The 1,031,866-nt window shown below is 39.1% G+C and overlaps 3 protein-coding genes across 4 annotated transcripts; all 3 read right to left on the bottom strand.

The window, feature by feature from the left end:
* Positions 1-106,905: 106,905 nt before the first annotated feature.
* On the bottom strand, positions 106,906-108,214 carry tcima (transcriptional and immune response regulator a). Its single transcript, XM_028798923.2, has one exon. The coding sequence runs from the start codon at positions 108,177-108,179 to the stop codon at positions 107,838-107,840; it is 342 nt and encodes a 113-aa protein (XP_028654756.1). The 5' UTR covers positions 108,180-108,214; the 3' UTR covers positions 106,906-107,837.
* A 264,391-nt stretch (positions 108,215-372,605) lies between these two features.
* On the bottom strand, positions 372,606-378,810 carry LOC114661485 (uncharacterized). The gene is given in 2 exon segments (XM_051932803.1): positions 372,606-372,626; positions 376,384-378,810. Coding segments are annotated over 2 exon segments (2,448 nt in total).
* A 146,745-nt stretch (positions 378,811-525,555) lies between these two features.
* Positions 525,556-1,006,179, bottom strand: zmat4a (zinc finger, matrin-type 4a). 2 transcript variants are annotated; one of them, XM_051924276.1, is made up of 7 exons: positions 1,005,927-1,006,174; positions 871,648-871,749; positions 799,805-799,894; positions 700,957-701,113; positions 664,555-664,776; positions 638,691-638,787; positions 525,556-526,979 (listed from the first exon to the last, which is right to left on the bottom strand). In XM_051924276.1, exons 1-7 carry the CDS (start codon positions 1,006,011-1,006,013, stop codon positions 526,961-526,963), a joined length of 774 nt encoding a protein of 257 aa, XP_051780236.1. In that variant the 5' UTR covers positions 1,006,014-1,006,174; the 3' UTR covers positions 525,556-526,960. The 2 variants fall into 2 exon arrangements, with proteins under 2 accessions (XP_051780236.1, XP_051780240.1); XM_051924280.1 differs by lacking the exon at positions 871,648-871,749 and having other exon boundaries at positions 1,005,927-1,006,179.
* Positions 1,006,180-1,031,866: the final 25,687 nt, after the last annotated feature.

The raw sequence follows: 1,031,866 nt of genomic DNA, 5'->3' as shown, positions 1-1,031,866 counted from the left end.
GTGTAGTGGGCACAAATTCTCCAAAACTGGACAGATGAAGACTTGTAAAAGATAGCCTTGTCTGATGAACTTCAAGTTCTGCTGAGACACAAAGATGGTAGTGTCAGAAGATGGTAGTGTTGCTTGGTGCCAACAGCATGAATCCATGCAGCCAATATGCCTTGTGTTAACAGTCCAGACTGGTGGTGGTGTAATGCTGTGGAAAATGTTTTCTTGGTACACTTTGAGTCTTTTAATACCAATACATTATCGCCTGTGTGAGTATTGTTGCTGACCATGTGCATCCCTTCCTGGCCACAAGTCATCTTTTAATGGCTAATTCCAGCATGGTAATTCACTGTTTCAAAAGGCAAAAGCCGTCTCAAACTGGTTTCATGAACATGGCAATGAGTTCAGTGTTCTTCAGTGGCCTTTCCAGTCACCAGATCTGAATCCATCAGAACACCTTTGGAATGTGGTGGACTGGGAGGTTCATAGCCTGAATGTGCAGCTGACAAATTTGCAGATATTGAGAGATGCAAACCTCAAAGGAATGTTTCCAGCATTTTGTGGAATCCATGCCATGAAGAACTGAGGCTGTGTTGAGGGTAACATAACAACAAAGGCAACATAGGGTTAACATAATGTTCATTTTCACTCGTATGCAGATGACACCCAGTTATACCTTTCATTTAAATCAGATGAAGTTTCTCCGATGTTGTCTTTAATTAGTTGTGTTAGCGAATTAAAGGAGTGGATGAATGAGAACTACTTGTCTTTAAACACAGATAAAACAGAGATGTTAATTGTTGGAGGGAATGACGCTGATCATAACAATATTTTGTCATCATTTAACTCAGTTGGAATCCCAATTAATTTTACTGAATCAGCCCGCAATCTAGGAGTTATCTTTGACTCTAGCATGTCATTTAAAGCGCATATTACAAAGTTGTCCAAATCATGTTTCTTCCATCTTAAAAATGTTAGGAAATTAAGGCGCTTTCTAAATAAACAGGATTCTGAGAAATTAATTCATGCATTTATCTCTAGTAGGATTTACTATTGCAATCCAGTGTTCACTGGATGTTCAAACTGTTCTTTATACAGCCTCCAGTTAATACAAAATGCAGCTGCAAGAATTATTACAAGAACAAAAAAATACGAACACATAACTCCAGTTCTTAAATCCTTACACTGGCTCCCAGTCAAGTTTAGGGCAGATTTCAAAATCCTTCTTTTAACATATAAAGCATTAAATGGCCGAGGTCTAGCTTACTAGTCTGAACTTATCATGACTTACAAACCAGAGCGCACATTAAGATCTCAAGATGCTGGTCTGCTTATGATTCCAAGGATTAATAAAATAACAATGGGAGGTCGAGCTTTTAGTTACAGGGCCCCTAAACTGTGAAATGGTCTGTCTGCTACTATAAGAGATGCCCCTTCGGTCTCAGCTTTTAAATCCAAGCTGAAGACTCACTGCTTCAGTTTAGCATATCCTGACTAGAGCTGCTGATTAACCGTAGAGACTGCATCTCTGTTGTTAGTCATTAGCACTAAAACATAAGTAACATCCATCCAACCATTTTCCAACCCGCTGAATCCAAACACAGGGTCACGGGGGTTCGCTGGAGCCAATCCCAGCCAACACAGGGCACAAGGCAGGAAACAATCCTGGGCAGGGTGCCAACCCACCACAGGACACACACAAACACACCCACACACCAAGCACACACTAGGGCCAATTTAGAATTGCCAGTCCACCTAACCTGCATGTCTTTGGAATGTGGGAGGAAACCGGAGCGCCCGGAGGAAACCCACGCAGACACGGGGAGAACATGCAAACTCCACGCAGGGAGGACCCGGGAATCGAACCTGCGAGGCAGCAGCGCTACCCACTGCGCCACCGTGCCGCCCCATAAGTAACATGATAGAATTGGATACTAACCCTCACCTATTCTGTTTCTCTTCTCGGTACTCAAATGTGGCACTTGGTGCCACGGCCCACCTGCCAAGTTGTTTTGCATGCCTAGTGCCTTGAGCATGGGAAAGGCGCTATATAAATAAAATGTATTATTATTATTATTAAGGTAAAGTCATCCCTGATGGAGGATCACAGGAATCGTGAGAAAGAGGGGTCCTTTCATCGGATTGGCTGGCCCAACACTGTCTCAGCCGTGAAATGGCCAAATGAGGGAGGCAGCTTGATAACAGGAATTTTTCTGTTGGTTTTAGCATGTACTGTACAGGGCCTGAATGTATCATTGAAACTGTACTGGTAGATTTGGCTGGACACCTGTATCCCACAAAAAGTAAGACTAGCCTATAATTTTTGAAAAATATCAGCTTTGCTTTTAAGTGAACTTTGCTCAGTTTAAAATCCCTTTGCTATTAGACTATAATGAACAAACAATTGGAAGGTTGCTGGTTCAAATCGTATAAAACGGCAAAAGTGACTCTACTCCATTGGGCCTTTGAGCAAGGCCCTTAACTTGCAATTGCTCCATCTTGGGTATGACGTTAATATGTATCCAGCCCTGCATGTAAGCCCTCTAACCTGCAGGGAAAAACCTGGGGGTTGGTGGCAGAACTGGCACTCCAGCCACCATAATGAAACCTCACACTGTTCCACTCCATCTGAACTGGTGTGGTGCTGAGGTGTCACCCGTTGTATGGCTGCACTCGGATCCTATTCTGGGATCCTGAGTTGGTTTGTCATGTGGTGGGTGTGACAATGTGCTGTATCAGCGTGTGCTCCTAACCTCTCTCTAGCATTTAGAGGAGAACTTTTTTAACTTAAACTTTGGGTATGAAACTTCCAAGTTATCTGATGTATTCCTGTAAAGTTGGCCCGTCCTAATGTCCCTGACCCTGCCGCTATTCTCAAATTGAAACCATCATCAGCTACCCTTATGCCTCCTCACTACATTGCTGTCCTTCTGGTTCAAATATAAGTTGTCATGGCGGAACTGGTCCCATCTCTTCCAGAAGAAGCTCCAACGTACCATAAACCTTTTGCTCAACTGCTGTCTTGGCTTGACAAGTTTGGTGAGTTTTTAAGCTTTCCTTCTGTGCCCCTTAGACTGCAATGTAAAGTGCAAGGTATTTTTTTAATTTATAGAAAGCACTTAATTTTGGACTTCGGTGGGCTGGCACCCTGCCCGGGATTTGTTCCTGCCTTGCGCCCTGTGCTGGCTGGGATGGGCTCAAGCAGACCCCCGTGACCCTGTGTTAGGATATAGCGTGGTTGGACAATGACTGACTGACTGACTGACTGACTTAATTTTGGAACATAATTTCATGTGGGGAATGCATAAATTACATGTTTGTGAAGAGATAACTTTGACTTGAAAAATACCGAACTTCTCCTTTAATTAGCAATTGCTATTATCCTCATTTAGCAATACCATTTCTAACATGAAAATGTTTTTGATGGTGTTGTAACATATCATGCTCTTATCTTTAGCTTTCTCTTCCTGTTTTTCCTTTCTTTTTGTTCCACAAAAAATGCTCCAAATGGCCTTGACCCTTTCATAATGGGTTGATCTGATTCTGATGGTTACAATATTGTGTGTAAAATATGTCCCTGTTTATTTCATGAAAGGCAAGGGGGTGAGATCTTGCTTAGGATCCTTAAACACCACTACTTGCTCCTCATGTGACTGCCAAACAATTAATGTTCCCAGGTATTGATCATACCCAGGGCAAGCTTGGAGACTGCAGAACTTGAAAATTATTCTTAGCAGAGTGTGAGAGATCATGGGCAGAGCTTCTAAAAGATGTGACGAGTATGGAAGAAACCAACTAAAGGCACAACTTGACTGTCCACCTAATTCTCTAGTCCATGCAGTAGGATGCGGTGATGAATAATAATGACCAGAGTAATAATGCAATGGTGGAGATTAGAGCATCATTTACGACATGAGTTGAGGCTACTTTGGTGTGTTGACCAGGGTGAAAACTACTTCAACATTTTTAGGTAACATTCAAGCTGTGAGATTACAATTTTTACAATTTTTTTAGAAACGGTAAATTTTGAAATTGGTATGTAATGCTTAAGAATTTGCATCAACATTTGAATTCTTTCATAAAAGTCTAACAACTGCCCCTTTAAAAAGTGTCATTCAATAAAAAGTATGTTAACTACAGTATGTTCAGTAATAAATGTGCAATAACCTCAAGTGAGTTTTCAATAAACTAATCAGAGATGTTTCTAAAGGACAGGTCCACCAGGGTCAGTTTAACATAAAGCTGTTAGGAGATATTCCTTTACTACCATGTGTAGAGAGGTCTGCATTTAAAGAAAAAATGCTGAAATGTACTAAAATATCTCGAAGAGAAGCTTTACTCAGTGCTGTCTTAACAACATCCAGCACAGCTTTAGTATCTTTACTTAGAAGACTGAAGATTTTACCCGAGTAAACCACATATAGATTATCTTATGTACCCCTCACTTTGGCACGCACAGACAGCACTACTTTCCCTCCCATTGTATAGCTCCCTTTTAACCTCTCTTACCCTAATGCCCCTTGAATTGCTGGCTTTCATTTTATTTACATGTATTTCTTACATCATTGGCATTTCTACTTGAATTCCATATGATAATTCTTCTTCTTCATCTTTTTCTACTTCTGTTTGTTGCTGATGTGCTTGAGCAACCTTCTCCAACAAACTCAGTCCTGAACCTTCTCCTAATTCAAGCCTTTTTTTATTCAGATCTAATTTTATTTTATCCATCCACCTCTGCTTTGGCCTCCTTCACTTCTCTTCGCCTGTACTTCCATTCCCATCTTCACTCTTTTGCCCACATATTCATTGTCTCTCTTCACCACATGCCCATACTATTCAATCGACTTTCCTGTACTTTCTTAGATATCTCTCCTACTTTGTTGTACCTCTGATTGTCTCGTTTCTTCTTCTGTCCTTTTTTGTAACTCCACACACCCTCCTCATCTTTCTCATTTCTGACACATCTAACTTCTTCTCCTGCACTCCCTTTACTGCCCATGCCTCAGCTCCATACGTCATTGCTGGGCTTACCACTGTCTAAAAAAGCTTACCTGTAGCTTTCACCTTAAGGTTTAGAGTTAGGAGTAGGTAGAATTTAATATCCCAATTATCCGATCACACAATACTCCTAAAAGCTTCCTCTAATTGTTCCAACCAAACTGCACTCTGTGGCTTATCTCTGCATCTAGTTTTCCATCTTAGACTACCACTGATCCTAGATGTTTAAATTTATCCACTCTTTTCAGTAGCTCTCTCTGTAGGTTAACATCTGAATCCTGATCATCATTAAGCCTCACATATTCTGTCTTCTTCCTATTTATCTTCAACTCTCTATCTTTCAAAACCTTTCTCCATTCATTCAACTTCCTACACAACACAATGCCATGAGCAACAAGCTTGCACCAGGGGGAATGGTCTTTTATCCCAAGACTCAACACATCCATAATGTGACCAAAGAGGTAGGACTTAAACCCTAGTGCAGACCTACTCTAACTGGGATCTTGTCTGTTACCCCAACACTGCTTTTACCTCGAGTCCTGACCCCCTCTTATATATCCTGGACTATGTTCACATATTTGTCTTCTACTCCGTTCTCTCTCATGCACCATCAGACCTCACGACGTGGCACTCTGTCATAAGCCTTCTCCAATCAATCAACACCATAAGTAAACCATTCGTTTTTTCGTTGCTATCTATCAGCTGCCTCAATGCAGAGACTGTATCAGTTGTTCCTGTCCCTGGCATAAAACCAAACTGCTCCTCCCCTATGGTGGTCTCTTTCCTAAGCCTACTCTTTATAACCCTTTCCCAAATTTTTATTGTGTGTGACATCAGCTTTATCCCTCTATGCTTTCCACAATCTTGAATATCACCCTTCTCCTTATAAATGGGTACAATCACACCATTCCTCCAGTCCTCCTATATTCTCTCCTGTTCATAGATCTACTGCATTAGATCCCACAACACCTCTACTCCTCCTTCTTCTTCTAACCCTTCCACACGTTTGCTGGTATTTCATCTGGTCCTGTTGCCTTTCCATTTTTCATTCTATTCAGTGCCTCCTTTACTTCCTCCTTCCTTATTCTTGGAACCAGCCCTTCATTTGGGACTCCAACCTCAAATGCTGCCCTTGGAGTTTCTGCATTCCACAGCTTTTCAAGGTTCTTCTTCCATCTGTTCTTCATCCTATCAGAATTCCATGTCATAATTGTGGATGCGAATTTTGTGACATGATTAGTGTGATCGACACTGAACCATAACCAGTGGTGTAAAATAATGAAGTGTGTTTACTTTTGTTACTGTACATGAGTAGATTATGTAAGGAATTATACTTTCTAAAGTATTCTTAAATGAAATCATTGTTTCTCTGTAAAAAGTATATTTTTTATTAAGTGTTCTTTTTCATTTCTTTTTCAAGGTGGATCGTTACAAAGTACAATTGATTGGCTGTGTTAAAAGTGTAAAGTTCACAGTGTTCAATGAAAATAAGAGTGCACACAAATATGTTTGGGCTTGCAGATCATAATCTTGGAGCATAAACTGTGTCACACGAGGCTGGGGGTCAGACCTGGCCGGGACACCTGGAAGGACTGAGAGGTGGCACATTTGTCCTCTGGGCCACGAGGGGGCAACCGCCCTGGAGCAGAAGAGGCCCACAGAAGGGGAGCAGGGAGGCTCAAGCCCGTTGGGGCCCTTTTCCACCACCAGGGGGCGCCCCGAGCCTCATGGAGCCCGGGACATATTTACTTCCGCCACACTCCTGGAGGACGATCCTTCCAGGGACACCCGGAGTGCTTCTGGGTGCTCTCCTGATGCTTCCGCCACATCAGGAAGTGACGCCAGGCAGAGCACCTGGAGCTCATCCGGGTAAGGATAAATGGGGCCGCCTCCCTTCAATCAGTGAGTTGGAGTCGGGAGCAGGAGCAGGACGAAGCTCCTGGAGAGAAAGGACAGGTGGCCCACGGACAGTGAGAGAAAGGCCCGGTGAAAAGGTGATTTGGGTGAGGAGCACAGTGTATTGTGCGGGACTGTGTTGTGTTGGAGAGAGGGAAAAATAAAGGTGCTTTTTGTAAAGATGTGGTCTCTGTCTGATGGTGTCCGGGCAAGTCTTACAACTGTTTTAGTAAAAAACACAATGGCAGTGCAGTTCTACCCAGCTGTGTAAGTGGGTACATCTCGAGTTAGTGACGTTTAATGGCTACATGTATTGGGCAAGAACTTTTAAATGTGAACAGTAAAAGCTTGCATGTTAAATCTACTTGTCATGTCTCAGCCAGGGTTCTTCCCCTGCCTTGGCTTCAAATGCTTATTGTGTTTCCTTGTTGTACATTTTTGATGTATTTTTATGTTTTCCTGTTTCTTTTTCATGATTTGCAGTATTCTTTATGTCAGCGGTTCTCAAACTGTGGGGTGGGCCCCCCTAGGGGGGGCGTGAATGTTGCCATATGTGGTGTAATTTCGCTATTCATAGGAAAATTTTAAACTTGTAGCGGTGCATCGGCAGCAAAAAATATAGGAATACATTTTATTAGGGTTTCAAAAAAATGTTAGGGGGGGCGCGATTAAAACTGTTATGAAAACTTGGGTTGCAAATACTTAAAGGTTGAGAAATGCTGCTTTATGTTTTATGTATCTGTATCTAACCCTGTGTTGTGGTCTGTGTGTTTTGTAGGTAGTCCCCCGGGTGGGGGGTGAGGGGTTACCACCTGCCAATCACCAACAGGAAATGCCCTCCGCCCTATAAATCTGGAGAGTCTCCTGCAGTTCCTGGTTGTCCACTGTAAATGAGATAGCGAGTTGGTCAGTTTTCTTGTGTTCTGCTGTGCTTTGTGATTTTGTCTGGATTTCTGAACATTTTGCTCTGCTTTTTTGACTTTGCCTTGGATTGTGTATTGGGACTTGTTCATTTTGGATTGACCTTGCTAGCAACTCATTTTTGCATTGTGTAATTACCGAGCATTTTTGTGATAATAAATCTTTTACTTTATAAAGATTCTACTTGGCCCTTTTTTGTCAGAAATGTGGGTGTTTTTAGAAGTGTTTTTGGGCCTTAAGTGTTTTGGGACTCCCAGTCATAACACTAGTAAGTAGTGACTTTTTGTTTCTGAGATGTCTATGCAATGGAAGACGCAGTGAAAAGCTCTCAGTACATTCACAGAGGTGGTGGAACTCCTTATAAAGCAGGAACTGTACATCCCTGGCCAAACCAAGTAGAGCCAGCCAGTCTCAGTGACATAAAACAAAGCAGCTTTATTATGCTTATCATTACTCACACTTAAGAAAAAGTTTAAACTACCAGGGAGTTTAAAATAATAACAGCATAAATGGTAAAAATCATAGCTGATAGTACTGAAAGATGCAGCAGTAAAATTCTGATAGCCACATACTACTGCGACCAAAGTAGTAGCCAGTTGCCCAAGACGATAAACTGTGATAACAACCGGCATTATTTTAAAGGAAAATTTCCACTTCCGTGCATAATGCATAGGTGAGGTGCATTTAGAACATACACTATTTTTCTAAATGTTCGTACATTTTATTAATGTACTTTAAATTGGATAGCTTGGCATATTTAGCAGTAATTAACTATATAAGAATAAGGGCTCTTACAGTTTTTGGCCTTATTCGTGAAGATGAGTGCACAGCGTCTGGCTGCTGAGAACTGGTAACAGTTGTGTTCTCTTACAAGCAACTTTATTATATTGATGCCACATATAACATCAACTGGCACATCACTGTATTTATCTAATTTTGCCTTTGGGAAAGAACTGCAAAGTAAGAATGTCATTGCATTGTGTAATTAGTTTTTTTGTTCAAATAGTAATTGACAAAATATGTAGAGTAGCTGTACACTGAAATACTTCAAATTAAGAATGATCCTTTTCTAAAAAAACCCTGCTCTATCTGCACACTTTTTGGTTTCTTTTTCAACACCTTCATGTATTTGAGGGATTGCGGCCCAACTACAGGAGTTTTTAAAATTTGCATCTATATGCTAGTGTTGTGCATATTGTACTTGCCTAATGTCAACATGAAGCTTTTTGTCTTATGGATGTCAATACCATTTTCATTTCTTATGTCCGCTCCTGCAATTTATTTACAAGCTTTATGCTTTTCATTTCTCTCTGCTGAACAGTTTACTGTCTCAAAAATAGTTTATAATTGATAACTACATATTGCACTGTTTCTAATTACTTACTTAATATGTATTTGCTATTTGTAAGCATGTGTATGCATGCTGTATATATTTCATTAATATACCTTTTGAAAAATAAATCTACTGTATTGCTATATGTATTCTACTTAAGCTTTCCAAAGCACAGCATAAATATTAATATAATAGGTTATTTTTTTTTAAAGTACCGAAATTGTACATTTACTTTTTAAAGCTCCTACTTTATTATTTTTACCTGAGTAGTTTTCAAATAATAACCTTTTAGTAAATTAATCTTTTGACTAAGCAATGATTCTTTTACAATTACTTAATACAATTATTTAATACTCTTTTCACCTCTGAACACAACTAAACAGAACTTTACTACTGAATTCGATATACGGTCGGTTCAGGGTACTCGAGGTCTTTCTCAATAATATTTGTCTTTTCGAGGCAGCTGTTGGCTGGATAGAACATTCTGAACTGACTAGACCACCTCTGTGCTGTCCTCAGCTGATCAGGTAGCACATCAGGAAGCAATGCAGCCAGTGAGTTTGGACTCCACCGTGTATCTGTAGAAGATGGTGATTATAGATGGAGACAGTTGGGATTTCCACTGACATCTAAGGAAGGCACTGGTGAGCCTTGTTAACAAAAGACAAGACGTATTGTGCCTGCTTCAGGTTTTCAGTGATGGTCAGTACTGTACAAGGAAGTCACTGATTTTCGCAGGATCCCCTGCAATGAGGACAGGAGTATGGTCTGCTTTCTGAACTCCATCACCATCCCCTTGGTTTTGCTTAGTACTTTACATACGCTACAGCTTTTGCTGTACTCGACCTCCAACAATTTTTTTTTTTTTAATTTTATTGATTTTATTGTAATCACACAACATTCCAAACAAATAGATCAATTTTTACAAAATTAGGATTGAAAACAAATCAACCCCCCCCCCCCCCCCGACAAATTTAACTTCTTCCCTCAGCAGTGTTCCTATTTCACTAACATGAAATACATAGCTAATGATTTTGTTTAAGGAAATGTATGGATTATTTTTGTTGGCACACAGTTAGCTGTCTATGCTATTTGGTGATTTCTTATATATTATTATTAATCCTGATACTCTGTATATGCATTTAATTATCATCATTCCTGGTGACTCTGAAATCCGTACGAACCCCAACTTTCTCTGCTGTTCTCTTTCCGGTTTCCTGTGGTGGCGATCTGCGCCACCACCACCCCATCAAAGCACCGTGATGTCCCTACATTGATGGATCGAAGGCCAGAGGTCCATATGACTGTCATCATTTATTTCTTCCATGTGAACCCTGAAAACAAAGAGGACTGATTGTGAGGGCATTTATGTCAGGTAGAATGCCTAGAGGGGGCTGGGTGGTCTCGTGGCCTCGGAACCCCTGCAGATATTCTCCAGCCGTCTGGAGTTTTTTAATTTTTTGGCTTTTTCTGTCCTCCCTGGCCATTAAACCTTACTTTTATTCTATGTTAATTAGTATTGCCTAATTTTATTTTTTTAATATATTTTGTCTTTTTTCTCTCTCTTCATCCTGTAAAGTACTCTGAGCTACATCATTTGTATGAAAATATGCTATAGAAATAAATGTTGTTGTTGTTCTTTTTATTTAGAGTACAATAATTACGTACTCATCCAGCTCTGATGAGATTTCCTTAATTATGACCAACACATCTAGAGAAAGTGTACAGTTTTTCCTTTACCTCTTTACTCCGGCACTAAATCACACTTCGTGTTGGCCAACAAATTTCAGTTTCTGCTTGTAAGCTGGAATCAGGTGTACTGGCAGGTGGTCTCACTGTCTGGAGTGAGGCTGGGGTATCAGGCAGCATAAAAGTAATCCATGGATCATGGACATCTCTTTGTGAAGCTAGTCTTGCTCTGATGTCATCCAGTGACTGAATGTTGATTCAAAAAAATCATGACAAAAGAAGGTTACTTAGCAGTGTGTTTTGTCCTCATCTGCCTGCCTCATGTTCACCTCTGATTCCTTACTTTTTTATGTGGCTGCTCCTGTTTGAGATGATTAAGATATAACAGGAAAGATCTTGCAGAAAATGTTACAGAAGAGAGTCTGTTGACTCTGCACTCACAAATGGCTTCTTTTTTTTTTGTCAGTGATCAATTCATTTGTGCTTTGAGGTACCATAAGAGCGTAGATCAGCACTGAAATTCATTCTAGAGAACCTCACTGTTGAGTAGTTCAATCCAAGTTGGAGTGCCCACGTTTTTTTAGGTAGATATACCAATGAGTGATTTTGTTCCTCGTTTTCCCTCAGAACTGATTGAACTGGTCTACAATTGTGTCACCTAAGTCACGTTGACACAATTGTCTTTCATAGTAATTGGCAGTGGAGCGTTACAGTAAAAGCCTTGTTTCTTCCAGTCCCACAGAAGACTCATTAGATTGAGATTTCATAACTGCAGATGGTGTTAAGATGAAGTCACTGCCGTGTTTGTTCAAGTATTTCAGGATTTTACTAGTTGTATGTAATTGAGCATTATTCTGCTGAAAAAGGTGATTCACAGGTCAAAGAAACAACATATGTTTTGGTGTTTAAACGTTTCTCTGTTTGTATCAAGAAACTTGTGGTGTGCCATCAGTCCATGGATTCATGGAGTTTTCTGATCTTCCCATTGTCATAAATCAGTAAGACCAAGATTCATCAGACCATTTTCTGTCCCTTAACTCAATGCAACCAAACCTTCTTGTTTCAATTGACAGGAGGGGAAGTCAGCTTGGCCACAGGCTGCCATTCCTTATTAGGGGAAATATATGCAATCATTGTTGTAGTCAATGATCATTGGACTAACTGTATATCCTCTTTTACTCTGAGCAAGTTGTGTCACTGTCTTTCATCAACATGTTTACTTCTGACTTCAGCAATGGTGTTGGCAGGATGCATCTGTGTGTTGGCCTATTGCTCAATGCACTTGTGTTGCTTCCATGTTAAAAAAGTGCTGCTGCCAGACAGTCCAGAAACCAATGCCATGGTGGCGTCAAAGCCACTTAAATCTTTAGTGTTGTCCATTACCTTGGTAACCAGCATACTCACACATTAGTGTGATAACAATCGAGTCTTGTGTTGAGTTTGCTACCTGTGTTGGTTTCTCATTAGTATTTGGGTGAGCTGATTAAGCTGATGGTGGGGTTGTCACGAGTCAATTTTTGGAAAAGAGGATTTTATTTTGTCACTTTATTATTTATCATAAGACTGCCTTTTTTCATTTTATTTTTGAGACGTCTACTCAAAGATTAAAAAAGAAGGCAAAGTTAATCAAATGACTTTTTATAAACACAATCGTCTTTTATCGTTAGCAAATTTCCCATATGCCTAGCTCTTGCGGCCCACATCTGTAAACACAGGGCAATCATGACGTCTTCTTTGTGAAACTGTTAAAGGAACTAAAATAGATGGTGAAATGTAAAAAATAGCCAAGTGATCCTTTTTTCAAGCAGAATGGTGTAGAAATGTGGACATGCAGATATTCACATCCGCACTGATGGGTCAGCAAAGCCAGACTTGAATGATTAAAGAAATGCAAAGCAGATGTTTCACATGAACTGAGTCTGTTAAGTGCAAACTAAAGGGCAAGCAAAAAACCTAAAATTAGTAAAAGTGGTGTCAGCAGCAAAAATAGGACACTAGTGATTCATTCATTCATTTTCTCGCTTTTTCGTTACAGGATGCCAGTGTATTGCAAGCTTTTTTGAATTTTTCTTCACTTGTTTTTTTTTTACTTTTCATTTGAGAGACGTTGACATAAAGTACCAAGATCTTTTATTTTTTTATTACTGTGTCTGTCTCTGTTAAAATATCACTATTGCCACTCACATGTAAAGGCAAACCATGTGTTCAGTGTAGGCCGTGGTACGTTAAAATGTGTGCGTTATGCTGTGAAAGTGTCGTGTGTCATACGTCAAATGTATAAAGACATTATCAAACTAAACATCAGTCCGCATTTAATAATCTGATGAGAAAAGTGAAGCTATTAAAAGGAATGTTTCTGGCTTTAAGAAACAAAAACTACTTATTTTCGTGAAATAATTGGAACCAAAAATAAAGCCACTGAATGTAGTTATAAAAAAATTTGACAAAACATTCTTTTCACATGTAATCCTATGTATTTTAAAATATTGAATGACCAATAATATAAGATCCGGTTATAATGAGCTTCAAAAGTATATATAATAATATAAGAATACTGTATATACTAATATAATAATATATATATATTGTGGGGAACAGCCTGGACACAGACAGGTAGGCATAATGTTTAAACCACACACGTTTATTCACAACTACTATTTACACTTATTGTGAGCACAAACCCAGTGCCGCAGCACCAATCACCCCTCAAGTCCTTGGCCACATGCACAATGCCTTCTCTCAGTCTCTGGTCCGCCTCCACTCCTCTCCACCAAGCTTCGTCCACTTCCACCCGACTCTTGCCCCTCACTGGAGGGAGGTGGACCCTTTTATACACCCTGGATGGGCTCCAGGTGCATCCTAAGGGCTTCTGTAGCCACACCCCTGTGTGGCAGAAGCTCTGTCCGTGTATCCGGAAGTCCACCGGGTGTCCCCAATCCTCTTCCCCTCAGCACTGCCGGGTGTGGAGGAAGTACTGAAGTCCAGGGCTCCCAAGGCATCGGGGCGCCCCCTGGCGGTGACCACAGGCCCCTACAGGGTTGAGCTTCCAAGCTCTGTACCCGTGGTCCCCAAGGCAACCAGGGAGGACACCCCCTCGTGTCCTGGAGGAGGCACAAGCCCTCCTCCGCTCCTCCTGGGCATCCCGACCGGGCGACAAACCCCGCCAGGTGCCACAATATATATATATATATATATATATATATATATATATATATATATATATATATATATATATATATATAAAATATCATAATACAGTATATGTTTTTGAAGCCCATTATAACCAGACCTATTTTGTTACTATCCATCCATCCATCCATTTTCCAACCCGCAGAATCCGAACACAGGGTCACGGGGGTCTGCTGGAGCCAATCCCAGCCAACACAGGGCACAAGGCAGTGAACCAATCCTGGGCAGGGTGCCAACCCACCGCAGGACACACACAAACACACCCACACACCAAGCACACACTAGGGACAATTTAGGATCACCAATCCACCTAACCTGCATGTCTTTGGACTGTGGGAGGAAACCGGAGCGCCCGGAGGAAACCCACGCAGACACGGGGGGAACATGCAAACTCCACGCAGGGCGGACCCGGGAAGCGAACCCAGGTCCCCAGATCTCCCAACTGCGAGGCAGCAGCGCTACCCACTGCGCCACCGTGCCGCCCTATTTTGTTACTATAAATAACAAAATTGGTAGAATTATGTTGGCACTCAGAATGACATTGTTACATTGGTTTGGCATGACACCGCTGAAAGGTTGCCGACCCTGTGCTAGCAGATACTTTGTTCTGCTACAACCCACTATTAGAAAAAGTGGGCTTTGGAAATGAATGGATAAATTGAATTGAATTTAAAATTGTCAGTTATCTTAATACAATGATGAACTGACATCTGGTTGAGTCCCTGTAACCGAGTAAGGGCAGTTATGTTATTTGGTATTATGTTAACTATGCCAACATGTCTGTATATTTGTGTAAGGGAAACAAGGTACCCAAAGAAAGCATACACAGATTTGGGAAGGGTGTGTAAATTCCAAACAGACAATGACTGAACCCAGAACTGAACCCTGGTTCCTGTTACTGAGAATAGGCAGCATTACCATGATGACCACTATGCTAATTATCATCATCATTTTCACTCTGCTTTTCTTGAGGATTGCATGTTGACTGGACCAATGCTATCTTTAGAAATTTCCTCCAACCTCTAAGAATTCTGAAACATTTAGAGACCTTTTGAGAAGTAGTCTAATTCCTCCAGACTGTTCAGAGTTGGACCCTGAATTCTCTCTGTGGTGCTGTATGCTACATTCCTTTGTGGGGCACTACTAAGCATTTCACCTACCTCTGCAAACCATCACAACCTGTTGATGGGAAGTGATAGGAATCCCCAATATAATTCAGCATTGGTTTATACATAAATAGTAGATGGAAAGAGAGTCCTTCAGTTCTGAAACTAGAAGCTGTAGGCATCAGAGGTGGCCTCCAAAACTGTCTCTCTAGTTGGTTAACTGGCAGGAGACAAAGAGTTAAGAGAAGAGGAGAATACTGAACATGGAGCAAGATCATCAGTAGAGTCCCTCAAGGGTCTGTCCATGGACCATTATGTCTTCTGATTTATATTAGTGACATTTATTCTGGTATAGTTAGATCTTGTCAAATTCATAGTTGACACTAAAATTGGAGGGATGGCAGACACCGAGGATGCAGCAAAAGGATTCAAAAAGACCCGGACAACCTTCAGAACTGGGTAGACACCTGGAAAATGCAGTTTAATGTAGAAAAGTGCAAAGTGCTACACGAGGGGAAAAAAGAACATCAATTATAAATACAAGATGGGAGACACCGTCATACAGGAAGCAACCTCACAAAGAGATTTAGGGGATTATGTTGACACAACATTTTACTTGTCTAAGCAATGTGCATGGGGAATTAAAAAGGCAAATAAAATAATAGCTTATATCATAAAAACTGCTGAATTTAAGCCAAGGGACGTTTTGCTCGAAATATATAATGCAATAGAAAGACTGCATCTGGAGTATTGTGTGCAGCGCTGGTCATCACAAGTACAAAAAAGACACAGCAGCACTTGAAGCTGTGCAGAGGAGAGCAATCAAGTACCTGCCAGGACTTCAGGACATGTCCTACTCTGACAGCCTCAGAGAATTAAACCTGTTTAGTGTCGAGCAGAGGAGACTGCATGGGGACCTAATCCAGGAATTTAAAATCCTCAGAGGCACTGATGAAGTAGATTGAGAAACATTTTCTCACCTTCAGGATGAATAAACTATTAAACTATTAAATTCCAGACAGAAGAGCAGCTTCAGCGACAGACTGCTGTCACTGTCCTGCTCCACTAACAGATTGGGGAGATCGTTTCTCCCCCAAACTATGTGACTCTTTAATTCCACCCAGAGGGGTAAACATTAACATTAAACATTATACATAGTTATTGTCTGTTTTTCTGTTTTTCACCTGCATTGTTATCATTCTTTAATTTAATATTATTTATTGTATCAGTATGCTGCTGCTGAAGAATGTGAATTTCCCATTGGGATTAATAAAGTATCTATCTATCTATCTATCTATCTATCTATCTATCTATCTATCTATCTATCTATCTATCTATCTATCTATCTATCTATCTATCTATCTATCTATCTATCTATCTATCTATCTATCTATCTATCTATCTATCTATCTATCTATCTATCTATCTATCTATCTATCTATCTATCTATCTATCTAAAGGACATCAGTGGAAATTATGGGGATGTACATTTAAGACTGAAGCCGGGAAGCACTTCTTTACGTTAAGAGTTGTGGGAGTATTGAGACATGCAATTGAAGCAGAAACCTTGACATCCTTTAAGAAGAATTTGGGGGAGATATTGGGACAGTTTAGCTATTAGCTAAACAACCAGGCTTGATAGACTGAATGGTCTCCTCTCTTTTGTCTAATCTCTTATGTTTTTATATGTGTTACATAGTGTTTTACAGAACACCCATGGAGCATTCACTGAATTAGCAAGACAAAAGGAAAAGCTGACATTTTATTTAAGGATGCAGGAGACCACTTATGTTTACCCAAAAATCAAAGACATACAATATTTGCAGCAACTCATGAGCTGAAGGAAGTACGTATAACCTATTAAGAGAAAAGTCTAGCTTCTAGATGCAGTGATTCTATACAAAAACAAATTCTGTAATGCTGAATTTCTAAAACCTACACAGGAGCTTCATTTTTGCCACTTAAACTGGAGATTTCACATTTATGGTCACTACTCACAGCTTGTGATCATTCGTCAGAATGGCGGGTGTAAAGAGAGAGTTAAACTGAAAACTATGAATTTATTTCCTGCTTCCCCGTCACGGTCTGATACAATGACTGTAAAACTGCTGCTGCTACACAAATAATTTGGAGAAGTTGTTTTCTTGTCTTGCAGTCAGGTTGATGATAAATTATTAAACTGTTAACTGTTTCTCCCCTTATAATAGTGTGAAGACACGGTTCTTCTGTTATGGCATTAATCCTTCGACGATTAAAATGATGAATCTTCTAATTTGTATTAAATGTGCTCTGGTGGCTTTCACAGCAGGCTCTTTACAAGTCTTTTTAACACATTAAACTACCAAGTCTGTCAACAAGTCTATCTATCTATCTATCTATCTATCTATCTATCTATCTATCTATCTATCTATCTATCTATCTATCTATCTATCTATCTATCTATCTATCTATCTATCTATCTATCTATCTATCTATCTATCTATCTATCTATCTATCTATCTATCTATCTATCTATCTATCTATCTATCTATCTATCTATCTATCTAACAGTGCGTATGCAAGACTGGATATTCAGCACAGTAAAGACAAAGCACTTTACATTATAGGGATAACATACTGTAGAGATAAATAACATTATAAGTGCTATTCAGTAAAATGCAATCAAAAAGAGAAGGCTATTGTAATCCATCTATTTTTGCATCCTGATACTTTGGTTTCTTTAAAGAGGAGAGCTCATTCTGGATGGGACACTTGGCCATTTTAAGAGACATGCTGTATTTATAGTCTCCAGTGTAACTAACACATGTGTCTCCCTGAGCAAACCCACTGGGACACACGAAATGCATGAAAACTGCAACTGAGACTCAAACACAGATCCCTGGAGTTGAGCAGGAGCAACACTGATCCCTTCTGTGTTGTGTTACCTGTGTCTCTGTTTGACTATTCCCCTCAAACAAACTTTATGTTCTGAGAACGTGAGCAACACCAAGGTAGCTTAGAGAGATGGAAATGGAAGTTCTGAGAAGGTCATAAAGTTAGCATCAGAAGATCTCCATGTTTCAAAGCTTTGTCTTGGGGGAAGCAGTGCACGGGTGGCTCAGGTTTGGAAGTTTGATGGTGAACTGCAGGCTCTTGGGTTTATTTCAGACAAGATTATACATATGGTCACTTAAATGTAATGCAAGTTGCGATTTGAGAAGCAGCATTTTGAAACCAGATGGAGTCTGTTAATGTTTTACAAGAGAGGATGTTTTTATTTGTATACTTCCAGATGTTCAGATGTAAGGTGATTTTCACTTATTTCAGGTCTTTTAAGATGAAAGGTGAAACAGAAAGGTAAGTTTTGTAGAAAGAATTAGCTCAAGATATGAATAATCAGTAATACAAAAAAGACAATTCCTCTTTATCCGTGTCTTGAGCCATTTCATCTCCATTTCTGTTGTTCTATTGCCGTCTCCTCAGACTGTGCCACATGGGACTATTGTGAAGCTTATCGGCTCCTCTCATGCAGTATGAAGAAAAACAACAAAAAATGCAACACAGAGAACAACATTTAATTATACAGCACAGTGCTTTACAAAAAATACAGAAGCAAACTACAATTACAAATTGATAGAATGAAGCCTAATTTAAATCATTGCTAAATTTACAGTTTGTAAGTTATTATGGGCCTAGTCAGAGTTCAGTTTCATAAGATTTACTATGGGCAGATGAACAGGAAGGAGAAGGAAACAAAAACTTTAGTGAGTGGAATGCTGGAGAAAATTAACCTTGAGCAGTTTCAAAGCCTCTGGCATTTTAGAGGAAGTCCATGTAAAGTAATAAAGTTATTCATTATTGTTCTGATAACTCCGTGCTTGAAGATTTGATGTACTGGGACTCGTCAATAGTTGTGATTGTCCATATCCTTCCAAAAATTCAAGTCTCTTACAGAGTACTTTGACTGCATGACTGTGGTGCAGGACGGCAATACAAGAAGTCAGAAACTGAAAAGCAGGGGTCAGTGAGTAGTGCAGATATTTTAAGTACTGTATGTGAAATTGCAGTACCCGCTATAATCTGTTACAACTGGCATAAAAACATGAACTCTAAAAGGGCCAAATTAAAAAATAGATTTTAAAAGTAGTTTTTAAAAATGCTTTAGAGTATTACCCTGGTATATCTCTGTTTTTTGTGGTCTTTGTTATATTGTATATCCCTGACTGGAAACTGTCTTTTTCTGCATGACCTTTGGGGGTCAGACTGGGGTAGCCTTCCAGATTTGTCATGCATAAGAATAAAATACCATGATTATGATTATTGGGGGACAGGCATAATGAAATATAAGAAAGAATATGTTTGTTTAGAACTTTATATACAATGCTCAGATTTTCATTTTTTGGGTAAGATTTTTCCGGTTGCATTTTGAAATAGCTATAGCCATTTATGTCTTTCTTAGGGGGACTTAATAGAAGAGCATCACAGTAATCCAGTCATGTAAAAAAAATTAATGGGATTTCCTGTTATTCCAGAACATTCAGTTGCCATTCACAATTTTAAGCCTGTTAAGTTGATTGTATGACGGGCGTCTAAGTCACACTTACAGGTAATCTAACCTAAACACAGTTAAATTATCGGACTATGCCACCCAGTTTTATAAAGACTCTTGGAAATTTTAAAATTATTTTAAAAGGCTAAAAAGTTTAACAATAAAATTATTAAACTAGATCATAACATTAAGAACCTAATAGTACACATGTTTCTTTAAATTGGGCAGTGACTAAACACACAATGAAAGGAATGGCAGCAATTAAAAAAACACAATAGTAACTTATATTACACCAGACAATATAAAATCCACCAAGAAAATAAAAGTATATAAGAATCTAAAAATATTAGGAGCGATGACATTTTAAAAATGAACTCTGAAGTCCATTAAAATGTAACAGTAGAGGATATATCCTTTGGTGGTGCGAAGTCCAAGTTGCACGCTGTGTAACCACAATGATTAGTTTTCCAACTGTCCCTCTGAAATGCTCTGTTCATCAAATGTTTTTTCCCAACAGAAGTCTTGCTGACTTGTCGAATCCCTGTCAGCGTCCCTCCCTTGTAGAGTGAGCGTTCTCTTTTACTTCTGGGTACCTCATGTTGGTTACAGTGACCTACACACGCCCTGCTTCTCGTCCTCTTGTGAATCTTATGTCTCTTGCAGGACCCACAACCGGCATCTCTCTGGTGAAACTGTCTCTTCCTCCCTGGAGGTAGGTGTCACTGTCCGTGTGCCTCGCGTCTTGTCAGCTATGTACCCTCGTCTGCGCTCTGTGTGAGTGATCTTGATAGTGTTCTCAGTCGACTACCTCTCTCTACACTGTCCGGCCTCTCACACCATTCTCTGGCCTTGCTCCATCCTTTCTGCTCATGCTGTCTCCCTTCACACCCTCTGAACATCACCCATTTTCAAGAAGTATATAATTGCTGCAGCTTCTGCCTAGATCAACATGACAATTAATTAAACAGTGCTATATAAAAATGTCCTTTGCTTAACAATAGGGTAAACACATTTTCATTGGTTACACAATAGTATTGTTGCCAGCTATCAAGAAATACATACGTATACCAGTGTATGCTGATTAGAAACCACTGTCTCCAGAACATGTTAATTTTCAAACCAAGTAAATATAAACATTTTCAAAGGAAGCAGTCAGTTCTGTATCACAGTATTGTATGTTGATGAGATACTAAGCAAATCAGTCTGACCTTCAAAGCAGGCGACTATTTTGCAAAACAGGTAAATATCTCTTTGTTTTTACATTTAGTATTTAACTGTTACTAACCCCCCCAGTGTACAAAAATGTTCCCCTCTGACAACTGCTTTTCTTTTTACTAAATGTATGCAAAGGGTTGAACTAAAAATTTTTAGCTGATAGTTAAGGCAAATTACCGATTGGTTTCAAAGAATATTGTCTATAAAACGCAACCAGCAGCCTTTAGTGATATGCTTCACAGTTTGTTGCCTGTTACCCACTATTTAATTTAATTTATTGATGTATCAGTTGTCAGATTTTTGAACATACATTATAAACACAAGTGTAACATAGCACAGCATTCTCCAGGCCTGGTCCTTGTAGCAGGGCCGTTCTTAGGACGTTGGGGACCCTGAGCATAATTAGACTGTGGGGGCGCTAATGCGTGTAGTATTAGCTACAGATCAGCCAGATTTGACCTGTTTCCACTGGGCACCGCATGGAGGTATGTAGCTAAGCCCAGTGTGAGCATTTTATTTATTTTTTTGTCACTATTAAAATGTGTGTTTTTTATACCATTTACGATTTTTTTCTACCAAATTAAAACTTGGGCTAAAGAACATTCCAGAATAAAGCTCAAGAAACAAAATCAACTTTTTGCGCTTTAACATTTGCGAAATCTTTGATTAATGACGAGTAATCAAGCAAATGGACAACATCTCGCTCAATGAACATTAATGCTAAAGCATCCAATCGTTCTTGTAACATGGTTTTCCTGAGGTAATTCTTGATTATCTTTAGCTTAGAAAAGCTGCGTTCCCCAGCAGCGACAGTAACTGGTATGGTCAAGGCGATACATAGCGCTATTGCGACGTTTGGAACAGAATCTTGCAAGCTGTTCTGGTATATAAACTGCAATGTTTCAAGTGCAGAAGCATTAGGAGGCACCAGATTAGCCAAAATACGCATTTCAGAGAACAAACTAACCATGCACGATCTGCAACTTCCCTGTTCTTTAGTCTTCTTGAGTACAAACTGTTAGAAAAATGACGACTTTCTTCGTTTGCTGCATGTTTTGCAAGAACATTTATAAAAGGACCCTTTTTGACCAAGAAGGTTCGATCTGAATCAGTGAGGGATTAGGGCCACATGCTTGGATAGTTCCAGTCAACACAGCGAACATCATTTTCAATGACTGCATCATCATTTTCAATGATTGTCTCGTCATTTTCACTTTCAGCAACTGCTGGCTGAACATCATCATCTGGCTGCTCATTTTCTTGTGGAATGTGACGTGAATGTTGCTCGTTGCTTACTGCTGGTCGATTTTGAAAGGAATCAGTAGGAGAATGCATCTTTTCGGCCACGACAAATTTCAGCAAAGCTCCTTTTTGTGTCTCAATAAAGGCTACATCATCTGCCTTTTTCTTTCATTTAGCGGCACCAGATGGATGACTGCATTTCATATTAATATGGTACGTGCGAAACTTCTAATGTGAATAAGACGCAGTTACGAGCAGAGTACGATAAGGCCAATGCCAAGGCGAAAAAGGAAAGAAAGTGCTGTACGCGACAGAAAAACACGGGAAGAAGTCCGCACCCACGCTCACGATGCAACCATTGTCTGGAATGGAATGGTCTCCTCATACGAGAGCACTCTATTTATTGACTTTTGTGGGGGCGTGTCATAACAGGGCTCTGCCTGTGCCTGCACAGGGCCCTGGCCATAGTGAACACCCCAAGCCCCAGTTCCCTGTTGCAGCGTCCCTGCCCCGGGAAAGGTCAGTAAGCTTAGCATTAAACTTCGTAGTACAGAGACGTAGCTTGTGTTGATCTTAAAAAAAAAAAAAACAAACAACATTTGAGTGATGAGGCCCCTTTTGTCTCAGGGCCCCTGGTGACTGCCCTGCTCGCTCATGCCTAAGAATGGCCCTGCTTGTAGTGCACTATGGCTGTTGGTTGTCACTCAATGCCTACCTCTTCCTTTAATCAAAGCCTTATTATATTCTAATTTATCCATCCATCCATCCATTTTCCAACCCGCTGAATCCGAACACAGGGTCACGGGGGTCTGCTGGAGCCAATCCCAGCCAACACAGGGCACAAGGCAGGAAACAATCCTGGGCAGGGTGCCAACCCACCGCAGATATTCTAATTTATTTATTTACTAATCTCTCTATTATATAAAAAATCCTGCGACACGACAAGACTTTTTTGAAGATTTTTTTTCAAGTCTCATGAGTTGAGACTTTGGCCATGAGATTTTTTCAAGTCATGCCCTTCTCTCAACCATTTTCAACCACACACACGGCCCTCTCACCTCTCATTCGTGTGAATGTTTTTGACAGACACAGTTCCTGCTCCCTCAGCTCTTATAAATTTTAACGTTTTCCTCACTTTAAGTTCCCAATTAAAGAAGAAGTATTATGTCCAAATCTTATTGAAGAATTTCATCAGAAAGGGTTATCAACAGAAAAAATGAGTACACGGGCAATCCTAGCACCTAAAAATGAAGAAGTCAAATGAATGAATGGCAAAAATGATGATTTGTTACACGGCAAATTGGTTAAATGCGTATCAATAGACAATGCTGAGACAGTTGGTGGTGATGGTGCGTAAGATGAAAACATCAACTTACAATATCCCGAAGAATATCTACAACCGTTAACACCTTCTGGTTTTGCACTGCCCGAATTACTGTAGAAAAAAGAATGTATCCAAGAAAAGTAATGTAGTACATCTTCAGGGGATAACATTAGACAACAAAGGAGATCTTGATATGCCATTCGTATTAAAATGTTAACAGTTTCTTGTTAGAATAGCTTTTGCAAAGACAATTAAGAAATCTCAGAGCCAAACATTCGAAAAAGTCGTTTTATACAACAGAGAGAAAGAAACAAAATTCAATCACGGGCAGTTATACGTTGCATTGTTACGATGAAAGTCCAAAGACAGAATCAAAATGCAATGCGATATTGATGAAAATTTAATTCAAAAAATTGTTTTTAATGAAGTTTTACCATAAAAGTGTAAGTTTAAAAAGTATTTGTGTGTTAATTTCAAAGCCAAACAGAACAAAATCATATTACACAACGAATAACTCTTAACACAACACGAAACATAATTTACTTTCAAATTATTACATTTTATTATTTTCTAATATGGTTAATTACTCGCTGTAATGTAAAATAGTTCTATTATGTATATGTAACAATTCCCATGAAAATAAAAATCTGGGATAATATGGCATCCTCATACGTGAGCGACAGAACCGCAAAAAGGCTAGCACGTAGTGCAGGCAGGAGGGTGTTGGCGAGTGAAGTGAGCAGGGGCAAAGCCCCCTAGTTTATTTAAAAAATACCCAGCAGGATGTGTTTCACATTTTTAAAGAACTGAATAAATTTACACAAAAAAAGAAGAGAAGAAGAAGCTTTGGTATTATTGCTAATTCACTCTTTTTTGTGTCATTTTAGAAACAGCAACTTGATTATGAGTACAGTACATGTGTTTTGGGGCTAAAAAATAAAACTCTCTTTTGTGGAAATACTATTTACAGCAGTGTCTCACCTTATACATTTTCCAGCTTGTATTAACAATCCATAAACAACAGTTTTAAAAAGTCAATTAAATAAAGTGCTGCTGCCTTACAGATCCAATGTCCTGGGTTCAAATTATGTGTCCAGTCATTGCCCGTTTGGAGTCTACGCTTTCTCCTGGATGAAGTAAAAACCTACTGCCATGAGCCCCTCCAGGATTGAACTTGGAAACCACTGCTATGAAAGACATCAATGAATTATTCATCTTTGTTATGAAATTGATGTAATTAGAATTTTAAAACAGGGCTTAGCTGTCTGCCTGTGGTTTTCAGTTTCAACAGCAGTCTTAAAATATTTTAAGAGAAACTGCCAGCAGTGTGAGATGTTTGATTGATTAACACTGCCTGTACGACTGAGTTTATGGACATATTTTCCACAAACTCTCCTGCATCAGCTCTCTGTTTTCAAAGAGTAACTTTTTCTGTGAACATGGAGGCTTTATCATTAGCAGTGAATATCACTATTTAGTGCTACATTACATGTGTTCAGTTTGTGAAATATAACTGCAGATAAATATTTGCAGTTTGCATTGTTGGTTGACTCATTACTTTAGCTTTGCCATCAATACGAAAAATCCTGATTTCAGTGTGTGATTCAAACACTTCTTCTTGACTCATCCAGGCCATCAGAGCACAGTCACTGCCTGACTCATTACAAAGTGGCCGGTACGGCCTTCAGTTCGAGCCACCTGGGGATCATTTGATCGACAATTTGTGCCACTAAACTAAGAAGAGTTGTGCAGATGTGTTTTTCATGGCCAGATTTTCTCTGTGGAGCACACTGACTTTTAGACCAAAAAAAAGGGCAATCAGCTGAATTCTTATAGCAACACCAGAAACAGGACTCTGCATTGGCTTGGCATCACCAGCACTGGTATGGGTGCACTTCTTCCAGTTCAGTTTATGAGTATACAGTTCATGAGCAGTGTTTCACTAATTCTGGTTTTCAGATTGTCATAGATCAAAATGCACTAACTTCACACTCTTCACCATTACACAAGTACCACATGGCTAGACCACCGACATTAGCGCTTACATCAAACTTCAAGACAAAGTGTGGAGACAGATTGCGTCTATGAGTGAGTTTGATTCAAAATGTTGACTACACAAAGCAAACATCCTTTGTAAACAGCATCTTTTTGATGATTTTTTTGCATCCAAATATGGTCATATGGGTCAACAGCGCATTGCTTTATTAACTTATCATCAACTGGGTGGGCTTCTTGAGATCCAATGCTGTAGCTCACTTCTAATTTTTTTTATTTCCACCAACAAATTCAGATCTAATTTCTGAAGTCTTTTTATATACTGTGACTATCTACCATCAACTCTTTGAAGCTCAAAGTCTTTAATTGAATGACTTCTTTAATTAAAAGTTTCTAATCTAAGGGTTTCATGAAGCTCTGACTTTGAGTTTCTGATGACATATAAGAACACTGGAACTTGACTCACCTCCGCGTCACAATCGTAGAAATTATATTTCCTATTTTCTTAGTGGTAATATCACTATTTTTACGTGCAGGCTCTAGAGATGATTTTTTTCTCTATGGCCTTGTTGAGTGGTGCTGACCGCAGTCCTTACGTGGGGTGTCATTTTGAAGTGACTTGGCTTCAAGCGCCTCAATTAAATGGCTCAAACCAGTCAGTTCCTCTTTACTTTTAGTCTACTGCTGATGTATCCATGAGGGAAATGTCACATCACTGAATACAAAATCACAACAGAACACATTTCAGAAATCCCTGAACGTCTGCTACTCTTTTCCGTCCCTAGAAGTAGGAATGTCAAAAAAATAAATGTGCAACTGGTGCCCATGCATCTGAGAAATGTTCAAGTCAGAATGACTTCATATTTAGCAGACACGTCATGTACTAAAATACTCAGAGGTGTAATTTCAGCACTGGATTGCCTACATACACTCCCTCTCACCATTATCTGAAAGCATGTAGAAAACCATCAGAGTCTGAATTTCATTCATATTGTTAAGTTAATTAATAAAATGATAATATGCTCTGCAAATAGGGCTCTTTTGACATCTGCCATTAGTTGTGAAAATGGCAATACTGTACATAAATAATTGGACTACAAGGCAAGGTTTGTGCCTGCCAGATTTAGCACGAGGGCACTTTATTTTCACAGGGGGGCCGATGCATGGTTACAATATGTCTGAGAGAGCATAAGCAACAGACCACAGCAAACAGAACTTCATCCTCCAAAACACCAGACCGCAGGATTGCACTGTAACAAGTCAAAGGCAAGTTGAATCGATCAAACATGTAAGGTAGCATCTGTAGTTTTTGCTTTTTCTGTATTTTTTTTACAAGCTGTGCTGCCTGCCTAAGACAAGTTGAAATCCAATTAATCAATTTCAGCGTTAACATTTGCAGTGCACCATGCAATGCTTATGTCTCTGCTATATGCCATTTGGTTTGGGATTCATGAAAGCATTGTGATGCGCCATCAGTTGGAATGACAGAAACACAGCAACCAGATGCACACACAGACAGACACACAGATACTTTTCCATTTATTTAAGGTGGATGTTATGGTCTCTGTTGAATGAGCTCCTAACTGACATTACCAAGTATCAAATACTTTCCTCCTTTGAATTTTGAGATGCTTTCTCTGGCTGTATTTTTCATGTTGCTGATTGACACATGAAGAATGCTCCATATAGGATACAATTCTTCTGGTATGTGGCCACCGTAGGGTGCTCCAGCTTCCCGACCCCGACACAGATGGACGTAAACACAAGTCTTGCCACACAGCACACCTTTATTATAGTCAGGAAGCGCTTTTCTTTCACTCCCCACAGTAGCACAGTTCCCAAGCACCAAAGCACAATGCAACACAGTCCTTTCTTTTCTTCCTTTTCTCTTCCTCATTCTGCCTCCACTCCTCCTCTTACAAGCTTCGTCCTCTTCCCCCTGACTCTGGCTCCCTGGGTGAAGTAGTCAGCTCCTTTTATGCTGATCCTAGGAGTGCTCCAGGTGGCTCCTTAGCCGGATCTGGAATTATTCTTAGGTGTTTTGAAAGCCCAGTGTAGCAGGGCTCCGCCACCTTCACAGCTCCCCCCAGGGGCATCCATGGAACCCAGCAAAGCTGCAACAAACTCCCATGAAGCCCCTACGGGGAGGGCAGGTGCCATTGCAACCCAGCGGGGCTGCCATCTAGCGCTCCGGGGAGGCAGTGTCCTGTGTGTGTCTCCTTTCAATATATTGGCCTCCCAGCCGAGAGAGGGCTGCAGCCGTCCATCACGGGTACCGCCTTGCGCACCCCTAGGTGGGACTGGCTGAGACCCAGTGTTTGACATATTCTTAACAAAAGCAAAAGGCAATATTGTTTAAAATACTCACTTCTTAGCACTATCTCTTTTCTGCATATTGGCTAGAAAGGCAGATAAGTTTTTCAGATTGAGACACAAATCGGTTAAACTTGCATACATACTATCATGCGCAATGGGCACTGGAGACAGCTTAAAGGCTGGGTGATGGTAATTTCCTGCCAGAACACAGGTTGGCGCTGTTTACTAACACCTTATCTCCTCCTCGCTCTGCAGACTGGAAGATTGATGGCTTTACCACCCTTGATGTCACTTCCAGTGTCCTGGACCTGCCTTTTCCTACTGGAAGTCTTTAATACCAGAAGTTCCACCATCGTGAGTCAGTCAGACTTGAGATTCATATCTGTTAAGACATTTCTTTTTCTTTTTAATGTGTTTATTGAGTGCATTTTGCTTTCAGTTATATTGGGTTTGCCTCTGGGTGCTCAAGCTCTTTATGATTATTTGTGGTTTTCTTACAATACATATATACATACAGTACAATGCCAAACTTTCTTAATATAATTCAGGGTCATAGGGGGCTGAATCATAATCTGGCAGCGCTGGATGCAAGGCAGGAAACCTTCTTGGGCAGGACTCAAGTGAATCACAGGGCCCATGTAAGGACACAGGTACACTGGCACAAAGCCCTGGGCCATATTTGTTATGTACTTTTAAAATTTTCAGTGAGTTGTTAAACAGTCGTCATTTATGTATGTCATCCTGATAGGCATTATGGTCTACTGATGCTTGTCTTGAATACCAAGCGTGACTCTAAAATGACAGAGTAGGTGTGCATGGATTTGGAAGGGCTCAACAATAAAACATTGGCAATGATTTGGAAACTTTACTCAGAGAGGCAAACAGAAAGTTAGTACTGTTGAGAAGCACTAGGGTGTTTTGTACCATGTTAGCCATTATGGATGTAGTGAGAAGTTAAGCAGAATTAAACCTTTTATTGGCTGACTAGAAAGATTACAATATTACAGAAGGCCTGAGTTGCCTCGAAAGCTTGCATATTGTAATCTTTCTAGTTAGCCAATAAAAGGCGTCATTTTGCTTAACTTCTCACTAGTGTTGAGAAGATAATGCTTAAGTAATGTGTTCTTTTGTTTGTTTGTTTGTTTTTCCTTTAAAGTGGCACTAAGATGTCTGTCTGCTTTTATTTGTTCACATAGAAGCTGTTTTAAAAGTGCTGAAATGAAGTGCTATCTACTTGATAGGCTATGAATGTGATGTGCTCTGATATCTATGGTTAATCAAGCAGAGTCCCTTTCAGTTTTCTAAATATGACAGTATTTTTAAACTAAAGGCAATCAATTATTTGAAGTTCATTAAATATATTTATTCATGAAGTATTTGTTTTTCTGAGTGTTGCTAACACATTCTGTATTTATCCATCCATCCATTTTCCAACCCACTGAATCCGAACACAGGGTCATGGGGGTCTGCTGGAGCCAATCCCAGCCAACACAGGGCACAAGGCAGGAACCAATCCCAGGCAGGGTGCCAACCCACCGCAGGACACACACAAACACACCCACACACCAAGGCCAATTTAGAATCGCCAATCCACCTAACCTGCATGTCTTTGGACTGTGGGAGGAAACCGGAGCGCCCGGAGGAAACCCACGCAGACATGGGGAGAACATGCAAACTCCACGCAGGGAGGACCCGGAAAGCGAACCCAGGTCCCAAGGTCTCTGAACTGCGAGGCAGCAGCGCTACCCACTGCGCCACCGTGCCGCCCCCCATTCTGTCTTTATTCGTTTGAAATATCCTTGAATCTGCACTTTGAGGTATTTTTAGACTAGAGCATGCCAACCTGCCCTCCTGAGTGTGTGTGCCAATGACCAGTGTGATTTCCAGAACTAACAAATCTGGTTTATTGTTTAATCATTTATCATTAAATACTAGGAGGCTTTGCCCCCTGCACACTTCACTTGCCAACCCTGTGCCTGTGCTACGCGCTCGCCTCTTTGCGGTTCTGCTGCTCGCATATGGGGATGCGGATGTACAATTTACTAACTATTTTACATTACAGTGAGTAATTAACAATATTAAAAAATATTAAAATGTAATAATTTGAAAGTAAATTATGTTTCATGTTATGTTAGAGTTATTCATTGCGTAATACGATTTTGTTCTGTTTGGCTTTGAAATTAACACACAAAAACTTTTTAAACTTACACTTTTACTGTACTGCGGTGGGCTGGCACCCTGCCCAGGGTTTGTTTCCTGCCTTGTGCCCTGTGTTGGCTGGGATTGGCTCCAGCAGACCCCCGTGACCCTGTAGTTAGGTTATAGCGAATTGGACGACGATGACTGACTGACTGACTGACTTTTACTGTTAAACTTAAGTTTTCGTCAATATCACATTGAATTGTGATTCTATGTTTGGACTTTCATTGTGACAACGCCACGTATTACTGCACGTGATTGAATTTTGTATCTTTCGCTCTATTAAATATAATGACTTTTTCGAATGTTTGTCTCTGTGATTTGTTAATTGTCTTTGTCCAAGCTATTCTAACAGGAAACTGTTAACATTTTAATACGAATGGCATATCAAGATCTCCTTTGTTGTTTAATGTTATCCCCAGAAGATGTACTGCATTACCTTTCTTGGATACATCCTCCTTTCTACAGAAATTTGTGCTGTGGAAGACCGGACGTGTGTTAACGGTTGAAGATATTCTTCAGGATATTGTAAGTTGATGTTTTCATCTTCCGCACCATCACCACCAACTGTTTCAGCACAGTCTATTGATACGCATTTAACCAATTTGCAGTGTAACCGATCAACATTTTTGTGGTTAATTCATTTGACTTCATCATTTCTCAGTGTTAGGATTGCCCGTGTACTCATTTTTTCTGTTGATAACCCTTCATGATGAAATTCTTCAATAAGATTTGGACATAATGAGTCTTCTTTAATTGGGAACTTAAAGTGAGGAAAACGTTAAAATTTATAAGGGTTGAGGGAGCAAGAACTGTGTCTGATGCATTCACATGAATGAGAGGTGAGAGTATCGTGTGCGTGGTTTTCTATGGTTGAGAGGAGGGCGTGACTTGAAAACATCTCATCTTCACTAGTGGGACTTGAAAAAATCTTCCAAAAAGTCTTGTCTCATTGCAGGATTTTTTGATTATAATACAGAGATTAGACCAACAGCTGTGACAGCCATCTAGCTCTGAGGAGAGGACTGCTTACATTCTGTTTTCTGTCTTGTATTTTACCCTATTTTTTGACACATATTGCATACCCATCCCACCTAGAAGAGGGGGTCTCTCTTTGAATTACCCTTCCTAAGACTTTTTCCTTTTTCCCTTCAAGTTTTTTGGTAGTTTTTTCTTGTCTTCGTAGATAGTCAAGGCTGGGAGTCTGTCAATTAAACACAGCCTTTCAAATGCCGTTGAGACCTACTTTGGGTTATTTTGGGCAGAATAAAAATAATTCTGTTGTTGTTGTTGAACCTGCTTAATCTAAAAACATTCACACCCCCATCAAGCCAATGCCTGCATGACTTTAGGATATGGGAGGAAAACTGGAGTTATAGGGGAAGGCCTTCCCAGATACAATGAGAACACGCAGACTCCACACAAACTGCTGGTAGTTCAGGATTCAAACAGGACTGGAGATATACGGCAGCAGCACAGATCACTTCACTAAGCTCAAGAAACTAAACTATTTTAGTTTTCTCATGATACTGATTTCACTTTTCCTCAAAGATGGAATGTTGGTAAAATGTTACTGTCATTCAAACATTGCATTTCAGTGATAAATAAATAAATAAGTAAGTGGCGTATGGTGTTACAAAGCTGGCTGATTAAGTGGTGCTATGGCAATCCACCGTAGTTCCATGATGTTGGTGGTTGCAACCCCAATGACCAGCCCAGTATATCTTTGCTTACTGAAAAAGTCATACTAAATACCTGAATGTAACTACACGCAAAATTGGTACTTAAAAGAAGTAGGTGGCATCTGACTTGCAAGAAGAACTGGACATTTGAGGAGGGTGAAACAGAGAACGTCGGACACACCAGTGTGTCTCACTGTGAACCACAGGAACATCACTTAATAATTAACAGTAGTGCTGCCTTCTGAATGAGCTGTCATTGTTCCTTGAGTATTAGTAATGCTCACTGTTAGCAACGTGTCTTTGATTTCATCTTTCTTACTTTACTTCATAGCACCTCTGCCAGGATGCCAGCCTAAGTCACATTACAGGTACAGACATACAATACAATGGAGTCCATACTTTTACATTTGGAACACAGTCAAGTTAAGTGAGTCACTCGCACCGTGGCTTAACATCCAATGCCTTAGCCATCAAGTCATAATGCCATTTGTAGCCTGTGGTTTGGGATTTAGTCTTTCATGCGCACACAATGGTGACCCTGCTCTCATGTTTGCTTTTGGATCTGCCTAATGTGTTTACCTTTTATGAAATCTAGAAAATGAAAAGATGAAAGGTGGACGATGTGTTTGTGTTGAAAGAGCTGTTTGGCTGGCCTCCAAGAAGGCAGTGACAGGCAGCGTCCTCAGTTCTAATACCCACACACACACAGGATGTACACATATCTTGACAGACATTCTTGTGCCCCCATGTTATCATTAGTGAGCCACTTTATGATGAATGTGGAACACGACAGACACATCTCTTACACAAGGTCCACAAGTCACTCTGAAAACGCACACCATTACATAAAATCATATTTTGTAAAATCAAAAAGTAGATTATCATGGCATTGATGAGTAGCAGCATGTTTCATATATCAGACATGCAAGTAGGCATTTCACTGTACCCAGTACATTTGACAATGCTAAAGGCACTATATAAATAAAATGTATTATTATTATTTGTAGTAGTACTCTTCTTCTTCTTCTTATTATTATTATTACTACTACAGTGAATAGGTAGAGGCTACGGGAATAGCGAGGAGAGTAAAGCACCCCGCCAAAGGCAGCCTAAACTGGTCCTAAAAGTAGCCTGATTGTCAAGCGCCATTTATTACAATACTTAGTTCAGCTGGCCACACTTTGAGTTGCTGCCAGAAAATCAGTTAAATGAGTGACTTGGTAAACGAAGTCCTCATTGCTCCATTACCTGTGACAGCCATGGTAACCAAACATAAGTAAGCACAAGTGAATACTGTATAGTGTCAGCTTTTGTATGATCTCAACACATGGGTTGCTGCTTTATGAGGTGTTGGTCAGACCATCAGGATGTGCTTCCTCTGTGGTCCATGTGTGGATCCCAATACCACATTAGAGTGACGGGGACACTGTACTGTAAAACTTGGGTGTTGTCCTTCACATGAGATGTCAAACCGAGGTCCTGGCTCTCTGTGGTCATGAAAGATCCCTGGGCATCTTTTGAAAAGAGTAGGGTGTTTCCTGATATCCTGGCCAAATTGTCCATCACTGCCTGGTTATTCTGGTCACCTAATCATTCCCTATCCCTTAATGGTTTACTTTCTCTCGCACCTCTTCACCGTTTTATAGCTGATGTGTGCCACAAGAATTGCTACCATCGCATCACTCAGGTGGATGCCATACATTGCTGGTGTTTGAAGCATCTATGTAAAGTGCTTTGAGTAGCTTAGAATTAATTACTTATAATTATTGAATTATTATTATTATCTAACAATTCATTCTTTGACCTGCATAGTCCAATTCAGGGAGCTTAGCAGAATGCCATGCAGGGACCAAGTTTAAAACAGGTGCTAGTCCATGGCAGGCCACATTTATGTACACACCCTCACTGACTAGCTTATAATTACCCATTAACTTAACATGGGAGAGAAGCCCCCCCATGCTGATACAAATCGATACATAGTTAATGAGTTTTAGCTTCTTTGAGATTTGAACCCAATATTAACCCTTGCATGATTATTAACATTTGTGTGGTGTAGTGGTTAAGGCTCTGGACCTCAGACCCTGAGGTTGTGGGTTCAAATCCTGCTACTGACACTGTGTGACCATAAGCAAGTCACTTCACCTGCCTGTGCTCCAACTGGAAAACCAAAAAGAAATGTCAGCTATTGTATCTCAAATGTCACAGGTTGTCTGGGATAAAAGAAGCACCCAAATAAATATGGGTGCTTCAGTTTGGTAATGACCCTGAGGTGGAATTTATGTTTAACACACAAAACGAAGAGTGGTATGGTGGTCCAGTGGTTAACAGTACTGCCTCACAATTCCTGGCCCGGTCAATATCTATGTGGAGTTAACATGTTCTCCCTTGTTTGTTTGCTTTTCTGCAGGACACTCCCAACTTTCAAAAGAGTGCTTATCAGGTCCCCTCCCATTGTGGCCCAGGGTGAGTGAAATCCGTGAATGTGCCCTGTGATGGACTGGCACCCACTTTAGAGTTTGTTCCTTCCACTGTGCTAAACGTATGCATTGGTGCCCTGAGACTCAAAACAGAATGACCAGGTTATAAAGTAATGGGACATTCAAAACTGCAAATACAAATTTGATCAGCAGAAAATGAATATACAACTTGATCCAACACCCTTTATTTGTTATCATGACTTTTTATTGCAAGAACTACTTCAGGCCACTTTAAAATGCCACATACTTATACCACACTGGCTGAAATGTTAGACTCCAAAACAGAAGGTTACAAGTTTAAACCACAACTTTGATTCAAAGTGTTACACCAAACAATTCACTTAATCTACCATTTTTGAAGCTGTAAGCAAGGTAACTCGACATTGTTATGATGTATGCAGATTTCTAAGGAAACATGTTTGCCAGTTTTACAATTAGAACAGTATTATTGTCCTAATATGTTTTAAACAGTAGGTTTCTAGGAAGGTTAAGTGCATTTCTCAGGGTCAAACACAGAGCCAAAGGTGTGGCTTGAACAGACAGTATTGTGGCCCAGGGTTTTGTTCACCAGACTGCATAAGTTTAGCAGTTTAGTTAAAAGCTAAAGACACCGACTAGTTGTACATGTTACTTTGTCCGAGTGGGCCTGTGCACAGTGGCCTGCACAAGCTTCTCTTTTGCTTGGTAGTTGCTTCCACCTTGTGGTTAGTTTGTGAACTGCAATTAAATATTTCAAATACGGTTCAGAGTGAAATGCTTACTTGTACATCTGACCAACATGTAGCACGTTACCATGATCAGTTAGTGTTACTAGCCAAATGTAAACCTTACTCTGAACCCTCTGGACTGCTGTTTTTCCTAAAGGCACTTGATACATAGGACTGAATTCACTGTGGATGATGCAGTGAGTTTAGGTCTGAGCTTTATTTACCAACATCTTGATAAGCCAGGCACATATGTGAGGATCTTGTCAATGTCAATGTCAATTTATTTATATAGCACATTTAAAACAACATAGTAATGCTGTGACCAAAGTGCTTTACAATAATAGAATAAAAGAAAAACAAAACAATTAACATAAAAAAACATAAATAGTAATAAAATATATGAACATAAAATAAGATACATAATAAATAGAAGTAATGTTATATAATCACAAAGAGGAAACCATCAGTATTACTGAAGGTCACGGAATGCAAGTGAATAGAAATGAGTCTTTAATCTTGTTTTGAACAGTTCAATTTTATACGACTCCTTTATGTGATGAGGTAAAGAGTTCCACAGGCGAGGGGCAGCAGCTGCCAAAGCCCTGTCTGTCCCCCTTGGTTTTACACTTGGTACGTGGGACAACTGACCAGAAGATCTAAGCACTCTAGATGGCTGATGTAAAACACACAATTTGGATAAATAGGCAGGAGCAAGCCCATGTAAAGATTTAAAAACTAGCAGCAAGATTTTAAAATCAATTCGAAAACTGACAGGCAGCCAGTGTAAAGAAGCTAAAATAGGAGAAACAGAGTCATACTTTCTTGCCCCAACCAGAAAGCGAGCGGCAGCATTTTGGACCAACTGTAACCTGTGTATCACAGATTTGTTAATCCCAGAATACAGCGAGTTGCAGTAATCAAGGCGAGAAAAAATAAAAGCATGAGTAGCTTTCTCAAGATCCCTAGAAGATAAAAAAGGCTTTATCTTACCTAATAGACGAAGCTGGAAAAAGCAACTCTTGACTACAGAATTTACTTGTTTCTCAAAAGAGAGGTTACTGTCAAAGGTAACACCAAGATTGCGGACTTGAGGTTTGCAAAAGACAGAGAAAGAGCCGAGAAGTCCAAGACCAATTTGGGCTTTAGCCGATGGACCCACTATAAGCACCTCCGTTTTATTTTGATTTAGATCAAGAAAATTATTAGCCATCCAGGATCTTAGTTCAGACAGACAGTTGTGGAGTTGATTTGTTGCAGAGTTGCAGACAGGAATATAAACCTAAGTATCATCAGCATAGCAGTGAAAAGAAATGTTAAATTTCCTAAAAATCGCTCCAATAGGGTGAAGGTATATAGAGAATAAAATAGGACGCAAAATGGATCCCTGAGGAACACCATATTTAAGAGGAGCAGTAGATGAAGAAGAGGAATTAAAAGTCACTGAAAAGTGTCTACCAGTTAAATATGACCTGAACCAGTTAAGAGCAGCCCCTTTAAGCCCAACAAGATGTTGAAGCCGCATCAGCAATATTTCATGGTCAATGGTGTCAAAGGCAGCGGACAGGTCAAGGAGGAGAAGGACTGCCGCATCACCTGAGTCAGTAATAAGAGAGATGTCATTGAACGCTTTCAGGAGTGCCGTTTCAACACCATGATAACGTCTAAAGCCAGATTGGTAGATCTCAAATAAATTATTGGAGTTAAGGTGATCGACCAATTTATTATAAATAATTCTTTCTAGAATTTTAGCCAGAAATAGGATCTTGCTTGTGGACTTTAGCTCTGCTTTCAATACAATCATCCTAGAGCTCCTAGATAAGATACTCACCCAATTCAACCTGCTATTGGATCACAGACTTTCTTCCTGATAGGAAACAGTACTTGCAATTGCACACACACATGTACGACCCATTAACCCTTAGTACTGGTGCACTCCAGGGATGAGTCTCTGCTCTTCTCACTTTATACAAATGACTGCACCTCTGGCAATTCATCTGTCAAACGTCTTAAATTTGCAGATGACATAACACTAATAGGCCTTATTTCAAACGATAATGAGTCCATATATGGACAAGAGGTGGGAAATCTGACATTGTGGTGCAGTCATAATAATTTGGACGTTTAAAAAAAACTTAAAAAAAAAGATTAAAAAAACTCAGGAGATGATCATAGATTTTAGGAAACAGTCACCTGCTCAACTATCACTTGCTATAAATGGCTCAGCCATTAGGATGACTGAGTGATTCAAGTTTCTGAGGATTGTGTTGTAACAAAAGCTTAAATAGGACAATAACATCACCTTCATTATTAAGAAAACCCATCACAAAATGTTTGTTTTGCGACAGCTGAGGAAATTCAATCTCTCTCAAGCATTACTAATCCACTTTGTCATGCTTGGGTCATAGATTTGCACAGAAACAGAGGGAGTTGTAGAAAAACAGGAACTTTATTCAAACACTGCAAACAAACATTTGTCTCTTTTTCAAAAGTTTAAACGTGCTCCATGACAAGTCAGAGATGATCTTTCCGCCAGGAGCAGAGAATGTCAGCGAGAGAGAGGGAGAGAAAGAGAGAGAGAGAGAGAAAAGCAAACAATCAATTCCAAACTGACAGAAGCTTTTTAAGTAAGCGGAGTACTGCGCGAGAGACATATTATGCGACAGAGCCACCAGAAAGGTAAGGAGGAATGTGAAGGTAGTCTGTCAATGTTTTTCAGGGTTTTTCCCAGCAGTGTCTGTATTCTCTGGGGGTGCGATCAGCTCCACAGCTCACAACTTCTACACTAACATCATCGAGTCCATTCTGACCTCATCCATAACTGACTGGTTTGGTGCTGCCTGTTTTCAGGCTAAGGCCAATATGCAATGCTTCATCAACGCTTGTGAAGGAATCATAAGCTGTAACTTAATGCACATTGAAGTCCTATATGAGTCCAGGGTAAGGAAGAGGACTGCAAAGGTAATTGCTGATCCAACTCACCAAGGGCATCACCTGTTCCAAAGACTTCCCTCCATCAAACATCTTTGTGCAGTGAAAGCTGAAACAAGCCATCACCTAAACAGGATTTTTTCACATGCAATTTTTCTAACTAATCAGAACAGTATATACAGTACAGTATGTAAACCTGCACAATAGACTACCTGGACTTTTTAATCCTATTATTTCTTTATTTTTTGTATTGTCCTTATATGCTTTATCATATTTTACCTTCTTATATATATCTTTTGTGTTCTGTGCTGTTTGTGTATGTTGCATCAATACTATCAAGACAAATTCCTAGCACACATTAGTGTACCTGACCAATAAAGTGAATTCTGATTCTGGTAAGGCAGGACACAGACCAGATGCCAGTCCATTGCAGGGCACACTCATACAGTCTCACACTGGAGCAAAACTCACACTGCCTTGATGAGAACATCCAGACTTCACATTGGCAGTACCCAGATGTAAACCTGGGATTTTGGAGAAGTGAGGGAGCAATGATAGCCACAATGTACAGCCCAGAATCAAATTTTGAATCAAAAACTGTAAAACTGAGCACTTCACACACCTAAAAGTTGTTAGCAGCACCTTAAATTATAAAGTCATTAGCCATCATATGAAAGTAAGAGTACGTTAGTCTCCGAAACAAACGAGAAATGGGACAACGTGACAACAGAGAAAGGTAGCCGGCTTCCTGGATTAATGCAAAATGAGAAGTCACAATCTGAAGGAGGTAAGAGGAAGGATTCTTTGGCGGATAGCAAGGCAGTAAATTAGAATTTTACAAGAGAATGTTGAGGGCCCAGGAACCAGTGAAGAACAGAAAAGGATGACTTAAGGGCCAACGATGGGCAGGAATATTTATTTCATGTAACTGGTATGCTGAAATCTAGTACCTGTGACTTAGACATGAAAAGAAATAACTGAAAATCCACGAAATGTTTAGAAATTTCCTGCAGACCTTTCCCCATAGGAGATCCTGACCATAAATCCCAAAAGGTAATGTTCCAGTGAATAAGTTCTGTTCTACTCTGCTTTGAACTCCCCTTCCTGTGCTTCATCATATTTTTCCAGGCTATCCCTTGTTTCCAGAAAGTGACTCACTAATCATTTGTTCCCGATGCACACCTACAGTTTTCGTAGTAAAAAGAAAACTCTCTTTACCTTCGGAGAAGAGGTGCCGGGACACACAAGAAGGGTGAACTGATGAATTCTTGGGAACAGAGAAAGCTGATAAATGGATCTCCTATGGGACAGATGGCCTCCCTGAGACACAGACTCAAGGCAGTTGGAGGAGGGCTTCCTTCACATAAAGAACAGAGGGACGGATTTAAGAGTGTGTCATAGGAATTTAGACTTTAACTTGGGAAAGAACACATTGTCCCTTGAGGTTTAGTTTGCATTTCAAAGTATCCAGACTGGCTGAGGGAACGCTGCATGCAATTGTACTTGTTTCTTATGTGCTAGCTGTATTTGTGTTGATTAGTTGTGCAAGTGTTTTGAGTTGGAAACAGGCCACAGTTTCCTTAGCCAGGGAAAAGTCAAATACTGAGTGATATAATTTCGGTAGTCCTAGCAGCCAATAGGGGGCACCCTATACACAGAATATGTCGACCTAGCGTCAACACCTGGAGTTTTGATGCTGTCTATGAAATTAACAGACCAGCCAGGCAGAGAAGAACTCTGAGGCTCAGCAGTAAGTAACCCACTGTCTCTGACCATCAGGACCCTGTATGAATACAGTATGTTGCAGTTTCCCAAGTAGTAGAGTTCTCTGAAAAGTTACTTATATTTGCAAAGTGAAATAAAAGTCTGATACTGTAAGTGAGGAGTAGGGACCTAAAGCTACTTTCAAGGTGACAAGGTGTCCTCAGTATTAATGTACAGCTGAAGGAATAAACCTTGGTAGCAGCTTCCAGCTAGGAAAGACCATTCAATGTCACGTATGGAGCCCAGTATCACTTTTTGCAAGCAAAGGAGTGGGATTTTGTTCCACTTTCCTTGCAAAACTGAAGATGATAAGATGAGGTTCTAAAATCAATGGGGTCTCTGTGTCCATTTCCAAGAAGGGAGTGCTTGTTAAATGAAAAATGGCATCATGATCCATTCACTCAACCTGCAGTCTATTCTGGAATTACTGAGTGCCCATGAGTGCCAATCCATCACTGGACACCCAGTCAAACACACTCACCTGCACCAATCTACACTAACCTACAAATGAATGAGTTGGAATTATTATCAGGAAACTACTACGTTAACAAACAATTTCCAGCAAAATGTTAAAAACACAAGAAGCATAAGCTACAGTTAAGCTTTAAAATCTGATGGAAGATGGAAGAGTGTGTGGGGCTGACTTCATAAGTTTTTAGGGCTGGATCTCAATTGAGTGCTGCAGGCAGGAGCCACCAGTCAAGTAATGACATGTGGGATTAAACTAAACATTTAATTTTCTTCCTGTACAGATGCAGCAAAAATAGAATACAGGTCTTAATTTATATTTTTCATTACACCTTTGTGTGATGTTTCAAGCCAACAGCCACCTAAAGGCACAGTTGGTGCGATACTGAAAGGTACGTGTGAACTGCTGACATTAAACATGCTCTTTAATATGATCATTTATAGCCATTCTATAAGGAAAATCAAAAGTATGACTGTACTTTTCCGTTGTCATTAATGAAAAAGGAAATCAATTTTTATTGGCTGCGAAGGAGATTTTAACAGGAATAGAAGCAGAAAGATAATTTTATGGTGCTGGAGAAGTGTGTTAAAACTATTCTTCGTACACAGTTGATCAAAAAGCACAACAGCGGGACAGAAAGATCCGTCCTTAACTGCAATACAGCCTAAGCATTCAAAAGTACAGAAAGGATGATCACGGAAGTGATGTAAAAAAACATGTCGCCAAAAGATGTCATTTCTCCTAGCGTGTCTGGATTAACAAGATGCTGAAATTAGGTAAAATCTTAAGGTAAAATCTTTTAAAATTTAATGTCAGGCTTTGCCTTTAAATAAGACTTTTTCATATACAGTACATTTGAATTATTTTCAAATAGTGAGATTTGATCTAACAGCCCTATAATGGATGTTTCGTTAAAGACACCACAACACTGTCATTACTTACTATCATACTTCTGGACACATGAACTACAGTGCATGATCCCAAGCAGGCTGACATCCCAGCAGGTTTTCTTTAGTGATTTTTCTTTACACTTGATTTTTTGTCAGTCTGCATTATCCATCCAGGATCAACACCTTTCTGTCTCTGGAGCGAAGCTGATTCTGCAGTAATCTGAGGCCTGGCAGTTGTTTCATGTACCACATTCTCTGTTTTCTTTTTAACTAAAATGTTATTTTGCATTTTCTTTGTTGTCCACAGGCCAGTCTCTAATAGTCCAAATTGTTGTCTTCTCTGCCAAAGAGTGAGAAAGGGTTACCTCATATTGAAATTCTATATGAAGTAGTTTAACATTCCTTCTGCCAGCGTGCGTTTTGCCAGCTTCACACACCCCTCCTCCCATTTTTCCTTATTTAGATGGCAGCAGTGCATGGTATTATTCTTATTATGTCCCTGGAGAATTTCAACCATTTGTATCATAGTAGTAATAGGAATGTTATGTTTCATAAACCATCAACAGCTCCAGCAGCTTTTAGAAAATGTTATCTCATATCTTAGCTGGGAACTTCCTGGTCAGAAGCCAGTGAATAATTTAGCCACCCAGCCTCCTCTGAAGGAGACAGTGAAGTGACGTGATACCTCTAGTCGCATTGGAAATTAGACTGTGAAGTGGGATAGACTACACACCAGCTCTTCTAATGGTCACACGTAGCTGGTGGTGGACACACAGTAAATAAGTGACTGAACAGGGAATGATTGCCATTGGTCTGTAGAGGGTAAATACAATAAGATGGGGTGCCGGAGTTCACATGGATGGGCATAAGGCAAGACCCAGACTTAGACTGGATGCCATTCCAGTGCTGGGCACACGCATGCACACTCACATTGAAGAAAAATCCTCACTAACTTCCACAACACTCCTCTCAGACCGGATGCCCGTCCATTGCAAGGCTCATTCAAACACACTTACTGGACCAATCAACTTCTTGTTTCATACCATATAACCTTTTGGTCACATAGTCACCTCTGATGGACACAAGATGATGATGATAATGATGATTTGGTCTGGGGATATGCAAGGATTTAGTGAATAAGTTGGGAGAGGTGGCTTGCACAGCTTCTTATAAAGGATGTGATGAGGCGAGATGGTGACTTCAGGATTAAGCCCATGCCATTACACAGTCACTGTCTAGTTTAACGTTTTGACCCTAACAGGCAAAACAAGATGATTTTGAATTGGTTCTAGAACACAGAAGGTATTGGTTGCAAAGCTGGGGTCCAGTAACTGAACTGGACACTTTCTAATTTCATACTATTTAATGTTTTGGTCTCTGATGCATCCAAAATCATCACAAGCACCCAGAACACATGGGGAAACCGTGGCCGAGCTGATAATGTCACACGTCACACAGCTTCCTCTGAAGAATGCACACAGGATAACATCCGTTCACAGCAGGATTCAGTTTCATAAGTTAGGGTTTCCAGAGCTTTTCAGAGTGAGAGCCACTTTGTCAATGGCAGAGATATGATGGACTATCTAGAGTTAACAGTCAGCTCTTAGATCAAATTCAGCATTACATCTGTGATATTTTCTTGCAGTACATTTGTAAATTGTACATATATATTGTAAAAAAAAACATTTGAAGTGTTAGGATTGCAAAGGATGCCCTATGTAATGTCGAGAGGTTGAAAAGTACAATAAGAGAATGAGTTGGTCTTCTTCCATGACTCTGCAGTCATCATAAGAGCTTTGTGAGCACTAAAGATGTTTCTTGCAAGGGAGCTTCATAAGCAGGTTTCATAATGAACTCTGACTCCCAGATGTGTGGCAGTTTATATGCTGGAGGACCCAGAAGAGGCGGGGTTTGCAGAGTCAGGGTGGAAGTGACATCAGTGGTTTCCTGGGGGGTTCTCCTCCTCTCTAAGAATGGTGATTGTGCATCCTTGTTATCCTTCCCCCAGTGTTTCTCTTTTCCAACACCCGTACAACACTCCCCATGCCCATGTGTTTGACAGTATATACAGTGTTTGAAAAATCATAATCAAATCCAAAGTTGGTAGATTTGCATTTTAAAGCCACATATTGCAGGCAATGATCCTAAATAACCCCCTGGCACCATGCAACAGCGGATGCCTGAATTTACAGAGCTGCCTTTGGCTGGGATGAGCTCTTCAGTCTGACATAAAGACAGATTTAATCTGAGTCCCACCAAGACTAAGACTGATTAGACAGAAGAGGCATGTTAAGAAAGACTGGGAGTGGGGATCGCTACAAGTCAGCATGAGTGGAGTGAGAAGTGGTGGACTGGAAGGAAAAGCTGTAGTCTGTCCAGAAAAGCCTAATGGAGCAGTTTGGGATGTGCTCTTCACCATGGAAGCTCATTTAGAAACATATCAGAACAATCTTAATGTCACTTTGCTCCGATATTAGGACTATCACCTTGCAGACTGACTCACACTTTTACATCACAGGTTAACTTTTTGCACCCATCCCTCTGTAACAGGTAAAACAATATGGACTTGACAGTGAGACCCAAATGGAATCAGATGCCAAGCTAGGGTGCTCTCTAATGAACTGAAGCCTATACTTCACTCTTTGTCTTTTAAAATGATGAAGATGATGCACTGAAGTGGAGTTAACTTTGCCTCCTCACCACTCTGATATGTAGTAGGTGACGTCATTTCATTAGACTGAGCTCATTTGCTGCCTGGGACTTTCTTCTTCTGACAGTTTCATGCCTAAAATATAAAGTGTTACACATTCAAAGTGACACATAATTGTTAACACTTATTTATTTGCAGGCACTTCGTCTTTTCATGGGTGGCTGGCAGATTTAAAGAGTCATCACTGACGTATTCCTCATTCGTGTGGGGCAGTAGAGTCAATGGATCTGTCGTTGCTATTTCTTTAGAACAGAGAAGGAAGACAGCAGGGTGGGAGACAAGGAATTCCTAAATTATGAGTGGTTTTGGGGGGAGATTTGCGGCTGGGGGCGGGGGGTTGGGGTTACTTTTGCATTCCTCACCTTGTAGCTCAGCGTCTCGTCACTGAGTGAGCAGCATGCTGACAGCACATGTCTTCAGCCTCACTTGTAATTGAGAGGTGTGGTGGGAGTGCGGAACTTACAATTCAGAGATAAGTTTCTTCTTTGCCGTAGGCAGAAATCACACAGAGGCTCTGCATTAATTAAAGCAGATCTTACAGGTCTGACTTCAGCTGGTTCCAACTTCTGCGTCTCTGCACTGATGGAAAAGACCAGTCAATTTGGAGATCACAGAATTTGGACAACACAAAGTTCAACAATTGACTCAATTGAAGAACCCATTCCATAGTGTCCATGTGATTTTGTCATTCCTGTGATCAAGAAGATGGGGAAATTCTTGATCAATTAAAACCTGATTATGCAGCAAGTAATATCCTAAAATACTGAGCAATCATTCTATTCTGGTGAGCCTTAAGGATCCAACATCATAGCTAATTGTCTGTGTGGAGTTTGCAAGTTCTACCTTTGTGTGTGTGTGTGCGTGTGTGTGTTGAGAGAGTTTCTTTCTACATCCTCAGAATCTTTATTTTTCGCTGATTGGTGATTTTGAATGGACCCTTTGTTAATGAGGTTCCTGCAATGGACTGGTGACTTTGCAGAAGGAAGCCAGGAAGGACGTCTTTTCTCTAAGACTTGTGGGAATCTCAAACAAGTTACTGAGTCATGTAGTTGAAGCAGAAACCTTGACAACCTTTAAGAAATATCTGGATGAGCTTTTGGGACAGTTTAGCTATTAAACAAACAAACTTGATGGACTGAATGGTCTCCACTTGTTTGTCAAATTTCTTATGTTCTTAATGGATTATCGTCCGGTCTGGGCCTAGTTCCAAACCCTAAATTGAATTAAGCAGCTTTGAGACTAATATATAACTATTGTATGTATCTTTCATAGAGAGTGATATCATCATGGAGGTCAGAAGGGATTTCAATAGCTCTGGAATCCTAGGTTCAAATCTTGCACCAGCCACTAGTTGTGTGGTGTTCGTGTTTTCACTAGATATGAGTTTTCTAAGGGTTTGTTTCTTACTGCTCCTCACAGATGTACCTTACAGGTTATTTCGTGACTCTAAATAGGCCCAGTAAGTGTGGATGTCTGCAGGAGCGTGCCTGGTGATAGAGCGGCACCTCATTTTGGTTTGGTTTCTGCATTGCACCAAAGGCTTAGCTCAACCCTGAATCAGATTAAGCAGGTTTAGTAATGGATGGATGGACTTTCTATATTAAGACCATTTACAAAGTATTTGTAAAACCAGGTTTAGTAATCACCTCTAGGCCCATTTTTCAGTATATAGCTTCTTTCATAACCATCACAGGCACAATAAAGCTAGGAGATCAGAAGGGCTACTGAACGGTATTGGGTACATCGATATTGACTCGGTGTGGTGTGTATTGTAGATTTGTAGATTTTGAAGGAGCACTAAGGGTGAAAACAAGGAAAGATCCAAAAGCACTAAGTAAGGTAAAAGGGACCCAAACTGGTAACAGAGAGAGACTATAAGCTGGATTTCATGAGTATGCACTATATTTTAGAAGGTGCAATTTATTTATTGTTACATTTACAGAAACGTTCATTAAGAGGTGTACTTTGGCATCAGGAGAATGGCTGTACTTGCATAATTGTTACACTCTCTAATCATAGAGCTGGAGAATTGCAATATGTTGTATGTTGATTAACTCATGCAAGTAAGGGTTTCAATGTAGGACACAATTTAAACCAAATCAAATCAAAAATTGTAGACTATAATGACCCTGTAAGCCTACAGCCAAAAGCACCTATACCTAAAGAAGGCACACTAGAGAGGACAGGTCCTGTGGTGTGGATTAGGGCAGGAGCCATGGAGAACTGACGGCTACAGGCCTAAACATGGCACCTGACTCCAGAAGCCGTGTATAGGTGGTAAAGCTTAAAATGACCTCCTAATACCAATATGCTTTAAGTCTCATGTAGATCGGCAGACTTTGAAGACTGCTTGAGGGACATTGTGGTCAGTGAAACAGAGACAGAGAAAGCAAAACAGGAGTGGCCAGAGTTTTTTTTTAATCTATTTTAATATGGGAATTTGAACAAGCCATCCCAGTGGTCAGCTAGGGGTTGGCCTGTAGTCGTTTAAAAATCAGGGTCAAGTCTTTTGTGTCTTTCATTTTCTGTGGTATTGTTTTCTCTTGTGAATTTTACTTAAAGAAGCTGACTTTATTGCTTTATTTTGAATCTTGTCCAGGTCACTGTCTGTGCAGAGTTTTCTTATTCTTCCAAGGTTTCTTCACTGGGCATTTCTTCTGTTATTCTAGGAATATGTGTGTGTTACGCTAAATGACAATTTTAACAAGGCCTGGTGTGCATAAATGTGCTCAGCAATGGGAGCCAGGTCTGCCTTCCCCTAAGGGACATGAGGTGGGCTTTGGCCTCTCAGGACCCAATAATTAGATCATGCAGGCTTTGGCAGATGGGTGGATAGTTGAAGCATATTTAGTTTTTTTTTTTTGACTATGGGGGTGCTACACTGAAATCCCCCCCCCCACATTTCGACAGCAGGCATAGTAGGAGGCACTTCTAGGGTGTATATCATTTTATAGCATCTTTATCAGAAAATGCTATGGTAGAATATGTCAACAATAGACAAAATTACTAAATGCTTGACCTGTCAATCTTTGTTTTATATAGGAGTTTTCATAATGATAGTATTTGTTGGACTTTGTTATAAGACACGGGATTTGCACTGACCGTCCTGTGTGGGTGGACTTTTTATAAGTAGATTTAGTTGTGTGGACTCTGAGGCTTCCATGATGATTGCTGGCAGATTAAAAGAGTCTTTTCTGACTAGAAATTTGCATGTACTTCAGCTGTAGCAAAGTACAAACAAATGTTCATTAATGCAGAAAAAACTAAACAAGACAGCATTGTTGGACTGCTGCTCACTGGTAAACAGCCTGCTTTGTTTTTTCCGATTGTGACTCACCAGTAAACAGACAGTATGTCTGAGTGAGAGCAGAGGTAAAATCTGAGGGACACACCAATAAACAGGCAGGATGAATTTGTCCTAACTTTAGCTGAAAATTCTCATATCTCAATTGAAAAACAGCATGCATGCATATGCATATTTTATGTAATAGTCATTTTTACATTAATATTCCAATCTATGTAATTCCAATGCAGCATTCTGGGGTTTATCCTGGCAGTATCAGATGGAAAGAACAAACAATTAAATTTGTTTGCTCATTACAAAAACAATTAAACTGATTTTCACATAATTTTGCATGTGTGTTGACATTGGTCCAGCTGTACGAGGGAAGTGTCACCCTGGTGAGGTCTGCGGTAGCAATGACAGATGCATTCAAGATGGAGGTGGGATTACATCAGGGATCGGCTCTGAGCCCTTTCTTATTTGCAATGGTGATGGACAGGTTGACAGATGAGATTAGACAGGAGGCCCCATGGACTATGATGTTTGCTGATGACATTGTGATCTGTAGTGAAAGTAAGGAGCAGGTTGAGGAGACCTGAAGAGGTGGAGATATGCTCTAGAGAAGAGAGGAATGAAGATCAGTAGGAAAAAGACAGAATTCATGTGTGTAAATGAGAGGGAAGTCAGTGGAATGGTAAGGATGCAGGGAGTAGAGTTGGCGAAGGTGGATGAGTTTAAATACTTGGGATCAACATTACAGAGTAATGGGGATTGTGGAAGAGAGGTGATAAAGAAAGTGCAGGCGAAGTGGAATGGGTGGAAAAGAGTGTCAGGAGTAATTTGTGACAGACGGGTATCAGCAAGAGTGAAAGGGAAGGTCTACAGGACGGTAGTGAGACCAGCTTTGTTATTATGGGTTGGAGATGGTGGCACTGACCAGAAAGCAGGAGACAGAGCTGGAGGTAGCAGAGTTAAAGATGATTTGCACTGGGTGTGACGAGGATGGATGGGATTATAAATGAATACATTAGAGGGTCTGGAGACAAAGTTAGAGAGGCGAGATTGCGTTAGTTTGGATATGTGCAGAGGAGAGATGATGAGTATATTGGGAGAAAGATGCTAAGGAAAGAGTTGCCAGGCAAGAGGAAAAGAGGAAGGCATAAGAGAAGGTTTATAGATATGGTGAGAGAGGAAATGCAGGTGATGAATATAAGAGAGCAAAATGTATAAGACAGGAAGATATGGAAGAAGATAATCCGCTGTGGCAACTCCTAATGGGAGCATCTGAAAGAAAAAGAAGAAGAATAAGTTGATGCTGGTTCATCTTAAAATGGCTATATGGCATATTGGGTAGCGAGGCTGTAATGAAGGGAGAGAGTCCAAAAACTAATACGGGCACAGGGACTACAATTCCCATCAGGCATCAGGATTGCTGGGCAGGTAGGTGGACCCCATATCAGTTTTGTACCAACTAAAGCAGAATTATCATCTAAGACCACAGATACAGCTTTTTTTTCTTAACTAATGTGGATAACAATTTCATTGTCTTAGTGGATTATACCTTTTGTCTAAAAATAACATTTTTGGTTCTTTGTCAATTGTGTTTAGCCATGTTGAGTCACAAAAAGACAGTTGTTTTGTGTTTATTTGCATCCAGATTCTTTTCTGAGAAAAATATGAGTCTCAAAGATGTGTATGGTGCTACCAACCCCCTAAATAGCAATGTTCCTTTCTTTTAACATCCCGAAAAACTTTTAACATTATAAAACTCCATTTTAGCGAGTTTCATGGATGTGAAATTGCATGCAAAATGAAGTTTAGCGTCAATTTCAGAGAGGGTCAATCCATTAGGTGACTTAGGAGGTCATGTAGGGCGCCAGCACCCGAGTGGTACCGTTTATGAAAGTTAAAGGGAGTACACTCTGAACAGCAGGTGGCATCATTTATGTAACTCAAATGATGTGTGCTCCATACCTTTCTGTTATGTCTGTACTATGGCCAACAAGGGGCACCCTTTTTTGTAACACTCTAGACACTTGAAGCATGCAATGGACATCAAGCTAGTTGTTTTGGTAACTCAAGGGGTGAATGTTCCCTTGCTTAAGGCTCCATATCAGCTTCGACCGGCACTGATGCAAAAGGAAATTTCACTTACCAGTGCTACAAATTTTTTTGTGATCTTATATTATGAGTGGTTAGAAATTGGATAGAGAGATGAATGAATATTATACTGTATATACAGTATTATAACCATTAGAGTGCGATTCGGACCTCCAGATGAGGACAGTGACAGCCTGCTCTGCATTGGTCAAACAAGCAGATGAGAATTTCATTGCACTGTGTACACGTGACAATATCTGTGAAATGAGCTAACAAGAAACCTTACATTTTTTTGTGATAGAGGTAGGCCTATGTAACTGTTCAGAATATAATAGAAAGAGAGAACATTGTAGGATGGCATTAGTAACTTTTATTGTTTCTCGATGACTGACATTTATTCAAATCCATTTTACGATGAGACACATATAATGTAATGTCTGTGAACTCCAATCAATGGCCTTTCCACAATTCGTTGATTCAGTTATTCAGCAATCCCTCCAGTTTATGATTGTGGGATTAAACATCTATTTGTGAAAACACATTAAATCAGGATATACAAAGAAGCAGTTACAGCAATTATGGAATCCAATCAAACACAAAAAGAACAAATTTTCGACTCATGAGAGCAGACAAATTGATAGAGAGGTGGTGTAGATGACAGATAGGACACCAGCATCTTAGCCAGAAAGGACAAAAGCGTCAACATTTAAAAAAAACTAAAATATTCGCTTTTTTACTTTAACCAATAATCTTAATACATAATTCGCCTGCCTCCTCACTCACTCACGTCCGTCCGAAGCCGAATACGCAGTCGCCTTCTGTGCAGCTGCCCGAAAAACCTTACAAGACCGACATCCAACCGCAACATCATGGCAGGTGGCAGATTTACGGCCGCAAAAATTCAAAGAGAAAGGCGACTTCGATTAAAGCTCTAGAGGCCTGAAAGGCGATTTCGACTACAGCTCGAGGCCTAATTATACATTCTGATTCAATTATGCATTCATTCAATACACCTATATCAGGTTTGTGGTGCTTATACTTATTACTATTCCATATTGTACTGGAACATTCATCATTCAATATTATACTATAGGCCTGGAAAATTCATCAACTAACAGTACAAGCCTGTACAGTAATGAGTAAAGCGGAGTACAATCATTACAAAACAACTTCCTATTTCTCTTTTGGTAAGAAGTAAAACTAATGATATTCTCAGAGTGGCATGGTGGTGCAGTGACTTACACAGATGTTCCCAGTTCCAGGACAATGGGCTCAGATCCCGACTCCAGTCACAGTCTGTGTAATCCATTTTCCCTGTGTGGATTTTTATCTGAGTATGCTGGTCTTCTTTCCACATTCCAAACACATGCATGTCAGGTGAACTGGCATCTCCAGACTGGCTCATGTAAATGAACGTGAGCATATGTGATTGGGCTCTGAGGTGGAATGGTGTATCATCCAGGAGTGGGTATTGAATTGCACGTGAAATTACTGGGATAGCCTCCAGCCATGTTGTCTGCGAAAGAGATTTAGAGTGTACAAAAATGAATGTGTGAATGAAAGTTCTGTAAGGTAAAAATGAAGAAAACAGAATGCTGTCAAAATAGGCTATGTGCCCTGTGGTCCTGAATGGTTTAATCAGATTTAACAATTGAAAAGTATTGTTCTTTACCTGTCCTGTCCTGTTCTGTATTTATGTGAATGTTGCACCACAGTCCTGGGGAGTGTTATTACATGCCACTGTGTGCTGCAATGCTGTGTACAGGTGGTATGACAATAAACCCACTTACTGTATCTTGACTTGAATGACAGAGGGAACATTAAATTATTTTGAGAATGGATAGATAGATGTGTTCATTAAGCAAACAGAATATTTAATAAGGTTTGGGCAGAGGGTAATGGAGCACATTAGTTTTTCCAAATATAGCTCAGCAGTAAGCAGTCCAAGCAGATTTGTATGATCACTTGTTTCTTATGGTAAGTGAGGCTTGTGGTGGTGTCTAATTTTTGATGACTTTATGATTTTTGTAATATGGAAGGTTCAACTGTTAATGATGGAGAAAGTGACTAGCTGCAGGGGTCTTTTCTCATGAACAAATAAACCAGTAAATAAAACTTTTAGTGAGTGGATGACTAGGGAACTCAGATGAGTACCTTCATATTGCCGTCATGGTCTTCCTGTGACAATTCAGAGTTAGAAACATAACTAATGAAGAACTCAAAAACCTGCAAGGTATTGGACCATTTTATAAAGTAAAAATCATAGTACAGCCTTTATTGAAAACAGTTTATTACACCAAAGTCTTTTAAAGGCTTGTGCAACCTTCTTGGAAAGTGTAAATAAAGAAAAAAGCAGTGGCCTGCCAGTAAGTGTAAAACCCTCTGGCATGAATTGCCTTTCGTGATGCACTTGTGGGATGAAAGTACAGTTTAAATGCTAACTGGGCTGTGGTGGGGGGGACAAGGGAAACCTTCACGAGAGTGAATCAGCATACAGGAGATGTGTTTTGAAGACTAAATGGGAGGGCACAGACATACAATGGCAAGTGATTTCTGAGAAAAAGGGTAACAATTACATTATATTACTCTTATGGCACTGGTGCAAGCCAGCTCCTTCTTCAGCTTCTCTTTGATCCTCATCCAGAAGCTCCCCTCCACAGTAATGAACCTGTCAGGTTCACCCAGCACTTCTTCTGTTTGACTGAGCAAGCCGGCCTTAACCAGTTGTGGTCAGTCTAAAGCAGCAATGTGGGTGAGAGGGCACATGGTGAGTCACAGGCAAAGAACAGAGAGAGGTCCATCCACTGCATTGCTGGCACCATCTTATCTCCACTGCTCCTCCCATTTCTAACAGTGCAAACAAAAAGATTTACTGCTTTATTTAACAAGGGGGCTCTGTTCACAGTCAAAATGGTGGACCAGGGTGAAGCAGCCAGACCAAAATGAGCAAAGCCCTAGCTAAAGGTCTGGGTTTTTAAAGTCTAAGCAAAAACAGTAGTCTTTTAAATCTCGTCGTGAATGTCATGGCCAGTGTGATGCTGTAAAGATATTACAACAGATCTTGGAGAGTGGGCCTGTTCCAGGAGTTGTGATGCCATCATCGCTACTACGATGAAGAGCAATAGAAGCCAGATGCAATTAGCAAATGTGGAAACATTTTAATCAAAGCATTCAGACTTTGGCAGCCAGTGTAATATACAGTATCTGTGATTATATCATGGCAAACAGTTTAGTGATAAGCCAAACAAAGATTAGTAATTAGAATAATACCTTTTATCGCTAAGCATGTTGTAACATACCACTGTGAATTAAACCAAGAAGTGACGAGGATGAAGTTTCTAAAAATCTGTCATGGAAAACGCCTGGTAGGTAAACAATTTAAACTGTGGCAATGTGATCTTCTCATCATTACTTCATGGAGAATTCTCCACAACAAATATGGTAACTCTGATATTTCCGGTAGGCCTACTGAGATACGATGGAGACCACCCACTATGTAAAGATATTTAGACTTTCTCTGGAGCAAGCAATAATGGAAATTTTATATACAACATCTTTCACAACAACTTTAAGTTCAGATTTAAGGGATACATTTATTAAAGCAGCTTTAAAACAATAGATTACTAGTCAAAGTTTATGCTTTCTTCCAAGTTATCTAGACTGGGCTTTATGCAAGTGTGAAAAAAACAGTTTAGTTTTTAAGTTACACAGTTAGGCCTTAAAGCAGCCAATGCACTGGTTATTGGTATAGAGTTACTCTCAATGACCAGTGGTATACCTTATGCCCATCTTATGTAGCGTTTCTTCCTCTTTGAATCTGGGAAGTACAGTTAACTAAAACTCCCTTTATGAATATCTTCTTTTATCCCAGTCTCGAGTGACTGGAGATGTTGAGCTATCCCATGATTCTGACCGGATGGGGCTGTCGGCTATCTTTTGATTACCTGAAAAAGGAGAAACAGTAGCTTTGAGGCATCTACAGTCTTTCATGTCTATCACCTGCTTTTCCTTTCCTAGTCTTCACAGGGTGATGGAACAACCTGTGATGCATGTCATGCAGAGCTCCTCACACAATCAATACTTTTTTGCATACTTCAATAAGCAGGGGAATACAAGTGTGACTCATTTCTTTGGTGTTATGAAGTATATGTCTTCAAACCCGAGTCTCTCACAAGTAGGACACTCCATTTATACGAAAGGATTTCTTAGGTGAAGATTTTGTGCTGACTTGCTTTAGTTCAGATGTCTTCACTGAGTGCAGGCTCAGAGGGATGAAACAAGCTTGCAGATAAAATACATGTGACATTTTTTTCAAATTACATAATGTACACCTATAAAAAAGGTTAGTTTAAATACACAGTAAAACACAAAAATTCCTAACTCATTAACTTAAATGGATCCTGACCAAGTATGCCTTTTAATAGACATATTACCACTTGCTAAAAAAGAAAAAGAAAACAAAAATTCCAGTCAGCAACATCTTTGGAGAAAATAAACCTCTGGGGGGTTCTTGGTTGCTTATGACAGACAAAGTCAGGCAAAGTCAAAGATCCTGAGACCTCGGCCCACTGCCCGTCCACCCACTCCTTGGCTTTCATGGTGTTATATAAGTACATGCTGAGACACCTCATAAACAGACAGAATCTTTCATCCTGGGATTCATCTTTGGATTCCAAAGATTCCAAGTATTAGTAGTGTTTTTCCATAGGAAGTATAATTGTTTGGCCGTATATCATTAACATTAAGTGTGACAGGAAATTACATAGAAGAGAGATAGAATAAAGTGGGGGCAGTAACAGTTCATAATTATTGCAATTTTTTTTACAACAGACTAATAAACAAAATGCAGCTAATCAGCAGATCTAATCAGGGTACACTATATTAAAATAGTTTTATGCAAACAGAGAGATCATTCTACAAGATTGTGGTTCTGTAACTAAAAGCTTGACTTCCCACTATGACTTTATACATTTTTGGAATATTTAGTAGGCTGGCATCTTGAGATCTTAATGTGCACTCCGGTTTGTAAGTAATGATAAGTTTAGAAACATAAGCAGGGTCTTGGTCATTTAAAGTTTATTTATAGCAACAAGGAATTCAAAATTAGCCCTACACTGAACTAGAAGCCAGTGCAATGACACAAGGACAGGGGTTATGTGGTCATACTTTCTAGTTCTTGTAATGAGTCTTAAAGCAACATTTTGACTTAATTGAAAGATGCATATAGAAGGATTTGAACAACCTGTTTACACATTGCAGTAGACAATTCTACTAGAAATAAATGCAGAAATGTATTTCATAGCTTTCTCCGTATTTAGAAACCAGCTTAATTTTCTAATATTTCTAAGATGGAATAAACAGGTTTTAGATAGTGTGGTAATGAATGTTTTCAGATACCTAAGTTGTGTGCAAGTTCAGTAAAACTAACATTAAAAAAGGACAAAATATTATTGCTGTCTGCAAAATTCCCAAAAGTTAAAAGCATTTCTGATTTGTTGTGTAGTTATCATCCATGAAGTCTTTTAATTCATTGATACAATATATAATATAAGGACTTTGTTAAATGGTGTGACTCAAACCACCTACACTTGAACACCAGCAAAACCAAGGAGCTGGTGGTGGATTTTAGGAGGCCTAGACCCCTCCTAGACCCCGTGATCATCAGAGGTGACTGTGTGCAGATGGTACAGACCTATAAATACCTGGGAGTGCAGCTGGATGATAAATTGGACCGGACTGCCAATACTGATGCTCTGTGTAAGAGAGGACAGAGCCAGCTATACTTCCTTAGAAGACTGGCATCCTTCAACATCTATTATAAGATGCTGCAGATGTTCTATCAGACGGTTGTGGCGAGCGCCCTCTTCTACGCCATGGTGTGCTGGGGAGGCAGCATTAAGAAGAAGGACGCCTCATGCCTGGACAAACTGGTGAGGAAAGCAGGCTTTTGGCACGGAGCTGGACAGTTTGACATCCATGGCAGAGCGACGGGCGCTCAAAAGGCTCCTATCAATTATGGAGAATCCAATGCATCCACTAAACAGTGTCATCTCCAGACAGAAGGGCAGCTTCAGCGACAGACTGCTGTCACTGTCCTGTTCCACTGACAGACTGAGGAGATCGTTCCTCCCCCAAACTATGCGACTCTTCAATTCCACCCGGTTAAACGTTAACATTATTCAAAGTTATTGTCTGTTATACCTGCATTTTTATTACTCTTTAATTTAATATTGTTTTTGTATCAGTATGCTGCTGCTGGAGTATGTGAATTTCCCCTTGGGATTAATAAAGTATCTATCTATCTATCTATCTATCTATCTATCTATCTATCTATCTATCTATCTATCTATCTATCTATCTATCTATCTATCTATCTATCTATCTATCTATCTATCTATCTATCTATCTATCTATCTATCTATCTATCTATCTATCTATCTAATTAAGGACACAATCAGAGAAACATTGCTAGGTCTAAAAAATGTATGCTAATAAATATTGACTATGATAACCTTTTTTTGTTTTTATAAATACCATCCACTCATAATAAATCTTTTTTTATGTCAGCTATTTTTTATTTTTGCAAGACAATATTTTCTTGATTCTACATAACTTACAAAATCAGTAACTGATAGCATTTTGTATCTAAGATGATAAAAAAGTAGGATTGTGATAGCAAAAACATAATTTATTGGTCAAAGATGTATAATACAAATATATCTGTTTTCTTATCTCTGCCCCACAATCGGTCACAGGTATTTCCTTTTATTCATAACACAGACACTTCATTATCCTGCAAAGCACAGTGAAGCTAGCATAAGAGAAATATGGCAGGCGACATTGTCAGTCTCATCAAAACATGGCCGGGCCCATCAAGCACCAACACCCCCTAAACGCAAAATCTAAGTGAAAGTGATCTTCCATTTCCCGACTTAAATTTTTTACTATTCCACTATGCTATGTACAAGGTATAGATAAATAAACAATTTAATTTTTGAGTAGCCTTCAACAGATTGTTCCCGAAAACTTGACTGTTAAACAAATATTATATTTCATAATAATGGAGGAGCGCTGTAAACAGAGGCTGTCTTGTACTGAAAGTAGCATTCCATCATCCCAAATCCACAGATCACTACACTAAATGGCAAAACAAACTGCAGAAAGCACAGTCATTTTCATACAAATACCAAATTGTAGCCCTGTGGCTATATCTCTGTCACATTATGCATTTACTTGTCTTATACTAAGCAGAGTCCAGACATAGAAGAACCTCAAAGTGTCTGCATTTATGCAAAAAGCCATCTGTGATGTGACACTTGCAGTACTGGGATGCGTCCAGTATAATCAGCATTTATCAGTGGAGGTCTGGGGTGCTCCTGAGTGACACTCAACACTTCAAATTGCACAATTAAAAACAGATTAAAATAAAACATTAAGTAACAAAAAGCTTTCTTAAAATGTGTACAAATTAAATAAAAAAAATTGAAAGTACACTTTTGCGCACTTTTCCAAAAAATGGTAGTGCAAAATAAAATTTTGGATTAGCTTTAGTATTGCTCACACAGCTTTGTGTTAACTTAAAAGAAATTCTACACTTTGTTTTAGATATTAATACTTAATTCCTTTTATTTTTGTAAGAATTTGTGTTCTTTCTGTCAGGCAGCCTTAGCTTGAATTAAATTTGATATAGCAATGTGTGTTTGCTGTAGATGAAAAAAGAATTTGATACTTATGATTTTAGACAACTTCACTGGAGTTCTTTGCAACTGCAAGAAAACTGAGATTTGCTGATAGACAGAAACAAGCATTTGATGCTGATTGTGAGCTTTCTGTTTCACTGCCAACACTCCATCCATCCATCCATTTTCTATTGCATATCTGGTTCGGATTGTGGGGGCAGCAGTCTAAACAAAGATGCCAAGACGTTCCTTTTCCCCACCACCTCCCCCAGCTCCTCTGGGGAGATACTGAGGTGTACCCAGGCCAGCTATCATTTCTCCTGCGTGTCCAAGGTTTGCCCTGAGGAGTCATGCCAGGTTCACAGGCCCAAAACTGTTCATCAGGGAGGTGTCCAGGAAGACACCAGCCATCCAATTCAAATACCTGAATCATTAGGGTGGTCCACAAAGCAATGCAAAGAGTTGATGTTTGCAGAGTCATTTCTCCAAAAGGCATATTTTTGTCCATTAGCTTGCTTACCTGTGAAATTTCATCCTGATTGTGAAACATTTAGTGGTCGCTCCATCCTGAACATTTTATTTGTGTTTTTATTACATGCATACTCTCATCTAGGGTTCTTAACTGGCTAAGTGATTAGTACACAATAAAAAAATGAAACTGAAAACATTATAGTATGATATGGAGTTACCAAAGCATTGTAGTAGTAAGTGGAAGTCTCCAGCACATTCTAGTATTAAGTAGGAGTTTCAAAAACAATCTAGTAGTAAGTGGAAGTCTCTAGAACATTCCAGTATTAAGTAGGAGATTCAAGAACATTCTAGTAGTAAGTAGAAGTTTCTGTGGCAGAGTCTCAGATGAAACAAAAGAAAAGATGGTGAAAAGTCTGCAGCAGCCACATTTACCAGACATTCCTTGACATCTTAAGATAACAAATGAATCTGAACAGCTGAAGTTGGAGGATCTTATAACAGAAACATCCTTCTTCACTGACCTGATGAAGAAAATGAAGAAAGGTCTTAGTCATTTCTCAAAAAAACAGCAGAACAGTGGATAGATCCAGTCTTCAAAGAATTTTGTGAACTATCGGCATACATGACGGTAGTGAATTACACAACTGAAAGAGGACTAAGTCTCATCGAAAAGTACTGTGACATACAGACAAAGGACGAGGTACAGAATCCGTTTATTCTTCAACAGGTCGCACACCATTGCGATAATTTCAAACTTCATCATGTTGTGCACATACAAGTGGAGAACAGTTGTCTGCTCTTTAGTTCAGATGACATAAAGAGTGGCAAATGGAGTGACCTCTAAATGTTGTTCATTTTCATTACAGCTTTGTGTGTTTATTATAAATATGATAAAGAATAGAGCTTGAAAACTTGAATGTGTTAGCTTTTTTTTTTTTGGACCACTAAGTTGCACCTTTTGTGTGATCCTCCTGAATGTCTGCCCACGTTACCCCCTCTCTAAGGCTGAGCCTGGACACCCTACGGAGGAAGCTCATTTCTGCTGCTTGTATTCAATTTTAAGAATAATTTTAAGACACAAATTAACTGGTGAGTTTGAAGTTCATATTTTAATAAATCTGAGTGCATAGACAAAGAAAAAGAATTTTTAAAAATGACTGTAGCTTAGAAATGTCCATTAAAATCAGGCACCCCTGCCTGTAAGCGCCGTTGTACAGGGGCTTTGAGATGGTGCCTATCAAAGCAATGTCTAACATGAAGATTGATGGATTTAATAATTCTCCATAAAAAAGTAACAGGGCAACAGACTATGAGAAAAATCAAAATAATTTGCTTTAGGATTGCTTGATGAAAGAAAAAAATGTCCTTCTGAGAAATAACTGATATTTTACTAGATCATATGATGTAAAGTACCAAAAGGTTTTCTTGAAATGAATGTTGAGACAAGCCTTGGAATAAACACCATATGCCTGAAGGTTCTTTTTGATTTTACTTCTAGCCTAGAAATGCTTTTAGAAGAATAAGAAGTAAGATGAAACAATAGGTGATGAAAAAAAGATGCTACAAAATAGATCTATAAAGTTATATGCTGTTATAAATTAACCAATTTTTAAACTGTCCTTTTAGCTTTTAAGATATCTGATCTTGTCACACCATTCATATTTGTTATAAACACAGACCTTTGTGTTTAAATAAACTGAAGACACTCAAATGCACTGGCAGAATGCCCTCAGGGCTACTTCAACATGTGAGTACCATGGAAATAAAACGAGCACTACTTACCAGCTCTGTATCGGGGACCGCCATGTTACGAGAAGGGTGCAGAATCTGGGTGGCTAGTCCAATCCTTTTCACCTCCTCTTCTCTTTCTCACACACTCTACCTTCAGTTTACACCTTTAATGATCTAACTACTAGTAAGCCATTCTTCACTTCCCAGTAAAGTTTAACGCCCAGTGGTAAAAGATGTGTACTTCATGATTTGTTCACTTCCAGGACAAAGTGGGAATAGCATTTGAACTTAAGGTTCACCTCCAAACATCCCCACCACCAGACCACATTTCCTTTTGCTGGTCCCTGAATCCATTACCTCCAAGTGCAGTAGCACTTGTGTTTGAAAGGCAAGAGGAGTGGGATAGCTCTTGGACTCTCTACGCTTAGCAGTGTAGTGCAGGTTTCCCATGCCCCCCTTTCGGGTATCACATCTTGCCACCTTTAGCTTGGTCTAATTCTTGATACTGAATGTGCTCCTGTCTGACTGCAACAAGTGAAGATCTGTGCTCCTATACTAACAGGGCCTACTCCATCTGCAGTTCTTATGCCCCAGTCCTCCTTAAAATGCTACTCTGAGGATATGGCTACAGAATATAAGGAAAACACCCACCCAGTCTAAATATTTGGGACCACTTACATTTGCCCTGCCATTGTGACTGGGGCAAGTTTTGCAGGTTTCCTTTTACTTGGCCTCATATGTTTCTGTCCTCGCCTTTTCTTAAGCTGATGTTGCATTATGTGACTTTTAGTCGTTTGGTAAGTCAGAGTTGCTAACTGTGGTTGCTGATCTTGTCGTTGGACAATGTCAGTTTAAAAGGCTGAAAATATCTGCACACATCAAATTTAGCGACTTCTTGGATGCTATCCAGCACAGTTCTTATTATGACAGTCAATAATGTACTACTTGACAGAGCTGGTGCCGTACGAAAGGTTAACAGTTACAGTGAGCTCCGACACGATCTCTGCTGTTTTTTTTTTCTTTTTTCCATTTTGTCGTGGTCCCTAAAATATGAGACATCAAACAGATGTGCTTCTCTTCTGCTTGTGACGTCTAAACAAGTCCACCAGTGTTCCTTGTTCCTCATTGCTGCCTTCTATGCATTGTACCCTCAGATGAACATTTATTGGTTGTCAGCTCTCATGCGCACAGAGCCCACCCCTATGACTAAAGACAAAGTTAAACCTGTTTGATTTTATTGGAGTGAGCCAATGGGCATGCCACTCTAGGCAACTGGTAGTCTCAAAAGGGCACCACCAACTGCCTCCAAAGGCTACGACTGAAAATTGCTGGAAAAGTTGTCTGATGTGGCATGGCCTTTATAAAATGTTATTTTTGCTATTGGATCTGACTCAATGTACTGTTCTCAGGGCCTAATCCAGCTGTTCCTCTGCGCTGTTTTTAAAGTAAAAGTGAGACAAAAGACAAAAAAAATAATAATAATTTTGCTTTTATAAGTGAGTAGAGTGGTTCAAACATGAGGGAGACTATTATTAGGGCTGCCATCAGAAGAAATACTGAAGTCCTTTTACCACTGTGGAGGTGAGTGCTGTTGCTCACAGACCAGCAGCAATCACTATTTTTATTTTTTATTTATTTTTATGTAACAGTTTGGCAAAAAGCTGTCCAGCTCAGTGTCTGATGTCACTCCAGATGTTGTTGGACTGAGAGCAAAGGTTTCTGCTACATACAGTAATCGTGCAAGTTTAATGACAGTGAATCAGCACTTATTAAGGGCTAACAGAGGATGCTGAGAAACTTTTATTTTTCATTTTAGAAGTTGGCATGCTGGGTGCCTGCCAATACAAATGTACCTTTTGACATTGCTGCACTCACAGTGGGCCCTTGCACAGCTATTGCGTAAATAAACAAATCTCTGTTTGGTTACCTCACTGCCCTAGGGACTTGGGTCAGATTCCTGTCACTGTGTGTGTGGATGTGTTTATGTGTTCTTTTCATGTTCATGGTTGGCATTGTAGGTGAAGATGATGTTCCTGAAGCAAGCAGTATAGTGTACTGGCTGTAAGCCATAGGATTTCTGGTTCAGTTCCTGACTCTGACTCACTGTGTCTCCCCGAGTCTGTCACTAACCTATAGTGCTCCAGTTCTACAAACAGTTGTATTGTATTGTACTCTTGTAAATTGTTGTGATAATGACATAAGCCAAGCATCCAATACAGAGATCCATAATAATCCTTATTTTCAAACAGTCTTAATGAGGTGATGAGTTTCCTTCTTTCCTTAGGTCCTTATGGTACCCCTTCACAGTGCTGCCAGCTTCCTGCAACCCTGAAACAAAAAAGAAAAGGTTGAAAAGCAGTTACTGAAAATGTAAGGTGCCAACTTTGTACTTGAGCAACACATACTGTATATATAATATTTATATCAGTAAGCCTCTTAATATGCTTACATATACATTCTTATTTTTATATGCCTATGAAGACCTTATTGTAGAATTGGGCTTTAATCACAGAACTACTGCAGTTGCTGACTTCCTTGTGACCCCCCCCCCCCCTTTGTCCCTTAATGCCCAGACCAGCACAGCGCCACCGCTGAGTGGGAGCCAACTTGCTTCCTAACAACTGGGCGGACAGGAATTTCTGTCTCAGATCTCAGTAGGCTTTATATCTCGCTGTTGTCCCAACAGACTCTTGCCGGCGTCATTCCGGCGCTGCAGAACACTGCCCAGCTGAACTTTGCTCCCCAACTAGCCCTCACTGTTGAAACAAAGTCAGAAGGAAAAGGCGTCCTCCGGATGCAGCAAATGGCCCTGGCGTCAGCAAAATAGCTGATCCTCTGTTTCTCTGCCTGACAACCCACTTGAAACAAACACAAAAAAAAGAAAGCACAGCCAGCAAGCCATCATGGTGACCATCATGACAGCTTTACTCAGGAATTGTCCATATGCACTTCTCCACAGTGGATAACTCACCTTTGTAAAAAAATAATAATAAAAAAAAAACCACTAAAATGTTTATTTGATAATGTGTATAAGGTGGAAAAAGATTCACCACCAGTCCATCCTGACTTTACATAACATGCTTTGCAGCAAATTGTGCTTAAAGTCTCATTTATGATTTTATTTTACATTCAATTCAACATTCATGACAAGACAGCATATTCACATTTAACAAATCTCTTGAAATGAGACATTTTTTTCATTCATTTACTACTGGTAAGGAAGATCCTTTCTAGAATTGGATAACCTTTATTTAATATAGAGATCTTCATGGCTAGCATCATTTACATTTCCGAAGGCAATAATTAAAAGATTTAAAAACAAATACCTTCAAAGCAAACAGAAAGACCTCTCCCTGAAATTATGTAACACTTATGGTGTCCTCTCGCTATCCCTCATGGCGTGATAGGCACATCTGTCATGCTGCTGGTCCAAGGCTTTCTCTCAGCTGTGTGGCCTACAAGCTACTGCATTGTACCTTAAATCCCAGGACTGCCAGTCCAGTCCCTGCCATGGGTTCACTGAGTGATTCTGAACAACAACACAAGATAATCAGCGCAAACGATTGGTCTCTGATACTATACAGAACCTCTGTTTCCTACAGTAGGACACTATATCAAATAGGTTGATAGTAACATACATTTTATTTGATGTTTTATTCCATCTACCATTTCAACATACTTATTGCATTCAGGCTTGTGGTAAGCTTATGCCTATCCTAGCATAAGGATCACACTAAAGATGCGGTGCCAGTGCTGAAAAACACATCCATCCTCACTCATGTGGGCTAAGTTGGTCACTAGTTAATATAACTGGCATATCTTTGGGAAGAGTCAATGAGGGTAAAAAAAAAAATAAAAATGCTATAAGAAAAGATGCAAACCCTACACAGGCAACAACCATGCCCTGGAGGTGTCTTGTAGTGGCACAAATTCCTGCTGAAAGGTGCCATATAAAATAATTGAGGTGAATGGCTTAGCCGTCTTTCATTTTTAAACATACAGCATTTCTGAAAAGTATGACTCAGGCTGCTGATGGTGACACAACAATAGAAATCTCATGAATAGACATTAACTTCAGCAAATTTTCAAAACCGGTTAGTGCCACTTTTTGTTTAGTTTGTCACCCTTTGATTATGGCAGATCATAGCAGTGAGTTGTCAGCTAACAGCTCAGTACAGTAATAAGCATGAACAGTTTCTTTGTTTTTAGTACAGTTGGACCCATCCATCCATTTCATTCTGTAAAAATTTGTTCTTTCTTGCAAGTTTCTGCATTGCCAGAGACTATTATAGGAACGATCAAGGACGAAATGTATTATACAACTCATAATACACACACACACACCCATATATATGCACTTAGTCAGCCTTCGTCAAATTGAAGATGCCTTTTAAAAGGCCACATATTTCTTCAAGCCAAAATTTCTTTGCTTCTTTATAGTTTTAAACACACTTATGTGAAGGGAAACCACTCTTGTGGTTTTGTGGCTGTGGCTTTCTTTAATTATTCTTCCTGCAATCCATCCATTTGTTCATCATCGGCACCTGCTTCTTCCATTACAGCAGGGGTCCTCAATCACAGTCCTGGAGGGCCGCAGTGGCTGCAGGTTTTTGTTCTAACCCGGTTGTTTAATTAGAAAGCAATTCTTGCCAATAATTTAATTTTATGGCTCGTTAGTGCTTTAACTCTGCTATGTCAGGTAATTCTCATATCCTAGATTTTCTTCCCCTTTGTAAGGATATCATCCAAATTATTTGAAGGCTAAAATGGATGAGTGATTCTTAGTCCTTCACTTTTTTCTCTTCACTTTCCTTCCAAGTATTTAATTAAACCCAATAGTGAATGATAAATACACACAGGTGTAAATGGTAACAAGCTAAATGGAGAAATGCTGGTCTCTTTTCTCATTTGCATGTTATTGCTAATTAGGAACAATTAACAACCAAGAATACAGCTGTTTAAGGCTAAAATAAGCAATAAAGGTTCAAAATCTTAACGAGCGAGACAACTAAAGTGAAGCAGAAGTGTTATTTGAGCAATAAGTGCTTCTTATTAAGCAATTGGGTTGGAGCAAAAACCTGCAGCCATTGCGGTCCTCCAGGACCGTGATTGAAGACCCCTGCATTACAGGGTTGAGGGGAGTGGAATCCATTTACATCAGCATCTACAGCCAGGCAGGAACCAATCCTAAAAATAAAAATAAGTTCATTTGTAAAACTTGGCATAAGTCACAGAAGCTGGAGCTAGTCCTGGTGACATCTGAAACAATTCTGACAATGGAGTCACTTCATCTTAGGGCTAACACAACCTAACATACTCACCTTTGGTATGTGAGAGGAAAATTGGATCACCTGGGAGAATCCCACCACAGATATGGGAAGAACATTCAGACTCCACACAGAGAGCGACTGAGTTAGCATTTTAACCAATTGCCTGGATTGGAACGAAAGCAACACTGACCAATGAATTATCATGTCATTTCATAATTGAACAAGTGTTATAATTTAATAATTTATCAGAGTTTAAAAATTATTTAAGTTATTATCACTGCTAATGAATTAATAATAAATTAAGTTCGGATATTGTTAGTCCTTCTCAAGGGAAGGCCATTCTGCTCCTGGATGCTCTCTGTACCAACACTTTAAAACAGGGATTCTGAAACTATGGGCTGCTGCCAGTGGGTCGTTACTCACTGTTGTATTTAATGTGAATGGGTAGTGTATGATTTGCAAATTAGGTTGCAGTGGGTGACTGCAGGAATGATTAAGCAATTCACATAGCACTGATGATCTTCCTTGATCCAATGCTCTAACTATTGTCCAAGGGGGACTCCCACTCCCGCTCTAAGGAACAGCAGCAATTCTTGAAGGGGGAAGGCCATGACAACCATCCATGAATCTCAAAGGGAGATACCCCCTGTTCTGACAATTGCCAAAGAATGGGCCTTGAAGACACTAAAAAGGGCAAGACAAGATTGGGTTACGACAGAAAAAGTTTAAGAAACCCTCCTTTAAAAGAAGAATGACAAGAATCCAAATGAAACCTCCTGTTCTTGATCACTGCTTTTACAGCCAATGTTCAAAGTTCTTCAGTTATTTGAACACTTGTATGCTGAGGGCCACACTTTGAATCTAAGCTGACAATCGTTTATTTAAAAAAAAAAACATGGACATAAGACATTCATTCCCTTTAAGGAACACTAAGACATGATTCAACACATCTAAATTCTTTAAAATTACAGACGACACATCAGTAATCATATAATCACTGCTGCCATGATACTTAAACAGCCAGAAGCATTTTAGAACTGAAGTGGTATCCATCAGTAATATACGGTACCTCTCCTAGCTGTCTGTCTATTGTGCAGAATATAATCATCTATCTATCTATCTATCTATCTATCTATCTATCTATCTATCTATCTATCTATCTATCTATCTATCTATCTATCTATCTATCTATCTATCTATCTATCTATCTATCTATCTATCTATCTATCTATCTATCTATCTATCTATCTATCTATCTATCTATCCAAGACTGGTTCTTGCCTTGCACCTGAATCTGCTGGGATAGGCTTCAGCTATGAAGTAGAATTAGGAGGTCATAACCGACAGAGGTTCCCTGCTGCCACCTACCATACTGGGGGAACTCCAGCTCTGTTTACACTCATTTCCTGACATGGTTCCATCTCTGCTTACCCCAAAACGGACTTCTAGGGTTCTTTTGTCAAATGAGAATACACATCTGGGGACAACCTGTTAAAAAAACATGTAGTGAACAGCTGCAAAATCCTGTGGTCCAAAAGCCACACACCCACAGGACTTCTCACTATCACATGCATCCCCAATTTCTCCAGTCAGAGTGTATTTAACCACTGACAGGGAAGTATCAGGGAGAAAACAAAAGATACTAAACAAAAGACTTGATGCTGAGAGAAACTAAAAAGCTAAAACTGCTGTGAACTACCCAGGAGCTCAATAGCACAAAGTATCTGAAGCTTAATAATTTGCACGTTGTAGTGAGTGGTGCAACAGTGGAGACAGACAGACACACACCTAGACCAATGCAAATAATGGGCTCTATCTGCTACAATGTCTTTCTGTTATTTAACTATTGTAACATTATATGGCATAACAACAGTAATTTCCAGTGAGAAAGTAATGTTAACTTCCTTTAGTTATTTGTTTAGATGTGCAGTCAAAATGTAGATGTTGTGCAGCCGGGTCCGTGACACAATAACAAATAAGAGTTTAGATTGAGGTCTACAGATATACTATGGCCAACGTGATCTATGGATATATGACATGTTAAAACGCTGAGGCTATTTTGTCATGGCATGTGTGCATTTCCAATTAGACAGTCATGCTCAATGTCTTTAGTTATTCGTTTAGATGTGCAGTCAGAAAGTGGATGCTGTGCAGCCTTGTCTGTGCTTTTACCCATGTTGTTATGCAGATCTGTTGTTTCGGGTGTTTTGAGTACTGATATCTCCATCTCCTGTGGCTCTTTGTTATCAGCTCTCTTCAGGACAGTCCTTTTAATGGAGTGTAATGTACCTTTTACTTCAAATGCATACCTTGCCGTTCATATTTCCACAAGAACAGTTGCCAATTCTTACAAGCTTCATTCAGCAGTATTGTCGTAACAACAGAGAGGACACACTGCTCCAGTGACAACATATTGTTCATATTTACTATTCATCCATTGATGCCATCGAATGCCAGTGTATAATTTGATGCTACAGAAAGGTTTTTCCCATCCATCAGGTTATGTTTATTTGTTTAACTTGCAATGTGCTCTCTGCAAATGTGACATGCATTTACACACATGTTTAACAGGTTTTTGTAGGAGGACAGTTCATCGTAAACAGAAGCTTGCTTCCTGCTGGACCAGGTTAATGAGAGCAGAATCACCGCCCCTACTTTGAACGCTGCCTTCATGAGAATTTAGAGTGCTTTGGAAATGTATCACTCAGCGAGCTGTTTAATTCTTCCTACCCAGTTTTAAGACACTCATAGTTGTCTCCAGACGTACTGTATATATTATACATCTAGCCTCAGTGAGACTAGGGTCCTTACTTCCATTATCTGGTGGTAGACCCATAATGCTCCTGGCACAGTTACATTGACTACCATTGCTGTCTATTGATTTAGGGTTAGGAGTTTATATCACCATGTGCTTATGAAGTAACATCTCCTGTTGGCTAAATTAAAGAGTGGCACATAAAGAACCAAACTGTCTCCAACCAGTTGGCTCGAGATATTTTACAGGTGGGTGCCATCGTGGTCGCGGAGCTTCGTTGTCATGACGGGGACAGCAGCCCCAAGTGTGCATTAATAAGGAAGCTGTGAGCCAGTGCGTGAAAGAGATCTGGAAGATGTATTCTCTGCAACAGAGGATTGCAATAGTGGAGGCGTATGTGTCTACTGGTTCTTTTAAGGTAACGCGGGACATTTTCACACAGAAGTTTCCTGGCACAAACCTACCAGCAAACAGCAGTATTCATGAGTTGGTGAAGAAGTGGCGTAAGGCTGGGTCAGTTGCAAACTGCAAAAAGAATCGGGCCCCATTGCTTGTTTCATGTACAGGTAAAGAAACGCACGTCGACGTTGGAGTTGGAGATGGTTTGGTTTTTCATGCACCACCCTGTACTTGTCCTACTCCAGCAACCATATACAAATGTTATGAATCAAAGTAAAAAGGAGACTTTGAAACACCTTTGATGAGAACAGGCCATTCAGCCCAACATTAGTCATTATTTATTTCCTACTAAACCGATATCATCCAAATATTATGAAGTTGAGATTTGATGATCTCCAAGATAATGCTTTTCAAGTGCATTATTATGTATTGTAGTCTTATGTATCTGTGGCTGTCTGCGTTTAAAAAAAAAATCATTTTCTAATGTGAAAGTTACCCTTGATTAGCTTCTAATGGTGTCCTCATGAGTTTTGATGAATGGAAATCTGCATCCAACCTTAATATTTCCCTTAATATTCAGCTCTCTCTGGCTTTTCTTATAGTCGCACTCCACCATCCTGAAATACATCTTTGGGGGTATTTCCAATGTTATTATATGTGTCTTGTAATTTGGAAATCTAAACAGTATTCTAGCCGAGGCTTTACATCTAATTGCTTATCAAAGTGTTCCTTAACCAAAGAGCACTTTGCAATAGCTGTTTATAAAGAGGACCAAAAGTTTGTTTGTTATTATTAAGACTTGCAAAACAACAATGACAGCATTAGAATAAAGGCCACCTAGAGTTCATTTATTCATTACTTAATGCTATTTATCAGGACAGTAAGCAAGACTTTGTTTGTGTTACATAGCAATAAGCGACTAACAGATGCAGCATAACAAACTGTTCAAGTCCCTCATCTTTAGTGTTGTCCAAATATGTTACTGCAGTGTAAGTATAGTGACTTGTCAAGTATCATACCTAGAAATAAAACAGATTGAAATGGTAGATGTGGAATTCAACATTAAAATGATGAAAACTGGTAAGCAAGATTTTATGGGAATAAACAGTAAGGCATGTTTTTATAGTTTCAATTTTAAATTATGTAAACCTGTACCAGATGAAGGTCTGAGTAATTTAAGCTTCACTTTGCTTGACTATGTTGACAGTCAGTTTGCAGGCCACAATTTGAGTACCACTATATTACACAGCCAAAAAATAACCTCTCTTGAGCGTTATATAGTCAAATGTCATATTAAACTTTTTAGTTAAGGATCCTAAGGAGTCTATTATGACTCCTGAGGATTTTTCTCATATGGTGTCCTTCTGGCCCTAAGTGTCCCACTATGTAATTATTTTGAATACTTTTAGTAGGTGGGTATAACATCCATACATCCATCCATTTTCCAACCCGCTGAATCTGAACACAGGGTTACAGGGGTCTGCTGGAGCCAATCCCAGCCAACACAGGGCACAAGGCAGGAACCAATCCCGGGCAGGGTGCCAACCCACCGCAGGTGGGTATAACACTTTATTTCTATTTACCAGACACTTCATTTGCAACATACAATATCTGCTCCTATTTCAGTTTTGTCCTTGAATAGGGATGTGTAGACACTAGGATACGTATCTCTGATTATTGAGTCTTTTCTGCAAACGTAACCACTTTGTTAATTACATGATTGGCTAGGTATTGGAGTGGTAGCTCCAGAATCCTGGATTAGAAATCCATCCCTAGCAAAGCTGTTGCTTAGTCCCCACACATGCCACAAATATGGAGGTTGTGCTAATTGGCCACTCTAAATTGTTCTATATGAGTGAATGAACCCTGCAGTGGATGGACTGCCTGCCTACAATATTTTCCAGGGACTGGCTCAGCATAATCCTCATCTGGATAAGTGGGTTAGAAAATGAATGGCTGTTTATTTAGATTGATAGATAGATAGATAGATAGATAGATAGATAGATAGATAGATAGATAGATAGATAGATAGATAGATAGATAGATAGATAGATAGATAGATAGATAGATAGATAGATAGATAGATAGATAGATAGATAGATAGATAGATAGATAGATACTTTATTTATCTGTATCAATTACATAAATTAGAAAAGCTGCATCCTCAGAGCTCACCCCTGTGGAACTCAACTAATTCTCAAAATTTCCTTGTACCTTAACACTTAATTTTCTATACTTGAACTAATCCTGCATCCCTTCGCACCTTGCTCAATTAATCCCTTTTTTTTAGTTTGATGATTGTCATCTAAGGGTATACTTTATGAAAAGCTATTTAATTGTTAGTATACATAATCTCATATGGTTTACTATGATGAAATACTTTGATTGTTTCCTCATAACAACATGAAATATTACTGAAACACAAACTCCAACATGTCAGCCTCTGTTAACTGTCAGCTAACACACCCGGTCTTCCATCTTTTTTTCATTAATTACTGTTAATTTTAAGGGTTACAGTCATCACAAGATCAGGGTCCATTCAGTCAGAGAAAATACAGTCTAGAAAAATTTCAAATATTAGAAAGGGATTGAAGAATTTTGATGCCACCTGTCACTCTGAAAAAAGTTCTGCCAAAATAATGAGGTGTGCAACTGGTATAATAATAGTTTGCAGTAAACACTGTCTTACCCCCATCACTTGCTGAACCTAGTCTATCCAGTTATTCATTTGTGAACTAGCTCATTCCAGTTCAGGATCACAGTGAGCTGGAGCCAGTCTTGAAGCTCAGGAAGCCAGGCAAGCACCAGCCCTGGATAGTGTGCCAGTTCTTTGCAGGGTAAACTCACACTTACTCATACTATGCCAATCAAGATTTGTTAATTAACTGAACCATCGTTGTCTTTGGGACTGGAAGAGTAAACTGGAGTACCTGGAGAAAAACCTACAGAGACATGAAGAGCATACTTGACACACACAGAGTTTCAGTTTCTTAGAATTGCTTTTAAAATTTCTTGGTACTAGATAGTATTTAAGGAAGATTTAGCTCCTTATATTATACGCTTATTGACGTATGATGATCATCACACATAGTCTCTGCATGTACAGAATAATAACTGGGTTGAGGTAGAGGTCCACACTGAAGAAGTGTAATAGTAAGTAGCTTGTACCTGCATTATAATTATAGTTAATTAAGGTGTATATTTTGACATTTAGAAAATGGCTTTCTTTGCATAATTGTTATATTCAATAATCATGGCCCCATGCCATAACTTGTTACATGTTGATGAGCAAATTCAAGTAAGAATTTCACTGTACTACTGTACATGTGATAACAGTGACTCTATGAACCTCCACTCGATAAGAAAACTATTAGGACCACTTTACTAATATTAGGTAGGGACTCTGTTTCATCTCAAAACAGCCTTAATTCCTCATAGCATGGATTCCACAAAATAACGGAAAAATTCCTTTGATATCCTGTTCCATGTTGACATGATTGTGTCGTGCAATTTCTGTAAATTTGTCTGCTGCACATTCATGCTGTGAATCTTCCGTTCCACCACATTCCCAAGGTGTTCTCTTGGATTCAGATCTGGTGATTGGGAAGGTCACTGAAGGAAACTGTACTCACTGGCATGTTCACGAAACCAGTCTGAGGCTTCTTTTGCTTTGTGACATGGTATATAATCATGCTTGAAGTAGCCACTAGAGGATAGTTAAATTGTAGCCATGAACAGATGCACATGTTCAGCAACAATACTCAATTAGACTGTGTCATTCAAGTTATGAATGATTGGAATTAGTGGACCTAAAGTGTGCCAAGAAAATGTTCCCTGCACCATTATACCAACACCACCTACCTGGACTGTTGACGCAAGGCAGGTTGGGTGCATGGATTCATACTTTTGGAGCCAAATCCTGACCCTACTATCAGCATTGGTGAGCCTGTGCCTACTGCAACCTCAGCTATCATTTCTTGGCTGGCAAAAGTTAAACCTGACATGGTTTTTTGCTGTTGTTGTCAAGGATTGATGTGTTGTGCATTCTGAGATGCTTTTCTCCTCACCACCTGTGTACAGAGTGGTTACCTGAGTTACCATAGCCTTTCAATCAGTTTGAACTTAGTCTCAAATAACAATACATGCCTGAGGACAACCTGTTAAAAGGTTTTTGGTGAATAGTTGAGAAATCTGTTGCTGCAAAAGCTACATCCACATGACTTCTTCTTACAACATCTACATCCTTTCCTCAGGTCTATGCACTTTAAACCGCTGGGGTTTCAGAGAGAGAGAGACAAAGAAACTGAACAAGACTTTTGCTGAGAGAAAATAAAAGTTAAAATTGATGTTGTTGATTCAGGATTTTAGTAGCATGTGGTAATTGAAGCTTGATAATTAATTTGTAGAGTTTAATCAGAACTGCGACAGAGCAGACAGACACTCAGACACAAGTAGACTACAGCAGCTGCTTAGCTCCACGCATTTGTGAAGTGCTTTTGCTTGGAACACTGTCTCCCTGTCATTTTGACTTTTGCATCACTGTATGACATAACAACAATAATTACTAATTAGACAGTAATGTTAACTTCCTTTAGTCACTCCTTTTGATATGCAGTCAAAATGCAGATGTTGTGTAGCCTTGTCTGTATTTCTAGTGGTGTCATTAGGCAGTTTTGTTAATTCAGGTGTTTTGAGTACTGAAATCTGCAACTCCTTTGGCTCTTCATTCTCGTCTCTTAATGGAAGTCCTTTTGATAGGGTGTAGCACATATTTTGGAGTTCATATTTTCACCTTTCAGCCTTACATCGACTCCAACATTATCGTAACTGAGCAACAGAGGGCACATAGAGCGCCTGAAACAACATATCATTTACATTTACCACAAGACCACCGATGTCTTCCGATTCCAATGTATAACATGATGTTACAGTTCTATTAGTTTTTTCCACTTGACTCACATTTACATGTTTAACAGGTTTGTTTTTTTAGGAGACTTTTTGACTGTAGACAGTTCATTGTAAACAGAAACTTGTTCTCTGTTGGACCAGATTAATGAGGGTGCCTCTGATCTTTGCAGATCGAAATTCCTGCCCCTACTGTGAACACTGCCCTCATGGGAAGTTGGGTTGGCTTAAAAATATGACATTCAGGGAGCTGTCTCATGGTTCTCATCCCAATTTTAAGCACAATTCACTCATGGTTGTCTCCAGACATGCAGTATATATTTATGTATAGCTGCTTGAGACTGGTCATTCTCCCCTGACCTCTCTCATCAACAAGGTACTTCTGTCTATATACCTACCATGCACTTTGTTGTTCACACCATTCTGAGTAAACACTAGAGACTATTGTATCTGACAGTCCTAGGAAATCAGCAGTTACAGAAATACTCACACCAGCCTATCTGGCACCAACAGTCAGGCCACAGTTAGCATCACTGAGATCACATTTTTTTCCCCATTCTGGTGTTTGATATGAACATTACCTGAAGCTGCTGACCTTTTCCTGCAGGATTTTATGTAGTGCACTGCAGCCATGTGATTGGCTGATTAGATAATTGCATGGATAGGAAGGTGGACAGGAGTTCCTAATAATTTCAACAGTGAGTGTATAAATCTATAGCTCTGTTTTTGTGCTCTAATTGGGGAATGAGCAACCCTCAGCCCGAGGGCCTGAGTTCTTGAGAGGCTGTACTGATAGCAGGAATTTTTAAAATTGTTTCACATTCAAAAATATGCAGGTCTAAACCAGTAATAATTAAAATAGTAGTAGTTTGCAATTAATTAAACAATAGCAATGTATTCCTATGTCTGTTTTGCAAAAACAGTTCCATTTTTAGAAACTGTTTCAATTGAAAAGGAGCTTGTAAAAATCCGATCATCCGATTAGTATGAGAAAATGAAGTTTTTGAACAGAACATCTTGAGAATGTTGCGTATTGTATATATTCTTGGGAACAGAAAAGCAGGCCCATGGGAACCTTTTATAAATTCTTGTGCACAAAACTATTTAATGGGAAGTCAGGCATCCAATAAAAAGCAGAAATGTGTTTTTGATGAAGAGACTGAACGCAGCCTGTGACGCTCTAAAGGACTTGGATTGGACATCCCTGTGTACAAGTAGCACTCTAGAACGACAGCATGTACAGTTTATAGCTTTCATAACTTTACATGTATTTTCTTTACATCATACTGAATTATCCCTGCCTTTGAGAAAATGCCTTTATTTATTAGGGGCAGACTTTTGTCATGAATGACTTTAGTCATCACAGATTTATAGAAGATGTGAAGGAAAAAGGAGCCTGCTCTGCCTTTTATTATATAGTTCCTCTGAAGTTACAAAACCAGTCCAACCTATCATTAATGAGGTCCCCCAAATACCTGTAGAAGTGGACCACCTTGACATCCACTCCCTGAACAGTGACCTGACATAGAGACTCTACGATGTGGTGGAAGTTAATAACCAGTTCCTTGGTTTTGCTGATGTTAGTGTGCAGACAATTCTCTTTGCACCAAGAAACAAGCATCTCCACCTGACTCCTATACTCTGTTTAATCCCCCTTATCAATATAGAGGGAGAACTGAATGTATAAACAAAAAGAAAATAATAAAGTCTGTCCACCTGAATGGGCTCAGCTAAGCAGTGAATCAACATTCAAATTACAAAGGCTGGCAGGCCTCCTTGCACTTTAGCCATTTCCAGCTTGCCAAAGGCTCCGTCATAAAGAATGCAACTCTGCAATGCCATCTTTGTAACTTGTGCCCATTGTCTCACAGAGTGCCTTTCCGTTCACTAATGAGTGTTCTCCTCTTTTCATTTCCTGATGTGCCATGCCAAGACCCTCATTGCCTATTGCTTGCCATCTAGATAATCTCTTACAGTGCTTTATATACTAAAACTAACATTTATCTATAGTGAGTCAGCAGCAACAGTCAGTTGTTTTGTTTGTTCCGTTCCTACTATTTTACAGACAGTTTTTTGCACAATCTAGTTGAATTATTGAGATGTTTTTAGACATAAGCACAAAGGAGATCAAGCTAAACATTCAGCAGAAGGAAGAATCCCAATATGTTTGTTAGTTAACTGTTGACTGTTCCTAAAACTTTCACTAATCTTAGTTTTCAAGTTTCAGTAAATGACTTGCAGTATGAGAAAATAACTGTGGCGTGAAACATAGTAAATAAGTTTAACGGTTCCTTGTAATTGGTGAAGAGTCACTTCCTCATTTCACAGCTCATGCTATTTCCAATGACTTTTTGAAACAGCTTAAAAAAAATAAATTTCAAAGGTCACTTGTGAAAACGACAGAGTTTGGCCCAGGTATTTTATAATTAGCTTACCTCCATTCAGTTCACCTTAAATGTAGGTGTTATAATAATTTGTTGGCTTGATTTGCAGTTTTTACAGCTCTGTTTACATATAAGCAGATGCATTAAATTTCCAGGAATTAGGCTTTAAACTGTGAAAAGGCTGGGCCCAGTTTCCCTGGATAATTGACTTTTGCCTGGTTCCCACAAGTGTTCAACCTGGCAGTTAACTGATAAATTCCCGTTATGGTCTGCATTTATCACTTTTACTTTCATTTGCTGCACTTGTCACTTGTTTTGGCAGCCTCTTCATCTTCCATGTGTATATTTTTGCCAGGCATGATGGATGGCCTGATAGTGCACTAAATAAGTATTGCAGTCCAAGAGGTGCATCATAAGATGCCCTGGTGTTAAGTGCACTCTCAGTGGCAAGATTGCCAATGACACAATGTGACCAGTAAGGGACACTGTGCCCCGCTATAAGGTACAGATCGTCTCTAATTCTTTATGGGAGACTGCGGGCAATGAAGAAAATGGAGTAGGACTTCCTATTGCCAATAATTGGCTCCCTGATGCACTTCATAAGCAAATATAAAAGGGCTGGTCTGGTCCTTCCAGTTACCACACCAATGAGCTGTCAGGCATGGAGGTTTTACACAGAAAGAGGTTCAACTAGTGAGAGAAATTAGGGCTACAGGGTAGAGAAAAGGCAGAAGAGGCAAGTAGGAGGAGATGTAAGTCAATTGTTAATGTGGGAAAGTACAGTAGGCAACTGTAACTGGCAAGGGTGACGTTAGAGAGACTGAGAGAGAGCCTTCTGCCAGGCTGCTATGTAAGAGGTATCCGTGTGGTTAGAAGTCCAATCGGTCACTGTAGTTGAAAGAGTTGTGGCTGTGAAGAATGTTCTATAATCTGAAGACCCCACCTTCAAATCTGATGTTGTCAGAGGGAGAATGATCAGTGACCTGATCAAATTCCTGAGCAGAAACAAATGGTGTCACTGGACTCACTTTGGGAAGGGGAGAGTAGAATGAGGCAAGAGAGAAGGAGAGCCTGCTGCAGCTACATAAGAGGTAACCTCACCGACTGAAGCCCCCAATTAGCCACTCTAGTAAGAGGAGTTCTCCTTTAGCTACACAGCATGTGTTCCACTGCTGCCAAAGTGGATGAGCAGCAGAAAGGGGGGGTGCTGCTCCTCCGAGCGAATTCTTTAGCAGAGGTGGCACCCCAGTGTTAGACACAGCTGGCTGCAGGTGACTCACAGGTGGCACAGTGGTAGTGCTGCTGCTTTGCAGTAAGGAGACTGTGGAAGATTGTGGGTTCGCTTACTGGTTCTTCCTTGTGTGGATAGCGCTTTGAGTACTGAGAAAAGTGCTATATAAATGTAATGAATTATTATTTATTATAAAAAAAAGCTTTAAGAAACAAAAATGGAGCAAACAAAATGTGATGTTGAACAGTTCTGTCATGAACCGGGGCTTCTACTGTGCGTGTTTCCACATCTCATGCAATTTGTTTTTCTCTGCCTTTCCATTACAATATCTTTGCACAATCTCTCTTTTCAATCTTTTCAATGTTTTTGTGCTAGTAATTTCCTGCATTCTTTTAGATTTGTTCTTTTCTTCTGTTTTGGAATTTCCTCTTACATGGTCTTTTTTTCTGATCTGCTTGTTTTTCCTACTACAGATATTCATTGTTATTGACCATTTTTTGTGATTTTATTGCATTTGTTTGTGGAGTATATGTATTTGTTTTGTACATTACTCAGGATGTCCATACAATGACCTAAGGTATAGTTTACAGCAGGAGGGATGTTTTTTCTATCTCTGCATTCTCATATTTCTTCATCCAAGAAAGTCTGCTTTTCAACTATTAGATGAATTTGATTTGCTTTTAAGGAGTATCTTATATTTTACTGTAATAATGATCACCATAATGACCTTTCTGTGTTCATTGTAAGAACTACAAGATTCAAATTTATATCATCCTTTGATATGTGTGTCTCTGTGTAGGATGTCCCAAGTGGTGGTCATTAATGAGGTTTTTGACCAGATTTCTCAATACTATAGAAACCAAACGATTACCAAGCTGACTCTTTTCTTACAGCTGCTACCTGATTTCTTCATGAAATAGACGTTTAAAGACCAATATGTAGGAGTTATTGTACAGCGAGTGAAGAGCTCTAGGTCTTTGTGTAAGTTATTTGTTCTGTTGCTATCTTGACCTTATGTTATGATATTCAGTTGGATGTCATTTTCTGAGATATTTTAACCATGGGGAATAAGGTCCAATCCCTTGGCTGCTAGGCCACAGTACAAAATGTACACTTATTTGTGTTAAAAAATTAAACACTTTGTATTGGTAAACCCAACATTGACTTTGAATTAAAATGTGCAGGCTGCAAAATGAACACTGATATATGTGCAGGCTAGCATGATCACATAATACTGAAACAGCAGATTTATTCCATATATACATCTGTTGGCTAAGCTAACTGTATCTAGTAGCAAGTGTCAGAAAATAATTATAATTTCTGGAATAACAAAAATCGGTATAGTGAATGCTGAGTAGACAGCAAGAATAACTTATAAAGTTCTGCACAATCTTCATTTTTAAGCTTTGTAATTTCAAGAACTGTGCAAAAGTGTGGTCACCACAATACAAGAAGACATATCAGCACTAGACGCTGTAAATGGAAGACCAGCCAAGGGCACCTCTGTGCTACAGAGCATGTCCTACTCTATCAGGTGTCCAGAGCATTTTAATCCTGAACAGTAGCAGCTATTGCATTATTCAGGGTAAGAATAGAGAAAACTGGAATGAAGAAAGGGACCAGGAAATTAATTGTTAATGTCTCGTTCGAAAACTAAAGACTCAGTCAACTCACAAAACAAAACTCTTTGTCAAAAATAACACACAAAAGAGATTAGAAATCTGTGAATTCAAGAATAACCAAATCACAGATAAGAGGAGACGCTTCATGCCAATACTCACAGTAACACAAATGATGACAGACGTTGAGCCACACAAAACCACACCTCGTAAACCTAGAGATAGACTCACAAAATGGCAACATGACAGTATAAAACTAAAACCGTAACATTCTTAATAATAAGAAACGCCAATAGGACAGACCACAGGAAAGTCAAAAAAATAATTTTCTGAAACTGAGTGTGGAGCCAAACCACATATTCAGAATTGTCAAAGGTATTCTTGTCCTTTATCTCATGGAGTTCTTTCAGGTAAAGAGTAACCAATATGCTGGAGCATACCCATAGAGGTGGCTTGAGCCAAATAAAAACAGCTTTGTGAACTGAGTGGTCCTCTTGCATTTTTCAGATTTCTTGAGCTTTTCTAAAGTTTGCTAAAAAACTCAACTATGAAACAGTTTTCCATGCCTGCCCAATCCAGTTTTGTATTAGATAGATAGATAGATAGATAGATAGATAGATAGATAGATAGATAGATAGATAGATAGATAGATAGATAGATAGATAGATAGATAGATAGATAGATAGATAGATAGATAGATAGATAGATAGATACTTTATTAATCCCAAGGGGAAATTCACAATTAAACTGTGAAGAAAAATAACAAAAGCAGAAAAGAAAAACAGTATTAGTAAAATTAGGTACTTTTACTGTGAAGGATTTTTGATAATATGATGCTAATTCATTCATGAGATGTTTAAAATGCAAGTCTCTCATAACATATAGTATGTTACAATGAAGCACAACTCACAAACACAGATCATCACAGCTGACTGAGGTTTATAATCTACAGGCAGATCTTGGGGAAGTTCAGGAGGCGCCTGAGCTTATAACTTGCCAAGTCCAGCCTCTCTGCTAAGCCATGTTGTCTGATGCTTAGGCATACCATTGGCCAGTATCAGAAAAACCATCAACCTCTTTCCAGAAGACTAAGGAAGCTTTTTATTATTATTATTATTATGAATTGTTTCAGTGCCTGAACTAGATTAAGCGAGTGTGACAATGCTCCGGTGAACAGATCTTTTTTGGAAAATGTCAAACTTGGACAGGCTGGGCAGTGACTAATGGAACATATTTAGAAACATGACTTCTTGTGCTAGTAGGCGCATATTTTGGTTAAAGTACGGATGACAGAACTAAACTGGTGCTTTACAGTATCCTACCTCAGAGCTCCGCAATTACAGCCTGAATGTGCCTTGGGAAACCATTGTGTAACACATTTCCATTCATGACCTTTTTCTATGCCCGTCTACATGTTTTATTAATAAATATATGGAGTAATTGTAGGAATTCATTCTTCATTGAAGGTTTTGAGTAACATATTACTATTCACATACATCTACCCTTTACAATATTAGAATAACTTTCTAAAAGCACAGTGTGTGGCACAGATTATCAATACTAACTGCAGCATAAAAATAATGACAAGGAGTAAAAAAAAACCAGGATTACATTTAATCTAAAGTTTACGTTTAAACACAATTTAATAGGATAAATCAGTTCTTATAAAATAAATAAATAAAATCTTAAAGCGTTGCACTCCCTTAACTATTTGCTGGGAAAACTCTATTACATATTCTGAAAGGAGAAGACAGGAGAGTTTGAGAAATCCTGCTATAACTAAATACACACATTAGCCACATTATATCACCATGTGAAGATGATCCTGATCCTGACATCTTTTCCTTCAGAGCGGAAACACTACCACCCATAATGACAATTACATCACTAGGGTGACGGCACACTTGGCAAGAAAAGAACTGAGAACTGAACACCCCTTCCAGGTATGATTACAGTTTACTGTTTAGCTCAAATTACTGCATTTCTTATGACAATAATTACTTCTCGTTGCCTACTACATCAGCAAATTACACGCTGAGTCTTCTGCTGCTCCTTCCAAAAACTCTTCCCTTTAGGATGCATTTTCCATCCTCTATAGAACTGAAATATTCATTGTGTCGTGTGGACTTTGTTTTCTCAGTTTGTCTACTGCTTTGTCTTTACTTAAAGTTTCACTTTCCTGAATTGTTTGAAACTGAATCAAAGCACAAAACATTTAAACTCAGGGGAAAAATAGCATTTAACTTTACATCTAAAGGTGGTTTAACTTGTGTTAGCAGCCAAAGGGACAATCATCATCATCATTGTTGTCAGAAGAGTCATGGCAGGTCCAACAGGATCTTGGGCAGGTTTCTTGTCTCTTGGTGAAGTCTTGTCTTTCAGCTGTTTCCAAGTGACTTAGTTTGGAGAAAATGTCCAAAGGCTGGGTGGCTTCATCAGTTTCAACAAGACAGCAGTCAGACGTGAAGCCTAAATGACAGATAGAGAGCAACACTGTGGTTTGTGACCTGCTCTTATTATCAGCTTATTTAGATATAATTTACAAAAATAGTTCAATAAATTATTTAATACCCTATATACAGCATGGTTTGTTATGTAAGAGATCCTATTCTTGACCTGTCTCTTTAGTTTGTCTCTGGATGTTTACCCTTAAAAGGGAACTTTGTATTTAAATGTACTTGTCATAATAAAGCTAAAACAGTTTTTCTATTTGTGTGAAAATGCAAAATAAATCTACGTGCATAAGTATTTAAAGCATAAATCACAGTGACACACTGATTATTGATTGTATTTGCTGAAAACTACACAGATTTGGATGATAATGATCTTCTCTTGAGAGCAACTCATCTTTCAGTTTTTCTTTTATATTTTCATGGTGATCGATTTTCTTCTCTCCTGTGTTCATATAATGGCTGTACCACTCACAGCAGTTTAAAACAATCTAGATGAGGCTGCTGGGCAAGGATGAATAGCTTTTAATGTCAAGTATCCTTGAGTAAGAACATATCTGCAGAAAGAAAAGTCAAGTGCCTGTGAAATATGATCACTAAGATAAAGCAGCTGAAGAAATGAAAAGAAAATGTCAAGTGCAATAAGAGAACTCGTTTTATATTAGGTCTCAATATTATCATTATTATTGTTGTGTTATGAGGCATTAATACACACATCCAAAGAAGTGGCACAATGTCTAAATCTCTTTCTATTGCCAATAAACACACCCAGCTCCTCCACTATCTGATACCATAATTTCTGTACTCTTTCTTTTCAAATTGTTTTCCTCACAGGTGGGCACATCCGGCATGGTTTTTAATAGTACTCCCAGAATTTCAACTTGGTTTTTGTTCTTTTAACCTGCATTAGGTGTCACATGCTTTCCTTTGTTCTCACAGACTTAACCTTTACTTTGCATGTTTTAGACTTACGGGACACCAAAACCGCAGCCCTCATGACTGCAGGGTTTGCCTTTGATGGTATCTCAAATTATTTATGGAATTAGGATCACTTGAATCAACGGCACATTTTAATGACTTCCAGACTGTCGTTTTCAAAATGACTCTATGTAATTTGGCTTTGTATGGTGAATAGAAAAACAAGCCGTACAAAGAATAGCAGTTCAAATTCAAAATATTGAACTTTATATAAAATAAAATACTTTAGTAATTCCAAACTGAACTGTGCATCTCAGATGGAATGTCATAAAATGAACACAAAATTAAACAGCCAGCGCTCAAGGCACCTGGACTGAAAGCTTTTTAAACAAAGGCTACTTTAACTAAACTGCCATCAACTGAAACACTATATTGAGCTGCAGACCGCTCATATCAAAACTACCTAAATGCTCAAACAAGCCATAATTGTACTTGTTGAAATCAGACATCTTTTGCTTAATTTTAATGTAGGCAAAATTAACTTTATTTGTTAGCCTGGGGTAATTAGGAATAGAGGTGACATCAGCCTGGGAAAGAAAATATTGATGTAATAAGATTATTGATTATTTAGGTAATCATTGTTAATTCAGGTTAAGCTTGGGGTGCATGCTGCATATAAAAGGGAGCAACAATAAGAAAGAAAAACAGGAGAGTGAAGATCATAACCCAGACAAGATGTTGGAATTCCCAAAGACTTTGGCAAGACTGAACAAAAAATCTGCAGCTAGACTTGAAAAGACTCATCTTCTACCCCATGTATTTTTTCATAAGTATATTCTGGGTAAGACTGTTTTCAGGTACATTTCCTAATTTTTTTAGACTCTTTTCAAATATATTTCCTTCTTTTGCTATCATTGGTTTTGCTGTGTTTTATTCATTTTGTTTTATAGTAGGATTGATTTTATTTTATTTGATTGCTTCAGGATATATTGATAAGAACACCTAGTGTGGGTGACTGCCATATTCCCACAAGGGTTAGTGGCTGAAGAAAGATGTTTTCCAAAAGTTGCAGTGCGTTGAGTGGGTAACTGTACTGGAGATTGGCACGGGTGTAACTCAGATCTGAATAAAGCCATTTGGCCTACTGAGCATGTAAGTCTCATTGCTTAAAACAGCAGTCCAAGTGCAGATAAAGCTATAGGGACATTATGAAACAGCTATATTGATGACCAGATACATTTTCATGATGAGTAATTTGCGTAATATCATACATAGTTAACTTTAATTAAATTCTGGTGGGATAACCCTTATAGGTGGTATTTTGAATAATGGACTGCAAAATGTTACAACTCATTTAAATGTTTTAAACTTGTTGCTTATGTTAGGCATTGCAGTAAAAGAACCTTACTTTTAGAATATGGAGAATGTGATAGACATTGGCAAGAAGAGAATCCTCCACGTGTAGTGAAGTCATCAGTAGAGACCTTCAGGGGTCCCTTTTACTTTACTGATTTATATTAATTGCATTGTTGCTGGTATAGTTAGTAAACTTACAAAATTCACAGATGACATTAAAATTGGAGGCAATGCAGACGCTAAGAAGGCAGACAAAAAAAAATCAAGAACACCTGGAGAAGCTTCAAAACTGGGTGAACACTTAGAAAATGCAGTTTAATGTGCTACAGGCAAAAGAAACATCAATTATAAATCCAAGATGGGAAACACCGTCCTAAAGGAGGCAACCTCTGAAAGGGATTTAAGGGTTTATGTTGACACAGCACAGCAAATGTGTAGGGGGAATTCAAAACGCTAATAACATTTTAGGTTACGTCGTAAAAATTGTTGGATGTAAAGCAAGGGACACTATGCTCAGAGTGTATAATGTACTGGAGAGACTGCAACTGAGGTACTGTCTGCTGTTCTGTCACCACACTACACGAAAGACACAGCAGGACTTGAAGCTGTGCAGAGGGGAGCAACCAAGTGCTTCCAGGACTCCAGGGCATGTCCTAGTCTGATAGACTCAGAGAATTAAACCTGTTTAGTCACGAGTACAGGAGACTGCATGGGGACCTAATCCAGGTATTTAAAATCCTTGAAGGCATTGATAACGTACATCCAATAGATTTAGTTCTGTAAACTTAAGGGTGAATCAAATACTTAAGGACATCAGTAGAAACTAAGGAGAAATTAATTTACAAAGAGTTGTTGGGAATTTAGAAGAAGCTGCCAAGACATATATTTGAAGCAGAAACCTTGACAACTTTTAAGATGAATCTGGAGGAGATACTGAGACAATTTAGCAATTAACTTATCAAACAGGCTTGATGGACTGAATGATCTCCTCTCATTTGTCAAATGTCTTATGTTCTTTTAAATCATTTCAGAATTCTGAAGAATTTGTAACACTCCTACTGTGACAAAGTCATGGTGCATCATGTATTCATTTTGTCTTTTGTATTACAGTTTATGATTTCACTTCATTGTTGGTGAATGGACACCAAATATAGTAACACACTCTCTGTAACACACACTCTCATTTCCCTATACAGTAATGTAGCTGGCAGCATTCAAGTAAGGCGGTGTGCTTTTAGACAAAACAGGTGTTAACTCAAAAGTCTAAAAGGACCGGCAGCTTTGAAAAGACTCTGCATAAATAAGACTGCTGAGGATTATGGGGTCATTAAGGATTGATAGTGTCACTATTGAGGTGTGTGCAGTGAAATTCTGACTTGCACGTGCTAATCAACATGCTCCAAGTTACTCTACAGGGCTTGAAGATGAAATCATGGCTTAACTCAGATAAGCTTAGGTAAAAGTAAGAGTAATATTTATGATCTTTAAATTGACAAAAAGAATATTTATTTACTGCATACATAAAATTAGACAGGAGTCTAATTTTAATCTGAAAGTCTTAGTCTAATCTGAAATCTTCTCTGGACTCATTGTCTTGCAGCAGACAAATAAATACAATTTTGAAACTAACACACCTTGTCAGAACATTCTCCAGAGAGAATGAGGAGAACTTGCAAACAGTTTAGAGAAAAGCACTACTTATTGATGGGTAGCGGTGTAATCTTCCACTAGGAAAGAGAAGGTTCATTCAAGAGGAAATGAATGAACCAATATACAAGAAACTGGAACAACCAACAATATTCTTTCTTAGACTATATTCAACAATTGATGGAACTTGTGTATATGAAATCCTGAAAAAGAAACACAGTACTTGGATTGAAATTACAACTATGCTGTCTTGGAATAAAAGAAACTGACCAGGAAATAAGACACAGTCAAAAAACACACTAGGATTATAACCAGGAAATCAAGACGCACTTTCAGAGGAACCAAAATCACTGAGCAAAAGGGTACTAGTAAAAGTCATTAACAAAAAGGGCATCTGAAATTCAGTAAATACTAAATAGTTTTTTTGGGATTTATTTGTAAATTTGGATGGAAAATGGCCAAAAAATCAATCATTTGAACCCTTCTTTGTAATTGTCATCGAGGTTGTGGCCTGCATGACCACACCTATAACAACTAACTAGCATCATAACAACAAAGTGACAAAATGTCATCAAAATTAACGGTAGGTATGAACCTTGTAAAATAAATTTCAAACGTTAAACAGAAGCCCAAAAAGTAAAACTTTCCCGGGAGTCTAGAAACTCTTAAATGCATTTGAGAAAGGGAAAAATGTTCATTAATAAGACAAAGAAAAAGAGGAGAATGAAGCCAAATCACAACAACAACTTTCAGTGCTGAAATAACAATACATACATTAGGATAATAAGAACACAAAGCAGTACAACAACGATAACAGAATATCAACTGTGAACTTGAACTTTTAACAGTGGTCTTGCTGTCCTTCAGGAGCTTGTGTGACGTTCTCTTGCAATGATCCTCTGATTCTGCCATTGTGGAATGTTATCCCATTCCTGACAAAGTTGCTGGACACTGGCAAACAGAGGGTCATATTTCCAGTTGTGGTCTAGGGAATCTTAATGATACTCTAATGGGTTCAGGTCAAGGCAACCCCTGCCCATAATATGTGTGTGGTATACCATTGTCCTACTCTAGGGTGAGGTTGTGTTGCCTTACATAAGAAATGACGATTTTCTGCACAATCTCATGCCTATAGCTCACCCTGTTCAACTTGACCTTAATGATGTGTAGCTGTGTCTGCCTAGTGTAGAGAATGCCTCCCTACACCCTCACTCTGGTTTTAGCCCATGGGCCAGTTAGCCGGACACTGGTGTTAGCTTACCTTGTCCATCTCCTCCAACACACTCTGACTTTCCCAATCACATGGAGCAAACTGAACTGTGCCTCATCCGGGAAAAGGACCTGACGCCACTGCTGATGAGTCCATCATATAGCCTCTGTCTTGTCCATGCCAGTCCAATTTGATGTCTAGGAGGTGAGAACAGAGGGTCTCTTGACAGGTCACTTTGCTGTTTAGCAAGCAGCGTAGAGTCTGCCCCTGTCACTGACATGAGTATTGTCTCTACTGGCAGTTTCAACAGCTGTACAGGTGGAAAAACTGAACTTCTGAAATTAGAAATTTTGGTTCGGCTCTGGTGTGATCTCTTGACTAGACCTTGGACAGACATCTGAAGCCCTGCTTACAGTCAAGGACAGTGGAGTGGCTTAAACCATACTGTCTGGCAGCACTGACACGTGACATGGCTTCCTTTCCTGCAGCACACCAGTGACACTCTTGCTTACTTCTGATGGTCTCTAAGACATTATGTAATGTACAAAATACTAACCAAGTGTAGCCATTGTCTTGCTGTGACCTAAGCTTTGAATTAAGGCATTGTTCCACCTGGATTTCATTGAGTGAAAGTTTTTAGGTGTTGTAAGTTGCAATGCATCACTGCTCAAGTTTACCTGATTAATAATCAACATTAGCCACTGTGTACATAAGCCTGCCTACACCATTGGCCACATTTATAGTAAAACAGTCCGGTGACCTCTGAACAGTTTTAAAAACAAGTGCCTGCACTACATGTTGCTGCATTACATTTATAGGGGGTGCATGTTGGAACATTTTGCTAAATAAGGATTTTCTTCCACAAACATAAGAGCTGAGTTAAAGGGGATATCATATTTATACAGCTATGTATAAACTATATGTGTGTGTGGTGGTTGCTGGATGTTGCTGTCATATTTTTTCCACTGCCATAAAGTACCCTTTAACCCTGATGGTGAAAACTGATTTGGAAAATGTCAAAAGTACGTTTGCTTTGGTGATGCACTCAGGATTTCAAATACTGGTGTATCTTTACTCTAAAACATCTTTAATTTCTCTTCGCCTTCATTTAAGCCAGGTAAAACATACATCTGATGCACTTGAACACAGTGATGTTACTTCGGGTCATCAGGTGTTAAGATCTTTGAATATCAGAAATCCTCAGTCAGGTGACCTTGCCAGGACTAAGCAAACACAAGGTTGTACCCCAGTCGCACTCACACTTCAGCACTGTCTAATCCTGATGAACAGCCATTTAGAGGAATGATTTGCCTCCACTAACACACTCTTGATGGCCCTCCTCTTGCTCACCCCTGCCACTCTGCCCCTTTCTGTAAACTGTACACTCTATTGAGAGACTTGCCTGCAAAACCCCTGTAGCTCACCTCAGCTGGCTTACACCTAAGACAGGGTGATGGTGCGAGGAACCTCATCAGAATTGGCTGATGTTAAGAGTGGTGTTCCACAGGGGTCAGTGCTAGGGCCGCTGCTATGTTTAATATACTATATAAATAATTTAGATAGGAAAATAAGTAACAAGTGTTTAAGTTTGCAGGTGAAATCAAGATAGGTGGATTAGGAGATAATTTGGAATCCGTTATATCATTACAGAAGGACTTAGCATATAGGCTTGGGCAGATTTGTGTCGGATGAAATTTAATGTCAGTAAATGAAAAGTATTACACATAGGAAGTAAAAATGTTAGGTTTGAATACACAATGGGTGGTCAGAAAATCAAATTGAGAGTACACCTTATGAGAAGGATTTACGAGTCGTAGTGGACTCTAAGCTATCGACTTCCCCGACAGCGTTCAGAAGCCATTAAAAAGGCTAACAGAATGTCAGGTTATATAGCGCCCTGGTGTGTGGAGTACAAGTCTAAGGAGGTTATACTCAACCTTTATAATGCATTGGTGAGGCCTCATCTGGAGTACTGTGTGCAGTTTTGGTCTCCAGGCTACAAAAAGGACACAGCAGCACTAGAAAAGGTCCAGAAAAGAGTGACTAGGCTGATTCCAGGGCTACAGGGGATGAATTATGAGGAAAGATTAAAAGAGCTGAGCCTTTTCAATTTAAGCAAAAGAAGATTAAGAGGAGACATGACTGAAGTGTTTCAAATTCTGAAAGGAATTAGTACAGTGGATTAAGACTGTTATTTTAAAATGAGTTCATCAAGAACACGTGGTCACAGTTGGAAACTTGTTAAGGGTAAATTTCACACAAAACAATAGGAAGTTTTTCTTACACAAAGAACAATAGACACTTGGAATAAGCTACCAAGTAGTGTGGTAGACAGTAAGACTTTAGGGACTTTCAAAACTCGACTTGATGTTTATTTGGAAGAAATAAGTGGATAGGACTTGCGAGCTTTATTGGGCTGAATGGCCTGTTCTCGTCTAGATTGTTCTATTGTTCTAATGTTCTAAGCCTTCCGCCTCCGGCTATGATACAACTCCACAAGGTCTTCACACTTGGCCCTTTTCATCTTGCTAGTCTTGTCAATTCTGTTTTCCCAAAGAACAGTGAATACCAATATAACCACCTGCCTTATCAATTAAGACAGCAGGACAATGCTATGTCTCAAGGTGGTCAGGCAAGTGGACTATGGGAATCTCACATGCTCTAGGCCCCATCTGCTGCCAGTCCTGTGCAGATGCAAGAATCCCAGTGGGTGCCTTCTTTTGGGACTAGGGCAGCTCTCCTTCAGTAACAATCATAATTATATACTTTGTCAACCGGAGGCACCTTATATTACCAATAGAATTGCAGATGGTTCTGGCTAAATACTGGAGTACTGGGTCACGGTGCCAAATATAGCACCATTCTCATGTGCCCTTGGGGCAGAAGCTGAGGATATGCTCCAGTGTTCCTCCTCCTTGGTATGATGAGCAGGCTGCCGTTTCTGCACTGCTTCACAAATAGAGGTTGGATTTGCTATGTTGAACTTTATAGAGAGCTTGGATCAAGAAAGTGATAAATTGGTGCTCAGGCCATGTGAAGTTACACTCCATTGCTGCTTCTTCCAGAAGAAGGCACTAAATATAGATGAATGTCTCGCTTATTGCATTTATTTTCATAAATGTAAGGTTGAGTGTTCTTGTGCACTCTTATTCAGAGTGAAGGGTGAAGGAAATGGTCTTCTTGTAAGCTAAATGATTCAAATTGACCATATTAGATTTAATGTTATAAGAAAACCTTTGATTCTGTATACATGCTTTTTTAGCAGCATGTAGGAGGCAATATGATGGGTGTTTCGGAGTGGACTCCTCATTCAAACTCTGCGAGACAGATATGTGAAAAAAGCTATAAAGAAAACTTAATTGATAAGCTCATCATGATATGTGAACTCTTCACTGAGTATGACATTCTAAGGAGGTATGTGACCGGTCATTTAACTTTTGACTCACAGATAATTTGTTTGAAGAGACGAGGATAAAAACAGCACAAAAAGTTCATTTTCAGTTTATTATTGTCATTATGTGTCTGTTTAAAATTGAGCAGATCTCTGAGGGGCCTAGTCTATTTATAGAACAGGAAGCTTGGCTTGAGATGTCTCCTGTGGTTTACATTTTTGGGAAACAGTGGAACTGCAGACAAGCCCACCACCCTCCCCATTAACGATAACATCAGTAACCAGATGAGACCAATCAGCCTGTGCAGCTGCTTTGCTGGCTAGTTATTCTTATTTTTCACAAATGGAGTGATCACAAAATAATGGTGCTTTATATTGCACCTCTCAACCTGTGCACCATCCCTAATATGCACCTTATATGAGCAGGAATGCATAGCGTATTGAATTTAGAAATGCATAGGGAGTCAGCAGTGGGATTATTTGTAAACAGCTTTGTAAATGCAGCCCATTTCTTTAGCACTTCTTAAATACCTTGAGTGGGTTTGTTCCCAAACAAGCAAACAAACGACAATCTTAACTTCGTATTATTTTAGAGTGACACCTTTTCTAAGCTGTACAGGAAAAAAGTACAACTGTTTGTATTCATTTTTAAGCATTAGCAGTTTAAGTGACTTGCTCAGGTTCACACAGTGCACTAACAGTAAATGAAAGGCCACCATGGAATTAAAGTCCAGCTCTGTAGTCACACTGACTGTTTATGTTAACTTATTTTATGAGCTGTGCAGTAAAAATGTCACACCACTGCTGCCAGACTCTTGTAAAAAGAGTAATGTTGACATCTGGTATAAGTGTGATGAGAGGGTCTGTCACATTTTGTTTTTAGGAAAAAAAATTGTGGCATTGAAAATAGAGATTTGGCCCGAGTTTCCCACATTAACCCTAGAAATGAAGAACTTCCCTTCTAAAGGGAATTCTGCACCTACTCATATAGGCAATCATTTTTTTTTATATCAAGTTAACTTAATCTTTTCTAAAGTTTTAAAGATGATGCCACCAGATAGCACTTTAAAATAATCTTAACACAGCCATGAATGATCATGATTTCTGGCAGATGTGCAATATTACTTAAAAAGCTACAGATTTTTATTGTATTCATACAGAAAATGCATCATTGTACTTCAACGATAACAAATGCATTTTATGTGTGCTCCTTTTCATTTACATTTATCTGGGACAACCCATCTGTACATTTTCACACCACGTTTCCTCTAGTGTAATGTCACTGGTGGACAAGAACTCAAGTAAAGTGAGCCCATTGCAATATAAGAAGGAATTGTCTCATAAACAAAAGATGCTGTCCTTTAGCTCAACTAACTCTGGATGCATTTCACAGTTTACATGTACAATACTGTAGATTAAGTATCTGTATCATGGAGGAACCGTAGCTTTACAGAGCCAGGCACATAAAACATATATCTGGAGACAACCGAGTGAATTTTGCTTAAATGTGTGAGTAAGCAATTAGTCAGATCACTCAGCTTGAAATCTCTAAACCAAAGTAATGCCTGCTGAGGCGGAGCTCAGAGTAGGGGCGGGGAATAAACAGTAAAGAGTGACGGTGTGCTTATTAACCTGGTCCGACAGATAGCAAAACTGTGGTTATGATGCATAAACCTTCTATGGCTGAAAAGTCTCCTAAAAAGACCTCAATTAAACATATAAATGTGCGTTGTGTGCGGAGAACACTTTACATGTGTTAAAAATAAATGTGACTTAAGGAAAAACCAAATTACAGTATGCTCTGCGCTAGTGGTAAAAATGAACTGACACTGGCTGTATGTGGTGTCTGTCACTCTAAGTGACAACAAAACTGCTGCAGTCCATGTGAGGTTGAAAGAATTTGCAGCTATGTCTGCAAAACCATGAAGTGTAAAATGTGTATTCCAACTAAACATTTTTTAAATAAGAGCCAGAAAAGCTGCAATTTATAATTGTCAGTACAAAAATAATAAGAAATAAGAAGAAGAAAGAGCACCACAGATGCAATTTTTGCTTTGAGGGTGTTGATGGAGTATAGAAAAGGCCAGAAAGAGTTGCATTGCATCTTTGTGGACCTGGAGAAAGCAAATGACAGGGTGCCTCGAGAGGAGCTGTGGTATTGTATGAAGAAGTTGGGAGTGGCAGAGAAGTACGTAAGAGTAGTACAGGATATGTACAAGGGAAGTGTGACAGTGGTGAGGACTGCAGTAGGAGTGATGAATGTATTCAAGGTGGAGGTGGGATTACATCAAGGATCAGCTCTGAGCCCTTTCTTATTTGCAATGGTGATGGACAGGTTGACAGACGAGATTAGACAGGAGTCCCCGTGGACTATGATGTTTGCTGATGACGTTGTGATCTGTAGCGATAGTAGGGAGCAGTTTGAGGAGACCCTGGAGAGGTGGAGATATGCTCTAGAGAGGAGAGGAATGAAGGTCAGTAGGAACAAGACAGAATACATGTGTGTAAATGAGAGGGAGGTCAGTGAAATTGTGAGGATGTAGGGAGTAGAGCTGGCAAAGGTGGATGAGTTTAAATACTTGGGATCAACAGTACAGAGTAATGGGGATTGTGGAAGAGAGGTGAAAAAGAGAGTGCAGGCAGGGTGGAATGGGTGAAGAAGAGTGTCAGGAGGCGGCACGGTGGCACAGTGGGTAGCGCTGCTGCCTCGCAGTTGGGACACCTGGGGATCTGGGTTCGCTTCCCGGGTCCTCCCTGCGTGGAGTTTGCATGTTCTCCCCGTGTCTGCGTGGTTTCCTCCGGGTGCTCCGGTTTCCTCCCACAGTCCACAGACATGCAGGTTAGGTGGATTGGCGATTCTAAATTGGCCCTAGTGTGTGCTTGGTGTGTGGGTGTGTTTGTGTGTGTCCTGCGGTGGGTTGGCACCCTGCCCAGGATTGGTTCCTGCCTTGTGCCCTGTGTTGGCTGGGATTGGCTCCAGCAGACCCTCGTGACCCTGTGTTCGGATTCAGCGGGTTGGAAAATGGATGGATGGATGGAGTGTCAGGAGTAATTTGTGACAGACGGATATCAGCAAGAGTGAAAGGGAAGGTCTACAGGATGGTAGTGAGACCAGCTTTGTTATATAGGTTGGAGACGGTGGCACTGACCAGAAAGCAGGAGACAGAGCTGGAGGTGGCAGAGTTAAAGATGCTAAGATTTTCATTGGGTATGACAAGGATGGATAGGATTAGAAATGAGTACATTAGAGGGTCAGGTCAAGTTGGACGGTTGGGAGACAAAGTCAGAGAGGCGAGATTGTGTTTGTTTGGATATGTGCAGAGGAGAGATGCTGGGTATATTGGGAGAAGGATGTTAAAGATAGAGCTGTCAGGCAAGAAGAAAAGAGGAAGGCCTAAAAGAAAGTTTTGTAGATGTGGTGAAAGAGGACATGCAGGTGATGGGTGTAACAGAGCCAGATGCAGAAGGCAAGAAGATATGGAAAAAGATGATCCACTGTAGCAACCGCTAATGAGAGCAGCCAGAAGAAGAAGAAGAAGAAGAAGATATAGTCATCAGTACACCTGAAACAGTAAATGTGGCTTCACTCCAGCAGAACCACTGAAGAAACTGCACAGCGTCCTACTTCTCACTGTATGCCGGAATCTTTCCACAGTTTTATGCATTTGTCTAATAGTAAAATAATATTTGTCTACTGAGTAGACCCTTTTCAATGGAAGATTCCCACGCTATTCACTACACACATTTTTGCAAGTTGTGTCCAGGCATGTATTCTTATTCCAGAATCACTTCTGGTCCTGTAAATCCAGAGAAACAGTGATTTAAAAATTGAGCCCTGGAGTAAAGTGGATAAAACGTGAATCTGGCCTGAATAAGAACCCATCCATCTATCTTCCTAACCCACTTATTCAGAGCAGGGTCATGGGGGCCGCTAGGGCCTATCCCAGCAGGCATCAGGCAAGCCCTGGACAGGGTGCCAGTCCTTTGCAGGGAAAGAAGACACCAATGTGGATCAAAAATTTTTATTTCACATAATTCTCTGTGAAAACCCAGATGCAGTGCAGCTTTGCCTGATCAACACATGCACTGAACCTTTGAATGGCAGTAAGAGTTCAGGTAGCTTAATAGCCTAAATTGATGTAAATATGGAGAAATTAGGTTAGTAGAACTGGACCGAATGGCCTATCCTTATTTAAATTGTTCTAATATTCTAATGGAGGATTTCTGTTTCCCTAAACGCAACAAAAAACAGAGATCTTGTTGCAGAAAATCATAACACGCCTTTTGACAATACATTATTTTACTGTATCTCTTTATTCAATTCTAGATCATAAAGATGGAGCTTGTGACATGCAGGAGATGACTTGCAACCATAACAATTTCTGTGAAAGAAGAATGTCAGTAAAGCCTGATTAAAGATGTGACACCAATGGATTCTGAATAGGTAGGTTTATTGATTCCGACTTTGACTTTCAAGAATATTCAGCTCTAGGAAGGCCATTGCAATATCGCCAGCCCTGGTTTGTCCAGCACCAACAGAAAGAGAAAGAGTTCTTGTCCCAGGCCTGCTTTGAATTACACACTTGACACACAGCATTGGTCCATTAATGAGAATTTCAGATGTTACAATATAGAATTCCCCAGTTAAATCAGTTACAATTTCCGTTAATGGGTATTAGGGAGGCGGCACGGTGGCGCAGTGGGTAGCGCTGCTGCCTCGCAGTTGGGAGACCTGGGGACCTGGGTTCGCTTCCCGGGTCCTCCCTGCGTGGAGTTTGCATGTTCTCCCCGTGTCTGCGTGGGTTTCCTCCGGGCGCTCCGGTTTCCTCCCACAGTCCAAAGACATGCAGGTTAGGTGGATTGGCGATTCTAAATTGGCCCTAGTGTGTGCTTGGTGTTTGTATGTGTCCTGCGGTGGGTTGGCACCCTGCCCGGGATTGGTTCCCTGCCTTGTGCCCTGTGTTGGCTGGGATTGGCTCCAGCAGACCCCCGTGACCCTGTGTTCGGATTCAGTGGGTTGGAAAATGGATGGATGGATGGTATTATGGAGTTGTCTGCAATACAATTGATGGCTTATAAGGTTGCTACAAACCCACTTGCACAGTGAACTAGTCATTTTTCTAAATGACTTTTGGTTCAGTCTTGTGACCTGTTCAATTTATACAGACATACCCTGGCATGGGTCTGCTTAACGCAAGGGGTGAAATGTTCTTGTAGCTTATCAGTCCTTTCCATGAGGAGATGGATGGTACAGTTTTTGGTTGAACATTTTGAAAGCTAAATTTTCAAAACTATGTAGCCTTCCATTGTAACAACAAAACAAAGACAGTGAGAAGTCTTGGAGCATCAGTAAGCAAGTCTTTTTTTTAGACGGGAGTCTGGATACAACTGCCAAGAATGACGGTTCATCTGGTTAAGACCATTTCCAGCAGGAAGAGGAAAATCCAAGGGGATGGACACTGGGAGTAATGTCAGTGGTGGAAAAGCTGTCAATCTTCTGGTCTGAAGAGGGGGAGAAAGAGAAGGCATTATCATAGAGTGACAACCCCTAGAGCAGTGGAGAATTACTATCACCAGACTCCTTAAACTGTCCCCTATGTGCACACTCATGACACCATACACAAAATGCTGGAGCTGATTTGCTGTTTCTAACACTCACATTGCCTGTCTTGGGAGCACCAGGTGCAAGGTGTTTGGGTCGCCAGTCCACCACACAGCACATACACAGACTAACTCATATCAGGCTAGTGCAAATAAATAAACACACACTTTGAGTACCTGACAGAAAACTCAGGCAGACATGGAGAGAACTTTACTTGAAGCAGTTCTCCTGTAACTGTAGCATAATGCAAAGGAGAACTTTTGAAAGCCCTGTATGATACTTTTGTACCCACAACAGACTCATAAATACAGACTCTGGAGATGATTAATTTGTTTTTAATATAAATCTGTTAACCTGTGGTTCAGTTTCTCCTAAATGTTTATGCAATGACTGCCAACATGGAACAGACAATGCTGTAAGTTTTACAATAAACTTCTTTTAGTGCTCGCCTTACAACTGTGTCTGGGCTCACTGTGCACCTCTCAGTAAGAGCTCATGTTGCTTTGTTCCTCCTGCTCTTTGATTATAATTATGATTGTGATTATAAGATTCAAAATGTGTGTAAAATCCTCATTTTTCCCCTCCTTGGTTTAAATTTGACAAACATTTGATTTAATTCTTTATAACCAAGTTTTTTCAGCTGGTGTAGTGTTTATCAGCACTCATTCCTAATTAATGGCACCACTGTCATATGACATTTGAATTATCTTGAACATTACAGTTACCTGTTATCACAATTACTTTCCATGAAGCTACCTCTTGTGAAAGTGAACATATAAAACAGACATCCCATCAGTACAACACATCATGATTTCATATGAAATTCCCTGTAAATGGATTACTTTGGAAGGCACCTTATTCAGCAGTGGTTATAACAGATGAAAGGTCAGGCTGCATTGAGATAGCTAGGCCTTCAGTGATGACTGTTTTCATCAGATGGTGCTTCTGGGAGTAAGCGTCTTCAAAAATTTAGAGAACATAATGTAGAAATTCCAAAACTAAGATTGACCTTTAAAAGTGAAATTACAGTAGATTGTCACTCATTGTCATACTTGGACAACAAAGGTCCAAAGTGACAATTGTGTATGGCTGCGGGTGATGGCAAAGTTCCAGTGCTGAAGTAAGCCGGATGGTGTCCCATCACCAGTTTGCTGTATTCATGTCTGACAGAGTGACCTGGAGGTCTTTTCCAATCTGGAACTGAATGCTTTTTTTTAGCTTTCTGGGTGACAGTAACTGCAGTGGCACCGTGGGCTAGGTGTGCCACATGGCTGAAGAGTGAAAGCTGGTGATGGATGATGATATCCTTGATGGATTTCAGAGTTATGATTCTGGAGTTCCCAAGAAGTCAAGCCAATAAGTATCTGGAGTTGGCATCACAGGTGGAAAGACTTGAGCCTTTGAATGTTGGAGGTCCAGGTCTCCAAGCCATAGAGCAAGACTGGCACAATACAGGTTTGGTGTATTCTGGCCTTGATGTTGGTCTTAATGTTCTGCCAGAGCCAGGCTGTTTGCAACAATCTTGTGGCAGAAGTAGTGTGGTAAATAATGATACTGTAAAAAACTCCAAAACTCATCTCTGGTGTTATTTTGCAAGAGTGAGGTAAATTGTATCAATGCGCTTTATTATGTAAATGGTCCATTTTTCTTGTAATCATTTTAATGTTTTAGATACTGAGCCCATTTCATCCAATAAAGGTTCATTGAGGCCGAGCCAACCTTGTAAACTTCACATGGAAGCCAAGCATGAGCCAAGTCTAGGAACAGCTCACTCATGGTCACACCCGCGTTCACTCACAGTGGGCCAAATTGCAATCACCAGTTAGGACACACATATACTGGGAAATCCTGTGAGGCAGCAGCAGTTGGTTTGCTAAATATTCTGTCTTCACAAAAACTGTTTCATTTTCACAAATTTCAAAACACTGACAAAAATTCTTATGGGCACAATTTCATATCATGTATCTTATGTTTAAGGTGTTATGACTTGAGCATGTGGCAGCAAAACACACTGCCTTCTTTCTATTTCTCAAAATCAGTCTGCTGTCTGGTGCTCACTTTTGTTTGTTAAACATAACAACATTTGTTGCATAAGAGTATATACACTTTCCTGTCTACAATACCAAAGGCATCAGATTGTGCAATCAAGGTCTGAAGGCCATGAAAGGAAGAGTTATGATTACGCGCTGATGGCTTGACGCCTCCCAAAATAATGAGCAGTCAACCTATAAATCACAAGGGCTGGCCCATGACCCTCTGCTTCTAATATCTTTGAATGCATCTGTGACATGGTTGGCATAGATGACAAAGGATTGGCAAATCTCTTTTGTGATGGCCCCTGCTCAAAGGTGTCACCATCAGCTTCACAGTCCAAACTTAATTCAGACAGCTCAACATATCCTGTAGTATATAAAGCCATTGTTTTCTGCAAGGACAGTGACTGTTGTAAATAAAAAGAAAAGCCAAGACAAGGATTTCTAAGACAATAGCAATTGTTGTTACTTGACAATATGACAAGGAAGCGCTTCAAGTTCAAGTCAAAATGTACTTTGTGTGCAGACAGGCTGTCCTCCGTGTTGGCAAGTGGTGCTTTCTAAATTTACTTGCATTAAAGTCCAGTTCGAAAGTTAGAAAGAGCTGCCGAGGCTTATGGGGTGGGCTTTGACAGTTCCACCTCAATTGTTAATCCAGTGGAAAGTTCTCCTTTTTGTTTATGTAACAACTTAAGCAAACGGTTATATAAAGGCAAAAATACAATAGTGAAAGAGAAGTCATTTTGTTTATTATATTATGATTTTTTATTATATTCAACATTTGCTTGACAAGATAAGTTAATTCAGGGTAAGGTCTTGCCTACAGTGATGACCTGGCCAAGCAGCAAAACCAGTGACAAAAGCTAATTACGTCTAAACTATTGAGGCAAGCACCAGATGGAGATATACATCCAAAAAATCAGCTTAATTATCATCAGTCCTGGCACTCCAGGATTTATTCAGGCCTTGTGCCCAGTGCTACTGGCCCAGACACTGGTGCCCTGTAGTTCTGACCTTGATAAGCAGGTAATAAAATGGATAAGTGGATATTAATCAATAGTAGATATATTATAACTTCAACTCAAAGCTCTATAATTTTAATATAGCTGGTGTAGCACAGTCTGATTAATCCAATCCAGAGTCAGGGAGATGGAGCTCATTCTGGCAACACAAGTCAACATCAAATGCAGCAAAGTACAGTATTTTAAAAAAAGGAAAATAATTAGACATTTAATCTACAATTCTTCCAACATTTCCAACTTTACTAAACATCTGAGGCTAGATATTGCCAAGAAACTTATTTTTTAAAAAATACACATTTAGGAATTCACTTCCTTCTTCAGGGCCAAGCTGGCAATCACATACATCCATTAAAAACGATAAATGACTTTACCACCCTGTCGAAAGTTTTTTTCTTCAAATATGCACAACAAACTAAGTGCTCATCTAGGGTACTCACAATCTCGATTCACTATTTCACCATGTCTTTATTGATATTAATATTATTCAGCCCTTGTGGTTGTTTCCATTACCTGCTTTATTAATTTGAAGCTATTTGGTATTTTATACAGGGGATCCTTGGGTTACGACACAGTTCCATTCCTACAACAGTGATGTAACCCGAATTTTGGTGTAAGTCGAAACACACCCTAGCCTAAGTCACTTACCTATCCTAACACATTTGCAAAATCATAATCTAGAACACAAAAACATGACTAAGCCACAGAAAAAGGAAAAGGACATAAATATACTGTACTGTACACTGTACTGTAGTAACAGAAAAAAATTAAATGTAAAAAAAACCTTATCTTTATTCTTTTTTTTAAGTTTTTATGGGAGTGAGCGTTGTAAACTCGAAATGTCGTATGTCGAGACGTTGTAACCCGAGGACCCCTGTAATTGTATCAGGATATAATATAAGCTATAAAATAGAATATCTGTCTGTCTCTTCTTTATACAGTACAATCCTACACCCTTTGGCCAATCTGAACTAAAGTTTGCATAGATGCTCTCTAGGACCATACGGACAAGATAGACTACTTTGGAACCCAAAATGTTGATGCTGGGGGTCCCAGTAATTTCTTTTTTTGTGTGTGCTACTGTTTGATACCACTTAAAAAAACACAAACCTTTGTACATTTCAGCAAGTTGTACTGATTTTCTGTATTCTGTTTTTTGGCTCAAGGCATGATGTTAACTATTACCTTTAACATTTATAATTGTTATTAAGGAAGCAAATGTGAACAAGAATTCCACTGTAATAATATAATATAATATAATATAATATAATATAATATAATATAATATAATATAATATACATCCATCCATCCATTATCCAACCCGCTATATCCTAACTACAGGGTCACGGGGGTCTGCTGGAGCCAATCCCAGCCAACACAGGGCGCAAGGCAGGAAACAAACCCCGGGCAGGGCGCCAGCCCACCACAGGGCACACACACACACACACACACACACACACTAGGGACAATTTAGAATCACCAATGCACCTAACCTGCATGTCTTTGGACTGTGGGAGGAAACCAGAGTACCTGGAGGAAACCCACGCAGACACGGGGAGAACATGCAAACTCAATGCAGGGAGGACCCGGGAAGCAAACTCGGGTCTCCTAACTGCGAGGCAGCAGCGCTACCCACTGTGCCACCATGCTGCCCTATAATATAATATAATATAATATAATATAATATAATATAATATAATATAATATAATATAATATATCCACCTTAATAAAAGAAAAAGTGTCTGTGTATCAAACAGATGGCATACCACAAACATTTGTTGTAATAAAATGCCTTGCATTTGTCAATCTGACAGATGGCGCACCATAAACATTAGCACGTACCAGTCCCATACCAAATGTAATATAACAGAGACATGTCATGTCATGTTATTTTCTAACCAGCTTAATTCAGAGCAGAGTCATGGGGGCTGGAACCTAACCTTGCAAACACAGGACACAAGGCATGGATAACCTACTGACCTGAGCACCAGTCCATTACTGAGTATAATAGAGATCTGTGCATTGCCCTATTCATTGCAAGAGATGGTGCATCACATACTGTACATTTGCTGTAATGCATTTTATTATTATGTGCATTACAGAATAAATTCCAATAGATGGTGCACTGCAAATTTTAACACTGAGGTCTATGTTGATTACTCAGATTTCAACTCATCTTAGACAGGTAGCACTGCTAGTAATATAATCTTATGAGGTTGCTACAGGATATCTGTTATCATTGAAATGCTTTAAGGTTATTAATTAATTTAAAGTAAATACGATAGGATGATTTGAAAGCTTAATGAACCAGGGAATAAAAAGTAACCACAACACAATTTGTTTAGGCAGTCCAGGACTGAACATGCATTATGCATATTTAAGGTGAATTATTGCTTTGAGATGCTGAGTCCCCAAGATGATCATTCAGTATGATGTGTATATTTGTAGAAAAAAATTGGTCAATGGCTGTAAAGTTATTTATTATTTTTAATGGATGTTTGATTGTCTGGCCCTGAAGAAGGAAGTGAAATATGAAATGAAACGCATTGGCCAAGTAAAGTTTTGAATGCTTGGCATCTTTTGTTTTTAATTTAGTTCCTTGTTAAAATCAAGCTTCAAAAGTTTAACATCTATGGAAGACTAATTTGCATGTGTATAACTCCAAACATAATGAGATGCCTGAGGGCTCAATGTTAGGAGCTTTGTAGCTCAAAAGTATTGTGTTTTTGTTGGATACTCTCATTTTCTTTCTTTTCTTAATACTCTACTGTGTTTACTTTTAGTGTTGATAATACTGCAGCAGATTTCTTACTTAACATGGTATGTAACACAAAGACAGAACCAACCATGGATAGCATGTCAGTCCATCACAGCTCCCACTCACACAGGGCCAAGTTGGAATCGACAATTAAGCCAATCGACACATATTTAGGGGTGTAGAAGGCAAAACCCACACAAGCAAATGGAGAATGTACAAATTCTTAATGGAGAATGACTGAATGTGGGATTTGAACTCTGTATGCTGGATCCATGAGGCAATGGCACTACTGCTTTAGAAAAAAAAGTCTTCACTTGGGTACTTGACCATGCGCTCACATTAAAAATGCAAAGACCAACTGTTCCTAGACCTTCTGACGTGGCATGACAGTGTTTATGCCCATACAGCTCCCACACTCTTCAAATACAAATGTCAGTTCATTGCCCCACACTTCTGATCCCTTGAATAGGCTGCATTGTTAAGCATCTGTATCACTTAAAATTTCCCAACTTAATAAGTACTTTAGAATGCCAGTCTGTTGGCACTGTGAACATCTGGCAGCATCAGCATTCCCTTTATCTGTCAATGTCCTTTTTGTTCATTTCACAATGCTGCGTATACAGACCCTCATGACCATTTCACAGAATCAGTCCTGGCTATCAGGCCTCTTGACTTCTCCACATTGTCAATCTAGTGTGCCGTAAACAGCTCATTACTAACTCACCATCCTGTGTGAGCAATAGCTCATCCATGTTATGTGCTAGACTTTGATTTCACTAAGGTAGTTCACAATACAATTGCAAAGTCTCATAAAGATTGTCAAATGTAGATCTGGCATGTAACACAGTATGGAGTGGGCTAACTTGGCTCTGAATGTTCACAGTGGCTGAAGGGTTTCCTTCCAGTCAAAGGTCTGATTACTGTATGCTCGTATTTCCAGTGGTCCCATGGTGTATTCAGTGATGTCAGCTGCTCCAACACACCAAAGACCATTCTCTTCAAGTCTTTTCTGACGTCTTCTGAAAGTCATTTATGTTTAACTTTAGCTTCTCTTTGCTTTTTTCGAGCATCTCTCCTAATATGCCTGTCTGTGTCATGGCTTCTGATCCAACATTAATATCAGTATTGTAGGCCACCCTCATCATTCTCATATACTGTATATTGTATAAATTTCTTTGATCTGTGATACTTAATCTTTTGACATGTGGTTCCGCTAACTTTAGTACTCACTCTACAGTGGATTCAGAACGAATTCAGGCCCCTTGACTTTTTTCACATTTTGCTGTTGCAGTCTTTGCTAAAATCAATTAAATTTATTTTTTCCGTCATCAAGCAACACTCAAAATCCACGATTGAAAAAAAAAAGAATTTTAGAAATGTTTGCAGATTTATTAAAAAATAAACTTTGATATCACACTGACACAAGTATTCAGACACTTTGCTCGGTACTCTGACAACCTGCAGGTTTTCCTGGGTATAACGCCACAAACTTCACACACCTGATTTGGGAATTTTCTTCTATTCTTCCCTACAGATTTTATCAGGCTCTGTCAGGTTGGATGGAAACCATTGGTGGACAGCAATTTTCAGATCTCTCTAGAGATGTTCAGTTGGGTTAAAGTTCAGGTTCTAGCTGGACAACTCAAGGACATTGCTAGAGTCGTCCCTGTGCCACTCCTGTGTTACCTTAGCTTTGTGCTTTAGGTCATTGTCCTGTTACAAAGGTGAACTTTCAGCCTAGTCTGAAGTAGTGGAAGGTGAACCTTCAGCCTAGTCTGAGGTCCAGAACGCTCTAGAGCAGGTTTTTATTAAAGATGTCTCTGTGCTTGGCTATCTTCAGCTTTCCTTTAACTCTGTTTAGTCTCTCAGTCCCTGATGCTGAAAAACAACTCAATGGCACGATGCTGCCACCACCCTACTTCACTGCTAGAGTGGTGTGGCACAGGTAATGAACATAACGCTAATCTTGGTTTCATTAGACCAGAGATTTTTTTTCTGAAAGTATGAGAGTCCTCTGGGTGCTTTTATGCAAACTCCAAGCGGGCTTCTGTGTATTTTTTACTGAAGAGAGACTTCTGTCGGTCGTAAAGCCCAGATCAGTAGAGTGCTGATGGTTGTCCTTGAGGCAGTTTCTCCAATTCCCACACAGATTCTCTGGAGCTCAGTCATAGTGGCCACTGGGTTCTTGATCACCTCTCTTGCCATGGTCCATCTCCTACTCGGTTAATTTGTATGGTCCATTTATAGCATGAATATGTTGGGTACATGTTGGGTCTTTTTGTACTATAAACTGAATTATTGTATAAATAATTTTAAAAGCTGCTTACTAATAAAATTGCTCTATAAGTCATCAAACATCATGTGCACATCCATTTTGAAGTAAATACAGAAAACATTTTTGTATAATATCCCTGCCTTGTGCCCTGTGTTGGCTGGGATTGGCTCCAGCAGACCCCCGTGACCCTGTGTTCGGATTCAGCGGGTTGGAAAATGGATGGATGAATGGATCTATTTTAAACTTTTTAAAATAAAGGCATCTGTTTAATATTTTAAAATGTTTCTAGGAAAATGTTCTTAAACAAGTACTTATATGCTGGCTAGACTGGAATTTTTCTCAGGTTCTTTCCATAAGGTTTATGGGAATGGAGGCACAGACGCAGGGGTAAGGGACACATCAGGTAAGATGATTTGTATATTTAATTCATTTTTGTTTATCATGACAATGTGTTACTTGCTGGTTAAGCATACAAGTATGAATTCCTCTGTGCTCTGTACATGTGACAATACTACTACTCCTTAACTCACTTTCTAAGAATTGATTATGTCTTTTAATACTACATTATATCCTATTCATCCATTTTCAGCCCTCTTAATTGAGTTCAGGGCTGTGTGGGCCTGCAGCCTATTCCACCATCATCAGGAAAAAGGCATGAACCCTTCATGGACTGAGCTGAATGGATTAAACAGTGAATCTATTAGCAAAATTGTATTTCCCTCCTTTGAGAATATAATACTGTAAAGTCAATATGTCCTCTCAGTTCATTGGTTATATAAAAACTTCAGACTTCACAAAAACACTTCTTGTTTTTAGAATTTTTGTTGGGAAATCTGCTTCCATTTACAACTGTGGATATAAATCCCATGTTTTTTTTTATATAACTATTTAATGTGGTGTTACATATATGAGAACTACGTAAGGCAGAGATTTGAGTCTTTTAAGATTGCAATAATTTAGCATTAAACCTAAGCAGTTCAGTGGCTCATGTGGTGATAAAAAAGAAAAAAAAATTAATTGTAAACCATAAGGAGAGTTCTTGGAGTGTCCCCAAACTTTGAACAAAGTCAAGGAGGTCAAAATATGTGCATAAAAATTTATTATTTAAATGAACTCAAGGGACACTCTTAAAAATAAAGGTGCCAGAGTGGTTCTTCAGAGCAATACCATGGGGGACCCATTTTTGGTTCCACATAGACCTACCCACATGAAGATTCTAGAAAGAAGCTTTATTCAGAGCTGTAACAGGCTCCATATAGTAAATATCCATGAACAGATAGGACCAGATTTGTGAAATACTTCACAAGATTTGAAAGCTGAAAGTTTGCAGTTTTGTATAAAAGAGGGTCTCTGAGCTTTTTCGCACATCTTAGAGAAAAGCTTCTTTACTCCAAAGATAAAGAAAGAAATGGACTCACCTGCCCTGTAGTCATTCACTCATTCATTTTCTAAGCTAGTTATCCCAACACAGGGTACTATGGGGTCAAAGCTTGTAATGGGAACAATGGATGGAAAGTAAAAAACAAACCCTGAATTGGCTGAACAGCACAGCCACACACACAGCATTCATAGCCCACTCAGACAAACATACACACCAGGCTATTTTGTGGTTGGGCTGACCTGAAAAACAGGAAAACACATCGGATGAACGTGCAAAATCGGCAATGACACAGACCAGAATTTGACACCTGAGATGTGAGGAAAAAGTGGCAGAGAGTTTCTGAAGTCAGTCACCATAATGGGGGCTGGAGATGGTTCAGTCCTTTATATTAAGTATCTAAGATGCCAATCAGAACAGTAGGCTGGTTAAGGTGGACCATATCTACTGCAAAAAAAAAAAAAAGTCAGCAGTGAGGTTTTATTTATGAAGGTCCTTTAACTCGTTGAGGGCTGAATATTTTTTCCAAAAAACTCAGTTTTCTGAAAAGTACACAAGGCAATGGTTTCACACATAAGTCAACATAAAATGTCCGTTGCTACATGCTGTGGCTGCTGTTGGCACATGTTCGGAACTCTGGCGGCAGTGGCTGTGCAGTGGTACCTTGATTGCCAGCATGAATGCACCGTGGGCCAGTGCCTGGCTGTTTTCGCACAGCCGGTGGGCGGCGGTGGCAGTTGCAGTGTGACACAATATGGTTTGTACCTCTTGTCATCATAAGTGGTGGTCCTCCCAGGCGAATGCTGCTGTAGGTGAATCAGCTACACAAACATGTTCAATACCACGATCAAATGGGGACTAATCAGCTGATGCTGGTACCTCATTTTAGTTTTCGATGATCTCCTTATCATTTTTATCAATTTCCAAGTCGGACAAGTCAGAGTCTGATTCAGCGATAATGAATAAAATGTTCATGAAGTATTTAGTCTCTCTCCAGATGTCGATGCCATTTTAGAGGTTGTTTGCTCTTTGTTACACATGCAGGGAATCAAGGTTAAATCAACAAAGCTACTTAACTTTCTTTCTAGTAAAGAGAGTCAAACTTAAACATAAGGGAGAGTTTTGTCACAGTTTAAATCTGATTACTGTCCTCTACCCCTGAATTTTGACAAAAGTCAACATCAGTCCTGAAAGAGTTAATGTGGGTGCCAAGCTGTTTTGGATGTTCTGCCAGGCCATTGTGCTCACTGTACTGTTCTGCACTGTGATCTGCTGAGGGAGCAACACCAGCTCAAAGGATAACGAACCCCTAAATAAAATGATCAGAAATGGCAGCTGCAGTGCAGGGCTGACCCTGCACTCAGTGATGACGACAGAAAAAATGATGATGATGGCAACAGACATGTTGTCCAGTTGTAACTGTAGTCACCAGTTCATTCCACAACAGCATGTCAAGAGTTGTACTAGCAATGACAGAATGTAAAAAACCTCCTCCCATCAGGCTTATCTTCAGCTGTATCACTTATAACATACACATTAGCATAACAACTACATTTCCTTATAGTACTTTATTATTATTATTATTATTATTATTATTATTATTTTTATTATTATTATGTAGTTCTGGGTAATACTTTGAACTTTTTTTTACTGCTCTGCACTATGTTTTTATGTTCTTGATTGCAGGTGTCCCTTGTGGGATCAATATCTATCTATCTATCTATCTATCTATCTATCTATCTATCTATCTATCTATCTATCTATCTATCTATCGATCTGTGAACTTTCAAATTATACAAACCAAAATCCATACCCTGCGGTGGGCTGGCGCCCTGCCCGGGGTTTGTTTCCTGCTTTGCACCCTGTGTTGGCTGGGATTGGCTCCAGCAGACCCCCGTGACCCTGTAGTTAGGATATAGCAGGTTGGATAATGGATGGATGGAAAATCCATACCAAACTGATGCTTCATGCCAAAGAACATTTTTAAGAGGATACTAAAAATGCAAAAGAAACTTGTGCAGCGTGTTTCACATTTCTTAACAGAAGATCATTCCCTACATTACCACCAATGTTCCTATGTCTACAAAAATAATCTACACATCCATCTTCCAAACTTGCTTATCCTGAGCAGGGCTGCAGGGTTCCCAGCAAGCATTCAGCACATGGCAGGAATAATCCCTGGGAAGGGAGCCAGTCCATTATAGAGTGAAAACACTAACACTTGTCAGGGGCTGATTTAGCATCACCAGGCCACTAAACAGCATAACTTTGAATAGTGGGAGGAAGCCCACGTGGACATGGGGAGAACAGGTAAAATCCATGCAGGCAGCACCTTGGACTTGAATCCTGGTCTCCTTGTTGCACAGCAGCATCATTACCACTGTGTCACCTTAACTAATAATAATAATAATGTTATTAGTATAATAAAATATTAAAAATGCCTGCATACTTGTATCTCATGTAAGCACAATCTGATGAACTGTGCCTGTTGATGCCAAATTCTTAAAATAATTCAATAGTAAAATGGAAAAAAAAAATACTGTGTACTTTAAATACAAAAAGAAATAAGATGCATTGGTTTATGTGTGTAATAATTAGGATTATCCTCTTTATGGCTGTAATCACCGAGTGGTTATCTAGTAGACCCCCAGCATACAGAAGAAACACTTTGTGTCAAAACTTGAAAATGAATGAGCACAGTTCAGGTACCTTACATTAAATTAAATTACTGCAAAACAGCCCTTTGGATCAGTTTTAATAAATGCCGCTCACAGTGTGTATACAGCATTCATAACCTTGACAGGGTAAGCATAGACTTCTCATGCCAGCTGCTGTTTCTTTGGGATGCCATGCCACCATAGTGAGATTGTTCTGTTGCAGGCAGCAATATAAAGCTTGTTACAACTCAGCAGTGGACAAGCAAGGCCATCCAGGACCTGAAGACCACAGCCTTTGACCATTATTATAAAGCATGATCAAGAAAATTAAACCCCATACTTGACCATTTACAGGCCAAACATATTTTAATGCTGATAAACTGAACAGAGTGGGACACAAATGTAAGTCCAGCCTTAATGTTTTAATAAATAGAAAGCTATTGCAAAAATTGTTTTAATTGCACACACGTGTTTCATGCTGTTGCCTTTTCAGAATATATTGATTTATTCATCAGCATAATTTGTATGTTGCAATTAGAAAAAGTCATTGTAACCTCAAGTGCTGCTTAAATTAATGAATGATATATTTTAATATGCAAGGGGACACATATGAAAAATTAGTATGTTAATTAAAAAATAACATGGGATAATATTAGATGTCTTTTTTACATTATAAAGGAGAGTGTTCATTAAAATTTGTAAAAATGGAATAATAAAAACGGTACTATGAATAATTTTCTACTTTGGAATAGCAAGAGGACACATTTGATCTGGCTGCCTTACTTTAACTGAAATGAATAAAAATAGCACACCAAGTTCAAAACATAATATTCTGCTTTATTCAGAGGTACCATTGCCAAACAGAAATGGTCGCACTATGCGACAAATGCACTCTCGATCAAGCTGCTTAACAAATTTTGAACACCTTCGCGCTTCTGACGCTATTGTTCATTCAGACAGGTACGACAGAAAGCGCCATCTCAACAAGTTCGCATTTCACAGATCGGAATCTTTCCACTGTTAGGCAGTAGCAACAATATGAATCGCACACACCCGTGGGGTGTAGAGTTCAACACATTTCTTAAACAAATGCATACATAATAAATAAATTGTAAATTAACTCTAAGTACAGTCTGGATTTCAATTTGAGAGAAACAAATCTCATATGTGAAAGTTCGGCTTTTGTCTTTAACTCCAGAGCAGGTCCTTTCCTCGCTCCCTCTTCATCAGGTAGCATCGATGATAGTGTTAATCGGTGGCTAGTGTTCCGATTAGAAGTATTCAGTCATTCGCCGGCCGATGCTGTCAGCAGTAGAGCTTTGTTAGCGCCGGCGGCCCGTTGCCGTATTGTGCTGACTGCACTCACGAGTCTCTGCAGTTCTGTAGTGACATTCCACGTGTCGAATTTGGCTTACGTGGTCTTATAGTATCAAGTCCAGTTCACTCCATCTGACAGTTCCTTTTTTGACAGGTTTCAGATGACAGCGGCCACCTCTTCGCTTTTGCTGAAGATGCTCACAGCTTTGAGCTCGGACCGCAAACTTCAATTTACAGTTTCAGTTTTGTTTTCTCTCTTTTTTTGTTCGCACCACCTGCAAAGTCATTTTCAGCTTCAAGAGGCGATGGAGCCCACACAGCTTACTTCAGTTCCCATTATTTGCGAGTGATAACTTGCTGATTGCTGGTTCTCGCAGCCAGTTATGCTACAAATCTCTAGGCTTTGCCACGGTTGCCACGTTGCTGGCTTATTACAACTTTAGCAGAAACCTGGCGAGACCGAGAATCTGCAGAAACTTGTCTTTCTTTTTCTGTTTCAGAGCAATCAGCGCCTTGGCCATTTCCTCAGGGTCTTGGTCGATACGCATCACTATGTGTGCCCTCTCCGCCTCTCGATGGTCCCCGGCTCTCTGGAAGAGCCGCTGCACGGCGTCCTGGCTGACGTTCTCGAAGATGTGCGGCAAGGCTTTCTTGCGGTGCGCTGTGTCGAACCTATTGCCGTGGATGGAGGGGCTCACCCGTCGTAGAACTGGGCTTTCAGAAGACATACTGCCGATCTTGACTCTGTTCTGCAATTCGAACTTACAGATCATGAGCACAAGTCTGCTTTGGCAGTCTGTTTGAGGAGCGCCGGTATTTATCAGGCAGATGCCGGCTCAAGGGCGAGGCCACTCTGCTAAACTCCGCCCATTACAATATTAACCGAAAGGCAAGACGACCAAAAAAAGACTCAATAAATCACCGCCACTTTGGCTTAGTGCAGAGTTGTGCACCTCTAATCCTACGATCTCTAACTCGAATGTTTAGGGAAAACATCGAGTACTTTATTGCTCATAAACAGACCCACTTTATTTCATTGGTAAGTATCTAATACAATAAATGATTATATATGGATACATTTTTGTGCTTCACATGCTTGTAGTTTATGCATTCAAACACAGTTTTCTGGGAATACAAATTATATAAATAAGTAAAACATTTATTTTTCGAACACGGCTATTCCGTTAAGAGGTTGGCAAGTGTGCGCCCTTAAGACGTGGATTAAAAAAAGGCATTTGGATTCCGTTCAAAAGAACAGAGAGGATTGAATACTATCCCGTGTGCCGGCAAGCCGCCAGTGCAGAGCGATAGGAGAAGCCGAGGTCATTATTGCCATGCTTGATTTACAATAGAGTGAAATTCTTACTTGCACGCCAGACCAAAATAGACATCGTCAAAAATTCATAAAATATCAAGCGATATTAATGTATGAGTGCAACCTCAAGCAAGCAAAGTCGCATCCCGATTGGCATCCCGTCCAGGACTGTTCCTGTCTTGCTCCCAGGGCTGTCCGTCAAGTCTCGAGCACATGAGGTGGAATTAAAATGAAAGAGGATAAGTCAGGACTGGAATAGACTTCGGCTTTTTAAAACTTAGTTAAGTGGGTTCAAAACATATATATTAACTTACATTTTTAAGAAATGAATTATTCACCCATTGTATGTCATTAAGAGCAAGACGAGAAATTTGTTTGAATCACGTAGCACGTTGATGTGCTGTAGGTTTGCGTCAGGATCAGTTTATTTTTAAACGTTTATGCTAAATAAGTATTTATCACAGCTAGGTATAATATTAAAAGTCCCTTCAGAAATACTTCATAGCTAATGCGTACACAGAACAGTTTCTAAACCATTTTGAATTAAAAACTGTTCTTCTTTGAGCTAAACGCGATTTCGGTAACTTGTTGACTCAAGTATATTATGGCTGGTGACTTTATACACTTGATGAGAAGTCCTTCAAAATCGTCCACTTTCTCTAAACTGATGCGCAGGCTGCAGCTGTAGAAGAGCGCGCCGGACAGTCTCTTCAGTCCAGACAAGACGAGCGCCGATTAAGTGTTGGCAGTTTTCAGGGTATTCGTGCGAGGCCAGAAATAACGTTAAAGTAAATCTAACGAGTGAATTAGTTTACTATTATTTTAAATTCTACAAATGTGTAAGCGGAAGAAAAATGATTACATTTCCTGCTTTACAATAATTTTAAAGAGCAAGTACCTAAATATAATACTAGTTTGTATAATAATCATCACCAAAAATCAGAGATGAATTCACACGTATTAGGGACCACCAGCGACGATCTGACTTCGATAATGGATTGATAATGGATGTACGGCTGTAGTGCTCCTACATGCTCCGCAAGTGCCCTAAGAGCAGCTTCAGTTCCTAATAAGTCTGAAGATGTCCAGCACAAGCCATGGATTCCAACACTCACACTAGACCTCCACATCACAGGCAGATATGGGATCGGGACTGAGGGTTTACCTTGCTTCTCTACAGGCCCGGTCTTAGGTATTATGGGGCCCTAGGCGAAAGGGGGGTCCAGGGGCCCCCTGAGGGGGGCGGAGCCCCCCTGGAAGCTCTGTGAAATGCATGAAAATTAGACCAAGGAGTCGATCCGGGGCCCTAGGCGGTCGCCTACTTCGCCTATGCCTAAGGCCGGGCCTGATTGGGACAAATAATGCTGTAGTATATTTAAGTATATATGACAATTGCTCACTCGGACAATTTGTTTTGGGGGCCCCCAAGAAGAAGGGGGCCCTAAGCTATAGCTTGTGTAGCTTATACGTAAATCCTGCACTGCTTCTCTATCACCATACACAACAGTTGTACCCATTTTTAGAATCTTTGAGGAGCAGTGACTCAGAAAACTGATCGATGGGGCTGTGGCTGAGTTGGACCACTCCATTGCTTCCTTGAAGCAGATGCAAGTTATAAGATCCATATTTTTGCATGTCCTACATGGTTACCAATGGTTGTGGTGGCTAGAAGATTTTACTCTAACCAATTTCATCTAAGTTAAAACAACTTCTTGCAACCATGAACTGCATAAGCCAAATAAAAGATGGACATATAAATATTTCATTAAAAGGTCTACTGCTTCTCCCAATACAAAGTGACAGGTGTCCAGAGCCTATCCTGAAAGAATCAAACACAAAGTAGTGTCAATATTGTCAAAAACTGACCTGAGCAACTGGAAAAAATTCAGACTCCATGGGAGAGCCAAGAATGGGATTGAAACCCAAGGAGGGCCACAAGCTGTTCTCACTTAGTGTGCGACATGGTGACATATCTTAACAAGTAATGATAGAATAATGTTTTTAACAATGAATATAGGAGTAGTGTCCCATTAGTGGAAGTTATCACCAAGACTGCTCCATTGCTTGTGTGTTAAAACAGGCTTGTCAGCTTTAACACAATTTGGATTTTGGACTTAGTCTGTACTACTAGGTGTATCATAAGGTTACTAAAACACTTTTGGGTATACTGACCTTTTATATACAGTACTAATTGTACTGCCCATCCAAGATGGGTTGAAATCTAAATAATCAACATAGACCTCAGATTTAACATTTGCAGTATACCACTACTGCGGTGGGTTGGCACCCTGCCCGGGATTGGTTCCTGCCTTGTGCCCTGTGTTGGCTGGGATTGGCTCCAGCAGACCTCCGTGACCCTGTGTTCGGATTCAGCGGGTTGGAAAATGGATGGATGGATGGAGTACACCACTATATTTTTGGTATAATGTATGCCATTTGATATGGCTGTGTTAATGTTTGTGATGTGCCATCTATTGGAATGACAGGGACATAGCAACCGGATGGACTCCCACACATACATATAGAGCTCCATTTTTATTAATATAACAAATCTTTTGTCCAGTGATAAGTATAGCATAAAATAAATAAATTAATCACTGATTGGTACACAGTGTGCCCTCGTGGCTCAAAGCCATCTGCTGAAATACCACCTGTACCACCCTGTCCAGCCCACTGTGTCAACCTCAGGTTTATCTCAACATCATGTTATCTACAGTTTCAATGTAGGTGGAGTCCAGTCTGAAAAGCCTTAGATAAAGATTGATTGAACTTGCAACACAAAACCACTTTGTTATTATAAAGGACAGCTAACATTTATAATTTCAAAATAAATTTTATTACCTGTATTTTTTATTTAATGAAACAAAATAAAATTTCAGATGTGGAGTTAAGTTCAGTTTAAATGTTGGGTATGAACAGGGGTGGACTTGCCATTAGGGCATTTGGGCAATGCATGGTCCGGTCGTGGGCCGGTCGTTTCATGAAATAAAGTTTATGTACTGGTTACTTTTTGGCATTAAAATAAATGTTCTAAACTACTGAACTACTAAACATTATCTGTCCGGTACTGCGATTTATATAGTCCTATATAATATACTGTATTATGTCATCAAGTTGTTTTAGTTGTCATTACACAACGTTGCAGCAAAAAATTTGGTCAAAACTGCCTTTTGCCGATTTCTGTTTCGATATCACTACATTTCAGTTAGTATATACATTATTGCAATTTATTTATCTCATATCTAGTATTTAAATTCTTTGGTACTAATAATTAGTTTTGATTATGTATTATGTATTTTATTGTTCTCTTCACCTATAAGGTGCTACTCCGACTGAACCTCTTAACTGAAGCTTACAAGAGCACTGGGCTTGCCTACAAGCTACTACTAATGTTGCCTGTGTTGCAAGTGCAGTGTGAAAGATCATTCTCTGCATTGAAGAGAATCAAAAGCCACCTGAGAAGCACAATGACACTAAAACATCTTGAGGCGTTCATGTTGATGTCAGTGGAGATAAGTATCCTAACCACACTTGACACTAACAGTATTGTTGATGATGTGGCTGCTAAAAGCAGTGAACTGTGTAAGCTACTAGCCTACTAGGGTACTGGCACTTGGACGTCACATTGACATTTGACATGTACTCTTAATAACCCGTAAGCCGGGTTACTAAATTTTTATTTTTCATTAAATTTTATTTCTAAGCATGTCATCAAATTTTAAGTTGTGTCTAAACAACAGTGTACAGATTATGTTTAGATAGAGTTCATATCATAGGCTCATAGAAAGTAGCAAGCCGCGTACTCATCACAAATTTTAAGAAAATTACAATGAATAATGGGCCGGGTGGGTCAAGCTCGTCACCTCACTCATTGAAGGATGCCCAGTTTTGAGACCCAGTCTGCTCCTGGGTACAAAGGAGCTTTGCAGCCTGGAATCTAACAAAAAAAAAAGTACTAGAATGCTTAAAGAGTGCTGAGTAATGAGCAGTGAGTGCATCTTTGGATTAGTGAGGTTGCCATTTTCAGAGTATCACAATTGTTTCCTGTACAGCATGGGCACCACAGATGATAACCAAAGAGGTCAAATCGCACAGTGTTCTGTAATGAGATTTGTGCATTAAGGCACTTTTCCTGAAATGAATGCTGTTAGGGTTCATCGGTCAATCCATTTTTCTAACTTGCTTATCCAGAACACGGTTGTGGGGAAGCTGGAAGCCCATACCAGCAAGCATCAGGCACAAAGCAGAAACAATCCCTGGATGGGGCACCATGCCCATCGCAGGCTGAACACACACACATACACACACTGCGGTCAGTTCAGTATCACCAGCTCAACTAAACCACTTATCTTTAGGAGGAAACCCTTGCCAACATGGGAAGAACATGCCAACTCCATGCTGTGAAGACCTTGGACTTCATCCTTGCGAGGCAGAAGCACTACCACTACGCCACTCAGGTCATCAGCCCAAAACAAACAAAATAAGAGTGATGCTTCAGTAAATATAAGTCAGCACTGATTTTGGGAAAACGATAGAGTGATATATTACATCCATCCATCCATCCAATCTGAACACAGGGTCATGGGGGTCTACTGGAGCCAATCCCAGCCAACATAGGGAGCAAGGCAGGAACCAATTCCTTGCAGGGTGTGCAGTGGGTGTCAAAAAGAAGGGGGTCAATACAATACAATACACAGAACAGAACAAGTAATCCTCAAAACAGTATAACGGTAAAATAAAAATATTACAAGTACAGAGCAAAATTCAAGATGATATGATGATATCACATAATATGATTTGGATTTGTTTAGAGTCCTGGAGACCTCGGCCATCAATCTGCCTCCCCCTATTGGTCATTCCACAGCTGAGACAGCCAATCTGAAAGGACCCTTCTACCCGACGAGTCCTGTAACCCTCCATCAGAGATGATGATTCAGGTACTCTGAAGCCCCACCAGTTCCCGCTGGATTTTTAACTGTGGTCTCATGCCACAATGGCCCTAAACTACACCAAGTTAGCACTGTTTCTACAACAATATTTCTACGCCACCACCTGTGCTTCCAGCTTTAAACATGGTATCCAGGATGAATTAATGCGCTACATAGTGTCGCTTTGTCAATTTTCATGGCCTTTCTTATGTTGAATTAAGGTGCTGGATATGATTAGTTTGTCAATTTTCATGCACCTTTCTGTGGCTGTGTTTGAAGTGTACAGCTCCATTTCATAAGCGTTGTTAAAATCCATCAGTAAAACTGCAAGCTTCAACATGTATATTTCACTGGAGCATTTTTTAAAAAAATATTTATTCATAGCTCGAATTAGTTGGTATATTTGATACAGTATTGTAATCTTGTTTGCTCTATAAAGTGTTTTGTGATGCTGTTGTATAAAGATCAATTGATTTCCCGCTTTTGGAGGAGAGTCATTGTGCCTTTGCGATAGAGTCAGTTTAGTATTTTTGGAGATCCCAGGTTTCCCCCTAAGGGTCCATTATACATTTCTGGGACATTTTGTGTAACCCTTTGGATTAGGTTACTGGAGTCTCCCAGCATGCTGAAGGGTGTCAAAGTAGTTATGATTAAGAAGAACAGGAGCAATACAGAGACAGCCCTCATCACTCCACCCTGAAGAAGACCATGTAATAAAATGGTTTTCCTCATAGCTCCTCGGTTCGAATTCTGGCTCAGTCATTGTTGGGATGGGATTTTCACAGCATCCCTAACCGCTCTGACTTTTCTCTGTGTCTGTCTGATTTCTTGCCAAACACATGTTTGGTTACCCCTTTCTGTGTGGGCACTGTGTGGTTGTGCGCATGATTTGACTTTACAATGACTAGACAGACAAAAGCTAGTTTGTGCCTGATGCTGCCAGGACAGGCTCTGGCTCCCTTGATGGTAAATTGGATTAGATGGGTTTGAAAATATATGCTGTGGTGTTCTTCTTTATGGCACTGTTGCCTCACATGGTTCAAACTCTGGGTCAAGCACAGTGTCAGTAGAGTGTGCACCTTCTCCCTGTGTCTTGGCCATCTGATTTGCCCATTACAGTACCCAGCAGTTCCACTGTGTAGTGGGAGGAGGTGTGTATGTGTATTAGTGTGCCATGCAGTAGACTGCCATTGTGCCCAGTTATGCTCAGATTGGTTCCAGCTCCTGCAACACAGAATTATTGAAGCAGATATGGAAAATGAACAGATGGATATTCACCAGTCTGCCACAACATCAAAACCACTGACAGATGAAGTGAAGAACATTGATTATCTTGTTACAATGGCATCTGTCAATGGGGTGGGATATATCTAGCAGAAAATGAACAGTCAGTTCTTGAATACGATGTGCTGGGACCAGGAAAAATGAGCGAGCATTTGGATCTGAGAGACTTTGACAAGGGCCAAATTGTGATGGCTAGACAACTGGGTGAGAGCGTCTCCAAAACGGCAAGTCTTGTGGGGTGTTACCAGTTGCTGTGGTTAGTGCCAACCAAAAGTGGTTCAAGGAAGGATAACCAGTGAACTACTGGCAAGGCTCTTTGATGTACATGAGGAGTGAAGAAAATCCCGTCTGGTCGATCCAACAGAAGAGTTACTGTAGCACAAATCGTTGAAAAACCTAAAGCTGACCAGGAGAGAAAAGTGCCACGACACATAATGCATCACAACTTGCTGCGTATGGAGTTGCGTAGCTGCAGACCAGTCAAAATGTCAATTGTGACACCAGTCCACCACCGAAAGCATCACTGGGCACATGATGGTCAGAACTGGACCATGGATCAATGGAAGAAGGTGGCCTAGTCTGATAAATCTCTTTTTGTTAGATCATGTGGATGGCCAGGTGATTGGGAGTTGTTTACGTAGGGAAAAGATGGCTCTAGGATGCATTATGAGAAGAAGGCAAGCCAACAGAGGCAGTGGAATGCTCTGGGCAATGTTCTTCTGGGAAATGTTGTGTCTTGATATTCCTGTGTATGTTACTTTGACATGTACCACCTACCTAAAAGACTGTTTCAGATCATGTACACACCCCACCATAGCAACAATTTTTCCTGATTACAGTGGTCTCATTCAGCAGGATGATGCACCCTGCCACACTACAAAAATTGTTCAGGAATGGTTTGAGGAACATGATGATGAGTTGTTGACTTGGCCTTGAAATCTCTCAAATCTCAATCCAATTGAGTATCTGTGAAATGTGGTAGAAGGAAAAGTCTGATCCACAGACTTACAGTAACTTACAGTACTTAAAAGGTTATCTGCTGCTAAGATGTTAGTGCCATATACCACAGGACACCTTCAGAGGTTTTGAGAAGTCCATGTCTTAATGGGCCAGAGCTGTTTTGGTGGCACAAGAGGGACCTACACAATACAGGGCAGATGGTTTTAATGTTGTGGCTGATCTGTGTGTTTATACAATAGTAATTTAAACACCATCTCAATTTCTAGGAGGCTCAATTGGTGAATTATTCAGAGGTCAGTAATCAGTAGTATAATCCATCCATCTTCCTAATGTACTTATCAATGGCAGGGCTGTGTGGCAGTTGCTAGACTCAGCAAGCATTTAGCGAAAGGCAAAAATAACACCCAGATAGGGTCAACATACCAAATATTTATCTGGCAATAAATCAAAAGTATGCACGATCGTGATCTGCCATAATCTATATAAATTCTGCTGCATCGGCAAATGCACTTCATTATATGTGTAATTACGAGGGCAAAATGGCATCTTTGCTATTAACTTCAACTTTTTCTTGCATATTTTAGATTGCATTTAGTATTTATGGAAACAAAATGGAAAAGAAGACACAGTTCTCCAATCTGCTTAATCCGTTTTAGGGTAATGGCGCTTTACATCCGTCAGCTAAGCGAATGTGGGGGATTTAGGAGGACACCTGGAGAAACACGGGATTCGACCCCGGGACTCCAGACTCGCGAAGAGCTAACCACTGCATAACCTCTAATTTGGGGCGCACCTACGCGCTAACCCCGTCTGATTCTTCTAAGTTTCCATCGGTAGGCACTGGCTTGTCGAAATCATATGTGACCTAATTAAAATGACCTAAAGTCTGCATGTGTTTGAGCCCGTATTCCTAGATATGTATGACTACTCCGGCGCAAAGTGCGAATGAATCCCCGTTGATTATTTAACGCTGAACTCCGCCGGAATGCTGTTAGGGCGCGGCGCTGACGTCACAGCAAAGTGGCGTCATCAGCTCGGAGTCACCTTGGGGCGGAAAGCCAGATAATCGCGCCTGAAATTCCGCGAACACCTCCTGAGTGGAGTTACTCAGACGGACTTTGTGTTGTAGGGAGCTGCCGCTGGACCCCCCCCATTGAGCTAATAATTAACACATTCACATCCGGCTAAAAAAAACAACAATGATGGCTAATTTTTAATTTTTAACGTGTAGAAAACGATACGAGTGTGAGTGTGAGAACGAGACACCTGAACTTTTCAAATGCAACCCCCGACTTAGACAGAAAGCGTTATTTTATACAGCGCTTTCCAGATACAATAGACAACCTATGACGGACTGTCCCTGAGTAAGTTTGCGGAAAAGCAGACAATTACAAGATGTTGAACCGTCAGTGCTGAGTCGGTCTTATGTGGAGAACTGTTAGACAGCCGAGATTGTTTTGCCTTTTTTAAATAAACACACTTTGGCGAGAATGCAAAACCGGCGATTCTTTTGATATCCTCAAGTATATTCACAGACTTACTAATTTCAATACATTGCAGGGAAGTGGGTGTTTGTTATATATTCAGAATGCCGATTTGGATCGTGCAAGTGCAAAAGGCACTATATGAAGTTAAGTTTAGTTTGCTCTTAAGTTAAAATTAAGTTTAATTGTGTAAATTTAGATTTAAACTTAATTACATTCCAGTGAGATTATAAATACCAGGGTGTTTTTAGAGACACGAGTGGGTTAGAATGAATCCATCTATAACCCGTTTTTATCGAATTCAGAGTTGCGGGGACGAGTACGGCTCCTGCAAATTCTGGCGCAAGCAGGAATCAGCTTTGCACAATGGACCCGTTTATTTGTTAAGCATGATAAAAGTACAGACAGAATAATGTTCGATCTGTTCACTGCCAGGCTGGTGCTGATGTGTTCTCTTTTTGTGGGTTCCTGGCTATTTTTCTCTTGCTTTCTCGCTTCCTCCCACCTTCAAAAATCATTGTGTTGGGTAAATTAGGTGACTTGAACTTGTCCCCTTGTGACGGATTGGCACCATATTAAGGCTCGACAGTTGCCTTGAGTACGATGCAAGCAGGGTTGGCTCCATGCTGAGCAAGCGGGATTATTGAAGATGCTCCAAAGGAGTGCCGGATGTGTGTCGGGCTGGGCATCATTATAGCGCCACATCACTTTTACGTTTTTTAAACGTCAAATAACACACGGTGTCGTAGTGTTCATGACACTATTAATGTAAAATAATTCCGTTCCAATATATGCCTCGTGTGGGCCCGAAAGAGCCGCTTAACCGCTGCTTCAACGGTAAACAAAAACATTATAAGATGCAACATATTCGAATGCTAATTATTTAATGCGTTTTATATTTAAACGTAGGACGCTGTTTGCTAGTATAATTTTAGAATTAAGGTGCAAATACAGTTACGTGACTTGCAGCCCAGCTCAGTGATAATAACTGAACCCACAACACGGTGAACGTTTAGAAACTGTCTTGTTTTGCTCAAACCCACAAATCCTTCCTTTTTGACTGTAAATCTGACCATTTTATTAAGTTTTTGACTCGTCTATTCTTGGCAGCTCAGATCTGAAGCGTCAATAGTTAATTCCTGTCACATTGTGACAGACTGAACGTTTGAATTCCCCCACCTCTACCTGGTCAAACACGCGTGTATTTCAAGTAGTGCTTCGCCCCATTATTACAACGCCGTGCTGTTCTGATAAGACTCGCCCACTGGCAACACCTTTGGTTTGTTCACACCAAATGCAGGGCGGCGAGGTGCGGGCTCGTTTAATTCAGTTAATCATGCGATCCGCCTTTAAAGGGCGGCTTAGTTCTTCCCACGTGGACTAATGCAATACGTTGGATTGGGCAATCGGCCGGGCTTTTCTTTTGCACTGTTTAGCGGTAGCCATGGTGATTGCATAATGGCGGTTTCCTCTGCGGTCCTCTGTAATACGTCACAGAGCGGGTTCGTGCATTTGTGTCCACAGAACGGAACAAACAACTCTGGCAATTAATTTTACTCAAAACATTGATGTGAGTGTAAGCGGGAAAGAAAATTTATAATATAAATATTTATATTTTGTATATTTGTGTATCTATTACCACTAGATTAACACAGAGTAGCACCAGTAATAATAATTAATTACATTTATATAGCGCTTTTCTAACTTTCTCAAAGGGCTGCTGTGGAGAGACAGTCAGTAAGGGACCGAGGATGATTAGGGGGCCAGAATCACAAGTCCATGGTGATCAATTAAGCCTGGACATCAGGGTGCACCGTAGTCCTTTCAAAAGATGCCCAGGGATTGTTTATGATCAAAGAAGTGAAGACCTTGGTTTTTATGTCCATCTGAAGGACAGCACTATTTTTTTACAGCACAGTGTCCTCGTCACTGCACTGGAGCATTGGGATCCACACACAGACCATACGGTAAATGTCCCATGATGGCCTCACCAACATCTCCTCCAGCAGAAACCCAAGTTTTTCCTAGATGGTATTGGACGGGCCTGAACATGCTTAGCTTCAGGTGGATTACCTGTTCTGAAGGTCCCACAGGGAACCTCCAAGTGAAAAGTGGAGCAACATCTGTCCTGGAAAAAAGCTACTTTCATAGGCGTACAAAGGAGGTTCAGGGGGTAGTAAGTCCTTATGTGTGCTGGATGCCATGGAAAGGCATAAGGTAAGTGGCCCCACCGCAGGTGAGAGTAAGATAGAGTATTATGGTTAGGGTGGAACCATACAGAAGTGCTACAGAAATTCAGGATGCCAGAAGGCTGACAGCACAGCAGATGCCAAGGGTGGCAAACTCACTCCTTAGAGAAAGAGTAAAGCTATGGAAGGCTGGTAGGAAGTCTGAATAGCTTCTGGCCTAATTGGACACAGAGCATACCCCCAAATGGAAAGCAATGGAGCATGTAATGGTTTTAAAGGTGGGGACTACCGGGAGGGCAGTCTGTTAGATGTCTGCATGGCCCTAGGCTATAAGGCTGTGACTGGGTTACGATGGTCAAAAAATGAGAACGAGGTGTTACAAAATCGAGGGTTTATTGATATTTTTGAGGCAGACAGATGAATAATTACATGGGGTCGGAACTTGCGGAAACACAAAAAGAGACATTAAATGTGCATACTCAGTTTTCCACACAAACATCAGAATTGAAAAGTTGAAGGCTGAACTTACATATATTTATGGCAGCTCTGACCCCTGCATACGTAATATTTTGGAGAAATTTGGAAATGACAACACTCTTGCTGCAGTGGGCTGGCACCCTGCCCAGGGTTTGTTTCCTGCCTTGCGCCCTGTGTTGGCTGGGATTGGCTCCAGCAGACCCCCATGACCCTGTAGGTAGGATATAGTGGGTTGGATAATGGATGGATGGATGGATGGACAACACCCTTGATAAAGTAGAGATATGCAGCCAAACCAGCTAAATAACAACTTATGTATATAATAATTCCTATCACAGAGGTGTTATTAGAATGTGCATTGACATGACAAACAAATTACACCTCAGCTACGATGAATGTAATGTACTGACTCAATTTTAGTTCCCGTTTAAGAGGGCCAATGCTGTGTATTTGCACTGAAAATCTATTTTATTTATTTATTCTTTTATCAGTTTATATTGACTACTTGTTGTCACTTCTCAGTGAACTGGCCGTCAGGTCAGGAATATCTCGACCAAGCTTCTCTCCATCATGCCCCCTGGGCTGCACTCCATTAACCGATTGACAAGAACTCTTCATTCATTTTCCATATGGTGTGGGTCTACATACATAAAATGTAACATGTTTTGTCAACATAAAATATTGGCAACATGAAAAGTCAATTTGCAGCAGTGTCTAGTTCTCCTAAAGTAATCAGAGCAATTGACGGTACTCAAATTGCAATAAAGGAACCTAGTGAGAATGAAGCTGCTTTTGTTAACAGTAAGCAATAACACTCCAATAATGTACAAGACATCTGTGTTGCCAAGACGAGACTGATGGATCTTGGATCAATGGCCTGGGTTTAACCTGTAATTCATTTATTTTGAGGCAAAGTAGCATTGGCAGATAACTTGCTGTAGGTGCTATACATAATAGGTGTATTTTTGGTAAGGTAGCTGGTTGAACCCTCAGTTTTTTGTATGGCCTATACTACTTATTGTAACAGTAATCATGTCATTACATGCACCAGATGATAGTGACTACCCATTAAGACACTGGCGCCTTACACCTTCCCCAGCCTACAGGATTCAGAGGACAGGCGCTTTAATGCTGCCCATTTGAGCACACCATAGAACTCCTCAAATGCGGGTGGCAGGGTCTCAATGTATCAGGTGGGGGGCTGCTCTTCTGGCCAATGAAAGTTTGCAGCTTTGTGATTGCATATGTATGAGGCTGATTAGCATAGTCCATATATGGCAGGGTTTGAGATGTATTCACTTACACATATTTACAAGAAGATTTTGATTTATTAAGGGTAAACATTTGCTGCTACCAACAGCACACCCCATAATCTTTCGCTTACCTACCAATAAATGTTTTTTTTCCACAAGGTAAATCTGAGTCTCCTTTATCTGTTCTCTGATTCTACAGTTCCCATGATGAGGGTATGGATGAGTTGGATTAGCAATGCTGGACACTACCTTGTATAATAGTTGGGTGTTTTTCTTTGCATGAAGATATGTTAAGAAAAAAGTTTGTCATAGGCCTGCTTGGTGCCAATTTCCATGATGGTTAAGCACATTCTTAAAAAGTCATCCCACAATCACACATTTTCATCGGGCCAAATTGCTGTATTAATTTAACAAAACTCTTATCCCGTGTCGCTGTGGCTTCCATTTAATCCTTTCCTTGGCTGCATTCAGTGTGGAGTTAATCTTGTACTTGCGTCAGCTTTGCTCCATAAACTGCTACTTTCTTCTTTCCATTCAAAGATTATGACGTGTCATGTCTGTGGTTAGAATCATTTGGGTCTGGTCACCAAAGTCATGAGAATCACATGGCCCTACTTGGCTTCTCATTTAAATGTTAAATACTGTACCTAAATTGTTAGTTGAAATTTGCTACTAGCTGGCTATCACAAAATCCAATGTAAAATCAAGTCTCTTCTTAACAGTGATTGCTGTGCCTACTATGACTAACCCTAATATCAAATTGTCTAATTGAGTTAATCTCCATGAACTGACTCTTCTCTGCTATTTCTGTCATGTGCTTTATTTTAGCAGCCCCAAAAGACAAAACAAATGCACTATGAAAGGGTTGGGGGTTCAGCTGGAACACTCAGTTTGTTGCTGTTAGGCATGGTCAAAAAGGGTTCTTCGTGTTATAGTTTCCTGGTGACCTGATGTGTTCTTCAGCTACTCTGGGCAACAGATGATCCTACCTTGATAGTAGTAGTCATTTTTACGTTGATGAAACTAGAAGAGGCTGGCAGATACACAGGATCATTATTCTGTTTCTGAGTTAGGGTCTTCCTGGCTTAGAAGAAAAGTGCCAATCGAGTCTAGCTGCAGATCTCCAGAGCTCCACGTTTTTGAGGAACCAATCAATTTCACACATTATACATTATGTTATGTTGCATAATAGACCTGGTCATTTGCACCTTTTTCAAAGCACTCAGTTTGAAGGTGTACCTTGTGCTTTGTTCTGATAAAAATGTCATGTAGTAGGACTGTCTCTCAGGTAGCAACATTGGCATGTAGTGCTGCAGACTTCTCAGATTTTCAGGTGTGTAAACCATGTGACATAAATGTGCAATGTGATTGGCTGTTCAACAGCACTCCTGAATTGCCAAGCTCCAGATGAGTGCAGCTAAACCTTCTTGGAACATGACAAGCACATGAGTCACAGTGCAAGTGCTAAATCTTTCACCTTTGTGCCTTTAACATCAGTCTTCATAAAATCTGTGGTGAGCTAGAAATAAACAAGAGTGAGGCCTTACGAACAGGATGAACTGTTCATGTGCATTTAATTATTGGAAGGAAAACAACCCGGATGAAGAGAGAGAAAAATTAGTGATGGGATAAAGGAAGGAGTTAAAAGTATACCACCACCCAAAAATTAGAAATACCAACATAGTTATTCTACATTGTGTCTTTACTACATATGCTCCACGGTTAATAAAGATCTTATTTAAACACCATTTGGGCTTCTTTCATTAATTAACAGCAGCCATTTGATTCCCCATGACCCCTTATTATTCTAAAGACTTGCTCCTAAGTAAATGCACTACTCTAAACTGTCCCTGAATAGCCATGGGAATGTTCACCAAGGGTAAGGTCCCGCTTTGCACCTGTTGCTGACTGGATAGGCTTACAAAACACATTATGCACCCTCAAGCCAGACACTGACGTATTTTGTCAGTTAGAGTGCAGGACCTCCGGGATATGTGTTTCCCAAGATTTCAGCATCCTGGGAATCAGGCTCATGTACTAACAGTGAGCCCCGTCCACCCAGCAACACTGCGACTGTAAACATAACTGGAGCGGTAAGAAAAACAGAGTGTGGAATCCAACTCATGAGGATGACCGATTGCTAACAGGAAACATTCTGGGAAAACACAGAGGTATTGATCACACATTCCGCTGTCAGGCCTGCTTAAACAAAAGACAAAGCATTACAGGTTACAGGCGACACTGATGGCGCGCTCCGTGGGCCAAGTCAAAGCATAACCAACTTTTCATTATGAATTTTTCCAAAACAAAACATCCTTGGCTCTCGGCAGTCTGCTAAGCAAATCTTCCAGGCACGCGTCAATGTACGCAGAAAGAAAACACAATGGGTGAGCTTAGTGAAAATATTTAATACAGCCTGGTGATTTATAATGAGGCAAATACTTTTGAAAGTGTTAAGACGCTAATTCATATGATGCATCACCTTGCACAACACAATGTCAAATCCTGGCACTCTTTCTTTCTTCTTTTATTTTATACCTAGTGGCTGTGCATCATTTATAGCTCTCCTTTTGCTATTGTTGAAGAGCTGTTATGCATTATTTCAAGTTCCTCAACAGGACTGTCACTTTTTCCTTTTTCTCTTTTTTACTCTGAGTTTGTATATACTGAATGCCCTGTAAAGTACCTTGTGATGGAGTAACTGTTAAAGGTGCTATACAGAGTATTTGAGGGGTGGCATATTAATTAGACCTTGCAGACCCAGTGCCTTGTTGTCATCCCTGTGGTGTTTTCATGTTTTATCCACTTGTTGTTGTGGATCTTCCTCCCAAATACATCCATATTAAGTTAAGTAACAATTCCAAACTGACCCAGGTGATTGAACCCTGACATGGGATACCTTCCTGTCCAAGGCTGGTTCATGACTTTCACCTTGACTTGTTGCTGCTGGAATATGTGACATTGAATTGAGTGAAGCAGGTTTCAGCAGGTTATGTGATGATCTTACATTGGAGGTATAATATTATGGCTAGGGTGTTGGACTTTAAACCCCAATATTCCTGGTTAAATTCCCATCTCCATGACCCTCAATAAATTATTTGTGTTTGTGAAAAAAATCCCGAATTGCAAAGGTTGTGTTTATTTTTAACACATGTAAAGTGTTCTCCATGCATACATCACACATTTATACATTTAACATACAGGAGGAGATCGGGCATCTAAGCCAGTTGAGAAGCTGTTTCATTAACTGGATGGGACGCCAGCTTACCGTCACACTTTACTGTTTAAATCCCCACCCCTATTCTGAGCTCCGCCTTCAGGAGGTGTTAGATTGGTTTAGAAATTTCAAACTGAGTGATACATCCAATTGTTTCCACCCACCTTTAGGTGCAATCCGCTCCTGGGTGTCTCCAGATGTTTGTTTTATACATCTGGCTCTGTGAAACTAGTGTGCTAGATCAGTCCTTGTCCAGTAAACTCTCTTCCATAGACACTGTAGCCTTGTAGCTGAAATGAACACACTCACAGCAGCAATTTTAGACTCCATAACTCTAACAGTGGCCTTTTGTAAGGGCTTTAAATTGGTGATATTTACAAAATAAAATGTGTTGTGCAGCATTACAAGATGATATGCATCCTTGTGCCAGTGTGGAACAAGGGATAGGACAGAGCAGGAATAATAAATCACAAAGTACAAACTCTTCCCCTGATCTGAAGAGGCAGACTAAGATTAACTTTCAGATTAAAAACAGAAAGGCTGCCAGGGCCAGTACTCCCAATTCAACTATCCTGAGTAAGCCAGCTATCATTAACTCTCCATAGAAACCTAAGTGGATAAGGAGCTCTTAGCTCTGAAACCAATCTGTCCCAGACCTAGAAATAAATCACTCAATGGCAGTTTACTGCAAATAATACAACTTGTGAGCTTTATGTTCAAATGCAAGATTAGGTTGGTTGACATCCAGCAATGTACAGAGGTGCCAGAGAAAGTGTAATGTCCGAGTCTAAGAGGCAATGATGGGTGTTTAGTTTCTCTGAATCAGGTGTCAGGATGTCACTGGCAACATAATTTGTTTGCTAATGAAATGCACTACATGAACAAAAACTGTAAGAGACCCAAACTGTAAAGAATTGCTGGCATGGATGAGTGAAAGTGAGACGATGATTTATAATTCCAAAGGCCAGACCCCTGTTGTTTAGTTTTTGGAATTGTTAGAATAGTACTGCAAAGAAAACAGATTTAACTTACGCCACATGTTGGCACCTTGAATGCCTGTAGAAAACTTCATTACATACACTGAATGCTGAATTAATGCTCTAAAGTAAAACTCAGAAGTGCCTGAAATAGATGAAATAGTACGTCAGCATTTCCTTATAAAGTTCTCCTAAACACCCTAAAGTCCTGTCGCAGTGCTTATACAACGGTCTTTTGGAGGATTCTTTACTACACGATATATCACAAAATAGTTTTATGGTATTCAAAATGCTCACGTTTCATGATTTACAACCTTTAAAAAAAAATCTAGTGTTTTGTGCATCTGTGATCCACTTGGTGTTATTCATGTATGCTAGAACATAATAGAAAATAATTTAAAGATACTTTTTTATCTAGTAGTATTTTATTTGTACCCAGTTAAAGGAGGTGAAAAGAACCAACAAGCTTCCAACAAGCTTCTTCCGGCAGCACATCTGGGTGTGGCAGAAGTGCTGCTAAATAGGGCTCGGCAGAGGTCCTGGCACCCCCAGGCCTGAGTTGAGCTTAACCATGCTCCAATCCTGTGGCCCTGCCCTGCTACAAGCCAGGGGGGACTGCCCTCTAGTGTTCCGGGGGAGATAGTGTCCAGATTAAGCTCTCTCCCCCGGTCCTTCCATTTTATATCTCTCTCTATATATATATGTATATATATTGTGGAAGGAGGCCCAGAACACCGACAGACGGACTCAGAATGTCCACAACACACAGGTTTATTATGTTCTTTTTAGCACAACACAATACCCAAAACACCACAATAATGCTCGCAGTCCTTTCTTCTCTCTCTATTGCCGCCTCTACTCCACTCTTCGCAAGCTCCGTCTTCTTAAACCCAACTCCGGCTCCTTGAATGGAGTGAGGCAGCCCCTTTAATAGTGCACCCGGAAGTGCTCCAGGTGCTTCCTGATTAGCCTCTGAATCCATGAATCCAGCTCCTCTTCAGGCAGCACTTCCAGGTGTGGCAAAAGTGCTACAGATCTTGTTTCCGGAGCTGTCCAGGTGCCCCCTGGTGGTGGCCATGGGCCCCAACAGGTTTGAGCTTCTAAGACCCAAGCCTGTGGCCCTGATGCAACCCAGGGGTGCTTCACTCTCATGTTCTGGGGTACACAACAACATGAAAGAGTTGGGGGACCACTCTGCTGACCCCATATAATTAGATGCAAAAAGAAAAAAAGAAAACACCCCATAAATGAAAAGTAGTCTTTTCAGTCTGGAGTTGAGAATAGAACTAACTCCAAGATGGCCAAACTGCTGCTCATATGACTTCCAGGCAGGAAGAGGCAGGTCCAGGAGGGCGAACAATGGAAGTGATGTCAGAGGTCGAATGACTGTCAATCTTCTGTTCTGCAGAGAAGAGAGAAGGCATTAGCAAAGACCACAAACTGCTGGTTCGGTGGGTAATTGCCATCACTAGAGACCACCATGCTTTGTCCACAAAAAGAATAACTATAAAATATGCATTTCAACTAAATGGTGTGCCATCACACCAAGTTAATGGAGGCCGTTATGTGTGTTGTTAAACAAGAGCCAGAAAAACTGCAATTTATTGTCATCAATACATCTGAAACAGTAAATGTACCTAACGACACTGACACCACTTCAGCAGAATGACAGAAGAGACTGCTCATAAATGAAATACACAACTAAAGGAAGTTAAAATTACGGTCTAATTTGACATGTCAAACGTGTATGTTGTGTAAGCATTTTAACACATAAAATATATAGACCACAATGCTTCTCTAAACACTATTTGCTGCTGATATGCTATGTAATGGTACAATATTCAAAATTTCAGCAAGATATATAAATTAATCTTTAAGGTTTAGGTACTGAGCTCTTGAATTTATAACTGAAATTTTACTTATTTTCTCTCAGTGAGAATCTTTCATTCAGTTCCTTTTACTCTCTCCCTGTCCATCCATTGTTATTTTATGCAATAATCTGATACATGAGTAGAAAGGGGACACTGCAACCCTGAATATTTATAATGCAAGGATTGGAGGAAATTGGACACATGATTTTAAGAAGTGTATTTAGTCACAGATTTTGCTGCTATTTAGTACAAACGTTTTAGCAAACTTTCTCCATATATATGTTCTTCTTCAAGAATCCTGTCTGGCTGTCCAAGACTAACCTAAAAATCCCTGTCACTTTCCATTGATACTGGGATTTAAGGTACATGAATGCACCAGCAATGTTCAGGGGTGTTTGTACATATACATTGGTTCACTTTTATCATTTTTATTAGTTATTGTAGTTGTTCTTCTTCTTCTTCACTGAGCAGACACCTCTAACTAAGCCCACTTCTAAAACGCTTCTCCTTGACCGGGATTAGAACATTAGAACACTCTAGACAAGAACAGGCTATTCAGCCCAATGAAGCTCACCAAGTCGAGTTTTGAAAGTCCCTAAAGTCTTACTGTCTACCACACTGCTTGGTAGCTTATTCCAAGTGTCTATCATTCTTTGTTTAAAGAAAAACTTCCTAATGTTTGTGTGAAATTTACCCTTAACAAGTTTCCAACTGTGTCCCCGTGTTCTTGATGAACTCATTTTAAAGTGACAGCCTCAATTCACTGTTCTAATTTCCTTCATAATTTTAAACACTTCAATCATGTCACCTCCTAATCTTCTTTTGCTTAAACTGTATAGACTCAGCTCTTTTAATCTTTCCTCATAATTCAACTCCTGTAGCCCTGGAATCTGCTTAGTCGCTCTTCTCTGGACCTTTTCTAGTGCTGCTACGTCCTTTTTGTAGCCTGGAGACCAAAACTGCACACACCACTCCAGATGACGTCTCACCAGTGCATTATAAAGCTTGAGCAGAACATCCTTAGACTTGTACTCCACACACCGTGCTATATAACCTAATATTCTGTTTGCCTTTTAATGTCTTCTGAACACTGTCTGGAAGTTGATAGCTTAGAGTCCACTATGACTCCTAATTCCTTCTCATAAGGTGTACTCTCGAATTTCCGACCGCCCATTGTGTATTTAAACCTAACATTTTTACTTCCTATGTGTAATACTTAACATTTACTGACATTTAATTTCATCTGCCACAAATCTGCCCAAGCCTGTATGCTATCCAAGGTGTTCTGTAATGATATAACAGATTCCAAATTATCTGCTAATCCATCTTGGTATCATCTGCAAACTTAAACAGCTTGTTACTTATATTCCTATCTAAATTATTTATGTATATTAAAAATAGCAGCAGCCCTAGAACTGACCCCTGTGGAACACCACTCTTAACATCGGCCAATTCTGATGAGGTTCCTCGCACCATCACCCTCTGCTTCCTGTGTCCTGAGCCAATTCTGCACCCATCTGAAAACATCACCCTGAACTCCCACTTCTTTTAGTTTGATGCCCAACCTTATCAAATGCTTTCTGAAAGTCAAGATAAATAATATCATATGCTCCACTTTGATTGTATCCTTTTGTTGCCTCCTCATAGAATTCCAGCACGTTAGTAAAACACCCATGCTGACTGTTCAGAATAACTCCTGTCCTTGCCAGGTGTTGCTCAATCTTATCCTTAAAAATTCCTTCCAATAATTTTCCTGTGATGCATGTTAAGCTTACTGGCCTATAGTTGCTTGGATCTGCCCTGTCACTCTTTTTATATAATGGGATGATATTTTCCATTTTCCAGTCCTTCGGAATCTCTCCAGTACGCAGTGACTTCCTAAAAATATGTGTCAAGGGTTTATATATGGACTCACTAGCCTCTTTAAGAACTTGAGGGTAAATATGATCTGGTCCTGGTGAGTGCTGGAAGGCTGGACAGATTGCTTCTTTCTCTCTCCCTGTTTTATCTCTTGCCTGCCTGCCACTGTGTAAAGGAATCTTAACATAAACCAAACTGAAGTTCTACCTGCCTTCTGGCACATTTTGTTGATGTGTGGCACAGCTGCCAAGGGACCACCCTGCTACTCTGTGTTAACAAACTGTTTCAAATAGATGGGCTGGTGAAAGGATAAAATTTATTAAAAGAGCTAAAATATTACAGGTAACGGCATAAAAAGAATATGTAGCTTGGGAAAATAGGACTAATTTATTATTACAGTACACCTGACAAGACTACTAGGTACAAAAAAGGATCTTTAAATTATTTATTATTATATTTAAACACATGGCAAAGTCTTCATGTGTATCACAATTGCAAACAGCACTCCCTGTGACACTTTTGTGAAGGATTAGAAGTCATGAAACATGAACGTTTTCAATGTCATCAAATTATTTTCTGAATCCTCTAAACGACTGATCAACATTGTGTAAGCACGGCGTCAGGTCACTGGGGCTTTTAGGAGAGATTTGTAAGGAGGATGCACTGCCATAATATCTCACCTGTTTCTGGCACTTGTTAAAGGTCAACTTCAGAGTTTTGCTTTAGTGCATTAATTCAGCGTTTAGTGTATGTATTGAAGCTTTCAACGGGCATTCAAGCTGTTGTATTTATACAAAGGACGGATATCGACTTGAGCACCCATATCCAGTGTCAATTAAGTCTGTTTTCTTTGTGGTCCTATTTTGACAAGTCCTAAAGCTACAGGGGTCTTGATCTCCTGGGATTACAAATCCTGATTTCACTTTCACTCATCCATGCCAGCAGTTCTTCACATATTGGGTGTCTTTGGAAGAAGATCTGCTGTGCTTTCATCCATGTAGTGCCTTTCATTGGCAAGCAAATTATGCTGCCATTGACATCCTAACACCTGATGCAGTGAAACCAAAAGTCACTTCTGTTTCACATGTCCTCTTAGACAAACATTACACTTTCTCTTGCACCTCTGTACTTTACTGGATTTTAACTGATCTGATCCTGGATTTGAACCTAAAGCTCACAAATTCTATCATTTGTTTAAATTCATTAAGCTGCCATTCAGTGGATCTGGGACAGTCTGGTTTCATGGCTAAGAGCTCTTTATCCATGTAGCCTTCTATGGAGAGTTAACGACGGTTGGCCTGCTTAGGAGTGTAGAACTGGGAGTGCTGGCCCTGGCAGTAATCTGAGAGGTAATCTTAGTGTAACTCATTAGATCAGAAGAAGTGTTTGAGCCTCATGATTTATTTCTCCTGCTATTCCCTCCTACACAGTCCACACAGACAGAAGAGCTGAGTCTTGCCAAGCGTTGTTTGCGGTTAGTTCCAAGTGATTGTGTCTGTCACACAGTGATGAAATGTTGCACAATAGCTGTTAATTTATCTTCTTGTGCCCGCTGATGGCAGACAGATGACAAGAGGAACTGGCACCTTGCAAAACTGCACATCGTCTCTGTGGAAATTCTGCTTATTTATTTATTTATTTTTCCTTTTTTCTGTTTTTAGACAGTGTGGGGGTGTGTGTGATTCCTTTTGTGCTTAGCTCCTATTGTGCTAGCTGGCGTCCTTGCCTGAGATCTCTTCCTGAATGTTAGTCTGGCTCCTGCATCCTGGCGCGTTCAAGAGTCGTGCAGACAGATGTCTGTCTAACAGTGCAGTCTGCCCTTTACTTCTCCGGCACATCTGCAATTGTGGTAGAGTTGAAGTGTAGGACAGAGATGACACCTATACACAATCAGTGACATGTAGCCCCCTAAACAGCGATGTGTCATGTCAGCATTCGTGGGCATTTACATTGTGGCATGTCAGACTCAAGTCCTCCTCTTTAACAAGCTCTTTACTTACTCCCAGTCAATGTCAGACACCCCAAGGGCATTCATCTGTGTTGGTGTTATGAAGCTTTCTGCCACACGGCTGCTTCTTCCATGTCAGAAGATAAATTGTAAGCCCCAAACACAGAAGCTAAATGGAGGCCCAGCTTAACATCACTCAGCAGACCACAGACATTCCTTTACAGATATTTAATAACTAATTATGAAGAGATGTGATTCATTTTCATTTATCAATCAATCCCTATTTCATGTAATATCATTTATTGCAAGCACTAAAGTATTTGGAAATAGTAACAAAAGGAGTCAATTAAGGGAAGAACTTGTACCAAATAATAAGAGTGTCTTACATTAAATATAGAATTGTAATTTTTAGAAATCACTTGCAAATGGAAGGCACGGAATGACCCCAATTATTCATAGCTGCTAGCATTGCCTTACGCTGTGTTCCGCTGCAATCTGAGTCAGAAATTCCATATGAACGTCCTACAAACTCTGAGAATTCGGAGAAGGCAAAGATGCCTGAATTCTCTGAGTTGTGACATAACACTGACCTTTCATCTTAGTCAAATGTATAAAACAAAGAATATCACCACGTCAGCCAGAAATGCAATTTTTGCTAAAGAATTGAATATGGAAGGTAAAAAGTTGTGACTGCAGCTTTACACATGGTGTAGGTCAACAGGAAACTCCACTTGAATCCTTTAAGGTGGATTTTGGGGCAATGTGGAGCTACATCACATTTCAATTATGCTTGAGATTCTGTCTGGGGTTCATTAGATTATTTATATTATGATTCTGGTGGTCCATAAGTGATGGTACACCTGAGTCCATTAGATGGAATTCCTTATCCACAGCCCCAGGGCTTTTATAAGTCCTTGTAGTCCTTACTTATCATATTCAGGTCTTTGGCTGACCCCATAAATAGAATTATTTCAGGGCTCCAGCTTAAAAGCTCCATGCAGCCAGTATCTCAGTAAGCTTGGAGTAAGAAGACCTACTGGATGAGGACTCATCTCTGAAAGGACAGATCAGAGAATGGAAAAGGAAGTGAGAAAAAGAAAAGGGATACAACATGGCAACGAAGGTTATAATTATTTAGATTGACCCTTCTGGGGCCTAGAATGTTTGCTTTTTAACATTTTTCTGTTATATTTTGTGTTTTTCCTTGCATAATTAGACTTCCCTTAATAAATATATTAATAGGCTTGAGCACCACCCTCCATAGTCACCACAGTGAAGACATACATCTATGCAGCTGATACTACATAAAAAGGTGAAATGGAGCGTTTTGATTTATTATGCAACTGAGTGACTAAATGTCCTGTATTTCACAGGACATGGCCCATGCTTCATCCCCAACTAAAAAAATCATAATTTGCCCCCCCCACTTTTGATTTGATTAAGATCACATTTTAATACCTTTTTCAGATGTTACCATGGGTGGCGTAGTGGGTAGCGCTGCTGCCTCGCAGTTGGGAGACCTGGGGACCTGGGTTCGCTTCCCGGGTCCTCCCTGCGTGGAGTTTGCATGTTCTCCCCGTGTCTGTGTGGGTTTCCTCCGGGCGCTCCAGTTTCCTCCCACAGTCCAAAGACATGCTGGTTAGGTGGATTGGCGATTCTAAATTGGCCCTAGTGTATGCTTGGTGTGTGGGTGTGTTTGTGTGTGTCCTGCGGTGGGTTGGCACCCTGCCTGGGATTGGTTCCTGCCTTGTGCCCTGTGTTGGCTGGGATTGGCTCCAGCAGACCCCCGTGACCCTGTGTTCGGATTCAGCGGGTTGGAAAATGGATGGATGGATGGATGTTACCATTTACACACTGTCGAATATAGCCATTGTTAAAGTATGATTGAAAAATGAACACCAATCGTGTTTCAAAACAGAAACAATATCTGACCAATCAGGTGCCCTTATACAGGGTGGCACAGGGAAATGGGAAATTTTCAATTGACGTTCAATGCATGAAACAACACATAACAAAACTCATTTAATGATGAAATGTATTGTATAGGATATGCAATTAATGATGGTAATCAATCATTCAATATTCATTTTATGATTTGAAGAAAACATCATGTAGGTGTTGTCCATTTCTCCGTACACATTCTGACAGCCTGTTGTGGAAATTCTGCATTGCCCGACATATTGTTTACTTTAGCCAACAATTGTTCACAAAATTGTTGACGCAACACGTGGTCATTGGGTTTGAGTTCCTGCACAATCTGCAATTTGTAATTTGTAGGGGTGGAACTTCAACTCGTACAATATTCTTTGCACGCTTCGTAACCCCAACTGTAACGATGATGTGTGTTGTCAAATGGAGCGACGAGGGCTCCTCACGATGGCAGCTAGAACAGCCTCTACATTCTCTGGTGTGCAGGCTGTTCGAACACCATTTGGGGACTTCTTTTTTAAGGCAGAACCCGTTTCTTCAAAATTATGCACCCATGTTGTAATTGCATGAGCAGACAGGACATAATCATAACGTCCTAACTGGTAATGATGCCGGAATTCCCTTTGTGCAGCAGTCACATTGTCACCATTCTTATAAAAGGCTTTCACAGTGAACATTCATGGCATACCACTCCACTGCTCCATTATAACTAATGGCAAGGGGTTGTAAATGAGGTCGCATTGGTCCCAAAGAACTGCCGAGGCCCCAGGGTCACCAACGCCTAGTTCCAAAATTTCCCATTTCCCTGCGCCACCCTGTACCTCTATTTGCTATGATGGTGAATATACCATGTGAAGAAATTAAAAAATAAAGTCCTCAGGCAGGGAATGACTGTGCTATAGAAGTAAATGAGGCCTTCACAAAGAAAAGGACTGACCCAGCATATCAAGCAAAGAAAGAGCCATTTTTAAATCCTGGTTTTATAAATTGTAATTCACTTGTTAGTGACATTCTGACTGGTTTGTCGTTTGAGTTTGTAGCCAGGGGTTTATGTGAATAACACATTGTCTACACTAACAATAAAATGTATATGATCTGAGAAGCTGAGTTGGAGTTGTAATACATGTGAACAGTATTAGCATGGATGAAACATGTCTGTGTGCATTCTGATATCACCATTGCAGCAGGGTATTTGAAAAGCCGAGCAACTAATCACTACACTCACTCACTCATCACTCACTCACTCATCACTCTCCTATACCCAAATGAGCAACAACAGTCTCCAGCATCCCACCATCCCATATTGATTCTGAGAGAATCTGGTCAAATATAATGCTAATAAGATAATAAGTAGAAAGGAAGAGAAATCATTTCATATTATATTGCATTTAGTTTTTTTTAGCAAACTAGGAAACACACCGACCTCTGTTCTCAGAAGATCAAGGTTCCAGCCCTAGTAGCTTGTGAGTACCAGCAGGTACTCTGTATGTGCTTAATGCCCAGCAGATGCCTCAGCTGTCCTTCTTCATCTTCCTTTCATGTAATCAGGTTGCACAGTTTGCTTCACCCTTAGCAGATGTCACTGCTCCTCTTTTTCTTTCCGCCATACCACCTTCTCCATCAGTTTGCATATTAAAGTTTGCCATAAGAAAGGCATAAACCCTGATAACTTTGCGGAGATTGCTGCCAGCTGTGTGTATCATGCCATAAGGTCTAGGTTCTAGCCCCAGAGTTTCATATTTTATTTATTTATTTTATATTATATATTGTCACAAAAATCACGATGAGACATTAAGAATGTTTGGGGCACCCACCCATATAATATGTCCAGGCTGCAAAATGGATTTAAGAATTGCTATACAGATCTTTCCAGATCAGAGTCCACAACTGAACTGCCGGAACAGAGACAAGAATGCCACTTTAAAGGCCAATGTAGGAAATGAAGTCATCATAGGCTGGACAAGAAGTGATGTCCTCAGAAGCGGGCCTGGAAGTGACGCCATCAAAGGTGCTGGAACCAGAAGTGATGTCATATAATATAATATAATATAATATAATATAATATAATATAATATAATATAATATAATATAATATAATATCAATACAAATTACTGTAAAGATCCATCCATCCATCCATTTTCCAACCCGCTGAATCCGAACACAGGGTCACGGGGGTCTGCTGGAGTCAATCCCAGCCAACACAGGGCAGGAAACAATCCTGGGCAGGGTGCCAACCCACCGCAGGACACACACAAACACACTAGGGCCAATTTAGAATCGCCAATCCACCTAACCTGCATGTCTTTGGACTGTGGGAGGAAACCGGAGCGCCCGGAGGAAACCCACGCAGACACAGGGAGAACATGCAAACTCCACGCAGGGAGGACCCGGGAAGCGAACCTGGGTCCCCAGGTCTCCCAACTGCGAGGCAGCAGCGCTACCCACTGCGCCACCGTGCCGCCCTACTGTAAAGATACAAAAATTAATTAATAAAAAAAATGAAACACAAAATGTAGTCCTTGTTTATCACATTCAGGTCTTTGGCTGACACCAAGCATAAGCATTCAAAAATATCCAAAGGAGATGTGATCCTACACCATTAGGGGGATAATAAGCCATAGGGCCTGCTTCAGCCTTTGCAGGGCTCAACATGGATCATTTTAGTGGGGCCCCCTGGACTTCTGGTTAGTTCAGGTTAATTATCAGGAGCACTAAAAAACAGAGAGCTATCTATATTATTATATATTTATAATTTATATTTATTAGTTTATATTTCAACGTAAGGTGTGTGAAAAACAATTATACTAATAAAATAACATTTTTATCTTCTGCAAAATCTTTTTAAAATTTTATTGAGGTTAGTTTTCTGCATCATCACATTCCACAGGTTTTGTTACAAGGCCACCGACTCTGTTCTGAAGCATATTTGGCCTTAGATAAGACAAATGTTAATGTGGAAACGCTGATCCCCCCTGACGCCACTGTGACTAGTATTGTCCAAAACATGCTGAGAGCAATAAAAAAAGTATATTATATGTATATATAATCAAGTAGCTGTTTTATCCATAGCAAGGAATTCAGGGATTTTCAAAGACTTTTCAAAGTACAAAAGAGTATGAACTGTCTTCAGTGTATCCATTTCTTTGATTAGCAGATGACCAATAAACCTTTTAACTTTACAGATATGAAATGTTCATTTTCTGGAGTTGACATGGTCTTGGCAGCCCAGCTCTTTAATAAAGGGAAAAATGTTAAAAATGTGGGAATGAACACAAAAAGACGTAGGAAGTTTCGGGGATAGAGGCAGAAGGAAAAGAGAAATGTGTGTGCCTGTTAACCGTAACACAATAAATGTTTGAAGTTAACAGCTGCCGTGTGCAGCACTGATAGTGGATAGATGGGGCGGCACACAATCAAAGAGTTTTTATGACCTTAACCTGAAACATTCTTGCTGGCAGATGGTAGAGCAATGAGCTGCTGCTCGTGGTTCCATAATCATACTTTCTGTTCTCTGACCCTGCCCCACCACCATGTGTAAGAGGCAAATCTTATGAACCCACTGGTACAAAAAGATTCAAATGACTTAAGGCTGGCCCTGATACGCTGTATAAACAGTAAAGTGCTATAGATGTGAATAACTGTCATTGTTCTTTTTGCAAAGATGCCTTTTCTTAAGATGTCCAGAAGAACTGCTATTAAATAGGATAAATGTAGTAAATATTTAACAATAATAATAATAATGATGAAGTATATTTATATAGTGCTTTTCTAACCTACTCAAAGTGCTGTACATAGACAGTGGAGCCGCTTCAGCCATCACCAATGTCTAACATCCACCTGTATGATGCCATTTATGCACCAGTACACTCACCACATATTAGCTATTAATTAACCAATAAAAAACAGGAGATGACTAGGGGCCATAATAGAAAAGGTGGACAATTTATCCAGGACATCAAGAAACACCGAATTCTTTTTTGAAAGATGCCCAGAGACCTTTTCAGCTCACAGAGAGTCAGGACCTCAGTTTTACATCCCATTCAATGGAAGACGCCAATTTTTACAGCACAATGTCCCAGCATTGGGATATTGGCGTTCACACACAGACGGGTAAGCACTCCCCAGTAGCCTCACCAACACCTCTTCAAGCATCAACCCAACCTATTTCAAGATGATATTTCATCCAAGTACAGTGGAACCTCGGGTCACGACTGTAATTCGTTCCAAAACTCTGGTCGCAACCCGATTTGGTTGTGACCTAGAGTAATTTCCCCCATAGGATTGTATGTAAATACAATTAATCTATTCCGGAACGTACGAACTGTATGTAAATATATTTTTTTTAAAGATTTTTAAGTGCAAAAATAGTTAATTATACAATAGAATGCACAGTGGAATAGTAAACTAAATGTAAAAACATTGAATAACACAGAAAACCTTGAACAGAGAAAACTAACATTGCAAGAGTTCACGCTACAGCCTTACGAACTGCTCGCTGTAAACACTTTTTTTTTAATGAGTTTTAAGCACAGGGAAATAAATGAAAATTTGAAAAATCCTTAATTTATACAAAAACTAACCATAAACAACCAAGAAAACTAACCTTGCATGAGTCGAGTTCTGGCATGAAGGAAGTGAGCAGGAAGCTGGGTGGAGAGGAGGTTACGGTTTTGAGGTAAAGTCCCTCTGCGTGATGCACGTCTAACCGAGAACAATGTACTGTACAGGGAGAGACTGAACATGTGTGGAAATCATTGGTGCGTATGAACCGGAAGGGAAACTGGCTTGTTCTTCACCCGAGTGTGTGGTCATGAACAGATGCAAAAGTTTGGCGAACTTTTTGGTCGTAACCCGATTTGTACGTGTTCAGAGACGTTCGTGACCCGAGGTTCCACTGTACTGGCTGGACCCTAACATGCATAGCTTCAGGTCGATTACCTGATTTGGAGTGCAGGAAGCATGGCTGCTGGCTGAGAGTAAGGTCCGTGAGTGACATAGGCTAAAGTTGACCATGTTGAATTAACAAAATTTAACTGCTATCATTTACTTCTGAATGCATGCACAACACTTTTTGTCACACTGACTTGAGTATTGGAGATTGAACGACCAAATGTCCTGTATTGTCAAGTATATTGCCGCATACTCGACTCTCGAGTCTCAAGTTTGAATACTGATAATGCGGCTTTCAGTGCTGCACTCGCTTTATCCTCAGGTAATTGTATAGTGACTCCCACTGTTCAGAGATAAGTTGTCAGAGTTATGTTATCCTGTTTAATATCATTGGTGTGCCAGGGGATGAATGACACAGAAAGAAAGAAAGAAAGAAAGAAAGAAAGAAAGAAAGAAAGAAAGAAAGAAAGAAAGAAAGAAAGAAAGAAAGAAAGAAAGAAAGAAAGAAAGAAAGAAAGAAAGACCTCATCAAATGACACTTTATTAAAAAAAAAGAAAATCAAAGGAAGACAGGAGGTGGCTGTCCCTGGCAGCAGGCCCATTAGCACTATGAGCTGAGAGTTGTAGGCCAGTACAAGCGAGCCGTGGCTGTATGTATACACCTGCTGCATTTCTAAAAATGACACAGAGACCCCCTCCCTGAAGGAAAAGGCGTGCCGCACTTCTTGACCGAAGAGTCCTTTCCTGCAAGTGCTGCAGCGCTTTTGTTTAATCCACCAAGGCCTGAGGCCAGGTGAGAAATTTAACTGCTGTATCGCACAGAGGCACGCACGCCTTTCCAAAGAACACAGGCTCAGCAAGTCCCTTGAGGAGTCCTTGAATTGGGACACAATGGCCAAACTTGGACTGTTTGCCATGAAAGATCCCTATGGTGTTTTATGGTCTGCCTGAGACTTTTTGTAACCTGCCCCTTTGACTTAAATGAAGGTGGGATGGGACATATGCCAAAACCATCCATCTGATCTTTGGCTCCGGTCTGTCTGCATATATAACTCTGCTTTTCTCTTATCTGCCCATTTGTTGTGATGTTAGTCTTTATCCGTATTTTCCTTCCTTTCTTTACAGCTGTGCTTTTATCTTCCATTCTCTTTCTTCACTTGTGTGTCCCGTACTATCACTAATAATTTCAGAGAATTCTCTTTTATAGCAAGTTTTCAAAGAATATTATTACAATGTGCTTTACTGATAACAAAGCAATGCAAAGTACAAAAAGATAATAACATAGATTGCAGGATTAATTAAATAATCCAAAATAAACATTAAAATTTCCTTTCATCATGTAAGAATATAAAATAATTGAACAGAATATAATGAAGAGTCAAGGGCCATATAGGAACAATAGACTGCTATAAGGGGCAGAGCATATCCAAAATGTAAGGTAGTGTAGGTGGCTACATAGCCAGTGACGCACAGATCCACAGAGTAGCAGCAGAGAGCTGTCTCAATGGACTTTGGTTTTGTGTGATGGTATTTACATTTTTGTCAGTGTGGCTTGTAAAGCGTGTAGCAGAGCCCTAAATCCCACATCTGGACCAAAGACAGTCATGGGTTCAAAAGGTTTGTTTATTTAACAAAATACATTCTTACAGGTCTCACTTTCACACAAACTCACATTCACTTCTTTTTCTTTCTTTTCTCCTTCCCTCAAACCTTCTCTTCAACAACACCAGAACAAAAGTACTTCTGGGCCAGATGGAACTGTTTTAAAGTAAGAGAGCCCTCTCCTGGCAGAACCCAAGTAACCCAACAGGCCTACACACCAAAGCTACAGGTCCCACACAGCCCTGCAGGTGTCCAAAGAAGAGCCACACCAGAAGAGCATGGGGCAACAAATGTCCTTTTGTCCTTTCACACAAGCCTCCTGTCTGTGAGGAAGAACATTGAACCCCTGTCTTGGGAAACACTTCCATTCCTTATAATCATCCTTCTTCATGTCCTTTTAACCAGGTAAGGGAAGACCTGTCATCCAAGCCATGATACCACCCCATCCATAAAATCACTTACTTTGAAAGATGGAGCTGTCTCTGTATCTAGTAGACACCACTTTCCTGTGTTTTTCTCAGAGTTCCACCGTCAGTCTCTCACTCTTTGGTCATCTTCATCTGCCTTCCTCTCTTTTTCTCTCCCTCCTCATTAGCATCTATGTAGTGGATAATGCTTGCAGTATTGCCCCTTCGGGTGTCATTGTTACAAAATCTTCCTTTGTGAGGAGCAACACTACCAGAGCTATTCATAAAGGCCACCCAGAGAATTTATTGGGGTGGTCAGAACAAAAGCGGTGCTACATTTGTATTAAGAACAATGGTGTAGAAACCAAGGGCCATCTAAGGAATGCATCACAATGAACCTTTAACATTAGAGAAAAGAAGGTTGCGTCTGAACACTAGGGTGCACTCATGCTGCAGCCATTAAGCAAAAAATACAAAAAAAGATTGCACATAACATAACATTGCAAAAAAGTTCACATTGAACAATAAAATAACAAAAAGGAAAAACAAAAAACGTACAGCCATTCCAGGCCTACCATCATAGATCTCAACTGTTCTCTACTTGGCTGGATGGCTGTTCCAATTCCCCACCTCAATGCCTCAATCTTCCTACTTAATGAACAATGAAATTTGGCATCTTACAGTACAAAGATGGTATGCTGTCTTATAGATAGATAGATAGATAGATAGATAGATAGATAGATAGATAGATAGATAGATAGATAGATAGATAGATAGATAGATAGATAGATAGATAGATAGATAGATAGATAGATAGATAGATTCTTTATTAATCCCAATGGGAAATTCACATTCTCCAGCAGCAGCATACTGATACAATAAACAATATTAAATTAAAGATTGATAATAATGCAGGTAAAAAACAGACAATAACTTTGTATAATGTTAAATGTTAACGTTTACCCCCCCGGGTGGAATTGAAGAGTCGCATAGTTTGGGGGAGGAACGATCTCCTCAATCTGTCAGTGGAGCAGGACAGTGACAGCAGTCTGTCGCTGAAGCTGCTCCTCTGTCTGGAGATGATACTATTTAGTGGATGCAGTGGATTCTCCATAATTGATAGGAGCCTGCTGAGTGCCCTTCGCTCAGCCACAGATGTTAAACTGTCCAGCTCCATGCCAACAATACAGCCTGCCTTCCTCACCAGTTTGTCCAGGCGTGAGGCATCTTTCTTCTTAATGCTGCCTCCCCAGCACACCACCGCATAGAAGAGGGCGCTTGCCACAACTGTCTGATAGAACATCTGCAGCATCTTATGGCAGATGTTGAAGGACGCCAGCCTTCTAAGGAAGTATAGTCGGCTCTGTCCTTTCTTGCACAGAGCATCAGTATTGGTCACTCAACTAGGAGACACCCAGCGTGCTTGCCATAACACAATGGGAAGAGCGCACTCTATATTATTTAAGAGTGGAAACAATTCAAAACTTCTACAATTTAGGAGGCATTTGACAATGTCTTCTCCATTAATTAAGTATGCTGAACTGTTACTGAGTTTTGGACATTTCAGTTATCTTTGAGTGATTCTGTTGTGCCTCATTGCAATGAAAAGACAGAGAGATAAATCTTCTTCTTCTTTAGGCTGCTCCTGTTAGGAGTTGCCACAGTTGATCATCTTCTTCCATATCTTTCTGTCCTCTTCATCTTGTTCTGTTACACCCATCACTTGCATGTCCTCTCTCACCACATCCATAAACCTTCACTTAGGCCTTCCTCTTTTCCTCTTCCCTGGCAGCTCTATCCTTAGCATCATTCTCCCAGTATACTCAGCATCTCTCCTCTGCATATGTCCAAACCAACGCAATCTCACCTCGAGAGGTCAAAATAAAAAAAAAAGCAAGGACAGTACTGACCACTGAGCAACCAAAAACAACCTAGCGATAAAGCCCAAACATGAACTGAAATCGCAGCTAGAGTTTTTGTCACAATTTTTCTAATGTTCTCAAAGCTTACACAAATATCCTTAGACACCTTAATTCAAAACCCATTTATCTTCCTGCCCAAGTACCCCCAAGCTATGGAAACATAAGAGTGGGAATTGGAAAAAAGATCCAAGTTTTAATTAGCATTATAAGTCATTTAATGAGACAAAATGTTAATTCTATTCCACAGCGACAAAATTATAAATATACCAGAGTACCAGAGTCATTAGGTGTGCCCCTGAGGAGATGTCTGTTTAGGACATCAAATAATGCACACCCTCTTACTTTTCTTGCCTTTAGGCTACTGAAGCAGCAGAATGGGCCCACCCTAAGGAACCTCCTGAAGAAATAAAGGCGACCTTGTGTGCTGGCAGTCACCTCTGGTGCTTTAAGATTTAGCAGCCCTTATATCTAAAAAAAGAAGCAAAGAAATAAACAAACCAAATACCAAAGGCTAAAAATAGAATGAAAGCAGATATTTATAGCAAATTAAGTAAATGGCTGCAAATAGTCGCGGGAGACACTCGGAAGCCTGAAGTCTGGCAGCGCTGCTGCTCCCTGCTGCATGTCTTTTAAGCTTTGTTTGCGGGGGCGACTGGGTCAATAGAAAATGGAGCCTATTCCCAAACTACACTCTAAAGTATTCCCTAAGGATGCAGCTTTTAATCCAGCCATGGCCAAAACTGGCCTTAAAGTTGATGTCTGTCTTAGTTCCTTATTTCCATAAGAACAAAAAGGCTTGATTAACATGCATAGCATAACATTCCCAAATTAGCTTAATCTAGTTCATAGTCACTGCAGACCAGAGCAAATCCTGGCAGCACAGGGTGAAACACAGAAATCAGTCCATCTGAGTGTGGACTCACACATACACACACACGCACATACCCACCCACACACACACTCCCACACACACACACACACGCGCGCATACACACACACTCAACCACACGAGGCAATTTAGAGTCATTAGTTAACCTAACCTGCACATCACTGGGAATATGAGTGGAAAATCAGAGTACCTGGAGGAAAACACACACAGGGAGAAGGTGCAAACTCCACACAATAACTGGGCACAGGAGTCATGAGGTGCCCTGACCACTGGGATATCATGCCACTCAACCCAAGTTGGGGCACCAGGCTTTCATTAGACACACGTTCAGGTAACTGATTGTATTGAGCCAGTTCAGGATTGCCTATCAGCTTAACCTTCATGTATTTGGAATGTGGAAAGAAATTCAATTAAACTCACACAGACATAAGAGGAATTGTGTAAACTCCACAAGCCAGCATTTGGACCAAGGGATCTTGGTTCGTGATGTAATGCCACCTTAAAAATCATTACTTTCATAACGGAAAAAGAAATCGCAGCTACCTCACCTCTTGAGAGGAGCATTTTTGGTCTTGTCACTAATTTATTTGGAAATAAAAATGGAAGAAAAATCAGAACAAGGCAATTAAGCACTAAAACAAGTTCTCCATGAATGGAACAAGTAAATCGGACTTTTATGGCCCGAAATGTAATATGTTGGTATGCAACTTGATTTTATAATCACAAATGCAAAATCATAAGGTGCCATTTCATATGAAAGAGACAGGAAATGGCTGCATTAATGAAAACTTTAAAAAGAGGAGAGTGTCCATCCATCCATCATTAACTTATTGAATCGATTTAATCCAGCTGTTGTGATCCTTGAGCACAAGTGTCTATCCCAGCAACACTGGCTGCAAGGCAGGAACCAGCTGTGGATTGGGCAGAGCTTGAAATGCAGAGTAATCGAACAGATGCCATCTTGAAGATGTTGGAGGGAATAAAAGAAAATGGAGAAAACAACGCTTTTTGCTTGTTTTTTTGATAACAGAGTTCTAAGAAGCCAAACATCAACTGGGCCTGGAATAAGCAGCCAAATTGCTATAAAATAATTCTGATCTACAGGCCCGGTCTTAGGTATTATGGGGCCCTAGGCGAAAGGGGGATCCAGGGGCCCCCTGAGGGGGGCAGAGCCCCCCTGGAAGCTCTGTGAAATGCGTGAAAATTAGACCAAGGAGTCGATCCGGAGCCCCCCGGATGCCGGGGCCCTAGGCGGTCGCTTACTTCGCCTATGCCTAAGGCCGGGCCTGATTGGGACAAATAATGCTGTAGTATATTTAAGTATATATGACAATTGCTCACTCGGACAATTTGTTTTGGGGGCCCCCAAGAAGGCAGGGGCCCTAAGCTATAGCTTGTGTAGCTTATACATAAATCCTGCACTGCTGATCTATGCTATATGGATAGCAAAAAAAAAGCTAAAATGAAAGACGACATCCTGACACTCAGTCACTCACAATGAGCCAGCTTTAACTGCCAATTAACCTAATTTCATATTTTTGGAATGTGGGAGGAAGGGATAAAAACCAATCAATCAATCAATATCAATGAATATTTTATTTGAAAAGCACATTTAAACACAACAAAATTTTGACCAAAGTGTTGCACATAATGTCAGAATAAAGCAATTTCAGAATGAAATCAATAAATATACTGTATTAAACATATTTTCATATATACAAGGGACATTCAAAAAGTTTCCGCACTTTTATATTTCCGTTGGAAACGGTGAAGGCAGGAGGAGTAGTAATTGGGGATTAAAAACTTGGTACAACGCTGGGAAAATTGCATCGCAAAGGAAGGTGACTATGTAGGAAAGTGATGTAATTTGTTTTTGAAATTCTTAATAAATATAGTTAAATAAAAGTGCGGAATCTTTTTGAACTTCCCTCGTAATATGTTTAAGAGAAAATTAAAACAAAGCACATAACACATAAATCATACCAAAATCATTAAAAAAACAGAATAAAAAAACAGACCAATAAACAGTACTGCCTTTAAGCATCTCCATATGCCAACGTAAAAAGAAAAGATTTTAATTAAGATTTTAAAATGTCAATTGAAATGGAAGCCTTAATGTAGAAAAAGCACAATCACTCTTAAGCTTCAACCACAGCAGCAGGATAGACAGAAGAATAACATTTTAGTTTGGGTACTGCAGAAATGCATCTCTTACTCATTTACTGTTATGTAACAAGACCTTAACAAAGACTACCTTTGGTGTTAATGACGCTTACAAAAGCATCAGTAAAGCAGTTATTCATCTCTGTGCAGCATGTCATTTGGCTTTCTAGTAAAACTACTTCTGAATATGAAGGATTCACAGGCCATATATTGAAATATGCAATATCAACAGAAACATGTCTCACTTAAGATACTTCCAAAGTTGAGTTATTTTAGTAGGCCACAACACACAGAAGAAAAACCACTTTGCTAATACTTTGTAAGTGTCATTAAAAATAAAATACGGCAGAAACTGATGCAGTTTGCAATGCCTAGAGTGTTGCTGAAAGATGTTTTTGAGGTTGGAGTTGGGGTTGGAGTTAGGGTGAAGGAGGTCTGGGATATAATGTGGTGCCAGACCATGAACTGCTTTAAAGATCAATAATCAGACTTTAAACTGTACTCTGTATTTTACTGGTTCTCAATGAACAGAGGTGAGCAGTGAAGAAATATTTTCTGCCTTTTTTGTACCAGTCAGGAGCAGAGTGACCACATTATGGACCAGCTGCAAATGGGACAGCTAATGCCCAGACAGAGAAAATTACAATGGAAGGAGCAGTTGTGATTTTTTGACTGTTTTGTAAATATTCTTTTTGTACATACTGTATATTCATATATCTCCAAGTGACAATTTTGGTGGATGTATATGCAATTATTTGCTTTTGGGATAGTTTTGACTTTGGGATTAGTGCAATTGTTTGTTTTTTTCTTTTTGTGTATACACACACACTTGACTTTTTTTTCTTGTGCATTTGTTTCACTTTACTTTTCCTGTTGGAGGAGCTTCCTGAGCCCGAGATAAAGAAAGAAGACTACCTTCATTTTTGGAGTGTGTGTGTGTGTAGTTTTTGTAGGAGTGCACTGTTTTGTTGTAAATACACCATTTTTCCTTTTTTGGAGTGCCCTCTCAGGGTTGGCAGCGAGATCCTGCCCCAAGTGGAGGAGTTCAAGTATCTCGGGGTCTTGTTCACGAGTGAGGGAAGAATGGAGCGTGAGATCGACAGGCGGATCGGTGTGGCATCCGCAGTAATGCGGGCGTTGCATCGGTCTGTCGTGGTGAAAAAGGAGCTGAGCCGCAAGGCGAAGCTCTCAATTTACCAGTCGATCTATGTTCCTACCCTCACCTATGGTCATGAGCTATGGGTAGTGACCGAAAGAACGAGATCGCGAATACAAGCGGCTGAAATGAGTTTCCTCCGCAGGGTGTCTGGGCTTTCCCTTAAAGATAGGGTGAGAAGCTCAGTCATCCGGGAGGGGCTCAGAGTAGAGCCGCTGCTCCTCCGCATCGAGAGGAGTCAGATGAGGTGGCTCGGGCATCTGATCAGGATGCCTCCTGGACGCCTCCCTGGTGAGGTGTTCCAGGCACGTCCAACCGGGAGGAGGCCCCGGGGAAGACCCAGGACACGCTGGAGGGACTATGTCTCTCGACTGGCCTGGGAACGCCTTGGGATTCTCCCGGAAGAGCTAGAAGAAGTGGCCGGGGAAAGGGAAGTCTGGGCATCTCTGCTCAAGCTGCTGCCCCCGCGACCCGACCTCGGATAAGCGGGAGACAATGGATGGATGGATGGATACTTTTTGAAGGTGTGTCAGTGCTGAAGGACTGTGCCTCAAAGCCCTCCTGACACTACTGTGTTTATTTTGTTGTAAATAAAATGGCACCTTTCACCCTTCAATTTTTGTCTGCGTCTCTTCTCTCCGCTGATCATGTTCGGCTCATGAACTATCAGAAGTCCAGAGTGTAGGCTGAGGCCACTTTCCGATTACATGGGATATCAAGGCTGAATTGGATTAAGCAGGTTTGAGACTCATATGTTAGGTGGGCTCCATTGCACATTTAAAAGTACAATGAAACTCTGTGCAATAATGCTTTTTAAGTAAATTACCAAAAGCAGCAAACTTGCACTACTCATAAAGAAGTTCAGTTAGAAAAATGGATTAGTCTTTGATGAAAAGAAACCAATTAGCTGTATATTTTGTGTAGGATTTGACTTGGTTTGACTTTTCATTGACAATAGGAGCAATGGAATGAGTGAAGATCATCAAGATGAAAGTCAGGTCAGATGATCACTGTGGTGGCTACAGGTAAAGAATATACATATTATTCTACAGTTGCATTTTTATTTCATGAGAATGTGTTAAGTTCTCTTTCAAATGTATTGTCAAGTGTAGTCAGTATAATGGAATTGCTGCATAAATGTTTCCCACGGACAGTTGACAGTAACACAATACCAACAGAAAGACAAAAGAGACGAGGAATAAAAGTTAATACATTGAACACAGTATGTAAATAACAGTACATGTTTTGGTGTAAGTGGATGTCACTGTAAAAGAAAGTTATCACATATTAATATTGTGAACATAAGAAGTAGATACAGCACTCCACATAAATCTGACACCCAGCTACTGTATGTGTGAAGAAGGCCTGTTTGGGTTACTCTGTGCCATCTCCAAAAACCACAATGGTGTCTTAAAGATTACTGATATTGAGTAAGTATTGAGATTAAGAAGAATTTCTCATTATTATTCTCAAATGAATAAATCAGAAAATAAGAACAACTGTCCTTGACATCTACATGCGCTGTGACAGTTTCTATCTGATGTAGAGAAATCCAGCTATTCAGGGAAGAGGCCGCTGAACATGCAGGTCCTGCTTTCCATTGTGAGGAAATTCTGCCATCTGGTGGTGGTCCATTTGAACTCCTTTCAAAAGGATAGGATTTGATTAAATTTTGAAAAAAATAATTTATAAACACTCAAAAAAAAAAAACAAAAAAAAAAAAAAAAACAATAAAACATTACATAAATAACAATTAACAAGCAAGTTAAGGGAGCAGACAAACACCATACACCAATTTATTAAAATAAATAATTTAAAAAGAAGAAGATATACATGTCAGGGTCCAATTGACAGTATTTACAATTTACTGAAAAGTATAGCCTATTCATTACAGCCTTGCTTGTTATTTTAACTATCCAGCTGTCCTAATACTGTATTTGTCATTTAATTTTTTTTTAGTTTTATTATTTGTCTTATATAATTTTCATTCACAAACGATGCTAATAAACTGTATGTGTTTTAGGCTTCCTTCCATTGCATGTTGCAAGATGCATAATGAAGGCATACTGCTTTAATATTATTTTAATTTATTCCCAACTAGTCAATACCATGACATTTTCTTAACCAGGTCATTTTAATTATGGTGACAGAGCCTCAGCAGCTTCAGGAGAAAACCAGAAACCAGTCCTGAAAGAGAAATAGATTACAATCATTTGCATACACCCTGGTTAATCTGAGAGTCTCAAATTCAGAAAAGAAGTCTCACATACAGTAGGTGCTAAGTACTTTAGTTTGAAGCTGCAACTCTTGCTGTGTTATTTATGTTAAATATTTTCTTTTATACATATTATGTCAATGGTGCATAACAAGATGGATACTGTATTTGATTTTCAAAAATATAAATCATGCTCAAGGGCAATACAGTAAAGAATTTAAACATCATACAGATTTAAACTAACTTACTTACTTAAATTGACTTACATAGCAACAAGTCCCACATGATAATAAAGTAACTACAGGTGACCAGGAGGTGATTGGAAAAAAATGTTTTGACTTGTGAAATTGAATTAATTCTCTTAAAGTACTCTTCATAGTAAATAGGCTTAGACTCCTACATGGATTTTTAATTTCAAGAAGGTGATCAGCTATCCATTTTTTGCAAAACAAGCACGAATATAGGATTTATGTATTTATTTCTAGTACAAGTGACAAGTGTTGAGTGGTCATAAGAACTCTGTTCATTTATGCATATAAAACCAAATGAATTACTTTGGCAAACAAGTTAGGATGCAATGTTGTGAGATTTTCTTTGTGAGATTGTCATGTGACTGGAAAAAGAAGAAGAATTTACGTAAAGCTATTTTTTGGGAAGTTTTCCAAATTGTTTGAGCAGATTTGGGTTTTGAGGACACAAAATGCCTAATTCCGTTAATCTGAGTTTAATTGCATTGAGTGACCACCATTTCTGTAAAGATATTGCAGAGTTTTAGCAATGTTCTCCCTTTTAGGTAACATTAGATAAAGATAAAGACTGGACATAACCGTTTAGAGAAAGATAAAGACCAGAAGTAACAGAAATTCAAGTGCCAAAGATTTGTGTGGTTATGAAGGTGGCTTTCAGTGCATTTATTTTCGATTGTCTGGCTAATCTACTGCACACCCCAAACCACATGAGCAGGCTTTTCTCCTTGTGACCACAGGAGATAATTTAATATGTTAAATACCCAGGCGTGATTGGCTACTTGGCAATGTCAATTTAATAATGAAGTGGTTGCGGTCAGTGATTAGACAGCTTGCCAGTTTAACAAAAAACATGAAAATCCAATTTCTAAAAACAAAGATATTGAGTTAATTTGTGTGGGTTTATTTAATTAATTAGAAATTACAATGAAATGAACGAGTGAGCAATCAACATATTTCAAGTTTGTTAACATTCAGTAATTTAGCTTAACAAAACCATTGTACATTCACAGTTGTCAGTATAATTAAGTGTTAATCAAAAAAGTTACATTCACCTAATTCCTTTAACTATGGTTAATTAATTTAAACTGAGTTTAAAGTACCTGATACATTAAATTGAATTAGGTTCCTTCAATGAATTATTTTATTTGAGTGATAATGCCTGAAAAATGGCAGAGTATATGCTCAGTCTATTTGCCTAACATTTCAAGTCAATAATAATTAATTTCTGATGGACAAATAAATCTTGCAGTTGTCAATGAGTTGTGACAGAACCCATCAGGTTTCAGCACTAAGATCACTGGCACAGTCCTAGTCAGGTGAAGGGCTCAATGATGTAATGTAATGTTGGGAGCATGCACTGGTACAGTGCGTTGTCTCACCCACCACATGACAAACCACCTCCGGATCCCAAATTAAGACCGAGCACAGCCATGCAATGGGTGATACCTCAGAACCACGCTAGTTCGAATAGAGTGGAACAGTGTGAGGCTTTTTACAGTGGCTGGAGTGCCAATCCTGCCAACCAACCCCTGTGTTCTCCCTGCATTGTCATAAAGGAAAGTTTATGGTGCCAGCCAGGTACTCCTTTTTATTGTCCACAGACAAATGGAAAGTAAAGAAAAAGAAATAATGTTCTTTGATGTGCATCCTGTAGGCAGGAAATAATAAACAAGGATTCTGAAATGCAGTCGAGGTCCATCCAGTAGGTGCTCAGGCAAATAATTGACGGGAAATGCACTAGAGTAGGTACACTTGTAAAGGTGCCACTTCAACATGCCACTTTACTCTGCCGATTATCACCAGCTTACCTAAAAATGAAGATTACTAATTAAAACATTTCATCTGTGGTTGCTGCTCAGCTTTTTGTTTTCTGACCCATTTGAATGATTATTCAAATTAAGTCTAATGGCTGCCAAATGCTCACTGAGTGCATTTCAAATTAATTTGCTGCTTTTAAAGTTTAAATAATAGCAAGTAATTGAAAAAGGAGCCTCTCATCCTTTAATGGTAGGTTTGTTGTTTTTTTCTGACTTTTAGTCTGCCAGTTATGCAAATTAAATCCCAGATTGATTTTGAAACAAACAGCCAGGATGATATTTCAGTTGAGCATGATGATCAACTTATTATCAAATATCAGCTCGTTGTAAAAAACTAAACAATATAGTTTAGTGACATTTATAGTATCAGCGTATACTGGTAAGGTAAAGGAAGGGGTCATTGTTCACATCTCTGTGCAGTATGGGTACACACAATATTGGCTCATACCTTCTGACTTTTTTGGGGTTGAGGTGGTGGCTACTAGCATTTTCCTTTTGCTTTCTCTCCCTAAACATGGCGTAGTAGGCCGACATTTTCTCCACTAAGATTGCTTGCTGTTAACATCTTACAGTGCATCCGGAAAGTATTCACAGCACATCACTTTTTCCACATTTTGTTATGTTACAGCCTTATTCCAAAATGGATTAAATTCATTTTTTTCCTCAGAATTCTACACACAACACCCCATAATGACAACGTGAAAAAAGTTTTCTTGAGGTTTTTGCAAATTTATTAAAAATAAAAAAATTGAGAAAGCACATGTACATAAGTATTCACAGCCTTTGCCATGAAGCTCAAAATTGAGCTCAGGTGCATCCTGTTTCCCCTGATCATCCTTGAGATGTTTCTGCAGCTTAATTGGAGTCCACCTGTGGTAAATTCAGTTGGTTGGACATGATTTGGAAAGGCACACACCTGTCTATAGAAGGTCCCACAGTTGACAGTTCATGTCAGAGCTCAAACCAAGCATGAAGTCAAAGGAATTGTCTGCAGACCTCCGAGACAGGATTGTCTTGAGGCACAAATCTGAGGAAGGTTACAGAAAAATTTCTGCTGCTTTGAAGGTCCCAATGAGCACAATGGCCTCCATCATCCGTAAGTGGAAAAAGTTCGAAACCACCAGGACTCTTCCTAGAGCTGGCCGGCCATCTAAACCGAGCGATCGGGGGAGAAGGGCCTTAGTCAGGGAGGTGACCAAGAACCCAATGGTCACTCTGTCAGAGCTCCAGAGGTCCTCTGTGGAGAGAGGAGTACCTTCCAGAAGGACAACCATCTCTACAGCAATCTACCAATCAGGCCTGTATGGTAAAGTGGCCAGACGGAAGCCACTTCTTAGTAAAAGGCACATGGCAGCCTGCCTGGAATTTGCCAAAAGGCACCTGAAGGACTCTCAGACCATGAGAAAGAAAATTCTCTGGTCTGATGAGACAAAGATTGAACTCTTTGGTGTGAATGCCAGGAGTCACGTTTGGAGGAAACCTGTGAAGCATGGTAGTGGCAGCATCATGCTGTGGGGATGTTTTTCAGCGGCAGGAACTGGGAGACTAGTCAGGATAAAGGGAAGATGACTGCAGCAATGTACAGAGACATCCTGGAAATAAAACCTGCTCCAGAGCGCTCTTGACCTCAGACTGGGGCGACGGTTCATCTTTCAGCAGGACAACGACCCTAAGCACACAGCCAAGATATTAAAGGAGTGACTTCAGGACAACTCTGTGAATGTCCTTGAGTGGCCCAGCCAGAGCCCAGACTTGAATCCGATTGAACATCTCTGGAGAGATCTTAAAATGGCTGTGCACCGACGCTTCCCATCCAACCTGATGGAGCTTGAGAGGTGCTGCAAAGAGGAATGGGCGAAACTGGCCAAGGATAGGTGTGCCAAGCTTGTGGCATCATATTCAAAAAGACTTGAGGCTGTAATTGCTGCCAAAGGTGCATCAACAAAGTATTGAGCAAAGGCTGTGAATACTTATGTACATGTGATTTCTCCATTTTTTTTATTTTTAATAAATTTGCAAAAACTTTAAGTAAACTTTTTTCACATTGTCAGTAAGGGGTGTTGTGTGTAGAATTCTGAGGAAAAAAATTAATTTAATCCATTTTGGAATAAGGCTGTAACATAACAAAATGTGGAAAAAGTGATGCGCTGTGAATACTTTCCGGATGCACTGTTAGAGGAACATCCACACATTTAGTATAGTTCCTGAAATTGCAATTACTCTACAGCCTTTTCTGCCCTAATTGCTCATGTACACTGTAACAATATTGACTGTGAACTTACAGTAAATTACTGGCTACTAATTTCATTACTTTCATAGGATTGTACTGCATCATAGTACTGTATATTACAAAAAAACTACAGTACTATGCCGGGACTCCACAACAGTAATGTGATGTAGCACTACGTTGCTATAAAATAACCATAATTTCCTAAATTGTTATATGCTAACTGTAACAGTACTGCAATTCAGTAGCCAGTAACTAAATATTAATTTTTTAAAACAATTTTAATTAAAAGATGTTGTGAAAAAACTTATCTGGAACCTAGTAGTGAAAGGAGAATTTAGATACCAATTTGAACGAATATCAATCAGACACACAGAGCATCATTTTTATCCAAAGATACAATAACAACGTTACATACAATTATGTTATCTGGTGGAAAAGGAAAGGTTGCTTTTGTGATGTGCTACCCCATAAATCAGCTTCCATAACCATAGCAAAATGAGTCTGTTTGCCATCTTTAAGTTTTTCTTTCTCAAGAGGACCTCAATGGATCCATCTTGTGAGACTGCTCTAAATTGCATTGTTGGTGAGACATAAGGGAGGAGAACTTGAAGCAATGATGAATACAAAAGTTTGCCCGGTTAAAACAGCAGAGGTGAATGGAGAACGATAAATACAGTAGCTGTGTGAAGCAGGTCTCTTGGACACAAAGTGTTGGTGTTTTGTTGATGCTCCCTTTTATGTGTATTGTGTTTCTATGTTTACTGTTATTACAGGGTAGAAGGGGTTTCTTTGAAAAACCTATTACAGTATTTTGTTTTTTCAAATTCATAGGTTGTGTAGTTTTGTTGTGAATGGAATTTGAAAAGCTAACTGCGGAAAGGCCATGCCACCTTGGGGGTACCCACTTGTTTGTTTATGTGTGCCATGGTTGGCATCTGTGTAAAGGTGTCAAAGAATGAGTCTTCATGGAGTCCATATCCTCATTTTCTGTAATACTCAATGCATTCTTTTATTCCTCTATTTGTAATATGTGTTATAGCAGTACAGCCTTTCCATGGTGCCTTGTTTCATGCTGTCTCTGCATGGATCAGTGAAGGGTGCCCTTTTTTTGAAATGTGATATACTGTGCCAAGTAAAGAGTTCTTGTATGCATACTAACTGTTGTGCTGTCTTCATTTTGGGAATATAACAATAGTTTTTCAAAAACATATCCGTTCAAAAGCAGTAAACAGAGAAAGGAGTGCTTACTTTAAAAATATTGAATGCATTTAGTATGAATGAAATGTTGTGATTTGTTGCATTTTGAAAAGTGAAAAGAGTAACAGGAGGGTCGGGAATTATCACTAAGACCTGCATATGAAATGTGTTTGTGTGATCCACTACAGATGAAGCAATAAATCTAGGTCACAGTACAAAATGCAGTGGACATCTAGGCCTCCCATGGACAACTTTCCTGCTCAAGGTGACCCAACACTGGTGGGCTCACTCAGGACTAACCTGCCCATTTCATTGAGTGAAAACAGCATGGCTGTTATCTGATTGAGGAATTCTCCTTTAGTTCGACTGGTTAGATAAGATTTTGACTTAGGGTTGTGGGTTCACTACGACTAAACACATCCTCCACTCAATTACTGCATATGCCATCCTCAACCATCAAATTAAAAAGGTTTGCATGTTTATAATTTATCTGATGCTGTTATCCAAAATGACTTGCATGTCTCAACACTGTGGCATGATCATTTATGTATTGCTAACTTCTGAAGCATTGGGTGAAGTTGCCGTGACTTGTTGTGGCTCAATCAAGAGGTCAGTGGTAATGTAAGTTCTTACTTTACAGAGTAGATTGTGTGCCCCTTCTTATATAATCACCTGCCTCATATTGTGTTGGTTTCCCTCTTGTCACCAAAACAGCTCTGACCATTAAGACATGGACTCCACAAGACCTCTGAAGGTGTCCTTTGGTATTTGGCTCGAAGACATTAGCAGCAGATCCTTTAAGTCCTGTAAAAGTTGGAAGGAGGGGACTCCATGGATCAGACTTGTTTATTTTCAGCACATCCCACAGGTGCTCAATCAGATTGAGATCTGGAGAATTTGGAGGCTAAATCGATACCTTGAACTCTTTGTTATGTTCCTCAAATCATCCCTGAACAGTTTTTGAGGTCTGGCAGGGCACATCATCCTGCTGAAAGAGGCCACTGCCATCAGGGAATACTGTTCTCAAGAACGGGTGTATGTGGTCTGCAACAATCTTTAGGTAGGTGGTATATGTCAAAGTAACACCTACCTGAATGAGAGGACCCAAGGTTTCCCAGCAGAACATTAATTCTGCCTCCAACAGTTTTCTTTCTTTCCTATAGTGCATCCTGCTGCCATCTCTTCCCCAGGTAAATGATGCCCAAGTACCCAGCCGTTCAAATGATCTAAAAGAAATTGTGATTTATCAGATCAGACCACTTTCATCCATTGCTCCATGGTCCAGTTCTGATGTTCAAATGTCCATTGTAGGCACTTTCGGTTGTGGACAGGGGCAGTCTGAATGAATCTGTAGCTACTCAGAAAGATGTAATGCACTACACCTTTAGACACCTTTCTTTCATGGCCAGAAGTTTTTAGCAATTTGTGCTACAGTTGCTCTTCTGTGGGATCAGACCAGGCAGAAGAGCCTTCTCTCCCCATGCGCATCAATGAGGTTTGGGTGCCCATGACCCTGTCGCCGGCTCACCAGTTTTCCACTATTGGACCACTTTTGATAGGTACTAGGGCACTAGATACCTGGAACACCCCAGGAGGCCTTCTATTTTGTAGATGACCTGACCAGTCATCTAGCCATCCACTTGCTCAAATCCTGCTTCATTGGGGCCTTGAGCAAGGCCCTTAACCTGAAAATTGCTTCAGAAGTGGTGTATAATAGCTGACCCTGCCCTCTGACCCCAAAAGGTAATGTGAAAAGACAATTTCCCCTCAGGGATTAATGAAGTTCAGGTAAAATTCCATTACAACAAATATCTTAACAACGAAATTTTCATTACAACAAAGTATTTTTATGGTCCCTAGAGTTTCCCCATATGACACGAGTCTATAGAAATCTTGTTACTATGAAGTACATTCAGCAGATACTTTCATTACAACGAAGTGACCTTGAAGTGCCTGAATGAATCATTCCCAGAGCAGTTAGTTTTGTGGTCGCAGCTCAGTTGTGCACAACGATCCCCAAACAGAAACACTGTAAAAAAAATTCTCTCTTTTAACTTTCCTCGTACTGTTTTTTTTTTGCTGTTTTTGTTTTCTGTGGTTTTCAGTGATACCTTTTGCTTATTGCTCATCAACATTTGAAAAACATCCATTGGAATTTAACTCATTGTCACCCTCCTATAGAAACAGCAGACATGAAAAAACGATACAGTTCATATTAGAAAAAAAAAAAAACTTTACATTTTTGCAGCTCTCGATTGCAGCAAAAAGAAAAAAAAGATGTTGCCAGTGAATTCGGAATTTCGGCATCGACACTGTCAACTTTCTTGATAGACCGAGCAAAAAAGAAGAAATATTTCGGGTTGCAAATGTATGTGAACTGCTGCATTTGAAGACGTTGAAAAAGCAGTTTTATGTGGTTCAGCGATGCTCGTTCAAGAAACATTCCTATTAATGTGACACTCATTGAAGAAAATGGGAAGTTTCTAAACTCTCTTGGGACCTCCCCGAACTGGGCAACATGCTGAAGAGCAACCTGAAGTGCGATCACCGCCTCTGTGGAAGACTGTTTGTCTGTTGCCTCGGCAACAGCAGGCTCACAGCTCTGCGGCGTCTCTCCACCAAAGCAAACTCGATGGGTGATGCAGGGAACATTGTAAATGCAGGGCACAGTATAACTTGGCCACTAACCTGGCCACGACTCTGCCTAACTGCTGTGTCTGTTTATAGGAGAGTGGTAGATCACGCTACAATAAATAACCGTGCCGTTCCTGTTTCAAGCTGAATAAAGCTGGTTTTGCTAAATGAATGAGTCTAAGCGTCGTGTTTTGGGGTGCAAGACAATGACTTATAGCTCAACCCTGATCTTTTAGGATTTGCTTCTGTGGCGCTTCACTGCACCGCTGTAAGCCTGCTGTTGCCCTGCCCCTGCAACGGACAAACAATCTTACACGGACCTGGGAATCGCGCTTCGGGATGCACTTCAGAGTGACGTTCCCGTTGGGTGGGGGGATCCCAAAAGAGTTCAGAAACCTCACAATATGAAGAAGAAGAAAAAGGATGATTCAGCATCTGATTGATAACTGTGCTGCCCACAACATGCTTCCACATTTAGATAATGTTCGCGTTGAATTCCTCATACCCAATTGCACAGCAGTGCTTCAGCCACTGTTATTTGGGCATCATTCACACCCTGAAAGTGTATTATCGCAAGGAAATGCTGAGAAAAATTCTCGTCTGCATAACTTGTAGACAGGAGGAGATTAAAATTAACACGAAAGAAGCTATTGAAATGATTGCTGTCAAATGGACCCAAGTGAAAGAAAGCACTATAGTAACAAATACAGAATCTCATTACAAAGAAATTTTCATTACAACGAAATATTTTTAAGGTCCCTGGCAGTTCGTTGTAACGGAATTTTACCTGTATATCAAATCAAAATCCTTACATGTGTCCATTTTTCCTTCTTCCAACACTTTACCTTCAAGAATTGACTCTTCATGTAATATACGTATATTCCACCCCTTGTCAGATGCCATTGTAACAAGATAATCAATGTTATACATTTCAGCAATCAGTGGTTTTAATGTCACGGCTGATTGCTGTAAAATTCTCAAACCCCCTAATCCAGTTCAGGGTCATTTGGATCCAGATCTTATCCTTATGGGGCCTCTGTCTGTCACATGGCTCATTTTTGCATTGTCAGTTAACCAAACAGACACATATTTGAGATAAGAGAGGAACATTGTAGCAGCAGGAAACAAATCCACAAAGATACAATAAAAAATGTAAACGCTGCACAGGCAGTGAAGGGAACAGGATGTGTGAGACAGCAGCTTTAAACAATGTGCCACTGTGCTGCCCGGCTCTAAAAGTACATTTTTAAAATATATTAAATTCTTATTGTGGAGAAAAAAAAAACAAAGCTGTCAACTGAATGCCCAAATGATTTAGTCTTCATTTTAAAATAACATAAATAACATCATGAGATCATTCACTGACACCCTAAGGGTCCATGGGAGCATCAAACATTCTGTACATGCATTCTGTACAAGAATTGGTGTCATGCATGCCTGTCAGAAGATCACCTTTCAGCTCATCAGAGGTAAGTGATACCAAATCGCAGCAAGAGGGGACACTAATAGTATTGTCTCTTTCCTCATCTGCAGCACAGAGAAAACACCCATTGAGGCAACTGACCCTGTCCCTTCCGGTCGGATCCCTATAAAAACCCAGAAGCTCCAGAGAGAGACGTCTCAATCTGGACTTGATCTTCAAGTCAAGACCCGCTCTACCAAGCCATTAAGTTCTGGAGCCAAGAAGGTTTCTGCTGTTTTGCACCACAAGCATCTGTTTACTTTGATAGTAACCAAAACAGGATTAAAAAGGGCAATCCAGCTGGCACCACAGCATTTCCTTGGAGTTCCCTTGTTTCCTTCTACCTGTCCGCATAGGCTATTAAGCCTAAGCTACTTTGTCAATCACCTACTGTAAAATATGATCCAGTCCCCAAAGTCCCGTACCTACCACATCACATGGCAACATCTAAATATCTATGATTCTCTGTGTGAAGAAAAACGTTTCAATATAATGTATTAACAAAATGTATCCTTACCTGACTTCCATTACATGCCTGTGTTCTAGCTGAAGAATGCATTTTAAAGCAACAGTTGGCCTAGATTGAATTTATTCCATTCCTAATTTTAAACACTGCAATCATGTCACCTCTTAATCTGTTTGCTTAAAAAGAAAAGGTTCAGCTCCTTCAATGTCTCCTCATAAGTCATAGCTCTCAGTCCTGGACTAGTTGCTCTTCTCTGGACTTTCTGAATGCTGCTACACCTTTGGTTTGTACTTGACACATTGTGCAGCTGTGTCATGGGCAAGCATTTTCCCCTTTCCTGATTTTTCAACCCAAACCTAATAACAGATCAAGAATACCTGAGTGAATAAACAGTGCTTTTTTAAAGTTAGCATTTATGGAATAAAGTTATTCAAAACCAACTGGCACTGTGTGAAAAAGTAATTGCCCCTTAGTTAAGTCAGCCCAACTACAGGGATAATTACAGTTAGCTGATTAAACATTGTCAAGCACAAGTAAAACAAAAACATTTGTTCATTCTGGTGTCCTTTATCTAATATTTACCTGAAAATGTGATAGATGGCGCACATGATAGGCTGTCTCTCTCAGTCCGTGCATCACACTGGTCTCCTGGTATTGTTCTTCACCCTATCCTGGCCGGGAGGCCAGAGTGATGCATATACAGGTGGAGACAGCCTATAAGGACTACATGCTCCCCGATACGCTAGGTGGTAGCATCACTCGGTAATGCTACCTGAATGGATGCACACAAGGCATGCTGGGAATTTTAGTTCTATGTCTTGTTGGGTTCCATGGGTGCTGCCATGGAGTGCTGCAAGGATCCATGATCCCTACTTTGTGGAGCTTCTGTTTGACCAGGTAGTACTTTCAATAGGCTATGCCCTAGCGCCAGAAGTGTTCACAGTTCCAGAATAAAAGAAGCCGCTTAACCTCATCCAGACAAATCAGAGTCAGAAGAAAAAGGATGAAGGCCACTGGGAAGAGTGGAAGGACAAGAAAATGAGTGTTGTAGTGATTTACAAAGTTTTTGTAAGGTATTTTGTGACAATAAAATTTCATTTCATTTCATTGTACCAGTACTTATGTCATGGTGGTTGTGTCTGGGGTGCTGCGCCACCTCCTATTGGTCACAGTTTTAATGTCAAAAAATTTCAGCAATACAGGAAATCAGAAAGGCAAAGTACAATATGCAACCCAAAATCCCTTTAGCCTTCTCAGTTGCTTCATACACACTACCTTCTTATCTACGGTGATTAATAAGACCACTTCATAAGGTGTACTTACGTGTTTTAGAGCTCCAGATTTTACTTTTTTATTTCTCATGTGTACTACTTTACATTTATTAATTTTAAACGTCATGTACCACCTTAGTGGCCAAGACTGAATGTTGAAGTCTAGCTATGCTGCCAAGGTCATAAAGATCTTAATGGTATAAGGACTTAACAGGAGACAGGCCTGTCTGGGGTGTCAATCCTCTTAAGGACACACTCAAAATCATAGCCACTCTCGCTCAAATTAGCTTCCAGATAAGTCAACTGCACTGTACTATGGATGAAAATGGTAATTCACAAAGGAAAAGCATAAGAACATAGAAACTTCATAGAAAGGGCACATCACCCAGGCACTAACAATGACGTATTTTCTACTGAAATAAGTAAGAAAAATATGCTTGTTAAAAACTGAGATTTACTGTACACTTTCACATGTTGCTGAACCCATCAAGGAGCTATATAACACAATAAGTGATTGTTGGACCTAGTGAAATTTATTTTAAATTGGTAAGATTGGCAAAATTAAGAATTTATTTATTAAGTAGTTCATAAAAAAGCAAAAAGAAAACAAATTCTTACCAGCTAACAGATTGCCCCCTAATTCACCAAGGAGCCAGATAATCTGCTGTCAGTCGTTGAGGTCCACTCAGGCAGAGCCGCATTATAATGATGACTGTAATTAGATTTTCTTTAAGGACCTCGCATTTTTAATTCTCCACCAACACATTTTTGCAATTATGAAAGTGTAGCCTAAAGCACTTGAAATTGGTTTGGCTTTTAATTTGAATAATTTAGCATCAGTCAGCATTAATACACTCAAGTAATAGATTACAAAAATGTTATTTCTTGCTCATTCATATTAAGCAATTCCAGCCATGTTAATGGAACACTCAGTGGGCTTTAACTGGAACGAACATACCATTCAGCTCTCCCAGGAGTTGCAAGTGTAATGAAGTTTATTCAGGCTTATCATCAGATAAATGACCTATCATGCAGGGAACATGAGAAATTAATTGTTGTAATGAAGTAGCAGATGTTATTTTTTTATGGCAAGGATCAATTGATCAAGTGCTAAAGGAGCCTTTCTTGAGTCGATACAATCCTGGGCACAAATCTGCCTCACAGAGAATTTAGAAAACGATTTTCAGAGTAGAGCCCAGCCAAGCAATTAGTCACAACACAATTTATTAGCTAACTAAATGCATTTCTTTATTTATTTGATACAATAAACAGAAAATAGCACTCTAGCAGACACAAAGCTGCCTGTTACATCATTTTCTAAGTCAGTACCGTCAGTCAGTCCTTTAAGAGTCTCATTCCACCACCAAAATCAGATGATCGATCTACAGTGCATTCAGAAAGTACTCCGGCGCCTGTACTTTCAGTACACTTTATTATGTTGCAGATTTAATTTTAAAAGGATACATTGAATACATGTGAATTTCCCATTGGGATTAATAAAGTATCTATCTATCTATCTATCTATCTATCTATCTATCTATCTATCTATCTATCTATCTATCTATCTATCTATGTAATTTTTGTTCTTCAATCAACAACTCAGAATGACAAAGTGAAAACACGTTTTCAAAAAGATTTGCAGATTTATTAAAAATAAAAAATGGAAATCTCTCATTCATATACGTATGGCACTCCAAAGTGTGTTCAGGTGCATCCTGATGACCCCAACTCTCTTGATTCACTGACACAATGTCTTACTTGTGTTTCTGAATGGATGAGTAGTAATTTTCTCAAACTAAATAAGGTGAATAAGTGCTTTGAGCATGGGAAAGGCTCTAATATAAATAAAATGTATTATTATTATTAAGGAGAAAACAGAAATTTTAGTGATTAGCAAAAATTGATATAATGAAGGTATTAGAAATAAACTTGATCTATTAGGATTAAAAGTCAAGACGGAGGTAAAGAATTTCAAAGTCAAAAGTCAAAGCGAACTTTATTGTCATCTCAACCATATACAAGTATACAGATAGACGAAATTACAAAGCTCAGGGTCCACAGTGTAACAACATAAAGAGCAAATAAAAAAATTAAATTAAATTAAAAATAGAATTAAAATTAAAATTAAAACACAAACAAGACAAGACATTGTGCAAAGACAAGATTGATGCAATGTATGGTATTATGCAATCTAGATACATAAATATAGTCAATAAATATGTAATATAATAAATAAATAATAGATATAGATAATACAGAAATTATCAGTGTATGCTAATAGTTGTTTAAGACATGTAAACAATGACAGGTCAGAATGTTTCAAAGAATGTCAAAGTGCAGTGTGCAAAATACTTAAAGGTCAGTATGAGATTTTCAGTTCTTTTCTACCTGCACACTCATCTTTACAGGAAAGTGGCTCGCATGTATAAAAACTCTGTTTTTAGAGGTGGTTGAGGCAGTGTGGAAAATCCCAGGGGGCCACATGGTGTTAAGGAGTCTGACAGCTTGGGGGTAGAAACTATCCTGCAGCCTGGCAGATCTGGCTCTGATGCTGCAGTATCTTCTCTTGGATGGCAGAAGTGTGAAAAGTCCATGTGAGGGGTGTAAGGGGTCCTGCACAATGCTGCAGGCCTTGCGGACACTGCGTTTGTAAAATATGTTCTGTAGTGAAGGGAGATGCACCCCCAATAATGTTCTCTGCTGTCTTCACTATTCTTTGCAGGCGCTTTGAGGTCGGATATGCTGCAGTTGCCATACCAGACAGTGATGCAGCTGGTCAGAACACTCTCAATGGTGCCTCTGTAGAACATGGTGAGGATGGAAGGGGGAAGATTTGCTCGCTTCAGCCGCCTCAAGAAGTGTAGTCTATGCTGGGCTTTCGTGATTAGTGATGAGGTGTTACACATCCACATAAGTTCCTCAGTTATATGCACACCGAGGAACTTGGTACTCCTAACAGTGTCCACATCCAAACCATTGATGCTGAATGAGATGTGGGCAGGATGTGATTTTCTGAAGTCCACAATTATCTCTTTTGTCTTGTCGACATTGAGAGATAGATTGTTGTCTTCACACCATTCGGACACCTCATCTCTGTATGCTGTTTCATCATCCCTGCTTATCAGTTCCCGCAAATTTTGATGATGTGGTTGGTATTGTGCGTGGCTGTGAAGTCGTGAGTCAGCAGGCTGAAGAGCAGTGGACTAAGCACGCAGCCCTGCGGCGCTCCAGTGCTCAATGTGATGATGCTGGAAGTGTTGCAGCCCATCCGAACTGACTGGAGTCTCTCTGTCAAGAAATCCAGGATCCAATTGCAGAGGATGGTGGTCAGGCCCAACCTACTCAGTTTTACAATCAGCTTTTGAGGGATGATATTGTTGAAGGAGGAGCTAAAATCTATGAATAGCATCCTGACATATGTGTCTTTTTTATCCAGATGTGTCAGGGGGAGGTGAAGGGCAGAGCATATGGCATCCTCAGTTGACCTGTTCGAGCGGTATGCAAACTGAAGAGGATCAAGGGAGGCAGGGAGATTAGTCTTTATGTGTGACATGACTAACCTTTCGAAGCACTTCATGATAATTGGCGTGAGTGCAACTGGTTGGTAGTCATTCAAGCATGTCACTGATGACTTCTTCTGCACTGGTATGATGGTGGTCGACTTGAAGCATGCTGGGACTGATGGCTGGCTCAGAGATGTGTTGAAGATGTCTGTGAGGACACCAGCCAGTTGACTGGCACATTCTTTCAGCACACGGCCAGGTATGTTGTCAGGTCCTGCAGCCTTGCGTGAATTGACTCTGGATAGAGTCCTCCTCACATCAGTTGTGGAGAGACAGAGTACCTAGTCAGTGGAGGAAGGTGTTGCTTTTCTCACAGGCTGTTTGTTCTACGCCTCAAACCGTGCAAAGAAGTTGTTCAAATTAAGGGGTAAGTATTGACTCAGACCTAATATTTTAAATCACATATTCATCAGATTACTAGGACAGCATTTTTTCACTTAAGAAATATAGCAAAAGTTACATCTCTTATAACATTGCAAGATGCTGAGAAATTAATCCACGCTTTTGTTTTCAGTCGGCTAGATGACTGTAATGCACCCCTCTCAGGGCTACCCAAAAAAGACTTCAATCGATTGCAACTAGTGTAGAATGCAGCTGCTAGAATCTTAAAAAGGAAAAGAAAATCTGAGCACGTCTCTTCAGTTTTGACGTCACTACACTGGTTACTTGTGTCATTTAGAATTGACTTTAAAATACTGCTTATGGTTTACAAAGACTTAAATAATCTCGCTCCATCCTATATTTAGCAAGAGCTAAACTTAAAAGAAGTGGTGAGGCAGCCTTCTGCTGTTATGCACCTAAAATCTGGAATAATTTACCAATAGAAATTTGTCAGGCTAATACAGTGGAGCACTTTAAAAAACTGCCAAAAACACATTACTTTAACATGACTTTCTCATAGCTTTATTTTAGCTTAATTCTGATACTCTGTATATGCATTTAATTATCATTATCATTCATGGTGGCTCTGAATTTAAGAACCCCTGCTGAGACTGGAAGACTTGTGGAGGACCATCTCAGCAGCACTCCACCAATCAAGTTTTATAGTAGAGTGATTAAATAAATGATACTTTTGAGTAAAAGTAATATGACAGTTTAAAGGAGAGCAAAAGGAAAAAGATTGTTTGGGCAAATGAGACAAATTGTGTACTTTTTGGGATGAAATCCAAGCACCATCTGTCTAAAACAATCAATACAATGAAGCATGGTGGTAGCAGCAAAATGCTAGGGGGGTGCTTCTCTGTAGCAGGGACAGGTAGAGAGGTCAGAATTAAGGATGAATGTAGTCAAATACAGAAAGGTCCTTGAAGAAAACCTGTATGGGACTTCAGACTGGGTTAACTCTTCAGTATGACAATGAATTGAAGCATTCAACTAAGGCAACAGTGGCTTTGGGACATGTCTCTGACCGTCCTTGCGTCGCCAGCAATCTGTGAGAGCATCTGTGGACAGACCTTAAGTTGGCGATTTACAGATGCTTCCCATCCATTTTAACATAATTTGAAAAGATCTGCTATTAAGAATGAAATAAATTGCCCAAATTCAGTTGTGCAAAGCTTGTAGAGATTTAATCCAAGAAGGCTTAAAGGTGAAGTTCATTGAAAAAGGAGCTTCTACAAAGTACTGAATTAAAGGTCTGCATACTCACCGTATATGAATGAGAGGTTTCAGTGTTTGATTTTTAGTAAATACTAGGGGGGCTTTGCCCCCTGCTCTCTTTGTCTCCCAACCCACCAGCATGCGCTATGTGCCAGCCACTTCGCGCCTCTGCTGCTCGCGTATGTAGGTTTCACTTTCACCAAACAACAAATCTTTTAATTCTCCCAGATACGCCTCTACATTGGGAAGAAACACTACTTTTCCCTGATGGCAACACGAATTAGATGATCTACAAGTCTCTGATTTAAAGTTTAAATCTGAACAATATATTCAATCTCTTTTTGCTGTTTCATTATTTCACCCGAGTAATAATTTCCATTTGTTTGCGCTAATGCGATCTTTACTATCATTTTGTTGAGACTTTCGAATTTTAGTACTTTCATTATCTCTAACGTGCTCTGCATGTTTTTATGTGCCCACGTTTTTGAACCTCTTTAGGACATTCTACTTTGTCATCTACTCTTTGTCTTTTATTTCCAGCCCAGGTCGTGGTTAAATCTCTTGGCACAAAGTCTCGTCTCGTGGGACTTGAAAGTATCTCTCTGAAAAAGTCTCATCTCGTCCCAGGATTTTTTAATAGGCCTATAATTAGAGAGAAGAATCTACAACAAAATTAGGTATGCGGAAAGTGACACTGTGTGAATACTTTCTGAATCCACTGTATTTAATGTATATGTTACTGGCAATGTATTGAATACCTAGGCAATGTATACAATGCCCGAAGTAGGACGTCAAAGTATGAAATACATCGCATTTCATACATTTCCTAGGCATTCTATACCTAAATGGCAAACCGGCAGAGTGTAGAATAAGCTTATTCTCGCAAGAACAATTTGTCAGTGGCGCCTGGATCTTTGTTCGTCAGTGTGGAAGCACGTGTGCTTGCTGTGCCGCAGCAGAGACTGTTCCATATATTGTGGTTGGTGAAGTACCGCTACAGAAGCTGACCCATATTGTGCTGTGTGAAGATGGGAGAAGAGAATGTAGTGTACGGGAAAGAATCACGACATGCTGACATGCGACAACGGTTCTACAAAGAACTATCCCAAATGCGAGCCAACGCTGCTAAAAATTGTGTTTTTCTAACGGAAGCCACTTACGAGAAGTTAGTGAATGATGTAACAAAGGCTAAAACGACTACTAAGAAGGAACCACGGGACTATTGGCTGCTGAAAAGCTACGATGTGATGATGGTAGAGAACAAAAGCAAGTTGATTTATCCTGTTAAGGAAGGCATCAGTGCTATCCAGTTTTACGTCAGAGATTCTGAATTATTTGACGTACTTCACAACGCTCATTTGGCCATTGGCCATGGAGGACAAGACAGAATGTTGAAAGAGCTTGCACCCAAATACAAGAACATTACCCGTCATGACATTGAACTGTATATTCACCTTTGTGAGCCATGCCAGAAGAAACAAAAAGGTGTAAAAAAAGGATTTGTGAGGTGTATGTGCAAGACTAAGTGCCAAAACAACAAATGCCTTTGCGTAAAAAAGAAAATTAAGTGCAATTCAAAATGCCATTTTAGCCTTCCTTGCTGCAATAAATAGTAGGCTAAGTAATGACACTTTTGATTCTTTTGTTCTCCCAGTAAGCATATCCTGTAGTTCATTTTGTATTTCTTTCATTTTTAGACATTTTGTTATTAAAGACCTTTCCAATCTGGACATTTCACACTTGGTGTAAAATAATACTTGTCATTCTTTATAATGCCTAGGCATTTTATGCAATGCCTAGGAAAAGTATGTAACCATGCAGATATTTCATAGCTTGCCTAAAAACGGCAGGCATTGAATACATTGCCTAAGTATTCTATACAAAACCTGCTTTTCATACATTGCCGGTAACATATATGGAGGTTGAAAGAGACCGGAGGATTTTCTAAAAGCATCAAGAACAAGACAGGATCCAGTCCAGAAAGGGTACTAGTCAGTTGCAGTATCCACTTGTATTCACTCATAACAGCTAAGTTTTAAAGACTCCAGTTAACTGGATTGAGATGTGGAAGAAGAACCAGAGTACCAGTAAACAAACTGCACTGAGACAAGATCAGATTGGGATTTGAACCCACCCACTTGGATCTGTGAGGAAGCGATACAGACAACTGCCAATATTTCATCAGTTGATAAATATTTTATATTTGATTCCATAGGGAACAATTCAAACTACTTTATATGGTGTGGTGACTGAAGCACTGAATTTTAAACCACACAATTGCTATTTCAGTTCCTGCTTCTGCCTCAATTTGTGGCCCTGAGAGAGTCACTTAAACTGTCATTGTTGCAACTGTTAAGATATTTGTAAACAATTGTAATGTACACCGGTGTAATAAAAATGGAAGCCACCTTGGTTTAAGGCATTAGCCGAGTACACAATAATAATAAATAGCAATATTACAAAACAATACTGTTTACAGCATCCTGCAGTTTCAGAAACTGTTCAGTTTGGTGCCTGACATGCTCAGGAAGTCTTTAGTGCTAAATATGCTAAACTCGTTAAATTTCTCAATTTAAGTTTAGTTTGCTTCAGAAGATCACAATTTTAGAACATTTTAGCGATTAGTCTATAATCTAATCCTTCTAATCGCTCAGAGGTATTGTTTTGTCTGGAAGACAGGGCTGATGGTCATATAGGGCCTACAGACATGTTTATGTTAACATTTGCATTTATTTGCTTAGCAGATGCTTTTATCCAAAGAGACTTACAATAGATGTCAACATATTTGAGTAAACATCACACTGGGGGTCTGTTTGGGAACACAATTACAAATTGGCCATCACAAGTGAAGAGCTCAGAACAAAATGCAAGCTAGTTATAATTTCAAGATTATAAAAACCTAAAAGCTAAGATCAGGGAGACAGAAATTCACCAAACAAGAGATTTTTCAAATGCTTCTTAAACACATTGAGGAATCAGAATTTCTAATGGAGGTGGGCCACTCATCCCATCAGCTGGGAGCTACACAGGAAAACAGTCTGGACTGAGATTTAGTTTCATGCAGAGGTGGCATCACCACCCATTCATCAACAGTCCAGAGAGAGCGAGAAAGAGCCCAGGACCTCACAAATGTCTCCATATACATAGGTACTGACCAATGGAGTATTCTGTAGGCAAGCATCAAGGATTTGAACTTGTTACGTGTTTTTACAGAAGTGTGAGAAGGCATCCAATGTGAGAAAATATGATCTGCTGTGCTCGTGTGTTGTTAAAACAATTGGCAAAAGAGGGTCAGCAAACACTTGTCTACAAAGGCATAATTGGCAGTGATGAGCTGTTGAGGAAGTGTGATAAAGTCTTTCTCAGGCCACATTTTAGCAAAGTGACATGTGAATGACCGAGTTTTGTTGGCTATAATAGAAATGTGTAAAAGGACAGCATGGTGGCACAATGCTTTGGGAATCACATGCTTGGGTATTGTCTATATGGGGTTTACATGGTTATTCTTGTGATACTTTTTTCCTGCTACCCAGTAAAAATGTGTGGGTTTGGTTAGTTAGTGATACCAAAGTTGCCCTTTTGTAGTTTGTACATGAGTTGGCACTACTATGGACTGGCACCTCATCCAGGGCTGTTCTCTGCCTTGCACCCAGTGCTACTGGGATACAGTCTGGCTCACAAGACTCCTGAATTGTTTGAGTATAATGCACATTTTGTCATACATTCCTTGGAGTAAGTTACTTTAATAAATCTGGGGTTGTTCTGTTTGTAATTCAGGACTGGATATGCTGTGCCTCCCATGTACTGCACTTGACTCAAACATACCAGCACAGCTGTGTCAGTAATCGATGAATCCTTCAAGGCAGAATGTCCAGATTTCGAAAGCTCAGGATAAATGGATGAATAATGTATAAGACTAATCTAAATAGAGGTTGTTAATGTTTATTTATAAATGCATTCTGTTTACCTTTTAAACAGCTTTCAGATGCCACATAATTCAGTACTATTCACCTTCAGGCTCATGGATACATTTAACTATTTTCTTCACAAAGATTTTTTTTTTTGATAGTTCCAGTCACACATTCACAATGTCTTTCATTTTTTAATTTAGCCTAACTTGCCTAAAGAATTGAAGCACCTTAACCTACTGTATCAAACCCAATGAGTCAATTTCAGCTGACCGTCTCAAAGTCAAATTTTTCCACTGGGGGGCATAAGTGATGCAAATTTTGATGCTGTGTGACTGCAAGTACTCATTAGTATGGAGTTCAAATCAAGGCTTTCTGTATAGAGTTTGTACCTTCTCCCTGAGTCGGTGTGAGATTTTCTCCCATTTCTCTGGTGTCCTCCAACATACCAAAGACCATCTACTGTCAGCATGACTTAAGTGCACAATCTGTGGTTCTGCTTGCAAAGGGGCCTTCAGATGTGCGAGTGGCCCGACACTCCAGTTTCACAGACAGGAACTCATAGCAATTCACTATCCAGCACATACTGCTGTCCCTCTTTGATTCCAATGATTAAAAACCAAATCTTTTAGACCTAAAGACAGCTTTATAAAGAAAATTGATTGGTTGATATGGGTGGGGCACGATGGGTTGGACCAGTGCCAGTGGTAAGTTATTTAGGAACCTAGGCCAAGCTTATTATTGTTCCAACCGACTGTTTGGTAGCTAACCCATGCGGCTGGGTAGCACCACCCCACCCCCTATGATCTGCGCCCTAGATGAATGCCTAATTTGCTTTAAAGGTGGCACTGGCCGCAGGTGGGATGTGATCAGAGTGGGCGACTAATAGGTCACTTTCGAGAGATTTACATTTGATGTGTCACTGTGTTACAATCTTCTTCTTCTTTCGGCTGCTCCCGTTAGGGGTTGCCACAGCAGATCATCTTGTTCCATATCTTCCTGTCCTCATCATCTTGCTCTGTTACACCCATCACCTGCATGTTCTCTCTCACTACATCCATAAACCTCATCTTAGGCCTTCCTCTATATTTCTTGCCTGGCATCTCTATTCTTAGCATCCTTCTCCCAGTATACTCAGCATCTCTCCTCTGCACATGTCCAAACCAACGCAATCTCGCCTCTCTGACTTTGTTTCCCAACCATCCAACTTGAGCTGATCCTCTAATGTACTCATTTCTAATCCTATCCATCCTTGTCACACCCAGTGCAAATCTTAGCATTTTTAACTCTGCTACCTCCAACTCTGTCTCCTGCTTTCTGGTCAGTGCCACCGTCTCCAACCCATATAACATAGCTGGTCTCACTACCGTCCTGTAGACCTTCCCTTTCACTCTTGCTGATACCCGTCTGTCACAAATTACTCCTGACACTCTTCTCCACCCATTCCACCCTGCCTGCATTCTCTTTTTAGGGGTCTGGGACAGTTCCTAGTGGTCACACTATACCATCGTGTACATGTGATATTACAATCATCAGTTTGTTTGTTACATTCATTTTGATACACTAATGAACAAAAAAGAAAGGTGATGATAAATTTTTGGACTTTAATCAACTTCAAACCCTGTATCTGAGTTATTATTGACATATATGATGTTCATAATGTGAGAGCTTATGCGTGTTCCTAGTTGGGGTTCCTTTTGAGCCTCAACACCCTAGTGATACCCTGGGGTTTTTTGCCAAAGACTGTGAATTAAATTAATGGGCACCTTTACATGAATACATTATGATGAAGTGGCATTTGCCCAAAGTTGATTTTCTCATTGTACCTGACCTGAATAAGGTTTGCTTACAAGTTCTAACTGAACAAATTTGATGGAATAATAGATGAATGAATACAATATTATCACATATAACAAGACCGCTAATTTCCAATGCATTACTTTCCATGAGAAGTTACTATATACAAGGAGAATTAAGAAAACCGGTATTTGGAGGCACAATTTTTTAGATCAGCTGTTTGGCCTTTGCCAAATCAACAAGTTAGAAAATGGACACATGGCGAAACATTCAGTTGCAATCGAGGACTGTGCGGTAGCTTTTAATGGAATGAGTTCAGTATACCAAAAAGTTGGGACACTGTAAAATGTAAATAAAAACAGAATGTGATGATCTGTAAATCATCTAAACCCATATTTAATAGAAAATAGAAATCAGACAAAAAAATCAAATGTTGAAACTGAGAAATTTTGTATTAGGAAAAGTATATGGTCATTTTGAATTTGATGTTGGGAGGGGGGCAACAAAAGACTGGAAAAGTTGTGTTGTGCTTATGTAATAATAAGATGTTGTGGAACATCTCACAGCTAATTAGGTTAACTGCCATCCGGTCAGTCACATGATTGGGTATACAAAGAGCACCACAGAGAGGCGGAGCCTCTCAGAAGTAAAGCTGTGGAGGGGTTCACCACTCTGTCAAACAGTGCAACAATTTACGAATAGCGTTCCTTAATGTAACATTGTAAAGAATAATAATACATTTAATTTAAAAGTGCCTTTCAAGGTATCCAAGGCCACTGTACAACAATACACATAAAATCAAACAGTCCAATATACAAATAAAATTACTGAGAACAAAAGGCAATATTAAAAAGATAGGTTTGAAGTCTCGATTTAAAAGCACAAAATGAGGTACATGCACAGAGCTCCAAAGGCAGTGCAGTTCATAGCTGTGGTCCTGATACACTAAAAGCCTTGTCACCCATAGTGCGCAATCTGTATAATGGAATGGTAAATAGCAAAGAGTCAGAAGAACTAAGTGTAGGTGATGGATTATTATAAACAAATTAAAGAAGACAAGTGAGATGGGGCTAGACCATAAACTAAACTAAAAACTAAAAGGAGAAATTTCAATTGAATGCGGAAGGGAACAGATAGACAATGCAATTTTAGAAGTGTAGGAGTGATATGCTCCCAGGGTTTTAAGTGGGTAACCACTCTTGCTGCTGAGATTTTGTACATATTGTAATTTGTTTAGACCCTGAGCAGGGATACCAAACAGCACTGTATTGCAATAGTCAAGTTGTGAGGTGACAAAAGCATGAATAAGCATCTCAGTTGCAGTATCAGACAGCAATGGATGCAGCCTTGAAATTGCAGGTGCAAAAAGGTAACTTTGGTATTATTAATATGGCGGATCAAAGGAGAATGAAGGATCAAGAATAACACCAATATTTTTTAACCTGTTGCAAGCAAGGATGTAATAAAGCCAGGGATTTTTACTGAGGAATATTAAAATGCATGGAGATGCAATAATTAAAGCCTGTTTCATCACTATTTAGTCTAAGAAAGTTTTCAGACAACCAGTGTTCAATACCAGTCCAGAAGCTTCACCCAAACAGGCAACCAATCCAGGAGGAAGTAATGTTTGTGTAAGCCCTGTGTGTAAATAAATCTGTGTATCATCAGCATAACAATGATACCATAGACCATGCTGTCTAATAATGGCACGGAGAGGAAGCATATAAATTTGGGGATTTCATCATTTACGGTACATAATCATTGAAAGGTTCCAAAAATCTGAAGAAATCTCATGCAAGTGACAAGGCCAAAAACCAATATTAAGTGGCCATGACCTTCAGACTCTAAGATGACACTGCAATAAAAACCAGACATGATTCTGTAGTGGAAATCACTGCATGGGCTCCGGAACAGTTCCAAAATTTACTGTCTGCGAACACAGTTCATCGCTCCATCCACAAATGCAAGTTAAAATTCTACCATGCACAGAAGAAACCACATATAAACATGATCCAGAAACACCACACCTTCTCAGGCCCAAGGTCATTTAAGATGGACTAAAGTGAAGTGGAAAGTTGCCCCATAGTCTGACAAATCAAAATTTGAAATTCTGTTTAGAAATCATGGATGCCGCATCCTACAGGAAAAAGAGGAGAGGGAACAGTCATCTTATTATCAATACATAGTTCAAAAACCAGCATTCATGATGGTAAGGGGTGCATTACAGCACATGGTATGGGTAAATTGCACATCTGGGAAGGCACCATTAATGCTCAAAGATATACACTGGTTTTGGAGCAACCTATGCTGCCATCCAGACAATGTCTCTTTCAGAGAAGGCCTTGCTTATTTCAACAAGACAATGACATTCTGCACATATTACAACAGCATGACTGTGTAGCAAAAGAGTCTGCCTGCCTGCAGTCCGGACGTGTGTCACACATTGAAAACATTTGCTACATTATGAAACAAAAAAAAAAAATAAAGGAAACCACAAACTGTTGAACAGATAAAATTCTATAGCAAGTATAAACATAAGACAACACAATATCAAAGACTGGGGAACTACCTTGGTGACACCATATAATTGCAAAAGTTTTAAACTCAAAAAAATATGCAACAAGTTGCAGATGCATCTTTTCAGATAAGAGCTCAGAATCAAACTCTATCCAAAATGGCTGAACTTCCGGTTATATGGGTTCCAAGCAGGAAGAGGCGGGTCCAGGAGGGCGGATGTCAGTGGTGGAACGACTGTCAATCTTCCATTCTGTAGAGGGGGAATAAAGGAAAGAAGACATTAGAATACAGCGCTAACCTCTGGTAATTACCTTCACTGGAGCTCTTAAACTGCCTCCCATGTGACACAGGAAAGAATAGGACACTTCACTTTCAAAGCTACAGCAACTGGTCTCCTCAGTTTTTTGAAGCATGTTGCTTGCATCAATTTCAAAATGAGCATATACTTATTTTTCAAAAAATAATGCAATTTCTCAGTTTCAACATTTCTTATGTTGTCTTTGTACTATTTCCAATTAAATATAATTTACATGATGACATAATTTACATGATTTCCATATTATCGTATTCTGTTTTTATTTACATTTTACACAGAATTTTTGGAAATGAGGTTGTAGGTTCTAGAACCTTCTCAATCCATTCTAGGGTTTCGGTCAAAGATCAGGGGCCTCATGCATAATGCCGTGCGTAGAATTCTCACTAAAATATGGCGTACAGACAAAAGCGGAAATGTGCACAAAAAAATCCAGATGCATGAATCTGTGTGTTCACCAACTTCCACGTTCTTCCACTCCATAAATCCCGGTCAGCGTGAAAAGTAACACACATGCACTTGCCTGCTGCCACTCCCCAAACTCCTCCCAGAACTATACCTCTTTGAATATGCATGTCAATATAAATAGCCCTTAAGCTCAGTGTTCTGTGAAAAGGCAATGGCAAAAGCACAGGGGGAAATAGAAGAATTACAGCAAATACCAAGTGGAGGCAAGGAAAAACGTACTATTTGTTGGTTTAAACAGTGGTATAAACAACAAAAGGAAGTTGATCGAGTGACATAGAGTGTTAGAGAAACTCAAAAGCTCAAGTTCACAAAGTCACACAGTGCCCAAAACAAAAAAGAAGTTGTCAGATATCAAAGTCGCCAAGAAAAGGAGTGTCGTAGCCCACTGAATGTCATATGAAAGCTTATTAGGGTACAGAGAAAAGAAAAAAAAATTGGGACACAGTGGGAAAAAAGCTCGAAATGTCAACTTTAATCTTGAAATTTCCACTTTAATCACGCAGTGTATTTTGTCATTAAAGTAGAACATCATAAACTTCATCTTAAAATCGTTTAATTTACTAGTTTCTCAAATCCCATCGTAACTAAAGCAGCATGTTAAATGCTTTGTTTTGTATGTGTTCTTCTATGTGCTCTATGTTTGTGAGTCACTATGTGCTTCTTAAACGGGCTTTCTTTTCCTCCGACAGGACACATAATCCATTACATTCATGATATTACAGCTCTCTGAATAATTTAAATACTGAGATGTATACTTGATATCATTTTCATAATGGCAGGAATTAAAGCCTGTAGTACACATGGGAACACGGTGGCGCAGTGATAGTGACGAGCTGGTGCCTTGTCCAGAGATTGTTCATGCCTTACGCAAGATGCTTGCTGCGCCATGGGCGACCTACGATGAAATAATTTATTGCTGCAATACTGTCTCTTTCAAACGTACTAACCTCCAATTCCTGTCCTTCCTTTTCTTTTTCCTTGTAACCAATTGCCACACAATCAGCTCTGTAATAGATGTAAAGCCATCTGTAAGCTGAGAACGCAGATTCTTCAAAACGTTTATGGAAAATTGAAATATCTTCATAGTACATGTTTAATTATTCCATCCATCTATCCATCCAGGGTCGTGCCAATCCCAGCAAGCATACAGCGTGAAGCAGGAACAATCCCTGAACAGGGTGCCAGCTCATCGCTAATGCTGTCCACCGTGTCCTCACATGTTTAATTATTAACAATATACATTATTTAAATGAAGTTTAAATTTATCTGTATAATGTAATAAACAAACTTTACTGCATTTCATCTTAAAAATACCAAGAGCTCCAAGAAGATAGCGTTTGGAAATCTATATTGACTTAGAAGCCAGTTGTCATCATATGTAAATATGCGCCTTATAAAGTGACTCAGGTTAAGTACAAACAGTTCTACCAGGAGCACCTGATGGACTGATTGAGTGCATTTATAGTTCTTGGGATGAAACTGTTTCTGAACCGCAAGGTCTCTACAGGAAAGGCTCTGAAGTGTTTGCTGTATGAAAGAGGTTCAAATAGACTGTGCGCATGGCTGAGGCAGCGTGTGCTAAATGCTGTATCCTGATAATCCTCTTTCCGATCAGCTGCTGTGGAGCTGTGATTCCACACTCAGATACAGTGAGTTAAATACTCAGTGGTACACTGATAGTAACAACGCTAAAGCAGCTATAGTATTTGGAATAGTTTGGCCATTCTGTGCACGATTATATGGTTACAGATTGATTACAATCAGATGCCTTAAACTAATAAACGATATGTGGTTAATTTCAGTGTATTTGATAAAGCCGTGCCAGGGATGTGAATCTAAAAAAGAAAGGGAAACCACACATGAACAGTAGCACTGCTTTGATGCTGGATGCCGCCAGTTTGCAAAACCGAGCGGAGAACGTGCATACACAAGGGATTGAGCTGGCATGAAAATGTGCATGGCTTTATGACAAGTTTGTTTTTTATACATTGGGAAGTGAGTGTGGAAACGGGCATACGCAACATTTTTGTGCATACGCACCATTTATGCACGAGGCCCCTGGATAGGTCCATCCATCCATCCATTATCCAACCCGCTATATCCTAACTACAGGGTCACGGGGGTCTGCTGGAGCCAATCCCAGCCAACACAGGGCATAAGGCAGGAAACTAACCCCAGGCAGGGCACCAGCCCATCGCAGCTGCATAGGTCTTCCGCTACAATGATGATAACATCTACCACTGCAAAAACAATTACACAGTTTGTAGTCGATCATAACTTATCGGACAAATGGAGATTTCTAAATCCAAACCTAAGACCATATTCCTTCGAAGCTTGCAGCATCATAACTGTAAGAGCCATTTCCTAGTTACATAAGAAACATAAATGTTTTACTAAATGATAGTGCATAATCTATGGGAGGTTCCTATAACCCCCATAAGTAGAATGGAATTGGTATATTCTAGCTATTTCTAACAGCTCTGACTAAACATTATTCTCAGTTAGTGATCAGCCTTGCCATGTGTAAGGTGTAGAGGGCACATGGTTTTAAACAGTGCCTTCCATGCCTTTTCTGCCTTACGAGCCTTTAAAGAATTGCATACTTTGTGTGCGTGTTTTGTGTGTCAAGTAACATGTAAGACCAAGTGCAGCGCTGTACGCTTAAAGTGTACAGAAGAAGAAGTTAAGAATCTTTAAGTATTGAAGAAGAAGTAAAGAACTTTTAAGTACAGAAATAATTAAAGTTTCTCAAGAAAAGCTAAGTTTAGAAAAGATACATTTTTCCTCTTTTTTGCATTTTATTCTTTTTTCATTATTCTTGTGTGGATTATTTGCTTTTAATTTTCACTAAATATTTTAAAATGAACTTTTGGACTGAGAGATTTCTTTTGGCATGCATTTTACCCGTCCTTGAACTCACCTTACACTCCGGCAGCTACAATAACAATTTTAAAAAAGATACAAAAAGTAAAATGGACAAGTAGAAATGGATAAAAGATATACATGACATGATCAATAAAATGAATACAAGAAGAAGGACAGTCTGGATAAAGAAGTCGATGATGAAGCTGGTTTTGTTCAAGAGGTAATAATCACAATGACAGAACTTTCAGCTAAAACCTGCCATTCTGTTGCAAAATGTGCACGGAATTCAAAGAAATTTTGCAAGGAGGTTATGAGCTGCCTGCTGAGGAGCACTGTTGAACACTGCAGGAAAAACAAAGATCAAAATGTGTTTTAATGGTACCAAGGAAAGAAACAAAGAATGACTTGATCTGCCAATGGCTTGAGTTTTTTTTAACTGCAACCATAGAAGCCTTCTTCTAAATGGTGCCTTCACACAGAGGCTAGCAGAGAAGACAAACAGAATGTAATAAGTATTTCATATCTGATAGACAACAGGGTGGTACAGACGTTAGCACTGCAACCTCATTTCCTCTATGGTTGAATTGCAGCCCTGCAGGTGTCTAGTTTGCATGTACTCCTGTGTTTTATTTCCATTTTTCCACGGTCACAAATGACATGATAAGGTTGGCATCTCGGCTGCAATCAATGGTTCCTTATTTGTCCAGGAAGCCTTTATAATGGAGGAACGTGGATGGATGGGCATTCCAGCCAGCTTAGTTACTGGTACCTTCTTTCCCAACCAGGTTGGACAAAGGGAGACTGGCTCCTGGAGTTGAAACCCTTTGTTGCAACCTCTGCACTGGTGGAGCTCCCATTTGTACACCTGCAGGGCAACCTGGGTGCTGTAGTCCTGATGAGCAGCCCTGTTGGGGTACTTCAGTGTCGACAAGGCGAGCTACTGGAAAAGGACTTCTTTCATTTCAGAAGGTTCCACTGGACCTGTAAGTGCTTCCTGCACGTAATGATATGGCACAGAATGTACTGTTAGGTCCAACATAAAAGAAACATCTCTGCCTCACTCATGGGGGTTTGGAGTCGAGAAGCAACGAGAAGACACCCCTTGAGGAAAAGTCACGCCACTCTTTTCAGCCATAGGACTATAAAAGTCTGACACCTCCTGATACTGGGATCTCATTTGGACCCAAACTTGGAGAAAGGATGGAGCTCCCTTATAGTTGACCTTCAATGAAGGCTGTTTTTTTTATTTCAGTTTTGTATCCTTGAGCATCGATTTTAAGTTATTTTGTTTGAGAACTGAAAGGAGGGACCCTGTTGGCACCCAAACACTTTGAGGACTCACCATGCAATTACTCACCAGTCTGCAAAGTAGAAGACCTGCAGGTTTGGTAATTGTGTGTGTGAGTGTTTTGGGTGACAGACTGCCACACTGATTAGGGGTTCGTTCCTGCCTTGTGTCTGATGCTGCTAAGCAGGTTATGGCATGAATGAATAAATGAATGAATGAATAAATGAATGCTTGTCTGACATATACAGTACTATTATACCTATTTTTAATATTTTTACTTTGATGCCATCATGCTGTTGCTATCCTCTATTATGTGATTGTATTGTCACTGCACTTCTGCACCAGTGGGATTGGCAGCACTTTTCGCTATACTGTAAGGTATGTATAATAATCAAGAAGCTCAATTGAGTTGAATTATTTTTGATAACAGCATAACAGAATATTTTAACAGGAAAACACCCAGCACAGCAAGACAATGAGAACTCATATAATAATGTCCTCAGGGTGCTACTTTACACCTCACTGACAAGCAGTTCGTGACATGCACTAAGTGCCCTTTCAAATTTATTTTACATTTGGGTAAGATCTGTTCTTTTCAAACTGCTTCCACCTGTGTTCACAAGCACTTATTTGAATGTAACATTTGTCTGTGATTATGTATTCTATAACAAATATGTCAAGTTCAGATTTCAGTTCATCCATTTTGTTCACACTTCAGATGACTCCATGAGGAAATACTGATAGTGGAACCCAAACCACACAGAGTAGCCAGAGGCCTGTATGTGGGTGTTTTTTTATTATAAGCTATAAGGCCAAACAGACTGTTGCCATGACAAGGTCGCCACTAGTACAGTATAGCCTTTATAGAAGACAGAGAGAGATATAATGTATTGGGATTTATATAATGTAGTGTAATACATGCTGCTGTTAGAAGATACAACTACTGGAAGGTGGTACATCCTGTCAAGCATGATGCCCAAGAACAGGCATCTCTAGAGCTACCAGACTGAGTGAGTGTGTGTGGGCGATGTTGTCCTTTATGATCAATTATATCTTCGATAAGAAGATGAACAGAACCTAAGTGCAGCTCAGTGTGCGTTAACATTCAATAAGACAGAGAGAAAAATTATGGAGGATGTGTAGGGTTAGGGTTAGGGCTAGAGAACCTGCAATCTTCAAGATTGATACTCTTTGGTTACATACTGTCTTCTGTTTGAATACATTCTACATTTACATTTTGACTACAAAAAGACTAGCTTTGAGCTTGAGGTGATTTTAAAGTTCAAATTCTCAGCCACTAGGTCACATTAAATGGTTGATTAATAGTTTATGGATGCGAGTTGGCTTTTTTTCCCTTCACTGGGTTAAACGTTGAGCATCATTCAGTCTCCATTCAGGTGTATTTACTGCATTTACTCTGTTGAAAAAGTGATCTGGCACACTCTTACTTGAGACAAGAGCCTAGTAAATCCAGTGCCCCTTCCACCTCCCACTATCCAGTTTAAAATGTTATGCTTGTTTATTTTCATTTATTTATTTCTGTTTGAATTCACAGCGAAGCTGAAAGGAATGAAAATGAAAATAATTAAATGAATTAGAAGGTCACACAGGGAGAGGAAGGAGAATGAGAAGAGAAAGATAGGTGTTGTGCTGTGGAAAATTAGACTGAGGTGGTTTGGGCACGTGGAGCAAAAAGCAGGGGCTGACAGCGTTAAGAGGTGGAGAGGATCAGGCCAAGAAGGATGCCAAAGAAGTTGTTAGAGGTGGCGTCAGATGGCATGAAAGGTATCATGCCAACAAAAAAGGCCGCACCCCCAAGAAAGTGAAAGTTAAAGATTTGGGAGAGCAACTAGCTCGTCTGGATAAACCCAGAAAATGGCCAATAAAATGATGGAGATGATGACTTGTCGCATTATTATTCTTATTGTTTATGATACATATCATGTTGAAATTGTCTATGATAGGGGCTATATAAATCATGCCATTACTAATTTTATTATCTATCTGTCTCCATGAAGATTCTTCTTTTATTGGTGCAGAGTACAGCAAATAAAATTAATAATAAGTATCCATCCATCCATTGTCCAACCCGCTGAATCCAAACACAGGGTCACGGGGGTCTGCTGGAGCCAATCCCAGCCAACACAGGGCACAAGGCAGGAACTAATCCTGGGCAGGGTGCCAACCCACCGCAGGACACACACAAACACACCCACACACCAAGCACACACTAGGGACAATTTAGAATCGCCAATCCACCTAACCTGCATGTCTTTGGACTGTGGGAGGAAACCGGAGCGCCCAGAGGAAACCCACGCAGACACGGGGAGAACATGCAAACTCCACGCAGGGAGGACCCGGGAAGCGAACCCAGGTCCCAACTGCGAGGCAGCAGCGCTACCCACTGCGCCACCGTGCCGCCCTAATAATAAGTATTTTAACTGGATATGCAAATATATTTTTGTATTTATAATATATTTTCAATTCACGTTTAACTTGCATTTAACCACACATGAAAACATTTTCGATTACCAATATGAACTGTGAGACTTAACCAAATTTGAAATAAAAACATCCCGAAAAGTCTAAAAACATGAATATTCTAGTTACAGTGAGACAAAGAGAAAAGAACTACCTTTTGTAAGTAACATTTCATTTACTTCTGTTCACTTGCTTACTTTGCATTACTTTTGCCACAGTGGTTTAACATTTCAGTTCTCTTTTAGTGGCTATCTAGACCAAAGTAAGCTACCTGGACACAGCTGGAGAGTCAACAACCTGAGCCACAGAGAAGAAACTTCTCCGGGATCCTGTTACACCAGAGATTCTTGTTTTATGCCTTTGCTGCTGTCTGTTTCAAGAAGTCAAACCAGAAGTAGAAATCAAGCTAGGTGCTATTTTTACCTCTAATGTTCAAGTGTTTTTTCGTTGTCCATCTGTATTAAGGCACGTCTGGGTGTGTTTATGTCAGCATTAAGTGTGTGCCCCCTGCAAAATATGGCTGAAACAATGCAGATCATTTGTGGAAGATGTGTCACACCAGGCAGTTATTGTGACTGTCCCAGACCTTTGAGGAATGCTCACTGATGGCCACTGGATATCAGAGCAACGTTTATGCACCTCAGCCTTCTCAGACTTCTAGAGAATTTTCTTACAAAAATTATAAATCTTTGCAATTTTCTTTTGATTTTTTTAGCAGGCTCTGATTAATTTAAATTTTGCCCCATTCAGTCATTTATATAAAATCACCAGACACACAGATCTCCGTTATCACATAGTCCTGCAATCTGGTAAAAGAGTGCTTACTTAGGTGAAAGCTTAATTCTGTTCCACAACATGTTGGCATCAAAGATTTAATACTGCAGAGTGCATGTGACCTCAGACTGGGGTGATATTCCACATTTCAGCACAACAATGGCCTCAAGTATATAGCCAAGACAACACTGGAGAGGCTTCAGGGCAAGTCTCTGACTGTCCTTGAATGGGCCAGCCAAAGATCAGACTTAAATCCCATAAAACATCTGTGGAGAGATCTGAATAGATCTGGGAGTTTACAGACGCTTCCCATTCAATCTAATAGAGCTTGAGAGGATCTGCCAAGTAGAATGGGATAAACTGACCACGTCCACATGTGCAAAGTTTGTAGAGACTTATCCTAGAAGACTTAAAGTTGAAGTTAGAAAAGATGCTTCCACAAAGTGCTGAATTAAGGGTCGCATACTTAGATGAATGAAAGATTTCAGAGTTTGATTTGTAGTAAATTTGTAAACCATTTTGAAAACATGTTTTCATTTTGTCATTATGGGTATTGAATGTAGACTGATGGGTAAAAGTGTCAAATGTATCCATATAAAATTAAATCAACAACAAAATGAAGTATGCAGAAAGTGAAGGGGTGTGAATACTTTCTGAATCCACTGTATTTATATTGTATTTTATATGAATGAACATATTAATGCATATTTTATTTATATGAATGTGTAATTTAATTTATTGATTTTTTAAATAATTTTGCAACCTTGATGTAACCATTTTAAATAAAATCTACAACACAATAAAGCATTCTCAAACTGAAGGGTCTGAATACTTTCTGAATCCATCGTAGGAGGCAAAAACCCAATTAATAAAGTGGTCAGTTCTGTGAGGTCTAACAATTGTTTTTCTGTTACTCATTCTGTTGTGACAGGACTCTTCTTCATATTCAGAAGCAGTGGCTTATTTCAGTGATAGCTGCTGACATTTTGAACCTCCTTATTGATATATCATTACTTATATGGTGGACATGCACACACTGACGCTTATCCAGCTTACATCTCCATTCATTTGCATTCCATTGGCAGGTGTCTGCAGGCGATAGATCAATGAATTGAGTATGCCGACACTTTTATTCATGCTGGACTTGCCACTATTGACTAGCCAAGAATTGTTCTGCTTCTGAAAATTTGTTCTAATGCACTACAATATCAACAATTACTTGTCGGACATTAGTGCAATTCATGTGCCTACTTCAATATTTTACAGCCTGTCTGCAAGTGCATTGCAAGTAGGTTCATTTTCTTGTAGTTTCGCTGATTTGTTTTTCTATGATCTGATGTGAGGTAGAGCCTAAGCCAGCATGAACAGCTCAAATTTTGGCCAAGACATGTCAATGGGACTTATCAAAAACTGAATTTTTGTACTAAACACCTTAGGTTACCTGGAGAGGTTAGTCCAAATATCTATCTATCTATCTATCTATCTATCTATCTATCTATCTATCTATCTATCTATCTATCTATCTATCTATCTATCTATCTATCTATCTATCTATCTATCTATCTATCTATCTATCTATCTATCTATCTATCTATCTCAAAAGTCTTGCTTAACTAGGAGAGACGCCTTGCTCATTTTTATTTTTAAAGCTTTTTACCAAAGTTCCCCATCCACTTGTATTTTGGTAACACCTTATCCTTATCCTAAAAGATGTTACTGAGCAGGAGTGCAATTCCAAATGACTATATTGTTTTATATATTCGTGTTTTATGCATTGTATTTTTAAGTACTACTGTATATAATATGATAGTGTCATGTAGTGTATCTTATGTTGTTTAATTGTATTTACCTTGTTATGTGTATGGATGTAACACCAAAAGAAACTCCTAGCAACTATGTTGCATGGCAATCAAAGGTAGTTCAAAAGACAAAAGATCAAAACACAATGCTTAAAGTGTGTTGCAGCATTACCTGAAATCCACTAGGGGGCAGTGTTGAAGCTTGCATGGTCGAAGCAGTGCTGTCCCAAGCCTGAAATTGCAGGTAGGATGGCATTAAGAAGAGGAGTGTGTTAAAGCTTTTCTGCCTGCGTGTGGCTAATTAACTTCCTGATGTGCACATGGGAAGCGTTCCAAGGTTATAAATTGCTTTACGTTTACAAAACAACACTTTTCTGACTATGAAGAAAATCTCTTTGTTGAATGCTGAAGCCTGCATCCAGCTTCGAGAGGAGGTTTATTTCTCTATTACACTGGTCTGCATTGGTTTTACATAGGGAATAAGACCGTGTTCTGCTTACTTCTTATCCACCTTCTGCACTTTTCAGGTTCGTGGGGAAAGGTGCCTATCCTAGTGGCACTGCTTGCCACTATTGTCACTCAGTATTTGGATGCAATTAAGGAAGCCAACTCCTCAGTAAACAGCTGCAGAAAAGGGTATATCATGAAAGAAAGTTGACATTTAAAGCTTGGACAACAAAATAGAAACATTTACATTCACATAAAAATATCATGCTAGCATATTTTCCTAATACAAAATAAAACAAGAAAAAGCTAGCTAATTAAGAAATTAAATTAATTAGATATAGGATTACATTTTAAAACTGTTTGGAATGAAAAAACATGCAGCACTTGGTACCACAGGACTGAACCTGGGAATCCCTGTACTCCAGTGTATATACTTTTATATAAAGCGGATACAATATTCCACAAAGTTTTATATTACGTGTCCCTTATTACCATGTAGTTACACTACGATTATTCAGCAATTACCTGCCTAACTCTAATGTAACTACCGTACATACTCACGGATAAGTTCTCCCACAGATAAGTCAGGGCTTGATTTTACCATATAATTTCTTGTATTTTATAACGTCGGTCGTATAAGTCAAATGTGGAAAACTCATGCTATTGGTCCAAGAGATTATGATATGCTAATGCCCACCTGAGAGAGTATTTGAGAATTTTTTTGCGAGATTGGAGGAGGCAAGAAGATGTAAAAAAAAAATTAAAGTGTTGCACTTTTGAATGGGCGTACAAGTCGGGGTCTGATTTTATGATCGATTTTTCGGGTTTCAAGACTCGACGGGTAATTGTGATTATCGAGTATGTGCTGTGCAACTTCAATAATGGTTTCAACAAGTGCACTCGGTTCCATTCTTAGTCCATACCTTACTGTGTCGTTACCTGTTGTGCTACTTGAGCTGCACAGTTGGAAACTTCTTAACAGCAGATTTTGCACATATGTTGGAAAGTTTATCTGCACACAGAGAACCATAGACACATGAATTTAAAAACCAAGTAGTGTGGTGGAGAGCAGAACTTTAAGGACATTCAGATCTTGACTTGATGTTATTTTAATAAATGTTGTAGCGTGGATGCTCTTGTGGGGCTGAATAGTCTGTTCATGTCACAATTGTTCTAATGTTCTAACATAATCAGTTCTTAAACTGTAATTTGACAGGTAATGTGACCAAGGATGTACATTATTAATACACAGTATAAGTGCTATATAGGATTGTCTGGCATTCTGACCAGGTTGGGAATTGATCCCTTGCTAGGATGGGAGACCAGAATAATGGAAGGACCTGGGGTGTTAGCCTGTTTGGAGTATATACCCCTCTGACACCCCAGAGGAGAGCATCCAGGTGTCGCTGCTGTTTTCCTGACCACTGGGCAGGCTGGGAATCGTAGTCCTCTGTGTATTTAATGAATTAGATATGTGAGCAGTGTACAAATTGGCGAAAACCTGCTGCTCCTGCAGACCTACCTTGTGATTCTGAGGGCTTGCTGGATGGTCACTTTCACTTAAATTTGTTTAGTTAGCGAGCAGCACAGCGGTTTTGAACACTCTCACTTTATTGTTGGCACTCATGGTGCTGATTAACATTAAGTCCAGCCATGTAGTAGTACTCTTGTGCAGTCATTGCACAGGACAGTGCTGTGCCAATGTTGTTATTATGTAGGCACACCACATGGGTCCAGGATGCAGCTTTTTACCTCACTGTGGTAGTTTCATGTGCTGCATTTACGAGCCCTCCAATAGTGTCTCCAGCATGTTTTTCCTTTCTGTTCCACTCTATAAGAAGCTGCTTGATGATGTTATTTATTTGTTATGAAGTATCATAGAGAAGTTAGTCAGTCAGTGTTTTCCTGGTTTGTTGACCAAGTAAGACACCACAAATGCATCAGGGAGGAACCATCAGAAGCCAGAAAAGTTTAGACCTCCAGGTTTTGTTAGGCAGGAAGTGTGTTGTAGTGATTAAGGCTTTGGATTTCAAGCCATAAGGTTGTATGTTCAAATTCTGCTACTGACACTGTGTGACCATGAGCAAGTCACTAGACCTGCCTGTGTCCCATTTGGAAAACAAAAAGAAATGTAACCAATTGTATCATAAATGTTGGAAGTTGTCCTGGATAAAGGCATCAGCCAAATAAGTAAATGTATTTGACTACAGGTTGTTGTAGTATAGTGGGTCTGCGGCTTAGAAGAAAAGGCGAGTTTTTAAATAAATAATCGCCACACTCGCGGCTTATAGAGGGGGCGTGGTAGTATGGCTGGAGCGGTTCTCAGACGTGACATGCTGCAGGCGTATCCTCACTTAAGTGCACAGGTGAGGAATCGTCTGTATCTGTAAATGATGCTGGGAGCAGCTAATCACCACACCTGGGCCACGTCCCCATTATAAATAGGAGAAGTGTGAGTGCAGTGGAAAAGGAAAAAAAAGGAAAGAATGGAGGTTAAAAGAGGAAGAAAGGGTAGCTGGAAGTGAAGAAGCCGGTGCGTGCATGAGTGACTGGGCGAGCATGAGCTAGCTCACAATAAGGGACAGGCAGCTGGGAGAAGTGAGCCCTAGCAGGGTGTTTGGCCGGCACCTGGGGCAGTTTGATTGGGTCACTCCCGCTGAGCGCTTCAGAGGAGCAGGAGTGACCTGAAGGTGGTTGGCTCACCGCAAAATGCCACGGAAGGCAGAGGGAGTCAGAGATTTGGGATTGGAATGCCAGCATGAGCATCCTGGTCGTTGGTGGAACCCAACTCTTGGTCTGGGTAGTGGTGCTGTACGAAGCCAGAGGACGGAAGGCAACCGGACGTGGAGAAGGCCAGCTGCAGGTAGGGCAACTCCCCAGGTGCATAGCCCGGATGGGAGAAGCAGGGGAGCTGCCAGTTGAAGAAGGCACCGGGTTTTGTTTTTAAAGGACTGCTTCCAGCAGTTGTTTTAACCTCATTTTTATTGGAATTATTTTAATCTCCACATTTCACTTGCTTTTTATGGATTATTTATTTATTGACATTTTTGAGTCACTGCACTATTTATTTTTGCTTTTGACTGTTTTAAAATAAAAGCACTTTTGCACCTTTCCCCTTGCATTCGTTTGATGTCTTCATTGTCCAGCTTATCTGGTTACATTACCGACGGTGTCAGGTTCAAGAGGCCCCCTAAAGGGAAGTGGGAGCCATGGAGAAGAACCTGCATCGTCACAGTTGTACAGAACACCGCCATAGTGTCATCAACTTAACCTCTCTCTCTCTCTATATATATATACAGTATATAACTGCAGTAAAGACTGTCAGACTAAGGTGGTGTCCACATTTTCAAAAAGCAGACCAGATATGTAAAGTATTGCCCTGCTTAACTTCTTGGGGAGATTGTGCTGTGATTTTGGAATGAAAACCTCGGCTGATAATCAGATCTTGAACTCTACAGGAACAATAAGGCTTTTGTTCTGGTGCTGTAATTCTACTTGAATGTCTCCTGCCCAACACTAACAAAGACACACTCAAAAATAGGCATAGCATGCAACATTATATATACTGTATGTACTGTATATACACCTATCAGCCACAACAATAAAACCACTGAAAGGTGAAGTGAATAACATTGATTATCTCATTACAATGGCCCCTGTCAAGGGAAGGAATATATTAGCTTGTGGACAGTCAGTTCTTGAACGTGATGTGTTGGAAGCAGAAGAAACGGGCAAGCATTAGGATCAGAGCGACACTGACAAGGGCCAAATTGTAATGGTTAGACATCTGGGCAGGTCTTGTGGGGCATTCCCGGTATGTTATGGTTAGTGCCTGCCAAAATTGATCTAAGGAAAGATAACCGGTGGACTGGCAACAGGATCAAGGCTGCCCAAGGCAAGGGGAGCAAAGGCTAGTCTGTCTGGTCTGATCCCACAGAAGAGCTACTGTAGCACAGGTTTCTGAAAAACTTAATGCTGGTGACCACACAGTGCATCACAGCTTGCTGTGTTTGGGGCTGTGTAAGCAGAGACTGGTCAGAGAGCCCATGCTGACCCCTGTCCACTACCAAAAACACCTACAATGGGCAAGTGGAAGAAGGTGGTAAGGTCTGATGAAATAATTGTTTTCTTTTAGATCATGTGGATGGCTGTGTGGGTAGATTGCACTAGCCATGTGATACAACGCCGATCAAAACAAACCTTGAAGGGCCACCCAAAAATCAGAAAACACATGAGACTATGAAATATTAATGATAATAATGTGGCTGGTATTGTCAACTTCTATAAATTATTAACTTATTGTTTTTCTTTGGCCCTTGGTCCTAAGTGCACATCGCCTTAACTTGGTTGGCCATACATCAGCACATGACTGGAATATGAAAATCCTGTGTAAATACATCAGGACATGACTGGAATATGAAAATCCTGTGTAATGTAAAGGGCATCCTGCACTGCAAGTCCACTAATGTCTTTTATTGAACATAAATATTCTATCCTCCTTTAACAGGCTGTCTTACAACACCTACCTTTTCATTTTCTAACCTTCAACTGGCTTGGCACAGAAGCCTCCTTTGAAAGGTCACCTTAGGTTATTTCTGGCACAACCATGATGCATACTGAAAACACTTCTGGGTCAGGCCAAACGTCCAGGAAATAAGCCTGCCCCCCTTGAGCTTCCTCAGCTGCCCAGGAAGTCATCAACAGGACTGTCCACCTCAAGTACAGTTTGGAAAAAAGGGGCCACCATGATGTGGCCTTTCCTTCTCCTTCCATTATTTTAGCATTTTTGCCTGAGAAGGGCATCAGCAACCAACCGAGATGGGTCATCACTCAATGGATGGTTTCCTTTACAACCCATAAAGGAATACTTCACCCAAAATGATCTTTTTATATGTTACTTATCCTGTGTAATTTGTAGTGATGGTTGAGAATTTTTTTTTTTTTAACTACTAAAATATTATTAATACTTCTGGAAAACTCAGTGTAAAAGAATAACAGAAAAGGCTCATAATACTGTACATTTTCCAGATGAAAGTATTAATAGTATTTTAGCAGAAAATGCATGTACTGTACATTGCACATTCTTAGAATATGAATGGATAACAGACATGCAGATATTGTGACACGATTTACATTTTCCCATGAACATATTTCACATTGTTTGCTATTGTCCAGAGCTGGTCAAGGCACTTTTGGGTTCTGTTCAGTTTGAATCTTTATTATGTTTTTTTCTCCACGAAAACATAACATTAAAACTTTTCTCGCCTACCACTACAAACTACTAGGGGAAAGTAAAATAAAAAAGTATCATTTTTGGGTGGAGTATTCCTTTAGTACTCTTTTTTTTTTCTTAATCTTTCCATTCTGGGCATATTTCCAAAGGCTGCAAGCAAGCAAACATCAAGGCCAATTAGCTTGACGCGTATCATGGTTAAATTAATGGAAGCAATCATAAAAGGAAAAATCGAGCACCATACATCATGTACGGGTGTACTAGTGAGCAGTCAACATGGCTTAAGATCAGAACAGGCAATAAAATATTATTTATCTTGATTTTCAAAAAGCTTTTGATCAGGTATTATATTACAGAGTTGTGATCAAACAAAAAGAAGTGGTAACTCAATGGGCATACAGCATTCAAATGGGGGCAAAATAAATTAAAAACAGAGAGGAATGAGGGGACTGCGGTGCTTTTTAAATTACATCAGTGATCAAGATAAAAATGTAATTAACAAGCTAGTTTCCTGATGTCAGTAAAGAAGGAGATCAGCAGATAGCCAACTATCACCAAATTCATTACAGAAAAATATGTAGGATTGAAGTTTGAATAAATATAATTTTCAGCATATAGGAAGTAAATTGTTAAGATATAATTACATAATAGAGGTTTTGAAACTTGAAAGTAAAAAAGACCCTGGGAGTCATAGTTGTGAACCCTTTAGAATCTGCATAAAAAGCTGAGTTGCACGACTGCTTTGCAGAATATTGTTGTTTAGTGGGCAGTTAGCAGCACAAAACCAGGTTGGAAAGGCGCACAGGGTGTGCTGACATGAAAACAGATAGGGTGAAATATTAAGAGTATTTCATTTAGGTCAAAAAAAGACAGTGGCCAATACATAAGACGCAGGCACAAAATCAGGCACAGATATCCAAAGGATTAAACAAAAGCTGGGAGATGGTCATGAAAAGTGGAAAACAATGAACAAACAGATGGGAAGCAAATATCCAACAAGTGAAAATCACTAGAAAACGCAAAAATATAAACAAAGAAAACATAGAGCATGAAGATTTGAAGCATTTACAAAGACAAGTTGCACAAAGCTTGAGTGAAGCAAATCTCTCTCTTCCCTCTTTTACTTCTCTTGCCTCTTCCATCACATGATTGCCACATAATTAATGCTGCTTGGCAACACACAATGACAGCCAGGGCTGAGGACAATTGACAGGAAACCTGTTCAATAGGGTGGAGTGTCGAAATTATGGGAGAATAGTCATAGTCATTAGCAGGAGTTGGTACATGGATGTAATTTAGTCTTAGTTTGATTTTTTATATATATATATATATATATATATATATATATATATATATATACAATATATATATATATATATATATATATATATATATATATATATATACAGAATATATATATTAGCAGCTGGAGATCCACAAAGGGAGAAAAATTGAATCACGTATCATAAAGTAGTTTGTTATTCCTGAGCTTTCAGCCCCTACCAGGAGCCTTCATCAGAAGATAATGCTTAGACATACACAAATCAAAATCAATATATAGCAAAATTAGGGGCTGGGGGTATTGGTCGTAACATTTTATTTATTATGAATATGTTCTTCTTAAGTTTGCATATGCTGGGTTTATGTCCAAATGTCTGTTAATGGAGTTTTTGTCTGATAGCCAAGATTCAGCCAGTTCTCTGGCACTTTTAGTACTGGCCTTAAATCTTACTTGTACATTATCCCAGTTAAATGTATGTCCTGTTGATTTTGTATGCTTATAGATCTGTGATTGTGAGTCCTTCCTTCTAACAGCGTTGCAATGTTCCTGTATACATGTTGCAATTCTTTTTGATGTTTGTCCTATGTATACTGCTGAGCAAGAACTGCATGGAATGCTATAAACTGCGTTTCGTGTTTCTGCTGTCGATTTCTTGTTTTTAGCGTTGAAAACGACAGTGTGCAGGTTGTTTGCAGGCTTGTATGCTATTCTGATGCCTGATTTGGCCAGGATGCTTGCTGCACCTTCAGACACACTGTGTTGATAAGGAAGTGTGTACCAGATGGGATGGGGGTCTGGTTCGAGTCAATATTGAGTCAATAAACAGACCCCCCATCCCACCTGGCTGGGCCAGCATCTCTCCTCTGCACATGACCAAACCAACGCAATCTCGCCTCTCTGACTTTGTCTCCCAACCATCCAACCTGAGCTGACCCTCTAATGTCCTCATTTCTAATCCTGTCCATCCTCGTCACACCCACTGCGAATCTTAGTATCTTTAACTCTGCCACCTCCAGCTCTGTCTCCTGCTTTCTGGTCAGTGCCACCATCTCCAACCTATATAACATATATAATACATGTCAAAAGCATCACTTATATTCTCTGCAAACAGAGAGAAGCAGTTAGGGAACCAAAATGATACCAGTTTAATGTACAGTTGGAAAAAGACTTAAAAAAATAGCACTCTTAGATGATGTAAGGAAGACAGCTCTTCCCTGACTTCCATCCTCATTGATCTCCTGGTCACAACTAATAACCTTCTTCCAGGTTATGAGGAATTTCAAGAGGTGGAGACAGAAGATGCAGGATGGTGGGTGGAAATGACATCAGTGACCTTCAGACACTTCTAAATTCCAGGGTAAATGGAAATCAAGTTAGAGCAGGAATTACATTCAAATTCCACCTTGTATTTGTAACTAATCCCATACCTGTAAGGAATACCCTAAGCTTATGCATCAGAAGACATATATACAGGGTGGGCAAAAGTAGGTTTACAGTTGTGAGTATGTGAAACAGAGTTTATTCCTGTATTATTATTTACTTATTAATTATTGTATTATTAATTTGTTCTTCTTCTTATTATTATTGTTATTAGCAAGTAGACTACAAAAATTGTGTAAATAACGAAGGCTGGCAATTTGAGCTCTTATAAGATTGTACCTAAGTGCACTGTGCCATTGTGACATTCTTTTGAGGTGATAAAGTTAATTAAGCTATTGAGTTAATAAAGCTATTGTAATAATAATAACCTGCATGTCTTTTTCCATAAAAACAACTGTAAATATGTAAATGTATAAAGCTTTATTTTGTTGTTGGTGTTGTACTATTATTTGTTTGACCATGTGTGACACCAGATATTATGTTTATTGCTTCTATGCATGGTGCATTTTTTAAAAGATGGAATTAGTATGGTAGATACCAGTTGTTAGTTTAAAATGAGTTATTAACAAGGACCTGCTACCATTAAGTACCTTTTACTTAATAAGACACATGGAGGAAGAAAATCCATCCTAATTCTGCAATGACTGTAAACACCAGCAGGCTATCAGTGTCTCTATAGCCCCTAGTTATGGCACCCACATTAACCCTACAGTTAGTCGTATCCTGTTTGGGGTATGTGGTGAGAACTAAGAATAGAGCATATCTGTTCAAATATGTTAAATTATCCAATTAGGCAGGTTAGGTTGTAGACCTTTGACCTCCTAAATATCAATCAAGCAAAAGTAAAGATGACACCTCTAGTGTTAAATTATGGAAAAAGAGCCTTGCGATTAATTGGTTTCTTCTAAATTAATTTTCCGAGTTGCTAATTTCTGTTTCGTTTTTGCTTTTTAATTTAGAAGTGGCATTTTAAAATGTAGCTTTAAACAGGAAACAAACAAGCCATGAAAAGCAAAATAATACATTTGAACGTTCTAATCACGTTTCACTTTAATACAGTTTTAACAAGAATAATTTTAATCTTTTTTTCAAAACCAGATTAACAATTAAATTAACGACGGGCTTAATTGAACTGGAAAAGCCAATTTAACCATATTGTTAATCTGATTGCTTTGTCTGGGAAAATTAGCTGAAATGCTGAGCCTGTACAATCTTTTGATCTCTCATTTTTGTCTTCTCATCCTTCTAAAGATCAGGGTTAAGGTTTGTGAGCTGTGACTCAACAGATGGGGGGAAAAATAAAAATGTATAAAATTGACCCACTCTGATGTAACAGAAAATGACTTTTATTAGATATCTATGGGGGCATTCTGAATACATAAAAAACAGTTTGGGCTTTATACAATGAAAAATATGATGGCTTTTTTCGGCTTTAAGGCACCCTGTAGTTTATCTGTTAGCTGCCATCTGTTTGACAGCCTTTGCCTTCGTTACAGCAGGTGCTGCAAGTGCAGTTTAGAAATCTTAGCCTAATTCGCTGTTTTTAATTTTTTCTTGGTTATATTGCTCCTGATTTATTTGCAGTTTGTTTTTGTTAGTGTCACTTATGTATGTACAGAATTAGCTGAATAATCACTTTATTATGCTGTTGCATTTTATGACTTGAGTGACATTGCCTTGTCCCCTGCTTGCTGTTGCCTAGCAATGGGAATTACGTGGTGGTCACCTGATGCTTGTTTAGGTTCCGTTGTCCTCTCTTTTAGGAAAGTTTCCCACACTCCTTTAATGGTCACAATTACTATTCAAAATCTCTGGATCTTCTGATTTTTTTCTAGAGTGTTCAACTACTTTCACCTATTGTTTCTACTACTTATTTTCCATCCTTTCCAAAAACTGTATTATTTTCTTCTTTTTACGTAGTAAGTTCTGATATGATTCTCCATCTTGATTAAGACAAGTACAGTACTGTATGTATGCATTTGTGTAGCACATACAGATTGACTTTTAATCTTCAGTAAACCTCCAATAATTGGAAAAAGGTAACTGATCACAGCAAAAATACACAAAAAGTCACGCCAGAAGACCCCAAACTCAGAATCAGCAAAGTCCTCATCATCTAAAATGCAGGATTAGCCTGACTTAAATATTTTTTCCACTGAGGATGCAGTGCACGTTTTCCTGCTGGCTGAAGAAAAACACGATACCTGAGAACAACTGAATCTCATTTTTCATCAAAACTGAAGGAGGTTTTGCATGCAGACTTTCTAGCATTTACTTTCTGCCATTTTGGTAACTGAAATTGGTCTTCTACATAAGCCAATGAATAGAGGATTTTGTAATATACAGATTGTCAGACCTCTTTCAGTTACATATTTTTACAGAGTGGGCTTTGAAAGGGTATGGGGAAACATTCTCAACTACACCCCAGACCCTTTGCAGAAAGAATACTTGTACTCTGTGATGGGGGACGCCAACAGAGTGGAAGGACCAGGGAAGAGGGCAATGGTGAGGCAATACCTCCCCTGGGACACTAGAGGGCAGCCCTCCTGGGCGGCTGTGGCACCACGGATTACCGCGGGGCATACCAGGAGCTAGAGTTTGGTGAAGCCCTGTTGGGTTCCGTGGGGGCTGCCAGGGGGAGCTGCAGAGCCCTATAGAGGACCCTCAGTGCTCCAGGGAGTGATTCCAGGTAATACTGATGAGCCACCTGGAACACTCCCGGGACCTGAATAAGAGGAGCCGCCTCACTCCATTGAATAGTCAGAGTTGGGAGGAAGAGGACAAAGCCTGAGAAGAAGTGGAGGCAGAAGGACTGCAGCAAGGAAAGGACTGAACTGTCAATTGGGTATTTGGTGATTGGTGCACTGTAACTGTGGGGAACACAGTGAAACGCTCCCCAATTGTAAATAAACAGGTGTTGTGTGGCAAAATCTGTCTCTTGCCTGTCTGTGTCCAGATTAGGGTGGCTGTACACACCCTGGTGGCTTCACAACTCATTATGATGAGTGAGACATTGCTTCATTCATTCTGCCTGCTCTGAGTGATTGGTGAGATCATTTGTCAATTCTGAAGGACATTTGTAGTAGGTGATGGTGATATTGTACAGAAACTACAAACTTCAAGAATAATGGCAGGGAGCAGTTCTGAACTCAATCTTGGTTATGTTTATATCTGCATTTAAATTTTTTTTCTACTTATTTTTGGCAGTGGAGGGGAACAAAACATTAATTTCTTCATCTTCTGCACCCACTTAATTCAACCCACTGTTGCTGGAAGTCAGCATTGAGTGAAAAGCAAGAAAAAAAACAACTGGATATGACCGTCACATTTTAGGATTTTTGATGATTAATAATCAAGAAGATAATGTAAGATTTGAAAATGAAATTTTTGTCTTGATCAATTAATTATTAGTTTTGCCTTTGGCCATACCAGTAATTAATCCAATAATTCAGCAAGGCTCCTACTTTATTCACCTTACTTTTCTCTATTGTAGGCAGGGGTCTCCGGCCTTTAGACTTATATCAAGGTAACTGAGCACCCTCATTTTAAGAAACAGAATAATACAATTTATTGATAAACAAAAGGATTACGGAAGTATGATAAATGCATAAATATACTAACATTTAAGACTGGATTGAGAAAGACTAGACAGAGAAACATAGCATATAGGCTGGCGGTTTACTGGTATTTAGAGTTCTACTTAGTTTAATAAATAGTTTTAGGATACCAAATCTTTATGGATGATGTCCGATGTTGTATCGAGTTGTTGCTTTGTTGTTGCTTCGGGTTCAAGTGGAAGATTCTTCATACGATGGTGTGTACTCTTTCTCTTTCTGCTGCTTCCTCAGCTTAAGACTTTAGATGCTGAAGTTCCCTTCTTGAAGTATTGGCTTCTCAGCCTTGTCAGACTATTGCACAGAGCTTTAGCTTGTCAGACTGGTTCACAAAGAGAAGAGAATATCACCTTTTCAGCTCCTCATGGAGAGGACAGCTCATAACTTCTTAGGTTTCAGAAGGTCATTTTGCATATTTCCCCATCCCTGAGAGAATCCCCAGGGAGTTCAGTGTGTCTCCAGTGAATATCCCAGAGAGTTTCTTTAGGATGGTGTAGAGAGTTTTAAAGGAAGGCGGAACCTTTTCCTGATTGGATTAAAGCCGCTTCCAGTTACAAAATCAGTGTCTTCTAATAGGAGGGCTCTTCTGTCTGTCTTAGTTGTCATCCCTTGAATTATAGGTCTTTGTCCTTACTTGGGTCAGTTTCACAACTCAAGAGATCTGTAGAGGGCCCTCTGCAGAGGTGCCAGGTCAACTGTGGTATACCCCTTTTTTATCAGATGAAAGCCAGGCAGATCCTGGTACAAACTGGAGTTCAACTTAGTTTGGAATGCAAGTGGGGAAAGACACAGCTGGATGTCTGCATCTCTGTGAAGTCTGCCTTCTTAACAGGCCTGGTGTTCCACGAAAGCCTAGCAAAATGAGTAATGCAAACTTTGTGCTACAACAGATTTGCAAGTCCAGTAATCCCCACTAAACCAAACTAAACTCAGAGAAAAAGTGAAATATGCAGGAAGTATGCACATACTCCACATGGATAGTAATCCAGATGTGATTTGAAGCCTGAACTCCAATGCTGTGGACAACAGCGCTAACTGTTGATGCCAGAGAATGATATACTGTGCATTTCAGAAAGTTTGTGGATGTGTCTCCCCATAGACATTTTGTCAGATCGAATTAAGGTTGGTTGTTTGTTGCACTTGTTTCATCCTAAAATCCCAGAAGAAATGCAGTGAGGTCAAGAAAGAACATAAAAAATGGACCATGAGGTACATTGGAACCTTATATTTGTCTTGATCCTGGCATGTTATTATCAATGTTAGGATGGCTTCTCAACATGTATGAATAGTAGCATAACATGATATTGTCAGATTAGATAGATTCAATACAGGAGCACAGGAGACCAGAGCCTATCTTAGCATCACCGGGTGTAAAACTGGAAACCAACTAAGGAAAGAGCAGCAGTCCTTCACAGAGTCCACCGATCTCCACTTTGAGATCAAATTACACTTACGAATAATCTAACCTGCATATTATTGTGACTGTGTAAGGAAATTCCAAAGAGACATGGGGAGAACATACAAACTACAAACAACAGCCAGAGGTGGGATTCAAATCCAGGATGCTGAATCTGAGAGGTGGCTGTATAACCACTGTGCTACCATGTCACCACCAGCAGTTTTTGAAAGTTGAATCATATGATTAGAATTAAAAATGATAAAAGCTGTCACAACTATAATAATGAAGATGATCTGATGCCTTCAGATCAGCTACCCTGCACCCTGAATAAAAAGCCTGGGAATTTATATTAAATTGCAGAAAGTTTGTCTGAATTCAATTAAACACAGCTGTTCAAATAAAATGTATAAAATACATATCTTCCTGTTTCCCGAGGTTTAACCTTTAATCCACTTTAGATAGGATGTGTGCAAAGAGCTTTGTGCTATCTGAAAATCTTAAATTTGTGCCTGCTCAGCTCCCAGATCAGTATGGTTCAAGAGGTGGCATCTTATTTACACAGACAATTGGCTTTCTTGACTCATTTGTTACTAAAATAAATAGCGAGCTTCATTTCATGACTGTGTGACTTGCTTGTTTGGACACATCTCATTGTGTTGTGTCCTTCTTTTAGTGAATGACGTCAAGTTCGGTACTGAAAACAGAAACATATCTAACTGTATTTGTCTTCTTCAAATTCTGATCATTTGCTCGCTTTGATGTAAGTTTCAAAAAGTAGTGGTAACTTTTCTCAGGTTATAGTGTCACTCGTTTCTTCATTTGCTGCCTTTTTATTTTTAGGAAATATGTAATAAACTCTTGTATCCTAGCTTCGGGGTACAGTAAGATGGAAATGTACGTTCCAGACTTATTATTCTCCTTCATTAAAATGCATTAACAAGAGCAGAGGGGTCAGTGTGCAGCCTGCAGCCAATAAATATGGTTTTAATGGTGGGAAAATTACCACGGCAGCACAAAGAGATCTTTAGTGAAATTATACTGAGAACATTAAAGAAAAAAATGATGACTGTTATACAGTATATAATTACGGAAACTGATGTTTCACATTGAAGAGTGTGATAAGGTGGCAAATTGGTATTAACTATTCCTAAAAAAAAAACAAACAAAAAAACTTATTTATTCATTTCTGATTATGCACAAGGAGAAAATGGACTTCTAATTTTAACTAAATTAAAATAAACCCTTCACAGTCTACTAATGTAGTTTAATGTGCAATCCTTTAAGGAAATCATATGGAAATAAAAAAAACAATTACTTTCCAAACATATTCAATAAAAAGGTAAGTAACTCATATGATTTTCCAGGAGCAAAATATCATTTGACCACTGGGGTTGTGAGTGGAAAAATAATGCTGTTTTGCAGAATAAATAGGTTTCCCTCAATATTACTGAAAAGTTTACAGCAAATTCAATGCAATGTCTTACCTAGAAAAATATTGCTTTTGTGTAAGTGTGAAATTGTCCTTGTCCCAGGTACTTCTAGCCTGTTTCCAGCTGGTGGTCTAGTCCTATTGAACCTGCAGCGATCTGGGCATATCCTTGCAGGTGTCTGTGCAGCTGCAACCTGAACCTTTTAGTTTCATGGAGAACCCTGAAGGCTATGTCCCTTATCCACCTTTGTTTTCAGTACGGCTATACAGTACAAGCCATTAATGATCTACCACATGTACACTAACAGTCCCAATATTCAGAGGGAAAAAAGCAAATCTTATACAAGAAGTGTTTTGAGCACCAGACATTATGCTGAAAAGAATGTGACCACGAACATGTTTTAATGTACTGCTACTGGGAAGCAGCATCATTTCTGACGAGCAACCAAAGAATCTGTACATGTTGTCCTTCTACGTGGTGGAAAAGAAGCCAACAGAAAACAACCCCAACTCAGAAAAGTGCCTTGGGAATGATGACCCTGTTCTAAAGAACTGTGGAGTCCTTGTGTGAACAGAAATGAACAGATACGTAGTGAAATGTTGTTTCAGTTCTTCGTCAGCCTCACCTTGTTCAGCACACACCTGGTGGGTGTATTGTTATACTCTTCATGAACTGATCGGTGTGTTAACTGATATGTGCTGGCAGTGTGTTGTTTACTGCATGAATACTGATTTGTGGTACACAGAGTTTGGTTTCAGTCTTATGTATTTGGTTTTGAGATATATTTTAACACTGTGCATTGCTGGTTGTAGTGTTGGTAGGACAAGATCTGGTTACAGATCATCTTTGCTTTTGTGATTTCTGATGGCATAATTCAGCTAATGTTCAATCTTTACTGGTGCTTGTAGGTAATCAATTAGTGATGTTGAAATGCAGTGTTTCCTTTACATGATGTTTACTGGTTGTGTGAGTATGGCACATTTCAATTATTTTTCTGAATATTGGGTGATCTAACTTGAATTTTTATGCAGAACATCCTTGTGACAGGCTTCTTATAGAATCATGTATCAAGTAATGATCTGATGCAGCTACTCGCTTTAGTCTTTGGGTGCATGCCTTCTACAGCTGCCGGCTTTCAGCTCAACTCTTTTCAAATTCGATCAATTGTACTATTTGCTTCCTTAGATGATTATTTTCAGTGTCAATAACCTATGGGATACTGATTGAATGGTGCAGACCAGCCATGAACAGAGAGTGACTGCTCAACACAGTCCTCTAGAGGTTTAGAAGATCATCAGGTGAGCTGATTGGAAGGCAAAGGTCAATATGGATTACAGTTGTGCTTGGCTGCCTGCCCAAGTCAAACAAGTAGCATTTGGGTGGACATCAACATGAGAATGAGCCAAAATATAATATAGTTTAGAGGAAATGGTGAAATATAATATACGAGGGGGGACCCAAAAATAACCGGAATTTTGTTGTTGTTAGGTTGGTACTTGTAGTACGTGGTTGGGCCGCTAGGGCGATCTAGTTACACTCTTCACAAGTCAGTCTGCCAAGTGCCATCAGTCTGGAAGGTTGTGCTCGTGTTCAGTGAATTTTTTTGTAAAAGTAGTTTTGCGCAACAGTATGAGAAGGAAACGCCCTGATTTGTGGGAGTCGGGCGATTGGTTCTTTCATCATGACAACGCTCCATCTTACACTGCTCTCAGCATTCGCCAATTTTTGGCAAGAAACGGTATGACAACCCTGAACCACCCACCCTACTCACCGGATTTAGCTCTGTGTGATTTCTTTTTGTTCCCTCGGATGAAAAAAAGACTTGAAAGGAAGGCGTTTTGCTGACGAGGTAAAACAAGAAATGACCAGAGCATTAATGGGCATTACTTCAGACGAATTTAAAAAATGTTTCGAACAATGGAACAAACGGTTAGATAAGTGTATTTCTGCCAATGGAGAGTACTTTGAAGGAGACTAATTGTAGTTTGTACAGAAAATTAAATTAAACATGTTTTAAAAATATTTCCGGTTATTTTTGGGTCCCCACTCGTAGTTTAGAGGAAATGGTGAAAAGGTAAATGCAATTGTTGTATTAAAAATCGATACTGTATAAGAGAAATCCAAAAAAGAAAGAATGTCCAAACAAAGGCAAAAACAAAAACACTACAGAGAATTAGAGAATCCAAAAAAGAGACAGATACATTAAAACACACACATGCATGCACAATGTACTGCACAAAACACAATTTTAAATGGTTTGACTTACTGTAGGCTGTTGAGGCACAATGCTAGAGCATCATCTAAGGGCCTAAATTCTCTGTTCATGTGACTGCTTCAAAGTTATTGTTGATAACCAACAAGGCAAGCTGTAGGGAATTAAAGGCAAACAGTTCCTGAAGGGAAGAGTCCATGGGTGAAGCCTAGCTCAGCAAACACGAATGATCCTAAAAATCTTCACTTCACTATTTTGAAGGCAGTTAAATCTACAGTATATACTGTGTCACACACTTTAGATTAGGGAGTATATTTAAGGCTCCATAAAGGTAAGGAGACTAGAGGGGTTGCTGTTGCTAACCTCTTCTCCCCAATCCAGGCTCCACCCAGTGAAAGTACTCCTGAGCATGATGGTCGCTCCTGCTCCCAAAACACTCAACAGGAGCAACCCACAGCCCCCTCCTGAGCAATGGCCACTTGGTCCTCCTAGGGCTTCACTCCCATCCACCTACTTACACTCTGTTCACCAGCTTGTTTCCTTTCTCTCTTTCTCCTTTCTGCTTTTTCTCACGTCTTTCAACCTTCGTTCTCTTTTCTTGCCTTTTTTTACTTTTCTTTCTCAATCCTGATTCTCCTCCTTGCACTTGTGCTTCCCATTTCAAAACGTGGCACAGCTGTGAAAATTAGCAGCTCGCAGCGCCAATTAGGGTCACAGAAAATCCCACACCTGTGCACTTAGTGTAGGGCCGCCCTCTCATGCATCGTGTCTGGGAACCGCTTTTGCCATGCTACCACACCCCCTCCTACCAAGACGTGAGAGCTGCAATTATTTTTTTAAAATGCCAAACATCCACGGACCTCAATTTACCACATAGCTCCCCCATAAAAAGCCGCTAGTTGCATGGGAAGACTCCATGCCTCATCCCACCCCATGCAACTAGTGGCACAGGTCCGCAGCTTGGCCCTACACTGCACTAAAACCAAATCATCATATCAATAATAAAAGCACTAAAACAAACTCTTAAAACCAACCCAATCCCCCTTGTAAACACAGGACATTAAAAGAATAAGAACATTTAAAATGACAATTAAAACAATGATTCATTATATTTCCATTAAAACGTTCAGTCCTTAAAACATGCTCTTCTGACTTGAATTTGTGGGTTCTTTAAAACAGTCAGGCACCTATCCTGCTCTCTGTTCTATCGCCTTTTCTTTGGTCCCCATCGCCAACTCATCCCACTTCTGCCACCATTTTTGATGGTGTTGAGTTCAAGAGGCTCCCCAAATTAGAAGAGAGAGCATGGAGCCAGACCCGCACTGTCACAAGCCTTTCTTCCATCATCAACATGATTCAAAATGTCTACCATTGTCCCTGTACCTAAAGTCGCTACAGTAGCATGTTCAAATTCTCAAACCACCTTGTAAGTAAATGCTTTGAGATTATGGTCAGAGATTTTACCTGTTCCATACTGCCTGTCCCATTAGATCCATGACAATTTACCTTTCGTCAGAGCAGATCCAATGATAATGAAATAGCCCTGACATTACACACCATTCTCTCCCACCTGGATAAAAGAGACACATACAGCATTTAAAAATGCTGTTGGTAGATTACAGCTCAGCATTTAACACTATAATTCCCTCTAGACTTGACAGCAAGCTCAGAACTATGAGTCTGAAAGTGGCATCACTTTCTGTATAATCACTCTCCACAGGGACGTGTATCAAGTCCTTTCCTATATTTCCTCTACACCCATGATGGCATGGCTAAGAACAGGTATAACATCATTGTGAAATTTGCTGATGAAACAATGATGGTGAGACTGAATACAGACAGAAAATCAGAGCCCTGACACACTTGTGCTAGGAAAACTGCCTCTCCTGCAGTGTGGCCAAGACCAAAGAGGTAATAATGGACTTCTGGAAGCAAGTAGGCATACCCTCCCCTATTATCATCAATGGGACTATTGTGGAGAGGGTGAGCAGTTTTATTTAACATAGATTGTTCACTCTGGAAAAGTGGTGAAGGAGGTGCAACAATGTCTTTTTGATCTCAGGTGGCTGAAGAGGTTTGCCATGAGCCCTCACACTCTCAGAACATTTTACACCTGCACTATTGAAAGGATCTGAACCGGATGCATCATTGTCTCTATATGGGAACTGCATGGCCATCCATTGCAAAGTCTTAAAGAGATAAGTGTGTTCTGTCCAACAAATCATTGGAATTGAGATTCCTAACCTACAAGGCACATACTGTATGTTATATGGCGTCTAGCGAACGCCAGGAAAATTACCAATGACCAAAGTCAACTGTGTCATGAACTTCATTTTCATTACCTTCAAGGAGCTGATATCGTAGCATTGGGTCCCAGACCAGCAGACTCCAAATAGCTTCTTCCATCAAGCTGTTAGGATGCTGAATTCTGCATAATGATAGAGAGTGACCCTTATCACCACTTACAGTCATATGAAAAAGTTTGGGAACCCCTCTCAGCCTGCATAATAATTTACTCTACTTTCAACAAAAAAGATAACAGTGGTATGTCTTTCATTTCCTAGGAACATCTTAGTACTGGGGTGTCTTCCGAGCAAAGATTTTTAGTGAAGCAGTATTTAGTTGTATGAAATTAAATCAAAGTGAAAAACTGGCTGTGCAAAAATGTGGGTCCCCTTGTAATTTTGCTGATTTGAATGCATGTAACTGCTCAATATTGATTACTTGCAACACCAAATTGTTTGGATTAGCCTGATAAGCCTTGAACTTCAGGTGTGTCCAATCATGAGAAAAGGTATTTAAGGTGGTCAATTGCAAGTTGTGCTTCCCTTTGACTCTCCTCTGAAGAGTGACAGTATGGGATCCTCAAAGCAACTCTCAAAAGATCTGAAAACAAAGATTGTTCATTCAGTATCATAGTTTAGGGGAAGGCTACAAAAATCTATCTCAGAGGTTTAAACTGTCAGTTTCAACTGTAAGGAATATAATCAGGAAATGGAAGGTCACAGGCATAGTTGCTGTTAAACCCCGGTCTGGCAGGCCAAGAAAAATACAGGAGCAGCATATGCGCACGATTGTGAGAATGGTTATAGACAACCCACAGATTACCTCCAAAGACCTGCAAGAACATCTTGCTGCAGATGATGTATCTGTACATTGTTCTACAATTCAGCACAATTTGCACAAAGAACATCTGTATGGCAGGGTGATGAGAAAGAAGCCCTTTCTGCACTCACACCGCAAACAGAGTTGCTTGTTGTATGCAAATGCTCATTTAGACAAGCCAGATTCATTTTGGAACAAAGTGCTTTGGACTGATGAGACAAAAATTGAGTTATTTGGTCATAATAAAAAGCGCTTTGCATGGCGGAAGAAGAACACCGCATTCCAAGAAAAACACCTGCTACCTACTGTCAAATTTGGTGGAGGTTCCGTCATGCTGTGGGGCTGTGTGGCTAATTCAGGGATTGGGGCCCTTGTTAAAGTCGAGGGTCGGATGAATTCAACCCAATATCAACAAATTCTTCAGGATATTCCAACAAGACAATGACCCAAAACACACTTCGAAATCTACAAAGGCATTCATGCAGAGGGAGAAGTACAATGTTCTGGAATGGAATGGCCGTCACAGTCCCCTGACTTGAATATCATCGAAAATCTATGGGATGATTTGAAGCAGGCTGTCATGCTCGGCAGCCATCAAATTTAACTGAACTGGAGAGATATTGTATGGAAGAATAGTCAAAAATACCTCCATCCAGAATCCAGGCACTCATCAAGGGCTATAGGAGGCGTCTGGAGGCTGTTATATTTGTAAAAGGAGGCTCAACTAAGTATTGATGTAATATCTCTGTTGGGGTGCCCAAGTTTCTGCACCTGTCTAATTTTGTTATGATGCATATTGCATATTTTCTGTTAATCCAATAAACTTAATATCACTACTGAAATACTGTTTCCATAAGGCATATCATATATTAAAAGGAAGTTGTTACTTTGAAAGCTCAGCCAATGATAAACAAAAATCCAAAGAATTAAGAGGGGTTCCCAAACTTTTTCATATGACTGTACATTCATGCTGTTGGTCCTTTATCTCCACATTTTATTGTACCATATATATCTTGTGTTATTAGTGTGCATTGTACTAATTGTCAGTATGTCTATGACTCTACTTATGCAGTGTGTTTATTTTTGCACAGTGTGTGAATTGTGAATTGATATTTAAATGTATGCCTCTATTGTTGAGGCGGCTGACCGGAGCTGTGGCCGTAAGGTGGTCAGTGCCTGTCATGGCGGCAATCCCCGAACCCGTTGGTGGACACCGGTGGTGAGCGATGCCGTCAAGCTGAAGAAGGAGTCCTACAGGACCCTTTTGTCCTGTGGGACTCTGGAGGCAGCTAATAGGTACCAGCAGGCCAAGCGGAATGCGGCTTTGGTGGTTGCTGAGGCAAAAACTCAGGCGTGGGAGGAGTTTAGGGAGGCCATGGAGAAAGACTTTCGGATGGCTTCGAGGAGATTCTGGTCCACCGTCCAGCGTCTCAGAGGGGGAAACAGTGCAGTGTCAACACTGTTTATGGTGGGGATGGTGCACTGCTGACCTTGACTCGGGACGTTATGGGTCGGTGGGGGGAGTACTTCGAAGACCTCCTCAATCCCACTAACATGCCTTTCAATGAGGAAGCAGAGCCTGGGGACTCAGATGTGGGCTCCCCCATCTCTGGGACTGAGGTCACCGAAGTGGTCAAAAAACTCCTTGGTGGCAGGGCCCCGGGGATGGATGAGATACGCCCGGAGTTCCTTAAGGCTCTGGATGTTGTAGGACTGTCTTGGTTGACACGTCTCTGCAACATTGCATGGACATCAGGGACAGTGCCTCTGGATTGGCAGACTGGGGTGGTGGTCCCCCTCTTTAAAAAGGGGGACCGGAGGGTGTGTTCCACCTACAGAGGGATCACACTCCTCAGCCTCCCTGGAAAAGTCTATTCGGAGGTTCTGGAGAGGAGGGTCCGTCGGATAGTCGAGCCTCGGATTCAGGAGGAACAGTGTGGTTGTCGTCCTGGTCGCAGAACAGTGGACCGGCTCTACACCCTTAGCAGGGTCCTGGAGGGTGCATGGGAGTTTGCCCAACCAGTCTACATGTGTTTTGTGGACTTGAAAAAGGCATTCGACCGTGTCCCTCAGGGAATCCTGTGGGGGGTAATCTGGGAGTATGGGGTACTGGACCCCCTGATAAGGGCTGTTCGGTCCCTGTACAACCGGTGTCAGAGCTTGGTCTGCATTGCCGGCAGTAAGTCGAACCCGTTTTCAGTGAGAGTTGGACTCTGCCAGGGCTGCCCTTTGTCACCAATTCTGTTCATAATTTTTATGGACAGAATTTCTAGGCGCAGCCAGGGCGTTGAGGGGGTCCGGTTTGGTGGACTCTAGATTGGGTCGCTGCTTTTTGAAGATGATGTTGTCCTGTTTGCTTCATCAGGCCGTGATCTTCAGCTCTCTCTGGATCGGTTTGCAGCTGAGTGTGAAGTGGCTGGGATGGGAATCAGTACCTCCAAATCTGAGACCATGGTCCTCAGCCGGAAAAGGGTGGAGTGCCCTCTTAGGGTTGGTAGTGAAATCCTGCCCCAAGTGGAGAAGTTCAAGTATCTGGGGATCTTGTTTACGAGTGAGGGAAGAATGAAGCATGAGATTGACAGGCAGATAGGTGCGGCATCCGCAGTGATGCGGGCTCTGCATCGGTCTGTTGTGATGAAAAAGGAGCTGAGCCGCAAGGCGAAGCTCTCAATTTACCAGTCGATCTACGCTCCTACCCTCACCTATGGTCATGAGCTATGGGTAGTAACCGAAAGAACGTGATCGCGAATACAAGCAGCTGAAATGAGTTTCCTCCGTAGGGTGTCTAGGCTTTCCCTTAAAGACAGGGTGAGAAGCTCAGTCATCCGGGAGGGGCTCAGAGTCAAGCTGCTGCTCCTCCGCATCGAGAGGAGTCAGATGAGGTGGCTCGGGCATCTGATCAGGATGCCTCCTGGACGCCTCCCTGGTGAGGTGTTCTGGGCACGTCTAACCAGGAGGATGCCCAGGGGAAGACCCAGGACACGCTTGAGGGACTATGTCTCTCGGCTGGCCTGGGAACACCTTGGGATTCTCCCGGAAGAGCTAGAAGAAGTGGCCGGGGAGAGGGAAGTCTCAGCATCTCTGCTCAAGCTGCTGCCCTCGCGACCCAACCTCGGATAAGCGGAAGAGAATGGATGGATGGATGGATGCATTATGTGTATGTTCCATTACTGCTGGGGCCCTTGCACACAAAATTTTTAATATACTTGTACATTTGTGTTAAGTGATGTGGAAATAAAGTGACTTGAATTGTCCTGAGTACCACAGTCCTTCATGCAACTAACTCCAGGGCTCCCAATTTCCTGTTCTCTCAGATTTGTCTGATACATGTATGCCCTATATTATTAACCTGAATGCATATGTTTCACAATTTATAAAGCTATTTTTAAAGTGGTTTTGTAAAAATCTATTGAAATAATAAAGGCTATCATCGAAGCTATCTATGGTACATACTATACAGAAAAATGGACTTGCCAACCCATGCTCATTTCAGGCCATCATCTTCAAACAGATAACACCCCACATTATTGATGCTGTCCACTCATTGAGGATTGCCCAGCATCACCACCATGCATGTCTTGTGAACTTCGACCCTTTATTTTGAGGAGGATCGAAAAGCACACCTGGACTAGTTTTGCTACCTATACAGATAACAATCAGCTCACCTGATGAAGAGAGCTACAGAAACAACCAATACTGAGGAAATGCACAGACCTCCTTCCAGCCCCAGTGATGGCTGAAAAGGAGAACTGGCTGTGTCTAGACAGACTAGGAACACAGAGCCTGAAATGGAAAGGCCTTGTGTTTTAAGGGTAAATTAAATGACAGGCACAATCAAAAGTGTGTGGACGCGTGAAGGGCAAAGCACACCCAAAATCTAAGAATATGACTGGTTAAAAATAAAGTGTCAATAAACAAAGTACACTGCTTCTTACATTCAGTGATGTGCTTTAAATGTCAGCATATCTTAAGGAAGAAAATAGTTAACAGTAATAATTCCCTCAACTCCCTAGGGTCTTTCATGCTGCCACTCCTGCTTTGGATTGCTCTGTTGAAGTATGTGCTCCATTAGATTTTCTGTTGGTTGACAAACTGACCACAGCCTGACCCTTCCTCCTCCTTGTCCTCATTACCTCAACAAGCCTCTGACTTAGACTGCCACAACACCAATCAGCTAGGTACTGTACTGACTGTAGTTTTGTCCTTCACACTCCAGGGATTTTGTATTGCAATGTGTGCACTGAGATTGGTGGATAATACTGTGTTGTGGAAATGAGCTCAACAACATGATATATGAAACAGGCAGCTCTAGTTCACAGCAAATTAAGATACGTCTCAGACCTTTTTCGTACAACCTCCAGCCAAAGTGTGGGTTCTTAACAGTCAAAACAACCAAAGATAGTCCAGGAGCTGATTTACGCACAATGCCTTTTGACAGCATCCACCAATACTCTGTCTGTAAATGGCACCTTAAGCTCATTAAACATCATCACTCAGCACATTTTCCTCAAACACCAGTAAAACTCAGGCAACACAATTATTTCACTTAATGACGATGAAGAGAGGTCGAGGTAAGGACAACTGATAAACAGGGGGTGATTAAATGGATTTCAAGCCTCTCTTGTTTCAATTAATACGACTTCTCATTTAAAGGATGCTGAATGAGTTTGCAGAGCCATGGTGGGACATCCATTTCAGCAATAATTAGGCTTAGTAGGCAATATGTGTGAAACAGCACGGCTTTTAACAGGGATGCTTTGCTGCTTTTAAGACACAATAGAGTAAGATGTGGTATTTATTCTGTCTCTTGTATATCATGCTGGAATTTTAAAATGTGAATGAGAAAGCTAATACCTAGGTGAAGGTAAGTAGAACGGAGAGGCTGGAGGAAGCTTTGCTATGACATTGAAGACATAATAGTGGAATGGAGCATATGACATTGTTTATGTTGACTTTCAGAAAGTATTTCAGCTAATGGCACATTTTTCAATCAAAATGTTTTCTAGAAAACAAATGCACATTGGAAATATCTCAGAAAACCCTCCCAAAACAGATTTAATCACAAAAAAAACCCATTTCTTCCTAAAGTGCTCTTCTTCTTCTATATAGTACCGCTCAAATGAAAGGATGATGTTTTTATCATAATGCTCTTTATGTGTCCTCTGAATAATTTCAAAGTGGAACTCATCCCTCAAACTACATAGGTTGAAACATCCCTAAATCAAGATTGACTTATGATGGGAAATCCCATCATAAACTCATAGCTTTTGACTTGTTTAAGGTTTCTTTTTTTTCAGTTGTACAGTTTATACCTCATCTCGCTGATGTGTATGTTAAGTTAAATTGTGACTCTAAGCTGGCTTAGTAAAACAAAATGTCTGTGTGTATGGGAAAAAGGCAACCCTGCAATGAGATGGAATCGAATCCTAGACTGGCTTGTGTGTTGTGTCAAAAGTTGCTGCAATAGGCTATGACATCCAGTTACTCTGGGTTTAGAAAAATAAAGACTGTAAAGATAGACTGATACAAAATCAACCACCGTAGCCATTTTGAGGCAAAATGTTGCCAAATGGACATCCTCTTTGCTGGTGTGTCCCAGGCCTTAGAATGGTGGTTCCCTGTGCCTAGGCTGAGTGGGGTGTATCTGTTCTTGGTTCAGACTGAAACTATAATAAGAAATAAAGAAAATTACATAAATGAAAATAATATAATAAATAACAGCCAGCATGAGTTTATGAGAGGAAGGTCCTACAAAACCAATCTTTTTGATTTTTTGTGAATAACAGTTGACAAAAACAAAACATATGACAAAAAGCCTTTGATACTCTCACACCAAAGTTTAATTCTGAAATCAGAAGAAATAGGCATCAGAGGTAACCTACAAAACTGGATTTCTCGATGTTTAACCATCAGTAGGCAAAGGTTATAGACAGGAAGAGAATGAGGTCATCAGTGGAGTCCCTCAGGGGTCTGTCCTTGGACCACTACGTTTTCTGATTTGCATTAATGACATTGATTCTGGTATAATAAGTAAACTTTTGAACTTTGAAGCATGGAAAACACTAAGGAAGCAGCAAAAATAATTCAAAAAGGCCTGGACAACCTTCAGTACTGGGTGAACACCTGGAAAATTCAGTTTAATGTAGAAAAGTGCAAAGTGCTACATGTCGGCAAAAGGAACCTCAATTATAAATACAAGATGGGAGATATCGTCATATAGGAAGCCACCTCAGAAATAGATTTAGGGGTTTATGTTGACACCATTTTCATGAACTAAGTAATTAATATAAGGAACAAAATAGGCAAATAAAATATTATGTTATATCATAAAAACTATTGAATTTAAGTCAAGGGAGGTTATGCTCAAACTATATAATGCACTCTTAAGACCGCATCTGGAGTTTTGTGTTCACTTCTGGCCACCACAGTACAAGTAAGACGTGGCAGCACTTGAAGCTGTACAGAGGAGAGCAGCCAAGTACATCTCAAAACTTAAGGACTCAGAGAATTAAACCTGTTTTGAGCAGAGGAGATTACATGGGTGACCTAATCCAGATCTTTAAAATCCTCAAAGGCATTGATAAAGTAGATCCAGCAACATTTGTTCAGCTTCAAGGTGAATCAACTACTCAAGGACATAAGTGGAAATTAAGGGAGTATACATTTAGGACTGAAGCCAGGAAGCACTTCTTTACACAAAGAGTTGTGGGACTCTGGAACAAACTACTGAGACATGAAATTGAAGCAGAAACCTTGACAACCTTTAAGAAGAATCTGGATTAGATATTGGGACAGCTTAGCTATCAGCTAAACAAACAGGTTTGATGGACTGAATGGTGAAATGAATGGTGGAAAAGAAAAGCAGATATTTTATTTAGGGATGCAAAAGACTGGTTGTGTTTATCCACAAATCAAAGACATACAGTATTTACAGGGATTAATGAACTGAAGGAGGTACATATAACCCATCAAGAGAAAAGTCTAGCTTCCCTGCCTGCTTAATGGCAGAAGAGAACCCCTGAATCAGTATACGGATGTCCTACCATATATTGGTAGGGGATGAGGTCTTTGGCTGGCTGGTCCTTTCATTTCTTCACCTGTAGTATGTGAAACAGACCTTTGATGAATACACAAGGCCTGTAGACAGTGAACAGGGCTGTAAGGAGCTCATCAGAATTCATAAATCAAGTATGATAGCTATGAAACACAGTTGGAATACATTTTAAATTTAACCCTCATTGACTTATACCTTATATAGCAAGTATATATATATATATATATATATATATATATATATATATATATATATATATATATATATATATATATATCTCAGTGTGTGTATTTTTCTTTTTATTTGACTTGAATTGCTTGCATTCAGTGACAAATTCACCCAAAAGGCCAAGTCTTTTCAAAATGCTCTATTTTCTAGCTCCAGTCTCCCTTTATATATATTCTACTTACTATATGAGTTCATTGATTTTTCCACCTACATGTAAAAGCTTAAATTCATTTACATTAAACATTTGCCACATACCTGCACAAATCTGAACTCTGTATACTTGTATTTGTATTAGCTTTGCTTACATGTGGATATTTGTCCTAATTTGGAGAATTGTAAAGACTTTGATGCATTTTTTATCAAATAATTTGTGACAGAATGCACTTTCAGTCATCGTCCAACCCGCTATATCCTAACACAGGGACACAGAGGTCTGCTGGAGCTAATCCCAGCCAGCACAGGGCACAAGGCAGGAACAAACCCTGGGCAGGGTGCCAGCCCACCGCAGGGCGCACACACACCAAGCACACACTAAGGACAATTTAGGATCGCCAATGCACCTAACCTGCATGTCTTTGGACTGTGGGAGGAAACCCACACAGAAATGGGGAGAACATGCAAACTCCACACAGGGAGGACTTGGGAAGCGAACCCAGGTCTCCTTACTGCAAGGCAGCAGTGCTACCGCTGCACCACCGTGCCATCCGAATGCAATTTCAACACCTCTCAATTCTTTGTCAATAATCCAGGAAAACGTTTTGATGTGGGATGAAAACCACCACTGAACCATGGACAGGTCTGTCTTTAAATTAAACAGTCAATTAAACTATTGTTTTCTTGTTTGTAATTTATATTTATAGTTTAACAAACTCATGGGAAAAAGTCAACCAGGGATCAGAGCAATTGGGCTAGAAATCTTTTGTTGTGACTTCAAGGGAAAACCAAAACTCAAAGTCACTATTTATTCCAAGGATGGAAAACAGAAAATCTTAAAAGAAAGTTTTAGTTAATGCACAAAAGAATTTGTTCCTGTTTTATAATGATGTATTGAGCTCTGTATATGAAGTTTGTCCTTTAATAAATAGTCCATAGTGAAGCCACATGCCTGGGCATTCATTTACACCCAACAGCAACTGTGTCCCTTGCAACTGCTGAAACTGTAAGAATATCACTGTCATCATAAAACTATTTCATCTAAAAAGCAAATCATAAACAAAAGAAGATAAAAAAAACTGATATCCTAAAAGGTGGTCAGTTTTTCTGCCTCCTGGAGTCTCCTAAGAAAGAAGCGGCTGCTCTGCCCTTTCTTAGTATATAGTTCCTCTGTGTTACGAGACCAATTAAGCCTGTCATTGGTGTGAACCCCAAGTACTTATAGCGGTGCACCGTATCCGTCAATAACCAGTTCCGTGGTTTCACTAATGTTAAACTGCAGTCAATTCTTTCTGCACCAAGAAACAAAGTTTTCCATCTAACTCCTATATGCTATCTCATCCACCTTATCGATACTATTAGTGCTTAATCATAAAAACATTTATGCAAGTGACATGGCCTGGTGTGTACAGAATGAAAATAAAAGGAGGCAGGACTGCTCACATCCACATCTGAGACACAGTACTTGAGTCTCACAAGCTGCGTTCTTCCCGACAGATAGTTCATTATCCAGAACACCTTAGGCTCATGCACCTACATTGACCTTACCAAGGATGAGTGGATGGTACCGAAGACACTGGAGAAATTGAAAAACATAATCCTCACAATGCAGCCAGCTTTGTCTAGATGGGAAAACACCTTGTGGAGCAGATAGATAATTGCATCTTCCATTCCAATTTTTGTTCAATAAGCAAACTGTAGTAGGTCAGGGTGATCTATCACAAGAAGACTCATATAGTCCAGGTCCAGCATCTCAAAGGTCTTTGTGATGTGACACATAAGGGCCACTGGTACCAACTGTACCTTAGTACGTACTGTATATATGTTTACTCATTCTACAGGTGATGTATCATCTCTTTTTAGCCCACTTGGTGATATCACAAAATGGAATTCTCCTTCCCAACTCCTTTCCCTTCTTTCTTTGGTTCCTCTTTCTCCCTACAGGTGAACATTGAGTCCAATTCACTCACGGATTCCAGACTCAGTAACATTTTGAAAATGGATTTCCATTCAAACTCTAAACTCATATCTTGCGCCTGGAAAGTTCAAGAGCCACTTGGCCATAATATTTTCTGAAATCTTCAAATCCTTGAATGGCCCGTAAAGACTAAGGCCCAAAGATAGTTGAAGAAATACATTTTTTATTTACCTGATTCAGGCAGGGACTGATAGTGCCTCCTGCTGGTCTTTCAAATTACTGCCTCCAGCTTTATAAACACCTTTTTTTATGGAAAGATCATATACTGGAGGTCCCCAATCAAGACCATCTTGATGCTCTCACTTAGCCATCATGATCACCCAAGTCCTCCTCTTCACTATCAAGCCTTTGGTGTGTATATTTCTGCTGCATCTATTTTGTCACCCTATATGCCTACCTGTACTAGCATATACAGTAAAACTGCACTTGGATTGTCTGTGTTTCTATTTTTTCAAAATTTCCCCTAGATAGACTACCCCACCCTATGACATATTTGCTCAAGTCACCATTTTCCAACAAGGTAAACCTTCACAATAGCAACTTCAAAGCCAAAATGTGCTCCTGCAAATCTGAGTGTGCTAATACTGACGATGTAAGAGGTGTCAAATTGACCAAAGTTTTATGATCATTTACAGCTGATTTCACTTCGCATGTGGATATGAGTGCATAAGCAGGCAGAAAGGCACTGGGCTATTAGTATTCACAACACCTACTTCTGATACAAAGAAACTGTTAGCAACAATAAAAACACCACAAACTGGATGTCTTCTCACTCTTGACAGCATTTGCACAAGAAGTGTATTTCTCAACTAAACTGTTGTAAACTGTGCTTGTGATTTATGAATATATGTTCATCTTATTCAGCACAAATATCATATCATCAGACCGTCTTCATGTCAATAATAGTCCTCAGTGGAACTGAATAAATTTAAAATGTCACAATACAGGTGCTGTCATCTGAATGCTCACCACTGAGAATTTTAATTTCTCATCTATGGTTTATTTATTTGGAAATTTACAATCACCAGCATTTATGTGTTACTCTATGAATTCATCTCCATAAATTACCGTTTTAAAAAAAATGTTACAATACGTTTTGCATGTTAAATGATGAAATATGTGTATTACATTATAAAATCTGCTATGCTTTTAATTTTATAATCTCAATAAAACACTCAGTGGATTTGATAGCATCCGCTCATAAGCCAATACGACATGCGCAGTCTACATTTAAAATCTCACAAAAATGCTTTGAAGTCATAATTGCTAGAAAAATGATATTATTCTTAATATAATTTAAAAAGGAAATGCAATTATTCATGACACGGTTCTAGCTGTAACCTCGTTTCTCCTTAATTATCTGCTCCCAGATCATTTTGCTGAGCTGAAAGAAATGAAAATTATCAATAAATTAGAAAAGTTCATTATTGAAGGCAGTGTGATCTAAGCTTGAATCAATAAATGAAAAATAATGCACATTTATTTTTGTATTTGGCACTAATTTTATCGGAAAAGTTAATTGTTATATCATTTGGAAATTCAAAACACTCAGATAAATCACCATTTTTTCGTTAACGATGCAAAAGGAGTCAGCCGAAAAACAGAAGCTGTAATTAGCGCTGATGATATTTTCAAATAGACGACCTCTCTGCCTACAGCCATAGGACTATTTTTTACCAGCAAAGCTTTTTCTGTTAATTAGCTTGTATATTAGAATTTATTTATAATAAATCGTTTTGAGAGTGATATACAGAAGGCATCATGTGACCTGTAGGTGTTATTTTTGAAATTCTTTAGATCGGTCTGACTCCCTCATAAGTGTTAATGAATGCATGTGCCACTATCTAGAAAACATTGGAAGGATGCCAATTTATTTCTATTAAAAATTGTAAATGTTGACGTTCAAATCATATATTCATCCATCTATTTTCTGAATCTGTTTATTCCAGTTCAGATTTGTCAAGAGTACGCCCAGCCTACCTGGAAGGGAGTCTCTCTCTGAGTTGCCTTTCACAGGATTTCTTTCAATTTATTTCCCTACAAGAGAGATTTTTTGGGGAGGTTTTTCTTGTCTTCTTAGAGAGTCAAGGCTGGGGGATATCAAAAAACAGGGACTGTTATAGGTCATTAAGGCATTCTTTTTATAATTCTGGGCAACACAAGAAATAGTTGTTGCTGTTGAAGAGCCGGGAGCCGATACTGACTGCAATGAGATCAAAACAGAAACAATCCCTGAATGGGACACCCATATCCCAGCAATGGCCCCATATTATGAAGTCATGTTATGTGGCCATGACCTCAACAGCCTCTGCATACATGACCTTAATAGACACAGAAATTGAGATCCTGCCTACTGTTTAATAAACTTAGTGATAGGTCATTTGGGTCCACAATGAGGAAAATATGGAAACAGTCCCTGATGTGTACCTTAAAGGTTTAAGTGGTGCCCAACTATCTGTCTCATCTGCCCTGCCAGGACAACCAGAAGGTAGTGCTTAGTTGCCTTCCCTACTGGGACCACCAGGAGATGGACATTCCAAGACAAGCAGGAGGTGGTCTGCATTCTCAGTTACCCTGGGGGATCAGCAGGACGTGGTTTGCCCGTCATGCATGATTAGGTGAGATGACCTCTCCCTTTAAAGTCTGTCCCCTGGGGACTGCCAGAAGATGCTCTACCTGTTTCATTGCTGGTCCTTGTCAATGTCTCATTTTCCATGTTTTGGTCCAGTATTCTCTCCTTGCCTTTCCCACGGGGCAGTGATGCATGTCTTGGACTTTATGGACGGGGTCTGGGTGTCTGGAAGCCATTCCTTAAGCAGCAGACTCTGTTTTCTGTTAGCCAGGATTCCTCCCATGGCTGGGGTACAAATTTTTGTTCTATGTCTTTTTTGCTCAATATGCAGTCTTGTATTTATGTTAATGTCACTTTTATAAATTATAAGTACTATTCCTGTAATTTTGTGTATAATTTCAATTCTATGTTTGCAAGCCAATGTTCTATGCTGTATGTTTTCTGGGTGGTTCCCCAAGAGGCAGGGCCTTCACCCTATCACTGCCAGGGACTGTCCTCAGCCCTATAAAGACGAGGGATTTTCACACTTCCTTGCAGTTCATTTGAATGCACATGGAAGTCAATGAGTTTACTTGTGCTATAGCTGGAGTTTTTTGATTCATTTGAAATTTTTGACATTCTGCTCTGCTGTTTACATTGCCTTGGATTATTGTATTGGGACGTTGTTTGCCTTGGAATACCTTTGCTGGCAACTCCTTTATGTGTTTTGTGCTCTTCGGAACTTCATAGAGTAACAGAACACTTTTGTGAAAATAAACGTTTTGCTTTAAGATTCTGTGTTTACCCTCATTACTAGCTGGGGATTGATGGAAAATCACCTCCTACTGGGAACATGTGGAAGTACTTTTGGAACTCTTTAGTGTTTCGGGACTCAGTGTCACAACACTTTGGGCAAACCTGGATAAACATTTTGTCCAGAGATAAGGTAGGTACCATTCAAGGGCAACTGGAGTTAAGCCCAGTGTGAAAGAGGTCCTCTATGGAGCTTGGGCATTTCTGGGAGAGCTTATAAAGTTAACAGTGGTTTGTCTATGCAAGTAAATTAACATAAGGTTACCAATTTCAAAGAAGTCCTACTAACTATGAATTAAAGTTAACTTAGTTTCTTACTTTAACCTTGTCTACTTCTGTGCAATCACATGTGTGATAGTTGCATTAGTTGGTTTTCCTTTGTATACATCTGAGAAATGTGTCTTTGCAAGATTTCCCATAACTGAAGAGGTTCTAAATGTGCTAAATGAACATCGTCAAAGACTGATTGGGTAATGCCATGTGTGAAGCCCAGGGCACGTACAGCCACGCTATCCCTGACACAGACAGGCAGGGCACGACTTTGCCACACAGCACACTGTTTATTTATTCAGAACACAGTTCATCACCAGTTATTTTGCCACCAGTCCTTCCACCTCCACTCTTCCTCCAGAGCTTAGTCTTCCTCCTCCCGACTCAGGCTGTTGAGTGGTGGTGACTGGCTGCTTTTATAGGGCACCCGGAAGTAGTCCAGGTCCCCAACGAGCTTCTTCCAGCAGTACTTCCGGGTGTGGAGGAAGTGCTGCCATTAGGGCCCTGCAAGCGTCCAGGTGCCACCTGGTGATGACCACGGGCTCCAGCAGGTTTGAGCTTCCATGCTCATGACCCATGACCCCATTGGAAGCCAAGGGGACTGCCCTCTGCCAGTCCGGGTAAGGAAATGTCCTAGAAATGTTGTCTTTCCCCGGTCCTTCCATTGTTGGGACATCCCAACTGGGTAAGGGCCCCGGCCGTCAGCCACACAGGCTATGTCTTGGGTTAGAGTAGTTTTGATTTCCTTCTATCCAATAAATACTAGTTCCAATATATAAGTTTTACAATTATACGTATACCTGTTCCTGCACTTCTTCTACAATCAGACCATTCAATAGTACCATTTATAGTGACACTGACAGCTGTAGCATTTACTTTAAAAGTTACTAGTTTATGTTTCCAAAGACATTCTCCTCAGCCAATGTGTCTACAAGAATGACCACAGAGTCATCTTAAACAACAAACATGATTACATCTCCATGCTCGCTTCCACAAAATCTACCCTTTAAAACATGTGATCCAAACCTCCTGAATTTCTGAAGACTTTCTTAAACTGTATTTAGTACTAGACTGATCTCAAGACTCATAAGACTGCTGCTACTACACTATGGCTGTTTCCTCACCTTCAGTGGGAAATGAATGTAACAAAGATCTCTGTGTTAGTTTTGCCATTAAACCTTTGAGTCTCAGAGCCTCAAGATGTTGTAAAGTTTCACAAACATGAAGGGTAAAACTAATAAAAAAACACCTCACCTAATCATACTTCAATTATTAAATTACAGTCATTAATTAAAAATCAAATTTAAAAATCCAACACTCAAAATGAAGATTCTAGAAACCAAACTGGAAGAAATTATAGGAACTATAAACAAGAATAAGTAAGCAGAATTGAAGCAAAATAAACTAATATTGCAATAATCCAGAAGGTCATACGCTGAAGACAATGACCAAAGGACTGCAAACTTAAACGAGAGAGGCACAAAAATATGCTGAAGAGCACAGCTGCTGGAACTGATGTCAGAAACAAAACCTTTAGCAACAGCTGTGTGAAGTAGCCATTATTATTATTTGCACAGATTAATAAAGAGTGTAGAGCGTCTTTAACAAGTGTTCGCCCCTTTGGAAGGTTTCACATTTTATTCTCATGAAACATTAAATCACAGTAGAAATATTTTCTTTATTCTTTAATGTCAAAGTGAAAACAAATCTCTATAAAGTGGTCTAAAGTAATTACAGCTATAAATCACAATGGGTAAATGAGTGTCTAGTAGGTAATCTGGTCCACAACACAAAAGGTTAAATTCAAGTTTATTGTCATGTAGACAGCTAACTAGAACCGGAATTTAGATTTGATAATAGTTTTTTGATATCTTTCCAGTAATTAGTAATGATTGCTGCTCTCTATGATGACATGGATTGTTGTTTAGAATATTGATAAGTCCCACTGATTAATGTTATACACAGATGCTGGATGACTTATGTGAAGGAAACCAGGGCCTCAGTGAGCCCCCAAACCCCCAACATGAACATAGTCTTGGGTTCAAATAAAGGATGGTTTATTCTCCAAATCTTCCACAAATATCAAAAGCACAAGTGATCTCTCTCTCTCTCTCTCGTCCTCTTCAATCACAATTCCTCTCTCCACAATACTCTTACAACTGCCCTCCTCCTGTTGAGTGTTGCCTTCCTTCCTCCCAGCTCTGACTCACCTGGGTAAGGTCCCTTTTATTAAGGACCCGGGAGTACTTCGGTTCCAGGGCCACTGCCCAATGGAAGCACTTCCAGGTCATGTGAAAGTCCATTACAGCAGGGAGTTTGTCTCCCTGCAACACCTTCTTGCAGCACCCAGTCACCCCAGCAGGGCTGCTCTGCCAGACTACATCTCCCGGCATGCCCTGTTGGCTTCCCACTGAGCACTGATATCAAGGGCTGCTGCCATCTAGCGTGGTGGGGGAGTAAAAAGCCCCCAGTAACATCTTCCCTTTTCAGTGGGCTGTCCGTCCATCCCTTCTGGTCTTTCCTTCTGGTTCTGATCCCATTCTCCTCCCCGGCTGGGATGCCTATCTGCCTGTTAGGAACCTTCCATCTGGGTAAGGAACCATCCCCTCTTCTGGCCGGGATGCCCATCTAGCCCATGTGGCATCTACACTTATTTTACCTTTAGACTAAAGGATACCCCTGTGGCTTTAAGTAAACCTGTATGAAGTAACAAGTTGAAGGATGAAGCAAACTTGACAATGAGGCAACTTCACAAATGGAAAGCCCCTGGGACTAATGATTTAACTGCAGAATTACTGAAACTACTTATAAAGTAATGACTGCATTATACAATAAAATTTAAAGAACATGCACATGGCCTAGAGATCAATGTTCATATTGGAAAAAAAGCAATTCTCAGGACTGCTCAAACTACCAAACTAGAGCTCTCATACTACAAGTCTTGATAAAAATATAAAATCATTTTTTTGGAGCTGTCACAAGTGCACTCAAGACCATATTGCCAATCTCTACTGGATCATGGAAATGGCTTATGAATTTCAGAACGAAGTATACATGTGATGGATGGCCGGGGCCCATGTCTGGCCGGGATGCCCCTTCACCACATCTGCCAGGGCGACAAGGGTGGGAAGCCCAGTATCGCCCCCTGGACACTAGATGGCAGCCTCCCTGGGTTGCAGTGGTGCCTCGGACTCCCCCAGGGCTTCATGGGGGTTGGAGTTCTGTGCAGCTCTGTGGTGTTCCGCAGGCACCGCCAGGAGGTGCTGCAACAGGAGCTGCTGGCCCCTTTTGAGCACTGGCTTTTCCTTACCCGGAAGTGCAGCCAATCAAGCACCTGGAGCACTTCTGGGTACCCAATAAAAGGGAGCCAGCGACCACCACTCAGTGGCCAGAGTCAGGTGGAGGAGGACAAGGTTGCCTGGGAGGAGTTGTGGTGCCAGAGAGAGAGAGAAGAATAAGAAGAGTGCTTTGCTTCACTTGTGTGCTTAGTGCTTGGGACTGTGTTGAGGCTGGGGGGTTCACGGGGAAGACATGCCCTCCAACTGAAGAAAAATAAAAGTTCTTTGTATTTTATACATGCCTCCTGTGTCCAATCTGTGTCGGGTCAGGCGCTATATAACGTCTTCTTATAATGTCCTTCATTGATTACACAAATGATTTTGACCACGTGCCAGACTGGGGATAGATCTGCAGACACTGGGCATCGAAGATCACATCATTCAGCTGATTAAACCACTGTATGTTGACCAAAAAGCAACATTCTAAGAAGTATAGGGAGACACAGGATGGTTTGGCATTGGGAAGGGTGTGCATCAGGGCTGCATCCTCTCATCATTTCTGTTCAGCATGTATGCAGAAGTAATCATGAGAAAGACAAACCTAAAATAGTTTGGGGTCAGAGGCAGGAACTTCAACAACCTGAGGTATTCAGATTTTCCTACTTGCTGAGAACAAAGATGGCATAACACAACAGATGCACGCCATGAAAACTAAAAGCCAAAAGACTGGTTTACAGACAGTAAGAAGACAAAAATTATGATTAAGGCTGAGACTGGAGATGTTAAAGTAACAGTCAATAATGAAGAGTTGGAATCAGTCCAAGATTTAATCTTTCTCAGTTCAAAAATCCAATAAAATGGAGAGTCAGGGTTAGAGATTATCAGTAGACTCGCACATGGTCAATATGCAATAAAGAATTAAAATAAAATACAGAAGAACAAAGACATCAGCATTGCTACCAACAGTAAAATGGTCAAAAAATTGCGTTCTCCATAGTGACAAGAATATGAGATACAGTCATTGAAAACAGCAGACAGAAAAATAATTGACGCAGTTGAACTGTTGGAGGAGGCTGCTATGAATATCATGAATAAGGACGTCCTAGATAGAATAAGGTGCATCCCTGAAAGGAAAGATAGTGAGGCAAAGACTGTCACATTTCTGTCATGTTATGACAGCCAACTCACTTAAAAAATTGCTGATGCTGGGAAGGGTCAGTGGGACCAGTAGAAGAGGACAACAAAGAACACAATAACTTGACATTGTCAAACATGACACTGATATGTGCATGAAAAAGCTGAAGGAATCTGTCAATAACGAACATGCATGGAGTCAACTTGCCCATTTGCAATTCAATGTAGAAAAGTGCAAAGTGCTACACTGGGCAAAAAGAACATCAGTTATAAATACGAGATGAGAGACACTGCTCTACAAGAAGCCACCTCTTTCATCCTCTAATCAATGTGGAGAAGCAATTAAAAGTCAAGTCACATTGGTGCACATGCACTGGTACAGTGCGTTGCCGCACCCACTACAGAACGAAACAACTCGGGATCCCAGTTTGCAACCCCCCAGGCAGACACGCAGTCCAGTCCCATCCTCCGGAAATTACCCTCTATCTGCCACAGCCAGGTGTTACGTGGGCGACCCCTTGGCCTGGTCCAGCCACTCGGGTCCCCAACAATGAGGATCTTACGAGCTGGATCACCCTCTGGGAAACGCGCCACATGGCCGTAGTGCCGTAACTGATGCTCCCTCACAATGCAGGTAATGTGCCTCATTTGGGACTCCATGAGCAACTGCTCATTCGACACAAAGTCAAACCAACGGTACCCAGGGATTTTCCAGAGAGACACAGTACCAAAGGAGTCCAATCTTCGTCTCAGGTCACTAGATAGCGTCCATGTCTCGCAACCATATAGCAAGACAGGAAGCACCAGGACTCTAAAGACTTGGACCTTCGTCCTTTTGCATTGATATCGGGAGCGCCATACACCCCTTTCCAGCAATCTCATAAATCTCTCGACAAGGTTAACACTCTCTCTGCAAACAGACACACTGCTGATGGTTGTGCCCAGAAGGTCATTAATGGCCTGGATCTTGTTTTTTATCCAGGACACTCGCAAGCCCAGACACTCAGACTCCTCACTCAGTCTCTCGAGCACCCTGATCAGAGCCTCCATTGACTCCGCAAAGATCACATCATCGTCAGCAAAGTCAAGATCCGTGAATCTTTCTTCACCAACAGATGCCCCACAGCCACTGGACCCCATGACCTTGCCCAACACCCAGTCCATACAAGCATTGAACAGAGTAGGAGCAAAAACACACCCCTGACAAACCCCAGAATCAACTGGGAAAAGCGCAGAGATCCTGCCTCCACTCTGCACACCACTCACAGTACCAGTGTACAGGCCGGACATGATATCCAGCAACCTCGAGGGGATGCCGTGAACCCTCAGGATGTCCCACAGGGCAGCTCGATCAACTGTGTTGAACACTTTGCGAAAATTGACAAAGGCTGCAAAGAAACTCTGCCGACAGAGAACTCTGAGAACCTTCAGTGCCAGGATACAGTCGATGGTAGACTTCTTAGCCATAAAACCAGACTGTTCCAGGTGCTGGTAGGTGAGCAAGTAATCACAGGTCCCATTGAGGATGACCCTAGCAAGGACCTTAATCGGCACCGAGAGCAGTGTTATCCCCCTGTAGTTGCTGCAACCCAGGCAATCACCCTTCCCTTTCCAGATAGGGATGACAAGTCCCATTTTCCAGTCAGTTGGGATGATGCCAGTCTCCAAAATGGAAACAAAGATTGCTTGCAATGGCAGGAGGACAGCCTTACCACCAGTCTGGAGAAGTTCACACCGAATACCACAGATCCCTGCAGCCTTTCCCTCCCCAACTGGTTCACCACCTGTGCAATCTCAGTGAGACTGGGTGCTTCACAGCTAATTGGAGGATCAGCCTCAAGAACCGTGAACCCAGAGATATCCACTATCCTAGCTGGAGGATCAACTTTGAATTAAAAAGGCAAGTAGAATTTTAGGTTATAATGTAAAAACTGTTCAATATAAACTGAGATAACATCATGCATATATTATATAATGCACTTACTAATTAGGTCTGAGCTTCTACTCAATACCTATGCATAACTGCACACTAGACTGCCTTGACATTTTTATCCTTATTGGGAATTCTTGAAACAGTACAGAAAATAAAGTGAAACTGAACATGGCTGCAGCCTACCATGCATGTTTTTATTACTAACAGCAGGATAAACAAAGTCAAAAATTCAAGATGGACATTCCACATTCTTCCAGCAAACAGCACTAATACACTGCCACCTAGTGGTAAGATAAACAGTAACTGCTAAACTACAGTAGACCCCCGTGAAGTTGCGGTTCAGAGTTCACGGCCTCAGTTGTTCACGGATTTTTCCTTAGAACCTATCTAATAATTGTTAGCGGAAACCACAAATATCCACCACAATTTTTATGTCTTTTTTCGTGGAAATACTGTACTATAGAGAGAACAGGAAACAACTGTAGTGGAGAACGCAGCTTGGGATGGTGAAAGTAGCCAATAGAATTTGAAACTACAACTCCCAGCAGTCCCTGCAGTGGCTCCGATTGGTCTTCTGCTGAGGCTGCTGGGGCTGTTGGGGTCAAAGGATGTCAGCGCGGCTTTTAAAAAGGGGGCCAGTGACCAAAAGCAAAAAAAAAGTTTTTGTAATTTGTGTTTCAAGTTCCTGTCTGTCTGCCTGACTTCTGTTGGGTTACCTGTACTTATTCGTTTTGTCCTGGATCGTTTCATCATTGGCGTCTGAATTGTCTGCCTGTGTACATGAAGACTGTAAGTGGATTCATGGCCATCCTGCAAAGAAAGGAGCGCTCCTGAACCCGTCCACCCGTCTTCACCATTTCAGGAACTAGCGGTAGGACTATCTTTACATTCCCATTCAACATGTGGATCTCTGGGCAATCTATTTTCATCATTATATTTCATCCGTTGCTGTTTTTCATGAGCGTTTTTCATGATTTACTGTTTGCGTTTTATTTTTGCTTTGTTGTATTTAATGTGCAATCACCGTAAGGGGAACAGGGGTGGTATCGCTGTTTTCATTTGTTTTCATTACATTCTTTATTTGCTGTTTGATTACCAGTTTGCTTTATTTTTGTCTCCGTTTCTGAATGCGTATGGGTCAGGCCAAGGCTGGGTGCATCCCTGGAATCTCCACCATAAAAATAAATCACCATCCTCTCGACGGTGTAAATCTTAGCGGCACCGGACCGCTACAGCGTTATTCATTTCTCCTTGCTGCTGATTGACTGTGATGCATCTCCAGCTGAGTGTTCTTGTATTTTCCGTTTTGTTCCTCTGAACCATTAAACCGCCACAACCGGCTATAGTCATTTCCCAGTGCCATTTAAGAGCACACAGGGGCTGATCAGTTAGTGCCATACATTCATTGAGCAGCCAGCTCATGACCACATCCAGCCCTTTGTGAGCAGGGGGGCTGAACACACCCCTAGAAGACACGGACACTCCTCAAAAAAACCCTCTTAAAAAACACTGATAGACTACCTTCACATTGCTCCCTTACTTGCTGGGCTTACTTACGGCTGCTCTGTCGCGTGATATGCTTCTCGTGCGACGCTACACTTAATTAAAAGCCTGAATAGCACCTGTCCTTTTTGGCTGATTGCTTTGTTTCTCTCTCCTCCCTCAGACATCCTCTGCTCCTGTTGCGGGTCCCACTCGCTCCCCTATGATGTTTGCCTATTCTTTTAAATGAGAACTAACTGCATACTGAGCTTGTTTTACTTCTGAAAGAGACATGTTTGTTTGAAGTGTTTGAATAAAGTTCCTGTCTCTACAATAACCTGTGTTTCTGTGCAATTCTATGACCCAAGTGTGACATCCTGAAGCACTGAAACCTCACTGTCCCTAGGCTTGAGCCGCTGCACTATAGCCTGCCAGCATCAGCGCTTACCTTTGTGTGCTTGCGTGCAGCCAGTTCAGGTGCAGTTGACTCGGTGATTTCTTCCATGGCGTCAGTTACACCTTGTACATATTGTTCCAGTAGCTTTTTAAATAGTTTTTACAGTTCATTAGCAGTGTGTAAAATTATCAGTGTTGCAATAATTGTGATGCTCTTTGCATGAAAAAAAGTGTTTTCTTTGTACCAGCACTTTTTCTTTGTAAATTGTGACGTTTACTTAAAGTGCGGCAAAAAAGTATTTGGCGTCCAGGGGTGCATCAACCCCCAAGTGTGTGGCAGTTTAAGGCTTAATGCCCCAAGATGCCATTGAAATGCCCTGCACCTTCTAAGGCTTCTGGCAATGAAAACGTGCTTGCATGAATTACAGTACATATAGCGGTAATATCAGTATTTTACATTCTAGCACTGCGGGAGACATAGCATTGCAGTATTGTACAGTATACGGGTGTACCTTTACATTCTTTTTTTTAGGTAATGTAGTTTGAAATTAAATTAAAGTGTTTTGGGGGCATATTTAGGGTTTAAACTATAAAAAAAGGCGTTTTTTTTAACCACATCCAAAATTTGTGGTTTTTCACAATTCACGGGTGCTCTAGGAACATAAACCCCCGCGAAATTTGGGGGTGTACTGTATATATACAGTATTGTAGTTGTTGCATTAAACATGTATTACATTACTCCAATAACCCCACTCAACAATTACCTTTTATATCAGTCCCATTCTGGATCTTAGATCTACAAATTTGTTTCTTGCGAGTAGCTTTGTCATAGCATCTGCAATCATTTTATCAGTCTCACAATATGCAAATACAATCACTTTTTGTTCTATTAAATCATGAATGTAATGGTGTCTGACATCAATATGCTTTGTTCTTGCATTAATCTTTTCACTGGTTACAAGCTTAATGCATCCTTGATTGTCCTCATTTAAGACTGCAGGATGGGTCATCGGCTCTCCAAGATCTTCTAGTAACTGACGTAACCAAACAATTTCTTGACTGGCATAGGCAGCCGAAATGTATTCTGCCTCTGTAGAAGATAAAGCCACTGAAATTTGCTTCTTGCTGGACCAGGATATAGGACTCTCCCCTAACTTGAATAAGTAACCACTTGTAGATTTGCGAGTGTTGAGGTCACCTGCCCAATCAGAGTCCACATATCCTATGAGGTCGATATTAACAGTTGCAGACAATTTTATGTCCTTTGTTTGTTTGAGATATCTCATGACTCTCTTGACTGAGTTCCAGTCTCTTTGACGGGGTTTACTTACGCGTCTGCAGAGTAGCGACACTGCAGCTGCAATTTCTGGACGCGTGGTGGTTGCAATTTACAGAAGTGCCCCCACTGCTTGTCTATACTGTTCGTTAGTAGAGAGAAGATCTTCTTCTCCTTCCAACTTTGGATATGCTGTGTCCATGGGTGTGCTTGCTCCTTTGGCTTCATTCATGTTGAACTGCTAAAGAATTACATCAATTTTTGCACTCTGTTACAACAGAAAGCTGCCATCCTCTTCATGCTGTATGTTGATTCCTAGGTAATATGTCACTTCCCCAAGGCCTTTAATATCAAAGTGTTGGTTGAGTGCAGCAGTTAATTTTGCAACTTCCTCATCCTTTTTGTGAACAATTATCAAATCATCCACATAGACCAAAAGATACATCCATTCTTCATTTATACATTTACAGTATAAACATGAATCAGCTTTGCTTTGTGTGAATCCTTCATCTATCAGAACTTTGTTTAATTTTGAGTTCCACATTCAAGCTGAATGCTTAAGTCCATAGAGGGATTTTTGCAGTTTGCAAATAAGATGTTTTTCTCTATTTTTTATATATCCTTCTGGTTGTGTCATATATATCTCGTCTTCAATATCACCATTAAGAAAGGCTGTCTTGATATCAAGATGTTTCACAGTCATTTTCCTTTGAGCTGCCACTGTCATCAAGGTTCTGAAAGTACTTTGTTTGGCAACTGGAGCAAAAGTAGCATCATAATCCTCGCCAAGCTTTTATGAGTACCCTTTAGCCACTGATCTTGCTTTGTACCTACAGACATTGCCTTCAGAGTTATATTTGGCTTTGAAAACCCATTTAGATCCAATTGCATGCTTGCCTTGAGGTAGCTCTGACAGTTGCCATGTCTGAAGATCAATAAGAGATGCCATTTCTTCATCGGCAGCTCTAATTCACATGTTCTTCTCATGTGCTGGTAGCTTTAGCATTTCATCCCATGAACCTGGCTCAAACTGTAGTGTCGTGTGAGCTACATATCAAAGACGCTTAGCTGGAATACCTTTATTACTCTGTGAGGATGTTCTAAGTGGAGTCACTTGTGATTCAGCATCTTCTTTTTCCGTAATTGAATATTCTGCATTAATGTCTATTTCTGTGTCACTCTGTTCTGGTAGCACTGATGTGGTCTGAACTTCTTGCATTGGTTTATATGCATTTGAATACATAGAGGTTTCATCAATAATTACACTTCTGCTGACTGTTATCTTGTTTGTGTCCTGATGTAGTATTCTATACCCCATAAGTACACCTTCTTTTGCACAAGCATCCCATTTTGTACGTTTTTCCTTTGGAATATGCACATAGGCTTTACTTCCAAAAATTCTGATATGGCTCAAATCTGGTTTCATTCTATTCCATAGTTCATATGGGTTATTCTCAGTTGCTTTTCCTGGTAAGCGGTTTTGGAGGTAGCATGCTGTCATAATTGCCTTTCCCCAATATGTTGTTGGCATATCAGCATCAAAAACCATGCACTTTCCACTCTCACATAAAATACGGTTCATTCCTTCTGCAACTCCATTTTGTTCTGGATTATATGGTACAGTGGTCTGGAACATAATTCCATGCTTTCTGAGAATGGCTTGTGTAGTGCCACTTGTATATTCAGTTCCATTGTCTATACATAGCACTCTTGGCATTTTCCCAAACTTTTACTTACTTGAGCCAGATACTGTTCAAGTTTCTCTGGTACTTCATCTTTGTTGTGCAAGAGGTGCACTGTGGTGTATCTGGAATAATCATCAATGAATGTGAGAAAATACCTCTTCTTTCCTGGAGTCATGTTTTTCATTGGACCACAAAGATTTGAATGAATTAAATCCAAAGGTTTTTGAGCTCTGCTGTTACTCTGTTTTGGAAAAGGTTTTCTTGTCATTTTGCCCTTAATGCAGCTGATACATTTCTTTATTTGATCACACAGGTTAATTTTTATACCACTTGCATACTGATCCTCAGCTATTTTCTTTATTGTATCTGGGCTTCTATGCCCAAGACATCTGTGCCATATATGGATGCAGTTTAAATGCTTTTTCTTCTTTGGCAGTGTTAACTATTTCATTGCAGCTCAGCTAGTACAGCTCATCTGTAATTTTAGCCTTTGCAAGTAAGAATCCCCTTTTGTAATGACATAACTGTCACCTTGAAATGTCACTACATTGCCTTGCTTTGTGAGGTTCTTTACTGACAAAAGGTTACTTTCAAGAGCTGGCACATTCAGTACATCTTTCATGAGTATCTTTCTGGTGATATCTTGAGAGACAAGACAGTATAGAAAACCATCTTCCATTCCTTCTGATTTCATTAATTGTCCATTGGCTGTGATAATTTTCTCTGTCCTGCTTCGATCAAGCTCAATAAAGAAATTTTTGTCATTGGTCATGTGGCTTGTCACTCCTGAATCAACACACCATGCCTGCAATGATGAGACGCCACATTTGGGCTGAAAAGCATACTCAGTGTCTGAAGCGTCACCTATATCTTCTTTAACATTCCTTGCCCTTTTGTTTACTTAGTTTTCACATTCTAGCTTCCCAGACTCTGCAATCAAATTTTATATGGCCTGGCTTTTTGCATGCAAAGCATTCACAGGTTTCTGCCTGCACATCACTATTCTTATTACTGTTTTCGTCTTTAAAGCAGATTCTCCACTGTAAGCACTTCCACTATTCATACTTTCTGTTTTACGCTTATATTCATCCACAAGCTTGCCTTTAACATATTCAAGTGTTAGTTCATCACTAGGGGGCTCCGCCCCCTGCTTGCTTCGCTCGCCAACCCCTGGTGTTGGGTAACCCGAAATACATTGATGTATGTATGAGATATATTGGAGTGTAAAGGTGTAGATGACGAACAAAGGAAGTAAAGAACCCATAGCATGGCACATTAGAAAGATTTATTGGAATATTTCTTTATATACAACATTTGTAGTAAAGATGGTGTGTTGTCCTTGAATGAGTTTTCCTTGGTATGGAGTAGCTATAACTTTAACTTTAATGTCAGATGAACGCCGAACTCTTGAGAAGGCAACATAAAGTTGTCCATGTCCAAATACAGGCTCAGAGAGGTATATGCCAACTCTGTTCATGGTTTGTCCTTGGGATTTGTTGATTGTCATGGCAATGCAGGTTTAATGGGAAATTGGCATTGTTTAAGTGTAAAAGGTAATTCCAGGTCAGAACTTGTAAGGTCAACTCTAGGAATCAAAACAGTATTGTTAGAATGTGATCCTGTAAGTACTTTTGCTTCAATAACATTGTCTGTCATGGTGTTGATGACTGAACGTGTACCGTTGCATAAACCTTGTTTAGTATTAAGGATTCTTAATAGCATGACTATTGTCCCGATTTTAAGGTTAAGATTGTGTTGTGGTAACCCGGCTGGGTTAATAGTGTTTAAATATTCTAAGGGGAAATTAAGATGCTCATTCTCGTCCTCAGAATCAACATTGTCAGTACTTAGAAAGAGGCGGCTTTCTCCAGGAAGTAACGCAATGATCTGGTTATTTATGCGATCAACGTCAATATTCTTTGGACATAATATAGCCCGTTGTGTTAATAGTGGTATCTGGTCTAATGAGATTGCTGTTCCAAACAGCTCCATCACTAAGTCGTTGCAGATAAAGGCTTGAGGAATCTGAATAATATCTGGGTGAAGTCCATATGTATTGGTAATGTTTCCATCTCCTAGTTGCAATAACCAATTGGTATATTCTGGATCCGGACATCGCATGTTTTGTACCAAATGTATTGTCTCAAAGTAATGCCAGTTGTCTGCGTATTTCAAACTGGACTGAACAATAGCTGAACGCATGGCATGTGGAACAATAGCTAAGCATTGTCAAAAATCTCCTCCTAATAACAGTACTTTTCCTCCAAATGGCAGAATTGTTTAGCGGCTGTTTGTTGTTCCTTTCTTTGCCGTTTATCTATTGACTCCGCTGTTTGAGAAGCGCGTTGCAGGCGCCTGCGTTCATTAATTGTATTCAGGTGGGCTCGCTTCTGTATGTCCGTTAGTTGAGATGTTTCGTTTTGGAGCCGTGACTCCTTTGGTTGCGTTGTTTGAGAAGCGCGTTGTAGGCGCCTGTGTTCATTTTTTTTATCCAGGCGGGCTCGTTTTTGTAGCCCCGTCAGTCGAGCTCTTTCTTTTTGGAGCCATGCCTGCTTTGCTTGCGGCATTTCAGACGCGCGCTGTAGGCGCCTACGTTTATTGTTTTTATCCATGCGGGCTCGCTTTTGTAGCTCCGTTAGTTGAGCTGGATCGTTTTGGAGCCGTGACCGTGACTCCATTAGTTATCCGTTGTCTACCGTTAGTAATATGGATAATTGTACTTACTGTTAATACGGAGCGTTTTCTGTGGTTGTACTGTTAATAATGCATCACTGTAATGTGATTCACATATGCTATATGGTTTGGACGTGTGAGGATGCCGTACGTTTAATACGGAGAGTTCGTTTATTCTTATTACCCGGACCATGCTGTGTAGTGTGGACGTTTAGTTCAGAAGTGCGTTGTAGGCGCCTGCGCCTTTTGTACTTTCTCGCGCCTTCCATTCTATCTTTGTGGACCTTTGCGGACTCCGTTGTGTCTTCCGTTTGACTCTGGGGTGCAGTGCAGAATTAATTGAGCTATTTCGTTTTTGAGCCGTGACTCCTTCGTTAGTTGAGCTCTTTCGTTTTTGAGCTGTGACTCCTTCGTTCGCGGTGGATCAGACTTCGCTTGCGGTTTATGAGATGCGCGCTGTAGGCGCCTGCGCACTATGTCTCCTGCGTCCATCACCGTGTACCTGGGTCCGTGCCTTTCGGTTTACCATTCTCGGTTAGTAATATGGATCTGGGCATGCATCAAGTGCTGTAACAAGTGTTTCATAACTTTCAGGTAGACCACTAAGCAGTAGCGCTGCAATATGAAAGTCTTTTATTTACTCTCCCATGCCTCTAAACCGTTCAACCATTTCTAAAGTATGCGTTATATAATCCTGTATATCCTGGTCTTTCATCATCTTGGTCTGGTATAGCTTTCTAATTAAATAGAGTTTATTGCTGAGATTAGCTGTTTCGTGTACTTTTTGTAATTCCTCCCACATTTCTTTAGCAGTTTCACCATTATGATCTTTCTGATCATTTTCTATCCACTCATTTGTGGGTGCAGCTGGTTTGGCTTTATTTACACATTTCCACATACAGTGGAACCTCAGGTCACGAACATCTCGGACCACTTACAAAATTGGGTTACGACCAAAACGTTTGCCAAACTTTTGCATCTGTTCACGACCACACACTCAGGTGACGAACAAGCCAGTTTCCCTTCCGGTTCGTACGCGCAGATGATTTCTGCACGTGTTCAGTCTCTCCCTGTGCATTCCCTGTGCAGCGAGCGAGTGAGTGAGAGAGAGAGAGAGAGAAAGCGCGAGCGAGTGTACAGTATATATATATTTACATACAGCTTGTATGGTCCGGAACAGATTAATTGTATTTACATACAATCCTATGGGGGAAATTACTTTGGGTCATGACCAAATCGGGTTGCGACCAGAGTTTTGGAACGAATTACGGTCGTGACCCGAGGTTCCACTGTACCTTCTGTTATTAGCAGCATTTTCATTTTAAACTTCCAAGATTGATAGTTCTGGTTCGTCAGGTTTGCTATTGAAAGCTTCATTGAAGCAGCGTTAGTGGCCATTTTAATCGTCTTCTGCCGTAATCCTTATATGTCGCTATACTTTGCACTTATTTACTGTAGCTGGTTGTGACTGGGCCCATAACCTATTGGGAATTCTTGAAACAGTAAAGAAAATAAAGTGAAACAGTCTCAATGATTTTAACTGAACATGGCTGCAGCCTTCCATGCGTGTTATTATTACTAACAGCAGGATAAACAATGACAAAAAATCAGGATGAACATTCCACATTCTTCCAGCAAACAGCACTAATACACTGCCACCTAGTGGTAAGATAAACAGTAACTGCTAAACTATATACATTGTAGTTGTTGCATTAAACATGTATTACATTACTCCAATAATCCTACTATCTCTTTATTTGTTTGCATTGCCCTTGTATGTTGCATCATATTTTATCATTTTACATTTTATCTTCTTATATTTCTCTTTTGTATTGTGTGTTGTCCTTGTATATTGCACCAATACTATTAAAACAAATTCCTAGTACACATATTTGACCAATAAAGTGAATTCTGATTGTGACTGTGATTCTGATCTGGAGTATTGTATGCAGGTCTCGTAACCACGCTACAAGAAAGGAATTACAGCCCTTGAATTAATGTAGAGGAGAGTAACTCTAAGAATTAAACCTGTTTAGTCTCAAGCAGAGGAGACTGTGTGAGGACATAATCCATGTCTTCAAAATCCTCAGAGGCATTGATAAAGTAGATCCAGTAGCACTCATTCAACTTAATCATGACTCACATACTCAAGAACACCAGTGGAAATTAAGGGGAAATACATTTAGGACTGAAATCAGGAAGCTCTTCTTTACACAAAGATTTATGGGAATCTGGAACAAACTACTGAGACATGAAAATCCGATCAGTCAGCAAGTTCACATTGAAAAGCTCCTGTGGCTAAAAACCCGAAAGTGGACAGAACTTGTAAAGGAGCAGGTAGAACACAAGTTCTCAAAGTCTGACTTTGTAAAGCCTGGCACCAGTTGAGCACAGAGCTCCAAGATGATAGCTCTTGGAAATTGAAATCGACATAGAAGCCAGTCATCATCATCTATAAATACATGCTCTCTGCTAATTCATCCGTTTGCTATGTCTTCTAACAATGCTAAAGCAGCTATGGTAGTTGGAATAGTTTGCCCACTCCATGAACACATGAATTAAATTTGTAAATGATATGTAATTCATTTCTTTTATTTGATAAAGCCCATGTCATGGATGCAAATACGAAAAAGAAGTGAACACTACACAGAAACAGCACTACATTGACAGGTGCTGCCCGTTTGCAAAACCAGGCAGAAACGTGTGTATGCATGGTGTGAGGCTGCTGTGAAAATGTGCATGGCTTTACACCAAGTTTAATTTTTATAAATCTCGATTTTTGTACGTACGTACCATTTATACATGGTCACTGTCTGTGTGGCGTTTGAACATTTTACTCATAGTGAAGTGGATTTCTCTTAACTCCAAAAAGATACACATTGGGCTAAATGGTGAATCTGACTGGTGTGTACATAAGTCTGCCTTGGGATGGCATAATGGCACTAATCTGTGAACATCCTAAAATTGAACATGTTTTTTGGAAAATAGGATTCAGCTTCTCAAAAAGGAAGGCTGAGAAGTCAGATGGAGAGAGCTACTGAAAAGGGAAGGGTCATTGATTCAAGGACAACCGTTTATGTTTTGCTAAAAGAAACACTCGTACTCCTTTGGTGAGTAAAAGCATATTAACAAATACCTTCAGATGAAGTTTAAGGTGGAGGGAGTGGGGAGTGATGGGTAAAGGAGATATTTGTTTCCAAGATTTTTGTATTTTTTGCACTCTTAAAATCTTAAAGCATAGGCAATAAATATTGCATCTGTAAGAGCATATTTATAATTCTATAAATCTTATTGGGTTTTTGCTTTGCTATATCTGTGTCTGCCTTTTAAATTATGCAGCAGATACAGAATGTCACGGCTGAAATCAAAAGCCAAAACTGCATTTGAAGAGTGCTTTGATCACTGTTTGCTTCAGATCTATCCACCCTCCTCCCCCGTCTCTCTCTTTTCTTTTTCCAGCAACAAGCGACGCATAATCTCAGCTGATTAAAAATTAAAAAGAAGGGGGGGGGGGGGCAATGCCATCGATCATTTTCCTCGCCAATGCTTTGTAACAGATTGACTATCTCCCTCCAAGGCTTGCACGTAATCAATCTTGAGGAAATATTCCATTGATTGTGCTGGGCATACAACAGGTGGAATGTTCCCAAACATTAATCCCTTGAACCTCAAAAGTGCAGTGTCTTTATTTTCAAGGTTTCATTATCATTGTTTGGGTTTTCAATATAAGTTTTGTCACTGGAATGGTCTCTCTCTGATGTGAACTGTCACTTTTGACAAAAAGGATCCTGGAGAGTTGAGATGTCCATTTGAAGCAAGTCTGCAGATCCCTGAAGAAAGGCTGCTTTTGGTGGCAAGAATCAGGTAAGGAGAACAGGTTGGCATATCAGCACAGTGGTGTGTGACAACAGCAGTAGTCTGATCTCAGGCTGGAGTGCCACCTTCTAATGTTTGTGTTGGTTTTCTTCAGAGAATCTTTTGCTGTCTGTCATAATTTTGAAGGTGCCACATTTGAATTTTTGTTATTTCATTATTTTTTTTATTGCTTTCATCACATTTTTTGCAGTGCCTTTTTTCCAATTTTTTAGCAGGCATTCTCATTTCATGGTTCTTTTGAAATTAATGCATCCATGTTTCTTATTGTAACAATACCCACATCTTATCACATGGATGTGGCATATGACATCACGTGGGTGTGGTGTGTGACGTCACAGTGGACATCATGCTGCGAAATCAGTCAGATCAGATCTGCAGCTATTCACTGATGTCTTTTTATTGTAATAATGGGACACTATGTTTGTTACCCTGAACTCCTTTCCCCGACATTTATAGTATGCAGTTAAATGTGGTGATTAAATTGAAAGCAAACCAAGGCACAAAATACAAGTTTGACACATGTGTGCACAATTCACAAACACAAGACAAGCACAACATAATGTAAACAACAGAAACGATAGCTCCCAGTCCAAAAAATATAAACCCTGACATTATGAAAGTTCAGTTGAAGGTGATATGGAAGATGGAGAAGCTGCCTGGATAAAAACACAGTACGAGGGTTGTCTGGGTTCCGCGCGGAATTTTATCGTTTGTCGAGTGTCAGCCTGTCGAAACCTGTTCTGCTGTGTAGAGGGATTATTCAAGTGGTTGCATGTTTTTGTTCAGATGTTTTGCTCCCTCTCTTCCTTCAGAATGAACACGAGAAGCAAACGAACTGAGAGTGCGCAGCCGGCGCTAGCGGCGAAGCTCCCGGCTCCGTGCGTGCGTGACTTTCGAGTGATGATTTTTACGACTTTTCTGATGGTTTAATCCGCTCAGTGGAAAGCACCATGTTTGCCATCTTTTTCAACATCGATGGCATTGTCGCGTCAATTCCGCTGATGGAGAGGAAAACTGTGACCTCTGAGTGGTACACCACTCAGTGCCTGCCTGACGTTTTTTCTGCGATGGCTAGAGGCCAGTCCAAGAACTTGCGAAGGCACTTTTTGCATCATGACAATGCACCAGCCCACACGGCTAATGCGACAAAGCATTTCATTGAAGACAGTGGTGTCAACGTTTTGAACCCGCCACCCTACTCGCCTGATCTTGCACCATGTGACTTTTGGCTCTTCCCGAAGGTGACAGAACCCCTGCGAGGCCACAACTTTGAAACTCGAGAGGAACTGATTGCAGCTGTCAAAGTACAGCTGGACAACCTCCCAAAGACAGCCTTTCGCGAGTGTTTTGCGGCGTGGGTCAGAAGAGCCCAAAAGTGCATTGATGTTGGCAGTGAATACTTGGAAAAAGTTTAAAAAGGATCGAAGTACATGAGAAAAATAGAAAAAAAAATCCTTGGCTACTTATTTCGAGTGATTCCGCGCGGAACCCAGACAACCCTCGTATTTTAATACTGAATCTTCCACTGCTAGCAACCAGCCCCGCTCCTCTAGGATAACCCTACCAAGATTGACTCACCACAACAAGGAAACAATCTACCTTTGGATAAGGTGAAACGACAGACTAAAGATAACACTGCTGTGGCACTGATACAGCAGTGCCTGCCTATTTAAGATGGTGGTGCCTAACGCTAAAAAATGTATACCATAGTTAGAGCTTAAAATTCAAGTTATTGTGATAAACTCTGCTTTTTTTTCTTGAGACTTCAATTCCTACTTTGGCTGTTGGTCTGTCGTGAGCATTATTAGGATCTTTCTTGGAATTTTGTTTTTACACCAGTGCTTAGCCTTTCCTCTTTCTAATGCATCTTCTAGCTTTTTTTGACTGTAATTTGACTCCTGCATTTTAACACTGTCATTTTAAATATGCTTGTGTCACAAGGCACTGTATTAAATACTGTTTTATGCAATTTTTGCAGTGAAAATTCAAATGCTTGTAAAATATTATGAATATTATAAATGCTTATATGCTGTTGTAATGGATGGCACACATAGACTGGCATCCCAAACGGGGTTGAGCAAAGATCCTTACCTGGCTGTGGACACTGTGGTGCAGTTGGGGTTCATAGTCCCTACTTTCAGGGACTTCAGGTAGACCTGTAATTGCTTCCTATGGGCTACACCTTAGCACTGGAAGTACTTCTGAGTCATAGATAAAAGATACCACTTGATCACAGCCAGGTGAATTGGAGTTTGGAGAGGAGCAGGATAACACTCACCTGGTAGTAGTCAAAGAGCTAGGAGAAGATAACATTTTAATTTGCCATGATGTGCTGTATTGGGCTGTATAAAAGGAAGAAACCTGTTAAAGGTATTTATATTTTTGTAAATAAAAAATGTTTATTTGCACCTGGGACTATTTTTGTGTAGTTGTTTCTGAGGTTTGGGCCTTGGTGGCATGGACTAGAGGTCACACTGAATTCTTTTATTCAAACTGTTTAAGAAACTGTGGTAGAAATTAATATATTAATTAAAGAAAGAAAGTTTGATAAAATCTCTTTGAGTCAGAAACCAGGCAAGAGAAAACTTATCCATTGCATCTTTTATTATTTGTTCAGCAAATGCTTGAAGAGGGAGCATTCATCACCGTAGTCTGCTACAAAATGATCAGAATAATAAGGGCAGAGGTCCATTTTATAAAAATCTGAATTTAAACAATAGTGCTGATTAATGCATACATATCACCTGATTGGTGCAGTGACTTACACATCCAGATAACTTAGTTAATAAAAGTCTATTTTACCATACTCTTATTCTTCTTATATCTTTTAGATTTAGCTATTATCCTTGAAATTTCTGTGTATACTATGTGACAACTGTACAGTCTTGTTGTTTACAGGATATCTGCTGATCTCTTAATCATCTCCTGGTGCATTTTGTGTATTATTTCAACCTTCCTCCTAGTTCATTTATTTAAACATTTTAGTAGTTCTCTACATGACATTTAAAACAAATGCTTATATATTTGAATGTGCACTGCAAACCAAAATACTTAACTATCGTTACTGCCAAATTATTCTTCCACAATGTGCAAAAGGCAAATAATATACAGGTTGCTAGATTTTTCAGATTACAGTACAGTACAGTACAGTGTCATTATTAGGCTGGTAGCGTTATTCCTTCAAAGCTTTTTTTCTTTGAAGCATGCATGCCCAGTGTAGATGACTATCTGTGTCATATGAATGTTTGGTCATGCTAGTGTGGATGGAGATAACAAACACCATTTCTAAATGAAAACAAAGTAATGTGGATATTGCCTTAATCTCTGCATCTTTTGGACGAAGGAGAAAACTTGAAGAACATGCAGACTCACCACAATTAATGACTGAGCTGGTAGACTAACCCAGTGTTCTGGAGGACTAACAACTGTACTAATGTGCCACCTAGAATGTACTGTACGGTATTTAATAACTTACTCTTAAATTAAAATCAGTTCTTCTAAATGAAATCAAGGCAAAAAAGGTACTGTCAGACTTTGTAAATAAAAGGATGGTGTCATTAATGGTTCTGCATTGGGAAAGGAACTGTGGACATGAAGACTGTATGCTTTAAATCTGTAGAGATAATCAGTTGTTCTAGAAAGTAGCTTCTGCAGAAAGATTGATTACGTTCAAATTCATAGATAACACAGGGAAGGCGTTAAGATAAAAGAAGTGCTTTGGAGACTTTTTGGTTTGAGCGATACCACCATCAATAAAATGAAGATCTTCTTTGATAATTAACAAGCTTTTCATCAAGAGGGATTCGTTGTATTGTCTACTCAAAATACTGAAGTGACATTTCAAACAACAAGTGAGCTATTTTAATGACAAACACAAAAGCTCTTCGTAAAACACATAAAACATTGTGTGGCAATCAGAATCACAACAGTAACCAATTTTATGATAAATTAAAGGGTACTTTGCAAATTGAAAGGTTAGTTGCTTAGAATAAATCCCATAGGAATGGAAAATCTAAAAAGAGATCTCCTTAAAATCCTTTTGGATTCACCTATACAATATTGAGGTCAGAAAGAAATGCAATGGAGACGTGTTCTTTTGTCTTATGCTTGTCAGATTTTTCTTCTGGGAAAAAATACCCTAATATTGTCTCACATTTCTCCTCTTGAGTTTCAGCAGAGATCTCAGCAAAGTTACAGCTCAGATTTTCCAAGTTGTGTCTTTAAATTTTGCAAATTTAAAGTATTTGCATTGTTTGCTCAGTAAGATATGGCAAGATATCTTTATTATAATAAAACACGTTACTATGATTACAAAACTGTAGTCCTTGCTTCTGAATAATATTATTAGTTGTTCTAATTTATATTGTGGTGATTCAGTTAGATCATACACATTCTGCAGGTAGGCAGGCATAATGGTGAAGACTTTGGACTTTAAACTTTGAGGTTGTAGGTTCAGATCCCACTACTGACACCAGTATGTTAACGTGATCAAGTCACTTCACCTGCCAGTGCTCCAACTAAAACCTAAAGAAAAACTAAAGAAATACCAATAGTTGACCTTAGATACAGGCATCAGTCCAATAATAAGTAAAACATATGAGTTTAAAAATAGACCAGAAAGAGATCTCACAAAAGGTAACATGCTTTTAAAAAACAAATTCTCAAGTCTGACTCCTTTTTTCATGTCTCCCTTTTGTCTAAAGCAGGGATTCTCAAACTCGGTCCTGGGGACCCCCTGTGGCTGCAGGTTTTTCTTCCAACCAGCTTCTGTTTTTAATTGGACACCTGGGCTAATTAACTGAACTGTTATTTCCCAGATTCTGTGTTTTGATAACAAAATAGAAATTAGAAAACTAAGTTTGGTAAAAAAAAAAAAAAAAATACTAAAATGTACTAAGCAGTTATATGGGAAATATGTATTTTTCTTTCTTTTTAACATTTTCATCTTGATTTTCATTCTACTTTTCCAAGTGTTCTAATTGTTTAATTAATCTATTATTTTCTAATTAGTGGGTCTGATGCTAAAGTAGGTGCAACCTTTCATGATTCAGTGTTGTTTGCCTGGGTGTCTGCTCTGCTCGTTTTTAATTGTCATTAATAAGACACAATGAAGGGAGCAAACTGCACAGAGAAAGGGTGAAATATAATGAAATCAACAAAAGAGAGTTAAGCGTTTAAATCTATAGCAAAAGCAGAAATACTTCTAAATGTCATATAAATGTAAAAATTATGCTGTTGTGCTTTTCTGAATGTAGAATAAGAGGAAAACTACCAGCTAATTAAATGAGTTCAGTGTTATCAGGTGTTGTCATGTCACAGGTGTCTGGTCACACTTATAGGTTATCTAACATAGACACCATTAAAATATCCGACTACGCCACCCAGTTTTATTAAGATACTGGGAACTCCTGAAATTTACCAATAATAGCACACAGGTTTCTTTAAATTGGGCGGTGAGTAAACACACAATGAAAGACACAACAGTAATTTCTGGAAAAGGCAACAGTAATTCTATTGTACAAGACAATATAAGGTACATTAAAAAGATAAACGAACATAACAGAACCTAAACATATCAGGAATTAATTTCTTTTTTTGTAAAAGGAAAATACACAGTCCACACTCTAAAAGTCCGTAAAAACAAGAATTGGAGGATACAACCTTTAGTGGTGCAGAGTCCAGTTTGGGCACTGTGTTACCCCAACACTTAATTGTTCACAGAAGTTGTGTGAAATTGTTGACTCCCTGTCAGCGTCTCTTCGTTGTCCCTTTTTCTTCCACTCTGGGCTCCTTGTGTTGCTGGGACCTAGGCACGCCTCATTTCTCGTCTGTCAGCTTTACTGGGTCGCTTCATGCAGATTCCCTCTCTCGCTGAACCCACATCCGGCGTCTCTTTGTGGAGCTGTCTCTTCCTCCCTGGAAGTGTTGCCGTCCTTGTGACTCACGTTGTGCCAGCCAGGTACCCTTGTCTGCCTGCGAGCCCCTGTGCCCTGTCCGAGTGTCTTGGCAGCGTTTCCTGTGGACTCTCCCTCCCGACTTCTGCTGGCCAGCAGTTTATATTTACTTCACCCCTCTGTTGTCAGTCCTGGACAACAGTTAATCAATTGCACATCTAAATTGCCTGGGTTTAACAATTAATAAAAACACAAACAAAATGTATGGTTACCAAACATTAATAAGTACAGATATGCTGATTCGGAACCAATATTTCCAAGCCAGGTAAATACAGACATTCTACCAAGGCCAGACTTCAAAGCAGTGATTCTCTTGCAGGACAGCAAATACCACTAATAAGTACAGATAGCCTTTTAACTTCTCACCCCCCAGTCCCAACAGTGGGTGCCTAATGGAGCCACCCAGTGCACAAAAAAAATGTAAAAGTATCCCCCTCTGACATTGTCACTGATTATGAATCTGATGGAAACAAAAACCCGGTGGCACAGTGGGTACCGCTGCTGCCTTACAGTTAGGAGACCCGGGTTCGCTTCCCTGCATTGAGTTTGCATGTTCTCCCCATGTCTGCGTAGATTTCCTCTGGGTGCTCTGGTTTCCTCCCACAGTCCAAAGACATGCAGGTTAGGTGCATTGGCGATTCTAAATTGTCCCTAGTGTGTGCTTGGCGTGTGTGTGTGTGCGCGCCCTGCGGTGGGCTGGTGTTCTGCCCGGGGTTTGTTTCCTGCCTTGCGCCCTGTGTTGGCTGGGATTGGCTCCAGCAGACCCCCGTAACCCTCTAGTTAGGATATAGCGGGTTGGATAATGGATGGATGGATGAAAGAAAAATCTGCAGCCACAACTGGTCCCCAGGCCCGAGTTTGGGAATCCTTGGTCTAAAGCTATTTCTACTAAGAGATTTTAGGAAGAACATTTGTGACAATGTTGATTATTTAATGACGCATAAATTAGAATCTCTTTTAAGTCTCATGTGCCGTCAAAGATCAACCTTTGAACAATAAAATATTTCTTTGCATGATATATAAAAAAAAAAAAATTTAGGGATGACACAAACATCCAGAAGTGCTGCCCATTACCATAGCCAAAAAACTATGTCTGTCTGTGTACTGTTTCCTAGGTTGCAGGATTCAAACTGCAAGGTTTCTCAGAGTCTGACACATCCATATTCAGGAAGAGAAATGAAGCTCTTAACATAAGTAAATTCTGGAACTAAGCAAATTAAAATGTAATTCCTTGGCTATTAAACTGCAAAGCACAAAAGATGCCAACAACAAAGTATGGAGCACAGCATACCAGGCGTATTTCAGAAAGTCCCAGTCCTGGTGTGAGTGTCAAGTTACAGGTCCTCACAGGCAGCTTTTACAGCTGCCTTCACAGAGTTGTGTCATTTTTAGCTTTGCATACATTTCCATGTTGAACAGAATACAGAAACAGAATTTAATTTAAAAGAATAACATAAACACAATGGCTTTAATGTTTCACTGTCAAAAATGGCCTAACTGTTTTTACCTGTTGTAATTTTAGAATAAAAGGAGAAAAACAATATGATTTTGATCACTGTCCATATTGGCATCCAGATTTATTGTAAGTCAGGGAATGTGAAAGGCCATTATTGAACAGATTCCATAAAACTGTTTCAAATTAGACTCTCTGAGGCCTGATTTCAAAGAGTTTACTGAACAAGTCAGCAGAGGCTCAGCATGCCCTGTCTGTACAACTCCATCCAAAAGACACCGCCATAATCAATTCAACTCCACCGTAAAAAGATCAAAATGGTTAATATTTGTTTTATGAGTGAACCAGAGATATCATTCAAAGGGCAGAGACGGAGAGAGAGACAGTCATCCTGACAAAGAAGAGCTCGTCTGGCAAAGGCCGAGATTGGTGTCAACTCAAATGGTCAAGGATTAACAAAAAGTCAAAACCAGAAGTAAAAAGAAACTCACTGAGAAACTAGTTTTCTTATAGTAGTCCACATACTTTATAAGCACGTAGCTCACTCTTTCAAAGATGGCCAGTCTATGACCTGTAAAATAAAGAGGGAGACAACAATCATAAATCATAAAGAGTCCACCCCATATACTTGAACATAAAGCAATAATACATCTTTACAGACTTTAATCCAAAACAGCACTGAAAATTAACAAGAACGTGGCCGTTATATATCTGGCAGGCAGGAAGAGGAGGGCTCTACGGGACCAGAAGCAGAAGTGATGTCTATAGGAAGTTGGTTCTTCTAATGGCTTGTAGAAGTAAAGAGTAGAAAGTGTTAGAGAACAGCGCCAACCCCTGGTCCAGCGGAGAAGCACATTTATTCAAGCCAGTAAACTATCTCCCTTGTGCCCGTGTGTGGCAGACCCCTAGTGCTGCACAACTTCACAGCAACCTCTCTAAATATTTGTGCTTGATGAACTCAGCAATGGTAAGAAAAATAAAGTAAAAATAAAAAATACAAAGAACATAGCATTAAGATTTTAAAACATAATTTTGACAGGCACTCACTTCATCAGCAGAACTCCACGCGAATGCTTTAAGGCAGAGTGAACACCATTACAAGAGGGAGTAGTACCTGCAATTAATTAATGCCCAGAAAATTAATGAGTAAACACGAACATTCTCCTCTGCTGGCCATTAAACTCTTGTCTAATCGTGCAAGGTGATATTTTATAGTCCATTTAGACACCACACTAAACAGGAAGTTTTGTCTTTTGTTCTCTAAATGCTTACCTGATACATCTTTGCTGAAGATGCTCTAAAAGTCAGTCAGAATAATGAGTTCAATTTGCAGTTGCTAAAAAAATAAAATTGGTTTCAAGATTTGTGGATTTAGCTCCAAAGACATGCAGGTTAGGAGAACTGGTAATGCTAAATTTGCCTGTGTGTTCACCTTGCAATGGCACCCTGTCCAGGGAATGTTCCTGCCATGCGCCCAGTGGTTGCTGGGATAAGATCCAGTTGACCCACAACCCGCCATGGATAAGTGGATTAAGAAAATTGCTGGATGAAAGGATGGATAGATAGATGGTTATGAAAACAAATAGATTCACTGACTCTGGGAGAAGTTGATGCGTATTGGAGGAACATTCCCAACATCTGTGCAGACTGTAAACATGGACTAGTGAGCTAAACACCAATCATTTAGGAAATGAACATATAAAAATGCTCATCTATGTTATCAGCCTGATGGCAGTGAAAGTAGATTTTGTCAAAGTTTATAGGAAATATGCAAATGGCAAACTGAAGAGTTAGTAGATCTTAACAACTGTTGATTTTTCTTTTACTTTTTATAGTTGAACTAGGGGTTCATCCCCCTGCTCGCTTTGTTCGCCAATCCCCCCACCCCACCCCCCGCCTACGCTATGTGCCAGCCACAAAAAATCTCTGCCGTTCGCATTGTGAAGAGGGGGGCTAAATGCACCCTAAGGAGATGCGGTCGCTCCTCCAAAACCCCCTCTTAAACGGTGATACAATGGGAAACAAATGCATTTTTATTTTTTACCTCCTCTTTGCTCGACCAGCTGCTGGATTGCTGCTGCTGCCGCTGCCGCTGCTGCCGCTGCCGCCGCCGCCGCCATGCTGCGTGATCTGCATCTCACGCGGTGCTTCGAACATTTAAAAGCCTGTACAGCAGCTGTCCTACTCTAGCCTACACCAGGCGTGGTTAAATCTCTTGACACAAAGTATCATCTCGTGGGATGTGAATTCTTGATATCTTTTAGTTTATAATTTAAAAACAAAATAAGAATCTGAAAATCTAACAACACATTAAAGTTTGATAAATTCTGAAAAGAATGATACCAAACATATATATGTATGTTTTAAAATAAGCCTGATTTAAAGCGTGACAAAAAAGTGACATAAAAACATCACATAAAATCGTTGCACAAAATCTTTGCACTTTTAAGTTTTATATATAGAGAGTAGATGAAAATTCCTAATTTTCATTTCTGTTTATGTTGTTTCTGTCCAAATAGGCAACTGTCATTGACATTAATTAAATTCAATAATTCCAAGTTATTAATTACACAGATACTAATATATTCATGTGTGTAGTGTATAACAATACCACAGAACTTTTAAAATGAAATATTAAGTATTGAATGTCTTTTCTGTTTAGTTAAAATAAAAGAAACCCATATGTAACTTTTATTTTACACTCTCACATAAAGATATGTGTTTTAAGTTAGCTGGCATCTCTAAACTGACCATGAATGAGTATGGCTGTGTATTTGAGAGTGCCCTGCAATCCTCTGGTCAAGTCAAGTTTGGTGGCCTTTAATGTCGCACCATCTATAAACATACCTTAGTACTTTATTCAGTGATAGGGAATTACGCTTAAATATGACAATACAACAGAGGCGTGGATAATTCCACATAAGAGAACATAGAATGAGGAGCAACATCTGTACAAGTCAACATCATACTGACAAACAACAATCAGTGATGAGGGGAGATGTACAATGGACAAGGAATGCAAAGGAAAGTAGAACAGAACAGTAATCAGGTAAGAGGCTGTGATTAGGGGGCACATGCAGGGACGGGGTAACATTATATTCAGGAGTCTGTCTGTCTGTGGGAAGAAGCTGTTGTTCAGTCTGATAGTGTTGTTCCTCAGTCTCCAATACCTTCTGCCAGATGGATGCTGGGAAAAGAGATTGTGAGAAGGGTGGGTGGGATCCACCCCCACAATGCTCTAGGCCTTATGGATGCAGTTTTTTGTTAACATGTCCATGATGTGAGGGAGAAAAGTCCCAATGGTGGTCTCCACAGTGCACACTATTCACTGTATGGACTTATCATCAGACACATTACAGTTCCAATACCAGACATTGATGTGACTGGTCAGGGTGTTTTTAAATGGTGCCCCTATGGAATCTAGTCTGGTTATGGCATAAAAGACTTGCCCTCTTCTTCAGAAAGTGGAGTCACTGCTGTACTTTTTTAGTCAAGGAGAAACTATTGATAGACCATGTCAGGTCAATGTTACAAATCAAAAGAGGTTCTGCTCAGGCTTTATAGCAAACTGGAAAGGCCTCATCGGGAGTACTGTGTGCAGTGTTGGTTTCCAGGCTACAAAAAGGACATAGCAGCACTAGAAAAGGTCCAGAGAAGAGCAACTAGGCTGATTCCAGGGCTACAGGGGGTGAATTATAAGGAAAAATTAAAAGAGCTGAACCTTTTCTGTTAAAGCAAAAGGGAATTAAGAGGAGGCATGATTGAAGTGTTTAAAATTATGAAGGGGTTTAATACAGTGGATCTGCTGCTTTAAAATGAGTTAATCAAGAACACGAGGAAACAGTTGGAAATTTGTTAAGGGTAAATTTCACACGGAAAACCATAGACACATGGAATAAACTACCAAGTAGAGTGGTAGACAGTTGGGTTTTAGGGACTTACAAAACTCAGATGAATGTAATTTGGGAAGAATTACGTGGATAGGACTGGTGAGCTTTGTTGGGCTGAATGATCTGTTCTCGTCTTGATTGTTTCTTCCACAGAACTCCTGATGTAAAATGGGGTGTGTGAGCAGGGTGGATTTTCTTGAAGCCGGCAATCATCTGATTAGTTTTATCAACACTGAGAGATGGGTTGTTGCACTTGCACTAGTCTACCAGCTGCTCCACTTCTATTTGGTACTTTGTCTCGGTGGTGGAATTAGCAACACTGATAATGTTGTTGGAGCTGTACGCCGCAGTACGGTCCTGAGTTTGCAAGGTGAACAGAAGTGGGCTGAGCACACATCCCTGGGGAGCTCCAGTGCCCATTATTATGGAGCTGAAGAAGTTATTGCCAATGCAGAATGTCTGGTACAGTATTGGTACCCACCATGCAGCCAAAGGGATAGGCACTTACTCCTTTCAAGGCAAAACTGGATAATTTAGTTGAAAAATGGATGTATTGAAAATATTGATTTTGTATATTTTGTAAATGTACTTACATTCAGTACATTTCCCTGAACCCTCACAAATTTGAAGTGACTTTACAAAAATATTCCATTCCTTTCCCATTAAGTAAATGTGTCTGAAAACTGCTAGCTCTCAGTACAAGAATGCAGATACACCCCAAGTGGGAGTAAGCTAAAGTCTCAATTTAATGTTAGTACACACTAACATAGATGAATTTGGAAACTCTATTTACATTTAAAAAGCTTTCTGTCCACACTAGCATTTTCAGATCATGATCTAGAATTTTAGTCATCCATGCTGAAACTACAACAATGCCTAAGTCTTTCTAATTGGGTATGCATACCTTATCAGTCAAGGGTGCTGTTTGGTTATGGAGCAAACCCAAAATAAATAGAACTGTCAAAAGAATTAGGAAATAATAAATACTTTAAAAGGTTAAAATGAGCATAAGGTAGAGAAAGCAATTTGAAAATATAGAGAGTGGGCCCTGACAAAATTGATAGAAAGAAATATGTCAGAGTTTCAAGATGTAGTACCCATCTGTTGAGAACTTAGGAAAGGACAATCCCTGAAGTAAATATGACATCACAGGAGACAAAACTGAAGTCAGCACGTTTCTCAAAAAGTTCAGTTTATCCCATCTACCCTGCCACGCAAGACCCAGGTTCAGATTTATACATACGCAGAGCATATTCAAAACAATTCACTGTGGATGGAAGGCCAAAATGAATGAAAAATAGATGAGTTTTTACATTTATCAGTTGTTAGTGGACTTCACTCTGTAGAATCATAGGCTCCCAGCATGAACCTGTGGAAGAACAGGGACAAAACAGAACATAAATGAATTGAAACAATCCTCCTGTCCTGCTCATTCATTGGTCAAGAGTACTGTCTTTTGTTTAAAAATTCAATCCCATGTCACTTGCACTTCCTGTTTTTGATGTGCACTAATATTTCAGGAGGTATATACAGTATTTAGGATTAAATCAAAAAGCATGAGTTTTGTATGTTTTGAGCTTACAACTGGATAACTGACATGTGGATTATGCAATACGAGTAACGAGAGATTTTTTTTCTAATCTAATTTTATTTCATATCTTATAAAAACAATTATGAAAAATAAAATCATTATTTTTTCCTCTTCCCGCTCCCTTTCCTTGTTCTGAGTACAATTCCTCGGAGAAACAGCCAAGGCATGCTGATTACATAAAAAAATATTTAGTGTAAACTTAAAAACACAACTATATAAAGGTTTATCTTAACTTTCCTTTGTTTTTTGGGGTATCTTCAAAAAGGGGTGATCTTTTCCATAAAAGGAGAGGTTTTCCTTAATCATTCTAATCATCTTCTCTGGAGATAAAATGTTTTGCTTATTAGTTAGTTCACACTGGGACTTCCATAAAACCCTTTTTACTATGTTTATCTTGTCCCAATCTTTTCTCCCAACCTTTCTTTTCCCTGGTCTTCCAAATAATATTATATCTCCGTCTAGATTGGACTTTACCAGTGAGTCCTGTTTCACTGTTTCCACATTGTCACAGCTGTGGGACAGTCCCACATTACATGCCTTACTGATTCCCTTTGTGTGCATCCTTCCCTAGGACATTTGTGGTCTTGGAGGACTTTCCTTTTGCTCATCATCAGGTTGGTCTCTAAAAATCTCATGGGCAGAAAGCCAGGCTAAATCTGTCAACTTATTTGTGATTTTTTTTATGTGTTATTATTTCTTTCATTTATGAGTTTCAGTAATCTTTGCATTTTAAGTATCTGTATCTAAGCCTGTGTTATATTCCATGTTAATCACTGTCAGGAACTGCTCTCTACCCTATACATTTTGAGTGTCTCTCACAGTTCCTGGTGGATCACTTTTTACGTCCCTTGTGATTTTTCTGGATTTTTTTTTAAACTTCTGCTCTGTATTTTGACCTTGCTATAGATAGATAGATAGATAGATAGATAGATAGATAGATAGATAGATAGATAGATAGATAGATAGATAGATAGATAGATAGATAGATCTTTATTGTCATTGTCACTTTTACAAAGGAACACCAAAATTGAAGGTGCAGTCGACTCAGTGTGAGGCATAAGAGTTAAAAAGACAAGAAGAGAGAACATAATAACAAACTCGAATAGTAATAAAAGTACTTTACAAAATATATGACTTGCACTTGTTATATATACAAATCCGCTGTTATATATTCTCTCCGCTGTCCTGACGACCCTGTGGAGCGCTTTCCTTTCTGAGGAAGTGCAGCTGCTGTACCACACACACAGTCCGTACGTGAGCACACTCTCGATGGAACAGCGATGAAAGGCAAGGAGCAGATTTGAATCCATTGGAATCTGTATTGAGAATTGTTTGATGTGGATTGTCTTCTTGTTACAGACAATTCCATTTTGCCTTTGTGCTCCATGAAGTTTCATTGTGATTGGAGGAGTTTTTTGTAAAGAATAAATAAAGATTCAGTACTTGGCCGTACTACTTGCCGTTGTTGGATGGTAATATCCCCCTCTAGTGGGCATTATTGGAAGTGTTCTAGCCCATGTGCTTTGAAAGTCCTTTGTGCTTGGGACTCCTATTTCACGACAATTATAAACTTCTTTTTCCATTCTCATGAAAAAAATGCGACTAAAATTTTTACTTGGCCATTGCTACAAACTACACAGAGTAAGTAACACATAAAAATACAGTTTTTGGGTGGAGTATTCCTTGAATAGGCCTCTTGCTACATACAGTAGCACAGGTTAAGTTCAGGTTTTCTTGATCTGTTAGTAACCTTCAAGGGGGCCTACTATACATTAAACCTTTTCAACCCCCAAAGAGTCTTAGAATTAAATAGTTCTTTGTCAAATGATGGTTCTGCAAGGACCCACACAACTCAGTAAAATACTATTAGAGAGCTATCATTTTTAAGAATGTACCCATTGGCTGTCACTGCTAGCACTCATGTCAGCATCTAAACGTGAACATTCCATTTGTGCATGAATATCATCCAAAGTGATTTTCCTCCTTTACCTGAAATTGTAAAAGATGTTGAAATAGTATGTTCTTATCAGCCATTGAGCTATGAACGTGTAACGGGAGGAGAATTTAGTTATCTTTTAGTTGTGAGATTATAGATGGAACTACTGGTTACAATACTGTGCATATTGTTAGGCATTTCTTGGTAAATCCAAATATATCCTTTGGATTTTAGTGGAGCGATTTTTGCCAGTGAAGGACTTTGAGGGAATTGTTCAAGGTACAAATGGTCTTTTAGAGTACTGTATATCTTGTTTTTGCATTGTTTAACTGATAAAACAGAATTTACATTGTGGAGGATAAATAAGACCATTAAGGACTGGATTTATCATCTTTAGGATTAGATCTGTGTGCAGGTTTATCACAGATTTTTGATCATCCTCAATCGGTTTTCTTGCTGCTTTAATCTCACGTTGTGTTTTAACTTTAGCCTAAGCAGGTGTATTGCCAAGTACACAGGTGAGACCAAAATTTAGAATTCTAACCATTATACACAAAGCAAGTGTTGCTAAAATAACCCTTTTTTCAAAAAACATCCTTTTTTGAAAAGGGCTCATATCTCTTAAATATGAAGACAAGCTTGTCTTTAATCATTTCATCACACCTTTCTTTCATTGCTCTCACTGGTTTAATGTTTGATCTTCATTCTGAATTGTTTGCTTCCTTGTCAAGCTAATGTCAATAATTAATTCCTGAGCTCTCTCCCATTTTAGCCCACACTTTTTAGCTGCAATACTCTGAACTGTGTCAGCCTCTCACTGTGACGCTCTCAGTAGACAGATGTATGCTGCGTGTGGAGCATTTTGGAGACTTGTACAATGAGCCCTACTTGCCCATATAATCAATGTGCCTCATTATTATTATGAAGTAATGACACATCGGGGCTCTCGTTCGGGCCCATAAAGTTTTTAAATGTCTAAAATCAAGTGTTTTGCAAATTAGTTTATAGTTTGTTTTTATCATTTCTTACTTCCATTTTATGACAAATTGTTTTTCTTCAACCCTTTATACTGTATATATGAAGTCATGTATATTTTTGGTTGATCACCATTCATTCTATTCCACCATAATTTGCACTTGTTTATTCCACAGAGTAGTGCAACAGTAATAATTTGTCATAGCATTTAACATTTAAATTACTGGCAAATACAACAAAAGCATATTGTTAAAAAAAGGTATTTTAATGCATTTGCAGCATCTAAGTTTGATAATATTCTCAGTAACCATTCCGAATTTAGTGGTTATCCTAGCACAGCCAGTAATTTTACTAGTAAAGTGGAACATTTTTTACTTTCTTAAGTGAAAGCTGCAGCCGACACAGAGGCTCCTGAAAAAATTGTTAAGAAATACTCGAGGACTACAATACCTTGGAAAACTCGAGAGCGTCGGCTTGTAAGAGAAAATGCCATCGGGCAGAGTGTAAAATTAGGAAAACTAAATTAACATTCCACTGTGAAATATAAAAGGCACATATTGCAGAATTTAACAACGCAGTCTCTTGATAGGCAGTCCTGTTTTGCTAAAATTATAAATGATAATGCTGGAAATCCAAGATTTTTATTCTCAACAATTGATCTTTTTCTAAATCTAATTTATTCAATGGACTGCCTCCTGGAAACTTCAAGTGAAACTTGTGAGGCATTTGCTATGTTATTTTAAACACAAAATAAATTATATTACAGGCAATATAATACATTCCACCCAAATGAAACCTGATGTGCAAACTGATAGACTACTTGACACAGTGAACTCGTCATTAGATATGGGGAGTCTTCCCAGATTGTCTAAAGACTTCAGTAGTTAAAGTAGTTTAACTTAAGAAAAGTATTCTCAACTCCTCTATACTTTACAACTTTAGACCTATTTCTAACCTGCTGTTTTTAAGTAAAATTCTTGACAAAGTAATTTCCCAGCAGTTAAATGACTATTTAAACACTCTGTTTTTGATAAGTTTCAATCAGGTTATTAAACAAATCATAGTACAGAAGCTGCACTGGTTAAAGTAGTAAATGACTTACAAAGGCCACATATCCGTTCTTGTTCTACTGGACCAGGAGTGGCCAACTCCGATCCTGGAGAACCGCAGTGGCTGCAAGTTTTTGGTCCAACTCAGTTGCTTAATTTGAAGCCAATCCTCCCCAGATCTTATTTAACTTCATGGCTCTTCTTAGTGTTTTGCCTCTACCATGTCAGCTCATTCTTAAATCATAGATTTTTTTTTTCCTTTCTAATGATACATGTACCATTCAAGTGATTTGAAGCCTAAAGTGGATGAGGAATTTTCAGTTCTTCACTTCCTCGTCAGTTTCCTTCTCAGTACTTAATTTAACCAAATAGTGAATGATGAATACACACAGGTGGAAATGGAGACAAGCTAGATGTAGAACTGTTGATTCCTTTGTCATTTACATCTTATTGCTAATAAGGAGCAGTTAAAACAATGAATACATCTGTTTAAGACTAAAATAAGCATTTAAGGGTTCAAAACCTTAACAAGCAAGACAACTAAAATGAAGCAGAAAAATGTCACTTGAGGCAATAAGCGCTTCATCAGCAATGAATTATTTCTTGTGAAGCAACAGAGTTGGAACCAAAATCTGAAGCCACTGCGGCCCTCCAGGACTGATGTTGCTCAGCCCTGATTTAAAAGGTCTGAGTCTTAATAGCAAATAAATTAAATGAAGTGAATTAGTAGCAAAAACTAGTCACTAATTAAAAAAATAGAATTAAAACCTATAGCTGCTTTGGCTGGATCGGAGTTGGCCAGCCCGTACTAGACCGAAGCACAGCATTTGACACCATAGACAACAACATTCATATAAATTGCCTTAGTCAATGGCAGTGTCTTAAATTGGTTTCAATCTTATTTAACAGGTAGTACATTTTTTGTTAGTTGTGGTGATTGTAGTTCACAAATCCATGATATTGTATATGATGTACCACAAACATCTATTCTGGTCCTGCTGTTATTTTCAATCTAAATGCTCCTGTTAGGGTATTTTAAAACACAAGGTGAGGTACCACAACTATGCAGGTGACACCTGACGACCCTGCCACTCTGGGCTGTCTGACCCAATGTTTGACTTATATTTCTGAATGAATGAGTAGTAAGCTAAATAAAAAAAAATCATAGTCATCAGTGAAAATGGAAATAATAAGAGTATTAGAAATAAACTTGATCCCTTGAATTAAAGGTCAAGGAGGAAGGAAAGAATCAGGTGTAATCATGGACTCTGACCTAAACTATAAATCACACATTAACCAGATTACTGACTCTGCTTTTTTCCATTTAAGGAAAATTGCAGAGGTTAGACCTCTTATAACACTGTAAGATGCTGAATAATTAATTCACATTTTTGTTTTTAGTCAGTTAGATTGCTATAACTGTGGTGGGTTGGCACCCTGCCCGGGATTGGTTCCTGCCTTGTGCCCTGTGTTGGCTGGGATTGGCTCCAGCAGACCCCCGTGACCCTGTGTTCGGATTCAGCGGGTTGGAAAATGAATGGATGGATCAGTTGCGATTAGACCAGAATACAGCAGCAAGATCTTGTTGCTTGCCAGAAACAGAAAATCTGAGCGCATCTTGCCACTTCTATCATTGTTACATTGGTTACCATTCCTTTAGAATTGACTTTAAGATACTAATAATGGTGTATAAAGCTTTAAACAGTCTTGCTCCTTCCTATATTATGGAGTGTCTGTCCCTCTGCATTCCAAGTTATAATGTGTGAAATCTCAGCCTAGGGCCCGGACCTATAAAATAAAAAGAAAAACAAGAGACGTTGCCCTGATGCAGCGCCTCGGCGCGCTTCCTCCGTTACTTGGGCCAACGCTGTCCGCTCCGTCTGGCACCCCTTCTCCTTCTCCTTCTCAGCCTCCCTATCCGAGATTTCCGTGGTCCCCGCCATGGAACCGCCAACTGGAGCACACTCACGTTTCGCCTCCCAGCCTGCGGGTTTTCCCTCTGCCTCGGCAGAGGGCGGCCCTTCGTGGGACGTGTGCACCCAGCAACACGTCCTCCCATATCGGAGGAGTCAGCTTTCTTCTTCCGAGTCCTCCTGTTACTTTGGGACGCCGCGACGGTTCCGATCTGCCTATAAGAAAAGGACAGACCCTGCCCCACCGGCGTCCGCAGCTTTACTGGGGCGGTCCTACTCACCGTCCCTGCTGTGCTCCTCCGGTCAGAAGTTCTGGCGCGACGGCCATCCCCTCTGATCCCTGCGTCTCCGCCCAGAGGGCACATTGCTCGGGTGGTGGCAATCCGACAGAAGCAGAATGCATCTCTCCAACTGCTGCAGAATCGCTGCCAGGGAGAGAAAGTCAGTCAACGGTGTGCTTACCTGACAAGCAGCGCCACTCGCCGACTGCTTTCTATGGGCCCTTTCCTCTGGCCCATTCGGGTTTCTGTCTGGCACTGGATTGACATTCCCTGGTCCTGCCTCCATCCAGTCACTGGCCAGCACACAGGATACACTATCCAACCCCCGTGCCTGTCGCAAGGAGGGACTTCCGGTCGGCGGCCATCTCGTCCTCCTCCTCACGCGGAGACAAGACTCCGGGCAGCTCTGCGGCTGCTGCGGTTGTTGTACTTGCAGCCCTTCCTTCTCGGCAGCTCCTCTTGCTGCCGCCGCGTCCTTGAGCCACCCCTGAAACACATAGTCCAACGGCGGACCGCTAACGGTGCGCAATACACTCTGTACCTGCAGGGTTGGGTGCACGCCGCCCCTGCGGCACGTGGGTGAGCTCCCCTGTTGTGCCGGGCCTTTCACAGACATTTTTACTAATACAGGTCCCCACCTTGACCCAGGTGGAGCATCCTGCCGGCTACGCCACTGTGAAATAGTACGGCCCAGACACAGACAGGCAGACACATTTACAGCCATCACCACATGCTTATTTACACTATATTATTTACAGTCTCTAAGTGCACCGCCACCAAACCCCCACAGTCTCCCAAAGTCCAGGCTTCACTTAGCCACCTCTCTTTGTCCCGGCTTCTTCCCCAGCCGTCTCTCTCTCTCTCTTTTCTCACACACTTCAGGCCTCTCCTCGCCGCCTCCTCTCCGACCTCGTCCACCTCCTCACCCGACTCCAGCCTTGATTGAAGGGAGGTGGCCCCTTAAATAGGCAGTTGGCTGATGACCACACCCGGCCACCTGCCACAAATGTTAGATCTTATAATGAAGGCCTTTTTATTATTCTAGTCATGCAGAAAAGTGGTGAGGCGGCCTTTTGCTGTTATGAGCCAAAAATATGGAATACTTCTGCATTTAAGGATACCATTTCTCTTTATAATATATCTGTCTTATGTACTGTAAGTGTGCATTTTAATACTATTTATGCATTATTATTCTTATCTAATTTTAATTTGCTTTTCTTTCCATGTAACTACATTTTTGACTTCTTGTAAAGCACTTTGAGCTACATCATTTGTTATGAAAATGTGCTATGGAAATAAATGTTGCTGTTGTTGTAGCCTATATTTTATAATGAATGTGTGTCTTTTTGTTTACCTTCACAATATACACACCTTTTCATCCCCCATAAATTAGAGCAGGTTGTCATTAATGGAACACTTGTCATGTAAACGTCACATGATTGACGGGGTAGGAGAAGCAAAATGGACACTCTACTGAAGTTTTGTGCCTAGTTGTCATTGCTTAAGCCCATCTACAGCTCCCATTTTCTTAGCAAATTTGAGTGTCTTTTTGTGGAGTTGAATCACTTTATCATCATTTGACTTATGTTTTGATTTTTTTTGGATTGCCTGGTTGTGATCTTTTGCCTATTTTTAGACTTCGGTTTGTTTTGCCATTTTTGGATTTAGCTACTGTGTTTTTCTGCTGTTTTATATATTACCTGTTGTCTATGCTTTGGATTTGCCTTTGAATCACTCAACATAGCATTCAATTCTCAAATCTACTTAATGAAGTTCAGGGTCCCATGGGGCCACAGCCTATTCTGCTAGCACTGGCCACAAGACAGGAACTGCACTGCAGTGTTAAGGGACAAATATATTGTCTGAGGAATATTGTGTTCAGCAAAAAACTAGGAGATAGTAAAAGAAACAAGATGTAGAAGAGGGCAAAAACCAAATTCAAAATCAAGAAATCAAAAATGGACCACAAAATGCTAGCCGATGATCAAGTCCAAATAATAAAAACATCAAGGATGTAGGCAAGAGTCAGGAAATGAAAAAGTCAACCTAGCACTAAGGTCTACTCAGAAAAATTCTAACTACACTAAACTGACTGTGGCTTTATCTGCTGAGGGATAGTGAATACTGAAACCAATGTAACATCATTAATGTGATTGTGAAGGTCATGACAAAAAGAAATGCATAATGTGACCTGGGTGGCTGATCACACCCCTACAGGTTAAAAAAAGACGCTGAAAGACTACATTCACATTGCTCCCTTGCATGCTGGGCTTACTTGCGGCTGATCTATCATGTGATCCACGCGGTACTACGCAGACTTAAAAGTCTGTTGTTTGTTTGCTTTTCTCATATGCTTTTCTCGTATGTTTGCATTCTTTTAATTGTGAGACAGAATTGTCATCTCCGTCTTGTCAAGCAGCATGTTTAAGCTTTTGAAAAAGAGACATGCTTGTTTGCAGTATTTGAATAAAAGTTCCTGTCTCTACCATCTTCTGTGTTTCTGTGCAAATCTGTGACCCAAGCGTGACAACAAACAGCTCAACAAGTCAGCCCCTCCACTGTACTCTAGCTCTCTCTCCTGACAAATTGCTCCCCTCAAGTGTACTCCTCTACGAGGTCTACAAAGACAAACACTAGCATCTATCACTACGCCCGTGAGAATGTCAAAGCCAATATCACCTGAGCTGATTCTGTTCCCTCCAATAAGGGTGCAAGACATGACGTTGGTCCTGTGCCATTTTCTCTTCTCCCAGGACTCTGCATTTAATTACATTAATTGCATTCACAATGGTAGTACAAGTGCACATGCCCGCCCACAGATGGATGAGCTTCTCTCTCTCCTTTCAGTAAGTACACCTGTATACCTTTTACTGTCCTCGCCTGTCCCAAGGCATTTGTACCTGTGCAGCTGCACAGCCATTGGCTTACCAGAGCCCCATCAACTTGTCTGCCAAAGGTACAATATAATACAATACAATTTATTTTTGTATAGCCCAAAATCACACAAGAAGTGCCGCAATGGGCTTTAACAGGCTCTGCCTCTTGACAGCCCCCTGCCTTGACTCTCTAAGAAGACAAGGAAAAACTCCCAAAAAACCCTTGTAGGGAAAAAATGGAAGAAACCTTGGGAGAGGCATTTCAGAGAGAGACCCCTTTCCAGGTAGGTTGGGTATGCAGTGGGTGTCAAAAAGAAGGGGGTCAATGCAATGCAATACACAGAACAGAACACAAGTAATCCTCAATACAATATAATAGTAAAATAAAAATATTACAAGTATGGAGCATAATTTAGCAGTAGATGATATCACATAATATGATTTGCATTTGTTTAGAGTCCTGGAGACCTCAGCCATCAAGCTACCTCCCTCAATTGGCCATTCCACAGCTGAGACAGCCAATCTGAAAGGATCCTTCTACTCGACGATTCCTGTGATCCTCCATCAGGGATGACTTTACCTTAGGCAGGCAAAACAACTTGGCAGGTGGGCCGTGGCACCAAGTACCACATTTGAGTACCGAGAAGAGAAACAGAATACGTAAGTGTCATCTTATAACTATAGTATTTACAAATCAAGAAAAGCAATAAATAGTTACATTTAACCACTCAACTAATTAATTATGTGACATGACCCATCACAGGACACTGAAAATGAACCTGCTAGCTCAGATCTGTTATTTAAAAATTCACATTTTTGTGGAGTTTATGTTTTTTGTTGTTGTTCCAGATATTTTTAATGACTTTTTTTCTTATTTTTATGTTATTTCTGTTAATTTTGTTAATTATTGGTTAATTAAAGTTTGCATGTGTTCCTTGTGCTTTGTTGGTAGTTCCTCAAAAGGGTGTTTCTGTCAGTCTGTCCCAATGATAGTTTTAAATCAATGAAAGTCTTGTTTGTTTTTATCTATTGGGATTAAAAGTGGTGATCATTGTACTGAATAGAAACTGCTGTCTTAGGCATTTGTGGAGTGAAGAATGGCAAAGTGGGTAATAAGAATGGCAAAGAGTAGGTAATAAGTGGTGATTTAGGGAATAAAAAAATTTGGCACCTATTGATTTGACGGTTTTTAATTTTTCCATTTGGAGCTCATAGTATTAGTTTGAAGTTCTGGGGTGCTTCTTTGCTAAAAACACTGGGCACCAAAAAATCCCGATGACAGGTGCAGTAGTCAGTTAATGGTGGCAGTGAAATGCTCGCTATTTGACAATTCATGTCCACTTGCTAGCAGGTGCTACAACACACTTGCTCATTTGCAAGACAGATGGCTTAAGAATACAGGCTTCATTTTTTGCTGGATGTGTATGCTGTTTGCATATCTATGCAGTAGATGTTGTTTTGCAACTCCTCAGGCTCAAAGACGTTATTGATTTGCTAGTAACCACAACTGGAGACCATGAATCAGCAGTTGCAAAGGAAAGCAGCTTTTTTTTTTTGGCTAACATTGTAAAGTTTGTTTTCAGAAGCAAAAATAGAAGCCCAGTTTCTGTTGGCAAGATGGGAGCACAAAGCACAGTACAGAAATAACATCTTCCTGCAAGATACCCACTCCTAGGGGCAACTTTCTCTTGTGACCACTTGCCTCAAGCAGAAAATACCACACATACTTAAATATGAATTATGTAATATTTGCTAAGAGTCAAGATTTAAGATATTATTATCATTTCAATTTTTTTAAGGTTCTGAACTTTTTAAGACATTTCACATTGTAAAAGTTTCTGACTGACTGATTCAACTTGTGATAATCATTTTTTGTTTTGAAGTTGTTTTAAAGTAGTTGTAAAGTATTCACATCTTTCCTGACACCATTTTGTTTTTTCCCTGGCCGCCACCTTTTTGTATACTTTGGCTAGGGTGGGTGCCACCACAGGATCATCAGAGGTCACAACTTGTGATGTCATTGGCTCAACAGTATAAAGATCACTGGTCAAATCCATAATCTCGGACAAAGGGCTTCTGTTTCTACTCTGAAATTGATCAGTGAATCTTTGTGGCGTGAGTCAGGAAAGTGACCCTTGTTGAACAGGCAAGGTTCCTTAGGAAACCATTACCCACTTTCTCAGACAAAGACAAAAAGAGGAGTGTGTATATTAAATTTGAGATTGAATATTCCACTTCTGGAATATTAAAAACAAAAGAAATGATCTAAAGCAAAAACATTTCCCAAATATCAGAGGTTTTTGAAAAAGGTTTGATATACGACAGGCAGCCAGGATAGATGGACCATCTGTGGTGTAATGTGGTGTCACACACATGTGCTTGGGAGACAGATTATGGGCTTGAATACCTGTATGTTCCTGCCAGACCAGGCATTGGCACTGCCCTCTAACTATTTCTCCTCTTTCCCTGCAGACCAGCCGATAAACCCTCAACCTAAAGCCACTTCTGGTCCTCAGGATACAGCCAACATCATTTCCTTTTCTGGTCCTCCAGATCCCACCTCCATCTGATATAATTTCTGGTTCCCAGAATTCCACCATCCCATTATATCACTTCCTGTCTACTAGCTATATATAATAGCCATCTTTCTTTTTTTCCTTTGTTCTGTTTTGAGTTCGCATCTGTAAAAACCTACCTAACCAACCTTTTTTGAAGTATACGGGTGGATCCCCAAACCTTTCGTTTTGTTGTGTGCATTCGTTTACAGTGGTTACACCATTTTGTTCAGGACTCTTATAGCAGGCTTCTGAGCCTGTTGTGATCTGTAAGTAGTTCACACAGGAACATCATGAAAAAGAGAACTGCAGTAGTCCTACTGTGAAGTGATGAAAACCTGGAAAGACTCTTATATGTTTCAGATTGTTTTTTATTGTTTATTTTTAAACAATATTTCTGCTTAAGTCTATTGTATAATTAACTTTGTTATCTCTATTCTCCATAAAAACAACTCCATTTCTACAAACAACATGGGATAAGTAACAGGTAAAAATTATCATTTTTGTGTGAAGTATTCCTTTAAGACTTCCTAAAAGCTTAGCGTTCAACCCTTACTTGAACACACTGTATAAAGCTGCCAATGATTTTGTTCTCTTTCACCTTAGCAAATTTATTAATTTCTGTAACCCACTGTGAATATGCACTGTGATCAAAATTAAGTGAAAAACAAAATTACTTTAGTGACAGATAGGTACTTTATAGGAACAGATATAAGAAAATGGAGAAGGACAATGGAAGCTAATTTATCAGAAGTCTCTCAAATTGCTAGAGAGCATCACTAAGGCTTACCATATGATATGTGGACCCTACCATTTATTGTAGAACTCAGGTTGCCTGGTACATTAAATGAGAGATGGGGTGCATAAATACCTGCAACCAACAGAGGAAGCTGTAGGTGATGTGATTGATTACTTTGTTAAATTTTTATAGTGCAATCCTTGTAATGTTTAGGTCAATTTGCAAATTACTTTAAGGATTTTAATACCCAAGGAATTCATTTTGTGATCCAAATCTTCCTGAGAAAATTACTTAGTTTTATCATTTTGCTGTGATACCATTTTGGTTTTCTTGTAGGCATCACCATATTCTGGGAAAAGCATTGATGGTTGCCAGTGTGATTGCTCCCAGAATTCTTTGTGGTTGCAATATGTGTGACATCATCATCACAGCCATATAAACACAGACATGTCCTTTATGTTGTACCTAAGATTGGATAAACGTGTGAAAAATAGTTGTGATCGTTTCTTAGGACTTTTCTGGTTCAGACTTATTTTTCTGAATTCTCAACTAAAATGATTGTTTTGCCCCTTGTTCTGATGAAAGATCAGTTTGATTCCTGGTTTTTGATTGTTGCACATCTCTGGATTATGTCTTTCTTTCTTTCAATGGGATTATCCCAGACGATATTCTAGGCTGGAACTTTAAAGTTCCTTGAAGTCAATTACCCTGGACCTCTTCTTTTTTTTGGGAGCCCTAAGAACACAGCACACATCAGATACCCCAGCACTCAGCCCACCAGCAATTTATCCATTGAACATAAAGATGATTCTGTTAACATATGCATTTGAAGTAAGACAATAATTATATTCACACTCAGGTGATAATTTTGTTTCTGTTGGTGGTATAGCTTTCCTTATGCACATGTGGGTACACAGTGTGTGTGAGTGGACACTGTGGTAAAGTTTTGACTTTGATCAGTCTGTTTCTTTTGTTGTTTTCTAGGAATAAACAGGCATTGAAAGCCATAGAAGACTTTTTATACAATATGGAGACAGTTTTACCACAGCAGAGTTCACAAATGGTCAGACAAACTGAAGCACAAAGAAGCAGTGGACAAGTCAATTGAGTATTTCTGTACTATGATTCTAAAGAACAATGGGGATTTTGCATGTTGTATAATGGAAGCTGAAAGGGGTACACATAAATTCAAACAAGGTGACAGGTAACCTCATGTTAAATTGATAATAATAATAGTTTTAATATATAACAAATCACACAAAGCAACTCAACAGGTAAGTGAGACTCATCTCTAGCCTAGGATAAATGTTACCGGTATTAGGTTTGTTTTTTACTTTCGGAAATCTTACTTTTTTACTTCTTTTTTGATTAATCTATTTACCATTTGTCTTAATGCCTTAAACTGGACAGAAGTGCAGTTGAATGTTTTGGAAAAAAAAATCTCTGCGGAAAAGTTGGGAGTTTGGGCCAGTCAAAGTCACTGAGGACTCCTGAGATTCGGATATCTGAAAAAAACGCACAGGCAAACCCAACAAAATAGAAGGACATCCTTGGAGAAAATGAAACTTGGAGGTTTCCACTATCTAAAAGTAACAAGGAGTTGGGAGCTCATGAGTAGCTAGATGACTGGAAAGCTGTCGGGACTGTTCCTGTTCTCTCTGTTTATCTGAGCATGTGGTGTGTATGGATTGTTTAGCTCCTTTTTGGTGATTGGTGACTGATGATGATTCTGCACTGATATAAGTTTGAAATAAGAAACCTTTTTGTATATCTTGAAAGCAGCTAGAGGGAATAACGAAAATTAATAAGTAACAGCTTAATTAATTAAAGAAACCAATTATGCAGTTTCTATTGATAAACAATATCTGCAAAAGAGAGAAAGAGAATACACTTCAAAATAAAATCATAATATTCTGGAAACAAAGAGTGTCATTCTGAAATTAAACCCAATCCTACACCCTGTGACTCAAACATGGCCAACTCTGCTTTAGAAGACACTTACTCTGCTGTACTGGCAGCACAGAGTATATAAAAATGTTAAGGCTTACCATTAAATACAGTCTGGCATAATTAGTTTGAGACGATGAAGCTTGCTGTTGAAGATTAATCAAGTGTTATAATTCATGCTCACATTCATAATTCACTTTTTCTGGAGAGTCATTTAGAGTCTGCAATATTTCATCAGGTCCTGATGATTCACCTTACTTTAGCACTTTGGTTTTGGGTAAAAATGCTAAGACTTCATTCTTTCAATTAAAAATCTCTTGTTGAAACATTTGTCCATTATACTTTGCTTTTTCTATAGCATGATTCAAATTACTGTATCAATATTTATGTTACATCTAAGAGAACAAATGTTACACTGCATATAAACAATATGTGTGTGTGTGTGTGTGTGTTTTGGTCTGTGACAGCAAAACCATTTGGGTACCTTTAATAGCAAATTATCAAATGATTTGACTTTCAGCATTCCCACATTTATGACTGAAATATTCACTAACACAAGCAGGTGAAAACTAATCCTTCCTTTCACCTATTTCATTCTGTGTTGTTATATTTTATATAACTTATAGAATTGGCACCAAAAATTGGCAGCATGATACATGTTGATTAAGCATGCAACTAATTTTGTAATACTCTATTTTTAATTTGAAACTTTTAGAATCATTTTACATGTGACAATAAATCTGAACTGTACTGATTATATTCCATTATGTTTTTATCATAGCAAAGCCTTTCTGATTTTTCAAAGAGCCAATGCCATTGTCCCCCTGCATGTTCCTACTAAGTTCACAACACTTAGCATTAATCACTTCCATGGGCCTTAGTATACATACCTGATAAAAAAAAAAGCCAAGGAAATAAAAAAAGGCAAACTGTGCTTTGGGGCTAAACCACAGTGAAAAAGATTGAAGCATATGGTGGGTTGCTCTTGTTAAGTTCAAGAGGGAGTCAAGCTAAAGTTAGAAAATGGGATTTATTAGAAAATGGAACGAACCTTAACAAAACTGATCATGTCATTTCTCAATGTAGTCTCCACTCTTCTCAACGCACTTGCGCCACCTGCCTGGAAGTGCCAGGATTCCAGCAGAATAAAAGGTTTTGTCTTGTCCTCACAACCACTTGTGTATTGTTGAACACTACATGCCAAGGGGTACTACAATCACTAGGACAAGATACTGTGACTTGTTGCTGATGTGAACATTAACTGAAGCCTGCTATTCGACCCAAGTGGCATGGACTGCTGTCTCAAGTAGTCATTTTTCTACACAACAATGCCATCCCACACACTGCTAAGAACACCAAGGCTTGTCTGGAGAAATTGAAGTTTGAAGTATTGATACATCCTCCTTATTCACCAGATTTGGCAATTTGTGATTTCCACCTTTTTGGTCAGCTAAAAAAACATCTGGGTGGTCATTAATTCAAGACAGATGACGACGTAAAGAAAGCGGTGGAAGAGTGGTTGCGAGGACCAGACAAATCCTTTTATTTTGTCTGGAATCCTGGCACTTCCAGGCAGGTGGCGCAAGTGCATTGAGAAGGGTGGAGACTACATTGAGAAATGACATGATCAGCTTTGTTAAGGTTCATTCCATTTTCTGATAAATCCCATTTTCTAACTTTAGCTTGATTCCCTATTGTAATATGGTAGAGAGAAATAGAGAGAAAGAAAGAACAGTTTTTAAAGTAGAAAAAAAGTAGTTAATACATTTTACTGATTATTGCTGGTAGACATTTACTCAAGTCCATACTATGATGAGCAGTTCTGATTGTTTTTATTTGATGAACATACAGAGTCTTAAATGGTTGCAATTTTAAACTAACTTTGAATGATTTTTAATCAAATTTATAATCTTACTAAACAATGCTACAAGGGCTTTCTCTTGTAATATGGAGATCTGCGGCAATCAATTCCCCCTCTCCACAATCAACCCTGCTTTAGGTACTTCCTCTAGTCCATGGACCAGGTCTTATATTTTAGCCAAGGTTTCTCCCCTGTCCTTTGTGTTAATTTGTGTGTCATTTATTTATGTTCATGTTACTTTTATTATTTGCAGTGTTTGCTTTGTTTTCTATGCCTGTGTTCTGTGCCTTGTGTCTTGTGGTTCCTCAAGAGGTAGGACAACCTGTCTATCACCACCAGGGACTTCTCTCAGCCCTATAAAGACGAGGGTTTCCTACAGTTCCTGGCGGTCCATTTTGTTGTGCGCTTGAGAGTTCCCAAGCATGTAATTCCCAAACAGTTCAAAAAATACTCATTAGTTTGGGGAATCCTATCAAAAAACCCTGGCTCATAACAAAGAGAACCATGTAGAATCTTTTTGAAATAAAAGATTTATTTCATAAAAAGGGCCTGTTACATTTTGAAGCTTCAAAGAGCACAAAATGCATACAATGCCTGCAAGAGGAAATTCCAAAAGCAACAAAATACAGCAATTCAATGGTGAAACCGAAAAAACACAGCAGATCTAAAATCCAGAAAATCACAAAATACAAAGCATAGCAAAAGACACAAGAGCTCACCAACTCCAAAGCGCATTCACAATAAACTGCCAGAAACTGTCAGAAACCCTTGCCTTTATAAGACTTAGGGCAGTCCCTGGCAATGATGGGCAGGTGGTCCCACCTCTTGGGGAACCACCCACAAGACACAAGGCACATAACGCAGACATAGAAAACAAAGAAGATAAATAAAACAAGTAACACCATAAATAGATTAAACATAAATGAACAAATAGGACATAAAGCGAGGGAATGAACTCCAGCCAGGGGAGGATCCCTGCCTGAAATATTTCACCAGGCTTCCGATTGGGTGGACCAAAGTGCACCCGTAGCTTCACCACTGTTTGCTAGCAAGAAGAAATTGCATAAATGCTGAATCATCACCTTCTTTTTGTTCATATTGGGCCCCTCACTGACTGCAGGGCCCCAAAGTTTTGTGAGCTTGGTTATGTCTGGAAACTGTCCTGCCTGATGTTGTACTATGATGGGAAGTGGGTTTATTGTAGTCTTTTTATTTGTATTTATTCCTTTTTTGTATGGGTTTGTGATTTTTATTTATAATAAAATAATTGTCTTGTATTACTTTGGTTATATATTATAATCTTTTCCCACATTTGCCCTGAAAACAGCCCATATAGTCTTTAAAGTGCAACAGTTCTGCTGGCTCAAGTAGATGCCATCAGCTAATACTTCCTCTGCTCAGACCACCTTGCTCCATCTTATTCCACAGGCACATTATTGAATTGAGATCAGGTTCTTAAACTGGCCTGGTGTGAATGAATGAGTGATGGTGTTTCTGCCTTTCATCCATGATACTGTTGTGTATCCGCCCAATTTTTTATGAAAGGGATCAGGAGATTAAAAATTGTTGACAGTTGGTTGAGGGGTCTATTGGATTCATATTGTGACTGGGAAGGTCATAGTCATGTTCATAAACCAGTTGGAGACTACTTTTGCTTTGTGACATGGTGCATTATCATGCTGGAAGTAGTCATTAGATGATGGGTAAATAGTGGCCTTCAAGGGATTCACATGGTCAGTAACAATTTCCCAGTTTTCAACAGTTCAGTTTTGTTGAACCTGTGCATTCTGTAGCCTCGGTTATCTGTTTTTGGCTGACAGGAGTGGAACCCAATGTGGTCTTCTGCTGTTGTAGCCCATGTGCCTCAAGGTTTGAAGTGTTTATGCATTCTGATATGCTTTTCTACACCCCACAGTTACACAAAGTGTACAAAGTGGTTACCTCAGTTACTGTAACCTTTCTTTCACGTAAAACCAGGCTGGCCATTTTCACTAGCCACTCACTAGATTTTTTTTGCTTTTTGAACAATTCTAAATAAACTCTAGAGAGTTTTGTGTGTGAAAATCCCAGGAGATCAGCTATTACAGAAATATTGAAACCAGTCCATGTGGCACATAAAGTCAAAGCATGGTTGAAATTACTGAGATGACATTTTTCCCCATTCTAATGTTTGATGTGAACATTAACTGAAGGTCCCCCTTTGGGAATAAATGTCCTGTAGTTTCAGTTCATTCCTTTATGTGTGGATATGTTCTCATGGTATGACTGATGTCAAATGATGGATAGCAAGTCTCGAGGCCTCCAGGTCACATAATAATTGCCCCTGACATTTCGAGTGAAAAGAGCCTAATTATTAATTGATTGACAAGAGAAATGGGTAACATATTTGAGACCCTGGGGAACGGTAACAAAGGAAGGCAGGTTTTTGTATGAGGAGGATATAGTGTACAGTGAAGGGGTTGGCTGTGAGTCAGTGGCAGGGCTGGACATACACTGTAATTGGAGAGGCAGATGAAACAAAGGAAAGACATCAAGGAGAATCAAGTGACACAGACACAGGGGAAAGTAAGGGAAATGACCCCTCTATAGGGACTAAGGTTCTTTGTAGCCTACATGCCTTATTAAAAAGAAGAAGTGATTAAACCACAACACCAACATCCTTCTTAATCCAGCCAAGAAACAACAAAAGATCCTTGCTAGAGCCTAGTAAAGAAAATTTCAAAATAACATATACCCAAATGTATCTGCAGTCACACTCCATGACTGCTTCCATCTGAAGTGTCTGGCTTCATTCCAGCTCATTTTTATCAGTGATGGAAATGTAATTATCAGTATACCTGTAAAAATCAAAGGAATTACACTGCCTGTCATTATAAGGTCCTAATAATTGTTTTACATCCATATTCATTGTTATTCATTACAACCAAGTACAGGCTGTCAAGTAGCTCCTGGCACATCAACAGCATTTCCTTAGCTCCAGTTTGTGCGTTCAGTGATGGTGGTGAATACGATTTGTCTTTGTGCTACATGCAAAGCACACAATCTGAAAAGTGTTTAGCAGCTAAATCCATTCACTGCAAAGTATTGTCCACTTTCTTTGTAGTATTCTTGCTCACTCAATAGGCCTGTGTTGGTGTTCATTTTAGGACCACAAAATATGGAAACATATTAACATTCTGTTTTCTATTTCCATTTCCTTTTATTTGCTTAGCAGAAATAAAATGACCTACAAAAGAGATCAACATAATTAAAAAACACTCTGGGGGACTGTCTGGGAACAAGTGTTACAGGACAAGGTGATAAAACAGATCATCATAAGCAAAGAACTCAGAACAACATACAAGTGAGTTAACCTTGTGTGGTTATGAAAACCAAACAAAGCCATTATCAGTTAGACAGAAATTCACCGAACAAGAGAGCCTTCATGCACTTCTTAAACACATTGAAGGAGTCAGCAGTTAGAATGGAGGTGGTCAGCTTGTTCCACCAGCTAGGAGCTATAATTGAAAAGAGTCTGGATTGAGATTTGATGTCACACGGTGGTAGCTTCACCAGACGCTGTTTATCAGCAGACGTGAGTTGTTGAGAAGGAGCATAAGACCTCACAAGTGTATCCATATATATAAGTGCTCACCCATTGACTACTCTGTAGTGATATATCAGGGTTTCAAACTTAATACATATTGCTAGAGGGGGTCATTGTAATGATTTAAAAAGAAGAGTGGCAGGAGCTTGTCTTGGCTGGTTGAACACTAGTGGTGCTACTATATTTTCAATCATCTGCAGCGGCTTGGTGGCACGTGCTGGTAATCCTTCCAGGAGAGAGTTGCAGTAGTCCAGACATGACAAGAGCAAAGCCTGGAACAAGACGAGCTGCCTGCTCCATCAGATATGGTCTGTTCTTGCAGATGGTTTATGAATATACAAGACCGAGAGACAATTACAACATAGTCCTTACAACAGTTGTGAATAACAACTGGTTATCAATCTACAGTTAAGTGTTTTATAATGACTTCACAGGTGCTAGTGATAGTGAGCAGAGCATTCCAATCACATCAAAACAAAATATCATTGTCTCCACTTCCATTCTTATCCAAGTGTGATTGCTTAAATTATTTTAATATTATTTTTTAATTAGATGAGAATGAACAGGTAAGAATGCTGAGTTAAATATTGGGTGGCCAGACATCTCATATTTCCATGGACATTCCTGTATATCAGTGACAGTGTTGGTATCCTGAATTACCACATATACACGTGTTTAAGTTCTCCCGTGGATAAGTTGGGTTTGATTTTATCGTATAATTTCTGGTATTTTATAATGTCGATCGTATAAGTCGAATGCAGAAAACTGACACTATTGGTCCAAGAGATTATGATATGCTCACGCTCGCCTGAGAGAGTAACCACGGACCACACTGCCTTATTTTTTATATACAGTATACTGTGCCTACGTGACCACACGGTAATACCTGAACTATTCCAAAGCGACGTTTGCACTGTTTTGTGTTTTTTGTATCTCACACCCTCATACACCTTTATTGTAAGAGTATCCCTTATCTACGATGGGGCATTCGATCAGAAGAAAATATGAAGCTGGTTTTAAATTAAAAGTCATTGAAGTGGCGAAAGAAAGTGGTAATTGCACTGATACAACAAAATTCAATGCGTCTGAGAAACTGATGTGAGATTGGAGGAGGCAAGAAGATGTAAAAAAAAATAAAATAAAATTAGGTGTCGTATTTTTGAATGGGCGCATAAGTCAGGGTCTGATTTTATGATTGATTTTTTTGGGTTTCAAGACCCGACTTATACGCGAGTATATACAGTATTCATAAAAAATCTTAATTTGTCCCATATTTTAGATTAATTTGGTAATATAGTAACATATTTAGACTTTGTGCCATGTACGCTATTACACAAAGTGCCTTGAAATGGAGCATTAGTTCATTATATTAAATCACCAATCATACCAGTTCAATTCAAAACAGACTAAAGGTCTGGCCAATCATGTAGCCAGTAATTGTAAAGGTTGCAGGTTGGGAATAGAACTAGTTCTGTATCAGTCCGTCCAGGAATTGTTTCTGACTTGCGCCCAATGCTTGCTGGGATAGGCTGCAGCTTCCCCATGAGTCTGCTCTAGATAAGTGGGTTTGGAAGATGGATGGATTATTCTTGCTGTCTAGAGAGCTTGTTGCTTTAGCCATTTATGCACCTTGAGAAAGATTTTTCCAAGTTATAAATGTAGCTCATCGAGTGAGAATGAATGGCCTGTCATCTCAGGCTAGGAAATAGCATTTTACAGTATTCTGTTTTGGTACATTATAGCGCAGGTGTCAGTAACATCAGTAGTATTGTGTAGTGCCCTTCATGAAAAAAATAGTGCCGAAAGACAAAGTTTAAGAACAGGAACAGAGATGAAAATCTGTTTTAGGAACAAGCATAAATGTCAAGAAACATGCAATGGTCAAAACACTCAATAGAATGTGAAAGACAGAGATCGTCAAAAGCAAAAAATGTTAAGACAAAGTCAAAAACACACAGCAAGGAGATCTATATTTGATTAATTGTTTAAATTAATTATGTGCAAAAGTTCGCTGACGACACTGCTATCGTGGGCTGCATCAGGAATGGGCAGGATGAGGAGTATAGGAACTTAATCAAGGACTTTGTTAAATGGTGCAACTCAAACCACCTACAACTGAACACCAGCAAAACCAAGGAGCTGGTGGTGGATTTTAGGAGGACCAGGCCCCTCATGGACCCCGTGATCATCAGAGGTGACTGTGTGCAGATGGTGCAGACCTATAAATACCTGGAAGTGCAGCTGGATGATAAATTGGACTGGACTGCCAATACTGATGCGCTGTGCCAGAAAGGACAGAGCCGACTATACTTCCTTAGAAGGCTGGCATCCTTCAACATCTGCAATTAGATGCTGCAGATGTTCTATCAGACGGTTGTGGCGAGCGCCCTCTTCTACGCAGCGGTGTGCTGGGGAAGCAACATAAAGAAGAGGGACACCTCACGCCTGGACAAACTGGTGAGGAAGGCAGGCTCTATTGTAGGCACGGAGCTGGACAGTTTGACATCCGTGGCAGAGTGACAGGCGATGAGTAGGCTCCTGTCAATAATGGAGAATCCACTGAATCCACTAAATAGTGTCATCTCCAGACAGAGGAGCAGCTTCAGTGACAGACTGCTGTCACTGTCCTGCTCCACTGACAGACTGAGGAGATCATTCCTCCCCTACGCTATGCGACTCTTCAATGCCACCCAGGGGGGGTAAACGTTAACATTATTCAAAGTTATTGTCTGTCTGTATACCTGCATTGTTATCGGCATTGTTATCACTCTTTAATATTGTTCTTGATCAGTATGCTGCTGCTGGAGTATGTGAATTTCCCCTTGGGATTAATAAAGTATCTATCTATCTATCTATCTATCTATCTATCTATCTATCTATCTATCTATCTATCTATCTATCTATCTATCTATCTATCTATCTATCTATCTATCTATCTAATTGCATTTCCCTTTCGAAATCACTCTCCAAAAAATAATAATAATAATTACATTTATATAGTGCTTTTCCTGTGGTGGGTTGGCACCCTGCCCGGGACTGATTCCTGCCTTGTGCCCTGTGTTGGCTGGGATTGGCTCCAGCAGACCCCCGTGACCCTGTGTTTGGATTAAGCGGGTTGGGAAATGGATGGATGGATAGTGCTTTTCTTGCTGCTCAATGTGCTTTACATAGACAGAGGGGTACCACTTCAACCTCCACCAATGTATAGCACCCACCTGGATGATGCGATGGCAGCCATTATTGTGCCAGTACACTAACCACACATTAGCTATTAGGTGGTGAAGGGGTGAGACAGCCAATTAGAGACAGGGGGCCATAATGGACAAGGCCATAATGGGCAATTTAGCCAGGACATTAGGATACACCCTTCTTTTTTAAAGATATCCAGGAGTCTTTTATGACCGCAAAGAGTCAGGACTTGGGTTTTATGTCTCATCCGAAGGACGGTGCCATATTTACAGCACAGTGTCCCCATCACTGTACTGGGGCATTGGGATCCACACAAAGACCACATCTTTTAGAGTTTTATTCAAAGCCTGTATTCACTGATTACAGTGCCACCATCTTAAATAATGTCATTGTGGTGACTGTCATGATTAGGATTTGGTTTCTTATCATTTTAATAATTTTCCCTTGGCCATCAAATATCAACACTTCTTTTTTTATGGGGATTTTGAAGGTCAAGAAACCTAGAGGTCACATTTCTTTTTATGTCTGATGTGTTTTTCACAATGTTGAAAATTATTAACATCTCCCCCACGATACCATCTTGAGCATTTTTGTTGATTAGTTGCTCTGCTGTATCTATGCAAGTCATGTGGAAGTGCATAACATGTGACATCATTGGGCCATAGCTATAAAGGCCAGCGTCATACACTTTCCATCTGTCCACAATTGGATTCTTTTGCTTGAATTTATTTTTGTTTTTCAATTCCTAATTCTCTGCTTTTTGATTGATTAAAGTATAATGATTTGGCTCTTATTACGAGTTTCCTTTTTCAGTTTTTTGATTTTCAATTTCCCACATTGTTTCCTGTCTACAAGTATTATTTCACATTTTCAGCTGCTTTGCCTGGTCATTCGTCATTCTGGTTTTGACCCTTTGCTTGCTTTTTTTTTTGTCTTATCCTGATTCCATCTCCACTTAAAAGCTACTGTCACCACAATGATGCACTCACAGCATGAATTGTGAGGATAGATTAATGAGCTATGAAGAAAGAAACAAATTGAGCCTTTTCAGTTTAAGCAAACAGAGATAAAAAGGTGACATTTTAAGTTTTTAAAATTAGGAAAGGAATTAGTACAGTGGATTGTGTACTTTAAAATGAGTTCAATAAGGACACGGAGGCACAGTCATAAAATTGTTAATGGTAGATTTCGCACAAACATTAGAAAGTTTTTCATCACAAAAAAGAGAGCAGTGTTGTTAGAAAGAAGGAGTTTTTGGACCTTTAACCTGTTATAGTTACCCTACAAAAATGAGCCAAAAATGTTGAATGAAAAAATGTAAGTACCTGTAACTAAAACATGTAAATACCAAAACGTCAACATAAATGCAGTAGAAAAGCTGTATCTAGTTTCCAGTGGTGCAGATTTAGTACATGTCCTTTCTGTCATATGTTTTGATACAATGCACAGACTGATGTTGCAATCGGGACAGTGGAAGCTTATTTTTTTGTACATTTTTCTTATATCATTTTTTCTTTTGCATGCACACGAGACAGTATAATATCACTGCCTGATCCACACAAGCGAAGGGCCCATTTTGTTATTGAAGGCTACCACATTTCCCCTGACACAGACATTAACAGTTGCCACATTGTGCGTGTTTAGGGGACTAATGTCTTGCTTGTCCTTGCATTTGATTGCAATTATTTTCCCTTTTTGTCATGCAGGTACTGTTGCACCACAATAAAGCTGAACGTGACTGAATTCACCTGGCATATCACAGCATCAGTTTCACTTTCCGCGTCAACGTTTGATGACTAATTCACATCACTATCGCTCGATTCAAACAATGGTTCAGTTTCAATTCTTTCCAGAACTACCTTTATGGATTTTCATTTACCAATAAGATTTTCATTGGAGACTCCCTCTCACTCATTAATATTGAGGAGTTACCTTAGAGTTTCCATAAAGTGTGAGAAAGCATAGAAATATTCATAATTTTTCTTCAGCATGATGTTATTTCAGCCACTAAATGGCACCTGAATACTGTCTCGATAGTTAGTCAGGCTTAACACTCTAAATCGTATCATGTCACCACGAGCCTGGCTCAGGTTTAACCGTAATTGCTTAGAATTCCGAGCCCAAGTCACGCTCAGGGTGACACCAAGAAGTTTAAAGCTACACTTGCTTTTATTTTGGACAAATTAGGTGGACAGAATGGTGTGACGGATGACTGGGGTTCTGGCCCAGTCGGGATGCCAGAAGGAGGGAAGATCTGGGTGAGAGACGATACCTTCTCCGGAACATGAGAGGGCAGCCTCCTTGGTTTAGGAATTGCTGCTGGAAGAGAATATGGGCACACCTGGAGTGCTTCCGGGTACCCATGCAGCACTTCTGCCACACCAGAAAATCATCAGGGTACACCTGGAGCACATCCGGGTGCATTATAAAAGGGGCCGCCTCAATCTATTCAAGGAGCTGGAGTTGGGAGGCAGAGCATGGATCTTGCTAGGAGAGGAGTGGAGGTGGCAGAAGAATAGAGAAAAAGAAGAGAGAAAGAAAAGGAAAGGACTGTGAGCAGTTGTAGTGATTTGTGTGGTGCTGTAAAGCCTTAAAAAGAAGAACAAATTAAAAGTGTGTGCTTTCAGGACTTGTTAGTCGGTATCGGTCTTTGCCACGGCTGATTCTCCACAATGGTCTTTTCCTTTCAAAATTTTTCTAATGTGCAAATGTTAGTCCCATGTGAAAGGCAGCAGGAGTGAGAATCATTGTTAATTTTTTTACTTAACATATTCATTTTGCTATTTGCCTTAATAATTTTTATTTGAGGTCTGGAACTTCAAGGAACTGAAATATTCAATTGTTTCCTTTATGAATATTATTTCTCACTTTTTATATTTATTTAACATTATGTTTTGAAATTTTCCTTCAATGCCATTTTGTTGTTGAATGGATGTTGCCATGTTACAGTACCATTGCTACAGGGTGTGGCCTGGAAGACATGTTGTGTGATGTTATTGGCATGAGGATTTTGCAGTATTAGGTGTTGCTTTATAGTTTTAAGGCTAAGAACTAGGCTGTTCTTCTTGACTCTGAGATTGAGCCTGTCAGAAAGAACAACAAATTGTTGCCATTATGAGGTTATAAATATAACAATATTTTTGTTTTATAAAGGTAAGAATTATGTGAAAAAAATTAACAGAATTCCTTCTAACTGACTCTGTATCCTTCCAATCTAGAATTTACAACATGATTGCCTTTGAAAAATAGTTTAGAATTCGTGGTTTGTTGTTTATTGCCACTGCTGGTGTGTGTACAAAGTGTGCAAAATTGGAGTGGGTGTGTAGGGCCTCTTTCTGTGGCTTTGTCATATAGTGAAAGATATGAGTATGTATTATAGCATGGAATTCAAAAATATGGAAAAAATAATTAAACTTATGAACTATTATCAACCAACCAAAGTAATACCAGCCTCCCCCTTCATCTTAAATGTGTTCTAGGAGAATATGATTACCATAGTAAGTCAGGACATAGCATTAACTCCACATTCATAACTCCCACTCCTATTGTGACTTCTGAACTCCAACCTGAACTATCCTAGAAATCACATTCTGTAATTTGTGGAAAAATCTGATAAATAATAGGGATGCTAATTATCATTAGTAAATCAATAACAAAATACATAATTGATATGTAAAGCTAACATGAATAGTAACTGAAACATTTAAGACTTTAACTGTTATGGGCAGTGACATGGAGAAGGACAGATATTTCTGTTTTAGCTCGCCTTACCCTGTTGAAAAAGGCACACGTTAAGATTTTACACAGACACAATGTAAATTCCTGTTGTTATAAATTGTAAAGAGGAGACAAGTTAATGTTAAAGAATCAGGGCCCCTCCCAGAGGCCTAGTAAAATTACAAAAGTTATAAGCAAACAAACAAGCAAAAAAAAACATGGAACAAGTTGTGGATGTGTCTTTTCAGACGAAAGGTCAGAATCAAACTCCCTTCAAAATGGCCAAACTTCTGGTTACATTGGTTCCATGCAGGAAAAGGTGGGTCCAGAAGGGCAGACAACGGAAGTGACATCAGTGGTGGAACAATTGTCAATTATCCATTTTGCAAATGGGGAAAGAGCACATTAGAATGCAGCTCCAACCCCTGGTTTGGTGGGTAATTGCCATCATTATAGTCGTTAAGCTGCCTCACATGCACGCGCATGCACATGAAGACATTCATAATTGTATGTATTTATTATCTACTTTTGTTTTTGGTTTTATTTATTTTATTTTGTCACTTTTATGAGGTCACCCACTGCTGAATTTTTTCACATTTGAGGCTTTGCGTTACCCTTTTTAACATGAAGTTTGATTTTAGTTAGTGCCTCACTTAGTTATAATAATGCATTATTTGCATACTGCCACTTTCACTGTGCACATTGACTTCTCAAATGATGAATTCTCAACTAAAAAGTAAATTTGTCATATGCCCCCAGTCTTTTTTCCTTGTTTTTGCTGTTTGCAAAAATCTAAATTATTCTTAAAATTAAACATTTTTAATAAATTCCTACCATTGATCATATGAAAGTGAAATTCACCAGATTGACAGTAGAAGATTTCTAGGATAGCATCAAAATAGAAAGAAAAATATCTTTGAGGGCAATGACTTTGAAGGAGACAGCATTTTAAACAGTCCATACGTCAGTCTTATAATAAAAGGTGACACTATTTGATCACACCTCATACATTTATAAATCAATTCTAAAATGATTTTTTAAATCAGATTTACTGAATAGTTCTGCATGGCTAATTGGTGAGAACTAGAAAGTGAATGTGTTTTTGAAAAAAGATGAAATGACAATGGATTCCTTTTTCTCATTCATTTATTCAGGTCTTTACCATCTGATTTTAATGCAGCTGTCTCTCTCTCTCTCTCTGTCTCTGTCTGTCTAGGGGGTCATTCAAAATGAAAATGATGCCTTCAAACACGTGTGTGATCTTAAGAACTCTCAAGCATTTTCAGGTGACACAGTAAGCTCTTGCTTCTTTGCAGCAGAGCAGTGACATTTCAGGACAGTCATTAATGATTTATGGAAAGATATTAACAACTTCCAGAGTGTTTGTGGAGAAATTGGTTATCTTGTAAGCGATATCATGGTAGAAAGCTTTACTGCCTTCTGGAACTTCCTGACTGGACTCCTACGCCCTATTAAATCAACCAGTGTCCTAAGACATTTCTAAAATAAGATAACTGGAATTGTCCTTTGCAAATGGATGAGAACAAATCCCTTCTTTATCCAGGCTGGGGTTAAATGGCTGTGCTATCATAACTACCCTGTTTGCCATTTATTTTAATTTTAGTTTGGTTCTGATCTCCACCTGTTGTCCACAGGGCATAGAGATTTAGTACTAGTTTGATAGGAAATACTTCAACCTACACTGCTGAAAGACTAAGGCTAAGGAGAGTAATTTCAGACTGCGCTGAATCTGTTAGCCAAAGCATTACATAAATATATAGCCTAGGGTCCTATCCGCAATACATTTTTGTGTAAAAATGCAGACATTAGTCTCGGTTTTTGCCCTTCATCCACACTATCCCAGCCTTTTTAACCTCAGTAGATGGAGACTTTTAAAAATGCTCTCCAGAGTCGTATACTTCTGAAAATGCTGGCTCTGCATTGCAATGTGAGCGCCATTGGGTGCCTGAACAGAGCCACAGAGAGACAGAGCGAATGGATGGCACTCCATGAGGCGGAATGTTACCCACCGATTTAAATGAAAGTGCAGGTACAATGATGGTGGACTCCTCCTTAGGGAACTGAGGAATGCTAAAAGTGCAAGAAGGAAGATGGGATGATAGCTGATTCCAAGCAGTCTGGCAGACGCTGATGGAGGCAGCCAAGAGCGGGGGACAGCAAGGAGGAATGCAGCTGGTGGTGTCTCCACTGGCCAAGCAAGCTATGGGTGAGCTGGGGAGACAGAGAGAAATTTGCACTGGGCTCAGTCAAAGAAAGGGAGAAAAATCAAGGACCACATTTACCTTTGGATTTTTTTTTTTGTATGTTCAAGAGGCTCCAGGTAGCAACCAAGAATTGTGGAGCCGACCTGGGCCATCACAACTTTCTACAAAGGTAATATCACATTTGAAGATGAAGAAGTCAAATGTCTAGCTTTTGAACCACAATTTGAACCACATGCAGTACTGCAGGTGAACATATTGAACTAAAAAAAAAGCTTTTAGTGCATTGAGCAATTTACCTTTATATATCTGAATAATCTTGTAAACCCAGCCACAGGGGATGCACAAACCAGTGTGTTTCTTCATGCCAGTCCCAAGCCCGGATAAATGGGGAGGGTTACATCAGGAAGGGCATCCGGTGTAAAATTTTGCTAAATCAATATGCGGACAACAATACAAATTTCCATACCAGATCGGTTGAGCCCTGGATTAACAACGACCGCCACCAGTGCTGTTAGCTGGTGCCAGTGCTGTTAACAGGGTGCTGGAGGAAATTGGGCTACTGTTGGCCAAAGAGGAAGAATAAAAAGGAGAAGAAGAGGGGAAAGACATGTCCAGAGGCAGGAGGAGAGGAGGAAGGTAAAGAGAGTGGCACTGAGGGTAGGAACTTTGAATGTTGGCAGTATGACTGGTAAGGGGAGAGAGTTAGCAGATATGATGGAGAGAAGGAAGGTTGATATATTGTGCATACAAGTGACTAAATGGAAGGGGAGTAAGGCAGGTGGATCGGAGGTGGATTCAAATTGTTCTATCATGGTGTGGATGGGAACAGAAAATGAGTAGGAATTATTCTGAAGGAACAGTATGTCAAGAGTGTTTTGGAGGTGAAAAGAGTGTCAGACAGGGTAATGATTGTGAAGCTGGAAATTGGAGGTGTGATGATGAATATTGTTAGTGCATATGCACCGCAAGTTGGGCGTGCAATGGGTGAGAAAGAAGGTTTTTGGAGTGAGTTGGATGAAGTGATGAACTGTGTAGCCAAGGGACAGAAAGTGGTGATCTCAGCGTATTTCAATGGACATGTTGGTGAAGGGAACAGAGGAAACAAGGAGGTGATGGGTAGGTATGGTGTCAAGGAGAGGATTGAAGAAGGTCAGAGGATAGTGGATTTTGCCAAAAGGATGGACATGGCTGTGGTGAATATGTATTTTAAGGAGAGGGAGGAACATAGGGTTACATTCAAGAGTGGAGGAAGATGCACACAGGTAGATCCTATGCGGAATAGTAAATCTGAAGGAGATTGAAGATTGCAAAGTGGTGGCAGGGGAAAGTGTAGTTAAACAGCATAGGATGGTGGTCTGTAGGATGAAGTTGGAAATCAACGAGAGGAAGAGAGTGAGGGCAGAGACAAAAAGGAAGAGTGCAAGGTTGAGTTTAGGAAGAAGATGAGACAGGTACTGGGTGGTAGTGAAGAATTACCAGACAGTTGGGAAACTATAGCAGATATAGTAAGGGTGACAACAAGAAGGATGCTTGGTGTGACATCTGGACAGAGGAAGGAGGAAAAGGAAACCTGGTGGTGGAATGGGGAAGTACAGGAGAGTATACAGAGTGTGGCACATGGCTGGGGGTGGTACCCAGCCGGGACACCCAGGAGGACCGGAGGAGAGCTTGTGCCTCCTCCAGACTACGAGGGGGCGACCGCCCTGGTTGTGTTGGGGACCACGGGTGCAGGGCTTGGAAGCCCAACCCTGTAGGTGCCCGTGGTCACCGCCAAGGGGCACCCCCATGCCTTGGGAGCCCTGGACCTCAGCACTTCCGCCACACCCGGAAGTGCTGGGGGAAGAGGATCGGGGACACCCAGAGTCCTTCCTGGTGCGCAGCTGGCACTTCCGCCACACAGGGGAGTGTCGGCGGAGGAGTGTCGGGAAGCACCTGGAGCCCATCCGGGTGTGCATAAAAGGGGCCGCCTCCCTCCATTCAACGGCTGGAGTCGGGTTAAAGAGGACAGAGCTTGGAGGAGAGGAGTGGAGGCGGACCAGAGACAGTGAAAGGCATTGTGAAAAGCCAGGACTTAAGGAGTGATTGGTGCTGCGGCACTGGGTATTGTGCACTTACTTATTGTAAATAACTGTAAATAAATGTGTGTGTGGTGAAAACATCATGTCTACCTATTTGTGTCCGGGCTGTACCCCACAAGAGGAAGAGGATGGCAAAGAAAAAGTGGGATAGTTAGAGAGATGCAGAAAGTAGACAAGAGTACAAGGAGATAAGGCACAAGGTGAAGAGAGAGGTGGCAAAGGCTAAAGAAAAGGTATATGATGAGTTGTATGAGAGGTTGGACACTAAGGAGGGAGAAAAGGACTTGTACCGAATGGCTAGACAGAAGGACCATGCTGGGAAAGATGTGCAAGCGAGGAGAGTGTGTTGAGCAGATAGAAAGAGTACTTTGAGAGGCTGATGAATGAAAAGAACGAGAGAGAGAATAGGTTGGATGATGTGGAGATAGTGAATCAGGAAGGAGGAAGTAAGGACAGCTATGAAGAGGATGAAGAATGGAAAAGCCGTTGGTCCAGCATGAAGCTATGGGAAAGAGTAGTGGAAGCTAGGTTAAGAAGGGAGGTGATGATTAGTGAACAGCAGTATGGTTTCATGCCAAGAAAGAGCACCACAGATGCAATGTTTGCTCTGAGGGTGTTGATGGAGAAGTATAGAGAAGGCAAGAAGGAGTTGCATTGCGTCTTTGTGGACCTGGAGAAAGCATATGACAGGGTGCCTCAAGAGGAGTTGTGGTATTGTATGAGTATGTTGGGAGTGGCAGAGAAGTATGTAAGAGTTATACAGGATATGTACGAGGGAAGTGTGACAGTGGTGAGGTTTGTGGTAGGAGTGACGGATGCATTCAAGGTGGAGGTGGGACTATATCAGGAATCAGCTCTGAGCCCTTTCTTATTTGCAATGGTGATGGACAGGTTGACAGACGAGATTAGTCAGGAGTCCCTGCGGATTATGATGTTTGCTGATGACATTGTGATTTGTAGCAATAGTAGGGAGCAGGCCGAAGAGACCCTGGAGAGGTGCAGATATGCCCTAGAGAGGAGAGGAATGAAGGTCAGTAGGAACAAGAATATTTGTGTGTAAATGAGAGGGAGGTCAGAGGAATGGTGAGGATGCAGGGAGTAGAGTTGGCGAAGGTGGATGAGTTTAAATACTTGGGATCAACAGTACAGAGTAATGGGGATTTTGGAAGAGAGGTGAAAAAGAGAGTGCAGGCAGGGTGGAATGGGTGGAAAAGAGTGTCTGGAGTAATTTGTGACAGATGGATATCAGCAAGAGTCAAAGGGAAGGTGTACAGGACGGTAGTGAGACCAGCTATGTTATATAGGTTGGAGACGGTGGCACTGACCAGAAAGCAGGAGACAGAGCTGGAGGTAGTAGAGTTAAAGATGATAAGATTTGCATTGGGTGTGACAAAGATGGATAGGATTAGAAATGAGTACATTAGAGGGTCAGCTCATGTTGGATGACTGGGAGACAAAGTCAGAGAGGTGAGATTGCTCTGGTTTGGACATGTGCAGAGGAGAGATGCTGAGTATATTGGGAGAAGGATGCTAAGGATAAAGCTTCCAGGCAAGAGAAAAAGAGGAAGGCCTAAGAGGTTTATGGATGTGGTGAGAGAGGACATGCAGGTGATGGGTGTAACAGAGCAAGATTCAGAGGACAGAAAGATATAGAAGAAGATGATCCACTGTGGCGACCCCTAACAGGAGCAGCCAAAAGAAGAAGATCTGAATAATCTTGTAAATGTGTCCCTGATGAAGCTTAGACACTCAAATGACGATCCGGGGTTTGGGGTGTCCTGTGAAGCATCAAGCACCAGAGGCAGCCTTAGGGGTGTGCAGGGCCTAGGGCTGACCAATCCCATGTGGGACCGGTTACGTCAAATGCTGTTACCAGTATGTGTGGACTGTATAAACTTGCACACGAATTTAATAAAAATAATGTTAACATACACAAGATTTTCTCATTACAGTATTCAGCTAACGTTTTGCAAGATAACACGCAGACTTTATCAAAATATAACTGGAGAATATAACTTGACAAATCCGCTCGAACGAGACACAGACCTCAAAAGCAGGGCCCCCTTAGGTGCGGGGCCTGGGGCAGTTGCTCCACTTGCTACCCCCAAACGCCGCTCTTGTCAAGAACCACAGGTAAATAGCACATGATCAACAATCAGGTTTGGGAGATTGGAGATCCTTGTGAAGCAATGAGTGCCGGTACACTAGTAAGCAATATAAACACATTCAGGGAGCTTTGTCCCCCCAAAACACCTGCACCGCAGTTCAAAACACATGTGCCGTACACTTAAAAATGCTGTGCTACTTCCAGGACCACCAGTAGCAGAGATGAGCTGGGTGTAAGCAACAGGTGTTGCATCCAATTCAGTCTCCTTTGTCCACCCCCAGCAATAATATAAATCAGACCTTGAAATCAATGACATTTCACGATCAGGGCTTTCACAGAGATCAATTTCTTTATTATTGCCTGGTCCAAATTCTATTCTCTTAAAAAAAAGTTATTTTCCTTTATGAATGTTCTACCCACAGCAAGGAACCCATTAAAACACACATTTATGTGACTCATTCACAGGTGACAATTACACATACTGTACAGTGCTTTTCATATTAAATAACGGCAGACTGCAAGACACTGATTGCACCATTGATAAAGTTGGACAACGCACCTCACACGATTTTGTCAAATCGCAACTCAACCTTACAAAATGCCATCTTGCTGCACCCCAGGCAGGGAACCTCTGGGTTAGAAAGATGGATAAAAAGAGAAAAAAAAGAGAGATGGGCAATGGAGAGCAGAGACAATAATAGGAGAGGAAACTGGGGGGCATCCCCCCCTGGCAGATGGGGTTAGTAGGGAAGAAGGGAAATATGAATTAGAAAAGCAAGACTCATTTTAATATGAAAAGATTTTAAAGAAAACATTATGTTATGTAATGAAGTAATTGAACCTGCTCTGCTTCACAAGGTACATTTAAGAAAAGGTATGATAAAGTATGCAGTTTGGATCAGCTTACAACTGAAAAGAAAAAGTAAACATTTCTGTGTCCCTTTGGTCATCATCATGTCCCTGTTTATGTTCATGCAGTTTGATTTCTTCCCTCCACACCCAGCACTGCTGAGGCAGCTGCTTACATGGGCTGGCTCTTCATGCAAAATGCAAAATCAATATTGAAACAGGCACATTCCAATTAATCCTTGGAACACAATAAAGCAAAGCAGAGCCCCATTTCGCTCATGAGGCCATGGCAGATGACTCAATTTGCCGCTGTGCTCATAATTTAGAGGTTAAGCGAGGACGTCAGCGGAATCTGCGTGAAGCTGTAGTGATTTACGTGTGTCTGGCATATGTCAACAGTTCTGAAAAATCAGCTTCTCATCCTCCCCCTCCTCTGTCAGGAGTGATTTTGAATGGAAGCTTTATGCTAAACACAGCTCTTGTCTCTGATCTCCATCCTGAAGGAGATGTCAAACCTCTGGGCTCTTCATTTTGGAGGAGACAGACTATGACAAGAGCTCAGTTCTTGACATGAGGTAAACAACAAACAAACACAGGTTCATCCAGTAGGTTTCAAAATATTGTCTTCTCTGTATGCTAGCACCGTATCAAGCTGATTTTTGACCCTTTTGCCACCCTTAAAATAGTGGAAGTAATAAACTGAGGGATATGAGCATACACTCTATAAACCATCAGCACATACGACAGGAATGAGATAAACATTGGTGTTTTCTCTCTCAGCTCCTTACACTCATGACTAACTCACTCTTTGGTCACTCCCCAACTGTTTGTCACCACCTAGATCATTCTTGTATTTTCTAATCCGAAGTGCTGACTCACACTTGCATTTGCACATTGTGAGAGTGAGCATCTAAACAACTAAGCTTTGATTTACAAAGTGCCTTTTGTAGTAAAAACTTCACAAGGGATTGCTTATCCTGTCCTCTAACATCCATTGTTTCTGTTCCTTAACCCAAATCACATACTGTACACTTTACAGTTTCTTGCTTACAGGTTTGTGATTTGTTTGGATTCTTAACTGCCATACCTGATTCAAGACTGAACATGAAAAGTTGTCATGCCATACTAATATCATTCAGTTACGTGTAATAGATTAATCATCCATTTATTATCAGTCCTGCCTAATCCCATTCATGGTTGTCAGGATTGGTAGCACAGGGCACAAGGCAAGAAGGATGTCTCAGAAGGACCACGGATACTGGGAAGCAAACCCAAGGCCCTGGAGTTGAGAGGTAACACTAACCACTAGGCCACCATGCTTCACTTTGATCATGCTATTATTATTTTCTTTAAATAGCATCCTGCACAGAGCTTTTTAATCTATCATAAAATGATGGGTTAACCAGACAAGTGTAAAGTTTTAAATAAAAAACAACATAAAACTCCATTCATTCACCCATATATTTGTCACACACGTGCGACTAGGAGCGAGCTGAATGGACCAAGTGGAGGTGATTACCTGCCGGGCCAGGGGGTGGCGGGGTACTCTAAACCTGTTTCTGTTATTTCTGCAGATCAAATACGAGAAAACCTGCCTAATCTGACGTCACTTCCTGTTCTGGCACCCAGACTGGCGACTGTTACATCTGCCAAAATGGCATTATAAAGAAAATAACGGTGGCGGTGCACGACAATCCTCCCTTAAATTTGCGAAAAATGCAGTGGTCTTAGTAGATGGCCAGCACACCACACATCCCATGCCACAAGGTCCCCACTTTGTATTAAATAATGACCTTTTATATCGGGTGGGAGATCATGAAGGAGGGGTGAGGCCACTGCTCTTAGTTCCACGGACTTACCGGCGACAAGTCTGTGAACTAGCTCATACCCACCTCCTGGGAGCCCATCTGGGTCCCGAGAAAACTTCACAGTGAATCAAGCTCCGATTTTTTTGGCCTGGGATTAATGAGGAGGTCCGCCGCTTTTGCATGTCATGTCCGGAATGTCAATTACGGCAGATTCCTAGAAGGAACCGTGCTCCTCTAATCCCTTTACCCTTAATTGATGTCCCTTTTGAACATATCGGGGTTGACCTGCTGGGACCTCTAGAGCCTTCAGCCAGAGGACATAAATATATAATGGTCCTGGTGGATTATGCCACCCGATCTCCTGAATTTGTTCCATTACACTCAGCCACTTCCAAAAATATCGCACGGGAGTTGTTGGTAGGAGTATTTGCGTGAGTCGGAATCCCTAAAGAAATCCTGATGGATCAAGGGACTCCATTTACCTCGGAGACGTTCAGGGAAACTGCTAAGTTACTGAAATAAAACATTTAAAGACCTCTGTATATCATCCTCAAACAGATGGTCTAGTCGAGAGGTTTAACCAAACTCTCAAACAGATGTTACGCAAGGTAGTCAATGAGGACGGAAGGAACTGGGATCAGCTCCTCCCCCTCATCCTTTTTGCATACCGGGAAGTCCCACAAGCCTCCACAGGGTCCTCACCCTTTGAATTATTGTATAAACGACAACCCCGGGGTTTATTGGATATATTAAAAGAAGGCTGGGAAGAGAGGTCCTTCCCTCTGTAAATATACTGTACTTGAATATATCGCACAATTATGCGATAGATTTGCAAAAAATAGACCTATCATACATTCTCACATGGAGAAGGCGCAAACAGCCCAGGCTCGGTGTCATAACCGTGGCACATCTCTTTGGGAGTTCCGCCTGGGGGATCGAGTCATAGTATTGGTTCCTACCTCACATTCCAAATTATTGGCTCATTGGCAAGGCCCATATGAAGTTAAGGGGAGGAAGGGTTTGGTCGATTATTTAATTATCCAACCTAATCTTCGACCTAAAGAATGGATTTATCATGTCAATTTGCTGAAACCGTGAGAGGAAAGGGATCCCGATCCCTCCTCTGGACAGCCCTGTTCTCTCTTCGCTCATAAATTACACCTTAACTTCGGTGATGATTTGACTCACCAACAACGACAGGAGCTCGAAGCAGTTATCCTGTCTGTCCCAGAGGTAGTGAGCGAAAATCCTGGACGAACCTCCCTGGTTTCGCATGACATAGTGACAAAACCAGGGGTTATAGTCAGAGAACGCCCATATCGGATTCCCGTAGCAAAAAAGGCAGAAGTGGAGTTGGAGATCAAATGAATGCTGGATCTAGGTGTGATAGAGGAAAGTTTTAGTCCCTGGTCCAGTCCCATCGTATTGATCAAAAAGCCGGACAGAAGTTGGAGGTTTTGCAATGACTTCCGTCAGCTTAACCAAGTCTCCCAATTCGATGCCTATCCGATGCCGTGAGTGGATGACCTTCTCGAGTGGCTAGGACATGCCAAATTTTTGACTACTCTTGATATGACGAAGAAGTACTGGCAGGTTCCCTTAGCGGATTCCGCAAAGGAAAAGACTGCGTTTAGCACTCCTAGCGGACATTGGCAGTATTGTGTACTTCCATTCGGATTACATGGGGCACCCGCTACCTTCCAACATCTGGTGGACAAAGTGCTCTGACCCCATAATTTGTACAGTGCTGCCTACTTGGATGACATTGTCATCTATTCCAGCACCTGGAAAGAACACCTACTGCAGGTTGATGCTGTATTACGGACACTAGCGAATGCCGGCCTTCGTATTAATCCAAAGAAATGCTATTTTGGGTTGGTCGAAGCCAAATATTTAGGTTACCTAGTGGACCAGGGTATGGTCAAACCACATTGCTCCAAAATAGATGCCATAGTGAATTGGCCCCGTCCGATAACCAAGTGGCAGGTACAAGCATTTCTCTGCTTAACAGGTTGCTATCGCCGGTTTGTATCCCGATTTTCTGAGAGAGCAACGCCCTTGACAAACCTGATAAGGAAAGGGAAACCTAATCATGTGGTTTGGGATGATGATACTGACGCTGCATTTAGTGACCTTAAGCAGGCCCTTACGTCAGCTCCTATTTTGAAAGCACCTGATTTTAGTTTGCCTTTCATTCTCCAGACGGAAGCTTCAGACACAGGTCTTGGTGCCGTGCTGAGCCAAAGCATCAATGGAGTGGAACACCCCGTTATGTATCTGAGTCGGAAACTGTTGGACCAAGAGACCAGGTATACGGCAGTGGAGCGGGAGGCTTTGGCGATTAAATGGGCGATTACGTAGCTGAGGTACTACCTCCTGGGTCGGGAATTCACCATGGTGACTGACCATGCACCGTTGCAGTGGATGGCATTACACAGGGATTCAAATCCACGAGTCACGAGGTGGTTTTTGGACCTGCAGCCTTATAAGTTTTCGATCATTAATCGTCAAGGTCTGTTGCAGGCTAATGCTGATGCCCTTTCCCGGTGCCACAACACTCACGAACAGGTACGCCCGACCCAATGGGTCTGAGCTGAGGGGGGGGGGGGGGTGTGTCACACACGTGCGACTAGCAGCGAGCTCAATGGACCAAGTGGAGGTGATTACCCGCTGGGCCAGGGGGTGGCAGGGTGCTCTAAACCTGTTTCTGTTATTTCTGCAGATCAAATACGGGAAAACCTGCCTGATCTGATGTCACTTCCTGTTCCGGCACCCAGACTGATGTCACTTCAGGTTCCGGCATCCAGACTGAAGTCACTTCCAGGTTACAGACTATAAATCCTCCATCTTGCCAAACTAAGTCAGTTCATTCTGGGAACTCAAATGAGCAACATCAGTTGTACAATTTAAATCTTTTGCAGCCAGGAACAATACACGGGTGGCTGCCCCAAACCTTTTTCAGTGTGTTGAGACTCGTTCTTTCACATATTGTATAGTTTCATTCAGGGCTTTGAGAGACTGTGGTATGTTCTTGTAGTACTGGGAAAATCATAGGAACCAGATGGATCTGAATTAGATGTCATTCCATCTCTGTGCACAAAGACCCACAAGATCATTCAACGTAACACCAATTCAATTCAGTGTCACAAACAGCTGTGCCTGTAATGGCAGTTACCAGACACAAAGGAGGAAACAGCCAGAGATGGGTAGCCAGTACACATACCAACAAACCTACTTAAGTAAGTTTTGTTCATGCCAACTACACTAAACTCCTATGGATGTGGAAAACCAGAGGACACGGAGAAAAACCACAGAGACACATGAAGAACATGCAAACTCCCCACGAGCAGTGACAAGTTGGGTAGTCACACTGGGTGATGGATCCAAGAAGCAGCAGGTTTACCACTGCAAAACCATGCCGCCATAAGAGTGCAAAGTGATACATGTGGGAAAAAGGAACATCAGTTATTAATACAAGATGGGAGACACTGTCATACAGGAAGCAACCTCTGATAAGGATTTAGGGGTACAGTATATGTTGATGCAACATTTTCATAGTCTAAGCAATGCACAGAAGCAATTAGAAAGGCAAATGAAATGCTATGTTACATCAAAAAACTGTTGTATATAAGTCAAAAGATGTTATTCTTAAATTATAAAATTCACTAGTAAGGCCACATCTGGAGTATTGTGTGCAGTTCTACAAGAAAGGCACAGCAGCAGTTGAAGTTGTGCAGAGGAGAGCAACCAAGTGCATCTCAGGACTTAGGCACATGTCCTACTCTGACAGACTCAGAAAATTAAACCCGTTTAGTCCTAAGCAGAGGAGACCGTGTGGGGACCTAATCCAGGTATTTAAAATCCTGAGAGGCAATGATAAAGTACATCCACTCTTAGGATAAATGTCTCTACATTGTGTTTAACCAACTCCATTCAATGTGGATGGAAGTTGAATTTGGCCAATGGTACATCTTATCTTCTTTTCGGAGAATCCTTGGGTACCACTGGTTTGACTTTGTGTCGAATGAGCAGTTGCTCATGGAGTCCCGAATGCGGCACATTACCTGTATTGAGAGGGAGCGTCAGTTATGGTACTACGGCCATGTGGTGCGTTTCCCAGAGGGTGATCCAGCCTCATTGTTTTTGGACCTGAGCACCTGGACCTGGCCAAGGGGATGCTCACATAACACCTGGCTACGGCAAATAGAAGGTCATTTCCGGAGGGTGGGACTGGACTGTGTGTTTGCCTGGGGGGTTGCCAACAAGGATCCTGAGCTGTGTCTTCATGTGGTGGGTGCAGCAACGTGCTGTACCAGTGTATGTTCCCTGACCTGACAAAACTAGCATATTCTTTTTATGTTAGGGTTTGAGCAGCTGCACTAGATGGAGCAGTTCAAGGAATCCAAGGGTTTTATTCCATGATAGTGAAGAGACAGCTATAGCCTTGGATGAGACTTTTGATTTACTGGTGACCCTGTGTTCGGATTCAGGTTGGAAAATGGATGGATGGATGGATGGTCTGCCTATGTTCTAATCCTCACTTTTCTCACTTATGGTAATGAATTTTGTCTAGTCACAGGAGGCCAACATGAGACTACAGTGCAGGTTTATTTTGACAAGGAGAGGAGTTCAACAATATGTGAAAACCTTGAATTAGAATTGCTACTTCTCTGGATTGAGAGGTTCAAGTTTGGGTGGTTTGGGCCCCAACTATCTCTCCAGGCCTAGAGGCATCTGGAGGAAGTTCAAATGGTCTGATCTGATCACTAGAAAAAGAGCAGTGAAAATAAATGGATTACTGAATAATATGTATGCTGTTGTCCAGCATCATTATGACATTGTTTCTCTCATCTGGTGATGTATCTTTATATACTAATAACTTGGGTGTGATTAAAAAAATAAATATCCAGTAAATATAAATGTAAATATGTTTATTGATCAAATATGGCATCAAAGGGTGTTCAATTGCCCTACAGAACTAATGAAGGTTATTGTTTTTTTCAAAAGAGTAGAAGATCTGTGACTTGTGTATCTCAGCCCTGATGTCAGTGTGGCAACATAGAGATCTCAAGTGCAATGGAAAAACCTAGTAACTGCCATTTGTTTTCAAAATTGACTTTTTTTAGTTTTTGGAGTTACTAGGTCTTTCCTGATGTTTTTCCTAGTCTTCATTCTGGTCATAGCACGATGGAAGAAGCAACTATGTACACAGTATTTTTTATACAAGACAAAAACCTGGCAACTCCACTGACCAATGAGGAAAGACCTCTCTCCCACTAATGAAAACATTGGATTATGATCACGTGATTTAAATTCTGCGACTGCGTGATTCAAATGGCAGGTGTTGTTAATTCGTGAAAAAAAATAATCTTGTGTACGTGACGCTCAGGAAAAATGAAATCTAGAGATCGTTAATGATAGAGGCAACATCAATTTCTCAATTTGCCAAAAACTTTGAAGATGTGACATACAAGTTTTTCCATAGTTGATGAGAGATGGTCCAGTGGTTGACTTTTGATCCCAGCTAAAAGCAAACCACCTCCCTACTTAGGAAACAAATTGTCTTTCACACCCCAAGCATGGCGGGTCGTTCCCAGTCATCTTTTCTTGAACTGGTCCAGCTGTCCTTACTTTTCATGCTTAGCTACTCCTCCCTTTGTGGACCATGTGCTCAAAACATGCACAACATTTACCTTATCATGCAGCAGACTAGCTGTTGGTTGCACCAGTATGCTTCTCAAACTGTTGTCTAATTTTGTTTGTTCTGGCTTCCATTTCAAGTCTTACACCCCTAATTTATAGAGTATACCATGTTTATCAGGATACATGATACTTCTAGTGTGTTTGCTTTCAAAACAATACAGATTGATGTGAACTGACAAGCTGTCAGTTCTTTGGCGGCTAGAAGTTTAGCACGACTATTGGACCGCATCTTACTTTAATTCATGGTCCAAAAGCCAAATCATTATGCAATCCTAGGAGCAAAATATGACTCTCCATTCAATGTCATTCAAGATGCAGGTGCCTCTGCAGCAGATTCACTTCAAGGGGATGTTAAAAGCGACATGTTAAACCAGCGGCACTACAGAGGTAGAGGCAATTATATTTCACTGGTATTAATACTCCAGGGACTTGTTTGCATAATGAGAAATACTATCAGTGACAACTAGAGAGACAGCCTAATTAGCTGAAGTCACTTTTAAAGCATGAAACTAATGATAATGACAGCAAGCCTCTTATGGCTCCTCTGTGCTTTTTAATGGGGTGGTAATGAAGTAATAAAAAGCAAAATAGTAGTCAAACCAGCTGGTTTAAAAAATTATTTGAGGACCACTTTTAGCATGGTAAAGAAAAATTAAAATCAAATGAGTCAGACATTAGATTCTGTTTACGGAAATTCTGCAGTAATTGACTGGAGATGGCATTCAGTGACATTTAGCTCTTATTAACATGATGCTTTAATTTCAGAGAACACACTTCACATTTGAACAAAATGAAGCCGATAATTTTATAGACAAATGGGAAATGGGTGCCAGAAGTACATGTTTTTACATCCTCCACTGACTTTCTAGCAATATTCATGTTGTCACACTTTATGTAAAGATACCTATGCTTCTCATTTGGTTTGCTTATCAGTCTCTGCCAGATGTGTTATATTGTTCTGTCCTCATCATTACACTCATTAAAGTAGCAGGAGTCACCACCTGTCCTCCCTGTCATCCCACTGACTGACACGCGGGTACGCGGGTAGATGCCTGCTGGCTGCACTGTTAAATGAAACAACTGTTGCCACCAAAAACCCAGCCTCTCTTGAAATATTATGCATTGTTCAATGAACGTTAAAAGATAAAAAGCTGAATTGATAAAGATGTCGCATCTCAATGTGGTTCACTCACAGTTAGCTCCCCATAAAACTTGAATGCACGTGGCTGGTTCGCAACACACAAAAGGGTGAAAATTCACACATATATTTTGCTTGTGCTGTACACAGCCAAGCTAACATGAACTGTACCTTTCTAAAACTGTATGTACACTGTGTGGTGCCCGGCGGGCATCCATGCCCGGCCGGGACGCCTAGGAGGAGTGGAGGAGGGCTTGTGCCTCCTCCAGGACACGAGGGGGCGTCCTCCCTGGTGGCTTTGGGGACCTCGGGTACGGAGCTTGGAAGCTCAGCCCTGTAGGGGCCCGTGGTCACCGCCAGGGGGTGCCCCAATGCCTTGGGAGTGTTTGCCCTCAGTGCTTTCGCCACACCGGGAAGTACTGGGGGGAAGAAACTTGAGGGCACCCGGTGGACTTCCGGCTTCACCTTGGGAGCTTCCGCCACACAGGGGTGTGGCTACGGAGGCCCTAACGATGCACCTGGAGCCCATCCGGGGCACATAAAAGGGGCCGCCTCCCTCCAGTCAGGGCGAGAGTCGGGAGGAAGAAGACGAAGCGGGTTGGAGAGGAGTGGAGGCGGACCAGAGAGAAAGAGAAAGGCATTGTGTTGTGGCCAGGACTTGGAAGGGTGAATGGTGCTTTGGCACTGGTTTGTGCACTATTGACTTGTAAATATAATGTATAATAAACGTGTGTTGGGTGACATGAACGTGTCTGCCTGTCTGTGTCTGAGCCAATCTCCACAACTGTTAAGAGCATCGGGTAACTAGCACTGGTTTGGGTCTGAATAGACTGGGAAGGATTTGGATGTGACACTGCCATTAACCCCCTACACAAATGAACTGTATTGCAATAAACCCAAAAAACCTGTGAATCTATCTTTCTGTATAATGTAAAATATATGTAGTTCAAATATATGCTTTTAAGATCATATCAGAAATATAATAAAATATATTTCATTATAATAAACATATTTTCAAATACAGTGTGTATAAGACACGTAATATACAGTGTGCCCAGACTCGTGTGTCAGACCGATCATTATTTTATTTGGCTTATTTTTTTATGAAACCCAGTCACCCCAATTAACTCCTTGTAACTTACTAAAACAGTTCAAGCAAGTAGCTGCATCGACATATGTGGGCAACAATTTATTCTTCTCTGAAAGTAGAGAAAAGCCAAGCAAAATGACACCTTTTATTGGCTAACTAAAATGATTACAATATGCAAGCTTTCGAGGCAACTCAGGCCCCTTCTTCAGGCAAGATGTAATACAGAGACTGGAGTTCCCTGTGTTTATATACAAACTCTAGGACAAGAAACAACATTGGTAAATCTTTAAATGAGAAATCTTAAATGTAAAAAATTAATAGATTCATTCAGGCTAGGGTTAATTTAACAAGAGAGAGAAGAACAATGTATGGTCAAGATCTTTGGATAAGATAACTGTCCAACAAAGTCTTTTGAAGTTTGTAATGAGTTTTTCAAAACAATGCAGACCTGTAGACAGGCTGTCTGTCATTCTGAGAGATGTAAACAATCCTCATATCTGGCCATAAAATTCTTGTCTTTATTCAAGCCATGTTGTAATGTATTAAATTTTAGCATAAGTTTAACTTCCCATTCTTTTCTCTCTTGCTGTGTTTTGAAGTTGCCCATAAGCACTGTGACTTTAAAGTCCCTCTCACAGTGTCCATGGCTGTTGAAGTGGGCCGCTACAGGAACATCTGTGTTGCCATGTTTAATGTGGAACCTGTTTAAATTCATTCTCTGGTGGAGTGTTTGTCCAGTTTCTCCCACATAGAGTGCAGTGTCAGGACATTTCATGCAGAGAATTAGGTAGACTGCATTAACACCCTGGTACTTCTTCTCTGAAACTAATTGTATTTGTTTTCTTTGATCTTCAGGGAACACTTTACTTGTTCCTCAATATATGTACTCAAATCAGATAGGAAATGTGAACAACTAACACGGTAAAAGTATTGTGGGGTGAGCTGCAATTGATTTTACTATATTGATACAAGGAATAAACAAATTTGTTTAACTAGTTATTAGCAAAAATGTGTCACTGTTATTGGCCAAGCCTGATTTTAGGACAAACTTGTTTAGACTGGCCCAAGCCAGTTTGTATGAAATGCGAAAGGCTAAATCAGTTTGTCCTAGTCTAAACAAGATTACCCAGAAATCAATGTTGACCTCCCAGGACAAACTGATTTGTACTTGTCTAAATTATTTTGGCCTGCAATCACACTTTTCTCTGTGGTGTAAACCAGTTTGGCCTAGTCAAAACTGATTTATGTGACTTTTATCATTAAATATGTCTGAACCTGGAAATTTGGGGAATTCCCGCCAGGGCCACCCCCATCCCACCATCTTCCGCAATGACCGCCACCATTGCACAGTGAGCCATAAATCTGCAGATTGTTTGAGTGTTTTATTTGTTTTGTTCTTTTTTGTTTTTTGTGTTTCTCACTCACGTTATTGATGAGGCTTCAACTAGTGGACAAAGACATCAAAGGGATTGGAGAGAGAGATTCTTAACAGAGATTTTGAGAACCGAAATGAAAATTTTAATGTGCTTACAAAAGGCAATGTAGAACTTATATAAGAAGTGGAGGACCGTGCAAAAAGAAAATGCCTCTACAACAAAGAGTGTTAAAATGATTTAATGTATAGGAAATAGGAGGCATAAAAGAACTTATTGCGCAAAATGAAGGTAATGAAAATATAAATACTATGTCTCAGCTGATGAACTACATGATATCATCTATGCAGCCCATGTGGCGGTGGGTCATGGTGATCGTGATGGAATGTTGGCTTAAACTTCTAAAAATTTTTCATATGTCACAGGATATGCCTGTTTTTGTCTATGTTTGAAGTATGTCAGTAAAAGAAAACAAAGAACAAAAGGAGGTTGGTTTCCAAGCCAATTCAATGAAAAATAGGTGCCAAGTCTATCTTATTGACTTCCATACACAACTGGATCACTTACATACCTTTATTATGTGTACTTTAAAGTTTTGTGCATGTAAATAATTTATATCCTCTTTTAATTTTATGTGATTGATATTCTGATAAATATGACAAGATAAAAGAGACATCTCTTGGATGCGCTGGAACACATCATCAATGATGTAACCTGGGGTCATGGGTGTTTCAGGTCTTTCAACATCAGACAATCATTCCCGGGCACCCCAGCCGAGGTTCATCAGACCCCAGCTTTTGCTACAGCAGCATTCCCCCACGGATCTGCTCTCTTGATCCAAAGCCACCCAGAGGCTTTCTCTGCAGCTTCATTTGCAACTGTAATGGCTCTTTTCATCTCCTTCCCATAATGCCATGAGTTGTAAATGCTTTACCGAGTGAAACGCCCTGCAAAACCCCGGCAGCCAACCTCCACAGGTTCACACCAAGTATGCCAGCCACACCCTTGGCACACATCTACAAGCTCTTGATAGTTGGGATGCTTTCTCTCATTGGCCTCATCCACAGCACTATCAACTCTAGCATAATCAGTTACTTGTTGGTTTCTGAAATGACAAGCATGTCTAGCCATAGCTGTGATGATGTTATTGAGGCTGGGAACTTTAGCATCCTGCCCAAGCCCACTTCCATATGCCAATCATTGGCAGTATTCAGGAGTCCAGCTTTCCATCCAGTTTGTCAGTTGAAGTTCCCTCCGGCTCTCAGAAAGGTGATTTTCTTTGGCTGATGGTGGCCTTTGCAGTTTTTTATGGCTGTTGCTATGCTGCCAGTAATTGCCTTTAGAATCTTATCATGGTGACAGCAACAGTGATCATCTCCAAGGGCCTTTGGGCAGCTGAGCACTGAGGGTAGAAAGGTGATTCATTCTTACTCCAGACATGGAGATTTGATGGACTGCGTAGGGTGTCATAGACAGTTTGGACCAGGAACCTTATCTGATGGTAGGCTGCTTGCCAGAAATTAGTCCAAGTGATCTTTTGCTGCAGTGCTCCTTCCCATCTCATCCATGCTGCTTACTATCTCATCTCCACCATCCTGCTAGCTCAAACTTTCTCCATGCCTGCTCGCACTTCCACCAGAATGAGGGGTAGCCACTCCTTGCCCTGGGGTCTGTCAGCCCTGGTGGTTGGGAAGTAGCCGATGCCCGTTTGCTCACTTACTTGCACTCCACTTCCTGCCTGTTCGAACCTGGTTGCCTGCAGTTGTCAGTCTCTTCATTCTCTGTACTACAGAGCTTCCCGTGTTTGTGACACTATGAACTCTTCCATAAGACCACCGATTGGGAGCTGTAAAATGTTGCTGGAGCCATACAAAGCAGTAGTGCTCAGGCTATGTGGTAATTCTAGCCACCTTCTCAAGTAGCTGCTGATCTTTTGTTCCAGAGACTCAACTGTGGAGATCTGTATCGCATACACCAGCGAAGGCCACAGGATTCAGTGTAGTATTGAGTGTTGGCAAATCCAGGCCTTAAAACCTCCCTGTCAGGCCTGACTTGTCCACCTTTGTGATCAAGGGCCCAGGCTTTTCACTGGTTTTCTTGATAGAAACAGTGTCTTTGAGGTTGCAGTCAAAGATTTTCCCGAGGCTCTGACTGGCTACTCTGTGATGGATAGGATGGTAACTCAGACACTAGAGACCTTGATTTTGTTGGTTTAAACCTCATCTTTTCCCATGTAATGAGCTTCTCTAGGCCTTCTCTATGTCACATGGGGCCGATGTTGTCATAACGGTTAAGTAATCAATGAAGGCTCTTAATTTTTATTGGTTGCCAGTCTCCAGACTTGGTCAAGGAGCCTCCACATTCAAATTCTACTGACTTGACAACCGAGTTTATGGCAAGGGCGAAAAGGATGACTGAGATGGTGCACCCTGCTATGATGCCTTTTTGAAGCTAGTGCCAGTCAAATGTGCCAGACCCAGAAATGACATTTAACCTGAAATTGATGTAATATTCCAGGGTACGGTCCTTGATTTTGCTGGGAACATGGTATTGATACAGGGCTAGGTCAATGAGTTGGTGCGGTAATGATCCATACACGCTTGCCAGTTCCAGCCACACTACAGTTAGGTCCCCTTTTCCTTCTTGTGCCTCTCTTATGAGTTGAGTGGTTACTTACTGATAAAATGTAATAATAATACAGTGGTTAACTTTTACAAATATTTTTATAACGATTATTGTGTTTATCCTATTTCACTGTCATTATTATTTATGTGCCAGCTTGCATTGCGAGACACTATTATGTTTGAGTAATTCTTTTCCTTTTGTGTTAATGTAGTGTATTATAGACTGATGGCCGGAAACATCATCATGTGTCTTCAATATTACTTTCTAGAGACTAACAAATCTACTGTCAGCTTAACAATTTTAAATAAAAATAGGTCTGAAATATGAAAGCATGCTTCTTAAACAAAAGTTCAATTAGTGAGCTTGTTTAACAAATGTTTTATTAGTGAGTTGTAGGGTCTCATGTAGCATTTCAAAATAGAAAAGCAAAAACCTTCAATTTAAATGAAATCCCACCATATCAAAAGTAAGAATTCAAAAGTTCTTTAGATACAATTTATTAACATTTACAAAACATGAAAATAAATAAACACACACACACACACACTGGTCTGAACATCCATCCATCCATTATCCAACCCTCTATATCCTAACTACAGGGTCACGGGTGTCTGCTGAAGCCAATCCCAGCCAACACAGGGTGCAAGGCAGGAAACAAACCCCAGACAGGGCGCCAGCCCACCGCAGGGCACGCACACACACACACACACACACACACGCACACACACACACCAAGCACACACTAGGGACAATTTAGAATCGCCAATGCACCTAACCTGCATGTCTTTGGTTTGTGGGAGGAAACCAGAGCACCTGGAGGAAACCCACGCAGACATGGGGAGAACATGCAAACTCCACGCAGGGAGGACTCAGGAAGCGAACCCAGGTTTCCTAACTGCGAGGCAGCAGCGCTACCCGCTGTGCCACCTGGTCTGAACATACACCAGAAAAACTAAGAAGAAAGAAAACTTCTGACCTGGCAGTCCCAGTCCCAGTGAGGCGTTATGCAGACATATTGCTGTTGGTATAATGATGCCCCAGCAGCGTCACTCTCTTGACACAATTCTACTGAATAAATCACTGGCTGAAAGTCTTCAGTGGTAGTGTGGCACAGAGAGAATGTGTAGCATTGTTCATAATGGCACTCAGTTTTGTTTTCATTCTCTCCTTCTATGCTACCTCCAGGGGGTCCAGAGTGTGTCCTATACCTGAGTTTGCTTTCTTAATTAGTTTTTTGATTCAGTGGACCTCACTTGAAGTGATGTTACCAGCTGAGCACACCACAGCATGGAAAATCACACTGGCCATCACAGAGTTGTAGAAGATGTGAAGAATATCATTACCCACATTAAAGTCTCTTAAGAAAAATGAGCATGTTATGTCCTTTTTTATATAGTTTCTATGCATTCTGAGATCAGTCACTGATGTAGACCCCCAAGTACTTGTAGGAGTGAACCACCTCCACATCCACTCCCTGAATAGTGACCTGACAGAGGCTCTTTGGAGCAATGAAAGTCAATAATCAGTTCCTTAGTTTTGCTATTGTTTAGTTACAGACAATTCTTTCTGCACCAAGAAACAACATTCTCCACCTGACTCCATTACTCTGTCTGCTAGTGATGTGACCTGGTGTTATATTTATGGTATGAGGTATACAGAGTGAAGAGAAAGGTAGACAGGACTGTTCCTTGTGGTGCTCCACTGTTGCTCAGATCCATATTAGAGATACAGTCCTTGAGTCTCACAAACTGTGGTCTGCCCAACGGACAGTCCACTACCCAGGACACCATGGGCTCATCCACCGCCATATCCCTGAGTTTACCCCTCAACAGTAATGGCTGGATAATATTGAAGGCACTGGAGAAATTAAAAAAAAACAAAAAAAAAAACACACAAAATCCTCACTTTGTTGCCAGCTTTGTCTAGGTCAGAATAAGCCTTGTGGAGCAGACAGATAATTGCATTTTCCACTCCAGTCTTTATTTGGTAGGCAAGCTGCAGTGGGTCCAGGTGGTCTACCAGTTCAGCTCTCATTATACATGGTACTACAGGGCCTTCTGCAAAGTCCCATGTCATGTAGTCCAAAGACCTGGATGAGGCATTCATGAACACCAAACGCACTTTAGCTGAAGCAGCCATGCTTGCGCACCCAGTGTCCGATGCTCCACTTGCTCTTACAACTGATGCTTCGGACCAAGCAGTGGGGGCGGTGTTTGATATGGGGGCTGATAATGCTTGGCAGCCATTGGCGTTTTTCAGTAGATGTTTATGACGCAACGAATGCAAATGCAGCACCTTTGACCAGGAATTACTAAGTTTGTATCTAGCCATTAAACCTTTTAGCTTCTTGCACTAAGGCTGGCCATTTACTGTGTTTGGTGACCACAAACCACTAGTCCTTGTAATGTCCAAAGCCATTGAGCCTTCGTCTGCCCAGCAGCATCAGCACCTGGCCATATATCAGAGTTTACAATCCAATATGTCGAGGATAAAAACAATGTGGTGGCTGACTGTCTCTCCTGGCCTGCACTTGCCACCATACACATTGGAATTGACTAGTCCCAGTTGGCAGTTGACCAAACTAAGGGCCCCGTGATCCAGACTCTTCACTCGGCAGAGGTGCAGTTGGAAGGCAGTGCTGCCAAGCTCATGTGTCACACCAGCACAGGTTACCCTCACCCAATGGTCCTCAGCAACTGGAGATTCTGCTCTCTCAACCCAGGGTGACAGGCATCCAAACATTTAGTGACAAACAAATTTGTTTGGTGGAACCTCAAAAGAGATGTTTGGGCTGGGCAGCAACTTGTGTAGCATGCCAGAAGGCTAAAATACATTGCCATGTTAAAGTCCCACTGACCCTTTCCTGGTGCCTACTTGCCATTTAGACCATGTTCACATGGACCTGGTAGACCCTCTTCCTCCTTCTCAGAGTTTCTTCACACCTGTTCACTGTTGTTGAAAGGACTATGAGGTGTCCTGAAGCTGTTCCTTTGATGTCCACGGCTACAGCCAATGTAGCAAGGGTTTTTATCAGCAATTGGGTTGCATGGTTTGGCACGCCCTCCCACATCACTTCCAACCGATGTGCACAGTTCTCTTCACAGATATGGTCTGCAATGGCACAGGACCTTGGGACAACACTTCACTAAACAACTGCCTACCACCCCCAAGCTAGTGACCTTTGTGAGTGATTTTGCTGGTCCCTAAAGTCAGCCTTAAGGCCTTTCTTACTATTGACAGCTGGGTCGACCATCTGCCGTGGGTGCTGTTGGGGCTATGTACAGCTCCAAAAGAGCATCTGCAAGTTTTGTCCACCAAACTAGTGTTTGGTCAGCCTCTCTGAGTACCTGGAGATGTTATCCCTCAGAGTTCTTTCCCTGCAACTGCTCCTGACATTGCTCTCCGCTCCCTGACGACATCAGTCAACTTCAAGTCGGTGCCTCCTCAAGCCTGTGCACACACCGATTTGTCTCAGGTTTTTGACTCTTTTCTGGTCCAAGTTGATGACCAGGCTTCTATTTCCACTGACACCCATGCACCTGCTGAGCATGTGGATGTTACTTTTCCAGGCCCGGTCACAACCCTGCCTACTCACACTCAGACTGGGCACGTAGTGTGTGCACCAACCAAGTTAATGATACCTGTGCATGTGAATTCTACCGGGGTCTTTGAAGCGGCTGTAAGGACATAATTTACATGCACTGCAGTGTGGGAGGAGGTGGGCTGATGAGTTGAGAGGTAACTGTTGTATATATAGCTTGGAGTCACATTCAATAAAGTTTAGTAGTCTTTTGCCTGCATCAAGAAAACATTGTCCGACGTGTTTTCTTCCCTCACAGGGCGCTACATAGTAAACTCAATCCGGTCGCCTATATAGACGACTATATCACTAATCACTACTGCTGCCTGTTTAATTTTTTCAAAATTTACTCCAGGGGTGGGATTAAGCAGACCAGTGACTGGTCTTCACCAGACATAGTGCTTGGAGTTCTGGACAAAGAGTTCAGGTTTTCTCTCATCAGACCAGAGAAATCTATCTATCTATCTAGAATGTTCTTTCTTCATGGTCTCAGATTCCTTTAAACTGTTATATGCCTTATACTCAAGAAAAGCCTCCTTCTAGCCATTCTACCATAAATGCCTGATTGATGGAGTGCTGACAGGTTCTGTCATTCTTTTGGAATAAGCAGTGCCTGACATAACAAAACAGATGAATGAAACTTGGGACAATCTTCAATTTGGGGGCGATGCAGAGTAACCATACTTGGCAATGGCTTCATTCCATGTAGATTAACAAATTTATAATTTAGCAGTTCTGCTACTCTGCTCTAATTCCCAGAATTACTGTATAATTAAAGAGTGTGTACTGTGTCATTAAACCAAGGTGAAGTCTTTCTTTAAAACACCTAGCTATATATAAATCCTATTTAAAATACCAGCATTTATTTAATTATAAAGTAATCTACACTGATATGTTCAATTAGTCAACTGTGATGTAGTGTTATAATATAAATGTTATGATGTCATCTACACATTTGTTGTTTAGGTCAACAGGATTTCAAATCTAAATAAATAGTCATGCAAAATCGCTTAATTAAGAAGAAATAATTATGTTTTGAATATTAACACCACAAGCACTTTACATGTCTGAAGGACAGCCACAATCAAACGTGACCATGCAATATAAAATAACATTTATCTTACATACAAATAAAAGAGAGGGTGACCTAGAGGAATAAAGCTGCACAAAGTCATTTTTACATAATGTTTTTCATATTGCTCACTAGAACAAAGTGCAGAAAAATTTATTTAATGTTACAATCAAGGTCTTCTTAAGCCAAGTACGGGTCTATCTTGGGTCAAGGTGTAAGTGCTTCTGATCAGTCTTTAGTTATTTTTATGGTAAGCTCTTTTAAAAAACAAGTAACATTATAGTAAAACATTATTTTATGTAGTAATTACTATTTCACAGTTTTCCAAATGAAATCAAGAACATTGCAATAAAAGTTACTGCCTAATACAGACAGTGTGGTCAAAACAAACTGCTGAAATAGATCAAAATTTAAATTACATTAAAAATTAAAGCTTCTCTCCCTAATCCTAAAGATGGTGGACTGTCCAATATGGCCATGTATGAGTGAGTATGGGTGTGTGCATAAGTGTGCCCAGCGATGGACTGATGCAGGTTGGTTGGTTGCTATCTTAGATAGATAGATAGATAGATAGATAGATAGATAGATAGATAGATAGATAGATAGATAGATAGATAGATAGATAGATAGATAGATAGATAGATAGATAGATAGATAGATAGATAGATAGATAGATAGATAGATAGATACTTTATTAATCCCAAGGGGAAATTCACATACTCCAGCAGCAAAAAATATTAAATTAAAGAGTAATAAAAAATGCAGGTAAAAAACAGACAATAACTTGAATAATGTTCAACGTTTACCCCCTCTGGTGGAATTGAAGAGACGCATAGTTTGGGGGAGGAATGATCTTCTCAGTCTGTCAGTGGAGCAGGACAGTGACAGCAGTCTGTCGCTGAAACTGCTCTTCTGTCTGGAGATGACACTGTTTAATGGATGTAGTGGATTCTCCATAATTGATAGGAGCCTGCTGAGTGCCCGTTGCTCTGCTACGGATGTCAAACCGTCCAGCTCTATGCCAACAATAGAGCCTGCCTTCCTCACCAGTTTGTCCAGGCGTGAGGCATCCTTCTTCTTAATGCTACCTCCCCAGCACACCACTGCATAGAAGAGGGCACTCGCCACAACCATCTGATAGAACATCTGCAACATCTTACTGCAGATGTTGAAGGATGCCAGTCTTCTAAGGAAGTACAGGCGGCTCTGTCCTTTCTTGCACAGAGAATCAGTATTGGCAGTCCAGTCCAATTTATCGTCCAGCTGCACTCCCAGGTATTTATAGGTCTGCACCCTCTGCACACAGTCACCTCTGATGATCACGGGGTCCATGAGGGGCCTGGGTCTCCTAAAATCCACCACCAGTTCCTTGGTTTTGCTGGTGTTCAGTTGTAGGTGGTTTAAGTCGCACCATTTAACAAAGTCCTTGATGAGGTTTCTATACTCCTCCTCCTGCCCACTCCTGATGCAGCCCACGATAGCAGTGTCGTCAGCAAACTTTTGCACGTGGCAGGACTCCGAGTTATATTGGAAGTCCGATGTATATAGGCTGAACAGGACCGGAGAAAGTACAGTCCCCTGCGGCGCTCCTGTGTTGCTGACCACAATGTCAGATCTGCAATTCCCGAGACGCACATACTGAGGTCTGTTTGTAAGATAGTCCACGATCCATGCCACCAGGACTGTCTTACACCTAGTGCTGCTGTGATGGGTGCCCACGCCCTACAACTCTAAACTGGATCAACTGTTCAAAAAATGAATGAATCAACCGATGCATTCAACTTTATTATTTTCTTCCTTAGCAAAAAGTATCACAAAACTCTTACCAAATTAGGCAGTATTACTCTATTAATAATTCTAAACAGAAGAAAATATATTAGGGAAAAATAATGACTAGTATACAGTAAAGAAGAACATTTAGAAGTAGAGGTTTTGATGGACTGCCTCTTTTTATCAGAACAATACTGGCTATGTGTGGGTGGTAGAGGGGATTGGGACTACTCCTTTTTTATTTAATCCTGGCATGCAGGCATCTTTCTATTTTTGAATTTACTGTTTAAACAGGCCAGACATACTGTAGTAGGTTTATTTTGTTCAGCTTGACTCTGAAGACATGTCAAAGGTAGCCCATGCTTCAGCCGTCACTCCTCCAGTAGCCTGCTGCTTTCAGTTTGAAAAACTATGCATCTAACTATGCTAAGTTATCGTGTGTGGCTTTGATAGAGCAGATACCAGACACTGAAGTGTAACAAAATGTGTACCTCTATGTACTGTATGTGTGATTGAGTAGGGAGCTGTACAGCACCATATAGTGGAGTGCTTTGTTACTGTTATGTATTAATGTGCATTTATGAATGTTGTTGTTTTTGTACTATTTGTATTATATATGAACTATAAATTGTTTGTGATAATAGGCTATGCATTTTCAGAGCCATAAAACTTAAAAGCGCATAAGTTCCATAAAAACGTCCAAAAATTGCCCTCTGGGTAGGGGGGATTACTGTCAAAACCCTGACTAGAAACAAAAGGAGCCTTCATAAATCTTTATAAAATACAATATTTATTTTTTAACAAAAATGCTCTGTAGCACAAGAGGCTACTTAGACTAAAAGGGAATTGTCTGGGAAGGCAAGGCAATCCACAGCAAACACAGCCCCATCGAGAATCTCAAGGCAAAGTCATAATGGAGCACAGGTTCTGAAATCCAGGAAAACATAAAAAGGATGAAGCAAAGCAAGACACAAGTAAACACTCCACTCCCTATTGCCGGGGTGGGCAATGTCAGTCCTAGAGAGCTGCAGTGGCTACAGGTTTTCATTCCAACCCAACTGCTTAATTTGAAACCAATCCTCGCCAATCTGAGATGTTATTTAATTTTATGGCATGTTAGTCTGCAATGTAAAGTTCGTATATCGTGGATTTTTTCCTTTCCATGGATGTCATCCAAATGAGTTGAAGCCTAAAATGTATCATTTTCAGTCTGTCACATTTTTTATTAAGTTTTTTATTACAGTAAATCAAACAGTGCATGATGAACACACACAGGTATAAATGGAAACAAACTGGATGGAGAACTGCTGGCTGTTTTGTCATTTACATTTTATTACTAAATAAGGAGCCATAAAAACCACTGAATGCAACTGTTTAAGATTGAAATGAGCAATTAAGGGCAGGTAACCTTAACAAGCGAAACCACTAAAATGAAGCATCAAAATGTCACTTAAGTAATAATTGACTTCTCATGAAGAAACTTGGTTAAAACAAAAACCTGCAGCCACTGCTGCTGTCCAGGACTGACATTGCCCACCCCTTCCCTATTGCATTTGAAATGAACCGCCAGGAACTATGGAGAGCCCTCCAATTTACAGGGTGGCAGGAAGTTCCTCGCATGACTGCCAGGTGGCCCCACCACTTAGGGAACCACCCCTAAAATACACGGGACATAACACAAGATACACAGTAACATAGACAAAACGAAAAATAAAGAATGAACATAAAGTACATAAATTAAGGAATGGAAAATGAACAAAAGAGACATTCAACATGAACTTGAATCCCAGCCAAAGGAAGAACCCTGGCTGAGATATAACAAAGTAAAGCCAAAAATGGACAAATAAAATGTGACCAATTTTATCTCAAATGTTATAGGCTGACTTGGATAAAGGTATCAGTAAAATAATCAATAGAATTTGTATAATTTTCTAATTCCTTTAATAATCTGATGAATGTAAAGGGAATCTTAAAAGGTGTTGATAGGGTTAATACAAATAGGGTAATAAGGAAATAAAAGAATACATATAAATAAACCTGCTGTCATACATGTGAGCCTGGTTATTATTTTTTGCCTTTAGTGCTTTTTTCTTTTCTTTCACATCTTATTTTCTATTTTACAGTACACCATTTTGTTTTTCTTATGCACCACCATTTTGTAGAAATTTGTTTTTGGTCTCTAGCTGGATTGGACGCCACTAAGTGGGTGGCGGCATAAAGGTCAGCACCCTGCACTTCCTGGATGTCCCAGGTGATGGATACATTACAATTAATCAGTTTAAGCACTTTTATAATAGGCCTTTGGTTTATGGATCTTTTGATTTATCTTTATGATGATTTTTGATACTTTTTTAAATATCCCAGTTATATCTTTTTTCCTGTTTATTCAACATTATCATCTCCTGATCCATTTTCTATTACCTTTATTGCCCCTTTCATCATTTGTCAGAACTCTTTACTCCAGTTTCTGCTTTCGTTTGCAGGATTGAGCACGTCCCATCTGTCAACTATTGACGACTCTTAAAGCCTTCTGGTGGCTTCAACACAGGGCACTTCCCTATATTCATATCAGACACTGCTCGTGGGGCCTACAATCAAAGGACTGATGTTGGGGATCATCTAATGGTATTATTGCTGTTTCTTGAATCATCAATTTGACATCACTGACAGTCACCTGTTGCGATAATTTTCCATCAACAAGCAGAGTGATAGCTTCAAGTCAACATCAGCTGAAAAACATGAAGAAGCAGTTTGTATTGCATTGGATGGTAACTTCCTGTAAGATAGGTAACATTACGTCAAGTGCCACTACGCTAAAGCTAGCAGTTTACTGGAGTAACAATGGAGTCACAATAGCATCATGTGAAGCAGTTTTGATATCAAGTTTTTAGCAGATATTATCTGATGTTACAGTGCCTAGCTGACATATAGTTGAGGATTATTTATTACCGCCATATACTGTAGACCTCAGGACCTGCACATGTAGTTAAAGGCTACTGACGTTAGTCAACATATGAAATGCTCTGAGTGTTGTTGCACTGGGGACACATTTGTAAATTTCACAGACACACGGACTCTCTTGCTTACAAGTTAGTGATTGGTGGAAGTGTGGAAAAGCACCATGCAAGCAACTTTGATAGGAAAAAAGAACAATTAGCTTAGATAAGTGTCACTTGTTGGTTAATTTCATTGGTCACTAAAATTATAGATTCAGTTAATGCCTTATTGCTACCTGTTGTCAATGGAAAAACAAAATGAAGTTTAGATAAATTAATAAGTGTAGGTGATACATTCACATGTTCTCTTTTAAATATCTTAATATTCAGCATTTTGACCCGGTATTTACAGCATTAAGTACGTTTATTAAGCACATTCAGCAGAAGTATTAGAATTTTTATTTTATTATTATGATTAGTAGTAATAGTAGTATTAGTAGTAATAGCACCAGTAGTATTTATAATTATTATTATTACAATTATTACTATTTAGGCCTTCATTTGCAAAAGAAACTAATCAAACGTTATAGTTAAGTTTGTTATGTGTGCTTCTTTGTTTCTTTAGTATTTATTTATGTATTTATTGTTCAAATTAAATCTGTTATAAGAAATGCTGATGTAGTGAAATCAGGGAGGAGCAGTTGGGGGGTGTTGAGGGCCCACAAAGAAGGTTTTGCAGTAAGGAATTGCCTGAGAAGGCAATTGTGGCCCAGTCACTTGTGGAACCACCCCTAAAACACATGGGATATAACATGAAAATGAAAAATGAACAAAAGAGACATTCAACATGAACTTGAATCCCAGCCAGAGGAAGATCCCTGGCTGAGATATGACAAAGTAAACAACAACAACATTTATTTATATAGCACATTTTCATACAAAAAGTAGCTCAAAGTGCTTTACATAATGAAGAAAAGAAAAATAAAAGACAAAATAAGAAATTAAAATAAGGCAACATTAGTTAACATAGAAAAGGAGTAAGGTCCGATGGCCAGGGTGGACAGAAAAAACAAAAAAAAAAACTCCAGAAAGCTGGAGAAAAAAATAAAATCTGTAGGGGTTCCAGGCCACGAGACCGCCCAGTCCCCTCTGGGCATTCTACCTAACATAAATGAAATAGTCCTCTTTGTAGTTAGGGTTCTCACGGAGTCACTTGATGCTGATGGTCATACAGACTTCTGGCTTTTAATCCATCCATCATTGTTGGAACATCATGGTACTTAGAGTAGATGGTGGTGGTGCAAGCCACCACCAAAAGGACACCGGAAAAGGAAACAGAAGAGAGAGTAGGGGTTAGTACAGATTTTAGAGCCACCATGAATGGTTATTATAATGAATTGGATATACAGAGTATCAGGATTAAATTACAGTGAAGTTATGAGAAGGCCATGTTAAAATAATGTGTTTTCAGCAGTTTTATAAAGTGCTCCACTGTATCAGCCTGGCGAATTCCTACTGGCAGGCTATTCCAGATTTTAGGTGCATAACAGCAGAAGGCCGCCTCACCACTTCTTTTAAGTTTTGCTCTTGGAATTCTAAGGAGACACTCAGTTGAGGATCTGAGGTTGCGATTTGGAATATAAGGTGTCAGACATTCCGATATATAGGATGGGGCGAGATTATTTAAGGCTTTTTAAACCATAAGCAAAATTTTAAAGTCAATCCTGAATGACACAGGTAACCAGTGTAGTGACATCAAAACTGGAGAGATGTCCTTAATAGAGTGGTGACATGGTTAAGGATTTGGATCTTCCACTTCAAACCCTGAGGTTGTGGGTTCAAATCCTGTTACTGACACTGTCTGACCATGAACAGGTCACTTCACCCACTTCCGCTCCAATTGGAAAGACAAATAAAATGTGACCAATTGTATCTCAAATGTTATGTTGTTCAAATTAAAGCTGTTATAAGAAATGCTGATGTAGTGGAATCAGGGAGGGGCAGTTGGGGGCCCACAAAGAAGGTCCTGCTTACGGCACCAATTTAGTCATGGGCAGCATTATTCCAACATAAAATAAGACCAGCAAAGGAAACTGTGTTCATTCTGACCATGACTCTCTTCTGAGCTTAGCAGCTGGATATCCAGCCATGAACACTTGCAGAGAACTTTCTTCTGTTATAAAATGGAGATCTTCCCTTGGTCCCCAACTCTTTTCCAGTCTCTTGCTTCTTTCTTGTTTTTTTTATTGCACTACTGAATACAGCTAGAAAACAAACAGAATTCATACACTTTACAGATGGCCACCTTCTATTTATTTTGTCAATGTTTCTGCATCTGTTAGAGATGCTTAAGATTTCTGTTTAAAAAAAAAAAAACAAGACCCTGAGCATGAAAGCCAAACAGGTGGTAGTCCCCCAAGGAATACCACTGAAGGACTTTGATTTTTTTTTTTGCTTGTAATGTTTCTTGCAGAAATGTGTAGGCTTGAAAATATAATTGAGCTTTGGACTTCCTTGACAAAAAGTGTCTTAGTGGCAAGAGAGGCCATAAAAAGCCTTGCTATGGTGGCACCTCAGCCAGGGATCTGTTCTTATAAATATTTGCAAAGGGTTTCTTTAAATCTTCAGAAGGAAGCACTGCTTTATGCAGGTTTTCTTACAGAAGACAAGCTGAGGGCCTTTGGGATTTTTTTCAAAAATCATTTAGACTTGCACATATGGCAGTGGGTGTTTCAATGCTGGAAAGAGCATTTTTACAAGGTGGCTATTTGTACTGGCTATGTATGAGCGCACTAAGTGGGGACCCTCCTGTGGAGCTGCTAGAATTGGACAGATTGGCACCATAGAGAAAAAAAAAAAGAAAAAGATAAGGAATGCAACTTTCAGAAAATTTCTTTCACTCAGGCAGATGAAACTGCTGATGGGTAGAAAGTAGACAGCCTTAGGATAGCAGAGTTTTAAAGGGACTGCAGCAGCAGGGTACACATGTGGGGTTAGGCTTAGGGTGATTTGTGTAGCTAGCACTTTGAAATAAATAATTTCAATTATTAGCTTCCTTAGCAGTGGTTTTCCCTATCTTAGACTGCTTCTGCTTTTTGATTAAAAGTCAGTTTTGAGTCAATATTTACATATTTTATAACTTTTATAATCTCCATTGACTGGTCTTTGATGATTCTTTCTTGTTGGTGCATTGCCTTTGAATTATTATTTCTTTAGTCTTTGTAAGTTGGAGAAAACACTCATCACACTACTTTACAAAATCAACTACCACTGAACCAGAACTGATTTCTTTCTCACTGAGAAGGTTTACAATCAGAGAGTCAGCGGAAAATTTTAAGAAGAATCTATTTTCAAATTTACGGCCCCAGCCCTTAGTGTAGAGCAATGCTTCCAAACCGTGGTCTGTGAAAATAAGGCAGGTCATATATTTTTGCCCAGTTTTTTCCAACTGCCTCTCCACAATGCTCTCTGCTGATCAATGTATTGTTAGTCAATGAGGACCCTCAGTTTTTAAAAAGGGATAACACTACCACCCCCACTCTCCAATCTAATGCTTGAAACTCCAAAGGGGAACCACCCATTGTTAGTAAATCAGTATGTATGAAATTCCAAGAGGGCCCACCACTCTACTCTCTGGTCTAATGCTATTAAATCTGTGGGGAAGTTCAGCCACTCTCTGATTTCCACTTACAAGGTGCACAAAATGTTTCTCATATTTTAGACTGTCCACAGGAAATTAAAATGTTTATTAATCCTTTCTGCAAGGAATTGGGATTGGATGGTATTAAAAGCTCATAAAAAGTCTACAGACAGGAGCCTTGGATAAGTCTTGATGCTCTCCAAGTGGTTATTCGCCAGATGAAGCAAAGTGTTTGTGGGATTGTCCTATACAGCAAACTCTTACAGTAGAACATAAAAGTGTGGACCTGGAAAGTGTGGACCCATATATATGTTTGAAATGTTAATTTACCACTAGCAGTTTTGTTGTGTACGGTGGTGTGAAAAACTATTTGCCCCCTTCCTGATTTCTTATTCTTTTGCATGTTTGTCACACAAAATGTTTCTGATCATCAAACACATTTAACCATTAGTCAAATATAACACAAGTAAACACAAAATGCAGTTTGTAAATGGTGGTTTTTATTATTTAGGGAGAAAAAAAATCCAAACCTACATGGCCCTGTGTGAAAAAGTAATTGCCCCCTGAACCTAATAACTGGTTGGGCCACCCTTAGCAGCAATAACTGCAATCAAGTGTTTGCGATAACTTGCAATGAGTCTTTTACAGCACTCTAGAGGAATTTTGGCCCACTCATCTTTGCAAAATTGTTGTAATTCAGCTTTATTTGAGGGTTTTCTAGCATGAACCGCCTTTTTAAGGTCATGCCATAGCATCTCAATTGGATTCAGGTCAGGACTTTGACTAGGCCACTCCAAAGTCTTCATTTTGTTTTTCTTCAGCCATTCAGAGGTGGATTTGCTGGTGTGTTTTGAGTCATTGTCCTGTTGCAGCACCCAAGATCGCTTCAGCTTGAGTTGACGAACAGATGGCCGGACATTCTCCTTCAGGATTTTTTGGTAGACAGTAGAATTCATGGTTCCATCTAACACAGCAAGCCTTCCAGGTCCTGAAGCAGCAAAAAAACCCCAGACCATCACACTACCACCACCATATTTTACTGTTGGTATGATGTTCTTTTTCTGAAATGCTGTGTTCCTTTTATGCCAGATGTAACGGGACATTTGCCTTCCAAAAAGTTCAACTTTTGTCTCATCAGTCCACAAGGTATTTTCCCAAAAGTCTTGGCAATCATTGAGATGTTTCTTAGCAAAATTGAGACGAGCCCTAATGTTCTTTTTGCTTAACAGTGGTTTGCATCTTGGAAATCTGCCATGCAGGCCGTTTTTGCCCAGTCTCTTTCTTATGGTGGAGTCGTGAACACTGACCTTAATTGAGGCAAGTGAGGCCTGCAGTTCTTTAGACGTTGTCCTGGGGTCTTTTGTGACCTCTCGGATGAGTCGTCTCTGCGCTCTTGGGGTAATTTTGGTCGGCCGGCCACTCCTGGGAAGGTTCACCACTGTTCCATGTTTTTGCCATTTGTGGATAATGGCTCTCACTGTGGTTCGCTGGAGTCCCAAAGCTTTAGAAATGGCTTTATAACCTTTACCAGACTGATAGATCTCAATTACCTCTGTTCTCATTTGTTCCTGAATTTCTTTGGATCTTGGCATGATGTCTAGCTTTTGAGGTGCTTTTGGTCTACTTCTCTGTGTCAGGCAGCTCCTATTTAAGTGATTTCTTGATTGAAACAGGTGTGGCAGTAATCAGGCCTGGGGGTGGCTACGGAAATTGAACTCAGGTGTGATACACCACAGTTAGGTTATTTTTTAACACGGGGGCAATTACTTTTTCACACAGGGCCATGTAGGTTTGGATTTTTTTTCTCCCTAAATAATAAACACCATCATTTAAAAACTGCATTTTGTGTTTACTTGTGTTATATTTGACTAATGGTTAAATGTGTTTGATGATCAGAAACATTTTGTGTGACAAACATGCAAAAGAATAAGAAATCAGGAAGGGGGCAAATAGTTTTTCACACCACTGTATATACTTGGGAGGCTTACCTGGGTGATTATATGGTGGTGGTAGAAAAGTTCATGAGCACCTACGGCCACTACATAGAGTTTTAGGAGACTCCAATGGGACCCTGAAAGAAACTCCTAGGGAACATTAGTAAAACATTCTGAGCCAAAGGGTTCAATTCCCTTTTTGGCCAAATGGCTGTTGAACGTTTGAGTTTGGAGTATTTGGCATGGGGTCATGTGGAAGGAGAAAGTAAGGCCATGGTGTGGAGGATGAATATTGTTCCAATGTTGTGGGCAAGTGGATCAGGTACTGCAGGTAGTTAGGGACTCTCTAAATAGCTGGACTTGTAGGACATTTTTTTTCTCTTTTGTTGTACTTTGTGTTCTTCTGATTTTAGGCTTTTGGCTTCTTGAGAGTACTTTTGGCATACGAATGGCTTAAGAAAACCTCTTACAGTCTACACTGGTTTATAAGTTTGCCTGTTTTCATTTGACAAGGCTTATAATATTTACATGATTACAGGGTGTGATGGTTCTAAAAGAGAATATTTATTCTATTTTCTCCATCCATACACCAACAACTACTCTTGCTTAAACCAGTCAAATACAGCAGCATAGTTAACCTTGTATGGGATGCCAATCTATAGCAATAAACATGCACATCATGCCAATTTATGGCTGGAAACTGACCTGAAAAATTGCAAAACAAACCAGACTAGCCTTGCAGACATAAAGCCATGTAAATTCAATGCAGTCAATGGCCAGAAAGGGAGTTGAACCCCCTTCTACTTGAGCTATGAGGTGGCACTGCTAACCACTGCATCCCTTCCTTATTCCATGGGCTCCAAATTCCACTCATTTGTGTATTGGACATGGAGGCAGGGAGCGCATAATTAAGGAACTCAGCTGAAAAATTCAGAAAAGATTACACAGTTCATTATCGAAATGTTTCTTAATGTTTGTGAACCCTGTCAGCAAAAAAGAAAGAGTGTCAAGAAAGGAATTGTTGTTTAGTCAATGTTTTTTTTTTCCCTTTTTGATTTCCAAGTGTCAGGTTGATTTAAGTACTTTGTTTAATAAAGAACTAGTTTCATCGATTTCTAAGTCATACTTTAACTGAGTCAAATAAAAGACATGACTGACAGAAGTTACACTTTAAGTGACTTGGAAGAGGTAGCTTATGGAATAACAAAATGCATTTCCCATTTTCTTCATAATCTAACTGCAATGTCCTTTAAACGTATAGAATACCTTGATATTAAATAAAACAGCAATGCTATGAACTTCAAAAGGAACATGAGAACAGGATAAATATATGGACTTTGAAGTGCCTGTCACTTAGCTGTTGAATCAATACATGTCTGTTTTATATAATATATTATAGCTGATAGAGGGGTGTTCAGTCTCCGGCTCACCCTGACAAGTTACAGGCTGTCAGCTTTTCTTGCTAACTCATTCACTACTGTGTTAATTAATGTATTGGCTTTAACGTGCTCAATTAAACACGCTTGGATTAAATCATCACCGTATTATCTGCTACTTCCTTGATGGAAGATGTCATATTGTGTTTATTGCTTAAAAACTGGTTGGCCGCCATTTGTACACTCATTGCTTGGCTCAAATATCTGTTAAAGTGTTTTTTCTTTTGGTACAGACTGACCAAAAACACTTTGCAAGAAACTTTGGTTATGCAAGTTTAGGCTTCATATGCTCAGTCCTCATGTGGCTATATTTGAGCCAATCGATGAGTGTACACATGGTGCCCAGCCTACTTCTGAGTGATAAGTGCCTTTGGTGCAATTTGGTAAAGGAAAGTAGTAAGTAATAAAGAGTTTCAAGAAAAAGTTAGTGAGATTCCCTGGTTTTCTGCATTGATTACTAATAAATTGTGGTCTGACCTTCATCTTAGTCACAATTGTATCATTTATTCTCACTCCTCAAAAAATACAAAATGAACATGAATTAGTTCAAAATTGAAATGGTGAACTATGAATGTGAATTAATTCATTTTAATCTGTGTGAACTGAACTTTGAGCTAGTTCTTGTGAGGTGTGAACTTGCACAACACTTACCAACACAGACTGAGACAAAATCATTGACCATTAAAAATATAATGTACACATTTAGAGACTAATATAAGGCCTTATATTTTACTCAGACTAAAGAAGACAAGATACAACCAAAAGCATTTTTGGATGCATTACAGATACCAAAACTAGATACTCTCAGTGCCGAAGAATTGGACAAACCTCTGGCACTATCAGAATTACTAGATGCTATGAACTCACTTCAGAGTGGGAAAGCAGCAGGCCCTCATTGTTACCCTGCTGAATTTTATAAAAAAAACTCAATTAAGTTAACTCCCCTTTTATTAGCAACATTTACAGAAGCAAGAGACAATAGAATTCTATTTCAAACTTTTCGCCAAGCATTAGTTACCGTCTTTCCTAAGCAAAATAAGGACTTATTACAGTGTGCTTCATACAGACCAATCTCACTCCAAAGTCCTTGCCAGTAGGATTGAGAAAGTTCCTCCTTCGATAATATCACAAGACCAACTGGATTTATTAAAGGCACTTAGCTTCCAATCTTCGTCGCCTGTTCAATGTAATATATTCACCCACAAAGTCTAACACCCCTGAGATATTATTATTGTTGGATGCAGAAAAAACATTTAATATGATTGAATGGAAGTACCGTTTCACCACATTGGGAAAATTTGTGTTTGGCCCGAACATATGTGCATAAATTAAACTGCTGTATACCAGTCCAGAACCTTCAGTTTGTATTAACAATATTATTTCAAACTACAACGTGGTACTAGTCAAGGATGTTCCTTGTCACCACTGCTTTTTGCAATCATCATTTAGCCACTGGCAGTTCACTGTTGAAATGTTTATGAGATAAAGGGGATTATCAGAGAAGGACTTGAACAGAACATTTCATTATATGCAGATGATATGATACTGTATATATCAGATCCACAAAATACTGTGTCTGCAGTCCTAACAGCACTTACAGAATTTCAAAAGATTTCCAGTCTCAGAATTAATTTGAATAAAAGTGTGCTCTTTCCAGTGCTCCAGCACACAAAATTAGATTGGACATTTTCCCTTTTATCATCACAGATCAGTTTAAATACCATGGGGTAAACATCACAAGTAAACATAAAGCTCTTTATCAACAAAATTTTTCTGCCTGCTTGGAAAAACTTAAGCAAGACTTGCATAGATGGTACACCCTTAATCTTACTTTAGCTGGAAGAATTAACATTGTCAAGAAGAATATCTTTCCTAAGTTTCTTTTTCTATTTCAAAGCATTCCAATATACATGAACAAATCATTTTGTAAGAAGTTAGATTCAACCATAACCTCATTTATTTGGAATTCAAAACATCCATGTATCCAAAGGGTGACCCTACAAAGGCCTAAGGCAGAAGGTGGCATGGCTCTACCTAATTTTCAGTGTTATTACTTGGTGGCAAATATACACGTTATAAAAACCTGGACATTGACACAAATGGATGAACATACATAAGCCTGGTCTGCCATAGAAATTAAAATCCTGTAGCACTTCTTTATATTCCTCACTTTGCATCCCAGTAAATACAGGAAGTACTTTAAGACAGAGAAGCTTTTATCTGTGGCACCTTTGAACGATAACCACCTTTTTCCTTCCTCTCAAACGTATGCAGCTTTTAATGTCTGGAAAAAATTCGGGATTAAATCACTTAGAGATCTGTGCATAGACAATGTCTTTGCATCCTACGAACAATTACACTCCAAATTTAGCTTCCAGTAACACATTTCTTTCAGTACCTCCAAATTAGAAACTTTGTTAAACAAAACCTGCCCTACTTTCCTCAACTACCTCCTACTTCTACTCCGGAAAAAATATTGATTAATCTTGAGGACTCAGACAGGACTTCTCTAATATATAAAAACATTTTAAAGTACATCCCTTTCAAAGATCCTAGAGTACATTGGGAAAAGGATCTCTCACTCAACATTTCGGAAAAGGAATGGAAGGCAGCAATGCACAGAATTGACTCTAGCTCCATATGTGCAAAGCATATAATTATTCAACTTAAAATCATTTATCAAACACATCTGTCTCGTTTAAAATTGTCCAAAATAATTCCAGGGCAAGATCCAACCTGTGAACGTTGCAATCAAGTTCCAGCCTCATTGGGTCATACAGTATGTTTTGGTGTATACAAAATTAATATCATTGTGGACCAAAATCTTTAAATGTCTTTCAGACGGCCTGGGCATCACCATTTCTCCTAACCCACTAACAGCTGTGTTTGGTGTTCTTCCAGATGAGCTTAAAGTGGAGAAGGACAAACAAACTGTAATTGCCTTTACTTCACTATTGGCACATAGACTTATCTTGCTGAACTGGAAGAATCCTAACTCACCTCTTTTCAGTCATTGGGTAACCAATGTTATATACTACTTGAAACTGGAAAAAATTAAATACTCACTTAGAGAATCTGTGCAAAACTTTTTTAAAACCTGGCAGGATCTATTTAATAATATTTTAGAATAAGCATTTAAATTGAGGAAGCAGATTCTCTTCCCTTTTTTATTCTATTTATTTACTTACTTATCTTTTCTACTATTAAAGTTTCACTATGTTGGCCTAGGTCTCTTTCTCATGGGTATGAGTTAACTTGGTTTGAACTTAGTTTTGTAAAATTTGACTTGGTTGTATTGAATGTTGTTTGATTTTAATAAATTCAATAAAATGTTTTTTTAAAAAAGAGTAGACAACAAAAGTTATCTAGCAGGTGAGCCTCCATATAAAATGGTGACTGGGACCTCAAAAGACCTCTTAGCAGGGCTGTGGCTCTTTGAATCTTACCATGAATTGGTGATGAAATCATCAGTGTATAAAGCTTGGGATACAAAAATATAAACAAGACAATAAAATTTAAAAAAATATGTTTTTGTAACAAAAAATATGAACAGTCTGTCTAGCTGTCAGGCAGCACACAGCTTATCACCAGAAAGTCAAATTCTCCAGATAACGCAACTTTGGTAAAAGCAGTTAATGTTTCCTGATAAAGTTATCCTGCATAAATAGCCACTTTGCTTTCTGTCTCAGCACTACAGTCCTTGTAACAATGCCAAAACAGATGCCCAAGAAAGTTTTTTTGTGATAAATAAAACCTTGAAGAGATACACAATTTGCCCAGTGACTGACCCCTCTTTGCATTGCTCATGACATGAACTCTTTTGCCAAGTTTCTTTCTTGTAAGACACTGTAGGCAATGCTGGTAACTAACTGCAAAATTCCTGAGGCTGCATCTGAGAATGAGGACGTCACTGAATTTTACAAAGCTGAAAAAGTCGGCAGTGAATTAGATTAGAGATTAGCAGTTGTGGGATATGGCAAGCTGTTCATCCGGGCCAATACCCCCAGGCCGCCAGATGGAACCCTCCCTGGAACATGGAGGTGCCCCGAATTTCAGCAGGGCCTCATGGACATTGGAGTTTTAATGCACAGCCCTGCTGGATACCAAGGGGGCTGCCAGGAGTTGCTGCAGGGTGTCCCAGGGATTTATATTTTCCGTATAGCTCGGAAGTATTTCCAAGTCACGTGAACGGAAGAAATGATATACTTCTGGGCTGAGGAAAAGGAGAAGTTTTCACCTGATCTGGGTCAAGGACTATAAAAGGATTGTGGGAAATCCCAGACGGCGAGCTGAGCTGGGTGGAAGGGTGGCAATGCATCTGGGAGTGGAGGATTGGTTATTGATTAGTGATTTGTTTATTGTTGGAGTATTTTGGAGAGTAGGGTGCTTTGTGCACTTATTTATAATAATAAATATTCATTTTTGACTTTTATCTGGTGTCTGACGTGTGGTCTTAGGGTTCAAGGGGTCACGGGGACCCTTAAATTGTCACACAATCTTTATTGTCACGTATACTACAAGAGCATAGCGAAATTCTTGTGCAGCAGTTGAGGCAATGTATATATATGTACAGTAAACAAATAAAAGTAGCAGAATATAAACAAATAAGTAGATAAACAGCATAAATGAATAAAGTAAATAAGATAGGAAAAATACAGTTTCACATAAAACAGCAGGTGGGTACACAACACAGTGCAGGGCAGGTTATCTCAGGTTACTGTGAGTTCAGTGACCTTATGGCCTGGAGAGGAAGCTGTCCCTGAAGTGTTTGGATCAAGTAGTGTGGCTCCGTTAACTCTTTTCAGAAAAAGGTCAGCCCCATTTATTCAGATGCTGTGCAGACAGTTGTATACTACGAACTAAAGTTACAAGATACACGTGAGATGAGAAACATAAAAGGGGTCTCATCCAAACTCACCACACAACCCTCTATGGAGCCACTATATTAACATGTAAAAATTATGAAAAAATAACAAAACATCATTACTGTATATGATTTTGACAATCTTCTTATATAATATGCTACCATGGCTGTCCGTTTGTCTGTTGAGGATTTTAAATCACCTGTAGCTTGTAACTTGTTTGACCCATTGACCTGAAATTTGGTACACATATACTACGTGACCTCTACTATCCGCTTTCGGGGTGATAATTGACCTCCAAGGTGAAAGGTCAACCTAGGAAGGTCACGGTAAAAAATCAAATAACCTGTAGCCTGAAATTTGGTACACATATACTATGCTGAAACTCCGCACCATAGCTTTATATTAAAAGCGAAGAGTTTTGGAATTATTACTCTTTTTATTATTATTTTATATTCTTGTAGAATCAACTCCCAGCAGCAGGCAGCAGAGCAGCCATGCGTCGCATGTTTACGGGTACCGTTCTCAACCCTACCACCTTTGCCATCACTTCCCCTACCTCTTCATATCTTAAATTATTCTTGAGGCAGATTGAAGACTTAAGTCCCAGCTTAAGTGAAAAATTAAGGAAAATCTTTGAAAAGATGTCGATGAAAAAAGAGAAGAAGTGGGCTGCTATGGTGGAAAAAAGAAGAGCTGCTCAGGAAGCATTAAGCACATCAACCTCTGAGCAAACAAATGCTAAATGTACAGCGAAAGAAAGTCAAGTGTATTCACTGCACGTTATCGTACTGGTAATGGTATAATGCTACAATATGTGTCATTATCTTGGAGTTGTTCCTTTTATTTTCTTTGCAGTGTTTATAAACAATTAATTGTCATCATTGTTTTCTTAATACTTTATTGTTTTGGCTTCAGTGGTCCTTATAGGGGTGGTTGCCATTGTTTGTTGCATGTGCAGGTGACAATATGATGGCCACATTATTTAAAGATGAGCTCTGTATTTACATCTTGTCTGAAATGTCCTTCTTGCATGAGGCACTCATTTCCTGATTAAGCAAGCTTTTTTAGAATTTCTGATTTTCAGCTTTCAATTAGTTATTGGCTTACAGATTTGTTTTATGCTTTAGTTTAAGACGATCATTTCCTGCTTCTTTGTTAAGAGCCCCTGCCTGTTGATTTGATGTCTTTCATTATATCTAGCAAACTTAAATAATATCAGCCACTCTACAACTAAACAGCAACAGGGTTGGTTTCGGCACTGCATCTAAATCAGTAAAAACAAAAGGTATGAAAATAGACATCAGAGGAAATGCTGACAGCCTAAATTGAAATTAGAAAATGTCTGGTTACACCCAGACCAAAAACAAACATACACTGCTCAAAGAAATTAAGGGAACACTTAAATCACACATTGGATCTCAATGAACAAAATATTCAAGTGGAACATCTTTACTGAGTAATATTGTGTAATTTGTTGAGAACAAAATGATGAATCAATGGTCAATGAAAATGAAAATCACCATCCCATTGAGAGCTGGATTCAACATCACACCGAAAATCAAAGTCAGAGATTGAAATCACAGGCTGATCCAACTTGAGTGAATTTCATCACAACGATTCATAATGTGACTCAGTAGTGTGCATGACCCCCATGTGCCTCTATGCACTCCCAATAACGTCTGGGTATGCTCCTGAAGAGACAGTGGATGGTGTCCTGTGGGATCTTCTCCCCTGGATCAGGGCATCATTGAGCTCCTTGATAGTCTGTGATGATGATTGGTGGCATTGGATGCACCAATGCATAACGTACCAGAGGTTCTCAATTGAATTCAGGTCTGAGTAATGTACAGACCAGTCAATAGCACCAAAGCCTATGTCATCCAGGAACTGCCTATAGACTCTTGCCACAAGAGGCCGGGTATTGTCCTGCACCAGGAGGAACCCAGGGCCCACTGCACCAGCATAAAGTCCAACGATGGCTCTGAGGATTTCATCCTGGTACCTGCCAGCAGTCAGGGTACCATTGCGTAGCATGTGGAGGTCTGTGTCCAAGGATATGCCTCCACTGACCATCACTGACCCACTGCCAAACCAGTCATGCTGGATGATGTTGCAGGCTACATAATGTTCACCAAGGTGTCACCAGACTCTTTCACGTCTGTCACATGTGCTCAGTGAGAATCTGCCCTCATCTGTGAAGAGAACAGGGCGCCAATGGCAATGCCGCAAAATGTGTATTCTCTGGTGAATGCCAATTGAGCTGCAGAGTGATGGAATGTGCTGTGAGCACAGGTCCCACTAGAAGATATCGGGCCCTCATGCCACACTCACGTGGTTTGTTTCTGACACTTTGGTCAAAAACATGTATACCAGTAGCCAGATGGAGGTCATTTTGTAGGGCTCTAGCAGTGCTCCAATTGTTTCTCCTCACACAAAAGAACAGATACTGGTCCTTCTGCTGGGCTGATGTCCTTCTACAGCCCTCCTTGTATAATGGCCTGTCTCCTGGTATCTCCTCCATGCTCCTGAGACTGTGCTGGGAGACACAGCAAACCTTCTTGCGACTCCACTTGTGGATGTGCCATCCTTGAGAAGCTGGACTACCTGTGTAACCTGATTGGCTGCAGGTACCACTAGTGACAAGGACACTAGCAAAACACAAAACTAGAGAAGAATCAGTCAGGGTAGATAAAGGAGAGAGCAAGTGTTTGTGGCCACCACCTGCAAAACAAATTACTGATTTTGGGTGTTGTCTTGCCGTTGCCCTCCACTGCACCATTTGTCACTTTCATTTGTGCCAAACCAGGTGAAGTTGATTCACAATCGCGTATGTTTCCTAATTGGACAGATTGATAACACTGAAGCTTAATGGACTTGGTGTCGACTGTCATGATTAAGTGTTCGTATAATTTTTTTTTGAGCAGGGTAATTAAAATAAGAATCATTTAAAAAATGTACATAAAAGAAATCTCTGTAATTGTTTCATCACCAGTGTCACAGGTGGCTGGGTGTGGTCGGCAATCAGCTGCCTATTTAAAGGTCCGCCTCCCGACAATCAAGGCTGGAGTCGGGTGAGGAGCTGGACGAGGTCGGTGAGAGAAGGGGGCGAAGAGAGGCCCTGTGTGTGAGAAGAGTTTGGGAAAAAGAGAGATGGCTAATGAGAGCCAGGACTGTGGGACTGTGGGGAGTAGTGTTGGTGCACTTATTGACTTTGTAAATAGTAGTATGTATAATAAACATGTGGTGATGGACTTAGACGTGTCTGCCTGCCTGTGTCCGGGTCGCCCTATTCCACACCAGGTAAACTGAGTGGTAACATCAAGAATAATGTTCCATGAAAGCTGATGGTACTCAGTTGAACTGGTGTCTTGACAATGTTTCAATGGGATAAGCGCATAAAAGTGTACCTTATATGTCATTAATGGAAACAAATCACAATGTTCAAAAATGTAAGCAGAAGGAAGCTGATACTGATAATGTCTGTGATATGAGATAGATAGATAGATCCAAAAGGCTTTTTATTAGCACAAGTAGAAAAAGAGATGGAAAATGCAAAAGGGACTGGCAAATCATTGTCAAAATATGCTGGAGACTGAGAACCAAAAAAGCCAACCAATCCAAAAGCACTTAATAAAAATCGACACCAGAAATAATGCTGCCAAATACCCTAACACTAAGTTGTTTTCTTTGCCTCTAACTAGTATAATTCTTCAAAAATGTTGCTGTGTTTTCTTTTTCAGAAATTGATCCAGCAGTAGAATAACAAGCTGCTGCTTGTTACAAGACATGTGAAATATTTGAGGATTATTGAAAGTGAAGAAAAGACTGGACAATGATTAATAAAGGAAGATGCAAGATCAGAGAAAGCAAGAGGGCAAAACAGTAAGATTAAAATAACCCAGTGTGACAGATGTCGGCCAGTGCCATTACCTGGCCAGGACACCTCTATAATGGAATAACAATGGGAGATGACTTACGAAGCATGCTACCTCCCCCTAACTGCTACTTGGCAGCCGCCCCAGGGTTACAACAGTTCCTCAGAATCCCACATGGCTGTATGGGAATTACTATTTGTGGGCACAGCCCTATTGAGTTCCAAGGATGCCACTAGGGGGAACTGTGGAACTGCAGAATCCTATCTTGGGCTTCTGACACAGCTTTAAAGTAGCCAGCTATCTTGCAGGTACGAGCCAAAGTTGGGAGGAAGAGGAACAATACTAGGATAAGTGGAGGAAGAAGTGATCTGAAAGAGAGAGACAAGAAGAAGAAAGGAACTGTGTTTATTTGAATATTTGGTGCTTGTTGATACTGTGCAGCTGTGGGGAGAGAGGGAAAAGTGCTTCCCCACTATAAATAAACATGTGTTGTGTGGCAAGACGTGTCAGTGCCTGTCTATGCAAGGTTTGGGAGGCTGGAGCACACCTGGTTTCCACGCCATACCTGTAGTCATAGTCAAAACAAGAGGCAAAAACCTAATGTTAAAACCTTACTGAAAGAGAAGCTAACTACACTAATTGACTCTTTTGCACATATTTTTATTATGGAAGGATTTTTGGTTGACCCCCTTCCAAGTTTTTTATGTGGACCTATGGATATGTCCACCATCCAAACTCCTGTCCTCTTATCTTTGCAGAGAGTTTGCCAGAAGTCACATGAAAGACTCTGAGGTCAGTTGGAGGAAGGTGCTATGGTCTAATGAGACCAAAATTGAGCTTGTTGACCATCAGACTAATCACAATGTTTGAACACTACACCTTCTCAAAAACATTCCATCCACACTGTGAAGCAAGATGGTGGCAGCACCAGGCTCTAAAGATGCTTATCTGCAGCAGGCTCTAGAAGGCTTGTGAACATAGAGAAGAAAATGCAGGAAAATGAAGATAAATCCTGGAGGGAACCTGATGTAGTTGGCAAGAAACCTATGGCTTGAGAGAGGACCTGTTTTCCAGCAACACAAGGACCCCAAACACAAAAACAAAGCTACACAGGAAGGGCTTAAACACAACAATGTTAATGTCCTGGATTGGCCAAATCAGTTCATAGCTCAATCCAATTGAGAATTTGTGGCTGGAAAAAGGCTATTCACTCATGATCCCCATGACACATGACGGACCTTGATTAGTTTTGCAGAGAAAAATGGGGAAACATTGCAGTGTCCAGATGTGCAAAGCTGATAGAGAGAGAGGGAGAGAAAGAGAGCTGTGAGCACAGACGTAAGGCTGTCATGGCTGCCAAGGTGTATCAAATAAATACTGACTTGAATGTGATCTTTTTTGTTTTGTATTTTCAATTAATTTAGACCACTTTGCAGAGATCTATTTTCATTTTGACATTAAAGAGTTTTTTTTCTGTGGATCAGCTTCAGAAAAACCCAAATTAAATACAATGTGACTCAATGTTTATAGCAAAAAATGTGAAAACTTCCAAGAGAGTGAATTCTTTTAATCAGTACTTTATACTGTACACAACCCATACCTTATGTTTGTTGTTATTGGAGGCCTTCTTTAGAATAGTCACCTGGAATCAGACCATCAGCTGTGTTGTGGTTCCTGGTGATAGGAGAAAAGCATCATTACTGGTTGACATGTTGCACTGCTCAGTTTTTCTATTCGATTTCACTACTGCATCATTTAATGTCCTAATGCTCCAGTTAGTGAGCAGCATAACAAATGCTAGCCTACTGTCCCCGTAAAATTTTTGGTGTGCCATTCATTAGAAGATATCATGTCAGAAGATATTTTTGACGTCTCATAGCAGGAGTCAGCTGCACCCTGGGAGCAGTTGGATGCCTTGTACAGCGGAGGTTTCCCTTTCCTGTCCCCAGTGTCTCAGGATACAAGGTCACTCGCTGCAGATAAGGGGTAAACAAAAAGGCAGGCTTTGCTGAGCCTCCTGTGAGCCCTGCGGGTCTCACTTGCCTTCCTGCTTCTTATAATCTTAGGTTATTTAAATCTTACCAGCTCCACCGAGAATGAAAAGCAGCTATGATTTTTTTCTCTGTTAAATAAAACTGCACTTATTTAATTAAAGTGTCATCTGGATTTAAAAGGTTAGTGAGTTTAATTGACCTCACGTCCTCAAAGCTCAGTCAGAGCCATCCTCTTTTATCTTCCAGGAGGCTTTTCAAGCTTGTCGAAAAATGGCCACTCTCCCTATCTTTAGAGGTGACCTTGTACTTGGGCACACTTTTTTCTTTTTAGGTAAAGCCTTGACATTGATTCTAGAGAAAACCAACTTTCTAGCTCATGTTTCAATGTTTAAAACCTCTACACTTCATCTTCTTAACATCTTCAGATTTCAGATTAATTTAACCTAGAAAGACATTACTGGTAGTCAAACGTTTTTGCTTTACTGAGACAATTCAAACAGAAGTTCATTCCTAAGAATCATCATTACCAAATGGAGCCAAGAGGTGGCGCTAGACTTTAACTGCGCAACAGACTTACAAATTCCAGCTCACCATTGCTGCTTTCCTTGATTAAGCCTGATTAGCACGAAAGAAGAAATGTTACAAAATCTTAGTTATTGGCAAAAATGGACATAATGAGGGTATTAGAAATAAACTTGATCCATTAAGCTTAAAAGTCAAGACAGAGGTAAAGAATTTTTGGGGTAATTATTGACTGACCCAAATTTTAAATCACATATTAACCAGATTACTAGGAAATAATTTTTTCACTTAAGAAATATAGCAAAAATTAGATCCCTTATAATTTCGCAAGATGCTGAAAAGTTAGTTCACACTTTTATTTTTAGTCGTCTAAAAGGCTAATATGGTGGAGCACTTTAAAAAAACTGCTAAAATCCCATTATTTTAACATGGCTTTCTTATAGTTACATTTTAGTGTAACCCTGATCTTCTGTATATGCATTGAATTATCATTTTTATCATGGTTCCACAATTCATACTAACTCCTACTTTCTCTGCTGTTCTTTTTCCGGTTTTCTGTGGTGGAGATCTGCGCCACCACTACCTGATTGGCACACCATGCAGTCCCTAAATTAATGGATTGAAGGCCAGATGTCCACATGACCATCACTGTCTAATTATTCCATATGAAGCATGAAAACCATGAGGACTGATTGAGATCATTTATGTTAGGCAGAATGCCCAGAGACTAGACAGAGGGACCAAGCTGGGAAAGATGTGCAGCAGGTTAAGGTGATAAAGTATAAAGATGGAAACGTACTCACAAGTGAGGAGAGTGTGTTGAGCAGATGGAAAGCGTATTTTGAGAGGCTGATGAATGAGAGAGGGAGAAGGTTGGATGATGTGGAGATAGTGAATCAGGAAGTTCAATGGATTAGCAAGAAGGAAGTAAGGACAGCTATGAAGAGGCAGTGGAAGCCTGGAGGTGTTTAGGAGAGATGGCAGTGGAGTTTTTAACCAGATTGTTTAATGCAATCTTGGAAAGTGACAGGATGCCTGAAGAGTGGAGAAGAAGTGCACTGGTACCGATTTTTAAGAATAAGGGGGATGTACAGAGCATGAAGTTATAGGAAAGAGCAATGGAAGCTAGGTTAAGAAGGGATGTGATGATTAGTGAGTAGCAGTATGGTTTCTTGCCAGGAAAGAGCACCGCAGCGACGATGTTTGCTCTGAGGATGTTGATGGAGAAGTATAGAGAAGGCCAGAAGGAGTTGCATTGTGTCTTTGTGGACCTAGAGAAAGCATATGAAAGGGTGCCTTGAGAGGAGCAGTGGTATTGTATGAAGAAGTCGGGAGTGGCAAAGAAGTACGTAAGCGTTGTACAGGATATGTACAAGGGAAGTGTGACAGTGGTGAGGTCTGCTGTAGGAGTGACAGATGCATTCAAGTTGGAGGTGGGATTACATCAGGGATCTGCTCTGAGCCCTTTCTTATTTACAAAAATGATGGACAAGTTGACAGATAAGATTAGACAGGAGTCCCCATGGACCATGACAGGGGTCGCCAATTCTAGTCTTGGTGGACCACCAGAGCCTAATTAAGCAATTGGTTGGAGTGAAATTAGTTGGAGTTTGAGGGCCTGACTTAGTTGGTCTTCTTTTGGCTCCCTCACTACACATTTCATTTCTGTTTGGGTACCATTTAAGGAAAGAAATGAAGAAATTCAGAGGAATAATGAAGACATTCAGGAGAACAAATCTTTAAAAAAAATCCAGTTTAAATGAGTCCACAAGAAGTTAATTAACAGCACAAACAGGGCACTCAATTAAAAAGGCTTAGAATGAAAACCTGCAGCCACAGTGGTCCTCCAGGACAGGACTTGGTGACCCCTGGACTATGATGTTTGCTGATGACATTATGATCTGTAGCAATAGTAGGGAGCAGGTTGAGGAGACCCTGGAGAGGTGGAGATATGCTCTAGAGAGGAGAGGAATGAAGGTCAGTAGAAACAAGACAGAATATATGTGTGTAAATGAGAGGGAGGTCAGTGGAATGGTGAGGATGCAGGGAGTAGAGTTGGCGAAGGTGGATGAGTTTAAAAACTTGGGATCAACATTACAGAGTAATGGGGATTGTGGAACAGAGATGAAAGAGAGTGCAGGCAGGGTGGAATGGGTGGAGAAGAGTGTCAGGAGTGATTTGTGACAGACGGATATCAGCAAGAGTGAAAGGGAAGGTTTACAGGACGGTAGTGAGATCAGCTTTGTTATTATGGGTTGGAGACGGTGGCACTGACCACAAAGCAGGAGACAGAGCTGGAGGTGGCAGAGTTAAAGATGTTAAGATTTGCATTGGGTGTGACGAGGATGGATAAGATTAGAAATGAATACATTAGAGGTCAGCTGAAGTTGGACAGTTGGGAGACAAACTCAGAGAGACGAGGTTGCATTGGTTTGGACTGTGCAGAGGAGAGATAATAATAATACATTTTATTTATTTGTAGGTGCCTTTCTAAACATTCAAGGACAGATTATAAACAAAACTAAAATACAAAAATTAAAATCAGACAGAGCAATTGTAATCAAAGAGAAAAAGCAGTCTTAAACAAATGAGTTTTAAGTTTAGATTTGAAAAGTGAGAATGATTCGATATTTCTAAGCTCAGATGGTAGTGAGTTCCAGAGCTGGGGAGCAGAGCAACTGAATGCTCTGCTCCCCATAGTGGTAAGACGGATGAAGGGGACAGTCATGTGGATAGACGAAGAGGACCTAAGGGTACGGGAGGGAATGGCAACATGGAGGAGGTCAGACAGATATGGAGGGGCAAGGTTGTGGATAGCCTTAAAAGTTAACAGAATAATTTTGAATTGAATGTGGAACTTAACTGGAAGCCAATGAAGCTGCTGTAAAACAGGAGTGATATGGTGAATAGAGGGGGTTCTAGTAATGATGCAGGCAGCTGAATTCTGGACCAGTTGAAGTTTATAAAGAGATTTGCGAGAAAGACCAAAGAAAAGGGAATTGCAATAATCCAGACGAGAAGTGACAAGGCTATGAACAAGGATAACAGTGGTGTGGGGAGTGAGGGAGGGACGAATACGATTAATGTTACACAAGTGGAAATATTTAGACCGGGAGATGTTATTGATGTGGGACTGAAAGAATAAAGTACTGTCAAGAATGACACACAGACTCTTAACCTGTGGGGAAGGGGAGACAGAGGAATTATCAATAACAAATGAAAAATGATCAGTTTTGGATAATGTTGATTTTGTACCAATGAGGAGAACCTCAGTTTTGTCACTATTTAATTTAAGAAAATTTGAAGAAAACCAGGATTTGATTTCTGCTATGCAATCAATAAGTGAGGAGGGTGGGAAGGAAGCAGTAGGTTTGCTAGTGAGATAGAGCTGGGTGTCATCAGCATAATAGTGGGAGCTAATGTTATATTTACAAAAGATATTTCCCAGGTGAAGGAGGTAAATAATGAAAAGGTGGGGCCCCAGGACAGAGCCCACCTGAAGTAACAGCGGTGGGATGGGATGTGAAAGTTTTAAGCTGAACAAACTGAGTGCGGCCTGAGAGGTAGGATCTGAACCAATCTAGTGGAGTGTGGGTAATGCCAATCGAAGATAATCTATTGAGAAGAGTAGTGTGACAAATAGTGTCAAAGGCTGCGCTCAGATCAAGGAGGATGACAATAGTAATTAAACCAGAATCAGCTGCCATAAGGAGGTCATTAGTAATTTTTATAAGTGCCGTTTCTGTACTGTGGAGGGGACGAAAACCAGACTGGAACTGTTCATACAGATTATAATGAGATAAATGAATGAAGTTGAATAGCTACTATTTTTTTCAAGAATTTTGGAAATGAAGGGTAGATTAGAAATAGGACGAAAATTACTGAAATTATTCGGATCGGCACCAGGTTTTTTCAGTATTGGGGTTATTGCAGCACTTTTTAAAAGATGAAGGAACAGTACCAGTAGTGAGAGAAGAGTGGATTATAGCAGAGATAAGAGGGACCAGAGAGGGGAGGCAGGCTTTGACCAGAACTGTAGGGAGGGGGTCCAGTTGACAGGTGGATGGCTTAGACTTACAGACAAGATCTGAGATTTCTGAGAAAGTAGGAAGCTTAAAAGAGGAAAATGGGTGAGTTGGTGGGTGAAATTCTAATGAAGCACTGGAGGAATCCGTACAGAGAGACTGGTGAATCTTCTGGATTTTTCATTAAAGAAGGACATAAGGGAAATGCAAAAATCAGTTGAGTAAAGGTGAGAAGATAAAGAATCCAGGGGTTGTGTGATATTATTAAGCAGTGAAAACAATGACTTGGTGTTACCTTCACTGGAAAAAATAATGTGAGTATAATAGTTAGATTTGGTTTGGGCAATACAGTCCTTGTAATAAAGTATATGGTTTTTGTACATCTCTTTGTGAACAAAGAGTCCAGTTTTTTTATACAACCATTCAAGTTGCCGGCCTTTGGCTTTCAAATGCCGAAGTTCAGGCGTGAACCAGGGAGCAGAAAAGGAGAAAGAAACAGATCTAGTTTTTAATGGAGTGACAGAGTTAAGAATACCATTAAGCCCAGTGTTATAGTGAGAGACCAGTTCTCCAGGAGTGGATAAATTATGAATGTCCATAAGGAAATGCTGGATATATTGGGAAAAGGATGCTAAGGATAGAGCTGCCAGGCAAGAGAAAAAGAGGAAGGCCTAAGAGGAGATTTAGAGATGTGGTGAGACAGGACAGGCAGATGGTGGGTGTAACAGAGTGAGATGCAGAGGACAGGAGGATATGGAAAAAGATGATGCATTGTGGTGACCCCTAACAGAGGCAGCCGAAAGAAGAAGAAGAAGACTCATGAGCAGGAAATGTTAACCTGTTATAATTATTCCTTCAAAGCCTTTAGCTGTTTCTCTAGGGTTCTTTTTACTTTATTAAGCTCTCTGTTTCTTGCCTTTTGACCCATTTTGGCTGGCCAAATCTAGAGAGAACAGACACAGTACTAAATGTTTTCTGTTTATACACAGACTGTTTAACTGTGGACCAATGAACATCTAAACTCTGAAATCACTTTGTAGCCCCTTCCAACTTTATGCAAATCAACATCAATTAATGAACTATTTGTCAGGCAAACTGCAGTTTGTGAGATTCAAGAACTATGTTTCTAATACAAATGTCAGCAACCCTGGAGCACCACAAGGAATAGTCCTGTCTCCTTTTCTCTTCACTCTGTACACCTCAAACTATAAATATAACACAAGGTCATATCATGTCAAGGTCAGGATTTCTCAGATAATTCTCTGCTTATGAGGTGCATTGATAAATGGGATGAGACAGATTTGTAATCAGGTGGAGAAGTTTGTTTCTTCATGCAAAGAGAATTGTCTGCATCTTAACATCAACAAAACCAACAAACTGGTTCCTGACTTTTGCCATACCAAAGAACCTCATTGCCCGGTCACTATTCAAGGAGTGGATATAGAGGTGGTCAACAGCAATAACCACAACATTTATATGTATAGCACATTTTGATACAAATGATTAGCTCAAAATATTTTACAAGACAAAGAAAAAAGTTTATAAAAAATAAAAATATAAAAATTAAATTAGGCAATACTAAATAATAAAGAATAAAGTAGGGTCCGATGGCCACGGGGACAGAAAAAAACACACAAAAAAAACTCCAGAGGGTTGGATTAAAAAAACAAAATCTGCAGGAGTTCTGAGGCTATGAGACCACCCAACTCACACTAGGTATCATGCCTAACATAAATGATCTCAATCAGTCCTCATGGTTTTCAGGCATCACATGGAAGAGTTAGATGATGACGGTCATGTGGACCTCTAGCCTTCAATTCATCAATGTAGGGACTGCACGGTGCATTGACCAGGTGGTGGTGGCACAGATTGCCACCACAGAAAACCGGAAAAAGAACAGCAGAGAAAGCAGGGGTTAGTACGGATTGCGGAACCATGATAAAAACAATAATTCAATGCATATACAGATTATCAGGTGTGAAGGATGGCCGGCAATATATTCCGGCCCACACCTCCAAACCGCCAGGTAAAGCCCTCCCAGCAGTATGGTGCTCCCCGAATTCCAGCAGGGCCTCATGGACCATGTAGTTTTTATAAACAGCCCTGCTGGATACCATGGGGACCACCAGGAGCCGCTGTAGGGAGGCTTAAGGAATGCTACATGCCCTATAACCCAGAGGTATGTCCTGAAACCCATGACCAGAAGGAACGACGTGCTTCCGTGTTGAAGAAAAGGAGCTTTTATCTTACCCGGAAGTGTTCACGGTCACATGGACAGAGAGAGGCGAAACACTTCCGGGTCAAGGACTATAAAAGGACTGTGGGAAATCCCAGACGTTGAGCTGAGCTGGGTGGAAGGGTGGCAACGTGTCTGGGAGAGGAGGATTGATTGATTATTGATTTATTATTGTGTAATTATATGAGTACTGTGGTGGGTTGACACCCTGCCCAGGATTGGTTCCTGCCTTGTGCCCTGTGTTGGCTGGGATTGGCTCCAGCAGACCCCCGTGACCCTGTGTTCAGATTCAGCGGGTTGGAAAATGGATGGATGGATGGAATTATATGAGTATAGTGGAGTGTAGAGTGCTTGTGTGGTGTTATGGGTCCACAGCTCTTCCAGCAAAGGCCAGTTTGTTTAAAATAAATAATCACCGCGCTCGTGGCTTAGGAGGGGGCATGATGGCTGTAGCGAGCCGCAGGGCGATCTGCGGTGTGGGCGTTTCTCACCTAAGTGCACAGGTGAGAGACTGCCCACATCCGTGATTGTTCCTGCGGCTAATGTGCTGCAGCTACTATGTCCATCGGTATAAAGGGAAGCGCGAGCCGGTTAGAGGAAAAAAAAGTAAAAGAAAGAACGGAAGAAAGAAAGACGGAGGTTACGGAAGGAAGGAAGCATGCAAGGAAGAAAGAGAGAGCGAGTGTGCCGGTGTGAGTGAGTGAGCAAGCATGAACACGCTCGCAGCAGCTGAGTAGGCAACCTGGGTGTTAGGCCGACACCCAGGGCGTGGTAGATGTTGTCGCTCCCGCAGTTTGTTTCAGGAAGGACGGGAGTGACCAGAGGTGGATGATTCTCCGCATGAGGCCACGGATGGCAGCGGGAGTCAGGACTTGGGAATGTGGTGTCCTCCACGTGAGAGCCTTGGCTGTGCTGTCAGGGGGAGCTGACTGGAGCCAAGGATCGGAAAGGCAACTGACAGTAGTAGCAGAAGTAGGTAGAAGGTCAGCTGCAATGAGAGCGTCTCTCCTGTTGAGCAGCCCAGATGGGAGTAGCAGGGGAGCCACCAGGGTAACAGAAGAAGCATCAGGCTTGTCATTTGTTTTTAAAGTAACTGCTTCCTGAAAGTATGTTTTAACCTCGTTTTAAAGGATTGTTTTGTTTTTGTGTATTTTAACCTCCACACGTTTCTTTTATTGGATTATTTATTTGAACTGTTGAATGAACTGCACAACACTTTTATTTGAACACTGACTGTTTTTGATTGTCTTTTAATAAAAGCACTTTGCACTTTGTTACACCATCCCCTTGCTCATTGTTATTGCCTCACTGTCTAGCTCATCGGTGACATTACCAACGGTGTTGGGTTCAAAGGCTCCCTAACAGCTGATGGGAGCACGGAGCTGAACCCGCATCATCACAGCTTGGTGCACATTATTATTATAAAATAAAGTCATATTGGACTTTTATCTGGTGTCTGACGTCTGATCTGAGGGTTCAAGGGGTCGACAGTGCCTCTATCTTTCACACAGGGTTACACTAAAATGAAGCTATAAGAAAGTCATGTTAAAATAATGGATTTTTAACAGTTTTTTAAAGTGCTTCACTGTATTATCCTGGCGAATTTCTATCGGTAAGAAGAAACATAACAGCAGAAGGCTGCCTCACCACTTCTTTTAAGTTTAGCTCTTGGAATAATAAGCAGACACTCATTTGAAGATCTAAGGTCACGATTTGGAGTGTAAGGTGAGAGGCATTCCAAAATTTAGGATGGAGCAAGACTATTTAAGGCTTTGTAAGCCATAAGCAGTATTTTAAAGTCAAATCTAAATGGCACAGGTAACCAATGTAGTGACATCAAAACTGGAGAGATGTGGTCAGCTCCTGCAGGTACTTGGATGTCCATATTAATGACAGGCTGGACTGGTCTCATAAAACAGTGGAACTACATCAGAAAGGGCAACGCACAGGGCTTCTTAAGATGTTGCATTCCTTTAATGTGGAAAGTGACATCCTTCACATCTTCTACAATTTTGTGATGGACTGTGTGATTTTCTGCGCTGCGGTGTGGTAGGCTGGTGACATCAGTTCAAAAGAAGCCCACTGAATCAACCATCTAATGAAAAGGGCAGGGTCAATTATAGGACACACTCTGGACCCTCTCGAGGTAGTAGTGAAGGAGAGACTTAAAGAAAAACTGAATGCCATTATGAACAATGCTGCACATCCTCTCTGTGACACACTAACACTGAGTAATTTCAACTAATGACTGGAGTGTATCAAGAGACACCACTGGGGCTTCTTTAAACTGACAGCAATACTCATGCATAATACCTGAAGTCAGAAATTTTCATTTTCATTTTTTCTTTTTGTTCCCTTTTAGTCATTCTAGTGGGTGTTCAGACCATAGTCTGTATGTATGCAGTATATATTTATTTATCTATATATTTATGTATTTATTTATTGAAAGAGCTTCCCCCTTGTGATAAATGAAGTCTTACCTATCTAAATCTAATTCTTGATCGTGGATCTCTTGAGATCTGTTTTTTTTCCAAGGCATGCTTCACATCAGCAGATGCTTCTTACGACTGGCAAACTCAAAATGCTTGAGACTTTTTTTTTTTTACTTGTCAAAGTATCTCTAAACCACATCTCCAATCTCGTTTCATTGGTTGGACTCCAGGTTTGCCAAGACCTGACTCCAGCTAGCGTTTTGTTGAAGTCATCAGCCTAGGGGTTCACATACTTTTTCCAGCCTATCTATACCTGTGAATGTTTGACTGATGTATTCATTAAGTACAGAAAAATGCAACAATTTGTATGTTATTTGTTTAATTAGACAGTCTTTGTTCATTATTGTAACTCAGACCATATTTTAAGACATACTTATACATGAATGCAGTTATTTTATATAGGGTTCACATACTTTTCTTGCCACTGTATGCATGCTATTCCATATGGCTGCGTTGGTGTCCTCCGATTACTCTGGACTAACACATGAGGATTAAGGATTTACACGTTTAGATTTATCTGCGAGCCCTGTGTCAGTGACAGCTTGTGTGTGTGTGTGTGTGTGTGTGAAAGAGTATTATACAATACTTAGGCAAACATGGAAGACCTGTCCTGGGGTGTGAACACAGCTGAGCTGGCGAAGAAGGCTCAGCAGAGACTTTATTTTCTGAGAGTGCTCAAGAAAAATAACATCCCCCAAAAACTGCCGGTGTCCTCCTATCACTGCTCTATTGAGAGTATCTTGTGCTACTGCCTCTGCGTGTGGTTTTCCAGCTGCACAACAGCACAGAGGAAAACACTTCCGCGGATTGTAAAGACTGCCCAGCAGATCATCGGCTGTTCTTTACCTTCTCTGGATGAACTGCACAGCTCTTGCTGCCTCAGGAAAGCAGAAAATATCTTAAAAGACTCCTCACACCCTGCTCATGACATGTTCCAAGTGTTGCCATCAGGCAAAAGATATAGGAGCATCAAAACAAAGACTAATAGACTGAATAACAGTTTCTACCCTGTTGCTATTAGGGCACTGAATGCCACCTAATCACCTCCAGTGCAGCAGTGCAATAGTGTTCATGTGCAATTAAGATCTTATGTTGAATGTTTGTGTTCTACCTTATTTCATCTTATCCTTTTTTAATTATATTTATTTATATTTTCACACTGCAGGGACTGCACCTAATTTTGTTGTATTTGTTACAATGACAATAAAGATATTTTGATTCAAACCCAGTGATCTGTTAATAGAGTAATTGGATTTTGCCTTCTGTCTGTGAATTCATTCTCACTCATCTGTGGACCTGTGCCCATTTTCAACATGTTTGCTCAGAGCTGTGTATCTGCTGCTGTAGGATCCATAGAGTACCATGTCAGGGTCAGTTGCTATTGTCCACCCTTGCAGATAACTCCTGACACCCACTCATGTGCTTGAGGCAAAGCTGGCAAGATACTGTGGGCGTTTTTGATGAAGATATTGTGTATCAGGTAGTGGGCAGTAGGTCAGTCAGACTGTAAATTACAAGATATAAGTAGGGGGAAGGCAGAGAACATAAGGGAATTTTAGGTTTAAATGGTTACAGCGCCAAAAAATTAGATACTGGCACCAAGAAGTATACGTGACATGGTTTGCTTTTTGTCACTTTATATATCTGTCACCTTTCTGCAGTCTGAAGCACCCAAACTGACAATAAGAGATGACAGAGACAATCTTTTTTCAGAATGACTCACACTTGTTGCTACACTTATAAATGATTTACTTGTAAAACTAAAATGGATACTTTAACCACTTAGGCCCAGCAGTCTGACTGAGTTAAAATCTGAGCTCTGTAATGTAGACAAGAAATGTGTTGAGTATGATGAAAATAAATTATGACTCATCTCTCACAGTGCTTTGACTTCTGCACAGGCCTTAGAATTAAAGAAGCATGCAGTTAACACCAGAGGGCGCTACTGGAGTGTGTTTTCTAACGCAGTCTAACGAAGGTTTGTGAGTTTGGTGGTGTTAGGGAAAGGTAGGATAGATAGCACAGTGGTAAGCAGTACACCCTCACAGCTCCGGAGATTTGGGTCCCAGCCATCTGTATGAATTCTACGCATTGCCCTTCTAAATGAGTTGCCTTTTATCTTGATACCCCTGTGGTTTGTTAGATGGCTACTCTGAATTGCCCTTGTATGTTCTTCATCCCTTAAAAGATACAATCCTGTGTTGATTCCTGCCTTGACTCCAAAGCTGCTTCCTTTACTTTTGAAACGGATTATGTCAGTTCAAAAAGGGATAGATGGGCCATTTGAAGAAACTCTTATTGTGTACTACAAAAACATAACTTCAAACAAGGCAGATATGCAGACCTCACCCTCTCGTCTAGACTGCTTTTTATTGGAGGACCACTGTCCACAGAGCCAAGCTTGTTTCGATTTGACCACAAGATGTCTCCGGCCATTGCACGATTAACACATCCACCTGCAGGGCTGTGACCTATATAGCATGAAGCACCCAAGAGAGGCGACTCCACTGGCAGGCGATCGTCACCATGGAAGCAGAAGGTCAGACTGAAATTAAAAGTCTTTCTTTCTTTGCGCAGGAATGCATCAGGATAGTAGAAGAGTCAAGTTCAAATTGCTATTGATTAGATGTCAGTTAACATTAACAAGGATGGTGTGTGAGCGCATTCAGTGGCTGTAGGAGCTGCCTGCCCATATGATAACACCATAAATACAGCAGCTTATAATAAATAAGCTGGGCGCTGGATACACAATTACTTATCACCTGACTGTCAGCGCTTCTCTGCTCGGTTTATTTGATTTCTGCTTGGATTGCCTTCATCATTGATGGAATAGTTGAGTTGATGGCCATCATTTTCTGGATGGAAAATGGAACATATGGTGCATGTATAAATCCTGTGGGCTATCAAGCAATCTTCCATATGAGTTCATTCCTTGAATCCCCATACTGTTCTCAGCAGGTTTATGTGTTATGCAAGGTGCAAGGTGATTGAGCTGACACTCCCTTCTGGCTATACTACCCTGAAGCAAAACAACAAATGAAAAAATGTTGGCCACTAGTGTGGGTTTTTTAGTTAAATGCTAAAATGAATATTTATCAGCATCTCATCCTTTCCACTGTTCCGCTTCTAATGCTGTTCACATCTCAGTCAGCAAAAGTCCCACAAGGGTTTAATGAGCTGCTGCACATTCTTCAGGACCAGTATAAGACAGAACCTGCTCATAAATATTGTTTTTTATTTACAAATGCCATATCCTGTAGGAAGTGAGAGGTGGCCTTTTCTTAACATTTTAAAGAAATGAAAGAGAGAGATGTAACAGTAAAAGTAAATATAGGTTTATAGGGCCATTTCTGTCATGTGTACAGTGAAATTCTTAATTGTATGTGCTAATCAATATATAACAAACTGTATAATACACCTTTGAAACTTTTGTCATTATCTGAAAAATCTCAGAATATATGTCTCATTAACAGACAAACACATAACAGATTCCAAGAACAGACTAAATATATAGTATATACCTTGCAAACATGCCCCCGTGGGCCCACTCAGTGCTTTCTATGGGCAGAGTAGGCTAGAGCTGCGTGCGATGAGAGAGGTTTGAGGGGGTGTGAGTTTTGTTTAAATCACTGCGGTCAGACTCGGAGGGGTGTAGGTGCATGTAGTTTTATACATGTGGAGCAGCCCCAGGGCTGCTGATGGGGAACTGGCATGTCGGCATTCATGCTCAGATGCTCACAGTCCAGCCAGTTTCCTCATTAGCACTCTGGGGTGCATAATTAAAGTACCTGACTCCCTATCAGTTTAAAAGAGAGCCTGAGCAGACAGCCAGGTAGGACTGAAATCAAATTGGAAAAGAAGCAAAGGCAGAATGGAATGTGTGAGCCAGCATGGTGATGAGGAGGCAGAGCTGTTATTGGCCCTGCGAAGATGCGAGACAAACAGCACTCCAAGGGATCCTGCTCCATGGGCTGACCATCATGGAAAAGTGAGGAGCGATCAAGTACTCCTAGGGATCAAGCAAACGCCGAGGCAGACAGAGGGAAGAGGGAGTCTGGCTTTAAGTGTTCTCGGCAGATACCAGAGAAGGCAGTCGGGGGTGACAGCCAGGATTGCAGGACCGCAGCTATCAGCTTTTCCACCCGGCTTCAAGTCCTGAAGGTCAAGTTAGGGGAGACAGATGGGAAAAGACCCACTGGGCTGACAGGAGGCAAAGGAAGCCCGATGCCTGTGAAGTTTTACTATTGGAGTTTATTTATTGTTGATTTTTTCCTCACAGACGCACTGCTTTTTTATGGCATATTTATTGACATAAATTATTGAGTAGGACTGCATTACTTGGACTTTGGGTTTTTTTAAAACTCTTGACTTTTTAATAAAAGCATTTTTACACCATCTTTTGCTTGCAATGTGTCCTCATTGCCTGGCTCATCCTCAGTTGGTCAAGAGGGGTAAACCAGCTGCAGCCAACCCAGATCATTGCACTGCCTACAAATAAATCTGTGTGTGCCCCTTTTGGGGTTTCTGTGGGTAAAGTGAGCTAGGGCCTCCCATAAAGGAACCTGCACATGTCCACTTTAGGATCTCTACATTGGGCCCACTTTAAGATGTACATATTTCATACAGGCCCCATATAGGGAATAATGTGGGATAAAAGCCATACGTTTATCTCACACTATGCTCACAGAGGACCATGACGCTCATTCCAAACTAAGCCCATTCTGGTTTTAAATGTCAAAAAAAAATGCACACATTGCTCATGCTCAAATCTATTACAGAATTACTATATACTGTATACATATTTATGTTAGACAAAGTGATACAGTAAGTAACCAAGAAAATACCTAAAAAGGGGATAAAGAGTAGCCATAAAAGTTAAATGGGTTTTAGTCACAGAAAAAACAACAAGAACAATTTTGATTTTTTTTCCATTACATTTTTTTACATTTGTGCAATAAGAAACAACTTGTCAATCAATCAACAGCAGAATGAACATTTCCTTTCAGCCACACTGTTATATAACTGAACTACAAAAACTGAACTATCTAGAATAACAAAGTGTATTCTTTGAAAACTTGACTTTAGTTGGCAACTTTGAATGTATGGTCTTTGTAAATATACTTTCGACTCTTTCAACCCTAGAAGTAAAACGTATTTATTTTATATTTACACTTATAGTATAAATGCACGTATTCCAAGCGTATCTGCAGCTAGAATATCACTGATTGCCCATATTTTGATTCCATATTTTCCTGGTTTGCTGGCATGTGTGTTGGTACTTGATTAGTTTTTATTGTTGTGTTGTGTGGTTCCAGTAGTGAAGTTTTTGTGAGTCTTACTTAAAAAAGACACAACATATCAGGCTAGATGTCTGCCACTATGGGAACCAAATCAATTCTTGTGACTGTTTCAAGGAACCAATTTGCATTTCCCAATTCAGGCAACGAGTAGGAATTCTCCTGAAATTTGCAAGTTACCTGTACTTTCAAAGCACTCCTTGACTCTTTCACATTCAGAGAATAAATGGGACACTAGTGTCATAATGTTTTCCAATGACTTGATATTTTACTTTAAAATGGAAAAAAAAACAAAACTGGAAAAGATACATGGCACATTGGCAACTGGAGCAAATTTTAATCTGCATATCTACACACTTCAAAGGATGACACTGGAGTTCATAAACAGGCTCTGTAGGAAAAGTACTTCCTCACAACTCCTGTTGAGCAACCTGGAAGCAGAAGCAACCATTACGCTGTGGAGGTACATTCGCCGAGTGGAGCCATTGGCAGGGGTGGAAGTACAGAGTGCCCGTGCCAAGTGGAGCCAGGATTGGCAACGGTTCAGGGAGAGCAGGTCTTAGGGTTGCCCACAGATGCCGTGGGATTGGTGATGGGAACACAGGCCAGGTGAAATGTCTGCACGTGTTAGCTGAAGTCTCTCCGGGCTGTGAGGTCAGAATAGGATAAGCTGGAGAGGCGTCAGCCTTAAAGGAGGGTACCAGGGCTTGTGGGATTTTAAATGAGTTTCCTGCACTGCATTGTTTTAACTTTATTTTTTTAATTTATATATTGGATTTTAAGCGCCACTGGATACCTTCATTTTATGGATTATTTATTTATTGACATTTAGAGCACTGCACTTTCTGAACACTAAAAACACTGTTCACCTTTTCACCATCCCCTTGCTTCATATGTTTTGTCCTCATCTGCCCCTCTCATTCGGTTACATTATTGACGGTGCCGGGCTCAAGAGGCTCCCAAAAATGAAGAGGAAGCATGGAGCCAACCCACATTGTCACAGGGCTGTTTCAATAAGCCAAACTTTTAATTTATCCTATCCCTTGTAGGTCATTTTTTGAATATTTTGGGACTATCATTTTGAAGTTTTAAAGCCAGCTTCCCATTTTAGGCCATCTTTAGGCTGAACCTTGCAGGTCGTTGTTGGGGAGTGACTGCCTGAGTTGTAACCTTACCTGGACAGGCTGGTAAAGTTCCTGGTTTGCATTTTGGGAATAGTTTGAGCACTTCACATTCCTCTCAACCATGTTTGTTAACTGCACTGGCCAATCACAACTTTTCATCAATGATGATAACTAGTGTTGATTGGCAAATTTTGCCAAGGTGTTTTTTGCGTTCGCCAGTCACCTTTTTCACTGAACTTTTCCAAGAAACTCTGCTATGTGGCCATTTTAGGTGAACTTTTTTTCCTGTGTCCCATGATGCTTTGCAAGGCCAAAGTGACATCAAAGATCTATACTAGCCAATTGTTGGATGGGGGTGTCACTGACCAATCTGCACCACCTGCCAATTTTATTTATCTGTTTTAAATGACTAAAGAGAAAAAATTGTTAGTTTTATAGTCATAATGTTAACAGTATTTTAACTCACTGCACTAATATTTATTCCAGTAAAGATTTTTATCAACTCATTATGATGTAGTGAAGAAATAGCAGGGAAATTTTAAAGCATAGCAAACTGCATTTCTTTCTTTCCTCTCTTAGACCTCAGTTCTGCTCCTGAGTGCTGCATTTTCTTTATGAAGATTGCATCTTTGTCCCATTTTTATCTCCTCTGCAGTCAAAAGGTTACCTGGCCTGGACTGATGTGGCCAGGGAGGGCTTGTATCATGTTCTTAATCTCATTCTTTTCTATAGCCTGTTGCAGAAGGCATTTAAAAGTATTTAAACATCTGATGTGGACAGGCAGAGTTGAATTAGGTTTAGGAAGATGCTCCATTAGCGATAGCATGAAGGTTTAATTGTTTTTCTAGATGTGATCATCAAAGCTCACACCACAGCTAATAATGAGGTCAGTAATAGAAAAGTTTGAAAAAATTAAATAATAATCTAGAGTTGCATCAGCAACATATTCTGTAATAGAAGTGGTCAGTGGTCAGTTGAAGGAGTCACCTGATTCCCTTCCTTATCTGAATGACCATTCTTTTAATTCTTTTCTTCTTTTTCTGTTCTATCATTTGTGTTTCTGTGTTATGTTTAATTGCAACAGTTTGGGCTTTTGTGCTGCCTTTTTATATGTTCTATATAAACATATAAAAGTTCTATCCTTTTTTTGTACTTGCTATGTCCATTTCAGCGTCACAGGAGTAAGAGCCTATCCTGGCAGTATAGGGCAATCCCTGAATGAGTTTCCCGCACAGTGCATGGCACTCGCACACACACACACACCTTTAAAGATCTCCATTATCCAAAGCTGTATATATTTGGGATATGCAGTAGAGGGAAAACTGAAGCACTTGTAGAGAAAATTACAAAAGTTAAAGGAATGACTAGATAAGCTCAGCAATGAGATTAACCAGGCCAGACCCTTAGAGCTTTGGGGCAGCACCATTAACCAACTGAACTACAAAAACTGAACTATCTAGAATAACAAAGTGTATTCTTTGAAAACTTGACTTTAGTTGGCAACTTTGAATGTATGGTCTTTGCAAATATACTTTCGACTCTTTCAACCCTAGAAGTAAAACATATTTATTTTATATTTACACTTATAGTATAAATGCACATATTCCAAGCGTATCTGCAGCTAGAATATCACTGATTGCCCATATTTTGATTCCATATTTTCCTGGTTTGCTGGCACGTGTGTTGGTACTTGATTAGTTTTTATTGGTGTGTTGTGTGGTTCCAGTAGTGAAGTTTTTGTGAGTCTTACTTAAAAAAGACACAACATATCACGCTAGATGTCTGCCACTATGGGAACCAAATCAATTCTTGTGACTGTTTCAAGGAACCAATTTGCATTTCCCAATTCAGGCAACGAGTAGGAATTCTCCTGAAATTTGCAAGTTACCTGTACTTTCAAGGCACTCCTTGACTCTTCCACATTCAGAGAATAAATGGGACACTAGTGTCATAATGTTTTCCAATGACTTGATATTTTACTTTAAAATGGAAAAAAAAAAACAAAACTGGAAAAGATGCATGGCACATTGGCAACTGGAGCAAATTTTAATCTGCATATCTACACACTTCAAAGGATGACACTGGAGTTCATAAACAGGCTCTGTAGGAAAAGTACTTCCTCACAACTCCTGTTGAGCAACCTGGAAGCAGAAGCAACCATCACGCTCTGGGGGTACATTCGCCGAGTGGAGCCATTGGCAGGGGTGGAAGTACAGAGCGCCCGTGCCAAGTGGAGCCAGGATTGGCAACGGTTCAGGCAGAGCAGGTCTTAGGGTTGCCCACAGATGCCGTGGGATTTGCGATGGGAACACAGGCCAGATGAAATGTCTGCACCTGTTAGTTGAAGTCTCTCCGGGCTGCGAGGTCAGAATAGGATAAGCTGGAGAGGTGTCAGCCTTAAAGGAGGGTACCAGGGCTTGTGGGATTTTAAATGAGTTTCCTGCACTGCATTGTTTTAACTTTATTTTTTAAATTTATTTATTGGATTTTAAGCGCCACTGGATACCTTCATTTTATGGATTATTTATTTATTGACATTTAGAGCACTGCACTTTCTGAACACTAAAAACACTGTTCACCTTTTCACCATCCCCTTGCTTCATATGTTTTGTCCTCATCCGCCCCTCTCATTCAGTTACATTATTGATGGTGCCAGGCTCAAGAGGCTCCCAAAAATGAAGAGGAAGCATGGAGCCAACCCACATTGTCACAGGGCTGTTTCAATAAGCCAAACTTTTAATTTATCCTATCCCTTGTAGGTCATTTTTTGTATATTTTGGGACTATCATTTTGAAGTTTTAAAGCCAGCTTCCCATTTTAGGCCATCTTTAGGCTGAACCTTGCAGGTCGTTGTTGGGGAGTGACTGCCTGAGTTGTAACCTTACCTGGACAGGCTGGTAAAGTCCCTGGTTTGCATTTTGCGAATAGTTTGAGCACTTCACATTCCTCTCAACCATGTTTGTTAACTGCACTGGCCAATCACAACTTTTCATCAATGATGATAACTAGTGTTGATTGGCAAATTTTGCCAAGGTGTTTTTTGCGTTCGCCAGTCACCTTTTTCACTGAACTTTTCCAAGAAACTCTGCTATGTGGCCATTTTAGGTGAACTTTTTTTCCTGTGTCCCATGATGCTTTGCAAGGCCAAAGTGACATCAAAGATCTATACTAGCCAATTGTTGGATGGGGGTGTCACTGACCAATCTGCACCACCTGCCAATTTTATTTATCTGTTTTAAATGACTAAAGAGAAAAAATTGTTAGTTTTATAGTCATAATGTTAACAGTATTTTAACTCACTGCACTAATATTTATTCCAGTAAAGATTTTTATCAACTCATTATGATGTAGTGAAGAAATAGCAGGGAAATTTTAAAGCATAGCAAACTGCATTTCTTTCTTTCCTCTCTTAGACCTCAGTTCTGCTCCTGAGTGCTGCATTTTCTTTATGAAGATTGCATCTTTGTCCCATTTTTATCTCCTCTGCAGTCAAAAGGTTACCTGGCCTGGACTGATGTGGCCAGGGAGGGCTTGTATCATGTTCTTAATCTCATTCTTTTCTATAGCCTGTTGCAGAAGGCATTTAAAAGTATTTAAACATCTGATGTGGACAGGCAGAGTTGAATTAGGTTTAGGAAGATGCTCCATTAGCGATAGCATGAAGGTTTAATTGTTTTTCTAGATGTGATCATCAAAGCTCACACCACAGCTAATAATGAGGTCAGTAATAGAAAAGTTTGAAAAAATTAAATAATAATCTAGAGTTGCATCAGCAACATATTCTGTAATAGAAGTGGTCAGTGGTCAGTTGAAGGAGTCACCTGATTCCCTTCCTTATCTGAATGACCATTCTTTTAATTCTTTTCTTCTTTTTCTGTTCTATCATTTGTGTTTCTGTGTTATGTTTAATTGCAACAGTTTGGGCTTTTGTGCTGCCTTTTTATATGTTCTATATAAACATATAAAAGTTCTATCCTTTTTTTGTACTTGCTATGTCCATTTCAGCGTCACAGGAGTAAGAGCCTATCCTGGCAGTATAGGGCAATCCCTGAATGAGTTTCCCGCACAGTGCATGGCACTCGCACACACACACACACCTTTAAAGATCTCCATTATCCAAAGCTGTATATATTTGGGATATGCAGTAGAGGGAAAACTGAAGCACTTGTAGAGAAAATTACAAAAGTTAAAGGAATGACTAGATAAGCTCAGCAATGAGATTAACCAGGCCAGACCCTTAGAGCTTTGGGGCAGCACCATTAACCAACTGAACTACAAAAACTGAACTATCTAGAATAACAAAGTGTATTCTTTGAAAACTTGACTTTAGTTGGCAACTTTGAATGTATGGTCTTTGCAAATATACTTTCGACTCTTTCAACCCTAGAAGTAAAACATATTTATTTTATATTTACACTTATAGTATAAATGCACATATTCCAAGCGTATCTGCAGCTAGAATATCACTGATTGCCCATATTTTGATTCCATATTTTCCTGGTTTGCTGGCACGTGTGTTGGTACTTGATTAGTTTTTATTGGTGTGTTGTGTGGTTCCAGTAGTGAAGTTTTTGTGAGTCTTACTTAAAAAAGACACAACATATCACGCTAGATGTCTGCCACTATGGGAACCAAATCAATTCTTGTGACTGTTTCAAGGAACCAATTTGCATTTCCCAATTCAGGCAACGAGTAGGAATTCTCCTGAAATTTGCAAGTTACCTGTACTTTCAAGGCACTCCTTGACTCTTCCACATTCAGAGAATAAATGGGACACTAGTGTCATAATGTTTTCCAATGACTTGATATTTTACTTTAAAATGGAAAAAAAAAAAACAAAACTGGAAAAGATGCATGGCACATTGGCAACTGGAGCAAATTTTAATCTGCATATCTACACACTTCAAAGGATGACACTGGAGTTCATAAACAGGCTCTGTAGGAAAAGTACTTCCTCACAACTCCTGTTGAGCAACCTGGAAGCAGAAGCAACCATCACGCTCTGGGGGTACATTCGCCGAGTGGAGCCATTGGCAGGGGTGGAAGTACAGAGCGCCCGTGCCAAGTGGAGCCAGGATTGGCAACGGTTCAGGCAGAGCAGGTCTTAGGGTTGCCCACAGATGCCGTGGGATTTGCGATGGGAACACAGGCCAGATGAAATGTCTGCACCTGTTAGTTGAAGTCTCTCCGGGCTGCGAGGTCAGAATAGGATAAGCTGGAGAGGTGTCAGCCTTAAAGGAGGGTACCAGGGCTTGTGGGATTTTAAATGAGTTTCCTGCACTGCATTGTTTTAACTTTATTTTTTAAATTTATTTATTGGATTTTAAGCGCCACTGGATACCTTCATTTTATGGATTATTTATTTATTGACATTTAGAGCACTGCACTTTCTGAACACTAAAAACACTGTTCACCTTTTCACCATCCCCTTGCTTCATATGTTTTGTCCTCATCCGCCCCTCTCATTCAGTTACATTATTGATGGTGCCAGGCTCAAGAGGCTCCCAAAAATGAAGAGGAAGCATGGAGCCAACCCACATTGTCACAGGGCTGTTTCAATAAGCCAAACTTTTAATTTATCCTATCCCTTGTAGGTCATTTTTTGTATATTTTGGGACTATCATTTTGAAGTTTTAAAGCCAGCTTCCCATTTTAGGCCATCTTTAGGCTGAACCTTGCAGGTCGTTGTTGGGGAGTGACTGCCTGAGTTGTAACCTTACCTGGACAGGCTGGTAAAGTCCCTGGTTTGCATTTTGCGAATAGTTTGAGCACTTCACATTCCTCTCAACCATGTTTGTTAACTGCACTGGCCAATCACAACTTTTCATCGATGATCATAACTAGTGTTGATTGGCAAATTTTGCCAAGGCGTTTTTTGCGGCAAACTTGCTGAGTTCGCCAGTCACCTTTTTCACTGAACTTTTCCAAGAAACTCTGCTATGTGGCCATTTTAGGTTAACTTTTTTTCCTGTGTCCCATGATGCTTTGCGAGGCCAAAGTGACATCAAAGATCTATACTAGCCAATTGTTGGATGGGGGTGTCACTGACCAATCTGCACCACCTGCCAATTTTATTTATCTGTTTCAAATGACTAAAGAGAAAAATTGTTAGTTTTATAGTCATAATGTTAACAGTATTTTAACTCACTGCACTAATATTTATTCCAGTAAAGATTTTTATCAACCCATTATGATGTAGTGAAGAAATAGCAGGGAAATTTTAAAGCATAGCAGACTGCATTTCTTTCTTTCCTCTCTTAGACCTCAGTTCTGCTCCTGAGTGCTGCATTTTCTTTATGAAGATTGCATCTTTGTCCCATTTTTATCTCCTCTGCAGTCAAAAGGTTACCTGGCCTGGACTGATGTGGCCAGGGAGGGCTTGTATCATGTTCTTAATCTCATTCTTTTCTATAGCCTGTTGCAGAAGGCATTTAAAAGTATTTGAACATCTGATGTGGACAGGCAGAGTTGAATTAGGTTTAGGAAGATGCTCCATTAGCGACAGCATGAAGGTTTAATTGTTTTTCTAGATGTGATCATCAAAGCTCACACCACAGCTAATAATGAGGTCAGTAATAGAAAAGTTTGAAAAAATTAAATAATAATCTAGAGTTACATCAGTAATACAACATATTCTGTAACAGAAGTGGTCAGTTGAAGGAGTCACCTGATTCCCTTCCTTATCTGAATGACCATTCTTTTAATTCTTTTCTTCTTTTTCTGTTCTATCATTTGTGTTTCTGTGTTATGTTTAATTGCAACAGTTTGGGCTTTTGTGCTGCCTTTTTATATGTTCTATATAAACATATAAAAGTTCTATCCTTTTTTTGTACTTGCTATGTCCATTTCAGCGTCACAGGAGTAAGAGCCTATCCTGGCAGTATAGGGCAATCCCTGAATGAGTTTTCTGCACAGTGCATGGCACTCGCACACACACACACACACCTTTAAAGATCTCCATTATCCAAAGCTGTATATATTTGGGATATGCAGTAGAGGGAAAACTGAAGCACTTGTAGAGAAAATTACAAAAGTTAAAGGAATGACTAGATAAGCTCAGCAATGAGATTAACCAGGCCAGACCCTTAGAGCTTTGGGGCAGCACCATTAACCAATGCAAACTGTGGGAAGATGTTTGAGGTGGGAGAAGGTGTTGTAAAATTTCATTGTAATAATCTATAACATCCGCTAGGTTAGAGGATGGGGGTGAAACAGCATTAGCATCTCCCCAGTATTCTGTCCTATACGCACCATACAGGACATCCATCCATCTATCCATTATCCAACCCGCTATTTCCAAACTACAGGGTCACGGGGGTCTGCTGGAGCCAATCCCAGCCAATACACGGCGCAAGGCAGGAAAAAAAGACCTGGCAGGGCGCCAGCCCACCGCAGGGCACAAACACACACACACACCCATACACCAAGCACACACTAGGGACAATTTAGAATTGCCAATGCACCTAACCTGCATGTCTATGGACTGTGGGAGGAAACCAGAGTACCCAGAGGAAACCCACACAGGCACAGGGATAACATGTAAACTGTGCGCAGGGAGGACCCAGGACGCAAACTCGGGTCTCTTAACTGCAAGGCAGCAGTGTTACCCACTGTGCCACCGTGCCGCCCCATACAGGACAATGTACAAATAATAGGAAGGCAAAAGTTTATAAAACATTGAAGTTTTGTTTTTTACCTTCAGTAAACAAGACTTATCTTTGGAAATTCCCACATGCCACTTTCTCAAATGTAAAATTTTCAAACTTGAATTGGGTAGGCAATCCCTTGTAATCCTGTTTTTTCAAAGGTGCATTTATTGCTGTATAGATCCTTTTTGAAGTATATACATATATATATATATATATATATATATATATATATATATATATATATATATATATATATATATAAAGACATGCAGGTTAGGTGGATTGGCGATTCTAAATTGGCCCTAGTGTGTGCTTGGTGTGTGGGTGTGTTTGTGTGTGTCCTGCGGTGGGTTGGCACCCTGCCCAGGATTGTTTCCTGCCTTGTGCCCTGTGTTGGCTGGGATTGGCTCCAGCAGACCCCCGTGACCCTGTATTCGGATTCAGCGGGTTGGAAAATGGATGGATGGATATATATATATATATATATATATATATAAAACAGTATATAGTAAGTACCACGGAGGACAGATAAACAGATAAGCGTGGATGGACCAGAAGAAAGAGCAGCAGCAGTTCCATCCCCGCTGGACAGGTGGCAGTGGTTTGGACAGTTTGAACACCCACAGGGATACATGGGAAATGGAAATTTGGAAGTGCAGCCCTGTCAGGGTCCCTGGGCTCTGTTAGAGGGTGCTGTCGGTGGAGGACCTCCCTGGTTTCCATTTGACCTGGAAATGCATCCAAGATGATGCACTGTGGCAGTTGAAGCATTCCCGGGTTCAGCTTAAAAGGAGCCTGCTGCCTCACCTAGAGAAGTCAGATTAGAAACGCAGTGGACAATACTCAACAAGAGCAAGGGAAGGAGAGAAAGAGACACTTTGATTATAATTGTGGTTGGTTATTTCTGCACATTTGGTGATTAATTTGTAATAAATTACTTTATTTGTACCTGGGATTGTGTTGGCTATAACTGTGTTTGAGGTTTGGGGCTCAATAGAACCCTCTTGTGGCCACAATATACAGTCATATGAAAAAGGTTTTGGAACTCCTCTCAGCCTGCATAATAATTTACTCTACTTTCAACAAAAAAGATAACAGTGGTATGCCTTTCATTTCCTAGGAACATCTAAGTACTGGGGTGTTTGCCTAAAAAAGATTTTTAGTGAAGCAGTATTTAGTTGTATGAAATTAAATCAAATGTGAAAAACTGGCTGTGCAAAAATTTGGGTCCCCTTGTGATTTTGCTGATTTGAATGCATGTAACTGCTCAATATTGATTACTTGCAACACCAAATTGGTTGGATTAGCTCATTAAGCCTTGAAATTCATAGACGGGTGTGTCCAATCATGAGAAAAGGTATTTAAGGTGGTCAATTGCAAGTTGTGCTTCCCTTTGACTCTCCTCTGAAGAGTGACAGCATGGGATCCTCAAAGCAACTCTCAAAAGATCTGAAAACAAAGTTTGTTCAGTTTCATGGTTTAGGGGAAGGCTACAAAAAGCAATGTCAGAGGTTTAAACTGTCAGTTTCAACTGTAAGGAATGAAATCAGGAAATGGAAGGCCATAGGCACAGCTGCTGTTAAACCCAGGTCTGGAAGGCCAAGAAAAATACAGGAGCAGCATATGTGCAGGATTGTGAGAATGGTTACAGACAACCCATAGATCACCTCCAAAGACCTGCAAGAACATCTTGCTGCAGATGGTGTATCTGTACATCGTTCTACAATTCAGCGTAATTTGCACAAAGAACATCTATATGGCAGGGTGATGAGAAAGAAGCCCTTTCTGCACTCACGCCACAAACAGAGTTGCTTATTGTATGCAAATGCTCATTTAGACAAGCCAGATTTAATTTGGAACAAAGGGCTTTGGACTGATGAGACAAAAATTGAGTTATTTGGTCATAACAAAAAGCGCTTTGCATGGCGGAAGAAAAACACCGCATTCCAAGATAAACACCTGCTACCTACTGTCAAATTTGGTTAAGGTTCCATCATGCTGTGGGGCTGTGTGGCTAGTTCAGGGACTGGGGCCCTTGTTAAAGTCAAGGGTTGGATGAATTCAACCCAATATCAACAAATTCTTCAGGATAATGTTTAAGCATCAGTCACAAAGTTGAAGTTATGCAGGGGTTGGATATTCCAGCAAGACAATGACCCAAAGCACAGTTCGAAATCTACAAAGGCATTCATACAGAGGGTACAATGTTCTGGAATGGCCATCACAGTCCCCTGACTTGAATATCATAGAAAATCTATTGGATGATTTGAAGCAGGCTGTCCTTGCTCGGCAGCCATCAAATTTAACTGAACTGGTGAGATTTTGTATGGAAGAAAGATCAAAAATACCTCCATCCAGAATCCAGACACTCATCAAAGGCTATAGGAGGTGTCGAGAGGATGTTATATTTGCAAAAGGAAGCTCAACTAAGTACGGATGTAATATCTCTGCTGGGGTGCCCAAATTTATGCACCTTTTGTTATGATGCATATGGCATATTTACTGTTAATCCAATAAACTTAATGTCACTGCTGAAATACTACTATTTCCATAATGCATGTGATATATTAAAAGGAAGTTGCTACTTTGAAAGCTCAGCCAATGATAAACAAAAATCCAAAGAATTAAGAGGGGTTCCCAAACTTTTTCATATGACTGTATATAACTAAAAAAGACACACAGTGTGTTCTCACAAGCTACTGAAAACACATACAAATTTAATAAGTAATGTCCATCATAACATGTGCAAACTACTTAGAGCAAATAAATTAATAAATTGATTTGGTATGAATGCATTTAAGTGTGCCCTGCAGTGGTGTTTTTGCATAAGGTCCAGTGGGATACATCACAACCAGATGATGTACTAAATAAGTAATAAACCTCTTGCTGTAATTTAACCTATTATTAAAATGCTTACAACAACTTTCAGCTCCATCTTCTTAAGCAATTTTTTTCAAATTTTCTACCAAATGTTTAATGTAAAAAAGGCATCTTATAGTGAAATTGTCTTTGTGATGGGTACTGTAGGCCTTTTTTCAGTTGATAGGTTGAACCAATTGGCCCTGCAGTATTCTCTATACCCTTGGATGTGTATTCATGTGCAAATTGAACTTTCACATTTATTGTTGCAGCTTCAAGATCATCAAAACAAGGACTGTCACTTTTCTTGTTATTACATTTTTAATTCGCAGATTTCCATTTCAGCTTTTCCTAAGTGAGACCATGCAGCACACACCAGTGATGAGGGACCCAAAGTCCGGTACCATCTGCAGCCTTAAAGATAGCCAAAGTAATGCGAAAAAAGAGTTCAATTTCAGGAATGGATCATTCTCAAGACATTATGCTGCTCCTTGATTTTTCACCCACCACCTAGGAGGACCACATTAAATTTGAAAAAGTCTATGCATGGTTCTTTCACTTTGTAGAAAAGAGGCCAGCTGTTTGACAAAAAATTGCTTTTTTTCAATTGTATGTCAGCCTTGCCCTGACCAAGAAACACCTGTCCACATGGTGTTTAGTGCTGCTACCGGATATGCCGTGTGGATATGCCATGGTCTCCATATTTTTTGAGTTATGTGGCTTGTCCCTTTGTGTTATGTGGATACCAGCACCCAGCAGACCTGACTGAGCACAAACTGTCTTAAAAATGTATGGTGTCATATACAGAAGACAGACACAAGTCTTATGGGGACTGATTGAAGGGGAATATCATAGAATAATTTGGAGAGTCACCTCAGCTCACAAGTTAGTTTCTGTCAAGAGGACAAATGTTGTGGAAATATATAAACCCACGTCTGACCTTTCACCATCTCCAGCTGTTCTAGTCTCCAGGGGCCTCATGTATAAATGGTGCGTATGCACAAAAATGTTCCGTTTCCACACTCACATCGCGATGTATAAAAACTAAACTTGGCATAAAGCCACACACATTTTCACGGCAGCTTAATCCCATGTGCACGCAAGTTCTCTGCTTGGTTTTGTGAACTGGTGGCACCCAGCGTTAAAGCAGTGCTACTGTTCATGGGTTGTTTCCCTTTATTTTTTAGATTCACATCCCTGTCATGGCTTTATCAAATACACTGAAATTAACCGCATATCGTTTATTAGCTTAAGGCATCTGATTGTAATCAACCCATAACCATATAATGGTGCACAGAATGGCCAAAGTATTTCAAATACTATAGCTGATTTAGTGTTGCTATTATCAGTGCACCACTGAGTATTTAACCCACTGTATTTGAGTGTGGAAACAAAACTGTACAGCAGCTGATTGGAAAGAGGATTATCAGGATACAACATTTAGCACACGCTGCCTCAGCCATGCGCACAGTCTATTTGAACTTCTTCATACAGTACAGCAAATGCTTCAGAGCCTTTCCTGTAGGGACCTCGTGCTTCAGAAACAGTTTCATCCCAAGAGCTCTAAACGCACTCAATCCATCCATCAAGTGCTCCCGGTAGAACTTTTTGTACTTATACAGGTAATCCCTAGGTTACGGACATCTGACCTACGACTTACGAATGAGGACACAGGGGATGCTGCAAGCAGTGGCTGGAGGGGGGCGATTTCACTGCTCGCGCAGTGTAGTGTCCCTCGGGCAGCTCCCAGCGGCATGCGGTGACCCGTGGTCCATAGTCACCAGGGCCACAGCTATCGCTCGTGTGCAGGACGATGGTTCGCTGCCCGCCCACTATGCCGCCGCAGCTACTGCTTCTGACTGGACGCAGGCTGGATGGAGCGGAGGGGGGCGTTTCACTGCCCGCCCAGCACACACGGCTGGTAATGCTGTAAGCGGTGACCCGGTTGTGGCTGAACGGGGCAGCGGGGGTAAGCATTGTAGTATGCCTCGGATGGCTGCCTGTTGAATTGGGGTTGGGTGATTCACTACCCGCCTTTGGCTGCACCGTGTTCATTCTCGGTGGGTGGACACTGTAGGTAGCATACTGTAGTGGAGCTGACTGTGAAGTGGGCTGGTGATGAAACCCCCCCCCACCACCCCCAGTCATTCTCAATAGCAAGCCTGCTTGTACTATTACGCACATAGCAGGAAGTTGTCTCTTGTCAGTACATCAGACGTGTTGACGGGTGCATTAATGCTGTGATAGCGTGTACTGTATAGCGCTGTGCAGAAGAGCTCATCTTAACCTTTTGCCTTCACCCTTCAAGAATGTCTCTGAAACACAAATCTGATGCAACTGCTGGTGATACAGTAAAGAACAGAAAAACCATCACCATTGAAAATAAAGTAGAAATAATAAAAAGGTCAGAGAGAGGTAAAACTCCATCATTCATTGGCAGAGCACTTGGTTACAGTCGGTCAACAATAGCATTTATTAAAATAATGTACCTGTTCCGACTTGCATACAAATTCAACTTAAGTACAAACCTACAGTCCCTATCTCGTACGTAACCCGGGGAATGCCTGTAATTACAATTACCTCTCTGTAAACTTGCGATACAGTTATAATATTTCAGATCATGAGTCACTTTATAAAGAGCGTATTTACATATGATGACGATTGGCTTCTAAGTCAATTTAGATTTCAAAGAGCTATCTTCTTGGAGCTCTTGGCATCATTTTTAAGATGAAATGCAATAAAGTATGTTTATTACATTATAAGGATACATTTTAAACTTCATTAAAATAATGTATATTGTTAATAATTAAACATGTGAGGACACGGAGGACGGCGGTAGCGATGACCTGTCGCCCCATTCAGGGATTGCTCCTGCCTCGCACTGTATGCTTTGTGGGACTGGTGCGATCCTGGAAGGATAGATAGATGGAATAATTAAACATGTACTATGAAGATAATTCAATGTTCCATAAACGTTCTGAAAAATCTGCATTCTAAGCTTATAGATGGCTTGGCATCTATTACAGAGCTGATCATGTGGTGAATGATTACTTGGAGAAAGAAAAGGAAGGACAGGAATTGGAGGTTAGTACGTTTGAGAGAGACAGTATTGCTGCAATAAATTATTTCATCGAAGGTCGCCCACGGTGCAACAAGCATCTTCCGGGAGGCAGGAACAATCTCTGGACAAGGCACCAGCTCATTGCTAATACTGCGCCACTGTGTCCCCATGTTTAATACATGCTTTAATTCCCATCATTATGAAAACGGTATCAAGTATATATCTTAATATTTAAATTGTTCAGAGAGCTGTAATATCATGAATTTAATGTATTCTGTGTCCTGTCGGCGGAAGAGAAAGCCCATTTAAGAAGCACGTAGTGATTCACACACAGAGTACATAGAAGAACACATAGAATATGAAGCATTTAACATGCTGCTTTAGTTACAATGGGATCTGAGAAACCAGTATATTAAAAGATATTAAGATGAAGTTTATGACATTCTATTTTAATGACAAAATAAACTATGTGATTAAAGTGGAAATTTCGAGATTAAAGTTGACAGTTGGACATTATTTCAACTGTGTCCCTATTTTGTTTTTCTTTTCTCTATACCCTAATACACTTCCATAAGACACTCAGACGGTGGGCTGCACAGAAACTTTGATATCTGACCACTTCTTATATTTTGTGCACATTGCGACTTTCTGAACTTGAACTTTTGAGTTTCTCTACCACTCTGCTACTTGATCAACTTCCTTTTGTTGTTCATATCACTGCTTAAAAGAACAAATTGTGCGTTTTTCCTTGCCTCTACTTGGTATTCACTGAAATTCGTCTTTTTCCCCCGTGCTTTTGCCATTGACTTTTCACAGAATGCAAAACATAAGGGGCTATTTATATTGATTTGCATATTCAAAGAGGCGTAATTCTGGAAAGAGTCTGGGTGGGCCGGCAGGCGCGTGCACGTGTGTTACTTTTCATGCTGACCAGGATTTATGTAGCGGAAGAACGTGGAAGTTGGTGTACGCATAGATGTATGCATCATTTATGCAATTATGCATTTTTGCTTTTGTCCGTACACCTTGTTTTAGTGTGAATTCTATGCACGGTGTTATGCATGAGGCCCCTGGGCCTAAAACCTTGAAAAGATCACAACTAGCATTTTGAAACAGCACACTGATGAGACCAAACCAAGAAGCAGTAATCTAGAATTTTTTTCTGTTTTGTTATGGCTGATATTAATAAACAGAGAGATAATGTTGATTTCCCAACTTTTACTATGGTAGCTTTGTATTTTGTCTTGTCAGATGGATTACTGTGAATCTGTCATGGCACACGACCAAATTTCCAAGGTTAAATTAATGATTAATTTGTATATATATATATATATATATATATAAAGATCTCTGCATACAATACTATATACACTTTTAAGGGTAACTTTAATAATAACAGAGTTAAACTAACACTGATGAGTTTGTTGTGCAGTACAAATTTAATATGTTACTTCAAGATAATTAAGGCCCCCACCACTGTATCTTCTGCAGGATGCCTTAATTGTATTTAATCAACTGTTCAGGTTGTGTTCAGCAAACCTCAAAGGGTCTGTCAAAGGGTCCATGGATTTGAGATACCATATACTGTAGCTGTCCACTTTACTGAATTCATTAATAACTAAGGCAAAACAGATGATCCAATCTGCCCAACTCTAAACAAGTTGTGCGCCTGCTCCTGGGAAGAGTTAAAGTTTTAACTTTGCCAATGGTGCCCAAGAGTGCTGTTCTCATTTATTTTTAGTGTTATTGAATTTCTTTTTCTGTTCTACTGTCTGACATGTTCCCATCTTTCTTCAGTCAGGGAAAATAAAATTAAAAACTGAACCATCTGAGTAAGCAGTGATTTTAGAAGAAACAAGCTTCTAAACTTAGGAAGCCAAATAGGCTGCCAGGGATGTGTTCAGTTGGCTTTGAAGATTCTGATGCTACAGTAATGCTGTCTGAAAAAGGGTCAGTAGGACATAAACAAGCCATGAAAAAGATTATCTTCAAATGAAAGCACAAATAAGGATTATAACAAGGTGCCAGTCTGCCAAGTAGTTTCCAGGGTGAGTGGGGTTATGAAACAAGAAGGCAATAGGACATGGACCTGGGACATGCTGTACTTCATTAAAACTATTGGTAATGTGTTTAGGCAGCCACAATTTGAGAAACCCACAGGCACTATGAGCTATGGGTAAATAAAAACAAAAAAAAAACTGTAGTTAATGTTGGTCATCGGTTTGTAGAGTGACCAGAGGTGTTTAATTCTGGTTTATTTAATCCATTAGAGATATTATGAAACATAAGCAGAACCTACCCAAACAATCCCCTGGCACTACATGGTTTCATTAATGAAAGGGACAGAGTAGTCCAGTGATTTATGTTATTATTATTTATTTATTTAGTAGACGATTTTATTAGGCAACTTACAAAACATGTTATAATACATGCAAGAATGATTAGAAGGTGCAAGCATTAAAAACATTGGAGAAAAAGATTTAAAAAAAATGAACAGGAAGTAGTAGTACTCGTACTATGTAATTATACCTGAAACTAGACTAAGACAAAATTCTGTATCCTAAACTCTGTCATTACAACAGTAGCTATCCTGTAGAAGAAAAACTAAGCATTTCCAAAATATTTAATGAAAAGGTGCGTTTTCAAAGGACACCCAAAACATGAGTAAATTCAGTGTAGTTCTAATAGACAAAGGGAGATCAGCTTTGGAGAAGGAACAGAGAAGCATTGTCCATTTGTAGCACATCTAGCAAGAGGAAGGATGGTTAGCAGACAGGTAGAGGCAGAACAGAGGCTTCTTTAAGGGACATATAGAGAGACTAAAGACTGGAGATACTGAGGTTCAGAATCAATCAGAGTACCGTAGGTCAACTCAAGAGTTTTGAACAGGATCTTTGCAGCAACAGGAAACCAGTTAAGAGACCAAAGTGGAAGACTAGTAGAAGTGAAAAAAACAAACGTGCAATATTTTAATTTAAGGGCACATTAGCTGGTCATAATGAGAATACTATGAGTACTGCCACTGGATATATAACATGGATCCCTTTGTGCAAGCACTGAAGTCCCACAGGTCTAAATTTCATGCACAATTAGCCACGTGCCACTACTACAAGTCAAAATTAGACTTAAAGGAATCCTCCTCTCCCCCCATAATTGCAAAACACAGAAGACCCTGGGAAATAATAATAATGAAAGATTTATTACAATTTACAAAGTGTTTCTTCATTCCTGATGGTAGATAAAGTGCAAAGCATCTGTAAAAATACATGAGAATCAAAAAAGATGTACAGAACCACTACTTCAAACAATGTTACAAGCCAATGTGCTGTCATTTTGGTACATGACCACGGTGCACGGTGGTGCAGTGGGTAGCACTGCTGCATCACAGTTAGGAGACCTGGGTTCGCTTCCCGGGTCCTCCCTGCGTGGAGTTTGCATGTTCTCCCCGTGTCTGCGTGGGTTTCCTCCGGGTACTCTGGTTTACTCCCACAGTCTAAAGACATGCAGGTTAGGTGCATTGGCGTTCCTAAATTGTCCCTAGTGTGTGCTTTGTGTGTGTATGTGTGTGCCCTGCGGTGGGCTGGTGCCATGCCCAGGGTTTGTTTCCTGCCTTACGCCCTGTGTTAGCTGGGATTTGCTCCAGCAGACCCCCGTGACCCTGTAGTTAGGATATAGCGGGTTGGATAATGGATGGATGGTTTGTGGCCATTTGTTGTATTTTGTTTGTGGTTATCATTCCATCTCTGTATTTTGCAGCTTGAAGCATGGTGGTAGTGCTGCCTCACACCACAGATCACATTGTTGGCCATAATAATCGGTCCAGCATAGTTGGCAGATACTTCCCTATTCATCAGGAACACCATTATAATCCACTTAAAACTAATTCAGTTACCTTTAAATTTTGTAGAGCTCAGCAAAGCTCCTGAATATTTCTATGATTTTGCTAAACTCATGGTGAAGCAAACTCTATGCTCATCAGTAGCAGGCACATGTTATTCCTCTTTTCAGATTACTACATTGACTCCCTGTAGCAGCACATATTATGTGCAAATACTCAACACGTGCCTACAGAATACTCAACAGGTCAGCACTGATATATATGGAGACAGTTGTGCTCTTTCTCAACCACTCAGGTCTGCTAAAGAAAGGCGCCTAGTGATGCCAACTCTGCATGGTATCGAATCTCAATCCAGACTCATTTCATGTGTAGCTCCTAGCTGGTGCAATGGGGTGCTCCCCTCCATTTGAACTTGTCCTTCAATGTGTTTAAGAAGTGTCTGAAGAATCTCTTGTTTGGTGAATTTCTGTCCAACATAGGAATTGTAACTAACTTGTATTTTGTTCTGAGTTCCTTGCTTGTCATGGCCAATTTTGTAACCTGGTCCTGTAACTTTTGTTTCCAAATAATTCCCCAAACTGATATTTACTCAATTATGTTGACCTCTTCTTCAAGTCACTTAACATAAAAAGCATCAGAAACATGTAAACTTAAGTAAACCAAGTAAAAATATGTATTTTGAAACCATGTCTTTGTCTTCAACTTTGGATAGTGTTTTGGTATAGATGTGTGATTCAAATGATCTTTCTGGTTCTGCTAGAATTCTGCATGAATGTCAATGAGTGTCATAGCCAAAACAATATGGCTGCAACCATGACAGAAATGGGAAACAGAATGGCAACATAAAAACAAATTTAAAAGTTAATCAGAATTAAGATTACAAGAAACACACACTTTTAAAGTAAAAAGTAAGTAAATTATGATTTTAATCATAAACACTATGACTGGAAAGCACAACTGTGGCAATGGCTGGAAATGGATAAACAGAGAGGATGTTGAGTCTTTGGAAGGAGATAGGAGGAGATGTTTGGGAGTCAGGGTGTCATATTTTTTGATGATAGGCAGGTAGGTAAGCCACCCACATTAAGGACAGGATCCAAAACCTGTGCAGCTAAACGCAGGGTGACAGGGATTTCTTATAATTTAGTTTTTAATACTTTGTCTGTAGTAGAGCTATCCAGGAATAATTTTATTTAATTAAAGTTGAATATTTACTTCAGCTGGCCATCCCTGTTGAACCCAATAGAAATTCTTGGCTTCTGCTGTCCCACTCACTGAGAAAACTTGGAAATTTTATATGCTCTGACTGTGCTGACCCAGTAAGATACACATAACTTTTAGCTATATTCTGACCTTATTATCAAATAAAATAACTGTCCTGCTTTAAACATAGATTTTAAAATTAGAAAATGTTAAATTGAAACAAATGATCATTAAAATAAAATGCTTATATTTAATTAATTATAGTGCAAAAACATATATTAGGGCTGGGAATCGATTAAACAAAATTAATTGCATATTTGTATCGCATCTAATATTAAAACATGCAATCATAAATAAATACATAAATCATCAAGTAAACATACAATGAATCACAAAATTAATGTAAAATCAACACAAAGGATTTTTTAAAAATTGAATGGCATAGTTTTAAACATAAACAATGACCTGCCTAACCTTTTAACAAAATACTACTTGAACAAGTACAACCTGAACTGGAATGCCTTCCTAAAAGGCAAGTTCAAAAGAAGGCAATAAGAAAAGAAACAAATGAATTCTCAGACTGGTATAGCATATGAGACACAGATGTGTCAAAATGCTGCTAAAGAATCCACCTCTTGAAAGGGAATACATTAAAACTTGTGTTAAAACTCCACAAATGCCATTCTCAACTATACATCACCACCAATGACTTCATACTCTAAACAAGTGTTTTCAATTGGTACGCAATGAGAGCTACCCAGGTGTACCATATAGAACCACCTGTGTGAATGGGCAAAGGAACGAAACTGCTGGGAAAATGCATCTGAAGTGCTCACTAAGTGCTGTATCTGCAAATGCGATCCTCCAAGCTGCATTTCTGTTGCTGCCATCTCTGATAGTCCTGTCCCTTTGGACAGTTTAGCAAGGGTAGAATCGTGGTTGGTAGAATTGTGGTGTGCCTTGAGAGTTTTTAGGTTTCAAAAAGTGTGCCATCGCAGAAAAATGGTTGGAAAACACTGCTCTACCTACACCTTTACTCCTGGCATGTGAAAAAAGATCTCCATAGTTGCTATCTCGCTTAAAAACTAATACTGTGCATTACTTGGGTGGTTATGTTGCATATTGCATTAATTAGGAAAGATACTGAAAACTAGGATAATGGGTAGGGATAATCATTCTACTTCTATTTTGCAGAATTTTATCATTATATTAGGGCAGTCAGCACTGTAGGCTGGCTGGTAAATAGGCAAGTTAAATACAGAGGTACTAGAGACTTATTTTGGTTTTAGTGCTACTCAAAGAAAACATATTTTTTATATGATGTATATGTTGTATATGATGTATGCTGTATATATATACATAATTGACAGCTAAAATATGCTTTATGAATAAAAATTACATTCATTTTTTAATTCGGAGCCCATATATATATAAAAATCACATGAAATAATCATAATTTTTTTAATTTATACCTGTGTTGAAGAAAAACAGACTCCCACAATAAAAAGTGCTTTTTATTAAATTCCTGACTTTATTTTCTGGTTAGTATTATTGTTTCTTAAAAAATTGTTCTATCCTCTTGTGCGACCCCAACTACTATTTGGTCTATTCTTTGCCATTTTCCTTTTCTCACACACATCATCAGTCGTATGTGAATGTAACACTGGCAACAATGGATGCCACAGGTTTGCTTCCTGACTTAATACTTGCTGGAAGGTTAGCAGGTACGTGAATAGCAACCATATCTATCTGTGCATAATTTAAAAAATATAAGAGCATTAGTAACAGTTGCCTAAACATTTTAAACTCACCATTATTTGCAAATAAATAAAATAAACCGGAAACAGGAGAAAAATAATGTGACCATTCAGTAACTAAATTTCTTGACTCTGTACTGCTAGCTTTCAATTTAACAAGTGAAACGTTACAGAGCTGACAAAAGCAAATCTTCTAAGTACGTGTTTAACAAGCTTATTTTATTTGATATTTTCAAATCTTGCTTCTCCTGTGTTCTAGCACAAGGTGGGTAATACTGCCAAATGACTGCTAATATGTTTACAAAGGTTTTCTAATACATCAGACCAATATGCAAATAGAATACCAATGAAACAGATGAAACAGAATTCTTAAACTGAGTAGGCATGTGCACATTCTTTTAAATATTTTATTCTTTCCAGAAATAGGCTTTATGAAAGAATCAATCAAAATTATCAAATTTTAAAAATATGTTCAACTAGAAATAAAGTCAATCTCACATATTATCAAAGCAATTAAGATTTGTAATAATATACCACACTAACCCCCTGACTGCCCCCACCAAAACAGAAAGCTAATTAGTAATAAAAAGAAGCCCACTGTGTTATACAACCTCTTATTAATTAAAACAATAGGAGTTTAGCAGAATACTGGCAGGAGCACAGCAGACTTACTTTAGAATAACATTAATGAATTCTTGACTAATTATAAAGTAGCTTTGCATAGTTCCACACAAAGAAGATAAGATTTTTTTCTTACATTTTCCAATTAAATTATGGGGAGTGTGTTAGTATTCTTCCAATTAACCAGAATTAGTTGATGTGCTAACATTCTGTTGTAGGAAATGATAGTCCGTTTATCACCATGTAGTCTAAACTCATCTGAGAAAACTCCAGATACTGCTCTAAGTGGATTTGCAATATTTGTAAATCCTACACTATCTGATAAATAGTAAAAAATCTTTTGCTAAAAGGGTATTACTTTTGGACAGTCCCAAAACACATGCCTGAGCGAGGCTGTAGCTATCTGGCATATTTTTAGAATTATCTCTTATATATATTTCTCTTATGGTTTGTCCTGCTTCCACTTCAAAACCAGTACCGCCCACACGCAGCCGACACGACATTTCTCGATTCATATTTGTCGTCTTCCATGTCATGCACTATACTGGCCTGCTGAGTGTAATACATTCAACAAGTACTCAAGGTGCTGCCACAACGGTAAAGTAGCTTTACCACTTTTACGGGAGCCACCTGTCTTTACAACAACAGCTTTCTACACAGCAAACATCAGAAGCTAAAAATTATCGTGAACACATTTGAGAATACAACTCTTCTCTAGTGTTTGCTTCCATGGGTGCCTAGATAACTCAACCTCCTGGCCATGGACCATACTGTTTTAAAACACAAGGGCAAATTTATCACCAAATCTCTTCACTATACACTAACACTTCTACCTCTCCAGGATATGGACAGTTGTATATTTTTGACACAGCGCAAGCTACTGAAGTATGCTTACAAAATAAAGCAAACTTTGCATGCAATGAAAATGTACTTCTCCAGCTAGATTCCATGCTCAGAACCATCAACCCCGCTTAGTCCAATCCAACAGCATCTGTACGAATGGTTTTCAAGGAAAACCCTGAGCAGGATTTACGACGATACAATGCCCCAACATTGCAGCGATTTTCGTCAGAGAAGATGACGAAACGCCTGCCGAAAGGGACATTTGCATCTATCCCATACGCAACTCCTGTAAACAGATTTCCACATTCAATATGAATTGTGATCCTATGGTTTACCCACTTTTATTCCCTTACGGAGACATTGGCTGGCACAAAGATTTACAACATGTTCCTGATAAAAGAACCGGCAAGCGAATATGGCTTACTCAATGCCAATTTTACACATACAGATTAGCAATGAGGAATATATTTAGTATTTTGTACTCCAGCGGCAAACTATTCCAACAGTACGTCGTAGAAGCGTATGTTAAAACAGAGGGCGCGCGTCTCAATTATCTCAGATTACATCAATAAGATCTGCGTGTGGAACAATACAATGTATGAATACAGACGCACTGCAAGCAAACACTGAAAATAACAACATACGTGTAGGCAAAATGATCATATTACCATCCACATTTCCAGGAAGTCCACGATACTTGCAACAAAACTATCAAGGTGTCATGGCCATAGTACGTAAATTCGGAAAGCCTGGTTTATTCATCACTTTCACATGTAATCCTACTTGCCCGGAAATTCTACACGCACACTGCGTCTTTCAAGAAGTATTTATTTCTACTTAATTTCTGAATTCCTTTCTCACCGTTTTCCGTTCCTACTCTTAGCGTCGGCTAGTGTCTGATATATTTCAGATAATTTTAATTTTGAGAAGTGAGTCCATTGTACGATTCTCAGCTGCATTTCTACATGTTTTGCACAAATTGATAAAGAATGAATGAATTTTATTCCTTGCCTGAAATATTGATATAGAGGTCTATTTCCCAGTATTGAAAAGATGGTCTAAGCAGTGAGCACCATGACATTAACTGATAAAGTTGAAATCCTGGCAATATTCCTCTCAATACTAGTTAAAATAGTTTTGAATGCGAGTGTTGGTATGAGAGGCAAATTAGTTTTTTTTACAATATTCATACTTTTTAAATAGACAAATAAGTGCGTTGGAGGAATTTAATACTTATAACAGAGTTGGTCAAAAAGTGGAAGCATATTATCAATATAATGATCTTTAAAGTTTGAGACAGCTAGGGTCTTCCAGATTTAAATACTGTAAATAAAGGGAGGATATGAATGTAAAGTTATCCTGAAGACTTTTGTAAAATGAATAGACTCGACACACTTAAAAAGGTTTGGCGCAGCCACCCGTATATTATTCCTGGCTGCAAAAGAGTCTTTTAAATACAGAGATGTTCTCTATACCGAGTCCAAAACAGAACTGTCGATGGTTTGTCAAGATGGCGGTTTTAAGGGATAGGACAGGAAGTGATGTAAGGGAACCGGACGTGATGTTCTTCATTAGTCAGTAGATGCCGGAAGTGATGATCTTCTAGGCGCTGGAACCGGAAGTGATATTTTCCTGGGTGCCGGAACCGGAAGTGATGTCTTCTGTTGTAAATCAGACAGGTTTTCCTGCGGCTGGTCTGCAGAGATAACAGGAGAAAGTTTAGTGCACCCCGCCACCTCCTGGCCTGGAATTACCTTTGCTTGGTCCATACAACGTCTTCCTAGTCGCACGTGTGTGACACTTTAAAGTTAGTGCATTTATAGTGGAAATAGCCATGGTACCTGTTGAAGACAGGTAATAAATTAATTAGAAATATTTGTTATCTATCTATCTAGGATAATGGGTAGGGATAATCATTCTACTTCTATTTTGCAGAATTGCAGATAGATAGATAGATAGATAGATAGATAGATAGATAGATAGATAGATAGATAGATAGATAGATAGATCTATCTATCACGCTACATGTATCTTCAGCTTATTTCCTCTGTATTTGTAAATGTCTCTTAACCGACTCTCCCTAACTCATTGCATTCCCATAAAGACTGTTTCTTAGCCTCTGCCATTATTTTTGATGCACCTTTCTCACCTCTGTCTGCATTTATACATGCTGTCGTTGAAGGTCACTTTCAGCATGCCTCATACGCTTATACTCCTCCTCGTGTGTCTCACACTCGCACTTCCCCTTTTGTCACTTCACCAAGTCTGAACTGACCAATCACATCAAAGCCAAACTGACCAATCAGATTTTTCAGAGGGACTGACATGCAGACCTTAGTGTTGTATAAGTAGATAGTCCCCTCACATAGCTATACTGGAAATAAAGCAAACTGGTGGCACCCCACTGAGAGAAAAATGCTGCTGGAACTTGGAATGCAATTAGTATAAATCAAAAGTATAGGTATTCATACAGCAGTCTTGTGTTTTAAACCCTCTTATTGTTTTTTTAGTGTGCAAAAAACATTAACACAATGACTTCTATCACATAATGGATATGAAAACTGAATATAATCAAATAACAAACAGCCACCAAAAGATGTGAGAAAGAAAATGAAGCAAGTCACAAAATAAAAAGATGTTAAATAGCTTTAAAAAATTTGAATTTTTGGTTAAGTGCAAGTATGTATTTTAACCCTTTTTGATGAGTAACATTTCAAATATGGTTGAGCAGCAAAGAAAAAAATGAAGCAAAATGAATAAAAATATAAAAGCATAAGGGGACCAACACTTAAAGTAATGTTTCCAATGATTTTCAGTTGTAGCCTTAAATGACATAGTCTTATGATATCACAGTGAGCAGTGTGACAGTTTCCAGTCATAGGGTTCAGTTTTTCTGTATGCAAGAGTTTATAGCCACTAAGCAATTAACTGCAAGCGCAATGCATATAATGTGCACAAGCAATGATGGACAAGCATAGCTAGAAGAAAAGCAATTGTTTTGGGCTGCGCAGATGGAAGACAGGCTTTTCAAATTTTGGAGTGAATACAGATGTCTGTTATTTCAGAAAAAGTAAAAGGACATTCCTTGATTGTTGTTGAAATTTACATATCCATTAAGCACTTGTTCACTCACTAGACTAATTATTGAAATGGACGTTGTTTGCTTGATAGACTGTGGAGTAATTGGTGAAAAGTTATGAGGAAATCATGTACAGTCACCTTGTGCAATTCCTAGTTGTATAGTTTGACAGTCTTGTAGGCAACAAGATTCAGCAATTGCAATTGTTATATTTGATAAGTTGTCTGAATTGAAATCATGTCAAGTCATATATTGTATCAACACCCAGAAAGCCCAGATGTGTCCAGAGACAAGATTGAGAGCAAGCAAGATGTGCAAGCTAAGGCAGTGCACTTCAGGGAAAATTCGGGAACATGAAGGAAGGTGGGCAAAGTCTAAGTACAGCGGAAGTTAAATGGGAGCTGATGCAAGGAACGAGGATCTTCTTCTGAAGGACTGTGGTGTGAAAGAGGGCAAGACTTATCAGTTAAAACATTAAGGAGTTTAGCAATCGTTTCCTGTGGCCAAAACAACAGGACGGTTTAGCTCAAGTCTGGAGTTGATGTTTTGTTAGTTTGAAATAAAAGACACAATTCGGGTTTCCTTAGGTTGGTGTGTCTGTGTTGTTACTTCCATCCCGCTGGTCATTAGAATATGATAACATAATAGGCGGATGATGTTAAGGAGAGATGTTACAAACTTCTTGACATTGAGACATACAAATGGGTTTGCATTTTTAGCTGTGAGGCTGATAAAGATGATAATAATATCACTTATTCACATTTTTTTCAATGAGTATCTCAGTTGAAGTATTTATTTTAATTTCATATTTTACAAAATACTCATAAATACAAAATGGGTAGGAGTAAAGCATGGAATGGGGAGTGTGGGATACATCATCTGAGAAGAACTGAAACTTTAACGTAATTCCCAAGGAGAAAGGATATGAAGAAAAGAGATTCAAGTAAAAGAGCAGCAATCACATTTGCAGAGATAAATTACCAATACTACTCGGACTGGACAAAAGTGATGAGTATAATCTTATTTGAAAAACTGACCTATCTGTTTTGTAGAAGAAGGATGCATAATACATTTCTAGCACATGAACTATGAGCTAACTCACCAGAAGGACTTTCCTCTGATTAAGCACCTCAGGGAAAGAAAGAAACTAAAGATGATCAAATTACACAAAGGCTTTCATCCTTAACGTTAATCTTCACAGTCTGCGTATCAGCATTTTTCCCCTATCCAATTTCAAGTGTAATCTTACTTTATGTTATTTATATATATTTTTGGTGCCGTGATAAACTGCTGTGGTAGGCAGAGGTGCAGGTCATGTAGCTACCACAACCTACTATTACCAGAGCCAGTCAGAGTGTTTTCTTTACCGTAGAGAATCTTACCATGATTTATTATCTGTAGCTCTGCTCAGGTGTTCATTCTCTCTGCTGCTTCTACTCCTTGTTAGGTTAACATTCACATACTAAGTGACCTCTAGTGAGTAACTGATAGCCAACGCAGAGAGCTTCTCATGCATGTAATTTTAAAAACCTCATGGTTTTATACTAATCCTCTCAATTTTATACTAATAACCCAATTGTGCTTCACTCGTTCAGAACATGGAACCAAATTAGGAAGCATTTTAAGATGGAAAATCTTTTATCAGTGGCACCTCTGCAAGGGAACCACCTCTTTCAACCTTCGCAAGTATATCCAGTTTTTAATACCTGGAAAAGTTTTGGGATTAAAATGCTCAGAGATCTTTATATAGACAACATATTTACATCTTTTGAACAATTACGTTCAAAATTTAACCTCCCAGCTACACATTTCTTTTACTATCTTCAAATTAGAAATTTTGTTAAACAGAAATTGCCCGATTTCCCCCACCTTGCACCCTCCACAATGCTGGAAAAAATACTGCTCAATTCCGAGGAAACAAACACTATTTCCGCAATATATAAAATCTTATTAGAGTCCCTACCTTTCAAAGATCCAAGAGGACATTGGGAAGAAGATCTCTTAATCAATATATCAGAAAAGGAGTGGAAGGTAGCAAAGCAGAGAATTCACTCGAGTTCTATATGAGCAAAGCATAGAATTATTCAACTAAAAATTATATATCGAGCTCATCTGTCTCGCTTAAAACTGTCCAAAATGTTTCCAGGCCAGGATCCAACCTGCGAGCGCTGCAACCAAGCTCCTGCCTCACTGGGTCACATGTTCTGGGCCTGCACCAAACTAACATCATTTTGGACAAAAATTTTTAAGTGCCTCTCAGACAGCCTTAGTATCACAATCCCTCCTAACCCATTAACAGCTGTGTTTGGTGTCCTTCCAGATGGACTGGAATTGGAGAAGGACAAACAAACGGTGATTGCATTCACTACACTCTTGGCACGCAGACTTATTTTGTTAAATTGGAAAAATCCTAATTCTCCTCTTATAAGTCAGTGGGAAACTGATGTTTTATATTATTTGAAATTGGAAAAAATCAAATTTTCAGTTAGAGGATCTGTACAAAATTTTTTCAAAACTTGGCAGGATTTAATCAATATTATTTTAGAATAAGAGAATTAACTATTATTGCATTTAACTCCCTTCTCCATCTCTTATTTATATAGATATTTACTTCTCCCCTTCTTTTGTCTAATGTTGCCTTATTAAAAAGCTTAAAGAAATTTTCCTTTAGCTAAGCTCTCCTTCTCAGGGGTGGGGTTTGATTTGTTTTCAAATTTGTTGGGTTATAAATTGATCTGTTTGTATGGAATGATTACAATGAAAATTAATAAAATAAAAATATTAAAAAAAAAAAAATAAAAACCTCATGGTTAAGGTTTTTTTCATGATGTAGTTGAATTCGGTTCACTTAAGAATAAATTTATGCAAAAAGGAGATACCAACTATCTTAATAATTTAATCAAGAATGCTGGCTTTGCTCTGGACTCAGCAACAGAGAGAAAGATGTTGTCTATTAAGATCACACCCTCCGCATGACTCACTGGCAAACCTGTGAACACCTTCACCTCAAGGCCAATTCTGTCATGATGGTCCACTGTCTTTGTTGGAGGAGCCCTTACCTTTGTCAAGCATGGTTGAAATTATAGGCACAACATCTTGTTGTGTGAGCAGATGTATAACAAGTAGAGAGGACAGCAATGATGAATTGCAAATAACAGTGGAGGAGGAGACCTGGGGCCTCATGCATAATGCTGTGTGCAGAACTCACACTAAAACATGGCATACAGACAAAAGTGGAAATGTGCGTAAGCACAAATAAAATCACATGCACATGTGAAAAGTAATGCACGTGCCTGCCGTTCCACTCTGACTCCTCCCAGAATTTTGCATATTTTAATATGCAAATTAATTATAAATATCATCTTCCCCATTTTGTGTTTGGTTACAAGACAATGCCAAAAGCATTTGGAAAAAAATAATTTAATTGAATGCGAAGTGGAGGTCAAGGAAAATCGTACTATTTGTTGGTTTAATCAGTGGTATAAAAAACAAAAGGAAGTTGATTGAGTAATACAGAGTGATGGAGAAACACAGAAGTTCAAGTTCAGAAAGTCGCACAGTGCCCGAAATAAAAATGAAGTGGTCAGATGTCAAAGTCGCCATGAAAAGGCGAGTCGTGGCCCACTGTCTGAGTGTCATATGGAAGCGTATTAGGGTACAGAGAGAAGAAAAAATATAGGGACACAGTGAAAAAAAGGTTGAAATGTCCACTTTAATCTTGTAGTTTATTTTGTCATTAAAGTAGAACATCATAAACTTCATCTTAAAATCAATGTTAAATTTACTAGAGTTTCTCAGATCCCTTCGTAACTAAAGTAGCATGTTAAATGCTTTGTATTGTATGTATTTTTCTGTGTGCTTGTGGTGATATGAAATTTTGCATATAAGTTGAGAAATATTTTGTATGTCTTTATTTGTAACTTAGACAAAGCAATGCAATATTAGTGTTACATTATTGATAATAACAGCAATGGTTTGATGGTTTAAGAATTCCTTCCCCCCTTTAGGAATGAGTCTCTTTGTAATTTTACGACAGGGTTGGGGGAAGTGCCTCAGACAAGTTTGACCAATATTTCTCTGCTAAAGTCTCTCAGTCAACCCCCACAGGAAAGCCAGGCTGCCTAACTGGCAAGCTTTACCTTAACACATGTGTTTGGAGGGCAGGTGTGAAGGTATTCTGTCCCCCTATTGGTCAAAAGTGTGGCTGTTTGGAACTGGCTTGTATCAGAAGCCTTTAAGTACCATGACACTGTATTGGCTGTAGGGGTTTGGACAGGGAAACCTATAAATTTGCTTGCTTTACCTCTATCTCTCTCTTACCAAACTGATGAAAGACCATCTCACACACCATGAACTGAAAAGGACAACACAATGAAGAGCACAGCTCGGCAGCCATATTGAGACAGGCATGCGGCCTGTTCTGAAGAAAGCTGACCAAAAATGAGGCCTTAGCTAGAGACATTTTAAGTAACTAACAAGTCTGTGTGCCACCTGAAACTACACATCAGCATTTATCAGGTTGTATGGTTGTCAGAATTATAATGTAGTTTGCCTATTGTTATTATTTATGAATATTATCAATAATACATTATTTAAATTGTAACTTAACTCCTGCTTGTCTTTTACTACACCAAATTATCTGAGGTTATAGATGTAGAAGGGAAGGTGGGGAGAAGTTATATGGTACAGTACCTTATAAACAGTGGTAAGTCTGTGAGATTTGAGGCATTCTGACAAAGGCTACATATTAATAATACAAAAGGGAAAAGTAGAGTAAAATATTACTCTACCAAGACAAAACAGTCCTGTAGGAGTGTGAACTACTATGTGCTTCTTAAACGGGCTTTCTCTTATGCCGACAGGACACAGAATACATTACATTCATGATATTACAGCTCTCTGAACAGTTTAAATATCAAGATGTATACTTTTTCATGATGAAATGAATTAAAGCATGTATTAAACATGGGGGCACAGTAGCGCAGTAGTAGCGATGAGCTGCACCCTGTCCAAAGACTGTTCCTGCCTCCCACAAGATGCTTACTGGGACCCTCAATAAAATAATTTAATGCAGCAGCACTGTCTCTTACAAACGTACCAACCCCCAATTCCCATCCTTCCTTTTCTTTCTCCATGTAACCAGTCGCACACAATAAGCTCTTTAATAAACGGCAAGAAATCTGTAATCTTAGAACGCCAAATCTTCAAAACTTTTAAGGTACAATAAAATATCTTCGTAGTACGTGTTTAATTATTCCATCCATCTATTCCTCCAGTCCCAACAAGCATACAGCGTGAGGCAGGACCAATCCCTGGACGGGACACCAGCTAATCGCTACCATTGCGCTGCCATGCCCACATGTTTAATTATTAACAGTATACATTATTTAAATGAGGTTAAAAAATTATCTGTGTAAAGTAATATAAATACTTTAATGAATTTCATCTTAAAAATGATATCAAGAGCTCCAAGAAGATAGCTCTTGGAAATCTAAATCGACTTAGAAGCCAGTTGTCATCATCTGAAAATTTGTGCTCTCTTCTATTGAATTGAATTGAATTCCTTGATTGTTATTGTTTGGTACAATGAGATTCAATAATAATAATAAAATGATATAAAAACAATGAAAAATATACAATATGAAAGCATAAGTACAATATACATATAGTGCAGATAATGCAAATTGTTCATAAAGTGGTTCAGGTTGTGCAATATTACAACTGTAGTGCAAGTTTACAGTGAGGTAATTGTAATTCTAATTACAAACAGTTCTTCTGGAGGACTTGATAGACTGATTGAGTACACTTATAGCCCTTGGAATGAAACTGTTTCTGAACCTCGAGGTTCATGCAGGAAAGGCTCTGAAGCATTTGCCGAATGGGTGAAATTCAAATAGACTGTGCGCATGGCTGAGGCAGCGTTTGCTATAAATGTTCTCCAGGGTAGATGCTGTATCCTGATAATTCTCCGCACTCTTGACACAATCTGCCGTAGAGCTTTCTGATCTGCTGCTCTGCAGTTATGATTCCACACTCAGATACAGTGGGTTAAAATGCTCTGAGTGGTACACTGAGAGTAACAACGCAGCTATAGTATTTGGAATGGGTTGGCTGTTCCGTGGACCATTATGTGCTGCCAGTTTGCAAAACCAAGTGGAAATTTGCATACACACAAGGTAAGGCTGGCATGAGAATGTGTATGTCTTTACACCAAGTTAAGTTTTTATACATCTTGAAGTGAGTGTGGAAACGGGCGTACAAAACATTTTTGTGTGTATGCAACATTTATACATGAGGCTCCTGGAGATCAAGGAGAGAACACTTCAAAATGTCTTAGATGAAGGTCTCACCACAGCCTGTGTCAATTCAAGAAATGAAGGAGAAGATAATGGAATTCTGGCAAAAGCACAAAAGCTTATTTGATATTTCATCCAAAAATGTTCAAAGCCATGTTGAAGACAAAAAAAGTCTCTTTTTCATGAGACAATGAATTTTCTTGATCAAAATGTTCCTATTGGGAATCTCATCAGAGAAAAAAGACTGTACTTTGTGAACTTGATATTAGAGTCTACAGCTACAGCTGGAACATTTTTGTAGTGTTGTGCATTTACTTGTTTGTTGTGTTTGATATTTCAAATAAGAGCAGACAAGTTTGCCCCCTCCTGCCTTTAGTATTTGCCCTTCCTATGAAGCCTTTTGCTGGCACATACACTCTCATCAGCAGATTTGTGGTATTCAGATTAGATCCACGGTTCATAAAATTGGATTTTATGGAGATGATGTTTTAAATGCATTATCAGATCCCCTTGGCTCCTTAGACTCGCTTCAACAAATATTAACTAAGTTTGTGGCCTGCTCTTATTATGAAATCAAAGAAACAAAGTGGAAGGCTCTTAGTATGTTATTTCTGCCTCTTTACTTTAAAATAATGAAAACTAAACCTAAATATAACTATTAAAAGTCTTCAGTATCTCATTTGGGCATGTCATTAACAATTTCCTCAAAGGATCCTGCTGATATTACATTTTTTAATCTATCAGATGACATTAATAAAGACTTTGAGCACTTTCATTTGTTTCTGTTATTGTTGAGTCGATAAAATGGTACTAACCTGAATTTTTGCATCTCCATAGATTTTGTGTTATTTTTGCATCATTCCTTTTCTATTTCCAGGTAAAGTTCCTAGAAACCTTAAAAAAAAGCTATACGTAGATTTGAAAAGCATGCAAACCACAAACAAATAGTTCTACTTTGATGAGACACAGCTCTTTGGAAAGTTTGGTGGTAGCTGATTTATGTGCTTACCACAGCGCTGCAATACTGGATGATTATTAAATTGTTTGCTGACTTTATTTCACATATTATGTGCCTAGTGATCTCCCAGGAACAGATGGCTATGTAACATGTTGGTCGAAGTTCGAAGTGTTTTCTCTTATAAATGAATAGCTAGAAGCAAGGGGCAGGGCCAAATCTTCTGATTCTCTTTAAGGAAGCAGGACTCTGTTTTGTGTGTTTAAGCAATTTAGCTACTACTTTTTCTGTATTTCTTGCTTGTATTCTTGCCGTTTTTATCTTTATTAGTCCAATTGTTTGTGATTTATTTTTGGTTCTGCTCTGTGTTTTCAATAGTGCAAGAGAGATGTAGGATCGTAAGTAGAAAATCTGCTATGTTATACATGGTTTCTGACTCCCATTTTAATGGACAAGTAGCCTGTAGTACATCAGGGACACTTGGGGCCACAGGAGGAAGCATTAAGAGAATGACACTGGTAGCTTCAGAGACTATTCAATGAAAGCAGACTGGGGCTTAAAAGCCTCATATGGTCACTCAATAGAGGAGCTTCAGGTTAGCAGATGAGGTATTGGTATGCAAGGAATGGCTGAAATGTGAAAGAAAGTGTTTGGGAATACAATTGAGGGAAAAAAGGATGGTTAAAGTCAGCCCACTGTGTAGACAGGTCTCTTTTCCCTGTTTTGTTGTACTTTGCGTTCTTCCTGTTTGTGTTGTCCTGTAATTAAAGAAATCTCTTCTTGCTTTGCACTTTTTGGCTTCCATGGCTGTTTTGTTGGGTTCGGGGACAGTGCTTCTTACAGGCCACACTAATATTGACCTTTAAGATTGTGTTTTCACAAATGAACACTGTCATGTTCTAACAGAGTAGTCCATCAAGAGGTGACTTGTTTATAGTAATTAATTTATAAATGCGAAGGATACAAATGGAGGTAAACAGGCAAACACACAATTAATAAACAAGCTGTTGTTTTAAATCAAGAAAATATTTAATTGTAGTGCAACATCAGCTCATAATGAGAAATCCATACCATACAAATTAAATTATTCCAGTTCCAAAATGGATTGTCTTTTATTTATTTATTCTTGTATAGTGAAGGATTGAACTGACACCTTTCTTTCCAAACTTGAATCAATTGAGTGTGATGGATGACTGATTGCCTGGTAACAGCAGTGCTCGTAGCACTCCTCCATGAATTCTTGTTAAAGTCTTCAGCCCACAACACACAGATCTCAAAATGTAAACAGACCAATATTATTTATTATGCAAAACTTAAAAAAAGTACCAGAATATAATAAATAAAAATGATACAATAACAGGACCTGACAAACATCTGGAAAAAATGACTTGTACTCACTCAATAAATGTCATAATAGTGGATACCTCGATCTTTAGCATGTTTGTTAAAGCTTGCTGCATTCCATTTTATATGATGTGTTGACATTGAAGAAATTGTCTTGAAAGATGTGTTTACGCAGGAAGAACATTCCACGATTTCAGATGAACACCTCTCAACTGCTTATAATCTACCCTTCCATCCATTTTCTGACCTGCACATCAACTCCATGGTATCAAGGAGCTCAATTCTACTTGGCACCCATGTAGGTGTTAACAGTGTACAGGGTACCAGTTCATCACAGGGCACACACCTCTGCATATGCCCATTTATACTTGGCTAATTTAGTAATGGTATATCTTTTGGATATGAAGGGGATGAAAACCCACATCTGGAGAAAACCCCACAAAGACATGACAGCAGCATGCATATTATGCACAGACAGCAAATGATTCAAGGTATTTAACTTACCTGTACTAATTTATTTAACATCTTATGAGCAAATCAGTTTTTGCCTACAAATAAAATTAGCCGAGATGTTCTTACTTACGGTAACTTTTACAAGTACTATAAATTTACACTGGCTGTTGCTGATGCAAAGCAAATGTATGTTTTTATTGTATAATGTTAACAATAAGAGCAGCTCACTGCTCAAAACGTTAAATTTGCGAGACACCCAGAATCGATCCTGCGGCCTCTTGATTCCAAGTCAGCAGTTCTTACTGCTGTACCACAGAAGCTGTCGTATTATACTTGAACCTTTTGTGAAAGTGTTTATTTAATATTTGGACTTCACACATTATATAGTTCATGTCGACATTTTGTCATTTATTACTAAAACATGAAAAACGTTTCTGTTTTAACGATGTGTTTACATAGATTGTTGTAGACACGAACCACACATGAAATGTATGTATTCCCAATAACAATCTATTATTTCCCTTCTAAAACTCCAGCACTTCACACCAAGATAATCAAGGCTTGAGCTGGGAGAACTTCTTGCCCATTCTACAGTGGTGGGGGGGATGGTATAGCAGGCTGCTTGTGCTTGTCGACACATTTACAAGACAAAAGACGTTGACGGAGAGGTGCGAAGGGATTTAAGGTGGACTGGGTTTCTGAGTTTTTTTCATAGGCTTTTTTAATTCTAGTGCTAAATATTATAACTACTGCTGCAAAGTCTTCTGTCTTTTGGAATTGTGCTTTGCTGGAAACAGGAGCCTATAATCAAAATAAAGTGACTGCAAACAAGACATTTCCATAAAGACAGGTACAGTGCATTTAGAAAGTATTCAGTCCCCTTCACTGTTTTAACGTTTTGTTACGTTTCAGCCTTATGCTAAAATCATTTAAATTCATTTTTTCCTATATCATGCACAACAGACAAGAATGACAAAGAGAAAACAACACTTTATGTTTGAAAATTTATTAAAAATAAAAAAAATGAAATGTTATATGGATGCAAATATTCAGAACAGAGATCATACTCTGGAATCTCCTTGGGTTTGACATGACACATTTCATACACGCTAACTAGGGGATTTGTTACCTTTCTCTGCAGATCCTATGAAGCTCCGTTGGGTTGAATGGAAACCATCGGTGGACAGCTATTTTCAAGTCATTACAGAGATGTTCAATTGGATCTAAACCATTCTTTACCTGGGCAGCTCAAAGAGATTCTCAGAGGGGTTTCTAAGCCACTGTGTTTTCTTTGTTTTGTGCTTTGGATCTTTGCCCTGGTGATCCTTCAGCCCGATCTAAGGTCCAGAGTGCTTTGGAGCAGGTTTTCATTAAAGATATCTCTGTACTTTGCCATGTTCAGTTTTTCATCAACCCTGTTTAATCTTCCTGTCCCTGACGCTGAAAAAACACATCCACAGCATGATATTGGCCCCATCATGTTACACTATTGTCCAGGTGATGGGCAGCAGCTGGTTTTGTCCAGAAATCATGCTAATCTTTGCTACCTCAAATCTGAGTGTAAGAGCCATTTTCCTTGTTCTATAAGATTCATGAATATTTCTTAGATGACAATGCATAAATAACGGGAAGTTCCTATAATCCCCGTAAATAGATTCGCAGTGGTATATTCTTACCATTTCTAACAGCTTGGAGTAAACATTATTATTCAGTCAGCTAGTGATAGCCTTGCCTTGTATAAGGTGTAGAGGCATATGGTTTTTAACCGTGATCGCATGTAACAGTGCTCGATGGCCTACGGGCTCTTTGAATGTGAGAAATAACAAGTAAAGAAAACTTGTTTACTTAAGTACCGCACCGTACGCCAAGGCGTACAGAAGAAGAAATTAAGAACCTTTAAGTATAGAAATAACTAAAGTCTTTCAAGAAAAGCTAAGTTTAAAGAAGATGCTTTTTTCCTTTTTTTTGCCTTTTATTCTACATATGTAACTATTTTTTCTTTTATTCTTGTGTGGACTATTTGCTTTTACCTTTCACTAAATACCTTTAAAACGAACTCTTGGACTCTGAGAATTCTTTTGACACGCGTCTTACCCGTGCCTGATGACACCTTATATATTTCAGCAGCTACACTGAGAATCTTAGTTCTTGCAGTCCAAGAGTGCTTTAGATGCCTTTTTGCAAGCTCCAAGTTGACTACTATATGTGTTTAACTGAGGACAGAGTTCTGTCTGGCCACTTTATCATAAAGTGCAGATTAGTGGAGTTTTGTATTGATGGTGGTCCTGGAAATTTCTATTATCTTCACAAAGCTTCTTTAGAGTTCAGCCATGTTGTGGGGTACAAAATCTGTACATTTTGGTTTATATTACCATTATATTTTGTTCAAGACAAAACAACAGATGAACAAAATTCAGGACACATAAAAGCATATTCTCTTCCCAGTTGTACCTCACTTTTAAAACAGCTGTTCCAGCAAAGAAAGGATGACATGATGATGCCTAAGGCTATTGATTAATTTATAACCTGGGCATCAGGGACAAAAGTAGCTAAATTATTTTACAGCCTGGGAAAGGAAGACATGCCGATACCTCATGCAACATTAAAAAGTTTTATTATTTGGGAAAATGGACAGTGAATTCATTCATCATATTGACAGCCAGCCAATCAGAATATCTAACAATCACATCTTGCAAAACCCCCCAGGTAGAATTTTATATTAAATATGCCTTGTAGAACTTGGAGAGGGGAGGGGTGGGAAATGTGACAAATTTTTCGGAAAACTCCATTCCAGCCACATGCCAATGGCAGAGCTGTATGACAATAACAGCAACGCTAGGATGGGAAAGGAGGAAGAGATGAGACTACTACACCTCTATTCCCTAAAGACCATCAAGATAGTAATTTCTTTCAGGTATTGCTCTTATATTTCCTATAATAAGAAGTGTATACCTAAGAATAGCCTTCCATTTCTCATTTTTGGGACTTTTTCAATTATTCACATAAACAAGGCAACCCAGAAAACTTGATGTGTCATGTGCTACGTGAAATATGCTCTTTTCCATCCATCCATTATCCAACCTGCTATATCCTAAGTACAGGGTCACAGGGGTCTGCTGGAGCCAATCCCAGCCAACACAGGACACAAGACAGGAAACAAACCCCGGGCAGGGCGCAAGCCCACCGCAGATATGCTCTTTGGTTTACAAGAAATCACCTTGTATTGAGCAAATATAAGATGTCATTCTAGAACATCTGCAGATACATCCTCATGTCATCCAGAGACAAAATACTAGACTTGCTAAAGAAAGAAGAGGACTAATATACATTTCCTTTCCATTTCTGTCTTTTAAGGTGCCAAAAAAGCTTGAGGGATCTGAACCCAAATTTATTCACCTGCCCAAAAAGAAGAAGCCTTTGATTTCAGTCTGTAGCAGCCAGTGTAAAGTTTGGGCAGGTACACCGTCAGCAAGGCACTGCCAGATCTAAACACTAGCGTGGTGAATTGCTCGCATACTGAAGTGACTGCAGGTGGAAGTCCCATTTTATTTATGGTGCCAAGCAGAGTTGCATTGTGGTGCAGAGCTATCCATTAGCCAGCGAATGCGCTGTGAAGAAGTTGTCTGTTGTTACGGTCCTGCCTTTGTCCAGTCTGATAGTGGTCACAGGACATCGTATCTTTGATTGCCAGTAAATCAAATAGTTTTGAGCTGCTCTTGTGAAAAGAAGACAAGTTCGTTGTACCACGTGACCGTCACTGAGAGAATAAGACTGAATAATAAAAAAACAAGTGCTAACTTACAAGTAGCCAAAATTTACACCAGGTGTTACCGACTCAAATCAAATGTATGTTTTCACTATATTGTAGAAATAATACTAATATTAATAGCAGCTCCCTACTCAAAATGCGGAGCATCTGGTCTCGAAACCTGCATCTTTAGGGTTATAAGGCAGCAGTTCTCACCTCTGCACCATTCAAGAATACATATAAACTTCCTGTCGATTGACATTTGAGCTTGAGTTTTTAATTCATTGACAGCCACATGTAAATAAAATACTTTTTTTCCTTTGGTTATATTTCTGAATAAAAGCACACATGCTTATTTGATATTTGGAATAAAGTCTTCATATATTATACACTTCACGTCATTATTAGTATAACAAGGAAAAAGTTTCTGTTTTAGGTTTGTGTTCAGCATTTCTTGCCTCGCATTTCCTTTCATCCTAAACTTACCCAGATCTTTACTGACACAGAACACACATAAAATGCATGTATTCCAAATAACGATATATTGTATCATTTACCCTTTATAACTACAGGCACCTCACATCACATGCAAATAAGGAGCCTTGGCTTGAGCTGGGAGACTTTTTTGCCCGAGTTGAGCTCCGTCAAGTTGGGTGATGGGACAGCAGGCTGCTTGTGCTGCTTGACACATTTACAAATCAAAAGACGCTGATGGAGTGGTGCAAAGGGATTTAAGGTGGGCCAGGATTACGAGTTTTTTTGTAGGTTTCAGGGATTCTAGTGTTAATACGTTTTAAATCTTTTTCTATAAAATAAGTATTTTCTTAATTATGTTATATTCTCCTTTTGTACTTTATGGTCTTAAACCATTGATTATATAATTTTATGTCTTTTACCAGGATCTTTATCTGTCATCCCTCTTTTTCTGGCTGCTTCTTTGACATTTTCTTCCCATACCCTTCCAGGTCTTTCCCTTAGTCTTTTTCATTCACCCTTCATTTCAAACACTATTTTGGGATACCTTATGTCACTCATAAGTTCATCATCATTATTCTTGGAATTATAGGATCCCCTGTTGTTATCTTCTTTTCCATTTTTCTATTTACATTTATCCCCACTCCTGCCACCACTCTACTTCCTATTGGAGATCTCGAATATCTTAGGATGTCTCGATGCATGCTCAATAATCCAGGTAAGGAAATCCTAGAAATTTGATTCTGTTCATCTAGACAAAGTTTTTAAGTGGGAGAAATATTTCGAGACTTATCCAAGTCTCTTCCTCAGTCTCAATTGACTGCAGGTTTCCCCAACCTTATAAACAGTACCTTTGCTTAATCACAGAGACTAGCACCATTGACAAAGGGCCAGTTGATCAGTGATATGCAAATTGTCCACTGATTAGTAGACGTGTGAACCATTCATAGAGGGTTGAGGAATGGCTGCAATCACAGCATTGTAAGATGGCGACAGATGTACCCTTAGGCCCCCTCCTCTGTTCAGAGATGGTCGTTCTTTTTTCACGTAAATGGCCTCCTTGATTCCTCTCTCAAACCAGCGCTCATCCCTGTCCAGGATGTGCACCTCTTCATCTTTAAAGGAGTGACCACTATCCTGTAGATGTAAATAGACTGCGGAGTCCTGGCCTGACGAGGAAGCTCTTCTGTGTTGTGACATGCGCTTAGCCAGTGGCTGCTTGGTTTCCCCGATGTACAATTCACGGCACTCCTCCTGGCACTTAACTGCGTAAACTATGTTACTCTGTTTGTGCCGTGGGACCCGATCCTTGGGATGGACCAATCTTTGGCGTAGCGTGTTTTGGGGTTTGAAAGCCACTGAGACCCGGTGTTTCGAGAAAATGCGCCTCAGCTGTTCCGATACTCCTGACACATACGGGATCACTAAGGGTTTTCGCTTAGGCAGTGGATGTCCTTCCTCTCTCATGAATCGCTTGGAGCGTTCTTTAGGTGTCCTCCCTGCTTTGACAAAGGACCAGCTGGGATATCCACATTTACTCAGGGCCTTTTTAACGTGGTGTTCTTCTGCTTCCCTGGCCTCTGAGTCTGTGGGAATGGTGTTAGCTCTGTGTTGTAGAGTCCTAATGACACCTAGTTTGTGCTCTAGTGGATGGTGAGAGTCAAACCTTAGATACTGTTCCGTATGTGTGGGTTTACGGTACACATCCACTTTCAAATGTCCCCCGTTGACGATGGAAATTTCACAGTCTAAGAAGGCTAGCTTGTTATTTTCCATATCCTCTCTGGTGAACTTGATGTGTTTGTCCACCCCGTTGATGTGGTCTGTGAACTGTGGTACCTCCTGAGATCTGATTTTCACCCAGGTGTCATCCACATATCTGAACCAATGGCTCGGTGGTGTTCCAGGATAGGATGATAGAGCCCTCTTTTCCACTTCTTCCATATATAGATTGGCTACTATAGGTGAAACAGGTGAACCCATGGCACACCCATGCTTCTGCCTGTAGTACTGGCTTTTGTATATGAAATATGTTGATTGAAGACACAGTTCCAAAAGCAGGCACACTTGGTCTGTGTTGAGAGAGGTTCTTTTACTGAGAGTGGGGTCATTCTATAATCTCTTACGTACTACCTCCACTGCTTCAGTCACTGGGACACAAGTGAATAGAGATGTAACATCAAATGAGACCAAGGTTTCTTCTGCCTCCATAATGACCTCTCTCACTTTCTCCACGAAATCCAATGTGTTCTGAATGTGGTGTTTTGAGCTGCCTACCACCGGGTTAAGAACAGCGGCCAGGAACTTGGAGATGTTATACGTGACTGAACTGATCATGCAGACAATGGGTCTTAAAGGAGCACCCTGTTTGTGTATTTTTGGTAAACCATACAGACTTGGTGTTGATTCCCCTGGGTATAATCTGTGGTATGTGGTCCGGTCAATAGCATTGTCCTGAACTAACTGCTTAAGACAATCTATCACCTTTTTCTTATAACCACTACCTGGATCTCGCTTTAAGGGCTCATAAGTATTTTTGTCACTGAGCAGAGACAAAATTTTCTCATGGTAGTCTGTCTGGTTTAGCACAACTGTGCATCTCCCCTTGTCCGCTGGAAGGATGATGATGTTGTTGTCCTTGCTGAGTGCCGTGAGGGCCTTCCTCTTCTCAATGCTGATATTGGATGCAGGGGGTTTTGCATTGCTGAGACATGCCGAAACTTTTATCCGCAGTTGTTCAGCTTCCAAATCAGCAATGTTGTTGTTTCTAATAGCAGATTCTGTGGCTGTAATCAGTTCCACTAGCAGGATTTGTTTCAGTGTGACCGAAAAATTTAACCCTTTAGAAAGGACGTTTTTCTCTGCTTGGGTGAGTTGTTTGTCAGACAAGTTCTTCACCCATTTGTCCACATCTTTAGTTTCTGTCTGGCATCCTTCTCTCTGCTGGTTGTGGAGGACACTCCCCATAGTGTGCTGGTGTTTGTGGCGCACTGCAAGTAGATCAAACTTCCTCTTTTGCCTGGTTTTAGACTTTTCATGCTGTGCTAGACGAGCCTTATTGGTGAACTCAAGCACCTGTTGAAGTGTTTTCTCATCTAGAAGTGAAGAAAGTCTTTGGTGGATCTGCTCCTCTTTGGATTTTAAAACATCAATAGTGAAGTTAGTTTGTCTCACCCGTTCATTTAGCAGCTGACTCTGTGCCTTCTGGAAGATTTTGTTAGCTCGCAGGCCTTTTACTGACGATTTCATCTGTAGACTTTTAGGAGTGATCCCGCTCTGTCTACATCTGAGGCTGAATCTCAGATGGTTCCTGTAGTCTGCCATCTTGCGTGCTGTTTGCTCATACTCACGTACAAGCTTTAGGCCGTCCTTGCCAAAGTGGCTCTCAATGTCTCGATGCATGCTCAATAATCCAGGTATCTTAGGATATATCCTTTGTCTAGATTTATTATTCCTCTCCCCTACATTTTTATTTCGGATATTCTTAGTATTTGGGTCTTGTACTTTCCATTTTTTCTTTCTTTACCAGTTAACATTCTTAAATTCTATATTCCAATTCTTTTATTTGCCAGTGTTCGCAACCAATTAGAACATCTACTTTCAAGGCTTGTTTAATGTCTCTGAATCATTCTTACCCTGTCTGGGTGATTAGCCCGACAACAAGAGCCATGTTACCTCGGGACAATTGGCCTTTGGTTCACGGAAGATGCTTTTATTATGAATATTCACAGCAATTCCATTCCCAGGATTTCCTCCATCTGCCACCAGAAGGAAGCGTTCTCTAGGAGTGTGGTTTTCCTAGAGCAAAATAAGTAATAAAGTATTACAGGTATGCATTGTTGCAGATTTCCAATTAACATACATTTTTCTGTACAAGTTCTGACTTACCTAATAAAGTGGGTTATAAACGAGACCAACCTGTAATGTGCTGTTTACATATAAATGTTACAGAGACCTAGCCTTACAACATGGAGAGCGATTGAGTGTACCATTGAGATTGAGATCCATAACCCATATTAGACTTGCGAGACAGGGAAACAAGAAAGAGCCTGTCACAACATTTTATTTTATCGTTTGCATCATTCTCCCTTTATTTATTCTTCCTATGTGGTTTATTTTATATGTAACACATAAGATTTATTTCTTGTTACATGTGCTCACCAAGACACTGCATACACTTGCATACAGTTACACTTTAAACACAGAGTTGGCAGATAACCATACAAGGAAAATATATGAATTATTTGCTTTTATTACAATTCTACTTCCTTGGAGGCTGGGGAGGTCTCCACTTCAGCCTTCTACATTCTCCGATACTTGTATAATACTGGAATGAGTGGCACTGAAACTGGAGGAGAATAATGGCCTTTACACTGTCAGTACTGTAAACTCCCATTACACTTTTGCTCAATATGTGGCTTGGTCAGATCCTTGCCTTGCTGCTATGCTTGCACTGGGAAATAATGACATCAATATTTACCAATAATCTTGTGATTCGAACTACAGAGGCATATTAAACATTCAAATTTAAAAATAAAGGTCACAGACTATGTCCTGAGGTGGGACTTGGTTAGAATAGATAGGTGGTGTACTGTTCTGATAAATTTAAAATGAACTTACAACACATCATTCAGCATGATTTTATTTTTAATCTATATCTTCTTTCTTTGGAATATAAGGACCAGAAGGCTGGTAAGTAGGAGTTGAAGATGACTCACCCCTGAAATCTGTCATTCTTCCGAAAACCAGAGGTATCTTGCCGATAGTCATTGAAAAAGAGGAAAATTCTCTTTTAAAAACCACATATTCCTTCAAGACTGCCAAGAGTAGGTTTAAAAACAGCTGGGGGCTGGACAGGGATTGATGAAAAAACATCCTTGTGTACTGCCACTCTCCTTGAATATGTAGATCAATATCATTGTGTCTGAAGGCCTGCGGCTCTGCACCGCTCAGTGAGTTCTGCTTCAGTTTTTGAAGTTTTTCCAGCAAACAGCAGTCTTTATTTGCTGAATGCACACAAGCAGTAGAGTTCAGCCTGATTCTTAAACATTTGTCAGTGGTTATGTTAATTTTCTATTCAGGACAGGTGTCCAAAAACTCTTAAAAACGTCTAGTTGGTTCACTTAAAGAAATGGAAATGTTTTAGGGTAAAAAAAGTGTTCATGAAAGGTACTTTAACATCCAATGTTCTTTTTATATTGGTAGACAAGTTGATACTGGAAATACCTAAATTAGTAGCATTGTTTTACAAATATAGCCCACAAAGCTCACCTCTGGAAATCTTACACATCACAGTGTAGAAAACCCAATACACTTGATGGTGAAGAATACCTTCACAGGGTCCAGAAGCCCCACTGCTCATGAGCTGCACTCCTGCCGGAATTCATGGGTATGACAGCCCACTCTTGGATTGGCACAGCTAAAAGGGATACACTTCAGAATACCTTAGCAAAGACAAAGAGCCACTTCAAGAGCTCCACTCCTGCTAGCATTCACAATTGTGGCACTCTGCTTCCAGATAGCAACCTTTGAAAGGGCTGAACAAATACTCTAACAGAGGCCAAGGGCTTGCTTAAAAAGTCTCCCTTGCCAAGTTACAGATATGTCTGTCTGCTCTCAGATCACTTCCCCAAAACAATTTGTCCTGAACAAGCACAGCCCATTATCGTAACGCTCATCATTCATTTCAAATTTAATGCGCCTGCAGTGTCTGCATCATGCCAGAAATGTGATCACGTTAAGAGAGAGGATGTCCCACTTACGCATACCACTTTTGCAGCGTAATATTAGTGAATTTGGTCACATCAGGAGTTTGTTTCTCACAAACTCTTTTTGTGGTTGGTTTGATCTTGTCAATCACATGTTTATTTATCTTTTTTGTATGCTGTCGATTACTATCTGATCCAATCATGAGAAAGAAAAAGCCCCGAGGTTGAATCAGCTTTTTGGGGTTTTTTGATTGACTACCTCTCGTGTGAGTTACTTTATGCGACCTTGTGTAATACAGAGATTACCTAGTTACTGATAGAAATGTTTCCCATAATGCACAGTATTTCCTGTAATCAACTTATCAGATCACATTCACCTGTCGCGTGAACCACTCCAGAGTTTGCTTGTTACTGTACTGAGACAATTGGAAACTTGAGAACCAAAACGACCACCAAGATCAGAATTAAGGGCTGGTCTGGCTTTTTGTGTAGATTTTTGAAAGTGTGCTCCCCCTTTTTTGTGTTTCATGTGGCAAGATACACAACAAAAGCCTACTCTCTTTCAGATGGACACTTTCAGCATATGAAAGAAAAAAGCATGCATCACCTCAAATTGGATAAACTCCAATGACCTGTAGTGTCCCAAAATCTCTAGTCAGTGCATCAAATGTGGTTGAATTGTATTTTAACAACATGAATATGTGGCCCAACAATTTGCTGAAATTCATTACACTGTGGAGTAAGCACAAGTCAACATCTTTAAAGAATGCTTCCAGCACCTTGTTGAGCCCATGCTGCAAATACTACTGGCTATTCTAGAGACAAAGGGAGATCCTACTAAATGGATGTACCAAATAATGTGACACTGAGTGTATTGTTTCACACAGAGAAAAGTGGACTGTCACTTTATTTGGTACATCCATTTAGTAAGATCCCCCTTTGTCTCTAGAATTACAATACGGTGTCCTTGAGGGCCTTCACTTCATAATGACAGTTACTGAGCGTGGTTGAAGGAAAAGGATTTGATGAGCTTTAGAGAGGTGAATGACATGTTCTTGTCAAAATCGTTCTGAAGTTGTCCTTTCACATTGCTTTTTTGCTTGCTTATTTCACTTCTGAGCTATGACTATTTTGATAATACTGACTGTCAATGCTTTCAGCTACTGAAATTGTTATTGTAACATGCCAATCAAGGACAGGTACTTTCTGCCACCTGTTACCCACAGATGTTGTTGGGACAAATAAAAGCTGCTTAGTGAGACATGACTGTTGCTGAGAGGGAGGGTGCGAAGATGGTCAGATCCTCAAAGAGAAGTAAGAGACAGAGAGAGAGTACAATGAAAGACGGTGGAAGAGAGAGAAGATATTAGGAGGGTTAGAAAAAGAAAGAGAAAGTTAGGGAGAGAGTAAGGAGTTAGAGGTTGCATGTGTTGTATTATTTATTTTTTTAGTGATAGTCTGGGCAGGGAGGTTGGTAATGGAGCATAAAACAGTTTAAGCACTGCAGATTTTACAAGGACAGGTAATAAAAATGACATCCTTTATTTTGGCACTTGTCACATTACATTAATCAATGATGGCCTAGAATTTCATTGAGGTGAGTTCTTGTTGTGTGCTCTTGAATCTCACTGTAACCCTGACAAGGAAAGAATGGGTATGTAAAAATGGATGTATCAAGGGATAATCACACAATAATCTTGTAATAAAAAAGGCAGTAAATATCATAACAATATGCAGTTGAGGCCAAAAAATTCCATCCACCTCATACAAAGGCTTTCAAATTCAATGTTTCACAACTTCACACATGTCCAGTTACCATACATTCCCTGTATTAAGTCAATTAGGGCATCAGCTTCATTTTCATAAGTAGTAAGAGACATATTTATTTCTTTATTTACTACTAGCCATCCCACATGGCACTACCCGTGTAGTAGTGAAACAGGACAAACTTTAAAAATCGATAAACAAATAGGTATCGCTAGCTAAGCGGAGGCAAGGTCTGCTCCAAAACATGGCGAGAGGTAGAGCGATTTGAAGTGAGGCTGGCGTGTGAGTGAGGAGAGCCCCACCCGGCTCCCCACTCCTGACGTCACGCTTCAACCTCCCCTCGGCCCGCAGCCTCTCACTCAGATTCACACGAATAAATTGCTCCTGCAAGCAAATGATAGTTAATGCAATGGGAGAAGTCGCAAAATCAACCGGAATGTTCAAGCAAATTATAGGAAAAAAAATCCAATCTAAATCCGTTAAGTAGTTCTCTCATGAAAAGCGGACAGCCATACAAACAGACAGACAGACATTGGATTTTATATAGAGAGAGATATTGTGATGCATAGGTTGCCTGCAGCCTTGGCATTTTCTTCTTGAACCCAGACATTGTTAATCCTGACCAGGATGTCTAGGACATTGAAGACATAAAACAACAAACGTTAGTGCAAATGTGCATTGTGGCATTTTAATCAACATCAAAGTTTACAAATCAAAGTGCAGTACAGTCTATTCGAATTTTTCAATAAATAGATATTCCTATAAAAGACAATGATCAGTGAGGAATTTCAAATCCAATAAATAACAATAAATATCCCATAACGCCAAGGATAAAACCATAGTCAAAATTAAAGCTTTAAAATCGGGTTGTGTTGGTGTTGCCAGTGTTCTGAGATGGAGGTGTTTCATCTTGCAGGGCACCCTGGATATCATCGAGACGAGTTGCAGCGCATGGCTTGATGGCATCTCCATTCTGTACTGGGAACTCAGAATGATGGCTGCGGAATCTGTCAGCAAGTGACACACCATCTGTGGTCTATTGACCCACGCCTTGCTTACAGAGGAATCAAAGTATTATGCTCATCCAAATCTGATTCTTGGAGAGTCATAGTCAGGGCATATAACAGAATGGATCATACAGATGATGGTGTAGTTGTGACCTGTTGGGCTGGCTACTCTGAGCAGCTGTTTAAAGCTGATTCTCTGGCTAGGATGTTGGACATCTCTGAGTTCTTGAGGCTGATCCTCCAATTAGCTGTGAACCACCCAGTCTCACTGAGATTGCACAGGTGGTGAACTAGCTGAGGGTAGGAAAGGCTGAAGGGATCTGTGGAATCCAGGGTGAACTTCTCCAGGCTGTCCTCCTGGCATAGCAAGCAATCTTTGCTTCCATCTGGGAGACGGGCATCATCCCAACTGAATGGAAACAAGACTTGGGTGATTGCTTGGATTCTGGCAACTACAGGGTGATAACATTGCTCTTGGTGCTGGGTAAGGTCCTTGCTAGAGTCCTCCTCAATAGGATCTGTGACCACTTGCTCACCTACCAGCGACTGGAACAGTCTGGTTTTACACCTAAGAAGTCTACCATTGATCACATCTTAGCCCTGAGGGTTCTCATCAATCACAGCCTTTGTCAATTTTCGGAAAGCGTTCTACTCAGTTGATCGAATTGCCCTGTGGGACATCCTGAGACTTCGCAGGATCCCCCCAAAATTGTTGGATATCATGACCGGTCTGTACACTGGTACTGTATACTTCCAAAGTTGTACCAAAATGGCTTAAGAACAACCAGGTGAATGTGGATTGACCATCACAAAGCCCTGACCAGAATCCCATAGAAATTGTGTTGGCTGAACTGAAAAAGTATGTCCGAGCAAGGAAGCCCACAAACTTCTGTCAGGAGAAATGGGCAAAAATTCCTGTGAGAAGCATGTGAAAGGTGACCCAAAGCCTTTGATTCAATTCATGCAATTAAAGGTCAATGTCAAATACCAACAAAGTGCATTTAAAACCCATGGAAAATCTAATATAGTAAATAAAGTTTGAAATATATCTGTCTGTTAGCCGTCATTATGAAATTAACACTTAAGGAAATAAAGTAGATACCCTAATTGACTTAAGGAAATGCATGGTATCATGACATGCTGGGATGCTTGGAGTAATGAAAGTCTTTAGCCTATGTGAATGTCAATGTTTGGCCACCTCAGCTTTATTTTTAATAAAGTTATGCAACTAGATCTGGTTTTTGCAATAGAATTGAAAAATGCATCCAACCTGAGCTCAATATTCATCAGTCAATTGTCTGTCCTGCTTTTCCAGTGACGATTACAAGCTCTGAACACTGCCCCAATGACTATGATACTGTAATGTGAAAATATTATTTCCAAAGACTTGTCCTTCTTTCTACAACCAGTTAACATGTATGATGGCTCAAATGCTATGTGTTTTTTTCTTCTTCTTATTTGTATTATTTTTTTCTGTCTTATGCCACAGGGCCTGTATTGCTCAAGTAAGAAAAAAAAACAGTAATTACATTTCCCTTTGGTAAATATCACTTCAAATGAGATGTGAAGTTTGCACCCTGCAGCTCTGCATCAGGACGGCAGCTTTTGATTTCAAACAAGGCAGAGGTCACCAATGGTACATTTTCATTTACTCACATGCTTGTTAGCAAACCGCATGTACCAAAGAAATTCATCTATTCTCAAAACTGGGAGCTGTCACTTTTTTTGTCTTCTTTTACGTTAAAAAGGAGTAGTTTGGCATTTAGGCTTTGTGCTGATATGTCAGACCAATGTGGAGATTGATAAACCAGGGGTCTCAGTCACAGGGCTTACCTAATCTGCCAGCCTTCGCAAAGGACACAGATGTTTTACAGGCAAAATCTCAATGCACATTAGCAAATTCCTTTGTCCACGATGGATCTGCGGTGACAGCAGACACACCATCACAGTAGGATATGATTATTCATTTGTTCCGCATTATCTTTTTATATTCCAGTGGGATATCATTTTTGCCTTTCCTCATGCATTCGGATCACCTCATTCATCATGGAGACAGAATGGATTTACACATGCAAGATATCCTTCCATCATGATCAGCAGTCTGAAGAAAGTAATAACTAGTAAAAGTAAAAGCAAAATATTATAGAGAGAAATATAAAGATATAAAAAACACACAAAAAAGGTCATGTAAGTAATGCACATGCAGCATCCAAGCACATAGTAAAGACACAGATGCTAGGAACAAGTCAAGAGTCACTATAGCTAATTTTGGGAATGGAAAGAAATATTCTGAAGATAATTGCCCCTAATTGGTACATCATCAAATCTAAAGAGCTGACTGAGGATTTTAGGACAGGGGTACCCAACTCCGGTCCTGGAGGATCATAGTGGCTGCAGGTTTTCATTCTAACCATTTTCTTAATTAGTGACCTGTTTTGCTGTTAATTAACTTTTTCTCATACAAATTTGTATGAAAATGTGCTATATAAATAAATGCTATTGTTGTCATCCCAAGAGTCATCTTTGTACATAATTATGTTCAACCAAGGAGTTTGCTGGGTTGGGATGCTTAGTCATCAATTTCAAAGATGTTTCGACATTCAGTTTAATTTTGTTCATCACTTGTATTTTACCCCTTTCCAATGGTTTTATCCATTAACCCTTTTTTATCACTTCTATTTCTTAAATGTTTCCTGAACCTTCCTCCACAAGTTTTGTGACTGACCCTCTGAAACTCAGTATTAGATATTTGTGTCAAATCTTGTCTCATTAATTCTCTCTGTCCAAATTCCTCTCACACATTTTCAATCTCATGGACCATTTCATGCTCTTTCTTGTCCAAACTGGCACCAACATTTTACTGAAAATAAACTTTTTTCTTTTCAAAGTCAAAAGTCAAAGTGAACTTTATTGTCATCTCAACCATATACAAGTATACAGATAGACGAAATTGCGAAGTTCAGGGTCCACAGTGTAACAACATGCAATAAATAAATTAAAAATAGAATTAAAATTTACAATTTAAAAATGTAAAAATTAAAAATTAAAACACAAACACGACAAGACATTGTGCAAAGATAGGACAAAGAAGTAGCAGCAATATTGATGTGTAAGATATGTAATATAATAAATAATAGATATAGATAATACAGAAATTATCAGTGTATGCTAATAGTTGTTTAAGACGTGTAAACAATGACAGGTCAGAATGTTTCACAGCAGAAGGATAACAAGAGTGTCAAAATACTTAAAGGTCAGTATGAGATTTTCAGTTCTTCTCTACCTGCACACTCGTCTTTGCAGGAAAGTGGCTCACATGTATAAAAGTTCTGTTTTTAGCGGTGGTTGAGGCCATGTGGAAGGTTCCAGGGGGCAGCCTGGTGTTAAGGAGTCTAACAGCTTGGGGGTAAAAACTCTCCTGCATCCTGGCAGATCTGGCTTTAATGCTGCAGTATCTTCTCTTGGATGGCAGAAGTGTGAAAAGTCCATGTGAGGGGTGTTAGGGGTCCTGCACAATGCTGCAGGCCTTGCGGACACTGCGTTTGTAAAATATGTCCTGTAGTGAAGGGAGAGACACCCCAATAATGTTCTCTGCTGTCTTCACTATCTATTGCAGGCGCTTGAGGTCAGATATGTTGCAGTTGCCATACCAGACAGTGATGCAGCTGGTCAGAACACTCTCAATGGTGCCTCTGTAGAACATGGTGAGGATGGAAGGGGGAAGACTTGCTCGCTTCAGCCACCTCAGGAAGTGTAGTGTCTGCTGGGCTTTGTTGATTAGTGATGAGGTGTTATGTAAATTAGTGATGAGGTGTTATGTGTTATGTTAGGTGTTATTCTTTTTTTCTGTTCATTCTTGAAAATGTTCTTCCTGTAACCTGATTATTCTGAGCTCTCGGCATTGATTTTCAGTGGAGCATCTGGTCCCAACATCAGGGAATGGCTTTTGGTCACCAATCTGCGATGGCTTGCATTGTTTTGTGTTGTCACTGACTTCTCTTATTTAGTATGGCTGTAGACTGGTGTCCTTTTTGATTAGCTATGCAGGATCTATTTAAATACATTCTACCATTTTAATCTTGTAATTGCACACAACCTGTTTCTTCATGATTTTCAATAAATATTTGTTCCCAACAAAATAAATAAATAACTAGAAAATAAGATCTAAAATGCTAAAATAGTGTATGTTACAACTAGGGTTTGTTCCTTGGTTTACTGTCCATTTTTTGCTACTTTTATAGTTTTTTCATTATTATTTTTATGTGTGTTTTGGTTTAGGCAATTTTTGTTAATATTGATGCATTTATGTATTAATAGTGTATTGGAATTGTGAGTGTAAGTTGTTTGAAAATGTTCATTGTATTCCGTGGGTGGTGTACTGACTTACAAGAGACAGTAAAAATAAATGGTAAAAAAATGACTGGGAGGATCGTAGTCAGCGAACGGTCCAAGGGTCAAAACTGCGAGTCAACATGATCAAGGTCTAGAACCAAAATGAGAACTAAAAATCAGAATATAAAAAACAAAAACAAACCCAAAGGTTTTTTTTTTTTATTGAAGCAAAACAAGGACTTGTCCATCAAACTCAGACACCCTTGAAGTGTTCAGATTGTCACTCTGATGATTTCACTAATGAGCAGGGCATTCTAGGCACTGATACCAGGGAATATGTACCTTTAAAATGTGGCACAACTGGCCAAATTGTTGGAATTCTTGCATGCAAAAACCCCATTCCATTCATAGACTGTCATAAATGCAGTTTAGAAAACATATAAATAATTTATGAAAAACAGAGATCATAAAGGATGGACCCACAAGAGGCATGGCCACCATAACGTTGCTTCTCAGGACCGCCTTCCACCTCTATATTCAGGTAGAATAGATAGATTCCTTTGGAGTGTCTTTGGAGTCTATGTGTTACAGTTCTTTGTGAGTATAGTTCTGATTTCCCTGTTTTTGTGAATATTTTTGTGATTTCTGATTTTTGATAACTGATTGGACTTCTTTCCCTGCGGTTGCCTTTTTCTTTGCCTTGCCTTATTTTATACTTCTTTTCACTTACATAAATAAATTCTTCTTCTATAAATATTTACTGCGGGTGGGTTGGCACCCTACCCGGGATTGGTTCCTGCCTTGTGCCCTGTGTTGGCTGGGATAGGCTCCAACAGACCCCCGTGACCCTGTGTTAGGATATAGCGGGTTGGATAATGGATGGATGGATGGATAAAGATTTAGGACATTTGGGATGATGCCTATTTTTGGGCAGACAAGTGAGGTCCTGGTCTGACCACTTTGTGTATTTAGTGGCCTGCATTCCCCTTAAACTTCATGCAGGCTTCATATTGTAATGATGTAGTGCAAACCTGGCATTAGGCAGCTGCATACATTGCGTCACTTATGCCAAAGAGCTCCTGTACCAATAAAGCACTAAGCTATGGGGTGGAGGTGCCAGCACCATTTCTAGCCTTTCTGATACTTACTTTGAGATGCTAACCTCTCTTCACTTCTCTTCTGTTTTTTGGATTTGTTACTCCTCAAAGACCACAAGTGGTTACTTAGCTCACTTATGCCAGGAATCAGCCCATGGGGGTAGTTATTCCTAAAAACTGTCCAGTTCATTGTGGTTTTATGGAATAGCTTAATTTGTTTAGGCCCATTATCACATTTGTGCAAACCAAGGTGATGTACCCTAATCAACCACTACATCATGACTCAAACTTGCTGTTTTAGTGTGATTTTTGTCTCAGACTGCTTGCTTCTGTAATGAAAAGAAAAATGTAAACAAAAAAAAATTGTGACTGTAAGAAACAGAACTGAATGAAGCGATTTTCAAAGTTGTGTCCCACAGACAGAGGATAGAAGTAGAACTAAATTACGAAAGCCTCACTTGAATCACAAGGGGTCAGAGATAAAATGGCAGGTAAAATCTTTACCAGATTGCTTTCCTACAGATGAAGGAGTTATTCCGCAGTCATGATGCTTCTTAGCAAATGTTGGGTGTTTTTCAGTGTCAGTTGTTATCTTTCGGAGGGTGTGGTGGAATTAACTGGCAGACATCAAATTTTCTCAGAAAAAATTGTAACATTTGACAGAGTGTCTCGTGGGTAGAGTAAGAATGACAGGCAAAAATGCAGCATTTGTCTGTCACAGGTAAGGCTGAAAAAAGAGGGACTCCTTTTATGCCTCCAGTTCACTTTGCTGATTTTGCGTATCTGCACGTTTTTGGTTTGCCCTTTTGCTGACTCATAGCTCCACAGCAATTTGGATGCAACAGAGAGATTCAATCTGTTCTTAATTCCAGAAGGGAAAGAGGAGGAGGAAACATAACCTTGCGAATCAGAGAAGTCTTACAGAAAGCAGCACAAAAACAAATGAGCCTGTGAGTAGGAGACAAAGAAGAGAGTGTAATAGAAAATGAGTGACAAGGGAAGCATTTCGCATGAGCCATCACTTTCATTTTGAGAAATGTTTAATCAAGGAAGTGTGATGATCACACACACACACGTCTTGGAGGGATTGGTAGGCTGATTGACACAGCAATCTCTCCTTCTCAAAAATTTCAACTCAATTCTCAGCTGATGTGTGTGGAACCCTCCAGCTGTAACTTTTCAGGAGGGTGATTGTTCCTGTGCAAACGTATAAGAGCCTGCAGGGGAACTGAATATTTGTGAGCGTGCATACATATGAGGGAGGCTGGATTTGCACTGTGGATTAACACAAGCCTTGTGTGTTTTCCTCGGTTTAGAGCATGTGTCAAGCATAGGCGTAATCCATAAATTAGATTACAAATTGATATTTTCTTGCTTGTAAACAAGTAGGATGAAACAAAGCCCCTACAGCAAATTATATATCTGGGTCATATGTCCATGGTCAATTATAAGGCCCACCTCATATTTGGGCCATTTAAAATTTTCTGCTTAGAAAGGAGTGCTAAAGTCGTGATATCAACAACTGAAGGGTTTAATTTTTTTTGTACTTATATTGCAGAATACACAAGATGGAGTGGGGGGTCATCAGAACCTTAGTTGTTTCTGTTATAACCAATTGTACATCCCAAGTGCTTTATGATCTTCAGAAATGTTGTTAACTGGAGTGTTTGGTTTCTTCTCTTCTGATGTTAGCTGGCTACATTACTTTTATAAAGGACTTTATATGACATGATTTGTTCATGTTAATGACACAGGAGTGGCACTGTTTTAATGTATGTTTAATAGTTTAGGTGTTCATGTGTGTTAATATTAAATGTTTTTAACAATTTACTGCTGTCACATTATGGTAGTAAATATATGTGATTGTTCTGAGTCTGCACTCAGTGAACTGCACTATAAAAGAAAATTGTACTGAGTTAAAAAAGGAAGGGTATAGGCCACAGGTTCCTGGACTACATCCATTGTGCATCAGCATATACAAAGTGTGCACAAATTTCCCCAAATTTGTCTTGTGATCAGTGGATTCTCAAACCCAACTGTAGTTTCAACTCTTTTCCACAACTACATCCACTGTGGTTGTTCTTCCCCTGCTGGGCTTACCTACTCAAAGCACATAATCTACCTTCTGAATATAAAACATTACCAGTGAAATACAGGTAAATTGAATGTCAGGAAGATTTATGGGATTATTGTTTGCATGTTATGGATTGATTTTATTTAACTTTATGTTTAGAGATACTCTGTGCTGCCATTTTGATTATTGTAGGCACTGCCATTATGTGGTAGTTGTTGCTATGATGCGACAATGGATTTCTAGTAGGTGTGTTTTGGAAGTCACTTGACTTGACATAAGCAGTATGGCAATTCATATGCTGGCACCACATGCCCAACAATGTACATTTCATTTATTAAACTTTCCAGAGTATCTCTGTGTGTGTTATGATTCAGACATTTTTGCTTTGAAATATATATACAAGGGGGAGTCAAGCTAAAGTTAGAAAATGGAAGGAACCTTAACAAAACTGACAATGTCATTTCTCAATGTAGTCTCCATCCTTCTCAATGCACTTGTGCCACCTGCCTGGAAGTGCCAGGATTCCAGAAGAATATAAGGTTTTGTCTTGCCCTCGCAACCACTTGTGCACTCTGAGTTATTGTTGAACACTGCCGAGGGGTACTACAATCACTAGTGCAAGTTACTATGACTTGCTGGAGACCAATGTAATGCCTTCTATCTGATCCAAGCGGCATGGACTGCTGTCTCAGGGAGTCATTTTGCTGCAAGACAATGCCAGCCCACACACTGCTAAGAACACCAAGGCTTGTCTGGAAAAACTGAAGTCTGAGGTATTGGCACATCCTCCTTATTTGGCACTGTGTGAGAAAAACATCTGGGTGGTCGTCGATTTAAGACAGATGATGACGTGAAGAAAGCATTGCTAGAGTGGTTGAGAGGACAAGACAAAAGCTTTTATTCTGCTGGAATCCTGGCATTTCCAGGCAGGTGGGACAAGTGCATTGAGAAGGGTGGAGACTACATTGAGAAATGACATGATCAGTTTTGTAAAGGTTCGCTCCATTTTCTAACTTTACCTTGACTTCCACTCGTGTATGTGTGTATATATATATATATATATATATATATATATATATATATATATATATATATATATACTGTATATATATATATATATTTTTTTTTTTTTCAAGGTTAGATCATTAGAAAGATTATGATGAGAACAGGCCATGCATCCGATTCACCTAGGTTGTCCAAAAAAAAATCAAGTTGAGATCTGAAGGTCCCTAAAGCCCTGCTCTCCACCACACTACTTGGTAATTATTCTGTATATCTGTGTTTCTTTGAATGAAGAAAACTATCTTACATATGTGCAAAATCTGCCCTTAACTAGTTTCTAGCTGTGTCCCCATGTCCTTGTTGCAGAATGTATTTCTAAGTAAAAACTGGGTTCTGTTGTACTAATTCCTTTCATAATTTTAAACACTTCAATCATATCCCCTTTTAATTTCAGCTTGTTTAAATATAAAAGGATCAGCTTCTTCAATCTCCCATCATAATTCATACCTCTCAGTTTTGGGATGAGGCTAGTCATTCTACCATTGACTTTCTATAGCACTGCTATGTCTTTTTTGTGATATGGAGACAAAAACTGAACATAGTAGTCTAGGTGCAGCCTTAAATAGTGTGTCTTATAACATTAATATAACTTCCTTTGACTTGTACTCCACACATCACAATATATAACCTAACATCCTGTTAGCTTTCTAGATCACATCTGTATATCGTCTTGATACAGATAGTGACAAGTCCACTATGCCTTCCATGTCCTTCTCATAAGGTGTATTTTCAATTTTCAGACCTTCCTTTGTTCATTCAAATCTAACATTTTTACATTTCTTACATTAAATTTCATCTGCCACAAATCTGACTAAGTCTGTATGCTATCCAAGGCCCTCTGCAACAATTTACCTGATTTCCCATTATCAGCCCTTCCACCTAGTTTGGTATCATGTGCAAACTTAACCATCTTATTGATTATACTAGTTGTGCTAAGACAGGTTGAAATGTAAGTAATCAGCATAGACCTCAGCATTAACATTTGCAGTGTACCACTTATTGGAATGTATTTTGTAATGCATGTAGTGATAAAATGCATTGCATTTGTCTTTCCAACAAATGGTGCCTCACAAACATTTGTAGAAATGTAATGCATTATCATATATGGACCATGCTAATCAACCTCATACTTATGCAATCACAATGCTAAAGAGCTTTTTTGGATGGTAGAACAGCCTCTCACCAGCCACTGCGTACAGCACCATGCGCCACAGAGCCATGACATTTGACAGTCTCATTTTGTTATCACAAATGGCTTCATTCTTAGTAGCTTCATTTTCATTCTCACACTAAGTGCCCTTATTTCAATATGAGTGAACGAAATTGCTCCAGTAATGTTAGGAAAACCAGACACTGGAATGGAATACCCTGGACTAAAAAGAAGGTCATGGGGGCTGGCTAGTATGGCAGGAGAGGCTCCCATGCCTTTACGTGGCAGTATGTTGGTCTCATCTGGAATATTTGGCACTTAGATCCCTATGGTGTAGAACAGTACATTTTCAGAGACATCAGGATCATATGGGACTTTAACTCAGAGGAGGAATTCGGAGATACAGGGGCATCTCTGAACAGATGACTTTACGACTCTCAGAGCATAATACTACAGAAGTAGCTTATGGATGGCTTATAAAACTGTAATATGATGATTGCGCTTATGAGTTTAAAGTTGTGGGGTTAGGTAGGTAAGGGCTTCACTGGCAATAGAAGGGGCAGAGTTGTGGAGAGAGACTAGGACATTTGGGATGCGAGTGCAGCAGTGCTTTATTATGTTTATGGCAACTGGATGACCCACCTCTATTTATGAACCAGATTTACTTTCAATTTTATCTTTCTTGTTACTTTGTGTTGTTCTATTGCTCTTCTCTCCCTAGTATGTGTTGTGTATTTTGTGATAAAAAAACATGTTTCTGCCTTCTGTCACAGTAGAAAATTCATTTAGATTATGGCAAAGTGCTTATTTGTACTTACGCTCTTCTACACAGTTTAAGTAAGCCATTCTCTGCTTGCACTTTGTCATTATGAGCTTTCTGTGTTTTCATTCTCAATCTCCTAAAGTTGACTTACAAATCAAATATTGTCAACAAACTTGTAATATGTGTAGGTAAGTCCAAAATCAGAAGGACAGAATAAACTTGTAGAAGGTAAACTTTATTTTCCCTGTCCTAAACCCCAGGAGAGAACTTCTATATCCTTTTGGAATATGAGGTCTATTGATCCTTGCAGGCCTTCTATATTGAATGTTTCTGATCCCTCCTGTCTAGGTGACACTATTTCTTGATATAATTTCACTGGTTGTACTATACTTAAATTGCTTTACCCCTCTTAGGACCCTACAGGTCCCTTTTGTTCATTCGTGCAGTTTGGTTTAACCCAGAGCACAAGGTGATGACAAAAACAGATTGGTAGCTTAAACACAATTATCAAAAAAAACAGGTCTTACACTCCATTCTGTGGCTTGACATAAACATATACTTAAATATGGGGATGATTTGAATAAAGCATACCTCTCATTATTCTTCTATCATAAATGTAGGTAGTAGAATCAATTCTGGTTCCATTTCTCATCTTATTAATATATTTCTAGTTTCTGGTTTTGTTCCACCTTCTCTTAAAAACGTCTGCTGTTATGCCTATTCTCAAGAAACCTGATCCTGATCCATCCTGTTTTGATAGCATGGATAGCACCTTGCAAAGGTGTTGGAAAGGCTGTTCTCTAAGCAACTTTAAACATATTTAGCCAAACAGGATCTTTATGAACCTTTTAAATTTGTTTTTAGAATGTTACATAGCACTGAGTCTCCTCCCTTAAAATTTGTTAATAGTCTCCTTTTATCTGCTGAGGCTGGGGCATTGAACATTTTTCTGCTCTTTGATGTTAGTGCAGCCTTTGATATTTTAAATTATAATTTACTTTTATTTATGTTTCCTCAATTGCTATTGCTGGCACTGTTATTTCCTTGTTTAAATCTTATCTTTCTGAGAGACAGAATTTTGTTGTAATCGGTAAACATAAATCCTCATCCGCCCCTGTTCCCCAAAGCGTACCCCAGGGATTTGTTCTCAGTCCCCTTCTTGTTCTAATTCATATGATCCCCTTAGGACAAATTATTTGCCGACATGGTCTCAATTTCCACTGTTATGCTGATGACACTCCGATTTGTCTTAATACTGGCTCTGACATGGATCTGGCACCTTACTCTCTGCCGGAATGCTTTTCTGATTTAAAGATTTGGCTGAATGTGAATTTTCTTAAACTGAATGCTGATAAGACTGAAGTGCTGTTTGTTGCCTCCAAGTCAACTGCCTCTAAGATTTCAGACTTCAGTCTTAACATTAATGGTTTGTTGTGTATAATCTTTGATGCTTTCATGCTCCAGGTCCTCACCTTAGGCTTTAGCAGGATCTCTGGGACATTGAGTATCAGAACCGAGAGTCTGTGTAACAATAAGGGAGGCAGACACAATAGGTGCAGCAAACAAAAAGGTTTATTTCTTACAAAAAGGAAAAATCAATGTTTAATAAAATCAATGTGTTCAATTAATGTTCAAAAAAGGGCTTAAGGTAATCAAAACAAAAAAAAAATCCTTATTCCCCACTTTCTCTCTAAAAACTCAGAGGGAAAGCTGGTTTGCCCCCGGGAAAACAGGAATAACTGCCATCTGCAAAGACTGAAAAAAACACATCTCACCTTCTCTTAGTCTAAACTGATTTGCTTCACACTAAATAAAAATAAACCTTCAGCCTGAACCTTATCTATGTGTGTCGCACTACACACGTGCACACATCCAATGTCCACCCAGTTCACCCGTAGACTGCACCCTTTTTGCAGCACTACAATTTAGAAACCTAATGGTCACACCAGAAGAGCAGAGGGAGGAAGCCAGTGAGGAGCAGTCATGTGTCTCCATTCGAGGGGCTCATTGAATGGAAAAACCAGACAATGCACATTCGCCCCTTGTGTACACCCGGAAAACAAACTGGTAAGTAAACAAGCGCCTTTACTATTTATTAAGGTGACTATGACTTTATACACACAAAATAAAAAATGGGGTCAAGTTCTTTTGAAAATGCTATCCAGTAAGGCAATTCCTTACAGAGCCACACATAATCTCAAATAGCACAAATGCTTATTATCACCTTTGCAAAATTGCTTTCATTACTTCTAGCTTTGACTATTTTAACTCACTGTTTCCTTTGCATTCTTGTTATAACACTCACTAGACTGTGATACATCCAGAACATGACTGCTGGAGTTCTCACACGCACCAAGTGAACAGAAAACGTGACTCCAGTTCTTTACCATATGCATTGGCTGCCTGCTTCTTCATGTATCACAACGAGATACTTTGCTAAATCAAAATCTTTATTTGCTCCAGATCAGTACATAACATGACATTCAAATAAAAGTTTCAGTAAAGCAAAATTATAATTTTTATAATTATATTATTAGAACAAGACCCCAAGATACTTAAACTCCTCCATGTGACGCAGTAACTCACCTTCCACTTGAAGCGGACAATCCACCTTTTTCCTACTTAAACAATTAAAATATGTAATCATGTATCACATTAACACTAGAATCCCTGAAGCCTACGAAAAAAGTTGTAACACTGGGCCACCTTAAATTCCTTTGCACCTCTTCATCACCGTCTTTTGTTTTGCAAATGTGTCGATCAGCAGCTGAGCTTCTCCCATCTCAAGTCTCTTTATCTGGGTGTGAGGTGCCTGGAATTTTAAAGAGTAAATAATATATCATTACTAGGGGGCTTACCCCATGCTCGCTACGCTTGCCAAACCCCCCTGGCAAGTACTCCAGCCACTTCACATCTCTGCCGCTCATGTTGTGAAGAGGGGGGCTGAACGCACCCCAGGAAGACACGGTCACTCCTCTGAAACCCCCTCTTAAATGGTGATACAATGGGAAACAAATACAGTTTTTTTAAGCTGCTGGCTTGCTGCTGCTGCTGTGCTGTGTGATCTGCATCTCGCGTGGCACTTCGAACATTTAAAAACCTGTACAGCAGCTGTCTTTGTCATCTACTCTTTGTCTTTTATTTCCGGCCTTGGGCAAATCTCTTGGCACAAACTTTTGTGAGTTCTTGATATTTTGTAGTCTCTAATTTAAAAACGGAATGAGAATCTGAAAATCTAACACCATCACATTAAAGTTTGATAAATCCTGAAAAGAATAATACCAAACATATATGTAGGTTTTAAAATAAGCTCGATTTAAAGCGTGACAAAAACTGTGACTTAAAAATGTCACATAAAATCGTTGCACAAAATCGTTGAACTTTTGGGCTTAGGATTTTATATATATAGAGTAGATTTGGAACACATAAATTTCATGTGATCTGTGTAAATGTAGGATAACAGGAAATGCAAGTCAAAAAATGATTGACACATTTCTCAAACAAAGACGCTAATGGAAAGGTGTGACGGAATTTAAGGTGGCTTGGCGTTACGACTTTTTTCCTAGGCTTCAGGGATTCTAGTGTTAAAACCACAACTATGATCCAGAAATAAAGAACAACTAAGAAACAAAATGAGAAAAAATAAAGGGAAGAGAGAGGCATATGATGTTATGCAGCCTCTTATTAATTAGAATGATTGGAGTATAGCAGACATACAGACAGGAGCTTAGCAAAGTTAATTTAAAATAACATTAGTGAAATTTTGCCAAATTCTACAGAAGCTCTGCATAGTTCCACAGAAAGAGAATTTAGACTTTTCAAGTATAGAATCTCATTTTTTCATTGAGCTATGGAGAGTGCAATATAATTCTTCCAAGTGAGAATTAATTAAGGTAACAATGTAGTGTAGGAAATAATGATCAGTTTATCACAAGATAGTCTAAGATTGTAAAAAATAACCTCACAGACTGCTGTAAGTGGATTTGCAAAGATTATGCATTCTGCACTATTTGAATGATAAGAAAAAACATGTTCTCCCAAAACGGTTTTTAGTTTTAACAAGCCAAAGAACATATGCCTGAGTGTGGCTGGAGCTACCTTGCATTGACCACAATTAGGAGTTAATCTCTGATAAATTTTAATTTAGGAAGATGTATGTGTTGAACAGTTTTCAACAGGATTATCATATGTTTTGCACAAATTGAAAAAGAATGAATGTTTCAAATTATTAACATGTGCTCTTTGCCTGAGATATTGATTGAGAGATCTTTCTCCCAGCATTGCTGAAGATGTTCTAGTGGAGAGTTCTGTGACAATATTTGATAATCTCTAGAAACATTTACAATATTGCATTATTTACTTTCAAAGTTCCACATGGTCTAGCGCCTTCATAGCTTGCTCATCTCCTCCTTTGGTATAATCCTACACCTGTGGTAGTAACGACCATCACCCCCATGGTGACCCAAATCCTCTAAGAGAAAACAGGCAGGAGGAAGTTTAAATCATATACCATTTATTCTCTTTGAAGAGGGAGCACACAATATGCACACCCTTTCTGCACATGCCAATAGGGTCCTCTGGTACTGGGATCCAGATGGTCCTCCTGGGGGGACAGTTTATCCAGTGTTATGGCCGCCTGCATTTGAAATTCTTGACATCAACATTTTTGTGACTGCTCTTCACATTCCTCTTTTAAAATTAAATTAAAAAACTTTTTCAGTGTTAATCAATGTTGTTCTTTAGTCTTAGATTTATAGCACTTGTAGTAACACGGCTACAATAGTTAGCTCATTCTGTTTTGCTTTTGTTCTTTGTGGCATCTTGTGTTTTTAAATATTGTCTAAAGCATCCTTGGGTTTGAGAAAGGTGCAATATAAATAAAACTATTTTATTAATTGTCTGTCTTAAGGGTATTTATTTCCAACTTGCTCATTAAGCCTATGACTTTTAAAATCTTTCCTGCAGAATAAATTTTTAATGAGAAGAATATTGTGTTTTTATTATGCAGCTACCACAGTAGTTGTCAAAAGGACAGCCAGTGAAGAACTGTGCAAGTCGTGGGGAAAACTCTAATCTCAGTTCCAGTCATGGAGCTGCCAGGCTTTGATAACAATCTTGTTGTTCTTCTTCCTCTTCTGTATTTCTATTCATGCAACTTGGGATATTGGGCAAATAGTACTCTCCAACATGTCTGATTGATTGTGATGCTGAGGCATTTCATATCCTCCCAGAATGTTGTCCTCCAAGGTGTTCACTGGCCTTTCCCAGTGCCATTTTTTTTCGATTGTGGTCAATAACCAGGAGAGAACTGTGTTTTGTCAAAATCCCATTGTTGCTCTCTTTCTCATGGGTGGGGGTTGATTCAAACTTAGTTTTGTCAAATTTGACTTGCTTGTATGGAATGTTACTTCCTTTTAATAAATTCAATAAAATGTAAAAAAAAAAAACATGGTTGGTAATTCTGATATAGTAGCCTAGGATGCAATGGAGACAACAATGGTGGAAAAAAATCAAGTCTTTGTTTTGTTCACTTGGTGATCCTTCATGATTCAATGGTGTACCATGCTATTGAAAGAACTAGGCATTTAGATGAAGAAAATAATGCAGATTTTTATTGCAATGTCAGTTTCTGGTAGTGACCACAATGTCTGCAGCTACTGAAACACTGCTGATGCCTTGTCAAGCCTAAAGGTAACGTTTGTATCTACACAGCCATCGTCAGTCAGGATGCTGCCAAGGTAGGTGAACTGATACACTAAGTGGCTTCCAAATTGAAGCCTACCTAAAGCTTGAATATTCAGCTTTTATCCTTGTTAATTCTGAAGCTAACCCTTCTAGCTGCATTTTCGATATAAAATCGACCAGCAATTTATGGCTAAAGCAGAAGACTGAAGAAACCTCAACAGAAACTGCAGTGTTATAGAAACCCACCTATCCAACACACAAAAACTCAAGATGGGACAGTAACATAAACAATCAAATACATAAATACATATTTCTTGTGAACCAAATTCACTGAAAGTGGCCTTCAGTACATAAAAGGAAAGAGCAGTTTTGGCAAATCTCTCTCATATTTTGCAGAAAATTGAACAATTTCTTACATCAATGAAAAGGGAGACAAGGATGAGGACGAAAAAGCTGGGAGAATATTAAGCAGTTTTTTTTTCGGGCTAAAGTGGGCTATTGATTTACAAATGGGATGAGAAGTGACACCTCTGTGGGCAATTTCAGATTCAAGCAATGAATATGATCACATATGTATGTGAAAATGTCAAGTTTCTTATGTAGCTGTAGGAAAAATAAAGATGGAAAAGTTGAGTTTTAGCTCAGAAATTCTTCTAGTTAAACACGTGAGTATACAAGAGATAAATTGAGTCATTCCACTTGTGTGGCATGTAGCATTTATCAGAAACAGACATTTTCTTATTTTTGCTCAGGATATATTATTCATTAATCTTTCCAGCTTGTCCTGAGTCTGCTCCTGGGTCTTCTCCCAGTTTGATGTAATTGGAATTTCCAGAATGAAGCTTCAAGGTGAAAACTTCACTCAGTGCCTAAAACTACATCAAGTGACTCCTCTTGAACCTATCAGGTGCTGACAAAAATGAAAGAGCTCCTCCAGGTTTCACAGAAAGGGCGCTTGCTTATACTTGCAATGTTGATTCTGTCACTATCAAGAGATCATGAGTGCCAGAGAGTATTGAGGTATAGATTGACTCATAAATCCATCACTTCTATCACTCCTCATTTACTACCACACTTAGATACAACTTTACCAAAATGGCCCATCACTTTGCCACTTCTTTGGTCAATTTCACACGACCTTCTGTTCCCACTAGTCACTAACTGTGCACAAGATTTGCCTGAGGCTGTAAGAAATTAATTCATTGTGGCTTCATGAAACTCTTACACAGGGATCTTTGCTCCAGGTACTGCAAAGTGTAAATTAGTAAAAATAATCAACCCATTAATATGACAAAAATATGAATTAAATGAGAGGAGGAGGATAATTGGTATTTTTATTGTTATCTTCTTTAATGATCTATAATCAATGTATGAACACAAGATTGATAGAAAGAAAAATCCTGCTCCCTAGTAGACTATTAGAGGGTTGAATGAAGCCAGTCTTTAAATTATATATTCATTTATGGCTTGACATTTAGGATGAGGAAGTGTGTAGATCTTCTGTTTTGGCATTGGTGCATCAAGTAATAAAACTTTGGCATTGTCATTTGCTTGATGAGGAGGGAGCTCAGTGGAAGTTGCTATACCAAGACGGTAATCAGTACTGCACAATGTACCATTGAGGGTGTAACTGACAGCAGACATTTGCTGTTACAGGGACTTAATTCTTTTATCTCCTTTAACTGGCAGTCAATTTTGTTTCTTTAGCCAGAGTACCCTAGAATTGCTAAAGGATATTCACTTGGAATTATTAAAAAATGCAGGCCTCTCAAAGTTCCCTCTGACTTGTAGTTTTAGGTGTGACCCAGAGGTTCTTTCATTCAGTTCTCCCTGGTCTGAGGTTATAAGAGCTTCCCTTTACTCAGTTAGATGAGCTTTGATGTTGGTAGAGAAGAAGAGGCAAGAGTGAAGAGCTATGATGGAATTGGAAAGCTGGGAAATAGGAAGAAAAAACCATAGTTAATATACTTCAGTAGACAATCCTGAAGAGTACAGACAGACTTAGAGGGACACTTGCTTGATTATTTTTTCACATTTTTTGTATGTATTATCTAATGTCTATGCTCCGTTCAGATTTTCCTCACCCTGACTAGTCCCTCTGTCTCTGTTGCTGATAAACAACTTCACAGCACGGTGCTGCCACCACCCATCACTGTTGCAATGGTATTGCACAAGTGCAGTGGCGTAGCTAGTGGCAGGCGGAGGTGGCGGTCCGCCCCAGGTGGCACATTTTTGGGGGAGTCATTATTGGCCAAAAGGCTCAGTACAATTCGTGTGTAAGCAGCAGGATTTGGAAAAATATCACTCATGAATTAAAAAAGTAAATTCTTTGATTTTTATCCACAAATGCTTCAAAAATATTTTTCAGACTGTCCTGTAACGGCATCAGACAGAGTAGTTGAAATTTATGAGGCAATAACAAATATAAACATAAACATTACACTGATAATAATTTCTAGGAAGATAAACAACTAATTTACAATTTAAAATTTTGTTTCATTATCAATCCGAATGTGTTCTTGCTGTGCTCAAAAAACATCCCCACCTATCACTTGTACACTACACTGGTTCTGGTTCTCGCAGCTTAATTATATTAAACTAATAATCAGAACACGGCTTATCAGTGCGTCTATACTACAGTATATTCTTGTCTAATTGATAATTAGTTTATAAATAATTATAGTGAAAAATTATTGCTGTTTCTCTATATATGAATAAATCTATGCAAAATGTATCTTAATTTTTCTCTATACATCATTTTAATTTTCTATTTAAACAGGTTAACATATTCTGATATGTTGGAGGGCAGCAAATTGAAGCACCGCCTGGCCTGAGCGGCACGAACTCCATGCCCAGGTGATGTGCAAAGCATGGCTTCCTCCAGACATGACACTAATCTTGGTTTCATTAGACCAGAACCTTATCTCTCACAGTCAGAAAGCCTTTTAGGTGTCACCAGATTTCTATGCGTCTTTTACTGAGGATGAACATCTGTATGAAAACTCTGATCATAAAGCCCAGATTAGCGGAGTGTTGCATTGATATTTGTCGTTCTGGAATTTTTTTCCATGTCTACACAGGTTCTCTGGAGCTCAGGTTCTTGGTCACCTCTCATACCAAAGAATTTCTCCCATAATTGCTACGTTTGGTTAGGTGGCCAGCTGTAGGGAGAGTCGTGGTTGTTCCATACTTCTTCCATTTAAAATTTATGGAGGCTGCTATGCTGATGGGATTCTTCAAATCTAAAGGATTTTTTTGTAACCTTTCCCTGATCTGTAATTTGACACGATTATTCTAAGCTCTGCAAGCAACTCCTTCGAACCCCATGGGTTGATTTTTTTTACTGATATGCATTTTCAGCTGTGAGACCTTCTTAGACAGGCGTGTGCTTTTTCTAATCATGTGCCCTCAACTGAGTTGACTGCAGTTGGCTCCAAATAAAGTGTAGAAACATCTCAACAATGAGCAAAGAATGGGATGCACATGAGTCACATTACAAGTTTTGTAGCAAATGCTCTGAATATCTGTGTCAATGTGATAGTTCAGTTTTTTATTTTTAACAGATTTGAAAACATTTTTTAAATCCTGTTTTTGCTGGACTTAGAAAAGGCGTTCGACCGTGTCCCTCGGGGAATCCTGTGGGGGGAGCTCCAAGAGTATGGATTACCGGACCCCCTGATAAGGGCTGTTCGGTCCCTGTACAACTGGTGTTAGAGCTTGGTCGCAATTGCCGGCATTAAGTCAAAACCGTTTCCAGTGAGAGTTGGACCCCGCCAGGGCTGCCCTTTGTCACCGATTCTGTTCATAACTTTTATAGACAGAATTTCAAGGTGCAGCCAGGGCATTGAGGGGGTCTGGTTTGGTGGGCTCAGGATTGGGTCACTGCTTTTTGCAGATGATGTTGTCCTGTTTGCTTCATCAGGCCATGATCTTCAGCTCTCTCTGGATACGGTTCGCAGCCGAGTGTGAAGCAGCTGGGATTGGGAATCAGCACCTCCAAATCCGAGACCATGGTCCTCAGCCAGAAAAGGGTGGAGTGCCCTCTCAGGGTTGGGAGCGAGATCCTGCCCCAAGTGGAGGAGTTCAAGTATCTCGGGGTCTTGTTCATGAGTGAGGGAAGAATGGAGCGGGAGATCGACATCGGTGTGGCGTCTGCAGTGATGCAGGCTCTGCATCGGTCTGTTGTGGTGAAAAAGGAGCTGAGCCGTAAGGCAAAGCTCTCAATTTACCAGTTGATCTACTCTCCTACCCTCACCTATGGTCATGAGCTATGGGTAGTGACCGAAAGAACGAGATCGCGAATACAAGCATCTGAAATGAGTTTCCTCCACAGGGTGTCTAGGCTTTCCCTTAAAGATAGGCTCAGTCATCCAGGAGGGGCTCAGAGTAGAGCTGCTGCTCCTCCGCATCAAGAGGAGTCAGATGAGGTGGCTCAGGCATTTGATCAGGATGCCTCCTGGACGCCTCGCTTGTGAGGTTTTCTGGGCACGTCTAACTGGGAGGGGTCCCTGGGGAAGACCCAGGACACATTGGAGATACTATGTCTCTTGGCTGGCCTGGGAACACCTGAGGATTCCCCCGGAAGAGCTAGAAGAAGTGGCCGGGGAGAGGGAAGTCTGGGCATCTCTGCTCAAGCTGCTGCCCCTGCGACCCGATCTCGGATAAGCGGAAGAGGATGGATGGATGGATGTTTTTGCTTTCACATTCTGGGGTATTATGTCTTTGTTGATGTATTGAAAAATTAATGCTAATTTTTCAATCCTAAGGCTGCAACATAAGAAAATGTGAAAAATAAGTTAAGGGGTCTGAATGTTTTATAAATCAACTGTATCTCAGCTAGTCTTTATACAATCATTTCAATATTTTATAAATTTCTTCCACTTTATAATACTGGGATTAAACACGTGATGACTTCATGTTCTTATCCTTCTGTATCGTCTCTGGATTTTAATTTTGTCAAAGCTCTGCCCCTTCTAACTCCTGGAGGCTTTGGCACAGTCTGTAGGAATTTAAGTCGGTGTACTTGGAAACACACGTCATTCTTGTTTTTCCTGCTTTAGAAGGGTGGTTTTGCCCAATTTAAGTGAATGCCTGATAGTGTACAAGGATTATTTCAATCAGGTGAGCCACTTAATCCATAAAATTGTGACAAAAGTTTCAGGAGAGCATCAACTACTAAAAGGCTGAAACTGAAATGAAAATGATCTTATACAAAGAATATTTTCTGCTATTAAAAATCATTCACTTTAGAATGAATAAAGTTTATATTATGTGACCACCAGGGGATGCACAGCTCCCCAAACGCCTGACACAACAGGCAGAGGCACATGTCCCAGCACAACACAGGCTTTATTCAGCTGTGGGATACGCTTTTCTTTCGTTTCCCACATATGCAGCACAGTACAGTAAACACCAAAACAAGCACACAACACTTTGTTTTCCCCTCTCTTGTCCTGTCCTCTCTCTTCCACCTCCATTCCTCCCTCAGTCTTCATCCTCTTCTTCCCAACTCTGGCTCCTTGAGTGGGGTGAGGTGGCTTCTTTTATAGAGCTCCTGGAAGTGCCCCAGGTTTCTCGTGTTCTCCTTCCGGGCATACATCCAGGTGTGGCAGCAGTCCTGTAGAGGAGGGCTCAGCCATTAACCACGGGTCACTGCAAGGTTGAGCTTCCATGCTCCAAACCCGTGACACCATAATAAGAAAGATGGACTACCCTCTGTCGTCCCAGGGGAGATACTGCCTCACGCAAGATCGTTCCCCCGGTCCTCCCATTACAGAGGTGTCCCAGCTGGGTAAGAGCTCCAACCGTCCATCACAATTACCTGGTACTGAAGTTAGTATTATTTTATTATATTGTATGCATTTATTTCAGTTTTTGGTCAAAATAGAAGTGTGCTACAAGAAGTGTTTCCAACATACATTATGCAATCATTTTAGTCATGCTGTGTAAATGGCACAGGAGTTTGGTATAATTGCTCTTCATGCATACTATTGATTTACACAGATTTTATTCCTAGAAACACAAACAGTGCTGTGCTTCAGTTAAATTCTGTTATTTGCTTGCAAGTGGCACACTGTTCTGCCAAGATGTAAATTCATGGCAGGAGGAAGAATAAGGGGCCAGATGCAGTTGAAATACAAGGCTAAAATTTGATTCTAAGAAATCAGATCTGTATGTTGTCTATGGTCAAAACACTAAAAAGTAAATCATTGTTGAAATTTATTGCATAAGATGTGTAACACTGAGTAACAAAAATAATTTTTTTTGTCACATGAATCAATATAGGTGAATCCTACATTATTTTTATGCCGAATTTAAATATCTAACCATACGTTCTCTATCATGCAAAGATTTTAAATAACACATGTAAATATTTATTGGACCCTGAGCTATGAGTTCATTTTCAAGTGACCACGTGGAATAACATCTACCTCTTTTTTATTCATCTTACATTTTTATTGCCTTTCAATTACAACTCTTGGCCCTGATCAGTTCTGAACTACTAGCAGGGTATCATAAGTGGCTTGTGACAGTGACAGCTTAATGTGCTCATGACCTCAATTCATCATTTAATGCGGAATATCCATATTATCACTACAATCCATAATTGTTTTACACCCAGTCTCTTTCAGACTCTTCATAGTGAAAGAAGTGTGTATTGTGCTTGTGAATGCCTATTTCTTGATTGTTCCAAATGAAATCATACAGGAAATCAGAATTACTTACAAAGATTTGGAAAAAGTCATCCAGTGAAAAAGCAGTTTAGAGTGATAGATGGGATTTACTCCAAATCCCTGTGCTCCAAAATGCAGCATGGATAGAAAAGTTACTACACAAAACTAAAATAGAAATTCTGAGAATTTTCCACAGGGAAATATTGCCACATATTCTCAGTTGTCATTCCTGTGGATAAAAGACCGAGAGGCTGAAGTGACGTGAAGGTCTTGACATGCAAATTCCATCAGGTCATCAGAAAGCTAAATAATAACTCAAATGATTCGATTGAGAAGTTCAAGGATATGGTGTATTGTGGAGTCTTTTATGACAGCTACCACTTGACTGTGCTGGGAGTCTGGCTTGTTTTTGTCCATTGTTTGATTATTTCATTTCTTTTCTTTTTCTTAAATTAGTGTCTGTTAATGTTGTCAATTACGCTTTATTACTGTTTGTTGATTATTTTAATTTGGCCAATTCTGGATTAATTTTATTTTTGTTAGCCAATATTGGGGCTGATACCTTTAATTAATTTGCATCCCTCAGGTGGCGTGCCCATTCCCCATTTCAAGAGCCTCATTTTAGTGACACTAGTTTGCTCTGGCATGTGTGTTCTTCAGCCTCACCAACATTTCTCTTTCATTTGCAAGTCTGCAGTCTGGATGACCATTCAATTTTTTTGCTTTTTCAGGTTTTTGACCTTGTCACACACATGCGTATGGGAGGCAGCTAAAGGGCTTGAGTAAAGGCAGTTCTGAGGCATGCCAGGATGTGGCAGAGTGCACTGACTCTTTTTTTTCCCTTACCTGTAGACCAGTTCCGGGATATTTCACCTGGCTCTCTTGACGTCACTTCCGGGACCGAGCCAATGGAAGAAGACCTTACCGGCTCCGGCCCCTGTGATGTCACCTCCGGGCTCAAACCAATGGCTGAAGAACATGAGCCAGATCCCTATGACCTCACTTCCTGTCTTCCCCTTTAAAAGTCTACACCTTTTCCCTATTTGTGAGTCTTGTTTTGGACTCAGTTGTATGCACATCAGTGCTCTTTATTTTGATAAAAACGACTTTGCAGCCAGGATACCAGATTATACGGGTGGCTGACCCAAACCTTTATCTGTGTATGTCTCATTTTTGTGACAACCTTTAACCTTCTGGACTGTGAACTTCTTGTTCTGTATTAGTGACAGTTACAGCCTGTTTCCTTATCTTAGTCATTTGTTGTTTTTTTGAGCATGCAGAAGGAACGGAGAGGATACGCGAGAATTATTGTGAGAAGAGAGCAGAGCAATAGATGATAAATGCAGAGGGCAGAACATAGGCAGGCAGGCAAAACTCCTTAACAAAATTACAAGAAAACAACCAAACACCAAGTAAAATGTATCCAAACTAAAAAAAAATGCAAGAATACTTCTTAATCAACAAGAAGTAATTTCATATGCTGATTCCACTATATTTATACAAAAAACTTTGCGATTGTGGTCATGTGATGAGTTTAGATGACATAAATACAAATGAATATAATATAAATAAAAGTTAATGTTATTAAAATGACAAAGAAATGAAAAATGCCTAACAGAATTAGATTATCCATGAAAAAATAACAAAAACGGACAAATACAATCCATCTACAAATTAGAATATCGCCAAAAAATAAATTACAACTATAACAGTTGTTTTGTTTTGAGTGTAGTGAACTTGATTGAATTTTAAATCCATCCATCCATCCATTATCCAACACACTATATCCTAACTACAGGGTCACGTGAGTCTGCTGGAGCCAATCCCTGCCAGCACAGGGCGCAAGGCAGGAAACCAGCCCACCGCAGGGCACACACACACACACACACACACACCCACACACCAAGCACACACCAGGGACAATTCAGAATCGCCAATGCACCTAACCTGCATGTCTTTGGACTGTGGGAGGAAACCGGAGCACCAGGAGGAAACCCAAGCAGACACGGGGAGAACATGCAAACTCCACGCAGGGAGGACCTGGGAAGCGAACCCAGGTCTTCTTACTGAGAGGCAGCAGCGCTACCATTCATATTATTGTCTGTTTGTATTTAAGAGTTATAAAGTATTAAACAAATCTTCTGTTCCCTGTTTAATTTTTTTTAATAAATATTAAAAGTGTGTCACATTCAGCAGGTACATAACAAATTGAATTTACTGAAAATGTGCTGCTGAGTTGGAAAGTTTTTAGCAGTGACAGGAAAAATAAAGGAAACATAGATGTGCATAGGTATATATAGCCATAACTGGCCTTAATACTTTGGCTTGGGGCTGATTGGTTGAAGGGTACTATAGAGCTCAAACAGTCTTCCTCACCACCCCCTGACTCTGAATCAACAAGAACAAACCACAGAACAAAAAAGAAAACAAGTTCAAAAATGTAGTGTTCAGATGTTCTAATTAATGATCTGTCTTGTGGTTGTAAGACAGCAGACTGAGGGTCTCTGGGTGTTTTAATACTCTAGTGAACCACTGAGTCAGGATGTTGGGGGGAGCTTAATTGCAGCAACAGATCTTCTTCTGGTGTGGCTACTTTCTGGCTGTGGAGAAGAAACAGATATATGACTTCTGGTACTGCCTTGAACACTGTTCTTCTGAATGAAGTTTAACAAATAGTCACATATTAGACAGCTTCTGGTCATTCAGAACAGCTGAATATCTGGCCATGCTGTCACACCAGCTTTATCACATTCATACTGGACTATTGTCAGCAAACAATACAAATAATGTAAAATGAAGAAAACTGTACCAAAATGAAAGTCTGCTAATTGGTCAGTCAGCTGACACTTAGGCAATGGGTTAGTTGAGGACTGCAGAAATGGCTAAATGGAGGGAAGGTAGGGGAGTTCAAAGGAAACTTAAGGAACTCACATGTACTAATTCTAGTAATATAGTAGGTAGCCTTTCACTATGTTAGAGTTGGGGCTCAGCAGCGATTCACACAAGAACTGACATTAGAACATTGGAAACATTTTAAAGATTACAGGCTAATCAGCCCAACAAAGCTCGCATATTTTATCCATTTAATTCATCCAATATAACATCAAGTCACGTTTTGAAGGTTCCTAAAGTCCTCCTGTCTACCACACTACTTGGTAGCTTATTCCATGTGCCTATGGATCTCTGTGTAAAAAAAAAATCCTAATGTTTTGCAAAATTTAACCTTAACAAAATTTTAACTGTCTCCATGTTCTTGTTGAATTCATTTTAAAGTAACAGCTTGGATCCACTGTGCTAAGTCCCTTCATATTTTAAACACTTCAATCATGTCACCTCTTAATCTTCTTTTGCTTAAACTGTGTAGGCTCAGCTCTTTTAATCCTTCTTTATAATTCATCCCCTGTAGCCCTGGAATCAGCCTGGTTGCTCTTCTCTGGACCTTTTCTAGTGCTGCTATGTCCGTTTTGTAGCCTGGAGACCAAAACTGCACACAGTACTCCAGATGAGGCCTCACCAGTGCATTATAAAGCTTAAGCAGAACCTCCTTGGACTTGTACTCCACACATCAGGGCATTCATTCTGTTAGCCTTCTTAATGGCTCCTGTACACTGGAAGTTGATAGTGATGAGTCCACTATGACCTTCTCATAAGTAATACCTTCAATTTTCAGACTTCCAATTGCGTATTCAAACCTGACATTTTTACTTCCTTTGTGTAATATTTGCTGAAAGTGATTAATATTATGATATGCATACATTGATGGACACAAATGCCTTTTTCATTGTCAATATGAGTTCAAATGGAAGTTGGTTTCTTAAATGACCTTTTTGCTAGTGTGTTTAATCTTGTCAATTACTCTTCAGTACTATTTGTTTATTATGCAGATTTATTTAATTTAGCTTTTAAGTTGTTTGAGCTCATTGATATTGGTGGTGGATCCTTTCATTAATTTGCATTTGTTATGTATTACAATCATTATGCTGCAGTTATGTGAAGACAATCTAAAACATCCGCTTTACCAGTTTCATGACGGTGTCTTTAGCTTGCTCCACCTTTTGCATTACTTTTTGTTTTGTGCCTTTTTCAAATAGGAGCTGATTAAGATTAAAGTTTTCTGAAATATTCTTCACACATGTAACTGCTCACATTACAGCACTAAAGGCAAAGCAGAGAAAAGCAACCAAGTGCATTTTGAGATTAAAGGGCATGTTGTGTTCTGACAATTCAAAAGAATAAAACCTGCATCCAAAAGAATGACTTCAGTTAAACAATAAATCATGCACTAAAGGGCACCTAGGGAAATTAAGGAGAAGTGCTTTGAAGGCAGATGCCAGGAAGTACATCTTCACACAAGGAATATCTGGAACAAACTTTGCAGTTGTGTGTCGAAATGGTTTTTCAGAATGTCTAGAGGAGATACTTACATCAAAATGAATTTAAAGGGTCTCCTGTCATTTTTCAGACCTGCTATGGTTTTTATATATCTTACCTTTCACTGGCTAACAAGTAATGTATCTGAAGTTTCACCTTGGGGACTTTGAAATGTCAATCTGACAGTTACGTGATATGATATGATGAGCTATGTTGAACTCTTTGTACACATCAACACTTTTTTAATTCTCATTTCCTAATCTCAAAAATCGTATATCTATAAATCTATCATAAAAGATAAATCTACACTATGAAAACCAATATTTACTTTGAAAAGGTCTTGCGCAACAAAGCAAATCTACATCATGAAACCCAATATTTTTTCTGCTATGGTCTTCTAAAAATGGTAAGGGTTATGTAGCCGCAGGAGTGCAAGGTAAGTTCTAGCACGGGTAAAACGTGTGCCGAAAGGAATTTCTCAGTCCAAAAGTTTGTGTTAAGATATTTAGTAAAAAATTCAAAGCAAATAACCCACACAAGAATAAAGAAAAAAGGTTATTACACACATAGAATAAAAGGCAAAAAATTAGAAAAAATGTTATCTTCTCTAAACTTAGCTTTTCTTGTAAAGATTCTTTACTTCTTCTTCTGTACGCTTTAAACGTATGGCACAGCACATTCAATTAAGTACTTGAGAATAATGTTTAGTCAGAGAGGCTGGAAATAGTTAGAATATACCAATTTAATTCAACTTATGGGGGTTATAGGAACCTCCCATAGATTATGCACTAATATTTAGGAAACACTTATATAATTTAAATAACTAGAAAATGGCTCTTACAGGTTAAAAGGAAAAAAATAAAATAAAAAGTGAACCATTTCTAAATGAAAACCTTCTGTTGATTCTGAAAGTGGCTGAAATGCTAAGCTGAAGCAAACACCCTCCAGGAGCAAGATTACCCACCACTGTGATAAGAAAAGGATAAGTACGGCAAAGCAATGGTCAGTCTGTCCCAGAATATGCTCACACAGTCGTTGGTATCAAATGTTTGCTCAACACTCTGCACTAAGCCGTGTTGTGAATGCCTCGGCCTTGAACTAAATCCTTCTTTAATCCACCAAAAAGTTAGTGAAGTTACTTTTAAAGCAATATCCACAATACAATGTACATCCGAAAGAAGAAAGACTTTTATGAAAATTGGCAAAAAGTTGGGTTACAACATTTAAAAAGGTTAAGGTAATGAAAACCAATATGCAAAGGAGAACCAGAGAATTCTAGCATTAATTAAGGCTTTTAAATTATATTGGACAGAGAAATATTTCAAAAAAGCAAGCAAAGTAATGAGTCTGTACAAGAACAGATAAACAAAAATCAAAAAATCAGCACTAACCTCTGTTGACTTCAGTATGTAGCAACATTTTCCAATAGTTTGTGTTGTGATGTGAGATTTTACATATAACTTGATGAATATTTTGTACTGTATATCTTTATTTGTAATTTAGACAAAGCAATGTAATTTAGTGTTTAAACCCCCCCCCCTTAAGAATGGGTCTGTTTGAATTTTACGACAGGATTTGGGGGATGTGTGTTTTAAACCAGTTTGGCAAGTGTTTCCTTGCTAAAGTCATTTCTAACCCCGCAAATGGGCTAAGGTGTACTTTAACATATGGTTTGGGGGCAGGTGTTAAGATGTTCTATTTCCCCCATTGGTCTGAGGTATGGCTGTTTGGAATTGGCTTGTCTCAGAGGCCTTTAAGTACCATGATGTCCTATTGGCTCTCGGGATTGGACAGAACATCTATAAATGTATGTGTTTAACCTCAGTATCTCTCTCTTACCAACCAACATATGATGAAGAAGCATCTCTCTTGCTAACCTGTGATGATGAAGAGAACACAATGAAGAGCACAGCTCAGCAGCCATTTTGAACAGACATGTGGCTGAAAGCTGAGCACCAATGATGCCTTAACTAGAAACATTTAAGTAACTAGAAGACTGTGTGCCACCTGAACTACATATCACCATTTAATCAGGTTGTATGGTTGCCAATATTCAAATGTACTTTGCATTTTGTTATTATTTATGAATATTATCAATAATACATTGTTTAAACTGAAACTTAACTTCTGCTTGCCTTTTTACTACATCTAATTGCCTGAGGTTATAGATATAGAAGGGAAGGTGGGGATAAGTTATATACAATAGAACCTTATAAACAGTGGTAAGTCTGTGAGATTAGGCATTCTAAGGCTACATATTAATAATACAATAGGGGAAAGTAGAGCAATATATATCTTACTCTTTCACAGACAAAACAGTTTGCCCTTGGAAAATTTCAGAATGAGCAGAAAAATGCACTATTTGAAAAAGTCAGTGTATAAAAATAAACTGCCAAATGAGTCCACATACCACAAGAAGTGTGTCTATCCACCACCCCCTCCCTCAAAATATGAGTTAGAAGACAGAAAAATCACTCAGCACACTGAAAAGCAGATCATTGAGACGAGAGTATTGCTTTTAAAAATTGTATTAGCTATCTGTAAACTAGCACACCTTACCATTAGAGTTTTGAATTCCTAGAAAAAGGTAATGTAAGGATTCTTTACAACCTTTCTTGTCCATGTGAGCAGAAGACCAAGGTGATTAATTACAATCGATTCAAAACACTGCCTTTAATAATTAGATGCCCCCAGGGTCACTTGGAAACATAAATTAAATGACATTGGGAGATAAGCTATACAAATATAACAAGTGGAAGACTTTTGAGTAAGCTTCTACACCATGGCCATTATTTCCATACTATGGAAGAATAGGAAATGTTATTCCAATGAGAAGGCAAAATTGCGATTTCAAACCAACTTTGGAAAAGTCATTAGAGTGAGTCTTAACCTCATTTTGACTGAAGTCAACCAAAATCATAAAAAAATGAATGAAGTTGTCGGGGAATCACTAATTGGAGGTCCAAATCAGCATTAACTGTTTGCTGTCTGGATGACATTATTATTATCTAATAATAAGTTATGGCCTGCAGCAGGCATCTCGGGGCCACAAACCCCAGGCACAGCCACACAGACAACTGTCCCAGGTTCAAACACTGTATACCTTAAACAGATGTCTTACTCAATCCACAATCTCAATCACAATTCTTTTCTTTTTTCGTTGTCATTTAATGTAAGAAAACTGCAGATATAATTATTTTCTTAGATTGACCAATTGTCTAAAATCTGTTCAATTATATGTATAAATTTTTGCATACTGAAATAGCCTTCTACTCGGTCAATGAATTTTAAGTTTAAATGAAAGGTTTACTTGAATGCAGCACTTAGATATTAGGGGGCCTTCTGATATAGGACAAAGATGGTCAAATCATGTTTCCCAGAGTATCCAAACTAATTGCTTGGTTTCAACTAACTTTCAGTTTTATCAATTTCCACTACAAGGTCATAAGGAGCTTCAAAGAGTTTCAAAGAGTAGTGAGAGGACAAAGGGACACCAGTCCATTTTTGGGCAAACAGCCACCTTCATGGGGATCAGGTCAATTTAGAGTCACCAGCCCAACAAACATGCAGCCCTTCAGGATGTGAGAAGAATTGTAGCACCAGGAGAAAACTGATGGGATCCTGTGGAGAATATGCAGATGCCAAATGGAGGATGATGACTGAGTTGGTAATCAAGACATGGGCCTGAGGAGCTGTCAGGTGGCAGTGCTGTTCCATTTTGTTGCTATTCATTCATTCATTCATTCTCTGAACCCACTAATTTTATAAGCATTAGTTCATAGAATGGCACACATTTTAGATAAGATGAGATCAGATTAGATAAACTTTATTAATCCTATGGGGAAATTCAAAAGAATCCAGCAGCAGAAACATAAAACTGACTATAACAGAAGAGTAAAGATTGCACAGGAATGGCAGTGGGTTTACCATAACACTTCTGTGAACAGCCAGACATGTTACAGTGAAAAGTGAAGTGATGATTAAGTGCCCAAGCGGTCATGTCATCACATTCTTCACCTGTAAAACATCCAACCATTCACCAATCAATCTTTATCCAATTATAGGGCTTTGAGGAGGTGGTAGCTATCAGGTAGGAGACAGGAATTTAGCCCGGATGGTGTATGAGACTATCATCAGAATCAGAATATCTTTATTGTCATTATAACAAATACAACAAAATTAGGTGCAGTCCCTGCGGTGTCAAAATATAAATAAATATAATTACAAAAGGATAAAAAGAAATAAGGTAGAACACAAACATTCAACATAAGACCTTAATTGCACACTATTGCACAAGATGTCATCTATTGCACTGCTGCATTGGAGGTGATTAGGTGGCATTCAGTGCCCTAACAGCAGGGTAGCAACTGTTTTTCAGTCTATTAGTCTTTGTTTTGATGCTCCTATATCTTTTGCCTTTTGCCATCTTAGCATAATCTCTCTACCACATAAACTAACATTCAGGCAGGTTTAGTGTCATCATTTAACCAAACAGATGATACATAATAAGAAATTGATGTGTAATTCATATCGATTCTGCATTGTACAAAATGACTGAGACTTAATGAGATATTAGTACTTGCTGACTATTTGAGCACTGTTTGACCTCCCAGTAAGAATCAAGAGAACGCACAAATGAAGAGGCAGTAAAAGTGAAAAGAAAAACTAAGAAAATTCTGAGTATGCTAAGGTATAAATCAGGACATAGGCTGAATTCACCTTTTGTTCTTTTTCTAAGCTTTCTTATTGTCAATTGCTTGACTTGTTCATTTAAACGTTGTGGCAGCATCCAAATCAAATAGATAACTACTTCTTTATTTTCTGCTTACAATAGGAAAAATGCAAAACCTTTTTTGCAGTTTTCAAGGAAATAAATCGTAATAAAAAGAGCTAGCTTTTAAGTTAGAGTGACGGCACGCCAGCTAAAAGAACTACTGCAAAGGAATTCCAAGGTGACATTTTCCTGGTACTGCCACAAATGTTACATATGACTCACTCCTTAGGCAAGGCCAGGCTGGGCATGTTTAAAATATGAAACAGTTAACAAATATCCACCTATATAAAATGAATTGTAAAACTGCAAATTTGATCCTTGTTGCAGATATTTTTTATTAAGAATTTAATTAAAACAATCCAGTAATCTCAATGGGAAAAAAAGTCCTGCTGGATATCTATACTGATATGGGCTGGGTAATGTGTTAGAAACGAAAGGATTCCACATTGTTTGATGGAAATGAAAATTATCAACCTACAGAGGGCTGAATTCAAAGACACCCCAAAAATCAAACTGAAAAAATGATGTGACAGGCTAATCCATTTTGCAGAAATTTCATTGCAGCAACTCACAATCGCACTCAGTAGTTTGCATGGCCCCCACGTGCTTGTATGCATGCCTGACAACGTCATGCTCCTAATGAGATGTCAGATAGTGTCCTGGGGGATCTCCTCCCAGATCTGGACCAGGGCATCACTGAGCTCCAGGACAGTCTGAGGTGCAACCTGGTGGCGTTGGATGGACCAAAACATAATGTCCCAGAGGTGTTCTATTGGATTTAGGTCGGATAAGTGTGGGGGCCAATCAATGGTATCAATTCCATCATCCTCCAGGAACTGCCTGCCTACTCTTGCAACATGAGGCCAGGCATTGTCATTCACCAGGAGGAGCCCAAAATAATAATAATTCTTTACATTTATATAGAGCTTTTCTCACTACTCAAAGCGCTCTCCACACAGGGAGGACCCGAGAAGCGAACCCACAATCTCCTTACTGCAAAGCAGCAGCACTACCACTGCGCCACCTGTGAGGACCAGGACCCACTGCACCAGCATAAGCTCTGAAAATGGGTCCAAAGATTTCATCCCAATACCAAATGGCAGTAAAGGTACCGCTGTCTAGCATGTAGAGGTCTGTGCGTCCCTCCGTGGATATGCCTCCCCAGATCATCACTGACACACCACCAAACCAGTCATGCTGAATATTTTTACAGGCAGCATAATGTTCTCCACGGCTTCTCCAGATCCTTTCACGTCTGTCACATGTGCTCAGGATGAACCTGCTCTCATCTGTGAAAAGCACAGGGCACCCACCAGTGGTGGACCTGCCAATTCTGGTATTCTATCAAAAATGTCAATCAAGCTCCACTGTGCCGGGCAATGAGCACAGTGCCCACTAGAGGACGTCAGGCCCTCAGGCCACCCTCATGAAGTCTGTTTCTGATTGTTTGGTCAGAGACATTCACACCAGTGGCCTGCTGGAGGTCATTTTGTAGGGCTCTGGCAGTGCTCATCCTGTTCCTCCTTGCCCAAAGGAGCAGATACCGGTCCTGCTGATGGGTTATGGACCTTCTACGGCCCTGTCCAGCTCTCCTAGAGTAACTGCCTGTCTCCTGGAATCTCCTCCATGCCCTTGAGACTGTGCTGGGAAACACAGCAAACCTTCTGGCAATGACACGTATTGATGTGCCTGTCATACTGGAGAAGCTGGACTACCTGTGCAATCTCCATATGGTCCAGGTATTGCCTTATGCTACCAGTAGTGGCACTGACCGTAGCCAAATGCAAAACTAGTGAAAAACAGTCAGAAAAGATGAGAGGGGAAAAATGTCAGTGGCCTCCACCTGTTAAACCATTCTTGTTTTGGGGGTCATCTCATTGTTGCCTCTCTAGTGCACCTGTTGTTAATTTCATTAACACCAAAACAGCTGAAACTGATTAACAACCTCCTCTGCTACTTAACTGACCAGATCAATCGCCCAGAAGTCTCATTGACTTGATGCTTTACTCTAATTTTTTGAGCAGTATATATACAATCAGAAATAATGATGATGTCATCTGTACTGGAAAAAACTGCCAATCCATTCCAAAGAGGAGAAGGATAAGGAATTAAAGCATCTCCTTTTGTTCTGCACCTCACAAAACAAGTTATTACCTTTATAAAATGATGACTCATATATCCAGGTCTCATCGGACCCTTATATCTTCCACCTAAACTGTTGACAACTGCGTGCACTGTAGGATGTCCTAGATGTTCTACAGAGAGGTGAAATGACTATTTTGCTAAGAACAGATAACATTTTGACCTGCAAAGTGCATTTAGGACTGAAACCAGGGAGCACTTCTTTATTCAAAGAGTTGCGGGAATCTGGAGCAAACTACCAAGATGTGGAGTTGACAGCTTTTAAGTGTCTGGATGAAATATTGGGACAACTTAGCTATTAGCTAAATAAACAAGTGACAAATGGACTGAATGGTCTCCTCTCATTTGTCAAATGTATGTTCATTCCATCTACAAATTGCTTGGTAATTTTATTCCATGTTACAATATATACATTTTTTTTAAAGTTTAACTATATTACATTTCAAAATAAGGCCGGTACAGTGGCCTAGTGCTATGTGCTGATGCCCCATACATTCTGAACCTTGTGCTTGGCTGTTGTCTGTGTGCATTTTTCCTTCTGTTCACATGGGTCCCCTGCCAAAGCTATCATGATTTGTGACTTCAAACTGGCCCCAGTGCACATGTGAGCAGGCTCTGCTATAGACCTGAGTCCTGTTCAGAGCTATTTCCCACCTTGTGCCTGCTAAAAGACTGAGTCTCTGGGATTATCGTGAGTGACTGAAAAGGCTAGGAGATAATAATGTGGACCTGAATTGGAGATCCAAATATAACAAGCAAACAAGGCACTGAAACAAACCAAAATTCAAAGCCAAAAATAGATCACAAAATTGAAATGGACCCAGCACTAGGCCTACTTAAAAAGGGAAACTGACTATCACTAAAGATTTTTTTATCCAGCTGAAGGACACTTTCTATTTGTGCCGCTGCCATATTTATACCGGGACATTCAGTGACGTCATTGCCACAATGAATCAGGGTCACGTGACCCATCACATGCTACACACAAATAATAAGCAAAACAAAATTAAACTACACAAAATAATGCTTATTATAAATCTGGCTAGTGCTGCTGTGGCTGGCTCTGGCATCTTACAATTCTCAATTCGTTAAAGTAGGCTGGAAGCATTATATGTTAAATTTATAAATGTATGCAGCTTTAATGGCTTGCTCATAGACATTTACCTCCTCTTTGACTGTTTTTTTTCTACTAAAGTGTTCAAAGAATCTCTTTGGGTAATCTTTCACCTTTTCCATAATATTTCTCACTAATTGCCTTTTAGCATTCTGCACAGGCAAAACTTCTGAGAAGATTGTATCAGCCCTGCTTCTCTGTTGAGCACCTAACTCTATAAATTTGGACTGCAGAACTGGTAGGCTACCCTGGCTTATGTAATTTATTCCGACTTGGCAGTGACAACTGGATCCAGTCTGATCATGAGTTTATGCATATGTCTACGGAGGATTGTCACCTGTGTGCTAGGAAGGCAATAAACCGTACAAAAGTCTTTGGAGCAAACCAGATTCTCAGTCCTCCTCATAACTTAGTTCTCCACTATCTTCCTTCTTTCTAGGGGTTTATTGTGAGGTGATCCACTGGGCTTACTTTGTCTCCCCTCTACAAATTGCAAACACTAACCCTTTGTAGATTAGCAGTCCATCATGGGACACACTGACACTTAATGCACACTGCACCACTTTGGAGTAACCAAGCAAACTATCCCTTACCTCTTTTAATTTTACCCAAGAAATACTTACACAGGCAAATGGAAAACATTTGTAGGCTTCTCACATACAGTAAAAGGGTCAAAATATCAATCCTAGGATTCACAGTTAAGTGAAATAGGGCTGATATAGTCACTGCTCTAATTAATTGTAATTTACTGTTGTGACCTATAGGGTATTTACCAGACACAAGTAGATCACACCCAAGTCATGGGTTCAGATAGACTTATTTTATTAAGAACTAGGGGGCTTTGCCCCCTGCTCGCTTCTCTCGCCAACCCCCCTGCCTGAGCTACACGCCAGCACTTTCGTGTCTCTGCTGCTCGCATATGTGGATTTCACTTTCACCAAACAACAAAACTTTGTTGGAAATAAACACTACTTTTCCCTGATTGCAACACGAATTGGATGATCTACAAGTCTCTGACTTAAAGCTTAAAGTCAAACAATATCTGCAGTACATACTTCTGTCATATCACCTATGTCCATATATTCAATCTCTTTTCACTTTTACCTTTTCATCAGTATCACGTTGAATTTTGATTCTGTGTTTGGAATTACATCGTAACAACGCAACGTATAACTGCCTGTGAGTGAATATGATTTCTTTCTCTCTACACAAACTGTGTCTGACAATAGCATTCACACAAATGAGAAATGATTGAACCGTGTGCGTTGTTGTAAATGTTTTAGATGTGGGCAAGACTTTTCCAAATCTCTTTGCATAAAGTCTTGTCTCGCAGGGCTTGAAATTTTCTCTTGCGGGATTTCACTTTCACCAAACAACAAATCTTTTAATTCTCGTAGATACGCCTCTTCACTGGGAAGAAACACTACTTTTCCCTGATGGCAACACAAATTAGACGATCTACAAGTCTCCAACTTAAAGTTTAAATGCAAACAATATATTCAATCTCTTTTTGCTGTTCTGTTATTTCACCGAGTAATAATTTCCATTTGTTTGTGTTAATGCAATCTTTACTATCATTTTTTTAAGACTTTCAAATTTTTGCACTTCCATTATCTCTAACCAGTTAAATCTCTTGGCACAAAGTCTCGTCTCACGGGACGTGAAAGTGTTTCTCTGAGAAAGTCACGTCATGTCTCTCTTCCCAAGATTTTTTTACTATAATAGAGAAACAATATCTTTGAACTTCCACAAGTAACATAATACAAGTCCTTCTCTTTTCTTCCCTTCCTTCTTCCAATCCTCCCCAGGTAAGTGTCACCCCACTACTCTCCTGACTCTGACTCCCCAGCTGAGAGAGGTCGCCTCTTTTATCAGGACATTGCCTGAAGGAAACATGTCTGAGTCAAAGTAGGGGAAGTCCTTTCCTGCAGTTCATCCTTGCAGCACCAATAGAAGGCAGCAGGTGTTTGATGGGTACATTGGTCCAGGAATTCTGTGACCTAGTGTATAGGAGGAAGCATACAATCTTGACAGGCTGTTTCCCCAAGTCCTTCCATAAGGGTCTTCTGTTCAACCCCTTTGGGATACCAGTTCATCCACACTGGTATGCCATGCCAGTTTCCTGACTGAAACAGGGAACAGGGTTCATCCATGCCATCCTACACACTGTATACAAGTAATTCAAAAGTGTTCACATGACATGATACAAAGCATTAGAACTTGTAGTCCAACACAGCTGGCCTACTGTCTTAGACAAAAGATGTTCAAAAAATAAAAATGTATTGTTTTATTGTGTGACAAATTCATGACTGACTATTGACCTCTGGCACCTTGAGCATTGGAAAGCACACAGTGAATACTATAAACATGTTCAGTTAGGTGAAAGTTACACTATCTTGTATAATACCACACTTTATGAAAATCAAAACTAAATTAGACAAAAATTTAGCAAAAGCAAAAGTGATGTTGTCATCCTAGTCTATTATGACATCAAGGTGATATGAAACGTCCAATTTGCACCTTGAAATTTACTTGGACAAATTTCAGAGATTGCTGGAGAGTCAGGTCTCAGCAGGGGGCAGCACAATCTGCCGGCTCCGATAATCAGGCCAAGAACAAACTAATGAAGGAGCAGGAAACTTGAATCCATCTGGATGGCACATCACTGACAATCAGCATAAGAGCAATTAGCCTCCATACTCATGCAGGCTCCCTCCCTTTATGCCCACCTCTGTAGGTCTAATTAAAGCAGCTTCCAGAGAAATTGCAGGGAGCAACTCTGTAGGCTGCCTTGCAAGCTGGTGTCGGGGATGAGTTGCCCTCATGAAACTGAGCCTTGATTGCAAACTGTGTTATAGCTCATCGAATTTCAGACAATCTTCCAGCTGGGCACAGATGATACTTGTTGAAGTCAGCAATTAGTTCCACCTTTTTATTCGCAAAAAGTTTTGGCTTGCAATCATCATTTGACAACTCACGATACATACATTCAAATTTAGGAACAACTTTTCAGTTCTCCATGAAACAAGAAAGGTTTCATATCACATGTTGCTTAAATCTTTAACATCCAAATATATGATCAAGAAATTGGTTTGCTACTGTATAAATGAGGTGCTCACATTAAATGGGGCTTATGAACATCTGGACAGAAGTGCTAATGGATTTCTGAAATGGTCTGATGTTATGGGTATTTTAGAATTCCAGAGAAAGTTCTCTAACCAAAGTCAGCATGCCAGCCACAAAGGGCTCCCTGGAATCCAAATTCTACATTTTTCAAAGGTCAATTTTAGAATGTTAATACATTAGAGCAGTTTTGACTAGATCAGACCATTTGGCCCAAAAAAGCTCGCCAATCCTATTTCCCAGATTTTTTCAAAATAACAGCAGGTCAAGTTTTGAATGTCCCTAAAGTACCACTCTCCATCATACCACTTGGTACTTTATAGAAGATAGTCCACTTTGATTCAAGTTTCAAACTTCTCATTGTTTTCATTACCTTACATTTACTTGCATTAAATTTCATCTGCCACAAATCTGTATTCTCATGTAAAATAAACAGAGAAAAGCAGGTTAAGTTTTGGGGTGTGTAAGGATGCCCCGTTTAATGTATAAAAAAACAAAAAAACAAAAATACAATAATCAAAAAGGTGCAGTGAGTTGGTGATAAAGACAGTTGCATTATGTTGCTTGTTTTAGATAACTGCTCTCTCCAGACTGAATGCCAACTTCCAGCAGTCAGTTGGTTTACAGAGTACAGGAACTGGAAAGGGCAGAATCAGGAGTGTTGGGGCTAAAGTGACTGCCGGCATCTTCTGTTGGTTTCTCCTACATTCTAAATAAGGAAGCAGACATGAGGTTAGTGGCTCTTAATCGCAATTAACCTTTCCACCATCCATCATCATTATTTCAGCACTTTTGATGCTCAAGTGTTTGATGATGTCCAAAATCCCTCTGCAAATATTTTGCTGATCTTACATTATCTGCCTTTCCACCTAGTTTGATAACATCTAAAGACTCAGGCAGCTAGTTTTTTATATTTTAATTCAAATTATTTATTGTGATGGAATTGGGCTGTCAGCGAGCCCCAAATCCCAAACAAGATCACATGAACACAGTCCCAGGTTCAAACACACAGTGTTTACTCAACACAGTACCTCCAAAGCAACACAAAAGCACAAGCACAGGGTTTCTCTCTCTCTCTCTTCACAATACTCTCACCTCTCACCACCACACTGCCCTCGTCCAGTTGAGTGCTGCCTTCCTTCCTCCCAGCTCTGACTTGCCTGGATAAGGGAGTGTGATCCCTTTTATTGAGTACCTGGGAGTACCTCCGGTGCCCACAGAGATGATTCTTCCCTATCCTCTTTTTTTATCATGGCCAGGGAGGGTATTAAACCCAAGTCCAATCGGGACACCTGACCATGTATCTGGGGCTTCCTACCCAGGTAAGGAACTATCAGTTCTGGCTGGGCTGTCCACCCATCCATTAGGGCTGCCTAGTCCATGTGCCACATCCTTTCCTCTCCTCGCCAGGATGCCTTTATGTTCACTCGGGGCCTCCCGTCCGAGTAATGGATCTTCCTGCCTCCTGGGTGGAATACCCATCCATCCCATGTGCCACCTACATTATATACAGTAGATTAAAAAGAGTGTTTCCTGAGAGACACCACTTTTAATATCATCTGAAGTTCTTCTCACCAGAACCCTTTGTTCCTGGTGTTTCAGCTAATTTTGCACCCATTTACACACTGTGCCTTGAATGCACTTTTCTTTTACCTTAATGGCTAACCTTTTATATATGGTATCTTATCAAACGCACTCTGAAAATCCAAAATTAATAATAACCTATGTTCCTCTAAAATTGGTTTTGTTGATTTCTCAAGCATATTTGTGAAACACACCTCTGGCCATGCCATGCTTTATCATTTCCTTAATAATTACTTCCATCAATTTTACCCATGACACATATAAAACTTTCAAAATCACTCAGTACCTTCTTGATAGTACCTGTTATTGTTGGGAAGTTATTGACTTTTTCGCATGTATAACCTTCAGAAAAATTAAAATTTCAGGACATTCCAGATCTTCCTATGCTATTTATAATGGTTTTCTTTGCAGATTACTTTTCAGCTCCCTATTTACCCAACATGGAGTTCTCATTAACACTAGAATTACCAGAGATCCGGCCCACCTTAAAACCGTTCTCACCTCTCTTTTGTCTTCTAAATGTGCTGATTAAGAGGAGCAGCGAGCAGCCGGCTATTCCATCCCCCACCGTCGCCGAACGTTCACTAAGTTTTCCTAGCTCATGCCTTGTTTGATTATCTGGAAGTGACTGAACTGCTGGAGTTTTAGAATGGAAATAATAGATCGCTATTTGGAATACATGCATTTCATGCGTGTTCCGTTTCTACAGTAATCTGTGTAAACACATTGCTAAAACAGAAACTTTTTCATATTTTAGTAATAAATGTTACAAAATGTAGGCATAAACTATAGAATCTGTGAAGCCTGAAGTCCAAACATCAAATAAACACTTTCACATAAGGTTCAAGGATGATACAACAGCTTGGCTTAACGCTACGGTTTGCTGACTTGGAGCTCAGCTGCCCTACTGTGCTACAGAGACGTTAGTTCGATTCCCAGCTTTGAAGAAAGTGTTTTTTTTTTCCTCAAACGGACATTGAATTTATAAATTGGTATGCACTGTAAATTGTTAACTTTAAAATGTCAATCGCGGTTATTTCTGTTGATTAATTCATGCTTTTTTACTTAGAGTCAGAACAGGAGCTTGTTCAGCTTATTCAGCTTCTGATCTGACTCAAACAGCACCAGTATAACTTCACACCCGATCTGACGCTGTTCGTTTTCAAATAATATTGCATTACTTCGATGATGTTTTCTGATTGGTACTATTCGCGTCATAAAATGATTTCTTCAAAACGTCACATATATTTGTCTCTTTCTTTTTTTAAAATGTGCGTTGTAGCACGCAGCAACTGGCCACCTGCATGTTCTTGCGCACACTGAATAAGACAGCGCTATATGCAATCATCAGATTCAGATGTTAACAGTTATATAGCACAGAATGGAAATCAGCAGTTCTTAGCATTGCACCACGCAAGCTGTCATATCAACCTCCTACTGTAACTTGCTTTCTTTTTTCTTCGGTTATAGTCTTGAATAAAAGTGCACTTGTTTTGTTATACTTTTACATCAACATATGTTCCTGTGTTTGAGCGACATGGGCATGCTCAAAAAATACATGTATAATGCCACGAAAAGTGCATGCAGACACTTCAGTTCGCAAGCATTGGTACGACAATGCAGTCACAAGTACACTGCAGAGCTTTAGCGCGTCTTTATGTGAAAACAGCATCAGATGGGGAGCATCTGATGATTGCATATAGCGCTGAAGTTACTGCTCTTTACTATGCTTTCCTCTGCATGTCCTGGAGTACAAAAGAAACAGCATACAGCAACACGTGGGGACTGGCAATATTGGGGGAAAAAAACACGCGGTCGTATGTATCGTGATACACTGCAGAACTATAGCGCGTCTTTATGTGAAAACAGCAGTGTCAGGTGGGGGGCGGTAGGGAAGGATCCTGAATGCGACTGAGACAATGAAAAGTGAATTTAAAAAAAAAATAAAGCTAACCTTTACAAATATCATAAATTACACCAGCTGTTACAGACTGAAATCAAATGTATCTTTTTATTCTAAAATAGTGAAAATAAAAACACTTCTCAAAAGGGAGTTGTGCAGGATCGAACTTATGACCTTCTGATTCCCAGTCAGTGACTGATACTGTTGCGCCACGGAAGCAGTGATAGCTAATGCGTGTCAATGTCGCACACTAAGGTGGCTTTTTTTGGCGGTGGCTTTTTTTTTGTACCTTTTGTGAAAATGTTTCTTTGATATTTGGACTTCAGGCTTCATACATTATATAGTTTATGCTAACATTTTGTCATTTGCTACTAAAATATATAAAACGTTTCTGTTTTAACAATGTGTTTACACAGATTACTGTAGAAATGCAACACATATGAAATGCGTGTGTTCCAAATAACAATCTATTATTTCTACTCTAAAATTCCACTTCACTTCCAGATAATCAATCAAGGCATGAGCTGGGAAAAGCTCGTTTACGTTCTAAGTCGTTGGGGGGATGGAATAGCCGGCTGCTGGCAGCTTGTCTTTATCAGTACATTTAGATGACAAAAGACGCTGGCGGAGAGGTGAGAACGGTTTTAAGAAGCGATTTAAGGTGGGCCGGATCTACGAGTTTTTTCGTAGGCTCTGGTAATTCTAGTGTTAATGTCTTACAATGTAAAACACTTTGAAATCTGCTCAACTGCTTCTCGACTAACTCCATGCATAAACTTTATCTTCTTTAAAACTTTGCTGTATTTGATCATAATTAAATATAGTTAAACTTAACAGTTTCAAAAATGTGCTCTGCCAAAACACTGTCAATATATATTACAGTATATTATGGTCAGGTCACCACAGTAGATCTTAGTGGGTCTATCACATTTACCCCCTCAATTATATTCTGATTATTACAAAAATGTATCTAGCAAGGTTTTCCCTCTCAGTAGGGGGCAGCACATTGTATGACACCATCTGTTCCAGGAGCAAGCATGTACGTCATCCCACTATCACTACTTATCTCTTTCTGGAAAATTGTTTTGAGATGACCTTTTGGGACTTCTCATCTTTACTAATCATCTCAGAACTATCAGATTCACTGTCCGGCCATACAAGTTTGTGAAGACAGTTGTACACCTCCAACTCTAGGACTGAAGCCTCTTGGCAGTGTGTATGTCTAGTTTCTAGCTGTATGGACTGTATTCTCCACTTTAGGGGTGCACACTATCTCTCTAAAGCAGGGGTCCCCAACCACCGGGCCACGGACCGGTACCAGTCCGCGCCGAACGGATGGCTGTTTTATTTTGGAAAACACTTCCATCATAGGTGGCAATAAGGCAACGTACTTGGTGAATAGTTTATATATTGCGCACTTCATTATCTTTTGGTACACATCTCCGCACCCTCCCCCAACCCGGTCCGCAGAAAACAATTACCCAAATTAAAAAGTTCCTAGGTCACAAAAAAGGTTGGGGTAATTTTAATCCACAAGCTAGCAAAAATGAGTAAAAAACAAACGTCTTTGGAGAGCTTCTTTGGAAAGGGAAAAAGGCCCAATGAGGAGACAGAAGAAGAGCCTTCGACTTCCAAGAAAAAGAAAGCTGCATTTAATAGACAATGTCAGGATTCCTACTTAAAATACGGGTTTATCGCTACAGGCGATTCTCACGCACCAAGCCCACTCTGCATAATATGTGGCGACATGCTAGCAAATGAGGCTATGAAGCCTTCAAAACTGCTTCGGCACATGGAGACCAAGCACCCTGCATTAAAAGACAAGCCTTTGGAATTTTTTGAAAGTAGAAAATGTGAACAAGATGGACAGAGGCAATTGCTAATGGCCACCACCTCAACAAATACGAGTGCACTGAGAGCTTCATACCTAGTGGCTAACCGCATTGCTAAGTTGAAGAAACCTTTTACCATAGGTGAGGAATTGATCCTGCCCGCCACTAAGGACATTTGCCGTGAACTGCTAGGAGAGGCTGCTGTTAAAAAGATAGCAAAGGTTCCTCTTTCGGCTAGCACCGTCACTAGGCGAATTGAGGACATAGCAGAGGACATTGAGACACAGTTGTTGGAGAGGATTAATAAGTCACCATGGTATGCAATTCAGGTTGATGAATCTACTGATATTGACAACAAGGCAATATTACTTGTTTATGTGCGATATATATATCAGGAGGATGTGCATGAGGACATGTTATGTGCACTGTCACTGCCAAGCAACACCACTGGCACAGAACTATTCAAATCTTTAAATGATTACATATCAGGAAAACTGGATTGGTCCTTTTGTGTCAGCATATGCACGGACGGAGCTGCTGCCATGACTGGACGGATTTCTGGTTTAATTGCTCGGGTTAAGGAGGTTGCACCTGAATGTGAGGCTACGCACTGTGTCATTCACAGGGAAATGTTGGCTTGCCAAAAAATGTTACCTGAACTTAACAGCATATTGAACGATGTCATTAAAGTCATTAACTACATCAAAGCAAATGCCCTAAACTCGCGTCTGTTCGAGCAGCTTTGTGATGAGATGGATGCAGAGCACAAACGCCTTCTCTTACACACAGAAGTAAGATGGCTATCTAAAGGGAGATCGTTGGACAGAGTTTTTGAGTTATGAGAGCCACTGCGGAGATTTCTTTCAGAAAAAAAGCCACAACTGGCAGAACATTTCAGTGACATGAACTGGGTCGCAAAACTTGCTTATTTGTGCGACATATTCAATCTGCTTAATGAACTCAATCTGTCACTTCAGGGGAAAATGACAACTGTCTTCAAATTGGCAGACAAAATAGCTGCATTCAAAGCCAAACTTGAATTGTGGGGATGCCGAGTGAACAGAAAGATATTTGACATGTTTCAAACATTAGCAGGGGTTTTGGAAGAAACTGAGCCTGATTCAAAATTCTCACAGGTTGTGCACCTGTTTGAGCGGTACTTTCCAACCACAAAAGACCCCCGAACTTTGAAAGAATGGATACGTGACCCATTTGTGAACAAACCAGGTGAATCGAGCCTGTCCGTGCAAGAAGAAGATCAACTGCTAGAAATTGCAAATGACGGTGGCCTTAAAAGTATGTTTCAAACAACAACTCTGCCGGTGTTCTGGATTAAGATCAAGGCAGAATTTCCAAAGATCGCCAAAAAAGCACTGAATGCCTTGCTTCCGTTTCCAACAACCTATCTTTGTGAAGCAGGATTTTCTGCAGTGACAACGATCAAAACCAAATTACGGAGTAGACTGGACATAAGTAACACACTTCGGGTGACATTTTCTCCCATTACCCCCAGATGGGACCGGCTCATAAAAGGGAAACAAGCTCAGGGCTCCCACTAATTCTGAGGGATGGTGAGTTGTATTTTTACGCACTTTGTTTTTAGTTGTTTCTATACCGTTCTGTTTACATTAAGCTTGTTCATGGTGCAAAAAAGGTTGTTTAATGTGTTTTGTTACACGTATATCATCCCACCCATACATCCCCCCGACCCCCCCCCGTACACCCCCCGACCCGACCCCCCCCAACCCCCCCCCCGTCCGGTCCGCGGAACTGTTTACGGAATGAAACCGGTCCATGGTCGCGAAAATGTTGGGGACCACTGCTCTAAAGGATATCTAGGCTACTACAGTGCAACCACGTCCTTCTCAAGGTTATTGACTCTAATGTATAAAATGTCTTTGGGTGATTATTAACTGATATCCCTTTTCAATTTAAATATTTACACTGCTTGTATATGATAAAATGCTACTGTCTGTGTGTGTGATTGTGTGTGTGTGTCTGGTCCCTCCAAGCAATCTAATTAGTCACTTTAGCTTTGGTCAGGGGTACAACATTCAATTCTTGATTGTGACAATTATTCTTTAATTTATACTAAATTAAATACTAATGAGGTGCAACCCAAATGGCTTTCCTACCATTGGTGATAGCCAAAACGTGGACAGGAGGTAAGCAAGGGGCTTCAAAATGACAAAATCTGAGAAGCAGTCTTTACAGGAATGCAATCAAGAGAGGATTCACCAGATAAGAAAGAATGAGACACACAAGAAAGGAAGACCACTGAGGGTGCATGCAGGGCAACAAAGTTTGAAACATGCGGAGATACTGAGCGGAATAGTAGGAGGAATGCTGAGGGTATATGTATGAGATGAGAGATTGAGACATGCGAGAATACCAGGGAGAGGCATAGGCAGAATGCTGCAGGTACATGTAGGGCAAGATAGTTTGAGGCATGAGAAGATACTGAAGACTGGCACAGGAGGAACACTATTTTTAAATTTATCCTATGACTTGTCTTCTATAGGTAAGCACAGCTAGTTAATAGCAAATTAATTAGAAGTTTAAATAATTCTGCATTTACTCTTAAATGTACTTACACTAGCTCTAATGCTATATATTCTCTTCATGTTGCAACTCATACACCGTAGGCTGCCTGCTGAATGTGTTTAATCCGTACTAAACTTTCTCTTACTCCTCTCTGTTTGGCTAAGAAGCTGTTTCTTTGGCCTTTGTTCTTCATATTTAACCTAACACCCTTATCAATAGGGGTACCTGTTTAAATTCCCCGCCACCTCAAAAGTTGCCTTCTTCCCAACACCAACAGTTGTTAGCTTGTTCACAATGTACCTGACTTAACTAGTATTCTTTTGTTTCCTTACTTACATGAAAATTGACTCACTTAGCCACTCTTAACAAATATGAGGATAGTGAATTATTTATTTACTATATGATTGATTCTGCTGCTCTTTCTATGCTACTCCTGCAGCTGCTGCCCCCTGTGCTGCACCCATTCCCATTTGGAGTTGCACAATGTGCACCCATCACTCACAAAGTGTTTTACTCTTGAACAGCTGAAAATAACAGCAAAAGATCCCCCTAAAGACAAAATTTGCTGTAAAGAGTACTACCCAGCCTTTCAGTGGTAACCAAGAATAAGTTGGCCTGAGCAACTTAAAATTCAGGTTTACTCTGAAGAGCACAAAACTGCTTTTACGGAAGAGAACATATCAGCAGCAGTGACGTGAGGCTAATTTCATTATGTTTGTAATTGGTTCAATAAAACTGGTGATTTTTAAACCCAATGAGGACATCTCCTAAGTTATAATGCATTCAGGTATTAAGACAACAGTGCACTAAAAATATTATTATTAAGTATGTTTTGATGTTTTCCATTTTTTATTATGATGTAAGAGAAATAGCAACTCTACATGTGCTTAAAATGTTTACAACGTAGTTGAATATCAATTGAATCATTCAAATTGATCAAATTGTTTCACTCAAAGAGTTAATAAAGATGCATCGAATATGAAGGCATGTTTGAAGATTTCATTTTATCCCTGCCACTGGTCATTTTTTGTGAAAAACAAAACCTGGTCCAACCCATTGATAGACAGATATGACTGCTTTGGTGTGTATAACACTAAGCTAAGCATTTAAAATATGTATTATTCATGCATGCAACAGGCAGGATGTGAGGCCATCCAAAGTGCAGCAGAGCACACTGCAAACCCTGAACACGAAGGTAAGTCTATACAGATATGAAGGAAAGGGTAAATGACAACAGTACTCCAAAAATCATATTGTGCAAATGCCTTACAAGTTGCTATGCATATGCACCACAATGTCTGCAATGATTTATTTTAAAACTCAGTTAAAAAATAAAGAAACAAGACACAACCACATCACAGACACATGCACACTATCTCCTCTTTTTTTCTGGCTGAAAAACCGTATTAATTGTAACATTGATTATACATTATAATATTAAAATAACTAATGTATACAGTATATTTATTTTTCTAGAATCTTCTCAGAGATTCATCAAAGCTCTCACTGCCCGTTCACAGCTACTTGTCTGTGTCTGTTCACTACTAGTGTTCGCCAAAGTGTTTTTCACAGTGAGTACAGAATGTTGTGTTTGTCACTGATCTTGTATGCAGAATATTTTCCTGGAAATTCTCTGTGTGGCCGACTTAGACTAACATTTTTTCCCAGCACCCCATGATGTTTTGTAAATCCAGTGTGAAATCACAGAGCAGTAGCAGCCACAAGCAGAATTTTCACACATGCATACTGTAAGATCACTGTTCAATCTGCTCATACATATGTGACTTCATGACCTGATTTGTACCCCACATCTGTTTGAAAAGAAAAACAAAAACAAAAAACTTGTAATATGTTCATCTGAGGGGTTCATTAGCTGACCACAATGAGAATTTTATGAGTACTGCCACCAGATATATAACACTAATCACTGTTCAGTCAGTCTCTTGTGCAGCACCACATGGTTAATTTGCATGCACAATTAGCCATGTTCTCCACTTACAAGTCTAAATAAACCTTAAAGGAGGCCTCCCCATCCCCATGTCTATAAGAGAGGGCTGGCCTCAGTACGCTAGACTAGTGCAGAAAATGCGGTGAGATAAAGTCCGAAAGGCAGGAGAGACGATCAAATGTCTGGCCAATGGAGGTGCAGCTATTAACTCCAAGTTGCACAACTTTACTGTTGTAAACTCCCCCTTCCAGGTGGTATAGAAGTAAGAAATCACTGCAAACACAGGCTGAACTCAGAAAGGACTTTAATTCTTGGTGTAAACAAAGTTAAATACACACACTTAGTCACAATGCTACAAACAAATACACATTTTGACTACTCTGAATGTCTAAGTTTAACAAACATTTGAACCTCTTTATATCAAATTATCTAGAATAAGCTTACTTTTCCACAAGGATGCACAGCATTAATGGCTCAGATGATATGGGAAAAGGACAAACTGTTCTCATACCGTGCAGCAAGTAAACAAAGGAAAGGAAAAAGTAACAAAGCACGAACTTTCACCTGGAAGGATGCAATAAAAAGTTTTACAGGTGGTTTTCAATGTTCTGCCATTAGAGGTCGCTATTTAACTTGGCAAAGGACTTTCTGACAATGTCAGAAAACACAGGAGACCCAGTGAATTAATATTAATAATGAAACAATTATTACTATTTACAAGGCGTTGCTTTTTTCTTGATACAAAGTATCTGCACAGCTAGATCAGAAACAAAAAACATAGTCCAGCTGTGCCCAGAGACCTGAATTCAAACAATCGAATGGGCCATTCCCACACTGCCACATCCTGGCATGCCAATGTATACCCCAAGACTGGAACTCTGCGAGCGCAAAGATATATATATATATTTAACTCATTGCTAGCTTGTGGCCATTTGCTGTATTTTGTTGGTGGTGCCAATGCATGTGTGCATAGGGGACAGCTGAAGGGCTCTAGTGACTGTAATTTTATTGCCACACCACGGGTTGGCTCTGTGTCTTAACGCCTTTCTCTCTTCCTCTCCCTGCAAACAGATTGATTGACAGATAGACCACCTGTGACATCACTTCTGGTGTCTGTCCTCCTAGACCCGCCTCCTTCCTGCCAGGAGGACTGAAAACTGCAAGCTTCACCATCTCTGCCAGTTCTGTCCTGAACTCACGTCTGAATAGACCTCTCAGCATCTATTTACCTGTTTTTCTTATTTTGCTGCAAATCTGTTATACAGGGTTACCAGGTTGGTATCCCAACTCTTTATCGTTGTCCTTTGATTCTTTTATAGTGGTTATCATTCTGTCTGTATCTTTTGTTGTTTGCACCACAGTGCTACAGTGGTTAACACTGCTACCTCACAGCTCATATGACAAGTTTGGTCAGCATAATGGGTCCAGCATAGCTGGCAGACATTTCGCTAGACTTCAGGGACACTTAAAATACTGTTGCACCATTATAATCCACTCAAAACCATTTCAGTTTCTCCTTCCCATTTGACTTTCTGGACTCACAGCAAAGTGAACTCCATGGGGTTTGCTCTTCATTACTTATTATATGTTTGTCCTGTGACACAAAAAATCGAGTTGGGTCCTGCAGGTCCCATGGGATTTCTATGGGAATGCAGACCTCTACTGCCAAACACCCACAAACTTCATCAATAAGAATGATATTTAGTTTCATCTGAAATATTCATCACTATTAACCCCTAGTCATTACCTGGTGCAAATATAATTGGAAAAGGAACACTTGACCTCATTCAGTAGAACAAATAATTGCAGAAGGTATGGCCTAATGGCCGGGGCATTGAAATGTAAATCACAAAGTTGCCAGATTGATATTCTACAGCAATTGGTGCCCAGCTACAGTATGCTTTACTTTAGAGTTATTCCAAGATTAAGGGCATGGTTGTTTCTGTTGTGAAGCACTTTTTATGCTATAAGCAGAAAAGTCTAATAAAACAAATGGAAAACCAGTCATCTTATCAGTAAGGGGAAAGTGCCTATGAAATGAGTAAGAAAGCAAGGTGTCAAACTTTAGACAGCCGAATCAAGGCCTGGATGCGGATCAATGGGAAATTTTAAACTCTAATTGAAAACTGAATACGGTTATATACATTTATCCAGGACAGTTTGACTGGAATCCACATGGCCACAGTATACTAATGAACTTTTTTTTAACAATACCAGCGTGCGAAGTGTGAAATTAGTTTCTTCGTGATCTTTTGTTTTCAACTGATATTGGCAAGGGATGTGGACCAATGTCAAAGGCAGGAAATAAAAGCAGGCCAAGGTTTTATTCAAATTCAAGTGACAGCTGTGGGATAGGAGGATAAAGCGGACCTAGAATATTGGGTGGTATCCGATAGCAAAGGTAAAACAGCATTAAAGCCATTGGCATTGCTGTCTGACAGAATGAAAGGGCAACCCTTCACTCCCTGCCATTGTTAGCTACTGATGAAACTGGATCCAGCAAGCAGCAGGAAGGCCCAATATAAAGGCAATTACCTCAAGAGCAAAATGGCTCTTCCCCTCTTTGTGTCTCATATTTTAATAAGATGCTTTCCCAGGCAGGATGTTTAAGTAAAGTGGGGTAAAACTAAAGTGAAAAGTTAAGGATATGATGAGGGTGTGAGGTGCTGTGAAGTTTAAAAGCATATGCCAGTACACCTCAATAAATGAGAAAGACAGAATTGACTTAGCTCTTACATAGAAAGGACAAGGTACTAGACAATAACTGAGGGATAATCAGGGGACATTGACTGGCCTGACACTTTTTTACTGTTGGGCCAAACTTTTTTAGTATTGGCTTCTGTCTTTTTGACTGTGTGGCTTGGTTTTGGTGGCTGGACACAGAATAAACCATCTACATGTGACGTCACTCCACCCATGTCATAAGTATTAAATGCCACACAGTCTAAACCAGTGGTTCCTAAACTCGGTAATGAGGACCTTCTGTGGCGACATGTTCTTGTTCCAGTCATCTTCTCCTTTTAATTGGACTTGTGACCGAATTAAGTGAGCTACTTCCCACTTTCTGTGTTTTAGGGTCAATGTAGAAATCACAAAACTAAGTTTGGTAAATTTCTCTTAAAATGTACTAAGATGTTATTTGGGGATAATGTATTTTTTATGTTTTTACTTTTTAACAATATTTTCATTCTGATTTTCATTCTGCTATTCCATGTGTTCTGGTTATTTAATCCATTTTTTACTCATTAGTGGGCCTCATGATGAAGTAGCTGCAGCCTTTCTTCATTCAGTGTTGTTTGTCTGGATGTATTCTCTGCTTCATTTTAATTGTCATTACTAGGATACAATGAAAGGAATAACTACACAGAAAAGCAACAAAATAATAGAAAGCAACAAAAGAGTTCAAGGCATTTAAAGCTATAGCAATAATAGAAATATTTTTAGACATTTTACTGTATAAATGTAAAATCATACTGCTCTGTTTTTTGAATGCAGGATTAAATCAGATCAATTATCATACATTTTTATCACAAATTGTGAATCTGTTTAGAACAAAAGCTTACCACAGAGGATGTGTAGGAGTTCTTTAGTATCTGGTAGGGCAGCCTAAAACCCAAGAGGTGTATGAAGTGGTAATGCGGTTGCCGTGCCTTCTTTACCAAGGTGTCAGTGTGTCTGGACCACGCTAGGTCCTCGGTGATGTAGACACCGACATATATGAAACTTTCCACACTCTTCCCCGGAGTACTGTTAATTCTGAGAGGGGTGTAGTGCCGCTATTGTTTCACTCCAAACTCCACAGTCAAATCGTTTGTCTTACTGACATTCAGGAGAAGACTGTTGTCCTAACACCAGTTTGACAGACTCTCCACTTCATCCAGGTAACCCTGGTTATTGTCAAATATCAGGCCTACATCAGGAAATTCGACAATGATGTGATAATCATATGCAACCATGCAGACAAATTAATCCCAAATGATAAAATAACAATAGAAACACAGTTCAAATGGGGCTACTCCGAAACATGAACTAAAACAATCTCACTGGTGAGTTCTTATAGTGGTTTGACAGCCGTGGGTAGTGGATGATGAAAAGGCCAAAACACTTTACTGCCATGTGTAACTGGATGAAAAGTGATGATTTGTTGGTTTTTTTTGGTAAAATTATAGCAGCATCTTTTCTTATGTTTCCTCTTCTCTCTCTCAGATCAGATAAACACAACACTTATAAACATTGAACAAATACAATTGACATTTTATATAGCCCTGGTTCACCCTTTTTACAATTTTTCACTTTAATGGCACCTTTTTGTGGTTAAAAATGTCTTAGGAAAACACAAATCCTGGACAAATGGATTGTTGCCTAAGAGGAGGGCTTCCTCGCACAGCAGATCCAAATCCCATTTGTGAGACATATAGTTTGTAGCAGCTTAAGGTTGTTGATAAAAAACACAGAAATGAACCATTTTAATGCTCCACCTACTTCTGAATGAACAACGCACAAGAAAAAAAGCAGACATTAATGAAGAAAAACACAAAAACTACAGAGCAAGATTGAATCATTAGCTGCCATATAAGTAGGTACTAGAGAGGCGCAGCCAGAAGCTAACAAGAGCTGGCCCAGCCAGAAATTGTATTATTAAATAATAATGTCTTTCTAAAAACAAAGATCAAAGGATAGCCTGCTATCATTATTGAGTATTAGAGAAAGACAGCTTCAAGATAGTCTTTCTCTACTTATGTAATTTAAGAAACTCTTTGTCTCATATGATTATATGTTAATAGGTTTAATGCTGTCAAACAACTGCAACACCAGAGAGAAAACTCAGATTCAAGAGTGGCAAGATTGAAGAGGTGAACAGCTGGCAAGAGTTTAACAAAGATAAGGTCTCACCTGGATGGCACAGTGCAAGTTTCTCACACTCCCATTTATACAGATGCTAATGTGGAGAAAGTGAAGAAGCCTGGAGGGAAGCCATTAAATTTCCTGTTATCATGTGCTGAGATTTTCAGGTAAGGTAAAGGAGAGAGACGATTTGAGTCAAGGATGTTAAACTCACTAATTATGGCACGAGAGTGTGGTTTCATGTTGCATGTAGATTAGCACATGCAAGCAAAATTTTACAGTACACATAACAATAATAATTCCCCCCCACCAATCTGGATAGGACACTGGGCCATTGAAGGGCACACTCACTTATACACCATCACACAGAGCTAATTTAGGGTCGCCACTATGTGTTTCTTACAAAATGGGAGCTAACCAACACAACTAAGGAAAAATACATGCTGTCTCTGAGAGGATGTGCCAACTTCACAATCACAGGTTTATTCACTTAGATTTAAACCTAAGACATTAAACTTTTCAGGCTAAAGACTGCATTATTTTGAGTTTTTAAAGAATATTAAGAAGTAACTGGAGCAGAGACAAAGTAAAAAGAGCAGGGATGGTGCAAGAAGCTCTGAAGTGGCTATGATATAAGAAAGAAATCAGAATAGGGAAACCATGAGGAGTCAAATAATCAGAATTAGAAGAAGGATTAAAGAAGTGTTGCTTTCTTTGCAATAACCTGGAAAGAATAGCAGAAGTTGAGCTTGAGGGTAGGTAGTGTTGAGGCGCCAGACATGACTGTCGAATGAGAACAAACATCTGAGGACAACTCGCTAGCAAGTTCTTACAATATATCTATTATCACGCACGTGCACATGGGAGACAGCTTAAAGGCTTGGATGATGGTAATTCTCTGCCAAGACAAGAGATGGTGCTACGTACTAAAAATCTCTCTTTTCCTCCTTCTGCAGAAAGGAACATTGACAACTTTCCTCCTCTGATGTCACTTCTGGGGTCTGTCTACCTGGATCCACCTCTTACTCCCAGAATACCTGATAACCAGAGGTGCTGCAATCTTAGGCAGTCAACCTGAAATGAATGGAAGACTTGGTTTGTTTTTCAATGTTGGATTCAAGGGCCCCCGAAACTCTTACATTTTCTGGCTTTCTCATTACAATATATATATATTCGCCCTCATTTGGGTTCATCAGGCGTACACACTCTACTGCTCCCCTCTCAGGGATCGAAGCTTGGACATCAGCGTCAGAGATGAAGCCCCTTTACGCTGCACCACAGCATGTGCTTTGTTTATTTGACAGCCTGTAGGTCCGGAGTATTTACATTCATTGCATTCGTAGTCTGAGTTCCGACCTGAATTGTGTTGGTGGTTACCTACCAGGTAACGCTTGTGGTTGGTCTGCCATTCGGCAAACATCCGCCACGGTGACCTTTTCAGTTGCATAGTTTACTGTCAAATAATGCAAAGAATACGCGACACGTGTTTCGCCCTCATTTGGGCTCATCAGGCATACACACTCTACTGCTTCCCTCTCGGGGATCGAACCTCGGACGTCAGCGTCAGAGACGAAGCCCCTTTACGCTGCACCACGGCATGTGCAACCACAAGCATTACCTGGTAGGTAACCACCCACACAATTCAGGTCGGGACTCAGACTATGAATGCAATGAATATACAGTATATATATTGTGACATGGCACTATACCAGCGCTTAACCTGACACAGACAGACACAGGAGGCACACTTTCAACAGCACTCCTAATTTTTTTTTCTTTTCTTCCCTTGCACAATGCACAACAACACAGTCCAAAGCACAAACCACTGCCCAATAAATTCCTTCTCTTCTTTTCTCCTCCTCGGCAAGCTTTGTCTCCTTCCTCCCGACTCTGGCTCAATGAGTAGTCTCTGCTGGCCCCTTATATAAGGCACCTGAAAGTACTCCAGGTGCTTGTTGATCTAATATATATTGGTAGCTAGAGCTTTCGACAACCTACCAGGTGTCACCATCAGAGGAAAATGATTAGACATACAGGAATCAAAGGCAATACTATACTGTATATAGCTGGTGAAGGATGGGGATGGAGGGGGTTGTAAGGGGATTTGGGGTTGGATTATTAAGGAGGGGTTCGGAAGGAGCTGGTCATAAAGTCTTTTTATTATTTAGATGTTCTTCCTTTATAAGCCTACATAAGTTGGTTCAAGTCCAAGTGTCGGTTAATGTCAATCAGTGGGCAGTTCCTGCGCTGATAAGGACATACAGTTTTCCTCGCCTGTGTTTGGGGAAAGTAGGCTTTTCAGGGAGAATGAAAAATTCTTGAAGGTTTGGAAATTCTAGGGTTATTCCCAACCCCTACTTTGAGTTCTACCTTCATGACTGCTACTGTCTAACAGTTTACACCCACTTTTAAGCCAAATTCACTCATGGCTGTCTGCAGACATATCTTATATATAAATGTCTACACGTGGAAGTGTGTGTGTCTGTCTGTCCAGCCTGCAAGTGCGTGGTGACCCGGAAGTACGAGGCTACAAAACGAAGCTAAAAGATCTGGCAAGGCAGCCCCAAGTTAACAAGTCAGAAGAAGAAAGAAGTGCGAGGCTACAGCATGAAGCTGAAAGAAAGCAACTGCATCACCAAAGTGAAACCGCCGAGGAAAGACAAATGAGAGAGAAACTTGCTTAGCCGCTGATAGACAAGGGTGGGCGAGCACGTCCGCAAAATGAAACTGCCAACTCTGCATTTCAATTTTTTTTCTGACGATTTCAATCATTTCTAGAAGCCCGGGCTTTTTACAGTATGGGCTCACAGTTTGTATTTTATATGTCTGGCTCTCTGAGACAAGAGTGTAGGTGTGAAATAGAAAGTACTCAGGTAGTTATACAACCAAGGAGACAGAGATGTTCCCATAAAGTACAACAAATCAACATGTCTGAAAAAACATGCAAGTCTGTTGAGAATAAAAGAGGACTTTGATGACAGCAATTCAAAATGATACACAAAGGACTGAAGCAACACAAATGTTGAACAGTGAAGAAATGTTTTCACCTGGGAAAAGAATAAAGCTCTGAATTTCACAAAAAAAGTGCAAGGGGGCATTTTAGAACTTTTTAGAGATGGAACTGATAAGAAAAGATGTATAAAGACGAAGAAATAAATTGTATTCTGGCTAAACTCACAAAGGTGCTTGAAGAGAATGATACATTAATGTAGAGTTATTAAAGAAAATGGATGTGTGTCCAGAAAATTTCACAAAGCCAGCAGTGATGATACAAAAAGAAATGAAATGGCCAGCCAGCCTTAATGTGGAGGTATCCATCTTTGACAGTGACCAGTTAATTCTGACCTTTCAAGTAAATGGGCACACCATTGTGACAAAACACTAACTTCCCTAGGATGTCGACTCTTCAATATTGTAACCTTAGGCTAAAATTTTGAATAGACTTTCTGGATCGGTAAATTTATTATGCCTTTTTTTCTCCTTTTAGATTTGACTAGCTATTTAAATGTGTGCATCTTTAGGAACTGCTGGTACAGCAGCTAATGAGGTGCCTTGGTGATAAATTTAATAACACTCTGTAGTTTTGTGGCCATCACCGTCAGCAGATGAGACGGAGCGATAATGACTGTAATTAGGCAGACATGTAAAGACAGATAAACCGGTCATTACTGCTAATAAAAAAATACCGTGTATTGTCAAGTCTTATTAGTGAGAAAATGGAATAGGTTTAGCAACAGGAGGATGGGGCACATGTTTTTGAATCGTGTCTTGATCCAGAGGGGCATTTTTCACATGTTAATGACACAAAGAGGAGGGACATGCAAAGAGGTAGGTTACACTGTCACCTTCACCCTGCACTTCACAACCCCATCCCCGCCCCCCACGCAACATTAAAGGAATTCAGTATGTTAAAATGCCTACTGTATCCTGTGTGGAAGTGCAAAGTCCCTGTGATACAGACCACATAACTATTGTCTGCATGAAGATCACAATGTTTCATTCTGAGGACCCCAGTTAGTCAGTAAAGCCCAAGACCTTATTAAATCAAACAGTATAAGCAAAGTCTGAATATCCTCCTCTTTATCTGCCTTCACTTTTGTTGGGCAAAGGAGCCAAGTTTTGCTTTGCATATAGTTTCCTACCTCCTCCCATTCTCGCCACATTGTAGAGAGACACCGATCAAGAGCATTCTGACTAGCTGCCTCACTGTCTGGTTTGGGAACTGTAGCTTCTCGGACCGCAAGATTCTACAATGGATAGTGCACACAGCAGACAAGATCATTGGGACCACTCTGTCCTCCTTTAAATACATCTTTATTCTTTAAAAAGAGTTTTGGGGGGTTTTAAAGATTTTTTGAAGTACTGCACCCCAAAGTCTCGTTCTCACCATGTTTACTTGTTTTCTTTCCCGCAGTTTTGTAATGTATATAATCTGTAGCATCCTGGTCAAATCAATTCCCAGAGATAATCACAGTAGAAAAGCATAGTGCATTTTTTTTTAATTTTCCACAGAAAGGCACATGAAATTACACTATTGTGTACATTATTTTGCTTTCTCTACAGAAAAACTTACTGCACTTGAAGCTGCTACCACCATTCTCTTTCCTGTTTCTTGATTCCTGCTGAAGATGTTGAGGATATGTATACTCTAAGTGCATGGAGCTTTAGGCTTCTTTTCAGTCTCCTATAATAATAATAATTCTTTACATTTATATAGCGCTTTTCTCATTACTCAAAACACTCTCCAGACAGGAAGGACCCGGGAAGCAAACCCACAAGCTCCTTACTACAAAGCAGCAGCACTACCACTGCGCTACCTGTGATAGACAGGATTGTGAACACCAAGATTGTCTTGGGCATCGTCCTACCAGAACATGTCTGGCAGCTTGACCAATTTTTGTACACATGACAGGAAATGGGTTTGGTGAATTTTTCTTTTTCACTAGGAATCTTCATAGAAATACTAAATGACAGGCAGACACATGTTGGTATAATACATGTAAATACTTCCTTACAAAAGTAAACACATTTTTCTTGTGTTGGAGATATGAATTTCACTGGAAACGTAATGGCATTTGTTATGTAAAACAGAGTTTCTTTATGACTTCAATTAAGCACAAAATTTTTTGCTCATTACTAAATCTTGCAAATGAGGCTAAGGATATGAACATTCCAACCAAAACTGACGAATGTACAGAGTATTGTTTTTGTGTCCTCTGCATCTTTAAAATTGTGTGTTATGTCCTGAGAGTCCTACAACACAACAGAGTCCCAAAAATGCTTGCTACAGGAGGATATATTGCCAAACTCTGACAAGATATAAGAGCAAACTCAAAACCTTTATAAAATAAAATTTTGATTCTTAGAAAAATGCTTTTCAACAAGAATAACACTCTATAGAGCTGGAGTTGCCTAAAACAATAAGGTAATGCAATGTAAACAAATTCCAAATACAAAATTCCAAGAGTGGGCAGCAAAAGATCGAATAAACCACAATACGCACAGCAGAAACACAATAATTCACCAAAAACTCCCAAGCCCATTTGAGATGAGCAGCAAGAAACTGTTAGTTTTCGGCTTTTTATAGGTCTGTGGCCAGTCCCTTGTGCTGATGAGTAGATGCCGCCACCTCTTGAGGAACCACTCACAAAATACATGGAACATAACACAGGATAGAGAGTAACAATAACATAAATAAAAGATGCAAAAATGAACAAAGAATATATTAAACAAGGACTTGGTCCCCAACCAGAGGGGGAACCCTGTCTGAAATTTACCATTGCGATTACCAAGACTACCATCATAATTATCAAATTGGGCGTCATATTACCAGTATATTTTCCACAAGAAGATACACCAGTATGCACTCTCATACACATTACAGATTATTCACAGCAGAAATTTACCATTTGCTATTACCTAACAATCATCTTTTGTTGTTTTTTGATTCTTACTGATGAGGATTTACATGTTCCAATTGAATACTTTTTTGCCTCCGTTGTATCTATAGGATTATGATAGGCAAATTGTTTTCATAATAGGCAAAGTGGGCATCGTACAACCAGAACGACACCAGAACACATCTCACAAGTCAACAAAATATCTGCACATTGCAGGAAATGCTGATCTTTTTTTCATTAGAGGGGTTTACATTTACATTGTAGTTCCAGTAAGAACAGTACGCTGCTATTCTAACAACAAGCCATGGATTACAAGTGACATCAAGGGCCTTTTGAATCAGAAGAAAAGGGCTTTTAAAGACGGTGATCAGCATGAGCTCAAGCGCGTGCAGAAGGAACTCCGAGTCCAACTCAGGGCGGCGAAGGAGCAGTACAGGAGAAAGCTGGAGCAGAAGTTGCAGAATAACAGCATGAAGGAAGTGTGGGATGGGATGAAGATCATCACTGGCTGCAGCTCGAAGCGGGGTACCACCATTGAGAGAGACGTGAAGAGAGCAAACCAAATGAACAACTTTTTTAACAGGTTTGACCACCCTAACCCACTCTCACTCTCACCTCGGAGTACTGCACCCTCCACACATCCTTCTGCTGATACCAGCATAGGAAAAACATCCCCACCCATAATAACAACAGCGCAAGTGAGCAGAGAGCTGAGGAGACTTCGTGCCAGCAAAGCAGCGGGTCCAGATGGAGTATCGCCACGACTGCTGAAGGTCTGTGCATCGGAGCTGGGGGGTCCTCTACAGCGCATCTTCAACCTGAGCCTGGAACAGGGGAGAGTCCCGAGGCTTTGGAAAACATCTTGTATCACCCCAGTCCCAAAGGTATCACGTCCTAGTGAGCTGAATGACTTTCGGCCTGTTGCTCTGACATCACATGTGATGAAGACCATGGAGAGGCTGCTGCTTCACCACCTTAGGCCACAGGTTCAACACGCCCTTGACCCTCTGCAGTTTGCATATCAGGAGAAGGTGGGAGCGGAAGATGCCATCATCTATATGCTACACCGATCCCTCTCTCACTTGGACAGAGGCAGTGGTGATGTAAGAATTATGTTTCTAGACTTTTCTAGCGCCTTCAACACAATCCAACCTCTGCTCCTTAGGGACAAGCTGACAGAGATGGGATTAGATTCATACCTAGTGGCATGGATCGTGGACTATCTTAAAGACAGACCTCAGTATGTGCGTCTTGGGAACTGCACGTCTGACATTGTGGTCAGCAACACAGGAGCGCCACAAGGGACTGTACTTTCTCCGGTCCTGTTCAGCCTATATACATCGGACTTCCAATACAACTCGGAGTCCTGCCATGTGCAAAAGTTCGCTGATGACACTGCTATCGTGGGCTGTATCAGGAATGGGCTGGAGGAGGAGTATAGGGACCTAATCAATGACTTTGTTAAATGGTCCGACTCAAACCACCTACACCTGAACACCAGCAAAACCAAGGAGCTGGTGGTGGATTTTAGGAGGCCCAGACCCCTCATAGACCCAGTGATCATCAAAGGTGACTGTGTGCAGATGGTGCAGACCTATAAATATCTGGGAGTGCAGCTGGATGATAAATTAGACTGGACTGCCAATACTGATGCGCTGTGCAAGAAAGGACAAAGCCGGTTATACTTCCTTAGAAGGCTGGCTTCCTTCAACATCTGCAATAAGATGCTGCAGATGTTCTATCAAACAGTTGTGGCGAGCGCCCTCTTCTACGCAGTGGTGTGCTGGGGAGGCAGCATTAAGAGGAAAGACGCCTCACGCCTGGACAAACTGGTGAGGAAGGCAGGCTCTATTGTTGGTATGGAGCTGGACAGTTTAACATCTGTGGCAGAGCGAAGGGCGCTCAGCAGGCTCCTATCAATTATGGAGAATCCACTGCATCCACTAAATAATGTCATCTCCAGACAGAAGAGCAGCTTCAGCGACAGACTGCTGTCACTGTCCTGCTCCACTGACAGATTGAGGAGATCGTTCCTCCCCCAAACTATGCGACTCTTTAATTCCACCAGGGGGGGTAAACGTTAATATTTAACATTATACATAGTTATTGTCTGTTTTTTTCACCTGTATTATTATCATTCTTTAATTTAATATTATTTATTGTATCAGTATGCTGCTGCTGAAGAATGTGAATTTCCCATTGGGATTAATAAAGTATCTATCTATCTATCTATCTATCTATCTATCTATCTATCTATCTATCTATCTATCTATCTATCTATCTATCTATCTATCTATCTATCTATCTATCTATCTTTATTTAAACACTAAATAACAGAGAAGATGCATGCAGAATTAGGAACTAAACACCTTTTTACTTATGTCATTTCCACCCATTTTGATCGCAAAACAGCATAATTTCATTACATTTTTTGTGAAGTGATAATCAAAGTTTTGTTGCAAACTTAATTTTATGCAATTTGCTGAATCATCGTTAGCTTTTACTTTAAGTGTGACAGCGATTGCTTTATGTTGTTTGTTAGGAGCAGAAAACATGAATCATAATTCAACAGGATTCTGATCATATACCTGGTAGCTTCAGGTAAACAGAGAGCATTCTACTTTTCTTCTTAAAAATTTTTTTTTTTTGGAAAAGTTGATCAAATAATATTTCCATTTCAAGCAAAAATACTGAGAGCAATTGTTTTTTTTAACTTAAAAGGTAATTTCTTTTCCACAGAAAATTAGGGATTGAGTTTATCTAACCCCAGAGCAAGATCAGATTATGCAGACACAGGACAATTTCTTCAACTGTCGAAAGATACTTCAGTCTAAATGCATAACCCCTCCCATTTCTTCATTTGGCCAATGATTGCAGATGTTTAATTTATTCTTCAAATGAAAGTGCGCACAGCTGGGATTAGTATGACATACTTCACTAACCCCCTGCTAGTGCATATTCTACATATTTTTGGTTATTCCATTTCCTATTGTTAATGAGGCTTCTCTCCATTATATTAATTTTCCAGTAGCAGAGAAATCATTTGCACCTATCCAAACACAAATTACTACCATATGTTTCTGTGGATTATGAGAATGCATATTGCATAGCTGGTAAGAGTTAATTTCATCTCATAAATGACAGCTGTTGATCACATGAAAACATTGGATGTGAGTTGGAGGAGCTACAGTAACATTCAGTTCATTGGCTTCTGAGGTATGAGAAGATATTGGTGTATGGAGCTGAACCTCTGCTTTATATTATGTAGAGGTGAAAGAAGCTATCATTTAAATAAAAATGACTACTATAAAGCTCAGGTTTTGTTGAGGTTGACGAGTGCACATGCTGTACATGGTGTGCAGCCATTTTCATGAATTGGGCATATAGATAGCAGGTGGGTGCAGCTAAGTCACAAATCACTGCTGTGGGTCTTGAGACAAGCAGATGTTCTAGTGGGACAATCTAAATTTCTTCTCACAAACTTCTGTTGTGCACCATAAGAAGATGTACTATACAGACAGGAGGAGCTAAAAAGCATCTCATGGAACTGTGCCGTAGAAAATAAAAGCATATTCTGCAAAGCAGGGTGGAGCAAATATCAAGAACTAACAGATCACAGATATTATGACACAACTACAAATGTGCGGTGGGTTATGAAAACACAAAGTGCACAGACCGTGTTAGCCTTTGGTCCTTCACAAGCTGGGTGCAGACATAGCAAAAAGTCAAACAAGAAGCAGGGAAGAAAATTTTGAAAATAATCCTGCCAAAGTGTTAATTACATCATAAGATGGAAGCGACAAATTGCACAGCAGCCTGGGACTTGCATAAAATAATTATTTTCCATCATTTTTATTTGGCTCCCTAAGTAATGCAGTCATTTTGTAAAAGGCATTAGGGCAGACAGGCACTGCAGGAAGCCTTGGTGCTTGTCTGCATGATGCTGCTTTACCACACAGCGTTTCTCCTGGCAGAACAGGAAAGGAGCACAGCCTGAACCCTGACAGCTTTACGCTCGCCTGTCATCCATTCTGACCTCAAGGTCACTTCAATTATAACATCTACGCATTCTCAGCACAATCCAGCGCATGCAGCGACCAGCAAGTTATTCTTAAATGACAGATTAATATTCCGTCTCGGAAGAGGAGCCCAGAGACAGCCAGCTGCCAGAAAACATGATGTTCCATATGCTTTTCCCTTAAATGAGACTGCAGCTCCTGCTTATTGGAGGCAGAGGATATTATTAATTGTCAAAGCTGCAGAGAGCAAAACAGAAAAGTTCTCCATGTGAAAAATAAAATGCAATGTGAGAAAAAAGCAGTTATCCCAGGGAGTTCATTTTTTATTTATATTTTATTGGCACTTCTAGGGAAAATCTTTCTTAAAATATTTTGCTACTTTTTAACCAACAGTTATTCCTGGTTCTTAATTTACAGGCTACTGAGACAGATCAAAGTAAAATGTACCGCATGAGTGAATACAGGTCCTTTGAGAATTGCTGAACAGCCCTAATAGCAATCACTTGGTCAAACTTCATAACGCCCGTCCTTTAGCATTTTCATTGCACTGCACGTGAATATCAATACCTTCTATTACAATATGTATATCATGTAGAGTGACCTTACTCCCACAAGAAAGTTTTGCTTAGATATCATAGTGATTCAGTTTGTCTGCATTTTGATTCAGCTAGTTGTATAAGGTTATGATTTATAGTGTACTAGCAAAATACCCGCGCTTCGCGGAGAAGTAGTGTGTTAAAGAGGTTATGTAAACATATATATACATATACATATATACATATATACATATCTACATATACACATATCTACATATACATATATATACATATATAGATATATATATACATATACAAATCCACATATATATACATATATATATACACATATCAGCATATATATACACATACATATACACACATATACATATATACATATACACATACATACATACACATACATATATATATACACACATACATACATACATACACACACATATATATATATATATACACATACAGACACATATATATACATATACATATTTACATATCTACATATATATATACATATCTACATATATATACACATATATATACATATCTACATATATATATATATATATATATCTACATATATATATATATATAAATATATATAGCCAAATCCCTGCGCTTCGCAACGGCGAAGTACTGCTTTTAAATTTTTATTAAGAAGAAAAGAAAACCTTTTTAAATTGAGGGAAAATATACCAATAACAATTTGTTAAGGATCTGTTTTTTTGTGAAGCTGCCTTTACACAGCCTCTCCGCTGTTTTATAAACGAACGCCATTTATAAGGCCGTCCTTTCTCCTTGCTTAGCGGTTCTGTATTGTTTTATTGTTCGTTTATTACGATTGTTATAGTTATTGTGTAGCTATTTGAGACTCACTTTTCTGTTCAGGTACCCATTTCCTTTATGTAGTCCGCGGATTCTCCGCTATTTTTTGTTCGTTTATTATGATTATAGTTATTTATTGATTCCATTCTTTAGCTGACTGCCTGCTCATATAAGGCGCCCTGCTGTTTTTTTGTGAAGCAGACTTTACACAGCTTCTCCGCTATTTTATAAACGAACGCCATATAAGATCATCCGTTTTCCTTGCTTCGCCAAGGAAGCAGCCTTTTTATTTAATCCACGGGTTCTCCGCTGTTTTATTTTTCGTTTATTACGATTGTTATAACTCTCTTTGTTTACCACATTGTTAGTTCAGCACTCCGGTTGTAATATGACCAAGCTGTGCAAGCTTACTGTTGAGAATGCAACGTATAGTTGTACAGGAGAAAAGCAATCTTGCCTCAAATCAATGGCAACCTTTTGAAGATCTATGAACTTAATTTAAACTTTAGGTTTACATGGTGCTTTGTTTCCGAAGTACCTGCACTCATGAATATGACTGTATGCATCAGTCGCTTCATATTCTTTTCCTACATTATCAATTGTGTAATGTGTTTTTTGAACAGGTTTGATTCATCGAAGTGATCACTCGTGCTGCGTTCAGTCAGTTCACGTGAGCCGCTCTCTTGTGTGATGTTGCGATGTCCACGGCTTTACTTAATGTTAGCTAAGACCCGGCACTTAAAAGTTTCTCGCTACAGCAATTTCAACTCCGTTACAAAGTGATCCAAAGTCTCGTTTATACCTTGTGTCTTCTCATTAAACTTGTATGTCGCGAATATGGTATTGCAAACGGCAGCGGGAGCGTTTCTATAAACTTAATTTAAACTTACGGTTTACATCGTGCTTTGTTTCCGCAGTAGCTGCACTTATGAATATGCTTGTATGCGTCACTCGCTCGCTTCTTATTGTTTCGCTGCCTTCTCAATTGTGTAATGAATGTTTTCTTCAGCGCTCTTTGGGGCTCTTGTCCACGGCTTTATTTAATGTTAGCTAAGACCCAGCACTTAATAGTTTCTCGCTACAGCAATTTTAACTCCGTTACAAAGTGATCCAAAGTCTCATTTATACCTCGTGTCTTCTCATTAAACTTGTATGTCGCGAATATGGTATTGCAAACGGCAGCGGGAGCATTTCTATAAACTTAATTTAAACTTACGGTTTACACCGTGCTTTGTTTCCGCAGTAGCTGCACTTATGAATATGCTTGTATGCGTCACTCGCTCGCTTCTTATTGTTTCGCTGCCTTCTCAATTGTGTAATGAATGTTTTCTTCAGTGCTTTTTGGGGCTCTTCCTTGTTTTCTACGTACTGCGTTCACAGTCAGTTCACGTGATTACGTGGGAGGCGTGATGACGCGATACTCAACTCCGCCTCCCACGGCCATCGAGCTGCAGTCTATTACAGTATATGGAAAAAAAAGAGGTTCCAGTTATGACCATTACACGTAGAATTTCGAAATGAAACCTGCCTAACTTTTGTAAGTAAGCTTAACGTTGTTAAGATGAATATCCTTCCTAAGCTTCTTATTTTATTTCAAAACATCCCAATATATATCAATAAATAATTTTTTAAGCAATTAGATTCAACCATAACCTCATTTATTTGGAATTCAAAACATTCATGTATCCGAAGAGCGACCCTACAAAGACCTAAGGCAGAAGGTGGCATAGCTCTACCTACCTTTCAATTGTATTACTGGGCAGCAAACATATAAGCCATTAAAACCTGGACACAAATAAATGAACATACACAGGCCTGGTCCACAATAGAAGTAAAATTCTGCAGCACTTCTTTATATTCCCTGCTCTGCACTCCAATAAATGCAAGTTATCGCAAATATACTAATAACCCAATTGTGCTTCACTCACTCAGAACATGGAACCAATTTAGAAAGCAATTTAAGATGGAAAATCTTCTATGTGTGGCACCCCTGCAAGAGAACCACCTCTTTCAACCCTCACAAACATATCCAGTTTTTAATATCTGGAAAAGATTTGGGATTAAATTGCTCAGAGATCTTTATATAGACAATATCTTTGCATTCTTTGAACAATTACATTCCAAATGTAACCTTCCAGCTACACATTTCTTTCACTATCTTCAAATTAGAAACTTTGTCAAACAGAACCTGCCCGATTTTCCTCATCTCGTACCCTCCACCATGCTGGAAAAAATACTGCTCAACTTCGAGGACAGACTTAGACACCATTTCTGCAGTATATAAAATTGTATTAGAGTCCTTTCCTTTTAAAGACCCAAAAGGACAATGGGAAAAAGATCTCTTAATTAATATATCAGAAAAGGAGTGGAAGGTAGCAATGCAGAGAATTCACTCGAGCTCCCATATGCGCAAAGCATAGAATTATTCAACTCAAAATTATATATCAAGCTCATCTGTCTCACTTAAAACTGTCCAAAATGTTTCCAAGGCAAGATCCAACCTGCGAATGCTGAACACAAGCTCCTGCCTCACTGGGTCACATGTTTTGGGCCTGCACCAAATTAACATCATTTTGGACCAAAATGTTTAAGTGCCTTTCAGACAGCTTTGGTGTCACAATCCCTCCTAACCCACTAATAGCTGTGTTTGGTGTTCTTCCAGATGGATTTGAAATGGAGAAGGACAAACAAACTGTGATTGCATTCACTACACTTTTGGCACGCAGACTGATTTTGTTAAATTGGAAGAATCCTAACTCTCCTCTAATAAGTCAGTGGGAAACCGATGTTTTATATTATTTGAAATTGGAAAAAATCAAATTCTCAGTTCTCAGTTCTGTACAGAATTTTTTCAAAACCTGGCAGGATTTAATCAATAATATTTTAGAATAAGAAGAAATAATTATTTCTGCATTTGTTTTCCTTCTCAATTTATTTATTTTTTTTGCCCTATTAAACTCAATAATTTAGGCATGTTTACAAGCCTTAAGTATTACTCCTTTGGCCATGCTCTCCTTCTCAGGGGTGGGGTTTGATTTGCTTTCAATCCTATTTTTCGTAAAAAATTGATCTATATGTACGGAATGATTACAATAAAATTAATTAAAAAAAATCACTTTCTTTATGTGAACTAGGATTACTATTACTATTGAACATCAACTGCAAAACATAGAATCACAGTTTGTATATGTGATGATGGTCGACATGCTGGAAATTTAATCTCAAAAATACATCTAGTAAAAATACAATGAATTCTTTCACTTATCCTTTTAACAGATTCATATTATCAGGTATACATAGAACTGAAGTTATCATAATTTAAAACTGCACAAGTACTTTACAATAATCCTTGTAATGTGACCGAAGAAAAAACAGTGTACTCCAAAAAAGGGTTGGGGTACCAGCCCATTAAACAATAACAAAAGTCAGCTTGTTCTCTCTTAACAGAGTAATTTTAACCAAGAGCTCTTTTTCCACAAGTGTTAGGTCAGTACAAGACACCACTTTCCTGGAGCACCTCCTTTTTATATGGTGTGGAGACTTCTCTGGGTTTTGGGGTGTAGCTAGGCATCCTCCTTGGATGACAGTTCATTACTAGAGAGAAAGGATAATATACAATTAAAATCAGTGCTCCCTCTCTTCCCATTATTGCCAGACATGAATGCTTAGGGGACACCCTCAGGGCTCCAACAAGGTAAGCAGTACTGCTCCACATGAAAAAGGGGCACAATTGCTACTTCTGTCCTTTCCTCAAGTCTCAAAGATGACCGGGAAGCCAACTGACATCACTTTCCATCCTGCGAAGCTCTGCCCCTTCCAGGATGTTCACTATATAACATGGCTGAAGGCAGGAAGTAGCCATTCACTTTTGGACCTACAACTGAGTTAGATGGACCTTCTGTACAGATCGCTTCTTCTTCTTTAATTTATGATAACCTCTGTACAGATTGATTAATATCAGTACCTGAATGTGGCTGAGGCCATTTTTTTTCACTTTCATATTTCACTATTAAAAGGGGTTTTGCCAAGGAGGTGCCCCAGCTCTTCATTCTTGTTTTGTTTATTATTCTTATCATATATACTATATACCATGTGTGTGTGTAAATATTATGGATGGGTGAATGGATAAAGTCCAAAAAAGTGTTGGGGTGCCAGCTTGGTCCCCATTTTAGTTCCAACCATTTATAAACCATACCTAGGATGATCTGGGAAGGTTTTCCTCTCACATGTATGCATTACTCTATATGCAGTAGAGTCCATAAATATTTGGACAATGACACAACTTTCATAAATTTGGCACTGTACACCACCACAATGGATTTAAAATAAAGTAATCATATGTGAGTGAAGTTTAGATTTTCAGCTTTAATTTTAGGGGTCTACCAAAAATATCGTATGAGCCGTTTAGAAATGACAGCCATTTTTCTACATAGCCCCCCATCCCCCATTTCCAGGGGCTCAAAAGTATATGGACATTTGACTGACAAGCTGTTACATAGCCAGGTGGGAGCAGTCCCCTCAAAATTTCCATTAACTATTAAGCAGGTATAAGGTCTGGAATTAATTCCAAGTGTGGAATTTGCATTTGGAAGCTGATACTGTAAACTCTCAATATGAGGTCCAAAGAGCTGTCCATGCAAGTGAAAACAGTCCATCATTATGCTGAGAAAACAACAAAAAAAAAGCCCTTTAGAGAGATAACAGGTGTGGTCAAATCAACTATTTGGTACATTCTTTAAAAGAAGGAATACACTGGTGAACTCAGCAACATCAGAAGGCCTGGTCAAGCACAGAAGACAACTGTGTTGAATGATCACAGAATTCTGTCTTTTGTGAAGAAGAACCCCTTCACAACACATAGCCAAACCAAGAACACTCTCCGGAAAGAAGACCTATCATTGCCAAAGTCTGCAATCAAAAGAGATTAGACTTTGCCAGAAAACATTTCTTAAAAGTCTGTCCAGTTCTGGAACACTTTTCTCAAGACAAGGGAAACTAAGATAAATATTTACCAGAATGATGGAAAGAGAAAGAGTATGGAGAAGAGAAGAAGTGGCTCATGTTCCAGTGAATACCACATCATCTGTGAGACATGTTGGAGGCAGTGTTATGGTATGATTATGCATGGCTGCGAATGGAAGTCAGTCAGTAGTGTTTATTGGTGATATGACTGCTGGCAGAAGTAGAAAGATGAATTCTGAAGTGTACAGGGCTGTGCTGTCTGCTCAGGTTCAGCCAAATACTGCAAAACCGACAGAACGGTGCTGCACCATACAGATGGACAATGAGTGAAAATATACTGTACTGCGAAAGCAATCCAAGTGCTTTCAACACAAAGTAGAAGACTACTCGTAGGCCAAGTCAATCAACTGACCTCAACCCAACTGGACATGTTTTTCACTTGCTGAAGACTAAACTGATGAAAAAATGTCAATGAGCAAGCCACAGAACTGAAGGCAGCTGCAGTAAAGGCCTGGCAATGAATCACTAGGTGGAAACCCAACACTTAAGATGCCATGGGTCCCAAACTTCTGGTAGTTATAGACTGTAAAGGATTTTCAACCGAATGTTGAAAATGATTATTATATTTATGTTTGTTAGTTTGTCCAAATACTTTTGAGCCCTTGAAAATAGAGGGATGATGCTTAAAAATGTCTGCTTTTTCTAAACAGCTCATACGATATTTTTGTTTAACCCCTTGAATTAAAGCTAAAAGTCTATACTTCAATTACATCTTGATTACTTTGTTTCAAATCCATTGTGGTGGTGTACAGAACCAAAATTTTAAAAATTGTGTCACTGTCCAAATACTTATGGTGAGCCTGATGAAGGCTATACAAGGCAGATCCGTATAGCACAGTGTGAGCATGTGCATTAATGTGATCAGTGTTGAACTGTTGTCTCATGCCCAAAGCCACGATAGACATTGTGCACCCTTAATTCTGCATTGGATTAAGCAAATTTGAGAATGTGATCTTCTTTTAAAATAAGATTCATGAAGGGCATCTTTAATATAACAGCATTTGCCAGCAATATGTATTGGAAATGTTCTAGTATAAAATGGTCTCTTGTAGCCAATACATTTGTGCAGACAAACCTAACCACCCGAATATAAAGTAAAAGCGAGTGCCTATAAATTTCTTTATGCACCATTAAGCTTTTTAATCAAACACATTACTCTGTGTCTATTAAAACCTGAATTACATTTTGAAAAAATACATGTTACTATCTATACATCTTGGTATGGTGTCACTTATAGGGGCTTGCAGAATAATGGATACATTGTTGGATTGTAATTCACAAGGTTGCTGGTTCAGTTTCACCACTGACCCCCATGTGACCCTGGGCAAATCACTTCACATGCCAGTACTGCAGTTGTACAAATATGGAATCCCTTGCACTGTACACTTGTGATTTACAAATCATGTTGGACAAGTGTATTGGCGAAATAAGTAAGTGATGTAATTACTGGTTATATACTGCATTGCATTGGATCAGACAGTTCACAGAAGTGAGTGAATGTCTGAAAGGATTAGATATTTCACTGTGCAGAGGAGTTTTGCTTACATAACAAAAAATACATGTGAGGCCAGGTCTTGAGTTCTACATTACCATTGTACCATGCTAACTTTCAGACTTATTACGGGATGATACAACATGAGCTATAAGGGAAGAATGAAGGAACCCTTGAAAAATCAGGAAAACTGAATTTCAAGAAAAAATAATGAATAAAGTTGTTACTTAGCAATTCTTGGAATACTCTCTTGATGACCCTGTATTAAAAAGAATGTATTTAAAAAACTGAGGGACAGGGCTGGATTTATATGAAAAGAGGCCCTAGGCTGTTCCACTTATGAGGCCCTTTCACCTTCCATTTTTAAGTTTGTAAATTACATGAGAGATAATAAAATTTTGCTAACAATTTGAATGTAGGCCCCTCTTGATCTTGAGGCCCTAGGCTGAAGCCTAGTTAGCCTATAGGAAAATCCGGCCCTGCTGAGGGATGATTCCTTTGAAAAAGCTGCTTCAAAATTGACAAGTGGGATCTGGTTAAAACATTTGATTGAACCAGTTGCCTAGCAGTGTGGTAAAAAGTAGCACCTTGGGGAATTTGTTGTTTTGCAAGCACAAGTTAATTAGGAATTAATGAGCTATGTTGGGTTGAATAGCCTGTTCTTGTCAAAGCTTTTGGTATTTCCATTATGCACTCATTGTTGCATATCCTCGTTATTTCACATCCATGTGTTTTTGTTCCTAGTACCTGTATGAAGTGGTAAAAATAGTTTAATTGCATTTTTAAACTCTCCTAATGCTATTCTTACTAATTAAATAGACATTGTTCATTCATTACTTCCATCTGCTGATGGCACAAGAGCATACACTACTGCCTTACGGCTCAAAATCCTTATCAGTCAGTATGCATTGAGTTTGCACATTATCTCAGTGACAAAGCATACTTTCTATTGGTACTCCAGTTTCTTCTTCTTCTTCTATCCAAAAGACAAATGTGTTCACTGGTGACTCTACAGTGGTTTTGTTAGTGTGGGTTCGTTCACCTATTGTCAATCATGCACGAATACAAGAAATCTTTAGAGTTCCAGACAGGTTAGTGACACGACCCTGATCTGATAAGGTGCACTCTTGCTAATGTGACAATGTTTTACATCTGCAGTTCAGAGGGACATCAACTGGGAGATGGATGACGGTGCTCCCAGGTTTCCACGACCAAGTCTCGCCTCTTCCAGGAACCAGCCCTTTACAGTCATATGAAAAAGTTTGTGAATCTCTCTTAATTCTTTGGATTTTTGTTTATCATTGGCTGAGCTTTCAAAGTAGCAACTTCCTTTTAATATATGACATGCCTTATGGAAACAGTAGTATTTCAGCAGTGACATTAAGTTTATTGGATTAACAGAAAATATGCAATATGCATCATAACAAAATTAGACAGGTGCATAAATTTGGGCACCCCAACAGAGATATTACATCAATACTTAGTTGAGAATCCTTTTGCTAATATAACAGCCTCTAGATGCCTCCTATAGCCTTTGATGTGGGTCTGGATTCTGGATGGAGGTATTTTTGACCATTCTTCCATACAAAATCTCTCCAGTTCAGTTCAATTGGATTGCTGCCGAGCACGGACAGCCTGCTTCAAATTATTCCATTGATTTTCGATGATATTCAAGTGAGGGGACTGTGACGGCCATTCCAGAACATTGTACTTCTCCCTCTGCATGACTGCCTTTGTAGATTTCGAACTGTGTTTTGGGTCATTGTCTTGTTGAAATATCCAACCCCTGCGTAACTTCAACTTTGCGACTGATGCTTGAACATTATCCTGAAGAATTTGTTGATATTGGGTTGAATTGGGTTGACCCTATCAGAATTACAAGATGCTATAAAGTCACTTCAAGGCGGGAAATCAACAGGCCCTGATGGCTACCCTACAGAATTTTATAAGAAATTCTCCATTCAGCTAGCTCCCCTCTTATTGGCAACATTTACAGAAGCTAGAGACAATCAAATTCTACCTCAAACTTTTCGTCAAGCATTAATCACCGTCTTTCCTAAACAAAATAAGGACTTGTTACAATGTGCATCATACAGACCAATTTCACTTCTGAATAATGATGTTAAGATACTCTCAAAAATCATAGCTAGAAGGATGGAGAAAGTGTTGCCTTCGGTAATATCACAAGATCAAACTGGATTTATTAAAGACCAACACTTACCTTCCAATCTTCAACGCCTGTTTAATATAATATATTCACCAGCAAAGTGCACCCCAGAGATATTATTATCATTGGATGCAGAAAAAGCATTTGATATGATTGAATAGAACTACCTTTTCACTTCATTGGAGAAATTTAGAATATTTGTGCATGGATCAAACTACTGTATACCAGTCCAGAAGCCTCAGTCTGTATAAACAACATTTGTTCAGACTACTTTAAACTAGAACGTGGCAACAGACAAGGATGCCCTTTGTCACCACTGCTGTTTGCAATCGCTATTGAACCACTGGCGGTCCACTGTCGAAATTCTTATCAGATAAAGGGGATTATCCGAGAAGGACTGGAACAGAAAATTTCTCTATATGCAGATGATATGGTTTTATATATATCAGACCCAGAAAACACTGTGCCTGCAGTTTTAACAGCACTTTCAGATTTTCAAAAGATCTCTGGTCTCAGAATTAATTTGAATAAAAGTATAGTCTTTCCAGTGGATTCACAAGCATATAATATTAGATTGGACATACAGAAATACCTAGGGGTAAATATCACAAGTAAACATAAAGCTCTTTATCAACAAAATTTCGCCGTCTGTATGGAAAAAATTAAGCAAGACTTGCATAGATGGTCAACCCTTCATCTCACTCTAGCCGGGAGAATTAACGTTGTTAAGATGAATATCCTTTCTAAGCTTCTTTTTTTATTTCAAAACATCCCAATATATATCAATAAATTGTTTTTTAAGCAATTAGATTCAACCATAACCTCATTTATTTGGAACTTAAAATATCCACGTATCCGAAGAGCGACCCTACAAAGACCTCAGGCAGAAGGTGGCATGGCTCTACTTAATTTTCAGTTTTATTACTGGGCAGCAAACATACAAGCCATAAAAAACTGGACACAAATAAATGAACATACACAGGCCTGGTCCGCAATAGAAGTAAAATCCTGCAGCACTTCTTTATATTCCCTGCTCTGCGCTCCAATAAATGCAAGTTATCGCAAATATACTAATAACCCAATTGTGCTTCACTCGTTCAGAACATGGAACCAAATTAGAAAGCAATTTAAGATGGAAAATCTTCTATCTGTGGCACCCCTAGAAGAGAACCACCTCCTTCAACCCTCGCAAACATATCCAGTTTTTAATATCTGGAAAAGATTTGGGATTAAATTGTTCAGAGATCTTTATATAGACAATATCTTTGCATCCTTTGAATAATTACATTCCAAGTGTAACCTTCCAGCTACACATTTCTTTCACTATCTTCATATTAGAAACTTTGTCAAACAGAACTTACCTGTTTTTCCTCATCTCGTACCCTCCACCATGCTGGAAAAAATACTGCTCAACTTCGAGGACTTAGACACCATTTCTGCAATATATAAAATTTTATTAGAGTCCCTTCCTTTTAAAGATCCAAGAGGACAATGGGAAAAAGATCTCTCAATTAATATATCAGAAAAGGAGTGGAAGGTAGCAATGCAGAGAATTCACTCGAGCTCCATATGCGCAAAGCATAGAATTATTCAACTCAAAATGATATATCGAGCTCATCTATCTTGTTTATAACTGTCCAAAATGTTTCCAGGGCAAGATCCAACCTGCGAACACTGCAACCAAGCTCCTGCCTCACTGGGTCACATATTTTGAACATGCACCAAATTAACATCATTTTGGACCAAAATTTTTAAGTGCCTTTCAGACAGCCTTGGTGTCACAATCCCTCCTAACCCACTAATAGCTGTATTTGGTGTTCTTCCAGATGGATTTGAAATGGAGAAGGACAAGCAAACTGTGATTGTATTCACTACACTTTTGGCATGCAGACTGATTTTGTTAAATTGGAAGAATCCCAACTCTCCTCTAATAAGTCAGTGGGTAACCAATGTTTTATATTATTTGAAATTGGAAAAAATTTAATTCTCAGTTAGGGAATCTGTACAAAATTTTTTCAAAACCAGGCAGGATTTAAATCAATAATATTTTAGAATATCAAGAAATAATTATTTCCGCATTTCTTTTCCTTCTCCATTTATCTTTTTTTTGCCCTATTAAACTCAATAATTTAGGCATGTTTACAAGCCTTAAGTATTACTCCTTTGGCCATGCCTTTCTTCTCAGGGGTGGGGTTTGATTTGCTTTCAATCCTATTTTTTGTAAAAATTGATCTATATGTACGGAATGATTACAATAAAATTAATAAAAAAAAAAAAAAGATATTGGGTTGAATTCATCCAACCCTTGACTTTAACAAGGGCCCCAGTCCCTGAATTAGCCACACAGTCCCACAGCATGATGGAACCTCCACCAAATCTGACAGTAGGTAGCATGTGTTTTTCTTAGAATGCGGTGTTCTTCTTCCACCATGCAAAGCGCTTTTTGTTATGACCAGATAACTCAATTTTTGTCTCATCAGTCCAAAGCACTTTGTTCCAAAATTAATCTGTCTTGTCTAAATGAGCAATTGCATACAACAAGCGACTCTCTTTGTGGCATGAGTGCAGAAAAGGCTTCTTTCTCATCACCCTGCCATACAGATGTTCTTGTTCAAATTGCACTGAATTGTAGAACGATGTACAGATACACCATCTGCAGCAAGATGTTTCTTGCAGGTCTTTGGAGGTGATCTGTGGGTTGTCTGTAACCATTCTCATAATCCTGTGCATATGCTGCTCCTGTATTTTTCTTGGCCTGCCAGACCTGGTTTAACAGCAACTGTGCCTGTGGCCTTCCATTTCCTGAATACATTCCTTACAGTTGAAACTGACAGACTTGAATACAATCTTGTTTCAGCCATGACTTCCCATCTCTGGGCTGCAGATTTTGGTAGCATGAATATTTGGCTTCATTTTTTTTCTTCTAATCTTACTTACCTGTGAATTGAGCTGAATTACATCAAAACACAAATAAGATGTTATGATTTTGATTGTAAATGAAACGTTTAAAAAAATACTACAAAAATTTAAATTAGGGTTAGTCAAATTATGAGAACAAAACTAACCTTTAACTAATGTTAACTCTTAAATAGGGGCTCAGGTGGGGGTCCTGTTATAGGCAATGTAAGCCAAGAAAAAAAATTGTAAATCAGTTAAGACCTAAAAGAAAACTAAAAAAATAATTAATAAAAATAATCACAGAAAATAAATAATATAAATAATTACATGAACACATGAAACAAAACAATTCACAAAAACTAAGTAAATAAATAAACAGCAATCAATAAACCTAAAGATAACAACAGAGTCCTTGCAAAACCATGACACCTGCTAGAAGAAGAAGAAGACATCTACAGAGAAATCGGCTTGCTTTCTTTGCAATAGAAGTAAACTATATTTGTAGAAACAGTGTAAAGCTAATATATAATGTATCCACACTGACACATGGAAAATATAAAAACACAACAGACACAGTGGTAGGACAGTGAGTTGAACATAGGTCTGTGATAATATGATGCCATAACCATTGTCCTTTCTCCTTTCATTAACTGTTTTCCTTATTCAAAATGTTGTATTAACCTATTTTATTATTTATTTATTGTGGTGTGGGAAATAAGAACCTTGAAATCTAAAACTTAAGGTTGCCGGTTCAGTTCTGATATCCAACTCATTTTTTTGTGGAGCCCAAGCAGACTAAGTGAATTGAGTCTCACAGTCATTTACATGTGTATGTATAGATACATGTAACCCTGAATAGGTCAATGAACCTGCTTGTGCTCCAACTGGCCATCTGCTTTAAGGTGTTAGGTGTCACTTCAGTCGATGTCACTCACATTATGTCAACATGATGTGAGGAATGTAGCTGAATCATCCAGTGCTACTGCTACACATTCTTGTACAATGGGAACACTGACATGTTCACTGATGATGCTTCCAAGGTAGGTGAAAAGAATGAACGTTCTCAAGAACGTCATTGCCCACATTGATGGCAAGCAGGAGGCCAGGAGTGTTGAAACTAGCCATCATTGTAACTGTGTTTCAACAGATCATTTCCAATTTGAGACAGCAATGTTAGGAATACAAAGAAAAAATGATATTCTGGAGGGCTGCAGGAGTGAGGAATGTGTTAGCAAGCTAACTTAATAGCCTTGTTCTCAACATGCCCTTTCCAAGGCACCACACAGATCTAAGCATGAAATTACATAAACTTCCAAATTCACTGACATGTTCATTTCTAACTGGTGTTATCGCTGATTCTGTCATGTTGACCATTGTTCTTGTCAATAAATTAATAGAAATTATTTCAACTTGTGATTTTTATGCGACTGGTGAATTGTGAGTTACACTGGTGGATGCAAACTGTGGTTAGACTCATCTCCTTGAGGTGGTGGCTTTTTCTAAAAATGTGCTATTTAAAAAAAATCTAATTTTACACTTTGTAGGCTAATATGCTAATGAATTAGATGAACCTCATCTTGTTAATAAATGTATGTTCTTCTTCTATAGCTGTACTGTACTTGTGGTAAAAATGTGTGCAAAGAAATAAAGAATCATTATCTCTATATAACAACTGTGCCAAGTTTTCTTTCAAACTGAGTGATTCATTCTGACAGACCTACACACAAACATATCACTCCAGAAGTAGTTAAGTTGCATTCAGGGATTCCTAAAATGAGTCAAACCTTTGAGAATTCCATGTTAAATTTTTGACCACAGTACCCCAAATATGCACGTTACCATACATTTTCAAATGAGTTTTATCTAATTAAGGGTGAACAATCCTAGCAGCATCAAGCGCATATCTCCTTTATCAATTTTCTGATCTCTATTTTTCCATTACAGGATCACGGGGAGACAATATCTACATCATAAGCACAGTGTGAAATGCAGAACTGGTGCTGGACAACAGTCCACCATCACAGGACACCCTTAGTCACTCATTCTAGTTGCTTATCATCCTAATATGGGATGTGGAAGAAAGCAGGAGCCTATGAATATTCTTTTATACACCAGATTTACGGTATAAAAAGGTTTAAAGTCATACATAAATGAATTTTGAAAAATAAGAATGAATTCAATGATTAAGTTTTTACTTATCTGTAGGCTAACATATATTTTTTGCACATATCCACATTTTTTAATGAGACATGAGTTTGTTACTGCAGGAATAGGCATAGATCCCAAATGACCTTCTATAAGAAAAGCAAGCTTAGAAAAATGAACTTTGTCACGCGCATGCACATAGGGCACAGTTTAAGGGCTCTGGTGATTGTAATTAACCGCTGCTCCAGGGGTTGGTGCTGTGTTCTGATGCCTTTTCTGTTTCTCCATCTGCAGGCCAAACGTTTCACATCTGTAACAACTCTGACTGTACTTCTGTTGTATGGCCGCCTGCACCCACCTCTTCCTGGATGTATGACTGGAAGTTGGGCCATTTTGAAAGCAATTCACCATGGCACTCCTGTCCGAAAAGACATCTTTGCTATTAGTGCTTGTTTTTCTTTGCACTACTTCATTCCAATTATGCGAGGTCACCAGGACGTGCCCCTATTCTTTGATGTGGTCTCTCTAACCTTTTACAACTTATAAATCAATCAAACAATTAAGAAGTCAATGAACAAGTTTTTTTTCTGTAATGGCCTTTACATCTCATCCAAGGGTTTTTTTTTGTCTGTCCCGCTATCTTACCTTCTTTCATCCTTGAAAAGGAATATCTGGAACTGGAATAAGGATGACATGAATGACTGTTCATTCCCTGAGGTACTATTGTCTCTTATGCATGTCAACTGATGTGATTGTAGGAGTCTGTGTCTCTCTGTGACCCTATAACAGATTAAGAAAATGGATGAATGAAGGGGGCTTTTGTTTTTCTGATTTTTACATTTCCAAGTTTTCTCCATATTTTTTTTTTACATTTTAAAATGACTAGAAACAATGATGAAATTTAGGTTAAAGCTGCTGGCTGTCATTTTAAATGGTGTGACCAGAGGTGAACACTAGCTCTGTTTTGTGGTTCTTACAGCATACATGTCTATAAATCCAAAGTGCACTGTCACCCTTTCAGCTATATGTACAACTTCCCGAGTGTGCCTATCACAGTAGCAATTTTTTAATCTATGGTTGCTTAATTATTTCAAGAAGTTATTTAAAAATAGAGGAGTCAAAATAAATAAGCATTACCACATTTATCGGTGGGAAGGTCAGTGTCTGCCGGTGCCTGAGCAGCAACTGTATATTTCAGGTGCAGACTAATTAGCATCTTTACCGCTGTGAAACAGCTTCTTTTGTATTTTAATGAAAAATGTCAAGCTCTGAAAAAAAATGTCCTGCTCACTTCCACTAGCGTCAAGCACTGTGCGTTTGCAGATGTTGGCAAACCTTATTATAAAAGATGGATATACACCCTTGGCGCATGCTGCATGCATTTCCCAATGGAGCGAGGAATTGAGACCCAAACAATTTAGCGATATGAGTGTGTGTGTGTGTGTGTTTGCATTCCAGGGACGTCTGAAGTCAGAAATCTGCCTGTCATTGAAATGTTCCCTCTCCTGGGCATTAAACTACAAGTACAATCTAAATTAGCAATTCAAAAATGTGCATGAGTAGAAGGAAGGCAGAAGCTGGGAGTTAACAAGAGGCCCATAGTAAACTCGATTGGCAAAAAAAAATGTCTGGAGAAACTGAACTCTCTCTCTTCTCTGTATCTGTTATTTGAAAACCTTTGAAAAAGTGAAACGAGGTATAACGGTCAGAGCAGAATCAAATAGAAGACAAAAGATGTTCCTGAATAATTAAGGGCCATGTTAATATATACTGCAAGTAATCTGAACTTCGACCTTATCGTACTCAGTTGAATGTGAGAATGACACAACAGGTGATGTCCACTAAAGCAAGGCTCCTGCCAAACCAATTCATTTTCAGCCTTCAACTTGTTCTTAAAGTGTATGAAAAACAGGTTGTTATGCTCAAGAAAGTTGAACTGAAGGCCATTCAAACTTCTCTGCAGGTCACTCATCTCAAGGGTACCAAAACCTCCATTTATTTAAATTATTTTTTTTATTTAGGCTGTAGAATGGTGTAATCTACTATATAATAAAACACTAAGGTCTGTGTATCCAATACATCAGAGCAATCTGATTGGTCAGTGTGGCATTGGTGTGATTGGTTAGTTCAGTTTTGGTGACATGAGATGTATGAGATGCACAAGGAGGACTAAAGACGCACAATGAGAGAGTCACCTTTGAAGATGCAAAGTATAAAACCGGACAGGAGGCAAGAAGGGCACCTCGAAAATAATGACAATGAGTTTGAGAAGTAGGCTTTACATGAACACACTCAAGGAAGGGAGTGTATATGAAGAGATGTTCAGAGACATGCAAATACAGAGGAAAGGTGCTGAAAGTACACGTAATGCAAGAGAAATCCAATATTTTTTTAATTATTCTATTCCATGGCTAGTGCATATATAAATAAAAATAACATTGTCTCCCCAATCTCTCAAAAGCCACCTATCTTGTTCTAAACTGGTGCAGCACTGGCAAAAAATAAAAAACAACCCTAGATAGGACCCCCACAGTACACAAACAGCTTCATCCTATTTTAAGGTCATGTCACATTAAAAGACTTTTCCAGCGATTTTCAGTTATAGCCTTCATTGACAAAATCTTAACAAAATGGATCTAGTCAGCGACACACTCCCGTGAAGGCCAGTCACACAAGTCTCACATACACAACATTCACTCTAACTAGTCCATGACTCACCCAGGTTTGATTATGTCTTTAGTTGTAGGGGTGGGCTTTGTGTGTGCACAAGAGCTATAAACCAATGAATATTCATTCGGAAGTACAATGCATTTACTGCAGGGAATAAGGATGTGAGGTTTTTGGACTTCATAAAGATAAGAGGAGTTTGTCTGTCTGATGTCTTTTGTTTTATGTACCACAACAGAATGTAAAAAAGAAAAAAAGGGCAGTGAGTGTGGCTGAACCCAACATAGCTATTAGTCCTTCGTACAGCAGACGCTCAATCAGACAGAACACTACTGGCTGAAAGAGTCATCACAGAGTCACTTACTTTGACAAGCCCAGCGATTTTAAGTCGTGTAAATTAATATGGTCCAGTGACAATATCAGAAACTCAGTCAGCAATTCTTACATACCCTACAACTAGAAGCTGGATATACAGATCACCCATTCCTCTTTGCAGCACCTCTCAAGCTCCATCAGGTTGGATGGGAAGCGTCGGTGCACAGCCATTTTAAGATCTCTCCAGAGATGTTCGATCGGATTCAAGTCTGGGCTCTGACTGGGCCACTCAAGGACATTCACAGAGTTGTCCTGAAGCCACTCCTTTGATATCTTGGCTGTGTGCTTAGGGTCATTATCCTGCTGAAAGATGAACCATCGCCCCAGTCTGAGGTCAAGAGCGCTTTGGAGCAGGTTTTCATCCAGGATGTCTCTGTACATTGCTGCAATCATCTTTCCCTTTATCCTGACTAGTCTCCCAGTTCCTGCCGCTGAAAAACATCCCCACAGCATGATGCTGCCACCACCATGCTTTATTGTAGGGATGGTATTGGCCTGGTGATGAGCGGTGCCTGGTTTCCTCCAAACGTGACGCCTGGCATTCACACCAAAGAGTTCAATCTTTGTCTCATCAGACCAGAGAATTTTGTTTCTCATGGTCTGAGAGTCCTTCATGTGCCTTTTGGCAAATTCCAGGCGGGCTGCCATGTGCCTTTTACTAAGGAGTTGCTTCCATCTGGCCACTCTACCATACAGGCCTGATTGGTGGATTGCTGCAAAGATGGTTGTCCTTCTGGAAGGTTCTCCTCTCTCCACAGAGGACCTCTGGAGCTCTGACAGAGTGACCATCGGGTTCTTGGTCACCTCCCTGACTAAGGCCCTTCTCCCCCGATCGCTCAGTTTAGATGGCCGGCCAGCTCTAGGAAGAGTCCTGGTGGTTTCGAACTTCTTCCACTTACGGATGATGGAGGCCACTGTGCTCATTGGGACCTTCAAAGCAGCAGAAATTGTTCTGTAACCTTCCCCAGATTTGTGCCTCGAGACAATCCTGTCTCGGAGATCTACAGACAATTCCTTTGACTTCATGCTCGAATTGTGCTCTGACATGAACTGTCAACTGTGGCACCTTATATAGACAGGTGTGTGCCTTTCCAAATCATGTCCAATCAACTGAATTTGCCACAGGTGGACTCCAATTAAGCTGCAGAAACATCTCAAGGATGATCAGGGGAAACAGGATGCACCTGAGCTCAATTTTGAACTTCATGGCAAAGGCTGTGAATACTTATGTACATGTGCTTTCTCAATTTTTTTATTTTTAATAAATTTGCAAAAACCTCAAGTAAACTTTTTTCACGTTGTCATTATGGGGTGTTGTGTGTAGAATTCTGAGGAAAAAAATGAATTTAATCCATCCATCCATCCATTTTCCAACCCGCTGAATCCTAACACAGGGTCACGGGGGTCTGCTGGAGCCAATCCCAGCCAACACAGGGCACAAGGCAGGGACCAATCCCGGGCAGAGTGCCAACCCACCGCAGGACACACACAAACACACCCACACACCAAGCACACACTAGGGCCAATTTAGAATCGCCAATCCACCTAACCTGCATGTCTTTGGAAGGTGGGAGGAAACCGGAGTGCCCGGAGGAAACCCACGCAGACACGGGGAGAACATGCAAACTCCACGCAGGGAGGACCCGGGAATCGAACCCAGGTCCCCAGATCTCCCAACTGCGAGGCAGCAGTGCTACCCACTGCGCCACCGTGCCGCCCTGAATTTAATCCATTTTGGAATAAGGCTGTAACATAACAAAATGTGGAAAAAATGATGCGCTGTGAATACTTTCCGGATGCACTGTATATGCATTCAGAACATAAGGATCCATCAGCCCCCCTCCCAAACTTGTATTATGACCACCACATACCACCTGCTGTATTCTTTGTGAAGAAAAAAGTTGTAGCCACTTCATGCAGTCAGCACAACAAACAGAGCAGAGATAAATTAGATACACACTCATGGTCCCCTTAAATATGTCACTGTAAGTTATGAGACAGTTGAGCTTGTATTAACGCATGAAGCAGGAAATGAAAGACAAAGTCAGGCAAATAATATATGGGTAAAGACATTGGCCATTGCGAAGCTTAACATTCTGCAGAAGATGCTAGAACAGATAACTCAGATTTTTTTTCTTTTTTTTTTTTAATCAGATGAGCATTAAATTACCAGAATCTAGAACAAGTGAAGTCAGTTTATTTATCTGGGAGGAACTTTATAGCAGGATTTAAAGAAAATTACATAAAGGGCAGAGATTAAATGATGACCACATGAGACAGAGTTGAAAGAGAGATTAAAGGAGGGAGATGGCACTCTGTAATGAAGAGAGAAGCTGTGTGTTTTTTATAAAAAAGAATCCAATTTTAAGAAAATGAAAAATGAGGATGAAGGGGCACAAAAACATAAATAGAAATCATGGAATGTGCAGGGTCTAAATTCACCTAACAGAAGTTTACATAACATGTAAGTGCTTCTCTGTGACTGAGGGGAATATTTACATAGCTGACCATTGATCAAAAATCCAAAGTGGGTAATGTTCGGTTTGCAGTGCCATTAATATATTCCATTATCTAACAGGGACAAAAACTGAAAAACATGTTGAGTAACTGATCTAGAATGTAATTCACAAGATCTTATAAACATGGTTAAAAGTAATGCATCAAATAGAATATACAGAGTATGAGAACCTCTAAGAAATACTTCATTAATGACCCAAAGCTTTGGGTAAAGGACAAAGCTAGTACTGACTGTTATGTTACACTTTTTTGCCTTCTTTGTTAATTTTAAACTATTATTTTTCATGTGTCTGTTAAACAAATGTAGTTTTCTTCTGTTATGTACAGTATATTGTTCTGATAATTTGTTATTTACTGCCTATTTATTGTACTTCTATGTTCTTTAATAATCCTTGTCCTTTGTGGGTAGATGCCCAAGAGGTTGGATCATCCTGATGTTATTGCTGAAGGACTGGCCTCAACCTCATTATATTATGAAGCTGGCTGTTGATCCTTCAGTGATTTGTTGAAGTTTGAAGAGCTACGTTCTATAGTAAGTATTGGATTTGTGCTTCTGTTTTCATTTTCCAGTTTAGGATGTTGTTCAACCCATATGTCTGAAAAGTACAAAGTGCTACATGTGGACAAAAGGAACATCAATACAAGATGGGAGATGTTGTTCTACAGGAAGCAACCTCTGAAAAGAATTTATGGTTTTAGTTTGATACAGCATTTTCATTACCTAAGCAATGTGCAGAAGCAATTAAAAAGGCAAATTAAATGTTAGGTTATATCAAAAAAGGGCACATTATGTTTGGACTATGTAATGCATTAGTGAGACTGCATCTGGAATATAGTGTGCAGTTCTGGTCACCACACTACAAGAAAGACACAGCTGCACTTGAAGCTGTACATAGAAGTGCAACCAGGCGCATCTCAAGACTAAAGGACATGTCGCGCTCTGACAGATTCAGAGAATTAAACCTGTTTAGTCTCAAGCAGAGGAGACTGTGTGGGAACCTACTTCAGGTCTTCAAAATCCTCAAATGCATTGATAAAGTAGATCCAGCAGAATTCTTGCAACATAATGGTGAATCACATACTTGCATACACCAGTACAAATTAAGGGGACATACATTTAATTCTGAAGCCAGGAATCTCTTTTTTTATGCAAAGAATTGTGGAATTCTGGAAGAAGCTACTGAGGCATGTAGCTGAAGCAGAAACCTTGACAACCTTTAAGAAGTATCCTCTTGAGATATTGGGACAGCTTTGCTGTTAGCTAAACAAACGAGCTTGAAGAACTGAATGGACTTGTCTTGTTTGTCAGATTTCTTACATTTTTATATTCTTTATGGTTTCCTTTCCCTTGAGAGTCATTTTGGGGCCTGGACAGGCTCAAAGCCTGCCTGTGGAGTTGGGTATGCAGGCTGCCTAGAGTGAGGCCTAATCTTTTGTTCTATTTTGTGTGCTGCTCCATTATAACAATGCCTATGGTAGAGGGCATGGAGCCCATAATAGTGTAATAAATCATGCAATGGCATTCTATCTGTGTCTTTGGAGTGTTGACAGTGCAAAGATGCACAGTTGGTGGAGGGGATAGTGCTGCTGCCTCACAGATCCAGAGTTCTAGAGCCAAATCCTGGGGTGCTCATTGTCTGTATATAGTTTGCACAGTCTCCCTGGGGAGTTTATATGTATGTGTTAGGCCAATTGGTCACATTAATTGTGCCAGTATCAGTAATTAATGTTATGTGCCATAGTGTGCCCTGTGATGGACTGGTATGTCTTTCGGGACTGTCTCCTGCAAGGTTTTTCTGGCATGGACTCCATCTCTGTGTAAACATGTAATAATCTAAAGGGGATCTGAAAATATATTCATCAACTTTTATATAAGTTTCCTTACCATTCTAAATACATTTTGAGATAACAGGTCTGAAATTAGAGAAAGGTGACTGAAGGACGATCATAGCTATATTAAAATTAAAACGGTTGACAACATTCATTTAAATAACTCAAATACAAGTAGAAAATTGGTATGATAACAGGAGGCAATACTGTTTTGACTTTGTTAACACAAGCTGGAAAATAAAATTAATAGTAGCAACACCCAGATGTCAAGTGTGAGATAACAGAATGTGCATCAGAATTTTTCAGAATCCCTCATACTAATAATCTTCCTAATGATATTTACATAAATCTGTCAACTGTTATATAGCACTTTTCTCAATGAGTATCATTTCAATGCATTTCTTGAATTTTACACTGTATACAGTGCCTTTCATATTCACCACCATCCCAAAATGGTTTGCAGTTTTGACGTAGATTTCTGTCATGCTGAGTGCCAATCAAAAGCATTTTCCATGCAACCCATCTGTCTTTATACAGTGCCTTTAATGCTGGACTCCAGCCATTATCTCTGCTGGTCTGGTGTTATCTTTGTTTTAGGAGTTTCCTATGTCCTGTCCTGTCCTGTCCTTGTGGTTCTTTTTCCCCTGACAACCTTATGCCACCTGGGCTCCCCTCCACACTGCAAATATTTAATTCCATCCAAAATGTGGACTGCTTCAGTTGCTTCAGTTGAGGATGTATGGCAAGATGGCCATAGTTGTTTTCAGTTTTATACCTCCAGGTAGCTGAATTACATTTTGGCCTAATCTGTGTTTGTATGGAGTTTGTATCTTCTGCTCTTAGGCATATGCATTTTCCCTGGGTAATCTGCTTTCTTTCCACAATCCCAAAAATGTAAGTGTTGACTTGATTGGTGTCCTTAACTTGTTCCACTAAGAATGACTATGCAAACAGTTGTATGCCTTGTTATGGTGTGACATCCAATCTGATATTGGCTCCTTCCTTCTGATCCTTTCTCAAGTATAGTAGGCTAAGTAAGCAAAAAAATATGTAGACTGATGACTTCCTAAAGGATGATATAATGGCCATAGGTCTTCATACCTCTTTTCATTTCTGGCAACAACATGAGTTCATCACACCAGCCCACCTTAATCCTATCAAATGTCTCCAGCTTGATATGGGGGAAAGAGATACTCCCTGTGTCATAATCACATAATTACAGTGTCATAATCTAGCATGTCCTGGGTCTGCCCATAGAAAATTCAAGTTTGGCCATGTGCATGTTGCAGTTTATTATCACATGCACATAGTACATAGTGCACATATTACAAAATTAAAGTCTCCTTGGAACAGTTACAATAATACAACACCTACAAAAGACACACACAAAAAATCAATTGGACAGGAGGACTGGAATATTTAATAAAAAAAGAAGTCAGTTTGAGTATTATATTATGACTTGAACAGAATCAAAAACAGCATTATCATCATTGACTGTGAAAAAACACTTTCGGCAGGGCATCATTTGCATGAGCAGTCACTATGCAGAAGAAGTCAAGTATTTAAAAAGAATTGTATGATGAATAAAGAAGGGTGCCCGCCTGTGTCCATCTGTGACTGCGTGTGAACTTAAACTGCTTCCACTACTGCTGTTACAAAAGGGCAGAGTTTCATGTTGCTTGCTGGAAAGAGCACATTTTCCGATTTCACGTTGCATAGTTGAATGGCTGATGTGGACATTTGTAAATTAGTCAGCTCTAGAAGTGAGCAGTGAGGAGTGCAGCTTCAGTTTCCAGGTTCAATTTTGCCTTTATGCAGGGTCCAGTGCTTTTGTATAAAGCTTTGCAAGATTAATTCTCCACCTGGCTGATAAGAGGCAAGGTTTTAACTTTCTTTAATGTATAGTCTCTCTTGTAAAGCAGTCAAGCAACTGTCAACTGGATGCAAGGGACATCTGTCACCAATCCATGTACCTGATGTCTGCGTTCATTCCTGACCTGTGTGAATTTACTGCCAGGATTAAGAGGTTAAATCAGGATGTTAAAAAAGACTGTTGATGCTAACCCTCATAAACAGGTTTCATTATTTTTTTACAGCTTGTCTGGCAAAAATATAATATCTTTTCAGTGTCCAGCTCTTATATACAGTTTTTATTTCTTTTATTGTATATACTTTATACATACAATACATAGATATATATTAGCAATAGTTAGCAATATATACTGTATATACTCTCTCTTTCCAAGTTTCAAAGTCAGATTTATTGTATTGTGTACTCAGAACTACAAATATTGCATTTTTACCTGCAGGTCTCCTCAAAACTGTTGGCAATAATACAATACCAACAAAGACACACACATACGCTAAAAGTATACATAACATGGAACATATATATACAGTTTCTTACAATATGTACAATAATTAGTATGTATGTACGTGCCTAGATATGGAATGCTCCATGCAGTTTTGGTCTCCAGGCTACAAAAAAGACAGCAGCAACAGAAAAAGTCCGGAGAAGAATGATCCCAGGACTACAGCATATGAGTTAGATAAATAGATAGATAGATAGATTGTAAAACAAAGTTATCCACCACGAGCCGTCTGCATCCAGTGAACGGCGGCTGATGACGGAGGGCAGGTGTTCACACAGCATTTGCCGTGACAATGCAAGCTGAATACACGCGTAAAGCGTGTGGAATAGAAAGCGATTTACTGTGCCGCCTATCTTTGCGCTTGTTGTATATCAAGATGTAATTCAAACGGCTGTAATTGTAATGTGCTGCTCAACAAAACCTTTACCGTACAGACAGAAGAATCCCGAGGTTCAGTTTATTTCTCAGGTGCCTGCGTTTTGTTGACAATAATTCACCTGCCACTTCACACAGGAGAAATCCTTTTTGAAAATAAAACGGCACTGATCGAGAGACTGACCAGGGGGGTATTTTTCGTACGTGGATTACTCGTTTAGCCGGATGTAATTGTTGACGATTTGGCCTGATCCTGGATCTGTCGGTTTTTCGAAACTCTTGCTGGAAGTGTCATCATAGCAACACATCCTAATCCTCAAACCTGCTCGGAGCAGATTTGTTCGATGTAAACAAGCATTAGCTGACACACTTAATCAGTGTCCGTGCATGGAATTTATTTAGTCATGACTCTATGAATGAATGAGCAACCAATTGATATCGGTATGCAAATTATAAGAAGAGAATATAGAGAGGGGTTTGCCCGTTCGGCAAGATCCTTTATTGCTCCCATAGGAAATTCTTTTCGAAAGATACCGCATTAGCTGAGGGGGAATATTGTACCTCAAAGATTTATTAGGACCTTATATTCGAAGTCAAACTCGGCGAAGTCGGGCTCTCACAACCACACAGACAGTATGCATTGCTTTGAGATTTTTTGCAAGCGGCACTTTTTTTATATACTGTAGGCGATGCGGAAAATCTATCTAAAAGTGCACTTTGCCAGGCAATTCGTAAAGTCTGTTTGGCTCTGAAATATTTCCTTCAGGTTTCGGGTAGTGTTTCCTGGACACCTGCATGTGCAGACAAAAGAGGTGTTTCATGCCATTACAGGTAGGTAATATATAGGTAAAAACACCCACAGTTCCATAAAGAACCTCACAGTCAGCCTAACATTCTCATTACCCAGGATTTCTAAATGTGATTGGGACACATGCGACTGATCACAGTGGAGTTTGATCAAACATTATTTGGAAATTTTACCTCTCCTCCTGATGAATAATCAGACACAGTGTCTTCATCAAATATTTGACCTTCGTCAATATCTCGTTGGTCAGACACAGGTTCTAGGGATATGACATTCCCTGCAACTGACCAAACAGGCCCGGTCTTAGGTATTATGGGGCCCTAGGCGAAAGGGGGGTCCAGAGCCCCCCTGGAAGCTCTGCGAAATGCGTGAAAATTAGACCAAGGAGACGTCTTGTAATGTTACGAGGTCATCACCCTGTGTCCCTTTTTCACCCGGAGTAGTTAGCTGCTACAATTGAGCCAGTTTGAACTGTTTCCACTGGGCACCACGTGGCGGTATGTAGCTAAGCCCAGCTTAGTTTTTTTGTATTTTTTCTTTTTTAAGTTTTTTTGTCCTTTTTTATTTTTTGGGATATTTGAATGAATTGCGAGGGGAGGGGCGGGCCGGAGCCCCCCGGACGCCGGGGCTCTAGGTGGTCGCCTACTTCGCCTATGCCTAAGGCCAGGCCTGGACCAAAAAAAAAAGGGCTATATGGAACATACCTATGGCCCATACCTAGGTCTGGACCACGTGGACCTTCACCTGTTTTTTGCTTGTCTGCCTTCTTATTAGCTTTAGAATGAATGTTTTTTATATTATATATGATTCTTTATGTCAACAATTCTTTAAATAGTTAAATCCCAATATTTACCAGTTTGAAGTATATTCTTGTACTTCACTTTAACCTGTTCCCGTGTTCTCCTTGTGCTCACGTTTGATCTGGAATTATGACATATTAAATAATAATTAATCTGACACATAGGAACTGAAACGCTGCATTCAGTAAGTACAATGCATACGCGTTTAATTTGTCGGCCACTTTTTGCCAGCCGTCTTTTCTGATTTGGGCTGCTTTTGCAGTATTACCTCTTGTGCATATTAAATCTTGAAATTCTTCATGTCCTTCGAATAAAAGGTCTTGCTCCGCTTGTGTGAAAAAAAAAATGCGCCCGTTCTTTCATCATTTTGTTACAGCCTGTCAAAGACTTGCTGATCATGTTTTCTAGACTCAATATATATGGGCTTTTCACTTAGCGTGGGCATGCGCATTCATCTCGGGTGATTAGATCCAGCTAGACTAATCTACTACACGGCTGAAAAACCGACTTATCCCGGATGAGTTTCACTGGCATTAACTCATCCAAAATGAGGCATCTGATCTCGGATGATTTAAGCGACGTACGGAAAATAACCCCTAAGTCATCATCACAAAAGTCATTTAACAACAAAGCGATATGAACCTTGTAAAATTCCTGAGTTGGCAATGTCTCTACTGAACTATAGGCAGGTAGGCAAAGAGATTCTGCCAACTGGTGAAAAAGTAAAGATACTAGTGTATTTTTGTATTTATGCTATATTTATTCATTTATCATTTTTAGTTTATATTCACAGCTCAAAATACCTGATATTGTGAAAATAACCCAGTAGCAGAATTATGTTTTAAAATATTTGTCCCCCTTTTTTAAATTTCTCTCTCTCTCTCTCTCTTAAAACAGATAGTTGAAATATCATATTCTTTTTGTTCTTAACATCAGCCATATCATACTTATTGCATGAAAGTGATTTTTCCTGCCTTGCATCCAGACCTGCTGGGGTAGGCTCCAGGTTCCTGTGATCCTGCTCTGGATAAACAGGTTTAGATAATGTGTATATTGCTCCTAATTTCAGATGCTGTCTCTGTCATTTTGTGCCCATCCATACTCCGATTACCTGCTGTTGCTCTACTCATTATGGGTTTACTGTTCTTATGCGTGGGCTATTGAAGTCTTCTGTCTGATTGTGACACAAAACTAAACTCCATAGTAGCTCTTTAACCATACCATACCATAATTACTAAAACTGAAACTAATAGATATAAAAATAAAATAGAAATGTCTTTGTGAAATAAAAACTGAATTAAAACTAAAAATATATGATGAAGGAAAACTAAAACTAAACTGAATTTCCAAGTAAGGTCAGAAAAAATCTAAAAATAAAGACTAATATAAAAAAGCTAAACTACAGTATAATAACCTTGGTCTGACATCACATTAACTCATGCAGTTGTTTAACTAGTGATTATGAGTGTTTGCGTTTATGTGCCCTGTACTGAACTGCATGGCACTTCATCGTCTTATAGGTTTGGCTCCTGCACTGCAAATGATGATTCCATGATAGGCTCTGGAAGTACATAACCATATGAAATTAATGAAAAGCAGGATTTGGTGACCGACTGGAATGAAAATCAGTAGAAGGGAGCCTTCAGGACAGAGACATGGTTCCATAACCAAATGCTTTTTTTCTTGACATTATAGCATATGCAGCAATCTCTGTGTCATTCAGTGGAAATACTTAACTTCGATCTGTTTTTGCAGGTCATGAATAGAAGAATGCAATATCATCTCAGAATTACTTCCAAATGCTAACTTAGCCATAAAAACATACTGCATATTGTAACAAGCAGACTTCACAAAGAATAATAAATGCACCATACAATGACACAAAGTAAATATAAAATAAAGTCATAGCCGACTGCAATACAGTTATAAATGAAGTGAAACGTTGCTTGTTATAATGACATAGGCCTTGGAAATGTTAAGAGATGTTTTCTCTCAGCTCTGCTTGCCAAACAGATCATCAGCCTCACATAGCAGTTTGACACATCTAATAAAACCAAGGCTTGCAGATCAAAAGGAAATGCATTTTAATTAAGTATCTTCATTAGTGTCTGCAAGGAATTGGGGGAGGGGGGGCTCATCCATAGATATCGCTGATAATATATGCATTCATCTAAAAGGTTGTAAAGGATCACATGCAGCTTAACAGAACATTCTTTTTGCAGGAATATTATGAATACAAACACAGCACAGAAGTCAAACGAGGTGCTGCACGGCCCAGACTTGTCAGGCTTCAGCTGACTTATGCAAAGTGAGGGGAAATGCTGCCTAATGGGTCTATTGTGTTTGTATACTCTGATGAAAACATGGATACAACTCACATTCCACATCTCATTTTGTAAGCCATTTAACTTGATGAGCATGGCAGCAACTCAAAGTAATGCAACTTCTCTCAAAAAGTTCTATACTTGCTCAGTGATGTAAGCCCATTAGTGATAACTGAGGGACATCCTCACTAGAATTTTAAACCCTCTTCTGGTTCCTCTTGATGCATAGCGGCAGAGGATCATTTTTCATGGTCTTTATCGTGTTAGGGAGATTATTCCCATCCATCCACACATTCATCCATTCATAATCATGACCAAGATTGTGGATATCCACATAGATGTTGTAGATACCCCATGGGCTGGACAGGCATCCTGGCCGGGGAGGACTTTTTACTCCCCCACCACGGTAGATGGCAGTAGCCCCAGATATCAGTGACCAGTGGGAAGCCAACAGGGCATGCCGAGAGATGTAGTCTGGCAGAACAGCCCTGCTGGGGTCACTAGGAGCCGCAAGAGGGCACTGCTGGGAGACAAGCTCCCCGCTGTAACTTTCATATGACTGGGAACGCTTCTATTGGGCAGTGGCCCTGGCACCGGAAGTACAACAGGGTCCTTAATAAAAGGAACTGCACTCCCTTACCCAAGTGAGTCGGAGCTGGGAAGAAGTAAAGCAACACTCAGCAGGAGGAGGGCAGTGCGGTGGTGAGAGGAATTGTGGAGAAGATTTGGATTGTGGAGAGAGAAACCTGTGCTTTTGTTAATTTGTAGAGGTATTGTGTATTTTGGATGAATAAACCATCCGTTATTTGACTCTGTGTGTGTTTGTGTTGGGGTTTGGGGCTTGCTGACACTCCTGGGTTCTTTCACAATGTACTGATTAATCAACTGTTTTGTCTGAGGGTGCTTCTGCTGAACCAGTCTGTTGATCAATCTAATTTAGATAATTTCAGTGTTTGCATATGTTTTATTGTACTATAAAATCAAATGACATTGCTCGCTCTCTCACAGTGCCAAATGTTTTATCATGGAAAAGGCTTTTGGGGGCACCTCTCTTTAAAGCATAAACTAAATTTAAAATTCATTATTATCCTGTAAACCCACAGTTACACTTATATGTTACACTTCTATCGCTACTCTCATTTGCCTGTTCTTACACTTACCATCATTTAAAGTTGTATAGTTCACCGTTGCGATGTACTTGCAGCCAGGACTACAGTCCACTAGCTTCTGCCAGTAGGTTTCTTTCAGACTTCAGCCAGGCATGACTGTGTAGTGATCAATTCACCTGAAATGGCCAAAATAGTGTGAGGCCTCCAAGAACAGCCAGGGAAGCAAGCCAGAATTTCCATGTACCTGGCCAGAGTGGCTGCACACAAAAGCAGCCTGATTTTCTACTCTAGTGGTTGGCTTTGGCCTGCAGTGTGCCAAAAAATGCTTAGCTTAAGAGTTCAAGAAACACACTTGATAGTCCCAAAATAACAGTAAATAAGCTTTATAAGAGGAAGAGCCATGAACTCTGGCTTACAGAAACAAGTTACACCAAATATTTTTATAAAAATAGAGAATCGATAATGAATCCAAAAAGCAAAGAAAGATGTCAAAAGATTTGCCAAGTAGACAATTCTAAGCGGATAAATCCCAAAACACTATCAAAGAGATCAGAATCCCAGAAACAGCAGCAAAAGAATCAAAAAGTTAGTAAATATCAAAACATATCAAAAATCAAAAAGGAGAGCTCACCAAACCACCAAGCATATTTAATTTACTCAGAGGAACTGCAATTCCCATAAGTCTTTATAGGGTTACGAGCAGTCCCCGCAAGTAGACCAACAAGTGGCCTCTTTGCTTCAGGAACAAACCACAAAACAGAAGGGATATGACAAAAGAAGCATATACATAGAAATCAAAAACAAATGAAACTGAAATAGGTAACAACATTAATGTAAGCAATATTAATCGAAGGACCACCTATGAAAATAAAGGACATAAAACAGGAATTTAAATGTAAGATAGCGTAGTGACCACGGCTTAAACACAACAGACTACCAATGTAGCTTATTTCCTAGGAGTCTTCTCTCTTTCTTACCCCTGATTGACCTAGGTGTTCCCAGCCCAGGTGATAAAAATATAGCAAAATGTGTAAGTAGAAAAACAGGCTTAGTAAGTTTTCATTTTTAACTTTTATCATCAAATAGCTAGTGCCATAAACAAAAGCAAAATGAAAATGTGGCTATCACAACAGTGCAACCTGGATTGTCCTGTGATTATTAAAAAACAGAAGAAGTTCAGCGACACATTCAATATGTGTATCTAGGCAGCACTAATCTTTTTTACTTGAATTCTCGGTTTATCTTCCCCCTTCTCTCTGCTCAGCTCCTCTGTGTGACTTTATATACAGTAATTATATTTAGTGGTCCTGTTCCATTTGTCCAGACTTATAAATCTAAAACCTGACTCTTGTCCCCTAAGCTTTCTTTCTGGGGGCAGGATTCATACATTTAACATCTTGCCTCTGGAAAAGTCGTTTTTTATCCTTGGTCCTATTTCTAAGAAAACCAACCTTTGTTCTCAATAATGTCTGAAGCCCAAAACCTAAAACTTTAGAGATATTTATTTTCTGGACTGTACAATTACTTTCATAGTAAACATAAATTATTACAGAGCTCTACATCTACATCTTTGATATTTCTATGGGTGAAACATGTTTTGACAAGAACAACTGCATTGAATAAGACAAACACAAGTATCCATAGGGGAAATAACTGGAATCCATCAAGCAGGTTTAGCCGGTATGACATTACTGCTTGCCAAATCAATAGGCCCTGTTGGGAGGTGGCAGAGGACATAGCTCAATAGTTACCAAGATGGGTATTGATCCATGTAAATAGTCAGTGATGCTTGAATTCCTACAGTGTGGCTTTCTATTGATTTCAGATCATGGTACACTGTGTTCAAGCAGAAAGAGGCCACCAATCTCTCTTCTGTCACTGCTTATTTTATCATTCTAACAATTAATTTAACTGAGAGAACCTGACACTTGACTTAGGGAAATCATTCACTCACCAGGTAATAATTATTATAAAACTAAAATAAGTAGGTCCAGGGAGTCCCCTCAGTAACTAGTAATAGTATCCAGCTAATGAACTATCTCTTGACGTTCCTCCATCATTTGTTTTAATGTCTCAATTGTGTGACCCTGAAGCTCACTGAACAACAAAGAAAGACAGATTGCAGGGGACAGCTTTAATTCTTCACATGATTCTGAATGCATTCTCCTGAAGAAAGAATAAAAGTTTTGTAATGTGCTTTAGCATTTTTCACTTGGCTCATCAATAAATGATCTAATAAGCAAAACACATCCATTACTCCTTGTCACTGTCTTGTATGTCTTACACACGAGGCTCCAAGGCTTTTTTAGATAGAATGTTCATATCAAACTTGATTATATTAGTGCTACCTCCATTTAATGTATGTTTAATGTAACACCATGTACTTCTCCAAAATAATAATTTTAAAACAAACCAATGTCTAAACCAAAGAATATCACATTATATCAATATACTGCTTAGGAAACAAAGTATAATTTCAGTGTTAATAAATAATTACCAAAACACTGTATACTGTATGTAAAAGATGTACAACTAGCTATGCTACCTGTCGAAGATATTTGATATTTCTTGCCTTATGTGTATCCCCAGCATTTGTCCTACATCTTTCTTCGGTATACTTGTGTGTCTCAACTGCTCCTACCTGGTGGTCCCTCTCTGGATCACATTCCTGTAAAGTCTAGGTCTGAGACTCTGTCATTTCAAGGCGCCTTGCTCGCTTCCTATCCACATTTCAACTATTACTAATGATAGATGGAACCCCATTACTGTGACAATGCAGGTTCCTGCTCCATGCTCCCACATCCTTTTTGGGAGCTCTTGAACTCAACACCATCGGCAATGTCACCGGATGAGCTGGACAATGAGATCACAGCGAAGCAAGGGGATGGTGCAAAAAGGTGCAAAGGTGCTTTTATAAAAAAACAAAAGCAAAACAGTGTTAAAAATATAGTGCAGTGCTTCAAACATCATTATATAAATAAATCCAGTTAAAACGAGGTTTAAAACAATGGCTGGAAGCAGTCCTTTCTTTTTAAAACGAACACGGTGCTTTTTTCAAGTGGCGGCTCCCCTGCTTCTCCCAACCAGACTATGCACCAGGGGAGTCACCCTACCTGCAGCTGAGCTTCTCCTGTTGCTGGTCTGGAAGCCTTTCGGTCCCTTGCTCCATAGGGCTTCACTAAACCGAGACTTGAGTTCCCCAGCGACCAGAGCACTCAAGCTGGGGCATCCACATCTCAAGCCTCCTGACTCCGGCTGCCTTCCGCAGCCATATGTGGTGAGCCAACCTCCTTCCAGTCACACATGCTCCTCACTAACGCTCAGCAGAAGCGACCACTACCGACTTTCCCTGCGTGCCGGCCAAACACCCCACTAGGGCTCACTTCCCAGCTGCCTCTCCTTCTCACAACAAGCCTGTTTTCATTCTCTTGCTCGCTCTCTCACACCGGCTCCTACTCTTCCTGCTGCTTTCTTCTCCCTTAACCTCCGTTCTTTTCTCAATTTTTTCTCCCTTCTCTGCACTCACGCTCCTACTATATATAATGGAGACATGGCTCAGGTGTGGCGATTAGCAGTTCCCAGCTTCAATTACGGATGCGGACGATTCCTCACCTGTGCACTTAAGCAAGGAAACGCCCACATCATGCAGCATCCGAGAACCACTCCGGCCACACTACCACACCCCCTCTATATCTATTTAAAAACTTGGCTTTTCTTCTGAGCCATGGACCCGCTATACCACAATTACCTGCTTTAAAAATATAATTTGCATTGATGCCAATAACTGCCATCTTTGAAGGCAACTGTCAGCATTCCTCCTGTGTGTCTTTCTTCCATATTCTTGTATGTCAGCCTATCTTGTCTGTTGCTTCCTCTCTTGATTACATTTGTCTGAGCAACCACAACAGAATTGGCCAATTAAGTCAAAGTTAAACTGGCCAAACAGATTGCTTGGAATGACTGGACATACACGCAGACATTAACATTTAATAATATAGCTAGATATGTATAATTACAATGTAAATGTTGTCATTACAAAAAAAAATATTAAACATATAAAGACAATTTATTTACACCTATTAATCTTTGTGTATATATTCAAAGTCAGCTAAAAACAAACACTGTTGTAGGCCTAAGTCATTGCCCGGATGCATTGTGACCTATAAATTGAAATAAGTTCTTACCCTTCACTTATTCAACACAAAGAAAAGAAAAACAGAAAACAAGCAATAATTGGAGCAAGACTGACCATTGATGAGAGAGTTACTTTTAATTCGGAGCATCGATTATCTTTTTATATGGACAAGCAACACTCATGTAGCTTGTCTCTTTCAATGTGTTTTTTATGCTTAAGCCTGGTTCAGTACTGTGGCTTATGTGTACATTCCTTTGTTATTTTCTTTTTGTTCATTTTTGGTTCTTTGCATTATTATTTATGTCATTGTTGTTGTTTTGGTTTATTATTTGTATATTTGGTTTTTTTTATCAGCTTGATTTATTTTTTTGTTTCTATGTGTGGATGCGTGTTCTGTCAAGGACCATGCGTTTTGTGGGTGGTTCTTCAAGAAATTAGGCCACTTGTCCATCACTGCTGAGGCACTGCTCCAACTCTTTAAAGGCTCATGGGAATTGCAGTTCCTTGTGGTACATTGTATGCACTTGGTGCTGGTGAGTTCTCCTCTTTATGATTATTGTATGTCTGGATTTTTTAAAAATTCTTTTGCTCTTTTTACGAATTTTGATTTTTATTTAACGTTTGGTTACTGTGGTTTGACTATTAAGGCACCACTTGTTTGCCTTGTTTGACAGTTTTTTTTATGCCTACTTGAAATAAATCTTTTATTTGTAGAGATTATTGCTATCTATTATGTGATCAAGCAGGAAGTTTACGGTGGCTCTCCTCCTTGTGGAACTTTTGCTTTATTTTTGTTAAATTTCTAGTTGTTTTGCCAGCTCCCCATTTTTGGGTGTGCTTAACTTACACATTAATAACTTTCTGTCAGTTAAAAAATAATCATGTCTATTCACAAAATATATTGTAAGAAATAAAGATCAGTCCGGGATATCTTTGGGGCAGGCACACAGTCCTGAAGACCAAAGTATGAAAGAAGTGGAGAAAACAGATTAGAACATTAGAATAGTGGTGATGAGAACACACCATCCAGGACCACAAGCTCTCAGATTTAGACTGATTCTTGAAAATAACATCAACTCAAGATTTGAAGGTCCCTAAAGTCCTACTCTCTATCACACTACATGGTTATTTTTTTTATGTGTCTATGGTTCTTTGAGTGAAGAAAAACCTAACATTTGTGCGAAATCTGCTCTTAACATTTTGACTACTAAATATGATTTAACTCATTGTAGACCAGACATCTATAGGTGGATGTCACCTATGATTTATCTCATAAACTGTCTTTATTGCTGTGGTGCCAAAGACAAGCATATTTGTGGGTAACAGAAATAAAGAGAGCATAGTGTGCATCTGAAATAGATGAAAAAATAATTATGGCATCACAGTACAGAATATTTCACTTTCAAGTTATTTTTTTCCTAATAGTCATATTTTGGATAACATTATTATGCCTTGAGGTTAAGTAAACTTTTTTTTTAGAGAAAATGAATTTTGCCCAATAATAAAATGCATGTAAATGGTATATTAAAATAACATCCTGATTTTACATTGGCGTTAAGAACAAATTCACTTATTGCATCATGGCAGATGATGTGTTAACAAGTCTCTAAACTTTTTTGGAAGTGTTTCTTCTTTAAAAAAGAGGGACCGAGCCCTAGCTGTACTCTGAAAAGTGCTACATATAACAAAGTATGATTGAATTTTATAATTACAATATTTTGAAGTGTGTAAATGGATTGATAGGCAATAATCAACTTTTTAATTACTGCTCAACCATGGACATGAATGTTTTTTCTAGGTGATCTTTTATAATAAAGCAAGAAAGTACAAGTGCTAGTAGGTTTTTTAGACCTTTAACCAGCAAGTTTCGTTCACTGATACTCCATTGCTATTCTTGATCACAGTTCGCTGAACTGGAAAACAAGTTTGAAAATGAATTGCAGAAAATAATACATTTGTGATTGATGAGCTGCTAAACAATATAAGACTGGACAGGTGAATTCAGATCAGAAAGTTCAGCTTTGAGCTGATGGGTTAGACTTTTTAAATCCATTCTGTCCCTATACAAACCTACAGAGCACCTAAAAAGGAAACCTCCCCTATTGGCATAGCTTATAAAGAGGTAGTAACATACAGCTGTGTCACTATTTGTCACATGCCCCTACAAGCAATAAAATGGGATACAGACTAATAAAGAATTACATAAAGTCTCCAGGCATTAAAAATGACAGGAGCTGTGTGATATGAAAAATACTACCATAGCCAGTTTTATGTTATTTTTCATCAAATTTTAGATATTAATGCCCTTCTGGTAAGACTGAAAATGAGTTAATCTTTAGTCTGTATCTGAACATTCAGGCCAATGTAGCCTTACAAATAGACCTCCTGTAGGGATATAGAATTTGAATGATCACTTGGCAAGAACTGCATACTAGATTTAGAAAGAATAGGAAATTCAACTTTGGAAGACCTCAACTGTCTTTCATGTTTAAAAGATGCTAACAGTTTATTACTGGGCTAAGAATTCTGCAGTGCTGGAGTACATTAGTTTATGTATGGAAATATCACTTCTGTCAAAAATGTACACAGTTTATTATGTTTTAGAATTAAATTAATGTTGCTATCAGAACTGTACAGCTTTATGCCATCATTAACAATTGAAACAATTGTAGAACTTGGCCTAGCAGGCATAGATCAAACAAAAGGTATTTGTTGTGAATTTAAAGCTCAAAACTCAAGAAAGACCTGAATGTCTGAGGCCTGCAAAATCACGTTAATGGGATAGGGGAACCAATAAACCCACTGATAATTGTATTTAAATTATTAAAACAAATAGATATCAAAGAAGTCCAAATTTTCCAAAAAAAAACTCTAAACAAGAATGACTTTCAAAATGTCAAATAACAAACATAAATAATGACATTATATATTATATTATATTATATACTGTATAAGGACAGGTGTGAGGCCGGATGATGCCGGACCTCTTGCTGCATCCAGACGGTGCCATCTTTTGCCTTTATACCTGGTGCAACTTCGTTGTTCTTATATGTGAGTGGACGTTTCTTGAGGGGAGGGTTTCTGTTCTCTTTCTCCGATGTAGAACCCTCGTCCACATCTGAGTTCACCTCTATTATAGTACGTATTTATTTGAAAACAGCAGTATCAGATCGGGGCGAGCGTGAACACGACTGAGAGAATAAAACTGAATAAAAAAAGCGCTAACCTTTACACATACCATACATTTACACTGGCAGTTACAGACTCAAATTAAATGTATGTATTATTGAATAATAGTAACAATAAGAGCAGCTCACTACTCAAAACTTTTATTTTGTGATGGGGCAAGGCTTGAACCTGAGAACTCTTGATTATGAGTCAGTAGTTTTTACCACTGTACTACCAAAGCAGTCATAACAATGAAGTACACTAACCCGATTTCTTTTTCTTCAGTTATAGTCTTGAATAAAAGCACATTTGTTCTGTTATATTTGTACCTTTTATGAAAATGTTTGTTTGTTATTTGGACTTCATTCTTCACACATTATACACTTCATGTCAAAATTTTTGTCGTTAGTACTAAAACATGAAAAAAGTTTGTCTTTTAGGTATGTGTTCAACATTTCTGTCATGCTACACTTACATAGATTTTTGTAGACACTGAACACACATGAAATGCATGTGTTCCAAATAATGATATATTATTTACACTATGCAGCTCCCGGTACCTGACTCCCAGATAATCAAGCCTTGAGTTGGGAGCACTTTTTTGCCATTTCTGCAGCGGTGGGAGGATGACATAACAGGCTGCTTGCGCTTATCAACACATTTACAAAACAAAAGATGCTGACGGAGAGGTGCGAATGGATTTAAGGTGGGCTGGGTTTACAAGTTTTTTCATAGGCTTTGGTAATTCTAGTGTTAAATGCACTATCCCTTCATTTTCACTGATGTCCTCTAGTATATGATTCACACTTAAGCTGAAAAAAACTGAAATAATGTAGCTAGATCTACTTCATCAATGCCTTTGAGGATTCTTAATACCTGAATAAGGTCTCCACTGCTAGAGATTAAACAGGTTTAATTCTCTGAGTCTATCAGATTAGGACATGTCCTTATGTCCTGGGGCCTCTTGTATAACGCTGTGCGTAGAATTCACAATAAAACATGGACTATGGACAAAAGTGGAAATGTGTGTATGTACAAAAAAAATACAAATGCACAAAACCGTGCGTTACAACATTTTGATAAGAACAAGTCATGTGTAATAATCTATAATTTAAAATAAAGCTTTGGTTTCAACAGAAGAGGTGCATGCTGGTGTATGGAAGTTCATACATCTTTGGAAAGAGAGCTACAAAGTGTTGTGTTAGGGAATATGATTTTTGTTAATGTTAAAAATGTGTTTTAATTTCTGTCTTTAAAATGTTTGTTAAAAAATCATTTTTTCAACAAATTTAGAGCTGTGACTTATACTATTATAATTTTGATATGAACTTTTGATCTAAATAGGATGGCTTGTTTAACCACAGACAGAGGAAGTGCTAGCAGAGGCTGCAGACTGAGGGCTAAACTAGCAAAAAATAAACTTATTACTATAGGAAAAAAAAGGTGCGGTCTGGCAAGATGGAAGGTCAGAACCTCAAATGGTGAATGGGTCATTTGTTATTTTCCACAAGCATAAATGCAAAGTCCTTGAACCATTAGATACCCTTCTACGCGGATGTGTCGTGCACATGTATTTATAATATCTGTCAAAATGACATTGGACACAGGAGGACTAGGGGTGTTCCACTTCGGCCCTCACAAGTTTTTAAAATTCAACAACTTCCAAGTGAAACCAGGAAGAGGAAAGAACAAAGTTCAAAAACTTCAGGCTGTGCAGAAATGCAAGAGAAAAGTCTCACTGAATGCTGAGTTATATTGCGCTGGACAAAGCAGTCTGTGACAACTCCAGGTTGTACAGTGTGATTCTGTCAGATTTTTTGTTTGCTTCCGCTTTTTTCCATATTATGAAGGTTAAATCTGTAATGAGTGAATAAAAGTTTATTGCCTACTCCCATTGCTTGAATTAGTATTTGCTCTTTCTAGTTGTCTTGGGTATTTAGAAAAAGAGAAGAAAGTGAAGAAAGGTTGCATTCATTCCTGGGTCGCAGTGGCAAACACTTTACATCTGTGAGCCGTGTCTCCTTCCAGGCCAGGTGTGTGCAAGAAAAAGAGAAGTAGAGCAGAGGTGGAGGACATGTGTGTGGGTCTATATAAAAAGAATCTGGGTGAGAGAATAAAAGTATCTGTGTTTTTAGGATAGGGTCAACCCAAGAACCCTTCCCCGATAAAACACACTGTTTGCTGTAAGCAGCCCAGCTATATGAGAAGCTGTCACTTGTATCTTCAGGAGGGTTTGGGGTTGTAGTAAATTCTAAAGCTTACTGCATATTGTAACATCTCTGAGACATGAAATGACATTAGCTTTTTGTTCAAGGTGAATGTAAATAAACACTTCTTTAAGTCCATTGTACCAGATTCCTCTTGTAAGTGCATTCAGCAGTGCTTTGTTCTCAAAACAATGTTTCCCATCACTTAACACTTCACGGTAGAGGAATGAAGCCAACATGTCAATCAATCAATCAGTGGTGGGAGCAGAGCAAGGGGGCTTGGAAACCGTATCCTTGGTCCTATCTGTACTTTGGAGCAAGTGCTAATTAGAGTAAGAGCTGTAGACAATCCACTGCTCTCAACAGACAATTTCTGATCTAATTCTACTTCAGAAATTGAGAACTAAAACATGTACATGAAAACTTGAACCTCTATTGAAATAGCAGAATGTAAACCTTAAAACCTTTACGTGTACTTACAGTTTCACACATTTTGTTTTATGTGAGCACAAATTTCAGAAAGTTATTTTAAAATGATGGAAACATAGAGCAGACTGCACATGCTGAATGACTCAGAGTGTACTCTACGTCTGGTAGCAGCAATAACTACTGTGCAGCCTGGTGTTTCCTGATCAGCATGAAGCAAGCAAACAACTGAGAAATCGATTTTCTACATGAAGACCTGTTCTTTCTATATTAGGACTTCTTTGAAATAGGAAAATCATACTGCTGGCTAATTATCCAGGAATTTGAAGGAGCTCACATTGGCTTCCTTGATGGTGTGACCATCAGTGGGCATGCCAGTTCCCCGAACACCCGACATAACAGACACAGACACAAGTGCAGCACAACAAAAGGCTTTTATTAATTGGGAAATGTTTTCCACCAGCACCAAGCACAGTATAAGCATGGTACAGCACTTTTCTTCTTCCTTTTCCTTCTGTCATCTTCTGTCTCCTCTCCTCTTCTGACAAGCTTCGTCCTCCTCCTCCTCCTAACACTGGCTCCCCAAAAGGAGTGAGGCAGCTCCTTTTATAGAGCACCCAGAAGTGCCCCAGGTGTCCCATGATCTCTTTCCAGCAGCACTTCCAAGTGTGGCGGCATTTCTGTCATGATCTGCTGTTCTCCATGCACCCCCTGGCAGTGACTATGGGCCCCAACAGGACTGAGTTCCAAATCTGTGGTATTGTCCTAATTTAGGGGGACTGCCCTCTGCTGTTCCAGGGGAGGTAATGCCCCATGCAAGCTTCCCCCCCCCATCGTTCCTTAGAAGCCCCGGCTGTACATTACAATGGGTTGCTTATCCATCCATCCATCCATCATTCAACCCACTATATCCTAACTACAGGGTCACGGGGGTCTGCTGGAGCCAATCCCAGCCAACACAGGGCACAAGGCAGGAAACAAACCTTGGGCAGGGCGCCATCCCACCGCAGGGCGCACACAACACAACCAAGCACAAACTATGGGCAATTTAGAATCACCAATGCACCTAACCTGCATGTCTTTGGACTGTGGGAGGAAACCGGAGTGCCCGGAGAAAACCCACGCAGACATGGGGAGAACATGCAAACTCCACACAGGGAGGACCCGGGAAGTGACATGGGTTGCTTAATATCTTGTAAATGATGCATCCTTGATTTTGGTCTTCTTTTTTTTTTTAAATTATTGTGGTAGTATAATAGCAGTGAACATCTTCACTGGTGTGTGCTAAATGTCCATGACTGGGAAAAAAGTAAATGTGCAAACAATTAAAAAAAAAAACAACGGGCAGTTCTCATGGTAATTTGAATGCAAAACTGGGAAGTTCATGTTACACATACACAAACATACACTAGTGCATATGGAACACTGCAGGGCTAATTGGTCAGCTGGAAACAAGATTGCAGCACCTAACATCAACACAATTTCAATTACTATAAGTAATTATTATTGAAAAAAAAGATTTAAAAAATTCTTAGACAATGTTAAGGGTTGTTATAAACAGTTTAAGAATATGTTAAATTACTGAAGGAAGCTTATTGCTTTTTTTCCATTCAATGTTTTTTATGTCTTCTTAGAGAGTCAAGGATGGGGGTCTGTCAAAAAAAGGGCAGTTTAAAGCCCATTAAGGTATTCCTGGTGTGATTTTGTTCTATACAAGAAATAAATTGTTATTGCTGTTGTTGCTTAATTTGTACAACATCAGGTGGGGCTCTGCACTATTGGCCCATAATTCAGAAACGCCACTGTCCATGTCACTGTATTTAAAAGACAACAATCCTTATTGATCTCAGTACATGATTAAAAATAAAAAGAACTCTTAAATAAAGTACAGTGTCTGCATGTTGCAGGGCTAGGTGAGAAACTGTCTAGAGAAAAGAGATGCTGACATGTTTGTTTTCCCAAACAGGACCAGGAATACAATGCCCTCCATAATGTTTGGGACAAAGGTACATCTTTCCTTGATTTACACCTCTTCTCCACAGTTTAAAATTACAAGTGAAACAATTCAGGCGTGATTAAAATGCACATTGTAGACTTTCATTTAAGAGTATTTCAGTCTCATAATGTACAAATGACAACACTTTTTCTACACGGTCCCCCCTTTTCAGGGCACCATAATGGCAGGTATAATAAAGCAATCATATTTAGTACTTTGTCGCATATCCCTTGCATGAAATAACTGCTTGAAGTGATTCATAGACATCACCAGGAGTATCTTCCCTGGTGATACACTTTAATCATGTCGGACTGTGGAGCAGAGGGGTAAATCAAGGAAAAATGTGTCTTCGTTCTAAAGATTATGGAGGTACTGTATATGTTTCCCAGCCCCCTCTACCACCACACTCCATCACTGACCTATTCATTTTAAGGATATAAAGTGTTTAAGTGATTAATAATAAAGTATTTAAAACAAAGCATTGCTGTAGTGAACATTCAATGACAACCGTGCACAGGATTAATAAGAAATGTTCTGTATAAAAGACAAAGGTAAACTGAACAAACATGTGGTTTACAATACAGCGCATTACAGTACTTTGAATGAATGAATGGTAAGCGGCTGCTGTGCATGCATCTAAGCAAAGTGGGAGTATGGCTGGAAGGGTGGATCAAGGTCAGAGTGAATATCAGGACAAACCAATAGAGTGGGAGACGTGACATGACAAAATGAAACAACAACAACATTTATTTATATAGCACATTTTCATACAAATAATGTAGCTCAAAGTGCTTTACATGATAAAAAAGTAAGAATTAAAATAAGACAACACTAATTAACATAGAGTAAGAGTAAAGTCCGATGGCCAGGGAGGACAGAAAAAAAAAAAAAAAAACTCCAGATGGCTGGAGAAAAAAAAATAAAATCTGCAGGGGTTCCAGGCCATGAGACCACCCAGCCCCCTCTGGGCATTCTACCCAACATAAATGAACAGTTCTCTTTGTATTTTAGGGTTCTCATGGAAAGACTTGATGGTGATGGTCATGTAGACTTCTTGCCTTTAATCCATCAATGTAGGAACATCAAGGTGCTTTGATTAGGTGGTGGTGGCGCAAGTCCCCACCACAGAAAACCGGCAAAAGAAACAGAAGAAAGAGTAGGGGTTAATACTGATTTTAGAGCCACCATGAATAGTTATGATAATTAATTGAATATACAAAGCATCAGGATTAAACTAAACTGAAGTTATGAGAACGCCATGTTAAAGTAATGTGTTTTTAGCAGTTTTTTTAAAGTGCTCCACTGTATTAGCCTGGCGAATTCCTATTGGCAAGCCATTCCAGATTTTAGATGCATAACAGCAGAAGGCCACCTCACCACTTCTTTTAAGTTTAGCTCTTGGAATTCTAAGCAGATACTCATTTGAGGATCTAAGGGTACGATTTGGAATATAAGGTGTCAGACATTCCGATATATAAGATGGAGCGAGATTATTTAAGGCTTTGTAAACCATAAGCAGTATTTTAAAGTCAATTCTGAATGACACAGGTAACCAGTGTAGTGACATCAAAACTGGAGAGATGTGCTCGGATTTTCTTTTCCTAGTTAGGATTCTAGCAGCTGCATTCTGCACTCGTTGCAAACGATTTATGTCTTTTTTGGGTAGTCCTGTGAGGAGCTGCGTTACAGTAATCTAGTCGACTGAAAACAAGTGTGAACTAATTTCTCAGCATCTTTCAATGATGCAGCAGTATGAGAGCCATTGTTTAGCCAGTAGCAAGCAGGCAGATAGTCATACACAAAGGGCAACATGGGAATATGCATAGGAACCAAAATGAGAAAAAACATACATTAAAAAAAGAGCAGACAAAATCCTACGAAATCACAAAAACTTCAAGAACCAATATAGGATTAGACAAAGGATATTTCAATAGCAGGAAACACCATTCTTAAGCAACGTTTCCCTGCCAACTTCCTGGTTTGATTTGCTTTGCTTGTTCCGTCATGAGTGCTGCCTGATTAACTGTCCATAGCAACAGATGCTGATAGGAAGGTAAAGAACAATTTGAGAACAACAGAAGTGGTCAGGGTTGGAGCCCAAGCTACACCTTGACAACTGCATACACGGGGTCTTCAGAAACTGTAGCAGCCAGTTAAATGGAGTTTTTACTGACATGCCTCATTAAGAGAATCTGCAGATCTCACCTGATTGGACCCATGCAAATAGAACATGATTACCCACAGATGTGTAACTGATAATGCATTATAATCTCATTTGTTGTATAAATCACCTTGAGGTGGCCTATGCTGTTAAAAATACTTCATAAAATACAGACTAACTGATTGTACACTTTGTGTATGTGTATTTTTATACTATTTGAAGTTTTTAAGAAATTACCAAATAAAAGGCCACATTCAACAAGGTGTCATGTTTAAGGTCTGCAATACAGTAAAAAAAGTCTGACCAGAGAATGCAACTAAGTCATGGAATGGTGGAGGGCATCATACAATTCTACAAGCCCACCTGTATATGAGATCCTTTATGCCTCTGAGGGTACAAGCAGCATTGGAGGGGACTGGCCATTTAAGGCATACAGAAATCACAATGGTGCAGGAAAACCAGAGACTGCTAGAGGTGCCTCTGAAGAAGACATTCTAGGCACATTATGATTTACTTGTTAGTCATCTTTAATTTTTCTTTTTTATCTGTGTCCAGCTTTTGTGATGTTTATTGGTGACCTTACTGCTCAGTCATTATGGATTTTGGTTGTAGTAGTTGTACATGTCACTGGGGTATATTTTTACACATATGTAGATGTAGCAGTGGCCATTTTATTTAAAGGTACAGTATGCTCCATCTAAAAAATGTATTTTATTAAATATCACTTTATTTACTTACCCCATGTTGTCTGTAGTGATTAAACAAAAGGCAATCTCATGTTTTTGTGAGGAACAAAGGCAGGTGTCTATGGATTTTCTGCTCACTCTGTGTGCAGCCGCAGAGAGCCTAAACAACTCGTCACATCCACATAAAAACGACAAGAGTGAGCTTTCTTGAAGGATTTTACTGGACGGACTTTGTTGTAAACTGAAATATATAGAAAGGAAACATACAGGTGTACAACTAGAAGACTATAAATAAGAAGTAATGATTTACAAAGCAGTACATAGCAGACAGTAATGCATTCAAAAATAAAGCTTTAAGATATAAGACACCTACAAGGTGAGTGATTTCCAGGGATTCCGAATCAGACAGAGTTTCAGATTACTGTGTACCACAACTAACCAGACCCAGGGGTTTATATATCTAAACGATACGTTTTGGGCATGACCGAAACAAAAGATAAGGGAGTGGCCATGTTAGACACAAGGGGTGCATTGTATTTAAATGTTCATTATGGAACCTACGTGCTTTACATGAGCTTCATAGTCATTTATAACACAACTGTGAGTGCAGGATGTGACTAACAGGTGTGTTAATAAATGACAAGACAAAGGGGGTGCACAGCTTAACAAATAACAGTAAAAGATAACAGTATGTAGGGCAGAACAATGGCAACATGCTAGATAACAGCAAACAATACCCAAAGCATCCATGAAAAAACCTGAAATTGAGTCACATAATACACATATCAAGTCATCCAATTGTGTGCTCACAATATCCTAAATACTAAAATATTGTTAAATATAACAATTACCAGAACTGCTCTCATAACCTAAAATGGAATGTGATCAAACACAATCAAGCAGTTGAACTGAAGACCTGTCTTGCTCCTTGCTCAGGAGTCCAACCAGAAATGGCTTTTTCATTGGCTAATATTGTGCTTCATGTGATATTAACACTGCAAAGAGCACTGAGAGATGAATACAACTAAAACTGAAAAGTTAAAGATAGTGAGTAAACACATTACCAAAAACTGAATATGCCTTGTACTTGGGTATACTGGAGACGCTTCAACAAGCAGAAGTCAATTCACGTGTGTAGTTTTACACACTTAAATAATCCCAAGATACTGTAGTTGTGGCTCACTGCTGTGAATATAAATGTAACAACTGAAGGCTGGTCTATAGTTCAAATGCTTTTTGGTGTTTTAAGCGTGTTCCAATTTTCTTTCAGAAGAGGATTTTCCAAAAGTGTTTTTTTAAAAGTATTTTACTAAAAACATGTGTTTGAATTTTACGAGCATATAATTGGATCACTTTACCTTTTGTATATTTAACACTAGAATTACCAGAGCCTACGAAAAAACTCATAGATTCGTCCCACCTTAAATTGCTTCGCACCTCTCCATCAGCGTCTTTTGTCCTGTAAATGTGTCGATAAGCAGCAAGCAACCTGCTATCACATCCCCCACCGCCACACAGTTTTCTCAGCTCAAGTCTGTTTACCTGCGTGTCAGTTGCTGTTGAGAAGTCAAGCAAAATGACACCTTTTATAAATACTATATCGTTATTTGGAACACATGCATTTCATGTGTGTTCCGTATCTGCAACAATCTATGTACATTAAACACATCGTTAAAACAGAAACGTTTTTCATGTTCACGTTTAGTAATAATTGACAAAATGTAGACATGAAGTGTTTAATGTGTGAAGCCTAAAGTCCAAATATCAAATAAACACTTTCACAAAAGGTACAAATATAACAGAACAAGTGCACTTCTATTCAAGAATAACTGAAGAAAAAGAACCCGCGTTAGGGTGCGACATTGACACACATTTGCTATCACTGCGTCGGTGGTGCAACGGTATCAACTGTTGACTGGTAATCATGGGTTCGACCCTGGATGAGTCCATTTTGAGAAGTGAACTGCTCTTATTCTTACTATTTTAAAATAAAAACATACATTTGATTTCCGTCTGTAACAGCGGGTGTAAATGTATGATACTTGTAAAGGTTAGCTTGTTTTTTTTTTTTGTTATTCAGTTTTATTCTCTCAGTCGCGTTCACGATCCCAGCCCATTCCCCATTTGACACTAATGTTTTCACATAAAGACACACTATAACAGAGGTGAACTTAGATCGTGACGACGGTTCTGTATCGGAGCAAGAATGCAGATCCAGATCTAAACACTAGAGTGGAGAGTCTATAGGTGCAGGTGAAAGCTGCCGTCGCTGTACTTTGTATGTAAGAGCCAGATCGAATGTTATTTACTTATTTACCTTTATTTATTTACTTACTTCCTACAGCATAAAGTCACAAATAGACTGCAGAGCTTCCAGTGTACATATACAAAGTACTGCAATGGCGAAAGTGTGATGTGCATTTTTGCTCCGATGTAGAACCGTCGTCATGATCTGAGTTCACCTCTACTATAGTGTGTCTTTATGTGAAAACAGCAGTGTCAGATGGGGAGTTGGGGATGGGATCATGAACGCGGCTGAGAGAATAAAAAAAACAAAACAAAGCTAACCTTTACAAGTACCATACATTTACTGTACACCGGCTGTTACAGACTGAAATCAAATGTATGTTTTTATTCTAAAATAGTAAAAATAAGAGCAGCTCACTTCTCAAAACAGACTCATCTGGGATTGAACCCGTGAAGTTTTGATTACCAGTCAAAAGTTGATACCGTTGCGCCACCAAAGCGGTCATTTGTCAATGTCGCACCCTAACGCGGGTTCTTTTTCTGCAGTTATATTGTTGAATAGAAGAGCACTTCTGTTATATTTGTACCTTTTGTGAAAGTGTTCATTTGATATTTGGAATTCAGGCTTAACACATTATACACTTCATGTCTACATTTTGGTCAATTATTACTAAAACATGAAAAACGTTTCTGTTTTAACGATGTGTTTACTGTACATAGATTGTTGCAGACACGCATGAAATGCATGTGTTCCAAATAACGATATAGTTATTTATAAAAGGTGTCATTTTGCTTGACTTCTCACTCTATACAACTCCAAGCAACTGACACGCATGTAAACAGACTTGAGCTGAAAAAATTGTGCGCCGGTGGGGGATGTGATAGCAGGCTGCTTTCTGCTTATCGACACATTTACAGGACAAAAGACGCTGATGGAGAGGTGCGAAGCGATTTAAGGTGGAGTTTTTCGTAGGCTCTGGTAATTCTAGTGTTAATATATTTGTTTTAGTATTTATTTACTTTTGTCATTGCAGAGGTGATGTCATTATTATTTTTAATCATGGATATGACAATTTCACATTCATTTTTTAAGGCTGTAACAATTTTCTGTACTGTGATTACAACTGTCGCTGTCCCATCATAATGGATGATATCATCACGAAATTAGTATAAAAGGATCCGCAGCTGTAACAAAGGTTTCAAAGCTTTTGGATGATAGCGAGAATGATATTGTGACCAAGAGCAGTTCAGATCTTTTTCAGTTAGGTTCTTTTCATGTTAGTTTTGAATCTGATCCTGCTTTTTACTAATTCTTCCCCCAAATTTAAACTCCGTTTAGGGTTTTTTGTTGATTGTTTTTCTAGTCTCTTTACTGCTTTTTCAATCATTGCATGCTGACTAGCAACACATTTTTCCTACTGCCTAAAACTCTATCATTCTCCTCATCATTTCTTGAAATCTGTTCCACCACATAGGTTTACATCTTAATTTCAAAAAGGTGTTCCCTACATATTTCTTGATTTGTCGTTAAAATCTTGGCCTCTCCCTAGAGATAACACTTACATTTTCATGGGAACAATTGCATTGGTAAATGTTATGAGGTGATTGTGGGCATGAAGTGAATGTAATCATGAATTTAATTTTGCCTTCTGTGCCGGAGTCTTTGGAAGACAAAATTAAATGAAGGAGTGTTAGAGTTAGGAGTGTTTTTGTTTAATATAAAAGAAGGTAAAAGGTGTGTTTGGTACTTGGGAAATAGTTTGGAGATGAGAGCAAGAGCATATTCCACTCCTCAATTAGCCAATGAGTCTCTGATTTGCCCTTGATGAATCCTTCCCACATCCTCCCTAAATCTAACATCTACCTATAACTATTGTAGGTAACTGAAAAACTAAAACACTTTCAGTATTGCTGATAGTTCTGATGTCTCAGTTTGAGAAAAGTGTCTAGAAAAAAGAAATGTATTACAATTTCAGCAATCGACATTTTTTGACAGGTGTAATTATTCATTTGTGTTGGAGTCACCTTATCTGTTAGAAAGATGTTTGCTGAATCAGATCTGTTTCAAGGTGCTGTTAATATCCGTTATGGCATTGATAGCAATGCGATTGTCCCATTAAAATTTTAGCAAAGGAAATTATAATGATTTATAATAGTGACCACATTGTTACATAATTTCTTTTGCCTTAATTTGTAGCTAATTCCTAATAAAGATATCAAAAGGCATATTTTGGTCCCAATACAGCACATTGTAGGCAGCAATGTATTGCATAAATAAGTCCATAATAAGCACAAAATAAATACTTAATTATGCAGTCACTCGACTCTGAATTGGATTAAGTGGGTTTGAGAATGTTATGTAATGTTCAAAACTGCCACCATTCTTGGTGTTTAATTGCCATGTATTGTGATTTGGAAGGCTGAATTAAAGGAAAGCGGTAAAAGAACATACCCACACACTAAACATGAGTAATATGAGATTTTATTAATAATTAAATTAAATGGCTGCTGACAAAAAGGCAAGAATAATTAAACAACTTATCTCCAAAACAGATTACCAATTTATCAAATCTAACAGCTCTCGAAAGAATCAGTTGAACTCAAAGGTTGAACGCTGATAGTCAAATGCTAGATTTTGGCTTATTAAGAAAAAATCTCTTCAAGTGCTTTGGGAAGAGCAGGCTTTAAAAGTAAGGGAGAAAAATCCAAGAGTTAAACAGGAGTGTTACACTCTTAAACTTTAACTAACCTCAACTGAATGAATGCTTCATAAACATGACTGACACCAGAAATACCCTTACATACAGTAGATGCTCTAAAGTGAATGTCCAAATGATCACACACTTGGATAATGCCAGAACTATGACATGTTCGAGGTTCATTAAAAAAGAATTAACCCCAAACCAGACTCCGGGTGACATGTAATGATCCACTTTACAGTGAAAAGCCCAAATAACTCTCAGAACAATATTCTGCTGACCTCCAGTGAATGAAAAAACAAAATCCTTAAAAATAAATCATGAATATGTTATGTCCTTTGCCATTCTAAGGTAACTGATCAGTATTCATGATTGGGGCTGTACAGGAAGTTTTAGAACAAATTGAAACTGAATCATTATTTGAATCAAGCAATATTGATGTCAAAGTGAATTGGTCATCAGACGTTGACACAGACAGTCATACTGACACAAACAGCACTGTATGACCGAACTGTCGTGATATGCCTTGTGAATTGTGTCGCCTGATGGTTCACCATCATGCAAGCAGATGCATAGCAAAAAGGCAAATTGATTGCAATCAAGTACTGCAGAAAGACAAGAAAGAGGTTAAGCATTGTTCACAAAATAGCAACTGTTGTTTGTGTCAGGACAAATGTGGAAGTCACTAAGCCTTGTGGTGTGGTAGCCTACAATAACACAAGGGACACATTGATCGTATGGATCAGGCACTGACATTCTACCCTCTTATGTGTAAGCAATAAAAAAAAAAATATAAGAAAAGTGTGCAAAGAAACGTGCTTCTTCTGTTCTGATTGCAACATCGGTCTATGTGTTGGTGATTGTTTCAAAACATCTCTCACAAAGGATGTGTACTAAATCTGCATCGATAGAGCAGTGGACATTAGACATACCTTTCTTACTGTACTTATGCTGATGTTTTGGTATTTACATGTTTTTGTTGCTGTAAAAAGAAGACAACACAAGCATAAAGGGTTGGGGTTTTCCGGCCCCGTATACTGTAAGAATTGATTTCAGGTCAAAAATATTGTACATAACAATATATATCAGACTACAAGATGGCGAACTGGGGGAATCTTTATGGAGAGGGACCGGAAATGAAAGTGAAGGCTGCTGGGAAGGTACCAAGATGGATGCTGAGATGCTGACGTCATCAGGGGTCGACAGAGGGAATGCGGAAGTGGTATTGCGTGGTTAGGTACTGGAGGCGACTTCATGGTGGTGTTGTTTCTTTCTTTCTGCCGAAAACAAAGAGAGAGAGGTTAGTGCTCCGCCATTCCCTTCTGGCCTGCGGTTTCATGTAACAGTTTGAGTCTTTCCGCGGCTCCCTAAGCATGTGTGCGTGACATTACATGTAATAACATTATTTCTTGTTGAAAAAAAATCATCATTTCTCACTTGGTTTTTCAGGGGCTAAGCTTAACATTAAGGAATTTAAGGAACAGTAAGACTTACAAAGAAGGCAAGAATAGAAGATAATTAACACAAGTTTTCATGGATTCCAGGCCTGGGCTGGTGTTCTGGCTGGGATGGTTCAAGGTCCCTTACTTGGCACAGAGACCAGTTTAATAGAAGAACAGGGGGAGACTAATCATATGGATACCCACAGGGCAGGCTGGGAATTGCAGTCCCGTTAGAGAGTCCTGCTAGGTTCTATGGGTGCCACCAGGGGGAGCTGCAGGGAGAGACCATTCCCACTTCAAGGAAATATCACCTGACTTAAAAGTGCTTCCAACTTGTGATGTGGTAACACTAGAAGTACTCCTGGGTCTGGCATAAAGGAAAACATTCAACCTCAGTCAGGAGGAGTGAAAGGAGAGGAACAAAGAGAGAACGGCAGAGAGAATAGGAGGAATTGTGCCTGTGCAGTGTTTGTGAATTACCTGTGATGGTATTTTTTAAAATAAAGTATTATTTAAACCTGGGAATTGTGTTGGTGTGTTGGAGAGTTTGGTGGCTCACTGGGGATCTCTACAGATCACAAACTGAAAACATGAACAATAAAAGTAGAATAATTAACATAATGCTAGGATGAAAATAAGAAATGCAAAATCAAAGCCAGGGATGGAGTCCAACTAAATATGGACAACATTTAAGACATCATGAGAATATACCTGATGGTCTGACCTTGTGATTCACAATAGCACATAATGGAAAAGGATCGCATTTGGGTTGTGGAGTGTCTTGCAATGAGTTGCTGCAGACAGTTTAAGCAACACCATTGATCCGCCACAATCTCCATTGGCCAAGCTCCAAGAGTGCTAGACAGGTAAATAGCTATACTATACTATAAATAAATAAAAAAAATCAATAAATAGATAAATAATAAATAATCTGTAAATAAATAATCTGTAAGTGAATAGGTAGTAATAATTTTAAATAGATAGTAATAACTAAATAAATAAGAAAAGCAACAGATAATAAAAAAGTGTAACAAATGTACTGCGCATAAATAAAATACTAGGAGCAAATCTGAAAGAAGAGGGTTTAGGGCAGTACAGAGTTCTGCGTTCAGACAGCCAATGGTCAGAAGCTGTTGCAAAACCTGTCAGAACTGATTTGGATGCTACTGTTTATCTGCTAGATGGAAGTGAGACAAAGAGACCATGGGAGGGGAGAGAGTCGTCCTTCACAATGCTGTAGGCTTTGCAGTTATATTGTATAAAGGTGTCTTTAACGGAGGGCAGTGAGGTCCCAGTAACCTTGTCTGCTGTGTGCACCATCTGTTGTAGGACCTTACGGTCGGAGACACTGCAGTTTCCAAACCATACAGTGATGCAGCTGATCAGAAAGCTCTTGATGGTGCCCGTATGGAATGGGGTGAGAATGGGGAGGATAGGCTTGCCTTCTACAGCCAGTGAAGTAAGTGGAGGCGCTGTTGCACCTTCTTGGTGGTGTTAATTGATCGAGTAAGGTCAGCTGCCAGGTGCACAAGAAATGTGGTGCTTTTGACCAATTCCACCACAGAGACATTGATGTACAATGGGGCTTCCTGAAGTCAACAATCATCTCTTTTGCCTTGATCACATTAAGTGACAGATTGTTACACTTGCATCAGTCTGCCAGTCTTTGTATCTCCATTATATAAGCGGATTCATTCCGATTGCTGATCAGACCTACTACCTTTGTGTCATCTGCAAATCTTAATGATGGTATTAGAGCCATATGCAGACATAGAATCGTGAAGCAGCAGAGTGAACAGAAGTAGGGTGAGTACGTAGCTCAAAGCTCAGCATGTAGGCATCTCTGTCAGGAAGTCCAGGATCCAGTTGGATGGGGAAGTGTTATAGCTAGAACGAGTGCTTGAACTGGGCTGGTGCTCACTGCACTTTGAGTTTTTCCAGCGTACAAGAAGTCAGCCATCACTCATCAGTATGAACTACTGGCACCTCTACTTTTTGCTCTTTAGAGTAAGGTCATTTTTTCTTTCAGTACTCGTACTGGCACTTCTGAAATCCTCTCTGTACTATAATCTCTCAGGAAGTATCTCCTGTCTTATATGTGTATGAGGGGGAACACCCAACCCTCTTACCAGCTCTCCCACTTAAAATCTCTCTGTCTCATAGCTTTTATTTGCACAAGTGGGACCCTGAAGTTCTTGCACTTACAAACTCTCCATCTCATATTCTTAGTACTTACAGGGGGAGCAACCCCAGGTTTCCTTCCTAAAATGTCTTTCACCTAGCTTACTGTATATTTTATTTACAATCTCTCTGTCTCCTTTTCTAAATAATTATGAGTGGGACAACCCTGGGTCTCTTGCCTAAAATCTTTCTGCCTTCTTGCTTACATATGCACAATGGGAAACTTTGAAGGTCTTGTACAGTACTTATCATCTATCCATCATCTATTCTAAATATTGACAAGGGAGAAAAGCCCATAGCTCCTACCAAAAATCTCTCAGTCTTCTAGCATACATATGTACAAGGGGGTCCATCCTAGCTGAAGAAGGCAATAAAGCCTGGTGTATCAGTCTTATTTTTTGTGTCATGATACTAGAAAAACATAGGCAGGCCAATGCAGTTGTAATCTTTATATATAATACACTACCGTGGCTGTTCATCTGTCTGTCCAGGATTTTAAATCACCTGTAGCTTGCAAACCGTTTCACCTATTGATCTGAAATTTGGGACACATATACTACGTGACGTCTACTATCCACTTTCGGGGTGATGATTGACCTCCAAGGTTATTCCTCCTTTTATTTTATTTTATTGTAGAATCAACTCTCGGCAGTGGGTAGCAGGGCGCTGTTCTCATCCCTACCACTTTCGCTGTCACTTCCCCTACATCTTCATATCTTAAATCATTCTTGAGGCAGATTGAAGACTTAAGTGCCAGCTTAAGTGAAAAATATAAAGAAAACTCACTAAGTAATTGCAACACAAACACTGACTTAATCAGTTTTAACGGAAAAAGATGCGATGAAAGAAGAGAGCAAGCGGGCCACTTCACTGCATGTTATCGTGCAGTGCTCCGTTACTGGTAAAGTAAATAACAGCTGGTGGGTTCTGCCTGATATTCCTGTGAAATCTATGGGTTGGACTGGGAACTTGACATTTTTTGGTGGAATATGAGTTTTTAATATTTAGTATTGTGATTTGTTTCGTTATTAATTCTGTTTTCAACTAGCATTTTTCTGATGTAGGTTATACTGAGGAATGCAGCATATTGGGTTGACAAAGGAAACTGATGAGTGTTTGTATGGCTTGTAATTGCTAAAGTAAAAATAAAGATTTCCGCAAAGTATTATTGTTAGTGGGTGGCACAGTCATAGAAATGCTGCTTTGCAGTAAGAAGGCATGGATTCACATCCTGAGTTCACCTGTGTGGAGTTTGCATGTTCTCATGTGTGGAGATTTCCTCCAGGTGCTCCAGTTTCCTCCCACTGTCCAAATACATGCATATTAGGTGAATTAGCAACTCTAAATTGACCCTAGTGTGTGTTTTGTGTGTGTGTATTTGCCCTGTGATGGACTGGTGCCTTGTCCAGGCTTTGTTCCTGCCTTTATTAATAATAATAATAATACATTTTATTTATCTGTTCAATACCGTGACATCACATGTGAAAATGATCATTTTGAGTGTGATATGAAATGCAGTCAAGTATCCTCCAAAGTGAGCATTTGTGTGGCTGAAGTCAGACTTGAAGTGTGTGTGTGTGTGTTCATTCTGGCATTTACCAGCTCTGTAATAAAATCACAAGCTGCAGTGTACGCTACTGCCTAACAGATATGAGTAAGTTATATTTATTATCAAATAGGCAAATAAGAAAGGAATGATGAATGTCTTCTTAAATTAAACTACTGAAGTGTTAAACTGCCTTCTTAAAATGAAAAATAGAGAAAGATAGTTGGTTAAGTTTTTTTGATTAATTTGCAAACCCATGTAAGAGAGTAATAGCTATAATAAAATTTAAATTTAATAGGGTTGCTGTATATATCAAAATTCATATTGGGTGAGTACTTGCATGGCAGTCAGTTTAAGTAGTGCTGAAATACTAAAATAAAGCTCTTGAAGTATCAGCCCCTAAATTACTTGTGACAAGGATAGCTTACATTTTTAGGGACTGTGTGTCTGTAAATATAACGGCGCATTAATGTTTATTTAGGAGGAAGGTCATCGTGCATGAGCAAAAAAAAAAAAAATGTTTGTGAAAAAGAAAAGAGGAATTTTAGCATGAAGTTAGATATCATGGCACCACTTTACAAACTGTATTGTTCAAAGTTTCACTTAGAGTGAATCATTAATAAAGCACAAGTCATTGTAATAAATTGTGTACTGTTGAAATTTGGGAGAGCAAGTCTATCATCTGTGCTTTCATTTTTCTTTCTTCTTTTTTTTTTGGAACTATTTAGTTTATTACTTAAGATTTAGCGTTTTGAATAAAGGTAGGTTGTGTTACATAATTGTCCTGGTTTTGCATTAACTGGGGATAATTCATTTAGAATGATTTTTCTATAGAGTTAAATGTAATAGCTAATTGGTTATGGGTATTTTGTAATGAAGATTTGTCACGGATGTGTGTCACCTTCCAGGCTCAGCTGAGGTATATAGTGCCACCACTATAACTGGGAGATGTGCTGTTGCTAACCTTGTCAAATGTTTCTTCCATCACAGCCCCTAGAAGACATCCAGTGCAGTGAGGGCTACTAACTCAGCCTCTTCCAGGCCAGGTCCTATAAAGCCGGGCATTCCTGGAAGGAGGAGTCCCACTTTGAGTCAAGCCAACATAGAGGGTAGAGCAGTGCAGGTAGAGCTGCCAAGACAAAATGGCATATTCGACTCTGACATACTCGGAGAATCAAAGTTGTTAAGCCTCAAACAGTGATAAATCCAGGCATTCAACACTCCAAAAGACATTAATAAATCTTATTCAGCAGAATTATTTTGATTTAATAGCAAATTAGTTCACCAATGAAAATTAGAGAGAAATATGTTTAAGAAGAAGCCAGGCAGCATTTTTTTCTCATAAAGAGTTGTGGGAATTTGGAACCAAATAAATGTAGTTGAAGCAGAAATCTTAACAAGCTTTTAAAAAGCAACTGGATAAGGTAATACTTGTGTAGTGCTATTTGACATTTTATAAATATATATAATTTTATTAATTTCATGTTTTTAATGGTAGAGATTCCTTACATGATCTCATCAGTCTTATTACTAACGTCACAGGACATGACTCTCTATGTACAGCGGTGTTCACAGCACTCACTATCTCTTGGAGGATACATTTAAAGAATTTTAGAAGAATCGTGATGGTAGTTAGATTCAATTTAAGCTCACAATGTTGCCAGATTTTTTGTGTGCTCTTTCTGATCTATGACTTTAATTTTTGCTTTGCTCTTTGGTTTTGGTAGCCTGATCTTTTTGTCTTTTTGGTTTTGACCTCTGCCTGCTTTGTTGAGAAGGCTTCTGGTGTGCATTTTCATATCTTGATCCTATTCTAAACTTCAATAATTCCAAGACTATGCATCTCATATCAACTACTAGTAGTAGTTGTAGTGGTAGTATTGTACATTGTATAGAGTGTGATATAAATAAGAGAATTTCCACAATGGAAAAGAGTTGGGGATAGTCCCTCTATAATGTCCAACGGACAAAATCAAAACCAGTGGTCAAAATTGGTGGTCAAAATACTTTACAGCACATCACACAGGAGTTTTACAAACAGTGGCTTTTATAAACAACAAAAATGGTGGACGGATATGAGTTGGCAGGAGATGACGTCGAAACAGGCAGACGGATACGATGTCATCAAAAGGGGACCAGAAGTGATGCATAGAGGAAGTGATGTCATCTTCGGGAGACCAGAAGGGTCATCACAGGTCAGAGCCGGAAGCGACGTTATCAGAGAATGTCGGAGGTGACACTTCGGTGGTCATCTAGGAACCCGGAAGTAAGGTACGTGCTTTTAGTTTTCTTCTTTTTGGCTGAAGAAAGAGAGAGAGGGGTGTTAGTACCGCAGGTTAACCCTTTGTCTCACAATTTTTCACTCACCTCTGGGCTCGTTGACTGCCTCCTAATCACTTGTGTGTGACAAGAGATACTAGGATAACTTCAGCATGTGTGAATCAAACAAGCATGAATGGTCTCTCTCCTTTGTCCAATTTCTTAATGTTTTTACGCTATATAAATCATTCCTGTGATTCTTTAAACCAACAAACATACAGTCATGTTCATAGACGAAAATAAGTTATACATAACTGTGGATAATAAAACATTTCCAAAGTAGACAGGAGGTAGGCAGGGAGTCAAAATTCCCAACTAAAAATGCAGGTGAAAAGCAAAGCAAAGGTGAATCTGAAAACAGTGGGGCACAATGCAGAAGTGGCCGAGCAGAGAATTTTAACTGAGAAGTTGAACAACGCAAAAATCTTAAGGTTAGATCATAGTTGAAAGCACCATTACATAAAATTCTCCTTTTTGATCACATCACTGCTGAGTAGTAACAGTAATCTACAGGTGCAGCGAAGAGCAAACAACATTTGATAAGAATGATCAGAGAGTGGATACAACATGGAGGGTGTAACGAAAGCAACGTAACAGGTTTAAAAAAGGAGAAGGATGGCTTCACACTGCATATTAAATCAAAGTCAGTTGAAATTTATTTATATCATACATTTAAAATAACTGGCAGTTCATCAAAGTGCTTTGCAACAATAAACACCATGTGGAAGACTAATGAAAGAAAACAGAAAATAAATTAAAAAAGAGGAAAACACACAGCTGAGCTCATGTAAGTGCAAAGAAACAAGCTTTATCCTAGAAATTTGATTCTGTTCATCTGGACAAAGTTTTTAAGTGGGAGAAATATTTCGAGACTTATCCAAGTCTCTTCCTCAGTCTCAATTGACTGCAGGTTTCCCCAACCTTATAAATAGTACCTTTGCTTAATCACAGAGACTAGCACCATTGACAAAGGGCCAGTTGATCAGTGATATGCAAATTGTCCACTGATTAGTAGACGTGTGAACCATTCATAGAGGGTTGAGGAATGGCTGCAATCACAGCATTGTAAGATGGCGATTCATGAGAGAGGAAGGACATCCACTGCCTAAGCGAAAACCCTTAGTGATCCCGTATGTGTCAGGAGTATCGGAACAGCTGAGGCGCATTTTCTCGAAACACCGGGTCTCAGTGGCTTTCAAACCCCAAAACACGCTACGCCAAAGATTGGTCCATCCCAAGGATCGGGTCCCACGGCACAAACAGAGTAACATAGTTTACGCAGTTAAGTGCCAGGAGGAGTGCCATGAATTGTACATCGGGGAAACCAAGCAGCCACTGGCTAAGCGCATGTCACAACACAGAAGAGCTTCCTCGTCAGGCCAGGACTCCGCAATCTATTTACATCTACAGGATAGTGGTCACTCCTTTAACACTAGAATTACCAGAGCCTACGAAAAAACTTGTATATCCGGCCCACCTTAAATCGCTTCTTAAATCCATTCACACCTCTCCGCCAGCATCCTTTGTCCTCTAAATGTGCTGATAAAAGACAAGCTGCCAGCAGCCGGCTATTCCATCCCCCCACCGACTTAGAACGTGAGCGAACTTTTCCCAGCTCACGCCTTGATTGTTTACCTGGGAGTGAAGTGCAGTTTTACAGTGGAAATGATAGATCGTTATTTGGAAGACACGCATGAAATGCGTGTTCCGTTTCTAAAGTAATCTGTGTAAACACATTGTTAAAACAGAAACTTTTTCATATTTTAGTAATAAATGTTACAAAATGTAGTAAGCATAAACTATAGAATATATAAAGCCCGAGTTCCAAAAATCAAATAAACACTTTCACAAAAGCTTCAAGAATGATTCAACAGCTTCTGTGGTGTAGTGCGCTAAGATTTGCCTCTTAACGCAGAGCAGCTTTTCCTTGCCTCACAGACCTGAGTTCGATTCCCCGCTGGGGATGAAGTGTTGCTTTTTTTTTCTTTTCTTTTAAACCTCAAACGGACATAAAATTTATACATTGGTATGCACTGTCAGTTACTGAGATCGTTATATTTTCATGTGGGATGCTCCTTTTAAAATATTTTTTTAACAATTGAGACTGCAATTAACAGGAACAACTGTCCTTATAACTTATTTTTAAGATCCATAACACACAGACAGACAGAGCACTGCGTAATAGAGAGACAGACAGGCAGAGAAGTCACTAGATATATAAATAAACAGGGAAGCCACGTGTACTGAAAGAAAAAAAGAACAACATGTGCGTTGTCCCTGCTGCACTGAATAAGCGCAGGCGCTCTAACATCACCCCTCCCCCCATCTGACTCTCTCTCTCTTATTCAGTGCAGCAGGGACAACGCACATGTTGTTCTTTTTTTCTTTCAGTACACGTGGCTTCCCTGTTTATTTATATATCTAGTGACTTCTCTGCCTGTCTGTCTCTCTATTACGCAGTGCTCTGTCTGTCTGTGTGTTATGGATCTTAAAAATAAGTTATAAGGACAGTTGTTCCTGTTAATTGCAGTCTCAATTGTTAAAAAAATATTTTAAAAGGAGCATCCCACATGAAAATATAACGATCTCAGTAACTGACAGTGCATACCAATGTATAAATTTTATGTCCGTTTGAGGTTTAAAAGAAAAGAAAAAAAAAGCAACACTTCATCCCCAGCGGGGAATCGAACTCAGGTCTGTGAGGCAAGGAAAAGCCGGTCTGCGCTAAGAGGGAAATCTTAGCACACTATGCTACAGAAGCTATTGAATCATTCTTGAAGCTTTTGTGAAAGTGTTTATTTGATCTTTGGAACGCGGGCTTTATATATTCTATAGTTTATGCCTACTACATTTTGTAACATTTATTACCCTAAGTTCTTGTCTATAAGCCGGACTCATGTATTAGCCGGAGACCAAAAATCATACGAATTTTTAAAATAAAATCGTATCATAGATAAGCCGGACTCATGGATAAGCCGAACGTACTATAACCTATAACTAATAGAAGGGAGGGAGGTCAGTGGTCTCACTCGCGCCCATTTAATTTCTTTAAGGGGGGAGAGAGTGTGAGATATTGCACTCGCGCCCATTTAATTTCTTTAAGGGGGAGAGAGTGTGAGATATTGCCGTCTCTCTCACTCCCCGCATGGCGCGGTTGGAGCGGCCGGAGCGCGTTCTTTCTGCTCTGGGCGTCGCCGAGTCAACACGAGCGCGTAGCGGTCATTTAAATTGTGATTTTATATGTAAGCATATTTAAATATATATCGCGGATTTCTGCGGACAATGGGTCTTTTAATTTCTGGTACATGCTTCCTCAGTTGGTTTGCCCAGTTGATTTCATACAAGGGACGCTTTTGGCAGATGGCTGAGAAGCTACCCGGCTTACTGTTCTCTCTCTCTTGCGCTGACTATCTGTGATCCTGACGTATGGGGATTGAGCAGGGGGGCTGTTTGCACACCTAGACGATACGGACGCTCGTCTAAAAATGCTGAAAGATTATCTTCACGTTGCTATCTTTTGTAAAGCTGATTCCTGAAAAGACATGCTGCACAGTGCTTCGCATACTTAAAAGCTCGAAGGGCACGTATTGATTTTTGACTGAAAAACAAACTCTCCCTCTCCCTCTCTTTGTCTGCTCCTGACGGAGGGGGTGTGAGCTGCCGCCTTCAACAGCTTTGTGCCGCGGTGCTTCGCATACTTAAAAGCCAAACAGACATATTGATTTGTTTGCTTCACTGCTTTGAAGAGGAAGATATGTTTGCATTCTTTTAATTGTGAGACGGAACTGTCATCTCTGTCTTGTCATGGAGCACAGTTTAAACTTTTGAAAAAGAGACAAATGTTTGTTTGCAGTGTTTGAATAACGTTCCTGTCTCTCTACAACCTCCTGTGTTTCTGCGCAAATCTGTGACCCAAGCATGACAATATAAAAATAACCATATAAACATATGGTTTCTACTTCGCGGATATTCTTATTTCGCGGGTGGTTCTGGAACACAACCCCCGCGATGGATGTATAAGCCGGACTTATGTATAAGCCGATATTCTATTTTTTCATTTTCACAACTTTTTTCCTTAGATAAGCCGCGGCTTATTGACAAGAACTTAGGGTACTAAAATATGAAAAAGTTTCTGTTTTAACAATGTGTTTACACAGATTACTTTAGAAACGGAACACGCATTTCATGCGTGTCTTCCAAATAACGATCTATCATTTCCACTGTAAAACTGCACTTCACTCCCAGGTAAACAATCGAGGCGTGAGCTGGGAAAACTTCGCTCACGTTCTAAGTCGGTGGGGGGATGGAATAGCCGGCTGCTGGCAGCTTGTCTTTTATCAGCACATTTAGAGGACAAAGGATGCTGGTGGAGAGGTGTGAACGGATTTAAGAAGCGATTTAAGGTGGGCCGGATATACGAGTTTTTTCGTAAGCTCTGGTAATTCTAGTGTTAAAGATGAAGAGGTGCACATCCTGGACAGGGAGGAGCGCTGGTTTGAGAGAGGAATCAAGGAGGCCATTTACGTGAAAAAGGAACGACCATCTCTGAACAGAGGAGGGGGCCTAAGGGTACATCTGTCGCCATCTTACAATGCTGTGATTGCAGCCATTCCTCAACCCTCTATGAATGGTTCACACATCTACTAATCAGTGGACAATTTGCATATCACTGATCAACTGGCCCTTTGTCAATGGTGCTAGTCTCTGTGATTAAGCAAAGGTACTGTTTATAAGGTTGGGGAAACCTGCAGTCAATTGAGACTGAGGAAGAGACTTGGATAAGTCTCGAAATATTTCTCCCACTTAAAAACTTTGTCCAGATGAACAGAATCAAATTTCTAGGATTTCCTTACCTGGATTATTGAGCATGCATCGAGTAAACAAGCTTTATGTAATGGAGCTCCTTTCTATAATGAAGACATTCTTAATTTATATCACTGGAGAAAAGGCAGGTTAGGTGACCACACAAATAAATGAATGATGAAGGCTGAAGCAGCATTCTTGTGATTTACAGTCCAGTGTCCGATGGCGCTAGGACACACTTTTAGTTTGCAAATATAAATGTTGCTTACTGCATCATATGGCAGAAATCCTGAACTGCCACTGAACTGGAAGATTACGGAAGGATTAGTGTTGCAAAAACAAGAAAAACAAGGGAGATTCGACACATAGGGTAGAAACACAAAGTACAAAGTTTTAAGGATAATAATCTACAGTGTGTCCCAGTATGGGCCTTTCTAAATATTCAAGTGTCTCTTTACTATCCTGTAGGGGTGCCTACTGCTTTTGCACCTCCTGCACATCTTTTACCACCTCTCCCCTTTCTTTCTCCGGGCGGTTGAGCTTTGGCCAACACCTGGTCCTGACCCCATGTTCTCCTTTGTCAAGCTTGAAGGACTTTTAAACAATAGACTGGAAACTCATCTTGGGTCTATTGGTCAAATCAGAGCTACTTCTGGGTCACAGCAACTTTCACTTCAATTATGGACATGAGGGTAGAGCTCTCTCAAATGGCACCTGCTGTTCCTCAATCGTAAATAGAAGGGCGCTCTGCATAACATAAGTTCTTGCTACCCTCATGTAGACTAAACTTTATGCCATTATGATTTGGACTTCCAAGCATGATAAAGTGTGTTAGGCCTCCAAAATAAGCCACACAAGCAGGTCAGGGTCTTCATGGGCCAGTCCAGAAGAGGCTCACTCAAGGCAGCTAGTCCTCCAATTGCTACCTGCAGGCTTCAGCCTAGAGAGATCTATAACTGGAGAGCTGATGTTCAAAGTTCAAAACTGCAATTAAATCCCAAATTTAAAAAAGCCCTATAAAAGGTAAAAAACATAAAAACATGATTTGTTTTCAAAAGGGCAAAGCACAATGACAATTTTTTGGGATTGGAAGATGAAATGAGAACCAAAATGGAGTTCACACCAGGGTCAGAACTAAAGAGACAATTCTATCTCGCCAAGCCAGAAATGTGAGACAAGAATTAGAACCAGATTATAAGTCAGAAAACTGAGAAAAAAAATACGGAGAAGTGCATTTAAAATCTTTTAGAATATTCAAACATGGTTACCGAAACGGCACATAATATGACCTTATAAATGGTCACGCCGTTGACATCAAGCAAGCATGCTCCTGAAGAACTCTGTGAGGTTGCCTCGGCAGCAGCCAATGCAAAACTCACCATAAGGATGTCGTCCATCAATATTCATAATGGCATTGTGATAAGACTTTAAAATAGTTCAACTTTATCAGGAATTAATATACAACAAAATAAATATTTGTATCAAATTCCTCAACCTCAGCAACTCAAGATGTCCCAGGAACTCCTCAGAAAAGCAAATAAAAATTCATAAAGAACATAAATCCTAATAGTTGGTATAAGAGAATATTTATTGAAAAGAATGTAAAAAATATTCAAATATAAAAAAATTACTCAAAAGAGAAGAAAAGGAGTTGCCTATAAAGCAAACTAAGGCTAGTAAGTCCCAAAACACTATCCGAAAAGCCGAATTCAGGGACAGAAGCAAAAATAACCGCAAAACCCGGAAAATTCAATACATGAAATAAACTCTTTACCATCTCAATGAGCAACTGCTGAATCCTCCTATCTGGCCAATATATAAAACCAGCCAAGACGTCAGGGTAGGGCCACCTCTTGGGGTTCCACCAGAAGCCATTGGACGTGGTCCAGGCATCTGGAGAGATGTTTCAAGCATGTCCAAATAGGAGCAGACCTTTTGGCAGACCCAGAACATGCTAAGGGGGGACTGTATGTGTCAGCTGGACTGGAAATGCCTCATGTTTCTACTTAAAGGAGATAGAGGAGGTGTTGGGGAAGTAGGATGTTGGGGTGTCTTTATTCAGACTGTTGCCAAAATGAATCAAACCCAGATAAGCAGCAGCAAAAGGATGGATGGAACACCACAACATTAAGAATAAATAATTCAAATATAATAAATAAAACAATAAAAGAGAAAATAAACATAAGCCAGAGAATAAACTGGCTGTAACATAACATATATTTATTGATATTTTCTGCTTTTTGGTATTCACTTTTGCTCTTCATTCATTTTGGCCCCTTAGGAGAGCACACAAGTAGTGTTAATGTGTTGGTTTTGGTCCTGTCTTGGCAAAGATGTCTGAAGGTCATGAATTGTGCCTGGTTATACCTTTGGCTCAGGATGTTCAGAGAAGCCTAAGTTTAGCCCACTCTATTTAGAAACACTTCTGCAGAGAGATGCTCAAGTGCTAAACAAATGGATGGAGTGAAGTGGCTCTGTGACACACAGGCTGCTGGTAGTTTTCATTTTCGAAATGAATTAGTGGCTTTTGAAGAGTGGATAGGAGCACTCTGTACTCTTCTCTGTCCCTTGAAAGCATGAAGCAAATGTTTTTGAAGACGGTGTTCTATTTCTGCAAGCAAGGGATTTTAAAGTGTCTAATTTAAAAACCTGGTAACTTGCCCGACATTCGAAGAAGAAGAAATGTGGCAGACCAATCTCAAAGATGTGCCAGAGGTAATGCAGGCAGTACAATATTCAGCAAATCTGAAGAGAAATTCATCTCAGCCTTTCCTTTTTTTAGAGTCTTAAGCATTCCTATTATCTTTTGGGAATGTAGTGTTCAGAACAGAGCAATTTTTTAATGCACACTTCCATGTCTACTCTTATTTAACTTATTTGACATTTTTGTTATCCAAACCTTACACCTTACAAATCACATGTACAGAGCAAGTATGACCATATTTCTATGTTTCACTTTTATGTAAAACAGCTTACAAATCATAGAAACAATCAAGCATTATTGTTTCTGTATTTGTATATTGTGAGTGGTGGCAGCTTAAGTGTCTAACTGGCTAGGGACTGAACTGACATCTTGCAGTTTGCGTCCAATTCCTTAGCTGTGCTCTTCCATACTGCAGATTGTATGAAGACATTTGGACCATGTTCAAGGTCAAATAGTACATTGTGTTTTACCTGAGAATGCCTGAAGTGTGAGGAGCTGTACTGTTTGATGGTTACAGTTACACAAGTATGCTGTACTGTAGACATTTTAATTTTGTGAAACTTCTTTATAAAGGCATTACACTGAAATAACCAGAAAGTTGTGGCGGCACTTTATATAATACTACATTATAAGCTGCTAAAAACCAAATTAAAAAAATCTAATGAAATTTTATGTGTCACATATAATTATAGAAAGACACAATATGTAGTGAAATTCACAGGACTGTGCATTAGAATAATATAAAATGATAATAAATAGTAAATACTCAACTCTAAAAATATGTACAATAACAGTATTATATTACTAGTATAATCCATCCATTATACAACCTAACTACAGGTTCACGGGGGTCTACTGTGCCACCGTGCCACCCCTACTAGTATAATAAATAAATAAATAAGGTCCTCATTTAGGATGTGGCTGAACTGTAGAAAGCAGCTCCTCCTCAGTCTCTCTTAAATGCTCTTCAGGCCATGGCAGCATTTCCTTGAAAGCAACACAGTGAAGAGGTCACTGTTTTGATGGCTGGTATCTCTGAAAATTTTTAAAAACAGATTCATAAAACTTGCATACACACAAAAAGCGGCTTAAAATGTTGTACAGACAGCTTTCCACACAATCGTCAAGATTTCTAAAAGAAAACTTGAAGGGAGAACATGTGCATATTTATTGCAACATTGACCCATCCATACACAACATTTCGGAGAAACTGGGTAATTACAACATACACTTGATCAAGTAGGGAAACGCAGTCAAACCAGCTAAACAACAACTCATGAATATAATAATTCATATCATCACGCCATTATTAGAATATACCTTGACGAGACAAACATTTTATACCTTAAAAATGCTGACTATGATGTATGGACTCTATTTTAGTTCTGTTTTAAGAGTCAATGCTGCATATTTGAACTTTAATTATTTCATATTGACTACCTGCTGTCACTTCTCAGAGAACTGGCTGATTTCACTCCATCATTCTTCCTATGTGGGAAGCTATTAACGATGCTACATTGAGTTTTTATATGGTGTGGGTATACATACTGTAAAAGAATTAGTCTCAACACACAAAAAAGGTTTAGGGCAGCCACCGGTATATTGTCCCTGGCTGTGTTCTTGTTGAGTTCCAGACTGAACTGTTCTAGTAGCAGAAAAGATGGGGGATTTAAAGGCCAAAACTAGATGTGATGTCATCTGAGGCTAGAGCCGGAAGTGTGTTCTGGGCACAGGAACCAGAAGTGACGTCATCCTGGGCACTGGAACTGGAAGTGACGTTGTTGCTGTTAAATCAGGTAGGTTTTCCTGTATCTGGCCTGCAGAGACAACAGAAGTAGGTTTAGCACACCCCGCCACCCCCTGGCCTTAACCCCTAGTTACCTCCACTTGGTCCACTCAACTTCCTTCTAATCACACGTGTGTGACACGGACCCCTCAGCCCAAACCCATCGGGTTGGGAATACCTGTCCGTGAGGTCGTGGCTCCGGGAAAGGCCATTGGCATTGGCTTGAAGTACTCGATGAAAAATGACCAATAAGTTGGAATGTTGTAGGTCTAAAAACTACCTTGTGACCCGTGGGTTTGAATCCCTGTGTAAGGCCATCCACTGTAAAGGTGTATGGTCAGTCACCAGGATGAACTAATGTCCCAAAAGGTAGCACCTCCACTGAGTAATCACCTATTTAATCGCCAAAGCCTCCTTCTACTGCTGCATACCTGGTTTCATGGTCCAGCAGTTTCTGATTCAGGTACATAATGGGGTGATCCGCTCCATCGACGCTTTGGCTCAGCACAGCTCCAAGACCTGTATCCGGAGCCTCTGTCTGGAGGATGAAAGGCAATGAAAAGTTAGGTGCTTTCAATACAGGAGCAGACATAAGGGCCTGCTTTAGGTCACTAAATGCAGCATCTGTTGTATCATCCCATACCACATGATTTGGTCTCCCCTTCTTTGTAAGATTGGTCAAGGGCGTTGCTTTTTTGGAAAAACGGGGTACAAACTTGCGATAGTAGCCTGCTAATCCAAGAAAGACCGAAACCGGATGTGAAGTTATCTGAGGCTGGAAACGGAAGTGACGTCATTCTTGGGGCTAGAACCGGAAGTGATGTTGCTGCCGTATCTTGCCTGTAGAGACAACAGACGTAGGTGTAGCGCTCTCCGCCACCCCCCGGCCTGGCGGGTAATTACCTCCACTTGGTCCACTCAGCTTCCTCCTAATCGCACGTGTGTGACAATATTTAAAACATAACAACATCAAAAAACAATTTGCAGTAGTGTCCGGTTTACCTCATATAATTGTAGACTATACTGCCCTCATATTGCAGTAAGGGCATATAGAGAGAATGAAGCAAATTTTGATAACAGTAAAAAGTTACATTCCATTAATACACAAGTCACATTTGGGCGGAGTGGTGTCTCTGAGGCTAAGGATCTGTGCTGGTATCCTGAAGGTTGCCGGTTCAAATCCCCGTCACTACCAAAAGAGATCCTACTCTGCTGGGCCCTTGAGCAAGACCCTTAATCTGTAATTGCTCCAGGGGTGCTGTGCAATGGCTGACCCTGTGGTCTGAACCCAAGGGGTATGTGAAAACTAACAAATTCTTAATACAAGAAATTGTATAAGGTGAAATAAAGAACAAAAAACAAAGTCATCTTTTATACCCGGACCTCACAATGGAAAATTAGTAAGCCACACAACATGTTTTACTTAATTTATAACCTAGGAATTAATGGAAAATATAGAACTAAGAATTACAAAGTTAGTTAACAGCTCAAGAAAGGAAAGAATACAGAGGTACTTAAAATATCAAACACTTTGATAATAGTCATTCGTCATCAAGACAAGATTGCCAATCAAATGTGTGCAATTGCACATGTTCCAAAACCCCATGTGTGCATTTTAACATAAATATGGCTCGTTTGAGGGACCAAAAATGACAACGACATAAGGGCAACAGAGGAAGCGACATTCAAGATCGAGACACATGTAACTATTTCATCTGGACATCATAAACCGTAACCTATGAATAACACCGACCACTAAATCAAAAGCCACCCAGGACAACATCCACTCCTTGACATATCTGATTTCCAATAAGCTTTTCTAAAACTGTTTTTATCCAGTGTTTCCTGTTTTATTTTCTTTTAAATTTTCTTCAGTTTAACATTGCTATACATTAATACAAGGTTGCTTTTATATTTTCTATACTTTGTCTTTTATCTTGAGAGATTGAAATAATAAAATCTAAGACTATCCAATGAAATCCAAGTGTGGGCAAAATTAATAATAATAATAATTCTGAAAACAGTGCAGTTCTTGAGTTACCTTTAAAGGGCAGAAATCAAAGAGAGAAGATAAATTACAATGTTATATAATTCTTTTAATATAAGGAGCCCAAAATATCACCATTGATAAATCAGGAAGCCTCAAGTGATACATTTGCAATACCTTCATTTAAAACTTATTAATTATTGATTATTTGGAGAAATCAAGATGGTTCATGAAAGAAGACAACTGGAACATTTTTGACAATATACATCACCTTTCTGTGTTTTACTCAACTGCTACAGAAATAACCGTATTAAAAATTCCCTTCCCCACTCCATGGCGACAGACTTCATAACTTTGTCATATTCTGACTGGCGGCAAATTTTGCTAATTGGGGACTTTTTCCAAAAAAACTTTTCAGCACATCAGATAGCATATTTCTAAATTTGGTCACAAGTTTTGTCAATGAGTAGGCAAATGATGACCTATCACAGACAATCAGCCCACTGATCATCACCTTGACTGCCAAATCGTGAGAATAGCAGGCAGTGCTTTTTAAAATTTAAACTAAAAATAATAGCTGCAATATATTTTTTGACAGCAGAAGCTCAGGCAGGGAAGTAGAAAAAGGAGAGCCCTCCATTTCTTCATGCCTATGCCCAATAAGCAGTCCTTGCTTGGCAATATTTATCTGGATTTAGATTTTGTGTAAGATGATTTTACTCACTAGCTTTATTTTGCTTTTCTGCATCTGCAGTGCTTCATTATGTCTAAGGAGTTGCCAGGCTGTTGTTATTTGGAGCCAAAGTAGTTCTGTAAAATTGCTTTGATTTATAAGGAAATGCCAGCCTGTTGTCGTGTTGCTTGTTTTGCATTTGGAGCCAAGGCAGTGATGCTTTTTTTTTCTAGAAACACCATCTTATCTCTCTGCTTTTATTTTGCTTGAGCTGAAGTAAACCAGCAATGTCTTTTATTTGTTGAAAGCTTACAAGTTTTTTCTTGGTTTTCCTGGCGCTTATTTATTTGAAATATAGTGACAGCCTGTTGTTGTGTCCCATGTTTTGCATTTGGAACTGAAGTAGTGCCAGTTCTTATTTGTTAGAAGTATCATCTTATTTCTCTGACTTATTTTGCTTGAGCTAAAGCACACAAGCCTTTAATTAGTTTGGCATGCACATTTTTCTTGTTTTTCATTTGTTGTCCGGTGTGGTTACTGCTGGATGAGGGTAGGGAGAGGTGCAAAAAAGAAGAGAGGGAGCTGTCCCCACCTATCCCCAAACTAGGCATAGAACTTAATACAGTAGGGACTTGCATTGTTATTTCTTTCATAGTGAAGAACTAAACAATTCACAGATAAACTCTTGTTTTATGACCACTGACACAGTTTAATTCCAGAGTGAAAATGTTGTCCTGCACTAAATTCCACATGTGCATGCAATCATTTACAGCTTAAACAAAATACTTTATTGAAGGAAAAAAATCACCAAACTCATGTCTTGTCACGTACAGACATTTTATTGAGCTATGAGATGTGTTATGTAGTTGTTCTAGTACTACAATGCCCACTTTGCCAATTTTGAAGACAATTTTCCAATCACATTCCTAAAGATAATTCAGAGACAAAACAGATATTCACTTGCAACATGCATACATTTATCATCAGGAATCAAGGGTTGACAAAAATCAATATTGTGTATTAAAGTGCATGTTATTATACAGTATCTTCTTGTGAAAAATATACAGCATGTGACGTTATTAAAAATGCACTGCACTTTCCTACGGTGACGGTGAGCCATAGAATATAATTGATTTCACTGGTGTGCTGCAGATTATGACCAATATGCAGTTTCAGGATAAACACAGGCAAATGCAGAAGTCTTTCCACTCCTCAAAAAACTCTTTTGTGTTACACAATTCTTACACAAAACAGTATGTATTATGAAATGGCCATTTCGCTAAACACTATTGTTTCACAACGAAAAAGGGGTTATAGTTTTCATTTTTATTTCAAATCGTTTTGTTGTGTATGAGTTTTGTGGTGAGTTTTATAATTAAGAAATAGCAAAATCTCCATTGTTGTTTATTCTTCTCATTTTTCACACTGTTTTCACTTTTAACGCTGAATAATACTGTTCATAACTTACATGACTAAATATCTGTAGAGAATGTAAATGTAACTTACACTCAGAAATACCCAGGTATGTCCTGATTGCCATTTATGGGCTTGGCGTCCAAAGAGTTAATCTATACATCATCCCACTCATGTCAGATTTGGAGCAATCTGGCAATATTTCTGAGGAAAGAAAACCAGAGAAACACAAACTAGTGTTTAGAGAAACAAGGTCGCTAACAATCTCTTCTCTTTTGCTTGCAGCCAAATGAACGAAGCACACTGATGTCACTTCTGGCTTGGCCCAGGAACTCCCATCTTTTCCATTCCGTGGACTATTTAAACCATAATGCCCAAAGTTGACGTTCACTTTTGAACCTGACACCAGTGAGCATGGAGCTCCATGAAAAGGGCTGTATTTACTGAGATTAAGAAGAGAGGCACAGTGGACAAATGACCTCCCTAACACTATTCATTTTTAACTTCTTTATTTTCCTTTTCACAGACAAGTGAATTATCCAGAATTGGTTTGTCCCAAACGCTTTATCATATCCCTCTTGTCTGTTTTTTGTTACAACATGGATACAGGAAACAATTCTTCTTAGCAAAACCCTTACCCTTCTGGTAATGCGTCTCTGGACAAAAGGATCCATGACACATTCATAGTGTCTATGTGGAGGTTTTTCCATGGACTTTTGTTGACTGAAAATCTGAACACTCAGAATACTTCTTTGGGATGATGGTAATAGAAAAATAATGAAAAGACAAAGTGGTAATTTTTGTAATCATTCTAAATTATATTATAAGATTAATCAGTACACATAACTGCTACAATTTAATTGATAATGCATTTATGAGAAAACATAAGCAAAGATAATGACTTAGTGAGAGACTTTTGCTCTTGAGTAAATCCAACTACTGTGATTTCATTTTTGGTTAGTAGTTTGCTTTAATGAACGTCTTTAAGTTTAGTGTTTTCCTGTGGGCTTTAGTTACTGATTTTAGCTTGTAGTGTGCTGATATTTGCTTTTTCTGATCGTTCTTCTGAGACCCTCTTTAAAGGCAAGAGAATCTTCTACCTGCTTCTGTCTCTTTTCTCTCTTCCTTGCATGGAAAGGTCTTGAGAATCATGAGATCAGAGCCCTAGTGTAATGTTTCCCTTTAACTACCTTGTGATCTATATTTAAAGCTTTTAAGGTAAAATATTTAAATATGCTGATAATGATCATTAAAAATTATTAGATTCAAGTTAATGTAGCAAATACCTTTCCTGTAGTACTTGTTCTGATCTCCTGCAGGATTTGTTTTATATTTAAATTCATAAGTTCACTTTTGATTTATAATATGTTTGTCCCTTCTGTGAACATCACCTATCAGTGAAATATGCAAAATCTTGAAGTGTCTCCATAGCACATTATGAATGTAAATATCATATGCATTTACTAAATGAATTTAATCCAATTTTGGGTTGTAAGGATACAAAGAAAGAAAAGATACACCATGTCTTTTAGAGTGTCCTATGGATTTGGGAAGAAAAGCAGAATTCCTAGAGAGCAGTTGTGATGCTGCATATGTGATTTTTTTTTTTTACAAGAATTGTATGGTGTGAGGTCTGTGGCAGCATCTTAGAGCTGCAGCTTCTACTTTTTCTGCATGTTTTGACCACCTTTGACACTTTCTTTCTGGAACAACGCAGGATACCGAAAGCGTACCACCTGAATTCTGCTCGGCATTTCAGAATCAGCTTCCTCCGTGTTACTATAAATGCTTCCGTCAACTATCTTTAGATCATATGTACTGTATATAGAATCCCTTAGCCTGCTAAACCTGTGGGAAGGAAAGTGACTGTCTTCCCACATAAGGTGGTCTGTATCTACTTTACTACTTCAGTCACTCAAGATGTACAGACAAAGTATAGAAATTTAATAGGAAATCATTATTTATTAAAATAGATAAAAGTGTCAACCAAATAAAACACATGACAGAAAATAGTAATTGTAAAGTTTTGATGTAAAGCAACAGTGAAAATACATCCTTGCTTAAAAGTCAGATAGCTTAAATAATACTTTTCCCAAAGATAAAGGTAACATCTGTGTCAGAAGAAGAGTGAGGCTGAGTAGCTTTTAGATTCAGCAGTGAGGCTGTTGTATGGATGGCATCTTAGATGTCCTGGATGGAGTGGAGTCTTTCTCTCTCTCTTTGTTATCTCCTGACCTGGGGAACTTGTGTTGTTACATACAAATTATTGGGTAGCTATTCTGGTGATGGACAGCTCTGTCTAAAAGCTTTGATCATAAATATACATGTAAAAACTTTATCTTGTCAAAGGTACTTATTTATTGTGTCCCCAGTTATCTTTACAGTTACTGTATAGGCTATAATAAAAAACATACATAGAACTGAAATAAAACAGTGTCTCACTGTGTTGCTCTGCACAGTATTTCACAGCACTGCTCTGTGTGTAGAGAGTTCATTTACAGGTCACTGTAGTCTACGAGAGGACAAGCTTGTAACCAATACAGACTGTTGCTTGCTTTTAATATTGTGCCTGCAGTCCCAAAATGAAAATTGTCCACTCCATAACAATGTCATTGAAGTTGCCCCTCTCCATCTGCACCTCCTCCAGATGTAGTGTTACTTACCTATGGAAAGCATTTGAATGTGTAGAATTTGGTCCAGGATACAATAATATGTCAATTCTTTATGTTCATCCCCTTCATTAGTTGTTTTTGGCCAACTCTAACATTTCTCACAGTTTGAAAATTCAGCTGGGGTTCTAGCCAGGGCTCTAGTAATCAATGCAGTATATATGAATATTTTGATATGTTTTTTGGTTTTGTATTGTGCAGTCTGTTTAAAGGTGTTCTTTTCATTTTAAGTTTATTTTAAGAAAATACGGTAAGTTTTATTTTTATTTCCAGTCTTATTCTTTGGTTGTGCTACGAGTTGGGAGCCATAATTGTCTCCCTAGTTTCATCACAGAATGTGACGGTATACGTATGGTGGTAGTTTCAACATGTTTCATTCTTTGGTTGGATAAAATTCAATAAAAACTATACTAGTATTAATTAACTTAAGTGTCAGGTTTCTTATCAGTTTATTAAACTCTTTTTTGCCTTCAACTTTGCTTCTCATTTTGCCCTCATGTTTGGTTTGCCTGATCATTCTGCCTCTTTCAGTGCTGACCAGTTTGCATTCTTTGAATATTTCTATATATATATATTTCTATAAGCTTATAATCATCAGCTGGTTATTTTTCCTCTTCTCCTTAGATGTGAGATTATCAATTGGGGGTTATCAATTGTTCCCAATTTTGTTTGCTCTCTCTTCAGAATCTTTAGCTGCTGGGATGAACAAGACTGATTATACGGGGGTGGGGGGTGGGGGGGTGGGGCTCAAAAGTAATGGGAATTAAAAAAAAAAAAATTGTATATTTCTCTGAACATTTCCAAATTTAATCACCCTCAAAATACTCTCCTTGTGACACAATACATTTGTCCCACCACTTTTTCCATTGTTCAAAACTGTTCTGAAACTCAAGCCTTCAGTGCCTCCGTCATTTGCTTCTTGACCTCCTCTACATCCTGAAAGCACTTTCCTTTAAGGTCCCTCTTCATTCTTGGAAATAAGAAAAAATCACCGGGTTCAAGGTCCGGGGAGTGGGGGGGGAGAATCTGTTGTCATCCCATTTTTCGTGAGAAACTGCCACACACTCAATGCTGTGTTAGCAGGAGTGGTGTTGTGATACAGAAGCCACTTGATGAAAAGGGCATTCTAGTTCACGCACCTAGTCGGCAAATGTCGGAACTAACACCCCTCCAGCCTCCAGAAAAAAAATTCTCGTTATTTTTGGGTCCCCCTTGTACTTTTTCTCTTACAATTTAAAATTTCCACAATCACATCTCACTATATGCAGATGACTTTCTTCTCATCCTGGACAATGCCTCAGAAGACCTTCCACATATTTTAAACCTCATTTCTATATCTGAATACCAATTGGATGTTAAAATGATCTAGAATGAATAAACAGGCCATCCTCTAATTAGATAAACAATGCCAATCAATATTGATTCCTTCCATCATTTTTCTCTCAGGTATATGGTGTTATTCTTCAGTCAGTATTCCTCCCCTGTCTGGGGTTCAAATGTATCCTTTGTGTCTATTTTGTTCATAGTTTATGTTAATATTGTTGATTATTTAGTTTCTTTATGTCAAGGCATCTTTTGCTATGTGCCATGTGTTTTCTGGGTAGTCCCCGACAAGATAGGACCACACATAAAGACAAAGACAACCCATAGTCCCTTGTGGTTCATTAAATCCACTCTGAAAATAAATCTTTTTTATAAAGATTCTATTTTGCCCTCTCTTTTAGTTGCCAGGTTTTTTTTATGGTATTTCCCCCTCCAGTGGCAATTTGAGTATTTTTCATGACTTTATGATTTGTGACTTTCAAGTTCATCTGGAAGCTGAAACCTGCTTGTTACTAAATTTGATAGTCAACATAAATAACCATTGCTCTTTAAGTGAGATAAAGAAATATCTCTTCTTATGGTCACATCTGGATTTATGTTTTCTACCTTTCTTATCAATTGTCAAAATGGAGATGGTCTGTTGTTTTAATTGAATTAGTACAATGATGCCCCCACTGGTCAAATGCAAAATCCATCCATTTCCATCCATTTTCCAACCCGCTGAATCCGAACACAGGGTCACGGGGGTCTGCTGGAGTCAATCCCAGCCAATACAGGGAGCAAGGCAGGGAACCAATCCCGGGCAGAGCGCCAACCCACCGCAGGACACACACACAAACACCCACACACCAAGCACACACTAGGGCCAATTTAGAATCGCCAATCGACCTAACCTGCATGTCTTTGGACTGTGGGAGGAAACCGGAGTGCCCGGAGGAAACCCACGCAGACACGGGGAGAACATGCAAACTCCACGCAGGGAGGACCCGGGAAGCGAACCCGGGTCTCCTTACTGCGAGGCAGCAGCGCTACCACTGCGCCACCGTGCCACCCTCAAATGCAAAATCTCTAATTTCTAAATGTATTTGGAGTGGTAAGAGATCCAAGTTACCCTACAAGACGATTCAATATGTCTCTTCTACATAAACAGCTGTACCATTGGGTATCTATTATTTGTCATAATAGAAGCTGGTCTAGCTCTTCATTGTCTTCTGGTACCAGTGTCCCAGGTGGAACTGGTTTGGTGTCCTTACCTGAGCGGGATGCCCATAACATGAAAGGACACTGGAGAGCAATAGTTCCTGCTTATTGTCTCCCCTGTATGCAGATGGCAGCAGCCCTGGTTATTGGTACCCATTCGTACACAGCCAAGGACTGCTAGGAATTGTAGTCCGGTAGTGCAACCCTGCAGGGAACACTCCATACTATTTGGGACTTCCGTATGGCCCAGAAGTACTTCCAACAGGTGAAGCCCTGGCACCAGAAGTACTGCCGGGACTCCAATAAAAGAGACTGCACTGCCTTGTCCAGGTGAGTTAGAGCTGGGAATGGAGACAGGCAACACTCACCTTGGAGGACTAGCACTGCGGAGAGAGAGAAAGAAGAAGAGACAACCTGTGTGATTGTAATAAAGGTATTTTGTAACATATTTTGTGTATTGTATTTGGAGCTTGGGGCTCAGTGGCACCTTCACAAAAAGAAAAAAACAAAAATGGTGGCTAGTGGAGAAATGGACAGAATCCGTTTCAAAAACTGCACAAGTATTTCTCCATTGTTATGGATCAGTTGTTAAATATGGAAGAGCAACCATCTTGTTTTGAAATTTCATGGACTTGACTAATTACCACAATATTAGACAGCATTTTTGGCAAGCTGAGATTTATGGGTGTTTGTCTCTGTAACATTACCACTTTCCTATCTTGTTTATTTTATTTTATTTTTTACTTAGTTTACGTAGTGTGGCATAATGCTTAAGGCGTTGGATTTCAAACACTGCTACTGTGTGACCAAGACCAATTCACTTTGCCTGCCTGTGCTCCAGTTTGAAAAACAAAAAGAAATGTAACAAATTGTATCTCAGATGTTGTAAGTCACCTAGGTTAAAGGTGATAGCCAAAGATGCAGATGTTTAAGTTCTGTTCCAAAGTCTTGTGGCCTTTAGTTTCAGTACTAATGCTATGGGAATCTACACATTTCTCACTTATATTACTCCTTCTGCTAAACTGGTTTCAGTATTGAACTCTGACGTTTCCCCCTGTGTTCACCTGGGTTCTTCTCAACTACCCTGATCCACTCTGAAGTCAAACAGATTTGCCATTTTGGTTCATTGTGACTTTACATTAACCCACTGTGAGTGAAAATGTCATGTATGTATGCTCTGTGATGGGCTAGTGTTCTACCCATGGTTGAAGTCTAGTGTTGCTGTGTTGCCCTGAAGTGAAAAGGCAAGGCTCACAAAACAGATGGATAAATGGATGAATGTGATGTCATTATTTTTATTCAGAAGTGTATTTATGTTGCATTTGTATTTAGTTCTAATCAATGCATGGCAAAGTATTTGCATAAGTAATGTTTGTGTCTAGCCGTGCACACTAACCTGCTGCCTGACACCCAAATAACCAAACAAGCCAAATGAAATAAAATATGAAGATTCAGAAAAAAATCCTGAGCCATCATTTACTGTATGTCATCATACCTTGAGAGTTGTATAGCGTGTACTTTGGGAGAGGAAATTGTAGAAGAAGAATGTTCTCCTCAGCACCATGTATTTTGTGTGTTTAGTAAATTAGAATTTTTATAATAACTATTTTGTAACTTGCCAGTGAGAGAAGCTTGGCTTATGAACTAACAAAAATATGTTATTCCAGGGTTCAGGAGAAATAGTGTCCACATGAATAAAATCTAAGCTGTTTCTTGTTTTTTCCTTTCAGAGTGAATGTTTCAGGGACAAGGTCACAAGGCTGCAGAAAGTACATGTAGTTTATGCAAAGGCGTCTCTCCTGTGCTTAGCTTTGAGAACACAGAAAATGCTTAGCTCAACAGACATATTGTTTAACTCTACTTAGATGATAAGGACGTTTTTCTGTCTTATTAATCATGAGATGCTGAAGTATAAAAAACCCCTCCTGGCTTTTGATCAGGGTTCAAATTGAGCTTTGCGGCAATAAGTTATGCGCTTTTGAATCTCTACTTACTGTGACTCCGAATGAATAATAAAGAGACCTAAAGAAATATTATCTGCCTGTTCTCAGTGTGCCTTTTTCGTCCACAAAATTTACTTCACTTGTAGGATGAGCCTATTGAAAAGAAAATTCTACAGATACAGTATGCCTGGAACATATTCATTGTTAAGAAATTAGACCCCAAAAATCAGTCAGTCATTATCCAACCCGCTATATCCTAACACAGGGTCGCGTGGGACTGCTGGAGCCAATCCCAGCCAACACAGGGCACAAGGCAGGAAACAAACCCCGGGCAGGGCACCAGCCCACCGCAGGGCACACACACATACACACCCACACACCAGGGACAATTCAGAATCACCAGTGCACCTAACCTGCATGTCTTTGGACTGTGGGAGGAAACTGGAGTACCCGGAGGAAGCTCACGCAGACAAGGGGAGAACATGTAAACTCCACGCAGGAAGGACCCGGGAAGTGAACCAAGGTCTCCTAACTGCGAGGCAGCAGCGCTACCACTGCACCACCATGCTGCCTCGCCCTGCCCCGCCCCACCCCTCCGCAAATGTTCTTAAGTAATTTTGGGACAATTTCCTGCCAGAAAATTCTCTCAATCACATACCCAAAAGCCAACGAGAAGCTGTGCATTTAATATAAAGTCTGAATATGTTAGAAAAGAAAAACAAAACATCAGATCAGTGTGTTATAATAATCTATTCTTGTTTACATTTTCATTTCCAATACATTTGCAGAAACAGCAGTATTTATTTATGACAGATCTTTCATCCCACGCTTTTCTCCTGAAAATTAACACTCTTTAAAATAGATCTGGCAAAAGTAGAAACAATAAGCTTCTCTGGAGTAGGAGTTTGCAGGGGAGAAAGCAAACTTTGGAGCACACGTAATTAAAGGAACATAAAATAAAGAATACGCACCCACCACTTTCAGAAATCAAATTAATGATCAAACCCACTAATCATACATGAACCCAATTTCTGTAAACAAACTGCTCATTTGTTAAACAGTCTACTAAATATAGGATGATCTTCAGTAGAAGATTGCAATGAGTATGAATCATTTATCCACTTAACTGAAAATTCGATTTGAAAAAAAAAAAAAAAAAACTTTTCTTTATTAAGTTAATCTTGAAAACATTTGACCAAATATGTGATCTCCTTTATTAATAAATAAATCAATCAGCAGATGGAACCATGCTGTCATTTCACGGATCAAACATATTGTATACTGATAACAGATTAATTCTTTTACGGATTAAATGCCTGCTTAGGTTCAGCCATGCGCTCAGTCCTCTGATGTGGTGGAGACATCTTGACATGTCAATGGATATGCAGCGTGGCCAAGAAAATCAACATTCCAATTAGTGTCTTAATCAGAAAGGTGAGCTTGATCATTTCAGATTGGAAATGAAAGAGACTCATTTAACAATTTAGGCTGAGAAACATTCACACACTTACAATACACACATTATTTTTTAAACATTAGTGACAATAAATGAGGTAATTACAAAATGCAGTTAATGTAAAACACTGCATCTATACTACATTAGAAATTTACAAAAAAAAAGAATAAATTACCTGGGCTAAAAATCATTAGTCTTTTTAATAACATGCTTATAGATGTTATATAAATTATCTTATACATAGATCTATATAAATATAGCCTTCAACTCAATTATGTACACCAAACTTTAAATTCAATTAAAATACATTAACCCAGTAGACCCCATTGTGCTACAAATGACAGCAGCACCGTGTAAGGAGCAATATGGGCATAGTAATCAGCTGCATCGTATAGAAGTGTCCTGTACAGCACCGGCCAGCGCATCTTCTTCAGAGTCAAGGCAAAAAAAAAAAAGAAAAAGATCAGGGTTAAGGATAAAACTTCTTAAAGATCAAGAATTTATTTTAATAATACAAAAAAACACGCCTAGCAAGGGAGTAAAATGACATAAAAAAAGTTTGATCCATTATGCAGTTTTATCTGCTGGATAAAGAGACTGGGGAAAAAAGGTCCTGCAGGACGTGACTCTGGAGGCACTGAGTCAATCCGATAGATGCCGAACTGCTGTTGCCGTGACAACAACTCACGCTTGGCCCTTCAAGCTGAAACAAAGAAAAAAGAAAAAAAGTATTAAATATGTGTGTGTGTATAATCTCATCCAAAAGGCATTAATGACAAAAAATCCTCTAAACCTCAACCTATGCAAAAATATTTTGAGATTTTTCTTTTTTTATTCTGTTCCCATTTGATCAAATACTATTCTTTTATGGATTCTCTTTGCATTTTAAATATTCTAGTTACTATTTTTTACATGACAATAAGTATATTATTTGCAGAACTACCAAATGCCTGGAAAGAGAGGACATTGATGGATTTCCACCTCTTGCAAAGCGAAATTAAATTCATTTTGTATAATTCACACATCTGCCCTAATGGTGGAAGAGGCCACTTTGTTAAAGAAAGAGACCTTATACTTAGAGGCTCCCAGCCAGCAGCCTAAAATGCCAATTTAGCAATCAAAAGACCCATTTTATAGGATGAATGAGCCATTATTTTATGTATATACATTGTCAGTGTCTTCTTAGAAAGAGAGGCAGGACATTTTGTGCTTAGCTGTCTTTTAAACACTTTAAGGCAATCCTCGTGAGTGAGAGGTAGTAAGGTACAGTGGATTCAGAAAATATTCAGAGTAAAAATATTGTTTCAGAAATGTCATTTCATACCACTTTCTAACCGAGTTAATCCAGACAATAGTCACTGGGTGCTGGACCCTGTCCCAGTTAGCATGGGGTACAAGGCAGGAACGAACAATGGACAGGGCACCCATCCACTACAGGATGAACACACACACACACACCTACAACAAACACACTCTTGGGTCAACGTAGAGCCACCAATTCACCTAACCTGCATGTCTTTGGACAGTGGGAGAAAACCCACACAGATACAAGGAGAATATCCAAACTCCACACAGGGGGCACATGGTCACCTTACTGTGAGGCAGCAGCGCAAGCACTGCACCACTGTGCCACACCTGCTCCTGCCCTGATCTCACCACAGTTTTATCACAGTCTACAGAGAGTTCCTTACTGCATGAATTGTGGGACATTATATACACAAATGTGTGCATTTCTAAATGATGTCCATCGGTTTGCCACAGGACTCCAGTTAAGTTCAAGGATAAGCAAACACAATGCACCTGAGCACAACTTGAAGTGCCACAGCAATGGGTCTGAGTACTCATATGAAGGAGAGATTTTGGTTTTTTAATTTTAATAAATGTGCAAGCTTTTCTGCAAACATGTTTTTAATTTGCTATTATGAGTTATTGAGTGTAAAAAATGGCAAATTTATCCATTTAAAATTCAATTTACAACAGAATAAAAATGTGCTGAAAGTTTTAACGAAAAGTATCATCTTTATGATATGGTACAAACTGAAGTTTTTTACGGGCTTGTATCCTCAGGATGGTCATTTCCGGAGGGTGGGACTGGACCTTGTGCCTGCCTGAGGGGTTGCCAGCCAGGATCCTGAACTGTTTCGTCATGTGGTGTGTGTGGCAACGCGCTGTACCAGTGCATACTCCCCAACCTAACCTGACCTGAACTGCTCATCAGGAAAGGAGAATTGCAACAAAGTGACAACTTCACTAAGGCTTAACATATAATAAATAAATATAAAACAGGTCATCATGTTTGATTGTATAGCACAAAATGTCAGAATTCTGAGTTAACAAAAATTAAGAAGTTCAGGTAAAATTCCTCTCTGGAGTTGCACATTCTGATAATGAGAGTAGGCTTGTCTACTACAGTAGCACCAATGTCGCTACCTTTTTTGTCCATATGTTCAAGGCCAGCATGTTAAAAAAAGAAAACTAATGCAAAGCTCATTTTTGCTAAAAAAAATAGTAATTACTAAGCATGAAATGATACACTAAATCCCCATACGATAAATGTTTAAATACAGTGCATCATCAGAACATCAGACAATAAATAAATAAAAGCGTAACACAAGACCTAAGAGGAAACCATACAGCTAAGAGGGGGGTAGACACAACACAACCCACGACAGCTGAGTGACATAAAAAGGGCCCAGGACAGCAGCCTGGCAGAACCCATCTTGTAGAGTGCTTAAAGCATTCAGTGCAGAGACTACCCTGTTGTACAGTACACATGGCCTTATAGTGGGTGAATCAAGGGGGGGGGGGGATTAGCATCTACAGCAAGACATACAATAAAGCGATTGTTAACAATTGCTGGTGTCTCCATAGCAGCTTGTCTTACCATTAGTTCATTACAATATAATTGGAAAAAATGTGAAACAATAAAAAAGATTGGCTCTTATAGGTGCCAAGGGAAATAAACTGGTGTACCAACTGGGAAGGAGAGTGATTCCTTACCCAGCTGGGAGTCCATATTGCAAGGACAGCACACAGGGAGCTGCAACCCAGCCAGGATGGTTAGTGATCCTTATTCCAGTCAGGGTAAAAAAAACTAATGGATGAACAGGGCAAATATGGATGCCAGTGGCAGTTAATTCCTCCACACGATAGGTGGCAGTGTTCCTCCATTTCACCCCAGATAGGACTCCTGAAAGTTTGCATGGGAATTGGAGTTTAGAAGAGCAGCCCTGTCAGGGTTCCTGGGTGCTGCAAGAGGGCGCTGTCGGGGGGAGATGGTCCTGGTATGACCCACAAGTGCTCTGGATGACCACTGTTGTGACACCGGAAGCATTCCCTGATCCACTTTAAAAGAAGCCTGCCGTGTCTCCCTATGTCAGAGTCGGGAGGCAGTGGGCAACACTCAGAAGCAGCAGAAGAACATTGTGCTGTGAAATTATTGGCTGTATTCACTTACAAGGTTGGTGACAAATAAAAAAAAACTTTGCTTTAACCTGTGTCTTTGGTTTGGGTTGCAGTGAAGCCCCACAGGCATCAAGACAATAAAAAATGGATCACAGAAAAATTAATGTAAAACGAGACTCGACTATTGCTCCTCGTGCTGCTCCAGAAATTACCGTGGCAGTTTCAAACTGTCCTGCAAGCAAAAAGGCTTCTGACTTCTCTAACTGAACATGCGTAGTGTGAACTTAAAAGACTTTTAACAAATGTTCTGCTGGTGACTGACATCTTAACCAAATTCTGAAAATTAACTACATTTTACAAAATGACATTAGCATTATATTGTATACAATGCACTATTGAAAAATCCCGAAAATTAATGTCAAGTAGTTTTGCAATGTGCATGCAACATTTTGATTCTCAGATGCTTGCAGTGAGGCAAGGGGTTGCAAACTTTATAATGCAAAATGTGAAAAAAAATGTAAAATAAAATATTTCTCAAGACACTGGAAGTATAGGTAATTCCTAAAGTTCACACTTAACTCTTATTTTTGTATTATTATTATTATTATGTAATGGTAAAAAATGCAGCCGTTATCAAAGTGTTGCCTGAGACAATCACCTTGTTGCCTCACCCCATATACAGGGCATGATTGGCACTAATGACAATCACTTTCAAAAATGGTATTCAAGAGGCGCTTCATGTACATGCGTAAATAAGCAAACAGAAAATATCATAATATAACTAGCTGTGTAAGCCCATGCTGTAAAAATCCTGGGGTCCTAGAAACTATCGTCAGAAAAAATATTGAAATGTAGAGATGTCAAATAATTGAAAGGAACTACTCTGGGTGTCTCTCTCCTAGGAGGATTCGTTTTGCTGAAGTGCTCGAGTCGCTTGTGCATTAGCGGAGGGAGGAATAATAAAAGGGATACCGTTCTGCCGACGTTAGCGGCTAAGCAACTTTGTCTTTCTCCTGAGGTTTCGTTTTGCTGACTTGCTCGCCTCGCTTGTGTTATTAGCGGCTAAGCGAGTTTTCTGTTTCCTCTGAGGTGATGCCCTCACCCCGACTCCACCTCTCACTTCCGGGCCAGACAGACACATACACTTCCATGCATAGACGTTTATATGTAAGATTTAAGATCATACAGAGGAGATGAAATCCACAGTAATCTGCACTTTTTTAGGTACTGGAGAGAGAGATGGTCTCCATCTAAAAGTATTGTCTTTGTTGATCAGCTTCTTGTTAGGAGTTTGCTTGATTTTGCTTTGACATTCCTTATTTTTGTAACTACTGTAACACTGTATCTGCTCGATTTTTCTTATGAAAATATGTCATTCAATTGTGTTATTTCATTTTATATCATTGGAACTTTACATGAACAGTAGACAGTTTAAAGAAAATAATTTTGAGTAGATGTCAGTGATATTTCTACACCTGTGATAAGCAGTGTTTTGAATTCTTTAGAGTGTCTGTTTTATTTTTGTAACTTCGTTATGGATCTTTTGGGTTGCTTATACAGTTTATCATTATTTTCTCTGTTACTAAGTTCTTCACACTTTTTGTCACAGGCATATTGTTTATGACTGCTATGTCTGTTGCCAGTCATGTAGTGGAGGTCATGTGGCATGGTGTGTCATCATATCTTCTCTGTTAATAATGGCAGTGTGCTATATTATTTGACATTCAAGCAATCAGATTTAAAAAATGCAACATTTTGTATAGTTAGGGTAAATTAAGATTAGTGTATGGTTTTAAAGTAGAGATTCAAGAGTTGCAGGGCTTGTGACAGCATTTTACTAGAGCTGTGGGCAGAATGGGACTGCAGTAGCATCTGGAAATCAAGTGTTGGACGAGGTAAAGAACCTTGAAAACTTTGCTTTAAATACAGCCACTGGTTCCATTTGCTTATCCTTATTATCTCTGTGACTTGCAGAAAGACCTACTCAAGGTAGCCTTTTGTTTTGTTGCTTGTTACAGTATCGGCGTCAATTCTGTTCTGATAGGTCATCAAACACCATAGAAAGGTCCGACCAAAGCCGTGGAGCAGAAGGGAATGCTGACAGAAATGTTATGAAACTTTCATTTTCAGCTTTATTTTGCATTTTGCATTTTTATGCTGCAGAACTGAAATTGTGACATCTAGGTCAGGCCTGATAAAAAATGCTTTCCCCAGGGCTTTTCCGCATTTTGCAATGGTGACATGTTTCACTCTCATCTCACCTCTTCCACAAAGATAGTCACTAGGAGAGTCTGGTTGCATTACCAGCCAGGTTTAGGACTATAACCAGTGATATTCTTCACTCATAGATGTGATGTCTCTAGGTTATTGGTTATCCTCAAGGACAGACGAGCCTTTGATATGGGGGGAAAAAGTACTGTCCTAGCCTACATTACCAAAGAAAACATCTTTCTCTTCTTGTGTCCCTTTAAAACATTTTCCTGTACAGCAAAGATTTTATGGCTTATTTCCAACAATTCAATTTACCTTTACATAATCTGTAATGTACATGTAAGACATGTCAATAAAAACTGTAATTATTGAGGGTATCCTTCATAAAAATTATCTCAATTGTGTGCACCTTTTTACAAGAAAATGTCAGATACTATACGTGGGATTAAAATCCCATAAATGAAATTATGCTCTCTAGTGCCACAAAGCCTTTATTTAGAAAGTTATACATTACAGAATGCCATTTGAATACACAATTTCCAAGAATATTAATATTAAGAAAGTACTTTTTTTCTAAAACTGACTACAAAGAAACAGTACTCTTAGTATTTTCTCCTCTTTCTGCATCCTTCCAACTGTTTTGAGGAAGGCGTAAATACAGTGTCTTTTATAAATACATTTTTGACGAGCATTTTTCTTTTTCTAGGATTCCAACTGACACAGACCTAATGATGCTTTGTGGTACATTGCAGTTTTGTGTTTTAAAGATAGCATTACGCCTGAAAAATAAATAAAGAATTTCCTTTACACTGAACACTGTGGGTAGAAAACGTATTTATTCCAGTGATAATGCGTCGCTGGAACTCCCTGGGGAGCGCTGCAGGTAGGCATTCATTTCAGGCACCTAATTCTAATTAACAGCTGGAATAGGCAATGAAGGTAACACTGAAAGTGCTGCAATAAGAACACCCTAAGCACTGATAACGCTCCTTTAACTGGCTTACCATAAATGAGCCTCAGACACATTCCCGTCATTTCACTTCTAAGGTCTGGCCGGGCCCTTGAAGACTCAGCTGATTTATACTCAGGATTTATCTGCCTGCTTTTGTTTGCTCTGTAGTTTCGCTGTCATCAGTTATTTTCTCATTTTTCAAATGTTTGGACAATGAATGTATTTTAATCGAAATCTAAGCCTCAAGGTACCAGAGAGTTAAACAAAAGTTTCTTATTAAAAATACATTTTAATATAAAACCCTCTGTAGGGTGTTATGAATAAGCATTAGTCTTTCCTTTCTGCTTGGTAATTATCATCTGAGTTTTCAATATGAATTGACACTTAAGTGGGATAAAGCTCTTTAAAATGTGCAGTGCAAATGAAATGGCGGCATTTTGTCAAGCATATGATTTCAGCCTTATTGTTTTATCTTTTCTGCAGTTTCCACCAGTCTCACATCGAGTATGTGAGAGAAAATGCTCTTTTTCTTTCTGATCTCTTTGGAATTAACTAAACCCTGCTACTTTTTATTCATGCCTCCTTATATTCACATATACACCGGGGATTAAGTGCCTCAGCTGACCAGCAAGTCAGCCAAGTCAGAATTGGCTTGGGCACATAAAATAAGAATTATCTTGTCACCTTTTGTAGTCAATTTCTGTATCTTTCATATGCAATGACTGAATTTAAATTCCACTGAGGTTCACTAAATGCATCCTGGCTGCTTTATATATCATTGTTAAACACAATTTGAGAGTTTTTCTTTATGGCCATGTAAGTCTCCGCTTCATACATTTTGAATAAGAGATAGCTTAGCCTATCATAGCTTGGCTCCAACTCAGAGACTGATTCCTTCCAAGCACCCTGATTTCCACTTTGCATCCATCTGATGATGTGTTCCCGCACGGCCTGACGTAACTGAATTTTCCCATATAAGCGTATTTCTGTGTAGGTGACAATGGACATCTTGGACACACTGGTAAAGAAACTTGATGTTTTGGGTAAATACTACATCACCCACCTCCCAAAGTTGAACTGTAAAGCAAGAAGAGTTACATGCTCTGAGTGGACAAATAGACACCTCAAAAACTGTTTTCTGCAGCATAGGATTTATTATTTTAAATGACAGTGTCACACATTTGTGCATTTATCACATCAACTCTAGGAGGCATAAATCTCCTACATGAGCAGTTTATGACTTCTGCCTAGGGAAGCTAAACAGTCCATACTGGAGCATTTCAGGCCATTTGTTCTGCAGTGTCCCTTTAAAGTTATAGCTGAGAATGAAACAGCAGCAAACCTCTGTGGGATTTTAAACTAATATATAGGGCAGTAACGGCGCACTGCACAATAACGTGCAGTGAATACACTTGACTTGAGCAATTCTAGCTTTCATACTCTTTCTCTGTACGTTTAGCATTTGTTTGCTCAGAGGTTGATGTGCTTGCTGCTTCCTGAGCAGCTCTTCTTTTGTCCACCCTAGTGGCCCGCTTCTTCTCTTCTTTCATCGGCATCTTTTCACATTAAAACTGATTAAGTCAGTGTTTGTGTTGCAATTACTTAGTACGTTTTCTTTAATTTTTCACTTAAGCTGGCACTTAAGTCTTCAATCTGCCTCAAGAATGATTTTAAGATATGAAGAGGTAGGGGAAGTGACGGCGAAGGTGGTAGGGATGAGAACGGCGTCCATACACATACACCACATGGCCTCCCTGCTGGCTGCTGCCGAGAGTTGATTCTACAATAAAATAAAATAAAAATAAAAAGAGGAATAACCTTGGAGGTCAATCATCAATCATCACCCTGAAAGTGGATAGTAGACATCACGTAGTATACGTGAACCAAATCTCAGGTCAATTGGTCTAATGGTTTGGGAGCTACAGGTGATTTAAAATTGCTGGACAGACAAACGAACAGCCACTGTAGCGTATTATACATAAAGAAAGATTACATGGCTCAGCATTGGTTAGCGCCTTCAGTGTCATTGGATATACTTCCTACCATGCAGGTTTCCTTAGTCCTCTCTACGCTTTGTTCATATATAATGCCAATCTGCCTTAAAAAAAAACTATTGTACTTTTCACTTCATGTTACATTATTATGTCAACAGTACACACTTCTGTATAAATCATCACACAGACCCTTTTTGCTCAGTAAAATCTGGTCAAAGGACTTTCCTCCAAGAGACTCCCAAGTGTGCTGGGATACCATCTTCAAGAACATTCAGTTATATTAGAGCATCCCAGTTTACCCCCAGACCGTACATTGTCTCATGGTGTACTGATCAGAGAGCAACAGTCATTTTGAACAGAGATGGAATCAGAAGATGGATCATAAAAAATAAAAAAGCAAAAATCGAATACGATAAGATACTCTTGGAGGTGATGCAAAAAAGTGTAAGTCTAGAATCACAGTGAGAATGTCATAATCCAAAAATAAATCCAAACGCAAAATATGCAGGGCAGAAAACAGATCAAAACTGTAGATTCTTTTAAATGCTGAAACAAAAAACGTTAGGTTTGAATGCTCCATGTTGCCAGCTTATGAAGTGCCATGGGCTGATGATGCCACTTGGCAACCTGTGAACATGTCCCTAACTATGGATCTTCAAGATAACGATAACTATAATGAAAACAAAATGTTGTGAGAATGTATTTACTTTTAATCACCTTTAAAAATGCTTTTGTAATGTCAATTCTATCCTTTATCATCATCATTAACAATCCTCTACTGTTTAGTTCAGCCCAGTTCAATGTATTCTTATATAGTGTTCTGAGCAGAACAGGCTCAGATTGCTGTCCAGACATAAACATATAAAAAACAACAGAAAAATGAAAATCACTTTGCAATCTATATTGTGCACTGTAACAAGCATGAGAATGAAATTGGATTATTGCAGGTAACTCTTTCTCTCTCCCTAATGATCAATCTCGGCTGTCAGATCCTTCTGCTCTCCTCCCATTTCTCCTGAAAAATTACCGGGGTTTTACACCAAGCAGACACTTTTATTACACTACTTAAGTCATTGTGAGTAGCAACTGAAAGAAAACACCCGTATGGCTCCCTTAGCACCTAAATTCTGAGGACCATACAACTACAACTAATACCTGGACCCCATCTCTGCTTCACCTCCTTCCACTTCATCTGCCTAGCCTGTTCTTTGTTTTTTCTTCTCCCTGCCTACTTTCTACATTGGACTTGGTCTAACTCTGGGCATCTCTTCCTTGCTGTTCTCTTCTGTCTTCAAACACCTCTTTTTAAAATACAGTAATCCCTCGCTATATCGCGCTTCGCCTTTCGCGGCTTCACTCTATCGCGGATTTTATATGTAAGCATATTTAAATATATATCGCAGATTTTTTGCTGGTTCACAGATTTCTGCAGACAATGGGTCTTTTCATTTCTGGTACATGCTTCCTCAGTTGGTTTGCCCAGTTGATTTCACACAAGGGACGCTATTGGCAGATGGCTGAGAAGCTACCCAACTTACTTTTCTCTCTCTCTCTCTTGCGCTGACATTCTCTGATCCTGACGTAGGGGGATTGAGCAGGGGGGGCTGTTCGCACACCTAGACGATACGGACGCTCGTCTAAAAATGCTGAAAGATTATCTTCACGTTGCTCCCTTCTGTGCAGCTGCTTCGTGAAGCGACATGCTGCACGGTGCTTCGCATACTTAAAAGCTCGAAGGGCACGTATTGATTTTTGATTGTATTGTTTCTCTCTCTCTCTCTTTCTCTGCTCCTCTGCTCCTGGTGTGAGCTGCCGCCTTCAACAGCTTTGTGCGGCGGTGCTTCGCATACTTAAAAGCCAAACAGCCCTATTGATTTGTTTGTTTTTCTCTCTCTTTCTGACAGTCTCTGCTCCTGACGCGCACTCCTTTGAAGAGGAAGATAGGCCTATGTTTGCGTTCTTTTAATTGTGAGACGGAACTGTCATCTCTGTCTTGTCATGGAGCACAGTTTAAACTTTTGAAAAAGAGACAAATGTTTGTTTGCAGTGTTTGAATAAAGTTCCTGTCTCTCTACAACTTCCTGTGTTTCTGTGCAAATCTGTGACCCAAGCATGACAATATAAAAATAACCATATAAACATATGGTTTCTACTTGGCGGATTTTCACCTTTCGCAGGGGGTTCTGGAACGCAACCCCCGCGATGGAGGAGGGATTACTGTATCTTTCTTGTTCCTGTCTTGGCCTTACATCTCCTACAAAATGTGTAGCTACACCTCAGAATAGGTGCCTGGTAGAATCAGCTTTGGCTCAACAGCTGGATTGCTTCGACCATGGAGATCCAGCAGAACTCTAGCTGCAGGAAAGCAAAGCCCAGAATGCATTATCCATGATTAAGACAACCCAAGTATCTTAGTGGAACGTCTGGTATCCAACATGGAAATCTACCTTAATACTTTCTAGAATAGGTGCCAACTATGTTAATCAGGCCCAGGGCACCGTGGTATGTTTAGCCTTACAATAGAGGCAGTGGCTTCCCTGCCCTCTAATACCTTGACAACATAGGGCCCAACCTGAGAGTGCTTGGCACTAATCCTCACTGCTAGCACAGCTCACTTACTGGACTGCTCCTACCATAAGCAGTCTCAAGGCTCTTTATTGCTGGGAAGAACTGTCTGGAAGTTAAATCTCGGCCCTAAGAACCAACAGACGGCTGACTGCACTAGTTTGTGCAACCTGTTTTTTGCTTGCGCTGACTTCAGGGAGGGCTGGAGACTACTGATAATGCTGTGGGTTTTAGCTTCACCTCTACATGGTGGTTGCCATGTTTCACTCTTGAATGAGTATGAGAATGGTACTCCATAAATAAAACATATTATTATTATTGCTGTTGTTGTTGTTGTTAATAATAATAATAATAATATTATGCACAGTTGGCTTAACCAACAGCACACACCAGCTGCCTTGTTTTTGCCAGTGTTGTGCAGCTGGCAGACCTACAACCTCTTGGCAGGTGCCATGGTTTGGTTTTCTGCCTGCCTGCTATCCTCAAAGGGCAGCAGCTATTAATCTGTGAATTTTGAAGTCCTGTTCAAACAGCTGCACCAAGCAAGTTTGAATTTATGGAATTGGCATCTGCAGTCCCTTACAATAAATTTAGGTTCTCCCTTAATTAATGATTTATTATCTAATGAGATATTCACAATTAAAGACATCTCTTCACGTTTCCTTTGTCTGGGTTCAGGTGTTTAAATTCTGAGACTCATCAGTAATCCAGCAGGCATTAAAGAAAAAAATGCATATTTTTTACTTATCTACTCAGCTGGATCATGACAAACACACTCTGGCGAATACTTAAGACTCTTAAGTTTACTGGCAAAAGGGTTTAATGTTCCGTTTGTGCTTTTTCTTCTTTTGGCTGCTAATTTAAAGGGCAGTGAGTGCTGTCCACGTGAATAGATGGAACGAGATGGGGAGAAAACGAATGTTTTTATGGTTCCCATGGCAGCAGATAGACCCCTGTATTTGCTTTCCAGCCTCTCATCCTCTCACTTTGTATATCAAAGCTTTAAATCTATTGCTATTTTCAAATGCGCGCAAAAATGAGGAACAGTGAAAAAGCAGCTTGCATAGGCCTGCCTGGTACGTCAGTCGAAATGAACCCAGTTATATTTTTTGCTGAGCTGCAAAAGCCAGACAGCAGTTACTAAATACATATACAAGCAGGCATGCTCGTACAGATTTGTAATTTTTCAAGACTGAAAATCCCATTATTACTAACATAAATGCAAGGAAACTGTATCTATGTACTGAGAAAATTCATCTTGGGGAAATTAATGACATCCCAGAATTTCAAGCTCTGAATCATTAAACAAGCAAAAACATAAATGTCTCAATAATAGCCTGCATATGAATCGCCTTTCACAAGCTGCACTTTTTCCCTGGCTAAGTTTATATTAGAGTAGCATGACAATTTGATTAGAATAGCTGATCACATCTTACTCTGCTTTCGGGATGTTTCAGAGCAAATGTTATTTTCATATTAAGATCATTTCTTTTTATTAAATCTTGAAGCTGCTACATTCTCTCTGAAATGAGTTTTACTTATGGTCTCCATGGATAAGAAAAGACAAAATCATAGCTAAGCAAAATTTGCAGACAGAATGCATTTGTTTCTAATTGTAACAATCAAATGGACATATAGTCATCTTGACCTTGTAATATATAGCTCAAAAAAATTAAGGGAACACTTAATCATCAAAGTAGTCTAACACCAGTCAAAGAAGCTTCAGGGATATCATTCTGTCCAGTCAGGAAGCATAAGTGATTGTGAATAAACTTCACCTGCTTTGGTGCAAATGAAAGTGACAACAGGTGCAATGGAGAGGCAACAGCAAGTGAACCCCCCAAAAAGGAAATGGTATTGCTGGTGGTGGCCACAAACAATTGCTTTCTCCTTATCCTTCCCGACCGATTCTTCTCTAGTTGTATGTTTTGCTAGTGTCCTTGTCACTACTGGTGGCATGAGGTGGTACCTGCAGCCAAATCAGTTTGCACACGTAGTTCAGCTCCTCCAGGATGGCACATCCATATGTGCTGTTGCAAGAAGGTTTGCTGTGTCTTCCAGCACAGTCTCAAGAGCATGGAGGAAATAACAGGAGATGGGCCATTACACAAGGAGAGCTGGGGAGGGCTGTAGAAGGGCAGCAGCCCAGCAGCAGGAGCTCATTTGTGCGAGGAGAACAGTAGGAGCACTGCCAGAGCCCTAAAATGAACTCCAGCTGGTTACTGGTGTGCATGGTTCTGACCAAACTGTCAGAAATAGCCTTCATGAAGGTGGCATGAAGGCCCGGTGTCCTCTAGTGGGACCTGTGTTCACAGCCCATCACCGTGCAGCTCAATTGGCAATCACCAGAGAATACAGAATTGGCAGCTCCACCACTGTCGGATGAGAGCAGGCGCACACTGAGCACATGTGACAGACATAGTGAACATTATGAAGCCCACTAGCATGACCGGTTTGGTGGCGAGTCAGCGATGGTCTGGGGAGGCATACCATGAAGGGTTGCATAGACCTCCACATGCTAAGCAATGGTACTGTGACTGCTGTTAGGTACCAAGAGGAAATCCTCAGAGACATTGTCAGACCTTACACTGGTGCAATGGGCCCTGGATTCCTACTGTGGCCAGAGTCTGTAGGCAGTTCCTGGATTATTTAGGAATTGATACCATTGACTGGCCCACACTTTCTCCAGATCTGAATCCAATCAAGAACCTCTGGGATGTTATGTATCGATGGATCTGATGCCACCAAGTAGCACCACAGACTGTATAGGAGCTCACTGATGCACTGATCCAGGTCTAGCAGGCGATTCCCAAGGACACCACCCACCATCTCATCAGGAGCATGCCCAGACGTTGTTGGGAGAGCATACAGGTACACGGGGCCATACACATTACTGAGTCATATTGTGACTCGCCATGATGAAATTCGCAAAAGTTGGATCAGCCTGTGATTTCAAATATTGATTTTTGGTATGATGTTGCATCCAGCCCTCAGTGGGTTAGTTAGCAGTTCTTTAAAGCCAGTCGAACACTTGTGCATACCTGTCTTTCCAAATTTAAGCTCAAATGCCTTCTGACCTGAAGTGCTTTTAAATCTTTTCTTTGGATCACAGTCCCATATTCACTTCTGGAGTCAGGAATGGTTCTTCTTTCTTGTCAGGTTCTTGTGTGGTCTTGTTCCTAACCTGAACTGACTTTGAAGTGCGTATAATACCAGCCGCTACTGGGCTCTCCAATAAACAACTTAAGATCTGAAAGGACGCATTCAAGGAACTTACTTTTAGGCAGTCAAACAAACAAGAATAAAAAGTGTTTTCTCATGTATTATTTCGTTTTTCTTCTCTTATAAATCATGAAATATCTTGAATACACTATGTTACAACAAAAGGATTGCAAATTAATTAAATGGTGTCAATAGCATGACTATCCAACTACATCCAACAAGACAAACCATACTCTAGTACTTATACAGTAGCATCAAAGATGCTATTTACCTACTTCCCCTTTAGTTTTTGCTAGAACTGTTTGAAAGGATCTGTGCTGTGGTCTTATAATGTCCATGACAACTCTACAATGAAAAGAACTTTGGATCAGCCCTGAAGTACACCAAGGCTATGTCGGTACTATCACCACAAACCATCCCTTATTAAATCTAGATTCCTGAATTGGGGCCCAAACTATGTTTTAGCTTTTTACTCTGTCTTCTTACCATGCCCTGAATCCACCCCAAATTATCTCCATATTTGCTCTGATTCACCACATGGCCTGTTCTTTTCTGTCACGATTGAAAGGTTCTGCTGATTTTTGTATTCATTTTCTGTGATCTTTTTGGGCAATGTTTATATCTATTTTGGGGTTTTCTACAATGTAGTATAATTTTTAGTTATTATTTTATTTTTATTGTTCTCTGTTTAAAAGCTGACTATTTTTCCCATTATTATGTGATGCCATTTTTGTTTATTTGTGAGCACTGCCATTTCTGAGTTTCACTGTTCCCCATTGATGTGACTATATTTTGGTGATCTGTTGGCAGTGTGCGGCCTCTGACATATCCAAGATTGGAATTAAAGAACTTTATGGGTTATTCATTTTGTTTTTGTGTTTTTCTGGTTATTTAGACAATCACTTTGTTTGTAGGGTGGAGTGGTGGCTCTGAGGCTAGGGATTTGCACTGCCAATACCGTAAAACACCAAAAGTGACTTTACTCCATTGGGCCCTTGAGCAAAGCCCTTAACCTGCAATTGCTCTGTCCTGGGTATGACATTAATCTGCATCCAGCCCTGCATGTAGGCCCTCCAACCTGCAGGGAAAAACCTGGGGGTTGGTGGCAGAATTGGCACTCCAGCCACCATAAAAAACCTCACACTGTTCCATTCCATCTGAACTTGTGTGGTGCTGAGGTGTCACCCGTTGTATGGCTTCACTCGGGTCCTAATCTGGGATCCTGAGTTGATTTGTCATGTGGTGGGTGCAGCAATGCGCTGTATCAGTGTGTGCTCCTAACCTCTCTTTGTTTATAGACTTTGATTTTGGACAGCATTAGGGGTTGACAGCAAATCAGTATTGTCAGTATTGCCTTCTCCCATTCCTTCACTTTTATTTTGTCTCTCTCTAGATAGAACACTTGGACTGTTCTCTCTTTCTTTCTCTTCTATAGCTGATCATCATGCAGACTAAACTGTAAAATCAGAACAATAATATGAAACTTAAACAATTTAATTAGAATCTCATATTAAAAAACACAATTTTAATTTGTGCACAGTATTTCTTCTAAACGTTGAATTTTTACTGAGATTATTAAAAAAAAAAGATAAGGAAAAGCTTAACCAGAGTTAAACACAAATTAGAATTATGTGGAAAAGATTCAGTGCAATACTGCTCTGCAAAACTCTCTGTTATCTTTCTTCTAAACATTGATTTAACAAGTTTATAGCTGTGCTGTTATTACGCAATACAAATATACATGAAAAATGTCATTAGGTTCTGATGAAGCACACTCCAGAAACTTAGAAAAAGAGTTATATAGTGAAGAATATTTAAATGACAACATCATTCGAGTGTTAATAAAATACTGAGTGACAGATTTAGTTTAAAGTCTGTTTACTATACATCACTTCTTTTTTCTTTTTAATGTAAAATTATACACTATTAAAAGTTATTTTTACTGCAACCTCACCCTGTCATTTTAATGTTTTGTTTTTTTGTTTGTTATGATTTATTTTACCTGTTGCTTAATCAAAAGTCGATGTCGTCGCACATCATCAGTTATGGATACCGGGGTGTCATTTGCATATGTGTGATGTCACAGAGCTGTATGCTTTGTAATTATCTTGACTCTGATACAAAGGAAATGCTTTTTCGTTTAGCTTTAGAAAACTGGTTTCTGTTATGATTCTGGGCTTTATTAGCTTATTTCTTTCAAAATTTTGCATTAATTCTTTATGCAGTATGTCTTGATATGCTGTGGTTTTGCATCTTCCTAATTCCATTTCTGTTATTATTTTTTACTGATTTGGTTTTGTAAGTGTTAATATTTGTTCATGTTTATATAAAAACAATCACTTGACTCAAATTAATAAAACATGAATCCCCTTACAAAAGGAGCTCTACGTGGGCTTTTAAAAAGGTACGGAAAACAATGCTGTAATAAAACACCATCTGAGCTCCTTCAATGTATGCCCCATGTTTCTGTACCACAGGTTTTCTGCACATTAAACATTGCATTCAAATAAAATAGAGGTCTGTAACATCCGGGAGGCAATAAGGAGCAACTGGTGTGAAGCTCCAGCCCATTCCTGAGACACAGAACAGCAGTATGGCAGGCCATACTGTATGTAGGATGTAAACAGGAATGAGCCAAAGGTGTCAGTTCTATGATGAACAGGTTACATTCTGTGATCTTTATTTGAGAGCTGAAATCAAAAAACAGTATGCCATGAAACAGGCAGGAGGTCAAAAAATGAAAAGGCAGTCAAAAATCAAAAGCCAGAAAAAAAAGGATCACAAAGCTCAAAAACACTAAAACCTTGGAGAAAAGTGTTAGAGGGGAGAGCCTTAAACAAGCTCCCGCTTTTAAATTCTGGGCCCCTCACATCATGTGACAAGTTAATGTTGCTTGGCAACCGATACTGATAGGGGGGTGCAAGGACAATTTGCAGGCAAAAAAGGAGACTAAGGGTGGGGACACCGCCAAATCTTGACAGCTATTCCCTCTATATTATTTTGTACAAATATCAGCTGGATGAATAAAAAATGCATTTTGAAAAATTTAAAACATTAGGGCATCACAGGAGATTATTGGTTAGTGCATGTGCTTCATAATTTCATTGAGCCAAGGTCAGGCACTGGCTAGGCCTCACTCTCTGTGAAGTTTTCTACATCTTTCCAGCATTCAAGTGGTCTACTTTTACGTTCATGCCTTTATTTACATAATCTTAGTGAGTTGGAGGCAGTTGGCGGTGTGTCTCTATAAAGGCCAGTCAGTCCAACTAGTCCACTACTCACTTCAAAAAAATCATGGTTTGATTCTGTCTTTAGTCTTTGGGTTGGGCTCTGTGTGCATGACGACCAATGAATGTTCATCTGGAAGTACAAGGCATAAAATGCTGCAACAAAGAATAAGGAGTTTACGTGTATTAGACCACACAAACAGACGAGGAGCTCTTCAATACAATCCAATGTCTTGTGGTTTACGTACCATGACAGAACTGGAAACAACAAAAAGGCCAGCGATTGCAGCAGAACTTGTTAACCCTTTGTAAAGTGTAAACTCTGTCAGTCAGCACACTATTGGCAGGCAGAAAAACATACAAGTGTGACTGTGCTGGAATGTCGTGTGTAGGCACTAAAGTTGACCTGCCCAGCACTTTTCAGTCATTTAAGTTGACATGGTCCAGTGATGAATTCAGCAACTGCAGTTGGAAAGTCTAACGTACCTAACGACTTGAAGCAGTGGAATGTGACATTGGCTTTAGTTGGCTCTGTAAGAATGAAAGTGAGTCTGTGTGTTATGGATGTTCTGTCCCATCCAAGGTTGATTTCTGCCTTGTGCCTGATGCTTAGACCCTTGCTCCAAGTGACATTATATTGAACCCAATTTTAAAAACAAATGGTTGGTTTGTGCTTCCGTCTATCTTCTTCTTCTTTCGGCTGCTCCCATTAGGAGTTGCCACAGCGGATCATCTTCTTCCATATCTTTCTGTCCTCTGCATCTTGTTCTGTTACACCCATCACCTGCATGTCCTCTCTCACTACATCCATAAACCTTCTCTTAGGCCTTCCTCCTTTCCTCTTCCCTGGCAGCTCTATCCTTAGCATCCTTCTCCCAATATACTCAGCATCTCTCCTCTGCACATGTCCAAACCACCGCAATCTCGCCTCTCTGACTTTGTCTCTCAACTGTCCAACTTGACCTGACCCTCTAATCTACTCATTTCTAATCCTGCCCATCCTCGTTACACCCAATGCAAATCTTAGCATCTTTAACTCTGCCACCTCCAGCTCTGTCTGCTGCTTTCTGGTCAGTGCCACCGTCTCCAACCCATATAACATAGCTGGTCTCACTACCATCCTGTAGACCTTCCCTTTCACTCTTGCTGATACCCGTCTGTCACAAATCACTCCTGACACTCTTCTCCACCCATTCCACCCTGCCTGCACTCTCTTTTTCACATCTCTTCCACAATCCCCATTACTCTGTACTGTTGATCCCAAGTATTTAAACTCATCCACCTTCGCCAACTCTACTCCCTGCATCCTCACCATTCCACTGACCTCCCTCTCATTTACACACATGTATTCTGTCTTGTTCCTACTGACCTTCATTCCTCTCCTCTCTAGAGCATATCTCCACCTCTCCAGGGTCTCCTCAACCTGCTCCCTACTCTCGCTACAGATCACAATGTCGTCAACAAACATCATAGTCCAAGGGGACTCCTGTCTAATCTCGACTGTCAACCTGTCCATCACCATTGCAAATAAGAAAGGGCTCAGAGCCGATCCATGATGTAATCCCACCTCCACCTTGAATGCATCCATCACTCCTACCGCAGACCTCACCACGGTCACACTTCCCTCGTACATATTCTGTACAACTCTTACGTACTTCTCTGCCACTCCTGACTTCCTCATACAATACCACAGCTCCTCTCGAGGCACCCTGTCATATGCTTTCTCCAGGTCCACAAAGACGCAATGCAACTCCTTTTGGCCTTCTCTAAACTTCTCCATCAACATCCTCAGAGCGAACATTGCATCTGTGGTGCTCTTTCTTGGCATGAAATCATACTGCTGCTCACTAATCATAACCTCACTTCTTAACCTAGCTTTCACTACTCTTTCCCATAACTTCATGCTGTGGCTCATCAATTTTATCCCCCTGTAGTTAATACAGTCCTGCATATATGCTGCCGTCTATGTGCTCAATAAATGGTACCAATGCAGTGTGCCACAGACTCACAGGTTATAAAACAAACACTCCTGAGGACTCTTAGTGAAGTGCCTGGGGATAGATGGATGCTCATTTGAAGGTGAAAAGTGAGTTTGCCGTTTTTCTCATTTTATTTAGACTGGAGAAATCATCTGAAAGGGGCACGAGATGATGATTAAAGAGGTGAATGCATGGAAACTTGCCAGGTGACTCTGCACAGTTCTATAAACCCAAAAGCTTGAGTATGGCTTTAAAAAAAGGATTTACGATACACAAAAATATAATATTAAAACTCTTCTCTTATTTAAAAATTGTCTATTAAAGGGGAAATCAAAACAGAACTTAATAACTATTGCGCTGATAGCAGAATTCATTAAAAATAAAAGGCAGCAATATAAAGGTTTCAGACTAAGCTTCCAAAATGATTAGTGTACCTTTCACTTTTGCAGTGTTTCTTATTTTTCAATAGAGACAAATACGATTAAAAGCAGAAAGATAAACACATCTTGGGTTGGAAAGGCTGTTCCTATTTATTCTAGATCACACAGGAGAGACTAAAAGTCATTAAGAACAGAATAAAAAGTAATGCAGTCCTTGGTAATCTGCTTACAATGGCTGCAAAAAAAAACCACTCACTAACTTGGATCTTTTTCACATTTTATTTTAATATAATGTGTGTTTTTTTTGTGGAATTCGTTTTTTTTTTCTTTTGACTAACACAAAATAAAATCAATAAAAAAAATCAACAATAACAAAGCAAACTGATAACTTCTAAACAAATAATAAATACTTTATCAGTAACGTTTCTTTTCTAAGACATGGGTGTAACCATTGTCTTTCGGGGCATTAGGTTAATTGGCACCTCTAAATGAGTCCAATAAGAGTGAGTTTGGTGTGTGTGATTGTGCCATGTGATAAGCTGGTACACATCTAGGCCTGGTTTATGCCTGGCACCTGATGCTGCCTGGATTTCAGCAACCCTAAATTGGTTAAAGGGGCCAGAAATTGGAAATTCTTCAGTGTCTGGTCAGTGTGTTTCCCATGAGCTAATTTTAAATTCACCTTTCTCTAAAATATCCAACAAATTGTTAGTACAGTTCCTGAAAACACACATCATGAAGCCAGCCTTACGAAATTAAAAAGAACCAATCAGGAGAAGGTGATGAGAACACGTTTAAAATACAGCCCATCCATCCATCCATTTTCCAACCCGCTGAATCCGAACACAGGGTCACGGGGGTCTGCTGGAGCCAATCCCAGCCAACACAGGGCACAAGGCAGGAACCAATCCCAGGCAGGGTGCCAACCCACCGCAGAAAATACAGCCTTGTTTTTCAAATCTGATGCAAAGGTGTTTCTCACCATAAGTCAGGTGTTCACTATATAATTTCAGCATACTCCCCCAGAATGAGTGGCATGAAATAGCATGATGTACTGAAAGTGAAACAGCATCCCAAAGGAGAAGATGGTAGTGTAACATGAGTGTTGGTTAGCATGTTTGTCTCCCAAGTAAGTGTATTGACTCTGCTGGATGGCAGCAATCAGAATGGAATCAGGAGACAGGTTGTGGTTTTACTAACAGGAAAAAGATCGATACCAAGCAGACAATATTCTAGTAAACAAGTCCTGGACATGAAACCAAAACTGTAAATCAAAGAATGTTTGGCCATTTCATGTGAGAGAATCACAACACGTACCTCCTTTCACAGATTAGCAATCATAATTGCAAGAGTTATTTGTCTCTCTCTCACACACACACACACACACACATATGCACACAGAGCAGAAAGTAATAAGAGTCATATACAATACAATACAATTTATTTTTGTATAGCTCAAAATCACACACGGAGTACCGCAATGGCTCTGCCTTTTGACAGACCCCCAGCCTTGACTCTCTAAGAAAGCAAGGAATACCTCCCAAAAAAACCCTTGTAGGGAAAGAAAATGGAGTAAACCTTGGGAAAGGCAGTTCAAAGAGAGACAATACAATACACAGAACAGAACACAAGCAATTCTCAATACAATATAATAATGCAATAGAAATATTACAAAGTGCAGAGCAGAATTCAACAGTAGATGATATCACATAATACAATTCGGATTTGTTCAGAGTCCTGGAGACCATAAAGCTGCCTCCTCCTATTGGCCATTTCACAGCTGAGTCAGACCTGGGCCAGCCAATCCGATGAAAGGACCCCTCTACCCAACAATTTCTGTGATCCTCAATATGAGACTGAAGTTTCTGATAGTAGTAACCATCATTATGAAAAACTATACGAAATGCACAAAAAGCTTCTATATGATACGTAAACCTTCTACAAGACACGAGATCATCTCTTTGATAAATGTTGGACCTTGATGGTCTCCGCTTTGGATTTCAGAACCTGACTAAAAGTGGCAAGCGAGGAGCAGCTACAGATAAGATGCCTAATGAGTCAGGGTTCAAGTACTACTGAGACATGGAACTCATCAGAAACAGACAAAAACTTTTATGTGTACATGCATGCCATTCTTGAGACATCAAGATACAGCTATTGAACACACAGAAAAAAAAACGAGCTCCTTCAAGTTTCAATAAAAATAACAGTTACATTGCTTGAAATTTCAAGTCTGGACTGTTTTAGCAGCACATAACCCGCAATTACTCTCAACATATACAGTATATAATAATTTTCAGTACACCTACAGCCTTGTAACAACAAGGGGCCATTTTTTGAATGACAAATGAAGGTACAAACATGTGTTTTAGGCTGTTACAGGCCTATTTAGAATGCTGTATTTAGGGATTGGACTTATTCATGATTTGGTTTCATGTTAATTATTTAGTATAGTTTTGTATTTGTATTGGGTTTTTTTGAGGTTGTGGATTCTGTTCCTTTTTTATTAATTGCATAAAATTCATAATGGTTTAGGTTTTGTTTTGTTTTGAAACATCCTGGATGCCATTTTAGGTCTTCAATTGCCACCATTTTGAAATCCCATGGTTAGGTCTGTTTCCCTGCATTTCTAGGGGCTTGGCCTCTGAGGTCATGACCTGTGCTTAAAAGACAGCTAGGAAGTCATGTCCTTATCTGATCTATGGGTACCAAAACTCTCAAAAAGTCTTGTGCAATCTCTACTCGTGAATTACTTTTCGTTTTGTTTGCTCAACCTTGAATTTTGTCTTTCGTTTTTGGCTTTAATTTCATTTTGTTCTTGAACTCTTTTTCCTTCTAGTCATACTCAAATAGTTTATCTGTCAATTCGCTGACAGAACAATAAGATACTTGTAGAATCTGCATTTGATTTAATAACTAAAACACTAGCCATTGGGCTAATTCTGTCTTTGATAGTTGATATTTCACAGTAGTTAAAATAGAAGTGCTTGATCACCTCAGGTCTTAATTTCACACTGTGCTGGATTATTTCATTCTGCAGTAGTATACTTTTGTTTAATCAAATTGACGACTTTTTCTCTGCACAAATGGCACATTTTCATTCTAAGGCCAAACTAGATTCAAGGTTAAATAAGCAAGCAAAGGTCTGAGCAAATAGATTTTAGAAGGATTTACAGTAGGAGTAGAAAGAATGAGTTATAGAAAGATAAATCTAAGCAACGTCCACTGCCGACCCTGATGACAGAAAATGCTCGAAAAGCAAAGCACATCACAGAGGTAGTGTACAACTGTAAATGGGAAAAGGCACAAATGGAAAGGGGCTGCACAAGGAAAAGGCAGAAATGCAGGCCCTCTTAGTAAAAATATCATATGCAACACTTTAAGATAATCGGTCAAGTGAAAGTTGGCAAAATATTTTCCAAAACAATTTTTCTCTGTATTGTTTTATAATGCCTTTTAGTCTCTGTGTTATTTGAGTTTGTATGTCTCCTCTAGCAGTTGGTAAAGAATCTCGTAAATGAAAAATCTGGAATGTTAGGAAATAAAGAAAAACAGATTTTCAAAAGATGACCTTTTAGAGATGATAATAAGTGTATGGTAGGCATCCAACTGGACAATAATGAGACAGGGATTGGTTCGGAAACTTGTCTTCCTGGAAAATAAAGTTTCCAGTAACCATATGTAAGAAGAGTGTTACTGATAGACACTGCCCCCTTATTCAACACGAACATCATTTTAAAAGAAGAACAGTCAATGTGATGTGACATCATAGAAGGTTCTCATGTTCACAGATGCAAACACACATTGCAATTGGTGACATGTTGATGTCAGAGTAGGAAAGCACTAAAATGCTACTCATTATAGTAAAATGGAGCCTCTCCACAAATGTGAACTTCATGTTCAGAATAAGGCTAAGAAGTACAATGGAACATAAGACAGAAAATAACTTCTGTCATTACTCCAGGACTCTTAAGAGTATCTTTTCATCCTTCAAATGGTTCAAGAATGGTGCTCAAGAATTGGAAAAGAGCCATCAAGATGTGAGTTTGCTTCAACGGTCACTGTTGTTGAGTTGTTAAAAGAGCATTTCGGTGGTGGGCAAGCCATTCCACCAAGACAACTAAAAACCTATCGTTTAAGTAACTCTATTTGACGTGACTCCATTTTCTTTACTCATCTCCACTGTTTTAGAATGCACAATGCAAGTATTGCAAATGGGATGCATAACTTGATGTTGGTTTTGATTAAGATCTAATTATTGTGCAGGCCATTGAAGTAAACTGAAATCACAGTCATGTCTGTGGAACCAGCTTAACATGATGCCTGTTTTGTGATATGATGTATTGTCCTCCTTGAAGTATCCATTTGAGAAAAGGAAGACTGTGGCCATAAAGGGATGCACATAATCATCAACAATGTTCAGGCACACTGGGACATTCAAATGATATTCAGTTACTATTAAAGTCCTAATACGTGCCAAGAAAACATTTCCCATACCATTTCCCTTCCACTTTGAACATGTAATGTTGGCACGAGGCAGAATGGATCCATGGAGTCACACTGTTTATGGCAAATTCTGACCCTACCATTTGTATGTCAGCACAGAATTACATATTTGTCAGCACAGGTGAAATGTTTCTAGTATTCAACTGTTCAGTTTGTACAATTACACGCTCACTTTTCATCAGAAAGAAATTTGCTTAGGTAAGACACAAATTTGGGTCACTGGATTAAGAGCGCAGAGGGCAAATGTTTTAGTCAATCGAGCCAAAGGAGAGCACTCTTCTCTCTAGTGATCAAAACAAGCAAGACATCTTCTTTTCATAGGGGGATCTCTCCATTTCATTCTTTCTAGACATGCTACTCTCGTTACATCACTTAACCTCATCTATCAGAAGTGGAACTTGGCATGATTTTCAGAAGCAGTAGCCCATCCAATACACTGTGTGTTCAGATATTGCCCATTAGCACACCACTGTTGTAAAGAAAATTTGTTTGATTATCTTTGGCCTTTCTGTTATTTTGAACGACTAAGATTATTTTACCCACAAAATTGCTGCACACTGGATATGTTTTGTTTATTGACCTATTTTATGAAAACTTTGTAGCACATGAAAATACAAAGAGGACTGCCATTTCTTATATACTATAATGACCATGAGTGGAACCAACAATCAAAGTCATTTAGATCATGTGTCTTACTCGTTGATATGTTTTGGGGGATATCAACTAAACCATGACTGCATGATATATTATAGCTATATGATTGGCTGAAAGAGCACACTATCAGCGTTAGAAAGAAAGTGTACCTAAAGTGGACACTGAGTGTAGTTCAAAAGAATAAAGTATTACGTGAATATGAGTATCCACTCATTGTGTGTGCATCCTTGAAAATACTGCAGCAAAGCCCCCTCACCCACATGTTGCATTATAAGGAAAAGAGCAAAATGATCTGTCTGAGTTAGTGCAAGAGCAAAGTACAGTACTTGTGTTGGTCAGTCTGCTAGAGAACTGCATAACAGCTACAAATAATGAGGAGGGAGAGCAGGACAGGATAAGATGGGAGATGTGTGTAATCTCCACAGGCCACAGTGAGCAGACATGAAGAAAAAAAAACACTTGGTAGTGTCTCCATTAGCTGAAGTATGCCATATAAACAGTGCCTTTAAAAATCAGACACCCCATCGGAAGTTTTCACATTTCATTGTTATACAACATTGAATCATAGTGGATTAAAATTACTGGTCAACAGAAAAAGACTCTTTAGTGTCCAAGTGAAAAGAGATTTCTGCAAACTTAATTATAAAAGTTAACCACAAAATAATTGATCTCACAATTATTCACCTCCCTGTAGGTCAGTTTTTAGTAGATGTGCCTTAGTCAGCCTTGACAGCACTGAGTCTCTGTGTACAGGTCTCTGTCAGACGTACACATCTGGACACGGCCCTTTTTGCCCATTCTTCTTTGCAAAGCTGCTCAAGCTCTGTAAGGTTCTATGCGGGGTTGTGAGTGAAGTTCTTTTCAAATCGAGCCACAAATTCTCACTGGATGGACACCTGGATTCTGGCTTGGCTGCTCCAGGACATCACCCATTATATAGCAGTGGCTTTGTGCTCTGAGTCGTTTTCTATATATCCCAAGGTGCTGGTTTCTTGCAGACTGCATTAGGTTTTCCCCTAGGACTTTCCTGTATTTTCCTGCATTAATTTTCTTCTCTTCCCTCACAGCGTTCCATGGCCCGCTGCAGAGAAGAAGCCCCACAGCATGATCACAGTGAGGATGGTGTATTTTTGGTAATGTGAATTGTTCAAACATGGTGTTTATTCTGAGGGCCAGTAAGGTCATTGAACCTTTATCCAGCTGATTTTTGAGTCTACCATGTGCCTTCTGGAAAAGACTACGCAAGATGCTGGGTGCATTTTTCTTAACAGTGGCTTTCTCTTTGTCACTGTCCCACAAAGCTGTAACCGATGAAGTATCCAGGAAACAATTGCAGTCTCTCCAGACTGTGCAACTGTAGCCCGAGACTCCTTCAGAGTTCTCAGAAGCCTTCCTCACTAGTCTTTTTCTTGCGTCACTCTAGACAGCTTTACACCTGCCCCATACTATTGTCATTTCTTCATTATTGATTTAACTGGACTCCAAGGGATATTCAGTGACCTGGAAAAATGTTCTTATCTCCATCCCTCTTTTCACAGAGTTGCATGGAGTTTTTTTTTATCATTTTTTTATCATTTATAGTTCAATCAGTTGAAACACCAGTGATTTCCATTTAACTAATGATATGACTTCTAAAACCACCTGGCTACCCCAGTGATGATTTTGGTGTGCCATATTAAAGGGGGTGAATACTTATGTGATCAATTATTTGGTGTTTCATATTTGTAATTAATTTAGACCTCTCTGGCAAGATCTGTTTTCACTTTGACATTAACCCCTTCACCGCCCTCTGCCGGATATATCCGGCACCGTTGTTTTAATGCTAACGCCATACTGCCGGAATTATCCGGCACATTTGCCTGTGGTTATATGAATGCCTGGCAAGTAGTATAACTGACGGTTTGGCGTGGGTATTATTACTACGTTGTATTTCGACAAGTCTGTGGTTGTTTTGGCCGGTCATGTGACGTGATTCGCATGTAACAGCTGTGAATATGGCGAAACGTAAACTGACTTCAAGTGAGGCTTTGCAGGCGATTTTGGACAGTTCTGATCATGATTGTAGCAGTTCTGAAGAAGATTTTAGTGACAGTGATGAGCAGCAACGTGCGCTGCATGATATTGTGAATGAAGACGCATCGGATGACGGCGCTGAGTGGGTGTATCCCCAGCATCTCAGCTGGGCTGCTGCCCGTGGTGAACTACCTTTTCTGCATTCGTTTGAGGGAACGTGTGGCTTTATTGTTGATGTAAACAATTACACTGCTGAGCAGTTTTATGAGCTGTTTGTGTCACCTGATTTGATTAGACATTTTGTTCATCAGACAAATCTGTATGCAGCACAGTTTATTGAGAAAAATCCCAATTTACCTCCACATTCCCGTGTTCGTGCTTGGTTTGACACTGATGAAAACGAAATGAAAAAATTCATTGGGATTTTGATGTTGATGGGAATAATCAGAAAACCAGATATTGAGATGTACTGGTCTACAGATCCTATGTATGCAACACCTATTTTTGCAGCTGTCATGACACGTAACCGATTCTCTTTGCTGCTGAAATTCTTTCATTTGAATGACAACAGAAACGAGCCAGATAAGAAAGATCCAAACCGCGACCACTTGTTCAAGCTACGTCCTTTGATTGATCATTTATTTGAAGCATTTCAGTTGCCCTACATGCCAGGACCGTCAGTTGCAGTTGATGAAAGTTTATTGTCGTGGAAGGGCCGCTTACAGTTTCGACAGTATCTACCATTGAAAAGGGCACGGTTTGGTATCAAGATGTTTTGCTTAGCTGAGAATTCAGGTTACATTTATAGATTTCGTGTATACACTGGCAACTTGCACAACATTTAGTGGTCAATACTGCTTGAATAAATGTAAAAAATGTAAAAAAAATGTAAAAAAGTAAAAAAACAAAATTTGTTCAGATTTCGCCTGGCTTGGGGAATATTTAGGGAGTTGGCGGTTAAAGGGTTAAAGAGTCTTTTTCTGTTGATCAGTAACAAAAATATAAAATAAATCCACTGTGATTCAACATAGTATAACAATAAAATGTGAAAACATTCAAGGGCTTGAATACTTTTTATATGCACTATATATCAAATACCTACAGTCAACCATTTGTTCAATTACACCTTTGGGCAGTGGCAGCACTGCACACAAGGCAGGAACCAACCTCGTGACACATTCATTTATGCATTCAGCTGACACAATATTTCTTTTTTATTTTTGATGCTGTATCTATATTTGCAGAATGAAACTCTGAGTCTTGATCAGTTTAGAGGAAGTAATGGTGATAACAGGTGAATTAGTTACCTAATTTTAGTTTTTACTGTACCTCTTAGGCTGGGCAATTATCCCAGCATCATGTAAAACAGTTGTGTGCATGTCTAGTGATGGAGAAAATGAAAAATACCATGCCTCCTTATAGGAGTATGAAACATTTGGCTCTCATATTCAATGTTCCCTGTAAAGGAACCGAGTGTGAGCAGAAGGTAAACAGAACAGCCTGCTGATAGATCACTTGCTCCGATAGGACTGGATATGAAGAAAAAAGAAGAAGTAATTTTCTCCAAATTGACTAATATATGTATTTGGAAGACGGCAGTAAAACAATGTGCATCCCCACTGTGCCAAAGCATTATTCTACACCGTTATATTAATGTGGCTTGTCCGCTTATGCAGCATCAGAAAAGAGCTCCTTCTGTGCTTTCTGATGCTAAGCAGTTTGTCTTTTTTTTTCTTCTCTCCCTCAAGCCACGAAATTACTTGTATTCCCTTAAGGCAACAAGAAACAATTGCTACCATTTCATAAAATGTTTATTACAGCTTGTCCAACAAGTAGCAGCATTGTAGGATCAGACAGAATAAGACCAAAAAGACATGATACTTTAACCCTTTCATAGCTGATGTATGCTAATCACTGTTGTGTGCATTTTTTATTCTGCCACCTTTCCTGAAGCTTGCTAGTAAATATTTAAAGATAGAAGTTAGGGATCAGCATTCCAGGCAACTGGACTCACCTCCTTGCAGGGACAGGTTCCGACATGGTTCTATAAACCTTAAGTTTACAATTTCTTATAGTGGTGAAGTACAGCATGTAGCGAATCCTTGGAGAAAAAAATAGTTGTTCTATGAGGAAGATAAATCTTATTGATAGTGTGCAAGGGCAGAGAAGTGGGAGCAAAGTTATGGAAGTTGTGTAACTTAACAGAGGTTCTCCAGTCTAATACAAGAAGGTCTGTTAAAAAATATGTGGTTCCATGCTATGTAGGCTGCCTGAAGATTTGTTTTGAAATGGAGTTGGATCTCAGAACTACAGGGACTCCCTGCCACCTTGGCCCACTAACTAAAGCTCAGCCTAAGAACTGATTCACGTCAGAACTGGACTAGTGACACTTAATGTTTACAAAAAACAAAATTAATGTGAATTTGTAACCGTTCAATTAGTTAATCTGAGGATTAAGAAAGAAATGGTGAGCTGCCAAGACAACTGAGAAGAGCCTGTATTGTAGGTGGAGCATGTCAGCAAAACCACAGAGATTAATTCTCAGCAACTATGGAAAAACCAGAATGTCACATCTTTCAAGTTTTCAGCAAATTGAGAAAATTATGTCACCCCTACAATTAAAGATCTCTAGATTTCATTTCTTCCTGAGTTTCACATACACAATATATTTTTTTTTTCATGAGTCAACAATACTTGACATTTAAATCACATAATCGCAGCATTTAAATCACGTGATCATAATTCAACGTTTTCATTGGTAGGAGAGTAAGGTCTTATCTTATTGGTCAGTGGAGTTGCAAGGTTTTTTTTTTGCTGCATGTAAAATATTATGCACATGCTAGCTTCTTCCATCGTGCAATGACTGGAATGAAGACATATTTGGCCATCACCAGTACCTTATAACATCAGAAGATATCTAGTAACTCCAAAAATGAAAAAAAAAAACTCCGTTTTGAAAAAAAATGCCAGTTACTAGGTTTTTCCACTGCACGTGAGAATTCCACTTTGGCGGCCTGTAGCTACACTGACCATTTGAAATAGTAATTGTCATAATAGAAGGTTATTCATATTTGGAAATTGATGCCTGCTGAGCATTAGGCACTTTCCCAGCTCAGGAATTTTTTTGTCAGAAAAATATACCAGAGTTTAGGAATTCTGGAACTTTTGTATTATTCTCATCTCAGGCCATTTGTAATTCCTGACATTTTTAACTCCAACTCCATTCAACTAGAAAATATCATGAGTGGGGTTTGGGTGATGAATTATGCTGACTGGCTGTCCACAAGCACTGGTACCATCAAACAAATCTCTTAGTAGTTTGGACTTTGGAGAGTTATCATTGAAGATGGAATACTCCACACTTCGCAATCCCCATCAAGTGTTCATAGCTACCACCCTGGTGTGCCACACTATGAACCGCATTGAAGCTATAATCTTCCCCATGAAGTCATGATCAGTTTAAAGCAATAAGGTGGGGGTGTCCCCCATGAATTCTCGATTGCACCCCACACTGCATCACTCTTCATAGCTACCTCCCTGGTGCACAGCGCCATGCAACACATTGAAGCAATAATCTCCCCTGTGAAACTGTGATTACTTTGGGGGACCCCATGAACTCCCAAACGTGCCACACTACGTACCGCATCTCTCTTCTTTGCAAGTCACATATTTTGCATAAAGGTTACAGTTCCTGTTATGTGTTGGGAACACAACACTTGAAAGTGACCGGGAACCACAAGTGGCATACATCGTGTAGGAATTAACTAGTTCTTGAAAATAAAGTCCCTGCCGTGGGAAAATGCCTATTATTAGGAAGGATCACTACCAAGCTGTATCTGTGGCATTCTTTTCACTAGACACTGTGCAATCCTTTGATAGACTGAAATGGCATTATTTGTGGAAAGTTCACCAGGCAATGAGCTTTGGTAATCCTTTCCTTAGTTTGGTCAAGACGTTATACTCGGCCCCCAGTGCATCAGTTTCTATCCAGGACCTATTTCATTATTTTCACATCTATAGACAAGTAAAACAATGTTGTCCCTTGTCTCTTTGCTCTTCATTATTTCACTACAGCTGTTCACAGCACATTTATGTAATTGCAGTTGCTTTCCCCATGTAACTGTCAATAATGCATCACATAAAATACCTTGGTTTATTGCTGATATTCTTAAAAACTCCAGTTATAAAAGTGTTGATGTATACTGGACCTTCTTCCTTTAAATTGTATAAAATATCTATTCTGTTCCCTAACCTTACAGTAGTATAATGAATGCGGCTTCTGTCAAAAATGATTGATGAGTTAAGCCCCGCCCCTTTTGGATTGACGTCATAAACTCCCGCCCCCTTCCGGTGTTCCCGGCCGGAAGTCCGGTCCTTCCTTGAACCCTCCCTTCCTGTTTTTACCCCAGGAAACACCTGTCCCTTCCTTGAACCCGCCCATCCTGTTTTTACCCCAGGAAACGGCCAAGATCCGTTTGTCGGATGTCCGGTCCTTCCTTGAACCCTCCCATCCTGTTTTTATCCCAGGAAACATCTGTCCCTTCCTTGAACCCCCCCCCCCCCCCCCCCATCCTGTTTTTACCCCGGGAAAGGGCCAAGACTTTATTTGATGGATGGGTGCCCCCTCCTTGAACCCGCCCCCACCTCTCCCGAGGACAAGTTCAGGCAAGTCTGTAGCAGACCCTGCCGTCCGCACCTCTTGGTGGTCGCGGGGCTTCTGACTTAGAGTTTCCTGCCCACACTCGGTTAACCCTGAGGACGCCCCCTTCTGATTCCCCACCCCTAGAGGAAAAGACCGCACACACACACACACACACACACACACACCCACACACAACGGATGGCCATCATAGTCATTTTGACTCTGAGTCCAGCCCCAGGCCAGTCCTTGATCATTTCTCCCCGAGGAGAGACAAACACACACAGGTTTCAGCCTGTCCATTCTGCCTTATAGCCATTCCTGATTCTAGTGCTCTGGGTAAGAAACTTTATGATTTAAAATATCTAACCTTTAATTTAAGTCAAAATGATTTTCTTCAAATCACAGACGCTCTCTAAGCTGAAAAAGCCATTACTTCACCCCAGCCGGGTGCTGTCCGGCTCTCTGTCTCGGAGCAGGAGGCCTCTGCCTGTAGCCCGAGGAGAGATCGCCTCCACACACACACACACACACACAACGGATGGCCATCATAGTCATTTTGATTCTGAGTCCAGCCCCAGGCCAGTCCTTGATCATTTCTCCCCGAGGAGAGACAAACACACACAGGTTTCAGCCTGTCCATTCTGCCTTATAGCCATTCCTGATTCTAGTGCTTTGGGTAAGAAACTTTATGATTTAAAATATCTAACCTTTTATTTAAGTCAAATCACAGACGCTCTCTAAGCTGAAAAAGCCATTACTTCACCCCAGCCGGGTGCTGTCCGGCTCTCTGTCTCAGAGCAGGAGGCCTCTGCCTGTAGCCCGAGGAGAGATCGCCTCCACACACACACGCACACACACACACACACGCACACGCAACCCAACATTTTAAGGAAGGGCCCCTACCATCCAAGCCTCTTGGGGATCATTCCTGTCTCTAGTGCTTTGGGGCAAGAAACTCTATGATTTAAAATATCTATTCCTTTATCTAAGTAAATGATTTCTTCACAGACCGTCTCTAAGCTGAAAAAGCCTTTACTTCACCCCGCAGGGTGCTGTCCGGCTCTCTGTAGTTTCCAAATACAAGCTGACCGGTTCTCTTCGTCTACACACAGAGCCTCTTGGAGCAGACCGCTGCGCGTGCACGCAGAGAGCAGGCCCTGGAAACTGACAGACCACAAGGCTGTGGGACATTGATGGATAGCCTCGTATCAGATCGTTCGGGACAGTGTGAAAATGGGCTCACTTTGTGATATTAAAAGATTTCGAAGGCGTACAAAAAAGCTGACTTTTAAATATTGGGATTTTTCGTTCAAAGGTGCGGATACGCCCCACAGACGCTTCCGTAGAGCGGATGAGGTCTTCGGACAGATAGACAATAGTTGATTGTCACGACGAGTCTAAAAAAAAAAAAAAAATCATTTCAGACCCAGGAAACTGACAGAAGGTCTGTGAGGCCCCGGGACACCATGCGGTGCACAGAGGTATCAGGAGCTAAATCCCAGCCAAGTGAAATTGTCTTAAGCACCTCAGCAAGGCTCAGACCGTTCGGGGGCATTGTAAAAATGGTCTCACCTTGTGATATTAAAAGATTTCGAATGCTTACAAAGTTGACTTTTCAACCCGAACAATACACGGATGTTCACGGTCATCAGCTCTGACATCCTGAAGCTAAGGGGGTGAGGGGTGTAGCTATTAGGACTGATCAATCCTTATACCGACACAAAAGATGTTCACACATAATTACTTTAACATAAGGTTCAGTTTGAAACACACTTAAAGTGAGGCCACACATTTGCTAAAATAAATCTATGCATAACGAAGGACCTTTTTTAAAAAATACAGGACTTTTCGGTGTCCGGCCATCTGCACAGAGCACCGACAGTCAATATAACGGTAAGAACCGTTCAGGATTATTATAAGTGTTAAACGAGCATGTTTTAAAACGGAGGGATGAATCCTTATATTTTATACTTAATATTTTCCAAGTTGATTCTCTGGTAATTCCATTTTAAAAATATTTGTTTGCAGTGTGCAGGAATTATCAGCATGTTAATTTACACACAGCGCATGTGTAGGAGCGTGAGCGCGCTCGTGTGTATATAAATTGTAGCATTTTATATTTCTCTCTATCTACGTGTACGACGATTAATGTTCATAGGACTGAAGCAATATTAGTTTTTTTCTCTTACCGAAACGGGCTTTACAATCAGTTAAGTTTTGTCTCGGCGTCTGAAATTCAAACAGGTTCTCTCCTCTGAGAATATTCAGGCCTGGTTTAAAAGAGCAGGCCGGGTGTGTGTAATAGCTCGGACATAAGACGTCAGTATTCTGAACTATGTACTCGGTTGTTTTTTGTACGGAGCCGCCTGTTTTAAAAGTCTGATAACGAAACATTTATGCTTTATAAAAATTCTCATTTGTTCAGCCGGCTGGAGACAGATTGACTGAACCCTGAACACGGACCCAAGAATTTATATCTTAATACACGGGGGCTCTGAGATCAGGCTGTCTGTTTTTATTTAAGTCTTTAGATTTTAAAAAGTTTGCTTGCGAGTGTATTCATATTTATACCCGTGATCCTATTAAACTAGTAATGAAAGGAATGGACGCGTTTAATAGGGGGCCGAGAAAACCCTCCCTTCTGATTTAAAAGGGTTTTTAACGGTAATTTTCTATCGCAGAGTTTTTAAACGGTGCAACGAGCCATCTTCAGCAGAGGGTTGAGTGCGTGTGTTACTGGGATATGTTTTAAGATACTTTACCAGGCACAGAGTATCCAATATATTAACACGGTACTAGTCAGGATTTCACTATGTTTTTTAATCTGGTACCTCCTTTTTCCATCTTGTGCATTGTTCAGTAAACCTTATTTTGGTGGATCAGAACATTTTGCTTACACCCCAATCATTATTCTCTTTAGGTTTTGAACTGTTATACATACATTTTATAAGTTTCAGCAGTCCTTGTTTCTGTGACAGTAACTTAATCATATGGTGTAAAATCCAGACTACTCACTTTTTAAAAGCTCTGAATTTACCAATTCAATCAATATGTCAGCTTTGGATCCATTTCACCAAGGCAATTGGAGGCTTCCTCTTTGTAGATTTTAGTTTGAAGGGACAGCATTTCTCAACCTTTAAAACTGTGTTATGAAAACTTGGGTCGCAAATACGTAATCATGTCCCCCTAACGTTTTTCTTTTTTTTGAAAGGAGCCCCTAATACCAATTTGTTCTTTTTAAGTAATGATATAACATAGAGGCACGTTTTATTATACCTACTTAACTTTTAGCGACATTTATCTAACTCTATATTTATTTTTCTAGCATCAGAATGTAGTTTGAGTTAATTTGTTATGGTTTCAATAGATGTATTTTTCATATTTTCGATTCTTGTTTTCTTTTTGTTACGTCGCGTCCCCTCCCCCTAGGGGGACAGCCCCACAGTTTGGGAATCACTGTTAGGGGATGATTTGTAAAACACTCTGCTTCACTTCAAGTTAAAGTAGATTTGCTCGGTTATTCAGCTGTCCAGCGGTGTTCCATTTTTGTTATAAATTGTATTTAGTCTCTCTTTATTTACTAAATGTTTTATATGTTGAATAGAAAACAGTTATCTTGTTCAGGTTTTAACTTAAAACAGCATTTTCATCATCAGGCTATGAGCACTTTGATACTCAGGGGGGGCTTTGTATAAAACAAAGTTGTAGAAATTCTGTTACTGCTTGGTAATAGCCTTCCATTTTATCGCAGTTATAAGCCCCTGAAAAATAAGAATGGCTGTAGTACGTTATATAAGCCTATACACTACAGGGCTGATCAGGCTTATTTTGGACATGTTAGGCAAATCAGGAAGGAAAATGTTTTAGTGAATAGTTACATAATATCTATTACCAGTAACGGCGTACTGCACGATAACGTGCAGTGAATACACTTGACTTGAGCATTCATAGTATTCCTCCTCTTTCTCTGGACGTGTAGCATTCGTTTGCTCAGAGGATGAGGGGTTTGCTGCTTCCTGAGCAGCACTTTTTTTTTTCTTCTCCACCCTAGAGGCCCCCTGCTTCTCACGCATGCGCAGCACGGCCGCCCTGCTGCGCTGTGCCGAGAGTTGATTCAACAATAAAAAGAGTAATAAAATCATCACCCGAAAGCGGATAGTAGCCGTCACGTAGTATATGTGTAACAAATTTCAAATCAATAGGTTTGCGAGCTGCAGGTGATGTAAAATCCTGAACAGACAAACGAACAGCTACGTTAGCTTATTATAGAAGAAGATATGTGTTAGCACAAGGATTACAAGTTTACTAAAACTGTGAGGTTTATTCTTTCTTTTAGGTAGTCCAAGTTACATAGGACATCTAGCCTTGAAAACGGCTTTTTCCCCCATCTGTTTGTGAAAAAAAATAAATAAATAAATAAAAACATCCTTTGTTTGAGTCGCATTCAGGGTGAAGGGGATGTAAGTTTGAACTGTGATTCCAAGAGTCAAGAAGTGGTTGCATTCTTCTTGATTACGAGTCAAAGGCCCCGGGGTTTGTGCGGTGATCATGGTCAAGGGCAGATTTAAGCTAGACATTATTATTATTATCATTCCAAAATGAAACATTGACTCGCCCATATCCACATCAAGCAAGTATCACAAATACAAGACAGTAAAAAACTAAATTTACAAACAATAAGTCGCAGAGGAAATTAAAAAACATATTAAGAACGGATCAACAGGGGATCAACCCAAACTCACAGCACACTGCAACTGAACCTACGTGTTTTGCAGTATATTATTAGCTAAACGGTCATCTATTTAGCCCGTTCCTCGGATTTGCAATGAGTTGGGCAAAACATTATTTAACATCTGAGACTATGAGGCTAATTAACATTAGACTGGTATTGTTAGGACCTTATCCGGCACTAAAAGTTGGGTTTGGGTTCCTCCAGAGTCAGGAAGAACATGAAAAAGTGGAGTTATAAAGGAGTTATTACAATTTGAAAAATTGTCATAAGGTATAAAAAACATTGATATGGGGACAAAACCAGCATGAAAAGAAACCTTTTTGAAATAAATAATAAGCTTTTTTGACGTGAGCAGTCTGGAATAGTCTGAAGATGTCTTAAAGAGTTAATTTTTAAATAAAGATTGCAAAAGTAATATTAAAAATATTAAAACTAAATAAAAACATAGAAGTACCATTTAATGATATCAACTAGTGTTAAGTATATTATCAAGCACTGGGCGCTGTTTATAAGGTTTAATTAATTTTGAAATTAACCATAGTTTGATACAGCTTTAAGAATGAGAATGCAAGACAAACCTATACATTAGAACACTCTAGACGAGAACAGGCCATTCAGCCCAACAAAGATCGCCAGTACTATCCACTTATTTGCACTTAATAACAAATGTTGCCGTTTCGATTAGGGATATCTTGGATCTGTGTTTTATTTTAACCTTTTGACAAGAAACCCCTGGTCAGCGAAATATACCCCATATATTGAAAATGAACCGTGCCGACATGCTAACTAAATAGATATAAGATATTTTAGAATATGGACCTGGGCTCTACCCAGATGATTCTGACAAACTAAGGGGTCTCCACTTCATTGCCAAACTTTCTGCGGGTGCTACGGATCTTGTAATGGAGAATGCAAAAGATTCTATAATCTTTAAGGGGCATGTGTCCACAGTGTTAACCAACCATAGTACGTGATGTTCAAAATTCAACTAGTGTTTTTCAGAAGAGATAGGACAAGTGCGGCGTGTGTTCTGTATTCTCTTTTCTGTATTAACAATTCACAATGACCAGACTCCCGAGACCTTAGGTTTTTTTTATGTAGAAGTACATTTCACAAACATGAATAAGAGACAATCCATCAAACCGCTCTTGACCCAAAACAGGACCAAGCAGGGGGTGGGACCGACATCCCTCAAAATGCTTTTGACACAAAGAAGGGCCAATCAGGCGGGTGGGGTGGGACACTCTTTTCAAAGAGTCTTTGGCCGCCCCCAAGCGGACAGGATTTGCCGGGCTATAAAACAACTTTTTCAACGACGTGTTTTGAACGGTTAACAATCGGCACCACTAAGGCTATGCTCCTGATCAGGCATGATGGTCTACAGGCCAGACGGGTCCCTACGATGACCTGTTTTGACGTGAGGCTATCGTGCCCGACTCCGAGGACTCTGCGCCTAACAGCTAGCCTCCAGACCAGTCTTCTCGGCCGTTCCTTCTTATGTCTTCAACTGACCAGATCTAGGAGCCTGAGCCTCCGTTACCTGCCCCTGGTGATATGTCTGGGTCGGATAGTTTCCTGGAGAACCGCGCAGTACCTGACATTTTTGTACCTGCTAATGATGTTTCGGGGAGCCTAGCAGGGGCTGAGGAGATAGCCATTCAGGCCATGCTGTGTACAACCTGGTAGAGGCTCCGGCCTCTTGAAAAATATCAACCAAGGATGCGGATTATGCGGGCATGACCCTTGAAAAAACTGACGGCCCCTGGATGAAACATTTCCAAAGGCTCTGAAGCTTGGCCAGAGTTGGATGGCGGCTCTGCCGGATATAATAATGGATCGGTACCTAAAAGTACCTGTCAAGGATGTTGAATAGACCAATCCGGCCAGACACGGACTACGTGTCTGTTTGAGACTGACCGGTTCAGCAGCTGCTGTCTGTTTTCCGCAAACCGTGGCTCAGGAGCCTGGTCATCAAGACTCTGGACTGTTTCAACATCATTCGGCCGTTTCACCAGATTCATGCCTTTGTACGAAATGCTGCTGACGAACTGAAAAATGAACATTTTATTAAGGAGTCGATTGTACAACGTACAAGACTTTTATAACACGGACGAAGCCTCTTACTCAAAAATACGGTAAATAGCCAATGCTTTCTCTAAACAACATTTTTTATGTACCGGATAGGTCTGATGGACCTTTAGGGTTTTACGGGGTAAATGACATGGAAAATCAGATGAAGTGTCTGAACAGAACGTCCCGGTGATATCACAGGCTGCTCAGTTGTAATATTGTTTTGAAGTGGTTGGTAAAACCTCTCTGAATTTTAGTATTGTTTTTGAAAATGACCAATAAAGTAACATTTGATTTTTAAACCTTAACCCTAATTTCTTTCACCGTCAAGGATGGAGTGTCATTGAAAAAGTTGTTTTATAGCCCGGCAAATCCTGTCCGCTTGGGGGCGGCCAAAGACTCTTTGAAAAGAGTGTCCCACCCCACCCGCCTGATTGGCCCTTCTTTGTGTCAAAAGCATTTTGAGGGATGTCGGTCCCACCCCCTGCTTGGTCCTGTTTTGGGTCAAGAGCGGTTTGATGGATTGTCTCTTATTCATGTTTGTGAAATGTACTTCTACATAAAAAAAACCTAAGGTCTCGGGAGTCTGGTCATTGTGAATTGTTAATACAGAAAAGAGAATACAGAACACACGCCGCACTTGTCCTATCTCTTCTGAAAAACACTAGTTGAATTTTGAACATCACGTACTATGGTTGGTTAACACTGTGGACACATGCCCCTTAAAGATTATAGAATCTTTTGCATTCTCCATTACAAGATCCGTAGCACCCGCAGAAAGTTTGGCAATGAAGTGGAGACCCCTTAGTTTGTCAGAATCATCTGGGTAGAGCCCAGGTCCATATTCTAAAATATCTTATATCTATTTAGTTAGCATGTCGGCACGGTTCATTTTCAATATATGGGGTATATTTCGCTGACCAGGGGTTTCTTGTCAAAAGGTTAAAATAAAACACAGATCCAAGATATCCCTAATCGAAACGGCAACATTTGTTATTAAGTGCAAATAAGTGGATAGTACTGGCGATCTTTGTTGGGCTGAATGGCCTGTTCTCGTCTAGAGTGTTCTAATGTATAGGTTTGTCTTGCATTCTCATTCTTAAAGCTGTATCAAACTATGGTTAATTTCAAAATTAATTAAACCTTATAAACAGCGCCCAGTGCTTGATAATATACTTAACACTAGTTGATATCATTAAATGGTACTTCTATGTTTTTATTTAGTTTTAATATTTTTAATATTACTTTTGCAATCTTTATTTAAAAATTAACTCTTTAAGACATCTTCAGACTATTCCAGACTGCTCACGTCAAAAAAGCTTATTATTTATTTCAAAAAGGTTTCTTTTCATGCTGGTTTTGTCCCCATATCAATGTTTTTTATACCTTATGACAATTTTTCAAATTGTAATAACTCCTTTATAACTCCACTTTTTCATGTTCTTCCTGACTCTGGAGGAACCCAAACCCAACTTTTAGTGCCGGATAAGGTCCTAACAATACCAGTCTAATGTTAATTAGCCTCATAGTCTCAGATGTTAAATAATGTTTTGCCCAACTCATTGCAAATCCGAGGAACGGGCTAAATAGATGACCGTTTAGCTAATAATATACTGCAAAACACGTAGGTTCAGTTGCAGTGTGCTGTGAGTTTGGGTTGATCCCCTGTTGATCCGTTCTTCATATGTTTTTTAATTTCCTCTGCGACTTATTGTTTGTAAATTTAGTTTTTTACTGTCTTGTATTTGTGATACTTGCTTGATGTGGATATGGGCGAGTCAATGTTTCATTTTGGAATGATAATAATAATAATGTCTAGCTTAAATCTGCCCTTGACCATGATCACCGCACAAACCCCGGGGCCTTTGACTCGTAATCAAGAAGAATGCAACCACTTCTTGACTCTTGGAATCACAGTTCAAACTTACATCCCCTTCACCCTGAATGCGACTCAAACAAAGGATGTTTTTATTTATTTATTTATTTTTTTTCACAAACAGATGGGGGAAAAAGCCGTTTTCAAGGCTAGATGTCCTATGTAACTTGGACTACCTAAAAGAAAGAATAAACCTCACAGTTTTAGTAAACTTGTAATCCTTGTGCTAACACATATCTTCTTCTATAATAAGCTAACGTAGCTGTTCGTTTGTCTGTTCAGGATTTTACATCACCTGCAGCTCGCAAACCTATTGATTTGAAATTTGTTACACATATACTACGTGACGGCTACTATCCGCTTTCGGGTGATGATTTTATTACTCTTTTTATTGTTGAATCAACTCTCGGCACAGCGCAGCAGGGCGGCCGTGCTGCGCATGCGTGAGAAGCAGGGGGCCTCTAGGGTGGAGAAGAAAAAAAAAAGTGCTGCTCAGGAAGCAGCAAACCCCTCATCCTCTGAGCAAACGAATGCTACACGTCCAGAGAAAGAGGAGGAATACTATGAATGCTCAAGTCAAGTGTATTCACTGCACGTTATCGTGCAGTACGCCGTTACTGGTAATAGATATTATGTAACTATTCACTAAAACATTTTCCTTCCTGATTTGCCTAACATGTCCAAAATAAGCCTGATCAGCCCTGTAGTGTATAGGCTTATATAACGTACTACAGCCATTCTTATTTTTCAGGGGCTTATAACTGCGATAAAATGGAAGGCTATTACCAAGCAGTAACAGAATTTCTACAACTTTGTTTTATACAAAGCCCCCCCTGAGTATCAAAGTGCTCATAGCCTGATGATGAAAATGCTGTTTTAAGTTAAAACCTGAACAAGATAACTGTTTTCTATTCAACATATAAAACATTTAGTAAATAAAGAGAGACTAAATACAATTTATAACAAAAATGGAACACCGCTGGACAGCTGAATAACCGAGCAAATCTACTTTAACTTGAAGTGAAGCAGAGTGTTTTACAAATCATCCCCTAACAGTGATTCCCAAACTGTGGGGCTGTCCCCCTAGGGGGAGGGGACGCGACGTAACAAAAAGAAAACAAGAATCGAAAATATGAAAAATACATCTATTGAAACCATAACAAATTAACTCAAACTACATTCTGATGCTAGAAAAATAAATATAGAGTTAGATAAATGTCGCTAAAAGTTAAGTAGGTATAATAAAACGTGCCTCTATGTTATATCATTACTTAAAAAGAACAAATTGGTATTAGGGGCTCCTTTCAAAAAAAAGAAAAACGTTAGGGGGACATGATTACGTATTTGCGACCCAAGTTTTCATAACACAGTTTTAAAGGTTGAGAAATGCTGTCCCTTCAAACTAAAATCTACAAAGAGGAAGCCTCCAATTGCCTTGGTGAAATGGATCCAAAGCTGACATATTGATTGAATTGGTAAATTCAGAGCTTTTAAAAAGTGAGTAGTCTGGATTTTACACCATATGATTAAGTTACTGTCACAGAAACAAGGACTGCTGAAACTTATAAAATGTATGTATAACAGTTCAAAACCTAAAGAGAATAATGATTGGGGTGTAAGCAAAATGTTCTGATCCACCAAAATAAGGTTTACTGAACAATGCACAAGATGGAAAAAGGAGGTACCAGATTAAAAAACATAGTGAAATCCTGACTAGTACCGTGTTAATATATTGGATACTCTGTGCCTGGTAAAGTATCTTAAAACATATCCCAGTAACACACGCACTCAACCCTCTGCTGAAGATGGCTCGTTGCACCGTTTAAAAACTCTGCGATAGAAAATTACCGTTAAAAACCCTTTTAAATCAGAAGGGAGGGTTTTCTCGGCCCCCTATTAAACGCGTCCATTCCTTTCATTACTAGTTTAATAGGATCACGGGTATAAATATGAATACACTCGCAAGCAAACTTTTTAAAATCTAAAGACTTAAATAAAAACAGACAGCCTGATCTCAGAGCCCCCGTGTATTAAGATATAAATTCTTGGGTCCGTGTTCAGGGTTCAGTCAATCTGTCTCCAGCCGGCTGAACAAATGAGAATTTTTATAAAGCATAAATGTTTCGTTATCAGACTTTTAAAACAGGCGGCTCCGTACAAAAAACAACCGAGTACATAGTTCAGAATACTGACGTCTTATGTCCGAGCTATTACACACACCCGGCCTGCTCTTTTAAACCAGGCCTGAATATTCTCAGAGGAGAGAACCTGTTTGAATTTCAGACGCCGAGACAAAACTTAACTGATTGTAAAGCCCGTTTCGGTAAGAGAAAAAAACTAATATTGCTTCAGTCCTATGAACATTAATCGTCGTACACGTAGATAGAGAGAAATATAAAATGCTACAATTTATATACACACGAGCGCGCTCACGCTCCTACACATGCGCTGTGTGTAAATTAACATGCTGATAATTCCTGCACACTGCAAACAAATATTTTTAAAATGGAATTACCGGAGAATCAACTTGGAAAATATTAAGTATAAAATATAAGGATTCATCCCTCCGTTTTAAAACATGCTCGTTTAACACTTATAATAATCCTGAACGGTTCTTACCGTTATATTGACTGTCGGTGCTCTGTGCAGATGGCCGGACACCGAAAAGTCCTGTATTTTTTAAAAAAGGTCCTTCGTTATGCATAGATTTATTTTAGCAAATGTGTGGCCTCACTTTAAGTGTGTTTCAAACTGAACCTTATGTTAAAGTAATTATGTGTGAACATCTTTTGTGTCGGTATAAGGATTGATCAGTCCTAATAGCTACACCCCTCACCCCCTTAGCTTCAGGATGTCAGAGCTGATGACCGTGAACATCCGTGTATTGTTCGGGTTGAAAAGTCAACTTTGTAAGCATTCGAAATCTTTTAATATCACAAGGTGAGACCATTTTTACAATGCCCCCGAACGGTCTGAGCCTTGCTGAGGTGCTTAAGACAATTTCACTTGGCTGGGATTTAGCTCCTGATACCTCTGTGCACCGCATGGTGTCCCGGGGCCTCACAGACCTTCTGTCAGTTTCCTGGGTCTGAAATGATTTTTTTTTTTTTTTTTAGACTCGTCGTGACAATCAACTATTGTCTATCTGTCCGAAGACCTCATCCGCTCTACGGAAGCGTCTGTGGGGCGTATCCGCACCTTTGAACGAAAAATCCCAATATTTAAAAGTCAGCTTTTTTGTACGCCTTCGAAATCTTTTAATATCACAAAGTGAGCCCATTTTCACACTGTCCCGAACGATCTGATACGAGGCTATCCATCAATGTCCCACAGCCTTGTGGTCTGTCAGTTTCCAGGGCCTGCTCTCTGCGTGCACGCGCAGCGGTCTGCTCCAAGAGGCTCTGTGTGTAGACGAAGAGAACCGGTCAGCTTGTATTTGGAAACTACAGAGAGCCGGACAGCACCCTGCGGGGTGAAGTAAAGGCTTTTTCAGCTTAGAGACGGTCTGTGAAGAAATCATTTACTTAGATAAAGGAATAGATATTTTAAATCATAGAGTTTCTTGCCCCAAAGCACTAGAGACAGGAATGATCCCCAAGAGGCTTGGATGGTAGGGGCCCTTCCTTAAAATGTTGGGTTGCGTGTGCGTGTGTGTGTGTGTGTGCGTGTGTGTGTGGAGGCGATCTCTCCTCGGGCTACAGGCAGAGGCCTCCTGCTCCGAGACAGAGAGCCGGACAGCACCCGGCTGGGGTGAAGTAATGGCTTTTTCAGCTTAGAGAGCGTCTGTGATTTGACTTAAATAAAAGGTTAGATATTTTAAATCATAAAGTTTCTTACCCAAAGCACTAGAATCAGGAATGGCTATAAGGCAGAATGGACAGGCTGAAACCTGTGTGTGTTTGTCTCTCCTCGGGGAGAAATGATCAAGGACTGGCCTGGGGCTGGACTCAGAATCAAAATGACTATGATGGCCATCCGTTGTGTGTGTGTGTGTGTGTGTGGAGGCGATCTCTCCTCGGGCTACAGGCAGAGGCCTCCTGCTCCGAGACAGAGAGCCGGACAGCACCCGGCTGGGGTGAAGTAATGGCTTTTTCAGCTTAGAGAGCGTCTGTGATTTGAAGAAAATCATTTTGACTTAAATTAAAGGTTAGATATTTTAAATCATAAAGTTTCTTACCCAGAGCACTAGAATCAGGAATGGCTATAAGGCAGAATGGACAGGCTGAAACCTGTGTGTGTTTGTCTCTCCTCGGGGAGAAATGATCAAGGACTGGCCTGGGGCTGGACTCAGAGTCAAAATGACTATGATGGCCATCCGTTATGTGTGTGTGTGTGTGTGTGTGTGTGTGTGTGGGCGGTCTTTTCCTCTAGGGGTGGGGAATCAGAAGGGGGCGTCCTCAGGGTTAACCGAGTGTGGGCAGGAAACTCTAAGTCAGAAGCCCTGCGACCACCAAGAGGTGCGGACGGCAGGGTCTGCTACAGACTTGCCTGAACTTGTCCTCGGGAGAGGTGGGGGCGGGTTCAAGGAGGGGGCACCCATCCATCAAATAAAGTCTTGGCCCTTTCCCGGGGTAAAAACAGGATGGGGGGGGGGGGGGGGTTCAAGGAAGGGACAGATGTTTCCTGGGATAAAAACAGGATGGGAGGGTTCAAGGAAGGACCGGACATCCGACAAACGGATCTTGGCCGTTTCCTGGGGTAAAAACAGGATGGGCGGGTTCAAGGAAGGGACAGGTGTTTCCTGGGGTAAAAACAGGAAGGGAGGGTTCAAGGAAGGACCGGACTTCCGGCCGGGAACACCGGAAGGGGGCGGGAGTTTATGACGTCAATCCAAAAGGGGCGGGGCTTAACTCATCAATCATTTTTGACAGAAGCCGCATTCATTATACTACTCCTTACTGTAGAGTCCTTTAAACACTTGGCATTACTATAACTCCCACTTCAACAGATATTGCTACATTAAATTTTCACAAAGTTTTGGAAAATGTTAAATGGTCACTCACTTCACAGAACACTCTTACTTTTTGTTTCAATCTCAATGTCAAATTTATGTAAGTGCGATGCTATCCTTAAGCACCACCCAACTTCTATTGTGAAATTTGCTAACAACTTTCATCTTTTTTGTGGTTTGTGGCTGAAACAGGAAGGACTATGTCCTTTATTTGGCCTTTTATTTTGCATATCTTATTTCTCCCTTTTCACCCCCCACTCCCCCACTCCCCCCTTTGGCTTGTCTCTCTGCCTTCCAGATCTATTTTTGTCTCATCGCATTTTCTAAAATTGCTTTTGCTACCGAGGCTCACAGAGGCAGCAGGTCAAGCAGGTCAGCCCATATGTCCCTACTATAGATTCCAGCTCTTCCTGGGGAATTCTCAGGAGTTCTCAAACCATCCAAAAGAAATCATACCTCCAGCGTATTCTTGGTCTGCCGGTACGTATCCTTCCTTCTTGTGGGATGTACCCAGAGTAGCTCTAGGAGGAACTGTTTGGGGCAGTCCTTAAGACATGCCCAAACCACCTCAACTAGCTCCTTTTGATCTGGAGTTGCAGCAACTCTACATTGAAGCTCTCCCAAGTCGCTGAGCTTCTCACCCTATCATGAAATGTCAGCCACCCTCTGAAGAAACCTCATTTCTGTGGCTTGAACTCACAACCTCATTAATATTACCCACAGCTCATAACCATCTGTGAGGACAGAGATGTACAGTAAATCAACTAGTAAACTAAACATTTTGTCATTAGATGTATACTCCTTCACCGCCAAGAATTGGTACAGTAATTTCACAAAAGTTGAAGCTGTGGCTGCTTCACTCCACTTGTTGCTCTTATGCCCCCTTTGTTCGCCACTTGTGAATAAGAGTCCTTCACTAAGGGCAGTTGTTTCCCCCATTGCCTTGATACAGGAATCTACTCTTTTTTGAGGGAGAACCATGACCTTAGACTTGCAGGTGCTGATCCTCATTCCAGGCTCTTCACACTCATCAGCAAACTGTACAAGTGTGCCAGAGGTGACAGTCAGATGAGGCAAAGAGAAGAAATTATCTCCATAAATCAACAATGGTACCCTATTTTAATCCCTTTATTAATCCATTTTCTTTCAAAGGAAAGAATGTCTTTCACCAATAAATTAGGCTCTATAATTGCATATGTCCTCTGTTTTTTTCGGAATGTCGAGGCACTCATAAGTTATGCGCAAAGATGGTGTATTCAGATTCGTATATTTTACAATAATGCCTTAATATTGGTGGGCTCTGGTCCTTTCTAGGTATTCATATACTCAGTGCTTTTTTGGAGAGTCAATTTCTTTTCATTCTGCAACCTTTGCTATACATTTTCTGTCTCCCTCTTCCTTTTCTTTTACCTATAACTAAAGCTGGTCCTCAAAACACCCCTACTGCATCCTACCCCTTTTCTAATTTTGTTTCCATCCAAAACTCCCTTTCACCTTCATGACACAGACAAGAAACCCCACTTTGTCTCACTAAAGTGGAATTCAGATTTGACACCTTCCTGTCCCTTGAGCTGGGATTCAATTTTAAACGAAGTTACAAATTCTTACAAAATCCCCAATCGTCAATTTATTCAACATACAGTTGTTCACGGAATTTATATAACCGCCTTGAAACTCTGTTTGATGGATTAAGCTCTTGACCCAATTTGCAATTGTTATTCCCTTAAAGTTTCTGGTCAAATCCTGCCACTGCATCTTTTTAGGCCTCCATTTCTACCTGGGTTTCAGTCACTTTAGATATGACCATTTCTTGCTCTCCACAGCTTTTTTTACTTCTAGATTTTTCGTTCTACTCCTTTCAACTATTAATAAGAAGTTAATTTCCATAAGCTGTTTAGCTGCTAAGATCCTCCTTGGCATCTTGCTAGAAAAGCCAAGACGAATGTTCAATACATAGCTGGAGGAGTTTATTTTACAAAAGGCTGAACTTTTGGCTGTTCACATTCATTTCTCTCCTTCATCTCCTATATCATCTCTTGAAATGGCTGTCACACTTACTAAGTACAGCATATTTTGTTTTAATAAGGATGTGTTGGAACTTCTTTTTCTTTGTGTTTTTGCACTTCCCTCAGTCATCTCAAAATTGGGGTGGGTGAAGATCTTCACTTTTTTACTTAATCGATACTTGGGTATTTCCTCTGTTTGTTCCTCATTTTTTCTCCTTTAAATTCATTAAAGACATTGTAAAACTATAAATAAATGTACTTTGTATATATTTTATATGTTTCATAATGCTAAGATTAAAAATAAAAAAACAGGGAAGTACTAAAGATGATTATGGAATAACCTGAGAATCGAATGCCCTTTTAACTACAACTAAATGTAGTCAGAAATAAAGGATTGCTGTTGCAAAGATTAAATATACAGTAAATACACAGTTGAAATGATTGACGTAGGCATTCCACTCTGAAGAGAGAAGTGAAACACAGAATCTGTGTCAGTCCTACTGAATTATTACTTAGTTTTGTTTTTCTTCGTCACTTATATTTGAACTATATTATTGATGTTATATAGTAGGTAGGAAATAGGTTCACAAATTATATTTTGTATTACATTGATTTAACCATGTGCTCTTGTATTTTGCTGTGCACTTTAATAGATAAAACCTTTTCATATTAATTTGGCCTAGATTCTTACATTTGTCCAGTATTAGGTTGGGTTAGATGTCAACCTGAGGGCTTTACTAAAGGATCAATCAGGGTTAAGGACAAGAACTACAGGATGACTTTGGCTTCAAGTCTACAACAGGTAACCAAACTGTAAAATCCAACGACGAGGTGCTAGGCATAGAAGCTGGGAACAGAAGACGAGAACTGCAGGATGAACCAAGGGCCCTAAGTTCACCGTTGCCTTAAGATCTCTCATCTCTTACCCTGGGAAAGAAAGGTGGATAGTCTACGAGTTGTCCCAGATCCTGATCTTGACAACAGTGTTAACTGGGATATCTGCGCATGGCTTAAGTTAAGAAGAACAAGACTTCAAATTTAGGGGAGGTTGGAGAGATGGAGAGTTCAGAAGGTAATAAAAAAACCAGAAAGAAGATGTGTTTATATAGCACGGTGGAGGGAGGTGGATAAGACACCCCACATAATAGACATGGCTATAATGCTATATAGGTGGACTCAAATGGCCTAAAGAATTTGTTGTTTTCTGTTTGTTTGGCAGTCTCTGTTTCTCCTGTTGTTTACACTCTCCATGTCTGTTTATAGTAAAACATATCATTTTTAAAACTCTGGTCTACTTAGGCCTCATCCATAAAACTACATTTTTGTTTAAATATGCAGACATTAGTCTCAGTTTTCACCTTTTCACCACAATACCCCATTATTTTCAACTCCTGGCAAAAACACAGTTCTTCAAAACTGCACTCTGATTTATTTGTGCTAATTACGTAGCCATTACCTGATTGGATTCTGCGGATTACAATGCCTCATTCCGTGATTAGTCAACCTTCACATAAGAGAAACATATTCAAGCACAGAGGGAAGAGTTGTTTTCAATGGGGCTGATTGTGCTGCCTACTTGTACAAATGAATTTTGCACAGTTTGAATGTTGCATACATGCACAAAAGGAAAATAATTTACCAGTTATTACAGTTTTGTGATAAATCCTCTGGACATCATTGTTTCCATCTTTTCAAGGATTTTTTCAGCAATGCATGCATATCCAGTGTAGGCAACCATCTACATCTTATGCACTTTTGGTCATTTTAGTGTTTACAGTAATCCCTCGCTATATTGCGCTTTGCCTTTCGTGGCTTCACTCTATCGCGGATTTTATATGTAAGCATATTTAAATGTATATCGCGGATTTTTTGCTGGTTCGCGGATATCTGCGGACAATGGGTCTTTTAATTTCTGGTACATGCTTCCTCAGTTGGTTTGACCAGTTGATTTCATACAAGGGATGCTATTGGCAGATGGCTGAGAAGCTACCCAACCAGAGCGCGTATTACGTATTAAATAAAACTCCTCAAATATATTGTAAGCACGGGGCTGTTCGCATCCCTAGAGGATATGGCCGCTCCTCAAAAAACGCTGAAAGATTATCTTCACAGTGCTCTCTTTCTTGCTGGGCTTGCATATGGCTGATTTGTCAAGCGATATGCTTCCTGCACTGTGCTTCGCATACTTAAAAGATCAAACAGCACGTATTGATTTTTGATTGTTTGCTTTCTAGATCTGATATTCTCTGAGGGGGTGTGAGCAGGAGGGCTGTTCGCACACCTAGACGATACGGACGCTCGTCTAAAAATGCTTTCATGTTGCTCCCTTCTGTGCAGCTGCTTCGTGAAGCGACATGCTGCATTGTGCTTCGCATACTTAAAAGCTCGAAGGGCACGTATTGATTTTTGATTGTTTGTTTTTATCTCTCTCTCTTTCTCTGCTCCTGACGGAGGGGGTGTGAGCTGTTGCCTTCAACTGCTTTGTGCCACGGTGCTTCGCATACTTAAAAGCCAAACAGCCCTATTGATTTTTGACTGTTTGCTTTGTTTTCTCTCTCTCTCTCTCTCTGACGCGCACTCCTTTGAAGAGGAAGATATGTTTGCATTCTTTTAATTGTGAGACGGAACTGTCATTTCTGTCTTGTCATGGAGCACAGTTTAAACTTTTGAAAAGGAGACAAATGTTTGTTTGCAGTGTTTGAATAAAGTTCCTGTCTCTCTACAAGTTCCTGTGTTTCTGTGCAAATCTGTGACCCAAGCATGACAAATTAAAAATAGCCATATAAATATATGGTTTCTACTTCGCGGATTTTCACCTTTTACGGGGGGTTCTGGAACGCAACCCCCGCGATCGAGGAGGGATTACTGTACAGAGAACTTTCTTAAATGATGCAAAAATGCTAGTATGGATAAAGATCAATTTGGTTTAAAAATGTCATTTTAACTGAAAACATAGTAGTGTGGCTGTAGCCTTCGTGTATTTTCTGGGCTTGGGGATGTGCCAAGAGTGTTCCCTGTGTGCCATAGTTAATTTTAATGAGTTTCAGGCTATCCAAGCCAAAACACTGGGAGGTTCCATGTATCGTATCCCAATCTGACAGAAAACTACATTAATGTCAGAGTAAGCTTGTGGACTTTCTCCTAACGAGTCAGGAAATTAGGCTCACTAGGTGATACTACTTTGAGACATCACTGGACAAAAGAAGCTTGTGTAAAATAATCAGCAATAGCATCTGGTTTTATAAGTATATGAGGCACACCACAACATAAACAATACAGTGACAGTGCATCTAGGCTACAGTTTAATTTGGTCCTCACCTCCATTTTTCTTTTAAATACTAGACAAAGGGTCCTGGCCTCATTCTGGAACTTTCCATAATGAATCGAAAACATAGCCTACATTGGTTTATCACCTATAAATACCTTGTGCAAAGTGTAAGTGCTGTTAAAGCACCTTTCATTTATCCCTCTGGTGCAATCTGGCCATTTCAAATAATTTGAATTTAGGAATATAAAGCATATTTAAATACTCCGAGATCCCTTAAAAGAATACCAAAATACATAAAACATGTAGCATGACCTCAAAAAAGGTTATTGGTGTTACTGCAGGCAGGTGGTGTAGTACAGTATAAAGAAGACAGGACTTCAAATTCCCCAGAGCCCTTTAGAAGGCTTGTTGTCTTTCACAATAATGAAGTCTGCACTTGACCCACTTAAGCTTCAGTCTATGACAAATTATTCAACATTCTTTATGGGGTAGTGTTGTTTTGTTTCTTTTTCAGTTCTTCTCTAGAACTAGTCATTATCATCTTGCCACATTTTTCTAATGATAAAATAGCACTGCTTTAATGGCAAAGAAATGCAAAGTACAAGAATAAACTATCAGAGCAAGATGGGGATGAGCCACAAATTAGCAAACAAAAAGGCCAAATATCACAAGAAATAGCTGGCTATTTGCAGTAAATATCACTTTGACACAACATTTAAAAGACTTAATGAAAAGAGATGGGGGGAAAGCCCTGGCACAAAAGGCTTAAAAAAACATTAAAATTCTGTTCATAACAGCAGATTCCTATTTACCTAAAGCTTCCAGCATAATGCAGAGTCCAGATTTCAGGGTCCCAGGCTGCTCCTCTCAACTACGCTTTTTTGTATTTTGTTCCATGTACCTACAGTCCTCTGTGTGAAGAAATCTTTCCTAACCTTTGTGTGAAATTTACCTTTACCATATATATCAGTGTTCAAAGAATGGATTTTAAACTAAAAGCTGGAATTCACTTTTTTATACCCCTCAGAACCTTAAACTCTTTATCAGACATTTCCACAAACTTTATTAATTCAGATCGTGGCTGCAGGTCACACTTAGTACATACATATAACATGTACAGTATACGAACTTATCTACTTTAAACCAATTACACTGGTGTACAAAAAAAAAAAAATTCTGTTTGCTACTGGGAACTTCAGACCAGTTCTCTATTACGTTTTTTACACTGATTTCATATTACTTTTGAATATCAATACAATATATCAACACAATATCTAGAGTTTGAACTCTGTCCCACCAAAATTGTTTGAATGTGTTTATTCTGAATACAAACCAGAAGACGATACCAGAGACACTTTAAAACATGTTTATGTCAATTTACCTCAATATAAAAGCGAGGTCCTGTTGTGGGCTGGCGCCCTGCCCAGGATTTGTTTCCTGCCTTGTGCCCTGTGTTGGCTGGGATTGGCTCCAGCAGACCCCCGTGACCCTGTAATTAGGATATAGCGGGTTGAATAATGGATGGATGGATAAAAGCGAGGTCAGTGTGCTCAAAATTGTCTGAGGCACTCGCTTTTGCGCTTGTACTGCACATTCGTCTCTCTTTGCATGAACCAACAGTAGTCACCCATCATGCTCGGAAAAAATTTTCCCTGATATCAGTTTTCCATCACCTTTGTATCTTGATGAATCTTTCCCCATGCTCATCTCTGACATCGCTTAGATTTGGTGGAAAAAAGTCGAGATGAGAATGTAAAAAATGCGTCTTCAGTGACATTCTGGCTCCCATAAGCTAATATACTTTCTGCATATTCTCCACAAGCTCAGTATAATTCTCTGCTCTTTGACTGTGAAGAAAATTCTGGACAACCTGCACGAATGAGGGTGCTGATTCAGTTGGCTTCAGTTTCCTTTTGAACTCATCGTGAAGCATCAGTTTACAGATTTCAGGGCCAACAAAAACACCTTCCTTAATTTTGGTTTCACTTTTCTCGAGACCAAACTTATTTCTTAAATACTGAAACGCATCGCCTTTACTGTCCAGTCACCCTAGTTGTCCAAGACCTGGAACATCATAACTAAAAAATGGGACGTGCTGGACGAAAACAGTTTTCAGATTTGGAGTCAGCGAATGAAATTTGTTAAAGTACAGATGAAAGAATCCCAGTAGCATAATGCTTGTTGACCAGTGTTAACCTCTCTCCAAATACAAGCCAGAAATTCTCAAAACCAGAACTTTATGCAAAATTCTAAATCAAAGTTCAGATCAATGTCGTAGCTATATATTAACGTGGAATTAATGTAAAAACTCCACTCATAAATTTACCAGCGTGGGATGTGACGCAGAGTTCCATGAGCTGCTAAACATGGCACCACCATAACCTTTTTCTCTCATGTGCTCTCCTCTATTTGCTTAAGGTGAAAAGATTTAACTCTTTCAGTCTTTGCCAAAAGCTGCTACAATAAAATCCTGAAATGAGTCTAGTAGCTTGTCTCTTGATATTTCCTAGCAGTGTTATATCCTTCCTGTAGTGTTTAGTTTGTAACTTTAGTTCTAAAGTCATCTCATCAGTGTCTTTTTTCATCTCTTTTGCATACATGCTCTAATGCACATGCTGTGGCTCTCAAATCTTTTTCGTGAAGAGTATATTTTATGAAAGGAGGAGCTGGTACCCCTCCTACCAGCACTGGGTGCAAGACACACCTTTGGATATGGTGGATGTATAATATTTTACAAAAATATATGTATTAGATTTGTAGGTGCATTTGCATAAAATGAAAAAACAACATAAGTGTCTGTCTAAATGAAACAACTTACTGTAGCTCACAGTGGACTAGTTTTATTCAGATTTAAAGTACTTATACTTTGTGGAAATCTGTCAGGAAAATTCAGTTTTCATTGAGATACCTCAAAAGAGCATACTGTACAAATTTTTGAAATTTCAAAAACTTCCACTTAAAAAAAAAAACAGGCCGATTTTTGTAAGTCATCCACCATGAAAAAGAGCAACATTTTGTGCAACCTCAGCTACTGACTCATTCATTCTTTTAAGTTTACCTTGAGAAAGGTTATTTCAACATACATATTTTTCTCTTTCACATGTCTGATAGCCATCATAAATCTCTAATATCAGTTACTGAAATGTCAGCAGAGCTGTGTGCACAACTTGAAATTCAATGTCAAGTTAGCAGCTTTCAGTCAGACATACCTAAGCATAGATTTTATCTCTCCATCAGGTACTTCTTTCAAAGACCTTATGCATAAGAACATAAGAACATACTCAATTTGACACATGAGATGAGACCATTCAGTCCATCATGCCCGTTTGTTTAGCTAATACCTAAGCTGTCCCAATATCTCATCCAGACACTTCTTAACCTCATAAAAAACACTGAATGAATGGACATCCATTACAGATTGTCTATCAAAAACAACTGACCATAGCACACTAATCAATACAACTTTTTGAGTCCGAAACTGCTGTCTAAAAAAGCTATTTTAGACTCCTTATAATATTGTTAAATGCTATGTAAAACTTGCATTTTATGTACTCATTTTATTACATTCTATAATCAGTATTATTTTTGAATATGACCCATTGTTACAAAAATAACATATAAAAATGTGGTACCTCTGTCTTTGATAAAGTAAAAACAAAAATGAAAAATGCTGCAACTTTTGAACACACCTGAATGTTATGACATTATGATTCCTCTTTGGAGGTTTCATGCTATTTGTGCAATTCCATTGCTTTATAGTAGAGAAAATGGAATAAATGTTGAGACTGAGTGCATGTGAGTTATTAGAATTTACAGTATGTCATTATTAATGAACTGGAAGTGGAGTGCTGAAGTGCCAGGAGGTCATGAATTAGTGAAAAAAGGAGGAAAAAATGTTTCATATATCATTATATTCATACTTATACTGTGTTATGATGAGGTATAGTTAGGAAGCTGGCCGGATGTATGCATAGATCTGTATCTCCGGGTACATCTGAGGTAAGTACTGCCACCCATGGTCAAGAGGGGGTGCTGTTATTCACTATGTCATCTTCTGTTCCATCAGCAGTACTGCAAAGATGCCCAATGACTGCATTTGACTTCGCCCCTTCTGGTAAATTTCGAGGCCACCGGAAGGTGGCATCACTCAGTATATATATAATATAAATAAAACAGAAACATTTTTGTGTCATAAAAAATAAACTAAAAATACATTATGATGAAAAACTAAAACTAAACTGAATTTCCAAGTAGGATCAGAAGTAACAGGAAAAAAAAATAATATAAAAAACAAAACTATAATAATCTTGGCAAGATTCATTTAAAATTTAAATATTTCGCTTAAAAGGAAATTTAAAGAATAAAAAAATTAAAACAAGGTAGGCCCAAAAAATATGCAAAAGCCCACAAATCTTAAGTAAAGGAGCAAATCAAAAGCATTAAATTAACACCATGGCAAAACTGTAGATCCCTTTTCAGCTTTGGCTTAAATACTGTTGGGGCCAGCACTTAGCACTCTAATTAAGTGGTCCTGTCTCTTTAGGCTTCATAAACATGAGGCTAGGCAGATTATAATAAACGCTAAATACAGTTATGCGCCAATTTATGGTCAACTAAACTGAGGCCATTCTTACTTACGGCCAAGGGTCAATGAAAAACAATAGGGTAATAATGTTCTAAAAATTACCAAAACCAGACATTACATAGGCCTCAAAAGCTGTACACCTTGTGTTCATCATATACTTGTGGCAGCGCAGCCAACCACAGAATGATACACTCTACATAGAAGGATTGAGAGAAATGGCTGTGGAGCTGCAGAGGTAGCCATGCTTCAGGTAGCTGGCACATCTTTTTTGTTTCCAATCTGTGCAGCTGGTTCAGACTTTTTTATTCCTTTAAGAACATAGGAGTGTTTTGTAAATTGTAATAAATCTTTTGTTATTATTAGTAGTATTTGACAGAGGTTCAAATGTTTTCTGACTCTTGTAGAGCTCTTTAAGATTTGTTTTGATCTACACTGCTGCATGTAGCTGTTGAGGCTCCAAGATCAGTTTGTGGAGTTCTGTACTGGCAGTTAAAGTATACGTACCAGTGACACACAACAGATCCACAGAGCCTCAGTTGCAATGACCTGTACACTTTGTGACCGATATACGGTCAGTTTTATATACAGTTAAATGGCCTGTCCCAAATGGAACTGTTAAGTCGTGCATGACTGTAAATAGTTAACATAAAACATGATGAAATGAATAAACACCATATCAATAAAATATCATATTAAATACAAAACAAAACTAGAAACAGAATTACTGTATTAACATATGAAAAATGACATTTAAATAAAAACAATATTATATACTCAACAAATACACTTACAAACTTATTCAAAAGTAAGCAGATAATTTTAATAGTAATATCTTATCTGAAAAGATTGTTGAATTGCAATGATTATTCTTCTCCAAGTACATAATGCAATCTTATATACTGTACTACTGCACCATATGTAGTAAAAGTCTACCACATGTGGACAATTATTATTAACTGAATGACTTGCATTCACTTGCTGCTTGCCATTGATGTTTAAAAAAGAATGAATGCATTGACCCTAAAATTGGAACACTTCATTTAATCAATCTGCTTTATTTATAGGAATTTAAAAAAGAAACTGCATTTCATCATTCATTTCTGTGGTTTTACATATCAGATATGGAAGACAGGCATGCTTTTTATGAGGCTAAAGTTAATAAAATAGGACACAAGGAAATGGGTAAATAAAGAAGTGGCAAAATACAAAATAAACACAAAAACAAATAGTACTGCCTCTCTGCGCTTTCCTCTATCTATCTGGTGAAATGTCCATGTTTAAAGACTACAAAGTACCACTCCTTTACTTTTTGTTCACCTTCTGTACCTCTCTTTACTTTCTCTATGCCTTCTAGAACTACACCTACCAGCCCCAGGAGTCTCTGTAATGCAGAGTCCAAACTCCTATTAAAATGGTCTGGTAACTCCCAGGAAGCCATAATAGATAGCAGAAGGCCATAAAAAAAACTTATCAGGCCTCCCTATTGCTGTCGTTTGGACTGGAGAATTCCTAATAAATCACTTCACATGCCCCACTGCCTTTCTCCACACTCTAAGCTCATCAAGAAATTATTCTTATGATTTTCTACTATTCCTGGTGGCTTTTTATTACTGACACAGCAATATTTTTCAATTATGCATGTGCTTAACTTCATCAGGTATGGGGGCTCCTGTTCCTTTCCATCACCCAGTTAGTCTTTAATACTGTTTTTTTAACTGAATTAAAAATGAAAAGTAAAATCTAATATATACTTAAATTTCATCAGATTTTGTTAGATTTATCTAATTTTAGAATTTGGTGATGACTAGATGATTGTTAGGATCTCCATATGTAAAACTATTTTCTTTTGCAAATCATTGTAGGTGGTTTTGATTTCTTCAGCAGTAGCACCATTTCCAAACACTGTTTCATAAATAATGGTCCACCAACATGCTTTAAAATTATTCATAACATTCAAGCTGTGTGGCTTACAGGGTTATAATTCCATTGTAAGTTTTTCACCACTATGTTTGTGGCCTTTTTAAGCATTCACTTTGTATAGTAAAAACCGTCTACTATTGATTCAGTGGCGATGATGGTGGAAAGAAAAAATTCTTATGCATTTCGCAGCTATTGTAAATATGGAATCCCTGAATCATAAATTAAAAAAATGAACTCTGTAGTGCAAAAAGATATACTAATTTTACTGTATATAGCTACTGTATTTACAGTAGACATTCTCCTCTTTGATTTGTGCAGATCTTACCACATCTTCCCTCAGTGTATGTTTCTGTCAGTACAACATGTACAGTATTTGAACTAATACCACAGTATGTAATTGTGTAAATACACAAAACCATCAGGAAATTATATTTCTGAATTAAACAGGTCAAGTAAATGGATGGATGGAGCAAATACCATCACAAGACTCTTTATAGAACAAACAAGATTACAGTGGAGTATCAAATACAAAAACTAACCAGAACAATAAAAAGCAAAGGTATATACACAAAAAAAAGAAAAAAAGAAAAAATCGGGAGTGGTCTCCCCTAGACCTTCCCGTATACTCAGATATGGGGATGGATATTTGAGGAGTAAACCGCAAGACAATGATTATATTTTTATATTATGTACATTAAAGAACAACAGCAAATCAAATCAAATTAATAATATATTGAACAATTATCAGAAAAGTAAAGTTGAATAAATCGGACTCTGCAGCTGAATGAATAAAAGATAAAGTACCACTTCGGGTTAACGGAAACAGCCCAAAAGTTGACAGAAATCTACGTTTTGTACCTAATACCTGTATGCAAAATGTGGTTCACCTAAGTGAAAGTGTATTCAAGTTATCATGTTTACATACGGCGGCACGGTGGCGCAGTGGGTAGCGCTGCTGCCTTGCAGTTGGGACACCTGGGGACCTGGGTTCGATTCCGGATCCTCCCTGCATGGAGTTTGCATGTTCTCCCCGTGTCTGCGTGGGTTTCCTCCGGGCGCTCCGGTTTCCTCCCACAGTCCAAAGACATGCACGTTAGGTGGATTGGCGATTCTAAATTGGCCCTAGTGTGTGCTTGGTGTGTGGGTGTGTTTGTGTGTGACCTGCGGTGGGTTGGCACCCTGCCCGGGATTGGTTCCTGCCTTGTGCCCTGTGTTGGCTGGGATTGGCTCCAGCAGACCCCCGTGACCCTGTGTTCGGATTCAGCGGGCTGGAAAATGGATGGATGGATGTTTACATACACACACACACAGACAGACACACAGACATAATCCCAAAAATTGTATTTTCAGACTCAGAGAGGTCTAAAACATCGAGATTCATCAAAATCTCGAAGTGGAATTTTTGGAGCATTCCAATACTTTCCCTATACTTCATACACAAGAAAGTCAGGGAGGTCTAAAATGTCGAGATTCATCAAAATCCATCCATCCATCCATTTTCCAACCCGCTGAATCCGAACACAGGGTCGCGGGGGTCTGCTGGAGCCAATCCCAGCCAACACAGGGCACAAGGCAGGAACCAATCCCGGGCAGTGTGCCAACCCACCGCAGGACACACACAAACACACCCACACATCAAGCACACAGTAGGGCCAATTTAGAATCGCCAATCCACCTAACGTGCATGTCTTTGGAATGTGGGAGGAAACCGGAGCGCCCGGAGAAAACCCACGCGGACACGGGGAGAACATGCAAACTCCACGCAGGGAGGACCCGGGAAGTGAACCCAGATCCCCAGGTGTCCCAACTGCGATGCAGCAGCGCCACCCACTGTGCCACCATGCCACCCGATTCATCAAAATCTAGACATTGAATCTTTGGACGATTACAATATTTTCCCTATACTTTGTATACGAGAAAGTAAAAAGACAGGAGGAACACGGAAACAGTGACATGCACAGAGTTTTTGGTGGGCAGTAGCTCAAAGGGCGAAAAGGGGCACTTTATGGGAAATTAATCCTGGACATAAATTAAGGTTCTGAATTTCTGAATTTTTAATTTCAAAGGAATTTTGGATGTGCCTTCAGGGGAATTCTACTATTCACAATAATTGCGAATTAAATAAAATTATCTGAAAGGACACTATACCCCCTGTACTGTGCATTCACTTAATTTTCCTAATACATAAAATCTTAACAAGGCAAAAGAGAAATTAGAAATAATTTCTATCTACTTACATGAAATGAAATACTAACCCATTATAGCACAGCAAATCAAAGTTTTTTTTCCCGCTATAAAGTGCCTATTGTGGATCAGATATTTAGGAAGTTGCTAGAACTGATCATCTGGTACCATAGATCCCCATTCTTTTTTTTACATTAGTCTTTCAGCAAGAAAATGTAAAATCATTATGATCCAGAACCTGAAGTAAAATAAATGATCATCTTTATACTGTACACTATATGTATTAAGATCCATCAGGAACATAAACAAAACAAAAATCATAAAGGTAGGTGTTGTCAAATGTTGGGTTTTATAGTAAAAACTAGCTGAAATTCCCAACATTGCCCGGGAGGAAAATAAAATGTTTTTTTTAATTGTTTGAGAAAAATATAATTAAAAAAAAATTATATTTTAAATAAACTAATAAACAATGAAGACTCACTAATGTGCTTGTCTTGCGATCTTGTATGTATGTTATCATTCAGTTGACACTAGGAACCGGCCAACTCTATTTAATTTCAAAATTAACAGGCGCGCGGTGCTACTCAAACATAAAGAATGCTGCCAGTCACCTCCAATTCGCCCTCTAGAGGTTGTTCCGAATGTCAACTGGATGATAACATGTATACAAGACCGTAAGATCTCCCCCCCACCCTACCCAGAAGGGGGTGGGTTAGGGTTGATTTCACCCTACAGTATTTTTAGTCAACCAATGAGAAACATGTATACCAAGTTTCATGAAAGTTGCTCCAGCCGTTCAGAAGTGATACTGGAACACATATATTCACACATACATACATTGACTTTTATATATATAAATTTTCTTTCCCATGTTTTGACAGATTACAATGACTTCATCTAATAATTAAAATAATAGAAGTTTTTATTAAATAAATCTTTAATAGTTTATAAAAATGTGGACTAGCTGATAACCATAACAAGCAAGATAGAAGAGCAACAGAAATGTTGCGTACGAACGTTTCCGCGCTCAATTCGCGATGTATAAAACCTAAACTTGGTGTAAAGCCACGCACATTTCCATGGTACCTCATACCTCGGCATACGCAATTTCTCCGCTCGGTTTGCAGACTGGCGGCACCCAGCGTCAAAGCAGTGCTACTGTTCCTGTGTGGTCACCCTTTCTTTCTTAGACCCACGTTCCTGACGCGGCTTTATAAATACACTGAAATTAACTGCATATTGTTTATTAGTGTAATGCATCTGCGTGTAATTAACCTGTAGCAATATAATGGTCCAGGGAATAGCCATAGTATTCCAAATACCATAACTGCTTTAGCGTTGTTACGCTCACTGCATCTTCTTCTTCTTTCAGCTGCTCCCGTTAAGGGTTGCCACTGTGGATCATCTTTTTCCATATTACTCTCACTGCACCACTCGGAGTATTTATATCCCTGTATCTGAGTGGGGAATCACAGCAGCAGCTGATCGGAAAGAAAATTATTGGTATACAGTTTCATGTACACACTACCTCAACCACGGCAAAAAGCGTCAAAGCCTTTCCTGTACGGACCTCGCGTTTCAGAAACAGTTTCATCCCAAGAACTATAAACGCACTCAATCAGTCCATCAAGTGCTCTTTGTAGAACTGTTTGTACTTATAAGTACAATTACCTCACTGTAAACTTACACTACAGTTATAATATTGCACTACCTGCGCCACTTTATAAAGCGCGTATGATGACAATATCATTTTTAAGATGAAATGCAGCAAAATATGTTGCTTATAGTATACAGATAAAACTTTATTTAAATAATCTGTATTGTTAATAATTAAACATGTGAGGACACAGTGACTAGCTAGTTCACGGATAGCTCCTGCCTTGCGCTGTGTTATTGCTGGTGCTGACGTGACACTGGAAGGATAGACGGATAGGATAATTAAACCTGTACTAGGAAGATATTTCAATGTTCCTTAAAAGTTTCGAAGAATCGGCATTCTAAGCTTAGATGGCTTAACGTCTATTACAGAGCTGATTGTGTGGCGATTGGGTATTTGGAGAAAGAAAAGTAAGGACAGGAATTGGAGGTTAGTACGTTTGAAAGAGACAGAACTTCTGTAATAAATTATTTCATCGAAGGTCGCACATGGCGCAGCAAGCCTCTTGTGTGAGATATGAACAATCACTGCGCCACCGTGTTCCCATGTTTAATAAAATGCTTTCATTCCTATCATCATGAAAATTATATCACGTATACATCTCAGTATTTTAATTATTCAGAGAGCTGTAATATCACGAATGTAATGGATTCTGTGTCCTGTCAGAGAAAGAGAAAGAATGGAAGCACGTAGTGATTCACACAAATAGAGCACATAGAAGATCAAACACAGAACAAAGCATTTAACGTGCTACTTGAGAAACTAGTAAAATAAACGATTTTAAGATGAAGTTTATGATGTTCTACTTTAATGGCAAAATAAACTACGTGATTAAAGTGGAAATTTCGAGATTAAAGTTGACATTGCGTGCTTTTTTTCCACTGTGTGCCTATTTTTTTTGTCTGTACCCTAATAAGCTTTCATATGACACTCAGACGGTGGGCTACGACTTACCTTTTCATGGCGACTTTGATATGTGATTTCTTTTTTATTTCGGACACTGTGCGACTTTGTGAACTTGAGCTTTCGAGTTTCTCCGACACTCTGTCACTCGATCAACTTTCTTTTGTTGATTATACCACTGTTTAAACCAACAACTAGTAAGTTTTTCCTTTGCCTCCACTTGGTATTCGCTGAAATTCTTATATTTTACCCTGTGCTTTTCCCATTGTCTTTTCACAGAAGGCTATTTATATCGATTTGCATATCCAAAGAGGTGTAATTCTGGGAGGAGTTGGGGCGGGAGAGAAGGCGCGTGCACGTGCGTTACTTTCCACGCTGATCGGGATTTATGTAGTGGAAGAACGTGAAAGTTTGCGTGTGCACAGATTCCTGCATCTGGATTTTTCTGTGCGTACGCACAATCCCACTTTTGTGCTTACGCCATGTTATAGTGTGAGTTCTACGCACGCCGTTATACATGAGGCCCCTGGTGTTATAAGCAAAATAAATACATGTGGCTTGTGCTAAGACATTACAGCTACCATTCACGTCACAGCATAAAACAAAGCAACACAAATAGCATGCATATTTTTTTTTGTGGAGTTAATAGTAATAATTTTCTTTTTTCTTATGAAATTTTTATTAAGTATGAAAATGCAAGTTACAGTAAATCAAACTTAACCATGAAAATGTCAATACAGTACAAAAACCACCCATCTCATGGTGCCCACTCCCTTCCAACCCACAGTCCTAATCAAGGAGGAGAGAAGGCTCAACCTCACAAAAAAAAATGTGGTCATTAAGTAAAGCTTCCATGTAGGTGAGTCCAGTATACGAGCTGCATATACGATTGCCACTTAGAAGTATCCGAGCTGGTCACACCCTTAATTCTAGCAGCAGATCACTCAAGAACAATGAGGTTGCAGAAGAGATTTCAACGCGAAAAAAGGTAGCGAGTCTGGAGCTATAGCACCTATATGCTGCGTGGCCACACACCACCTTTTAGGGTGCCATGCAGCTGTTTTCATTCTGTCTCATTCCCCTCACATGCAGCACTTTTGAAATGTTGCACAGTAGTTATTGTGCCATTCTATTCCCCTCCCATGCGCAGGTGTTATCATCCCCTTGACACATGGATCCTGAAAATTAATGGGGACCTACCCCTGCTTGTCATTAATGTATTATTGCTTCGCTGAGATGGATACTCCTCTGGTGAAGCTCATGCAGTGATGCTTCATGTTACTTGTAATTCAAAGGGGATTGAAGGAATTGGTCATAAACGGTAAGTACCACCTCATGTGTTATTAATCAATAAAAAGAAATCATCGATCAGGAGAATTATAACTTAAAGGTGGGGCAAAGTTTGCACCGATTGTGCCTGAAGAGGCAAGAGAAAGAGCAGAAAGATACAAAAAAAGGAAACCTTGAGGAGTAAATTATAAGAGAAGACAGAAAAAAAGAAACATAGCAAACCAAAAGACTGAAACTTTAGGACATTCCCATTATATATGTAAAAAAGTACCTGGTGGTTTAACAACAGTAATTTTCACAGACAGATCACATGTTATTTCCATGTGGGGTAGTAAACAGTAGCCTACCTAGCTTTAACAAGGTCCATTGCTTGTCATTGCTTTTTCTCTTTTTTTACAATGAAAAGGAGAAGCACTTGTGCTCAGATCAGTTAGGCCAGGGGCTTGAGCCGCTGTAGCCACCCTGCTGTGCACATCCCTGCATGATTGAATATCATGTACAAGATAAACATTTTTAAAGCAAGTATCATGAACAGAAGTCTTACAAATCCATACCATTACAACAAGAACAAGGCAAAAATCAAAATAAAGTAACAGTTCACGATAAAGGGATGAAATATTTGTAAAGATTTCAAAATTAGTTGTCCAAGTTGGTTTTTGTTGTGATAAAGCCAATTCTGTCACCATGAAGAGCAAAAGGGAGCATGGAGTTAAATAAATGAAGGGGCAACAATTGAAAAGCCATAGAGTGGATGGGCCACACAAACAGACCTCTAAAGCACAAGAGCCACAAAAGATAAATAATGTATTAAAAATAATATAGTACACACAAACCTGCTTAATCCAATGTAAGGTCACCCAGGGCCTGAAATGATCCCGCCAGCAGTGGGTTTGATGCAAGAGTGTGATAGTAGGATTTACTAACATATCAATAAATTTTTATTTAAATGTATTTAGCTTATTTTAAGAGATCTTGTCAAGTAAATTTATAAGTAAAAAATACTTCTTTGGCTTTTCTTTAGCACAGAAATCTGTCAATTGGACACAGCAAAATTTACTTGACAACATTTCTTATAATAAGCTAAATAACCTTAAATACAAATTTCTACTGTAGATAATTCAATAAATCTTACAAAAAGAAAAACAAGGTTTAATGGCTTGATGTAAAATGTTTCAGTTTTTTGCAGCGTTATGACCTTCAACTGGATAAGCAGGTGAAAAAATGTATACATTTTTCGACTAGCGTATGGCCTGGAAAAAATTTCTTAGCTGACCTTGCCAATTCTGCCCCCGAGCTTTTCACTTAGCTCTTTAAAATTTCAACCAGAAGTGACACCTCCCCACCTTTACTAATGTTAGTTCTTTTGATGTAGACAGTGACAAATGCATCTATCTCAGCTTTGGCCATGGGCTCAGCCACACACACACGCAGAGGGAGATCTCCAACCTCTGCACAAGTGAAGGCAACACATGCACTGAGACTCTGTATGTTTACTCCCCTGATAAATGAGTGCCATACTATCCTTCTAAAGATGGTTGCTTTTCTCAGTAGTTTCTGAACTGCATATGCTAGGCTTTCACAGAGAGTCGAACACTTTCCCAGAGGCACATTCATCTTTTTGTGTGGCTTTCCTTTTAGTTTAGATGATGAACATCTATTTGAGTATATGAGTGTGTGGCTCCATGTACACATGTTATACAGTAGGTAAAGAAATAAAACTGGCAATATTTTTTAAAAGCCATTTATCACTAAAGGCTTTTACTGGCTTAAATCGTCTTGAGATGATTTAAAAGTCATGTGAGCTGTCTGCAGACTTGACCTGGCAACGTCACCGTTCAAAGATTTCAACCCTGGGATCTCTGCTTCCTTTTCTGGATAACTTTTATGTATTTAATAGAACCTATTACAGCATATGTGCCATATGTGTACACTCTTTACTGAGCACAAGTGTGAAGACAATTTATTTTGCAAAATATGGCAACAAAGCAACTAAGGCTAAATAAATACTTGTCATAAGTCCGTGGTTAGAATTGCTGCCTCAGAGCTACAGAGACTTAAGACTTCTATTGTCTGAGTTGACTTTACATGTTCTGCTTTGGTTTTTGTATTTTTTTTCCAGAATACAAGGAATATGACATGTGAGCAGAAGCCATTCAATCCATCAGGCTCGTTTGTTTATCTATAAACTAAGCTGTCCCAATATCTCACCCAGATACTCTCCAAAGGTTGTCAAGGTTCCTGCTTCAACTACATGACTTGGTAGTTTGTTCCAGATTTCCACAAGCCTTTGAGTAAAGAAGCACTTCCTGGCTTTAACCCTAAATGCATGTCTCTGATGGTGCCCGCGAGTATGTGATTTACCATTTAATCTAAAGAATTCTGCTGCATTGACTACCAGTGCCTTTGAGGATTATGAAGACCTGAATTAGGTCCCCACACAGTCCCTTCTGCGTGAGACTACACAGGTTTAATTCTCTGAGACTTTCAAAGTATGACACGTCCTCAAGCTCTTGGATGAACTTGGTTGCTCTCCTGTGCACAGCTTTTTGTGGGTGCTCTGGTTTCTTCCCATATCCCAAACATGTTCGTATTAGGTTAATAGAGAACTCTAAACTGGCCTGGTGTAAATAGGTGATTTTGGATGTGTGTGAGTCTACCCAGAAATGGATCTGTGAGCAGATGCTGACAGGTTCTGGCTGCCAATGACAGATCATCTAAGGTGCAGGTTTCTTGCATTACGGTTTGTTCCAGGATTTCTCTGTAATTTTCTGCATTCATTTTCCCTTGTACCCTCAAAAACCTACCAGGGATGGCTGCAGAGAAGCATTCACACAACCTGATGCTGCCACCCCAAGCTTCATGGTGGGATGGTGTGTTTTTGATAATATGCAGTATGCTAAATGTGGCATTATAGCCTGATGGACAAAAAGCTCAATTTTGGTCTTATCGGTTCATAGAACATTCTTCAAACTGACTTCAGGGTCTCCCATTTACCTTCTGGCTGAGATATCAGATGTGTTTTTCTTATAATTAGCTATCTCTTTGGCACTCACCCATAAAGCTGAAGCACCTGGGCAGCAGCTGTTACCTGCATAGTTCCTCCAATCTCAGCCACTGTAGCCTGTAACTCCTGCAGAATTCTCATCGGTCTCTTGGTGGCCTCACTCACTTTTCTTCTTCTTGCATGATCACTCATTTTTTGAAGACAGCAGGCTCTAGGCAGATTTACAGCTTTGCCAAACTCTTTCAATTTCCTAATGATTGATTCAACTGAACTCCAAGGACTGTTCATAGACAGATATTTCCTTGTCTTCATCTCCTGACTTGTGGTTTTCAATCACCTTTTTACAGAGTTGCTTGAAGTGTTCTATTTTTCTTCATTGTGTGGGATAGGCCACCATGCAGAATCATCATAAACTGGCCCTTCCAGATTAGGTGCAATCGATTGACACCCCTGACAGATGACCTCCACTGAACTAATTCTGTGATTCCTTAAACCAATGGGCTGAACCAATGAGGATTAAGACATGTCCTATTAAAGGGGGTGAATACTTACATGATCAATTGTTTTGTGTTTTGCATTTGTATTTAATTTAGACCACATTGCAGAGATCTGTTTTCACTATGACATTAAACAGTCTTTTTTCTTTTGATCAGTGTCAAAAAAGCCAAATCAAATCCACTGTTCAATAATGTATAACAATAAAATGTGAACATTTCCAATGAGTACTCTTTTTCTTATACATGAAATTTAAGAGAACCCTATTTAAATAAAATATCAGGTATTAGAAAATACTCGTTAGCTCTTCAGCACTAACTTGGAGTAAAGACTGCATACTCATTCATATTACAATATAGAATTTTATAATAGGGAGATTTTTTTTTCTCTGTTTCAGAAATTTATTATAGAAATAAAAAGGTATCAGTCTTGCACTCATAAATTAAATCATAAATTATAAGAAGAAAGGACAAAGTAAATTGTTCACAGCACTGTAGAGGTCTGCTTCTCTCTGCTTCTCTGTGATGAGCTTGCTATGCCATTACAGGTTCAGAGCTCTGAGTGATCGAAACTCAGAATATAAATTTAAGCTTCAAATGCAGCAGTCCTATAATTGCTTCAGTGTCTGTTTTACGATTGCTTTTGAAATTAAAAGGTATAAACTGACAAATATCTACGAGGGACATTCAAAAAGTTTCCACACTTTTTTTAACTCTATTTATTAAGAATTTAAAAAATAAATTATATCACCTTTCCACATAGTCACCTTCCTTTGTGATGCAATTTTCCCAGTATTGTACCAACTTTTTAATGCCCAAGTACTACTCCTTCCGCTTCACCATTTCCAACGAATATATAAAAGTGTGGAAACGTTTTGAACATCTCTCATAATTTTTAAGGGTATAAGAAATGTAAAGAGTTTTTGACTTGAGAAAAGTGCTGCTGACATCTTGACAGACCTCAAGAATAATAGAGTTTTTCGAGTTTTTGTATGTTTTGGCGCAAATGTTTACAGACTCCTAATGAACCAAACATATGAAAGTTAGGAAGCAGATGAGTGACAGCATTCAAGAAAAGTGGCTTCTTTATGGAGAGAACATTGTAGGCTGTGGCTCCTTGCCAAATGGAGTAAAGAAGTTCAGAAAAGGGTAGATGGACAGAGAGATGGAAATAAGAAATGTTGTATATGTCAGGAGACCATTCAGTTCTTCAAGTTCATTTATTTGACTAAAAGAATTTCCCATGATCTTCTTAAATGTTTCTGAAGACTTTATTTAAACTTCCTACCTTAGTGGTTTCCTCCAAATTATCGTAACAATTTGTGCAAAAGAATGCTTCTGGATTCTGGATTTCCATCTCAAAAGAATTTCCAAAGCAAAGTATCCTTTACTCAGCTGAAAATTTTTTGTTGAACAACAATAATGATCAATGTCCCTGCGCAAGTGATGATTGATCACTTTGTACTTCTGGAAGAACACTCTGTCACTTATAGCCCTTCCTTGAAGTGGATATGAAAAAAATGTCTGCAGGCCAAATCCATCTTATTGTCTGCACACAGGTCATCCAGTGACATCGGGCAGCTGATTGAACTGTCATGCGATCCAATCTTACAGATAACACATTCATAATCCTTTATAGAAGAGTCTTGGCTAACTGCAAAGTTAGAATATTCACATACAGTATTTTCACGTATTTAATGAAACTGATGTTTTTCTTTGCAAGAATATTGCTGTGTTTAGCGAGGTTTTGTGCACATATTGATACTGATCCAAGTGCAGTCAGAAGTAACTATAATAAGTAATTAATACAATTGATCCCCAACTTTCGTGCATTTAACTTTCGTGACTCCTAGCATTTGTGTAATTTTATTAATAACCTAATTTTTACTTTTGCGGTAGCAATGGCGCACATTCATGTGCTTTGTAGCTATACGAAGTAGAGGAAAAAAATGAGTGCATAACTTTACAAGGCAGCTAGTATCTTATTAGGACCTTCACGAGTCTTGTTCAACCTACCATTGTAGAGTAAAGAGATCCCTGTGCATTCATTGCATATTTCCATTGTTTACAATTATGCCCCTCAAAGTGTAATGCAATTCCAAGCATGCAAAGTCAGTGATGCAGCATCCAGGAAAGGATTCTCTGATCTTTGCAAATCAATACTGGTGTCCTTTAGTACAAACCTACATTTTATTTCATTATATTTTTGAATGCTGACTGAAAAATAGCTCCACTGATGCAGTCTCCTAGTTTAGCACCACATTACCTGGACTTTAGCACCAATGGACAATTCTTACACACTGAGCAAATTTTGAAAAGGAATCATCTTTGACAGAATTCCTCATTCATACAGATGTTCAGTTTGCTTAAGCAAAAAAGAATGGAATGGAGCAGATGGTTGATTTTCCCACAGCAAACTAAGCACAGAATGGCACAAATCTGACCATGCCTGCATTTTTCTGCTACACATGCACATGTCTGCCTTCTGTTTAAATGAAATACACATACTGTCAGAATTTAATGATGACGACAGCAAAGTTTCACTAACTCTGTATTCAAATAAGACTTGTAAAGCATGTTCAGAATGGATGGAAGATACTGTAGCCTCATACTGCTCTATAAGTAAATGTAAGTTGTGTGTGAAAAGGAAAAGGAATAACCAAAAAAGTCTGTATACCTTACTAAAGTGTTGATATAAGTACCATTTAAACTATGGTCTATTTGTCCTTTTCCTGTTGATGATATCTGAATTGGTGGTTGCTGATGTAATTAATTTGTTTTCATCTTTCCTCAATATTCCTATATATAGGTTATAACGGTGTGGACCCTACATACAGTACCATACTTTATATGTATAGGTAGGGCAGGGGCTTAACTGTTATACACAGAAAAAAAAAATGAAGATCTGAATTTGATTTTTGATGAAAAAGAGGCAAGGAATCATAAAGCAGTAAACATTATCTATTCAGTAAAATGCAAAGTAAAACCTTTTTGCCTCAATACACCTGTGATATAGTGGATCTGTACCATGTGCATGTTAGATGAATAAATAATAATATTTATTATATTATTTATTTATTATTTATAGTGGCTGCTGCTTCACCACCTGAGGCCACAGGTACGCCCCGCCCTCGACCCTCTGCAGTTCGCATACCAGGAGCAGGTGGGAGCGGAGGATGCCATCATCTATATGCTACACCGATCACTCTCCCACTTGGACAGAGGCAGTGGTGCTGTAAGAATTATGTTTCTAGACTTCTCTAGTGCCTTCAACACAATCCAACATCTGCTCCTTAGGGACAAGCTGACAGAGATGGGAGTAGATACATACCTGGTGGCATGGATCGTGGACTGTCTTACAGACAGACCTTGCATTCCACAGTGTTTTAAAAGGAAGCTGGAACATGAGAAGTAAAAGGGGAAAAACAAAACCAATGGAAGGAAAGGCACAAATGATGAAAAAAGAAAAAGTGAAAGGAGGAATAGAGGAATCTGAAAGTATAAGTGCAGGAACGGGAAGGAGTTGTGCAATAAGAGAGGGAAAGCAGGTGGACTGGAAAGTGATCATGAGTGAGCATGAGAGGAGCATATGTCCAGACACGCAACGGAGGGCAGTGGGGCTGCTCCTGCTGAACACCCTAAGGAGGAGGAGCGACCAAGTACTTTGGGAGGATCCCCGAAAAACTGTGGTGTGAAAAGAGCGAGGAGCAAAGCTCGGCACTGTGCCCTTCAAACACCGAGAGATGGGCAGCAGGGACCCAAGCAGGATTTAAGGGTTGTCTGCTCCTGTTGGTAGACGTCGGTTTTTAGAGAAAGGTGCACAGAGGCTTGTGGTTTTAAAGGAAGAATACTTTTGCCCTTGATTTTTATGGAATATTTATTTTTTGGTTTTGAACCTTTTAACCTCCACCAATCAGTTGATTTTATGGATTATTTATTTATTGAGTGAACTGTGTTGCATTTTTGCACCTTCTGGTTTATGAACCTAAGAAAGTTTTTTTTTGTAAATATAAGAACTGTAACACTTTACACCACCTTTTGCTGATTGTGTGTGTCTTCATATTTGCAGTTCTGGGTTCTAGCAGTTTATAGAAGCTGCCAGGAGGTGTGGAGCTGACCCGGACTTTCACAACACCCAAATATTAAGAAGGATGGGCCTTTAGATGTGGTACACATTTGCTCAGTGTGAAGGTTGTATTAGAGTTGTTAAAGTTGCTTTTGCTCAACCCCTTTACTTGTTTTGATATAAAGTTTTGTTTAGTCTTTTAGATGTATATTTTTGTTTACCTTTATAATTTACCCAGACCCCTTTGTTTGTCCCATAATTAGGTTTTGTAAGTGGTTTGTAATTTCACTCTGCTCTTTTCTGCATAATTACTCATCTACGATTCTCAGATCTTATCTGAAGATCTCTTTTTAAGGTACCTGAAGCCCTTGAGGTTTTGCTGTGGCATTAGCGTTTGGTGTTGTGCTTCTTCTCCCTTGTCTGCTTTCCTTGGGTAGGTTTTGTTGTTATTTTGATCATTTAAGTTTTGATGAGATTCACCTATTGACATATGGATATCCTAACTCATAATGTTCTTCGTTGCTAAAGTATTGTGTTTTCAGGAGTACCAGAGTAAAATTCCAGTCATCCATGAAGAAAGGAGCTCTAATGGGAGGTATTTTGCTCAATGATTACTAAGTAACTAAGGGCACAAGACATCAATGATTTTTATTTCAGTGGAGTAGAAAGTTACCTTAAAATCACGTATTGTGAACAGAAGCTGCAATAATGAATTGTCATCAATAGATAAATAAATTAAAAAATGAACAGACTCAAAACTCAATTGCCTGTTCTCAGGGGTTCTGTCACACACTCTTCCTCAGTACCACAGTGCTACAGAAATAAAGACCCTCTGAAAGACACAACACTTGATTTTTCTTTTTAAAATGCTTCTCAGGTGTTGCGTAAAGGTTATTGAACCCTACAATCTTGATTTTACAATCACTAGTGGAAATAATAATATATTTCTTGGAAGAGTGAGAACATGTAAAGGTTATTTATTAACAAAACAATGTCAAGGGACTTATGCAGATCGATTTTATTCTAAAGAACAAAAGAATTCAGAACTCCATTACTCAGGGGACATTACAGTTAATAATGACTTTTCATTATTATAGAGAAATGTCATTGGCTTCAGCGCTGAGCTTAGCAGCTCATTAGCTTCATGAAAGGCTGTTTCAAAACAGAAAGACAAAACTCTGATCACTATAAAAACATAATGGAAATCCAAACGCACAGGAAGTCAGAGCTATAATTTCCTTAATGGCTAATAGCTACAGGAGTTCTAAAAAAAGTTTTCAATAAAAGCAAAGCCTCTTTTGGAACTATTCACCATGATCTGAAAGGCATACTTTGGCTATAAATAAAACTGCAAATAATAATCGAAAAACTAATTTTAAAAATGGGAAGAGGACTCTGTTTTTAAAATTGGAGCTCATTAAGAATTTATGCAGATAACATGAATTTCATTTCTAAGAGGGGTAAAACAGAGGTTGGTTGTTTCTGATGTGAAATCAACAGTGTAGTGTGGTGACTTTGAGACACAAAGCAGCGAATATAAGCATGCCTCCTCGCACTGAGGCCATTATTACACAAGGATGGACACACATAACACCATCTGCCCAGGACATTTAAGCATGGAGGAATGTATAACACAAAAAGGAAAGTGCAATAATAAGAAATGCAAATTACAATATGTTGGGTGGGGGTTGAATTGAATTTATTTTTGCTATGTTTGACTTGTTTGTATGGAATGTTACTTGCTTTTAATAAATTCAATGAAAAACAATACAATGCGTACCTAAGTGTGTATAGTTTCTATTGTGGCTGACCCAGACTTGTTCTCCCCCTACAGCTTTCTCGTCCACTTATCCTCCTCTGCACACTTCTGTGGAGGATTATAAAGTGAGTTACATGGTTAGTTGAATTGATCCCATTGGAACACCTTAAACAGCTATGTTATGTTATAGATGGTGACTATTGTGGCCAACCTAACCCTTAAGAGAATCAAGTTACTCACCAAAACAAAGGGACGCAGGAGGAATGATTATACAGAGAAGAAAAAATCTCTCTCTATATAAAATCCAACCTCTGTCTTTCTGTCTGTATGTCTGCCCGCTTTTCACGAGAGAACTACTTAACGGATTTAGATCTTTTTTTTCTATAATTTGCTTGAACATTCCGGTTGATTTTCCGACTTCTCTCATCACACTAAGTAACATAGTTCACTTGCCGTACCGATTTATTTGCGTGCATCTGAGAGTGACTAGGCAGACCGAGGGGAGGGTGAGGGGCCCTCCTCACTCACGCGCCAGCCTCTGGGCGTGTACCTTACCTGCACTTAGCTAGCAAACAAGAGAACTATTCCACGGGTTTAGATTGGGTTTTTTTTCTATAATTTGCTTGAACATTCCAGTTGATTTTATGACTTCTCTGATCGTGTGGAGAATCATAGTTTGCTTGCAGGAGCGATATATTTGCGCTAATCCGAGACAGAAGCTACAGGTTGAAGAGAGGGGGGAACTTGATGTTAGGACTAGGGAGCCGGGCCAGGCCATCCTCACTCACACACCAGCCTCCGTTCGAGTCGCTTTACCTCTCACCATTTGTTGGAGCGTACCTTGCATCCACTTAGCCATGTGTGTTTTAGAGGGTAGCTTCTCATTGGGAGAGATATCACAGCCATGTGCTCTTCTCCCCCCATGGGGGAAGGTCTCTTGTCAAAGCTGAACATGATCAGATATAGTGCCAATGTTTGACGTTAGAGCGTACCTACCTTCCACTTGGCCAGAGATATCTTGCCAACTTTTTACATTTTTGGCAAAGATATCACAGCTACATTAGCAAAATCAAAAATATTTTATATCAAGAGGCCCTCAGATATGAAAGCTATCAATATAAATCCTTCTCAATACAAATTATTAGGTTTTTTTTTTATTATTGATTTTTAAATGTCCTATTTAACTTCTACGTTATACTAGCTGTACAGCTAGCTATAATAGCTGTCCCCCGGGCAGGGCCATGGGGTCAGCTAGTATATAATGAGTAAAAAGCAAACAAAAATGCTGATTCATTACTGGACCTTACTAACTATGGTAAAGATTATGTCTACCCCTTGGCTGACACAAAAACTAGTGTCCACCACTATAGTTCTGCTTGTCTTGCTGTCTAATGCTACAACCATACTAACTCTGCATATTGAACCCTTTCCCTGACTCAAAGTTTAAATGACTTGTGGCTAAGAGGTAGAATCAGTCCTTTATGTCCTCCTCCTTCTTGGGGATCCAGGCATTTCTGCACTTTTGCACTCACATATGACATGTGCCCATTGCACCATAATAGTGCTCCATCAATCATCCATTCATTCATTTTGAACCAGATACTGTATATTTATTATAGGGTCTTCAGGCAGCTAAGGTCAGTTAGGCCAGGACCTGCTTGATTGCAACGCTCAATTGTTATATAACAAGCTGGACTAGGGCTCTACTATACTATACTATACTATACTATACTATACTATACTATACTATACTATACTATACTATACTATACTATATGTTCAGATTTAGTCAAATGCTGCAAAACTAATAGGATGACACTTCACAGTACAGATGGACTATGAACTAAAACATACTGTGAAAGCATACCAAGTGCTTTTCGACACAAAAGTAGTGGAATATTCTTCAATGGCCAAGTCAATCAACTGACCTCAACCCAACTGGACATGCATTTCACTTGCTGAAGAGAAAACTGATGGCAGAAAGTCCAACGAACAAGCAGCAACTGAAGACAGCTGCAGTAAAGGCCTGGCAAAGTATCACTAGGGTGGAAACCCAGCACCTGAGATGCCCATGGGTTCCAGACTTCAGGCCGTCATTGACTGTAAAGGATTCCCAACCAAATATTGAAAATGTTCATTATATTTTAGATTATGTTAGTTTGTCCAAATACTTTTGAACCCCTGAAAATAGGGGGGTGATGTCATTTCTAAAGGGGCATTTTTGGTAAACCCCTTAAAGCTCTAAATCTACATTTCAATTCCATAATAGATAGATAGATAGATAGATAGATAGATAGATAGATAGATAGATAGATAGATAGATAGATAGATAGATAGATAGATAGATAGATACTTTATTAATCCCAATGGGAAATTCACATTCTTCAGCATAACTTCAAATCCATTGTGGTAGCATCCATCCATCCATTTTCCAACCTGCTGAATCTGAACACAGGGTCACGGGGGTCTGCTGGAGCCAATCCCAGCCAACACAGGGCACAAGGCAGGAACCAATCCCGGGCAGGGTGCCAACCCACCGCAGGATTGTGGTAGCATACATAGCCAAAATTATGAAAATTCTGTCACTGTCCAAATGCTTACAAACCTAACGGTAGAATCTCTGTGATATAACATTTTGTATGGGATTCATAAAAGAAGTGTTAATTTCTGTGTTTGGCATTTTTTGGAATGATAGAGACACAACAACCAGACAAACACACAGACAGACACACATACACTTATCCTTTTATTAAAGTGGATAATCCACATAAAATGGATTGGTGGATCCCCTTGATAAGGGGTCTGCAAAGTCAGTCCTGGAGGTTCATAGTGGCTGCAGGTTTTTATTCCAACACTATTTCTTGATAAGAAGCCAATCTTTACTAATGCCAGATCTTCTTTAATTTTATGTCTAGTATCACACATGTGTGTATGGTGGACAGCTTACAGGCTCAGATAGTGTTATTCGTCATCCAGACTAGGGGAGGGCGCTCTCATCTGATCCTTTCTCCTCTTGTCCCTCTGTAGACCAGCCGAAGACCATGTCTCCCAGTGACATCACCATTGGTCCACCCACTGATGATGTCACTTCTAGCACCTCTTGATGATGTCACTTCCATTACTCAGAACTCATCTAAATGCCATATCAGTTCCTGTTTCGGCCTCCCCGACTCCACCTCTTCCTCTTACACACCATATTTATAGCCCAGACTCATTCTATTAGTCAGTTCGGTTTTGAACTTTGCCTTGTAAAGACAAGGTTAATTTCTCTTTTCATTTTTTCAGTATACAGGGTGGCCATCCCCAAACCTTCTTCTGTCTGCTGCCTATTTTTTACTCCACTAGTTAATATTGCCATCCTGCCATGTTAGGTCATTCTTATATCACAGATTTTTTCTTTTCCAAGGATATCATCCAAATATTTGTAGCCTGAAGTGGATAAGTAATTGTCAGTCATTCATTTTATTGTCTTTTTTTATTCCAAATATTTCATCAGGAATACACATAGGCATAAATGACAAGTTATATTGAGAATTGTCCACAGCTGGACATTGTACAAAAGAGATTAAGAAATCTTATTTGGTTGTATATTACACTGTGCCAAGTACATGAAAAATGCTTAGGATATACAAGGCACCTCATCTGAACCACTCTGTGCAGTTTCCTTTACAAAAAATAAAATGTTTTAATAAAAGAGAAAGTCTACAGTCAAGCAACTAGACTGATTCCACTGCTTAGGAGTATGTGCTAATGGGAAAGTCTGAAGAAGTTATTTTTTTTCATTTTAAGAAAATGAAGATTAAGAGGTGACATGATTGAAGTGTTTTCAATGATGAAGGCAATTAGAATGGTGGATGCCAGCTTTTGCTTCCACTAGAATATGAGAGCAATGACTGAAGTTGGTTAAGAGTAAATGTTTCACTTAAGTTAGTAATTATTTATCCACACAAATGATCCATGAAATAGATTGCCAAGTAGTGTAATAAATAGCACTTTCAGTATCTTTAAATCTCAGGTGTAACTGAGAAGCTAGATTGGACTGAATGCCTTGTCCTTATGAAAAGATTTTTTATGTTCCAGCTGATCAGTAATGCATGTACCCAACCTAACCTGGTCGCTATACTGTGCTGTCCTTTCATTTTCTGAATGTGCTTTTATATTACAGGGTTTAAGAGAGTTAATGCTCAGCAGTATTTGGTACAAAATAGGAACCTTTTACAACAACAGCCCCGTATTGCCAAAACGTTTACAGTAATCCCTCCTCCATCGTATGGGTTGCGTTCCAGAGCCACCCGCGAAATAAGAAAATCTGCGAAGTAGAAACCATATGTTTATATGGTTATTTATATATTGTCATGCTTGGGTCACAGATTTGCGCAGAAACACAGGAGGTTGTAGAGAGACAGGAACGTTATTCAAACACTGCAAACAAACATTTGTCTCTTTTTCAAAAGTTTAAACTATGCTCCATGACAAGACAGAGATGACAGTTCCGTCTCACAATTAAAAGAATGCAAACATATCTTCCTCTTCAAAGGAGTGCGCGTCAGGAGCACAGACTGTCAGAAAGAGAGAGGAAAGCAAACAAATCAATAGGGCTGTTTGGCTTTTAAGTATGCGAAGCACCGCCGGTACAAAGCTGTTGAAGGCGGCAGCTCACACCCCCTCCGTCAGGAGCAGAGAGAGAGACAGAGAGACAGAGAAAAACAAACAATCAAAAATCAATACGTGCCCTTCGAGCTTTTAAGTATGCGAAGCACCGTGCAGCATGTCGCTTCACGAAGCAGCTGCACAGAAGGTAGCAATGTGAAGATAATCTTTCAGCATTTTTAGACGAGCGTCCGTATCATCTAGGTGTGCGAACAGCCCCCCTACTCAATCCCCCTACGTCAGGATCAGAGAAAGTCAGCGCAAGAGAGAGAGAAAAGTAAGTTGGGTAGCTTCTCAGCCATCTGCCAATAGCGTCCCTTGTATGAAATCAACTGGGCAAACCAACTGAGGAAGCATGTACTAGAAATTAAAAGACCCATTGTCCGCAGAAATCCGCGAACCAGCAAAAAATCTGCGATATTTATTTAAAAATGCTTAGATATAAAATCCGCGATAGAGTGCAGCCGCGAAAGGCGAAGCGCGATACAGCGAGGGATTACTGTACTGGTATTAATTAGTCAAATATCTGTGTCAGTGAAATGTGGGAGGAAAGCAGAGAAAAGCTCCTATGTCCTGAACTATTATATCTTCCTAGTAGTGATAATCTGTGCAAATTCGCAATTTGTTCTTTGCAGAAAATGTATATTGTTCGGCAGTGATCTTGCTCAGTTTTTCCCTAAACATTCATCATGTGTCCACCTTTTTTTTTTACCAGCACACCATGATGGTTTGCAAGGCCAGCATGACATCACTGAGCTGTAGCAGCCATGTGGGATGGGGAAGTCACTACCCAATCTGCGCTACCTACCTTCCCTGAGTCATGCTTGCCGGAAACGTGCTCCACCTCACACTTTATGGCGTTGCCCAATCTGCTTTGTGCATTTGGGAATAATTTACATAATATACACACATGCATGATGTCAGTAGGCAAATGGTACTCTAGGTGGATTTGTAATAAAAAGCTTGCAGTATTTTCGTTTGAAGGGTACATTAGCTGATCATAATGAGAGTATTATGAAAATACTTCATTGTTCTACATAGATTTGTTCTATATTGTGTCTTTACTGCTGAATTAAACATGTTATGATCCTCGCCTGGAAAACAACTAGGGAGGCTGGGGATGGTGTGTTGCATGGGTCTATAAATACCTTTGCTGTCCTCTCAGTCATGGCAGATTAAAGCAAAGTGATCTGTTTTCAAGGGGGAACCCCTAAACCCTTTTTCAAAGGCTCTTTTTTTCAAAGGGTATGGTTGTAAGTTCCTGGTGATTGAGGTAACTCTCTATGGGGGCAAAAAAAAAAATTCTTGCATACCCACTCCAAACCAGCTTGTTGCACACCTGCTCTTCGCTATGTAGGACAGATTGGATAGTGACAGGGACAGTCCCCTGAGTTTATAACACTGATGTCTTGCACCACAGGGTCTGTGGGTGTTACTTATTTGTAGTTCGAGAGATAAGGGACACAGAGTACAGGCTTATCTCAGGGAGGCATGGTGGTGCAGTGGTTAACACTGCTGCCTTACAGCTCAGGTCACATCTTGAACACAATAATCGGTCCAACACAGTTGGAAGAGGCTACTCTGGCCTTTAGGGACATGTAAAAGACTACTGTGCCATTATAATCGACCGGAAACTAGTATCATTTCTCCTTCCCCACTGACTTCAATGCATTTTGTAGTGCTGATGAACAGAATACAATTTTAAAACAAACACAAAATAGGAAGAAATAAGAATGAGGTAATGACAGACACTAAGAACTGTTTAATGAAAGACCTAAGATCAAGATGCATATACCATGAAAAAGTAGGAAACAATTGAAAAAAGCGAAGCTGTAGCACAGTAAATCATACTAGAGTTTATTCCTTTGAATTAATAATCCTACACTGCAAGAAAGGAAAGTTGGGTGCAAGGCCTCAATCTCATGTTATATTTGATAGAACCTCACAAAATAGAGAAGCAGCGTCCTGAGCAGGCCTTGTGGGTTCATCAACTCCCACATTTGCAATGCCATGGCACCGGACTCTGACTGCTTTTTGGATTGCCTGTCCATCCAACCCTTACAGCATAGCAGCTTTTTGATTTTTTTATTATGTCTTCACAGTTTATCCTTAGAAAATTCCCTTGGCATATGCAAGAGCCTGGGAGGATGCATAAAGGGAACGGAGCAGAATCATTTAATGAAAAGAAATTTTTAATTCTCGCCCAGCCACAGTTCATACATTTATGAGATGTTGCTATTTTGGAAAACGGATGGAAATGCAAGAGCTTGCTGATTTTACCATTGATTGCACTGACAGAGGAATAATTAGCTAACTCGGATCATTCTGCAAGAATGCTGCCTTTTCATATAGTTTGCCAAGAAAAAAAAAAAAGAGGAATATGCATATAGTTCAGCAGGCTGTATTCAAAGCTAAAGACCTAATTAATAAAGAAATAAACAGATGGATAGAGCAGGACAAAAATTTGCTTTATAGAAACCATTGGTTGTGTTAATAAATATGCCTGCTTCCTCTGACCTGTAAGTAATATAAACCTGTGCTGGGGAATTTTGCCTGTAGCTGGAGGCAGGGTTCTATTGTACGCTCGAATGCAATAAAGAGGGATGACACACTGAACACATACGTAACTCAAGTAACTAATAAAGGCTTTTTAGCAGGCGTAAAAAAAAAAATTCACAAGACATAACACTAATCAAAATCGATGCAGTTATTTCTGTCTATTAATATCTCAGCTAATGGGCTGTCTATACTCAAAAATATGTCGTCTGTCCTTATGACAGGTGGTTAGCCTCATAAAACTCTTATCTCCTGAATTACACTGCTTACAGCCCCTCTCTGGATCGTACAACAAGAGGTTGTACAAATCATTTTAAATGACAGGCTGCATTCCCAAATCTAAACAGCAACCAGGTGGGTCAAATTATCTCAAACAAGTTCATGTATTAACCACACATACTCAAGAGAGAAATGAGCAAAGGGAGACGAAACAGTGAAACAAGCAAAGGAATACTTGGCCCTTAACATACCGGTCTCCGAACCCTGTCTACGAGGCGAGGTGCTTCTCTCCCTCACCTCCCCATTTGCTCACCTCCCAACTCTGTACTCAACTAACCTATGGACTCAGGGTAGTCCTAAACCCTGTCACAGGGGTAACAGGTTAGAAGTTCTGGTCCCTGGTGTCCCTGGGACTTTGCAAAAGTCTTACTACAGGTTTCTGTTTTATAACTCTTTTTTGTTATATTTCAGACAGTGTCTTTTCCCTAGTCAAGGGTGTTTTTTGTTTATTTAATATTATTGTTGCCTTTGAAACATTATTTTGTATATTGCTATTAAATTTATTTTTACTCATGTTTTCTGTGTTTTTGCCTACTTAATATTTTATTTTAATATTTTTTGCATTTCAGTTATTAATGTTATTAATATATGTATTTGTTGAGTGCCCTATCTTTTTTACATTGAACCTAAAGGGGTGGGGGCCACTTTATGATGCAGCTGGGGAATTGCGCCCACCAGTATTTAAGGAGAAGCTGCAGTATAAGTTTTGTGATTGGTTCCTGCTGTTTGGTTTGTGCTTCTCTCAAGTTTTGGATATCATGGATTTGCTGTAATTAAAGCATAGTTAGCAGATGCTTCCCCAGCACTCAGGAACACTTAAAAGACTATTGCACCATTATAATCCACTCAAAGCTAGTTCAGTTTTTTTTTCCCCATTGACTTCAATGAACTTTGCCGGGGTTCATGAAGATTCCCAAATATTTCTGTGTTATTGCCAAACTTGTGGACAAGCAGATTTTGGTCATTGCTGGTGGCAATACTACTACTACTACTTCTACTACTACAGATTTCTATCTCCTTGTTAAGGCCTCAGAATTGGCCTGGGACCTGTAACACCCTTCTGTTTGTAATTCTCATGTCCACCTTTACATGTATCCATAAAATACTGATTCCTTCCATCCTCTCTCACTCTCAGCCCTAGTGATGATATTTAAAGGCTAAATAGAAAAAAAAAACTTATGTTATTAAACAATCTGGTTAGCTAAGGGCTACACCTAGAAAGGGTGCAATGAAACACCATATTTGAAATTAAGGCATCTACTGAATAATTATCAGCCTTTAAAGATTAAGCAACACCTAGAGAAACAAAAAAAAAATAGATGGAGACGTCTACAAGGAAGTAAAAAGAAATGGCATGCCAGTTTACAGCAACATTTGTTTTAAGAAGACTAAACTTTCTTAGGGTTTGCTTTTCATTTCCTTGTATCGAATATATAAAGCTCAACGTGTTTGTGTTTGTTCTTTATACAGTTCCACATCCTTGGTCCAATCTAAACACAGATTTCGCATACATATCAAAAAAAGACCACAGACTACTTTGGAACCCAAGATTTGCCCCTGGGGGGGGGGGGGCCTTTTGGCTTTTCCTTTGCTTTTTATTACAACGGGTTTCAAGGACGGTGCCACCTAGTGGTTATGAGCAAGCGAAATACCAGACTGAAGCCGGAATATCAGACAAATGACCTGAGCTGAAAACTACCTATTTAGGTAACACTGAGTGCATTTTAAGTTAATTAGTAGAATGGAATTGGGTGTCTGAACTGGATTAAGCAGGTTTTAAAAATGGAAAGAAAAATGGAATGTGGATGTGTGTGTGACTATGCGCTGTGATGGAACAGCATCATGTCCAAGGTTTAGAATATGGATCTATAGTTAGACACACAGATGAATGGGTATATATTTAAACTATAAATATAATATGTACAGTATGTTGATATTTCTATTTGCCTTGGGTAAAGATGTCTGAAAATTCAAAAGTATTAAAAATGTTTTATGAATGACAGATTAAGTAAACATGGCCTTTGATCAGTTAAATAATGGTAGAGGGTAAAGTAGTCACCGCTGCTGCCTTATAATATCAGAGACCAGGTTAAAAAAACCATCTTGGTCACTGTTTGTGTGGAGTTTACAAGATGTCCAACACCTCACAAATGTATATGTTAAGATAACTAAAAAAAAACCATAGTCACAACCATGAATGACTATCGCCCTGTAGCCTTAACATCAATAGTGATGAAATGTTTCGAGAGGCTGATCAAGGACCACATTACTTCTGTCCTACCCTCCTCTTTTGACCCACTCCAATTCGCCTACCGCTCCAACCGTGCCACAGAGGATGCCATATCTATTGCACTCCATTTTTCATTGGAACATCTGGAGAATAGAGACGCTATGGTCCGCATGTTGTTTGTTGATTTTAGTTCGGCTTTTAATACCATCATCCCTCAGAATTTGATCAGCAAACTGGGCCCATTGGGACTGGGCATACCTATGCAAAACTGGATATTGGACTTTCTAATGGATAGGCCACAGTACGTACGGGTAGGAAAGAATAAATCAGATACCATCTCCTTCAGCACAGGTTCTCCACAGGGGTGTGTTCTAAGTCCCCTCCTCTTCACGCTCATGACCCACGATTGTTGTGCCAAGTTCAGCACAAACCAAATTATTAAGTATGCGGACGACACAACAGTGGTGGGTCTCATTCGAGGTGACGAGGAAGGGGATTACAGAGAGGAGGTGAAGTCATTTGTGGAATGGTGTGATAAAAACAATCTGATACTGAATGTCGAAAAACAAAAGAACTGGTCATCGACTTCAGGAAGAAACAGCTGATACACATCCCGGTCTACATTAAGAACACTGCTGTGGAAATTGTGCAGTCTACTAAGTTCCTGGGAGTTAATGTGACGAAAAACCTCACCTGGTCCCTGCACACCTCCTCCGTCATCAAGAAAGCTCACCAGCGCTTGATCTTTCTGCGGAGGCTAAAGAGGGCCCATCTCAGTAAGTCAGTCCTCACCACTTTTTACAGAGGGACCATAGAGAGCGTGCTAACCAGCAGCTGCTCTCTGTGGCAGGAGAGCTGCAGCGCTTCGGACTGGAAAGCACTGAGGAAAGTGGTGAGGGCTGCGGAGAGGATCATTGGAGCCCCCGTTGCCTAATGTACAAGATTTGGCAAAACAACGCTGTCTGGCCAGAGCTGTGCGGATTTCTAGAGACCCTACTTATCCTGCCTCTGAACTCTTTTCCCTCATGCCCTCAAGCAGAAGGTACCGCAGCCTGAAATGTAGAACTACCAGGTTTAAAAACAGTTTTTTTCCTACTGCCGTTCGTCTTTTAAATGAAGCATTTTAGTATTTTATTGTAGGCTGATTTTAACTATGTGTTTTTCTTAAAGTCTTGTGCATCGTATTTTCGTTCTGCAGCACATCTTGGATGTTCTGTTAAATGACAAATAAAATTGAATTGATTGATTGATTGATTGAACTAACAAATATCTATTATCCTCCTCCAGGGTGGTTTGTGCCTTGTGATCAGTTTTGGGATAGGAGTGGCACCCCATTACTCCGTAATGAAAAACTGGCTTAATATAATGCATTACTTTAACATCACTGGATGAACAAATTCCTGTTACACGTTTGCTCCATTTACAGGATTTGTGGTCTGCAATTACAGCAAGCACCTGTCGAGAATTACGTTTCAGGAGAAAGCGAAAATGATCAAGTTAAAGGTTTCATTTTAAACACAATAGCCTGCTCTGAGGAGAGTAATTTAAAGGATCTAATCTTCTGTAATACATGGAGAAAAATAAAACATTGAGCACCTCTTATGCTTAAGCTGAGGAAAATAGCAGTCTGCTTTTCCTCAATAAAGGATTGTACTATATCTCGACTGCCTTTCACTGAAGATCCAGCATGACAATGAGGGGCTTAGGCTGTTGATTTAAAAGACTAAGTCAAGAAAAAAAACTTCGATTTGCAGCCCTATGGCTGACAATATTAAAATGTGCACCTACCAGTGACATTTCAGGCAACTGGGACATCAAGGAATGTGAACCCCATGCTTTAAAAAACAACATCAGAAGAGTGAGTAAAAGAATTGGAATTTTCTGTGTTTTATTTTGTGTGGAAGTTCTAAGGAACAACTGCAAGACCATGTATGCAGTGAAGGCTGACTTGAAGCCAGTCTCCATTTTTTTCATCTATTATATACAGAGGGGGACGTTGGGTTAACAAAAGATGCTGATTTTTGGGTTAAGGAAGCAGCTCACTAATACTACATCTGACCCTCTGAATAGGGTGACCAGAATCTCTCATGTCTCATTATGGGATGGGAAGGGTTTTGAGGGGTAGGAGCCGAACAAATACAGGTCTGTGGAGAAGGGGTGTTGGAGCTGAATGGGATCAATGTCTTTCCATGCAGTTCTTCTCATAGAAAGATTTCCGTTTCACTGTGATAGAAAGAGTCGATCAAAAAGCAACATTTGTGTGAATGCTTGGTTGCCACAAGCCATAAAGTTTTGTAACACTTCCACTTTAACAACTACTTTCATGGTCTGTTCTATAACTGAAAGTCAAAATCAAGCAAATTTTTACCCTTCGGCCCCAAAGTGGTTTATTGCATTTCCAAGGCTGCCTTAGGACACCTTCTGTACAATGCATTTAAAACTTCCCAACCACCAATATACTCAGGAGCAGTTCAAGTCTGGATAAACAGTTCATTTTCCATGGAGCTCCCACTCCTGTCTCACTGGGTACCTGAAAAATATTTAGTTAGGTTTACTTATATTTTTGAGTTGTCTACTTTAAATTTTCTTACAGAATGTATACACATATCTTTCATCCACTTTATGTACTACTTATGCAAGGTGAAAGCAGCTTTGAGAGAAAATGGAATCAGAAGAAATAAAAATTCACACAGGGGTTGTAACCAAGAAAACAATAATGAAATAACAAAGCTTAGGGTGTGTAATTGGAATTGTGACAGAGACCAGATTGGTAAGTCACAAGCCAAAAAGAGCACATGAAGCCAGAGTCAAGAAACATCTCTCATCTCATCTCATCTGTCCATCTGTTTTTCCTGGTGAGGGTCATGGTGGCAGCAGACCTAACAGGTCAGCCCAGAATTCCCTGTTCCCAGGCACAAATTCTAGCCTGGGTCTGTCACAGGGTCTTCGCCCAGTTGGCCCTGTCCAGAATAGCTCTAGTAAGAGCTGCCCAAGAGACATCTTTACATTATGCCCAAACCACCTCAACTGACTTTTCTTGATCTATAGGAGTAGTGATTGTACTCTGAGGCTTTCCCGAATTGCTGAGCTTCTCAAACTAAAATGTATTGTCAGCCTAGCTTTCCTGAGAAGAAAACTTATTTCTACCACTTGTGCCCACAATCTCACTATTTCAGACATTTCCTACAGCTCATGGGGACTGGTAAAGTGACAGCTTTGTCATTAGATTCAGCTTCAAGTCAATAAACATGACATGTAAATCATAATCAGAGAGCAGAAAAATGTTGTAACCAGTATATTTAAAAACTAACAATGAAATGACAAAAATATTCTTCTTCCAAGACTCCAAATCTTGATTGCTTAGGTATGCATGGTGCAAACCTTTTAAAATGACATGCAACCTATGCGAACTGCCCTCCAGCAACTGGGCCTCACGTCCTAGCAGCATGGCGGTATATATAAGGGAAACAAGAAAGCACCACAGGAGAGCATAAGTAATTTTTAACAAAGCTAAAAACACAACAAATCAAAAGATTAATAAAACCACTAGATACCTTGGTCTCAGAAATCATGCTCAAATATTTTTTGAGTCCAAGTTAGATCATGATGATTTGACATTGTTGGCACATATGACAGAACCATAAACTAGAATGTGGGCATACACCACCACTCAGATAACATAGCCTACATTATTTAGTGAACTGTTGACAACATGTCACACACGTAACACAAACTAGGGCAAAAAAGAAAACCAAAAAAATGAAAAGTACAGAAACCATTAACCACAAACTCTAACATTTTCTATCAAAAGTAGGCAGTAGTGTTACTGACAGTGTCACTGACCACTGTATTACTCACTCTTTCTGTGTTTCACATGAATTAGCCTTCCTGAGGGTTTGTGTTTGTTAATATACGGGTTAACATAGGTACAATCACAGGACATGTGACTGGTAAGATCTTGTCTGTGCTGACTACAACTGAAGTAATTTCTAATCAAGTATACTATGATGTACAGCTAGCAAGCTGCTGTATTCAAAACATTTATGTTATACATGTTTCCATTAGAAATCATTAGTGTTGAGATTCGATTCAGTTTGAGTTTGGCAAAAAAACGAAAATGTTTGTGAATTTCGCCAAACTCATCAAAAAGTTAAGGGGGAAGGAGAAACTGCACTAGTTTTGAGGGGTTTAAAATGGTGCAATGGTCTTTTAAGTGTTCATGAGGACTAGAGAAACATCAGCCAAATATGCTGGCCAAAACTGTGACCTGAGTTGTGAGGCAGCAGTGCTAACCACTTTGCCCCCAAGGCTCTATGAAATAAAATAATACTCCAAGTGCATAGTACTTGGAGCCTGTCATTTTTATCTGTATCTTCTGAGCCCCCATTCCTATGACTAACTAACATCCTTAGGGCCTGTGATGCAGGGATCTGAATTATATACTTGGGGAGCTGTCCCTGTCACTACCTGATCTGCGCTATATAGTGAGAACCAAAACGTGCTTAATTTAGCAGTAAAGACATAGTACAATGAATTTATGCAGAACAATGAATTATTTTCATAATACAGGTTAACATTCAAAAATACGGCAACCTCCAGACCTGAGGATTTTCAAAAATGCCAGATTTTGGATGGTGTTATATATGCTGTATATATTTAACAGAAAATGACTACCTGTACAGTCCTTTAAAGAAAGAAAATTAAACACTAAAAAAACACACAAACTGTACCTGCACACACTCAGAATACTGACTGGAACATGCATCTGCACTTTATGGAATATGCATCTGTACTTATAAAACATTATCTGTGCAATAACTGTCATTTGTACTTGCTGCTCATTCAACTCATATTGCTCTATAACTTCTTTTAAAACATACACATTTTATTTTATATGGCTTGTCTATTTTTAACTTGTAATCTTTTTTTAAGCTTTATTGGATCTAGGCTGAGTGACTTGTTTTTCTCGTCATACACATTTCATTGTATGTTGACCCTGTGTTAACCTATACATGACAAATAAACCTAAACCTAAACCTAACCTAAAACAAATGGTTTGCACAGACACGCCGCTATCAAGTTTTTTTAGCACTTCCACTTTCTCTGAGACCGACAACGCACAATGTTTACATTTTATGCCACCTCTTTTGTTTGCTGAATCCATAATGGGGCTATACAGCAGCAGATAAATGATAAAATGAGAAGGAATGAGTAGAAATGCCTGTTAGCAGGTGCAAGCAAGATCCAACAACTGATTATCGACTACAGAGGCATCAAAACATAAACAGCGCTTCCAGAAAACAGTGGCGCACCAACGCGGAAAATTTGAAAATGCGCTGTAAAATCCATGCCGGAAATCTGAAGGAACCGGATTATCGATGGCCGGATTTTTGAATATCAACCTGTATTCTCATTATGGTCAGCTAATGTACCCCTCAAACGAAAATACTGCATATGTGATAATGGTGTAAAGTATACATTTATGTGTGAAGCAGATCAGGCAGCACTGTAAAGGTTGAGGTGGAGTACACTTACGGTATGCAAAAGTGAAAGTTTTGCGTTTGAGTGACGCAAATTAGGCAGGTAGCACAGATTGGATAGTGACATCATGCATGCATTTATATAATGTAAGTTATTCATGCATGCATGAAGCAGATCATGCTCAGAGAGCACAGACTTGGTAGTAACTTCCCTATTCAACATGGCTCTTCTCTAGCTATTGTCATGTTTATATGGGGTTTATATGCTAGCTGCTACAGCTCTGTAATTTCATGCTGACCAGCATATAGGTGCTGGAAAAAAGTTTGTCTAAGCAGGCTGCATGGTGAATTTTCAGGGAAAAATTTGGTAAATAAGGTCACAGGTGTACCCAGCAAATTCACTGTGAACAACAGTTTACTAGATTGTGCCGATCTACACTAGAAATCTGCAACTTCTAAAATTTTTGAAAATATAGATATTTGTAGAATATGTTGAGACATCTAAATTGGGTCTGATGTACAGGGCAGTTTGAGAAAATATATGATGCCTGGTCAACCTACTTCTATACCCTTTATTTTTTGCATTTAGGTGATGGATGGAGTCACAAAGAGTCACAGAGCGGCCTCATACGCATGGAGATTTGCCAATGAGATATGCGTTATTCTGTTTTTTTGCACTTTCAGTACTGAATAATGTTATTCCCCTGTGCTGCCTTTAATAGTATGTTCTGAAAGTCATACACTATTAAAAAATAAACAGAATTAGACTTTTATTTGCTGCCTGGGCCAGAATCATAAAGGATTGTCATGGCTGTCAAGGGATATCCAGCAGCAGAAATGAGATGAAATATTATATGGATGTAAGCAGAAAAAATTAACACTTTCTAAATGCAACTGATGACATGAAATACCATCATCCATCTTACTAGTTTTTTTTTTTTTCATTCCCTGCATTTTTCTGGTCAAAGTACAAAGAAAGCCGAAGCTCTTTCAAATACCTTTTACAAATAACTAGTTAGAAATAAAGCACAGCCTAGGGGAGAATTTAATGAATGAAATCAATTAGCATTTGTTCTACAAAAAGAAAATAAAGGGCACATACAGTGACAGAGTTGAAACATATTGTAATGCCAACATAAAAGAAAGATCACACTGTTTCCAGGAGACCCTACAAGGGCCTGAGCCAAGGACACCCAGAAAGAAGACAGAGAGAAGGGAAAGGTCATGAGTAATGTTCCCCCGGAGCCCTAGAGGTCAGACAAAGAAGCCAGAAATTACTAACAGAGATAGGGAGACTAAAACCGTGGAGGGCTGAAGTAAGATTCAAAAGCAGCTCAGTCAATAGAGGGTAGCACACAATCCGAATTGGGGAGAGCAAGGGCTGGGTTGCCTCATTAAAATGTAAGGTCATCAGAGAAGTGGGAGATGCATCTGTTTAAAGAGAACTGCGGCCTACTGAGGGTTTTATGATTGGTGTTGCTCATTACATTTTTTCTGAGAATACCTGAAGAATTATAAATAAAGTAGACAGCTATTTTGAGGTTTTATTACATGAAGAATTCTGACCTTTGTTTTCTTCCAGAAGATGTTAAATAATGTTTTAGCATTATTTTCAGCACCCTTTTGTTTGACTTTGGATGCCTTTATTTTGTGCAGGCGATTGTTATTGCATTGCTACTTAGGGGTTAAGGCTATAAAGGTCAGTTCTAAACACTTCCTGGTATCCTACATTGGATAAAGACTGGGCAGACACTTGTTTTTTGCAACAAATAAACATTTCCTGGTTAATGAACTTGCTTTTTAGTATCAAGGGCATTGTTTTTTGATTATGTTGTGACATATTGATTAGACTTTTGATAACAATTTTGGCTTGAAATCTCAACTACATCTTATCTCTTGGTGCTTTTCTTTTAAAAAAAATCTCACTATCTCTCTCTACATCAGTACAACAAGTACAAAGACACCACCAGCCACTAGGGCAAACACAAGCATTGGCCTGGAGAAAAGGCTATGTCATGATTAAAGGGGCCTCATAATATAAGGCTCATTGATTTAGGAGGTAAACTGGAGCAAATGCTCAACTGGCAGGAGAAGAAAAGGCCAGAGTGCATACAGATGAGAGAAGAGAGACAATAATAGGATCTGAGTGATGCTTCAGTGGGGAAGTGAATGAACCACATCACTTGATCAATAGATGCCAAATGTCGGAATAATTATTATTTTGCTATATTGTTTGGTTATGTGATACTTTGATTTCTCCTTTTCTTCATCCATCTCTTGTGTATTCTTTAATAGAAGCATTCACAATTGTATATCTGAACGGGTCATTAGAAGACCACATGGTCTTTGGAACTATCCATGTACAGTATGTCATGATTCATGACAAACATCAACTATCCTTCCCTTTCATGGAGTGATCTGAGAATGGACTACTAGGTGTTTAAATAAAACAGCAATACTAATCGGACAGTTTGATCTGTATCTTGCTGTTTCATTTTGGAAGAAAGTATGACCAGCCAACAGACATACACACCAAGCATTTCTTAAAAATTATTTCTTTTTATTTGAATAGTGTAAGAAATTTGCATTGCTGAAATTTGGATTTAGATAATATTGTAAAGATTTGGTCTGTCTGTTATATAATGATACTATCTACTCTTCCATCCATGCATTTCCCAAAAACATACACTTTCATGCCAACCAATAAACACTGTAAATGTTTTTGGGGGGAAATTAGAAAATTGGAGTACTCATCAAGAACATGAGGAGGATGTACAGTACAAACTCAACAGACACATTAACTGAGTGGAAATTGAAAATCCGTGTGAACAATTGTGTAACCATAAATCATGATATCCTAATTATTTATATTTTTTAAATTGTTATATAAAATATTTATAATCTTCTCTTGATTTACATTTTGTTTTCTTTGTTTTGTAATTGACACCAAACCAAGAAACTGTAAATATGAGAAAATACTGGCAATCAAAGCATGGACAACAGTTAAAATATAACCCTTAACCTGCAGTCAAATTATCTCTGATAACAAACCATCTTGGGACAGTACTTACACAGAACAGTAGTGAGAGCAAACAAAGAACTATATTCACACCACTTTTAAATGTTCTTTAGAGCTTTAGAATTTTAACACTGGTATATGTGATGTATGTAGCACACAAAAGCAGAGAGTAAATCAACAATTGTTTCCACCCAGATATTCATACATTTTTCATAAATATATTCGTGATGACCTTCACAGGCACACAGTGGTTAAAATTATTGGCCCACTGATCCAGCATGCCAAACCCAACTGTTGTCTTTGTGAAGTTTGAGGAGCTACAGTTTTGTACGAAAATACTGCTAAATAAATAAATACTGCTGCTCTGCTGTGTCTGTGTAGGTTTTTCTTGCGGTATTCTGGTTTCCTCCCATGTCCTGAAACTTCCAAATCTACATTAGTCTCGGGTGCATTGGTGGTTCTTGCAGTGGACTGGCACCCTGTCCAAGACTGCTTCATGCCATGTGCCTTAATACTGCCAGACAAGACTGTAGATCCCTGCAAGCCAGATTAAACTGGTTTCAGAACATTCTGAATGTAATGTTATAATGGAAATTTTAGATTGTATCTCCTGCTTTGTTTGATTTCTAGAAAAGCATTTGTTAGACCAATACACAACATTTAGCATAATAGTGTGTGTCCCTGTTTAGTAGCAGAAGCATTCAAGTGTATGTCTAAGGGGACAAGTCATCCGGTAGATTTCACATGTTTTCCATTAAGTAACATGAATTAATGTATTTAATACATGGCATTGGAGGGCTGTGACTTGTCGCATGTCAATTGGATATGCAACTAAAAATTTCATTGCACTCTGTGCATGTGACAATGCTAATACTGCTACTACTGTATAAAAATGAAACCCACAAAAAAGAAAAATATATCACACTTTATACTAAGTAACTGTTACTACATGATACGTGCACTATATTTACTCCATAATTACCAGCCTAACTACAATGAAACTTGGTGCTATTACTGTTTAACTTCAGTAATGGTATAGAAAACTGCTAATTTCCTATTGTAATTCCATACCTGAATACATATTTACTTAAAACAACACTGAAGTTGCACACTATCCATCCATCCATTATCCGACCCGCTATATCCTAACTACAGGGTCTACTGGCGCCAATCCCAGCCAACACAGGGTGCAAGGCAGGAAACAAACCCCGGGCAGGATGCCAGCCCACTGCAGGGCACACACACACACACACACACACACACCAAGCACACACTAGGGGCAATTTAGAATCGCCAACGCACCTAACCTGCATGTCTTTGGACTGTGGGAGGAAACCGGAGCACCCGGAGGAAACCCACGCAGACACGGGGAGAACATGCAAAATCCACGCAGGTCTCTTAACTACGAGGCAGCAGCGCTACTCACTGTGCCACCGTGCCGCCCAGTTGCACACTAACTGCACAGAAATAATGTCTAATTACACTTCACTTGAGCTAGTATGTACCAAATGACTAATTGTAAGGACACCATAACTTGGTATTTGGTACACTCTGTTCATCCCCAAGGGGAAAGTGTCTTTTCACATGACATTTCGAAGTAACCCTCTTAGTATATGCTCATCCATGTTGTGAAATCCCTCCATCTCAAAGTATAAAAAGGGGAGAAGGCCTCCAAACACGTACACAAAAGGTCTGGCACACTGGATTGACCTCATTCCAGGTAGCCTGGCCCCAAATTCTAATACAGACTTAAACCTGCACAGACCCATAAAATGGGGCACAGGCTTTCAAATTCAAAATGTCCACAGAAATGGAGAAGAGGGAAACCATGAATGACCTAACACAAAACAAAGCAAGTTCCTTATATTTAAAGATTTAATCAGAAAAAGAACAAGAAAAAATCAAGGCAGTCACAAAAAATGATAAATTAGGCTTGGCCTAAATGGCAAAAACCAAAGCAACCAAATCCAAATCAGAATCAAACAAAAGTATATTATATTAAGTATATATAAATCTGCTTTTGCATGATTGTTTGTATTGTGTTTATTTTAATGCTTTTTTGTACAGCACTTTGGCGCAACCTCTGTTGTTTTAAATGTGCTTTTATAAATAAAATAATCTAATCAAATCTAATATGAAATGCAGGGGCCAAAATTCACTGAAACCAAACAAGAATAAAAACAAAAAAATAATCAAAACAAATCACAATAACTATGCTGAAGCTGATAAAACTTTCTAAATCTTCTGTTTAAGTACTGCTGGGGTCGAAGCCCTAAGTGCATAATATGGTGGAGCCACCTCGTTAGGCTGTACATACATGGGGCATGACAGATCAGGAACAACACTATATAGAAACACAAATGAAAAGAAAAGCATAAAATTACAAAAATATAAAGACAAAACAAATAACATAATATACAAAATTAATTATAAACAACAACAAAAGAACTAATGAAACAAGAAAATGAGCCAGGACAACAACCCTGGGTGTACCATACCAATCCATATTTTCAGAATCTGTACTTCATTTCTGTATGTTAGTTGTCTGTTTCTTGTCTGTTTATTTGTAATTCTAAATGTTTTTGTGGTATATAGAGGCCAGAGGAACGAGCTGATTTCATCTGCACAGCACTGTTTAAAAACAGATTCCACAACCTGAAGTGAACAGCATGAGACCTAACCTTTCAAGTGTGTCTGTCTGCTTCTGCATTGCTCCTGCGGGTTATGTGCACACTGCAACACAGGCACAGATTCTTTGCATTTTTGTTTGCAGCCTAAAGGAAAGTGCAGTCTCTCCTACTGTACAGTAAACCTGGTACCACTCCACTCAGGGGGAGATTTTGTTTTGATTTGGAGGATTGTGGCCCAGGTAGTTATTCACAGGGGCAACAACAGCATCTCACAGGCATCAGCACGATAGTAAAAGTAGCTCTCAGCAAAAGCAGACTCAAGTTGCCTCTTGTTGCGGCATCACTTTGAAACGCTCAGAGAAACATGTTCTTTGAGTCTGTCAGGCATTGCTCACCCTGTTTGCCACTATTAGGCAGAGCCTTCCTGCAGGAGAAGTGAGCCACAGGGCCCTCTGGACAGCTGATTGCACAGGATGGATTTTATTGTCCCAAGCAGTGATGCAGGTGATTTGTCCTTTAGGCTAATGATACAGAAAACAGAATGCATGCAGGCTAGTTGTGTGACTAATCTGAAAGAAGATTCGGGTCTTGTCTTTACTGGTTGGAATTAACCATTGTGTTCTTTCTCACATCCGTTTTGTTTTCTCATTTCTGCTGGAAATATTGTGCCATCTTCAACGATTTCATTCCAGTCAAAAGACAGAAAAAACAACCAGGCGGCTTGTGAACACATATGGTAGATTGCTTCTGGAAGGCTTTACAAAGTGAAGCACTGGAATGAGGGTCTTGGAAACTAGTTTATTAGCAGCCTGCTGTCTCGCTAATGACCCAAGACGCACTCTCAGCAACTGAGCACGTTGTACATAGTAATTATCAAATATGTTCTCAAGAACTGCAGGGTAAGGAGTTCAATGGGCTTTTGACATGCTAATCTATTTATCTTCCTTGCTGCAGCCATATGGCCTTGTTCTGAGAACGTTGCCTGCTTAACACTGTACTTCTCAGAATAAAGCTGACTTTTCACAGGGTTGGTAAATTAATGGCCAGAGTGGCCGCATCACACCAAGTGTAGGAGGTTAGAAATATTTAAGAAGATGACTTTAATTTTTGTATCTATTCTATATGTTGCCACATTTAGAAACTTAGAAATATATACAATTAAATTTCTGCTAAAAAAAGCATATTTAGCTGGCCAATTCCCACTATCCTTAATACGAAATTGTGTCCTTGGCTGTTCCTCCTGCTCCCCAAAACAGCTGCTGTTGCCAGGCAACTCTAGTTACACAGCAGTCACCTGAGGCTATTTTGTCATTTTTTTGATGTGCATTTATATTGACTCATGTCATTTACTTCTTGATACTTTACTGTCATAACAACATCTGTGCAGGGAATTCAATTTCAATTTTTTCAGATCAATACAAACATACAACACATGACAACAGAAATCATAACTTCCCAATTGTCCCTAAACCAATGTAACAAAAATGATTACAGTAAATCAGTGGAGAAAACTGCAAAATGCTAATTAAATTCATGTACCCTGCTGTTTGTAGGTAAGAAATATGACAGGATCTGGTAGCCCTAGTCTTGACCAACTTACTCAATCAGCAATAAGGAAGCAGGATGTCATAATTGCGCTAAGGGACGGCTGGGCAGAGTTTTTAAGTGTTGAGCCTAATGGTCAGTAATGACTCATGTAAAATGCCACACAAACTCTGGGTGTTACCATAAACCCTGGTAAAAGTTTTGTCAATGGACCACTGGTGGTCTGTGAGTATGTGCCTGGAGGACCCTGGCCTTATTTCCTAAAAGGCCTTTCATATTGATAAGGCCACATGAAGCTCTAAAACAAAGGCCACAACACACCCTGTCTGACTTTCTTACAGAGGTTGACATCTGCTCAGCCTAATCCATCATGTAGGCAGATTTCTATTTCTTCCCACTCCAATGCTATACTGTGGGCCAGCATGCATGCTAACAGAGAAGCAGCACAAGAATTAGCTTGCATCATAGCAAAAGACTGAGGAGCAATCCTAAATAACAATGGTAGGCAGCAATAAATTGATATTTCTTTGATATTTAATTCTCTTTGCACCTTTGAAATATTACTCTTTCTTGTTCAATATATATTTGCTCTTATTATTTTACATTACTCTCTTTTTCTTTTGTTTTGTTATGTATTATACATTCTTGCTTTTAATTTTCACTATTTTGCCATATCAGTCTGCAAGAAAGTATTTCTTAACCCATGCCAAGAGAAACAATGAGAAAGTTCTTTGTTTTCAGAAGATTGTAGCAAAACAGGGCAAAGCTCCTAGTTAAACACTAATTAGTTTATTGCACTAAAAGAATCTTAAAGTTTGAAAAAGCTTTAACACAGGAAAGGACTCGAGAACCTTCAACTTTTAGATCTTGACCATGCTGGAGCACTGCCACCACTGATCTGCTCAACCCCTTTGATTTGTGGCCCTCTGTAACACTCTGACGGCACCTGAAGAAGATAACAGCCAGTGCATGGAGAGCACCTCATTGAGAGCACAAGTGTCCTGCAGTAGCTGCATTCATTCTTGTTTATTCCTAATAGACTTTTCCTGGCAGAGTCTAATATGGATTTGATACTGAATTACGATTTAATGCAAGCTAAATATAAAATTATTATTTGTCTCATGATTGATTTTTTTTTGTTGTTGCTGTAATTTTGGCATTGATGTAACTTTGAGGTAGTACAATAAGCAGAAGTAGTGCATTTGCCAACACTAAACCATGTCCATTTCTGGATCCAATAATTCATGCTGGGCACAATGGCCAAAACAAGAAACTGAAATGCTCATACTAAATACCCAAATAGAACAAAATCTGAATTTAAATAGAATTCTCAAGTTTTAGGGTTATTTCAGAATAAGTTTGAAAGCAAACTATGAAGGACTGGAACTAGAAGCTGCAAAGTCCAAAGCTCAAAACAAAAGAGAGAAAAATTAAAACAAGAAAAGATAAATTCTAAAAAGCAAAGATCCGTGACTAAAGTTAAAAAGGAGCACAAGACAAGATGAGTGTCCCACATTGCATGAGTACTCCCTGTTTGATCTGTCCTTTTCATTTAACTGACTGAGGTGGCACTGTCTTTGTAACAAGCAGTGACATTTGTGGCATGAAACTTTGGTGGGCATATACGAGGATTTTCCTATATGTGTGCAGACTTCTCTAACTTAAACATTAACTTACCAAACTAATAATGTCTGTGTGATGATCCCAGTTAGGGATCCATGGCAGTGCATGTGTGGGTGTAGCTCAGTGGCATAGCGTAGTGGGGGCGGCCCGCCCTGGGCGGCACTTTTAGGGGGCGGCAAAATTTCACAATAAATAATAATAATATCTTGTAAAAATTTGAACCATACCTAAATAAGGGGGCGGCGGAATTTTCCTCCGCCCCGGGCAGCTGACACCCACGCTACGCTACTGGTGTAGCTGCATACAATAGCTTGCACAAGCGGCCAGGGAGGTAGATAAGGGAATTGGAGGTGCTCATGCTCACATGTAGGCATGCATGGTTCAGCCAATTTCCTTATTAGTGCTCTGGGGTTTGTAGTTAAGACACCTGTGCCCATTGAAGTATAAAAGGAGCCTGAACAGGACAGAGGGGAGAGACCTAAATAGAATAAATGAAAGAATGAGAGTTCAGGCATTACAAGGATGGAAAGAAATGTCAGCAAATAGAGGTAAGATCATGGCTGAGCTGGTGCTGCTACAGGGAGGAGGCAGGCAGTCTTGAATGATGGCCCATATGAAGCAGTGGTGCTATGAGCAGGGTCAACCCTACTGAGCGCCCAAAGAGATGGCAGAAGGAGAAAGGAGCAAGGGTTGCTGGATTATTTGCTGAAGACTAAGGGATGGCGGCAGAAAAACATGCCAGATTTGTTGGAAGACTGTGCTAGCCAGTGGCCGTCTCCTCTAGCTCTGTAGACCTCAAAGAGTGTGCAGAAGAGGGTTTTAGTTGGATGTTAGCAAAGCTTAAGAGTGTTTTTTAAAGGTGCAGATCCTGAAAGTATTTTAACCTATGGATTTTAACCATTTGGGTTATTTAGTGTTTATCACATTATTTATTTATGAGCTGTTTTTATCAAGCAGTATTTATTTATTTATTTATTCAAGAGACGACTGCACTGCTCTTACTGTTATGTGTCATCATTGGCCGATCTGTCTTGGTTTCAAGACAGTTTTGTTCAAGGGAGTGATGCCAGCTGCAGACAGTTTTTCTTTTGCTAATGACTATTGAAACATACACGATCATGCACCTTACACATCACAAAAAAATCAGTCACCCATTATAAAGTAAGTGGCTGGCCTGTCTCAATTGGCATCTGATCATTGTAACCTCTGACATGGGTATCATTTGACAAAATTCAGAAATAGAGATTTAAACACTAAATAAAGTGAGAGCTTCACAATCCCCCACTGCTTGCGAACGTCCTAGCTATGAACTACCTAAATTGAAATGGAAAAAACTCAAGTTTAGAATCAAATAGTGTAGAGGGGGAAAAGGACAAACCACAGTAACATAGAAAGAATATGTAGACTACACACACTGCACAACTCAAACTGCCCTTCTGGTTGTCATGAACTTGAGGTTACTCAGTACATCAAGTCCAGAAATATCACACATATGCCCAATAGAGCGGGGAGTATCATCAGACTCAGTTAGTAACAAAAAGGGGCAAACCAAGGAACTTTATACAGAAAAGATTTATTATCACAGAAATGCTTAATGGCACCAATTAAGCTCCAAATAGCCCAAACGTTGCCTGAAACAACATGTTGAACCAAGGTAAATAAGACCCAATACACAAATGTCAGGAATGGTATAAAGAACAGAGCAAATAGGTAGAAATTCAGAAAATCCACAAAAAGTAAAGAAAAAACACTTAGCGTATTCAATGAACCGCAAGGGACTATGGTTTTTATTTATTTATTTGATCAGCCTACCACATTATACTATATCTATGCAGGAGGATATTTGCAGGTCACCAAAAGAACAGTTTAAAAAATAATTTTTCACTTACATATGAGTTCTTTCCACAATAGAATTCTGCACTGCTTTAAACAGGAGTATTATATGAAATGTAAACACCACACATAAGCTTCCTCAGTAGATTTTTCAACATTAGCATGGTCCTCCTCATCACTGTGTGAAAATCTTTAGAACCCATTCCTGGTATTGACCTCCTTACTATTTTCCACTCTGGCTACCTTTAAAGGAGAAAATAGTCCTTGATTTTTCCTACCTCTTACTGCATGGCATCAACTGGGAAAACTTGCAAAGTAACAGTAAATGTGTTATTAAAAAAAAAAAAAAAAACAATAACAGATGGTTCTCATTTAAATATGGACAAAGACCTTCAAGCTCCAACACTAAACTGGAAAGATCAGGGTTGCATAAGCAAACATGTAGAAGGGTATAGATGACACTGCAGGGCCAATTAATCGAATCCCTCTGCTAGAAATAGGCTTGCAGCACCTACAGTTCGATATACTACAAGAAGAAATGTTTTTTATATAAGAATTACATTGAACATATGATAGAAAATTGGACAAAAAAGCTAAGCAAAACAAAGCTGAGAGTTATTATGAACATTTAAAAAAATACACATCTGGTGGCACTGTGCCCTACTAGACACACCACTACTAAGAAACAATGATCAGAGGTTACATGTTCTTGCCTCACCATCCAAATATTAAAACAAACAAGGGTTAAAATTAACAGAAAAATGAATTACACAGAAAGAGTAGAAAAACAGAAAAAAAGACAGAAGGGTGTAACTATAATTATGTAGTAGCACTACTCACTTTTGCATGGTTTATTATTTTGTTTTCTGTTGGTTTCGATGCTTGCACCTTCTAATCATCTACCTATATGTACGTTGTGACCACTGTCGCTGCTCTGTTTATCAGTAAAACTATGGCAAAGAAACGCAGCTACCCTTTAGAAACTCCCTCTTAAACAGTATCTCAATGAGAAACAAACAGACTCTTACCCGTCCCTTTTCAGGACTAGCTGCAGGCTTACCACGTGACATGCTACTTGCACAAGGTTTGGCACATTTAAAAGACTAAGACCCGGTCAACCTCAACCTAACGGCTCACTCTCCTGTCCTCTCTCCCTCAGATTGCCTCTGCTCCAGTCGCTGCTTCCGAGCTAATGAACCCGCTAGATGAGGAGGACTTTGTGTTCTTTTGACCTGGAGATGGGAGCGGAACCATCATGTTTGACAGCTGCTTCCTGTGTGGTTTTCATCTGTTGACAAACCCCTTCTGGATAAAGTCTTGTGTTTTTACCTGCTAGTTCAGCAATAAAGATTTTATTCCTTAGAAACCTGTTCCCTTTTCTAGTCTCCTGTGCAACATTGTGACACAAGCTTCACAATGTATTATAACGTCCTTTGGAAATTGCCTTGGAAAACAGTATCTGATAAATAAACAAATAAATAAATAAATAGTACTAATAACTAAAACTGGTCTATTACTGGGGCGGCATGGTGGCACAGTGGGTAGCGCTGCTGCCTTGCAGTTAGGAGACCTGGGTTCGCTTCCCGGGTCCTCCCTGCGTGAAGTTTGCATGTTCTCCAAGTGTCTGCGTGGGTTTCCTCCGGGTACTCCAGTTTCCTCCCACAGTCCAAAGACATGCAGGTTTGGTGCATTGGCGATTCTAAATTATCCCTAGTGTGTGCTTGGTGTGTGGGTTTGTGTGTGTGCCCTGCGGTGGGCTGGTGCCCTGCCCAGGGTTTGTTTCCTGCCTTGTGCCCTGTGTTGGCTAGGATTGGCTCCAGCAGACCCCTGTGACCCTGTAGTTAGGATATAGTGGGTTGGATAATGGATGGATGGGTCTAATACCTATAGCTAATAACAGATCTGAACCCAAGATGAATCTTGACAGAGATTGAACGGAAGATTTGCAGGAGGTGACAAGTCAGGTAAAGCCTTAATGGTTTAGTGTTTCAGTGTGAAAGAATAGTGTGAACCCACCGTATGGAGACGGTATTCAGTAATTTTAGAAATGGTGCAAAGCACACGCTTATCTGATGTTCTTTTAAACAACTATTTTCTTTGATTCTCTTCAACTTTACTTTATCTTTTCATATGCCTTGAACAGTTATCTTTTAGTTTAGTTTTTTTTTTGTCTAGCACTTCTTGTATTGCTTTACGTTGTCTCACACTATCATTTAGATCTGTACACTTCCAGTTACTTTTCTATATTACTTTTTGCATATCCAATGCTCCGACCTAAATTTGTAACAACAAATATGTAGCAGATTTTTAAAAATTGTAAAGAAGCTGTAAAAAGAAGACAAAAATCTTTTCTCTTTTACCAGATAGAGGATAAAAATGAAACCATAGAATTGAGACTGAAGAGCGCTAAATAACCACTAAATGCCACCAAACTGTGAAGCAGTAAGTGGTTCTTGGCAGGTCACTTGCTATTGCACAGCAGGAGGCTCAGCTCCACACATTTAAATCTTTCACGATTGCAAGCTGGCAGACTCCAGGGCTGGTGTGAATAGTGCCAGCCAAACATGAGGAATGGTGTGGATCAGAGTGATGAGGCTGAGTGAGTGAGACAGTCGAGTTAAAACCTCACTGGCCTTTCAAGCTGACCCATGTAGAGTTAGGAAAAAATGTGTGAAATCCTAAAACTGAACATCATTTTTGGCTTCTGTCCTACCATGTTCATCAAATGTTTTAAGCTGTGTCCTTGAACAAATGGTGACAACACAGATATTGTGCTTATGCAGAATCATTCATTTTGCTGTAGATAAACAGACAGATAGACAGAACTAGGCTCCAAAGGGAGGTATTTGGCTTTTTCCAGAAGCTCTTTAAATAAATAATTACATAAATAAACAGATGGATGAATATACATATACAATTTATGAGTCACTGTCTTGTACCTGAGAGAAGACACAGAGTCCAAAGGCTTCAAGAAAACCAACTTAATTCCAATCAAAACTGGAACAGTCAGGGTATTTATTCAAATGGGAGCTACCACTTCAATACATACAGACACGGCAAACAAGCAATAACAAGTCCAGGGGCCTCCTGTATAACACCATGCGTAGAACTCACACTATAACATGGCGTAAGCACAAAAGCGGGAATGTGTGTACGCACAGAAAAATCCAGATCCAGGAATCTGTGCGCACGCAAACTTTCAAGTTCTTCCACTACATAAATCCCGATCAACGTGAAAAGTAACGCACGTGCACGCGCCTTCTCTCCCGCCCCAACTCCTCCCAGAATTACACCTCTTTGGATATGCAAATCGATATAAATAGCCTTCTGTGAAAAGACAATGGGAAAAGCACGGGGGAAAATATAAGAATTTCAGCAAATACCAAGTGGAGGCAAAGGAAAAACGTACTATTTTTTGGTTTAAACAGTGGTATAATCAACAAAAGAAAGTTGATCGAGTGACATAGGTGTCGGAGAAACTCGAAAGCTCAAGTTCACAAAGTCGCACAGTGCCCAAAATAAAAAAGAAGTCACATATCAAAGTCGGCGTGAAAAGGCGACTCGTAGTCCACCGTCTGAGTGTCATATGAAAGCCTTATTAGGGTACAGAGAAAAAAAAATAGGCACACAGTGGGAAAAATGCACGAAATGTCAACTTTAATCTCGAAATTTCCACTTTAATCACGTAGTTTATTTTGTCATTAAAGTAGAACATCATAAACTTCATCTTAAAATCGTTTATTTTACTAGTTTCTCAAGTAGCACGTTAAATGCTTTGTTCTGTAGTTGATCTTCAATGTGCTCTATGTGTGTGAATCACTATGTGCTTCTGTTCTTTCTCTTTCTCCGACAGGACACAGAATCCATTGCATTCGTGATATTACAGCTCTCTGAATAATTAAAATACTGAGATGTATACATGATATCTTTTTCATGATGATAGGAATGAAAGCATGTTATTAAACATGGGAACACGGTAGCGCAGTGATTGTTCATATCTCACGCAAGAGGCTTTCTGCGCCGTGTGCGACCTTCGATGAAATAATTTATTACAGAAGTACTGTCTCTTTCAAACGTACTAACCTCCAATTCCTGTCCTTACTTTTCTTTCTCCAAATACCCAATCGCCACACAATCAGCTCTGTAATAGACGTTAAGCCATCTGTAAGCTTAGAACGCTGATTCTTCATAACTTTTAAGGAACATTGAAATATCTGCGTAGTACATGTTTAATTATTCTATCCGTCTATCCTTCCAGTGTCGCGTCAGCACCAGCAATAATACAGCAAAAGGCAGGAGCTATCCATGAACTAGCTAGCGCTGCGGCACCGTGTCCTCACATGTTTAATTATTAACAATACAGATTATTTAAATAAAGTTAAAGTTTTATCTGTATACTATAAGCAACATATTTTGCTGCATTTCATCTTAAAAATGATATCGTCATCATACGCGCTTTATAAAGTGGCACAGGTTGTGCAATATTATAACTGTAGTGCAAGTTTACAGTGGGGTAATTGTACTTATAAGTACAAACAGTTCTACAAGGAGCACTTGATGGACTGATTGAGTGCGTTTATAGTTCTTGGGATGAAACTGTTTCTGAAACGCGAGGTCTGTACAGGAATGGCTTTGACGCGTTTTGCCATGGTTGAGGTAGTGTGTGCTGGAAACTGTATACCGATAATTCTCTTTCCGATCAGCTGCTGCTGTGATTCCCCACTCCGATACAGTGATATAAATACTCTGAGTGGTGCAGTGAGAGTAATATGGAAAAAGATGATCCGCTGTGGCAACCCTTAATGGGAGCAGTTGAAAGAAGAAGAAGCTGCAGTGAGCGTAACAACGCTAAAGCAGTTATGGTATTTGGAATACTATGCTATTCCCTGGACCATTATAGTGCTACAGGTTAATTACAATCAGATGCATTACACTAATAAACAATATGCAGTTAATTTCAGTGTATTTATAATGCAGTGTCAGGAACAATGATGGATGGATTAAAAGCCAGAAGTCTGTATGACCATCAGCATCAAGTGACTCCATGAGAACCCTAACTACAAAGAGACTATTTCATTTATGTTAGGTAGAATGTCCAGAGGGGACTGGGTGGTCTCGTGGCCTGGAACCCCTACAGCAGGGGTGTCAAACTCATTTTGGTTCAGGGGCCACATACAGCCTAATTAGATGTCAAGTGGGCCGGAGCAGTATTTATAACATAATTACCTATAAATAATAGTAAGTCCATGTTTTTTCCCTTTGTTTTCGTGCAAAGAAGTACAAGTACATTAGAAAATCTTCATATTTAATGAAATGTTTTACAAAACATATCAACATATCAAAACATATAAACAACCTCAGATTTCTTAAAACAAGTGTTTGCACAAATACAAACAAAACTTTAAGTCAGAGGTATTTGGAACTGAAAAATATAGTACTGCACCTTAAAATTTATGGCATTACATGAACAATAGGATTCCACCAAACCAAACTCTTTTGTAGTGAAGCTGTTAACTTACATTAAATGTAACATTTTTTAACTATTTCTACAGCAAGAATTCATTTTCACAGAACTGAATTCTTTAAGTGCAATCGGTGTCTGAAGCAATATTTTAAAGGAGTTAGTCACATCTAGACTACTTTGTTTTTGCTCCTGAAACTTGGCATCTTTTGGTCTGCACAAGTGCATCAATATCAGGTGTCATGTCCTGACTAGTAGCCAATCTCAGAATGTCATCTAAGTGCTTGTTTGTGAGCCTTGAGCGCAATTTTGTTTTATTGATGTTCATTACTGAGAAAACTTGTTCACAAAGGTAGGTTGTCCCAAAAACGCACAAAATTTTTGCAGCCAGGGCTGTTAATTTGGGGTACCCTGGCAAGAGATATTGATAAAATGTGTCCAAGCCCACTGAGGCAAACTTGTCCTTCAAATCTGCATCACATTGCAAATCAATTATCTCTAGTTGGATGTCGACAGGGACATCAGAAGCTTTGACTGTGAAGGGTGAGCGAAAAACTGCAAATTCTTTCTCGAGTTCACCAAAGATCTGAAACCATTTCTCAAACTCACACAGCAATCCTGCAATCTTGTCTTTATACTGTTTCATGTCAGCATTAATGCCTGCTGCACATACCTCTCTTAGGCAAGGGAAATGTGCAGGGTCACCACTTGACAGCTGTGTCTCCCACAAAGTCAGCTTCAACTTGAATGCACATATGCTGTCATAAAACTGTGTGACAACTTTTTTGCGGCCTTGCAACATTTTGTTCAGAATATTCAAGTGCTCTGTAATATCCACCAGAAATGCAAGGTCCTGCAGCCATTCCTGACACTGTAATTCCATCACTGGATTTCCTTTTTTCTCCATGAATTGTCCGATTTCCTCGCGTAGATCAAAGAAACGCCTCAGCACAGCACCTCTGCTTAACCACCTTACTTCAGTGTAGTATGGCAGGGTATTAGTAACGTGATTGTCACTGAGAAGGCAGTCAAACTGACGATGATTCAGGCCTCTGGCTCGGATGAAATTAACAGTTCGGACAACCACCTCCATGACGTGATCCATTTTTAACGACTTGCAACACAATGCCTCCTGGTGCAAAATACAGTGAGATGTCCAGAAACCATCTCCTCCATTAGCGGCTTGTACTTTCTCTCTGAATTTTGTCACAACACCTGCTTTTCTTCCGATCATTGATGGCGCGCCATCTGTAGCCAGGCTGACGGCGCGGGACCAGTCCACCCCGACTCTGTCCAGCACGCCAACCACAGAGCCGAAAATGTCCTCAGCTGTTGTGGTGTCACTCATAGGCACCAACTCAAGGAACTCCTCAGTGACGGTCAATGTGTCATCAACTCCACGAATAAATATGGCCAGTTGAGCAACGTCTGTAATGTCAGTGCTCTCATCAATTGCAACAGAAAATGCAAGAAATGACTTGACCTTGTGTTTCAACTGCCTGTCTAAATCAGCCGATAGTTCCGATATCTTCTCTGCCATAGTGTTTCTCGTCAGACTAATGTTGGCAAATGCTTGTCGCTTCTCAGGACACACAAGTTCTGCAGCCTTCATCATGCATCTTTTAACGAACTCACCGTCGGAATACGGCTTTGATGCTAATGCTATTTCGTTAGCAATTACGTAGGTGGCTTTTACTGCTGCTTCACTGACCTCTCGGCTCCGAGTGAAAATTGACTGCTGTTTTCTCAGACCCACCAGCAATTCATTTATCTTCTCTCTCCTCAGTCGTCCTTGCAAGATGTCGTATTTTCCACCATGATGAGTCTCATAGTGGCGCCAAAGATTATATTCCTTGAGCACCGACACTTGTTGATTACACACCAAGCACACAGGTTTCCCATTTATCTCTGTGAATAAATAGGAAGTGGTCCATTTCTCTTGGAAAACCCTACACTCGGTATCCACTTTTCTCCTTTTTGACAAAGATATTTTGGCTAATGAGGGTGTCAAGGTGAGTAGAAAATAAGGTAGCCTACAGAGTGGCAGAGTTGTTGCTTCTTTTACTCTAATTAAAACAGTGCACCCCTCCCCTTTGACTAACACAGTGCGCCCCTCTCATCTGACTAACACCCTAGCGGATGATTTAGGAATTGCATTTTATTACGAATTTCGAGTTCGTGTCTTTTATTATTTTTTTTACTTTCAAAATTCATCCAGTGGGCCGGATTGAACCCCCTAGTGGGCCGGTTTTGGCCCGCGGGCCGTACGTTTGACACCCCTGCCCTACAGATTTTATTTTTTTCTCCAGCTTTCTGGAGTTTTTTTTTGTTTTTTCTGTCCACTCTGGCCATCGGACCTTACTCCTTTTCTGTGTTAACTAATGTTGACTTATTTTCATTTCTTATTTTGTCTGTTATTTTTCTTTTCTTCATTATGTAAAGCACTTTGAGCTACTTTTTGAATGAAAATGTGCTATATAAATAAATGTTGTTGTTGTTGTTGGTAGCACTCACTCCAATCATCATGAAGTGTTTTGAGAGAGTGGTGCTGGCCCACATTTAGACCAGCATACTGGACACTCTGGACCCCCTGCAGTATGCCTACCGGCCCAACAGGTCCACCTCAGATGTCATCGCGGCCGCACTACATTATTCCCTCTCCCATCTAGATAAAAAAGACTCCTACATCAGGATGCTCTTTGTTGACTACAGCTCTGCCTTTAACACGGTTATCCCCAATAAACTCACCCATAAACTGTCTGCACTTGGCCTGCACCCCATCCTCTGTGACTGGCTCCTAGACTTTCTGACTGGCAGGCCCCAGTCTGTCAGGATTGGTAATAGGATTTCAGCCACCATTATCACAAACACAGGCACCCCACAGGGATGCGTCCTCAGCCCCATGCTCTACACTCTGTTCACCCACAACTGTGTCTCCTCCCACAAAGATTACATCATCCTAAAGTTCGCAGATGACACTGCAGTGATAGGACGCATCACTGGTGGGGATGAGGCGGTCTACAGGAGGGAGGTGGACAGTCTGGCGTCATGGTGTGAGGACAACAACCTCACCCTAAACACAGACAAGACGAAGGAGATGATAGTGGACATGAGGAAGGAGAGGAGACCTCACCGGCCACTGTTCATCCAAGGGCTTGAAGTGGAGAGGGTGAGCAATATTAAATACCTGGGCGTCTACATCAGTGAGGACCTCACTTGGACACCTCATTCTATCTACCTCACACAACTGTATTTGACTTGTCATCACACACCTACCTGCACAATTACACTTCTATTCTGTTTTTATACTTTATGCTGCCTCTGTTACTTATTATCTATCTGCTACTTATTATTTATATTTATCTTTATATGTTGGTTTTGTCATTTGGTGTGGACAGCAAAGAAAAAATTTAATTGTACAGGGAAACGTGTTTCCTTACTGAGCACATGACAATAAACTTTGAAAATTGAACATTGAGAGTTACTCTAGAAAAAGCCAGGACAGTAGGTATCAAACAGGGGATGCAGACCCCTGTGTGTTTGCAAGACTGCACTTGGGGTGGCAGTAACACTCCTGGTGAGGTTGACGTTCTTAAAAGAAACTCAATTTTGAAGACTGTCTTTAAATTAACTCAATGTTTTTAAATAAACATAAGCGAAAATGTTTTGCATTTGTTTCATGAAAATAGTCCTTTAGCAATATAGTTATTCATTAACTTTGCAGTTCTCATCAGGAAGGCAGGAGAGTGGACCTTAAAAAGGACTGTTCGGTATACTGTACAGTGGTTTACCGCTTATGGCCACAGCCAGAAGGCGCCCAATCGCGTCTGATCTCAGAAGCTAAGTAGGCTCTGGCTCGTCTAACCTGAGTCTACATGTCATGCTAGGCTTCATTTCAGTTCCATTGCTCTGTCTCACTGTACTCCAGCAGTATTTCCCCATTCTTGTCTTGCTCATCTGACCTTTCTTTTATTCCGTGTCTCAAGCGAATTCATGCCTGTGAGGTCTGTGGTCACAGTTCTGTCTCTCACCCACTTCTTTGATCTGATCCATGCCAGGATGCAGTCTGTCAAGGGATTACATGTCAAAATCAACGGATTTTGCAAAGTAGTACCTCATAACAGGTGAGTTCTATCTTAATCACCCTGACAAAAGCAGTCTGTAAATTGATTCTCTCCTCTTTTTCTGTCTCAGCTTTGGGGCACCAATTATACAATAAACTTGTTTGCTGTATTATTTTTCAGAACAGTTTTATAAAATGGCAGACTAGTGCAAAAATATAATATTATTAATAATAAAATGCACATATGTAACTTTTTATTTTAGTGTTATTAATACAGTATTAATCAACAGTGGAAAGCTTTATAGAGTCGCTAATGGTTGGTTACCTTCATTCTTCTATAAAAAGTAAAGATAGAAACAGATGGAAGGCAGAAGCAGAACTGGACAGTCGTGAAACAGGCTCAGCCTTTACATTAACTTAGAACTATCTGTTATGTTTCTTTTTTTTGGCCATAAGTTGTAAATAATTTGTGAGTTACTTTTCTGCTGCTTTTGATCTGGATTCAGATGTAAGTGTTGTGACACTCATACGCATTGGTGGCAGCTTAAAGGCTCAGATTATGGTAATTTCCTGCCGAAACATACTGTAGGAGGTTGCTGTCGAATAACAGTTTATCTCTTCCTCCCTCAGCAGACTGAAAAATTGATGGCTTTAATATCCTTGACATCACTTTGGGTGTCCGCTTGCATGGATCTGCCTCTTCCTGCCAGAATTATTTATCAACAAAAGCTCCACCATCTTGAATCGGTCTACTTGGAGACTCTCATTCGCAAAGGATATTTTCTTTTCTTTTCAACATGTTTATATTATATGGGGTTTGCCTACGGGGTCCTTAACACTTCACAGTTGTCTGTGTTCTTTCTTACAATGTATAATTTTTTATAAATGTAAAGTATTGTAAGGCCTTTTTTGTTCCATATAAATCTTATTTAAGTTTTTACATTTAAAGTAATTAAGAAATCATTTACCATACATTGCATATGTAGAAAAAAAGAAAACACACACAAAAAAAACACTTCATAATTTCTTGTTAAAATTGTGAAATGCAGCATAATGTGGTTAAATGGTGGTACTTCTGTTTGTGGCATTCATTTCAATTTCTGGAGGTGGTATGCCAAGAAAAAGGTTGAGTACACCGGCCTAGAGATATCACATGATATTTCATTACATACTCATTATTAGTCTGTTACAATTAAGCATTTGTTTTGCACAGTAAGTCTGCTATTGTCCAAAATCATGCTGTGGGACCTCCTTTTAGAGGAAACTGAGATCCAAGATCATGTCCAGTTTTGCTGCATTGGGTTTATACTAGTAGGGGGCCCTGGCCAGATGGCACAACATTATTGGAGGGCCTTAACATAAAAAACTGGAGAACTCCTGAGCTGGGACATCATTAATTTGACTCATACAGAAACAGACAAGTGAGTTAATTCCATGGGGATAAATTTTAAAGCTGGCAGTTTAAATAACATTCTCTTATTTAGTATTTTGCTTTTTTATGAGTTTTTATGTGGTAAAGCAAATATTCATTACTTTATTACTGAACTGGCAGCTTCTGCAGCGTCACTGCTTATGTCTGGGGGGCAGAGAGTATAGAAGATTGGCTTTCCATGCCTCAGCGTGAACTTCTGATTTTTACAGGTTTCATGTTAATATAATTCTGATCTTGCAAATCCCAGCTTGCGGGTTTGACATTTTTTTACATATAAGTCTATCTTTTTAAAGTCCAGTTACCATTAATAAAACATACTGCTCACTTAGACTAAGCTTGTTGTAGTATTCTCTCATTGGTATTGAAAATCAGAAATGGGAAAGTGAACATGCATAAAACTTAAAACAGATAAACCCAACAGAATTGTTAAAGTAAGCAAAACTCAATAACATCAGTCAAAAATACCTGAGCCATAAGAAATCCAGAAATCTGAGTCAAAATGAAACCTTGAAATTCCTATTGTTACCATTTGATTTTGTGTTCTCATTTCTTAAGAGATTCTCTCTTTTACTGAATACATTCAATTTTAGATGCTAGTTTATACACCCCACCATCTTTAATAGTGGCAGATTTTTTGTCACTGATCAACAGAAAAACAGATCTCTGCAAAGCACATATACATTAATTACAAAATAAAACAAAATAACTGATTACATAACTGTGTGTATAGCTCTCTATCAGCTTTGCACATCTGAACTCAGCCATTTTTCTACATTTTTCTTTGTAAAACTCCTCAAGCTCCATCAGGTTTTATGTTGATTGCGAGTTAACAGCCTTTGTCAAATCCAGCCATTTCTCAATTGGATTGACATCTGGACTCTGACTCGGCCAATGCAGGGCATTAACATTATTTTTACATTGTTGTTTTTAAGCCATTCCTGTGTAGCTTTGACTTTATGCTTGGGGTCAATGTCATGCCTTGCTGGAAATCAGATCTTCTCCCAATGTGCAGGTTTCTTGTAGACTTTGTCAGGTTTTATTCCAGGATTTATCTCTGTTTTGTGGCATTCATTTCATCTTCTACCCTCACAAGCTTTCCAGGGCCTACTTGTAAGAAGTTTCTCCACTGAATGGTGCTTTCACCACCGTACTTCCCGGTGGGAATGGTGTGTTTATGTTAATGTATAGTGTTTGCCTTATGCCATATATGGCATTTAGTCTAATGGTTAAAAAGCAAACTCTAGCTGGGACGCTGTGTTAGTTTTTTTTTAACAGTGGCTTTCTTGTTATCACTTTCCCATTAACCTGAAGCACCAGGGCAGCAATTATTGTCTGCACAGTCTCTATAGTCTTAGCCACTGTAACTTATAACTCCATTAGAGTTTTCTCAGGTCACTTGGTGTCATCTCTCACTATTTTTCTTCTTGTATGATCGCTCATTTTTTTGTGGATGGACTGCTGTAGGCAGATATACAATTGTGCCATACTCTTTCCATTACTTAATGACTGATTTAACTGGACTCCAAGGGATATTTAGCAACTTTGATATTTTCTTGTCTCCGTCTCCCAGCATGTGCATTTCAATCACTTTTTCACAGAGGTGCTCGGAGTGTTCTTTTGTGTTTACTGTGCAGGTTAGTTCTCCTTTCTGACTTGTTATAAGCTGGACATTTCAGGTAAGGTGCATTTAGGCAATAATCAACTGAACCCTGAAACAGGTGACCTCCGTTGAACTAATTCTGTGATTTCCAAAAACCAACTGGCTGCACCTGTGATGATTTAAGTGGTTCATATTGAAGGGGTGGAATGCTTAGGTAATCAATTACTCTGTGTTTTCTCTCTATTATATTAAAAAAGTTTCCTGTCATGTCCGCATTATTCAGCCATTACCACTTCCCTTCACACCGCTTGCCCAGTCATTAGTCCTACTGTGCACATCCTCTCTCCATAGCACCCTGTGATACTCTCAGTGCTAACTCGCCCTTCAACGCAGTCATTCATAATGGTAAGGCAGAAAAGCAAATGATCTATGCAAGTAAGTCAAATTTTACATCATGATAGAAAAAGAATAAATGAATAAAAACAAATGAACAAAAAAGAGCTGCATATAATAAAAATCAAGAACAAAGAGAATCATCCAATAAACGAAAAAGAAAAAAATATCCCGAACAATGTATGAACAGAAATGCAAAAAAACAATGTTTATAGAATGTAAGTTAGAGGATAAAATAATTCATAATATTGTTTTTCATGAGGCGTTAATGTAATTGAATGTTTTATTTAGTTTTTATTACGTTTTAAATTTTTTACTTTTTTATTTTTACTTTTTACTACGTTTTATTATTCATTGGTATTAAAAAATAGACAGTTGTAGTGAAATACTCAAGTAACTGATTTTCTATCTATAATAACTAAGGACCAAACCATCTTCCTCCCGCACCCCGCAAACACTTCTATATACCATCAGGTTAAAAACAATTGCTTTCTCTAACGAAGGAACGCCCCGACTCCCTTCAAGCGGCTCAGCAGCAAGATATTGGGCTCCCATCATCTGTCCCGGGGGATTGGCGAGTGAACTGAGCAAGGGGTGCAGCCCCCTAGTATATTTAAAATTAATTTTAACCACTCTGTAGAGGTCTGTTTTGATTTTGACATTAGAGAGTTCTCTTCTGTTATCAATGTCAAAAATGCCAAATTAAGTCCACAGTGATTCAATATTTTATAGCAATACTAGGGGGCTATGCCCCCTGCTTGCTTCGCTCAACCCACGTCTCTACCGCTCGCGTTGTGAAGGGGGGGGGCAGAATACATGCTAAGGAGATGCGGTTGGATCAGCTGCTGTCTTGCTGCTGCTGCTGCCGAGTTATAGTCACAAGGGGTAAACACCAACTGCTTCACATTGTTATTTGGAACTGATCTCTAACCAACCATAGCAGAATTTGTGGAATTGAAATCAAGTAGTCAACAGAATTCAGCTGAAAAATCATATACTGTACATAAGTGTAGCTCTGGAAAAAAAAAAGTGCGTGGAAAATAAATACCATTATATGGTATGGTGTAGCAATAAAATAAAACAACCTGTAGAAACCAAAACTTACTTATTCTGATGTTTGGAACCTTGCAAATGTGCATGGTACTGTTCTATTGAGTTCAGAGTTACGCTGCAAACTTCACACGTGTAATTCCTCTTCAAACCTGGAAACAAAAGGGAAAAAAATAAAAGATCATTTAAACCAATGACATGAATCTACTGACAGCTTAAATCCAAATACTCAAAAAAACATTGATCAGATCACAGATAGAGACAGGGAGGGGACAGACGCTTATCAGATGAACAAGCGCTTCACATAAAATTCACAAATACAATTTGAAAAGGTGCATGCAATACTGAACATGTTACTTGTAGGACTTTTTTTTCATAAACACACACAGCTTCAAGTTAGAATTCTGCATCTGAAGTCTCACTAGAAAAACAGAACAACAGTATCCTGATTGCAACTCTAAGCCTGGAGAAGGAGAAGGTTTGATCTGAAATCTCAACAATGTACCAGCCTTCCACCAATGTTCAGGCCGTCACATAACCATTTCAGGTTGTAATTTCTGCTTTGATTCTTTCTTTTTTATGTGAAGGCCACATTATGGAGGGGATCAATTTGAAGGCTAGATGGTTTTCTTGAACTAATCTAGTCAATTCACTAATCAACCTGACATTTTATATGCTAATATTAAGGATGTGCATTCTTTTGCATGCTATTGTATCTCTCTTATGGAGTTAAACCCACAGGTCTCTTCAAAAATACTGTACATTGTGTTTAGATAGTTTCATGATGTGACTCCATTTAATCATAGGAGATACTGGGGGATATGTCTGCCTGCAGTACTCCGGATAAACTCTATGGAAGGCGGAATGGTCAAGACTTAGAATTTAAGTTTCCCAAAATAAAGAAAAAGAAGCAATAAGCACTTGTTGTAGTTACTTATTAGGGACAATATCCTAACCAAAAGAGCCAGATAGACTAAATGGTCTCCTCTCATTTGTCAAACTTCTTATATTCTTATGTTCTTCTTATGTTAAATATTTTATTTTTCCACAGAGGCTCCCATATGTACTTGGAAACTTTTAATTAAACCTACTGCTTCTGTTACCATGGAAATTTAATGCATTGAGAGAACACTAAAGAGCAGAACAGGAAAATGTAATGAAAAGAAAATGAGAAGGGCAGAGAAACATATGGTTGTGATTATGTAGTAATCAAGGGTCAAGAATGGCCTTGCAGAAGGGCCTGATTCTGCTGGGCAGCTGCTTCAGCAGAGGATAGCATTTCAACTTCCGAAAGCAGTAACGCATTGGCAGGGGACACACTGAAACATCTGTGCCATTGAGTCTGGCAGAGGCAGATTTAAAGAGCAGGACGCCTGTGAGTGAACAAGAAGCAGCAAGCATGTGCTTTCAAAAGCAACATCCCAGCTGACACTTAAATGGCATCCCAAAGACTTTCCTCCATAGCCTATATGAGTGCTCGGAGCAGATGTACGCAGAGGAGTGAAGGCTACTGGGATGCAGCCCACTACTTTTATGGGTGCAGATCTGCAACCAAAGATGTACTAATGTGCAGCCTGCCTCCTTCTCTTAAATGAGGTGTTCCATTTTACAAGGAGCATCTTTTATTGGATTGCAGAAGTACTGATTGTAAACTCTTTATAGAAGCAAAATTACTGTATGTGTGAAAAGTTCATTTGTTAAGGGTTAATGATTAACAAAATGCAAAAAACAAATTTCTTTCATATTTAGGCTGACTGTCACAATTTTGTGTTTGACTCCTGAGTCTTTATAAAATTGCCAAAAGAAGAGCGTTAACCTTCATGAGTGAGAATAGCAACATCTACAGAAGGTTACCCTGCAATGCAGAAGATGCTCTCCTGGATATTCCTATTGGGATGAACAGATGGGTTTTGGGTTGTGACGAACGGCCAGGTCCCATGCCCGGCCGGGACGCCCCTGCTGTGTATGTTCCGGGGGAGCAGCCATGGACAGCTCAATAACTCCCCCGGGGCGCTTGGTGGCAGCCTCCCTGGCCGACACTGATTGGAGATGGAGTCCTCTACAGCATTGTTGGGGCCCGGGGTGGCCGCTGGGGGGGGCTGTCTCCTTCCAACAGCCCGGCTGAACGAATCTACAGCCCCACCCGGAAGTGCAATTAGGACCAGGTGGTCAAGCACCTGGAACGCTTCCGGGTTAAAAAGGGCCAGCCACCACCACTCGACAGCCAGAGTCGGGAGGAGGAGGACTAAGCCTGAGGAGGAGTGGTGGTGCCAGAAGAAGGGTTGTTGTGATTACTGTGAGTGTTTTGGGACTGTGCTGGGCCTGTGGGACACAGGGAAGGCGTGCCCCACGGCTGAAGAGAAATAAAAGTCTGCTTGTTTAAATACGTGCCTCTGCGTCAGTCTGTTCCGGGTCGGGCACTATATAGCGCCTTTCACAGGGTCCACTAAGGAAACAACTGTTTTAAGTCTGAACTACAGTGTTTAAACAAGAAAATGGTCTTTAAAAGTAATATAGGGTGAAATAAGTAAAACAAGATTGGTGAAAATTCTTTTTGTAATAGAGAAAGGTGACAGATTATCAATTCTTGTATCACTGACACCTCAAAGCCTGAGGCACTTGAGTTTAAAGTTCCTTCAACATCCAAAAGATGTGCTGCTTATTACTGTAGACTTTAAATTACCTCAATATAGATGAATATGGATAGATGCATATGTGAGTGTGACATGTGATTATCTAAAAACATGCTTCTATTAAATGATCCGGGGACGTGGATCAGGTGTGGCAATCAGCAGCTCCCGGCAACAATTACGGATGCAGACGACTCCTCACCTGTGCACTGAAGCGAGGACCATCCACATCAAGAATCACCCGGGAAACTGCTCCAGCCACACTACCATGCCCCCTCACTAAGCCGCGAGTGTGGCGACTATTTATTTAAAAAGTGGCCTTTTTGAATTGAGCTGTGCACCCGCTACACCACATTCCTCCCCCCCATAAGCCCCAGTTGCACAGGAAGGCTCCATGCCATTGCCAGCCCTGTGCAACTGGCGGCCTAGGTCCATAGCTCGGCCACACTACCACTGCACTAAAATCATAAATAATAAAAGCACTAAAACAATCCCACAATAAAATCAACCCAAGGCCTCCTTGTAAAAACAGGACATAAAAAGAATAAGAACTTTTAAAATGACAATAAAAGCAACCAAATAAATAAATGTCCATAAAAAAGCTCTCTCCTTTAAAATGTCCTCCTCTGGCTTGGGTCCGTGGGTTCTTTTTAAAAAAAATCTGGTACCAATCCCGCTTGCTGCTCTGTCTCCTGCTCTTCGGTCCCCACTGCCAGCTCATCCCACCGCTACCACCAAATGTGACGATGCGGGTTCCACTCCATGCGCCCATCTTGCTTCTGGGAGCTCTGAACCCGATACCGTTGGTAATGTCACGATGAGCTGGACAGTGAGGCACAACAATGAAGCAAGGGGATGGTGCAAAAAGTACAAAGGTGCTTTTATTAAAATCAACAAAATCAAAACGGTGTTCAAATAAATAGTGCAGTGCTTCAAAAGTCTTCAAACAAATAATCCAATAAAAACAAGTGGAGGTTAAAAACAGAATAGAAAAAATCCTTTTAAAACTGAGGTTAAAACAATGGCTGGAAGCAGTCTTTTAAAACAAAGCCCAGTGCCTTCTTTTACTGGTGACTTCCCTGCTTCTCCCATCCAGGCTATGCGCCAGGGGAGTCACCTTACTTGCAGCTGACCTTCTTAACTGTACTGGTCTGGTGGCCTTCTAATCCCTGGCTCTGGTTCTGCTCACCCAGACCGAGACTTGGGCTCCCCAGCGACCAGGACGCTCACGCTTTGGCTTCCACTTCCCAAGTCCCCGACTCCCGCTGCCTTCGCTGCAGTGAGCCAACCTTCTCCCTGTCACTCTTGCCCTAACCAAGCGCTCAGCAGGAGCGACCACTACTGTCGGCACTCGGGTGCTGGCCAAACACCGCACTTCGGCTCGCCTCTCCCAGCTTCCTGCAATCAGTGTGAGCCTGCGCTCGCTCGCTCTCGCTCTCCTGAACCGGCTTTCTACTTCTTGCTTCCTTCTTCCTTCTCCATTAACTTCCCTTCACATTCTTTTTTTTTTTCTTTCTCCTTTTTCTCTCCTTTTCCTTCATCCGCCTCGAACTTCTACTAAATGAACACACCCCTGACTAATCTTTACCTTTTATTCTCCAGACCGACGCTTCGGACACAGGCCTGGGTGCCATGCTGAGCCAAAGTGTCGACAGTGCCGAACATCCCGTGATATACCTGAGCCGGAAATTGTTGGACCGAGAGACCAGGTACGCGGCGGTGGAGAGGGAGGCCTTGGCCATTAAGTGGGCGGTGACTCACCTGCAGTACTACCTGCTGGGTCGAGAGTTCACCCTAGTAACGGACCATGCTGCTCTCCAGTGGATGGCCCTACACAAGGAGTCGAACCACCGAGTCACCAGGTGGTTCTTGGACCTGCAGCCCTATAAGTTTACCGTTACTTATTGCCGGGGTCCCCTTCAAGCCAATGCTGATGCCCTCTCCCGGGTTCAATTATGGGATAATTTTTTTATCTTTTATCAAATGAAATAAAAAATGGAAATGTAGGAAAAGACAGAAAGTTTCATCCAGAACAGATGAATTTTAGGTGCTTTTACTGATTTCAAAAACAACACCACGTTAAATTTGAGCCAAAGACATTGTAAGGGTTAACTGCCATTCTGATTTTCAAATATAGAGTTGTCTACATACAGATTGACCACATCTTCATATGGGATTCTACTTTTGCTGCTGCTAAAATATCACCGTTTATCCAAGAAAGATTTCCACTTTGTGTTCAAAACAATCAAGTAAACTCAACAACAAAAAGCACAAGAAGTTATGAAAGTGGACTGTGCCAACTTTAACCTTTTTCAGGCATTCCATCGTTAAACTGTCATGATGCAATTCAAAATAATATTAAAAACCCCTCAATTATCCGTAAGATGTCGGGATAGAGACTGTGACGGATAAGAGAAAAGATGGATAACAGAACAGCCACTTTAAAAATGATCAGTTATAGGATGCACTCTAGAACCCCCTGGAGGCAGTAGCAAAGGAGAGAATTAAAACAAAACCAAAAAGTGCTATTATGAACAATGCTGCACATCCTCTCTGTGACACACAGACACTGAGGACTTTCAGCCAATGAATTATTCAGCAGAATTGTGTCAAGAAAAACTATGGGGACTCCTTTATACCAACAGTAACACACCAGTATAATATCTCACTGTGATTGTGGCAGTCAAGTCAGACATTTTCTTTCTTTTTAAGTTCTTGCATTATAGTCATTCTGGTGTGTGTTCAGACCAAAGTGTGTGCATTTATTTATTTAAAATACTCCTGTAAAAGCCAAATTTCTCCAGGGGACAAATAAAAATCTATCTATCTATCTATCTATCTATCTATCTATCTATCTATCTATCTATCTATCTATCTATCTATCTATCTATCTGTCTGTCTGTCTGTCTGTCTGTCTGTCTGTCTGTCTGTCTGTCTGTCTGTCTGTCTGTCTATACTTGCCACCAGAGACAGATCTTCATAGTTTTGAGACATAATTTGGAAGAAAAAATATTCAGTTTTGTCCCGGGCCTCACAGTCTTGTGGTAATTTTTGAAAATCTTTTGTTTACTGTGCAGATATTTTCTTACATTGAATAGGGATCCTATCTTAGGTAGCAGTACTTAACCTCTTCTCTCTTTATTTTATTACATTATTTAGTTTTAACTATGATATGTTTAAAACTCTTCAGTGGCCTGGCACCTCATCCATGTTTGGTTTCAGAAACCTTAAAAATGGCTTCAGCACATTCAGTAAAAGGGTGAACGATTTGTAAATGTGTGTGGTACTCTGATCTCATCATAGAACTTGCCTGTCCATCCATTTACTGAGCTGACTTAACCTAATTCTGAACCACAAACCCCTCAATGCAGCGTGTCACACTGAACTAAACTAGACTCATTTATTACTATTGTATGCATGAATTGTGAGACAAACACTGAAGCACACTGGCATCAGTCAGACATGAAGAGAATTCATAAACTTCCCATGGATCTGCTACGATTAGAAACTGAGAAATAATAATAAACTGAACGTTTGCAATGTCTCTACTCAACATATAGTACGGGCAACATGTCAAGAGTAAAGGGAGAAAGGAGGAATTAAAATCAACACAGCTTAAATAGATATGATGATGATTTAAAGTTGATGCAGTGCACTTGGAGCTGGCCTCATTTTTTAATAATGTCCCCACAGTTAAACACACCCAATTACCGGATGTTCTCTTGCTATTAATGATTTCATCTCCTGAGGTCAATCAAAGTGGACTGTTTAAATGCTTGGTTTCTGGCACTGTTAATACAGACAAAAATCTGTGTGATCTTGTCACATTTTGGCATTTGGCCCTGATCAATATTGTAAAAGAACTTCAGATGCCATGCTCAGGTCAGATTATTGGCCGCTAAATGATCATCTTCTGGGCAATACAGTTAATAACTGACAAAAAAGATTACCTTAATGAGGTAATAAATTTAATTTGCATTAGTTGTACTTCTGCTGAGCCAGTTTTCTGCACTTGGATGCTATAGGTAAGTTTAAACCATGGAGGAGACACTGAGCGCATACTCTGGATATACACAGCATATACTGATTTTTTACATGTGCTTGTAAGTGCATGCCTGTCGGTATGAAACACACTACCACTTGCTAAATGTAACTTAAGTCAGCTATTTCGTGCTGCTCTGATATTTATCTAATGTACGTAACAAATATCTCCCATACAAACATGAATGTGCTAAAATCAGTTCCTGTGTGCTGCAGTAGATGTCTTACCCGAGTCTAAATAATAATTCCCAGTAGCCTCATTTGTCTGCTCAGGTTCTTTATTGTTTATTCACCTTCCCACACTTGGTGTTCAAAAAATAGAAGATACTAGTACTCCAACACAGATGTGATACAAACACATTTGTTTGCTAAACTCTTTGGGTCAAAAGTTCTGCTTGCTGATGGAAAGCTGGAATTACATTCAAGTATTTTTAACTTGCTTATTCAATTAATGATCTTAGGGGCAACAGTGCTTACCATGGTGGCATCAGCCCCACAGAGGGTTCCAGTCCATCACAGGTCCATGCACACACACACACACAGTCCTAAGCCACTGTACTTCCATGACACATTTGTTACCCAAAAATAAAGTGAAGAATACTGTAATGGATGGCATGCAGGGACTGGCAGCTCTGCTAGGATGGACTCTCCCTTACCGGAAGGCCCAGGTGGCAAATGGGCAAAAAGAGTGAAAGGGTGTCCCTTGACTTAACCAGGAGGGTTGCAGAAGATGCCAGTTCAAGAATGGAAACGTTGGTGTCCTGGCATGGTTGGACTGAAGAATAATACCCTGCCAGGACATCCGTGTGACAAAAGGACAGGGGGAGATAACCTGTCAGGACTACAGGCTCCGCTGATATGCTAGATGGCAGCATCCCTGGTTCAGGATTCCCGTACAGACACCTGTAACGCATGCTGGGACCTGAAGTCCCATGGGGCAGCCCTGTTGGGGTCCATGTGGGTCACCAGGGGGGGGATGATGAGGTTAATGTTCCCTACTTTGTTGGGGTCTTCATTTGACCCGGAAGTACTTCCAACGGGCTGTGCCCTAGCAACGGAAATACTAGTGACTCCAGGATAAAAGAAGCCAGTTGGCCTCATCCAGGCAAGTTGGAGTTGCATAGGAAATTGTTATAATAAAATGTGTTTGCAGCCAGGACTTTTGTCTGTGCAGTTGTGTCTGGGGTTTGTGGGTGCTGCAATGCCCCTTACTGGTTACAATACAAAATAACAAATCCCTCAATCTACTCATTTTAAGCCCTTTTTTAAAATACAGGTTTACTAGGAGTAGTCATATGTGGCTGGGCATTGTCTTGCAACCGGAGGAACCCAGGGCCCAATGCACCAGCATAAGGTCTGATAGGGGCTCTGAGGATTTCATCCCAGTACGTAAAAGCAGTCAGGGTACCGTTGCCTAGCATGTGGAGGTCTTTGTGTCCCTACAAGAATATTCCTCCCCAGACCATCACTTACCTACTGCCAAACTGGTCATGCTGGAAGACGTTGCAGGCTGCATAACTTCTACGGACTTGTCTAGCTCTCCTCATGTAACTTCATCACAGTGTCTCCAGACTTGTTCACGTTCACAGTTTGTGGAAATGTGGTATTCTCTAGCGAATGCCAATCGAGTTGCATGATGATGGGCTGTGAGCACAGAGGATGCCAGGCCCTCGTGCCACCCTCATTAAGTCTATTTCTGACAGTTTGGTCAGAAACATGCACACCAGTATCCAACTGGGGGTCATTTTGTAGGGCTCTGGCAGTGCTCCTCCTGTTTCTCCTCGTACAAAGGAGCAGATATTGGTCCCATTTCTGGGTTGATGCCCTTCTACAGCCCTGTCCAGCTCTCTTTGTGTAACGGCCTGTTTCCTGTTATTTCCTCCATGCTCTTGAGACTATGCCAGGGGAGACACAGCAAACCTTCTTCTGATAGCATGTATGGATGTGCCATCCTAGAGGAGCTGGACTATCTGTGTAATCTGAATCAGCTGCAGGTATCACCTCATGCTGCCAGTACTGACAGGGACACTAGCAAATGCAAAATTAGGGAAGAATCAGTCAGGAGGGAAAAGGAGAGAGCAATTGTTTGTGGTCACCACCAGAAATACCATTCCCTTTTTGAGGGTTGTCTTGCTGTTGCCTCTCCACTGCACCTGTTGTCACTTTCATTTGCACCAAAGAAGGTGAAGTTGATTCACAATCGCTTCTGCTTCCTAACTGGATAGACTAATATCCCTGAAGCCTAACTGACTCTGTGTTAGACTGTGATGACTAAGTGTTCTCTTAATTTTTCTGAGCAATGTATGTACTATATACTGATTAATCACTGTTAACGCATGAGATTAACACATTTAAAATTTCTGTGATTAAATTTAACACAACACCTAAATGCATTAATTTAGTCCAGTTAATTAGACTGTGCTTCACACGTTGTTAATGATGCAGCACCAAATGAATCCTAGTATATTAATAGTAGTAACAGGTCACTGTGGTCAGCTTTATTTGATTGTTTCCTATGTTGTATCTTGATAATGATCTTCATCTGTCTATCTATAATGACAACACACACCAGAAGAACTACCCAGAAATTAAATGTGAAAGTATGAACTGTTATCAGACAGACTCTGAAGATGAGACACTGATGCCTCGCTCCTTTTCCATGAACTTAGTTGTTAAGCAATACAGACGTAAGCAGCGCAGCAAATTGACGTTGTCTTTGTCCTATTGCGGTGGAGGAAGCTACAAGAGGATAAATAACCAGTGCAGGCTAAGTTAGCTAGAAAATATTTAGCATTCCCAGCCACTACTGTCCCTTGTAGCCCTGGATATAATGTGTTAAAAGTTACTCGTGTTACAGATTACAGATTTCTTTTTAAAGTAGCATAATGCAGGTGCTCTGTTGATCTGCTGACAGCTAATAAGGAAGAAGTTAAGCATATGTGTATCATGTAGTCAAGTTAAAAGAATTGAAAAAAATAATAGGTAAGCTGATGGGTACATTTAATCCACCTAGTTTAGGATCACAGGGAGCCAGTGATTATGACTACCACGCCCCCTCACTAAGCCGCGAGTGCGGCGACTGTTTATTTAAAAAGTGGCCTTTTTGACTTGAGCTGTGCACCCGCTACACCACATTCCTCCCCCCATAAGCCTCAGTTGCACAGGAAGGCTCCATGCCATCGCCAGCCCTGTGCAACTGGCGGCCTAGGTCCACAGCTCAGCCACACTACCACTGCACTAAAATTATAAATAATAAAAGCACTAAAACAATCCCACAATAAAATCAACCCAAGGACATAAAAAGAATAAGAACTTTTAAAATGACAATAAAAGCAACCAAATAATAAATAAATAAATTTGCTTCTTGAGAGTAAAGCAAGAAGCACGTGGTGGACGGTATGCCACTCATTTGCAGGGCTAACCACACAGCCAATCAGAAAAGAGTGTGCTACATGAAATTCAGTAACAGAAACCTATAAGTAACATGTCAGTTCAGTTGTCATCAAGCTGTTTGCTACAGATATGTTAAAACAGTGTGATCAGGTGGTGCAGAAGCCAATGTTTAGACCATGATTCTCCCGTGTTCAGGATGGAAATTATTTACTTAACAGAACATGAAGGACTATATTTATTTTCTTAATTTCAAAGTATTTAATAATTTGTGGTGGACAGCCAGAACCCTTACCCAGCCAGGACACATTCATACTGGAATGACCTGGGGAGAGAGTGTGCACAGGGCAGTATCTCCACCAGATCGTTAGACAGCAGCCCCCCCCTGGGTTACAGTGGTTACCCGGATTTCCACAGGGCATTATGGGACTTGCTATGCCAACTCAACCTTGTTGGGTTCTGGGGGTGCCACCAGGGGGTACTGCAGGGAATGGGGAGTCCTAATTTGTTGGGCTCCCACCTCACCCAGAAGTGCTTCTGGACCAAGAGCCAGAGTCAGGAGGAAGGAGGACGAAGCTCACTGGGAGGAGTGGAGGCAATGAGGAAGAGAGAGAGAGAAGAAGAAGAAGAAGAAGAAAAAGGCAGGTGTGTTGTGCTGGACTTGTGCCTGTGTCTGTCTGTGTCAGGTTTGGGGAGCTACAGCACCTCCTTCAGGCTACACTTTACATTTAAATTTAAAATAAGTGTCATTGGAGTTTATGTTCTACTGTACATAATGTTATAACTGACGTCTTAAGAAATACCAAAGGCTTAATGTAAGGAAAACTAAAAACTGCATAATAAAATTAATGTTATAATTTATTTCTCTTTGTTCAAAGAAATTATTAGGATGGACTCTTTAGGATTAAAGATATTAATTTTGATTACAATTATGTGTTTCTATATCTCTAATAGAAGAAAAAGTAATGCAAAAGTGGCAAATCATTTTTAATGCATTAAATTTTATAATAAGTAACTATAACACATATTTAGCTGCTTTTTTGTAAGTCATGAGAAATGTAACAAAGTTCATTTTAAAAGTAATGTTCTCCAACAATAGTCTCTTGTGAACTTTTGTTTTCTATATCTGGACATGTTATTAATAAAAAATGGTATCACTTGAATGACTAGTGTAAAGAAACTGGTGAGCTTAAGCATTGGGCTGAAAAATATTCAGAAAATCATTGAGGTCTTATTATTTATTTATTTTTGATGTTCATATCAATTTAAAGACAGAATTATTGACAGAACCAATTAAAGTGCTAGACTAATTTGCATTGTGATGTGACACAAAATAATAAAAAAAAAACTTTGATCTGTTTAGTGATTAGAGATTCATTGTTCAACTGTTTCTTTTTACACAAAACTATTAAATAAGCTTACTGGAATAATTTAATATTCATAGGTATACATACATATGTGATTATTTAAAATTGTTTTCTATTAGAAATTAATCATTGAGTGTTTTCCGCTTCTTAGAAAAATAATAATATGCTTAAAGAAAATATCTAAAATTTCAATTAATATGCAGTTAACGTCAATAAAACATTTTAATAGTGTGATTACATTTTTTAATCAAACTTTAGCCTTCATATATATTTTTATATATCTTATCTCTGTATTATAAAAGAAAATCTTGAGACGAGACAAGACTATTGCCAAGAGATTTTTTCAAGTCCCACCCTTCTCTCAACCATTTCTGGCTAACGGCCCACTCCAATGGTCCTCTCACCTCTCATTCGTGTGAATGCTTTTGTCAGACACAGTTCCTGCGCTCTCAGCTCTTTAAGTTCCCAATAAATGAAGACTTATTATGTTCAAATCTTATTGAAGAATTTCATCCCGAAGGGTTATCAACAGAAGAAATGAGTACATGGGCAATCCTAGCACTGAGAAAAGTCAAACGAATTAACGTGAAAATTGTCGATCGGTTACTAGGCAAATAGGTTAAATGTGTAACAATAGACTACACTGAAACAGTTGGTGGTGATGGTGCGGAAGATGAAAACATCAACTTACAATATCCCGTAGAATATCTACAACCGTTAACACCGTCCGGTCTTCCACAGGCCAAACTAAAGTTGAAAGAAGGATGTATTGTAATGTTATTGCATAATTTATGTCTGAGTGATGGGCTGTGCAATAGGACAAGATTATTTGTATTCAAAATTGGTCATAAAATTCTGACATGTAAAATTTTAACAGGCGGCAAGAAAGATAATGTAGTACATCTTCCATGGATAACATTAGACACCAAAGGAGATCTTGATATGCCATTCATATTAAAACATTTACAATTTCTGGTTAGAATAGCTTTTGCTATGACAATTTAAATAATCACAGGGACAAACATTCAAAAAAGTCAGTTTATTTATTAGAGAAAGAAACGATATTCACTCACGATGTAAGTCCAAACACGGAATCAAAATTCAAAGCAATACTGATGAAAAGTTAAACCCAAATATTGTTTTTACTGAAGTTTTATACTAAAAGTGTAAGTTTATTAAGTATTTGCATGTTAATTTCAAAGCCAAACAGAACGAAAACGTCTAATGCCACGAATACCTCTAACGCAACATGAAACATAAGTTTTTTTCGATTTATTATGTTTCACTATTTTTTGCTATGGTTAATTACTTGCTGTAATGTAAAATAGTTAGTTTTATTATGTACTGTATATGTAGCAGTTCCCATGAAAATAACAATCTGTTTAAATTGTACATCCACATCAGCAATACGTGAGCAATATGGCTTGCCAATAGAGCCCACCCAGGGGTTGGGCAGCAAAGCAAGCAGGGTGAAGGGATGCAAAAATTCTGAATCAGTTAAAAGATGTTTTGGGAGCAGAAGGGGCCCTAAATTTCCAATCAATAGTTTAGAAATGTTTAGAGACAAAGGATATTATTTGAGGATGATGTCACAGAGATTATTGAGTGCCCTTATTTGGAAAGTCAACTATCACATGACTATTGGAAGTGTGCAATGCTTCTGCTCGATCTCCTTACAGGCAGTACCTTAATATACAACACCATTTAAGAGGTGGTGAATTTAAAAGGATTTACAGTACATATTCATTTGGTTTCTTGACTTTATAATTTGATGACTTTTTCCACTGTTTTGTGTTTTTTTCCATACTCATTATCTAGGTTCACAATCATTTTGTTTTTGAATTCTTACCTAAAGTGTAAGATCTTGATTGTGGTTGAACTTCTTAAATGAAGAACAGGTTATTAGTAACTGTTTGGGTGTAGAGCTCATGCCTGACAAAGGAATCATCCACAGTTTTTAATGTAACAGAGTTTTCTGCAGATCTACCATATAGACGCTGACCTGGTCACTTCTTTGCACTGCTGAAGAAATTATCAAGAGATAAAACTTAATGCATCTGAGATCTGGCAGGCGCAAGGAGTCTTTGGAGCTGAGACCAAACTACACACAGCTACAGAGTGGTAATAAATCACTGAAAGTGGTCAAGTGATAAAACTGCAGAGCTCAGTCTGAGCAAGGTCAGACCAGGTAAATCTCATTTTGGCAAAGTTAAAGTCTTGCAGACTTATAAAGAAGGAAAGCTCTGAAACTTCACACAGTTATATTTCAGGCAGATTAAGCTGAAAACTCTGTCTCTTTTAAACACATGCAACTTCAAAAGTTCACCCTGTAACTTCAAAATGTCTTTTACTTCATTTATATATCTTTCTGGGAAAAAGAGCAAAAATTAAAATATTTACGTAAATTAGTATAAAAAAAGATCAAGGAAACAACTTGCGGGCTTACAATATGTTAGTTGATTTATGTCTCTAGGACTTTGAAATTCTTACTAACATTTGAAAAGTAGAAAAGGCAATTTGTAACAGATATGAAATTGATTGTACAACATGTACTTCATAGAAACAGCACAATGTGAATGACTACATAAAGCACTGAATAAAATGTAAGCAATTCAGCAGGCTTTTACTATATTGATAGGTGTGTTGCTGTCTGGTGGGATTCAGGAGTGGAGCACAAGACCTTATGATATAGCTCGATTCACAAAGCTGGTCTGTCTAAAGAGCACAAAGCCATATAGCTGCTTCTGAACATGTAAACTGGTCCTGGAGAAATCACTCTGTTAAAACCAGTTTACAAAACATTGAGACTAGAAGAGCAAATGAGACAAGAAGAGCAAGATGTCTGCTGCAATAGAATGGATTCACAGGAAGTTCAGAGTCACTGACATTTATCCATCCTCAGGTTAAGGTAGACAGAACCAACAACCAGTAAGCACTCAGAGTGAATTTTATTTGATTCAGTCAAAATTTTATTTGATCCTGTGTGACTGCAACACTCAGGAATATGAAGAAACAGATTCATGATTGTGGTACTTTTCTCTCTTTCTTTCTCGTATGCCCACTATTTGATGACATTCAATGTGAGAGGAAGCAAAATCTGTAGGTGGTCTCCTTTCTATATTAAAATCAGTACACGGAAGTTGCCTTCTCCATAACAGTAACAAGGTTGTATGATAAAAAAAAGACTGCCCAGCAGCCCATATACTTCCAGTATTTCGATTTTTTAGACCATTCTTTGAATTGGGATCAAACGCTACTCAATCAAAAAAGTTAAATTTACATTATACCGTTCCTTGATCTACATCTACAAAGAGCGAGACTTAGCTTGAACCCTGTTTCACATTTCCTGGCAAATCAAAGTCTGTTCAAGTGTAATAAATTAAACTTGATCTAAAATATTATGGACTCACAGATACTGTATGATCCCTTGATGTTGATGGTCCTCACAGGATTCCCATGACCGTTAAGTGACACTTATTATAATAATGATAAAAACTCAGTACTGTTCGTGACTTACTGCCATTCTGTATGGATATATATGTTTTGGGGTGCATTTTGAAGAATTATCCTGTTCACCTGAGGTCACAATAACACACGGAATGACACAGACTGACTGATACCTGGTCAAATCAGTGTTTTCAGTGACCCTTATGAGGTTAGGGAGAACATCAGCATTCTTGTAGAACTTTTAAAATACACACAGATGAGTGACCTGAATCCTGGTCTCTAGACATCAGAGACAGTAGCATTTAGTAGGCACTGAATATTAAACTCCATGGATATCAGTTTGTCCCCCATCTCTGACTCATTGTATGATCCTGAGCAAGTCACTTAGGCAACCAATTACTAAAATCCACACACATACACATTTTTTGTTCTCCAAACGTCCACTACCAAAACTGCTTAATCGCATTCAGAGTCAAGGAAACTAGTCCTAAATGGAGAGCTGGCCCATCGAAGGCTCCACACACCTAGTGGGCCAATTTACAGCGGGCAGTTACTGAACTGGGCATTCAAACGTGGAATTGTGAATTCAAATGCTATAAGGCATCAAACTATAAACCAAAAAGTTGCTGGCTTAGTTCCTGTCTCTGATTTACAGCATGACTTGAAAGAATTACATGACCTGCCTTTGCTCTAAATGCTTAATAAATAAAGAAATAAAAAAGTCTGAATTAGTGTAAGCCACCCTAATTCAGGGTGTTCATAGGAAATGTAATAACTTACTTTATGAGGTAGAAATACATAATAATTAGGAACAGCTGCCTCATATATTTTTAAATATTAAAATATGTGCTTCAGTTGAAATATTTAAATTGTAAGTATTCTTGATTGTAATACAAATTTGTCATTTTTCATCCTTTGATAGAGGTTCATAGAGGACTAGATCCCTAGTAAAGGATCAAAAATCAAAATAACATGATATTTGTAATCACCGACCTTATACCCCACATACTTATGTGTTAAATTTGCTATTTTTAACCATCTGCGAGTGGCTCTTAGAGGGCTAGGACCACAGGTAACAAATCAAATATTAAAAATATTATCATATTCGTGATCAGCAACCTCAAAATAGTATAATATGACACTCCACATGCCTATATTACTAGTCTCCAATTTTCAAGTTTTGGCTGCCTGTATCAACCTCAGTGGCTCAGTTGCAATGGCATGAACAACTTTTTGCTGAAGACAAATTTTGGTTCACTCTTCATCATAAGGGTATAATTTCCTGTATGGTCCAAAAATTGCCTAAAATTGAGTTTTTGTTGGTCTAGAGGGCCAAAAATGGGGGTGTGGTGTGTTGGGGGTCCAAAAAGCTTAATGTCTTACATAACCAAATATGAAGATGCGTTAAATGTTATATCACATGTGTGGTTTTTCTCATACTGGTAAGCTTGGAGGCGCCATACAAAAAGAAATATACTGCAGTGATTTCAGAGTATTCATAAGTAATACAGTACTTATGAAAACAATATGTAAAAAAATGTAATCTAGCTGATTAATTATAATGTAGTACAGGGTAGTGTTTACTACAGAAATGCACTGCAGTCACCCCTTGTAATGTTTTTTTTTTTTTTAATATACAGTAATCCCTCCTCCATCGCGGGGGTTGCGTTCCAGAGCCACCCGCGAAATAAGAAAATCCGCGAAGTAGAAACCATATGTTTATATGGTTATTTTTATATTGTCATGCTTGGGTCACAGATTTGCGCAGAAACACAGGAGGTTGTAGAGAGATAGGAACGTTATTCAAATACTGCAAACAAACATTTGTCTCTTTTTCAAAAGTTTAAACTGTGCTCCATGACAAGACAGAGATGACAGTTCTGTCTCACAATTAAAAGAATGCAAACATATCTTCCTCTTCAAAGGAAACAGAGAGGAATGCAAACAAATCAATAGGGCTGTTTGTTTTTAAGTATGCGAAGCACCGCCGGTACAAAGCTGTTGAAGGCGGCAGCTCACACCCCCTCCGTCAGGAGCAGACAAAGTGAGACAGAGAGAGAGAGAGAGAGAGAGAGAGAAAAACAAAGTCAAAAATTAATACGTGCCCTTTGAGCTTTTAAGTATGCAAAGCACCGTGCAGCATACTTAAAAGCTGCACACAGAAGGTAGCAACGTGAAGATAATCTTTCAGCATTTTTAGACGAGCGTCCGTATCGTCTAGGTGTGCGAACAGCCCCCCTGCTCACACCCCCTACGTCAGGATCACAGATAGACAGCGCAAGAGAGAGAGAAAGAAAAGTAAGTTGGGTAGCTTCTCAGCCATCTGCCAATAGCGTCCCTTGTATGAAATCAACTGGGCAAACCAACTGAGGAAGCTTGAAGGTAGACTTTGACCTCTTTCAACCTCTCACCTTCTCTCTCTCTCTCATTTTTCCTAGGGCACGAAGCGGAAGCGGAAGCAAAGCAGAAGCGGACAATGGCCGACAGTGAGGTGAATCGCATTGCAACTGTAGTCGAGGAACTCCAGGCACTCGATGAACAGATTCAGAATCTTCTGTCCAGACGAAGATACCTCAGAGATCTGAAGGCTCGGCTGTTGGATAAACCGTCCTCGCCATCTGTTATCGGCGTAACATCAACCCCGCGTTGTGCCGCGCAAGTCACCTTCACCCCCGCGCCTCGTAGGAGCGACACCGATGATGACCTCGGTGTATTTCAGCTATGCAGGCGGGGGTTCAAGGCCAGAACACCTCCATCGGTACAGGCAAGCATCGTAACCCAGAACCGGTTTGACCCTCTAAGCGTCCCCAGTTCGCCTTCAGCTCCTGGTGATGTAATTGTGGTAGGTGATTCTATTGTTAGGAACCTCAATATCACTTGCCCTAATAGAAAATCTTTTGTTTCTTGTTTTCCCGGTGCTCGTGTCCGAGATGTGACGAGACGTGCACCGGCGATCTACAAGAACAGGGCAGTTGGAGCCATTGTTATACATGCTGGCGTAAACGACATAAGGCACCGACAGTCGGAGATCCTCAAGGCAGACTTCACTGCATTAATTAAAGACACAAAGGAGAGGACCCCATCAGCAAAGATATTCATCTCGGGTCCACTCCCTCTCGTCAGACGATCAAACGAGTATTACAGTCGTCTGCTTGGTTTAAACAACTGGCTGCAGGGCTTCTGCAAGAATCAAGACATCGGGTTCATTAACAACTGGGATCTCTTTTGGGAAAGACCGCGTTTCTTCAAGCAAGATGGCCTGCATCCGAACAGCTTCGGCGCCTGGGTCCTCTCCGAAAACATAGCGAAGGTAATTCGTTTATCTTGACTATCTATCTCTGCTTTTAACCCCTTCCGAAATGCCACTCCTGTGTTTGGTCATGATAATTGTTTAAAAAAATCTTCCATAAAAGTGCGCAACATAAATACTGTAATAACCAATCTTAATGCACATAGAAAATCTAGGCAATACGGCATAAACGCCAATAATTTAATTAAAGTTACTACTTTAGATGAACAATGTATTAAAACTGTAAAAACAGATCATAGATTAAATAAAAAATACACGCAGAGCGGCGCTAATAAAAATAACTTAATTCCTGTTCCCTATATCAATAACGCACATAGTATTCATCTCTGCTCCTCCGAAACATTGAATATGGCACTATTAAATATTAGAGCTTTAACTAACAAGACGTTTTTTATCAACGACATTATTAGTGAAAAAAAAATAGATTTTATTGCACTAAGTGAAACGTGGCTTAGCTCAGATGGCGCAGCTGGTTTAATCGAATCTGCGCCTCCGGATTACAGTTTTACTCGTGCTGATCGCCAAGGAAAGAGAGGTGGAGGGCTAGCAAACATTTACTCTAGCAGGTTAAAATGTAAAAATATCAGTTTTGGTAAGTTCCAGTCTTTTGAGTATCTCGCCATTGTTATTCAGGGAGATTCTCACGTTCTAGTATTATCCGTGTATAGACCTCCTAAATTCAACGCGTCTTTCTTTGAGGAATTCTCTGACTTGATGTCAATCTTAATTACGAACTATGACGCACTCTTAATAGTCGGCGACTTTAATTTTCATGTAGATAATCAATGTGACCAAAAAGTAAAAGAATTTATGAACCTCCTGGACTCTTTTGATTTGAGACAGCTCGTTAATCAGCCTACACATAAAGCAGGTCATACGTTAGACTTAGTAATTACTAAAGGACTAAAAGTTGATATAAAGCAGGTCATTGATACGGGTCTTTCAGACCATTTTCTTCTACTTTTTAATATAGAAATAATGATAGAAAACACTCATGAGAAGCATATTGTTAAAAAACGCTTCTTTGACTCAACAGCAACTTTAAAACTTACAAACATTCTAACCAATCAGTCCGTTTATAGTGCCAACTATAATAGCGAGGAGAATGTAAATAGTAAGGTGGAAAGATTTAATACTAAAGTGAGGGCTGCTGTTGACATAGTTGCACCTGAAAAGACAGTTAAAAAATCTTCTAGCATTGTTATACCTTGGAAGACCCAAAGAGTGTCTGATTTAAAGAGAACATGCCGTAGAGCTGAGCGTAAATGGAGGAAGACTAAACTAACTATTGACTATGAGATATTAAAAGTTAAAATAACAGAATACAATAACACAGTCCGTCTTGAGAGGCGCTGCTATTTCTCTAAGATTATAAATAACAATGCTAGTAATCCCAGAGTCTTATTTTCGACAATTGATCATCTGTTAAACCCAGGTAACTCAAAGGAATGCCTCCTAAGTACTTCCAGTAAAACCTGTGAGGCTATCGCTGTATTTTTCAATCAAAAAATTAATGATATTAGAAATAACATAGTATATCTCCCCAACACTAAGGATCCCCCGAAACCCCAGTACTCCATAATAAATAAATTAGAGTCTTTCAGTAGGATAGATTTACCTGATTTACATAAAATAATTTCTCAAATGAAACCATCCACCTGTGCCCTTGACCCAATACCAACAAATTTTTTCAAAGAAGTATCGGGTGTGCTTATTGATAATGTTCTTGACATAGTAAATTCGTCATTAGATACGGGGGTGTTCCCAGACTGTCTTAAGACTGCGGTAGTTAAACCCCTACTTAAGAAAAATAATCTCGACCCCTCTTCTCTTGAAAATTATAGACCCATCTCTAACCTGCCTTTCTTAAGTAAAATTCTAGAGAAGGCAGTCATTATGCAGTTAAATGAGCACCTCAATAAACATGCTATTCTTGATAAATTTCAGTCAGGTTTTAGAACAAATCACAGCACAGAAACTGCACTCGTTAAAGTAGTAAATGACTTGCGGGTAAATGCAGACAGAGGCCATTTATCTGTTCTCATCCTCTTAGATTTGAGTGCCGCATTTGACACTATTGATCATAATATTCTTAAGAATCACCTTAGTCAATGGGTGGGCCTCTCTGGCAGTGTCTTAAACTGGTTTGAATCCTACCTGGCAGGGAGAAAATTCTTTGTTAGTTATGGTAATTATAACTCAAAGACACATGATATTCTATATGGTGTTCCACAAGGCTCTATCCTGGGTCCGCTGCTCTTCTCAATCTACATGCTTCCATTAGGTCAGATTATCTCGGGACATAACGTGAGCTACCACAGCTATGCTGATGACACACAGCTGTATTTATCAATAGCACCTGATGACCCCAAATCTCTTGATTCGCTAACACAATGTCTAACCTGTATCTCAGAATGGATGAATAGTAACTTTCTCAAATTAAATAAAGAAAAAACCGAAAACTTAGTGATTGGCAATAATGGATACAATGAGGCTATTAGAAATAAACTGGATGCATTAGATTAAAAGTCAAATCGGAGGTAAAAAGCTTAGGGGTAACCGTTGATTGTAATCTGAATTTTAAATCGCATATTAATAAAATCACTAGGACAGCATTTTTTCACCTAAGGAACATAGCAAAAGTTAGACCTCTTATATCATCGAAAGATGCAGAGAAATTAGTTCATGCGTTTGTCTTTAGTCGGCTAGATTACTGTAATGCACTCCTCTCAGGACTACCCAAAAAAGACATCAATCGTTTTGCAGTTAGTGCAGAATGCAGCTGCTAGAATCCTTACCAGGAAAAGAAAATCCGAACACATTTCTCCAGTTTTGATGTCACTACACTGGTTACCTGTGTCATTCAGAATTGACTTTAAAATTCTGCTTATGGTTTTATAAAGCTTTAAATAATCTCGCCCCCGTCTTATATATCGGAATGTCTGACACCTTATATTCCAAATCGCAACCTCAGATCCTCAACTGAGTGTCTCCTTAGAATTCCAAGAGCAAAACTTAAAAGAAGTGGTGAGGTCGGCCTTCTGCTGTTATGCACCTAAAAACTGGAATAGCCTGCCAGTAGGAATTCGCCAGGCTAATACAGTGGAGCACTTTAAAAAACTGCTGAAAACACATTATTTTAACATGGCCTTCTCATAACTTCACTGTAATTTAATCCTGACACTCTGTATATCCAATTCATTATAATAACTATTCATTCAAAATTTGTACTAACCCCTACTCTCTCTTCTGTTTTCTTTTCCGGTGTCCTATTGGTGGTGGCTTGTGCCACCACCATCTACCCAAAGCACCATGATGTTCCAACAATGATGGATGGATTTAAAAGCCAGAAGTCTGTATAACCATCAGCATCAAGTGACTCCGTGAGAACCCTAACTACAAAGAGGACTATTTCATTTATGTTAGGTAGAATGCCCAAAGGGGACTGGGCGGTCTCGTGGCCTGGAACCCCTACAGATTTTATTTTTTTCTCCAGCCTTCTGGAGTTTTTTTTTGTTTTTTCTGTCCACCCTGGCCATCGGACCTTACTCCTTTCTATGTTAACTAATGTTGTCTTATTTTAATTTCTTATTTGTCTTTTATTCTTCTTTTCTTCATTATGTAAAGCACTTTGAGCTACTTTTTGTATGAAAATGTGCTATATAAATAAATGTTGTTGTTGTTGTTGTTGTTGCATGTACCAGAAATTAAAAGACCCATTGTCCTCAGAAATCCGCGAACCAGCAAAAAATCTGCGATATATATTTAAATATGCTTACATATAAAATCCGCGATAGAGTGAAGCCGCGAAAGGCGAAGCGCGATATAGCGAGGGATCACTGTATATGGACATATCAAGGTTTATCTTCATTTAAAGAGCCTTTATAAATAAAGGTTAGATAACATAACAAACACCATGCCACATTTACATTTTGTGGTCCATTATATAATTCAGATAAACATACATGCATATTTTGCATGTGGAAAAAGTAAGTGCACTCCTACATTTATCAGTACCTCAAACATATAAAATTAAAATTAGGTGCACCAGATCAGGAGCCAATGATTAGAACATCATTAGAGAGGATCGTGACTGAACCCGTCTTATTTAAACCTCAAACATTTAGTTGGGTTTGCTCTTTGTTCTTGAAGTGTGTGTATCATCATGCCTAGATAAAAAGAGCTCACTGAGGGCTTCAGAAAGAAGGTATAGTGTCTGGGAAGGGATTTAAAAAGATCTCGAAACAATCAACATATTCCAATGCCTGGAAGATCATCTGCAAGTGCAGAAGATTTTAAACATCTATCAACTTGTTAAGGCCAGGCTGTCCCAAAAAGTTCAGCCAAGAAGCAGAATGCAAGATGCTGAAAGAAATCTCTTAAGAACCCCAGAATAACTACTATTAGAAAGAGACTGTATAAATTAGATCTACATGAGAAGTCTGCCAGTAGGAAACCTGTGCTCTCCAGAAAGAATATCAGGTCAAGACTATAGTTTGCCCATGAGCACCTAGATAAAGACCAGGATGTTTAGAACAATGTGATTTGGACAGCTGTGGCAATTATAAAGTTATTTGGCCATAGTAGTACCAGAAGACATATTCGGTGAAAATTAAAAATAGTATTTGTCCAGTAGAACCTGTTATCAACTGTAACACATGGTGGTAGAAATTTTATGATTTGGGGCTGCTTTGCTGCATCAGAGCCTGGGCAGCCCACCATCGTAGAATCCCCAATGAATTCTTCCTTATACAACGGGGTACTTGAGGATAAATGTAAGAACATCTATCAGGAGATTAAAGCTCAACCAAAAGTAGACCCTAAACATATCAGTACATACACCAAGAAATAGCTATACTGTAAAGCAACAAATGGAGTGTTCTTCAATGACCAACTGAAAGCCTGGCTCTGAATCCCATAGATGCTGTTGGTGGATTTGAAATGGGCTGTGCACGCAAGACACCATTCAAACATCACAGGGCTGAAACAATTCTGCAAGGTGGACTGAGAAAATCTTTCTCATAGCTGATGTCAGAGATTGCTTGATAGTTATAGGAAACATCTACTTTAAGGGGACAATACCAGCTATTACAGTCAAAAGAGTACTTACTTTTTTCACAGACAGTGATAACTTATGTGTTCATTTCTAGCTGAAAAAAAATTGCAAAGTCAAATACTGTTTTTTTCAATTACATCACATTGATCTAAAGATTAAATCTTGATTTGCCCATATATGTTAGAAAGGAAAAAATATTTCATGGGGTGTACTTACTTTTTCACATATATAAAACAGAAGTTTCTTCAGTATCTATAGATACCACCCAATGGAAAAGAGAGTTTGAAGGGCAATCAATATGGTTTCAGTCAAAACAGTACACTCCGACCTGAAGTTATTGATTTCTTGAAAATCGTAGCCATTACAGTTGATTTAAAAAAGGGTTATGTGGGCTTTTCTGCAGGTCCCCATGAGAGATAACTAATTACACTTGAAGTTGAAGCAGGGAGGTGAAAATTTAGAGGAAAGCCAGAAACTGACTAAAAATGTTTTTGGCAGAGCTCACCAGGGAGAGTTGATGCGGTATCTCTGATTTCTTACACAAAGAAATGTTTAAAGAAGGGAAATCCTGCTCTGTAGTATTTTTTTTTTACCATTGTTACATTATTCACTGATGACTTTTATTTAAATGATTTTATATTGGCTTTGCATGTTGGAAATTAATTAAGCCTTCAAGAAACATTGAGAGATTTCCTTTGCTCCAAATTTCTAATAGTAAGAAGTCTGACAAAGCCCTGTCTAGATCATTTTCTCTTCTCTTCCTAGTCTTTGGCTCACAGACTTTATTCCTTGGCACAAAAGCAAGTACTAAACAGAAGAAATCAGCCATTAGAAAGTGAAATGAGCAAATAGTCCTCTTTCAGTTTATCTTAAGGCCAATGTCAAATGTGATGACTTTCCAATGATTTTCAGTCTTAGCCCTCATTTACATAATTTTAGAGAATTGGAGGTAAACGGCAGTGCACTCCCATGAAGCCAGTCTCGCAATGTGAAATGCTCAGTGAGTTACTCCAAATAGTCCATAGCTCGCAAATGAATGCTCATCTGGAAGTATGATTTATATAATACAGCAGTGAGGAATAAGGCAGTGTTTCTCAACATTTTTGGTGCCATAACCCACTTTTTCCCATTTAAGTATCTTTGCAACACACAAATCAAACATAATGGTCCCCCATAGTAAAGAAAGAAACCCATACCTCTTGGCAAATCAAGTGTGATCATAAGAGCTTTCAGCCTTATTAAATCAAGCACAACTGTTAGAGCCTTCTCCCTTGGTAAACTGAGTGTCATCATCAGAGTGGGGAGAGGGGGTCTGCTCCCCTTTGTAAATCAAGCACAATTGTCACAGCAGCAACCCGCTGTGACTCACTTCACAACACACTACCAAAATAAACAATAGCAATTCATGACCCACTGATGGACAAATACTAGAACATGGAATACTGTTGTTTTGGACGTCACAAACAGAACAGAGGCTCATCTGTCTGATGTCTCATGATTTACATGTCATTGTAGAAAGGCAAAAAAGGGCTGAAATTGTGGCTGAGCTCACTGAACCTGTTAACCAGTTGTACAGCACTGGAGCTGTCAGGCAACATGTGTTTGGCTGTCACAAAAAGGGGCAAGCATGACTGTGGTGGAAGGTTGGCATACAATCTCTAAATGTGACACACCCTGCAATTTCCATCCATGTAAATTGTCATGGTCCAGTGACGACCTTGCAATTGGCAAGATTTAAATAAGCAGTGACTAGCATTGGCTTTAGTCGTACAGTCCATCCTTATAACTGTTCTGACATCAGAAAGTGGTAGAGAAGATTATTAGAAGGACTGGGAAATGAATGTCGTCAGAAAAAGCAGTTGCCAAAAACAAATTGATCAAACTAGTTTATTATTTTCAAAAAGGAAAATTCAAAAATCAAAATCAAAGAACAGAACTGAAAGTCATTAGCCAGAAAAAACAAGAAATTCAACCACAAATGTTAGTCATAATATGCATAAACCTGGACACACCAGGAAGTGCTGATGCCAACTCACAACCTGTGATGTCACGCATCCCACACTTCCAGTTGATATGTCCTAGCAACTGCCTAGCAACCAGGGCATCAAGGAGCGGAAAATAGTGGCACCCATATCACAACAAAATAGCACAATGATGACAGTAATTACTTTTGAACATAGTGAAAAAAATGTAGGTAATAACTACAGTATACTCCTTAACCTCTAAAACATAAGCTTACCCTAAAGGAAAGGTACAGAAAAAAATATAAAGCACAGAAATCAAGTACAATTATAACAAAATAATAACAGTAACAGCTATATGGGTGGAAATAGTTTCTATTGCTCTAAAATCTTTTGCTCCCAACATTTCGTATTGTTTTATACTATATGTATACATGCACATGACTGTTTACAATCTTTCTTTAATTTTCTCATTAATTTGTTTTTCCAAAAGTGAAAGAAAAAACTCAGCTACTGTCTGTTGTTCCTCAAATCTATTGTTTATCAAGTCCATTGTTCTGTGGATGGACTGCAGTTCTACTCACACTCAGTCCACTTCATTTCCACAGAATTCTAACGGGCCTTCACCCAACAGCAGCACAACACAAAGACAAATGCTCTTAACCGATAGCAGGTTATGTGTTACTAAAAGAAAAGCCTGTTGAATTCCTGTTTTACCTTTAAGTCCTCCGAGATCTAGTGTCTTGCTGAGCTGTTCCAGTAAATCTGCTCGTGCAGCGTTCTTCTTGTGTTTCTTCCCCTCATAGTGTTGTTGAGCCATGCCAGGGTTGTTAAACCAAGCATTGCAGAGTTGGCAGTACCTGTCTGAGTCCCTTCTTTGACGTGGAGACACGAAGGCCGATGGTTCAGAGATTGACTTTACAGGACTAGGGAGCACCTCTGTGGAACACAAAAATTAGAAAGTCGCTGACAAAGGAGGATAAATGTTTTGTGATGCAATAATAGTCAATAAAAAAACTGTTGTGTTTGAAGAGCACGTTTAGCTGCATAGCTGGAATCTAAGGAGGGATCCTAACTGTGCTTTGTTCTTAGATCTCTGTTTGGGGGATATTTTAACTTTTTCAACTGACAGATTTCAGGTAAATGTCCGAGGCCTGAACAGATTGTTAAACTGGACAGGAATGACGTGTAGTCTGAGAAAGCTGAATGAAAAAGCAGGACCTTAGAATGTTTTGTATAGCCAGTCTCTTTGCAGTGTAGTACAGCTTTTGACTCCCATGGGAATTGACTTTGAACTTGTAAGGTAACTTTCCTGTGTTTTAAAAAACTGTAAAACAGGTGTGTGAGCTTGGGAGAAAAGGGAGAGTCTGTGGCTGCCTTTCATTAGAACGTTTCATAAAATGAGTTCATTTTTCTGTTTAGTTTTAGTTCAGCTGGTGCTTTTTTGCGAGATTGGAATGTTTGGTTCATTTGCTGCCTTTGTGTCACTTTGAGAAAAACTATGGATATTTAAACGGATCTTACTTTCTGCTTAGCTGCTGAACACTTTCCAGAAAAGAAATCTTTCACTTCAGTTTTCGATTAAGTACATATAATCTGTAACTAAGAAACTGCCCTCTTGGAACTACTATCTGGGACTGAATGAAGACTTCATGAACCCAGTCAAATTTTATAATTCTTTGTGTTGCTGTAATGCCAGTGGTCCCCAACATCTTTTGGGACATTTAGCAGTTCATCAACCGATATGGAATAGGGCTAGTAAGGAAACAAGTTTCAGGTGCAAAAAATGAAAAAGTGCATGCCTTTTAAAATCTAAAAGCGTCTTTGTGGAGTCATCAAATAAATGAATACAGTGATCCCTCGCTATATCGCGCTTCGCCTTTCGCGGCTTCACTCTATCGCGGATTTTATATGTAAGCATATTTAAATATATATTGCAGATTTTTTGCTGGTTTGCGGATTTCTGAGGACAATGGGTCTTTTAATTTCTGGTACATGCTTCCTCAGTTGGTTTGCCCAGTTGATTTCATACAAGGGACGCTATTGGCAGATGGCTGAGAAGCTACCCAACTTACTTTTCTCTGTCTCTCTTGCTCTGACTTTCTCTGATCCTGACGTAGGGGGTGTGAGCAGGGGGGCTGTTCGCACACCTAGACGATACGGATGCTCGTCTAAAAATGCTGAAAGATTATCTTCACGTTGGCTACCTTCTGTGTGCAGCTGCTTCCTGAAGCAACATGCTGCATGGTGCTTCGCATACTTAATAGCTCAAAGGGCACGTATTGATTTTTGACTTTGTTTTCTCTCTCTCTCTCTCTCTTTCTCTCTCCCTGCTCCTGATGGCGGTGCTTTGCATACAGCCCTATTGATTTGTTTGCTTTCCTCTCTGTTTCCTTTGAAGAGGAAGATATGTTTGCATTCTTTTAATTGTGAGACAGAACTGTCATCTCTGTCTTGTCATGGAGCACAGTTTAAACTTTTGAAAAAGAGACAAATGTTTGTTTGCAGTGTTTGAATAACGTTCCTGTCTCTCTACAACCTCCTGTGTTTCTGCGCAAATCTGTGACCCAAGCATGACAATATAAAAATAACCATATAAACATATGGTTTCTACTTCGCGGATTTTCTTATTTCGCGGGTGGCTCTGGAACGCAACCCCCGCGATGGAGGAGGGATTACTGTACTTTCAAAAAACACAGTGCTTTTTGATGTTCAATAAATAATTAAAACAGAGTTAAAAATGAATTCCATCATCATGTAGATCCTTCTCATCTCATTTGATCTCAATGATGCCCAGCAGACTCCACAGCAGCGTAGAGCTCCTTCTATCACTTAGCAGGTTTGACCCTTCTCTGGTTTGGCACACCATGCTCTCCAGATATTTGCACATGACTACTCCGTACATCTGAGCCCTCTTTCACACTTTCTTACTCTTTTTCAAATCGATTACCTTAAATTTTCCATTACTACCCCTTCTCCCTTTACTTAGCTTCTTTTATACGGTAGCTTAGGTGCTACGCTACCTGCTGCCTGGAGCTGCTAATAAGGGTCAGTGGCACTGTTACCTCAGTCATACGTGCTGCACAATTAGCTGATTCCCTCATTTAGTGCTCCATTGCCACCATCTTTCAGTTATCACCACACCTACTGATCTGTGTCTCACCTAAAAACTGTAGTGGCTATTTTGCCCAGTCCTCTATGGTATGAAGTGTCACAATTGCTTGTGTTTGATGCTATTGATTATTATTCAAATAAACTCAACGTCTCTGTCCAATTCGTTTGTTCTTAAGGAGTCAAGGCTGGAGGACTGTCAAAAAACAGGGCCTGTTAAAGCTCGTTGAGGCATTGCTTGTGTGATTGTTGTTGTTGTTGTGCAGAGTGCTTGATTGTTACTCCTTGTCTAGCTGTGGTCCTTTGAGGGAACAAAGGACCCTTTGTGAAGCCTCCTGTTGGTGGTAAACTGGCTTGATATAAAGGATTGAAAATAAAAGACAGTCCCAGTAAGCAAGCAGTCTGCTATAGAGGCCCCTAGTGTTGGCTACGTGTCGTAGGGTACAATCAGAACAGGGAGACAGATTGCGTAGCTAGTTTTGACATTTCTTTCTATCCTCCATTAAAAAAAGACCCTAAAAGGTTAGTTGGTACCTTTCATGTCAGGTGCATGTCATAGGTGATCTGATAACATGATAAAACAATCTGCAATTGGTTTATGTTCTTTAGACACTAATTTCTATTCTTCTATGCCGATGGATCATGAGATTAAAATGTAGTTTATTTTCATACTGTCTGATTTGTAATATACTGTGCAGTATTATTCATTTAATAGAAAAACATAACATCATATTTATCTTCAAAATGTGTTGTGAGGTAAAACCTTGTCAAACCTAGAGTGCCAGATAAAAATATGAATTTAAAATTCCTTATTTGAACTTTGAAAGAAATTGATTTAGTGTGTATTACAGTAGTAAGCATTTTTTAAATTTCAAATTTAGTAGAGTTAAATGTAGAGCTTTCTATTGTAAACATCATTTGTCTGTTCAGTCAATTTTATAAACCACTTTTCACATGAAGGTCACATCACAATAATACATGATATATAGTAATACTAGTGACATTTAGCATAGGGATATAAATAAATACATTGAAAGGTAAATACACAATTAGACAAATACCATGATGAATAAAGTAACCCCAAGACAGCAGTGTAATAACACTATAGCCATATTGCAATAGCAAAGAATTTGCTTAATCTTCAAACACAACCAATTTGCCAGCTTCTGAGTTCTAAATGGTGTTAAGTAATTTGGCCTAACAAGTAACACAGTGGACTGGACATCATGGAGCTGATGGTAAAGTCTTAATTTGGTATACCACAATATCCAAGAAATTTAGCAAGGCATTTATGATTCATCAGATTTAAATGAAAGCATTAGCTAACTATTTATAGAGCATAATATCTAGCCTATTATTTAGAGCAGGCATGTGCAACCTTGACAGGACTATGGGCTGGATTAGAAAGTAGAAAGATTACGTGGGCCGGAGTACTTCAGGATATATATGTATTTCTGAAAATCGAAAATGCAAGAAGGCCAAAAAAAAAACAACAAATATTTATTAATATATTATTTAATAAAAACTCTTTATTAATGCGACAATTGAGATTGCATGGTGGTCACAAGCTTATCAATATTAGGAGACATTGTGGACGTGGAAACTCGCAACGTGTTTTCTAGGTGCTCATCAGTAATTCGCGTCCTGGTTTTGGATTTTACGAAGTTCATCCTTGAAAAAAGTTGCTCGCATTTATAGGTGCTGCCAAATAGAGTCATTCTTTTCTGAGCAAAAGCTGTGAGCTTTGGAAACTTGTCACGTGGGAAATAGTTTTTATAAAAGTCAAGTAATTCAATATCATTGAATTTTGATTTCAGGACAAGGTTCTCTTGTAGTTCAATTAATTCCATTTGCAATGAAAGTGGAGCTAGTTCGACATCAACATCAAATGGACAAGAGAAAATTTGCAAGTTTGCTTCTTGATTTTTAAAATCACGGAACCTAGTGTTGAATTCTCCACTCAATGAATTTAATTCATTCGCAAACGATTCACAATCAAAATCTTCGTGGTTCGCAAGTGTGGGAAAATGATAAGTATTGCCTTCCTTTAATTGGCTTTCCCAGAGTCGAAGCTTATTTTGAAATGATTTTATGTGTCCATAAAGCTCATGAATCATTTGTCCCTGAGTTTGTAATTTAGCATTAAGTTCATTTAGATGTGTTGTTAGGTCGACAAGAAATGCAAGATCACACAGCCAGGGTTTGTTTTCTAGCTCAGGAATAGGTTTTCCTTTCATGTCCATGAAAAGAGATACCTCATTTCTCAAATCATAAAAACGTTTCAACATTTTTCCCTTGCTAAGCCAATGCACTTCACAATAAAATGTAAGATCTTCATGATCAGAAAGAACATCAGCCAGAAATTCTTGAAATTGGCGGTGATTTAGTGCCCTGGATTTAATGAAGTTTATACATGCAGTTATTGTGCCCATCACATGTGCAAATTTAACTGATTTTGCACATAAGTTTTGCTGGTGTATAATGCAATGCAATACCGACAAATCTTCGGTACTGATTTTGTTACTTGATAATTCGGTTTTTATTTGGGCAACAACTCCAATGTTTGGTCCAATCATCGATGGAGCTCCATCGGTGGATATTCCGCATAACTTTTCCCACTTTAAATCAAATACAGTAAAAACAGTTTTTACTTCCTGGAAAATGTCTTCACCCCTTGTTGTATTCTTCATTGGTTGGAGAGCAAGCAATTCTTCCGTACAATTGAAGCTAGCGTCAACTCCGCGAATAAATATAGCCAATTGAGCGGTATCGTTGGAGTCTGTACTCTCATCAAGAGCAATGGAAAATGCTTCAAATTTTGATGCAATATTTTTAATGCTTAATTTTATGTCACTGGCCATTTCGTCGATTCGTTGGGTTATTGTCCAACGAGAAAGACTTATCTTTTCCATTTCATGGCTTTTCTCTGGACACAGAACATTCGTGACTGCAGTAAGGCATTCCTTGACAAACTCGCCTTCAGAATATGGTTTTGAGTGCTTCGCAATTTTTTCGCTAACAATAAAACTTGCACGAACAATATTGTCAGCTACATCAGTATGTTTGCGGAATAACATCTGTTGTGCCGATACACATTTTTTCAAATTTTGTATCTTATCTGTTCTTAGTTTACCTTTGTAACTGTTGTAATTAGCGTGTTTTGTATTGTAGTGTCTTTTTAAATTGTATTCCTTTAAAACTGAAATACTTTCCAAGCATATCAAACAAAGAGGTTTTTCTTTCTGCATTATAAAAAAATAATCGTCAGTCCATTTCTCTTGAAATGTACGACTCTCAGCGTCCACTTTTCTCTTCTTTGTTGAAGCCATCTTAATTAGGGTTTGATCAAAAATTCACAAGTATTTGTAAGTATTGAAATGTAGGCCGATATAGCGTGAAACTCGAAACAACATGCAGATAGGTACAGCACTAGCAAAAACCATGAAAAGACTGCGCTATGCTACACACGACAGCAGAGCAGAGAGATGCAGCAGAGTCAATGACTACGTGACTACGAGCTCTTGCACACTTTAAACGTGCGACAGTTCCGGACGTGCCGTAAAAGAGGGGGAAGCACAATATAAAGTACAGTGGACCCTTGACTTACGAACTCAATTCGTTCGCGAGGGCTGGTTGTAACTCCAGTTGGTTGTAAGTCAAGACTATTTTTCCCATAAGAAATAATGGAAATACCCATAATGCGGTCCGAACCTCCCACTGCAACACTTACTTAACCTTTTCATAATAAAAAAAGGGTTGTATAATGTGCATAATTTACCAAAACACCAATAATTTTTCTAATGTACTAACCAAAAAGTAATAAAAAGTGCCTAGCCTACCAGAAACAACAATTTCATACTGTACTCACCATTTAATTTGACATCTTTGGGCTGCAGGAAGGGAGGAGGATGATAATGAAACTGAAGGCTTTTTAAAGGCTTTCTTTAACTTGCGCTCAGGCATTTGCAATCATTTCAATAGCTTCTTTTGCGTTAATTTTAATCTCCTCCTGCCTACAAGTTAATCTGACGAGAATTTTTCTCAGCATTTCCTTGCGATGATACAAGGAACTGTTTCTGAACTCTTCTGAGACCCTTGCTCCCCCCCCCCCCCACTCCCCACTCAATGGGAACGACATGCTGAAGTGCGTCCCGAAGCGCGATTGCCGCGACTGTGGAAGCTTGCTTGTCCATTGCCGGGCAGGGATATCACATGCATATCACCCATCGATATCTTTTCTGTTTGCTTTGGCTGAGAGACTCAGCACAGCTTTAAGCCGGCTGTTGCCCCAGCAACAGATAAACAGTCTTCCATACGGAGTTTGGACTTTGGCATGTCTTCTAGTTGGGGGAGGTCCCAAGAGAGTTTGCAAACCTGACATTTTATTGAATGAGTGCCGCATTAATAGGAATGTTTCTGTTTGTTTACAATTGCGCAAGCGGATACACGTGACTGCATTCAGGTCGTAACGCAAGATGTTGGTCGTAAATCAAAATAAAAATTTTGGTTGTAAATCAAGTTGTTCGCATGTCAAGCCGGTTGTATATCAAGGGTCGACTGTACTTCAGAAAGCACTGGCCGCATCATACTATCAAAAATAATCCAACAATACCACAAGAACAAACAGGCATCACCAAGAGGGTTAATGGGCCAGATTCAATGATATTTGGAAAAGTCGTCGCGGGCCGTATAAAATCAGTACGCGGGCCGGATTTGGCCCGCGGGCCGTAGGTTGCACATGCCTGATTTAGAGTACATGTTTTGTGCATGTTAGCAACATTTTGATTTATAATGTTTAAGTCACTTTGGATAAGCTAAAAAAATATTGTAATGTGATACTCCTTAATTGATTCAGTTTTGATAATTCAACATGAAAAATTTCCACACAATTTAACATTATGTTGATGTGATTTGGACATCAATTTGAATAGAGTTACCTGTAATATCTCTTAATTCCTACAGTTATGACCAGGTACTATTGCTAATTTCCTTATTAGATAGCAATCAGTACACACTGTCATTTGTGATTTATAAGTTCCTATCTATAAATTTGTCATCTGGTATTATTCATTCTTGTAGCTTTGAGCATGCAATACTAGGAACCTCTCATAAAATCTGGCAACACTATTGCTTGTGATTAGAACAATTTTGATGTCAAGTTTGCCAATCCTACATGCCCGATTTCTGCAAAAGAACACTGAGTATAGCAGATCCCTAAAGTTCTACTGTTTATCACACTACTTTCCAATTTATTACACATGTCTACAGTACTCTGTGTAAAGTAAAACATCTTGATGTTTGTGTGAAATTTACCTTTAACAAGTTTCCAACTGCATCCATGTGTTCCTGTTAAAGTCATTTTAAAGTAACAGCTGGGATCCACAGTCCTAATTCCTTTCATAATTTTAAAAACTTCAAAAATATTGTCGCTTATGCCGATCTCATATTATGTGACTTCTAGTCATGTGGCATACTGTAAGGCATGCTACCTGATGGAGGCAGTGCTGAAAGAAGGGTAAACAGCTATGAGGAATTCAGCTGCAATCTATGACCTTTTTTTCTGTTTTCCATTCTGTCATGATATATAAAACAATAAACATAAGATAGATGAGCTTCTCTTCTGCTTAGTGGTGTCCAAAACCTCCACGTTCCTTATTCCTCATAGTGGAATTCTATGCATTGCACTTCCAGATGAGCATTCATTGGTTGTCAGCTTTCATGCACACAGAGCCCACCCCATGACAAAATCAAACCTATCGGACTAGCTGGAGTGGATAGCTGAATATGTCATGAATGGTTTTATGGGAGCCCGCTGCTGGATGCCTGCAACTCACTAAGATTATGGAAATGAAGGTTATAACTGAAAATTATTGGAAAAGTTGCCTGATGTGACATGACCTTAAGTTGCTGAGTAAAAAAGTCCATTAAAAAAATAATTAAATACCCAGGCATTTAGGCATATTAGTGCATTTCTCCAGTTATAATTTACACAAGCTCAAAATACTGTTGTGATTTGGAAGTCACTCATTTCTTCAGTTTTCTTGCACTATTGTATTCCACACAAATTAATATTAATGTCACTAGAGATTTTTAAGTCACTTTGTAGAATATTGTTCATTAAAAATAACATAATAATAATCCCTCCTAACCCATTAACAGCTGTGTTTGGTGTTCTTCCAGATGGGCTTAAAGTGGAGAAGGATAAACAAACTGTGATTGCCTTTACTACACTACTGGCACGTAGACTTATCTTGTTAAACTGGAAGAATCCAAACTCACCTCTTTTAAGTCAGTAGTTAACTGATGTTTTATATTATTTGAAACTGGAAAAAATCAAATTTGCACTTAGAGGATCTGTACAAAATATTTTCAAAACCTGGCAGGATCTAATCAGTAACATTTTAGAATAAACATTTAAATTGAGGAAGCAGGTTCTCTCCCCTCTTTTACTTCATTAATTTCTATTCATTTATTATTTTATCTATTCATTTGTCTTTACTACCACAAAGTTTTACACTGCTGGCCTAGCTCTCTTTCTCAGGGGTGGGAGTTGATTTGTTTCTAACCTTTTTCTTTTTGTAAAACTCGAGTTATGTATATGGAGTGTTCAACGCGTCTTTCTTTGAGGAATTCTCTGACTTGATGTCAATCTTAATTACGAACTATGACGCACTCTTAATAGTCGGCGACTTTAATTTTCATGTAGATAATCAATGTGACCAAAAAGTAAAAGAATTTATGAACCTCCTGGACTCTTTTGATTTGAGACAGCTCGTTAATCAGCCTACACATAAAGCAGGTCATACGTTAGACTTAGTAATTACTAAAGGACTAAAAGTTGATATAAAGCAGGTCATTGATACGGGTCTTTCAGACCATTTTCTTCTACTTTTTAATATAGAAATAATGATAGAAAACACTCATGAGAAGCATATTGTTAAAAAACGCTTCTTTGACTCATCAGCAACTTTAAAACTTACAAACATTCTAACCAATCAGTCCGTTTATAGTGCCAACTATAATAGCGAGGAGAATGTAAATAGTAAGGTGGAAAGATTTAATACTAAAGTGAGGGCTGCTGTTGACTTAGTTGCACCTGAAAAGACAGTTAAAAAATCTTCTAGCATTGTTATACCTTGGAAGACCCAAAGAGTGTCTGATTTAAAGAGAACATGCCGTAGAGCTGAGCGTAAATGGAGGAAGACTAAACTAACTATTGACTATGAGATATTAAAAGTTAAAATAACAGAATACAATAACACAGTCCGTCTTGAGAGGCGCTGCTATTTCTCTAAGATTATAAATAACAATGCTAGTAATCCCAGAGTCTTATTTTCGACAATTGATCATCTGTTAAACCCAGGTAACTCAAAGGAATGCCTCCTAAGTACTTCCAGTAAAACCTGTGAGGCTATCGCTGTATTTTTCAATCAAAAAATTAATGATATTAGAAATAACATAGTATATCTCCCCAACACTAAGGATCCCCCGAAACCCCAGTACTCCATAATAAATAAATTAGAGTCTTTCACTAGGATAGATTTACCTGATTTACATAAAATAATTTCTCAAATGAAACCATCCACCTGTGCCCTTGACCCAATACCAACAAATTTTTTCAAAGAAGTATCGGGTGTGCTTATTGATAATGTTCTTGACATAGTAAATTCGTCATTAGATACGGGGGTCTTCCCAGACTGTCTTAAGACTGCGGTAGTTAAACCCCTACTTAAGAAAAATAATCTCGACCCCTCTGCTCTTGAAAATTATAGACCCATCTCTAACCTGCCTTTCTTAAGTAAAATTCTAGAGAAGGCAGTCATTATACAGTTAAATGAGCACCTCAATAAACATGCTATTCTTGATAAATTTCAGTCAGGTTTTAGAACAAATCACAGCACAGAAACTGCACTCGTTAAAGTAGTAAATGACTTGCGGGTAAATGCAGACAGAGGCCATTTATCTGTTCTCATCCTCTTAGATTTGAGTGCCGCATTTGACACCATTGATCATAATATTCTTAAGAATCGCCTTAGTCAATGGGTGGGCCTCTCTGGCAGTGTCTTAAACTGGTTTGAATCCTACCTGGCAGGGAGAAAATTCTTTGTTAGTTGTGGTAATTATAACTCAAAGACACATGATATTCTATATGGTGTTCCACAAGGCTCTATCCTGGGTCCGCTGCTCTTCTCAATCTACATGCTTCCATTAGGTCAGATTATCTCGGGACATAACGTGAGCTACCACAGCTATGCTGATGACACACAGCTGTATTTATCAATAGCACCTGATGACCCCAAATCTCTTGATTCGCTAACACAATGTCTAACCTGTATCTCAGAATGGATGAATAGTAACTTTCTCAAATTAAATAAAGAAAAAACCGAAATCTTAGTGATTGGCAATAATGGATACAATGAGGCTATTAGAAATAAACTGGATGCATTAGGATTAAAAGTCAAATCGGAGGTAAAAAGCTTAGGGGTAACCGTTGATTGTAATCTGAATTTTAAATCGCATATTAATAAGATCACTAGGACAGCATTTTTTCACCTAAGGAACATAGCAAAAGTTAGACCTCTTATATCATCGAAAGATGCAGAGAAATTAGTTCATGCGTTTGTCTTTAGTCGGCTAGATTACTGTAATGCACTCCTCTCAGGACTCCCCAAAAAAGACATCAATCGTTTGCAGTTAGTGCAGAATGCAGCTGCTAGAATCCTTACCAGGAAAAGAAAATCCGAACACATTTCTCCAGTTTTGATGTCACTACACTGGTTACCTGTGTCATTCAGAATTGACTTTAAAATTCTGCTTATGGTTTATAAAGCTTTAAATAATCTCGCCCCGGCTTATATATCGGAATGTCTGACACCTTATATTCCAAATTGTAACCTCAGATCCTCAACTGAGTGTCTCCTTAGAATTCCAAGAGCAAAACTTAAAAGAAGTGGTGAGGTGGCCTTCTGCTGTTATGCACCTAAAATCTGGAATAGCCTGCCAGTAGGAATTCGCCAGGCTAATACAGTGGAGCACTTTAAAAAACTACTGAAAACACATTACTTTAACATGGCCTTCTCATAACTTCACTGTAACTTAATCCTGACACTCTGTATATCCAATTCATTATAATAACTATTCATTCAAAATTTGTACTAACCCCTACTCTCTCTTCTGTTTCCTTTTCCGGTGTCCTATTGGTGGTGGCTTGTGCCACCACCATCTACCCAAAGCACCATGATGTTCCAACAATGATGGATGGATTAAAAGCCAGAAGTCTGTATAACCATCAGCATCAAGTGACTCCGTGAGAACCCTAACTACAAAGAGGACTATTTCATTTATGTTAGCTAGAATGCCCAAAGGGGACTGGGCGGTCTCGTGGCCTGGAACCCCTACAGATTTTATTTTTTTCTCCAGCCTTCTGGAGTTTTTTTTGTTTTTTCTGTCCACCCTGGCCATCGGACCTTACTCCTTTTTATGTTAACTAAGGTTGTCTTATTTTAATTTCTTATTTGTCTTTTATTCTTCTTTTCTTCATTATGTAAAGCACTTTGAGCTACTTTTTGTATGAAAATGTGCTATATAAATAAATGTTGTTGTTGTTGTTGAGTGTTATTTGATTTTTTAAAATTCAATAAAATTAAAATATAAATTCAAAAAAGTAACCTAATATCCCTTGATTCCAACAGTTCTCAGCAAGTAAAAGTGGTAAATTTCGTGTGATTTGCATGTGGCTTTGGATGAAAATGAAAACTGAAATTTGCCTTCATTTCTGCAGTACTGAGTATGACATGATGTAAATGTTTTCTGGAAATAATGCCACTTTTGATTTGTAAATCAATTTGGATAGTGAAATAACATGAAAGAAGTCATTGAAATATAGTATCCTTTCCTTCCTGAAATAATTTTCATGTAATTTAGCAAAATGGTGACTTTTAAGTTGGTTTTGATAAAAATGTCAAATACGAAAATACTCTATTTGGAATTATCTTTTCATTCATGGAGATTAGAGCAGCGTTTCTCAAATACTGGGTTGCGGGCTGAAAACAGCTGGTTGCAAGCTGCTATTCACAGTGTCATGGTGGGTCACCGATCAGACAATCGTGCTTGATCCCCATCTCGCTCTAACGATCACATTCAATTCACCATGGAGGAACAACTGACTCTGAAGTTTGCACTTGAGTCATTAAAGGGGACACCTGCACCAATGATTGCACTTGCTAGAGGGGATTTCCCCCATCCCTTGGTTGTATGGGTAGGCAATTATGTGGGACATCAAAAAGATTGAGAAACAATGAGTTACAGCATTTACCAGTTTTACTTTTCTACAAGCTAACATATCTGTGACTTTGAATTTGTAACTCATTTTAGATTTGATCTAAAAATCACCTTAAAATAACCTAAATTGGCAAGTTTCATACAAATTAGCAATATGTTAAATACTGGTTAGTAGGTCACTGTGGGAAAAAACATATCAGCTACTGTACATACTGTAAATCACTGTACAGTAAACATAAACAGTGGACATTTAGCTGCAGGTCAAAGGCTGCTAGAGTGAGAAATGAAACAATTCATCTGAAGGAGGCCACAAGCATTCAGTGTGAGGTTAGCTGCACTAGGACTGCTGTTTGTTCAGAGCAGGCACACATTGACAGAATTCAAATGTGGTAGCAGCAAATCAGAAAAACAAGTCGAAAACAAAACAAGAACAAAGTGACAAGCCTGGCACAAACAGCAGCTGCTGTCACTTTGATTGCTTCACTAGTCTCAGAGACCAAAGTGTCATATTCTCTTGTTGGCTCACTCCCCTCAACTTAATGCTTTCAAGCACTTGTAAATGTCAGCCAGAACTCCAGGACTTCTCCCAAATGAGGTTCCCAGTTGGACGCCGTGGGTCCAACAGCCTTGAGCGGTGTGCTTGTTACAGGGATTAGTGCCTTTAACTCCACATAATTGTTAACATGACTGTGCTTAACATTTGCAGACAAAAAAGAAGCCAATAAGAGAGTAGAGTGCTACAGGCGGTGCGTCTTCTTTTGATATTTTAGTAAAGTAGGTCAGGGAGCTGCAGGCCTTGTCAGACCTGAAGTGCATGTTGAGATGTTTAATCATAAGAGCCACAAGTCTGGAGGATACCTCTTCGGCCTCTGCTGTTCACTCTTTCTTACTCTAAGAAGCTAATTTGCTCATATTCTATGAAGACTGTCAGCAAGCCCTGCGAACAAACACCAGGACATTTTTGACCAGTAGTCTCCTTGGAGAGGATGTCTGTAGTAGTTTTATGACTTAAATCTATTAAAGGCTAATGGAATCATTGGTGCAAACTGCTGACGTGTTTCTTTGGGTTACAGCTATCCTGAGCATTCAATAACCCATGACACAGCTGTTTCTCACGTCATTTCATGTACAGTAGGGTGTGAAATGCTTAGGTTTGCAAGGCAATATTTTCTGCTGCCCATATCTTCCTTTTCATCTTTTACTTATTCAGGCAGTGTGATCTAGTGGCTAAGGCATTGGACTAGAAACCACAAAGTTTCTGCTTAAATTCATCTTGTGACTGTACTGGTGTTTACATTGTCAAAATGTCGAAAGTATGCATTAGAAAATAATGATAGCTACAATAATGAATGTAAACTTTAAGGGTCACAAGGGAACAAACTGGTAAAAAAAATCTTGCAATACGTATATTGAGTTCCATGTACAAATTCTCAGTTTATGTACATTTGCTACCAGTTTGAAGGAATACATTATAGCAGTATTTATAAACTATATTGGTTTGTGTGTATACTGATTTCTATATTGATTCACACATACATACTATTGCTTTACATTCATATCATTTTGGTTCATGAGCACTGCACTCATATACTATTGCTCTCCACATAAACCATATTAGTTTGTGTGCATGTGCTTTTGGCATGCATGTTGTTTTGCACTTATATAAGAGCTTGTACTGGTTTTCTGGGTGTACTAAATATTAAATACTGCACTGGTTTTATGCATGTTTGAGCCTATGCATATCTTGTGCTAGTTATACATGCGTACTTCATGTATTTTATGTTTGCACTGAATTGGTTTACTATACTACACTATACACTTTACTGATTTTATGAATGATTTCTAGTGGTTTTACTGAATTGATTTTTTTTTGCATTTTGGTTTATGTTTGTCTGTACTCTTGGTTTTGTGTGTGTCTAGTTTGGCTTTAATATTTTGTGATAGGCAGCCATGGCCATTTCCTGGCTGGGATGCCAGCTGGATGGAAGGACCGGGGGAGAGAGCATCTATAAGGCACTACCTTCCCTGGTATTCTAGAGGGCAGCCCTCCTTGGCGGCTGTGTCACCACAGATTTCCGCAGGGCACGCTGGGAGTTGGAGTTTGGCACTGCCCTGTTGGGGTCCATGAGGGCTGCAAGGGGGAGTTGCAGAACCTTAATTTGGGTTTCCATCACACCTGGGAGTGATTCCAGGTCTGATTAACGAGCCATCTGGAACACTGGGTATATTGGGAGAAGGATGCTAAGGACAGAGCTGCCAGGGAAGAGGAAAAGAGGAAGGCCTAAGCGAAGGTTTATGGATGTGGATAGAGATGACATGCAGGTGATGGGTGTAACAGAATAAGATGCAGAGGATAGGAAGATATGGAAGAAAATGGTCCGCTGTGGCAACCCCTAACGGGAAGCAGCCGAAAGAAGAAGAAAGAAGAAGTTTCTGGTGGTAAGAAATAGTGCTATAAATAGACATTCCATAGTCATCTCGAAGAGTTCTGAAATAACTAGATTTGTTGCAAGAAGAATATTTTAATGATAACAACAGTGATTGAGAAAGTGAAAATGAATTAGATGATGTGGGACCCATAGGCTCTAATATTAATGTAGATGAATTTCTCTGTAGGCGTTTCTTCATCACACGGCGCCCATCTAGTCACGACTGTCAGGACAGTACTACACGGACATTCTGCTGCCAGCCGAGTGCAAACAGTCACCACCTACGAAATCCACTGTGTGCAACAAGAGTGGACGGAGCAAAGAAATACATTGTATATGTGGCACATGTTCTTCTAAGCCTGCACTCTGCATGGTAATATGCTTCTAGGACTCTCATTCAAATGGAGACTTTTAGTCGTGTTACTGGTGAAAATAATGAATAGTTTCTTTACATTTTTGACAGAGTTACTCTTGATAATAAAGATTCTGCATTCTAATATGCATAATTTTATGTGTTTTGATTAAGTTCACTATTTACCATATATGCACAGACCTATACTGCAGTGTTCTGGTAATAAATGGTCAACACCAATGTGTTTAAGGAATGCTGAACCTAAAAGGTTTTATTTTTATATATGTTACTTATCCTGCGTAATTGTAGTGATGGCAGATTTAATTTTTTTTTCTCATGTTTTCATGCTAAACAGAGAACAACTTTTCTGACCAATGTTTGCTGATGACCAATGCTGGACATCAAAAACTCCTTGAATAAATCTCAAGGTATTTATGTTGCAAAATCCATATGTTAAGTGATGGACTCCTGACCAATGTATGTGGTGGGGAGATGGGTCTACAATTCAAATCCTTTGGAATGTCTGACAATATTCCCTTTTTGTTTATGAGATCATTTTCCATAAGTGTTATATGGTGAGCTACAGGGTGAAGTAGGGAGATGTCTGTATGGCTGCCCCACCACATACAGATATTTCATCTAACAATATTTTTGTAAATATACATTTGTATGGAATGTGTGTGAAAAGGCCCTTGAGAAAAAAAAAACATAGTAAAATAGATGAAAGGTCAAAACCAGAAGATTTATCCATCCAACCATCCATCCATTTTCCAACCCGCTGAATCCAAATACAGGGTCATGGGGGTCTGCTGGAGCCAATCCCAGCCAACACAGGGCACAAGGCAGGAACCAATCCCGGGCAGGGTGCCAACCCACCGCAGGACACACACAAACACACCCACACACCAAGCACACACTAGGGCCAATTTAGAATCGCCAGTCCACCTAACCTGCATGTCTTTGGACTGTGGGTGGAAACCGGAGCGCCCGGAGGAAACCCATGCAGACACGGGGAGAACATGCAAACTCCATTAAGGGAGGACCCGGGAAGCGAACCCAGGTCCCCAGGTCTCCCAACTGCAAGGCAGCAGTGCTCCAGAAGGTTTAACAAGAGGAATTCTGTTGAAAAGAACGAAAGTCAAAAATGGGTTTTGCATCTGCAAACTTGAATAAAAGATGGCCACTCAGCTGACCCATAAACCCTTGTTCCAAAAAGGTCAAGGTCATGACCTCTGTGAGCACGCCCCCAACAACCAGAGTATCATAATAAAGGGATCTACAAAATGGTGGCACTTGATTGAAATAAACTGCTGTTGAAAATGGTCAAAAATTATTTACAGAACCAAATTAAAAATTAAAAAAAAATTAATAAAAAACAATTGACGCTACAATTAGAATCCAGGACTAGAAAACTATATGTAAAAACATGAAGCTATTTTAAAAAATGTACTAAAAATTAATTAAAATTCCTAATTCATAACATTTCTGAGCATACCCTTGGATGTCTCGACATATGGATTACATGACATGAGTAACATGAGAATTTTTTTCATGAACTTTTTAATAGTGTTTGGTATCGCCCTTTATTCCATCCATCCATTTTCCAACCCGCTGAATCCGAACATAGGGTCACGGGGGTCTGCTGGAGCCAAACCCAGCCAACACAGGGCACAAGGCAGGAACCAATCGCGGGCAGGGCGCCAACCCACCGCAGATTGTCCTTTAATGTTATTTTTAATTAGTGTAATCTTTAATTAGTTGTGTTAATGAATTAAAGGAGTGGATGCACTTGTCTTTAAACACAGTTAAAACAGAGATGTTAATTATTGGAGGTAATGATGCTGATCACAATGGTATTTGGCCATTATTTAACTCAGTAGGAATCACCATTAGTTTTACTGAATCAGCCCACAATTTAGACGTTTTCTTTGACTCTAGCATGTCATTTAAAGCACACATACAAAATTTTCCAAAACATGTTTATTCCATCCTAAAAATGTTGGGAAGTTAAGCTGTTTTCTAAATATGCAGGATACTGAGAAATTAATTCATGCATTTATTTCTAGTAGGATTGACTACTGGATGTTCAAACTGTTCTTTGTACAGTTTCCAGTTCATCCAAAATGCTGCTGCAAGAATTATTACAAGAACAAGAAAATACAAACACATAACTCCAGTTCTTAAATCCTTACACTGGCTCCGAGTTAAGTTTAGGGCAGATTTCAAAATCCTACTTTTAACATATAAAGCCTTAAATGGCAAAGGCCCTGCTAACTTAAATGAACCTATCATGACTTACAAGCCAGAACGCACATTAAGATCTCAAGATGCCGATTTGTTTATGAGTCATAGGATTAATAAAATAACAGTGGGAGGTCGAGCTTTTAGTTACAGGGCCCCTAAACTGTGGAATGGTCTGCCTGCTACTATAAAAGATGCCCCTTCAGTCTCAGCTTTCAAATCCCGGCTGAAGACTCACTACTTCAGTTTAGCATATCCTGACTAGAGCTGCTGATTAACTGTACAGACTGCATCTCTGTTGTTAGTCATTAGCACTAAAAGATAAGTAATATGATAGTTCTAATTTATTACTAATCCTCACTTATTTGGTTTCTCTTCTTGGTACTCAAATGTGGCACTTGGTGCTGCTTTCCTACTGCCAAGTTGTTTGCCTGCCAAAGGAAAACTCATCTGTGATGGAGGAGCACTGGAATCATCAGGTAGAGGGGTCATTTCATCAGATTGGCTGGCTCAGCACTGACTAAGCCATGGAATGGCCAGTATGGCTGAGACAGCTTGATGGCCGAGGTCTCCACGACTCTGAACAAATCTGAATCATATTATGTGATATCATCTAGTCTTGCATTTGCACTGCACTTGTAATATTACTATTGTAATATAGTATTGCACTGAGGATTACTGTGTTCTTTTCTATGTATTGTATTGTATTTATCCCCTTTTTTGACACCCACTGCACGCCCAACCAACCTGGAAAGGGGTCTTTCTCTGCATCCCAAGATTTATTCCATTTTTTTCCCCTACAAGGGTTTTTTTGGGGAGTTTTTTCTTGTCTTCTTAGAGACTCAAGGCTGGAGGGCTGTCAAAAGGCAGGGCCTGTTAAAGCCCATTGTGGCATTCTTTGTGTGATTTTGAACTATAAAAAATAAATTGTAATTGTAATTTTAATGTTATCTTCATTCTACACGAAAACAATTGATTAAAAATTTTTCTCAGTCATCATTAAAGTTTTTTAAAATTGTAGTACCAAGGTGAGTTGTTATATTTAATTCATAAAGATAGTCAAAAGGAGAGACCAAAAGTTGTTTCTAGGAAAGCAGGTTAAAACGGTGACCAACATTCTAATTGCTAAAAAAGTAGTTTTTAAGAGACAAACAAATTGTCTGAGGATTATTGCAAGTAGCAAAAGACCTGGAAATGGTAAAGAAAAAAGACACAGTAAGGGGGGAAAAAAAAGTTGAAACCAGAAATTCAAAATGGACTGATAATATGCAAATCAAGGGACAAGAAAAGAATTAAAAGTCCCAAAATGTAGGCTAGAATCAGAAAATAGAAGGTCAACCTAGCACAAGGGCATACTTGGAAATATGCTAACTACGCTAATAATCCAAGTCTCATTTAATCCACCAAGAGCTACTGAAACCATCACTTATCTGTAGCATTACCCCCGCCACGTCACTGATGCGACAATCAAGGTCACATGATGCTTCTAATGGCATTGCATAAATAGTAAAAACAAGATGTTAGCCAAAAGTAACTTTTCAAAACAAGATTAAAATACAAAATAGACAAACAAACTTGATCTACCTCTCCACAAACCCCAACATATACAAAAAATGGCACGTAATAAATACTTATCATATTTATAGTGCTTAAATTGACGGAGCCAAAATTTTAAAAACCATGCTAGCAAAATGGTGCCTAACGAAAAGAAAGCATGAGTGGAAATTGTGTTTTAATTCATATCCTGATGTTAGAATAACAGGTATTGTGCATCGCTATCTTAAATAGCTTCGGCTATTAAAGAAATTATGCACGGTGAGATGTGGATAAAGTGATGTCAACTGAAACAGCAACTGTAAACAAAATGGCAGTACTCATTAAAACAATACAAAATGGTAGAATATACAGTATAAAAAACTAATGGATCTTTTAAATGCTAAATAACTGAAAAAGCATAATGCCTAAATGACAGGAATTTTTATATATGTATTTCTTGTTATTTATTCCTTTAAAGATTATGGTGGTGACTGCATCTTGACGCCATTTTGTATTCTATTTTTTATATTTTTAAATGGACGCAGCTATAACATTTGAAGTGGCAGTTCCCACTGCTAGCCACACAGATATCACATGATGGTGTGAGTCCAGGATATAAAAGATATTGAGGGAACAAAATGAAAAATAAAAACAGGGCAACACAGGTGCAGCAACCGCTGCAAACTATGATGAAGAAAAGGAATTAAACAGTTACTCTGATTGAAATAGCATAAGATGAACAACAAATGTAAAGGAACACATTGCTTTTATAAGCAAAGAAGTTGATCAGAGAGACAAGGTGAATTCGGAGTGCACATAGTCTCATAGCTACATACCCTAGTAAACTGTACCCCTGACGGGTGTTGACTTGGAGTCATCTTACTGCTTATTAATGTAAAATGATCTCAACAGATGATGTTAATTGGATGATTCATAAAATAGCAGTAACCTCCAACAGAGTCAAGCTGCAGGCCTTCAGAGTTCTGCTCCATTGAAGATGTCGCTTTACATTATACTTCAGTGATGTTACGTGATACACCTGGTTACACCTATGATTAAGATTAGGGTAGAGGGAGGATTTATCTCACTCAAGTCAAATAAACCAAGTGACAAAATCATGCAATCCAATGGCTGTTCAGCAGAGATCCTGAATCTGCAAACACCCAAGGGCCCCGCCAACATCGGTCCTCTGATCAGAGGCCTCACACACAGTGCATGATCTGCATATAGGAAGAGGTGGCTCTGGCTACAGAAGCCCTTAAGAAAAGGAGAACTGGTAATAATTGGAGGACAGCTGAAAGGGAAGGCTTGATTGGGCTAGATTAGTAATGTGCTTAAGTAAGGACAAGAAAAATATTTTATAATTGGAAATGGGATGAAACAGATCAATAATGTCACAATCTACTTCCATACAGTTACAGAAGCCATTAAGATAGCTAACAGAATGTTAGTTTATATGGCATGATATGAAGAGTAGAACTAAAAGAAGGTTATAAGTACAGTAAACTTTATAACACACAGGTGAGGCCTCATCTGGAGTACTGTTTGCAGTCTTGGTTTCCGGGCTACAAAAAAGCACACAGCAGTGCTAGAGAAAGGCTACAGAAGAGAGATTAGTGAGATTCAAGAACCACAGTTTTAAATTATGAGGAAAGACTGAAAGAGCTGAATCTTTTCACAAACAGATTAACAGGTGATATAACTGAAGTTTTTCAAATTGTGAAAGAAGTTAGTACAGTGGATCCAGGCTGTTACTTTAAAACACAAGGACACAGATTGAAACTTGTTATGAGTAAATTTCACGCAAACATCGGGATGATTTCTTCACACTGAGAGCCATAGACTCATGGAATGAATTACTAAATTGTGGGGTATAGTAGTACTTTAGGAACATTTCAAAACTTGACTTGATATTATTTTGGAGAACTTAGGAGGATACAATTGTGAAGCTTGTTGGGTTGAATGTCCTGTTCTTGTCAAAATGTTTCTAATGTTCAAGATTAGGTCGAACTATTTCAGTTGAAGTATCCAATCATGATGACTTCAACCTTTCCTCCCACTGCAGTCACAGATATATGGCTTAATGCATCTGAATACAGCTGGAAAGTGTTTCTTCTTCAAACACAGCAAAAATGTGATAATGGAGTATTCATTTTTAAATTTGCCTGTGACAGTTAAAAAACGAAAGATAGCCAATGTATCCTTGACTTGATTAAAAATTATAGTAAAAAACCTGCTATAAAAATGGTAACAGAAGTTACTTGACGAATGAAATAGCAATCATATATCTGTGAATGGGCCGAGGAATGGGATATCACACTCAATTTATAAAAAAATTCGTTGTGGACAAAAAACATCTACTCAAAACTAATGCTTCCATATCATGGCGCTCAATCTCACCGACAGATGGTACTCATTGCTTAATGCTTCTGAACGTCTCCTTGACCTAAGTAGAACAATATTTATCATTTTCCTGTCTAAACAAGATATTCCCAGAAGCAGTTATTATCATGATGCTGATTTGCCTTCAAGCTTCTAGTGTGGCAGCCATACTTGTCAGGTGGCTGGGAAGTAATCTCCTGTGATGTGAAACATCTTTATTGACTTTATATTTCCTCCATTCTAGCTTGTCATCTCATTTTGTTTTAGAGTTAAATAATGGCTCTGTAAGGAGAGGAAAGATCAACCAGTTCAGACATCTGATAAAACAAATGACTCTAAAGCTGCCCAAAACAAAAATATGCTGCACCTGTTTCTTTAAAGAAAAGCAGCCATCTACCAGAGACTTCAATTTCTCTATTTTCTACTTTTGTCAATGCTCATCTATTTAAAACCAGCCTATATTGTGTTTTAAACGTTTCCTCTACCCAAACCTGTGTGATACACAATGGTGGATTTGAAACATAGTTTTAGAACTGTGAAAAAAATAACTCCGTAACTGTACAATATGAGATTTTCACCCAACCTGTAAGCCTTGAAGTTGTTTTTCAATTTGGCACAAGTTATCGGAGGTCATTAAATTACCACTTACTAGATAAATGATACATTCCAACATGATCTCAGTGGCTTATGGGCTGCCTATAGGTTTGACATCTCAAAATTGAGGACATTGTAGACTTGAGTTCATCAGGTGTGAGACGTCAAACAAGTTGATCCTGCATTTTAATTCGCAATGACCAATCAGGATGCAAATCTGTGTTTATGGTTTTGCAAACATGTATGCAAAATTTTTGTGGATACCATACTTCACAGATAGAATGGTTGAGTTGTGGTAAGAGAACCAGACACTCTATAATATTTCTTTTAAGAAATATCATGATTGGTTACTAAGGAACATTATGCAGCAGCTACAAACTCTTTGTAAAATTGTATTTTTGTATTTTTAGCACATAAGTGTGAATACTTAGAATTTAGGTATATTTAGCCTATTGTAAAAACAGGGATACAATGAAATATCACATCAGAAAATCAAAACACTTATGCTTTGTCATTTTAAAATATCTTTCAATATTTGTCAGTTATTCCACTTCAGAGAATAGATGTAATTTTGCAGTAAGCAGCTTGTAGAGTTCTCCGTACAGGCTGGTATATTTATTTCAATCGCTTTCCTGCAAAGCCAAAATGAATGAAACATATAACGAGTTTCTCTGTGGTTATGCTGATTGATCTGTTATTTGAATAATACAATTTTATTTATTTCCAGCTATATGTATGACAGTCCTGCGGTGGGTTGGCACCCTGCCCGGGATTGGTTCCTGCCTTGTGCCCTGTGTTGTCTGGGATTGGCTCCAGCAGACCCCCATGACCCTGTGTTCGGATTCAGCGGGTTGGAAAATGGATGGATGGATGGATGTATGACAAAGAGTAATATAACAATCAGACACATTTTTCTATGAACTAAAGATAAAAGATCAGCTAAGTCAGAAATGTAATCAATCCAGTAAATCACAGAAAGAGTTAAGATTCATTAATCTAAAACACTATAAAGTACACCCTTTACCAGTGCCGAGAGCTAATTAGTAATGAAGGGCTCATTATATCATACTTCCTTATACTGATTAAAACAACATTAGTTGAACATAGACATTGGCAGGAACCCAGCGGTTTTATTTTAGAATAACATTAATGAATTCTTGCCAAATTGTAAAGAAGCTCTGCGAAAAGAATGTAATTTTGAGTTATGAAGAGCACATTAGGATTCTTCCAGTTGAGCAAGTTTACATTGCTAGAAAATCACTGTAAGTTTATCACTAAACAGTCTAATCCCTTCTGATGTAACTCCAAACACTGCTGTGAGAGGATTTGGGGTTTTTATCAATCTGATGATATCTAATGGATAAAAAATATTGTCAATCAAAAAGGTGTTCTTTTATTATAATTGAAAACTTATGTCCTATCTAGGTCAGCACTACATGGTAGTGTTCACAATTACGGCTAATCCCTGATATATTTTAGATCTTTTCAATCTTGAGAGATATGCCTGATGTATAATTTTAACTTAAATTTCAGTGTATTTTTTTCTGAGTTATACAGAATGAATTTTGTGAATCAGCAAATTACACTCCTTGCCTCAGATATTAATACAGAGGTCTTTCCCAGAATTGTTTAAGGATGTCTAGATATTAGTTAATAAAGTGTAGCAATACTAAAAACATTTTCATGATTACTAGCTACAATGGCAGCAACATTCATGCCTTTGGTGATTTTTCCTATGAAGTCAGTAGACGGATTGGGAGAACAGGTTGCCAGAAAGGGCTGTGTGGAGCTCATGATATCTCAGCGAAAGGGAGAAGATCCAAGTCTTTAGAGTCCTGGTGCTTCTTGTTTTGCTATACAGTTGCATGACATGGATGCTATCCAATGAACTGAGATGAAGTCTGGACTCCTTTGGTACTGTGTCTCTTTGGAGAATCCTTGGGTACCACTGGTTTGACTTTGTGTAGAACGAACGGTTGCTCACAGAGTCCCGAATGAGGCACATTACCTGCATTGTGAGGGAGCGTCAGTTACGGCACAAAGGCCATGTGGAATGATTCCCCGAAGGTGATCCGGCTTGCAGTTCCTCACTGACGAGGACCAGAGTGGCTGGACCAGGCCAAGGGGATACCCACGTAACACCTGGATACGACAGATAGATGGTAATTTCTGGAGAGATGTGACTGAACCATGTGTCTGCCTGAGGAGGTTGCCAGCCAGGATCCTGAGCTGTTTCATTGTATGGTGGATGCTCCCCAACCTGACCTGACCTGAATGGCTACAATAGTTTGGAATTAGGGTTGCTGATTCACAACGTTAGAAATAGAGATGAGGCATGAGGAGCTGCACCACTGTAGTCAACCTATTGATGAAATAAAAGAAGTTTGTGAATGGATTAAAAAAAGGTGTTCTTTTTTATTATCTCCAGTTCATACTTATTCTGAACCTTATTTATGAACTGAACTGAAAAACTTTAGTTAAGAATATAAATAGATGAATAAAGTCAATCAAATGCTGGTACAGTTTTTCAGTGTAAGCTTTCTACAGGTAAGCAAGAAAAATGGGAAAGGATCAAGCTCTGTGCACAGGACTACCAATTCCAGTTTTCATCTAATTACTTTCAGTGAATTTTTTTATGGCTTAGCCAAACATGAGAGATAAATGGAGGACTAGAACAAGGAAATGAAAACAGATTGAAGATAAAAGTGAAAGCTGTTAAAAAGGAAGACAGGGAGATCAAAAATTACAAAGCCAAAAATCTTTAAGCAAACTCACAGTTGAAAAGGATACTCAAGAAAATTAAAATCAGAAAATCAGTACAAAGCGTTGTGATTGGTGTCTTTATTAATTGAAAGAAACACAATAAGATCTAAATTCCCTTAGGTCTCACTAAACAAAATATGTTTCTCTTACTGGCACCCAAGCCCCCAATCTCTCACAGGCAGTTATTACCTCTATTATCTTATTCTAATGGTGATCTACTCTTCTCCACCTCTACCCATTGAGCCCTTGTTGTCAACCTGCACCTTTTTGATAATGCTTCCTCTTCCTTCTTCTCCAATCTACCAGTTGAGCGCTTGTTGCTACTTGCTCCCTTTTCTAGATTCATTTAGGATATGCTGTGTAGGTACATTTAAAGCTCAATCTGGATTTCCCAAGAAACACTTCCAAATCAGCCAGAAACCCATAAAACACATGAAGTCACCTCAGTGGAGCTTCCTTAAATAACCCCAGTTTTCCCTGTCTAAATCTTAACAATATCATCTTTGCTGACCCTCATCATCTGGAGTACTATCAAGATCTTTATCCAAGTCCTCCAACCTTCCTCTATTATGGTATCCTAACCGGAGAAGGTCCTGACTAATCACTTGGACCGTCCAGGGAGTGTTTGGGACAACATGCCGGAGGGGATGTTCACCTCACCCTTCTGTCCTCTATACAAGATTCACAAACAATCCATATGCCAAGTACTGATTGATTCACGTCATGCAACAGTATAAAAGACGTTATCTGATTGTAGGGGTCGAAAAAAAGACAAAACTCAGGTTCATCAGAGAGTACAGATTAGATTTGATTAGCCTGCTTTCTGTTCTCTTGCAAATTGCCTGTCCTAAGGAAGCACAAAGTAATAAAAATAAGTTATGAATCCCTATTTCACAAACCCTTAATTTCCCAGGTTGGTTAACATTCTTTGTAAAGTAATTTAGATCCCTCCCCAAGTGCTGTTCTTTTTCAATCATTTTCAGCAGAAAGTAAGGAGGAGAAATACAGCAAGAGAATATGAGGCAGCAGTGATATGAATTATCTCTTTTCCTCACAGAAACTGAACACTTTGATGGATTTTTTATAAAAGAACCCCAGACTCAGCTAAGTAAAGGAAGCTTTTCTGACTGCTTCCATAAAGTCTAAAAACCAGGAGCATCCTTCAAAAAGAAGCAAACAGCAGGACTGACAGACATAAAGGGATCTTCTTTTATTGAGATGAGGTCAGACTAGGACTTATGATAAGTCCATATTTTTGTGTTTGCACCCTCTGAATGATAAGCACATTTGACTTTAGAACTCTGAGCAGCTTGTCTGCACTCTGATGTTGAAGTCCATATGTAGTGTGTAGCAAATGCAATCAATAATTAGTCACTGTTATTTATGGTTTCTAAGATTATATAGACGGATTTTTTGCTAGTTATTTTATATATATATATGTTTTTTGGCAATTATTCATACTTATAAGAGTAGTTCAGTTTGTTTCGTTATAGGATCATTAGCTGGAATTTGAGTTCCGGGACTAGTCTCCTTTCAGATGTAAACATTCTAAGGTAAACTTCAAATTAGACACAACTGGTCATGTCAAGCACAGAATGTTTTATTTATGTAAGAACACGCCAGAACGTTTGATTACAGAGGAAATGAGAGAGAATAAGAGATTTATATAGAATTGTACCATCCTTTGAACAAATGTCTGAATAACATGAAACAAAGAGGAGCCACCACAGCCTGCTGCTCGCTTGCTCATAAGCCATCAGAAACAGCCTTGGACCTTTTCTCTTAGCCAATTCAACCAGCCATAGACAACAAATTCACTGATGATCCAGCTGTATTGTCTTTTAGTGCTTTGACAACTTGATGTTTTGAAAAGTTACAGAGAATTCAGAAAGGATTCAGACCCCTTCACTTTCTGCACACTTTATTGTACTGTAGATTTAATTTTAAATGGATAAATTTGTCATGTTCATGCTTCAATCTACACTCAATAACCCATAATGATAGTAGAAAGGTTTGCAAATGTATCATTAATCAAAAACTCCACTGTAAATTAACATTAAAAGTCAAGCTTAAAAGCTCCATCTGGTTTTGGCTCTACTAAGCATAAACTTTAGAAAGCAAGTGAAGACAAGAAGCGTACAGAGGATAGAGAAGGTGATTTGGGGATAGGAGGAGTTTGGATTAGCGTGTTGTACTGTACATTGAGGGTAAGTGCAGTGGGCATCCCAACTTTGAATCAGGATGTAGTTTATGTTGGATGGCCTCAAGGGCAGCATGTTATTTGTTTCCTTTCCTTTTTTGTGTTATATTTTAACTCATTGAGTTATACCTTCCTTGTTTTTAATTCAATTTCTAAAAAAGACCATTTTATGTAGTTTAGGACTTTTTTGTGCCTTTTGTGTGTAAACGAGAAGCAGAATTCTGAATATATTGTAATCTATTGATATATTTAGTCGGGAGGCCATAAAACAAAGCATTGCAATAGTCCAGACGGGTAGTGATGAAAGCGTGAATGAGTGTTTCAGTATCTTTCACACTGAGGAAAGAATGTAGATGAGTAATGTTGCGAAAATGAAAAAAAGCTGTCTGTACTTTTGAGCTAATGTGTGGTTGGTAAGAAAGAAGCTGATCAAAGATGACACTCAAATTATGGACTGATGCTGAGGGTTCAACCAGGATCCCATTAATGTCAATTTTTAGCCCATGAAGGGTAGACAGGACAGATTTGGTACCAACTAATAAGATTTCTGTTTTATCAGGATTGAGTTGTAAAAAATTATCTGTCATCCAATGATTGATTTCCCAAATGCACCAACACTTACATAAAGTTGTGTGTCATCGGCATAGCAGTGGAAGCTCAGACCATACCAACGAATAATCTCACCTAATGGGAGCATATAGATGTTGAAGAGGATTGGACTGAGAACTGACCCTTGAGGGATACCTTGTGTGCATTAAGTAGTGGCAGATTTGTATTCCATAATGAAGACGTAATACTTGCGATCACTGAGGTATAATGTGAACCAAGAAAGAGCAGCACCAGAGATACTGATAGCTGAACGTCGGGACAGTAAAATGTCATGGTTAACTGTATCAAACGCTGCGCTCAAGCCAAGGAGAACTAGCATAGTGGCCATCCCAAAATCTGCAGTTATAAGTAAGTCATTGGCTACCTTAAGTAAAGTAGTTTCAGTGCTATGTAGGGCTCTGAATCCAGATTGAAAAGGCTCAAGCAGGTTCTGCAAATTTAAATAATCATTGAGTTGACCAGCAACAACCTTTTCTAAGATCTTAGTCATAAATGGAAGATTAAGAAACTGGGCGATAAAATTTTAGCTGAAAAGGATCTGAGCCAGGTTTTTTTTAAAACAGGGGTTACAGCAGCAGTTTTTAAATCACTTGGAACAGCACAGTTACGGAAACTACAGTTGATAAAGTGAGAAATGGGGGCAGAAAGTTTGTCAGTGAAAGCCTTAATCAGTAAGGTAAGGGCAGGATCTAGGTGGCTGGTAGATTGATTTAATTTAGATATTACTTCAGCAATATAAGTTGGTGTATTGGGGTTAAATTTAGATAAATAAACTGTAGATTTAGAAGTATAATCTGTTGACAGAGATGAGGAATGGTTAGTAGAGAAACTTTGATATATGGTCATAATGTTTGACTGAAAATAGTCCAAAAATAGATTACAGTGCTCAACAGAGAAATAAGGATTTTTAACAGCAGATTGACAAAGTCTGTTAACTGTGTTAAAAAGAGATCTAGGGCGACACGTACCAAAGTCAATAAGATTGAAATAGTTTGTATTCCTTCAAATGTTCGGTGTAAGCCAGGGCGTGAACAGCCAGACCAGTCTTCTTCCAAAGCCTTTCCAAGCGGTGACCAGTTTGTTTCATGGTATGCAATTCTGCTGTAAACCATGGAGATGACCGGGTAGTAGGAACAACCAAGCATTTAATAGGTGCATAATGATCCAAAATTTGTGACAATGTGGAATTATATATAGATAAAATCTGCATAGGGCAAGACAATCCAGAAACATCATGGAGACAGGAAGCACCAACGGACATAGAGAAGAATAACTGATCAATGTTCTTGATATTACGATAGGTTACTTTAGATTTTTGACTTATTTTAGGGAGGAGATAAGTGAAGCTAAATACAATCAGCTTGTGATCGGACATACCAATAACAGTACTGGATGTTCAGACATTCTGCAGACCAGTGAAACATACAAGATCCAGAATATGGCCCTTAGCCTGGGTTGAAAAACCAACATGCTTCACAAAACTGAAACAATCCAGTACTGAACGTAGCTCACAAGCAGATGGACAGTAAGAATCCACATGAATATTAAGGTCACCAAGTAAAATAACAGCAGTAGACATGCTACAGACAAGAGTGAGTATTTCATAAAGTTCAGAGAAAAAAATCCAGCTGGAGCTTAGGTGGTCTGTAGATTAATATAATGTGCAGTGAAGCTTTTCCAGTGATTTTAACAACCAGGTATTCAAAAGACGTTATGTTGTGAAAATCAACAGTGGTTGCTTTAAGACAATTACGCTGAACCACCGCCAATCCACCTCCTTGGCCCGTCAGACAGGGTTTAGACAGGTAACTGTAATCAGCGGGAGTAAGCAGATTTAGTTGTAATTGTAAGAAATTACCTGGATTTTGCCACGTTTCTACAAGGAACAACATGTCCAGTTTTTTAAAAGTTGATAAGTCGTTAAGGAAAGTAGTTTTATTAGTTACTGATCTGCAGTTCAGGAGCGCACAGTGGAGAGTTACGTGAGATTATAATCCTTGGTTACTCCAGTCCGGCATTTGCAGCAGGTGTCTCAGCCAATTCATCTGCCTAATCCATCGTCCTGTGGATTGTCTTTTTGAGAAAACAGGTCTAACAGACCAAATTGTGGAAATAGTGCTGGCGGATGCAGAAGTGATATTAAAATCGACGCCGAGAGGAACGGTGTAAATACCGCGGACGAGCAATGCCAAGCTCCATGCAGATGTCAGAGGGGGACACTTTTACATTTTTTTTGTGCACTGGGTGGTTCCATTAGGCACCCACTGTTGGGACTGGGGGGTGAGAAGTTAAAAGGCTATCTGTACTTATTAGTGGTATTTGCTGTCCTGCAAGGGAGTCACTGCTTTGAAGTTTGGCCTTAGAAGAATGTCTGTATTTACCTGGCTTGGAAATATTGGTTTCTAATCAGTATGTCTGTACTTATTAATGGTATTTGCTGTCTTGCCAGGGAGTCACTGCTTTGAAGTCTGGCCTTGGTAGAATGTCAGTATTTACCTGGCTTGGAAATATTGGTTCCTAATCAGCATATCTGTACTTATTAATGTTTGGTAACCATACATTTTGTTAACTTGTGTTTTTATTAATTGTTAAACCCAGGCAATTTAGATGTGCCATTGATTAAACTGTTTGTCCAGGACTGACAACAGAGGGGTGAAGTAAATATAAACTGCTGGCCAGCAGAAGGCAAGAGAGGGAGAGTCCACAGGAAACGCTGCCAAGACACTCGGACAGGGCACAGGGGCTCGCAGGCAGACAAGGGTACCTGGCTGGCACAACGTGAGGCACAAGGACGGAAACACTTCCAGGGAGGAAGAGACAGCTCCACAAAGAGACGCCGGATGTGGGTTCAGCGAGAGAGGGAATCTGCATGAAAGGACCCAATAAAGCTGACAGACGAGAAATGAGGCGTGCCTAGGTCCCAGCAACACAAGGAGCCCAGAGTGGAAGAAAAAGGGACAACGAAGAGACGCTGACAGGGAGTCAACAATTTGACACAACTTCTGCCGGGGAACAGAGTGCATCCATGAACAATTAAGTGTTGGGGTAACACAGTGCCCAAACTGGACTCTGCACCACTAAAGGTTGTATCCTCCAATTCTTGTTTTTACGGACTTTTAGAGTGTGGACTGTGTATTTTCCTTTTACAAAAAAGGAAATTAATTCCTGATATGCTTAGGTTCTGTTATGTTCGTTTATCTTTTTAATGTATCCTATATTGTCTTGTACAATAGAACTTACTGCTGCCTTTTTCTGAAATTACTGTTGTGTCTTTCATTGTGTGTTTACTCACCGCCCAATTTAAAGAAACCTGTGTGCTATTATTGGTAAATTTCAGGAGTTCCCAGTCTCTTAATAAAACTGGGTGGCGTAGTCGGATATTTTAATGGTGTCTAAGTTAGATTACCTATAAGTGTGACCAGACACCTGTGACACATAAGCCGTAAGTCACAGTATCTAGTCTGGAGTGCATATGGTAAGCGCATAATTGTGTTGCAGAGTAGGTAATCATGTTCAGAAAAAGCAGTAACAGCTACCACCACGTTACCCAGAACCCATAAACTAGCTCCAACTGAGCAGAAAACAAAATCAGCTAAGAGAGTCTTAATCCTAGTCAACTAAGAAAGTAAAGACTTACTACAACCAACCATGCTGGCTCAGGGAGAGTACAGGGGAGACGGCTCATGGAATATAGGCAGCGAACGGAATAAAACGTTAAAAAAGGACCAGTATGAATCCAGTGAGAATCCGCCCATAAAACATAAAAAGCACGAGCAAGGTAGAGGACTTAGTAACAGCAACAAAGGAAAACAGACCAAAAAGACACTGGTGAGAAGCGGCAGCCAGATCGCGCACAGCATACTCTCATCCAGAACTGGAAGCAGATCAGATATTTTAGTTCCAGAACTATTCAACAATTATACAGATCATCCGCTGACTCAAGCCCTAACGGGAGCAGCCAAAAGAAGAAGATGATACAGGGCAGGAGACATGGACCCAAAGTTGTAGAGTTATTTTGGGAAAACTACCATTTCTTCCAGAATTTATTGTTGTGGTGTGATTACAACTGACTGAATATTGTGAACTGTGCTCATTGCTGGCAAAAGCAATTAATGCAAATTAGAAATTAGTTCAATTAATCTGCATTAATGCAAATCAATTTTTCTGCACTGAAGTTCACTCGAGTCCAAATGCATTCACTCATACTGAGCCCATGAATACCAATACTGACACATGATGAGACACGATACAATGTGAATAATGCACACGACACTGTTGTGAGTGCATATAACATATGTAGTATCTGAGTGACACAGAGGTATCGACATATTTACTTACAGACCCAGTCAAAACTCTCGCCGAAAGGAGTTGATTTTTTGTTTTACTTATTTTTGCATCACCAGCAACATTTCAGTTTGGTTTAATAACACCTTCTAGAGACCATAACTGACATATCTAGTATCTGATTGATATAGATATATTGGACATGCTTACCTACTGCTACATAATGCAATAAATATGCTATAGCATAAAGTAGCAGGATAGCCTATTGATAGCACGGCTGCCTTGTAACACCATAGTCCCATAATTAAATCCTGGGCCTGCACACTGTCTCTATGGAGTTTTCATATTTTCCCTGTTCAGCATGGGTTTTACTCCCACAGTGCTAAAATTTATGTTTTCATTTAAATCGGCAAATATTTAATTGTGCTCTGTACTAGACTGGTGCCCCATTCAAATTTTTTTCACTCTTTGCACCCGATATTGTCAGCACAAGACAGATACAATATCATATAATAAAGGCTGGTAAATGTAAATGTAACCCCATTCTCTTAACTCTAGGAGCTTATTGGAAAATACTTTAATGTCCAAAAATATCATTAGCTGCAACTACAACAGACTGGGAGAAGCCCATGTCAAACAGTGATGATCCTGCCATTGCAGGCTTTAAAGTCATTATGTTTCAGCTCAGTGGAAGCAGGGGGTCTTTTACCAGGTATAATATAATATAATCAAGTTGAGTATTAAAAAAAAAGTTTCTTGAGTTCAATTAATTCTCCTACTGTTCCATCTATTAAGGTGGCATGGACATATGATTGGTTATAAGTTATTTTTATTTATTATTTTTTTATTTTACTGTAACTGCCTAATACATATTGGTTAAATAGCTGATTTGTACTGTCCACCTAATACTGACAATAAGCTCTCCCTCTCCCTCTCTGTCTTGGCTCAAGTTACAGTCATATTAGATCTGCTCACATCTCTTTGGTTATATCAATTGGTCCATGTTAGGATAGTCTGTTCAGAAGCAGTGTAAAGACAAAGATGCAAATATAACTGCTAAGCAGAGGCTTGTTACATAAAGCCTGTTGTGCTGAGCTATTCTGAATGCATTTTAAAACCATGCTGAAATGGCAATGCCACACTACCTAGCAATGCCCTCTGTCCCAAAACACTGTCCCAGCAGCAATGGGTGCAAAGCATTAACCGGGCCTAGATGGGACACTAGTACATTAAAGGACACACACATTCATATATTCACACTCATAATCCGTTTTGTGATCAACAAGTAACCAAATGCACAAATCTTAGTGATTGTGGGGTAAACCAGTTTACCTGAAGATAAACACAAGAAAAAAAACATTGCAAATTCTACTAAAACGTAGGAATCAAACCAACAACCTCTAATAAGCCTTTTCTTCAGTTAATATGAGTAAAAGCAATCAACTTGAACTCTAATGGTGAACCTGATATCATTCACAATGATTTTGAGAAGATGGGTGCACCCTTTGTTAAGAATCACTAAACTTATATGCAGCAGTTGGATGTGCGAACCTCTTACTGTACTGTGATGGCCCCAGATTCACAGATTACAGTGATGCTAACTGCGCATCCTATGGAAGTTCACCTTTAGAACAGCCTCTAATAATATCTGCATTTGGTCCCATATGAGAGCTTGAATTTTGAGTGGAAAACACATTTCCTGCTTATTGTTAACCCAAAAACACCCACACCTTGAAAATAAAAAACTACTCTAAAATAGGACACTTAGGCCAAGTCCACACTACTAGATTTTGATTTAAAAATGCAACCATTAGACCTTTCATCCTCACTACCCTGCAATTTTTAATCCTTGAAAACTGGGACTTTCGAAAGTGCTCTCCCGAGCTGGATATTTCTGAAAATACTGGCTCAGTGTTACAATGAGCATAGATGAAAATCGAACGTTTTGAAAATGCAGACTCTAATTGCTGTCTGATTGGTTGGTGCTTATTATGTGGCCCTTCCCTCATTGGATCCTGCTCATTACAATGTCTAATTCCTTGATTGGTCATGTTTCACATAAAAAAAATCATATTCCAAAATATTGGACATAAAGAAGATGCTTTCCATGGCACTTGTTGCATTGCTTACCTGCATGCATCTAAATTGTGCTTTATTCAATTTGAATGCTGCATACATTTTCAATTTTGATTTTTTTTAAATTTGATATACTTTGTTAATCTATGGGGGGAAACTGTCTTTTCACATAACCTTTAGGGATCAGAGCGGGGTCAGCCATTGTATAGCACCTCTGGAGCAATTTTCAGGTTCAGGACCTTGCTCAAGGGCCCATTGGAGAAGGATCCGTTCTGGTAGTAATGGGATTTGAACCAGCAACATTCTGGTTACCAGTGCAGCTCCTTAGCCAGAGAATTTGTTACAAAAGGCAAATAATGTTACAATGTGCATTACTCTCAAAAACAATTCCACTTTATCATCAGTCCAAACAAAAAAAAAATCTGTTCATTTTTTTTTCATTTTCACTATTGCTGTTCGTTTGTAAATGCAAGATGCAAAAAAGTGCATGGTGGACACTCCTCTTCTTGTTCCTGCTAATATGTAAGTGAGTTGCTACATCATATGCATTTTTGGTCATTTTAGTAGACAATCTGACAACAGTAGTGTGGAAGGTGTTTTGTCTTGGTAGAGTTCTATATTACTCTACTTTCCCCTTTTGTATTCTTTAATGTGCAGCCTTTGTCAGAATGCCTTAAATCTCAGATTTACCATTGTTTATAAAGTATTGTACTTTGTAACTTCCCCACCTTCCCTTTTACATCTATAACCTTTGCCAATTGCATAGAGTAAAAGACAAGTAGGAGTTAAGTTACGACTTCAAAATAATGTATTATTGGTAATATTAATCTTATATATAAACGTCTACACATGGAAGTGTGTGTATCTGTCTGTCCAACCCAGAAGTGAGAGGTGGAGTCGGGGTAAGGGCTCCATCTCCGAGGAAACAGAAACTCGCTTAGCTGCTAATAACATAAGCAAGGCCAGCATGTCAGCAAAACGAAACATCTGAAGAATGACAAAGTCGTTTAGCCGCTAATACAGAAGTGAGGCAAGCACATTGGCAAAATAGTATCCCTTTTACTTTTCCTCCTGCCGCTAATACACAAGTGAGGTGAGCACGTTGGCAAAATGAAACCTCCTAGAAGAGAAATGCCCAGAGTAGTTCCTTTCAATTACCTGACATCTCTACATTTCAATTTTTTTTCTGACGATTTCAATAGTTTCTAGGAACTGCAGCACAAGCCTACACAGCTAGTAACATAATAATAAGCAAAGTATAAGTGAATATTGGCAACCATACAACCTGATAAATGCTGATGTATAGTTTCAGGCAGCATACAGATTTGTTAGTTACTTAAATGTCTTTAGCTAAGTCATAATTTCTAGCTTTCTTTATTGTGTTGTCCTTTTCATGGAAATGGTGCGTGAGCAAGAGGGAGGGGTAAAGCAACCGAATTTATACATTTTCTGTCCAAATCCTACGGCCAACAGAGCTTCGTGATACAGAACAACTTCTAATTCAAAACCAAACAGCCAACTTTAGACCAATAGAATTCTGGCGCAACATATCCCTCAGTTTTTCTCTTTGCTTTGTTTACGGCTTTTAGGCTCTCAGTCCAAACACAGTCACTCTTGCCAAAGCTGGTCTGATACTCCACACCACACACTGCCTTTTCACACCTACACCCAAGACCATTTGGTAAGATGAAGCTCTCCAACTAGGTGGCCTTCCTGTCCTTCAGAGAATCACTTTCCAAACTAGTTTGAGGCACTTCTCCCATCCCTGCCATAAATTCCTAAGTCATTCCTAAAGACTGGGGTAGGGGGTTCTTTAACCATCAAAGCATTGCTGTTCTCATGAATTAAACACTAATATTTACATTTGCTTTGTTCGACTTACAAATAAAGTCATTCAAAATATTTATCAACTTATATACAAAATTTCACACCACAAAAGAAGGAGATCTTTTTTTAAAAATGAAAATACAAAAACTTGGATGTAGCCTTAGCCTCACTTCTGGTCTGAACTCCTGGACAACTTTTGTGATCAGGGATTCCCTGTAAAACATCCAGGGAATGTTCTCTCAGAACTCCCTCTGGTGGCCTCAGATGTCCCTTCAGTATAACCACAGAGAATGTCCATCATAATACACAGAAGGGAGCTACTCATAGCAAAATTTCGCTCCCTGTTGCCTGTACCTGGTTGGACTTTAAATTTTGTCCTGATTATGTGAACATATGAAAATGTTCTGCAGACTGAAAGACACTTCATATCTTACCTTTGTTGTTTCTTTCAGGTTGTTCTCCTAGCAGTAGTTTCAGCCTTTTTGCATGAATTTTTCCCTGGTAATGAGACTCTGCCACCACTGCAGACGTAAAGGACATATTGCAGAGTGTGCAGCACTTGTTTTTGTCCACATCACCATCTTCATTTCCCTGAATCAGTGTAAGAAAAAAAGAAAGAATCTGTTAGACAGACAGTATTATAAGAGGTAAATAATTTCCTTATTTATACTGTACAGATCCAATAGAAGTAATATTTGAAGATGAGGTGGTGACTTAATGGCATAACTGGCACTGGGGCTGACCGTGTCTTATTTCATATTCTGCTGGATTATATTTGACCTCCTTAAACTTTCTTGCTCAGGCTCACTTATTGAGTCAGTGGATTGACATGACATCTCTGGTTTTCCTTAAACAGCCTCGGATGAGTTAAAGTGTATTTAACAGTATGATCTGTCCATGAATCTCCATTGGTGGTCACTTGTCAGTGCTCTTCGCTATACTATACATTAATCTTTACTAGTGTTGAATCTTCACACCTTTTTTCTTTATGATGATTTTCTACTATTCCTTTTACTTTGTATTCAATTTGAGTTTGCTTATTAAAGTGCCTTGTGATGGTGTGCCCTTTAAGGGACAGCACCTAGCTGATTATTTGACTGTTTAGGGTAAAACACTCCTTAGCGAGAGCATAACATGGTTTCAATGTAACATATATTTGATTAGATGTGTTCTTAAACTTGTTTATCATCTATGAACCTGCAGCTATTAAAGTCTGGCAAAACCTTCTAGACTGCCTTAAAGATTCAATGCAGACTTTCCAATATCTCTGCTTCAGACCCCACTATCTTTGAAACAAGATTGAGAAATGACCACTAAATTAAACTTGGACCTGAATTTTCCTAATGTGATATAGAGATGTTTATCACCATTACAAATAGTTTTCTAGGATTCTGGTTACTTTGTGTGTCTTGGTTTGAATTTCACTAAATAACTGAAATTTCTGTTCAACAACTTTAAAGAATTGCAAAGAGCTGAGTTATGTCACCTGCAGATGTCTCTGTTTAAGATTAAACAATTCACTTAGCTTTCCATTCCCTTCATTTCAGGGGTACATGCAGTTGCTATTCTGTGCACATCATCTTCTACAGCTGTGTTTTTTGTTGTTTGGCAACAAGAACTTCACACAGCCCTCCAGATAGCGCTTCTGTGGTGTATTGATATAATTTGAGAAGAACGTTCCATCATTTTCACAGTGCATAAGCACGTAATTTAATTAAATAGAACATTTACTGAATGAGATTATAAAAGTCAATAGACCATTATACTAACCTCTCCCAGATTCCAGACCTGGGATTGGGGGACAACCAAGTTATCTGTCCCCAATTCCCATGCATTGGGGTTAGAAATTTGGAGGTAATGTTGACTTTAGTGCCCTTAACATTCCCCCTGCAGTTGATTATCTATTGGTGCTGTGTGAAATACTCCATGACAAATGAAGGGGTCCCATTGGTACTCAGGTGTTCGTTCTACACTGAAATGTTACTCTGGTAATATGAAATATATAGTAAATTAGCTATGCTGAATGCAAATGTATATAATTACATTATACATGGAGGTGCAATTTGTAAACAGAAGCAACACCACCTTGTTTTTTTGAGAAGAATTATGCAGAACAACCCCTTTACATGAGACATATACACTTTTATGCTGAGGTTGCAATACTAAAATAGGCATTTCATGATGTCGATTAAGGTAATTGCACCATGCTGCCACAAACCTGTGCTGCAACTCTACGTAGTAAAGAGTTCAGAAGGCAAAAAGCAAAAAAAAAAACACACACACACACACACACAGAGGCTCATTTTATTGCCACTTATCTCATTATGGAATTCATTCAGAAACAAATTTGGAAAACACTTCAGTTTAGGTGCAGTCATTTCCTCTTATGTAACAAAACCTTAAAAAGGGATTCTTTTGCTCTTCATAATACTTATAAAACATCAATAGATGCAGAAGGGTATTCCTCTCTGTGCAGTGCGGCACGTTGACTTGATGGTGAAATGACTTGTTAATGTGAAGGATTCACAGGTCTTATACTAAATATGTAACAGCAAGAGAAATGTGTCTCAGTTAAGCCACCTCAGACCATTCCAAAGTGAGGTTTTGTTAGTAGGCCACATTGCACAGATGAATAAACATTTAACTGATGCTTTATAAGTGTTATGGAGACCCAAAGAAGTGTTTGTTAAGGTCTTGTTATATAATAGTAAATGACTAATAGGTGCATTTTTGCAGTACCCTAACCTAAAGTGTTACCCAGACTTTGAGAAACAACATTACTAATCAAAAGAGGTGCAATCATTAACTTGTATTTTTTGTATTATTGTTAAAAGGAGTATTGTATTACTTACAATTAATTGTATTATTGTGTTACAGCTTATATTGTTGTAAAGGGAGATGACAACATAACGAGATTAATTATTTTTAAATAGTGTCCACCACAGTCCCGATAAATGAACAGAAGCTTTGCATTAATTCTCTAATTGTAATGTCATTCCAAGCATTCGTCAATTTTCTAACCAGCATATATAGTTCAGGGTCGTGGTGGGAACCTCACACGCTTACGTATATAATAAGACTGTGGGATGTGGGAGGACTGGTGGTGGTGCAGCATGTAAACATTGAAGCAAGATTCAAATGAAGCGGCTATGTGGCTTTTCTACACCAGTAATGACATGAGTTGTTCCATTTGTTAATACCAACATTAACTTTATTTAGTGTTTCAACGACATGGTGCATCACTCTCTTAATGTGACATTTACTTTGTAAACAGAAACGTGTTATCAGAGAAGAATACAGTTGGTTGGACAAGTAAAACAGCATGCTTCATTGCTAAATATGAATCTGCAAACACTGCATTCTGTGTCACTCATTTGGCTTTTAAAGGCCAATTAATGTTCATTAGCATAACCCATAAGTGAAAGTACATGTCATATATTTAAATGTTACAGCGCCCTGCCGGGATTTCTTCTGGCCTTGCGCTCTGTGGTGGCTGGGATTGGCTCCAGCAGACCCCCGTGACCCTGTGTTGGGATATAGCGGGTTGGATAATGACTGACTGACTGACTGACTGACTGACTGACTGACTGACTGATGTTGAAGAGTGTAATGCTGTCTCACAGTTAAAAACACAGATCATGATAGCCCAAGTAATTTTTGTAATTCTGGATCTATACACAGGCATAAGCAATAACAAAGTCTGATCAGTCAGATTGGAAACCTGAAAAACGGCAAAACAAATGTTGTTTAATGGGACTTTTGAAATAAAGGAGTCCTGTAAAACTAACAAGTTTGATTTCACACAGGAACTTTTAAAGTTAGGACAAATGTTTAAAAAAAGAAAGGCACGCTTGGAATATTAAAGCACCACAAGTTTCTGCCATTTGAAATTCAAATTAATTTGACTTATCTGTTAAATAATACTTTTTTAGCAATATTTTTAACCATTCAAAAATAATTCTAACAATTGCAAATATTAAAAACTTAACCGACTAGATCACTGACACACCAGAATTTAAACACATTTTGTTACAAAAACAACTTGAAAATGAAATGGCTGGATTTGTCTTGAAATTCACTAATTCAACAGTACACATATAATACTTTGATATTTTATATTTAAGCAATAGTTTTTAGTTATTGGATACAAATGTCAGAATAAATTTAGAAAGTGTGCATGTTAAGATAAATCAGGTGGTTCATGATATGTCATTCTTATTAAATCTATGTTGAAATCCCCTCAAGATTAAAAACCCCACTTGTTGTTCCACTGGGAGGATCGCCATCTCTGCCACACATTAAAACTCAAGCCTTACATTGTATTTTGGAGTTCATGGATGCCAATACTTGCTTACTTAAATGATAGTCGTGTAACTACTTAATGGATATAGTAGTGTTTTAAAGTTGTTGTTACTGTTAGTATATATATATATATATATATATATATATATATATATATATATTATATTGTATTACAAAAAAGGTACCATATTGTTCACTTCAATAATGCAGGTAACTTTACTAAAAAGCTATTAAATGGGATTTCTTGTTTTTGTGGTGATATCAAAAAATATCAAGTAGCATAAAATTTTGTTGGTATTGGTATCGAATACAAAAATTCTTCACATCCCTACTCATATGTAATCACTTTGCTTCTGCCTCAGGCACATTTTAGGGATTAAGGACATTTTTGCAAAAAACTTAAAATGAGCGAATATAAAGTTGTATCTACTCCCCTTCTTGATTTTTGTACACTCTGTTTACTCTCCCTAATTTAGTGATAATTGATACATGCAGTCAGTCCTGGTTGGGTCTGTCCGTGATCAATATCAGTGAAAGATAAAGTAGTGTGGCACATGAAATGGGCGATATTATAGGTAAATTGGGGACACTCTGTGACACCACCCAACAAAACACACACAAATTAGGACGTTGTGTAAGTGTGGAATGGGCTCCACTGTCATGTTCCTGAATATGGCACATAGCACAACATATTGATTGTAGAGATTGTAATACAAAGCCATAAAAAGGACAATGAATACAATATCACACATTGAAAGCAACATATGCATACAATATATACAAGAACATGTATTTATCAGAATGAGTAGATATTCAGAAGCTTTATAGTCGGTGAATAAAAACTGTTTCGAAATCTAGTGGTAATGATTCAGTACAGCATGACAGAACAGAATGGAATTTTATCATTTTTAGAGTTTTATCATTTTAAATAATACAAGCTGTGTTACCCGTTTTTGCCTGGGAAATTTCCAAAGACAATTGCCTCAGGTATAGTCGTGTTGTTTAATCAAAGAAAATTTTATTTGTATTATACAGTACATACAGTACAATATGTAGTGAAATTATTCAACAATGACTGTGCCTTTAAAAAAAATAAAAGGATGATAATACGCAACTTTATAAATGTCAAAAATAATAGAATTTTAAATATGTGGTAAATAAATAATAACTTAAATAGCCTAATGTAAGAGAGTTAACAATGGGACATCAAATAATGTCAATGTCAATTTATTTATATAGCACATTTAAAACAACAGAGTAATGCTGTGGCCAAAGTACTTTACAATAATAGAATAAAAGAAAAACAAAACAATTAACATAAAAACATAAATAGAAATAAAATATATGAACATAAAATAAGTTACATAATAAATAGAAGTAATGTTATATAATCACAAAGAGGAAACCATCAGTATTACTGAAGGTCACGGAATGCAAGTGAATAGAAATGAGTCTTTAATCTTGTTTTGAACAGTTCAATCGTAGATGACTCCTTTATATGATGAGGTAAAGAGTTCCACAGGTGAGGCGCAGCAGCTGCAAAGGCCCTGTCCCCCTTGGTTTTACACTTGGTACAAGGGACAAAAAAGACAACTGATCAGAAGATCTAAGCACTCTGGATGGCTGGTGTAAAACACACAGTTCAGATAAATAGGCAGAGCAAGCCCATGTAAAGATTTAAAAACTAGCAGCAAGATTTTAAAATCAATTCGAAAACTGACAGGCAGCCAGTGTAAAGAAGCTAAAATAGGAGAAACAGAGTCATACTTTCTTGCCCCAATCAGAAAGCGAGCGGCAGCATTCTGGACCAACTGTAACCTGTGTATCAGGGATTTATTAATTCCAGAATACAGCGAGTTGCAGTAATCGAGGCGAGAAAAAATAAAAGCATGAGTAACTTTCTCAAGATCCCTAGAAGATAAAAAAAGGCTTGATCTTACCTAATTGATGAAGTTGGAAAAAGCAACTCTTGACTACAGATATAGTTTCAGACACTGTCATTATTCAAGATGCATATGGACTGTGGGAAAAAAATACTCCTCCTCAGTCTCTCTGCATATCGGATGTATCAGAAATATTATGCAAAGTGCATCTGGAAAGTATTCACAGTTCATCACTCTTTCCACATTTTGTTATGTTACAGCCTTATTCCAAAATGGATTAAATTCATTTTTTTCCTCAGAATTCTACACACAACACCCCATAATGACGTGAAAAAAGTTTACTTGAGGTTTTTGCAAATTTATTAAAAATAAAAAAACAGAAATCACATGTACATAAGTATTCACAGCCTTTGCTCAGTACTTTGTTGATGCACCTTTGGCAGCAATTACAGCCTCAAGTCTTTTTGAATATGATGCCACAAGCTTGGCACACCTATCCTTGGCCAGTTTTCGCCCATTCCTCTTTGCAGCACCTCTCAAGCTCCATCAGGTTGGATGGGAAGCATCGGTGCACAGCCATTTTAAGATCTCTCCAGAGATGGTCAATCGGATTCAAGTCTGGGCTCTGGCTGGGCCACTCAAGGACATTCTCAGAGTTGTCCTGAAACCACTCCTTTGTTATCTTGGCTGTGTGCTTAGGGTCGTTGTCCTGCTGAAAGATGAACCATCGCCCCAGTCTGAGGTCAAGAGCGCTCTGGAGCAGGTTTTCATCCAGGATGTCTCTGTACATTGCTGCAGTCATCTTTCCCTTTATCCTGACTAGTCTCCCAGTCCCTGCCGCTGAAAAACATCCCCGCAGCATGATGCTGCCACCACCATGCTTCACTGTAGGGATGGTATTGGCCTGGTGATGATCGGTGCATTCACACCAAAGAGTTCAATCTTGTCTCATCAGACCAGAGAATTTTCTTTCTCATGGTCTGAGAGTCCTTCATGTGCCTTTTGGCAAACTCCAGGCGGGCTGCCATGTGCCTTTTACTAAGGAGTGGCTTCCGTCTGGCCACTCTACCATACAGGCCTGATTGGTGGATTGCTGCAGAGATGGTTGTCCTTCTGGAAGGTTCTCCTCTCTCCACAGAGGACCTCTGGAGCTCTGAAAGATTGACCATTGGGTTCTTGGTCACCTCCCTGACTAAGGCCCTTCTCCCCCGATCGCTCAGTTTACGTGGCCGGCCAGCTCCAGGAAGAGTCCTGGTGGTTTCGAACTTCTTCCACTTACGGATGATGGAGGCCACTGTGCTCATTGGGACCTTCAAAGCAGCAGAAATTTTTCTGTAACCTTCACCAGATTTGTGCCTCGAGACAATCCTGTCTCGGAGGTCTACAGACAATTCCTTTGACTTCATGCTTGGTTTGTGCTCTGACATGAACTGTCAACTGTGGGACCTTATATAGACAGGTGTGTGCCTTTCCAAATCATGTCCAACCAACTGAATTTACCACAGGTGGACTCCAATTAAGCTGCAGAAACATTTCAAGGATGATCAGGGGAAACAGGATGCACCTGAGCTCAATTTTGAGCTTTATGGCAAAGGCTGTGAATACTTATGTACATGTGCTTTCTCAATTTTTTTATTTTTAATAAATTTGCAAAAACCTCAAGTAAACTTTTTTCACGTTGTCATTATGGGGTGTTGTGTGTAGAATTCTGAGGAAAAAAATGAATTTAATCCATTTTGGAATAAGGCTGATAACATAACAAAATGTGGAAAAAGTGATGCGCTGTGAATACTTTGCGGATGCACTGTAACTAATTGTGCAGTTTTGTTTATATGATATTTATTTTCTTTTTATTTTTATGACTTTTACCAGGGACTAATATTATTAGTTCACTGGACCTCCCTACTCTGGAATATTCTACAAGTAGATACAATTGAATATGAGCAGAACATTCCTGTCACAAATTAGTTCCTCCTTTTCCTATTGACTGACTTTGGCTTTTGTGGATGGTCAATGCAAAACAGAATTTTACAAGAAAATGTATTCTTTTGAACTGACACAGGTAATTAGTAGGAACAAAGGGAATTTTAGGTATAATTATAAATTCACACTGTAGCACATCCTGTAAAAATGGTGGCTCCAATCAAGTTTAAATGTAATGATTTGATCTGTAATCTTGTACCATTACAAAGTTTTGGAGGGTGGAGATCAAAAGCAATATAAACTGAATCGAGGTTTGCTTTAAATTATTACATACAGAATTGACGTTTACAGGCTGCATACTTACGTGGAACATGCAATAAACTGAACATTTTAATAACAGTGCATGAGTATGACAAAATGAATAACTGTCGATTATTACCTTAAAAATGCTAATGATGATTATTCATTTCACCTAACAGTACAATGAAAAATGCACCTTGTGTTGGCAACCGGTTGTTGACGGAGCAGAACGGATAACTAAGATTAGAGTCGGTACGCACCTAAGCATGCCAGTAGTCAACAGCAAAAAACAGCGCTTGTTAACCATGGAGCTTTGCTTCTTCCTTGAGTTTCAGTGAACTTTTCTCTTTTCATTTTGTGCTTTGATCATGTCTCTTTTTTCCTGTCCAGGACGCCATCCCGTTTTCACTCATCCATCCTACCTATTGGTTACTGATACTCTTTGTGTGGCCCATCAATCACTTCTGCTGTGTCCTCCCTTTGCATAAAGCACACCTCTCAGTGCAGTGCTGAGCATGTAAGTTACCATAACTTCAGTAAATATCAACAAATACAAAAACATGCTTCAGCTAATTTTCTTTTTTGTATAATTCCACTAAAATTCCAATCAAATCCCTCAAGGCATTTTTGAGATTTTGGGGTGTTTCGTTTTTCTGTTGTGGAGGTTATTCCTTAAGTATTGATATATCAAAGTATTGTTTGTTAGTAGATACCTACATACCATCCAGCCAAATTTCAGATTTTTATAAACAGTATATACTGTAAATAGATACATTTTTTAATGTTTGCTTTTATTACTCACTTCCATGTTTGTGATGTCATGTATACATTTGCTAGGAGCATACATTACCACTTACAATTTTTTCAAATATGGAAGATACATTCGCTTTTCATTTGAACTTTTCAGAAAAGTGCCTACTTGCAAAAGTAAGGAATAAAAGATAAGGATTCAGGAAATACAGAGGATAGTTTTCTGTTCAGCTTCTATTATTTGCAAATCTAGCATTCTGCTGTTTTTTTATTCGCCTTTTCTTTTGCACTATCAATTATTGATCCATTTCCTGGGCAATGGTCATTATCTTACCTTTTCCCCCACATTACCTCCACCACTAAACTGAAAAAAACTATCAACAATCAAAACTAAGCTTTTTTGGCCAATTACATTTTTTTGCAACACTTGGCCCAATCTGCTGTTTGTTTATAAATGAACTGGAAAGACAGAGTGGTATCCTCCCATTTCTTAGCATTCTTTTATTCTCAAAACTGGACACAACAGCTGAAATAAAACAGCTGCCATGATAAGAAGGGTGAATTATTTGCTGAACGCTTCACTGGATGTGCAATTTAATACTGACCTAGGCTACTCATCGGAAAATTCGGGAGCTGTCAAAAGAGGATGTCAGTTCAGATTGTACTTGTTATTTAAAACTGGATTCTTGATGTAAGTCCTGTCAACCAATTCTGCCTAGATCTTTGTCAATGCTCAGCAAGCTCTCTGAGCTGTAAATCAATGTGCCAGCTACTCCACAGAAACAGTTTTTATCCCAAAAGCCAGTCTGGATATTATAATCCCAATAAAGCTACATTTTCCCTAGAAATGAAAAAAAAAAAATCAAATCAGTCACATAAACCGAAGACACTGTCAAACCACCATGTACAGATGTCACAGCCCCCATTAGATTTTAACCCCCTCTTGGATTAAGTGAGTGCAGAGGACTTGAGAGAGAATTAAAAGAGGAATTGTTTGAAGGAAGATTCATAAACCGGTGATGAGTGAAGTTTGGTGGGAAGACACTGTGACATGATGGGGTGTACGAAGGTCAGTAATTCATCCAAGTGAGAAGAAGTAGGCAAGTACTTTATCCGATGCAGACAAAAAAGTCAAACATTTGAACCATAAAATGAAAAAGAGCAGAAAAAGTTCCAAAACCTAGGGAATAAATTCAAGAAACTAAATAAATAAGACTTAATAAAGTAATTAGGTGCATAATAAGTGGCAGGGGCATAGTTGAACGATCTTGAGGTGATGGTCAAGGTAGAGACATTGCAAAGGCCAGTCAGCAGCCACAGCAATTCTGAAAACTTTCAAAAAAGACAAGATCATATGTGACTAAGAAATCGAACATTGCCAAATGTATATTGCAAAACCTAAATTTTATGATATATGACATGGCAAAGTTTAATTAACTCATTAATCTTAAGCTCTAGATACTACACAGAGATATAAATATCCAGCCATCTCTTTTTTGTAGTCACCAGAAGTCAAAGCCTTTTTTTTGGTAGTCCTGGAAGGGACAACAGCTCACATTACATTCATAAAGCCACATTTACTTATTAGACATATATAAACGAAAGACCTGTGTGTGTGTATGGAGCAGTCCACTCTGCTCATGCTCAATTTTTTCAATGCTTGCATGTACCTCACTTCTCACTATGAAAGACCTGTGTGCAGCAAATGCTGCCATGCAACAATGATATTGTGTTAATGACACAGATGAAGAGACACAGCATTGAAATGGGGCAAATGTTGCAGCTCAACAACGTGCAAGTGAAACACCTTAGCAACAGTGGGCAAGGCTTGAAGTCTTCATTAAAAGCATTGTCTATCTGGAGGTATTTTCTCCAAGACAAAGATTAATAAGACTCATATGCTAGCGATACAGCTAAGATATAGTATCACCAGTGTCTTCTTACGAAAGCCAGTGGGGCAATAAGCAAGAGTAGGCAAACTTCCTCTGCACTGGGTAATTCTTAAGAGTTAGCCGACGCCTCTACAAGTTGACGACTATAGTAAACTGTTAGAGAGTGTGTTGTTTTTTGTCCTGAAGACCATATATATGCAGCTAATATTATAGTTATATTATATGATTTTCAGTCACTCTGAAACCCTGTATTTAAATTGTGGAAAGTAGCCAGAATTCCAGTGAAGAATCAAAGAGTAAGGGGGAAGAAGACACAAGGTCTACACTAAATCATACAAGCCAGGAATGGAACTTGGATGGAAGAAGTGTAAGACTGGAGTGCTATTTTTTTACACCATTGTGCCCTTTGCAAATGGGATGTGTAATTTAAGTGTTCCTTGATAATAATTACTTTGTAATTAGTTGTGCAACTACAGAGTAAATGTGCACTGTTACAGGACATTAGTGAAGGGCCACATAAGGGTGTACCGGCGCTGTTCATTTACAGCCGGGAAGCGTTGCTATCACTGAGACCAGCTACCAGTTACTCTCCGTGTACTACTAATACACTGGATGAATTAAAAGCCTTGAAACTCAGAAAGCGAGGAAAGAGAGGTGGACTTCGAGTACGTCTGAGATGGACAAGTTTTAAGACACCTTTCCCAACTATCATCATGAGCAATGCACAGTACTTACAAAATAAACTTGATGAGATGAGAGCATCTGCGCAATATCTCTGTGAGTACTGAGAAAGTTGTCTGATGTGCTTTACTGAGACCTGGTTTAAAATAACGACTCAGATACAGCTGTTGAACTGGATGGATTTGATTCTGTATGGCAAGACAGAAACCCAGCTTTTGGTAAGCAGACGGGCGGTGGGTCTACCAACCTACATTAACAAAAGTTGGTGCAAGAATATCACTGTAAAAGATTTCATCTGTACGAGGCATGCTGATGTGGGAGCTGCAGCTGAAATGATTCATGAAACTGTTCAGAAACTAGAAATTAAGTCACCTGGCTCTTTGAAACTTGTGATGGACCATTTTAATTTATGCAATCTGGAATCAGTATTACCACATTACCAGTACATTCACAGTACGTGAATATTAATACTAAAGGGGACAAAACACTTGACAAGTGTTATGGAAATGTTCCTAGCACCTACATATCACATCATAGAAGAGCCCTGGGTATGTCTGACCATGCCGTTGTTCACCTACTACTAAAGTACAAACAAACTGAAACAAGAAAAAACTAGCCCTACTAAAAACACAAAATTGGTGCAAGGACAGTATAGTGGAACTGCAGGAATGCTTCTCCCGTACTGACTGGGATATGCTGACATCCTCACAGTCACTTAATAAGGCCACGTTCACTGTAAGTGAATATATGAAATTTTGTGAATCAATGATCATTAAGGAAAAAACTGTCAAGGTCTCCCCCAACAGTAAACCACGGATCACTAAAGAGGTTAAAGCACTGCTATTGGAAAAACAACATGATCTTCAAGAAAATAAGATTTTTTAGCAAAGGATTAACAGGTTAATCAAACAAAATAAAAATATGTACGGGGAAAAAATCAAGAGGTGGTTTAATGATAACAATCCAAAGCAGGTTTGGAAAAGCCTACAAACAATCACAGGACTGGGTTCTAAAAAGAGTGCGAACTTTCCAGTTGACAAAGATGAACTTAATAACTTTTTTTACCAGATTTGAAACAAGCAATTTCAGCACCCAATATGCAGAAGTAAAGGAGATGCTTTATAAAAACACCCAGGAATTCTGCTGTGATAGGGTTTAGTTTATCTGAAGTTGAGAAAGGCTTGCAGCGAGCTAAAACAAACAGGACAGTGGAGTCAGATGGCATATCAGGTCGGCTTTTAAAGTCCCGCTCTCTCTGGTTTTTCATTTGCTTTTTAACTGGTCTCTGACCTGTGGCATTGTAGCTAAGCTGTGGAAACAAGCAGTCATTATCCCAGTTTCTAAGGTTTCCAGGCCAAGCTGTATGAATGACTACTCACCTCTATTCCAATGAAATGCTTCAAACATGAATCTTTTCAAGATAGCCACCAATTTGCTTACAGTGAAACCAAAAGTGTTGAAGATGCTCTGCTTGATCTTACATCAAATCTATACTTTTCTTGATCAACCTGGTACATATGTCAGAGCACTATTTCTGGATTTTTCTTCAGCGTTCAATACCATACAGCCTCACATACTGATTGGGAAACTGAATGGTATGAATGTAAACCCATTTATCGCATTATGGATTCAGGACTTTCTTTTAAATTGTTCACAGAAAGTCATGGTATGGGACGCTTTTTCAAAAGTCATTCATTCAAACACAGGAAGTCCACAGGGGTGTGTCTTATCACCATTACTATTTATTCTGTACACAAGTGACACAAGTGACCTGAGACAGAACAATGACCACTGCTCCATTATCAAATAATGGGGAGACACCCTGCTCATAGGACACATATCTGGGGAGGATGAAAGCCACTATCTAAATCAAATGGACTGGATGGCAAACTGGTGTGATAAAAACTTTCTCACTCTGAATTTTAAAAAGAGAAAAGAAATTATATTTTATTTTAAGAAAGAGAAATATGTTTGCTCACCCATTGTTGTCTTGGGGGAGTAGGTACAAATAGTAAATGAATATAAATACTTGGGAACTAACTTAGATAACAATCTTAACTGGAATGCAAATACAAAAAAAATATTCTCTAAATACAATCATCATTTATTTCTCCTTTGTAAAACATCGTGTAGTCCTTTTATCGCAATATGATCCAGTCTTCATTTTTAGTTTTATTGCCTGGTTTAGTGGTCTAACAAACCAAAATTTATAAAAGCTCCAGCAGATTATTAAGCATACAGCTAAAGTTATTGGGACTAATGTTGATCTGGCAAGTGTGTGTCTGAGGACAATGCTAAAGAACCTAGAAATAATCTCAACTGACAACAGACATCCATTACATGTAGAACTTAACTTCAGTAAATCAGGAAGAATAGTCGCTTTGAAAACCCACACAAATCACTCCAGAAATTCCTTTCTTCCTAGTGCCATACAACTTTTTAATAAGGAATATCGGAGAAAATGATTAAGGTTTGATATGTATCCTGTAACAATTTTTGTGTAAATATGCATTATCAAACTACCTTACCTTAACCTGTCTTGTCTCTATTTGTTTTGTTTAATTTCTTTCTGTCTTGTTATTAGATGCAACTGAAAAGGCAAATTTCATGTTTTCTTGAGTAAACGTGCATAAATAAAGCAAACTTGAACCTTGAACTGGTGAAATGAAGAAAACAGGTAATCCCCTTTAGCAAAAAAGCGTTGCATTTCTAACCTTTTTTTTTAGAATGGAAATAAGCTATACTTTTTTTCTTATTGTTACAGAGCACTTAGGGTGCAATTGGTTTAACAGTGTGGATATTATAAGTACACTATACTTTTCTTGTAATTATTTTATACCCTCTTGTGTACTTTCTCAAAATTTTACCTACATACACAGTATGTACACTGTAATAGCCCACAGTTATAAGTAGGACCATAATTACAGACTAATCACATAAGAGGATAAAATGTTTTACAAATGAGATGAAATCATTCAGCTCATCACGCTTCTTTAAGTCACTAATAACTACATTATCCCAATATTCCATCTATATACTTTTTAAAAGCTGTTAAGTGGTCCAGTATGACTGTCATGTTAATTTGTTCCACACTCCCATCACCCTTTGGGAGCAAAATGCTTTCTGGTTTCTGCCATGAATGCATTTGCCCTCAATTTCCACTGGGCTTCTTAAGTACCTCACATGATCCCCTATTACTATATACAGTTTATCGAGAACTCAACTAAAGTGCGACCAACGAATTGTACTATACCATTTTTGTAACTAAGTGTGGCTATGAATTGTGTTAATAGATTTTAAATCATGAATAATATCATATTATATTTATATCTTGTAGTTATGTGTTATATCACCAATGACAGTGCCACCAACATGACTAACAAGCAGTGGGGCAATGAAACATCAGATGAGTTAGTAAAAGTATAAGTAAATTAAGAAATATGTATGTCGGCTTCCGACACCCCAAGGAGGCTACAGCAATGGGAGTCTTCTTTTTCCCGGGACATTGCTAGTCATAACCAAGTTGCACCAAGGCAAATGAGAACACAAGCAACAGGAATGGTACAAAGAACATAGTGTGTTTATTAAAAACAAAACAAACAGGGTTCAAATTATTTCAATACGTTATCCATAAAAATAGTGCAATGAAGATAAACCGAATCCAACAAGTAGTTAAACCCAGGAATAAAATCAAAGTCAGGATCATCTCCTCCCTTTTGTTCCCCCAGTGCTCTCTCATCTCCTCTGCATACCCACCAAGTCTCACATCAGAAGTTCTGTAAATCTGACCCCTGGTTTAGGCCTTTATATAGACTTCTCTGGACATGCCTTTAGCATTCAGGGATAGGCTTGCTGACTAGTAGAGCACACAGTACACCACCATGCAGTCTCACTAGCACATTATAGAGCTTTTGATTGATATTTTACAGCTTAACCTAATATTTTCCTCACCTTTTCAGTTGCTTATGTACACTGCTAATATAATGAGCATGTCATATCAACATAAACCTCTAAATCATTTTCATGGGTTGCTTTCTATTATACAGCTTCATCCATCTTGTATTTATAATTTATGTTCCTTTTGCCTTCAGGTTGGACTTTATATTTCTCTACATCAAAGTGCGTTTTCTAAGGGCTTACCCAGTTTTTGAAGACAGTCCGGTTAGCCAGTTTGTTCTGAATTTTTGTCGCCTCTTCAATATTTCCTGTTCTTCCAATTAGGTGCCATCTACAGTTTCAATCACTAAATCAGAATCAATGTCATTAATATAAATTAGAAAAAGAAAGAGTTCAAGTACAGATCACTGAGAGACTCGACTGGTGTGGAGCATTCTCTTCTTATCTGCACTCTTTATCTCCAGCCGATTAACAAGCCTGAAATTTGTTGGTTCCTCATATGTCGCCTGAATACAATTTGAAGAAATCACTTTTGTCTGTTATTCTTTTAGTTATAACATTAAAGTCATATGTTAGAATCTAAGCCTACAATATAGCAATTAATATAATTTGCTATGTATGACAGCAGAGATTTTAACAGTGTGTGGCGGTCATTTTTACAAGTATCTATTTTTATCTTTATAGTCATTTTTTTGTAAGTAAGTCATTTTGTCCCACTAGCCACCCATTTGATTCTTCCGTGGTCTGCAGTTTAAGTACATTTTACCACAAACATATTACAAAATGCTTCCCTGCCCTGTTATATAAAATATTCATTGAATTAATTAATTTTAGAACAAAAAGTTGCTAAGCTTTTCAAAGTGTTAAATAGCAAACATAAGTTTTGCTAACTGTACGCAAAAATTAGCTAAGAAGTGAGAAAATGTAATTTAAAATGTCATCATACAGCAAAATGTTTATCTATATATCTATATGTATATAAATTGAGAGACATATATTATATAATAGCATTTATCACCCTTTATGGCCTCAGAACCCAATTTTACCTTTTTTATTTTATTTTTCTTTTTAATGATGAGCGTGATAGGAACAAGCAGGTGGTTGTGCAATTGGAAGAGCAGGGAACAGGGAGCCCATTGGTGAAATGAGCATGGTTAGAGACAGGGAAAATTAGCGCACAACAATTTCAAGCACTTTGGCAGACTGGGGAAGTAGGGTGGAGGTATTTTATTGCATCACAGCAGCTTATATAGAATTTCTTTTTCCTTGTGTGCATGAGGCCTACCGATAGTCAATCGATGGCAATCCATGACCCAGAGGTGGAGAAACAATATTTCATAATTAAGAGTTGAAGAAGGAAGGTGACTACAAATTAAAAAGGAGGTATGGATGAACACTACAGTGTTTACACAAAACAGAGTTAAGTTAGATCTTGTTTCAAGACAAAACGCTATTAAATACAGAAAAAAAGTACATGATTGTCCAGGATTTCATGATAAAAACACTGCAAAATTGGGTAAGTGGCACATTTCTTCTTAGAAGATTGAAGACAAGGGCAAAATTTTAGCATTGTAATTTACCTGTACTTTAACTGTGGTATAGAGGCTACAGTATATACACTGTATACATTTATGTATCAGAAAAGAAGTTACATTATTGTATTTTATATTTACACTGGTGTCACAAGTATGTACTTTATTGTTAACAAGGAAGAAATCTGCTAGGTAAACATTTTCCATTTTTTTCATACAATTTTCTGTCATTGTAATTTGCTTTGTACTTAAATAAATAAGATTAACCCTTTTTAACATTAACTTGGGCTTGTGATGGATCGGTGCCCTGTCTAGGGATTGTTCCTGCCCTGTGCCATGTGCTTACTGGGATAGGTTCTAGTTGCCCTGTGACCCTTGCACTGGATATGCAGATTAAGAAGATGGATGGATGGATTAACTTGAGTTGGACTCTTAACTTTTTCCGATTTCGGAAATTCAGGTGGCAACTTGGCAACCTAGAGGTTTCATTGAAGGGGAAATCTGAGGAATGAGAACCCCAGATTAGCAGGGGTTTTAGGCCTACAATAGTTGATGAGTTACTAGGCTCTGAGGTCAGCAACTGTGGGATTAACCTTAAAAGAATTCTTCACGAAAATTTGTTTATATATTTACCCCCATATAGTTGTAGTGTTGTCTGAAAAAAAATATTAATCCCCTTTATATGGAATTTCACTTTTGAATAGAATAGAATACAATATGCTTGAACATTGAATGAGATGAAGAGGTGGGTCTTCAATTCAAAAGCATGACTGTGTGTGAAGGGGCTCCTGTTTGTGTACTACTTTAATTTTATGGAGTTATTTATTTAACAATATTTGAGCAAAAAATAGATGAAAAAAACATGATTTTTACATCAACATTTTTCATACTGTTTGCTGTAGTCCAGTGTAAGTCAGTGTTGGATCCCGTTGTATCAGAAACTTTGTTATGTCCTTTCTAAATAAATACATGCTCCCTACTCGCTTCACTCACTCTCCCACCCCACAACCCCCCCCCCAGGGGCGCACTTCACGCTAGCCACTTCACGTCTCTGCCACTCGTGTTGTGAAAGGGGGGGGCTGAACGCATGCTAAGGAGGTGCGGACGGAACAGCTGCTGGCTTGCTGCTAGCTGCTACTGAGCTGCGTGATCTGCATGTTGCCTGCACATCGATCATTTAAGAGCCTGTACAGCAGCTGTCCTTTTGTCTCACTTCTTTGTCTCGTGGGATGTTAAAGTGTCTCTGAGAAATTGTTTGCAACTAGGGCGTAACGTGCAAGAAGTCTCGCAGGACTTCAAAGTGTCTCTCTGAGATGATCACGTCTCAACCCAAGATTTTTTTCATATAATAGATAGATATAGAATACATTAGATAAACTGTTGTGTAATTTTTGTAAAACAGTTTCAGCCTCATTAAATATATGAAATTTGCTACATAAATAATGTTTTTCTTGATATCATTAGTACTATTATTAATATTATTAGTAATATTTTTGTCATGATCATGGGCTAATTGAATCTGAAGGAAAAGACAAGCTTTTCAATAAACCAAGCAGTGATAAAATCCAAATATTTTACAGTCTAATTTAGAATCAGGAGAATCATTGCATTTTATATCTAAATCTGCATCATTTATAATGAAACAGGATAAAATACTTTCTTTATTTAGTCATGATACAGAATATTTTGTAATAACTACTTTTCAAATGAATTAGGTCAGTAAGCAGTTTCAGAAATATTCTGTCCTTGACAGATGTCCGACTCAGTGACACCTGCTGTCTTGCTCATAATACTGCCCTGAAGACTGAATTCAACATCTTTTGGAGTAGAAGAACATTTGCCATTACTGTTGATAAGCAAGGTGTTTAATATTCCTTAGCTGCACACAAAGAATATGATACTTGGTTTGCTATTTTAAATTGCACACAATTTAAAATTTCTTTTAGTGTTCTTTACTGAATTCCCTTGCAGTGTTAGTTTTTTGTCTTTATAGTAATAATTTCAGGATAGACTGTGTCTCTCTGTGACCCTGAAATGTAGGAACATGAATTGATACACTAATGCTCTTTACTGATTAGTGAGACACTATTATAATAAAAAAAACAACACAGCAAATTCAAATCCCAGTCTGGGTATTGCCTATGTTCTCCCCAAATCCATGTGGGGTTTCTCTCAGGTATTCTGATCTCCCCCAGATTCAAAAAATCTGCAGGTTAGTGTAGTTTTCAATTGGTGCAGTCTCATTGAGTGGCTGTGTATAAGATGGAATGGTGCCATGTCGAAGTTGAGATATCCTCTCAACAAGAAATTATGGTTTTGTTAAATGCCTGGATATGTTTTTAAAAGATTGGAAAGATTTGCTTATGTTAAGATAATAATTTACTCATGTCTGTCATCATCTCTGCAAGATCTACAGCACCATGGTCTTCAGTAAGCCTACTCCCCTGAACCAAAAGGAATTTTTGCTAAAAATGACAAAGTGTAACAATACTACATGTACATTCTGTTCTCCAAAAATTGCTACTGTATGGAAAAGCTAAAATATAATATGACTAAAATGTCAAAACATTCATGTATACATTTTCAGCATCTCTCCCATAACCTTTACATCATGTAAATCTTGGTATTTTGCCAGAGGTTTACATCAGAGTCATATGGCATACATATATTTAGCAAACAGCACTAAAAGAAATGTCTGGAACATCAGGCCCACAACTAATATTCTGATATGTAATATCATCAAGATATCATTCATTCCATGTAGAAGACTGGCTTCCTCATACAGTACCCTTTATTTAAATACAACACACATTTTTCAAGCCATTACAGAACAAAGCACCTTAAAGAAATACAATGGTTGGATTTTACTAGCTTTAAAATATAAAAAACATATTAGTAATGCCTAGTTATGTTAGTGTTGTGCAGGAAAGGCTATCAGGTTTAAAGGAATGATCAGGAAAGGAAACATAAATAAACAGAAAGAACCAAGGATCAGTCTTATTGAATGTCAATACCCAAATCTAAACCCTGAAAATCACAAGTCAAAACAAAAGTCGGAATTGGGAAATTTTAATAGCACACCTCACACACATACAAAGACAGGTTTTTGTTTGTTATCTGCAAACTCAGATAGTGACACATCCAACATGCTAGTTTTTATAGTGGTGATGATAATGTTATGTGGTTGTTAATGTCAATGATGTACCATCCAGGGCTGCATACCATAACAACCATTGTCATGTCATGACAATGGCAACACAACAAGCCGGTGCCCCAGGAAAATGCAAAATGGTGACTGAAAACACCACAAAATAATTTCTGATCACAATTTATGTGATAAAAAGAAACAGAAAAGTCAGATCTCAAAAACGTCTAACATGGAAGTAACCATTAATTAAAAAAGGCTTAATCAAAGGTACCAAGTCCTAACAAGTTACTTTGTACTTAGGCATGTAATTACTGTGGATGCACAGTGTACTGTATTGTACAAGCATACAAGAACTTTCAAAATTCTGTCCCTCTTATTCTCCTTGTCCACTCACTGTACCAGTACTTGTCTCTTCCTTTTGTGAATGTGAGACTCAATGAGGTTACAGGTGACATCTTTAAGAAGTAGAAGCCATTCAACCGGCACCTCCTTGCATGATTTTATATTTTCTTAGAGTATTGCTAAAGCCTGTATACTCATTTAGCTCCATTTTAAACATTTGAATCTATGCAGAGTTTGAATATTCTGTATGTCTTCAAGGATTTTTCCTTGATTGTCATTCATTTTCGTCTATCATCCCAAAACCCTGCATTTTAACCTAAAATGTTCCTGTGTGAAAGAGAGTTAAAGTGATGTTCAATGTGCCCTGTAATGTGCCCTTTATAAGTCTGCCTAGAAATCAAATGCTACTGGAACAGGATGTGGCCCCTCTTGACCATGAACTGGAAAAGCAGGTTATAAAACGGATTGATGCATGGATGGGTTCATTAAATGGGTGAATATATGTAACTGCTAGCACTACTTTGCTTGTCTCTCAAAGGTGGGCATGCTGCCCGTCATTGTTTTGAAATTATATATTTAAAAGCTCAATATGAGTGTGTGTATTTGTTTCTTTATACAACTCCACACCCATAGTCCAATCTGAACAAACTTTTGCAGCTCAGATTGATTAGAGAATCTAAACTGTCTGGGTGTGAGTGTGTACAGTAGAATGTTCTAAATCTTGAGTTGTTCTCCATATTGCTGGGATAAGTCCCTGAAGCTTGTGACCCACATTAGAATAAGCTAATTTAAAAAAACATACATATACATTTGTCGCAGATGTTGTTCTTTGTTCAACATATTTAATAAAAATCTGCCTATAAGTCATTTCAATATCAATGTGAATTTACCAACATGTGTTTTAACTAAGGGAGTTCTGGCCCTTCTGCAATGCATTGACCGAAATATCACATACAAATGTCTCGTGAAGTCCCAAATGTCATTTCTCACATCAATATTTGTTTGTTTGAATTTTGAAAGCCAAACACTCAGCATTAAAGAGACAGACATGCCTCATCACTTTGATACTTGTATTTGTCCTTGATAAACATGGTTCTACCTCACACTTAAACACAACATAAAGGTAATCCTGTAATATGTTATTTTTCTAAGGTGCTTCTAGTGAAGAGTACAATGATTACTATAATTATTCCAACTCCTTCAGAAATATTCCAATTTCCTTTTGATATGATTTTGTCCAGTTTCTTGCTTTATTTTTTGCTTTGTATACATTTTTTTTCAGCTGTTTTGTTACAGATTCTTTAAAGTTTCATGTATCACAGAGTACTAATACATGGGTATTTTGTGTTAATAATTTAATTACAAGTTAATATAATTGTATTTGTGTTTATTTTTAAGTGTATTATGTCACCATTTTGTAGTCTAAGCATTTTGTGGCAGTGTAGCTTGGACATTCTTCACTGTTGTTCAGGGCTGCCTCCAAGAAGACACTATGAGCCCATGTTACCGATGAAGAGCTTTGTAATTCTGTATGGCATTCAGTGGCAGGATCAAGATTCTGGATCCAACAATCAAACAACTTCAGCTTGAACCCTTGGGGTGAACACTTGTTGATTTTTCATTGACAGCAATTCTTGTTTCAGCTTTCCTAACAGTCTTGAGTCCATAATGATTGCTGTATGATTAAGTCTAGAAATATGGTGGCAATATATCTTCTGATTGTTGACTTCTGGCAGATCTCATTTTGGCATTAATCAAAGATTTTCATTTATATATCTTCTGTTTTATGGTTCACAACTCATAGCATTCCACTTTTTGACTTTGTTTATGGTTTTAGCCTCTTGGTTTTGGAGACAACACGTCTTTTAGTTAACGACTCCTGGCAATTCTTGTTTGATTATCATTTACGGTTTATCTCTTTGGTTTTTGGCATTAACTCTCATGACGTTTCAGAAATGCACACACATCTTTTGATTTGCTCACATTTACTTTTTGCCAGCAAAAAATTCAGAGAGGTTGGTTGGATCTAAAAAAGCATGTGGACTCTGTCTACGCTGTGGTCTGTCAGTTCCTCTGTGGATGCTCGTGACTAGCAACTTTCTTTCACTTGCCTCTTTGGTCCATAAATGATCTTTGCTTAATGAAAGGTGGGGGCATAAAGGTTAGAAATGTATTGGTGGAGGCTAACTTTCTCTGTATATGTGACAATGTTATGTTTGTTTTTTATAAATATAAATGTATATATATTTTTATACATTGTATAGTGGTCTGCTGGGGGTGTTGCAGCACCCCTAAATCCCAGACTCAACTTTACCAACAGAAGTCCCTGGGTACAAATAAATTATTTATTTCAGCAATAACTCCAAAACAGGCTTCTTAACATAGTCTCCACAATCATAATTCTTCCGTTTCTCCTTTTTCTCTCTTCTCTTCCTCTACTCAACCCAGGTGAACGTAGTCCACTTCCACCCGAATCCAACTCAACTGGGTGAGGCAGAGAGGCTCCTTTCATGGAAGACAAGGGAGTACTTCCAATGCTGAAGCATTGCTCGTAGGAAGCACTTCCAGGTCATGCAGATACTCTCCAAAATAAGGGACCTCATTTACCTGCAGCACCCCCTGGTGGTACCCAACAGGGCTGCCCGATGGGACTATCATATAGGTACCATATCCCAAGGCTGCTGCCCATCTAGCATGTTGAGGGAATAAATTGCCCATACAGGTGGGCTTCCCCTGCCCATCTGCTATACTAGCCTCCCCGGCCAGGTAAGGATCATCGGTCCTATCCGTGCCAGGACACCAGCATATTCACTCTAAGGTTGGCACCTCTTGCCAACCTCTTGGCAAAAGGCAGGGAACAGCCTGCCTTTCTTCTCACCCATTCAGAATGGTGGTGGAATGCCTGTCTTCCATCACTGTATATTTTTCATTTTATTTGTCATTTTGTACTTATTATTCACTTTTAATGAACTGGACTCATAAGTTGAAGTAATATGAGTAAACAGAAATTGAAACTGAAGAACTTGAAGGCATGCAACAGCAAACAGATTAGAAATTTTTTTCAATGAGTAGGTAATACATTTCTGAATGACTGAGGTCAAAAAAGTTATCATTCTTCTGCATCTATAGGAATCAAAAGAAGAGGAACACAGGAAATGGTGGATGAAAACGATGAAAGTATAACTTGTCTGCTTTTATCTTGACATCACTAATCATGAAAAGTACAAAAACTATAAACCCCAACCTGGCACTGCTCACCAGTATAAATGGGTTCAGCAATACATCATTGGCAGTCTGGTGACCCAGAAGAGTGAAGAGGGCAGGCTCCAAGAAGAACATAAAAAATGTGGCTGCTAGCAGAGCACACAACTGTATTGCTATTTTTATTCAGCTGGAAACATCAATATTAAATGGGTTTTCCCAGCGGGACCCCAACTCCTTATCTTGTTTTTCTGTGTTTGTTTACACTGAGGATTATAAAAAAAAAAACTAAAAAAACACAAACCACATGATGGAATCATCTACTCACTTCAACTTCTCAGTCTCTGTTGAACAATTTAATAATCTCCAAGGTTTCTTCATAGCAAAATTTCTCACATTTGAAATCAGACATTAAGTGGAGGAACCATTTCAAATCTGGGAAAACCAGAAGCAGCTTTATGTCATTTTTATGAGGGCTCCGAGGCTCAGTTCAATCATTTTGAATCATAATCACTGCATACTTTAGAAGTGTGGACCATTTTGCCACTATTTATCCTTTTACAAGAACCATTACCAATAGTTCACCTGCATTGAGGATTATTCCATCTTAATTTAAACTGTTCTTGCAATTCGTAAATGAAAAAGGCACATTTAATTGCAATGATGTTAGCAATTAAAGGCCAGTTTGCCCTTTAATTGAAGATTGTGTATTGTGTACTTGTTAAATCAACTCCTGAATTACCTTACTTCTTATATACTGCTAAATTAATTTAATCTGAATCCAGAACCATGCAGAGAACATTGTCATGCTGCAGCTGGCTCTATTCTACTCCACATTCCTACCTAGGAACATTAGAAGATTAGAACCACAAAAACATGCCTTTATCCCAACAACGTTTGTCAATCTCTATTTACTTAAATCTTGCAAAATAACCCAAAGTTGAGTTTGAAGGTCCCCAAAGTCTTTCTCTATATCCAAACTATTTTGTAACTAATTCCACATGTCTGGGGGTTCTCTATGTGAAGAAAAAGCTTTCTAATGTTTGTGTGAATTTGCCCTTTCCACTATCAGTGATCCCTTAAGCTTATTGAAGAATTAATTTTAAAATCACATCTAGGATTCCTTTGCTTAAAACGGAAATGGTTCAGTTCCTTCAATCTTTTTCACATGGACTTCCTCTAGTGTTGCTATGTTTTTTTGTAAAATGAAGACCACAATTACACCCAGTACTTCTACATTAGGCCTCACTGGAGAGTTTTATAGCTTTACTGTGCGTATAACTTCTCTTGACTTGCATGCTACAAATTGGCCTGTATAACTTAGCATTCTATTAGCGTCATTAATCATTTATGAATTAAACACTGTCAGGATGTGGACTCTGACAAGTTCACTATAGCTCCTAAGTGTTTCTTATTAGAGGTACTTTCAAGTTTTAGAACTTCTATGTATTAAACTTTTTATCAGCTATAAATCTGTCCAGGTCTATCAGTAATGATTCATCTGATCCTAGATTATCTACCAGTCTGCCTGCTTTAATTTCACTAGAGCATTATAAAATTTTTGATGAGAACAGGCCATTCATCTCAACAAACCTTGTCACTTATTCACCAAATTTTTGCAAAATAAAGTGAAGTTAAGGAGGTCCCTAGACATTCCCAATGTCTGCCACACTTCTTGATAAATTATTCCCTGTGTCTATGGTCTTCAGTGTAAAGAAACATTTTCTAATGTTTGTGAATTATCTACCTTTATCAAATTTACATCCTAGTCCGCACGGTTGCCATTGAAGAACTCATTTTAAAGTAACAGTCTCAATCCACAGTACACTTTAATCACGTCACCTCTTTGCCACTCCATTTGCTTAAACTGAAAAGGTTCAATTACTTTCAGTCTTTCCTCATAACTCATCCACTGCTGCCCTGGAATCAGTTTATTCACTCTTCTCTGGATGTTTTCCTAGGGTTTCCATGGGGTTTTTTTTTCTAGCCTGGAAGCCAAAACTGCCTACAGTACTCCAGGTGAGGATTACTAGTGAGTTATAAAGCTTTAGCATATCCTCCTTTGGCTTGGACTTACACATAATGCTAAATAACCTGCCATTCTGTTAGCCTTCTTAACAAGTCAACTATGACTTCTAGATCCTCCTCATCAGATGTACTTTCAAGTTTCAAACCTCTCATTGTGTGTTCAAATCTAATACAACATTTCATCTTCCTATATTCAATACCTTACACTTACTTAAAGTAAATATCAGCTGCCAAAGACCTTCCCAAGCCCCTCTGTAATGATTAGACGGATTCTTGATTATCTGCCATTCAACCTAGTTTGGCATCATCTACAAGTTAAACCAGCTTTTTATTTATATTTCTGCAGAGGCCATTAACATTAAGAGGACCAGAGGGGCCAAGCACTGACCTTTGAGTGTTTTTACATTACCTAATTCTGATAAGGTTCCTCATACCATAACTCTGTTTCCCTGTCCTTGAGTTAGTTTTGCACCGCCTATATACGCACCATGAATGCCCCCTTTTACTTAGACATCTATCTCTCATTGTGGATCTTATCAAATAAAATCAAGATAAATAATTCCATATGTATTTCTCTTATTACATACATTACTTCCTCATCATAGCCGCTTTCTTTTGCAAAAATGTCAAACTGGCCGCAGGCAGGAAGCCTGTTCACCCATCTCCCATTGATTGCAGCTGAAGTCAGACACAAAATACTCACAGCTGAAGTCTGTTTATCTGGGAGTGAGGTGTCTGGTATTGTATAAGAAAATTAATATATCATTATTTGAAATACATACATTTCGTGTGTGGCTCCATGTCTACAATGATCTGTGTAAATGTAGGATGCCATTTCCTGCAAGGCAAGAAATTTTGAACACATAACTAAAACAGAAATTTTTTTTCATATGTTATAGTAATAACAACAAAAATGTTGATGTTGAAGTGTGTAATGTGTGAAGACTGAAGTCCAAATATCAAATAAACACTTTCACAAAAGGTAAAACAAAACAAGTGCACTGTAATTCAAGAAGAAACTGTTCAATGTACATGTTGTTGTCAATGTGTGAAAACTGAAGCCCAAATATCAATCAATATGCAGTAAAGATGTTTGCATGCATGTGTGGATTTGCGTCTTTCACAGTGGAAATCCAGCAATCTCACATATATCTGCTTGTCTGGTGCAGGGGTAAGAACTGCTGCTTCGTAATCAAGACATTGCCGGTTCGATCCCAGGTCTTTCCTGCAATTAGCGCTTTGAGTGGTTGGTGGGCTGCTATTATTATAACTTAGATAATAAAAACATACATTTGATTTGAGTCTCTAACAAATCAAAGAAACAAGTGTGCTTTTATACAAGAATAAAACTGAATAAATGAAAACTCGTTCCTAAGCTGGAGTGTTACAGCCTTTGTAAAGTTATGGTACTTACACAAGTTAGCGTTTTTTTTTTAAATTCAGTTTTATTCTCTCAGTCATGTTCATGGCTCCCCCCGATCTGACACTGTTAGTTTTCAAATAAAAACGTGGTACAGTGATCCCTCGCTATATCGCGCTTCGCCTTTCGCGGCTTTCACTCCATCGCGGATTTTATATGTAAGCATATTTAAATATATATCGCGGGATTTTTCGCTGCTTCGCGGGTTTCTGCGGACAATACGTCTTTTAAATTTCTGTTACATGCTTCCTCAGTTGGTTTGCCCAGTTGATTTCATACAAGGGACGCTATTGGCAGATGGCTGAGAAGCTATCCAGCTTACTTTCTCTCTCCCTCTCTCTCTCTCTCTCTCTCTTGCGCTGACGTAGGGGGTGTGAGCAGGGGGGCTGTGTGCAGCTGCTTCCTGAGGGACATGATGCACGGAGCTTCGCATACTTAAAAGCTCAAAGGGCACGTATTGATTTTTTTTATCTGTCTCTCTCTATCTCTCTCTCTCTCTCTCTCCTTCCTGCTCCTGACAGAGGGGGGTGTGAGCTGCCGCCTTCAACAGCTTTGTACCCGGCGGTGCTTCGCATACTTAAAAGCCAAAAAGCCCTATTGATTTTTTTTTTTGACTGCTTGCTTTGCACTCCTTTGAAAAGGAAGATATGTTTGCATTCTTTTAATTGTGAGACAGAACTGTCATCTCTGTCTTGTCATGGAGCACAGTTTTAAACTTTTGAAAAAGAGACAAATGTTTGTTTGCAGTGTTTGAATAACGTTCCTGTCTCTCTACAACCTCCTGGTGTTTCTGCGCAAATCTGTGACCCAAGCATGACAATATAAAAATAACCATATAAACATATGTTTCTACTTCGCGGATTTTCCTATTTCGCGGGTGGCTCTGGAACGCAACCCCCGCGATGGAGGAGGGATTACTGTATAATGAAACAAATGTGCTTTTATGTGTGATTTTTTTAAAACTGAATGATAAAAAAACAAGTACTAACTTTTACAAGTAGCCAAAATTTACATCGGGTGTTACTGACTCAAATCAAATGTATGTTTTTATTATATTATAGTAATAATAATAGCAGCAGCTCAATACTCAGAGCACCGAGACTTGAACCTGCTACCTTAGAAGGCAGCAGTTCTTACCTCTGCACCATTCAAGAATACATATAAACTTCCTGTCAATTAACATTTAAGCTTGGGTTTTTAACTCATTGTCAGCAAAATGTAAATTGATTTTTTTTTCTTTGGTTATATTTTTTTTATATTTATTAATTTTTATTGTAATCATTCCATACAAATAGATCAATTTTAACCAAACAAAATTGAAGACAAATCAAACCCCACCCCTGAGAAGGAGAGCTTTGGTTATATTCTTGAATAAAAGCACACGTGTTTATTTGATGTTTGGACTAAAGTCTTCACACACTATACACTTCACGTCATTATTAGTATAACATGGAAAAAGTTTCTGCTTTAGGTATGGGTTCAACATTTCTTCTCTCACATTTTCCTGTCATCCTACACTTTCCCATATATTTGTAGACACGGAACACACATGAATTGCGTGGTATTTCAAATAAAGATATACTGTATTATTTACCCTATACAACTCCATACACCTCATACACAGATAAGGAGCCTTGGCTTGAGCTGGGAGAACTTTTTGCCCAAGATTGGCTCTGTCAAGGTGGGGATGGGATAGCAGGCTGTTTACTACTTGTGCTGATCGACATATTTACAAAACAAAAGACACTGATGGAGAGGTGCAAAGGAATTTAAGGTGGGCTGATTCTAGTGTTAAGTAAATGTAAAGTATTACACATACGAAGTAAATAATAATACAGTAAAATTTTAAAGGGAAAGATAACTATTTACAAAAAATCCTTAATTCTACTGCATAAACAGAACATAAAATGTGCTACTTAATATACTTTTGTTGTTGTAGATAATTTATAAAAGAGACTTCTTTGCTCCTCAATGAAGATGTTTCATTTGCATGCTGTGAGACAGTAATGTACAAAATATTTTTGGGATCTGTTTATGACTGCCTTTAGTTATCATTTGACAACTGGAGAAACGTCTTTGGCAATGCACTGGCTATTTCTAAATAAAAGTGATAACACTAATGTGAAGTTTGTTATTGTAGATGACCTAAATTAAAAGCTGCTGTTTCTAAATGAGACTGTACATGATTCATGCTGGCATTTGTGTAAGCTAACTTTAAAGATACACTCAACATTCAGGACAGATATGTCAAAACTCATTTTCACATTACAGATTCCCATGTTCACATACATATATTCTAAAAACAATAATATGTAGAGGATTAATCTCTGAAGAAATGCTGTTCCTACGACCTTCTTCTCCTTCTGCAGGTCTGCGTCTTCCCTACAGATACTCTAAAGATCGATTATTTACAGATAATGTGTGTTGGCAGGAAGTGTGACACCATCTGCCCAGCACTGTCAAGACATACTGTTAAGTGACAGTTGTCTGAGCCTGCAGAGATGTGTGACTGCCTTTTACTGACTTAACAGAAAAAGTTCATTGCAATGGGAGCCATTGATTTCAAAAATGTGAAATTGAAATATATTTAAACAATATTTAAATATATTGTTATGATAAAGTAAATTCCCCACTTAGGTGACAAAAACATTTTTGTATATCATACACCCCAGGTAGAAATTAAATGGGGTCCAAAAATATCATTGTGTCTCCCTTATCTGAACCATTAATCAACTAATTATAGAGTAACACTTTAGTTTAGGTACTGAAAAAATGCATCTTTTACTCATTTACTCTTATGCAACAAGACCTTAACATACACTTCTTAGGGTGTTCATAACACTTACAAAGCAACAGTAAAGTGTTTATTTATCTCTGCAATGTGACCTACTAACAAAACTTCACTTTGAAGTGGTCTGAGGTGGCTTAACTGAAACACATTTCTCCTGATATTGCATATTGTGTATAACACCTATAAATCCTTCATATTAACAATACATTTTACCATCATGTCAATATGCCACCCTGCACATGATGAATAACCTGTCTATATGTCTGATATTTCATAAATGTTAGGAACACAAAAAGAAGCCTTTGTTAAGGTCTAGTGACATAAGAGTATATGAGTAATAGATGCATTTTTGCAGTAACTAAACTAAAGTGTTACCAATGATAGTATCTCATCAATGTTGTCTTTGCATTAAGGACAATAGGAACACTAATGCTTCATCTAGCAGCAAATGCTGCTGTTATGCAAAAATTAAGTAGTCAACTTGCTCAATAATTTAACACATTGTTAAAATATTTACAGCAAACTCCACTTAGTTGTCATAGTCAATTTTTTTCCAATTTTTCATGATATACTCAATGAAATTTCTTGTCTAGAAAAATATTTCTATGTGCAGTATGTGAAATTTTCTTTGTGCCTGGTGGCACTAGCCTGACATTTGAGCAGGCCATTTGACCATGTCATGTTCTCAGCATATTTTTGCTCATGTGTTGGGCTTGTAGACTTTTTAAGCAACACATTGATTATTTTTTTCTGATATAATTTAATGGTTTAATAATTTTTACATGTCGCTGATTTGGAGTAGTCATCATAATTACCATGAATCATGTGTATTATGTATTCTACAACTTAGCATTTTGCCGATTGAACAAAAATTTGTTATTTACAAATATGCATGTGGCTCTCTGATTTTGTGTTGAGTATTTGATGTTGACGTTGAGAAATCTTTTAATACTGACCTTTGATGGTTGTATTTTATGACAATTTGTCAATTAATGTTTACTTTTTGCAATTTTTTTGTTTTGCATTATTTGGCTGATATTATATCACCACTGGGACTGGTAGCCTAATATGCTGTGAAATGCAGTATCTCTCCCAAACACTCTGACTTCCTTTCCTTAGCCACACACCACTCCAGCATTCCAGGTTTCCTCCCATATAGCCTTAATGATTTATTTTCCTTATGTTACCCCTGCCTGCAAATTGGTCACTGGGTGTTAGAGGCAACACAATGAACACTTACTTTCCCTAACTCCATCAACTAATCAAAGCCAGAATACTTCTCAACGTTGGCAGGTCCACATAATGTATCCAGACCAATGGATTTACACAGTATTATACATTTTTATCTTTAGGCACTTGATCATCTTTCTCTCTCTGAGTGACTCAGTCACTCACACACAGGCTGCATGACTTCTAAGACTGGCTCTCCTATTCTGACAACATCTCTCTCCCAGGTATCTAAAGCCCCACCAGAAATTTTATGCCAAAAATGCCACTGTATATAATAAAATGAAATCAAGCAAGATTGATTTGATTTTTAATTGATCTGATATAATTTATTTAGCTCTGAGGGGAAATTGTCTTTTAATATGACCTTTGGAGACCCTGGAGAGTGCAGGGTCTACCACTGAACCAGCAACCTTCCAGATACCAGCACAGATCCTTAGCCTCAGTGCCGCTATCACTCTGGCCATAAAGTGCGAGCGTCAAATGAAGATAAGGTCCTCCGTAATGCAAACCAGCAGCTCTTCAACACCAGGTAGCAGCAATAGCTGGTAGAAATCACTAATTTAAAATGTATATTATTATAAACACGTGTTCCTCATGAAGCAAAAAACTGTATAGACTTCATAGTTTAGATAGTTCACTCGTTTTTATGATTTGGAGTCACAGACATGTAAAAAAATGATGTGAGGACTTCTAAAAGCTCCTAAAGCACGCCTAGACCTTCAAAGGCTTGCCCAGAAATGGCTTTCCGCAAGAGTGCCAGTCACAAAGTACTAACTGCAGGCTTTGGCCTGCCCAGGACCAAAGGGAGGCTGGATGTAAAAGTTCAAAAAAAGATGATAAATGTCATGGATATACAATGGAGAGGAAAACCGTAAACCTTTGTCTTGCCAAGACAACCCAAAACAAAGTGTCTTCATAAATTGAGAATGTATTTACAAAAAGTAACAAAAGAGCACAAACAAACAGAAAAATTGAGAAAAACAGCCAAAAGAAAAAGCCAAGCGTACGCTAATAAGTCCCAATATGAAATCCACAATCCAATAACAGAATCCAAAAACTCCAGAACCTGAAAATATCGAAAGATACCAATAATCACAGAACTCCAGCTGTTGTGAAATATAACTTCCTTAGAGCCAAAATGGGTGTGAGGCCTCCAAAAGCAAGAACAAAAGCAGGCCAGATCTAATTGATCTGCCCAGCAGAAGCTTACCTGTAGTCAATCAGGCTCCTAATACTACCTAATCGCTTTAGCTGGAACAGGCCAAAAAATGAGGAGCTGGCAAAACAACTCTAAATATCACAAAATATGATAAAAACCCCACAAGAGGTGTGATGACCATAAACCTTGTATTAAAAGGGCAGATGAAGAATATTTATGAACAAAATGCTCAAAAGAGCAAAAAGAGTCACAGTGAAGTTGACTGAAAGGCAAGCAAGTGCCAAAATGCAAGCCCAAAATCAAAATCCTTTAACACTAGAATTACCAGAGCCTACGAAAAAACTCGTATATCCGGCCCACCTTAAATCGCTTCTTAAATCCGTTCACACCTCTCCGCCAGCATTCTTTGTCCTCTAAATGTGCTGATAAAAGACAAGCTGCCAGCAGCCGGCTATTCCATCCCCCCACCGACTTAGAACGTGAGCGAAGTTTTCCCAGCTCACGACTTGATTGTTTACCTGGGAGTGAAGTGGAGTTTTACAGTGGAAATAAGAGGTCATTTTTCTAAAGTAATCTGTGTAAACACATTGTTAAAACAGAAACTTTTTCATATTTTAGTAATAAATGTTACAAAATGTAGTAGGCATAAACTACAAAATATATAAAGCCCGAGTTCCAAAGATCAAATAAACACTTTCACAAAAGCTTCAAGAATGATTCAACAGTTTCAGTGGCGTAGCGCGTTAAGATTTGCCTCTTAGCGCAGAGCAGCTTTTCCTTGCCTCACAGACCTGAGTTCGATTCCTCGCTGGGGATGAAGTGTTGCTTTTTTTTCTTTTCTTTTAAACCTCAAACGGACATAAAATTTATACATTGGTATGCACTGTCAGTTACTGAGATCGTTATATTTTCATGTGGGAGGCTCCTTTTCAAATATTTTTTTAACAATTGAGACTGCAATTAACAGGAACAACTGTCCTTATAACTTATTTTTAAGATCCATAACACACAAACAGACAGAGCACTGCGTAATAGAGAGACAGACAGGAAGAGAAGTCACTAGATATATAAATAAACAGGGAAGCCACGTGTACTGAAAGAAAAAAAGAACAACATGTGCGTTGTCCCTGACTCTCTAAGTAAGATCGGGGGAGGGGTGACGTTAGAGCGCCTGCGCTTATTCAGTGCAGCAGGGACAACGCACATGTTGTTCTTTTTTTCTTTCAGTACACGTGGCTTCCCTGTTTATTTCTATATCTAGTGACTTCTCTGCCTGTCTGTCTCTCTATTACGCAGTGCTCTGTCTGTCTGTGTGTTATGGATCTTAAAAATAAGTTATAAGGACAGTTGTTCCTGTTAATTGCAGTCTCAATTGTTAAAAAAATATTTGAAAAGGAGCCTCCCACATGAAAATATAACGATCTCAGTAACTGACAGTGCATACCAATGTATAAATTTTATGTCCGTTTGAGGTTCAAAAGAAAAGAAAAAAAAAGCAACACTTCATCCCCAGCAGGGAATCGAACTCAGGTGTGTGAGGCAAGGAAAAGCTGCTCTGCGCTAAGAGGCAAATCTTAACACGCTATGCCACTGAAGCTGTTGAATCATTCTTGAAGCTTTTGTGAAAGTGTTTATTTGATCTTTGGAACGCGGGCTTTATATATTCTATGGTTTATGCCTACTACATTTTGTAACATTTATTACTAAAATATGAAAAAGTTTCTGTTTTAACAATGTGTTTACACAGATTACTTTAGAATAATGACCTCTTATTTCCACTGTAAAACTCCACTTCACTCCCACATAATCAATCAAGGCGTGAGCTGGGAAAACTTCGCTCACGTTCTAAGTCGGTGGGGGGATGGAATAGCCGGCTGCTGGCAGCTTGTCTTTTATCAGCACATTTAGAGGACAAAGGATGCTGGCGGAGAGGTGTGAACGGATTTAAGAAGCAATTTAAGGTGGGCCGGATATACAAGTTTTTTCGTAGGCTCTGGTAATTCTAGTGTTAAACAATGCACAAAAATTAAAACAGACAAAAACACAAAATCCAACACAGAAAACCCAATACTCACTGAAAATCATACAAACAAATGATTTTCAACTCCAGAGCCATGTCAGTAAATGTAAATAGCCTGAGGGAGGGCTCATGAGTGGTGATGTCAGGGTGGTCCCACCTCCTGAGGCTCTACCCACAAAAAAGAAGGAACATAACTACATTTAAGAGAACAGTACATAATTACAAAATCACATATGAAAAATAATAACTCAATTAATGAAAAACACAATCCACTATCCAACAAAACATTGTTGTGTGTGTGTGTGTGTGTCCGGTCCCACAAAGCAATCTGATCAGTCAGTTGGCTTTGGTGACACAGAGAACATAGGAAGTGCTTGGCAAGAGGTTGACACACACAAGGAGGAGTAAAGGCATAGGAAGCACGCTGAGAGTCGCCTTTGGAGACAGGAAGTATTTGCAAGAATGTGAATGATGTTTTCACAATGTGTACTGGGGAGGTGAGCAAGGAACCTCAAAATGATAGTCTGAAAATCAGGCTTTACAGGAAAGCAACTGAGAGAGGAATCACCATGAAAAAGAGGTTAGAAAAGCATACAAGGAACGGTGAACACAGGGCAAGAGAGAGCAAATGTTTTTAAAAGTATTCTATTACCTGTTTTTGACATATAACTTGCCTAGTAAAAAATAAAATACACATAACACCAACAATCAGTTCTCAAGGATCTTCTGCTGGGACTCTCTCTCCAAGCACAATATAAAGGCAGAAGAAAGACCCAGCAACAGTGACGAGAGGGCGGCCCAACCACCTTGGGTTCAACCCACAAAACAAAAGGAATAATGGAACATTTGAAGACATTCATTTGTTATTTATACATAAATAACAAATAAAAAGCAAATCTAACAGAAATTGCATAAAACATAAAAAAAAAATTCAAAAACAACAATAAAACAGAAAATACACATAAGCATGTGGAGACTTAAAGGGTTGATAAATTCTGGGCGCAGAAAAGGCAAATCATTGCACAAACAGCTCCCACATTTAGAAAAGCCTCAGCACCTCCTGCCATGTTCATATATTACAACTGTACATCAGTCAGACATGTTTTTATGAGAAGAGAAATATCTTTGACATGAGACTCAAATCAACAATTCAATTCTCTCTACTGCTTCTGAACATCGTCTTTTTTTTCTCATCCCAGAAATTTAATTATTTACTGTAGTAAAGTAGCTAAAGGAATACTGTGCTTATTTCCCCAAAGGCTTCTCCATGCTCCCACTATGCAGCTGGACTGCCTTTTCTCCATCTAACCTTATTGGCTTCTATTTTCGCTACTTTTCAAACTTCATGATGCATCGGGATGCTGAATCTCATTATTAAATATGAAATAAATCTGACAGGTGCCTTCTCAGGTCTCCTGGGGCCTGCACTTGCATCACTCAGTTCACAGTATGTCTTTTGTCACATAGACTTCAAGGTGGTGTGCAAGACTATGCCAGGTGTTTTAGTTAATCAAAAGTCAAAAAGACAGATGAATCAGGACAGGGCACAGTCCATTAACTTTCTTTTTTAATAACAAATAGCTGTGCAGTTTTTTATTTTTTGGCAAAAAACAATGCCTTTAAGAAATCACTTATGGTGACCAACTGAATAGTGTCAGGATCCTTTGTAAATTAATTGTATTTTTCTTAGTTCCATGTATGGTTTTCTACAAATTTACTTGTATTTATTATTTATGTTTGCTGTTGCTCTGCTGATAATGTCATTTTGTGAGTTGTACTTTGCTTTCCTGTTGCCCCTTTTGTGCCAATGCACTCTTGTTTACTGGAGACATGTTGACACCAGGGGCCTCATGTATAATGCCGTGCATAAAATTCACACTAAAACATGGTGTACGGACAAAATCGGAAATGTTCGTATGCACAAAATAATCCAGATGGTGAACACACAGATTTATGCAACTTCCACGTTCTTCTGCTACATAAATCCCAGTCAGCGTAAAAAGTAACGCACGTGCACGTGCCTGCTGCCACTCCCCAACTCCTTCCAGAATTACGCCTCTTTGAATAGGCAAATAAATATAAATAGCCCTTAAGCACTGCATTCTGTGAAAAGACAATGGAAAAAGCACGGGAGAAAATAGAAGAATTTCAGCAAATACCAAGTGGAGGCAAGGAAAACATACTATTTGTTGGTTTAAGAAGTGATATAAACAACAAAAGGAAGTTGATCGAGTGAAATAGAGTGTCAGAGAAACTCGAACGCTCAAGTTCACAAAGTTACACATTGCCCAAAATAAAAAAGAAGTTGTCAAATATCAAAGTTGCCATGAAAAGGCGAGTCGTAGCCCACCATCTGAGTGTCATATGAAAACTTATTACGGTACAGAGAAAAGAAAAAAAAATAGGGTCACAGTGGGAAAAAAGCTCGAAATGTCAACTTTAATCTAGACATTTCCACTTTAATCACGTAGTTTATTTTGTCATAAAAGTAGAACATCATAAACTTCATCTTTAAATTGTTTAATTTACTAGGTTCTCAAATACCATCGTAACTAAAGTAGCACATTAAATGCTTTGTTTTGTATGAGTTCTTCTATGTGCTCTATGTGTGTGAATCACTACGTGCTTCTTAAACGGGCTTTCTCCAATCCATGGAGAATCCACTGCATCCACTAAACAGTATCATCTCCAGACAGAGGAGCAGCTTCAGCAACAGACTGCTATCATTGTCCTGCTCCACTGACAGACTGAGGAGATTGTTCTTCCCCCACACTATCTATCTATCTATCTATCTATCTATCTATCTATCTATCTATCTATCTATCTATCTTCTCTTCCTCTGACAGGACAGAGAATCCATTACATTCGTGATATTACAGCTCTCTGAATAATTAAAATACTGAGATGTATATTTGATATCAATTTCATGATGGTAGGAATTAAAGCTTGAATTAAACATGGGAACACGGTGGCGCAGTAATAGTGATGAGCTGGTACCTCATCCAGAGATTGTTCCTGTCTCACACAAGATGCTTGCTGCACCATGCACTACCTTCGATGAAATAATTTATTGCAGCAGTGCTGTCTCTTTTAAACGTACTAACCTCCTATTCCTGTCCTTGCTTTTCTTTCTCCAGGTACCCAATCGCCACACAATCATCTCTGCAATAGACGTTAAGCCATCTGTAAGCTTAGAATGCAGACTCTTCAAAACTTTTAAGGAAAATTGAAATATCTTCGTAGAACATGTTTAATTATTCTATCCATCTATTCAGCGTGAGGCAGGAACAATCCCTGAATTGGCGCCTGTTCATCGCTAGCGCTGCGACGCCGTGTTCTCACATGTTTAATTATTAACAATATAGATTATTTAAATGATGTTAACATTTTATCTGTATAATGTATTAAACATATTTTGCTGCATTCCATCTTAAAATGATATCGTCATCATATGTAAATACGTGCTAAAGTGGCTCAGGTTGTGCAATATTATAACTGTATCACAAGTTTACATTGAGGTAATCTATACATATTAATAAAAGGCAAAGCCCTCACTGACTCACTGACTGACTGACTGACTGATTGACTGACTGACTGACTGACTCACTCATCACTAATTCTCGAACTTCCCGTGTAGGTGGAAGGCTGAAATTTGGCAGGCTCATTCCTTACAGCTTACTTACAAAAGTTAGGCAGATTTCATTTCGAAACTCTACGCGTAATGGTCATAACTGGAACATATTTTTTGTCCATATACTGTAATGGAGGAGGCGGAGTCACGTATCGCGTCATCACGCCTCCTACGTAATCACGTGACCTAAAAACAAGGAAGAGATTTACAGCACGAGTCAAACGCGGGAACGAAGGTAAATAACGTTAATTTTTGACTGCCCCTAACGTTGCGGTCAGCAAGTCGGCTAACATCCGCCATGTGCCATCTTTCAGTTGCGAGAAGCAGATCATAGAATGGTTGAAACTGTTGCCCCTAACGTTGCGCCACGGCGTGTGGTTCGTTTATACCTCGTGTCTTCTCATTAAACTTTTATCTCGCGAATATGTTATTGCAATCCGCAGCGGGAGCGTTTCTATAAACTTTATTTAAACTTACGTTTTACACTGTGGTTTGTTTCCCTTATGAACATGCTTGTATGCTTAACTCGCTCCGTTCTCAATTGTTTAATTAATTTTTTGCTCTTCGCTGTTTGCGGCTGTTCCTCCATTTCCCCCTACTTCGTTCTTTTATCTTGCGAATATGTTATTGCAATCCTTAACGGGAGCGTTTCAATAAACTGATTGAAAATAGTTTTGCATTTACCTTTTTAGTAAAAGGCGAGCTTTTAAGCCTGAGAAATCACCCCGTAAATGCACACGTTTAATTGGACATGTGTTAATATGTATGGTTACACAGTATTAAAAGACAGTGAACAACGTCAGTTACCTTTGTTCCCGCGTTTGATAAAAGGTGAGCTTTTAAGCCTGAGAAATCACCCCGTAAATGCACACGTTTAATTGCACATGTGTTAATATGTATGCTTACACAGTATTAAAAGACAGTCAAAAATTAACGTCATTTACCTTCGTTCCCACGTGCGACTCGTGCTGTAAATCTCTTCCTTGTTTTTAGTTCACGTGATTACGTAGGAGGCGTGATGACGCGATACGTGACTCCGCCTCCTCCATTACAGTGTATGGACAAAAAATATGTTCCAGTTATGACCATTACGCTTTGAATTTCGAAATGAAACCTGCGTAACTTTTGTAAGTAAACTGTAAGGAATGAGCCTGCCAAATTTTAGCCTTCCACCTACACGGGAAGTTGGAGAATTAGTGATGAGTGAGTCAGTCAGTCAGTGAGTCAGTCAGTCAGTGAGGGCTTTGCCTTTTATTATTATAGATATGTTTATGTGTGTGTGTGTGTGTATATTATTATATATATAAAAGACAGCAACACTCATAACAATGACAACACAATTACATTGACAATCATGTTACGTTATTTTTAAAATGTTTCCTTTTCTTTTTCATAACCTCTTTAACACACTACTTCTCCGCTGCGAAGCGCGGGTATTTTGCTATTTATCTATATATATAAAGGAGAGTTGGGATCCGAGAGACTGTGTTTGTGTGTTTGTGGAGGGATGGAGAGTTAAGGCGGGTGTTGGAGTCATGTGATCATCTCCCCTCCCATTCACCTCATTTCATTCACTTCATTTCGCTCCGAGCTGAGCTCCGCAGCTGGTGCGGTCTTGCTGTTCTTGATTTCCTTTTCACATGGCCAAGTATACGTTGCATGCTGAAGAGTAAGCTCAGCGCACAACTTGGTCATATTACAACCGGAGGGGCGAACTGACAACATGGTATACAAAGAGATCCTTAACAAATAATTATTGGTATAATTTCCCTCAGTTTATTATTTAAAATTTTAAAGCAGTACTTCGCCGCTGCGAAGCGCAGGTATTTTGCTATATATATATATATATATATATATATATATATATATATATATGTGAATGTATGAATGTATATATGTATGTCTATATTTATATGTATATATATATATATGTAGATATGTAAATTTGTATATGTATATATATATATATATATATATATATATATATATATATATATATATATATATGTGTATGTGTGTATGTATATATATGTATATGTAGATATGTGTATATGTAGATATGTATATATATGTATATATGTTTATGTATATATATGGTTACATAACCTCTTTAACACACTACTTCTCCGCTGCAAAGCGTGGGTATTTTGCTATATGTATATATATATATGTGTCTGTATGTGTATATATATATATATTTATATATATATATATATATGTGTGTATGTATGTATGTGTGTATATGTATGTGCATATATATGTTGATATATGTATATATGTAGATATGTGTATATGTAGATATGTATATAAGTATATATGTTTATGTATATATATGTTTACATAACCTCTTTAACACACTACTTCTCCGCTGCGAAGCGTGGGTATTTTGCTAGTTGTACTTATAAGTACAAACAGTTCTACTAGGAGCACTTGATGGACTGATTGATTGCGTTTATAGTTCTTGGGTTGAAACTGTTTCTGAACCGCGAGGTCCATACAGGAAAGGCTCTGAAGCATTTGCCGTATGAGAGCAGTTCAAATAGGTAGTAGCATGGCTGAGGCAGCGTGTGCTTGATGCTGTACACCGATAACTCTCTTTCCAATCAGCTGCTGTAGAGCTGTGAATCCATACTCAGATACAGTGATATAAATACTCCAAGTGGTGCAGTGAGAGTACTATGGAAAAAGATGATCGGCTGTGGCAACCCCTAAGAGCTGAAAGAAGAAGAAGAAGGTGCAGTGAGAGTAACAGTGCTAAAGCAGCTATGGTATTTGGAACAGTTTGGCCATTTCGTGGACCATTATATTGTTATGGGTTAATTACAATAAGATGCCTTAAACTAATAAACAAAAAAGTGGTTAATTTCAGTGTATATGATAAAGCCGTGTCAGGGATGTGGATCTAAAAAAGAAAGGGAAATCACATTGGAACAAAAGCACTGCTTTGACGCTGGATGCCGCCAGTTTGCAAAACCAAGCAGAGAACTTGCGTATGCCAGGGTTTGAGTTAGCGTGAAAATGTGTGTGGTTTTACGCCAAGTTTAGGTTTTATACATCGCAATTTGAGCATGGAAACGGGCGTACGCAACATTTTTGTGCATACACACCGTTTATACACGAGGCCCCAGGTTATTTAAAGAACAGATTATCCAATTTATCCAAAACAAATTTAGATTTGGTTAGATTTGTTTAGATCTTCTAGTGAAAATCTTTTTCTTCCTTAAATTTGATGTCCAGTAGTGTCTAGGTGGTGCATGTGTTTCGAGAGCCATGACCACAGCACTATTACTATTTCAGAGGTTTCCACACCTGATGAAGGCTATACTGTTGAAATGTTGTGTCTGTTACCTTTCTGTCTTTCTTTTCAGTATGGAAATTACCTTTAATCTTTTTTATCTTTCTGCTTTGTTTAATTGAAAGTGGAATAGAACATTTTATTTCAAGATTATCCCAAATAAGAGTTATCAGTTTAAAAAGATCATTGTCAAAGGAGTTCTGTGTGATTCAGGTTCCATAACATCCAAATTTCAGCTCAAATACTATCTAATTGTATTATCCTCATTTATCCTTTATTTATTATCCTTAATGTATTGTGATTTATAATGACAGCATTGGTAGATTTCTCCTGAAACAGAAGGAATCAACTTACTGCTTTTCATACATCACTTTTTATTTATTAGATGCCTTTATCCAAGGTTAATTTCATATATCCATCCATCTTCCAAACCTGTATATCCAGAGTAGGGTCACGGGGGAGGTGACTTTCAAAAGATTAAAATATAAACAGTCAGTCAGGCAATGGGAAGCACAATTTTTGATTTATAGACTCATAGTAACATGTATTGTGTCATAGTGTACTGTGGAATTGGAGTTAGTCGTAGGATTATATAAAAGCAGGTTAAATGCCCCATCGTATCTAAGTACTTTCCATTTTCATTAATGAGAATGTGGCTTATTTAACAATATTTTAGTAAAAATACAAATGTTTGGGACTTTGTGAGAATAGGATTGAATATCTTGGCATGACATGTGGATTATATGACACGAGCAATGTAAGATGGGCTTTTTGATAATGTTTGTTCTTGTCCGGTGTTGGTCACCGTAGATCCCTGTTATATTAGAAACTTTTTTGTCTTTGTTCCTCATGAAAACATAAGAGTAGAATTTTTTCTCAGCCATCATTACAACCTTAATTGGGTAAGTAACATATGAAAAAAACATCCTTTATGGGTGGAGTATTTCTTTAACAAAATTATACTAAGAGATAAAGAACATGGTCAGAATAAACAGTAGATATGCAGTGGAGAGAAAAGGCTAAGGAATACTGAGGTGACCTGTGGAAAGATGTGTCTTCAAGAATGTCGAGGTTCAATGACAAACGACTGATAGCGTACTGACTCAGAAGAAGACAGTTCAAATTTTTTAATGAAAATTATCAGAAGATAAGACACAGAAAGTCAATCCAATATTGCTACCAAAATTAAACCAATCAGTTGTCCAAGCACAAAACGCTAACCAAAAAAAAATGAAGAAATTTCACACCAAAAGCAAGTTTGTTAGCTAGAAGTTTTGAAGCAAGACTCACACACTAGCACTGTTTTTATCCTAATCTCAGATATCCTAGAAATGCGTGGGCCAACCTTTATACCATCACTCTTACGATGTCACACATTTCTGGAGCATTCTGGGTAGATTGCCATAGCAACTGAGAATGTTAAAATCTCAAAACAGTGACTCCTGTTATAAAACAAAATAGTTTCAGTGCAGATTAGTAAAATTATTGAACTTGTTTCAGAACTCTTCTAGATAAAAACAATGACCAGAATTGATTCTTCAGGTTAAAAGAAAAAAACAAAAAGAACGCATACTTTGCTCAAAACACTTCAGGAAGTCCCATAAAAATGTAAAATAACAATCATAACAGACAGCAGACCTGAGTACCATGGGAAGCTCACTGTATAGTGTGATGGGTGGCCGGCTAAATATTCCAGCCCACACCTGTAGGCCGCCAGGTGGAGCCCTCCCAACAGCATGGAGGTTCCCCGAATTCCAGCAGAGCCTTATGGACCTTGTAGTTTGTATACACAATCCTGCTGGATACCATGGGGACCACCAGGAGCCGCTGTAGGGAGGCTTGGGGAGTGCTATGTGCCCTATAACCTGGAAGTACGTCCTGGTCACATGAACAGGAGAAACGACGTGCTTCCGGGTTGAAGAAAGGAGCTTTTATCCGACCCGGAAGTGTTCACTGTCACATGGACAGAAGAGAGAAACACTTCCGGGTCATGGACTATATAAACAACAACAACAACATTTATTTATATAGCACATTTTCATACAAAAAGTAGCTCAAAGTGCTTTACATAATGAAGAGAAGAAAAATAAAAGACAAAATAAGAAATTAAAATAAGACAACATTAATTAACATAGAAAGGAGTAAGGTCCGATGGCCAGGGTGGACAGAAAAAACAAAAAAAAACTCCAGAAGGCTGGAGAAAAAAATAAAATCTGTAGGGGTTCCAGGCCACGAGACCGCCCAGTCCCCTTTGGGCATTCTACCTAACATAAATGAAATAGTCCTCTTTGTAGTTCAGGCTTTTCACGGAGTCACTTGATGCTGATGGTCATACAGACTTCTGGCTTTTAATCCATCCATCATTGTTGGAACATCATGGTGCTTTGGGTAGATGGTGGACTAAAGGAATAAAGAATAAAGGACTCTGGGAGACCAGAACACTGAGCTGAGATGGGAGGAAGGGTGGCTAAGTGTCTGGTAGAGGAGGATTGAGATTATTGTGTTGATTAATTAGAGAATTGAGCTTTGTATGTGTAGTGTGGAGTGGAGGGTGCTTAGTGCACGTATTTATAATAAAAAGAAGAAGTAGTGCACTTTTACCTGGTGTTTGGCGTGGTACCTGAGGGTTCAAGAGGTCAATAACAATCTCTAATGCTACAATAGCTTGATATAAATATTATGAAACAATTTACATTTTAGAGTATATGGGCATGGGTGCAGAGACTTCTTGGTAGATGGTAAGTAAGGAATAGGATCATGAGGGACATGTAGCTCAGAGCAAGTGTTTTGAACTGGGTCAACGGGTAGAAAGCACAGTGAGGGATGCCAAAGATTAGTGTCCAATTTCTTGTCCAGTTCATCAGTTTCATTCTGGAAAAACAGGAAAGATCTAATAGCATCTGCCGGAAACTGTGCCAGAAGAAAGAAGTCTAAAACAATCAAAACTAAAAAGAGACTACAAGCCTATATAAACTTCTGAGTGTCATAGTATTCAATAAATCATTGGATCTTGCATCATTTGAAGTTGAGAAGAAACAAGACAGATGACTCAGTAAATGAGGAAATGTGTTGATTAAAGAAAAGAACATTATCCAAGGTTACATCTAGGCTACTGACAGTGGGCATAAGTGTAAAAGTGATATTATAAATAAAATGCTTCAATATCAGAGTTGGGAAGATGGGTTTAGAGAACAGGGTTAAAACATGGGAAGTAAAAGACAGAAATAAAAGAAAGAGTTGAGTATTGTCTATATCAGCGGTTCTCAAACTGTGGGGCAAAGTAACAAAAAAGGGTGTGCGAATGTTGCCATATGTGGTGTAATTTCGCTATTCGTAGGGAAATTTTAAACTTGTAGCGGTGTATCGGCAGCAAAAAATATAGGAACAAATTTTATTAGGGTTTCAAAAAAACGTTAGGGGGGTGCGATTACAACTGTTATGAAAACTCTCGCAAATACTTAAAGGTTGAGAAACGCTGGTCTATATGGAGATGCTTAGAGAAGTTATGAATGCTTAAGGACCAAATTTTGAGTAAAGACATAAAGATGAAGCACGATTCTATGAGGCACACCTTTCAGGACATTCTGAGGAGGACAAATCAAGTTATGCCAAGTGGCACAGGATGATTGGCCAGTCGGCAGGACTTGAGCTAGTCCACCACAAGACCCTGAATACCAGGAGAAAGGTGCTTAGCAGTAATGGTTAACTCCATTAAAAGTTGTAGAAGAGTTAAGAAGAATAAGAGCAGAGAAGACAGAAGTAGTTCAATTCTCACATATTTGAGAATAATATCTGTTCTTGTCTTTAAATGTCATATAGTAAATGTTTGTACTGCAATGGGTCACTTAATAATGTCCTTAATGAAGTCTATGGCTTTAAGATGAGGAGTTTCTTAGATTATTGGAATCAGAATCTTCAAGACTATTAGCTCTACGTCACCAAATGTACACTCTTATATTCGTGATTAAATCAGAAAGTAGATATTATGGCTTAAAACGGAATAAAAGCAGCCTTACTAGACATGAGGACTAGTAGATAAAGAACCAGAGGGAAATCCAAAGAAGCAGTAAAACAATCATATATCTATGAATGATCAGTGCTGGTTCTAAGGATCGCTATAGTATTCATTACTGAATGTCAATAGCATGCATGAGTTTCATCCCAGCAGAAGGGTGCTTATTTCTACGTATGGCCATAGCCTGTTTGAAAATCTACTGATTAGGCTTTCACATCTCGTCTCTTAGCACCTTTCTGATATGAAGTCTCACTACTCCAGTAATGTTCCCTATACCCAATACACTAATTCCAAGCAAAATGCAGAAATTTTCATGTGTAAAAAACCAAAATGCTAAATAAAACATGAATTTAAAAATCAAAGCCAGAGTCAAAAGATATATTCAAAGAAAAAGTAAAGAAAACTAGTGGTTCAAGTTTTATCTACAATCATGGACCACCAGGAACTGCAAAACATTGACTTTTATATTGCTACAATGACAGCATTGTATGTTTTGCTCTTCATGTCTTTCAATTTAGCAACACTAAATAATTTTCCTGAAAATGGCGATGCCAGGCACCAGTTCTATCCACTTACTGTAATTCTTCCAAAATAACATCAAGTCATGTTTTAAAGGTCCCTAAAGTCCTATGGTCTAACACACTACTTGGTAGCTTATTCCATGTGTCTGTGGTTCTCTGTGTAAACAAAAACTTCCTAATGTTAGTGCGAAATTTATCCTTAACAAGTTTCCAACTATGTCTCTGATCTCATTTTAAAGTAACAGCCTCGATCTGCTGTACTAATTCTCTTCATAATTAAACACTTAAATGAACACTTCAATCATGTCTCCTCTTAATCTTCTTTTGCTTAAACTGAAAAAGCTCCACTCTTTTAATCTTTCTTCATAACTCATCCCCTGCAAAAGTGGAATCAGCCTAGTCACTCTTCTCTGTAACGCACCTAGCCTACTATATAATAAAATGTTAAGGTCTGTGTGTGTGTGTGTGTGCTTGGTCCCTCAGAGTGACCTGATTGGTCAGTGTGGCTTTGGTGATGTGATCGAAAGAAGAAGTCTGGGACACAGGAAGAGTAAAGTCTGAGAGTTGTTTTCTGAGACGGTAAGTGTATAAATGGACAAGAGGTGATCAAGGTGCCTTGAAATGACTTTTTGAATCTACAAAGCAGGCTTTTATGGGACTGTGCTAGAGAGAGGGAACCCTGTCAAGAGGGGTTCAGACACATGAGGATACTAAGAAAAGAGGCCAAAGGTACATGTATGGCAAGAGATGTCAAATAATTTTAAACTTATTTTAATACCTGTCTGTCTCTGACAGGTAATGTGGCTTGTAAACAAGATAAACCACTAGAAATAAACAACTATGTCAAACTGAAAATGAAATTAAAAAATAGTGATAGAACTGCATTGCAAACCTTGAATGTAAAACAACAATATTCATAACTGTAGATTTAAGATTGAAACAAAGTACAAACTTTTAAAAATCGTTATATACAGAAGGTTAGGGATGTTACATTCTATTGTGCTTGCTTGTTGAAAATGACGAGGGGGTCAGTGTTGGGCTTTCCTCTGCTTGTTTTTCAAAATTTCTATTCTTGTAAGTGGGCTACTTCACATTTTTATAATTAATTGAATTACCTGAAATTAATTTAAGAACAAATTCTGATCTTCATACAACTGAATCAAATAAAAACCAGAAGAGTTTTATTTCTTAAAATTTAGTAATGGCACCTCATGCTGGTTGTCACAGTTCAGTTCTGTAACATATTTAAAATGTCATTTTTTAGAAGAAAGCTCTTTAACAGTTTGAGACCAAAGATGACTTTGTGCTTGCAACAGGCAACACTCCTAGCAGATGGTTGCTGTGAAATGAAAGCTTTGAAGCAAACTGTCTGCAAGTTGTTTTCAGGGTTACAGTGCTGTTATACTTGGAGATTCATTGTGACTTACAGAACAAATGTGATTTAACATCATATGCAGTATACTTGCTTGGATTCTTATTTGATTCATCCATCCAATTATTTCTAAATTATGTTTTTTGATTGTTAACTTCTGAGGGAGGTTTCCTTTCAGTAAAAGTATCCATGTTCGCCACAATAAAAAAAAGTTTTGAAGGAATTCGCATTTTAAATCATGACAAGTGCTCCATCTGAAGAAATGGTATGTTTTTAACAGTGAGAGACGATGTGCTAAATTATGAAGAACCAGTGCACATATTTGCCAAGCATCTCAGAGTCACCCTATCTGGCTCAAAAATCTGTGAGTGATACAAATTTGGCCCTACTATTAGAAGTACGACTAAAAGAATTTTGTAAATTTAGGAAACTACTCCTAACTTCATGAGGATTTAGGAGAGCTCATGAGCTGTCCTGACTCGCTAGGAGCTGTTAGAAAATGGTATTCAGGCAGAAATTGGCACACACATCTCAGGAAAGGCTGAATGTTTTAGAAATGGATTTGTACAAAGATATCGATCTGACAGAGATGGAATAATATTCTTAACAAACCTTGTACGGTACAGTCAATCCATCTACACCATGCGTTGTCAGTCGAAATTAACATGTTGGTAATGTTATGGTTTTTAGCCACAGGAAAACTGCAGCTTTGCAATAGCAATGACTTGGGTATGTCACAACAAAATTATTTCTCGAATTTTGCATCAAATATTGAACACCCTTCTGACGCATGAGGTAATACACAGATTTATAAATCTCCCCTCCCTCATCTCCAAATGAGGTAATGTTAAAGCAAGCTGCATTCACAAAAATGAAGATCATTGCCCAAAGTGTGGATAAGCATGCATATATGAATCCCATTCAATAACATGGTATCGACACACAGTTGGTTGTGGATGCAATCTTCATTCAAGCATATTACCTGGAAGATAAGCAGGGATAGATGGGTGATTAACAGTGAAATGTCACATGGGTATGAGAGAGACAAGGCCCACAAATCTGAAAGATGACCAAGAACAGCATAAGACTGAACAAGTCTGCAGAAACAGGGCTTTGTCTAGTTTCAGTAACTGTTATTTTACAATCTGTTTCCTGTGGCCATAACAGCAAAAAGGCGATTCTTCAGTTGTGGATCCTTCATTGTTAAATAAACGTGTCCTTTATTAGGCTTAATTCTCATTCACTGTGCACGTCTGTCTTTACATCTCAGTGTTTGTTACAGTATTATTCTTGATATTTTTGCGAAGTAACAACAATTACAGGACATGCAGCTTAGCACAATATCTTGCCTTGTTATGTTTTTCTTCCTCTTCTTTTAATTCTTGGATTATTATTATTATTATTATTATTATTATTATCTTTGTGGTGAAGCCTTGGCTTTAGCATCAGAAAACTTCAAAATGTCATCATGAGTGTCAATTTGTGGCAAGGGTGCTCTGTAAAATCTCAAATATGGCCTCCTACTCCTAGCTGCAAATTTGACACTTCACAACTATAGTCATGTGTTACTGGCTATTTAACCATATGTCATATTGGATATATGTTGGTCACAAAGTGTATAGGTCATTGCCACTGAGGCTCTGTGGGTCTGGTGTATGTCATCGATATGCAGTATGGAGTAGCACAAACTAATCTTCATGTCTTAGTGGTTGTATGTCGAGTCTGTGTCAGTTTTTCTCAACCACTGGTTCATGTCGTCGGTGGGTTGCAGGTTGTCGCTTTTGGTTCACAATTGGGTTGCCTAAGCTATTGTCGTGACCCAGTTTGCCACTGGTGGGTCAGAGGGTTGCCATAGTTGGTTAGCAAATGAGTCATGGTGGTGGGTCTAAGTGAGTGTGTTTCACCAACAGGGCAGTTTGCAATTGCTTCTAGCAGGTCATCAATGAATTTTAAAGGGCAACACTGGGGTGTGAGACCATAAATATTAAGAAACACTAGTGTAGTGTAGTGCGATGAAGGCTCAATACATAAGAAGTAGGCATACAGAGCAGCAGTGATCAAAGCCTTCCAAGAATAAGAAAACATACGAAAAAGAAGAAACCCTTGCAAAAATAATACAATAATGAAAGATTAATTACTGCAGTTGGTTTAGGAAATAAACATTATTACTCTATTGTTTTCTTGTGGTCCTCGACCGGAAAATGAATTTCTTCAACTCAGTCATCCACAAATTGGTACATGACTGTACTTCTCATATCCTACTCTGTGGTAGGACAAATTTTTAGTCAAACTTTTAGTACAATTCCTAGGAATACTTTTGAGTGCCCTGATAAATATAAGCGCTGATCTCAAACTTAAGTCACTGTAGTTATAGCTCCTTACCCATACTGAAGCATTACTTTGCAAAACATAAGAATCACCCTTCTATAAAGGTGCAATGTTACTGATCTCCCTCCTGTACTCATGGTGTAACATCATTTGGAAATTAAATTGATCTTGACAGCTCTGAAGAAAAGTCATTACAGCATCCTGTATGTGTAACAAGACCCATTTGTTCACATTAAGCTGAAGTTTTGTGCAAATCCTGCTCTGTGTCCGACATGTCTAGTCTACAATAGCAACATCCTGGCCTACATAGAGATGAATGCTAATGTACAAGAACTGGCCCATGTCATAAGAAATAAGTGATGGAATACAAATGGAATAACAAACCATATACACGCTGGTAATAAAAAAGTCAAGTGCCAAGTCCTGTCCATCTGCATCTGAGCTATTTAACAGAGCACATCATTTAGCGGATCACCAAGGTTAACAGCTAAGAAAGAACTGTCCTTGATCATGGACATAGACACAGGTGGAGTATCTAATGAAATCCACAAACAGGAAATAAAGTATTATACTAGAAAATCAGTAATAATAATAATAATAATAATTCAATACATTTATATAGCGCTTTTTTCAGTACTCAAAGCGCTATCCACACACCTTTCACACACCCAGTAATCAGACTTGATCTAGCGTTCATGTAAACTTCAAAGGTGCAAACTGGAACTTTTGGAAGACAAACGGTGTATGAAAATAAATATTTTTCATGTTTCTGTCTACCTTGGAAGGGGTCCACTCTGTATTGAATTTAAAGACCTTCATTTGCGATTGTCCATTCAGATCCCTTTGAAAGATGTATTCAAGCAAGAGCTTTAAAATTGTAAAACTAACCTTATGTGAGTCCTTGAATTGCCAGCCTTGAAAAGCAGTTCATAAGTATTCCAGTTTTATTTTAGTAAACTAAACCTCCTTGTGTCTCATTTTTAAACTGTAGAATTGGATACAGACAACTATTTCTAAGTTTCTATTCTACCATCTCCAACATTTACTATTTCTCTAAATATCTGTAAATATTCTGTATTTTTTCAAGTGGTGTGACTTTGAGGCTAAAATGTGGATATGAAAAACAGTTCCCTAAATGAAAAAATATGCAAACAAACTTATTTTTTAAATTGGTAAATGAATAGAATACAGCTAAATACATAAATACTAAAAATTGTCATTGTCTAGTACAATAATACAATACATGTACAATAACGTTATGTACACTCAGGTACACAAAGGTAAAAGGCCCAGAACAAAGTCAGACAGACAAAGGTCAATACCATAAAGACAAAATAAACTGAGCAACAATTTAAAGGTGAAAGCCAAAAAAAGTTGTCTTGACAACATGAGAAAGGTCTGGCTGCAGACCTTCAGTGACAGAACCCTCTGAGGCTGCTCCAGCCACAGGACCCCATGATGTCATTTAGGGCCTGTGGCTGGAGGTGTGAAGTGGAGAGTTTTGGGACAGGACTATCTATAAAATATGCTTTTCAGTGGGGCTCCAGGACTAAAACATTTGCTTTAGAGGATAAATTAATATTTGAATGTAAAGCTAGCTGTGGATGTTGAGCATAAATATATTATAGCTGAATTTATAGTATCAAAAATGTATGTGTTTACAACAGTACAGTTTACTATTTTTACATTTGTACTGTGAATGGAAACTTCCTTAAAGTTATGGAGGCTAGTGGGGGCTGGGCGGTCTTTTGCCCTGGAACCCCTGCAGATTTTTTTTTTTTTTTCTCTAGTTCAACTACTGTTTTTTTTTTTTTCTGTCCACCCTGACCATCTGACCTTATCATCTAAATGTCACTTAAAAACTTCACAAACATTTATGCTTTAAGGACTCTAATGTTTCTATACGTGTTCATTTAACCAACTAACATCTTATATTAAACACACTGCAACAAATACCAAGATGATAAGACTGAAACACACATTGATAGCATTTAAGCCCAACAACAGATGTGTTTTTTTAACAATGACAAATTGTCCATATGTACCCCGGAAAGCCTCATTTCACTATACACACTTTTCCACTATTAAGGACCACAAAAATGCCTCATTAAATAACAAATGTGCATTTCACACTAGATAAAGCTACTGTTGTGCTATCACCATTTGTGTGGCACGGTTAGGAACTCTGATCATACTTCCCACTCTTGTACTTTCTCCCTGTGATTGACTAAAAACTATTCTCTGCCGTTTGGATGGGGCTGATATTTATTCTCTCCTCAGAAAGTCTCTGTGTGTATTCTTGACTTTTTCTGTTTATCTGCAATGTAGTGCAAACCTTCCTAAGACTTGTCTAATGTAGCGTTCTGTGTGACAGGCTGCTGTCAATCAGTCATCGAGCTCCGCCCATCTTCAGTGCAGTTAGTTCACTGCTACAATACTATAAGATTTCCGTGACACAATGTCATAATTTAATATCTAAAAATATTCCTGTTAAATATATTGCGATATTTTCCATGAGATGATACAGCTCATCGTCCTGTGGTTTTAGCGAGGTCTGCCACTGTAGTTGCACAGTCAAATTCTAGTGACTTTTTTTATTAAGTTTTATTGCAGCATTTGGCTATCATTTCTTAAGCCCCAGTTTTAAGCTGTAACATTGTGTAACAGAAATATTATTTAATAAGAGATTATATTTAGATATCATCTGGTGAAACATACTGTAACAATGTAACTAAGTTTAAAGGAGATTTGTGCTGAGATACAAATATAGCAATCATCTACTATATAATAAAATACTAAGATATGTGTATCCAGTTCCTCAGGGCAATCCGACTGGTCAGTTTGGCTTTGGTGACACAAAAAAAGAGAAAGTGTGAGTGTGAAATGCATGATGAGCAGTAAAGGCACACACTGAAAGAGAGATGCCTTAAAAAATAGAAAGTATAAAACTGGAGAGAAGGTGAGAAAAGCTTGAGATGACCATGCTAGAGAGAAGGAGCGCTGGTGAAGAGAGATTCAGACACACAAAAATACAGAGGAAAAGGTGCTGTAAAACCACATAGGGCAAGAAATAGCAAATCCTTTTAAATGATTGTATTACCTGTCTTCGACGGGTACCATTACTAGTAAAGTATACTGTAAAACCTCGATTATCTGTTACTCAATTAACCGTCAGGGCAAAAAAAAAAAAATTTGTCACCCAAGCACAAATGTATTACTGTACTCCTACTGCCGTGCGGTACGCTGTGAGCTGTGCACGTTGGAACTACTCTCCCTTGTGCTAGCACATAGTGTTCTTTCCTAGCACCACAGTGTCAGTTACGTACCTTCAGTTTTAATATCATTTCCTAGCTTTTCTTTTTTGTTATAATTAATCTACTATACATTGTTATAGCCGATAAACATATGCATGTGGTATTGGAATTGTCACAAAAATTGAAATTATTAAACATTACGAAATGGCAAAAGTGCTTCAAGCATTGCTTCAATTTACAGAATAGAAAGAACAGCAGTGAACGATATAAAGCGTGATGCTGACAAAATCAAAAAACATATCGAAAATGGAAACCACCGACTGCAATGTTATTCTGTATTAATGTTAATGTTCTTCTGTATTGTAATTATCTTTTTAAATTCTGCAATATTATGTTTTGTTAACATATTGTGACGTGCATGCAGCTTGTGATGTGCTGTGCAGGAGCAGAAGTCGTGAAATGAATGCTGTAAGTCATGGGACTGGGTGAAGGGCTTCTAGGAGATGAGTGACAGGAGAAGTTAGGAGAAAAAGAAAAATGTGGTGGAAGGAAGTTTTAAGTAGTGAGCCAGGAGACAATAAGCAGGAGTGTTTGTAGTATAGAGAAAAAAAGAATATAAGTGGCAGGAGATAAACTGATTGGTAGAGAGAACTTTCTTTGATTGTTTTGGAGATGTGCTCTATAACCTAGATAATGGAGTACAAGACAGGGCACCGTTTGTTATGGAATGAAGACTCCAAGCAAAGCTCAGAAAACTCCAGTACCTCTGAGTTGTATTTGCTTATTACACTGGTCGTTACAATATTATATGGATTAATTTTGTTAATACTATATTATATTTTGTTAATATAGTTTTGTTTTGTAAATAAATATCACTATTCGCTAAACTAATCAACTGTATATAATTTTTAAAGTAGATGTTCTGTTATCTGTCTTTTCCCTTATCTATCACAGCCTCGGTCCCAACACCTGATGGATAATCGAGATTTTACTGTATTTGGTTATTGAAGTTGTGCACTCAGAAATTTATGATGGTAGGCTTTTTTAGCGTAATGCAGCCACATTTATTCCTTTATTAAGTTCAGCATCTATATCTGCCATTACAAGCACACATCACCCTATTCCATGACTGACCACTTCACACAGAATGGCATCATAGGTTCCTGTGGCTGGATCAGAAACCAAAGCCAAACTAAAAGCGAAACAAACCTCTCTACTTGTTTTTTTATTTTAACTTATTTTTTGTAATAAATTACTTTATTTTCAGAAAGCAGAACATTACATTAAAATAAGTAATAGCATTACAATTACTATAATTCACTTTAAAATTAATACAGAGAAAGTAAAAGAAAAACAGAAACATAAAGAGGAAAAAAAAGCAAAACAAGATTCAACCCCTAAACAGCATTTGTTTTTTTTAAAGCTAATTTACTGAGAATCACAAAGGTGTGTTCCTTTATCTATTGAGGGATGACTCCATGAGTCAATAGCACCTAATTTATATGTAACAGACATTATGTCACTGGTGCCACAGACTTGGTCACATGACCTCTAAATGGCTTTATATAAACACATAACATTGCATTTAAAATACTAATGTTGTTAAAGATTACAAAGAGAATCAAACAAGCAACAAAAAAAATCAGATTCCTCAAAAGAAAATAAGGTTGAAATAAAATATTAACTGTATATAAATAATCAAAAATAAATAAAAATAAATCATAACCGCAGGATAATGACCCTATAAATAGCATCTATTAAGTGCATAAAGATGTGCTCCAAGTTGGCTCCACTGTCCCTGGAAGCATGAACCCAGAACCAACAATGGTCATAGACTGCAGATAAGCCAGGCAAATGTGGACACAAAGTCAACAAGGGTAGGTAAAAAATGTTTCAATGCTTTACTTTAAAACAAACGGTGTCCTAAAGTAAATAAATAATCCATGAAAATGAGGTTAAAATCCAGGCAGAATCTTCTTCTTAAGAAAAAAGACATGTCCCAATGCCTCTATGTTAAATTTGGCATCATGTGCAGTCATCCTTTTATCCCGGGTTCAGGTTCCAACTGCCAGTCCTTCAGCGTCTGCAGGACACAACCCTAAACACCCCTCACTTCTCCCTCTGCCAGCCCATCGGTGCCTACAAGAGAGACACTGCTCAACAGTCCTGCTCCTATTCCCCTGAGTAGCTCAATAGGACTACCCCTTCCTCAGCTCAATACATGAGCACAGGCCTGCTGCTTGCTTCCCAGGGGCATGCTCCCAACCACCTTCCAAATGCCACGGGCTTTCCCAATCCTGTTTCTTTCTTCTTCTCTTACCTCCATTTCTTCTTTTTCTTTTCTTATCCCTGCGCTGTACTCGGGCTCCCTTTTTTACCTTTGGGCACAGGCACTCTGCCTAACGAGACGAGAGAGTGCCAGTGGGGAACAGCTGTGTTGATGTCACAGGCAGAAAACAGACAATCAACCCACTGCCCCACTGAACTCCCTGCAACTGTGCAGCAGGGTACCGCACCCACCAGCCTGAGTCTAGCCACACAATTGCCATGGATGCAGTTATACCACAGAAGAGAATTCATTATTAGTAGTATAAAGTAGTAAACAATTGATTGCCATGATAATAGTTACATGGATTGTGAGTAGGAGACTCATCGAAATAAATCTACAGTACTTACAAGCATATAACATGAATACCAAGGTTATCCAACTTCCCCAAAAGCTTCCAAGCAACAAAGGTTATCATACCTGGCTTCTACGATCAGGACATTAGGTTCTTGTGCATCGATACTATTATGCAACTTGGTAGTCCTTGGGGGTATTTTCCGTATGTCGCTTAAATCATCTGAGATCAGATGCCTCATCTTGGATGAGTTAATGCCAGTGAAACTCGTCCGGGATAAGTCGGTTTTTCAAACGCAGCCGTGTAGTAGATTAGTTTAGCTGGATCTAATCATCCGAGATGAATGCGCGTGCCCGCGCTAAGTGAAAAGCCCATATACGTATATTGAGTCTAGAAAACATGATCAGCAAGTCTTTGATAGGCTGTAACAAAATGACGAAAGAACAGGCGCATTTTTTTTTCACACAAGAGAAACAAGAACTTTCATTCGAAGGACATGAAGTATTTCAAGATTTAATATGCACAAGGGGTAACACTGCAAAAGCAGCCCAAACCAGAAAAGATGGCTGGCAAAAAGTGGCCGACAAATTAAATGCGTGTGCATTGTACTTACTGAAAGCAGCATTTCATTTCCTATGTGTCAGATTAATTATTATTTAATATGTCATAATTCCAGATCAAATGTGAGCACAAGGAGAACACGGGAACAGGTTAAAGTGAAGTACAAGAATATACTTCAAACTGGTAAATATGGGTATATAACTATTTAAAGAATTGTTGACATAAAGAATCATATATAATGTAAAGAACATTAATTTTAAAGCTAATAAGAAGGCAGACAAGCAAAAAACAGGTGGAGGTCCATGCAGTCCAGACCTAACCCCTGCAGAAGAGTTGGCTCTCCAGCAAAATGCCCATCGCCCTGTTTCTGAGGGCATTCCACGGGGAAGCTCCTCCTCAGAACCAGTGGCAGGATGCAGTGGTCACTTCATTTCAGGTAAAGGATGGTCATTGCATATATTTGTCCTCAATGTATGCCATAGGTATGTTCCATATAGCCCTCTATTTTTGTTGGGTCAGTTGCAGGGAATGTCATATCCTTAGAACCTGTGTCTGACCAACGAGATATTGACAAAGGTCAAATATTTGATGAAGACACTGTGTCCGATTATTCATCAGGAGGACAGATACATTTTCCAAATAATGTTTGATCAAACTCCACTCTGATTAGTCCCATGTGCCCCAATCACATTTGGAAACCCTGGGTAATGAAAATGTTAGGCTGATTGTGAGATTCTTTATGGAATTGTGGGTGTTTTTACCTGTGTATTACTTACCTGCAATGGCATGAAACGTCTCTTTTGTCTGCACACGCAGGTGTCCAGGAAACACAATGAAAACCCTAAGGAAAGATTGCAGAGCCAAACAGACTTTACGAATTGCCTGACAAACTGCACTTTTAGACAGATTTTCCGCATCGCCTACAGTATATAAAAATTAGCAATGCATACTGTCTGTGTGGTTGTGAGAGCCCCACTTCGTAGAGTTTGACTTCGAATATAAGTTCCTAATAAATTTTTGAGGTACAATATTCCCCATCGGCTAAAGCGGTATCTTTCGAAAAGAATTTCCTCCGGGAGCAATAAAGGATCTTGCCGATCGCGTAAAACCCTCTCTATATGAAATTCTCTTTTTATAATTTGCATACCGATATATCAATTGGTCGCTCATTCATGAATGGCGAAGTCATGACTAAATGAATTCCACGCATGGACACTGATTAAGTGTGTGAGCTAATCCTTGTTTACATCAAACAAACCTGCTCCGAGCAGATTTGAGGATTAGGATGTGTTGCTATGACAAGACTTCCAGCAAGAGTTTCGAAAAACCGACAGATCCAGGATCAGGCCAAAACGTCAACAATTACATCCGGCTAAACGAGTAATCCACGTATGAAAAATACCCCCCTGGACTTAATCTGCAGCACAAAATGGCAGTGAACAGAAGTTGGGTGGCATATGGTAGGACAGGAAATGGCTTATCTGCAGTCTGCAAAAGCCGAGTGAATTTACAGTCTGCAGGTGGTAACCAAAGATTTTGGAAGCAGTAAACACCATTCTCTCTAGTCACTTTCTGTCCTTGGTGGATACAATTTCTATATCAAACTGTAATAGAGGAATTCAAAACACTACTGAAAATGGTCATTACTTCTTGTGACACTAAGAACTTCTTTCTTGGCCATAACTGATGTGTTGGTGACATCAGTAATAACTTTTAACAACTCTCAAAAATAAATTTGATTTTCTTGAGGAGTGCATTCTTCCTCAGTGAAAATCAGGTCTCTGAGGTCTTCAGTGGAACTGGCACTTCTTATGTTAATCATTTGCAGCAATCAAGAAGATAACATTTGCAATCTGTTTTGCATTTTATTTATTTTCAGTAAAGGCTGATCTGCATGCATCACCTTAAAACCTCTTTGATCATTCTGCTAATTCATATTTGAACTGTGTTGATTGATATTACAGCTTTAATTTTTTCAAACAATTTTACTCAAAGGACAATCTAAAATGTCTTAGGGGTGTAACAGGTAAAAGATAAGGTGACAAAGCTGTGTCACAATGTTAACTCTGAAAAAGGGCAATCTTCATTCAAAGCTCTCTTCTAGGAAAAAGAGCAAAGATTTCAGTCCTTTAGAATAAATGACAATATAACTTTAAGAGGCATAGACTTGAAAAAAGAGGTGACTAGAGGGAGTTTGCTCCGAAATACGTTCAAATTCCTGCTTATTAGTTAGTGTACTATAGACATTGAGCATTAGAGTTTAATAGCAAAATCAATTTTTATAGTTAAACAGAGTGGAGAACCTAGAAAAGCATTGGATAATCAGGTTTTCAAGAATTCCTTAAAATAGGTCACAATGATGGAAGACTATAATTAGCTACTAGGAAACATTCTTGGGTTAAAAATGAAACATTTGAAATTAGGAATTACTTATAGCAAGCAAATTAAAATGAATAAAACAACTGGCTTTCAATCTGTCCAGGTCTGAAGACAAAAGAATTCTCTATGAAGAAGAATGAAACATTTTCATGATAAAATGTAACTCTTTTTTTGTGACCAAGCAGGTATTTCCCTTCATTTTAGCAAAGCTTTTAAACAATACCACATGTTATGAAGGCTATCTTTTCAGACATGTCACCTTGAATTTCAAGTGTTTCTGTTTTTTATAAAACCATGAAGCGCTGAAGAAGCACAAGGAAATTTTCATTCTGTTTGCAAAAGTAACCTTAGGTCATATGCAATAAGAAAAAAAAATTAACTCAAAATTCTTCCAGCATACCCAAGACCTGGCAGCAAATGTTTAAAGAACGAATGTATTGAACTACTGATGGCTTAAACAAACAGATTTTGTACTTCTACAAGAAACCAAGTCGAAGACGTCACCAGGTTACGTAATAAACATAAACATGTTGGCTTCTGTGTCTGCTACTTCAAAGAAACATGGGGTAGTAATTTTTGTTCTGTCACAATTTACAGTTTAAAAAGTGTTTGCAGGTTCTGATAAAATAGGGTGCTTTTATTATACTGTAATAGAAATAAATGGAGTTACCTTATGGTCTATCCACTGCCCAACTCTAATAACTGACCTTCTTTCCTTATATCGTTAATCAAATTTTCAAACAGCTGAGATTGTAGTGGATATGGAAATGCATACATGAATAGCTTGTTTGATATATATATTAAAAAAAATTCTTCTACCTAATCATCTTCCACACTCTATCTCTCTCTCTATATATATACTGTATATATAAAATCCACCGTCTGTCTGCCTGTATGTCTGTCCACTTTTCATGAGAGAACTACTTAATGGATTTAAATCTGATTTTTTTCTATAATTTGCTTGAACATTACGGTTGATTTTGTGACTTCTCTCATTGCGCCATGTATCATAGTTCCTTGCGGTACTGATTTATTTTGCGCAAATCTGTGAGACACACAGCGGGACGGGGGAGGGGGGGGGGTTTCGGGGCCCTCCTTACTCATGTGCCAGCCTCGGGGTGTGTATCTTGATTCTCTGCTTAGCAAGCAAACGAGAGAACTATTGAACGGATTTAAATCAGATTTTTTCTATCATTTGCTTGAACATTCCGGTTGATTTTGCAACTTCCCTCATTGCACTAAGAATCATAGTTTACATGCAGGAGCGATATATTCGCGCTAATCCGAGACAGGGGCTGCGGGCCAAAGGGAGGGGGAAGCATGACATCAGGGGCGGGGAGCCAGGCAGGGCCCTCCTCACTGTCCTGTTTCACTACTACTTGGGCGGAGCTGCAGGGGACGGCTAGTAGTGCATTAAGTAAACTTACCCATAATTACATTTGTTTGGCTCATTTAATTTACTAACCTCATAGTCAAAATCTTTTCTTTTACCACTCACAACCAGACCAGATTACATTTTGGTCACTTTCTCTATACTTCTATTGCATTCCTTTTGGACCATCACTATATTTTATATAAGTTCCACTTGCAATACCACCTTGCTACCTAATTCAGACTTTTATACCAAACCAACAAATATTGTATCTATATGCATATATTATATATATATTGTCATGCATATTCACACACATAGGGGAAGCTGAAGGGCTCCAGCGACTGTAATTCTACTGCCGCTCCAGGGGTTGGCACTGTGTCCTAATGCCTTTCCCTTCTTCACTCTTCAGACCAGGGGCCTCATGCATAACGCAGTGTGTAGAATTCACACTAAAACATGGCGTACAGACAAAAGCAGAAATGTTTGTACGCACAAAAAAATCTAGATGCATTAATCTGTGCGTTTGCCAACTTCCTCTACATAAATCCTGGTCAGCATGAAAAGTAACGCACATGCACGCACCTGCTGCCACTCCCCAACTCCTCCCAGAATTACTCCTCTTTGAATATGCAAATCAATATAAATAGCCCTTAAGCTCAGCGTTCTGTGAAAAGGCAATGGCAAAAGCACGGGGGGAAATTGAAGAATTTCAGTGAATACCAAGTGGAAGCAAGGAAAAACGTACTATTTGTTGGTTTAACACTAGAATTACCAGACCCTACGTAAAAACTCATAGATCTGGCCCACCTTAAATCCGTTCGCACCTCTCCGCCAGCGTCTTTTGTCCTGTAAATGTGCCAATAAATACAAGCAGCAAGCAGCTGGCTATACCATCCTCCCCACCGACTTAAAACGAGCACAAACTTCTCCCAGCTCATGCCTTGATTGATGATCTGGGAGTGAAGTGCTGGAGTTTTAGAGTGGAAACAATAGATCGCTATTTGGAAAACATGCATTTCATGTGTGCTCCGTTTCTACAATAATCTGTGTAAACACATTTTTAAAACAGAAATGTTTTTCATATTTTAATTGTAAATGACAAAATGTAGGCATAAACTATATAATGTAAGAAGCCTGAAGTCCAAAGATCAAATAAACACTTTCACAAAAGGTTCAAGGAAAAGACAACAGCTTCCGTGGCGTAGCGGTAAGATTTGCTGACTTATAATCAAGAGTCCCCGGTTCGATCCCCACTGCCTTCTATATTTGCCATTTTCAGTAGTGAGCTGCTCTTATTGTTAATATTATACAGTACACACATACATTTGGTTTGCTTCTGTAATAGACGGTGTACATGTATAGGACTTGTAAAAGTTACCTTTTTTTTTTCACTTTTATTCTCTCAGTCACAGTCACGATACATTCTACCATCCCCCCACCCAGGGATCTGATGCTGTTAGTTTTTATTTGAAACTGGGAATAACTGCAGATGTGAGTGGTGTTTTGAAGCAATGGAACTGGACATTCTCTGATCTGGAGGGATAAAAGCTGAAACACAAACGCTGGTGAATCTGCCTGCTTTGTATCTCACTGTCACTTGATTTTTTTTTGTTCCGTTTTATTGAGTATTCCTGCTTACGCTGAATTAGTATGCACCATATGGTCTATGAGGTCAAAAACGCACTGACAAAAAACATAAAAACAGAGACATAGGTATATATGATATTTGGAATTATTCATTTTATGACCTGTATAGTACATTTCAGAAAACATTGTGGCACGGATGCAACATTATTCATATTATTCATATTCATTCGCATAACATCTTGCACTTGTAATCAGTGACCATGTGTTTTTTTTTTTTTTTCGATCTTGCCAGTCTCCACGTTGCTGTATAGTGCTGTTTCTTTTGTACTCCAGAACATGCAGAGGAAAGAGTAGTACAGAGCAGTAAGTTCAGCGCTATATGCAATCATCAAATTCACATGTTAACAGTTCACACACACGCAAGGGCCGTCCTTCCTACATTTACGACGTGTACCTGTTGCAATGCGCACACTTCTCTCTATGCTGTGATTTCTATTACACACCTGAAAGAAAGAGACAATACAGTATATGTGAAAACATCATTGCACTAATGCAATATTATTTGAAAATGAACAGCGGCAGATCGGGTGTGAATTTATGCTGGCGCTGTTACTTAGAGTCAGATCAGGAGGGGCAGGGTTGGGTGGGTGGGGGGTTATACAGCGTGATCGTGATTGAGAGAATAAAACTGAAAAAAGCTAACTTTTACAAGTTTAAAATCATGCAGCAGGTGGCCTGCTTCTTACTGTTAAAGAGCCTCCCCACAAACCTCACCCAGCCGGTCTGGGGAGACTTCCACAACATGGACAAGCTCATCAGGCTCCTCGAAAAAACAAAGCCAGCCTCATAATCTGGGAGAGCAGAATGGTCCTCTAGTGGACTCTGTGGGGATTATGTCCCACAAAACCGGTCTCTTTCATATGCTCTGGAGCCTGCTTTGAAGTTCCCGGGCCCCCGGACGCGCAACCTGCCCGGGGATGAGATGGAATGCAGGTGGACAAGGGGGGTGGTTTATGTGGACTTACCAACCCCCTGACATTATCCCATACAGGAACTGTAGTCATTAATGGATTTAAGGTTGAGGCACTCTTTGATTCAGGCAGCAACATCTCTATTGTTGATTGCCGATATGTATTACTGTGACAGTGGATAAAAGTAAAGACCAGTATTAAATGTATACACGGAGAAGTCAGAAAATACAAAACCACCCTATGTTTCATCAGTCAGGGAAGATCACTGAGAAAAATCCCTGTGGCAGTTCTCCCTTCACCACCTATTCCGGTGATTCTGGGGCAGGACTGGTCCGAAAATAAATGTGGCATACTTTTGACTACTCCCAAATGAAGCTTAGGCCTAGTTATAGACGGGGATGACCCAACTCAACCTGTCTCCACGCCGTGTAATCAGCCGGCAGAGAGAGAGATGTGGAAACCCAAGAAGAGGGCGGGGAGATTCCTGGGCAGTCGCAGGCGGATACATCATCAATCTGCACCTTGAAGAGCCAGGATGATTCTCTGCCTCTTGAGGTCAGACTGGATCCTCTCTCCGAAATAAAGTTTCAATTTAGAGAAACGCTGGCTTCTCTCAAATGGGAGCAGTAGAATGATGACTCCCTAAAGTTTGCAAAAAATGCAGTCGTGCTTATCAATGGCCAACGCACTCATCAACCAATGCCACAGGGTCCTCACTTTGTGATTGAGAATGATCTATTATATCGAGTAGCAGAACAAGAGGGGGAAATGAGAAAGTTGTTGCTAATCCCATGAACCTACCGGTGGCAGGTCTGTGAGCTAGCGCACGCTCATCTCCTGGGAGGCCATTTCGGTGCCGAAAAAACACTAGAGCGAATTAAGCTCCGATTTTACTGGCCAGGAATTAATGAGGAGGTTTGCTGTTTTTGTGTCTCCTGTCTAGAGTGTCAATTACGGCAAATTCCTAGGAGGGACCGCAATCCTCTCGTTCCCATTCCCCTGGTTGATGTCCCTTTAGAATGCATTGGGGTCGATATAGTAGGACCCCTGGAGGCCTCAGCCTAAGGACATAAGTACATATCAGTCCTTGTGGATTATGCTACTCGGTATCCTGAGGCTGTTCCTTTGTGCTCAGCCACATCTAAGGCAATCGCACGGGAACTTGTGGGAGTCTTCACGCGTGTCAGCATCCCTAAAGAAGTCCTTATGGATCAAGGGATGCCTTTCACCTCTGAGACGTTCAGGGAGACTGCTAAATTACTTAAAATAAAGCATTTAAAGACCACGGTGTATCATCCTCAAACCGATGGTCTTGTAGAGAGATTTAATCAAACTCTCAAGCAAATGCTTCACAAGGGGGTCAGCGGGGATGGGAGAAACTGGAATCACCTCCTCCCCCTTGTTCTCTTTGCATATCGGGAAATCCCACAAGCTTCCACGGGGTTCTCACCATTTGAATTATTATACGGATGATAACCCAGGGGAATACTGGATATTTTAAAATAAAGGATATAAAGGAGAGACTCTTCCCTCTACTAATATATTAGAATATATCGCACAATTCCGCGATACATCTGGGAAAATTCAAACGATCTTAAAAAGTCACATGGAGGAAGCGCAATCAGCACAGGCCCACTATTATGACCGTGGCACAACCCTCAGAGAATTCCAACTGGGGGATCGGGTCATGGTATTGGTTCCAACCTCTCATTGTAAATTACTTGCCCACTGACAAGGACCTTATGAAATTAAGGAGAGAAAAGGGCTCTTCGATTATTTGGTGAAACAGCCCAATCGTCAACCGAGCAAGTGGGTTTATCATGTAAACTTGCTGAAGCCGTGGAAGGAAAGGGATCCGGATCCCTTCTCTGCTCGGCCCCACTCATTCTTTGCTCAATCTACTACCCTTAATTTTAGACCAGATATAATTCCAGACAGAGACAGGAGTTGGAAGCGGCTATCCTCTCCATCCCAAGAGGTTGTGAGTGAGAAACCCGGACGGACCTCTCTGATTACGCATGATATTGTGACAGAACCTGGGGTTATCGTTCAAGCAAAGAAAGTTGAAGTGGAACTTGAAATCAAACACATGCTGGACCTAGGTATAATAGAGTAAAGTTATAGTCCCTGGTCCAGTCCCATTGTCTTGTTAGTAAGCCTGACGGAAGTTGGAGGTTTTGCAATGATGTCTGTCGGCTTAATCAAGTTTCACAATTTGATGCTTATCCGATGCCTCGAGTGGATGACCTCCTCGAGAGGCTTGACCACACATGACAAAGGGGTACTGGCAGATTCCTTTAACGGATTTCGCAAAGGTCAAGACCGTGTTTAGTACCCCTTGCAGACACTGGCAGTATTGTGTACTGGGTTACATGGGGCGCCTGCAACTTTTCAGCGTCTGGTGGATAGAGTGTGCTGCCCCCATAATGTGTACAGTGCTGTCTAACTGGATGACATCATCATTTATTCCAGCACATGGAAGGAACACGTACAACAGGTCACTGCAGTGCTACGGACGCTAGGAAAAGCTGGGCTTCGGATTAATCCAAAGAAATGTTTCTTTGGATTAAAAGAAGCTAAATATTTGGGCTACCTGGTGGGTCGGGGTACTGTAAAACCACAGTGTTCAAAACTCGAAGCCATATTACAATGCCCCCATCTGCGAACCAAGCGGCAAGTCCAAGCCTATTTCTGACAAGCCAGGTATTACCGTCGGTTTGTACCCCGGTTTTCAGAGAGAGTGGCACCCTTGACTAATTTAACAAGGAAGACAGCCCCTAATAATGTGGTATGGGATGATACGGCGGAGGCTGCATTACGCGACTTAAAACAGGCCCTTACATCAGCACCAATTTTGAAAGCTCCTAATTTTTCTCTTCCTTTCATTTTCCAGACTGACGCTTCGGACACAGGCCTTGGTGCCGTGCTGAGCCAAAACATCGATGGTGTTGAACACTCCATTATGTACCTGAGCTGGAAACTGTTGGATCGGGAGACCAGGTATGCGGCAGTGGAATGAGAGGCACTTGTGATTAAATGGGCGATTACACAGTTGAGATACTACCTCTTGGGTCGGTAATTCACTCTTGTGATGGATCATGTGCCCTTACAGTGGATGGCCCTACACAAGGAGTCGATCCCTTGGGTCACCAGGTGGTTTCTTGATCTTCAACCAGATAAGCTCTCGATTCCAACGCCGATGCTCTTTCTCGTTCTCACGACCTCTCGGTACAGGACGCCCGACCTGATGGGTCTGGGCTGAGGGGGGAGGGGGCTTGGGGTCCTTGTCACACACATGCAATTAGGAGGTAGCTAAAGGGCTTGAGTAATTGTAATACTACGTCAGACCAGGGGGTGGCGGAGTGTGTTGACTGTCTCTCTCAGTCTCTTACAGACCATTCCCGGGAAATCCCGCCAGGTTCTGGGGCCTCTGATGACGTCACTACCGGTCTCTGCGCCTCTGATGATGTCACTACTGGTCCCAGCATCACTTCCAGTTCCGGCATAGATGACACCATTTCCTTTTCTAGCCCTTAAAACCGCCATCTTACCTGCACTCAATTAGTTATGTTTTGGACTTTGTCTTGTAAACAACTCAACTTTCAAAACTTTTGCAGTCAGAATTATATTATACAGGTGGCTGCCCCAAACCTGTGACTGTCTGGAGTCAATTTGTTACACCTTTCAGTGTCACGCCAGCCCCAGCAAGAATACAGCGCGAGGCAGGAACAATCCCTGAAATGGGCGCCAGCTCCGTGCTAGTATAAGAGCAGTTCAAATAGACAGCATGGCTGAGGCAGCGTGTGCTAGATGCTGTATACCGATAATTCTCTTTCCGATCAGCTGCTGTAGAGCTGTGATTCCACACTCAGATACAGTGATATAAATACTCCAAGTGGTGCAGTGAGAGTAATATGGAAAAAGATGACCCACTGTGGCAACCCCTAACAGGAGCAGCTGAAAGAAGAAGAAGAAGGTGCAGTGAAAGTAACAACACTAAAGCAGCTATGGCATTTGGAATAGTTTGGCCATTCCATAGACCATTATATTGTTACGGGTTAATTACAATCAGATGCCTTAAACTAATACAAAATGCAGTTAATTTCAGTGTATGTAATAAATCTGCATCAGGACTGTGGATCTAAAAAAGAAAGGGAAACCACACTGGAACCAAAGCACTGCTTTGACGCTAGGTGCCGCCAGTTTGCAAAACCGAGCGGAGAACTTGTGTATGGCAGGGTTTGAGCTAGCGTAAAAATGTGCGTGGCCATGTTTAGGTTTTACTGTATACATCGCAATGTGAGTGTGGAAACGGGAGTACACAACATTTTTGTGCGTACACACTGTTTATACATGAGGCCCTAGATGACTGGCTGTAATACCTCTCCATCTGCCTGGACCTGACATTTCTTACTGGAGTAACCAGGGTGGTTCCCCAACTCTTTATCATGGTGTTATGATTCTCTAACTCTATATACACACACACACACACATATATATATATATATATATATATATATATATATATATATATATATATATATATATATATATATATAAAAGGAATTTCTGAGACAAGACTTTTTCAAAGAGATAATTTCAAATCCCGTGAGACAAGGCTATTGCCATGAGATTTTTTTCAAGTTACACCCTCCTCTCAACCATATTCAACCATGCACATGGCCCCCTAAACTCTCATTCGTGTGAATGCTTTTGACAAACACAGTTCCTGCTCTCTTAGCTGTTATAAATTTTTACGTTTTCCTCATTTTAAGTTCCCAGTAAAAGAAGCCTTATTATGTCCAAATGTTATTGAAGAATTTCATCCGGAAGGGTTATCAACAGAAGAAATGAGTGCACGGGCAATCCTAGCACCGAGAAACAATGAAGTCAAACGAACTAACAAGAAAATTGTCAATTGGTTACACAGCAAATTGGTTAAATGTGTATCAATAGACTATGCTGGAACAGTTGGTAGTGATCGTGCGGAAGATGAAAACATCAACTTACAACATCCTGAAGAATATCTACAACCATTAACACCATGCGGTCTTCCACCACCCGAATTACTGTTGAAAGAAGGATGTATCCAAGAAAGGTACTGCAGTACATCTCCCATGGATAACATTAGATACCAAAGGAGATCTTGATATGCCATTCATATTAAAACATTAACAGCTTCCCATTAGAATAGCTTTTGCAAAGACAATTAACAAATCACAGAAACAAACATTCGAAAAAATCGGTTTATTTAGATAGAAAGAAATGAAATTCACTCAGGGGCAGTTATACATTGCGTTGTCATGATGCAAGTCCAAACCCAGAATCAAAATTCAATGCGATATTGATGAAAATTTAATTCAAAAAATTGTTTTTCCTGAAGTTTTACAGTAAAAGTATAAGTTTAAAAAGTATTTGCATGTTAATTTCAAAGCCAAACAGAACGAAATCGTATAATGCAATGAATTACTCTAACGCAACATGAAATATAATTTACTTTCAAATTATTACATTTTACTATTTTTTAATATGGTTAATTACTCACTGTAATGTAAAATAGTTAACTCTATTATGCATTTGTAACAATTCCCATGAAAATAACAATCTGTTTAAATTGTACATCTGCATCCCCATACGTGAATGGCTGAATTACAAGGTGGCTAGCGCATAGCACCAGCCCGGGGGTTGGCAAGCGAAGTGAAACAGCCCCCTAGTGTATATAGTGATATATATATATATTTATATATTTGGGGAATGGTATGATTGTGGCTTTTTTAAAGTATAAGGGAACTTCACACCACTCTAATGATTTATTTGTATATGAATAACACCAAAAAACAGCCTAACAACAGGAAAGTATTTGGAACTGGCTGTGTCTGATGTAGAGAAAATGGGGTGTGGCTTAAAAATAATAAAAAATCTAAACATAGATGCCATCTCTTGATTCTATATTCAACAGGGAGGCTTCAAGGCCTGTACAGGCCCAAAGGGCATCCAGACTTTTAAAGTTCACTTAATATACTTAATATACTTTAATTGTCCCAAATCTACAAAATAACCATCAAGAGAGAGGAAGCCATAAAACCTCTGACTTAAAAGAGAACAAAAACCCTCAAAGAATGAAGAATTTATTCAGAAAAATTACAAAAAGAACAAAAAATGGAAAAAGGCAAAATCCAAAAGGCAAAGTAAAGCAAAAAAAAGCCCAAAATGAAATCCAGCAGTTACATCTAAAGACAAAAGCAAGAAAATCTCAAAAGCCAGAACAAAATCCAAAATAATATTCATAGAAAACCCTTTCTGAAGGAATTCAGTTCCTCTGCCTCTGTGGTGATGCCATGGTGGCTCCATTCAAATGTTTATCTTCAACATGCAATAACTGCCATTGGAAGGGTTTAGGAGAGATTTCTGTGAACTTCAACATTAAGGGGCGTTGACAGAGCTAGTAATACTACTATGAAAGACAGCACTGTGACAATGTAAGGTGAAGTGGAGAAAGAACTGACACATAGCAATTAGTAACAATTAGAAGGACCACTTATTAGTTTTTGTATGCTGACTAACTGCTTCAACTCTGGTCTTTTAGCAGATGCCATGCAAAGTGTTGTGATTCCTTGGAGGAACTGCCATCTTCATGTAAGCGAGTGAATGAGTGAATGAGTATGCTTTTCCCCAGTCACACTGTGCATCTTCTCTTACTTTTTCAGTCCACATTGTTGAGCTGTTTAGCACAGCTCCATTTATGCTCCTCCAGAATTCATACCTCCACCCCCTGCAGACTCTCACCTGCATACTTCCTAACAAGTCAGAGTCTCTATAGTGTATTTGGTTGACATAAAATGGTAATAACAGAAATAAAACCCCAATTAAAATGTCATCTTTGAAATAAAAAATCTGATTTATTTAACAATCATCGTGCCATTTAATAATGCATAACAATAAAATGGTAAAGTCCAATATTACACAAAGAGCAATTAAGTTAATGTGTGGCTTGTTATTTAAACTTCTTCCACGTATAATTGTTGGAAGATTGGCAGGTTAGCCTCTCCAACAATGCTGGCAGATTATCCCTCTCTCACAAATCACATTTACTCATAGCCATTCCAATTAAACTACCTGTGAACAAAACTGAATGTTTGAAAGGGTTTTACAGACACACATGTTAACCTCATTAATAATTTCAATTAAATCACTTACGCTGTTTATAACTTAACATTCGATTGCTGTTGCATTGTAAAATGATAGCGATATTATTTTACACTGACATATATCATTGATGACACGTGTTCAATGTTTTTGTCCTTGATATTGGTGTCCACCCAACTTCTTTTCTTTGGGGTCAAGTTATTTATGTACAGTATTTTAATTTTCATTGTCACCGGTAGATATTGCACAGATGTCAAAAGAATCCTGTTTGCAGTGTATTTTTATTTTATTAATTAACTTAATATTAAAGCAATTCAAATACTGAAAACCCAAAGGGATGAAATCTCACCTTTTCTCATTAGAAGTTTGGTGTTTTTCTATAATGGGTCTGAAGTATGAATCATTGAGAGTTAATTAATGAGAGTTAAATTATCTCCTGATCCTCCTTCTTCTTCATCTTTTGGCTGCTCCCATTAGGGGTTACCACAGTGGATCACCTTTTTCCAGAACTTGCTGTCTTCTGCATCTTGCTCTGTCACATCTACCACCTGCATGTCCTCTCTCACCACATCCATAAGCTTCTCTTAGGCCTTCCTCTTATCCTCTTGCCTGGCAACTCCATCCTTAGCATCCTTCTCCCAATGTACCCAGCATCTCTCCTCTGCTCATGTCCAAACCAACGCAATCTCACCTCTCTGACTTTGTCTTCAAACTATCCAACCTAGGCTGACCCTCCAATGTCCTCATTTCTAATCCTGTCCATCCTCATCACACCTAATGCAAATCTTAACATCTTTAACTCTGCCATCTTCAGCTCTGTCTCCTGTCTTTTTGTCAGTGCCATCGTCTCCAACCCATTCAATATAGCTGGTGTCACTACCATCCTGTAGACCTTCCCTTTCACTCTTGCTGTCATAAATCACTCCTGACATTCTTCTCCACCCATTCCACTCTGCCTGTACTCTCTTTTTCACCTCTCTTCCACAATCCCTGTTACTCTGCACTGTTGATCCCTAGTATTTAAATTCATCTGCCTTTTCCAACTCTACTCTCTGAATCCTCACCATTCCTCTGACCTCCCTGTCATTCACATACATGTATTCTGTCTTGGTCCTACTAACCTTCATCTCTCTAGGGGATATCTCCACCTCTCCTGGGTCTCCTCAACCAGCTCTTTACTCTCATTATAGATCACAGTGTCATTCGCAAACATCATAGTCCACAGGGGCTCCTGTCTAATCTCGTCTGTCAACCTGACCATCACCATTGCAAACAAGAAGAGTTTAGAGCCAATCCTTGATGTAATCCCACCACCACCTTGCATCCGTCATTCCTACAGCAGACCTCACCACTGTCCCAGTTCCTTTGTATATATCCTGTACCATTCTTGCATACTTCTCTGCACTCCTGAATTGTGCACAAAGACACAATGCAACTTTTTCTGTCCTTCTCTATACTTCTCCACCAACACCCTCAGAGCAAACATTGCACCTGCTGATCCAGTAAACTGAATTTAAAATGCATTGGTCTTGTGCTCTTTGGTGTTAAAACTAGCAGATTGCTAGCTCTCAGACTTAGATGGTTTAATCCTTTGTGTCAATATCAATAATTAAAAATGAATCAGGATCTCTTACAAGTAACCCTTTGCAGATAAATACCTATTTTTATAAGTCTGTATTTTCTGGGTATTTTAGTTGCTTTTTTTTTATTGGGTGGGGTGGTGGCTCTGAGGCTAGGGATCTGCACTAGTAATCGGAAGGTTGCCGGTTCGAATCCCGTAAATGCCAGTGGGGACTCTGCTCTGTTGGGCCCTTGAGCAAGGACCTTAACCTGCAATTGATGAGCGCTTTGAGTAGCGAGAAAAGCGCTACATAAATGCAAAGAATTATTATTATTTTCTTTAAAATCCAGCCTTTGCCAGAATGAACTTAACTTTGTTTTAACAACAAACGCTAAACGCTATAATCTAGATTAAAGAAGAAACTGAGAGTCTTAAAAATAATTTTTATGCTCTTGTTAATGATAAATAGTACTGTTTCTACCATATGTTTTGGAGTAAATCCTTTCTATACCAACTCTTCATTTTATGATCAATCACTACATGTGGTTTGGCTCATTCATGTACATGTTAGCTTAATAGTTTAGCGGTACAGTATATTCTATGCATATTCATATGTTAAACAAGCTAGCCATCTGATTGTGACTGTTTGACCAATTTACTTTTACTTTTGACTAAAACCAATTTACTTTTTCTCAACTGAAGTTAATTTATTTTTTGTTGACAAAAACAAGACTAAAACTAACAATTAAATGACTATAATATGACTAAAACTAAAATGCAATTTAGTCAGAAGACTAAGGGTAAAACTAAATCAAAATATTTTGTCAAAATTAACGCTGGTTTCTACCAAGTTATTGCAGCATCATGACATGTGACATCATTGTGTTGCCTCTGTTTTAAGAATTCTGCACACTATCCCTGACATTAAGTGAATACAAGAATTGATGTTAGTGTGTTAATATAACTTAGTGGTTCTCATGTACAGTACAAGGGACCCACTATGGCTGTGGGTTTTTGTCCAAACCTTTAAATTAGGCTCCTTCCTTAAATAAACAAAATGGCTATTTCCCACTTTCAATGTTTTGGTGTCAATCAAGAAATTACAAAATTGAGTTTTATTTTATTGAAGTGCAGCAAGCAATTATTTATATTTTGTGCATCCATCCATCCATCCATTTTCCAACCCACTGAATCCAAACACAGGGTCACGGGGGTCTGCTGGAGCCAATCCCAGCCAACATGGGGCACAAGGCAGGGAACCAATCCTGGGCAGGGTGCCAACCCACCGCAGGACACACACAAACACCAAGCACACACTAGGGCCAATTTAGAATCACCAATCCACCTAACCCGCATGTCTTTGGACTGTGGGAGGAAACCGGAGTGCCCGGAGGAAACCCACGCAGACACGGGGAGCAACATGCAAACTCCACGCAGGGAGGACCTGGGAAGCGAACCCGGGTAAAGCAACACTTCATCCTCAGCAGGGAATCGAACTCTGGTCTGTGAGCCAAGGCAAAGTTGCTGTGCTCTAAGAGGCATATCTTAGCACGCTACGCCACAGAAGCTGTTATTATTTTGTGCATTTTATCTTAATTTTTAAGACTGGTATAATCATTAGTATGATTTCCATATAACTTTTCAGGTTTTTGCCTCATTATTTAAGCCATTACTTACTAAAGATCATGCCAGCAGATCTGATACTGAGCTACGGCAAAAAGTGCAAAGCTTTCTAAAATTCTTGTGTATGCAAATCTCACTCTTTTGTGCTTTTCTGAATGCGGACTAAAATAATTCATTAGTGCATTTTTGCATGCTTTTCGATTCTGCTTTGGCATAGGAGTTTAGTAGTTTTTGATCTGCTGGTTTTGACCCTTACCGGCTTCATTCTTTTTGTTTGCTAGATCATTAATTTTTTGCCTTAGAATGTGCCTTTTTCCCTCCATAGATACTGTATAATTTATGGCAGTGATTGTCACAAACTCTACAATATCCTGTCCTTTCCTAATTAGCAAAGATATATGACAGGGGTACCCCTTTTTCTCTTTACTCTCTAATATTGCAATAGAGCCTCCTCCTACTGCTGTATGCCCCTCAAGGGGCTTAACCCTATTAATGTAAACAGATCTTTACACAAAATAACTCTGTATGTGAATGACATTTTGCTCTTTCCTTAGAATGCCGTCTGATCTCCCTCAGATTCTGAGCTTGTTTAACTCTTTTAAATGTCTCTCTGGATGTAAAATTAATTGGTGTGATTCAGTCATCCTGTTCCTAAATGAGAGAAAATTAATACCTACAGTGTTGGTACCAGTACTTCCCCTTTTTCTTAGGATATAATACAGTTAATTACTGTAGGATTTGAAAAAAAAAGATTCTACAAATGGTTGATAATTCTTCTGTGGTGTAGCGGATATATAATAAATAAATAATTGAATGGCTGGCTCGATCTCTATGGGGGTGTGTGCTCACGCAGGTGAGGGAGGTTGTTGGAATAATTGTAGTGAGACGCACCTGCACATAAGGGTAGTGGCTTCCTGCAGTGCGTAATTGAGACGCTACACCCACGGAGGCATATAAGGGAGGGCTGGCATGAGAAGGAAAAAAAAAAAAGTGAAAAATGAAAGGAGGTTAAAGGATGGAGAGAAACACCAGGAGGCGGAGAGAGCCTGTGCAGGTGAACGACAGAGAGAGAGAAAGTGAGAGAAAGAGGGAGAAGGCAGGCAACCAGGTGGAAATCCCTTGAGGGAACGTGCGGCGGAAGCTTAAGGGCTGAAGGAGGCCACTCCAGCTGAGCCAATAGGGAGCTGGAGTGACTGAGGTGCTGCTCAGTTAGAGTGGTTTATTGTAAGGCTGTGTTTAGTTGCAGGGGTATCGGAAGGCTCAGTGAGGAATCCTGCAGATGGAGCCATGGACCACAGGGGTGCGAGCCTGGCAGTGGGAGTTGAAGGCTTGGCGTTCCTGCATGGTGCCCTGCCGGCAGCCACTAATGGCAGCAAGGGCCCGAGCATAGGAACAGCTTGGAAGGTTGTCTGAACTACTGGTTAGGCACCTCCTTGGCTGCAAGGACTCATGTAGGGTTAAGCTAAGTAGACGTTAGTTTTTAAAGGGTTGCACCAGGGCTCATGTTTCTATTGACAGCTTCCTGCCAAGTTTGGATTAATTAAGGAATTTTATTGTTTTTAACCTCCACCAGCACATTAATTGTGTGGATTATTTATTTATTGAACCTTTTTGCACTGAACTTATTGAACACTGTTTGCTTTTTGACAGTTTTAAATTAAAACACTTTTGTACTTTTATGCACCTACCCCTTGCTCTGTGTGAGTGTCCTCACCTGCTGGCTCACCCCTCGGGTATGTTATTTGAGGTAGTGGGTTCAAGAGGCTCCTTAGATCAACTGAGACTATGAAGCCGACCCATACTGTCACATTTTCCCATTAGCATTCTGCTCAAGGTTAGCAGTTCTTAAAATAGGTATTTTTCACAAGCTTAATTTTATAACTGCTCTGCTTTTTTTTTTACCTTCACTGGGTAAATACTGCGTAAACGTCTGGTCTCTTCTGTCTACCTTTTGTGGAGTAAGGGAAGGCCACTAATTAAACATTCAACTTTGATCCATGGAAAATCTGAAAGTACATTGGTCTAGCCAGAATGAGAATTATATCACTGGGCTTTTGCCCTGCAGACTCTTTGGTACTAGCTACAGTATCTCAAACCTCTCTTCCCATTGCTCAGCCCACATTCTTGGTTACATATAGAATCAAATTGGGCTTCTCCTTGATCTTTGCTCACTTCTTTTACTAAGCGTAAATTGAGGTTGCACTCATTAGGTATAAAACCACTAATTAATATGCCCATATTATACAGCATAATGCGGAAAAAGGTAACATTACATGTCCACAGTGGCAAAAACATACCTCATCATTTCAATACCAACTGCTATTGCTGTAAAAACTGCAATTGCATCCTAATGTTCTTTCTACTTATCCTCTCTCATTTACTAACTGGGAATCATCCTTTTTTTAACCTAATGCTTTTGAAATGTTGTTCTGACACTAAACAGGTGTGCAGGAAGAAAAGATAAGGACCAAGAAATGAAACATACTCAAAATCAAAGCACAGGTTAAAACCAAATAAATCACTCCATCTTTCATCTTCACAAAGAGGAAATTTAAAAAATTAAAGTCAAACAACAGAATGTTAAGTGTTTTGCCAGAAAAACTAGTAAGTAAATTTGTGAAGAGCAGCAATAATATCCACAAACAAACATGAAGTCTTTGTTGCATTGCCTTATAAACCATTTATCCATTTCAACTGCGCGCACATAGGTAACGGCTTAGAGGCTCTAGAGATGGTAATTCCTCATCGCTCCAGGGGTTGGCGCTGTGTGCTAATGCTTTTTCTCTTCCTCCCTTTAAAGACAGGAAAATTGATGGCTATACCACTGCTGACATCATCTCTGTCCACCTGGACCTGCTTCTTCCTAACAGAAGGGCTTAAAACCGGAAGACCTGCCACTTTGAGCCAGTTGTGTTGTGAACTTGCGTCTGCGATGATGTTTCCACAATTGTTGAGGGTTTTTCTTTGTTTACAATTATTCAGTTATAGAGGGTTACCAGGGTGGTACCCCAAATCTCTATCATGGTCTTGTCTTTCTCTTACACAATGTACATACATACAAAATGGCATTGTGGAAAAAATGCCTAAATAAAACAGTACACAATTCTTACTAAGAAAAAACAGCTTTAAATTAGAAAATGAATGTTATTTTTGAATTGATCGATATTTAAAACATAAGTTTATAATAAAGGAAATGTACGCAAAATTTGTTAAGTGGAAATATATAATTAGTGTGGTAGTGGTTCCTAGAACGATCCTGCTCCTTAACTGCATGCTAAGACTTCTACTACTGTATTAGCTCAGTCTGTTCTTGTTATACTCTTGGCCTCTTTTCTTCTTTTGTCTCAACTCATGGATTTGGTGGGTGGTGACTGACATTGTCCTTTTCATGTATGGGCCCGATCAACTGGCATTCCATTGATATATTTGTAATACTTTCCTACACAGGGCTATTTTGAGGTAATTGGAGATTGGGTATCACTCGTTTTATTACAGATGTTAAAATCATTTCCTAATTGTTCATATTTGAGCCATTTCATCCATTTCCATTTTCCAACCCGCTGAATCCGAACAGGGTCACGGGGGTCTGCTGGAGCCAATCCCAGCCAACACAGGGCACAAGGCAGGAAACAATCCAGGGCAGGGTGCCAACCCACCGCAGGACACACACAAACACACCCACACACCAAGCACACACTAGGGCCAATTTAGAATCGCCAATCCATCTAACCTGCATGTCTTTGGACTGTGGGAGGAAACCGGAGCCCCCGAAGGAAACCCACGCAGACACGGGGAGAACATGCAAACTCCACGCAGGGAGGACCCGGGAATCGAACCCAGGTCCCCAGATCTCCCAACTGCGAGGCAGCAGCGCTACCCACTGCGCCACCGTGCCGCCTATTTGAGCCATTTCCTTGCTCTTAATAAAAATGTGATAATACATTTCCATTTTTAACCGAAAATAGACTAGAGAAGATTTATCAGCAAATTACTAAAGAATACATTTTCCACCAGTCCTGTCTTCTCACCTGTATATCAATACCCTTCTATCCATTATTCATGTGCTAGTAGCCGTTGCTAAGAGATGCTGTTTTTTTTTCCTGGTAGGGTTTATGGGTCGCCGTATACTAAAATTATGTAATTCTCATAACCTGATTCTTTGTTGTGTGGACCCACACATGTTCTCCACCCCAACTCTTGTTCTTTTATCATTGCTCTCACCAGGCCGAGAAGGAGGAACAGCCTGGCAGCAGCAATGTACTTGCCGCTGGGACTACGGATCCAAACTATATCTAGAACTGACTGGCATTGCGCCTCACTTCTCCTATTAGAGGATGTTTCCTCTTTATTCATTTATACCCCAGCTGGCAACATAGAGAAAATGCCAAATGAAAGCATTGGAGTAGTAAGACACTTTTATTCAGTCATTCATAAATATTCTTAATATGTGACAAAAAAACAGATAGCAAGTAAAATAAATGGATTTGGCAAATCTTCAATAATACAACATGGCTACTTCAAGAGCTGTCAAAGATGATGCTGACTGACACACCAAATGTACTGTATGTGCCATTTAGTCTCTTAAAGTTACGTTGCACATGATGGATCATTTTGGTGACTGTATTCTTCCTCCTTTTTCTTCTTCTTCTTCCTCCTGGTACTTCTCTTTTCTATATTTTCACTTTAAGCTGCTGACATTTTAAAGCTTGTCAGGGCTAAGATGAACCCCCCTAGCCCCTCTCTGTCCAATATCATTTAACAGACTGTATTTCTTCAGGAGGTATGTGTGTGCACAAAGGTAACCAATGGATCGAACGTGTCACTTTTTATGTAAGTGGAAAGACCAGAAAATGACCATTTTACAATATAAAGTGTTAATCTTTCACCTCGCTAGACTGCCTTAATGCAGCGGCAATTTTATTGTTGTTAGAATTAGCCTCTGCTAACACATTCTCTTTAAATGTTCAAAGAACCTTCAACATAGTTTTTTTTTAAATTGTCCAAAATTTCTTAATACTTTAAAACTCAAGAAATGTAACATAGTGTTAACAAATCACATTGTACTACAGATATCCACTGTGACGGTCATGTTACATTGCGACAAACTGTCTTGTTTATACTTTAAACTAATGTAGAGGATTGAATATGTTTAAACTCAAAGGTTTCTAATCCATCTGTTCTGAGTACAGTGGTGCCTCTTATTTTGAATTTAATTAATTTCAGAGGGCCGTTCGAACTCTGAATTGTCCAAAGTTGGAATCAATTTTTCCCATTAGAAATAATGCAAAGTGAATTAATCCTTTCCCAGACCTAAACAATGCCCATTTCAATAAACGTAAACAGCAAATACACATAATATAAGGTAAAAATAACACAATTAAATGCCCTAAATAATACATTAAAACATGAAAACAATAAACATATTACATAACTACTGTATAATAAAATGAAAATTGCATTTACTGTTTCTTCATGCTTTGCGATAAGTTTCTTTTTCACCTCAATCATTGATACTACAGCTTTCCTCTTAGGCTTTGTTGCTTCCACACTCTTCTTGGATGCCATGGTTAATAGATAGGGGTTATATATATGACCAAACTCACCAAAAATAAAGAGAAAAAAGCAATGAAAAAACACAAGAGTATTGCAAGAGATGCTTTCACAGCGAGAGAGAGGAGTGACTTGGGCACACATCAGATGGCGTTTATGCAGTGAGCTGCATTTTTAAACTGTGTGTGCAGTTCAAACGGAGGAGCATCATTCTGGCTTAGGATCGAATTTCTCTCAAATTTAGTGTTTAAACTCTGGAATGTTCAAAGTTAGAATCGTTCGAAGTGCGAGGCACTACTGTACTTGAATGGCATGTAGTCAGTCTAAGAGAACACAGACAGAAACTAATTTTAGTTTGTTCAATATATTTCATAATGGTGAGCTTAGAACAGATGTACAACACAGCCAAAATGGAATGATCGTATCATCCAATTTCTAATCTGTTTATTGGTTTCTAGGTTAGAGGGAACACACTCCTCAAACACTGGGCATTAGATGGGATCCAACCTTGTACCAGGTTCCAGGCCAAAGCAGAGCACTCTTTCTTAATTAACTTAACATGCAAGCTTTTAATAAAGATAAGAGCAAACAGATAAAAGGGAGAAACTCTGTAAACTCCACCTAGGCAGAGTCTGGACCAGGATTCTTACCTAAGACTCTTAGGAAGCTCAACATAAAAGGAAGAATTGAAAACTGCTGTATACTCCCACACACTGAGTCAAAATTGTGGGAAACAGATTACTTTCCAGAGGCAGATATATGAAGGTGCTCCTCAAGTAAAACACAATCCATCTTCAATGAAATGCCAGTTTACTGAGACACTCTGAAATGCAGTAAGCTCACTCAGTGAAATTGCAGACTGAAATTATGCTGTAGCTGCTAATGCTATCTTGACTTTCAGAAATCATTTGAAAAGTTTCCACATGAGAAGTTGTGCATCAAACTAAAAGAAACGGGAGTTCAGGGTGTTGTATGTAGGTTGTGTGTGTGATTGGCTCAGACACCGGAAGTAGAGAATTATGATGTGAGGAACCCTTTCAAAATTGGCTGATGTTAAGAGTGGTGTTCCACAGGGCTGCTATTTTTAATATGCATAAATGATTTGGATAGGAATATAAGTACAAAGCTGGTTGAGTTTGGAGGTGATACCAAGCAGATAATCTAGAATCCGTTACAATGGGACATGGAGAGCGTACAAGCTTGGGCAGATTAAATTTAACGTAAGTAAATGTAAAGTATTACATGCAGAAAGTAAAAATGTTAGGTCTGAATACACAATGGGATTTCTGAAAATCGAGAGTACACTGTATGAGAAGGATTTAGGAGTCGTGATGGACTCGACACTACCAACAGCCAGACAGTGTTCAGGAACCATTAAGAAGGCTAACAGAATGTTCAGTTATATAGCGCCCTGATGTGTGGAGTACAAGTCCAAAGAGGTTCTGCTCAAGCTTTATAACACACTGGTGAGGCCTCATCTGGACTACTATGGGCAGTTTTGGTCTCCAGGCTACAAAAAGAACATAGCAGTCCAGAGAAGACCAACTAGGCTGATTCTAACACAAGGAAAGATTAAAAGAGCTGAACCTTTTGAGTTTAAGCAAAAGAAAATAAAGAGGAGACATGATTGAAATGTTTAAAATTATGAAGGGAATTAAAGTAGTACAGTGGATTGAGGTTGTTACTTTAAAATGAGTTCATCAAGTTGGGACACAGGTGGAAGCAGTTCTTCTTTACACAGAGAACCATAGACACATGGAATAAGCTACCAAGTAGTGTGTTGGACGGTAGGATTTCTAGGGACTTTCTAAACATGACTTGATGATATTTTAGAAGATTTAAGCGGATAGGACTGGCGAGGTTTGTTGGGCTGAATGGCCTGTTCTCATCTAGATTGTTCTAATGTGTCGTCATGCGTCTGCCAGGAACATTGACAGCCACAACTATAAGTCTTACATTTCCCTTGATATATGCATTCATACTGTTACCTTTTGTTTAGCCTATAATATTTGTTGTAAGTGTGCTACAAGAAATAAAGACTGGACAACTGAATCATCTCTTTTTGAAAGGCCAATTTACACTTTTGGTTTCCTAATAGGTTTTTCTGTCTGAATTCTGTTTCAGGATGCAGGAATTGCTACACATTTAATGATGAAAATGACTAACTTCATACGTGATATGACATTGTTCACTCCATGTTTCATGACATTAGAGAAGAAAGACTTCCCATAGTCATTGGAAGCAGTTAGTTAAATCCCTCTTGTCAAAAGCTTCAACTTTTCCACATTATAGTGCAGAACTGTGACACAATCTGTCACTAAGTCACAAAGAAGATAAGTATTAATCATTTTGTGTAAGTTTAAAATGGTCCAAAAAGTATATACCTGAAGTGTGTGCCTCTCTCCAGAATAGCCTAGTGAAATAAATGAGACTTTCCATGTGCAAATGACAAGAAATGGAGAGATGTGATAGAAAGACAAAGGAAAAAATTAAGTTCCCTGGGGATCCTGAGACAGAAATGAGAAATATTCTTTGTCAAGACAAAGAAAGCAGAGGCTCCGCTATTGGCCAATTAAAATTAGCAGACAGGTTCTACATGGTACTGTATATAAGGGTACACATTTTCAGAAGAATAAAGCAAGGGAATTATAGAAACTGCCCACAAACAAGAGTGATAAACAACTAAGACAGTTAGAAATCTAGAGATGGCCAGGAGCCAAATGAAACAAAGGATCATTCTTCCCTTGCCAAATGTATGAAATGAATGATATCTGTAAAAATGCAGAAAAAAAAACAAAGATATGGTTACTGTATGTTTCTAGTCAGATCCTGTCCTGGTTACTGGGTAGTGGGTGCTGTAGGTTCTGCCCATAATGTTGTGGGTACAAAGAGATTCTCTTACATCCCAGCAACATGCAGTTATTACAGATTAACTATGGGTCTAACCATGAAACCTCTGGATTCTTCCATTTTCAACAGTGATTTTTTTTCCAACTGTAACTTTTGACATGCATGTGAGAATTTCACTATACTTATAAAAAAGTGAACTTGAACTTAGTTTGAGTAGTACAACTATAGTGGCTTTGTATGAGTCAGGGAATACGGTATGTCTCCAGCTACTGACTAGCAACCCCACTTGTGTTAATTTCTTATTTTCTTTCCTTATGCATGATGTTTCTGGAATGGGTTCTGTAATCTTGTTGTGGAAAAAGAGAGGTTCAAAAAATGGCCAGCTTAAAATGGTGAAATCAACCTAATTGAAAACAAAAATGCCAACAATTGTGCTGATCAGTGATACCTTTTGATACTTGCATCATGCCAATAGACCTTTAACACTAAGTAAACAAATGTTAATAAAAAAAGTTTAAATCAAAAATAATAATACTTCTTTTTAACTATCCTTAGATATTGGGGTAGAGGAGCATACAGATGGACCAGGACTGTAGGGATTTAGGTACATTACAGGGCAAGATCTTTTATTTTTATGATGTCCTAGCCAGGCAGAAATTGTGAAAATTTCATGCAAATTAAATGTGATCTGTGATATCCTGATGAGCGTTCAAGATCAAAGTAAGCAGTAAGCAAGTCACTGCTGGAACAGTGTGGGATGTTTAAATAACTCTTCTGTAATGGCTTCTGACTTCCCCTTATTGTTATTATTCCAATAATGTCTGATATGCTTAAATGCTCCGAAAAATGACGTCCTGGCAAAGATCTTTGTTATTCACTGAGAAAGTCACACTGTGCATATACTCCAGTACATCAATATGCAAATTTACATGATTTCTAATTTACTTAAAAAATTTAAATCATGAATTAGTATTTTACTCCAGAATAAACATAACTATTCAGATTCTAAGAAAAGTTTGTTTGACTAGTTATTAGGAAATCACTTGGGGCCTCATGTATAACTCCGTGTGTAGAATTCACACTAAAATATGGCGTACTGAGAAAAATAGAAATGTGCATACGCACAAAAAAATTCATACCCATAAAACTGTGTAAGCAAAGATCCAGGCACTTTCCCTTTATAAATCGCAATGAATGTGAAACTTAACGTAGGTGCCTTGCACCTACAGCCCCACCTCGACTCCACCCTGAATTTTGCATATTTAAATATGCAAATCAATATAAATAGCCCCTTCCGTTCAGTGTTTTGTTAAAAGACAATAGCAAAAGCACACAGAAAAAAAGAGGAATTTCAGGTGTGGTGGGCAACCGGGTCCCATACCCAGCCGGGATGCCCCTTTGACACTGGATTCGGGGAACACCCATGGGCTACACCCTACGTTCCCTGGAACACTTGGTGGCATTGGGGCCACAATGGTGGAACACTGGAGGTCATCCCTGTTAGGCTCCATGGCCACTGCCAGGGGGAGCTGCATGGCTTAACAAGCCCATATGGGCTGGACTGCAGCCACACCCGGAAGTGCAGCCTGAAGTAGGTCAACAAGTACCTGGAGCACTTCCAGGGGTGCTATAAAAGGAGCCTCCAGCCACTACTCTAGGCGCTAGAGTCTGGAGGAGGAGGACGAAGCTGCCTGGGAGGAGTAGTGGAGGAAGAACAGTGTGGTTTGGAGGTGATTTACTTTGTGTGTTGTTTTGGGACTGTGTTGGGCTTGTGGGACACAGGGAAGACATGCCCCATGGTTGAAGGAAAATAAAAGTCCTTTTTCTTTGATTTTTACACGTGCCTCCATTGTCAGTCTGTATCGGGTCGATACCTATATAGCGCTTTTGCCACACAGGCAAGGAAAATGTACTATTTGTTGGTGTAAGCAGTGGTATAAGCAACAAAAGGAAGTTGATGGAGTGATACAGAGAGGTAGAGACACTCAAAAGTTCAAGTTCAGAAAGTTGCACAGTGCCTGAAATAAAAAATAAATGGTCAAATATCAAAGTCGGTGTGAAAAGGTGAGTCACAGCCCACTGTCTGTTTATTCTGTTTCAGTAAATATTACAAATGCTGACCTCCGTGCCAAGGACGCGACTCCAGCTGCTGCTGTGCCCAGCACAACAGACACTGGCTGCTCAAACACCTCTGCCTCAGAAACCACTGGGAGGCCATTTGGCCGTATACTGATGGACACTGTTCTGGAGTCACAAAATGGAATAGTGGATGCTATAAGAGATGTGGCCATTGAACTAAGGAATATAAGAATTGTACTATGTGATATGGATCACAAGTGAAATTAATTGGTTAAAAAATAAATGCTGCATCTGATTACCTGTTTTTATAGTACATTCTGCTAATTACATTCAAACAAAGTTGTAATGTTTTCCAATTTGGCTGATCATTTGGTGGGTCAGGAGGTCAGGTTCATAATAACATATCTCTTCAGGTACGGGCAAGTTACAATTGTGTGACTCATTACGAAGCATACTCCATACTTGCACAATGCAACACACTTTCTGTGCACTATACAGCAGCACATTAATAAATAGAAAATGCTTTCTGTTTACATAAACAGATCTATCTATCTATCTAATTCTCTGAACAGAGGCGTATCTAGGGTTTTCAGCGCCCAGGGACAACTGAAGATTTTGCGCCCCCTCCTGTTTGCCAAAATGCAATGGGGAAGGGAAAAAATTTTTTAAAATGGCGCCCCCTGGATGCTGCGCCCGGGGACAGATGTCCCCCCTTGCCCCCCCCCCCCCCCCCAGCTACGCCACTGTCTCTGAAGGTGCCTTTATAGTATAGCATCGGCACTATGTGCCATAATGGATTGATTCTCTGCTCTTTACATGGCTCTTTGAGGTGACACGTTATCCTTATGAGGACTTCTTGCCTTTTTCCACACTAGTTGGAAAAAGCACCTGTGGCTATGTGCAGATACCATTTTTATAGGCTTTATTGATATAGATGAAGTAACTTGTCTGTAACTTGTCTGGCACTAAAATTGCAATAACAATGTGCGTGCAGTTGACTGCAATGATTACATTTGGAAAATTGGACGCTGCTGTGAATTGCGCTTTGATGTTTGCCAGTTCAACCACAATGTAAGGAAATCTTATATACCTGGATGACAAGCAGATAATATCAGTGTATACATCTGGCATGGAGTGACTCAGTGACAACAGAAATACCCTAATCGGTCAGCCTGTTCATGTTGAAAAGCTCCTGTGGCTAAAAACCAGAGGGTGGGCAGAACTTGCAAAGGAGAAGGTAAAGTACAATTCTTCAAAGTCTGCCTATGTAAAACCGGTGCCAATTCAGCACACAGCTGATCAAAATCGGAACTGACTTTATAATTACCTATAAATGTGCGCTGTCTTCTAATTCTTCCATTTGCGATGTCTTCTAACAATGCTAAAGCAGATGCGGTTGTTGAAATTGTTTGGTCATTCCGTGCACCATTATATTGTTACAGAATGATTACAATTAAGTGAATTACATTTATAAATGATATGCAATTAATTTCGGTGTATATTGTAAAGCCTTTGTCATGGATGCAAATATGAAACAGAAAGGGAAATCTCACAGAAACAGTAGCACTGTTTTGATGCTGGGCGCTGCCCATTTGCAAAACTGAGCATAAAAGTGCGTACGTACGATGTGTGGATGCTGTGAAATTGTACATGGTTTTATGCAAAATTTAGCTTTTATACATCTAGAAGTGAGAGTGGAAACGGGCATATGCAACATTTTTGTGTAAACACTCTGTTAATACTTGATGACCATGGCGGGCAAGATATATCCACCTCTGAAAACAAACGTAGAGTGCAAAAGGCCAGGACAGGACAAGGTATCCCACTTGCTGAGTACACACCCATCTCCACTCCACCACAAATGCCCCTTTGCCGATTTACTTCTGTCAAAATAGAAGTTTGACCATACAAGTCACATTTTAGCGACCACAAAGGGCTTTTAGAGAAAATAAAATTCAGACAGGACCAGTTACAAGAATGGAATCTATTGGTTTACAAACATTAATGGATACATTGTTTGAATGGGATGCTCTTGTAGTGTCATGCAGAGAAGATGTTATGTATATTTGGAGACAATAGGCCCAAATGCACTTAAAATGGATTAAAAATGGGTGATAAATGTATTTTTTAACACAAATCAAGAGTATAGTTACTATACAGGCAATTGTCTTAATTCAGAAGGCAAATTGAAAATGCATCCACACCTAATACAATATCTAAGATGTATTCGACTACACCAAAGTCCAAACAAATGATGTAATCAATCTAAACATAATTCAGTTTTATGTTTAATTTTTTCTTTACTTTTCAGTGCGAGTTTCTCTGCTAAACTTTTTGTCTCTATCTGCCACTTATTTACAATACCCCGTTCAGCTGTGTGACTCACACATTTCATACAGTATCATAAAATTTTTGGAATTGGTCTTGTCCGTTGCGAGAGATGGACATCTGAAATGGAGCTCCATTAGCAGTGTTATTTTTTATATTATTTCCTTATTATCCTGAGATATCCTGTATTTATCCAACCCGAGGGTTCTACTACAGCATATATAAACATGGTTGGCAAGAAAGGGGCTCAGAAAGAAATGGAAAAGAAAACTAAAGCTGCATCCAAGCCCAGACCGACAAGTCCAAGTTCAAGTTCAAGGTACAGCCTTTCAGAGACTGAGCTGGAACAGGTGGGCGAAAGCCCAGACTCCTCGGGAGCACGGTCCACAGCATCGTCTCTAGTTGAGAGCGAAATGGGAAGCGAATGTGCGAATGACACAGGTCATGATAGCTCGCCGGTTGGAGAAGATCATTTGAAATTGGAAAAGGCCTTGCAGTCTGTGCTTTCACCTACTCCACGCGAGCCGGGAACATCGGCTGTAATAGAACCTGCTGCTTCACGAATGGTGCTCGAAAGCAGAAATGATCTGTCCGAACTGAAGGTGATGATCGCTGAGCTCAAGCAAGAGATAAAGAATGATATAAAGAAAGAAATAAATAGTATGCTCAAGACAAACGAGAGGATAAGCGAGAAGACAAGTGAGAAGCTGCGACTGGAGCTGCAAGAGCTGCGGCAGGATAACAAAGACTCAGAGCAATGCGTATATATCCGCTTTGAGGCGGCCTTTAATGGTATGCTGGATAAAATTGAGGAGCTCATTCAGGAAAACGCGTCTAAACTCAGCACATTTGCCAATCAGCTGGAGGATGTTAAGCAGGCATTCATGACTCGAATCGAAATAGCCGAAAATCTAGCATCCACCACTGATGGAAAAGCAACAGCTGCCAGTTCCGAATGCAAAAAACTCGGAGACAGACTTGCTGCTCTAGAAGATGGAAGCAGAAGGAATACAGTAATCCCTCCTCCATCGCGGGGGTTGCGTTCCAGAGCCACCCGCAAAATAAGAAAATCTGCGAAGTAGAAACCATATGTTTATATGGTTTTTTTTATATTGTCATGCTTGGGTCACAGATTTGCGTAGAAACACAGGAAGTTGTAGAGAGACAGGAACGTTATTCAAACACTGCAAACAAACATTTGTCTCTTTTTCAAAAGTTTAAACTGTGCTCCATGACAAGACAGAGATGACAGTTCCGTCTCACAATTAAAAGAATGCAAACATATCTACCTCTTCAAAGGAGTGCGTGTCAGGAGCAGAGAATGTCACAGAGATAGCCCTATTGATTTGTTTGCATTTCTCTCTGTTTGGCTTTTAAGTATGCGAAGCACTGCGGCACAAAGCTGTTGAAGACGGCAGCTCACACCCACTCCGTCAGGAGCAGATAAAGAGAGAGAGACAGAGTTTGTTTTTCAAGCACAAATCAATACGTGCCCTTCGAGCTTTTAAGTATGCGAAGCACTGTGCAGCATGTCGTTTCAGAAAGCAGCTGCACAAAAGATAGCAACTTGAAGATAATCTTTCAGCATTTTTAGACGAGCGTCCGTATCGTCTAGGTGTGCGAACAGCCCCCCTGCTCACACCCCCTACGTCAGGATCACAGAAAGTCAGCGCAAGAGAGAGAGAGAGAAAGTAAGCTAGGTAGCTTCTCAGCCATCTGCCAATAGCGTCCCTTGTATGAAATCAACTGGGCAAACCAACTGAGGAAGCATGTACCAGAAATTAAAAGACCCATTGTCCGCAGAAACCCGCGAAGCAGCGAAAAATCCGCGATATATATTTAAATATGCTTACATATAAAATCCGCGATGGAGTGAAGCCGCGAAAGGCGAAGCGCGATATAGCGAGGGATTACTGTAATATTAGAATCGAAGGTCTACCTGAGAATTGTGAAAGTCCAAACCCAGTGAAATTCACAGCTGAACTATTCTCTAAAATAATTGGAGAGGACTGTAAATCAGATACCGAGATAGCAGCAGCTTATCGCATACACAGATCAAATACCTTTAGACCTAGGTCTTTTATTATCCGCTTCGAGAGATTATTATGTAAGCTAGCTGTGATGGCACTCCTCAGATGCAAGCAAGAGATTATATTTGAAAATAACCACATTCGTATTTTCCCTGATTTCTCTCCTGTTACAGCTGCTAAACGTGCAGCCTTCTACAACATTAAATAGCGGTTACAGCAAGCCAATATCAAATGCAGCCTCTTGTACCCTGCCAAACTGAAAGTGGATGTGCAAGGCCAATACTATGTCTTTTCCAGCAAGGAGGAAACAGAAAAGGAATTAAGAAAGCTGATCCCGACCTATTCTGAAACACAATAGTGAGTCGCATCCTGTCATGGCATGGCAAGGAGATATCACCTGCTGTCTGATCCACTTGTAATGATATGGGTATTATAATTATACATCCTTTTCATTACTCGGATGCTTTCTGTTCATGTTTTAATTACAGTTATAGATGTGTGTGTGGAAGAAATTAACTTTTTTTTTTCTTACTACCCTAAAGGAGACTGTTTAACATCATACCCTTGGTTTATTGTTATTTAAGATTGCTGAGGACTATATTATATATTTTATGCTTATAGTTTGTTAATGATTATATATAATCATAGTTTGTTAATGATTATATTTTAGGCATATAGTATTTAGACTATATTGGCAATAGATATCTCTACTTTTTAATCCAAAAACGCCGCTGCGTGGGGGCTTGTTTTGCTTTGGACGTGCTCTGTCTCTAGGTATGTCAGAGGACCGAGACTTTGTGAAGTGGGGTCCAGCCTCATGTGGGGAAGCAAAATGGGGGGAAGAGAAAGAGAGCAGGCTATATCTAATCTATCCTTTTAATCCTTATAATTATAACTACCAATGTAACAATAGGCTGCATGGCAATAACTCTTGGGGAAATAGGAAATTAAGGTTAAAGCTGACTCACTTCCAGTTAAGATTATAAAATGACATCAAAAACTCAGAATCAATATCTCCATGATGGGGCAGTTAACTTTGTGAACTGGAATGTTAAAGGCCTGAATCACGAATTAAAGAGAAAGAAAGTATTCTCTCACCTAACAGGTTTAAACACTAAAATAGTATTTTTACAGGAGACCTACTTACTAAGCAAGGATCAGTTCCGTCTCCAAAAGGACTGGGCTTGCCAAATGTTCCATTCTAACTTTACAAAGAAAACTAGTGGTGTGAGAATTCTCATACAGAGAACAGTCTTTTAGAACAGTCTCATTTGTAGCATCAGATGTAGTATCTGATCCGGAAGGGAGATATGTGATGGTCATGGGCAACTTATTTAACTGTAAAATGATTTTGATAAATGTTTATGCACCTAATGTCGATGATAAGGAATTCATACAAAACGTATTTGCATCCATCCCCAATGTGAACACTCATAAAATTATAATGGCTGAGGACTTTAATTGTGTTTTAAATCCACTCTTAGATAGGACTCCTGTCACAGAGGGGGTGACATCTAACACTGCAAAGATAATTACACTGTTTGTAACTGACCACAACTTATCAGACCCTTGGAGGTTTCTTTTTTTGTGAAGGTTTTTTTTGTGAATTTCCCATTGGGATTAATAAAGTATCTATCTATCTATCTATCTATCTATCTCTATCTATCTATCTATCTATCTATCTATCTATCTATCTATCTATCTATCTATCTATCTATCTATCTATCTATCTATCTATCTATCTATCTATCTATCTATCTATCTATCTATCTATCTATCTATCTAAATCAAAACTCAAGAACATATTCTTTCTACTCACCAGTACATCATTGCTACGCAAGAACAGATTATTTCTTTATAGATAATAATTTCTTGCCTACGATTAAATCTTGCAAGTACGATGCTATTGTTATTTCCAACCATGCACCTCTGATCTTGGAGCTAAAGTCACTATGCCCCACACATTCACCTCATAGATGGCGTCTTAACCCGCTTTTATTAGCAGACGAGAACTGTACAGAATTTATATCCAAACAAATCAGTTTCTTCCTAGAGACAAATACATCCTTAGAGGTTTCTGCAGGAATACTCTGGGAAACTCTAAAGGCCTTCTTAAGAGGACGGATTATTTTATATCTTTCCCACAGGAATAAATTAGAAACCAAGAAAGTATCAGAACTAAAAAGCGAAAGTACTAGAATAGATGAAGAACAAGCCAGGCAACCAAGCGAGGCTCTACATAGGAAAAGGCAGGCTCTGCATTCAAAACTCAACCTCTTGACAACTAAAGAAACTGAACAACTAATTTATAAATCCAGACATCATTACTATGAACACGGAGAGAAAGCTAATAAGCTTTTAGCTCAACAAATCCACAAGCAAGAAGTTCACAATGCAATCCCAGTAATCACCAACACGAATGGAGATGAAATCATTGACCATAAAAATATAATGTACACATTTAGAGACTACTATAAATCCTTATATTCTACTTAGTTTAAAGAAGACAACACACAATCTAATGCATTTCTGGATACATTACAATTACCACAAATAGATACTTTTAGTGTGGAGGATGTATGGGAGCGTGGAGCGGACCTGCATCGTCACACCACGCGCTACCCTACGCTACCCATGAGCATTAGTACGCCAGTTGCTAGCATTCAGTGAACAACCCGCGCTATAACTCTATGTGAATTTTCATGTGATTTTGTGTTTTTTCGCGTAAATTTGAATTGATTGTTGAAATGTATGAAGGTGGCATGCGTATCCGGGACATGGCTGCTGCATACTGTATGCCGAGAACGACGGTATCTACAATTGTGAAAAACAAAGACGTTATTAAAAAGTAAAGTGAGGTTAAATTTTAATTTATTTAATCTAATTGCTTTTGTATTTATGTATTTTAGTATTAAGCAGTGTTTAAATTATTTTAAACAACCCCATCAATGTATAATATGCCAATAACAAAAGGATTTTTTTTCATGGGAATGGATTAATCATTCTCTCTTTATTTCTTATGGGAAAAAATCATTTGCTATACATCCTGTTTGGTATAAGTCAAAGGATCTGGAACGGATTAAAGATGTATACCAAGGTACCACTGTACTGTATACCAATCCAGAAGCTTCAGTTTGTATTAACAACATTTGTTCAGACTACTTTAAACTAGAACGTGGTACCAGACAAGGATGCCCCTTGTCACCACTGCTATTTGCAATCGCCATTGAACCACTGGCGGTTCACTGTCGAAACACTGATCAGATAAATAGGATTATCAGAGAAGGACTGGAACAGAAAATTTCTCTATATGCAGATGATATGGTACTGTATATATCAGATCCACAAAATTCTGTGCCTGCAGTCTTAACAGCACTTACAGAATTTCAAAAGATCTCTGGTCTCAGAATTAATCTGAATAAAAGTGTACTCTTTCCAGTGAATTCTCAAGCATATAATATTAGATTAGACACCCTACATTTTATCATTGCAGATCAGTTTAAATACCTAGGGGTAAACATCATAAGTAAGCACAAAGCTCTTTATCAACAAAATTTTGCCGTCTGTATGGAAAAAATTAAGCAAGACTTACATAGATAGTCAACCCTTCATCTCACTCTAGCTGGAAGAATTAACACTGTTAAGATGAATATTCTTCCTAAGTTTCTTTTTTTTATTTCAAAACATTCAAATATACATCAATAAATCATTTTTTAAGTAGTTAGATTCAACAATAACCTCATTTATTTGGAACTCAAAACATCCACGTATCCAAAGAGCGACCCTACAAAGACCTAAGGCAGAACGTGGCATGGCTCTACCTAACTTTCAGTTTTATTACTGGGCAGCAAACATACAAACTATAAAAACCTGGACACAAATAGATGAACATACACAGGCCTGGTCTGCAATAGAAGTAAAATTCTGCAGTACTTCTTTATATTCCCTGCTTTGTGCCCCAATAAATGCAAGGTATCAGCAATATACTAATAACCCAATTGTGCTTCACTCACTAAGAATATGGAACCAATGTAGAAAGCATTTTAAGATGGAGAAGCTTTTATCTGTGGCACCTCTGCAAGAGAACCACCTCTTTCAACCCTCGCAAACATATGCAGTTTTTAATATCTGGAAAAAATTTGGGATTAAAATGCTCAGAGATCTTTATATAGACAACATCTTTGCCTCCTACGAACAATTACATTCCAAATTTAACTTTCCAGCTACACACTTCTTTCACTATCTTCAAATTTGGAACTTTGTTAAACAGAACCTGCCCGATTTTCCTCACCTTGCACCCTCATCCATGCTGGAAAAAATATTGCTCAATTTCAAGGACTTAGACACCATCTCTGCAATATATAAAATTATTTTACAGTCCCTCCCTTTCAAAGATCCAAGAGGACAATGGGAAAAATATCTCTTAATCAATATATCAGAAAGGGAGTGGAAAGTAGCAATGCAGAGACTTCACTCGAGGTCCATATGCGCAAAGCGTACAATTATTCAACTCAAAGTTATATATCAAGCACATCTGTCTCGCCTAAAACTGTCCAAAATGTTTCCAGGGCAAGATCCAACCTGCGAACGCTGCAATTAAGTCCCAGCCTCACTGGGTCACATGTTTTGGTCCTGTGCCAAATTAACATCATTTTACACCAAAATTTTTAAGTGCCTTTCAGACAGCCTTGGGGTCACAATCCCTCCTAACCCATTAACAGCTGTGTTTGGTGTTCTTCCAGATGGGTTTAAAGTGGAGAAGGACAAACAAACTGTGATGGCATTCACTACACTTTTGGCACGCAGACTTATTTTGCTAAACTGGAAGAATCCTAACTCTTCTCTTTTAAGTCAGTGGGAAACCGATGTTTTATACTATTTGAAATTGGAAAAAATCAAATATTCAGTTAGAGGATCTGTACAGAATTTTTTTAAAACCTGGCAGAATATAATCAATAAAATTTTAGAATAAGCTCTTAAAGCACCAAGGAAGCAATTATCTCCGCATTTCTTTTTCTTCTCCATTCACCTCTACTGGCCTATTAAACTCATCAATTTAAGTATGTTTACAAGCCTTAAGTTTTACCCCGTTGGCCATGCTCTCTCTCTCAGGGGTGGGGGTCGACTTGTTTTTCAATTCTGTTTTTTTTTAAAAATTGATCAATTTGTATGAATGATTACAATAAAATTAATAAAATTATAAAAAAAAATAAAAATAAAAAAAATGTAAGTATACATAATAATTACTCATAACAAAAGTATGTTAAATCTTTTAATTTAAAATATGCTGCAAATATATCACCCAACTATTCTTTTCTCAGATGTATTTTCTTCTATGCAAATGGAAGTTTAGTGATTGAATCAAAAATTTCCCAATCAAGTTCAGAAACTAATTCTATGATATTTAAAAAGTCAAGAAAAGTTGGTCTTAGCTACCTGCCCTGATCAATGACAACTATGTACAATGACAAAAGCTATCTTTTTCAAATTAGCTGCATCTTGTATGCCTTATTACTGGCTAAATGCCTGTTGTGTTTGGTCCAGTAGTTACCTCCATATCCTTCAAAACCCATTTGACCTACAATAACCACTTTAGAAATTGTTTAATTTAACCAGAATTTTCGCAGTCTGTTCCATTTAGTGATGGGACCAGGCTTACTAATTTGCAAAATGCATGCATGAGTAGTGTTTAAGATGCACAATTCAAATATACATGTACGAATACACAAAGGCGCACACATAAAGGCACACACGCACAAATGCACACAAAGGAAATTTATAAGTGAAGATACCTGACAGCTTTTTTGCCCTACAAGTATATTATAGGTTGGATGATGAAGAGAAAGAAATGACACACAAGACACACACAACAGATCTGTAAAGGCTGACATACACAGAGGCATTGAGCCACCGCTGTACTAATCTGTCTATCTATGCAGTTTGTTTTATATTGAGGAACCATATCATACAACAATTACAGCAAAATGGCATCAGAGTTACTTGGTCAAACATAGGAATATTGGTGGAGCGATATTTTAGTATCACCCCCTTGATAGCTCATTTGCTGCAAAGAATATGATGACATACTGCTAGTATTAAGTGTGGTATGAAAGTGGTCTCAGACAGGAAAAATAATAAATGACAGGCAATCCAGTAGTTAATCAAAAGAAGCCATCTGCCAAATGAAAAGGAAGAAATACATTTTAAATTAATGTAACAACACTGATTCTTATAATAATGTGAAAGAGATATTTTAGACAGTGAGATGAAAAAGGAAAATTCACGGCAAATTGAAAGAAAGCTGTAAGACAGGCAAACGAACAAGTGACATAAATTAGTGTTATGATAGACTAAAGAATGAATGGAAATAAGTGTTACATTTGACAAGATTATATGATGTACAGCAGTAATAAAATGTGTGGCATCCATAATGTCAAATGTTAAAGGCATAATTACGCACTGTGTGGCCTTAGGCTTAGAAACCTCATAGTCAATAGGAGTTCCGTTTTTTTATTTGTACATTTTGTGTTATAACTGGAAGTGTGGCCTAGTGCTTAAGGAGATAAATTTGAAAGAAAGGAGATCACAGATTTATATCCACTTTCTACCATAATAGGTGATCTGAAGCAAATGATTTCACTAGACTGCTTTTATATTGTAGGAATGTACAATAATATTGTATATGATTGAAAAATCAAACAAACTGCTCTCAAAATGTGTTTTATTTCTCAAAAAATAAAATGACTTTAATACAAAAAAGCACAGCAGAAACTCATTCTGGCAGACAAATTAGAATAAAATGGCAGGTAGAGATCAGTAGTGAAGAGCAATATGAAAAAATGTCATTGTCTTTTGCTATTTAGAGGCCACTGACAGAAGTATGTAAGCTGGTGACAGCATGCCGTTTAATGTAGTGTAGGGCGTTTCAAGCAGTTTGCATATATTAGGGTAAGGATATATTACCATAATCAATTATTTATTACAATTATCATACTATACCATTTGTAAACAAGTTTGTTCTAATTCAAGCACACAGGGGGAAGAGTCTTTCATGGCAGCAGTCCTGGACAGGCATACAATCTATCACAGGGATCACTTGCACACGTCCGCTCAAAGGGGCCTTTGGGGAAGTGGTAGGAAAACCAAAGTAACCAAACGAAATCCCACATAAACACTCCAAAAAGACAATGCCACAGGACAGTGGGTTTGTTAAACAGAAGTCCTAATTATTGCTCTACATGGATGTCTGTAGAGAACATGGATGCTCTGCTGCGGGACTGCAGCATTGTTGAACAATGCACTGTAGTGAGATTTCTTTGGGCAGAGGGAGTGAAACCTGCTGAAATTCACCAAAACATGTTGGTATGTGCAGATCAGTAAGCTGTTTGGGTACCCCAAGTCATCATACACTATGGTATGTGCAGATTCATATCTGAAATCCCAATGTGCAGCAACAGCAATGTAATCCATCAGTCTTCCCTAATGAAGGGATGTTGATGTGGACTTGTGTGGACAATGATGAAGGTTGACCAGTTAGAGCTTTGGCAGCTATGCTTGCTCTTCCTGCTTTAAACCTTTCTACCCATTCATAAACTTTGTGTTGATTCATGTTGGTTTCACTTCCATACTGAGCCAGCATCCTTCTGTGCATTTCAGCAATTTTCACTCCCTTTGCCCAAAAAACTTTCACTACAGTACATTATTCAACAATGGTGCAGTCCCACAGTGGAGCGTCCATGTTCATTTGACCTTGGCTTCAACTTGACTTGTGGCACAGCATTGCACTGTGTGTGTTTGAACTACCCATAAGCCATTGTGATCACATCAGCTTCTATCTGTCATGGTTACAGTGTACTTTTCAATTTGCCTTTACTTTTAGATTTACCCTTGTATTTTTTATGAGAAAGGACTAGGAGATAGATACAGTCAGGAAATATGCCAGGTTCAGACCAGGAAATCAAACTTTTGACCATCACACCAAAAAATGATAATCAAAATTTTTTTTTAATTCACAGATAATAAGTAAGGTTTTTTAACAGCATATACTGACTACTACATAAGTGTTTTGATTGTGCTTGTGTAATTTTTTGGATATTGCATTTAATGTATGGTGTCTTCATTGTATTCACTGTTCGTACTGTACCTTTGTCACTAGTCTATGAGACATATGCAAGTAAAAATGTCACTGTACTACAAACACAACCCAATAAATTTGTAATTTAATATAATGGTTTACACCTTGGTCCTCAGCAGGAAAACCAATTTCAGAAAATGAGATGACATGTAAAGGTTTAATATTTTTATTGTAACAATATTTAGAGTAATAAGATTAGATCTGCCTATAGAACCACATGCTCAAATGACTGCAAAACAATTCATTGAAAGAAATTCATTTCTTATTATAACCAAGTGAGAAGTCAAGCAAAATGGCACCTTTTATTGGCTAACTAAAAAGATAATAATATGCAAGCTTTCAAGGCAACTCAGGCCCCTTCTTCAGGCAAGATGTAATACAGAAACTGGAGTTCCCTGTGATTATATAGACACTAGGACAAGTAACAACATCGGAAAACCTTTAAGTGAGACATCTTAAATGTAAAAAAATTAATAGACCGCTTCAGGCTAAGATTCATTTAGCAGGAGAGGAGAACAATGACTATACATTTTGCTTGACTTCTCACTACATTCTTAATGGCTAACACACTACAACACCCTAGTACTACATTAGAATAACCAAAAAGGTTATTTTAGTATCTGAACAAATTCCTTCTCTTTTTCTTGGTTCTTCCCACTCATAAAATCACTCAAAAGGGTTGACATCACAATGTTGTATCCATGTATCCAGGGATTTTCCAATTCCCTGAAATTCCTGGCCACACGTCTATAACTCAACCCCAGATAATGGCTCTAGTCAATGGCTCTCTCACTCTAATACTTACTGACAACGGTCCATTTTAATGTCATCAATTAGCATAACCAAAGGAATGTATGAGGAGGAAAACTACAATAACCAGAATGATTTGTAAACTTCATATTGAACCATGGGCATCACTGTACCACCATCACACTAAATCATCAAAATGAATAAATGCTTATATCAGAGTATAGGAAAATCAAAGTACAAAAAAATCCTTTGGGATTACAACTGAAATGTTGTTCTGGTCAGTTAGTGCAGAGTGTAGAAACTTAATCAAAATCATTTTGATGTCTAACAATGGCCAACTGTAGTTAACAGCCTGAAGTTGTATAATACATTCTATGGAAGATTACATTTCTATTCAGTAATGCTCTTCTGAACAAAACATTTGTTGAAGACAAAAATGCAACTTTCTAGAAAATTATATCAAAACCTGTACCGATATTTGTATTGTCAACTTTTGAAATGATCTCCCTGCCTGTAATTCTGCAACAGTTTGTATATATATATTTTTCATCTCCACCATTTTTTCCCACAGCTGATAAGCTATATAAATGTAATGAATTATTATTATTATTAAGTCATTATTCACAACTTGGAAAACTCCTGTACCATGTCAAAAGGACAAACAGCAAATTAATTTCTATGGTGTCTAAACAACCTCAGTTTTAATTTGCCATAAACACGGTTACTCACTGATGACTCATGGTTCAAGGGTGTCCCCCAAGTATCCCACTCTCTTTCAGTTCAATCTTTTGAATTTTTCTTTATTTTAGATAACTAAGAGGGAAGCACACTTCCTTTTTTTAAATCCACTTATTTTGTTTCTCATTCCCATGATTTCTTATTACATCCACCTGACTGCTGTTTGATCTTTGGATGGAGACTCTTACTTTTATGATTCTGTTCAGCTGTGACAATTAACTTGGTGTTTGATGTGCCTTATTGTGTGAATTCAGACAACGTTCTTTGTCTTCCAGCCTCTTGTTTCCAGGTTATATTTAGTAGCTACAGGTTATTATATGGTTTGTTTTCAATGTTACGTTCAAGTGTCTCATTCTGCTTTTCAAATATTTATTTTCCTGGCACTCAGCTGTATTATGAGGAGAAGGGTTTCTATTCTTGGTTTATCTTCCTCCTCTTTGATGTCATATTGCGAAGGCAGATGTAAGGATTTATTGGATATTTTTTCATCATATATCTGTCTTGTTTTTATTGTTCATAACTGCTGTTGTTACGATAATTGATTTGTTTTCGTATTATGAAAATACTGCAATGTTTGAATTTTTAGCATTTTCATTATCATTTATTTTAATTGAATTTTTAATTTAAAACCTTATCTATAGTCTTCATATTTTATTTCAGCCCATTTTAAGCTTTCCTGTAATTTATCTCACTTTCGGTGCTGAAATGCCTACCATTTTCCATAATCTTAATTACTGATTTTAATGTTTTCTCCCGGAAGGTGCATGGTTTTAACTCCTCAGTTAAGCTCTCCTGCTTCTGTATCTACATTTATTCTTTTGTAAAAATGTCAAGTCAACGCATCAAAATCCAATTTAATTCATTCTGTAGATAATATATCTTCTGATTGACATATGCATATTTCCTCATACTTGTACACGGTGAACCAATCATTTGATCTGTCTGCATTCAACATCATTGTTTATGCTTTCCTTTTTGACAATATTCTTGACCATACAATAGACTGAATATATTTGACATTTTTAATCCTCTTCTGTTTTATATGCTGTAGAGCATTTTAAAGCTTCAAACTTTATCCTCATAATTTTTTTTTAAGATGTAGATTCTCTTCTCTGAATTCTTCTCTGAAAAAAGAGTATGTTTGTAACTTTTGTATAATTTTTAATCTTAAAGCAATTCTTTATTCAGACCAGTGTCCTGCACTGTTCCCTTTTGCCTTTGGAAGATTAACTCTGATATAAATCCATAAACCTAAAACTAATTGATCTACTCTGTAGTTTGTATTCATCCATTTTACTCATTCTTTAAACAGCAACCATTTCCATTTTCAGTTTATTTACATGTGTACTAAATGCAAATTGGTAGGAGCTTTGAGAAGAATTATAATCAGGAATTGTTAAGTAAAGCATTTCAAGCCAGAAAGACGAAGAGTAAAGCAAACGGTGGTGTGGATGTGTTTCAAGAATCGTGGAAATGATGAGAAAAACTTCAATAAAAAATAAAAAATAACAAGGCAGATGTAACCAGCGGCAAATTGCAAATTGCAGTCAAAAAACAAGGGGGAAAAATATTTGTAACCAGGATTTCAAAAACCACAAAGACTGAGCACAAAGGCCTTTAGGGAGAGTTCAATCCTGGATAACCAGGAAGTGTGTGTGTGCCTTAAACCCAGTGATGTCACGCACCGCACCTTCGCCTTTGACCTTACCTAGCAACAGCCTGTCAGCTTTGAACAAATAGCCCTCACAACTGCACTACCCATTAGGAAAACAACATGGCATTACAAGAGACTGTGACTTATTTTCAACATTGTCAAAATGTATCTACTATAGAATCAAAACCTCACAAGCACAACCTTATTAATTTTTTCAAGCCAATAAGAAATTATAAAAAATCAAAAACAAAAGCCTGATTATGATAACTTGCAGTTCTAACCTAGTTACTTAAACCTCACTTCAATTTAAGTAAATATTGAGAAATTTACTTCATGTCTGTTATAAATGCCAGAACTTTGAAATAATTTGCTTATATGCATCTACTGTATAGATATTAGTATACACAAAAAATAGAAAAAAAAAACTTACATTATCTGTTCGTAGTTTTTTTGCAGGGAAGCCACCGTCAACTGGGTGCAGCATGTAATAGAGACGAACTTTGTTGGCGTGTTTCCGACTCTAAAAAGTAAAAAATACATAAATATACCAAAAACATTTTAGTTGATAGCTGCCAATACTAAAGTAATGATATTCTGGTAAGGATAGTTCTGCTTAATCTTTCTAAGTACTTTAGAAAAATTACATTTTCAAATTTGCTTAATATATTTCAGCCTCAAAGAAAACAGTCCTGGATTGGCACCAAGCAGTCACAGGGCCCATTCAGGTACACATTTCAGCTAAGTTCCCAAATTTACTAACACTGTAAGTCTAAAGTTCTACGACACATGTAAGGTTTTCCATCATGTAAACGTATCAGCTCTAGAAGGGGTTTACTTTCAGTTTTTTTAGCCCTCATACTTCTCCATCTTTACAGTGGCACATGAACTTTGGATGGGGACTAAAGAATAATGTTGTGGATAAAAGTGGCCAAATGATGGTCCTTACAAAGCTGCAGGTAACGATAGTGTACAATAGTGTTAGGAGTCTGATAATATTTGGAAATCAATGTAGAGCTATGGCTTTTTCCATCAAATGACAATGTGCGACGGGCTTCCTGCAGGGAATGTAACAGAAACCACAAACTGGAAAAAGACCCAAGAGAAGACAATTGACACGATGGATGAGTTATATGTCTCGACTAATCTGGAAGTATCTGGAAATCCCCAAGAAAGACTAGAGAATGTAGTCAGGTAGTCTAATCTGCCCACCTCGTATATGTTATCACCACAAATCTCACCAGGGCTAATGTAAGGAAAATATGAGTGAGATGCAATATACAAAGATAGAGAATTATACAGTTACTGGTCAAAGTGTGGATTTTGAAAAAGGAGAAGGAGAATTCACTAAACGAAAGGTTATAAGATTAGGCTCTAAATTCAGAATAATCCTTGTGACAAACAGTTTCGGAGATGCATCAAAATAGAGTGACAAATGAAATGTTAAATGCATCCTGGAATCGGTGAAGCAGTAAACCAGACAAATGAAAGGGCTACAGGCAGGAGCAAGAATCCACGTTTAGATTTGGACTAGGAGTCAAAACAGGAAGAGTGGAAATTGGATTGAAAATATGACAGAAAAGTGAACAGTTAAAAACAATTTAAAATAAAAAAAATCTTTAAGGCCATAAGCAACCAAGAGCGCTACCAAACTGCACTATAGTAGTCACCAAGACCATTTAGATTATGACCATTGCACATTACATTAATGTAAAGTATTTGATCTCAATGCATTTAGCATAGATAGATAGATAGATAGATAGATAGATAGATAGATAGATAGATAGATAGATAGATAGATAGATAGATAGATAGATAGATAGATAGATAGATAGATAGATAGATAGATAGATAGATAGATAGATACAAAAAATCCAGAAAAATAAATACACATATTACAAGAATTATCTATAGGAAAATTAACAAATTGTAGGTTACTAAGTGTAAAGTGAAAATTGCACATAACAGTACTTATAACACATACTTATAGTTAAATCCAATTACAGTTCTTATTAATGCTATAACATCACTGTATTTCAATTTTTGAACACAAAGAATTGTGAATATGAGTACAGGTGATGTTATTGGTTGCAATGTTATTAGGGAATAATGATTACTCTTCTCCTAATGGTGTATGTCTGAACTTAATCCAATTCAAATTCCATACAACTGAGGCAGTTATGGCAATAAAGGTAATAAAATTAAAAAAAGTATATGTATATTCTTGCAGAGGTATGCATTTGCAGATTGAAACACACATACGCACATCAATGGAGAGGACAGCCTGTTGAATGACATTTCAGCAAGTTAAGATAACTCCTAGGTGGTGGTCCTTGATTTACTACAGTAGAATATCTGTGCACACTCTGTAATGAATCTCATTCAGAGACACAGGAGCAGGATGCATTCCTTTTAAAGGTCTTAAAGTTTGTTCTCCAACACTATGATTGGCCCACCACTGCTCACTACATGGAGCTCCGGTCAGCTTATCAGTATGCATCGTTTCATGTTTTTCTTAAAAAAAATCAAAATGCTTTACTTCTAAATAGACAATAAGCAACTGATCTCATACAAAATGAGCATCAGGATTTATAAAGGCCCCAGTATAATGATCAGTTTAGCTGGTGTGGCATATAGGGGTTATCTTACACCCCAAACACCAAACATAACTGTGCATGACACTGTTATTATTATTATTGATAACAGTACCCGTTGTAAATCTCAGCAGTCCAGAAAGATGTTATATACAAGAACTTCATCCATGTAGCAATACACAGTTTCTCCTTTTTCCCTCTCCTTTGTCAAACTCCTCTCCCAACTCTGACTCACCTGGCTGAGGTGGAAGAGCTTCTTTTAAGCCATACGTGGTGCATTTCCAGCATGTTAGCACAGTAGTCAGGAACCTGTGCATGACAAAGGAGCTTCACCCTACAAGCTCCCTCCAGTGGTACCTCAAGGACCCCAACAGGGCTGCCCGTTTGAACTACAACTTCAATGGAGCCCTTCAGGTGTCAAAATAGGAGTTCCATGAGAAGGATACTGCCTCCCAGTGTACAGTGGAACTTATGGTTCTGCGAAGAAGGCTCTCACTCCCTATCCCTTATAATGGCCTCTTGGCTCAGGTGCCAGCCCAACCCTGCCTTCTATGACACTGGGAACAGAAAGTGAATTCAAAAAAGAAGAAAAATGATTCTTCTTCTGGATTAGGTACAGTAACCAAACTTTGCAGAACCAAAACATCTTCAGGTTGGGCACAGGCATGGAATTTTCAAAAATAAAAACATTTTGATATTTCTCTCTGGACTGAAAGTGGAGTTGCATTTACTGTATCACTAAGATCTCAGTTATTAAGAGAGGCAGAAGTAAATGAAGGTCGATCAGTTAATAATCTCATGTTGTCGCTGTGAAAGGCAGAGCTCTGAAGTCTTTCACAACAGCCATGACAGGCAGGAATAACCCTTTTCAAATCACAGTAAACTAATTGTAAGATTTGCTTATTTACAATCCTGCAACCCGATTATAGCATCCTTCTCTTATACCTTAAAATGAAATTTTCATTTAATTTATTTAGTGTTAAAAGCGATTAGAAAATAGCAGACACATATAACTAACTTTAATTTTAAGTGCTTGCTTGTCTTATGTTTTACACTAACTAATTTGACATCATGATGTGGAAATTTTATTTCCCAACCACAGATGCCAATTGCTTTTATATACTTTTTCATTTTCATGCTGCAGTCGTCTTAGACTGAAAATCGTGAAACATCAGTGAGTTGAGCTTTCTTTATTACTACAGCTGCTTCTGAAAATGTTCCAACAATCAACTGTGTATGTCACCAGCCTTGTCTGCTAACCATGTTTGCATAATTAAATGAAGTAAGTCCTGATCAGCATTTTTACACATGAGCCACAGCTAAAATGCGAACTGCTTCATAAAAGTCAGGATCTGCTTTCAGTACATTTTATTTTTCTTGTTTTATCAACGGTTTTCAGTTTTTTGTCCACTGCTGACATGTCATTAAGAGATAAAGATTCATAATGATTTAGATTCATGTAGACCATTTTTATATACTAGTTTCAAAAAGAATCCATCCACAGACACAGCGTCTATAGAAAGTATTCACCCCCTTGGAAGATTTTGTATTTTACTATTATTCAGCTTAGAATTAATTTGGAATTTTGACACTGATCGACATAAAAAGACTCTTTAATATCAAAATGAAAATGTATCTCTACAAAGTGGTCTAATTTAATTAGAAATATGAAAAACACAGTGATTGATCGCATAAGTATTTACACCTAAATCCTTACTGGTGCAGCCAAGTGGTTTTAGAAGTCACATCATTAGTTTGAAAGTTCAATGAGATCACCTGTCTGGGGTTTGAATTGAGTATAGTCTAAATACACCTTATCGGGAAGGTCCAGCTTGTTGGAAGTCAGTATGGTGGATATAATGAAGACAAAAAAACACACCAATGTGATTAAAAACCACAAGTCAGGGAATGGAGACGAGAAAATATGCAAGTCACTGAATATTCTTTGGAGTAGAGTTAGGACAATCATGAAGAGATTTAAGAAGAAGACTAGAGATGGCGACCACCAAGAGATCTCTGAGAACTCTGGAGGAGATACTAGCTACATTGGTTGAGATTGGAGAGACCTTGCAGACAACAACTGTTGCCCAGGTGCTTCACCAGTCACAGCTTTATGGGACAAAGAGAAAGCCAATGCTAGAAAGAAATACACATGACATCTTAGTTAGAGGTTTCCAGAAGGCACACAGAAACTCTAAAGTCAGCTAAAAAAAGGTTCTCTGTTCTGATGAGAATAAAATTGATCTTTTAGGCCATCAGACTAAATACCATGTATGGCATTACCTGAACACTACACATCATGAAAAACACACCATCTTCACCATGAAGCACAAGGATGGAAGCATCAGGTTGTGGGGATGCTTCTCTGGAGCAGTAGAGGAGAAAATAAATTCTGCAAAATACAGAGAAATCCTGGAGGAAAATATGATGCAGTTTGCAAGAAAGCAGCAACATGGGAGAAGATTTGTTTTCCAGCAAGACAACAACCATAAGAATAAAGCCAATACTACACAGACACAGCTTAAAAACAATGATAATGTTCTGGGGCCTCATGTATAATGCCATGTGCAGAATTCAGGCTAAAACATGGCGAACGGACAAAAGTGGAAATGTGCATACGCACAAAAAATCCAAATGCATAGATCTGTGTGTACGCCAAGTTCCACACACTTTCCCTTTATAAATCCCAACGAACGTGAAATTTAATGCACATGCTCACACTTACAGCCCCACCCCAACTCCACCCAGAATTTCACATAGTTTAATATGCAAATCAATATAAATAGACCCTTTTCTTCAGTGCTTTGTTAAAAGGCAATGGCAAAAGCACATGGAAAAAAATAATTTCAGCAAATACGAAGTGGAGGAAAGGAAAAACCTACTATTTGTTGGCTTAAGCAATGGTATAAACAACAAAAGGAAATTGATGTACTGGTAGCATGGCAGAGACACTCCAGAGTTCAAGTTCAGAAAGTTGTGAAGTGCCCGAAATAAAAAAGAAGTGGTCAGATATCAAAGTCGATGTAAAATAGTACGTTGCAGCCCACTGTCTGTTTAATCTGTTTCAGACAATAGCTAACCCTTGGTGCCGAGAACATTAATCCACGTCTTGATGGTGCTGCTGCACACACACCTCTGCCTCGGAAACCTCCAGGAGACCTTCTGGCTGTGTGCTGACAGACGTTGTTCTGGAGTCATAAAATGCAATAGTGGATGCTATATGAGATGTGGCCAATTAACTTAGAATATAAGGGCTGTACTATGTGATATTGACTACAAATTAAATGAATTGGTTAAAAAATAAATGGCTCTTTTCTGGTGACTTGCTATCCTTAAAAGGACTGTTTGCCTTTTGCCACACTAGTTGGAAAAAGCACCTGCGACTATGCAGAGCTGCTATTTTTATAGGTTCTCCAACTATATATGATGTAATGCCAGATCATTCCTTTGGTGATTCATTCCTAGTTAATGTAACTTGTCCAGCGCCATTGCAATAGCAATGTGCGTGCAGTTGACAGCTCAGATTACATTTGAAAAACCGGATGATGCTGCGAATTGCACTTTTATGTTTTCCAGTTCAAACACAATGTAAGGAAATCTTATCTATCTGGATGACAAGCGGATAATACCATCCTATACAGCTGGCATGACTCAGTGATGTTTGTGAAATACCTGATTGGTCAGCAAGTTCACGTTGAAAAGCTCCTGTGACTAAAAACCCGAGAGTGGACAGAACTTGCAAAGGAGCAGCTAGAGTACAATTCCTCAAAGTCTGCCTTTGTAAAGCCGGCCCCAGTTCAGCACACAGCTCCAAGAAGATAGCTCTTGGAAATCGAAAATGACTAAGAAGCCAGTCATCATCATGTGCCAAGAAATCAGTATGATCTCTGGATACGCATTCTCTTCTAATCCTTCCATTTGCGATGTCTTCTAACAACACTAAAGCAGCCATGGCAGTGGAATAGTTTGGCTGTTCTGTGCACCATTATATTTTTACAGATTGATTACAATCAGATGCCTTAAATTTATAAAAGATATGCGGTTAATTTCAGTGTATTTGATAAAACTGCATCAGGGGTGTAGATTTAAAAAATAAAGGGAAACCACACCGGGACAGTAGTACTGCTTTGATGCTGGGTGACGGCAGTTTGCTAAACCGAGCCAAAAACTTGTGTACGCAATGGATTGAGCTGGTGTGAGAATGTGCATGGCTTTATGGCAAGTTTGTTTTTTATATATTGTGATGTGAGTGTGAAAACGGGCATACACAACTTTTTTCTGCGCATGCACAGTTTATGAGGCCCCTGGAGTGGCAAAGTTGAGAATTTGTGGCTGGACTTGAAAAATACTGTTTATTCACAATCACTATGCAGACTGACAGAGCTTGAGCAGTTTTGCAGAGAAGAATGGAGAAAAGCTGACATGCAAAACTGACAGAGACCTATGCACATGACTAAATGCTGTCATGGCTGGTAAAGGTACATCTACTAAATACTGAGTTGCAAGGGGTGCATATTTAGGAGATCAGTTGTTTTGTGGGTTAGGATTGTAATTACTTAGACCACTTTGCAGAGATCTGTGTTCACTTTTACATTAGGGAGTGTTTTTCCTGTTGACCTGTGTCAAATACCAAATTAAATCCATTGTATTCAGTTTTATATAACAATAAAATGTGAACATTTTCAAGCAGGATGATTTTTATTAGCTTTAAAAAGTTACAGATAGTAGCATGTTGCACAAAGCATTAAGCAGGAGCAGTTTACTACAGGACACACTTACTTCTAGCAGGTCAAGTTAAACATGCCACTAAACCAAACCTGGATGTCTTTGGGATGATAGAGGAAAAAGGAGACCCAGAGAAAACAGACATGAGCTTTGGAGACTATGAGCTGTGTGGAGGAGGAGCGGAGGAGGGCTTGTGCCTCCTCCAGGACACGAGGGGGCGTCCTCCCTGGTTACCTTGGGGACCACGGGTACAGAGCTTGGAAGCTCAACCCTGTAGGGGCCCGTGGTCACCACCAGGGGGCGCCCCGATGCCTTGGGAGCCCTGGACCTCAGTACTTCCGCCACACCCGGAAGTGCTGGGGGGAAGAGGATTGGGGACACCCGGAGGACTTCCGAATGTACCGTCAGAGCTTCCGCCATACAGGGTTGTGGCTACAGAGCCCCTCAGGATGCACCTGGAGTCCTTCCGGGGTGAATAAAAGGGGTCGCCTCCTTCCAGTCAAGGGCAAGAGTCAGGTGGAAGTGGACAAAGCTTGGTGGAGAGGAGTGGAGGCGGACCAGAGACTGAGAGAAGGCATTGTGTTGTGGCCAGGACTGAAGGGGTGATTGGTACTGCGGCACTGGGACTGTGCTCACGATAAGTGTAAATAGTAGTTGTGAATAAACGTGTGGTTTAAACAACATGTCTACCTGTCTGTGTCCGGGCTGTTCCCCACAGCTGTTACCAGTAATATAATATGTTATAGAACCAGGGGCATCAGTGAGCCCCAAACCCCAAAACACAAACATACAAAGAGTCCCGGGTTCAAATAATGGAAGGTTTATTCACCAAATACCACCAACAGCAGCACAAGCACAAATACACAGGTTCCCTCTCTCCTTTCAATATCTCTCTTCTTCTCACCACTGCACTGCCCTCCTCCAGTTGAGTATTTCTCTGCATCCTCCTAGCTCCTACTCACCTGGATAAGGGAGTGCAGTCCCTTTTATTAAGGACCCGGGAGTACTTCTGGTGCCAGGGTGACTGCCTGATGGAAGTACTTCTGGGTCACACGAACATACCATAAATTGAGGCACTCATCTCCAGACAACGCCCCCTTGCGGCACCCATGGTCCCCAGCAGGGCTATGTTGCCGTACTACAACTCCCAGCATTCCCTGCTGGTTCCCAAATGGGCATTGATACAGAGGGCTGCTGCCATCTAGTGTCCTGGGGGAATAACACATCCTCTGTAGTGTCTTTCACAACTGATGGGCTGTCCGTCCATCTCTTCTAGCCATCACTTCCGGGTCTGGCTACTTCCTTTCTCTTAGTCAGGATGCCCAGGTGTCTATTTGGAGTCTCCTGTCCAGGTAAGGAATCATCCCCTTCTCTGATCGGGATGCCTGTCCAACCCATGTGGCACTGACAAATATAAAACATTGATTTTCTAGATTTTTATGTCATATAGTGATTAGATCAAAATAAAAAAATGTGCTACATTAACACACAAAAATCAGCAGTTCATAATTTTAACTGGGCCACACACTGTACTGAGTAACTGGAAAACTAGACACTGTGCCACCCCTTGAAATAATAAACATTTGTAATCCTAAACACTTTAGTGCAGGGGTGACACAGTGAGAGTTAAAGATACTTCCACAGAAATTCTACAGTCTCTCTACTGTGTATTTTTGGAGCAATTCTTGAAATAGAAGAATAATATTGAAACACGTGCACAATAAGTTTAAACTTGGTAGAAGTTAATGTGCAAAATATCCTTAGATTAAATCTGTATCTCAAAACTCCTGAGATTCACAAATATGCTACTTTACTTAATTTCTTTTGCTTAATGTTACACTTTCTACTTTAACTAGAAATATAAATATTCCTAGCAGAGTACCACTAGGCACCTGTTATTCTTAATAACATATAAGTCATATTCTTAGCACTGCCACTTATTTAATTATTCTAATATTGTCTCGTCTCTTAAGGCTGTACAACTACTATTTTTTTAACGTGTTTTGTTTGTTTTATCTCTCTTCATGTTTTTTGTATTGCCTTATGACTCATTATTCCATGTACTCTCCTGCCACATTGACTCATCACTCAATTACCATAATTCTAAGTACCATATTGCAAATTATGTTGATGATTCTCCAAACTGTCATCTTAATTCTACCCTTGACAGCACTGGAGTATTCTACATTCTTTGAAATACTGCCTCTCTTAAGAATTGTTGCAATTACTATTTCTCATGTTTTCTGTTCCTTCTATTAGCATTTCTGTGAAATCTTACTCAGAGTTGGCTGAAAGATTTAATGGCCAAGCAGGAGGCACGAGGCTTAAACAAGAGAAAGCTATAATTAAGCGTATGTCAACAATTCACTAGATAATTTAAAATAATGTATTAGGTGTGACTTCATAACAATACCTGTGTTCAGGTTTAGGCCTAGGATAAGATAAAAAGACTAAAAAGAATTAGGATGAAGCCAAGTTAAGACATCCATCCACAATCTACGCCTGGTTTTTCCTAGTTCAATTTTGGACACTCCCTGGGTACAGCAGTAGACTTTTTCTTAATAGGTAAGTCGTTTATGTCCATGTGTACTGAGTACAATGAAATTCTTACTTGCATATCTTCTTAGAACAGTTAACAAAAACACAATTATAAATAAATTTTAAAAATTATACATAACATTCAACATATTGTACCGTCGGCGCCAGGAACCACAATGGATGGATTCTCAGCTCTTTACACAGAATTTTGAGGTGGCTTGCTATCCTTAAAAGGACTGCTCACATTTTGCTGCACTAGTTGGAAAAAGCCTGTGACATTGTAGGCTTGCCATTTATATAGGTGTCCCACCACTGGTGATATAATGCCAGCTTATACTTGGGTGACTCATCCCTGGCTGATGTAATTTGTCAGTGCCGTTACATAGCCCTCCCGCTGAAGTCGTTGTCCCCAGTAACCACTTCCAACACCTTGCAATGGCAAACAAACTCATTGAAATGTCAGCATGGTCTTCTTTATCACTTCAGTCATGCAGCTATTGGTGAGTGCTGTGTTGTCAAATAGCACAACTAAGATATTGAGTGCTGCACTGTCATGTGGTGGGTGCAGCAGAGGCGTTCAGCACTGGTCAGTTGTAAGCAAGCAGGCAAACCTCCTTGTGTGGAGATGCAGGTTTGCCTTCACTGAACTGGAACTGCAAACCATGTTCCAGGTCTGGACCTCAGCTTTGAGACACTCCCTGCACCACCAATTCACAATGCCTCTATGATCTGCCATGCCCTTTGCCTGTGCATTTTTACCACTGGCTCTGCTTCTCTTGGCTCACTTGTGCTCAGTGACAACTCAATCTGCCACACTTTTTCCCAGCTCCAGAAGCCCAAAGCTCCACCAGCGTCTGCACACTCAAGCTAATAGACCTTAGCAGTTGAAGAAGCGGTGGTGGAGCAGCAGAGGTAGCAGTCTCACGGCTGTTTTACCGCCCCCTGTACTGCAGCTGTAAATGGCACTCCAGATTATGGATTTGAGCCTCAAGACTCTCCAGCGACTCCTCCGAAGAGTCAAACAGGTCTATGTAAGATCACTGAGGTGCTTTGCTGAGTCGGACTGTAGGTCTTCTTATTCCATTTCTGACACCAATGTAGCATAGGTGCAGTGGATGGATTCTCTGCTCTTTACATGGCTCTTTGAGGTGGCTCACTACCCTTAAAAGGACTGCTGCACTACTTGGAAAAGCATTCAGCTTTGCACACATTGTATTTATATAGGCATCCCTTCCACTGATGATGTAATGCCAGTTTATACTTGGGTGACTTGATGTAACTTGTCAGTGTTGTTGCAATATAATACACTGTATATACTGAATACAATACGTACTATATTTTCAAATATTATATATTTATGCAGACTGTTGGTTATATTCTTGTATTTTTATTATGATTGACTCTTGAGCAACCTTACAAATTGTGGGGAGAAATTTTCCCCAAACTGACTAGTGTGAGTGCCAGTGGTCCTGTACCATTTACCAGAATTGAGGAGTGAGAAAAGTGGCTGTGCAGTATGACTGAGGAATTTAATCATCCTGTTTGCCTTTGTAAAGCAATTAATGATAGCATGTGTCCCAAAAAGAAGATCCCAGTAATATTCTTTGCCACCTTCACCACCTCTGTAGTTCTTGGCAGTCCTGAGCTGAGCAGGTGAGGTACAAGGATGCAATGCAGCCAGTGAGGATGGACTCCACAGTGCACCTGTAAAAGTTCGAAAGGACAGATGAAGAAATGAGAGCATTCATCTGACATTTGAGGTGAGTGTTAGTGAGCTTTTTTGACAACAGCTGAGATGTGTTCTGTTCACTTATTTCATCAATAATAGTTACTCCAAGAAGTTTATGAGCTGCTCATCCTCTCAACACCCTCACCCTAACCTATGCCAAATCTAAAGGTAAATATTTGAAAACGGTAAGAATTCCTACACAGAATATCAGAAAAGACTAATCAATGAATGCTAGAGGTTTTTCTTTAATTATTCACAAACCTGTTAACCAAGGAAGTGCACAGTGCTGACAAGTATACCTTTGAGCTGCTGATGTCATGAACTGCACACGTTTGGGTTGATCTTACAGAGCAACAACTTGGTAACCAGATCACATTAAACACACAAAAAAAGGGGACACAAATAAAACAAACAAAATGGAACCACCATGAAACAACATACTGTGGCAGAGTGTATCACAGTACTGCTTTGAAGTGGCAATCATAGTTTGTAGATAGATAGATAGATAGATAGATAGATAGATAGATAGATAGATAGATAGATAGATAGATAGATAGATAGATAGATAGATAGATAGATAGATAGATAGATAGATAGATAGATACTTTATTAATCCCAATGGGAAATTCACAATTGTAAATGATAGTTTGTAAATGTAAATTTAGGGCAATGTTTGTCATCCACTGGGGCTTTTGCTGGTGGGACACAAGCTGCTATTATTTATAATGGTAATGGACTGTGGTGGTCATGAAGTGACGATTGTGCTCAATTACTCCCCCCTCCCCCATCCCCCACTGATAACTGTACTTGCTCGATTCACCAAAGGAGACCCCCCCCTCTTGTTGGGTGGTGAAGACACCTATATGGAAAAAAGAGAACAATAAGCAACAGTGGATACTTGTTGGGTTAATAGTCATAGCATGTCATGACGACGGCAACACAAATGACAGGGTTGTGGGAAAAACTAAATTTCTAAGAAAACTTTGCAAAATAGTTTCTTATAAGTAAAAATAATTTTTACTTATAATGAATGGGTGATGCAAGGAACATTATAACTGGAGGGAACAGTATTACTTGGCCACTAACCCAGCCACAACCCTGCCTGACTGCTGTGTCTGTGTGTGATCCGCTACAATAAATAACTGTGTTGTTCCTGTTTCAAGATGAATAAAGATGGTTTTGCTAAAGTACTGAGACTCAGCCTCGTGTTTTGGGGTGCCAGACAGGGACTCACATCTCACAATATGTATGCCCTGTTGCTTTTTAAAGTCCAATGAATTACTAAAAAATTTCATACATATATCAGATTAGATTAGATTAGATAAATTTAATTAATCCCATGGGAAAATTCAAATGCATACTGAAACAAAAACATGAAAAACAAGGATACAGACTCACAGGGCAGATAGTACAGTCAATTGATCAATCAATTGATATATAAATAAATAAAATTAATGAGTACACTAGGTAGAAGTATTGAATTGCCTGATAGCAGTGGGCAGAAAAGACCCCCAGAGGTGCTTCTTAGTACATGACAGTTAAAATTAACACTTGGCACAGGAGATTTGATGTGGCAAGTGCTCAAGCAGCAAGAAGGAAAAGAAGGAGTTCCTCCAAACAAAGTCCCAAGAAGTGTCAAAAAAAGCCCCACAAGTGGGAGAGTCCATCAACTTTTAGCTTTTACAACAAAAAGGACAAATGAAGAATCTTTATAAAAATGAAAGTTTTATTACACAAAAATGCAGTGTAACAAAGGAGCACAAAAAGCACAGAAGATGATGCCTTCAAAAATAGGTGATCCAGTGGCAAACAAGTACTAAATTGACAGTTCCCAAGTGATGTTAAAAAACACAGCAAATCAGTCAAAATCCAGTGCACAGCAATAATCAAAAATGTTCAGGGGCAACTGGGCAACAGACAACTGGGTGAAAAGACAACTGGACGAAAGACAACTTGGCGAAAAGACAACTCGGCGACATCCTTTACCAGTTAGATAATAGTTAGGTTCAAAGAGATTTTTTAATGATATTTAAATGACAACGTAGGGCGCCGGAAAATCCACAGAATCACCTGCTTTATGAAAGTCCCAATAGGTTAAGAGTAAAGATATTCCTTAAGCCGTACTCACAGGTCACCTTTTGTGTTCTAAATAACGTTATCATACGTTTACAATCAATACAATTTATATAAAGGATTAGCAATTTTGGTTGCAGAAGATAATGTAAGATAGAGTTTGTTCCATCTGCAGAATAAAGTTCGTTCTTCAATTATATATATTTATTTTCAACATTTTAAGTCACGTTGTCATATAAATATAATTTAAAAATCTCTTTGAACCTAACTATTACCTAACTGGTAAAGGATGTCGCGAGTTGTATTTCGCTAAGTCTCTTTGTTTCTTTGCCGAGTTGCCACCAAACCAATCAAAAGAGAACTCTCCAGAGGCCAGTGTATGCACAATGTACTACTAGGGACTGTGTGTTTGTTTGCTCAGCCTTTATAGGGCAGAGGGCAGTCCCTTGTCAGTGATGGACAAGTGGCCCCATCTCTTGCACAGAACAATTATAGACACAAAGAAATTAAATAATACAGAAAGCAAATAAATAAAACTGAATAATGCAAACAATTAACATAAATAACAATATTAACACAAATACATGAATCAAACATGGGCAGAAAGACTTAAAAAAGAAATTTCAGCACCAGCCCAGGAGGAATGCTAGCCAAAACATAACAGGATAACAGCCATGAAATCAATAAATGGAAGCATGATAGAAAGGAAGCTTAAAAAATGACAGGAAACAGGGCAACATTCCCCTGACACATATGACAAAACCAGTTAAAGTCTAGTTAGGTGTTTTTTTTTTCCCTGGATTCCCCATTTCCTTATCATTTTCATAAATCAAGCTGCTCTATTTTTATATCATTATAAACACTCTTGGCCTGTTTATTATGCACTGGATTTGACAGAGACACTCTTCTGACAATACCAAAAGATGTGTTTTATAGTTTACTTTTGTCTGGCTTATACCATTGTCAGAGCACTTGTGCTAGACAACAGAAATGCATGTAACTGTATAGCATAAGCTACATATTAGGCAAACTGGGGAAATAGTCTGCCACAAAACAGCAGAGATACGTACTTCATATTCTTTAACGCTTATGTGACCATGGTAGACTGCAGCATAATTAATCATTAGTAGTAATGGGATTTACTGTATTGTGGAAACAGGAGTGTTCCCCCTGGCATATTTCCAAACTTTGGGTAATACAAAGCATTCCATATATGAAAAAGACATATATATGAAAAATAAACATCATGTCACAGATAGAATGTTTTCAAGTTGCTGCTTCATGTACTATGCCAGTGAAGTCTTGTTTTATTCAGCCAGAATTCTTACAACATATAAAATGGAAATTGGTGCTACCAGATGGACTGACAGCATACTCTTGGCTGCACTTTAACAGACACCACTTACTTATGAACTATGGTGTAGCATAAGCCGCTCTGCTGCAAGAGCTGCACAAAAGTTTACACTCTGCTAAAAATATTATAGCCTAGATTAAACAGTGTAATTCAAATATCTGTGTTTGGTTTTCCCATCTTGGGGACTGCTTGTATGACTCATTTTCATCTGCTGCAGCGACCTTCTATTAAGTCTGCCTGATGACTGGCACACTGCTAGTGAGAGTATCCTAGAGGGGCTTAAGTGATCCTTAAAAAGCAGACTGCAATAATGTGCAGTATGAATTGCGTCAACATTCATATTAAAATTATTTTTTAAGAGCATCAGGACCAGGGCTGAAATACTGAAAATTTCGAATATGACAGCAGGATACAGTAATTGCAGTACCACTTTAATTGAATCAGTGTGGAGACTTGGGGCATATTATTTTCAAGACAGGTGTGTTCATTACAAAAGCTGTTACAAAAAAATTTCAGCGGTACAGTTAAGATTAATTTCTGTCATTTTTACTTGTTGTTAACCATTTCCACAAATTTGATTAAATGCCTGTAACATGGCATATTTAATTGCAATGCCTACAGCCTGCCCTGTAACACTTGTTCCAAGGCAGTCTCCCAGATTGATGCTTACTCAATTATGTTGACCTCTTTTGTACATTACTTTGGAAAAAAGCATCTGCTAAGCAAATAATGAAAATAAATGTAAATGTAAACATAAAATTGGATTTTAGAATAAGGATGCCCACTCTATACATTTCATTTTTTATATGCCACAATATGAAGAGAAAGTGCTTGTTTAGGAATGAGTAAGTTCGAAACATAAAATTATCACAGATATATCATTATACATCAAACCAGAACCCCATTATTTCAACTTAGTGAATTTGGGAATACTAAATCATTTAATTACCTACACATTAACTTCAAGATCATAAACAATTTATTTTTACAGAGACAACTAAACTGTAAACAAGAACATTCATTACTATTAAATTACATCTATTCACTTTTAACCAATTTGACCCAATACAAGAGCACTGGGCACCAGAGTCTATCCTGGTGACTTTAACACAAAGCAGGAATTAACTTTAGATTAGACGCCATTCTACTGTTAGGCCTGCTAACTCTTTAAACCCCATTCAATCAAATGGAGTAAATACAGAATTAATAAATATTCTAATTTTCACTTCTTTTGAATGTAGAGAGAAACTAAGATACTTTACAATGAACATCACGTGCAGGAGGAGAATGTGAAAATTCCACACAGATGATGGCTCGAGCAGGACTAGAACACAAGACTCTTCAGAAGTGAGGCAGCAGTGCCACAATACTAGCACATGTAAAGAAGTGTTTGTTCTTTGCCCCAAATGACCAAAAAGAACAGAAGAAACAAAAAAGAAGGTTTTATTACCCAAATGAGGCGAACAGTCAAAACATGTATCCCACAAACACATAGGGTCTTAAAAATAACAAAAACATAGGCCTTCTGACCTTCCTATTTACCCCATACATACTTGTTCACCTCTAGTCTCCTTTAATTGTTTAGCCACATAGCAGTGCCGTCCAAGACCCTCTGTATACTGACTGCAGGAGCCTTTTAGGCCGGGTCAAGAATCCTATCTGGGTGAGCCTTTTCAAATGATTTCGGATTACTTGGCCAGCACTCAAAGGTCTGCAGGTACCCCAGAGTTGCACTTTCCAAATGTCTGCAGACTTCTCGTGATTGAGGAGGACAGACAGCCTGGTCCTCCCCAATAATTCTGCGAATTTAACCTCCCATATGCTCTAGTGGTCTAGGAGATATTAACAAGGGTAAGACATTAGCTGCTCCCTGATCCACTTTCACACACCTTAGTCCACCAGTGTATATCAAATTTGCTGGGTTTGCTGGTGACCTTCTTCACGTAATCATTTCCTGAATAATATGCCATGCGACCAGCTTAAAAAAAAAACAAATAAAATAAAAAATGTTTTTTCCCAGCACCCTATGATGTTTTGCAAGGCCAACATGACATCACAGAGGTGTAGTAGTAGTTGGATGGGCCAGCCCACCTGAGTATATAATGCTGATCCTGGTAGTATCAACCAGTATAGGAGATTAAATTCTTCTTCTGGTATAGATTTATTAAGAACTGTTTGACCATGAGGTAAAAATTAGGACAAAATTGTGGATACGATTTAACACAAAATGTACACACAAAAGTAAACTGGTAATGTGTAGGTGTATTTGTGTCTTAAAGATAATGTCTTTTTGTATGGACTTGTATGTGACCAAGGTGTAATACATAAGTGTACCCCTTTAATCCATATTACTAACCGAGAATGGTAAACCGGATGGCATGGACGCAGGTACACGGCGATGGGACCATGAGACATACTGCGCAGGCGCGTATAGCTCAACTAACAGAAATAGCAAATAAAACAACCGCCATATTGTGAGTGGCACTACTGCGGAGTGAAGTTAGGAATAATGTGCTGCTTGAGATTGTACAAACCGCTGAACGCTTTACACCAAATTCAAACACAATACATCTCAATGATACACACATGAGCCCACCTGGATAAGATCAATGAACGCAGGCGCCTACAACGCGCGTCTGACACTGCGGAAGCAAAGCAGGCACGGGTTCAAAATGAACGAGCTCGACTGACAGATATACAAACACGAGCCCGCCTGGATAAACAACGCGCCCATAGCTAACGATTAACGACACAGCCACACAGAAAAGAGGATTCTGCACTGCACCCCAGGGTCAAACGTAAGACACTACGGGGTCCGCAAAGGTCCACAAAGATAGTACGGAATATATAAGAGCACACCGATCAAAAAAAAATCAATCGTGTAAAAGCACATAGTACACACAAATCATGTGCTCTCAGCGCATAGAAAACTTATAAGGACAATACGGAGAAAAGAGACCCAAAGGCATTGGAGAGAAAAAAAGGCAGATAAGAGATTATAAAAGCAGTGGAATTCGAAAGGCTCAAACAAATGATGGCGCGATACACATGCAGACAAAGGTACAGAATATGAAAGCAGTAAAATTCAAAAGTATTGTAGCGTCCCACCCAGGTTGAGGGCTTTTTGGTTTTAACCCCTTAACCGCCCTCTGCCGGATATATCCGGCATCGTAGCTTTATTGCTGACGACTTACTGCCGGAATTATCCGGCACATTTGCCTGTGGTTATGTGAATGCCTGGCGCGTAGTATAACTGACAGTTTGCCGTGGGTATTATTACTACGTTGTATTTCGACAACTCTGCGCTTGTATTGGCCGATCACGTGATGTGATTCGAAAGTGAAAGCTGTGAATATGGCGAAACGTAAACTGACTTCAAGTGAGGTTTTGCAGGCGATTTTGGACAATAATTCTGATCATGATTGTAGCAGTTCTGAAGAAGATTTTAGCGACAATGATGATCAGCAACGTGCGCTGCATGATACTGTGAATGACGACGCATCGGATGATGGCAATGAGTGGGTGTATCCCCAGCATCTCAACTGGACTGCTGCCCGTTATCTGAGCCAGATATGAAAGATCCAAACCGTGACCGCTTGTTCAAGCTATGTGTCCTTTGATTGACCATTTATTTGAAACATTTCAGCAGGTATTTCAGCAGGTATTTCAGCAGGTAAATACTGCTTGAATAAATGTAAAGTAAAAAAACGAAAATTGTTCAGATTTCTCCTGGCATAGGGAATATTTAGGGAGTTGGCGGTTAAAAGGTTAAGTGCACGGAGGACTGATAGCGGGGTATTGATTTCATGCGGTAAGGGGGGGCGTTGGAGAGGGTGCTAGAAAGTTGTGTTTGGGGTTAGAAAGTCAGCGATTGTTCAGGTAAAACTTTTGTGACACTTTATCATGTCAGTCACTACAGTATCAAAGAAAAGATAGAAACGATTGCATTACCGCAAACAAAAGGTGATTAATCATCAGAACCAGGTGTAATTGAAAAAATACCAGGACAAATTGAGGTCTGGGCGGCACGGTGGCGCAGTGGGTAGCGCTGCTGCCTCGCAGTTGGGACACCTGGGGATCTGGGTTCGATTCCCGGGTCCTCCCTGCGTGGAGTTTGCATGTTCTCCCCGTGTCTGCGTGGGTTTCCTCCGGGCGCTCCGGTTTCCTCCCACATTCCAAAGACATGCAGGTTAGGTGGATTGGCGATTCTAAATTGGCCCTAGTGTGTGCTTGGTGTGTGGGTGTGTTTGTGTGTGTGTCCTGTGGTGGGTTGGCACCCTGCCCAGGATTGGTTCCTGCCTTGTGCCCTGTGTTGGCTGGGATTGGCTCCAGCGGACCCCCGTGACCCTGTGTTCGGATTCAGCGGGTTGGAAAATGGATGGATGGATGGAAATTGAGGTCTGAAAAAAAGAGTAGACAACAAAGTCTTTTCGCATTCGCATCATTCAATGGACAAAACGTGGATTTACACAATAATGGACCATATGCTATGAGAATCTGTGGACCCACAACAGTTAAAGGAACGACAAGTTAAATTTCAAAGAGTACACAATTCGGTCGGGTGTATATTGATGATCTCGGAGAAGCGATGCAAATTTTAACAGGCAACAAGAAAGGTGTTGTATATATTCCTGCGAGGAACATTACACACCAAAGGAGATCGTGATATGCCATTCGTAGTAAAATGTTTACAGTTTACCATGAGAATAGCTTTTGCTATGACAATCAATAAATCACAGGGACAAACAGAAAAACTCGGATTATTTATTACAGAAACAGAAACAATATTCACTCACGGGCAGTTATACGTTGCGTTGTCACAATGTGTCTCCAAAAAATATTGTTTTTAATGAAGCTTTAAAGTAAAAGTGAAAATAATGAAATTTAAACAATTCCAAAAAAAAACACGTAAAATTGTATATCCAATTAACCAAACATGGGGGTTGGCGAGCGAAGCGAGCAGGGGGCGAAGCCCCCTAGTAGTATTACCTAGAGTGCTGTGCAGTTGATGCAATCAGGAAGGAATGAAGAATCCGTGTGTTTTAGCATTGCGCTCCATTTAGTAGTAGCAGCAGTGAATAATTAAAACCATCAGGGAAAATTAAAAAAAAAAAAAAAACTATACTTTTCTATTTGAAATAAGTGATCACTTGCTATAATATATATGTGTGCCAAGACGTAGTGAATTCAGGCACCCTGCTCCTGTTGCCACTGTCTTCAAGACATTTTACTGCTCTGATATTTAATTTGATTAATTTTATCCTAGGGAGGCATGGTGTGCAGTGGTTAGCACTGCTGCCTTTTAGCTCAAGTCACATTTTTTGCCTCCAGCATAGTTATCAGATGCTTCTCTAGTCATTTAATAGACCATTTTACCATTATAATGCACTTAATACTAGTTTAGTTTAAACTTCCCCAAAGGTTTCAATGGATTTCGACAAACATTTCTACGATTTTGCTGAACTTGAGGTGAAATGAATTCAGCAGGGTTCACTCACCCACTGAAGGAAACATCACTATAGTCCATTTATCCTTTATTTTCTGAAGTGTTTAACTAGTTTAAAGCAGTCACATCTATTCCCAAATTCACACTGTTCTAACTCTTTTCTGTTGTACTGAATGTAGTGAAAAGTCAAGCAAAATGACACCTTTTATTGGCTAACTAAAAAGATTACAATATGCAAGCTTTTGAGGCAACTCAGGCCCCTTCTTGGCTGAAGAAGGGGCCTGAGTTGCCTCGAAAGCTTGAATATTGTAATCTGAGTATTGAGTATTTGTAATCTTTTCAGTTAGCCAATAAAAGGTGTCATTTTGCTTGACTTTTCACTACATTCATAATGGCTAACATGGTACAACACCCTAGTACTACTGTTGTAAAGAATAAAGAATGTCAGGGAAAAAAATATTTTTAATAATACTTTATTTACGAATTACAGTACAAGTAGTAAACTGTAAGCCAGTAAAACATGCAGTACTAGAAAAAAATGGCTTTTAGGCAGAATGATGTATACCAAACAACAAGCATGCCATCAGGTAAGAATAAAACGTGCTAGAAGGACATCTTAATCTTGTCACTTACAACCCTCCTGAGACTGCACACATACTTGGATGGCATCCATATGGGATATCAATATTATCAAAATTACAATATACAATTTAATCTGGAGTGTAAAGATGGCAAAGGAGAGCTAAAGTTAAATGGCACTGTGACAAGGTAAGAACATGAGAACTTCAATATTAAAATAGGACATATACAGTAAGTGGGAGAAGAAGAATATTTACAGTGACTGTAAAAATATTCACCCCCTTGAAAGCTTTCACATTATAATGTTATACAACATTGAGGGTAGCATTGGTGGCACAGTGGTAGTGCTGCTGCGACACAGCAAGGACACTGGGATTCGCATCCTGGGTCCTCCCTGCATGGAGTTTACATGTTTACCCGTTTCTGCGTGGGTTTCCTCTGGGTGTTCTGGCTTCCCCTCACTGACGAAAGACATGCAGGTTACATAGATCAGCAATATTAAATTGGCCCTAGTGTGTGTATGTGTGTTTGCCCTGTGATGGACTGGCACCCTATTCACCCTATGCAGCTGGATGATAAATTAGACTGGACTGCCAATACTGATGCGCTGTGCAAGAAAGGACAGCCGGTTATACTTCCTTAGAAGGCTGGCTTCCTTCAACATCTGCAATAAGATGCTGCAGATGTTCTATCAAACAGTTGTGGCGAGCGCCCTCTTCTACGCAGTGGTGTGCTGGGGAGGCAGCATTAAGAGGAAAGACGCCTCACGCCTGGACAAACTGGTGAGGAAGGCAGGCTCTATTGTTGGCATGGAGCTGGACAGTTTAACATCTGTGGCAGAGCGAAGGGCGCTCAGCAGGCTCCTATCAATTATGGAGAATCCACTGCATCCACTAAATAGTATCATCTCCAGACAGAAGAGCAGCTTCAGCGACAGACTGCTGTCACTGTCCTGCTCCACAGACAGATTGAGGAGATCGTTCCTCCCCCAAACTATGCGACTCTTTAATTCCACCCAGGGGGGGGGGTAAACGTTAATATTTAACATTATACATAGTTATTGTCTGTTTTTCACCTGCATTATTATCATTCTTTAATTTAATATTATTTATTGTATCAGTATGCTGCTGCTGAAGAATGTGAATTTCCCATTGGGATTAATAAAGTATCTATCTATCTATCTATCTATCTATCTATCTATCTATCTATCTATCTATCTATCTATCTATCTATCTATCTATCTATCTATCTATCTATCTATCTATCTATCTATCTATCTATCTATCTATCTATCTATCTATTCAGGGTTTTTTCCTGCCTTATGCCCTACGCTAGGTGGGACAGGCTCCAGCACCCCCCACAACCCTGTTCAGGATTTAGCAAGTTAGACAACATTGAATCACATCAGGAAACAGCCCTTGATGGGATTAGGAAAAGATTAAAATTATTTTTATTTTTTGACTAACCATCCCCCGCAGCTCTGCCCATGTAGTAGTGAAATAGGACAAACAGGTATCGCTGGCTAAGTGGAGACAAAGTACACTCCACAACACAGAGGTAGAGCGACTCGAACGGAGGCTGGCACGTGAGTGAGGAGGGCCCTGGTCGGCTTCCTACTCCTGATGTCACTCTTCCCCCTCCCCCCAGCCCGCAGCCTCTGTCTCGGATTAGCACGAATATATCACTCCTGCAAGCGAACTATGATTCTTAGCACGATGAAAGAAGTCACAAAATCAAGTAGAATGTTCAAGCAAATTATAGAAAAAAACTCGATTTAAATCTGTTAAGTAGTTCTCTCACAGATTTGCGCAAATATATCGGTACAGCAAACAAACTATGGTACTTAGCGCGATGAGAGAAGTCGCTAAATCAACAGGAATGTTCAAGCAAATTACAGAAAAAAACCCAATCTAAATCCGTTAATTAGTTCTCTCCTGAAAAGCAGACAGACATACAGAAAGACAGACAGACGGATTATATATATTGTTGCAGGTGGCTGAGGGGTCCGACCAGGCCGGGATGCTCCGGAGGACCGGAAGAGGGCTTACGCCTTCCCCCGACCACGTGGGGGCGTATGCCCTGGTACCTATGGAGAACACGGATACAGAGCTTTGAAGCTCAACCCTGTAGGGGCCCATGGTCACCGCCAGGGGGCGCCCCAATGCCATTGGAGCCCTGGACCTCAGCACTTCCGCCACACAGGGAGTGCTGGGGGGAAGAGAAGTGGGGACACCCAGAGTGCTTCCGGGTGCGCAGCTGGGGAGTGCCAGTGGAACATTGCTGGGAAGCACCTGGAGCACATCTGGGTGATTATAAAAGGGGCCACCTCCCGCCGTTCGTTGGCTTGAGTCGGGAGTGGAGAAGGATGGAGCTCGGGAGGAGAGGCAAGGAGGCGGCCTGAAGAAGAGAGGCATTTGAGTTGGCCTGGACTTTGGGGACTTTTGGGGGTTTTGAGATGCACTTTTGTAAATAGGATGACAAATAAACGTGTGTTAGTTGACGTCAATGTGTCTGCCTGTCTGTGTCTGGGCCAGCTTCCACAATATATATATTGTGAGGGATGGCCAACAGTTTATCCCGGCCAATACCCCCAAGCCGCCAGATGGAGCCATCCCTGCATCATGGAGGGGCCCCGAATTCCAGCAGGGCATCATGGAACTTGGAGTCTTTCATCACAGCCCTGCTGGATACCATGGGGTCCGCCAGGAGCCGAGTTGTGAGGAAGGGTGACTGAGCTGCTGGGAGTGGAGGATTGTGTATTGTGATTATTGATTATTGGAGTATTGTGGAGTAGAAGGTGCTTTGTGCACTTTATTATTAAAATAAATAATATTTGGACTTTTACCTGGTGTCTGATGCATTGTCTGAGGGTTCAAGGGGACGACAGCACCCCTATCTGTCACTATATATATATATATATATATAGAGAGAGAGAGAGAGAGAGAGAAAGAGAGAGAGAGAGAGAGAAAGAAGACTTGCTGTTAAGAAAGTACATTTTACCATTGTTTTGTTTTTTGATGATTGTGAAATAATTACATTTCTAACTCTTTCTATGGCATATCTGACCTGGGAAAGGTCTGGTAGGACAAAGTGAGCATTGCTCATTCTGCTAGGCTTTTGTGGCACACAGGCCTGTTAGAAAAGCAGATTTAACAGGGTACAGGCATCTAGCTGCACCTTCTCTCACTTGCACTCCTCACTAAGATACTGAACTCCAGCTTGTACCAGGATCTGCTTGGACTTCATCTGATAACGAAAGCATAAGTCAGATGTTGAGCTGACATTTCTCTAGACTCCCCTCTGCAAACGTATTGTGCCAGAAGGTGTGTAATCTGCACAAGCCTGAGCAAAGAGCTGCTATTGACAAAATGAAAACTGATGGACAGAAGAACTCACCTATGAGGACACACTGTTTATGTAACTGGAAGTGACTTTAATCCAATCAGGAGAAGTTATACATTCCCTTAAAACTAGTTACACTTATCCCATCTGGGGAATTCTGGACACACTCTGGCTCTGGGGGAGCACACGGTAGCTCTGCTCTCACTCTGCAAAATGATTGAAAACCTCTGAAACCTGCTCTCTGACAAAAATACTGATGAGCCATTCTCTTTTTGGGGAGCTAAGAAATGAAAACGTCTTTCTTTTTGTTGATCAGAAATTTCTAATCTCTCTGTCAAGCTGTAGAAAGGCTAAGAAACTGCTGTTACCTCAAGAAGGGAACCCAGAGCAGCAACAAAGCAACAACTCCACACAGCATCAGACATCAAACTTAAAGGCTTGGTATCGTAAAACTATTTATCTGTACGAAGATAAATTAGAACTCTAAATAGCCAGCAAACAGCCATCCTCTCTGTGCTATATGTTTGTATGTCTAGTCTGTCTGTGTCCTGTCTTATACAAGTTATGTCAGCATATATATGCAGTTATCATATTTCTATAATCCTTGTGTTTATCAATACATTGTGTAATGAGTGTGCCTCAGCTACCTTGAGATAAGTCTAATGGCTGTAGACCTGTCTTCTACAACAGAGAAAGTTAAGGAAAATAAAGCAGAGGCCTTGCTGGATTATTTATTGTCAAAGGTAAAACTGATAATTAATTAACCAAGTTAGTTAGTTTCCATTTCCAAATTTATTGTCATTTCTCTGGGTAGGCACAGTAAATCTCACTCTTTTCTACAGTCTAATGATTAGGAGTTTGTTTTGCCCTCACAGGTAAACATTTACGAAGTGAGTTATCCATGTGTCAGTTTGGAAACCTGTTTCACCTTGCTTTCTATCTGTGCAACTCACTAAATGTCTCTGTATATATTCTCTACTTTGATTGCCTTTGTTAACAGTTTGCTACTGCAAAAGGGATGCAGTATAAACAATAAAACAAGTAATCAAAACACGAAAATCAGATTGTTATCCTTAACAGAGAAAAAAGGCATCCCAAGCACAAAATTATAGCAGATAAAGGAGAGATGAAAGGGTAACTATGGTCAGAATCAATTTAACAGAGAAATCTAAATAAACCAAAATCACACCCAGAACATGAACCAAAAATCAAAACCAGAAAACAGCTGCCAGAAGTGCAAATGGAAGACATCGTTTATGTTAGCTACACTAATGCAGCACGAAATCTATTTTAAATATAAAGAAACTTGGACACTAGCTAGTATGCCTCCATCTTAAATTCTGGCAGTATGATAATGTCAAGTGTCTCGCTTCTGGTCGCACATAATAGCAATTGCTGATGTCGCTAACAACAACTTGGCCACGGGAACATGAAAAACAAAGTGGTGTTAGTTGTGAGCAGGAACAATCAACAAAGTGGATATGCAGTAACATTACCAAAATAAAAAAAAAATATTATAATGATCCAAAGTGAATGAGAGATGGTGAAATGGATCTTAAAAGGACAGTTGGTTATTTAGTTTCCAAACTGGAGTCTCTGTCCTCCTGTCTATGTCCACTGAATGCAATAATCTGTTGTCTCCCTCTTCTAACATGACATTCAAAGTAACAGCTACCTCTTGCTCCCACATCACCCTGAACCAATACATGCCAAGATCCAGAACTCCCTGAGAACCCTGCACAAAGGCCAATGCAGGTACTTGAAGTGCTCTTCACCTGCCCCCTTATCCATGATCTACAGAGGCTCCATTCATTGCTGACCCCTTCACATGACCAGCCCTTCTGACAATCCACAGACACCTGAATAGCATGACTTTCTCAGGTCCAGTCTGCAGATGTTACAATATTATAAATAAGGTAAAGTCTGAATATCAGTGCAACATTTCTACAAAAACAGCTTCTGCATAGTGCAAACTGTGAAATCCTCACACAGATGTTCAAAGTAAAAGGTAAAAAACTAACATCCCCAACCTTAAAACACAAAATCGAAAACTTAGAACAGGTCAAGCTAACCTATATCCAGTGTCAAAATTAAACAAATTCAGAATACTTAAGGTAGACCACTATAGACACATCACCTGCAAGGCACTACAGGGCATGGTAAAAAGATCAGAGTATATAACTCAGACTCACCACTGTCTAGCAAAGCCCTAATCACCAGAGCTGCTTTCTCCCCAGTAAGTAAAGTTTTCAAAGATGGTTTATTAATGTGTACTGCTGACAGTTCCAAGTGGATAAGATTATAAAATGAAGTTAGCCAGTGCTGGGGATTAAACAATTCAGGTGGAGTTTCATCTGGAAAATAATAATAGCTTGGCTGCTGGGGCTGCAACATAAACACTTTCCTTTGGAAAGATGATAACCTGAGTGAAGAATCTAATAAATAAAATAATAAAAAAAAAAAAACAGTGATAGGGGAAAATGACACTTTGAGATACTAACACCAAATAATACATTGCTGAAGAAAAGGAATAAACAGAAGGGAGAGATCAAAACACATACATAAAAGTACCAGCAATATTAAAAACACAAGCAAAGTAATAAAGGTCTGAGAAAAGCATTCACTATTTGACAAGATCATAGCACAGGGCAGACCCAAGCATGCTCTGTGTGTGTATATATATACAGTATATATATCTATTATAATAAAAAAAATCCTGGGATGAGACAAAACTTTTTAGCCTGGGATAAGATGTGACTTTTTTAGAGAGATACTTTCACGTCCTGTGAGACAAGACTTTGTGCCAAGAAATTTAACCACGCCCGGGGCCAGAAATAAAAGACAAAGAGTAGATGACAAGTAGATGACAAAGTGGAACGTCGTTTAGAATTCAAAAACATTGGCGCGATACACATGCAGAGCAGGTTAGAGATAATGAAAGTACTATAATTCGAAAGTCTCAAAAAAATGATAGTAAAGATTGCATTAGCGCAAACAAATGGAAATTATTACTCGGTGAAATAACGGAACAGCGAAAAGAGATTGAATATATTGTTTAATTTAAACTTTAAGTCGGTGACTTGTAGATCATCTGATTCATGTTGCCATCAGGGAAAAGTAATGTTTCTTCCAAATGAAGAAGCGTATCTGCGAGAAATTAAAAGATTTCTTATTTGGTGAAAGTGAAATCCACCTATGCAAGCGGCAGAGACGCGAAGTAGCAGGCGCGTAGCCCAAGTGGGGTGGGGGTGGGGTGTTTTGGCAAGCAAAGCCCCCTAGAGTATATATATATATATATATATATATATATATATATATATTTATATATATAAAAAAAAAAAAATATATATATATATATATATATATATATATATATATATATATATATATATATATATATATACAGTGGTACCTCTGGTCACAACCGTAATTTGTTCCAAAACTCTGGACTCAACCCAATTTGGTCACAACCCGAATGTAATTTCTCCATAAGATTGTATGTAAATACAATTAATCCCTTCCAGACCATATGAACTGTATGTAAATATATTTTTTTAAGCACAAAAATAGTTAATTATACTATAGAATGCACAGAGTTCACACTAGACCCTTACGAACCGCTCGCTGTAAACACTTTTTTTATGAGTTTTAAGCACAGGGAAAAAAAATTAAATGCCACTTCTCTTGCGAAACATTTCAAACCATCCTCTGCTGGCTTTAAATTCCTCACCTTCACCACTCGAAAAAGGATTTTTTTTTCAGCAAATCGCCATGAATCTTCCTGGCTTTCTCACATATGATTGGCTCGCTTACGCTATCCCCTGCAAGTTGCTTCTTGTTCAACCACACTAGCCACAGTTTTTCCACCTCTTCCAGCACTTGAGGCCTCTGCTTGGTTAACATTATAACTTCTTTTGCAACATCAGCTGCTTTGTTAGGCCCTGTATACGAAAACAAAAGAAAACGGGAAACGGAGAATGGGATATCATTGGCGCATACGAACATGCTAAGGGAAACTGGCCGCCAGTGTTTTTGTTTGCCACCAGAGCGTGTGGTCGTGAACAGATGCAAAATTTTGGCAAACTATTTGATTGTAACCCGATTTGTACGTGTTCGGAAACGTTCATGACCAGAGGTTCTACTGTATACTGTATATAAACAGTGTATATATATTGTGACATTGACGCTTTACCAGCGCTTAACCTGACAGGGACAGACACAGGAGGCACACTTATATAAACATAAATGTTTTTATTTTTATTTTTTCTTCATCTGTGGGCAACATCTTCCCCATTTCCCACAGGCACACAACACAGTTCCGAACACAAGCTCAATCCCAATACTTTACTTTCTCTTTCTTTTTCTTTCTCCTCCACTCCTCTCTGGCAAGCTTTGTCTCCCTCCTTCTGACTCTGGCTCCCGGAATGGTGACTGCTGGATCCTTTTATAATGCCCCTACTTCTGGCAGCAGTTCTGGGTGTGGCGGAAAACCTGCCCAAGAGGGCTCAGCAGCTGTTGCACTACCCCCTGGCGGCTCCCCCGGATCCCAACAGGGCTGTAGATAACTCCAACTCCCATGAAGTAGGCTGCCATCTAATGTCCCACGGGAGGTACTGTGCTGCCCATGCTTGCTCCACCAGTCCTCTCATTGAAGAGGTGTCCTGGCCAGGCTGGTTTTGTATATATACAAAAACACATACACAAAACACAGACCAGTGACAATTTAGGTGATGTTGTGACACAATAATTAACGTTTACTGCTGTATTTAACTTGGAACCTGAGTTCCAGGCTTGGTAACCTTCTTCTGGAGTTTACATGTTCTCCTCATGTCACCTTAGGACTGGTACTCTGGTTTCCTCACACATCCTCTAAATTAGCCTTGTGTGCATGACTGTGAGGGTGACTGGATTGACATCTTACTTAGGACTGTACCTTGTTCTCTTTGCTCAGATTGACTGCAAGCTTATAATTGAAAACCAAATAAATGGATGAGTAATTGTGAGCCACAAGTCATCATCTGTCTTGATATGTCACCAATGAATTAGCCTGTTACTTACAAACAGTTTGAAAAGAAGCTGATGCTCAGTGCATCCTGATGTTTCTGTTCATAGAACCACAAGTGATTCAAGATGTTCTATCTTTTGTTTATTACTTTGAGGTAACACTCTCTTTCTGTCCTCTAGTGTAGCTTCTTTTACTATTACAGTCTATAGATCTTAAATCTGCTTCCTTATTTACAGATGTTTGTATAATACAGTTGGTGTATGAATTCCCAGTGCTTCAGGTTTTACTTTGCACAGAAAAGATGTGAAGAAAGTGAGAAAGTTATGTTAAAACGATACATTTCATACATAAAATATTTTGGATTGTTTAATCATCCTTTTCTCTCTTTTCTGTTTGCATTTGGTTGTTTACTGATTTGTAGCACCACACTCCCTGGCCCTGAGGAAAGGACAGTTGGTCTCAAAACATGTAGGCGGTTCAGTTTTAGTGGTTGGCTTCATCACAGGCATCTCTTGGCTGTTTGACTAGCAGCTGTCCTCAACATTTGTTCTATTAGCTCAAGATAAAGCAACACTGGACCAGTTTCTATATTGAGATTGTTCTGAAACTGGTGGGATTAACAGACTGAAAAAACAGAAGCACCAAGAAATGAAACGTCAGACAAAGTGGTGGTCAAAACCAGAGAAACAAAACCGATCTTGTCACATAGCCAAGGTGTAGCCAAAACTCACAACTAAGAAACAAATACTGTAAAAATGGTTTACCATGCACAGAGCTTTTAAATTATACACCAGCCTGGGCAGTGCATGTCTCCATGGGCCTGGCTTTTAAACTGTCATGTTGCTGACGTGATTATAGTGACTCACAAGCAGTATTGGGTAACGTTACTTTTAAAAGTAATTTAGTTACAGTACTCATTACTTATAAAAAAGTAAAACTAAATATATTACATAGTTACTTATTATAAAATTTAATCCATTACAGACAGTGTGTTATGTTTGTGCCAATTTTGTGTTAATTTTTCTTTTTTTGAATGAAAAACTGCACATTTCACTGGCCAGCATTAACCTTCACGAAACTGACCAGAAACAAAACCAAATTTGTTCATTTTCTTCTGTTTTCCAAATATTGTCGCACCTCTCAGTTTGGACCTGAGAGGGACATGCTCCGCAGGTGGCTGAGACCTGCCTGAGGGGACAGGAGTACCTGGAGAAGCTGACTAAAAAAAAAGCAGCCCCCTGAGCAGTGGACGGCACTTAGTTAGCGCTTTGATCGTATCTCCTGCTTGCTAAAACCCATCAGCTTCTTGACTTACACTTGGTGCTGTTGTGACGATCACTGGCACCCTGTAGCCTTAAAGTTGCCAGATTAAATGTATCCGTCAGCACATGCAGGACTAAATGTATACTTATAACTTTTGGTAAGTTCTTTTTGTTTGTTTGCATACTACTTACATTCTGTAACCAGTACAGGGCACCACTGAGCTCCAGAACTAATAATGTCCAACAAAGTCATGGGCTCTAATAATGGATTTTTAATCCTCCAAGCACAAAATGCCATCAATTTCAAGGAAGCACATCCAATAACCATACAAACAATGACTCTTTTCGCCTCCAGTTGAGTGTTGCCCACTGCCGTCCAACTCTGACCCCCTGAGGTAAGGCAGCAGGCTCCTTATATACAGTGCATCCGGAAAGTATTCACAGCGCATCACTTTTTCCACATTTTGTTATGTTACAGCCTTATTCCAAAATGGATTAAATTCATTTTTTTCCTCAGAATTCTGCACGCAACACCCCATAATGACAACGTGAAAAAAGTTTACTTAAGGTTTTTGCAAATTTATTAAAAATAAAAAACTGAGAAATCCCATGTACATAAGTATTCACAGCCTTTGCTCAATACTTTGTCGATGCACCTTTGGCAGCAATTACAGCCTCAAGTCTTTTTGAATATGATGCCACAAGCTTGGCACACCTATCCTTGGCCAGTTTCGCCCATTCCTCTTTGCAGCACCTCTCAAGCTCCATCAGGTTGGATGGGAAGCGTCGATGTACAGCCATTTTAAGATCTCTCCAGAGATGTTCAATCGGATTCAAGTCTGGGCTCTGGCTGGGCCACTCAAGGACATTCACAAAGTTGTCCTGAAGCCACTCCTTTGATATCTTGGCTGTGTGCTTAGGGTCGTTGTCCTGTTGAAAGATGAACTGTCGCCCCAGTCTGAGGTCAAGAGCGCTCTGGAGCAGGTTTTCATCCAGGATGTCTCTGTACATTGCTGCAGTCATATTTCCCTTTATCCTGACTAGTCTCCCAGTCCTTGCCGCTGAAAAACATCTCCACAGCATGATGCTGCCACCACCATGCTTCACTGTAGGGATGGTGCCAGGTTTCCCAAAAACGTGACTCTTGGCATTCACGCCAAAGAGTTCAATCTTTGTCTCATCAGACCAGAGAATTTTTATAGACAGGTGTGTGCCTTTCCAAATCATGTCCAACCAACTGAATTTACCACAGGTGGACTCCAATTACGCTGCAGAAACATCTCAAGGATGATCAGGGGAAACAGGATGCACCTGAGCTCAATTTTGAGCTTCATGGCAAAGGCTGTGAATACTTATGTACATGTGCTTTCTCAATTTTTTTATTTTTAATAAATTTGCAAAAACCTTAAGTAAACTTTTTTCACATTGTCATTATGCGGTGTTGTGTGTAGCATTCTGAGGAAAAGAATGAATTTAATCCATTTTGGAATAAGGCTGTAACATAACAAAATGTAGAAAAAGTGATGCACTGTGAATACTTTCTGGATGCACTGTACTGGACTTGGAACAGCTTCTGGCGGCCTGGCCTGACATGGAGGAGTACTTCAAGGTTGTTTAGAAACCAGGATAGTCCTCCCTCAACAGTGCCCCCGTGCAGTACCCAGGGACCCCGACAGGGCTGCACTTCCAGATTCCAGTTCCCATGAACTTGTGTGGGTGACCAAGCTGGGACTCCTCCAGAAGACCACTGCCACTTAACATATGGGGGATGGAATTCCTCTTGGCCTCCACCTTCTGCTTGTTCCAGGATGCTCGTCTGTCTACTGTGGCACCCACAGTGCTTAAGCTCTTCCTCATGAGGTGTCATTACAAATGCCCAATGTTACTCTGACAGCAGCAGACAGTGTGCTTGTGAAAAAAGGCAATACTAATGTGAAAGAATGCAGTCTTTTTTGTTTATGGCATGGTAGGAATAGTATTCTGTAGTAACACAAGCATAACACAAATATCTGTAAGTAACATAAGCAACACACACATTTTTATGTCAAGAAATTAAGTATTCTGTTCTGTTACTTTAAAAAGTAGCTGAATATGTAACTTGCATTATGTTTAACATGTTACCTTCCAACACTGCTTGCAAAAGACAGTAAACGAAACAATGAAAACTGACTTGGAGGATCATAGTCGGTGAACAGGAAAAAGGTCCAAACTGAAGTCAGCACAATTGAGCACCAACTCCAAAGCTAGAACTCAAAATCAGAGTCTAAAACACAAGAGCAAAGACTGAGTAACAGAAAAGAGCAAAAGAGAATATTTATTATTAATGTGAAACAAGTGTTTATCCATCTAACTTGCATACCCCAGCACAGCTGAGGATGACATTTAACACATCACTCTGATGATGTACAAAACAAGCGCATTTCACTGTATCCTGGAAAATGTCAAAAGAAATGGCAAATAGAAAAGGGTTTAAACCAGTAGTGTCTAACTCCGGTCCTGGTGGGCCGCAGTGGCTGCAGGTTTTCATTCTAATCCTTTTCCAAATCAGTGTGCAGTTTTCACTGCTAATTAACTCCCTTTTCCTTCATTTTCATAGCCCTGTTTTTAAGGATTCAGTCTTCTGAATTGATTTGTTTCTTCATTAAATGGCAGCCAAACAGAAATGAGATGTGAAACGAGCCAACAGATGACCAGCTAAATTGGAACATCAAACTCCAGCCAATTTCATGCCAACCAGTTTCTTAATGAGAAGTCAATTCTTAATGTTAATTAAAGCTGTTATTGAATATCATGACTTTTTGCTGCTTTCATTCTGCCACAGCAGACTGTTGGTTTTTTCTAAGACCACCAACAAGATGTTTTGGTGACCTGAGCAGACCAACATGACCGAGACCTTCACCTTTCTTTATTTTCAGGTTAGCTGGTCATGTGGTGGTTTGTTTTGTCTCATTATTGTCTGGCTGCTCATTAAGGACAAAAAATAACTAAGGGATCCGAGTCACATCAATTAAAACTAAGGCAAAACAAGTTAATCAGCAGCAAAAACTGCTCCCTAATTAAGAAGATGGTTAGAAAGAAAACCTGCAGCCACTGCAGCCCACCGGGACCAGAGTTGGACACCCCTGGTTTAAACAATAAGGAAAAGAAAACGATGTATGAAAAAATATATGCTTCTAAAATAAACCAGACCAAATATTTGAAATCCTTGCATATATAGATCCTTATATATAGATTGCTCAGCAATATAATTAGAAAAGATATAATTAATTTACAAAAATGAGTAATTACAACAGCAATCTAGTATGACTACTGTTGTCATGCCACTATCAAATCCTAGTTGAATGCTAGACATCAAATCACAAAATGGCAACCTCCTTAAAAAATAAAATGGTGTCACAGGAAAAATAAAAACAAAGGGTGGTAGAAAATCTCTACATAATGAAAATGACTCACAGTAACAAAAATAACTTAAACAAAAGATGCTCTGAGGTGAAAAAGGTATGTTTCAACTGCAGAAGACACATAAAAAATGTATTATGTTCTGGGAAAATTAAAGACATGGAAATCAAAACAGAGATGGACTTCTTCATTCATTCATGATTCTTTTCTTGGGGACTGATACAAAGTCTTGATAATGTCGTCTGCAATTTAAGCACTACGAACTATTTTCTGATATGACTGAAAGTTAGTCTGTTTGTTTATATAATTGTTAATATAACTATTATAAACCTATTCATATTTTGTCCATTTTATTTGAACATTTTAACTTTTCATGTCACACTAAGTGACGAGCACTATATAAAAATAAATTGAACTGAATGAAATAAACATTTTTACTAAGCACGTTTACTCTCTTTTGCTGGATACAATAGTCTTGTCAGTCATTTTGAGTATTCCTTGTGTGAAATTCCTTCTAATATCGCAGGACTCTTTTCTTGAGAGTAATATTTAATTCATCACAAGGAGCTGATCATAGAGATTACAGCCTTGCAACAATTTTACCAACTGTACATGAAATAATTTGTCATGATATGAATACTCATCACATTGCAGGCCGATGCCACATTTATTTGTATGAAAATGTCTGCAGCTAATTAATAACACAGAGCATATCTGAATATCAGGCAAGTTCAGCCAGGGCTGCCTCCTCGTCTGGCCTTATAAAAAGATCTCCAGGGATGTCATTTCAAAGGTTTACAAAATCAATTTTGCTCATACAAATGAAGCGAGACTGATTTAGTATGAGTACTTTGGGAAATCTGCCATTTATTGTTTATTATTGTGCCAAATAAATGTTGCTCTCTTGAAGCATGGAATAGCATTTTTTGAGGCTTTGTCCTTAACTTATTAAAATATTTCTAATCAATGTTTAAATAATGGACTCAAATTTTTCAACACCTCAAACTGTATCTTAGTGGGAAAAAAATAGTGAAATATAGTGAAATGTCCCAAATGGTGTAATAAATGGCATTCATTTGGGTTCAAATTTCATGCCCATGCAGTGTTTACATGTTCTCCTTGTGTGTTTGATATTTGTCCTCCTGATTTCCTCACGCATGTCCAGTTAAACTAATTGTTCGTTTTAAATCGGCCCTATGTGGGAATTTGAGATGGACTGGCTACCTGTCCAGGGTTGGTTCCTATGTTGGACTTGATGGTGCTGGAGTAGGCCCTGGTGGCAATGACACGGAACTGAAGTTAGCTTATTCGGGAAGTCTTGTTGTGGAAAAATAATGGATTTTTGAAAACTTTTCTTATAAAAAAATGACAAGTTGGAGAAGGTTTTTGAAAAACTTTAGCTTGTAACTAGGGGGCTCCGTCCCCTGGTCGCTTCGCTCGCCAACCCCTGGTCTTGGGTAACCCGAAATAGATTTGAAAGAGATTATTGTCGGCTTAACCCGAAATACATTGATGAATATATGCCATATGTGCCCGCATTGCTTGTGGCATTTCAGACGCGCGCTGTAGGCGCCTGCGTTCATTGATTATATCCAGGCGGGCTCGTGTTTGTATCTCCGTCAGTTGTGGTCTTTCGTTTTGAACCCGTGCCTGCTTTGCTTCCGCAGTTTCTGACGCACATTGTAGGCGTCTATGTACATTGTATTTGTTCATGCGGAGCTGTTTGGTTTTGGAGCCAAGACAGTTTTGCTTCTGCGGTTTCAGACGTGCGTTGTAGGCGCCCACGTCAATCGTTTTTATCGATGCGGGCTCGCTTTTGTAGCTCCATTAGTTGAGCTGGATCGTTTTGGAGCCGTGACTGTGACTCCATTAGTTATCCGTTGTCTACCATTAGTAATATGGATAATTGCACTTACTGTTAATACGGAGCATTTTCTGTGGTTGTACCGTTAATAATGCATCACTGTAATGTGATTCACATATGCTATATGGTTTGGACGTGTGAGGATGCCGTACATTTAATACGGAGAGTTCGTGGCGCGTTGTTGCTTCATGTCCTATTCAGAAGCGTGTTTTGGATGCCTGCGCCTTTCATACTTTCCCGCGCCTTACGTACTGAGCTCATTCGTTTTGGAGCCGTGCCCGCTTTGCCCGCGGCATTTCAGACGCGCGTTGTAGGCGCCTGCGTTCATTGATTTTATCCAGGTGTGCTCGTGTTTGTATATCCTTCAGTCGAGGTCGTTCATTTTGAACCCGTGCCTGCTTTGCTTCCGCAGTGTCAGATGCGCGTTGTAGGTGTCTGCGTTCATTGATCTTATCTAGGTGGGCTCGTGTTTGTATCGTTGAGCTGTATTGTGTTTGAATTCGGTGAAAAGCGTTCAGCAGTTTGTACAATCCCAAGCTGCACATTATTCCTAACTTCACTCCGCAGTAGTGCCACACACAATATGGCGGTGACGCCTGTGCCTTCACTCCGCAGTAGTGCCACTCACATTATGGTGGTGATGCCTGCGACTTGCGTACTATCTTTGTGGACCTGTGGGGCCTCTGTAGCCTCTTACGGTTGACTCTGGGGTGCAGCGCAGAATCCTCTTTTGTGTGTGGCTGTGTCGTTAGTCGTTAGCTATGGGCGCGTTGTTGCTTCATTTCTCATTCACGTTAGTTGAGCTCTTTCGTTCTTGTGCCGTGACTCCTTCGTTCGCGGTGGATAAGACTTCGCTTGCGGTGTATGAGACGCGCGCCTGCGCAGTACGTCTCATGGTCCCATCGCCGTGTACCTGCGTCCATATCCAGTTTATTCTCGGTTAGTAATATGGATACTTCATTTAGTGCAGCTGGAGGAAGTTTTAGGCTGATGTCTTGTAGGTCAGAACAAATATCTGAGAACTAAAACATATGTGAAGTCATCATCAGAAAAATAAATTGAAACTCCAACAATCAGTACAGTGTTGTCTGATTCCTTTATCTCATTTAATAATTAAGACCGGATTGAAGTGCTTCACATTTTCAGAATATTTCAAGGCTTCTCACAAATTTCATCTTACTGAATGGATGATTTTGGCATCCTGCTACACCCAGTGGGCGATGCCAACCTGCAAACAAAAAAGGCAGCTAGAAGGCTACAAATAAGGTGCTCTGGCCCAAAAGAGGCAGAATATTCTAAGACTGCAAATGAATACAGTAGGTAAATGAAATCTAATTGCTCTCTGAAGATGGATAGAGCTGAAGGCAGTCACACTCCGAAAAGACTAATGCTATTCAAAGCAGCCAGCGGCACACTCTTGAGCAACAAAGACAGCAGCACATTTACACAGAAAGCATTTATTTTAAGGCGGTGCAAGTTGAAAAAGAGATTTCAGTTTCTAAAGCGAGTTCAAATTCAAGCATAGCCTTGTGTAGCCAGGCGCCAAAAAAAGAGGTTGAGCCTTGCTGGGGAAACTGCAGATGGGCTTTAAGTCAGGCAGGTGGTGTGGCTTACTGGTTAAAGGAATACTCAGTAACACTTTAGTGTAGGTACTGCAAAAATGCATCTACTACTCAGATACTGTTATGTAACAAGACCATAACAAAGGCCTTCTTAACACTTATAAAACATCACTAGATCAGTTATTCATCACTGAGCAGTATGGTATATTGACATGATGGTAAAATGAAGGATTCACAGGTCTTATACTAAATATGTAACATCAGGAAAAATGTGTCTCAGTTAAGCCACCTCAGACCACTCCAAAGTGAAGTTTTGTTAGTAGATCACATTCCAGAGATGTATAAACACTTTATTGCTGCTTTGTAAGTGTTCACAAGATCCAAAGAAGTATTTGTTGAGGTCTTGTTACCTAAGAATAAATGAGTAATAAATGCATTTTTGTAGTACCTAACCTAAAGTGTTACTGAGTACTCCACCCAAAAATGATACTTTTTTATATGTAGTTTATAGTGGTGTCTGAGAAAAAAATTGTAATATCATGTTTTCACAAAATAAAGCCATAACGAAAAATTAAACTGAATGGAAACCAATGATGACTAACTCTGGACAACAGCAAATAATGTCTTGTGTCATATAATCCACATACCCATTAACCTTTGTAATTTCAGTATCAGGATGTTAGGTACTTTTCAGCAAATACTTTGACAAATATAACAATAAATGGTTATTTTATTATTTTGAGGGTAATTTTTTTGTAATTATGTTTACGATATCATTTAATTTTTTTGCTTACTTCCAGTACGACATTTTGTTTATTTTACGAGACTCTTTGTTTGATGGCTGCTGTGCAGTTACTAACAGCACTGTCAGAAGTCATTATTCAAGTGATTTTAGGGGTCACTCGGTGTAAAGATCACTCTGCATTCACTTCCAATTTTGTGGATTACTCAAAAAAATTACAAGTTCATTTGTGATTTTTGTTTGTTTAAAATTAAAAATATTCAGACAAATTTCTGATTTTTGTGACTATGAGCTTGGTTTCCTATTTTGGTTTTGTCATTAGATTTCATTTTTGATTACCCTGGCTCACTAAAAAGTCAGTTTCTTCTTGAAAAACATTTCATTGTGCATTGAGTAGATAGTGGACACAAATATACAAGCAATCATGGTTAATTGTTTAAAGCTGCATTTTATATATTAGTTTTATTACATTTTGTTATGATATTGGGATAGCCAGTTTATTTCAGGGACCTAAACTATGTTTGCATGTTTATGGAACTGTTTTGTTAGGATTGTAATTTTGCCATCACCATTACTATTAAGTGACTTGTTAGGCTGACAGGTTACGTAGGTTAAATGCTTCTACTAGGCTACATCTACCCTGCAGCTCAAATATGTGATTTTGGCATAGAAATGATATTTTTAGAGATGTATGAACAGCACAAAAACACTTGGAAATAAACATTTTTCAGATCGGTTTTAGATTACTTTCATATGTGACTTGAACCATTTAAACATTGTGCTTTCTTTATGAGATACTTTGTTTGATGGTTGCTATGTAAAGGCAGAGGTCATGAATCAAGTGATTTTAGTGATATCAGGTATAAAGATCACTCTTTGCATTCACTTCCAGTTTAGCTGAATCTAAATGTATCTTAGTAGCTGGAGACATTGGGAGACTGGGTGCAGGTTTCAGATTTGATCCCCCTGAAATATATTATATTGACAGCTTCAATTCAATAATCATAAATGGAATTATGATTCAGGTACTTTAAAATCCTCCCTAAAATTAATTCCTGGCTATACCCCTGGCATCTGATATGGACCTTTTATCTCAATTTCACCATTGTCTTTTCTCCTGAAAGGTTAGGATTTAGGAGCAGTTCCCAGACACTTTTCATTCCCGCATTCCTGGGAATGAAACTGCTGTAATTCCCAGGAAAACAGGATCAGCCAAGCTCGCATATATAGCGTGTAAAAGTGTAAAAATAGATCAAAAAATAACATAATTATAGTTGAAAATAATTAAGGTGGCGCCATTGCTGCAGCTTGTACTTCATCAGACAACAGCTTTGAACAGCAACATCAACAGAATGATGACAAGAAACTGGATGCATTAGTAAAAGCTGAAATGGCGGTGTTTCAGAGCAACGGCAAGCGCGAGCGTTCTTTAGAACAAGTGTATCAGTATCTGATGATTGTGCAGCCTACTTCAGTGGAGGCAGGGCGTGCTTTCTCAGCAGCTGGCTTACTTCTGCACGAAGGTGCGCTCTTGCCTGGACGATTGCACGCTGGATACGTTAATAATAATAATAATAATTCATTACATTTATATAGCACTTTTCTCAGTACTCAAAGCGCTATCCACACTGGGAGGAACTGGGAAGCAAACCCACAATCTTCCACAGTCTCCTTACTGTAAAGCAGCAGCACTACCACTGCGCCACCTATGAGGACATTGTGCTTTCTACACTCTTATTACCACAACTAAAGATACATGTACTTATATGACAGCATGAACTGCTTGTAGATAAGGTTAGTCTTTTATTTGTGGCAACATATTGCAGTAGTTTTATTAAAAATAAGTGTCGGTCGTTCTAAAACCGTTCACATGTGAGATGCCCGTGCACTGTGTCATCTCTGGGAGCCCGGGATTCCCGGGAATGAAATGTGGGATTCCCGAATTCCCGGGAATGGATAAACCCATCCGGGAATGGATTCCCTAGTTGAAACATTGGCAGCTAAATTCAGCATAGTAAATGGACAATGATTTCTTGAAGATTGCCATCAAGAAAATGAGCAGATGAACAATGTTTAATGGATTTGAATTAGAGGCCAGGCTGACTTTCATGCCATCTGGATGAAATACAAGTTAATAGCTTCTTTTACCTCCATTACTATTTCATCTTGCTTAATGCTCCATTTAAATAATAGCCAAATGGGCAGCAATCACAAACTATTTCACATTTGCATTACAAAATATTGCACACTGAACTGAAAACAACCACCTCAAAAAAAGAGCTGTCATCTTGTGAAAATAGCTTCAGCTTCATTCACGGTTTAAGCCATGCTGACATTACAACAAATAGTAAGGCTGCTTTCTTCATTTTTATAGCTTTTCTACATTAGCACTGCAGCTGAATTTTGGATTAGAGCATAGGCAGCAAGTGACATTAGCAAAAATGGCAGATCCCACTCAAAAAGAAAATGTGATAGGGTAGCTGATCCAGTGTAGCTTGGCCTACCAAAAATAAGCATTAGGGACAAGTCAACAGCAGGAAGCAAAGACAACACATAACCTAAGCCCAAAACATTCTCTAAAAATCAAAATTAAAAAGTACCTGGTAATAAGAAAACCACAGAATTGCGACTAAGCCAACTGTTTTAGCATCTTGGATAGTTATCATTAATGTGATGCCAGCATAAATGATTGCGACAATGATGTTGGCCATCACCAAGCAACGTCTTGTTAATTCTCAGCAACAGCAGTGCAAAAAGTCAGACGATTTGGAAGCACATAACAAAATAAAGAATGAAAATGTACACATCATAAGAGATAACTTGAGGAAAAAATTAAACTGATATTTTAATAGTTTACAATGTCGGTAACACAGAAAAAAATGATCTATTCTAAAGAAAAAAAAAAGTATTGCACTAGACAAAAACGATCAAACTAAGTGCATAATTCATGGGGTACAGGCCATGCCTATTTGCTGCATATCGTATATGGTAGAATACAGGGAGATTTCCTCCCAAATTTTAAAAACACACTGTTCAAATAGCTCAGTATGATATTGTTTATTTGTGCATTAGTATGCCCATTCAGGGTTGGTTCCGGTCTTACACTAGATTCACGTGGGACAATTGAGTTAAAAAAACAAAAACTGTAGACCGGGTAGGTAGGAGTTAGAAGGATACAAGAATGAATGAAAGAATGGGTGGATGGATGGATGGATGGTAAAATGTTATCCAGAGCAGTTCTTTCAGTCTGAGCACAATCATCATTTAAACATGTCCCATTGATAGTTAATGCAAATCCCTGTTATACACACAATGCATAAACAAACTTAGAGAACACATTTTAAAAAAATCTAACATCAAACCTCAAAGGTCACTCAAATGTTATTTTGTGAATACAAAGAGCTTCTGATTTATAATGCTCCATTCATGGTGCTGCAGCACAATTTCTATATACAGGTACATATTTAAACTGGAGCCCCAGGGGTCTTGTCACCTTGTCAGTGTCATATATTGTTGTGGTTTCTACAGACAGCATATGCTCTGCACCAGGGGACAATGTGCTCTGATGATATCACTCATGTTCTCACTACATCATGAAGAACAATGAAGATGTACTAAATTCATTTAATAAAATATAACAAGTGCTTCTCTAAATAAACACTTGACACTCTTCTCACTCTTGGATATTCCATTGCATGAACAAGCACTTTATTAAACAAGCCACCTCCATATATGCAGAGAACAAGTATTCAATTAGGCAAACCACTCTAGGACACGTTTGCATACATAATGTGAAGTGCTATCCACTAACAGAGACCCCTAGTAGATTTGCTACTGTTGGGATTGGCCTATCAATAGTATACACTATGAATTCTTCAAAGAATCGAGGACAGATTGAGCAGCAATTTATTTAAGACCTGATATTTGTTTCGATGAAAACTGAAGAAACCATGAGGAAAAAAACTGGGTGTTCATTTTTCTCTTTTATGAGATACTCTGTATCCATTTAGAACACAAATGATTAAAAAAGGAAGATTTTTTCCCTTTTATTTTTTTATATCTATTACTAAAGCCAACTTCAAAAACAGTAACATCACATAGAATTGAGGGTTCAGTCTTCCGTTTGCTTGGGAATATACAGTATATTATTTTAGTCTTTCACCACCTTTGGGACTCCTGAATTTCATTGATGTTAGGACATTTGTAAAATCCCTAAAATAAGAATTAAAACTACATTGCTTGACATGTAGCAGTAGCTGCGTCTTTCTTCTTCTCTGTACTGTCTGTATTCACCTGTAAAAAACATTCTCGCTCAGCAAGTTATCCATTGCTCATGACTTGTGTCTAGATTAATGCAATGTCCACTCTTCTCTTGCTTTTTGAGAGTGTTGTCCATTCCCCACTGCATCTCCCCAGCAATAGCATGACATGACCAACATCTGTTCTCAACATTTCTATTTAAATCCAATGTTATGTAGCCATGAAAAACATGATTCCTGGGAAAGACCAGTCCAGGAAGTCAATATAGTATTACCATTTTCAGTCTGCCCACTGCTACAATATTATTAAATTGACTGGATATCATTTTTATGGACAGAATGTCTATGCTCAGTCAGCCAAGTGTGAAGCGGCAGGGATGAGGATTCTATCCTCCAAGTCTGAGTTCTTGGTTCACAAGCACAACAAGGCACAGTGTCATCTCCAGGTTGGGAATGAGGTGCTGCTTCAAACAGTGGAGTTAAACTACTTTGGGGTCTTGTGAGGGACGAAGGGAGTTGGAGAGTGACAGGTGGATCATCCACAGTTATGTAGACATTGTAATGGTCATTTGTGATGAGTGAAAATGCAAAGCTCTTGATGTATTGGTCAATCTATGTCCTTACCCACACCCATGCTTTGGATAGTAACCAAAATAACTAGATTGCAGATGTAAGCAGCTGAAATGAACTTCCTTTGCAGGGTGTCTGGGATCAGAGAGAGAGTGAGGAACACAGATTTTCAGGAGGAGCTCAAAGTAGAGCCGCTGCTTCTCTGCATTGAAAGGAGCCTGTTGAGGAGGTTTAGGCATTTGATTAGGATGCCTCCTGGACGCCTCCCTGAGCATATTTTTAGGGTATGTCCAACTGGGAGGAGACCTCAGGGCTAAACCAGGATACGCTGGAGAGATTATATCTCTCAGCTGGCCTGGGAATGCCTTGGTATCCCCCAGACGAATTGTTGGAGGTATCAGGGAAAAGGGATGTCTGGGCATCTTTGCTTAGACTGCTGGCCTTGTGATCTGGACCTAGATAAGTTGTAGAAAATGGATAAATGGAGATAATTTAATTTACATTGTAGTGTTCATTGAATTCTGATTTACTTCTAATCCATTCATTTCTTATCTGGTTTTGATTTATCCACCCATTTATTCACAATAGATCCTATCTTTTCCAAAGTACAAAGCAAGAATTCAGCTTGCTTGGAATGATAATTTGCCATCCATTACCGTACCATTCCATTTTCTAAGCCTACCTAATTCTAATCAGGGTTATTGGGGGCTTCAGCCTATACAAACAAGCATAGGGCACAAAGCAAGAATAACCCCTGGTCGGAGTGCCAGTCCATCGCAGGGTGAACTCGGTAACACTCATATATACACATATGCTAGGTGCCAATTAACATCACTAGTCCACCTAACCTGCATGTCTTTGGAAACCCACAAACAAGCAAACTACAAGCAGGGAGAAGCCAGGACATAAACGCTGGTCTTCTCATCCATTTACTAGATTCACTTGACCTAACTATGGAGTTAAGGGGCCAGAAGACAATTCTGACAGCACTGGGCAAAAGAGAAAAGCCAATCCAGCATCACTCAAATTCATACATTCACTCACAATAGACCATTTTAGATACTGCTATCAGCCAAAACCTTATGTCTTCTGGCATGGAATTAGTGTTGAAAATATATCATGCATCAAATAAAGTAATGCTGTTCAGCAGATTCAGCAAGAGATTGAAGGAGTGCAGTCAAAAGGCGAAGCTCTCAATTTACTGGTCGATCAATGTTCCTATCTCCGCCCATTGTCACAAGCTGTGGGTAGCAACTGAAAGAACTAGATTGTGGATACTAGCATCAGAAATGAATTTCCTGCACAGGATGTCTGGGAGGCAGCTTTAGAGACAGGATGAGAAATGCAGACATTTGGGAGGAGCACTAAGTAGAGCCACTGCTTCTCTGCATCAAAAGGAGCCAATTGTGGTGGTTTAGGCTTCTGTTTAGGATGATTCCTGGGTGTCTTCAAACACAGATTTTTTGTTCATGTCCAACTGGGAGACCTAGGGGCTAACTCAGGATAAACTGGAGAGATTATATCCCTTAGCTGGCCTTGAAAGGCTTTGGTATCTCCCCAGAGAGTTGGAGAAGGTATAAGTGGCAGAAGAGTGTATAGTATAGATATTGTCAGCCTCAACTTGAGAAATAAAGCAGAGTAGCTTATTCAAATGCTGTACACGCCAGCAGAAGGACTCACTTCTCTGAACAGCCCACACATACTTATTGCTGTCCAGCAGATGCAGCACTAAAGTTTCTTCCCAGCCAGCTGTTTTCCTTGTGTGCTGATATTCAACTGGGTGTTGTTTTTTTCAGTCATTTGAAACGTGGCTTTAACGGATCTTAATCTGGCAAAAAAAGGCAGGTTGCCTAGCTTTTTTTTCCAGGGAGATCACACAACTGTGGGCCTTTTTTATCTGTTTTTTTACTTTGCGTTTGCCTTTATAAAAACATTTCCAAGTCATCAGTTACTATACAAAATTTGACCTCCAAAACTGCAGCACATTGAGCCCATTGGGAAAGCCGAAAATTTTGTGTGTGGCACCAAAATGTAACTGAACACAAAAACGGGTTTGCCATTTCTGAGAATGAGAATGAAGGAAGAGTTGTGTCACGTAGTAGATCTGGCTAGTCAGGCTACTATGAGGATGTTTTTTTCATTACAGTGTCCAACTTGGTGTGCAGTACATTTTTCCTTCTATTAAAGTCTCTCAACTTGGAGTTCTTTGTGAGAATGACTAAAAAGCTTTGAATTAGAACTTGAATGCAACATAAAGGTAACCACTGTCAACTTCACGTGTACTTTTTCTAACTGGCAATGTGGTGGTGAATTGAAGAAAACCATTATTGGGAAGCCCTTCAACTTTAAAGATGTGTTGGGAGAGTCTATCCTGTTATAAAGGGTCGCTCGTCGTACATTAACAGCTCTTCATACTGCCATCTTATAACAAAAGATATATTTAAAATTCTCTTCTATGATGCTAAAGAAGCATACAGCCCCATGAAAACTTTTCAGGCAGCACGGATGAAAAATGGCATTTTTAAAAATTATTTTGCAATTATAAAACATTACAGAATTTTAAGAAAACTGCTGAAGTCTGGCTATTCAGTTTCTGTTTGTTCTAACTAACTGAATTAATTTCTTATTAGTAAACCCTTTAGTAAAGCAAAAGAGGAAATGGCTTACATTAGCAATATGTAAGCACCAGTAATGGCGTACTGCACGATAACATGCAGTGAATACACTTGACTTGAGCATTCCTAGTTTTCATCCTCTTTCTCTGTATGTTTAGCATTCATTTGCTCAGAGGTCGATGCGCTTGCTGCTTTCTCTGCTTCTTTTCTCCACCCTAGTGGCCCACTTCTTCTCTTTCATCAGCATCTTGTTGCGTTAAAACTGATTAAGTCAGTGTTTGTGTTGCAATTACTTAAGCTGGAACTGAGGTCTTCAATCTGCCTCAAGAATGATTTAAGTTATGAAAAGGTAGGGGAAGTGATGATGAAGGTGGTAGGGATGAGATCGGCGCCCGTATGCATGCACTGCACGGCTGCCCTGCTGGCTGCTGCCGAGAGTTGATTCTACAATAAAATAAAATAAAAATAAAAATAAAAAGAAGAATAACCTTGGAGGTCAATCATCACCCCGAAAGCAGATAGTAGGCGTCATGTAGTATATGTGTACCAAATTTCAGGTCAATAGGTCAAACAGTTTGCAAGCTCCAGGTGATTTAAAATCCTGGACAGACAAACGGACAGCCACGGTAGTGTATGATATACAGTATAAAGATATTAATGCATTCACATTCCAAATGTTTTAACTTTTTCTGCCTTCTATTTTGACAACATACTGTAGGTAATAATCTTAGAGTATTGCAGGCCACACTAATTCCTATACATATACTGTACACTTATTCATACAAGGTCAGTTTAGAATGACCAGTTCATGAAGTATATATGCCTTTGGGATGGAAAAAAAAGAAACTGGAGTACCTAGAAACAAACCAGTCCATCAGTGATGTAAATTCAACACAGATAGCAACTAAGTGTCAGTTTAATCCCAGGTTCCTCAACCGGTGAGGCTATAGAGGAAATCACCTTATATCATCTTATATTTATTAATCACAGCCTTGGGTTATTGTGGTAGACAGGGGGACAATCTCAAGCAACACCCAAATCAAAAATCATACCAAAAATGTCTTTCAGAAAAATAATAACTGGATGGGTCAGGCACAGGCAAACCAAATACAAAGTAACAGAAGAAAAAACACCATAAGTCACACTGAGTTTTCCTTACACTGTACAAATCTGGGGACTGTACATATCAGTGAGTTGGCTTGTCCACTCTAATCATTTGTAACATGAACAAGCACCAAAACACTCCCTTGTTATGTCCTGTCTTTCTCCCTCCACACTCTGGACTCTCTTCCTACTTCTACTCAAACACCCAGAGGCTCTGGCAAACTTCATCCCAGGTTCACATTTGGAACCATTCTTAGGGTCAAGGGCAGCCCTGGGATGTTATGCTTGCTAGAAGGAAGGCAAATGTTTTATAATGGAGGAGACCTGGAGAAGAACTGTTAAAAAAAACTAAGCAAAAAGAATTGTTGCAAAGGGCCCATCCTATCTTTCATCAAAAATCAAAGTTGAGGCCAGAAAAAAGGTTAAGAATACTAATGCCAAAACGAACACCAAAAACACAGATTCTTCGGATAACCACGAAATGTATGGCGACCATCTTCTATTCCATTGCAATGATGACATCAGCAGCATGAATGTCCAAGTGCTGCTGTATATCAATGTCGTAGCAACTTATGCAAAAATTGGTGGTGTGCATAAAAACCAAGATATATTCAGAAAAATTTACTAATAAATAATAATAATAATAATAATTCCAGTGACAAAGGATTCCCAATCCCATTAAAAAGACACTGCCAATATCTCCTCAACATTTTGCATGACTCAAAGGTTGCATTGTTTCTATTACAACTCCAAAGACTGCCAATCCAACCTTCTTACACCCTGAATGTAGGTGTACTATGATGACAAACCTAGACATCACCATCGGTATGGTTTACTAGCAGGCCTAGAAATAAACCACTTGGGCCAGCTTCCTAAAGATGACAATAACAGGCCTTGTATAACCTAATGCACGCCATAACTATCAGCCCATTTTTTTAACCGCTGACTTTTTGTCCTTTATTGTTAGAAAAGTATTAGCAATGCTGAATGTGTGCACATCAGTGTCAAACAATAAAAACAATTTTAACCGTTAGCCCAGTCTTACATGTCACTTTTCACAAACCTAATAATTACCATAGAATTCTATATCTTTCAAACGCCTCTCTCCGCTAGCCAAGATGCAAATTTTAAATAATGCAACTTTCAGACGACTAGGTCTTCATATGTAAAGACTGTCTACTGTGCACAATCCTTAGTGACAGGCCGGGTGCTCCCAGAATAGGATAGATATTAATTCTTACTGATATAATTCAATATTTATGATTTTTGTGCTGAAAACGAGGTCTGCAAACCCTTTAATGTTGGACTGTTTCTTTGTGATCAGCACTTCACCCTATGTGCACTTTCGATATCCACCAATCCACTAATCACTTGCACAGAGAATAATAACTGTATTTTGTACAATAAGACTGATTTTAATTTGTGTGTTTGTATGTTATGTACATCAGTGGCATGAGAAGTTGTTTTAGGGAGCAACTACCGGAGAAACACAAACTAAAATTTGTCACATCATTACTCTTTTTGCAGGCATGTTCTAAGTGCATCACACCAGTCAGACAAGCGAGCATGAGTTCCATGACAGTACAGATGATTCAATCCACATAATGTCAGGCAGTAAACGGAGGGGGTAGTTGGACATGTACTGGGCACTTAGGGCAGGTGAATGGGAATGAGTGGCAAAAGATCTAGTGACAGAGACACAGCAAGAAAGTGGTACAGGAGCAGAAGTGGAAGCAATGACATTAGGGTGAGAACGGCTTGTGAGTGTCAGGCTTGAAGGCATTTCCCCTTTCAAAAACGCCTCAGGCCAAAGAAATCAAACCGTCATCTCACAAATGATGGCTATAACAACAGGGAGGTTTCAGCGGCAAGGACTGCTGCTATACATTGGCTTATACTGCAAAAAACAAGTTCCTTTGTTACAAAGTTTTTCACAGTATTAACTAAAGTACCCAAAGAGCAGAACTACTGATAATCAACTAATCACTTACTGCAAAGGCTTTGCGGTTGGATAGCTTTTAGCAGCATCCCAGAAGCTGTTTTGATACATTACACATATTCCCTGAAAATATTATTGATAACACCTCTGAATGGTGGCAGAAAAATGACACCTTACTTGTATTCAAGGTGGATTCCAGTGGCTTCATATGCGCCAGCACCCTGCTGATTCCCTGAATTATGTGTTGTGCTGAAGTTAGACTTACAGAGATGACTAAATACTTTTGATCAGTGGTTTCCACTGAAAGAAAAAAAAATGATTCTGTTATTTTGCAAAAGCATTACACAGTTTTACAAAAGAATTAGGCCATTGTGCAAATGTATTGCTTTATTTCACAAAAGTAATACACAATTTTGCATTAATGATTACAATATTTTAAAAAGGTATTCTGTTATTTCAATTATGTTCGAGTTCATTTGCAAAAATATTCATCATTCCTGCACATGCTTGTGTCGACTAGCAACAGGTAGAGAAAGAGATTGAACACATGCGTAGTGTGCAATAAAGTGACAAGAACCAGCCTGATGTTACAGGCATTCACTTTGTCATGTCTCTGGTTGTACCAGACAAAGTAACAAAAAGACAGTTGCCAGCCATAAAGGGAGTCCATATTGAATGGTTTATTTTGAAGAGAAAGTACATAACAAAAGAAAAAGAACAAGTTATATTACACAGCTGCAAATAAGACAAAATCTAGGCTCTGGAAATGACCCCCAACTAACAAACCCTACTGGTAGAAGGCGCTTTATACAAACTCTGACTCAGTAGCTTTCCTAAAACAAGTTAGAACTTTACAATCCAGTAAAATGCTCAATAAAAAGACTCATTGGGTGGAACAGTAGCACATAGCTAAGGCACTTGGTTCATAATGTAGATTTGATTGCAGACCTGGTCAGAGTCTGTATGGTGTTTTCGTGTTCTCGCCATGTGTGCATTGGTTGATTGGTATGAGCAAGTATGTCTACCTGTTTTATAACTGAATGCTGGAAATGTGTCAATACAATTTGAATGAAAATGAACATATATCCTATTAATAGATAGTGTTGTAAACTGTATTTTGAGATTTTTCAAGTAAGGAAGATAGAAATTTTGAGTTAAGGTTCTTATATTCACAAATAATGGCACCAGAGTATGGTGGTGCATGTTTTTTAGAACAACAAAGGAAGAATGTCACTGTAGTCTGTACACATGACAATATCGACCCTGTAAGTCCATAAACCTATTATCTCTCTAAATTAGCAATTAGCAAAATTTCTACATGTGTTTCAGAGTAAATTAAATAAGCCCCGTTTAAGGGAGCCAGTGATTATTTGAGCAACACTGGGTGCCAAGCAGCCATAGTACACAAGGTGCCAATTCACTGCAGGGCTCAACCACACACACACCCAGGCAGAAAAGAGACTCAGCAAGGGTGCTTTGGACACTCCAGTGACAGAAACCTGTAATTTATATATTAATAATCTAGTTATTTATTGTAGATAATATTATAAAAACAGGTGACACTGTGGCTATATAAAATATTATGGCTGAAGGAGAGATGCTGACAGTGGAATCATCAGCCCGCAAGTGTTGCACGCAACTGTCTAATGAAGAGGAGGGAGCAGAGCATTTCGAAAACTCTGCCGCACAAACAGCCACAGATTCCATGCTAAATGGAATTGTGACTGCATTTGGTAATGTCAAATCATCCTTTTAAGGTAAAAGCCTTTCATCCACTTTAGTGTTGCTAGTGCATTCATCAGATCCCGCAATGCCCTAAACTTGCACAAGGTATCCATTCTCCTTACGTCTGCGACATACTGATGCACAGTTTCACCAGGAAGCTGACGGCGCTGTCTGAAAATAAATTTCCATAGCAGAGCTCTTTGTGTGGCAGAGAAGTGAGAATTCAAAAGTGTAACTGAAGCATTGTAAGTGTCAGCCAGTCCCAAAGTTTCAAGCACTTGCTGTGCTTCCACTCCCTGGCAGTGAGCAAGGAGGGCCCTTTTGTGTACAGTCGAAACATCCTGAAGACCCCCAAGACAATGAGATAGACCTCAAAGGACTGTATCCATTGAGTCCACTGGATCAGAGGGTCACTGGGTAAATCTAGAAAGGGAGCTGGTGGTGGTGAAAGAGACATCTCAGCCATCCTTATTGCCAAAGGTTATTTCTGAAAGAGAGATGCTGACAGCCCTTTTGTGCAACACCAAAATCCTATTTTTTCCCCTTTCAAAAACGCCTCAGGCCAAAGAAATCAAACCCTCATCTCACAAATGCAGGCCTACAGCACATGGCTGTATAATGGAACTCAAATTATGAGATTTATTTTGTAGTCTTGTCATGCTTCGTATGGTTTTATGGGTTGTTTGCTATTTGTGAATGTGTCCAGTGAAAGAGAAGGGCTCCTTTGAGGGACGATTCTTGCCCCAGGCCCTGTATTACTGGCATTTGATCTGCATATTGTTTGAAAGATCTGTGGAGGACAGAATTGCTTGCATGCATGCAAACAAATGTCATTGCTCAGCTAGCTTTTAGAAGAGATTCAATAGTACTTCCATCACAAGTGAAGGAGTAAGGCACTGGTAATACAGGGACAGAACTCTGCTATAACCTAAGTTACATTTTCTTTACTGAATGTTGCTATAGTACCACAGATGTATAGCATATGATGCAAATATGTTTCAGAAATGCACTATATATTGTAAACCTTTCTTCTTTATTTCTATTATTAACACAGTTCAAGTAGTGACTTTGACTGTATTTAAATAAATGACAAAAACAAGAATTTTCTAATACAACTTCACTTGAAAAGTTTGGAAAATTAATAAACAGATGTTGTCGGCATCAGCATAAGGCAAAAATAAAGATAATATAAAAAAGTACATGTTCTATGTCATTAAATACAAATATAGTGTATTATCAGTTTCAAGTTCAGGTTTATTGTCACATTCAGTATGTGTAAACATAGCTAAAAGAAGAAACAGACCATTAACCGATGGCTGAATGTAATATGTGGAGTGGTGGTTAGAACTGCTGCCTCACACCCAGACCCCATGTTTCAGATTCTAGACCTTTCACTATTTGCGTCGAATATGCATGTTTGGGTGGATTTTAATAACTCCTCCACACACACACACACACACACACACACACACACACACACTCATTTGAAAGGGACTCAGCTTAGGCTGATTATTGAGTCTATATATTTGATGCATATTAAATATGGATGTATTCTGGTTTCTGCATTGTGCATCTCCCTTGCAAAACTGTTTTTTATGGTAAATGGGTTTGCAAAAATCAATTAACAAACTTTCAAAGCATTACACCTTCGTGGAGAAGAAAACTAATAATAAGATGTGTAATTAAAATGAGATGGATATCATTTGTTAATACTTTGAATGTGTGATACAAATTAAGTTGTATCTCACTGAGCCTGTCAAGGCGCAATGTACGAGATAACTCATATCTCACTATACAGTCACTATAGACACAGCCAGCTTGCTGAAGAGCTCTGCTGCCAAGTCTGTTTTCTTCTACAGTGCTGCCAACTAGATTTACTGCAAGATGAATATTTTGATGATAATGACAGTGATCACAATAGTGACAATCAACTAGATCAGCGGTTCTCAACCTTTTTTCTCTCCCGTACCCCTTGATTAGGATTTTCATTTATGAGTAACTCCTCTCTTCATTACCCCCACCCATCCCTCAAAAAAGTTTTTTTTTAATTTTCTTAGGTTAGCTAAATAATCAAATGACTCAAATTAACCTAATGACCTTTATAGGCTTTTATTTTTGATTTAACATTTTACAATTTATTTCAATTTTTTTATAATAGCAGCCTAACATAAGAACAAAACACATAAAAACAGCATATACAAGTCTTCTAATGTGGCTCTTAATAATTTTAATGCGATCCTTGAGCTTGTTTCATGGATCAGAGTTTTTTAAAATCAGGTTTAAATGAAGACAGATATAACCTCAAATTGGGAGCTGTGTCAAGCTTATTGCGATATTTATTTCTTAATATATGCATAAGACGAGAATGCTCTTTCAACAACCTCTTCCGTGAATGAAAATCCATATCTCAAGTATTCAACAGAATATTTTCTGTTCTTTAGTGGAGCACTGATGTTTTGAGTTTTTTTTAATAGTGTTAACTTTATCTCTTGCAACAACAGGCATATCAGTCCCTGCACCCTGGTCCCCTTGCGCTTGTAAATCATCAGACTGCTTCGAAGTACTTGCAGCTGCCAAATCAGAAGGTTGAATTTCAATGCTAACTGCAGCTCTCTTAAGAGTTCCAGTTTTCAACCACTTATCCATTTTAGGGTACAAAACAATATCAATAGAAAGTCACTCAAAACAATAAATAATAGCTAAACACTTCAAATTACGCACTCATAAAAAAGGAACGATCTAGGCCTATTAATACACGTTCCTCACTTGACGCCCAATCGAACACTAAAATGATGGACCGCTTTCAATCACAGTGACAGTTTTGGTGAAGAGGGGGAGGACACATGCGCAATTGCGTGATATGACTAGTGGTGGGCAGGTCTAGTGACAACTTTCACATAAGTCTCTCTTTGTAAACCGAAACTCTATAACTTTGTTTTTATGTTTTTTTATTTTATCTCCTTATTTTGGTGATTTCCGCCACTACCAATATTATTTTCGCATACCCCAAAATGGTCCGCCACGTACCCCTGGGGGTACATGTACCACAGGTTGGGAACCGCTGAACTAGATGACGGCATGCAACTTGTCAGGACAGCACTTCATGAACATTCTGTTGCCCACTGAGTCCAAACACCAACTACTAAATGTGCTGTGTGTGACAAACATGGACAGTGCAAAACAACGCATTATATTTATGTTATATGTTCTTTTAAGCGTGCACTCTGCAAGGTGCCATGCTTCTAGGACTCTCATTCAAATAGAAACTTTTAGTCATGTTCAAGCACACAATTAAGTAATTAACAGTTCCTTTACATCAACACTTATTCATAACAAAACATTTTCTTTCTGATACATTTCTTTAGTTTTTTCATATAGATTTTGAGTTATTATTTTTATTTCATTATTCATCATATATGCATAGACCTATACTGCAACGTCCAGGTAATACATGGTCTGGCTGTCAATGTGTTAAAGTACAGCTACAACCTTTACCTGTTTTTTTCCCAGTAACAGTATTGAACATTAAGTTAACATGCAAAGACTGTAATGCATATCGAAAGATATGAGACTATAAGTACCGGCCAATTCCATTATAACAAATACCAAAGTAACGAAATTTTCAGAATAAGAAATACTTTTTGTTTGCCAGAACATTCATACAACATCATATTAAATTAATTTTGATTTAACGAAATGTAAATTTCAGTATATCAAATGTTTTTTCAACCAAAAATGGCTACTAAAGATGATAATGCGATGCAACAAATATTTAATGCTGTGCCTACACTTTCCATGCCAAGTCTCAGGAACCCTGCAACAGGCTGTCTCAAAAAGTGATAATCTGTAGCAAATCTTCCGGTCTTGGGCAGTCTTGGCAAGGCTCAGCAAGAGTGTAGGCATGACATTATACACATAGCCAAATTCTGAGTCAGTGCTCCACCTAACTTCTGCGTGGGTAGTTGTGTCACATGTGGGTACTGTACTGTTCAAGTTTCATAGAGCTTCTCAAAGTTTTCTTTGAGGTGAACAAAAATGTGAGAAATGGCATCAGTTTACGCTGAAAGAAAAAATAGCAATCCTGGAAAAAGATGATTCCGGAATGAAGAAAAATGATGTGGCAAAAGCATTTGGAATTGCGCCTTTGTCTTCATCTAGCATCTTGTTTTCATTCTGTATTTCTATTTAACAAAAAGTTACATCTAATGTCTCATTTTCATTCTGTGTTCATACCTGTATTTCTATTAAAAAAAAGTTACATCTAAAGTCTCATTTTCAAATAAAATATTTTTTGCAGTTTAAGAAGTGCTGTTTATTTATATAGGTATTGCCAACCTTGGGTCACAGAATTGCACAAGAGACAAGATGGCAAGTCCAGGTTTTCAAGGAAAATACAGGCATTTTATTAATGCACACTGAAGGCAAGTACAACTCTCAAGACATAATTCAAAATAGAGTTTCTTCAGCACTCAAGCACATAAGGTAGGAGCCGTGACATGGCCAAGCGTGCTGAATCAGAAGAACGCCAGCGGTTCAGAATCACCACTGTGGCAAATGTAGTCTGGAGGAAAAAGACCAAGAAAGTGCAAGGAAGAGCATGTCAAAGTCCTGTGTTAAATGTTCTAAACATTGTGTGACAAGCACATTGCGCTGTAAGCCTGACCCTGTAGAGGGCAACCAATTACTTTGCCCTTGGTTTACTGTTTACCAGATGCAGAAGAGTAGCTATGGAGCCATCCTTGTGCCCCTGCCATTAGAGATCACGAATTGCAGCCAACCCCGGTCACAATGGTATATGTATTTTCCCCATATTTGTTATAACAAAATTTCCATTAAACTGAAATATTTTTCTGGTCCCATGAGTTTCGTTACAATGGGATTCCACTTTAAGATGTAATAAAGATTCTAAATACATCACAAGCTGTATACTCGGTTCAACAGTGGAAGGATGTAATTTAATTTACAGCACATATAGGACTAAACATATTTTTGTAATTAAAATTGATTAGCAACACATTTCCAGTACGTAGTTGTAAAACCGAGTGATCTTCTGCAGTTATGTACACACACCAATTATTGCATGGACACATAGGGAGAGCAAGGAAACACCATGCAGACTGTAACCAGGCTAGTAATCGAACCAGCACTCCTGGCACTGTGAGGTAGGAATGTTACTTCTGTGCTACACCTGTGCCCACATCAAAACATCTGTACTAAATATCCCATCTAAAACTAAATGTACAACGATCTTTCCATTCTTTTCCCTTGTATGCACAGTCCAGGTGTGTTAAATTTCTCTCTGACTAACTGTCAATAGAAGACAAAAGCACACATGTGGAAAATGATGCTGGAGGCAAGCAGGGAATACCTGCAAACACCGCAACATGTTCATTATTGTGAAATACTGCCATACTTTTGTGAAGTAACACAACTAACCACTTAATGAGTGGTGGGAAGAAGTATCAGCTATTTTTGCATTTTTTTTTTAGAGCTAATAAAAATGGGATATATTTACATTTATGCCTTAATGAAGGTCTAGTATATTATAAGATAACTCTTATAACTCTAAGTGGATTTTATCCACTATTTATTTCAAATGGACAAATTGTTAATTGCCTTTATAACATTAGCATTGACAAACTTCTGGAGCTGTGTCCTTTTGGAAACAAAAATTCTACATATGTAGCAGAATGCAGGAAAACATATAAATGTAAAACGATAAAAGCAGCTGAGTAATAGGCCAACGTGATCTTCTTTTTTTATTTAAAAAATTAAAATCTGCTGCTGTGTTTCATGAATCAAGCCATCTAGTCTAGCATTCCTCGAACACCAAATGCACCGTAACATGAAAATAATGTATGAATGCATACTTTATAAATGCTAGGGATGGCACATATGTGGACTCTTTCAATGTGTGTGTACTCAGGTCACAAGAGTGTTTGGAACAGAAGGCCAGGATAGTCATCCACCTTATAGCAATTTATGGACATTGAGAGAGCAGATTGCCTGGTCACTCAACAGGCAGTTCAAGTGACACACTCAGTCAGATTTAAGAATTTAACTGCAACTTTGTCACATGAAAAAAGCATCTTTGCCACTAGGTGTTGTAACAGATAGCCCGGCCACAGACAGACACGACACTAATGTCCACAACACACGTGTTTATTTACAATATTTACAAGCTGGTTCCACCAACTGACACACGACTATTCAGTCCTTTTCCTCTCTTCAGCCACTCCTCTCTTGCAAGCTCCGTCTTCCTCCTCCCGACTCCTACTCCTCGAATGGAGTGAGGCGGCCCCTTTTATAACGCCCCAGATGTGCTCCAGGTGCACTGAGATGGTCATCCGACGGCACTACCTGGTGTGGTGGAAGTGCTGCCCTTGCACCTGGTAGCACTCTGGGCGTACACAGTTACTGGAACGGCAGCACCTCCTGGTGTGGCGGAAGTGCTGTCCTCCAGGGCTCGGGAACCATCCAGGTGCCCCCTGGGATTCCCAGCTCCATATCCGTGGTTCTTGATGAAAATCAGGGGGGCTGCCCTCTTGTGCCCAGGGGAGATATTGCCCCTCTCCCGGTCCTTCCCTGCTCCAGGCGTCCCGGTGGGGCAAGGTCCCTGGTCGTCTGCCACAGTGTCATTAGGCATTTTCCCATTGCAAGAACTTTTTTCATGAACCAGGGACATTTTAGAAATTTTATAGCACTCTCACTGCAAGAACTCCAGCAATTTGCAATTCCTGGTACTTCTTTTAGCTCCTATTCCAGAATATGTACTTTTTGTTTAAACAGGAACTATCGTGTGAGGGCCTCAGGTGATGAATTGTGCTGATTGGTTGACCAAAGCCAATGGAAGCATCTTACAAATCTGTCACAACACTTTGGAAAGTTATCAGTGAACATGGAGAGCCACACTTCACACCAAATCACACCCTGTTTGACTGCTCCATGTCCCACATCAAAGCAATATTCTCTCTGGCCTTCTCATAACTTCACTGTAATTTAATCCTGATACTCTGTATATCCAATTCATTATAATAACTATTCATTCAAAATCTCTACTAACCCCTACTCTCTCTTCTGTTTCCTTTTCCGGTGTCCTGTTGGTGGTGGCTTGCGCCACCACCATCTACCCAAAGCACCATGATGTTCCAACAGTGATGGATGGATTAAAAGCCAGAAGTCTGTATGACCATCAGCATCAAGTGACTCCGTGAGAACCCTAACTACAAAGAGGACTATTTCATTTATGTTAGGTAGAATGCCCAAAGGGGACTGGGCGGTCTCGTGGCCTGGAACCCCTACAGATTTTATTTTTTTCTCCAGCCTTCTGGAGTTTTTTTTGTTTTTTTCTGTTCACCCTGGCCATCGGACCTTACTCCTTTTCTATGTTATTTTCTTTTCCAGGTATTTTGTCTGTTATTTTTCTTTTCTTCATTATGTAAAGCACTTTGAGCTACTTCTTTTTGTATGAAAATGTGCTATATAAATAAATGTTGTTGTTGTTGTTGTGAAGTTGTGATTGCTTCAAAGCAATAAGCTATATGGGGTTGGAATGTGGGGTGGATTCTGTGAAATTCTGAACGTGCAGCACTTTGCACTGCGTCACTCTTCTTTGCACGTCACATATAGGTTACAGTTCATGTTGTACAGTAGGAATACGATGCATAAAAGTGGCCTGGGACCACACATGGCCCAGGGCCTACATTGTATAGGAACTCATTGGTTCTTGAAAACAAAGTTCCTGTGATCCTTAATCTACACCATCAGTACCACTAGGTATCATTTTCCTAATCTACAGCTTTCTTTGTCAAGACAACAGAATTAATGAGAGAGGGACGTTTACAGTAGTGCATTTCTTGTATTAACTTGTTTTTCTTATACTTTATAATACTCCCTCCATCTATCTGTTATAAGACTCACATAATCCAGTTAAGAATCCATGGGCTGTAGCGTATCCTGATAACACTATGTCAGGAATCAGTTCTAGCCAGTCATAGTCATGCCATACATTTGATCATTTAGAGTCACCAAATGCACGCAAGCACATAATGAGCGAGGATGCTATTTGATTGTTAAATTTGTTGTTGTAATTTTATAAACCTTGTAAAGTGCCTCGTAGAGGAGAAAGTCTGGTGAAAAAATATGGATGTTTTACGGAAAAGCCTACAAAATCTTGATGGTAAGGATGTGAGACTGTGTTTACAATAGTATAGCAAAACAATAAAAAACATGCCATATCCAATCAGCACTAACTGTATTTCTAACTAATGCACTGAGCCTGTTGATGACAGCAATATTTTTAAAACAAAAGGATAAGAGCAGAATTTGTGTGGGGCCTATAAATAATTCAAAACCAAAAAAGGCGGCTAAAAATTGATTATTTTTATCCTTGAAAATAGTAAAAAGACCAAAAAAAAGAGGCAACATTTTCATTGATCTTCTCCTCTGTTATTCTGAAAACCATTCAAGATCAAGAGTTAATTTCTATACTCATATCCTGTTTCCTTAAGAGGCATTAGCTCTCTGGAAATGTGTTCTTTTGAATTGCGGTGTTTTAATTAACCTGAATTTAAATAATCTATACATATTAATAAAAGGCAAAGCCCTCACTGACTCACTGACTCACTGACTGACTGACTGACTGACTGACTCACTTATCACTAATTCTCGAACTTCCCGTGTAGGTGGAAGGCTGAAATTTGGCAGGCTCATTCCTTACAGCTTACTTACAAAAGTTAGGCAGGTTTCATTTCGAAATTCTACGCGTAATGGTCATAACTGGAACATATTTTTTGTCCATATACTCTAATGGAGGAGGCGGAGTCACGTATCGCGTCATCAGGCGGAGTCACGTATCGCGTCATCACGCCTCCTACGTAATCACGTGAACTAAAAACAAGGAAGAGATTTACAGCATGAGTCAAATGCGGGAACGAAGGTAAATGACGTTAATTTTTGACTGTCTTTTAATACTGTGTAAGCATACATATTAACACGTGCAATTAAACGTGTGCATTTACGGGGTGATTTCTCAGGCTTAAAAGCTCGCCTTTTATCAAACGCGGGAACAAAAGTAACTGACGTTGTTCACTGTCTTTTAATACTGTGTTACCATACATATTAACACATGTGCAATTAAACGTGTGCATTTACGGGGTGATTTCTCAGGCTTAAAAGCTCGCCTTTTACTAAAAAGGTAAATGCAAAACTATTTTCAATCATTCTATGATCTGCTTCTCACAACTGAAGGCACCGTGGCTGATGGTAAATGACGTTAATATTTGAGTGTCTTTTAATACTGTGTAAGCATACATATTAACACGTGCAATTAAACGTGTGCATTTACGGGGTGATTTCTCAGGCTTAAAAGCTCGCCTTTTATCAAACGCGGGAACAAAAGTAACTGACGTTGTTCACTGTCTTTTAATACTGTGTTACCATACATATTAACACATGTGCAATTAAACGTGTGCATTTACGGGGTGATTTCTCAGGCTTAAAAGCTCGCCTTTTACTAAAAAGGTAAATGCAAAACTATTTTCAATCATTCTATGATCTGCTTCTCACAACTGAAGGCACCGTGGCTGATGGTAAATGACGTTAATATTTGAGTGTCTTTTAATACTGTGTAAGCATACATATTAACACGTGCAATTAAACGTGTGCATTTACGGGGTGATTTCTCAGGCTTAAAAGCTTGCCTTTTATCAAACGCGGGAACAAAGGTAAATCACGTTCTTCACTGTCTTTTAATACTGTGTAACCATACATATTAACACATGTGCAATTAAACGTGTGCATTTACGGGATGATTTCTCAGGCTTAAAAGCTCACCTTTTACTAAAAAGGTAAATGCAAAACTATTTTCAATCATTCTATGATCTGCTTCTCACAACTGAAGGCACCGTGGCTGATGTTACGTCACTTGCTGTCCAACCATAAGCGTTACCTCGTAGGTAACCAGACACTCTCTTCACTCCCTTTCGGGAATCGAACCTCTGAGGTTTTCTTTTGTTCTTAATTAAAATTTAAAAGCAATACTTCACCACTGCTAAGCCCCTCTAGCGCTGACGTCCCAGGTTCGATTACCGTAAGCAAGTGCAGTGAGTGTGTAATTACATTCACGGCATTCGTAGTCTGATTCACAATCTGATTGTATGGGTGGTTACCTACTAGGTAACGCTTATACTTGGCCACCAAGTCAGGTCGAAGTGATCACTCGAGTAAAGGCAGCTTCACAAAAAAACAGATCCTTAACAAACTGTTATTAGTATATTTTCCCTCAATTTAAAAACGTTTTATTTTCTTCTTAATAAAAATTTAAAAGCGGTACTTCGCCGGTGCGAAGCGCGTGGATTTCACCAACTGACACATACAGACATATTCATGAGTGCAGGTACTTTGGAAAGAAAGCACCGTGTAAACCTAAAGTTTAAATTAAGTTCATAGACCTACAAAAGGTTGCCATTCATTTGAGGCAAGATTGCTTTTCTTCTGTACAACTATACGTTGCATTCTCAAGAGTGTGCTTGCATGGCTTCGGATATAGATATATATATATATATATATGTATATATATATATATATATATATATATATATATATATATATATATATATATATATGTATGTCTATATATAAATATGTAAGCTTATAAGTACTGCCTTACTTCTCTTTAAGAAAGGAAGATGTAATGATACTTGATTTAAATGATTCCATGTCTTCCTGGGTTTGCGTAGCTTATTGTCAATATCTTTACACCTTTTTTTAACACTTATTGACTGAAACGGGCTTTCACGAAAAAGTTAGGGCTTTGCTACAGGATACACCCTCCACAAGTTAAGCAAGTAAAAATAAAATATATATTTCTGTTTTATTTAAACCTTTTAAGTTCGTATGCATAGCCCCATTTGGCTGTTTAATTTTTTTTTTCTTTCTTCAGTAATATTTAATCTCCTTAAAGAAAAAGAACATATCCATTTTACTTTTTTTGTATCTCTTTAGTAATATTTTAGTGTAAAAGATAACCAGAATTTAAACCTTTTATGTTACTTTATACATTTATTTTACACAATGTTGAAAAATTAATAAGAAAGCTACATATTTTGGCAGCTGCTGCTTTCATTTTCAATGAAATGAAAAAAGCTCTCCAAGAGAAAACGTCAATGAAGAAGAAACAGTTTGCACTATCTAAAAATCAGAAACCCTCATTTATAAAAGTTTGCTGCAGATGACTTAACTGAAAATAAATGAATAGTTCCTATGTGTATAATACATATTTATCTATTTTACTTATGCCTTTATTCCACCAACTTACAACATCTGAGGTACAATTTGTTACATTACTTTTGTTTTTTGCAGCACAGGCAGGTGAAGTGACTTCCTCAGGGTCACACAGTGGTGTCAGTACCACGATTTGAACTGACAAGCTCCGGGTTTACTGAAATATTACTGAACAAAGAAAAAAAACGAAAACGGGCAAATACGGCTATGCATACAGATGTCCATCCGTCCATTATCCAACCTGCCATATCCTAAATACAGGAGCCGATAAGTACATATGTATATATACAGTATATATATATATATATATATATATATATATATATATATATATATATATACAGTATATATATATATATATATATATATATATATATATATATATATATATATATATATATATATATGTGAATGTATGTATGTATATATGTATGTCTATATATATATATATGTAGATATGTAAATTTGTATATGTATATATATGTTTATGTGGATGTGTATATGTGTATATACGTATGTATATGTAGATATGTGTATATGTAGATATGTATATATATATGTATATGTATATATATGTTTATGTGTGTGTGTGTGTGTATATTATATATATAAAAGACAGCAACACTCATAACAATGACAACACAATTACATTGACAATCATGTTACGTTATTTTTAAAATGTTTCCTTTTTTTTTTTTCATAACCTCTTTAACACACTACTTCTCTGCTGCGAAGCGCGGGTATTTTGCTAGTTATAAATAAAAAAGGTATTATCCCCACCCCTCATGCAATATGACGGTTACAAGATTACACGAGAAGCATAAAGGATAATCTATCTCTTTATTGACGGGTTCACGCGGTATTACAAACGGGAAGCTTATGACAGACATATCAAGCATGTGGGTATCTGGATCTACTCAGTCTTGCCATCTTTCGTTTGCCACGTTGAAAGGATTTTAATCGGACGGAAGACATAATCTTCCACCCGGCAGCTTCAAAGTGTTGCTCCATGTGCAGGCTCCTTCTCTTGGATTCAAACAAGGACAGGAAAGGACTCAAACCCCATCTTCAAAAATACAGGAATAGCACAATGCCTACATACAGTTCTCATTCTCCCAACAAGGAAAGTGTGCTGACAGAGGACAGAAATATACTAGTCTGTCTTTAGGCTGACTATTCAATTCTCCAGTTGTCTTTTGGCTCTCTAGTCCTGTGCTTGGCTCGGCAATTCTAAATGAAGATGCGTTGCTCCTGTGTACCATACTTGGTCTGCCTGTATGAATGAGTCCATAACAGTGGGCACAGAGAACAGTGACATTAAACAAAACATCGTATAACATATCCTCAGACAGTTGTTAAAATACAGTACAAATCTGACAGTTTAGACCTCAGTGACAATATGGCATCAGTGTAGATGATGTCTTAAGCTAGAATTATTATTGACATTCACACTTTTAACAACCAGCCATGCATTACTCCCTTCATTAAAATATCTTGTACTCAATGTGTGGCAGGTGTATCACAGAAACCTTGACAGGTAATGTATTTGCATCATTTGAAGAACTCTCCCTTATGAAGAGCCTATTACAAACACATTTCTTTCACTATGTGAAAGTCAGAGACTTTTCTCAGAACATTCATCCCTTTGGTCTATGCCTATTATAGACATTACTTCAAAGCTACCTTCCCACTAAGAGAATTATGTGAAGCTCATGCTAGTACATTCACAACATCCACAATCTTTGACCACTTGCAAGTTTAATGTATATAGTGTGTAGGTGTGTGTGAGGGATCTCTGTTTCACCTTTTAGATGGGACGCCAGAACAATGATGAGATCTGCACAATTTATGAACAAAGTTCTCAGCCTGGCTGAAACTTCTGGAAAAAGGGAGTGATTCGTTTTTCTCAACGTGGTGATGGGTTAGAAGTGTGAAAAACCATTTGTATTGGAGTTAAACTAGGGTGCCACAAGTTTAACACTAGAATTCCAGAAGCCTATAAAAAAACTTGTAATCCTGGGCCACCTTAAATTCCTTTGCACCTCTCCATCAGCATCTTTTGTTTTGCAAATATGTTGATCAACTGAACATATAACTAGAACAGAAACTTCTTCCATGTTATAGTAATAAAGATGTGAAGTGCATAATGTGTGAAGACTTTAGTCCAAATATCAAAAAAACATGTGCACTTTTATTCAAGAATGTAACCATACAAAAAAAAATCATTCAATTTACATGTTGCTGTCAATGAGTTAAAAACCCAAGCTCAAATGTCATTCGACAGAAAGTTGATATGTATTCTTGGATGGTGCAGAGGTAAGAACTGCTGCCTTATAGCCAAAAGTTTGCCAGTTTGAGTTCGGGTGATCCGGGATTTCAGTAGTAAACTGCTATTGTTATTACTATTATATAATAAAAACATACATTTGATTTGAGTCTGTAACACCCAGTGTAAATTTTTACTACTTGTAAAAGTCAGTGCGTTTTTTTTTTATTATTATTTATTTTTATTCCCTCAGTGATGTTAATGTGGTACTCCCGTCATACTATCAGCATGGCACTGCCAGAGCTAAACACTAGCATGGTGAATTGCTTGCACACTAAAGGGACTATAACTGCAGGTGGAAGTCCTATTTTTCTTCTGGTGCCAAGCAGAGTTGTTTTTTACGGTGCAGCAGTCTATTAGCCAGTGATTTGTCCAGAAACGGCTCCGTAAGCTTTATGACCACAGATTCGGGAAAGTGTTTGACTTGGGTTGTAACTCAAAACACAGCTCTCAACAAAACGTTGCCAGATGTCCAAAATTGCAGCAAATCCGTCTTTTTTCATATGTTCTGCATAGGTGTCTTTGTTGTCATAATACAGTAATCCCTCCTCCATCGTGGGGGTTGCGTTCCAGAGCCACCCGCGAAATAAGAAAATCCGCGACGTAGAAACCATATGTTTATATGGTTATTTTTATATTGTCATGCTTGGGTCACAGATTTGCGCAGAAACACAGGAGGTTGTAGAGAGACAGGAACGTTATTCAAACACTGAAAACAAACATTTGTCTCTTTTTCAAAAGTTTAAACTGTGCTCCATGACAAGACAGAGATGACAGTTCTGTCTCACAATTAAAAGAACGCAAACATATTTTCCTCTTCAAAGGAGTGCGCATCAGGAGCAGAGTCTGTCAGAAAGACAGAGGAAAGCAAACAAATCAATAGGGCTGTTTGCTTTTAAGTATGCGAAGCACCGCGGCACAAAGCTGTTGAAGGCGGCAGCTCACACCCCATCCGACAGGAGCAGGAAGAGAGAGAGAGAGAGACAGAGTTTGTTTTTCAATCAAAAATCAATACGTGCCCTTCGAGATTTTAAGTATGCGAAGCACCGTGCAGCATGTTTCAGGAAGCAGTTGCACAAAAGATAGCAACGTGAAGATAATCTTTCAGCATTTTTAGACGAGCGTCCTTATCGTCTAGGTGTGCGAACAGCCCCCCTGCTCAATCCCCCTACATCAGGATCACAGAAAGTCAGCGCAAGAGAGACAGAAAAGTAAGCCGGGTAGCTTCTCAGCCATCTGCCAATAGCGTCCCTTGTATGAAATCAACTGGGCAAACCAACTGAGGAAGCATGTACCAGAAATTAAAAGACCCATTGTCCGCAGAAATCCGCGAACCAGCAAAAAATCTGCGATATATATTTAAATATGCTTACATATAAAATCCACGATGGAGTGAAGCCGCGAAAAGGCGAAGCGCGATATAGCGAGGGATTACTGTAGTCTGATAGCAGTCACGGGAGATTATATCTTTGACTGCCGGTAAAACAAATAGTTCTGAGCAGGCATCAACCACAGCAGCAACTGTAGTCATTGCTGCTCTTGTGAAAAGATGGAGGTAAATGCAAGTTCATTTGACCACATGAACATCACTGACAGAAAAAAACTGAATAATTAAAAAAAAGCTCTAACTTTTACAAGTAGCCAAAATTTATAACGGGTGTTACAGACTCAAATCAAATGTATGTTTTTATTATATTATAGTAATAATGCTGCGGTGGGCTGGCGCCCTGCCTGGGGTTTGTTTCATGCTATGCGCCCTGTGTTGGCTGGGATTGGCTCCAGCAGACCCCCGTGACCTTGTAGTTAGGATAGAGTGGGCTGGATAACGGATGGATGGATGGATATAGTAATAATAATAGCAGCTCACTACTCAAAATGCGGAGTGCTCGGACTCGAGCTTGGGTTTTTAACTCATTGACAGCAACATATAAATTGAATGGTTAAATGAATTTTTTTCTTTGGTTATATTCTTGAATAAAAGCGCACGTGTTTATTTGGTATTTGGACTAAAGTCTTCACACATTATACACTTCATGTCATTATTAGTATAACATGGAAAAAGTTTCTACTTTAGGTATGTATTCAGCATTTCTTGCCTTCCATTTCCTGTCATCCTACACTTACACAGATCGTTGTAGACACGGAACACACATGAAATGTATGTATTCCAAATAACGATATATTATTTGACCTATACAACTACAGGCACCTCACATACAGATAAACACACTTGAGCTCTGAGAATTTTGTGACTGACTTCAGCCCCGTTATAGAGGGGAAGGTTGGATTAGATTGCAGGCTGCTTGCTGCTTCTGCTGATCAACACATTTGCAAAACAAAAGACGCTGATGTGGAGAGGTGCGAAGGAATTTAAGGTGGCCTGGGATTACACATTTTTTCGTAGGCTTCAGGGATTGAATTGTTAAACTTGTGGCACCCTGGTTTTACTCCAATACAAATGGCTTTTCACTCTTCTAGCCCAGCACCAGGTTGAGAAATCTGAATTACTCCCTTTTAGTAGACATTGTGTCATTGGTTTCTTGGGTGCATATAAGCCCAAGGTTTTAGCTGACCATTAGTGCAAAGTTTTGTCAACGTTGCCAATTGTTCAGTTACAGTTCATTATTCACTGACTAAGTATTTAAGTGGTGCATCATTTAAATGGAGACATCTCTGAATGTCACTCTTTCTGTGATCTATCAGTCTTACTACATGAGGCCCGGGAACTGCACCCCAAAGAGGCCCTGTGGGGAGTAAATTAACACTTGAGTTGAAGTTATGAGTGCCTGGCAGCTGTTTCTTAAGCAAAGGTCTTGTGTGTCAAAGTAATGCAAAATGGTAATGCCACTTTGTCCTACAAAAGGACACTGTTGACACTTACACAAGTGTAAAGCAAGTGAGAGAAATGTGTATGAGAGATTGAAATGGAAGGATACCAGACATGCTTTATGTTAGAAAGTAAGTTTTTTCATAACTCTCAGATAGCTCTGAAATTAAAATCACGACCAGTTCTGTAATGGCAATATTCACAATTACACCAGATGAGATAACATTGTGCACTTAAAAATTCATTGGAGTATCCTCCGCTACATTGCTAGCACAGAGACTAATATTGCTTATTTGGAAAAATTCCTCTGTCCTACTTCAAATCTAATGTGAATATGCTTTAAAAGTTTGTTAGAATTTGACAATAATTTATTAATGCCATTTTAAAACAAACATATAAGGTCTCCTCCAGACCTTTCATGCTGTTTTAATGCATATAAACTAACACTTAAGACTGAACTGTTAAGTCATATAGAAAAGGAAAAGGGAGCCGACTGTTCAGTTGGAAGGAAACTTTTGTTTGTAACACAATGTTTGTATTACTGCATCAAGTGTAAATTTATATTTATGATTTATAATTTGTATTTTCATCAATAAAATACTTGAAAAATTGTAAGTTTTGTGTGATGAGTGAGGTTTGTGGAATGATGCATGTGAAATAAATAATCAGGGGTCCTAGAGCGTGCCGGCACCAGGCGGGAGCAGGGGCACATGTGAACGTACATGTGCCACTCCGAGTTGATTGGGGTGCTTGGTTGATTGCACATTCACTTGCAAAAGTGGGCAGATCGGTCAAGTGCTTCATTCACATCTTGGAGCAGGTGGACAACTGCAACTATACCTGCACCTGACCAGTGCTATAAAGGGAGCCTGCACGGTGAAATCAAGATGGAGGACAATTATAAGAAACAAAAAACGTCAGTCAAAAGGATAAGTTGAATGTGAACAGTTGGGTGGAAAACAAAGGGCAGCAGCAGCATTAACCATGATGGTGAGAAGACAGAACAAAAGTGCCCCATGTGTGGAGCAAAGTAAATAGTTCTCCAAGGAGTGTCCCCGTTGATCCACGTAGCCTCATGCTGGCATATGAGATGAGGTCTGATTGTGCGTGTCCCAGAAGATGCTGATTAAGGCAGGTGGGACAGGAATCAGGAGAGGTGGTCATAGCTGTCGGCATCTCTGCCAGGTGGAAGGCCCACTGGGATGAGCTTGGGAGACGTGTAGTGAATGATGTGCTGGGTTATCTGAAGAATAACTTAATACCAGGATGGTTTTACCTGGAACTGAGTGACTGTTTTATTTGGATTTTAGATCTGTTGCTTTTATCCTCCTTGATTTTACTGATTATATATTTATTTATTAATTGATGTACTTTTTGGACACTGTTGTTTGTAAATAAAAGCACTGAAACACTTATACCTACATCTTGCTGACTGTGTGGGTCCTCATTTGCCTGGCTCATCTTAGGGTATGGCTATTGACGGTTCTGGGTTCAAGCTGCCTAGGAAGATGGAGCCAACCTGAACATTTTGTTCATCATTTAAAGTACATTTACTGATGACATTATGACTCTGTTTGCTTTAATTTTTCTCAGCTTTAACTTGTATTTCTTTTTTAATTTGTTTTATTGATTTTATTTGAAGAAAACAACATTCCATACAATCAAGTCAAACTTAACAAACCAAAATTCAACTCCCTTTAACTTGTATTTCTAAGTGTTGTTTTTCCCATGTGGGGTTTTGAATTATGGTGTTTTCATATTTTTTAATCATTTATTTATATAAAAACAAATTAACATATTTGATTTTTTTTTCCATTATTCTATGATGCCATTTTGTTTTTTATGGGCAACAGCATTTTGTCCCGATTACCACAGAGCCCACAAACACAGTCATTTAAGGCGTGCGATGAGTGACATCATCAATATAATCATATAACAGTTGGATCATTTACTTTCATAACTATCCAAGTTTGTGAAGGAATCGTTAAAAGACTTTGCATGATATTCTATTCTTAGCTTCTCTTGGGCAACAACAATTTGGCATCGATTTTTTGATTTTTATGTTTTTGTATTGAGTTTTGGTGAAAGACAGTATTGACTTTTGACTACAAACTGTGGATATTTTTGACTTTGTCTAATTTCCTGGTCTGTTTCAATTAAAATACTTTCTGTCTTTGTTCAAGACAGTATACGTGTTTCAACAGTACTGAATGCTGGGTGGTATAAATGTATGTTTGAATCAGAAAAGCTGCCAGATTTAATATAGAAATCCAGTATGTAGTGTTTGTATCACAGACTGCTGTTAATGCAAGGCAGAAAGACATACCCCACACCTTAAAATAATGCAGTGAATAATTTGTTACTACCCGATTCAAGGGTAATATACACAGAAAACCTCAGAGAACATCAACAACATCCACTGAATTACACTGAACCTATGGGGGATATTTGCCTATGTCTACTTCCAATGGCTAAATGCTCTGGCTATCTTCTTACCTATTTCCCTATAGGATTACTACTTTTGCTTATGTATCCAACACTGATCCTCATATCCCTTTGATACTCCTTCTCAGAGTCATACTGGATGAAATAACCTTACTCAATACACACTCTACAGTCATATTCTTCACTACCCTGCTAGCTACCAGTCTTATTTCTGAATCTCACTATGCCCTGAATTTTACAATGTAAATAAAATTAGTTGCACTATTTGAAATTAGAATGGCAACCCCTTTTTCAAGACTTAAAAACGCACCTTTTAAATGATTGTGTGATATCATTCAAATGCTGCAAACTTTCTAGCCACTTTAATAATTTCTAAATGGCTACTTAGTACTGTTTGTATCTTTTCTAACTTGAATGAAAGATACTTGACTTGATATCATATAAAATTTATAAACAGCTATAATGTCATGAACTAAAATTTCCAAAGTATGTAGCCCTAAAAACACCTCCAAAATGCCCACTAGACTGGGATATTGCCCTCAAACCACTGGGTAGTAATTAGGGCAAACACAGGATCTTTAAAAAATAAAATGCTTTTTTCGCAAAAAGCTCTGTTACAATGTGAAGCTCCAAGGAGCACAAAAGACATACAATGCCTGTGAAAGGTAATTACAAAAGCAGCCAACCCCAATTGCAGAAACCAAAGAATAGTCAGAAAATGGCATAAAAAGGGTAAGGAATCAGGAAAAAAAAAATCACAAAAAGCACAGATAAACAATCACTAAATCCCTAAAACTTTCAAAATGAACTGCCAGGAATGTGGGAGACCCTTCGGATATACAGGGTAGAGGGCAGTTCCTGGTGGTGATTGGCAGGTGGCCCTGCCACTCTTAGAGGAACACCCACAAAACACATGGAACATAACACAGGCAACAAAACTACAGCAGATAATAAGCAAATATTAACATGAATAAATAGTTCAACAATTCAACTGTCACCGCTCTTAATGGTAAAACTTTGGCAAAGAAACACAGCTGCCCTTTCAGAAATCCCCTCTTAAACAGTATTTCAATAGGAAACAAACACACTCTTTCCAGTCCCCTTTGCGGGATCTGCTGCAGGCTTACAGGCTTTCCATGTTACATGCTTCTCGCACAAGGTTTAGAACATTTAAAAGATTGAGTCCTGGCCAACCTAACGGCTCACTCTCCCCTCCTCTCTCCTTCAGACTGCATTTGCTCCAGTTGCTGCCTCCGAGCGGTTGAACCCACTTGATGTGGAGGATTTTGTGTTCTTTTGACCTGGAGACAGGAGCTGAACTGCCATGTTTGACAGTTGCTTCCTGTGTACTTTTCTGCTTTTCACAAACCCCATCTGCAAAGGGGTCTCGTGTCTGTACCTGCTAGTTCAGCAATAAAGATATTTTTCCCTCAGGAATCTGTTCCCTTTTTCCAGTCTCCTGTGCAACTTAGTGACCTAAGCTGGACACAATATACAAAAAGGAGAAAATACAAATGAACTGTAGCATGCAGCCAGGGCCCTTGCCTAGCCGGGACGCCTCCATGCTGGGAGGACCAGGGGAGCAAGCGTGGCCAGAGCGTTACCTTCCCCGGGATGCTAAATGGCAACCCCCCTGGGTTGAAGCAGTGCCTCAGACTCCTGCAGGGCTTCATGGGAGTTGGAGTGTGGTGCAGCACTGTTGGGATCTCTAGGCGCCACCAGGGGGTGCTGCAGCAGGAGCTGCTGAGCCCTTATGGGTAGTTCTTCAGCCACACCCGAAAGTGCTGCCAGAAATGAAGAATCAAGCACCTGGGGCACTTCCGGATGCCTTATAAAAGGAGCCAGCAGCCACTACTCCGGGAGCCAGAGTCGGGAGGAGGAGCAATGAAGCTTGACCGGAGTAGTGGACAGGAGAAAAGATAAAGAGAAGGAAGAGACTTGTGGTATTGTGCTGTGCTTGTGCTTGGACTGTGTTATATTTGTAGGGAATGGGAAAGACGTTTCCGACAAGGCAAAAAAGAAAATAAAAACTGGTGTGCCTTTAACTTGTGTTCCATGCTTGTCTGTGTCGGTGCCAGCCTGGTGGACCACAGGACCCTGGCTAAAATATATTACTATACTTCCACGTTAAGTTCTGAAACACATTGCATTATCTTCTTGAGTTGTAAAGAGAATAAAATTAAATTCTGTCCTTGGTTTATTTTTTGATCGTCTTTGATTGAGTCATGATTACTGTTGACCGACATGGATAATAATACCCTAAAGTGCTTAAAAGGGTTCTAATTTATTAATAATAAATGTCAGAAAGAATTCTGGCCTTTTTATTGTCCAGCTTTGCATTAGATACTGTCAGGATAAGTTTGGCCCTAGAAGTGGGGTAATTAATTGCCTGGAGGTCTCCATGCTGTGTTTCGTCTCAAATCAGTAAAAAAATGCCCCCATAAGACCGGCCAGACAGTGCATCCTTCGAAAAGGATGCATCCAAACTTTCTAGCAGAATCTTGCAATGTAAATTGATCAATATTAGCAAGAGTGGTGGAGATAGAATTTGAGAGAAGAAGAAGAGTACGATTTAGTGAGAATTAGACCATAAAAACAAGTGTGCCTCACTGGAAGCACTGCACATCAAAAGTACTTTCGGTGGATGTCAACCCATATGAAAGGGAAAGAATCAGACAGAAAATCAGAGAGTATGAGCTAAGAAGAAGGACCTAAAGGACCAACATGCTTTACTGGATGCTCTACACATTACAACATTCTTCTTCACAGTAAATCTTCAAAAAACTAAGAAACTTTGCTCTCCTAAACCTTTGTGATTCTCTGAGTGTGTGTTCCTACAACATTATTCTTCAAATCTGATTCTATGTACAACTAGAGAAGAGCTAAATGGAACCGTACAAGATATAATCTTGCCATTCCCCAAAGCCCTCAACCTTTGTGCATATTCAAAGAAAGGCATGCTGCCTCACCTCATAATGAGCGACCCTCTGTGATTCCGAGATTAGCTGCGCACTGCACACTTTACAGTAGCTGTCAGTGAAGAGCTCCTGGTTAACCTCTGTAGACTTCATCTGTGCGGACAAAAGGAGAGCAGAAACACTGTCAGTGCTGTCACTGTACAAAGCTCATTTCCTTATAAAACAAGTGATCTCCTAAAGTGACTTCAGGTATATTCAATTTTTACTCATGAAATTATTGTCCAAAGATACACTCAAACATAATTTCAATGTTAATGTATACAAAACAGTGCTGCAAAAAACACCACTATAACCACAAAATATACAAAACATAAAGGTTTAAAAAGGATTTAAACACACATACTTTGGTTTAGCTTACAAACGGCACCCATAATGAATGGTATATTTTGTTTTTGACAAGTTTAAAATTACATATACATTTGGAAAGTCACTGACTACAGTTTTGTGAACCAAACACGTAACGCTCCAATGACAATTAGCAAGTATCTGGTTGAAGTTATGCGTATTTTATCTGAATGACTACTTCTTGTGTCTTTAGTGATCAGTGATGTCACAGAAATGTTCAGGAAATTCATCGAACTTCGCGTAATGCTTTGAAGTCAATGGGGAAGAAGCAACTGAACTAGTTTTGAGTGGTTTATAATGGTGCCATGGTCTTCTAAGGGAAGCTTCTGCCAACTAAGCTGGATCAATTATTGTTGTCAAAAAAGTGACCTGAGCTGTGAGGCAGCAGTGCTAATCACTATGCCACCGTGTCGTAAACAAATGGAATCATAACCACAAAAAATACAACAAACAGCCACAAACTATCAATAAGTAAATAAAATATACGTCATTGCACTGACCGAGCTCCAATCTTGGGGCACACTATGGCTGGAAGTGTTGGTGTAGGACTGGCTTCTTTCACTGTTTGAGGTCACGACTCCAGACACAGTTGGAACATCATTTTTGCTTCCGTGTATCTGTGCAGATGCTTCATACTTTTTTCCTTCATTAAGATGAAAGACTTGCCTTGTAAATAGTATTAAATGTTTTGTTATTATTATTATTAATAAGGTTTCATTCTGACACAATATTCCTTTAAGGCTTGTATTAAAATTGTAGCCAGGCACATGGCTAATTATGCATGGAAATTAGCCATGTGGTGCTGTGCTGCTGAGGAATCAATGTTATATATCAGGTGGCAATACTATTAATGGTCAGCTAATATGGCCCAAAAATAAAAACAGTGCAAGTTTTATTTTTTTTTTAATGCATGCAGGATGGAAATCCAGATAGAGTGTTGCTCAGGTTGTGACATCTTACACTGGGCCTGTGTCAAACTTCTGTGCATGGCTATCACAGCTCTTTAATGTCTGTGAAAAAAATGTTTACCTAAGGTATCCACAAGGTAAATTTCCAGGAAAATGTTAGCCTGCAAACATAGGATATTTGTAGCCAAAAAAATGCTTTGGCAAATCAACAATAGTCTCTATGCTACTTCTCTTGATATCATACATGATTTTGTAATAGTGTGCTGTAACTATGCTCCATGTTCTGTGAATAGAGCTCCAAGAGGCAGGACCACCCTGACATCACCTCTCTTGGGCCCTCCATCTGACTAAGTATGAAGGTCAAGGAGTTGGGAATCATTTATTTGTTGGTTTGTTCATGTAGGTTTTGCTGTTTCTTGCTGAATTTTCTGGCTTTTGTGACCTTTTTCTGCTGTTTAAAGGATTCTCAATTTTGGTTAACATCTTGGGACTTTGCTTAGAATTGCTTTATAGGCAACTCCATTGTGCATCTCTGGGCTCTTTTGACCTTTTCCTTTGCATTATTTTTTTTTCAATTTTTGCAATAAATCCTTAATTTATAAGAAATTCTTTGTTTGCACATTCATGTAAATCAAGGGTTTGCTGTCATTCTTTCTCTTGTGGGGCATTTGATGTATTTTTTCAGATATTTATAGTTGTTTTGCCAGCTTCCTATTTTTGGTGGAGCACAAAGCTAGATCTGCAATTATGTTTTTTCCTAGAGTTTGTGGGCTTAACTAAATTCAACTGTCAATGTAGCAGAATGGCACTTTAAATGGTAGGGGAGATAGCTGCTGTATAGTTTGATGAAGTAACACAGTGATGTGCATCCTAAGACCAAAGCTTTATCGTAGGCCTACTTCTGGACAAACGTCCCATGTACATAAGGTTAGCGTGTTCCCCGTGTTAAATTAGCCCATTGTGACTAGGTGTCTTTAAATGGACTGATGCTCCATGTTCTGTGGATTCCTAACTTCTACCAATTACTATTCTGGTTCAGCTAGTCATTTGATAAATTAGATAGTGGACAGATATAAAATTCATTTAGTAATTTCAAATAGTATGGATGGTAAAATTTGCAGTATTAGTGACAGATTTACAAGCAGAAGGCAATTTGCCTAAGTAATTAAAAATGAATAAAAATGGTTAATGTGTTGTGAGCTTGAAAATCAACGGTGAGCAGCACCAGTCCTGGAGGGCCTCAGTGGCTGCAGGTTTACATTCCAACATGTTTCTTAATGAGAAGTCAATTATTACCGATGAGGCACTTATTGCTCAAGTGACATTTTGATGCTTCATTTTAGTGGTCTCGCTTGTTAAGGTTCCCCACCCTCAATTGCTTATTTTCAGTCTTAAACAGCTGCATTCGCTGTTTTTAATACCTTCGTATTAGCAAAATGATGTAAATGACAACAGGAGCCAACAGATCTCCATCTAAGTTGTTTCCATTTACACCTGTGTGTTCATCATTCACTATTTGGTTTAATAAGACAATTAAGAGAAAAAGTAACAAACTGAAAATGATTTGTTTTAGGCTTCAAATCATTTGGATGATATCCATGAAAAGGAAAAAAGTTGCAACATAAGAGCCTAACATTGCAGATTAACAGGTTGTAAAATTAAATAAGGTCTGAGACTGGCAATGATTGGTTTCTAATTAAGCAATTGGATTGGAATGAAAACCTGAAGACACTGTGACCACCCCATGCTGTAAATGGTACACTGGCCATGCAAAAAGGCACAGCGACACTGGAGACAGTGTAGTGAAGATCAAGCCCATCTCTAGATTGACTAGTGATGAATGAAACAATTTGTGCAATACAATTTTGCAGTAAAATGATTCGCACAAAATCAGGTTTGCAGTGAAATGATTTGTGCAGAATTGAATTAACACTGAAATGATCAGTGCAAAACTGAATTTGCAGCTAAATGATTCATACAAATTAGTGTTTTGTCTTGCAATAAAGGTGTGCTTCACTACCAGCGAAATGAGTGCAGTTTGCACAGCAAGAAAGGTGTTTAGCTCCTGTCTGGAAGTGTTTCCATGCATTAACACTACATAAACCTGCCTGTGATTTAGTCTATCTATAAAAAGAAATCCTGTCCTGGAAAGAAAAAGCAAGTCTACGATACGTTATCTTCTCGTAAGACATTTTAAAGACCCGCTACTTACAATCTATCAAATAGGACAATAGGCAGCAAAACATTCAGTCTTGTGAAGGATTTGAGCACACACAGATCCAGGGCTCTCAGCGCATATAAAGCGTATAAGGACAGTACGTTATAAATTAAATGTTGACATCTAAGCGAAGAACAGAGCAGCGCGGAGAAAAGAGACTCAAATGCGTTGGACAGAAAAAACAGCAAAAAAGAATAATCGAGGTGCAAATTCAGAAAATAAGGAAAGTAATTATCAGCCTGGAACAAGTGGAACTGAAAAAAAAGCACGTCCAATCCGGCTCATAATTAAAAGACGTTTAAAAACATTGGCGCTAAACACCTGCAGAGCAGGTTAGAGACTATGAAACCAGTGAAATTAGAAAGGCTCAAAAAAAAACCAAAAAAAAAACGTTGGCACTATACACATATTGAGAAAGTTAAAGGATATGAAAGTAGGAAAATTAAAAAATTAAAAAAAAGAAAGTAAAGATCGCAGTAGCACAAACAAACAAACTGCCTCATTTAACTATGCACCAGTCTAACTTTGGTTTTGCACAATAATTACTACACTATTGCACCTTAACACTTAATTCTACTTTATTCACATAATTTTACTTATTTATTATGTTCTACTATACTGTTACCTTTCAATCTATGACTTTTTGTTAATCTAACTGATATTCTTCTAACTTTGCACAGTTTTGATAAGCGGATCAGGATGCATCTCACTGCGTGTTGTCCTGTATAACTATGCATGTGACAAATAAAGAATCTTGAGAATTTCAAAAACAGAGTTTACCGCACATGCATTTATTGGTTACTTTGTTCGTGTATATATATTTATCTGTCTGCTTATTTAAAAAGCTACATTTATCCCAGGAGTCAAAAACGTTGTGTCTAGCCCTTGTACAAAAACCTAGAGAAAAGCTGGGGTATCACCTTGGTAACCCCATGTACTTTTGGAACTGTGAGAGGAAAATAGCACGACTTTACAGACAGGAGTCCAATGCAGAACTCTACTTACTTTTTTACCTTGTAAAAAAAAAATTATTAACTGCTGATGATGTAGATCGTTTTGTCTGTGCTGAAATTCCAAACAGAGAAACCTATCCTGACCTCATTAAAAAGATTCAGCATATTGGGACTCGTAAGATTACAAATATTACAGAATTTACAGAAGTTCTGAAATAAAAGTGAAACAAATGAAATGGCAACAATTCAAAGAAAAAAAATCTTAAAAGTGTGTATCCGAAAAACCAAACATGGGGGTTGGCGAGCGAAGCGAGCACGGGGCGAAGCCCCCTAGTATATAAAAATTTTCACTAATGAAAAAAAAAATCACCCCAAAGTGTGCATAGCCATAACTAGGATAAGGTGGCTGCTAGGTCTTGACAGAGATGATTCTGACAGTAAGGCAGTGGTGACTTCCTGCGTACTGAGTTTTCTTGTGGAAAAAAAACAAATTAATGTGCACAATAGCATGCGTGTATGGAAAATATGTAGCATATCACATTTTTTAAAATGTACTCCTCTGTGGTGATGTGATCGACAGGCTTGACTTTATTGATGTCTTATGGATTACATGAGCTACACAGCTGCAAAAAAGAACAGAGCTGAACATAAATGTGTGAACAAGGCTTGAGGTAGCCATATTCCTTGCTTTCACTCCAAAAAAACTCTTTACTACACTCTTTTTTGCGAGTTTTTCTTTTTGCAATTGTAAAACAGCCTATGAAACATATTTAAATGTCATTATCATTCATGGCTGGTAATAACAAGCACTTGAGTGACTTAGGTCCTTAACAGAGAGTTGATCATACTTTTAATGATGCAGCATACAGACGCTGGTATTTCATACTTTACATTTCGGCTGCCCATAGATACTTGATCATTTTCAAATCATGGCTACTTGATCGTTTCATCGATTGCTGGATGGGAGGATGGTCCCGGATACTCCATCATTTCATCAAGTGGAGGTGGGGGCTTTAATACTAGCAGATACTCAATCGTAAGTGAAAAGGCCCATTGCTCTCATGGGCTTGGTATTGTGAAGCCGTATGTAAATTGAAACTTTCCTGTTTTGCTCATCACTAATTAAAAGCATGTCCTCCTCAACTATTGAAACTACATACATAAGGAAATGTATGGGTCTTATTCAGAAAGGCACTGATTCAGTAGACTTGTGAATTTTAAATAGTAAGTCGCAAACTTGAGGACACAAGTGTAAATTAATGGGAAGAACACTCAAGATAGAAACAAGGAAACATTTCCTAACACAATGGGTGATGGAAATCTAAAAAAAAATATTATGTCGTGTACTTTAAGAGTTAACCCTGACTGATTTTTTTAAGACATCTATTGGAAATATTGGGACAATTAGCTAACCAAACGAGCTTGGATGCTTTATCTATACAACTGTCCTTATAGTTAATATGTTGAGCTTATCTCAGATGATTGATGCTTTTAAATTGTGTGGAAGAAAACAGCTTGATTATAATGTCACCTTATAATTTGACACTGACACGCACTATTTGTACAACACCAATATCCAAATATGTAAAAACTGTAGTTGTCAGAATCACTGATTTTCTGCCTATCTGAGAAAAGGATTCCCTCAATCATAGTGTCAGCTTAATGCAATCTTTGACTGGACATTGGTGGACAATCAGTTGCAAATACAAATGTTCAAAGTCTTTGGCATAAACAGAGAATTACTCATTATATTAATGGTTTTTGAATGTTTTATTTTCTTTGAGTTTGCTTTTCTTTAGTAGTGTTTTAAAGCAAATGATTTAAAATGTAAATGTTTCAGGAAGACAAAATGTGAAACAGCTTTTCAGGTGATGTCCTATTGCTTGATAAATTAAATCAGTGAGGTTAAAGGCACTGAACATAATATGAATGAGTAATGCATTCTGCATAGTCAAAGCCAGGCATTTACTATATTTACAAGTAAGCCAGAAGCAATGCAAGAATACAGCTCAAGACCTGGAGAGCTCTGCTTGAACAGTTCACTTACTATATACTGTATTTATTAAATTACAGCCAATATGTGCAACAAATCTTGCACATATCTTCACTTGCAGTAGACCAAAGCTGCTTATTACATGAACAAGACATAACACCTGAGATTTTCCTGTAACTATTAAGAGAACAACTCAACCGAGAAGGCCCGGATGTGCCTAATTTTCTGTACCAAAGGTTGTCAGATGAACACCATAGTATTTCAAAAAAGAGAGAATTTCAGCTTACCGTAACATTTGAGACAGAGACAGGACATTGTGGGTGGAAATAATAAACAAGTCATAACTCAGGCTTCCATTTTTTCCTATTTGTTAAAGATGGCAGGATTATAAAGACTGGATTTTTTAGGTGAATAGTAATATTAACATTCTAAACTGTATGACCAGCACAGCTGGGATCAAGTTATTAAAAGCAATGTAAGATATTACAATTTAAAAAGGTCCTAAATATATCAAGCCATCATGTTATAAATATTCTTGCCACAGAGCACATATTGCTTGATCTAGTAGAACAATGTGTGTTTTTTTCACACTGCACAGAATAGCCTCATTAGGTGTGACATAAAAAATGAGCTCAAGCAGAACCGCTGAGAATTACTTCACCACTACAGGAGAACATGACACACCAGTCTGCTGAAATGCCTCTTGTTACTCTTCTCATTTAATGTGACACCGCTAAATAACTACAAAAAAAGGTACAAGGATAAACTGCAAGTCCTCTGAGCTGGATAGAGTAGAAGTCATTTAATGGCAAACCTAAGCCCAGCAACCCCCAAATAATCAATTTTCCAAAGATACATTTATAAGATGATTTTATTTATTTATTTATTTAAGCGCATTGAGCATGGGAAAGATGCAATATAAAGAAAATGTATTATTATTATTTTAGATGACTCTTTTAGAGATATTAGCTTTGTGCTCTATTACTTTTATGGACTCTGGTAGTCTTAGTTTGGATTAAATTGAGCCGTTTACCAGATGGAATTGGAGTGAACAGAGGGTGAATGGGATGTGACGGGTAGAATAAGATTTTAATGACTTTGTGTCTCAGTATGGAAAAGCAGAGTTCATCCAACGTGGGGATATGCCAGCCATTGAGTTTAGAAGCAGTGAACATCACTCTCTTCAGCTGCTTCTGGGCTTGAAATGAGGCAAAGAATAAAGTGCTGAAGTTGATGTTGCTGTACTTGATACCACCCCCTTTCACCTATGACCCTCATGCTTACCAAATAATAATAATAATAATAATAATAATAAAGGATATTGTACTTAATGGAAGTAATATCTTTGCTTTTTGAAATCTTTACTTTTCCCAGTGCCTTTGATACTCTTCTGCCTCAACTGTGGAAAAAGCTCAAGGTTTTGCATCTTCATGTCCGTAGAATCTCCTGGATCATTGACTACCTAACCAACAGACAGCAGTTTGTGAGGCTCTAGGACTGTGTATCAGAAATGGTCCTATCCTGTTCTCCCTCTACATGACAGACTTCTAGTACAATACTAGTGCTTTCCAATTACAGAAATTTTCAGATGACTCCTCCATTATAGGCTGCATTAATAAAAGGAGATGGGTCAGAGTACACAAAGGTTGTGGAGGACTTTGTCTTGTGGTGCAGGGAGAACCACCTGTAACTCAACATCAGCAAGACAAAAGAGCTGGTGGTGGAATTCTGGTGTGCCTAAGAAGCCTCTGAATCCAGTCACCTTTCTGGGGTGGACTGGTCTGGCAACACAATGGCACTGTACAAGATGGACCGGAGCAGACTGGACTTCCTGAGGAGACTCGGGCCTTTTGATGTATGCAGCAAGCTGTTGGAAATGGTCCTTCAGTTCAAAATAACCAGTGTGGTGTTCAACACTGTGGTCTCCTGGGGAAACAACTTGAGCTTAAGAGATGCGCAATGCCTGAACAAATCTATGAGGAAAGCCTGCTCTATCACAGGGTGAACCCTGGACACAATGGAAGTTGTTGTGGAAAAGAAGATGTTGGCAAAACTGGATGCCATCATGAAAAATCCCCTCCATCCCCTCCAGGAGGTGCTCTCTCATTCCATCACAGTGTGCTAAGAAGCGTCTCTGGGGATCTTATCTGTTTGTTGCTTCCGCTCGACATACTCAACATACATTGATTGATTGGCTGTACAATTTGTCCTGAGTCTGTATCTTTCTTTTTAAATATTTCTCTGCTGTATGCAACTGAATTTATCTTTGGGATTAATAAAGTTTATCTAATTTAATCTAAGATGAAAAAATGTACTGCTCTGGCAACTTGCATTGTGTACTTTAAAGGTACTGACAAAATTTTAATTTATTCTGTTTAATAAGCCAAAGCACAGTTCACGAGAGTCCACTCTTGAAGCAAACTATCTCTTACATAAACACGAGCACTGTATAAGAGAACTTAAGGGAGGCTGTGAATGGAAAGTAAAAAATGACACTTTTAGGGGTACCTAGGTACAGCTATTAATCATTTAACTTCACTGACGGAGAGGCCATTGAGACTGCAACTCCGGGTTGGCCTCTCTCTCTTTGAAACTGTAATACTAACAGGGATGAGTGAACAAAAAAGACAGATACAGAAAGAGAGATGTGAGTTTACCACACTGCATCCTCAGTGCACCTCTCCAATCACTTCACCCTACTATCTCCCAGGTTGTCTAAGCTAACAACTGCCTAAATAAAGCAAAGAAGCAGGAATCATGAGACACAGATTGAGGAAGATGTAGACAGTTTCTTCAAAAGAACAGAAAAAGGGTGACACAGGCTTCACTGTTAGCAGAAAAAGAATTTAATCAGTCTATCAAGTTGCAGCTGTTGTGAATTTCAGCACTTTGTTTCTTTTCAATAGCTTAATACATTTTTTCTGGGCTTCTTAAATTTTTCGTTACTGACAAAAGCTGATGTAACATTATGTGACTTCTAGGCATTTGATATGTCAAAGTGCAGTTGCTGATCTTTAGTCAATTTAAATGACTAAATATCATTGGGTATGTTGTATTACATAACTGAGTGCTCACCCCTTTAACTGACAACCAATAGTGTGCTCCCTAGCGGAGCTGGTGGTATACGAGGGGTTAACAGCTACGACAACTTCACTCGCATTCTTGGCCTATTTTATTTTCTTTATTCCATTCTCTCATGGTACATAAAACATGAGACATCAGACAGACAAGCTTCTTTTCTGTTTGCCAGATCCAAAACTGCCATGTTCTTTATGGCTACATTCTATGCCTTTTACTACTCTCATGCACACAGAACTCAACCCTGCAACTAAAGATAATAATCAAACTGTGGCGAGTCATGGACTAGTTGGAGAGAGTCAACTAGACGACCGGCTTTCATGGGAAGCCACCAACTGCCACCAACTTGCTAAGATTATATAAATGAAGGCTACAACTGAAAATTCCTGAAAAAGTCACCTAATGTGACATGGCTGTATGTTATTCTGAATTTAGCTTCACTTTAAATTTGAGACAAATGGTTAGATTTTATCACTATGTGTTCATTATTTCTCACTGTCATACTGTTTTTCAATGGGTGACTCATGATGTTACCTGTGCAACATTGTTTAAGCAAGTGACACCGCGTGGGTGTTGTCCAAGAATGTGGATACTTTCTAAAAAAAAAAAAAGAAAAAGAACTTATGAGCAATTCTGTTTATAGACCTTGAGCGTTACAACTTCTGGATAAGTTTACTGACTTCAACCCCTCAACCCATTTTTTTGACAATCAATTGTCCTTTCTGTTGTAATCCTGCCTGTTTCTTGGTTAACACTTTCATCTCATCTCGGTTGGAGAAGGGAGCAGACAATTCAGCAGTCTGTTTCCTTTACCTGTTCATACTGACTGCATATAGTGGCAGTAGTTCAATTTAGAAATTACAACCAGAGATAGAGTGAGGTCAATAATCTAGCCAAGATCAAAACCAGTATTCTGGAATGTAGATAATAAAGTCCAGGACGAATAAAAGGAATCGTCAAATAAGATCGGAGTAAAAAAAAAGTATGTATACATGTGTCAAAAGCATGTAACGGAGGACAAAATGAAAAACCTAAATCATAATCATGGACAGAGGAGAGTCTGTAACCAAATAAAATCACACAAATAAAATGCTTAGTATTTTGGACAAATGCAGATTCCTGGTTTGGAAAGAATAAATAATAATGTTGCGGTTTGTCCTTTTTCTCCTCAAAGCCATTCAGTTCTAAGCTTGAGATGTTATTGTTTGAGTTTTGGCTGTTCATAGCCATAGATTTCCCTGAGCAGTGGGTGGTTGTGATGCTCTCATTTTACTTAGTATTAAAATCCATACAGTTGTATTTTGTCAGATAATAACGATGTCAGAAGGTATCACTATGATCTGTTGCTAATCCAGACTGACTAAGCACCAGCAACCCATTGTTTCATTTTTTGTAATGTTAAACTTGCATGTTTTGTTAAACATTAGGAAAAGGCGGGCAGACATGATTAGTTAGGTATGTTAATATTTATGTTTGAAATGTCAGCACTGTACCACACATGAGATTAGGATGCAACCAAAGGACCCGATGCGCCACGTGAACCCGTAAGACAGAGGAGAAAGCCAGTGTACTAACCCATCTCTCTGTTCTCTCACAGGAAGGACGAGCCACAAAAGAGTCCAACACCATAACAGCATCACCAGTTGCTTCTTCGGATGGATGTGCCACTTCCACATTCCTTAGTCACGTCTTGTCCCTTCCCGATGACATCACAACCTTCCCAGGATTCCCTGCTGTTCCCGACATCCTTTTTGCTGTCCTCTCCTCCATAAATACGCCATCTTTTCCACCTAAAGACTGTTTTGTATCTATATTTTTACAGTTGCCTGTAACAAGCATGCCAGACCAAATCCTTGACCTAAAGTATATGAGGACAGTTCCCCAACCCTTTAACTTTGTTATCGTGTGGTTCTTTTACAGCACATATATAGGAAAATTCTAGTATGACCTCACCAAACTTTTAAGGTAAAAACACCACTGGCTTGGGTCATAGGAGAAGGACCGAAACCTGGCAGAACAAGAACTATACTGAAAGAGCCAAATTCAAAACCAAAGTTGTAGTCAAGACTAAAAAAGAGGGTCAAAACCAAAAGCAAAACTAAGTGACTTAGGATTTCTATTACTAACTTACACTTGCAAACTTTTATACTTTTTTGAAAGATTCTTCAATCCAATAAACAGGAAACTGGGAATGCACACCAAAATCTTTAAATATAAAATATATCGATGTCACGCTTTGCAAAGCCAGTGGTCACATGGTAGAAATGCAGCATAGTAACAATAAACAGCTTAACCATAAAATACATGCAAAATGCCAGGGCGTGTAAATAAGATGATGCTAAAATGATGTCACTATCAAATTAAAGTAAAACCATACAGATATACTAGATACAGAAAGCTACAATAATGTGTTAAGAATAATCTAAAATTCAGATTACAGCAAGTAAGCAGCAACTGTAATAGTGAAGGGTACGCTGAATGTTTACGAACCCAGTGTTAACATCTGGTGTTAAACATAGATAGAAAGCTTCTCTTTGATTTAATTCAATGAAAATAAATTAATTTCTTGTTTAATGTTTCAAGGACACCAACTCCAATTTGGACTGAAACCTAACCTCTGTTCATGTGTTACACCCTGACATATTTTTAGCTTTTTGTCAGCAAACTACCGCATCTTAAGAGCAGCAGAGCACAGTTTGTGTGAGGCAGGTAGACAAAGCAGCTGTATGCATAACAAAGAATCCAGGGTATGGTGCAGCATTGCTACAGCGTGTTCATTTATGTCACTTAGCATACTATAATACTGTCTTTACAAATCTCTAGGGAAAGTAACATGTGCATAATTTGAAGAATACGTGAGGCTGGTTGGTGGTCTGGCAAATTATGGAGGGGCTATTCTGGACAAAAGGTCGAGGATGAATTTTTGATTCCGGTACATCCTTTTTTAACTGCTATCTAAATATACTTTACTAGACACCTTGAGATTTCTTAATGAGACTTAAAAGGCTCCTTTGAGAACACTTTAAAATGGGTCTGCCTCACCTCATTTTTCACTTCTTCAGTCATAAAATGTATGTATTACACAATATCAGTAGTTACTCATCACTCAGCACTAGACAGTAATCGCTCACTATGCATCACTCATCACTACTCAGGAGTCGCTCATCACGCATAACTACTCACATATTGTTTGTGGTATTGTTTCTGCCTTTTTTAACAGAGCCAATCAGCAGGGTGAGCGACAGCAGAAGATGTGCGTAATATAGAGTAATGACATATAGCAGAGCCCATTGGTTTATTGAAATACTAATCAAATACTACCTGTTTGTTGATGTCACTACACCTACATGTCATTGATGATAGGAAATGTAATCATTACAATTCAAATTTAGAATTATTTATGTGTTTGCAAGAACAGAGACAGTTGTGAAGTGAAAATTGGCTTCCTATCAAGTAAGTACAACAAAATATCGCATAAACACAAGCTAATTTCTCATACATACGAGTTACTAAAAAAGATGGAAAATAAAAAGAGATGCCTGATGCACGAAAACTAAGTACTGATGAGTGATTGTGTGATGAACGAAAAGTGAGTAGTGATGCTTGATATGCAACTCTTGAGTAATGACAATTGATACCTGCTGAGTGACAACTGAGTAGTGATGTGTAACTAGTGATAAGTGACGACTGATACATGATAAGAAGTAATACTGATGTTTGATGGCTGGTGAAGTGAAAAATGATGATGTCCTAAATGACTGCTGATACATGTTACAGAGTATTACTGATATTTGAGGACTGGAGAAGTGAAAAATGACAATGTCCTAAAATGGACACCGTACTGCCTATAGTGCATCTTTTAGTCACTTCCTGCTATGTAACCAGAACTTAACAAATGCTTTGTTTATGTTTGATGACAATAAGTGGATATTATAGGTGTCATCGTGGCACATCCTTAAAGCCCATATTCTAATGGATTATCTTGATAGCTAGCTTATCATGCAGTGAGAGTATTTTAAGAGCAGAAAGGCTGTAAGCTGAAGCTAAATAAATAAAAAAAATGGAAGTTATTTAAGAATATGCATTCATTTTAATTGAATTTAAACAGATGAATACTCAGAGGTACTTCAGTGATTATAGCTTTTATATGAGAAACAATGACAATGGAAAAGACAGATGTTAAACCCTTGAGCTTAAATACAAATATTGTCACAGTATGAGCAATTGCTAATGCCATTTGAGTGATGAAGACAGACAGCTGTATTGTTGGAAAAACAATACTGAGGAACTCTGACTTGGAGGGCTGCCAGCTGTGCTTTATTTCTACATTAAACATTCCCTGCATGAATTGAAAGTACATTAAAGCAATATGATGTACTGTGGGATTTTCAAAAACCGAGTCCTCTTCCAATCAATCTATTGTAATGTCTTGCTGCAGTTGTCGAAAATGAAGAAAGTGCTCCAGAGGGATGACGTCCAGCACCCACAAAATAATAAAAGGACGTCATTAAAAAAGGATGCAATACTTAAAGGAAAGACTTGAAGGAGATCTGAAGATAGAAAAAAGCTACATAAGCAACATTAGAAGGCACAACCTTGTAATCCCCCCAAATTCTAAAATGAAGAAAATTCTATATGAATTCAACTTACGCGCACAATGCCTCCACTGGCCTAAATGTTTTATAAGGCGCACATGGGAAACATTTCTTCCTGACACTTGTTGCACACTGTGATGAAGCGGATCTGTGGCATGGCTGGCCAATTGGGTAGGTGCATTTTTGTTTTTAGTCCAGCGGCTGTAGGTGTAGGTGCGCATGTGAGAAATGAGCAGCCACAAAGTACTTAATGGGGGAATTGACTGATTGTTCATGAGAGCAGTCAGCACAGCCTTTCCTCATTTGTGCTCCATGGATCGTTTACTGCACCTACATTCACCATATAAAAGATCTGAGGAGAAAAGGTCAAGGAAGAGAAAAATAAACCAAAGAAAAGGAAACTGAGAGGAAGGAAACACTTAAAAATACAAAGACATAATCTGGCAGGCAAGCCAGTGATGGAAAGAAGGGGATGAAGCTGGGGAGGGAGGGTTAGCGTAGTTAGATATACCCTTACCCAGGGGGCAGATATACCCCTAGTGGTATATAGGGGACTAGTGGAACAGGGGCGATCAATGTTCCAGGGGCCTGTTGGATGGAAGGATGGTGACAGGAAGATGGAGCCGGATTCGGACTGTCCCAGCAGTTACCGACAGAGGTGGATGGGACAGAAGTTAGATTTTGAAAAGTGTTCACCAATGTATCAGCCCTGCTGAGAATATCAAAGGGTAGGCAGGGGAGACAAGTGAAAGTGAAATTGGCGCACTGGAAATGTGGTAAAGGGAGCCAATTTTGACTTTGTTTTTATTCATTGAATTTATCTACTGTTTTTGCACTATTGATTTTATGGATGATTATTTACTGTGAACTTTTGATCTGCAATGCACTTCTGAAGCACTTTGCTTTTGACTGAATAAAAGTGTACTTTTACATCGATAACTATTGTTATGTCCTTCCTCGGTTATGACTATCAATGTGCCAGGTGCCTGAAGAAGCCCCTGACTGCAGGTACCCTGAGTATCACACACATATGAGCAAGGGAAGCATATGGTGGGTTACTGTCAGGGGAAAGAAAGAGGGAAGATTAATAAGATAACACCAGCAATAACCTCGCTTCCATTTCCTATTGCAGACTGGAAGAATTCCCACCTGATGTCATTTTTGGAGGATTGTTGGTAGCCCACTTTGCTGACCAAAAGTCAGCATTCATTCAAGAACCAGCTGGCAAGGAGATTAAATCGCTATTCAGGAGCTAAACCATACCCAAACCAGCCAAGCCATACCTAAAAACTAGGCTGTTTTCTTTCCATTTTTCTTTGGACATTAAATAGTGAATCCCATGGGACCCTACTCCTTTGTAATCTCTCTTTTTTATTATTTTGACACAATTTATAGTACTGTTCAGTCTGGTCAACTTGCTGCTTTTTTAAAGAGGCAGTCCACCCTGACGTTATCACACCTGGGCCATCCCTCTTGCTATTTAGGTCAGAACAGAAGGAGCTCAGACATAGCACATTGACATGTATTGGAGTTATTGGTCTTTTATTGTATTTTTGATATTTTACTGCTCTGTTTTTGGCTCATGATTTCCTGGATCTTGTATCAGGTCTTCTTAGTTGAGGACCACCTTTTAGGTAACTCCTTTTATCATTTTTGTCATTTTTCTGAATTTTCTAATTGAATATATTAATTTATTTTGTGAATTTATATTTGCAAACAAAAGGTTTTATGTTTTCCTTTCTTATTAGGTTCTGACTCCAATTCATGACACTGTACATTCAAGCTAGACCAACATTTGCCAGGTATAATACCACAGTCAGGGGTAAACTTTTACCACATTTACTTTTGTAATATTTTGGACTAAACACTAACCTACACTTTCACTGAGGTCTCCATTACTAAAGATTATGGCTATAAATTAGGCTCACAAGTTTAATATAGCATTGGTTCACATTTGGACCAACATACAACTTCTTCATTCAAAGATGGAAATTTGAGTTTTTAATTCTTTGCCTATTTTCTTTAAATATTCCCTTTTCTCAATGATTTATTTATATCTGTACTGTAATGAAATGCCAGGCTGACAAGGGAGAGATCATGAAGAAAGTGGCCATATGAAAAAGGCAAGACAGGGGACAAACTATTTGAGAAGTTATGAATTCATACCGGTGACAGAAAAGGTTCTCCACACGCCAATGTGGGTACAGTTGATGGTAGTGATATGTCCTCTGGGTGTTCCAAGTGAACTCTGCATGTCTTATAAAGCAGTACCAGCACATCTAAGAGAGTTCTAGCCTAGATATGGGGGTGCAATCCTTCTCCAAGACACTACAGAGCTGGCTGCCCAGCAGTTGTTTGCAATCCCCAGCCATCTCAACAAAAGCCAGTGATGAAAAAACAGGGAGAGCAGTTCCAGGAGGGAATACACAGAATCACATTGTTCCTGTAAGAGCCCTGGCAGCCAGAGCTGGAGTAATGGAGCTTGTGTGTGGAGGAATACCTTAGCATTAAAGCACATTTGAAAGAGCACATTCCTAACCTTGGCAACAGCTCCTGGAATTTCTTTAAGATGTAGATGCTGGGATATACAGCCATCTCAGCAATATTCACCAATTGAGTGTGAAGCTGGAATGGAGAGTTTGGAAAAATGCTTGCTTGGCTGGAAGAACAGTAAGGCCAAAGCCGAGAGTGACAAGGAAACAGACAGAGCCGTTTAGTCGGGGGTCACGCGGATGAGCAACACCACTGGATGGTGAGGGCTAGTTGCATAAGACTCAGAGAAACAACATGTGTGCTCTGGGACATTTGAAGATTTTTTGTGAATATACATTTTTCTCCAAGTTCAGAGTAAAGCTTTTTTTTTTTTAAAGTTTTGAACTGTGCAGAATGTATGCTGTTGTTCATGTTATTGTTTTTGAACAATGTTAATATTTATTTACATCATGGTTTATTTTTCTGCAGAATTTTGTTTTTTGGAGTTACCATCATTTTGTACCTCCACCATCAAAGACTCTGGGTGTGTGTTTTCTAATGTCATGTGACAGCACAGAAGCGGCACTCTATACGAAAGAAGCTCACTGACAACTTCATCCAAAATTGTTGACAGAAAAGAGAGCTTGCAGGTTATTTAGTGTCTTACTTACTCTGAAAATTGATTCCCCAATTTGACGTGGGTTTTTCTTCTGGTTCTGGTTTTGGCAACAGCTTATCTTGAATTTCTAGTTAATGACTTTGCTTTGGTAATTAGACTTACGTTTCGCTTCCTGATCTATCCATATTACTAACCGAGAATAAACTGGATATGGACGCAGGTACACGGCGATGGGACCATGAGACGTACTGCGCAGGCATGCGTCTCATAAACCGCAAGCGAAGTCTTATCCACCGCGAACGAAGGAGTCACGGCCCAAGAACGAAAGAGCTCAACTAATGTGAATGAGAAATGAAGCAACAACGCGCCCATAGCTAACGACTACCGACACAACCACACACAAAAGAGGATTCTGCGCTGCACCCCAGAGTCAAACGTAAGAGGCTACGGAGGCCCCACAGGTCCACAAAGATAGTTCGGAAGGCACAGGCGTCACTGCCATAATGTGAGTGGCACTACTGCGGAGTGAAGGCGCAGGCGTCACCGCCATATTGTGAGTGGCACTACTGCAGAGTGAAGTTAGGAATAATGTGCTGCTTGGGATTGTACAAACCGCTGAACGCTTTACACCAAATTCAAACACAATACAGCTCAACGATACAAACACGAGCCCACCTGGATAAGATCAATGAATGCAGGCGCCTACAACACGCGTCTGAAACTGTGGAAGCAAAGCAGGCACGGGTTCAAAACGAACGACCTCGACTGACGGATATACAAACACGAGCCCGCCTGGATAAAATCAATGAACGCAGGCGCCTACAACGCATGTCTGAAATGCCGCGGGCAAAGTGGGCACGGCTCCAAAACGAACGAGCTCGACTAATGTATTTCAGGATACCCAACGCCGAGGGTAGGCAAGTGAAGCGAGCAGGGGGCGTGGCCCCCTTGTTTTTATTCCTAGCTGCTCAGTTCTTCTCCACTGGCAGTATACAGTGAGTTTGTTTTCAGAGTTTGTGTTCACTCTTGTGTTTATCACTAGTGTTTATTTTTGTAAAATATTTTTCCCTCATTATTTAACCTTTGACCTTTTTAGCTCATTAAATTGTGAAGATACAGTATACGTTGCATTGTAATTGTTTTCACTTGTATTGTAATTTTTTTAAGCAAACACTTAAACATGACATTTAAACAACTTATCTGCTAAGATAACAGATAATACACAGCAATGTTTTAAAATAAATCACAAGACGTTTAGGTTATAATTAACAAAAAAAACATCATATGAAAGATAGGGTGTGCAAGTTTTATTCAAGTTTGTTAAATGGTTCAAAGGTTCATAGCTATCTGAATACTTGCAAATGTTGATCAATAAACAGAACAGTGTAGTTGAAAATTCTGTCAGTTTTATTTACAACGTTAACAACACAAAACATTCAAGATATAGAGAGAAGAAGATGAGGACAGAGCTTAGGTACTACACTGAGATGGACAGGTGCGCCAGCTAGCACTAGAAGTGCCATAGCCAATGCCAGTTTTACTTTATCAGTGTGCATATAACGCTACTTTCTTCCTCTGACTTTTCCTAAATTGCTGCACTGCAAATGCCCATGTTATTCTAGCTCTAAAATTATATTCAGAAAATGTAATTGATGACATTTTTTTTTTCTACATGAAATTGACTCCCCATTATTGCCAGAAGCAACACCATTGAATGTGGGTTACAGCTGTGAATCACTATTTATCATACTCATATCCTTTTTACCAAATCTTCTCCTGCTGCTATTACTATTAGATAGATAGATAGATAGATAGATAGATAGATAGATAGATAGATAGATAGATAGATAGATAGATAGATAGATAGATAGATAGATAGATAGATAGATAGATAGATAGATAGATAGATACTTTATTAATCCCAATGGGAAATTCACAATTATTATTATTATTATTATTATTATTATTACTATTATTAAAAGAAGTGGTGAGGCAGCCTTCTCCTCTTATGCACCTAAAATCTAGAATAACTTACCGATAGAAATTTGCCAGGCTAATATGGTGGAGCACTTTTAAAAACTGCTAAAAACCCATTATTTTAACATGGCTTTCTCATCGCTTCATTTTAGTGTAACCCTGATATTCTGAATTATCACTTTTATCATGGCTCTGCAATCCATACTAACCCCTATTTTCTCTGCTGTTCTTTTTCCGGTTTTCAGTGGTGCCGATCTGCGCCACCACCGCCTGATCAAAGCACTATGCCGTCCCTACATTGATGGATTGAAGGCCAGATATCCACATGACCATCATCATCTATTTCTTCCAAGTGAAGCCTGAAAATCATGATTTAAAAAATTTCTGTTATATAGAATGCCCAGTGGGGGCTGGGTGGTCTTGTGGCCTCGGGACCCCTGTAGATTTTGTTTTTTTTCCCAGCCCTCTGGAGTTTTTTTGTTACTTAGTATTGCCTAATCTTATTTTTATGTTTTTCTTTTTTCTTTCTTCATCTTGTAAAGCACTTTGAGCTACATAATGAAAATGTGCTGTATAAATAAATGTTGTTGTTGTTATTGACTGCACTGAATCATATACACACAATTGCAGGTATTGAATCACATACATAGTTTGATGGCAGATGTGTACAGAATCAAAGAAGACCAACTGTTTAATCTTGTATTTGCATACATTTATGGGTCTGCCATGTCTTTGAAACTTACAATATGACTGTCACGTCTACCATCCCTCAATTGTTAACATTGAAAAATCATATGATATGTAGGCAACCCAACTGTAAATCTCACTTTCAACATTTTATGTGTATATCTAAATAAAGACTTTTATACTCATAATATGCTGTGAGCTGCAGACAAAATCCATCACATCTTAGGAAATTTTGCTTTGTTTGGTTTACCCTTAGGATTTCTCTGTGATCTTCAGACAAACTTTGCAATTACCAAATTGAATTTTAATCATGGCATCTCTTCATTGTGTAAGCTAATTCCACACAACTGTATTAATTCAAAAGAGTTTGATTATCTCTCTCTTTAAATTGTCAGATGTACACCATTGGCCTGTTGGCGTCGTAGCTCAACATGACTGATTTCCATTTCTGTATTGTCACAGCCATTAGGGAGTCAATGTACATCTCTCCAAAGTCGTTAGATTTGCATACTGTCACTCACAATCCTCAAATGAATTGCATTACAATGGCAGGATGTATTTTTCATGTCACATAGCATCAGATTAAAAATTACATTTTCTGTACAGGCTTAGCAATAAGGTTCAGTGAGCTGTTAATTTAATTAGCATTTGTTTTGTTTTCTCTTTTTATAAAGCTGCTGCAACAAGGACCTCAGCTTTTTGTTGCCAGCTGAGAGCAGATGGCTTGCTGAGTGTCTTCAGCAGGTGCTGAAAGTGACACTGGTGAAACATAACCATGAAGTCACCAGTTGTTTGTTTCTTTATTTTTTTCTTGCATTGTAATCCAGAAATTCTGTCACTAAGTACCAAAAAAAGAAGGTTCAGAAAATGAGCATGCCGTCTAAAGGGAGCGTTGGAATACATTTAGCACCGAGATTATACAATAAAAGCAGCAGCTAGAAATTTAAAGTTTTAAAAAGTGTGAATTAGTGTTAGCCAAACCTATTTTGGGGCATTTATAAGAAATGTAATGATTTACTTCATGAGGTAGAAGAACATAATAAACAAGAATAGTTGTGTCAAATATACTAAATATTAAAATGTGTGTTTCGATTTAAATGTTTAAAGTCTAAATATTTTCTATTGTAACAGAAATGTGTGATTTTTTACCCTCTGCTAGAGGTCTACAGAGGGCCAGATCCCTAATAAAGGATAAAAAAAAATCATATTCATTGTCACCTTGAAAAAGTCTAAAATTATAGCCCACATTCTTATGTTTGAACTTATCACTTTTAACCATCTGAGTGTGGATCTTAGAAGGTTAGGACCACTGGTAAAGAATCAATTATTAAAAATATTATAATGCCCTTGATCAGCAACTTCAAAATAGCACAAAATTACACCCCGCTTGCCTACACTGTATATCACTGGTCCCCATTTTTTCGAAAAGGACTACCTTTGACCCTTATTATTTTAATGATGATATTTATTCACAGCAATCTGAGGTATTAAAAAGGAACTTCATCTCTCTTTGCATCAAAGCTAAAAGAAAATGTCGGAATTTAGTTGTATCTGGCCCCTTACCAAGATTACATAGAGGGAATGTGATTTATAGCAGATTGCATTCCCTTCACTGCTGGCTAGAAACCTGGTGTGTAAATAAAAGCATAGCATTTGTGAACAATTGGGATGATTTTTGGGAAAGGCCTGGATTTTTCAGAAGAGATGGTCTTCATCCTAACTGGAGGGGATCTTATGTATTATCCCAAAATATGGCAGCAAAACTGCCTGGTTGACTGATTAGAGCACCATCCAGGCTGCAGTCATGTGATCTTAAATCACAGGCTGTTGTTTATCCCACCTGTTAATTTCCTGAAGCTGTTACCCATAATCCTTGTCGTGGGGCATCCAGTAAATTTAGTCTTGATACGAACCTTAAATTAATTGAGAACCAAAAAATAAGGTGTATAATTAGACCAAGGGATAAAACCAGACCCTTCACCAGGGGCATCTGTAATAGAAATTTACTTCAAATTAAAACAAAAAATATATCACCAGTTCAGAAAGAAGCACACAGCTTTAAATGCTGTTTATTGAACATTCGCTCTCTTGGCACTAAAGCTGTTTTGGTAAATGATATTATATTAAGTACAAAATCTGATCTGTGTCTTCTCACTGAAACCTGGCTTAGTAAATGTGACACTGTCCCCCTAGCTGAGGCGTCACCAGATGGATACTCGTTCCTTCATAAGTCTAGAGATTCTGGTCGAGGAGGAGGACTTGGAATAATTCATTGTAACAAAATGCAAATCACTTCTAAGAATTTAGGCAACTTTACATCCTTTGAGGCATTCATTTTAAATATTAAAACAGATTCCAACACAATTATAGTGCTAGTCTACAGACCACCAGGGCCATATTCATTGTTCATGACTGAATTTAGCAACCTTCAATCTGATTTGGCTATAAATTATGATCACGTAGTACTGATGGGGGATTTTAATGTACACAGTGATGTGGAAACTGACACTTTTAGCAAATGTTTTACTTATTTGTTAAATTCAGTAGGATTTTGTCAGATTGTCAAAGGTCCAACTCATAATCATAACCACACATTAGATTTAATTATAACTTACAAAGTTGAAATTCAAAATTTAAATATTACTCCATAAAATGAAGTTATTTCCGATCACCACTTAATTACATTTGATTTAGTCCTGTCCTTGCCAACACACTCCCAGATTAAAACAAAGACAGTGCGACATCTAGATTGTAATTCTGCTTCAAAATTTATAGATACTTTGAGTAAGTTGAGTGTAATTGTGGAAAACCATTTAGATCAGTTAACATCAAATGTAAACATGGAAAACAATTTAGATCAGCTAACATCACATTATAATGTGACCTTGAGAGATGCTCTGGACACAGTGGCTCCCCTTAAAACAAAAGTGATCAAAGCACATAGAAACTCTCCCTGGTTTAATGAAAACACTCGAGCTCTTAAATTAGAGTTTCAAAAACTGGAGCGCAGATGGAGAACAACAAAACTACAAGTCTTTCAAATTGCATGGACAAAGAGTGTTAATAAATATAAAAAAGCCCTCTTTAAAGCTCGCTCAGAATACTATTCTACATTAATAGATAGCAATAATAAAAATCCTAGGGTACTGTTTAGAACAGTGGTTAAATTAACAAATGGAAATTCAGATAAACGGTGCAAAATACCAACAGATATTAGCACTTTATGAACTTCTTCAATGAGAAAATTAAAAATATAAGATCCCAGATCTCAACATCACAGTACAAACCAAATACTAGCTTAGCAGACCCTGCCTCACATTGCACTCAGCACTTTAGTAATTTTAATCCTGTAACTGAGCAGGAAGTCTTAACTTTAATTTCTAAAATGAAGCCCACTACTTGTTCCCTAGATCCAGTGCCAACAAAACTAGTAAAAAGTGCAATGGATGTTCTTGCAGCGCCTATTCTAAACATTGTCAATAGTTCATTATTGCATGGCACAGTACCTGATACACTAAAAGTGTCAGTCATTAAACCATTACTTAAAAAGTCAGACCTAGACCCACACATACTAAATAATTATAGGCCTATTTCAAATCTACCGTTTCTCTCTAAAATACTAGAAAAAGTAGTCGCCAGTCAGCTTCAGTCACACCTTATGCATTACAATTTATTTGAGAAGTTCCAGTATGGTTTTCGCACTGGTCATAGTACAGAAACGGAACTAACGTGGGTTGTAAACAACATTCTGATATCCTCTGATGAAGGAAACTCCACTGTAATTATGTTGTTGGACTTAAGTGCAGCATTTGACACCATCAACCATTCTATTTTACTGCACAGGCTAGAAAATGATGTTGGGCTTACAGGCACCGTTCTCGCTTAGTTTAGTTCTTACTTATCAAATCGATTCCAATATGTACAGAAATGTGCTGACAGTACTCCATCATTATACACAGAAGTTCAATATGGTGTCCCGCAGGGCTCAGTACTGGGACCTTTACTGTTTTCACTTTACATGCTTCCACTGGGATCTATCATTAGGAAACAATGTTAATTTTCACTTGTATGCAGATGACACCCAGTTATACCTTTCATTTAAATCAAATGAAGTTTCTCCAATATTGTCTTTAATTAGTTGTGTTAGCGAATTAAAGGAGTGGATGAATGAGAACTACTTGTCTTTAAATACAGATAAAACAGAGATGTTAATTGTTGGAGGGAATGACGCTGATCGTAACAATATTTTGTCATCATTTAACTCAGTTGGAATCCCAATTAATTTTACTGAATCAGCCCGCAATCTAGGAGTTATCTTGACTCTAGCACGTCATTTAAAGCGCATATGGCAAAGTTGTCCAAAACATGTTTCTTCCATCTTAAAAATGTTAGGAAATCAAGGCGGCTTATAAATAAACAGGATTCTGAGAAATTAATTCAAGCATTTATTTCTAGTAGGATTGACTACTGCAATGCAGTGTTCATTGGATGTTCAAACTGTTCTCTATACAGCCTCCAGTTAATCCAAAATGCTGCTGCAAGAAAGAACAAGAAAATACGAACACATAATTCCAGTTCTTAAACCCTTACACTGGCTCCCGGTTACGTCTAGGGCGGATTTCAAAATCCTCCTTTTAACATATAAAGCATTAAATGGCTAAGGTCCGGCTTACTTGTCTGAACTTATCATGACTTACAAACCAGAGCGCACATTAAGATCTCAAGATGCTGGTCTGCTTATGATTCCAAGGATTAATAAAATAACAATGGGAGGTAGAGCTTTTAGTTACAGGGCCCCTAAACTGTGGAATGGTCTGCCTGCTACTATAAGAGATGCCCCTTCGGTCTCAGCTTTTAAATCCCGGCTGAAGATCCACTACTTCAGTTTAGCATATCCTGAGTAGAGCTGCTGATTAACTGTACAGACTGCATCTCTGTTGTTAGTCATTAGCACTAAAACATAAGTAACATGATAGTTATAATTTGTTACTGACCCTCACCTCTTCTGTTTCTCTTCTCGGTACTCAAATGTGGCACTTGGTGCCATGGCCCACCTGCCAAGTTGTTTTGCCTGCCTAAGGTAAAGTCATCCTTGATGGAGGATCGCAGGAATCGTGGGAAAAAGGGGTCCTTTCATCGGATTGGCTGGCACAGCACTGTTTCAGCCGTGGAATGCCCAAATGGGGGAGGCAGCTTGATGGATGAGGGCTCCAGGACTCTAAAAATATCCAAATCTTATTATATGATATCATTTACTGTTAAATTCTGCTCTGTACTTCTAAAATTTTTTTTTTTTTTTATTTTACTTCTAAAATAAATTTTTATTTTATACTGTATTGAGGATTTGTTCTGTTCTGTGTATTGTATTCTATTGACCCCCTTCTTTTGACACCCACTGCACACCCAACCTACCCGGAAAGGGGTCTCTCTTTGAACTGCCTTTCCCAAGGTTTCTTCCATTTTTTCCTATAAGGTTTTTTGGGAGTTTTCTTTGTCTTCTTAGAGAGTCAAGGCTGGGGGGCTGTCAAGAGGCAGGGCCTGTTAAAGCCCATTGCTGCACTTCCTGTGTGATTTTGGGCTATACAAAAATAAACTGTATTGTATTGTATTGTATATTATCCTATTAGGGGGTGAACACTCGGGGTTGGTTGATGTTGCATGGACAACTTCCAGTCCTTCTGCTCATTTTTGCTACAGACACCTTTTGGTTTACTGGTGTAATTTCCCAAAGAGAATATGGTCCAAAATTGGCCTAAAAATGAGGGTTTTTCAGATCTAGAGGGCCAAAAATAGGGAGCACCCCAAAAAACATGGAACTGTGCATCATATGTGAGGTCTCGTACCTGGTGAGTTGGGAGGGCCAGACAAAAAAGTGATTTCAAAGTGTTCACAAATAATTCTTTATGAGCACAATATCTATACATATAAAAGGCAAAGCCCTCACTGACTCATCAATAATTCTCCCACTTTCCATATAGGTGGGAAGCTGAAATTTTGCATGCTCATTCCTTGCAGTGTACTTACAAAAGTTAGGTATGTTTCATGCCCTATTACAACACCCAAGGGGGGGAAACGGGTGTACCCCCTAAACTGTATATATAGATAGGGGAAACCCCCGGCTCACTATTTCAGGACTTCCAATATATGTAGGGAAGCCCAAATTTCCCATGCTCATCCTTTACACTGTACTTACAAACTTTAAGTATGTTTCATTTCGCGCCGTGCCCCATAACGATCTTTCAAAAATAACGTCTTCTTTTAGGCAGTTCTCACCATTATGCCGTAAGGAACTTTCGGAACTGACCTCTCTTTTTGGCAGTTTCATTCCTTATTTCTGTTAACAGACGATTTATTTTATGGCAGAGACGCACAAGGGCTGCCCCCGGTCCCCCTTTCTTTTTCCGCACAGCCACTGTCCGCGCACTTACCACAAGGTTGACTTCCTGGCTATTTACATTAAAAACATCCCACGCTCATGTGCCTCCTAACTCGCTTCCTTACTATCCTCAGCTATTCGTCATGCACACTGCTCCCTTCTTCTTTACTCCACCGTTTCAAGCTTGTTATTGTTCGCCTTCCTTCACGCTTTCCTGCTAGTGACTCCTGCCTTTTTGTTTACTCCACCGTTTCAAGCCTGTTATTGTTTGGCTTCCTTACTTCCTCATGTCTCCCTCCTCGTGACTGTTGCCTTTTCTTTTACTCCACCGCTACAAGGCTGTCATTGTTGAGCTTCCATACTTGTTCACGTACGTCTTCTTGGTGCTGACTTCTGCTTTTCATTCCCTGCTCGACCGCTTCTCGCCTTCCTTCATACTTTCTTTCTCAACGGCTGCAAGTTTACCCCGAATAACATGTCTATTCCAATGATCACCGTCAATCACAATTTCACTGACCCGTACCCAGTGATTTCCATGTGCCTGCCCCTTCCATGCTCTCTCTTACATATTGCATGGCCATTATCAGTCTTAGCCTTGATATCCGCAGAGACATTGTGTCTTATGTACTGAATGACTGGGATAGGTTCAAGGTGTGGACTGATGATGGTACAAGAGACAATTACACTACACAGGACCACTATAGCAGTGAAATGCTTAAGCTCTCAACCTATGGTTCTGCATGTGAACTGATAGCTGCCGCGGAATTGTTTTGTTGTCGCTTTCAATTGTATAGAAATGGGGAAATATTTTACACCTTTGGATAACCGGTAATGCCTGTTAAACATCTTAGATTCACAGGTAGTGCTTTGGGTAGTGGACACTTCGATGTTTATGAATGTTTCAACTCTGACAACATGGACACAAAGTTATCAATGAAACCTGTTATATTTTTACAACGGTTGACAAACGCGGAATGTAACTTGAACACAACACGTCCTCCAAATACGAACCTGATTGAAAGAAATAATGATAATCCAATCCTTGATGACAGCAACACTCATAACAGTGACAAAACAATTACACTGACAATCATGTTACGTTATTTTTAAAATGTTTCCTGTTCTTTTTCATAACTTCTTTAACACACTACTTCACCACTGCGAAGCGCGGGTATTTTGCTAGTTCTTTAATAAATGACAGTGAAGTCAGGGGTGGAAGTGTAGTCAACATGGGGTGTCTCTGCAAAGAAGCAGGGACTTAAAAGGTTTCCACATTAGGAAAGTGTCTGGCAATATCATCCTTTCACAAGGTAGAAATAGGACCATCAGAAACAGTGAAGCTCAAGTGTAATCTCCTGTTGTTCAGTTCTTTCAGAAGTGTACATGTATCAGAAGGAAGAGAACATATAGACTGATTTTTGTTTTCTATTGATTAAATTTATGTATTTTAAAATGTATTTAATATAACTTCAGTGTTTTCTATATACTGCTACTGCTAACTACTACTATGCATCTTTAAGGTGATAAGATGGCCTGTATTTCCTGGGATAGTATCAAGTTTAGGTTTCGTAACTTATACTTAAAATGTGTTTTTTTTTATCCCTTGCACTGGGAATGCTATTTCCTTGCTAACCTTATATCGGTGTCCTGTTCATGTTAATTCTATTGTATTAATTGCCATAAGTTTGTTGCAATTTTCTAAAAATATTAATTTAGCTGCTGTGTATTTTATTTTGTGATTTCTGTAAGAAATGCCTGGAATAGAGTGGTGTTTCTAATAAGGATGACATGGGGGAGATGTCCCCCATATTTTTTGAAAGTCTGCAATTTTGCCCTTTATAATAAAGTATAATTCATATTCTCTAATGATCATGCAATCTTAAGGTGAGCCCGCACATTCTTAACCAGCAAGCACAAAAAATGTCATTTCCAAAATTAGCCTCCATTGTCTTGATATAAATGAGGGAGCTGTGTCCAAATACAGTGCCGTCTTTGCCATCAAAGCAACCTTAAAGAGATCATTTTATTGTCTTTAATAGAGTTTTCCAGCTGTCTTTGTTTTGATTTTTTATTTGGGAGTAACATATTCAAGAAATTCAGTTTGATATCCATGCATGACTGGATTTAAGCTGTGAGTTTTTGAATACAAATATAGAAAATGAATGCCAGATTCTGTCTGCCATATTGCTTAAACATAAGTTCAAATGGCTGTGTCTAAAACAAGCCAGAATTCTCACTTTACTCTAGCTGGATGAACGATATATGGACTCCAGATTCCAATGTTACTATTGCTGATGGAACCAATTAATCAGCACCTGCCACCACCAGCCATAAATCAAAGTGTAAATGTTTGCAACTGCCTTTCCTTGACTCCACAGCTGTGCAATTTAAGTCGGCTTTGACAGTAATAATGAAAAGATATTTTGCTGTAGACAGGACTGTTGCATATGCGATAATTAATTGCGCTCCATTTCATTAGGCCCAAGGGTATATTAAAGGCTTGCATGGGTATCCCTTAATACAAATGAGAATTGCTGTGTTTGACAAAAGATATGTTGGATTCTGCCGCAATTTCTGTCATTTAGCTAAGAAATAATATCTGCTTTGATGCAGACAATTGATATTTCAATCCCACTGCACTTCTTTCAAGTAACTGGAAGTCAGAATGTGTAATAATAATAATAACAATGATCACTTACATTGATAAAGCACTTTTCTCACACTCAAAGCGCTCTCTTGTGGAAGCACTAATTAATCTAAAACAAAAGCATAATATTCAAACAGCAAATATTTTGGGAATAAAGGACCACCTGAAAACATAAAAGAATGGAAAATAAAATAAGTTGCACTATAAACAATAGACTGTGGCATTCCAGCGTGTTGTATATCATTAGAAAAATGTATATACAGTTGATCCTCGATATATGACCGGCCTGACATGCGAACAACTTGGTTTACGACCGAAATTTTTGTTTTGAATTACGACCAACGTCTTGAGTTACGACCGGAATGTGGTCACATGTATGCACTTGTGCGATTCTAAACAAACAGCTGAGAGCGTTTGTAAGCGTCAGTCGGAGCCCAGATATGTGTGTTTGTGGACATAATTTCGGTCAGTGCAGTGATTTATATCATTTATTTCGATAATTGCTATCAAAATGGCCCCAACAAAGCTAGAAAAGAAGCTAAGGAAGGAAGAGAAGGTAATGAAGGTAAAGAAAGCAATCACAATCCCATTATGGGTATTTCCATTATTTCTTATGGGAAAAATAGTCTTGACTTACAACCAACTTGAGTTACAACCAGCCCTAATGAACGAATTGAGTTTGTAAGTCTAGGGTCCACTGAATTTACAAAACGTACAAAATAAAAACACTAAAGATACTGAATAAAGACTAATCAACACAGAGTCTACAGAAAACAGAAACAGATACAAACCAAGGGGAACACCACAAATTGCAAATACGGGTGCAAAAAATAAATGGATGCATACAAAAGTAACTGAAACAAAGAACACCAATAAATGCTACAAAAAATACAAAAATTATTTATTACTACTTCAGTTATAAAACCATTAAACTAAGTAAATACAAAGTCAATATCACATTATGTGACTTCTAATCGTGGAGTATGTCAGATTTGCCGTATGCAGTCGTGGATCTTGACACCAGATCATATCAATTTATGCAAATGAAAATCTCTGACCGTGTTACTCACTGAGTGCCAACCTTCCAGAACCATCATTCTTGTACCCTTTTGTGACAGCCAGTAATGTGCTATGTGGTGGAACAGGTGCTATACGAAGGGTTAACAGGTGAACATATACGACAAATTCAGCTGCAGTCTCTACCCTCTTTTACTTTTTTCCATTCTGTTTTAGTACGTAAAACACAAGATCCAATTTACTTATTCCTCATTGCTACATTCTACCCATTGTACTTTCCAATGAGCATTCATTGGTTGTCAGCTCTCATGCACACAGGGTGCACCCCACAACTAAAGACAAAATGAAATTTGTTTGATTGTTGTTGAACGAATCATGGATTAGTTGTACTGAGCTGTTGGGTATGTCATATTGTGCGACTGTTTCATCAGGGGATGCCACTGACTGCCTGCAACGTGCTAAGAAAACTGCTGGAAAGTTCACATAATGTGACATGGGCTTTAGAGATATTCAAGGAAAAAATAATAAATATTAATGTGTCACACGTGTGCTTAGGAGGCAGCCGAAGAGTTCAAATCAGGATGTTGACACTAATGAGTACTAATGTCTCTCCTTCTTTTCCCACAGACATTCAGAGGAAAAAAAACAATGAAACATCACACTTTTGCCCGTTCCTGCCATCACATCCGGCCCTTTCTGATGACCTGATGCTACTTCCTGTCCTACAACACACCCTTCCTGCTCATTCTGTTCACCTGTTTAGCCCATCTGAGATAGACCATCAGTGTCAGTCTTTTGAGATTACTCTTCCAACAATATATGGGATGGATCCCCAAATCGTTTTGTGTTTTGTTTCTTACACAAGAAATATCAAATTAATGAAGTATTTAAATAATTAAATTAATTTACCTTGAGCATAAGTATAAAAAAAACAAAAACATTGGGATCACTGATTCAGATTTTCCGTAAGCAATACATGTGTTAAAGAGTAAAAACTACTTGAACCTGATGAGATTTAACAAATAGAATTCAAAAAAATAAAATGCAATGTTTATACTTTTTGTCAAATACCTTCTAATAATCACTTCAGATTGGAGAAGTATCTAATCACTGGACTTGTAAATAGAATTTCAGCTTATAAGAAAGAAAACAAAGTCGATTCTTTTAATTACAGACCAATAAGCCTTATGTTCGTCTCTTGTAAAATAATGGTGTGAAGGACAGCCGGGTCCCATGCCCGGCAGGGACGCCCCTACTGCATCTGTTCCGGGGGAGCTACCATGGAGAGCTCAATACCTCCCCGGGATGCTTGGTGGCAGCCTCCCTGGCAGACAATGATTCCCCAACTGGGCGCATGGCTCCATGGGAGATGGAGTCCTCCACAGCCTGATTGGGGGCTCGGATGGCCGCTAGGGGGAGCTGCATGGACTTTGCAGCCCAGCTGGTCAATTCCTCAGCCCCACCCGGAAATGCAATTAGGCCCAGGTGATCAAGCACCTGGAATACTTCCGGGTGGGGTATAAAAAAGGCCAGCCACCACCACTCGAGAGAGCCAGAGTCGGGAGGAGGAGGACTAAGCCTGAGGAGGAGTGGTGGTGCTGCCAGAAGGATTGTTGCTGTGGTGAGAATTGTGCTTGTTTGGGACTGTGTATTGCCTGTGGGTCACGGGGAAGACGTGCGCCCACGGGTGAAGAAAATAAAACGTGTGTGTTTAAGACATACGGTGTCTGTCTGTGCCTGGGGCCTGGTCTTTTACAATGGAAATATAGATAGAAAAATTAATGAACCCTTCATGTATAAAGTCAACATTCTAAATGGCATGGATTAGAAAGGATGATGTCCTGTTTAAAAATTAGTCTCAGCTCTTCAGCCAGGTGTCATGGAAAAATTCTAACTCGAGATTTCACAATGGATCTGTTTGTCACTGCCTAAGTCAGTCCAGTGTGTACTCTTCTGGCACCTGCCTCGAACATAATAATTCCACTGTGAAGTACTCAAGTCTCTTATAGAAAAAACACCGTACTTTGTGAAGGACGGGGCCATTGAAAACGGTCAACCATTTTGTAAAGAATGGGGCCATTAACAACTGTTAACCTTTCAGCACTCACCCTCCCACAAAGAAAAGGTTAAACAAATAAATAAAGCCTACTTGAACTTCCCCCAGAGAGTGCCCAGCCAGGGCTAAAAGTTGACCATGCAACTGGAGATATTCCACAGAGAACAGCAGTTGCTTACCCATAATGGCCACCAAACTGTTCCCACTTTTGACACGTGTGACGGGCCACGTGTCAACTGAGACAGCTAGGAGAGGAGAGGGAAAGGTTGCACCTTCATTTCCTTTCCTTCTGCAGGTACTTCCACAATTAACACAACCGTCTCTTTCAATCCTTCTTTCCGTTCCTTCCTTTCTACGCCCCATAATCCTGCAACCTGACAACCTCTTATACTTTATGCCCTTCTATAATTTCTTAGAACTACATTCCTAATTGGTTGTTCTAAAAGAACAAAAAGAAAGGATCGGTGAGGGAAAACTCTTCTATATCTATATTTCCATAGCCCCTTTCATAATGTGTTATATAGTGCCTTTTATTACCTGTCTATTGGTAGGAGGAAGTTATACTGTATATTCATATTTAATTATGCTTATGTAATTAAGGTTGCAGCCTTTTCTGAGTTAGAGTATTTGATTTTATTATGAATTTGATTATGATTGACTTTTATATAAGTAAACATACTTTTATTCTTTTAATTAAACACCTGGTAAGCCCTCAACACACTCTGTGATGACACCAATATACGGAGATGGGTTGGGATGATATTCAAGGAATGAGCTGTTATCACCATGTATGGAACCACATATGTCTTTATTTACTTTCCAATAAATAAGGACTGACCCAATTTTTTTCAAGTTAGAAGACAAGAAATGCATAACTAATGTTCATGTTTACTTCTTTTTCACAGTGCTGTGTTGGTTGAGATTTTCTGTGGAAAGATAAGGAAATCATGTGAAAGAATAAACATTATATTAACAGATCCATTGTGGAACACTGAGTCAGAATTTTCCATGACACAGGCACCTCAGGTAGTACACAAAATCAAGGCACATACTGTTATGTTACATTCAGGGTTATGCCCTGGCTTGTGTTTATTTTCTGTTTTTCTATTGTTTTTGGTGATTTTGAGTTATTATTTTTCACGTTTTCATGTTTATTGCTTGTTTATTATGAACTGTCTCTTTAAAGTGGCATCCATTTCTTGTGCTTTGTGAGTGAAGCCCCAGGAGGCGGAGTCACCCTGACATCACTGCTGCTGGGTCCTTCTACTTGCTTTATGTTCTCATTCAGAATTGAGACCCAGCAGTGGAGCACTGAGTTTATACTAAAGTTTGTACGTATTGTGTTTTGTTTTGTTTTCCTTTTATTCCTTTACTAGTTTTACTGATTCTGATCATAGATTACTGGTTTTGAATTGTGGATTGGACATAGTTACCTTGGATAGCTATTTTAGGCTTTTTTTTAGCATTTTTTCTATTTTTCTATATTTACTTTGACTGTATTTTTGAACTTTTAAGACTAGTTCCTCATTTTGGGTATTTTTAGTCTGAAGTCTTCACATTGCAGATGGAGAGCTGGCTGACTTAAGGTGATCCCTTTCTGGGTGATTGTCCTGGCCTGCTTTATGGGTCTTTTGGAGGCTTCATATTCCCATTTGTGACCCCTACTTACAACAACAGCATAATTTACTAAGATTTTCAAAACGTTTTGATGTGGGTCTACACTAAACATCAATCCAAGCAAGAAGCCTTTGGCTTTAGAATTAAATAATCAAACTGGACTACAAGCTGGTTAACAAGCAGAACTTAAAAAGTACAGATAAGAGGAGGACATTTCAAATACACTGGGGTCATCAATGGTTTTTTACTCTATCTCATAACAGGCCCTTCCTGGTATCAACCTGGTGATATTTTTGTCAAGCTGTTCATTTCTTATCAAAATATAATATATGCAAAAAAAAAACAAAACAAACTTGAAGCACTGAAATAATTTATTATTAGTAGTAGCAGTATTAGCATTAGGAAAGGAAGTCGGGTGTGGCAGAGAAGTATGTAAGAGTTGTACAGGATATGTACGAGGGAAGTGTGACCGTGGTGAGGTCTGCGGTAGGAGTGACGGATGCATTCAAGTTGGAGGTGGGATTACATCAGGGATCTGCTCTGAGCCCTTTCTTATTTGCAATGGTGATTGACAGGTTGACAGACGAGATTAGACAGGAGTCCCTGTGGACTATGATGTTTGCTGATGACATTGTGATCTGTAGCGAGAGTAGGGAGCAGGAAGAGAGACCCTGGAGAGGTGGAGATATGCTCTAGAGAGGAGAGGAAAGAAGGTCAGTAGGAACAAGACAGAATACATGCGTGTGAATGAGAGGGAGGTCAGTGGAATGGTGAGGATGCAGGGAGTAGAGTTGGCGAAGGTGGATGAGTTTAAATACTTGGGATCAACAGTACAGAGTAATTGGGATTGTGGAAGAGAGGTGAAAAAGAGAGTGCAGGCAGGGTGGAATGGGTGGAGAAGAGTGTCAGGAGTAATTTGTGACAGACGGATATCAGCAAGAGTGAAAGGGAAGGTCTACAGGATGGTAGCGAGACCAGCTGTGTTATGTGGGTTGGAGACAGTGGCACTGACCAGAAAGCAGGAGACAGAGCTGGAGGTGGCAGAGTTAAAGATGCTAAGATTTGCATTGGGTGTGATGAGGATGGACAGAATTAGAGATGAGTACATTAGAGGGTCAGCTCAAGTTGGACGGTCTGGAGACAAAGTCAGGGAGGCGAGATTGTGTTGGTTTGGACATGTGCAGAAGAGAGATGCTGGGTATATTGGGAGAAGGATGCTAAGGATAGAGCTGCCAGGGAAGAGGAAAAGAGGAAAGCCTAAGCGAAGGTTTATGGATGTGGTGAGAGAGAACATGCAGGTGATGGGTGTAACAGAACAAGATGCAGAGGACAGAAAGATATGGAAGAAGATGATCCGCTGTGGCAACCCCTAACAGGAGCAGCCAAAAGAAGAAGTAGCAGCAGTATTAGCATTATTAGTATTACTATAGTAGTATTGTCTTGTACATTTACTTAATATATGTTAAAATACAGTATTTATATAGATAACTCTTTGATAGTATACTCAAAAAGTGAAGGTAAGAATATGAAAAATAAATACAAATTCGCTTTGGAACTTCTTTCCAGTAAGTTATTATAAGAATAATATATCTAAAGTAAAAACTTCTATGAAATCTTTAACAGATAAATCCTCCTACACCCATGCTAGTAATTATATAAGAAGAGTAAATGCCTGCATAATTACTTTATTATACATGGTTACAAAATGCTTACTGTATAACTGGGAAATCATTATTGATAATTAAGAAATCAATTATAGAATATAGGATAAAAAATTTGCACTCCTATTTATAATTCTGTAACCCATGCATAAACATGAAGTGATACGTAACTCATGCTCAAGTTCATCTGTAGACTTATGGCTTTCTTCTTAAATTAAAAACCCAGACTTCAGCCCAGCGTTCATTTGTTAGTCACTAGTGTCACGTACTGAGGATAAGCTGTCTTCTAGGTTTCTGAATTCATCCAGACTAATTCAAGAGACTTCAACTGGAGAAGACATGAAAGTGGGTGAAAGTGAGGTTGATAAACAGGCCTGTAAGAGCTAAGTTTAAACAGCACAAAAAGAATAGTAATGGAAAAGCAAGTCAGTAGTGGCACATGCAGAATGCAAAGGAATAATGGGGAATTCTAAGTGGTAAATCATGGTTGATGGAGTGAAGACCAAGTGAATACTGAAAAGTTTGTGCTTCCTTAATGATAATCTTCAGTTAGGGAGATGGATATAAACTGTTGCTAGGCAATGTAGTGTATCAAATGAAATTTCCTAAATATTTTGCACTTAACACAAGATACAGGGTGGCCCACGAAAAAGTAGCCCGCCTTCCTGCCAGAGTGGCGCGCCGAGTGAATCCTTCCCCGTAGCACCTTGTCAACCCAACCCTTCCACCGAGTTTATTGGGGGACGCCGTGATCCGCTGCTGTATTTCATGAGAGACGAAGCCAGGTTCCATCTGTCAGGGTATGTGAACTCGCAGAATAGCAGATATTGGTCAGTAGTCAACCCGCATGCGATTCATCAGGAACCTCTTCATGATCAGAAAGTCGGCGTCTGGTGTGCTGTGTCTGGAACTCGGATTGTGGGTCCCATATTTTTTGAGACAACAGTGAACACGAACGTGTACATGAGAATTTTTGAGGAATTTTACAGACAGTTGACGCTGGAAGAACGCGAGTACGCCTTCTTCCAACAGGACGGCGCGACTTGTCACACGTCACACGTGTCACTGGCACAAATTCGGGAGGCATTTACAGAAGACAGGATTGTCACCAAAGGATTGTGGCCACCGAGATCGCCGGACTTAACAACATGTGACTTTTATCTGTGGGGCAATTTAAAGGGAAAAGTGTACGCTAATAACCCGAGAACTTTACAGCAGTTGAAAGACAATATTCGTAATGCAATTCAGAGCATTGGTGCCCCAGAGTTGCGTCGCGTATATGACAACATGTTAAGGCGCGCCCAAAACTGCATTGACGCACAAGGGGATCATTTCCAGCACTTTCTGTAAAGAGTGAGTAAAGATTTTGGCATTTCAAGTTCTTTCTTTCTTTACGGAAGGCCGCCAGTAATACTATAGTAACGCGGGCTACTTTTTCGTGGGCCACCCTGTATAAAGAAAATATAACATAAGAAATGTTTTTTTTTACCTCTCCTAAAAGTGCAGATGCACAAGTAGTGGCAAACTGTCTAAAATGATACTAAATAACCAAGCAGAAACATGAATGCACAGTTCAAGGGAATGAAGATCAAACAGTCGGTTTAAGGTGATGACCAAAGTGACACTGGCACTTGTCAATCAATCAGAAACAGTGCTTGGCCATCAAATAAGTGCATTTCACTTTATATTCCTTTATTTTTAGGATAAAATGGTCATCACAAAGGTAATTCTATATTTGCTAGTCAATAGAATTGAGGAATGACTAGCACAGGCACATACCAAGGTGAAATATGGGCTATTCGTTTTTTAGTGGTCTGCTGCTTATGTTAACCTTCTCATTGTAACACAGAGATCTTGAGTGTTCCAAACCTTCGGGGAAAGCATAAACAAGATTGTACCCGTGTCTGACATTTTTCACATCAAAGTCTGCTCTTAGTAAAGACTTGATCATCCAGCCAGCTGCTCTTTTATTACATTGACTCCACTGAGTACAATTCAGTTTAGTCCAAAAAAGAATTTCATTAAAATGGATTTATTTTATTATCAATTAAGTTAATTATATTGTGCTTATTCCTATAATGATAAGCAATACAGAAAATCAGTCATAATATGACAATCAAACACAGATTACAAAAATTTTATTGGAATTTAATTTGGCTCAGTGGGTGCTCATAAATGCATGGTCGAGGTGACCACTTTGATTATTTTTGGATTCTTCACCTCTTTTGATTGAGAGCATTAACATTAATTGGCTCTAATATTTATAGCACACAGCTTTAAAAGAAAACATAAATTCAGACCATTCTCATTTTCAGTAACAATACTTTCTGGTAGGTTTCCTTTTTACTGCACTGGTTTTCTTTGAATCATATATTTTTGCAAAAATTTATGTTTTTCAGGTTAGCAAAATATTCTTCATAAGACACAATCTTGATTAAAAAACTATACCCTGAAAATCGATTAGCTTGAAACCTTGGCTTCTGAAGAAAACATTACTTAAAAATTCCAAAACTTAAAATAACACTGAAAAAATTTTTTCCCCTTGCTAAAAATATTAATGTTTTATTTATCCTCAGAGAGAGAAGCACAATCTACTTTTCTTGTGCCATCTTCCTTAAACTTTATTTTTAACACACTTGCTCATTAATAAATCATATAAAGTTCATTTAATGCCAGATTATTGATTCATGTTCTTTATCTAGTAGATGTTTTCTTTTTATTGTAACAATGGACAGCAGGTGTCACTGTTGCTGCCTCTTGACTCTAGTAAATGAATTCTTTGTCCACACCTTATTAATTACCATATATACTCGCATATAACTCGGGTCTTGATCACAAAATCAACTTGTACACCCGTTCAAAAATACGACACTTAAATTTTCTTTTTTACATCTTCTTGCTTCCTCCAATCTCGCACCAATTTCTCATCCATTTTGTTGCAGCAGCGCCGTTACCAATTTCTTTTGGCACTTTAACTACTTTTAATTTAAAACCAGCTTCATATTTTCTTCTGATCAAATGCTCCATTGTAGATAAGGGATGCTCTTAGGGTAAAGGTGTATGAGGGTGTGACATACAAAGAACACAAAACAGCGCAAACGTCGCGTTGGAATAGTTTGGGTATTACCATGTGGTCATGTAGGCACAAAATATAAAAGAAAAAAAGGCAGTGTGCTCCATATTTATTCTCTCAGGTGGGTGTTAGCATATCAAAATCTCTTGGGCCAATAGCGTGAGTTTTCCGCATTCGACTTATACAACCGACGTTATAAAATACCGGAAATTATACGGTATAATCAAGCCCCGACTTATCCACAGGAGAACTTAAATGCGAGTATATACGGTAAAAATGGTGGTTTTTAAATTAAAAAGCATTCCTCACACTAAAACAACAGAAAATGCATCTGATGTGGCCATTCGCCTACACTGTGTATGTGTGCTTCAATGGAAACAGGAAGAAGATGTGTCCTCCATGCTAGACTGTCATTTGTAGCTTGCATTTACACACAGAGAACAGCAATGGCGGAAACAAAAAACAAAGAAAAAACTAATAGTTATTTGGACTGATGATAAGGTGGAATTGTTATTGGGAGTAAATCATAAGTATAAGGCAAGCAAAGCGGCTGAGGAAATATAATGGGCAGGATCCAATCAGGGAACGGCTATCTAATAAACAAAAACCAATTAGAGCTCAATTACAGTTTGCATCTTTAAAGCTGTGTGTTTTCACCCATTTAGACTGCAACTCTGAAACAGCATTTTCAGAAATATATGGCTCTGGAGAGTATTTTCAAAAGTCTCTGGTTTTAGGGGGTTAAAAACGTCTGTGGATAGTGTGGCCGAAAATCAGATACAGAGACTAATGTCTGCCTTTTTAAAGGCGGCATGGTGGCGTACTGGGTAGCGCTGCAGCCTCACAGTTAGGAGACCCGGGTTCACTTCCTGGGTCCTACCTGCATGGAGTTTGCATGTTCTCCCCATGTCTGCATGGGTTTCCTCCCACAGTCCAAGACATGCAGGTTAGGTGCATTGGCGATTCTAAATTGTCCCTAGTGTGTATGTGTGTGTGTGTGTGTGTGTGTGCCCTGTGGTGGGCTGGTGCCCTGCCTGGGGTTTCTTTCCTGCCTTGCGCCCTTTGTTGGCTGGGATTGGCTCCAGCAGACCCTCATGACCCTGTAGTTAGCATATAGCGGATTGGATAATGGATGGATAGGTTCTTACTTTTACCCATTAGACTCTGTGTTGTTATTTTACAAAGCCTGAGAATCACGTCAAGAGGTCACATAGTGAAAAGAGCACATAAGAGTTGCATTGTACTTTGTACAAATATCAATAAATCTGAACTGGACTGACTGCACCACATTGTATTTTTAATAAAAGCCTTAGATTTTTGAAAGAGCCAAGCCATCCTTTCTCTGAAAAATTTTAAAGTGCCATAGAGCAGATCGAAGGATTACAAAACAACTACTGACTTTGTAATGCAAGATGAGCCACTCTTGCTGAGGATATCTTAATAAAAGAATTTAGGACTTGTTTGAGTAAACTTATGGACACTGACTTAAACTAATCACTCTGCAAATATAGGGGGAGAACATGCCAAATCAATGCAGAACCTGTCACTTGGAGGCAGGAATGATAGCTCTGCACTATCACTGTGCCTATGTTAAAATATCAGTACTGAACTTATTAAAAATCAGCTTGATTAAACATAGGTGAATAAGCGTAGCAAAACTGGTCGTAGTGTGTGTGTGAATGTGTCTCTTTGTTCACCCTGCGATGGACTAGTGCTCTGTCCAGGGATCATTCCTGTCTTACGCCTGATACTTAAAGCTGCCCCACGGTCTTGCTCCTGATAAGCAGGTTAGAAAGCCTTGTGTTAAGTGGTTTGTTCAAATCTAGCGAATTGGGGTGGTATTATTTAGTCTATTGAGCAATTGTTCATAAATTAATTCATAGCTTAAACTCTTCTTGAGCAGCAGTTGAAGTTTAAAGTGCACTGTGGCTATTTTCAATAGACTTACAGAATACACTGTTCATTTACTTAAAATGTACTGAATATGATTCCATCCTGCAATCCGTTTTATAATCTTCCTTTTATGTAATACTGCCTAAACAACTAGAGCTGGCTTTAATAATCCACCCTAGTTCCCAACAAAATGAGAAACTTTTCCTACTTTTAGCATAAATCCTCAGATCAAAAGTTTATAAGCAACATCAAAGGGAGTCCTTACTCTTAGCAATAAATTATCAGTAATTTAAATATTTTTAACAAAGTATAATGCATGGGCAGCATGGTGGCACAGTGGTAGCACTGCTGCCTCATAGTAAGAAGACGGGGGTTTTCTTCATGGGTTCATGTCTGCATGGTTTTCCTCCCACAGTCTAAACACATGCAAGTTAGGTAGATTGATGTTGCTAAATTGTCCCGTGTGTGTGTGTGTGTGTGTGTTCACCCTGCGATGGGCTGGTGCCCTGTACAGGGTTTGTTCCCAACTTGAGCCCAAAGCTTGCTGGGATGGGATAGGCTGCAGCTTCACCATGACATTTCATGGAGTGGGTTTGGAAATGGCTAAATGGATGGATAGAAATACAATGTTATATATGTTTAATAAATCTATTAAAATATATGCACATTCTGGATTGTAGGCATCAAAAATCAAAAATATGTAACAATCCTCCAAATATTTAAATGTAAAATGACAGCAGAAACGTGTGCATGTCATTTCTGCCTGCTCACCTTCTGTTTTACATCTGTTTTTCTAAAGTATTCAACAACTTTGTTTTTACTTGTTCATTCATTGGGTTTCTAAAATATCGACCCTTGTATCTTTTATTCAAATAAAAAATAAAAAAGATTATTATTAGTAAAATATAATACTGTTTAATGAATTTTATTAACATTGCAAAAGAATGAAATCAATTAAAAGAAGTGAACAAATGAGTTAAAAGAATGGTGTTTTACCTTCTGTGTAATGAAGGTTGTTAAGAGTCAGCATAATTTACTTTGTAATGTAATCTTAAAGGGGGCACCACTGACCTCCAAACCCCAAAACAGCCCCGGATTCAAAATAAGTGTTTTTATTCATTCAAAATACTGAGAGAGGTTAGGGTTAGGGTTAGGGTTAGGAGCCTCCAGCACTGCACAATTACAGTAGATAATTATCTCTCTTCTTTCTTTACACCTCTCTCTAACGAGTGCCATCCAACTTCCTCCTGATTCTGACTCTTTGAGGGAGGTGAGATGCCCCCTTTTTTTTTGATCCAAGAGTACGTCTGGTGCCATGGCATTACCCTGCAGACGTACTTCTGGGTCATATGGAAGCTTGGCAAAACACTGAAGTCCTCTTGTGGCAGAGCCTCCTGCTGGCACCCAAGGACCCTGATGGGGTCGTTCTTCTTAAACATGGTATACAGTGCATCCGGAAAGTATTCACAGCGCATCACTTTTTCCACATTTTATTATGTTACAGCCTTATTCCAAAATGGATTAAATTCATTTTTTTCCTCAGAATTCTACACACAACACCCCATAATGACAACGTGAAAAAAGTTTACTTTAGCTTTTTGCAAATTTATTAAAAATAAAAAAACCTGAGAAATCCCATGTACATAAGTATTCACAGCCTTTGCTCAATACTTTGTCGATGCACCTTTGGAAGCAATTACAGCCTCAAGTCTTTTTGAATATGATGCCACAAGCTTGGCACACCTATCCTTGGCCAGTTTTGTCCATTCCTCTTTGCAGCACCTCTCAAGCTCCATCAGGTTGGATGGGAAGCGTCGTTGCACAGCAATTTTAAGATCTCTCCAGAGATGTTCATTCGGATTCAAGTCTGGGCTCTGGCTGGGCCACTCAAGGACATTCACAGAGTTGTCTATAATAACTATGGATTTAAATCACACAATACCTAGCACGGAGCAGGAAAAGTTTACTGTGACTTTGTCTATTGCAAGGAAGCCACAGCTTGGAGGTTGAAAGATTTTTGTGGACGAAGACAAGTGCTGGGGGAATATACATAGCTAGAGTACTTTTAAAATGGCTGAATATCATTATAATTTTTTGTTCAAAAATAACATGCATAAGCTATTTTACAATGTGTGTGTAATCTCCTGACACAGATTAGTGTTCAATGACTTACTAGGCTTGAAAAATGCACCACTCCTTTCTCTCAGTGTCAAATTCACCACGAATGTGTTTCCCTTGGAAAATACGGCAGTGGTCACTATCACAATGACCTAATTTAGTGACTCTAGCTTAGTGATGTTGGGGTTTTGGTTTCCCGACATGCAGGTCATTTTAGTATGCATGCATTGCCCACCATGTTAAGTTACAGTATCAGTCACTAGCCTTACAGCTATAATCTTGTTCAAATTGTGAATTTCCCATTGGTATTAATAAAGTATCTATCCATCTATCTATCTATCTAAATGGCCCGAGTGGGCCACTGCTGCTGCCAGTATATAACATCGGACAACAGAATATTTTTAGACCATGCATTGTCTATTTAACATTTTTTCTTCCTAACCATAGCAACTGGGTGGGCGCACAGATACACAGACACAAGAATGGACGCTTGTTCTTTTATTAAGGTGGACATACAGGTAAGAAGTTGTCCCACAGCCGTAAGTAGAATTATTCTTTATGTTAGACAGGTGATTCTGTGGCTTCCTAGAAATCCAAATGAAGATAAGTAGATGGTATGTAGCTGACTAGGACGGACTTATTTGAACTAATACAATACAAAACAATTTATTTTTGTATAGCCCAAAATCACACAAGAAGTGCCGCAATGGGCTTAATGAACTATAAAGCTGTGTAACAGAGCTTTATGAAAGCAGTGAGATATCTGCTCTCTAAGACCACATTGTAACAGGATGGTAGCCATACTAAAACCAACAAGATCAATAATAAAACTTAACTATTGCAAAAGCTGTAGAAATTCAGCCTTTACAGTCTTGATGGATGCTTCCCAATCCTTTTTAGAGCATAGAAGAAGACTTTGACAGATACATGGTTGATGATGGTTGAAACACAAGTGACACAAATAGAGGCATTGCTTATATTATATGCATTAAGCCTTAGTGAACCTTTTGTGGGTGGTAGCAATAATAGTGGTGCTGCTTTCTAACAAGAAGACCAGGGTTCAGGTCCTGTGCTGTACGCGGGGTGGCTCTGGTTTCCCACTGCAGCCCAAACACATGTAGGTTAGATGAATTTATATTGATAAATTGGACCCTGATGTGTGTGTGTTCACCCTGTGATGGACTGGCAACCTTAGCAAGGTGTTTCCAGGTCGTGTGTCCTGTGATGACAGGGATTGGCTTTAGCTGCCCCAAACCTTTCTCCAGATATGTGGATCAGAAAGATGGATGGACTTTTTTGTGATATATAACACATGTGAACAACCAATGACCAATTGTCTTGAACCTTGCAGTTAGTTATAAATTTTCCTCTGTACATATTTCAACAATAAGAATTTAGTGACTGTCACTTTAAACATATTGGTGGTATGCATTACGACTTATTTGTGTAATTGATTTAACAAATTAGTAAGCCATACAAAAAGGTAAAGGCAAAGTGCCAAGACTATAATGTATTAAATGATTTTGAAATGCTCTGTGTGTGAGTCATAATGTGTTCCATTGTGCTGATGTATAATAGATACATGTCTATTGGTTAACTGGGTAGTTCTGTTCAGTGAGTAATACAATAAATAAGGGTCTCAAGGTACCCCCGGTTGCTCAGCTGTGTTGTTGAGTGTAGATAGTATAATAGTGTAATTGTTTTTTGACTGTTATGATACCCATGACATAACAAAAACTGCTGTCACAGTAAGTTTGTAAATTTACATTCCTAGATGATATTAACCAGTTACCACATCCTTGGGGGATGCAGGACTAAAACGTAATCTTCTTTCAACAATGGTAGTTTCACAACAATGAAATTTATCAATGTGATAGGCACTCTGGATAAAGCACTGTATAATGTGTGTGTAATATGAAGTCAGGAGTCAATATGCAGGAAGATGCTTGGTTTCAAAGCAGACATAATTGAAAAGTGTTACATTTTTTCCTTCACTTTCGACTCGACCTCCCCTGGCATCCACTGTAATCCCCTCTGGGAGGTTTAGTGCTATATATAACAATTATACAGTTTCAATCAACAAAGCAAGAATTTGAGGCAAATGAAAGCATATATAAATAACCTTAACTTTATAAATACCCATCTTTTATAGTAAAAGGATGTTTTTGTGGATATTTCACTTCACTTTTTTGAAGAAGTTTAAAAATATATACAAAATGTTAACCAGATTTGGCACCTTTATCTCTAGATTTGCAATGTAATTGTATGTTTAGTGCACTATATCAATCCAACCATGGCATCCTGCTCCTACATATTCTAAAAGCATTTTCACACCCAGTTTGTTTGGCATGTTTTTTTTTTTTTCCACACTCCTGGTCCATTTGCTTTGTTCTGAATTAGGGGGTGATTTGTTACTTTGTTTCAATTTCCACTTAGTTTGGTTGTGTTGCATGCGGCAAAGTTTCAAACAATCTAAGCATACCAATTAACACCCCATGGCTGCATCGTACACTTCTTCATAGGGCAGATACATTTTCCCTGGAGAGTTAAAAACAGTTATGTTTGCGCACTGCCGCATTTTTCATAATTAAGTATGTGCTCTATGCATGTTACAAAATAAGGCACGCTTCAAATGGCTGAATGTAAAAAAAGGAGGCAAGCTCTGCTGAGGGCATGCACTTAGATGCTTTGGTTTATGACAGTAGACATGGCAGGTGAGTTTCATTTTACTGTATGATATTAGACATTTACTCCTTAGTAGCCACCATATGAATCAACCTCAGCATCTTAAATTGCATGTTCATTTTGGAATGTTTGGTTAACATATACTACATACTGTATGTCAAAGTTACTGTGTCCTCCTTATGTCTGAAAAGTGATTGCATTGAGAGGATGCCCCACCTTCATGTATCACTTTCATGGTGTAAGATTTAGGGATTTCATCGTCAGGCTCACCGCTTACTGCTACTTGTTTCTTGACCACCTCTATATTTGTTTTGACTGACCCTGATCACAAGTGAGTTTATACTTTTTATTTTCTTTAAGTGCACAAAGGGCATGTATCAAATGCTTGGCATTCTCTGATTGACTGGTAACTGTGCAAGTTGTTTTATGCAAATTGAGTCACATTTGTACCTTTGTATTTTGTTTTATCATCTAATTGTTTGTAATGCTCCATGGTAACCCTCTACTCTGCTGAGAATGAAATTCGATAATTATCAAAAGCACCATCACTACCACAGCCTGGACAAATTCACCCACAATGCACAGTATATATTGCATTTAGATTGGTTTCATGTCAGATCACATTCATATCTCATGCAAGCCATGCCAGGGTTTACTTGGTACACTTTCTGAACAGTTTCAGTCCAGTTCTTTGGTCCGCTCTCAAGTGCAATTGCCATGTTCTACCTAAATGAACTAGACTTTCAGTGAAATCGCACCAGAGTTAGTTTTTACACCCCTGGTTATAAATGTTGTCACTGTTAACAGTGAGAAATCATTTTAATTCCTTTGTGCTACAACACTTAGTTGTCTTAACTCCTCTTATCAAAAAACCTCAGCAGCACATATTGTTTCTCCACCAGCTTAAATGTTTAACTTGCTGGTTCATTTTTACTGAGCAGTCATTGCAAGCATCTTTACTTTCTCCATAACTGTCTTGAGTAACAATGCATCTGCTCCTCCAAAACATAAACTGCGGAATGTCATTCAGACAGTACAAAGGGTTGTAGGCCTAAGATTTCACTCTTTTGGGGGCCTGTATACATCAAGGGTCAGGAAACATGCAGGAAATATAACCAAAGACTACGTTCACCCAGGAAACCATTTCTTTCACTTATTTCCATCACAGAAGGGTTACCATTCACTAAAAACAAAAACCACTCAGCTCATTTCCTACTACAGCTATACTCTGATTATACACTCTCTGTTTCTCTGTCACTTCTTGGTCTCTAAACTCCTTCAGCCAACATTATGTTTACTTCACAAAGATGTGCTATTTATTACTGGGTGTCAGTGCAATTCTATATTGTCAGATCATTCGATATACTTGTATCTTTGTGGAAGTATGTTGAGATTGAGGTCCGTGATGGTGCAAGTTGTTTAAATAAAAACAGTTCACTCAGGCTCTGGGGTGGTGTGGGTGCACATATAATTGCAAATAAGCAGTAATGAGTTGCTACTGGGGGAAATGGCAGAGCCCGCATTCATATCCAGATGTATTCAGTTCAGACAATTTCCTAATTAGCAATCTGGGGTTCAGAATTAAAGCACCTGCACCCACTGAAGATAAAAGGAGCCTTAGCAGGATAGGGGAGATTGACATAAATCAAGGAAGCATGGTAAAGAGATGGGACAGAATAGGGTGGAGCCCAAGTGGTGAGAAAATGGTGACGCGGTTAGGGAAACTGCACAGAGGAGCCTAGTTAGAGTCACTCCTGGTGGTGGACCAGACCACTCCTACTACACAGTGGAATGCAAGAGTGATTCAGGGACTCCTAGTGAACTTGCAGATAACAAGGGAGACGTAGGAAATGACAGAGTGGGTCTTAACATATCTTGGCAGCTGGGGAAGGAAGATGGCCAAGGCGGGTATCAGAGGACTGCTTTTGCCAGGGTCTTGGCCCAGCTGAGCAGAAATGGAAGATGGGTGTGTGGGGGGACACGAGAATGAGAGCGACAGACCACTGGTGAACAAAAAAAAAAAAAAAAGGAATTTCTGCTTTGTTTTTACCCTTGATTTTAATGGAATACATATTGGATTATTTATTGGTTTTAACTTCCCCACCAGAGCACTGTGCTTTTGTGGATTATTTATTTATTTATTGAAAGAAGAAACTGAACTTTAAACATTTAGTCTGAATAAATTGCACAATGTACTGTTTGCTGTGTGTATGCTTATTGTCTAGTCCGTCTTGGTTTCATGACTATCGATGTCCTGGGTTCAATGAAATATGCCAGCTCTGGGGAAAGAGGGTGTCACTGCAATATATTATTATTATTCAGTACTACTGTATATAATACATGGTGTCATATATTGTATATTATTGTATATTATGATGTTAATTGTTTTATTTATTTTCACCAACTGTTATTTTTAATATCTCATTTCATTAAGATAAACCAGACATCAGCATACCCACAATCTACATTTCAATTCTACATTGGCTAAATAAAAATTTGATCTAGGTCTGTTTCGAATGTTGAAAATTATGTTGTTTGTGGAATAAATTAACATTTTTCATACTAAAGTGTAGTTCATTATGGGGGAAGTTCGCTTTTCTTGACATGTGGAACCATCATAACATTTGTATTTCAAAATGTATTACTTTGTAATTCTGCAACGATTACTATTTAGGTATTCAAATCAACATTTTAATGTGTAAAGTGGTGTAACATTGACTAAAATTCTTATATGTATTGTGTCTGCATTCTGTTTACAAAATAATATTTTTAAATGTGAAGGGTTTAAATGAGATTAAAGACCTACATACTTCTCATTATTATCACATGTCTGTTTAGGTTATATTATGTAGCATTCTTCAGATTCAGTGCACTTAAATTTGCAAAGGCAATGAAGCGGAACAAATCTACTTAACCATGCAATGTTTGTATATACAAGTATGCATATCTGTATAAATGAACAGGACTGGAGAGATCCTTAAACCTTAGGTAAAATGTAAGGGAAGTCAAGCAGATGACCTTGTAACAACTCCCATAGCAGCATCCCTGAATACAATTAAATATCTGTGCTGTCCATACTCCTTTATAACATGCAAAATCAAAGTACAGTATAAGCCAAATGGCTATCATCTCCATTAGGGCATCCCACTATACTGAAAGGCACATACCGGAGTTTGTAGTTGAAATGTAAAAATGATTGCTGTGGTGCCAGTCACTGTTGAAGTCATGTAAGCACCAGAAAACATGGCTCGTTTCTGAACTGGTTGAATCATTTTTGAGAAAAAAAAAGTCTTGGTGGCTTTCAATTTACAAATATTATAAGCAAGGTGGGGTTGTGACAGAGACGTAATAATATTAATGGTTCATCTTTACTAAAGACTAGTAAAGGTATGTAGATGGAAGAGCAGGCTGGGGATGTGGTATAGACATCTGTAAGGAAAATGGATACAACCTGAAAAGTTTATGGAGGTTGAAGTAGGAGAACTTATTATCCAGGAGCAGTACTGGGCATATGTTAAACCCTGATGTGCAGGAATGGATCAGGCAAAACAATTTGTGGAGTGGCTAGAAAGCAGCACAGGTGGATGAAGCTTTTAAGAATTCCAGGAAGGGTAAGTCAGATACATATACTACTGGTCCAACTGGGCAACAGAGAGAATTATGTGTGAATGCTATTTATAGACTATAGTTGCTCATTTAATACGATAAGCTGTCATCAGCAAGCTCAGGGGCCTGCATCTGACACTTCATTGTGCAGCTATATTTTTAACCACCTAACAGGCATACGCCAGGTGGTGTAAGTGGGTGGCCCCACTTCATCATTCCTCACCTTTAACACAGGAACTCCACAGGGTTGTGTACTGAGTCCTTTGTTGTACTTTCTCTATATGTTCGACTGCATGGCTGCACGTGACTCAACATCATTGTCAAGTTTCCTGAAGACACAGCTGTGGTAGGCCTTATCTCCAACAACAATAAGCAGGATGAAGTTCAAAATATGTCACACTTGAAGGACAGCAGTCTTCTCCTGAACATTAGCAAGAGAATGGAGCTGACTGTAAACTTTAGGAGCAAAAAAAGCAGACACACTAATTCCCCCTCAGTATTAATAACTCTAAATTGAGGAGGGTGGACAGTTTCAGATATCTCTGTATCCAAACCGCAGAGGACCTAACCTGGTTCAAGCACATTGACCCCTTAGTGAAGAAGGCATGACAACGTCTTTACCACCTCAAATGCCTCAGAGATTTTAGGCTTCCCTCTGAAATATTAAAGAATGTCTATAAATCCACAATCAAAAGTATCTTCAAAGGAAGTATTATAGCCTGGTTTGAAAATGGAGCATGGTGTGGTCAGCTGAATGCATAACTGGGTGTTCACTCTCCAACTTCCAGGACACCTATACTAAGTAATGTCAGACCAGAGCAAAGAAAACAATCAGAGATGCAAGGGATCCCATCAATGACCTCTTCTCTATGCTGCATTCAGGGAAATGGTACCATTGCATGAACACCAGGGGTCTCATTTCAAAATCTGCACAGATCTGAATATGAAAATATGTGTATGCCAAAAAATACAGGATCTTTATACAATCCGGTGCATGTACATTTCTCTGCAAGTTTACCCTTTATAAATCACAATTGCTTGTAGGTATGTGTACATGAATGAGCCTCGAGCACTACCCTGAAACATCATATATGGAACATGTTGATAAACCTCATACATATACAATCACAATGCTGCAGAACTTCTTTGGTTTGTAGAGCAGCCACATACCTGATGCACTGAGACACTGCCACTTGAATTCTAGAGTATCTGGCTGTGCTCTGTGCATGGTATTATAGAGCCTCTTCTCTGAGTTCTGGAGGGCCGGGAAAGGTGTAAGTAGCCAGCATCAGAGCGGGTAGCTACTTTCTCCTGAACCATGTAATGATTGCTGGTTACAATGAATAGTACAAGCCATATGAAACACTGAGGATTCAGTCAGTTACCTTAACAACAAGCCATTCACCATGTAGAGTATTGTCACGTTTGTCAAAGCTATATTACCGCAAAATAAATGAATCACGGGTTGACACAGGCCATCAAGCCACTACATTTAACAGTCTCATCATGACATCACAGATGACTTGTGCTTTAATGTAATATTGTTATGTAGCTTCATTTTCACTAGACCCCTTAAATGCCATATGAGTGCAGTAAAATGCTCTGATTACATTAGGAGAACCAGACAATGCTGAAAATTGCCTTTTTTATGTTGGCAAAAACAAATTATGTTTTATGATGAAAAACCAAAAAAGTTCTTCAGTGCAAACACTGACCATACTAACATTGGCCATATTAAAAGGGAACTGAAATAGTCTATACATCATGATGTTTGTCACATCAATGCACATTACAATAATGGCTAAGTGATATGAATTATTATGCATGAGAGTCATCATTTAGCTGGTTTGGCTCCATTCCCTACTTGGTCAAGGGTGTCGTCATTTCCCAATTTCTCCAAAATGTTGCGTACACATGGGTTAGAGTTGCCATAAATATATGCATGTTCCCCCATGAAGTTTTCTTTTAAAAATCCCAGTGTTCGTATAGTGAAATTGCATACACCCATTTCAAGTCTCTTTTTGTGCATATGCAAGCCTTATAAATGAGGCCCCTGTTCCGAGTGACTGAGGAGTTCCACAATCCATCAGAATCCTAAATGAGAACAGTGCCTAGAGCTACCCTTTTGTTAATTCTTCTGTGTTATTTTTTATTAATTTATTATATATTATTATTATAGAAATATAATGCAGTCATTATACAGTACATATTGATATTACGGAAATTAACAGAGCTGAGTATTTACTATTTGTCTTTTTTGTATTTTTGTACAGTTTTTCACAGAGTTCTGCAACTGAAGGCTATTAGAAGGTACATTTAAGAAACCAGAACACTGGCTTCTGTTGAGCATTGTTTCACTTATTACCTACTGCAAGTATATTATTCAAAAAATTACTTCTCAAAAATTCTCATTTGCCATATCATGACCAAATATGTGACAATGTAGTCTTAACTCTACTCTGAGTATAATTATTGTCGAAATGTAAAAATCCTATGATGTTACTACTTTCATTCCTTCTTCCTTGGTGGTATTGATGGGTGTAAGTCACAGCTTAATAAAGCTTCCTTTGTATGGAGTGGACAAAAAGGCAGGTTGTAAATTTGATTCTAATCAATGATCAATTATGGGAGCATTGATTTTCCAATTGGAAATGTGTCATCAGCAGTTCCCAAGAAATTGGATTTCCATTTAGATGCTTATCTGAAATGAAAGGCAAACTGGAGTCCCATGGACTATATCTTAAAAAAAAATCTGGTTACGTTATATAATTTGAATATTACGTTTTTTGACTACTTCACAACAAAATTTCAAGGTTTAATAAAATGATCTAGAGCAGTAAATGTTCTTCATGGCATCAATGTGAAGTAGATGTTCCTAAATTGTTATCAACCATTTAGTTTAATAATAAGTCATAAGAAATAATAAATAGTTAATAATAATGAGATTTACACAAAGAAATGTCCTGCATTCTGTACATTATTAATATATAATAAGTGCAATCTTATAATTTGACAAAAAAAAATGTAAAACTTTAACCAAAAAGAAAACAATTTTTTTTTTCCGACTCAGCTTATAGATTTTGGAACATGGACAGATTAAAAACTTTTGTAAGTCACTTTGTATGCTTTATGTTGTGCAGCACTGTACAGGAGATATGTTCAGATTTTCAGCTGATGGATCTCAGGTGGTATACCTCAGCCTCATAGTCTGGTCATGCTGAACAGGAGTGCAGTGCATTCTGAGAAAGCTTAAAGGAGAATGGGATTCATAGTGTTGCATTCATCACCAGCCAGCTTGCAGTGTCACAAACAGAATTCCATCTAGTATGGCAAAGATGATGTGTCCTATTTAGTATAGCGAAGAACATTAAACGGCAATGAAAATAGTCAGAAATCCATTTGGCCAGGGCTCCAAGCACTGCACAGTGTCACATTGATGTCAGAAGTTGAACGAAAAGAACTACCTTCTGTTTTTAGCAAGTGAAGAATGTCATGAAGACCACAACAAACCTGCTGGGCTCTTCTGAGGAGTTGCTGTAGAGTGTGGAGGCTGAGATCTGGGATCTGGAGTGCCATTTGTAGCATCAGTACAGCAGTTAAGACAGCTGAAAGACTGCTACCTCTGAACATTCAATATGTGAATATCGATTCCAAGGTAGCCCATAATTTTAACAATTACAAAAAGTCCTTCTCTCTAATTAGCTGATGTTAAGAGGGGTCCATAGGGGTCAGTGCTAGGGCCGCTGCTATTTTTAATATATATGTATATATATATATATATATATATATATATATATATATATATATATATATATATATATATATATATATATAAATATAATCTACAATCCATGGAATCAATACAGTGGGAATTGGACACAATATAGGTTTGGGCAGATTTGTGGCAGATGAAATTAAATGTAAGTAAATTTAAAGTATTATACATAGGAAGTAAAAATGTTAGGTTTGAATAAATAATGGGAAGTCTGAAAATCAAAAGTACACCTTATAAGAAGGATTTAGGAGTCATAGAGGACCCTGCACTACCAACTGCCAGACAGTGTTCAGAATGTTCGGTTATATAGCACCATGATGTGTGAAGTCTAAGGAGGTTCTGCTCCTGCACTGGTGAGGCCTCATCTGGAGTACTGTGTGCAGTTTTGATCTCCAGGCTACACGAAGAACATAGCAGCGCTAGAAAAGTCTAGAGAAGAGCAACTAGGCTGACTCCAGGGCTACAGGGGTTAAATTATGAGGAAAGATTAAAAGAGCTGAGCTTTACAGTTTAAGCAAAAGAAGATTAAGAGGAAACATGATTGAAGTGTTTAAAATTATGAAGGGAATTAGTACAGTGGATTGAGACTGTTATTTTAAAATGAGTTAATCAAGAACACAGGGTCACAGTTGGAAATTTTTAAGGGTAAATTTCACACAAACATTAGGAAGTTTTTCTTAACGCAGAGAACCATAGACACATGGAATAAGCTACCAGGTAGTGTGGTAGACAGTAGGACCTTAGGGACTTTCAAAACTCGACTTGATGCTATTTTGGAAGAATTAAGTGGGTAGGACTGGTGAGTTTTGGTGGGTTAAATGGCCTGTTCCTGTCTTCATTGTTCTAATATTCTCATTTCTGAACATTTTCTCCATGTTAGTGTAGGTATGCTTACTTTCCTAGCACATCCCCAAACACATTCATGCCCTGTGAGAGTAGACCCTGTGAAGGAAGTAGCTCCCATATCTACTTTTTCTTTTGCACCCAATGGTGCTGGAAAAAACTCCAGGCCCCCATGACTCTTAAATTGACTCAGGGGGTTTGAGAATGTACAGTATGTTTTTCTGATCCACTCCATTCATTTCACTCATTTCCACATGTAATTCAATTGAGCTACAGTATGCATGCATTTTCTTTTTTAAATGCATCGATCACTTTTTCCTTTAGTAAATTGCTAGGCTAATCTAGCAGACCTGTGTGCTTATTTGTTTTTCAATATGTGCATTTATTCATGTCAATTTTTTTTTATGAAAAGAATGACTAAATACAATAAAACCTAAAAGCACCACAAAAATTAATATTGGCTAGTGAACTTTAATGTCCAAGACCAAATGCATTCTCGGTCTCATGTAAAGTAATTCCTAAGATTTAAGATCTTTCCCACTTTAAACAAATTATAAACCTAAGTCTATAACCGAAGGATGAGAAATAAAGTAATTAGGAGTCTGCTGGATGCTTAAGGAACAGATTTTGAAATATCAGCACTCTGAGGACATGCTGCCTTGGCACACGGCTCTGACTAATGTAAATACTGAAAGAACAATTTCAACTACTTTGAGAGACGAGCTTAACAATTTAAACTCTGCTGATATTTTTAATAATTTCTGACAAGCAGAATATTTTTGGAAATGTTTGTTTCACATGGTGGAATCACAGACGTCTTTCATGAATTAGTTTTTACTGTGAATTGCACCTTTTATTAGAATATCATCTCTGAGCTTGTTACCTCTTTACCTTTACACAGCCTATAGATACATATACATATTCTTACAATTTACCAGATGTCAGCTGTCTGTTGAGTCCAGGATTGGGATTTCCATCATAACAAGAATTTAAGGTCCAATTTTTTACCCACTTAGTCACCACTACTGCCCATCTCTGGTCGCTGCTGTTAACAAACAGCTGTCAATGGAGAGTCATCTGAGTGAGTCTGAGCTAATTGTCTCTGAAAACTGTGAGAACTCAGACTGCTTCTTAATGCTCTTTTGTGATTTTTTTCCCTTGTTCCTTTGCTTTTTCTCTTACACTGTAGTTTGTTTTAGTGATAACAGACTTAAAGCACTAGCACAGATTTATAAATAAGAATCTTTTAAATTGTTTTGATTACTTGTTTTATTCTATTTTTATTTATTATTGTAGGTGTGTTTTTTATTTATTTATTGTATTCATTTTCTTAATTGTATGTTTATATGGTGTGGTAAAAAATTAGGCAGCAGACAGAAAAAGTTTTGGTGATGGCCATCCCATATACTGAAAATCAGCAAAATTAAAAAAACACATTTTTTACAGATGCAGACTTCACAACCGAACTGACAACAGGTTGAGTCTGGGCTATAAATATGGTGGATAAGAGGAAGAGGTGGAGTCAGGGCAGCCGGAACAGGAACTGTTGTGGCAGGAAGGTAGATTCTGGGTACAGGAAATGACATCATTAGGGTCCCCTATGTCCTCGTGTGTGACAATGATTTTATCTCGTAATGTGTCCTTGATTGTCTAGAAAGGCACAATTAAATAAAATGTACTATTATTATTATTATGATGATGATTATTATTGACGAGTGAACTCCTCTGAATTTGATTCACCTCAAGTTCGACGAAATAACAGAAATGTTTTGGGACCTCGCTGAACATAACAAAATGGGGAAGGAGGAACTGAACAACTTTTAAGTGAATTATAATGGTGACATGGTTTTTTAAGTTTTCCTGAGGGTTAAATAAGATCTGCCTACTATGCAGGACCTATTATTGTGGCCACATATGTGATTTGAGCTGGGAGACAGCAGTTCTAACCACTGCGCCACAGTGCCTCAACAAAAACAAAAGACACAAACCTAACGAATACCAGAAATAAAATACAACAAACTGCCACAGACTAGCAATAAGTGAAAATATGCTGTAGATCATTGCACTTGGGCCAATTATTAGCCATACCATTGTGAGGGACTGGCTAGCTCCACTGTTTGAAGTAATGTTTCCGGGCACCGTGGGAACACCTTTCTTTGTTTCCCATGTATCTGTAGAGATGCTTTGAACTTTCCTCTTCAATCAACAATGAAGAAATGCCTTGCAAATAGTAATAAATCTTTTGTTATTATTATTTTGCAGCAAGTCCTGTGTTGAAGAGGGGAGAGGTAAGGGGAGGCTTCTTTAAGTCTTGTTTTACATTGTGGCTGAGCACATGGCTAATTTGCAAAGATAAAGCTGTTGGCAGTACAGTAGACCCCCGTGAAGTCGCAGTTCAGAGTTCGCGGCTTCAGTCATTCGCGGACTTTTCCTTAGAACCTAACTAATAATTGTTAGCTGAAACCGCAAATATCCTCCGCAATTTTTATGGCTTTTATCGTGGCAATACTGTACTGTAGAGAGAACAGGAAGCAACTGTAGTGAAAACCACGGTTTGGGATGGTGAAAGTAGCCAATAGAATTTGAAACTGCAACTCACAGCAGCCCCTGCAGTGGATCTGATTGGTCTTCTGCTGATGGTGCTGGGGTTGTTGAGGTCAAAGGATGTCAGCATAGCTTTTAAAAAGGGAGCCGGTGACCAAAAGCAAGTTTTTGTAATTTGTGTTTCCTTGTCTGTCTGCCTTCTTGTTGGGTTACCTGTACTTATTCATTTTGTCCTGGATCGTTTCGTTCTTCTGGATTGTCTGCCGTCTGCCTGTGTACATGAGCACTGTAAGTGGATTCATGGCCATCCTACAAAGAAAGGAGCGTTCTTGAACCCATCCACCTGTCTTCACCATTTCAGGAACTACTGGTAGGACTATCTTTACATTCCCATTCAACGTGCAGATCTCTGGACTATCTATTTTCATCATTACATTTCATCTGTTGCCATTTTTCATGAACTTTTTCATGATTTACTGTGTGTGTTTTGTTTGTGCTTTGTTGTATTTAATGTGTAATCACCGTAAGGGGAACAGGGGTGGTATTGTTGTTTTCTTATTTCATTTGTTTTCGTGACATTCTTTATTTGCTGTTTGATTACTGGTTTGTTTTGCTTTTGTCTCTGTGTGTGAGTGCACGTGGGTCACGTCAAGGCTGGGTGCATCCCTGGAATCTCCACCATAAAAATAAATAAATCACTGTCTTCCCAACGGTGTGAATCTTAGCGGCACTGGGCCGCTACAGTATTATTCAGTTCTCCTTGCTGCTGATTGACTGTGATACATCTCCAGCTGAGTGTTCTTGTGTTTTCCGTTTACTTAAAAACCTGAACAGCATCTGTCATTTTTGGCTGATTGCTTTGTTTCTCTCTCCTCCCCCAGGCATCCTCTGCTCCTGTTGGGGGTTGCGCTCCCTATTCGTCAATCGATAACTAACTGCATACTGAGCTCATTTTACTTCTGAAAGAGACATGTTTGTTTGAAGTGTTTGAATAAAGTTCCTGTCTCTACAATCTCCTGTGTTTCTGTGACCCAAGCGTGACACCCTGCAGTACTGCAGCTGCACTAAGACTAGCCTGCTAGTGTCAGCTCTTACATCTGTGTGCTTGCGTGCAGCCAGTTCAAGCGCAGTTGGCTCAGTGATTTACCGAGTTTCATCCATGGGTCAGTTGCACTTTGTACATATTGTTCCAGTAGTTTTTAAAATAGTTTTTACAGTTCATTAGCAGTGTGTAAAATGATCAATGTGGCAGTAATTGTGATGCTCTTTGCATGAAAAAAAGTGTTCCATTAAAATTTCACTTTTTCTTTGTTAATTGTGACATTTACTTAAAGTGTAGCCAAAAAGTATTTGGCCTCCAGGGATGCATTAAAGCCCCAAGACGCCAATGAAACGAACTGCACCATCTAAGGCTTCTGGCAATGAAAACGCGCTTGCATGAACTACAGTATATATACTGGTAACATCGGTATTTTACATTCTAGCACTGCGGGAGACATAGCAGTACAGTATTCAGGTTTACCTTTACATTCTTTATTTTTAGGTAATGTATTAAGCTGAGTTTGAAATTAAATTAAAGTGTTTTGGGGGCATATTTAAGGTTTAAACTATAAAAATAGGCATTTTTTTAACCACATCCAAAATTTGCGGTTTTTCACAATTAGCGGGTGCTCTAGGAATGTAACCCCCACAGATTTTGGGGGTGTACTGTACTAGTAATCCCACAAGTTTATTTTTTATTTTTTTAAATGTGTTTGAAATAGAAATCTGACAGTGTTTCTCAACCTTTCTGGCTCTGAGGCACATTTTTACCCTTTTAAGTTCATTGACGACAAACATAAGGGAATCAAAGAGCCCAGGGGGTTGAAATGGAAGAAACGAGTGTCATTAGAGACCAGGAAAAATATTGCGCAGTAATATTAGGTGGACAGGATGGTAGAGGATGGTTTCAGTGCATCTCAGTAGCTGAAACAGCATTTCTTTTTTCATTGTTTGCTTGGCCAAGTCCGTAATGATCTTATACAGCTGGCATGCGTGAAAGGTCTGTGCATGGCTGCTACAGCTGTGTGATGTCACATTAGTCTCTCAAAGCATCATGGGTCACTCGGAAAAAACATTAGCCTAAGCTGGACGAATTTCCAGGAAAATATTTGGCGAACATGGTCACCAGCAAACACAGCACATTTAATTCAAACAACGCTATGGCAAAATTCACAGATCACTAATTATTATAAAGAACCTGAACAGTAAAACATATCCTAAAACTATGTAAGAGTTAAATACTTAAGCATGGATCTCTGTTTAACAGGTAGTGCCAAGGATAAGGGAATTGTTGAATGGAGAAATATTTTAACTGTAATAAGAAAACACTCATAATTGTTTGCTTCATAATTTCCAGAGGAAGAATTAAAAACATATAGTAGAAATCATATTAACAAAAGATAAAGTTAGTGGTCAAAATTGGAGTACAAACTCCAAAGTACAAAGAGTTGCAAAATTGATTTACCCACCGAAAGCAATGAGCTATGATGAAAGAAACAAGGAATTGGGCATTGTTAAAAGTGGATTTCTCTTACAAGTCAGTGCTTTTTAAAATTTATTTGAATATTCTTGACTAAAAAAAGTAAATAAATATGCTGGTTAAACAGGTAGAATGGTGGATACCCTGGTGTAAGGAAAAGCTTTTTAGATTAATTAGACAGAATTCAGACTTGCACAGGCATTTAGTAGACAAGGTTCATTGCAAATAAATGTACAGGTTTACACAATGGGTGTCTTACGAGTTATAATCAACTTGTTTTCATCCAGAGAAAAGTGTGTTACATAGTATGAAGTTATTCTTAGGATGTACAATGTACTTGTGAATCTTAATCTGGAATATTGTGTGCATATTTCAATCAGATCGTCATGACAGCACCGGAGAAAGTCCAGTGCAGAGCTACTCAAAGCATTCTGGGACAGTGCAGTATGGGTTGTGAAGAAAGTTTAAAGGAATTGAATCCTCTTAGTTAATGAAGGTTAAGAGGTGATATGAGTGTCTTTTGGGACAGCTGGGACTGCCCTCCTAGAAATCCCCTTATTGAACTGAATTAGATAGCCTAATATGTTGTGTGGCTTTAGTGTTACATGACTAGCAACAGGCAGTGCAACTAGTAAATAATATGGCAACAACCATGTAAAACAGTCAAAAAATAGAGGCAACAATCCCAAAAAAATACAAAATGATGTGACAAACTAAATAAATATACAATTCTTCAGAAGTGGAACAGATTAGATTAGGGATATCAAAAATGTGGAATATGTTGATATTAAAACAAAGTGTCTCTAAGTCCAATGTGTTATAGTTGTTGCCCTGGCTTATATTTACTTTTTGTGCATGTACAGTATATTATGTTAGGTCTTTAAAGGTACATTTTGTAGATTTTGTATTGGATTTGTTGCCTTTAGGTTTTGCCTTTTTAAGATAAAACCTAATTTCTGCTCCATTTTGCCTTGCCTTGCTTTTTTTGTGATCCTGTGGAATCTATTTAATAAATATTTAAATAGATGGATCTTTCCTTGTTTTGTTTCAGATCAGAGGTTTCATGGTTTTCCTCTTTTACATTTTTGTATATATTTGTATATATTTGGGGACTTCAATCATTTAAGAGCCTTCACCCCATTTTGAGTCTTTACAGCCTGGATAGCCTGTCTTTTGAGTTGGGAACTAGGATGCCTAGGGTGAGGCCAATGCACTTAATATAGTGGGTGGGTGTAGGTTTTTAGAGGCCTGCTCCCATTTTTGTGCTGTATGTGGAATAATTTCACAACACTGTTGTCCCATTCATCCTGTCTTTGAGTCCTAGTTGCCCTTCTCATGTCGCAGGATCACAAAGATAAAGCACATCCTTATTTGACACTGAATTGACAAATTCACATTTAAAACACTTTGAATATAAAGCAAACTCATATTTTAAACTCGGTGAACTGTAAGCCCTTCCACAAAAATTCTTCACAAAGCCCCAAGCCAGAATCAGGGTGGCATGTAATAATCTGCTTTACAGTGTTATGGCCAAATAATGTTCGGGGCAGTAATCTGTTACCATCTAGTGGATAAAATAAAATCATGATGCAAAAAAAATCATGAGTATTTCTATGTGTTTTATCAATCTATGGTCTCTCATCAATATTAATGTGTGGGGTGTAGCCTTCAACCAAAACACATAATGGTGTGTAAACAAAAAGCTGTAGTTTTAGAACAAAGTGAATCTGAACCATTAGTTGAATCAAGCAATATTGACAACAATGTGAATTGATCATCAAACGTTGACATTGATAGTGAAACTGTTGCATATGGCACTGCACGACCAAACCACCGTGATAAGTCTGGTGACTTCAGCCACGTAAAGCTGCAGCAGGGTGCAGTATCTACTTTGCAAATTTGGCAAAATGATTGTGGTCAAATGGAAGGACAAGAAAGATGTTAGCCTCCTAAGCACTGTTCATAATGCAGCAACTATCAATATGTGTGTCAGGGGAAATGTGGACATCACTAAGCCTTATGCTTTGGTAGCCTACAATAACACAATGCCCCCATCGTGCGAATCAGTTACTGACATTTTACCCTATCATGTGCAAGGCACAAAAAAAATAAATAAAGGAGAAGTGATCAAAGAAAAATGCTTCGGCAGTGAGCTGTGCATCAGTGACTTTCAAAACATATAACATAAAGGGAATAAATTAAATCTGCATCAGTACAGCAATGGACACTAGGGATACATTTCCAACTGTATTTATGTTGATGTTTTTTTTTTATTTACATGTTTCTTTTACATATAATAACATTTCTCTTGCTGAAAAAAAAAAAACTCACAAGAAAATTTACTTCAAAGACAACTACTATATTTCATGCTCAGTTCTCCGTACTTTAATCACCAGAGAAGTTGGTAGTACGATTCTACATCAAATTCTGATAATTCTGTTGTGCACTTTGTATGAAAATGTAACGCCTCAGGAATAGGGTTAGGCCATGTCTCCACTTCAACAGCCAGATTTCATCTTGCTTAGATGTGCCTTTGATTATTTCAAGTGCTTACTGCCTGTAGGTCTTGTGTTTACACAGTCAGAAGTTTCCACACAGAATCCTCAGGATACTTGTTTGATTAAGTCTTTGCCAAGGGAAGTCTGGGTAATAAATTAGCAACATTTGTTTTGCTTATTAATGCTTTATTTTGTAATTGTAGGGTTGTAACCTTCATACTAAGTGGTGTATACGTGGTGGAAGCAGTGCAGCATTTCTCAGGATTAAGCATGTGGATCAATGGTTTGTGATCTGTGTGTAATGTAAATTTTCCTCTCCAGTGTATGTTCTGAATGTTCAACAGCCCAAACACAGCCTACAGCTTCATGTTCAACTTGAGAATAACACCTCTCTGTAACAATGACTGGCAGCAGCACTTGGTTTTATCTGACCCTATATATGCAAAGTAACAAAAGTCTGCCATTTGAGCTACACCAGTCCTTCTAACTCCAAGCTCACTGGCGAAATCACTGGATGCGGCCTTTAAGACCTACCTAGAGAACACTTCCTAAATAAATCCTACAACTACATTAGGAATGCTGTTTTGGGGCTGCCCTCCTAGTAGGCCCCCTACTGGCTACAGATATGCCTGCATTTTGGGGTCCAGAAGATACCTAATAGGGTTAGGCAACCCCCAAGTTGCCTCTTTATGCGAGGGGGGCACATACTGTATACTGTATGAATCTTCCTACTGTCATCCATTACACTGGGGAAATTCTTTTAAATTATTATATGTTCCCTAGTACCATGTTCTTATTTTTGTGCTTTTAGTGTTACAACTTCAGAGGGCAGCATCCAGCTACAACATTGCACAGGTTTTGTGTTGATAGATAGATAGATAATGTCGCTAGACTTTAATAACAACAGATCAATAACCTCAAATAAGATATGACATTCCAGTATGTTATCCATGTATTCAGAAGAGTCTTCCCTGAGTACTACAATTACTTCCTACAGTACATGCCAGTGATGTCCATTTTTGATAACTAACAATTACAAACTGTCATTATGAGTAATTTGAGGTTATGTTTGTTTCTCCATGCATTATAGTAGCTCCTGCCATGTTCACAGCTCTGCTCCCAGTAGCCATGCACTGAATGAAGTCTGAATATCAGAACATTAGAGCAACTGTGATAAAAAACAGGCCATTTATCCTAAGAAGCTCACCAGTCCTATTCACCTAGATTGTCTAGTGTAACTTCAAGTCAAGATTTGAAGGCCCCCAATTTCCTACTCTCCATCACACTATTTGATAGTTTATTCTATGTATCTATAGTTCTCTGTGAAAGAAAAACTTTCTATCATTTGTGCAAAATGTTAACAAATTTCCAACTATGTCCTTGTGTTCTTCTACAAATTTCTTTCATAATTTTAAACACTTTGACCATGTCACCTCTTAATTTCCATTTGCTTAAACTGAAAAGGTTCAGCTCATTCAGTTTCTCTTTATAGTTTATTAGTCTCAGAATGAGTCAGGTCACCCTCCTCTAGTCTTTCTCCAGTGCTGCTATGTCTTTTTTATTATTATGACCAAAAGCAGACGCCCCAGAGCCCTCAACTCCAGACACAAGGGACACCAACAGGGGTGACTTTCTAGACGTCCCATGATACTGTACCTTGCGGGTGTCCATACTCAGACCATATTAGAGAAGAACTGGCACTAGTCCATCCATTTTAGTCCAAATGCCTGGACTGGGATAGGAAGCACTAGTCATCCTGGTCGGGTTACTTCTCGCACTGTGTTGCCCATCTACTATGGCCTTCTGGCCGGATAAAGCATTACTCTCTGACTCAGTCGGGACAGCGGTTCATTCATGTCAGCACTCACAGTAATACAGAGATTATAACTCCACACAGTTCACCTAATGAGGACTCACTAGTGCGCTATAAAGTGTTAGCAAATCATGCTATATAACCTTCTTTATCATGTCTATACACTGTCTGGATGTAGGTACTGACAAGTCTACTATGAGTTCCAGCTTCGTCTCATAAGAGGTACTTTAGCTTTCAAACCTCCTATTGTGTATTCAAATCTAACATTTCTACTTCCTACTTACGTGTAATACCTTATATTTACTTATACTTCTTGCCATAAATCTGCCCAAGTCTGTCTCCTCTTTAAATCCATCCATCCATCCATCCATTTTCCAACCCGCTGAATCCGAACACAGGGTCACGGGGGTCTGCTGGAGCCAATCCCAGCCAACACAGGGCACAAGGCAGGGAACCAATCCTGGGCAGGGTGCCAACCCACCGCAGGAAACACACAAACACACCCACACACCAAGCACACACTAGGGCCAATTTAGAATCGCCAATCCACCTAATCTGCATGTCTTTGGACTGTGGGAGGAAACCGGAGCGCCCGGAGGAAACCCACGCAGACACGGGGAGAACATGCAAACTCCACGCAGGGCGGACCCGGGAAGCGAACCCGGGTCCCCAGATCTCCCAACTGCGAGGCAGCAGCGCTACCCACTGCGCCACCGTGCCGCCCCTCTTTAAATCCCCCTTAAACAATTTAGCCGATTCTATGATCACATAGTTTGGTATCATCTGCAAACTTAATTACAGTATATTATTGCTTATAGTCTTGTCTAGATCATTTATATGAATTACAAAGAGCAATGACCCTGGCACTGATCCCCGAGAGACTCCATTTTTAACGTCACCTCATTCTCAAAATGTTCCCCTCACCATAACCTTTTGTTTGTAACCACCTATGCACTGCACCCTGAATTCCAACTTCTGGGTAGTCAATTGCGTAGACAGATGGAATAGTAATGTAAAGAAAAGTTACAAAGTTAACCAGGTAACTAAACATCCAAATATGAATTTATTATTGCCTTATGACTCAAAGCTTATGGAGGTTGAATGCTACTCATGTTAATGTGGAAATAAGAATATGTATGAATTGTTGACAAATGACAGATTTGCAAGATAATGGAAAGTTTTCTCACTATCAACAATCAAAGTTAAGAACTGCATATTCAATTCCATGTGTTAATAATCTCTCACAGATTGAATGGTTTGAGAAGGCCAAGGTTAGCTTCTCAGTGAATCCAATAACTAACTGAAAAACTGATTTATAAATGAAGTTTTTCTATTTTTTTTTTGCAGATTGCAGTGTTTTGAAAAACATTCCAAATGCTGCTCATTTTCTAAAGTACTATCGGCTAAATGAGTCAGAGAAATGTTATAAAAAAACTTTACAAGATAGTATGTTTTTTTTCACAGTTCATTTGGCATGCTCTACTTGATGCTCATTTTAAGTAAAGGAGTGGGGTGGCAGTTTTTCTGTTCTAAATTCTCCAGCTAAATAAAACTCAAAAGTTGTTCTTTCAGTTCAGACTAAAATTTGAGACAAGATTTGAATAATGCCAAGAATTTCTTCTGTTTCCTAATTGTTTAGGATGAATCATTTGAAGAGTTGAATTTGATCTCTCACTGATACCAAACAACCCATCATTGGATTTAAACTGATAAATCAGAAAATCGTCTTTCTCAGCCCTTCTGTGAACATCCTGCAAAACACCGAAGCAGCTTTAAAACCCTAATGATGTTGGCTGTAGAACTGCAAAAATCCCCAACATTTCTCTAGTGCCTGAAGGATCAATTATCCCAAGTGTGAAAGTTGTGCTTCCCAAAGAGAACAGAGATGTTTCAAATGACCAATACTAGTTTGTAATATTATTTCTTTTACTGTCCTAACTGGCAGGATTGAGGAACATCCGACCAGATATTCATGTTGCTTTTTGTAAGTTTTAACACTTAACAAGATGTTTGGTAAGGATTCTGTCTTTATTCTCACTTATTTCCTCATTGCTAAGCCAAGGTGGGATTGCTGTGTATGTTGTGTACACATGACCATAATCTCACAGTTCACAACATCTTTTTGTCATGAACTAAGAGCTCCAAAGTATGTAAGTCTTAAAAACACTTCTAAAAATGCTCACTGTTTGAGGGGGCTGGAGTGTGGTGAGGTGTGGGGTGAGGAGATTTACTATCAAACCCCAGAGGGCAAACACAAGATATTAATAAAACATTTATTCTCCCCAAATGCTCTGTTACACCAGCATAAAGAAGTTGCCAGAAACACAAGGCAATCCACGCGAAAGCTGCTCCAATACAGAATCCAAGGCATAGTCAAAAAAAAAACAGACCACATGTACAAAATATCCAAAAAAATCATAGTAACTTATCAAACAGTCCTAAGCACATTTGAAATGAACTGCGAAAGACCCTCTGGACTAATAGGGCATAATGCAGTTACTGCAGTAATTAGCAGGTGGCCCCGCTTCTTGGGGGACTACCCATAAAACACATGGAACATAACAAAGGCTACATAGTCAAAATCAAAAATAAAGAATGACACAAATATAATCAACATAAATAAAAGAATCAGGAATTAACAAAAGGTACATAAAACATGAATTTAAACCCTAACCAGGGGAGGAACCCTCGCCGAGATATGCAGTATAACAATTTCTAAGCTTGGTGTCATAAATGAATGTTATTTCTTGTGCCAGATAATAGTTTCGTTTATCAAGGAGAATTTGGTTTATGGGGTTTTAAGCTATTTTAATTATTTGGACAAAGTTACCATTTTATTTTGGTCATTACCATCATTTGTTTATGCATCATGCAGTTTGTGTCACATGATTTCAAATGGCACATCAATCCCTTATTGGATAAATTCTTTCCCACAAAACCATCTTGTGTGATGACTTTTTCTGCAAGTAGGCCTAGCAGTAGGCTTCATTTCAGTTTTGACTTCTTTCTTTCCCTGACTTCTCTTTCGATTTCTTAGAAATCGCCTTAGTCAGTGTGTGGGCCCCTCTGGCAGTGTCTTAAATTGGTCCTATCTGGCAGGTAGAAAATCCTTTGTTAGTTGCAGTAATTATACTTCACATAAGTATAAGATTCTAGAATCTTTCTATATAATCTTCATTTGGATCTTGATCTTTGTTTGTCCGCGAATTCCACGCATGCGTAGACCACCTTCCAGTTTAGTATGTTGTTGTTACTCACGGATGTCAACAATGTGCCAGAATAACGAAAGGGGGTGGTGGACAGTGTTACGCTGGTTAGCTCCTGAGGCCTGGTTAGAGAATGAGATTGCCGAAGATAAAAGGTACATGCCTACGTAACATATGAATGAAAGAAAGACAGTGGGTAAAATGAATGACAACGTAACAGCACGTTCCGGAAATTATTATTGTTACGTTGTAGCCGGTGAGTGCTGCGCGTCTCACAGTTGTACCCTGGCTTGTTCACATGTCAGTGAAGTGATCCCTATTTATGCTTTAAAGAGCCTGGATACCTATGTGTCCCCCTTTCATAACCATTGCTCCGTGTATATTGCCTTACTCTTTGGATTGCCACAAAGCAACCTGCGAGATTGGAGAAAGGTTGAGAAGAGGTCATGAGAGGAAACGACAGCGTCGTGAAAACGAGATGGACTGTGAACGGAGAGAAGCAGAAATGCTCCTACACCACCACACAATTACTATTCGGACAGTGATTCCGAGTAGGCCGTTGCTATCGAATCAATGTCCAAGGGTTTTGTTTTGTAATTTTGTTTCCCTTATAAAAAATCATAATGCTGTGCGACGAACGGCCCAGTTCACGACTGGGAGCCACGTTTAAACAGGTAGCCCTTCACAGACAACTTTAACACGTGCAACGTAGTTGGGCGCACATGGCTAGTATTCACAAAATATTCTATATGGTGTTTCACAAGGCTCTATTCTGGGCCCGATTTACATGTTTCCGTTAGGTCAGATTATCTTGGGGCATAACGTGAGGCTACCACAGCTATGCTGATGACACACAAATGTATTTATCAATAGCACCTGATGACCCCGACTCTCTTGATTCACTGACACAATGTCTTACTTGTGTTTATGAATGGATGAGTAGTAACTTTCTCAAACTAAATAAGGAAAAAACAGAAATTGTAGTGGTTGGCACAAATGGATATAATGAGGGCATTAAAAATAAAGTTGATCCATTAGGATTAAAAGTCAAGACGGAGGTTAAGAATTTAGGAGTAACTGTTAACTCTGACATGAATTTTAAATCACATATTAAATCAGATTACTAGGAAAGAATTTTTTCACTTAAGAAATATAGCAAAAGTTAGACCTCTTATAACAGGGGTGTTGAACTCTGGGCCTGGAGGGCCACAGTGGCTGCAGCTTTTCATTCTAACCCTTTTCCTAATCAGTGACCAGTTTTTACTGCTAATTAACTCCTTTTCCCTTCAGGGCTTCAATAACCCTGTTTTTAAGGATTTGGTCCTCTGAATTTATTCCTTTCATTATTAAATGACAGCCAAACTGAAATGAGGCATGAAACGAGCCAACAGATGACCAGCTATAATGGGATTTCAAACTCCAACCAATTTCACTCCAACCTGTTTCTTAATGAAAGGCCGATTCATGTTGTTAATTAAACTTGTTATTTAATTCTATGGCTTATTGCTGATCTCATTCTGCCATAGCAGACATTTCTAAAGCTATTGATTTTTCTTTTTTTTTTTGAAGAACACTGTCAAGATGTTTTGGTGACCTGAGAGATCAGTCTTTCTTTATTTTCAGATATTGCGTGATGGGCACAGGTGAACTGGTCATGTGGCAGCTTGTTTTGTGTCTCATTGTTTGGCTGCTAACTTAGGAAAAAGAGACAACTATGGGACCGGAGTCAAGTTAATTAAAATTAAGGCAAAAGAAGTTAATTAGCAGCAAAAACTGGCCACTAATAATGAAGATGGTTAGAATGAAACCCTGCAGCTACTGTGGCCCTACAGGACCGGAATTTGACACCCGTGTCTTATAACAAACATTCCAAGATACTAAGAAAAAAGTTCACGCTTTTGTTTTCAGTTGGCTAGATTACTGTAACTCACTCCTCTCAGGACTATCCAAAAAAGACATCAATCGATTGCAACGAGTGCAGAATGCAGTTGCTAGAATCTTAACTAGGAAAAGAAAACCTGAGCACATCCCTCCAGTTTTGATGTCACTACATTGGTTACCTGTGTCATTTAGAGTGGACTTTAAAATACTGCTTATGGTTTGCAAACCCTTAAATACTCTCACTCCAACCTATGTTTCAGAATATTTTTCACTTTACACTCCAAATTGTAACCTTAGATCTTCAAATGAGTGTCTGCTTATTATTCCAAGAGCTAAACTTAAAAGAAGTGGCGAGGCAGCCTTCTGCTGTTATGCACCTAAAATCTGGAAGAGCTTACCAATAGGAATTTGCCAGGCTAATACAGTGGAGCACTTTAAAAAAAACTGCTAAAAACACATTTTAGTATGGCTTTCTCATAGTTTCATTTTAGTTTAATCCTGATACTCTGTATATTCATTTAATTATCATTCATGGTGGCTCCGAAATTCATATTAACCCATACTTTCTCTGCTGTTCTTTTTCCAGTTTTTCTGTGGTGGCGATCTGCGCCACCACCACCCAATCAAAGCACCGTGATGTCTCTACATTGATGGATTAAAAGCCAGAAGTCCACATGAAGTCAACAGGACCGTCGTCATCATCAAGTTCTTCCATGTGAACCCTGAATACAATGAGGACTGATTGAGGTCATTTATGTTAGAATGCCTAGAGGGGGCTGGGTGGTCTCGTGGCCTTGAAACCCTTGCAGATTTTTTTTTTTCTCCAGCCGTCTGGAGTTTTTTTTTTTTTTGTTTCGTTTCTTCTGTCCTCGCTGGCCCATGGACCTTACTTTTATTTTATGTTAATTAGTATTGCCTAATTTTATTTCTTGTATATTTTGTCTTTTTTCTCTTTCTTCATCCTGTAAAACACCGACCTACATCATTTGCATGAAAATGTGCTATATAAATAAATGATGTTGGTGTTGATTTGCCCTTGTGTTTTGTTCTCTAGGCATCTCTATTTTTTCAGTTCTGACCTTTCCCTGCCTGATGTGACATCTCTTGGTCTCACTGCAACCTACAATAACTTGTGGAGATTTGAAGCAACGGGAGTGTTACGGCCTACCAAAAAGTCTAGGGATATATATATATATATATATAATAGGCCGCACACAAGTGAGAGAGAGAGAGAGGGAGACAAAACACAAAAAAAACTAAACAAGCTAAATAAAAACAGGCTCCATTTACTATTTATGGAGAAAATTACACAAAACAAACAAGGCAGGAGAACCACACTAACATAGCTGTCTAACTTCACAAAGTTTTACAGCTAGATACAAACTATCTGCATTTATTACTTAGATGACTAGCTTACAATTACATTTCTTTAATAAGCAACCAAAAACCCAAAGCCAGACCATCCAACCCTAACTCTCCATACCTTGCTCTGTCCTTCTCCTCTCACACTCTTTCTCTGACCTAAAACCCAAAGAAGCTTAATTTATAAACCTACACCCCACCCATAGCCCGGGTGAGTTAATTAATAAGCAACTTAAGTGGGTAATTAGGGCAGGACTCAGTTAAGGTAAACACCAAATTCGAGTATAAAAACAAAAGTCTAGAGTAGGTCGTAACAGGAAGAAATCCAGAAACCTCACAGCATGATCTTCTCTTCTCTTCTCTTCTCTTCTCTGAGGTGAAGACTGGGTAACAGCCAATAAAAAACACACCAGTCATGCTATAGCCAGGGTTTCATCCTGTCTTTCTTTTTTACTTAATCATCTTGTTGTCCTTTAAATACTATGCCTATTTTGTATTTTTTCTGTCATTGAATATGTGTTTGCTTTCTTTTTACATTCTGTATTATGTCATGATTTTATCATTAACATTTTGTTTAGTGAATATGTCATATTTCCTATTGATTCTGATAGTTATTGGTTTTGTGATAGTCCTTGTCATCTGTATTTTGAACCTAAGGGGGTTCCCCTCCTTAAGTTTGTAACGGTCGAGTCACTCTCCAAAACCGGTAGCTACACCAAGACCCATGGCCTGGCAAGTTCAGGACGTTAGACACAACAAGCCATACTTCTTCCAAATAAACTTCCCCGAATCGTCGATCAAAAATAAGCCAAAAAACAAACAGTATGTAAAATAATAAAATGAGTATATATTGAAAAAAAATAAATTTCAAACTATATATATATCATACCCCAACCAACCCCAACATAACATTCAACCCCAAAAGTGTCTAGCAGAAAGTAATAATAAAAAGAAAAGGTGCAGCATGAAGTTATTATACAATACAAACTCTCCCTTAACCCCACAATGAACATGAAGTCAATAAGACACACAGATAGCATGAAACGCACATAAAAGTCCATAAAATTTAACAGAAAACAGATAATGTTTGTGAACCTGGTTCAGCTGGAAAAACTGTCCTACAGAAATTACACGGATGAAAATGATGGCTTGCTCCTTTCCCCAAACAACAAGAAACGGCCTCACCGTGCTTATCCTCGGTGTGTGGCGTAACCCAGAACCCCAGGGTTTTATAGTGCAAAGCTGTTGTTGTCAGGCATTGAAAGTGGCAGGTAGACAAAAGGGTAAATCATTTGGATCTGTGCTTTCTCCTGTCTCTGTAGTGAATTGGCGGTCTAGTAGAACAAGATTTTTTTTTCTTTCTCTTTGTCTTTTTAAATAGCAAATGATCGGATGCAGGTGATGGGATTGACAGGACCAATTATTATGAGGGACCACTATTCCACAGTGTTTTCCTTCCCCTTTTGTTTCCAGGGGAGCATATTTACATACACACAGATCATGTAAACAGAACAATGCGACGGAAGACAGGACTCAGCACAAAATACATTTACAATGACATTAATCATGTAGCACCGCTACAAGTTTATATAAATTTGTAATCCACACTGTGAATTTACTAAGCCATTTCAGTTTTACTACTGTATTTTATTTTTGAGTTTCAATTTTTTGGATTATAACAGTGGATTTTTGGGCAGTACAGTGATGCAGTGGTAGTGCTGCTGCCTCGCAGTAAGGAGACCCGGGTTCGCTTCCCAGGTCCTCCCTGTGTGGAGTTTGCATGTTCTCTCCGTGTCTGTGTGGGTTTCCTCCGGGTGCTCCAGTTTCCTCCCACAGTCCAAAGACATGCAGGTTAGGTGCCTTGGCGATCCTAAATTGTGCTTGGTGTGTGTGTGTGTGTGTGTGGGATTGGCTCCAGCTGACCCCTGTGACACTGTGTTAGGATATAGCGGGTTGGACAATGACTGACTGACATTGGATTTTCACTTTTATAAGTTAGTTTTCTGATATTTCATTGGTATATTGGATTTTGTCTCTATTTCTGCTTTCAACTTCTGGAATACAGACTGGTATTGTTTGCTTTTAGGTCTGCCTTTTACACATGCATTGTTAATATATTTTTGCGTATGTTGTTTTTCTTATTTATTTATGTATGTATAAAAAAATCTTTAAATATAAAGGCAATTCATAAAACTTAGGGAACCAGGAGTACCTGGAGAGAAACCCCACCATGTGAGGTCATGAATGGCCTTAAAAACCCAACCCCTGCTAATTCCATGTCATTGGGTGCTCTAATTAAAGCAGAAGCTGGAAGTTTGCTTCATGAAATACAAAGGAAGGAACTGTGCCTAGAACGTGTTTTTATGGTTAAAACTGTCCTGAACCTGCAATTTCCAAAATTAAAAGGGCATATTGGTAAATTGTGGGAAACCATAGAGAGGATCAATATCCAAAAGTCTGAAGACAGTAAAGATCTTGGAGAATGGAAATACCAGACCTAGAAAAAAAAATCAGAAACAGAGCAGAGGCTGAGGTATTAAAACAGAAAAACAAATATCAAAAATCAAGGTCAAAATCCTTTCTTAGCTTTCTCCTATCTTATTTGCTCATCACAGATTTGTCCTTAAAGTGTTTTAATACAAAACTTGGATGCCTTACATTACCATGCTGCCATCTCAAATACTGTATGATGTCAACATCACATGACCAGCAACAGGAGACTTAAAGAATAAGGCTGAGGCTGTAAAACAATGATTCAAATGTGGTGGCCCCCATCTGAACTAACAACAAAAAATTCAATAGTATTTTTAAACATCAATGAGGAATATGCTGAAAAAGAAAAAGAAGTTCATACATATAATTCATAACATCTATGGCTCTGTTTTGCATTGATAATAGAGATTAGTATGTGAGGTCTTTTGTTGATTTTTTTTGTGTTTATTTAAACTGCTTGAGTAAACCTCCTTGTACTTGAGAATGAAAAAACTTTGAGCATGAGTTTGGGTTCTGGTTGGCTGCACACTACACTGTGGCCACAGCATGATCTCAGGAGTTGAATTTATTATATAAACAGGCCATGCTTTCATTGCAAATGAGATCAAGGGAAATCTTTTTATTGTTTTGCTCAAATTAAAATTTAGGCCATACCACCAAGGTTACTGATATACAGTACTGTGCAAAAGTTTTAGGCAGTTATGAAAAAATGCTGTAAACAAAGAATGCTTTCAGAAATATAAATAATGATTGTTTATTGTTATCAATTTACAAAATGCAAAGTGAGCGAACAAAAGAAAAATCTAAATCAAATCAATATTTGGTGTTACTACCTTTTGCCTTCAAACCAGCATCAGTTCTTATACTGTAGGTACACTTGCACAATGTCAGGGATTTTGTAGGATTCTAGTCAGGTGTATGATCAACCAATTCTATCAAACAGTTGCTAATGGTCATCAGTGTCACACGTAGGTTGAAACACAGTCATTAACTGAAACAGAAACAGCTGTGTAGGAGGCTTAAAACTGGGTGAGGAACAGCCAAACTCTGCTACCAAGGTGAGGTTGTGGAAGACAGTTTCATGTCATGGCAAGATTGAGCACAGCAACAAGACACAAGGTAGTTATACTGCATCAGCAAGGTCTCTCCCAGACAAAGATTTCAAAGCAGACTGGGGTTTCAAGATGTGCTGTTCAAGCTCTTTTGAAGAAGTACAAAGAAACAGGCAACGTTGAGGATTGTAGACACAGTGGTCGGCCAAGGAAACTTAGTGCAGAAGATGAAAGACACATCAAGCTTATTACCCTTCGAAATCGGAAGATGTCCAGCAGTGCCATCAGCTCAGAACTGGCAGAAACCAGTGGGACCCAGGTACACTCATCTCCTGTCCGGAGAAGTCTGGCCAGAAGTGGTCTTCATGGAAGAGTTGCGACCAAAAAGCCATACCTCTGACGTGGAAACAAGGCCAAGCGACTCAAGTATGCACGAAAACATAGGAACTGGGGTGCAGAAAAATGGCAGCAGGTGCTCTGGACTGATGAGTCAAAATTTGAAATATTTGGCTGTAGCAGAAGTCAGTTTGTTTGTCGAAGGGCTGGAGAGCGGTACAATAACGAGTGTCTGCAGGCAACAGTGAAGCATGTTGGAGGTTCCTTCTCCATTCTGTAAATGGAGTTGGAGATTTGGTCAGGATTAATGGTGTTCTCAATGCTGAGAAATACAGGCAGATACTTATCCATCATGCATTACCATCAGGCAGGCGTATGATTGGCCCTACATTTATTCTGCATCAGGACAACGACCCCAAACATACAGCCAAAGTCATTAAGAACTATCTTCAGCGTAAAGAAGAACAAGAAGTCCTGGAAGTGATGGTATGGCCCCCACATGAGCCCTGATCTCAACATCATCGAGTGTGTCTGGGATTACATGAAGAGACAGAAGGATGTGAGGAAGCCTACATCCACAGAAGATCTGTGGTTAGTTCTCCAAGATGTTTGGAACAACCTACCAGCCGTGTTCCTTCAAAAACTGTGTGCAAGTGTACCTAGAAGAATTGATGCTGTTTTGAAGGCAAAGGGTGGTCACACCAAATATTGATTTGATTTAGATTTCTCTTTTGTTCATTCACTGCATTTTGTTGATTGATGAAAATAAATGATTAACACTTCCATTTTTGAAAGCATTCTTTGTTTACAGCATTTTTCACACTTGCCTAAAACTTTTGCACAGTACTGTATATACTTACTCAAAACTAAACCGTAACTGTATATGAACAGTGTTTTACTATAATCAAACAGAAAAATGTATACAGGTAAAATTCCATTATAACGAACTCCCAGGGACCTAAAAAATATTTTGTTGTAATGAGATTCTGTATTTGTTACTATAGTGCTTTCTTTAACTTGTATCCAGGCATTTGCAATCATTTCAATAGCTTCTTTCGCATTACTTTTAATCTCCTCCTGCCTACAAGTTGTGCTGATGAGAATTTTTTTCAGTATTTTCTTGCGATAATACACTTTTTCAGGGTGTGAATGATGCCCAAATCCAATGGCTGAAGCACTGCCGTGCAATTGGGTGGGAGGTATTCAAAGCAAACATTATCTGAATGTGGAAGCATGTTGTCGGCAGCACAGTTATCAGTCAGGAGCCGAATCATTATTTCTTCTTCATATTGTGAGGTTTCTGAACTCTTTTGAGACCCCCCACTCCCCATCCAATGGGAACGACACGCTGAAGTGAGTCCTGAAGTGCGATTGCAGCGTCTGTGGAAGATTGTTTGTCCGTTGCTGGGGCAGGGCAATAGGAGGCTCACATTGCTACAGTGAAGCGCCACAGAAGCAAATCATAAAAGATCGGGGTCGCGTTATAATTCCCTGTCTTGCATCCCAAAACACGAGGCTTAGTCTCAATACTTTAGCAAAACCAGCTTGATTCAGCTTGAAACAGGAATGGCACAGTTATTTATTGTAGCCTGATCTGCCACTCTGCTATACACAGACATAGCAGTCAGGCAGGATCATGGCCAGGTCAGTGATCAAGTAATCCTGTTACATTATCTGCATTTACAATTTACGTGCTCCTAACCTTGCATCACCCATCGAGATCTTTTCTGTTTACTTTGGCAAAGAGACGCAGCATATCTGTGAGCCTGCTATTGCACATACTGACGCGGAGATCGCACTTCGGGATGCTCGTCGGCTTGCTGTCTAGTTGGGGGAGGTCCCAAGAGAGTTTACAAACCTCACATTTTCTTGAATGAGTGCCGCAATAATAGGAATGTTTCTTGAACGAGCATCACTGAACCACATAAAAACTGCGTTTCGACGTCTTCAAATGCAGCAGTTCACATACGTTTGCAACCTGAGATTTTTCTACTTTTTTTGCTTAGTCTTTCAAGAAAGTTGACAATGTTGATGGCAAAATTCCGAATTCACTGGCAACGTCATTTTTCTTTTTGCAGCAATCAAGAGCTGCAAAAAATGAACGTTTTTTTTTTAATATGAACTGTTATCGTTTTTCCTTGTCAGATGTTTCTATAGGAGGGTGACAATGAGTTAAATACCAATGGATGTTTTTCAAATGTCGACGAGCAATAAGTAAAAGGTATCACTGAAAATCGCAGGAAACAAAAAAGGAAAAAAAAAACAGTATGAGGAAAGTTCGAAGAAACAAAAAAAATTACAGTGTTTCTGTTTGGGGATCATTGTGCACAACTGAGCTGCGGCCACAGAACTAACTGCTCTGTGGATGATTCACTCAGGCATTTTAAGGTCTTTTGTGCACTTCGTTATAATGAAAGTATCTGCTGAATGTACTTCGTAGTAACAAGATTTCTATAGACTCGTGTCATATGGGGAAGCTGTTGGGACCATAAAAATACTTCGTTGTAATGAAAATTTTGTTGTAAAGATATTTGTTATAATGGAATTTTACTTGTATCTGTAATTCTCTAATTTAACTAACTTGAAACAGTAGGAAAAACAGCATGAAAAAGTATCAATAACCAATTTCAGGTTCATCATTTCTGACATTGTGGTCAGCAACACAGGAGCGCCGCAGGGGACTGTACTTTCTCCAGTCCTGTTCAGCCTATATACATCGGACTTCCAATATAACTCGGAGTCCTGCCACGTGCAAAAGTTTGCTGACGACACTGCTATCGTGGGCTGCATCAGGAGTGGGCAGGAGGAGGAGTATAGAAACCTCATCAAGGACTTTGTTAAATGGTGCGACTTAAACCACCTACAACTGAACACCAGCAAAACCAAGGAACTGGTGGTGGATTTTAGGAGACCCAGGCCCCTCATGGACCCCGTGATCATCAGAGGTGACTGTGTGCAGAGGGTACAGACCTATAAATACCTCGGAGTGCAGCTGGACGATAAATTAGACTGGTCTGCCAATACTGATTCTCTGTGCAAGAAAGGACAGAGCCGCCTGTACTTCCTTAGAAGACTGGCATCCTTCAACATCTGCAGTAAGATGCTGCAGATGTTCTATCAGATGGTTTGTGGCGAGTGCCCTCTTCTACGCAGTGTTGTGCTGGGGATGCAGCATTAAGAAGAAGGACGCCTCATGCCTGGACAAACTGGTGAGGAAGGCAGGCTCTATTGTTGGCATGGAGCTGGACGGTTTGACATCCGTAGCAGAGCAACGGGCACTCAAGAGGCTCCTATCAATTATGGAGAATCCACTACATCCATTAAACAATGTCATCTCCAGACAGAGGAGCAGTTTCAGCGACAGACTGCTGTCACTGTCCTGCTCCACTGACAGACTGAGAAGATCATTCCTCCCCCAAACTATGCGACTCTTCAATTCCACCAGAGGGGGTAAACGTTGAACATTATTCAAGTTATTGTCTGTTTTTTACCTGCATTTTTTATTACTCTTTAATTTAATATTTTTTGCTGCTGGAGTATGTGAATTTCCCCCTGGGATTAATAAAGTATCTATCTATCTATCTATCTATCTATCTATCTATCTATCTATCTATCTATCTATCTATCTATCTATCTATCTATCTATCTATCTATCTATCTATCTATCTATCTATCTTTAGGAACCTGCAGCTCTGAACTGAGAAGAAGCTCCAAGAAACATATAGTGAAAGGACTTTTGGTTTTGTTTAATTGTTTGACATGCTGCAATGTCCTGTTAGACATTTCTGATGTTCCAAAACCTTCCTTTAATCTTTAACTGTTTAGGAAAACCTTTGCAACTGGGTAGCCCAAAAGAAACTGTTCATTTATTTTTTGCCTATGTTCCAGATTGTGACAATGACAGTATCATCTTGTTCATTAAATGTACCAGTCTTGTTGGACTAATCAAAGTCATTATCAAGCAACTTTAGCTAAAATTCTTATTTTATTTTGTGCATCAGAAACTTCTTTGTTAAATAAAATAGGCGTGGTTTAATCAATGTTTCACCTGCCTAACGCCAGGGTTTCAGACGGCAACATACGGTTATTATCCTTTACGGAGGGAGTTTTTAGTAAACCATTCATTTTTCTCAAATCCAATTCAGCTTTGGGTATTAACAATTCTAAATGGTTAGGGGGATATACGTATTTGTGCTGCTTTGCACAGCTACAGAAAACAAAAGGACCATTTAAAAAAAGAGTAAGTGAATAATAGTGCAGCAATAAAGCATGAATGAGACCCCAGATTTAGCCAGCTTTCACATATATTGTATCTTGCATGTGCTCATACTTAAAACCCAAAAGTAGTGTAACAAAAGTTCTTGTAACAGTGCTTGAACTTTCATATTTGTGTGGGTTATGTTATATTTCAGCCACAATTGGAATTCAATATCTTGTTTTATGTTTTTATGTGTGTAATGAAAATTTTATGTGTTTTTTATTAAATTTTGTGTTGTTGGGTTATTTTAATGTTACTTTTGTTTATTACCTGCTTTGTTTTATATGTATGTGTTCTGTTCCATTTGTTTTCTGGGTGGTCCCCCAAGAGGCAGGGTTATCTGTCACTCACTTCCAGGAACTGCCTTCTATACCCGCTATAAATCCTGATGCTCTACCACAGTTTCTGGATGCTAATGGGTTTAGGATTAGTGAGTTCTTGTGCGTTTTGTGAATTTAATGTGCTTAGTGATTTACTGACATTTTTAACACTTTGCTCTGTGTTTCGACTATTCTTGAGATTTCATATAGAGACTTTTGGTTGTATTGGATTGCCCTATTTGTTTGGACAAATACTATTGCCTTTGTGATCCATGAATCACAATAAAATGTTGTTAAACAGCATTTTGTGAAAAATAAATCTTTCATGTTATAAAGATTGTGCGAGGCCCTTTTTGTGACTAACCAGGGTTTTTTAATGGGATTTCCCCTCTAGTGGCCATTTTTGGAAGTGCTTTTGGTATCTACATGATTTAGGACTTCTAGTCATAGCAGGGTATATCTATATCCTCAGTGAGACTAATGAAAAGGCACTCGGAAAATGGTTATACTGTAAATCTACTATGATATATGTACTATTCTGAGTTATTACAAAAAAGAATATGAAAACCTTTCATTTAGACATGAGCTATCTTGTTAGCACTACTTGGGTTCTCATTTCATTTGAAAATTATAATCCTAGAAGCCTACCTGTATATCGTGGTCCTTATTTTGTAGAAATGTTCTTATGGATTCTTCATCAGCAAGACTTCTCAGAGCACTCACAGCAAACAACCAACAATCACAGTAAAGAAACTTAAGAAAAGGAGGTTATTTTCATGTGGTCTGGAGTACAAAGGCACAGACTACCTGTCTTGGTATGTGGCATAACTACAATCTTATTGGTTATTATGCAAAAATTCAGAACAACCATGCAGTCACCATTGACACCCAGCCACCATGGGCCCCAGTGGAACTGTCCTACCTGCACTGCTGATAGTTACACCACTGATTCAAACCAAGACAACTGAAAGCTCAACAGAAATATTAACCATTTACCATTTAACCATTTTCCCAGCAGATTCTCCACAACTGCCACAGCGAATGCAAGCTCAGTTTTACCACTTTTCCTTCTGGACACCAATTAATATTTTCCTCACCAGTGCCACAAATCTCCTCATTTCTCCCTCTCTCCAACTAAAGCAAAAATAACTTTTGTTATCATCATCTAACATGTTTGAGACCGCTTCTTCCTAAAGGGTTGTAGAGAAATGCAGCCCCGAGCAACATCCTCTTCTTTGATGCCAGTTTACTGGCAAGCAGTTAGAAGCCAATATTGCCAGAACAATGTTTTCTAAATGCTAATGACAGAACACAACACAATTAAAAATTTTGATATGGTATGATTTTTATCCAGCAATTATATAATTTGTTTATAAGTGCATTTCTTTGTCTGTTCATCTTCATTTGAACACATCGGTCTATTTAAATCCACATTTTGATTGTGCTGGAGCTCAGAAAACCAGACAGTACTTAGTGAAAAATTTTTTCATTTAACAAGTGTAAATTGTTAAGTGTCTATTTTTGATTTACACACATTAACAATAAAGAAGAACCATCTAAATTTCTGTTGTTTAAAACAGTTATTCAATAAGTAAATTTGGCCATTAGATATAACTCTTCACTGAATTAATCCTGTGTTAGAAAATCTTTTTCACATTAAAGTTAAGGTGATAATTTAAATAATAGCACATCACATTATAGTAAATTCCTGCCGTACATTTCTTGTTAGGATTTTCAGAGCCATGCATTCAGTAGATTGAGCGCTTCTTTCAAATTTAAAGACCATGTTGCATTACATTAAATCTTTCCTCCTAGAATTATAAGGAATCACTACCTAGTTACAAATGCATAAAATTGTATTAAATTAATACTTCTATCCAAAGGAACTCGTACATTACTTTGGTCCAACTATTTCTACATTTACACAAGCACAGCATTTTTCAGCTGTAATGATGTGTTCAGAGACAAACAGTGAACAGGGTTTAATGTTTGATGGTCATGATGTGATGTAAATTCAACACATTAAAAGGTATTAAGTAGTCCATTTGTGGTAGTCTAGTTAACAAAACTATTTTAAATATTAGGCTGTTGAATAAACAATATTTGCTTTTTAACATGCATTTTCGAATACAATGTGCTTGTTCACATTTTTTACATTTCATGAAAAACATTGGCAAATTATTCAAACTTTTAGCCTTAATAACCTAGAAATATTCTATATAGCTTCAGTTATGGATGAATTTACTATTTCAAATGTATCTAAAGACAGGCAATTTCAACTATATATTTTGTGAGTATGTTCAATTTTTACTTTTCTGATAGGTTCTCCAGATGGCAAAACAGATCGCCAATACAAGTCATTGAAACGCATGCACAGCAGCAGCTTACACAAACCTGTCACTCCAACACACCCCTCCTGATGCTCGAGGTAAATCCATCATTAAAAGTGAAAAAAAAAGAAAGAATCAGAAATCTAGAAAAAATGGAAAAGCAAATGAGTTATGTGTCACTCTGTCTGCAGTTTATTGTAATATTTCACTGTCCCTATAGTTATTTGGAAAACACAAGAATGACTTGCTATCCAACACTGACTATTCAAGCTAAATATTACACATACTTTTTATCTCTCCATCATATACTGTAGATCGTTCAAAAATTTTATGTACAGTATAAGAAATATGGACAACATCTAGCCATAATGATGAGCAAACCCCACTGATTTTGCTTCACATTGAGTTTGCCAAAATCACTGAAATATTCACAAACTTTGCAGAATTCATTTAAGTCAATGGGGAAGGAGGAAAGGAACTAGCTTGTAAGTATATTATAATGATGCATTGAGTGAATTTCCCATTGGGATTAATAAAGTATCTATCTATCTATCTATCTATCTATCTATCTATCTATCTATCTATCTATCTATCTATCTATCTATCTATTATGTATCCCTGATGGCAATAGAAAAGTCTGTCAATTATGCTAGACTGATTATTATGGCCAAATATACGATCTGAGCCGTGAATATGAACCACTGGCTGAAATATAACAGTCTTATTTAACATAAACTCTAAAGTAAAAGCTGGGAAGATTCAGGCATGAAAAGGACTTGGGGGGCCTGCAGAAGCCATTGTGTCCTTCTTATCTTGAAATTTCACAGTCCCACTTCTGAATCCAGAGATGACTCTGAGACGTGACCCAGATGTGAACTTCTTGTATGGTTTACGGGTCACTGCCAGTGTATAAATAATAGAGTCAAAGTGGGAGTAAGGAGAATTGTCAATGCCTATGAAGAATAAACAGCAGTTTTTGAGAATGGAAGAGGTTAGAAATCTTACAATTTCTGATAAAAGGGAGCTGTACATAGAATCTGATGCAGCTCTGTGGCATCACTATGCCTTATGATGGTAAAAGAGATAAAGACATATTAATAAGGTACTCACGGTAATCTGTATCATTCTAGAGAAAATAATAAAAGATGAAATGGAGGTTATAGTCTTTATCTGGCCCTGAACAATATGAACACAATTACAGACACAAGTCCTTTTACTTCGGAATGGCCCGCTTTACTAGTAGTACATCATCTCTTGGAAGTACAGGAGTATGTTGATGAAGAAATGACACAAGGAATCTAATGCCTGCCAAAGGCCTCAGTAAGGCATGTCTTCATTTTTTTCCTTCAAACAAATAATTAATGAGCCTTACTTGTAGTGTTATTCTTTACAAATTTCATGTCACACACTCATAACTTTGACGTTATAGCAGCCATGCAGTCTCTTATTTGTTCCTCCATCATTTTAAGCTGTGTGTTACTTGCTCAGCTAAATAGGAGTGTCTCAGTGCTGTGAAAGTAGGAAAATAGAGATTACAGTGACATGCAAATAAATAGGTGGGAAACTATCCAAATTAGTTTTAGAAATAATAAAATGCAGGCTAAAAGATACATCAAATTATAGTTTAAAGTGGGGGAGTGGCACATGTGCGCTTTTTGCCTTCCTTCACATTTTCATGTAACTGAAATGCTGAAAATGTCAGAAATATACAAATACAAATTTGATGAAGAGCAGGCAGGCATCCAGTGGAATACTATATACTATAGGGCACGGGTGTCGAACTCCAGTCCTGGAGGGCCGCAGTGACTGCAGGTTTTCATTCTAACCATCTTCTTCATTAGTTCTCAGTTTTTGCTGCTAATTAACTTCTTTTGACTTAATTTTAATTAACTTGACTCTGGCCCTTTAGTTGTCTCATTTTTCTTAATTAGCAGCCAAATAATAATGAGACACAAAAGAAGCCACCACTTGACCAGCTCACCTGTGCCCATCACACAATATCTGACAATAAAGAAAGGTGAAGGTCTCAGTAAGGTTGATCTCTCAGGTCACCAAAACATTTTGACAGTGTTCTTAGAAAAAACAGAAAATCAACAGTTTCGGAAATGTCTGCTGTGGCAGAATGAGAGCAGCAACAAGCTATGGAATTAAATAATGGGTTTAATTAACAGCAAGAATTGGCTTCTCATTAAGAAACTGATTGGAGTAAAATTGGTTGGAGTTTGAAGCCCCAATTTAGCTGGTCATCTGTTGGCTCGTTTCACATCTCATTTCTGTTTGGCTGCAATTTAATGAAGAAATGAATCAATTCAGAGGACTGAATCCTTAAAAACAAGGCTATTAAAATGAAAGGAAAAGAAGTTAATTAGCAGTGAAAACAGGTCACTGATTAGGAAAAGAGTTAGAATGAAAACCTGCAGCCACTGTGGCCCTCCAGGCCCGGAGTTCAACATTCCTGCTATAGGGGTATAGAAGTGATACAGCAGGATACTGGGCAAAGGCTTGTCCCTGATGTGTAGACCCCCCAACCCAAACCCTTGGTATGAGACATGCCTACTTTTTACAGGGAAAGAGGACTTTCAGAGTCGAGTACAGAGACTGAATCAGCATCTCAGTATGAGAGAGAGTGGGACATCACAGCTAAAGTGAAAAGAATCGATCTGTAATGTGGGACAACCCAGGGGTTGGCGACATGTAGACTTTACAGATGAAGCAGGCAAAAACAAACAGGAGGGCTCTGTGTGGAGCAGAGGGCTGTCTCCACTACACCTACAAATTTTAGTTTTGAAATAACCACTTAATGATAAGCACTACTAATGAAATAGATTGTCATTCACATCTGACTGAAAGTCATTTGCAACTCAAGTGAATAATCCAGAAACAAGAGATCCATAAAATGAATTAAATGAAGCAGAAAAGTAAAGCCAAGTGACAGAGAGGCTCTTAGGTACTAAAAAGCTGTGATAGCTATACATATTTTCTGCACTTCTCAGAAATGTAAAATACACAGTGGGGTATTTGTGAATTAGCAGAGTAAATTTAGATCCGGGAAACTGCCAGGTGTAATTAATTAAGGATATTTTTTTTAATTGTTGGCAGGAAATTGCTTTCATAGAGAAAAAAAGTTGGATCAGAAATAGGCAGCCACAGTGTGTGTCCCAAGGGACCAAGATGAAGAAACACTGGTGTGGAGTTTGCATATTGTCTTCAAATATTTTATTTGAGTGTGTGGTTATTGTATTTTTTGCATAAGAAGTTATTTTAAACTACATGTAATTGTTACTCGACATCACACATCTCCCAAAGCAAAATATTACAAAACTAAAGGAGTTTTCTTATATGTTTTGGTTGATATCTCATCATTTAAAAAAATATTTTAATAATTTGCTGATTTTAATCATCATAATAATTTGTACACTAATATACATTTTAATTACTTTATTGATATGATTACAAGACAGCCTTTTATTAGTTCATTTAGTTGATTTTTTAATTTTATGACCAAATAACTTGGGTATTTTGCATGAACATATAATGACTAACTCAGTTTGTTAGGCAGTGTGTCCTCAGTGAGAAACTGGAAAAAGGAAAATGGAAAAAGTAATCACATATATATTATCAAACTTTATTACCCTTAAAGGAATACTTGGGATGCCGGTGCCTTGTAACCACTGGCACAATTCGGACTTGCCCGTACCTGAGCAGGTCATTGTTTGAAGGAACTTCAGACACAGACAAATTATAAAGTGAAAAAAGAGAGTTGAGTTTTTATTTACAGTGGGCTCAGTTACAAAGGAAATTAGAAATTTGTGAAAGTTCTGTGCTGAAAATACAATCCTTTTCAACAGAAAGAATTGAAAAAAAAGATGTCACGCAAAGAACAAAAAAACACAAATTTACACAATCGACAAATCTTGCCGTTCTCCTTTCTTCCCAGAAAAAAGAAAAAAGAATCTCCAAACACATTTACAAAAGACAGAGAGTAAACAGCTAATCAAAAGCCCCTTCAAATAGAACTAGAGCTTTATTCATTCAACTCCCCTCGGATTTACTTCACTTCTAGGCTGGTCCTGGCAGAGAGATTCCCATCTCCTACCACCCACATGATTTTATACAGAAATGGAAATTTTCATGACCAGTCCTCTTGCTGTATTAATCCTCATCAATGATGACTCACTCCATGATGCTACATTCCCCCTTCTGGAACTCTTTACTCACATGAGTCCCACTGTCCCACACACACATGCCTGTCCACCCTCAGACAGCCCACTCCTCTTGCTCTCCCTTTCTTCCCCTCTGGTAATGGTCTTCTTTTTAAGTTTGTCCTGGAGGTCTTAGCCCTCTTTGGTCTCTCCCTCATAAACCTCTGTTTATTCACAGCTGCCTCCTACTCTTCTTAGGCTGCTGGTCTCATCCATTCCAAGGCACAAACCTGGGCAGCTGTAAAGCGCCTGCTTAATGGAGTTTCCAACTTGGTCTTTGTTCTCATGCCCGAGGTACCATATATACTCGCGTATAAGTCGGGTCTTGAAACCCAAAAAATCAATCGTAAAATCAGACCCCAACTTATATGCCCGTTAAAAAATACACTTAATTTTTTTTTTTTACATCTTCTTGCCTCCTCCAATCTTATCTCAGACACATCAAATTTTGTTGCAGCAGCACATTTAACAATTTCTTTCACCATTTCAACGACTTTTAATTTAAAATAGCTTCATATTTCCTTCTGATCGAACGCTCCATCATAGATAAGGGATGTTTTTACGATAAAGGTGTATGAGGGTGTGAGATACAAAAACAAAAAACAGTGCAAACATCACTTCGGAATCATTCGGGTATTACCGTGTGATCACATAGGCAGTGTACTCCGTAGTTACTCTCTCAGATGGGCGTTAGCATATCATAATCTCTTGGACCAATAGCGTGAGTTTTCCACATTCGACTTATATGACCGACATTATAAAATACCGGAAATTATACGGTAAAATCAAACCCAACTTAACTGCAGGAGAACTTAAATGCCAGTATATACGGTAAGTGCTCTTCTTATAACTATCTACAAAACAGACAAAAAACTTACATATAGCTACTGTATATTCTCCCTTCTAAAAACATCATGTGAATGACTCATCACCATAACATACCCAGAAATTCTATTTTTTATTATGTTACTTTCCCTATGTAGTTTGTAGTGATGGTTGGGGAAAATGTTTAATGTCATGTTTTCATACAGAACTGAGACATCAAAGTTGCATAAAAAATGTTGCATAATCTACATGTCTTGCGATCCAGTTGTGTGCTAACAATGCCCCAAACACATGTAATATTACTAAAGTATTGTTAAATAAATCAGTGATAAGTGAATGAAAATGGAGCAGCAGCCATGTCATTTGCACTTCACAACAGGCAATCCACCTGAAGCTAAGCATGTTTGGGCCCAGCCTGTATGTGGATGGAAGGGCCACAGCAAGGGCCACATACACTGTGGTCTGTGTGTGAATCCACGTGTCCTATTACAGTGGCTGGAACACCACATTTTAAAAATGGTGCTGTCCTTTGGATGAGACGTAAAACCGAGGTCCTGACTGTCAGTGGTCATAAAAGATCCCTGATCATCTATCATAAAGAGTAGGGTTTTTTCTTAAAAGTTCAGGCTAAATTGCCCATCATGGCCTAATCATTCGGGTCCCCTAATCATTCCCTGTCCCTTATTGGCTAACTGTCTCTCTCACCCCTTTACCATTTAATAGCTAATGTGTAGTGAGCATACTGGTGCAAAATGGCTTCCATTGCATCATCCTGATGGGCGGTGTACATTGGTGGTGGTTAAAGTGGCTCCCCATTAGTTATTTAAAGTGCTTTGGGCGTCTTGAACAGCTATATAAATGTAATGTCTTCTTCTTCTCAGACATGAATTTAAATTTGAATTGTAAACCTGCCGTGCTACCCTCTGTCATTGGTCACAGGCCCAGCTCTGTAACAGCTTATTCATTGGCTAACATTGAGCTTCACGTGATATCAACACTGCACAGTACACTCAGAATGAAAGCATTATCAGGAAGAGACTATGCCTCATACCTGTGCATATCTGAGATGCTTCAACAAGCAGAAGACTAATTCACCCATGAATTTTCACAAAGTGCCACTAAGTAATCCCAAAGGTACTTCAGTTGTGGATTTGAATATAAATGTGATTCATTCAGTACATAACTATGGTTAGTATTGAAAAAAAGCTTCTTTGTATACAGTGTACTTTTTTTTTATTTGGTTCAAACAACCCAACATTACAATAAACAACTATGAAGACAATATAGCCCAATGGCTTGGGGTAGTGGCAAAAGCAATGAGGGAAATGCTTGATTGAAGAAAAGGTCAAATGTAATTAGCAGAAATTGAACTGATTTCTTGGTTGAAAGGCACCATTCTCTGTAGACAAATCTTTCTAATCGCTCCAACTCTGAGTTGTCCCCACTGCCCCCTGGTGCAAGGCTGATAATGATATATTGACAACTTCACACACGGTGAGAAGAACCTAAGTGACAAATTTCAAATTTGCGGCCAAAAAAACAAAGCTTTGCATAAAGAAAAACAAACAGAGGTTGTGCTTTATTGATATAGAGATTTGTCAATATCAGCAAATGAACTGTTGAAGTAATTGATGAATCTCGGTGTCAGGAACGAGTGTTTCATGGTCACAATGACATACAGTGGTGAATGGCTGATAAGCCATTTGCAGCTGCTAAGAGAGCTCTTTTGAGTATCTTGATTCAGCATAAAAAGGAAACAAACTGCTCTCTCACTGAACCAGAGCATATAAAAGTACTGGCGTTCATGGCTACAGGTGCTTTCCATTAAAAGATCATTTCCCCTTCACAAGTCGCATACTTGTGGCACAAAATGTTTTGTGATGTTAAAGGAATAACCAGGATGACATAAAACTCACACTGCTTTCCATCTTAAATGCCTAATACAGTAACATCTGCATCTTACAAAAGTAGTGTGTAGAACTCTATTTGTTCCCAGGGGAAAATCTGGCTTTTTACAGATGCTCTTTAAATAAATAGATACATAAATGAATATTCATATACTCTATATATATATAGAGAGAGAGACAACTAAAGGGCCTGAATAACAGTAGTTCCATGCCTGACCAGGGGGCGGCAAGGTGCACTAATTGTCTCTCTCAATCCCTTACAGACCATTCTCGGGAAATCCTATCCGGTTCCGATGCCACCTATGATGTCATTTCCAGTTCCGGCGCTGCTGATGATATCACTTCCAGACCCGGTGTTTGCCGATAATGTCACTTCCGGTCCCGGGGCTGTCGATGACGTCATTTCCAGTTCCGGCCCTGATGACATCACTTCCTCCACTTGCCTTTTAAAGCCGCCATCTTAAGGCAGCAGTTCAGTTCTGATTTGGACTCACATGAGTAAAGAACTTTTGCCAATTTACCTCTTTGCAGCCAGGATATAATATTCGGGTGGCTGCCCCAAACCTTTTCATGTCATGACTTTTGTGACTACAGTGGAACCTCGGTTTGCGAGTAACTTGGTTTATTTTGACTTGATAAACGAGCGAGGTCTTGCAATACGAGTAGTACAGGTATGTATACGCTTTGTCTGCTGAGCGTCATGTGATCACAACTGAGCTGATGGTTCTTCTCTGTCTCTTTCTTGCTGTGGGATAGTGGGCAATCGTCTCCTATTCTCCGTCTGAGTCGGCGTGCCTCACTCATATAGTCAACATCCGTACAAGCGTATACTGTTTACTACAGCATTGTGACTCTGTTTGTGTGTGCCGTGACATGCGAGTCCCCGTCTTGCACCCCAAAACACGAAGCTGAGTCTCAGTACTTTAGCGACACCAGCTTTATTCAGCTTGAAACAGGAACAGCACGGTTATTTATTGTAGCAGAATCTGCCGCTCTCCTATACACAGACGCAGCAGTCAGGCAGGGTCGTGGCCAAGTAATACTGTGCCCTGCGCATTTATAATGCTCCTTGTTTCTTGTATCACCCATCGACGGCAGCGAGCTTATAGCATGTCCATGATCTTTTCCGATTCACTTTTACGGCGAACTGCTACAGTGCTGGGAGATTGCAATTGCTTTAGGGCGCTCTTCTGCGTGTCGTCCCGTTGGGTGGAATCCCACAAGAGTTTAGAAACTCACTCACACCAGCCATGATTCTTTTTAAAGGTAAATTGCAGGTTAATTTGTTTTATGTATTTTTACTTTATATTTTGTATTAATCATTTTTATATGAATAGTTTTGGGTTGTGGAACGAATCATCTGAGTTTCCATTATTTCTTATGGGGAAATACACATTGATATACGAGTGCATTGGACTGCGAGCACGTTTCTGGAACGAATTATGCTCGCAAATCGAGGTTCCACTGTATATACATATGAAGGGGGGTGGGGGTTCAAAAATAACAAGAATTGAAAAAAAATTGTATCTTTCTCTGAACATTTCTAAAATTAATCACCCTCAAAATACTCTCCCTGAGACACAACACACTTGTCCCACTGCTTTTTCCATTATTCAAAACTGTATTTTTGGGTCCCCCCTCGTATATATATATATATATATATATATATATATATATATATATATATATATATATATATATATATAATATATATATATATATATATATATATATATATATGCACACACTATGGTCTGAACACAAACCAGAATGACTAAGAAGGAAGAAAATTTAAAGAGAAAGAAATCTTCCAACTTGGAAGTTCCAGTGCCAGTGGGGCATTATACGAGCGCATTGCTGTTGGTATAAAGGAGCCCCCGTACCGTTTCTTGACACACTTCTGCTGAGTATTTTGTTGGTGAAAGTCCTCAGTGTTAGTGTGTAAGAGGAAGGACATGTACCACTGTTCATAATTGTGCTCAGTTTTGTTTTAAATCTCTCCTCCACCACTACCTCCAGGGGTCCAGAGTGTATCCTATAACTGAACTTGCCCTTTTAGCTGGCTTGTTGATTCGCTGGGCCTCTCTTGAAGTAATGTTATCAGCCAATCACACCACAGTGTAGAAAATTACATTACAGAGTTGTAGAATATGTGAAGGATGTCACTTCCAACTTTAAAGGAATGCAGTCTCCTAAGGAAAAAGCGCATGCTCTGCACTTATATAGTTGCTCTGTGTTCTGAGACTAGTTCAACCTGTCATCTATGTGGACTCCCAAGTACTTGTAGGTGTGCACCACCTCCACATCCATTCCCTGTTGGCAGAGGGGATTCAAATCATAATCACAGCTGGAGACTGGGTATGTCCTCCAGTTTAGTTTCAGATTTACTTTGATTGTTATTGTACGAGTACAATGATGTTTGTCTACTTAGAAGTAGAAGCATGTTGGTTCCTGCCTTGTGCATGATTCCAGTGGGATAGGCACAGGTATCCATGATCCTATACTACGTGAATCAGGATCATTAAATACAAGAACAGACATTCTTTAGTACTATTAAACCTTCATTTTCCAGTTTTCATAGTGAGCTGAATAGAACCAGACTACCTTCTGAGCAACAGTCTCCAACTCCTACTGAGAATCCATCTAATCTCTGCAGTGTGTCCAGGGTCTTCATCTCCTGCAGGTAATGGGCCATGACTTGTATAATTCTTGTAGGAGGGTAAATACGCTTATGCTACTCAATTATGAAGATTGAGCACATGTTATAACACAGGGGATGAGTTATGAGGAATAAATTAAAGAGCTGAGCCTTTTCAGTTTAAACAAAAGGAGATTAAGAAGAGACATGATTGAAGTGTTTAAAATATTGAAGGGAATTAGAACTTTAAAATAAGCTTCAACAAGAGCACGGAGACAAAGCTGGGAAGTTGTGAAGGGTAAATTTTGGACTTAGAATATGCTACCAAGTAGTTACAGTAGGACTACCAAGTAGCACAGTAGGCCTTTACGGATTTTCAAAATTAGACTTCATGTTATTTTAGAAGAATTAAATGGATAGGAGCGGCCTCTTCTCGTTTACATTGTTGTAATGTTCCAGTGTTCTAGTATTTGTTCACCTGGACCCGCCTCTTTCTTCTTTAAGTACTTAAAACTGAAGAAATTGCCATTTTAGTCAGTCCGACTTGCAATGGAAAAGACATAATTTACTAAAAACCTGTTGGTACAATGTTTTTTTTTGCTCAAGTTTTACAGGGTTTGCCTATGAGTGCCCTAAAACCTTCTATCTATCTATCTATCTATCTATCTATCTATCTATCTATCTATCTATCTATCTATCTATCTATCTATCTATCTATCTATTGTTACACACGTGTGTTTAGGAGACAACTAAAGGGCTTGAATACTTGTGATTCCATGCCAGACCAGGGGGTGGCGAAGTGCACTAATTCTCCCTCTCGATCTTTTGCAGACCATTCTAGGGAAATCCTGCCCGGCTCTGGGGCAACCAGTGACATCACTTCCGGTTCCGGCAATGATGACATCACTTCCTCCACTGCCCTTTAAAGCCTGCCATCTTGTGTCAAGAAAATCAGTTTTGTTTTGGACTCTGTTATGTAAACATGATAATATTGTTGAATTGATTTTGCAGCCAGGAACAATTATATGAGTGGCTGCCCCAAACCTTTTTTCGTCGTTTTTGTGACATTATCTATCAACTTTAAATCCTGACAATAGTGGCTCCCTTATCTAGTTTCATCTCCGTATGCAGGTAAGCGGCATGAGACTGTGAGGCTATAGACAATGCTTAAAAATGCCTGTCAGAATATCATAGGACAGAAGTGACCATTAAAACAGGTAACATGGCAGCTAAAGGTTTAAGTAAACGTGCAAAAGTGCATCCCAGAAAACCCGAATACTGTGTAAAGACAGTCATACTAACAGAAGAGTTAATTTAATTTACAATATGGTGAATTGCTTAATTAATATAAAGAAAATTCCATTGCTAGTATACCTCTACACTTTTTATATACTGTAAAAAAAATTTTTTTAAAGTCTCAGCCTATGTACTTTATGCAAATGTGTTGTAAATTGCTGATAAATCAGAACACCTTGTTTTCTAATCTCAGCTGTAATGGTTGTTTATTTGAATAACTAATGTTCAATATAATGTGAAAAGGTGAAGCAATTTTATTATGTAAAAATTCTAGCAGCAGGTGTCTGCAGTTTGATGATATGCAATATTATTGCATGAACAGTCAATGAAACTTTTATTCTAATGGAACAAATGTTCTGAAATCAGCAACTTCCACTTTGGATTAAAATTACCATGTTGATATATACAGTAGTTCAGCCAGCAGTGGTCTGCAGTGTGAAAAGATAGCTAAAGAAAGGCTGCAAAGAGTTTCTTGAAATTTGTTAAAGCTTAATTATACTCGGATAATGAAGAAACCACCCTCATAAAAGTTACCAAGTATTATGATAGACAGTAGGACTTTAGGAACTTTCAAAACTAGACCTGATATTATTTATTTTGGAAGAATTAAGTGGACAGGACTGGCAAGCTTGCTGGGCAGAATGACCTGTTCTCATTCAGGTTGTTCTAATGTTGAGCATGTAGTAAAATATAATTTCAGTTCAGAACTAAAAATCTTGTTATTCATCAGCTTTTTGGAAAGTGTCATTTGGGCTAGCATGAGTGTGCATGGATATTTATGTGAATGTACCCCATTAAAGACTGGTTCTTGTCCTGTGTTTAATGCTCATGTTAACTGAATATATGGTAGCAAAAAAAAGTTTAAAAAATGTTGAAAGACCTTAATAGTAAAGCACATAAATGAAATTCCAAGAGAAAATGAGTCTTTGGAAACTGTAGACTGCATTCTTTATAATCATACCTTCATTCATTTTCTGAGTTTGCATACAATGAACAGCATGTGGAGGATGAGATCCTACACCAGCAGCCTTCAAACAAACCCACGTCCTAAGGTACAAACACTCATACATCTATAATCATTCACACAATGCCAATTTAGAGATGCCAGGCATCCTTAAGTGCACATCTTTGAGAAGTGCCTGGAGAAAAGACATGAACACATGGAGAATTAGGAAACTCTACAACGGCAGTACTTGAGTTATGATTTAGACCCAGGATTCTGGAATTATGAAGTGACAGAATTCTGTAATTTTCCACATGCTCTCCGCTATGTTAATTGGTAAGTCAAATTAGAAAACTCCTTATTCACATTTTCAAGATAATCCGTAAGTCTGGCTAACAGTACTTTTCATATCAGTCTGCATATTGATATTGTGTATATTAATGCATCCAACTCTTGATCCATCTGAATCCGATTCAGGGATGTGGGAAGCCAGAGTCTTACCCTGGTAACACTGGCCTCAAGGCAAAAACTAAACCTGGTAGTGCACCTCAGTATACACTCAATTAACAGAGTCTGTAATGTTGAAAGAAAACCAAACAACGACCAGACCAGGATTAAAGTTTTGTCACCTGGAGATGTGGCAGCAGCACTAACTACTGCAACACTTCTATTTACTAGGGAGCTTCTGCTCGCCAACCCCCCCGGCCTGTGCTACATGCCAACCACTTTGCATCTCTGCCACTCACGTATGTGGATTTCACTTTCACCAAACAACAAATCTTTTAATTCTCGCAAATACGGTTCTTCATTGAGAAGAAACACTACTTTGCCCTGATGGCAACACAAATTAGATGATCTACATGTCTCTGACTTAAAGTTTAAATCTAAACAATATATTCAATCTCTTTTCGCTGTTCCATTATTTCACAGAGTAATAATTTACGTTTGTTTGCACTAATGCAATCTTTACTATAATTTTTTTTTGAGACTTTCGAATTTTAGTACTTCCATTATCTGTAACCTGATCTGCATGTGTATCGCACCGTTTTTGAATTCTTTACAACGTTGTACTTTGTCGTCAACTCTTTGTCTTTTATTCCCGGCCATGGGCATGGTTAAATCTCTTGGCACAAAATCTCCTCTCGCGGGACATGAAAGTATCTCTCTGAAAAAGTCATGTCTCATCCCAGTATTTTTTAATATAACAGAGAGATATATAGTACTAGCTGTTCCCCGCGGCTCTGCCCGCGTAGTAGTGAAACAAAACAAACTTTAAAAATCAATAAACAAAAAGGTATCGCTAGCAAAATACAGAGGTAGACCGACTTCCCCACTCCTGACATCACGCTTCCCCCTCCCCTCGGCCCACAGCCTCTGTCTCTGATTAGCATGAATATATTGCTCCTGCAAGCAAACTATGATTCTTAGCGCAATGAGAGAAGCTGCAAAATCAACCGGAATGTTCAAGCAAATTCTAGAAAAAAAAGATCTAAATCCGTTAAGTAGATCTCTCATTCACTAGCTAAGTGGAGATAAGGTACACACCCTGAGGCTGGTGCATGAGTGAGGATGGCCCCACCCCCCTCCCCTCAACCCGTTGCGTCTCTCTTGGATTCATGCAAATAAATCGGTACCACATGCAAACTATGATACATAGTGCAATGACAGAAGTCACAAAATCAACCAGAATGTTCAAGTAAATTATGTAATAACATGGTGTGCCTGTGGTCACATGATTAATTTCAACCTTCAGCCATAGAAGTATGACTTATGACTTATAGAAGTTTTCACCAAAGAAGAGCAGCAAGCAGCGATCCATTTTTTATGGGCTGAAGATGTACCAGGAGATGAAATCCACAGAAGGCTTTCTGCACAGTATGGAGACAGTGTTTCACCACAGAGAAGTGTTTCCAAATGGAATGAGATGTTCAAAGAAGGTCAGACATAAGCTGGAGACCCTTCCATGTCAACTACTGACTGCCCATACTATGATTTTAATGAACTGATGAGGATTTGGGCCCTGCTACACCTTCAGCTGATAAAAAGAAAATCATTGCTCACTGCTCTTCTCTGGTACAAATTCCTAGAAAACAACAAAAGAAAATGAATGATCAAGGTCTATACTTTAGCACTGTGACCACAGACACACCATGTTTCTACATATGCCTGGGGAAAGCTTTACAGACAACAACATCAAAATTATCACAAGAGTGTGGACTTACCCTTTGAGATTCAACTATATTCATAGATGGCTTGAATGAGTCAATGAAGCAACCATCACAGACCACACTATCACAGTACGTCTTACAAAGCAGGCAGGGGTACAATTAAGTGAATTTAATTTAATTCAGTTTCATTTCCTTCCAACTGTAGTGAATCTGATATATTATTATTTATTCATGAACAAATCCTTATGTCCTCTGGTGATTCTGGTTTTGTCCAACAGTACAAAGACCCAACTTTAGTTAGACCGGTGACTTTAAATTGTCTTGGTGTTTGTGAGTGTGCTCTTTAATTGAAGACCCGTTGATGGTAATGTTGAGTAAGAATTTCAGTGTACTCTGCACACGTGACCATAATTGCTCAATAAATCAGTAATGGAAACCTATAAAGGTGTCTTGCTCAGCACTTGATGGCCCTAGCTGGAAGAATGATTGATACCAGGAACTTTTAGCAGGACCTCAAATTCAGCAGCCAAGTTACCTCCTCATTTAGAAATATCATATATGAAAACAATTAGATGAATATTTCCAAATGTATAAGAATCATTTTAATGCTACAGAGTATAAGGTGTTAACAAATATTAATTCTATCACTCATTTTAAAGCTTTACACAATGCAGCATTCACAAAAACAGACAAGATGGAGTGTTTTAGGGAACCAATGGCTGTAACGACAGAGCCAATGACTGAGAACAAGTTCTGCACTTTGAAGCCCATAAAATGAAAGTGTTATCTTTATGTCTATCATATTGTGTTATCTGCATGAGTTGAACTACACAAGCGGCACTAAGACATGAAGCAAATTGGACACAAGCATTGCTCTAAATTTATATCTTTTTCATTGGGGATTTTTTTTAGCCATCTTTCTTGGTTGATATTCTTAACTATTTGTTTTTGCGAGTTTCCTACTCTCAGAGAATACTAAATAAGGAGTGAGGATTTATGTAACCACCAAAGGACGATGCTATTTTTTCCTTACAGTTTATTTGGCTAGGCACTGTTTTGGTGCAGAGAGGCAAAATTAATTCTTCTCCCCTTTTCCCAAAAGTAACTGCAGGCCCTCAGCATTTGTGTTAGCACACTACAAAGACAAGAAAAGAAGTTTTCTGCCAAGTAGTTTCCATGACTTCTAGAATGTGTTGCACAAATGGATTGTTTTTTCCTTGGCTGCTAATTTGTATTGGTGTGGTGATTTCAGCAGTCAAATGAAGGAGCCACTAATACTCAGATCAAGTAGTTTGGAGGCCACGTTCTCAGCCTTTATAAGATACATATCTAAATAAATCTACTAAAAATATTTTAGTGCTTTCTGAGTCCAATATCCTACTCCAATAGCCAAGTAATCGACCTTAACCAAGAAGCCCTAGTTGTGCAGGATTATTTTGCTTTTGCTTATATGCTGATTAGAAAATGTTTTTTGTTAAGGGAATCCTGTAAGCCTATAGGCGATTATATTTTTAAATGCTGTTAAAATTATTCAGTTTGTCTTGTCCCATAATGTTGTTCATGGACAGTTTACAAGTTATAAGTTTAGTGAAAACTCAGAGAACAGCTTCTCAAGCTCAACTGTTGGGGGTTCCCTATAGCTGCAGGTTTTCGTCTCAACCAACTTCTGCTTTTAATTGAACTTCTTATCTTAATTCAAAAAGCTTATTTTCCCAGTGTCTACATTTTCTATCCATAAAACACATAACTGGGTTTCCTAAGTTTTTATTGGAATATGGTAAGTGCTCATATATTGTTGCAACCTCCCCGTAAAAGGTTTGGATGGAAGATACAGCAGGACAAAGATGTGATTGCAAGAACGGTTTACTGATAACAGACTAAGAAAAAATACACAAATCTAAAACAACAAAGAAGGAAACAGAACAGAAGCTATTTACAGTTACCTATAAACCTCTCATTGTTGTGGCTTTGAGAGATGCCCTCTGCTCCCTACACAGAATCCTCCTCCTCCCTCCTGCATATACCTCACCCTTATATACCAAACCTTCTTGTCATCCCAAGAAACGTCCAGAACCCCCAGCCTCCATTTCCAACTCTTCCGTTCAGGGTACTACCCCTTTTCTTCCTTCTAACATCAATCATTTTCCTGAGCGCAGTCCTCTGCGCTGCTCTCTGCCCTCCCTGTTAGACCCAATAGTGCCTCAGCCGGCAGGCTTCACACCAGATGGGAAGCTACAATATATTACATGGGAAAAGTTTTGCTCAATATCATTATTTTCATTGCACTTTCTAATTATTCTAGTTATTTAAGCTGCTATTTACAAATTAGTAGTGCCACTCATCTAATATGAGTAGAAATCTAAATAATCTACATAGACCTCAGCATTAATATTTGCAGTGTACTATCTATTAGAATGTATTTAGTAAAGCAATGTATTATTTATTACTATAAAACGTATTACATTTGTCATTCCAACAGATGACGCATCACAAAAATTCGTAGAAATAAACTGCGTTACTGTAAATATTTGGGATGTGCCATCTGTCAGAATGACACATGCAATGTCTCAATTCATATGTCTCTATTATATGCCTTTTGGTGTGGGATTCGTAAAAGCAGTGTTAATGTTAGTGATGTGTCATCTGCTGGAATGACAAATGCAATGCATTTTATTGCTCTAAATGTTTGTGATCTGCCATAAGTTGGGATGACAGAAATATAGCAATTGGGTAGACACAGAGATACACAGACACTTATTCTTAATAAGTGGATGAGCAGGCTAGCCAGTATGACACTGAAGGAGCTGCAGCTTCTCACCATTAAGTTTTGTTATCCTCATGTGTCATTTATTGTCTTTATTAGAATACAATTGATTGGGAAAACTCCATAAAAAAAGAAAAATAATAGGTAAATGGTTTAGCTTTTCAAGCTATAGCAAAAATACACATAATTCTTAATTTTCCTTTAAGCGTAAATTTCAGACTGTTATGGTTTTGTGAGTGCAAAATTAAAAGAGTTAATGAAACAATGAGATCAATTAGAGGGAAAAGACACACTGATTAAGAAATTTGGTTTGAACAAAAACCTGCAGCCACAGTGGACCCCCAAGACTGCATTTGAAAACAGCTGACTGGAAACGGCCAAACTATGATTCATGAAACTGTGGTGAAGTGAAGCTTAGTTAGAAAATATTTCAGCAAGAGATGCCTTTTCAGAAATGAAAGGTCTTCCATCTTTCACAAGCACAAAGCAGTCATCGTCACCTGCTGAAACACTGCAGCCTCAGATATGATCTGCAGAAATGGCAGGTACAAAAGAAGTAACTTTCTCCGCCATTGCATCTACTCATGGGATGATAGAAAACCACCCAGCCCTAAGAACCGGTTTTGTTCCCACCAGTTTTGGAATCGGTGAGACATTTTTTACCTATAAATTGCTGTTTTTCTTCTTTTCTTTTTCAGCACTGAGAAAAGACCAGCAATGTGAAAATTAACAGTAAGTGGAGTGGACATGCGGGCAATGATACTTAATGGTGAAAGGCTCCATCAGTGTAAGACTCACTAACACGCTCTTTAGGAAAAAGAAGCTTAAAGAATACCTCAATAAGCAGAGTTAATATCATAATGATGATTATGAAAATCTTAATCAAGATAAAAAACACTTTTTATTCATGTCAATATCACACTACCACTCTTTATTAGAAGCCGAATAGCAGGAAAGAAAAAATGAGCAGTTAATTAAAGAATGAGATTAATCTGAGATACAGTGACTCAATGACTGTGAAGCTGCAGCCGCAAGGGTCCACCAGGACTGGGATTGGAAACAATTGGCCTAAGATACTAAAATTTCAAACAATTCCAGTATCTCTTAAAAAGCATACTGTATCATTTTCGTCATACGAGCATACAAACTACAACTGGAAAGAAGCCAGTACGACAAGAGCACAGGCAACATATCCACTAGAGAGCAGACCACACTCATGAACTCTGTTGTACATGTATGCATCTACAGGGCTCTGATAAGGCAAGCCCACCAACACAATTTCCTGAGCAAAAGCTGTTGCTAATAACTTCTCTGTCACCCACAGACCAGAGGACGAAACCCAGGATGACCTCTGACATCACTTCCAGTTTCAGTTCCTGTTTCACCCTAGAGGTCCCACCTCTTCCGTCCCAGGGGCTATTTAAGGAATGGCAGTACCAGAAGTCAAGGTTTGTTAGGGAACCTGTATCCAAAGAGGACAGAGTGCCACAAGGAAGAGTGACTCTTTCAGGAGAAACAATTATTTATAGTATAATGGAGATGCTCCAATGGAATTGAGGTGTGAAATTGTTCAGACTTTTTGTTTTACATTTTTTTGTTGCATTAAATGGGGTACTCAGCTGGTCCCCAGCCCTTTAATGTCTCACAGTTGTTTCAATATTGTACAAACTGATGAGGTTCACTTATGATCTGAAGATCATTATAGTTTTCAACAGCAAGCCCTGCATCTCAGACTCATTATGGCAGACTTTGTTTAATTATACGCTAGAGTATTTATACTCAGCAGTTCTAGCCAGGGTGTACTTAAACAATGTCACAGGGCCAACATCCATCAAGTCACAAGTTGGACTGACATACATGTATGTGTATGGGTATACTCTCTTTTCACTTTAGAAGAATGTGTTTTCCGCACTAAATGATATGATCATTTTTCCTATTGCCCAGTAATGAATGAGAATCTCATAACACATTTCATATACACACTGTTGATTTTATAATTCCTTAACACACTTTTTCGAAATGCTTTTTTTTCTAATACAATGCAATAATGTCAGTAGATTTTTAAGCAGTAAATATAAAATGAAAGCAGCCTCATGAAACAACTTTGATCAAAACCTCTGGGGTCCTACCATCTCAGGATAGTAGATTTTATGCTAATTTGAAGTAGCTCTTTTGTACTGCACCATAGCAAAGAATGTTGAAGGAACAGAACTACAGCAAGGATTATTTATGTGACTTGCTCAGGGTGACCCAGGAAGTCAGATATGGGGATTAAAAAGAAATCTATGCGGCTTATAAATCAAATGCCTTACCACTAGGCCATGACTAATGACTGCTACCCTCATATAGGCCTTACTAAATTGGATGTTGCACTGGTTATCAGTTGTGATGACATCCTAAACCGAAATCCAAAATACTCCCTCACCTCTAAACCTATCGTTCCTTGCTGCTATTTAGTCATTGCAACAAACCCTCCTCCAGTAGTTGAGGTCTGCATAAAATGTGCTGTGGCACATGGACATGAATACACAATTTCTAGTACTAGTAATGCTAGAGCATTATGGAAGTCATTGTGTAACCTCCATACACAGAATATTTGCTCTGTCATTGATGTCATTTGTACTGTAGAATGTGAACTTATTATATGAAAGTACCAGGTGTAATTTTTTAGGTTAATAAATATAAGTATGTCATGAAAATATGAATCAATATCTGTAGAAATTAAAAAGCAGATTATAAGGAAAAGCTGGGGAAAAGAAATGCCAACTAGCCAAATCATTGAGGTTAGCACCTGCCCATGAAAGAAGGTGCACAGCAAGGGAGGGTGTAGATAGATAGCTCTTCCCTGCAAACACTTTTTGGAGACCCTTCTCCACTGCTAAAGTAAAATAGCCTAGGTGTGTTACCATTGGAAAATCTTTTCAAGAATACTGCATTGGATCGGCTTTTGGAGTTGGGGAAAGTGAAGCAGATGGTGTTGACTCTGAGTCTAGCTTTGGTGCGAGGCAGAACCAGTGGTGTGAATAAGCAGGTAGGTGAGAAAGCATTTATTGTCTCTGACCCCAGGTGAGCAGTGCAGGGTGGAGCTGGTAGCATGAATATTCAAATAGATGTGAGCATGTCTCTGACCCTAGGAGAGCAGTGTAAGGCAAAGCAGGTGGCATGAATATGCAGGTAGAGGACAGCATTTATTGTCTCTGACCCCTGGTGAGCAGTGCAAGGTGGAGACGGTGGCATGAATATGCAGGTAGAGGACAGCATTTATTGTCTCTGACACCTGGAGAGCAGTGCAAGGTGGAGACGGTGTCATGAATATGCAGGTAGAAGAGAGCTTGTGTTGTCTCTGATCTCAGAGCAGTGCGAGGTGGAGCTGGTGTCATGAATATGAATATGGATGTAGATAACAGTGTGCGTTGTCTCTGACTCCAGCTGAGCAGTGTGAGCTTTAGCCAGTGGCGTGAATATGCAGGTAGATGAGAGTGTGTGCTGTTTGAACCCAAGTGAGTGGTGCAAGGGGGAGCCCGTAATATAAATGTACAGATAGATGACAGCGTGTGTTGTCTGTGGCCCCAGGTAAGTGAAGCAAGGCTGATTAGGTGATGTGAATATGCATGTAAATTAGAGTGTGTTGTTGTCTCTGACCCTAGGGAAGTGGTGCAGAGTGGAGCCAGTGATGTGAATATGCAAGTAGATGAAAGTGTGTGTTGTCTCTGATCCTAGGCGAGTTGTACAAGGCTCAGCCGGTGACATGAATATGCTGGTAGATTTGAGAGTGTGTTGTCTCTGACCCCTAGTGAACAGTGCAGGGTGGTCCTGATTGCATGAATATGCAGATAGATGAGATGTTGTCTCTGAACCTCTGATCGGTGAGAGTTGGAGCCAGAGAAGTGAATATGCAGGAGGATAAGAGCGTATGTTGTCTCTGACAATAGGTAAGTGATGCAGAGTGGAGCCAGTGATGCTAATATGCAGGTTTGAAAGTGTAAGTGAAAGAGACCATGGTCCTCAGCCGGAAAAGGGTGGAGTGCCCTCTCAGGGTTGGGAGCGAGATCCTGCCTCAAGTGGAGGAGTTCAAGTATCTCGGGGTCTTGTTCACGAGTGAGGGAAGAATGGAGCGTGAGATCGACAGGCGGATTGGTGCGGTGTCCGCAGTGATGAGGGCTCTGCATCGGTCTGTCGTGGTGAAAAAAGAGCTGAGCCGTAAGGCAAAGCTCTCAATTTACCAGTCGATCTATGTTCCTACCCTCACCTATGGTCATGAGCTATGGGTAGTGACCGAAAGAACGAGATTGCGAATACAAGCGGCTGAAATGAGTTTCCTCTGCAGGGTGTCTGGGATCTCCCTTAAAGATAGGGTGAGAAGCTCAGTCATCCGGGAGGGGTTCAGAGTAGAGCTGCTGCTCCTCCGCATCGAGAGGAGTCAGATGAGGTGGCTCAGGCATCTGATCAGGATGCTTCCTGGACGCCTTCCTGGTGAGGTCTCCCGGCTGGCCTGGGAACGCCTCGGGATTCTCCCGGAAGAGCTAGAAGAAGTGGCCGGGGAGAGGGAAGTCTGGGCATCTCTGCTCAAGCTGCTGCCCCCGCAACCTGACCTCGGATAATCGGAAGAGGATGGATGGATGGATGGATGGATGGATGGATGGATGGATGGATGGATGGATGAAAGTGTGAGTTATCTCTGACCCTAGGTGATCGGTGCAAGTTGAATCCGGTGAGTTGAATATGCAGGTAGAAGTGACCATTTCATTCTAACCCCATTTGAGCAGAGCAGGCTGAGTTGGCAGCATAAATATGCAGGTGAATGAGAGCGTGTGTTGTCTCTGACCCAAGGACAGTAGTGTGAGACTGAGTTGGTGGCATGAATGAGCAGGTAGATAAGAGCATGTGGAAGCGCATATAAGGAGAAGTGGAAGGTCAAGGAGGCAGCAGTGGCATTGGAGGGAGGCCAGGAATTGTGGTTGCAGAATAAATAACACTGCTAAAATCACCAATACCACCACAACCGTTGTAATACATATTCTTATTCATCTAATGGTATGTCTAATTCAAAGTTTCTTATAAATAACTGAAATCCTATTAACTTTTAACTGTTAACTGAGATATTAATTTAATCATAATTAAGGGCAGCAAAGTAGATTACACACTCTAGTGAAATGGGTCCAAAGTCTTGCCTGATCGCTGCCACTGTGTAGTTCTGTCCATGTCTGATTGGGTTCTGCTCTGGTAATCTAATTGTTTAACCTCAGTTTCACCCAGTATGTGTGAGTGTGATCCCAATCCTTCCACTGAATACTGCTAGGGCAGTCTCCTACATGCATGAGAGGTAAAAGTTAGTTTAGAAAATTGATTCTTTTTTTAAAAAGTTAAAAAGTGTTTTTTTTTTTAGAAATTTAAGCATTGCTGCAAAACATCTGTCTTTAATTGTTGAATTTTTCTTATGTTCTTCATTTTCTTATCCTCTTTTGCAGCATAATTACAATGTCTCACAAATCTTATGAACAATTCATTGACTGTTCACTGGCAGACAATAAGCTATTTAGATATCTTCATACGGTACCCAAAATACCCACTTCCCCTTCTGGGTGGGTTACCTCATGACAAAGGGAAAGAAATGTTAGAAAGATGAATGTGGAAATGATACTTTTATTATTAGTTAGTATTGCTAAGGAATGACATTATATATGTATCCAATTTTGCTGTTTTTTTTTTAATTACTTGCCAAGTAATTCCTTCAGAAAGAGATTTGCAATTAAAGAAATAATATATTTTAAAATGACGTTTCATATACTGTAACTGTGCCATCTGCATTCAAGTAGGACTATAATCGACTCAGCTTGTGGTTCTAAAATTGCTCATATTAAATTCTCCCAGGGGGGCCACTAACAGCCTGCACCATTCTCTTGTGACTCTAATGTGACTAAACATTATGAACTGTACACAGACTGATGCCACCCACAAGACACCTCTCCTCATTGGCTGACATTAAGGTGACCCATCAAGTCCTGTCCCAGTAGTATGGGAGAGATCCACAATGTCCGCAAGGATAACTCAGTGGCCGTAATTAGCTATGCCTTCCAATAATTACTTGTTGAAACATTGATAAACTCCAATTCAATTCCCAGTTGTGATAGATGTTGCAGCTTTGTAATTGGTAATCTGAGAAGAGACTGAATAGCTCACAACACTGCATACATTTCAAACAGCTGAAACGGGAAGCCTCTGCTGCTCCTAAACGATTTCAAAGAGAGTGGATTCCAGCCAAGCAGGAATTAAAAATAGTAAGAGGCCTCAGCCCTGCGGGGCTGTCATGATGCTGGCGTCTCCAAGCGTAGAAAGTGTAACACTGAGGGAGGAGAGTGGACGTGTGAAATCGAGAGTAAGGCAGGGGACGAAGAATGTGATTACTATCTTTAACCCTTAACATTTAATTAACTAAATAAAAATAACTAACATTTTGCAGAATGAAGTTTGCAATATTGTCTAGAGGCTTGTTTTTAAAGCCTGTCATGTGTCTTCCAATTTGAAATATACAGTACTTCTAATTCTTTGAATGCAAAATAGGTCTTGTACTCAACGTCCTAAATCTGTCCTTACTAAGCCTACACTGTATGCCAGACACCCAGATCTTTTTCTAAAATTAAACTACCATTTTAATACACACTAAGTGCCACCTTGAATTCTTCACATGAGATATTTAAGAGTCATCTGGCATCACTAAATGATGTTCTGTTGTTGTGAGCCTTGTAATAGACTGGAATGCTAGTCAGTGAATTGACTCTCTGAATGCCAAGTTGGATTGTGGTTTCTAGCAGCCTTGACATAGATAGATAGATAGATAGATAGATAGATAGATAGATAGATAGATAGATAGATAGATAGATAGATAGATAGATAGATAGATAGATAGATAGATAGATAGATAGATAGATACTACTTTATATGTCACAAGAAGGAAATAACAACACCCTCCCTCAAATACAAACAAAGAATTACAACAACGAAGAAATCTTCTGACATTTCTTATTATAAGACTGCAGTCACAGTGAGGCTTTATAAAAGGAATATTACTATGGTCATAAAGGAGCCCCAGTAACATTTCTTGACACACTTCCACTGAACAATTTTTTGGCTAAAAGTGTTTTCAGAAAGAAGATGCGTAGCGTTGTTCATAATGGTCATTCTTTTGTCTTCTTTCCCTTCTGTGGCACTACCTCCAGTGGGTGAGATTGTACTCCATAACTGATGTTACTGGCTAAGCACACCAAAGTCTAAAACAACGGCACTAGCCATCACAGAGTTTCAGAAGATGACAAGGATGTTATTTCCCACTTTAAAGGAATGCTGTCTCCTAAGAAAAAATTTATCTTTTCTGCCCTTTCCTATGTAGTTCCCAATCACTAATGTGTAGCAGTTGACCACATTCAGATCCACACCTTGAATAGGGATCGGACAAAGAGGCTCCTTGGTGTGATGAAAGTCAATAACCACTTTCTTGGTTTTGCTGATGTTAAGTTGCAGAAAATTCTCTGTGCACCAAAAAACAAAGTTCTCCACCCAATTCCTATTTTCTGTCTCATTGCCGCTGTCTATACACCCCATTAGTGCAGAATCAGCTAATAATGACCTGGTGGTATTACATTTATAGTCTGAGGTGCATAGAATGAAGAGAACAGGGGGCAGATCTGTTCTTTGTGGTGCTCCAGTGTTCCCAAAATCCATATCAGAGATGCAGTTCTTGAGTCTCACAAACTACAGAGAAATCAGAGCTTAAAACTGATGGATAAAAGAAGCTTCAGAAATCTCTGTTCAATATTTACTTATTATTTGGTGAAAGTACCTACTGGTGTCATGAATTGAATTTCTATCAGATCAAAAAATGGTGAGGCCTCCAGTAAGAAGCCAGGATATAGGCTAGAAACCAACCTGGTCTGCCCAGTAGAGGCAACATTAACTTCAGCCATGCAACAAGGCAATCTGCTAGTTTCATCTGGAGCAGACCTAACATGTGGAGCTGATAAGACAACTATGACATTTCCAAAAAATATCTAAAAAGCCCTACAAATGAAAGGGTGACTATTACCCTTTGGGCTGTTATAAAAGAGTGAACAAAAAAATGATTAATAAAATGATTTCTCAAAAGTATTAACAAACAACATTTCAAAGAAAGCATCAAAATCACAAAAATGGCTTGCCTAAAAATAGGCAATCCAGAAGCAAACAATGTTCCCGATACATAATTCATGGAGAGTAGTCAAAAACAGAGCAAAAAATCCAGTAGTTCAAAATAAGCAATAATTCAAACACAGAGAGCACTCATCGACACCGAACTTTAATATTGTTTCCTACCCCTGCACCTCATTTATAGAGCTGGAGATGAACAGTGTGGCGGACGGCCATGACCCTTGCCCGGCCGGGACGCCGCTACGCTGGGAGCACTGGGGGAGCAAGTGTGGCCAAAGCATTACCTTCCCTGGAATATTAGATGGTAGCTCCCTTGGGTTGCAGCAGTGCCTCAGATTCCCGCAGGGTTTCATGGGAGTTGGAGTTTGGTACAGCCCTGTTGGAATCCACAGGCGCCATCTGGGGCTGCTACAATTACTGCTTAGCCCTGGAGAGCAGCTCTTCCGCCACACATCATCAGAGAACTGGAGCAATTTAGGGTCCCCTATATAAGGGTCCAGCAGACACTACTCTGAGAGGAGAAAGTGGAGGAGAAAGAAGGACTGAGAGATAAAGAAAGAAAAGAGAGCAAGAGACAAAAAAAATAAAAAAGAGTAAAGAAAGTGTGTGTCTGGGCTGTTGGGGACACTGTAAATAAAAATCACATTTGCTTTGGTACCGGTGTCATTACCGTCTGTCTGTGATCTGGGCTGGTATGTTCACAACGGGTATAGACGGAGATGAACAGGCATCCCCACCTCTTATTAAACCATCCACAAAACACAAGAAACACAACAGAACATCCACATTGAAACATTAATTATACAAAAATGAAATATTATGAACATAAAGTAAATAACTATTATAAATATATGAAAAGCACTGGAAATATAACAAAAAAGCATAAACAGAAAATAAAGAACTGATAGACACAAAACAACTCCAAGACTCTAAGCTCCACACATTTCCTTCTGTACTATCCTTTTTTGCCTGTGAATGAACTTCTAACTCCTCTTACCACATTTCTGCATTCTTTACAGCATTCAGGGTTAGTTCTTTTAACCAGGCTTTGGCCTGCCTGCTGAATATCCCAGCATACACTGCATGAACCTTTTCTTTCAGGAGCTTCCCAGTGCATCACCATTACAATTCTGCAGTTTAACATTCTTCTGTAAAGCCAGATCAATACAACTATTGTGATTCGTCTTCGGTGGCAAAAACACAATCATGGAAAAAGAAGGAAGGAAACAAATCCCAGATAGAACTTCCTACCCAGCATTGCACCATAGTCTGTGTCTTCACAACTGAACCCCTCTGTCATCTAGTGTCACACATATAACCTTGATAGGCATTGCTCTCATTTCAAGCATCTTCTGACAGATGATGTTCTTTACAATTTGGAGACCGCATTGTGTTGTCCTTGTTTGTATAGTTTTATTCAGTGTTTTTATGTCACTGTTTTATTTTTGTTTTATTTTGCACAGCACTTTAGTGCAACTGATTGCTGTTTTGACCGTGATTTATAAATAAATTTGATTTGATACTTTCCGGCAACCTGTATTGACAGCCACACTGTTTTACAAATGTCTTTTTTCCTCACACCATCTCTTTGCTCTCTGCTGTATATAACGTTGCTGCCTATCTTCTTTATATGGCTTCGATACACCAGCAGCTTTAAAACCTCAGATCACATACTGAAGATTTCATCTTTTACATTGCATTGCACAGTGATTCCTCACATTCCCCCTTAGTATTCTCCTTTTCACTCTATTTCTCGTTCATTTTTTCTCATCAGATGAGTTCAAGGGCTTTCTTGCCCATATGACTTGCCATTACTCTACCTAGCACAGTGACCTCAAGTCAAATTACTATACACACTCATTTATTTTCTCTCCTTCGCTCATTCATTTTAGTGTACACTCACTTACACCTATGCTCATTTATACAAAGGGGGCTTTTAGAGTCACCAGTCAATCTAATCTTCACATCTTGAGATATGAGAAGAAACTGCTGAACCTAAAGAAAACCCACAAAAATAGCAGCATGTTCACACTCCATACAGGCAGACAGCAGACTACACTTTGAATCCAGGGCTATAGATGTAATCGTTGCAACACTTTACTACTCACAACCACCATGCAAAAAAATAAAAATAAACATAGAAGAGGAAAGCCAGGCTAATTCACCAAGAGACAGCCATGCCATATAACAACAACATGTATTTCTGTAGCACATATTCATATACAGGATGTAGGTCAAAGTGCTTTACAAACTGTCAAAGAAACAGTTACAAGAGAAAAAAACAATCTAAATTAGGCATGAATAATACCAAATAAGCAATAAAAAAATAAATCAATATAAGCTTAAATAACAGATATATAATTAGTAGAAAAGTAGCATCTAATATATAATATCATATTCTAAGTCTCTAATGATGAGTATGAAGATAACGTCAGATGGCCGGCAAGGAGGACAGAAGAACAAACAAACAAACAAATAGGGGTTCCAAGGCCAAAAGACCACCCAGTGCCCACTGGGTATTCTGCGTAACATAAGGTACTTTCCCACCACAGAAACTTTTTTCAGGAACCTGAGACTTTTTAGAAATGTAGTAACTTTTGTAGCATTTCCACCACATGAAATTCAAGGCACTAGTGCTCTCTATTATAAAAAAAAATCTTGGAAGGGAGACGAGACGTGATCTTCTCGGAAGACACTGCCTTGTCCCGCGAGAGACACTTTAACCTCACGCGAGACAAGGCAGTGAGACAACATTTAAAACAAGTTCACGGACATCTAACCTAGCAGTTGTTGGAATGTTTTTGGCAGACACGCTTCATGTGCTCCCAGCTCTTAAAACAACAACAAGCAGAACATACACCCTGCCAGCAGCAGCAAGCCAGCAGACGATCCGACCGCTTCTCCTTAGCCCCCTTCACAACGTGAACGGCAGAGATGCGAAGTGGCAAAAGGACAGCTGCTGTACAGGCTTTTAAATGATCGACACGCAGCGTGACAAGCAGAATATGGAGCTCGCCAGCAGCAGCAGCAACAAGCCAGCAGATGACCCAACCGCTTCTCCTTAGCATGCGTTCAGCCGCCCCCACCTTCACAATGCGAGCAGCTTTATACGTCCTGAGAGAAAGAGATTTAACCATGCCCGGGGCTGGAAATAAAGTACAAGTACAGTATTGTTATTACAAAAGTTTTAAAGTAAAAGTGGAAATAATGCATATGTAACAATTCCCATGAAAATAACAATCTCTTTAAGTTGTATATCTGGTAGACCAAACCCGGGGGTGGGCGAGCGAAGCGAGCAGGGGGAAGAGCCCCCTAGTATACAACAAATTAATAAAGCAAACAGCAGATTAGAGCAGGGCTCACATACCGTAGATATTTACTCAGACACAGTTTTATAGTACATAGATTCTAATTTGAATTTTCTTTTTCAATTTTAAAAATGAGTTTTGCATTGTTTCAGTGTCATTTTGTTTTGTACATGTGTGACACAATTTTGTCCACCATTACCATATCTATTCTAGGTATTGCAACCAGAAGTGTGCAGCATGAGATGACACCATTATGACAGTACAAAAGGTCAGTGGCAAGCACTTTCTGGTGTCCAAGATTGTGGATTAACTTCAGAAAGAGATAGCATGTGATTTTTAATGGTTATTGAAGCACTAGAAAATAGACCTTAGAACTTTATTTTTTCAGTTTAGATATAGGATTTCATTTTGGGCTTGTTGACAGATCGCGATGACATCCCAGCATCTAAACTTGGCTTTGAATTCTGATTTTGCTTCTTAACCAGGTTCCTTTCTCTTAAAATATTCCTGCTAGTTTCCACTTTAGCTAAATACATAAAGTGTAAGTTGTGTGCACCGTAGCTACAGTCATTTTTTCATTATTCAAAACAAACCTGAGGAACTCTTTGTATAATTTGATAACATGTCTGGCTTACTTTAATTCATCCCAGCATAAAATATTAACTAAAACTTCATACTTAATACCAGAATATTGAAAAAGGTATCCAAACCCATAACTGGCACTATAAAAACCTCATCCTCTTTATTCCCATGTATATCTTGTATTCTTACCAAGTGTTACCCTGTTTAGTAACTCTAGATCCATGGAGCTTATAATTATTCAACTTTGAAGGTCATCTCATGGAAATGACTATGTGACAAAGTAAATGGATATGTGACTTAAGTAAAGAAAGGAGCTTCAGACATACTACAAAGTAAGAAGAAATGAAATAGTTCAGCTGGGTTCAAATGACAGAGTGAGATGGAGCTCAAAGCTGTGACTGTTACTCTTACTCTTGACAGCTGAGAATCGCTTGTAAACTTGTGATTAAACCTTATTTGTCGATTGTCTTATATACTGTGTGTAACATTTATTAATGCATGTGTAATTGTTTGACACCATAAAGCAGGTGACATAGAAGAGAAGATTTTCAGAAGAACCAGAAGATCGAGAAAAAAGGAAGGATCAAAAATCCAGGAAGAAAAAGAATACCGATCACCAAAGCCCAATACATAAACCAGAAATCAATGTCCAAAATAAATTAACAAAATGTTTTGACTTCCCAAAATGATTTTGAAATTACTATTATACAACAAGTCTTTTTTTTAGAATAGCCAGAAACTTGGGCACTGAAGGTAGTGTGCTGCCATCTTACATAAGTGGAGTACTTTGACTTATTCCATCCTGTAACCCCACCTCCATGTCACATGATCAGCAATGAGTATAACAACTGTAAACAATGCAGCCGTAGCCAAGTAAAAATACACAAAATGGGGGCACCCTCTAATTAAGTCATGATATAAAACAGAAGCATGGAAAGATCATGATGATGGTGATAAAGTGGAAGAAAGACACAATAACAACCTGCATGTATCAAAATCCCAAAATAATCATAACAGTTGTTTACTTTGAATTACAGTCCTAAAACATTAACACATGATAGATATAGAATGATGGGCTTTAGAGACAGATTCGTAATTTGACTACTACACCATTTTCTGAACCAGCTTAATTCATGCAGGGAGTAGGTTAATTGGAGTCCATCGCAAGGCACTCTCACACGCACACCTACTGGAGTAGAGATACTATTTAACAGACACAGCAGGACCTGGAGAAAGACCAACATGAAGACAGAAGAATGTATAAATTGTACACAGACTCCTGAAGCTTTAAGCAATCAGCACTAATCAGTCTGCCACATTGCCACTCTAAATCTAGTGGTGTTCTGGTTAAAGACCTTTCAGGTATTGAAAGCATTTATCTTTCTGTCAAGCAATCATCCATCCACTGTAAGTGTCTTCTTGAATCAGTTCAGAGTCAGCAGCCTACCCTGGCAGCACCTGGTACATAGAAGGAACCAACATTGCAATCTTTAATGGTAGAAAATAATATGGGGTAGATATGCCTAATGAAGCTCTTCAGATTGTGAACGGTTACAGGCTGTCATAAGTAGAGCACTTTGTTAAACCAGCTCATACCCCATCTACAAAATACTAAAGTTTAGTCATTCTTTTTCCAGAAGGATCCCATATTCAAGAAACTGAACCATTTTTAACACAAATGCTACAATCAGAAAAAGTTCATTCTTGAAATGTGCCACCTGTTCAAGCTTTTGTCTATATTACATAAAGCAGACTAAAAAGCTGCAAAAGGGGATAACATCTAATAATTTATATACTGTAGACGTGTTTGTGAAATAAAAAATTAAAAAGGGTAAGTCTAACTTCAATCATATATAAATATAGTAATCTCCAAGTATGCCAGATTCTGAGGCGATCAGCAGTAGACACATAAATACTGGAAGCCACAAAGCAAGGCAAAGGAAAAATATAAAACCTTCTCACTGTCCATATCTGCTTCATGACAAAATCTGCGAGGCATCAGGCCATCTCTCTCTGTCTAATAGACAAACATTTTCAAAGCATTTATTAGTCTGACTGCTTGTCAGAACTCCTCAAATAACATCATCTCAGCTGCTGCCAGTCGTTGAGTATTAATCTTAAGGTTGGTAAAGAGATGAGGGAGCACTGGTATTATAAAAGTGTCAGCTGTATCTGAGTTGGATGCTCTTGTTTCCTCACTTGGCAATCTGCTATTTCCTTTTTGTCATCTCTGTCACTCATATGTCACAAAATTTATTACACCATTACCACCAGGAGTTTTTTATTATTTATTTTACTAGGATTGCCTCCGAAAGGCCTAAACCTGTTAGACACAACAATATCTAAAAAAAGAAGACGGTTCATGGTGAAAGCAACATATATAAATAAACAAATTCATTAAGTGATTTGTGACTCCAGCTTTACTGGAGCAGCGACAGACACAGGCCTAAAAGCAAATAAGTGTGGGCAAAATCTTTTTCAACCATATTGGGCACAAGCTAAGAACAAGCGCAAAATGAGTTGTCAGTCGATTGCTTTGCACACACAAACACACACACTAGATACTATGCTTTGCTTTCTGCTGTTAAAATTGTGATGGCTTATATTACTAATCCCTTTGAACATCATCTACATCAAAAAGAATTGAAGCTCATTGACTGTACATAGGGATCTGCAAAAATGGCACAACTTGCCTTTTTATGTAAACTATTTCAGAAACCATTACTTGAGCTTATCATGTAGTACAGACAATAAAGGCATTTGCCAAGGACATGTGTCCATGGTAGGAGATCAAGAACCAACAACTGACTCAGAATTCACTTGGCTGGGGAGCATAAAGTGTCAAAGCACATCCCCTGCTAATGGTGAAATGATGAGAGATGACCCCCCCCCCCCCCACACACACACACACACCAACACAACCTCCAAATATGAAAGTGTTGAGAGGACTCCCACCTCAGTTCTCAAAACTGTTAAAAAGGGAACCACATTGGATAGATTTCTCAGGATGACAGATGATCTGGAACTATTCTTGGTTCTAACCATAATCTTTAAAAGAAAGAAACTGTTTGGTTTCTAAAAACAATAGATTTTTAATTAATTTAAATATATATTGTGTATTTTAATTTTAATTTCAATTTACATTGTGTATTTTAATATATATTGTGTGACAGTTACTCTGAATGTAGCAGCATAATGTGCATTAGAGTAACAAAAAATGATTCTGCACATTATGATTTGCAGCCAACCAAATAAATTCTCCAGTGCAAATACGTAGCATCGGTTTGCTTAAAAGGACCTAAAATACATGTGTAAAATACATCTGTACATCATATTCATCATTTTTGAGGTGTAATATGTTTGTCACGGCAACAGACATTCTAGTAATGGCTCATTAATATGAAATATTATACATGTGAGTTATCATGTTGATGATTTGGCTGAGGTGTCAGAGTTGCCATGAATATGTGCATGTTCCCCCATCAAGTTTTCTTTTATAAATCCCAACGTTTGTGTGGGAAGTTGCATACACATATTTTGAGCCCCTTTTTGTCTGTGTGTAAGCTTTATAAAAGAGGCCCCAGGTCTGTGATGTGGACATCAAGGTATCTGAAATTGTGTGACAGACTGCTGTAAGCCCATGCTATAGAAATGATAAACAGAACGTGTTCCTTTTTGTAGAGAAGAGATTATTTAAACAACTGCAGAAGAAGAATTCTATCCAACTTCACACCCACTTATCTCACAATAATCTATATGAAAAGTTCCAGTCTGGTTTTCGACCTCTTCATAGTACAGAAACGGCACTTGTTAAAATTACCAATGACCTCCTTATGGCTGCTGACTCCGGTCTAACTACTATTCTCATCCTCCTTGATCTGAGTGTGGCCTTTGATACTATTTGTCATCTCCTTAAGAAATTATCTTTTATTGGCATTACTCACACTCCAATTGATTGGTTTAGATCCTACCTCTCAGGCCGCACTCAGTTCATACAGCTTAAAACCTCCACATCCCAACCCACCGCTGTTACTTCTGGTGTGTCTCAGGGCTCTGTCCTGGGGCCTCTTCTTTTTATTATTTACCTTCTTCCCCTTGGCAATATTTTTCACAAATATAACATTAATTTTCACTGTTATGCTGATGACACTCTGCTCTACCTTGCTGGTAAACCCACCTCCTCTTTTCCACCACCCTTGCTTATTGACTGCATTTCTGAAATTAAATCCTGGTTTTCTTCGAATTTTCTTAAATTAAACAGTGACAATACTGAAGTTCTCCTCATTGGTTCAAAATCATCATTATCCAAAACCAATAATTATTCTCTTATTATTGATAATTCTGTTGTTTTCCCATCATCTCAGGTCAAGAGTTTGGGTGTCATCCTCGACAGTACTCTATCTTTCCAATGTCACATTAATAACATCACCCGGTCTGCTTACTTCCACCTACGTAATATTAATCGCATTCGCCCCTCCCTCACTCCTCATACCACTGCCATTCTTGTTCATACTCTTGTCACTTCTCGGCTGTTCAGCTGTTCTGCTCCCAAGCTCTGGAATTCATTACCTGCGGAGCTCCGAAACATCAAATCATATTCATTTTTCAAATGCAAACTTAAAACGCATCTGTTTAAAATGGCTTTTTCTTTTTCCTTCTGATTATAATGGTTTTGTTTGGTTTTAATTTTTAGATTTTATGATGTTTTAAGTTGTTTATAATTGTGTCTTTTATTTATTTGTTTATTGTTTGTTTGGTGTCCTTGAGTTCTCTGAAAGGCGCCTTGTATAAATGAAATGTATTATTATTATTATTATTATTATTATTATTATTATTATTAAGAGTTGTAAAGTTAGCTAGTAAATAAGAATGGACTGGTGTTGTAACAAAATGGGCAGAACAAATCTTGAAAAAATAACGACACAAGCAAGGATTGAAAACCAGAAATTGATTTTTAATGAATTGCACGAGGAACTGACTTTCTTATACTAGAACACTTCCCTTTATGTGTAAAAAGTTCAGTTGATATCTATAGTCTCAACATGTCCATAAGCGAGATAGCTGCTGTGATGTCAGATACTATGTGCACTGCTAACACATGCAACTGGAAGTGATGCAGTGTCGTGATGTAGAAGCAACTACTAAGATCGGCAAACGGATAACTTGATCAGCATACAATAAAAGATGGCAAAATGTTTATAGATAATAATAAGGAAATGAAAGAAAAATAACAAAATGTTAAACATTTCAATTTCCCTTTGGGGATAAACAGTACTAACAATCTTATCTATATACAGTGGATTTCAGTGCTTTATTCTTAATACATTTGCAAGAATGTCTAAAATCTTTTTTTCTTTGTTATTCTTGAACATTGAGTATTTCCTGAAGTGAGAAAGAAATTAATTTAAATAATTTTAGCACATGGCTGCAAAATTGAGAAATGTGAACAAGCAAAGAGATGTGAATTATTTCTATCTATCTATCTATCTATCTATCTATCTATCTATCTATCTATCTATCTATCTATCTATCTATCTATCTATCTATCTATCTATCTATCTATCTATCTATCTATCTATCTATCTATCTATCTATCTATCTATCTATCTATCATGCATGTGTGCATAGGGGACAGGTTAAGGGCTCTTGTGATGGTAATTCTCCGGGTTGTTGTTGCATACTAGCTCCTTTTCTCTTCCTCCTTTGCAAACTGATAAAGATTTAACATTGATGATGTCACTTCAGGTTCGGTCATGGTAGGTTTGAATACACAAGCGGAGGTCTCAAAGACAAAAGTTCTCCTTATGACAAGGATTTAGGAGTTGTAGTGGACTCTAAGCTATCAACGTCCCAACAGTGTTCAGAAGCCATTAAGAAGGCAAACAGAATGTCAGGTTATATAGCGCCCTGATGTGTGGAATACAAGTCCAAGGAGGTTCTGCTCAAGCTTTATAACATACTGGTGAGGCCAAATCTGAAGTACTGTGTGTAGTGTTGGTCTCCAGGCTACAAAAAGGACATAAAGTCCAGAGAAGAGCGACTAGACTGATTCCAGAGCTACAGGGGATGAATTATGAGGAAAGATTAAAAGAGCTGAGTCTTTTCAGTTCAGTTCAGTTTTCAAACATTAGGAAGATTTTCTTTACACAGAGAACCATATTGGAATAAGCTACCAAGTAGTGTGGTGAACAGTAGGACTTTAAGGACTTTCAAAACTAGACTTGAAGTTATTTTAGAAGAAGTAAGTCCATAGGAGTGGCCACTTCTCGTCTAGATTGTTCTATTGTTCCAGTGTTCTAGTATTCATTCACCTGGACCCGCCTCTTTCTTCCGGAAGTACTTAAAACTGAACAAATTGCCATTTTAGTCAGTCAGGAATTAGACATGCATTTGAAAAAACTTTATTTTTTTATTTATCTATCTATCAGCTTTAAATCCTGACAATAGTGGCTCCCTTATCTAGTTTCATCTCTGTACACAGGTAAGTAGGATAAGATTATGAGGCTATAGATTATGCTTAAAAATACTGAACAGAATATCATAGGACAGAAGTGACCATTAAAACAGGTAACATGGCAGCTGAAGATTTAAGTGAACATGCAAAAGTGCAGCCCAGAAAACCGTAGTACTGTAGAGACATGTACTGACAGCAGAGTTAATTTAATTTACAATGTGGTGAATTGTTTAATTAATGTAAAGAAAATTTGATTGCTAGTATACTCCACAATTTTTATTTACTGTAAAAATATTTTTAAAAATCTCAGCCAATGTACTTTATGCAAATGTGTTGTAAGTTGCTGATAAATCAGAACGCTTAATTTTCTAGTCTCAGCTATAATGGTTGTTTATTTAAATAAGCAAATGTTCAATATAAGGCGGAAAGGTGAAGCAATTTTATTATATAAAAATTTTAGCAGCAGCTGTCTGCACTTTGATGACATGCAATATTATTGCATGAACAGTCAATGAAACTTTTATTCTAATGGAACAAATGTTCTGAAATCAGCAACTTCCACTTTGGATTAAAAGTACCATGTTGATATACAGAACATAGTAGTTCAGCCAGCAGTGGTCGGCAGTGTGAAATGATAGCTGCTGAAAGACTGCAATCACACAAAGAGTTTTTTGAAAATTGTTAAAGTTTAATTATACTAGGATAATGAAGAAACCACCCTCATAAAAACTTTGTTTGTGCTGGTTACAGTCTGAGTTGGACAACTAACTGCTTTTACAACAGAGAAACTGCTGTCATGATTCTACTATGTGCCACATTTGCTTTTTAAATTGCACCCTTGAAAAACACCAATCACTTCTTACAACTTGTGTATAAATAAAATGATCTATATTATACCTTTTTCAGTAAATCCTATAATGCTCAAAATACCTTATTAAAATGCTTATAATGGAATGTAGATGTATACTACCTAGTGATGTCTCCATGTTAGGGGCAAGTGATCACTGCATCACATTCCCTGCAGTTGTTTTGCACTAATAACTTAACACATGATATGATAAAATGTTTATGAGTAAACTTAGTTGTCACAATAATAACATGATACCCTTGTTTCAATTTCCTATGTAGGAGTTTGAGAAATTTTCCCTATGTCTGAGTTGTTTGGGCAGGCCCTTTGACTCCACCGTATTTCAGCAAAACTTTGCACATGTGCATGGATAGCAGCCTGAACCTTTCAGTTCTACCTTGGGGCTTGAACCCTAGAGTCCTTTAAAGCCACCATTTTTTAAATATTTTGCAACACAATTTAATTTCTGCATGGATTTATACACCTTGCTGCACAGGAATAACCATCACAACATTATTATGAATCATGTCAATTATTTAAGTACAGTACAATTTACCATTTTGCCCATTGAAGAAAAACTGGAAATTAAACATTTGGGACCACACTGGCCTGAAGAGCTATATTCTACTAGTTTTGCTATCTATCTAAGGTGGGTCTGAAGTTAAGTAACTAATGTAGACCTCAGCAGTAATGTTTTCAGTGCACCATGCAATGCATACGTCTCTGTTACATACCATATAGTCATAAAAGAAGTTAATGTTTGTGATGCGCCATCTTTTGGAATGACAGAGATATAGCAACACAGACAGACACAGAGACACTTAACCTTTTATTAAGGTAGATGTTTTTGCATTAAAATTGTGAATGCACTGAGTGTTGACTGTTATGTATTAGGCATCAGTGTGTCATTTACTGAATGAATATTAATTTGTGTTTTTACTTTCAGTGTTGAGGATCTGATGTGTGTTGACATATTTTTAATACTGTTCTTTAGTTGTTGTACTGTAAGATAAAATAATATGTTCTTATATCTTCTTTTATCATCTTTTATGCTATTATTTTTATGACATTATTCAGCTGACATTTTGTCATTTCTGATGCTGGTAGACACTCTGGTTTAATGCAGCCTCTTCCATGCGGCCTTCCAATGATCTTTTCTTTAATTTGTTCATTGTCTGCACATTCACAAAGCAGGCTTAATCTGTCTTGGGGTCAGATAGGCAACACCATCTACACTTACTTTTCTCAACTCTGTGAGACGATCCAAGTCAAGATACATCCTGAGACATGCCAGAGGCTATGTACCCAGTCCAATGGATTTAAGCAGCTCCTACATGGCCAAAAGCATGTGGCCACCCCTCCCAAATTATTGAGTTTAGGTGTTTCAGCCATACCCATCCATCCATCCATTATCCAACCTGCTATATCCTAACTACAGGGTCACGGGGTCTGCTAGAGCCAATCCCAACCACAGTCAGCCATACCCATTGTTATTAATTATAGGTATGCAATCTCCATTGACACAATGCCAAGTGTCCACTGATGTAAAAGCAGCCAGTGCTGGACACTGGAGCAATGGAAACTTGTTGTCTGGAGTGATGAATCACCCTTCACTATCTGGAAGCCCAATGGATAAATCTTGGTTTGGTGAATGCCAGAAGAACACTACCTTCTGGAATGTATTGTGCCTACTATAAAGTTCGGTGGAAGAAGGATAATGGTCTTGCGGTGTTTTTCAGCGTTTGAGCTAGACGCCTTGGTTCCAGTGAAGGGTACTGTTAATGCTACAATATATAAAGACATTTTGGACAACTTACAACTTTGTGACAACAACGTGGGGAAGGCCCTTTTCTGTTCCAGCATAATTGCACTCCTGCACACAAAGACACGGTTTGATGAGTTTGATGTGGCGGATCTCAAGTGGCCTGTACAGAGCCCTGACCTCAAGTCTATTGAACACCTTGGTGATGAATTGGAATGCAGATTTGCCAGCCCGGTCTTCACCTCCAACATCAGTATCTCACCTCACAAATACTCTTGGCTGAATCGGCACAAAATGTCTACACTCACAGACTGAAATATTGTGCAAACCTTTCTTAGAAGAGTGGAGACTGTTATAGCCACAAAATGTGCATTAACTCCATGTTAATGCTCATGGTTTTGGAATGGGATGTCCAAGCAGCTCATATAAGTGTGATGGTCAGGTGTCTACAAACATTTGGCCATAAAGTGTATTTCATACTCACTCAATTTCTCTCTCTCTCTCTCTCCTTTTCAGTCTTGCTTTTTACTCTTGCACACACACACACAGACCCACCCGCACACACACACTCACTCTGCACAACTTTTTTGGGCTGCTTCTCAGGATGGCTCCACCTCTTACAGTCTACAGATATTGAGTTCCACTGGAATTTCCATGTCTGAAACACCATTGTTGCTACCTAAACATAAAATAATTTTTGGTTTCAGTTGAAAGTATTATTGGAATGGGTTTGAGAGCTGTATGAATAGACAGGAAAGAGAACAAGGCATTTTTGTTTTTTAGGTCTTATTCTGTTAAAATTTTGATTAAGTTTACTGACTGCAAGACCCAGCAATGAAGATGTGAAATTATTGTTGATTGCATAAATCCTGTTTAAAATAGTCTAAAATGTAAAATGAAAAAAAGTTTAAAAGTGTGAGATCCAATTTTTGAAAGAAATCATTAGGTGCCTGCATCAATAGATAACAGGTTTTGGAAATGTCCTATACTTAAACCAGTTTGAGCAAAGGCTTTTGTATATCTCAGATTCAAAATCATTACTAACATTTTATATTTTGAATAGGATAAAAGTATGCTATTAAAAATGAGTTACAACATAAAATACTACACTATTTGCACAAAAACTTATTTTCTGTAACTGGAAGAATACCAATCCACTTTCTGTAACTTAGTTGGGCAATGATGTTCAATATTATCTCAAATTAGAGAAAATCAAATTGTTTTTAACAAGGATATGTGTCGAATTTTACTCAGTACATGGCAAGAGCTCAAAAATGTAATTCTAAAGTATGCATGCCGGAGTTCTGCCAAACCTTTTTTATTTTTTAATTTTTATTTTTTTGTCGTTTCATGCAATACAAAGGACTATTTTAGATGGTTCTCAATAGTCATATAGCTGTCTTTGTCGGATGGAGGTTGAATGCCAAACTTCAAGGATTGCCTTCGAAACACACTATTGTACTCGTTCTGTTATTTTCTTTGATTGAGTTGTAAACTGTTATAATGTTTTGTTTGAAAACAAAAGAAATTAAATTAAAAAAGGAAGCACTATTAAAAATGTCATTATGGTTTTGTTTTATGCAGTACATCCTACCTATGGTAGGAATTTTGTAATAATTTCTGTCACTAATTAAAAAAATATATAGAAGAACAAAACAGTTTCTGTTTCTGCAAGGAATAAACACAGAGCTAGAAACATAAGAAGAGCAACACATCAGCCCAGGACAACTTCATTACAATGATCATAGTGGAAAGTTTTTAGAAATGGTGTAAATGTAAAGGGACTAGGCACAAGCTTAGTTGGAGAAAATTCCACAGTTGAGATCCTGGAAGTAAACAAATCAGTCAATAAAATTTAAAAATGCTAGACAGAAAACAAAATCAAAAGACAAGAAAATGAGCTAAGCTCCTATTTATCTGTTTTCCTTTACCTGTTCAGCTAAAAGTGTTAGTTTCATAGTTGGTTTTGTAGAGTTTTTATTTATTATGTGGATACCGTAAGGAGCACACCACCATCTTATATAATAGTGTTGTGATGTCAGTTGTAGCATGATCATGATTACATGGACAGTAACAGCAGCTAGCTGTCATACCACATGCACTTCAGAACAGGTCATCCACCTGAAGCTCAGCATATTCTGGCCTGGCCAGTACTTGGCTGGGAGACCAATCAAGAAAAAGCTTGGGTTGCAGATGAGACATACTGTAAAACTGAGGTCCTGACTCTCTGTGGTCATTAAAGATCCCTGGGCATCCTTTGTAAACAGTAGGGTGTATCCTGATGTCCATGCTAAATTGTCCACTACGGCATGGTCATTCTGGCCCCCTAATCATTCATTGCCTCTGATTGTCTAACTGTCTCTCTGTATGATGAGCGTACTGGTGCAAAATGGCTACTGTCGCATCATCCAGGTTGATGCTGCACATTAGTGGTGGGTTCACGTGGCTCCCCACTCACTGTGTAAAGCGCTTTCAGTACCTTAAAAAAGCAATTTATAAATGTAATGAATTATTATTATTATTAACAGATGTTGTTAACAACATTATGGCTGCGACCGTATTGGGCAAGGCACAAAATGGAAGTGATTGCAAGTAAAACCCAAACAAAATGGCAAATTAGCGACCTCAGTAAAGAAACAATAATTAATAACAGCACAAAAAATAATGCCAGAAATCTGGAATCTATTGTATATTAAAAATAATATACAAGGCACCTTTAATACACATATTAAGACAGAAAAGGTAGTTCCTTACTGGAATTATAATACAATTCTTTATTCAATGATTTCAGATACGTGCAGTATAGTGGCCCAGTGGTTAGTACTCCTGCGTCATGGATCCACAATCCTTACTTGAACTGCACATCCCGAAAGATGCATAGATTCGGTTAACTGGAAATTTTAAATTGGCCCCTCAATTTGTTCTGCAGTATACTGCCATCATGTCCAGGGTTCTTTCCTGCATTGCACCCAGTACTGCACAATTAGATTCTGGCTCCCTGTGACTGTGAACTGGATTAGTTATTGAGATTGCATTTATCTGTGATGTCAGTTATAAAGTATATAGTAGTGGATGAGCCAAAGAGCATTAGGGTTTTTGTACTGAGACAACCAGATTCAGACATAACAAAGGAGGGCCACCATAACCAATGATAGTGTACTTTAATTGTATATCTGTGTTTTGTAAGTGCATATTGATTAATTCAAACCTAAAATTTTTTGTATGTCATTTATTCATTCTAATTCTAATTTATTTCTAATTTGGTTTTTTTTTGCATCTGTTTCTCTGGCAATTTGTAAAGCACTTTGAGCTAAATGCTGTATATGAAAACGTGCTATAGAAATAAATATTGTTGCTGTTTAAATGCTGCCAGGGCTGGCTCTCCGATTCTGGCAAACTAGGTGGTCACCGAGAACAGCAAAATTTATGGGGCGACATATTTTAAGGAATATAGACCTGCAAGCACTTAGACTCAAAACAACTGTCCAATCTTACTGTTTTGTATTATTTTCACATTCTAGTGAATTTTGGTCTTAACATCTGACAACCTATGCAATCCAATAATAACAGGAACAACAACAATAATGATAATAATAACAATAATCCTCAAACTGTACCATACAGTACAGTAAAAGACACAAACACAGCAAAATAGAATTCAACGGTCTAAATAGTAACAGGACTACAGTACAGCTTTTGAACACAGTGGTAAAGGCTGATTTAATTCAAACTATAATCATCTCTCAAATGGACTTGCATTAAAACTTGTATTAAAATTTGGCAAAACACCGTTCTCTGTTGTTTACTACAATCTATGCTCTTGGAACATTAAAGTAATTCTCTATAGCACATCTATCACTAGAACAAAAACTCTGAGTTTGTGCAATGATTGAATAGTTATAATGCATTATTTGCATTAATGAGGATACAGTAAAAAGGAATTGGAGGTAAAGAGTCCTATTTAAAGTTAATCATTATACTTCAAATTCATTTCATTTTGTGACTATATTAAGTTTTTTATGTTAAATTAAATGGCATTTATTTGTTATGGAGCTGCCTTGTTAAAATTAGAGCTAGACTGTCACCATCACTGTAAGACACATGCTTGGAGACTGTGGCTAGCAGGGAGCACAGCAGCGCACCAAACTGCAGACACAGTTGCACAGACATGATTTCTGGTACTAGTAAAGGCTTTTTATTAACACTATTACCTTTACAAGGTGTCTTTCTTCACTACGTGTTACAAAAAAATTCTCCTTCATCTTTTCCCCTCAATTCCTCCTGGGAAGCTTTGTCTTTCCTTTGCACCTGACACCAGCTTCCATGGGTGAAGCTGAGCAGTCTCCATTATGCCGTACCTGGGAGTACTTGTGGTGCCACTATATTACATTCAGGAAGCATCGTCCTAAGAGAGCTTCTCTATCCAGCTCTTCTAGGCGGCTCCCACACAACCCAGCAGGGCTGCCCATTGGAACAACAACTCCCATGCACCCCTCTGTACACAGAAGACCCACCAGAGAGTTGTGGCCACCTATTGTGCTGGAGAAACACATGCCCCAGGAGGCAAACTCGTCCCACCCTTCCATCATCAAGGCCAGGTAAGAAACCATTCATCCTAGCCTGTGTCTTCTTTGACAAGACCTGTACGATTAATACTGGTATATTAAATAATAATATGATTATGTGAAACATTTTTCTTTAGAAAAACTTTAAATGCAATGAATAAAACCTGGTAATGCAGCCTAATTCTAGCTTGTTTTCTGAAATAGCACCCCTCAGGAGCACATTTTCCAAACCTGCTATAAGTAATCAACCTCCCCACATGATATTCTCAAATTGTCAATTCACTGTTTTGTATCCAAACCCTCGTTAGTTCACTGTCCCCAGTTCAGCCTCCAGGTTTCAATGTACTGTGCATGTCTAGCAGTGATGATTCCACTTAAACCAAAGGGGTTGGTGGGATGCCATTTACAGCATCAAATAGGGCAGCAAAAATGCTAGAGCCAACTCTGATGCCTGCAAATAAGAAATGTGGTGACTTGCTTTCTTTTACACCTAATACACAATCAGGCTGCTAGATTATTATCTGTAAACCTAGCATTACTTTAAAATCATCTAAAACAAGCAATGGGGCAGCAGTACCCATAGACACACTGAGGAAAATTACAACTCTTTGCTGTTAAGGATTAGGGAACAACAATAAAAGCGCATTGCACCCAGCTTGTTCGTCTTACCTGAAGCTTTGTGATATAATTGTTTATGCGTTATTTATTGCAATTTTCACCAGGTGTTTTAATGAAGTCACCCAGTATCTGTATAGAGTTTTACCACCGTGCAGTTTGCATTGTGATTTCCTTTCCACTCCCCTGTTCTCCTGTTCCATAATCAGGCAATTACAGCAGCGGAGGCTTTAAGAAATATCAGCTCCCTCTGTTGATCTGATGGTTATTGATATCAGCCTTACTATATTTACTATCATCAAATAAAACCAAGTAGTCATCATGATGACCAAGATTTTCTAGGTCAAGATTCATATTTTACCATATGAGATGTTTCTTTGTTAAATGTGTGAATTCATTTTCTGCATTCTGTGCTTCTCCTGCTTTCTGTGACTCTGTCCTGCTTTTCCATTCCTCTCTGACTGCATTTAATGATAACGTGACTAGAGCAGTCACTCACACAGGCAGTAAACAGTCATGTTTTGCTGGCTTAAGGCAGACATTAGCCTTGCAAAATGCACTGCAGATACAAACCATTTAAGCAGCTGTAATGTACATGGTGTGATTCACAAGATCTCCTTGCTGAGTTTTATTAACTCATGAGTGAGGTTAATGATCACACAGATATAGCTTACTGCAAGTCTGATGATATCTCTTTTCTTATGTCCCTTAACATATTTTCATTACAATAGCATTTTCTGCTAATATTACCATGTAAACCCAAAGGTTTCAGTGTAAATTACACATTCGGCATTTTGAGGGTATTTATAAGCTCTTTCTATTGTTGCTCTATTTTTCTATCGTGTATTGACTGTGTCACTTTGTAATATATTCGTGTTGGTATTCAGATCTAGTGGTGTTCAAGTGAAATTAAATTAATTTTGTTGTTATTAGTGAATAAGACTGAAAAGATGATGGAAAACTGTGGTAATACTATTTAGCAAATGGCTGTACAACATTCATTTTATACTGTAGATATTCCATTATCTACTCTTCGCTAAGCATATATTTGAGTCTGTTTTTCCAGTCCAGTATTGCAGGTTCCTGGGCCTGTCTCAGTAACACTGGGCACAAGGCAGGGCCCCATCTTGGCACACTCATGCACACACCCACACGCTCTGTCATACGGGCCAGTTTAGAGTTACCTACTATCCATTTGGAAGACCACAGTACCCAGAGAAAATCACAAGGAGATAAAGGGGAAATATAAAACTCCACACAGTGAAGTTTAGAGTGATGAAGAATCAAATATTATTGTCATAATATCAACAGGCTCGGACTGAGAATGCAAAACTGGAGAATAAACAAACTAAAAGTATAAAATACACTTCTCACACAAAAGTCACAGACTGACACCTTATGCAAACTATGAGCAGCGTCTTCAGATTAGACATGCAATTTCATGCATTCATTCATCCGTTCATTCATTTATATTCTTAGGCGTGCATATTGATTTAATTGGGGGCCCTACACTGGCCCAGGCTGAGTGAGTGTTGTAAGTGTGTCTTCTGATGTTAGGCTTTTGCTGGAATACATAAGTTCAGAAAACAAATTAATAAATGCGTACTTTATTTAAAACAAGCATCTTAATTATAAGGAAACTTTAATGGTAATTTGATGTGTGGATTTTAAAATCCAAATATCAAACATTGTAATCTTTAGATTTAAAAATATCTGTACCATTTTTAGTCTTGAACCCAAAAACTCTAAAGAAAAGATATCAGGACACCAGACTGTTCATCTTGAAAGTGTGACTTTGAGGGGTATAGTAGATGCAAACTGATATCACTTAAGGTTCAAAGAAACCTTTTACTATATAAAATCAAAATTTCATTTAAAAAAAGAACTGGCATTTTCCATCTCAGTCTAATGGAGAGTCTAATCTGTACTGCCAGTAAGTCTAAGTCTACTTGTATAAACATCTCCCTAATAAAGAAATAGCAATTAAAATTAACTAATTAAATTAATATAGTGTATGCTTGAAAGGAAAACTGGAGAAAGCCAAATAAACCTGAAAAGAATGTGAAAACTCCAAAGCTGACTGGGAATCAAACACTGGAAATGTGATGCAGCAGTGCTAACCACTGTGCCACTATGCCACCCTTACTCCAATAATGTATATCTTTTTATTATTACATTTCTCAGTCACCTTGGGTCATAAGCAAAGTTTGCAAAACTCTCAAGAGTATTGGAAGAAGGATAAAAATGATTCTTATTTTTCTATGGGTTTTGAGGGGTTGAAACTCAACTGTATTTGAAGTGCTTGTAGATAGATAGATAGATAGATAGATAGATAGATAGATAGATAGATAGATAGATAGATTATATGCCCCAGAGAGAATGCAGCATTTTACAAATCTTAATAAATAATTAAATAACAATAACAAACATAACAATCACAGTGTGGTATTCCAAAAGTGTATTTCCATTAGTACAAGATGTGTCCCAGTGGTGTTTCTTGACGCACTTCAGCTGAATGATTCGTTAGTTAAAAGTCCTCAATATTAGTGTGTCAGACAAAGCATTGTTCATAATTACACTCAGTTTTGTTTTAGTTCTCTCCTTTGCTACCTCCAGGGGTCCACAGTTTATCCAGTAACTGAGCCTGTCCTTTTAATTAGCTTGTTGATTTGGTGGGCCTCTCTTGAATTGACTGGCCCGGCACACCAGGTCAGGTCAGGTCAGGTTGGGGAGCATGCACTGGTACAGTGTGTTGTTGCACCCACCACATGACGAAACAGCTTGTGATCCTAGTTGGCAACCTCCGAGGATGACACACGGTCCAATCCCACCCTCCGGAAATGACCCTCTATCTGCTGCAGCCAGGTGTTACGTGGGTGGCCCCTTGGCCTGGTACAGCCACTTGGGTCCTCAGCAATGAGGATCCTGTAAGCCAGATCACCCTCAGGTAATTGTGCCACATGGCCGTAGTGTTGTAACTGACGGTCCCTCACAATTCAGGTAATGTGCCTCATTCAGGACTCCATGAGCAACCGCTCATACAACACAAAGTCAAACCAGCAATTACCCAAGAATTCTGCAAAAAGACACAGTACCAAAGGAGTCCAGTCTTCATCTTAGGTCACTGGATAGTGTCCATGTCTCACACCCATATAGCAAGACAGGAAGCACCAGGACTCTAAAGACTTGGACTTGGACTCTATCTCCTTTTTTAGAGATACTAGGAGCTCCACACACCCCTTTCCAGCAACCTCATGACCCCCCATACTCTCACAATCCATCTACTGACTTCAAAGGAAGAGTCACCAGAGACATGAGTGTCACTGCCGAGATAAGTAAACGTCTCGACAAAGTCGACACTCTCTCCGCAGACAGACACACTGCTGATTGCTGTGTCTAAGAAGTCATTGAAGGCCTGGATCTTAGTTTTTATCCAGGACACTCGCAAGCCCAGACACTCAGACTTCTCACTCAGTCATCTCGAGAGCCCCAAACAGAGCCTTCTTTGACTCTGTGAAGATCACAGTATTGTCAGCAAAGTCAAGATCAGTGAATCTTTCTTCACTAACAAATACCCCACAGCTGCTGAATCCCACAACCTTGCCCAACACCCAGTCCAGGCAAGCATTGAACAGAGTAGGAGCAAGAACACACCCCTGATGAACTCCAGAATCAACTGGGAAAAACACAGAGCTTCTGCCTCCACTCTGCACAGCACTCACAGTACCAGCGTACAGGCCAGCCATGATATCCAGCAACCTTGAGGGGATCCCGCGAAGTCTTAGGATGTCCCACAGGGCAGCTTGAGTCAAATGCTCATTGAAATTCGACAATAGCTGCAAAGAAGCTCTGCTGATATTCGTGTTTCCACTCCATGAGTACCCCCAGTGCCAGGATGCAGTCCATGATAAAATTCTTAGGCATAAAACCAGACTGCTCTGGTCGCTGGTAGGTGAGCAAGTGATCACAGATTCTATCAAGTACAACCCTAGCAAGGACCTTACCCTGCACTGAATGCAGTGTTATCTCCTGCAGTTGCCACAATCCGGGCAATCACCCTTCCCTTTCCAGATAGGGACGACAAGTCCTGTTTTCCAGTCAATTGGGATGATGCCAGTCTCCCAAATGGAAGCAAAGATCGCTTGCAATGCCAGGAGGATGGCCTTACCACCAGCATGGAGAAGTTCACCCCAGATACCACAGATCCCTGTAGCCTTCCCTACCCTCAGGTGGTCCACCATCTGTGCAATCACAGTGAAATTGGGTGGTTCACAGCTATTTAGAGGATCGACCTCAAGAACTGTTGAACCAGAGATATCCAACATCCTAGTTGGAGGATCAGCTTTAAACAGCAGCTCTCGATGATATCCAGGGTGCCCTGTGAGATGAAACACCTCCTTCTGAAAACACCAGTAACACCAACGCACATACCCGACACAACACAGCATAAAAATCACACTGACCATCAAAGAGCTGTACAATATGTAAAGTAAGTACAGCATGATTTGGTCTAATTGATTGATTCAATTTGTTAAAGCCTGCCATCAGAGTTTCACTTGCCGTCAATAGTACAGGTAAAAACAATGAAAAGTTCTTCTTTTAACAAAAGCTATAAACATTTCTTGAATGTAACTGTAGTGTGCAAAGGGGAAAATGCAACTGATAGTAGGAAGGGAAAAGATTCTGAATATTATAATAATAAATAAAGGGATTTCATAATCAGTGCCACTACTTGTATCTTTCACTTAGAACATCTCTGCTATATAATGATCTGTTTTTTCCTCTTAGTTTATTATTCACAAAAGATTGTTCTTATGTTACAGTGAAAAAATTATCTTTTTAAATATATAATTCATAAGAAGAATCCAGTAATTATACATTAATTTTTACTCACATGGTTTTGCTGACAGAATATTACAGCTAGAAAGAAAAACAGACAAATTTGCTCACAGACAGACAGACTAATATGAATTCAGATGCAATGCAATATAATTTGCACCCAAAAATAGAGCTTGGAATACAAATTGAATGTTTTGAAATGGAATTTCTCTCAAATTACACGTAAGAGGTATACCACTGCCTATATTATATATAATATATACAGGATAAAATATATATATATAGACGAGATGTGATTTTCACAGATGGACACTTTCATGTCCCACGAGACGAGACTGTGCCAAGTGATTAACCATGCCCAGGGCCAGAAATAAAAGACAAAGAGTAGAACGTCGTAGAAGTAGAAGTAGAACTTTGTAAAGAATTCAAAAACATTGGCACGATACACATGCAGAGCAAGTTAGAGATAATGAAAGTACGAAAATTTGAAAGTCTCAAAAAAATGATAGTAAAGATCACATTAGTACAAACAAGTGGAAATTATTACTCGGTGAAATAACGGAACAGCAAAAAGAGATCGAATATATTGTTCGGATTTAACCTTTAAGTCAGAGACTTGTAGATCATCTAATTTGTGTTGCCATCAGGGAAAAGAAACGATATTCACTCACAGGCAGTTATACGTTGCATTGTCATGATGTAATTCCAAACACGGAATCAAAATTCAATGCGATATTGACAAAAAGGTAAAAGTGTAAAGAGATCGAATACATGGACATAGGTGATATGACAGAACTATGTAGATATTGTTTGGCTTAAATTTTAATTCTGAGACTTGTATATCGTCTAATTGGTGTTGCCATCAGGAAAAAGTAGTGTTTCTTCCCAAAGAAGAGGCATATCCGTGAGAATTAAAAGATTTGTTGTTTGGTGAAAGTGAAATCTCGCGAGAGAAAATTTCAAGTCCCTTGAGACAAGACTTTATGTAAAGAGATTTGGAAAAGTCCTGGCCACATCTAAAACATTTACAGCCACGCACATGGTTCAATCATTTCACATTTGTGTGAATGCTATTGTCAGACACAGTTCGTGTTGAGAGAAAGAATTGATACTCACTCACGGGCAGTTATATGTTGCATTGTCACGATGTAATTCCAAACACTGAATCAAAATTCAAGGCGATATTGACGAAAAGGTAAAAGCATAAAGAGATCGAATATATATGGACATAGGTGATATGACAGAAGTATGCAGATATTGTTTTTTCTTTAAATTTTAATTCAGATACTTGTAGATCGTCTAATTCATGTTACCATCAGAGAAAAGTAGTGTTTCTTCTCAATGAAGAGGCCTGTCCACAAGAATTATATATATATATATATATATATATATATATATATATATATATATATATATATAATACATATACACTGATTAGACACAAAGGCAGGTGAAGTGAACAACATTGATTATCTCGTCACAATGGTGCCTGTTGAATGGTGGAATATATTAGGCGGCAAGTGAGCAGTCAGCTCTTGAACAGGATGTGTTGGAAGGTGAAAAATGGGCAAGCATAAAGATCTGGGAAACTCTGACAAAGGCCAAAACGTGATGGCTAGACAACTGGGCCAAAACGTCTCCAAAACAGCAGGTCTTGTGGGGTGTGTGGTTAGTACCTACCAAAAGTGGTCCAAGTGAAGACAATCAGTGAACTGGCATCAGGGTCTTAGGCGCCCAACACTCACTCATACACTTGGGGAGTGAAGACCAGCCTGTCTGGTCCGATTCCACAGAAGAGCTACTGTAGCACATATTGCTAAAAAACTTATGCCAGCTATGAAAGAAAACTGTCAGAACACACAGTACATCGCAACTTTCTGTGTCTGGGGCTGAAGAGCTGCAGACTGATCAGAATGCCAATGTTGACCCCTGTCCACCATTGAAAGTGCCTACAATGGGCATCTAAACATCAGAATTGGAACAAAGAGCAATGGGAGGAGTTGGTCTGGTCTGATGAATCACATTTTCTTTTATATAATATGCGTGTGCATCGTTTAATTGGAGAAGAGTTAGCATCAGAATGCACTATGGGAAAAAGACAAGCCAAAAGAGGCATTGTGAAGATCTGGGCAAAGTTCAGCTGGGAAACCTTTGGTCCTGGCAGTCATGTAAATGTTACTTGACACATACCACTTACCTAAATATCGTTGCATACCACGTACACCCCTGATGGTAGTGGCCTCTTTCAGCAGGATAATGTACACTGCCACACAGCAAAAATTGTTCAGGATGGGTTTGAAAAGACATGACAAACAGTTCGAAGAGTGGAGTTGGCTTCCACATTTCCCAGATCACAATCCAATTGAGCATCTGTGGGATATGCTGGGAGAACAAGTCTGCTCCATGGAGGCCCCATCTCACAACTTACAGGATTTATAATATCTGCTGCTAATGTCTTGATGAAAGATACCACAGGACACCTTCAGTGGTCTTGTGGAGTCAGTGCCTTGATTGGTCAGCGCTGTTTTGGTGACACAGTGTTAGGCAGGTTGACTTAATGTTATGACTAATCAATGTATACACACTTTCCTTCAGATAGTTTACCCCTTTTCCATTACACATTTTGTCATATTGCAGCCTTATGCTACAATCACTTAAATTATTTTTTCCATCATCAAACAACACTCAATATTCCAGAGTGACAAAATGAAAAACGGATTTTAGGAATTTTTCCAAATTTATTAAAAATTACAAAAATGAAATGTCACATTGACACAAGTATTCAGACCCTTTGCTGTGACACTTAAGGTGCATCCCATTCTTTTGATCATTTTGTTTAAAATGTTTATACACTTGGTCTGGAGTCCACCTGTGGTAAATTCAGTTGATTGCATATGATTGGGAAAAGACACTATAATAAGTGAACTTGAACTGATTACAATATATATGACTCAGTTGCCTCGAAAGCTTACATATTGCAACCGGTTTCTTTTAGCCAATAAAAGGTGTCATTTTGCTTGACTTCTCAATATATCCATACTGGCTAACAGGGCACAACACCCTATTACTGGAGAGACCAGAAAATTGCAGTCCGCTGACAGTTTCCATTCAACCTGATCTGCAGAGAAGAATGGCAGAAAATTCCCAAATTCAAGAAGACTCAAGGAAGTGCTGAGTAAAGTTTCTGAATATTTGTGTTAATGTGCTAGTGTAGTTTTTTACTTTTAAAAAAATTGCAAAAATGTCTAAAATTTTGTTTTCAATTTGTCATTTGAAGGTACAGAATGTTGCTTGATGTGGATAAAAGAATAAGTGCAGAGGTCTGAGTGGTTACTGAAGGCACTATACACACACTATATATATATATATATATATATATATATATATATATATATATATATATATATATATGTATAGTATGTAAGTTTGTGTTCGTGTGCATTTCACTGCAGTTCCTTACTGTCTGTTCAATCACTCAATCATCACTTTATATAGCGCTCTTTTTATATAGCGCAGTTTGCAAGGTTATTAACATCCATCCATCCATTTTCCAACCCGCTGAATCCGAACACAGGGTCGCGGGGGTCTGCTGGAGCCAATCCCAGCCAACACAGGGCACAAGGCAGGAAACAATCCCGGGCAGGGTGCCAACCCACCGCAGGACACACACAAACACACCCACACACCAAGCACACACTAGGGCCAATTTAGAATCACCAATCCACCTAACCTGCATGTCTTTGGACTGTGGGAGGAAACCGGAGCGCCCGGAGGAAAGCCACGCAGACACGGGGAGAACATGCAAACTCCACGCAGGGAGGACCCGGGAATCGAACCCAGGTCCCCAGATCTCCCAACTGCGAGGCAGCAGCGCTACCCACTGCGCCACCGTGCCGCCCAGGTTATTAACAAAGATCATAAAAACAAAGCTCCATGTTAAAGTAATAGACTCCATAAAACAAAACAAAAAAAACTTGAAACTGCTTCGAACAAAGTACATTAAAATCCCAATAGCACCCGTTTTCCGAATCGGTTTAGTTGCACAAAGGTTCGGCATTAACCGTCCCAAGCACTCAAACGCAGCCTGACGGAGCGCTGTCTCCTCAAAAAGTTTCAAAGCCAGTGTTTGTGTGAACTTTACCCGTCCCCCTGCTGTATGTGTCTGTTCTCCTTGTATTACGATTTTTCTCCCAGAATAGATGGATGGATAATCACCCTGACAAAAGCATTGTCGTATGTGGTAGTACACTGGAGGACCCCAACTTGGACAGTATATATAGTTCCTGACCTCTGATCCGGTCTCTAGAACTTTATGTCCGTGGTTCTTACTTCGGTACCCCAAATTCAGTATAATACTCAATATTTAGCATAATAATGCAATAGATTATTATTACTGTTGTTGTTATTATTGTTGTTGTTGTTGTTTTTGTTATTACTTAATGTAATTCTTACTTCTACATGATCAGAGTAAGATGCATACTATCAATAGCCACAAACGCCAAAAATAACAAAAATGTGAAAAAGTAAAAGCATCGATACGTTTTAATTAAGTAAAGACGACAACTAAGTGACAGATACAAATTGCTCCGTTGGCAGTCATACGTAGCAGTCTGTTTATTCCTCGTATGTAATCATCACGCAACAGCAAAGTCAGCAAGATTAAAAGACTCGGGTCTGCGGCGTGTGTTGCCCTCCAAAACAGTGCCGCGATGCCCTCGTGAAACAGTAACTGTTCAAATGAAAAAGGAGATATGTCATGCATAAGAGCTCGCGCTATAAAATCCAAAACATACGAGAAAGGATAGCCTGCCTGATAAGCCTAACGTGGGATTCCCTCAACCTGACAGCGCATCGGATCCCTGGCGTTTACACACCTGGCATTCATGCCAGCGCTGCTAACACGATTTTGCTCTTCTAGCTGCTTTGAAACGGACTAACCTGAGTTCATGAAGCTTTATCCTCATCTACCCGTCTTTGCTACCTGACGTCACAGCTGTCTCCTATTCTTTCTTACCCCGTGGAAAAGGGCAGCGGGGGATTTGCTCATGGAGTGGCTTCAACTAAACGCGGAGCCTTTAGAGCTTAAAGTTTTACGGACTGTGACGGTAACAATTACGGACGAGAGCAGACTGTTCGAGTTAATGCCACTGCGCACCCGAACAACGGAGAGAAGGATGGCACGGAGTGGTGACAACTGATAAAGTTGCTGCCTAGACAGAAGCGATCTTAACCGAATGTCACCCAAATTAGCTCACCTTTGCCATTTCGGAAATATCGCCTATACTTAACCTGAACTCAGCCGTCCACAATATTCCGTTACTTTTGTCTCTATACAATTTGACCGGCATTGATCACCCTAGATCGGCATGGATCACCAGCCACTCTAGTGCCAGGGTGTTTGTTTCCTCTACACAGCCTTACTCACCATGTGTCTTATTAAATTTCTACCTCGCGGCACCTGCCTGGTTGTGGACTACACAACTCTCTTCCGCGTGCGCTGGGGAAGCTTCGGGCACAAATGGTTTGCTCGCTGCATATCCATTGTCTGACAATGCAACAGCTGGGTCGAGAAATCTGTTCCGTTAATTTATTTTCTAGGCGCTTGGAGACTTCAGCGTATTGAATAGAGACGGCAGTTTGTCGTAAGACATTCAGAGACGCTTTTAGACATTGTGACAAACTCCGCGGGATACTAAATATTTTTCCGCCAGTGTCACAATACGAGTACACGTTTTTACACTAACCTAAACAATAACTTTAAATACTCGCACAAGCCAGTGAGGAATACATCGATGAAATATATATGTAACTCCGCTGCTTTGCCTCCATTTTTTGACTAAATATAGTAGCCTCGAAACTGATCTGCCAGCCCTTCTCCTGACCTTTCCTTGTTACATTAAAGACGTCCACTTAAACAATGCATGCATGATGAAGGCTTAAGCACCTCTGTCATTCGTATCGATCCGCTGTCTTCACCCGATTGTTTTGAGTCACTTCACACACGCCTCTCATCGTGCTTCTCATAAAGAGGAGTTTACTGAAGACTGTTTTCGTAATTACACTAAAACGTTTCATTTGTTCACGAAATTAGATAGATAGATAGATAGATAGATAGATAGATAGATAGATAGATAGATAGATAGATAGATAGATAGATAGATAGATCCATGATGATTTCGTCCTATTTTGTTTCTCACAAGTTAATCGATTTTATTTCAGAACGTACCAACCACTAACATTAAAGACAATTAACTTCTTTGCACGGGTTGCCCACCAGCCAATTTTCTGCTGGCATAAATGTGCGCATTATTTCGAGCATCGATGTGCGCAGTTACCTTTGCACTCTTGTTTCAACTTGTTTCACCCACAAAGACCGCAAGTTACAGATTTGTGTTGTATTTCAAGCACCTCCTAACACTGGATAAAAAATTGCACTTTTTATGCAAAGTGATGCAGTCAAGCAACAAAAAGACGTGATAAAAGAGAATTCCTTCCTATTGAAGATGCGCAGCGCCCCGTCAATGTGCCCACAGATCCCCAGGACTTACCTCCAGGGACACAGAGTAGCCTTGATAGAGGTGAGTTGCAGACACGGCGACCTGATGCTCCACTTGGAGGGACACGACGTAATCCATGGACCGAGTGGACAAGGACAGGCTGCTCGTTCACATACAAATCTGCGGTGTCTTTCAGTGCGGGGTTTGGCACGCGTCTCCGCCCCTCCCGCGGCAGCATTGCCCCGCTCCCAAGCTCTCATTGGTCGGTTGTCTAGAGTAGTGCGGTGGGAGGAGGAGGAGAGCACATGCCTTGATTGCCAGTGAAAACACTACGTACCTGTATGCTGTATGCATGTGTGTCTGACTCGGGCTGCTCCGCTAGGGGAGCTAATGTGCTCATTAAGGAACAAGGAAGAAAAGCACTAGAAGCACTGAGCACCACTCATTTCAACTAAGAAGAAGAAGATGAACCTATAAAGGACACCTGATCACCAAAACTAGATCAATGACGACTGGAAAAATGTCTCCTGATCTGAGAAATCTAAATCTCTACTGGCAGATGTTATTGGTAGGGTCAGAATTTGGCAGAAACACCAAGATTACATCTTGCCTGAAGAAGGGGCCTGAGTTGCCTCTAAAGCTTGCATATTGTAATCTTTTTAGCCAGCCAATAAAAGGTGTCATTTTGCTTGACTTTTCACTACATTCATAATGGCTAACACGGTACAACACCCTACTGCAGAAACACCATGAATGCAAGGATGCATTGTGCCTGGTGTCTATAGTACAGGCTGCTGGTGACAGTGCAATTGTGTGTGAAATGTTTTCTATTTGCACATTTTAACATCATTTGAGAGTCATTGGATTTGAATACTACGATGTACCTAAGCATTGTGTATATCCATTTATAGGCAAATGGATACTTCCAGGAGAAGAATGTTCCAAATCACAAAGCACACATCGTTTCAAATTGGCTTTGTCCATGAACATGGAAGTGACTTTAGTGTACTCCAGTGGCATGCACAGTTCGCAGATCTCAATTCAACAAAGGAAAACTGAGATGAGGTGAAACAAAAAGCTCACGGCAGGCATGTGTGGCCACAAAATCTACAGGAACTGTCTAGTCTCCATGGAATATTTCTTTCACCTTATTCACTCCATGCTTTGAAAAATCCACGTTGTTCTGCAGGAGAAAAGGGATCCTCCTCTGTAGCAGAAACATGTATCTAATAAAGTGGTAACTGAGTGTACACACAGAACAAGGAGCCTGATCAGAGTGGGAAGTACAGGCACAAAAACACAGCCAGGACCATTCCAGGGGTCAGATTTATAAAACATGAGTAGGCACAAAAAGAGTCTCGAAATATGTGTTTGCAACATTCCATACAAAGGTTTGGAATTATAAAAGAAAACTTGATAAGAAAGTGTGTGTGTTTTTATGGCCACTCAGACTATTCTATATGTAACATTTTGGAGAAAGTGGAAAATGGCAACACTTGATAAAGCTGGGAAATGCAGCCAAATCAGCTAAATGATGACTCACGCATATAATATATCAGATGACTGAGCCATTATTAGAATGTGTGTTGACATCACAAATATATTAAACCACAAAAATGATGAATATGGTGTACAGACTCTACTTTAGTTCTACTTTAAGAGGGCCAATGCTGCATATTTGTACTGAAGAACTTTTTTGTTTTTTTTATCAGTTTATATTAGCTACATGTTGTCACATCTCAGGATTAGAAACCAAAGCAGATTTTAAAAAATTAAAACAGATGTGATTAACTCCCTGCATACAGAAAGCTCTAAATCTCATGTCCTATAGCCTATCTATAGCCTAATGGTTTGACACAGTATGGCTTATTAGGCACTGCCTGAAGACTATGCAAATAGTCATATACAAAGGGAACGAGCTTTAGGCACCATTCAGATTTTTTTGCCCATGATGACAACTGTCGTATGAGCTAATTTAAAATTTCAAGAGCCATTCTCTTGGAACTATATGCTGAATTGGCCTCAGCATAAGAAAGAAAGGTGAGTTACACCTGTTCATATGCAGATTTTAACAATGGTCGTCTTTCTGGCAGCATGTGTCTTCCAAAAGGAACTGGCTAGCAGGTTAGGAATATCTCAGCCAAGCTTCAGCTCTATCATGCCCATTGTGTTGGACCCATAAATGACTGACAATGTGATACATTCGGTTTTAATTTTAGTTGCAACATGCCAACATAAAAAGGAAGCTTGCAGCAGTGTCCGGTCTCCCTAAAATAATTGGGGCAGTTGACAGCTCTCATGTGCAATAAGGACATCTAGCAAGAATGATGCTTCCTTTGTTATCAGTAATCAGTTACATTCCATTAACACACAACTCATCAGTGATGCCAAGATGAGACTAACAAACATTATGGCTTGTTGGCCTAAGTCAAGCTTTGATTCATTTATTTATTTTGAGACAAAGTAGCATTGATCAGACAACTTGCTGATATGGTATACATGATGGCTGGCTTGATGATAAGGTAACAGGTTGAACAGTCAATGTTTCTTGTGACCAATATTATTTATGGTAACAGTTATCATGTCATTACATATGCCAGGTGATAGTGGCTACCCGCTCAGACACTACAGAGTACCCTGTAGAACTTCTGAAATGCAATTGGAGGTGGCAGAATGCATCAGGTGGGAGGCTGCTCTACCAGGCGATGAACATTTGCAGCATCATGTTGCATATGTACAAGGTTTATTAGTATAGTCCATTCAAATATGCACATTTACAAGATAACTGTTACTTATAAAGAAAAATGATGTAGAAATGTGCATATGCCAGTTTTTATAAATCAGATTTTTTTGACATATGCATTTTTCCTGTTTTTTAGGGTAAGCAAATTTTCATACTTGACTACATACAAAGTTTTATAAATGAGAATCCAGCCTTGATGAGACGATGGGAATCTGCTTGATTCTAACTAGCCTGGCCTCACAAGGAGCCAGTCCACCAAGACAGTTCTACTGACTGTTGGCAAAATGCTGTACTTGGCCAGAGCTACCACTGTGTCAACCATTTGCATCCTTTTATACCTCTCTTCTGCCTTTGACACTGTAAACCTCCTTGCCACTCTCTTTAACCTAGGTATCACTCAGACTGCTCTCAGATGGCTTGGGTCCTACCTCTCATTTAGATCCTGCCAAGTGTCGTGCTGGGAGAAGTGTTAGCGTCACATCAGGTAAGCAGAAGGGTGACTTTCGGATTCGCTAGGTCCTATCATCCAGCCCCATGACTTTGAGTATCATTGCTATGCTGATGATACTCAGCTGTATCTGTTATTCCTGTCTGAGGTCAACATGGTCTCGGTTTGTTTGAAGGAACACTATTCCAACTCAACCCGTCAAAGGCTGAGCTCTTTATTATTCCTGCCAGCCCTTTCATTATACCTCTGTAAAAATCTGCTCATTATCATTAGAACCTACCAAGTTAGTATTTAACCTTGAAGTGACAATCAGGATTAGGAACCAAAGCACATTTAGAAAAATAAAAACAGATGTGATTAACTTCCTGCATACAGAAAGCTCTAAGTCTCATGCCCTACCAGCTAACTTTCATTGATCACATTGTGACAGGCTCCCATTCATGCAAATTCACTGTGTATAAAACCTCCAAGACCATATGCTGAGAGAGTGTACAGCACAACCTCTGGTTAAGGCACTGGTCATGTCACACCTTGACTACTGCAACTAGTTACTTGCAAGGGTACTGACATCTGCTGTCTGGCACTTACTCACTCCTCCCCTTCCAGTAAAGATCATACAGGGAGATTCACTTGAAAGAGGCCCCGAATATTCTCTTGTAACTCCCGTTAGGATGAAGCAATCTGAACCAAAAAATACGCTATATACCTTGACGTATGTGTAATCTATTGGAAGTGGTTTCTGTTTTCTGCCAGACACATTTCAACGTGGCACTACATGTTCCTGTATGTATCGGCAAGCATCTCGGGGGGAATATCAGCAATTTCACGTTGGATGTTTTCCTTCAAATCTTCCACAGTGCGAGTCTTGTTCTGATAGACTTTTTCTTTGAGCATACCCCAAAGGAAGAAGTTTGGTGGTGTCAGATCCGGTGACCGTGGTGGCCAAAGTCCCTTTTGAAATTACCCTGTTGCCGATGAAGGACTCATTTTCTGCCAGGCTGCTTGCTGATGTGTGACACATTGCTCCATTTTGCTGGAAGTAACCTTCCGTTAACTCACGATCATCCATTTGATTTTGACATTGCTTAAATGAATTGGTGACCCAATAGGTTTGCACCATGAAGATACATTGCTCAGTATTGTACACCACCATCCCAATGAGAAGTCAAGTGACTGAGTGAAGGGGTATGAGCGGTATATACCCAGAAGTTGCAAACAGAGGTTAAATGGCTGTCCGGCGCCTACCTCATCACTCTGACACAAATTGTTTCATCCTAGCGAGAGTTATTACAGAATACAGGAAGTGGGCATCACTTAGCTGGTGGCACTCCTGAGGAACACATTGATATACTGCATGCTTGTCATGAAACGAGCAATGTGGCCCTTATTCTTCTTATCAAACCAATACTTGCCATTAGACAGGGTATTCTCTGTCGGTACTCCAATCCTTTTTCATCTCCTTTTGTGTTTTATTACAATGCATATGTGCAAATACAGTGTATCCAGAAAGTATTCACAGCGCATCACTTTTTCCACCTTTTGTTATGTTACAGCCTTATTCCAAAATGGATTAAATTCATTTTTTCCTCAGAATTCTGCATACAACACCCCATAATGACAACGTGAAAAAGTTTACTTGAGTTTTTTGCAAATTTATTAAAAATAAAAAAACTGAGAAATCACATGTAAATAAGTATTCACAGCCTTTGCTCAATACTTTGTCAATGCACCTTTGGCAGCAATTACAGCCTCAAGTCTTGTTGAATATGATGCCACAAGCTTGGCACACCTATCCTTGGCCAGTTTCGCCCATTCCTCTTTGCAGCACCTCTCAAGCTCCATCAGGTTGGATGGGAAGCGTCGGTGCACAGCCATTTTAAGATCTCTCCAGAGATGTTCAATCGGATTCAAGTCTGGGCTCTGGCTGGGCCACTCAAGGACATTCACAGAGTTGTCCTGAAGTCACTCCTTTGATATCTTGGCTGTGTGCTTAGAGTTGTTGTCTTGCTGAAAGATGAACCGTCGCCCCAGTCTGAGGTCAAGAGCGCTCTGGAGCAGGTTTTCATCCAGGATTCTCTGTACATTGCGGCAGTCATCTTTCCATTTATCCTGACTAGTCTCCCAGTTCCTGCCGCTGAAAAACATCCCCACAGCATGATGCTGCCACCACCATGCTTCACTGTAGGGATGGTGCCAGGTTTCCTCCAAACGTGACGCCTGGCATTCACACCAAAGAGTTCAATCTTTGTCTCATCAGACCAGAGAATGTTCTTTCTCATGGTCTGAGAGTCCTTCAGGTGCCTTTTGGCAAACTCCAGGCGGGCTGCCATGTGCCTTTTACTAAGGAGTGGCTTCCGTCTGGCCACTCTACCATACAGGCCTGATTGGTGGATAGCTGCAGAGATGGTTGTCCTTCTGGAAGGTTCTCCTCTCTCCACAGAGGACCTCTGGAGCTCTAACAGAGTGACCAATGGGTTCTTGGTCACCTCCCTGACTAAGGCCCTTCTCCCTTAATCGCTCAGTTTAGATGGCCGGCCAGCTCTAGGAAGAGTCCTGGTGGTTTCGAACTTCTTCCACTTACAGATGATGGAGGCCACTGTGCTCATTGGGACCTTCAAAGCAGCAGAAATTTTTCTGTAACCTTCCCCAGATTTGTGCCTCGAGACAATCCTGTCTCGGAGGTCTACAGACAATTCCTTTGACTTCATGCTTGGTTTGTGCTCTGACATGAACTGTCAACTGTGGGACCTTATATAGACAGGTGTGTGCCTTTCCAAATCATGTCCAATCAACTGAATTTACCACAGGTGGACTCCAATTAAGCTGCAGAAACATCTCAAGGATGATCAGGGGAAATAAGATGCACCTGAGCTCAATTTCGAGCTTCACGGCAAAGGCTGTGAATACTTATGTACATGTGCTTTCTCGATTTTTTTATTTTTAATAAATTTGCAAAAACCTCAAGTAAACTTTTATCACGTTGTCATTATGGGGTGTTGTGTGCAGAATTCTGAGGAAAAAAATGAATTTAATCCATTTTGGAATAAGGCTGTAACATAACAAAATGTGGAAAAAGTGATGGGCTGTGAATACTTTCCAGATGCACTGTATATGATTATGCCAGTACTTGCTACATTAAACGTCCATCATTGAGGCTTATTGATGCATACTGTAAAGGAAATTGAAGTCATTCACTTTGATAGGAAAAATTTCAATTGGGATCACCCTGGACAAATATTTGAAAAGATCTGAAACTGAAATGAAACTTGATATTATCTGCCAACCCCACTGGAGTAGTCTACGAAATTTTTGAAAAACTAATTGTAATAATAATACAATTGTATTATTTTTATTATCAAAAATGAGTTTTCTTTTTTATCCATTCTCATTCCCCTTGAGAATTGCTTTCCATTAATTGGGGTGTTTTTAGATTCCCTTGTGCTTTTGGAGCTGGACGGCTGTGGTCCAATGGCTACCTGCATACTGTACATGCCCTGCAGGTAGGTGAGTAGGAGTGTTGTGGAAGCCTGCAGCACTCACTTTTTTCCTGTAGGAAGAGTTGCTATTGAAATTCAATAATTATTATTTGATATATTGCGCAAATCTGTAACAGACATTCAAAATAATTACAACTTGACTATATTACAAAATAGTACGATACCCTGCATTTTTTATTTTCCACATGACAACATAGTCAAAGCCGCATGTAGAGAGGGGACAACTATTCTGCAACAGGCTAAACTATAACAATGATGTCACAGCCTTGGGGGGCAACTGTTCACTCCTGTCACTAAAATAAGATTATGTCATCTAACCAAAAAAACAAACTGGCCCAGGGAACCCAACCACAAATTCTCAAGAGCTTATTCCCTCCCTGAAATACAGTCAGGACTTGGGAAGCTAATTTTACAAATGGTAAAAGTCTTTTGTTCATTTTTGATTCTTTTACTTATGTTGATTATGTGTCTTTATTTTTGGTTTTGTCTATGTATATGTAAGCTATATGTATCCTCACAGGTGGCGCAGTGGTAGTGCTGCTGCTTTGCAGCAAGGAGACTGTGGAAGATTGTGGGTTCTCTTCCCGGTTCCTCCCTGTGTGGATAGCGCTTTGAGTACTGAGAAAAGCGCTATATAAATGTAATGAATTATTATTGTTATTATTAAGCTGTCTTTGTTATGTTCCATGTGCTTTGTTGGTGGTCTTCCAAGAGCTGGGGCCACCTTCCAATGACTGCCAGGAACAGTCCTACACCATATAAATCCAAAGGGTCTTCCACAATTCCTGAGGGTTCATTGTAATGATAGGGATTTGGTGATTTTTGTGAATTGTTGGATCACTGATTTTTCAACTTTCTGCTCTGTTCTTTGACTTTTGGATTCTGTATGGGAACTTTGTTGCAGGCAATTCCATTTGCCTTTGTGGTCCACAGAGCTTCCTTGTGATTAAAATCCTTTTTGTGAAGAAAAAATCTTTTATTTTATTAGGATTCCATGTTTGCACTTATTACTAGTTGGGATTTGATGGTGATATCCCCCTCTAGTGGGCATTATTGGAAGTGTTTGTGACAATGTGCCTTTGAATTCTTTAGAGCTTGGGATTTCTAGTTTAAAACATAAAGCTTTATGGTAAAAACATATTTTAAAGTGTGGGCTACCAAAAGGAGAAAAAAATAGTAAATAACAGTGGTATTAATATTGTAAGCATTACTAATTCTACATTGGCTCATCTGGTCCTACTTTTTACAGGCTTGATGTAATTGTGAGCAACATGAAGTCATATAACTAGTAGTGTTCTCTCACAGCTCCAGTTAGCTGTGTTATTTCCTGGCCTAGTCAGTCTTTACAGAGTTTTTACATTCCCCTTTTCTACATTTTAGACTGCCTCCAAATAGTCCTCCCACATTCAAAAAGATGTGCATGTCATCTTCGTTGACAAATAAATTTGTCTAAATCATTGTGCTTGAGAATTTCCTGTTCTCCATTCTTCCACATGATGATGCTGAGATACAGTAGATCATAGCTCCCCAGGACCCTTTGAAACCCTCAGCAGCTTCAAAAAATGGACAGATGATTCCTCCTTTGATCTGTTTGTCAGTCCGTGGTGGTTGTTCTCTTCTGTCATTATATAAAAGTCAGGTGTTTTAAGTTTCTGCAGTGGCTGCTGGCTTATGCTTCAACCAAACATTTAATTAGAAACCGTTTTCTACTTCTGGTTGAAATTCTTCTTTAAATTTCAGTAGTTCCATAAATAATCGGTTTAATGATCTTACACTATCTGCCTTTTATTACTTTATTTACTTAATTAGATTTTATTGTTACATGTTATGTTTTTAAATAAATATATACATTTTTGGTTGATATCTGGGTAGAGTGATAGTGTGTTCTCCTTTTGTGGGTTTTTCCACAGGTACTCTGGTTTTTCTCCCAAAGATGTGTAGGTTAAGTTAATTGATGACTCTGCCTGTGTTAGCATGAATATGTGTATGAAGTAGGCCAGTGCGAGCTCTGACCCCGGGTGAGCAGCGTGAGGAGAAGTCAGGTGGCATGTATGAGCAGACAAGGAGACAAAGCAGTTGGGAGCACCTACCACCTCTAAAGACCTGAGCAGCATGCTGGTAGCTGCCACTGAAGAAGCCACAAGTCCCTTTCAGTCACCAGCAGTCAGGCGTCAAGTGGCTTATTCCATTCCTCTGTTCCATGCACCATCCCAGGTTATGACATTGGTTGCAGTGATGGGACAGAGAACTGACTAATTACATAAAGGACTAGTTTAGCATGCTGGTGGATCCCTCAAGCACACTCAAGATGGCATGCTTCAGGCTGGGCAGACTAGATCACCTTGCACCCACTGAATGTCCTGGCAGATGGAGTTTGTGATACCCTTTAGGATGAGGGTTCTGAGAAGAGCAGAGTGTGTAGCACCCCTAGGTCTGGACCTAATAGGAATATGCCCCTCAGGTGGCCACGAACTGTCCAAGGGGGACAGAAATGCTTGGAGAAAAAGCAGTCCCATTAGCAATATGTGTGGTCAGAAACTGCACTTACAGTATATCCCGATGCATGGTTATCAGCTAGCTTTAGTGTGAACCGTGACCTTTGTTTGATTCCTGGAGCCAGGAAAAAGGGTAGCATATGAGTTGCCTCTGACCACAGGTGAGCGGATTGAGGCAGAGCTAGGCGGAGTATATGAGCAGACAAAACAGCCATGAATGTGTGCCACTGCTGAAGAAGAAACAGGTCTTTCTGAGGGGCCACACATTAAAAGTCTGGCATAAAGTGGCTAATTCCATTCCTCCATCTCTCCCTCCCTCCCAGGCCATTACAAGAGTATGATATTGGTGCTCTGACTAAGGCAGTTGCCTCATCCCACTCGATGACCCTGTGTGTGAATATGCCTTGCAAAGGACTGGCACTCAGGGTTCGTTGCCAACTTTTTCCACTCATTCTGCTTAGATAGGCGCCAGCTACGTGTGGTTTGGAACTGCATGGACAAGTTAGATGAATGGATGTATGAATTTTTAGTTTTGGATTTGATCATTCTACCTTCTCTGTTGTTTATAACCCATTTAAAAACTCTCTTTCAGATTACACCCACACATTTAATTTGATAGCCATAACCTTTCTAGTCATTTCATTAATCTCTGACTGCTTATTCACAACTACATTTTCTTTTTTATCTCCTCCTTTATAAATGTGTTAATATTTTTTTACATTACAGGGGAAAGGTGTACAGATATATGAATTGCATTTAACCTGCTCATTTTACAGCTGTTCTGAAATTTATTACAGGGACATTAAATTAAAAGGCGAAAATCTTCAAACACAGCTTAAAGTGTTCATCTTTAAAAAAGAAGAAATTTGTATATAATTGTTTGTAAAAAAGGAAAGAAGTGGAGGCTGCCTTGAGATGATAATCTAAACCCCCCGATGCATTAGAAGGAAGTGACAAGTTCTGATTTGAAAGGGTGCATTAGAGATACAGACAGAGAGGGACACACAGAGAGAAAGTTTTGTCTTGGCTTTAAATAGCTGAGCTTAATAGCTTGTAATGAGCTTGAATGTGCGACTGATTGACTGAATGACTGAAGCTGGGCTGCTTTCCTCTTGAACGCTATGTAGACCTTGACACTCACCTCTTTTCTGTTTCATCTCGAATGACACTTTTCATTACACTTGATTTTCTGTTAAATGTCCACCTCTAAGAGACTTTACTAACTTTGACTTTACAAACACAGTATATTGTTTCATTACTTCCATAAAATTTTAGATGTGTTAAACCTTTTGCTTATTAAGCTCCTTCTAAAAGGCAGCATAAAATGTGGATCAGACCCTCAAATTTCTGGATTACACTGTATTTGGTTTTAATTGCTTTGGAGAATGCTTAATAATAGTGTACCACATCAAGAGGTCATGAAAGAGAAAGGAGTTCCAGAGAAGTATGTGAAGATTGTCCAGGATATGCATGAGTGAGTGAGGACTCAGATCAAAAGCAGTTCTGGGTTAACAGACAAGATCCCAGTTAGAGTAGGTCTGCACCAGGGATCTTCTTTAAGACCTTATCTCTTTCATCAGGTTATGGATGTGTTCAGTCATGGAATAAAAGACCAATCCCCCTGGTGCAGGCATGTTGCTGTGTCGCCCCAGAAAAGGGGAAGTAGCGAAGAAGCTGAAAGACTGGAGAAGAGCTTTGGGATTTAGAGGGTTGAAGATACAAACACAGGGAGGATGCAGAATAAATTAGATTTAATGATAGTTGTAATTCAGAAGATGGCTTGCAGGGAGAGTTATTGAAAAGAGTGGACACCTTTAAATATCTAGGATCAGTGGTAGCCCCGAGACTGAAAACTACATGCAGAGATAACCCATAGGGTGCAGTGTGGATGGAACAATTGGAAGAAGGTATCAGGAGTATTGAGTGGTTAAAGAGTTAAGGTGAAGGTTAAAGGTAAATTTTCTACAACAGTAGTAAGCCCAGCAACGACATATGGAGCTGAGACATGGGCAGTAAAAGGAGTGTAGGAGAAGAAGTTAGATTTGTCAGAAATGAGAAAGTTGAGGAGGGTGTGTGGAGTTACAAAAAAGGACAGAATAAGAAACGAGTCAATCAGAGGTACAACAAAAGTGGCAGAGATAGCTAAGAAAGTACAGGAAAGTCAGTTGAAGTGGAATGGATATGTGATGAGGAGAGACAATTAATACGTGGGCAAAGGAGTGATGGGAATTGGGGAAGAGAAAGCGAGGGAGGCCAAAACGGAGATGGATGGATAAAGTAAAAGAAGATCTGAAGGGAGAAGCCTTGACTGGTGAGGAGATGCAGGACGGAGCTATTTGGAGAAGATTGATCAAGCACATCAACCTCACATAGAAGTGGGAAAAGATGAAGAGGAAGAAGACTGTATATGAATAACACATATATGCATGCAGCACACCCACGCATGTACACTTACATACAGTCTTACAAATTCAATCAGAAACAAATCAATTTATACACAACCACGTTAATACACTGAAACTAACAAACATATTCATGTTTTTCTCTACACAAATGCACTCCTACATAATCACACTTACACACTCAAATACTCCCACACATCCACACACAAACACACATACAAATGCAAGCATGTGCTTACGGATATTTCCATACCTATACTGTATTCATTTATTTTTCAATTTGTATCAGCACATCTTTGTTGTTATAAAAGCAAAAAAATAGTTAAAAAATAAACAAAATGCAGTCTTCATTTTATACACGAAAAAAAGAACTTATTTAAAATTAGTGCCTAAAATGAGATTGAACAAAAGAACATTTTGTCTGGATTTGATATCTTAAATTTATTTTTGTTGAAGCTTTTGTTGCTGCTTGATTGAGAACAAGTGGGACTGCATTAAAAATGAAAAAGCTATACAGTGCACTCCTCAATTTCTCATTTAAATGCATCACTAAGCTCTCAAATTGTTGTCTGCTCAACAGAAAATAAAATTTACAGCAAAAATTTCCATCAAGAATTTTCATCTTTGATTGTCGTAGTTGTTGAAGTGGCTGGCACTCTGGTGTATGGTAACAAACTCTAGCTTCATTTTAGATTATTACATTGGATTAGACAAACTTTATTTTGCTTGGGACATTATTTTAGTTTTGCACAGATCAGCATAACCAACAGAAAGCCTGGATATTCAAAAATGCCATGGAGCGATGAAAAAAGGTCTACTGAGTGTTATCAGCGAGAAGCCCTGCAGGAGTGGAGAAGCAGTGTGCACTCCAGGGTCAAGAATAGTTTTGGTTCATGAGTTACATACAGTATGTGAAGTAAAAGAAGAGAAAAATCCTCCATGAAGAATTAAGGATGTATGTAATTTCTTATTTTTAAAGAAACATTTTCATATATTTATGTATTTTACATAAATAGGGCAGTGATACAAATGTTTACTTTTAGTACTACTTATTCTCATATTTGAAATATTTTTACTTTTTTTTTTGTACATTGCAAGTGATCAGACACAATTCTGGAGAATTGTTTGAACAAAAGGTCCATTATAAAATAGTTCTTTGTATAAAACAGACCAGAGACAGAGGCTGACAGAATAATTTTAGAATAACAATAATAGTGTACACTCTTGCCAAACTCTGAAAGGCTTTGGACCATTCTGCACAAAGAAAATTAGATTTTTTAAATAGTGTTAGATAATGTAAGGCATCATTTTCTCATTGGTTTATAGAGAGTACATTGGGATTCCTCTAGTTAAGCAAAATCTGTTGACATGCTAATAATGTATTGTAGGAGATTTCTGTGAATTTATCGCTGCATAATCTTATCCCATCCAGAATTACATTATTTATAATCCTGTAAATGCAAAGAGTGGAGTAAGTACAACACTATCCATCTTAATAAAAGGATAAGTGTGTGTGTATCTGTGTTTGTCCGGTTGCTGTGTCGCTGTTATTCCAACAGATGGCATGTCACAAACATTTGTAGTAATAAAATGCATTGCATTTGTCATTCCAAAAGATGGCACATAACAAACATTAACACTGTTTTTATGAATCCCATACCAAATAGCAGAGAGTGATTCCTCACCTCCCCCAGGTCATCAAAGTCTAATAATACCAACTTCCTGCTATGGACAGCGAAAGGCGATGTACCCTGCCTAGGGCTCCAAATGTGCTTTTACCAGCACTGCCTCCATTACCTCCTACAACTCTGACTGGGAATAGGCAGATCTGAGAATATACCAATTATACTTCAAAACTGAGCTTGACATAACCGAGCAAAACAGGAAAATTCAAGATCAAGAAACATTTTTTTAAAGACCTGGGTGCAACCATGCAGTCATTTTTTGATAAATCACAATGTTTCCTGTGTTTCTTTTACATCACCTTTTAGCAATCCATCTTTTATTACTACAAATGTTTGTGTGGCACCATCTGTTGAAATTACAAATGCAATGTATTGTAATGCTACATGTATTACAAATTACATTCCAACAGAAGGTGTATTACAAATGTCAATCCTGAAGTCTACATTGATTACTTAGATTTCAACCAGTCTTAGACGATTGCACTGCTAGTTTGATTCATAAGTAAATATCTTCATTATCTAAATGGTCCTAATTTTGGTCATTCCTATAGCACATGACCTAGAAAGGTCCATGCTAGGTGACATTGTTCACATTTAGGCACTAGTTTTTAATATATTGTTTAAATCTAGAAAAATGTGTACATTGCACAAGTTAAGGGTAATTTATAGCATATTTTGCACAGAATGCTGAAAAAGTATGCATTCTAAATATGTCTGTGTTCATGTAAATTTCCACCACTCTGCTTTGATCCATGGCTGGCTTCAACATCAGACACAGTTGTTAACCCTGTTTCCTGCAGCTCAATGAGTATTCTTTGGACTACTAATGGACTGAAAGGTTTCAACTTTCACTTGCCTTACAAAGAAGTCCCAGTAGTTTTGTAAAATTTAGAAGCTGTCTTTTTTTTCTTTGAAGGTCTTTGTTTTAAGAGTATATGGACAATGTTCCACAGTTAAATCAGCTCAAATATTGTTACCAGCAATGAATGATGTCTAGAAGTGTTCTGCCTGTTTGACACTTTTGTTGAATGTTCTGGTATTATAAACATTTGTGTCCCAGAAGTGCTGTGCTTTGAATCAATAGTGCTGGTCTACTAACTCTACATGTGTCATTTCTACTAAAGGTTTACACATTGTGTTTCATTACATAAAGTAGAATTCTCACAATTTATATGGCTAAAGATTTGCTGTACTAATTTGCCGTCAGGGGTGAAACAAATCATTTCTGACAAGACATTTACCCATTGTTTAGTCTGTATCCATTTCCAGGTTTTCAATTACTATTTCTCATTGGTCCTACTGGATTTAAATCAGGAAGGGCGTAGTACTGAATTACCAATCAATCTAGTTTACATGCGTGTAAGATGTCTGTGTAGCACTTGTACATATGAGTGAACAAGTAAATGCTATTAGGCAGTAGCCAGGGCTGGGCATTTCATTTGGGTCATGGAAGTCATGAGGATGCAGTGCTACTTATAAGATAATCTTGAATGACACACTGCTATAAATTTTTATCTAATAGCCATTTGCAGGCATATTAGGTAGAAGAAGCTTTCTTGGTTGCTGTTTTCTTCATTTGAGCTGATATGATGTAAGGTCAAAGTGAGGTAATCATTAACATAATCTGCTGTAAGTTCACACTAGAATTTACACCCAGATTCACCTAACCCGTACTTTGAAGCATAACTGAAATTTAGCCCTTCTGATAGAAGAAGGCTGTCCTCGTATCTCGCAAGGTTTTTATTTTCTATTATTATTTATATTGTCTATCTCTTTATTTGAGGTGACACAGGTGGCCGCCTAGGCCAACATTTTATTAGAGGCAAATTAATTTACTTAAAGTTCAGTGGTGCGTGTCCTGGACACGGAGGGGGACCATCCCCTGGTCGTCAAACTCTGGTGATACTTAGTCTGTATTTCCAAATCTCTATGTTTGAGCCATGCACACTGCAATGCCGAGACAGCATTCTCAGAAGTATATGCCTCTGGAGAACAGAACCACTCAATCCTATAGACATAATAGGCAGCTGCCTAGGGTGCTGTCATCTGAGGGGCACCGTTTATGAAATTCAAGGGACATCAATGGGGACCCAGGTAACTGAACTCTGATGACTACTAAGCTTGCACTTTTACCCACTGGGTGCTGTTTATGAAAATGAAACTGTGCACGTTCTGCAGTCCAAGGGGTGCATGCCCCTTAAAGTCTGTGGTGTGTACACAAAGGGGCACCATTTGCGCTGATGGGGTGTAGACACTGAGGGGTCAGAGCGACATACCATGCCTAGAGTTCCAAATGTGCTTCAACCGGCACTGCCTCCATTACCTCCTATAACTCTGACTGGAAATAAGCAGGTCTGAAAGTTAGACATATATAAATGAAAGACCTGTGTGTGTGTGTGTGTGTGTATGGAGCAGTCCACTCTGCTCACGCTCAATCACAGCCACTAGATGGCGCATGCATACACTTTTACATTTCTTCGGCACTTGCATACACCTCATTTCTCACTATGAAAGGCCTGTGTGCAGCAAACACCACCACGCAACAACGTCAAGCTAATGACACAGATGAAGAGACACAACACCTAAATGAAGCAATCAACAGGGCTCAAGAACGTTCAAGTGAGACACCTCAGCAACTTAGAACAAGGCTTGAAGTTTTCACTAAAAACATTGTCTATCTGGAGGTATTTTCTCAAGACAAAGATTACTAGGACTCATATGCCAGCGATACAGCTAAGATATGGTATCACCAGGGTCATTTTGCGAAAGCCAGTGGGACAGCAGGCAGAGGTGGTTCCACGTTCTGACGCCTCTCCAAGTTCACAAATATAGTAAAACTGCTAGGGAGTCTTCAGGTTGTTTTTTTTTCCCGAAGACCACTCGCAGCTAGTATACCATATGTATGTATAGATATTCATGCTCAAAATTGACCTTGACTTAACCTAGCAAAACAGAGAAAAATTAAAATCAAGAAACATTTATTGTAGTATACAAGTTAAATACCTGGTTGCAACCATGCAGTAATTTTTTGATAAATCACAAAAATATTTCCTGGGTTCCTTTTGCATCAACTTTTAGTAATCCATCTTGTGTACTTTGGTGTGAATAGACTTCCCATGTGAACTACCCACTTATTGTCCTTCAGTGTGAAGACGCAATTATGTACACACAGAGCAGCTAAAGGGGTTGTATATTAGATTCTTGTCTTCCCAGTATCGACCTTTATATATTAATAAAACCATGATAACTCTCCAGATTCCATTCTTATTTAAATACTGTTGCTGCCCAGCAAAATCAGTACATTGGGTATTTTAATAGTAAATTGTAACAGGAAAAAAAAAACACAAATTCAGAAGAAGAAGAGGATTCACCTGATACATGACATCATCAGTATCAAAATATCTGGATATCTGTATCTGTATCGGTGATGAACACACTCCTGTAACAGCATAGATATTCGCATTCATAGACTACCAACCCAGTTACATTTTACTGTGCGAAAAACACAGCACCCTTGTACAACCGTGTGGTCTCCTCAGTCTGACCTTGTGCTCATACTCTGTCTCTCAGGCAAACTGCAGAGGAGGCCTGGATAACAGTGACCTCTATTATGTTAAATCCTTACTGTGCAAACTCCTGGAATGTAATGCTGCGCCTCATTGCACTGAATTATTGTACTGTGAAATCAGAAACCAGTGCCCGGTAAATCTATTAGCATGCTGAATCATTAGATTTGCATTTATTTTAGTTTGTTATTTCTACTCTGTAATGATACCTGAATACACAGAAAATGAGCTGTTTGCAAAAAGTAAATGAAGATGAGGCGCATCACACCTAGCGACTGCACAGGAGATGAATGTAAGATTTAGGAAGAGTGAGGTAACAGAAAAACCCAGTGAGCCGACTTCAGAAGACCCTCAAGCACAGTTCACTGAACTTAGCGTCTCCATTCATCAATTTTGCAATAATGCTTTTCCAATTACAGTGCCAAATCGAGTTGGAGCGCATGCCTGTGGACTAAAGGCAGGAACTAACAGTAAATGCAATGACTATCTATCTATCTATCTATCTATCTATCTATCTATCTATCTATCTATCTATCTATCTATCTATCTATCTATCTATCTATCTATCTATCTATCTATCTATCTATCTTCTTAACCTGCCCTTGAATTTCCACTCAAGTCACACTCAGTCATCTACTTCCTAATACAGTGTAATCTCCAATTTGATTTTTCATTACCAACTGCACAAATACTCTTTTGAGTTTATTGTCCTCGCATGATGTCAATGATTGAATCCATGTCATTCCTTTCAAGATCACAGACAGCTGTATTTGGTAAAAGGGAAAAACTAGTCCACTGCAGGATGCCAGTCCATTGCAAAGAGCACAGAACAGGCAAAGTTTAGGTTTAGCAATCAGCATAACATTCACAAAATTAGGATATGAACAGGCTCTGTAGTCAAATGTCTAGAGGACTTGACTTTAAGTTACAAACTACAAGGATGAAGTCCACCATAATATAGGGCATTTAAATGTAGGCAATATTCAAAAGTACTGGTATCATAGAAGACAATCTTTGGCTAACATCTTGGCCAGAATGGATACTTCCCTACCAGGCTGGGATGGCATGGTAATGAAAGGGTGGAGGAAGACTTCCACCAGGGGCAATGTGCTTTCCTGGTCCAACAGGTGGCAGCAGCTCCCGTATACACACCCGCTGGGCTTCATTGTAATTGGAGGTCCAATGGACAGCCCTGCGGTGTCTTGTGGAAGCCGGGGGAATGGTCGAAGCTCACTATGGAGGAGTGGAGAGAAACAGGGAAAGAAGAGAAGAGTTTATTGTATTTGCACAATAAATCATTTTTTTACATCCAGGACTCATATTGCATGAAATATGACCAAGATAAAGCATATGTTCATGCTTAAGGAAGGTGAAAATGGAGAAGGTGCCTGGCTTCTTGAGCACTGTACTGTTGGCGACCTTGTCTCTTCAAGTGATACCAAATATATCCCTGAGGCAGCATGTGTGGAAGGAGGCACTGTCCTTGCTTTGTTCGTAATATCCAAGTCTCGTTGGCATACACCAATGTGATGTGTGGACTTTGGTGTTCTCTGTGAGCTTGCTGTTGGCCCATACTCTCTTTGTCAGTCTTGATAAAGTTGGAGCTGAATGTCAATTTATAGACAACCTCCATCTTGTACTTGACAATACTGATGGAAGGGTCAGCAACAATATCTTGGCCCACCATCTGCATCTTCTTCAGGCTGCTGCTAAGGCTAACCTCCTAGTTGGTCATGGATGCTTGTAGTTCCTGCTGAGTGTGATTTGGAACAAATGTATTGTCAGCAAACAGGAAATATCTGATATGTCACATCTGCACCTTGTTTTTCCTTGAAAGCATGAATGCATGAAGAAGTCCTCATTTGATCTTGTGTGGAGATTGATGTCCTCCTTGGCCTACTCAAAGGCATGCTCATGCAGGTCCACAAAAAAAGGCTCCAAACAGTGTTGGAAAGGCACCAGCAACACTAGAATTTAAAATTCAATATTTTACCAACAACACTACACTACCAAAACCCATCTTGTATTCTCATTTTTGTTAATGTAGGATTGCAGGGCCAAAACCCATCCTGGCAGCACTAAACCCAAGACATAAAGACTTTTTAAACAACCTTGATTTGATATATTGAATAGTAAACATAGTAATGTGATAGTACAGTTTTTTTTTTAATTTTGAATGAGCAAAATGACTTTAATGCCTGAACAACTTCATCACATAAATACCCAGGTTTTAATGCTGTGAGAGTACGAGTTCATTTTTGTCTGGGCAGTAACTTTTAATAGTGCAATTATCAAAAAAAGCAATAAAAACACAGACATAGCTAAGTAACAAGAACACATTTTTGGTAAGTGAGATAAAGCAGCACTTTTCAATGCATATACAGAACTCATTTCAGCTCTGTTATACCTGATTATGTGTAGAAGGTATCAAACAAGATAAAAATTAGAGGTTAATAGTCTTACAGTAATTTCAATATTGAAGTTACAGCACATAAAACAAGGTAAATGACTTGAATGGATATTAATAGATTTTGATAAAGATGTTTAAATAGAAACTGACAACTTGAATGGCGTGTTCCTGTCAAAATACTTCTTATGTTTTTATGCTCTTATGTGACAGGGCTGTAAATTTACAATGTCATCATACCTCCAAGACCAGACATGACAAAAAAACATTGCCACTGTCGGACAAAGTGGGCATTGCCGTGGCACACAATGCCTTCTGTTATGAAAGAGTGGGCTAAGATAGAGACGAAGGACAATAAGAATAATACATTTCATTTATATAGCACATTTCCTGTGCTCAGCAGCCTCTCTTTACCACTATTCCAGATTACCCTAATTTAAGTGGCTACACCATATTACAATTAATTAACGAGAGGTGTTAATCAGAGATAAGTTTCTGCAGACTGTTATACTAAGAGTCACCTGGAGGGACATTAATCTTAAACTTGTAACTGACACAATCTCATGGCAATTTATAAGTTTACTTTTTATTTAGTATTTTTTGATAGGATTATTATGGTTTAATGTTATTTTCATGATGATTTGGTGTTGTCATCACGGTGCCATTTTGAATTTAGCTTTGGATCACAGTCACCACCATTACATCTGTTTTTGGAAGGTTGCAGCCAAGTTGTTTATGGTTGGTGTGCATGGGATCACATGATGTGTTATGCTATAGCTCTCCATCTATATAAAATGGATATTTGCTGCTTTCAGTGTCAAAACCTTTGATTTAAACACAAACGTTGTGTTATGGAGCAGTCAAGGTTTAATTCCTGGCTAAATTTTCTTTTATGTTTTTTTTTTCTTGTTGTTTTTTAATATTACTTTGTAAATTTTGTGCTTGAATACATTTTGCATTCTTCCTTTTTGTTCTGTATCTTGCTTTTATTATTAATGCCTTGTTTAGTAAGAATTTTACATTTTACGTTACGTTAAATCAGTTAGTTTTTGTATTTGTGATTTCTTTCTTTCTTTCTTTCTTTCTTTCTTTCTTTCTTTTACAGTCAAATGCTTTACCAATAGGTGACTTGACCTTCTTAGGTTCAAGTTGTAAAAAATTTATAAACAGTTGTTTTATAAGTTTTGTACATTAAAAGCAGTTCAAAGTGTAGCTAAGTATAGAAAGGCACTTTCTACAGGGTATGTTGTATTTTGTTTAGCTTGTCCTGCTATCAATTTCTTCTGTTTAGTTCCACAGTAGAGAACTGTGTACTTTTGAAATGAACTACATAAAATAAAGATTGATTGTTTGGTTGTTTCTCCTTAGTTCTTGACTCAGCCTTGAGACACAGCCACACTTCATTCTGTATATAAAACTGCCTACACTTGCACACTGTCCTTGGTCTAAAACCTAATACTTTTGGCAGTGAGTTTTTCTTTGGTGCTGCAGCCAGTTACTATAAATATTCAATGTTCTCTAGTTTATTAAGTTATCCAAAGCAGATGCCTGAAGTGTGCTGAGAATTGTCTACTTTTGTTGAAAACTTTCACTCAAGCTTCTTAAGAAGTCTAACAACCAACAGACTGAAGAGCTTTGTGTGTGTTTCACCTACGGGATGTGGTGTGCTTTGAATGCTGCGGAGTGAAAAGGAGAAATATCTGTCTGACATTTCCTAAGCCTGCCCCACGGACATTTTGATCGCTAAAGACATTTGTAATGATGTTTGGCTGGAAAGACATTATATTTATTTTTAATAGGTGCAATGGCATAAAATGCAAAATCTCTTATTGTCTTTGTCATGTCTGTCTGTGTCACTGTCTATCCATATTGTTGTTATTTTTCCATTTTATAGGAAAATAAGAGGATGGAGGATTTGTATATTGAATCTCATTGTACCTTACAATAACAATAAAGGAATTCAATTCAATTGCAGTACTGCTGCAATAAATTATTTCATCAAAGGTCGCGCACGGCGCAGCAAGCATCTTGCATGAGGCAGGAACAATCTGTGGATGGGGCGCCAGCTCATCACTATCACTGCGCCACCGTGTTCTCATGCTTAATAACAGGCTTTAACTCCTATCATCATGAAAATGATATCACGTATACATCTCAGTATTTAAATTATTCAGAGAGCTGTAATATCATGAATGTAATGGATTCTGTGTCCTGTCAGAGGAAGAGAAAGCCCATTTAAGAAGCACGTAGTGATTCACACACATAGAGCACATAACAGAACATATACAAAACAAAGCATTTAACGTGCTACTTTAGTTGCGATGGTATTTGAGAAACTAGTAAATTAAATGATTTTAATATGAAGTTTATGATGTTATACTTTAATGACAAAATAAACTACATGATTAGAGTGGAAATTTCAAGATTAAATTTGACATTTTGAGCTTTTTTTCCCACTGTGTCCCTATTTTTTTTTTCTTTTCTCTGTACCCTAATAAGCTTCCATATGACACTCAGACGGTGGGCTACGACTCGCCTTTTTACAGCAACTTTGACATCTGACAACTTCTTTTTTATTTCAGGTACTGTGCGACTTTCTGAACTTGAACTTTCAATCAACTTCCTTTTGTTGTTTATACAACTGTTTAAACCAAAAAATAGTGTTTTTCCTTGCCTCCACTTGGCATTCGCTGATATTCTTCTTTTTTCCCTGTGCTTTTGCCATTGTCTTTTCACAGAATGCTGAGCTTAAGGGCTATTTATATTGATTTGCATATTCAAAGAAGCATAATTCTGGGAGGAGCTGGGGAGCGGCAGCAGGCGGGTGCACATGCGTTACTTTTTACACTGACCAGGATTTATGGAGCGGAAGAACGTGGAAGTTGACGTATGTACAGATTTATGCATCTGGATTTTTTTCGTGCGTACGCACATTTCCACTTTTGTCCATACGCCATGTTTTAGTGTGAATTCTATGCATGCCGTTATGCATGAGGCCCCTGGACATCGAAAAAAATCGATCGATATACACAAGCCTGGTCTGCAACTGAATTAAAATCTTGCAGTACTTCTTTATATTCCCTGCTTTGTGCCCCAGTAAATACAAATTATTGTCAATACACCAATAATCCAATTGCTATTCATTCACTCAGAATATGAAACCAATGTAAGAAGCACTTTAAGAGAAGCTTTTATCTGTTGCACCTTTACATGACAACCACCTTTTTCCACCCTCTCAAACATACACAGTATTTATTGTTTGGAAAATGTGTGAGATTGAAACTCTTAGATATTTGTATACAGACCATGTCTTCGTATCCTACGAACAATTAAGCTTCAAATTTAACTTCACATTAACACAATTTTTCCACCTCTTTCTATTCCAAAAAATTTTGATCAGTCTTGAAAACTTAGATAGCATCTCTACAATATATAAAAACATTTTAAAGTCCTTTCTTTTCAAAGATCCAGGGATAAGATGGGAAAAAGGTCTTTCACTTACTATTTCAGAAAGTAGTGGAAGGCAACCATGCATAGAATACACTCTAGCTCCATATGCACAAAACATTCAATCATTCAACTTAAAATCTTTTATCAAATGCATTTATCTCGTTTAACATTATCCAATATATATCCAGGGTAAGATTCAACCTGTGAACGTTGAAATCGAGCTCCAGCCTCAATGGGCCACATGTTTTGGCCGTGCACCAAATTAACATCATTTTGGGTAAAAATCTTTGAATGCCTATCAGACAGCTTTGATGTCACAATCCCTCGTTACCCATTAACAGCTGTGTTTAGTGTACTCCCAGATGGGTGTAAAGTGAAGAAGGACAAACAAACTAATTGCCTTTACTTAACTTCTAGCACTTAGACTTATCTTGCTCAATTGGAAGAATTCTAACCCCAGCTCTTTTATGTCAGTGGGTAACTGATATCCTATACTATTTGAAATTAGAAAAAAACAAATTCTCATTCAGAGGATCTGTTCAAAACGTTTTTAAAATATGGCAGGATCTAATCAATAACATTTTAGAATAAGCTTCTATATCCGGGAAAACTGAATTCTTCCTTGCTGCTTGTAAAGATTTGCACTGGTTGTTGGATTTCTTCTCTTCCTCTTGAGTGGGAATTATAGATTTTATGGAATGCTATTTGCTTCAAATTAAAATGAATAATTTTTCTTTTAAATGCCTATTTGCATTTTCCATGCTTCTTTAACCTATGAAAGTGGCTGTTACTCTTTACAAACTAGGGCAGTGAAATGCCACACAACCCCCTTTATTGTAAATTTTAAAACCTGTCACTTTCACAGATAGTTACAGTCTGTTCACTAATGACGTATCAGTCACAGCTTCTGCAAGCCAGTTATTGATACAATTTGGCAATGCAGTGGGAATCAACCAATTAGGCTAATAAAACAGTTTGTCAAAAAAAAAAAACCCAGCACAAATGGGGTTCCAAAACAGGAATTGTAATAGCCATTTCCTAGTTACATAAGAATCATAAATGTTTTACTAAATGATAGTGCATAATTTATGGTAGGTTCCTATAACCCTCATAAGTAGAATTGAATTGGTATATTCTAGCTATTTCTAACAGCTCTGACTAAGCATTATTAGTTAGTGATCAGCCTTGCCATGTGTAAGGTGTAGAGGGCACATGGTCTTAAACCGTGCTTTTCGTGCCTTTTGAGCATTGCATACCTTGTGTGCGTGTTTTGTGTGTCAAGTAACATGTAAGACAAAGCACTTAATTGTAAGTGCTGCACCGTACATTTAAAGCGTACAGAAGAAGTTAAGAATCTTTTGAGTATAGAAACAACTAAAGTTTTACAAGAAAAACTAAGTTTACAGAAGATACACTTTTCCTTTTTTGCCTTTTATTCTACATGTGTAACAACTTTTTTCTTTATTCTTGTGTGGATTACTTGCTTTGAACTTTCACTAAATATTTTTAAAACGGACTTGGACTGAGCGATTTCTTTCGGCACATGTTTTACCCGTGCTTGAACTCGCCTTACACTCCGGTGGCTACAGGAATGAAGAGATGGGATAGTTGCTGTACACAAAGTATTTCCACATTAACTCAACTGCTGTTGGACCACATTTTATCAAAATGTGGGAAAAGTATAAAAGAAAAATGTTAAAGTAGGAAAACAATGTATTAGAAGTTAAGGGAAATTTTGAAACAATTGATTGTTTCTGTTCTTTGAGACAATACCAAGGTTAAAGTCCAAATCATAGTTGGTGTGTAATTCACTTTTATTGTACTGCAGCATTTATAATAAACCATTAAATACAATCATGTATTTTTAACAACAATTTCTTTTACTTGGGTTTAACAGTGTCATATCCTTCTGTCAAGGAGAAAAAAGTTAAACATTATATCTATGCAGAACAAGAAACAAGATGAAAGACACAACATCAGATGAAGGCTATACAGCAGAAACATTGTGTCTCATGCCTTCTTTCCTTTTCAGCATGGAAATCACCTCTTAATTTTTCCACTTTGGACGCAGACAGACACAGCCTTTCACGGTTTGTTCTGCTGTTTTCACCAGAAAAGAAATAAATGCAACACAACTTATTTTTGTTTTCTGTCATTCATCATATATATTGGAAGGCTGCACTCTGTGAATGGTACCCTAGTACCTTAGACATACTCTGAAAAAGCAACTCTCTGGCCCCACCCACTTTTTCAAATTAAAGACCCATTGGCCAGCCAGAGAATGGAGGTAAGAAGGTGTGTTTGGGTGGGAATTTGGGCTAGATTTTGTAGGATTGCCTGGGATTTTGAGTGTGATTGGGCTGCAAAATGTCAGCCAAGTCTGGTAACCATGGCCTCAATATAGACTTTACCTCTTCAGCAAGTACTTTATTCAAAAATGTATGTTTAAGAAAAATTAACCCAATATTCCCTAGACCATTCACAACAAACAACTAATAATAATGCCTTATGTATATGTCAGCCATTCAAATTTTTACATTAATGGAGTTGGAAAATGCTGTCTATGTTATATGCTTCAGTCAACACAAGCCTGTTTGGACTTGGTTTTTAACTAAGTGATATTGTAAAATGCTATTTAAAAATGTATTTTATGTGCTCTATTAAAGCATGTAATAACATTGCATTATTGTTAATGTTGAGCAAGAGTCATTGTTACAAAAATGTTTAATAAACAATATGAGATATCTTTGTCATTGATGAAGTCAATAATAAAAATAAAAATGCTTTAACATTCAAAACGGTTAGCTCAGTTACCTAAATATTACACCATGTGTGCATTTTATAATGTGTTATATATTTTGATGATACACTTCCTCAAGGTGATTAATAGATACAGGATAACAGACCTGAGCCCCCTCAACCCCTAGGTTTGCCTGGGTAGGATGGGCACAAAACAAAGGGTCACCCAAAGTCAGAAACAATTTCAACTTCTGTATAAGCCAGTCTGGGTAGACTTGCCTTCTGAAGGGGGAACTCTGAACAGAATGAAATCTAGAAAGCATCCATGGATGACAAGACTACAGCAGGTATGCCTGACATATTAAATAAATATATTTTATATAGCATCTTTCTATAGTGAACACCATGTGTAGCCACTTTACAAATGTAAGACTTTTAACTCATTTTTATATTTGTATTTTTTGTGATTTTCTCTGGATTACACAGTGAGTCAGTGATGGGGACCATCTTATTCACTTCATTGATCCATCCATTCTTTGCCAAATCCTCTTTATCCAGC

Source organism: Erpetoichthys calabaricus, chromosome 1, assembly GCF_900747795.2.
Source record: "Erpetoichthys calabaricus chromosome 1, fErpCal1.3, whole genome shotgun sequence".
NCBI classification, from domain to species: Eukaryota; Metazoa; Chordata; class Cladistia; order Polypteriformes; family Polypteridae; genus Erpetoichthys; species Erpetoichthys calabaricus.
Note: the sequence above shows the minus strand (reverse complement) of the source record. Positions and strands in the feature narration are given on the sequence as shown.

What these genes read in the sequence shown, in the direction of transcription:
- zmat4a (XM_051924276.1), bottom strand. Translation starts at nt 1,006,013, where the DNA reads ATGGATTACGTCGTGTCCCTCCAAGTGGAGCATCAGGTCGCCGTGTCT. An exon ending in AGAGGGTCGCTCATTATGAG is followed by an intron (nt 799,895 to 871,647) that starts GTGAGGCAGCAT and finishes TTTACTTTTTAG; the next exon opens with AGTCGGAAACACGCCAACAA. An exon ending in AGATCTCGGAGGACTTAAAG is followed by an intron (nt 638,788 to 664,554) that starts GTAAAACAGGAA and finishes TTTTGTTTCCAG; the next exon opens with GTTTGAAGAGGAATTACACG.
- tcima (XM_028798923.2), bottom strand. Translation starts at nt 108,179, where the DNA reads ATGATCTGTAAGTTCGAATTGCAGAACAGAGTCAAGATCGGCAGTATG.